The sequence below is a fragment of the Miniopterus schreibersii genome (assembly GCF_964146895.1).
Source record: "Miniopterus schreibersii genome assembly, chromosome: 9".
Classification (NCBI taxonomy): Eukaryota; Metazoa; Chordata; class Mammalia; order Chiroptera; family Miniopteridae; genus Miniopterus; species Miniopterus schreibersii.
The window spans coordinates 37,652,024-38,784,995 of record NC_138118.1 but is presented as its reverse complement, the minus strand read 5'-3'; the positions used below and the strand labels follow the sequence as shown (position 1 = coordinate 38,784,995).

The following is a 1,132,972-nucleotide window of genomic DNA, read 5'->3' as shown; positions in this document are numbered from 1 at the left end:
TAACAAAACTAAATACTCATTACTCAGTAATTACAGTCTTGGAGAAATGAAAACCTATGTTCACACAAAGCCTGCACACAAATGTTCAAATCTGCTTTATCCATAATAACAAAATACTAGAAAGAACCCAAGTGTCCCTCAATGGGTGAATAATTGAACAAACTCAGGCATCCATAAAGTAGAATACTACTCAACAATGACAAAGGAATAACCTATGTTCATTTGCAGCATTATTTACAGTAGCCAAGACCTGGAAACAACCTAAGTGTTCTTTGACAGATAATTGAATAAAAATGTGGGGGAAATTATACAAACACACACACACACACACATACACACACACGCACATACACACAATGGAATACTACTCAGCTATAAAAAAGATTAAATATTGCCATTTGCAACAACATGGGTAGATATTGAGAGTATTATGCTAAGTGAAATAAGTCAGATGGAAAAGAACAAGAACCATATGATTTCATTCACGGACTATAAACCCAAAAGCAACCAACAAGAAACAAAAGTAAACTCATAGACAAAGACAACAGAATGGTAGTTGACAGAGGGAAAGGGGTGGAAGAGGATGAAGAGAGTAAAGGGGGTCAAATATGTGGTGACGGAAGGAAGCTAGGATTTGGGTGGTGAGCACACAGTAGAGTATATAGATGTCATATAACATTGTAAACCTGAAATTTATACAATGTCATTAACCAGTATTATACTAATAAATTTAATTTTTTTTAAAAAAAGAACCTAGATAGACCTGGTATTAGTTTTCTATGACTGCTGTAATAAATTGCCAGACTTAATAGCAGCACAACTTTATCATCTTATAATTCTTGTATGAAGAATCCGGTGTGGGGGGGTGGGGAGGTGGGGAGGTGGGGAGAGATTAACCTAAGAACTTATATGCATGTATGCACAACCATGGACACAGACAATAGTGTGGTGAAGGCCTGGGGTGGAGGGGGGTGCGGGGTACAATGGGTCAATGGGGAGAAAAAGGGAACATCAGTAATACTTTCAACAATAAAGATAAAAAAATTTTAAAAAGAATATAGTATGAGGTATGAAGTTCGAAATGGACCTCATTAGGTTAAAATCAAGGTGTTATTGTTCAGTCTGGAAACCTAGAGGAGAATTCATTTCCTTGCCCTGTCTATCTAATGAGGCTGCCTGCATCCTTTGACTTACAGTCACCTTCCATCTTCAAAGCCAGCAACACTGGGCAAACACCTTCTCACGGTGCTCTCTCTCTGGTTTTCTCTGTCCATTATTCCTTCCACTTGAAAGACCCTTGTAGTCACCAGGATAATCCAGGATAATTTCATTATTTTAAGGTCAGCTAATTAGTACCTTAATTCCCTTTGTTATATAACAATGTATTTCAGTGGCTCCAAATTAGGACATAAACATCTTTGGGAAGCTCAAGTCAGTCTATAAAGGTTACCTACTCACAAGAAAAAAAATTCAACACTTCTGGGAGGTTTATAATTCTCTTCAACATTGTACTTAAGACTTTATCAGGATAATTAGCCAAGAAAATGAAATAAAAGGTATCCAGATAGGAAAGGGAAAAATAAAATTATATTAATGACATGATCATCTATATAGAAAATACAAAAGAAATAACAAAAAACTTCTGAAGCTATTAAACTATTATTGCAAGGTTGTAGAAAACAAGGTTAATATACAAAAGTCATTTGCTTACCTATACACCAACAATGAACAAGTGGAATTAGAAATTAAAAGCATAATATCATTTACATTAGCACCCCAAAAGTGAAATGCTTAGATATAAATTTAACAAAATATGTACAAAATCTATTTAAAAACACACTAAAAATGCTAATGCAAGATATTGAAGAACTAAAATAACAGAGAAATATTCCATATTCATGGATAAAAAGACTAAATATTGTCAAAAGTTCAGATCTTCCCAACTTGATCTATAGATTCAATGCAATCCCAAACAAAATCCCAGCAAGTTATTTTGTGGATGTCAACAAACTAATTCAAAGGTTTATATAGAGAAACAAAGGGCCCAGAATAAGCAACACAATATTGAACAAGAACTCAGTTGGAGGACAGACTCTACCAGACCTCAAGGTTTATATAAAGCTATAGTAATCAAGACAATGTGATAATGGCAAAAGAATTGATGAATAGGTCAATGGAACAGAATATAGAGCCCCAAAATAAACCCATATATAGTCAACTGATTTTTGACAAAGGAGTGAAGGCAATATGATGGAGGAAAGACAGTCTCTCTCTGGCCAGGTAGCTCAGTTGTTTAGAGCATCATCCCAATACACACCAAGGTTGCAGATTTGATCCCCAGTCAGGGCACACACAAAAATCAACCAATGAATGCATAAACAAGTGGAACAACAAATCAATGTATCTTCTCTCTGTCTCTCTCTCTAAAATCAATAAATAAAAATTTTAGCTTTGGCCAGTGTGGCTCAATTGGTTGAGCATTGCACCATGAACCAGGAGGTCACTGGTTTGAGTCCCGATCTGGGCACATGCCCCAGTTGTGGGCTCCATCCCCAGAAAGGGACATACCGGAGGCAGCTGATCGATGTTTCTCTCTCATCGATGTTTCTCTCCCCCTCTCTAAAATCAATTGAAAAAGCATATTTTAAAAAAAATCTATCATCTAAAATAAATAAAAATTTTTAAAAGGACAGTCTTTTCAACAAATAATGCTAGAAAAAAATGGACATTCACATGCAAAAAAAATGAATCTACACACATACCTTACATGCTTTACAATAATTAATTAAAAACGGACTGTAGAAATAAACACAAAATGCAAAATTATAAACCTCCTAGAAGATAACATAGGAGAACTATAGATGACCTTGGTTTAGTAATGAATTTTTGGATATAACACCAAAGCCACAATTTGCGAGAGAAGGAATTGATAAATTGGACTTCATTAAAATTGAAAAATTCAGCTCTACAAAAGACACTATCAAGCGAATGAAAAGGCAAGCCTCATACTGGGAGAAAATGTTTTCAAAGGACATATCTGGATTCCAAGACGGTAGTGAGTAAATGGAAGCTACACAGATATTCTCCCAAGACCAAACTGGAATTACAACTAAAATATAGAAAAACCATCCTGAATAATCAACTGAATACTAGCTAGAGAAAACCCTTTAACTAAGGACATAAAGTGGAGACCACATGGAGACTGGTAGGAAGTGTGGAGATGTGAGAGGGATAGCAGGGCTCCCCCAAGCAGCAGCTAAAGGTCTGAAGGGATATCTCACCTGTGGGGGGTTCACACTGAGAACTCAGAGGTCTAAACCCCAAGCTGGGGTCCCCAGCCCAGAGGAAGTAGCCCACAAAACATGTGGCTGTGATCAGCACCAGGGTTTCTGTCTTCCAGGAGAGATGGTTGGAAATGCAGGCACCTTCTTAAAGGGCAAAAAGTTTCATGTGCAGCGACTCACTGTGGGATCAGGTCAGGGGAGGGCAGAGTGGACTAGAGCTGTGTGAGGAGAATCTAGAGATGCTGGCTCTGGGGATATAGCTCAGAGGGCAGCAACCTGGATTACTGTTCTAAGTCATTCCCCCATACTGCAGAGGACACCTTTCTCAGGCAAACATTTATCAACTAAGCAACTTTTGCCTGGGGGGAAACCAATTTCTCCACCCTGCTGGAAAACTTCTCGCCCCATCCTGTGAAGTTTACACGTTGCTGTGGTCCATAGTCTGAGGATTATTAAGACACTGTGATGCATAATCAGCCTCTGGATACTTTGAGTCTTTGCCTGATTTGCTTCTGGATCCGACTTTTTCTGCATCTTGGTCCTTTGCAAATCCACCCAGCCCCAGCAGAGAAATCTACAAGCTGTGGAGTGCGGAAAGCTTTAAACAGGGTTCTCAAGGCAAGTCACAAACAGTGTCTGACATTGGCCTGCACCAGAGATGCTTCAAAAGACTGAGAGTTCTAGAAGATCTACCTAATACATAGAAACAAACCAAAAAGGCTGCCAAAATGGGGTGACAAAAAAAAAACACAAGCCCCAAATGAAAGAATGAGAGAAATCTCCAGAAAAAAGAGCTAAATGAAATGGAGATAAGCAATCTATCAGATATAGAATTTATTATACTGATCATGAGGATGCTCAACAGCATGAGAAAATAATGGAAACTATGAAGGAAGTTAAGAATGACATAGTAGAAATAAAAAGTACATTGGAAGGAATAAACAGCAGATTAGAGAAAGAAGAGGATCAGAGGAGTGAATTAGAAGACAGGATAGAAAAAAGTCACTCAACCAGAGAACCAAAAAACAATAAAAAAACAGAAGGACAGTTTAAGAGAGCTGTGGGACAACATGAAAGTAACAATATTCCCATCATAGTAACATCAGAAGTGGAAGAAAGTAAGCAAAGGTTAGAGAACCTGTTTGAAGAAATAATGGCAGAAAACTTCCCTAACCTGGTCAAGGAAAAAGTCACAAAAGTTCAGGAGGCACAGAGAGTCCCAAGCAAGAAGAATCCAAAGAGCCCCTCACCCAGACACATCATAATTAAAATGCCAAGAATTCAAGACAAAGAGAGAATCTTAAAGGCAGCAAGAGAAAAGCAATCTGTAACCTATAAAGGAGCTCCCATAAGGCTGTCAGCTGATTTCTCATCTGAAGCTCTACAGGCAAGAAGGGAATGACATGAAGTATTCAAGGTAATGCAAAACAAGGATCTGAAACCAAAACTACTCTATCCAGCAAGGCTATCATTCAAAATAGATAGTGAAATAAAGAGCTTCCCAGGAAGAAAATAAAGCTAAAGAAGTTTATCACCACCAAATCAGCATTGCAAGAAATGTTCAAGGGACTACTGTATAATAATAATAAATACATATAGAAACATAAGCATAAAGAATTAAAATGACAATAGATAAGTACTTATCAATAATAACCTTAAATGTAAATGGATTTAATGTTCCAACTAAAAGACATAGGGTAGATGAAAGAATTAGAAAACCTGACCCAAATATATGCTGTCTACAAGAGACCAATCTCAGAACATAAGACTCACACAGGCTAAAAAAAAAAGCCAAAAAACTTCTGGAGAACTTTAGGGAGAGATCAACAGCAATACAGTCATAGTAGGAGACTTTAACACTCTACTGACTTTACTGGATAGATCTTCCAGACAAAAAATCAACAGGGAAAGGGTGATTCTAAATGACACACTAGATCAGATGGATTTAATAAACATTTACAGAACATTTCACCTTAAAGATGCAGAATATATGTTCTTCTCAAGTGCACATGGGACATTCTCAAAGATAGACCACATGTTAGGACACAAAACAAGTCTCTACAGGTTCAAGAAGAGTGAAATCATATCAAGCATTTTCTCGGATATTTACATCATAGAATACTATGCAGCTGTGAAAAAGAAAGATTCCTTACACACTGAGACAGCATGGTGGGACCTGCAGAGTATTACACTAAGCAAAATAAGCCAGTCAGAGAAAGACAAATATCACATGATCTTACTCATACATGGAATCTAATGAACAAAATAAACTGATGAACAAAATAGATCCAGACACATAGAAGCATGGAACGGACAGATGAATCTCAGAGGGAAAGTAGCGGGGGGTTGGGGGGAGGAAATAGATTAACCTAAGAACTTATATGCATATATGCATAACCCAGGGACACAGACAATAGTGTGGGAAAGTCTTGGCAGGGGAGCAGATATGGATTGGGGAGAATCAATGGGGGGGAAAAAGGGACATCTGTAATACTTTCAACAATAAAGATAAATTAAATATAAAAAAACTCTCAGCAAAGTGGGAATAGAGGGATCATACTTCAACATAATAAAGGCCTTATGTACAACAGACCTACAGCCAACATCACACTCAGTGGGCAAAAACTAAAACCATTTCCCCTAAGAACAGGAACAAGGCAGGGGTGTCCAATTTCACCACTCTTATTGAACATAGTACTGGAAGTCCTAGCCACAGTGATCAGATAGGAAAAAACATAAAAGACATCCAAATTGGAAAGGAGGAATAAAACTGTCATTATTTGCAGATGACATGATATTGTACATAGAGAATCCTAAAGACTCCACCAAAAAACTACTAGATTTAATAAATGAATTTGGCAAGGCAGCAGAATACAAAATTAACACCCAGCAATTGATGGCATTTTTATACACCAATAATGAACTATCAGAAAGAGAAACTAAAAAAACAATCCCAATTACTACTGCAACAAAAAAAATTAACATACTTAGGAATAAACTTAAACAAGGAGGTAAAAGAATTGTACTTGGATAACTATAGAATGCTAAAAAAAAAGAAGATATAAACAAGTGGAAGAATGTAATGTGTTCATGGACTAGAAGAATTAACATCATTAAAATGTCCATACTACTCAAAGCAATCTATTGATTCAATGCAATCCCTATTAAAATATCAACAGCATATTTCACAGGTCTAGAACAAACACTTTGAAAATGTACATGGAACCAAAAAAGACCAGGAATAGCAACAGCATTCTTGAAAAAGAAGAATAAAGCTGGAGGGATCACAATACCAGATATCAAGTTATACTACAAAGCTATTGTAATCAAAAGAGCCTGGTATTGGTGCAAGAGTAGGCATATAGGTCAATGGGACAGAACAGAGAAACCAGAAATCAACCCAAGCATTATGCTCAATTAATATTTGACAAAGGAGGCAAGAACATACAGTGGAGTAAAGAAAGTCTCTTCAATATATGGTGTTCGGAAAATTGGACAGGTACATGGAAAAAGATGAAACTGGATCACCAGCTTACACCATACACAAGAATTAACTCAAAGTTGGTAAAAGACTTAAGTGTAGGTCATGAAACCATAAAAATCCTAGAAGAGTCCTTAAGCAGCAAAATGTCAGACATCTCTTGTAGAAATATGTTTGTTGATACATCTCCTAAGGCAAGAGAAACAAAGGATAAAATAAACAAATGGAACTATATAAAAATAAAAAGCTCTGCACAGGAAAAGAAACCATCAACAAAATGAAAAGGGAGCCTATTGTATGGGAGAACATATTTGCCAATGACACATCTGATAAAGGGTTAATATCCAAATTATATAAAGAAGTCATATAACTTAAAAGGAAGACAAACAATCCAATTTTAAAAATGGGCAAAAGACCTAAATAGACACTTCTCCAAAGAGGACATACAGATGGCCAAGAGATACATGAAAAAATATTCTGCATCAATCATCATCAGAGAAATGCAAATCAAAACATTAATGAGGTATTACCTCACACCTGCCAGAATAGCTACCATCAATAAGTCAACAAACAACAAGTGCTGGTGAGGATGAATAGAAAAGGGAACTCTAGTACACTGGTGGTGGGAATGAAGACTGGTGCAGCCACTATGGAAAACAGTATGGGGTTTCCTTAAAAAATTAAATATCAAACTTCCATTTGATCCAGTGATCCCACTTTGAGGAATATATCCTAAGTAACCCCATACACCAGTCAGAAAGAATATATCCACCCCTATGTTCATAGCAGCATAATTTACAATAGCTAATATCTGGAAACAGCCCAAGCATCCATCTGTAGATGAGCGGATTAAAAAAATGTGTTACATTTACACCATGGAATACTATGCAGCTGTAAAAAGAAGGATCTCTGATTGAGACATCATGGAGGGAACTGGAGAGTATTATGCTAAGCAAAATAAACCAGTCAGAGAAACCCCAGTATCACATGATCTCACTTATATGTGGAATTTAATATACAAAATAAACTGATGAACAAAATAGATCCAGAAACATAGCAGCATGGAACAGACCGTCGAATATCAGAGGGAAGGCAGGGGTAGGGGAATGGGTGGGGAAAGATTAACCAAAGAATTTATATGCATATATGCATAATGGAGGACACATACAACAGCATGGTGAATGTGTGTGTGGGGGGGCAGGGTGGAAGGCATGAATGGGGGAGAAAAGGCGACATCTATAATACTTTCAACAACAAAGATAAATTTTTAGAGAAATTACGTATCTGAAGAAAAACTGTTACAGGAAATATGCAAAGAACTCTTAAAATTCAACAATTAGTGCCCTATTAGGCTCAGTTGGTTGGAACATTGTCCCATACCCCAAAATTTTGTGAGTTCAATTCCTTTTCAGGGTGCATACCTGGGTTACAGTTTCAATCTCCAGTCAGGGTGCATATGGGAGGCAGCCATTGGATGTTTCTCACATAGATATTTCTCTCTCTCTCTCCGTCCCTCCCTTTCTCTAAGAATATCCTCAGGTAAGGATTAAAAAAAACCTCTCAACAATGAGAAAACAAACAATCCAATTAAAAAATGGGCCTAAGACTTTAAGAGACATCTCACCAAAGAAGATATACAGATGGCAAATAAGCATATGAAAGATATTCCACATCATTGTCATCAACGAAATGCAAATTAAAATAATGAGGAGATATTGCTATACACCTATTAGAATGGCCAAAATTCAGAACACTAACGCCAAATGGCAGTGACAATGTGAAGCAACATGAACTCATTTATTGAAGAGAGAATAAAGATGGTGGCTGACTGAGTGGAAGCTACACTGACACTCTCCCAGGATTAAACCGGAATTACAACTAAAATATAGCAAAACCCTATTGAATAATCATCTGCAACTGAAGATGAGCCAGAGAGCACCCTCATAACCAAGGAGGAAAAGTGGAGACTGCATAGAGACTGGTAAGAAGTACAGAGGCACAAGAGGGCTGGCTGGGCTCCCACAGGCAGCAGCTGAAGGTCCTGAGGGATATCTCAGCTGTGGGGGTTCCTACTGAGGACTCTGGGGCCTAAACCCCAGGCTGGGCTTTCCAGCCAAGAGCACCAGAACTGAGAAAGGTACCCACATAACATCTGGCTATGAAAAGCAGCCAGGTTTCTGTCTGCTAGGGAGAGGCAGCTGGAAATGCAGGCACCCTCTTCAAGAGCCAACACACAAAGTTTTGTGTACAGCCACTCACCTTGGGCTCCAGCAGAGGGCGGGCAGGGTGGACTGGAGCTGTGTGAGGAGAACCTAGGGTTGTGGACTCCTGAGATAGATCTCAGAGGGTATCCCTCTTGATTCCTGTGCTCAGTCATTCCCCCATACTGCAGAGGACATCTTTCTCAGGCAGAAAATGTGCTGCTTTTGCCTGCGGGGGAAGCAATTGCCACACCCTGCTGGAAAACCTTGCCCTACAGGGAAAAGTTTCTACAGCCTAAGGCTCATTAAGAGAATGGTAACAACCGGCTACCCCACCCTGTGGAATTTCTACAGCATGAGGCTCATTAAGAGAATTATATTAATCAGTCTGCAGCTAGAGGCAGACCTCAGAGCACTTTGAGTCTTTGCCTGACCTGCTTCTGGATGCAGGGCTTGGAAAAGAAGACTTTGGTGTGCATCTTGGTCCTGTCCAACTGCACCCAACCCCAGCAGAGGAGAACTGAAGCCGAAGGTTGTTGATAGCTCCAAACAGGGTACTCAAGGCCAGTCACAAACTAAGACTGACTTTGGCCTGCACCAGAGACCTTCCAAAAGACTGAGAGTCCTAGCAGATCTACCTAATACATAGAAACAAACCCAAACAGGCAGCCAAAATTGGGAGACAAAAAAACAAGCTCCAAATGAAACAACAAGAGAAGTCTCCAGAAAAAGAGCTAAGTGAAATGGAGATAAGCAATCTATCAGATATAGTGAAGCAATGAAGCATATAACCCTCAGTTTTAATCTGCCAACAGTCCGCTCACAGTCACCGGCTAATAAATTCCAAATGGTCAATTTGGTCTCTGTGCAAATTAATCTCACGAAAACTGGGTAAAACATTTGGAGGCTCCAGCAAGATTAATTCTAAATTTCTCCAGGCTGCTGGGCCTCTGCGACTGGCCCGCTAGGGAACTTCCTGTTGCAGGGGGGTACCCCCTGAAGAAGTTCTAGGGCCCTGAGACAAGGACTTCTCCCCTGAGGGTCAAAAGCTGATGCCCTATAGCCATCTATTCCTTTGGAGTCCCTCAGGACGCATCTGGAGGTAAAAAATTCTAAATTATTTTCTTATTAGACTAGTCTCTGGATTCTCACCAATTAGGGCCAGGCATGGCCATTCTAATTGTGCGGGGGCCCTCCTTGGGTCAGGATGCCAATGGAGGGACTTACCTGGTTCTGAAGCTCTGTTTAAGGGAAACTGATCACCTCCCCGGACCTATAGAGGCCCCAGTCAGGTTTTGTCGGGTGGGAATGTCATAACCTCTGAATGAGTGTTGTGTGAATGTGTCTGTAGTCCCACAGCTTTTGCATGGGATTTGAATGGGCCCTAATCTGCTTCTGTAGTCAGCCGCAATGACATAAGGGTGACTCAGCTTTAGCTGACCAGGCCCAGGGTTTATACCAGTGCACCTTAATCAAGGCAGAACTAAGTCACCGTGAGGAAGCAGATGGATGGGCATCTGATTGGGAGCCTTCAGGGACTTCCTTTCCTTTTGTCTGTTCTCAACACTGACCACAAAAACACAAGGGGCAAAGGAGTGCAATCCAGTCTAGTTCATATTGCCTAGATTGAATGTTTTGTCTCTTATTCCAGGACTTTTTGTTTCATTTCACGTCATTCATCTCAGATATATTAGAGGATATTTCTTGGTTTGGTTTTACTTCGTTCTCTGTTGAATCTATCTTCTCCTGGATCACGGAGAAGTATTTCAGGGAAACCTCTGTCTCTACTCTCTGTTTGAGACTTAATTCTTTACCTTCCTTCTAATCCTCTGTCTTACACTCTCCCGACCCCAATCTGTTCTCCCATTCACAGGACGATGAGACTCAGCCTTGGCCTCCTTCTGGACAACATCAAGAATCCTCATTCTCTTTCCCTTGGCTGCACTAATTGTTTCACTCAGTTTCAACATGGGTGGAGGTGGCTCAAAGACTAACACTCCTCTCCAATGCATGTTAGATCATTGGGAGGAAGTTGGATTTAGCACTGGAGGATATGGAGAGGCCCTCTCAAAAGGTATTCTCAGAACACTCTGTGAGTTAGAATGGCCAACCTTTGGAGGAGGGTGGCCTGACATTGGCTCTTTTGACCCTAGGATGACAAAACAGGTTTGGAATGCTGTGACAGGTCACCCAGGCCACCCAGACCAGTTTTCGTATATTGACATTTGGCTATATCTGACCCAGAACCCACCTCTGTGGTTCAGAAAGTGTGCCAAGGACATGGGTATAAAAATTCTAGTCACACAAACTCCTTTTCAGAAGACAAAATCAAAGAAAGAAGTCTCCCCCTATCCTCCAAAACCCCAAACCAGGAGACCCTCTGCCCTATAACCCACAGCGCCCCTCTCTCTGGCCTCTACCTTCCTCCTCAGCTGACCCCTTGGTGCCACCATTGCCTTTCTCACCTCCCCAGACCCGTAGCTCCACATTAAGGGTCATGCAGGAGGCACCTTCTTCCTCTAGCACTGTCTTCCCCTTAAGGGAAGCCTCTCTGGCTGATGGGGATACAAGAGGGAAGTCTTTCCTAGTTTATGTCCCTTTCTCATCTAGTGATTCATACAACTGGAAAGCCCAGAATCCCCCATTTTCAGAGAAACTACAGGCCCTCATTGGACTCCTAGATTCCATCTTTCATACCCACCATCCCACATGGGATGACGGCCAGCAGCTTATGGTTACCCTCTTCACATCAGAGGAACATGAAAGAATTAAGCAGGAGGCCTGGAAGGCTGTCCTAGGTCCTGAGGGAGGGTCCATAGAAGAAAATAGGGACTAAATAGAACAATCTTTTCCCACAAACAGGCCAGAGTGGGACCCCAATACTTTCTCAGGAACGGATGCCTTGAACAATTTTCATCGGTACCTCCTAGCAGGCCTAAAAGGGGTGGCTAGAGAACCAACTAACCTATCCAAAGTAACTGCAGTTTCCCAAGGCCCCCAGAAATTGCCCACGACATTCCTGGAGAGGTTAAAGGAAGAGTATTGAGTCTACACTCCAATAGATCCTGCCGCCCCAGAGAATAGCAGGGCAATCAATCTAGCTTTTGTCATGCAATCAGTACCTGATATTAGGAGGAAATTACAAAAATTAGAAGGATTTCAGGGAATGAACTTATCTCAACTAGTAGGGGTAGCTCAGAAAGCTTTTGACAATCAAGATATCCCCTCTGAAAAACAAGAAAAGAGACTTGTGGGGGTAGTAGTAGCGGCCCTAAGGGAGTCTAGTAAACAGCAACCAAGAGGAACTAGAGGAAGAGGGAAGTCAGGACCTATAAGCCAGAAAAAGAGTCCTCATAGCCAAGGGATGCCACCACTAGGGAAAAACCAGTGTGCTTATTGTAAGGAAGAAAGACACTGGAAAAATGAGTGCCCGAACAAGCCAGAGAAAAATCAAAAGCCAGTGGAGATCCTAAACCTGGACACCGATTGATGCTGCCAGGGCTCCATTCCACTAAGCCCCCAGGAGCCCATGGTGACTCTTAACATAGGGGGCAACCCAGTAGAGTTCCTAGTAGATACTGGAGCTACCCACTCTGTTCTCACCACTCCCCTAGGGCCCCTTTCCACCAAAAGGACAGTAGTCCAAGGGGCCACTGGAAACGCCGCGCAATACCCTTCGACCTCCCAGTGAACTGTTTACCTAGGAAAAAGTACTGTTACCCACTCTTTTCTTGTAATCCCAGACTGCCCCTACCCACTCCTGGGAAGAAACCTCCATAAACTCCGGGCCACTGTATCCTTCACTGAGAACTCAACTACCTTAAACCTCCCAAAACAACAGGCTACCTGGATCATGGTTACTCTTCCCCTTTCTGAGGAGTATATTCTACAAAATAATTCCCCTACTCAGACCGACCCTGACCCCTATCTGTTGGAGCTGCAGCGCTACCCTAAGATCTGGGCTGAGACAAATCCCCCTGGATTAGCTCCACATCAACCCCCAGTAGTCATTCAGCTCCTGGCAACGGCTACACCAGTCAGGATACATCAGTACCCTATGAGTCAGGAGGCAAGGTAGGGAATAACCCCACACATCAGCCACCTGAGGCAGGCCAGAATCCTAGTTCCCTGCCAATCCCCATGGAATGCTCCATTATTACTAATATGCAAACCTGGGACCAATGACTATCAGCCAGTATAGGACTTACGGGGGGTAAATCTTTGGGTTGAAACCATACACCCCACTGTACCCAACCCACATACCCTCCTCAGCCTCTTACCTCCTAACCAGCATCATTATTCCATCCTCGACCTCAAGGACGCTTTTTTCGCTATCCCACTTGCTCCTGTCAGCCAGCCCATCTTTGCTTTCAAATGGTTAGACCCTGTTACTGGATTCCCCGGCCAGCCTACTTGGACATGGCTACCCCAGAGGTTCAAAAATTCCCCTACATTATTTGATAAGTCACTAAGCCAGGACCTCACTGACCTCCAGCAGAACCATTCTTCCTGTACCCTACTACAGTATGTAGATGATCTACTCCTAGCTGCGGACTTGGAAAAAGAGTGCAAAACAGCCAAGGAGGATCTGCTACAACACCTACAGACTCTTGGATATCTCGTCTCAGCCAATAAGGCCCAACTCTGTACCACGTCGATAATGTACCTTGGTTACCAGCTCCGGGAAGGTAATCTAACTCTTTTGGACAGCTGAAAGCAAGCCATCCTCTGAATTCCTACCCCCACCACCAAACAACAGGTATGGGAATTCTTAGGAGCTGTTGGGTATTGTCGACTCTGGATTCCTGGGTTTGCAGAGTTAGCAAAACCCCTTTATACCCTAACTAGAGGGGGAAAGCCCCTAGACTGGACTGAGACTGAACAAAAGGCTTTCAAAAACCTAAAGCAGACCCTTGTATCGGCACTGGCCTTAGCCCTAGTGGATTTATCTAAGCTATTCCACTTATTCATTCATGAATCAAAATGAATTGCTAAAGGGATCCTAATGCAGACTCTAGGACCACAGAGAAAGCCTGTTGCTTACCTGTCAAAGAGACTCAATCCTGTAGCATCTGGATGGGCGGCTTGCTTAAGGGCAATAGCAGCTACAGCTATTCTAGTTAAGGAGGCTGATAAACTGACTCTTGGGCAACAACTCACCCTCACCACCCCACATGCGGTTGAAACTCTTCTAAGAGGAAGCCCTGAGAAATGGATATCCAACTCGCGGGTAGCCCAATACCAGGCTCTCCTCCTTGATCAGCTGTGCATCACCTTTAGTAAGATGCAGGCCCTGAACCCAGCAACTCTGATGGCTGATGATGATCCAGCACTCCAGATACATAACTGTGAGGACCTCCTACTTTTGACTCAGCTGGCCAGGCCAGATCTTACAGATGTACATATCATTCACCAATCCCAACATAGAATTGTATACAGATGGAACCAGTTTTATAGAAAAGGGAATTTGGTGTGCTGGGGCCGCTGTAGTCACACAGGAAGAAATCATCTGGGCCCAGGCCCTACCTCATGGCACCTTGGTCCAAAAAGCCTAATTAATTGCCCCTAACTCAGGCGCTCAGGTGGACAAAGGACAAAACTGTCAATATATACACAGACAGTCGGTATGCCTTTGCTACAACCCATATCCATGCTAATATTTACAAGGAAAGAGGGCTATTAACTTCAGGGAGAAAGGAAATTAAAAATAAGACTGAAATTCTAGCCCTCCTAGAAGCTATATAGCTCCCTAAAAGATTAACCTTAATACACTGCCTGGGGCATCAGAAAGGACAACCCAAAGAAGCAAGGGGAAATAGAGCCGCCAGCCTGGCAGCAAAAGAAGCTGCAAAACTCCCCATCCAGTCCCTAGACATCCTTCTAACCTTGCCAGACCCGGTCCTACCCGAGTCCCCCCATTACTCTTTAGAGGAAGTAAAATTAGCCACAACTAGACAGGCAACTAAAGATAGAAAAGGATGGTATCACTTACCTTCAGGCCAGGTATTTCTACCAGAAGCTCTAGGAAAAACACTTGTGTCTCAATTACACCGGGGCAGTCCAAGTTATCGGAGCTCCTCAGAGATAGATATTTCCTTACTAACCAGAAGTCCATAATTGAGTACCACTTCTAGGTGCCTAGCCTGCACTCAAGTCAACACTAGACAAGGAAAGCTTCCCCAGTTGGGAGTATGGGCACAAGCATCCACACCAGGAGAACACTGGGAGCTTCACTTCATCAAAGTCAAACCCCTGTCAGACAGTACCTCCTAGTACTCGTAGACACCTTTTCGGGCTGGGTTGAGGCTTTCCCCATCTGAAATGAAACCATCATCACAGTAGTCTGGAAGCTCCTATCCAAAATAATTCCTAGATTTGGCTTACCCTTTTCCCTCAAGTTAGACAATGGACCGACCTTCATGGCCCAAATATCCCAACTCATAACAAAGGCCTTACACATTAGTTGGAAACGCCACTGCTCCCTACCGACCTGAGAGCTCAGGGCAGGTTGAACACATGAATAGGACTCCAAAGGAGATCCTAACTAAACTCATTCTAGAAACCAGTGAAAATTGGATCAATCTATTACCCCTAGCTCTTGTAAGGGTTAGATGTACTCCCTACAAGGCTGGTTTCACCCCCTTCGAAATTATGTTTGGGAGACTGCCCCCTCTTCTCCCTTGGCTATAGGGAGAACCGTTAGCAGAAATCCATAACACCTCTCCTACTTAAGTTTCTCCAAACCCTACAGGATACCCAGGCTAAAATTCACCAAGTTTGCCAGGTTCTCCCTCTACCCTCCTCAGACCCTGTACACCTTTTCCAACCTGGGGACTCGGTGTGGGTTAAAACTCACCTGAAGGATGGACTAAAACCTACCTGGAAAGGGCCCTTCCTCTCCACCTGGATCCATCACTCCCGCTTCAAGGCAGCAGACTCCGGATGAACACCCCAGCCAACTGGCAACCCGCTCAAGACAAGACTAAAGAGGAGGGGTTCTCCTTCTTAATATCCCTTCAAATATCCCTTATTTGTCTCATTTGGTCCCCGGCATCTGTATCTGGGGCATCCTTTTATTGGGAAGTTCGAAATGGCATCTCAGGGGTGGTTTTAGCAAGTTACATGGACCCTGGCTACAGCTGGAATCTAAACCAGTTTGCTATCCAAATTGATCTGGGCACCCTTTTTAAGGATTCCCTATGCACAACACCCCAACAATCCAAATCAGGGTGCGAATATTGGTCCCAGAGCATAGTCTACATTCTACTGACTTTTACCTATGCCCAGGAACAGGCCCTGTCAATCCCCGATGTTTATTTTTCTCACATTATTTCTGTCCCAGCTGGGTTGTGAAGCCCTTGCCACCTGGGGAAGAGATGGGAACAAATTCCTAAAACTTTGGAGGACAGCAAAACCCACCACCTGCACAGTAAGACGGTGTAACCCTCTTTCCCTTCAATCCCAGGAGAGGAATCACTCCTTATGGCTCACCGGCCAGACTTGGGGAATCCAGTTATATCTAACTGGTTATGATTCTGGGATTCTTCTTACCATCCAGAAGAGACCAAGTCTCCAACCGAAAAGACCCACAGGTCCCATAACCAAGCTAAAGCTCCCTGTCCCTTTAGCACAACCAAAACCTACTACCCTAAACCATCTAGGTCAATGGTATAGGGTTACTAGTCCAGCACCTGCAGAGGTGCCCCTACCCTCCCTCTTGACAGCTATGCACCACATGATCAATTCTGTACACCCTGACTTGGCATCCGACTGTTGGCTATGTCTAGCCTCTAAACCCCCTTACTATTCAGGCATAAGGGTATCTCTCCCTCTTACCCAAACTTCAGATCAGTCCAATTGCCATCAAGAGCCCTACTGACTTACATTAGGAGATATACAAGGCCCGGGATTATGCCTCCTCACTGGAAACAGTGATATTCCCAAACCATATTCTAATCTCTGCAATACAACATTATACTTCAACTCCTCTTTCCCTTCCTCTAGACAGCATTTTCTGGCCCCAAACAATACATGGTTTGCATGCACCACGGGCCTAACTCTCTGTCTCAGTTCTGAGGAACTACAAGACCCCCATAATCCTGTTTTTTGCCTCCTTGTATATGTCCTACCACAAGTCTCTATTTACAGTGGGTCATAAGGGAACACCCTTATTTTTCTCCCTGAAGGTTTAACTTGTTGGAAATGAGCAATCTCCCTCCTCCTGCCTGTTCTAGCTGGACTCGGCACAGCCGGATCTGCAGCTATAAGTTCAGCTGCCCTAGTTACCTCTGATCTCCACATCTGGAAACTCACTGAAGAGGTTAATACAGATCTTAACCACTTAGAGGCCTCAATATCTGCCCTTAATGAGCAGGTAGAACTCTTAGCAGAAGTAGTCCTTCAAAACGGCAGGGGGCTAGACCTCCTCTTCCTACAGCAAGGAGGCCTCTGTGCTGCCTTAGGGGAAACCTGTTGCTTCTATGCTAATAACACTGGTATCATCCAGGAATTTCTATCCCTCGTCTGGAAAAATATTGAGGAACACAGAAGGCAGCTTGAGAGCTCGCAGTCTTGGTATCACTGTATATTTAGCTGGTCCCCTTGGCTCATGACCTTCTTATCTGCAACAGCTGGACCCCTAGTCCTCCTCATACTCACCCTTATCATAGGTCCTTGTCTCCTCAACAACCTGTCCTCTTTCATCAGAGATAGAATCAACTGTGTAAAATTAATGGTTCTTAGAACTGAGTATAATTCTCTATCCTCTGAGGAACAATAATACATTTAATTCTCATCATAATTTACAAACAGGAGTAGGGAATGAAGCAATGAAGCATGTAACCCTCATTTTTAATCTAACTGCCAACCCTGTTCTATAACCCTGAACAGTTACAAGCTAGTGCCAGGAAATAGCCAACCGTAACGGTTAAACAATGCTTGCTTTGGCTTCTGTACATTGCTTTGCTAGGTTCCCACCCCTCTCCATGCCAACCAGAATATAGTTTTTGCATTTATATTCGATCCGTGGAGACGGGGGCTGCAAGTTTGTTTAGGACAGGAGTCCGCTCACAGTCACCAGCTAATAAATTCCAAATGGTCAATTTGGTCTCTGTGTGAATTAATCTCATGAAAACTGGGTATAACAATAGAGGTCAGAATACTGATTGTAAGGATGCTCAACAGCATGGAAAAAAATATAGAAACTATGAAGGAAATTAAGAGTGACAGTAAAAATAAAGAATACATTGGACAGAATAAACAGCAGATTAGAGGAAGCTGAGGATCATCAGATCAGTGAGAAGACAGGGTAGAAAAAAGCACTCAATCAGAGATCCAAAAAGAAAAAACAATTAAAAAACAGGAGGACAGTTTAAGGGAGCTGTGGGACAACATGAAACATAACAATATTCACATCACAGAAGTGCCAGAAGAGGTGGAAAGTAAGCAAGGGTTAGAGAACCTGTTTGAAGAAATAATGGCAGAAAACTTCCCTAACCTAGTCAAGGAAAAAGTCATACAAGTTCAGGAGGCACAGAGAGTCCCAAGCAAGAAGAATCCAAAGAGCCCCTCACCCAGACACATAATTAAAATGCCAAGAATTCAAGACGAAGAGAGAATATTAAAGAAAGCTAGAGAAAAGCAATCTGTTACCTACAAAGGAGCTCCCATAAGGCTGTCAGCTGACTTCTCATCAGAAACTCTACAGGACATAAGGGAATGACATGAAGTATTCAAGGTAATGCAAAACAAGGATCTGAAACCAAAACTACTCTATCCAGCAAGGCTATCATTCAAAAGAGCGAAATAAAGACCTTCCCAGACAAAAAAAGGCTAAAGGAGTTTATCACCACCAAACCATCATTGCAGGAAATGTTAAAGTAACTGCTGTAATTAGAAGTAGAAAGAGAAAGAAAGAGAAACATAGGCATAAAGAATTAAAATGGCAATAGATAAGCATCAATAATTACCTTACATGTAAATGGATTAAATGCTCCAAAGGTTGACTGACTGAATAAGAAACATGACCCAAATATATGCTGTCTACAAGAGACTTACCTCAAAACAAAAGACTCACACAGGATGAGTGAAGGGATGGAGAACAATTTTTCATGTAAATGAAAAAAAAAAAAGCTAGGGTAGCAATACTCATTTCAGACAAAATAGGCTTCAAAATGAAGACCATAATGAGAGACAAGAAAGGTCACTACATAATACTAAAGGGATCAATCCAACAAGAGGATATAACCCTGATAAACATATATGCACCCAATACAGGAGCAGCTAAATTCATAAAGAAAAACTTCTAGAGGACTTTAAGGGAAAGATCGAAGGCAAGAGTCATACTAGGGGACTTTAATGCCCCACTGATTTCACTGGATAGGTCTTCCAGACAAAAAATCAACAAGGAAAAAATGACCCTAAATGACACACTAAATCAGACAGATTTAATTGACATTTACAGAACATGCCGCAGCAAAGCTGCAGAATATACATTCTTCTCAAGTGCACAACAGTAGATGAGTGGATAAAAAAGGTATAGTACATTTATACCATAGAATACAATGCAGCTGTAAAAAAGAAGGATCACTTATCCTTTCGGACAGCATGGTGGGAACTGGAGAGTATTATGCTTAGCGAAATAAGCCAGTCAGAGAAAGACAAGTACCACATGATCTCACTCATATGTGGAATGTAATAAACAAAAGAAACTGATGAACAAAATAGATCCAGAGACAGAGAAGCATGGAACAGACTGAGGGATCTCAGAGTGAAGTTGGGGGTGGGAGAGTGGGTGGGAAGAGATTAATCAAAGAACCTATATGTCTATAAGCATAACTCATGGACACAGACATTGTTATGGGGAAGGCGTGAGAGTGGGTTGCATGTGGGTGGAGGGGATCAATGGGAGAAAAAGGGGGACAACTGTAATACTCTCAACAATAAAGATACATTTTTTAAAAATTAAATTAATTAATTTTTTAAAAAGATTTCATTTATTGCTGGTAGGAATGCAAAATGGTTTAGCCACTTTAGAAGACAGTTTGGTGATTTCTAACAAAACTAAATTATGCTCTTACTGTATGATCCAATAATAGTGTTCCTTGTATTTACCCAAAGAAGCTGAAAACTTATGTTTATACAAGAATCTACATATGGATGTTTATAGCATCTTTATTCATAATTGCCAAGACTTGGAAGCAACCAAGATGTCTTTCAGTAGGTGAATGTATAAATGAACTGTGGTACATCCAGACAATGGAATATTATTCAGCACTAAGAAAAAATGAGTTATCAAACCATGAAAGCGCATAAAAGAAACTTAAATGCATATTAGTAAGTGAAAGAACCAATCTGAAAAGGCTACATACTGTATAATTCCAAATATTTGACATTATGGAAAAGGTAAAACTATGGGCACAGTGAAAGGATCAGTGGTTGCTAGTGGTTAGAGAAGAGGGAAGAATGAATAGACAGAGCACAGAGGATTTTTAGGGCAGTGAAACTACTCTATATGACACTATAATGGTTGATGCATGTCATAAATTTGTCCAAACCCACAGAATACACAACACTAAGAGTACATGTAAACTATGTACTCTTGAGTGATAATGATGTGTCAATTTAGGTTCATCAATTATAATATATGTACCATTCTGGCGGGAATATTCATATGTGTGGGGGCAGGGTATATATGGAAAATCTCTGTACCTTTTTCTCAATTCTGAAGCAAACCTAAAACACCTCTAAAAGATAGAGTATATTTTTAAAATGTGGTGGGGGGGGGGGCTCTCTTTATTTGCAGATGACATGACCTTGTATATAAAATATCCTAAGGAATCCATTAAAAACTATTAGAACTAATAAACAAGTTCAGAAAGGTTGCATAGTGCAATATCAATATTCAAAAATCAGTTGTATTTCCAATGAACAACCTGAAAATGAAATTAAGAATAATAATTTAATTTATAATAGTGTCAAAAGAATAAAATACTTAGGAATAATTTTTTTAAAAATAAGTGTAAAACTTATAGCCTAAACACTTTAAAAAATTGTTGAAAGAAATTAAGGATGACCTAAATAAATGGAAAGATATCTTAGGTTCATGGACTGGAAGATTTAATACTGCTAAAATGGCAATAGGTACTCCCCCAAACTATCAACATATTCAACATAATCTTTATCAAAATCCCTGATGATTTTCTTGCAGAAATTTATTAACTGATTCTAATATGCATATGGAAATTCAAGGGATTCATAACAGTCAAAACAATCTTGTAAAAGAACAAAATTCTGATTTCATAGCCTACCACAAAGCTAGACTAATCAAGACTGTGGGGTACTGTCATAAGAACAGACAAATAGATCAATGGAATAGAATTAAGAGTCCAGAAACAAACCCATACACTTATAATTAATTGGTTTTGGACAAGGGTGCCACAACAATTCAAAATGGTATTGAAACAACTGGATATGCACTTTCAAAAAAATAAAGAGGACTCCTTCTTCATACCATGTACAAAAATTAACTCAAAATGAATCACTGACTTAAATGTAAAGCTAAAACTACAACACTCTTAAAAGAAAATACTGAAATAAATTGTTGGAACCTTAGATTAGGCAAAGCCTTCTAAGCTATAACACTAAAAAATACCAAAAAAGAAAAAGAAAAAAAGAAAGAAAAAAACAGATTAATTGGACTTAATCAAAATTAAAAACATTTGTGTTTCAAAAGAATACAATCAAGAAAGCATAAAGACAACCTACAAAATGGGAGGAAATATTTGCAAATCACACATATGATGAGATTTGTACCTAATTATATGAAAAAACTTTTACAACTCAATAATAAAAAGACAAATGACCCAGTTTCAAAATGCGCAAAGAATTCAAATAGACATTTTTCTAAAGAAGTTATACAAATGGTAAATAAGGACATGCAAAGATACTCAACATCTTTATCCATTAAGGAAATGCAAATCAAAACCAAGAGATCCTATTTCACACCCATTAGGGTGGCTATAATAAAAAATGATAGATAAAAACAAGTTTGGTAAGAATATGCAGAAATTAGAATCCTCATATACTGCTGGTGAATCTGTAAAATAGTACACCTGCTTTGGAAAACAATTTGGCAGTTCCTGAAAATGTTAAAGTTATCATATGATCAAGCAATTCCACTTTTGGGTATACAACTAGTTGGGTTCTGTTCCCCAATTCCACTGTGTGTATGGAAAGTTCCCCCCACACCACCAGCTGGGTGTCCTACAGTTCAACTCAATTCTAATACTATCTACCTAGAGATAGCATCAGATTCCACAGGTTAAGGGCTCATTCCCTTAAGACTGCCCTCCATATCAGAGGCCAATCACAAGCCCAGGTTGTTACCTGTGCTTCTGCCCAACTGGCTACATATTGGATGTTTCAAGACCCCCTCCAACTCAGGATGCCAATATCCAGTCAAGGTTATAAATCATGCCAGCAGACCCCTCCTACAGTTCCCAGGCCTGAGAGTGTGATCTGAAATGTGGAGTCTCTCAGAAGTGCCTGGAAGGGTCAGGCTGCTCTCAGGCCTCCAGGTGACCCAAAGTTCTATATCTTTCAAGGCTGGCTTGTTAAACTCAGTTCAGCTCTCTCTAGGCAAACCTAGCCCCAGTCAGCCCTAGTGCAACCAATGAAGCTGAGGTGAGTGCACGGAGGCTCTTTCTGGACCAGTGTTTCATAAGAAACAAAGCAACTTCCCACTCCAGGAGCCATTTAAACATAGAGACTCTTACTCACTTTTGAATTTCCTATGCCTAGTGCCTTTTCCAACACAAGGGATATGGCTAGTGAATGAGGACTTCTTAAAGATTGTTCTTAATTCTTGTGGGTCTCAACTCTGGCTATATATTAGAGCTTTAAACATTTGGTAAATCCAGTTGCACACCAGAACAGTTAAATCATCTTTTTGTTTTTGTCTGTTTGGGTTTTTTTTGTTTTTGTTTTTACTCTTTCTATTTTAAAGCATCTTCAAAGTCATTCTCACACCAGGCTCAGTGATGAGTTTCTGAGGGATATTTCTTATGATGACCCTCAGTAGAAGGGGGCAGCTATCATTCTTAAGGAAGATTCAGTTAAATATTATGCCAACTGGATATCCAGCTTTGGACTCATCTAAGCTCCCACAAATTTATTGTTTCTATTTTAATGCATAAGGTAAACATAAGACAAACACCAAAAGCTGTACAGTGTGTGTGTGTGTGGGGAGAATCTAATTCCCACCCCAGTTCTCCAGAGGCCACCATTTGTAGCACTCTGTTTGCTCCTGGACACATTGTATCTCTGCAACAATACACACATATGTACTTATCTAAAGATGCATTTTGGAAGACAGAACCTTCCTCTGCTTTTGTGTGTTGGTAAATGGTTCTGGGGAGAAAGATAAATTTAGGATATATTGCAGCCTCTCTCCCTCACAGTGCATATAAGCATATTAAATGTTCTGAGAATTTCTCAAACTTATTTGAACACAGAACTTTTCTTCTGGGGGAAATTCTTAAAGACTTTTTACAGTATTGGCATTTTCTCACATAACATCTAGGCAAATCATAGCTGATAAATTAGTCAACGTGTCTTCATTCCTGGTCATTTGTGGTCCCTTGTGACCTTTCCCCTATTTTGCATCAGCTACAGCCATCTGCGCTCACAGTCCCAGAGAAAGGGGTACAGCAACACAAAATGGTCATTCCGGATTTCTGACTTTCAAACTACATCTTTGAGACAATAGAATGAGATATAGACATTTTGAATCTCAAAAGTCAAAGCCCCAGGGGACTCAGGGCATGCAGCTTATGGTAGAAGTCATAGATTTGGATGAATGTAAGAGAATAATTATTTTCCTGCCCTAGGATAAATTAAGACCTTCTGAACTGAAGAAAGGGTGAGAAAAGTCAGAAGTGTAGAGAGAAATTAGGCACTGGTGACTATCCCTGAGAAGGGGTGGTACAGGGCAGAATCTCCAAGTTAGTGTGAAGGTCTAAAAGCAAAAGGACCTCCCTGGCTGGTTTTGTTCAGTGGTTAGAGCACCGGCCCTCAGACTGAAGTGTCCCAGGTTAGATTCCGACCAAGGGCACCTGTCTCAGTTGTAGGCTTGATCCTTGGCCCTGGCTGCGGCAAGTGCAGGAGGCAACCAATTGATGTGTCTCTCTCGCAGCAATATTTCTCTGTCTCTCTCCTTCCCTTCCACTCTCTCTGAAAAGCAATGGAAAAATATCCTCAGGAGAGGATTAAAAAAAAAGCGTAAGAACCAGTGCTCATTTCCCCTTGGTAACTCCAAGGAGAAACCAAACCTCACGGACAAGCCCCAAGTCCAGGATAGCATGAAGTGTGGTAGTTAGAACTGGGTTCTGCTTCAAGGGATAGAGACCCCACAATAAGGGATTTATACACTTGGAAATTTCTTTCTTTCTAAAGTAAAAGTCCTGGTTGGCTGTCCAGGGCTGGGAATATGCTCCACACTGTGTCAAACCCAGGCTCCTCTACTTTGTGTGTCTTTAACTTCAGAATCCAAGTTCCAGGCAGCAGGATGGAGGAAGAGACAGAAAGAGATCAAAGAGAACCCACTTAAGAAAGGTCTATGGGAACTCCTGCACATTTCCATCACATGTATTTAACCAGAAGTTAGTCCATTGGTATTATGGCTTGAATTGTGTCCCTCAAAAAGATATTTTGAAGTCTTAACTCCCATACCTTATCATGTGACTTCATTTGTAAATAAGATCTTTGAAGATGTAATCAGGTTAAGATGAGGTCATTAAGAATGACACCTAATCTAATATTACTGGTGTCCCTGTAAGAAGAGGAGTCACAGATACTGAGAGACACACAGGGAGAAGAAAGCCATGTGACAAGACAGGCAGAGATTGGAGTGATGCCTTTACAAGCCAACAAACTCGAGTGTTAGCAAACTTCAGAAACTAGAAGAGGCAAGCAAGGATTCCTTCCCAAGAGCCTTCAGAGAAAAGAATGTTCTCATGACACCTTGATTTTGGATTTCTAGCCCCCATAACTATAAAACAATAAATGTCTGTTGTTTTAAGCCACCCAGTCTGTGGAGCAAAATGGGCAATTTGGAGTCACTGAGGTTCACAAGTGTGATAATGACATGAGGAAAGTTGTACTCTGAGGAGACTGTCTACCCAGGATGCCATTTACAACACTTAGCAGCCTGCTGAGTGGTATAGAGACCACTAAGGGCCAGGTCATGAAAGACTGTAAACGACAGTCTTCAGAGTTCTCTGAGGGTGGATATTGCCCATAATGAAATGCCCTCATTTGCTATCTAAAAGGCCCCTGAGTCAAGGTCAGGACTAGAGAGTAGACCTTTCTACCCTCCTTCAGTTCATGTGTAATATAAATGAGCCAAAGATGGCCTCCCTAGGTTGTTAATTGCTTCACTGTGGGCTGAGACCCACTAGCTCAAAAGCCTGCCAGTGTGCAACTTAAATGTTTACACATCCAATTACTTTTAGAATAGCTCCCCCCAAAACAGCTTTTTGGCCATTTAGAGCCTTTCTGCTTTGCACATCCTGCAAAAAGAAGCTCACCTCATGTCTGCCAGCCATAAATAAGATAGAGCCTAGAAGTTATAAGATCCCAAGCTACCCTTTAACCCAGACATTCCTCACCATACTGCTGAGAAACTCCTCCCAGACATGTGAACTCCTCTCCAAGTCCCATATTCCCTAGGAATTCCCTTGCCCTCCTCCCCTTTCAGATGGTGGCCAGCATTCTGATGGTCTCATGTTCCTGGGGACTTCCTTTCCCATGCAACCTTGTTCAAGCACAACCTTGTTAAAGCTTTTCTGTTACCACCTATTGTGGTTATATCTCTTTCTTTGACCAGCCCCAAATTCCTCAAACCTCAACACCATGTCCCTGTCCATTCCCCACTTACTCCTTCTTGGGACTGCAGCTCAGGACAGGTCTGAGGAGCCTCTTCAAATCCAGCCCTGCTCTTCTGAGTGAATCCTTTGATCCATCTGAGATGGCAGAAGGACCATACTGAGAGGAAGAGGTGGGATGAATACCTCACAGAAGCCTGGGGAGGCAGCCCTAAGGTCTCAGATTCTAGCACTGGGAAGAGACAGTTTTTAGAAAATGGTCAGGATGTTATCAAGAGAAGATATTCTCACCCTAACCTGTTTGGCTCAGTGGTTAGAGCATTGGCCCTTGAACTGAAGGGTGTCAGGTTCAAATCCTGCCAAGGGCACATACCTCGGTTGCAGGCTCAATCCCCTGCCCTGGTCGAGCATGAGCAGGAGGCAACCAATCAATGTGTCTCTCTCACATCAATGTCTCTCTCTCTCTCTCTCTCTCTCTCTCTCTCTCTCTCTCTCTCTCTCTCTCTCTCTCTCCTCCCTTTCTACTCTCTCTGAAAAGCAATGGAAAAACTATCCTGGGGTGAGGATTAAAAAAAAGAAAGATATTCTCTTAGTGAAATAAGCCAGACAGAAAAAGACAAATACTGCATGGTATCACTTATATGTGGAATCTTTAAAAAATAAAAATGTCAAACTTATAGAAACTAAGAGTAGCAATGTGGTTGCCAGGGGCTGGAAGTGGGGAAAATAAGGAAAGGTTGGTAAAAGGGTACAAACTTCAATTCTAAGGTGAATAAGAAGGTCTAATGTAAAACATGGTGACTATTCTCGAAAATCCATTGTTGTAAAATGTCCATATTACCCAAAGCAATCTATAAATTCAATGCAATCCCTATTAAAATACTAACAGCATATTTCACAGATCTAGAACAAACACTTCAAAAATTTATACGGAATCAAAAAATACCCTGAATAGCCACGGCAATCTTGAGAAAGAAGAGCAATGTTGGAGGGATCACAATTCCAGATATCAAGTTATACTACAAGCCACTGTAATCAAAACAGCCTGGTACTGGCACAAGAACAGACATATAGATCAGTGGGACAGAACAGAGAACCCAGAAATTAACCCAAGCCATTATGGTCAATTAATATTTGATAAAGGAGGCAAGAACATACAGTGGAGTAAATACAGTCTCTTCAATAAATGGTGCTGGGAAAATTGGACAGATACATGCAAAAAAATGAAACTAGACCACCAACTTACACCATACACAAAAGTAAATTCAAAATGGATAAAAGACTTAAATGTAAGACATGAAACCATAAAAATCCTAGAGGAAAACATAGGCAGCAAAATCTCAGACATCTCTCATAGCAACGTGTTTGCTGATACATCTCCTAGGTCAAGAGAAACAAAGGAGAAAATAAACAAATGGGACTACATCAAAACAAAAAGCTTCTGCACAGCAAAAGAAACCATCAACAACACGAAAATGGAGCCCACTGCATGGGAGAACATACTTGCCAACAATACATCTGATAAAGGGTTAATATCCAAGATATATAGGGAACTCATACAACTTAACAAAAGGAAGACAAACAATCCAATTAAAAAAATGGGCAAAGGACCTCAATAGACACTTCTCCAAAGAGGACATACAGATGGCCAAGAGACATGAAAAAATGCTCAACGTTGCTAATCATCAGAGAGATGCAAATTAAAACCACAATGAGGTATCACTTCACACCTGTCAGAATGGCTGCCATCAACAAATCATCGAACGACAAGTGCTGGCGAGGGTGTGGAGAAAAGGGAACCCTAGTCCATTGCTGGTGGGAATGCAGACTGGTGCAGCTGCTATGGAAAACAGTATGGAGGTTCCTCAAAAGATTAAAAATTGACCTGCCATTTGACCCAGTGATCCCACTTCTAGCACTATGTCCTAAGAAACCCAAAACACCAGTCAGAAAGAGTATATGCACCTCTATGTACATAGAAGCACAATTCACAATAGCTAAAATCTGGAAACAGCCCAAGTGCCCATCAGTAGATGAGTGGATAAAAAAGCTGTGGCACATTTACACCGTGGAATACTATGGAGCTGTAAAAAAAAAAAAAAAAAAAAGATCTTTTATCCTTTGGGACAGCATGGAGGGGACTAGAAAGTATTATGCTAAGTGAAATAAGCCACTCAGAGTAAGACAAGTACCACATGACCTCACTTATATGTGGAATCTAATAAACAAAGTAAACTGATGAACAAAGTGGATCCAGACACACAGAAGCATGGAACAGACTAAGGGATCTCAGAGGGAAGGTGGGGAGGGGGAAGTGGGTGGGGAAGAGATTAATCAAAGAACTTATATGTCTATAAGCATAGCCCATGGACACGGACACTGGTCTGGGGAAGGCCTGGGGGTTGGGTGGAGCAGAGCGAAGGGAATCAATGGGGGTAAAAAGGAGACATCTGTAATGCTTTCAGCAATAAAGATAATTTGTTTAAAAAAAATATATATATATATATATATATATATATATATATATATATATATATATATATATATATAAATAATTGAAATTTGTAAAGAGAGTGAAGAAAACAAATATGTGAGGTGATGGATGTGTTAACTAACTAGATGAGGGCATCTTTTCACAGTACGTATGCATGTCAAATCACCATGATGTACACCTTAAAAATCTTATAATCTTATATGTCAATTATACCACAATAAAGTTGAAATGTAGGCTCACATCTGGCATGGTCTGTTCACTGTGTTCAGCACAAATGATTTTCAGAGCAGAGCCTGCAGTATAGAGTCTAGAATTCAGGTTCTAATGCATACTAGAACACAGTCTCCTTGAGGGCTGGAACCTTGTCTTTTTCATTACTGTATCTTCAGTACTTGGTACAGGGCCTAGCTCATATAGCTGACCCTTAATACAAGGAAAGGAAGGAAGGGAGGACTGACCTCCCTTCAGGTCCCCTCCCCCAAACTGTGCTGAGAAGGATTCTATTTCCATCTGAGGAATAGCAGCGAGGCCTTCTGGGCCCAAAGAGTACTTGATAAACACTCCCCTCCCCACCGCCCTGTCCTCCAAAAATGCCAGTGAATAAGATGCCTGTCCTATAGGAATGTCCAGCCTGGCCTCTGTGGCTACAGACCCACCTTTCTCACTGTCTGCTGGCCATCTCTGGTAGGACCAGTGGAGACCACCTAGTGTTCGGGCTCCCTACAATTCCGCTTAGCCAATCCTCCCCTCCCCCTAGGCACACCTCAGTTGGTTGAATAGACTTCTTGGTTTTCCAGGGTGGCATTTCCCTCCCCAGTCAGAAAAAGCCCTCCTCACCCTTCCCTCCCATTATCACCCGAGGCCCACTCATCCTTCCCGGGCAGAATCAAAAGTCAGCGACCAGATTCCCCAGGAGGCCTCCTCTGACCCTGCTCCTCCTCACCTGCCGCTCGGCGCCACCGCTCCTAGAGCGCTCGCTGCGGCTGGACGCTGGATTCAGGTAGGGGAGCGGGGGGGGGGGGGGGACCTTGGGGAGGGCAGGGGAGAAAGCTGTGTCTTTCGTACTCGGCCCACACCCACCCGGCTTCTGCCCACGTCACGAACTTCCACTATTTTGATGGTCGATATTTCCCCCCTGCATGGGAAGGAGGGAAAGCTACGAGGCCTGAAAGCGGTTTCCGTGGCGCACGCAAGCCGGCCGGCCCCAGGGGCTCGCTCCGGGAGACGCGACCCAGGCGCCCGCGGCTGTCCGCCGGAGCGTGGAGGCCGGGCCCTGGAGTCGGCGCTGCGGGAGCGGGCGCAGCCTCCCTCCGCCCGGAGCCCGGCGGCCTCGGCCCTGCGTTCGCACCGGGCCTAGGACTCGGCTCTCCTCCGGGCAAGGTTTTCCTGCGCTGAACTGGAGCGAGGAGACTGCCGGCGATGGTCGGCAAGCGGCGTCTGCGTCACGGCGAGAGGTTCTTCACCGAAGCCTGGGTCCCGGTCCCGCAGTGCCTCTGGCCTCCGTTTCCTCGTCTGTGAAAGAGTGATGCTGAGACTTGGAACCGCGAGCCGGAGTGCAGGGGCATTCGAGCTTCTCTAGATCCCAAGCCTTGAGGGGTTCCAAAGGAAGGGACCTGCCCCAACGCCCATAGTTAGGAAGCGGCCAGATCAGCACTTAGATCGTTTCCCGCGTGTCTAATCAGCAGGACACTGAGTGATGTTTAGAGCCCCAGTTTCCTCATTTGTGGACTGAAGTCTGAGAACCCTCTTCAGTGAGGTGTTCCTAGAATTATGTGAAATCACACAGTAAAGGTGCCCAGAACAGAACACGGCACTTAATAAGTGGTCATTATAATGTCTTGAATTAATTTTTAATAAAGGAAGTGAATCTTATTAAATGTATTCTGCGTTCGGTTCCCCATGCTTATTCTGCTGTTTCCCCCTCTGGCTAGTCTGGCTTTCCCTGACTTGCCTCCCCCACGTTAATTCCCAGGGGCTCAGCTTGCCTCTCTCCTCCTAGTCACCTCACTACCCCTCGTAGAGGTCTATGCCCAACCTGCTGTAGGATGGGGCCCTATTTCCCAGGTTCCTCCTGTCTTCATCTCCAAAGACAGGGCCACAGAAATTTGCTATAATTAAGGGTTTTGTGATTTTTACTATAGGAACACAGTTGAGTGCAAGAAAAATAAGGAACCGGGGCAATTATGAAGCTTAAGGAAATGATACCAAGATGTAATGTGACTCCTCTGCCAGTCACTTAAATATGGTCATTCTCACCTCAAGTGCCATCTCTGCAGATAGTTTCCAAATCTCTGTTGCCAGCTCAGATCTCTCCTGACCTGTGAGCTGTATGTGTAATGTCCTCATTCTTTCACTCAAGAAAATGTGTCTTTCCACTTCTGAGTGGGTCTCAGGAGGAAAAAAACAGTAAAAGACAAGTCTCCACTTCTAACCTATCAGCCTGGAGGGTGGTGAACCAGCCTGCCTATCTCTTCCAGCAGCAAGGGAGATGTTCTGTGAGACAACTGAGCCCCCTAAATTACACATTTTACTTGTTCAAATGAAGCTTCGAGACCCACTAGACCCACCTCAGGGAAGAACTGAATATGGACCCCAGAGCAGTCAGGCCTTGGTCCAAAAGGGCTCCATGCAGGTGAACTAGAGAAATCTTTTGATATGCTCTTTTCTCACTCCTCTAGTTAATTTAGGCCTCCTGGAGCCCGAGGTTCACAGGACATTTTATAAACGGTCCACAGCTTACCTCTCCACACTCACCTCTCATGGCTTCCTTTCTCCTCAAAAGGTACCTCGAAGTCTTTGTACATGCTGTTTCCTCTGTCTAGAGTATAACCTGCTTTTTGTTACAGCCTGGCCACCTACATTTTCACCAGGCTATTTGCTACCCATCCTTCTGATCTTAGCTTAGATGTCACTTCCTCTAGGAAGCCTTCCTGAGCATCAAAAATTGGTTAAATATTCTTTACAGATGCATATTAAAGGATGTAGGAATGAAAGGGACACAATATCAAGGAATTGTTTTAATGAAAGAAAGAAAAGAAAAAAAAAGAAAGAGAAAGAAGAAAGAGAGGGAGGGAGGGAGGGAGGGAGGGAGGGAGGGAGGGAGGGAGGGAGGGAGGGAGGGAGGGAGGGAGGGAGGAGATTATCCAGGGTGACCAAATTTTGATACTTATTGAAATCAGAAGATTGTTATAAGAGAATTCATTATACTATTCTCTCTACCTTTTCATATATTTGAAATTTTATCAATTTTTTAAAAAAGAGGAAAAGCATATATACGCACACACAAAATCTTGGGTAAGAGTGACAAGGCCAGACCTAGACCCTTCCACTTTTGCCTCTGGCCAATGTTCTGTTCTTTGTCTTATATAAATGATTAGCTAAGATTAGAAACATTTGTCCCCTTGGAACCAGCTAGACACAGAGATAAACGTTTCCTGTTTAGCTGACTGAGACTTTTCCTGATTGCAAAACAATCCCAAGTGTAAATCCCCCACACCTATATCCTGTCTACTTCTCCCTATAAACATCTAAGGCAAAACCACTGCCTAGACTCTCTAATCTTCAGATCCAGGGGTTCTCCTTAATGCAATAAATGGAATAAAATCAGTTTACTTGTCTGGGTTTTGTCTTTGCCAGGAGTCCCTTCTATGGCTTCCACAGAAATCCTCTCCATCATAGATATCATGCTGAACTGTAATTGCCTGTCTGTCTTCCCCCCACCCGCCCCCAGTATCAAGCACAATACCTGGCATAAAATAGATGCTCAGTAAGTATTTATTAAATTTTTAAAAATAGTCAACCTGTGACCCTTCTTTCTGGTAATGATGATGTAGCAGATAGCATTATCTTTTATCCAGGCCCTCCTAATTTGAAGGGATAATGTATACCATATGTTTATTACAAAATGCTTATCTTTCTGTTATCTGTAACAAGAAAATGGAACCAGTCCCATGTAAAAGTTTTATACTTTTAATAAACAAATTGAAAAGAAGGGAGAGTAGATCATAGCTCTGTGTTGGGTTTGCTAACTGTTTAGTTTAAAGACTGTTTCTATGGAGGTTTGGCTTCCCCTCTTCCAGTGACAGACAGCTAACAGTGGTTGTCAACCTTAGCTCATCTGGGAATTTAAAAAATACTGTTACCTAGGCCCCACCCCCAAAGATTCTGTTGCCATTGGTCCAGAGTGTCACTTGGCTACAGATTCTTAAAATCTCCAAAGTAATTCTAATATGCAGCCAAAGTGAGAATCACTGTTATATCAGAAGTGTCCCCTCCTGGCAGACCAGTGGGAGCAGCATCAATGGGACAGTGGAGTGAGTTTCCACTTGGTGGCACATCACTAGCATTGGCAATCTGACTGGCAGTGATGCCAGCAAGCTCAGCAATGGCACCTCTAGACAACTGCAGACAACCCAGTGTCACCAATATGGACTGGAGTCAGGAAGCCATCTCTGGGGCTCTGGGGTGGATCAAAGTCTGGCAGCTCTGATCTCATTACCAAGAGGCTTGGACAGGGGAAATTGGTCTGTAGCCAGACTGAAAAAGCTGCTGAAAGAGCTAGATGATGGCAAGGCTGGTGCTGGCTAGGGCTGACTGGATGACAACCCCAATATTCTCATCTTTAAATTGGTGATAAAAATATTACCTGCCTCATAAGTAGTTATGGGAAATAAGTGAGTATATGAAGTATTACTCAGTGGTATGTAGGTCTTAGCTATTATTATAATTGTTTGAAGAGGTGAGGAAATGGGCAGCTGTTTCAGTGGATAAAATAGGAAGACTTTTCATGCACATCTCTTCCCTCCCAGTGTGGCCTCTTCATACGAAGGTGTTCACAGTTTACTTTGTTTTGAGTTCCTATCAAAATGAAAGCAATTGCAATGGTTATACTGTCTCAGTGAAAATGAACTTCTGCTTTGTAAGTCATATTGTTTTCAGGTATTAACATGAATCATGTTCTGGCAAACTTCATTGTATTTTCCTTTTTTCAAGCAAAAGCAAGATACTAGGATTTGTCATGTTGAGGAAGGCACCTCTTAATATGTTGGGCCATGGTGTGTGATTGGGAGGGACCCTGGGTCTGTCTCTACCAACTGAATACTGTGCGTATCACCTGTGGTCTGACCTCCTGGTTTAGCTTATTGGATAAAAGATGCTTAGGAGGATGAAACGCTGAAGCTGGGGGCAGTGGGTGTGACATACCCTGTCTGTGCAGTCACTGGGTTATGTATCCTGAATAGAGAGAAACAATAAAGGAACCCCCCTGCTGTTCTTCAGACTTACACTGGGTCAGGTCTGTTGTATCACCAGAGCTCCTCCTAGCCCCTTGAGATGTAGACCTTTCAGCTATCAAACTTGAGCACAAGTGCAGCAACTCCACCTGCTGACAGGGTTAAATAAGAGAATTGGGCTCTCACTCAGTGGTCCCATTATTGTTTTTGCCCTCCTGAAGGAAAAAGTCCCAGGAATTGCCAACGATTTTAATCAATTGACACAAGGGGCAAAAAATGCTATGTCAGAAAAAGAGAGACTGTAGACTATTGTTTAATCCCCTGGAAAGCTAGGCATCTTTTGAAACAATTTGTATCTGAAATTCAAATTCTAAACTTAAGTTCCTTGAACCTACCAAAAGCAGCCCAGTAACATTCATTGGAGTCTTTTGTGTGTCAGTCAATGATAAATGCTTTATAACATTTATAATCCTCTTAAAACTACATGAAGTAATAACATGCAAAGATAGCTCAGAAATTCTGAAAAGGAAAATAATGAAAGGGGGACTTGCCCCCCTCCAAACACTAAAAGACATGGACAAGAATTTTCATAGTGGGATTATTTGACCTGGGTATTCATATTTTGATCTGAGTGGTATTTACACAGGTGTGTTCCCTTTATGATATTTGATCAAACTATCTACTTATAATTTGTGCACTTTTTATATACATGATATATTTGAATCTAAAATTTTGGGTTTTTTTCTTTTTAAAAACAGACCATCTTCCATCATCAACCCTAAAAGATTTTAGGGATGGAAGTCTCTGAGGGGGTATGTTATAGGAGAGTGAGAAGACAGGAAAATTCCAAGACAGGAAAATAAGGAGACTGAGATGGGAGAATTGGGAGGACAAGGCCAAATAGTTTTGCAGACCATGTGTAGCAGGACCTTATCTTGGAAACAAGGGCCAAAACCTCTTCTCACTAGAGACTGCAGGAGAAGAGGGGGGAGGGAAGGGGAAGAGGAGAAAGGAAACTTAATGCAACTAGAAAATATATAACTTAAATACCCTAAAACCAACTAAAAGACAGCAGAGAGGAGGGAGGAGGGGGAAGGAAAAGTGCTGTCTTATCTCATCCCACTGTTGAAACAGAGAAACCAGCAGTCTCAAGATTTAATTGTCAGGTACTTCTCATAAATTTTTGGGAAAGCCAGAAGTAAGAAAAGGGGAGACTTTCAGAGTTAATCTGTACCCGCAGGGTCTATAACTCCTCAACTCCCCACCAAACTGGCTTTTCCAAGCTAGTTGGGAAAGCCTATCTGAGTTCTGGCTCAGATGTAGATTTGCTTGTCTTACGTCTTTAATACATTTGTTAGCTTTAATTTCCTGAGTATATTGGCTTTATCACAAAGTAATCAGGGTCACTGATTTGAATTCGTTCCTACAAGACTGACAAGACCTGAGTTGGGGACAGCTCTCTCCCTCTGAATAATGGGACTGTCCAATAACACCTTTCTGTTGTCTGTGAGAGGTGCCTATAATACTACCATGATCTGAGTATTTTTGCTGCTTGTCCTAAGCTTTGTTTTTCTGCATCTAGTATAACATTTACTCACCAGGAACAAGAGCAACAATATTAAACCAGTAACACTGACTAGGAACAGAAAATGTCTAATACTATACAAGGAAGAGTCTGATGGGAACAAGCATCCCAGCCAACAAAAGAACCCTTTACATGTATTAGTATAATTTTTATTAAACTAATTATATGTTTTCTTCCTTTGTCCACTGTCACTTGTACCTTATGATATGTTTCACCAGATGAATTAAGACTCTCTACTATTTCATTATCCAGAAGTTCTAATTTTTCTCCTGGTCAGTTAGTTTCCATAGAAATGACTTCATGGGAAGGATTAGGTACAATTTTCCAATACATTGGATTTTCAGTATCAATATTATCATAGGTTTTATTAACCTAGGCAAAGTTATTTTGCCTATAATTGCAGTATTATGCCATATTCCTATAGTATTTAATGTAAAGTTGGTGTTATTACAGTAAAAATCATTTGGTATAACAGGAGAATTTTCTAACCCTTCCTAACAAAAACACCCCTTTCCCATATACCATATATTGTTATTTGTTAAGGTAGATATGATAGGCCAGGATTAGGTGAATTCAATATTCCATATAGATTGAGAACATAACCATTCACCTTTTTCAATTTTCACAGTCAGTGAGGTAGGTTCCCATTGTTTATTATTTTTTAATATGGCTCATCTACTTCCCATTGGAGGTATTCTAGTGTTACTGAGGATGGTCCCTATGCCAGCCAGTTGAACTACTGAGAATACAAGCTTAGGATCTACCCAAGGAGCCTGGGCTTTTAAGACACAATGTTGTAGATTGCACTTTCCATCCAAAATTTTCCAAAATCCAGGGGAACCATATGAGTCCCATAAATGTCTGGCCTTGGCTCCTGCGCCCAATATAGTTGGCCATAGTTTCATAGCTGCTTCATATTCCATTTTCATTAGCATAGACAATAGGCCCTTTTGAGTGATGGTACAGCCATGTTTCCATTGTTGGGTTTATGCATGAATTTTTATAGTCTTTCAGGCCTGTTCTATCCATTGAGCTAAGGCCTTGTTATCTTTCCATGCTGCTTCCCAGCCTTTTTCTTCTTCTTGGAACAGCACTCATTCTTTCTATATGATCTATTTTAGATAGTCTTTTTCTAATGAATGATGTTTTTCATCAACTGCAAGTTCAGCTTGTTCCAGAACACCAAGGCCAGCCCCTTATTCTCCAAGTAGTCCCCTTTTCTTTCTTTTAGAGGGCCAATGTTGGATCTACAGGAATGTTGTTGCTGTTGGGTAACTATGGCTTAGGAGCAGATAGAGTATACTGAATGGGCCTCAAAATGTTGAGTTTCCCATGCCATAGTTATATGAGTAGAGGTAACCCCAAATAAGCTTAAGTTTGAGTATTCCATGGGGCTCCCACAAGTGTCCAGGACACAAGGAAAATGGAGTAGTTACAAACATATCAACCCACTAAGTAATCCTAATAATTCCTGAAATGGGGACTCACTGATATTTTTTTTCTTGTTTCACAAACATCCAGCCACAAGAGTATGGCTGGTGAGTCTGAGGACAAGATGTACTATGACAGATAAGACAGGCCACTGGAAGCCTTTTTTCATCATAGCCAGGTATTTTTATTAGCTTTTAATCATCCATTCCTATAGCTATACAATACACATCTAATTAGATTCATATATAATTCTACCTTGGGAATTATTATGGAGGTCTTTTTGGAGTTATTTGCCCAATATGAGTTCCTTTATAATAGGTATATCCAGGGGGAAAAAAGTACCATAACTTATATTAATAGTAGAATAAGACCAATGTGTGACCAACTAAGCATTACCTTCATTATCATAACTGATAATCAGAATATCATTGTTTAGTAGATGGAAAAGATTAGCAGGTACTCAAGCTAAATTTTTCATATCTAATAAAGGAAGGGGTTTGGGGAGACAGATATTGTTTGCATTAGAAAACCATAAGGAGGATAATAACAATATAAAAATCATTTTATATACAGTTAATCTATAACAATTAGTTCATGTAAGAACAAGATTTGAGCAGCATCAATTTGTGAACATACAGGCTTTCTTGGTGTCTTGGGATAGCTGTCTGTCTTCAGTGTCGGTGGCTTCTCATCCTTGAAAAGTCTTTGATGTCCACTGTAGATGAAGGTGTGTCAGAGATAGGAGTAGATATCCATCCTCAGTTAGACACCTTTTCTAAATGAGAAATGGAAATCCATGAGCTAACTCCTTTGAGTCTGACTGCATGTGGGTTAGTTAGTTAGTAATACATGGTAAGGTTCCCTCCAATGAGGCTGGAGAGAGTCTTTTTATTTTTTTAAATATATCTTTATTGATTTCAGAGAGAGGAAAGGAGAGGGAGAGAGATAGAAACATCAATGATGAGAGAGTCATTGATCGGCTGCCTCCTGCACGGTCCTGACAGGGGATCAAGCCTGCAACCCAGGCATGTGCCCTGACAGGGAATCGAACCCCGATCACCTGGATCCTAGGTCAATGCTCAACCGCTGAGCCATGCCTGGCCAGGCTGGAGAGAGTCTTTTATTTGTTTTTTCCAGTAGATCAAATTTCCTGGTTGTAAGCCATGATCTTTGAAATCTTTGTCTCCCAGTAGTGCACTGTGAAATGAATTGGTTACTAATTTATCAATTTCTTTCTTTTTTCTTTCAGATTTTTTAAAAAATTTTATTATTGTTTAAAATATTACAGATGTCCCTTTTTCTCCCCAATGACCCGTTCCACCCTGTTCCTTTCCCCTCCCCAGTCCCTCTCCCCACCATTGTCCATGTCCTTGGGTTGTGTATATATGCACATAAATTCTTTGGTTACTCTCTCCCCCTGCACCCACCCGCCCTCCTCCATCTCTCTAACATTCGTCAGTCTCATCTATGCTTCCATGTCATTGAATCTATTCTGTTCATCAGTTTATTAAGTTCTTTAGATTCCACATATAAGCAAGATCATGTGATATTTGTCTTTCGCTGTCTGGCTTGTTTCACTTAGCATAATATTCTCCAGGTCCATCCATACTGTCCCAAAGGGTACGAGATTCTTCTTCTTTACAACTGTGTACTATTCCATGGTGTAAATGTCCCACAGCTTTTTTATCCACTCATCTACTGCTGAGCACTTGGGCTGTTTCAAGATCTTAGTATTATAAACTGTGCTGCTATGAACATCGGGGTACATATATCCTTTCTGATGAATGTTTCAGGATTCTTAGGGTACATTCCTAGGAGTGAAATCACTGGGTCAAACGGCAGCTCCATTTTTAATTTTTTGAGGAACCTCTATACTGTTTTCCATAGTGGTTGCACCAGTCTGCATTCCCACCAGCAGTGTACTAGGGATCCCCTATTTTCCACACCCTCGCCAGCACATGTCGTTTGTTGATTTGTTGATGGCAGTCATTCTGGCAGGTGTGAAGTGATACCTCATTGTGGTATTAATTTGCATCTCTCTGATGATTAGCAACGTCGAGCATTTTCTCATGTGTCTCTTGGCCATCCGTATGTCCTCTTTGGAGAAGTGTCTATTTAAGTCCTTTGCCCATTTCTTAACTGGGTTGTTTGTCTTTCTCTTGCTGAGTGCTATGAGTTCTTTTTACACTTTGGAAATTAGCCCCTTATCAGATTCATCCTTGGCAAATATGTTTTCCCAGACAGTGGGGTTCCTTTGTATTTTGAAGCTGTTTTCTTTTGCTGTGCAGAAGCTTTTTAGTTTGATGTAGTCCCATATGTTTATTTTTTCCTTTGTTCCTCTTGCCCTAGGAGATGTATCAGTGAAAAGTCCACTATGTGGGATGTCTGTGACTTTACTGCCTATGTTTTCTTCCAGGATTTTTATGGTTTCGTGACTTACATTTAAGTCTTTTATCCATTTTGAGTTTATTTTTGTGTATGGTGAAAGTTGGTGGTCTAGTTTCATTCTTTTGCATGTATCTGTCCAATTTTCCCAGCACCACTTATTGAAGAGACTGTCCTTACTCCATTGGATACTCCTCCTTTGTCAAATATTAACTGACCATAATGGCGTGGGTCTGTTCCTGGTGTCTCTGTTCTGTTCCATTGATCTATAAGCCTGTTGTTGTACCAGTACCAGGCTGTTTTGATTACAGTGGCTTTGTAATATAGTTTGAAGTCTGGTAATGTGATCCTGCCCACTCTGTTCTTATTTCTCAAGATGGCTGCAGCTATTTGGGGTCTTTTTTGGTTCCATATAAATTTTTGAAATGTTTGTTCTAGGTCTGTGAAATATGCTGTTGGTATTTTCATAGGAATTGCATTAAATTTATAAATTGCTTTGGGTAGTATAGACATTTTTATGATATTAATTCTTCCAATCCATGAGCATGGTATCTTCTTCACCTGTTTAAATCTTCCTCTATTTCTTTTTTCAGTGTCACGTAGTTTTCTGAGTATAGGTTTTTTACATCCTTGGTTAAGTTTATTCTTAGGTATCTTATTTTTTTGTTGCAATGGTAAATGGTATTGCTTTTTTAGTTTCTCTCTCTGAAAGTTCGTTGTTGGTGTATAAGAATGCCATTGATTTCCGGATGTTGATTTTGTATCCAGCTACATGGCCAAATTCGTTTATCAAATCTAGTAGAACTTTGATGGAGTCTTTAGGGTTTTCTATGTACAGTATCATGTCATCTGGAAATAATGACAGTTTTACTTCCTCCTTTCCAATTTGGATACCTTTTATGTTTTCTTCCTGTCTGATGGCTATGGCGAGGGCTTCCAGTACTATGTTGAATAAGAGTGGTGAAAGTGGACATCCCTGTCTTGTTCCTGTTTTTAATGGAAATGGTTTTAGTTTTTGCCCATTGAGTATGATGTTGGCTGTAGGTCTGTCGTATATGGCCTTTATTATGTTGAGGTATGATCCCTCTATTCCCACTTTGCTGAGAGTTTTTATCAGAAATGGGTGCTGGATTTTGTCAAATGCTTTTTCTGCATCTATTGATATGATCATATGATTTTTGTCCTTCATTTTGTTTATGTGATGTATCACATTTATTGATTTGTGGATGTTGTACCAGCCTTACATCCCCAGAATAAATCCCACTTGGTCATGATGTATGATCTTTTCAATGTATTGCTGGATCCGGTTTTCTAGTATTTTAGTGAGGATTTTAGCATCTATATTCATCAGGGATATTGGCCTGTAATTTTCTTTCTTTGCAGTATCTTTATCTGGTTTTGGGATTAGGGTGATGCTGGCCTCATAAAAAGAATTTGGGAGTTCTCCCTCCTCTTGAATTTTCTGGAATAGTTTGAATAGAATAGGTGTTAATTCTTCTTTGAATGTTTGGTAAAACTCGCCTGTAAATCCATCTGGTCCAGGACTTTTCTTTGCTGGGAGTTTTTTGATTACTGCTTCAATTTCATTAGTTGTTATCGTCCTATTCAGGTTTTCTGCCTCTTCTTGATTCAGCTTTGGAAGATTGTAAGCTTCTAGGAATTTGTACATTTCCCCTATATTGTCCAATTTGTTGGCATATAGTTGCTCATAATATTTTCTTATAATCCTTTGTATTTCTGTTGGATCAGTTGTTACATCGCCTCTTTCATTTCTGATTTTATTTATTTGGGTCCTCTCTCTTTGTTTCTTAGTGAGTCTGGCTAAAGGTGCATTAATCTTATTTACCTTTTCAAAGAACCAGCTCTTGGTTATATTGATTTTTGTATTGTTTCTTTAGTCTCTATGTCATTAATCTCTGCTCTGATTTTTATTATTTCCTTCCTTCTACTTCCTCAGGGCTTTTCTTGCTGTTCTCGTTCTAGTTCTTTTAGTTGTTGTGTTAGATGGTTCATTAGATCTTTTTCTTGTTTCTTGAGAAAGGTCTCTAACGATATGAATTTTCCTCTCAGGACTGTTTTCGCCGTGTCCCATAGGTTTTGGGTTGTTGTCTGTTCATTTTTGTTACTTTCCATGAAGTGTTTGATTTCTTCCTTGATCTCCTTGGTAACCCATTCATTGTTTAATAACATGCTATTTAGCCTCCATGTGTTTGAATATTTTTGAGTTTTTTTATAGTGGTTGATTTCTAGTTTCATGGCATTGTGATCTGAGAAGATGCTTGATATGATTTCAATCTTCTTATATTTGTAGAGACTTGCCTTGTGCCCTAACATGTGGTCTATTTTTGAGAATGTTCCATGTGCACTTGAGAAGAATGTGTATTCTGCTGCTTTGGGGTGAAATGTTCTACAAATGTCAATTAAATCCATTAGGTCTAGTGATTCATTTAAGGTCTGTGTTTTCCTGTTGATTTTTTGTCTTGATGATCTGTCCAATGCTGACAGCGGGGTGTTAAAGTCCCCCACCATGACTGTGTTGCTGTCAATTTCCCCTTTGAAGTCCCCCAAGAGATTTTTTTATATATTTAGGTGCTCCTGTATTGGGTGCATAAATGTTCATAAGGGTTACTTCCTCCTGTTGGATTGATCCCTTTAGTAATATGTAGTGACCATCTTTGTCTCTCATTATGGTCTTTATTTTGAAGTCTGTTTTGTCAGAAATAAGAGTTGCTACTCCAGCTTTCCTTTCCTTTCCATTTGCATGGAATATTTTACTCCACCCCTTCACTTTTAGCCTGTGTGAGTCTTTTGCTCTCAGGTGGGTCTCTTGTAGACAGCATATATTTGGGTCCTGTTTTCTTATCCATTCAGCTACCCTTTGTCTTTTGATTGGCCCATTTATTCCATTTACATTTAAGGTTACTATTGATATCAACTTATTTAATGCCATTTTTCCCCTTTATGCTGATGTATCTTTCTCTCACTATTCCTTCTTTTTCTTAAAGCAGTCCTTTTAGCATTTCTTGCAATGCTGGTTTGGTGGTACTGAACTCTTTTAGCCTTTTTTTGTCTGGGAAGCTTTTTATTTCACCTTCAAATTTAAATGATAGCCTTGCTGGATAAAGCAATCTTGGTTGCATGTTCTTGCTTTTCATTACTTGCAGAACTTCATGCCACTCTTTGTGGCCTGAAGAGTCTCTGTTGAGAAATCCGCTGTCAGCCTTATGGGGGTTCCCTTGTAGGTCACTGCTTGTCTCTCTCTTGCAGCCCTTAATATTTTCTCTTTGTCCTTGACATTTGCCATTTTAATTATGATGTGTCTTGGAGTGGGTCTCTTTGGGTCCCTCTTGTTTAGAACCCTCGGTGCTTCCTGAACTTGTGTGGCTTTCTCCTTCGCCACCCTAGGGAAGTTTTCTATAATTATTTCTTCCACCAAGTTCTCTATCCCTTGCTCTCTTTCCTCCCCCTCTGGCACTCCTATAATGCGAATGTTGTTTTGCTTCATGTTGTCCCAAAGTTCCCTTAGACTGTCCTCATGCTGTTTAGGTGTTTTTTCTTTTTGCTGCTCTGATTGTGTGATTTTCTCTACTTTGTCTTCTAAGTCACTTATTCTATCCTCTGCTTCATTGAGCCTGCTTTTAATTCCTTCCAGTGCATTCTTGATATCAGATACAGCATTCTTTATCTCTGTCTGAGTTGTATGTATGGTATGTATCTCTTTTTTCATGTTTTCATAAGGTTCTCGATCTTATCATCTATAGTCTTCTTAAGTTCCTTGAACATCTTCATCATCAATACTCTGAACTCCGTTTCTGATAACTTGCTCAACTCTATCTCATCAACGTCTTTTTCTAGCGATGTTTCCCTTTCTTTAATTTAGGGGTTGTTTCTTTGTCTCCCCATTTTGGTAGGTCTTAGTGCTTATATCTATATATTAGATATATTTGCTGTGTTCCAGTCTTGTGGGGTGGGATTTTGTCTTGTGGGTCTAGTGGAGCCCAGAGGTGTACGTTGTTGTTAATACTGGTGAAAATTTAGAAAATAATAATAAACTAAAATATAAAAAATAGAGAAGCTACTGGGAGATAACAGAAGCAGAGAAAAGATTCTGAAAGAAGGGCCAGCTCAAAATTAAGGGAGAGAATAGGAATAGGATAATAGTTGAAAATCAGAAAACAAAAATACAATAAAGAGAATAAGAGAAACTAACAATCGGACAGGAAAACAGAAGGGGGCAAAATGAAAGAATGAAAGAAAAGTAGAAAAAGAAGGAAGAAAAAGAAGAAAAAAGTTATGCCAATGGATTGAGAGGAGAGAGAGAGATAAAGCCCAGGCAGGCAGGGAGTCTGGTAAGAGATTTGGGGGAAACTATAGAGGACAGTAGTAAACTTGGTTATAATGATAAAGTCCCAGTCATTAAGCAGAGATATAAAGAAAGTCTTGATAGTAGAAGCAAGGATAAAACAAAACAAAGCAAAAAAGGAAAAAAAAAAACAAAAACAAGCTAAGCAAGACAAAATTCTTTTATAAAAAAAAAAAATTAGTTAAAAAAATGTTTAAAAAAAATTAAAAAAGAAAAAGAAAAGATTTTTATAAAATTTAAAAAAGAAGAAAAAACAAATTTTCTCCCCTTTCTCTTCTTCCTAAGGAAAGAAGAGAAAAAATAAACAAACCCACAAACAAAAAACAAACAAAAAAAACCCTAAAACCAAAAAAATAAAAATAAAACCAAACCAAACCAAAAAACCAGCAGAGAAAAAGGTAGTCAATGAGGTGCGTTTCTTCTGGGCAACTTATGTTGTCTGAGGGTCACTGTTTTTTGTGATTTCAGTTCTCCTGGGAGGTACTTGTGTATCACCCAATGTGTGGAGCCGTCTAGGTTTGGCTCTGGTGTCCTTAGGTAGATGGTTGATTTGAGTTTCTCCGTGGGCCACCTCCTCTTGTCAGCTATTTTGCAACCTTGTAGTTGCCTGGTCTTGCTCCAGAGTCTTGTGTAGAATCTTTAGGGTACAGGGTGGCTAGTGTAGTCCTGCGTATCACTCCCGTTAGAGGTGTCGCTGTCAGGCGCTCACTCTGCGGGAGTTAGTCTCTGCTCCACCGCCAGCTCCTCAGTCCCTACCCTGTCCTCTGATTCTAGCTCCCCAGGCTCTGGCCTGCTGCAGCTTCAGATTGATTTCAGCCTGTTGCCTTTTCTGTATGGGCCGTTTCAGCAGCCAGGGCCCAGTGGGTTCGATTCAGAACACATTCTGGTGGGCCCTTTGCCTGCCCAGCCCCCAGCAGGGGTTTTCAGTGTTTCCTCCAGTTCCCAAACAACAGTCCCCAAGAGTCTTATTCTTGCAGAGTCCTCCTATGAGCTGCTCTCTCTTCCCCCTCAGGACTGTGCCCTGCGGGTGTGTCTGGGGCTTCAGTGAGCGGGACCCACCACTTTCCTATTGGGGGTGGTGCTCCCGGCTGCAGGAGAGGCCGTCAGGCTCTGCCCCTCCCTGCTCAGCTCTGGTTGGCTGGTCGCACCAGTCCGCCACTCAGACTGTCTACTGTGCAGACCCCAATGGCAGCCTCCGCTGGTCTGTCCGAGCAGTGCATGTGGGGAAGGTGGGAACCAGTTCCGTGATCAAACTCGCAAACACACAAAGCAACACACAGGAAGAGAATCCGCCCTGCAAGGTCCCACCGCCCTTGCTCCAAGGCACCCAGCAGGAGGGGACCCAAAGTCAGCTCCACGCAGCTCTCCACACCGCTGGTCTGAGCAAAGCTGGAGTGGCTTCATGCACCACCACGGGGCCCCTCAGGGCCGGTCACAGATCCCAGCCTTTTGGCAGCAGGGAGCTCAGGGCAGGAGGACACCCTCAGGGCTTTGTGCAGATCCCAGCCTCTGGGCACCGGGAGCTCTGGGCGGGAGGGCTCCTCCCCTCCTCCACGCCACGCAGATTCAGTGCTTTCTGGGGCTCAACACAGTGCCCCACAGGGAGGCAGAGGGTCCCCATGTGCGGGTACTCAGTGCAGTCCTCTGGTCCCTCACTACTTGGGTGCCACAGGCCTTGGGACAGCCTTCCCTATGGTCAGCACCCCGAGCACCAGAAGCCCGGTTGCAGCTGCCCCTAGAGGCTTTGTTTCCTAGGAAGGCGAAGTCTCCTCCGGGACTCACCGCTCCCCTGGGTTCCTCTGCCCTGTGCGTGGGGCGCTCCTTCCCCTCTCTGCTCCGGGTGTGGGATCCCCGCTTTTGGATGCCGTCGGCGGGGCTTTGCAGCCTCCAAGCCTTCAGGCTCGGAGCCCAGCACAGGCTTCAGGGGGGACTCCCCCTTCCAAGGGCCCCCTCTCTTACCAGACTCCATGATGGTTCCTCAGTGTTCCCCACTCACACTTTGTCCACTCAGGTATGTTTCTCTATGTGTGTTTTTTCAAGCTGGTTACACAGGATTTTAGGAGGAAATCAAGTCCGTGGCTGGAGTGGGGGCGCTGCTGCTTCTCACAGGGCCTCCATCTTCTTCCCACCCCTAATTTTTCAATTTCTTTAAGCTGGTTAATAAGCTTAATGGCATAGTGATTATGTTTAAAATATTCTTTCTAGTGAGAAATGTTTACTTAAGTACTTATGGGTGAAATTTCATAATGTCTCAATGAATAAATGAAATGAAATTGACAAATTATTGCTAATTATTGAAAAGGAATGGTGTGTATACAAAGGTTGATTACAGTACACATTGTTTTATTTTTTCTACTTCTGTGTGACAAAAAGTCCTGAGAGAATCCAGTCTTGTTGTCCTAAGGTTTATGTATGTAATGAATTAACTTTGCTCCTATATATCCAGCATTAGACTAATTATGTAGCACCCTAGTAGAATTGAGAAAATAGTCACTCAAAATACTCATAGTATTTTCTATGTGATTTCTGTGGTTAATCTTCATTGGCTGAGAAAATTTTAGAGAGCTCTAAAACCTGTAATCCAGAGGGGATGCTCAGCTAGGAAATGGGAAGGCATAGTCAGGGCTCACTTAACCTCTCTTTGCCTCAGTTTGCTGGCATGGGAAATGGAGATAATAATAGTACCTGCCTTATCAGTGGTTGGGATAAACTGCCTGACCTTCTTGTCCTCAATAATTATTTTTGCACTATCTGAATTAGGTGGCTTTTGACCAAGGCCAAAACAGTAGTGAAGGGAGAGGAAGCAATGGAAGTAAGCAGGTTATGAGCACACTCCTCTGGACACTTCTCAAGCTTCTCTCCTCCTTAGCCCCTGCAGAACTAACCCTTATATCATTTCCCCTTTTCTTCTATCCCTAAAGCAGTGCACATGTCTTTCAAAATTTTCTAACAATAACTATGGGGTCAAAGGGCAATTCTTATAGTGAAAAAGTATTGGCTAGTGCTTTGCATCCCACAGCAATCTGGTTTCCTATCCTAACCCCGTGACTCTTTGGCTCTGTGATCTTGAGCAATGACCCAAATTCCCTTAACTTCAACAACTTTTCCCATGAAACAAAGATGGTACCACCCCAAATGTTATTGGAAAGACTGAATGAAGCATTATATGTAATGTGGCAGGTGGACTGTATGGTATACAGCAGATGCTTAGTAAGCTAGTGATAAAGGCAGAAAAAGGCTCCCATTGTTCCCTCACCCATATCCCTCACCATGGCCACTCAGACCTCACAGGATCATTTATACCTTGGATTTTATATATTTTTTTAAATTTTCTTTTTAAAAATGACTTTATTTTTCAGTTACAGTTGACATACAATATTTTATTAGTTTCAAGTGTACAACCCAGTGATTAGACATTTATATAAGTTACAAAGTGATCACCCCAATAAATCTAGTATTCATCTGACACCATACATAGTTATTACAACATTATTGACTATATTTCTTATGCCATACTTTTCGTCCATGACTATTCTGTAGTTACCAATTTGTTCTACTTAATTTCTTCACATTTTCACCCATCTCCCCAACACCTCTCCCATCTGGCAGCCATCAAAATGTCCTCTGTGTCTACAAGTCTGTTTCTGGTTTACTTGTTCATTTATTTTGTTTTTTAGATTCCACATATAAGTGAAATCATATGGCATTTGTCTTTCTCTGTCTGACTTATTTCACTCAGTACAATACCTACTAGATCCATTCATGTGGTTGTAGATGTCAAGATTTCATTCTTTTTATAGCTGAGTCATATTCTGTTATATACATGCACCACTTCTTTATCCATTCATCTTTTGATGGACACTTAGATTGTTTCCTAATCTTGGCTATTGTAAATAATGCTGCAGTAAACATATGGATGTATATATCTTTTTTATTTAGTTTTGAGTTTCTTCAAATAAATACCCAGAAGTAGAATTTCTGGGTTGTTCTTTGTCTCTGGTTATAGGCTTTGTTTTAAAGTTTATTTTGTCTGATGTAAGTATTGCTACACCAGCTATTTTTTGTTTGTTTCTATTTTCATGAAATGTCTTTTTCCACCCCTTTCTTTCTGTGTGTCTTTCAACCTTATAGACAGCATATGCAAAGATCTTGTTTTGCTATCCCTTCAGCCACCCTGTCTTTTTAGAAAATATATTTTCATTGATTTTTAGAGAGAGAATAAGAGAGAAAGAGAGAAACATCAATGTGAGAGTGAAACATCAATCAGCTGTCTCCTGAACACCCCCTACCGGGGTTCAAACCCCAAACCCAGGCATGTGCCCTGACCAGGAATTGAACCGGCAACACTTTGGTGCACATGATGACACTCAACCAACTGAGCCACATCCGCCGGGGTCATCCTCTATCTTTTGATTGGAGCATTTAATCCATTTGCACTTAGAGTAATTGTTGATAGATATGCATTTATTACCATTTTATTATTCATATTTTTTATCTTTAGTTCCTTTATAAAAAGACCCTTTACATTTCTTGTAATAATGTTTTTGTGGTGATGAACTCCCTTAGCTTTTTCTTGTCTGGAAAGTTCTTTATCTGTCCTTTGGTTCTAAATGATAGCTTTGCTAGGTAGAGCAGTCTTGGTTGTAGGTCCTTGCTTTTCACCACTTTGAATATTTTGTGCCAATCTCTAGTGGTCTGCAGAGTTTCCCTTGAGAAATCAGCTGACAGTCTTCTGGGAACTCCCTGCCTTTCTCTTGCTGCTTTGAAAAGTCTGTCTTATCTTTAACCTTTGCTATTTTGATTATGATGTGTCTTGGTGTGGGCCTCTTTGCATTCATCTTATTTGGGACTCTGTGCTTAAGGAAATTTTCCAACATTATTTGTTCAATACATTTCAATTCATTGGTCTCTCTCTTCTCCTTCCAGCATGCACATGATGCAAGTGTTGGTATGCTTGAAGTTGTCCCAGAGGCCCTTTAAACTATTTTCATTTTTTAGATTCTTTTTACTTTTTGCTGTTCTGATTGGGTGTTTCCTACTACCTCAGCTTCCAAACTGCTGATTTCATCCTCGCTTCACCTACTCTACTGTTGATTCCCTGTCATATATTCATTTCAGTTATTGTATTCTTCATTTATAACTGTCTCTATTTTATGTTTTCTATCTCCATTTTTATGTTTTCTATCTCTTTGTTGAAGTTCTCACTAAGTTCATTTGTTCTTTCCCTAACTTTATAGAACATCCTTATAACCAGTGTTTTGAACTCTGCATCTGGTAGATTACCTGTCTCCATTTTGTTTAGTCCTTTTTCTGGAGTTTTATTTTGTTTTTTCATTTGGGCCATGTTTTTTGTCTCTTCATTTTGGCTGCCTCCCTGTGTTTGTTTTTACGTATTAGTAGCTCTTTTATGTTGGGTGTCCTGTAGGGCCCAGTGGCATAGCCTTCCTGGTCACTGGAGCTGGGCATTCCAGGTTAACCCTTATGTGGGCTGTTTTCACCCTCCTGTTCCAGTTAAACCTTGATTTCTGTTTGCATATCAGTGGGAGAGATCTACCCCAGGACGATCAACTGTGAAGACTGGCCACAACCACAATGGCAGAGCTGCTGTGCAGGAGTTGACCCCATAAAGCAGAACTTGCTTCAGCAAGGCTCTGGTGCTTGATGAGTCTGCCCCTTGAGTGTGTTGCTTGTGGAGGTGGTTGGGTGGTGTTTTATCATGGTCTGAAACTATCAACTGGCTGTGCTGGCTCTGGGGCCTACCAGAAGGTCTAGGCCAAAGTCAGACACAACCTATGCCCTGCTGTGGGCCACCCAGCATGAGCTAAAGAGCAATCTGAAGATGGCTACTACTTGTGCTGGGCTTGGAGGTGCCCAGGAGAAGCAAGCTGAAAACCAAGGCTGGCTGCTGCCAGTGCCAGCCCTGGTGCCACTTAGCAGTAGGTATGGGGCATGTTAAGGCCAGATGCTATTTTTGGGGGGGAGGGTTGTGAATCTTTAAGAGATTTTAGGAAAGTCTGAAGCATGAGCCAAGACAGACCATTTGTATAGAAAAGCCACTGGAAACAGTTTGGGTGGGCTCACAATTTGGATGCTGCAGGGTCTCAAGGAATCAACTGGATGGACTGAGCAGTATTAGTGAGGTTGATGGAGACTCAGATATGGTGCCTACCCGATCCATGGAAGGACAGCTCAGCAAAGGAACAATGACCTCTGTTAGCACTTCTGTGTGAAAGAAAGCTACCCCTCCAGTCCTTGCCCTGAATCTAGACAATTCAGTTCCTTCTCATATGTCCCTGGCATCTTTCGAACTGCTGTCCCAGCACTGGAGCTCAGAGTGAGTCATTCAGAGTAAATCTATGTGCAGGCCTTTTTAGAGAAACACCTGGGACTCTAGAAACCCTTTGTCTCACTCAGTCACAATCTCTGCTGGTTTTCACAGCCAGAAGTTATTGGGACTTCTCTTCCTGGCACTAGAACCCTGGGCTGGGGAGCTTGGTGTGGGCTGGGACCCATCACTACTCAGGGGGTATCTCTACCACCAATATGTCCCTCCCAATTTTTAACCACCACATGTCAGTGTGGAACCAGCCTGTTTGGGGACTCCACCTTTCTTACCATTGTCAGTGTGGCTTCTTCTGTAATCCTTAATTATAGGACTTCTGTACAGCAAATTTCAGGCAATTTTGAATGATAATTGTTTTTGTTGTTTAGTTGTAATTTTGATATGGTGTGGGAGGATGCAGTACCACAATTACCAACTCTGCCATCTTGACTGGAAACCTGCACCTTGGATTTTTAGATGTGGTCATTGGTTTCTATAAGGCAAGGTCAGGGCAGAGAAGGTTTGGTATGCTGCACAAAAGATACCTCCATAAGAGCTAATGGTGGGGTTTTAAGTGAGGCAGATGAAGAGAATGTTTGCAAGAAAGGCAATGGGAATCCTTAGGGTAAAGAAGGGGGGAGGTACTCTCCAAGGGATATAGGTAAAACTTGAGTTACCTGTAAATATGTGTATCTTCTATAAACAAATAGAAGAAATTTAGATAGTGCTTATATGTGCCAAGGATTATTCTAGGTGCTTTACATATATTAAATCAGGTAAACATCCCAGCAACCTATGATGTAGGTACTAGTAACATCTCCAGTTTACATGTGAGTGAGCTGAGGTGAAGTGCAGTTAAGTAACTGACTCAAGGTCCCCCAGCTGGTAAGTGGTGGGGGCTGGTCTCATACAAGTCCAGTTTGTTTAATATCCTTCCACCAAACCATGAAACTGATGGTGTTTGTGTGGCCCTGTATTGAGGATAGCGCAGAAGGTCGGAGTTACCATATTTTGGTTGATCTTTCTTCCCCTGAAAACTAGATCACCCTTACAATCCCCTGGTTTACTGAGCCAAGACACTGTGGATCTCCAGCATTTTTTCCCCCTTGCGGCCAGTCCCTGGATCTCTCTTGGCTTATCCTGCCTTTTCTTAGATGGGGTGCCTTATCTCTGTTCCAGTGAATCAGTCAGAGTTCAATCAGAGAAATAAACATGACCACCATCAGGAGTGTTATCAGGGGAGTTACAACGAGCACTAAATCATTTGGGGAACTGGTTAAAGAGCTTAGTACAACTGGTCACGAAGGCTGTAGATGGATGTGAAGGCGGAGGGCAAAGACAAACTGGAACTCACAATCATAAAGCTAGAACCAAAGGACAGATTGCAACCCACATATATCTTTCAAAAAGCCTCCAAATTCAAGGAAGTGGGTATCCCATAAGAAAAGCCAGAGCCTGCCACTATGGAACTAAACACACACTTGGCCCAGGACTCGGAAGCTGAAAGAGGCTCCAATGGGATATGGAGGGTCAGTGAGCCCAGTGGCTGCCCGTATTAACAAGGTAGCCAGAAGATGAGGGTAACAGAAAGATGAGCCTCACACCCTGCACTAGTCTATGTAGAAGGAATTTGGCAGCTGTTTCACTTCCACCTTCCAAATTCTGTATCAGATGTCTCCTGTGGCCCATGCCACCTGGGAATTGCAGGGAGGGGAATTCTGGGAAATGTAGTTCCAGTTTAACTAAATTACTACAATCCCAAGCCATATACTTGGGATGGGACACCCTAGTTATGCTGGGCAAGCCCCACTGGCCTTTCTATGACTTTCAAAATCTGAGGGGGGGAAAAATCGCCTGTCTAGAAAATTTCCTTTCTTTAATATTTACTTTGTGTTTTCTTTTACTTTATTTATTTCCCCTAACCCCACCCCTGGACATAGTATGTCTTTTTTTCTTTTGTCCTTTTTTTTTTTTTTTCCAATTACAGTTTATATTCAATATTATTTGGTATTAGTTTCAGGTGTACAGCATAGTGGTTAGATAATCAAATACTTTACAAAGTATTCCTCCTGATATTTCCAGTACCCACCTGGCATCATACATAGTTATTACAATGTTATCAATTATATTCCCTATGTTGTACTTTACATGACTATTTTGTAACTACCAATTTGTAGTTCTTAATTTCTTCACCTTTTTCACCAAGTCTCCTAACCCCCCTCCCCTCTGGCAACCATCAGTCTGGTTTCTGTGTTCATAAATCTGTTTCAGTTTTGTTTGTTTATTTATTTTGTTATTCCATGTATAAATAAAATCATATGGTATTTGCTTTCTCTCACTTATTTTACTTAGCAAAATACCCTCTAGGTTCATCCATGCTGTTGCCAACAGTAAGATTTTATTCTTTTTTTATGGCCAAGTAATATTCCATTGCATATCTTTTTTTGTCCTCTTGTCCTCTTGTCTATTGGTGGGCACTTGGATTGCTTCCATAGCTTGACTATTGTAAATAACATTTTAGTGAATATAGGGCTGCATATATTCTTTCAAATTAGTGTTTTGAATTTCTTTGGAAAGTGGAATCACTGGGTCATAAAGCAGTTCCATTTCTAAGTTTTTGAGGACCCTCCATACCATTTTCCATAGTGGCTGCCCCCATCTGCATTCCCATGAATGCACGAGGGTTCCCTTTTCTCCACACCCTGGCCAACACTTGTTTGTTGATTTACTGATGATAGTCATTATGACAGGTGTGAGGTGATATCTCATTGTGAGAGTCACACAACTTGGTCTCTGACACCCCCTGAGTTCTCCCTCAAGAACCCTTCAAGAACATCTACACCACAGGCATGCTGGGCATGAGCTGGGCTGGGTGGGGAGAATCTGAAGGGATAGCTCAGCTGCAAAGGTCCCCACTGAGGAGTGTGTGGAGCCAAGACGGTAAGGCTAATGCATTTCTCCAGGCTGAAGCAGTATGGAGGGTAGTGCTTAACCCAGGAGAGATGGCATTGGCTGTCAGTGTAACTGAGGGACCTACACCTGAACCGTGGTGGCTGTCCCTTCAGCTCTCTCCCTTGAGCCACACAACCCAGCGTGTCTTTCCACAACTTCAGATTTGCCTTCCCTCTGCCAGAGCCCAGGGTGAGTGGTTGTGAATAAGAATTTTTGTGTTGGCCCTTTAAGAGGGCACCTGGCTTTTCTAGCAGACTCCCATCTCTCCCTGGAGGACAGAATCCCCACTGATTTTCACAGCCGGATATTCTGTCGGTGTTTCTTCCCAGCTCTGGTGCTCTGGGCTGGGGAGATAGGGTTGACCACACACTCCTCAGTGGGGACCTTTGCAGCTGAGCTATCCCTTCAGATTCTCCACCGCATCATGTGGGTGTAGAGGCAGCCCTTTTCACATCTCGGTCCTTCCTACTAGTCTAGTCTGGGTGTGGCTTCTGTATATCCTTGGTTATAAGTCTCTGTTCAGCTATTCTTTAGTTAGTTATTCAGGTAAATTGTTCTATAATTTAGTTGTAATTCCAGGTTGGAAGTAATGGGGATCATAATGGTACCTACATTTGGGGGTTACAGCGAGTATTAAATAATTAATCCACATAAAATACAGATACTGTATGTATCCATAAGGTACTTTATCCATAAAATACCTTATCCATGTAAAATATAGATACAGCATATAGTAAATACTCCCATGTTTGCTATTATTTTAATGAAGAATATGTTTTGTGAGTCAGTGATTATGTAGCAAATGCATATTATAAAATATTCCAGATTCACAGATATTTCACACTCATAAAGGTGGAGTCAATAAGAAATTGAAGTTTTGCCTGGCCAGGCATGGCTCAGCAGTTGAGCATCAACCTGGGATCCAGGCGATCAGGGTTCGATTCCAGGTCAGGGCACATGCTCGGGTTGCGGGCTTGATCAATGACTCTCTCATCATTGATGTTTCTATCTCTCTCTCTCACTCTCCTTTCCTCTCTCTGAAATCAATAAAGATATATTTAAAAAATAAATAAAGTTAAAAAAGAAATTGAAATTTTAAATTTAATTTCTCGGTAATTCATGGTGAAATTTTCATATTTCTCTAATGATAATCACAGAACTTGGAAATATCAAGCAAATGCATTAGGAAAAAAGTATTATGATAGGAGTACAGCATAACATTTTAATGGAAAAGCTAACTTTACAGCAAAGTTTGAGTTTAATTTCCTATTTGAATAGAGGATGGCAGCACTACAGGGGAATTTTGCAGGAGAGTATCGCTCTGAGTCACCTCCCTATTCCCCCACCCCCACTTCCCACCAAAGGCTGGCTGTTTTGCACTTTGAACCCCATTTTCTGGGTCTCAGACTCTTTAATATTCTTGTTTAGGCTTAGACCTTCAATGGACTGAGCTCCCTTTCTGTTGGTGACTCCAGTGTCAGTTCATGGGTTAGAAAACAATTGTTTCACCTTGGCAGCAAGACCTACCTGAAGTGTGACTCTAAACAGGTTCCTGTGCCCCTCTGATTCTCAATTTTCCCTGTGTAACATGAGGACAGTGGAATGGGGGCTCTCCCAGATCATCAGCCTTGACAGCCAGGGGTTCCAAGTTCACGGTAGGGCTTATAGGAGGTGTTGCAGAAGGTAGGGCCTTTCGAGCTCCCCAGCGAATTCAAGCTGCAGGAATTCAGGATGCATGGGTCCGTGCAAGTCTGTTCCAAGACCAACACGGTGCCCTCTGGAGCTTCCTGTTTGCCCGATGTAAGAAATGTAAAACATTGTCTGCTACTTTAAAACAAATCAAGATGTATCAGGAAATTCAGTGAAAAGTCATATCAATTTTTAACATAAAACTGATGACATCAATGAAGTTGCATGCCTCAGTAGACTTTTTCAGGGGCCACCTGTCCACTCTCTTCTGTGTTTGGGGTACTCCCATGGAGACTGTCGCTTTGGGCCAGTGTTTTGTTTAATCAAATCCTAACAGGTTTTGTTCAACAGAAACTTCTTTTAGAGAAGGATGTTCTGGCGCATTCTGGTGACTTATCTCAAGTAAGGCAACACTCACCTTATAACGCCTTTGAACCTCTCACATCAAATAATCCAGGTTTTGCCTTTGAGTCCTCTGTTTCTTGCTTCTGGATTATTGTTTTTACAGCTAACTCCATGATCCTCCAAGTAGTAGTTATGAGATTCCACGTTAGTAATATGGACTCCAGACAGGCTCAGAGCAGAAGCACTAATTAAGCTAACTGTGGAACTGCCAAGTCTCTGGTGTTGGTGATGGTTGTCAGTCCTAGCAGGGAGAGGGAGCGTCTGCCAGGAGTCCTCACATTTTCTGTGCTGGTGGTCCAGGTAGCTATCACTCTGAAATCTCCCTACCCTTTCCTCTACTTCCCAGCATGGCTCCACTTCAGTACATGCTTGAGATTATAGCTCCTCACAGGCTGACTCCTCTTGGGGCCCTGACATGTAGTGAATGAAGGGCCAGCCCCTGATCCTCGTGCCTGGAAGTTTTGCTAGAAATACCAATATTTCTCTAGGAACCAACTGCATCAGGATCTTCCAAGATGCTGCTTACACCAGACTCCTTGGGTTCAGCCCCGGAATTGCTGCATTAGAAACTCTGAAGGTGGAGATGAGAACTGTGCATTTTAAATAAGATCCCTAGGTGATTGTTAGGCAAACCAAGATGTAGAAATTGCTTCATAGATCTGTGACTCATCATCATAAAGCCCTCTGTCCACATAACAAGTGTATGCATTTCTCCTGCCACTTCCCCACCTCACCCCCAACAGAATTGCACCTTAGATATGAGCACCAGCCAGGGTGCACGAGAGTGAACCTCCTGGCTCCCTTCCCAGGAAACACATCATAGAGTAAATTTCTCAGCTTTTTTCTGGACCCATTTTTGCTTCCATCAGGCTAGTGTTTCTGAGGTTGCTGCTAAACTCTTTGCTGAGCAACCTTAAATTATGCTCCTAACATTAAAATAAAAATGTCCAGAAAATTGTAAGGTCATAAGGGCATATGTAATCTGATACATACATATCCCCAGAATCATTTATATTTAAGCAAAATAAAAGCTTCCTACCAAAACAATTGTGCTGTATTTTGGTAACTTTCCTCAGCTGAGAACCATTTGTCACTATTTGTGTCTGTGGTAGGCATGGCACTCGGTCGTGCACTTATCATTAACAAGAATAACCTGAAAGAGCAATTGGCATTTCTGTTAGACAGAAACAGTTGAGGGGCCTGAAACCCACCCTAGGGATCAGGGGCTCAGTTTTGGGAAGGATAGTAAAGTCCAGCTTTTTCCCCAGGACAGGAATACCTTCCCCATATGCTCACTCAAAGGACATTATCTTAGATGCCGACTTCTGCAACTGTCTGCCCTTGCACCTATGTACAGGTATACTTTTCTTCTGAATACCCAAGTGCTTCCAGAGAACAAATTAGTCTACAAGCTCACTGACACTGGTCACTAGTGCTAGAGTGCTGCTGCTCACATACTCTAGAGCAGTGCTGTCTACCACCATAACCACAGACCACATGTAGCCATAGAGCACTTGAAATGTGACTCATGTGGAATGTGCTGTAAGTGTGAAACATGCGCCAGATCCTGGAGACATAGTAAAAATGTACAATATCTCATTAGCAATTTATATATATACATACAATGTGAAATGATAATATTCTGGATATATTGGACTGAATAAAATATGTCTATTTGTTCTTTACAAATTTGGCTACTAGTAGGCAATTTAAAATTACATAGCATGTTTGTCTTTCTCTGCCTGGCTTATTTCGCTTAGCATAATATTCTCCAGGTCCATGCATACTGTCCCAAAGGGTACAAGAGCCTTCTTCTTTATAGCTGCATAGTATTTCATGGTGTAAATATGCCATTTATCCATTCATCGGTTGATGGGCACTTGGGCTGTTTCCACATCTTAGCTATTGTAAATTGTGCTGCTATGAACATAGGGGTGCATATATTCTTTCTGACTAGTGTTTCGGGATTCTTAAGATATATTCCTAGAAGTGGGATCACTGGGTCAAACGGCAGCTCCATTTTTAATTTTTTTAGGAACCTCCATCCTGTTTTCCATAGTGGTTGCACCAGTCTGCATTCCCACCAGGGTTCCCCTTTCTCCATATCCTTGCTAGCACATGTCATTTGTTGATTTGTTGATGGTAGACATTCTGAAAGGTGTGAAGTGATACCTCATTGTGGTTTTAATTTGCATCTCTCTGATGATTAATGACCTTGAGCATTTTTTCATATGTCTCTTGGCCATCTGTATGTCCTCTGGAGAAGTGTCTATTCAGGTCCTTTGCCCATTTTTTAATTGGACTGTTTGTCTTCTGCTTGTTGAGTTGTATGAGTTCTTTGTGCACTTTGGAAATTAGCCCCTTATCAGATACATCCTTGGCAAATGTGTTCTCCCATACTATGGGTTTCCTTTGTATTTTGAGGCTGATTTCTTTTGCTTTGCAGAAGCTTTTTAGTTTGATGTAATCCCATTTATTTTTCTTTTGTTTCTCTTGCCCTAGGAGGTGTATCTGTGAAAATTCCACTACATGAGATGTCTATGACCTTATTGCCTATGTTTTCTTCTAGGATTTTAATGGTTTCATGACTTACATTTAAGTGGGGGTGAGCAGATGGGTGGGGAGAGATTAACCAAAGAATTTATATGCATATGTGCATAACCCAAGGACACAGACAATAGTGTGGTGAGGGACTGGGAAGGGGAGTAAGTAGGGGGTAGAAGGGGTCAATGGGGAGAAAAGAGGACATCGGTAATATTTTGAACAACAAAATACCTGTGTAATTTTTTAAAAAATAAAATGAGGAATCATCAGATTTGTATGGAACCACAACAGACCCAGAATAGCCAAAGCAATCCTGAGGAAAAAAAACAAACCTAGAGGTATCACCATATCCAACTTAAAAATATACTACAGAGCTATGGTAATCAAAACAGCATGGTATTGGCCCAGAAACAGACACACAGATCAGTGGAACAGAACAGAGAGCCCAGATATAAAACCACACGTATATGGTATTTGTCTAACGTTCTCTACTGTGTACCCTTTCAGGGTTTAACCACTTCCCCAGACTATGTGATCAGTCTGATTCCTCCTTGTTCTTTCTCTCTTGGACAGCCCTATCCTTTTGACAATGAAGCTGTGTGACATATGACAGGTCTTGCTAGAATTCCCCAGGTTGCTCATTTCATTGCCTCATAACTCTAGCTGTTAGAAGACTAAATCTTATATATAAACCAAAATATGCTTCCTTGGGACAGCTTTCCATGAGAATAAATGAGTCATAGTTAATGACTAGATAGTAACAAATTTATGCCATTTATTTAACTAGTTCCCTATTGCTATTATTTTGTCTGCTTTCAGATTTCTAAAAGTTGTATTATGACAGTCTTCCTTACACTTAAATCTTTATACACATGTTAAATTATTTCCCTTAGATAAATTCTTACTAATATCATCATTAAAACTTTTTACACCATTTTGTATTACATAAACATTAGATATTATATTTTACTTTTGTATTTCTAATAAAATGGTAATTTCTGATTAAAATTTTACCTTAAAATGATTTAAAATAAGTTAAAAATTATAATTTATTGTTTTCCTTCTCTGTGATGGTATGATATTGGAACTTTGTTAGTTTAATTAGAACTTAATTTCATCTCAAGCTCACTTTTTGTTAATGGTAGAAATTAAGTAGAATTCAATGGCTAGTTTTTACATGCATGTATTCTTCAGGAGGTGCTCTATGCATTTTCCACACAAAAGTACCATAAAACACACATTTTTCTACACTTTCATTTTCATATTTCTTCTTGTTGTGTTTTTTTTTTTCTTTAAATTCTCACCCAAGGACATGTTCACTTATTTTTAGATACAAGGGAAGGGGGACAGAGAGTGGGTGGGGAGAAAGGAGAGAGAAGAGAGAAAGGATAGAGGAGAGAGAGAGGGAGAAACACTGATGTGAGAAAGAAACATTTATTAGTTGCATCCCATATGTGTCCTGACCAGAAGTAGAACCCAAAACCTTTGGTTTTACAGGACAATGTTCCAACCAACTGAGCCACAACTGAAACTAAAAGTAATATTACTTTTAGTCTACATTCAAAACTACTTTATATTAGTTTCACATGTACGGCATAGTGGTTAGGCAATCATATACTTACAAAGTGGTCCCCTCTATATTTCAAGTACCCACCAAGCACCATACATCGTTATTAAAATCTATTGACAATATTCCCTATGCTGTACTTTACATCCTCATGATTATTTTGTAACTACTAATCTGTATTTCTCAATCTATTCACCTTTTTCATACAGTCTCCTAACATCCTTCCCCTCAGGCAATCATAAGTTTAATCTCTGTATCTATGAATCTGTTTCTATTTTATTTGTTCATTTATATTGTTCTTTAGATTCCACATATACGTGAAATCATATAGTATCTATCTTTCTCTGACTGACTTATTTCATAGAGCATAATAACCTCTGGGTCCATCCATGCTGTCACAAATGGTGAGATTTAATTCTTATTTAAGGCCAAGTAATATTCCATTGTATATATGGACCATCACTTTTTATCCACTCATCTATTGATGGATACTAGGGTTGCTGCCATGTTTTGGTTATTGTAAATAATGCTGCAATGAACATAGGGATGCATATATTTTTTGAATTAGTATTTAGGGTTTCTTCTGATATATACTCAGAAGTAGAATCACTGAGTCATAAGCCATTTCCATATTTAAGTTTTGAGGAACCTCCATATTGTTTTCCATAGTGGCTGCACCAGTCTGCATTCCCACCAGTAGTGCATGAGGGTTCCCTTTTCTCCACATCTTTGTCAACACTTGTTGTTTGTAGATTTATTGATGATAGTCATTCTCACAGGTGTGAGATGGTATATCAGTGTGGTTTTAATTTACATTTTTCTAATTAATAGTGACATGGAGCATCTTTTCAAACATTTATAGGTCATCTGTATGTCCTCTTTGGAGAAGTGTCTATTCAGGTCTTTTGCACATTTTTTTTATTGAATTGTTTGGGTTTTTTGGTGTTGAATTTTGTAAGTTCTTTATAAATTTTGGATATTAACCTCTTATCAGAAGTATCTTTGGTGAATATGTTATTCTATTCAGTGGGTTGTCTTTTTTTTTTTTAATTCAAGACAAAGAGAATTTTAAATATATCTTTATTGATTTCAGAGAGAGGAAAGGAGAGGGAGAGAGAGAGACAGAAACATCAATGATGAGGGAGTCATTGATCAAGCACACAACAGGGCATGTGCCCTGACCCGGAATCGAACCCCGATCGCCTGGATCCTAGGTTAATAGTCAACCGCTGAGCCACGCCCGGCCAGGCTCAGTGGGTTGTCTTTACACTTTTTTGTTGGTTTACTTTGCTGTGCAAAAACTTATAGTTTGATGCAGTCCTATTTATTTTTTATTTTGTATTCTTTTCCGAAGGAGAAATATCAGGAAAATATTACTAACAGAAATGCCTGAGATTTTACTGCCTATATTTACTTCTGGAGTTTTAGGGTGTTGAGTCTTACATTTAAGTCTTTAATCCATTTTCAGTTTATTTGTATATGGTGTAATAAGGTCGTTTAGTTTCTTTTCTCTTTGTGTGTTTTTTTTTTTTTTTTTCCCACAAATCTGTACAATTTTCCCAACACCATATATTGAATGGGCAGGCTTTAGTACATTGTATGTTCTTGCCTCCTTTGTCAAATATTAATTGACCATATAGGGGTGGGTTTATTTTTGGGCTGTTCCATTGATCAATATGTCTATTTTTATGCCAGAACCATGCTGTTTCATTACTATGGCCTTGTATAGTTTGATATCATGTAGCATGATTCCTCTATCTTTGTTCTTCTTTCTCAAGATTGTTTTGGCTATTCAGGGTCTTTTGTGGTACCATATAAGTTTTTGGATTATTTTTTCTAGTTCTGTGAAAAATGCCATTGGTATTTTGATAGGAATTGAATCTATAGATAACTTTGGGTAGTATGGACGTTTTAACTATGTTAATTCTTCCTACGCATGAGCACAGTATATCCCTCCATTTATTTGTATCTTCTTTAATTTTTCTTAAATGTCTTATAATTTTCTGAGTACAGTTCTTTTACCTCTGTAGATAAATTTATTCCTAGGTATTGTTTTTATGCAATTATAAATGGGATTCTTTGCTTAGTTTCACTTTCTTATAGTTCATTGTTGGCATATAAGAATGCAACTGATTTCTGGGTATTTATTTTGTATCTTGTTACATTACTGAATTTATCAGTCCTAGTAGATTTCTTTTTGGTGGAATCTTCAGTTTCTTCATGTACAGTATTATGTCATCTGCAAATGATGACACTTTTACTTTTTGTTTAATTTGGAAGCCTTTCATTTCTTTTTCTTGTCTTATGGCTGTGGCTAGAATTTCTAGTACAATGTTGAATAAAAGTGGTAAAAGTGGAGACAACAAGATGGCGGTGTAGGTAACCATGGTACCCTGCCACCTCCCACAACCACATCAAAATTACAACTAAAATACAGAAAATCCATCATTCAGAACCTCCTGAAATCTAGCCAAACAGAAGTCCTACAACAAGGGAACTGAAGAAGATCATTGAGACTGGTTGGAGGAGCAAAGACTTAGGGCAGAATCTGGCCTGAATCATGGAGATGTGGCTGTGGTCCCACACCCAGGTGCAGCAGTTTAAAACCAGGAGGGATATCTTGGTTGGTGAAGGTTTCCCAGAAGAGCAAGGGGTCCAAGCCCCACATCAAGCCCCCCAGCTCAGGGTTCCAGTGCCAGAACTAGAAGTCCCCACAGCTTCGGGCTATAAAAACCAGTGAGGGATTGTGGCTGAAGGATGCAGAGGCATTGGAAGTCCCAGGCAGTTCCTCTCAAAAGGCCAGTGCAAGGACTTATTCAGACGCACTCTCGTTGCACTCCAGCACTGGGGCAGAAGCTTGAAAGGAACTAGGGATATTCAGGCAGGAACTAACTTGCCTGGAATCAGAGTGAAAGCTGGAGGGGCAGCTTCCACCCAGACAGAGGTGTTGGCAGAAGACATTGCTCCTTTGATGTGCCCTCCTCCCACAGAGCCAGCACACAGGAACTTTCTCTGGATCTCCATCGACCTGACTCAGACATTTCACCCCACCCTGGTGATTCCCAGAAACCCTGCCCCTCCTTCCTTACTTGCAAGCTCATCCAAGCCATTTCCAGTGGCTTTTCTATGCAAGTGGCCTCTCTAGCCTCTTGCTTAGGTCTTTCCTAAAATCTCTCAAACAAGCAGAAGCTGGCCTCAGCATGACCCTTACCTCTTGATAAGTGGCCCCAGGCCTGGCACTAGAGGCAGCCTGCATTGGCCTCTCCTGGACACCTCCAAGCCCAGCACAAATAGCAGCTATTTACAGATTGCTGTGTAGTGAATGCTGGGTGGCCCTGGGCAGGGCACAGGGAGAGGCTGACTTAGCACCTCCTGGGAAGCCCCAGAGACAGTGCACAGGTTGTAATAAAACCACACTGGATTACAACCCTACCACATCCACCAGTGACTCACTCAAGGGGCACACTTGGTGAACACCGAAGCTCCACTGAAGTAAATCCTGCCCCATAGGGGTATCTCCAGCACAACAGCTCTTCAGCTGTAGTTTCAGCTAGTCCTCACAGCTGATTGGCCTGGGGATTAATTCCTTCCAGTGACACCAGTAGCAACCAAGGCTCAACTATAACAGGACAGTACACACAGCACACAGGGGAGCACTTAGAAGGCCTAGCTCAACAGACTGGGAAGACTGAGCCACTGGGCCCTATAAGACACCTACTCCACAAAGCCACTCTACCAATTCCAGGAGACAAATCAGCTCTACCTAATACTTAGAAATAAACACCAGGAAGCAGCCAAAATGTGGAGGCAAAGAAACATGTCACAAATGAAAGAAAAGAAGAAATCTCCAGAAAAAGAACTAAATGAAATGGAGCCAAGCAAGCTACTAGATATAGAGTTCAAAACAATTGTTATAAGGATGCTGAAGGATCTTAGTAAGACTATTAAGAAAACTAGTGAGATCATCAATGACATAATAAAGAACCAGTCAGAAATTATGTCTACACTAACTGAAAGGAAGAATAATTTACAGGGAATCAACAGTAGAGTAGAGGACGCCAAGAATCAAATCAGCAATTTGGAATATGAAGAAGCAAAAAAACACCCAATCAGAAGAGGAAAAAGAAAAAAAAAAATCCAGAAATATGAAGATAGTGTAAGTAGTCTCTGGGACAACTTCAAGTGGCCCAACATTTGCATTATGGGGATGCCAGAAGGAGAAAAAAGAGAGCAAGAAATTGAAAATCTATTTGAAAAAATGACAGAAAACTTCTCTTACCTAGTGAAAGAAATAGACTTACAAGTCCAGGAAGCACAGAGAGTCCCAAACAAAAGGAACCCAGAGAAGCCCACACCAAGACACATTATAATTAAAATGCCAAATGTTAAAGGCAAAGAGAAAATCTTAAAAGCAGCAAGAGGAAAGCAGTTAATTACCTACAGGGGGCACCCATACGACTGTAAGCTGATTTATCAACATAAACTTTGCAGGACAGAAGGGAGTGGCAAGAAATACTCAAAGTGATGAAAAGCAAGAACCTACAACCAAGATTGCTCTACCCAGCAAAGCTATCATTTAGAATTGAAGGTCAGATAAAGAGCTTCACAAATAAGAAAAAGCTAAGAGTTCATCACCACCAAACCAGTACTACATGAAATGTTGAAGGGTCTTCTTTAAGAAGAAGCTAATGAACAAAAGAAACTGACAAACAAAATAGACCCAGAGACACTGAAGCATGCAACAGACTGTCACATTTCAGAGGGAAGAGGGAAGGGGGGTGGGAGGTGGGAAGAGATTAACAGAAGAAGTTATGCATAACCCATGGACACAAACAATAATGGGATGAAGGCCTGGGGAGGGGGTGGGAGCAAAGTGGAGGGGGTCAATTGAGGGGAAAATGGGACAGCTGTGATACTTTCAACAAGATAATTTTTTTTTTAAAGTGGTAAAAATGAACATCTCTGTCTTGTTCCTGATCTTTAAGGGAAATGCTTTCAATTTTTAACAATTGAGTATGATGTGGCTGTGGGGTTGTCATATGTGGCCTTTATTATGTTGAAATATGTTTTCTTTATTGCCACTTTACTGAGAGTTTTTATCATAAATGAGTGCTGGATTTTGTCAAATGCTTTTCTGCAACTATTGATATGATTATATAATATTTATCCTTAATTTTTTATGGGCATATCAAGTCAATTGACTTGTGGATATTGAACTAAACTTGCACCCCAGGAATAAATCCCACTTGACCATGGTGTGTGATCTTTTTAATGTGTTGCTGGATTTGGTTTGCTAATATTTTGTTTAGTATTTTTGCATTCATGTTCATGAGGAATATGGGCTTGTAATTTTCTTTCTTTGTAGTGTCTCTATCTGGTTTTGGAATTAGGGTAATACTTGCATTGTAAAATGAGCCTGGGTGTCTCTTTTGAATTTTTAAAATAGTTTAAGAAGAATAGGTTGCCTCTCCTAGTTACTATCACATCTCCAGGTTTATTTCTTTCAGAGCATTTATCACAATCTGTATTCACTTATTTAAGTATTTGTTTGCTTATTTATTGTCTACCTCCCTCTCTAGAGAATAAGCTCCAAAACATAAGGGCCTTATTTGTTTTGTTTTTGCTATATCTTTAGTACTTTGAAGTTAAAGGCATTCTGAGATGGTCCAGGGTCTTGAATGGAAGATGGAATGTAGTAAGCACTCAGTAAATATTTTCAGAGTCAGTGAGTCCTCCACATTGTCTAGCTCTGGTTATACAAGAGAGCATCAGTAAACACTTTTTGGTCAATTGCTGTAGAATGCCCTATGCTAGGAATCAATATCTTTGCAGATTTAAGTTTTGAGTTATAGTTCTATAACATTTTGTTCTTCAAAGTTGTCAGGAATTACAGTGTTGTAAACTTGTGCTGTGAAATGTTTAGAATAAGAAATAAAATATATACAGGCAAAAAAAAAAAAAAAAAAATGAAGAAGAAGAATAGGTGTTAGTTCTTTGAATGTTTAGTAAAATTTACCCGTGAAGCCATCTGGTCCAGGAGTTTTGTTTTTTGAGAGTTTTTTCATTACTGCTTTGATTTTGTTGGTTGTAATTGGTCTGTTAATATTTCCTGTTTTGCCTTGATTCAGCCTTGGAAGATTGTATGTTTCTAAGAATTTATCCATTCTTCTAGATTGTCCAATTCATTGTCAGGTAATTTTTATAGTATTTTCTTATAATCCTTTGTATTTCCATGATGTCAGTTGTTACTTCTCCTCCTTCATTTTTGATTTTATTTATTTGGGTCCTCTCTCTTTTTTTTCTTGATGAATCCGGTTAAATGTTTATCAATCTTGTTTATCTTTTCAAAGAACTAGCTCTTGGTTTCATTGATCTTTTGTATTTTTTTTAAACTCTATTTCATTTACTTCTTCTCTAATCTTTATTATTTCCTTCCTTTTACTCGCTTTGGCCTTTGTTCTATTTCTAGTTACTTTAACTATAAAGATAGATTGCTCATTTGAAAATGTTCTTGTTTCTTAAGGTAAGCCTGTAATTCTATGAATTTCCCTCTTTGGACTGGCTTTGCTGTGTCCCATAGGTTTGGGGTTGTTGTGTTCTCATTTTCAGTTTGTTTCAAGGTATCTTTTGATTTCTTCCTTGATCTCATTGTTAAACCATTCATTGTTGAGTAACATGTTATTTAGCCTCCATGATGTTCTGTGTTTTTTCAGTTTTTTTCTTGTGATTGATTTCTGGTTTCATACCATTATGGTCAGAGAAAATCCTTGATATGATTTCAATCTTCTTAAGTTTATCGAGACTTGTTTTGTGTCCTAACTTGTGGTCTTTCCTGGAAAATGTTCTGTGTGAACTTGAAAAAAAATGTATATTTTGCTGCTTTGTGGTAAAATGCTCTGAAGATACTGATTAAATTTATTTGATCTAGTGTGTCATTTAAGGCCACTGTTTCCATGTTGATTTTCTGTCTGGAAGATCTGTCCATTGATATCAGTAGGGTGTTAAAATCCCCTCTTTTGACTATATTACTGTTGACTGCTCCCTTTATTACCATCAAGATTTGCTTTATACAGTTATGTACTCCTATGTTGAGTGCATAAATGTTTAGAAGGGCTTTATCCTCTTGTTGGATTGATCCTATATCATTTTGTAATGTCCTTCTTTGTCTCTTATTATAGCCTTTGTTTTAAAGTTCATATTGTCTGATATAAGTACTGCTACCCGGCTTTTTTTTTTTCATTTTTATTTGCATGAAATACATTTTTCCATCCCTTTACTTTTAGTCTGAGTGTGTGTTGTTCTAAGGTAGGTCTCTTGTAAGCAGCATGTATAAGGGTCTTTTTTTCTTATCCATTCAGCTACCCTATATCTTCATTGGAGCATTGAAGACATTTACATTTAAAATTATATTGATAGGTACATATTTATTGTCATTTTATTCTTTATAATCATGTTGCTTTCCCCCCCCCCTTTTTCTTAAAAAAGACTGTTTAACATTTCTTATAATACTGGTTTTGTGTAATGAACTTCTTTAGCTTCTTCTTATTTGGAAAGCTCTTTATTTGTCCCTCAATTTTATTTATTTATTTATTTATTTATTTATTTATTTATTTATTTATTTATTTAAACATATCTTTATTGATTTCAGAGAGAGGAAGGGAGAGGGAGAGAGAGAGATAGACATATCAATGATGAGAGAGTCATTGATCAGCTGCCTCCTGCACACCCCCAACTGGGGATGGAGCCCACAACCCAGGCATGTGCTCCAACCAGGAATCAAACTGCGATCTCCTGGATCCTAGGTTGATGCTCAACTACTGAGCCACGCCTGGCTGGGCAGTCTCTCAATTTTAAATGATAGCCTTGCTGGGTAAACTAATCTTGGTGGTAGCTCCTTGCTTTTTAGCACTTTAAATATTTTGTGCCAATCCCTTCACGCCTGAAGTGTTTTTGTTGATAATCAGCTGAAAGTATTATGAGCCCTTCCTTGTAGTTAACTGTCTTTCTCTTACTGCTTTTAAGATTATCTCTTTGTCTTTAATCTTTGGCATTTTAATTATGATGTGTCTTGGTTTCAGCCTTTTGGGGTTCCTTTTGTTTGTGACTATCTGCACTTCCTGGACTTGTATCTTTTTCCTGGACTTGTGTGTCTTTTTCCTTCACCAGGTTAGGAAAGATTTTAGTCATTATTTCTTCAAATAGGTTCTCAATCCCTTGCTCTCTCTTCTACTCTGGTATTGCCTATGATGTGGATGTTGTAAATTTTCATGTTGTTTCAAAGGTTCCTCAAACTATGTTTATTTTCAAAACTTATTTTTTTCTTTTTGCTGCTTTTATTGGTTGTTTTCCAGTCACTAACTTGATCCTTTGCTTCATCTAATCTACTGTTTATTCCTTCTAGTGTATTCTTCATTTCAGATGTTGTATTCTTCATATCTGACTGGTTCTTTTTCATGATTATATATCCTTTTTGTGTTTACTATTTCTTTGTTTAAGTTCTCACTGAATTCATCCATTCTTCCCCTAAGTTCCTTGAGAATTCTTATAACCATTGTTTTGAACTATGTATCTGGTAGGTGGTTTGTCTCCATTTCATTTAGTTCTTTTTCTAAAGATTTCTCCTGTTCTTTCATTTGGAGCATGTTTCTTTGTTTCCCCATTTTGGCAGACTCTCTGCATTTGTTTCTGTGTTTTAGTAAATCTTTTATGTTTTTCAGTCTTGGTAGCTTGGCTTTATATAGTAGGTATCTTGTGAGGCTCAGTGGCACAGTCTCCCTGGTCACCTGTGCTTGCTGCTCCTGGAATGTCTCTTGTGTGGGTTATATGGCTCAATTTTAGATCATCCAAAGCTTATCTAATTAATTAAGCTATTCATTGACTAAAAATGGATTAGAAACATGAGGATTATACAGGGGTGTGCAAAGTAGGTTTAGAGTTATGAGTACATGAAACACAGAGTTTATTTTTGTATTATTATTTATTAATTATTGTATTATTTTCCATATGAACAACTGTAAATTGTTCATATGGTTTCAAATTAAAATACAGAAAATGACAAACTAGCTTAACAAGAAAAAGATTTATTACCTAATGTAGCAAATAACAATTAACCCTCATTTGAAAATAAGAATCAGGATCGGTTGTTTAATGACACTTTCATTTCCATTTTTTTCCCATTTCTCTGTTCTGCCATCTTTGGAATTGGCTTCATTTTCAGGCTGGTGGCAAGATGCCATCAGCACTTCCATACATCATATTTTAGAATGACAATTTCCTGATGATAAAGAGAGGAAGCATCTGTTCTCATGGCTTTTCTTTAGGATGTAGGAAAATTCCTCAGAGTCATCTTCTATCCAGCAGAATTTTCCTCAAATCTCACTAACCAGATTTTAGTTTCAAGCTCATTTATGAACCAAACCACTAGCAAGGAGTACAGAATTCCATGATTGGTTTATTCTAATTATCTGATGCCAAAAAGATGTTTGAGAATCAACTTTTTAACTGTGAAGTTGCAGCCAAATGGAGGTATACACTATATGTTGAAGAAAAAGGAGGAACAGAATCAACAAGTCATGAAGACTAAGTTTCCTGAAATAATATGGTAAAATGAGAAGAGTGTAGCAATTCTCAAGTTTGCACTCTTCTCAACTTGTAGGGTGAGACTCCTGTTCACCCTACAGGAAATTATTAGGGGAAAACCATAAAATCTCATGGCTATGTCACTAACAAAGTCAACTGAAGCAAAGCTGTCATTCATTTATTCAAAATTTATTGATCAGTGGGATAAATGCTGAGCATTAAAATTAATGATTTGTGGTCCCTTCTTTCAAGAAGCACATAGTAGTGTGGAAGTCATAGTAAACTGTTCTAAGAGCCGTAAATAGGAGAGTAAACTGAGTCCCATGGCAGAGATGGTGAGGTGAAGGTGGAGAAATTCTTGGGGGAAAATCACAGGTGCCTGAGCTAGGTACTGAATATGAACAGGAGTTTGTCAGACAAATAAGGATAGAGAAGAACATTCTAGGCAAAGGGAACAGCAGGTATGGAGACACAGAGGTACAAGAGGATATAGCAAAATAGAGGAACATAAAGATATTTGGTGTCACTAATGAGTTAGAGTTGTCAGAATCAAGGTTTGTAAAGCAGTCTTTGCATTGAAAAGCTTGTAAACCATGATAAGAAGATTGGAATTTTCAGGTAGTAAGGAGCCACTGAAAGATTTTCAAGCAGGGGTGTGACTTAGTCAAATTTACATTTCCCAAAGCTTACTTTAGTAGTTGTTGGAAGATAGTAGAGGGATGAGGCCCAAATTAAGGAAACTATTTAGAGAAGTAAATTCAGTGGGTTTCCGTTTCCTTATCTACAAAATAGGGTGGTAGAATGACATTGGACTACATTTGGCATCACAAAAGCAACATCTACCAGGGCTGAACAAGTCCTGCTGAGTGTGTCAAGGGCACACTGTGTGGTTGGGGCTGCATTGGATGGATAGAACACATCCCATCTGAAAGAGGGCAGCAACTACTCAGCCGAGGTCATTGTGTGTAGCTATGGGCCTAGTGGTACCAGGTTTTCCAGTTGTTTTTTAAAAAAAACACTTTTTGTGAAATCTTTCAACATTTATGTTGGTAACTAATTTAAATTTAAAAACAACAGCAGCAACAAAACTATGCAGTCTAAGTAAATACATCTGCCATATGAATTCTAATGATACTCACCAGTTTGGGGACCCTGGGACATGAAAAGTTCAAGATCGCCTTCCAGCTCTAACAAGATATGATTCCATAATATCCCCATAGTGTTTGTGCTACAGTGTCATTGGTCATTCATGGTAAGCCATCACATGGATAAAAATCTTTGGTACTACTTTAACAAGACTAACTAGATATTTCCCCATTGATATTTTCATTTATTAATTCATTCAACAAGCATTTGCATAGTGCCAATTATGTTCAAAGCATTGTTAAACTGAGATAGAGATAAAAGAAAGCAATGAACTTGGGGGGTTGAGAAGGAGAGCTTGGGACTTCCTTGCAAAAAGGAAAAATCAGTAATTTCTCACCTTTTTCCTCCACCAGCAGAGCTTAGAAAAGAGGGATCTGCAACCTGGCTCAGGGCCTTAGTGTTCAGCCTTTCCACTTCACAAGACACAGGGGTGAGCAAACTTGTCCATTGCAAGTCTCCAGGACACTCAGGATGTGATTGCTTACTTACCCTTCCATCTGAAAAAGACAAATGGAAATTTTTTTAAAAAGAGGAGCAAAATAAAATTTAAAATAAAAAAAGGAAAAGAAATCACTACTCAAAATGAATTCCTGTAGTTATATGAGACTAAGGTAACAGACAACATTTATTAAGGAGAGTAAAAAAAATAAAAATAAATAAAAAGTCATTCTAGGATTTCCTTTTATATATATTGAGGATCCAAGATGATGGTGGAGTAGGTGGAAGCTACACTCACCTCATCCCAGGACCAAACTGGAATTACAACTAAATTTTACTACAATCATCCTGAAGACTAGCTGAAGAGAATCTTATAACCAAGGCTTTACAGAAGAAACCACATTGAGATCGGTAGGAAAAGTGATATGAAAAGGACCAGCCCCTCTCCTACAAGCAGCAGTTGAGGTTCCAGAAAGATATATAAGTTGTGGGGTGGTTTCCCCTGAGAAGCATGGGGTCTCCACCCCAAGCTGAGCTCCCCAACCCAGAGCACCAGAGTTGGGAAGAGGAGAACACATAATATCTGGCTGTGACAAGCAGTAGGTTTTCTGTCTGTTAGGATGATGTGGGAGACCAAAAGAAACCCAGACACCCTCTTAAAGGGCCAATGCCCCAAATCTCATTTATGGTCACTCAGCCTGGGCTCTGGTGGAGGGACAGTAGCTCAGAGTGGACTGGAATCATACAGGGAGAAGTTGCATTGTGTGGTTTTTGAGAGAGGGATTGAGGGACAGCTGCCAATCTCCCTGTGCTGAGTCCATCTCCCCAACCACTCACAATACCATCTTTCCTGGGTTGAGCACTCCCTTCCATATGGCATCAGCCTGGTAAGATTCACTAGCCCTAGCCTCCTGACTCCCTATGGCTTCACTCTGCCAAGCATGAGCACTGCAAAGGAATCTGCTGGCTGCAGCCAGCCTGGGCCCTTGTTGCAGTCTTTCTTGAGGGGTTCTCAAGGATATCCAGACAGGCTCATGAGATGTTAGAGATACACAGACAGTGAGTGGAGAGGCTTTAGGGTGAGGACTCTTCCCTGTGTGCCCAACTGTAACTACTCGCCTTCCCCCAACCTGTGGTATCGAGCAAGAGAGATGCGCTAGATGTCCGCTCCTGAATCCCTGAAACCCTGCCCCACCAAGCTAACACACTGTGGAAGAGTTTGCAAGCTTTGGCCAGCCTGGGCCCAACCAGAGCCACCATTCCTGTGCAGAGTCCTGCCTCCATACAGCCAAATCTTAATCTTTTTTAGCCTAATGAATTATATTGGTCTCACTCTGAAGAATCCGAGACCTCAGCCCACTGCAAAATCCACAGACCCCAGGCAGGTGACGGCTGGCCTTGGTTTATCCTGAGACTTTTGCTTAGTAGCCTCAGACCCAGGACTGGGGCTGGCTTTGAATTTGTATCAATCTGGTGAACACCACTTGCTCCCACCTGGTTACACACTGAGAACCTGCCTCACACAACTCATGTACTGTCTGAGACTCTTTCAGTGGCTGAACCTAACAGGTAGCCGTCAGGTGGAGGTGAATCTTGAGGTGCCTTGGGCCTTTTGCTGACCTGCCTCAGGCTTGGTGCTGGTAGAAGCTGGCGTTGGTATACTTGGCCCCTTCCTTGTGCACCCAAGCCCAGCAGAGGCACTCAACAACCATGGATCTCTTTGTAGCTTCTAACAGGTGGCCAGGGCCAGTCACAGGCAGTGCCCGACATTGACCTGCACCGAAGTTCCTCCAAAAAGGCCCCAGAGCCAACACACCCAGTGACTGACTTCAGACCACATGAAAGTATGATCTAATTAACTCCATACGCTGCAAACCCAATGAGAGCTCTCAGCAGGTGCCAGACCCTGCCAGGGTGAATTCCACTTTGTGGGGTGAGCCTCTGCATAGCAGGTTAGTCACTGAAGTCAAGGTCAATATTCACAGTCAGTCTGCCTTAGGGGCGCCCCAATCCATGGACAAATCAACAGCAATCAAGACTCAACTACAACAGGAGTGGTCATATAACCCAGACAGGAGACATTACAGGAGCACTGAGCTTAGGTGATCAGGGAGATTGTGCCACTGAGCCCTACAAGAGACCTACTACTATATAAGGTCAAACTACCAAGACTGGAAAACCTAACAGATGAAGCTAAAAGGCTGATAGGTTTGTTGATGGGAAGTTGTGGAAATCTATTCTCAGGAATTGAGTGAAGTGCACAGTAAGAGTGGAGCAGAGGAGGGAGGTCTGAAATAGTGTGTGAGAAAGTGGGAGAGTGACTAGACCAGGGAAACGTAGGATTGTAACAATGTTAAGCATCAACATGAAGTTTGTGATTGCAAATTAAAATGAAACACATTTCTCTTGTTATGTATTCTCCAGTCATAGTTCTGTTGGAGGCAGGCATAGAGAAAGTGGAGAGTTGAATAAAGTAAAAACTCTTCAGGGTCCCAATAAGAAACAAATGGCACACTCAAATTGGGGTCATTTTAGATTGGTTTAATAAAGGAACTATTTAAAAGATGATGGGAGTGATTCTGTGGCAATTCCAGGCCTCAAACCTTAAGGAGGTCTATCAGATTCTGCTTTTGCACTTTTGGAAGCCCTTGAGCCACCAGGTCCAGCTACTCTGCTGAAGAAACTATGTGGAAAGACCTTAAGGAGGTCCACAAAGAACAAGGCTATGGGACTACTTGGGGACAATGAGAAGTCTCATCTTCCTAAAACCCCAATGAAGCCCAGCCTTCTTGCTGTTCCTACCCAGGTACCAGACATGAGAATGAAGACATCTTGGACATTCCAATCCTAGTCATCACATGACCACAGTTTATGAGAGACCACTCAGGACACTAGCAGAAGAACCATTCAGCTGAGCTTTAGTCAACTCGCAGAGTCATGATAAATAATAAAATGGTGGTTGTTCTAAATTAGTAAGTTTTGTGATAGATAACTAAAATAGCCACCAGGCAGGCAGCAACACCCTGGAGAGGGACCCTGGGAATAAACATTTCAACCTCCCCCATCTCCCTTCCTCTGATCTCCTTGTACATGCTCCCCATAAGTTGAACTTAGGCATCAGAAGCAGAAGGCAGGGGAGCCTTCAGTGTTGTCCATAAAGGTAAGCTTCTCAGGGTGCAGGGTAGGGTAGAGAATACAGATTGTATCTGGAGAGGCAAATAGAAAATATTCAGAAGAGTCTACCCCTTTTCCCCTTCAGCATCAGCTCTTGCTCTTTGTGCAGGTCTATCACAGGAGACATTCAAAGTTCTTCAGCTTCTACATTATCATGGGAAAATGTCTATCCAGTTATAGTCTCACCTGAAACCTAAAACATTAGCCAACCCTAGTGTTCTTCATATCTGATAAATTAGGATAAGAGGGAAAGAATATAGAAAAATAATTAATTAATATATGACACTACCATCCTTGCTTCTGTGACTGGTCATGAGATCTAAACAGGTGGTAATCATATCTGTTTTCTTTCATATTCACTTCATGTTTCTCTTAACTTCTGCTAGCACCTCAGCTGGATGGGCTTCTTTACCTGGTAGTGTTACTCAAACTTTCATTTCTATGATTTGAGTCTTAGTGGTCTTGTTTATTCTGTTGCTACAGTTTCCTATTGGCTAGGGCAACTGGCCAAGTGAGTACTAAGAGATACCCAGCAAATCTTCTGGGTTCCAAATATAGTTCTTTGCTTTCCTTGTGTATCGGCAACCCAATTTCTCCCTGGTGAGTAGGATCAATGATCCCAGTCAGCGTAGTAGCCCCATTCTCTGTATTGCTCCCTTGGGCACTAGGATATCTAAATCCACAGAGGTCTAGGTCACAGGGAGAAAAGCAAAAATTCTTCAAGTATATCATGTAATAGTTAGAGGGACCACTACCAGTTTCAAACCTTAGTTCCCAGGCTCATGCATTCTGGCTAGGAAAAAGAAGACATCATATATTGGTCACTGGTTAAAGGGTACCTCAATTTATATATCAGCAGTCCATCCTCACAGCGTGATGTCTCTAAGCTGTTGTCATGACTAAACCTTCAGCAGGCCATTTCACTGTTCTATCAAACCAAGAACTTCTGTGTAATGGAGCCTGTGGTAAGATCAGTAAAGTTCACAGACACTGAACCCATTGTTCTGCTTCTTTTGCCATAAAATGCATCCTCTAGTCTTAGGAATATGATGATGGTGGATAAGGTGCTCCAAAAGTTCAAAAACTGGTATAACTGGCAGAAGCACTGAGGTCTTGCCACTGCTTTTCCAAAATTAATTTTCCAACTCACTGTTCATGTATCACTATAGTTCTATACCTGAGGCAACCTCTTCTTCAACATGAAGTGGACAAGTAGATGCCATATCCAGAGTTTTTCCCATAGAAATTTCCTTTCACTACTGGCTTTCTGGGCCACCCTTTGGTGGAGTGCTAGTGTAGCAGCTACCCACTTCCAGCTGGTGATTGCGTAATAGGCAGTCCACCAATAGATCTAGACTATATTTTTTCCTCTGTTAACTAGCTATATGGAACTCTTCACAGGGCACTGGTGTAGACTGAGAAAGGTGGCAAGGCAGTAGGAGCAGTAGCATGGGAGTCTGTGCCGCCTGGTTATGCAGTTTACTTGTGTTTCCAGATCTTCTTATGAGACTGGGAATAACATTTCGATTTTATAAGAAATCTGTGCATGTTCAATTTTGATGTTTTGGTGAAATGTATAACACCCAGTTAATGATGGGCAGTTTGAGTCTATTAGAATCCAATAGTAATCCAGAATCTTTTCTTTTCTTTTTTTGAATATAGTTGAAGGTCTTTTAAGAGCTGAATCCAATGAGAGATGCAGTTTACGGTGACTTCTTAGAGAAGGAGTTGGAGAAATAAATATCCTAACCTCACTTTCTTCCCTTTCTCTAGGTTTTCCATAGGCTAAACCCAAATGGAATCCAGAAAAAAAGGGGTTCACTGATGACTGTAGACATATATGTTACCCTTTCAGAGCACAAAGCAGGGTAGATAAGGGTGGAGAGTGAATTTGGGGAGGCAAATAGAAGATATCCTGCATATGAGATAAATAAAATAAAGGGAGGAGCAAGGGAATTAAGAATAAAGTGAGCCAGGCCAGCATGGCTCAGTGGTTGAGCACCAACCTATAAACCAGGAAGTCACAGTTCAATTTCTGGTCAGGACACATAACCAGGTTGTGGGCTCGATCCCCAGTGGGGGACATGCAGGAGGCACCCAATCAATGACTCTCTCTCATCATTGATGTTTCTACCTCTCTCTCCCTCTTCCTTCCTCTCTCTAAAGTCAATAAAAACATATTTTAAAAAATAAAATGAGAGATTCCAATGTCAAGGCCACGTTGATGGCTTGGGCTCAGGTTTTTGAAACAGTCTATACATGAAAATTTACCACATCAAATTAATTTTGATGAGGCCTCTGGTCAAGATGACAAAGTAGGTAAATGCTATGCTCACCACCTCCTATGACCACATCAAAATTACAGCTAAATTACATGATGGTCTAAAGAGATCTGAAGAACTATCTAAAGATTAGCTGAACTGAAGTCCAATAACTAAGGATATATAGAATAAGCCATGTCAAGATGGGTGGGAGGCATAGAGATGCAAAATGGGCTTGTCCCACACCTACAAGTGGCAGTTGAGAATTAAGAAAGGTTTCTCAGCCGTAGAGGTCCCTTGTGAGGAGTGAGGGGTCCCAGCCCTACATCAGGCTCTACAACCTGAGCACCAGTGCTGGGAAGAAGAGATACTCACAACATCTGGCAGTGAAAATCAATGGGGATCCCATCCATCCATATGAGATGGAGGACTGTTGGAAACCCAGGAGTCCTCTACTTCACTCGTTCACAGGCAGTCACTCTAAGCTCCAGCAAAGGGACAACAGCACAAAAGGTGCAAGAGACACACAGGGAAAAAATGAATTGTGTGGCTTCAGGGAGAGGGCTGGAGAGACAGCCACAATTAACCTTGTATTGAGCCCTCCCTCAACATGGCCTGCATGCACAGTTGGGCCCCAAATCTGAATTAAACTGGTAAACATCACTTGCCCCACCTGATGACTCCCTAAGACCCTACCTCACCCAATTTGCACACTACCAGAGGCTTTTTCAGTGGCAGGCAGACAGACTTGGTCTGTGCTGCAGTCTTAAAAACTCTTAAAGGTCCACAGGCTCCATGCAGGCAGCAGCTGGCTTTGGTGTGTCCTGTACCTCTTGCTGAGGGGTCCCAGGCTTGGCACTGACACCAAATATGAACCTGCATTAACCTGGTGAACACCATTCACCCCACACTAGTTATCCCTGAAACCCTGCCAACTCAACTTGAATCAACTACAACAGGAGGGCACACAACTCACCCAAGGGACACTCCTGAAGCACTTGGCTCAGGTAATTGGGGAGATTACTTCACTGGGCCCCATAGGACAGTTACTACATAAGACCACTTTTCCAAGACTGGGAGACATAGCAAATCTACCTAATAAATACGTATGATATAATTGTATTAATTTATTAGGACTGCTGTAACAAAGTTGGGGAGCTAAAACAATAGAAGTATATTGTCTCACAGTTCTGAAGGCTAGAAATCTGAGATCAAGGTGTCAGCAGGGTTGGTTCATTCTGAGGTCTGTGAGGGAGAATCTCTTCCATCTCTCTCCCCTAGTGGTTTGAGGGCAATATTTGGCATTCCAATCTCTGCCTTCACCTTGACATGGCGTTCACCCTATGTGTATGTGTGTCTCCGAATTTCCCCTTTTTAAAAGTCAGTCCTACTGGATTAAGGACCCACTCTACTTCAGTATAATCTCATCTAAACTAATTATATTTGCAATCATCTTATTTCTAAATAAGGTCACATTCTGAGGTACTGGTGATTAAGACTTTAACCTATGAATTTTCGGGAGGGGGACACAATTCAACCCATAACAATAATTAAGGCACTGCTGACAAAATTTGTGAGATGGAAAAGGAACAGAAGAGATAGAGAAAAAAAGTAAAAAAAAAAAACCCCACATATCTCCTGATCTTACAAATCAGGAAGGGAACCATGAGATACTGACTAAAGTTCATGAAACATGAAATAGGAGTTTTGGTGTACTGTATTATTTAAAAGTTATAAAAGTAACCAGCAGCACAGTTAGCAAACTGAGATGTTACAGGATCAAAGTAGGTAATAAACATGAGAAAAAGAGCTCAGGTAATGGTGTATGTGTTTACCTTTTAGGTGTCATGAGAATTCTGACATACTAGTAGATGCTTGCCCCATTTGAGGGTACAGACCAACTTTGATAAGTTCTTGGGATAGGGGCCATATTTGCCATGTACTGAGTTAGTTTCCCACAAAAATTTATGCCCACCTGGAACCTCAGAATGTGGTCTTACTTGTAAATAGGTTCTTTGCAGAATAATTAGTTAAGATGAGGTTATACTGAATTAGGGTGAGACCTAAATCCAATGGTGATGTCCTTACAAGAATGGAAGATTTGGACAAAAAGACACAGATACACAGAGGAGAGAAGACTACTAAAGACAGAAGCAGACATTTTAGTGATACTGCTACAAATCAAGGAATGCCAAGGATTTCTGGCAACCACCAGAAGTTCAAAAGAAGCAAGGAAGAATTCTTTCCTTGAGCTTCCAGAGGAAGCATTGTCCTGCCAACACCTTGATTCTGGACTGTTAGCCTTCAGAACAGTGAGAGACTAAATTTCTGTTGTTTTATGCTACCTGGTTTTTCATACATTGTTACAGCAACCCTAGGAAACTAAAACCTGCCCCCTCTGACTTTTTGTGAGAAGGCAAACATTTGGATTTTTTTAAATGTTAAAGCTTACCATTTTACAATGTTGAGCTTTTTTAAATTCACTGCAATCCAAATAAAACACATCTGTAGTAAGAGCTAGCCTCCAGGCCATCCATTTATAACCTCTAGAATAGAGAAACTAAATACAGTTAAGGAATATGACTAACAGAAATGAGGAGGAAGGTAAATGAGATATGGAATAAATGTTCTAAATCCTCATCTGTCCGCAGGAAATAAAAAGAAAATGTCTAAAGTTGATTAATAGCAAGAAAATGATTCAAAGAAGCTGCTTCTGGAAAATGGTTTAGGGGATGGGGTAGGTGACTTGCTTTTTGCTATGAGTGTTTTTATATTCTTTGCTTTTGAAAGGTAGACAGGCATTACTATTAGGAGGAAGTTGTTTTAATGAACTCTAGAAATGATCCCTGAAAGCACAGTCTTAGGAGGAAGTTGTTTTAGAAGTGGAGAACTAAAAATGTTTCTGCCAGTAATAATACAAGAGGCCAATAGCTGAGAAAAGTTTGGAGAAGCAGCAAAGGGTACTGCCTCTCTATGGAGAAAAATATGTCTTAGCATCTTTGAAAGAATAGAATGTATGTTCCCACACTTTTATGTTTCCCAGGATTTATCTTAATGAAGACCATGAGAGTCCTTAATGCTGGTATGGTTTAAGCTATGGAAATGAAACCTGAATAATGTAATGTTATGTTTTACAATATTGAGAAACTGAAAAATTAAGAATATATTTTGGTTTTTAATCCATATTTACTTTATTCTTGGATGCAGTATAAGAAGCCAGTCTAGTTTTGTTTTTTTGTTTTTTTTTGCATGTATCTGCCCAATTTTCCCACACCACTTACTGAATAGACTATTGTTAGTCCATTGTATACTTTGGCCTCCCTTGTCAAATATTAATTGACTATTAGGGCATGGATTTATTTCTGAGCTCTTTATTCTATCCCATTGATCTATAATGTCTGTTTTAATGCCAGTATTGTGCTGTTTTGATTACTATGGCCTTGTAGTATAGTTTGATCAAGTAGTGTAAGTCCTCCAACTTTGTTCTTCTTTCTCGAGATAAGGTTCCATATAAATTTTTGAAACATTTGTTCTAGTTCTGTGAAAAACTCCATTGGTATCTTGATAAAAACTGCGTTGAGTTTGTAGATTGCTTTGGGTAGTATGAACACTTTAATGATGATAATTCTTCCTACCCATGAACAATGGTACATGCTTCCACTTATATGTATCTTCCTCGGTTTCTTACTTCAGTGTCTTATAATTTTCTGAGTACCAGTCTTTTACATCCTTGGTTAAATTTATTCCCAGGTATTTTATTCTTTTTGAAGCAATTGTGAATTGGATTGTTTTCGTAGTTTCCCTTTCTGATAGTTCATTACTGGTGTATAAAAATGCAACTGATTTCTGGATATTTATTTTGTGTTCTGTTACTTTATTGAATTCACTTGTCAGTTCTAGTGGTTTCTTGGTGGAATTTTTTTTTTTAATTTTTATTTTTAAATTTTATTTTTGTTTAAAATATTACAGATGTCCCTTTTTCTCCCCAATGACCCGTTCCACCCCGTCCCATCCTCCTCCCCAGTCCCTCTCCCCACCATTGTCCGCGTCCTTGGGTTGTGCATATATGCATATCAATTCTTTGGTTACTCTCTCCCCCTCCACCCACCCACCCTCCTCCATCCCTCTGACATTTGTCAGTCTCATCTATGCTTCCATGTCATTGAATCTATTCTGTTCATCAGTTTATTAAGTTCTTTAGATTCCACATATAAGCGAGATCATATGATGTTTGTCTTTCTCTGCCTGGCTTATTTCACTTAGCATAATTTTCTCCAGGTCCATCCATAATGTCCCAAAGGGTACAAGATTCTTCTTTTTTACAGCTGCATAGTATTCCATGGTGTAAATGTCCTACAGCTTTTTTATCCACTCATCTACTGCTGGGCACTTGGGCTGTTTCCAGATCTTAGCTATTGTCAGCCATCCACTGGATTCTCAGATCAGATTGGCAACTGAAATTTCACATCCACTTGGGCTTGTTTGGCTAAGTTCACTATTTCAGAGAGCTTTACAACCATTTTAGCAGCTTCATACAAGTCATCACAAGCAAAAATTTTAAGTCCACTGTCAGCTATCAGTGCCTTAGCATCATCCACTCGTGTGCCTTGTAACCATACCGCAATAGGTATTTTAATTTCCAAATCCTTTACTGCCTTGACTATACCTTGTGCAATAACATCACACCGCATGATTCCTCCAAAAATGTTGACCAGAATAGCCAGTACCTTTTTACCTGAAGTGATAAACTTAAATGCTTCTGTTACTTGATGGACAGTGGCACCACCACCAACATCAAGAAAGTTAGCTGGAGTCCCTCCATGAAGTTTTATTATATCCATTGTGGCCATAGCCAAACCAGCACCGTTTACTAGACAGCCTATATTCCCATCTAGGCCAATGTAGTTGATATCTGCCTTAGCTGCATCTTTGTCCCTTTCATCTTCCTGGGTCTAGTCCTGGAGATCAAAGATTTTCTTCTGGCGATAAGCTGAATTAGAATAAAAATTGATCTTTGCATCCATACACGGCACAGCTCCATCTGAATCCTTTATCATTGGATTTATTTCTACCATGGTTGTATCATATTTCAGAAAAAGGTTGTAAAGCTTGACCATGTTTTCTGCCGCAGAATCCACATTAGGTGGAAATCCCATCTTCTGTGCAAACCAGACAGCTTGTTCCTTTTTGATGCCTTCTACAGTATCAATAGGTTCTTTAACTATGGCTTCAGGAACATCTGCAGCAACATCTTCAATGTTGACATCACCTTGAGAACTTCCTATTAATACAGGACCTTGAAATGACCTTTCCATTGTTATTGCAAAGTAGTATTCTCTCCTGGGATATCTCCGCTCACAAACCAATACTTGATTGCAAATTCTGCCCTTTTCTCCTGTTTGCTTGGTAAACAACTTTTTCCCAATCATTTGTGAGGAAACAGCTTTTGCTTCTTCTGGAGAGAAAACTATCTTCACTCCTCCTTTGAGGCCACTTTCAAATGTTCCTTTTCCTCTACCACCAGCTAAAACCTGTGCCTTTATCACAACATCTTTTGAACCTAATTTTTTGTCAATTGCATAAGCTTCATCTGGTGACTTAGCCACGTGGCCTTTGGGAATGGCGACTCCAGCTTCTTGCAACAATTCCATATTCATGTATTCATGTAGTGAGAGATTCCTTTGTTGTTGCTGTTGTACTTGGAGTCCACGGTTGTTAAACAATTCAGAACTTCCCAGAACCCTGGCACCTCGGAAACTGGGTGAGTAGTTGCAGCCTGGTCGCCGGGGCTCCTCACAGACTGAGGGCTGGAGCAAAGCAACGCAAACAACAGCCAGCTCTCAGTCTTGGCAGGCAGCACTCCCCGGTGAGCTTCCCGCAGGCCCGGTGGGGCACCCCATGTCAACCAATGTCACCGACTGAGAAGTGACCTCGGTCCGGGCCTCGGATCCCTTCACACCTTGCCCACAGGAGCCAAGTCTCCCGCCTCGCCCTTTCTCCTCTCTTGGTGGAATCTTTAGGGTTCTCTATATACAATATCATGTCATCTGCAAATAATGACAATTTTGCTTCTTCCTTTCCAATTTGGATGTCTTTTATTTATTCTTCTTGTCTAATTGCTGTGGCTAATACTTCCAGTACTATGTTGAATAAGAGTGGTGAAAGCAGACATCCCTGTCTTGAAACCATAAAAATTCTATGAAACATAGGCAGTAAAATCTCAGACATTTATTATAGCAATATTTTTTTCTGATATAATTCCTCAGGCAAGGGAAACAAAAGAAAAAATAAGCAAATGGGACTATATCAAACTAAAGACTTTTTGCGCAGCAAAGGAAACCATCAACAAAATGAAAGGACAACCCACTGAATGGGAGAACAAATTCATCAATGATACATCTGATAAGGGGTTAATATCCAAAAAAACAATCCAATTAAAAAATGGGCAAAAGATGAATAGACACTTCTCCAAAGAGGGTATACAATGGCCTATAGACATCTGAAAAGATGCTCAAAATCACTAAACATCAGAGAAATGCAAATTAAAACCACAAAGAGATATCACTTCACACCTGTCAGAATGGCTATCATCAATAAACCAACAAACAATAAGTGTTGTTAAAGATGTGGAGAAAAGGGAACCCTCGTGCACTGTTGATGAGAATGCAGATTTGTGAAGCTATGTGGAAAACAGTATGGAGTTACCTTAAAAAATTAAAAATGGAACTGCCTTATGACCCAGTGATTCCACTTCTGGGAATTTACCTGAAGAAACCTGAAACACTAATTCAAAAGAATATGTGTACCCCCATGATCATTACAGCATTATTGACAATAGCCAAGATTTGGAAGCAGCCCAAATGCCCATCAGTAAATGAGTGGATAAAAAAAGTTGTGGTACATTTACACAATGGAATACTCCTCTGCCATAAAAAGGAAGAAAATTTTACCATTTGACACAGTATGGATAGACCTGGAAAGTATTATGCTAAGTGAAATAAGCCAGTCAGAGGAAGACAAGTACCATATAATTTCACTCATATGTGAAATTTACTGACCAAACTAAACTACCAAGCAAAATAGAGACAGACTTATAGATAGAGGAAAGGCAGACAGCTCTGGTGGAATGGGGTGGGTGTTCGGGGGCGGGGGAGGGTGTTGAGGGATTGAGCAAAAAAAGAAAAAAAAAGAGAGAGAACTCATGGACATGGACAACAGTGTGCTGACAGTGGGAGGAGTAGGAGGGGGATTGGTGGAGGTGGAAATAGAGGGCATAAAGGGGATAAATGGTGATGGGGGAAAAGAAGTGAAATCAGAACAGTTCTAAGCAATATTTTCATTGTTCTGGTAGGAATGAAATACACATGCATGACAAGTTAGGAAATATGAATTGTGTCATTTTGGTGATTCCACATCTGAGTTCAAAGTTCTTATATGTGCATTTAAAACTGTCATGGTATAATATAAAGGTGAATGGTAAATTCATGCTTAATAAAAAGAATATATTCTGGTGATTTCATTTTTAAATTGCCTATGAAAAACCTTGAAAGTGACATCTATTTTTAATGGAGGTATTTGTGCCCTTCAGGGAGGGAGTACAGATCCTTAATTATACAAGTGTTCATGACATCTAACATGACTGATTTATTTATTTTTTATTTTTTTAAATTATCACCCAAGGATAATTTTTCCACTGCTTTTCAGAGAGAGTAGAAAGGAGAGTGAGAAAAAGAGAGAGGGAGAGGGAGAGAGAGAGAGAAACATCAATGCCAGAGAGACATATTAATTGGTTGCCTCCCACACCAGGGCCTGGGATTGACCCTGCAACCACGGTATGTGCCCTTGACTAGAATCAAACCCAGGACCCTTCAGTCCATGCTTTAACCACTGAGCCAAACCAGCCAGGGCTAAAATTCTTGTTTCTATAAAAACCTACCAATACATTAGCATTGTATATATTTACATGAAGTTTGCAAGTTGAATTTATTGCAGGAGTGGGGAAACTTTATTTTGTCAAGGCCCATTTGGATATTTATAACATCATTTGAGGGCCATACAAAATTATCAGCTTAAAACTTAGCTATCAAAAAAGCTCCTAGATTTATTAAATTTTGAGTCCCTCCTGCAGTTGCTTTGGCAGGGCCAGACCAAATGATTTCGAGGGCCACATATGGCCCATGGGCCGGACCTTCCCCACCCGATTTAGGCAGTTACTCAAAATCTCTGGGTTGCTTCTAAGACCAACATTAAGAAAATGGGGGATACCTGTAATAATGTCAACAATAAAAAATAAATTAAAAATAAAAGTTTTTAAAAAATGGTTTAAATTTGAGAAACAGGTTTATTATATGTCACTTTCTTCTCTCTGAGGCACTGAGGAAAAATTGAGCCAGTATCCAGACTATCTCCTGAGGGATCTTACTCAAAGGCAAATCTGTGTAAGGCCTTCCCCTAACCTAAATCCTTTAATGTATCTCCATTGCCTCAAGACAGAGTTAAGACTTTTCTTCATCTGATTTCTGCTCACCTTTCTGATCTCATCTGTCAGCTCTCCAACCATTTCAAAGGTGGTGCTTGCTAGTTCTTGAGCTCCTGTGCATGTTTTCTTCCTTTCTCAATCGTTTTTCCCATGGTTGACTCCTACTTATCCATTAAAGTTCAATTTAGCTCTGCCCCTCCTCCAGAGAGGGACCTTCTCCATCCCTCCAATACTGAGTTGTGTACTCTCCTGGGTATTTCCACAGCATTTCATTGATTTCATTGGATAATTGATTATAGTCTGGCATTGTCACTCATTCCCTTCTCACCCTAATTTCACTAGTGGACTTAATCTTATAATTGTAATGAGAAAATTTAGTTCTCAGCTCATTTGTTAAACAGACAAAGCCCAAGCCAGATGAATAATCAAGCCCCTGCCTGTTCTGCCTAACCCCACCTTTCAACTGTCCTCTTCCCACTCCCCACAGTGTGTTCCAATTTAACACCAGACTTATACAAAATCAAACAAAACAAAAAAAGGACAAAACTTCTACCAAAGAAAAAGAATTGTTTTCTCATAGAGTAATATGTCCATAATCAACTCTCTTAATTTTCCTTTTGAATGATTGAAATGTAAGTTTCTTATATTGCATAAGATAGCAGTCAATCACTAAATATTTATTGCTGCTGCTGATTTTTTGTTGGTGTTGTTAATCCTCACTCAAGAATATTTTTTCCACTGCTGGTTTTGGTTTGTTTTTTGGTTAATCCTCACCTGATTTTTCCACTGATTCTTTTTTTTCTTCTTCTTCTGTATACTTTATTTATTTATTTATTCTTTTTAATTAATTTATTTTTTAATTTTTATTTTTTATTTTTGTTTATAATATTACAGATGTCTCGTTTTCTCCCCAATGATCCATTCCACCCCATCCCATCCCTCTCCCCAGTCCCTCTCCCCACCATTGTCCATGTCCTTGGGTTGTGCATATATGCAAATAAATTCTTTGGTTACTCTCTCCCCCTCCACCCACCCGCCCTCTTCCGTCCCTCTGACATTCATCAGTCTCATCTATGCTTCCATGTCATTGAATCTATTCTGTTCATCACCATTGATTCTTTTAGAGAGACTAGGAGAGTGGGAGAGGGAGAGGAAACAAAACCAATGCAAGTTAGAGAGACACATCAATTGGTTGCCTCCCCCACACAATACTGGGGTGGGGATGAAACTGCAACCCAGGTATGTGCCCTTGACCGGGAATTGAACCAAGACCTTTCGGTCTGTGGACCGATGTTCTAACCACTGAGCCACACCAGCCAGGGTACTATTGATGATTCTGAAGGAGGCTTTTATTTCCATTCATCTCTGGATTTATTAGCAAAAACTTATTGTATGAGTTTCTTTTGCACAAAATTTTAATTGAGAAAGACAAGATTCATGAAAGTTAAACAAGTGATGTCAGAGCAATGGAGGCATGAGAGATAGATACCCTTGGCCTTTCCCCATGAGTTTTTGACAAATTAATCAACTATAATTCAACAAAGAATTCCCTACTCAACACAGAGGCATGCCTGAGAGACCTGTTCACTGAAACATCTAAAGGTGGTCAAGTGGGAATGAGCAGAGAGACAAGAAGGGAGGAGAGCTCAGATGGCCCTCAGACTCAGTCCTGCAATCAAAAAACTTACAGCATAAACAGGGATAATTTGTGACAACAAAAACATAAAGGGGAGGGGTAAAAGGTCCTAATTAGCAAAGTAGGATGAACATCAGACACACTTAAAAGAAAAAAACCCTATTATATATATGCAACTTTATTTTTTATAAACCTAATGGTATCCACACACAAAAATCCCCAAACCAGAACACATAGATTAAAAAAAAAGGACACAGAGGAAAGAAGTATGAAACACCACCAAACAAGAACAACAGACAAAAGTACAAAGGAAAAGAACCAATAAAGGCACAAAGCTACCAGAAAACAAAAGACAAAATGGCTATAGGAAATCCTCATACATCAATAATTACCCTAAATGCAAATGACCTGAATTCACCAATAAAGAGACACAGAGTAGCAGGATCAAAAACAAAACCCAACCATATGCTGCCTACAAGAAACACACTTAAGCTGCAAAGACAAAGGTAGATTCAAAGTAAAAGGGTCAAAAATGATTCTCCAATCAAATAACATCCACAGAAAAGCAGGTGTAACCATACTTATATCTGACAAAATAGATTTCAAGACAACAAAGATAACAAGAGACAAAAATGGACACTTCATAATGATAAAGGGGACACTACATCAAGAAAATATAACACGTCTTAATATATATGCAGCCAACCAGGGAACATCCAAATATATAAAGCAACTACTCACAGAACTAAAGGGAGAAACAGATAAAAACACAGTCATACTTGGGGACCTTAATACTGTATTGACAGCTCTAGACAGATCAACCAAACAGAAAATCAATAAAGAAATATCAGTCTTAATGAAATGCTAGACCAAATGGAAATAATTGACATTTACAGAGCCTTTCATCCCAGAACATCAGATTATACATTCTTCTCCAGTGCACATGGAACATTCTCAAGGACAGATCATAGGTTGGGTCACAGAACTAGTATCAACAAATTCAAGAAGACTGAAATTATACCAAGCTTATTCTCTGAGCACAATGCCTTGAAATTAGAAGTCAACTGCAAAAAGAAAGTAAAGAAGCTCACAAATACACAGAGATTAAACAACATACTACGAAAAAATGACTCAGTCAAAAAAAATAATAAAAGGTGAGATCAAAAAATATATAGAGGCAAATGAGAATAACAATACAACATATCAAAGCTTCTGGGTTGCAGCAAAAGCAGTAATAGAGGGAAATTTATATTATTACAGGCCTATCTCAAGAAATGAGAGAAATTCCAAGTAAACAGCCTAACACCACATCTTAAAGAACCAGAAAAAGAAGAACAAAAGCAACCCAAAGTCAGCAGAAGAAAGGAAATCATAAAAATTAGAGCAGAGGCTGGCCAGTGTGGGTCAGTGGTTGAGCATCAACCTATGTCCAGGATCGACCTATGATCCACATGCCTGGGATGCAGGCTCGATCACCAGTAGGGGTTGTACAGGAGACAGACAATGAATGCTCTCTCATCATTGATGTTTCTATCACTCTCTCTCCCTCTCCCTTCCTCTTTCTGAAATCAATAAAGATATATTTTTTAAAAATTAAAATAAGTTAGAGCAGAACTGAATGAAACAGAGAACAAAAAGACTATACAAAAAAATAATAAAACAAAGATTTGGTTCTTTGAAAAGATTAATAAAACCAACAAACGCCTGGCTAAACTCACAAAGGAAAAAAGAGAAAAGACCCATATAAACAAAATCAGAAATGAGACAGGAGATGTCACCACAGACATCACAGATATACAACGGATCATACTAGAATATTACGAAAGACTATATGCCATCAAATTCAATAACCTAGAAGAAATGAATAAGTTACCAGAAATATATAACCTTCTTAGACTAAATCATGAAGAACTGGAAAATCTAAATAGACCAATTAGCAGCAAGGAAATTAAAACAACCATCAAAAACCAACCAAAAAATAAAAGTCCAGGACCAGATAGTTTCACCAGTGAATTCTACCAAATGTTCAAAGAAGATATAAAACCTATCCTTCTCAAACTCTTCCAAAAAATTGAAGAGGCAATACTTCCTAACACATTTTACGAGGCCAGTATAACCCTGAGACCAAAACCTGGCAGGATAACACAAAAAAGAAAACTACAGATCAATATCTCTGATGGATACAGATGCAAAATTCCTAAACAAAATACTAGCAAATAAAATACAGCACTACGTCAAAAAAATAATGCATCATGATTAAGCGGGGTTCATTCTAGGGGCACAAGGATGGTTCAACATATGTAAATCAATCAAAGTAATGCACCACATTAAGAAAAGAAAGGATAAAAATCATATAATCATATCAATAGATGCCTAAAAAGCATTTGATAGGATATATCCATTTATGATTAAAACATTCAATAAAATAGGAATAGAAGGAAAGTATCATAACATAATAAAGGCCATATATGATAAACTCTCAGCTAATGTCATACTCAATTGTGAAAAACTGAAAGCTTTTCCTCTAAGATCAGGAAAAAGACAAGGATGCCCACTCTCACCACTCTTATTCAACATAGTTCTGGAGGTCCTGGCCAGAGCAATCAGGCAAGAGAAAGAAATAAAAGGCATCCAAATAGGGAAGGAAGAAGTAAAACTGCCACTTTTTGAGGATGACATGATTCTGTATACAGAAAACCCTAAATACTCCACCAACAAACTATTAGAAACAATAAACAAATACAGAAAAGTGGCAGGATTCAAATTCAATGTACAAAAATCCATTGCCTTCCTATATACTAAAAACAAAACTTCAGAAAAAAAAATGAAAAAAAAATTCTTTTTGCAATTGCAACCAAAAGAATAAAATATCTAGGAATAAACTTAACAAAGAACAGGAAAGACCTATATACTGAAAATTACAAAGCATTATTAAAACAGATTAAAAGAGACACAACAAAATGGAAAAATATCCTATGTTCATAAATTGGAAGACTCAACATAGTTAAAATGGCCATATTACCCAAAGCAATATACAGATTTAATGCAATCCTCATCAAAATACAAATGTCATTTTTTAAAGAAATAGAATGAGAAGTCATCAGGTTTGTATGGAATCACAAAAGATCCTGAATAGCCAAAGCAATCCTGAGAAAAAAAAAAGAAGCTGGAGATATCATGCTACCTGACTTCAAATTATACTACAGAGCTATGATAATGAAAACAGCATGGTATTGGCACAGAAACAGACACACAGATCAGTGGAACAGAAGTGAGGGCCCATATATAAAACCACAAGTATATGGGCAGATAATTTTCGACAAAGGAGCCAGAAACACACAATGGAATAAAGATAAATGGTGCTGGGGAAACTGGAAAACACATACAAAAGAATGAAACTGGATTACAGTTTGTCCCCATGTACAAAAATTAACTCAAAATGGATCAAAGACCTAAATGTGAGACCTTAAATACTAAGTTACATAGAAAAAAACATAGGTACCAAACTTATGACCTTGGTCTTAGAGAACATTTTATGAACTGAACCCCAAAGGCAAGGGAAGTAAAGGCAAAAATAAATGAACGGGACTATATCAAACTAAAAAGCTTCTGCACAGCAAAAGAAACTGGCAATAAAACAAAGAGGCAGCCAACCAGATGGGGAGATGATATTTGAAAACAGCAGCTCCGACAAAGGTTTAATTTCCAAATTATACAAAGAACTCATAAAACTCAACACCAAACAAACAACCCAATCAAAAAGTGGGCAGAGGACCTGAACAGACACTCCTTCCAAGAAGAAAAATGAACAGCCAATAGATATATGAGAAGATATACAACCTCACTAGCAATTAGAGAAATACAAATCAAAACTACAATGAGATACTACCTCACACCTGTTAGAATGGCTATTATCAACAGGACAAGCAATAACAAGTGTTGGAGAGGTTGTGGAGAAAAGGGAACCCTCATTTGCTGCTGGTGGGAATGCAGACTGGTTCAATCACTATGGAAAGCAGTCTGGTGATTCCTCAAAAATTTAAGAATAGAGCTACCATATGATCCAGCAATACCTCTCTTGGTTATATACCCAAAAAACTCAAAAAACATATATTTGCAAAGATATGTTCATTGCACCTCGAATAATCAATCATATGATTATTCACGGTGGCCAAGACATGGAAACAACCAAAGTGTCCTGCAATAGAGGACTGAATAAAGATGTGGTATATGTATACAATGGAATACTACTCAGCCATAATAAAGGATGAAATACTGCCATTTGCAACATGGATGGACCGTGAGAATATTATGCTAAGTGAAATAAGTCAGTCAAAAAAAACTAAGAACCATATGATTTCATTCATATATGGGATATAAAACTGAAACTTGTGGACACAAACACCAGTGTGGTGGTTGCCAGAGGAAAAGGGGAGAGGAGTGAAGGAAGTCTTAATATATGGTGATGGGAGAAGATATGACTTTGGTTGGTAGGCACACAGCAATATATAGAAACCCACACATGAAACCTATATGTTCATATTAACCATTGTCACCCCAATAAATTTAATTAAAAAAGAAAGTTCAACAGTTGGCTCCATTTTATAATTACAAAACAAATGATAAGAAGCTATAAATTCAGATCCAGATGAAACCAGAAATGCTGAAGGATTCTTTCCTTTATACTTTTTGTATTTGCTCTGAAAAATCTAGATGTATAAAGGTCTTTGATTTAAACAAAATTCCTTATAAACAAATGAAAATTCAAACTGCCCATATTTCAGAAAAAAAGTAGAATTGGCCTAAATTTGAGAAAAGTGTCATTGACTTTCTTCTAAACTTCTTTCCAAAATATGGACTATTTCTTGGTTCTTTCTCTTTTTCTGCTGATATTCACATTAGATTCAAAGGAGAAATTTTAAATATCAGTAAAATTTAACTGTAATTATGCATATTTTTAATACTATAATCTTATTAATAGCTACACTGCACTAAACGTTCCACTGAGGATATTTACAGACAATAACTTATTTACTTTTCAGAACATCCCTGTGATGTTGGTATTAATATCATTCCTATTTCACAAATAAGAAATATAAGATCAAAGAACTTATGTAATTTTCTCAGCATCACACAACTAGCAAGACACAGAACCTTAAATAATATTTGTAAATGCTGAAGAAAGGAGACGGGGTCAAATGAGAATTAATCTAAAAAGACACCAGTAGTTTTAAAACTTTTTTTTCATAGCTGTTTGTGAAATGACAGCAGGTTAATGCCTCAGAAGATAATGTGAAGTCAAAGCATACATGGTTTCATCCTCTGACCATTGAAAGTAAAAGGCAAACAAAGTTACTTCAGAAAGCCCAGGACATGTTTTTTTCAAATGAGCATTTTTATATCGGTGTCGATGACAAAGATTTGTTTTGTCCTACTGTATCCATGGAAGGCACCATTCTGGGCTCAAGAACATAAAGGCATATAACAGACTTGATTCTTTTCTGACAGCACAGTTTCTATCTCTTTTGGTGGAAGGTTTATTTGAAACTTGTTTATGTAGCATTCCACTATCCTAGAGTATAGTGTATTTGAAACTCATCTTCCTTATCACTAAAAACGGCCTCAGAGATAGTCCAGGTATGTGTTTACATCAATAATAGCCCACCATTCAATACCTCATGAAAGGACCCCATATCAATTATCATAGTACCTTTTGACTCTAGCACCACCTTCTGGTTTAGGGCTAGGGAAGTAAGTCTGGAGACTTAGAATCCCCGTTTTTCTCTCATGAGGAGGCTCTGGGTGTCCAGGACACCTGACTCAGGCTAACATTTGGATGACCTTCCCATCCCTTCCAGCACTAGCTTCTCAGGATAATAACAGCAGTTAATGGGTGCCAGTTTCTGTTTCTATAGCCATATAAAGTCCATACAATTTACAGGAAGTCTTCAGTTATGAAATGGCTCGTCTCTGCTGTGTGCCCCTGGAAATTGACAGGCTTCTTGGAGAGCTCTGTGTTCCTCCATTACATTAACATCATTCCCATATCACCTTACTTGGAGAGTTTGAAAGCTAAAAAGTAACAATCCTATTTTTGAGAGTCTTGATTTTTCTCTGTATTTAAATAAAGTGCAAAAAACGAACAGTTCATGGCTCATTTTAACTTAAGTTTTACTCATAGCAGTCTGGAGGGCTTTTGCTTAATTAATCCTTCCATTTTATGTTATTTTTTCCTCAGGACTGAGATCTGAAAAAGGTTGCTGTCAGTGGAAGCTGTGTGACTTTGGCTCTAATAGTCTGAGAAGCAGTAGGATCCAAGGGATTAGAGAACATGATAGCTGAGCCTGTTACTTGGCAGGAGGAAACACAAAGATAGGTCTTGACAAGTCAGAGCATGTGTGAGCTCAATGACAGCAGGTCTCCTGGCTGCGCTCACCTAGCAGATTAAGCCATTTCCCCTGAAAAATGTTCAGAAGAATGGATGGGTTTTACATTTTATGCTTTAACAGATCATTGTGATTCAACAGAAATAAATTAATTCAAAACAAATACTTTCTGGAGTACTTCTAAAACTCTACTTGTAAACTGCTTTCAAAGTACATTTTACTTTATAAAATCAATTAAGAAAATTTAGAATTGCTGTTGTTGGACACATATTTTACCCTTTCTAATACCTGTACCTACATGTAACTTATGTCTCACTTTCATGCTTGAATCGTTTGCTCTCTTAGAGTTCTGAAATTCAGTTCTCTGATGAAATCTCAAGGGGAAGTTGATATGGTGGAAAGAGTAAGAGGCTTAGTCAGAGGAACTTTGCTCTGCCATTTATAAGTGTTTTTATTTAATTTCTCTTAACCTCAATTTCCATATCTGTGAAATGGCAAGAATGATAGCTGCCCCACTTACTGTTACAAAGTTCTTGTAATAATACTGTGTAATATAGATATATAGATGATAGATATAGATAATTTGAGCCAGCATATAAAGTTACTCATTGTACAGAATGGGTAACAAAGCTTGAAGTGCTTAGGTGACTTGCACAAAGTCACTCACAATATACCAGACTCATTTTATGCCCACCCAGATTCCCAGGTCAAGCCCCTCCTGACTGTTTTCCCCGCGCCCTACCTTGGTCTCTTGCTCAAGGAGCTCACCTAATCTTCTAACATCTCAGCTGACTCAGACTCTCTCAGGGTGAGGGCCTGGCTTTGGCCTGACCTTCTTCACACTCTGTCATGAAATAGCAACTTCAGAACCCAGATCAAACTGACCCAGCAATTGGCTCTTCCCACCATTTCCAGTTTAGGTGCAGAACTGCACCACTTTCTCTTCCCAACCCAGAAGTGTGGGGTAATTAACCCTGTGGGGTAAGCTTAAACAATGGAAGGCAGGAGATGGAAAAGGGCCAGTAGATGAGTTCATCTTCCTTCCTCTCCAGGATGAGCTGTTCTCACATACAACAGTGCCACATGGCACTTCCAGAGATGTCTTGTATGGCTAAACAACCAGTGTGCTTTCTTATAAAGTTGTGACCAACTCAGTAACTCTCCACAATGTTTTTGCTTCTCCTCCTTTCTTTTCTCCATCGCTCTTTGCTGCCTTTGGATTGCAAACCACAATAAAGCAGCTGACATGATCATACACTAGACCTACTGTCCAATTTAGTAACCACCAGCCTCTTTGACCATTTAAATTAATGAAAATTAAATTTATAATTCAGTTTCTCAATCACATTAGCCACATTTCAAATGCTCAATAGCCACATGTGGCTAGTAGCTGCAGTATTACATAGCACAGATACAGAACATTTCCATCATCACAGAAGTTTCCACTCTAACCCTTATCATAAACCAATATTTCACACAGAATTTCCATTTTAAGCAATTCCCTTCTATGATGGGCACCTGCTATTCCAACTGGCTGTGCTCTCCCCACATAAATACTGTGTAACCTCTATTGGACCTATAATAGGATCCTGCACCTTTCTCAATGCCTTCAACCTCTTCCCATGTCCTCATCATACCTCCTAACCAGCTAAAGTATTAGGATCTTTCACTTTATTCTATTTTAATTTTAATTTTTTTAAAATTACAATTGACATTCAATATTATCCTAGTTTAAGGTGTACAGCATGGCGACTAGAAATTTACATAACTTACAAAGTGATCTGCATGATAATTCTACAATCCACTAGTCACCATATACAATTATTACACTATTATTGACTATATTCCCTATGCTGTACTTTACACCCCCATGCCTTTTGTAACTGCCAATTTGTAATTCTTAATCCCTTTACCTTTTTCACCGAGATCCTCAATCCCCCCTATCAGCTTTTTCTCTGTATCTGTGAATGTTTGTTTTGTTTGTTCATTTATTTTTTTAAGATTTCATATATAAGTCAAATCATATGGTATTTCTCTTTCTCTGCCTGACTTATTTCACCTAGCATAATACACTCTAGGTCAATCCATGGTGTTGTTGCAAATGGCAAGATTTCATTCTTTTTTTATGGCAGAGTAATATTCCATTGTATTTATGTACCACTTCTTTATCCATTCATCTATTGAAGGACATTTAGGTAGCTTCCACATTTTGCTATTGTAAATAATGCTGCAATGAACATATGCGTGCATATATCTTTTTGAATTAGTGTTTTGCATTTCTTCAGATAAATACCCAGAAGTGGAATTGCTGGGTTATAAGGTAGTGCTATCTTTATTTAGTGAGGAAACTCCATACTGTTTTCCATGGTGTCTGCACCCATTCACAGTCCCATTAACAGTGCACAAGGGTTCTTTTTTCTCCACATCCTCGCCAACACTTGTTGTTTGCTGATTTATTGATGATAGACATTCTGACAGGTGTGAGGTGATATCTCATTGTAATTTTAATTAGCATCTCTCTGATGATTAGTGATGTTGAGTATCTTTCATATGTCTATTGGCCTTCTGTATGTCTTCTTTAGAGAAATGTCTATTCAGGTTCTCTGCTTATTTTTTAATCGGATTTTTTTTTTGGTGTCGTTGAATGAGTTCTTATAAATTTTGATATTATCCCCTTATCAGATGTATCCTTGGTGAATATGTTCTCCCATTCAGTGGCTTGTCTTTTCATTTGTTAATGGTTTCCTTTGCTGTGCAAAACCTTTTAGTTTGATGTAATCCTATTTGTTTGTTTTTTGTTTTTTTGTTTGTTTCTCTTGCCCTATAAGCTATAAGATATATCCAAAAAATATATATTGCTAAGAGAAATGTCCAAAATTTTACCACCTATATTTTCTTCTAGAAGTTTTATGGTTTCAGGTCTTACATTTAAGTATTTAATTCATTTTGAGTTTATTCTTGTATATGATGTAAGAAAATGGTTTAGTGTCACTCTTTTATATGTATCTCTCCAATTTTCCCAACACCATTTATTGAAGAGACTGTCTTTACCCCAAAGCAATTTTCTCACCTTAAGAAAAATGTTCTTGCCTCCTTCATCATAGATTAATTGATCATATAGGAGTGGGTTTATTTCTGAGCTCTCTATTTTGTTCCATTAACTTATCTGTGTTATGCCAGTACCATGCTGTTTTCATTACTATAGCCATGTAGTACAGTTTGATATCAGGTAGCATAATTCCTCTAAATTTGTTCTTCTTTTTCAAGATTACTGTGGCTATTTGGGGTCTTTTGTGGTTCTATATAAATTTTATAAGTATTTGTTCTAGTATTAGTATTACTAGAACATTTGCAAATGACATGATATGATAGAGAACCCTAAAGATTCCAACAAAATATTATTACACTGAAAAATAAATTCAGGAAAGTAGCAGGATAAAAAATTACTATTCAGAAGTCAGTGGCATTTTATATGCCAATATCAAATTACTATAGTATTAGTATTTTGATAAGGATTGCACTGAATCTATAGGTTGCTTTGGTTAGTATGGATATTTTAATTTTAATTTTAATTCTTCCTAACCATGAGCATGGTATATGCTTCCATTTATTTGCACTTTCTTAAATTTTTTTCTTCAATGTCTTATACTTTTCTGAGTATAGGTCTTTTACCTCTATGGTTAAATTTATTCCTAGGTATTTTATTCTTTTTGATGCAATTGTAAATGAGACTGTCCTTTTAATTCCTCTTTCCAGTAATTTGATATTGGCGTATAAAATGTAACTGACTTCTGAATAGTAATTTTTTATCCTGCTACTTTCCTGAATTTATTTTTCAGTGTAATAATATTTTGTTGGAATCTTTAGGGTTCTCTATCATATCATGTCATTTGCAAATAATGACAGGTTTACTTGTTCCTTTCCAATCTGGATGCCTTTTATTTCTTTGTCTTGTCTAAAGTCATTGTTTGTGGCTATGACTTCCAATAGGATTTTGAATAAAAGCAATGAGACTGGGCATTCTTGTTTTTTTCTCACCTTAAGAAAAATGTTTTTAGCTTTTCCCCATTGAGTATGATGGTAGCAGTGGATCTGTCATATACAAACTGTAGGTTTACAGTTGTATGTGAAACACAGAATTTATTCTTGTACTATTATTTATTAATTATTGTATTTTCCATACAAAAACTAAACCTACTTTTGTGCCCCACTCTATTATATTATATTAATTATATCATATTACATCATATTAAAGTTGTAGCATTCATATTCTATTCTAAAATTTTAAGTGTATCTTATGTTCTGTGGTCCTCAAATGTTTGCTTATCCTGGGTTATCCATTCATATTTAAGAATGAGGCAATAGACCTCCTTTTACACTTTCAAAGGGGTTACCAGTATGGGGCTTGCCAACCTGCCATAAACAACTAGAAAAGTGAACAAAAGGTATGAAATAAATGTTTGAAGCGTGTGTGTTTTTTTCAGCCATTGAAAGAAAGAAAACCAATAGGGTGTGGTTTTTTTACTGTTGCAGCTTTCTCCCTGAAGGCAATTTCTAGACCATGGTTCAGGAGGAACTCCAAACATCACTAAGAGATGTCACTGATTATGAGCCAGAGATAAGGACTTGGGGAGGCTGAGGTATGGAGATAGGCAGGAGGGAGATAGGTAGAAAAGGAGATCCAAAAATGCATAGGGATTCCCTTGACTATTTGACAGAATACTAATCTGAACCTATAGAAGGTAAAACTGCTTGAGACTGGGCAAAGAATAAAAGCTGAGAGCTATGAGCTAAACATAGTGTATTTTTTTTTAGTGTATTCTTCATTTCCATGTTCTTCCTTCCTGATCAGTTCTTTTTTAGTTTCTAGGTCCTTTTTTATGCTTACTATCTCTTTGTTGAAGTCCTCACTAAATTCTTTAAACAACTTTATCACCAGCGTTTTGAATATTGCATCTGGTAGATTGCTTATATCCATTTTGCTTAGTTCTTTTTCTGGAGTTTTGTTCTGTTCTTTCATTTTGGACATGTTTCTTTGTCTCTCATTTTGGCTGTTTCTCTGTGCTTGTTTCTGTGTATTAGGTAGATCTGTTACATCTACCAGTCTTGGCAGGGTGGCCTTATGTAGTAGGTGTCCTGTAGTAGTGGCACAGTCTCTCTGATCACCTGAGCCAAGTATGCCAGGAGTGTCCCTTTTATGGGCTGTGTGTGCCCTTCTGTTGTAGTTGAATCTTGATTGCTGTTGGCATGTCTGTCAGTGGGTGGGATTGACCCTCCGGTTGACTAGCTGCTGTGCAGGGGTTGACCTCCATGGAGCAAGATTTCCTGAGTAGTCTCTGGTGCCTGCTTAGTCCACCCTTTGTTTGTGCCACTTGTGGAGCCATTTGAATGATGCTGTGTGTGGTCTAAAGCCAGCCATTGAGTGTGTTGGTTCTGTGGCCTCTTGGTAGAATCTCTGGTGCAAGCCAAAGTCAACTGCTGCCTATGACTGGCCCTGTACTATCTGGTAAGAGCTACAAAGTAATCTGTAGTTGGTAGACACCTGTGCTGGACCTGGAGGGACATGGGAGATGCCACACTGCAAATCTCCCACTGATGGCTGCCATCAGTACTAGGTACTGGGTTTGCTTAGCAAAAGGCACAGGGCACCCAAAAGCCTGTAGTTGCCTCTTGCTGCCCAAGGCTCGCTCGCTGATAGATCCTTGCATGGTACATGAGTTGGGTGAGGTGGAATCTCATGGATTCACCAGGGTGGGGCTCATTATGTTCACCAGGTTAATGCAGATTCAGATTTTGTACCAGTCCTGAGCTTGGGGCCTATGCAGTAAAAGGCATGGCATACTGAGACCAACCGCCACTTGCCTGGGGCCTGTGGACCTTTAAGAGATTTAAGAAAGACTGCAGTACAGGCTAATGCTGGCTGCCTGCCTCAGAAAGAACCTTTGTGGTTGATTGAAGGGCGATCTCAGAGAGTCACTAGGGTAGAACTGTTATTCACTATGATAATGCAGATTCATATTTGGTTGTGTGGGGCTAAGCTCAGTACATAAAAGATGGCACTCGCTTGCTGTGTGGGAGTAGGGCTCAATATAGGGACAATGGTGGCTTCCCCTCCAGCCTTCACCCTGAAGCTACACAGCTCAGTTTCTCCTTGTATGTTTCTGGTGCCCCCTAAGACACTGTACCTCTTCAGAAGCCCAGGGTGAGTTCTCGTGAGTGAGTGAGTGAGTGAGTGAGTGAGTGAGTGAATCTGTGTGTGGGCCCATTGAGAGTTTGCGTGGGTTTCCAGCAGCTTTCTGTTTTACCCAAAGGGAGAGAATCCCTGCTAATTTTCACAGCCAGATGTTGTGGGGGTTCTTCTTCCTGACACTGGTGCTCTGGGTTAGAAAGCCAGGTGTTGGGCTGGGACCCCTCGCTCCTCAGGGGTTTTCTTCAGCTGAGACATCCCTCCCAATTCTCAACCTCCACATGTGGATGTGGGATTAGCCAGTTTCATCTTTCTATCCCTTTTACCAGTCTCAATGTGGCTTCTTCTTTATATACTTAGTTATTGGACTTCTGTTCGGCTAGTCTTCAGATGGTTCTTCAGTTTGATTGTTCTATAATTTAGTTGTAATTTTGAGGTAGTTATGGGAGAAGGCAAGCACAGCATTTACCTACTTGATCAGAAATCCATGGTAAATTTCTTTCACTATACTTGAAATAGTATATATTATTTGAAAATAGATTCTGCTAAGTTAAAGGTACTTATTGCAAGCCCCAGAGCAAGTACATACACACATACATACAAGAGGTATAGCTAATAAGTAAATAGTGGAGATAAAAAGGAATATACTAAATATACATAGGCCAAATAGTCCAAATAAAAAGTAGGGATTGTTCAACTGGGTTAAAAAAATCAAGACCAAAATGGATGCTATATACAAAAAACTTGCTTTAAATATAAAGACACATGTAGGTTAAAATGATAGTAAAACATATAGCATGCAGACAATAATCATAACAAATTTGAAATGACTTAGTAAGAGCACACAAAGTGCCTGGCTGGTGTGACTCAGTGGTTGAGCATTGGTCATGGTTTGATTACCGATCAGGGTACATGTCCAGGTTGCGGGCTTGATCCCCAGAAGGGGGTGTGAAGGAGGCAGCCAATCGATGATGTTTCTCTCGAATTGATGTTTCTATCTCTCTAGCCCTCTCTATGAAATAAAAACATTTTTTTTAAAAAAAAAAAAGAACAAACAAAGCAAACATCAGAAAAAAGACTATACTGAATATAAAGTGGGACATTTCAGTATGAAAAAAAGGGAAGGGGTTTAAACTTATCAAGAAGATAAAATTTTCAAATGTGTTTACCTAATAACATTCAAAATATGTGAAGCAAAGTTGATAGAATTAAAGAAAAATCTTTAAAATCCACAATTGCAGTTGGATATTTCACTCAGCTCAGTAATTCACATATTAAGTGCCAGTACAAGAATATACAAGACCTATAAGCCAAATTGACCTATTGACATTATAGAACACTTTTTTCTCTTTTTAAATTTTATTTTTCAATTACAGTTTACATTAAATATTATTTTGTATTAGTTTCAGGTGTACAGCATGGTGGTTAGACAATCATATACTTTAGAAAGTATATGATCAACAGTAGATTAGGTGACAGAGGATCAAATCAGCAATTTGAAAGATAAGGTAATAGAAAACACCCAAAATAAATTTTTCTTAAATGAGGAAAATTTAAAGAACTTCTAGAACAACATCAAGCATACCAACATTTGCATTATAAGGGAACCAGAAGAAGAAGAGAGAGACAAGGAATTGAAAACCTATTTGATAAAACAATGATAGAAAACTTCCCTAAACTGGTGAAAGAAATAGACATACAAGTTCGGGAAGCACAGGAATTCCTGATGAATCCAACAGGCCCACACTAAGACACATCATAATTGAAATGCCAAAGACAAAAAGAATCCTAAAAGCATCAAGAGAAAGGCAGTTACTTACCTACACAGGAGCTCCCATAAAACTCTCAGCTGATTTTTCAAAAGAAACTTTGAAGGCCAGAGGGATTGGCAAAAAATATTTACAGTGATGAAAAGCAAGGATCTACAACAAGACTACTCTGCCCAGCAAGGCTAGCATTTAAAATTGAAGGAGTGAAAAAGGGGTTCTCGGGCAGGAAAAAGATGAAGAAGTTCATCACCGCCAAACCAGTATTACAAGAAATGTTAAAGGGACTTCTTTAAAAAAGAAGTCAAAGTAAATTGGATGTCAACAGCAATGGTGGAAGGAGAGGAGGTCCTGCCACTGCCACAGTCTAGCAATGGCCACTGATGGTGGCAGATTAAGTGGAAGCTACTCTGACACTCTCCCAGGACTAAACTGGAACTACAACTAAAATAGAGAAAAACTGTCTTAAATAATCAACTGAAGACTAGCTGGAGAGCACCCTCATAACCAAGGACCTAGGGAGGAGACCATATAGAGAAGGGAGGAACTGGACAGGCATGAGAGGGCTGGCTGGGCTTCCAAAGGCAGCAGCTGAAGCTCCAAAGGGATATCTCAGCTACAGAAGGTTCCCACTGAGAACTCTGGGGCCTAAACCCCAAGCTGGTCTTCTGAGCCCAGAGAAAGGTGCCCACATAACATCTGGCTGTGAAGAGCAGCAGAGTTTCTGTCTACCAAGGAGAGATGGCTAGAAATGCAGACACCCTCTTCAAGGGCCAAAGCACAAAGTTACATGTGCAGCCACTCACCTTGGGCTAGAGCAGATGAAGGCTAGAGTGAACTGGAGAGGTGTCAGAAGAATCTGGGGCCGCAGGCTCTGGAGGTAAAGCTCAGAGGGTAGCCATCTGGACCCCTGTGCTGAGTCATTCCCCCATACTGCAGAAGACATCTTTCTCAGGCTGACTTTTGCCAGCCAGGCAGCTTTTGCCTATTGGGGAAGAAATTGCCACACCCATTGGAAAAACACTCTCCCTACCCTGAGGAGTTTACACCTTGCTGTGGTCTACAGCCTGAGGGTCATTAAGAGAATCAGATTAATCAGCCTGCAGGCAGAGGTGGACTCCTGGGTGCTTTGTGTCTTTGCTTCTTCTACTCTTTTTCAAAAAGCAGACTTTGGTGTGCATCTTGGTCCTATGCAAATGCACCCAGCCCCAGCAGAGGGAACCATAAGCCATGGGTTGTTGATAGGTCCAAATGGTATACTCAAGGCCAGTCACAAACAGTGTCTGACATTGGTCTGCACAAGAGACCATCCAAAAAGACTGAAAGTCCCAACAGATCTACCTAATACATAAAAACAAATGAAAATATGCAGCCAAAATTGGGAGTCAAAAAAACAAGCCCCAAATTTATGAACAAGAAAATTCTCCAGAAGAAGAGCTAAATGAAATGGAGATAAACAATCTATCAGATATAGAGTCCAAAATACTGATTGTAAGAATGATAAGAAAAGACAGGGAAACTATGAAGGAAATCAAGAGTGACATAGGAAAAATAAAGAATGCATTGGAAAGAATAAACAACAGATTAAAGGAAGCTGAGGATAGGATCAGTGAGTTAGAAGACAGGGTAGGAAAATCACTCATTCAAAGATCCAAAAAGGAAAAACAATTAAAAAACAGGACAGTTTAAGGGAGCTATGGGACAACACGAATCATAAGAATATTTGCATCATAAGTGTGCCAGAGGAGGTCGAAAGTAAGCAAGGGTTAGAGAACCCATTTGAAGAAATAATGGCAGAAAACTTCCCTAACTTGGTCAAGGAAAAAGTCACACAAGCTCAGGAGGCACAGAGAGTCCCAAGCAAGAAGAACCCAAAAAAACCAACACCCAGACATATCATAATTAAAGTGCCAAAATTTCAAGACAAAGAGAGAATCCTAAGGCAGCAAGGGAAAAGCAATCTATTACCTACAAAGGAGCTCCCATAGGGCTGTCAGCTGATTTCTCATCAGCAACTCTACAGGTCAGAAGGTAATGGCACGAAGTATTCAAGGTTATGAAAAATAAGGATCTGAAACCAAGACTACTCTATCCAGCAAGGTTATCATTCAAAATAGATGGGGAAATAAAGAGTTCCCAGACCAAAAAAAGCTAAAGGTGTTTATCACCACCAAACCAACATTGGAAGAATTGTTAAAGGAACTGCTGTAATAAGAAGTAGAAATAGAGCGAGAAAGGTGGGCATAAAGAATTAAAATGGGAATAGATAAATACCTATTAATAACCTTAAATGTAAATGGATTAAATGCTCCAATCAAAAGGGATAGGGTAGCTGAGTGGATAAGAAAGCATGACATGAATATATGCTGTCTACAAGAGAGCCACCTCAGAACAAAAGACTCACACAAAATGAGAGTGAAGGGATGGAAAAAAAAAAAAATGGTGGGGTAGCAATACCCATATCTGACAAAATAGACTTCAAAATGAAGGCCATAACAAGATAAAATAAAGGTCACTACATAATATTAAAGGGATCAATCCAACAAGAGGATATAAACCTGATAAACATATATGCATCCAATATAGAAGCAGCTAAATTTATTTAAAAAACAACTACTTCTGGAGGACGTTAAGGCAGAGATTGACAGCAATATAGTCATAGAAGGGGACTTTAACATCCCACTGACTTCACTGGATAGGTCTTCCAGACAAAAAAATCAACAAGGTAACAATGACCCTAAATGACACACTAGGTCAGATGGATTTAATTGATATTTACAGAACAAACTACCCCAAAGCTGAAGAATATACATTCTTCTCAAGTGCACATGGGATGTTCTCAAAGACAGACCACATGTTAGGACACAAAACAAGTCTCTACAAATTTAAGAAGACTGAAATCATTTCAAGCATCTTCTCAGATCACAATGGCATGAAATTAGAAATCGACTACAATAAAAACACTAAAAATCATTCAAACATATGGAGACTAAATAGCATGTGTTTAAGCAAAAATATCAAGCAAGAAATGAAAAGCTTTCTGGACACAAATGAAAATGAACACGCAACAACTCAAAATCTATGGGACACAATAAGTGCTGTCTGAGGGGGAAGTTCATAGCACTACAGGTCTGCCTCAAAAAAACAAGAAAAACTAATAAACTATCTAATTGAAAAACTTAAAGACTTAAAAAGAGAACAACAAGAAAAGTCCAGAGTAAGTAGAAGGAAGGAAATAATAAGGATCAAAGCAGAAATAAATGACATAGAGACTAAAAAAAATAAAAAGAGCAATGAAACCAAGAGCAGGTTCTTTGAAATGGTAAACAACATTGATGAACAGTTAGCCAGACTCATCAAGAAACAGAGAGGACTCAAATAAACAAAATCAGAAAGGAAAGAGGTGAAGCCACAACAACCCAACAGAAATACAAAGGACTGTAAGAAACTACTATGATCAACTATATGCCAACAAGATGGACAATGTGGACAAAATGGGCAAATTCCTAGAAATATATAACCTTCCAAAACTCAATCAGGAAGTCAGAAAACCTGAATAGGCTGATAACTACTGATGAAGTTCAAGCAATAATAAAAAAAAAACAACATAACTCCCAACACACAAAACCCCTTCTCTGGATGGCTTCACAGGGGATTTTTACTAAACATTCAAAGAAGAACTAACACCTATCCTCCTCAAACTATTCCCAAAAATCCAAGGGGAAGGAACACTTCCAAGCTCTTTTTACAAGGACAGCATTAGCCTAATTCCAAAACCAGATAAAGGCACTAAAAAGAAAGAGAATTACAGGCCAATGTCCCTGTTGAACACAGATGCTAAAATCCTCAACAAAATACTATCAAATAGGATCCAGCAATATATTAAAAGATCATACATTATGACCAAGTGGGATTTATTCCAGGGATGCAAGGATGATACACTATTTGTAAATCAATAAATGTGATACATCACATAAACAAACTGAAAGACAAAAATCACATGATCATATCAATAGACACATAAAAAGCATTCCAAAAAATCCAACACCTGTTTTGATAAAAACTCTCAGAAAAGTGGGAATAAAGAGGTCATACCTCAAAATAATAAAGGCCATATATGACAAACCTACAGCCAACATCACATTCAATGGGCAAAAACTAAAAGTGTTTCCCTTAAGAACAGGAACAAGACAGGAATGGCCATTTTCACTACTTTTATTCCATATAGTACTGGAAGTCCTAGCCACAGCGATCAGACAAGAAGAAAACATAAAAGACATCCAAATAGGAAACAAGGAATAAAACTGTCACTATTTGCAGGTGACATGATATTGTACAAAGAAAATCCTAAGGACTCCACCAAAAAGCTACTAAATTTAATACATAAATTTGGCAAGGTAGCAGGATACAAAATTAACACCCAGAAATAGATGGCATTTTTTTAAAAATATATCTTTATTGATTTCAGAGAGAGGAAAGGAGAGGGAGAGAGAGATAGAAACATCAATGATGAGAGAGTCATTGATCGGCTGCCTCCTGCACGCCCCCGACTGGGGATCGAGCCCGCAACCTGGGTATGTGCCCTGACCTGGAATCGAACCCCTATCGCCTGGATCCTAGGTCGATGCTCAACCGCTGAGCCACGTCCGGCCGGGCTTGATGGCAATTTTATACACCAATAATGAACTCTCAGAAAGGGAAACTAAAAAAACTATACCATTTACAATTGCAAGAAAAAATTAAGATACTTAGGAATAAACTTAACCAAGGAGGTAAAGTCCTGTACTCACAAAACTACCAGACGTTGCAAAGAGAGAGAGAGGAAGATATAAACAAGTGTAAGAATATACCGTGTTCATGGATTGGAAGAATTCACATCATTAAAATGTCCATACTGCACACAGCAATGTATAAATTCCATGTAATCCCATTTAAATACCAATAGCATATTTCACAGATCTAGAACAAATACTTCAAACATTTATATGGAACGAAAAAAGACCCTGAATAGCTGCAGCAATCTGGAGAAAGAACAAAGATGGAATCACAATACCAGATATCAAGTTGTACTACAAAGTCACTGTAATCAAAACAGCCTGGTACTGGCAAAAGAACAGACATATAGATCAGTGGAACAGAAAAGAGAACCCAGAAATTGACCCAAGCGATTATGCTCAATTAATATTTGACAAAGGAGGCAAGACCATACAATGGAGTAAAGATGGTCTCTTAAATAAATGGTGATGGGAAAATAGGATGCAAAAAAATGAAACTAGACCACCAACTTACACAAGAATAAACTCAAAATGGATAAAAGACTTAAACGTAAGATGTGAAACCATAAAAATCCTAGAAGAAACCATAGGCAGCACAATCTCAGACATCTCATGTAGCGATATGTTTGCCAATACATCTCATAGGGCAAGAGGATCAAAGGAGAAAATAAACAAATGGGACTACATCAAAATAAAAAGCTCTCCACAGCAAAAGAAACCATCAACAAAATGAAAAGGGAGCCCACTGTATGGGAGAACATATTTGCCAATGACACATCTGATAAAGGGTTAATATCCAAAATATATAAGGAACTCCTACAACTTAAGAAAAGGAAGACAAACAATCCAATTAAAAAATAGGCAAAGGACCTAAATAGACACTTCTCCAACAAGGACATACAGATGGCCAAGAGACATATGAAAAAATGTTGAACGTTGCTAATCATCAGACAGATGCAAATTAAAACAACAATGAGATCTTAGCTATTATAAACTGTGCTGCTATGAACATCGGGGTACATATATCCTTTCTGATGAATGTTTCAGGATTCTTAGGATACATTCCTAGGAGTGGAATCACTGGGTCAAACGGCAGCTCAATTTTTAATTTTTTGATGAACCTCCAGACTGTTTTCCATAGTGGCTGCACCAGTCTGCATTCCCACCAGCAGTGTATTAGGGTTCCCCTGTCTCCACACCCTCGCCAGCACATGTTGTTTGTTGATTTGTTGATGGCAGCCATTCTGACAGGTGTGAAGTGATATGTCATTGTGGTTTTAATTTGCATCTCTCTGATGATTAGCGACGTCGAGCATTTTCTCATGTGTCTCTTGGCCATCTGTATGTCCTCTTTGGAGAAGTGTCTATTTAAGTCCTTTGCCCATTTCTTAATTGGGTTGTTTGTCTTCCTCTTGCTGAGTGCTATGAGTTCTTTGTACACTTTGGAAATTAGCCCCTTATCAGATTCATCCTTGGCAAATATGTTTTCCCAGACCGTGGGGTTCCTTTGTATTTTGAGGCTGTTTTCTTTTGCTGTGCAGAAGCTTTTTAGTTTGATGTAGTCCCATATGTTTATTTTTTCCTTTGTTTCTCTTGCCCTAGGAGATGTATCAGTGAAAAGTCCGGAATAGATTCAATGACATGGAAGCATAGATGAGACTGATGAATGTCAGAGGGATGGAGGAGGGCGGGTGGGTGGAGGGGGAGAGAGTAACCAAAGAATTTATGTGCATATATACACAACCCAAGGACATGGACAACGGTGGGGAAAGGGACTGGGGAGGGGGAAGGAACGGTGTGGAACGGGTCATTGGGGAGAAAAAGGGACATCTGTAATATTTTAAACAATAATAAAATTTTAAAAATAAATAAATAAATAAAACAATGAGATATTACCTCATACTTGTCAGAATGGCTAGCATCAACAAATCAGCAAAGGACAAGTGCTGGAGAGATTGTGGAGAAAAGGGAAGCCTAGTACACTGCTGGTGGGAAAGCAGACTGGTACAGCCACTATGGTAAACAGTATGGAGGTTCCTCAAAAAATTAAAAATGGAACTGCCGTTTGACCCAGTGATTCCACTTCTAGGAATATATCCTAAGAAACCTGAAACACCAATCAGAAAGAACTTATACACCCCCATATTCATAGCAGCAAAATTTACAATAGCTATGATTGGAAATAGTTCTAGTGCCTTTCAACAGATAAGTGGATAAAGAAGCTGTGGTACATTTACACCATGGAACACTATGCAGCTGTAAAAATGAACAATCTCTTACTTTTTGGGACATCATGGACGGCCCTGGGGAGTATTATGCTGAGTGAAATAAGCCAGGCAGAGAAAGACAAGTACCACATTATCTCACTCATATGTGGAATATAATGAACAAAATGAACTGATGAACAAAATAGATCCAGAGAGACATAGAAGCATGGAACAGACTAACAAACCTCAGAGGGAAGGTGGGCGTGGGGGAGTGGGTGGGAAAAGATTAACCTAAGAACTTATATACATACATGCATAACCCATGGACTCAGACAATAGTGTGGTGAAGGCCTATGGGGGGGGGGCAGATATGGGGTGGAGGGGATCAATGAGGGGGGAGAGGGGGGACATCTGTAATACGTTCAACAACAAAGATAAATTTAAAAAAAAGAAAGGTCAAAATTATAAATACTAACATGGCAATAACTACATACCTATCAATAATTAAATGTAAATAGGTTAAGTGATCCAATGGAAAGACTTAAGGTGACTGAATGGTTAAGGAAATAAGACATGATACCAATAAGAGACCCACTTTTGATTGAAAGACACATACAGACTAAAAGTAAGGGAATGGAAAAAGATATTTCACACAAATGGAAATTAAAAAAAAACAACCTGGGGTAGCAATAATCATATCAGAAAAAATAGATTTTAAAACAAAGCCATAATAAAAGACAAGGCCATTTCATAATAAGGGGATCAATTGGGACATAACTCCTGTAAACATTTATGCATCCAACAAGGAGCTCCAAAATATATATAGGAAATATTGACAGACCTAAAAGGAGAGATCATAATAGTATTAGTAGGAGACGTTTACATCACATTCACATCAATGTATAGAGCACCCAGACAAAAAATCGACAAAGTTCACCTACATTATATGACAGATTAGAGCAGATGGATTTAATTGATACATTTAGAACATTTCACCCCCAAACAGCAGAATATGCATTCTTTTCAAGTGCACCTGGAAAATTTTCCAGGATAGACCACATGTTAGGCAACAAAACAAGTTTCCACAAACTTAAGAAGACTGAAATCAATCACAGGAAGAAAGCTGAAAAATACACAAACACATGGGCATTAAATAACATGCTACTAACAAATTAATGGGTTAATGATAAGATGTAGGAAGAAATTTAGAAAATACATTGAGTCAAATGATAATGAAAACTCAATGACCTAAAAATCTATGGAACACAAATAAAGCAATTGTAAGAGGGAAATTCACAGCATTACAGGCCTACCACAAGAAACAAGAAAAATTTCAAATAAAAAATCTATTCTTACACCTAAAGGAAGTAGAAAATTAGAAGTAACAAGGTCACAAGTTGGTAAAGGAAGGTAATTATAAAGATCAGAGTAGAAATAAACAAAATAGAGTCTAAAAAAATCCAACAAAACAAGAGATTAATGAAAACAAGAAAAGATTTTGTTTACTTTGAAAAGATAAACAAAATAAACCTTTAAGCAGACTCATCAAGAAAAAAAAGTGATGACCAAATAAATAAAATTAGAAATGAAAGAGAAGTGACAATGGACACCACAGAAATACAAAAGATAATAGAAAAATACTATGAAAAATTATATGACAAGTTGGACAATCTGGAAGAAATGGGTAACTTTCTAGAAAGATACAATCTTCCAAAACTGAATAAAGAAGAAACAGAAAATCTGAACAGACCAATATCTATTAACAAACTCAAATCAGTAATAAAATTAAAAAAAAAAAAAAAGAATCCCAAGAAACAAAAGTCCTGGACCAGATGGCTTCACGGGTAAATTTTACCAAACATTTGAAGAATTAACACCTATCTTCCTCAAACAATTCCAAAAAGTTGACAAGGAGGAGAGGCTCTCAAGCTCATTTTAAGAGGCCAGCATTACTCTGATTCCAAAACTAAACAAAGACATTACAAAAAAATGAAAATTACATGCTAATATCCCTGATGAACATAGATGTAAATATTCTCGATAAAATATTGACAAACCAAATTCAGCAATACATTAAAAAGATCATACATGATGATCAAGGGGGATCTATTCTTGGGGTGCAAGTTTGGTTTGATATTCTCAAATCAATGTAGTACACCACATAAAAACATAATAAAGGATAAAAATTATATAATCATATCAATAGATGCAGAGAAGCATTTGGCATAATCCAGCATCCATTTATGCTAAAAACTCTCAGCAAAGTGGGAACAGAGAGAACATTTCTCAACATTGTAAAGGCTATATATGAAAAACTCACAGTCACCATCATACTCAATGGTTAAAAGCTAAAAGCATTTTCCTTAAGATCATGAGCAAGACAGGAATGTCCACTTTTACCACTTTATTCAACATAGTATTGGAAGTCCTAACCAAAGCAATCAGACAAGAAAAAGAAATAAAAAGCATCCAAATTGGAAAGGAAGAAGTAAAACTGATTTTATTTGCAGATAACATGATACTATACAGAGAGAACCCTAAAGATTCCATCAAAAAACAATAAGAACTAATAAATGAACTCAGTAACAGGATAAAAAAATTAATATTTACAAATCAGTTGCATTTATACCTACAATGAACTATAAGAGACAGAAATTAATAAACAATCCCATTTACAATTGCATAAAAAACTACTTAGGAATAAATTTAACCAAGGAGCTAAAAGACCTATATTTGGAAGAGAATAAGACATTGAAAATAGAAATTGAAGAAGATACAATTAAATGGAATGGTATACTGTGCTCATGAATAGGAATTATTAACATTGTTAAAATGTTATACTACCCAAAGCAATCTACAGATTCAGTGCAATCCCTATAAAAATACCAATGGCATTTTTCACAGAACTAGGACAAATAAGCTAAAAATCTACATATGGAACCACAAAAGACCCTAAATAGCCACAATAATCTTGAAAAAGAACAAAGTTGGAGGTATCATGCTACCGGATATCAAAGTATACTACAAGGTTATAGTATTCAAAGCAGCTTGGTACTGGCCTAAAAACAGACACATAGATTGATGCAGTAGAATTGAGAGCCCAGAAGTAAATCAACACCTATATGGTCAATTAATCTATGTTGAAGAAGGCAAGAACATACAATGGGGTAAAGACGATCTCTTCAATAAATGGTGTGGGAAAAACTGAATAGACTCATGCAAATGAATAAAACTGGATCACTTTCTCACACCATATACAAGAATAAACTCAAAATGGGTTAAAGATTTAATTGCAAGATTCCAAATTGTAAAATTCCTAGAAGGAAACATAGTAAACTCTTTGACACTGCTCTTAGTAATATTTTTTTGGATATGTCTCCTTGGGCAAGGAAAACAAAAGAAAAAATACACGGGGAACTTCATCAAACTAAGTAATTTTTCACAATGAAAGAAACAATCAACAAAACAAGAAGACAACCTACTGAATTGTAGAAGGTATTTGCTAATGATATATCCTATAAAGGTTTAATATAAAAAATATGTAAGAGACTTATAATACTTAGCACCAAAATGACAAATAATCTGACTTAAAAGTGGGCTGAGGACCTGAATAGACATTACTCCAAAGAGGACATACAGATGGCAATAAACATATGAAAAGATGTTCAACATCACTAATCACCAGAGAAATGCAAATTAAAACCACAGTAAGATATCATCTCATACCTGTCAGAATGGATATCATCAATAAATCAACAAACAAGTGTTCGCAGGATGTGGAGAAAAAAGAACCCTCGTGCACTGTTGGTAGGATTGTAAATCAGTGTACCCACTATGGAAAATGGCATGAAGATTCCTCAAAAAATTAAAAATATAACTACCATATAACCCAGCAATTTCACTTCTGAAGAAATTCAGAACACCAATTTGAAAAGATATATGCATCCCTATGTTCATTGCAGCATTATTTACAATAGTCAATATATGCAAGCAATCCAGGTGTCCATGAATAGACAAATGGATAAAGAAGAGGTGGTATATATATACAGTATTACGCAGCCATAGAAAACAATGAAATGTTTTCATTTGCAACAACATGATGTATCTAGGGGGTATTATGCTAAGTGAAGTATGTCAGAGAAAGACAAGTACCATATGATTTCACTTATGTGTGGAATCTAAAAAACAAAATAGCCCTAGCCGGTTAGGCTCAGTGGTTAGAGTGTCAGCCTGCAGACTGAAGGGTCTCAGGTTCAATTCCAGTCAAGGGCACGTACCTCAGTTGAAGGCTTGATCCCTGGCCTTGGTCAGGGCATGTGCAGGAGGCAACCAATCAAGGTGTCTCTCTCACATTGATGTTTCTCTCTCTCTCTCTCTCTCTCTCTCCCCCTCTCTCTCTCTCTGTCCCTTCCACTCTCTCTGAAAAACAATGGAAAAAATGTCCTCGTGTGAGGATTAAAAAACAACAACAAAAACAAAATAAATGAAGCATCAAAACAGAAACAAACTCATAGATACAGGGAACATTTTGATGTTAGCCTGATGGGAAGGGAGTTAGGGGGACGGGTGAAAAAGTGGAAGGGATTAAGATGTACAAATTGTCACAGTCACAGAAATGTAAAATACAGCATAGGGAATATAGTCTACAATATTGTAATAACTATGTATGGTGTCAGATGGGTACTAGGCTTATTAGGTGATCACTTTGTAAGTTATATAAAGGCCTAATCACTGTTGCACATCTGAAACTAACATAGTATGTCAACTGTAATTGAGAAAAAATTTTAAATTATTTTTTAAAAGATAAGTGATTGCCAGAAGTTTGAGGGGAGTAGGAAAGATTTAAATAGGTGAAGCGCAGGGGAATTTTTTGGGGGGCAGTTAAACTGTTCTATATGATACTCTAATGGTAGTTACATGAACTTCATAGCTGTTTTATTCATAGTAGCCCCAAACTGGCAGCAATCTGAATGTCCAACCACAGGTGAATGGATCAACAATGTGGTATATCCATACAATGGTGTGCTGCTCAGCAACAGAAAGGAAGGAATTACTGATACAAGTGACAACATGATGAATCTAAAAGCATTATGCTGAGCAAGACAAGACAGATCTGCATAGTCTATGATTAAATTCATCAGAAGTTCTAGAACATGAAAACTAATCTATCGTTAATTGCCGGGCGCCAGGTGGTGGTGGTGGGAGTTGACTGCTAAGAGGCAGGAGGAAGTTTTTGTCTCTGTGAATGAAATATTGTTAACATAGTGCTGTGATTAAATGCCTTATACATTTGTCAGTATATTATACATAAATTATGCATCAACAAAGTTGATTTTTTTTAAAAACAGAGACAAAAGTAAGACCGACTGTATGACTTATGCACAAAGCAGGAGATTCTCAATTGATAGACCTCCTTTAGGAGCACAGATAAAGAGCTGGCTTTATGCTGAAATTTCTTACATGCCAGAATGGAAGATTTTCTTTGCTGTACTGACTCCTTCCTAGCACCCCTAGTTCTCTCTAGGCAGTTCTTTAGAAAGGAATTCTCCTGTCCTCCCCAACTTGCACCACTACCCATCTAGGTGGAATACCTGGCTGCCAACTATTCTGTTTCAGGGTTTGGGTGTGAGTTGGTCTGTTCCCTTTATAGCTTTAAATCAGTCTCATTCTGACTCACTTTTCTTTCCTTCCCTCTGTAATACTTCCTATACCCAAGTCCAGAACCTTTCCCAAGTTTTGCAAATCCAAAGGTGTTAATTTGTTCTTAGGAGTTTTAATTCTTAATGTGCATCCATTGATTTTTCTCCTAAATGGCACTGTATTAAATATCTATTGCTGCATCACAAATATAAAATGTAGGGCTTAAAACAATAAAAAGGAGATAACATCATTGGGGATCATCTTGGAGACTGGCTAATAGTCAGTAAATACTTATGTGTTTATGTCCATCTACTTCATTTTTATTCCTCACAGGTGTTTCACCTGCCACTTGTGAATTTTAGTAGTATAATAAATAGTATGATAAACATAACTAAGAAATTCATAGTATTTTAAATTACAATTGTGCATGCTTCTCTCTTAAAAAAATTAATAGAATTATTTTTAGCAGTTTTAGGTTTATAAAAAATTGAGCCAGAAGTATAAAGAGTTCCCCTATATCCCTCCGCCCCCAGTTTTTTCTATTAACATCTTTCATTAGTGTGGTACTTTACAATTAATGGGCCAATATTGATGTGCAGGCTTTTGTATGGACAGATACTTCTTTTTTTATCCCTCGTTCTTCAAGTTTTCTTAGATGGTTCATTTCTTCCACATCTGAGAAAAACCCTTCATTTTGTATATGTGAGCCTCAGTTCCTATTAGGTTCTCAGTAAATATTAATTACTACAAGGCTCCCTCAAAATTCAAAGTTTGCCTGGCCAGTGTGGTTCAGTGGTTGATAGTTGACCCATGAACCAGTAAATCACCGTTGGATTCCTGGTCAGGCACATGCCCTGGTTTTGGACTGGATCCCCAATAAGGTGCATGCAGGAGGCAGCCAATCAGTGACTTTCTTTTATCATTGATGTTTCTATCTCTCTCTCTCTCCCTTCCTCTCCTGGAAAAAAAAAAATCACACAAAATTTTAAAAATTTGTTGAGTGATTTTCAAAGTCCCTTGGATTTCTAGGCACTGGCCATTTTCACAGAAGGTAGAATTGCTTGCTATAATTGTGATTGGAACACTAAATAACTTTTGCATAATGCAACCAAAATAACTTTAAGTTTTTTTCAGTTGATGTTTTAAATGTCTATTTTGTAATTTTTTTCTATCCTTAACTGAGCACTTCATTAAGTAAAACTTCTAGCATAATACATATGAATTACTGAATATTTCATTTGACTACAGAATGAAGATTGTTTCTCTAAAAACATCACTCAATTCATGTTTTTACTACCTTTTAAGCATTCCAGAGGCCCTAAATATACCAAAACAGACTGCTTTGTATGGGAACACATGTTTTGCTTTAGTTCTAGACAGCTGTAACAGACAGCTGTACTTTCTTGGTTGCTCCATATCAAACCCTTCTTCCTGTTTGAGAGCATTCCCCCGCTGTCTTGTTGAGAGGCTTACCCTCCTTTCCACTCTGGAAGTGTGAGGGACCATATCCTGATGTCCCCCACTTCTAGCAGTCTGAACATGAGCACATGATCTTTAGCCACTGATCATTTTTCCAGAAATCTGAATCTTGACCAAGTGACAAAAAGACAAAGAGGCGATGAGATATAATTCACAGTTTTGGGAAGATTATCTCCAAGGGCGTTGAGGTGGAATCCTAAGGAGGCAGCAGCAGAGGTGGTTGTGCTGTTATTCCTGCTAACATTTTCCAGCTTCCTGCCTTCCCAGTTACCTGAGTCTTTATTTTTTAAGCCTGTTACTATAGCTTTCTGTCAGTTTCTGAGTCCTTTACACCTTTTCAATAAATTCCATTTTCACTTAAGATTTTTAGAGTAGCTGTTACTTTCAATAGAGTATTTTAATTGATGAGTCATCAAAATCAATCCACTCATTAATTCTCCCAATATTCATTAAGCACCTACCAGGTACCATACATTGTGCCAGGCTTAAGAATATAATAGTGAGTAAAGGAGACACTGTCTCTACTGAAACCTATAGTCTACTGAAAAATACAGATGAGGAAAATACTGATGGGATGACACCATTCAATGGGAACAGAAAGGAGTATTTAATCCAATCTTAGTGATGGCAGTGTGTGTGGGGGGAGGTGTGTAAGAGAAAACTTAGAGATATCCTCATTGAGATTTAAATATGTAAAAATTAGGCCTAGTTGAGATATAGGAAGTGGGATGAGTATTCTGAATAAGGGGGACAGTGCATATGAAGGCCCAGAGTTGAGAGAAGTTCAGAACCTTCCAAAAAACTGAAAAAAGATCCCATATGACTGAAGTGCAGAGATTAAGCAGAAATAGAAGGATGAGTCTGGAGTGATAAATGGGACTCAGATCATGCAGAGTAACGTGTACATTATTGTATACAGGATTGCCCAAGACAAGCAAAAAAACTAAAGATTTTTAGTGCTCTAAAATAGTTTTGAGAGCTTATATATGCCTTTGCACCTTTTTATGTTGATATTTAAGGTTCTTTTTAAATAGTTGCAAAGGATGCAATTTTCTTTGGTATTATAAATATTAACATTTAAAAATAACACTAATATATCATTCTTATGTGTATCCAAGACTCTCAAACAATAGCCATTTGATACCCACTATTATTCTTTTAGTAAAATGACATCAATTGGCAGAATTTTACATTGTTCTTTTTACTCTTTGAATTTGTATTTCCATTCTATTACTCTCACAATTTTATCCTAATTTAATACACTAACATACTGTTTTGCTTTGAAGTTTTTTGTTGATCACTCCATCATATATCCTGCTCTAAAAATATGTATGTAGCCCTGACCGGTTTGGCTTAGTGGTTAGGGCGTCAACCTGTCGACCAATGTGTCTCAGGTTCAATTGCTTAGTCAAGGGCATGTACCTGGGTTGCAGGATCTCTGCTCCGAGGGTAACCAAATAACACATTGATATTTCTCTCTCTGTCTCCCTCCTTCCCTTCCTCCCTTCCACTCTCTCTAAAAAAAATGGAAAAAATATCCTCAGATGAGGATTAACAACAACAAAAATATGTATGGAAATGGAAATTTATAGATTTTCCTCTAGATTGAGTCATAATTACAACTATCAGTAATATACAATTGATTAAAACAATAGGTATATTTCACATTTTGATTAATAATTTTTAAACATTAATGTGCCCCCTACTAGTTCATGTGTCTATAAAAGAATATCACTTACTATCAGAGAGATTGTCTTGATCAAAAAAATCTTCTCACACCAATGTTTTGAATCCTGGCTTGGTTTGCCTTTGTTCTTACACTTTTGGGCAACATGTCATTAATGTTAGAGAATGAGTGACAGTTGTGTCTTTGTTTTGTAGTTTTATCAAGAGAACCAGCTAGATAGCTTGACCACATTCTCAGGCAGATCCATGTTAGAAGTACTGAAGTTGAGGATCTCAAAACTGATTTCCTCTTTGGAATATCTCTGAGTACTGCTATTGAGTTTGAAAACCATGAGTCTAATGTGGAGTATTGAATAAAAAAGAGATCAAATAAACTGGGCTTCTTTGACAAAGTAGCAGTAAGATCTTAGACATTTGATTTCTGTAACTCTCAGTTTCCATCAATAAATTGAGGAGAGGGGGATTGAGCTAATTTTTAAAGAATCCTTCCAGCTCTAAATTCCCTTAATTTCCACTGGAAATTTTTAGCTATGCCCAGGACACTGGGAGGAAGGCAGGCACCAATACAGAAAGGGAAAAGGAAAGAAGGACTTGTGTGGTCACTGAAGACAAAATAAAGGACAAGGAAGGGATTGTTTGGATATAGATCAAGAAACACTTCTTAAAAAAAGTGTTTTTGTGTTTAGGATGTGTATTTGGGTTAAAATTCCAGTTTCACATTATTGTTTATGTGGCTGTAGACAACTCAATCACTGAGCTTTACTCTCTTCAACTGTTAAATGGGAAAAATACTGTCTACTTTGTACTTTAGGTTAAGATCAAGAGACAGAAAATAAGCTTATTTCACTAAGCATAAAGTTTTCACAGTTCATCCATTTTGTAGCATGTATCAGAAATAAATTCCTCTTTAGTGCTGGACAAATACTATATTGTATGGATATGTCACATTTTGTTTATCCATTAATCTGTTGGTGGACATTGGGGTTGTTTCCATTGAGGTACAACTTTTTGCACAGAAATACGTTTTCATCATATCTTGTGGGTAATATCCAGGAGTGTAACTGCTGGGTCATATTAGAATTCCATGTTCAACATTTTCAGGAACTTCCAAACTGTTTTCCAAGGTAGCTGTACCATTTTTGCATTCCCACCAGCAATGTATGAGGGTTCCAGTTTCCCCACATGTTCAACAAAACTTGACTATTGATTATAGTCATCCTGGTGTTTGAACTGGTATCTCATTGTGGTTTTTACCTGACTTTCCTTAATTATGTTGAACATCTTTTCATGTCCTTTTTAGCCATTTGTATTAGCTTGCTTGGTGAAATGACTGTTTGGATCTTTTAATCATTTTTTATATTGGGCTATTTATCATTTCTTTATTGAGTTTTAATAGTTGTACATTCTAGATACAAGTCCCTTAATAGGTATATAATTTATAAATATTTATGGGCTGTCTTTTTCACTTTCTTAATGGTATCATTTGAAGTACAAAGTTTTTTAATTTTGAGAAGTCCAACTTGGCCATTTTTCTTTTTGTCAATTGTGCTTTTGGTGTCTCATCTGAGGTTTTGTGTAACCAAATGGTGAAAAATATTTATTCCTATGTTTAATTCTCAGTTTCATAGTTTTGGCTCTTATATTAGGTTTCTGAACCATTTTGAGATAATTTTTGTATGTGGGGGTCCAACTTCATTCTTTTGCATGTGGCTATTCAGTTGTCCCAGCACTATTCTTCCTCATTGAATTATATTGGCACCCCTATTGAAAATCATCCGACCATAAATAAAAGTGTAAATCCATTTTAAATGCTAATTCTAATACTTTTATTGTAATGCTCTGAAAACAGAGAGTCACGTTGTCAGTTAAAAAGTGCTAGTAGAAATTATTTCCTTTGACTATTTTAAGATTATAATGACCTATTTATGAGAACTTTTAACACAACATAGATGAATTGTTCAGGTTTGTCTATGCTGTCTTCATCAACTCTGTTAGTTGACGTATTTAGAAATTTAAAGTATTCTTGTTCTGTAGTTGAACTTCCAAAAATTCATGAGTACCTATCTCCTAAGAGCACATATTCTTATGAAGTTAAACATTAATATTTATTCCAATACATTATGTCCCTTTTAAATTATGACATAATTCAATGTATTGATTCGATTTATCTCTATAAGGCATAACTAATATAACTGTAATGTTCATAGCTTTGTGCCAGGGTGTGAAATCTAAGTTTTTGGACCAACCAAATTCCCAAATAATCACAAGAATTGCTCCAGGATAGGCATAAAAAAGTTTCACTTATGGTAGCAGCTCCAACCTATTGGTAATGGAACTCTAAATGTGTAAATAATGAGAGTGGGAACAGCACATCTATCACTTCAGAGTTTCACTAGTGAAATTAATCAGAAAATTTTACCATAAGTTTTGCATTATACTTTCTTTTATTTTGGAATATATTACAATGTGTGTGTATGTGTCCCAAGCTTCTTTATTTAAGAACAAAGTGATGAGTGATGTGGGATTAAAATCAAGAGCATCACTGACCTTTCTTTCAACCAGTTCCCCCAAACTCCCTGCGACTACACCCTTTGTGTTCTCAATTCTTTTCTTACTGAAAGAAAAATTTAATCCCCAAAGCCCTGGTATAAATCCAGGGTTGTCTTTCTCTAGCTCTTCCCTTTTCTCTGCACTCCAATTACTTGGATGGGGAGGCATTTCAGTAAAAACGCATGGGAGAACCCAGAGTGGTGAAAGACACAGTAAAAGGCTTCACCCTCAGGGAAAGGCTACTGACTACAACATAGTGAAGTGAGGGCCCCCATAGCCTGGAGTACAAAAATGGGACCCTGGTGCCAGAGGGAAGCATACTGGTCCCCCTCAGAAAGGAAACCTAGCAGTCTCAAAATCTTCTCATTGCAAATAGTCACTGTTTGATTGTTTGCCCTTCTGATGATGGTTGCAGAACCACACTCAGACTATGTCTTCCCAAGCTTGAGTTGCTGGGTGATGTGGCTCACCTGCTGCAGTGTGGGTTTCAGGCACTTATGTTGGGAAGGATTCTGAGACTATATTTAGACTAGCAGGAAGAAATGCTATAATTAATTAAAGATATCCATCATGGAAGGATGGGAGCATGGGGTCACATTGTGATATTTAGAAATTTAGTTTGGCTGTAATAAAATTCGAAAAAGCAGTGGCTTAAACATACTGCCAATTTTACATGTCTTTTTCAGTTCAAGGATGGTTTGGTAGATCCACAATGTCCTCAGGGATCCAGGCTCTTCTATCTTTTCTTTACCTAGCTATCCTTAGTGTGTGCTTGTTCTTTTGTAGTCACAGATGACTGGTGAAACTCCAGTACTGCATTTGAGTTTCAGATATAAAGAAAAGTAAGGGTGAAGGGTAAAAGGCACAGGTCAGCTAAATTGGTCTTCCATTTTAAGACACATCTCCAGAAGACTCATCCAAAAACTTCCATTTATGTTTTGTTGGCCAGAACTGCAAAAAATGGTCATTTCATTCATCTTCAAGGAGATGTAGTTTTTAGCTAGGCACATTTATACCCCCAGCAAAGCCAGTTTTCTGTTACTTATGATCAGGGAGAAGCTATATTAGCAAGGCCTTTAGCAGTTTAGTCTACCATTCCTGTTCTATAAATTGGTATCCTTACTTTATGTTTATTGTAGCATCATTTACAATAGCCAAGATATGGAAACAACCCAAGTGCCCATCAATAGATGACTGGATAAAGAAGATGTAATACATATATACAATGAAATATTACTCAGCCATGAAAAAGAATGAAATCTTACCATTTGTGACAACATGGATGGACCTATAGGGAACTATGCTAAATGAAATAAGTCAGACAGAGACAAACCATATGAATATAAGTAAAGAACAAAACCTCAAGAACAAGATAAATGAACAAACAAAACGGAATCTAAAGAACAAAATCTTAAGAACAAAATAGAAGAACAAAAAACCCAGAAAGACTCATAGATACAGAGAACAAACTGAGGGTTGCCAGATTGGGGGGGGGGGGGAGCAGGGCTGGGTGAAAAAGGTGAAGGGATTAAGAAATACAAATTGGTAGTTACAAAATTGGTAATACAAATTGGTGGTCACAGGGATCTGAAGTACATAATAACTATGTATGGTGCCAGATGGGTAATAGAATTACTAGGGAGATCACCTCATAAATTATATAATTGTCTAACCACTATGCTGTATACCTGAAACTAATATAAAATAATATTGAATGGCAATTGTAATTGAAAAATAAAAACTAAGTATCCTTCATCTTCATTGAGCCAGTAAGAAGCCCCCTAAGCCCCCCACATTGCTCTTCTGCAAAGGGTTGATAGCAAGTGTGAGCCTCTGACTGTGTCAAAGATGAGTGTGGGAGAGGGACATCTATCACTTCAGTTTTACTAGCAAAATGGACTTTAAAATTTGATCATAAATTTTCATTTTTTTTAATTGTGGAATATTTCTTATAGTTGGGTTCAACATAAATTTCAGGAGCACTGTTATCACTGTTAAACATCTTGTAATTCTTAAAAGACTGGACTACCAAGCTAGACAGATTTGTTTTAGGATCCCAGATCCACTTTTACTGGCAGTGTACTTTGGGCAAGACACTCTATGCCTCAGTTTTCTCATTTGTAAATAGGGGTAATAATTTTTACAGGCAGGATGATCAGATAATTTATATCCAAACTTGGAAACCTATGTACTGGAAAGGGGATACTATTAATTATGGTTAAACAAGAGGCAGAAACCAGGACCACCCAGGACTATGGTCACCTTGCTTGTAGGCACTGTTGAGAAGATTAAATGAGAAAATAGATATAAAGCACCTAGCACAGAGACTGACATACAGTGTTGAGTAAATGCTAGCCACAACTTGTTTTTATCACTGAATTGAAAAGTTCCATTATTTCAGCTTTGCTTTTCTCTTTTAACAGTATAATATGCTTAGTATTCTTCCTTATGATGGAGAATAATGGGCTGAAAAAAAAGAACTTAAACACAGTATGTTTTGGGAAAGGGGGGGGATTTAATAACCATTCAAGGTAATTATGTTTACTCTTTGACACTACACCAATACTCCACAGTAGTTTCTTAAAGGTTAGTTGTAAAGTGGACACTGAAATCATATCAATGAACTTTTTGTGCTGTTACATTAGAACCCGTCAGTCTTCTTGTATTTTGAATGAATCTTTTACTCATGTTTTTGTAATATCCATTAGTACTTTGGAAAATATTGGTTCATTGCATTATGCAGATATTCTAAATGTTTACATACTTCAGAAACCTAATACCTAGAACATTCTAGAAAACATGTGAACACAAGCACACATTCCATTAGGCATTAGAATGATGATGTCATATCATGTCATATTCTCTCTGGAAAACTCCATTATACATTTGTGAAAGAATGAGAGGAAAAAAGACAAATCATAACATTATTATTATGAAAAGTCTTGACTATGCCATCCATTGAAAAGGTTTTAATTTCAGAGCACATTTTTAAGAATAGCTGATATGACCTGTTAGATAAAGCAAAAAACTTATTTTTCCCCCAGCAACAAACACCCTTTGTATTCATTCTTTCATTTAAGTCTGGTCTTAGCTTAGATCACTCCAGTTTGACATAGTGTTAGTGGATGTAAAGCCAATTAAAATTATTTACACTAAAGTATGAATGATGGATAGATACCAGATGTTTAGGAACTAAGAACCAACTAATGGTCTGAATAAATAAATCTGCAAATGGTGACTACATGTAGCCATTTGTGAATGTACTGCTTAGCTTTTCAAAGAACCATATTAAAACCCAGTGCCATTTAGATTTTAAACTAATTATCCTAAGTGTCCAATCTATAAATAAAAGGCAAGTCTGGTAAGACAAGAAATGAGATGTGAGGTTCCTGAATGGTTACTTTTGAGAGCCCCACAGATTTAGATATTAAGGAGAAAGTGGGTGAAGTGCTAAGAGGGCAGCCCTCATTTTAGCAAGATGTTTTGACTTCAAGGTCGCTGGTAATAATTCTGATATTTTTCAGTAGTCCCTTTTGACGTTTCACTTACTCTCCGGATTAGTTTAAGGCATTTTTAAAAAGTAAATTTCAGTGTTATCAAAGTTCGACACAGTGATTTCCAAGTGTGTTTTTAGGTTAGATGGGGCCTCGAACTTGCGTGGAAGTGAGACAATTTAAGCTAACGCCACCTTCGCTCTCTTTGGCAGAGTGCTCAGCCGTTCCAATCCTGCGGCTGGCTGAGGGTAGATGATGGGTAACTACCGAGACCAAAGGCCCATTAACGGCATTATTCCTGTCGAAGTCTCCAGATTCTTGTCTATCGCCGCGACCTTTCAACAGGAAGGCGGTGAGGCGCCCGCGGAGAATCAGAGCCGGCATTGCGCGCAGGACGTACGCGAGCATAGCGAGCAAGCTATCGCTGCAAGTCTCAGGCGACAGCAGTGGGCGGCGCACCAAGCCTCTTTCCTTTAACCCTCCTCCACAGTAGTCCCACCTCCACAGGAAGTGACGATTTCTACGTTACACTACTTCCGGTCAGAACACCCGTCTCTAGCGGGAGCGAGCACGCTGGTGGGAGGCAACTTCGTTCCCGCCTCCTTTGCCCCAACACCATTCACCTTCCGCCTTCTCGGAGCGTGGCTTGCGTGCGCGCTCCCGGCTTGGCGTCAGGACCCCGGGAAAAGGCCGAAAGAGCGAGGCGTGGAGGAGGGGTTGTGAAGGTTAGGGCCCAGCCAGCAAGTCTCGTTGCCCTCCCTCCTCCTGAAGAGGAGCGGAGAGGGAAGGGGAGGAGCGAGTCGGGGTCGCCTGCGCACACCAGGAGCCTCCTCGTGGGACGGGGGGGTGCGGAGAAAAGGGGCCGCTTCGCCACCTCTGCTCTAGCCGGTGAAGGAAGAAGTCAGGGCTCAAACGCGCCGCCACAGACTCAGAAACGCTTTCCCCGCCCCCATCTCCCCGGAAACAGCCCCCTGCCCAGCTAAGCACACTCGCAGGCCCCAACCGGGAGCCGCAGACCGGTCGCCTCCGCCTCGCCACGCCGCCAGTCCCTGCGGGCCGCGAAGTGCGCGAGACGCTAGGCCGGGAGTTGTCAAGACAGCTATTTCCGGGGCGCCCGCCGTGTGTCGCCACCACCCCTGGAAAACGACGTCGACGCTGAGGAGGAGGAGGCGGTGGCGGAGGCGTGTTGTTGTCTCGCCCACTCCCCTCCCCTGAACTCGCACCCTACGTCAGGGCGCGATGGAGTGAAGCAGCGACGGAGGTGGTACTTCCGCGTTGCGCTGCTAGAGCTGAGCTCGGCCAAGGCCGCTCCCCAACCCCCGGGGGCACTTGGAGGACTCCGGACTCCCCCGCAGGTCAGCGCCCAGTGCATCTGGTGTTTTTGCTGCTAAGGATAGGACGACTAGCACGATCAGGACCTTTGCCGCCCGGATTCCTGCTTCTTCAGGCCTGGAGGCCGCTGCGTACCCCGCTGTGACCTGGAACCCAGGGACCTGAGTCCCGACCCGGATTATCGTGGCGTCTCTTCCGGACCGCCCTGGTGCTCGGAGTCCCTCCGCCGTCTCCGCTGGCCCGTTTCCGGCGGGAGAGATGGCCAGGATCTGACCCGGGAGGAGGCCGCACCCGCACCGCGCTCCGCAGCGAGCTCTAGGCGATGCCGAGCAGCTCGGACACGGCGCTGGGGGGAGGCGGAGGCCTGAGCTGGGCGGAGAAGAAGTTGGAGGAACGCCGCAAGCGGAGGCGATTCCTGTCCCCTCAGCAGCCGCCGCTGCTGTTGCCGCTCCTGCAGCCGCAGCTCCTGCAACCGCCGCCGCCCCCGCCGCCTCTGCTCTTCCTGGCTGCTCCCGGCACGGCCGCCGCCGCCGCAGCCGCCGCCGCCGCTGCGGCCTCCTCCTCTTGCTTCAGCCCAGGCCCCCCTCTGGAGGTCAAGCGGCTGGCGAGAGGCAAGAGGCGCCCAGGAGGGCGGCAGAAGCGGCGCCGCGGGCCCCGCGCCGGGCAGGAGGCGGAGAAGCGTCGGGTCTTCTCGCTGCCCCAGCCGCAGCAGGACGGCGGTGGCGGTGCTAGTAGCGGCGGGGGTGTGACCCCGCTGGTGGAATACGAGGATGTGAGCTCCCAGTCCGAGCAGGGGCTGCTGCTGGGGGGGGGCAGCGCGGCAACGGCGGCGACGGCTGCCGGGGGAACGGGGGGCAGCGGTGGGAGTCCGGCCTCCTCCTCCGGCACCCAGAGGCGCGGGGAGGGGTCGGGGCGCAGGCCTCGCCGGGACCGCCGCCGCAGTAGCGGCCGCAGCAAGGAGCGCCACCGCGAGCACCGGCGGCGGGATGGGCAGCGAGGTAGCAGCGAGGCCTCTAAGTCCCGTAGCCGCCACAGCCACAGTGGCGAGGAGCGGGCCGAGGCAACCAAGAGTGGCAGCAGCAGCAGCAGTGGCGGCCGCCGGAAAAGCGCGTCGGCCACGTCTAGCAGCAGTAGTAGCCGCAAGGACCGAGACCTGAAGGCTCGCCGGAGCCGGACTAAGTCGTCCAAGGAACCTCCTTCGGCCTACAAGGAGCCGCCCAAGGCCTACCGGGAGGACAAGACCGAGCCTAAGGCCTACAGGCGAAGGCAGCGGTCCCTGAGCCCCCTGGGAGGCCGGGACGACAGCCCGGTGTCTCACAGGGCCTCGCAGAGCCTAAGGAGCCGTAAGTCCCCCAGCCCGGCAGGAGGTGGCAGCAGCCCCTATTCGCGGCGACTGCCGCGCTCCCCGAGCCCTTACAGCCGCCGCCGCTCTCCCAGCTACAGCCGCCACAGCTCGTACGAGCGGGGCGGCGACGTGTCTCCCAGTCCTTACAGTAGTAGCAGCTGGCGTCGCTCCCGGAGCCCTTACAGCCCCGTGATCAGGTGAGTCGGCTGTTCTGTGAGTTTGTCTTGGGCTGGGCTGGCCAGATCCCCGGAGGCAGAGAAAGTGGTAATTGGGCTCTTTAGAACCACCTGAGACTAGAAAACCCAACTTGGGACGCGCTTCAAGTATCAGAAGGCGTTTTGGCGCCCATGACACCTTTTAGGGGTTTGGAGGGACAGAGCAACAGGTCCAACAGAGCTTTTCTCCTCTCTGGTAAGGGAAGGTTTCTAAGGAAGAGTTCAAAGTTTTAAACTTATTGCATTAATATACGAACAGATTTCTCTCAAGTGCTCTCTGTTTTTCCAGCACAATTAATTTGGGTAAACCTAGAGCTTGGTTAATTTGTCATAATTTTTTTTGAAAACTCTCTAAAGAGGTTTCATTGTTGGAGATTTAGGAATGGACTGCAGTTTAGGGGTTAAATATTATAAAGGAGAATTTGAATCATGTTTTGATGTTAGATATAGATTGGAAATGTGTCAACGATGGGAAAGCAGCCTTTTCGTGACTTTTATGCTCTTAATATGTGAAAAAAGCTTATAGTTCTAAATTCTGAAGATACGAAGATAATCTTTGCGATATTTTTGTGTGGAATAGTTTCTTACGAAGTCTTTCAAAGTCATAATTTAAAAAAGTAGAAAAATGACAACATTGTTGGTTTGTGATGACACCCAGTTGCTAATAATATGTAAATGTAATCTAGTTGATTAGTCCAGTGTAACCAAGTGAATGATTTAGTACATTCTTAGGCTAAGTTATTTTATTATTAGGTTAAGTTTATTATTTTAAGTTATTATTTACACTTACTTTAAAGTTAAATAGACCTTTAAATATCAGGATCTTTGTTAACAAATCTTTAAAAGGTATAATTTAATGTAGCGAAATTGGAGTAAGCCTTTCATATAGCTGTTATGCCTTGCTTGTGTTTCTCCAAAAGAAATGTGAGCGTTGATATATACTTACCTGTTAAGCACAGTGAATTAAAAAGAACTTTTGAGTGTTTTGCATGCTCTTATATTCTTTAATATATCTGGAAATTCCAAGCCTCATAATTCAGGATTTTTCAAAATGACATTTGCATTGATTGGGATTTTCCTATTGGTCTTAATTTTTTTTCAGTGATGCCAAACGGATGCTGAGAACCTCTATGTACGAGTTATTTTGACTCTCCGTATAGTATATGCACCTGTAAAATTAGCGGATATTTTTGAAGTGTCAGCCTAGTAAATGTTTGTAAAGATGTGATGTGAGTAGAGATACAGGTGTGAATTTGTCTTTAAACCAAAACAGCTGCATACATCTCTTCATTCTTATAGTGTTCAGGCACACTCAAAATTCTAGTTGATTGATGCTTTAAAGTTTAAGCAAAGACTGTCAACACTGTAAAGTCATTTCATTAAATTTATTGTTTACATCTTGTAAGATCATATATTTTACTTTTAGTTAAGATGTTTTAGGTTTGCCAAAAGGTTTGCTTTTTTTTTTTAATTGAATTTGTTTTTGAAAACTGATTAGGTTAAATTTCAGGACTTTAGATCATGATTTTAAGTTTATGATGCAGTATTAAGAATGGACTTTGTTTTTGTCAGGCTTTTTAGTTGCTGGATACTTTAACAAGGTCCTTAATTATCTAATAGTACTATACGTTTTGTTTATATTATGTAGTAGTGGTATGTGTGATTAGGATTATTCATATTTAGCATATTTATTGAGCATATGTTATATGCCAGATACTGTCCTAGGGACTGGGATACAGCAATGAAGAAGGACAAGGGCCCTGGCCGGTTTTGCTCAGTGGTTAGAGCGTTGGCCTGCGGACTGAATGGTCCTGGGTCCGATTCTGGCCAAGGGCATGTACCTGGTTGCAGGCTCTGCCCCAGTCAGGGCATGTGTGGGAGGCAACCAATTGATGTATCTCTCTCACAGTGTTATTTCTCTCTCCCTCTTTCTGTCCCTCTCTCTCTTTCTGAAAATCAATGGAAAAAATATCCTTGGGTGAGGATTAAAAAAAAGAAAGACAAGGCCCTTGCCTTCCTGAAGCTTGTGATCTAGAGGACCATTTATTAAATATTTTCATGGTGTTTGTATTGACCACTAGTATTTTAAAAGATTGCATTTGGATTAAGCTTTAGACCATCCAGGCCAACATTCCTGACAGCTGGCCATTTGTTGTGTCCTGAATACATCTAGAGGTGGGAAGATGTTGCTTTGAAGACAGCCTGTTTCATTAGATCTAGGACTCAAGTTCTAGTCTTGGTTTGTCCAGGGTCTTAGCAAGACCCTTGGAGACCCAGTTTCCTAAACTGTAACAGGGAAATACTTGTGGGGTTTTTCTGTTGTTTTCATTTCAAGAATTAAAGGAAAATTTATGTATAGAAATAGTGTAGACTATTACAGAAATCTGATGCAGCTAAGATGCTGTTGAATAGCTTGACTTGTTAAGATTCTTCATATTGAAACAGAAATCCAGCTCCGTTTCAGTTCTACCCATTGCTTCAAGTTTAACCCTTTGAAATGATAAAGAGCAAACCTGTATGCTACCTCTTTAAAATGTAAAGACAGTTGCCATGTCAGTTCTGAGTCTTTTCTTTTCTTGGCCCAAAACCACATTTTTCATAAAGTATAGTTTTTAGATTTTCCACATTATATCTATTTTGTCGAATGTCCTACTTAAAATGTGGGGCCCAGAATTTATATGGTTGATAGCTAAAATGGTTGATTGAAAAACTTAAGATTTTTAAATATAGCAAATGTATTAATTACTGTTTAGAAACAATTAATTGAACTCACTTGCCCAGGTTAATACAAAAAGTTTTATTTACTTTTAGAATTTAGTAATTGTGGTGGATGGCCCATATTGTTTAAATAATAGATTACTGGATTGGGAGCTCCATGAAGGCAATTAGATTGTCTTGACCACCATTTTTTTTTTTTAAATATATCTTTATTGATTTCAGAGAGAGGAAGGGAGAGGGAGAGAGAGAGACAGAAACAGAAACATCAATGATGAGAGAGTCATTGATCGGCTGCAGCCCGAAACCCGGGCATGTGCCCTTACCGGGAATCGAACCCTTATCTCCTGGATCCTAGGTCCATGTTCAACCGCTGAGCCACGCCAGCCTGGGCTTGACCACCATTGTAATCCTAGTGGTAACCATAGTGTCTGACACAAGTAGACTCAATAATTGTTGAATGGGTAAATGAAGGGATGATGGAGTTTACCGAGCATATGAAATATTAATGTGGGCCTGGATTACATAAGTATTTAATATAGACCGAGTGTTATGCTGCAGGAAATAAGCATTGGATCTTTTTCCAGCCCACATGGATCTTATATATTAATAAATTGCCAATGTAAATATTTTTAAGGAAATGCATACACATTCAGAATATTAGTATTGAAACTATGGTATTGATATTTTTCTTGGTGTTAGTTCCTAGAATAAATCCTTTCCATTTTATTGACATCTACGTTCTAACCTGCTCTTTGCCTTTATTTGACTCTTCAGTCCTCTGCTCATGCTTTTTTAAAAAATTTATCGTTACTGTTGAAAGTATTACAGATATCCCACCTTTTTTCCCCCATTGATCCCCTCCAACCCGCATCGCCCCCCCACCCCATGCCTTCACCACACTATCATCTGTGTCCATGGTATATGCATATAAGTTCATTGATTAATCTCTTCCCACCTCCTCCCCCCCCTCCTTCCCACTGAGATTCATCAGTCTGTTCCATGCTTCTGTGTCTCTGGATCTATTTTGTTCCTTAGTCTATTTTGTTTATTAGATTCCACATATGAGTGAGATCATGTAAAACTGAATCAGGAAGAATCAGAAAACCTGAGTAGGCTAATAACTGATGAAATTCAAGCAGTAATAAAACAACTCCCAGCAAACAAAAGCCCTGGTCTGGACAGCTTCACAGGGGAGCTTTCTGATTCTTTGAGTTGAAGGGTTAGTTTACTAAAAATTTTCCTTGCTTTTTGAGGTAAGCCTGCAGCACTATGAACTTCCCTCTCAGGACTGCTTTTGCTGTGTCCCATAGATTTTGGGTTGTTGTGTGTACATTTTCATTTGTTTCCAGGAAGTTTTTGATTTCTTTCTTGATCTTATTGGTAACCCATTCACTGTTTAATAACATGCTGTGTAGCCTACATGTGTTTGAATGTTTTTGAGTGTTTTTACTGTAATTGATTTCTGATTTCATGCCCTTGTGATCTGAGATGCTTCATATGATATCAATCTTCTTGAACTTGTAGAGACCTGTTTTGTGTCCTAACATGTGGTCTATCTTTGAGAACGACCATGTGCACTTGAGAGGAATATATATTCTGCAGCTTTGGGGTGAAATATTCCACCCCAAATCCATCTGATCTAGTGTACCATTTAGTCACTCTATCTGTGTTGACTTTTTGTCTGGAAGATCTATTCAGTGAAGTTAGTGGGCTGTTCAAATCCTTGACTATGACTGTATTGCTGTTGATCTCTCCCTTAAAGCCCTTAACATTATTATTGATAGGTCCTTACTTATTGCCATTTTAATTCTTTATGCTTATGTTTCTCTCCTTTTTTTTACAGCAGTTCCTTTAACATTTTTTGTTCTAATTACAGCAGTCCCTTTAACATTTCCTGAAATGCTGGTTTGGTGGTGATAAACTCCTTTAGTCTTTTTTTGTCTGGGAAGCTCTTTATTTCACCATCTGTTCTGAATGATAGCCTCGCAGGATAGAGTAGTCTTGGCTTCTAATCCTTGTTTTGCATTACCTTGAATACTTCATGCCATTCCCTTCTGGCCTGTAGAGTTTCTGATAAGTCAGCTGACATACAGCCTTATGGGAGCTCCTTTGTAGGTAACAGATTGCTTTTCTTCTCTTGCTACCTTTAAGATTCTTTCTGTCTTTAATTTTTTGCATTTTAATTATGATGTGTCTGGGCGTGGGCCTCTTTGGATTCTTCTTGCTTGGGACTGACTGTCTGTGCCTCCTGAACTTGTGTGACTTTTTCCTTGACCAGGTTAGGGAAGTTTTCTGCCATTATTTCCTCAAACAGGTTCTCTACCCCTTGCTTATTTTTGACCTCCTCAGACACTTCTGTGATGCAAATATTGTTATGTTGCTTGTTATCCCACAGCTCCCTTAGATTGTCCTCCTGTTTTTTAATTGCTTTTTCTTTTTGGATCTCTGATTGAGTGATTTTTTTTTTTTCTACCCTGTCTTCTAATTCACGGATCTGATCCTCAGCTTCCTCTAATCTGCTGTTTATTCCTTCCAATGCATTCTTTATTTCTGCTATGTCATTCTTAATTTCCTTCTTAGTTTCCATATCTTTTGCAAGGATGCAGTTGATCCTTACAATCAGTATTCTGAACTCTATATCTGATAGATTGCTTATCTCCATTTCAGTTAGCTCTTTCTCTGGAGACTTCTCTTGTACTTTCATTTGGGACTTTTTTGTCTCCCCATTTTGGCTGCCTGTTTGGGTTTGTTTCTATGTATTATGTAGGTCTGCTAGGATTCTCAGTCTTTTTGGAAGGTCTCTGGTGCAGGCCAGTGTCAGGTACTGCTTGTGACTGGTCTTGAGTATCGTGTTTGGAGCTATCAACAACCCAGGACTTGAGGTTCCCTCCGCTGAGGCTTCAGTGCATTTGCACAAGACCAAGATGCACACCAAAGTCTGCTTTTCCAAGGTTCAAGTGCAGAAGCAGATCAGGCAAAGACTCAAAGCACTCTGAAGTCTGCCTGCTGGTTGATTAATCTGATTCTCTTAATGAGCCTCAGGCTGTAGCAACTCCATGGGGTAGGGTGAGAGGTTTTCCAGCAGGGTGGAGCAGTTGCTTCCCCCTTAGGCAAACACTGCTTGGAAGGTATATGTCTGCCTCTGACTTGGCACAGGAACTCAAAGCGGTCCCTCTGAGCTCTATTTCCAGAGCCCACAACCCTAGATTCTCCTCACACAGCTCCAGTCCACTCTGCCCCGCCCTCTGCTGAAGCCCAAGGTGAGTGGCTGCATATGGAACTTTGTGTGTTGGCTCTTTAAGAGGGTCCCTGCATTTCCAGCCATCTCTCCCTGGCAGGCAGACACCCGGCTGCTTTTCACAGCCAGATGTTATGTGGGCACCTTTCTCAGTTCTGGTGCTCTTGGCTGGGAAGCCCAGCCTGGGGTTTAGGCCCCAGATTCCTCAATGGAAACCCCCCACAGCTGAGATATCCCTCTGGACCTCCAGATGCTGCCTGTGGGAGCCCAGTAAGCCCTCTGGCTCCTGTGCACTTCCTACCAGTCTCTGTGTGGTCTCCACTTTTCCTCCTTGGTTATGAAGGTGCTCTCCAGCTCGTCTTTAGTTTCTGCTGGTTATTCAGGATGGTTTTTCTATATTTTAGTTGTAATTTCAGTTTGGTCCTGGGAGAGTGTCAGTGTAGCTTCCATTCAGTCTGCTGCCGTCCTTAATCACCCTCATACTTTTGGTTTAATCAGTCCCTTCTCAGCTTTACTTCCCCACCCCTACATAACCAGTTTACTATATTTTTCTTGCTACTTGAGTGTTGGGAAGTAGGAAGTCACATAATTTTGCTGATCAGCTCTGTAATGTGAGGGTGTACTGAAGAGAGGGGCTGTTTAGGAAAGGAAGGAAATGGTATTAAGTTGGGTTTTACTCTGTGCTAAGCATTGATAAATACTTAACATACTTTCAGACCCAAAACCCATGTGGTAGTTGGAAACATTTCTATTGATAAATTGGGAAATGGAAACTCTAAAAAGTTAAGTGCTGACTGATTCTAAAATACATGCTCTTGATACTGTGTTGTATCTAGTGGACCTCATCTAGCATTCAAGGGAACTGACCATCTCACATAATAATTTGTTTTGCTAAAATTCAACCCATTTGGATATTTATGTATTGATTTCTGTTTTTCTGGCCATCATTGCAGCATTTTGAGAGTTTAGAAAACCAAATTCTTCTAAAGATTCTTTCAGCTCATTTTGTCTGTACTAATTCATGGCTTTTATGAGTATGAAGCTAAAAACATTTCTTAAAGACATTAATTACTCTTAGTTATTGAGGGTTGCTTTGCAATAAGATATCTTGATCTGAAGTCAAGTCATATCACGTACAGTTAATACAATTAATTGTTATATATAATTGGTTCTCTCTCTGAACCTGTGGAAGTTCTCTTCCACCAAGAAGCAACAGAGTCTCCATTATGGAAAAATATTAAGACCCTGAGAATCTAAAGATGGGTGGACCCTAGATGTAAATAAGTAAATTTATTAGTATTCACTTGTATATGATATGGGGTGCCTCTGTCATGCATTATTTAGTGTTTTGTCCTAAAAACTAGTGTTCTAAAATACACAAAATGAAGACATTCCAGAATTTTTTTTTTTAAAAACTCCCTAAAACTCATAAAATGCTACTGATTTAATATGTACTTAATAGAAATAAGTCATAACTATCCTTAGATGAATGGAATTCTTAAAGTGCTTTTTAAAAGTGTCAAAAATATAAGATACTAGAATAAATGCAGAAACACTCAGGCAGGCTGGAAATTTAGGTGAACTCTCTGTAAGTCACCATACCTTTAATCACTCTTTTCATTTTCAAGATGGCCTTATGCTTTGGCCCTTTTTCTGACCAAACCTTACCTGACATTTACATCTACTCAGTCCTTACCACATTTTTGTTCTAACACTAGTTATTTATCCCATTTCCATTTTTAGCATTTTAGTTCAGGTCCTTTTTTTATTTATTTATCACACTTTTGTTACTCTTTTCATTCTTATTCATTTATTCTTTTATTCCTAATTTATTCTTTATTAGAATTTTCTTAAAATCTTGATTAGATTGTGTCACTTTCAGTATATAGAATTAAGTTAAGCTTTTTAATGCATCATCAGGTAGTGCCTTTTATGATCTGGCCCCATTCTATCAGAATTCTATTTTTAAAGGCACTTTTATTTCTATATAATTTTACTCTTGTTGTTCTTTTAGCTTGAAATGCCCTTTTCTCCTCTTCTCTGCTTCCAGTTTTGCATACAAAACCCAACTCAATTTCTACTCCATCATCTTGTGACCTTTCTCCATTCATCTAGAAAAAGTTCATTCCTTTTCTTATATTCTTACAGTACTTTGTTTTTTCTTTGTTTTGGAGCTTTAAAAAATTCTATTTAATATTCTAATTACTTGGCTGGCTACATTTGTGTTTTTCCTTCTAGATTGTAAGCTCCTAGAGGATAAATTCCAAAGTGTATTTATTAGTGTTTGAATTAATTGAAATAGCATTTTTCTCCACGGGTTATTTCAAATCAACCTTTGCAGAGATATCAGTTGTGTTTCTAAACTTATTTGCTATTTTGGTTCACATATACTCTACAATGGGGAAAATAATCACTTTGATTTATAATGGGAGAATTTAAGAACCTTCTTCTAGCTTCTTTACTGGAATGAGTCAAGGATGCTGGGAATCACTTCTGGTATGTATAGAATAAGTTCAGATTTAGTGTTCATATTTGTACTCTGTTGTGTACTGATCAAGGTAAATGATTTGGGTTTTTTTGTGATAATTTTCTGAGCAGACAGAATTTCAAGCTTTTATTTCATAACTGAAAAATTATAGCTTTTTCTCAAAACCAGTTAACAGTTAATGTTGCTTAACATTCAATATTTAAGATTTTAATTTTTTCTCTTATTGTGTACTTTTTGTATAAACATCACTTATGTTTTTGTTATTTTGTTTTTGGTTGGCTTTGTTTCATATGTATAGATATCTGTAAGTTTTAAGTAGGTGTTAGAAACAAAATTATCAAACTGGAATCAGAAGTATTACTTGTTTGCAGTGATTTTTGTTTCTTAAATTTCTAAACTGGGCACATCTAAATTGTGGGAGAATCTTGTGTTCTTAATATATTTGGAAAATGAATGTAGAATAGAGAATAAAATTTAGGTTAAAAACTGGAATTTTTATAAAATGGAAAAGAAAATGGTAGTGAGATGAACTGAAAATAGTTAATGGGCTGCATGCTGACTCACTTTTCTGTTTCTTCACTTTCAGTTGCATAGGGGTACTTTTACTGAGATATTTTATTCCAAACTTAATTTACCCAACATTAAATTAATTATTTCACCTCTCTTGGAGTCATTTTTTTCAAATGTTGCTCATTATTTTTCGCCTGTTTACAAAGATAATAGAGGCTCATAGAAATTTTCAGTTAGTATAGAAAAGTGTAAGAGATTAAGGTCCCCTTGAGTCTAACCATTTGAGATGATCACCCTTGATATTTTGATGAACAGTCTTCTAGACTTTTCTATGCATATATACATAGGGGCATAAGATTTTACATAAATGGGAACATACTACAATGCTATTTTGTACCATGTAGTCCATAGTATATTCTTTTTATTGGCTTTTTGTATTCCATTGTATTGATGTATCATAACTTGTTTGGCCAAGCCCATTTTATTACTCTTAGTTTTGTTTGTTTGTTTGCTATATGTATCTATTGCCAATTTTGTGTGTATTTGTCCCATAATATCCTCTAGGTTGGATTTCCCAGGCATAGAATTGTTGGGGCAAAAATGGTATGCACATTTGTAGTTTTGATATACTTCATCTTCAGAAGGCTTTTATCAACTTGTATTTTCCAAGTGTGGGAGTACACATTTCCTTAGACCCACTATTAGTGGAGTTGTCAGTTATCCATTGCATTTATTTAATATCTAATAATGCTGAATTTATTTTCATCTACTTTTGGTTCTTATTTCTTGGGTTTTGTTTGTTACTAATTTGTAAGATTTTTTTTTTTTTTTTTTGTATTAGAGATATTAACTTTGTGGGTTTTTTTTTGTGTGGCTTTAGCAAATATTTTTCATGAGCTTGTCTTTTAATCTTGTTTATGTTTTAAGAAGTTTTTGATTTGCGCATGTGTGCATGTGTTTTAAGAGGTAGTAGTTTCTCCCAGGCAGCCAGTGACTGAACTTTAGTAATATTTATCTTTTCTCCCTCCCCACTTCCTATAAATTGCTTGTTCTGTTGATTCTTTTGCAGTGGTCTCTAGTCCACTCTGATTTAGTTTGGAATTCCCTAGTTTATGGACTTACTGTTGGATCTGCATGCTTTGGCCCTTCACTCTTCAAGCCCCTCCTGTTTTTGTATTCGGTTTAATCTTAAAGTACCACTTTGAATGTGTCAATTTCCTATAAAACATATTTATAGAATCAAATTCTTGAATTGGGCATTTAAGATTCCCCACCCTAGACTCACCCAAACTACCCTTACTTCTTCTTATATATGCTGATCACAATACAAACTGGATTCCTTTCTATTTTTTTCTTTGTCTTTGTCTTTTTCTCTCTCTCTCTCTTTTTCTCTTTCTCTTCTTTTTTTTTTTAGGAGGAGAAGATAAAGATTCACTTGATGTGGGTGAATAGGATTTTTCTCCCTGCCCCTTATTATGCCACTCAGTTGTTGTCTCGTATATCAGTACAGTGTTTAAGTAAAAGCAGATATGAATATATGTTCTTATTTTCCTCCCTACTCTTTTATACAAAAGGCAGCACATTATATAATCTTTTCTGTAACTTGCTTTTTGTCCTTACAGTATGTTGTTCTGGGACCTTTCCATGTTGGTACAGGAAGAGTTTCCTCATTCTTTTATTTTAGAACTGCATAGTATTCCATTGTGTGGATGGCTGCCTCCTAGTTTATTGAACCAGTCCCTTACAAGGACACTTGAATTGTTTCTAGTACTTGCTGTTACAAGCAGTACTTCAGTGAACAAAGGCAGCTTTTTTAAAAAAGGGTTGCAGCGTACTGCATATGCTACTTTTTTTCCTTTTTATTGAATTTATTGGGGTAACACTGGTTAACAAAATTCTATAGGTTTCAGATTCACAGTTCTATAACACATCATCTGTACACTGACTATTTTGTGTGTTCACCACCACCAGTCAAGTCTCTGTCCATGGACATTTATCTCCCCATACCCTCTACCACCTCCCCCCTCCCCCCGCAACCATCACATTGTTGTCTGTGCCCATGAGGTTTTTTTCTTCTTTTTTGCTCAATCCCTTCACCCCTGCATATGCTACTTAAAATGAGATTATTATTCTTCATTCTTAGAATGTTGGTTGGTTTTATTGGTTGATAAATTCCCAATTACTGGTATTCATGAATGAAACATTGATGGTGGGACTGACATCCCTTCATAGTTCAAGAATCATTAATTTGACTACTCCATGGAGGCCTGTTGCTATATCTTAGTTTTATTTTGATAATAAAAACTTTGGAAATTTTAATTGTGTAACCTTCTTAAAGTCCTTTGCTCAAGAAGTCTGAATCACTGATCTCTGAAATTACTGCCATGTCAGCTGTAGAGCAATTTAACAGGATAACAGTGAATAAGATAAATTATACTTTAGGTATTTTTGTGTGTTTTTAAAAAAATTTTTCCCCACCCGGCCGGGCGTGGCTCAGCGGTTAAGCATCAACCTAGGATCCAGGCGATCAGGGTTCGATTCCCGGTCAGGGCACATGCTCGGGTTGTGGGCTGCAGCCGATCAATGACTCTCTCATCATTGATGTTTCTGTCTCTCTCTCCCTCTCCTTTCCTCTCTCTAAAATCAATAAAGATATATTTAAAAAAAAAATGTTTCCCCCATCCCTCCAACCTGCCCCCCCCACCCCACTTGGTAGCCATCAGCTTGTTCCCTGTATCTATGGCTCTAGACTCCTTACTGTTTTAAAAACCTGGAATTGTAAGCCCCTGTACCTTAGTTTATGCCCTTGACTCAATTAGCCAATCCTGTTTCCAACTATAGTTCAGGTGTCATCTAACACCCTTCATTAGTCTAATCCAGAAGTGATTTCTCTTAATTCCTTTAGCACTGAGATCACTTTTATGAATACTTCCTACATCTAGATTATATTAGAGTTGTCCCCCAACCCCTCATTGATGTTGCATGTTTAAGTGGTTTGTTCCTTTTTAATGTTGAGTAATATTACATTTATGGATATACCATTAATTTGCTTATTCATTCACCCAGTTGAACATTTGGTTTGTTTTCAAACCAAATGGCTGAACAGAGGTGCAGTGAACATGTGATACAGCTCTTGTTTTTATTACTTAAGCATTATAGTTGCTTCACATTCTCACTGAGACTTCAGTTTTTGTCAGTCTTTGATTTTAGGTATTATAGTAGAGGAGAAATGGTGTATCATCGTGGTTTTATTTGCAATTCCTTAGCAACTAATAATGTTGAGTATATTTCCATATTCCTGTTTGCTCTTCGTATCTTTTGTGAAGTGTCTTAAAATGTTTTGCTCATATTCTTTATGAATTTGGTTGTTCGCCTTACTAAATTGTAAGAATTCTGTACATATTCTATATATAAGCTCCTTGTCAGTCACATTTTGCAAATGTTTTTTTCTCAGTCTGTGGCTTTCCTTTCCTTAATAATAATTTTGAAGAGCAAAAGTTTTAAATTTTGATGAAATCCAAATTTTCTTTTTTTCTTTTATAACTTGTGCTTTTTGTCCCCCCCCCCCCCAAAAACACACCTTTGCCTAACTCATGGTCAGAAAGTTTTTCTCCTTGTTTTAAAATACACCTCTTCAATTTATCACAGTCTACTTTCATGTATAATATGACATTACAAAAGTATACTTTTATTTTCTTCCTCTTTCGTACTATTCTTGTCACGTTTTATTTCTACATTATGACTTATGCATATTTATATATACATATATATACATATATATACATACTTGTATATAAATATGTACATGTATACATATATACATATTTGTATATAAATATGTACATGTATACATTTATATATACATATATACATATTTATATATACATATTTATATATGTGTGTGTATATAATATATACACATATATATATACACACATGAAATTTAAAAATGAGAAAAGTCACTTATATGTACTTTAACATATACCTTTTCAAACACTTTCCCATCCCTTTGTGCACATCCAGGCTTTGATGTAGTAGTTTCCTCTGGCCAAAGGAAGGCTTTGAACATTTTTTTTTTTCCCATTACTTTTCAGAGACAGTGGAAGAGAGAGAGAGGGGGGGAGAGAGAGAGAGAGAGAAGCATCGAGAGACAGAAACATCACTGTAAAAGAGACACATTGATTGGTTGCCTCCACTTGCTCCCCTCCCCGGCCCAGGATCAAGCCTGGGACCCTTCCGTCTGCGGGTCGATGCTCTAACCACTGAGCAAAACCTGCCAGGGTGGCTTTGAACATTTCTTATAATGTAGGTCTGCTGTTTTGTTTGTCTGAAACCTCCATTTTGAAATATATTTTTGCTGGGTATGGAGTTCTGCATGGACTGTTTTTTTCCCCTCAGTATTTGATTTTGGCTTGACTTTCATAATATTTTGTTTTTGCTTTAGCCCATGAGGTTCTTTTTAAATCTGAATGTCTTTTAAGCACTGACACAGCATATGATAGGTAATAGGTACCTAGAAAATGATGTTAAAGTGACTTAGATGAGAAAATATCCAGAACCTTAGAATTTAAAAAAAAATCCTGTTGATACTAACAGGGCCAATGTTGGCCTATGAATAAATTCATAATAACTAGAGCTAGACTAATCAAAAGTATGTGCCTTTGGGAAAATCAAGTATTAACCTCTCCCTCTACTCCTCACCATCTTTTTCTTTCTTCAGCAAAACATGAAGACTAATGCAGAGTTTATGCTCAGTGAGTTAGAACTTGTTTGCCTGAGCCAGTCTGCAAAGAGTCAGCCATGTGTCTTTTATTTTTTTTTAACTTTTAGTGTTGCATAAGAAACATAAAGGAAAGGAAGTATACTTTTAGAACAAACAGAAAACATTTCAGCTTTATGTTATTTTTTCTAGTTTTAAAAATAACATCTTTTTTGAGATATAATTCACACACACCATACAATTTACTCTAATTTTAAATGGTACAATCAGTGGTCTTTAGTATATTTATAGAGTTGTGCAACCATCATTACTAATTTTAGAACAGATTAATCAACCTCCCAAAAAACTCTACCTGTTAGTAGTCACTCCCCATTCCCATCTCTCGAAGCCCCTGGCAACAACTTTTTGTCTCTATGGATTTCCTATTCTGGACATTTCATATAAATGGAATCATACAATTCATGCTCTTTTTTCACTTAAGCATAAGATTTTTAAGACTCATCTATGCTGTATTATGTATCAATACTTCATTCCTTTATATGGCAAGTATTATTCCAGTGTATGGATATATTGCATTTTATTGTCAGTTGGTGGACATTTGGTTTGTTTCCATATTTTGGATATTATAAATTATGCTTCTGTGAACATTTAAGTATAGTTTATTTCTCGTGGGTATATACCTAGGAGTGCAGTTTTGCGTTGTATGATAATCCTGTGTTTAACATTTTAAGGAACTGTCAAACTGTTTTCCAAAGTGGCTGCATCATTTTTATATTCTGATCAGAAATATGTGAGGGTTCTGATTTCTTCATATCTGTGGCAATAGTTGTCTTTTCCATTATCATCCTGGAGTTTAAAATCGTATCTCATTATGACTAATGATGCTAAGCATCTTTTCATGTGTTCATTGGCTATTTGTATTCCTTTTGGAGGAAAATGTTTGTTCAGGTCCTTATTTTAAAATTGGGTTGTCTTCTTATTGTTGAATCTTAAGAATTTGTAATGTATTCTGGATACAAGTCCCTTAATATGACTTGCAACATTTCTCCTCCTAGAGAGAGGAATTCTTGCATTCAAGAGAGTCAGTTTTAATTTAATACAAAGAAGTGGAGTCTTCACCTGGTGACTTGTTTAATCATTTAGGCCATTCTAATAGTGTAACATTGAACAAGTCACTTAACTTGTGAGTTATTTGCCTGTGGACTCAAAAGAAGAAGAAAAGAAAGAATTCCTAGGGAGAGGTGTCAACAGAACAATCTAAAGACTATTCTGTTAGATGGGTAAATATCCAATATTAAGGAAAAAGGAAAGGCTTAGAAATTATACCGATGAGGATTTAGGTGCTTTTTGTAGCAGAGCAATAGCAAGCATTTTCATTAATTTTTCCATTTTGAACTTTGGTCTTTCTTGTAAAATGGGATGAATAATGCCTACCTAATTAACAACAAACAAACTTGAAACAACCTAAGTACTATGAATAGGGGAGCAGTTAAATAAATTATGGTACAGATATCTGATTTGCAGATATTTTCTCCCGTTGTATTCCTTTGTTGATGTCATTAAAGAACAAAAGTTTTAAATTTTGTTGAAGTCCACTGTTTTTTTTCCTTTTGTTGCTTGTGCTTTGGTGTCATATCTAAGAAGGTTTTAGAAGGCCACAAATACTTATCCCTATATTTTCTTCTAAGATTTTTTCAGTTAAGGTTTTTGCATCTTGGTCTTTGATCTGCTTAGATAAGTTAATTTTTTTGTACGGTGAGAGAAAGAGGTCCAACTTCATTCTTTTGCATGTGGATATCTAGTTGTCCCAGTTATTAAAAACACTGTTCTTTCTCCATCGGCTTCCCTCCACACAGCCCCGCCCCGCCCCCAGCACTATTTGTGTCCATGGGCTGTGCATATAGTAAAACCTCAATATAACAGACTAATTGAGGCAAGGTGAGGGTATGTCCCTTAAAGCCAAAAGTCCTTCATATGATAAAGTAGGTTTTCCAAATGCATATGTTAAAAAATTGACAAATTAGTACGTTTACCTGTTTTTACTTATACAGACACATTTGTGTAAGTAAAATGAAGTATAAAAAGTTTAATTTCACAGAGTTTTGTATATGTATTACTGTAATTTTAAATTTATACTTAATAGATGTAGTAAATGCATGCATTCACGAGTCACTCCAAGTAAACAAAGGCACATGGCTGGGACATGGCTTACCACACAACCTGCACTGGTTAATACTGCTGCAGAAAGTTACACCACACAGCAACAGAATCAATTACTGCTCGCAATGCAGTGTGCTCACAGGCTAATAATTCTCTGAACGTTTCTTATGAGCACTGACTCTTGGATTTAAATATGTAGACTATAATTGTAGATATGTAATATTCATGTCAGTGAAATTACTACAGTGTTTTTTCCAACTTATGGCCTCTTTGCTAAAATTTGTTAAAAATAACAGTGAGTTAATACTGAAAAAAAACCCACCTATTAATTATAAGCAAATAGTGGTTAAAAGCATTTTGAAATTCAACAGGATTTTTATTTTCCCATGTGACATATGGACCAGAAATATTGTCCATTAAATCCAAAGCCTGTGAAATGAAGGTTGCAAAATTGAGGGTTTACTGTATGCATATAAGTTCTTTGGTTAATCTCTTTCCCGCCCCCTTTCCCTCTGAGATCTGTCAGTTTGTTCCATGCATCCATGTCTTTGTACCTATTTTGTTCATCAGTTTATTTTGTTTATTAGAGTCCATGTGTAAGTGAGATCATGTGATATTTGTCTTTCACTGACTATTTCACTTAGCAATCTCTAGGTCTGTCTGTGCTGTTGCAAAGGGTGAGAGATCTTTCTTTTTAACAGCTGCATAGTATTCCATTGAGTACATGTACCACAGCTTTTTTATTAACTCACCTACTGATGGGCATTTGTGCTGTTTCCAGAACTCAGCTATTGCAAATAATGCTACTATGAACATAATGGTGCATGTATGCTTTCTGATTGGTGTTTCGGGATTCTTAGGATATATTCCTAGAAGTGAGATCACTGGGTCAAATGGCAGTTCTATATTTAATTTTTTGAGGAAACTCCATACTGTTTTCCACCTTGGCTGCACCAATCTGCATCCCCACCAGCAGGGCTCTCTTTTCTCCACGTCCTTGACAGAACTTGTTGTTTGTTGATTTGTTGATGGTAGACATACTGGCAGATGTGAGGTGATACCTCATTGTTCATTTAAATTTGCATCTCTCTGATGATTAGTGACTTTGAGCATTTTTTCATGTCTCTTGGCCATCTGTATGTCCTCTTTGGCGAAGTGTCTATTTAGAGCCTTTGCCCATTTTTTAATTGGATTGTTTGTCTTCCTGGTGTTGAGTTGCGTAAGTTCTTTATATATTTTGGAAATTAACTCCTTATCAGATGTATCATTGCCAAAGATATTCCCCCATACACTGGGATCCCTTTTTATTTTGATGATGGTTTCTTTTGCTGTTCAGAAAGCTTTTTAGTTTTATATAGTCCCATTTGTTTATTTTTACCTTTGTTTCCCTTGAGATGTATTGGCGATAATTCTGCTACATGAGATGTCTGAGATTTTACTGCCTGTTTTCTTTTAGGATTTTTATGGCTTCGTGACTTACATTTATGTCTTTTATCCATTTTGAGCTGCTTATTTTGTATGGTGTAAGTTGGTGGTCTAGTTTCATTTTTTCACATGTACCTGCCCAATTTTCCCAGCATGGTTTATAAAAGAGACTTATCTCCTTTGTCAAATATTAATTGACCATAATGAGGTGGGTTGATTTCTGGGGTCTCTCTTCTGTTCTGTTGATTTATATGCCTGTTCTTGTGCCACTATCAGGCCGTTTATTATTATTATTATTTTTTTTATCCTCACTTGAGGATAGTTTTCCCATTGCTTTATGGAGAGAGTGGAAGGGAGACAGGGAGGGGAGGAAGGGAGGGAAGGAGAGAGGAAAGGAGAAAGAGAGAAAGAAAGGGAGAAATGGCCATGTGAAAGAGACACATCAACTGGTTGCTTCCCGCATGTGCCCCAGCTAGGGTTGGGGGGAGAACCTGCAATGGAGGTACATACCCTTGACTGGGAATCCAACCCATGACCCTTCAGTGCCAGAGGCCAACACACTAACCACTGAGCAACACTGGCCAGGGCCTGGCTGTTTTGATTACGGGAGCTTTGTAGTATAGTTTAATATCTAGTATTATCATCCCTCCAGCTTTGTTGTTCTTTTTCACAATTGCTATGGCTATTCAGGGTCTTTTTTGGTTCCATATGGATTTCTTAAGTGTTTGTTCTAGATCTGTGAAATATGCTGTTGGTATATTAATAGGGATTGCATAGAATTTATAGATTGCTTTGTGTAGTTTGGGCATTTTAATGATGTTGATTCTTTCAATCCATGAAAACAGTATATTCTTCCACTTGTTTATATTGTCTTCTATCTCTCTTTGCAATGTCTTGTAGCTTTCTGAGTACAGGTCTTTTACCTCCTTGGTTAATTTTATTCCTAAGTATCTTAATTTTTTTGTTGCAATGGTAAATGGGATTTTTTTTTTTTTAGTTTCTCTTTGTGAGAGTTCATTATTGGTGTATAAAAATGCCATTGATTTGTGGGTGTTAATTTTGTGTCCCCCTGCCTTGCTGAATTCATTTATTAAATCTAGTAGCTTTTTGGTGGAGTCTTTATGATTTTCTACGTACAATATCATGTCATCTGTAAATAATGACAGTTTTACTTCATCTTTTCCAATTTGGATGCCTTTTATGTTTTTTTGTTTGATCTCTGAGGCTAGGACTTCCATTACTATGTTCAATAGGAGTAGTGAAAGCAGACGTCCCTGTCTTATTCCTGGTCTTAAGGGAAGCACTTTAAGTTTTTGCCCATTGAGTGTGATGTTGGCTGTAGATTTTTCATATATGGCCTTCGTTATGTTGAGGTATGTTTTTTCTAGCCCTACTTTGCTGAGTTTTTTATCAAAACTGGGTGCTGGATTTTGTTGGATGCTTTTTCTGTCAGTTGATATGATCATATAATCTTTATCTTTCATTTTATTTATGTGATGTATCACACTTACTGATTTACAAATATTGTACCAGCCTTGCATCCCTGGAATAAATCCCACTTGGTCATGATGTATGATCTTTTTAATATGTTTTTGGATCCAATTTGCTACTGTTTGGAAGAGAATTTTAGCATCTATGTTCATCAGGGATATTGGCCTGTAAGTTTCTTTTTTTCTAGTGTTGTTATCTGGTTTTGGAATTAGGGTAATGCTGGCCTTGTAGAAAGAGTTTGGAAGTCCTCAGTCCTGTTGATTTTTTTGGGCTAGTTTGAGAGGAATAGGTGTGTTAGTTCTTCTCTGAATGTTTGGTAAAACTCGTCTTTGAAGCCATCTGGTCCTGGACTTTTGTTTGCTGGGAGCTTTTTGATTACTATTTCAATTTAATTAGTTGATATCGCTCTGTTAAGGTTTTTTTATTTTTATTTTTATTTTTTATTTCCTGACTGAGTTTTGACAGGCTGTAGGACAGGCTGTAAGGGTCCAGGGATTTGTCCATTTTGCCCAGGTTTTCCACTTTGTTGGCATATAGTGTTCATAGTATTTTCTTACAATCCTTTGCATATCTGAGGTTTCAGTTGTTGCTTTGCCTCTTTCATTTCTGATTTTATTTATTTGGGTTCTCTCTCTTTGTTTCTTTGTTAGTCAATCTTTTTAAAGAACCAACTCTTGGTTTCATTGATGTTTTGTATTGGGTTTTTAGTCTTTGTTTCATTTATTTCTCCTCTGATCTTTATTGTTTCCTTCCTTCTACTTTATTTGGGCTTTGCTTATCTTTCTAAGTCTTTAGGTTGTAGTGTTAGGTTATTAGAGCTTTTTCTGGTTTCTTGAGGTAGTCTATAATGCTATGAACTTCTCTCTCAGGACAGCTTTCTCTTTGTCCCATAGATTTTGGGTTGTTTTGTGTTAATTTTCATTTGTTTCCAGAAAGTTTTTGATTTCTTCCTTCCTCTTACAGGTAACCCATTCATTTTTTGATAACATGCTTTTTAGACCAACTGCGTTTGAATGTTTTTGAGTTTTTTTTATTGTAGTTGATTCATAGTTTCATGGCATTGTGAAATGAGAAGATGTTTAATATGATCTCATCTTTTTGAATTTGTAAAACTTATTTTGTGTCCCAATATGTGGTGTATCTTTGAGAATGTTCCCTGTGTACTTGAGAAGAACGTATGTAGTGCTGCTTTGGAATGAAATCTGTGAATAAAAATTAGATCTGTCTGATCTATTGGGTTATTTAAGGTCATTGTTTCCTTGTTGAATTTTTTGTCTTGAAGACCTACCCAGTGATATTAGTGGGTTGTTAAAGTCGCCTACTATGACTGTATTTCTGTCTATATCTCTGTTAAAGTCCTCCAGAAGTTTTAAAATATATTTAGGTCTTCTTGTATTGGATGCATATATGTCTACCAGGGTTATATCCTCTTGGATATGTCCCTTTAGTATTATGTAGTGATATTCTTTTTCTCAGTTATGGCCTTTGTTTTGAAGTCTTTTCTGTTCGATATCAGCATTGCTCCCCCGTGCTTTTTTTTCATTGTATTTTATGTTATTGTTTAAATTTTATTGTTGAACGTATTACAGGTGTCCCATTCTTTCCCCTATTGACCCTCTCCACCTTGCTCCCACCCCCTCCCCAGGCCTTCATCTCATTATTGTCTTTGTCCATGGGTTATGCATATAACTTTTTTGGTTAATCTCTTCCCACCCTCCACCCTCCCTTCTCCCTTCTCTCTTCCTTCTGAGATGTGACAGTCTTTTGCATGCTTCAGTGTCTCTGGGTCTATTTTCTTTGTCAGTTTCTTGTGTTTATTAGCTTCTTCTTAAAGAAGACCCTTCAACATTTCATGTAGTACTGGTTTGGTGGTGATGAACTCTTTTAGCTTTTTCTTATTTGTGAAGCTCTTTATCTGACATTCAATTCTAAATGATAGCTTTGCTGAGTAGAGCAATCTTGGTTGTAGGTTCTTGCTTTTCATCACTTTGAGTATTTCTTGCCACTCCCTTCTGTCCTGCAAAATTTCTGTTGATAAATCAGCTGACAGTCATATGAGTGCTCGCTCTCTTGTAGGTAACTGACTGCTTTTCTCTTGCTGCTTTTAAGATTCTCTCTTTGTCTTTAACCTTTGGCATTTTAATTATGATGTGTCTTGGTGTGGGCTTCTTTGGATTCCTCTTGTTTGGGACTTGTGCTTCCTGGACTTGTAAGCCTATTTCTTTCACCAAGTAGGGGAATTGTCTGTCGTTATTTTTTCAAATAGATTTTCAATTTCTTGTTCTGTTTCTTCTCCTTCTGGCATTCCCCTAATGCAAATGTTGGGCTGCTTGAGACTCCAGAGACTTCTTACACAATCTTCATATTTCTGGATTCTTTTTCTTTTTCCTCTTCTGATTGGGTGCTTTTTGCTTGTTCATATTCCAAATTGCTGATTTGATTTTCGGCATCCTCTACTGTTGATTCCCTATAAATTATTCTTCCTTTCAGTTAGTGTAGGCATCATTTCTGACTGGTTCTTTATTATGTTATTGATGATCTCACTAGTTTCCTTAATAGTCTTACTAAATCCTTCAGCATCCTTATAACCATTGTTTTGAACTGTATATCTAGTGCTTGCTTGGCTCCATTTCATTTAGTTTTTTTTCTGGAGATTTCTTATGTTCTTTCATTTGTGACATGTTTCTTTGCCTACACATTTTGGCTGCTTTCTGATGTTTGTTTCTATGTATTAGGTAGCACTCCCATGTCTCCTGGAATTTGTGAGTGGCTTTGTGTAGTAGGTGTCCTGTAGGGTCCAGTGGCTCAGTCACCCTAGTCAGCTGAGCTGGGCCTTCTAGGTGCTCCCCTCTGTGTACTATGTACACTGTCCTGTTGTAGTTCAGCCTTGGTTGCTATTGGCATCACTGGGAAGAATTGACCCCCAGGCCAGTTGCCTTTGAGAAGCAGCTGCAGCTACAGCTGAATAGCTGCTGTGCTGGAGATACCTCTGTGGAGCAGGATTTACTTCATTGGAACTTCGGTGTTCATCGAGTTTTCCCCTTGTGTGTCACTTGTGAATGTGGTAGGGCTGTAATTCAGCATGGTTTGAAGCTGACCGCTAGGTGCACTGTCTCTGGGGCCTCTTGGGAGGTGCAAAGTCAGCCTCTGCCTTTGCCCTGCCCAGGGCCAGCCAGCATGAGCTGTGCAGCAACTGTAGATGGTTGCTACTTGTGCTGGGCTTGGAGGTGTCCATGAGAGGCCAAGCTCTGAACCTGGTTGCCAGGCATGGACCACTTATCAAGAGGTATGGGGCACACTGAGGGTAGCTGTTGCCTGTTTGAGAGATTTTAGGAAAGTCTTAAGCAAGAGGCTAGAGGGGCCACTTGCATAGAAAAGCCACTGGAAATGGCTTAGATGAGCTTGCAAGTAGGGAGGGGCAGGGTTTCTGAGAATCACTAGGGTGGGGTTAAAGGTGTGAGTCAGGTTGATGGAGATTTGGAGAAGGTGCCTGCCTGCTGACTTTGGGGGGAGGGCGCATCAAAGGAGCAATGGCCTCTGCCAGCACCTCTGTCTGGGAGGAAGCTGCCCCTCCAGCTCTCGCTCTGATTCCAAGCAAGTTAGTTCCTCCCTGAATGTCCCAGGTTCCTTTCAAGCTTCTGCCCCTGTACTGGAGTGCAAAGGAAGTGTGTCTGAGTAAGTCCTTGCACAGACCCTTTGAGAGGAACTGCCTAGGACTCCTCCTCCCTCTGCATCCCTCAGCCACTATCCCTTCTGGTTTTTGCAGCCTCAAGTTGTAGGGAGTTCTCTTACTTGCACCTGAACCCTGGGCTGGGGAGCCTGATATGGCGCTGGGACCCCTTGCTCTTCTAGGAAACCTCCACCGCCGAGATATCCCTCCCAGTTTTAAACTGCTGCACCTGGATGTGGTACCTTGGCCATGTATCAGTGATTCAGGCCAGATTCTGTCCTGCGTCTCCGCCCCTCCTACCAGTCTTAATGAGCTTCTTCAGTTCCCTTGTTGTAAGACTTCTGTTTAGCTAGATTTCAGGAGGTTTTGAATGGTGGTTCTGTATTTTAGTTGTAATTTTGATGTAGTTGTGGTAGGCAGCAGGTACCTCTGTTACCTATGCTGCCATCTTGTTGTCTCTCCCCTTTTTTTTCTAATTTCTATTTGCATGGGAAAAAATTTTCCATCTTTTCATTTTCATCCTGTGTCTTTTGTTCTCAGGTGGGTATCTTGTAGAAAGCATATACTGTATATTTGTCGTGTTTCCTTATCCATTCAGGTACCCTTGTCTTTTGATTGGAGTATTTAATCCATTTACATGTAAGGTTCTTATTGATAGGTACTTATTTATTGCCATTTCTATCCTTTATGTCTGTGTTCCTCTCTCTTAGTCTCTTTCTTCTTGCCGCAACTGTCCCTTTAGTATTTATGGCAGTTCTGCTTTGGTGGAAATAAACTTAGTCTCTTTTTTCTTTCTTATAGGGTGCTCTTTTTTCCACCTTTAATTTTGAATGATAGCCTTGCTGGATACAGTAGTCTTGGTTTCATATCCTTGCTTTTCATTACTTTTAATACTTCATGCCTTTCCTGGCTCACCTGTAGTGTTTCTGTTAAGAAATCAGCTTACAGCCTTTTGGGAGCTCACTTGTAGATAACTATCTGTTCTGCTGACTTTAAGATTCTTTTTGTTTAATGTTGACCATTTTGTTTTTCTTTTAATCCTCATCCGAGGATATTTTTTTCCATTGCTTTTCAGAGGCAGTGGAGAGAGAGAGAGACAGACATTGATGTGAGAGAGACACATCAATTCATTGCCTCCTGCTCCCATGCCAACTGGAGCCTGGGATTGAGCCTGCAACTGAGTTACGTGGCCTTGGCCAGAATTGAACCTGGATCCCTTCAGTCTGTAGGCTGACGCTCTAACCACTGAGCAAAACTGGCTAGGGCTTTTTATTTATTTTTAACCTTGCCCTTTTTAATTATGTGTCTTGGTGTGGGTCTCTTTGTGTTCATCTTGATTGGCATTCTCTGTGCTTCCTGTACTAGTCTGACATTTTTCTTCACCAGGCTAGGGAACTTTTCTGTAAATAGTTCTTCAAGCAGGTTCTCTCCCTTGCTCACTTTTTTTCTCCCTCTGGTTACCCTATGATGTGGGTGTTGTTCAGTTTCGCATTGTCTCAGGGTTCGCTTAAACTATCCTCATGCTTTTTAAGTGTTTTTTCTTTTTCCTGTTTTTTTTTTTTTCCTCCCTTGTCTTCCAAATAACTGGTTTGGACACTTGGCTTCATCTAGCCCCCTCTTAATTCTTTCCATTGTATTCTTGATGTTAGATATAGTATTCTTTATTTCCAGCTGGTTCTTATTCATGGTTTCTGTGTTCTTTTTTTATACTAATGTAGTTATCAGTAAGTTCCTTGAAGTTCTAAGTTTCTTGAGCATCCATACAAGTATTATCTTCTTCTGGAGATTCCTCCTTTTGTTTCATTTGGTGGTGGTTTCATTGTCTCCCATTTTAGGGTCTCTTTGTATTTGTTTCTATATATTAGATATACCTGCTATGACTCCCAGCCTATGTGGGGTGGCCTTTTGTATTAAGTGTCCTGTGGGACCCAGTGGTCTTGTCTCCTTGAACTCCTGACCTGGATGCTCTAAGAGTGCCCCCTTTGTGGGTTGTTTCCGCTCTCTTCTTATAATTGGGTTTTGATTGTTTTTGTTCCACTCGTGGTTGGGATATATCCTCCTGAGCTGGCTGGCTGTGATGCTCAACCCCAACCATGTCATGAGAGCTGTTGTACATGTGCTGACAAGGCGAAACAAAACAGAAAAAAAGAACCCAACAACAACAAAAACAATTACAAAAGAAGAGAGAATTAGTAAAGAGAAAAGCACACAAGGGTAATAAAAGTAAAAGAAAAATAATAATATAAAAATAACAATAATACTAGAAGGGGAGGAACAAAATTATGAAAGGAAAGAAGGGAGAGAAGAATAAAGAATAGGAAAAGGAAAGGGTAAAAAAGAATAGAAGAAAGGAAAAAATCATGATAAAGTGAAAGAAAGAAATGAAAAAAATGTAAGAGGAAGAAAAATAAAAATAAGAGACATATAAGAAAGAAGAGAGAAATGAGGAAAAAAACAATACTAAAGCAATAAGAAGGAAAAGAAATAGAAAATAATGGAGAAAATAAAACAAGTAGAGTTAGTCTCTGCAGATTTTAGTGCCTGGTACGATTTCCCTATTGATCCTGTTGTCTGAGGCTGCTTTTTATGGCTATTTTGGTGCTTCTAGCAGGTACTTTTGTGCTGACAAATGTCAGAAGTTGTCCATGTTTGGCTCTTGCACCCTGTGCAAAGATTTAAGTGATCCACAGCTTGTTGCTGTCTCTACTAGGCTTAGCTACCCATAGGAGGGGCCAACCTGAGCTCCTAGGCTGCCTTTTCAGTTGCATGGGGTACTGGGGCAGGGCGGCAAACATTCAGACTTAAGGGAATATGGTGAGTGTGTTTCTAGTCCCAGAGCCATGTTCCTGTTTCTGTACTGGAATATTTCTCAGACTCAGTAGGGTGGAGCCCCTCTTAAGCAGGCTGGTGGAGTTTGCCAGAAGACAGTAGTTTCAGGGAACACCAGCCAGGTTCCCAGGAATGTTGGAGTAATGGCCCTGCTCCAAAGCCAGTCCCTGATGTCTCTGAGACTGCTGGCTCCCTCAGCAGGGACAAGATGCAGGGTCGAACGAGCTTGATTCTTTAGTGTGGGGTGAGGGGAAAGATGGGAAGGCTGGGTGTATACCCTTTCCCTGGTTTCTGCTGTTCAGAGGGGCTTGTGGCCCTCAGGAAAAAGGGATGCTACAATATGATGGGGTTGGAGACCTAGCATAGCTATCCTGCCAGCCATTCCCCTGCTACTCTCCCCAATTCCTTCCGCCCCAGTCTCTCTTCAGGGGATTCAAGCCTGCACCACCTCCCTCCTTCGAAATCTAGGGTCAGTGGCTAGGAATGAAAATCCTGTGCTCCAGCTCATTAAGAAAGATTGACTTTGTCACTGTGAGGCTCAGATCTCCCTTGCAGATAGAAGCCCCACTGCTATATGCTGCATGAGTGGCTGTTCTGGTTATGGCTCTCTGGGCTGGGGAGCGCCCCGTCTTTGGTCTAGGCCTCTATCCTCTCAGGGGGAACCCCCAGCAGCAGAGACTATCCCTCTTCACCCTTGGAAGCTCAGATGTCCCTTCTCACCCTTGGCCTGTGCCCCCTGGGAGCTGGGTCAGCCCCTCTCATGACCCCTGCCTTCCTACCAGTCTAGAGGTGGTTGGTATCTTCTCTTCCTTTTTAAAAAGTCTCCTCTTTAGCTAGTCTTCAGTTGGTAATTCATGGTGAATATTCCCCAATTTAGTTTTAATTCCAGTTTGGTTTTGGGAGGAGGTGTGAGAAAGATCCAGCTTCTCTGCTGCTGTCTTAAACCTCCCTCCATTGGCATTCTTGTTGACCATAAATTCACTGACCATAAATGTGAGGGTTTATTTCTGGACTCTTTAATTCTATTCTATTGATTTACGTGCCTATCCTTATGTCAGTACAGTAAAACCTCAATATAATGACCTAATTCAGGCTGGGGGTTTCCGTTAAAGTTGAAAGTCTATTATATAATAAAATAGGTTATCCGAATGCTGTTGTTAAAAAATTAACACATTACTGTTTTTTGTTTATATAGAAACATTTGTGTAATTAAAATTAACTATGTATGAAAAGTTTAATTTCACAGGAAGTTTTTATATGTATTACAGTAATTTTAAGTTTTTATTGAATAGGTCTAGTAAATGTATGCATTCACCAGTCACCGTGAGTAAACAAATGCACGTGGTTGGGGTGTAGCCTAGCACATGTCAGAACATCAGCCAGCATGTGTTAAAGCTGCTGCAACAAGTCACAGCACAGGACAGTAGAACCAGTTACCATGCGTAATGCTGTGTGATCACGTGCTAATCATTATCTGAACATTGCTTACAAGCAGTGACTCTTGAATTTAAGTATGTAGACTATAATTGTAGATACGTAATATTTACTTATGTCAGCAAAATTACTACAACTTTTTTTCCAACATATGGCCTATTTGCTAAAATTCATTAAAAATAACTGAATAACAAAAAAAACCCTGTTAATTAATTATAAGCAAATCTTGGTTAAAAGGATTTTAAAATTATCAGGGTTTTAATTCTCACATGTGACATGGATCAGAAATGTTGTCCATTAAATCCAAAGTCTATTAAATTGAGGTTCACAAAATCGAGGGTTTACTGTACCACAGTCTTGATTTTTCTACCTTTGCGTTGATACTTGAAATAGGAAGTAAGTCCTCCAACTTTGTCATTTTAGATTGCTTTGACTTTGTTTGGAGTGGGGGGCTGCATTTCCATGTGAATTTTAGGATCAGCTTGCCAGTTGTGCAAAAAAGGTAGTTGGGACTTTTGTAAAGATTGCATTGAATCTGTAGATCAATTTGATAGCATTGCCATTTTAATAATATTAAATCATCTATCAACATGAAATTTATTTTCATTTAATTATGTTTTCCTTAATATCTTCAGTGGCATTTTGAAGTTGTCAGGGTACAATCCACGAATTTCTTTTGTTAAATTTATTCGTATGTTTCTTGTTAAGGCTATTGTAAATAGGAGTTTTTTTGTAATTTCATTTTGATTGTTCATTGCTAGTGTATAGAACTACAGATTTTTCTATATTTATCATTTTTCTTGCCATCTTCCTGACTTGTTTCTTAGTTCTAATAGTTTTTTAGTGGATTCCTTTAGATTTTCAATATACAAGATTAAGTTTTTCCTCCTCAGTCTTGAATTCCTTTTCTTTTTGTCTTGCTTAATTGAAATGGCTAGAGTCGCAAGTACAGTGTTGATTAGAAGTGGTGAGATTGGACATCCTTGTCTTGTTCCTGACCATATAGGGAAAGTATTCAGTCTTTTTCCCCAAAATGATAGTTGTGAATTTTTTAGAAATATCTAATTTTATTTTTGATGAAAATTATTTTCCTCAGAGTTGAATTTTTGCTGAAAAAAAAATTCTGGGTGCTTTGATTGACCCTTAAACATGAGCCTGTTTAATAATCCATTACTGTCCTAGGGGCTAGGAAAGGAAATCTATTTGTCATGGAAAATATATGCATTAATGTTGAAAATATATTCTTTAGCTAGTGTTACTAAAAGCACTCATGATTTCCTAGATTTAATTCTTTGAAGTTAAGAAGTTGGTGTAGTGGAGTAAGAATAAATCTTTACAACCTTTTTCATTATTTTAAGTATGCTTTTTTTTATTTTATAGAGAGAGGAAGGGAGAGGGAGAGAAAGATAGAAACAATGAAAGAGAAACATCAACATTGGCTGCCTCCTGCATGCTCCCTGTGGGGGATAAATCCCAAAGCTCAGGCATGTACCCTGATCAGAAATTGAACTGGCAACTTCTTGGTGCATGGGTGTTTGCAGAACCCCTGAGCCACACCTTTTCATTTATACTAGACATTTTGGTTTGTAGTAATTTCTGATGGTGTTTATCTTTAAAATTTCCTGTATTTTTCAGTTTTCTATAATAAAATTATTTTTCTTCATTTAATTTGCCCTCTTTTTATGCTTAAAACAGTTTTGAAATTATCGAAAACGGTATAGAAGCATGCAGAGCAAGATGTAAAAGAAAACCTTTATGACTTTGTCATTCCCATTCCCTTCCAAATGTATAACCATGTAAATAGATTGATGTGCATCCTTTTTCTGTGTATAGACATACGTACAAATATATGTCCACGTAAGCATTAAGAATATTATGCCATAAATGTTGTTACATACTTTTTAAAACATATGATTTGAAGGTCTTTCCATAAGGCTACGTAAGAGATTCCATAATGAAATTTATCAAGCTTTAGTTAACCGTCAGTTGTTGGGTACTGAGCTTTCTTTTCTATATTATAAACTACCCTTTAAAGGATATTGTGTAATAACTTTTTGACAGAAATGGGAATTTTTTTGTAAGAGATGTCCTTATAAGTGAAATTGCAGATCAAAAGCATTTGATAAATACTACCTAATTGCCTTTTAAAAAGCCTTAACTATTTTATATTCCTTGTGATAATTTATTTGTGACCATTTCTCTGAATTCTTATGATTATTTGGTATTTTCAAAATTCTATTTTGGCCATTCTCATGGATGGAAATTTATTACCATTATTTTATTTTACCTTTACTGGTTACCAAAGAGAAGGGAGCATTTTAATTTCTTTACTAGAAGAAGAGGTAAAAATACAATATCAAGGTACCATCATTTGCTTGTTTTTTTCTGGTCTGTCTTTAAAGATCTTAGAGATGCAGAAGCCTTAGCTGGTTTGGCGTGGTGGTTAGAACATCGGCCCGCAGACGAAGGGTCCTGGGTTTGATTCCAGCCAAGAGCACGTTCTTTGGTTGCAGGCTTGATCATTTGCCCCTGTCAGGAGGCAACCAGTCCGTGTATCTCTCTCACATCGATGTCTCTAGCACTCCCTCCCTTTTTCCCTCCCCTCCCCTTACACTCTTTCCCTTCCACTCTCTGAAAAGAACTGGAAAAAACATCTTCTAGTGAGTATTAAAAAAAATTATTATAAAAAGATCTTAGAGACTTGAATTAATTTATTCCTTGAGGTGAAATAACAAATGGACAATTGCAATAGAGGAGCTCAGCATAGTGCATATGGAACTTTCATGAAGGTCTTGTTAAATGCAGATTTTGTATCAAGAGGTCTGGGTTGAGACCTGATCAAATACAGCGTTTCTGACAAGCTTTCAGATAATTCCGATGCTGCCAGTCTGTGGACCACACTATGAAGTAAGGATCTAGAGAGTATGAAATTGATAGCATTTTAGAGGACTTAGCCTTGGATAGGAAGAGAAACACCTCTACTCAGGTGGACTATAACTTGGATGGAGATAAAGATTACATTTGCAGGCAGGAGACATAATTGATCATCTTTATTTTTTCTGTGAAATAGAAGTACAGTGATAAGAAAAGACTTTGGTGTGTGAGCTTGAAGAAAGTTGTGAAGGTTTGGAATAGGTACTAAAAAGAGAAGGAAGGTGAGTGAGTGAATTGGGGACATGTAAAAATCACTGAACGGTGAGGATTAGTTTGGTTATCATGTCTGTAGAGATAATTGGAGCAGGGAAAGATTAGATATGAAAAGATCAGTTATTCTTAGGAGAGGTAATGAGGTCTAAAATAGAACAGTGCCCTGGAGAAGAGGAGGGTGTGATAGGCCAAATAATGTCCCACCCCTCCCCAAAGATGTTCCTGTGAACCTGTGAATATATGACCTTACATGGCAAAAGGGACTTAACTTTTTAAAAAGAATTTTATCTTTATTGTTGAAAGTATTACAGATATCTTTTTCTTTTCTCCATTGATCCCCTCCACCCCAAATCCGCCTCCCACCGAAGGCCTTCACACTGTTGTCTGTGTCCAGGGGTTCTACATTATATGCAAATAAGTTACTGGATTAATCTCTCCCCATCCACTTCCTTACTCCCGCTTTCCCTCTGAGATTCATCAGTCTGTTCCATGCTTCTGTGTCTCTGGATCTATTTTGTTCCTCAGTCTATTTTGTTTATTAGATTCCACATATGAGTGAGATCATGTAAAACTGAATCAGGAAGAATCAGAAAACCTGAGTAGGCTAATAACAACCGATGAAATTGAAACAGTGATCAAAATACTCAGCAAACAAAAGTCCTGGTCCGGACCACTTCACACGGGAGCTTTCTGATTCATGAAGTTGTAGGGTTAGTTTATTAAATATTTTTCTTACCTTTTTAGATAGGCCTGTAGTGCTATGAACTTTGCTCTCAGGACTGTTTTCGCTGTGTCCCATAGATTTTGGGTGGTTGTGTGTACATTTTCATTTGTTTCCAGGAAGTTTTTGATTTCTTTCTTGATCTTACTGGCCCATTCACTGTTTAATAACATGCTGTGTAGCCTCCATGTGTTTTAATGTTTTTGAGTGTTTTTACTGTGCTTGATTTCTGATTTCATGCCCTTGTGATCTGAGATGCTTGATATGATTTCATTCTCCTTGAACTTGTAGGGACCTGTTTTGTGTCCTAACATCTAGTCTGTTTTTGAGCATGACCTATGTGCACTTGAGAGGAATGTATATTCTGCAGCTTTGGGGTGAAATGTTCTGTAAATGTCAATTAAATCCATCTGATCTAGTGTGTCATTCAGAGTCAATGTTTCTGTGTTGACTTTTTGTCTGAAATAATTACCCAGTGAAATCAGTGGGCTGTTCAAGTCCCTGACTATGACTGTATTGCTGTTGATCTCTCTCTTAAAGAAACTCCTTAAGGTTATGATTGATGGGTTTCCATTTATTGCCATTATAATTTTTTTTTTTTTTTTTAATTTATCTTTACTGATTTCAGAGAGAGGGAGAGGGAGAGAGAGATAGAAACGTCAGTGATGAGTCATTGATTGGCTGCCTCCTGCATGCCCCTGACTGGGGATCGAGCCCGCAGCTCGGGCATGTGCCCTGACTAGTAATCAAACCACGATGTCCTGGATCCTAGGTCAGTGCTCAACTGCTGAGCCATGCCTGGCCAGGTGCCATTTTAACTCTCGATGCCTATGTTTCTCTCTCTATTTCTCCTTATTATTAGAGCAGTCCCTTTAACATTTCCTCCAATGCTGGTTTGGTGGTGATAAACTCCTTTAGCTTTTTTTTGTCTGGGAAGCTATTTCACCGTCTATTTTGAATGATAGCCTTGCTGGATAGAGTATTCTTGGTTTCAGATCCTTGTTTTGCATTACCTTGGATACTTCATGCCATTCCCTTCTGGCCTGTAGAGTTTCTGATGAGAAATCAGCTGACATCTTTGTGGGAGCTCTTTTGTAGGTAACAGATTGCTTTTCTCTTGCTGCTTCTAAGATTCTTTCTTTGTCTTGAATTTTTTGCTTTTTAATTATGATGTGTCTGGGCGTGGACCTCTTTGGATTCTTCTTGCTTGAGACTCTCTGTTCTTCCTCAATCTGTGTGGCTTTTTCCTTGACCAGGTTAGGGATGTTTTCTGCCATTATTTCTTCACACAAGTTTTCTATCCCTTGCTTATTTTCTTCCCCTTCTGATATTCCTATAATGTGAATATTGTTAAGTTTCATATTGTCCCATGGCCCCCTTAAACTATATTGCTGTTTTGTGTGTGTATGTTTTTAACTTTTTATCTTGGTCTTATTGCTAACTCATTCATTGTTTAGTAACATGTTATTTAGCCTGCATGTGTTTGTTAGTTATTTATTTTTGTAATTGATCTCTAGTTTCACACCATTGTCAATAAAGAAGTTTGGTCTGATTTCAATCTTCTTATATTTATTGAGACTTACTTTTCACTTAACATGTGAAACATGTGAACAGAGTTCCGTGTGCACTTTAAGAGAATGTATTTCTGTGGCTTTTGGGTGGAATTTCCTAAAAATATAAGTTACGTGCATATTGTCTAGAGCATCATTTAAGACCATGGCTTCCTTGTTCATTTTCTCTCTGAAAAATCTATCCATTGATGTCAGTGGGGTATTAAAGTCCCCTACTATGACTGTTGGTCTCTTTCTTTGTGTCCATCAACATTTGTTTTATATATGTAGGTGCTTCTGCATTGTGTGCATAGATGTATGCAAGAGTTATATCCTCTTGATGAATTGAATCCTTTGTGTTTATGCCCCTTTTTGTCTTTTTTTTACAGCTTTTGTTTTAGAGTTTACTTTGCCTTACATAAGTATTGTTACCCCAGCTTATTTTTTGTTTCCGTTTTCATGAAGCATCTTTTTCTGTCCCTTTGTTTTAGTCTGTGTTTGTCTTTTTAACTGGGGTGGGTGTCTTGTAAGCACCATGTATACGTGTCTTGTTTTTCTTATTTATTGTGCCACTCTATATGTTTTCATTGACATATTTAATTGTCCACTTACATTTGAAGCAATTATTGATAGGTATATAGTTATTATAATTTCATTAATTTTTTTATTATCTCTTTTAGTTCTCTGTTACTTTCCTATTATCTTGCTCTCTTCCCTTGTATACTGATGAGTTCTTATAGTGTTATGTTTGGTTTTGTTTTTCTTTATTTGTTGTTAATATCTTACACATTTTTGGATTGTGGTTAGCATGTGCTTCATATATACCAAGCAAGCTATGTTTGTAGCATTTTAGTTGAAGTTAATTGTTGCTTAATTTTGAACACATTCAAAATAACTATAATTTTTTGGGGCATTTTTTTACTTATTGTGTGTGTATATCCATTAATTTATTTTTTAATTTATTGCTGTAATTACATATATCTTTCTCATTTTATTAGTTTATCTTTACTGTTGAAAGTATTACAGGTGTCCCCTTTTTTCCCCCATTGATCACCTCCACCTTGCATCCACCCCACCCTTGGGCCTTCCCCATACCAATGTCTGTGTCCATAGCTTATACATATAAGCATATAAGTTCTTTGGTTAACCTCCCCCCCCCTTCCCTCTGAGATTCCTGAATCTGTTCCATGCTTCTCTGTCTCTGGATCTGTTTTGTTCATCAGTTTATGTTATTATGCTTCACATATGAATGAGATCATGTGGTACTTATCTTTCTCTGACTGGCTTATTTCACTTAGCATAATTATCTCCAGTTCTGTTCATGCTATCCCAAAGGATAAGAGATCCTTCTTTTTTACAGCTGAATAGTATTCCATAGTGTCCTCCTGTTTTTTAATTGTTTTTCTTTTTAGATCTCTGATTGAGTGATTTTTTTCTATCCTGTCTTCTAATTTGCTGATCTGAACCTCAGCTTCCTTTAATCTGCTGTTTATTCCTTCCAATATATTCTTCATTTCTGCTATGTCATTCTTCATTTCTGACTGATATTATTCATAGTTTCTGTATCTTTTTTTCATGATGTTGAGCACCCTTGCGTTCAGTATTCTGAACTCTATATCTGATAGATTGTTTATCTCCATTTCATTTAGCTCTTTTCCTGGAGACTTCTCTTGTTCTTTCATTTGGGTCTTGTGTTTTTGTCGGGATCCCCATTTTGGTTGCTTATTTGGGTTGTTTCTATGTAGTAGGTGGATCTGCTAGGACTCTCAGTCTTTTTGGAGGGTTTCTGGTACAGGCCAGTGTCAGACACTCTTTGAAACTGGCCCAGACTACCCTGTTTGGAGCTATCAGTAACCCATGGCTTGTGGTTTCCTCTACTGGGCTGATTTGTTGTTCCCTCTGCCAAGGCTGGGTGCATTTGGACAGGAACAAGAAGCACACCAAAGTCTGCTTTTCCAAGGCTGGGGTGCAGAAGTTCAGGCAGAGACTCAAAGCTCCCAGCAGTCTACCTCTGCCTGCAAGCTGATTGATCTTACTGTCTTGACGAGCCTTAGGCTCTAGACCACAGCAAGGTGTAAACTCCACAGGGTAGGGGGAGTGTTTTTCCAATGGGTGTGGCAATTGCTTCCTCCCAGCAAAAGCTGCCTGGCTGGCAAAGATCTGCCTGAGAAAGATGTCCTCTGTAGTATGGGGCATGACTCATCTCAGGAATCCAGATGACCACCATCTGAGCTCCAATCTCCAGATCCCAAAACCCCAGATTCTTCTCACACCTCTCTGGTCCACTCTGCGCTCCCTCTAACAGAGTCCAAGGTGAGTGGCTGCACACAAAACTTTTACATTGGCCCTTTATTAGGGTGCCTGCATTTCCAGCCATCTCTCCCTGGCAGACAGAAACCATGTTGCTTTTCACAGCCACATGTTATATGGGCACCTTTCTCAGTTCTGTGCTCTGGACTGGGAAGCCCAGCTTGGGGTTTAGGTCCAGGAGTTCTCAGTGGGAACCCCCCACAGCTGAGATACCCCTCTAGACCTTCAGCTGCTGCCTATGGGAGCCCGGCCAGGCCTGAGCTCTCAGCTCTGCACTTTCTTCCAGCCTGTGTGGTCTCCACTTTCCCTCCTTGGTTATGAGGGTGTTCTCCAGGTAGTTTTTAATTGCAGTTGTTTATTCAGGATGGTTTTTCTATATTTTAGTCGTAATTCCAGTTTGGTCCTGGGAGAGTGTCAGTGTAGCTTCCACTCAGTCTGCTGCCATCTTGGAATTTCCAGGGACTTACTTTTTAAGATGTGATTAAAATAGGAATCCTGTGATTGTGAGATGATCCTGGATGGATCACAGGGTGTAATCACAGGGTCTTATTTTTTTCTTTAATTTATTTTTAATTGAAATTATTGGGGGGGCATTTGTTCACAAAACCATAAGGTTTCAAGTGTACAACTCAATAAAACATCACCTGCACAGTGCATCATGTGCCAATCGCCCCAAGCAAAGTCTCTTCTTGTCCCCATTCTCCCCCACTTTGCCCATCTCCACGTATTCCCCACCTCCTTTCCCTCTGGCTACCACACTGTTGTCTGTGTCTATGAGTTAGGTATGTATGTTTTTTCCCTAATCCCTTCAGCTTCTTTAAACCAGTCCCCACACGCCCTTCGCCTCTCACAGTTACCAGTCTTTTTCATGTATTTATGCCTCTGTTTCTATTTTGTTAGTTTATTTTAGTTCGCCAGATTCCACGTATAAGTGAGGTCATGTGCTATTTGTCTTTCTCTGACTGGCTTATTTCACTCAGCCTAGTGCTCTCCAGGTCTATCCATGCTGTTGCAGTACGTAAGATGTTCTTTTTGATGGCTGCATAGTATTCCATTGCATAAATGTACCACATCCTTTTTATCTACTCATCTACTGATGAGCACTTGGGCTGTTTGCAGATCTTGGCTATTGTAAGTAATGCTGCAGTGAATATAGGGTTTCATATGTTCTTTCACAGTTTTTCAGGATTCTTATGAGATATATCCCCAGAAGTGGAATTGCCGGGTCAAAAGGCAGTTCTGTTTTCAATTTTTTGAGGAAACTCTACATTGTTTTCCTAAGTGGCTGCAGTAGTCTGCATTCCCACTAACAGTGCACTATTCCCTTTTCTACACATGATATATTGATGATAGCCATCCTGGCAGGTGTGAGGTAATATCTCATTGTGGCTTTAATTTGCATCTCTTTGATTAATGATGTTGAGCATTTTTTCATATGTCTATTGCCCATCTGTATGTCGTCTTTGGAGAAATCTCTCTTCAGGTCTTTTGCTCATTTTTTAGTTGGCTTGTTTGTATTTCTGGTGTTGAGTTGTGTAAATTCTTCATATATTTTAGAAATTAACTCCGTATCAGTTGAGGAGATGTATCATTGGCAAATATGTTCTCCCATTCATTGGATTCTTTTTTTATTTTGTTGATGGTTTCTTCTGCTATGCAAAAGCTTTTTAGTTTGATGTAGTTTCATTTATTTATTTTTTCCTTTGTTTCCCTTGCATGAAGAGATATATCGGCAAAAAATACTGATATGAGAGACGTCTGAGATTTTATTGCTTGTATTTTCTTGTGGAAGTTTTATGGTTTAATGGTTTATCTTTTATCCATTTTGAGATTATTCTTGGGTATGGTGTAACTGTGTGGTCTAGTTTTATTTCTTTTCTTTTTTTTTCTTCATGTCCCTGTCCAGCTTTTCCCAACACCATTTATTGAAAAGACTCTCTTTCTTCCATTGTAAGGCTTTGCCTCCTTTGTTAAATATTAATTGACCATAAATGTATGGATGTATTTCTGGGCTCTCTGTTCTATTCCATTGATCTATATGCCTTTTCTTATGCCAGTACCATGCTGGTGGTTTTAATTACGATGGTCTCGTAGTATAGTTTGATATCAGGTGTTATGATATCTCCAACTTTGTTTTTTCTCAAGATTGCTGAGACTGTTTTGATGTCTTTTTTAGTTTCATATAAATTTTTGGACTTTTTTTTTCTAGATCTGCAAAATATGCCATTGGTATTTTAATAGGGATTTCATTGAATCTGTAGATTGACTTGAGTAGTGTGGACATTTTAGTGATGTTAATTCTTCCAATCCATGAACATGATATATGCTTCCACTTTGTATCTTTCTCAGTTTCTTTTTTTAATGTTTTATAGTTTTCCAAGTACTGATCTTTTTCCACTTGGTTAAGTTTATTCCTAGGCTTCTTATTTATTTTTTTGTTGTTGCAGTAGTAAATGGGATTGTTTCCTTAATTTCTCTTTCTGTTTCATTGTTGGTGTACAAAAATGCCACCTTGTAATCACAGGGTCTTTATAAAAGGTGGCAGGAAAGTCAGAGTCAGAAAGGCCCTGTGATGATAGAGAGGAAATGTGATGATCGATGCAGAGGTTGGGTTGCTGTGGGACCATGAACCAAGGAATGGACAGCGTTTAGAAATTGGAAACAGCAAGAGACAGATTTTTGAAGAGAATGCAGAAGGAACAAAGCCCTAGTGCCATGTTGATTTTCGCCCACTGAGACTGATTTTGGACTTCTGACCTCCAGAACTGTAAGGTAATAAATCTGTGTTGTGCCCTGGTTGGTTGCTCAGTGGTTAGAGCATTGGTCCATGGACCGAAGGGGTCCTGGGCTTGATTCTGACCAAGAGCATGTCCCTCAGTTGCATGCTCAATCCCTGGCTATAGTCGGGGTGAGTGTGGGAGGCAACCAGTCAGTGTGCCTCACTCTCACATAGATGTCTCTCTCCCTCTCTCTCTTTCCCTTGCCCACTCCCTCTCCCTCCTCCCCTCCCCCCAATCTGAAAAGCAATGGAAAAAATATCCTCGGATGAGGATTAAAAAAATCTGTGGTGTCAGATCCACTAAATATGTCATAATTTATTACAACAGCAATAGGAAACGTGCAAAGAAGTGTGGATGTACGGGAATGTAGAATTAGAATTAATAAAACTAGACAATTGATGGGATGTAATGGTTACAAGGAAACTGGGAAGATTTCTACCCTGGGGAAATGGGTGGAGGAAAGTGGTGAAATGAAAAATAGAGCCTGACAAGGAGCAGATAATAGAAGAACGTGTTTGCTTTGCACGTAAGTATGGATTAGATAGGTTGAAAGAAGTTTTTTAACAGGAGATGAATTTAAGAGGCTGCATAGTACAGTTATAGTTAATCGAGCTGTTACAATACCAGTACCATGGCTGACTGTTTTGATTACTATAGCTTTGTAATTTGAAATCAGGAAGTATTTATTTTCCAGCTTTGTTCTTTCTCAAGATTACTTTAGCTATTCAAGGTCTTTTGTGGTTCCGTGTGAATTTTAGGATTTTTTTTTTCTATTTCTGTGAAAAATGCCATTGGAATTTTGATGGTGGTTGCATTGAATTTGTAGATTACTTTGGGTAATATGGACATTTTTATCATTAATTCTTCCAGTCCATGAACATGGAGTATTTTTCCATTTGTCTTTGTCTTCAGTTTCTATCACCTCTTTTGTTAAATTTGTTTCTCATCACTTTTTTTTTTTTTTGATGCTATGGTAAATGGAATTTTTTAAGAATTGTTTTCTCAGTAGTTGGTTGTTTTAGAAACATAACTGATTTTTGTATCCTGTAATTTTACTGAATTGAATTCATTTATTCTAACAGCTTTTTGGTGGAGTCTTTAAGGGTTTTTTATTTGTAAGATGTCACCTGCAAACAGATAATTTTACTTCTTCGTTTCTGGTTTTGATGCCTTTTATTTCTTTTTCTTGTCTAATTGCTCTGGCTAGGACTGCCAGTTCTGTGTTGAATAAAATTGGTGAGAGTTGGGCATCATTGTCTTGTTCCTGATCTTAGACAAAAAGCTTTCAGCTTTCCACTGTTGAGTATGTTGTTAGTTGTGAGCCTGTCATATGTGGTCTTTATTATCTTAAGGCATATTCCTTCTTTACTCAGTTTGTTTAGTTTTTATCATGAATGGACGTTTAATATTGTCAGAAGCCTTTTCTGCATCGATTGAGGTGATCATAGAATATTTATCCTTCATTTTGTTAATGTGGTGTATCACATTTATTGATTTGCATATGTTTAACCATTTTTGCATGGGAAGCATTTTACAGATTGTCAACAAATTTTTGAAATGGGACATAGCTGCTGTTACCATGTAAAATAAGCAGGGTACAGAAATTCAGTTAAGAAAAACTGAATAGTGGCTACTGTATTGGATATTAAATGTATGGAACATTTCTATCATCCCAAAAAATTCTCTTGGAAAGCACTGTTCTATAATGAGGGGTTGGATATTATTGTAAAATTTTTAAGAATCAGTGTTTGCTAATTAGGCAGAATTTCTGAAGGCCTGGACTCTTCGAGAGATTATATGATGTAGTTGAGTGAACAGTACACCATGCTGTCTCTCTTAGGAACACTAACCTAATTAACAATGAGCACTAACCATTTATGTTTCAGGATAATGGGTTTTTATCCTGTTCCTGCTTTGTGTTATATGAATTTGGAAAAACCTTCTTAGAAAAATAAAAAAGTCTCTGAACTTCTTAAAGAGTTCCTATAACCTCTTAAAAATTTTAAAAACAGGCAAGAAACAGCTTATATATATATATATATATATATATATATATATATATATATGTATGTACATTTACTATATATATATACACATTTACTGCAAAATATACAGTATAGAACTATTAGAGCATTTTTAAAAAGAAGAAAAATCTTATGTATAAATCAGGGATTTGCTGTCTTCTATACCATCTATTTCAGTTCTTTTAGTAGGACATCATGATATAGTCTTAGAGATCCCCTTCTCTCTTACCTTTGTAACTTGTATGGCTGAAGTATTAGATCATTAGTAAAAATAACCTAAACTTGAGTTTTGTATTTATATTTAGAATTATTTTTGTTTTTTGTTAATCCTCACCCAAGGATATTTTTCCCCCATTGATTTTTAGAGAGAGTGGAAGGGTGGGGGGAGAGAGAGAGAGAAACATCGATGTGAGAGAGGCACATCAGTTGGTTTTCTGCTGCATGAGTCTAGACTGGGCTGGAGATCGAACCTGCAGCCCAAGTATGTTCCTTTGATTGGGAATCGAACCCATGACCCTTTGGTGCACAGGGGACATTCTAACCATTGAGCCACACAGGGGCAGGGCTATATTTAGTTTTAAGTTCCCAAATTATGTTTGTTAAAACAGTAAGTATATAATTGAAATTTACTAGCAGATTAAGTAATATCTGAGAGAATGCAAGTTGATTATGACATGAAAAATTTAAGGAGCTTTTGAAGAGGAATAGAGGAATTGAAGAGAAAAAGAGCGTTTGTCTAGATGAGTTCAACTGGTATAGAGACAAAATACCATAAAAATATCATTTTGTAAATATCTTTTTCCCCAAAAATATCTTTTTTATAGAGCAAAAATTTTTTTACATCTTTACTCATACCTCTCTTATTTAGATTCTATCCAGAAGAGAATAATTTAATAGGCCAGAGGAGTTAATTTTGTTGGGATTTCACCTGATATCTTTGTATCTCTTTCCTTAGGTAAAATTTACTGATCATAAATCTCCCAGTTAAATCTAATTTATATGTCTGTATGTTAGTGTAGGAAAATTAATTTAGGAAAGTTTCTGTGCTGTTGTCTCTCATGAGATGACAGCCTCTTTCATTTCCTCTGCTGTGTCTGATCAGGGTATGGAAACACGATTTATCAGGTTTGTTTAGAATTCCAAGAGTTTTAATGGAGAAGAAATTTATTTATTTATTATATTTTTTATTTATTGATTTGAGAGAGAGAGAGAGAGAGAGAGAGAGAGAGAGAGAGCGAGAGAAACATCGATTTGTTGTTCCATTTATTTATGCATTCATTGGTTGATTCTTGTGAGTGCCCTCACTGGATATCGAACCTGCAACCTTGGCGTATTGGCACAGTGCTCTAACCAACTGAGCTACCCAGCCAGGACCTGGAGAGGAAATTTAAAATGTAGCCTATTGTTTCATATTATAACACTTTTGGTTCCTATATTAAAGTTATCCAAAATATTTTACAGCCAAATATTTTCTCTCATTTCTATGAATAATTATAAGCTCATTGGTGATTTTAATTATTGGTATATATGTATATTTAATGGTAAGCAAGTATTAGATTAGAATGTTTTCTACCAGTGTTCTCATTCATCTAAAACAATGTGATATTAATACTCTATGTATGAAATACTAGCTCTGTGCTGAACACTAGTTGGCCCTCAGTACATTTTGAAATGTTTTTGAAAGAATGAGGAAGAAGTTGAATTTGTATTTGAGTTTATTTTAAACCTAATCATTATTTTGTTTTCTTATTAGAATTGTAGAATGTTTCTAAACTTTTCCTTTCATACTGTAGTAATGTCAGATATAAAGAAAAATGTGCAGTTATTCTTTTTCTCTCTGCCCATTTTAATTATGGTTCCCAGAAGTTTCTTTGCTTTTTCCTCATTTACTCTCCTCCCATAACTTCTACAAAATTTCAGCAAGAGCTCTCTCCTTGGCTGTATGTTAATGTGTTGTGTTAACCTATGTACTTCAGAGTCAAAAGTGCTGGCATACAAGTAGATCAGGCAAGGTTTAAGAAGGAAACTAACAAACTCAAGAGGATTCGAGACTTTAATGAAGGATCACAGAGATGGGGTGGATTAAGGGAACTCACAGGGGATGTTATCACTATTTATTAGAGAGAAGCTCAAAGGGGCAAGGAAAATACAGTGTTCTTGGAGCCTAGTGAGGGCTGTGGATAAGGGGTGTGCCTGATAAGAGCCATGGTAGTAGAGGGACACAGCTTCTGTCAGAAAATGTGGTCCAGAGAAGGAAGGGAGCTGGGAAGAAACAATCCAGCCTTTCTCTGCCTTCTGATCTTCTGCCAGTGACAGGGCAGCACTGGAACCCAGAAGATGCATCTGTTGAGGTCAGCCTCCTTGGTCACAGAATAGGATAGAGGAGTATTGGAGGGATAGGGTGGTGGCAGTAAGATGATAACCAATGTAACTACCAATAAGTATGGGATTGATTTAGGTAACTTAGTATTTTAGATTCAGTTTCTTATCTGTAAACTATAGATACTTTATTCGGGTTGATGTTAGCATTAAATGAGATAACAAAGTACTATCATCATGTTTTGTCTTGTGAGTATAAAGTTTTGATAAGGCATAGATTTGGAAAGCTGAGCTACTTTTCATTTGGTGCTGTACTGCGTTTGTTTTATAGGTGGTTTGGTTGCCACAATACTGTTAGTTTTGTGTTTTCCAATAACTTTTGAGAAGTGAATTGCACAGTCATTAAGTAGTTTTCAAGATTTAGAGACTTTTACTTATTGCCCAATGACAGGTTTTGTCTTTTTCACTCTTGTTGTAGACAGACCTACTTCTGAACTTAATGGGTGAGGGTGCTTTTGAGATGTAGAGATTGTCTCCCTGGTAAAAGATTAGTCAAACTTCACTCTGCTACTGCTACCACTGGTATTCTTGTTAGCTGCTTCTGTTTTCTTAGACATTAGTGATGCCTTGTCACACTTTTTCCTCCTAATTCTTAAGAGTATTTATTCTGTTAGAGATCTGCTTTCATCCAGCCTCATATTTGAGCATTTGTAGGCTAGATCAAGATTGAGACAATCATTCTTGTTTCAGGAAAACTATAGCCACCAAATCACCAGATAATCTACTTAAAAGCACTTTTTGTTTCTAAAAAATTCTTCCACAAAAACTATATTATGATTTTGAAATTAAATAAATGTTTTACTTCACAAGCTTTAGTTAGCAGATTTTATAAATTTCAACTGAACTTTTCTGAATTACTGACTAAATCTTAATTATTTTCCACCAGACGGTCTGCCAAATCCCGAAGCAGAAGCCCATATTCATCTAGGCATTCAAGATCTCGTAGCAGGCACAGATTGTCTAGATCCAGAAGTCGTCATTCTAGCATTTCTCCTAGCACACTAACTCTGAAGAGTAGCCTGGCAGCTGAATTGAACAAGAATAAAAAAGCACGAGCTGCAGAGGCAGCGAGAGCTGCAGAGGCAGCGAGAGCTGCCGAGGCAGCTAAGGCTGCTGAGGCCGCTGCTAAAGCTGCCAAAGCCTCAAACACTTCTACACCTACCAAGGGGAACCCGGAAACTGGTGCCAGCGCATCACAAACAAACCATGTGAAGGATGTGAAAAAACTTAAGATTGAGCATGCACCTTCTCCTTCAAGTGGTGGAACTACAAAAAATGACAAGGCAAAAACAAAGCCACCAATTCAGGTAACAAAGGTGGACAATAATTTGATTGTAGATAAAGTCACCAAGAAAGCTGTTGGGAAGGAGAGTAAATCTGCAGCTGCAAAGGAGGAACCAGTATCTCTTAAAGAGAAAACCAAACCACTTACACCAAGCATAGGAGCCAAGGAGAAGGAGCAACACGTGACTCTAGTGACCTCTACATTACCACCATTACCTTTGCCTCCCATGCTGCCTGAAGATAAAGATGCTGATAGGTAAGTGCAGAAAGTTTGGTCAATAACTATTTAAAGAAAAAAATACATAAGTTTGAAGTGAGAAAGTATTTGACACCCCCCCCCCCAAAAAAAAACCTTTACAAAAAATACTGTAAGTGGATTAATTCTCTTTCTAATATATGTCTTAAAATGAAGCCCTTAGTTTGTAGAGTGACAAAATTATAGGTATTTTAAGAATTCCAGTAAAATTTTGGCATTGTATTGGGATACAATATCAATTTGAGTTTGAGAATTAGAAATGCAAGTGTTAACTTTGGTTTAATATTCCTCAATGACACTATCAAAGACAGGACATTTTATGAGAGCGTCTGTCCTGGGTGATATAAAGTATGTATCTTGGTTTTCTAAGTTTCTTTAGTGGCCTTTTAAATTTGCCAGTTTTGGTGGCTTTATGAATTTATCCCTTTAGTTTTGTCTTTCTTGACTTAAAATTTTCTGCAATTATAAATTAATTACATATTACAGAAAACCTATAATGTGGTTATGCTTTCCTTTTATGTGTTTACAGATTTCTATTATGAATATTGGGGGTGTGGCTTGTTTTTATTTTGAAATATTTTTAACAGGATGAAAGTAAGAGTATCTGTAAAGTAAATGCAATTCTAAGAAAGTTTCTAAAATGTATGCTAGTATAGGTGCATTATTCTATTGTGTTATATCTGCCTATTATAACACTTAATTTTTTTTATTTTTATGAAGAAATTAGAGCTGTTTCCCCCTTATTTTCTATTAACAAATAATTATATGGGCAATTTTCCTAGCTGAGAGAATTTGAAAACAAGTGATAAAAACATCACGTGGGCAGTTCTTTCAAGTGCTCACTTTGGTTAGCATTATGAAAATTTTATAACTTAAAACAAACAAGCAAAAATCCTGTTTCATGCTTTCTGAGGCCCCTTTTTTCTACAATAAAAAATGTTACCAAGATACCCCATCCAATTTAGTATAGTAGTATAATGGGGTGTTATCCCATTATACTACTATAATTGTGGTATTTCCAGGCTTGACTGTTATCTAGAAGCATTAAAGATTCATAATAGTAGTGATTTGTAATTTTGATGAGTGCTGAAATAGGCTTTCTAGCACAATGAGTGCAGAATTGAGTCACTTATCATTAGTACCTGAGAATCCAGTGATTCTGGACCAGTAAGACTCATTGTTCTCTACTTTATTCTTCATATGTGCTTTAGGGGTAAATGTTTACTAGTGAATATTTTCAGGAACTCAGGACATACCCAAGTGAATGCTCAAGGAAGATATTCTCTGTGCATCTGTTTTTAATGAGATGGCGACACATTTCATACTTGGTCATTAAAAAATTTCTTTTGACCCACCTTCTTTTCTGTTTTTCTCATTGTTGTGTCTCTGCTTTTATTTCCTTGAATGTATTTGAATGTATATTTCATGGATATAGAAGTTTCTTTTTTTTTTTAAACTTATATTTATTGCTGAAAGTATCACAAATGTCCCCCTTTTCCCCCATTGATCCCCTCACCCCAGGCCTTCACCACACTATTGTCTGTGTTCATGGGTTATGCATATAAATTCTTAGGTTAATCTCTTCCTACCCACCCTCCCACTCCTGCCTTTGCTCTGAGATTTGTCAGTCTGTTCCATGTTTCTATGTCTTGATCTGTTTTGTTCATTGGTTTATTTTGTTCATTAGATTCCACATATGAGTAAGATCATGTGATACTTATCCTTCTCTGACTGGCTTATTTTGCTTAGCATAGTACTCTCCAAGTCCCACCATGCTGTCTCAAAGGGTAAGGGATCCTTCGTGTTTACAGCTGCATAGTATTCCATGGTGTAAATGTCCAAGAAGATGATTGATAGGATTTCAGTCTTCTTGAACTTGTAGAGACTTGTTTTGTGTCCTGACGTGTGGTTCCATGTACACTTGAGGGAATGTATATTCTGCAGTTTTGGGGTGAAATGTACTGTAAATGTCAGTTAAATACATCTGATCTAGTGTGTCATTTAGAATCAGTGTTTCTGTGTTGGTTGTTTGTCTGGAAGATCTATCCAGTAAAGTCAGTAGGGTGTTTAAAGTCCCCTACTGTGAACTGTATTGCTGGCAATCTCTCCTTAAAAGTCCTCCAGAAGATTTTTCTTTGTTGTTGTTTTTCCCAGCCTGTGTGAGTCTTTTGTTCTGAGGTAGGTATCTTGTAGACAGCATATATATGAGTCATGTTTTCTTATCCACTCAGCTACCCTATGTTTTGATTGGAGTATTTAATCCATTTGTATTTAAGGTTATTATTACTATTACTTTTTAAAAATATATCTTTATTGATTTCAGAGAGAGGAAGAGAGAGGGAGAGAGAGAGATAGAAACATCAATGATGAGAGAGTCATTGATCAGCTGCCTCCTGCATGCCCCTCACTGGGGATCGAGCCCGCAACCTGGGCATGTGCCCTGACCAGGAATCGAACCCCGATCACCTGGATCCTAGGTTGATGCTCAACCGCTGAGCCGTGCCTGGTCAGGCTGAGGTTATTATTGATAGGTACTTTTCTACTGCCATTTTATTTCTTTATGCCTATGTTCCTCATTCTATTTCTACTTACTACAGCTGTCCCTTTAACATTTCTTGCAATGCTGATTTGGTGGTGATAAACTCCGTTAGCCTTTTTTTTTCCTGTCTGGGAAGCTCTTTCTTTCCTGATTTATTTTGAACGATAGCCTTGCTGGATAGAGTAGTCTTGGTTTCAGATCCTTGCTTTTCATTGTCTTGAATACTTCATGATATTCCCTTCTGGCCTGTGGAGTTTCTAATGAGAAATCACCTGACAGCCTTGTGGGAGCTCCTTTATAGATAACAGATGGCTTTTCTCTTGCTGCCTTTATGAGTCTTTGTCTTGAATTTTTGGCGTTTTAATTATGGTGTTTTCTGGGCTGCTTGCTTGGGACTTTCTGTGCCTCCTGGACTCATGTGACTTTTTCCTTGACCAGGTAGGGAAGTTTTCTGCCATTTTTTCTTCAAACAGGCTCTCTAACCCTTGCTTACTTTCGACCTCCTCTGCAGTCCTATGAAGCGAATATTGTTATGATTCATGTTGTCCCACAGCTCCCTTAAAATGTCCTCCTGTTTTTCAGTTTTTTTTTCATTTTCAATCTCTAATTGAGTGATTTTTTTCTACCCTGTCTTCTAATTCACTGATCTGATCTGCACCTTCCCCTAATCTGCTGTTTATTCTTTCCAATGTTTTCTTTATTTCTACTGTCATTTTAAATTTCCTCCTTCGTTTCCAGTTCTTTTCTCATGCTGCTGAGCATTCTTGTGATCAGTATTCTGAGCTCTATATCTGATAGATTACTTATCTCCATTTCATTTAGCTCTTTTTCTGGAGAATTCTTTTGTTCTTTTATTTGGGGATCGTTTTTTTGTCTCCCCATTTTGGTTGCCTGTTTAGATTTGTTTCTATGTATTAGGTAAGTCTGCTAGGGACTCCCTGTCTTTTGGATTGTCTCTGGTACAGGTCAGTGTCAGGTGCTGTTTTCTTCTTTTTTTATCCTCATCAGAGGGTATATTTTCATTGATTTTAGAGTGAGAGGATGAGAGGGGGAGAGAGAGAGTGAAAGAAACCTTGATGTGAGAGGAAAACATTAAGCTGTAGGCACCCTGACTGGGGATTGAACCGGTTACCTGGGTGTGTGCCCTTTTGGTGCATGGGACGATGCTCCAACCACCTGAGGCACAGTGGCCAGGACATAGAAGTTTTAAGACTCCCTGCCTACTCCTACTAATGTGTGTGCCTAAAGATTGATTCAAGACCATTTACAGTCACTCTTCCTTTTGATGCTCCAATTGTCCACAATTTGGCCTGTGGGAACTCTTTTAAGCTGACTCCTTTCCTTTGTCCTTTTGACATTATCCCATTGGATTTTTGAGTGCTTCCTTGTTTCCTAACCACATAATATCTTTTAGGAGCGCTTCAAGTTTTGCTTCTCTCCTAGACCTGGAATCCATTACTCTCCTAAAATCCTTAAGATAGACTGTTAACTGTATGTTTTCATATAATATTTTTTTTTTTAACATTAATATCATACTGTGCAAAATATTCTTTGACTTGATTTTTTCATTTAGTGTGTTGGAGATTTTTTTCATTTTGGTGTAGATAGGTTCAGTATTCCTACCTATTGGAATGGAAGCATCATGCTCTTACTAACTATTCTGCTATTGCTTAGGGTTACTTAGATTTATAATTGTTTGCTGTTTAACTCTCCTTATATTAATATTTCACGTACATGTGAGCAATTTTTGTACGATAGTTGCAAGGTCAAATTATGCTCATTTAAGATTTGATAGAAACTGCCAAATTGTATTTCAGTAACACTATGTACCAATTTATGTACCCAAATGTATGAAATTGCTTCAACAACATTGTTACTTTTGAACTTTTGATCATCTTTAAAATATATAACGATTTAATGTTGCATTTTCCTGGTTATTGAGATACAGCATATTTCTGAATATTCATTGGCTATTTTTTCCAGTGACTTGGTTGTTTATATCTTATGGTAGCTTTTTTTAAGATTGTTTTCCGTTTTCTAATTGATTTGTACTACTTGTATTAGGGATCTTGACCTTTGCCTCAGTCTGTTGATTGCCTTTGAGATTTATTTGTTTGGTTTTTGGCTATATGTTTTGCGTTTAAAAAATTGTAGTCAGATCTATTTTTTTTTTTTAAATTTTGAGTATATAAATTTAAAAAAGGCTAACTTACATCTCACAGAAATTTGTTTTTGGGTTTTTAAATGAAGAAGACAGACATGGCTCCCCCCATCACTCTGTGGACTAATAAATTCAATTAATAGCATCATTTGTTGAACAATCCATCTCACTGATTTGTGGTGCTATATATAAAAATTATAGATATCTGTTTCTGGACTCTCTCTTCAATTAACGTATTTTTTTTTTTTTTTGCCAGTTCCTTTTTGCTTTAACTTTTTTTGATACATGGTATATTGGCTCTCAAACTCAAATTTCTATTATAGGGGTAGGCAGATAATTAAAACTGAAGAGATATAAATTACTGATTAGTGAATAGTTCTCCTGTTCAGTTTCAGCTTCAGTGCTGCTATACATCAATTTGGGCCCAGTGTTGTTAGAGTGGTTTTTTTTGTTTTCTTGTTTGATTGTTTTTTAAGAAGCCTAGAATCTGAATGTTTATGTACATCTTCATATTTAAAAATATTGATAGTTAAATCATAATGTTTTACAAAACATTGGATAGACAATAATACATATTCTTTGGCTTCATCCAGCCTTTGGCTTCTGGTTTGATATTTTTTTGGATAGGTAACTGTATATATGACAGGTCATATCCTGCTTCATTATTACTTTTCAGAAATTTCTTGGCAGTTCTTTGCTCATATTCTTAGACACATTTTATAGTCAGTCAGGTTGTCAAGTTGCATTTAAAAGATTCTTCTTTGGGTTTTGTTTGGGATGCTATTAAATGTAATAGATTAATTTGGAGACAGTATTATAGTTTCCAACAAAAACATGGTTTCTTTTCATTCAAATCTATGTTCATCAGTCATATGTTTTAATTTTCTTCTATTGGTCTTGTACATTTCTTAAGGCATTTTATTGTTTTTGTTGCTGTAGTATATGGAAACTTTAAAAATCACATTTCCAAATAGGTTATTGCAAGTATTCAGTAAAAATACAATGTTTTTAAAATAATGTTAATTTTCAAAAGCAGTATTTCATTTCTCTTATGTCTGGAACTCTTGCTGAATTTGATAGTTTATATAATGATATATTGGGATAAAGGCAATTTTTAAAATTTTAAATTATAAGTAAAGACTTCCAGTTTATTTTTTCCCCCAAAAAATGTTGATTTGAATCCTCAGATAAATGAGAATTCTTAACTAAAGCCAAATTACAAGTTAGCAACTTAGTTTTCTAAATAAGTTATTTTAAATAGGCTTATTTTCAGTCAGGGTTCAAATTCTTCTTTTCTTAGAAAGAAGCTTTTACTGTCAATCCTGAATAAGTTACCTGTTAGCTACCACATTATTCTGGGAATCCATTTGTATAGTACTTTATCCTGTTGCTTGCCTAACTATCTTCCAAAATACTGTAAGCTCCTTTCTGAGAGGAACTATATCTTGATTGTATTTCTGTTGTTAGGTCTCCCGTGCCTTATGTAGTACCTAGCACACACAGGTATACAGTCTGTAATGGGGGACAGTAAAATTGAAAAGTAGTTTCTGTGATACCATTACTTTAAAAATAAAACTGCGAATAAATAAATGAAAATAAAACTGCAAACCAGTTTTCTTTTGAACATGTTTTTTCTGTTAAAGAACATTCTAGTGAGTAACATAGGATTATGAAGAAAAGGTACAATTTTATTTTGATTATTGATGAATAGTTTTTATTGATGGTATTAAAGAATCAATTTGTTGTACAATAATATTAATGTTCAAAATTAATAGAAGTTTTGTAAGAAATTAAAATTAAGTGATATTTGTTGATAACTTATGACCACAGCAGTGTAGTTCCACTAAACTTTTTCATTGTGGGACTCATTAACTGCTATGAAGGTATGTTAAGTCCAAATTTTATTATCATTTTAAGATTATCTTTCAACATGACATATTATTAGATAAAAAATTTTATAATATCTGGGAGGTTTAAAATAATGAGTTTTACCAAGTTAAGATATAGTACTTTAAAAATCAGAGCTTTTTATGCATTCATAAAAAGTACAAAACTAATTGAACTAAAATTTTCACCAGCAAGTCTAGTAAGCTATAGTCTTAAAATTTTTTTTCCAAAGAATCAGTGTCCATTTTAGAAAATGTAACCTGGAAAGGGAGGGTTGAGGCTAAATTAGTTTTTCGTGGTTGTTTAAGTGAGCAAGAAGAATTTATTTCTTAAGCAAAATAGCTTTTGTCTCTTCAGTGGAATAAAACCAAATGCTATTACAAAAGTCATGAATTTTCCTGTAAAACAGTTTACTTTCAGTTTTAATGTAGTTTTAGAGTAATTATATATCATTGTTAAAAATACATAATATTTTAGAACAGTTAAAGATTTACAGAAGAATTAGAAAGTCCCCCATATACCCTACATCCAGGTTCCTCATTAACAACATTAGTATGGTACATTTGTTAAAATTAATGAACCAATATTGATAGTTCATACTTTGTTCAAATTTCCTTAGTTATGAAATTCTACATTATTTTTACCCCCCAATTTTAAATTTGAAGTTGAATATAGTATATTATTTTATCTGGAAAATAAAAAACTTAGTATTTTGCCATTGTGTACTACTTAAAGTAAGACATGGCTGCATTTTTATTTTTCAACGAAATAAAGTGGTTTTTTTTGGTCTGACTCCCTTTTTTTTAGCTTACGAGGAAATATTTCAGTAAAAGCAGTTAAAAAAGAAGTAGAAAAGAAACTGCGATGTCTACTTGCTGATTTACCACTGCCCCCTGAGCTACCAGGAGGAGATGATCTCTCAAAGAGTCCAGAGGAAAAGAAGACAGCAACACAGTTACATAGTAAAAGGAGGCCTAAGTATGTGCTTGCTTTTTACCTGCTCTTAAATTGACCAGAGGTGATTCTGGATCATCATAAAATCATAAAACACAAAATTAAGATTTAAAATAAAAATGTATTTATTCTTTCAACTTAAATATATGAATAAACTCTATTAGAGTTTTGAAAAAAACTTCATAATTGCTGATTAACTATTCAAAATGACTAATAAAATCAAGTTTAATTTTCTCTCACAGTTTGTAATGTATTGATTTTGGGGGGTGTTGTATGTGTTAAAGATAACTTTTATAATTAAGATATTTAAATAACAGAATCACTGAAATTGGACAAGGTGGAAGTCAGCATTAAGTGATCCCAAACGAAATTAGTAATGGGCAAACTGCTGGGCTTTCCTTTCGTTTTAGCTCCATTTGCTCCCATAACTAAATCCGCTCTTCATTTTGCAAGAGGTGGAATAGAAGAAGGTTTGAAATCTGTATTCTAAATTAGCTTCAAGTAAGTCCCTGTAGATAACTTTTTCCCTGGAAACCTGTTCATCAGTTAAGCGGGGAAAATACTGATTCTTTTTTTTTTTTTTTCTTTTTACTTCTCCCTAACCAATCAAAGTAAGACTTTGAGTTGGATCTGATTTAAGCATTGCTGTTCAGGTAGGCAACTAGTATAAGGTGATTTTTCTGTTATGGAGCAGAAAGTTAGAAAACTTTTTAAATAGTCTTTCTTTGAGTATTAATAATAGCTTTATTCCTTTACTTCAATTTCTGTTACTACCAGAATATTAAAATACTACAGAACTACAATATCTTTTTGAAGAATGTCAAATATCATGTATAACACACACACACACACACACACACACACACACACACACACACACTTATAAAGCGTGGATTCCTGAGGGTTGATTTTATTAGTACTTTTGTACTCTTAGACTAAAAGTCTTTCTGGTGTTTCCACTTTCAAGAGAATTTTATCTATCATAAGTCTAAATTTGTCAGTGAGCCTTACAGTTAGATTTTTGATAATGTTCATTGTCAACATTTTGTGTTTTGAAAGCAGATATATAGTCAATGAATGAAAAATAAAACTTCCTGGAGGTTGGTTAGAGAATTTAACTTTGACTGCTCATACTAATGTTGGTTTTGTCCACTCACTGCCAAATCACTATTTCTGAAAGTCCTTCATACAAGCTGTGCTTCTTTCTCTTTCTCAGTTTAAGCATTAGCCTACAGAAGAAGAGTCAGTGTGGAGATTGATAGCTTGACTTTTATGATAATTTATAGTACCAAAACCCAGACTGACTTGTCTTAAATCACAAATGTGGAAGGGTAGGGGGAAGTAAAGGATATAGGATTGGGTGGTGGGAGCATATTGAATATTTAACAGTTTATTCAGTTTGCTTGATTGTATATAAAAACTTCAGAACTATATTTGATAGAATATGTGGGCCTCGCTATGGTGAAATCAAAGAAAAAGATATTGACTGGGGAAAACGCTGCGTGGATAAATTTGATATCATCGGAATTATTGGAGAAGGTACCTATGGACAAGTGTACAAGGCCAGGGATAAAGACACTGGTAAGAATGCTAAATGCTGTGAATCTTTAGGTCTATGGAATGTATTTGTGTTTCTTTTCTAATGTATAACTTCAGGACTTTTCAGGGAAAAAGTTAAATTTTTATTATGTTTTTGTTTCATCTTGTTATTTTATATATGCACTTATGTAAGAATGGAGTACATGTAAATGAGTATGCATACATTTATATTTTCTAAAAGTGTTTGTTTAGTATTTGTGATGTATAGTATGGTGGGATTTAGATTTCTTTCTTTTTTCTTTTTTTTAATATGTTTTTATTTGTTTTAGAGAGAGGAAGGGAAAGGTAGAGAGTGTCATTGACCGGCTGCCTTCTGCATGCTGCCCCCACTGGGGATCAAGCCTGCAACCTGGGCATGTGCCCTGACTGGGAATAGAACTGTGACCTCCCGATTTATGGGTTGAGGCTCAACCACTGAGCCACACCAGCCGGGCAGGTTTCTTTCTTTTTTTTTTTTTTTTTATGGTGAATAAATTCTTACCTTGTCAGTAATCAGAGGAAAAAAGTATACTGATGTGATTAGTTTTAGTAGTAAATTTTGTTGTAGTAAGCCTTATGCAACATTTTTATTTCGGCCAAAATCCCCCCCCCCCCCGTAGAAATTACCCTTTATTTGGAGGCCAGATTTAGCAGCTGAATCTTTCAGAACATAATCAGGAACCTGAGAGAAAGTTTTAAAAGTCCTTGCAGAAGAGGAAAATGTAACTGTCAGGGGCTATATATTTTACTAAGTAATGCACTGAACCTGAGTATAATCATATAATTCCTTGTTGAAATAACCAATAGGTTAAAATAGCATGGCTATTTCAGGCCATTTAATGCAGGTGAGGGAGACTACCTTATGCTTAGAACCTCCTGAAGGCAATTACAGCGTGGAGTAATAATATTGATAATGATGATTCTGCATTATCAAAAAGGTTATAACTTTTAAAGCTATTTAATAAAACAAGGAATTATCTTACATTTTAGAATACCCTATAAAAAAATCAAATACGTTTTAATGATGAAAGTGATAAACATTCTTCTTTTGAAAACTTTGTAAGGACAGAATTCCTTTTTTCTCCGAAGAAGTGAAATGAATAAACCTTTTTATAGTGATGAATATTTTCTTATAATAGAATTTGTGTTTGTGCATGTGTGTGTTTTACTTAACATTTAGGTTTTATCTGATACAAACATATCTAAATTATGAAGCTTTTTATTTAGTGCATTGGAAGAGCAGATTTTGAGGCAGCTAAACCAGATTTTGAATCTCACTTTCGCTACTGGATAACTGGGCAACATTAGGCAAGTTAATGTATTTGAGCCTAGTTTCTCACCTGTACAACCTACAGCATTTTCTCATCTGTTCACAGGAATTTTATGCATATATAGGCATATTGGATATATTTAGCTTCCCTTTCTTTTAAAAAATGGCAGTGTAATGTGTCTACTTTCTCATCATGCTTTTTTCATTTATCTCAGAAAGCATTAAATAACAATACATATGGACCTACCCTATCTTTTTATACAGTTGTATAGTATTCCACAGCTTCGATAACTATCTCATAAATTAGCCAGAGACCTAATTTCTTGAACTGTCAACTTTATAAATGTGGTATGTTGGAAACTAAAATACATTTTGTGGGTTGTAATTTGAAGAGGTAGGAGCAAATATAATGAATTAAAATAAATTTAAAATTAAGAAAACTGATGTGGTTTTTGCCAACTAGTAACCTGATTTTATTTAATTTTTGAATAGGAGAAATGGTTGCCTTAAAAAAAGTACGTCTAGATAATGAAAAGGAAGGCTTTCCAATTACAGCAATTCGAGAAATTAAAATTCTCCGGCAGCTTACGCATCAGAGTATTATCAATATGAAGGAGATAGTTACCGATAAAGAAGATGCTTTGGATTTTAAGAAGGATAAAGGTATGTGTGCATATTTACATAATCAATTGTGTTCATGATTAAGTTATCTTGTAGATTTTGTTATAGGTGTTGACCACTTAAGTAAATATAGTTGAATTGAAGAATTAATTTACTTACTTTAGTGGTTTTTGAATCCCTCAAGTAAACATCAAAGCACATTTACCAGTATCATACATAAAGTATTCACTAGTAGTAGTTTTTTTTTTTGAGTATCAGTGTTAATTTTTTGTCTTCAGTTTTTAGTGATTGGGAAGCAGTGTATAGTAGTATTAGAATATATTTACCTTACATTTTTAATGTTGTAGTGCCTTAACATACAAAGAAACTTTATGCTAGACTTACATATTAATTCTAAAAGTGTGTACTCAAAAATCTTACCTGAAATTACATTGAATAAACTGCACCTGGTACATGGTTGGCTTCTTAGTAGAGAAGCTGAAAAGAAATTCATGCGTTTATTAAAGTAATTATCATTAGGGCACATGATGGGTGAAAAAAAAGCTGTACTGCCAGTAGGTTTTAGATCTTCAGAGTAAGATTTTGGAGCCAATGTTGTCTCTTTTTAAATTGGTGGTTTTTGAAGAGCAGAATTTTTTCTCAAACTAATTCTAACATAAAACAGATTACAGATTTAAGTAGGTGTGTTCTGATTGAACATGGTATTTAGCCACTATCTGTCCTCAACCAACACACACATATATGCATACATACACACAGTCTTATTCTGGGGATTACAGTGTAATATGATTGATACAGTATATGATAATTGTTTTGCACAAAGGAATTTCTGTTTGAAAGTATTCTTATACACTATGGATATTATCAAAATTATCTTTTTAGCCCAGCCGGGCATGGCTCAGCGGTTGAGCGTCAACCTAGGATCCAGGCGATCGGGGTCCGATTCCCGGTCAGGGCACATGCCCCGGTTGTGGGCTCGATCAGTGACTTTCTCATCATTGATGTTTCTATCTCTCTCTCTCCCTCCTTTTCTCTCTCTAAAATCAATAAAGATATATATATATATTTTTAATTATCTTTTTAATTGATACCACTTCCATTATTTTTTGTCTGTAATAAAGCCCATATTCCTTAGCCTTACTTTTAACCTAGTTTGTATTTTTTACTTTATTTTTCATTACTACTTCTTATGTAGTTGAAAGGATACTGGGTTGACTTAGGCTAATATGTCCAGGATTTGAGTCATAGCTTATTAGCTGTGCAACGTTATTAGCAAGGTCTTTAGCCCTTCTGAGCCAGTTATCCATTCATTAAAGGGAAACATTACTTTTCTCACTGTATAGTAAAATTTAATTAAAATTTTATGCCTGAGAGTTGTGTGGAAATGTTTTTTATTACCCTCGTACTATAGTCAAATTAATATATTTGCTTTTCCTCTATCACACCCTGAACCTCCTATTTCTTTGATCTGGGATCACACCGCCTGCCTATTTCTCCAATCCCATCTATGCCATTTTTCTGATTGCTCACCAAACTTCAGTCACATTGGTCTTTTGAATTGTTACATATGCCAGTGCACTCTCTGCCTTAAAATGCTGCTTCCCTAGACTTAAGCATCTCCCCTCCCAGCACAAATACACCACACGCAGACACACAAATATGCATGAACCTGATTTAAAAGGCTGAATTCTCATCTGCTAAGTCTCAACCTGAATGTTGCTTTATTCATTAGTAAGGCCTTACTTGACCAGTGTTTGCATTTTCTACTGTATTTAGACACACATAGTTTAAGAGCTCTAGCTAGTCTTTTTCTTCATAATTTTTTTCAGAATAACTGTATTGATTTCTTACTTATTTGCTTTTTTCACTTGAGGTTGGGAATTATACCTGTTTTATTCACTGTTATAATTCCTACCTAGCTCAGTGACTAGACTGTTGAAGGTATGAAATGGCTAATTGCCAAATGAATAAATGATCTCTACTTATAATCCTGTCCATGCTTTAATATTTTTTAAAAGACTACTTACCTCTGAACATATAAAGTATTCAGTTTCTATTTATTTTATTTGTGGTCTTAATTTATTTTTCTTACCAGATTATAAATTCCCTGAAGTTTGCTTTTTGTTTTGTTTTGATTACTTCATAGTGCAAATCATATTTTATAAATATATGTTTTACAAATCATAGATTTTCATGTATTTGTACCCTCATCTTCTTTTCCCCCACCATGATTCTCTTTGTTATTGAGATGTGATAAATATGAAAATGTGTTGTTATGTGAGAAGTTACATTTAGGTGCTAGTTATTAGTAAATGTATTAGAGTATCTGAGGGAGTATAAATTTTTTCCCCCCATTGATTTTTAGAGAGAGTGGAAGGAGGAGAGAGAGAGAGAGGAACATTGATGTGAGAGTAACACATCAATTGGTTGCCTCCTGCATGCGCCTTACTGTGGCCAGGATAAAACCTGCAACTTTTGACTGGGAACCGAACCCATGACCCTTCAGTGCTCTGTCCGACACTCTAACCTCTGAGCACATCAGCCAGAGCATATATAATTTGGAAGATAATGCTTTTGCAAAATTATTTTATTGAGATGTAATTGGTATATAACATTATATTAGTTTTAACAACAGTTTGATATTTGTATATATTGTGAAATGATCACAGTAAATCCATTTAATGTCCATTACCACAAGTTATGCTTTTTTTTCTTGTGATGAGAACTTTTAAGATTTACTTTCTTAGCAACTTTCAAATATACAATACAGTATTATTAACTACAATCACTATGCTAAACATTAAACCCTCATAATTTATTTACTTTATAGCTGGAAGTCTGTGCCTTTTTACCACCTTCACCCATCTTGCCTACCCCACATCCCCTTCTTGTGGCAACCAACGATCTTTGACTTGCATAGTGCCCTCAGGGTCCATCCATGTTGTAGCAAATGTCAAGATTTCCCTCTTTTTTATGGCTGAATAATATTCCATTGTATATATACATACCACATTTTTTTAATTCATTCATATCTCAACAGACACTTAGGTTGCTTCCATATCATGGCTTTTATAAATAATGCTGCTGTGAACATGGCAGTGCGTGTATTTTTTTGAGTTAGTGTTTTTGTTTCCTTTGGCTTAATACCCAGTAGTGGAATTGCTGGATTATATGTTACTTCTGTTTTTAAATTTTTGAGGAACCTCCATACTGTTTTCCATAGTGACTACAGCAATTTACATTGCCACCAACAGTACACAAGGGTTCTCTTTTATTTACATCCTCACCAACACTTGTTATTTCTTTCCTTTTTGATAATAGGCATTCTAATAGGTATGAGGTGATACATAATTCTTTTTTAATAAATCTATTCATTTTGATGGGAACCATGATGAGGTAGCATGACTTGGTGAAAACAAAATAGATTTGGAGTCCTTGGATTCTAATTCTGACCATTCTAGCTGTGTTACGTTATACTAATTGTGATTGCCATGGTGGAACAAAAAGACAGTATAGGAACTTTGATTTAATTTATGAGAATTCTTAAAATTTAAAAAAGTGAAACTAAATATGTAAAACAATTTTAATATGAAAATTATAAACAACACAAAATCATGTAAAATATAGACTTATAAAAATAAACATTTACATTATTATAACACAAGCTATTGGCTATGTAAGAATGCCAGCATAAGCTCTTGCTTGGCGATGTCTCACGCTATCCATCTTATCCATAAGAAGCAGCCTCTTGCATCTCTAAACACAAGTGCATTTTATCCTGAAAAGGTCCTTCAACTGTGGCTGTGCTCGGACCCCATTCTCATAGGAACAGAAAAGAAAAGGAGTTGGAATATGGTCCTGCACCTGTAAGAGAAGCTGGCTTGATGAAAATATTCTTCAGTTTGGGCTGCAGCTTTAAAGACTTTCAAGATTTGAATTGCACCCCAGTCCCCAAAGATGATATATATAGCAATCTGATAGTGAATCCTGGCTCAGTGGGCCTTGCAAACTGGCTGAGGTAGTTAGTAGAGCAGTGTCAGGTGGCTACAGCTGCGTCACAGTGGGAGGAGACCATGGCTCGTTATTGCTAGTGGCCATGTCTGGCACTGCCCAGACCTTTGTGTAATGTGAGTTGATGCCCAGGTTGACGTCAGAATGCTCTTCGCCACTTCATCTAGAAATCTCCATTAACAGCCAGTTTTATATCTTCTCGAAGAACTACAGGACAAGGTACCACAGCTTCCAGGATTTCTCTGGATCTAACCTTGTAGCTCTTCCCCAAGTATTGTGTATATTGATCTAAGATATGTGGACCCTCCTGAATATTTTATTTTAAAGAATTATGATACTCAGTATTTTTCCATGAGAGACGTAGATCAACTTGATATCCAGACGTAATGGAGCAGACATTTGGTCTGCTGATTGGCAAAAAACAAAGGCCGATCCATCTGAGTTTTGATATTGATGCACGGGCTCCAGCCACAGGAACCCCTTTTTTAGGGGTACTAACCTGTCAAGAAGGCATGTATATTACTGAGGAAATACACAATACAGGGTTCCTTTAGCACTGGATCTTGTTGAAGTCAGTATTTGGTTGGCTATTTCAGAGAAGCCAAGGCTACAGCTGGCCTAGCAGTGGATGTGATTGCTTTAGGTTTTGATAAGGGAGGGCACAATGTCTTTGACCAGCTTCCTACTCTGAGTTCACCAGATGAATCAGAAAATGAAGAACGCGTGAGAATCTACTGTGTGCTGACACATTTGTCACGATGGGTATTCTAAAAGTTGTGAGGCATTTGAGGGGACAGATACCACATGGTCATAACTTTGACAGGATTTTGAACCTTTTTTCTGTTTTCAATCTTTTTATTGTTAGGAGAGTTTTGTTTCAGAGAAAGTATTTTGTACCTCTAGTTCTTTAGTTTCTTCAAGTATGAAAGGAAAGTGGGATGCAGTTACTTGTATTAATTTCAGTACTCTCATGTTCATATTTCACTGTTTTTGAACTAGCATGTGAATTATTTTGCAACAGAAGCTTTGCTATATTTTCTTCCTCTCACTGAGGATTATGAATTTATAAATACTTTCTGAATGAGTATAATAATAATTACTTAAAAATTTTAGTGCAGTTTATAATTCTCTGGTTAGAGAAGACTTTGTTTTGCAGTTATATGCAGTGTAAAGTAAAAGCATGAGTCAATCTCCATATCAAGATGTAAATGTTTCAGTATTCAGATTTAAAAAGCAACAAAGTATCACTCCAATAAAACAGTATTTTTGTATTTAAAATTAACATGGTACCCTAGATAACCAAAAATGAGTATTATAATTGCTATACGCAAATTAAGCTACCTGTAATACTTTCAATATTAGTATTTGTTCAGTGTGAGAATTTGAGTAATCTTTTAATTTGAAAGTTTCCTAAAAATTAAGAAAACAATATTCTATAGTAAATGTGCCACGTGTCACTAAACGGTTGAGGGAAGAATTCCTAAATGCCCCTTCTCTGTAGTCTTTGATTCCCACGTCGTGCCCTCCTGTACTTGCATTTCATATTATACAGAGTTCTGTTATAGTATTTTCTATTTCATCTTATCATTATGTTTTCATATCATATTTCTATTGACATCCCTGAGAGCAGAGACTGAAATTTTTTTAAAATATGTTTTTATTGATTTCAGAGAGAGGGAAGAAAGAGGGAGAGAGAGAGAGAGAAACATCAATGATGAGATAGAGTCATTGATCAGCTGCCTCCTGCACGCCCCCCCCCCACTGGGGATCGAGCCTGCGTCCTGGGCATGTGCCTTGACTGGGAATGAAACCTCAGTCTTCTGGATCATAGGTCGATGCTCAACTGCTGAGCCCCACAGGCCAGCCTTATTAAATTTTGAGTCAATGAATGAATGAGATTCAGAATTGGGGAGGTTCTATGGAATAGGTGTAATATTAAAGGTGAGTGCAATTTAGATAGGTAGAGAGAACTGCATTCTAATTCATAACTCATAATTTGTTTTATGAGGCAATGAACGATTGGCATATTCCCTAAAATAATTTTGCTTTAAAATTACCTTCCCTATCTCATTTTCTTAAAAATCTGAACTCATTTCCACAGTATAGAATTGCTAATAGCTCATAAGTTTTGTGAAGGAAATGTTATTGATTGACTTGTTCATTGTTTCAGTACACAGATGTTTATTGTGCTACATCCTAGACCTGGGCAAGTTCCGTTCCTTAGTTGCGTTTACCACGTTTCAAGTGCTCTGTAGCTGAAAAATGTTTACTGTTCTAGGTCCTAGACCTGGGCAAGATCAGTTCCTTAGCTGTGTTTGCCATGTTTCAAGTGCTCTGTAGTTGAAAAATGTTTATTCTAGGTTCTAGATCTGGGCAAGTTAAGTTTCTTAGCTGCATTAGCCACCTATCAAGTGCACTTGGCTACTGGCTACATTTTGGATAGGGCAGCTGTAGAACATATATATGAAACCTTCAAGGTCTATTGAGTAGTGCTGGGATTTTAAGAAGCAACATCTGATTCCTGACTCTAGCTAGTTTCTGGGAACCAGAAGGGTCAGTACTTGCTAGATGCAGATCAAAGTAATATATAAATGACAAATTTATTTCTGTTCAGAAGTTTTTTCTTGTACTAACTCAGTTAGTACATAATCATTGGAATTTTAGTTGTAGATGTTGAGTTTCAAAATACTACAGGCTGTGCAACCTACCAAATAAACGAGAACTTGGCTAAGGAGTCTGTTCCTACCAACTGTAAACTGTTTTCATTTTTTTCCACCTTAACAAAAGAATGAACTTCCAGGTTATTTTATTAAGAATAAAATTTTCCTGTTACATTGGGCCTCCAGCCACATATTGAGTCAGGAATGAAAGTCACTTGGCAGTTTACATTTTTTATCTACTGGGGACTGCCTTTATTGTGTTGTTCATTATGGCATATAAAAAATAAAACTTACAAAATAGTCTCAGTTGTACATTTTATTTGTATATGGAATTTTATGTGAAATTTCCAATTAAGGGTACCAGGCCAGAGATTTATAATTTTAAGATCGTACTACCCTCTTTCTGTGTGGTGCTATTACTGTGTAGCAGCAGTTTTCAACTAGTGTGCCACAAGAACTTTTAAACATGCAATACCTGACTATTTAGTCAGGGACACTCACCTCTTTTTCCTTAGATTGTCAAGTGAAAAAAAGACAACAGCCAGCATAACAATAGCCTTCAGGTGTGAATGAATCGAAATTATACCTATTTTTGCCCTGGTTGCTGTGGCTTAGTTAGTTGAGCATCATCCTGTGCACCAAAAGGTCACCCATTAGATTTCTAGTCAGGGCACATGCCAGGGTTGCAGGCTTGATTTCCAGTAGGGGGCGTGCAGGAGACAGCCAATCAAAGTTTCTCTCTCACATCGTTGTTTCTCTTCTGTCTCTTTTCCTCCCTCCATCTCTAAAATCAATAAAAACTTATTTTAAAAAAGTATACCTATTTTTTGTCAGCTCAGCAAAAAGTATATTTTTGGTGGGCTGCAGAATTTTAGTAGTTTATTTGTGCCATGAAATGAAAAGGGTTGAAAATCACCGCTGTATAGAGCTAGTAACTTTTTGAGTGGGGCAGAGGAGGAGAAAGGAAAATGTTAACATGTAGGCTTTCTTTTACTTGATAATGAAAGTAATGTTTAGTTTCATAAATTTGGAAAATAAAATGAGCCATATATTATCATATATGTCTGTGTATTTTCCCTGTATGTTCTTACATATTTATGATTATTCCCAAACTGAAGTTCTGCTTCTTTCATTAATAATATGCTTTTTTTTTACTGGCTTAATTTGTCACTGGAATGAACCATATTTTACTCCTCCATTGTTGCATATTTAGGCGTTTAACTACTATTTCCTATATTAAAATTTTACACTGGAAAATTCTAGCAGGGGGTGTGCAGGTGTTCATATACCTGTAACCAGAGAAGGGACTTTATCGGCCATCAATCCTAGTAGTCAGTGAGTCTGTAGACTGGAACCAGACTCCTTTCATTCCATTGTCCTTATGCATAACATTTTTATCCCATTCTGATTATTCTTTTAAATAGATTAGTAGAAATAGGAATACTAGGTCAAAAGATTTGAACTTTGTCCTTTCTTGACACATATCACCAAGTTTTCTAGAAAGGTTGTGCCAACTTACATTCTCAAATATTGGGCAGGAATAGAACAAACTAGTAATAGAAGAGAACTGCCTCAGCCTGATAAAGGGCATCTATGAATAAAAAAATGTCTATTCTCACAACTTCTGTTAAACATTGTCAGGGCAATTAGGCAAGAAAACGAAATAAAAAGGTAACCAGATATGAAAGGAAGAAATAAATGTTTCTAATTAGTTTGTGTCTGTGTACATGCATCTGTGTGTGTACACACAATATTGGAAAACCCTATAATGGAACCTATTAAAAAACTCTTAGAACTAATAAACAAGTTCTGCCAGGATACTAGGGGCAGTATATAAGAATAATATAAAAAATCTGTTGTAGTTTTATATACTAATGAACAATCCAAAGCAAAATTAAGAAAACAGTTTAGTTTAATATAGTCTTAAAAAATAAAATATTTAGGAATAAATTGACAAAAGTGTAAGGACCTACCTGTACTTTGAAAACTACAAAATATCATTGAAAGAAATTGAAGACCAAAATAAATGGAAAGACATTTCATGTTCATGGATCAACCAGCTTTATAATAAGATGGCATTATTCCCTAAATTGATCTACATATTCAGTGCAATCTCTGTCAAAATCCCAGTTGGCTGCTTTTCATAAACTGACAAACTGATCCTAAAATTCATATGGTAATTCAAGAGAGGTAAAAATAGGAAAAATTTTTTTAAACAAAGAGGACTCCTACTTCATTTCAGATCTCACTACAAAGCTAGAGTGATCAAAACTGTGATATTGGCATTAGGATAAACATATAGATCAGTAGAATAGAATTCAAGAGTCTAGAAATAAACTTTTACATTTATGGTCAGTTGGTTTTCAACAAATATACCAGGACAGTTCAATGGAAAAGAATAGCCTTTTCAACAATCAGTGCAGGGTCAGCTGGAAATCCACATGCAAAAGAAGGAAATTGGACCCCTTTCTCACACCATACACAATAATTAACTCAAATTGGATCAGTGACATAAGAGCTAAAACTGTAAAAATCTGACAGGAAAATACGAGTAAATCTTCATGACCTTGGATTAGCCAAAGCCGCCTTTGTTAAGACATTTAAAGAAGAAGCAGTAAGATAATTGATCCAAAATATAGTTATATTGGACTTCATAAAAATTAAAAACTTCTGTGTGTTGGTGGACACTACTGAAAACGTGAAGAGAGAACTCATTGAATGGGAGAAAATATTTGTAAACCACTATTAAGGGACTTGTATTTAGAATGTACAGTTGACCCTTGAACAATGCAGGGGTTAGGGGCACCAACCCCCTATACACAGTAAAAAATTCACACCTAATTTTTGAATCCCTAAAAACTTTAGTTGTCCTATAGTATCTGCAGGAGATGGGTCTCAGGATCCCCCTTGGATACCAAAATCCTTGGATGCTTAATCCCCTATATAAAACGGCATAGGTCAGTGCATACAGTCAGCCCTCCTCAACCGCAGATTGAAAACAATACAAGTATTTTTTGAAAACTATCCCTGTATAAATGGATCTGTGTAGTTCAAACCCGTGTTGTTCCAGGGTAAACGGTATAAAGAACTCTTAAAACTAAATTTAAGAAAGAAACCCTTTCCAAAACGTGAGCAGAGGATCTGAATAGACATTTCTCCAAAGAAAATATGCAAATAGCCAATAAGCACATGAAAAGATATTCAACAGCCCTAGCTGGTTTTGCTCAGTGGTTAGAGCGTCGGCCCCTGGACTCAAGGGTCTCCGGTTCTATTAGGGCAGGTACCTTGGTTGCAGGCTCCTCCATCCCAGCCCCAGTTGGAGGTGCATGCGGGAGGTAACCAATCGATATGTTTCTTTCAAACCGATGTTTCTCTCTCCCACTGTCTGAAAAGCAAAGGGAAAAATATCCTCAGTGCCTGGCTGGCATGGCTCAGCGGTTGAGCATCAACCTATCATCCAGGAGATTGTGGTTCAGTTCCTGGTCAGGGCACGTGCCCAGGTTGCAGGCTCGGTTCCCAGTAGCGGGCGTGCAGGAGGCAACCAATCAGTGACTCTCTCTCATCATTGATGTTTCTATCTCTCTCTCCCCCTCTCTGAAATAAATTAAAATATATATATATCCTCGGGTGAGCATCAAAAAAGATATTCAACATCATAGCCATTAGGGAAATGAAAATCAAAACCACAATGAGTTACTACTTTATAACCGTTAAAGTTATTTATCATAAAAAAAGCAACAGTAGAAAATATCAAGTGATGGAAAGGATGTTGGAAACATCCTTGAGAAATTGAAACCCTTATTCTTTTTGCCAGTGGGAATGTATGATAAGCTCCTGTGGAAAATGATACGGCAATTCTTCAAAAACTAGAAGTAGAGCCCTAGCCAATTTGGCTCAGTGGTTAGAGCATTGGCCCTTGGACTGAAGGGTCTCAGGTTCAATTTTGGGCACGTACCTCAGTTGCAGGCTAAATCCCCGCCCCTACCAGGGCGCGTGCAAGAGACAACCAATTGATGTGTCTCTCTCACATCAATGTTTCTCTTTCTCTCCCTTCCACTCCGAAAAGCAATGAAAAAAAATATCCTCAGGTAAGGGTGAAAAAAAAATAAAAAGTAGAATTACCACATGAATTCAGCATTTCCACTTCTGAGTATATACCCAAAAGAATTGAAAGCAGCTCCTTGAAGAGATATTTGTATACTCCATGTTTATAGCAGCAGCATTTACAACACCCAGGAGGTGTAGGCAACCCAGGTGTCCTTGGACAGATGAGTTGATAATCAAAATGTAGCATATACATACAGTGAAATATTATTCAGCTTTAATAAGGAAGGAAATCCTGTCAAATGCTACAACATGGATAACCTTGAGGACATTGTGCTATGTGAGCTAAGCAAGGGCAAAAGGATAAATATTGTATGATTCCACTTACGTAAGGTACTTGAGGTAGTGAAATTCAGAGACAGAAAGTACAGTGGTGGTTACCAGTGGGAGGGGGGAATGGGAAGTAATTGTTTAATAGGTACAGAACTTCATTTTTGTAAGATGAAAAGCATTCTATAAATAGATGGTGATGGTCGCACAACAATGTGAATATACTTAATGCGACTGAACTGCACATTAAAAAATGGCTAAGGTAGTAAATTTTATGTATATTTCATCACAGTTTTTAAAAATATAAGGAATGAAGTGCTGATACACATGCTACAGTATGGATGAACCTTAGAAAGCATTCTGCTATGTGAAAGTAGCTAGTTACAAATGTCTGTATTGTATGATTCTGTTTATATAAGATGTTCAGAATAGGCAAATCCATAGGGACAGAAAGTAGATTGGTGGTTGCTAGAGACTTGGAGAGGGGTTGTAAGTGGAGACTGTTAATGGGTACATGGTTCTTTTTGAGGTGATGAAAAATGTTCTAAAATTCAATGTGGTGATAGTTGTGTAACTGCAAACACGTTAAAACCAGTTGAATTGTACACTTGGTCTGCGTTCCCCTCCCCCACATCAGTCTGCTTGCTCCCAGCCCTGCTATAAATCTCAGCTTAAATTTCTCTTCTGGTTTCCCCAATCAGGTTTCATCTTTCAGAATACCACTGCATTTTTAAGCCTATCAGTTAAAGCATTATAAAACTATTATTTAGTTACCTATCTGCAGTGCTACCGTATTTATCTGTAGTGTTACCTTATTAGGCTACTCTTAATCATTTTTGTACTTAACTAAAAACATATTTCTGTTGACTATTTTGTTGTATAAAGTAAAAAATAAAAATAAAAACAAGGAAGAGGCAACAGATCCCTTCTGTATATGGGAGAAGCAGCATGAGTTTAGATTTCTTACCTAAGGACAATGATCAGTGGAGACACGTGAAAATCTTACATGGAGATTAAGAATCTAGTTAATTTCCATATTTTACAAGCATTATACCTTTTTTAAAAATATGTCATTCATTGAATGTTTACTAATACCGACAGTATACTTTAAATACTCTTCTCACTTAAATCTTACTACAAATCCTAAAAGGTAGATAAACTTATCCCTATTTTGCAGTTTAAGAAACTAAAGGCAATGACATTAAGTAGCCTACACAAGATCACAAAGCAAATAAATATTGACTGAATTTCAACCAGGACTGTTGGACTCAGAGCCCAGAATCCCAGCTGTGAGTCCTCCTTTCATGCATTTCAGAATCAAAATGGACTGTTTCTAGTTGCCGTCAAAGACTCTGGCAATGACAATTAATATACAAATTAATAGGACTATTTTCAGTTTCTTTGAAATGTTCATTGAAAACTGTCCTGGCTTTCTCTTCCATACTATGCAGTACCCATTAACTATCATTAATACTAATCACACATTTTTAAAAAATTTATGTTTATTGTTGAGGGTATTACAGATGTCCCCCATTTTCCCTCATTTGCCTCCCTCTGCTAGGCTCCCACCCCACCCCAGGTCTTCACCAAACTGTTGTCTGTGTTCATGGGTTTTGATTAATCTCTTCCAGCCTCCCCCCTTCCCTCAGGTCTGTCATTCTGTTACATGTTTCCACGACTCTGGACCTATTTGTTCATCACTTTATTTTGTTCATTAGATTCCACATATAAGTGAGATCATATGATATTTGTCTTTCTCTGACTGGCTTGTTTCGATTAGCATAATACTCTCCAGGTCCACCCATGCTGTTGCAAAAAAATAAGAGATCTTTCTTTTTTAAAACTGCATAGTATTCCACTGTGTAAATGTACCTCAGCTTTTTTTACTCACTTACCTACTGATGGGGACTTGGACTATTTTCAGATCTTAGCTATTGTAAATAATGCTGCTCTGATGAACATAGGGGTGCTAATATTCTTTTGGATTGATGTTTTGGGAGTCTTAGGATATATTCCCAGAAGTGGAATCACTGGGTCAAATGGAGGGTCCATTTTGAATTTTTTGAGAAAACTCCATAATGTTTTCCATAGTGTCTGCACCACTCAGCATTTCAACTAACAGTGTACTAGGGTTCCATTTTCTCCACATCCTCGTCAGCATTTGTTGTTTGCTGATTTATTGATGATAGCCACTCTGGCATTTGTGAGGTCCATACAGTAGGTTCGTTTTTATTTTGAGGATGGTTTATTTTGCTCTGCAGAAGCTTTTCAGTTTGATGTAATACCATTTTAAAATTTTTTTCTTTTGGTTCTTTTGCCCTAGGAGATGTATCTGTGAAAAGTCTGTTATGTGAGATGTCTGAGATTTTACTCTCTCTGTTTTCTTTTAGGATTTTCATGGTTTCCTGATTTACATTTAAGTCTTTAACCCATTTTGAGTTTATTGTTGTGTGTGTTATAAGTTGGTGGTCTTGTTTCATTTCTTTGCATGTTCGAGTCCAATTTTCCCAACACCATTTACTGAAGAGAATGTCTGTACTTCATTGTATGGTCTTGCCTCTTTTGTCAAATATTAATTGACCATAATGGCTTGGGTCGAATTCTGGATTCTCTGTTCTGTTCCACTGATCTATATTCCTGATCTTGTGCCAGTACCATGCTGTTTTGGCTACAGTGGCTTTGCAGTATAACTTGATATCTGGTATTATCCCTCCAACTTTGTTCTTTCTCAAGATTGCTTTGGCTGTTTGGGGTCTTTTTTGATTCCATATAACTTTTTGAAGTGTTTGTTCTAGATCTGTGAAATATGCCATTGGTATATTAATAGGGATTGCATTGAATTTATAGATTGCTTTGGGTAGTATGGTCATTTTAATGATGATAATTCTTCCTGTCCATGAACAGGGTATATTCTTCCACTTATTTATATCTTCCTCTATTTTTGCAACATCTTATAGTTTTCCAATTACAGGTCTTGTACCGGCTTGGTTAATTTTATTCCTCAGTATCTTAACTTTTTTTGTTGAAATTGTAAATGTGATTGTTTTTTTAGTTTCTCTTTCTGAGAGTACATTATTGGTGTATAAAAATGCCATTGATTTCTGGGTGTTAATTTTGTATTCCGCTACCTTGCTGAATTCATTTATTAAATCTAGTAGTTTTTTGGTGGAGTCCTTAGAATTTTCTATGTACAATATCATGTCATCTGCAGATAATGATAGTTTTACTTTCTCCTTTCCAATCTGGATACCTTTTATGTTTTCTTGTTGTTGATCCCTGTGGCTAGGACTTCCAGTAGTATGTTGAATAAGAGTGGTGAAAGTGAACAGCCCTGTGTTCTTTTTCTTAGGGGAAATGGTTTTAGTTTTTGCCCATTGAGTATGATGTTAGCTGTAGATTTATCATATATGGCCTTTGTTATGTTGAGGTATGATCCTTCTATTCCCACTTTTCTGAGAGTTTTTATCAAAATGGGTGATGGATTTTGTTGAATGCTTTTTCTGTGTCTGTTGATAGGATCATGTGATTTTTGTCTTTCAGTTTGTTTATATGATGTATCACATTTATTGATTTGCAAATATTGTATCATGCTTGCATCCCTGGAATAAATCCCACTTGGTCATGATGTGTGATCTTTTTATATATTGCTGGATCTGATTTGCTAATACTTTGTTGAGGATTTCACCATCTATGTTTATCAGTGTTATTGGCCTGTAATTCTCTTTCTTTGTAGTGTCCTTATCTGGTTTTGGAATTAGGTTAATGCTTTCCTTGTAAAAAGAGCTTGGAAGTGTTCTTTCCTCTTGGATATTTTGGAGTAGTTTTGAGGAGGGTAGATGTTAGTTGTTCTTTGAGTTTTGGGTAAAACTCCCCTGTGAAGGTGTCTGGACAAGGGCTTTTGTGTGCTCAGAGTTTTTGATTACTGCTCTAACTTCATTAGTAGTTATCAGCCTATTCGGGTTTTCTGACTCATCCTGATTGAGTTTTGGCAGGTTGTATTTTTTAGCAATTTGTCCTTTTCAGCTTGGTGGCATATAGTTTGATGTTCATAGTATTTTCTTACAATCCTTTGTATTTCTGTTGGGTCAGTTATTCACCTCTTTCATTTCTGATTTTGTTTATTTGGGCCCTCTCTCTCTGTTTCTTGATGATTCTGGCTAAAGGTTCATCAGTCTTGTTTATCTTTTCAGTGAACCAGCTCTTGGTTTCATTGATCTTTTGTATTTTTTTAGACTCTACGTCATTTATTTCTGTTCTGATCTTTATTATTACCTTCCGTCTACTTCTTCTGGGCTTTTCATGTTGTTCTATTTCTAAGTCTTCAAGTTGTAGGGTTAGTTTAGTAGAAGATTTTCTTGTTTTTAGAGGTAGACCTGTAGTGCTATGAACTTCACTCTCAGGACTGCTTTTACTGTGTCCCATAGATTTTGAGTTGTTGTGTGTTCATTTTCATTTGTTTCCAGGAAGCTTTTTATTTATTCCTTGATCTCTTTGTTAACCCATTCATTGGTTAATAACATGGTACTTAACCTCCAAGTATATGAATGTTTTTATGTTTTGTTTTAATTTATCTTTATTGTTGAAAGTATTACAGATGTCTCCTCCCCCCCCCTTCCCCCGATCCCCTCCCCCTTGGACCCCTTCTCCCAGGCCTTCACCAGACTGTTGTCTGTTTCCATGGGTTATACATATATGCACGTAAGTTCTTAGGTTATTATCTCCCCACCTACCCTCCCACCCCTGCCTTCCTTGTGAGATCCCTCAGTCTATTCTGTGCTTTTGTTTCTCTGCATCTATTTTTTTCATTGGTTTATTTTGTTCATTAGATTCCATATGTAAGTAAGATCATGTGATTCTTTTATTTCTCTGACTGGCTTATTTTGCTTAGCATAATACTCTGCAGGTCCTACCATGCTGTCTCAAAGTGTAAGGTATCCTTAGTTTTTATGGCTGCAATGCATTCCATGGTGTAAATGTCGGAGAAGATGCTTGATATAATTTCAGTCGTCTTGAACTTGTAGAGACTTGTTTTGTGTTCTTACATGTGGTCTGTCTTTGAGAATGTTCCATGTACATTTGAGGGAATGTATATTCTGCAGCTTTGGGGTGAAATATACTATAAATGTCAGTTAAATAATCTGATCTAGTGTGTCATTTAGAATCACTCCTTGTTGATTTTTTTCTCAGGGAAATCTATCCAGTAAAGTCAGTAGGGTGTTCAAGTCCCCCTACTGTGCATCTCTCCTTTAAAGTCTTGAGGGAGTTTTTTTGGTTTCTGTTTTTTTTTTTCCAGCCTGTGTGAGTCTTTTGTTCAGAGGTGGATAGAAAGCTTACATTTTGGTCTTGTTTTCTTATTCATTCAGCTACCCTATGTCCTTTGTCGGAGCATTTAATCAATTTATATTTAAGGTTATTACTGATAGGTACTTACCTATTGCCATTTTATTGCCACTTTATGCCTATGTTTCTCTCTTTCTACTTTTAATTACAGAAGTCCCTTGAACATTTCTTGCAATGCTGGTTTGGTAATAACAAACTCATTTAGCCTTTTTTTCTGGGTAGCTCATTATTGCACCATATTTTTTGAAATTTAGCCTTGCTGGGTAGAGTAGTCTTGGTTTCAGATCCTTCCTTTTCATGATCTTGAATACCTCATGCTATTCCTTCTGGCCTGTAGAGTTTCTGATGAGAAATCAGCTAACATCTTTGTGGGAGCTCTTTTGTAGGTAAAAGATTCCTTTTCTCTTGCTGCCTTTAAGCTTCTCTTTATGTTGAATTTTTGACATTTTAATTATGTGTATGGGCATGGGCCTCTTTGGGTTCTTCTTGTTTGGGACTCTTTATGCCTCCTAAACTTGTGTGACTTTTTCCTTTACCAGGTGAGGGAAATTTTCTGTCATTATTTCTTCAAACAGATTCTCTGTCCCTTGCTCATTCTCTTCCTTTTCTGACATTCCTATGATGCAAATATTATTATGATTCATGTTGTCTCTCAGCTCCCTTAAAAACTGTCCTACTATTTTTTAATTGCTTTTCCTTTTTGGATCTCTGATTTTGTGATTTTTTTTCTACCCTGTCTTCTAATTCACTGATTGATCCTCATCTTCCTTTAATCTTCTGTTATTCCTTCCAATGTATTCTTTATTTCTGCTATGTCATTCTTGATTTTCTTCATAGATTCCCTATCTTTTTTCATCATCCTTACAATCAGTATTCTGAACTTTATACCTGATAGATTGCTTATCTCCATTTCATTTAACTCTTTTTCTGGAGAATTCTCTTGTTCCTTCATTTGGGGCTTGTTCTTTTGCCTCCCACTTTTGGATGCCCATTTGGGTTTGTTTCTATGTATTAGGTAGATCTGCTGGGACACTCAGTCTTCTTGGATGGTCTCTTGTGCAGGCCAGTATCAGAAACTGTTTGTGACTGGCCTTGAGTATATCCTGTTTGGAGCTGTCAACAACCCATGGCTTGTGATTACCTCTGCTTGGGTTGGATGCATTTGTACAGGACCAAGATGCACACCGAAATCTGCTTTTCTAGAGCCCAGATCTAGAAGCAGATCAGGCAAAGACTCAAAGCACCCAGAGATCTGCCTCTGCCTGCAGGCTGATTTATCTGACTGTCTTAATGAGCCTCAGGCTATAGACCACAGCATGGGGTAAACTCCACAGGGTGGTGAAGAAGTTTTTCAATGGGTGGGGCAGTTGCTTCCCTCCACTGGCAAAAGCTGCCTTGCTGGCAAAGGTCTGCCTGAGAAAAATGTCCTTTTCGGTATGGAGGAATGGCTCAGCACAGGAATATGGATGGCTGCCCACTGTGCTCTATATCCAGAGCCTCCATCCCTGCTCACACTGCTCCAGTCCACCCTACCCTCCCATTGCCAAAGCCCAAGTTGAGTGCTGCACACAAAACTTTGTGCATTGGCCCTTTAAGTGGGTGCCTGCATTTCTTCTCTCTCTCCCTGGCAGATAAAAACCCCGCTGCTTTTCATAGCCAAATGTTTTATCTAGGCATCTTTCTCAGTTCTGGTGCTTTTGGCTGCGGAGCCCAACTTAGGGTTTAGACCGCAGAATTCTCAGTGGGAACCCCCTATAGCTGAGATATCCCTCTGGACCTTCAGCTGCTGCCTGTGGGAGCCCAGTCAGCTTTTTCACGCCTGTGCACTTCCTACCAGTCTCTTTGTGGTCTCCAGTTTAGGTCCTTGGTTATGAGGTGCTCTCCAGCTAATCTTCAGTTGATTATTCAGGATAGTTTTTCTGTGTTTTAGTTGAAATTCCAGTTTGGGCTTGGGAGAGTGCCAGTGTAACTTCCACTCAATCCGCCACCATCTTGGAATCCCACAATAAGAATTTTAAAACACATTTTTATAAATTGTGCTATCTATGACTTCACTGTACTTTTCATAATGTTTTGGTCATGTGTGAAATGTCATTTTGGAATTAGTAATGAGTAGACCATTTTAATTTAATCTCATTTAAATTGGTGTGTCAGTAAATTTATTTTCTTGGTGTATCCCGTCCCCCTCTTGCCATATATTTCTAACAATACAATTATATATTTTCTTCTTCCAGTTATTTTTAATGTTTATTTTACCCAAAATATTGTTTTAACATATAGTGAATATTAAAATTTAGGGAGGTAATTTACATTTTTTTGTATTAAGTCTTCAATATCCACAGCACATCTCTTGTCACTGAGTCTATTCATTTTTCATGTGCTCCATAAGCACTTGTGACTAATGGCTTCTGAATGGACAGTGTAGTCATAGATAGAATACATTGGACTTTTTGTTGAGGTTGCACCTTTTATCCTAAGTCCTTGTAACTGTGGAGCTGGTTCCATTTCCAGTTCCCTAGGGACATGTCACTCAGATCCTTACAGTTCTCCTTTCCAGAGTTTGACACTTTTACTAAGATTTTATGTATAGAATGATGTCTTAACTGTGAGATGTGAGTCTAAGAGCAAGAATGATCTGTTGCTGCAACAACCACCTGAGGCAGTGTGGGTTCTGAGGATAGAGCTAGCACTGAGAAATGGATAGAGGGAACTTAGTGTCTTGTGATAACATTTTTGAAAGCTCTATTTTACTCCATACCCAAAACTATGAATACTTAGAAGATTGGTACATTTCGTTTTTTTGTTTAAGCCAGTGTGCTTTAGGTTGTAGAATGTCCAAATTTAACTTAAACTTGGATAAGAGGTATGGATTAGGGAGGTCCATCTTAAACTAGCCTCTGGTCCTAGAGTGCCCCAATAGCACCAGGTTCTTCTGGAGTTGATGATGGGAGGGTTTCTGTCAATTAGAAGTCAGATTAAGTTGTGATTCCCAGGCCTCAGATGTGTGGCTTGACGTCTGGTCAAGGGTCGCTCAGATCTTTTGGTGGGCAGATATTGAAGGATTCAGCCTAATTACAGTGATCAATAATGATTGTACTGTCTACTTCTCAATGAAGGGGATCAGAAATTCAGTTAACACAATAATTTATTTCTCCTGGGTTGTTCTCATTGCATTTTATTGCTTTGCCTATGAGGATAGAGCTTAATGTGATTATCTTTTACTGAATTTAAAATTGCTTGTATTTTAGCTGCTTTTAACTATCAATTCTATATTTTTTTCTTTTGAAAGTAAAGTTCCTCTGTAAGAAGTATAAAAGTAAAATGAACTTACCATAATCATTGAAACAGTGCTAACCTATGTGAAGAAAAAAATTAATTTCCCATTTTCTCTTGCTACTTTCTGCTCAACTCAATGCTAACAGCCTGTTGTATCTTAGACCTTCTGTGCTCAAGAGTGGAAATTGAAATGATAGCATTAGATACGTAAATAAAAATAAATAAATATAAATATATGTGTGTGTGTGAGTGTGTGTGTGTGTGTGTGTGTGTGTGTGTGTATTTTAGAGAGAGACGGAGTCAGAGAGACAGACAAGGTCAGTCAGGCAGTCAGTCAAGCAGAGACAGAGAATCCAACAGAGGGACACAGAGTTCAATGGAGTCTGAGAGAGATCTACAGGCCTGAGACACAGAAATAGACACAAAGATAGTGGCAAAAATGTCCCACAGACACAGAGAATCTGACTGACTGACAGACACATACACACATACTAACACAATACTTTCACTGTCTTAAAAATCCTGTTCCACCTTTTCATTCCCACCCTGGCAACCACTGATCCTTTTACTGTCTCCATAGATTTACCTTTTCCAGAATGTCATATATTTGTAAACACATAATATGTTTTAGCCTTTCCAGATTGGCTTCTTTTACTTAGTAATATGCATGTAAGTTTGCTCCATGGAATTTCATGGCTTCATACATTTTTTTTTCTTTTTATTGCTGATTAATATTCATTCCCTTGTCTTGGAGTACCAGAGTCTGTTTATTCATTTTGGTTGCTTTCGAATTTTAACAATTATGAATTATGAATAAAGCTGCTATAAACATTCATGTCCAGGTTTCTCTGTAAACATGTTTTCAGCTCTTTTGGGTAAATAGAAAGGAGTGTGATTGCTGGATCATATGGTAAATATATATTTGATTTTGTAGTAAACTTAGACACTGTCTTCAGTGGCTGTATCATTTTGTATTCCCAGGAGCAATGAATGGTGTTCCAAATCCTTACCAGCACCTGGAATTGTCATTGTTTCAGATTTTTGCCATTCTATTAGATGTATATGATATCCCATTATTGTTTTAATTTGCCAGTTGTCATTCTCTAATGAAATATGTTGAGAATGTTTTCATACGCTTATGTGCTATGTGTGCATTTTCTTTGGGGACATGTCTCTTCATATCTTTTGCCCACTTTTTAATTGGGCTGTTTGTTTACTTATTGTTGATTTTTAAGATTTCTTTGCATATGTTGGATACCTTTTTTTCCCTTAAAGATATGTGTTTCATAAAGATTTTCTCCCAGTCTGTGGCTTGTCTTTTCATTCTCCCAACGGTGTCTTTCTCAGAGCCCAAGTTTTAAATTTTAATGAAGTTCAGCTTCTTACACAAGAAGAACATTTCTTCTTTACAGGTTGTGATTTTGGTGGTATATCTACCAAGTAATCACCAAATCTATGTTCACCTAAATTTTCTCCTCTGTTACCTTCCAGGAGTTTAGTTTTGTATTTCTATGTTTACTTGTTTCATCAGCATTTGTTGAAAAGACTATCCTTTTGCTATTGAAGTGTTTTTGCTCTGTTGTATAAGGTCATTTGACTTTTTATAAGGATCTATTCATGGACTTTCTGTTCTGCTTTATTGATCTACTCGTCTCTTCTTTTGCTAATACTACATTGTATTGATTATTGTAGTTTTATAGTAAACCTCGAAGTCAAATAGTAACAGCCCTATAACTTCATTCCCCTTTAATACTGTATTTAATATTGTGTTGACTATTCAAAGTCTTTATTTTTTTCCTTCTCTTCTTTTTTTATATTACATTTATTGGGGTGACATTGGTTAACAGGATCATAAAGTTTCAAGTGTGGATTTCTGTATTACAGGATCTCTATATTGTACTGTGTTTCCACCACCCAGAGTCAAATCATCTTCTGTCACTGTATATTAGATCCCCTTCACCTCCACCTCTTACCCATACCCCCTTCCCTCTGGCAACCACCACACTGTTGTTTATGTCCATGAGTTTCAGTTTTATATCCCAAATATGAGTGAAATCATATGTTTCTTAGTTTTTTCTGCCTGACTATCCAATCCTCTGTTGAAGGACACCTTGGTTGCCTTCATGTCTTGGCCGCTGAATAATGCTGCAGTGAACGTAGGGGTGCATATATCTTTGCAAATATGTGTTTTCAAGTTTTTTAGGTACATACCCAGGAGAGGGATTTCTGAGTGATATGGTAGCTCTATTCTTAATTTTCTGAGGACTCGCCAAACTGCTTTTTATAGTGGTTGAACCAATCTATATTCCCACCAGTGAATGAGAGTTCCCTTTTTACACAACCTCTCCAACACTTGTTATTACTTGTCTTATTGATGATAACCATTGTAACCAGTGTGAGGTGGTATCTCATTGCAGTTTTGATTTGCATTTCCCTATTTGCAGTGAGGTTGAACATGTTTTCATATATCTGTTGGCTGTTTGTATGTCTTCTTGGAAGAGGTGTCTGTTCAGGGCCTCTGCCCATTTTTTAATTGATTTGTTTGGTTTTTTGATACTAAGTTTTATGAGTTCTTTGTGTACTTTGCCTATTAAACCTTTGCCAAAGCTATTGTTTACAAATATCTCCCATTCAGTCGGCTGCCTCTGTTTTGTTGTATATTTCTTTTGCTTTTTAGTTTGATATAGTCCCATTCATTTATTTTTGCCTTTATTTCCCTTGCCTTTGGAATCAAGTTCATAAAATGTTCTCTATGACTAAGGTCCATAAGTTTAGTACCTATGCTTTTTTCTATGTGATTTATTGTTTCAGATCTTATATTTAGGTCTTTGATCCATTTTGAGTTAATTTTTATACATGAGGACAAGCTGTAATCCAGTTTTTCATTCTTTTGCATGTGGCTTTCTAGTTTTCCCAGCACCATTTATTGAAGAGGCTTTCTTTGCTCCATTGTGTGTTTCTGGCTCCTTTGTTGAAAATTATCTGCCCTATACATGTGATTTTATATCTTGGCTCTCAGTTATGTTCCATTGAGCTTTGTTTCTGTTTTTCTGCCAATACCATGCTGTTTTGATTATCATAGCTCTGTATATAATTTGGAGTCAGGTAGTGTGATACCTCCAGCTTTGTTCTTTTTTCTCAGGATTGCTTTGGCTCTTTGGGGTTTTTTGTGGTTTCATACAAATCTGATGATTTTTTTTGTTCTATTTCTTTAAAGAATGACATTGGGATTTTGATGGGGATTGCATTAAATCTGTATATTGCTTTGGGTAATATGGCCATTTTAACTATGTTGATTCTTCTAATCCATGAACACAGGATATTTTTCCATTTTGTATTTTTTTCCATGTCTTTTAATAATGCTTTGTAGTTTCCAGTAAATAAGGTCTTTCACATTCTTTAAGTTTATTCCTAGGTATTTTATTATTTTAGTTGCAATTGCAGAAGGAATTGTTTTGTTTTCTTCATTTCTTTGTCTGAAGTTTTGTCGTTAGTACACAGGAAGGCAGTGGACTTTTGTATGTTGATTTTGTATCCTGCAAATTTCCTGCATGTGTTTATTGTTTTTAATAGTTTTTTTTGGTGGGATCTTTACGGTTTTCTATGTATAGAATCATGTTTTCTGCAAAAGGTGACATGTGTACTTCTTCCTTCCCAATTTGGATGCTTTATTGCTCTGGCTAGAACTTCCACAGGTTTGTTGAGTATGAGTGGTAAGAGTGTGGGTCCTTGTCTTGTTCTGATTTTAGAGGAACAGTTATGAGTTTTTCACCATTGAGTATGATACTGGCTGAGGGTTTATCTTATATGGCTTTTATTATGTTGAGGTATTTTCCTTTTATACCTATTTTATTTAGTCCTTTAATCATAAATTCATGTTTATCTTATCAAAAGTTTTTCTGCATCTGTTGAAAAGATAATACAATTTTTTTATTTTTTTGGTTAATCTTCACCCGAGGATATTTTCTTCCTCTCATTTTCAGAGAGTGAGAGTGGAAGGGAGGGATGGAGTGTGTGGGGGAAGAAACCGATGGTTGCTTCCCCTATGCTTCCCGACCGGGGCTGGGGATTGAACCTGCAACCCACGTACGGACCTTTGACCGGGAATCCAATAGGCAACCATTTGGTGTGTGGGACGAGGCTCTAACTATTGAGCCACGCCTGCCAGGGCAACACCGTATGATTTTTATCTTGCTTTTGTTGATGTGGTATTTTACCTTCTTTGATTTGTGTATGTTGAACCATCCTTGTGTCCCTGGAATGAACCCCACTTGATTGTGATGTATTAATTTTTTTTATGTATTTCAGTATTCGATTTGCTAGTATTATGTTTAGGATTTTTACATCTGTATTCATCAGATATATTGGTCTGTAGTTTTCCCTTTTGTGTTATCCTTGCTGAGTGAGGATTTATGTATGTGGGCCTCATAAAATTTGTTAGGTAGTATTTAATTTTTTTGGAAGAGTTTGAGAAGCATAGATTTTAAATCTTCTTTGAATATTTTGTAGAATTCACTGGTGAAGCCATCTGGTCCTGGACTTTTATTTTTTTGGAGGTTTTTGATAGTTGCTTCAATTTCTTCACTGCTAGTTAGGCTATTTAGATTTTCCGGTTCATGATTTAGTCTTGTAAGGTTATATATTTCTAGGAACTTAACTGTTTTTTCTAAGTTATTGAATTTGGTGGCGTATACTTCATAGTATTCTAGGATGATCATTTGTATATCTTGATGTCTGTGGTAACTTCTCTTTCACGTCTGATTTTGTTTATATGAGTCCTTTCTCTTTTTTCCTTAGTGAGTTTAGCCAGGAGTTTGTCAGTTTTATTAATCTTTTCAAAGAACCAGCTCTTTGTTTTATTAATTTTTGGTATATTTTTGTTCTCTATTTCATTCAGTTCTGCTCTAATTTTTATGATTTCCTTTCTTCTGCTGACTTTGCGTTACTTTTGTTCTTCTAGTTCTTTAAGATGTGATGTAAGGTTTTTTACTTGGGATTTCTCTTTTTTCTTGAGATAGGCCTGTAGTGATACAAACTTCCCTCTTATCACTGCTTTTATTGCATCCCAGAAGTTTCGATATGTTTTATTGTCATTCTCATTTGTCTCTGTTTATCTTTTGCTCTCACTTTTTATTTCTTTGACCCATTTTTTAATAGTGTGTTGTTTAATCTCCATGTGTTTGTGGGTTTCTTAACTTGCATTTTGTAGTTGATTTCTAATTTCAAGGCATCATGGTCAGAGAATATGCTTGGTATAATTTCAGTCTTCTTGAATTGGTTGAGGCTAGTTTTGTGACCCAACATATGGTCTATCCTTGAGGATGTTCCATGTGCGCTAGAGAAGAATATATAATCTGATGTTCTGAGATAAAAGGCTCTGTAAATGTTAATTACGTCCATTTAGTGTAGTATATCATTTAAGGGCAATATTTCTTTATTGATTTTCTGTTTGGTTGATCTATCTAAAGCTGTCAATGGAGTATTAAGTACCCCAACTATGATTGCGTTTTGATCTGTTTCTTCTTTAGTTCTGGGACTAGTTGATTTATATGTTTCAGTGCTCCCTGATTGGGTGCATATGTATTAAGTTGTGTTATGTTTGCTTGATGTATTGTCCCCTTTATCTTTATATAGTGTCCATCTTCGTCTCTTGTTACCTTTGTTATCTTGAAAGCCATTTTGTCAGGTATAAGTATTGCTGCACCTGCTTTTCGGTGAATGTTATTTGCTTGATGAATCATTTTTGACCGTTTTACTTTGAATCTACCTTTGTCTTTGTAGCTTAGATATATCTCTAGAAGGCAGCCTATGGTTGAGTCCACTCTGCTACTCTGTGCCTCTTTATTGGTGAATTCAGGTCATTTGCATTTGGGGTAATTATTGATGCATAAGGATTTCCTATAGCCATTTTATCTTTTGTTTTCTGGTAGCTCTGTGCATCTATTGTTTTGTTTCTTTTGTGTTTCTGTCTGTCTTGTTTTTGTTTGGTGGTATTACATACTTTCCTTTGTTTCCTCTTTTTTAAGCTATGTGTCTTAATTTGGAGTTTTTTGAGTGTGGTTACTGTTAAGTTTATTAAAAGTATAGTTGCATATACAGGGATTTCAAGAAAATGTATACACACTTTAACAGCAGATAGCTTAATTTTGAAAATGAAATGTGTTTTAATAAACACTGCCTTTATAAATTATTCAATATGTGTGTATTTTTTTGGGACAACCTATGTATAGTAGTTTTTTTCTTTCGAGTGCATCTGATCTCCGTCCTCCTTTGTCAGTTCAGACCTTTATCCCCTCCCCTTTTCTGTTTTTGTTGTTACAAATTATGTTTATGGTATAAATTTTTTGGTGAGCATAAAGTGTTATGACCTTATGCTCTTTGTTTTGGGTAGAATAACTTCCTTTAGTATTTCCTGCAATGGAAGTTTTCTGGTGATAAAATCCTTCAGCTTCCGTATTTATGGGAAAGTATTTCTCCTTCATATTTAAAGGATAACTTTGCTGCATATATTATTTTTGGTTGGTAATTTCACTTTTTTAGTCTTTTTAATATTTAGTTCCACTCTCTCCTGGCTTATGGAGTTACTTCTGAGAAGTGGATGATAATCTGATGGGTTTTCCTTTATAAATCACTTCCTTCTTTTCCCTGGCTGCTTTGAGAATTTTTTTCTGTCTTTAATTTTTGTAAGTTTTAATACAATGCGCCTTGCAGAGGGCTTCTTTGGATTGAGGTAACGAGGTGTTCTGCTTGCTTCTTGGATTCTAGTTTCTAGTTCTTTTCATAGGTTTGGGAAGTTCTCATCCACGCTTTCTTTAAATAGGCTCTCCGTTCCCTTCTCCCTCTCTTCTTCTTCTGGGATGCTTATAATTCTTGTATTGGTTTTTATGATGGAGTCAGATAGTTCTCATAGAGTTCTTTCTTTCATTCTCCCCCTCCCCTCCCCTCCCCTCCCCTCCCCTCCCCTCCCCTCCCCTCCCCTCCCCTCCCCTCCCCTCCCCTCCCCTCCCCTCCCCTCCCCTCCCCTCCCCTCCCCTTCCCATGCTCAGGTCTCTCTCTTCCCCCCTCTGTGTCATTTCTAGATTCCTACCTTCAATATTCCTAATTCTTTCCTCCATTTGGTTGGTTTAGTTTTCTATGCTCAGTAGCTCATTCCTAATCTTAATTGGATGCTTTATTTCCAGGATTTCTGATTGCTTCATTTTTAAAGTTTCAATCTCTTTGGTAAAGTACTCATTTTGTTCATTAATTTGTTTTCTGCATTCATTGAACTGCCTGTCTGTATTTTCTCATATCTCCTTGAGTATTTTCAGAACTGCAGTCTTTAATTCTCTGTCATTTATATCACATATTTCCATGTGTTCCAGCTTGCTTTCTGGAGATATTATTGTTTTCTTTCTGAGCTTCCTCGTTACCATGGTTACTCATAGTGTTTGCTAGTTTCCTTTGTCTAGGCATCTATTGTATTATTTAACTTTCTGTAATGGTTGAAGAGGTTTTTCTATTTTTCAGTAGGTGGTGCTGAGTCACAAGATTTTTACCTCTGTGACCTGCAAGAGCTGCCCTCCTAGGTTTCTGTCAGACAATATAGCTGCTTGGTGGTGGGGTTTGTTTTGCCCTCACCATAATGGTGACCCCAGACCTCTGCTATGTACCTCCACTCCCACCTCTCATCCCCACTCCCCACTCCACCTGGGAATCAGTCACAGAGGGGAAACAGCAGTTCTGCTGCAGTAGCTCTCAGTTTGCAAATAATGTGCTCCTCAACCCCATACCAAGGGCAACTGGAGGTGAGTTTTGGGAGTCTAAGGAGCAGCAGGGTTCTATGGCTTAGTTTCTTTGTCAGAAACACCACCGCCTGACATCAGACAGCCCTGGCAGAACCCCTGTGCTGTGTCCTTGCCTGGGCCTCTCTGCTGGCTCAGCTACTGTTTGCACCACTTGCCCTACGGGAGAGCCCACTGAGACACTTTGTTCCTTACTGCCCATGGTCGCTCTGCTACCACTTGCTTCCTCCTCTCTCCAGGCTGAGCTGGTTGCCAGCTCCTGGGTGCTGACCTGATAATAGAAATTTCATTTCTGTTATTAGTTATTAGCACCTTAACCTGGCTAAAGGTTTACCAGTTTAATTGATCTTTTCAAAGAATCAGCTTTTAGAGTTTTTTTGTTTGTTTTTTTTCTCTGTTGAGTTCCTCATTTCAATATCACTGATTTAGGTTCTAATTTTTATTGCAGTAGAACCTTGGTTATTGAACTTCATTTGTTCTGGATGTACTGTTTAATCTATAAATAAACACTTTTCTTAAATTTATCAAACCCCCCTACTAGCCTTAAACAGATCACTTTCAGCACGTATTCCAGGGGTGTCTTTCAGGAGCAGCATGCAGCATCTTTGGTTTTTCACTGCCTCAAAAATGCTGTTACCAGCTAACTGCTTTTTGTTTTTCCAAATCAACAACAGTTTGTCTACCTCTTCAATGGCCTGTGATCCTTGTTTCTTTCACACCCTTAGCAACATTAGCACTCTTGGTGGCCTCTTTGTTTTAAAATTGTGCTAATCCTTGATTTTGCCAGCAACAAAAGCATTCTTTCCTCTTTTTTGTTGCCTGAGACTCGCTTTTTGTCATACTGAGGTATCAGCATGAAAGGGTTGTCAGGTCGAAAACCAAAGTTTTGTTCCACAACCAAGACTTTTTTTCTGTAAACAACTTGTTCGTGAACTGAATTGTTCTAGTTGGGAGATGTTCGAGAATTGAGGTTTGACTGTATTTCTGTTTTCCTGCTTGCTTATAATTTAACTTGCTCTTTCTCTAGTTTCCTAAAGTGGATAGTTAGGTTGTTGATTTTAGATCTTTTTTTCTAGTACATTTATTCAGTGCTATAATTTCTCTCTAAGGAACAGCTTTGCTGTATCCCACATATTTTAGTTAAGTTGTGTTTTCACTTTAATTTACTTCAAAATATTTTAATATTTTTCTCATGTGTTATTTCTTCTTTAATCCATGTGTTATTAAAAAGTTTTTTATTTTTTTAAGCTCTGAGTATTTTGTGGTTTTTCAGCTGTCTTCCTGTTACTGATTTTTAGTTTAATTTCATTGGCATACTTTGTGTGATTTATTTTCTTTTAAATTTCTTTAGGTGTGTTTTATGGCCCTGAGTGTGCTCTATGTGGGTGAATGGTTCATGTGAATATGATACGAATATGTATTTTGTTATTGTTGGATGAAGTATCATATAAATATATCTATTTGCCAGTGTAGTTCTTTCACTTTTTTCCTTATGTATTTTGGCAGCCTTTTGTAAGGAGTGAACACATTAAAGGTTGTTGTATCTTCTTAGAGAATCGACCCCTTTATTCCTGATATCTTTCTTTGCTCTTAAGTCTGCTCTGTCTAAAATTAATAAGTTACCCCTGCTTTCTTTTGGTTAGTGATAGTATGGTATAGCTTTCTCCCTTCTTTTAATCTCTCTCTATCTCTCTATTTTTTATTCCTCATCTGAGGATATGTTTTTATTGATTTTGATGGGGGGGTGGAGAGAGAGAGAAACATCAGTGTGAGAGAAAAACATGGATTGGTTGCCTCTTGTACACACCCTGACCAGAGATGAAACACACAACCTAGATATGTGCCCTGACCTGGAATCAAACCCACAACCTTCTGGTGTATAGGAGGACACTCCAACTGACAGAACTACCTGGCCAGGGCTCTCTCTATCTGTATTTAATGTGTATGTTTTGTAGGCAATATGTAGTTGGGTCTTTTTTTTTTACCCACTTTATCAGTCTGTGTTTTAATTGGTATATTTAGATCATTGGCATTTATGGTGATTATTGATACAGTTAGATTAATATCTACTATATTTGTTGTTTTCTATTTCCTGTCTTTTTTTTCCCTTCCACTCTTTTTCTGCCTCCTCTGGTCTTAATTAAGCTTTTTATATGATTCCATTTTTTTTTCCTCCTTTCTTAGCATATGAATGCTTATTTTTAAAATTATCTTTAATGTTTGTCCTTGTGTTTGCAGTGTACATTTACAATTTTTAAAATAACATTACACTACTTTATAGGTAGTATAGGTACCTCAAAACAGAGTATTCCCAGTTCTTCGCTCCCATTTGCTATAATGTTATTGTTATTCATTTCACTTACCTACAAGCTATAATCACTGAAAACATTATTGCTATTATTATTTTGAGCAAACAGATCAATTAAGAAGAAAAATTAAGACTTTATTTTACCTTTATTCTTTTCTAATGTTCTTCCTTTATTTATGTGGATCTGAGTTTCTTTCTATATCATTTTTCTCCTTTCTGAAGAATTTCTTCAGCCTCTGGTGACAAATTTCCTTCTTTTTTTTCTTCTTCTTGAGAATGTTCTTATTTCTCTATTATTTTTGAAGAATAATTTTGCTGGATATGAAATACGGAATTTTAGGTTGGTGGATTTTTCTTTCAGCACTTTAAATATTCATTCCATTCTTTTTTTGTATGTGTGGTTTCTTAAGAGAAATCAGATACAATTTTTATCTTTGATATTGTATAGGTAAGATATTTTTTCCTCTAAGTTCTATCAAGGTTTTCTTTTTATCTTTGATTCTCAGCAGTTTGAATGTGATATACCTAGAGTAGGTGTTTTGCTATTCCCCTTGGTGTTCTCCCAAGTTTGCTGGATCTGTGGTTTTCATGTTTTATTAATTTGGGGAAATTTTTGTCATTTTTACTTCACATATTTCTTGTTTTGTGTTCTCTCTTTTTTTGTTGTTTCTGGTATTCCCATTACACATATATTAACACTTTTTGTAATTGTCCATAGTTCGGGGGCATTCTGTCTTTTTCTTTGCATTTTTGTTTTGAAGGTTTCTATTTACATGTCTTCAAACACACTGATTATTTGCTTGGCCATATCCTGGGAATTGATGAGCCTGTCAAAAGTGTTCTTTACTTCTGTTACACTGTTTTTGGTTTCCAGTATTTCCTTTTGAGTCTCTCTTAGAATTTCTGGTTTTGTTCACTGACTTAAAATGACTTTTAATAATTATTAGATATACAAGGTGTTCCAAAAAATGTATGCACACTTTAACAGCTGATAACTCAATTTTTAAAAATGAAATGTATTTTAATAAGCACTGCCTTTATAATTATTCAAAGTGTGTGTATACATTTTTTTGGGACACCCTATATATTTGGGACTTGTTTTCTGGTGTATATTATATTACGCTGTTCTGTCTGTCCTAATAGTACAGTAGCTCATATTAATTTCTGGTAGCGCAAGTGTTTATTTTCAGAAACGTTTTGGCTGGTACTCTGTTTTTTGTTTTTTTCAAGGTGAATTTTAGAATTATTTTGTCAAGTTGAGTGTCCCTTTAGCAAAAGAAAACAAAAACAAGTCATTGGTCCTTTTATTGAAATTGCTTTAAAATACAAATTTTACAATTTGGTATTTTTTAATGAATTTGTATAATTCTTATTAAAATTTATTTCTAGTCATTTGTAGTATAATTTTTTCTGTTGTGGAGTCATTTAAATTTTATTTTCTAATGATTCATTTCTAGCATATATGAAGTCTTGCTTTTTGTATATGATTTTCTCTAACCCAGCTACTCTCTTTTGGACTTTTAGGACAGTCATTAACGTCTATCAGTAATTACATTTTTGACTGCTTTAATATTTATATTTTGTTTTTAATTTTACTAACTTCTAGGACAGTTAGTAATAATTAATGTTTTCATTTTGCATACAACACCTGGCATTTTATTAGTAAATATATCATTAGTTGTTGGCTTCCGAGAAGTACCGTTATAAACTTTTAAGTTTACTATGAAATCATTGCTTTATTTTTAATTAGAAACTGATCATGAACTTTCTTCATATGCCTTTTTTGGGCATATTGATAATTTTTTCCTTTGACAAATAGATGTATTAAATTTTATTAGCTTTTCCATTTTTGAATTGCTAAATTAAACTCAACTTGATAGGGATATTTTTTTATAATGGCTCTGAATTCAGTTTGTGCAAGTTTCACTTAGGATTTTTGAATCTCATAAGTATAGTTGTGTATTGCTATGCTATGTTAGGTTTTGGTAGCAAGATTGAGCTGGTTTTATAACATAAAGTTGTAGTCTTTATGCTTTCACATGCTCTGGAGCTGTGTAGTTAGAATTAAATTATATGTTGAAGGCTTAAAGGAAGTCATCTAATGAATGTCCAACTGAGCTCAGATTTTTTTTTTTATTAAAGTTAATTCTTTTGCCACCTTCAAATACTCTTTAATGAGCTGTACTGATTTTATTCTGCTTTTGCTGAGAGACAATTTGTTCAATAAGTAAAATAGTTAAGAATTTATTTTACATTCATTATACCCAGAAACTGTACAATGTGAAAATCAACAAGATTGATTTTATATCATAAGAGTTTTGTTTATAAGATGCGAACTGGGTTAGATGTGTCCTTGGGATGTACTTACTGATATTAGATTCAGAGAGAAAGATGAACATTATCTAAGTGACAAAGTAACACTTTTCAAGAATTAATTTTAACTGCAGAATTTTATTTTAAAAAATTTTGAACCTATAGAAAAATTGTAAGAGTAAAAGTCTTTAATGTTTTAATTCTTGTTCTTAGGTGCATTTTATCTGGTGTTTGAATATATGGACCATGATCTGATGGGACTACTGGAATCAGGCTTGGTTCATTTTAATGAAAATCACATAAAGTCGTTTATGAGACAGCTCATGGAAGGTCTGGATTATTGTCATAAGAAGAACTTTTTGCATAGGGATATTAAATGTTCAAATATTCTTCTAAATAATAGGTATGATATGACTGATACATATGTTCAAAGTGAGTGTTATATAATAAATACCCTGATTTTGTTTAAAGGATTTGTAATTTAGATTACATTTGACATGTGAGCAACTAGGGGGCTAGGAATGCCAGTCTCCTCTGCCACACACACACACACACACACACACGCACGCACGCACGCACGCGCGCGCGAAAATCTGCATATAACTTTTGACTCTCCAAAACCTTTACTAATAGCCTTCTGTTGACTGGAAGCTTTACTGATAATATAAATATTTGATTAATACATATTCTATATTATATGTATTATATACTGTATTACTACAATAAAGTAAGCTAGAGAAAAGAATGTTATTAAGAAAATCATGAGAAAGAGAAAATACATTTACAGTGTTTATTGAAAAACACTGCATATGAGTGGACACATGTAGTTCAAACCTGTGTTCAAAGGTGGAACTGTATTTCATTGCTTAAACTATTTTAACACAACAACATTACAGCTTGTGGCATTTCTGAGTTTGCATTAAATATACTTCAATTAATTAACTTCCAGTAATAGTTTGTAATGTACACAAAATAATACTTAGTTGACTTTCTTGTTTGATATTCCTTCAAATAATGTGAACGTATCTTCTAATTGATAATATGGTTTTAGCTTTAGAGTAAGAATAGATTTTAGAGTTTTTAAATTTACAGTTTTTTAAAACAGTTATCATAGTTTTAAAGTGGATTTTTTTGAAGTGAATACAGTGGTACGTTGGTTTTCGAATGTAATCCATTCTGGAAGACCCTTCGAGTTCTGAAACGTTTGAAATCCGAGGGATCAACAGCGACAGCTAGGCCTCAGAATCTTGCACTCAGCAGAAGCTGTGTGGTGTGTTCGACTTCTGAGGCGTGTTCGAAAACCAAAACATTTACTTTAGGGTTTACGGCGTTCGTAAACCAAAATGTTTGTCAATGGAGATGTTCGAAAACCGAGGTACCACTGTACCTACACACATATATATACATACTTATAAAGCTTATGTTGAATATTTTACTGATAGCATAACCTGAACTCTGATAAGTCTACTGTAATTGCTATTATTTGCTAGTTTAAGTGAAGCATGTCTCGTCCTGATTTATACTTTAGTATAAAGTGTTCCAGGCATCTAGCCCCTCTAACAGGAAAATTAAACATAAATTTAAAACAATGTAATTTAGTTCTTGAAGTATTGACTTGAACAAGTAATTTGTCTTACTACTTGGTAGTAAAAATTATGTTATCTTATTTTGTGTATTTTTCTAAATAGGAACTAAATGGTACTGAAATACTGTTATACTAGAACTACTATAATAATAGTAATAATAATTAAAATAGTATTAGTATTATAGTATTAGCTGAAATTCTCCAAAGAAAAGTACTAATTTTTTACCTTATTTTATCCTGAGTTTATTTACTTGCCTTTACCTATATAGTACTTTGAGTGCTGCAGTGTGATCAAATTTAAAGTTTATAGAAGTATATTTTTGATTGGTTCTAGGAAAGAATATGATTGTGTATGACCAATTCAAAGTAGACTAATATCTTTTGTTCATTTTGCTTTACTTCCACCAGAGGGCAGATAAAACTTGCAGATTTTGGACTTGCTCGATTGTATAGCTCAGAAGAAAGGTAAGAGTACTTTCAAATGAATATTATAGACATTAGAGACCAGTTTTAGAAGCTATAGTAAGAACATCGTATTGATAGCTTATTTTTTAAGAAAAAGGAAATTTATTTTTCATGGTTAAATACATGGGATAAAATAAAATTTTATACCATAATTGTGTATAAAATTACAGAATTTATACATTTATCTCAATTTTAAAATAATTGTAGCCTGGCCAGCGTGGCTCAGTGGTTGAGTGTCGACCCATGAACCAGGAGATCACAGTTCAATTCCCAGTCAGGGCACATGCCTGGGTTGCAGGCTCGATCCCCAATAGGGGGTGTGCAGGAGGCAGCCAATCAGTGACTCTCATCATAGATGTTTTTCTCTCTCTCTCCCCCTCTCCCTTCCTCTCTCTGAAATCAATAAAAACATATAAAAATAAGTTGTGTTTTTAACACTTAGAGATAAATATAATTTCTTTAAAAATGTGCCATTGTACATGTAACTTAAGTGAACTTAGGAGCTTTTTAGAAATTTATACTCACATTTCTAATGCAGATTGAGACATTAAGACATTTTTAATTTTTGTGTTTAATGAAAAACCTTTGTATATGCTTTTTATATTGCATGTTTAGACCTATAAACTTTGTTTTAATTATTTTGAACGTCCTTTTTTTTTAATTATAGTTTTATCTATAATTGTATTTGTTTGTTTTAAGCTCCCTAGAACCTCTTATTTAAACAAACTTGTGAGGAAGTTCAGTGTGTAACTTCTCTGTGTGGAGCTTCTCCAGCTAAAGTTGGCATGTATATCCCACTTAGGTATTTTTGTACCTGGTGGTAGTGAAATATGACTTGTCTTACTGGAACTAATATGGAATTACTTTTGTGAAGTAGTAGATTTTATGTAAATAAACTATGGAATTAACTGAATTTAATAAGACTCTATTTTAGCCCATTTCTTTCCTGCTGGGTGTGCCATGGGTTTGGTATATTCACTGAGCCATGGTCCTTATTGCCCTGCCGAATTGATAGGAGAATTTTGAACTTTGAGAAGTAGGAAATTTAGTCTCTTAACTTTGCATTTTTATGTAATGTATACTGAATTTTTCTGCTTAATCAAATTTGTAAGGTAAAAACTTGGTGTATCATTTCGTTTTATAAGTAAATATCCTATCCTTCAGGAGGTTAATATATTCTTTTGAAGCTTTTCTTTTTCAGATTTGAATAATTTCGATTTCTTTAAAATCAGATAAGTAGGCTTATTTCAATGGGATGACTTTAAAATGCATATATTGTTTCAATAAGTTTTAATAACATAACTGATTTCTAACATACTGAAACCTGCCTTTAACAGATTTTACTGTGTTGTCCCAAGTGTTCTGGATATTTCTTGAACTAAACATACAGCAAATGATTTTTCACTCATTTTTTTTTTTATGTATTATAAATAGAAAGGTAGGACTTGACTATAATACTTACCCATCCAAATGTTAAATCACTTTGAAGTATTTTCTAAGTAATTAGCTATAGACAGAATAAAGTTCTTGAGTATTGTGGGGTTTATCTGTTTAAAAATAGAGCAGATTTCAACTTACCACTCTAATAGCATCAACCACCTCTCTTACTCATTTGATTTTGGATATCTTTTTTGAGTTTGAAGAAGACTGGATAGACTTACAGCTAGTATGGAGGAATTGAACATTGAGTGGGTGTGACCCATATGAATCTCCTCTGTCATATGTACTACAACATAAGAAAGAACAAGAACTACTAGGTTAAAATTAAAAGGAAAATGACTCCTTTAAACTTGAAGAATCATTTTTTCATTTTGAACATCAATATTCATACTTTGTCTCATTTGGCATTGGGAAATATATATCTTGAGAACAGAGGTTTTTTTGCCCCATTGCTTCATTTGATTCATTTTTTTTAGTAGTTATTTTAAGTCCAACCTTTCCTGTGACTGATATGCCCTCTTTGGAGTTTTTATTTTACTAAGTTGCTCCAAAGCTTTTCCAAATGATGGAGTATGTCTTTCTCTTTATGTGATTGTCCCATATGAGAAAGTATGTGCTTTTATTATAAGTTGATATTATTTTCATTTTTAGAGAAGAAACTATGTATTTAGCACATTTACTTTTTTAATGCAAGGAGCATAACCTTAGGCATAAATGTAGAAATTTTGATTCTAGTCCTGGCATTGCTGTTTAACCACTTGTGGAATATTGGTCACTTAGTATCTCTAGACCTCATTATTCTCAGCTTTAAAATGAAGGATGTAAAATCTCTACAATCTTTATTTACAAGGTGTTAAAAAACATGATTTATGGTTCTAAAAATTAACTGTGATCAAAATAAATCTTTAAAACATTTTGGAAGGCAATATCGCCATCTAGTGTCTTTTCGTTAAATTGCCATTAAAAGCAAAATTAAATTTCTCCAAAGCTCTATGTATAGGTGTAAATGGGAGAGGGAGGGAGGTATTGCCTCTTTAATACTTGTCCAAGGACTAGGTGAGGTTATATTTATGATAAAGTTATCTCCTTAACACTGATCTTAATACTTGTGTTCTTGCCTTTTCACTCAAGCTAGAATTGTAGTTAAAGATAGGGACTGTATTTTAAACTTTGGTATACCCTAAAACTTTTTATATGCCCTAAAACTTAAAATACATTCATGGTAACTGTTTCATTGATTTTGATTTATAAAAAGGATATCCTGATCTGGAGGACCCTCCTGATATAGATTAGTGCAGGGAGCTTTGGGAATTCTAGATAATACAGAGAGGATCTTCTAGGAGACCCTGGATGATATTGGAACCCTGGTAATATAAAAGATCACTCATAACATGAATAACAACAAATGATGTGACTAAACAAGGTTCAGAAATCAAAATCTCGCCCGGCTGGGTGTGGCTCAGTGGTTAAGCGTCGACCTAGGATCCAGGCGATCAGGGTTCTATTCCCGGTCAGGGCACATGCCCAGGTTGCGGGCTGCGGCGGATCAGTGACTCTCTCATCATTGATGTTTCTTTCTCTCTCTCTCCCTCCCTCTCCTTTCCTCTCTCTGAAATCAATAAAGATATATTTAAAAAAAAATCAAAATCTCATTTAGATCACTGATTTAATTGTAATTTAACAGGATTAAATTGTACTTCTTTTGGCCCTAATGGAGTAGGTTACATTTTAAGCATACAAAATGGTAAAGGAAATTTAATTCTTTCAGGTACAGTGTTACTACTCCTCATGTAGGAGAAGTCTCCTCAGTTCCTTTAATGCTGAAGACTTACAAATCTGAATTTCAAGCTTTGATCCTTTTTCTGATCTCTAAATTTGTGTGTTTACTGGACATAATCTTTTCCTAGATCATCTAAGTACCTTAAATGTAGTTACAAAACCTGTCTTCAGGGAAGTCTGTTTCTTTTACTTTATTCACCACTTTAGTTAAAGATATTCAGTCATTTTCACATATAGATGTGTTTCATATAGACCATTGCAAAGAAAATTTAATTGCTTTTCCTGCCTCTGGTCTTTCTCCCTAACATTCTTTTCTCCTAATATTTTTATCAACCACCATCCCCTGCCCCCCCCAGGTAATAGTAGTGTTGAACTATTAGCACTTCCCTAAACAAGCTGAGCTCTTGACTATCTTATGAATCTAAGTTGTTTCCTTTTGTATGGAATCATACTTCCCTGTTCCCTCAGTCTGACAGATCTGTTTTGTTTATCTTCATTGTGCAGTTTTGGCATTACCTTCTTTGAAATCTTCCCTGATTCCTACAGGCATTGGCACATCTTTCTTTATGTGTCCAGAGTACATTATTCATTATTTTATGTAGTACTTAGAGTATATCATTATAGTTTATATCCTTTGCCACCAGACTTTAAGGCTCTAAACAGCTACCACCATGGTTGGTTGACCATTTGATCCAGCCATCTTAGTGCTTAGTTAGTGCAGTGCCTAGCTTAGAATTTCAGTAAATACTTGTTGTTTATAAAGAAAGGGACAAACTTAGGTAGCATTTATGCATGGTACTTTATTTTTTTTATTATGATTTTTTTAATCCTCACCCAAGGATATGCTCTACTGATTTTAGAGGGAGGGAGGAAGGGAGGGAGGGAGGGAGGGAGGGAGGGAGGGAGGGAGGGAGGGAGGGAGGGAGGGAGGGAGGGAGGGAAACATCAATGTATGAGAAAACCAGAAATTGAACCCAGCAACCTAGGTATGTGCCCTGACTGGAAATCAAAGGGGTGTGGTGCATGGGGGGATGTTCCAACCAGCTGAGCCACACCTACTGGGGCACATGGTACTTTATTATATATGATTTCCTTTCACAAGAGTGATCTTAAGGGAGAGCAGTCCTTTGAGATGGGTGGTGTGGATATCATTATTCTTATGCGCATCTTATGGATGAAGAAACTGAAGTTTAGAAAACTTAAGTATTTCCAAGATCACAAAATTAGTAAGTGACAGAGCTAAGTAAGAATTAAACTTGGCTCATTTGACAGAAAAGCTGTTTATTTTCATTAAACTGGAGTGTTTCCCTGGTTAGACTCTGGATCTAACCTTGATTACCTAAAAAGTATTTTACAGGTGGAGAGCTTGAGGGGCCTCTAAAGTCTACTTGGGAGATAGATTGCAGTTTTTTAGAGTTCTTTTGTAGCAAATATTTTCTGGTGAATTTCACTGTCTCTGTTATCTTGCCCTTCAAATATTGTACTTTATTTTTGCTAAATGATGATTGCTTATTTAGGAGGTTAGCAAGCATATGATATTTTCATTTCTGAATCTCCTTTAAAGTTTCTTAAACATCTAATAAGTCTTATAAGTGAAAAATATTTTGGTAGCATCAAATATTTAAAATTACCTGACATTTCACATGAAAGTTTTATTAAAAGTCTAATGACTTTACATTTTAATATTTTGTTAGCCACATTAAGATAGATAGTTTAAAATAAAAAGAAAGTGTTTTTATTTTTAGGTGTTAATTCCCCAACTATTCCCAAGAAATAGTTCTGCTTTCTTTAAAAAAAAAATGTTAATGAGATTTACAGAGGAAGCTATTTATTTAGTAGAAATTGAAATTCATAGTATATAACATTGACACCATTATTTCTTTTTAAAAAATATTTTAAAAAATTTTAAATTGACTTTTGGGGAAGAGAGAAACATCAATTTGTTGCCTCCCACACCTGGGGATCCAACTCACAATCCGAGTATGTGCCCCAAACAGAACCTAACGCACCACCTTTTGGTGTACGGTTTGGTGCTCCAACCAACTGAGCCACACCAGCCAGGCGAGGCCATTATGTCTTGATCTTTACAAAGTTTAGTTTCTTTCCATCCAAGAATGCAGCTCATTGGTTAGTCCTATTTTGTTTTTCTAATTAAATGGTGGAGGGATTTGTATATGTCTGTTTTGCTAGGTTATGGAATTTATTGCTTGGAATTTAACTTTAATTATGAGAATAAATCGGGGTGCTTCATTTTCTATTTTTAGGTTTCCCTTTTTAAAGTATATTAATTTGCTCTGTAACACCTAAGGACCTGGCCATATGTTTTTCATTCCTGTTTCTTTTTCAATAGGAATAAATTTGTTTTTTGTGGAGAAATTGGGTAGACAGCTCTCAAAAGTGTAATTTAAAAAAATAAATGAGAGAAAAAGTAAAGCATCATACATGTGGTGTCAAATCAGTTTGCGTTTTCTTTTTGTAATCTAAACGGGACTATCTTTAGAATGTTGACAGTGGGTAGCTAAACCTAGTAGACAAAGTTTGAAATGTTCATTTTTGGGGATTCTAAGTTTTTGTTTATTTGTCGGACTTTGGATGATGTATTTTCATATTATAATGGTACTTCAGCTTTCTGGGATTTAAATGTCCTCGTTTCTAAACATAATTTCAGTGTCTTTTACTTTTGTCTTTACATTTGTAAACACAGAATGCTAATCATAGCATGGAATATTTTGTTGATAATGGTATAAACAGTTATTAACTGGGTGATTCAGTTGACCTTATTTTCTGCTAACTCCATCTAGGAATTTGCTTTTATGATTAAAGCCCTTTTGTCTGCATACTTTGGAGATGTTTGCTTCTTTCTCATTAAACAGTATAAAGTGGAAAGTGAAGTGTAGCGCCTATTTTGCAAAATTTTGAAATCGAGTTTTTCTGTTGTCAATGTTAACTTTTTAAAGTTTATTAAAAACTTGTTTATTAAAAAGCTTATTTAAAGTATTAATTAAAAATATTTAAAACAATTTTTAACTTCTAAAGATGACTGTGTTCTAAATGTTGCCTAGAACTTGATATGTAGTATATAAAATAACCATCTTATTTAAATACTTATTTTTCAATAAAATTTAGTAACTAATTTGTGTAATTTCTCCACATAATTCAACATGCTTTTTAGAAAACATTTAAGCCCTAGTTGGTGTGGCTCTGTTGGGCATTGTCCCATGCACCAGAAAGGTTGCTGGTTCATTTCCTGGTCAGGGCACATGCCTGGGTTGCAGGCTTGTTACCTTTTAGGGGGCGTGCAGGAGGCAGCCAATAGATGTTTCTCTCTGACATCAATGGTTCTCTCTCTCCCTCTCTCCCCCTCTCTGTCTAAAAATCAATAAAAATATTTTTTTTAAAATGAAATAAAAACATTTAAGACAACTTAGATATAAAAAGATTTTAAAATTAATTTTTGCAGATAGATTTATATTAATTTAAACATTTTCTTGACTGTAGATATCTAGTTGCACTTCAGTAACAAGAGCTTAGATTTCATATACTTATAGACGTTTGAAATGTTTTAGAAACTAGTCATTATAATTTTGACAAACTTCGTTCTTTCACCCAGCTAGCTAATTCGTTTCTGTCACCTCAAGTTGCAGGTCCATATACATTAAGGTGTCTTCCATTGTGTGGGCTTTGTGTATGGGGTTCATAATAAATAATGGTTTCTGGGGTCTTTTGACTCTTTGGGAAGGTAGAAAACAGAGTGTTTAATACAGTAGTTAGTATGATACAAATTTAAGAATGTGAAATAAATCTTGTAAATAGAGATTAGACATTATTGCAATGGGTCTTTCACTGTATCTTGAAAGAGGAATAGGATTCGAATGAGAAAAGTCAGGAAGAAATTTCAAATTTAAAAGGAATTAAGGCATAAAGAGGTGAACATATTTTTAAAGAATGATTAAGTCCTGCTTAATTAGAGTAGCTAGAGTCTAAAAGATCTTATGTGGAAATAAGTGATGCTGATAAACAAAAATCACTAAGAAAAGTACTTTAATAATGTTAGAAAAATCTAATCCTAATTTACTATTGAACATATATATCTTATACGCCTTATTTTCATAATTTATACCAAGGTCAGTTACTCTTTTCCTGGCTTTGGCACACTGGCTGTGATAATGCTGTATGCCCAAATTGATGGCTTATAGCACAAGTGTTTAGATTTATTTGGAGAAATTTGGCTGGGTGGGGGCAAAGCAGATGTTCTGCTGAGTGAGGTCTTAAGCAACCTGGAATTTCAGACCTACAGTTGGCAAGAGGGAATTGCTTTATAAATTATATGCTCCTTTTCCTCATTTCCCAAACTGATCCAGAGCTAAGCCAACCTCAAGTGGAATACAGCCTTAATGGGGAATTTCCTGTGAGATGGCCTTGGGATTCTTGTGATTTGGAGGATATCCAGAAAGAGGGCTTTAGAGTTGATCTGAAGACGTAGTGATCACCCTGAAGTATATACCCTAAACATGATCAGTAGAAGAACCACCTCTAACTTCTTAAGACCCTCTTTATTCATGTAAATCAGCAGAATATGATCATTCTCTGAGGATTGAAAACATTTTGCCAAAGAATTTGTACTGTGATGGTAAAACTTGGCCCTAATGCAACTTACTAGATAATCTCTTCTAGGGTAAATAAAGAGGTAGCTGTATATATATGCCCACTCTGTTGGAAGGTGTCAAAGGAATCATCTGATAAAGTAATCATGCCTGTTGCTAGTAGTGTTTTGCAGACCTCAACTACTACAACCTACATTTCTGTTCACATATGAAAGTGGATGGAAATCAATGAAAAATTGCCAGATACATGCCCATGTGAAAACTTTTGTTAGATGTTCCAATTGAAACTATATCTTGCTACATGTTAGTAATTTGCCAGACTTGGTCAGAATCAACTCCCTTTAAATCAGTTAACCTCTTTATTATGGAAAGGAAAAGCAGTACTGAATAGTTGAGTTGATAAAAAGACCTTTCTTTGATCAGATTACAGTTAAAACCAGCCAGTTACTTTTTGTTTTTATATATTAAGGGAATTTTTCAGTTAATCACATTGCTGTCAAATGTATTTTATGATAATATATTATCTGTATTTAGTAGGCATATGAAAGTGGTTTTAGTTAGTATTTTATGATTGCTTTGATCAGCCAAAATAATATTTCCTAAGAGAATTTCTCTTATTCTGATACTCATGCTAAAGAGTTTTTTTCCTTTTTTTTTAGTCGGCCATATACTAACAAGGTCATCACTTTGTGGTACCGTCCACCTGAACTGCTGTTGGGAGAAGAGCGATATACACCAGCTATTGATGTATGGAGCTGTGGGTAAGATAGGGTTATTGACTGGTTTAATTTACCTGAAACTTTTGTTAGTGAAGTAAAATCCATATCATTTGGTAATGATGGGTACTTTTTTCATTAGATGTATCCTTGGTGAACTCTTCACTAAAAAACCTATATTTCAAGCAAATCAGGAACTTGCACAACTAGAATTAATAAGGTAAGCTCATGATTTAATATTTGCTGGATGGAGGTTGTTATACTCTATAGGAAATATAAAATCTTTCAGAGTGTGTTTTCAGGTTGTAATGATTGCTGAAAAAAGGAGAAACTAGAATACAGGCACTTTGATACTCGATCTGGTAAAATTAAGAATCTAAAAGTCCCCAAATCCTTTTTGTGATTAAATCAAAGGGCTTGAGGTTGAATAGATAAGACTGGGAAGGAAGAGTAAACATGAGGGAGGAGAAAATGAATGTTAGATATATTTTTATTAAGTATGACAGTATGGAAGAATTAATGTTTTGGGATGCAAGCATTGTTCTAAGAATTTCACCTGAATTGGCCTCAGTGAAGCTCAGGTTAAGAAAACTGGACCTTACAGAAGTAAAGAATTTGTCCAGGCTCAAACAACTAGCATGGTGACAAAATTGAAATTTAAATGTAGACAGTTTTACCTTAGCATCTAAGCTTTTAACCAATTCTCAGTACTATGTAGAAAATAAAACTTTCTGCGACATTATACAAAGTCAATATGACACGAACACCAAATTGACAAAGACAACATGAGAAATTTCTACAGAATATTAGTCCAAAAATTCTAAAGGAGCGATTAGCCAATAGTGTCAAGCTTTTCATTAGAAAATTAACTTGCAGAGAAAGTTAGGTAGAGTTCATCTCAATAATACAAGGATGTGTCAGTTTTAGAAAGTCTGTTCTTATAACTCTTCATTTTAATAGAAGTAAAATACTATGTTTATCTTGATAGGTATTAAATACACATTTACTGGAAATGTAAACTCGCTAACTAAGGAAGTGTAGAGAGAGATTTCTTTAACATAATAAAAATGTGTATCACAAACTAGAAGCCTGAATAATATTTAGTGGTAAAATATAAGGTGTAATGACAAGAATGAGAAAAAGTTGTCTTCTAGTATCATTATTTAGGAATGTTTTGAAAGTATTAACCAGTTATCTAATAGAATTAGAAAAGGGATCCAATAAAAGCTATAATTAGTGGAAAAATGAAGGCAGTATTGTCATAATTTGTATATGATAACATTGCAAATATGCATGCATGCAGCGTATGAGGTAATCACCTGAAACACCTTAAATAAAAAGTTTGGTAAAATGACAAGTGTTAAGAAAATTATGTGTGTGTACACAAAAATGTACTTATATATTATATAATAATATATACATATTAAAAACAGTAGCTTTTACAAAATATGAACCAATAATAACCAGTTAGAAACATAGTGGGTAGAAAAGAAGCTCTTTTAAAAACCGCCACCGTGTATACTCCAGGAATATTGAAAACTATAATGTCCGACTTAAAATTGTAAAGAAGACTTGAATAACTATTGCAGAGCCATATTTTTTTGGCTAGGAAGACTTAATTGTTTCTAAAGGTGGTAATTTATCCTATATCATTATAGTTCTAATGAGAATTTCAAAAAATATTTTTTTAAATGATGATTGATTTTAATGTTCATCTTGGAGTGATAAATATGGAAATAACCAAGAAAGTTCTTAAAAACAAGGAAAGTTTGGTATATTGTATGTTAAAACAAAATTATAGTAACTAATAAGACCACCTGGCACATAATACATAGATAAATTAGTGGAATTATATGGAAAGTCCAGAAATAAAGCAAGTTTATATGGACCCCAGATTATAATACAGAAGACATTTCAAGTCAGGGGGATTAACTGAACAGTATTTATTGATAGCTGGTTGTGTGCCAGTTACTAGGTTCTTTTAGGATACAATGGAGGGTCAAGGTTATATCCTCAGTGCCTAGTAACTGGCACACAACTTTTTTTATTTTCTAGTTGAAGAAGACAGACAAGACAAACAAAATATATCAAGTGGTTATAATTGTAAGGGGATAGAAAATGATAGGAGGTAGTGTTCTAGATAGTAGGGGAATGTCTCTCCCATAAGGTATCATTTGAACAGAGATCTGAAAGAAATGAGGGAACAGCAAGGTAATAAAAATCCTGAGGCATGAGTGTACTTGAGATATTTTATGAACATATGATAGCTTAGTGAACCATATGGAAAAAGAAAGCAAGCTCAGTCCACCCACTTAGTAGCTTAGTGTACAGTAATTAAAAACAAAATGAAAGATCTGGAGTTATTAACATGGAAAAACAACATAATCCCATGAAAAGAGCAGTTTTCCAGAAGGCTTTGTTTGATTTGATCCCATTTAGGTAGAACAAACATATCAAGAGTCTGGAATTGTTTATTTCAACATGGACCTGTTTTACTTCCCAATTTATATATTTCAGAAAGTTTTTATTTTGTTGTTAAGATATCAAATATTTATTAAAACAGAAAAGGATGCTTCAACTTTGATTCTATAGCATTATTTTTAAAACACGAAGGAAAAATGGAAGTTTCTGATAAACAAGTCTCCCTGATTTGAAGGAGGCAGCAGAGTATATTGAAAGGGGTGGGCTTACAGACCTCAGTTCTAATGACCGATCAGCTACTTCCTGCTCTTGTGACTTATGGTAAGTTCTGTAATGTTCTAAATTTGTTTCTTCACAAGTAAAACAGGACTTCTAATCTGTGTAGGGTTGTAAGAATTAAATGTAAGTTTCCTAATGCATACTTCTCCCCCTCATCTTATTTGCAGCAATGCTAGGATATTTCTCCCATCTGAAAAAAAAACCCTCAGAAATGATGAGGTGTCTATAGAGTTTGTATTGTAAAAATACGTGTAAACTGATCAAGAGTGGGCATACTAATCAGAATCTGTCTTAAAGAGCTTTATACTACTACATGCAACAGACTGACATTTCAAGGGGAAGGGGGAGTGGGAAGAGATTAACCAATGAATTTATATGCATATATGCATAGCCCATGGACAGATAATAGTGTGGGGAAGGCCTGGGGAGGTGATGGGAGCTGGGTGGAGGGGGTCAGTGGGGGGGGAAAGGAGGGGACTTCTGTAATACCTTCAACAATAAAGATAAATTTTAAAAAAAGCTTTTTACTACTACAGTAGTCAAGTAATCTGTAGTTTGCTTTGTTCCAGAAAGTATCTTAGGCAGATTATAAAAGTTTTGTGATTGAAGACCATGGGTTGAAAATTGATGGCAAACTGAGGTAGCTCAGTTTGTTAGAATGTCTTTCTGATATACCAAGGTTGCAGGTCTGATCACTGGTCAAGGCACATACAAGAATAAACCGGTGAATGCATAAATAAGTGGAACAAATCGATGTTTCTCTCTCTCCCCCCTCCCTCTCTCTCTAAAATCAGTTTTTTTAAAAAGTGATGGTAAAAGAGAGAACAAAACAAAAGTGAGGACAAAATGAGATGAATGAAAGCAGAAATGTTTTTATACAAGAGTCAACACTTTTAACTAAGATTTCTAGCAGCCAACAAAAGAACCTTTATATATCGCACAGTGTATATTGCTTATGAAATAAAAGACACTTAAAATTATGGAAGAAATTAAAAATAGATTGGAGTGAAAAGAATCCTGCTTTTCTCTATCCAACCTTCCCCTATCCCCCCACCATTCTTTCCCCCAAAACCCTCAGGTCTAGACACAGTTGAAATTTTTAAAACTTCAAAGGCACAGGCTTTGGTTTTTTCAGAATACAGGAAAAGAAGGAAAGTTCCCATATTTCTAAAAATGAAGCATGTATACGTTCATAAATCAATAGCGTAAAAAATTCTGTAGACTTGTGCTTCTTAATCATTTTGGCCTCAGAACTTGTTTACACTTTTAAAAATTATGAAAGATCCCAGGAGCTTTTGTTTATGTTGGTTATGTCTATTGATATTTACCACATTAGAAATTAAAAATACTTCATTTAAAAGTAATACATTAAAAATAATATCTGAAGTTGTAAAAAAATATTTTCTAAATGGAAATGAATGTTGGTGAAATGAGTTGCATTTTTATATTTTTACAAATCTTTCACTGTTTGGCTTAATAAAGTACATCTGGCATCCTCATATCTGTGATTCACTTCTCAATAGTCTTTTCAAATATTTATGCATATTCTTTTTTGAAACTGCGTTAAATAAATGGTAATTTTTTATAGGTTAGTTACAATGTGCAATCTGAAACCAAATGGAATATTTTGTACTCTTAATATTAATTGAAATCCATTGATCTCTTGCTATTTGAATGGATCTTTTACAACTATGATGATTTTGTAAATTATGTATTGGTCATTTGGAAAATATTGTATCACTGAATTGAGCATCTCTTCAATGTGTAACATTTCATTATATATTATTTATTATCACAATCTCATTAGAAAAGCCTTTAGGTGTTTATTATGAAGTTATCAATTTCATGGTGTAGATACTAAGTTTTCTAGTATTCTGAAGTTCTCCTGAAAGCTTGAATTGTGTAATTGGCAGTAAATATTGCATTTGTCTTCCTTTAAGTAACAAGCTGACTTTGAACATATTTGAGAAAATGTCTGACAGATACCCAATTCTGAATGACCATAGTTTGTTAGTTGTTCTTGCATGTAAAAATGGTGGTCTGTGAATAAAGCAGCTATTTTAGCTTGCAACTCAAATAATTGTACAGTTGCTTCTCAAGATAGCTATCAGACTTTGTTGTACAATAGAAATGCTTTATGAATATTTTTTCATTACTGAGAATGTTAAAAATATGTATACTCCAGTGTTATGGTTTAATGACATTAATATTTTTTAGTTCTTCAACAAGTACATTCTTAAGTGAAACTGACTTCCCCCCTGCCCTGAGATTATGTGGTAGTGAAGAGTACTTATTGCTATTGTTTGGTGTCATTGCCTTGAGTCATGCTAAGGTTTAGGTAGTTTTACCCACCATTGGCTTTGTACCATCATTACAAAGTCAATACATTGAAAAGGGCAAATAATGTCTAAGTAATACCTTTAACCTGCCAGACCCTTGAAAGGTCTAAAGAACACCCAAGGATCTTTGGACCCCAATTTTGAAAACTGCTGCTATATACCAATCTCACATGAGTATTGATGCAGGACAAATTAACAAGTAGTATACAGCATTATACTAAAATAATAATACTTTTATTAGGCCCAGGTAGTATTCCTCATCTGAATATAAGGATGATGAAGTATTAGTAGACCTCTTAATACAATTCATTGACATTAGTAGCCCAGGGAAGAAAATGCAAATAATGACTATAATAAGGTTTCTGAAAATCAAAATGATAAAACTAAAGTATCCTTTAAGTATTTAAAAGCCACAAAGTAAAACCCATACTAAAAAGGAATAAATGAATGCTTCCTTAACAGGATATATGTGTGAATTTGTGTCTGTATTATGTATTGTTTTTCAAACCAAAGTCATCACCTTTCCCAGTGGTAAATGATGAAAGTACTTCCATTAAAATCAGAAACAAAAGAAAATTGCCCTAGCCAGTTTGGCTCAGTGGTTAGAGCATCGGCCTGCAAACCGAAGGGTCCCCGGGTTCAACTTTGGCCAGGCGCACATACCTCAGTTGCAGGCACCATCCTGTCCCCGGTCGGTCAGGACACACTGGGGTATGTGTGGGAGGCAGCTTACCAATGTGTCTCTCTCACATGGGGTATCCGCCTTCCCCCCCCCCCCCCGAAAAGCAATGGAAAAAAATATCCTTGGGTGAGGATTAAAAAAAGAAGAAACAAAACAAAATTACCCAGTGTTGTGTAGAACATCATTATAATTCTAACATTGTTTGGAAATCGCTACATAATGTAACATACTTAATGATAAAGAGGTATACACATTAGAAAGAATAGGTGAATTCTAATGAAACAAGGAAGCCTCAAAGAAACAACTACTAAAACTATTAGAAATGATAGGATTTTAGGTGCTGCCTAAAATTTTGTATGTGAGATTTTAAGCCTTTCCTACAAAACTTTCCTAGTTACTGCTTAGGAAATATAATAAAGATAGCGATACATTCAGAAAAAGTGAAAAATAGGACCCATTAAAAGAAATATACACGATCTAATTGAAGAATTAAATATTAAAATGAAGGAAATATAAAAATTTAGTATTTGTGTGACAGAAATATTAAGCTTTGTAAGGCTAGCAATCCTTTCTGAATTAAATCTATAAATTCAGAGCAGCAGTTGAATTCCAATAAGATTCTCTTATTTTTGGAGTGTGGCAGTATTGATTCTATATTTTAGCTGTAAGAAAATTTTGAGAAGAGTAATTAGAGGAATGGGCAGATAGAGGAGTTTGTCCTGTCAGCCTCATAAAACATGTAAAGCTACCATATAGTATTGACACCAGAATATCTAAGTGAGTAGATTAGAATAGATTCTCAAAATAGATCTCAGATATTTGGGGTTTAGCATGTGATACATTTTAAGACATCTCAGTAAATGATTTTGGGAGAGCTGGCTGGCCATTAGGCACAGATTTTGCTATGTAGTTATTACCAATTCCTGTCTGCTTCCCTAGTTGCTAGTAACTTTCCATGCCTCAGTATGTCTATTCCATCCAATATGCTGCTACCAATTAGATAACTTTAATACCTAGATGTTTTCCCACCACACATATAATGAAATAATTGAAACTCTTTAGCTAATAGGTAATGCAACTGATATTTATTATAAGGCTGTTAATAGGCCAGATGCTAGTTCATTTAATGTCAGAGCTCCAAAGTAAAATTAATCTCCATTTTACGAAAGAAACAGATTCTTACACAATGCAGTTTTATCAGTATCACACAGGATTCAGTTCTAAAGTTTGTTTTCAAAGTTTTTCTTCATTATACAATTGACCCTTGAACAACATGGTGGAGTTGGGGCACCGATCCCATGTGCAGTCAAAAATCTGAGTATAATGTTTGACTTCCCCAAAACTGAACTACTAATATAGCCTCCTGTTGACCAGAAGCCTTACCAATAACAGAAGCAGTCATCTAATATGTATTTTGTTATATGTATTCTATACTGTATTATTACAATAAAGTAAGCTAGAGAAAAAAATGTTAAGAAAATCATAAAATACACTTACAGTGTTTATTAGAAATACTGTATTTGTTAGAAAAAGATCTGTAGCCTGGCTTGGGATGGCTCAGTGGTTGAGCATCGACCTATGATTCAAAAAATCACTGTTCGATTCTCTGTCAGGGCATATGCCTGGATTGCGGTCTCGATCCCCAGTAGGGGATGTGCAGGAGGCAGCCAATGAATGACTCTCTCATTATTGATGTTTCTCTCTCTCTCCCCCTTCCCCTCTCTGAAATCAATAAGGATATATTTTTTAAAAATAAAAAGATCTGTGTATAAGTGGACTCATGTAGTTCAAACCTGTGTTGTTTAAGGGTCAACTTTAGTTAGGCAAACTGCCTCTTATAACTGTATTGTGTGGTCCCTGTTTATCTTCCAGATATACCTGCCTGAGCTCTGAATTCCTCCCATACTGATTTTCTTAGTCCTACTAAATGTCTATACTTAGCTACTTCCATGCCTTTGTCTGAGCACTTCTCTGCCAATAACATACTTCTCTTACTCCCTTTCCCACCTGTCTACTGTTTAAGGGTCATGGTTCCCAAACTATAATTTAGTAAGCAAAAACATACATGTAAACAACTAAAATACAAAGCAGGATGAAATAGTGTCAAAAGAAACAAATAGCATGCAAAGAGTGATTATTTTGGGTAGCATTGTGGATACAGAAGACTTCTATGAATGGATTACTTTTTATCTGAGTCTTGAGAAATGAAAAAGATTCAGGTAGGTAGCATCTAGGGAGAGAGAAATATGAGCATTGATATAGAAACATGGTTGGTCTGTGGGGAGAAATGAATTGGGAGGTGAGACTAGGGAAGGCAGTTTGGGCCAGACTATAAAAGGCCATGCTCCTGAGTTTGGCCTTTCCTAAGAAGGCCTTTGTATTTTGGGGGAGGTTGTTAAAATTGGGTTGTGAGAAAGAAAAGATTGGGAGTGGACAAAGAATAAGATTTTGATACCTTTTTTACAGCTTGGGCTTATAAAAATCTTAAACTATAGTAGTACCCCTTATCCATGGTTTCGATTTCAGTTACCCTCGGTCTAAAAATATGAAATGTAACATTCCAGAAATAAACCCTAGTTTTAAATTGCATGCTGTTCCTGGTAGTGTGATGATGAAATCTTACTTCATCCCATTCCTTCCCACGGGGAACATGAATCATCCCTTTGTCCAGCGTGTCCACGCTGTATAAGGGTGAGGACAGTGCAATAAGATATTTTTAGAGAGTCCAGGCTGGTGTGGCTCAATTGGTTGGAATGTCATACTGTACACCAAGAGGCGGAGGGTTTGATTCCTGGTCAGGACACACCCAGGTTGTGGGTTTGATCCCCAGTTGGGGCATATGCAGGAGGCAGCTGATCGATGTTTCTATCTCACATCTATGTTTCTCTCTCCCTCCCTCTTCCTTTCTCTGAAATCAAAATTTTTTTTAAATTATAAGTTTAAAGAAGGATATTTTGAGAGACCACATTCATTTAACTTTATTATAGAATATTATAATTCTTCTATTTGATTATTAATCTCTTGCTGTACCTAATTTATAAATTAAACTTTATTATAGGAAAAAAACATTGCATACATAGGGTTTGGTATTATTCATGGTTTCAGGCACCCACTGGGGGTCTTGGAACATATCCCACATAGATAAGGAGGCTTACTGTATATTGAAACAAAAGGCACAGTTTGGGTGACATATAGCTTAAAAAATGTGAGAGGTTCTCTTACATAATAAGTATATTTCTGAGGTGATATTCTGAAGCTCAGCTAAAGAGTATCTGGCAATTTTAGTTGTCAAATGCTTATGCACATTGGTGAATACATTTATATTTATGTATACATAGATGCATGGACCTTTTCTTTTTACATTTAAATACCAGCTGATCATTTTATATACAATGTACATTTATCCTTGAGATTCAGTATACTCAAGCATATTTAACCAATTTTTTATTGGATCCTACCAAAATCAGTTTTTACCTGTTTACCAGCTGGAGTTACCTAATTGTTACAAGCATTTCTTCTATAAATTATCATAACAAAGACTTACTCATTAATACTAAAATTATGAGGGTTTTTGCCCTGACCTGGTGGTTCAGTTGGTTAGAGCTATTGTCCTGTACACCAAAAGGTTGTGGGTTTGATTTCCAGTCAGGGCACATACCACGTGTAGGAGGCAACTGATCGATGTTTCTTTCTCACACCAATATTTTCCACTCTCCCTTTCTCCCTCTCTCTCTTAAAAACAAAAAAAAATTAATAAAAACATATCTTCCGGTGAGAATTATTTTTAAAAAAACAGCCCTCTTAAGAATTTTCAAGATATAGATAAGCAAAAAGTAAAGCAGTTAAAATTTCTTAATGCCCTGAAATCTGTGGCATAATTTTAAAGAACTTACATGTTTCAGGAATGTTACTTTTAGGGTACTCCAGTTGACAGACTTCAAGTCTTTATTTACTATATCTGTTTCTGCTCTTATTGCAAACTTCATTATATTCATGAGAAGAGGTAATGACAGGTATCTGTAAAAACAGAGAAAGACATATACTAAACTCTATTTTCTTAATTTATTGGCATACATTTTTTTATTTTGGTTCAAAATATGATCAGCATATTTTGAGTGTTACCTTTGTTTTAAGATTTGATTTTGTAAATAAGGTTTTCTTTGAAGGAACTGGAATGTGTGGAGTGTTAGAAGTATCCACTGAAAATAAATTGATTTCTTAAAACAAGTAATTAGGTTGGGGTCACTAAAATATTTAGTGAAAATTCTTATATCAGGACTTAAATGAGTTGATGCTTTTTATAGCAGTTGTATGTATTATTTTGTCTGTGTAGTTTATAGTGATGTACTTCTTTTTGTGTTTAGCCGTATATGTGGGAGTCCATGTCCTGCAGTGTGGCCCGATGTAATCAAACTACCATATTTCAACACCATGAAACCAAAGAAGCAATATCGTCGAAAGTTAAGAGAAGAATTTGTTTTGTAAGAAAGGGATGCTTAAACATCCATATTGCATTGAACTTTTTTTTTTCTTTTAGTTATTTATTGTGAATTCTAAACGTCACTCTATGGACTCAAAATAGACCCATCACAATTTTTTATGTCATTTTATTTTGAATTTCCCCTTGCTACATGCAAATTGCCATTTCACCATCATTATGGAATCTGGTTTGTGTTTTTGTGTTAGATTTGGTGCTTACATGAAAGAACTTTTAATATTATTTTAAATTTTATTGATACATCTTTCAGGTTAACTTGAGCTCAGATTTTTATTTTGTTGTAGGGAACTGTTCAATTCTTAATTTATAATAGCCAGTTGCCCATAGAGTAATAAAATATACTATTGTTTGCCAAATTTAAAATTATTTAAGATAATAGTTACAAAAATATGTGAAAGTATTTTTCAAAGGAAAATTGATATTTACTGGAATAAAGTATTATAAGTTTTATAAAATGCTAATATTTGAAATAAGGCTCTAAAGAAACATTAAACTTGTGTCAAATAACATGTATGATTTTGTAATCCTCTCATGTTAGTATTCCTGCAGCTGCACTAGACTTATTTGATTACATGCTCGCCTTGGATCCTAGTAAGCGCTGCACTGCAGAACAAGCTCTTCAATGTGAATTCCTACGGGATGTGGAACCCTCAAAAATGCCCCCACCTGAGTAAGTGACTTTTTTATTATTATTAGATCCCATATATAAAGAATCTGGATAATTTTAATCACATTTATATGTAACGATCAGATGCTTTTCCATGATTAGTTAAGTTAAAAGAAATAGAATAACAGTAAAACACATAATTTGCACATCTAGAATGCTTAATGTTCTGGTAACCATAGGACTAGCAAAGCAGCCTTCCTCTAGCTAATTTTATTAATATATTTAAACTCTAAGAAGATATTACGGCTGAAGCTTATTACTGTAGTACCCATACTACTGCTGCTTATACTATTAGTTGCTATTGCTAAAATTTTGAGTACTAATGCTGAACATTTTTCATGTATTACATTCATCTTTATATCCTCTCAGGTGAGTAGTATTATCATCACCATTTTACAGAGGAGGAAGCAGGCTTAAAGAGGTTAAGAAACTTGCCCAAGAATACAAATACAGTAAAGGGTGGACCCAGCTCTCAAATCCAATAAGAGAAAGAAGTTCTGAAATATTCCTTGGCAAGCGATAAGATTAAAAGTTTTTATCATTGGATAAAAGAATTTTAGTATCAAAAGCCTGTATAGAATGAATTTATTTTCCACTGAGGGGAGGGAGGGGGTGGAATGTGTAGAGTTTGGGAGTTAGAATAGCTGGGTTCTTGAAACTTGACTCTCTTGTGGTTCTTGTAATTTCTCTAAGATTGATTTGAGGAAAGGGGACGGGACAGAGCAGTTAATTTGGTTGTTCTTGGTAAAATCTAGAAACTTTGTAGGGATTTTCTTAATTTTAAAAATGCTGATGAGCATCATAAAGCAAGTCTATGCCTATAATAATAAGATGTTTCCATGTAATATAGTTAGCATATTGTAAATAAACAGACATGGGCTTTGGAGTTCAAATCCTGACGCTTCCACTTATCACTTAGATTGGGCTTACTATATTTCTATGAGACCATTGTATTCAGCGTCATTAAGTTTTTGCTGTATTCGAATAGCCTTTGTGGAGATGATTTGAAAGGCATAAAGGATGTATTGTCTGACGTGTTGAGGGACCTAAATTATTCACTGTTGAATTAATTGTTTTATGGGGTTTTGTTTGTTTGTTTTGCTTATCAGTAGATATTAGCAGTCTTGAAACTTTGGCTCTAGTATCCCTTCAAAGAATTTTTTCAACTTTGATTTAAAAAATTTTCTCACCCGGCCGGGCGTGGCTCAGCGGTTAAGCATCGACCTAGGATCCAGGCGATCAGGGTTCGATTCCCGGTCAGGGCACATGCCTGGGTTGTGGGCTGCAGCCGATCAATGACTCTCTCATCATTGATGTTTCTATCTCTCTCTCTCCCTCTCCTTTCCTCTCTCTGAAATCAATAAAGATATATTTAAAAAAAAAAAAAAAATTCTCATTTACATTAAAATAGAAAAAATAATACAATGAATTCAACAGTTAGTAATATTTGGACACATTTGTTTTAGCACTCTGTATAAACTTTTGTCTGAACTGTTTGAATATTACATTGTGGAAGTGACACTTCATTTATAGGAGTTAATTCTGTATAATTACAGTACCATTATAAAGCATAAGAAATTTAACATTGTAGTATCTAATAGTCCATAGTCAAATTTCTCTGCAATAATTTCCTTTATAGCCTTTTTTCCCCCCGGGGTGGAGTCAAAGAGGAACTCATTCAGAGCTTGCATATTTCATTTACTGTCTTGTCTTTTCAGCCTTTAATCACTCTTTGGGGAAGATTTTTATGACATTGACATTTTTGAAGAGTCTAAGCTAGCTGTTTCATAAAACATTCTAAAATCTGGCTTTAATTGCTTTCTCATGATAAGAATTAGAGCAGATATATCTACATATGTATTTTCGCAAGAATACTTACTACCTAGGTAGTAATGTGTGCTTCCTGCTGTATCATATCAAGAGGAATATAATGTCATTTTTCTTCCATTATTGGTAATACTAAGTTGATCTCTTGGTTTAAGTAGTACACATGAAAGAATTCTGGTAAAACTTTTTCGAAGTACCTTTTTAATTGACATCTAAACTTTTTTTTAAAATATTTTTTTTATTGATTTCAGAGAGAGGAAGGGAAAGGGAGAAAGAGATAGAAACATCAATGATGAGAGAGAGTCATTGATTGGCTGCCTCCTGCATGCCCCCTGCTAGGGATCGAGCCGGAAACCCAGGCATGAGCCTTGACTGGGAATCGAATCTTGATCTCCTGGATCATAGATTGATGCCAAACTACTGAGCTCTGGAGGGCCGGGTGACACCTAAACTTTTTATTTTTATTTAAATTTTATTTTATTATTATTTTTTTAAATATATCTTTATTGATTTCAAAGAGAGGAAAGGAGAGGGAGAAAGAGAGATAGAAACCATCAGTGATGAGAGAGTCATTGATTGAGCCCACAACCCGGGCATGTGCCCTGACCGGGAATCAAACCCCAATCGCCTGGATCCCAGGTCGATGCTCAACCGCTGAGCCATGCCCAGCCGGGCAACACCTAAACTTTTTAAATCAAGGGTTTAAATAGATGCAAAAGATGTAATTTTCAGTGTATCATAAATGTTGACACTTAAATGGGACAGTTATATCACTCTTAAAAATATATTGAGTGGAACCAAAATATCTTAGCATTTTTATATTCACCAACATTCACTTAGAAAATGTATGAAGAAACTAACAATTTGATATTATTCCTTTTTTTTTTTTTTTTTTAAGGTATTTTTATTGATTTCAGGGAGAGGGAGAGAGAGATAGAAACATCAGTGATGAGAGAGAGTCATTGATTGCCTGCTTTCTGCAGGCCCCTTGCTAGGGATTGAGCCCACCACCCGGGCATGTGCCCTAACCACCTGACCAGGAATTGAACAGCGATCTCCTGGATCATAGGTTGATGCTCAACTGCTGAGCCATGTGGGTTGGACAACATTGTTCTTTTTTCCTTTTGAACTTATATTGCTTCTGCGGGTTCTTAATGCAATATGTATTTTTGCTCAAAAGTGTTATACTGATTACCTTATTATATATCTTTAAAACAAATATATGTATACGTATAAATGGAAATTTGATTTTTAAAATCTGACTGCAACACTCTTTTTATTCTTGATTAATTTGTCACCGCAAATATTAATAGTACATATTTTAGTTAAGAAAAGAAATAAAAAATATTAAATTTTGTTGGAAATGCAACCTATTGAAATAAATAGGGGTGATTCCCCCCCCATGTAATTTGCATATCTATAAATTAATAGTACTTATTCTAGAATGTGACAAAGTTCCACATTAATTTTAATATTATTTTAATAAATACCCTTGTAAACATGCATTTGAGAATAGGTGGAGTTTTTGTCATAGTTATATCACTGAGTTTTAAACTCTCTCCTCATTATGTCCCCAAAATCACATAGTAGTCTGTCATAAAAAATTATTTTAATGAGCCTGGCTGGCATGGCTCAGTGTTTGAGTGTCAGCCTGTGAACCAAGAGGTCAAGTTCCATTCTCCATCAGGGCACATGCCTGGTTTGAAGGCTTGATCCCCAGTGGGGGAGTGGGGGGCGTGCGGGGGTGGCCGATCAGTGACACTCTCTCATCACTGATGTTTCTCTCTATTACTCTCCTTTCATCCCTCTAAAAGCAATAAAAACAGTAAAAAAAAATATTTTAATGTCCTTTCAGATGTAAACTTAAAATTTTTTACCCCTTTAACTTTTTTGACAGTAAAGACTTGGAAACCACTTGACTTGCCAAAGGATATGTTATTCAGTCATTAATCATTGAATTTTTCAAATTTTGGGAAAGCAAACCAAAGAAGCTTTATGAATACTTATTAAATGACTTCTTATATGTGTTACTTTTTCTTTTCTTAGTATTTGTTCAATCCAGTATGCTTAGAAAAGATTAGGAAGTCAGCATGTCATTTCAGTGCTACTTTGTCAATCAGTTTCTTAAATTGTGTTTATTGCATTTTTAAAATATATGTTTTTGTCAAAATCTTGGAACTGTAGATGTATCCCATTCAATTTATGAAAACTGACTGCACTGTTCATATTGTCAGCTATAACACCTAAATTCAGTTTTCATCAGAACATACCTCACTGCATTTTTTTTCATTAAAAATAAACATTAATACACATTTTGGTGAAAATTCTGTAAACCAGTAATAAATTATGGGATACATCAAATTTTGTTAGAGACATCACTAAAGCAGTCAGGGTCAAAATCATAATGATGTCAATTTAATATTTAAATAAATTTATATAAACAATATTACCTCTCATTTTGTAATATATAATAAAGTTATAAATTGTCTATGAGCTAAGGACTATGAAGAAAGGCATGGTATTCCTTTAGGAAATATGTTTATGTACTAAACTCTTCTGATTAATTTTTTAGGAATAATCAAATGAGAGTGGCATAAAACAAACAAAACACAAAATAACTATATTAATTGTTTTAGAAGTCCAGTCAAACTTTTCTGAGGTATTTATTGAAAAGAGAAAAAGTATATATTGCTTAAAAATGAATTAGAATGGCAGCTAGCCTATAACTTTTTTTCTTAATAGCAAGTATAAAGCATTAAACAATTCATAAGGTAAAACATCCAACTGTATTAGAATAAGTATTTGATAAAAATAACTTTAAGCTACCTTATTGAATGATGATAAATGGAACAAACATGAATATAGTGCCTAACCATATCTGAGCACTTACATATATTAACATGTATTACCTCTACCCCATAATGTATTCTCTCATCTTTAAAGACAGGGAAACTGAGCTACAGTGGTTATTATTTGCATAATGAGACAGTAAATAAGTGGCTGAGCCAGTATTTGAACCTTCAGAAAAGTACATAAAAATGTGTTTATCCTAGGAAACATTCCTAGTACATCTGTATAAGTTAGCATCACTAACATACTCTGTTACCTATTTGTTGAGTGATGTTTATCTTTTCCTAGAGATGAGTGTTGAATCATCCATAAAGAATCTCTTACCTTTAAATTATGGGAGGGAACAATGCCCTTTTTAGTATATTTCTTTGCTTTACTCTCATGGGACTCTTGTAAGAGTTGTGTGTTCCCTGAACATTTTGGGTGGTGGAAGTAAAATCACTGCCGTTACTGCAGTACTGCAGTAATCTGAATTCAGAATACCTCGACAGTGACTAAGGCTACACATCTTATAATACGCGCGCACGCATACGCTCATAGAGAGAGAAGCGGTGGTGGGGAGAAAAAGGAGAGGAAAGGCTTTGGAGGGATTATGATGCCTATAGCTTCCCAATATCAATATTTCAAATTGTCCCTTTGTTTGTTACTCCAGGAGGTTTTTACACGCTGAGGCAATGCACCATAGTAAGATGGCTGAGAGGTATGCCTTTGTTTTGTTTTTGGACCTCAGGTGCATAGACTTGGTTTAATCATATCCTTATATCACTCATCATTGGTCCATGCATGGCTCTCTTTTTTTTCCTTTAGTTACTTAATCTAATTAGTTATTTTAAATGATGTCAATAAGCAGCTATGAGCCTATGAAATGAAAGCTAGAATCTTCAAAATAATCTATTTTAATCATCTCATACCCTTCCCCCCCACACACCTTACCGCACAACCTATATCCCCTTGCCTTCCTCTACCTGAGGTACCCATCATCCCTGTTTTCCTTTGTATATACTTTTGTTGCCATCTGTATGTACTCATAACAATTTATATTTTTAAATTTTAGTTGTTTTGAATTTTATAAAAGGATGTCATGCTTGTTTGTAATCTTTTGGGAATGACCTTTTTTTACTTAATATTATATTACATTACTAAGATTCAACCATATTGTTGCATATGCCTTTCTTTTATAACATGAGATAAGGGTAATTGTAAAAGAGGAGGTATGAAAGAATTTGCTGAATGTGCAGGCCTTTCTCAAAGATGGGTTTTAGGAAAAGAACATGTGGATAGAGAAATTCTTTTAAAACAATTCCAGGTGTTCCCCTTTAAAAAGTCTTATATCCTTAGAGGAAACCATATACAGGGTCAAGACTGCAGACATATATCACCAGGTCTGGGCTTCTTAAGGAAATTTGTAGTTATTCTGGGCAAGTTTATTAACCTTTCCAAGCCTTAATTTTCTCATCTTTAGATAGATACAATAATAACTTCCCATTGGATTATTAGGGTAAAAAGAAAACATTTATAAATCAAATATTTGTTTTTTTCTTTAAGCAAAAGTTATTCTGCACTGTTCTCAGGTTTATGAAATTACATTTAGGTAGAGTTGTTTCATAATTGAGAGTAATTTTGATGATAGTTGCTAGTTATTCAGAACTTGTTGATAAGTAATGAGCCTATTTTTGAAATGTCTCTAGCATCAGTTTAATTCTAGAGCATTTGTTTACAGAAGCAAATATGAGGGTATTTAAAAATTAAAAGTTTTTACTAGAAAATTTTCACAAGTATTATATCCTAGCTTTAGTACTTTTTAATCATCTCTCTATAGTCTAGTTTCTGCAAATGGCATATTTTTTGCTGGTTTTTTTTTTTTCATATCTTATTCAGTGTATAATGTACTGTGATAAGAATTGGCTTTTAAAAGATTTCACCAAGGATAATTGTAACCTACTTTTATGACCATACATTGTTCATTATAGTTTTAATAAATGATTATTTATTGATTATTCAGAAGCTACAGAACAGTTGTCTATTTGTAAAGGTGAAGTCCTAAAGGAAGTGGGACATCAAGGCAGATTTTTATTGGAACAATTTATAAATCCTATGTGTGAATTTTTTAAGAACGACTTGTAGGGGAGAGGGAGAGGCAGCTTTGATGTTAAGAAATATTAGTATTTTTTTGTTAAGAAATGCCATTGATGAACAACTTTATTCTTTTTTTCCAGCCTTCCTTTATGGCAAGACTGTCATGAGTTATGGAGTAAAAAACGAAGAAGGCAGAAGCAGATGGGCATGACTGATGATGTTTCCACAATTAAAGCTCCCAGAAAGGACTTGTCCCTGGGCCTAGATGACAGCAGAACGAACACACCCCAGGGTGTGCTGCCAACTTCACAGCTGAAATCTCAGGGCAACTCAAATGTAGCACCTGGTCAGTAATGCTTCCAGTTGTTTTATGGCTACTGTTGATTATATTGTTCCAGTGCTAAAGCATTTGAGGTTAAAAGTTGAACATTAAGGCTTAATCACCGAACTTGACATTTCCTGTTATTTGCTTGTGCCAGTACAGATGTATTGCTGGTACTGGCGCCACAATATTAAGTAATCTCAAGGTAAGATTAACTTATGAAGAAGGCCTCAAATTACATATGACTAGCCATTAGTCAGTTTTCTCTACTTCCCTTTTCCTCCTAGTGCAGGAGTCAGTAGGTCTTCTACTAACACTGTTGTCACTGAGGCTCAGCATTTAATGTCTGTGAATACTTAAAGAAGACGAAAGATATAAGAAAACAGCTAAAAATTATAATAGTAGCTCTTTTGTCTCTTTTGTACTGTTTATAATATCCCCAGCAGTTACTCTTAATATATTTCCCATCATATTATAGAATCTCAAAGATTAGAATCTGATTTTGTGCCAAAAATGACTTGAAGGCTGACAAAGAAGGATATTTTGGGAAAACTTAAATTTCTTCCTCTGACTCAATCTGTTTGTAAGAGTAAGCTTCTTCATGAGAAATCCATCTCTTCAGTGTTAACTTTTTAAAAAATGGAATCCATTCCCTCATTTGGCCACAAGAAACCAGAAAGCATTAAGATTTAGTTTTGTGTGTGTGTGTGTGTGTGTGTGTGTGTGTGTGTGTGTGTGTGAAGACAGAGACTGATGTGAAATAAATACAGGCATACTTTGTTTTATTGTGCTACACTTTATTGCACTTCATAGATATTGCAGTTTTCACAAATTGAAAGTTTATGGTAACCCTGCATTGAGCAAGTGTATTGGTACCAGTTTTCCAACAGCATTTACTCACTAGTCACATTTTGGTAATTCTCACAGTATTTCAAACTTTTTAATTATTATATTTATTATGGTGATCAGTGATCTTTAAAAAAAAAAAAAAAGATAGATTTTCTTGATTTTAGAGGGAGAGGAAGAGCGAGAGAGAGGGAAAAATCCATGTGACAGAGGAACATTGATTGGTTGCTTCCTGTATGCACCCCAACCGGGGTCAAATAGCAACTCTGGTATGTGCCCTGACCAGGAATTGGTGACCTTTCGGTGCATGAGGCAATGCTTAACCAACTGAGCCACACCAGCCAGGGTGGTGATCAGTGATCTTTGATGTTACTATCATAATTGTTTTGGGGCACCACAACAGTGCCCATATAAGACAGCGTACTTAATTGATAAATGTTGCACGTGTTACAAATGCTCCATTGACCGTTTGACCATCTCTCCCTCTCTCCTTGGGCCTCCCTATTGCCTGAGATACAACAATAAATTGAAATTAGGCCAATCAGTAACCTCATAAGGGCCTATAATTGTTCAAGTAAAAGGAAGAATCACCCATCTCATTTTAAAACAAAAGCTAGAAATGATTAAGTTTAGTAAGGAAGGCACGTTGAAAGTGGTGATAACTGAAAGCTAGGCCTCTTGGCCAGCTTAGTCAAGTTGTGAATGCAAAGGAAAAGTTCTTCAAGGAAATTAAAAGTACTATCTAGTAAACACACGAATGATAAGAAAGCAAAACAGCCTAATTCAAAGCAAAGCCCTAACTCTCCTCAATTCTGTGATGGCTGAGAGAAGTAAGGAAATTGCAGAAGAAATATTTGGAGCTAGCAGAGATTGCTTCATGAGGTTTAAGGAAAGACGCTGTCTTTATAACATAAAAGTGCAAGGTGAAGCAGCAAGTACCGATGTAGAAGCTGCAGCAAGTTATCCAGAAGATCTAGCTAAGAAACAACAGATTTTCAATATAAATGAAACAGCCTTATATTGAAAGAAGATGCCATCTAGGACTTTGATAGCTAGACAGGAGACATCAAGGCCTGGCTTCAGAGGACAGGCTAACTCTTGTTAAGGGCTAATGCAAGTTGACTTGTAAGTTGAAGCCAATGCTCATTTACCATTCTGAAAATCCTACTGTCCTTAAGAATTATGCTAAATCTGTTGTGCCTATGCTTTATAAATGGGACAACAAAACGAATCACTGGATATTGTAAGCCTACTGTTGAGACCTAATGCTCAGCAAAAAAACATTCATTTCAGAATATTACTGCTTAATGACAATGCACATGGTCACCCAAGATCTCTGATGGAGATGTACAAGGAGATAATGTTGTTTTCATTCCTGTTAACACAACATCCATTCTACAGCTTATGGATCAAGGAATAATTTCACCTTTAAAGTCTTACTATTTAAGAAATACATTTTGTAATAGTATAGCTGCCATAGATAGTGATTCCTCTGATGGATTTGGGCAAAATAAATTGAAAACCTTCTGGAAAAGATTCACCATTCTGTATACCATTAAGAACATTCATGATTGCATGGGAAGATTTCTAAATATCAATATTAACAGGCGTTTGGAAGAAGATGATTCCAAATCCAGTGGATTACTATGAGGGTCAAGACTTCAGAGGAGGAAGTAAGATGTGGTGGAAAAAGAGCAAGAGAACTAGAAGCAGAAGTGGAACCTGAAGATGTTACTGAATTGCTGCAATCTCATGATAAAACTTAAACAATGAGAATTGTTTCTTATGGAAGAGGAAAGTAGTTTCTTGAGGTAGGATCTACTCCTGGTGAAGATGCTATGATGATTGCTGAAATGATAAAGGATTCAGAATATTACATAAACTTAGATGATAAAACAACTTCAGGATTTGAGAGGTTTGACTACAATTTTGAAAGAAGTTTTGCTGTGGTAAAGTGCTATCAAGTAGCGTTGCATGCTACAGAGAAACTCAAAGGAAGAGTCAGTTGATGCAGCAAACTTCACTGTTTTATTTTAAGAAATTGCCACAGCCACCCCAGCCTTCAGCAGCCACTACACATGGTCAGTCAGCAGCCATCAACATTGAGGCAAGGCCCTCCACCAGCAAAAAGGTCACTGGCTTTTATTATCAATACAGTATTTTTTACTAAAGTATGTCTATTACATTTTTAAACATAATCCTATTGCATACTTAATAGGCTACAGTGTAGTGTAAGCATAACTGGGAAACCAAAAAATTTGTGTTGACTTGCTTTAGTGCAATATTTGCTTTATTTGTGTGGAGCCAAACCCACAGTATTTCCAAGGTATGCCTGTATATGTGTGTATGTGTGTAGAGGTGGTAGTTTATTAAACATGAAAAAGCAGCCTAGTATGTATTAAGAGATGAGTAAATATTGGTGATGAGTTAATTGATGATCGCAGATCTGTGAATCAAATTGAGCTTTGGGTGGTGAATGTAAATATAGACTAGATTAGATGAGAAAGCTTGAGGAAGATTATCATTTATGCTTCCCCATATAATCTGCAAGCTCATACTTGATCTTGGTCAAACTACATTAAAGTGTTGATACATATTACTTTAAAAACCAGCAGCAATTGTTATTTGTTGTAGAGAAGAGTTCTTCAGAATTTCTTGAAAAAGTGAATTCCCCTTATATATGAAAATATTTGATATACATAGCTTTGGAAAACACATCTGTTGTACACACTATGAAGACTATCTGCGTCAAGTTCAATATTTCTTTTCATGTAAAAATGTGTAAAATATGGAGAAAGGCAAAAGAGAAATAATAGGAAGTTCTCTTAATTTGTATTTAAGTTAGATGTTTTATTTAAAAATATATATATTTTTAATATGTTTTTATTGATTTCGGAGAGAGGAAGGGAGAGGGAGGGAGAGAGGAAGGGAGAGGGAGAGAGAGAGAAAACATCAATGGTGAGCGAGTCATTGATCAGCTACCCCCTGCACACCCCTTACTGGGGATGGAGCCAGCAACCTGGGCATGTTCCCGGACCAGGAATTGTACCGCAATCTCCTGGATCATAGGTTGATGTTCAACCACTGAGCCATGTCAGCTGGGTAAAGTTACATGTTTTATATATCATCTGCTACTGAAACAGGATCTGAGATATCAGTAATAAGAAATTTGGATGGTGGTCAATTGTCCCAGGTTAAAGTTATCATATTCCTTAACAAGACTATCAGGTCTTTATTTCTACTCCTGTTCATGGAACTGTACTTATTCTACTTTCAAACCTAGTGGGATAGAGGTTAGTTATTTCACTCTATTTTAGCTGGTTAAAAATGAATTGCCCTTTCTCGGCTCATTTTCTTGTTTCTTATCTACATAATTAGCAGCCCTATTAATGGTGGAGAGTTTTATTTTTTGTTTTCCTTTTTTTAAAACTATTAAGTGAGAATTCTGTCTTTTTGAAATAGGAATGTATCCTCTTTGCTTAATTTTCTTCATTAATCAGTGTCTTGAAATAAGGAAATGCCACATCTGAAGAGGAGACACCATAGTTAAAAGAGTACTTCTCTGAGCTCACACAGGGACTGCCTCTGTTAGAGAAATGAAAGGGGAAAATGAGGAGAAACTCGCGCTTGGGGTGTAGTAATCAACTTTTGTTCTTTATTAGTGCTGCAGGTCATAAGAATAACTTGGAAAGGTTTGATTTGAATTAATCTAAAAATGATATTAAATAATAAAAATCTCAAAATCTATAAAGGGAGACTATAAAAAGACAGCATTAATCATCAGTTTTCATCTTTTCGAGTTTTTCTTCTATTATTTGGTTATGGAAATTACTTATCTGTAATATCACTTAACGTATGTTGCATTATATGCGCTTGAGCTGTGTTGTTATATGGGGGGGCAAAAGTAGGTTTACAGTTGTGAGTATGCAATATCGTTTATTCTTGTATTATTTATTTATTATTGAAGTATTTATTATTATTAACCTACTTTTGCCCACCCCTGTACATGATTCAGTTTAGCTTGCACAAAAACCTGTATAAACCATCACAAGTCTAAACTGAAAATTGGAAAAAGACAAACAACTGAATCTGTTTTGCTGGTGATGAGTTAATATCTTTACCCAAAATGACTTAAAATTAAAAAAAGTAACTTGAATAAAGTACACATTATGAAAGAGTTTACCACATCCTAGTTTGAAATAGCTACAGATATAAGATGGAAGGAGACTTAACTTGGGATGATTACAGATGAAATATTGTAGAATTGTATACCTGAAACCTATGTAATCAATGTCACCCCAATAAATTCAATTAAGAAAATAAAATATAAACTTAAAAAAATATATAAGGTTAGGTTCTTAGATAATAAGCATTATTTCAGATAAGCAATACAATTAGTTAAGAGTAAAGATTCTGGAATCAGAATACTGGGTTCAAATCTCAACTCTGCCATTTACAGAATTTATGACCTTAGACAAGTAAGTCTCTCTGGATGTCAGTTTCTTCTTCATTAAAAAAATGGGGCTAATAATAGAGCATGTCTTATATTATGAGTAATAAAGGATATAAAATGCTTAGAAAGTACCTGACACTGTATCATCATCATCATCCAGTTCCCATTCACAGGTGACATTTCCTGGTTATATTTATAGTATGAGGTTCTAGTGGTAGTCTTGATTTTACTTTTGAGGTATTTACCCCTAAAGATAATTTATTCAAAATGGACCACAGTTTGTTCCCTTTTTTTGGTTTTAATTTATATGCAGTTACATCTTAAATGTACATGAAATTAAATTAGACTGAGATTCCCTTTTTGTAGTGTTTCTTAAGCACTGTCCTACAAATGGACATTTTCATATGGTCATACAGAGCCATTTTGTGGGTGGGGCAGCTGTGAATTATGGCAATTCTAATTAATGCAAATTTTGTCTTTAGTAAAAACAGGCCCTGGACAGCAGTTAAACCACAGTGAATTGGCCATTCTGCTAAACCTACTACAGTCTAAAACAAGTGTTAATATGGCTGATTTTGTCCAAGTGTTGAACATTAAGGTAAACTCTGAGACTCAACAGCAGCTAAATAAAATAAACCTTCCTACTGGAATTTTGGCAACAGGTGAAAAACAGACAGATCCATCAACACCACAGCAGGAGTCTTCAAAACCATTGGGAGGAATTCAGCCTTCTTCTCAGAGCGTCCAGCCTAAAGTGGAGACTGATGCTGCCCAGGCGGCTGTGCAGAGTGCATTTGCAGTTCTGTTGACTCAGTTAATAAAGGCTCAGCAGTCAAAGCAGAAAGATGTACTACTAGAAGAAAGGGAAAATGGATCAGGACATGAAGCAGCATCGTTACAACTCAGGCCACCTCCAGAACCTGGCACTCCAGTATCGGGTGAGTTTGCAGATAATAGACCACTAATGTGGCTGTGTTCACACTGTTTTCTTGCTGTTGATGGTTATCTCTAATGTGTATTGTTTAGTGGCATTGCTAGGAGATGTCTGAAAATTCTCAAGTCTTGTTAGTTTTTTAGTCTGTTTACTTCTAGAAATTCATTCTTTTTTTAATCCTTACCTGAGGATATTTTTCCCATTGCTTTTCAGAGAGAGAGGGAAGGGAAGAGAGAGAAACATCGATGTGAGAGAGACACATCGATTTGTTGCCTCCCGCACACACCCTGACTGGGGCCAGGGATTGAGCCTGCAGCTGAGGTGTATATCCTTGGCCAGAATCAAACTGGGGGACCCTTCAGCCTGCAGGCTGATGCTCTAACCACTTAGCCAAACTGGCTAGTGCTAGAAACTGATTCTTTAGCAAGTTATCCATGTGTGATATAACTTAACCTATCCCAGATGTCATAGATTCTTCTCATGTAAACCTGTGGTTAAGAAATAATCTTTTACTCCAACTACAACAGGGTGATTGACCAAGGCAGAAACTTAGCATATACAATAGCTTTTGTTCTTCAAGCAATAAACAGGTATATATGCGATACCTTTGAAAAGTCAAATATAATACAATTTTTTGGTCACCATAGACTTAAATGGTAGTTGGCAAAATTAGGACTTAAATACCTTTTCCTTTTTCTTTAATTTTTCTTTTTTTATTTTCTCTTTTGGAGAGGGGGCTTAGGGGGCAGGCAGAGATGGAACTTCTAATGCTCTTTAGGACCATCCATAGGAAACATTAACTATTTTGAACATTTACTTTACCCACAGTAAATTTTGACTCTTTTTTACTTTTTTTCACTTAGAGCAAAATGACCTCATCCAGCACCAAGACATGAGGATATTAGAGCTCACACCAGAACCAGACCGGCCTCGTATTCTGCCTCCTGATCAACGACCTCCTGAACCACCTGAACCACCACCAGTCACTGAAGAAGATCTGGATTATCGGACAGAAAACCAGCATGTACCCACCACTAGTTCTTCGTTAACTGACCCTCATGCTGGAGTGAAAGCAGCCCTGTTACAGCTGCTTGCTCAGCATCAGCCCCAGGATGATCCCAAAAGAGAAGGTGGTATTGATTACCAGGCAGGTGACACTTATGTACCCACTTCAGACTACAAGGACAATTTTGGATCCTCTTCTTTCTCTTCTGCTCCTTATGTTAGTAATGATGGTCTAGGAGGTAGCTCTGCTCTACCATTGGAACGACGTAGCTTCATTGGAAACTCAGATATTCAGTCTTTGGAGAACTACAGTACTACTTCATCTCATTCTGGTGGTCCACCTCAGCCTTCTGCCTTTTCTGAGTCATTTCCTGGTTCAGTGGCTGGATATGGAGACATTTACCTCAATACTGGTCCCATGTTGTTTAGTGGAGACAAAGACCATAGATTTGAATATAGCCATGGCCCCATTGCAGTCCTGGCGAACAGCAGTGACCCTTCCACAGGGCCAGAGAGTACTCATCCTTTGCCAGCAAAGATGCACAACTATAACTATGGTGGTACCTTACAGGAAAACCCAGGCGGCCCCAGCCTCATGCATGGACAGACCTGGACTTCTCCTGCCCAAGGACCTGGATATTCACAAGGATACAGGGGACACATTAGCACATCAGCTGGCAGAGGTCGAGGCAGAGGGCTACCATACTGAGTATCAGTTTTTCCTCAGGCACATCATTTTTATCTGGAAAGACTTTTCTAGCTGCAATTTAAGGCAGCAATCCAAGAGACTTGAATAATATTAATTCAACAACAGCTTTATTTTTATGTGGAAAGGGTCTTGCATACGATAGTTTAAAAAGACCAAAAAACAAAACAAAACCTTTGCTTAAATTCATGCTGTTCTAAAAACTAGATCTATTGATTGTACATCTTCACAAGTTAACAGTTTTATTTTGTATTCTCGCAGTTTTAAGTGGATGCTAATATTAGGGACATAAAAGTCCTTTATGACCCTCTTGCAGATCTGAACTATGCACATTTGTGCTTTTTTTTTGTAAGTTTGGACCAACTTTTATGTAACAAACAATGAACCCCTCCCTTCTCCAGTTTTACAACAATCAGAAAGGGCACTGATTTATTTGGTATTTTTTCTTTTTACAAAGCTACCTTTAGTCAAAGGTCACTGTCAGTCTTTGCACCTGCTTTCAGTGTTATTGTGAAAGGTGTACTTTGTGCTCATTTCAGAAAATAAAACACAACCTTTCTCTTGATGCAACAGTTTTATAAAAAAAAAATGGTCAATGTTATTTTTGTTTTATTCTGCAGATTATCATAACCTAGCAAAATGCATTCAAATGAAATAGTGGGTTTTATATGAAAAATATGGGTGGGGTGGGGAGGGGAGGGTAAGTAAGTGCCTTAACAGGTAAGCTTAAGGTCTGAAAAAGTAGTTAACCTTTACACCCATTTGTCTTCTAAAGGGAATCAATACATTGTATTGAAGAGGAAGGGTGCCCTTGAGTGTTTAGGGTCTGCCTTTTCAGTTCCTGTTAGATCCATTCTCTGCCTATCACACTTTCTCCTTTTCTGCCTGTCTTTGGGCTGTTACCTTCCACTACCACCTTCTCTTGAAAAGGGAGTGAGAGTAAAGAAAGGGAATAGAACTGCAATCTGTACTTATGAGATAAGGTCTAAAGAGTTTGTCTTTTTAATGGTTGAAAGTAATAGCTTAATGAGAATTTCAGAGCACGTTTTCTTTCAGGCTGCCATGTTGTTCCCGTTTCCTTTTGCCATGGACAATTGGAGGACAGTAGCATAAACACAAGGCATAATAACATAATTTGCATAATTCTATTAATGTTCATGGGGGGAAGGGTAGCAAACACCATATTTTAAGTTGCACAATTGCCATTTTAAGAAAAGATTAACCCTGTTAACTTGTTAACTAGAAACATTTCCTAGATTGAATTTATTGCAGCAAAGAAAAAGAGAGAAAAACCTCTTACCTTCTCCTCTCACCTTCTTTGAGGTTTATTAGGACTTTTGCCAGACTTAGAGCAACTTGAGTTCATTTCAACATTTTTTTTTTAATTAAAAGCAACAAAGAATGATAGACAAATTCTTATTTAAACTGTGATGTGTCAAATCTAACGTTTTGTGCGCACACACACACAGATAATTATAATAATTTTAGAAAGGAACCAAAGGTGAATAACCAGTGTTTCCATATCACTAAATGGGAAAATAGACTCTGGAAATGAGAGTTGTGTCAATTAATTAGTTTGTTTTAACTGTTCTCTCCTGGTAACTGATTTTTTTTATTGGAATCTTAAATTGGAACAACTGTTACAGAATGGAAATTGCTCCAGTTCTAAAGTCAGTCTTTTAACCCTGTGCCCTCTATCTGACTTGTGAACATTCATTTAAAATAGTATATGGGAAGCATTGTAGCTTGGTGAGAGTAAGAATATTTTAAAGTGGATAATTTACCATTTTACTGCTATAAAATGATGTCAGTTGACCATTTTCTGTTGAGGAGAAATGAAAAGAATATTTTGCTTTTATTTGGATATTAAATACTAACAACTTGTAATGAAACTACATTGCTGGAAGTGAAGAAATATTTTGAAATTTTGCAAAATAGCTACAGTATTGAAGTATCTGAAAACTTAATATGGTGAGTCTTAGAGCATTAGACTTTCCTATAAGTGACAGTATCTAAGTTATTCTTAATAGTCACACCTGTTAATTCTGCTGACCATAGTAGCTAACGTAAAATTAAAGATATTTATGTGACATGAATAGCCTGTGTTTTAAAAATTAAATATTTTATATACAATTGAACTGTGTTTGGATAGTTTTTCTAATTAAACCTTTCAGTTGTGTATTTATGTTGCGAGAGTGGCTGGGAGGATAGGGAAATTGTTACTTGAATATTGCCCTAAGATAGCATTGATATAGAGACATACCAATATTTTATGCACCACTTGGAAATAATGTTGCCAATTAAACCACAACACAATTCTAAATAAGATGAATCAATTTAAAGATACTTCCCAAATTCAGAAATGTAACTGTGTGAAAAAATGTGTTTTTAAAATCAATGAAATATGATAGTAAAAATCTTATAGCATACCATTTATTATTTTAGTGAATTTGGACTAATAAAAAGAGCAGGATTGGGAAATTGCTAATTCCATAAGTTATAATAATTATAGTAATCACTAGGTATTCTGGAGTCAAATATAAGGAACATAAAATATTGCTTAAGTTTTTTGGAGAAAGAAAAACCGGTAAGTGGGATTACAAATAAGATGATGAAAACAGAAAAGATTGACATATCAAAAGAAGAAAATATTTGTCTCCCATGTGAAATTCTTTTGTGTATTTTCTACCACAGCAAGTTTTTCTGCATGCAACTCACTACGGAATGTTTCCCATCTTTAGTTCACTATGTGTTGGAGAGTTGCAGTCATCTATATAAATTTAAAAGACTCATTTTAAGGGGGTTTATTGATTTAAATAGTTTTGGTATGTGAATTAAGATAATGTGTTAGCTGTGATTCAGAGCTCCATTCTGTCAGTAAATATATATTCAGTGCCTACCAAGTGTCAAGTACTGTTCTAATTACTTGGAATACATCAATAAACATGAAAGGCATTAAGTCATACTTCTAGTAGGTTGACAGTGAACAAGGAGATTTAAAAAGTATCTGGAAAAGCTTAGTGGTATTTGCCACTTGAAAATGTGAATGTAAAATTTTAAAGTCATATTTGAATAGAGAAGGTTCTGGAAAGAAAGAGAACAACTGGAAACTCGAAAACAAATTTTGTTGTATCTAGCTACTTTGCAGTAAGCCAATTTGTAGGAAATATCAAGATTTCTTGAGAAAAATGGAAGGTAAAAGTCAAATGCTTCCAAACTAATCTTACTGGTACTTATGAGTTATAGTTTTGCTGTATTTGCAATGAGCTTAGTCCATTTTTTTTTTGATATTTTTCTCCCTAGGTTCTTTATTTACTTATTTTTAAAGTAAATCTGAAATACAAGTTTTAAATAAAGACCTACTGATTCCCTGGGATATTGGTTTTGATATTTTAAAAGTCTGAACAGAATTTAAAATCATCTGGTCCATCTCTTACAATTTACTGCTAAGAAAAATGAGACTTAAAAGAGATGGACTGCCAGTGCTTATTCCTCTAAACCGTAGGTGGGGAATGTCCAGCCCACTGGGCTGTAATCATTTGGTTTGGCCCTGCCAAGGCAACCACAGGTGGGACTTGAAATTCAATAAATGTAGGAGCTTTTCTCATGGCTAATTTTTAAGTTGATAATTTTGTATGGCCCATGAATGATGTTAAAATTATCCAAATGGCCCTTTGCAGAAAAAGGTTCCCCACCTCTGCCTAAGCCATGTCTAAATACTGCAGCAAATACTTAACTTTTCAATAAGAAAATGGTTAAAACTCCAGTGTTTTGGTAAAAAAAAAATTTAAATTAAATTTAGAGTTCTGAACAATAAGTCAGATGAATTTAAAAGGTCAACTTAAAAAATTTCAGGAAAAGTAGGAAAATAAAAAATTAGGAAACATTGAATTAGGGGGGCCTTTAGAGACTTTCACATGTGGATAGCCTTTAAAAAGGAGGTTCCCCCCCTTTTTAAGACAATAGTTTCTTAAATATTCAACAATTAGATAAAACTGAATCATTAAAGTTTATTTTCTATTTGTAGGAGGAAGATTGATATCAGGAAGTCTGCAAACATTGCTTTTATATTTTCTCAAGGCTTTATAATTTTTAAGTTGTTTTATAAGGGCAGCAATGGTTTGTCATGTGCCAGAGGCCTCTCCAGATAATTTCTTAAAACTGTTTCTAGTTTAATTAAAAATAAAAGCTTTAACAAATTAAGGTCCTGTTGAAGATAGGGAAAACAAAATTTTAATCTTAATGGAAAGAACTTGCCCTTTGAACTATATAGACTAAAATTTTGTGGGTCTTATTCCTTTCACTATATCAAATGTCCCATTAAAAAATAATTTTCTGGTTCTAATTGCATTAAAAATGCGACTGCGTAGTGAATCACCCTTTAATTTTTTCACAGTTAAGTTAATTTGTTGTAAAGTTGTACTTTTTTTGCAAGAACTTTCAGTAAAGTCTTGTAACTGTTAAATCTAATGTGTTTAAGCCATTTGTTTTTTAAAAAAAAAAAAAAAGTCTGTATTTGATAGTTTGTAAATAAACTACTGTTAATAATTCCAGGACATTTTTAGCCTTGTTTTCTTCTTGCTTATCTGCAGAACAGATTTAGGATAATCTTATCTGATAAAGGTGACCACTTGTTATCCACTATGGCTTGTTTTAGTGACAAAGCTTAATGACCTGGAACCTGTTATTCCTTTTTATATTTGTACATATTTGAAAACATAGGAACACAATCAGAGATAACCATCATTAATATTTTGCCTGTTGATGGATGTATGTGAGTGCGTATCTATTTTTTTCTGAAAACAATGGAATTATACTTTATAATTAGGTTTTTACATTTACATTTAATAATATTTTGTGAACATCCTCCTATGCCAATAATTTACCCTCTTTTTAATGGTTCTAAGTTATTTTATGGAAGAACCATAATTTAACAATTTCTTATTTGCTGAACATAAGATATTTATAATTTTTGTTTTAAGTAACTGTGATGAAAATCCACATAAATACATAATTTCCTTGGAATTGCTGGTCTAAAGAGTGCACTTCTAAACTTTTGCTTCTAAACTTCTAAACTTCAAATTGCTCTCAGGAATGATGTGCAGGTTTTACACTCTTATGACTCCGTACACTTTTCATTTAGCTGTGCGAGGTATTTAAAATTTTTAATTCATTATTTCATGTTAGCCAGATGTATTTTGTTTATTAACTATTCATATGCTTAATTATTAGATGCTTATCTTTGTTGCTCTGAAGAGCTCTTTATACAAGGAAGGGTAGCCCTTTTTAAACTATAATCTTAAAAATTCTGGGGATGTGTTTTAATATAGGAAAATTTAATAATTATATGTAGCCAAGTCTCTTCATCTCTCCTATGGTTTCTTCTTAGAAAAGCTTTCTACTTTAAGATTAACTTTCACACAGATTTTATTTTACATATCTAGCTTTCTACTTTTAAGTAAGCCATTCTAGAATTTGTTAGATGTGAGGTAATGACCCAAGTTTACACTTTTTTACTAATTAGGCCAACAACGTTTCTTAAATCATTCATTCTATTCCTAGTTGTTTTTCCCTTGATCCTCATTCGAGGATGTGTTCTTACTGATTTGAGAGGGAAACATCAATCTGTTGCCTCTCAGGTGTGCCCCAACCAGGGATCTAACCCGCAACCTGGGTATGTACCCTGCCTGGGAATTGAACCCACCACCTTCTGGTGTATGGGTCTACTCTCCAACCACTTAAGCCACACCAGCCAGGACTGTCCCTACTTTTAAAATACCATCTGTCTTATTTGGGTCTATTTCTGGGCTTCCAGTTATGCTCCATGCCTGATCTTTCTTTTCTGGTTACAAGGACTACACTTAAACTATGCATCAGTCATAGTCTTTTTAAAATCACTTCAATTCCTGGAACAGTGTGTGACAACAATACTTGTTGTAGGATGGAACTTAACTGTCCCTCTGTCAAAGGTTTCTATTCCTGCCCATTTATTTTTCAATGTGACTTTCAGAATCATATTTTAATCACTTTACTCAAGTACTGTGTTAGGATTTTAACTGGGAACATATACTACATGTTTAAATTTACTTTAGCGGGCAGGTCTTTCCATTGAAAATATAGTGGAATTTTTTTTTTTTTTAGCATGTTCCTCACTAAAAGTTTGACATTTTCTTTATTACAGTTCTGATGTGTTTTTTCTCCTTAATTTCCAAAAATATTTGTTTTGCTTTCAGAAATGGACTCTTCATATTATTAAGCACTGTAATATTTTAAACTAGTCACTGCTTATATAGAAAAGCTGTCATGTGGTGTTTATTTTAAACTGGCCACATTACTTGACTTTTATTTTTAATGGCTTTTGGTTGGTTGAATATGATAACAGGAATTCTTTCTGTTTTTTAAAAGATTTTTTATTGACTTTTAGAGAGAGAGGAAGGGAGAGAGAAACATTGATGTGAAATTGAGACACTGATTGGCTGCCTCCTGCATACCCTCTTCCTCTACCCAGCATCAAGCCCACAACCCAGGCTTGTGTCCTGACGTGGAATCCAACCGGAAACCTTTCGGTGCACAGCATGACACCCAACCAACTGAGCCACACTGGGTAGGGCGAGAATTATTGTTTGGGATTTTATGAATGTCTATTTTTTAGTATTACTCTCTTGAGATGTTAAATATGTTTAGATGCTTTGCAGTATTGACTAATATGTAGATTTTCTTCTTTATTGATGATAGACACCAGTTACATTAGTAGAATCTAATATTGAGCCAATTGTTTGCCGCATTCTGTTGACTAACTTTGTATTTAGGATTTTGTATTTATATTCATTCGTAAGAGAGAAGTCTGGTTTTGATTAACAGGTTTTGATGTCTTTCCAGAGTAAGTTGGAATACTATTTCATGTTTTATTTGATTTAAAATAGTTTATATATCTGAGAATTACCTGTTTACTGAAGTGATGGTGTTTTATTTATATCCAGATACACCTGAATCTTTTCTTGAAGGTAATTCTTTCACTATTTTTCTATTTCCCCATGTATTCTTCTGTTCAAGGTTCTGTTTCTTGAGTAAATCTTGGTAATTTCCTTTTTTCTGGAAATTCATCATATAGTCTACCTTATATTTAAAATGTTTTTAGCATATAGATGCACTGAATCTTAGTGTTTTAAATACATATGTTATCTATTATTACATATCCTTTTGTTTTTTGTTTTTCTTTAATCTTCACCGGAGGATATTTTTTCCATTGATTTTTTAGAGAGAGTGGGAGGAGGAGAGTCAGAGAGAGAAACATCGATGTGAGAGAGACACATTGATTGGTTGCCTGCCCCCCCCCCCCAACCAGCACCTGGGATCAGGCCTGCAACCAAGGTAAGTGCCTTTGACCAGGAATCAAACCCGGGTCCCTTCAGTCTGTGGGCTAACACGCTAACCACTGAGCAAAACCGGCCAGGGCTGTAGATTCTTTTCTGTCTTTTCTCCTTGAATAGACAAATAGGATGTGCCCCATTCCACCTCCATACCCTCTTCTCACCACCAGGGAATAATAATCTACCATTTATTTCTAATTTATTTTAGCATTTTGACTTTGAGTCCTTTTTCTTTCTTTATTTTTCCTCCTTCCAATTCTAAAAGAAGCCGTTTTAATGCTATGAATTCCCTGATTATTACTTTGGCTCCATCCTATAGGTTAAGAATGTTTGTTTTCATTGTTTTCTAAATATTTGGTTGCTGCAAATTTGTTTGCTTGTTTGATCCAAGAATTATGTAAGATAATGTGTTTCAACTTTCCAGGTGGTTGGTATGTTTAGAATTTTTAGTTCAATCTTTTTGTTAATAACTTGTAACTTCTATTATATGTAGTTTGCTTTGGGAATTTATTAAAGATTTCTGTTTAGGTTGCTAAGCAGACGTTTGTAATTATTTCCTGAGTGCTAGGATGGGTATATCCTTTGGTACAGTTCTCATATCACCATTAAATCAATATTTTTAATTAAACACTGGTGAATTCTCTATAACCTTCCTTATCTCTCAAGAAGTAATACATGTAAAATAAATTCTTTTGCTCCTATTACATATTTTTCCCTATATGTCTAATCCTCTTTGCTTTATATATTCAGTGATATATTCAGCACTACCAGGTCATGAATACTTAATTGTTTTCGTTCAAGTTTTTTGTTTGTTTGTTTTTAACATTTTTAAGTACTTGGGCATCTTTCAGTTTATGTTATACTCTGTTTGCCTTTATTATTATTTTTTTTTAATGCTACCTTGTTGGCTTTGTTTCTAATATTTTTCTAAAATGATTTTTATCTTCTCTATTTATTTATTTTATTTTTTTAATCCTCACCCGAGGACATTTTTTCAGTTGCTTTTCAGAGAGAGTGGAAGGAAGAGAGAGAGTGGGAGGGAGAAAAAGAGAGAGAAACATTGATGTAAGAGAGAGACACCAATTGGCTGCCTCCCGCACACGCCCTGACCAGGCCAGGGGTTGAGCCTGCAACTGAGGTAGTGCCCTTGGCCAGAATGGAACCTGGAACCCTGCAGTCCATGGGCTGATGCTCCAGCCACTGAGCCAAACTGGCCAGGGCTATTTTCTCTTTTTTAAAATTTGTATTTTGGGTTCTTCTGTTGATTTGCAATGTGTACAGACTTTTCTGTTTAGCTTTTAAAATGTCAAAGAATTTGAAAACTCAAGCTGGTTGTGGGTTATTATTGACAGTGGTTTAAAAAGCAGGCTTACAAGCTACTTCAAATCATGGTTTTACCATTTATTCATCTGTATAACTTAGACAAGTTATTGAAATATTGATTCTCAGTTTTTACATTTGTGAAATGGGTACAATACCTAAAGTTTTCAGGACTGAGTAACTTAAAAGTGCCTAGTATATTGTATAGTAATTGCTTTATGACTGTTTACTGTTGGAGAGAGAGAGATTGGGTGGATGTGGTGAAGGGGAAATTTTGCTTCTTCATTGATGCTTATTTCTTATTTTAATTAAGAAAAATGTCTTTGTAGTAAAATAAGTTTTAAGTTGGAAGGTATCAGTTTCAGTCAACCAATAACTATATTCACCATTGATGCTTTCCACAGAATATAAAATATTTGACCTACCTTGTGTCTAGTTCCATCTTAAACAGCTGAAAGGAGTGATTAGTGCTGAACTGTCTAAAGTATATGTAACTCATCTATTCTTTTTCTTTTGAACACTGCAGTTTATTTTCAGATTCAGAGAAATGATTTATTTCTCTGTGTCCTTTGGAAGAGATGATAAGGTAATTCTACATTTGCTAGAAGGAAATAGTGTAAGTCTTTAGCATCTGAACCATTCACTTCGGATAGTTTAGTATGCATCCTGTGCTCAGTTTGGCTCTCTCAGGCCATGCTTGAACACAAAAGTTTCAGTCTTGAGTGGGTACCAGAATCACATATTAAGCTTTATTTTTAATTTCATTTTAAAACTTATGTAAGTATAACATGTATAAATTAAGGTGGTATTAAGTGCACCTAATAAATTTTATATATTTATACCCATGTAACCACCACCCAGATAAAGATAGCCTATCTATCATTCCAGGTGGTCTTGCGTCTTCCCAGTCATTACCCTTAGAAGGAGCCTATTCTAACTTCTGTCACCTTTGATTACTTTTGCCTTCTTAAGCTTCATATTAAGGGAACCAGACAATATATACTCTTATTAACAACTTTGTTCCAATAAATTTGGTAAGTTAGATGAAATAGACAAATACAATTTAAGACTGGCAGAAGAAGAAATCTAAAAGTCTTGTATCTATGAAAGGAATTGAATCTATAATTAAAATATTTTTCCCACTCAAAAAACCCAAATATATCTGAAGGCTTAGAATGCTTCACTAATGAAATCTTTGAAACACTTATGGAAAAAGTTATAATTTTACACAGATTCTTAAGAGATTAGAGGAAGAAGGAATATGTTCCAATTCATTGCCTGAGTTCAGCATAACCCTGACACCCAAACCTGACATGGACTTTATGAGAAAATTATAAGCCAGTATCTCAATTAACATTCTTAATAAAATATTAGAAAATCCAGAGATTTTTTCAAAGGATGCTACTATATGACTAAGTGGGGTTTATTCCAGCAGTGCAAAATTGAATAACATTCATTAATCAGTGTAATTTACCACATTCATGTAATAAAGGAGAAAAACCGTAACATCACCTGGATAAGGGCAAAAAGTATAACATTAAACATCCATTTATGATAATTCTCAGCAGACTAGAAATAGAGGAAAGTTTTTTAACTTGATAAAGGTACCTATAAAAAAGAGTAACAAAGCTAATGAGGATATATTAAACATTTTCCCCCTGAAGTCCAGACAAGACGAGGATGTTTACTATCACTTTTTGTCAATATTTTACTAGTGGTCTGAGCCATACTGCAAGGGAGAAAACATGTAAAGATTGGAAAGGAAAAAATCTGTACTTAAGTGACATGTTTGTGTAGACAGAAAATATTGAAGAATCTACAAACAGGTTATTTTAGCAAGAAAACGGAATAAAATCTATACAAAAATCAATTATATAAATACTAGCAAAGTTGGAAAATGAAATTCACTAAACACATTAGTATGAGAAGCCAAATGCTTAGGAATAAATCCTAAGAAAGATGTACTTCTGTACTAAACTATAAACATTGCTGAGATTAGTTAAAGATGTAAAGCTATGGAGGGAGGGAGGGAGCTTGTGAGAATGCACGAGCTCAAGGATTGGAATCCTTGATAGTATGTCAATTCTACTCGTGTTGGGCTATCTATAAATTCAATGCAATCCCAATTATAAGCCCAGCAATTGTGTGGGTGTGTAAATGGACATGTTGACATTAAAATTTATGTGCAAATGTAAAGAAACTAGTATAGTCAAGGCAACCTTGAAGAAGAACAAAGTTGAAAAACTTTTCTATCAGATTTCAATGCTTAATATAAAGTAACAGTTATTAAGATAGTGTGGTATTGGCCTAAAGATAAACATAGACCAGTGATTTTCAAGTGGTGTGCCACAAGAATTTTTAAAACATGCAATACCTGACTAGTCAGGGGCACTGACCTCTTTTCCCTTAGGTTATCAAATTTTTAAAAATAACAGCCAACACAACAATAACTGTCCAGTGTGAATGAAAGAAAATTATACTTCATTTTTTGTAAGATCAACAAGAAATACATTTTTTTGTTATGCTACAGAATTTTAGTAATTACTTTATGTGTGCTATGAGATGAAAGGGGTTGGAAATCGCTGACATAGACCAATAGGAGAGAGAGCCAATTGTTGGAGCAGGTCTTTGAGAGGATGTGACTACAGGTTGACACCAAGCTGAGTCTGGGCAGTCCAAGGCTCCTCATTCCCTCCCCTGTCCTTGGAGTGTATGTTCTGTCTACCATTCCCATAGTAGGAGGCATTTTTGAGGACAGCCTTGAGAAAGCAATGTGTTGTTGAGATCATCTGGGTGGTATATGTGACAGAACCCTCTAAACTTTTAAAATTCTGGCCGAAAAGTGAAAATCTCCTCTTGAGGAGCCCAAGACAGGCATTGTATTTAAGTTCCCTTGCTTATTAAATCTGCTGCCTACCAATCTGGGGTAGTCTACCTGTTTCTTCAGACTCTCCTTGCCCTTTGTTTACTGGATCCAATTTCATATTTCATCTGGGAAGCTCCCAAGGTTTTCAACCAACACAAGTCCAGAAACAGACCCCACATACACCTTCACCTGGATGCAATTAAGTGGAGATAAAATAATCTCTTTTAAAAATGTTACTAGAGTAATTGGTATACACGTAGAGGAAAAGATGAAGCTTGAGTCCTATATCACATCACATTCAAAAATTAATTTGAGGTATATATCATAGGCCTAAATGCAAAAGGGAACAAAGGCAAAGCTTGTAAGAAAAAAAAAAATTTTGTGTGTGACTTTGAACAAAACACAAAAGCACTAACACATTAAACTTAAGAAGTAAGTTCATGTGTTCTTATAGTTATTCTAAGTGATATCCTCAGATCAAACTAGTTCTTCAGAAATTCCATTATCTTGATAACTAAAGCTTTTTATCAAAGGACAATATAGGAACTACTCATGAAATTATTACTGCAAAATTATTTCATCCTCAAAACTCTTATGAGGTAGATACTATTTTTAACTACAGTTTACACAGGAGGTTAAGGTTCCCCCCTTATCCATGGTTTCACTCTCTGAGGTTTCAGTTATCCACAGTCAACTGTGGTTAAAAATATTAAATGGTCAATTCCAGAAATAATTCATAAGTTTTAAATTGTTCACCCTGAGTAGTGTGATGAAATCTCATGCCAACCTGCTTCATCCCTTTGGTCAGTGTATCCATGCTGTATATACTACCTGCCCATAAGTTGCTTAGTACCTGTCTAGGTTATCATACAGAGTTAGGTACTATGCAGTTTCAAGAATCCTTTGGGGGGTCTTGGAATATGTTCTCCCACAGATAAGGAAGGACTACAGTACTGGGAAAGAGACATTAAACAAATTGCCCTCAGTCACAGGGATGGGATTTGAACATAACCATAACAAAATACCAAAGGCTGGGTGGCTTAAACAGAAATTTATTTCTCTCAGTTTTGGAGGCTGGAAGTCCCAGATCAAGGGCCAGGAGGGCTCAGTTTCTGATGAGAGCTTCCTCCCAGCTTGTAGATGGCTGCCTTCTCTCTGCTTCCTCACATGGCCTTTCCTCTGAGTTCATGAAGATAGAGAGGACAAGCTCTCTGGTGTTTCTCCTTATAAGGACACTAATCCTGTTGGGTCAGGCCCCCACTCTAATGTCCTCATTTAACCCTAATTACTTCCTTACTCCATATATAGCTACATTGGGGATTAGGGCTTCAGTATATGCATTTGTGGGGGGACACATTCAATTCTTAAGAGTTATTCTGGCTCCAGAGTCCATACAGAACCACTTATTTTAAGGCCCACAGGAAAATTTTCTTAAAGAAATTGATGCAAAGAGAAATTAGCATAGTGAGCACATGATCCTCCAAAAACATGTATGTATTTATGATAATTCAATAATAGCATTGAAACATAGGCGTCTGTGTTCTAGAAGTTTTTGAAAGTTATTCGAAGAAAGCAAATGAAGTTGGAGGAACTAGTATAGCAAACAACTAAAAACATAGGAAGAAATTACCACATGGTGAAATACTCCAGAGAAACTTATCTCAGGGTCACTAAATATAGTATCTTATGCCAGTATAATTGGTGAAGCAAAGTCTACTTACAGAGAATCACAATTGGGGGCGGGGGGGGGGGGCAAAGGGGAATTCCACAATGGGGGAAAAATTTGGTACTTGATCTTTAATCATTATGAAAGCTACAAAAGTAAATGTATTAAATTTATAGTTAAAACTCAGGTTATAATTGCAACTGTTCTAATTGTTAAAAGGACACTAATTGAATCACTTTTTCATTTTTTGGTACATTTCTGATGAAAAAGTGTGATACATAATACGACATCATTCCATACTTCATTTTTGTAAACTATTCATCCCTCTGACCTATTTAATTATATCTGTTGGCCTTAAGGTGATTTGAAACAACAGCCTGGGGTAGAAAGAAATAATTCATAACCCTATAGTTCTGAGGAAGAAGTGATAAGGTTTATCTTTTTTTCTCAATCTTATCTCCAGCTATGTCTCTCACTTCCTAGGGCAGATAATTGGATTGCAGGCCACACCTAGAAAGGATGTCTGCTTTCAGATAGGCACCTTGAGCCGAATGCATCTCTTTCTTGCAGGTTACAAGAAATAGCAAACATATTCCAACATCTTGAATTTTTTCTACCATTTTCCTTAATATGCACTTTTATAGGTACATGGTTAGTGTCCCAGTATATAAAGTAACAATTTAGGTAAATGCAAAGGTTACCTGAACCTAGATAGAGAGAATCACCTTGCCCAATTCTCTATCTCCTTCACCTTACCAATTCTACATTTTAGGATTAGCTACTTGAAGCATCCCACTTCCTTTAATCACACTCTGTATAAGGTCAGCATGTATGGGCTACAAATAACAGAAAATCCAATTCAAAGTTGCATATGCAATAGGGAAATTTGTTTTCTCACATGAATCCAGAGAAGGTTGGGCTTCAGACAGAGTACACGAGCACTCCAGATTTACTTCTTTGTTGTTCTCTTGGTTCTCTCTTTCTCTCTGCATTGGCTTTTTCTTTAGCATAGTGGCAAGATTGTTGTGGCTGTTCCAGGTATCACAGTTAAACAAAATTCTCTAGAGCTAAAAGGATCACCTCATAAGAAGTACATCTCATTTGCCCAAATTAAGCTACGTACACATTGCCAAGTCAATCAGTGAAAAGAGGAATGAAATTAGCAGACTGATTTAGACCAGGGTTGCAGGAATGTTGGAGAATCACCTATAATTATATTAAGCATTTATTAAAAAATAAAAATAAAAGGTTAACAAAAGAATCAGAGTTATTGGATTTAAAAACACAATTGCAAACAAAAAGGTAGATGGGTTGTAATATAGAACATCCACAGCTAAAAATCAAATTATTGAGCCTGAATATCAAGCTAAGAGATGCTGGGGATGATCCTCCCTAAAAGTCACCACTAAAAATTTAAATAAAAGTATAAAGGAAAATTAAGAAATGGAGGGTAGATCTAGATATTCCACTGTTCGTTTGATAGGAGTTCCAAATGGAGAGAGTGGAGAGAATAGAGAGGAAGAAATAAACGAAGAAATTTTCCAGGGTTGAAAGAGATGTGAGTCTCTTCTAATTGCAGAGGTCCGTGGAATGCAAAGCAAGATACATGATAAAAGATTTACACTTGAAATACATCAAAGTAATATTTCAGAATTATAAATTTTATTGGAACTTTAGATTTATTTTTATTGAGGAACTAACAAAAACAGATTGTCTACAAAAGAAAGAGAACCAGACTGGTATCAGACTCTTCACCATTAACACTGGATGGTAAAGGTTTCTGCAGAATTTAAGAGAAATAATTTTGACTTTAAAATACCATACTTTGGGACAGTATGGATGGACCTGGAGAATATTATGCTAAGGGAAATAAGCCAGGCAGAGAAAGACAAATATCACATGATCTCACTTATACGTGGAATCTAAAGAACTTAATAAACTGATGAACAGAATAGATTCAATTACATGGAAGCATAGATGAGACTGATGAATGTCAGAGGGATGGAGGAGGGCGGGTGGGTGGAGGGGGAGAGAATAACCAAAGAATTTATGTGCATATATACACAACCCAAGGACACGAACAATGGTGGGGAGAGGGACTGGGGAGGGGGAAGGAACGGGGTAGAACGTGTCATTGGGAAGAAAAAGGGCATCTGTAATATTTTAAACAATAATAAAATTAAAAAAACAAAACCATACTTGGTGTGTTATGGTATATTTGTGTTCCCTTGGCCTTCTTGTTTTGATTGAAACATGGCTCTTTCCTGAGACCACGGATTGCCCTGCAGCCCTTTCAAGTGATAGCTCTTTTCTCTCCCTTGTTTCACTGGGCCTGGAGTCTAGTTAGGTGTCCTTAACTTTCATGAATTTCACTTTCAGACCATTCTTGTTGCCTACTTAAAACTACATAGCTTTCAATTAAAAAATAAATAACAAGTAATAAAGCAACACACACACACAACCAACTACATAGCTTTAGCTCTCATGTCTTCAGACTACATCACTTATCCCTGTTGCAGTTATTTACTGATCTCTGAGTTACTCTTCCCCTCTCACCATCCCCACTGTCTCCTACCCATTCTTTGAAGATTTTAATTCCTGGCTTTCACTCTCTCCTGTTTCTACCTTGATTTCAACATCCATGTGGATGGTCCTTCAAATCTTGGCTTCTTTGTTTCTTGATCACTTCTCTAATGATCTTATCTTCCACCTCATCTCAGCTACTCATGCCCTTGTAAAACCCTGGACTTAAACACCAATCACACAATTCCCTCCCCCCCACTCTCCACTAAAGGGCAATTTAAAGCATGCTAGTTATACTACTTGAAAATCCCCTTCTAAATTTGCAGCTCACTCTCTAATAGTCAGACTCTACTTACCTTTTTCATTATAGCCACTCCCTCACTCCTTTATATACATGTTCAGTGGCTTTGTCACCCTCTTTCTTTCCTGTACCACTCAAAAAAAAAACAAAACTCTGTTTTGATCCAAACTCCCAAAACACTTTAAATCCACTGTGTTCCTGCATCCATGCAGCTCAGCTTTGATGGGAAAACACTCAACTAAGTTTCACTTTACTTCATGATCACTAATCTCATGTGGGCCCTGAAGGCTGCCCAGCAATTACACAACCATATTTCACCAATTCTAAAATGTACACATTTTTGCACTTAATATCTCTGAAATGATGATGTCTTATTTGTGCCACTATAGCATGGCGTACTTTAATTGGCAGGGTTTTTCCTTTTTTAGTGGTTCCTAAAATAATGGCATGTCTTACAATCAATGGCATTTTGGATTTGATGAAGTATAGGATAATTGCCTAGCCCTTTCCACTCTCACTTCTCCACATGATCATTTAACACTTTTCTCCTGTCTATTCAAACCTCCAGTACATCCTTCCTGTATTAGTTGCTAGAGCTGCCAAGGCTGCCTTCTTGCGGTATCCTCACATGGTCTTTCCTTTGTTGTGCTCGCATGTCTCCTGTCAATGTGTCCAAATTTTCTTTTCTTATAAGGACATCAGTCATATTGAAGTAGGACCCTCACTAAAGGCCTACTTTTAACTTAATCACCTCTTTGAAAACCTTATCTCCTAATACAGTCACATTCTGAAGTGTTGGGATTAGAAGTTCAACATATGAATTTTGAGATAACCCAACCCATAACACTTCCTTATTCTAAATTTCAGTCGATGACTTTGTTCTCCATTTTATAGATATAGAAATAAATAAGAGAAATTCCAAAGTTCCTACCATATCACCTCCACCTTTCACTAACCATTTCCATTTCATTAACTTCCTGTTACTATGGATAAACTATCTATACTCCTAGAAAATCCCTTTTTGCCACTTTCCCTCCCAGCACCACTCTCTCCCATATATGCTCTAAGGTGGCCAGAGTTGTTTTTTGTTTTTTTGTTCTCTGCTCCCAGCGTCTAGAATTGTATCTGGAACATTATACAAATTCAGTATTCAGTATACTATATATGTATAGCATATAAAATAAATATATGTCTTTATATATAATATGAATGGATGCACTAAAAGGGAAACCCTTCACTGGAGGCAAAATTATAATAGTATATTAAGTAGGGTAAAATGGAACAGAGTTAACTCAGTCCAAGTAAGGCAAAACACTTCATAACAAGTAGGTTGCTAACAAGAGGCAGCCACCTGAAGAGAAAACTTCCATATTGCTCATTTTAGATATGGTCATATAATAATGACAAAGGAGATTCAGATAGGAGAACCATGGCTGATGAACAAACTCACATTGCTGCCCTGGCAAGTGTGGCTCAGTTGGTTAAGCATGGTCCCATGCACCAAGGTCACTGGTTCGATTCCGTCAGGGCCCAGGCCTGGGTTTCAGGCTTGATCCCCAGCAGGGGGCGTGGAGGCAGCCGATCGATAGTCCCCTCCCATGGATGTTTCTCTTTCTGTCCCTCTCCCTTCCTCTCTCTCTAAATCCAGTGAAAACATTTTTTAAAAACCTCACAATGCTGACAAGATAAGGAGTCTGCTATTTTTTCAATTAGGGTATGTTTTATGTATATGGGGATCACTATATATTCCCGTCTCTATCCCATCCTAATAGAAGTTTCTTTTTTTCTCCTTCCCTCCTCTTCTCCTCTTCCTCTAACACCTCTTCATCCTTTCAATTGTAATTACCCTATTTTCTTTCTGCCACTGCATATTGAGTAAATATAAATTTGTTATTTAGCCATAATTTGCCATAAAGAATTGTATTATATCTAGACCCCAAAAAAGAAATACATATCATCCAGAGATTTTTTGAATTTCAGTATGAATTAATAATGAGACTTTGAGTTGTCTCTATAAGGAGGTGTGTTTTGACATGTTACATTTTATCAGATGTGACTGTTTTAAAAAGTATATATATGGTAAATGCAAAGTGGAATCCTAGATTGGATCCTGGAACAAAAAAAACGGTCATTGAAAAGACTGATGAAATCTAAAGTCTGTAGTTTAATTTAGTATTCACAGTTTTGACAAATGCATAGGACTGTGGTTATGTAAGATGTAAACACCGGAAAAAGTTGTGTGGAAGCTATGTGGGAATTCTCTGTATTATTTTTGCAACTTTCCTGTAAATCTAATGTTCAAAATATAAAGTAAAACAGAACAACTTATGAAAAACAATGTATTTCTAGAAAGAAGCCTATATATGAAAACTGGGCTGCCAGGAGATGGAATGTCTTTTCTTCCTTTGAATTTATTTTCCCTATCAATAACATTCTGCTTTCTATTGGGAAACTATACATCCCTATACTCCCAGTCTTTGTGGTTCAGAGGGCCACTACTAACTTCACCTCTGCCTTTATAGACAGCAAGTACCCCAGGCTTGATCCACTGATCAAAGCCACATTTTCTTGTAACAGTTACAGATGGACATGTGACTCAGTTAATGCCAGTGAGACTCAATTCCAAGACTTGGAAACTGTTAAGCAGCAGGAATCTTTGCTTTTCACTGGGGTCAGAACATTGCTAGTTTTCTCTCAAAAGCTACCCATCTTTCATGAAAAATTCTGTATACTGGCATGAGCAAAGTATTTATCTCTTTCACCTATATAGCATTCATTTTTTAAAAAAATGTTAGGGTCTCAGTCCATGACTTGAATTAAGTCATATGACTAACTGAACAAGGCAAATTAAAATAACTAAGGCTTCAACTGTTTTTGTTTTCTTTATCATAGACATCTCCTAAGACAGCAGTTGTGTTTAGTGTTTATTATTTCGGATGACGGAAATAATGTATGTTCCCAATGAAAAATTCAAACAATTCAGAAATATGTAAAGCAGAATGTGAAAATCTCTGTAACCCCAATCCAGTTAACAAATCTTCCAAAGATTTTATATGCATAAACAAATACTTTAAAAAATGGTGGTGGTGGGTGGGGGAAGAGTTGGATAGGGGTGTGGAGAGATTGAACAAAAAAGAAAAAAAGAGAACTCATGGACATGGACAACAATGTGGCAATAGTGGGAGTGGGGAGGGGAGTGGGTGGAGGTGCAAGAGGGCATAGGGCAAAAATGGTGATGGAAAAAATAAAATAAGCTAAAATAAAAATTTAATTAAAAAATGGTATCTTACTACATGAACAGTTTTTCCATTACCCTACTACAGTTACTTTTTGTACTAGTCTGGATTCCTTCAAGTTGCAAAGTTCAGAAAAATCCAACTTACATTAACTTCCACAGAAAATGTACTTAACTGACAAAATCCAGGGCCTGGCTGGATAAAAGAGCTTAGGTAATGCTATGAGTTCTTGCGTTTGTTCTCTCCTTGTTTGTTCTGCTCTTTCCTGTCTTGGTCCCATCGTCCAGCAGACTCTTACTTCATGGAAAGTTTAGAAAAATGGGGGGAGGGTTGGTTTGTTTGAAATGACCTACCTAGCAACCAGAGTTCTGAATATAAATTTAGTTTTGCCAATTAGATGCACTTGACCAAGATTTGGGAGGCAGAATTGAGTCAGAGCTCATCTTTAATATGGCTTCTGGCTTTCACCACTGGTTAGAAAGGTTGTAGTTTTCCTGAGATTCCAAAGTTCATTTGCCAGCTTCCTAGATGTCTCCAGCTTCTTGATTTAATTCCTTAGTCCCTGGATGCAGCTTCAGTTCTCTGTTGTCCAGATGATGTACTGCAGTTTGTTTATCCATACCTATCGAAGGACATGCTGGTGCTTCCAAGTTTTGCAATTATGAATAAAGATGTTATAAACATTTGTATGCAGGGGGTTTTTTTGTTTGTTTTTTTTTGGGGGGGGATCTTTTTTATCTTTGTATTTGAATTTTCACTATACAAGCTTAGATTGTTTAAAAAAAACACAAAAAACCACATGCATACAAATGTAAAAGAACAAACTTCCTCAGTTTTGTACACAATTCATATTTTCACACTTATTTATACATTAATTTGTTCGGTAGCTATTTAATGGATGTTATTTATTATGTCCAAACACCATGTAAGTTTCTTGTTTCCTTACTCAAAAGGTGCACACATCTTGGTACTCAAAACCGTTTTGCACATACGTCCCTACCCACAAATGCAAGGTATTTTGCTTTTCATAATCATGTTAAAATATTATCTTAAATGGCCCTCATGTTCATATACTACCTGTTAGGATATTTCTACTTCCATGTACAAAAAGCATGCTAAACTAATTATCCGTTTTTCACTTTGCGCCCCCTGCTTGTGACCTCCCTTTGGTTTGGATTGTCAACATCAGCAGGAATCCCCAGCATGAGGTGCAGTGAAGAAGGGAACTTTATTCATTGCCAACAGTGGTACAGCATGACTGTGAAAACAGCACTGCTGTGGAACAGTTCAATTGTGATTCAGGGTGGCTGTGAAATCCGCTCTGCTCTGGCTAGACACCTGAGACATCTTCGGAGTTTCAGCTCTAGCAGGGGAAATACAGTCTTCAGTCTTTGGTGGAAAGTGAACTCCTCATGCAGGTTTTGGTGTGGAGGTAAATTTTCAACTCATTTGGGTAACCAGGGAGTGGGGTTGCTGGATTGTTTGGTAAGAGTATGTTTAGTTTTGTAAGAAATAAACTTCCAAATCAGCTGTTCCATCTTGCGTTCCCACCAGCAGTGAGTGAGCTTCTGTTGGTCCACATCCTTGCCAGCATTTGGCACTGGATTTAACCATTGTAAGTAACAATGATGTCTCATAGATTTGCAAATATATTCTCCCCATCTGTGTGTGGCTTGTCTTTTCATTCACTTAACAGTGTTTTTTGCAGAGCAAAGGTTTCTGATTTTAATGAAGTCCAACTTAATTTTTCTTTTATGGATCATGCTTTTATTGTGTCTAAAAAGTCATTGCCAAACCAAAGGTCACCTAGATTTTCTCCTATGTCTTCTTTATAGGTTTTGTGTTTCACACTTAGGTCTATGATTCATTTTTATTTAATTTTTGTAAAAGGTATAGACCTTGTGTCTAGATTCAGGTGTTTTTTTTTTTGCATGTGGAAGTCCAGTTGTTCTAGAGCCATTTGTTGAAAAGACTCTTCTTTTTCTAACAAATTGCCTTTCCTTCTTTGCCAAAGATCAGTTGACTACATTTGTGTGGGTCTATTTCTGGTCTCTGTATTGTGTTCCATTGACCTAGTTGTCCCTATTCTTTCACCAAAACCACATGGTCTTGGTTACTGTAGCTTTACAGTAGGCATTGCAGTCAGATAGTGTCAGTTCTGTTACTGTGTTCTTCAATATTGTGTTGGCTATACAATTAAATATTGTGTTACCTTTACAATTAAACTTTATTTATTTATCCTCACCAGAGGATGTTTTTTCTGTTGCTTTTCAGAGAGTGGAAGGGGGGTGGGGGCGGAGAGAGAGAGAGAGGGAGAGGGAGAGGGAGAGGGAGAGGGAGAGGGAGAGGGAGAGGGAGAGGGAGAGGGAGAGGGAGAGGGAGAGGGAGAGGGAGAGGGAGAGGGAGAGGGAGAGGGAGAGGGAGAGGGAGAGGGAGAGGGAGAGGGAGAGGGAGAGGGAGAGAAACGTCGATGTGAGAGAGAAACATTCATCCTGGCCTCCCCTACCCTGCCCAGCCAGGAGTCCAACCCAGAACGTTTTGGTGTATGCGATGATCATCAAACCAACCGAGCCACCGGGCCAGGACGGCAGTAACTGATTTTCGAATGTTGAGGCAGTCTTGCATACCTGGAATTCCACTTGTTCATGGTATATTTCTTTTAATACATTGTCAAATTTAATTTGCTATTTTGTTGAGGATTTTTGCTTTTATATTCATGACAGATATTGGTGTAGTTTTCCTTTTTTGTAATGTCTTTGTCTGGTTTTGGTATTAGCATAATTCTGGCATTATCAAATGTGTTAACCTTGTGGACCAGCTATTTCAAGCCAGAACTAGTCCATGCAGCTGGCTACTTTGGTCAGCAAGGTGTTTAAAATTACTTAAATTAATGTAAGTACAGACATAAGTTATCTTGTGACCTAACAGCAACATTTGGATACAGAAACACGAGTATATTCGTGACTGGTCAGCAAGGTGTTTTAAGAGATCAAAATTTTTATTATGAAATATTTCAAAGAAATGAGAAAAGTATATGTATACCCTATAGCCAGCCTTAATAAATTGTAATGTTTTCCAAATATGGATAGATTGAAACACCCACCTGCCAACCAAATTTATTTGAAGCCTGTATCTCCTAACCTATCTCCAAATAATTACTATTATGAATATAGTGTTTGTTACTTACATTCATTGTTTCATACTATTACTTTATGCTATACATCTATAAATAATACAAAGTATTATTTTTTAGGCTTTTACATTTTATGTGAAGAATAACACATAGGCCTTTTTTTGCTCAAAATTAGTTTGATTTTTTTTCATATTGTATCGTATAGTTCTAATTAATTCAATTGCTGGATTGTACAAATATACAACTTATTCATCCTTTGTCCTATTGGTTGTCAGACTGTTGTCAGTGTTTTGATTACTGCGAAGAACATTCTTGAATATGTCTCTGCACAAATTTGAGTGCATGTTTCTCTAGGTTACATACTGTAGAAGAAAATAATTCATGTTGTGTTTTCTCCATTTGCAAGAATAATTTCTGTAAGGAGGGCTTTCACATACTGTTAATTCAGTAACAATTCATTATGAGAATTAATACTCTTATACTGAGTTAGTTATGAAAACAAAGTTGTGGTAAGCAGGTTATTATACAAAGTCAAATACTGCCCCAAGTCTAAGTAAGTGAACAAACTTTATGCACAAATATTTTTAAAAGTTTACTTCTCTATAGTCACATGTTGACAGGTAACAATCCCTAGAGGACTGTTGAATATGAATCTGAGAATGTTATGAGTTCTTTGTCCTGAGTGAACAAACACTTAATAAGTACATTTAACCTACATTTTATGGTAACTGCTACATAAATATTCTCTGACCTTTAAAAAAATCTTTCTAAACATATTTGTATTCACCAAAGTATTTTTGACCGACTTAGAATGCCATCTCATTCTGTGCTATTCTCACTTGTGGCTAATGTTTCCAGCTACAATTTTAGACAAGTTTAAGTTACATTAATTGGGGTTTATAATAATTACATTCCACAACATCTAGATAGGGATTTCATGGGTTTCGGGGTTTTGAGATCACTGTACTGCCAAATGCTCTCTCTGAAGTGGTACTACCAGTTTATACTCTCATGAGCACTTGTGTAGTATAGGATGCTCCACGTCTGCACCAACACATTGTATTGTCAGACTCTTAAAGTTTCATCAATGTAATAATTGTGATGGGAAGTCATTGTGACTTCAATTTTGAGATTCATATGCTTATTATCCATCTAGGTTTTCTCTTCTATAATTGTCTTTCTTGGCACATTTGTCTGCTTGTCTTTCTAATTGATTTGTAGAAATTCTTTACATGTTTTGGATATGAATAATATATGAGTTATATGTGTTATCAATTGCCTGTCCTTTATGGTGCCATTTGTTGTATTTTAATATTAAAACAGTCAAATTCATCTACCTTTTATGTGCTCTTCATATCTTGTATAAGAAATCCTTTCCTATTAAAAATTCATAAAATCTGCCTATATTTTCTTAAAAACATTAAAAAAATTAATTTACTTTAGAAAGAGAGGAAGGGAGAGAGAAATACTGAATTGTTGTTCCACTTATTTATGCATTCATTAGTTGAATCTTGTATGGGCCTGCAACCTTGGTGTATCAGGACCACACTCTATCCAACCAAGCTAACGGGCCAGAGTATAAACTTTTTTATTTTTTATTTTTACATTTCACATTCAGGCCTTCATGTGTGAATTTCTTTCTGAAGTCTCTGTTTTTGTTTCTCTAGTCTGTTTATTCTTGCACCAGTCAGTCATTAGTTTTATTTGGTAGAGCAGGCTACTTATATTTTTCTTCAGCATTTTTATAACTAATTTTGACCCATTTCCATGTAAATATGGGAATCATTTTGCAAGGTCCACAAAAATTTTGAGATTTTGATGGGAATCAGATTGACTTTATAGATTTAGAGAATGGACATATGTGCAATACTGATCTTTCCATATCACTGAACTTAGTAATGCTTTTTAAAAAGTACTATAAAAATGCTTTATAATTTTCTGTTGTCAGCCCCACACCCCTCCCGCCACATGCCAAGATTTACTGTAGCTTGCTTTGGAGAGTGGGACATTTCATTCCATTTTTCAACTGGTGTATAGGAAAGCTGTAATTATACATTGTTCCAGAATAGTTAAAAAAGTTTTCTTCTTTTGGAGTTGTACACAGATAATACCTGCAAATAAGATCAGTTTCATCTGTCCTCTCCCACTTCTCAAAGATTTTTGTGTGTTCAATTTTAAGCAACTATATTTCTCCATGTACTGAGTTCTGATAGACCCTCTCCTTTAACCAATTAATAAGATGTATTATAGGAATAATTTTTTAGGTGCTGAACCACCGTTGTAATACTGATAAACCCTATTAGTCCTCCGCTGCCGCCTCCTTCTTTTTGTAACTCCTGAATTGTGGTACCATTTCCCCCCCCTCTAAAAGTCCCCATGGAAAAGGAAACACTTGAAAAAGACTTCAAGTAAGAGAGTGATGAACAGTATATATAATGAGGGGAGAAATTAAGACAAAAGGAACAGCAGATGCAAGGCAGGGCTATGCCTAGTAGATTTGAGAAACATCAGGGAAGCCAGGATAGTTGGTGTAGAGTGAGGGAAAGGGTGAAAGGGAAGTAAGAGAGGTTATAGTATCCCATATCAAGTGGGGTTTTGTAGGCCACTTTTATTTATTTTTTAATGTTTTAATTTATCTTTTATTGTTGAAAGTATTATAAATGTCCCCCTTCCCTCCCATTGATCCCCTCCACCCTGCACCCTCCCCGCCCCCCGCCTTCACCACACTATTTATGCATATATGCTTGTAAGTTCTTAGGTTAATCTCTCCCCAGCCACCCACCCCTGCCTTCCCTCTGAGATTCATCAGTCTGTTCCATGCTTCTATGTCTCTGGATCTGTTTTGGCCATTGGTTTATTTTGTTCATTAGATTCCACATATGAGTAAGATCATGTGATACTTACCTTTTGGCTGGCTTATTTCGCTAGCATAATACTCTCCAGGTTCCACCATGCTGTCTCAAATGGTAAGGGATCCTTTGTTTTTATAGCTGCATAGTATTCCAGGGTGTAAATGTCTAAGAAGATGCTTGATATGATTTCAACCTTCTTGAACATGTAGAGACTTGTTTTGTATCCTAACATGTGGTCTGTCTTTGAGAATGTCCCATGTGCACTTGAGAAGAATGTATATTGTGCAACTTTGGGTTCAAAGGTTCTGGAAATGTCCATTAAATCCATCTGATCCACTGTGTCATTTAGAGTCACTGTTTTCTTGTTGATTTTGTCTAAAAGATCTATCCAGTAAAGTCAGTGGGGTTTTAAAGTCCCCTACTATGACGGCATTGCTGGCAATCTCTCCCTTAAAGTCCTCCAGAAGTTGTTTTTGTTTGTTTGTTTTTGTTTTTTTTCAGCCTGTGTGAGTCTTTTATTCTGAGTTGGGTCTCTTGGAGACAGCATATATTTGGGTCATGTTTTCTTATCCATTCAACTACCCTATGCCTTTTTTTTTTTCTTTTTGAGCATTTAATCCCTTTAACATTTCTTACAATGCTGGTTGGTGGTGATAAACTCCATTAGCCCTTTTTTTTTTTGGTCTGGGAAGCTCTTTATTTCTCCATCTATTTTGAATGAAAGCCTCACTGGATAGAGTAGTCTTGGTTTCAGATCCTTGCTTTGCATTACAGTGAATACTTCATGCCATTCCCTTCCCGCCCGTGGAATTTCTGATGAGAAATCAGCAGACAGCCTTATGGGAGCACCTTTGTAAGTAACAGCTAGTTTCCCCCTTGCTGCCTTTAAGATTCTCTCTGTCTTCAATTTTTGGCACTTTAACTATGATGTGTCTGGGTGTGGGCCACTTTGGATTCTTTTTGCTTGGGACTCTCTGTGCCTCCTGAATTTGTGTGGCTTTTTCCTTGACCAGGTTAGGGAAGTTTTCTGCTATTTCTTAAAACAGGTTCTCTAACCCTTGCTTACTTTGATCTCTTTTGGCATTCCTATGATGTGAATATTGTTATGTTTCATATTATCCCACAGCTCCCTTAAACTGTCCTCCTGTTTTTTAATTGTTTTTTCTTTTTGGTTCCCTGATTTTTTTTCTACTCTGTCTTCTAATTTGCTAATCTGATCCTCAACTTCTCCTAACCTGTTTATTCCTTCCAATGTTTTTTTTTTTTTTTTTTTTACTTCTATGTTGTTCTTAATTTCCTTTGTAGTTTCCATTTCTTTCTCATGCTGTTGAGCATCCTTACGATCAGTATTCTCAGCTCTATATCTGATAGATTGCTTATCTCGATTTCATTTAGCTTTTTTATGGAGAATTTTTTTGCTTTTTATTGGGGGCTTATTTTTTTTATCTCCCCACTTTGTCTGTTTAGATTTGTTTCTATGTATTAGGTAGTCTGCTATGACTCTCAGTCTTTTGGATGGTGTCTGGTGCAGGTCAATGTCAGAGGCTGTTTGTGACTGGCCTTGAGTACCCCGTTTGAAGTTTTCCATACTCCACAGCTTGTGGTTCCCTCTGCTGGGGCTCGATATGTTTGTAAAGGACCAAGACGGGCACCAAGGTCTGCTTTCCCAGGTCCAGAAGCAGATCAGGCAAAGCTGTGATATCTTATTTAGGATTTTCAGTAACTATGTTCATAAATAAAATGACTTACAATTTTGAAACATTTATAGGGTCCTTAGCCAGGTTTGAGATCAAGTTATTACCATAGGTTTAATATTTGGTGGAATTTTTTTTTTTTTTTAACTAACAGTTTTTATAACACAGGAATTATGTATTCCATGGAGGCTTGGTAAATCTGGTGTCATTTGTGAGGAGAAAACTTACATATTAACTGAATATCAGTAATGGCTATTGTTTTATTTTGACTTTGTATTCCTTTTAAGGTGATGTTAGAATGTATTTTCTAAAATATTACTCAGCTCGTCTGTTTTCTAATACTTTGTCATAGTAAATGCTGAGAACTCATTCATCCATATAAAGGAATAGAATTTTGTTATAGTGGTGCCATTTAATTCTTGGATGCCTTTTATGTTATATGCCAAAAATCATAAAATTATTTAATTATTTTGAATGATCATTAATTGACAATTTGATTATGCTTTCTTCAATTTTGCTGAAAGCAAAGAATTAAAAACCACCCTCCCTGGAGAATATGTTCAGGCCATTTTCTTAACTCCTTGGAGTATTAACCAAAAGGCTTTACCAAGACTTATCTATAACTCTTACATTTAGCATCATAGTGCTCATGGAAAATTAAGACAAAACTGAGTAAAAATATCCCCATAAAATTGGAAGTTGCACAGATATATTGAGGATGATTATATAGAGATTAGAAATTTTATGTTTGAAAGCATTTGTTTCTTACAAAATTAGAAGAGAATATGAAAATATGAGAGGAATTAATCCTAATTAAGTAAAGCTAGTTTTCTACAGTTAAATGCACTATGTCCTTAGACTATATTTTATGGACATTTACACCTATACCTATATTGAAATATATGTTCTGCCTTTAAGAATACTGTTTTAGCCTGGCCAGGCGTGGCTCAGCGGTTGAGCATCGACCTAGGATCCAGGTAATCGGGGTTTAATTCCTGGTCAGGGTACATGCCCGGGTTGTGGGCTCGATCCCTGGTCAGGGGCATGCAGGAGGCAGCCGATCAATGACTCTCTCATCATTGATGTTTCTATCTCCCTCTCCCTCTTCTTCTCCCTCTCCCTTCCTCTCTCTGAAATCAATAAAGATATATATTTTTAAAAAAATACTGTTTTAAGGTATTTCATCAAAGTAAGATGCACATTTTAACATCTCTGAAATTGGGATGCATCTTATAATTGATGGCATATCATAGTTTAGTTGGCAATGTTTTTCTTTTTACTAAGTGGTATATAATGGTGAGTCATATAATAATGTCTTACATTACAAGAAAAATTATATTAAGAGTGAAAAGATACTCGGTCATTACTAAGTTTAGGGCTTATGCAAGGTATCCTGATGGCTATTATGTTTTATGACTACTACTGATGACTATTTTTCTATTTACAACAAAATCCACAATATACTTGTTAATTTAAGCCTAAATACATAGTAGGAATGAAAAAAACAGAGAAATAGCTCAGAGACAATAAGCAGGAGACTTAGGCCAGGAAAAAATTAATATGAATTTACAGAATCTAATATAATGAACCTGGCAAAGGTTAATAAAAATGTCCCACTTAAGAATCTGAAAAATGCTCTAGGAAACAAAATCATGAACTTACCAAGAAATACGATCTTTCAACTTGAAGATATAATTTTAATATGTCAGAAATAAACATGAAACTTTTAACTTCCTCCTTGAAATCATGCAAATTATGCTACTCAGGGAGGTTTTAGACATATTCATCATGCTCTTTACCATTACTGATAATGGTGAAGACAATTTGCTTAACATCAGATTCATCAAAACCCATCATTTCTTACACTTATCTTGACTATTCTAATAGATGAGGTCAGCAACCTTCTGATTTGTTGCCTAAAAATAAGGTGACTTTCCCTCACGCTCTCTTTGCTTTACTGTCACACTATTCGCCCACAGGAAAAATGGTTTTTGAATAGTCAGGTGACAAAAAAGGCAAGGTTATTAAACAAAAACTGTCATCACTCTATCTCCCTACTTGACAATACATCTAAATTCTGAACATCTCCACATTAGCCAATATAACCCATTTCTAAGACCACATCTTACCCACAATAAAAATACATTAACTTCTACCATACTTCCTTGGTGGAAAGGAAGGAAAAGTCTGCTCAGGTTCAAAGGGAAGGAACATAACTCCACATCTTTTTTTTTAATCCTCATCAGAGGATATTTTTTTCCATTGCTTTTCAGAGAGAGTGGGGGTGGGGGGTGGGGAAGAGGAAACCATCTATGTGAGAGACACATCCATTGGTTGCCTCCTGCACACGCACCTACTGCTGTCGATCGAGTTTGCAGTGGAGGTATGTGCCCTTGGCTGGAATCGAACCCCGAACCCCTCAGTCCATGGGCCAACGCTCTAACCACTGAACCAAACCAGCCAGGGCAACTCCACATTTTGATGGGGGTGGTGGCAAGGTTTTGGAAGAATATGTGAGACCTGAAATACTGTTGGGGTAATTTTTGAAAAATACAACTGCTATAGGTTGTCTGTTTGTTTTGTAAAGTAGGGTAGGGTGATTACATAATGGCAGAAGAGAAAATGGAGAACTGGCACAATCCACTGATCATGCAGATGGTCTTTAAAGGCAGATCAGTTTTAACAAAGAATATATATGGGAATTGAGGATCTGGCTCTGGATACCCTTAAAGCTATCTGTGCTTGCATATCCCTTGGAAAGTTGAATACTGTTGTTTGAAGACACAACTATAGATTATTTTTACATTCTTTAATTATATAAGTATTTAAGATGCATACTTAACTATAAATTTTCCTAACATAATTACTTAGCATTTTTATGGGGATAAAAATGTGTATTCTGAAACACTGAAAAAAAAAATTTTTTCATTTAAAAGACTAATCTATTTCTTTCACTCAGCTAAACAAAAACAGGCTAATAATAGAAACAAACCAAAATATCAATGTCAAACATGAACAACTAGAGCAATATATATATAGCAATGAACCTTTTCTGAAGACAAAAAAATGTTTCTTTTAAAAAAATTAGAAAAAGTCAGACCTCTGGAAGTAGATGTTGGTAAGGTGACGGAAAAAAAAATTACATTTAGTTGTTTAACATTACACTTGTAAAGCAGTAAAATAAAATGTACATAAACTATTAGAACAGTTAAAATTTGAAAGTCTTCCAAATATATACTTTATCACAAAATACTTTTTCTTATTTTTGCCAATAACCCAGTGATTGCTAAGAGTGCTTTAATAATTATTTCTAAAAGCTATTTCCTAAAGATATTTCTTGCCTATGAAGTTCAATAAAAGGTTTAAAAAAGTAATATACTTGCTCTAATTTTCATTATGCATCATGACCTCGAATCATCTGGAAAGACAAGATATTAGGGACTAGACATTTCCTTTAATATATTGGGGAAAAAGTATTTACTATTTTTTAATATGCAGGATATAAGGGCAGAGCAATACCGTAGATAAAATCAGACTATCTGCATTCATTCACCAAGTATTTATTAAGCACCTACTATTTTTCCAGGCATCATTCTAAGAGCTGAGGATATAGGGGTGAATAAGTAGCAGCTACAATTTTTTGAGTGCTTACTATGTGACAGGCTCTGGCCTAAGTTTCACACATGTAAAACCATTTAATCCTCAAATACAACATCTCTGTGACATGGGTACTATTAATTTCTTCCTTTTACATATGAGAAAACTGAGGCATAGATGTTAAATAATTCATCCAGTTAGTAACTGGCAGTAGTAGTCCTGGGTATCTTAATCTAAAATCCTTCCCTTCTCATTTTCTTCTTTGCCTCCGTGAAAATCTAACAAAATGAATTAGGTATGGCTCAAATAGGTGGCGAGACCATTTTATTTTTGGACATTTATTTCTGGGAATGTGTAAACAAAATTTTAACCAGCTCTATTTTCATCTATTGTGACCTCAAAATATTTTAAAAGCCTTGATTTTGTTTAAATAGAAAAAATATCCCTTCATATTTTTCCCTCCATTACTGTAACATTTCTTCCTGTGGAAAACCATTTCTGTACTCCAGGTAGGCATAGTAGGGCTAAAGATCACAGCACTGTCTCATTGTAGGGGTGGGTCCACTATTCAAACTAATTAGGCCTCACTACCTTGGACAGTTATTAGGTCAGGACTACAGAAACATAATCTAAGTAAGCAAGGCCAATCTGCCTTCCCTGGGATTGACTAAATTGGGAAACGTCCTCTTCACAAAGGAAGCGAATTGAGACCGCTGGTAGCCATCTTTCTTGACCTCAAGAGAAAATAACTCCACAATACTGAGTAATGCAGAGAAATTCAGACACAAAATATTTTGACCTAACTATGTAAGAAATAGGTATGTCCTTGCCCTTTCCAGTTAAGTGAGGATAAAGGGTATAAAAATTCGTTTTTTACTTAAGCTTAAGTGAGTTTCTGTGACTTCCAATCAAGTTTCAATGCATTTTAACAAAAGCATTACATAAAATATGCACATAAAACAATGGTTATAATAGGAACAGTACTCTTCTTTATTCTTTCTTTACCACTCTTTCTCTGTGAACAAATATAGAACTGTCTACAGCTCAAAAAGGATGGTTTATTTTATTTTCAAAAGTAGTAGGCAAAATATTTACTTATGAATTCTGATTACAAAGCATTATTTCAATAATTCCATTCCTTTAGGAAAGGGCATAACCACAATATAGCTAGAAAGACAAAATGTTTTATTTTAAAACATTGGAAAAACATTAAGAGACAAATGTCCATTATATAACCAAGAATGTTAAATATTTGGAAACTGTAAATCTTCTAGAATGTGGTAGGCACTTTCAGAGAGCTAAATATTACAAATTATCCTACCATATTTCTTCTCTAATACCAACAATATTTGATATGATGAAAAATACCAAGAAGACCCAACTAATTATTCAAAGTCACCATGTCAGGGTTCAACTTAAGTACACAAGTTAAAGTTCTGTCCAAGATGTTCCTGACACATGAAGCTTCCAGTTGACAATTTCAGAAATGCTAACAAAAGTATCTTCCTTTTTTGCTTGTGAATGTTTGAGTATTGCTGTACTGTTGGCTTATATCCACTACAGATATTGGTTCTAGGCCAGCCCAAGGGTCTTCAAGCATTGAAGGTTTGAAATAAGTTTCCAATTCATTAGACATTCTTTTTTCTCTACAACGCCCTGATCCAAAAGGTGTAGATGTCCTTGGAGAACCCTTTAGAAAAAAAATCATCAGTTAAAAAACCATTTATTAGAGATAACTGGTACTTTTTCTTTAAAAGCTAGTTGGGGGTCATATTGTTAAAAGTTGTTGTGCTTCGAAGCCAAATACATTCCACTGCAAAGTCCACGCTTTCTTGAATCTAGTGCTTTTGTTTTTAAAATGTAAACTAATTTGGTATTCTGTTATTAATCCCATGCCTACTGTCACCTCAAGTACTTTGGGTTTTCAAACTTTGCGGAACTATCAAATAGTGATGAAATAAGAAATAATTGTATTTCAGTTTTTCCTCAAAATTTCCATATTTTTCTGGAAAAAAACCTATTTAACCCTATAGCTTCAAAATTTCTAGAACCTTCCCATCTCATTAGCTCTAGACTTAAAGGGCTGGGATGCACCGAATAAATCACAAAAATCCTACACACACCAAAAGTACTCTTTCAACTCCTGTATTCACTCTCACCGAGAGGAATAGGAAACTCCCACTATCACTGCTTTCCCTTGAGAAAACTTGGAGTAGAGGCCAGTGTCGTTCGAAAACAAAGGCGGGAAAGGGAAAAAAAAGTGCAGCAGCCTATAACCCTCTAACCCAGATGAACTCTATCCTGGGAATTCATTCGCTTCTTTTCTCTCGGAGACCTGGGCTCAGAATAAATTCACTGAAACGAATTGGCAAGGCCTCTGACAAAAGAGAATTAGGGAAATTTCCAGCCAATGAGTGGCAGCGTAGTGGCTAAAAGCAGGAGGGCTCTAGAAAGTTAAGGCCACTTTCTCGGGTAATCTAAAGACAGTTAACTTCTCTGAGCCTCAGTTTATTCATCTGCAAAGAGAAGGTAACAAACAATCTCACCTCACAGAGGATTAAAAAATAATCCACATAAAGGGATTATTAGTACCGTGCCTGCCATACAGTAAGAGCGTCGCAAGCGCTGGCTATTTATTACCTGGGGGTGAGTCTGCTGCTGCCCTGGGGAGTAGCCGAACTGCTGCTGGGATCCCGCGGGGGACCTGGAGTAGGAGCCAGGATAGCTGCCAGGGGACGGAGACCCGAACCGGCCCCCGGGGAAGCTGCCGCCGTGTCGCGGAGAGGGGCTGCTCCCATAGGGCCTACCCCGGGGCCCGTACGACTGCGTGTGATGTGGACTCCCGTACCCGTCCCTAGGGGAGGGCAGTCGTGGCCCGCCTCCGCCCGGGGTACCCCGGAAGCTGCTCCCGCTACTCCAACCTCCTATACCCTGGCTGGGGTACGGAGGAGTCGGGGGTCGAAAATTCTGTCGGTGCATATCTGGAGATGGAGACCTGACTCCCGCGCCCCCGGAACCGTCCCGACCGAACCGTCTCAGATTATTGGTGGTCCAACACCAAAATAGTTCTCCGCTGCCAGCGCGGCACAACACATTGGTTCCGGCTACACAAAAGTTCCGCTAGCGGCAGGGAAATGAGTTATTTGTGTAAAGAATGAGCGAATTTAAGTGAAGGAGGGAGGAAGAAGAGGATAAAGAAAAGGCGGGACACCCGGCTCGGAAACGTTCTTTACAGTCTGGCTGTCTTTGGTGAGAACGACTGGTTAGACACCTGCCCAGACAAAGACCGGAGACAAGAGAGCTGCGCCCAGCGCGGCCCCGCCTGCGGCCGGGGTGGAGTCTGAGGCGTTCGTGGGCGCCCCCAGCGGCTGCGGGTCGGGCGATCCCTGTGCTCATCTCAGGCTGGGGCAGAGGGTGTTTGAGAGGCGCGCGATGCTGGCTGCGCTGGCACTGGCGAGGGTCGCTGCTCTGCGGAGAACCGGCTTTATCTGTGGCCCAGGCGGCAGAAGGGAGCTGTGGACCGGCCCCCCGCAGTCAGGTACCCTCCAAAACTGCCCTCGCGGCGAAGGGGACGCCGCCGGCGGCGCCCTGCGTGGAGTGCCCGAGCTCTCCCGACGTTCCTGCTGACCCCGCAGGCCCTTTGGTCTTTCCGCGTCCCTGCGCCGGGCTCAAGGCCTCCCGCTGGCTTTGTCCCGCTTTCCGGCCTCCGCGGAGTCTCCCGCCCGGTCGGGGCGCGGGGCCGGGAGCTCGGCGCTGCGCCCGCCCCACCTCGGGTCATACCGGGCGCAATTCTCGCCTCTCGGTTACCCCCACCCTCTCGTCTCCCAAGTTTAAATAACTTTAAAAATGTACACCCGCATTTCAGAAGGGAGTTCAGATTGCATCTTGGCGAGGCTGTGCAAACAAATGCTGGACTTTACTCCCTCTTTTGGATTAGCAGGCTAGGGAGGTGACTAGGAAGCAGCGATACTGATTTTCAAAGAACAAAACTTGGCTAAAGCTTAAAATCTTGATTGTTTCACAGACTTTTAGTTAAAGAAAAATGTGATAATTCAATAATGACACCTAATGTATAGTAAAACACGCCTTTGTACCAGACAGCTGTCCCATATTTTGTTTAGAATTTGAAACTTATATTTACCATAGTTTTGCAGAACTTTTTTTGCTCCTTCAAAATTTGGGGTTACAGTCACTGAATCTTTACACCAGCTTGTAGGAAACAATCTTAAAAGTGTCGGCGGTGGGAATGGCACCAGGTGTTAGACCGGTGGGGTCAGACTGGACCTGGGTTCAGCAACCTTGGTGCTTGAGTTCTGGCTAGGAAAGAATTTAGAGCCAAGATTCAAACAAAAGGAAACATTTATTTATTAAATCAGAGAGGTGGCCCTAGAGGGTTTGGCTCAGTGGCTAGAGCATGGGCAGACTGAAGGGTTCCATTTGGGCCAAGGGCATGTATCTCTGCTGCAGGCTGGATCCTGGGCCTGATTGGAGGCACGTGGGGGAGGCAACCAGTTGATGTGTGTGTGTGTCTCTCTCTCCCTTCCACTCTTTCTGAAAAAGCAATGGAGAAAATATATCCTCAGGTGAGGATTAAAAAAAAATCAGAGGTGGAAAAAGTAATTCATAGGAGAAATGGGCTTAAGTTATAGAAGCAAAGGAAGGGCCCTGGGAGTTTAGGAATGAGGAAGGTAAAGGCGGTGCACCTGGGGGTGGCGATGCGGACGTGGAGGGGGAAAGGAAAGGCACTGGCCTGCTCCCTCTGTCCTAAGGGGTTTTTTTTGTTTGTTTGTTTTTTGTGCTCACCAGAGGATATTTTTTCCATTGCTTTTCAGAGCGAGCAGTAGGGAGATCACACACACACACTCTCTCTCTCTTTCTCTCTCTCTCTCTCTCTCTCTGATGTGAGAGAGACACTTCCATTGGTTACCTCCTGCACGTGCCCCCAGTCAGGGCCCAGGATCCAGCCTGCAACAGAGGTACATGCCCTTGGCCCAAATCGAACCTCAGACCCTTCAGTCTGCTGGCTGATACTCCAACCGCTGAGCAAAACTGACTAGGGCCCTAAGGGTTTTAAGGAGGAAGATTTTAGGGGAGATCCCAGGGGAAGATCTCAATAGAATATTCAGCAGCTTTACAGGTATGTCCTTTCAGGTGTCAGGTCTCTACTGATTGATTGGTCAGTGCTAGGGCAGGGGGTCATTATTCAATGCAGCTGGTCTGAGGTCAGCTGTAGCATTGCTTGTCTGGTTTTGATGCTTTTCTGGGCCTGGAGCTGAAATACACCTGAGGCCTAGATATTGTCTCTAGGGAGGAAAGGTCAGGGAGTCTAAACCACATGGCCAAGCAATATGCTAGGGGAGGAAAGGTCACCCTGGGAACAAGGTCCCACTCTACAATTGTTTTGCTAGGCACCCAGGGCTTGCACACACCCCCACACACTGTGACCTGTATCTGGCCCATTGTTCTTACTCTGCTCATGTCTATCTAACTGCCTACCACAAAAGAACTTAAACTCATTCAATCTTTGCCTCATGGATAGCAAGTGCTTTTCAGTCTATACACATTCTTGAAACTGCCACTCTTCCTCACTCTGTTTTGTGACATGCCTAGCCTAGAGTGTGATGTGGTAATGTAAGAAACATTTAAACCTGTAAAGAATTTTTGAGAGTTTATTTGAGCATAGTACTGGAAGTCCTAGCCACAACAATCAGGCAAGAAGAAGAAATAAAAGGCATCAAAATTGGAAAGGAAGAAGTAAAACTTACTTTTGTAGATGACATGATACTATATATAGAGAACCCTAAAGGTTCCATCAAAAAGTGACAAGAACTGATAAATGAATTCAGTAAAGTAACAGGATACAAAATAAATATCTAGAAATCAGTTGCATTGTTATACACCAATAATTAACTATCAGAAAGGAAAACTAATAAAACAATCCCATTCACAATTGCTTCAAAAAGAATAAAATACCTAGGAGTAAATTTAACAAAGTATAGAAAAAAACCTGTACTCAGAAAATTACGACACAGGAAAGAAATTGAAGAAGATACAAATAAGTGAAAGCATATACCATGTTCATGGATAGGAAGCATTAACATCATTAAAATGTCATTACTACCAAAAACAATCTATAGATTTAATGCAATTCCTATTAAAATACCTAGAACATATTTCACAGAACTAAAAAAAATTCCAAAAATTTATATGGAGCCACAAAAGACCCGGAACAGCAACAGCAATCTTGAGCAAGAAGAACAATTTGAGGAATCACTCTATCTGATAGCTATACTACAAGGCCATGGTAGTCAAAACAGCATGGTATGGGCATAGAAGCAGGCATATAGATAAGTGAAATAGAATAGAGAGCCCAGAAATAAACCCATGCCTTTATGGTCAGTTAATATTTGACCAAAGAGGAAAAAACATACAATGGGGTAAAGAGAGTCTATTCAATAAATGGTTTTGGGAAAATTGGACAGATATGTACGAAACTAGAGCACCGTCTTACACTGAACACAAGAATAAACTCAAAATGGATTAAAGACTTAAATGTTAGACTCAAAACCATAAAAATCCTAGGAGACAACATAGGCAGTAAAATCTCAGACATTCCTTGCAGCAATATTTTTTCTGATATATCTCCTTGGGCAAGGGAAACAGAAGAAAAACAAATGGGACTACATCCAACTAAAAAGTTTTTTCTACAGCAGGGAAACCATCAACAAAATGAAAAGACAATCCACTGAATGGGAGAACATATTCACCAATATATCTGATGAGAGGTTAATATCCAAGCTTCACAAAGAACTTATAAAACTCAACACCAAAATATACAAGCAATCTAGTTAAAAAGAATATGAATGACCTGAATAGACAGTTCTCCAAAGAAGACAAGCAGATGGCCAATAGACATATGAAAAGATGTTCAGTGTCACTAATCATTAGAGAAATGTAAATTAAAACCACAACGAGATACCACCTCACACCAGTCAGAATGGCTCTCATCAATAAGTCAACAAACAAATGTTGGCAAAGATATGGAGAGAAGGAAACCTTTGTGCAGTGTTGGTGGGAATGCAAACTGGTACAGCTACTGTGGAAAAGAGAATGGAGTTCCTTCAAAAAATTCAAATGGAACTGCCTTATGACCCAGTTATTCCACTTCTGGGAATTTATCTGAAGAATCCCAAAACACCAATTTGAAAGAATATATGTACCTCTACATTCATTGCAGCATTATTTACAATAGCCAAGATTTGAAAGCAGCCCAAATGTCCATTAGTAGACGAGTGGATAAAAAAACTGTGGTCCATTTACACAATGGAGTACTACTCAGCTGTAAAAAGGAAGAAATTTTTACCCTTTGGGACAGTATGGATGGACCTGGAGAACATTATGCTAAGTGAAATAGGCCAGTCAGAGAAAGACAAGTACCATATGATTTAACTCACATAGAATTGAATGGATATACTGAACTAACAAGTTGAAATAGAGACAGTCTCATAGCTAGAGAGCAGGCAGACAGCGCTGATGTGGAGCGGGGGTGGGGAGGTTGAGCAAAAAAGAAAAAAGAGAAAGTACTCATGGACACTGACAACAGTGTGGTGATTTCGGAGTGGGAGATGGAGGTGGAAGAGGGTATGGGGGGATAAATGGTGATGGAAAAAATAAAAGAAATTGTTTTTGCCTTAGGTTAATTGCATTCAATTAAAACTATTGATAGAGCACTTAGTATGTATAAAGCTTAGTGATTACCAGTGCAAAGGTACGAAATGGATAGGAGGTAAATACTACATTAATAAGAACCCAAAGCTGAATAAAGTGAATGTCTTAACAACAACAACAAATTTTTGAGTTAAGGTCACAGGAATAATATCCAGTTAGAAAATAAAAATTAAATTCATTGAGAACAGCTAATTTAATGGAGAACTTGAAGCATGGGTAGGATTTTAGCAAATAATGTTGGGAAAAATTACATAAGTGGGAAGGAAGGAACATAAATTAGAGCCTAGAGGAAAGATAGATACATAGGGTAAATTCTTTTTTTTTTCTTCTTTTTTTTGAATATATTTTTATTGATTTCAGAGAGAGGAAAGGAGAGGGGGAGAGAGAGAGAGAAACATCAATGATGAGAGAGTCATTGATCGAGCCCACAACCCGGGCATGTGCCCTGACCGGGAATCGAACCCCAATCGCCTGGATCCCAGGTTGACGCTCAACCTCTGAGCCACGCCCAGCCAGGCCATAGGGTAAATTCTTGGACAAACATTCCAGTTTTATCATAGCACAGGATCAACTCTGTGGTATGTTGACAATCTCCAGATCTCTTTTGGGATGTCTGATTCTGCTGTTTGCTGTAGTTCAAAAACCATTCCTTGAATGTCCACGAAGTAATAAGCACTTTAAACATTTACAGAGATAAGTGTTGTCTTTTAATACGTGCTCAGAATTCTCATTAGAATCTTGGAGTGAGTCTGCCCAGAAAACTGGAGCATCTTTCTGATGTTGTCTTTGCATAGTTTTCCTTTTCATATCTCCCTTGAAGATGAATGATCCAAAGAATCCAAATGGTGCTTGTGAAAATATGCTCCATCTTAAGGGAAAGTGAAATTCACTTCTGGCTCCAAAAAGCTCTGGAAATGTCAGGATTTCTGTATACAGCAATAGCTGTGATGGACCTACACTCACAGGCCTCTCTCCCAGGTGACCTAGTGCCACAGGAACCAATGAAGTATATTTTTTAAAAATGTTTCCAATCGTCCTAAGTGGCTCAGTTGACTGGAGTATTGTCTGGTACACCAAAAAGGTTGTGGGTTCGATTCCTGGTTAGGGCACAAACCTAGGTTGCAGTTCTATATCTCTCCTCCCTCCCTGCCTCCCTCCCTGCCTCCCTCCCTGCCTCCCTCCCTGCCTCCCTCCCTCCCTCCCTTCCTCTCCCCCTCCCTCCCTCTCCCCCATCTCTCCCTCTCTCCTTCTCTCTCTCCCTTTCTAAAAATCAATAAAAGCATATCCTTGGATGGGTGGATAGGGGTAAGGGGGGGGATGGGGGAACATCTGTAATACTTTCTACAATAAAAACAAAAAACAAAAAGAAAAAAAACATTTCCTTGAGTGAAGATTATAAAAAAATGTATTGAACCAATTAGTTTCATCATTTTTCTTCATAAGTTGAGCCTGATCTTAGTCATCATGATCTAAACTTTGTAAGCCACCTGACCATAATTTGATTTTGTGATTTAATGTTGTTAGATATGTTGTGAATTACTGATATAATTACCAACCTCTCTCCTTTTTTTTTAATCCTCACCCGAGAATATATATATATATATATATATATATATATATATATATGCACATATATATTGTTAAAGTATACGTTTTTATTGATTTCAGAGAGAGTAAGGGAGAGGGAGGGAGAGAGTTAAAACATCAATGATGAGAGATTCATTATTGATTGGCTGCCTCCTGCATGCCCCTGACTGGGGATCAAGCCCCTAACCCAGGCATGTTCCCTGAATCAAACCTTAATCTCCTGGATCCTAGGTTGATGCTCAACTGCTAAGCGATGCCCGGCCAGGCGAGAATATATTTTTTAATTGATTTTTTTAGAGTGAGAGGAAAAGAGAGAAACAGACAAAGAAACATTGATGTGAGAGAGAAACATCAATCCGTTGCCTTCTACAGTCGCACCGACCTGGGCACATAGGCCAGGGGGATCTAATCTGTAGCCCAGGTGTGTGCCCTGACTGGGAATTGAACCCGACACCTTTCAATGCATGGGGATGATGCTCCAACCAACTGAGCCACACTGGCCAGGGCTGTCTCTTTATTTTTAAAGCTGATGGGTGAAAAGAAAAAGGAAATGGGCACATGATTGTAAATTGTTTAATAAACTTTTAAAATTCATTTTTTTCTCCCTGTGTTAAATGTAGAACAAATAGGCAGAGGTCTTTATTGTTATTTTTTGTTAGTGCTTTTTTCTTGTTTTGTTTACTTTTTATTTATTTATTAAGACTATATTTTTAGAGCAGTGTCAGGTTCACAGCAAAATTGGGAGGAATGTACAGAGATTTCCCATATGCTCCCTACCCCCACACATGCACAGCCTCCCTAAGAGGATACTTTTGTTACAATTGATGAACCTACATTGACACATAATCACTTACAGTCCATACTTTTATGTTACTCTTGGCAGTTTATATTCTTTGGGTTTGAAAAAATGTGTAGTGATGTATCTAACATTATAGTATCATATAGAGTATTTTCAGTGCCCTAAAAATCCTCTGCTCAGCCTATCCTCTCTCGCCCTCTCACTTTTTATTTTTCATTAGACAAACTATTTTAAGTGTAACTGGGGATTTATTTAATTGGGAATAATCTGAGATTGGAGGCTTTAATTTTTACAGATTGACTTAATTGGATCAGGTCCAGATTCCTGTGTTACATATAAAGCAAAAACAATGTAAAAGGAAAAAACATTTTTTTTTTTTTTTTTTTGCAGAGATTGCTTAAAACACAGTATAAAGAATTCTGCATTCTTCCTCCTGAAAATTACTAATCAGTACTCTTTAAGTTTTCTGTATTTTTGCCAGATACTGACAATGTGAAGCCATTGGAGGGTGTAAAAATTCTGGATCTAACAAGGTTTGTATTGGCTTATCTGTTTTTCGGTGGTTGAGTTTTAACCTTCTCTCAAAAAACATTCATGTACTTTTTAAATTATAAGAGGGTGCTTATATGCTTAGTATCAAAATTTTGGAAGGAAAAAAAGGAAAAATTCCTGTAATTTTATCATTCTAAAGACAGTATAATACTTAATTGCATTTCCTTCCAATTTGCATATTTATATATATTTTATAAAAACAAAGATTTGAACCATATTGAAATGATTGTTTTATGCACATTTTAAGCATAATGTTATATTTTGAATGTTTTTCTATGTCATTCAGAATTCAACAAAAATATATGATATTTTATTATATAGTTTTCACAAAGTTAATCATCCCCTGATATTTCACTGTTATAAAATAGGTTTCCTATTACATAAATCTTTGTCTTAGTAATCTTTTAATTTCTTCCTTAGGATAGAATACTGGAAGTAGAATTACTGCATCCAAGGGAATATACTTTTTAAAACTCTTGATACATATGGCCAAGTTACATTTTTGAATAGTTCTAACAATTTTAATTCTTACTAGCATTAATGAGCTTGTCTGTGTTGATGGACTATTTAGAAAATTAATATAAAAATCTTTAAGAGGGTGATTTATTTGTCATTGTTTAACATTGTAGAGTACTGGCAGGACCTTTTGCTACAATGAATTTAGGAGATCTTGGAGCAGAAGTTATAAAAGTGGAAAAACCAGGTAAAGTTATTGTTCCCTTTAAAACATAAAAACAAACTAATATTTTTAATATTAAAAAAAATCCATATACCTGTATATGGGATAAAGAAAGAATTGCAATGAAATTATTATTTTCTATTTTTCCTTCCTTATTTTCTCCGGAACCTAGACTAATAAACTCTTTTTATTTTTTATATGTTCAAGAACTAAGGCTTAAGCCAGGTCTTTCATGCACATACAAAAGCCTCTGGTAGAAAGTGAGATGCAACATGTAATGTAATGATGCTAACACCACTTATCATTTCTAAGCACTTTGCCTATATTAATTTGATCTTTACATCAACCTGGTGGGCTGCTGTTATTATTCCTAGATTATAAATGAGAAAATAGAGACACAGAGATAAAGCAGTTTGTCCAAAGTCACACAGCTAATAAGGAATATCCAGGCACTCAGGTCTTATTGACTCTCCTTAGGCTCACACAAGTCTTAATGCTGAGACTGAGATTGGACTGAGGCTGGCCCACTCCCTCACTGTGTGATGAAGCAAAGGCAAGGAAAAGCTAAAGGTAAAAGGGAAGAAATAGGACACAGAAAAAGGAGAGAAGGGAAAGGAGTCAAAGTCCTTGAAAAAGGAGTCCAAATGCCTGTCATTTTTTTCTATTTCTAATAAAAGAAACATTTTTCCATTTTATGATTTTGAGGGAAAACACATAAGCTTAGATCAATTCTTTGTCTTTATTTTTTTAAAATTTTTTAAAAATTAAATTTATTGGGATGACATTGGTTAATATGATCATACAGGTTTCAGGTGTGTTACAAGATCTGTATATTGCACTGTGTGCTCACCACCCAAAGTCTTTGTTTCTTGTCTGACATCTTTCTGGTTCTTTTTCCCCCTCTTTGTCTACAGAATAAACTTTTTCTGTGTATACAATTCTCACTTTTATTTGGTACCTTCTTAGCATTTTGATGTTTAGTTCATGCTATTATTGACACTCAGAAAAGTGTCATGTTGCATGCCCTTTTCCTCCAACAAGAACTCAGAGCAGAGTCTGAATCATCCTATAAACAGCCTTTTGGGAAGGTTTCAAAAATTAGCATTATTATTTATTCTTGAAGACCTAATCCTTATGGATTTCAAATAGATTTCCCAAATCAGTGAAAATGGTCTAGCCTTGAATTGTGCTCATATATCTATAAGACAAGGGACTAGTTTTATAATTACATCAACTTATTAATTCACCGTAGTGATTAAATGGCATAAAGTAGAATACTTGATTTGGAAGAATCAACTTTTTGCTAAATAGATCTCTTTAGGTGCCCAAAGCAGGAGAAGATTCTCTGATCAGCATGGGGAATATTATATATTATTACATTTATATGACTCTGTTTCTCAGGCTTCAGGTGGTAAATCGTGCTTTCTAGAGACAATGCTTTATATATCCAGCCATTGATGTTTATTGCTTTTAGTCATTGCTGGATGCATGCTGAAAAATATTTTAGTTTCTAGTAAACATCTTCTTTTCCAGGCTCCATAAAACTTCTAATTTCCACATTGCTCTCAATTTCAATACCACAGCACTTTCTAATTTCAACCACTGGGTCTTCCATTCTAGAGAGAGCATCCAATCTAATTTCTCTTGCTATTTCAGTTTATCATTAGGTTACATATTTGTAGTTATATTAATTTTAGAAATTGTTATTTTCTATTTACTTAGGCCTATTTTTCCTTTGTACTTTTTGGTTCCATGGTGGAGGACACCTTCCTTTGTCTAGGCCTTTATTATGTCTCAGGCATACCTTGGTATCAAGCTTCATTTCCAGCAGGTATTCATCACTCTTTTTCTGACTGATCTCTTTCCCTTCTCTTGCCCAATACATTTTAGTATTCATATTATATATTTAATTGTTTTGGGTTTTCAAAAAAATTATTTAACACAAATATGAGGAAAAGTAACTTGGCAGTATTTTCAAATTTCAGTAGAGAACTAGTCACTCTTTTTATTTACTTTTCCAGTTCTTTCATTAAATCAAGTTTGGCTGTAGGTTTCTGACTTAGGATTTAGATTACATTATTTGTGTAATCAAAGAGTATATCAAGCTTAAGTATATATATTTTTTCTTTTTTTAGAGTTAGTCAGTGAGTATAAGCTATATGCCTGCAGGGCCAGGCACTAACCTAAATGAGTGCAGTGGACTGTATATGGCAGGAAATGATGCTGCTGATATTCCAGTAGGAGGGAAGTGAAAGTAGGGTTGTTGGTCTTTTGTTCACTGCTGTGTGTGCTCTGCATAGAGCAGTGTCTGTGACATTGCAGGGGCCAACAAATATTTGTTAAATGAATGAATGTGGTAAAATATCAATTAAGGCAGTCTGAATTTTATTTTTATTTCTATATTTTTTATTAAATTGATTGGGGTAACATTGGTTAATATGATCATATAGGTTTTAGGTGTGGGTTTCTATGTTACAAGATCTGTATATTGTGCTGTGTGCCTACCACCAAAGTCATATCTTCTCCTGTCACCATATATTAGGACCCCCTTCGCCCCATATCACCTCCCCTCTGGCAACCGTCACACTGCTGTTTCTGTCCATGAGTTTCAGTTTTATATCCCACATATGAGTGAAATCATATGGTTCTTAGCTTTTTCTGACTTAATTATTTCACTTAGCTTAATATTTTCGAGGTCCACCCATGTAGTTGCAAATGACAGTATTTCATCCTTTCTTATGGCTGAGTAGTATTCCATTGGGCACATGTACCACATCTTCTTTATCCAGTCCTCTGTAATAGGAAACTTTGGTTGTTTCCAAGTCTTGGCCACCATGGATAATGCTGCAGTGAACATGGGGGTGCATATATCTTTGCGAATACATGTTTTTGAGTTTTTTGGATATATACCCGGGAGAGATATTGGGGGTCATATGGTAGCTCTCTTCTTAATTCTTTGAGGAATGGCCAGACTGCTTTCCATAGTGTCTGAACCAGTCTACATTCCCAACAGCAGTGAATGAGGGTTCCCTTTTCTCCACAACCTCTTCAGCACTTATGCTTGTCTTGTTGATAATAGCCACTCTAACAGGTGTGAGGTATCTCGTTGTAGTTGTTAGTGAGGTTGAAAATCTTTTCATATATTTATTGGCTGTTCGTATGTCTTCTTAGGAGAATGTCTGTTCAGGTCTTCTCACTTTTTGATTGGATTGTTTGATTATTTGGTGTTATGTTTTATGAATTCTTTATATACTTTGGAAATTAAACCTTTGTAGGAGCTTCTGTTTGCAAATATCATCTACCATCTGGTTGGTTGACTTTTTGTTTTGTTGTCAGTTTCTTTTGCTGTGCAGAAGCTTTTTAGTTTGATATAGTCCCATTTTATTTATTTATTTATTTATTTATTAAAAAAAAAAAATCTTTATTTCAGAGAGAGGAAAGGAGAGGAAGAGAGAGAGAAACATCAATGATGAGACAGTCATTGATCTGATGCCTCTTGCACGCCCCCGACTGGGGATCGAGCCTGCAAAACTAGCATGTGCCCTGGCCAGGAATCGAACCCCGATTGCCTGGATCCTAGGTCGACACTCAACTGCTGAGCCATGCCCGGCTGGGCCCATTCATTTATTTTTGCCTTTACTTCCCTTGCCTTTGGGGTCAAGTTCATAAAATGCTCTCTATGACCAAAGTCGTAAGTTCGGTACCTATGTTTTCTTCTATGTAACTTACTGTTTTGGGTCGTATATTTAGGTCTTTGATCTATTTTGAATTAATTTTTGTTCATGGGGACAAACTAATCCAATTTCATTCTTTTGCATATGGTTTTCCAGTTTCCCCAGCACCATTTACTGAAGAGACTATCTTTACTCCATTGTGTGTTTTTGGCTCCTTTGTCAGAAATCATCTGCCCATATACATGTGGTTTTATATGTAGGCTCTCAGTTTTCTTCCACTGAACTGTAAGTCTGTTTCTGTGCCAGTACCATGTTGTTTTGATTATCGTAGTTCTGTAGAAGTCAGATTGGGTGATACCTCCAGTTTCGTTCTTTTTGTCTCAGGATTGCTTTGGCTATTTGGAGTCTTTTGTGGTTCCTTATAAATCTGATGATTTCTCATTCCATTTCTTTAAGAAATGACATTGGTATTTTTATGGGGATTGCATTAAATCTGTTTATTGCATTGGGTAATATGGCCATTTTAACTATGTTGATTCTCCCAATCCATGAACACAGGATATTTTTCCATTTTGTTGTGTCTTTTTCAATCTGTTTTCATAATGCTTTGTAATTTTCAGTATATAGGTCTTTCATGTTCTTTGTTAACTTTATTCCTAGGTGTTTTATTCTTTTCATTGCAACTGCAAAAGGAATTTTTTTTTTCATTTCTTTTTCTGAAGTCTTTTTTCGTATACAGGAAGGCAATGGATTTTTGTACATTGAATTTGTATCCTGCAATTTTACTGTTTGTTTATTGTTTCTGATAGTTTTTTGGTGGAGTCTTTAGGGTTTTCTAAATACAGAATCATGCCATCTGCAAAAACTGACAGTTTTACTTCTTCCTTCCCTATTTGGATGCCTTTTATTTCTTCCTCTTGCCTTATTGCTCTGGCTAGGACTTCCAGAACTATGTTGAATAAGAGTGGTGAGAGTGGACATCCTTGTCTTGTTCCTGATCTTAGAGGAAAAGGTTTCAGTTTTTCACCATTGACTATGATGTTAGCTGAGGGTTTATCATATATGTCCTTTATTATGTTTAGGTATTTTTCTTTTATTCCTGTTTTATTGAGTATTTTAATCATAAATGGATGTTGTATCTTATCAAATGCTTTTTCTGCATCTATTGATAAGATCGTATGATTTTTAGCCTTTCTTTTGTTAATATGGTGTATTACATTGATTGATTTATATATGTTGAACCACCCTTGATCATGATGTATTTTTATTTATTTTATGTAATTAAAATATGTTTTAAAATTATCTTTATTATTGAAAATATTATAGGTGTCCCCCCCCTTTTCCCCCCTATTGATCTCCTCCACCCTGTAACTGGCCCCCCCCCAGGCATTCTTCACACTATTGTCTGTGTCTGTGGGTTATGCATTTATGTACATAAGTTCTTTAATTCATCTCTCCCTACCCACTGCCCCTTACCCACCTTCCCTCTGAGATTCATCAGTCTGTTATATGCTTCTTTGTCTCTGGATCTATTTTGTTGATAAGTTCATGATATTCCACATATGAGTGAGATCATGTGATACTTGTCTTTCTCTGACTGTCTTATTTTGCTAGCATTATACTCTGTAGGTCCATTCATGCTCTCCTGAAGGGTAAGAGATTCTTCTTTTTTTTTTTTTATAGCTGTATAGTATTCCATGGTCTAACTATATGACAGCTTTTTTATCCATTCATCTACTGAAGGGCACTTGGGCTGTTTCCAGATCTTAGCTTTTGTAAATTGTGATGCTATGAACATAGGAGTACATAAATTCTTTCTGATTCGTGTTTCAGGTTTTTTAGGATATACTCCTAGAAGTGGGATCACTGGGTCAAATGCAGCTCCATATTTAATTTTTTGAGGAAACTCTATAATGTTTTCCATAGTGGCTGCACCGGTCTGCATTCCTATCAGCAGTGTATTAGGGTTTCCTTTTCTCCACATCCTCACCACCATGTGTCATTTGTTGATTTGTTGATGGTAGCCATTCTGACAGGTGTGAGGTGATAATATCTCATTGTGGTTTTAATTTTGCATCTCTGATTAGTGACTTCGAGCATTTTTCCATATGTGTCTTGGCCATCTGTATGTCCTTGTTGGAGAAGTGTCTGTTTAGATCTTTTGCCCATTTTTAAATTGGATTGCCTGTCTTCGTTTTGTTAAGTTTTATGAGTTCCTTATATATTTTGAATATTAACCCTTTATCAGATGTATCATTGGCGAATATGTTCTCCCATACAGTGGCTCCCTTTTCCTTTTGTTGATTTTTTTTTTTGCTATGCAGATGCAGTCCCATTTGTTTATTTTCTCCTTGTTTCCCTTGCCCTAGGAGATGTATCAGCAAACATATTGCTATGAGAGATGTCTGATATTTTTGCTGTTTGTGGTTTCTTTTAGGATTTTTATGGTTTCACTACTTACATTTAAGTCTTTTATCCATTTTGAGTTTATTCTTGTGTATGGTGTAAGTTGGTGGTCTAGTTTCATTTTTTTGCATGTACCTGTACAATTTTCTCAGCATCATTTATTGAAGAGACTGTCTTTACTCCATTTATGTTCTTGCCTCCTTTGTTAAATGTTAATTGAGCATAATGGCATGGGTCAATTTCTGGGTTCTCTGTTCTGTCCCGTTGATCTATATGCCTGTTCTTGTGCTAGTACAGTGCTGTTTTGATTAAAGTGGCTTAGTAATATAACATGATATCTGGTATTATGATCCCTCCAACTTTGTTCTTCTTTCTCAAGATTGCTGCTGCTATTCGGGGTCTTTTTTTTGTTCTATATACATTTTTGGAGTATATGTTTTAGATCTGTGAAATATGCCATTGGTATGTAATGGGAATTGCATTGAAACTATTTATTGGTGTGGGTAGTATGGACATTTTAATAATGTTATGTCTTCCAATCCATGAACATGCTATATTCTTCCACTTATTTATAATTTCCTTTATCAATTTTTACAACATCTGTTAGTTTTCCGAGTATAGTTGTTTTACCTCCTTGGTAGGTTTATTTCTAAGTCTCTTAATTTTTCTGTTGCAGTGGCAAATGGGATTGTTTTCTTGATTTCTCTTTCTGAGAGTTCATTATTGGTATATAAAAATGCCATCGATTTCTGGATGTTAATTTTGTATCCTGTTATGTTGCCTAATTCATTTATTTAATCTTTTAGTTTTTTGGTGGAGTCTTTTGGATTTTCTATGTACAATATCATGTCATCTTCAAATAATGACTGACTTCCTCCTTTCCAGCTTGGATGCTTTTTGTGTTTTCTTCTTGTCTGATTGCTGTGGCTAGGACTTCTGGTACTATGTTGAATAAGAGTGGTGAAAGCAGACATCCCTGTCCTGTTCCTGTTCTTAGGGGAAATGGTTTTAGTTTTTGTCCATTGAGTATGATGTTGGCTGTAGGTTTGTCATATATGATGTTTATTATGTTGAATTATGATCCCTCTATTCCCACTTTTCTGAGAGTTTTTATCAAAATGGGTGTTGGATTTTGTCAAATGCCTTTTCTGTGTCTATTGATACAATCATGTGATTTTTGTCTTTCAACTTGTTTATGTGATGTATAACATTTATTGATTTGTGAATATTGTACCAGCCTTGCATCCCTGGAATAAATCCCACTTGATCATGGTGTATGATCTTTTTTATATATTGCTGGATCCAATTTGCTAATATTTTGTTGAGTATTTTAGCATCTATATTCATCAGGAATATTGGCCTATAATTCTCTTTCTTTGTAGTGTCTTGGAATTAGGCTAATGCTGTCCTTGTAAAAAGAGCTTGGAAGTGTTCCTTCCTCTTGGATTTTTTGGGAACAATTTGAGGTTAGTGTTAGTTCTTCTTTAATCTTTGGTAAAACTCCCCTGTGGAGCTGTCCGGGCCAGAACTTTTGTTTGCTGGGAGTTTTTCTATTACTACTTCAGTTTCATCTGCTGTTGTTGGCCTGTTCAGGTTCTCTGACTCTTTTCAACTCTGCTTTGGAAGATTGTATTTTTCTCAGAATTTGTCCATTTTTTCAGTATTGTCCAGGTGTTGGAATATAGTTGTTCGTAGTATTTTCTTACAATCCTTTGTATCTCTGTGGTGTCAGTTGTTACTTCATCTCTTTAATTTCTGTTTTCTTATTTATTTGGGTCATGTCTCTTTGTTTCTTTTTTATTTTATTTATAAATTTAGGTGCTCCTATGTTGGGTGCATATATGTTGACCTGGATTATATCCTCTTTTTGGGTTGATCCCTTTAGTATTATGTAGTGACCTTTATTGTCTCTCCTTATGGCCTTTGTTTTGTAGTCTGTTTTGTCAGATATGAGTATTTCTACCCTAGCTTTTTTTCCATTTCTATTTGGATGGGAAATTGTTTCCCATTCCTTAACCCCCATCCTGTGTGAATCTTTTGTTCTGAGGTGGGTCTCTTGTAGACAGCATATATTTGGTCCTTGTTTTCTTATCCATTCAGCTACCTTATGTCCTTTGATTGGAACATTTAATCCATTTATATTTAAGGTTATTATTGATAGGTAAGTATCTATTTTCATTTTGTTTCTCTATGCCTATGTTTCTCTCATTCTCTATTTTAATTTCTTATTACAGCAGTCCCTTTAGAATTTCTTGTAATGCTGGTTTGGTGGTGATAAACTCCTTTAGCCTTTTTTTTTGGTCTGGGAAGCTCTTTATTTCCCCATCTGTTTTGAATGAAAGTCTGGCTGGATAGAGTAGTCTTGGTTTCAGATCTTTGTTTTGCATTACCTTGAATACTTCATGCCATTCCCTTCTGTCTTGTAGAGTTTCTGATGAGAAATCACCTGAGAGCCTTATGGGAGCTCTTCTGTAAATAACAGATTGCTTTTCTCTTGCTACCTTTAAGATTCTCTCTTTGTCTTGAATTTTTGGCATTTTAATTATGATGTGTCTGGGTATGGGCCACTTTGGGTTCTTCTTGCTTGGGACTCTCTGTGCCTCCTGAACTTCTGTGACTTTTTCCTTGACCAGGTTAGGGAAGTTTTCTGCCATTATTTGTTCAAATAGGTTCTGTAATTCTTGCTTACTTCATACACTTTCTGGTACTTCTGTGATGCGAATATTGTTATGTTTCATGTTGTCCCACAGTTCCCTTAAAGTGTTCTTCTGTTTTTTAATTTTTTTATCTTTTTGTTCCCTGATTGTGTGATTTTTTTTCTACCCTGTCTTCTAATTTGCTGACTGGAACCTCAGCTTTACCTAATCTGCTGTTTATTCCTTTCAATTTTATTTTATTTTATTTTATTTTATTTTATTTTATTTTATTTTATTTTATTTTATTTTATTTTTATTTTATTTTATTTTATTTATTTTATTTTATTATTTTATTTTATTTATTTTATTTTATTATTTTATTTTATTTTATTTTATTTTATTTTATTTTATTTTATTTTATTTTATTATTTTTTATTTTATTTTATTTTATTTTATTATTTTATTTTATTTTATTATTTTATTTTATTTTATTTTATATTTTATTTCTACCATGTCATTTTTAATTTCCTTCATAGTTTCCATTTCTTTTCTCATGTTTTTGAGCATCCTTATGATCAATATTCTGAACTCTATATCTGATAGCTTATCTCCATTGCATTTAGCTCTTCTTCTGGAGAATTCTTTTGTTCTTTCATTTTCGACTTGTTTTTTGTCTCCCCATTTTGGCTGCCAGTTTGGATTTGTTTCTGTGTATTAGGTAGATCTGCTATGACTCCCAGTCTTTTGGATGGTGTCTGGTGCAGGCCAGTGTCAGAGACTGTTTGTGTCTGGCCTTGAGTACCCTGTTTGAAGCTTTCCATACTCCGTAGCTTGTGGTTCCCTCTGCTGTGGCCTGGTTTGTTTGGACAGGACTAGATGCACACCAGGGTCTGCTTTCCCATTTGCTGGGTTCAGAAGCAAATCAAGCAAAGACTCAAAGCATCCAGAGGCTGTTATTCAGTGTATTAATGAGCCTCAGTCTGTAGAAACTCTACGGAGTGGGGCGAGATATTTTCCAGCAGGGTAGGGCTGTTGCTTTCCCCTGGGCAATAGCTGCTTATAAGGTAAACATCTGCCTGAGAAAGTTGTCCTCTGCAGTATGGGTGAATGACTCAGCATAGGAATCCAGATGTCTGCCCTCTGAGCTTTATTCCCCGAGCCAGGACCCCTGGATTCTCCTCACACAGTTATAGGGCACTCTGCTCTCCCTCTGCTGAAGCCCAAGGTGAGTGGCTGGCTGCACGCAAAACTTTGTGGGTTGGCCTTTTAAAAGGATGCTTGCGTTTCCAGCCATCTGTTCCTGGAAGACAGAGAACCTGCTTCTTTTCGCAGCCAGATGTTATTTGGGCACCTTTCTCAGTTATGATGCTCAGGGCTGAGAAGCCCAGCTTGTGGTTTAGACCCCAGAATTCTCAGTGGGAATTCTCCACAGGTGAGATATCCCTCTGGATCTTTAGCTTCTCTGGGAGCTCAGCCAGCCCTCTCGTGCCTGCGCACTTCCTACCACTTCTATGTGGTCTCCACTTTTCCCCCTTGGTTATGAGGGTGCTCTCCAGCTAATCTTCAGTTGCAATTGATCATTTAGGATAGTTTTTCTATGTTTTAGTTGTAAATCTAGTTTGGTCCTAGGAGAGTGTCATTGTAGCTTCTACCTAATTTACCACCGTCTTTAAAAGTCCACTTGATTGATATATTATTTTCTTGATGTACTGTTGTTGTATTAAGTTTGCTAGTATTTTGTTTAGGATTTTTGCATATGTATTCATCAGAGATGTTGGTCCATAGTTTGTCTGTGTTTTATTTTTGGTGTTACCTTGCCAGAGTGTGGTATCAGGGTTATACTGACCTCATAAAAGTGTGTTGGGATGTATTGCTTCTTCTTTAATGTTTTGGAAGAGTTTAAGAAGGATAGGTTTTAAATCTCCTTGAGGGTTTGGTAGAATTCACTGGTGAAGCCATCTCGTCTTGGACTTTTTTGGGGGGGAGGTTTTTAATGATTGTTTCAATTTCTTCACTGTTGATCGGTCTATTTAGATTTTCTAATTCTTCATGATTTAGTCTAGGAAGGCAGTATATTGCTAGGAACTTATCTATTTCTTCTAGGTTATTGAATTTGGTTTCATATAGCCTTTCATAATATTCTAGTATGATCCTTTGTATATCTGTGATATTTATGGTGATTTCTCCTCTCTCATTTCTAATTTTGTTTATATGGGTCTTTTCCCTTTTTTCCTTAGTGAGTCTAACCAGGGGTTTGTCAATTTTATTAATCTTTTCAAAGAACCAGCTCTTTGCTTTATTAATTTTTATAGTCTTCTTGTTCTTTATTTCATTCAATTCTGCTCTAATTTTTATGATTTCTTTTCTTCTGCTGACTTTGGGTTGATTTTGTTCTTTTTCTAGTTCTTTAAGATGTGATGTTAGGTTTTTTACTTGGGATTTCTCTTGTTTCTTGAGATAGACCTGTAAGGATATAAACTTTCCTCTTACTACTGCTTTTGCTGCATCCCAGAAATTTTGATATGTTTTATTGTCTTCTCACTTATTTCTATATATCTTTTGATCTCATCTTTTATTTCTTCTTTGGCCTAGTCATTTTTTAGTGGTATGCTGTTTAATCTTCATGTATTTGTGGTTTCATTACTTCCTTTTTGCAGTTGACTTCTCATTTCAAGGCATCGTGGTCAGAGAATATGATTCATATAATTTCAATTTTCTTGAAGAACTTGTTGATGCTAGTTTTGTGACCCAACATATAGTCTATCCTTGAGAATGTTCTGTGTGCACTGTAGAAGAATGTATAATCTGATGTTCTGGGATGAAAGGCTCTGTAAATGTCAATTATGTCCATTTGCTCCACTGTTTCATTTAAGGCCGATATTTTTTTAATTGATTTTCTGTTTGGTTGATCTGGCTAGGGCTGTCAGTGGACTATTAAGGTCCTCATCTATGATTGTGTTTTGATCTGTTTTTCCCTTTAGTTTTGAGAGTAGTTACTTTATGTATTTTGATGCTTCCTGGTTGGGTGCATATATATTAAGAAGTGTTATGTTTCCTTGATATAGTGTCCCCTTTATCATTACAAAGTGTCCATGTTTGTCTCTTGTTATCTTTGTTGTCTTAAAATCTATTTTGTCAGATATAAGTGTGGCTGCACCTGCTTTTCTGTGGATGTTATTTGCTTGTATAATCATTTTCCACCCTTTTACTTTGAATCTACCTTTGTCTTTTCAGCTTAGATGTATCTGTTGTAGGCAGCATATTGTTGGGTTTTGTTATATGATCCACTCTGCTACCCTGTTCCTCATGATTGGTGAATTTAGACCATTTACATTTAGGGTAATTATTGATGTATTAGGATTTCCAAAAGGGATCGCCAGATTTTGAAATCATGGCAGCTAGTTAAAAACTTTGTATTGGGTGTGAGTCAAATAAAATGTGTCATTTGCCAGTTTTACCAGTTTGTGACCTTTGATGTTTTAACAGATTTCCTGTCATGTGCCATTGGCACTGATCCTAGATTAATTACCTCATTAAAATGAGATTGGAATTTAAGCTTTAACATATATTCATAAATTATTTTTGGGAGGCTCCTGATAAATACTTTAACTGTAATTATAGAGTTGATTAGTTGTTTATATCAATATTTAATCAGAACTTGCATTATTAAATTTTTAAGTGATACTATTTTGTGCAGTTAATTGTTGATTCAGCTTCTGAGTTCTATCTAACTTGTTTGCCAGTTGCTTACTATGCAAAGAACTCCTTTTTTCTGTAACTTTATAGTGTTGTCTTTGAATCAAATGCAAAGACATTTCAGAATCACTTGAAGTTTATATCCAGAATAAAATACTCTATGTTTGATGTTTTTAAAAATTTTACCTTGAAGCAAGACGTAGACAAATAAAATTTTATTCTAAAATAGTATTTCAAATTAGCTGAATTAGCTACTCAATAACTTATTTTGCCTTTTCTGATTTGTTGTTGCTGCAGAATTTTTTGATGGTGTATTTATTGTAGGCTCAGATGCCATTGTATTATGCCATTTTATCACTTATTATTATTTTTTTTTTGTTAATCCTCATCTGAGGGTATTGTTTCCATTGTTTTTTTTTGTTTGTTTGTTTTTTCCCCCAAAAGAGAATGGAAGGGAGGGGGAGAGCCAGAGAGAGAGAAATGTTGATGTCAGAGAGACACATCGATTGGTTGCCTCCCTCCTGCATGCTGACCAGGGCCAAGGATCTAGCCTGTAATTGAGATATATACGGGCCCTTGGCCCCTTCAGTCCATAGGCCTACTTGCTAATCACTGAGCCAAATCGGCTAGGGGAACACTTATCATTATTCTGATTTAAATGATATTTAACAAACAGCTTTTGCACACTCAACATTTTCTTTGCATATTTAATGCCAATAAACACAAATTGAATTGCTTGCCAAAAACTGAGGGCAATTTTTCCCCCCTCAAATTTGCCATTTATTAAATCTAAAGACTACCCATAGGATATTTCCTTCTGGATTTTGACTTTCAGGGATGAATTTTAGTGAAAGGATATGGAAAGATTTAGTGATTAACATGAACAGGTAAAGAGTTTGGATGGTTCTAATGGACTCTTATGGCCTCCTCTACATTGCTGATGCCGCTGAATTGAACTGATTTTGTTCAGGCACCTGTGAATATATATGATGAGTGAGACTATTAATATGAAATGTCTCATGATGTTTCAAAGTTAAAGATTAATAGTTCATACTATTATTTTCAGGAGCTGGTGATGATACACGAACTTGGGGGCCACCTTTTGTGGGGACAGAAAGTACTTATTTTCTCAGTGTAAATCGAAATAAAAAAGTAAGAATATATTTTTTTCTGCTTTCTTTGTGTAATTCTATTGTAAAAACGAAACTTTTTATATCCCGCCTGTTTGTTTCCATCCTGTTTTTGTAGATGTAATTAACATTTCAAATAAGGTGAAATTTTATTCATTCAACAGTTACCAAATAAAACAATATAACTTTACTAATTTTTCTTCTCTACTAATTTAAAACATTTCATGAGAATTTATAATGGTTTATAATGGAAATAATTTTATTAAATGGTTCTTTACATTTGTTATTATTTTGGAGATTGATAAGTGCCTAACATTTGGTATTTGAAGCATGTTTACTGTAATCCTTGGTACATTCTAACATATCTAAATTGCAAATAAAATCAGTAAAGATGAATTTAAATATTTCTTCAGAAGGAAAATACATTTGCTTTAAGAGGAGAATCTATGATATGACTGGCTACCTTGCTGAACTGTCAGTATTAACAAAAAAACTTTATGATGCCATTTTAATATACATATATTTTAATTTTTAGAGTATAGCTGTTAATATCAAGGATCCAAAAGGTGTGAAAATCATCAAAGAGGTACAGTATGCTTAATGAAGGACATCATACCACCTGGGTTGTAATTAGAGATTTAACAACAGAGTAAACATGTTTTAAAACTTTATTTCATTGACAATTTGTAATTTTTCTATAAATGCCATTTAAGAATTTAACTTTCCTTTTATAGTAAGTATAATTTGCTTTATAATTTCTTGTATATTGTGTATAATGTTTCTTCACACTGAGGGTGTTCACTTGCAGTACTAGCTGTTACTGACTGAGTGCCTACTCTGTCTCAGATCTTAGACTTGGACACTTTACTTACTTTATCTCCTCAAATCCTCAGAATAAATGAGGCATTAGAATCTTCGTTTTCATGGGAGGGAAGTGAGTCTTTTGGGGCTCAAGTGGTGCTCTAAAGATCACAAAGCTAGTAAAAGGAAGAGCTGAAATTTGAACCCTGGGTCATATTACTGGAGAGCCCAAGCTTGTTTTGTTGTTGTTAATCCTCACAAGAGGATATTCTGTCCATTGATTTTGAGAGAGAGTGGAAGGGAGGAAGAGAGAGGGAGAGAGAGAGAGAGAAAGAGAAAGAGGAAGGGAGGGAGAAACATGGATGTGAAAGAGATACATCAATTGGTTGCCTCCCCCATGCACCCCAACTGGGGCAGGGATTGAACCTGCAACCCTTCAGTGCACAGGCCAATGCTCTAACCACTGAGCTGCACCAGCCAGGGCTCAAGCTTTTTTTTTAACACTTATTTAGATGGCCAGTGTTTCCAGACATGATCTTGGTATCTTCCCTCGAGGGGCAGGATTGCAGAATGGTTTGGGGCATATCCTAGGGTTCCACTGCTGGGATTCAGATCCCTTCTCTACTTACCAGCTATGTGACTTCAGGCAAGTTACTTAAAGAATGCCTCAGGTTCCTTATCCGTAAAGTGGGGATAATAATAGTCCTTACTTCTTAGGGTTGTTAGAATTATTTTTGTTCCTGATGCACATGAAATTGAATTCTTCATGTGAAAATAGAACTTGTTTGCCATCTTTGTTAAAGTTTAAAGTCTAATCTAATGGAAGTAAGCCTACTTGATTAGAGAACCAAATCCCCAAATTTGTTTTATACCAAAGAATCAACTTTAATATCATTGTTCTGTTGCTACTTTCCTTTTCTATTAGGCTAATTGAAAGATAATTTTTTTTTTTTAATATATCTTTATTGATTTCAGAGAGAGGGAAGGAGAGGGAGAGAGAGAGATAGAAACATCAATGATGAGAAAGTCATTGATCGAGCCTGCAACCCGGGCATGTGCCCTGACCAGGAATTGAACCCTGATCGCTTGGATCCTAGGTCGATGCTCAACTACTGAGCCATGCCCGGCTGGGCAAGATAATTTTTAAAAATTTATTAAGATGAGAATTAGTGACCATCCTCTTTGGTTCTGTTGGATCAATCCAGTAAATTTAGAATTTTTGTTTACTAGATACATTTTGAACCCAAAGCTTGATAATTTCCCTGATCTTACTGCCCTTTTTTTCTACATCTTTTCTATAGTATAATTTAGGGTTTTTTTTTCAGGTGAAACTTTGTTTGATTTTTCTAAATTGTCCTTTATTATTATAGCTCTGATCTGTTTCTCTACAGTGGCTACTCTAACCTTGACCCAACTCCCATTGTCTTCATGCTTAGGCCCTTCTTTTAATCTTCTCAGTAATTATTGTTATTTATCTAAGAGATTGTTCTTTCCTTATTTCTTTCTGTTCTGTGTTTTTTAGTTTCATTTTTAGTGTTCACCATTCCTACTTCTTTGCTTTTATTTCAGGATATTCTCATATTTTATCCTGAATAGTCAAGGTTTCAGATTTGATTGAACAAAATACTGTACCATTTAATAGGGCTTCTCAATGGGACAGTGTTAGGTGGAATTCATAACTCTTACTACTAAAACACTTGAATATTTTAGGCCTACGTGTATAATTCTGACCAAAATAAATGAATTACTGGGACTTCCTTTTCACTCTCCTTGGATATTGCCAGTGTCCTCCACCACACTATAACAATTTTAAATTAAGTTTTATTATGGGCTTGATTTCTCTGATTGATAACAATAAAGTACATTTCAGCTCATATTAAACTTAGGTTGTCTGGAGACATTTTTCATGTCTATGGATTTTAGCTAGTTATATCATCCATAAGTTATGTATCTTACTGCCTAGAGGAAAAATTATTTTTGCCTAGTTTGTTATTCTTTATGGCATGGATTTCTTTTTTAGCCTTAAGAATAGTAAAATAACATCTGTATTCAGACCTTGGTGGCTATGATTGCTAATATAATGAATCTAGTTTATAGAAACGATTCCAAAGTATTATACCAAGCAATCAGTTGGATACTTGAGAGCTCCAAAAAATATGATTCCTTTGTCAAATAGGTTAACCAAAAACAGATTGTGTGAAAAACAAAACTCTGCTTAGAAAATCATCTGTGTGAAGATTTTCTGGTATTTTTTTAAATTTATTTTAAATCTGGTATTTTTTTAAAAATTTTATTTAAATATATCTTTATGGATTTCAGAGAGAGGAAAGGAGAGGGAGAGAGAGAGATAGAAACAGCAATGATGAGAGAGTCATTGATCGGCTACCTCCTCCACTGGGGATCGAGCCCGCAGCCTGGGCATGTGCCCTGACCGGGAACCGAACCCCGATCGCCTTGGAGCCTGGTATTTCCATGGCAATATGATTTGATAACTTTCTAACACATTATCTATACTTTTACATGTTAATTAGTTGACAGTCATAATATCCATACTGTGTCCACAGAGCAATGTAATAGGTTTTATTGATTGGTTGCCTCCCACACTGGAGCCTGGGATCGAGCCTGCAACTGAGGTACGTGCCCTTGACTGGAATTGAACCCGAGACCCTTCAATCTTTGGGCTGATGATACTCTAACCAATGAGCAGAGCTGGCCAGGGCAAACCTTTCTATCTTAATATATTATTATTCCTCTCCTGTAGGTGCTTACCTAGGCTTTTGGTACCTCTGTTTCAGGAGCTCTGGAGGATGACATCTTATTTCCTGGAGATGTGTCCTAAGATCTCCCCTCCCCCCAAATTTGGTTAAGTCAGGCAATTCTGTATACACAGTTCAAATTTGGTGACACAGCAATAAACAAACACTCAGTTTATGTATGTGTTTTTATCTAAAGTTTATGTTAGTTCAGCCTTTTCCATCTGGAGCAGAGGTTGACAAACTATGTAGGCCAAATCAGGTTTGTTTTGGTATCGCTCATGGACTAAGAATGGATTTTACATTTTTAAAGATTGTTAAAGAAAAATAAAGAATAATGTATGTAGCCTTCAATGGCTAAAATATTTACTATTTGATCTTTTATGGAAAAAGTTGCCTCACCCCTGATCTAGAGTCTGATTCTATCACATTAGTTGTATGTGTGTGAATGTATCTAAATCTATGTCACCATGTCAATTAAAAATTTTATTGAATAGTTTATTAGGTACTTGGATGTTTTCAAGAATCACTGTAATGAATTTCTCTGGATAACCTAGAATAATTTCTATGATTACTTTAAAAATGATTTGAAATTGAAATTTTGAAAAAAATTTTATGATTAAGGTTTTCAGTGTTTCATTATCCTCTAATTCCTATAGCAGTGATATAGGAATTAAAACCTATGTTTTATTTTAGACAGTTATTGATTCACTGGGTTTAATAGTTTTTTAAAAAAATGGTTCATTAAATACATTTAACACACTTTGGAAAGAAAGCATCTGAAAAGTATGAGAGCATTTCAGAATCATGTTTACATGTGTTAAGTGCCTATATGTGCATATTGTAATGAGGAATATCACATAATAAAGATGGAGAAATAGTAAAGACATTGTATTTAGCTTTTTGGTAAAGGGTTTAAGAAATGTTTTTCATATATTTTCTATCCTTATATTCTAATTTTTCTACCTAGACTTCTGAAAACATATTTGGACCATGTAGCTTAGATATTTTTTACATTTAACATAAGCAGAATCCATTTAATACCATGGTATTTACTGAAAGCTTTAATAGCCATTGTTTTACTGGCAGTAATACTTCAAGTATTAGATCAACATAAAAGCTCAAGACCAGAGCCTTTCTGTTAATCTAATTCTACTTCATAATTCCACTTTTCCTGAGATTTTTTTTTTCTGCACTATTACGAAAGTGAGGATCACTTTTGTTTACTGAAATTAGAATTCTATAATGTGAAGATTTGTTGAAAGTTTGGCAGTCCTTTAAGAAGTCTGATTCATCTTCACCTCTTCCTTCAGCTTGCAGCTGTTTGTGATGTATTTGTGGAAAATTATGTCCCTGGCAAACTGTCTGCAATGGGCCTGGGATATGAAGAGATAGACAAGATTGCTCCTCATATCGTCTATTGTTCCATCACAGGTATTTCAGTACCACGTACTCATCAGTAAATAGATTTTCCAGTTTCTATAAGAAACCTCTTACTAATGTTGGTTTTCTTTAAGTGATTCTGCTCTTCCTCCCTCCCAAGACATTTAAGGTTCCTAAAAATTAACCTTTAAAAACATTAACCTAAATGAACATTTTTCACATATTTATTGGCAGTTTAAATTTCTGTGAATTGTCTGTCCATAATTTTTGCTAATTTTTTAATTTGTAGATATTTGCAAAGTACTATTAACTCACATAGAATTACAGTTGAAATGTTAATTGGCTTTAAGATTAAATACAAGAACTCAACATATCTCTTCAATATATTCAAAAGTGCTAAACCAAGGAAAAGATTGCTGTAAAGTCTTTCAGGTTCTTCAGCCTTTGTAGTGAACTTCGTGTGTGTGTGTGTGTGTGTGTGTGTGTGAGAGAGAGAGAGAGAGAGAGAGAGAGAGAGAGAGAGAGAGACAGAGAGAGGGTGTATGTATTTAGGCCAAAGGGGAAAAACAGTCATCATATTTGTCAGTTGTACATATTTTATAAGCACTTAACTGTTAGGGATGCAATATAGTAAAGTGTCTTTGAAAATTGAAAGTTATATTAATAGTTTTTGTTAGAAAAATTAATATTTTTTAGTGTTTATTCATTCATCCACCAGATATTTATGGCAGGCCAATGATCTGCCAGATATTATTCTTTAAAATTTTTTTAAAAAATTACAGTTGACATTCAGTATTCTTTTATGTTAGTTTCAGATGTACAACATAGTGGTTAAATATTTATACAATTTATGAAGTGATCTCCCGATAAGTCTAGTACCCACTGGCACCATACATAGTTATTAGTATATTATTGACTATATAAATTCCCCATGCTGTACTTTACATCCCCATGACTATAGTGTAACTACCATCTGTACTTATTTATTCCTTCATCTTTTTCACTCAGCCCCTCAACCCCCCTCCCATATGGCAACCATCAGTTTGTTCTCTGTATCTATGAGTCTGTTTCTGTTTTGTTAGTTCATTTATTTTGTTCTTTAGATTCAACATATAAGTGAAATCATATAGTAGTTGTCTCTTTCTGTCTAATTTATTTCACTGAGCATAATACTCTCCATCCATGCTATTTCACATGGTAAGATTTCTTTTTTTTTTTTTTAACATATCGTTATTGATTTCAGAGAGAGGAAAGAGAGAGATAGAAACATGAATGATGAGAGAGTCATTGATCAGCTGCCTAGCCCGCAACACGGGCATGTGCCCTGACCGGGAATCAAACCCTGATCTCCTGGATCCTAGGTTGATACTCAACCGCTGAGCCACGCCTGGCTGGGCAAGATTTCATTATTTGATGGCTGAGTAATATTCCATTGTATATATGTACCACATCTTCTTTATCTAATTATCTATTAATGAGCACTTTGGTTGTTTTGATATCTTGGCTGTTGTAAATAATGCTGTAATGAACATAGGGTTGCATATATCTTTTTGAATTAGTGTTTTGGAATTTTTTTGATAAATACCCAGAAATGTAATTGTTGAGGCATTTGATATAAGTATTGCTAACCCAGCTTTTTGTTTTTCATTTCTATTTGCATGAAACACATTTTTCCATTCCTTTACTTTTAGTCTGTGTGTCTTTTAATCAGAAGTGGGTCTTTTTTAGACAGCGTATATATGGATCTTGTTTTCTTATCCATTCAGTTACACAATTGATTGGAACATTTAATACATTACATTTAAAGTGATTATTGATAGGTACATAATTTTGTCATTTTATTGTGATATTTATGTTCTTGTTCCCTCTTTTTCTTCTAAAAGAAGTCCCTTTAACATTTCTTGTAATAATGGTTTGGTGGTGATGAACTACTTTAGCTTTTTCTTGTCTGGAAGCTCTTTATCTTTCCTTCAATTTTAAATGATAGTCTTGGCGGGTAGAGGACATCTTGCACCCTGAGGCCTGTCATTGCCTGCCAGCTGTCTGTAAGGCTCATCCACTAAAAGAGCACCTCGGGTGCCACTTGAGTTGAGTGAGGCAGGGTCTTAGGGAGTCACCAGGGTGGGGCCTGGTTTGTTGTACATGCTCTTATACTCCTTGGACCAGTGGCTACCAAATGCAAGTTCTCCTAGTGAAAGGTAAGTGCACAAGAGAGCAAGCCCAATCTCACAAGCAAGTTTAAAGCCTCTCCTCACATCACATCTGCTAATGTTTTTTTGGTTAGGGAAAGTCATGTGATTAAGCTCAATACCAATGAGTGATAAAATATATTCTACTCTAGTGGCAGGAACTACAAAGTCACATGGCAAGGACGTGGACTCTGAGAAGGGGAAGACTGGGAATGACAATGCATTTTATCACATCACCTAGCCAAATAAAATGCTAATCCACTTGGGAAGACTCACACTTTCCAAAGTTCCACATCTGTAACTAACTATAGTTAGAATCAAAAGTTCTGGGCCATGGTTTATGACTAGAGAATCTCTAAGTTTTCTTCCAGTTCTCAGAACCTGTATTAACTTTTTAGTGCAGCAAGGGGCTGAGGATATAGATTATATAATTCAGAAGTTTTCAGCTAAGGGTAGAATGGGGGTATCATATGCTTTTAAGTAATTGGGATGGGGGAATGAGGAGGTGATGCAGAGAGGCATGTGTAATCTGAAAAAATACCTCTCATAATTCTATAATCCCCTACATCCACATCTCCTAACAATCATTAGAAACACACCCATACATTTCTGTCTCCTTTACTTCCTGTTAAGGAAACAGATCCAAAACAGTTAAAGTACCTAAGGTCACACAGCTATTTAATAGGTTTAAAACTCAGGCTTCTTGACTTAATAGTATTAAGTGCCACTATGCTTTTCATACTTAGACATATATCATTGTTAAGTGATGACATGGATTTTGTGATTACAAGGCACTGAACAGCTCTAGTTGAGAATAAAATATTTTTGCTATTCTCTTTCATTTGTTGCTAATCATATTTGCAATGGTGGAAGTCATGAAAAAATTTTCTCATAAGGCAGTCTAAATTTCAATATTCTTTTAGAAGCAAAGGTCATTTATGAGTCGTGAGTTTTTGTGTATATAAAGCAAGGGCCATCTCTTCTTTAGAAGCTTGATATTCTTGGTAATCAGTGTGGGTTTTTATTTTTTATTTTTTAGTAAGACTGATTAGAACAGTCTAAAATTGCACGTTATGATTGGGATCCTAGACTTTCCTAATGTTTCCCAGTGGTATTGCTGTCTTGTCAGTGCTGTCCAAGCCCAAATAGTCCTTCTCACTCTCATGTTGGCCTTATTGCTTATGAGAGCAATCTTGGAATGGTTAGGAGATTTACTTTAATGTACTCTGACTGTTGTATGGTTGAGATTGCCTCGGGTTGTGAAATTTGGTCTGCAGGACAAAAATGCTATACTGATCACAAGGGAGGAAGGACCGATTATTTTTATTAGCACAGTTGTCTATCATTTCAGAGGAAGCTGCATATGAACATTAGGGGGCAGTGTTTAAAAAGCTATAATTCACTAGGAATGTCTTTTGGGGAAAACTGTAGGGTTTTCTGTGTGCCATTAGGTAGAGAGAATCTCCAAAATGACCTTTTTATATTTTTTAAAGTCTTTTTTTTTTTTTTTTAAAGTGACCATTCTGTACCTCTCTATACTTTTAGAATTCTATTGATGTTTTCCTTACCAATTTAATTTTAAGTTGGACCTTTTTTCCTTTGTATATTCTGAGCATATTATTAATTATAAAAATTTAGCAGTATGAATTTCCTATACCACATTTAAAAATATTTATTTCTTCCTGTTAACTTCATTATTCTTTCTTTCCAGAAGGATAAACAATACATTATATTTTTGACCAGACTACTTTTATAGTAGGAACAGTATGAACGCCCTTTAATAAAATTCCCCCCCCCCCTTTTTTAAGGAAAAAAGTTCGAAAAGTGCCTGTTTAATTTTTGTGAATTTCCCAATGGCATTTTCTTAATCTCTGTCCTTGTATGGATAGATTGCAGGATTCCACTTGGACCTCATGAGGACTTCTTAAGGAAATGGAAGTGAGTTAATGGGTACCCAAAAGCCATTATTTCATTAATGTAGTTGGAGCCCTGCATTGGAGCCTTCTGTAGGGCTGATTGCTCAGTTGGTGGCTCTTTGTCTTATGGGGAGCTTTGTCAGATCCTTGGAGACCTCAGACTGTAGTTCCTCCCCTTCAGCTTCTGTGGGTTTTTTTGGTCCTCTTTAGAAAGAGCCTATCTGTTCAGGTCACCTTGTCCAATAGTCAGCCCTCAGGAGTAAAATTTCCTTTAAATGAACTAGTTCTGCTCTCCTGATGGCCCATTTGACCCGTAGGGAAAACTCCTCCTTCCTCTTCTTCACTATTGGAGGAGTAGAGTTTACTCCCAGATCTGTTAGTTCTGTAGCTTTTAACTGATGTAACCATAACATTTTGCTTTTGACATAATTTTTTAAAATCTTTATCGTTGAAAGTATTACAGATATCTCCCCCCCCCCATTGATCCCCTCTACCTCACATCTGCCCCACCCCCAGGCCTTCCCCATACTGTTGTCTGAGTCCATGGGTTATACATTTATGCATACAAGTTCTCTGATTAACCTCTCCCTACCCATTCCCCACCCCCGCCTTTCCTCTGAGATTCTGCTTTTGACGTAATTGTAAGTACATGTCAAGTCTTTGGTAATTTCAAAATCTCAGAACACAGGCCAAGATTTCAGATACTTTTTTATGAAGTTTCCCTCATGTGGCTTGAAATAAAGGGGTGACAGTTTGCTCCTCCCTTTTGACAGGGTGAAATGACAATTCTTTCTAAGGAAATTCTTACTAAAAGTCTTATTTACCTGTCTACCTTTTCTTGTATACTTTCAAATGAACGATAAGCTAAGGGCAGCAAAACTGATTTCATAATGTTTTAGCATGGCCTGCATTGTGTTCTGGCACATAGGGCATTCATCCCAGGTTTGAAGCCTCAGCTGAAATTTATTTTGTTGAAGAAATATATTTTTCAGGTGGTAGAGTAAACCTAAGATATCTATCTTCAAAATTTTTAGCTTGAAGATATAATATTTAATAAAAGTGTTTTGACTAATTTCCTATACATTTGTAATTATTTAAACACAAATGAAAAAGGCAAGTTTATCCATATATATAATTTCTAAATAAATATATTTTTCCAGTAGCAAATACCACTTTAAAGCCAATACTGAGTTGCTACTGGGATAAGGAATGTTATTACAGTTTTCTTTGGAAACTCTTTATGAAACTGGGATTAAGAAAATCTACTGGATTAGAACATGGACAGAATGATTCTCCAATATGTTAAAAGAGACAAATTGCTCTTCTTAAAAGAGCTCTGCTGGGTATCATTATGGATATGCAGTGAGTATCATCTCATGACATTTTATTAGCATAAATGTATGCTTGAACTATTCAAGTTCCTAGATACTTTGATTTTTCTTATACTATTGATCAATAAAAGAGAAGTCCAAGACTTGAAAAGGAGTTTGAGCTGTTTCTTCAATGCTTTCAAATTCCAGAAGCAAAGACATAGCCTGGGCCTTGAAATATGGTATAAATCTAGAATCAGTTGGTTTTACCGTTTTTCTCTGATTTCTAATATGTGGATATAGTGGCTCCCTATTTAAAGAACCTTTTGGGGACCAGAGACCAGCAAGAGGGAAAAAAGGTGACAATGTTAGTTAATGTCAAAGGAGTAGTTATTTCAGAACCTTCACAAGTTAAATGTTTCATAGCTTGTGCCAGATAAACATGCCAAGACTTAACGACCATTGAAAAACTCTGTCGACAGAACAGAATTGTTTCCCCGTTTGGTAATAGGCCTGGGAAATAAATCCATAAATTTAAGGAAGCAATGCTAGATAAGAAGAAATGCCATACTTGTATGAAAAATAAATGTTAGATAAAATTTATATAATATTTATTTCATGAATGCTAATGATTTTTTTCATTTAGCATTAGTGCAGTATTACAGCCTTCAGCCCATTATTTGGACCATAGTATCTTTAATCACAAAGATCAAAAGTATGTTGAATAAGTAATAGTCACTTACCCTGAAAGATCAAAAATGTTGATAGAATATTTGATTGTGAAATCAGTGACTCTGATTTCTAAAGAACATAAAAACCACAAAAGTTTATCATGTGAAAAATACCGAAGTGCAACCACTGGCAAACATATTTGGTTATAAGAAAGACTAGTCTTAACAATCTATTAAAAAATGGGCAAAGGACTTGAATAGACATTTCTCCAAACAGGATATACAAATGCCAATGAGCACATTGAAAAGATGCTCAACATTACTATTCATTGGGGAAATACAAGTCAAAATCATAATGAGATACCCATTGGGTGGCTATTACAAAAAAACATAAAAACCTCATTGGGTGGCTATTACAAAAAATGCAAAAAACCACGGATTTTTCCCCAAAAGTGTTGGTGAGGATGTGGAGAAATTGGAACCCTTATGCATTGTTGGTGGGTATGTGAAATGGTGTAAGCCACAGTGGAGGTCCCTTAAAAAATTAAACACAGGATTACCATATGACCCAGCAATTCCACTTCTGAGTATATATCCAAAAGAATTGAAAGCCGGGACTTAAACAGATATTTGCACATGTATGTTTATAGCAGCATTATTCAAAATGGTCAAAAGTTGGAAGCAACTCAGTGTTTATTAATGAATAAATAGATAAATAAAATATAGTAGATACATGTAATGGGATATTATTAACCTTATAAAGGAAAGGAATTCTGATATATGCTATAATATGGATAAACCTTGAAGACATTGTGCTAAGGGAAACAAGCTAGTCACAAAAGGACAACTAGTGTATGATTTCACTTTTATGAGGTACCTAGAATAGTCAAATTCAAAGGGACAGAAAATAGAATGGTAGTTGTCAGGGGCTGGTGGGAGAGGAGAATGGGGACTTATTGTTTAATGCACACAGAGTTTCAGTTTCGGAATATGAAAAAGTTTTGGAGATGGATGGTGGTGATGGTTGCACAACATTGTAAATGCCACTGCACTGTACACTTAAAACTGCTTAAACTGGTAAATTTTGTTATGTATACTTTATTACAATTAAAAAATAAAAATTATAAAGAAAGCTAAAGAAAAAATTTTAAAAAGTGAAAAAGTCTAGTCTAAATTACAATAGGTTTAGTATGGAAGAACATACTATAGCTGTAGCATAGTGACAACCATAAGAAAATGTTGTTTTACTATGTCTTGCTTAATGATCTACAAATACAAATATTTGATGACTAGGTATTGAATGTATTAAACACTCCTTTGTTCAAGAATAAATTATGTGAAGGATTTTAGTTTTTATTTCTTTTTAATCTGATAAAATTAGTACATAAATATTAGCATATAGTTGTCATTTGCTTTGTCAAACTACCAAAAAGAATCAGGAAGCTTTGGCTAGAAATAAATTATAAAGATTTATTCAAGGGTCTTAGAGCTTTCAGACTGGGAACACAGCTAGGCAAGAACCCAGAAGTGTTTCAAAGAAAGAAAAGTTAAGCATTCTTATAGTAAAAAGTACATTCTTGAGAAGAATCAGTCCTGTGTTCATAGCCTCTGGATTGGCCAAAGATGGTAATCCTCTAGATGACCTGTGATTTGATAATGAATATCCGGTGGTCTGGATATTGAATGTCAGGTGGTCTGGATATGTGAACATTGTTCTTCAGGGGGTAATCAGTGTTATTTGTAGGTTTGATGTCTATCCAGGCATTGAGGCAAGACTGGAAAGTTTAAAAATTTAAGTCTTCAGGCTAGTTAAAGCAAGAATAGAATCATTTCCTAATGCCTCAAATTACTTGATATTAGTAAATTTAGCAGCTTGACTATAGTGACTCCATGTTATTTCTTTACTGTATTCCTCAGCTTAATACTAAATGTTGACCAATATCATATGTGTTTTATTTTGGTCAAAATCCTATTCCATATACTAATTTCACATCTTAGATTATATTTTTATCATTCTTTTGAGAATAATTTATTGTTCCTAACATTGTACATAGGAAATACTCGAAGGACCAAGAAATGTATTTAGTCATTTAAATGAATACTTTTTGAAGAGAAGAATTGCCCATTAGAATAAATATGAGGGTTCTATGGGAATTGTTGATTTTACTTCAAAATAAAGATAATTATTTAAAAATTTTCAGTTTGACAAATAAAATTTTATGGTCCCAACTATTTTTAGGAGGGTACATTTCCAGCTAGAAATTTCAATCCTGTTTCTTGTGGCTCTCCAAGGAAAACAAAAATAGTAGTGTGGGACATGCCTTCACCTCAGTTAGATACACCTAATTTTATTGATTTTGTTAACATCCTTATATTTTGAATCTTCTTCTTTACCCATAATACCTCCATTGCCTCCCACATACCCTCAGTTCTGTTTCTAGCCCAGCATATGGGTGCAGTGATTCCACTAAAGCTGTACATGTTTATGTGTACAAAAATAACTTGTTTAGATCTGTTACCTGTCAATGTTTAGTTGAAGGTGCATAGGATCAATTATCAGCAACAAAGTCCTCAGTCTTTATCTCAGTGTTTCTACTGGTCTTTTGCTTCTTTGAATGGAATACTGTATGCTTCTGCCCTCTCATCTCTCAGCATTTTAGATCTGGTCTGTCACTTGCACTTGAACTGTTTATCACATCTGGAGGCATGGGGCTTACTGTACGTAAGCTATTTGGTCTATTTTTATTTTATTTTATTAACTTGAGTCATGCAGTATTGAAAACAACCAAAGTGAATTGAAAAGTTTAGAACCATGGACTATGTGGTCCAAACATTTCTCAGGTTAAGATAGGGAGGAAAAAGAGGGAAAATCTACAGGAGGAATCTCAGATTATGAGATACAGGTTTGGGGAGGCAAATGTTAAAATATATTTCCTTTTCATTTACTCCTTACCCCTACATCTCCTACCATTGCAGTGCGAGCATTTCATTGGGTTTCTTGCAGTTCCCCAATTCAGTTATTTAGAGCAGGGGCCTTGAAGGCCTGTGGGCCAAAGTTGACCAGTGGCTTGTTTTTAAAATAAAGTTTTATTGAAGTACAGCCATGCCAATTTCTTTATATATTGTCTATGACTACTTTTGCATAGTAATAGCATAGTTTAGTAATTGCAACAGAGACCCCCAAAACTCACAACGCCTAAAGTATTTACTGCCTGACACTTCGCAGAAGTTTACAGGTCCCAGATCTAGAGCATTTGGTAGTTATGGCCACAGGATGGAGAGAGAAAAAGTACTTTATTTGTTTCCTTTTGAGTCTAGGCTTTGAGGAGACTTGGGATAGAAAATGCATTATGATGTAAAAGCCAGGTGCCCACATTCCCAAGAATAAAAACAATTCTCCACGATTAAAATGATTACAGATGTGGTAAGAAATGGAATCAGGAAAAATTGACATTTGGTTTTGACTATCTAATTTATTGAGTATTCATTATGTGTTAGATACTTTGTTAAGCATTTATTATATATTATCTCATAAAATAATACATAATTGGCATAATTTACATTTAGGCAGGTCTTATAATTATGATATCAATATTCATAGCTTATCAATTATAAATATGCAGCATTATTAAAATCTTTCAACAAGAATTTATGAATATTATAGTACCATGTAACCTTGGGAAAGTCATACTGGTTTGAGTTTAAATACCCTCTTCTCTAAAATGGGAATAAACCTACCCTGCTTACCTTATAGATTGCTAGTGAGTCTGAGATATAATTCATAAAAGTTCTATCAAAGCTGTAAATGATTCTGTAGGTATGAAATGCATTAAGTCACTAAATATGTTTCAGATTGTGTTGCATAAATTTTATATTATCAGTCATGTCAGTCATATCTGGAACTCTTTCCATGAGACTATATAATGGAGAGCAAAGACTTGGTAGTAAGAGGACCTGAGTTGGAGGCCCAGTTCTTTTATTATTGGTTGTGTAACTTTTGTCAAGGTATTTAATCTCTTTTAACCTGTTTTCTGGTTATAAAATGGAAACAGTGTTGCTGACGTGTCCCCCTGAAGTGTTATTGTAAGAATTAAATGAGTGCAAATGCAGTATGTGAAAGTGATACAATTTTAACATGCAGAATTATTTTCATACCTCGAGTCTTCCACTCTCCTTCCTCCACAGTACTGCAGACATTAGCCTTCTACATACTCTCAGCTCCAGCATGTGTACAGCAATACTTAAAACTGAGAGGAAACTGCTCTTTGAGCAACTACATCTCAGGGTGGAGACTGTGAACTATATTAATTCTTATGTTCTAATATTTCCCACATTTTCTGGTTCAGTGATATTTTCTGTGCTCACTTCATTGTATGTTTTATGCGCAGTTATTTTTGCTTTGTAATCTGAGCCAAAATTTAAAAAAAAAAGGAGGAATGTTTTCTACTCTAAAAAAAGAATTTGTGAAACCTGTACCCAGATGGTAGAATAGCTAATCAAGAAATATTTATTGACATAGATACTTTGACAGGTACCAGGAACATAAAGATTAATAAGAAATGTAGACAGCCAAGAGCCCTTGGGGAAGGAGACAGTTCATATAGAACCAAATAGTTATAAATCAATTTAAGGAATGGACAAAGGTGCTGTGAAGTACAGATTAGGAGTTGACTAACTGTGTGATGGTAGAAGTCCTAACAAAGGAGATAATACCTAAGTTGGCTTTTGAAATATGGTTAGTTTTTTTCCAGGCAGAGAATGGAGGGAAAGTGAATCAATTTAGATAGTGACTCAATTAGGCAAAATAATTGAGACACAAATGACATGGTATGTTCAAAGAACAGTGTGGAGTCCTGTGTGGATAAAGTGAGGTAGATGAGGCTTGGAAAGTAAATTGAGGCCCCACGAAAGGACTTTATATGCCATATTTACTAGTTTGGTCTTCATCCTGTTATTGAAAGGAAATCATGAAAGATTTTAAGCAGGGAAATGTCATTATCAGATCCATTGTAGGAAGATAATTAACTTCAGGTAGAGAATTGCATGTAGTAAGAGAATATCCTGACAGCAGTTGACCATTTATAGATATATTAAAATAGTCTTGGGGAGAAACAGTAAGTCTAAACAAAGCAGAAGCAGTGGAGATGGAGTGGAAGAGATGGATTAAATAATGATGTAGCATATGAATTGAGATGATTTAAAATTAGCTTGAGCCATTGGAGAAGCATCTGGGGATCTGGGAAAAATGAAAAATGGAAAATAAGTTTCATACCATTCTCTCAATGGCAGGAGAGAATTTCAAGGGAAGGTAAAATGATCAATGTTAGTCAGATTCTATGCGTAAGACATTCTGTTCTTGTATTTCCATAGCCCATTTTATACTATCTTGATTTTAACATTTATTAGATTGTATTCATTCATCTAAATATGCATGCGTGCACCTACCCATCTATTCATTTATTTATTCACTCATTCATTCAGCAAATAAGTATTATATCTATTCGATGCCAAGCATTGTAATGTAATTATTTAATTTCCTTCCTTCTTCCCTCAAGCAAAAGTCTGTGATCAGTTCAACAGCAGTACTACGACTTTGTGTTTCCAGTACCAGCATGATGCCTATAATGCAGTAGTTACTCAATAAATATTCATTGAGTTACTTTTTGAGCCAAATAAGATATGGACTGGAAAAATAAATCATTAAATTGAACAATTAAGAGGTTATTGTTAATCCTGCAAGAACAATTTGCTAGAATGCTGGGAGAAGAAGCCAAATTATGATGTTTAGGAGTGAATAGGAGATGATAAAAAAGAAATAATGAGCTATGAATTCTTCAATAATTTTTAGGTTAAATGAAAGATGAGTTTTGATGGCAGCTTCCAAGGAAGAGAAAATTGAGAGGCTTTGATCATACGTATGTTTTCTGGAATGCAAAAACTCTTATCAATGTGTAAATTTTAGAGAATGGCTAATGCAGCGTTTAAACTGTTTTTCAAGTTTTTAAAAATGTCAGCCTTTTCCTTTGCCATCTAGAAAGGAAGATAACTTTGCTGACTGACTGTCTTCTAAATTGATGCTGTCCAACTTTCTGCTGAAATCTTCAGGTTGTTCATCAGTCTTTCCTCATCCCTAGTTAAGTATCCATCAAATTAAAGGCAAGTGCTTTTCATGTTTTTTCTTATCTCCTTAAGTACTATTTCCCCAGGTCCTCCCCAATTCCATACTTCCAGTTCAGCAGATGTCTTTGTTATCAGATGCCAGTTTACATGTTATATAAGTCAAGATTCTCCAGAGAAACAGAATCAATAGGATATATATAGATATACATGAGGAGATTTATTATAGGAATTCACTCACATGGTTATGGAGACTGAGGAGTTCCACAATCTGCTGTTTGCAAGCTGGAGATCCAGAAAATCTAGCAGTATGATTGAGTCCAAGTCCAAAGGCACTATTGGAGGAGTGGAGGGAGGGGCAATGGTGTAAATCCCAGTCTGAGTGGGAAAGCTGGAGAACCAGGAGTGCCGAGGTCTGAGGACAGGAGAAGGTGGACATCTCAGCTTAGGCAGAGAGAGAGAATTTGTCCTTCACATTTTTGTTCTGTGTAGGTCCTCAACAAATTGGATGCTGCTTACCCAACATTAGTGAGGATGATCTTCTTTACTATTGATTCTCTCCCTGAGAGACCCTCAGAGACATACCCAGAAATAATGTTTTACTAGCTATCTGGACATCCCTTAGCAAGTTGACACATAAATTAACACATAACATGAATTAACACACATATTACCTCAATTTGAAGAATCTTTAATAATAGTTTATATTTATTGAGCCTTACTAGGTTATCAAAGCTTTACATGCATTACCTCATTCAGTCTTCATAAAAATTCAAGCCATAATATTAATTATTCTTATTTTCAGTGATGAAACTGAAGCTTAGAGTCTTATCCAGAATCACGAGTCTGGTGTAAAGACTGAATCCTGAACAACAATGATAAATTACCTCAACTGTTTTTAGAAAACAGTTATAATAAACTCCATAATATCAATGACTTCATACAGTAGAGTTTATCTCTTTCTTATATCACAGTTGAGAGCAGGTCATTGGGGGCTTTGCTCCATGCAGTCATTCAGGCATCCAGCCTTCTTAATTGTTATGATAAATTCAAAAAAGTTTTCTTTGAAAACCATCAGTGGTGATGAGGAGATTAGAATGGAGGGGAGGGGGATCATTTGAACAGTAGTCTGAAGGAAGTCAGGGACTGAGCCATATAAAATCGTCTCTAGAAAAACAGCATTCTAAGCAGAGATTAGTAAGTATAGAAGCAAGCCCTCAGGTAGAAGTGAACTTGCCTTGTTCAAGGAACACTGAGGAGCTAATATATCTGAAGCAGAGTGAGAGGAAAATAAATGAATATTTGGTTAGACAGACAGTTGGGGACCAGATCCCATTGGGCCATGGGTACAGCTTTAAGGACTTTGCCTTTTAACTCTGTATGAGATGGCAAGCCCATGAGGGATTTTTTTTTTTTTAAATATATCTTTATTGATCTCAGAGAGAGGAAAGGAGAGGGAGAGAGAGAGATAGAAACATCAATGATAAAAGAGTCATTGACCGGCTAGCCCGCAACCCGGGCATGTGCCCTGACCGGGAATCGAACCATGATTGCCTGGATCCTAGGTCGATGCTCAACCGCTGAGCCACGCGTGGCCAGGTGAGGGATTTTTGAACACAGGAGTGATATTATATGATGTGTTTTGAAAGAGTTAAGTAAGGAAACCAGTTAAGAGGGTGTTGTACATGAGAGGCTGATGGTGCCTTGAACCAGGAACATAATAGTGGAGATGGTGAGAACTAGTCAGATTCCAGACATATATATATTTTTAAATTTATCTTTTTGTTGAAAGTATTACAAATGTTCCCTTTTTTCCCCAATTGGTCCCATCCACCCTGTTCCCCTTCCCCCAGGCCTTCACCACACTATTGTCTGTGTCCATGGGTTATGCATGTATTCATATAAATTCTTATGTTAATCTCTCCCCAGCCACCCACCCACCCTCGCCTTCCTTCTGAGATTCGTCAATCTATTCCATGCTTCCATGTCTTTGGATCCATTTTGTTCATCGGTTTATTTTGTTCATTAGATTCCACATATGAGTAAGATCATGTGATACTTATCTTTCTCTGAGTGGCTTATTTCCCTTAGCATAATACTCTCCAGGTTCCACCATGCTGTCTCAAAGGGTAAGGGATCCTTCATTTTTACAACTGCATAGTATTCCATTGTGTAAATGTCTGAGAAGATGCTTGATATGATTTCAATCTTCTTGAACATGTAGAAACTTGTTTTGTTTCCTAACATGTGGTTTATCTTTGAGAATGTCCTTTGTGCACTTGAGGAGAATGCCTATTCTGCAGCTTTGGAGTGGAAAGTTCTATAAATGTCAATTAAATCCATCTGACCCACTGTGTCATTTAGAGTCACTATTTCCTTATTGATTTTTTGTCTGGAAGATCTATCCAGTAAAGTCAGTGGTGTGTTAAAGTCCCCTACTATGACTTATTGCTGTTGATCTTTCCTTTGAAGTCCTCCAGAAGTTGTGGTGTGTGTTTTTTTTCAGCCTGTGTGAGTCTTTTGTTCTGAGGTGGGTCTCCTGTAGACAGCATATATTTGGTTCTTGTTTTCTTATCCATTCACCTACTCTATATCTTTGGTTTAGAGCACTTAATCCATTTATATTTAAGGTTATTATTGATAGGTAATTATATTTAAGGTTATTATTGATAGGTAATTATATTTAAGGTTATTATTGATAGGTTATTATTGCCATTTTCTTTCTTTTTTAAAAATTTTTAAAAAAAATATATATCTTTATTGATTTCAGAGAGAGGAAAGGAGGGGGAGAGAGAGAGATAGAAACATCAATGATGAGAGAGTCATTGATCAAGCCCACAACCCGGGCATGTGCCCTGACCAGGAATCGAAACGAGATCCCCTGGATCCTAGGTCGATGCTCTATCGCTGAGCCACGCCTGGCTGGGCCCATTTTATTTCTTTATGCCTGTGTTTCTCATTCTCTCTATTTCAACTTATTACAGCAGTCCCTTTAACAGTTCTTGCAATGCTGATTTGGTGGTGATAAACTCCTTTAGCCTTTTTTTTTGTTTGGGAAGCTCTTTATTTCCCCATTTATTTTGAATGATAGCCTTGCTGGATAGAATAGTCTTGGTTTCAGATCCTTGTTTTGTATTACCTGAATACTTCATTCCATTCTCTTCTGGCCTGTAGAGTTTCTGGTGAGAAATCAGCTGACAGCCTTCTGGGAGCTCTTTTGTTGGGTACAGATTGTTTATCTTTTGCTACCTTTAAGATTCTCTCTTTGTCCTGAAATTTTGGCATTTTAATTATGATGTGTCTGGGCATGGGCCACTTTGGATTTTTCTTGCATGGGACTCTCTTGCTTCCTGAACTTGTGTGACTTTTTCCTTGATCAGGTCAAGGAAGTTTTCTGCTATTTCTTCAAACAAGTTCTCTAACCCTTGCTTACTTTCCAGCTCCTCTGGCACTCCTATGATGCAAATATGGTTATGCTTCATGTTGTCCCACAGCTCCCTTAAACTGTACTCCTGTTTTTTAATTGATTTTTCTTTTTGAATCTCTGATTGAGTTATTTTTTCTACCCTGCCTTCTATTTTGCTGATCTGATCCTCAGCTTCCCCTAATCAGCTATTCATTCCTTCCAATGTTTTTTTTTATTTTTTTTATTTCTACTATGTCATTTGTAATTTCCTTCATAGTGTCTATATCTTTTTTCATGCTGTTGAGCATCTTTATGATCAGAATTCTGAATTCTATATCTGATAGATTGCTTATCTCCATTTCATTTAGCTCTTCCTCTGTAGTAGTCTTTTGTTCTTTCATTTAGAGCTTGTTTTTTGTTTCCCAAATTTGGCTGCCTGTTTGGATATGTTTCTATTAATTAAGTAGATCTGCTATGACTCCCAGGCTTTTGAATGATCTTTGGTGAAGGTCAATGTCAGAGGCTGTTTGTGACTGGTCTTGAGTATGCTGTTTGAAGTTTTCCATGCTCCACAGCTTCTGGTTTCCTCTTCTGGGGCTGGGTGTGTTTGGACAGGACCAAGATGTGCACCAAAGTCTTCTTTTCCAAGCCCTGGGTCTAGAAGCAAATCTGGCAAAGACTCAAAGCATCCAGAGACTGAGTTTTAATTAGTCTCTTAAGGAGCCTCAAGCTGTAGAAACTCTATGGGGTGGGGCCAGAGGTTTTCCAGCAGGGTGGGGCAATTGCTTCCCACCCCTCTACCCCCCAGGCTAAAGCTGCTTGGAAGGTAAATGTCTGCCTGAGAAAGATGTCTTCTGCAGTATGGGGGAATGACTCAGCACAGGAATCCAGATATCTGCCCTCTGAGCTCTATTCCTCCAGCCAGCACCTCTAGATTCTCTTCACATAGCTCTAATACACTATGCCTTCCCCCTGCCAGAGCCCAAGATGAGTGGCTGCACAGGAAACTTTATACATTGACCCTTTAAGAGGGTGCCTGCATTTCCAGCTGTCTCTCCCTGGCAGACAGAAACCCTGCTGCTTTTCAAAGCCAGATGTTATATGGGCACCTTTCTCAGTTCTAGTGCTCTGGGCTGGGAAGCCCAGCTTGTGGTTTAGATCCAGAGTCCTCACTGGGAACCCCCCACAGCTGAGATATCCCTCTGGACCTTCAGCTGCTGTCTTTGGGAGCCTAGCTAACCCTCTAGTGCCTCCACACTTCCTACCAGTCTCTATGTGGTCTCCACTTTTCCTTCTTGGTTATGATGGTGCTCCCCAGCTAGTCTTCAGTTGCAGTTGATTATTCAAGATAGTTTTCCTGTATTTTAGTTGTATTCCAGTTTGGTCCTGGGAGAGTGTCAGTGTAGCTTCCACTCAATCCACTGCAGTCTTCAATCCTGGACATATTTTAAAGGCAGAACTGACAGAATATGCTAAAGGATCATATGAGGAATTCAAGAGAAAGAAATAAAAGGTGACTGTAAAGTTTTTTGCCTCAACAGCTTGAATGATAGTATATTGGTTAGGGTGTGTAAACTGTTCTAATAAACAAGTCCTACATCTCAATGATTTAACTTAGTTTCTTTCTTATGTGATAGATAGTATGAGCCAGAGGGGGCTTTGTGCAGTTTAATCATTCTAGGACCTAGGCCCTTTCCTTTAGTGGCTTTCCTGTTACCTAGAACACTTGAGTCCTGCATCACATCATCTGAAACCAGCTATTAGATGAAGAAATAAAGATTGTGTGGAGGATTGCATGTTAGGAGTGAGTAGGATTACTCTAAATGGAAACAAGATAAATAGGAAGAAATTCTCATCTAGACACATCATAGTGAAACTATAGAAATCAAAGACAAAGTAGCTAAAGGGGGAGGGTAAGACAGATTATATTCAAAGGAATGAGTTGTCTGTCAGCTGACTTTTATTTTAAAATATTTTTTTTATTGATTTCAGAGAGGAGGGGAGAGGGAGAAAGAGAGAGAAACATCTATGATGAGAGAGAATCATCAATCGTTGGCCTCCTAAATGTCCCCAATGGTGGATCAAGCCTGAAACCCGGGCATCTGCCCTGACTGAATCGAACCATTACCTCCACATTCATGGGTTAACACTTAACCACTGAGCCTCGCTGTCTGGGCTGTTGGCTAACTTTTTAATAGCAACACTGTAAGCTAGAAAATAGTAGACAAATATCTTTATCAAGGTGCTGAAATAAATAAGAATTCTCTAATGATGAAAATATTGTTTAAAAAGGAAGACAAAGACTGTTCTGAAGATAGACTAGATTTAAAAAAAAACACCACAATCCAACTAAATGTTATTTATGAGACACATCTAAAACAATTCAGAAAAGTTGAGAAGGAAAAGATGAAAAATGACATATAGCATGTAAATATTAACCAAAAGAAAGCTGGTGAAGATACCGAACAATAAATATTAAAACAGAAAATATTAAACAAAAGATAATTGATAATGATTTATGGCTCATGATTTACATTGTTTACAGTGATAAATTCATCAGAAGTTTGACAATTTTAAAGGTATATGCTCCCAATATCACCTCATAATATATAAAAAATTGACAAAACTATAAGGAAAAACATAAATTCACAATTATAGTTGAAGATTTCAATACTTCTTTTTCAGTAATAGATAGGACAAATAGACCAAAAAAAGTCATTAAAGATGGGAATATTTGGATAATCAGGTAATGATCTTGACCTATTGGAAGGAAACCTTCAAAATTTTAATACAAAATGGTACTTAAACTTGACTTTTATATCCAGACAAATCAAGTATAAGAGTAGAATAAAGATTTTCAGACATAAGTTTTATTCACATTCAGAAGTGTTACTTCCTGCCCGGCTGGGTGTGGCTCAGCGGTTGAGCATCGGCCTAGGATCTAGGCGATCGGGGTTCGATTCCTGGTCACGGAACATGCCAGGGTTGTTTCTGTCTCTCTCTCTCCCTCTCCTTTCCTCTCTCTCAAATGAATAAAGATATATTAAAAAAAAAAAAAGAAAAAAAAAAGAAATAGGACAGATGTGTTACTTCCTTTATATACTTTCTCAGGAAGATACTGAAGAATTGTTTCCACCAAAATAAGCAAATGATGGTGATGATGATGATGATGATAATTAATAATATCTAGGATACAAAGGATTCAGTAGAGAAGAGAGGTGAAGGAAAGCCTTTGATAACAAGTTGTACAGCAGGCTTAGACTAAAAGCAGAGGATACAGGACTTCAGGAAGTTTCCTCCAATTAAAAAAAAAGGAAGTGAGATTATCTGTTCTGTTTGGTCATCATAGGAAATTCAGTTCTATTGATTGAAAACTTAGGGGGGTAGATGTAGGGATAGGCACATAGAAAACTAAGCACACCCAAAGGTGAGGAAAAGAAAGGAGATGTGACTCATAAATGGACAATATTTCCATAGTCACAGTAATATGAAGAACTCATCAAAATTTGTAATATAACTATATCTGGAAAATGATTAATGATAGCAAAATCCATGTCTTCCATAGTAGAAAGCTGTTATTTAATGTTTGAAGTTTAAATTTAAAAATATTTAAAAATATTGAAGTAAATGTACTAAAATAAACAGCTAAAAGGGTTGGAAGTGGTTGTCTTTGGGTTATGGGGTTTGAACATAGGGAAATGTGACTCTTTTTTTGTTGTTAGAAATCTTGCAGTACTATTAAATTAACAGACTAAGTATAGGAATTTCTTTTTTTTTTAAAATATATCTTTATTGATTTCGGAGAGAGGAAAGGAGAGGGAGAGAGAGAGACAGAAACATCAATGATGAAAGAGTCATTGATCGAGCCCACAACCCGGGCATGTGCCCTGACCGGGAATCGAACCCCAATTGCCTGGATTCTAGGTCTACGCTCAACCGCTGAGCCATGCCCGGCCGGGCAGTATAGGTATTTCTTATGTGAAATAAAAGTTATATTACAGCAAACCTGAGTTTAGCAATGTGGCATTATTGATGTCTGCATTAAGTGTATATCCCAAGCACTTGGTGCTGGAATTGGCATTTACATTGTAGTGGGATGATGATAATAGCAATTATTGAACACATTAAATATTAGGCACTATCTCTTTACATGTATTAATTGATTTTATTTTTACAACAGTCTCACAAGGTAACTTCTATAATCATTCATAATTTTTGAGCGAGAGAACTGAAGCACAAAGAGCTTAAGTCACTTGTCTAGGATTACTCTGCTAGTAAGCAGTAGGGCCAGACCTTCAACCAGGCAGTCTCACTCAGTCCTGTCTTTACCACTACTGCATACCCTCTACTGGTTGTTTTTCTGTGAGGAAATGAAGCTTAAAGAGGTGAGTTACATGTCTACATTCCAGACAGTTTGTCCAAACTAATTCTATTTAAATTGTATTTAGTAGAAATTCATCAACTTTAGGCATTTGGAGGGCACAGATGCATGTTTTCCTCATTTTTATATTTCCTTGGTTATTTCTGTAAGAATTGGGAGAATTGTGGTTCCTGTGCTCACTATCTTTGACTAGAAGTCCATTAGAAATTTTAAAATAAGGTTGTGATCTGTACCTCTTTTTGTGTCAGAACTATAGACTGGGAGCAGGGAGTAGGGGTTATGGTGATATTTTTCGTTTCATTTGGATCTAAACTAAGACTTAAAGTAGAAAGGCTGTATAGAGAAGAGGGAATATGTATTTCTATTAGATAATTCAGAGGTAAAATTGGTAATTCTTGATGTGAGGTATGAGGTAAGGGACTGAGAAAGATCTCCAAAGTTTCTAGCATGGGAATGTATTTTAGGGTCTATCAAAATTAGTGATGTGTCTTTTTTCTGTGCCATATTATACTTTGATGTTTTCATTACAATGATGCAGAACTTTTAGAATACCAATAAACAATGACTAGTCAAAGAGTTTCATGTGTCATTTCTTTCTCTTTTTTAAATCATATTTTAAAAATTTTTACAATTACACGCCCAGCCGGGCGTGGCTCAGCGGTTGAGCGTCAACCTAGGATCCAGGCGATTGGGGTTCGATTCCCGGTCAGTGCACATGCTCAGGTTGCGGGCTCGATCCCTGGTCGGGGGCATGCAGGAGGAAGCCGATCAATGACTCTCTCATCATTGATGTTTCCATCTCCCCCTCTCTTTTCCTCTCTCTGAAATCAATAAAGATATATTTTTAAAAATAAATAAAATTAAAAATTTTTACAATTACAGTTAGCATACAATCTTATATTAGTTTCAGGTGTACACTCTAGTGATTGATTAGACATTATAACTTATTAAGTGTTCATCTGGAAAAATCTCATACCCATCTGACATCATACATAGTTATTAGAATATTATTGACTATATTCCATATGCTGTACTTTAGACCCCCATGACTAAAGTATAATGACTAATTTTGTACTTCTAAATTTCTGTACCTTTTTCAGCCATCCCCCCAACTCCCCTCCCATCTGGCAACCATCAAAATGTTCTCTATTTCTATGAGTCTGTTTCTGTCCTGCTTGTTCATTTATTTTTATTTTTAGATTCAATTGTTAGATATGTATTTATTGCCATTTTATGGTTCATATTTTTGATCTTGTTTTCTTCTTCTTAAATAAGACCTTTTAACATTTCAAGTAATACTGATTTGATGGTGATGAACTCCTTTAGCTTTTTCTTGTCTGGGAAGCTCTTTATCTGACCTTCAATTCTAAATGACAGCTTTGCTGGGTAGAGTAATCTTGGCTGTATGTCCTTGCTTGTCTTCACTTTTCCTCTTTCTTGCCACTCCCTTCTGGCCTACAAAGTTTCTGTTGAGAAATCAATTGACAGTCTTATGGGTGCTCCCTTGTAGGTAACTAATTGCTTTTCTCTTGCTGCTTTTAAGATTCTATCTTTGTCTTTAATCTTTGGCATTTTAATTATGGTATGTCTTGGTGTGGGCCTCTTTGAGTTCCTCTTGTTTGGGACTCTCTGTGTTTTCTGGACTTGTATGTCTGTTTCTTTCACCAGATACGGGAAGTTTCTGTCATTATTTTTTCTAACAGGCTTTCAATTTCTGGTTCCCTCTCTTCTCCTTCCAGTATCACTAAGATGCAACTGTTGGTATGCTTGCAGTAATCCCAGAGGCTCCTTACACTATCTTCATATTTTTGGATTATTTTTTCTTTTTGCCCTTCTGATTGAATGTTTTTTGCTTTCTTATATTGCAAATTCTTGATTTTATTCTTGACATCCTCTACTCTACCTTCATTCCCTGTAAATTATTCTTTATTTCAGTTAGTGTATCCTTCGTTTCTGGTTGGTCTTTTTTTATGTTGTTGATGTTCTCAGTGTTCCTTGAACTTCTCAATAAGTTTCTTGAAGTTCTCAGCAAGTTTCTTGAGCATCTTTATAACCACTGTTTTGAACTCTGTATCTGGTAGTTTTCTTGCTTCCATTTAATTTAGTTCTTTTTCTGGAGATTTCTCCTGTTCTTTCATTTATGACATGTTTCTTTGTCTCTGCATTTTGGCTGGTTCCCTATGTTTGATTCTATGTATTAGGTAGACCTGCTATGTCTCCTGGACTTGGTAGAGTGGCCTTGTGTAGTCGGTGTTCTGTAGGGCCCAGTCACCTGAGCTGGGCACTCTAGGTGCGCCCAGTGTGAGCTGTGTGCAGTGTCCTATTGTAGTTGAGCTTTGATTGATGTTGGCCTTACTGGGAGGGATTGACCTCCAGGCCAATCGGTTGTGAGAATTGGCTGCAACTACAGTGGAAGAGCTGCTGTGCAGGAGCTGAACCTAGGGAGGAGGACTTGTTTTAGTGGGACTTTGGTACTCACTGAGTCCACCCCTATATTGTGTTGCTCATGGAGGTGGTAGGGTTGTAATCCGGTGTGGTTGAAGCTGACCACCTGGAGTACTGTCTCTGGGGCCTCCTGGGAGTTGCAAAGTCAGTCACTGCCTGTGCCTTGCCTAGGGCCACCCAGTATGAGCTCCAAAGCAATCTGCAGATGGCTGCTACTTGTATTGGGTTTGTAGGTTCCCAGGAGAGGCCTACCTGTGAACCAGGGTTAGCTGCTGCTAGTGCCTGACCTAGGGCCACTTATTGAGAAGTATGTGGCATGCTGAGGCTGCTTGTTTAAGAGTTTTAGGAAAGTCTGAAGCATGAGGCAAGATAGGCCAGTTGTATGGAAAAGCCACTGGAAATGGCTTAGATGAATTTGCAAGTAGGGAGAGGCAGGGTCTTAGGGAATCACCAGGGTGGGGTGAAAAGTGTGAGCCAGGTTGAGGGAGATTTAGATATGGCGTCTTCCTGTCGGCTCTGTGGCAGGGAGCGCTCTGCCAGCACTTCTGTCTGGGAGAAAGCTGCCCCTCCAGCTCTCACCCTGCATCTAGACAAGTTATTTCCTCCCTAAATATACCAGGTTCTGTTCTAGCTGCTGCCCCAGCTCTGGAGCTCAGAGGGAGTGAGTCTGGGTAAGTCTGTGTGCTGGCCCTTTAAGAGGAACTGCCTGGGCTGCAGCAGCCTCCTTGTCGTTCAGCCACATCCCCTGCTGGTTTTTACAGCCATAAGTTGTGGGGATTTCTCTTCCTGGCACAGGAACCCTGGACTGGGGTTCTGGTGTGGGGCTGTGACCCCTTCCTGTTCAGGGAAACCTCCACAGCCAAGGTATCCCACTGATTTTAAACCACCACATGTGGGTGTGGGACCAGCTGTTTCATGATTCCACCCCATGTCTCTGTCCCTCTTACCCATCTGGATGTGCTTCTTCTTTAATTTCCTAGTTGTAGGACTTTCTTTCAGCTAGATTTCAGGTGGTTCTGAATGATGGTTCTGTTTTTTAGTTGTAATTTTGCTGTGGTTGTGGGAGGCAGTGAGTACCGCTTTTACCTACACCACCATCTTCTCATTTATTTCGTAGAAAATGCAAATAATATTTAGAGATAGCTGAAGGTTTGTCACATCTATGTTACATGAATGGTTCTGGATTTTGGAGCTGATGTTTCTCCATTAGTAAGCAGAGGTAGATGACTAACTCTCAGCCCAGATTTTTTAGGAAATACCAGGCTATAATTACTTTTTGTATGACAGAGATTATGGATCTAAAATAAAGTTTTCTTACAGCTTTCATCTACAGGAAAAAGCCTGGTTGGTTTTTTTGGATATTTTTTTCATTGCTTTTCAGAGAGAGTGGAAGGGAGAGAAAAAAACACATCTATGTGAGAGAAAAACACTGATTGGTTGTCTCCTGGATGCACCCTGACCCAGGGTGGGGGATCAAGACCTCAACTGATGTATGTGCCCTTGGTCAGAGTTGAACCCGGAACCCTTCAGTCTGTGGGCCCATGGTCTAACCATTAAGCCAAACTGGCTAGGGCGCCTGTTCTACTTTCTTTACTTGTTTTGGGAAATACAAGTGTTTTAAAAAGGTTATTAATTTTTTTTAATTTTATTTTTTGTGTGTGTGTCTTGGTGCAGATATATAGATAGCTTATAAGAAAGCATGAAGGGTCGTGGCTGGCTAGTACCCTCTTTATATAAGCAGGAAAAAGGGAGTATAGGGCAGCTAAGCAGTCAGGCCACATGTAAGGATATTCCTGATAGTTTTCTTTTCCACACTGACTGTCCACTGGGATCCTGGCATTTCCTCTCTCTTAATATTAGATTGAATGGCAAATTGTTTATAAAATCTACATCTGAATTTAGCAGAGGTTTGCTGTACTGAGGTTTTTAGTCTATTGCTTTGACTACTTGATACTATGATTAAACTAATGCCACAAATACTTTGTGAGATTTGCCATCTCTCCTGCCAACCACCCCACCATGAATTGCTTGTAGAATTATTCTCTCTGCACCCTGCTCATAGCGCATTTTCTTAGTTATCAAAGCATCCCAGCATCCTGTGCATGTCTGTGGATCCTCATCTAATATCTCCTCTGTTGTGTACTAGAAATTGGTAGTCTGTGAATGGCTATAGGAACAGAAAAGTGAATGGAGCTGATGGAGGACTCAAATTCTGGTTCTGGAAAATTGACACCTTTTTTACATGCAGTTTATGGATTCTAGAATTAATGACCGTACCAGGCTACTCTTGGAAAATCTTGCATTTGTGGTCAGAGATGTTTAGCTATGCTAATCCCTTTAGAAAAGAATAGGCTTGAAAACCTGTCATTAGTGTCCCTTGAGTCTTGCATGGTTAGGGACTTCAATTCTAAGAGAACAATTTACACAATTAAAAAAAAAAATGAAAGCAAGAGATGCTCTGCAAAATTATTTTATTTTACTCTTTGGGGAACTATGCACATATACTACTTTGTAGCAGTAATGTTTTTATTAAAGAATAGAAGGAGTAGCCTGGTTCCTAGTGCTCCAGATGAGGGGAAAAAAAAGGTGTTATAATTAGATATCATCACGATTAATCATCTGAATTATAAAAGTCTGGTCACCTTGTCTCTTGAAGAGGTAGTGAGTGACCAGGCTAGCTCCATGGAAATTTTCCATGGATGAATCTCTCTCCACCAGGTGTGCTGGTAGTAGGAGTGATAAGTCTGTTGTTTTTATGTTTAAAACAAACATCAAACAGACACAATAAAACAAAAATTAAAAAATTAAAAACTCATCAGCAAGGACTGAAAAAACAGTGCAGATAATATCTTAACATAGAAATTAAAAGGGACCTTGTTAAAAAAAATTTCTTGAACTGCCCCCCTCAAAATCTCTAAAAATCTTTCCTTAGAATTCTAAGTATTTTCTCATTGTCATATAAAAAGTATCAATTAACTAATTTGAACCTTGTAAAAATTAAGAAACCTATCCTAATCTCTGGTTTTCCTTAAACTTGGTCACCTGTATGATTCTGGTTCAGAATAGAACACATGATTTATCATTCAAGAATGTGCTTCTTAATCCTTTGCATCAATCATGCTTTTAGTGGAAATTCTCCACTGAACATGGAATGTGATGTTATCGTCACTTTAATGTTTTTCCCCCTCTCTTTTCCCCATTTTTATCTTTATTGCATCTCTCCATAGGTATTTTGATGGGATGTTGAGAGAAAGCATACTGGGTTTGCTGCCTGCTGCCATGTTAACCCAGAAATTAGAAGAACCACTTTTGATACATTTCCTGATATTTCATCTGGCTCTAGTGATATTTTCAGAGTGTTACAGTTATTTATATACCTCCAGTGCAAAGTTAGTATTAATTAAAAACATTTAGCTGGCTTTTGAACCTTACTGTATCAGGGGGAGACTTCGTATTGGTACTTGATTTTGTGATAAGTTTGTTAACAAGTATTTTCAGGCTGTCAGACCATCAGACCAAGTGATAGTTGCTGAGTGATGATGGAGGAACATACTCCTTAATCTCAGTTGTGTGTGATGACAAAATTTTAATGTCTCTGATCATTTAATCATGCCGAGTTAATTTAGGGCTGCAACAGAAACTACTCTTTGTGCAATGGTTTTTCATATAATGTAGGAAGTTCCCTATTCCTGGTAAAAGTCCACAAATAAATATGTAAATATAAATATAAATATAAATAAATATAAATAATAAATTTTCAAGAAAATAATGCCAGCCTCACCCTTAGTTTTTTTATTTTTAAAAAACAAACAAACTGTGGTAAATTCTCAATTATTTATTTTTGGATTAGCTACAGAAAAACTTTGAACCTAGGCTGACTCCCCCAGATACAAAATGTTTTTTTTAAAAATTCTTAGTTTTCTAATCCACTCATGAAAAATCTGTACAATCACCACAGATAAAGTCACTGAAGAATCTTTACATCTTCTTTTTGCCAGAACCAACATTGGCCATTGCAGTACCCCTGATTTTCTTCATTCTATTCTTGTGCTCCTTTCGCTGTTTTTTTTTGAGGTCTTCTTCTCAGACGGGCCATGTCTTGCAAGTCTACGTTTGGGTTCATTTTTCTTTGTGTAATCCAAGGAATCATAAGTCATGCCAAAGCTAGTTTTCTTGCCACCAACAAAATGGGTTCTGAATCCAAACACAAAGATGACATTAGGTGTGGTCTTATACATTTTGGCTCTTATTTTCTGAATTTCTGTCATAGGTAATGACAGAAATTGCCTTCCAAGGGTGAAGGACATCAGTGACCATTTGTTTCTGCTGAAGTCATCTGTTGGTCATGAACTTCCTGGTCTGGACAGCTACTGTGTCATTCATGGTGGTGGTAGGTCTTCAAGCAGTCAGGGAGGAAAAGAGTTTTCTTTGTGTGTGTGTTTTTTTAATAGTTCTTAGTTAAAATGTTTTGAATTACTTTCCATTACCATTGTTTGGATTGTTGAAAGAAAATATAAATTCATCTTAATATTAGTTTAGCTTAAATAATGAGGAAGATAAATACATTGAAATAAAACCGCATTCTTATATTGAATATACACTAAATGGAGAACATTTTTGGTTTTTTGGAGTCAGTGTCTTCACCATCAATGGAGATGACAAGGATATGAGTATAGTTAGATCTTTTCTTAGGATTTGTCATGTTCTTAGCAAAAAACCCAACAGTTTTTATGATTTAGTATTGGGAAATGTACTTTCTAATGATCATTTATTAGAGATTTAATTATGAAATAAACCAGATATTTACATTAGCTATATTTTTTAATTTAAAAAGCTCTTGGGGCCCTGGTCAGTGTAGTTCAGTGGTTAGAGTGTTTGCCTGCACACCAAAGGGTGGAGGGTTTGGTTCTCACTCAAGGGCACATACCTGCATTTCAGGTTTGATCCCCGGCCGTGGCTGGGTTGGTGCAGGAGGCAACCAGTCAGTGTGTCTCTCTCACACTGATGTTTCTCTCTCTCCCTCCTACCCTCTCTTCCACTCTCTAAAAAATCAATGGAAAAGAAATACCCTCGGGTGTGGATTAACCAAAAAAAAAAAAATTGTTTTTTTTTCTAAGATAGCTGTAGAGTAGGTGGATCATGTTCTCAGACCTCCTGGAACCAAACTGGAAATACAACTACATTGGGGAACAATTACCTTGCATTACCAACTAAACACTATCTGAAGAGGAGTCTTATAACCAAGGATTGGCAGAAAATGCCACCTCAAGACTGGTACAAAAGGTGGAGATATGAAAGGGGCTAGCCCCACTCCCACAGGTGGTGGCCGAGGTTATGAAGGAATGTCTCAGCTGCAGAAGGTTCCCCCAGAGAAACATGATGCCTAATCCCCAGGCTGGGCTCCCTAGCCTGGTGCGCCAGAGCCAGGAAGGAGGTACCCACTTGGTACCTGGCTGTAGAAAGCAGTGGGGTTTCTGTCTGCGAAGGAGAGATGGAACTCGCTGGAGGCAAAGGCCAACACGCAAAATTTTGTTTGCAGCCACTCACCCTGGGCTCCGGTGGAGGGAGGGGGGTGAGGACTGGAATCCCCAGAAGAGAATAAGGGGTTTGTGGCTTTGAGGAGAGATGTGGGGGAAAAGCTGCCAGGATCCCTGTACTGAGTCATTCATTGATGCCAAAGCAGCCATCTTTCTTGGGTGGAGCAATCCCCTCCAAGTGCCATCCAGCCTGGGGAAAAGCAATTACCCCACCCTTTGGAATCCCTCTTGCCCCACCCTGTGGATTTTAAGCCCTGCTGAGCAGTCAGCAACATAGGCCAGGGTATAGAATTATGGGCAGACTCAGGGGTTGTCAGTGACTGGCTTTGGGCTGGGGCCATTGCCCCCACTTTCTTTTGAATGTGAATGGCACTTCCCTCTCATGGGAGATCCTATAGAAACATCCTTCCACCATCTGGCAGACCCAACCTCTGAGCTCTGGAGGCCCCACCCACCTGACTACTAAGGGCTTTGACTGGGTGAAGCCATGGAAAAATCTGGAACTCAGATATGTGGCTCTGGGGAGGGTGATCACACCATCTTCCCTGAAGTCTGAAGGCACCTCCCATTCATGGGAGATCCAATTGCCCCATGAGCCAGAGGTTCTTTTAGAGACTGAGCCTTTTCAGTGACTAAGCCTGACAGGCATCCAGCAGGTAGAGGGAGGTTGAAGGAGATCCTGGGGTGCCTTGACAGGTTTGCTAAACCACCCATGGGCCCAGTGCTGGTCCTTCCCCTGCGCAGCCAAGCCCAGCAAAGGCAGCCACAAACTATGGATCACCCGTAGCTTCAAACAGGTTGCTGAGTGCCAGACATAGATAGCATCTGACGTTGACTTATAACAGAGTCCCTCCCAAGAAGCCCAGAACCAACACATCAAGTGGCCAGCTTCAGGTAACAGGATCCAAAAAGTTTCACAAACAGCATATTTAAAGGGAGATTGCAGCAGGCACTAAACTCTGCTCATGTGAACTCCACCTTTTTCTGTTTTATTCTTTTCTGTTTCCTTTTCCATTTTTTCTTTTATATTTTTCCCCTCTTTTTCCTTTTTCTATTTTTTCATTTTTCTTACTCTTCTTTGTCAGACCAGAGTGGAAATAATTGAAATAGAGCCTAAAAACTATACAAAAGGTCAGTGAAACCAAGGTCCAGTTCTTTGAAAAGATAGAAAATATTGCCAAACCTTTAACTAGACTCATCAAGAAAATGAGAGAGGACCCTAATAAATAAAATCCGAAATGAAAGAGAAGTTACAACTGACACTAAAGAAATACAAAGGATTGCAGGAAATTGGGAAATCTGAATGAAATGGATAAATTTCTAGAAACATACAGTCTTTTAAAAGGGAATCATGGAGAATCAGAGACCATGAATAGATAGATTACAATTACTGAAGTTGAATGAGTAATAAAAAAATTCCCAACAAATAAAAGTTGTGTACCAAAGCTTCATTTTACCAATCGTTAAAAGAAGAACTAACGCCTATTCTTTGCAAACTATTCCAAATAATTCAAGATGAAGGAAGCTCCCAAGCTCATTTTACAAGCTAGCTTTATCCTAATTCTAAAACCAGATAATGATACTACAAAGAAAGAAAATTATAGGCAAATATTCTTGATGAAAATAGATGCTAAAATTCTCAACAAAATATTAACACACAAGATCTGGCAATACATTAAAAAGATCATACACCATGATCAAGTGGGATTTATTGCAGGGATGCAAGGTTGGTACAATATTAGCAAATTAACAAATTAATACTCCACATAAACTAAATGAAGGATAAAAACCACATTATCATATCAATAGATACAGAAAAGAATTTGATAAAATCCAGCACACATTTATGATAGAAACTCTCAGCAAAGTGGGAAAAGAAGGATCATACCTCAACATAATAAAGGCCATATATGACAGAGCCATAGCTAACCCCATACGCAAAGGGTAAAAACTAAAAGCATTTCTCTTATGATCAGGAACAAGACAGGGATGTGTGCTTTCACCACTCTTTTTCAATACAGTACTGAATGCCTAGCCACAGCAATCAGACAAGAAGAAGAAATAAAAGGCATGTAAATTGGAAAGGAGGAAGCAAAATTGTCCTTACTTGCAGATGACATTATATTGTACATAGAAAACCCTAAAGACTCCACCAAAAAGCTACTAGAATTAATAAATGAATTTGGCAAAAGAGCAGGATAGGAAATGAATATTCAGGAATTTCTATATACCAACAACGAACTATCAGAAAGTAAAATAAGAAAACAATCCCATATATTGTAATAATGACAAAAAAAATAAGGTACCTAGGAATAAATTTAACAAAGGAGGTAAAAGACTTGTACTCGGAAAGCAATAGGATATTGAAAAAAGAAATCGAGGAAGATACAAATTAGTGAAGACATATGCCATGTCCATGCCCTGGAAGAATTAACATCATTAAAATGTTCATACTACCCAAAGCAATCTATAGATTCAGCACAATGCCTATTAAAATACTAATGGCACATTTCACAGATCTAGAACAAATGTTTCACGAATCTATATGGAACCAAAAAGGACCCTGAATAGCCTCAACAATCTTGAGAAAAGAGAGCAAATCTTTGAGATATCACATTACCTGATAACAAACTATACTACAAGGTCATTGTAATCAAAACAGCCTGGTACTGGCATAAGAACAGGCATATAGATCAATGGAACAGAACAGAGACCCCAGAAATCAACTCATGCCTTTATGGTCAATTAATATTTGACAATGGAAGCAAAAACATACAATGGGGTAAAGACAATCTCTTCAATAAATAGTGTTAGGAATACTGGACAGATACGTGCAAAAAAATAAAACTAGACCACCAACTTACACTATACACAAGACTGAACCCAAAATGAATAAAATACTTCAATTTAAGTTGCAAAATTTAAAAAATCTTAGAAGAAAACAGGCAGTAAAATCTCAGACATCTCTTAGAACAATATTTTTGCTGATGTGTCTCCTAGGGTAAGAGAAATAAATGAAAAAATAAGTGGGAATACATTTAACTAAAATAGTTCTGCATGGCAAAGAAACCCTTATCAAAATGAAAAGGAATGTACTGTATAGGAGAACATATTCAAAATGATACATCTGAAAAGGGGTTAATCTCCAAAATATATAAAGAACTCATAACACTCAACACCAGGAAGACAATCCAATTTAAAAAAGGGCAAAGGACCTGAATAGACACTCTCCAAAGAGGACACACAGATGGCCAAGACACATGAAAAAATGCTCAATGTCATTAATCATCAGAGAGATGCAAATTAAAACCACAGTGAGATATCACTTCACACCTGTCAGAATGGCTACCACCAATAAATCAGCAAACAAGTGCTGGTGAGGATGTGGAGAAAAGGGAACCTTAATGCACTGTTGATGGGAATGCAGACTGGTGCTGCCACTATGGAAAACAGTATGGAGTTTTCTCAAAACATTAAAAATGGAACTGGTTTTGACCTAGCAATCCCACTTCCAGGAATATATCCTAAGAATTCCAAAACACCAATCAAAAAGAATATATGCACCCTTATATTCATAGCAGTGTTATTTACAATAGCCAAGATCTGGAAACAGCTCAAATGCCCATCAGTAGATTAGTGGTAAAAAAGCATTGATATGTTTACTCAATGGAATAAAAAAGGAACTCTTACCTTTTGAGACACCATGGATGGACCTGGAGATTTTTATGCTAAGTGAAGTAAGCCAGTTAGAGAAAGACGAATACCATATGAACTCACTTATATGTAGAATCTAATGAAAAAAACTAATGGACTAAGGGCATAGATACATGGAATAGTCTGACAGTTGTCCAACTTAGTGGATGGGCAGGGTTGGACTGGATGAGAGAAGGTGAAGGGATTAGCCAAAGAGCATATGGGCATAACCTATGAACAGAGAGAATGGTGAGGTGATGGCCAGAAGGAAGAGGGTTGAGGGCTTGGTGGAGGGGCAAAGAAGGAGAAAATAAGGACTTCTGTGATAGTGTCAACCATAAAAATAAAGAAAAAAATAGAAAACCCCTTCTTTTTTATCATAAAAATAAATGCTAATTTTGGCAAACTGAAAATGGAGGACTATCAAAAAGAGTATTATGAGTTATAGTGCCACTACTCTGAGATAACTACATAAGATTTTGGTGCATTTCCATAATTTGTAAATTAAAATTTAATCAAACTGTTTCAAAAGAAATTGTTCTAGAAATGTGTAATCTCAATGCAAAGGAAAGGGCCTTCAGTGGTATTTCTGAGAGGATTTGGTTTTTTAGATTGGTATATAAGTGGATTGATGTGTGATTGATTCATGTCTTAGAAATTTGGAGAGCCAGAGAATGTCTTAAGGGCTGCAGTTTTGGAAGCCACTTCAATCCTGCCACTATTTCTTGTGGGTCAGGGTGAGAAAGAGAAAAACATTGTGTGGTTGTATTAGATCCTGTCCAAGAGGCAGAAAGAAGCTGGTGGTATACTGATGATGCTGGGGGCTGAGAAAGAACTCAAAAATGATCAACTAGAAAAGAAATAGAATCACCTGTATAGAGAGACACTGGAAGTGAGAGATCCCTATTAATTCGGTGAGGGAAGTCTTTGAAGAACTTATTAAAGTGCCTCATGTGACAAGTAAGCTTTAAGTCCCTGCCAAGCCTAGAGAGTGCAAACATTAGATCACTATGGTAGTTAAAATTAAGACCTTCTCTGCTGACCTTTCTTCTCTTCCAACCCTCTCTAGTCTGTGCTCAACCTTGGAGGCATTAGAAACTTTGCTTATCAAATGTGGGACTACATAGAGTTTGATTCTGTCACTACTGAACACTAATGTTTTCTTCTTAAGTGCTACCGATTTTCTTGAAATAATTACACATAGTACATATTCAGTACCTATTTTTCAAATAAATATTAGTGGAATGAAATGACTATCCAGGTTCCTACTTTGGATTTGAGCACTGTGGTGAGTGTTCTTTCTAAATTTCCAAGGCAGGAATCAATCACACATCAATCCACTTATATTCCAACCTCTAAGAAGCAAAAACCAAACATCTTCCTCAGATATTGTTTTAAGGCACTGGACTTGGAAAGTGGTTTTGATTAGCTTGCCCTGACCTCTTTGTAGCCTTAATCTTATCAATTCCTAAGTGACACTCTCATTCCAACCTTAAGGCAAAGGTCTTAGAACATTGTGAAGGAGAATAGTGTAACATACAGTTTACTCTTAAACAATGTGTGTTTGAACTGAGCATTTATTCATGTATTTAGTGTTATTTTAAATTTTATTGAACCTTTTCTTCAAATATCTTATACAGAAATCTAACACAGATAAAGGTGGAACTACTGTGATTAAAGCAGAGCAAAGAGAGGAGGGGGCGTTGTCCCCTATCAACTGGTCAAACTATTGGCTCTGCCACTTACTACTTATGTGACTAGATAATTAAACTCTCCAAGAACAATGTTCTCTGCTAATTCTAGGATCATGAGGATTAAATGAGGTAATGTGTGTGAAGTACTTGGCAGTTAGAAAGTTTTAGCTATTCCTAACCTTTGCTGCTGCTGCCTCCCTTTCCTCTTTCCCCCCTCCTCCTCCTCCTTAAAGCACAGGGACAAGTTAAACGGTTTTTAGGTTCATATTTGTTGATTTTTTGTTTGAATGATCTATCTAGAACTGTCAATGGAGTATTATAAGGTCCCCAACTATGATTGTGTTTTTGTCTGTTTCTCCCTTTAGTTCTATTAGTAGTTGCTTTATATATTTCTGTGCTCCCTGATTTGGTACATATATTGATGTAGTGTTCCCTTTATCATAAAATGTCCATGTTTGTCTCTTGTTACCTTCTTATCTTGAAGTCTATTTTGTCTAAGTATGGCTACACCTGCTTTTCTGTGAATTTTATTTGTTTGGAGAATAATTTTCCACCCTTTCAATTTGAACCTACTTTTGTCTTTACATTTTAGATGTGTCTCTTAAAGGCAGCATATGGTTGGGTTTTGTTTTTTGATCCACTCTGCTACTCTGTGCCTCTTTATTGGTGAATTCAAACCATTTATATTTAGGGTATTTATTGATGTATGGGGATTTCCTATAGCCACTTTAATATCTTTTGTTTTCTAGTAGCTCTGTGCCTCCATTGGTTCTTTTCCTTTCTACTTTTGTCTCTTGTTTTTGTTTGATGATATTCTATGCTTCTTTCTTCTGTTTTCTCTTTTTCTATGCTATGTGTCTCAGTTTAGCATTTTTTTGGATATCATTACCGTTAGATTATAAAAAAGAAAGTTTCATATATACAGTAGTCCTTTTTCTTTTGAATGAATCTTAGCTCCACCCTTCTTTGCAAATTCAGACCTTTACCCTCCTCCCCTTTTATGTTTTTGTTGTCAGAATTTATCCCTGTTTATGTGGTAAGTTTTTGGTGATCTTACCAAACGTACGTAAACTTGTGACCTGTTCATTGTTTCAGGTAGCATAACCTCCTTGATTATTTCCTGCAATGGAGGTCTTCTGGTGTTGAATACCCTTTGCTTCTGTATGTCTGGAAAAGTCCTTATTTCTCCTTCATATTTAAAGGATAACTTTGCTGCATATATTATTCCTGGCTGGTAATGTTTTTATTTCAGTAGTTTGAATATTTGGTTCTACTCTTTTCTGGCTTGTAGAGTTTCTGCTGAGAAGTCTGATGATAACACAGTGGGCTTTCCTTTGTAGGTTACTTTCTTTTTTTCCTGGCTGCCTTGAGAATTCTTTCTTTGTCATTAATTTTTGACAGTTTTAATACAATGTGCCTTGAAGAAGACCTCTGGATTGAGGTGTTCTGTTTGCTTCTTGAATTTGAGGATCTAGTTTTTTTCCATAGGTTTGGGAAATTCTCATCAAGTGTTTGTTTGAGTAGGCTCTTCCTTCCTCTTTTCTTCGTCTGGTATGCCTATTATTATTATTATATTCCTCTTTATGATGGAGTCAGATAGTTCTTGTAGAGTTTTTTTTTTATGCTCTAGTCTCTCTCTTCTACCCTCTGCATCATTTCTAGATTTCATCTTTAATATCACCGATACTTTCCTCCATTTGATTTGCTGTATTTCCTATGCTTGCCAGTTTATTCTTTTTATTTTGTTCTTTTTATTTTGATTTTAATCCTCACTCAAGGATATTTTTTCCATTGCTTTTTAGAGACAGTGGAAAGGGGAGATGTGGAGAGACAGAGAGACAGAGAGAGAAACATCAATGTGAGAGAGACACATTGATTGGTTGCCCCCCACACACCTCAACTGGGTTGGGGTATCAAACCTGCAAATGAGGTATGTTTCCTTGACTGGGAATTGAACTTGTGACCCTTCAGTGCATAAGCTGACATTCTAACCACTGAGCTACACTGTTCAGGGCTTGCTAGTTTATTCTTCATCTCTTTTTTTTGTAAACAAAGTTTTATTGAAACAGAGCCACACCCATTCATTTGCATATTGTCTAGAGCTCCTTTCATTGTAGCTGCAGACTTTAGTTTTTTTTTTCTTGTTTTTTTTTTTTTTTAAGTTTCTTTATCTTTATTGCTGCAAATATTACAGCTGTCCCCTTTTAACCCCCACTAATCCCATCCACCCTGCATCCATCCCACCTCCAGGCCTTCCCCAGACCAGTGTCTGTGTCCATGGGTTATGCTTATAAAAATATAAGTTCTTTCATTAATCTCTCTACACCCATTCCCCCCTCCCCCCCTTCCTTCTGAGATCCCTCAGTCTGTTCCATGCTACCATGTCTCTGGATCCATTTTGTTCATCAGTTTATTTTGTTTATTATATTCCACATACAAGTGCGATCATGTGGTACTTGTCTTTCTCTGACTGGCTTATTTCACTTAGCATAATACTTTCTAGTTCCCTCCATGCTGTGCCAAAGGATAAAAGATGATTAGTGACTTTGAGCATTTTTTCATATGTCTCTTAGCCATCTATATGTTCTTTTGGAGAAATGTCTATTTAGGTCCTTTGCCCGTTTTAAATTGGATTGTCTTCCTTTTGTTAAGTTGTATGAGTTCCTTATATATTTTGGATATTAACCCTTTATCAGATGTGTCATTGGCAAATATGTTCTCCCATACAGTGGGCTCCCTTTTTGTGTTGTTGATGGTTTCTTTTGCTGTGCAGAAGCTCTTTATTTTGATGCAGTCCCATTTGTTTATTTTCTTCTTTGTTTCCCTTATTCTAGGAGATGTATCAGCAAACATATTGCTATGAGAGATGTCTGAGATTTTGCTGCCTATGTTTTCCTCTAGGATTTTTATGGTTTCATGTCTTACATTTAAACCTTTTATCCATTTTGGATTTACTATTGTGTATGGTGTAAGTTGGTGATCTAGTTTCATTTTTTTGCATGTACCTGTCCAATTTTCCCAACATCATTTATTGAAGAGACTGTCTTTACTCCATTGTATGTTCTTGCCTCCTTTATCAAATATTAATTGACCATAATGGCGTGGGCCAATTTCTCTGTTCTGTCCCACTGATCTATATGTCTGTTCTTGTGCCAGCACCAGGCTGTTTTGATTACAATGGCTTTGTAGTATAACTTGATATCTGGTATTGTGATTCCTCCAACTTTGTTCTTCTTTCTCAAGATTTCTGTGGCTATTAGGGGTGTTTTTTGGTACCATATAAATTTTTGAGGTATTTGTTCTAGATCCCTGAAATATGCTGTTGGTATTTTAATAGGGATTGCATTGAATTTATAGATTGCTCTGGGTAGTATGGACATTTTAATGACATTAAATCTTCCAGTCTATGAACATGGTATATTTTTCCATTTGTTTATATCTTCCTCTGTTTTTTCAGTGTTCTATAGTTTTCTGAGTACAGATCTTTTACATCTTAGGTTAAGTTTATTCCTAGGTATCTTATTTGTTTAGTTGCAGTGGTAAATGGGATTGTTTTTTGTTTCTCTTTCTGAGAATTCATTATTGGTGTATAAAAATACCATCAATTTCTAGGAGTTAATTTTGTATCCTGCTACCTTGCTGAATTCATTTATTAAATCTAGTAGTTTTTGGTGGCGTCTTTAGAATTTTCTATGTAAAATATCATGTCATCTGCAAATTATGACAGTTTTGTTTCTTCCTTTTGAATTTAGATGCCTTTTATGTTTCTTCTTGTCTAATTTCTGTGGCTAGGACTTCCAGTACTATGTTGAATAAGAGTGGTGAAAGTGGATACCCCTGTCTTGTTCCTGTTCTTAGGGGAAATGGTTTTAGTTTTTTGCCCATTGAGTATGATGTTGGCCATAAGTTTGTCATATATGGCCTTTATTATGTTGAATTATGATCCCTCTATTCCCATTTTGCTGAGAGTTTTTATCAAACATGGATGTTGTATTGTAGCGAATGCTATTTCTGCATCTATTGATATGATCATGTGATTTTTGTTTTTAAATTTGTTTATGTGATGTATCACGTGTATTGATTTGCGAATATTGTACCAGCCTTGCATCCCTGGAATAAAACCCACTTGGTTGTGGTGTATGATATTTTTAATGTATTGCTCGATCTGATTTGGTAGTATTTTTTTTTGAGGATTTTAGCATCTGTGTTCATCAGGGATATTGGCCTGTAATTCTCTTTCTTTGTAGTGTCTTTATCTGGTTTTGGAATTAGGCTAATGCTGGCCTTATAAAAAGAGTTTGGAAGTGTTCCTCCCTCTTGGATTTTTTGAAATAGAGGATGATAGGTTTTAATTCTTCTTTGAATGTTTGGTAAAACTCCCCTGTGAAGCCATCCTGGCCAGGGCTTTTGTGTGCTGGGAGCCCTTTGATTACTGCTTCAACTTCATCAGCAGTTATCAGCCTATTCAGGCTTTCTGACTCTTCCTGATTGAGTTTTGGAAGGTTGTATTTTTCTAGGAATTTATCCATTTTCTCCAGGTTGTCTAGCTTGGTGGCATATAGTTGTTCATAGTATTTTCTTACAATCCTTTGTATTTCTGTTGGGTCAGTTATTTTACCTCTTTCATTTCTGATTTTGTTTATTTGGGTTCTCTCTCTCTGTTTATTGATGAGTCTGGCTGAAGGCTCAATCTTGTTTATCTTTTCAAAGAACTAGCTCTTGGTTTCATTGATCTTTTGTATTGGTTTTTTAGTCTCTCTGTTATTTATTTCTTCTCTGATCTTTATTATTTCTTTCCTTCTACTTACTCTGGGCTTTTCTTTTGTTCTCTTTCTCAGTTTTTAAGTTGTAGGGTTAGAGAGTCTATTAGAAGTTTTTCTTATTTTTTGAGGTAGGCTTGTATTGCTATGAACTTCCCTCTCAGGACTGCTTTCATTGTTTCCCATAAATTTGGAGTTGTTATCTGTTCTATTTTTCATCTCTTTTATTGAGTTCTTTATCTCCAGGATTGCTGTTTCGTTCTTTTGTAAATTTTCAGTCTCTTTGTTTAAGTACTTGTTTTGTTTGTTAAGCTGTTTTTTGAGCTCACTAAATTTTCTGACTGTATTTTCATGTATCTCGTTGAATATTCTCAGAACTACAATCTTCAAATTTCTGTCACTTATGTTACATATTTCCATTTCTTTAAGTTTGTTTTCTGGATATTTTCAATTTTCTTTTTAAGCTGCTTTGCTACCTTTGTTATTCATGGTATTTGATGAATTCTTACTCTGTCTAGGCATTAATGTGTGATAAGCAGTTCTCTAGCAGATTAACACAAAGAGGTCTTTCTATTCTTTTCCAGTAGGTGGCACTGGATCACAGGTATTTTTTTTAGCTCTGTGAAATCCCGTTGCTGTGTCCCACCAGGGTTCCTGCTTTTTCCTGACTCGGGCCTCATCACAGAGTGCACCTTTTGCTCAGGGAGAAATGTGTTTCTATAGTACTAGTTTTTGGTCTCGGAGTTAATGTGCTTCATAATCCAAAACTATGGGCAAAGGGAGGCGATCTTTGGAGGTTAAGGGCAGAAAGCCAGGCTTATGTGTCTTTGTTTTTCTGTCTGAATTGCTTGCTGCTTGACAAGTGTGGCTGTTCTCCTGTGCTCTGTGCTCTTGTCCAGGTCTCTTGGCTCAGCCGTAGCTTGTGCTGCTCAGTTCTGCAGGAGTGCCCACTTAGTTTCTCTGTTCCTTCTGGCTGAAGGTGTGTGAGCCATAACTGGATTCTTCCCCTCTCTGGCAGAGCCTCACCATGAGCTCCTGGCTGCCATGCTGCGTCCCTGGCTTGTGTCAGCTCCACTCCTTTTTCACCTCTCCCTTTTGCTCCACTTGCTCACCAACATATTTCAATGTATGGATCTCGCAGGCATATTTGTGTATCAAGCAGGGAAACCTTTGTTGAGTTATAACTGTTCAATTTTTTGAAATTTCAAGGGGAGAGATGAAGAGGATCTCTCACTGCCATTCCTCTGATGTCACTTTTTCTTTTGTTTTCTATCTCTGCTTTTATGTTTCCTATCTCTTTACTGAAGTTCTCACTAAGTTCATTTACTCTTCCCCTAAGTCCGTTGAGCATTCTTACAACCAGTGTTTTGAACTCTGCATCTTATTGCTTGTTTTTTTCCATTTTGTTTAGTTCTTTTTCTAGAGTTTTGTTTTGTTCTTTCATTAGGGACATGTTTCTTTGTCTTTTCATTTCAGCTGCCTCTCTGTGGCTTTTCTTTTTATTTATTACATAGAGCTGCTATGTTTCCCAGTTTTTGTAGAGTGGCCTTATGTAGTAGGTGTCCTGTAGGGCCCAATGTCACAACCTCCCTGGGCACCTGAGCTGGTAGCTCCAAGTACACTTCCCATGGGGGCTGTGTATACCTTCCTGTTGCAGTTGAGCCTGATTGTTATTGGTGTGTTAGTGGGAGAGATTTACCCCCAGGCTGATCAGGTGGGATTACTGGCTGCCACTGTGAAGGATCAGCTGTGCAGGGGCTGATCCCATGGACCAAAACTGACTTTAGTGGGCTCATGTACTTGCTGAGTTCACCTCTTAAGTGTGTTGCTCATGAAGGTGGTTGGGTGGTGTTTCTGTGTGATCTGAAGCTGTGAACCGGGTGCTCTGGTTCTGGGGCCTGAGCTGCCTGTGCCCTGCCCTGTGTTCTGCCCAGGGCTACCCAGCATGGGCAGTACAGTGATATGCACATGGCTGCTTCTTGTGCTGGGCTTGGAGGTGCCCTAGAGAGGATAAGCTGTGGACCAAGGTCAGCTTCCGCTCCTGCTGGGCCTGGGACCACTTAACATTTGGTACAGGGCACACCGAGGTCAGATGCTATTTGAGAGATTTTAGTAAAGTCTGAAGCAGTAGACGAGACAAGCTGTTCATCTGGAAAAGGCACGGGAAAGGGCTTGGGTGGGCCTGAAATGGCTTGGGGTCTTGGAATCACTAGGGTGGAGCAAACTGAGCCAGGCTGTTGAAGACTCAGATATGGTACCCACTTACTGGCTCTGTGTGGGGAGTCTCAGAAAAGGCTCTGCCAGCACTTTCGTTTTGGAGAAACCTACCCCTCCACCTCTCACCCCGATGTTAAATAATTTAGTTCCTCCTCTTATGTCCCTGGAACCTTTCAAGCTCCTGGAGCCCAGAGCAAGTCAGTAGGAGTAAGTGTGTGGTTGGCCGTTTAAGAGGAATTCCTAGAACTCCAGGAGCCCTCTATGTCACTCAGCCTCAATCTCACTGCCTTTTACAGCTAGAGGTTCCAGGGACTTCTCTTCTCAGTGCTACATGGGCTAGGGGGCTTAGTGTGGGGCTGGGATTCCTGGCTTCTCAGGGGGGACCTTCACAGCAGCCGAGACACCCCTCCTGATTTTTATCTGCCAAATGTGGGTGTGGGACCAGCCTGTTCAGCATCTCTGTCCCTCCTAACAGTGTCTCTGCAGCTACTTCTTTATATTCTTAATTATAGGACTGTTCAGCTAGATTTCAGGTGTTTCTGAATGATGATTGTTCTGCAGTTTAATTGTAATTTTGTTGTCTATAAACTTTTTAAACCTCCCATAGTTTTATTCTACAGGTGACTATTTTAACCGCTGCCATTATATGTTATTCTGTTTTTCCTGATTTCATGTTATTTCTCTGCTTTTGGATTTGGTGTCACTATGTGTATTGGCTTATTTAGGAACTATGGCTTACCCAGAAGCCCGCACTTTTGGAAAAAGTTTCATTACTTATAACTTTGGGTTATTCAAAGTTTACTGGATTTTATTTGATATCTTTCTTGTTTCTTTTTATTCTTTTGTTTCATTGATCTCTATTAAATAAAGATGCTGCTATTACTTAACTGAGTTTTTTTCTCGTGGCAATGGAACAAAGCTAAAGGTGATTCTTGTTTATTTGTCATCCAATTGAGTTATTTATTTATCTGAATTTAATTTGAGATGATATTTAGTCTCTGTAAAGAGGGTAGTACTGAACATTTTTGTGTTCTTTGCTTAAAATGTCATTTCACAGGCTGACGTAGTGTTGCTATTTAGAGTGTGGGAATCTTGCTATTGGGAATTGGTTTTACATGAGAGTCTGGCTGGATTTTTATTTTCTTTTCTACTCATAGAGTATGTTTATTATTTCTGTCATTCATAATTTGATTTTGTTCCTGAAAATGAAAAATATATAACAGTGGCAATTCTCTTAATTCTTTAATGATTTTAAGGGACATTTCAGAATGTGTGCTTCACTTGTCTTATAGGAAATGTTGACTCTTTAGGTGTAACTGCTGATATAGTTTCTTCTGAATAAATTTCATGAAAATATATTTGAATTCTTAATTTAAGGACAGATTCTCCCATGCATTTTCACTGTATCAGTTTGGTTTATAATAGTTTTTTTCCCCTCCTTACTTGAATAAGTTTTTCTGGGATTTAGGATATTCTCACTCTCCCTTTCTCTCTCTCTCTGTATGTACATCATTGTGGGTACAGTTCAAGTCACTTTAAGCATGATGCAGTGGCATGATAATCAGAGCCTTTGCAATGGTAGACTCCATTTAGATGATGATAGTTTTAAAGACGTTTAAGAATATCATAGGCATGCATGAAATGGTATAAAATACAAAAATATGTAGTAGTCCAGGTAACTAGTGTTTAAGTTCCTACTGTCTGCTTTAGTGTTATTTTAACTAGTTGGGGAAAATGAAACATATACATAAGAAACAATTGTCAAACAAAACATGTGTTAATTATGTGATGATGATATATCATCAGTATAAACATATATATATATTTTGCTTGGAATGCTTTTGCTACATTGAAGAATATTGCTTAACTAGCAAATTTCTTTACCTTCTCTGACTAGGACTACATAGATAACAGTATTATGTTCTTTCTACCTCTCTGTGATAGAGATTGAGGGATCTAATATCAAAGGTTATTGAAGTAGCAAACCATATTAAACACATTTTTGTTCTTTGGACAATGTATGATCTGTTGGTATTCATGGAAATATTTTATAAAAGTGGTTACATAGTAATGAGTGTCATCACATCAATAATTACCTGTAGAATTACAGTAAGTAAATGTGTGACCTTGGGTAAGGTACTTAGTTTCTCAAAACCTCATTTTTCTCAATACTAATTAAAATAGGATAATAAAATTTACCTCTTGTAGTTTTTATGGGACTTAAATGAGATGACACACACAAAGCACCAGTATAGTTACTGAAACATAGCAAGTGCTGTGTACATGTTAACTGTTATTATTATTATTACTATTATTGCCCCTAAATTACCTCTATTAGTTGACTTTATGGAGTTCTTGGGTTAAGTGTTAGTTTTGATTGGTCAGCTAGTTTGCAGGGAGGTCTCTTGCTGTATTGAAATTTACAGGAATCTAATTTGAATCCTGCTGATTATATGTAATCTTGCATGTAGAAAGGTGTATATCTGAAAGGTGTATATCTTATAGGTTAGAAATGCTATATTCATACTCTGAGGGAGAAAGAAAAAAAAAACCACCAAAATGAAGTATAACTGTGAGAATCCTAATTGTTGTGCATTAGACAAAAGTACAAACCCTATTAAATGGAAGGTGTGATTTTGGGAAAACTATAAAAGTAATAAGGTTTTTCACAATGCCAACAAAAAGAGTTGAGCAACATGCTATAAGAACGTGAAACTTTGGCCCACATCTCATTTAATTGTCACAGTGTAGAAAAGAGGCACAATAAAGGAAATGTCTATAGAACAAAGCACACAAATAAAAAAAACCCCACTTATTAGAGAACTGGCTCTTTAATGTGTTTTTGAATTAATCCTATAAAGTAGAAAGAGGCTAAGAAGATTCTTCAGAATAGAACTCCCTGTTCAGATGAAGGAGAACTGGATTGGGAAACTGAGAACTTGAGTGTTAGTTTCAGTTTTGTTATTGATGGGCTTCATGGCTTTGGGCAAGTTTCTTAACCTCTCTAGGCCTTAGTTTTCTCATTTGTAAAGCAAGAATTTTTGCCCCAGAGCCATTCAGCTCTAATATTCTGTGCATGGTATTCTTAAATTTATTATTTTTTGATATTTTATTATGGAAAATTTTAAAAATTCTTAAAAGTAGAGAGAATAGTATAATGGCTCTTGAGGTACATATAACCCAGCTCAATAATGACCACAGCCAATCTTATTTTGTTTACAATGCCATCTCTTTTCCATCTCTGCAGTATTTTATTTATTTTATTTTATTTATTTATTTTTTAATATATATCTTTATTGATTTCAGAGAGAGGAAAGGAGAAGGAGAGAGAGATAGAAACATCAATGATGAGAGAGTCATTGATCGGCTGCCGCCCGCAACCCGGGCATGTGCCCTGACTGGGAATCGAACCCTGATCGTTTGGATCCTAGGTCAGTGCTCAACCGCTGAGCCACGCCTGGCTGGGCATCTCTGCAGTATTTTAAAAGCAAATCTAAGACTTCATATCTCTTCATTTCTAAATATTTCAGAATATATCTGAAAGAAAAGGATTCTTTTTAAAGCATAAATATCCAGTGTTATCGCATGAAAATGAAAGAATAACTATAATTTGTTAATACCAAATATATAGTTGGCTTTCAGATTTCCCTAATTCTCTTGCTGTTTCTTTTTACAGTTTGTTCATTTGAATTGGGATCCAAATTAAATCTAATTATTGCAATTGATTGATATGTTTCTTAAATCTCCTTTAATTTGTGGTTTCTCCTCAGTCTCTTTTTTTGTCCCTTGCAGTTTATTTACTTAAAAAAACAGTTTATTTTGTCCTGTTGGAAAGTTTGAATTTTGCTGCTTACATTCCCATGTTGTTCAACTTTTTTTAATCCTCACCTGAGGATATTTTTTCTGTTGCTTTTTAGCAAGAATGGAAGGGAGGGAGTGAGGAAGGGGGAGAGAGAGCGCAACATTGATATGAGAGGGACACATCAATTGATTGCCTCCTGAATGAACCCAGACTGGGGCTGGGGATTGACCTGAAATCCAGGTACATGCCCTTAACCAGGAATCAAGTGCTTGACCTTTAGGGGCATAGGCTGACGCTCTAACCATTGAGCAACACTGGTCAGAGCTTGTTTAACTTTTGTTGTTCTTCATAAATTGTCACATCTATGGGCTTGCTCAGATTTTAAATTTTTTGTCAAGAATATTTTATAGAAAGTAGTGTGTAGTTCCAACAGGATGCACATGAGGCTGTTTTTGTAATGTTAACAGCTACTAATGATGATTACCTAGATTTATTAATTTATTAGGAGTTACAAAATGATGATATCCTAGTTGGACCATTCCTTCTTCATACATTGGTTGGAAAATTTCTATGAAGGAAATCTTCTCATCAACTATTTGATTACCCTGAGGTATAGTTCATTTAGTAAAGGCAGGAAAGATGCAATTTTTTTTTCCATTTACCAATTGTCATGATAATGAATGCATTTCCTAGTATCCTCCAAGGGTGACTGATGATTTTCAAAATATCATTATAAACTCACAAATTTTAACAAATTTGATTGAAACTATTATCCTTATTGATACTCAAACTGTCTCATCTTTGGTCAGTAGGGGCCTTTTCAAGATCTCTTCTGCATCCTTTTGATGACCAATAGTCTTTGATAACTTCATGATTATTGGTATAACAAGATATTCTAGGTGCACTTTGTACATTTCCTGCCCCATCCTGGAATCAACTATTTCTCAAAGGAATCGTAATTCCTTTGAGTGGGAAGTGGTATTTAGAGACCACAGTCTGGATATTAGGGATGCTTATTGCTACTGGGTTAGTCTGCTTCTAGGTCTTTTCAGTGGACAGATAAGAAAATAAATATATTTAAAAAATAAAATATATCATGAGTTCATAATTTATCATTTTAATTCAGAAACAATCTACATACCAGAAAATTAACAGAAACAAAGTTCAGATATACATTTTGAAGGATTATATTCTTTATAGCAAATTTTTTTATTGCATTCTCTTCTCCTTTTATTTAAAAAATATATTGTTGGAGTTCTGTAGCTGCTGAAATGGTATATCTAGCTAATAGCCATGATATTAACTTAGACATACTTGCTTTGTTTTTGAATTTATTACCAGGATATGTTGTAGTCTTCTTTGAAACTACCTTCATTCTTGTCCATAAAAAACGTTTATTGACTAAGTCTTTATCTTAAGAGTTCTGTGTTTACCAGACCAGGGAGTTGGGGGGTTACAAGTAAAATAGAATGTACAAACACCCAGAGGAGTGAAAGAGACTTGTATATTTGGAGAACAGCTATACTAAGTGTGAGTTGTTTTAGAGGAGTGTCAGGAGATGACATATAGAGTGGTCAGTGGCCAGGTTACAAATGACTCAGTGTGTCATACTAAGGAATTATTATTTTTATCCTGTAGGCAATTTAATAAAAATTTAATAAGATAAATGACTTGATCAGACTTACATATTCAAAGGGCATTTATAGTCATGTGAAGATTAATCTGAGGTGGGGGACCACTTAGTAAGCTATAAAAGGTCATAAAGGTTTAGATGGATTTGTGAGTTATTTGGCAGATCAAGTAATAAGAAATTAGTAATCGATTGGTTATAGACACAAACTGAAAGAAAAGAGTCCAGTATGACTCTTAGGGGTCTGGAATTTTCCAGATGTGTAGGTGATGTTTCATTCAGTGAAAGAGTGAATGTGAAGGACTGGTCTGGGTTGATGGCATGTGAATGTAACTGAGGTGGCATGATGAGTTCTGTTTGGGGCATCTTCAACTTGAACTATCTTGGACTTTTGTGAGATATCCACACATGCACAAACAAACATCTTTATGTTTAAGGGCCCAGACTTGGGTTAAAATCCTAGCTCTGCTACTTCCTATTAGTGTGACCTTGGACAGGGCACTTAACCCTCTAAGCCTCAGCTTTTATAGTTGTAAAAAAGGGATAATGGTACCTAACTCCTAGGGTGGTTGTATGAATTAAATGGTCTAAAGGACAAAAATTTAATAGAGTGCCTGATACACAATAACTCAATAAATATTGTTATTATTATTCTAGATATGGGTGATTTCAATATCTTGTTTGGGGCATGGTCTGGATGAGATGCATTAGAGAGAACATGGAGAATGAGAAGATAGGGGGCCAGATATGGTCTACTAGGGAATGTCAACTGTTGAACCTTAGAAATTTAGTTGTCAGGATCTTCCCACTCTGTCCTCTACCCGAAATAGGTTATTCTAGGTATTACTGGAGGAAGTACAGTTTAATCTTTGCCTTCTAGCCAAAGAATATGTTTTAAGTTAGATAAATGTTAAGTAAGAGAAGTGTTATTTCTATTCCCTGAGCTTATTTATTCACATTTATTTACTCACACATTTACTGAGATACTGGTAGACATTGTAGGTGCTGAAGATATTGCAGAGAACAGACACTTGTTTACAGCTCTCATGGTGCTTACATTCTAAGCAGAGAGAAAGGAATTCATCCAAAAATAAAAAATATATCAGATAGTGATAAGTGCTATAGAGAGAATGAAAATATGATAAAGTATCAGAGAGTTCCTAGGAGTTTATTTTAGATAGGGCTGTCAGCGATATATGGAGGGTATATTTAAGATCACATATTCAGTAATAGCCAGCCATGTGAAGATTGGAGGAAAAATCATTCTAGGCTGTGCAAATGCCTCAGGATGGGAATAAGCTGTTGGGTGTATTTAGAGAACAGTAAGAAGGCCAGAGGAACTCAAAGTAGAGGGCAGTGGGAAAATTGATGAGATTAGGACAGAGAGCAGGCAGTGACCAAGTCATAAGGGAGTCTCTAAGCCAGGATAAGTAGTTCAGATTTACTCTAGGTAATTTGGAAAGCCCCTAAGAAGCATTAGGCAGGCAAGTAGTACACTCTGATTTACATTTTAGAAAGATCACTGTGTTCACAAAAGGCAGGCATGAGGTAGGGAGAACAGAAACAGAGGCTAATGAAATTGTTTAGATGAAACTTCATTTTGTTTTCTTATATTTGGGCCAGAGCCCTATTCTGAAGCTCCTAGCTGCTTGGAAGTCTCAAATGTGTCCTCGAATTGATGTCCCTCAAGAGAATGATGCTGATAATCAAGGTGCTGTGGGCCTGGAACAGAGATAACAAGCAGTGGTTACCAACTGAGGATCTTTAACCTGTTTTTAAACTAGGGGTTCATGAATGGGGTTCTAATAGTATGAGCATATGTTCAATTACTTTTTTCTAAGAAGAGTTCATAGCTTCTTACCAGTTTGTCAGTGGGACCTTTGACCTCCAAAAGAGTAACCTATGATACAGTGTTGAGAGCTGTGGTAGGTGTCATAGGTGTTACAGAAAACAAAAGCAACAATGAAGCTCCTGCTTTTTAAGAGCTCATAAGTTGAGAAAAAGAAAACACAAAGTCATACGCAAGAAAAATGAGTGAAACTGGAAGTGGGTAGGCCAGATCATCTGGTATTCAAGGCAAATTATAAGATAAAATTTCTTTTCCCTTTAGCTTCCTTCCCTTCCATTTTTACTTATAAGTCTGGAAATGCAAGTTTTGCTCTGTATTCAATGTTCATAAAAGCCACAAGATGGCGAGGTTGCTGCTTAAATGAATGTGAGTAGGAGAGGGCGCCATTGGGATTGGGGAAGGGAGGGGGGGAGAGAGGGAGGGAGGGAGAGAATGAGAATGAATAAGGAAGAGAGAGGGGAGAGGGGGCGTTGGGGAGGGAGGAAGGGAGAAAGAGAATAACAATGAGGAGTGTTTCTCTGATTTTTACATAACCTCTTTAGTTTTCCTTACCTTCTACTTGAATATAAAATAGAATTAACATGCTTAAATTTTCCTCTTTAATTTGGATTTTGATCATAGTTGTTTTTGGAATTGTAAAGTTGAAAATTAAAAAGAACTATCTGCCTCCCATGCTTACCATTTTTTTAACTCTTTATTAAATTATTAATAAATAATTCAGTCCTCACATTGCCAACAGAGTCATCTTTGCAAAATACCATTTTGATAATGTCAATTCTCTGCTTTAAATTTTCTATTTATTGTTATAACTATTTGTTGATAGTACTGGTAGTTATGAAACTGGACAAGGAATGGGTCCAGGCTTCTTGCCACTACTTGAGCGAATTAAGCAGACACAGGGTTGAATCACATATGACTGTTTTTATTTTCCAATATTGTCGGCAACATGGGAGAGCAGCAAATCATCCACAAAATCTTCTGTACCCTCTCCTTTCCCCCCAAACCAGCTGCTTATATATATTGGGTAGAAGGACAAAGATTACAAGGGAAAGTAGCCAAAAGGAATTACAGGCATGTGGAAGTAGGCAAAAGGAATAAGAATGGGTATAATGATTACAGGTTACAGGCAATGCAGATTGGGGGTTGCAAAGGGCGGGCGCCTCAGGGATTTCATTGTTTCAGCAACAAGGTTGTTAATCTTTCCAAGATGATAGGTAGTTTGAGGTTAACTTCCAGGTCCTGGAGTGTACAACTCCAAGCCAGATCAGAATGTGCTTTCTTTATTCAGAGCATAACAATAATGGTTAACAGAGCATGATTAATATTTCTTATAAATATAGCTAATCCCCACTATTCTATTTCTCCTTCCCACTCCTAACAGTTAAGGTAAGTGTAAGGCAAAAAGGTAGAATAATTTTTTATTGATACTATAAAATACGTATATATGTAAGTTTATTATTGTCATCTTCTTTTCTAAAATGAACAAGTACAAAAACTTAATTTTAATGGGTTATTAAACAACATACTTGCAACGTTTAGACTATTTGTTCTCATCATTTCGATGTACCTCAATGCAGTTTTGTTATTCTCAAAATTCAATGGGCAAGCTACTATATTATTAGTATATTAATCAATGAATTAAGTATATTTAGCTCTCATAGTAAAGTATACTTTGTTTATACTGTCTTATCAAATTGATTTCTCATAATCTATGAGATAAATGTGAATGTTGTGGACACTGAGGCTCAGGGAGATTAAAGGAATTGTCAAAAATATAGTAGTTGGCAGAGCTACAATTTGAGTCCAGATTTTTTTTCATTCCTAAAACTCATCCTTTTATTCACCATGCCATACTGCCTTCATGAGAGTACCTATTTATAGATCTCTTTAATAGAAATACTTGGAAGTTCTAATTTGTATTGTAAGGCAAGTATTATGGTACACTTTACTTTGTAAGCTGCTTGTTTTTCTGAGTGTGTTTTCCTGCAGGCCTTTATTAGGAAGATTCCATTTAGAGTTGTGGTGATGGTGAGAGGCCTCTGTTTGTCCCATTTGATGGATTTGGGCTCCTGGCCAGAAGCCTGAGCACTTGATTTTCCCTACCTAGAGCGGACTGAAACTTAACTCCTTCTCTTGACTTATTGTTGAGACAACAGGTTTCTAAAGAGCACACAGCGTTTCTGCCTTGTGGTGGAGTTTCTTTCTGCCCCTGGAGGCCTGTTTTATGCTGGGGATATCAGGGCTTTAAAAACCAATGTGTTCAAGACTGGAAGCCTGGTCTAGGGTGCCCTTTACAGCTGTAAACAAGCTATCCTGGAATTTAAATTCACTCCTAAAGCTTGGCACTAATTTCTGCATGGAGATTGTTGACTTGTACTTCATTTGCTTTTATGTTTCCTTCAGATCCTATTTTGCTTTTCTAAGGATTGAAAAATAGTTGAGAATTTACAAGATTTGTTTTTGGAACTGGGAGGCAAGCATGGCAGAGTCTGTAATTTTGTGCTTTTTCCCCTGAATCAAGACATTTTGGTATTTTAAAAAAAATGGTTTTACTGCCCTGGCCAGTGTGGCTTGGTTGGTTGGAGTGTTTTCCCATATGCCAAAAGATCACTGGGGTTCCATTCCCGGTCAAGGCACCTACCTAGGTTGTGAGTCCAATCCCCAGCCCCGGTTGGGGCGTGAGCAGGCAGATATTTCACTCTCACATCACTGTTTCTTTTTCTCTAAAAATCAATGAACAGGTCCTCAGGTGAGGATTAAAAAAAAGGTTTTATTTTTTTCTTCATAAAAGAGTTTTAATTGAAATAAGTAAAATATATATAAGTGTAGAATGAATATTGGCTATGAATAAATAGCTATTGATGTTGGCTGATGAATTTATTTTATGATTTTCTTTACCTTTATGTGTGTGAAATTTTCTGTAATAAAACATAAAGGGAGAAACATGTTGTGACACTTTTTCTGTCCTAAATGATAAATATAGTTTAATCTTGAACTATTTTAATTTAATTCTAAGTGATAATTTTATATGGGGACTTTGTTTTACATACTCACATTGTGTTTCTTTTTCCCCCTAGACTTATGGAGGGATAATTAACTGTATATGTTTTTGTTTTTTTCCCCCCAAACCAAATCAGCTTTATTAAAGTTATGTGTGTATGCACAAGCACATACTTCAGGCCTGAGGCACCGCCCTGTAGAGCCGGTGAGGAAGTAACTTCTTCTCATTAAAACTGTAGATCTATTGCAGGTGGACAAATTCCAGGGAGGGCTTGTCCATTAGGGCCTCCACAAATCTGGGGTCCCACTACTGTCCCATGATCACAAACTGGATCCAGTGGCTCATATAGTCCTCGAGCTCCCTATTGAAGGCTGTGACATAGTGGCTGAGCTTCCTCCGCTCATCCCCAGGGAATTTTCCATACAGGAAGAAGTGTTTGCCCCAGAAGAAGTCTGGGAGTTCTGGAACTAGCAGGTTGGAGACTCCCAGGGGACCCTTATGTCTGTGCTCTCATCTGTGGATCCCACATATGGGTCCTCGCCATTCTCACCCTGGTAAGGGGCTGCTTTTGTTCCTTCTGCTCAGCCAACCTTCTCAGCTCATCCTCTGTTCCCAGAATCTTCTGCTCCATTCTCCTGTCCTTCTGACCACTCCCCCTCAGTGTGGATATCTTCCTGGGACCCTGGTGAGACTGGTTTGTTCTCTTCTGGGGCTGGGAGTCTAGGGTGATCTGGATCCCGCTCCTGAGGGGACTTGATTTTGGTCTGGGGATGGTTTTGGGAAAGCTTGGGGGCTTCATTCCTGAGGCTGCCACTATGAGAGCACCCCGCCTCCTGCTGCTGGAGTCTGGCTCTGCCATGAAGTATCTCCTAGAGGGGAGCTGTAGATGTGTGCCGTGACAGTCCAGCGCCCATTCTTTTTTTCTTTTTTTTTAAATATGTCTTTATTGATATCAGAAAGAGGAAGGGAGAGGGAGAGAGGATAAAAACATCAATGATGAGAGAGTCATTGAATGGCTGCCTCTTGCATGCCCTCTACTGGGCACTGAGCCCGCAACCCAGGCATGTGCCCTGACCGGGAATCAAATTGCAATCTCCTGGGTCATAGGTTGATGCTCAACCTCTGAGCCATGCTGGACGAGCCTAGCACCCATTCTTTACACACATGCAACAGCCAAGCCTAAGACCTGGCTATATTTGAGGACATTGGCTAAGGCATGATGAGGTAGGTGCTGTCTGGAGTCCAGGCTGGCTGATACCTGGCCCCCAGCTCTAGGGGCTTGTCCTGAAGAGTGTAAGAGGTTCTGGAAGCCACCCAGCACCACCACACCCTTCAGGATCTTCACCAGTTCTTGCTGGCCAATTTAGAGTCTGTATATATTTAAAGTGTACAACGTGATGATTTGAGGTATATATATATTTGTATACATTTTGAAATGATTACCACAATCAAATTAATTAACACACTTATCACCTCATAGAGATAACTTTTTCTTGGTGATGATAATGTTTAAGATCATCTCTTAGTAAATTTCAAGTATATAATACCATATTATTAACTATAGTTGCCATGCTTTACATTAGATCCTCAGATCTTATTCATTTTTTATTATTTTTATTATTTTTATTTTTTTGTTAATCCTCACCCCAGAATATTTTTTCCATTGATTTTTTTAGAGAGAATGGAAGGGCGAGGGAGAGACAGAGAGAGAGAAACATTGATGTGAGAGAGACAGATCGTTTGGTTGCCTCCCACAACACCCTAGCTTGGGCTGGGGATTGGGCCTGCAACTGAGGTAGATGCCCTTGACTGGAATCGAACCAGTGGCCCTTCAGTCTGCAGGCCAACGCTCTTACCACTGAGAAAATCAGTGAGGGCTTATTCATCCTTTTTTTAGCATTTATTTTTATTGTTGAGAGTGTTATAGATGCCCCATTTTTCCCCTTTTAACCCTTGGTTTTGGTCTGGGGATGCTTTCAGGGATGCTCCCTCCTAACCCCAGGCCTTCACTGAAGTATTATCTGTGTCTGTGGGTTATGAATATATGCATATATGTTCTTTGGTTAATCACTTCCTGCCTCCCTTTCCTCCTTCCTCTGAGATCTGTCAGTTTGTACCATGCTTCCATACCTCTGGACCTATTTTGTTCATCATTTTATTTTGTTTATTAGATCCCACATGTAAGTGAGATCATGTGATATTTGTATTTCTCTGACTAGCTTATTATACTTAGCATAATAACCTCCAGGACCATCCATGCTATCTTAAAGGGTGAGAGATCCTTCTTTTTTACAGCTGCATAGTATTCCATGTGTGTGAATGTCCCACAGCTTTTTTATCCACTCATTTACTGATGGGCACTTGGGCTGTTTCCAGGTCTTAGCTATTGTAAATTACACTGCTATGAACTTAGGAGTATATATATTCTTTTTGATTGATGTTTCAGAATTCTTAGGATATATTCCCAGAAGTGGGATCACTGGGTCAAATAGCAGTTCCATATTAAATTTTTTGAGAAAACTCCATACTGTTTTCCACAGTGGCTCCACCAGTATGCATTCCCACCAGCAGTGCACTAAGGTTCCCTTTTCTCCACATCCTCACCAGCACTTGTTTGCTGATTTATTGATGATAGCCATTCTAGCCAGTGTGAGGTGATATCTCATTGTGGTTTTAATTTGCGTCTCTCTGATGATTAATGACATTGAGCATTTTTTCATATGTGTCTTGGCCATCTGCATTTCCTCTTTGGAGAAGTGTCCATTCAGGAACTTTTCCCATATTTCAATTGGATTTTTTGTCTTCCTGGTGTTGAGTTGTGTAAGTTTTTTATTTTAATTTATCTTTATTGTTGAAAGCATTACAGGTATCTCATTTTTTCCCCCATTGAGCCCTTTCACCTTGATCCCACCCCCTCCCCATGCCTTCACCCCATTATTGTGTGTGTCCATGGGTTATGCATATATCCTTTGCTTAATCTCTTCCCACCCCCACCCCCTCCCCTCTTCCCTCTTCCTTCTTCCCTCTGAGATATAACCATCTATTGCATGCTTCAGTGTCTCTGGGTCTGTTTTGTTTGTCAGATTCTTTTGTTTATTAGCTTCTTGTTAAAGAAGGCCCTTCAACATTTATGTAATACTGGTTTGGTGGTGATGATCTTTCTTACCTTTTTCTTGTCTGTGAAGCTCTTTATCTGACCTTCAGTTCTAAATGATAGCTTTGCTGAGTAGAGTAATCTTGTTGTAGGTCCTTGCTTTTCATCACTTTGAATATTTCTTGCCACTCCCTTCTGGCCTGCAAAGTTTATGTTGATAAATCAGCTGACAGTCATATGGGTGCCCTCTTGTAGGTAACTAACTGCTTTTCTCTTGCTATTTTTAAGATTCTCTCTTTGTCTTTAATCTTTGGCATTTTAATTATGATGTGTCTTGGTGTGAGCCTCTGGGTTCCTCTTGTTTGGGACTCTCTGTGCTTCCTGGACTTGTGAGTCTATTTCTTTCACCAGGTAGGGAAGTTTTCTGTCATTTTTTCAAACAGGTTTTCAATTTCTTGCTCTCTTACTTCTTCTGGCATCCCCATAATGTGAATGTTGGGCTGCTTGAAGTTGTCCCAGAGACTCCTTACACTATCTTTCATATTTCTGAATTCTTTTCTTTTTGCTCTACTGATTGAGTGTTTTTTGTTTCCTCATATTCCAAATTGCTGATTTGATTCTCAGCGTCCTCTACTGTTAATTCCCTGTAAATTATTCTTCATTTCAGTTCATGTATCCTTCATTTCTGACTGGTTATTATGTCATTGATGATCTCACTAGTTTCCTTAATAGTCTTACTAAGATCCTTAAGCATCCTTATAATCATTATCTTGAACTCTGTATCTAGTAGCTTGCTTGGTTCTATTTCATTTAGTTCCTTCTCTGGAAATTTCTTCTGTTCATTCCTTTGTGACATGTTTCTTTGCCTCCCTTTTGGCTTCTTCTAGGTCTTTGTTTCTGTGTTTTAGGTAGAGCTGCTATGTTTCCTGGAATTGGTAGAATGGCTTTGTGTAGTAGGTGTCCTGTAGGGTCCAATGGCCCTGGATCCCCAGTCACCTGAGCTGGGCCTTCTAGGTGCTCCCCTGTGTGGGCTCTGTGAACTGTCCTGTTGTATTTGAGAATTTGTTTCTGTTGGCATCACTGGGAGGAATTGACCCCCAGGTCATTCAGCTGTGAGGACCAGCTGCAGCTTCAGCTGAAGAGCTGCTGTGCTGGAGACACCCATATCAAGCAGGCTTTGTTTGAGTGGAGCTTTGGTGTTCACCGAGTGCATCCCTTGGGGATGTCACTCATGGATGTTGTAGGGTTGTAATCCAGCATCTTTGAGTCTGACCACCCAGGTGCACTGACTCTGGGACCTCTGGGGGGTGCAGAGTCAGCCTCTGCCTGTGCCTTGCCCAAGGCTACCTAGCATGAGCTACACAGCAATCTGTAGGTGGCTGCTACTTGTGCTGAGCTTGGAGATGTCTAGGAGAGGCCAAGCTGTGAACCAACGCAGGCTGCCACTAGTACCGGCTCTGGGGCCACCTATCAAGAGGTACCAGGCAAGCTGAGGTGAGCTGCTTCTTGTTTGAGAGATTGTGAGAGAGTCTTAAGTAAGAGGCTGGAGACGCCACTTGCATAGAAAAGCCTCCTGAAATGGCTTGGATGAGCTTGCAGGTAGAGAGGGGTGGGGTTTCTGGGGATCACCAGGGTGGGGCAAAAGGTGTGAGTCAGGTTGCTGGAGATTCAAATATGGCGCCTGTCTGCTGGCTCTGTGTGTGTGTGGGGTTGCATCAAAGGAGGAATAGCCTCTGCCAGCCCTTCTGTCTGGGTGAAAGCTGCCCCTCCAGCTCTTGCCCTGACTTCAGGCCAGTTAATTCCTCCCTGAATGCCCCAGTTTCCTTTCAGGCTGCTGCCCAGCGCTGAGCTCAGAGGGAGTGAGTTCATATAAGTCAGTGCACTGGCCCTTTAAAAGGGGCTGCCTGGGACTCCCGCTGCCTCGCTCACTCAGCCACAATCCCCACTTGTTTTTACAGCTGGAAGTTGTGGAGACTTCTCTTCTCTGCCATGGAACCATGGGCTAGGGGCCTGATGGGCTGGGGCCCCCTTGCTCCTCTGGGAAACCTCCACCAACTCAGTTGTCCCCCCCAGTTTTAAACCATATGGGGCCGTGGCTGCCTCGCCAAGATTCAGCCCAGATTCTGCCCTGCATCTGCATCCCTCCTCCTGGTCTCAATGTGCTTCTTCAATTCCCTGGTTGTAGGAATTCTGTTCAACTAGATTTCAGGAGATTCTGAGTGATGGTTGTTCTGTATTTTAGTTGTAATTTTGATGTGGTTGTGGGAGGCAGTGGGTACTGCTGTTACCTATGCTGCCATCTTGTTTCTCTCCAAATTGTATAAGTTTTTAAATATAGTTTTGAGATCAACCATCCCTTTTCAGATGTATCATTGCAGATATGTTCTCCCATAGAGTGGATTCCCTTTTCATTTTGATGATGGTTTCTTTTCCTGTGCAGAACCTTTTTAGTTTGATGTAATCCCATTTTTTTTTTTTTTTTTTGGTAATTTATTTCTCTTGCCTTAGGAGACATATCAGCAAAAATATTGTTCCAAGAGATGTCTGAGATTTTACTGATTATGTTTTCTTCTAAGATTTTTAAGGTTTTGTGATTCACATTGAAGTCTTTTATTCATTTTAAGTTTTTTCTTGTGTATGGCGTAAGTTGGTGGTTTAGTTTTATTTTTTTTGCATCTACCTGTCCAGTTTTCCCAGCACCATTTATTGCAGAGACTGTTTTTACTCCATTATATGCTCTTACCACCTTTGTCAAATATTAATTGACCATAGTGCTATGTTTCTTTTTCTGGGGTCTCTGTTCTGTTCCATTGATCTATAATCTTGTTCTTGTGCCACTACCAGGCTGTTTTGATTACAGTGTCTTTGTAGTATAGTTTGATATCCAGTATTGTGATTCCCTCCAAGTTTGTTCTTATTTCTCAAGATTGCTGCAGCTATTCAGTGTCTTCTTTGGTTACATATAAATGTTTGGAATATTTGTTCTAGATCTGTGAAATATGCTGAAGTATTTTAATAGGGATTGGGTTGATTTTATAGATTGCTTTGTGTACTATGCACATTTTAATGATGTTAATTCTTCCAGTCCACGAACACGGTATATCCTTCCAGTTGTTTGTATCCTTCACTCTCTTTTTTGTTAGCTTTGTAAGTACAGATCTTTTACCTAGGTATCTTATTTTTTTGTTACAATGGAAAATGGTATTGTTTTGTTTGTTTCTCTTTCTGAAAGTTCATTTTTGGTGTATAAAAATGCAATAGATTTCTTGATGTTAATTTTGTATCTGGCTACTGTGCCAAATTCATTAAGTATAGTAGTTTTTTGGTGCAATCTTTAGGATTTTCTATGTACAATATCATGTCATCTGCAAATAATGACAGTTTGACTTCCTCCTTCCCAATTTGAATGCGTTTTATTTTTTCTTCTTGTCTGATTGCTGTGTCTAGGACTTCTGGTACTATTTTGAATGAATGGTCAAAGTGGACAACTCTGTCTTGTTCCTGATCTTAAGGGAAACACTTTTAGTTTTTGGCCATTGAGTATGATGTTGGCTGTAGGTTTGTCATATTTGGCCTTTATTATGTTCAGGTATGATACCTCTGTTCCCACTTTGCTGAGAGTTTTTATCTTAAAAGGGTGCTAGATTTTGTCAAATGCTTTTTCTGCATCTATTGATATGATATTGTGATTTTTATCCTTCATTTTGTTTATGTGATGTATCACATTTATTGATTTGTGGCTCTAGTACCAGCCTTTCATCCCTGGAATAAATCCCAGTTGGTTTTGGTGCATGATCTTTTAAAAGTATTGCTTGATCTGACTTGCGATAATTTTGTTGAGGATTTAGCCTATATGTTCATCAGGTATATTGGCCTGTAATTTTCTTTCTTTCTAGTGTCTTTATCTGATTTTTGAATTAAGATAATGCTGTCCTTATAAAAAGAGCTTGGAAGTATTTCTTCCTCCTGAATTTTTTTGAATAGTTTTGAGGAGGATAAGTGTTAGTTCTTTGAATGTTTGGTAATATACTCACCTGCAATTCTATCTAGTCCAGGACTTTTGTTTGCTGGTAGGTGTTTTGTTTTTTTTAAATTATTGCTTCAATTTAATTAGTATTATCAGCCTATTCAGGTTTTCTGATTCCTCCTTATTGAGTTCGGAAGATTATATGTTTTCAGCAATTTGTCGATCTCATCCAGGTTGTTCAGTTTGTTGGCATATAGATGTCCCTAGTATTTCCTTGTAATCCTTTGTATTTCTGTGATGTCAGTTATTACTTTGCCTCTTTCATTTCTGATTTCATTTATTTGGGTCCTCTCTGTTTCCTGATGAGTCTGGCTAAAGATTCATCAATCTTTTTTATCTTTTCAAAGAACCAGCCCTTGGTTTCATTGATCTTTTGTATTCCTTTTTTTAGTCTCTATGTTATTTATTTCCACTCTGATCTTCATTATTTTCTTTCTTCACCTCCTTCTGGCCTTTCTTGTTTTTTTCTTTCTAATTCTTTTAATTGTAGGATTAGATTGTTTATTTGAGCTTTTTATTGTTTCTCAAGGTAGACCTGTAATGCTATGAACTTCCCTCTCAAGAGTGCTTTTGGTGTGTTCCCTAAATTTTGCATTGTTGTATGTTCATTTTCATTTGTTTCTAAGAAGGTTTTTATTTCTTCCTTTGTTTCATTGTTAACCTAGTCACTGTTTAATGAGATACTATTTAGCCTCAAGTATTTGAATGTTTTTGAGTTTTTTTTATTATAGTTGATTATTTGTTTCATGCCATCGTGATCCTAGAAGATACTTGATATTGTTACTGGACAGGGGCTGGCCTGGAGCAGGTCTTTCTCAGGCCGGCCTGTAGTGTGTGGGTCCTTAATTTATGTAGGAAAGATTTTGCAACATGATCTCAGATGGGTTTGAGAGTATGTTTATTAATGCTAGGGACAATGAAACAAAGGAAGAAATTAGGGTAGAAGAAACAACAGGGATAGCCTTGCTGGATAGAGTAGTATTAGTCTCAGATCCTTGCTTTTCATTACTTCAAATACTTCATGCTAATCCTTTCTGGCCTTGAAGTTCTTTTGTTGAGAAATCAGCTGATAGACTTATGGGAGCTCTTTTGTAGGTAACTGTCTTTCTCTTGCTGCCCTTAAGAGTCTCTCTTTGTCTTTAATGTTTCCATTTTAATTTTAATGTGTGTTGGTGTGGGTCTCATTGTGTTGTTCTTGATTGGGATTCTTTGTGTTTCTAGAATCTGTGTGACTTTTTCCTTCTTCAGGTAAGGGGAGATTTCTATCATTATTTCTTCAAACTGGTCCTCTATCCCTTGCTCAGTTTATTCTTTCTCTGTTACCCCTATAATGCAGATGTTGTTCCATTTGATGTTGTCCCAAAGTTCCCTTAAACCTTCCTAATTCTTTTAAAATATTTTTCTTTTTGGTTCTCTAATTGAGTATGTGTTTTTTTCTACCTTGTCTTCCAAATTGCTGATTTGATCCTCTGCTGCATCAACCCTGCTCTTAATTCCTTCCAGTGTATTTTTTATGTCAGATATAAATTCTTCATTTCCAACTGTGTCCTATCATGGTTTCTATGTCATTTTTCATTCTGATGTATTTCCCGCTAAGTTCATTTTAGTTTCCATTAAGTTTCTTATAGTTGTCATTAAGTTTCTTGAGCATCCTTATAATCATTACTCTGAACTCTATGTCTGATAAATTGCTTACGTCCATCTCACATGTCTTTTTCTTGAGATTCCTCCTTTCTTTCATTTGGGGGTTGCTTCTTTGTCTCCCCATTTTAGTTGTATCTTTGTTCTTTTTTTCTATGTATTAGATATACATGCTATGACTCCCAGCCTTGGTGGGGTGGCTTTTTGTAGTAAGAGCCCTATGGGACCCAGTGGTGCAGTCTCGAACTCCTGAGCTGAAAGCTCTAGGAGCGACCCTTTTGTGGAATTTTTTTTTTTGGCTCCTCTGTTGTAATTGGGTCTTGGCTGTTGTTGCCTCATTTGTTGGGATCTCCTCTCAGGCTGGCTAACTGTGATGCTTACCCTTGACCACATCGTGTAAGCTGTTGTATTGGTAAAGTCTCAAGGTCATTTCCGCTCTCCTTGTTTAAAAGTCTCCTCTTCTGCCAGTCTTCAGCTAGTATTTCAGGGTGAATATTCCCCAATTAATTTGAATTCCAATTAGATTTTGGGAGGAGGTTGGAGAAAGATGCAGCTCCTTCACCACTATCTTTCCATCTCTCCTAATTTCCTGGACAAGATTGAAAACTCCTTGAAGAGGCCAGCATGGATCTTATTCTTTCCCATCACCTCAGTTGTTAGCATAGCACCTGCTAACATTCTAGAGTAGTTGGAGAACAAATGGTCAGGTATTATTCATCTAAAAACGGAAAATTTCCACTCTTTGACCAACATCTCTCCATTTTCCTAGCCCTTTGCAACCACCATTTTACTTTTTGGTTCTATGAGATTGGCTTTTTTTGAAAGATTCCACTTACAAGTCATACCATATTGTATGTGTCTTTCTCCCTTTGGTTTACTTCACTTAGTATAGTGCCTTTCAGGTTTATCCATGTTGTTGCAAGTTGAATGATTTCCTTTCTTTTTATGCATGAGTAATATTTCATTATAAATACGTATATAAACATGTTATATATCCATTCATCCATTGATAGACACTTAGGTTTTTTCTGTTTCTTTGCTATTAGGAATAATGCAGTGAACATGGAAGTGCAGATATCTTTTTGACATATTTATTTCATTTCATTTTAATATGTACCCAGAAATAGGATTGCTTAATCATATGATAGTTCAATTTTTAATTTTTTGAAAACTGCTGTATTGTTTTCCATAATAGCTGTATCATATTGCATTCCTTCCAACAATATCCCAGGCTTTCTTGTTTTCCAAAACCTTCCCAACATTTTTTATCTCTTCTTTTTGCTAATAGCCGTCCTAACGGGTGTATGTGGTTATATTTCATTGTGTTTTTATTTTTTTATTTTAGAGAGGGAAGAAGAGGTGGGGAGAGAGAGAGTGGGAGAGAGAAAGAAACTTCAGTGTGAGAGAGACACATTGATTGGTTGGTTGCCTCCCACATGTGCCCTGATTGGGGATTGAACTCCCAACCTAGGCATATGATCTGACTGTTAATCAAACCTGAACCTTCTGGTGTATTAGTGGTGCTCCAACCAACTGATCCACACTGGCTAGGGCTCATCATGGTTTTTATTTGCATTTTCTTGACGATTAGTGATGTACCTATTTTCATGTACCCATTGGCCCATTTTATGTCTTCTTTAAAAACAAATGTCCATTCAGGTCCTTTGCCCATTATTGGTCTTTTTGGTATTGAGTTGTATGAGGTCCTTATATTTTATTTTATTTTTATTTATTTATTTATGATTTTGAAAAAAATATTTTTGTTCATTTTTTTAGAGAGAGAGGAAGAGAGAGAGATAGAAACCTTGATGAGAGAGAAACATATATCATCTGCCTCCTCCCAACCTCCCACTGTGGATTGAGCCCGCAACCTGGGTATATGCCCTGACCAGGAATCGAACTGGTTACCTCTTGGTTCATGAGTCAACTCTCAACCACTGAGACACACTGGCCAGGCATGGTCCTTATATTTTAGATATTAACCTTTATCAGATATATTGTAAATATTTTCTGCCATTCCATAGGTTGCTTTTTATTTTCTTGATTGTTCCCTTTGCTCTGCAGAAGATTTTTAATTTGATGTAATGCCATTTGTTTATTTCTGCTTTTGTTGCCTGTGCTTTGGTATTATATCCAAGAAATCATTGCCAAGGCCAACTCGAAGAAATTTTCCCCTGTGTTTTGTTCTAGGTTTTTTACAGTTTCAGGTATTACTTTTATGTCTTTAATCCATTTTGAGTTGATTTTTGCATATGATGCAAGATAAGCATCCAGTTGCATTCTTTTGCCTATGAATATCTGGTTTTCATTTATTGAAGAAATTACCCATTCTCCATTAGCAGCAATTATTGAAGAAACTATCCATTCTCCATTGTGTGTTCTTGGTACTCGTTTTAAGAATTAGTAACTATATTATGTGTCAGTTAATTTCTGGGTTATGTATTCTGTTTCATAGGTCTATACGTCTTTTTATGCCAGTACCACACACTGTTTTGATTACTGTAGCTTTGTAATGTATTTTGAAATCAGGAAGCGTGATGTCTCCTTGTTCACAAAAGCTTTGGCAATTTTGAGTCTTTTGTGGTTCTATATGAATTTTAGGATTATTTTTCTATTTCTCTAAAAAGTACCATTGGAATTTTGATAAAAATTGCATTGAATCTGTAGATTACTATGAGTAGTATGGCCATTTTAACAACATTAATTCTTTTCTAAATTTTTTTTCTTTATTGTTGAAAGTATTACTGATGTCCCCTTTTTCTTCCTCATTGATCTGCTCCACCCTGTACCCACCCCCCAGTCTCAGGCCTTTACCACACTATTGTTTGTGTCCTTGGGTTATGCATATTTGCATATAAACCCTTTGGTTAATCTATTCCCACCCAGCCACCCCCTCTTTCCCTCTGAGATTCGTCAGTCCATTCTATGATTCTATGTCTCTTGATCTGTTTTGTTGATCAGTTATTTTGTTCATTAGATTAAACACATGAGCGAGATCATGTGATACTTGCCTTTCTCTGACTGGCTTATTTTCCTTGGCATAACACTCTCCAGGTCCCATCAACAAAAAGAAAAGGGAGCCCACTGTATGGGAGAACATATTTGCCAATGAGACACCTGATAAGGAGTTAATATCCAAAAATATAAGGAACTCATACAACTTAACAAAAGAAAGACACAATCCAATTAAAAAATGGACAAAGGACCTAAATAGATACTTCTCCAAAATGGACATACAGATGGCCAAGAGACGTGAGAAAATGCTCAAAGTCATTAATCATCAGAGTGATGCAAATTAAAATGACAATGAGGTATCACCTCACACCTGTCAGAATGATTACCTTCAACAAATCAACAAATGACATATGGTGGTGAGGATGTAGAGAAAAGGGAACCCTAGTACACTGCTGGTGGGAATACAGACTGCTCCAGTCACTGTGGAAAACAATATGGAATTTCTTCAAAAAAATAAAAATTGAACTGCCATTTGACCCAGTGATCCCACTTCTAGGAATATATCCTAAGACACCCAAAACACCAATTTGAAAGAATATATGCACTCCCATGTTCATAGCAGTGCAATTTACCTTAGCTAAGATCTGGAAACAGCCCAAGTGTACATCAGTAAATTAGTAGTTAAAAAACTGTGGTACATTTTCACCATGGAGTACTATGCAGCTGTAAAAAGGAAGAATCTCTTATCCATTGAGAAAATAATGTTAATTCTGCCAGTCCAAGAGTATGGGTTATCTTTTCATTTATTTGTGACTTCTTTAGTTTCTTTTATCAATGTATTGTAGTTTTCAGTGTACAGTCTTTCATCTCCTTTATTAATGTATTTCTAAGTATTGTTTTTCATACTATTTTGAATAGGATTGCCTTCTTATTTTCTTTTCTGATATTTCATTCTTAGTTTATAGAAATGCAAGTCACTTTTGTATGTTGATTTTGTATCCTGAAACTTTACTAAATTTTTTTATTGGTTTTAACAGTTTTTGGTGTAGTCTTCTGGGTTTTCTTTATATAAGATCATGTCTTCTGCAAACAGAGACAATTTAACCTCTTTCATTTATTTTTTCCCCCCTACCTAATTTCTGTGTCATGCATTTCTAGTACTATGTTGGAAAAGAGTCATGAAAGTGGACACTGTTTTCTTGTTTCTCATCTCTGGGGGAAAACTTTTAGCCTTCCACCATTAAGTATGATGTTAGCTGTGGATTTGTCATATATAGCCTTTATTATGTTGAGATATGTTTCCTCTATTCCCACTTTGCTGAGAGTTTTTATCATAAGTAGGTACTGGGTTTTGTCAAATGCTTTTTTTTGCATCTATTGATATGATCATATGATTTTTATTCTTTATTGTTTATGTGGTTTGTCACATTAATTGATTTGAGGATATTGTACCAACCTGCATCCCAGGAATAAATTCCACTTGATCATGGTGTATGATCTCTTTAACATATTGCTGGATTCAATTTTCTAATATATTTTTTGAGGATTTTTCCGTGTGTGTTTATCAGGGATATTGGTCTATAATTATCTTTCTTGGTAGTGTCCTTTTATGGTTCTGGTAGCAGGATAATGCAGGCCTCCTAAAATGAGTTTGGAAGTATTCCTTCCACTTCTATTTTTTTGAAGAGTTAAAAAAGGATTGATATTAATTTTTAAAAAATTGGTAAAATTCACTAGTGAAGCTAACTGGTCTTGGACTTTTCTTTGATGGGAAGTTTTTGATTACTGATTTAATTTCCTTACTTTATTTAGTCTGTTCAGATTTTCTATTTCCTCATGATTCAATCTTGGTAGATTGTTATTTCTAGGAATTTGTTTATCTTAAGTTGTCCAATTTGTTGACCTATATTTGTTCATAGTAGTCTCTAATGATCCTTTGTATTTCTGTGGCATTAGTTGTAATGTGTACTCTTTAATTTCTGATTTTATTTATTTGAGTCATCTCTTTTTTTCTTGCTTAGTCTAGCTAAAAGTTTGTTTTGTTTGTCTTTCCACAAAAATGAGCTCTGTTTAATTGATCTTTTGTATTGTATTTTTAATCTCTACTTAATTTATTTCTACTCTGATTTTTCTTCTTTCCTTCCTTTTGCTAACTGAGGGCCTTGTTTGTCTTTTTTCTGGTTCCTTGAGTTGTAAAGTTAGATTGTTTATTTGAGATCTCTCTTATTTCTTGACATAGGAATTTATCACCATAAACTTCCTTTTTAGAACTGCATTCTGTTTTAATTTGTTTCAAGGGTTTTTTATTTATTATATTTTTGTTTTGATTTCTTCTTTGACCTATTGGTTGTTCAGTAGCATGTTGTTCAATCTCTACATATTTGTGAACTTTTTTTCTTTTACTTTTAAAAAAAAATATTTTTCAATTACAATTTACATTCATTATTATTTTGGATTGGTTTCAGGTCTATACCATAGTGGTTAGACAATCATATACTTTACTATGTGATTCCCCCAATATTTACAGTTCCCATCTGGCACCATACATAATTATTGCAATATTATTGACTGTGTTCCTTATGCTGTATTTTATATCCTTGTGACTATTTTGTAACTACTAATTTTACTTCTTAATCCCTTCACTTTAGTCTTGTAATTGATTTCTAGTTTCATACCATTGTTTATAGAAAAGATGCTTGACATGGTTTCAGTCTTCTTAATTTACTAAGATTTGTTTGTGGCCTAACACATGATTTATCCTGGAGAATATTCCATGTGTGTTGGAGAAGAATGTATATTTTGCTGCTGTTGGGTGAAATGTTCTAGAAATGTCTGTTAAATCCATCTAGTTAAATGTGTAGTTTAAGTCCAGTATTTTCTTACTGACTTTCTGTCTGGATGATCTAGCTATTATTGAAAGTGGGATATTGTAGTCCCCCATTGTTATTGTATCGCTGTCTACTTTTCCCTTCACATCTGTTAATATTTGCTTTATATATTTATGTACTTCTCTGTGTGCTTAAATATTTATGTGTTATATCCTACTTTTAAATTGACCCCTTTATTGTTATATAATGTCCCTCTTTGCCTTAATGTATATTTTATCTGATAAGTATAGCTACCTCTGCTTTCTTTTGGTTGCCATTGCATGGAATATATTCTTTTATCACTTCACTCTCAATCTGTGTCCTTAAAGCTGAAGTGAGGCTCTTGAAGGCAGCATGTAGTTTTGTCTTGTTTGTTTTACCTATTCAGTGTCTTTTTTTTCCCTTTGTATTGAATTTATTACGGTGACACAGGTTAACAAAATTAAACAGGTTTCAGGTGCACAATTCCACAACACATCATCTGTACTGTATTGTGTGTTCACCACCCCAAGTCAAGTTTCCTTCCATTACCATTTATCCCCCCATACCTTCTTCCACCTCCCCCCATATGATACTCATTTGTATATTGAAAAATGGAGTATTGACCTAAGGGTCTTACCAAGGGCCACACTGCATGTAAGCAAGAATCAGAACACAAAAAACAGAGAGATTTGCTCATATTAAGTCCGAAGGACTTTCTACAATGCCACATCTCCCTTCACAACCCCAGTGTGGCACATGAACAAATTAATTAACCATGTGCTGAAGTCTGATTCTCATCCCCAAACCTTCCCCCAGTGTCTTTATTTAGTGTCTTTTGATGGGAGAATTTAGTTCATTTACATTTAAAGTAATTATTGATAGATATTCACTTACTATTATCATTTTAATTGTTTTCTGGTTGTTTTTTAATTTCTTTCTTCCTCCCCCCCCCCCACTCTTTGTGATTTGATGATTTTCTGTAGTTGTATGCTTAGATTTCTATCTCTTTATTTCTGTGTATCTATTATCAGTTTTTCCTTTGTTATCATGAGCTGACATAAAATATCTTAAACTTATAACACTCTCTTTTAAGGTGATAGCAGCCTAACTTCAAATGTATACAAAAGTTATACACTTCTACAGCCTATAACATTTTATGTTTTTGATGTCATGATTTATGCCTTTTTTATATTGTGTACCCATTAACAAATTATTGTAGTTATAGGTAGTCTTAATACTTTTGTTCTTTAACCTTTACACTAGAGTTATGTGATTCATCCGCCACCATTACAGTGTTATTCTGAATTTAACCATATATTAACTTTACCAGTGAGTTTTATACTTTCATATTTTAATGTTACTGATTAACGTCTTTTATTTAAGCTCAAAGAACTCCCTTTTACATATCTTGTAGGGCTGGTCTAGTGGTGATACACTCCTTTAGCTTCTGTTTCTCTGGGAAATTCTTTATCCCTTCTTCAATTCTGAAAGACAGTTTTGTTGGGTAGAGTATTCTTGGCTTGTAATCCCCCCCACCCCAGCACTTTGGATATCTCATTCCACTCCCTTCTGGCCTGCAAGGTTATTGTAAAATCTGCTGATTGTCTTATGAATGTTCCTTTGTATATAGCAAATTGCCTTTCTCTTGCTGTTTTGAAGGTTTTTTCTTTGTCCTTAACTTTTGAAAATTTAATTATAATGACTATGTGTGAATCTTTTATGATTCATTAAATTTGGTACCCTTTGGTTTGCCTGGACCTGGATCTCTTTTGTCCCCGCCCCCCTTCAACTTTCCCTTTGCCCCCCTAGGGAAGTTTTCTGCCATTATTTCTTAGTATAAGATTTTGTCCCTTTCTCACTTTTCTTTTGGGACCCCTATAGTGCATATATTGGTCCATTTGATATTGTATAAATCCCTTAAGCTGTCTTAACCTTTTTTTTTTTTTTTCCTCCTCTGGATAGATTCCACTGCCCTGTCTTCTAATTTGGTGCTTCTTTCTTCCACTTGATGTAGCATGCTCTTGAACTTCTTTATTGAATTTTTCAGTTGTTATTTTATTTTTCTGCTCTTTAGTTTCTCTTTGGTACTTTTTAATATTTTTTATTTATTGAAATTCTCACTTTGTTCAGGCATTGCTTTCCTGGCCTTGTTGAGCATCTTTTTTTTTTTTTTTTTTTTTGCTGAGCTGCTAAAGGGGTTTGGATCAGAACTTGTCTGTGGGGAAAATATTTCAAAGAGTTCATTATCCCAACACTTTACAAACAGAATCTGTGAAAATTCATAGGCTAAATTGTATTAGCTAATCTGCATAGTGAGAAAGGCACTAAAGTTATTAAATTAAATTAATTGATAGATTAATATACACTGGAGTGAAAAGCATGCACTAAAGCTTTTAAGGTTTAATAGCAGATTGTTATTTTGACATGACATGATGTGCCCAAACACTGCAAATCAGTTGAGGAACAGTAACTCATTTGCCCAATTTATTCTGTGAACTAGGGAGTCTCTTAGTTGGGTTTACTTAGCTGTAAAGAACAGAATCTCTCCCTAGTTACTTTAAGGAACAAAATATCTTTATAAGGGATGCATGTGATTTGAAATTGAAACTAAAGTGGTTTCGGGTGTGGGCCTGCCTTCTCCCTCATGGCATTTCAGTTTCTATCTATGCGTCTGCTTGCTTCATATGCCTCTCTACCAAAAGGCTTTTTCTGGCCATGTTTTCAGCATCAAGATACAAAACTAGTAATGGTTAATCTTTATTGAGCATATTCAGTGTGCCAGTACTATTCTAGTTATGTCACATACATTAATTTATTGGATCCTTGTGACAACTACCATCAAACATTGACTTGGACATGAACTAAACTAAAACATATAACATATTTCCATCTTTAATTCCACTAGCCCAGCCTCTACATTTCCCAGTTCAACTTACAGAAAGCAAGGATCCGACTGTACCAGTTCATTTTTTTACCTATGCTACACAAAATCAACCTGTGGGTGGCTTCTCTTACATCAACTGCACAGCTCTGAACCGTTGAGCTATGAACTGTGGGCCAGATTGCTCCTTTCAGAACGCTGGAGAGAAGACAGTGATGCCTGTGAGTGAGACTGTTTGCTTATAAGGAGTTGTAAGAGAGACAGATCATAGTGACTCTAGAGAACAAGTGGAAGAAGCAGGGTTTCACATGTCTAAGGAATTCACCCATTATCTGGGAAGCATTTATTTGCTGGCTGTTCTCATGTGAATGGTGTGTTAGGAACCCCTCAAAGAGTCTCTGTTAGGTCATACCCATTAGGTAGGTAGAACAAGGAGTGACATATTGGGAAATGGAGGGAACACAAAATATTAATTTCTTCCAAAAGTTGTCTCCCATTGGTCATAACTACTCCTACATCCACCACAAAAAGTCTCCCTTTGGTTAGTACACATAAAGGTCCCCATTTGCCTCTGCTTTCACCACTCTGTCCTTTTTGCTTTGTAGCAAAATCAGATTCTCTTAGCTCCTCCCAAGCATTGTCAAAACCACTCTCCCTTCTTAGGCCACTACTATGTTTGACTAACTGCCCACTCTTTATATGTCAGAAAATATTTTCTCTCGAAATCTTGACTCCAGAAGTCTGGGTCTACTAGTCATATACACTTTTTTTTTTTTTTTAAGTTTTATTATTGTTTAAAATATTACAGATGTCCCTTTTTCTCCCCAATGACCCTTTCCACCCCGTTCGTTCCCCCTCCCCAGTCCCTCTCCCCACCATTGTCCATGTCCTTGGGTTGTGTATATATGCACATAAATTCTTTGGTTACTCTCTCCCACTACACCTACCCGCCCTCCTCCATCCCTCTGACATTCATCAGTCTCATCTATGCTTCCATGTCATTGAATCTATTCTGTTCATCAGTTTCTTAAGTTCTTTAGATTCCACGTATAAGCGAGATCATGTGATATTTGTCTTTTGCTGCCTGGTTTATTCACTTAGCATAATATTCTCCAGGTCCATCCATACTGTCCCAAAGGGTACGAGATTCTTCTTCTTTACAGCTGCATACTATGCCATGGTGTAAATGTCCCACAGCCTTTTTATCCACTCATCTACTGATGGGCACTTGGGCTGTTTCCAGATCTTAGTATTGTAAACTGTGCTGCTATGAACATCGGGGTACATATATCCTTTCTGATGAATGTTTCAGGATTCTTAGGGTACATTCCTAGGAGTGGAATCACTGGGTCAAATGGCAGCTCCATTTTTAATTTTTTGAGGAACCTCCATACTGTTTTCCATAGTGGTTGCACCAGTCTGCATTCCCACCAGCAGTGTACTAGGGTTCCCCTTTCTCCACACCCTCGCCAGCACATGTTGTTTGTTGATTTGTTGATGGCAGCCATTCTGACAGGTGTGAAGTGATACCTCATTATGGTTTTAATTTGCATCTCTCTGATGATTAGCGACGTCGAGCATTTTCTCATGTGTATCTTGGCCATCCGTATGTCCTCTTTGGAGAACTGTCTATTTAAGTCCTTTGCCCATTTCTTAATTGGGTTGTTTGTCTTTCTCTTGCTGAGTGCTATGAGTTCTTTGTACACTTTGGAAATTAGCCCCTCATCAGATTCATCCTTGGCAAATATGTTTTCCCAGACCATGGGGTTCCTTTGTATTTTGAGGCTGTTTTCTTTTGCTGTGCAGAAGCTTTTTAGTTTGATGTAGTCGCATATGTTTATTTTTCCCTTTGTTTCTCTTGCCCAAGGAGATGTATCAGTGAAAAGTCCACTACGTGGGATGTCTGTGACTTTACTGCCTATGTTTTCTTCCAGGACTTACCTTTAAGTCTTTTATCCATTTTGAGTTTATTTTTGTGTATGGTGAAAGTTGGTGTTCTAGTTTCATTCTTTTGCATGTATCTGTCCAGTTTTCCCAGCACCACTTATTGAAGAGACTGTCCTTACTCCATTGGATACTCTTGCCTCCTTTGTCAAATATTAACTGACCATAATGGCATGGGTCTATTTCTGGGGTCTCTGTTCTGTTCCATTGATCTATAAGCCTGTTGTTGTACCAATACCAGGCTGTTTTGATTACAGTGGCTTTGTAATATAGTTTGAAGTCTGGTAATGTGATCCCTCCCACTCCATCCTTTTTTCTCAAGGTGGCTGCAGCTATTCGGGGTCTTTTTTGGTTCCATATAAATTTTTGAAATGTTTGTTCTAGGTCTGTGAAATATGCTGTTGGTATTTTCATAGGAATTGCATTGAATCTATAAATTGCTTTGGGTAGTATGGACATTTTAATGATATTAATTCTCCCAATCCATGAACATGGTATCTTTTTCCACCTGTTTAAATCTTCCTCTATTTCCTTTTTCAGTGTCACGTAGTTTTCTGAGTAAAGGTTTTTTACATCCTTGGTTAAGTTTATTCTTAGGTATCTTATTTTTTTGTTGCAATGGTAAATGGTATTGCTTTTTTAGTTTCTCTCTCTGAAAGTTCATTGTTGGTGTATAAGAATGCCATTGATTTCCAGATGTTGATTTTGTATCCAGCTACATGGCCAAATTTGTTTATCAAATCTAGTAGAACTTTGATGGAGTCTTTAGGGTTTTCTATGTACAGTATCATGTCATCTGCAAATAATGACAGTTTTACTTCCTCCTTTCCAATTTGGATACCTTTTATGTTTTCTTCCTGTCTGATGGCTATGGCGAGGGCTTCCAGTACTATGTTGAATAAGAGTGGTGAAAGTGGACATCCCTGTCTTGTTCCGGTTTTTAATGGAAATGGTTTTAGTTTTTGCCCATTGAGTATGATGTTGGCTGTAGGTCTGTCGTATATGGCCTTTATTATGTTGAGGTATGATCCCTCTATTCCCACTTTGCTGAGAGTTTTTATCAGAAATGGGTGCTGGATTTTGTCGAATGCTTTTTCTGCATCTATTGATATGATCATATGATTTTTGTCCTTCATTTTGTTTACGTGATGTATCACATTTATTGATTTGTGGATGTTGTACCAGCCTTGCATCCCCAGAATAAGTCCCACTTGGTCATGATGTATGATCTTTTTAATGTATTGCTGGATCCAGTTTGCTAGTATTTTAGTGAGGATTTTAGCATTTATGTTCATCAGGGATATTGGCCTGTAATTTTCTTTCTTTGTAATATATTTATCTGGTTTTGGGATTACGGTGATACTGGCCTCATAAAAAGAATTTGGGAGTTTTCTCTCCTCTTGAATTTTATGCAGTAGTTTGAATAGAATAGGTGTTAATTCTTCTTTGAATGTTTGGTAAAACTCGCCTGTAAATCCATCTGGTCCAGGACTTTTGTTTGCTGGGAGTTTTTTGATTACTGCTTCAATTTCATTAGTTGTTATCGGCCTATTCAGGTTTTCTGCCTCTTCTTGATGCAGCTTTGGAAGGTTGTATGCTTCTAGGAATTTGTCCATTTCCCCCATGTTGTCCAATTTGTTGGCATACAGTTGCTCATAATATTTTCTTACAATCCTTTGTATTTCTGTCGGATCAGTTGTTATATCGCCTCTTTCATTTCTGATTTTATTTATTTGGGTCCTCTCTCTTTGTTTCTTAGTGAGTCTGGCTAAAGGTGCATCAATCTTCTTTACCTTTTCAAAGAACCAGCTCTTGGTTTCATTGATTTTTTGTATTGTTTCTTTAGTCTCTATGTCATTAATTTCTGCTCTGATTTCTATTATTTCCTTCCTTCTACTTCCTCGGGGCTTTTCTTGCTGTTCTCGTTCTAGTTCTTTTAGTTGTTGTGTTAGATGATTCATTAGATCTTTTTCTTGTTTCTTGAGATACGTCTCTAATGATATGAATTTTCCTCTCAAGACTGCTTTCGCTGTCTCCCATAGGTTTTGGGTTGTTGTCTGTTCATTTTCGTTACTTTCCATGGAGTGTTTGATTTCTTCCTTGATCTCCTTGGTAAACCATTCATTGTTTAATAACATGCTATTTAGCCTCCATGTGTTTGAATATTTTTGAGTTTTTTTATAGTGGTTGATTTCTAGTTTCATGGCATTGTGATCCGAGAAGATGCTTGATATGATTTCAATCTTCTTATATTTGTAGAGACTTGCCTTGTGCCCTAACATGTGGTCTATTTTTGAGAATGTTCCATGTGCACTTGAGAAGAATGTGTATTCTGCTGCTTTGGGGTGAAATGTTCTATAAATGTCAATTAAATCCATTAGGTCTAGTGATTCATTTAAGGTCTGTGTTTTCCTGTTGATTTTTTGTCTTGATGATCTGTCCAATGCTGATAGTGGGGTGTTAAGGTCCCCCACTATGATTGTGTTGCTGTCAATCTCCCCTTTGAAATCCCCCAAGAGATTTTTTTATATATTTAGGTGCTCCTGTATTGGGTGCATAAATGTTCATAAGGGTTCTTTCCTCCTGTTGGATTGAACACTTTAGTAATATGTAGTGACCATCTTTGTCTCTCATTATGGTCTTTATTTTGAAGTCTGTTTTGTCAGAAATAAGAATTGCTACTCCAGCTTTCTTTTCCTTTCCATTTGCATGGAATATTTTACTCCACCCCTTCACTTTTAGCCTGTGTGAGTCTTTTGCTCTCAGGTGGGTCTCTTGTAGACAGCATATATTTGGGTCCTGTTTTCTTATCCATTCAGCTACCCTTTGTCTTTTGATTGGCCCATTTATTCCATTTACATTTAAGGTTACTATTGATATCAACTTATTTAATGCCATTTTTCCCCTTTATGCTGATGTACCTTTCTCTCACTATTCCTTCTTTTTCTTAAAGCAGTCCTTTAAGCATTTCTTGCAATGCTGGTTTGGTGGTACTGAACTCTTTTAGCCTCTTTTTGTCTGGGAAGCCCTTTATTCCACCTTCAAATTTAAATGATAGCCTTGCTGGATAAAGCAATCTTGGTTGCATGTTCTTGCTTTTCATTACTTGCAGAACTTCATGCCACTCCCTTCTGGCCTGAAGAGTCTCTGTTGAGAAATCCGCTGTCAGCCTTATGGGGTTTCCCTTGTAGGTCACTGCTTGTCTCTCTCTTGCAGCCCTTAATATTTTCTCTTTGTCCTTGACATTTGCCATTTTAATTATGATGTGTCTTGGAGTGGGTCTCTTTGGGTCCTTCTTGTTTGGAACCCTCTGTGCTTCCTGAACTTGTGTGGCTTTCTCCTTCGCCAGCCTAGGGAAGTTTTCTATAATTATTTCCTCCACCAAGTTCTCTATCCCTTGCTCTCTTTCCTCCCCCTCTGGCACTCCTATAATGCGAATGTTGTTTCACTGCATGTTGTCCCAAAGTTCCCTTAGACTGTCCTCATGCTGTTTAGGTGTTTTTTCTTTTTGCTGCTCTGATTGTGTGATTTTCTCTACTTTGTCTTCTAAGTCACTTATTCTATCCTCTGCTTCATTGAGCCTGCTTTTAATTCCTTCCAGTGCATTCTTGATATCAGATACAGCATTCTTTATCTCTGTCTGAGTTGTATGTATGGTATGTATCTCTTTTTTCATGTTTTCACTAAGGTTCTCGATCTTATCATCTATAGTCTTCTTAAGTTCCTTGAACATCTTCATCATCAATACTCTGAACTCCGTTTCTGATAACTTGCTCAACTCCATCTCATTGTCTTTTTCTGGCGATGTTTCCTTTTCTTTAATTTGGGGGTTGTTTCTTTGTCTCCCCATTTTGGTAGGTCTTAGTGCTTATATCTATATATTAGATATATTTGCTGTGTCCCAGTCTTGTGGAGTGGGATTTTGTTTTGTGGGTCGAGTGGAGCCCAGAGGTGTATGTTGTTGTTAATACTGGTGAAAATTTAGAAAATAATAATAAACTATAATATAAAAAATAGAGAAGCTACTGGGAGATAACAGAAGCAGAGAAAAGATTCTGATAGAAGGGCCAGCACAAAATTAAGGGAGAGAATAGGAATAGGAGAATAGTTGAAAATGAGAAAACAAAAATACAATAAAGAGAATAAGAGAAACTAACACTCGGACAGGAAAGCTGAAGGGGGCAAAATGAAAGAATGAAAGAAAAGTAGAAAAAGAAAGAAGAAAAAGAAGAAAAAAGTTATGCCAATGGATTGAGAAGAGAGAGAGATAAAGCCCAGGCAGGCAGGGAGTCTTGTAAGAGATTTTGGGGAAACTATAGAGGAAAGCAGTAAACTTGGTTATAATGATAAAGTCCCAGTCGTTAAGCAGGGATATCAAGAATGTCTTGACAGTAGAAGCAAGGATAAAACAAAATAAAGCAAATAATGAAAACAAAACCAAAAACAAGCTAAGCAATACAAAATTATTTTATAAAAAAAAAAAAAAAAATTAAAAAAAAATGTTTAAAAAAAATTAAAAAAGAAAAAAAAAAGATTTTTATAATATTTAAAAAAGAAGAAAAAACAAATTTTCTCCCCTTTCTCTTTTTCCTAAGGAAAAAAGAGAAAAAATAAACAAACCCACAAACAAAAAACAAAGAAACAAAAAAAACCCAAAACCAAAAAAAAACCAACCAAAACCAACCAAACAAAAAAACAGCAGAGAAAAAGGTAGTCAATGAGGTGCGTTTCTTCTGGGCAACTTATGTTGTCTGAGGGTCACTGTTTTTTGTGATTTCAGTTCTCCTGGGAGGTACTTGTGTATCACCCAATGTGAGGAGCCGTCTAGGTTTAGCTCTGGTGTCCTTAGGTCGATGGTTGATCTGAGGCTCTTCATGGGCCACCTCTTCTTGTCAGCTATTTTGCAACGTTGTAGTTGCCTGGTCTTGCTCCAGAGTCTTCTGTAGAGTCTTCAGGGTACAGGGTGGCTACTGTAGTCCAGGGTATCACTCTCGTTAGAGGTGTCGCTGTCAGGCGCTCACTCTGCGGGAGTTAGTCTCTGCTCCTCAGTCCCTACCCTGTCCTCTGATTCTAGTCCCCCAGGCTCTGTCCTGCTTCAGCTTCAGATTGATTTCAGTCTGTTGCCTCTTCTGTCTGGGCTGTTTCAGCAGCCAGGGCCCAGTGGGTTCGATTCAGAACACATTCTGGTGGGCCCTTTGCCTGCCCAGCCCCCAGCAGGGGTTTTCAGCGTTTCCTCCAGTTCCCAAACAACAGTCCCCAAGAGTCGTATTCTTGCAGAGTCCTCCTATGAGCTGCTCTCCCTCGTTGAGCATCTTTATGAGCATTATTTTTAGCTATTAGGTAAATCAGTTATCTTCATTTCATTATCAGTTTCTGGAGATTTATCTTGTTCTTTTATTTAAAGCATATTTCCTTGTTTCTTCATTTTGCTTGACTTCTTGTGTTGGTTTTCACACATTAGCTAAAAGAGCCACCTCTTTCAGTCTTTATAGACTGATCTTGTGTAGGAGATGAATCTTGTCAGTCAGCCTAGTCTGAACTCAGGATTGCCTCAAACCTTTGTAATAGTCCAAGACACTGTCTTTGTACTTCCTGACTCTCAGTAGGAGTGTGTGAGGTGACCCATCAGTGTCCCAAATGGGATTATTATTGTCACCACCTTGATGCAGGCTGATTAGAAACTGGGCTCTCAGGCAACAACTGTGAAAGCTTACAACTCCTCTGCATCGAGCCTGGATATAAAGCTGTGTGTGGGTCGTGCTCCTTGGCCTTTAAAAAATACCCTGTTTGTTTGTTTATTATAGTCCCATGGGACTCATGAAAGCCTGGTTGGCAGTCATAGACAGGTGATTCAGAGCCCCATCTCTTAGGAAGTAAGAGATGCAAAAGTTGGGGCATGAGGCATGTTTAGAAGTCCCTTCCAAAGAGATGCTAGTGACCTGGTTTTATTGTTGGAGTTTGCTGGAGGGAGAAAGTGGGGAATGTGCCCACTGATTCTTTTTGGTTGACAGTCACCCTCTATAAGTGTATTATTTAATCCCTGTGCCCTCAGATAGCATCTTATAAAGTACATGCAGTTAAACTCTTTCCAGGGAAAGACTAGGAAATGGATGTTTTTTGACTGCTTCATATGTTCTGAGCCCTGCGGGGATAGCTGTGGTTAGTATTCCTGTGCATCAACAATTTCTTTGTTTGCTATAGTTCTGTGGGCCTGAACTCTGGTGGCTATCAGAGCTGGTTGTTTTGGGGTCCTATCCCTCAGGTGGGAACTTTAAAAATAGCGCCAGTAATTGTGCTGTTGAAACCTTTTGCTTCTCAGGAAGAAGTGGGGAGTTCAGGGTTCCAACCTAATTGTATATCATTGTGCCTAGAGTGGGATATAGGACAAGAGCGTGTCTCAGCCTTTCCCACCAATTTTGATGTGGGTATTTTCTTTTGCCCAATATGTAGAAATCACTCAGTAGTTTATGGATTTCTCTCAGAGTGAAGCTCTATGTGTAGCTGTACATTCATTGTGTCCATGAGAGGAGGAAAATGTCCTTCTATGCTGCCATTTTGGTCAATAACAAAAAAACAACACAAAATAGAAAAAAACAAACCTCTTTGTTTTCTTTGTTAATTTACTTTTTATGGATTATTTGTTTTTCTAAAATGATATTTTTTATGTAATAAATAGTCATTCATTCACTCATTCATGCAATAAATGTTATTGTGTTCTACTCTAGGTGCTGGGGATACAACAGTGAATTGAATAGAAAAAAATTCCTTGGGCTATACATTTTAGTAGGGAGGAGACAAAATAAATCAATAAAAATTTATGTTATATATCTTGTGGTGATAAGGTTTATGAAGTCAAATATAATTAGGTAAGGGTGATTAAGAGTGAGAAGTGAGAGTGCTCTTTTATAAAAGTTCTTTAGGGAAGGTCCCTCTGGTAAGAAATCATTCGAGTGCTGACTTGGAGGATGCAAGGGAGTGTTATGTGGATATAAGGAGTAAAATAGAGGGAGACTATTCCAGGTGGCTAGAGAAGCAGGCAGAGACCTTGAGGCATTTCTTTCCTGATCTTTCTAAAGCAGAGTATGCAGGGAATTTTAGCCAATTGCTGATGGGTATGTAAGGGTCTTCATCTGGCCACTCTCTGATTGAAACATGGGATTTGGAGACAGATTCATGTAGATTCTAATATAACCTTTATTATTCAACAATAAGCACCAGGACTGAGGAGAGCAGGAGAAAATATTTTTTGTGTTTTCTTGATTTTTGCTGATGGCAAAAAAAAAAAGTGATATCTTTACTGCCTCTTTGTAATCTAAAAAACACTGTTAAGAGATGTAATCATTTTAATCATGCTCAAAATTTTAATCATCATTTATATATTTTTTGAGTTAATATGCAAGCAGAACCTAGGGAGACATTGTTTTGTTTTGTTTTGTACATTGTTTTGTATAGAACAAGAATAAGCAAATACCTGTTGGAGTCTGGAAGGTAAGTTAAATGAGTGAAACAGGCTGAGGCATAAAGGAATGAGTGGTGGAGACTGGCAAATTGGAGAATTTATGCCCTGTGTAAATGGAAGTGTTATTACTTAACTCTGATTGTTGCCATGTGAGAATGTGGGCCTAGTTTTTATTTTCTGATTTTTCAGAAAAGCCAGAAATTTTAATTTTTTGTGCCATCTTCTGATTTTTAAATGTTATAAATGAAATAAAAACAGTTGAAAACATTCTTCAGGCCAGAAAAACATTTGTGTAGGTATCTAGTCCATAAGTCGCCAGTTTGCAACCATTTGGGATATAACACCATAATTAATTTTTACTGCCTTCTTCAAGGGATAGTATAGATTGTAATAGTAACAAAATGCTGCAAGATTTTTGGAAACAAATGGTTTTAAGCACACTATCATACTACTGCTTTCCTTATGTGGTACTGAATATGTTTATTCTCACTGTTTTAGGGTATGGTCAGACAGGTCCATTGTCTCAGCGAGCTGGTTATGATGCTGTGGCCTCTGCTGTTTCTGGTCTGATGCACATCACAGGGCCTGAGGTAGGTATCCTTGTTTAGACTATTCTTAAATTTTCCTCAGGTATTCCAAAGGGATTTTCAATCTTTACTAGCTATAGGCTTAAACTTGAGTTAACTTTAGAAAGAACCAGGAAAAGTGAATAACTTATTAAAAGTGTCAATATGGCCTAAATGTCAATATGACCTCATAGAAAATAACACTTTTTAGCAAGAAGCAATAGAGTAGTAAACACATTTTGCATATATATTATGTTAGTCAAGTTTAACATAAGCAACTTCATGTGACTTAGGAATATTGTTTGGTGAAGTAGAATGGCTGACTAGACTAGTCCACAGATGTCCATTTCTACTGAAGTGCCTTCACTTGGCATGTGTACATAGTAGAGGGTTTCTTTTTCCCTCTGGAATAATATAAGTTGTTATGTATTTTAAAATTTATTAATAGTGCCTCAGGTGTAGTTGTGTCTGATTGTTATATGTATTAGATTCTGACAGTGAAATAATTATCTGATTTCATTATAATCCTACTCACTGATGATAGATTGGGAAGTTCCTAAAAGATATACAGGTGGCCAAAATGTGGTTGGTTAGATCAGACTCTTAGAAAATGCACAATCTGGGAAAACAATTTGAAAGTAATTAAATAAAGTAAAAAAGAAAGTGTACGGAAGCCTAGTCAATAAAAATACTAAAAAGACATTCATTTCCAAAACAGAATAGATTGAGTAGTCTTAAAAAACTGCTTCCAGCTCAGCTGGCAGTCTCAGTAGTTGAGCATTGACCTATGAACCAGGAGGCCATGATTTGATTCCTTGTCAGGGCCCTTGCAGTCTCCATCCTTAGTAGGGGGCGTGCAGGAGGCAGCCGATTAATGACTCTTTCATCATTGCTGTTTCTCTCTCTCTCTTTTTCTCCCTTCTTCTCTCTGCAATCAATAAAAACATATTTAAAAAATAACTGTTTCCAATAGCTGTTCCTTCCTTGAATTACTTTATTCAGTTAATTCTTCAGGAAATATTGCTGTAGTGTTAGGTTAAATTGGCATAATGACTTTGTCTTCTTTTATACAGTCTTTACTTCTTTCCATTAATTTTAAAGCAGGCATTGGAATTTTAATGACTTGAAATATAAGATCTTTTGTACTTTTTTTTCTGTTTTGTTTTCACCAGTCTTAGAAAAAAATGTCTTGCCTTTCCTTAAAATATTCAAGTGCACTGATTTACTTTCTATCCTTTGAGAGAATGGATTATGGATATATTTCTCTTTATCTCATTGAAGTTATTTCATGTACAAGACATTGGGAGTGGTTTTATTTAGGAGAACTGAACTCAATGCTCAGTGAATATATGAAAGGATCTGGGACTTTTAAATTTGTATATTCAAATATTAAAATGAATTAACACAAAAATAACTGAGGTAAAGGATTACTGTGGCTCCCTTTGTGCACTGTGCCGTACTCTGAAAGGCATAACCACATGACATGTGCTCAACTTTATCATTTATCAGTCAGTAACTTTATGTCTTGTGTTATCCTTCATGGGAGATTTTTTTTTTCTAACTCAACATTGATTGATCAATTACTATTTGCTAAACATTATTTTATTCACTTTACATGTATTAAATTAAATATACAACCTTCATGTACTGTATTTGTTTCACATGGACAAATCTACTTCTTAATTCATTGATTGAATGAATGATTATTGCATATATTCCCTCTGTATGCTGGGAACTGTGGCAGGTATTGGGGATTAAGCAGACAACAGGGTAGGCATCATCGTTAAATGGGGAAAACAAACATTAATAGAAAATAAACATTAAATTCAAACAAAAATAGCTCTGAGGAAGAGTACAGGGTGCTATAATTTATATACAGTGCTGTAATACAGTGTGTTTACTAGATGCCTAAAATAGTCTCTCATCTTTTAAAAAACAAAATTGGTAGTATAATTTTCTAAATTTTCTTAAATCCCATAAAAATGAGGTATAATTTAAATATAATAAAGTGAAAAATCTTAAGTGTATGGTTCAATGATGTTTTACAAATATATACACCTGGATAAACATCACCAGTTGAAGATATAGCATATTTCATCACCCAGAAAAGTTCTCTCATCCTTCTTCCCCAGCAATACTACCTCCTGTTAGAGATAACTACTATTTTGTCACCTATAAGCTAGTTTTTCCTATTCTTGTACTTCTATAAATAGAATTCTATAGTATGTAGTTTTTTATCTGTGGCTTCTTTGCTCAACAAAATGTTTTTGAGGTACATTCATTTATTGTATGTATCAGTGTTGTGTTTTACGTTGCTTTACATTATTTCACTGTATGAATATACCACAATTTATCCATTTGTTCTGTTAATCAACCCTTGAGCTGTTACAGTTTTTGTCTTTTATGAGTAAAGCACCTATGAACATTCTTTTGAATGGCTTTTGTTTGACATACACACTTTTTTTTCTTAGCTGGAGCAGGTGGGTCACAGGTTAGATGCATATTTAGCTTTAGTATATTGCCAGTTTTCCAAAATGGTACCATTTTATACTCTACCAGCAATGTATGGGAGTTTTAATTATCTTCACTGACTCTTGACAATACTAGTCTTTTCAATTTTAGTCATTTTGGTAGGTTTGTAGAAGTATCTCATTGTGATTTGAACTTGCATTTCCTTGGTGAGTAATAATGTACGTGTTTTTTACATGCTTAGTGGCCATTAATATATCTTTGTGAATTATATGAATCTTACCTGTTTTTCAAAAAAATATAATTGTAGTGTTAGTCTTTTTCTCATTGATTTCTTTCTATAATTTAGATACAAGTATATGCATTGCTGATATTTTCTCCCAGTCTATGCTTTGCCTTTTTACTATCAATGATTTTATTTTTGAGTCACTGAGTGATGTCAGAGCAGTGGCAGTGTGAGAGATACCCTTGGACTCTTCCCCTGAAATTTCAACAAATTAACCAACTTTAGCTCAACAAAGAATTCCCTACTCAACACAGAGGCACACCTGAGAGACCTCAACACTGAAACATCTAAAGGTGGGCAACCAGGAATAAGCAGGAAGCGAGAAGGGAGGAGACCTTAGAAGCAGCTCTGCAGCTGGGAACTCGCAGCATGACCAGGAGAGGGGAGGAAGCCAGTGGTAGCAGATGCTTCCTTTAGCCAGCTGGCAGTAAGGGAGAGATGCATGGGGCAGCCCTGAGCAAAGTGAACAGTGACTGAGCCAGCAGATGCCTGACAGAGCTCAGGGTTCTGCCTCGTGGCTCTCCACTGTTGGGTGGGGGTATTTCTGACAAAGAAATGGAATCCCAGAGCCCTACTGTCGCTTGGGCATCCAAAACTCACCTCCCGTTACCCTCAGTGTTGTGTTGAGGAACATTTTATCTGTAAAACAAGAGCTATTACAGTAGAACCCCTGTTTTCCTCTATGACTGATCCCCAGGTTTGGTGCTTGGGGCTAGACCCCATGGAGGCCAGGGCCACCATTACAGTGAGGGCAAAATAAACCCCACCCCAAGCAGTGTGACAGTACTGTCTTATAGAAGCCCCTGGAGGTCAAATCTGGGAGATCACAGAGGAAACAAAAATCTTGCGATTCAGTGCCATCTACTGGAAAATAGTAGATAGACCTCTCCAGAGAAAGCTGCTATAGAAGAGACATTTATGACTAGATGAAGAAGAGGAAAAAATACATGAACAACTATGGTAACAAGAATGATGACAAAGAAAATGAAAAATCCCAAGAGAGCAAGCTGGAACACATGGAAATATGTGATATAAATGACAGAGATTTCAAGATTGCAGTTCTCAAAATACTCAACAAGATGTGAAAAAATATGGACAGACAATTTAGTGCACTCAGGAAACAAATCAATGAACAAAACGAATACTTTACCAAAGAGATTGACACGTTAAAAAAGAACCAGTAAGAAATCCTGGAAATGAAGCATGCAGTTATGGAGATTAGGAGTGAGCTACTGAGCATAGAAAATAGCCAACCAGATGGAGAAAAGAATTAGTGATATTGAAGATAGGAATCTAGAAATGACACAGAGGGAAGAAGAGAGAGACCTGAGCATAAGGAAAAATGGAAGAGCTCTACAAAAACTGACTCCATCAGAAAAAGCAATATTAGAATTATAGGCATTCCTGAAGAAGAAGAGGGGCACAAGGGACCGGAGAGTCTATTTAAGCAAATAGTGGATGAGAACTTACCAAACCCATGGAAAGAACTTGAATCCAAGATGCTTGAATCCAAGAAGCAAACAGAACATATAGTTCTTCAGTCCAAAGAGGCTCTCTCTAAGGAACATTGTATTAAAACTGTCAAAAATTAATGACAAAGAGAGAATTCTCAAGGCAGCCAGGGAAAATAAAGAAGTGACCTACAAAGGAAAATCCATCAGAATTTCATCTCACTTCTCAGCAGAAACTCTACAGGTCAGAGGAGAGTGGAACCAAATAATTAAACATCTGAAACAGAGAAATTACCCGCCACAAATAGTGTATCCAGCAAAATTATTCTTTAATTATGAAGGAGAAATAAAGATGTTCCCAGACATACAGAAGCTGAGAGAATTTATCACCAGAAAACCTTCATTATGGGAAATACTTGGAGTTATCCTACCTGAAACAAAGAACATAAAGTCACAACACTACGAGTAAGATCGCCAGAAAACTTACAGTATGAACGGATAATTTGTGACAACAAAAACATAAAAGGGGAGGGAGTAAAGGTCTGAAATGGAAAAGGATGAACATCAGATACACTCAAAAGGAAAAAAAACTATTGTATATATGCAACTTTATTTTTTATAAACCTAATGGTAACCACACACAAAAATCCCCAAATCAGGACACATAGCTTAAAAAAAGTGGACACACAGGAAAGAAGTATGAAACACCACTAGGAAAAACAACAGACAGAAGTACAAAGGAAAAGAACCAATGGAGGCACAGAGATACCAGAAAACAAAAGATAAAATGGCTACAGGAAATCCTCATATATAAATAATTACCCTAAATGTAAATGGTCTGAATTCACCAATAAAGAGGCACAGAGTAGCAGAGTGGATCAAAATCCAGCCATATACTGCCTACAAGAAACACATCTAAGTTGCAGAGACAAAGGTGGATTCAAAGTAAAGGGATCGAAAATGATTATCCAAGAAAATAACATCTGCAGAAAAGCAGGTGTAACCATACTTATATCTGACAAAATAGATTTCAAGACAACAAAGATAACAAGGGACAAAGCTGGACACTTTATAATGATAAAGGGAATACTACATCAAGAAAACATAACACTTATTAATATATACACACCCAATCAGGGAGCACCTGAATATATAAAGCAACTACTCACAGAACTAAAGGGAGAAACAGATCAAAACACAATCATAGTTGGAGACCTTAATATACTCCATTTCAGATTTAAACAGATCAACCAAACAGAAACTCAATAAAGAAATATTGTCCTTAAATGAAACACTAGACCAAATGAACACAATTAACATTTACAGAGCCTTTCATCCCAGAACATCATATTATACACTCTTCCAGTGTACAGGGAACATTCTCAAAGATAGACCATATCTTGGGTGACAGAACTAGCATCAACCAATTCAAGAAGATTGAAATTATGCTAATCATATTTTTTGACCACAGTGCCTTGGGATTAGAAATCAGCTGCAAAACGGAAGTAAAGAAACCCACAAGTACATGGAGATTAAACAACATACCACTAAATTTGATTGGACCCAAGGATAAATAAAAGATGAGATTAAAAGATTAATATAGAGACAAATGAGAATGACAATAAAACATATCAAAACTTCTGGGATGCAGCAAAAGCATTAATAAGAGGGAAGTTTATATCATTACAGGCCTATCTCAAGAAATGAGAATCCCAAGTAAACAACCTAACATTACATCTTAAAGAACTAGAAAAAGAACAAAAGGAGCCCACAGTCAGCAGAAGAAAGGAAATCATAAAAATTAGAGCAGAATAGAATGAAATAGAGAAAAAAAGACTATACAAAAAATTAATAAAACAAAAAGCTGGTTCTTTGGAAAGATTAATAAAACTGACAAACCCCTGGCTGGACTCACTAAGGAAAAAAGGGAAAAGACCCATATAAATAAAATCAGAAATGAGAGAGAAGTCACCATATACATCACATATATACAAAGTATCATACTAGAATATTATGAAAGAATATATGCCAGCAAATTCAATAACTTGGAAGAAATGAATAAGTTCCTAGAAATATATAACCTTCCTAGACTAAGTCATGAATAATTGGAAAATTAAAATAGACTGATCATCAGCGAGGAAATTGAAACAACCATAAAAAATTTACCAAAAAACAAAAAGTTCAGGACCAGATGGCTTCACCAGTGAATTCTACCAAATGTTCAAAGTTAAAACATATCCTCCTTCAATCTCTTCCCAAAAATTGAAGAAGAGGCAGTACTTCGTAACACATTTTATGATGCCAATATAATCTTGATACCAAAACCTGGCAGGATAACACACAAAAATAAAACTACAGACCAATATCTCTGATGAATACAGATGCAAAAATCCTAATAAAACTACAGACCAATATCTCTGATGAATACAGATGCAAAAATCTATGTACAGCAGTACATAAAAAAAAATAATACATCACGATCAAGTGGGGTTCATTCCAGGGGCACAAGGATGGTTCAACATATGTAAATCAATAAATGTAATACACTGCATTAACAAAAGAAAGGACAAAAATAATATGATCTTATCAATAGATGCAGGAAAAAGCATTTGATAAGATACAACATCTATTTATGATTAAAACAGTCAATAAAATAGGAATAGAAAGAAAGTATCGTATCATAATAAAGCCAACATGATAAACGCTCAGCCAATATACTCAATGGTGGAAAACTGAAATCTTTTCCTCTAAGATCAGAAACAAGACAAGGATGTCCACTCTCACCACTCTTATTCAACATATTTCTGGAAGTCTTGGCCAGAGAAATAATGCAAGAGAAAGAAGTAAAGGGTACCCAAATAAGGAAAGAAGACGTAAACTTTTCGCCTTTTGCAGATGACATGATTCTGTATTTAGAAACCCTAAAGTTTCCACCAAAAAACTATTAAAAATAATAAGCAAATGCAGAAAAGTTGCAGGATACGACATCATTGTCCAAAAATCCATTGCCTTCCTGTATACTAACAACAAAACTTCAGAAAATGAAATGAGAAATACAATTCATTTAGCAATTGCAACCAAAAGAATAAAATACCTAGGAATAAACTTAACAAAGTACAGGAAAGACTTATATACTGATAATTACAAAGCATTACGAAAAGAGATTGAAAATGACACCACAAAATGGAAAAATATCCTGTGTTCATGGATTGGAAGAATCAACAGAGTTAAAATGACCATATTACCCAAAGCAATATATAGATTTAATGCAATCCCCATCAAAATACCAATGCCATTTTTTAAAGAAATAAAATGAGAAATCAGATTTGTATGGAACCACAGAAGACCCGAAATAGTCCAAGCATTCCTAAGAAAAAAGAACCAAGAGGAAGGCATCACACTACGTGACTTCAAATTATACTACAGAGCAACGATAATTAAAACAGCATGGTATTGGCACAGAAACAGACGCATAGATCAGTGGGAGAGAATTGAGAGTCCGCATATAAAACCACACATATACCAGCAGATAATTTTTGACAAAGGAGCCAGAAACACACAATGGAGTAAAGATAATCTCTTAAATAAATCGCACCGGGAGAACTGGAAAGCCACATGCAAAAGAATGAAACTGGGTTACAGTTTGTCCCCATGTATAAAAAAAATTAACTCAAAATGGATTAAAGACCTAAATGTGAGACCTGAAACAGTAAGTTACATAGAAGAAAACATAGATACCTAACTTATGGACCTTGATCTTAGAGAACATTTTGTAAACTTGACCCCAAATGCAATGGAAGTAAAGGCAAAAATAAATGAATGGGACTATATCAAACTAAAAAGCTTCTGCACAGCAAAAGAAACTGACAACAAGACAAAAGAGGCAGCCAACTAGATGGGAGATGATATTTGAAAACAGCTCTGACAAAGTTTAATTTTCAAAATAGATAAAGAGCTCATAAAACTCCACACCAAACAAACAACCCAATCAAAAATGGGCTGAGGACCTGAACAGACACCCGTCCCAAGACTTAAGAAACAGCCAGTAGATACATGAAAAGATGTTTGACCTCATTAGCTGGTAGGGAAATGTAAATCAAAACTACAATGAGATACTATCTCACACCAATTAGAGCGGCTATTATCAACAAGACAAGTAATAACAAGTTTTGGAGAGGATGTAGAGAAAAGAGAACCCTCATTCACTGTTGATGGGAATGTAACTGGTTCTACTACTATGAAAAGCAGTCTTGCAAGTCCTCAAAAAATTATGACCCAGCAATCCCTCTCCAGGGGATGTACCCAAAAAACTTGAAAACATGTATTTGCAAAAATATATGCACCCCTTTATTCATTGCAGCATTATTGATGGTAGCTATGACATGGAACAATCAATGTGTTCTTCGATAGAGGTCTGGATAAAGAAGTGGTACATGTACACAAGGGAAACTACTCACCCGTAATAAAGGGTAAAATACTGCCATTTACAACAACATGGAAGGACCTTGAGACTATTATGCTAAGTGAAATAAGTTAGTCAGAAAGCTAAGAACCATATGATTTTACTCATATGTGCTATATGGAACTGTAACTTGTGGATACAAACAGCAGTGTGGTGGTTGCCGGAGGGAAGGGACTGGGGGTGGGGGGTGAAGGGAGTCTTAGGATATGGTTATGGTAGAAAGTATGACTTTGGGTGTTGGGCACACAGAGCAATATACAGATCTTGTAACATAGAAACCCACACCTGAGACCTATATATTGGTATTAACCATTGTGATCACAATAAATTTAATAAAGTATTATATTTAAAAAAGATTTTTTGGTTTATTTTATTTTTATTAAAACATTTTTTAAAAATTCAGTTGACATTCATTATTATTTTACATTAGTTTCAGGCATACTGCCTAGTAGTTAGACATTTATATAAATTATGAAGTGATCGCCCAATAAGTCTAGTACCCACCTGGCACCATACATAGTTATTACAATATTATTGACTATATTCCCTATGCTATACTTAACATCCTTGTGACTATTTTGGTACTACCAATTTTACTTAACCCCTTCACCCTTTCCACCCAGTCCCCCAAGCCTCTCCCATCTGTCAACCATCAATTTGTTGTCTGTATCTGTGAGTCTGTTTCTATTTTGTTTGTTTGTTTTGTTTTTTAGAGTACACATGTAAGTGAAATCATATGGTATTTGTCTTTCTCTGACTGACTTATTTCACTTAGCATAATACCCTTTAGGCCCATTCATGCTGTCACAAATGTAAGATTTTGTTCCTTTTTATGACCGAGTAATATTCTAATGTATATATATATATCACTACTTTTGGGTTGCTTTCATATTTCGGCTATTGTAAATAATTCTGCCATGAACATAGGGATGCATATCTTCTTTTATATACATGTTTTGTGTTTCTTCAGATAAATACCCAGGAGTGGAATTTCTGGGTCCTCAGCAGCTCCATTTTTAATTTTTTGAGGACCCTCTACACTGTTTTCTATAATAGCTGCACCAATCTGCTTTCCCTCCAGCAGTGCATGAAGGTTTGCTTTTCTCCAAATCTGTGCTAACACTTGTTATTTATGGATTTCTTGATAGCTATTCTGACAGGTGTGGTTTTAACTTTTATTTCTCTGATGACTAGTGACATTGAGCATCTTTTCATATATCTGTTGGTCATCTGTATGTTTTCTTTTGAGAAGTATCTATTCAGGTCTCCTGCCCATTTTTTAATTCGATTGTTCTGTTGGTGTTGAGTTGTCTGAGTTCTTTATAAATTTTGGATATTAACCCCTTATGAGATTTATCATTGGTGGAAATGTTATCCCATTTAATTCCTTGACTTTTTTTTTTTTTGATGGATCCTTTGCAGTGCAAAACCTTTTGAATTTGATGTAATCCCACTTATTTATTTTTTTCTTTTGTTTTCCTTGCTTGAAGACATATATCAGGAAAAATATTGGTAACAGAAATTTCAAATTTTAGTGCCTATGTTTAATTTTAGGAGTTTTATGGTTTTGAGTCTTATGTTTAAGTTTTTAATCCATTTTGAATTTATTCTGTATATGGTGTTAGAAGGTGGTCTAGTTTCTTTTTTTTTCTTTCATGTATCTGTTCATTTTTCCCACCACTATTTATTCAATAGACTGTCTTTGCTCCATTGTATGTTCTTGCCTCCTTTGTCAAATATTAATTCAGCATAATGGCATGGGTCAATTTCTGGATTCTCTGTTCTGTTCCTCTAATCTATATGTTCTTGTGCCATTACCAGGCTATTTTAATTACAGTGACTTTGTAGTATAACTTGATATCTGGTATTGTGACCCTCCAACTTTGTTCTTTCTCAAGATTGTCATGGCTATTTGGGGCCTTTTCTGGTTCCTTATAAATTTTTGAAGTGTCCTAGATCTGTGAAATATGTTGTTGGTATTTTAATAGAGATGGCATTGAATTTATAGATTGCTTTGGGTACTATGGACATTTTAATGACATTAATTCTTTCAATCAATGAACATGGTATATTTTCCCATTTGTTCATATCTTCCTCTATTTTTTCAGTGTCCTGTAGCTTTCTGAGTACAGTTCTTTTACATTTTTGGTTAAGTTTATTCCTAGGTATCTTATTTGTTTATTCATAATCATAAATGGTATTTTTTTTTTTAGTTACTGTTTTTGAGAGTTTATTATTGGTGTATAAAAATGCCATAGATTTCTTGGAGTTAATTTTGTATCCTGCTACCTTGCTGAATTAGTTTATTAAATCTAGGATTTTTTTGGTGATGTCTTTAAGATTTTTCTACATACAGTGTCTTGTCATCTGCAAATAATGTCAGTTTTGTTTCTTCCTTTCCAACTTGGATGCCTTTTATGTTTTTTTCTTGTTTGATTCCTGTGGCCAGGACTTCCAGTACTCTGTTGAATAAGAGTGGTGAAAGTGGACACCCCTGTCTTGTTTGTGTTCTTAGGGGAATTGGTTTTATTTTTTGGGGTGTTTTTTTTTTGATACTCTGTTTAAGGGTTTATTTATCTTGTTCATCTTTTCAAAGAACCAGCTATTGGTTTCATTAATTTTTCTGTTTTTTAGATTCTATTTTCTTTATTACTGCTATGATATTTATTATTTCCTTCCTCTCATTCACTTTGGGTTTTTTGTTTGTTTGTTTGTTTTTTTCATTTCTTTGATGTAAGGTTAGATTATTTATTTGAGATTTTTCTTCTTTCTTTTTAAAAAATATATCTTTATTGATTTCAGAGAGTGGAAGAGAGAGGGAGAGAGAAAGAGAGAAATATCAATGATGAGAGAGCCATTTATCAGCTGCCTCCTGCATGTCCGCTACTGGGGAGCTGTGCCCTGACTGGGAATTGATCTGCGATCTTCTGGATCATAGGTCAATGCTTATCCACTGAGCCACGCTGGCTGAGCTTCCTTGTTTCTTGAGGTAGACCTGTAATGCTATGAATTTCCCTTTAAGGACTGCTTTTTCTGTGTTCTATGGATTTTCTGTTGTTTTATTTTCATTTTGATTTGTCTTGTTTTTTTTTTTTTGTTTGTTTGTTTTCTTTCTTTATCTCATTGTTAACCCATTCATTGTTTAGTAGCATGTGATTAGTGTCCAGGTGTTTGTGTGGTTTTCTTGTAGTTGATTTCTAGTTTCACACCACTGTGGTTAGAGAATATGCTTGATGTGATTTTAGTCTTCTTATTGAGACTTGTTTTGTGTCCTAACATGTGGTCTATCTTTGAGAATGTCCCATGTGCACTTGAGGAGAATACATATGCTGCAGCTTTGTGATATAAGTTACTGCAACTCTCAGTTAAATCCATCTGATCTAGTATGTCATTTAGAATCACTGTTTCGTTGTTGATTTTTTTCTGAAAGATCTATCCAGTAAATTCAGTGGGGTGTTAAAGTCCCCTATTATGACTGTATTGCTGTTGATCTCTCCTTTAAAGTCCAGAATTTTTGTTTTTTCAGCCTGTGTGAGTCTTTTGTTCTGTGGTGGGTCTCTCGTAGACAGCATATATTTGGTCGTGTTTTCTTATCCATTCAGCTACCTATGTCCTTTGATTGGAGCATTTAATCCATTTATATTTAAAGTTATTATTACTAGGTACTTACCTATGGCCATTTTATTTCTTTATGCCTATGTTTCTCGTTCTCTCTTTTTCAACTTATTACAGCAGTCCCTTGAATATTTCCTGCAATGCTGGTTTGGTGAGAAACTCCTTTAGCCAATTTTTTTTTGGTCTGGGAAACTCTTTATTTCACTGTCTAGTTTGAATGATAGCCTTGCTGGATAGAGTAGTCTTGGTTTCAGATTCTTGCTTTTCATTACCTTGAATACTTCATGCCTTTTCCTTCTGGCCTGTAACATTTCTGATGAGAAATCAGCTGACAGCCTTATGGGAGCTCCTTTGTAGGTAACAGATTGCTTTTCTCTTGCTGCCTTTAAGATTCTCTCTTTATCTTGAATTTTTGGCACTTTAATTATGATTTATCTGGGTGTGGGCCTCTTGGGGTTCTTCTTGCTTGGGACTCTCTGTGCCTCCTGAACTTGTGTGACTTTTTCCTTGACCAGGTTAGGGAAGTTTTCTGCCATTATTTCTTCAAAGAGGTTCTCTAACCCTTGCTTACTTTCTACATCTTCTGAACATTCCTATGATGTGAGATATCCCTCCAGACCTTCAGCTCCTTCCTATAGGAGCCCAGCCAGCCCTCTCGTGCCTCTGCACTTCCTACCAGTCTCCATTGGGCCTCAGCATTTCATCCTTCATTATGAGGGTGCTCTTGAGATAATATTCAGTTTCAGTTGATTATTCAGGATGGTTTTTCTATATCTTATTTGTAATTCCAGTTAGGTCCTAGGAGAGTGTCAGTGTAGCTTCCACTCACTCAATCTGCCATCTTGGAATCTCCTTAACCTGCATTTCAGTTACCTAAGTTCTTTATATATTTTAGAAATTAACCCCTTATCTTATATATTCTTAGCATATATTTTCTCTCATTAAGTGGATTCCTTTTTCATTTGTTGATTTTTTATTTGCTGTGCAAAAGCTTTTTATTTAATGTAGTTTCATTTGTATATATATTTTTCTTTGTTTCCATTGCCCAAGAAGATATATCAGCAAAAATATTGCTACGAAAGATGTCTGAGATTTTATTGCCTGTGTTTTCTTTTAGTATTTTCATGGCTTCATGACTTACATTTAGGTCTTTAATTCATTTTATGTTTATTCTTGTGTATGGTGTAAGTTGGTGATCTAGTTTCATTCTTTTGCATGTACCTGTTCAACTTTCCCAATACCATTTATTAAAGAGACTGTCTTACCCACTGTATGTTCTTGCCTCCTTTGTCAAATATTAATTGACCATACAAGTGTGGATTTATATCTGCTGACTCTAATCTGTTTTGTTGACCTGTATCCCTGTTCATGTGCTGTTACCATGCCCTTTGTTTACTGTGACATTGTTAGTTTGATATCGGGTAGAGTGATACTTCCAACTTTGTTTCTCTTTCTCAAGATTGCTGAGGCTATTTGGTGTCTTTTGTGGGTCCATATAAATTTTTGGAATATTTGTTCTAGATTTGTGAGATATGCCATTAGTATTTTAAAAAGAACTACATTGAACCTGTAGATTGCTTTGGGTAGTATGGACATTTTAATGATGTTAATTTTTTCTGTTCATGAATACAGTATATTCTACTTATTTGTATCTTCCTCAGTTTTTGCCTGGAAGATCTATCCATTGATGTCAGTGAGGTGTTAAAATCTCTGATTTTGGTGGTATTGCTCTCCATCTCCATCTCTCCCTTAATGTTAACCGGCATTTTTATATTTAGGTGCTACTATTTTTATTCACATTGGCTTACAAGGGTTATACCCTCTTGTTGGATTGATTCCTTTTGTATTATGTAGTGACCTTTGTTGTCTCTTGTTATAGCCTTTGTTTTGAAGTATATTTCATCTGATATAAGTATTTTTACCCTAAGTTTGTTTTTGTTTCCATTTGCATCAAATTTTTTTTCATCTCTTCACTTTCAATCTATGTGTATCTTTTGTTCTGAGGTGGGTTTCTTGTAGACAGTATATATATGGGTTATGCTTTCTTCCTTATTCAACTATCCTATGTCTTTTGATTGGAGCATTTAGCCCATTTATATTGATAGATACTTTGTATTGCTATTTTATTTTACTTTTTTTTAGTCCTCACCTGAGGATATTTTTTCAATTGCTTTTCAGAGAGAGAAAGGGAGAGAGAGAGAGAGAGAAACGCGAAGTGACAGAGATACATTGATTGGTTGCCTCCTGCATGTGGCCCGGGAATCGAGCCTGCAACCAAGGTATGTGTCCTTGGCTGGAACTGAACCCAGGATCCTTCAGACCGCAGGCTGATGCTCTAACCACTGAGGCAAACCAGCTAGAGCCATTTTATTCTTTCTACCTATGTTTCTCTGTCTCTCTTCTTCTTCCTCCTCCTCTTCCTTTTCTCCTTTTTCCTCCTCTTCTTTTTCTTCTTCCTCCTCCTCCTTTTCTTCTTCTTCTTCTAGCAGACCCTTTAACACAGGGGTGGGGAACATTTTTTCTGCCAAGGGCCATTTGGATATTTATAACATCATTCACTGGCCATACAAAATTGTCAACTTAAAAATTAGCTATTAGAAAAAATCACCTAGATTTATTGAATTTTGAGTCCCACCTACAGTTGCATTGGCAGGGCCAGACCAAATGGTTTCATGAGCCATATACTTCCCACAGGCCAGACATTCACCACCCTTGCTCTGTCATTTCTTGCAATACTACTTTGGTGGTAATTAGCTCCCCCTTTTTTTTTTTTTTTCCTGGAAAGCTTTTATTTCACCTTCAATTTTAAATGATATCCCTACTGGATAGAATTGTCTTTGTTGTACATCCTTGATTTTCATCACTTTGAATATTTGATGCCAGTTCCTTCTGGTCTAGAGGATTTTGGTTGAGAAATCAGCTGGCAGCCTTATGGGAGCTCCCTTGTAGGTAAATAACGTCGTTCTCTTTTGATTTTTTAAAGATTTTCTCATTTTCTTTAACCTTTGCCATTTTAATTATGATAATTCTTGGTGTTAGCCTCTTTGGGTTGATCTTGATTCGGACTTTTTGTCTTCCTGAAGTTCTGTGACTTTTTCCTTCACCAGTTTAGGGATGTTTTCAGTCATTATTTTAAAAAACAGGTTATCAATCCCTAGCTCACTCTCTTTTCCTTATGTCACCTCTATGATGCTGACATTGTTATGCTTGATGTTGTCACAGAGTTCCTTTAGACTTTCCTCATTTAAAAAAAATTCTCTTTTCTTTTTTATGCTCTGCTTGAGCGCTTACTGTTATCTTGTCCTCTAAATTGCTGATTTAATCCTCTGCTTCATCTCACTTGCTGTTAATTCCTTCTAATGTATTCTTCATTTCAGATATTGTATTCTTGATTTCTAACTGGTCTTTTTTTATCCTTTCTATGTTCTTTTTAATGCTATCTCTCTCTTTTTTTTTTTTTCCCAGTTCTCACTGAGATCATCCATTATTCCCCTAAGTTTCTTGAACATCCTTAAGCTCTGCATCTGGTATTTTGGTTGGTTCCATTTTATTTAATTCTTTTTCCGGGGCTTTCTCTTGTTCTTTCATTTGGCGCATATTTCTTTGTCTCTATGTATTAGGTAGATCTGCTATACCCCCCAAACTTGTTATGATGGATTTATGGTGTAAGTTTCTTGTTGGGCTAAGTGGCACAGTGTTATAGATATCTGAGTTTTGTGCTCTAGGTATGTTTCTTGTGGGTTCTGTGCACCCTCCTGCTGTGGCTGAGGTTTGAATGCTGTTGGCCTTTTTTGGGGTGGAGTTAACCCTTCAGGCTGGCTGACTATAAGGATAAACCTTGATCATCATGTATGAGTCACTGTGCAGGGCTGACCCCTACCCCATGGTAGGATTGTTCCCAGTAGGGTCTGGTGCCTGCTGAGGACCCCCCTTCGGGTGTTCTTCTTGTGTAGTTAGTTGGGCTGGGCTCTGGTGTGGTCTGAATACCTTTACTGGTTGTGTTTGTTCTGGTTCCACTTGGACAGGGTTCAAGTACAGGTTGATGTCAGTGTGTAACTGCCTTGGGCTACCTGTTCTGGAGTTACCATTCTATTCACTGTGGCCACATCTACTGGGCCTGGGTGTGTGTGGGAGGGGCCAATCTGTATGCAATGGTTGGCTTCCTCTAGCTTAGGGATGGGGCAGATCTATAAAGGGTCTGAGACTCTCTGAGGTCCACCTCCACCTCTCAGCTACTCTGTACCCTCCCCACCACCCTGGGGTTACCTGATCTTCTTCCAGAGCATTCTGAAGAAAGACTGTAGAACGGAGCTGGGCTGGCCTCATCCCACAGACCCTTCCACAGGTCACGAGCTTTATAGGGTGTGGTGACTTAGGACAGTAGGACAAAGCTGGTGCCACAAGGTCAGGAACTTAATAAGGCTCCTACTGGAGTGGCCCTTACTTCAGAGCCAAACCACTTAGTCTCTGTCAGAGTCTCCAACTGTATCTCCCCCAGGAGGATTGTACAGCACATTCAGGTTGGGTACAGCCAGTCATCCCCTCTTAAGGAGCATGCTCAGCAGGGCAGAGCCACTGAGGCTTGGGAGCACAGATCAAAAGAGTCTTGATTTGGGGTCATGCCAGTAGAGCAGAATGGTGTTACCAGCAGTTGGAGGACTGGGCAGGACACTTTCCACACTGGTGCTTTAACAATAGGAGTACTGGACCCTGTGAAGGTGGCATCTGGGTCTGTAGCAGACTCTCTTCTCTTTTAGTCAACTTAATCCCCACTGATTTTAACTGCCAGATTCTATATGGGCTCCTCTTCCTGTGTCTGTTGCTCTGGGTTGGGGATCCCTGCATGCAATTGAGGCTCCATGCTCCTGGGGGGTGGTAGTTTTGCATCTGAATATCCCTCTGGCCTTTCATCAGATTCATGTGGGTGCATGGGCCAGGGCTTTCTGCATCTCTGCCCTTTATATCAGTCTCTGTAAGGCTTCTTTAAGTCCTTGGTTATAATATTTCAGTTCAGCTAGCCTTCTGTTGGTTATTCAGGTTGATTGCTGTATAATTTTGTTGTAAATCTGATTTTGGGCTGGGAGTAGGTGAGTGTAGCTTCCAACTACTCTGCATCCAGCTTGGAATTTTCCCTTCAATTTCTTTTTAAAAATAGTTTTCAGAGAATAAGTCTGTACTTCTTTTGTTAAATTTATTCCTAAGTGCTTTATTATTTTTTATGCTATTGTAAATGGAATTTTCTGAATTTCATTTTTGGTTTGTTTATTGTTGCTGTTTAGAAATACAGTTGATTTTTGTATATTGCTTTATATCTTCCAAACTTGCTCAACTCATTTTTTAGTTCTAGGAGTTTTTTAGTGGATTGCTTAGGATTTTCTATTACAACATTATATCTTCTGCAAATAGAGATGGTTTTACTTATTTCTTTCTAGCTTAGACTTGTTTTACTTCTTTTTTTCTTAATTGCACTGGCTAAAATCTCCAGTATAATGTTTAATTAAAGTGATAAAAGCAGATATTCTTGTCTTGATTTTGATTCTGGGAGAAAGCATTTAGCTTTTTACCTTTAACTATGATGTTAACTGTGTTTTTATCTCATATGGACTTTATGAAATTGAAATAATTCACTTTTATTCCTAGTGTGTTGAGTATTTATTATGAAGGATGTTCAGTTTCATTAAATGATTTTTCTGTATCTTTTGAGGTAGTCTTGTTGCATTTGTTCTTTATTTTAATGATATAATGTGTTATATTGATTGATTTTTAAATGTTAAAGCAACTTTACATTCCTGAGAAAATCCCAGTTGATTATGGTGTGTAATTCTTTTATATGTTGCCGTTTAAGCATTTTGCTAATATTTTTTTGATGTTTTTTGTGTGTTTCCATTCTTAAAATATATTGGTCTATAGTTTTCTTTTGATTTCTTCTCATGGTTTGACCTTAGTATATGACTGGCATCATAAAACGAGTTAAGAAGTGTTCTCTCCTCCTTCAGGGTTTGGAGGTATTTGTGAAGAATTAATATTAATTCTGTAAATGCTTGTAGAATTCACCAGTGAAGCTAAAAAAAAAAAAGCTTAGACATTTATTATTCTGAGGGAAACTTTGTGATTATTAATTCAAAATCTCTTATTGTCATATGTTTATTAAGTTCTTTAGTCAGTTTTTATAGTTTGTCTTTTTCTATTTCATTTAGGTTATCCAATTTGTTGGCATACAATTGTTCATTGTATTTCCATATAATCCTTTTTATTTATGTTAGTAAGTTAGTGATGTTCCCTCTTTCATTTTTGATTTTATTAATTGAATTTTTTTGTTTTGTTAGTACAATCCAGGCAACGGGGTTCTCAGGGAGTCATTAGAGTGGAGCAGGTGGTATTCATCAGGCTTATGCAGATTCAGATTTGGTTGTGTTGGGGGATGGCTCAGCACAGGGACAGTGGCAGCCATCCAATAGCCCTCTCACTGAAGCCACACAATTCAGTTTCTCCCTGTATGTCTCTGGCACTCTTGAGCTTGATGCAATTCTTCAAGATTTTTTAATAATAAGACTACAACCTGGGCCCAGGGTGGGTGCTACGGTGAGAACCTTTGGTCATATGCAAGTTGAGTAGGGCAGGTTCTCAGAGACTGGTCAGGGGCTGTTTGTAGAGTTCACTAGGCTAATGCTGAATCAGATTTGGCTGTGTTGGGGGAGGACACAACACAGGAAAGATGGTTCCCATCAGCTGTGTGGTAGGAGGGCTCAACTCAGAAACTGCTGGCCTTCCAACCCTCCTGCCAAAGCCAAACAACTCAGTTTTTCCTTTTATGTCTCTGGTGTCTCCTGAGCCACTGTCTCTCTGCTAGAGCCTAAGGTGAGTGCCTGTGAGCAAGAGTTTTTTGGCTGGTCCTTTAAGCGGAAGCCTGGTTTCCCAGCAGCCTTCAGTCTCACCTGGATGGGTGGAATTCCCACTCATTTTCACAGCCAGGTGTCATGTGGGTTCCTCTTCCTGTCACTGATGTTCTGGGCTGGGGAGCCTGGCCTGGGGTTAGGGCTGGCATTAAGACCTCCTCCTCCTGGGGAGGGTGGGCTCTACAGCTAAGATATTCTTCCAGATTCTCAACTGCCACAGTGGGTGCAAGACCAGCCCATTTCCCCTCTCTGCCACTCCTACCAGTCTCATTGTGGCTTCTTCTTTATATCTTTAGTTGTGGGATTTTGTTCAGCTAGTCTTCAAATGGTTATTCAGGTTGATTGTTTTCTAATTTAGTTGTAATTTTTATGTGACTGGAACCTTCACAAATGGCCAGTTTTAACAGGGGCAATGTTATTTCAACTATATGGAAGACTTAATGTTTTTTTAATGTTTATACATCTCACACTGTTATGCTGTATAATGCAATGATGGTTTTAGAATACTTATCAGGTATAGGCTCTTCTTTTCAGGAAACTTAAAATATAAAGGATTTGTTATCTTATTTATTTTTATTAATCTAAGTATAACAGATATGATAATATTACTTTTGTAGTGAGAAAGCAGATGTATATAAGCTTAAGTTTGAACTTGTCTCTCACTGTTACTACATTTAATAATCTTAAATCACAATGAAAAATTTAATTTTAAATTTACTGTTGGTTCAAACCATTACAAGTTTTGCCAATAATAATAGAAAATAGCCAGAAGTTTCCAATTTTTTTGACACTATTTTTCTTGAAATATGTTTAAAAGCAAGGAAAAAGAGTTTAGTCATTATGAAGTCTGACTGACTTTGAACATTATTTAGTACTTTAGTAAGACAATTAACATCGTTTCTATGTGGGCTTCAGAAAAGGAAAAAATTAGCTTCTGAAAATGACTGAACAGCAGCTGGAATTAATTAGTCAGAAATTGAATGAGTGAATGTATCAATGAGACATAATATAAAATGTATGTGTTTTAGGTATTCTGTGCAATGAAAGCCTAAGCAGAATTCAAGGTAGTGAAAAATAGGAACTGTCTGATATAACAGTGACTGATAATACAGTTGATAATTTTGATACCTCATTTTTATAGAATACTTATTGTTTGCAAGGCACTGTTTTAGTATCTTTACATATGAGTCAAGGATTGGATTGTCAAATTAGACCAACATGAATTGTAGCTGTTAATCAGTTTTAAACTTTATTTGTAATTTCAAAGATATAAGCAATCAGCAGGCACAGAGGAAGCAGAGAGAAGTCCTGGACATTGAGAGAGGCCCCAGCTCCTTTCTTCCCACAATAGACAAAACTCTCAATCCCAGAGCACTAGATAAGATTTCCAGTGAAGTACATGGGTTACCTCACACAACAGGGAACAACTCAGGCTGTGAAATATCTCCATTTTACACTCAAATAATTGTAAAGCTTATTTCCCATACCCATAAATCTATAGATTCTAGGTTTGTTTGCCATAGTAACTCTAAATCAGGAGTATCCTGAAAAAAGCTTCCTGTGGATACCATTAGTATATTTGCCAGTTATAAGGAAATTAGACCTCCTTTAATTCCTGGGAGAGCCTTCTACCCAACTTGGAAAAAACAAATACTACTTTAACTCTTTCCTTTTGAACAGATTGACTCATTTAAATTCAAATTCAATTACTTATTTTTTAAGTATAGAAAAGGTAAAATATATTAAAAAGAATTTAAGACATGTTTTATAAATATTTTATTTCATTTGGTTTGGTTTGGTTTGATTGGTAAGGGGTAGGGCAAGAAATTCAGCAAATATACAGTAAATATAAATATATTCTCACCAGCAACAGATATCTTCAGTAGTAGTTTGCTGTATTTCTTTAGTTTGTGTTTGCACATGTCATATACAATTATTCTATTTGACCTTAGAATATTTGAGAAATCATATGATGGTTTTAATTCTCAATTTTCTCTTTTTCTCAAACCAACTCTTAAATCAGGATGGAGATCCAGTTCGTCCAGGAGTCGCCATGACTGATCTTGCCACTGGCCTGTATGCATATGGAGCCATTATGGCTGGATTGATACAAAGATATAAAACTGGAAAAGGACTGTTCATTGATTGTAACCTACTGTCATCTCAGGTACCAATCCAAATAACATTTTAGATAGTGGAGTAAAACCATGTATCTGGCATATACCCTTTCATATTACATTCAGTAGTCACATCTGAAAAAAACAAAACAAAACAGAAAAAAACAGAAATCTGTTTTGTTTTTGTGTATTTAATTGTTGTTATATTAAAATAGATGAACCATGAAAATTTTGCTGTATGCAGACATTGCTGTTGAACTAGATTTTAAAGACAGTTTTTATTAGACTAGATCTATTACAAGAGTACAGGTGTTTCCATTTTGTCACGTGAGCTCTAACTTCTTTTGACCAAAGTTTCTTCACCTTTTTTGTGCTATGGACCCTTTAGGTAGTCTGATGAAGTCTGTGGACCTTTTCTCAGAATTATCTTTTTAAATGCACAAAATGATATATTTAGGATTACCAAGGAAACCAATTATATTGAAATGTAATTATTTCAATATATAAAACAATTTTGTGTTATACCATGTACAATTTATACCATGTACATTAATGCATTATTCCATTTATGTTAAATCACAAGATCTATCAGTGAGTCCAATAACTATTGTCATTTTGAGGTGTTGAGCATAAGCAATATTTAAGATAGGTGCAATAACTATAATATGATATGAAAATATGTATAATGTTTGTTGGTGATCGAGTCATATGTACCACTGTGGTACCTGTACTGTGTTTGTTGCCTATATTCATAATTGAAGAAAATGTTCAATTTTATTTAGAGCTTTAGAAAATCAAGATATACATATATATTTCTATTCAGGTTATAGTTCCCAGAATTCTTTCCATGAACTCCAGATTACGAACCCCTGGTTAGATAGTTTCAATTATAATATGCTAAATACTAAACTAATGGAATAAAAGGGTTAACTCACTCTCAAATGGACATTTTGCCTCTTTTTTTACTATAGCAGAACCAGTTGCTGTTACCATATGTGGAAATTGATTCTGACTAGGTAATTTTTTAGGGATACAAAAAAATATCTAATTTGTTCAAGTATTCATTTTACTGTAGGAAAAACTACTTTATAGACAGAGACCTCAGTTGGGAACTTCAGATTTAAATTGCATATATAGGAAAACAGTAAATCTAGAGGACTGCTTTGAAGATTATTTTTTCTCTTAGGCAAAGTTAAGGAGGTGTACAGAGGTAAAAGTATCATTATGGCTAAAGGTGAAATACTATGTATGAGATTTTTTTCTAATGGTTATATTTATTTATTTTTTCCTTATTCAGTAGCTATTTTATTATTTTATTTTATTATTATTTTATTTTATTTTATTATTTATTTTTAATAAAAAAATATTTATCTTTATTGTTGAGACCATTACAGATGTCCCCGTTTTAACTCCACTGATTCCTTCAAGCCCACATCCATCCCATCCTGAGACTTTCCCCACACCAATGTCCATGACCATGGGCCATGCCCATAAACATACAAGTTCCCTGATTAATCTCTCCCCACCCACATCCCTCTTCCCGCCTTACCTCTGCGATTCCTCAGTTTGTTCCAAGCTTCTATGTGTCTGGATCCACTTTGTTCATCAGTTTATTTTGCTTATTATATTTCACATATAAGTGAGATCATTTGGTACTTGTCCTTCTCTGATTGGCTCATTTCACTGAGCATAATACTCTCTAGTTCCCTCCATGCTATGCCAAAGGCCAAAAGGTCCTTCCTCTTCACAGCCACATAGTACTCCATGATGTAAATGTGCCACAGCCTTTTTATCCACTCCTCTACTGATGGGCACTTGGGCTGTTTCCAAATCTTAGCTAATGTGAATTGCGCTGCTATGAACATAGGGGTACATAAGTTCTTTGTGATTGGTGTTTGCGGTTCCTTAGGATATATTCCTAGAAGTAGGATCACTGGGTCAAATGGCAGGTCAATTTTTAATCTTTTGAGGAAACTCCATACTGCTTTCCATAGTGGCTGCACCAGTCTGCATTCCCACCAGCAGTGTAGTAGTGTGCCCTTCTCTCCACACCCTCGTCAACACTTGTAGTTTGTTGACTTGTTGATGGTAGCCATTCTGACAGGTGTGAAGTGGTACCTCATTGTGGTTTTAATTTGCATCTCTGATGATTAGTGACGTTGAGCATTTTTTTATATGTCTCTTAGCCACTTGTATGTCCTCTTTGTAGAAGTGTCTATTTAGATCCATTGCCCATTTTTTAATTGGATTGTTTGTCTTCCTTTTGTTAAGTTGTAGAAGCTCTTTATATATTTTGGATATTAACCCTTTATCCGATGTGTCATTGGCAAATATGTTTTCCCATATAGTGGGCTCCCTTTTCATTTCGTTGATGGTTTCCTTTGCTGTGCAGAAGCTTTTTATTTTGATGCAGTTCCATTTGTTTATTTTCTCCTTAGTTTCTCTTGCCCTAGGAGAACATATCAGCAAATATATTGCTATGAGAGATGTCTGAGGTTTTACTGCCTATGTTTTCCTCTAGGATTTTTATGGTTTCATGCCTTACATTTAAATCTTTTATCCATTTTGAATTTACTTTTGTGTATGGTGTAAGTTGGTGGTCCAGTTTCATTTTTTTGCATGTATCTGTCCAATTTTTCCAATACCATTTATTGAAGAGACTGTCCTTACTCCATTGTATGTTCTTGCCTCCTTTATCAAATATTAATTGACCATAATGGTATGGGTCAATTTCTGGGTTCTCTGTTTTGTTCCACTGATCAATATGTCTGTTCTTTTGCTAGTACCAAGCTCTTTTGATTACAATGGCTTTGTAGTATAGCTTGATATCTGGTATTGTGATCCCTCCACCTTTGTTCTTCTTTCTCAAGATTGCGGTGGCTATTCGGGGTGTTTTTGTTTCCATATAAATTTTTGAACTGTATTTTGTAGGTCTCTGAAATATGCTGTTGGTATGTTAATAGGGATTGCATTGAATTTATAGAGTGCTTTGGGTAATATGGACATTTTAATGATGTAGATTCTTCCAATCCTTGAACATGACATATTTTTCCATTTGTTTTTATCTTCCTCTATTTCTTTTTTCAGTGTCCTGTAGTTTTCTGAGTAAAGGTCTTTAACATCCTTGGTTAAGTTTATTCCTAGATGTTTTATTTCTTTAGTTGCAATGGTAAATGGTATTTTTTTTTTTTTTTTTTTAGTTTCTGTTTCTGATAGTTCATTTTTGGTGTATAAAAATGCCATCGATTTCTGGGTGTTAATTTTGTATCCTGCTACCTTGCTGAATTCATTTATTAAATTTAGTAGTTTTTTTGGTGGATTCTTTAGTGTTTTCTATGTACAATATCATGTCATCTGCAAATAATGACAATTTTGTTTCCTCCTTTTCAATTTGGATGCCTTTTATGTTTTCTTCTTGTCTAATTGCTGTAGCTAGGACTTCCAGTCCTATGTTGAATACGAGTGGTGAAAGTGTACACCCCTGTCTTGTTCCTGTTCTTAGGAGAAATGGTTTTAGGTTTTGCCCATTGAGAATAATGTTGGCCTTAGGTTTGTCATATATGACCTTTATTATGTTGAGGTATGATCCCTGTATTCCCACTTTGCTGAGAGTTTTTTAATCAGAAATGGGTGCTGGATTTTGTCAAATTCTCTTTCTGCATCTGTTGATATGATCATATGATTTTTGTCTTTCACTTCTTTTATGTGATGTATCACGTTTATTGATTTGCGAATATTGTATCAGCCTTGCATCCCTGGAATAAATCCCACTTGGTCATGGTGTATGATCTTTTTAATATATTGCTGGATCTTATTTGCTAATATTTTGTTGAGGATTTTAGCATCTGTGTTCATCAGGGATGTTGTCCCGTAATTCTCTTTCTTTGTAGTTTCTTTATCTGGTTTTGGAATTAGGCTAATGCTGGCCTCATAAAAAGAGTTTGGAAGTGTTCCTCCCTCTTGGATTTTTTGAAATCATTTGAGGAGTATAGGTGGTAATTCTTCTTCGAATGTTTGGTAAAACTCCCCTGTGAAGCCATCCAGGCCAGGGCTTTTGTGTGCTGGGAGCCCTTTGATTACTGCTTCAACTTCATCAGCGGTTATCGGCCTATTTAGACTTTCTGATTCTTCCTGACTGAATTTTGAAAGGTTGTATTTTTCTAGGAATTCATCCATTTAATCCAGGTTATCCAGCTTGGTGGCATATAGTTGTTCATAGTATTTTCTTTCAATCCTTTGTAGTTCTGTTGGATCAGTTGTTATTTTACCTCTTTCATTTCTGATTTTGTTTATTGGGGCCCTCTCTCTTTGTTTCTTCATGAGTCTGGCTAAAAGTTCATCAATCTTCTTTATCTTTTCAGAGAACCAGCTGTTGGTTTCATTGATCATTTGTATTGTTTTATTAGTCTCTATGTCATTTATTTCTGCTCTAATCTTTATTATTTCTTTCCTCCTACTTACTCTGGCCTTTTCTTGTTGTTCCCTTTCTAAGTTTTTAAGTTGTAGAGTTAAACAATCTATTAGAAGTTTTTCTTGTTTTTGAGGTAGGCTTGTATTGCTATGAACTTACCTCTAAGGACTGCTTTCATTGTGTCCCATAGATTTGGAATTGTTGTATCTTCTTTTTCATTTGTTTCCAGGAAGTTTTTTACTTCTTTCTTAATCTCTTTGGTAACCCATTCATTGTTTAAAAACATGTGTTTAAATGTCTTATTGTTTTTATTGTAGTTGATTTCTAGTTTCATGCCATCGTGATCCAAGAAGATGCTTCATATGATTTCAGTCTTCTTGAACTACTAGAGACTTGTTTTGTGTCCTAACATGTGCTGTATCTTTGAGAATGTCCCGTGTGCACTTGAGAAGAATGTATATTCTGAAGCTTTGGGATAGAATGTTCTGTAAAGGTCAATTAAATCCATCTGATCTCGTGTGTCATTTAGGGTCACTGTTTCCTTGTTGATTTTTTGTGTGGAAGACCTATCCAGTGAAGTTAGTGGGTTGTTAGGGTCCCCGAATATGACTGTATTGCTGTCGATCTCTCCCTTAAAGTCTTCTAGAAGTTTTTTTAAAAAAATTTAGGTGCTCCTATATTGGGTGCATATGTTTTATCAGGGTTATATCCTCTGGCTGGATTGATCCCTTTATTATTACGTAATGACCTTTCTTGTCTCTCGTTATGGTCTTCATTTTGAAGTCTATTTTGTCTGATATGAGTATTGCTACCCCATCTTTTTTTTTTGTTTCCATTTGCATGGAAAATTATTTTCCATCCCCTCACGCTCATCCTCTATGAGTATTTTGTTTTGAGATGGGTCTCTTATAGACAGCATATATTTGGGTCATGTTTTCTTATCCATTTCAGCTACCGTATATCTTTTTATTGAGACATTTAATCCATTTACATTTAAAGTTATTATTGAAAGATACTTATCCACTGACATTTTGTTTCTTTATAGCTATTTGTCATTCTCTTTATTTCTACTTCTAATTATAGCAGGGCCTTTAACATTTCCTGTAATTCTGGTTATGTAGTGATAAAGTCATTTAACCGTTTTTTGTCTCAGAAGCTCTTTATCTCATCATGCAGCTTGATTGATAATCTTGCTGGATAGAGTAGCCTTGGTTTCAGATCCTTGTTTTGCATTACCTTGAATACTTCATGCCATTCCCCTCTGACCTGTAGAGTTTCCAATGAGAAATCAGATGATAGCCTTATGGGAGCTCCTTTGTAGGTAACAGATTGCTTTTCTCTACCTTCCTTTAAGATTCTTTCTTTGTCTTGGACTTTTGAAATTTTAATTATGATGTGTCTGGGTGTGGGCCTTTTTGGATTCTTTTTGCTTGGGACTCTCTGTGCCTTCAGAACCTGTATGCTTTTTTTTTTGACCAGGTTAGGGAAGTTTTCTGTCATTAGTTCATCAAACAGGTTCTCTATCCTCTGCTTACTTTCAGTCTCCTCTAGCACTCCTATAATGCGAATATTGTTACATTTTATGGTGTCCCACAGCTCCCTTAGACTGTCCTTCTGTGTTTTAATTGTTTCTTGTTTTTGGGTCTCTGACCGAGTGATTTTTTCTACACTGTCTTCTAATTCACTGATCTGATCCTCGGCTTCTTCTAATCTGCTATTTATTCCTTCTAATGTATTCTTTATTTTGGCTATGTTATTCTTCATTTCTGACTGGTCATTTTTCATAGTTTCCAAATCTTTTTTCATGCTGTTGAGCATCCTTACAATCAGTATTCTGAGCTCTATATCTGTGAGGTTGCTTATCTCTGTTACATTTGATTCTTTTTCTGAATACTTCTCTTATTCTTTCATTTGGGGCTTGTTTTTTGGTCTCTCCATTTTGGCTAAATGTTAGGTAGATCTGCTAGGATTCTCAGCCTTTTTGGAGGGTCTCTGGTACAGGCCAATGTCAGATGCAGTTTTTGACTGGCCCTCAGTACACTGTTTGGGCCTATAAACAACCCCAGGCTTCAGGTCTCCACTGCTGAGGCTGGATGTGTTTGGAAAGGACCGAGATGCACACGAAAGTCTGCTTTTTTTAGGGCGGGGTCCCAAAACAGATCAGGCAAAAACTAAAAGCACCTTGAGGTCTGCCTCAGTCTGCAGACTTGTTAATCTAATTCTCTTAATGATCCTCAGGCTGTAGAAGCTCCACAGGGTGGAGTGGCTGGTTGCTATCAGTCTCTTAACAAGCCTTAGGCTATAGAAATTCCTCTGAGCACGGCAAGAGGCTCTCCAGCGGGATGGGGCAATTGTTTCCCCCCTCAGGCAAAAGCTGAATGTTTGCCTCCCAAGAAAGATGTCCCCCACAGTCTGGGGGAATGACTCTCCCCAGATTCTCCCCACACAGTGTCAGTCCACTCCACTCCCCTGCGCTGGAGACCAAGGTGAGTGGCTGCACAAGAAACATTCTGCGATAGCTCTTTAAGAGGGTGTCTGAAGTTCCAGCTGCCTCTCCCTGGCAGACAGAAACCTGGCTGCTTTCCACAGCCAGATGTTATGTAGGCACCTTTCTCAGTTCTTATGCTCTTGGCTGGGAAGCCCAGCATGGGGTTTATGCCCCAGAGTCCTCTGTGGGAACCCCACACAGCTGAAATGTCCCTCAGGACCTTCAGCTGCTGCCTGTGGGAGCCCAGCCAGCCCTCTCGGGTCCCCACTTCCTACTGGTCTCTTTGCAGTCACCACTTTTCCTCTTTGGTTATGAAGGTGCTCTCCAGCTTGTTTTTACTTGGTTTTCAGGATGGTTTTACTATGTTTTAGTTGTAAATCCAGATTAGTCCAGGGAGAGTGTCAGTGTAGCTTCCACTCAGTCTGCCACCATCTTGGAGCAGCTCTATGTATGAGTTTTCAACACTAGCTTTGAGTCATAGTCAGAATTTTAATGATTATATAAAATGTTAAAGTAACTCTGATTGATCTATGTCCTTAACAGAGAAACACAAATGTTAGTTATGGGAAGAAGCTGAAAGTGGTTTTTTTCTTCCCCTAATTTCACATCTGTAAGGAACCTGAGATAAGTGACTGGATAAAGGTTGCACATCTGATAAGTATGGACTCCGTGAAGATTTCATGGGTATATGACCTGTTCAGTCACAGAGGGCCCTAAGCTTAGTTTAAATGTTTTGTTGTCATTGCCTTGAAATTCTAAATAATTTTGAACAAGAGACCCTACATTTTTCATTTTGCACCAGTACTTACAAATTATATAGCCTAGCCTGGATTTGGGACTCTACTTTTGTCTCCTGATCTCTACCTAGATTGCTTTACATATGTGTCAATTATTAATTAATTAGCTTTGGAAAAAATTATCTTGTAGAGTTTAATTCTCTTCTAGCACCTAACACAGTGATTTACAATGTTGAAGTCTGTGGTTGTATGGTTCTCTGGGGGTGGGGTTGGATGTAAGTAGAATCACGGGTAGGGTTTTTACAAAGTGAGGGTACAGTAAGTGCAAAGGTAATGCATATATTCCAGCCATTTTGGCTGCGTGTCTATATTTGTTGTTCATGTTGCTCTTTCAGACTGTAAGTTTCATGAGTGCAGGAATTATGTTTGTTCTTGCTTACAGTGGTATTCTCAAAGCCCAACCTACTATTCGTCAAATGGCAGACTCACCTAGTCTTTTGAGATAAGTTGGAGAACCACTGTCACCAATGAGTATGTCTCACGGCCTCTATGTTTGCTAGGGAAGATTAGAAAAAGGTAGAAAACCATTGACTTTGGGTACTTGATACACAGCTAATGATGATATGATTTGATTTTGAAAAATATGGTAGCAGTGATTTAGCCTATTATGCTGTGGCTAAACTAGTCAGAGGTTGCTAAGATTATTAGTGTATTTAAGACAGATTAACCACCTTTTGAAAAATTGGGATATAGTTGGCATATAACATTATATTAGTTTCAGATCTACAACATGATGATTTGATATTTATATATACTGTGAAATGATCATCACAATATCTAGTTAACATCTTTCACCACATAGTTGCAATTTTTCTTTTCTTGTGATGAGAACTTTTAAGACCTACTCTCTTAGCAACTTTCAAATATACAATTTAGTAACATTAAATACACTCACCATGCTCTACGTTACATCCCCATGACTAACTTATAACTGGAAGGTTGTACCATTTAAGCCCCTTTACCCATTTTGCCCAACCTCACCCCTGTCTATGGCAACAACCCGTCAGTTCTCTGTATCTATGAGCTTGTTTTTTGTTTTTTTTCTTAAATTTCTGCTTAAAATATTACAGATGTCCCTTTTTCTCGCCAATGTTCCATTACGCCCCGTCCCCTCCGTCTCCTCAGTCCCTCTCCCCACCATTGTTCGTGTCCTTGGGTTGTGCATATGTGCATATAAATTCTTTGGGTAATCTCTCCCCCTCCATCCACCCGCCCTCCTCTATGCCTCTGACATTCGTCAGTCTGATCTGTGCTTCCATATCATTGAATCTATTCTGTTCATCAGTTTATTAAATTTTTTAGATTCCACATATAAGCGAGATCATGTGATGTTTTTCTTTCTTATCCTGGCTTATTTCACTTAGCATTATATTCTATAGGTCCATCCATACTGTCCCAAAGGGTATGACATCCTTCTTTTTTAAAACGGCATAGTATTCCATGGTGCATATGTCCCACAGCTTTTTTACCACTCATCTACTAATGGGCACTTGGGCTGTTTCCAGATCTTAGCTGTTGTAAATTATGCTGCTATGAACATAGGGGTGCATATATTCTTTCTGATTAGTGTTTGAAGATTCTTAGGATATATTCCTAGAATTGGGATTACTAGGTCAAAAGGCAGCTCCATTTTTAATCTTTTGAGGAACCTCCATATTGTTTTACATAGTGGCTGCACCAGTCTGCATTCCCACCAGCAGTGTACTAGGGTTCCCCTTTCTCCACATCCTCACCAGCACATGTCATTTGTTGATTTGTTGATGGTAGCCATTCTGACAGGTGTGAAGTGACACCTAATTGTGATTTTAATTTGCATCTCTCTGATGATTAGCGACATTGAGCATTTTCTCATGTCTCTTGTCCATCTGTATGTTCTCTTTGGAAAAGTGTCTATTCAGGTCCTTTGCCCATTTTTGTTTAGAATATTACAGATGTCCCTTTTTGTCCCCAGTGACCCATTCCACCCCATCCCCTCCCTCTCCCCAGTCCCTCTCCCCACCATTGTCCGTGTCCTTGTGTTGTGTATATATGCACATAAACTCTCTGGCTACTCTCTCCCCCTCCACCCACCCGCCCTCCTCCATCCCTCTGACACTCGTGAGACTCATCTATGCTTCCATGTCATTGAATCTGTTCTGTTCATCAGTTTATTAAGTTCTTTAGATTCCACATATAAGCGAGATCATGTGATATTTGTCTTTTGCTGCCTGGCTTATTTCACTTAGCATAATATTCTCCAGGCCCATTAATTGGATTGTTTGTCTTCCTCTTGCTGAGTAGTATGAGTTCTTTGTACACTTTTGAAATTAGCCCCTCATCAGATACATCCTTGGCAAATATGTTTTCCCAGACTGAGGGGTTCCTTTGTATTTAGAAGCTGTTTCCTTTTGCTGTGCAGAAGCCTTTTAATTTGATGCAGTCCCACATGCTTATATTTTCTTTTGCTTCTCTTGCTGTAGGAGATGTATCAGTGAAAATTCCTCTACGTGCAATGTCTGTGACTTTACTGCCTATGTTTTCTTCTAGGATTTTATGATTTCTTGACTTACATTTAAGTGTTTTATCCATTTTGAGTTTATTGTGTATGGTGTAAGTTGGTGGTCTAGTTTCATTTTTTTGCATGTATCTGTACAATTTTCCAAGCACCACTTATTGAAGAGACTGTCTTTACTCCATTGCATGCTCTTGCCTCCTTTGTCAAATATTAACTGGCCATAATGGTGTGGGTCTATTTCTGGGGTCTCTGTTCTGTTCCATTGACCTATATGCCTGTTGTTGTACCAGTACCAGGCCATTTTAATTACAGTGGCTTTGTAGTACAGTTTGATGTCTGATAAAGTGATCCCTCCCACTCTGTTCTTTTTTTTCTCAAGATGGCTGCAGCTGTTCAGAGTATTTTTTGGTGCCATTTAAATTTTTGAAATGTTTCTTTTAGATCTGTGAAATATGCTGTTGGTATTTTCATAGGAATTGCATTGAATTTATAAATTGCTTTGTGTAGTATGGACATTTTAATGACATTAATTCTTCCAATCCATGAGCATGGTATATTCTTCCACTTGTTTATGTCTTCCTCTACTTTTTCCAGTGTCCCTTAGTTTTCTGAGTACAGGTCTTTTACATCCTTTGTTAAGTTTATTACTAAGTATCTTATTTTTTTAGTTGCAATGGTAAATGGTATTGTTTTTTTAGTTTCTCTCTCTGAGAGTTCATTGTTGGTGTATCAGAATGCCATTGATTTCCGGATGTTGATTTAGTATCCAGCTACCTTGCCAAATTCGTTTATCAAACCTAGTAGTACTTGGATGGAGCCTTTAGTGTTTTCTATGTACAGTATCATGTCATCTGCAAATAATGACAGTTTTACTTCCTCCTTTCCAATTTGGATACCTTTTATGTTTTCTTCCTGTCTGATGGCTGTGGCAAGGACTTCCAGTACTATGTTGAATAAGAGTGGTGAAAGTGGACCTCCCTGTTTTGTTTCTATTTTTAATGGAAATAGTTTGAGTTTTTGACCATTGAGTATGATGTTGGCTGTAGGTTTGTCATATATGGCCTTTATTATGTTGAGGTATGATGCGTCTGTTCCCACATTGCTGAGAGTTTTTGTCAGAAATCTGTGCTGGATTTTGTCGAATGCTTTTTCTGTATTTATTGATATGATCATATGATTTTTATCCTTCATTTTGTTTATGTGATGTATCACATTTACTGATTTGCGGATGTTGTACCAGCCTTGCATCCCCAGAAAAAATCCCACTTGGTCATGATGTATGATCTTTTTAATGTATTGCTGGATCCAGTTTGCTAGTATTTTAGTGAGGATTTTAGCCTGTATGTTCATCAGGGATATTGGCCTGTAATTTTCTTTCTTTGTAGTGTCTTTATCTCGTTTTGGGATTAGGATGATGCTGGCCTCATAAAAAGTTTGGGAGTTTTCCCTCCTCTTGAATTTTTTGGAATAATTTGAATAGAATAGGTGTTAATTCTTTGAATGTTTGGTAAAACTCGCCTGTAAATCCATCTGTTCCAGGACTTTTGTTTGCTGGGAGTTTTTTGATTACTGCTTCAATTTCATTAGTTGTTATCAGCCTATTCAGGTTTTCTGCCTCTTGATATTTTTTTAATTAAAAAAATTTTTTAACCTGGCCAGGCATGTCTCATTGGTTAAGCGTTGACCTAGTATCCAGGCAATCAGGGTTCTATTCTCGGTCAGGTCACATGCCCTGGTTGCGGGCTTGATCCCCCCAGTCAAGGGCGTGCAGGAGGCGGCTGATCAGTGACTCTCTCATCATTGATGTTTCTATCTCTCTCTCCCTCTCCTTTCCTCTGTCTGTAATCAATAAAGATACTTTTTCAAAAAAAATTTTTTTAGACTATACATGTGATTGAAACCAACCGAAACAACCCTCACATTCTTTTGCCTGCCCCCATGAAGCCAAACACATGACACAGGTGCTGATAGAAGGAAAGTGATTTATTCAGGTGCAGACAACCTGAGAAGATAGTAGGCTCATGGGCTTTTATAAGGGTAATTGTGGAAAGAAGGGAACTAAGGAATTCTGGTGATGTGCAATTTCAAATTACAGCTTTTGGGTGGTTTGGATGCTTTTTTTATGTGTGTCAGCCTCTGGTGTTTTTTCTCTCTGCGAGTTTTATTTCTGGGGACAGGATGTTGCAGGCCTGGCTAGCCATTGACATCTGCTATATTCCTGTGGTCAAGACTGGTGAAAAGAGGAATTGGAACTGCTGCTTCCTGTAACATGTTTAATATGAAACTGTAAATATTTTAGACTATTAGTTTTGCTAGTATATTTAATTCTTGCTTAGTTAATTAATTAAATGTGAGATTTTTTAATACCCTATACCCTGTTATGTAAGTGAGGTCATATAGTATTTATCTTTGTCTGTCTGACTTATTTCACTTGGCATAATGCCCTCTAGCTTCATCCATGTTGCCACAAATGGCAGAATTTCCTTTTTGGCCTAAAAATATTCCATTGTATACAGTTAACTGTTGAAAAACATGGGTTTGAACTGCATGGGTCCACCTATACTTGTATTTTTTTTTTCAATAAGGAAGCAGTCTGCTCTCCATATACCTAGGTTTCACATCTTCAGATTCAACCAGTTAGGACTGTAAACAGTATTTTTCAGTTTTCTTCTTTTTTCCCCCCACTTTAATATTTTATTTTTTAATTATAGGTGACTTACAATATTATATTAGTTTTAGGTTTACAACCAATTGATTACATATTTCCATAACTTATGACATTATCACCCCAGTAAATCTAGTACCCATCTGACACCATACATAGTTATTGCAATATTATTGATTATATTCCCTATCCTGTACTTTATATCCCCTGACTATTCTGTAACTACTAATTTGTATTTCTTAATCCCTTCAATCTTTTCCACCCATCCTCCTACCCCCCTGCCATCTGGCAACTTTCAAAATGTTTTGTGTATCTGTTAGTTTGTTTCTCTTCTGCTTGTTCATTTATTTTGTTATTTTAGATTCTACACATAAGTAAAATTATATGGCATTTGACTTTCTCTTTCTGACTTATTTCATTCAGCACAGTACCCTCTAGGTCCATCCATTTTGTTGCAGATGGCAAGATTTCATTCTTTTTTTAAGACCGAATCATATTCTATTGTATTGTATATACACACCACTTTTTCTTTATCCTATTCCTTTGTTGATGGATGGTTAAGTTGCTTACATGTCTTGGCTGTTGTAAGTAATGCTTCAATGAATGTATAGATGTATATGTCTTTTCAACCTAGTGTTTTGGGTTTCTTTAGATAAATACCCAAAAGTAGAGTTGCTGGGCCCTTGTTTGTCTCTTGTCATATAGCTTTTGTTTTACATTTTATTTTGTCTGGTATAAGTATTGCTACCCTAGCTTTATTGTTGTTTGTTTTTATTTTCATGAAATATTTTTTCTGTTCCTTTCAGCCTGTGTGTCTTTTGATCTGAAGTGAGGCTCTAATAGACAGTATATATAAGTGTCTTGTTATCCATTCAGCCTCCATATGTCTTTTAATTGGAGCATTTAATCCATATGCATTTAAAGTATTTGTTGATACATATGTATTTATTGCTATTTTATTTTTCATAGTTTTGATCTTTTCTTTCTACTTCTTAAAGTAGATCCTTTAACATTTTTTGTAATACTGATTTGGTGGTGATGAAGTCCTTTAGTTTTTTCTTGTCTGGGAACCTCTCTATCTGTCCTTTGTTTCTAAATGATAGCTCTCCTGAGTAGAGTAATCTTGGTTATAGGTCCTTGCTTTTCATCACTTTGAATATTTCTTACCAGTCCCTTCGGCCTGCAACATTTCTGTTGAGAAATCAGCTGACAAACTTGAGGGAGTCCCTTGAAGGCAACTAACTGCTTTTCCTTTGTTGATTTTAAGATTTTCTCTTTTTCTTTAACCTTTGACATTTTAAGTATGATATGCTTTGGTGTAGACCTCTTTGGGTTCATGTTGTTTTGCACTCTGTATACTTCCTGGACTTGTATGTCTATATCCTTCACCAAGTTAGGGATGTTTTACATTATTTTTTATTTTTTTGTGTGTGTTTATTTTTGTTTAAAATATGATACATGTCCCTTTTTCTCCTCAATGACTCATTCCACTGTTTCCCAAACCCCTTCCCAGTCCCTCTCCCCACCATTGTCCGTTCCTTGGGTGCACATATATGCCTATGAATTCTTTGGTTTATCTCTCCTCCTCCACCCACCCACCCTCCTCTGTCCCTCTGAGATTCGTCAGTCTGATCTGTGCTTCCACGTCATTAAATCTATTCTGTTCATAAGTTTATTAAGTTCTTTAGATTCCACATAGAAGTGAGATCATGTGATGTTTGTCTTTCTCTGCCTGGCTTATTTCACTTGGCATAATAATCTCCAGGTCCATTCATACGGTCCCAAAGGCTATAAGGTCCTTTTTTATAGCTGCATAGTATTCCATGGTGTATATGTCCCATAGCTTTTTATTTTTAAATTTTATTTTTGTTAAAAATATTACAGATGTCCCTTTTTCTCCCCAGTGACCCATTCCACCCCGTCCCACTCCCCTCCGCAGTCCCTCTCCCCACCATTGTCTGTGTCCTTGGGCTGTGCATATATTCATAGAAATTCTTTGTTTACTCTCTCCCCCTCCACCCACCCACCATCTTCCAACCCTCTTACATTTGTCAGTCTGATCTATGCTTCCATGTCATTGAATCTATTCTGTTCATCAGGTTATTAAGTTCTTTAGATTCTACATATAAGCGAGATCATGTGATGTTTGTCTTTCTCTGCTTGGCTTATTTCACTTAGCATAATATTCTCCAGGTCCATCCATACTGTCCCAAAGGGTATGAGATCCTTCTTCTTTACAACTGTGTAAAACTGTGTAATATTCCATGATGTATAGGTCCCATAGCTTTTTTATCCACTCATCTGCTGATGGGCACTTGGGCTGTTTCCAGATAAACTGCGCTGCTGTGAACGTAGGGGTGCATATATTCTTTCTGATTAGTGTTTGAGGATTCTAGGATATAGTCCTAGAAGTGGGATCATTGGGTCAAAAGGTGGCTCCATTTAAAATTTTTTGGGGAGCCTCTATACTGTTTTCAATAGTAATTGCACCAGTCTGCCTTCCCACCAGCAATGTACTAGGGTTCCCCTTTCTCCACATCCTCTCCAACACATGTCATTTGTTGATTTGTTGATGGTAGCCATTATGACAGGTGTGAAATGATACCTCATTGTATTTTTAATTCGCATCTTTCTGATGATTAGTGACATTGAGCATTTTCTCATGTCTCTTGGCCATCTGTATATCCTCTTTGGAGAAGTGTCTGTTCAGGTCTTTTGCCAATTTTTAAATTGGATTGTTTGTCTTCCTCTTGCTGAGTAGTATGAGTTCTTTGTATAATTTTGAAATTAGCCCCTCATCAGATACATCCTTGGCAAAAATGTTTTCCCATACCGTGGGGTTCCTTTGTATTTTGAAGCTGTTTTCTTTAGCTGTGCAGAAGCTTTTTAGCTTGATGTAGTCCCATATGTTTATATTTTCTTTTGCTTCTCTTGCTGGAGGAGATGTATCAGTGAAAATTCCACTATGTAGGATGTCTTTGACTTTACTGTCTTTATTTTCTTCTAGGACTTTATACTTTTGTGACTTACATTTAAGTCTTTTACTCATTTTGAGTTTATTTTTGTGTATGGTGAAAGTTCGTGGTCTAGTTTCATTTTTTGCATGTAGTTGTCTAATTTTCGCAGCACCACTTATTGAAGAGACAGTCTTTATGCCACTGTATGCTCTTGCCCCCTTTGTTAAATATTAACTGACCAAAATTGCAGGGTCTATTTCTGGGGTCTCTGTTCTGTTCCATTGATCTATATGCCTGTTGTTTTACCAATACCAGGCTGTTTTGGTTACAATGGCTTTGTAGTACATTTTGATCCTTTCTACTTTGTTCTTTTTTCTCAGGATGGCTGAAGCTATTCGGAGTCTTTGTTGGTTCCATATAAATTTTTGAAATGTTGTTCTAGATCTGTGCATATGCTGTTGGTATTTTAATAGTAATTGCATTGAATCTATAAATTGCTTTGTGTAGTATGACATTTTAATGACATTAATTCTTCCAATCCATGAGCATGGTATATTCTTCCACTTGTTTATGTCTTCCTCTACTTCTTTTTTCAGTGTCACGTAGTTTTCCAAGTGCAGGTCTTTTACATCCTTGGTTAAGTTTATTCCTACGCATCTTATTTTTTTAGTTTCAATGGTGAATGGTATTGTTTTTTTAGTTTCTCTCTCTGAGAGTTCATTGTTGGTGTATCAGAATGCCATTGATTTCTGGAGGTTGATTTTGTATCCAGCTACCTTGCCAAATTCGTTTATCATATCTAGTAGTACTTTGATGGAGTCTTTAGTGTTTTCTATGTACAATATCATGTCATCTGCAAATAATGACAGTTATTTCCAATTTGGATACCTTTTATGTTTTCTTCCTGTCTGATGGTCGTGGCAAGAACTTCCAATACTATGTTGAATAAGAGTGGTGAAAGTGGACATCCTTGTCTTGTTTTTGTTTTTAAGGGAAATGGTTTTAGTTTTTGACCATTGAGTATAATGTTGGCTGTAGGTTTGTCATATATGGTCTCTATTATGTTGAGGTATGATCCCTCTATTCCCACATTGCTGAGAGTTTTTATCTGAAATCCATGTTGGATTTAGTTGAATGCTTTTTCTGCGTTTATTGATATGATCATATGATTTTTATCCTTCATTTTGTTTATGTGATGTATCACATTTATTGATTTGCGGATGTTGTACCAGCCTTGCATCCTTGGAATAAATCCCACTTGTTTTGGTGTTTGATCTTTTTAATGTATTGCTGGACCTGGATTGCTAGTATTTAGTGAGGTGTTTATTATCTATGTTCATCAGGGATATTGGCTTGTAATTCTTTTTCTTTCTCTTTATCTGGTTTTGGGATTATGATGATGCTGGCCTTCAAAAGGAGTTTGAGACTTTTTCTTCTTTTTGAATTTTCTGAAATAGTTTCAGTAGAATAGGTGTTAATTCTTCGTTGAATGTTTGGTAAAACTCGCCTGTAAATCCATCTGGCCCAGGACTTTTGTTTGCTGGGAGCTTTTTGATTATTGCTTCAATTTTATTAGTTGTTATTGTTCTATTCGGGTTTTCTGCCTGTTCTTGCTTCAACTTTGGAAGGTTGTGTGCTTCTAGGAAATGGACCATTTTCCCCATGTTGTCCATTTTGTTGGCATATAGTTGCTCGTAGTATTTTCTTACAACCCTTTGTATTTCTGTTGGTTTGGTTGTTATATCGCCTCTTTCATTTGTTGATATTATTTATTTGGGCTCTGTCTCTTTGTTTCTTAGGGAGCCTCGCTAAAGGTCTATCAATCTTATTTACCTTTTCAAAGAACCAGCTCTTGGTTTCATTGATTTTTTGTATTGTGTTTTAGTCTCTATGTCAGTAATTTTCGCTCTTGTCTTTATTAGTTCCTTCCTCCTAATTCCTCGAGGTTTTTTTTGCTATTCTCATTGTAGTTCTTTTAGTTGTTGTGTTAGATGGTTCATTAGAACTTTTTCTTGTTTCTTGAGATAGGCCTATAATGCCATGAATTTCCTCAGGATTGCTTTTGCTGTGTCCCATAGATTTTGGGTAGTTGTCTGCTCATTTTCTTTTCTTTGTATGATGTGTTTGATTTCTTTCTTGATCTCATTAGTAACTCATTCATTGTTTAGTAGCATGCTATTTAGCTCCATGCATTTGAATATTTTTGAGTTTTTTTATAGTGGTTGATTTCTAGTTTCATTTCATTGTGATCTGAGAAGATGCTTAATATGATTTCCATCTTCTTGAATTTGCAGAGGCTTGCCCTATTTCCTAACATGTGGTCTATTTTTGAGAATGTTCCATGTGTGCTTGAGAAGAATGTGTATTCTGCTGCTTTGGGGTGAAATGTTCTGTAAATGTTAATTAAGTCCATTAGGTCTAGTGAGTCATTTAAGGTCTGTTTCTCCTTTGATTTTTTGTCTTGATGATCTGTCCAATGCTGACAGTGGGGTGTTAAAGTCCCCCACTATGATTGTGTTGCTGTCAATCCCCTCCTTAAATTCCCCCAGGAAATTTTTTATATATTTAGGTGCTCCTATATTGGGTGCGTAAATGTTTATCAGGGTTATTTCCTCCTGTTGGATTGATTCCTTTAACATTATGTAGTGACCACCTTTGTCTCATGTTATGGTCTTTATGTTGAAGTCTATTTTGTCAGAAATAAGTATTACTACTTCAGCTTGTTTTTCTTTTCCATTTGCATGGAATATTTTATTCCATCCATTCACTTTTGGCCTTGTGAATCTTTTTAAAACTCAGGTGAGTCTCTTGTAGACACCATATATTTGGATCCTGTTTTCTTATCCATTTAGCTACTCTCTGTCTTTTGATTGGACCATTTATTTCGTTTATACTTAAGGTTACTATTGATATGTACTTAGTCAATGCCATTTTTCCCCTTTATGCTAGTGTACCTTTCTCTCCCTATTATTTCTTTTTCTTAGGGCAGTCCTTTTAGCATTTCTTGCAGTGATGGTTTGGTGGTACTGAACTCCTTTTGGGTTTTTTTTGTCTGGGACGCTCTTTTTTTTCACCTCCAATTTAAAATGATAACCTTGCCCTGCCGGGCGTGGCTCAGCAGTTGAGCGTCGACCTAGGATCCAGGCGATCAGGATTTGATTCCCGGTCAGGGCACATGCCTGATTGCAGGCTTGATCAATGACTCTCTCATCATTGATGTTTCTATATATCTCTCTCTCTCCCTCTCCTTTCCTGTCTCTGAAATCAATAAAGATATATTTAAAAATAAAAAAATAAAATTAATAAAATGATAGCCTTGCTGTTTAAAGCAATCTTTGTTGCATGTTTTTGCTTTTCATTACTTTGAGAACTTCATGCCACTCCCTTCTGGCCTGAAAAGTTTCTTTTGAGAGATTTGCTGTCAGCTTTATGGGAGTTCCCTTGTAGGTCACTGCTTGTTTCTCTCTTGCAGCCCTTAATGTTCTCTGTTTGTCTTTCCCATTTGTCATTTTAATTATGATGTGTCCTGTAGTGTGTCTCTTTGGGTCACCCTTGTTTGGAATCCTCTGTGCCTCATGACTTTGTGTGGCTTTCTCCCTCGCCAGCATAGGAAAGTTTTCTGTCATTATTTTCTCCACCAAGTTCTCTATCCCTTGCTCACTTTCCTCCCGCTCTGGCATTCCTATTACGCGAATGTTGTTTTGCATCATGTTGTTCCAGAGCTGTCTTAGATTGTCCTCATGCTTTTTAAGTGCTTTTTCTTTTTGCGTGATTTTTTTCTACCTTGCCTTCTAAGTCACTTATTCTATCCTCTGCTTCATTGAGCCTGCTTTTAATTCCTTCCAGTGTATTCTTGATATCAGATACAGCATTCTTTATTTCTGCCTGATTTTTCTTGGTTATTTATCTCTTTTTTCATGTTTTCACTAAGATCCTCGATCTTACCATCTATTGCCTTGTTTTTCTCAATAATTTCCTTGAGCATCTTTATAATCATTACTCCGAACTCTGTTTCTGATCACTTGCTGAACTCCATCTCGTCAAAGCCTTTTTCTGGTGATTTTTCCTTTTCTTTAATTTGGGAGTTGTTTCTTTGTCTTCCCATTTTGGTGGCTCTTAGTGTTTGTGTCTGTATGTTAAATATATTTGTTGTCTCCCTATCTTATGGGGAGGGATTTTGTATCATGAGTCCAGTGTAGCCCAGAGGTGTGTTCTCCTTATACTTCTGTGCTCTTTGCTTTAGGCGTTTCCCTTTTGTGGGTGTTCTTTTAGTGGGTTCCTTGGGTTTTCCTGTTGTGGTTGGGTCTAGATTGTTGTTGACCAGTTTTTGGGGAGGACTCTTTTCTCAGGTTGGCTAACTGTGTGTCTCAGCCCCAACCTCGTCATGTAAGCTGTTGTACAGGTGCTGGCAAGGCATGACAATACACAACTAAAATTCCAGGAAGTAAGGGGTGTCTTACAAAATATTCTGACAATTTCAGTGAAAACAACCCAAGTGAAAATAGAACTCGAAGAGTGAAGGGAGAGCAGAAATTCTAGGGGGAAAAAAAGTTAAAAAAAGGGAGAAAGAAAAGTAAAGCTTAGAGAGAGAAAAGTCGATTTTTGTTAGTAGTGATGAAAATTTAGGAAATAATAAACTAAACTAAAATGTAAAAATAGATAATCTACTGGGATATAAAAGAGGCTGAGAAAAGATTCTGAAAGAAGGTCCAGCAAAGAATTAAGGGATAGAATCGGAATAGGATAATAGTTGAAAATGAGAAAATAAAAATACAATAAAGAGAATAAGAGAAACTAACAACCAATCAAAAAGAAAGGAAGACAGAAAGGAGGATAACAAAACAAATAAAGAAAAGAAGAAGAAAAAAGTTATATCAATGGATTGAGAGCAGAGAGAGAGAGATAAAGCCTTGCAGGGAGGGAGTCCAATAAGAGATTTGGGGGAAACTATAGAGAAAAGTAGTAAACTTGTTGATAAAGTCCCAGCACTTAGGTATTATCAAGAAAGTCTTGATAGTAGAAGCATGGATAAAACAGAAGAAAACAAAGAAACAAAACAATAACCAAGCTAAGCAAAACAAAATTCATTAAAAAAATTAATGAAAAATGTTTAAAAATTTTTAAAAATTATAAATTTTTAATAGAAGAAAAAAAAAAAAAGATTTTATTACCCTTTCTCTTCTTCCTAAGGGGAAAAGAGAAAAACAAAATAAAAGAAACAAACGAACTAAAAAGACAGTCAATCAGGTGAGTTTCTTCTGGGCAGCTTATGTTTTCCGAGGCTCTTTATTTTGTATGCTGATTTCTGTTCTCCTGGGTGGTACTTGTGTATCAGCCAATGTGAGGAGCTGTCTAAGTTTGTCTCTGGTGTCCTTATGTAGTTGGTTGATCTGAGGTGCTCTGTGGACCACCTCCTCTTTTCTGCTATTTTGCAACTTTGTAGTTGCTTGGTCTTACTCCGTAGTCTTCTGTAGAGTCCTTATGGTGCAGCATGGCTAGTGTTGTTCTGGATACCACTCTCCTTACTTAGAGGTTTTGCTGTCAAGCACTCACTGTGAGGGAGTTAGTCTCTGCTCCACAGCCTGCTCCTCATTCTCTACTCTTTCCTCTGATTCTAGTTCCCCATGCACTGGCCTGCTGCGGCTTCAGATTGATTTTAGCCTGTTGCCTTTTCTGTATGGGCAGTTTCAGCAGCCTGGGCTTAGTTCCATTAAAAAACATTCTAGTGAGCCCTTTGCTTGCCCACTCCCCGGGAGGGGTTTCAGCGTTTCCTTCAGTTGTCAAACAATAGTCTCTTAGTGTCTTATTCTTGTAATGTCCTCCTGTGAGCTGTTCTCCCTTCCCCCTCAGGACTGTGCCCTGTGGGGGAGGGGGGTATATGGGACTTCAGTGAGCTGAAACAGCCCCTTTCCTGTTAAGGGTGGTGGTCCTAGGCTGCAGGAGAGTCAGGCATGCTCCCCCCTTCCTTCCCAGATCTGGTTGGCTGGTCACACCAGGAGTGCTGTACCTCAAACAGTCTACTATGCAGACACCAATCCTAGCTTCCGCTGGTCTGTCCTCCCAGTGCAGGCAGGGAAGGTGGGAGTCAGTTCAGTCATCAAAAACTCAAAAATGCACAAAGCTAGGCACAAGCAGAGAGTTGGCCCTGCAAGGTACCGCCACCAGCGCCAAGGTACTCCGCAGGAGGGTACTCACAGTCAGCTCCATGCAGCTCCCATGCTCTGCTGATCTTAGTAAAGCTGGGGTGGCTCTATGCGTCACCAAGGTGCCCCTCAGGGCTGGTCCCAAATCCCAGACTCTCTCTACTGGGGCTCAGGGCTGAAGGGCTCTCTTCCCCTTCCCAGCACCACACAGAGTAAATGCTTTCTGGGGCTAAACACAGTGCCTTACTGGGAGGCAATGGTCCCTGTATGCGGCTGCTCAGTGCAGACCTCTGGTCCCTTACTACTCCCATGCTGGACACTTTGGGACAGCCTTTCTTATGGTGAGCACCCTGAGCAGAAGAGGCAGGTCATGGCCCCCATTAGCAGCTTTGTTTTGCTAGGAATGTGCCATCTCTTCCTTGAGGGCACACTGCTCCCCTGGGTCCCTCTACTCTCTGCTCAGAGAACTCCTTCCCGTCTCCTCTGCTTTGGGTTTGAGATCCCTGCTTTTGGATGCCAGTCTGCACTCCTGAGGGGAGGGAACTTTGCAGCTTCCAAGGCTTGGGGCTTGGATCCCAGAACAAGCTTCAGCGGGGGCTCCCCCATTCTACACCCCCCCTCTCTTACCAGACTCTATGATGTTTCTTCAGTGCTTCCTACTCACAATATGTCCACTCAGGCATGTCTCTGTTTTTTCCAAGCTGGTCACTTAGTATTTTGGGAGTAAGTCAAGTCCATGGCTGGGTGCAGGGGTGCTTTGCTTCTCCTCACAGTGCCACCATCTTCCCTCTCCTTATCATTATTTTTTCACATAGTTTCAATTATTTGCTCTCTTGTCCTTCTTCTGGAAGCCCCATGGTGCTAATGTTGGTGTGCTACTTGAAGTTGTCCCAGAGGCTCTTTATACTATACTCATTTTTTCAGATTATTTTTTGTTTTGCTGTTCTATTGGGTTGTTTTCTGCTTCCTTATCTTCTAAATATTGGATCCTCTGCCGAATCTACTCCACTTTTTTTTTGCCTCATCGGAGGATATTTTTTTCATTGCTTTTCATCAATAATGGACGGGAGAGAGAGAGAGAAATAGAAACATCAATGTGAAAGAGACACATTGTTTGCCTCCTGTACAGGCCCTGACCAGGACCAGGGATTGAGCCTGCAACCAAGGCACATGCCCTTGCCTGGAATTGAATCCAGGACCCTTCAATCTTCAGATGAATGCTCTAACCACTGAGCTAAACCGGCCAGGGCTATATTTTATATTTTTATGTTTTCTATCTCTTTGTTGAGATTCTACGTTCATCCACTCTTCCTTTAAGTTTGTTGAACATCCTTATAGCTATTGTTTTGAACTCTGCATCTGGTCGATTGTCTCCATTTTGTTCAGTTCTTTTTCCAGTATTTTGTTCTCTTCTTTCATTTCCAACATTTTTCTTTGTCTCCTTATTTGGGTGGCCTCCTTGTGTGTGGTTTTTTTTTTTTTTTCTCCTATGTATTAGGCAGAGCTGCTACATCTCCCAGTCTAGGTAGAATGGCCTTTTTTAGAGTCCAGTGTCACAGCCTCCCTGATCACCTGAGCTGGGCACTCCAGGTGTGTCCTTTGTGTTGGCTGTGTACACCCCCCTGTTGTAGTTGAGGTTTGATTGCTGTTGGCACCTCAGTGGGAGGGATTTACCCCCAGGCTGATTCACTGAAAGCACTGGATACGACCGTTATGGAGGATCAGCTGAGTAGGGTTTGACTACATGGAGCATACTTGTATCTGTGGAGCTCTGGTTCCTGCTGAGTCCTCCCCTTGATTTTGTCACTTGTGGAGGTTGTTGGGTAGTGCTTTGATATGGTCTGACGCTGTCCACTTGGTGTGCTGGCTCTAAGACCTCCTGGGAGGTGCACGTCAGGGTGAGCTGCCACTTGTGCACTGCCTGGCATGAGCTACAAAGTGATCTTCAGATGGCTGCTACTTGTGCTGGGCTAGGAGGTGCCTAGGAGAGGCCATGGTGCGAATCAAGGCTGGCTGCCACTGGTGCTAGGCTTTTTATTGAGAGGCAAGATGCTGCTTGTTTAAGAAGTTTTAGGAAAGTTGAAAGAATGAGAAAATAAAGGCTGTTTGTGTGGAAAAGCCACTGGAAATGGTTTGGGTGGTTCTGAATGTTCAGATGAATGGGGGCCTAAGGGAATCAGGGTAGGCCAAAAAGTATGAGCCAGGTTGATGGAGACTCTGTTATGGAGCCTGCTTACTGGCTTTGTGGGGTCAGGGCTCAGCAAAAAAACTATGGCCCCTTTCAGCACTTCTGTCTGGGAGAAAGCTACCCCTCCAGCTCTCACCCTCATGCCAGACAGTGCAGTTCCTCCCCATATGTCCCTAATGCCTTTGGAGCTGCTGCCTCAGTGCTGGAGCTCAGAGGAAGTGAGTCCAAGTAAGTCTGTGAGCAGGCCTTTTAAGAAGAACACTTCAGACTACAGAGCCCTCTCTTTCACTCAGTCACAATCTCTGCTGGTTTGCACAGCCAGAAGTTATAGGGGCTTCTCTTCTTGGCCCTGGAATCTTAGGTTGGGGGGCCTGTTGTCAGGCTGGGGCTATTGACTCCTGAGGGGGAACCTTTACAACCAAGATATCCCTCACAATTTTTATTCACCATACATGGGTGTGGGACCAATCTGTTCTGCGTCTCCACCCCGTCTATGAATCTCAGTGTAGCTGTTGCTTCTTCTTTATATACTTAGTGGTAGGACTTCTGTTCAACTAGATTTCAGGTAGTTCTCAATGATGTGTTTTCTGTAGTTTTGTTGTAATTTTGATGTGCTTCTGGGAGGATTCGAGTACCACATTTTCCTACACCTCCATCTTGATTGAAAACAGTATTTTCAATCCCCTATTGGCAAGTCATGGATGCAGAGGACTGACTGTATGTGTTGTTCTATACATTTTATGTAAGGGACTTGAGCATCCTTGAATTTTGGTATCACTTGGAAGCAATACTCCATGATACCGAGGGTCACCTGGGGAGTCAAAAGTTATATGTGGATTTTTGATTGTGTGTGGGTGGGTATGAAAGTCTTCCTGTTCCTAACCCTCATGTTGTTCAAGAGTCAACTCTGCATGTGTGTGTGTGTGTGTGTGTGTGTGTGTATGCCACATTTTCTTTATCCATATATCCATTGAATGATGCCTAGGTTGTTTTCATATCTTGGCTATTTTCATTCACTATTCTTTAACAAGAAAAATCTATTATGCCTTATTTTAGAGCTGTGCAGTTTCACATCTATTTTATGTGATCCTCATAATAATCACTTAAGGTAGGTAGTTAGGGAATACATTTTTATTCTTATTTTACTTATAAAGAACCTGAGGCTAAGAGGGGTTGATCTTTTTGACCAACAGAGTCTCAGCAAGAACTTTGGTTTCGGGCATCCGGACATCCTACTTCAGGAAGGCAATAGATCTGGTCCTGCCTGAGGGATAGCCAAACTTTAGCTTTTCTGCAGTGAAGCTCCAGGGGAAATGGAAAATTGATTAAGAGGTAGAGGAAGCAAAAGAGCACTCAAAGAAACACAACAAAACCTCGCACACCAGAAGTGTGACAAGAGCCATAATAAGATAGTGCAACAGAGTGCACCCTTCTGCATCATTTTGTAATCATGTTTAGATCCAGCAAATGAAAAAATCATAGAATTTAACATGATGCACAAATGTTTCTGTTGAAATGAGAATTTTGAGAAAAATAGCATTTGGAGTCATGGAATGACTGGATTTTTTTTTGTTTTAGCTTTACGCCACTAAGCACTGAATCCCAGGCTCTGTGCTTAGCTAGGTTTAGAGTACGAGGTGACATCCACTTAAGGTTTACTCTTATAGGCAGCTAAGTCTTATGGGAGAGTTGGAGGTGATATTTAATTCTCTGTGGCTCATTAATAGGGTTAGAAAACATGGTTGGGGGGAGATTGTTAGGGCTTTGTATGTCATGCTTATGAATTTGAATTTTAACCTCTCAAGCCTTCTATTTCTCTATCTCTAAATTATGTTAGGTTGGTGGTCTTTCCAACCGAAGACTATGTCTGCTTAGATACTTTACAGCTCCTGCATTCAGAATAGAATAGCGTCTGAGCTGTAAACAGAGAGTTTCAGAGGGCAGTGGTCCAGATGATAATTTATGCTAAAGCCTACCTGGAATGCAAGGCAATGAGTAAATAAGAACATTCTGATTCTCTGAATCCATTGCAACCCAAGCTCTGTTTTTCTCAAACTCTGCCCTATTTCTTGTCTCTGAACTCTGTTTTCTTCTCATGGGTGCTTCTCCAGCCTTGGGCATCTCTTTTCTCTGTTTTTGTTTTATTTCATTTTGTTTTCACTTGTCTTTCTTTACTTTTTTGTTTTTACTCCTGTTCGCTTCCCTCTGCTGTTCTCCTCATCTGTCCCCTTCCAATCTTCATTATGAGGAGCTAAAGTTGTAGCAGTTCTTGTTCCAGATCTTACATTTTATAATGCACCACTCAGGAATGTTTCAGAACCTTTCAATAATTATCATAGAAGAAAAAGCAAGTCCTCTTTCATAGAAGTCCCGGAAAACAAGATCATATATTTTTACTGGGCTAAATGACCATTCCTGAACCTAATAATGAGGCCTGAAAGAGAAGACTGATTGCCTTAAGCCATTCCTGGTACTAGCGTTCAGGTTAGCTTCACCCAAATCATAGGGCTATGACTATGGTGAGGTGATTCCCCTAAAAAAAGGTGTGGCTATTTTTTGGTCAGAGGAAGGGGAAATGGGCATTGGGTAACCAACCACAAATGCTCAATATCCTAATATACTCTGTTGTTTTAAGGATCTAATGCAATAAAGGAATGTGAAAAATTCTTTGTAAATTGAAAGTATCTTACTGATGACTCGCATTAATTTTATTAGGATTATTGAAAAAATATTTCACAGTGTTATAAGTGTGCTGAGATGAAAAAGTTGGTTATTGACAATGATTTTATCATAATTATTATTTTTCATAATACAGAAATCTTGACTAACTTCACTTAGTCTTTTAACTTAAGATAACATTCATAGATTCCAGATCCAAAAACCAAACCACAAAATGATTACAATTTGCTTTATGAAAATGAGAAGTGCTATTTCCAGATAGTTTTCATATAACATAATAAGAAATTTCACCTTTAAAAAATGTATTCATTTCTTTTTTTTATACATGTTCACCTGCATTAAATAGATTACATTAGCACTTAATTTTAGCTGCCTGGAGAATGACAGTGATTTCATACAGTGCTGAAAAAAACATACTTTTCTACACATTTTGATTGCATTATATAGGATTACAAATGAATGTATCACTTAATATCAGTTGCTAAAAATGAAATTTTCTACTTCCTCTCTTAAAAGCGACCTAGTATACAATAGACAAATTACACTTGATTTGAATAGTAGCTAATTATTAACTCAGAGATGATTGCCTCAACCACAGCAAAGCCATTGCATTGAACAGATATGACAGTGGCTGGGATGTGGTTTTTAGTGGGCATCAAATTTTTTGTAGCTTCATGGCTATAAACTTTTAACCCTTTTCATAAAATTCTTTAATTTGTTTTTAGTCTTAATATGATTTAAAGTTGTCAGCTGAAGATTGTCTAACATCAGCATCTAAACATCAGTATTCTTTAGGTAATAATGGTAAATAACAAGGAAGTGGTTTCGGATGTGGTTCCAATTATTCCGTTGCTCTTACTCTTCTATTGTGGCTTACAGAAATATCTACTGGAAGTTTTAATATCCTTCCTGTATTTAATTGCAACCAGGTTCTCATAATTACTACTACAATGAGTTAGTTATTTTAGCACCAAACCTCAGTAATTATTTCACATATAGAACGTTTTGACATTTTTGTTGTCACTGTTCTTTCTCCATGTTTGTAGTATTGTTTATATTTAGAGTACATAAAATTTTAACTCTCATTATTATAGCACAGTTTTATGGATAAACTTTTGAGTTTCAACCAAGTACAGTAATCTGAAATTTTTTTGTGTGTGTCTTTAGATGCAACTGTTTCTGCTTTTCTTTTTTATTCTATATATTTTTTTACAATTTTCATGAGGTACATTTTACATACCATAAAAGCCACCTTATTTCAAGTGACCATTTGATAATATTTAGTAAATTTAGTGAGTTATGCAACCATCACCATAAACCAGGTTTTGAAATAAATACTTATACAGTTATCTCTGGTCTGGGTGTTACCCACGAGGCTTTTGGGAAGGTGTGTAAGCTGAGCTGACTCTGAAGAATTCAGGGCCCATTGTGATTTCTGTGAGCCCTAGAAAACTTTGCCTTTGTAGTTTGTTTCTTTCCTCCATAAAAATATTAAGAATTATAATTGCATTGATATAAAGATGAATATAGTATAATTCATTATTATGTGTTTAACATTATTGCATTCATTTTTTTCTTCTGATTTTAAAAGAAATTAAAAATTTTTGTGTACTTTTAAAGTATCATGGGCCTTAGGCACTATGCTTAATTGGTAAGTCAGCTCTAGAATGTGCAAAATCTCTGAGGAAAGACAATTTTGCATCCCAGAAAGAAGTGGAGGCTGAAAGTTGAGATTATGCTGAAGGGTGAATAGAAGATAGAAAGGTAGAGAGGCAGCGGTGTATGACCAATGAAGTTGAGAGAATGGAGTAGGGAGAGGAAAAAAAAAAAGATAATATAAGGAAGTTCAAGAAATCAGGGAACTGTGAGTGTGCATTTGAACCTCCCTTTTTTGAGGAGCCCTATGCTTTGAAAGCCTTTGTCAGTCTGACAATACTTAGAAATTTGCCACCAATTTTTAATCCTGGTCCAACTTCCATTCTTTAATTAGCACTCTCCCTGAGGCTTCCCACTGCTCTCTTAATTTAAGTTCAGGGGTTACAAATGGATATTAACATTTATCTAATATTAAGATGAACAACCAGGAAGATAAAGATATGCACACACACAATGAAAAAAATCAGGTGACTTACAGAGAAGGCTACAAAGTATTTTAGATAATTTATTATTTTATGTTTTTTAATACTGTTGGTTAGATTGAATACAGGTGACTGCAATACAAATAATGGTTCAAAGAAGATTCAGTGAAATGCAGGTGTACTGGTAGGGTTCTCTGGTTTTGTATAACTGAAATAATTAGTTATTTTCATTGGCATTGCATATTTTTATATGTAAGCCACAATGAGGGAAACAAGGGCTTTTAATTAGTAGTAACTGATAATTACTGGTGGGAGAATATCTCAAGGAGAAGAGAATAAAATGGGAAAACAAATTTTATTGTGATCTAATTTCTCTTGTTAGATACTTTAAAACAATTTTGTGCTTTTAAAATGTTTCAAAAAACAGAAACATAATTAAGATCAAGATATAAAATAGGAGAAAGATCCATTGGTGTTGACAAATATTCCCTGAAATTAGACTTTTTTCCCTGTAAACTTTTATAGAACAATGAAGTTGACTGTTCTTAAAGCTGGGTTTAACAGTTTTAGAATCACCTATATTCTTGTAGAGTTAAAAAATTGGTCTTTCTTGCTATGTTAATCAGTTTCACCTCCATCTTTTTCCTTTCTAGAGTCAGAAAATTTTATGTAGAATAAAATGTAGTGATTATATCTTTCTGTATTGACTAATTAATGGTGACTGTTTACCGGCCACAGTTATAGACCAACCGATTGCTAGTGGAATGTGTCTCTTTGGCCTCTACTATTATGCTGTCATTGTAGCCAAGTAGACTACTAACATTGGGCATGGTAGCTGAGACTTAATTTCTAGGAAAATCACTTTAGTTGTTCATAGAATGTGTATCAGGTATAATGATGAGTAATTTTAAAATATTTTGTAGCCTATAGTCATTATATACCAGCAATTTATAGTATCTTGATTAGTTTGGAATGCTTAGCAATTTGGATATTCTGATTTCATTTTCAAGATGACTAAGGGCTAAGAGGAAATTGCTTTGGTTTCAACCATTTTCATAGAAAATCTTCTAAAATGCTTTAATATACGTTTCTAATGCGGTAAATGCCATCTACTAAATATATTTTTACCTTAAAGATTATTGTTCTGATTTCTGTTTTTTAACCTATTGATATTCACTGTATAGAATAAGAAATTAAGTCAGATTTGTACTAACAGAGCCTATCCCTCCGTCCATCCATCCATTTATACATTTTCCTCATCTACTACATAACAGAGCATACAATGAGTGATAAATAATTGAATAAGTGCCCTGCCCCATGAGATTTACATCGTAGTTGGAGATAAATTCATAGAAAGAAATAAAAAGTTTTTATAAAGATATCAGGGTCATCTTTGTTAGCCAGGGCAAGATTATTCCAGACAGGGGGAACAATACATGCAAAGGCCTGAAGTAGCACAAAACTTGGCATGTTCTAGGAACTTACAAAAGGCTGCTGGGACTGATTGAAAGACATTCCCTAGATGTTGACATTGGCACTAGTCATTTATTAATACTCATCTGCAGAATAAACATGGGGTGTAGCATTTAAACAGTAACTCAATATTCTGTAGTTAGTAGGCACATTAGAAGTTAGGAGTCAGTGATAGACTGTTCTTTTTAGGGGGGAGGAAATTTCTTGACAGGGTATGAGATCAAACCTGTAGAGCAAGAGCTGAGTTCTGGTGCAGTTTTGGTAGAATGAACCAAAGCAAGACTGCCAGCAGCTTTAATGTTTCCTACTATCTGGTGTGACTGGAGATGGGTATTGAGAAAGTTGAGACAGGTTCTGTAAAAAGAGTGCTGTGATTATTAACAATGTCTGCCAAGGTGCAACACTGGGAGAGTGCTATAAACTTGCTGATCTTATAGTTGGTTTTGCATTATATAGGCTATTTATATTTTCCAAAGTTGAATTTTTGAGAGTGACTTTAATAATATAGTACAACTTATATCACATTTCCTTTATACTAGACACTGTTCTAAGCACATTACATATATTTACTAATTTGTTTCCCCGACAGCTTTATTATTCCCATTTTACTGAGGAGGAAGCAGAATAGTAACGAAACTTGGCCTATGTCACACAGCCAGTAAGTAGCAAATCTGGGAACTGAGCTCGAACTAGATGTACACTGTGCTGTACTTCTCTCCCTAAGAGGATAAAGTCCTCCCAGCATTTATTCCCTTAAATATTTATTCATTTAAATATTTATTGAGTGCCCAGTGCCAGGAACCCTGTTCTTCCTGATAGTGTTACGGTGAATAAGGCTGCCTGGGGAATATGTTTTAGCTCTTAAGAGGGATTTACAGAGACATCGTGGCTTGTCTTTTGGGGAGAATGATTTTTAGTAAGTAATGTGATCAGCACTGAACAATAGAACTTAGCTTGATGATTGTACATTGACCTTGTATCTTGTAACCTTGCAGTGCTAGCTTTTTTAATTCTAAGAATATTTCAGTGGATATTATAGGATTTTCCATATACAAGATCACCCATCTGTGCATGTAGTTTTACTTCTTCCTTTCCAACATGGATGCCTTTCTCTCTTTTTAAAAAAAATTATGTTTTTATTGATTTTAGAGAGGGAGGAAGGGAGAGAGGGAGAGAAACATTGATGTGAAAGAGAAACATTGGTTGCCTCCTGCACGCACCCTGACCAGGGATTGAACCCACAACCTGAGTATGTGCCCTGACTGGGAATCAAACTGGTGACCTTACAGTGCGTAGGATGATGCTCAACAGCAAGGGCACCTTTTTTCTTGCCTAATTGCCCTGGGTAGAAAGAATCCCAATACGATGTTGAATAAAGTAGAAAGCGGACATTCTTTTCTTTTTCCTTGATTTCAGGGCAAAACATTAAGTTTTTCCCTAGGATGTATGATGTTAGCTGTGTTTTTTTTCAGTGATGTGTTTTAACCAGGTTGAGGAAGTACCCTCTAATGAGATCATTATTTGGTTTGCTGTTAATTCCTGTTAATGTTATTTGATTGTTGATTGACTAACACTGATTGATTAACAGTTTACATGCATGAATTTTTTTCAGTCCTGGGAAAAATTTCACTTGGTCATATTGTATAATCCTTTGTATATATTGCTGTATCCAGTTTGCTAGTATGTGGCTGAGGATTTGGGGGGTGGGGTCTATAATCAAACAGGGGAATTGCATGTAGTTTACTTCTGATAGAGTTCTCAATTTTTGGTATTAGGGTGATACTCACCTCATAAAATATGTTCTTCCCTTCTCCTAGTTTTTTGGAAGAGTTTGTGAATTGGTACTAATTTTTTTAGTTGTTTGATAGAATTAATCAGTGAAGCTAAAACATCTGGGGTTTTTAAGTTTTTTGTAAGTTTTGTGATTACTAATATAATCTTTCTTGTTATGTGTCTATTTGGTTTTTCTATTTATTATTTAGTTTTAGTAATTTGTGTCTTCATAGGAATTTGTCCATTTTATTTAAGTTTTTTAATTTATTAGTAATTTATTGGCATACTATTCTTATATAGTCCTTTTCATTTCTATAAGGCCAGTAGAGATATTTCCTCTTTTATTCCTGATTTTAGTAACTTGAGTTTTCTCTTTTTTTTTCCTCTCTTGGTGAGTTTAGCTTTAGGTTTGTTAATTTTGTTGATCTTTCCAACAAACCTACTGAATTTTATTGATTTTCTCTATTGTTTTTCTCTATTCTGTATCCTTTATTTCCACTATTGTCTTTATTTTATTTTTTCCTTTTGCTAGTTTTGGGTTTAGTTTATTCTTCTTTTTTGGGTCTTTAACTCACATGTTAAGTTATTGACTTGAAGTATTTTTCTTCTTTAATAGAGGCATTTTCAGGTATAAATTTTTCTCTAGGAACTCTTAGCTTTATCTCATAAGTTCTGGCATGTTATGTTTTCATTTTCTATTATCTCAAATTACTTTCTAATTTGCTTACTGATTTCTTCTTTGATCCATTGATTTTTAGGAATGTGTTACTTAAATTCCATCTGTTTGTTAATTTCCCAAATACTGTCTGTTGTTAATTTCTCACTGAATTTCATTGTAGTTGGATAACGTTGTTTGTGTGAAATCAGTCCTCTTAAATTTACTGAGGATTTTTTTTTTTTTTTTTTTTTCTGTCTTGGAGGATGTTCCAGGTGTGCTTGATAAGATGGTGTATTTGCTGTTTTTGTGGAGTGTCATATAGATGTCTGTTAGGTCTAGTTGGTTTATATGGTAATGCTATGTTTAACATTTGAGGAACTTTTTTCTAAAACAGATGTACTGCCTGGCCAGGCTTGGCTCAGCAGTTGAGCATCGACCTGGGATCCAGGAGATTGGGGTTCGATTCTCGGTCAGGGCCATGCCTGGTTGCGGGCTTGATCAGTGACTCTCTCATCATTGATGTTTCTTTCTCTCTCTTTCTCCCTCTCCCTTCCTCTCTCTGAAATCAATAAAGATATATTTAAAATAAAATAAAACAGGTATACTATTTTATGATCTCACCAGCAATTTATGAGGTTTTTAATTTCTTACACCCTTGCCAGAACTTTCTATTCTGTATAATTTTTACTTTAGCTATTGTAGTGTGTGGAGTGGTTATGATTTGCATTTTTGCATTTCAAGCCTTCTATTTCTTTGTTTTCTGCTCAGTAGTCTTATCCATTATTGAGAGTGGGTTATTTAAGTTTCCGTTATAATTGAATTGTCTTACTTTAATTCTGTCAGTTTTTTCTTTATGTATTTGGTATTCTGTTGTTAGGTACATACATGTTTGTAATTGTTATTTCTTCCTGATAAATGGACCATTTTATCATTATAAAATGTACTAATTTGCTTCTAGTAACAATTTTTGTCTTAAAGTCTATTTGATATTTGTATATACTTCATCTCTTTTTTGGTTGCCGTTTTCATGATGCATTATTTGCTAAGATTGCCATAACAAAGTACCATAGACTGTGTGACTAAAAAAACAGAGATTTATTTTCTCACAATTCCACTGGGTTGAACTCTGAGATCAAGGTGTTATCAGGGTTGATTTCTTCTGAGGGCCATGAGGGAAGGATCTGTTCCTGGTCTCTCTCCTTGGCTTATAAATGGCCATCTTTCCTTGTGTTTTCACATCATCTTCCTTCTAACCATATCTGTGTCCAAATTTTCTCTTCTTATAAAGACGCCAGTCACATTGAATTGGCACACATCTTAATGACCTCATTTTAACACATTTACCTCTTAAAAGACTCTATCTTCAAATTGGGTCACACTCTGAGGTGGGGTTAGGACTTCAATGTGTGAATTTTGGGGGAGACACAAGTTAGCCCATAAAACATGGTATATTTTTTTCATTTTTGTTGTTGTTGTTAATCCTCACCAGAGGATATTTTTTTCCCACTGATTTTTAGAGAAAGTGGACGGGAAGGAGAGTAGGGGAGAGAGAGAGAAACATCGATGTGAGAGAGACACATCAATTGGTTGCCTGCTGCATGTGCCCTGACCCAGTCTGGGATGGAACCTACAACCTAGGTACGTGCCCTTGACTGAGAATCAAATCCAAGACCCTTTGGTACTTGGGTCCACGCTCTAACCACTGAGCAACACTGGTCAGGCCTTTGTTCATCTTTTTACTTTTGATCTTTTTGAGTCTTTGGATCTAAAGTGTATCTCTTATAGATACAATATAGCTGGGTTAATTTTTTTCTGCATTCTTCCAACCTCTGCTTTTTTAAAAATTTGCCATTTTGCTATTGTTTTCTATATGTTTTAAGTTTTCTTTGTTTCTCTGTTCCTCCATTAATGCCTCATTTTGGTTGAAAAGATATTTTCTAGTATACTATTTTAATTTTCATTCTCTCTCTGTCTCCATATATATATAATTTTCTTAGTGTTGTCTCAGGAATTACAATTAACATCCTAATATAAAACAATGTAATTGAGATTATTATTAATTAAAATAGGGTGTAAAAATGTTGCTCCATTATAATTTTGTTTCCTCCACTCTTCTTTGTGCTATTATTTGTTATGGAAATTACACCTTTATACATTGTGTGCCCATCAGCCTGTACCTCTATAGCTCTTTTCATTTCTCTTAAATCAGTTAGGAGGAGAAAATCTTTATAAACAAAATACATTTATACTGTCTTTTATGCTTAGTATTTTAGTCAGCTTTACTGGTGCTCTTTATTTCTTTACGTGGATTTGTTACTGTCCAGTGGTTTTTGTAATTTCAGCCTAAAGGATTCCCTTTGGCATTTCTCATGGAGCAGGTTTGCTTGCAACAAATTCTTTCATTTTTTTGTTTATCTAGGAATGTCTTAATTTCATGTGTGTATATATATATGTATTTTTTATGGGTAAGGACAGATGTTTATTACAGGAGAAAACAGGTACCAACAGGCAGCAGGACAGGAGGCATTGTAAAGAGTGTGGGAGGCAGCTGGGAGTAAGCAGGAACCAGTGGGGCATTGTCTGGATTAGGAGAGCACATGGACACTAGTAGAAACCAGTAGAAAGTAAAGGGAATATCCACCCCAGATATAGAGAACAGATGCTTAATAAGAACTGAAGGAGTGTAGGGATTACAAAATAAAAGTTCAATAACTTTAGTTGGAAAGTTAAATTTCTGGACAATAAAAATAGCTGTGGTAAACACCAGACTAGTGAGTGTCTGCACCTCCACAGGCCCAAGAACACCAATTGCGTGCGAGAGCTTTTAGGGCCCACTGCTACTCCAAGCCACCAAGTACATGGGCATGATCTGCACTTTCCAGGGGGATGTATGGGGAACACCAGTATACCCAGTGCTGAAGCTTACCAGGAAGCAAACATACTAAAATCAAGATTCACAGACACTAAAAACAAACAAAACCAGAATGCCATGTAGGTAAGGCTGCAGTGATGGGGGCACACATGTTATGACTGAAGCTCCTGTGGAGCGCTGCATGTTGCTGGTGCTGGGCACACTCAGTGTTGAGACCAAGGTATGCATTGGGGCTGAGACATCTTGGTGCTAGCCCCTAGGGGAAAGTGATTTCAGGCCTCAGGAACCCATGTCTATGGGGTTTGCAGGCAACTTTGGGCAACAATGTCAGCCCGGCCCCTTGGCCAAGCCTGGATCATGGCAGGACTCTGGTCAAGAAAAGGGCTTCCCATCAGTCCACCCAGCAGGTGGCTGGAGTTTGTGAGGAGAAAACCAGGAGACAGCAAACTTCAAGTTGGGTGCACAAAGTTCCCTGGGAACTGGACCTGAAGCCATCCTGGCCCCCAGCCCGTTCCTTCTCTGGTCCCAATACAGCTTCTTTGGGCCTTGGAAACATTCCCTTTACTCCTCCATTCTGACTCACTGAGAACCCTCTCTGTTCTGCTCCAGAGCAAATGTCCAAGTATCCCCTGCCCCATCGCCTTTCTTCCTGGTGCTGAGGCAGCAGGGCCCCACCCCTAGTCACCTCAACTCTCTAGCAAGTCTTAGAGTCTAGCTCACTTGCAGAGGTAACTAATGATCACATCTTGGTACCAAAATTGATTGAGGATGGATATGAGAGGTCATTGGAAATAAAGACCAGGTGGCATCTTGTTGCCCACAGCCTCCCCAGGAATGCAGTGGACTCTGGTGCAAGATCAACTACAGGCCAAAGTCACTCACTGATCAGCCCCTGCCCTGGGGAGAGGATGCAGAGTCACACCTGCTCTGTGGCCCTTACTGCCAGCTGCCCCACAGTGCTGGCTCCCACCTTCCCTCAGATTCAGGTGGATGAGGCCTGTAGGGACAGACACTGGCATGGTTCACAGAATGCCAGCATGAAGGATGATCAACATCAAGCTTCTGGGGTACCCATAGGCAACCCAGTATCTGTTCAAGGTCCTCTGTGGCGTTCGCCCTGAGCCAGGTCACCGTGGAGCCATCCTTGTGCTCTCCATGCTGGACCATGTGGAGCCTGCAGCATGGAGACAAGGCACCCTGAGGTGTGTCTGGGGTCATTGCTGTAACTCTTCTTGCAACAGCAGGGAGGTGCTGTGTAGGTTTTTGGGTTCTGAAAAGGCATTTTGCTGAGGAAATGCTCAGCCTGTGGTGTTTCTACCTAGAGCCGATTCCTAGTTGAAGAAGAGCTGACTGTGCTTTCTGGATGAAATGAGAAAAGACATTCCTGAAAGTTTGCACTCTGTGAATGTTTTAACCTTTGAAAGGTTTGAGAGCCACACGATGGCCCCCACAGTTATTTCCAGTTCTCCCATTTCACTGTTTTCATAGGGCCTTTTAGATAAAACACTGCCCTTACTCACCCTGTCTGCAGGCTTGCCCTTGAATGTGGGTTTTCTACAGGGTCAGCCCTCCTCATGCCCATGTCCCCATTTGTCCCTCAGCCTGAGAGGCTGGACTGATGAGGTTTCTTCTCTTCTTCATCTCTGTTCTTCCTTGGTGCTCAGGAATGTGGAAATTTTCTTGTTAGTTTTGAGGTTCCTTTCTATGTGTATTTCCTTGGAAACATCTTGCTTTGCTGGTGATCTGCTTTCACAACCTGCCTGCTGCCGGAGAGGCCAGAGGAAACCTGCTGTCTGGGCGGTGCTGTGTGCCTATGTGGCACAATCTGTAGGGAGGTATTTGCCAGAATAATCTCTACCTGTCATTCCCCTTCTGGGGACTGGTCCTTTTGGCCCTGAATGGAGAACTGGCCCTTGGGGGATAGGACACACAGCCTCATGTTTGAAGGTTTGTATGGCAGATGCTGGCTGGATGAAGCTGCCATCAGCATCCCGGGACCCCCTACCATGTGGCCAGGGCAGGAAGCTCAGGCAGCATTGAGAAGCTATGTCCCTAATGGTCCATCTGGATAAGTCAGGCTGCTTATTTGGGATGATGCCTGGGCAGGGAGGGTACATAGAGGGTCCAGTTCCTGGGGGATTAGGGGCTGAATTCAAGGACTGGTACTCTAGCCCAAGAAGAACTATCACTGCAGCCAGCTGAGCGGGGAGAGCGGGAGTTTGGTCCTGTCAGAGGGCACTCTGATCCTTGTAGAAGCACTGCTGTCTAGCTCAGGGTCACAGACCTCCTGCCAGCCTGCATGGGGACAGGCTCAGAACCCAGTGGGCTAAGAGACTGTGGACCAATGTCTTCGGAGGAGCAGGTGAGAGGATCATAGCCAGAATGGACACGACAGGCAGAGGCTGTACCAGAGGTTCTGAGTGCACAGCCTCCTTGCTCTCAGTGTTTCTTCCAGGAGGCTATTTCTGATGGCGAATAAGACAAAAGCTGTAGGTAAGAGTTTTCCCACATTCCTTACATTCATATGAATTCTCTTCAGTGTGAGTTTTCTGTTTTAGGAGATTTGAGCTGCAGTTACAGGATTTCCTGCACTCACTGCATTTAAAGGGTTTTTCTCTCATGTGGATTCTCCGGTGTTTCGTGACTTCAGAGCTGTATTGAAACACCTTCCCACACCGATTGCACTGGAATGGCTTCTCTCCAGTGTGAACTCTGATGGTGGATATATCTTTTGTTAAAGATGCTTCCACACTCCCTGCACTTGTAGGGTTTCTTTCTCTGAAAACGAATGAATATGGGGCCCCCTTCAAAGTCATTAAATGATGCATGAAGGCATCAAATATGTGTGCTTCATCTTCAGGACTCAAGCTGGGCTCCTTACTGTGCTTCTGAGCCAGAGCACCTCTCTTTTTGGGCCCCTTTCCCTTGGGCACCTTTTCTTCCTTGGTACTCACCTTTTTCATGTTGGCATCTTCCTTTGGGCTCTGTCTTCATTTTATCCATGGACTTTTTCATCTTTCTCTGTTCCCAGGAGAGGAAGGACCAAGGGAAGCTAGTAAGGGATAAGAACAAAGGCCTGGGCACAGTTCTTCACCTTACAGATTTCTTTCTTTCTTGTTGTTTTTTTAAAATCATCTTTATTGTTGAAAGTATTACAAATGTCCCCCTTTCCCCCCCATTGATCCCCTCCATCCCGCATCCGCCCCCATACTATTGTCTGTGTCCATGGGTTATGCATATAAACTCTTAGGTTAATCTCTCCCCATCAATTCCCTCAGAGGGTGAGAAGAAAAGTAGATAGCCACAATTAAAATACAGCTGTTCGTTAAGTCCCCCCATTACTTGAAAATTGTACATATTACGAAATAATTATACAATGTGCCTACTCTGGTTAAGGTGCTCTTTTCCTCAAAGGTGCCATAGTGCTATGATCTGAGATTCCTCAGTCTGTTCCATGGTTTTATCTCTGGATCTATTTTGTTCATCAATTTATTTTGTTTATTATATTCCACATATGAGTGAGATCATGTGATACTTGTCTTTCTCTGACTGAGTTATTTCACTTAGCATAATACTCTCCAGTTCCATCCATGCTGTACCAAAGGGTAAGAGATCCTTCTTCTTTACAGCTGCATTGTATTTCATGGTGTGAATGTCCCACAGCTTTTTTATCCACTCAACTACTGATGGGCACTTGGGCTGTTTCCAGATCTTAGCTATTGTAAATTGTGCTGCTATGAACATAGGGAGCATAAGTTCTTTCTGATTTGTGTTTTGGGTTTCTTAGGATATATTCATAGAAATGGGATCATTGGGTCAAATGGCAGTTCCATTTTCAATTTTCTGAGGAAACTCCATACTCTTTCCATAGTGGCTGCACCAGTCTGCATTCCCACCAGCAGTGTACTAGGGTTCCAGTTGTTTATATCTTCCTCTCTTTTGCAATGTTCTGTAGTTCCCTGAGTACAGGTCTTTTACCTCCTTAGTTAAGTTTATTCCTAAGTATCTTAATTTTTTTGTTGCAGTGGTAAATGGGACTTTTTTTTTTTTTTTAGTTTCTCTTTCTGAGAATACATTATTGGTGTATAAAAATGCCCTTGCTTTCTGGGTGTTAATTTTGTATCCTGCTACCTTGCTGAATTCATTTATTAAATCTAGTAATTTTTTGGTGGAGTCTTTAGAATTTTCTACGTACAGTATCCTGTCATCTTTGAATAAGGACAGTTTTATTTCCTCCTTTCCAATTTGGATGCCTTTCATGTTTTCTTCTTGTCTGATTACTGTGGCTAGGACTTCCAGCACTATGTTGAATAAGAGTGGTGAAAGTGGACACCCCTGTGTTGTTCCTGTTCTTAGGGGAAATGGTTTTAGTTTTTGCCCATGAAGTATAATGTTGGCTGTAGGTTTGTCGTATACGGCCTTTATTATGTTGAGTTATTATCCCTCTATTCCCACTTTGCTGAGAATTTTTATCAAAAATGTGCATTGGATTTTGTGGAATACTTTTTCTGCATCCATTTATATGATCATGTAATTTTTGTCTTTCAATTTATTTATGTGAGGTATCACATCTATTGATTTGTGAATATTGTACCATCCTTGTATCCCTGGTAAAAATCCCACTTGGTCATGGTGTATGATCTTTTTAATATATTGCTGGATCCAATTTACTAACATTTCATTGAGGATTTTATCATCTATGCCCATGAGGGATATTGGCCTATAATTTTCTTTCTTTGTAGTGTCTTTATCTGGTTTTGGAATTAGGCTAATGCTGTCCTTGTAAAAAGAGCTTGGAAGTGTTCCTTTTTGTTGGGTTTTTCAGAATAGTTTGAGGTGGATAGGTGTTAGTTCTTCGAATGTTTGGTAAAACTCCCCTGTGAATCCATCTGGACCAGGACTTTTGTGTGCTGGAAGTTTTTTTATTACTGCTTCAACTCCATCAGCAGTTTTCAGCCTATTCAGGTTTTCTGACTCTTTCTGATTGAATTTTGGAAGGTTGTATTTTTCTAGGAATTTGTCCATTTTGTCCATGTTGTCCAGCTTTGGCAGACAACTAAATACTATAGTTGTTTATAGTATTTTCTCACAATCCTTTGTATTTTTGTTGAGTCAGTTGTTATTTCATCTCTTCCATTTCGGATTTTGTTTATTTGGATCCTCTCTGTTTCTTGAGGAGTATGACTAAAGGTTCATCAGTCCAATGTATTCTTAATTTCAGTTATTGTATTCTTTATTTTTGACTACTTCTATTTTATGGTTTCTGTCTCTTTGTTTAAGTTCTCACTGATTTTATTTATTCTTCCTCTAAGTTCATTGAGTATCCTTACAACCAATGTATTAAACTCTTGTATTTGGTAGATTGCTTGCCTCCGCTTTGTTTAGTTCCTCTTCTGGAGGTTTGTCCTGGTCAGTCATTTGGGACATGGTTCTTTTTCTTCTCATTTTGGCTGCCTCTCTATTTGCTTCTATGTATCAGGTAGATATGCTGCATCTTCCCTACTTGGCAGGGTGGCCTTATGTAGTAGGTGTTTTGTTGTGTGCAGCCTCATTTTTCACCTCAGCCGTGTATTCCAGGTGTGTTTTTGTGTGGGTTGTGTGTACCCTCTTGTAGTTGAGCCTTGGTTGCTGTTGGCATGCTAGTGGGTGGAATTGACTCTCTGACTGACTTGTGAGGATGGGCTGTGACTATAGTGGAGGGGCTGTTGTGTGAAGGCTCACCCTACACAGTGGCATTTGCTTTAGAAGGGCTGTTACCAGTGAATTCCATCCTCTGGGTGCATCATTTGTGGAGCTAATTGGGAGGTGCTCTAGTGTGGTCTGTAGCTGTCCACCAGGTGTATTGGTTCTAGGGCCTCTTGGGTGGGGCTGGAGCACAGATTACGATCAGTTGGTGCTTATGCCCTGTATGGACTACCTGGTAGGAAATATAAAATGATCTGTGGTTGGTGGTTGCCTGTACTGCACTTGGAGGTGCTTGGGAGCAGCTATGCTGGTAACCTAGGCCAGCTGCCAGTAGTCCTAGGCTTGCCGCCACTTAGTGAGAGGTAAAGGACACATTGAGGTCAGCTGCTGCTTGTTTGGTGTTTGTGGACCTTTGAGAGAATTTAGGTGAGTCCTCAGTGCCAGCTGAGGCCATCTGCGTCTGAACAACCACTGAAAGGGGTTTGGCCTGTGTATGATTTGGGTGGGGCGGAGCCTCCAGTAATCACCAGAGCAGTTAGCAGGTTGTTAGAGACTAACATTTGGTACTTTTTTTTTTTTTTTAATGTATCTCTATTGATTTCAGAGAGAGGAAGGGAGAGGAAGAGATAGAAACATCAATGATGAGAGAGTCATCATTGATCGGCTGCCTCCTGCACGCCCCCAACTGGGGATTGAGCCGGCAACCCAGGCATGTGCCCTGACTAGGAATCAAACCTCAATCTCCTGGATCCTAGGTTGATGCTCAACCACTGAGCCAGGCCCAGCCAGGCCATTTGGTACCCTCTTGCTTCTGCTGGCCGTGTAGCAGGAAGGCTCAACAAAGGAACAGTGGCTCCTGCCAGCACTTATGCCTGCTGGCTGGAGCAGGAGGGGGGGGGGCAGTAATCAACAAAGGAACTATGGTGCCTGGTAGCACTTCTGTCCCAAGAGAGCTGCCTTTTCAGCCCTCACCCGGAAGCCAGACATTTCAGTTTCCCCCCCTTATGTCCTTGATGCTTTTTGAGCTACTGTCCCTTTGCTGGAGCTTAGTGACTGTGTATGAGGGAAGGAGACTGTACTTGAGCTCTTAAGTCTGTACTTAAGAGGACACCTAGGTCTACAGCTGCCCTCCATCTCACTAGGATGGAGTCCTTGTTGATTTTTACAGTCAGATGTTGTGGGGACTCCTCTTTCCCTCACTAATGCTCTGGGCTGGGAAACCTAATGTGGGCCTGGGACCCCTCTCACCTCAGGGGGGATTTCTTCAGCCAAGATTTCCCTCTAGACTCTTGACTGCCACAAGTGGGTGTTGGACGTGCTCATTCCAAGTCTCTGCCCCTCTTTCTAGTCTCTACTTGGCTTTCTCTTTATATCCTTAGTTATAGGACTTCTGTTCCACTAGTCTTCATGTGGTTCTCAAGGGTAGTGTTCTATAATTTAGTTGTAATTTTGATGTGGTCATGGGAGGAGGTGAACCACAATGTTTACTGACTGCCATCTTGAGTGGAAGTTAGAAAATTGATATAAAATTAATAAGAGGATATTTTACATTTTTTCTACAGTATCTTTCACATTTAACATGTACTTTATACCTCCAGCATACCTTAATTTGGCATACCCTTCTCAGGGGCTTATTAGTCCCATGTGGTTCATGGCTATTACAATGACCAGAACAGACTGAACACAGAAGAATGGGAGGTGCATTGAAATTCCAGTGTTTTTTTTCTTTCTTCCCCACTTGTGTTGAAAATGAAAAGTAATGTTTCACCATGATTATGTCCAATCTCTACTCCTTCCGTGTTACTATCTGTGCTAAACCAAATAATGGCCCTGAATGATGCCAATAATTCTTATCCTCAGGACCTTTGAATATGTTACCTTACATGGCAAAGGGAACTTTGTAGATGTAACTAAGTTAAGGATTTTGAGATGGGAAGATTATCCTGGAACTGGGTGAGCCTAATATAAGTACAAGGGTCTTTTTAAGAGAGAGGCAGGAAGATCAGAGTCAGTAGTTTGAGATGTAACAATGGTAGCAAGAAGGTAGAGAGAGTTAGTGAGGAAAAGGGCCATGCACCTAAGAAATGCAGATGAGCCTCTAGAATCTAAAGGGTCAAGGAAATAGGTTCTCACCTGAGAGGCTCCAGAATGAACCAGCTTTGCTGACCCCTTGACATTAGCCCAGTGAGGGAGATTTTAGACTTCTGACCTCCAGTACTGTAAAGGAATATATTTTAAGCCACTAAATTTGGGGTAATATGTAATAGCAGCAATAGGAAACTGCTTCATCACCTTAGCAGTCAGAAGTGGCTATAGAAAGTTTGGTTTTATATGTAAATTTTTTGTCAGTGTAAAAGAACTTATGTTCTGTGCAAGTGATAAGCTATGATGATTCTGATTCAAGCTTTACATCACTGATTTTTAATGTTAGCAATTTTATATTTTAAGATGGATTTTCATAGAGGCAGAGGACCAAAACACTGCTGAGAAGCGACTGCCAGAAATTTCAGGGTAGCTTTAAAGTTCCAGGAACACTGTCATATTGGTGGCATAGTTTCTTTTCAGTTCAATCAATTCTTCCTGAAACTGAATTACACTTATAGAATTAGATGATAATACAGATACATTCTGTGGTTTTCTCTAAAGGAAGCTGCAGAAACTTAAACCAGGATTTGGAATCATGTAAATCATTCAGTCTTATTTGAAATGATGACTTCCTTTCTACCAAATAGCTCTGTAATTCTTTTATATTTTTTATTCTATTGAACTCAAGATACACCACAAATGAGTAAAATGAGTACATTCTCCTTTTGTCTTCTGTTCAATCTGTAGTCCCAGTTTGAGTCTGAAATTTGTACTTCCTTGAGTAAAGACACGCTTTTTAAATTCTGTGACTATACTTTCAGGTTTATTGGGTTGCTATATGTTGTTTCAAGTTTAATAGCATATTAATCATGTAAGCCTCTGAAGGAAGACCAAAAGACTTAGATCTGCTCACTGAATCATTTTATTTCTTTGACATTGGTACCTTATTGAAAATCTAGTTTGTTTTGATACCCATTCTGCTTCAGCATCTTCTAAGTATCCTCAAACTGTTGCACTTTGGTTTGTAACAGTATGAAAAAAATGTACAATATCGGTAACTTCATCAAATTATGTAATGAGACTAATTTTAATACTTAAAGCATAAGTTTTCTGTCATTGAAGGTTGGACTTAATATGTTTTCTTTTCATTTGACTCAAACTGTTATCCCCCTTTTTGGTATGTTGTCATATTAGTAATGAGAACTTTTCCTTGTTTAAATCATGATTAATGATTCTTTTCATGGCAGCTTATTAGGTCTTACTAGTTACCACCATGACTAACTAACTGGGTATTAAACATTTTTGTTGTTACTGTTAAAAATCTCAAGTTAAGTATGCCTGGCACCCAGAAAGATTGTATTTTGTCTCTGAGATGTATGTTGAGTCTTTATAACCAGTACTCAAACTTCGTTGCACATTGAAATCACCTGGGAAGTTACAAAAACTGCTACCTGTGTTCCATCCCCAGGTTCTGGTTTAATTGGTATGGGGTATGGCCTGGGCATTGGGATTTATAAAAGCTCTTCAGATGATTCTGATGTTCAGCAGTGTTTGAGAACTGCTGTTCCACAAATGATTCCCAAAGTTATGATGTATGAAAATTACCAGGGAGTTTTGTTTTAACTTATTTTTTAGAGCAATTTTAAGTTTACAATGAAATTGAGAGAAGGTACAGAAACTTCTGACATATTCCCTGCTCCAACACCATTATCAACATCATGCATCACTTGGTACATTTTTTACCAAGGATGAATCTACATTGACACATCAGAATCGCTCAAAGTTCATAGTTTAACTTAGGGTTCACTTTTGGTGTTATACCTTCTGTGGGTTTGGATAAAAGTATAATGATTTATTTCCATTATTATATCATATTTTCAATGCCCTAAAAATCCTCTGTGTTTGCCTGTTCATTCCCCACACCCCTACTGCCCCGCAACCACTGATCTTTTCCTTGTCTCCAGAGTTTTTGCCTTTTCTAGGATGGAATCATACAGTATATAGCCTTTTAGATTGGCTTTTTTTTCACTTAATAATATGCATTTAAGTTTTTTCATGTCTTTTCATGGTTTGATAGTGCATTTCTTTTTAGCACTGAGTAATTTTCTATTATCTGGATGTACTACAGTTTTGGTAATTATGAAAAACCGAAGTTTTGGCAGTTATAATAAAGCTGTTTTGGCAGTTATGAATAAAGGCATTATAATTATAAACATGCAGTTTTTTGAGTGGATGTAAGTTTTCAACTCTTTGTGTAAATACCAAAGTGTGCATTTGCTGGACCATATGGTAAGATTGTATTTAGTTTTGTAGGAAACTGCCAAAATGCCTTCCATAGTGATTTGCATTCCCTTAATAATGAATGAGAGTTCCTGGTGCTCCACATCCTCTCCAGCATTTGGTATTGTCAGTGTTATGGATTTTGGTTATTCTAATAGGGAGATGATTTTTTTTTAACTTTTTTTAAAGATATATCTTTAATGATTTCAGAGAGAGGAAGGGAGAGAGAGAAGAGAGATAGAAACATCAATGATGAGAGAGTCATTGATTGGCTGCCTCTTACACGGCCCCGACTGGGGATCAAGTCCACAACCTGGGCATGTGCCCTGACCGGGAATTAAACCGCGATCTCCTGGATCCTAGGTTGATGCTCAACCGCTGAGCTACGCCCACCCAGGCAATTTTTTTTTTTTTTTTTTTTTTTAATAGCAAACAGCAGATTCTCTGACCTCACACTCTTATTCGTCAGATCCAGTGGGTCCAAGGCAAGACTCTGGAGCCTACATTTTTAAGCAGCACCAAGGTGACCCTGATATAGTAGATCTGTGGGTCATAATTTAAAAAGAAGGTGTGTCTTAAAGTAAACCTACTACGTATTTCTTCCATGTATTATCTATCATCTTGATACTCTTAAATGGCATTAAAGTTCCCCCAAATAGTTTTTAATCAAGACTCAAGTCATAACATGTAGCAACTTTTTTGGCTGGCCTGTGAGTTTAGTTATGGACATCAATGTGTCTTTTAGGTCTTTGCTCTACTGAAGCTCCATGGGACTTTTAGCTGGGTAGGAAACAAAAAGAACTAAAAGAACATAGAGTGGTTAGAAAGGACCTTAAGGCTTTATGACTGTATGGTACACCTAACTTTAGGCAGTGATGATATGGACTAACTGAAAATCAGCAGCTGACTGGTCAGTATGATTTGCAGTCTTTAGGAGTGTGGGAAGTCTTCATAATGAACCCTTGACTTGAAGGGAAACATCTGTAGAGAGGGACATTCCAGCAGCCACAGACATGAACCTCAAGTCAGACTCTACTTCTCACGTATTGGTGACCACAGTTCACATATTTGTCTTTTAAATCATATTTACTCCCCCAGACATGTTATCAATAATGGCATTTTAAAAATGAAAGAATTTAAAAGCTGGCTTAGCTGCTAACTGGAAAATATATTTTAACAAAATAGATTTGTAAGAAGTTCTGTGGTGAAGGGCATTTGTTAATTTAAGGAAAAATTGTGTTTTATTCTTGTATGTTAAAATATCAATTACATAACAATTGAACTGTATAAGCTATGTATAGAAAACAGAGACAAGTATTTTATTGCTGTGTTTCTTCCTAATGACTTTAATGGAGTGGAACACAGGACTTTTCTATACTTTTAACAAAAGAAATACATGTTCAGGGAAAAAATGCCAAAAATATACAAATATGTACCTTAGAAACCATTTTTTTTTTTGTAATTCTACTCTTTAGCAATAACTACTACTAAAAGTTTGATGAATATTTCAGGAAAAAAATCTTATTAAAATAACTCACTGATGGATCTTTTTGAATTCCTTTCAGGTGCATATATAATCATTTTGTCTTGGTGATATAATTAGCTATAATATTATGGTTTTGGATGAAAACTAAACTTTAGAATTCAGTTAAGTCACAATGTAAACATTCCTTGTATGAGAATTAAGAAAACAACAACCCACCTTAGCTCTACAGATAAATTTTGCCTTGTTTGATGCTTGCCCAGCTCTCCTTTCTACACCACCAAGTGTCTCCACCATGTGCTTAATTGCTGCACCTGTTTCCTTTCGGAGGTTCTATAGTGCAGGTACTGGTGATGGGGAATTACCCACAATTTGCTTTGCTTTTTGGAGCAGGTGTTTCAGCCCTCCTCATTGACTGCTTCTGGATCCACTACTCAAAGGTTATACTGCGAAGCACTGGAGTACCCTATATGGTGACAATATTATATCCTCACTGGGTGACTAAAATGCTATTAATGGTTAGAATGATTTCTTGAGGAAATGAAGTACTGTAGTAAATTAATAGCAACCTCTCTTACCCCTCAAGTTAATAGTTTGGATTGGTCTTAATAAAGTCATGTGTTTAAAAAAAATAGTGGGGGAAATTTAAATGTTAAGGGTAATTTGGTAAAAGTCATAGTAAAAGAAAAGGTAGGCTATTACTAATGTTTGTTTCCTTTTTTTATGTGAAAATCCTGAATTAGTTATAGAAAAGATTGTGGTAACTTGCAGAAGAGGATGTCCACGTGATTCACCTAGTATATCACTGGATGGCACTGTGGGTCCATGAGCTGTACTAGAAATAGGATCTCTTGGGTGGTTAAAATATTGTGCTCCATGTTTCTGGAGAAGAATTTTTTAATATCCATTTCTAGTGTTTGTAATTGTACTTGTTACCTGTTTCTAAGTACACATTGCAATTTATATTGTGTTTATTAGTTAGAATATTTTAATATGCATGCAAAATATATTTTTTTTCTGTAAAGGAAAAAGAACCTCAGTTTTTTTTGTTGTTTTTTTTTTCTAAGAGAACCCCACAAACTTAATTTTAAGGTAATTGTGGAATTAACTTCTTTCCGTTTGGTAACCCTTATTTAGGCCAATAGGGAAATGGTTAGGAGCATGGACTCTAGAGCTAGACTGCTGAGATTTAAACCCTCAATATGCTCCTAAATAGTTGAAGCCCTTGGGCAAGTCTTGAAATGGCTCAATGCCTCAGTTTTCTCATTCATTAAATGGGGATAATAACAGTGTTTGCCTCCTAAAATTGCTTTGAGGATTAAAATACATTTACATATGTAAAGTGCTTACAAAAGTGCCCATTACATAGTAAGCAATAAATAAGTGTTAGCTTTCATTATTATTAATTTTATTAATATAATAATAATTATAATTATATATAATATAGTCATTATAATATTATTTTTACCATTGTCTCCACTTTAGTTTCTCCTTTATTGTTCTTTTCATCCCACCACTCTTCAGCACACTCTCACCTTATTACTACATCCCTTAACCCTGTATGTACTGACCTAGGAGTATATTAGTTGCAGCAATTATTTAGAATATAAACATTAAAAATAACCTTACTTTGCTACTGCTTTTTAAGTTGAGGGAGTGTGTTAAAATGCCTCAAACAAAATTAAGTTAAAAATACTGATGACATATTTACTGCTTATTGTAAATATGCATATGAGGCCCATGGGTGCTTGCTGGTGCTTAGACTAGGTAGAGAATGGAGATAACTTTTTGTAAGTCCTGAAAATACTTATTTGCTGGTTAATTACAGTAAAAGTACTCTGGCTGACTTTGAATTCTTTTACTAAAAGGACTGTTGAAGTAACAGGTACAGGCCTTTAGCATTTCATTGGTAAAAATCAAACAGAAACAAATTTCCACATAAATCAGTGCAACTAGTACATATTACTGAATATAGGTAAACTCTTGTACTTTTTGCTGTTTCTCTTTTTTTGTTTTGTTACTGATTTTGGTAATACTGACAAACTTCTCTTGACTTTGATGTATCATTTCCTGAGCTTTCCCATGTACACTCTAGAATGTCCCATGTACATGGGACCATGTAGAAAATCAGAGGCTAAATTTATTTTCAAGGTGATCAATAACAATATTTGAATTCTACCTCTGCTCCAAATTTTATGTTAAAAGCAATCTAAAAGGACTCATGACAGTTGCTTTTCTCCTTCTCTTTCTTAAACATGTTCCCTTTCTTTCATGCTTTCTTTCAAAACATGTTTTCTGTTCTTTTCTTTGCCCCTTCTCTTCTTCCCTCCCTCCCTTCCTCATTCCTTCCATCCCGTTTCTTTAATCTCCTTGTTTTCTTGCTACAGTAAAATTGACCTTGTTATAGTTTGGGGGCTATAGTAGAATTCCAAGTACTTGTTGTTTTTGAGCATTTTGAAAACAAGAAAAGACCAGTAATCATAATAAAGTAGGTCTGAGACTGAAAAAAAATCTAGTGGGAGGTAGAGGAGGGAAGATGGAATTTAAGAGTGGTAGATTGAGGTAGACACTCCTGACAAATGCTCATGTGGCTCCTTCCTTGTGGTATGGTCATGATTACTGCTGGGACAGTATCTAGAAATGCAAACCTTTGATGTGAACTGTTTTAGGAACTTCCATGGGTATGTGTCCTTTCCCAAATTTTGTCCTCTCTCTTTGTTCTTGGGACCTTGGAAGTGGTTTGTGGAAAATGCTTTTTTTCTAGCAGGTAGGTTTATGATGTTCATACCGCAAAGGAGGGAGTGATAAATAAAAGTGTTATTGTCTTAGCAATTTCAAAAAAAAGAGGACATCTGTAATACTTTCAACAATGATGATAAATTAAAAAGTAAAATAAAAACCAGCTCTTAGCTCACCTGAGGAAAAAAAAATCATATAATGTGACATGAAAGGGAATATTGCTCATTACTATCATATCTGGTTTCATGTTCAGACATTCTTATTGATAGAGTCATTTAATCAGAGGTTTTTCTTTTGTAGGAATGTTTCTGCCCAGATTTTGAAGATCTCCATCAAATAGTTATATATGGTCTTTAGACAAACCAGAAGCCTTCATAGTTTTGAAAAGCAATGACTATTTTCCCGCTATAAATAAAAATTCTGAGTTTTTCATATTTTGTTTCTGAAGACTATGTAATTAAATAAGTCTTAACTTAGAAAAATCAATTTTTGCTAACTGCTCAATTTCTGACTTGAAATACGTTACATTATTTTTTGCTTAAATAACATAATGGTTAGCAAAGGGAGAAAAAGGAATCTAAAGATGGTATTTTGATATGTCCAACAGTGTTGAATTTAAGCCTGGTCTTTGTTTTTAAGTATCAAGCAAGCACAGTGGCTTGGATTTTTTTCTTTGTTATTTTTCAAATTTTTCTTTTCTTTTTTTTTTTTTAAAGAGTATGACTAAACCATTTGTAGCATTTGCCAATTCTCATGGTGTAAATATTCCCATATAGCTAATTTCAAACTTCTAATGTGATTGTCACTAAACATGTTTGGAAGATATATTAACAGTGGGTTTTTGTGAGCCATTAAAAGCTAGCTCCCTACACCACTAACTCAGTGTAGCCAGAATTTCAATTTTGAACCAAGAAATCTGAATTTTTATAAAACTTTTCAATTTTTGAAATTCTGTGTAGGCCAAACAAAACACATTAATCAGCTGAATCATGCTCATGAGCTGCCAGTTTACAACCTCTGGAGATAAACCGATAATACTTACCTTAGAAATCTTATTAGAAATTAAATTTTGCTACTTTATAATCAAACTGCAGATGTTTAATCTGTGATTCCACTGGTATTTTTCTAAAACAACAGTGTTTTAATTTGTGTCTAATATTTGAAAAAGGTAAAAAATGTACAGTTCAGAAATTTGTCTTTGATTAATAAAAGTAATAAATATACTTGAAATTTCTAAAGCAGATTAACCAGATTTGCCATTTGTGGGATTTGTTTTTCCTAGATGGATTATTATTATTTGTATCAGTGAAAGATGGAAAACACTAATCTAAGATATAGAAGTTATAAATTACTGTATAGTAAAACTCTATGTTAGCTGTTTGATCTGTATTGGCTTTGATAATTTTTTTTTTTAATGATAATTTTCATTATTCATACTTTGGAGTATTTTGAAAACACTTTTATAATGTTATTCTGTAGTCATACACACCAGGCTATGAGGAGGTTGGTGATGTTTTGCAAACTTGACTCAGGGATCAGGACTTTGTAGTGAGGGTCTAAGCTGAGACTGGGATTCATGCCTTTTGACCCAGAATCCCAATTTCTTTTCACCAAACTGCTGAAGAGTCAAAAAGACTCAAAGATTATGTCCTCTTTGGAACTGTCTGGCCCTCCAGTGTGGTTAAGGAGTAGGTGGAGGATGTGGCTAAGAGAATGATCATTGTCTGATGAATATGAGAATTGACAGAACAAAGCAAAACGGCTTCTTAAGGATTCTATCATATTACAGTCTTCTAGCATATAAAAATATGTTTGTGGATATGTTAGAATTCAGATCATATGCAAATGTGCCAAATTAAGGACATGTGCGAATATGGATATATGATACAGCATATCATCAAAGGCTGATTATGTGGGCGTACCTTTGAGGTCTTTTAGAGGTGATGTTGAAAAGACCCACACATCTACAATTTTCAGCTTAGATCCTAAAATCCATCTAGATAGTGCCACGTGGTCAATTTTTGATGAGTTCTGAATGTGATAAAAGTTAGTGATGTTCTAAAATCAGTTTACTTGATTTTAATCTCTGATGAGATGTATTAGAACATAGAAGAGGTTGACCAGGTGTTTGTATATATAGTGGAATATTCTCATTGTTTCTGTTCCTGTGAAGTGACTCCCAAATTAGTAAAGATGGCCTTTATATTTGACCAATGCATTTTTTGTGTGTTGGTGGGAGGAGGGGACAGGGAAGTGTGAAAAGAATATGCTTATCATGCAAACTTAAGTTTGAGCTGAGTTCCTTAGGTCTGCTCCCAATCAGATTGTTGCCCCCAAACTACTCATGTCACTGGGCTGTAGCATGTGTAATGTGTGGCTTCTCACTAGACTCTGTGTTTCGTGAGGGCAGTGAATCCATCTCTTTTTACCACTATCTTTCTAGCACCTAGCACACTGGCAGAACAAAGTAGTCGATCAATAAATATTTGCTGAAAGAAAAAATGAAATGTAAATGCAAAATATTAAAAACTTTTAAGTAGAATTAGTATATAAAAATATAGAATATTCTTTCTCACTCTTGCTGTACTTAGAATTCTTTGTTTTTCATCACTGAGTTGGTTTTTGTTAACACAGCAGTTCTTGGCACTTGCGCACCTATGTTTACTGTATGAATTTTTGCTTGAAGTGTAATGACATGACACATATATTACCTGCTGAATCATTTGGTCACTGACATCATGATTTTTTGTCCTAATCCACACCTGGTTTTATGCCTTTCTCCATAACTCCCATGAGCTCACTTAGAAAAGTCACCACTAAAGAACTTAATCATGCACTGCATTCAGTGATTCTCCCCTGTTAGCCGGGAACTGTCCCATAGAATCTCAGAGAGCAGCACAATGTAACATGGGAAGACAGAAATCATCAGATTCGCCTTTACATTCTTTGGTGTTCGTCATTCAGAATGATCAGATGTAGGTAGAGTGTGTAAGTTAATTTCTTAACCACATCGGGTCATGGTTTATAAGCTGTTGTTGCATGTAGGGTTGTTTTATATAGTTCTGTAACCTAAAGGTTCTAGGAATATACCATGAGTATAAACTCTCCATGAACTTGGGAAAATGCCTAAAATTTTCACTAAGAGAGATTCATTCCTTTAGCTCCAAGGCTTTTGGGTCTTCATTAATTTTCTATTAAAATCTGTATATACTGGAAATGGAAACATCATGAGCAATATTTACTTGACACCATTTTTGGTGATTGGGCTATGCATTTCAGCTATTTTATCTCTTTTCTCCTTTCACTGCCAAACTTAAAATATTTGTATTTGAAGTTTCTGCTTCCTACCTACTTTTCTTAACCCCTTGTATTACAATGTCCATTCCAATTCCTCTATTGATATTGTTGTTAAAGGTTAATTTCTTTTTGTTGATTCCAAGATTCTCACTCTTATCCTCCTTGACTTTACTTGGCTATTTGACATGCACTCAACATTATTCCTTTTAACATACTTCTTTGGCATGAAGACATCACCCCTTTCTATTATTATTCTTACCTTTACAGCCTATTCTTTCTTTGTCCCCTACTTGTTTGACTCCAGTGCCCTGCCCTTGTCCTCTGCTTTCCCTCTAATTGCCCAGTTTAGTCATCCACTTCAGTGGTTTCAGCCATGTATTAGTTTTCTATTGCTGCATAATAAATTACACAAATGTAACTTAAAATAGCAAAAAGTTATTATCTCATAGTTTCCCTGGTGAGGAGTCCAGGGAAGGCTGGCTCCTCTGCTCATGTCTTAAAAGGTTGCAATCAAAGTGTCTATTGCACTGCAGTTCTTATTCGGGGCTCATAGTTCTCTTCCAAACTCATTCAGGTTGTTTGTAGAATACAGTTCCGTGTGTCTGTAGAGTTCATGGAGGCTGCATCTTCAAGGCCAGTGGGAGCATGCCTCTCTGAGCTTCACCTTCTTTTAAATTCTTTGGATTAGATCAGGCCCACCCAACACAATCTCCCTTTTGATTAAAGGTCACCAGGGCATAAAGGCAGAGGTGATTAGAGTAGAGGAAAACAGTGGCAAATAGAGAATTATAGAATGTATCCTGAACTAACATAACTGAACAAAGTGCATGAAATTCTTCCCAAAATGAACCACAACATTTTTTTGTAGAAGAAACAGCATCCTGGGCTCCATGGAACAATGAAAGAGATCTGTAGAGGTCAGTGGGTATTTGCCTTTATTCAGCTTCTTAGCCTTTGAACTTCCTAGTACTCCCTTGTAGAGAACCTTTTGGTCCCTCGTAAGAGACTCACCCGATCCCCAATTGTGACTTCAAGGAAGAGTTGTTATTTCATCTCTCTACTCATCTATTTATTTTTAGCCTCATCATATACTCACTTTTAGACACCTGAAGTTTCCCTTATTGTTCCCTACATCACCTTTGTTGCTTTTCTCACCCTGGATATGAGACCGCAGGGCCTGACATTGTTATATAACTAAGCCTCTATTTTTGTTTACCCATTTGGCATATGGTAAAAGAATGAGTGGTCTTGTTTATTGTGACTCCAGTGGCTACAGCCAGAGTTCAGAGGGAGAAAAAAGCAAATTTCAGCCTATTTTTTTCCCATGAAGATGCCTTGTCCTATTCTGATTTTCTGAGGGGATTGCATCCAACTTCCCTCTTTCTCACTTGAACTATTTCTTCTTCTTCATTGAGATTCTCCTCCAAAATTAGAGAAAAACTGTATCATTCATTTGTTTATTTACTAGTTTAATAATTACTGAGTGCCTAAAGTATGTCTCAGGTAGTGTTCCTGCTGCTAGAGAGAGCAGCAAACAAATCAGACAAGTTCTTTCCCTCCCGAGGCTTCCATTCTAGTGGACAGAGAGGCAGAAGAGGAAGTGACTTCATCTGAGAGAGTTTGGGAAGACTTCACTGAGAAATGACATTTTATACCCATAATCCCTTCATTTGTACTTTCTTATTATCCTCTTGCATCTTTCTTAAGACTCCACACCTTCAGCTAATTCTTTTTTCTAGTATATTCAATTGAACTTCAGGGCTTTTTTCATCCTCAAAAATAAAACTTTCATCTTCCTCCTTACCTGCTTGAGCTACTGTTTAGTCTCTCTCCTTCCCCCTTTACACAGCCTCTAAAATACTGGCTGATGTGTCTCAGTTGTTGGGGTGTCATCCATCCTGTGCACAGGAGGGTTACCATTCCATTCCTAGCTGGGGCATGTACCCATGTTTCAGGCTTGATCACCAGTAGGGGGGCAGCTAATTGATGTTTAGCTTTCACATTGATGTTTCTCTCACCCCCTCTCCCTTCCCCTCTCTCTAAAAAAATCAATAAAAAATATTCTTGCAGCTCCCACATTCTTTTCATTCATTCCTTAGCCCCCTTGAATCTGCTTTTGTCCCTATTGCTTTATTGATATTGCATCTTAGTGATCATCTATGATCTCCTGGTTATCAAATCTAATGCCTTACTTTAATTGTTATTTTCAGTCATTAATTCATTCATTCATAAAGACCCAATACTTTTCCATCTCTGCTGTGACTTGTTCACAATATTTCTTTCAAATGGAAGCCCTTTTCCTTGTTTTAGCATCACTAAATTCTCTTTACCAAAGGGTCAGCTCAAATCTCACTTTTTATCCGTACTTGATTTTTTAAAAAAAGTGTCTGTGGCACTAATTATTTCTATTTTGGATTTTACCTTCTCAAATATATGAAAGTCTGTTTTATTGATTTTGGGATCTCCCACAGGCACCTGATATGGTGCTTTGCATATAATAAGTGCTAATTAATTATATGCATAAAGGAAGCAATAAACAAAAGTAATTTCCATTTCATTCTTAGAACTTCTTTTTAAAATGAATGTTGCAGAAGAATGTACTGTTTTATTGTAAAAATAGATATTTTAAAGAACTAAGTTATTTGAAATGTAAGACCATATCTGAAGAAGACTTTTGAAATTGAACAAACGGGTTCCAAGATGGCAGCAGATTAAGTGGAAGCTACACTGACCCTCTATCAGAACCAAACTGGAATTACACCTAAAATATAGAAAAACTATCCTAAATTATGAACTTAAGACTAGCTGGAGAACATCCTCATAACCAAGGACCTAAAGTGGAGACTGCATAGAAACTTGTAGGAAGTGTGGAGGCGCAAGAGGGCTGGCCACAGAAGGCCATTGCAGTTCTCATGGGTTATCTCAGGTGTGGGGTGTTCCCACTGAGAAGCCTGGGGCCTAAACCCCAAGCTGGGCTCCCCAACCCAGAGCACCAGAATATAGAAAGATGCACACATAACATGTGGCTGTGATGAGCAGCAGGAATTCCATCTGCCAGGGCCAACACACAAAGTTTCATGTGCAACCACTCACCTTTGGCTCCGGCAGAGGAAGGGCAAAGTGAACTAGAGCTGTGTGAGGAGATACAAGTTTGCAGGCTTTGGAGATAGAACTCAGAGGGTACCCATCTGATTCCTCCGCTGAGTCATTCCCCCATACTACAGAGGACATCTTTTCTCAGGCAGACCTTTACCATCCAGACAGCTTGTGCCTAGGGGGGGAAGCAATTACCCACCTGTTGAAAACCTCTCACCTCACCCTGTGGAATTTATGACTTGCTGTGGTCTATAGCCTGAGGCTCATTAAGAGACTGAAAATATTAATCAGCCTGTAGGCACAGGCAGATCTCTGGGTGCTTTGAATCTTTGTCTGATGTGCTTCTGGACCCAGGGCTTAGGAAAGCCAACCTTGGTGTGCATCTTGATCCTTTCCAAACACAACCAGCCAAGCAGAGGGACTCACAAGCTGTGGATCATTGATAGCACCAAACAGAGTACCAAAGGCCAGCCACAAACAGCATCTGACATTGGCCTGCACCAGAGACCATCCAAAAAGACTGGGAGTTATGGCAGATCTACATAATACATAAAAACAAATGCAAACAGGCAGCCAAAATGGGGAGACAAAAAAAAAAAAAAAAACCCTCAAATTTATGAACAAGAGAATTCCAAAGAAAAATGGATAAATGAAATGGAGATAAGCAATCTAGCTGATATAGAGTTCAGAATACTGATTGTAAGGATGCTAAACAGCATGAGAAAAGATATGGGAACCGTGAAGGAAATTAAGAATGACATAGAAGAAATAAAAAATACAATGGAAGGAATAAACAGCAGATTAGGGGAAGGTGAGTATCAGAGCAGAAAATTAGAAGACAGGGTAGATTAAAGCACTCAGTCGGAGATCCAGAAAGAAAAAATAATTTTTAAAAAAGGAGGGCAGTTTAAGGGAGCTGTGGAACAACATAAAATGTAACAATATTTGCATCATGGAGTGAAGAAAGTGAGCAAGGGTTAGAGAACCTGTTTGAAGAAATAATGGCAGAAAACTTCCCTAACCTGGTCAAGGAAAAAGTCACACAAGTGTTGGAGGCACAGAGAGTCCCAAGCAAAAAGAACTCCAAGAGGCCCACTCCAAGACACATCTAATTAAAGTGCCAAAAATTCAAGACAAAGAGAGAATCTTAAAGGCAGCAAGAGAAAAGCAATGTGTTACCTACAAAGGAGCTCCCATTAGGCTGTCAGCTGATTTCTCATCAGAAACTTTATAGGCCAGAAGGGAAAGGCATGAAATATTTAAGGTAATGAAAAGCAAGAATCTGAAACCAAGACTACTCTATGCAGCAAGGCTACCATTCAAAACAGGTGGTGAAATAAAGAGCTTTTGAGACGACAAAAAAAAAAAAGGCTAAAGTAGTTTATTACCACTAAATCAGCATTGCAAGAATTTTTTTTTTTTTTTTTTTTTTAAGAGAAAGAATACAAAGATTTATTGTGTAAAGAAAGAAAGCAAAGCTCTCGTTGTGCGAGAGGGTTCATGAAAAGGGTTGCCTTCAAGAAATTTAAAGACTACTGTAATAACAAGTTGAAATAGAAAGAATGAGAAATATAGGCATAAAGACTGAGGGATCTTAGAGGGAAGGTGGGGAGGGGGGAATGGATGGGGAGAGATTAATCAAAGAACTTATATGTTTATAAGCATAACCCATGGACACAGACACTGGTCTGGGGAAGGCTTGGGGGTGGGATGGATGCAGAGTAGAGGGGAATCAATGGGGGTAAAAAGGGGACATCTGTAATATTTTCAACAATAAAGATAAAGAAACTTTAAAAGAAAAAAAAGAATTAAAATGGCAATACATAAGTACCTACCAGTAATAGCCTTAAATATAAATGGATTAAATGCTCCAATCAAAGGACATAGGGTAGCTGAATGGAGAAGAAAACAAGACCCAAATATACGCTGTCTGCAAGAGACCTACCTCAAAAGAAAAGACTCATACAGGCTGAAAAAACCAAAAAAATCCTGGAGGACTTTAAAGGAGAGATCGACAGCAATGTAGTCATAGTGGGACCTTCAACACTCACTGACTTTACTGGATAAATCTTCCAGCCAAAAAAATCAACAAGAAAACTGATTTTATTTTTTTATTTTTATTTTTTTAATATATTTTTATTGATTTCAGAGAGAGGAAAGGAGAGGGAGCGAGAGAGAGATAGAAACATCAATGATGAGTCATTGACCAGCTGCCCAGCCTGCAACCTAGGCATGTGCCCTGACCGGGAATCAAACCCCGATCGCCTGGATCCTAGGTCGGCGCTCAACCGCTGAGCCACGCCCTGCCGGGCGAGAAAACAGTGATTTTAAATGACACCCTAGATCAAATGTATTTAATTGACATTTACTGAATATTTCACCACAAAACTGCAGAATATGCACTCTCCTCAAGTACTCATGGGACATTCTCAAAAGACCACATGTTAGGACACAAAACAAGTCTCTACTAGTTCAAGAAGATGGAAATCATATCAAGCATCTTCTCAGACATTTGCACCATGGAATACTATGCAGCTGTGAAAACAAATGATCCCTTACCCTATGAGACAACATAGTGGGACCTGGAGAATATTATGCTAAGTGAAATAAGCCAGTCAGAGAAACACAAGTATCACATGATCTTACTCATATGTGGAATCTAATGAACAAAATGAACTGATGAACAAAATAGATCCAGAGACATAGAAACATGGAACAAACTGTCAAATCTGAGGTGGAAGGCTGGGGTAGGTGAGTGGGTGGGGAGAGATTAACCTAAGAACTTATATGCATATAGGCATAACCCATGGACACAGACAATGTTGTGGTGAAGGTCTGGGGGGATGGGTGCAGGGTGGAGGGGATCAATGGGGGAAAAAGGGAGACCTTTGTAATACTTTCAACAATAAATATAAATTAAAAATAATATATATTTTTAAAAAGGTAGAAGTGGCGCTGGCTGGTTGCTAAGTGGTTAGAGCATTGGCAGGAGCACCAGAGAATCTCGGGTTCAATTCCTTGTCAAGGGCATGTACCTGGGTCGCAGGTTCTCAGGGATCGTACAAGAGGTAACCAATCGATCTGTCTCTCTCACATCGATGTTTTTTTCTCTCCCTTCCTTCTATTCTCTCTACAAATCAATGGAAAAAATATCCTTGGGTGAGGATTAACAACAACAACGAAATGTGAGAATGAAGGGACCAAAATTCTGCCACCCTGAAGCTGCTTTTTAGGATAGTGAATTTAAGCTGTTTATTAAGAAGCAAAAAGCTCAGAAAGAATTTTTTATTCTCATCCCTTTCCTGCCCAGGAGGTTCAGAAGAAACTGCTTAAGGAAGGAGATCTTAGGATGTTTGCCTTAGCCTAATTTAATTAAGTATGGTAAAAAGAGGTTTTCAGGCAGGGACCTGTTAACTAGATAACCTCTGTGTCTTATTGTTTCTGAGTCATCTAGCAAGGATTTTCAGCCTTTCCTCAAGTAAATCACTCATTCTTTTGAAATCTAGTACCCAGTCCTGCTTTCTCCTTTGTTCAAGTGTCTTATATACCCAATGTTGCCTCATTGTCTTTGAAATTTTTATGGAATTATCAGGCCTATGTGAATATCTCATGTGCTTGTATTAAACTTTAATTTTCTCCTAAATAAAAAAAAGAAAACATGGCCCACATATATGCTGTTTATAAGAGACCCATCTCAGAACAGAAGACTCACACAGGCTGAGAGTGAAGGGATGGAAAAAATTTTCCATGCAAGTGGAAATGAAAAAATAAAAGCTGGTGTGCAATACTCATATCTGACAAAATAGACTTTGATATGAAGGCCATAACAAGAGACAATAAAGATTACTACATAATACTAAAGTGATCGATCCAACAAGAGGGTATAACCCTGGTAGACATATATATAACCAATGTAGGAGAACCTAAATTTATAAAAAACTTCTAGAGGACTTTAAGGGAGAGATCAGCAGCAGTATAGTCATAGTAGAGGATTTTAATACCCCACTGACTTCACTGGATAGATCTTCCAGACCAAAAATCAATAATTAGACAGTGACTCTAAATAACACCCTAGATCTGATAGATTTAATTGACATTTACAGAACATTTCACCCCAAAGCTGCAGAATATACATTCTTCTCGAGTATACATGGGACATTCTCAAAGACAGGACACAAAACAAGTCTCTACAAGTTCAAGAAGATTGAAATTCTATCACTCACTTTCTCAACATTTACACCATGGAACACTATGCAGCTGTCAAAAAGAAGGATCCCTTACCCTTTGAGACAGCATGGTGGGACCTGGAGAGTATTATGCTAAGGGAAATAAGCAGTCAGAGAAAGACAAGTATCACATGATCTTACTCATATGTGGAATCTAATGAACAAAATAATCTGATATACAAAATAAATCCAGATCTATAAGCACAGAACAGATTGATGAATCTCAGAGGGAAGGCAGGAGTGGGTGGGTCGGGAGAGATTAACCTAAGAATTTATATGTATATGTGTATAACCCAGGGACACAGACAATAGTGTGATGAAGGCCTGGGTAGGGTGGGTACAGGGTGGAGGGGATCAATGATGGGGAAAAAGGGGACATCTATAATACTTTCAATAGTAAAGATAAATAAAAACATAAAAAAAGAAGAAACTGAACAAAAGGCATCACAGAGATAAGTAAAGAAATAATGTCATTAAATATCACTTTTCTACATTTCCACTTATCACATTTTTTTAGTTGTTCATAACTACTATTTTAGCATAATGATTGCCTGGATCAGTGGTTCATGGTAAGAAATACCTTTGGTGTATTATCCTAAACTTGTTTTTGTTGAAATTCTGTCTCTCTTTGCTGTCTGTTCATACCTTCTGGCATTTGATATACAATTTTCTTATATGTCTGATTTTGATTAAGATGGATTGGAAAAATTATTCTGAGTATAAAGCAACTATTTCTTTAGAGTTTATTATATAAAATAAACATCATTATTATTTGACTATTAGTGATAATTCAGAGGAATATGAAATGTGTGTGTTCTTTTCATTAAGTTAAAAATTATTATGAAGAGAAGGATATGATAATGTTCTTTTCTTTGCTAAGTAAAGAAATGTAGCGATTTGAAAGTTATATAACAGCTCTACTGGTTTTTCAGTGTTTACAGGTAAAATGTTTATTGATTGAAATTTATTTCTAGTTACATTGGAATAGAAGTCAAGACATATTTGCAGCAAAGCAGAAAACTGTGAATGTGCACTACATTAAATATTATCATTAAGGCCAAACTTATCAGAAGTTTACCTAATTGAAAAGGATGCTTAATTAACTGGTTTTTTTTATTTACCAATTTGTACAGTCCAATAAAACTTTCCCAGGATCAAGGCCATTCATAAATCTTAAATAATCTGATTCTTATATAATATAGTATAGATTATCACAATCTAGACTAGCTGAGTTCAGGTCCTGGCTTGACCATTTACTGAGTATATAAACTTGGGTGGATTACTAAACTGCTCTGTGCTGTTTGTACATAACATAGGTTAATGAAAGCACCTCTCTCATACAGTTGTCATGATGATTAAATGAGATAACTCACATAAAATGCTTAGAACAGTACACAATACGTGATTAATAAATTTTAGCTTTTATCATTAGTAAATACCAGAAACTTAATGACAGATGTAGTATGAATTAGTAGAATTCTTATTCTTCTTTCAATGTGGGATAGTCAAAATACCTTCTCTACTCCTGAATGTTTTCTTTGGCCTTAGTGATTCTGAAGGAATTAGTTTAGTTTACAGGGTGAGGGACAAAGTGTAGAAGATTGCACAGGAAGTTTGACATGCAAAGTAATGGTATCAGGATGAAAAAGAGAGATATCAGGATCTCAAAATGTCTTTCCGATGTGAGGATAAATTTTCCTTCTTGAAAGGTGTGTTCTCATTTATCTTCTAGTATTTTTCCCCAGGAAGTGCTTTATAGTTGGTAAATGAGTGAAGTTGAGTAGAAGAATGTGAGGAGAATTATCTTTTCAGTTAATAATGTGCTTTCTAAGCAAATGCAGAGGACAACTGAGTGATCACAGAGGGGCTCCAGCCCACTCCAGTGATTTGGGGGACCTTGCAGGGTATATAAAATGTGAACCCAAGGATATAACCTAGGATATAGATGTGAAATCAAGTGCTACTAGGGTGAGAGGGCATGGGAGCAGAGAGGTTGAACAGAAAGGAGGTAGTAGTGTAGGGATAGCGTAGAGAGTAGAGTGGCCTGAGTGTTAGTCATAGCTTTACCACTCACCGACTTTGAGATCTGGAGGAGATATTTAATCCCCATAGGCTTAGTTTTCTCATCTGTAAAGTGGAAGTTGTAATACCTACCTCATGTGAGATTATTTGGTTTCATTCATTGCCCCTTTGAATTCCATATAATTATATAAATCAGTGGCTTCCCATCACCCTTGGAATAATATCCCAGATCTTTACTTACCCAAGCCTTCAGGAACCCATGTGATCTGGCCTTTGCATACCACGCTGACCTCACCTTATACTACTCCCTCTCCTACTTACTATGTTGCAGCTCCAGTGGCCTTTTTTCTTTTCCTGAATATGGTAAGCTTTTTACCACAATAAAGTCTTTTAATTGGTTGATCTTGTCACCTAGAAAGATTTCCCCTAGATTTTCATATGCCTTCTCTAGGTCTCAGATTAAATGTCACATATTCAGAAGTCTTCACTAACCTGCTAGTCTAGAAGAGCCCTCTCTGTGATTCTATTTCAGTTTCTTCATATCACTTATCATTTCTTCATATTTTCCTCTTTGTTTATGTCTGAATGTACCTTACACTAGAATGTAAGCTTCATGAGAGAGCAACCACATCTGCCTTGTTTGCTGCTATAGCACTTGTGCTTGTAATAGTTCCTGATACATAGTAGTGGTGATAACCAAGATTTTTGAATAAGTGCATGAATTAACGATGTGCTGGTTGACACTAAAATAAATATTAGGCCTCTTTCTTTACCCTATGGCTTCTCTTTTGATGCTTTCCTTTAAGACTGGAATAGGACATTTAAATATGAGCCTGGGGCATCTTGTAGTGCCACAAAGGAGAAAGTGCTAAAAGCAAAAAACTGACAATGATGGGGGGGAGTATGTCAAAGGACACAGGAGCCAACTGAAAGAGCCCCCAGTGTACAAATCTGGAATGATTTGAGGAACACAATAATGTAGTTTTGCCTTATAATCCAAAGTATAAAATAAATATCCATGAGTTTGTGCTGATATAAATAAACGATTGAATTAATAAATAGGGGAGAAGAGACAGATTTCCTGTGAAGAACTCTAAATAATTTAGACACTTTGCCCTCTAGAAGGACTGTCATAGCTGCCCACCTTTTAAGTGTGGGCTGTATATCTTGACCTCCTTCAAAAGTGTACAGTGTGGAAAGGGGAGCAAAAAAGCAATTTTACAGTAGAGAAACCTGATAAACACTGCCTCATCCAGGTGATTAAGGTCAATACAAAAAGTAATAAATCATGTTCATAGTCTATACCTTTGATATGATGTGTTGCAAATGGCACTTCATTCCAAAAACCCATAATCTCAGTCTAATTATGAGAAAACATTAAAAAATTCCAAGTTGAGGAACATTTTGCAAAATACCTCATAACTACTCAAAACTGTCAAGGTCATCAAAAACAAGGAATGCATGATAAACTGTTACAGCCACGAGGAGTCTAAGGAGCCAATGACTAAATATAATGTTAGTTAACCTGGATGATATCTTGGAATAGAAAAAGGACATTAAGTAAAAACTAAGAAAATCTGAACATAATAAACAGGTTTTTTTGTTTGTTTTTTTAATTTTTGAATTTTATTTTTGTTTAAAATATTACAGATGTCCCTTTTTCTCCCCAATGACCCGTTCCACCCCGGCCCATTCCCCTCCCCAGATCCTCTCCCCACCATTGTCCATGTCCTTGGGTTGTGCATATATGCATATAAATTCTTTCGATACTCTCTCCCCCTCCACCCGCCCACCCTCCTCCATCCCTCTGACATTCGTCAGTCTGATCTGTGTTTCCATGTAATTGAATCTATTCTGTTCATCAGTTTATTAAGTTCTTTAGATTCCACATATAAGCAAGATCATGTGATGTTTGTCTTTCGCTGCCGGGCTTATTTCACTTAGCATAATTTTCTCCAGGTCCATCCATACTGTCCCAAAGAGGGTACAAGATTCTTCTTCTTTACACCTGCATAGTATTCCATGGTGTATATGTCCCACAGCTTTTTTATTCACTCATCTACTGATGGGCACTTGGGCTGTTTTCAGATCTTAGCTATTGTAAACTGTGCTGCTATGAACATTGGGGTACATATATTCTTTCTGATTAATGTTTCAGGATTCTTAAGGATACATTCCTAGGAGTGGAATTAGTGTTTCAAAAGGCAGCTCCATTTTTAATTTTTTGAGGAACCTCCATATTGTTTTCCATAGTAACTGCACCAGTCTGCCTTCCCACCAGCAGTGTACTAGGGTTCCCCTTTCTCCACATCCTTGCCAGCACATGTCATTTGTTGATTTGTTGATGGTAGCCATTATGACAAGTGTGAAGTGATCTGTCATTGTGGTTTTAATTTGCATCTCTCTGATGATTAGCAACCTTGAGCATTTTCTCATGTGTCTCTTGGCCATCTGTATGTCCTCTTTGGAGAAGTGCCTATTCAGGTCCTTTGCCCATTTCTTAATTGGGTTGTTTGTCTTCCTCTTGCTGAGTAATAGCAGTTCTTTGCACACTTTGGAAATTAGCCCCTTATCAGATTCATCCTTGGCAAATATGTTTTCGCAGAGCATGGGATTCCTTTGTATTTGAAGCTGTTTTCTTTTGCTGTGCAGAAGCTTTTTAGTTTGATGTAGTCCCATATGTTTATTTTTTCTTTTGTTTCTCTTGCCCTAGGAGATGTATCAGTGAAAAGTCCACTACTTGGGATGTCTGTGATTTTACTGCCTATGTTTTCTTCCAGGATTTTTATGGTTTTGCAACTTACATTTAAGCCTTTTATCCATTTTGAGTTTACTTTTGTGTATGGTGAAAGTTGGTGGTCTAGTTTCACTTTTTTGCATGTATCTGTCCAATTTTCCCAGCACCACTTATTGAAGAGACTGTCTTTACTCCATTGGATACTCTTGCCTCCTTTGTCAAATATTAACTGACCATAATGGCCTGGGTCTATTTCTGGGGTTTCTGTTCTGTTCCATTGATCTGTATGCCTGTTGTACCAAAACCAGGCCTTTTTGATTACAATGGCCGTGTAATACAGTTTGATATCTGGTAATGTGATCCCTCCCACTCTGTTCTTTTTTCTCAAGATGGCTGCAGCTATTCGGGGTCTTCTATTGTTCCATATAAAGTTTTGAAATGTTTGTTCTAGGTCTGTGAAATATGCTGTTGATATTTTAATAGGAATTGCATTCAATTTATAAATTGCTTTGGGTAGTATAGACATTTTAATGATATTAATTCTTCCAGTCCATGAGCATGGTACATTCTTCCACTTGTTTAAATCTTCCTCTGTTTCTTTTTTCAGTGTCATGTAGTTTTCCGAGTACAGGTCTTTTACATCCTTGGTTAAGTTTATTCCTAGGTATCTTTTTTTTTAATTTTGCAATCGTAAATGGTATTGTGTTTTTAGTTTCTCTCTCTGAAAGTCCATTGTTGTTGTATAAGAATGCCATCGATTTCCAGATGTTGAATTTGTATCCAGCTACCTTGCCAAATTCGTTTACCAAATCTAGTAGTACTTTGATGGAGTCTTTAGTGTTTTCTATGTGCAATATCATGTCTTCTGCAAATAATGACAGTTTTACTTCCTCCTTTCCAGTTTGGACACCTTTTATGTTTCCTTCCTGTCTGATGGCTGCGGCAAGGGCTTCCAATACTATGTTTTATAAGAGTGGTGAAAGTGGACATCCCTGTCTTGTTCCTGTTCTTAGGGGAAATGGTTTTAGTTTTTGCCCATTGAGTATGATGTTGGTTGTAGGTTTGTCATATATGGCCTTTATTATGTTGAGATATGATGCCTCTATTCCCACTTTGCTGAGAGTTTTTATCAGAAAGGGGTCCTGGATTTTGTCGAATGCTTTTTCTGCATCTATTGATATTATCATATGATTTCTGTGCTTCGTTTTGTTTATGTGATGTATCACATTTATTGATTTGCGGATGTTGTACCAGCCTTGCATCCCCAGAATAAATCCAACTTGGTCATGATGTATGATCTTTTTAATATATTGCTGGATCCAGTTTCCTAGTATTTTACTGAGGATTTTAGCATGTATGTTCATCAGGGATATTGGTCTGTAATTTTCTTTCTTTGTAGTATCTTTATCTGGTTTTGGGTTTAGGATGATGCTGGCCTCATAAAAAGAGTTTGGGAGTTTTCCCTTCTCTTGAATTTTCTGCAATAGTTTGAATAGAATAGGTGTTAATTCTTCTTTAAATGTGTGGTAAAATTCACCTGTAAATCCCTCTGGTCCAGGACTTTTGTTTGCTGGGAGTTTTTTGATTACTGCTTCAATTTCATTAGTTGTTATCGGCCTATTCAAGTTTTCTGCCTCTTCTTGATTCAGCTTTGGAAGGTTGTATTCTTCTAGGAATTTGTCCATTCCCCCCTGTTGTCCAATTTGTTGGCATACAGTTGCTCATAATTTTTTCTTACAATCCTTTGTATTTCTGTTGGGTCAGATGTTATATCATCTCTTTCATTTCTGTTTTTATTTGGGTCCTCTCTCTTTGTTTCTTAATGAGTCTGGCTAAAGGTGCATCAATCTTATTTACCTTCTCAAAGACCCAGCTCTTGGTTTCATTGATTTTTTGTATTGATTTTTTAGACTCTGTGTCATTAATTTCTGCTCTGCTTTTTATTATTTCCTTCTTCCTACTTCCTTGGGTCTTTTCATGCTGTTCTCATTCTAGTTCTTTTAGTTGTGTTAGATGGTTCATTAGATCTTTTTCTTGTTTCTTGAGATAGGCCTGTAATGCTATGAATTTTCCTCTCAGGACTGCTTTCACCGTGTCCCATAGATTTTGGGCTGTTGTCTGTTCATTTTTGTTACTTTCCATGAAGTGTTTGATTTCTTCTTTGATCTCATTGGTAACCCATTCATTGTTTAATAACATGCTATTTTGCCTCCATGCATTTGAATATTTTTGAGTTTTTTGTATAGTGGTTGATTTCTAGCTTCATGGCATTGTGATCATAGAAGATGCTTGATATGATTTCAATCTTCTTATATTTGTAGAGACTTGCCTTGTTCCATAACATGGGGCCTGTTTTTGAGACTGTTCCATGTCCACTTGAGAAGAATGTGTATTTGCTGCTTTGGGGTGAAATGTTCTGTAAATGTCAATTAAATGCATTTGGTCTTGTGAGTCATTTAAGGTCTGTGCTTCCCTGTTGATTTGTCTTGATGATCTGTCCAGTGCTGACAATGGGGTGTTAAAGCCCCCTCTATGATTGTATTGCTTTCAATCTCCCCTTTAAAGTCCCCCAAGAAATTTTTTATATATTTAGGTGCTCCTATATTGGGTACATAAATGTTTATAAGGGTTATTTCCTCCTATTGGATTGATCCCTGTAGCATTATGTAGTCACCATCTTTGTCTCTTGTTATCGTCTTTATTTTGTAGTCTTTTTTGTCAGAAATAAGTATTGCTATTCCAGCTTTCTTTCCTTTCCATTTGCATGGAATATTTTATTCCATCCCTTCACTTTTAGCCTGTGTGAGTCTTCTGCTCTCAGTGGGTCTCTTGTAGACAGCATATATTTGGGTCCTGTTTTCTTATCCATTCAGCTACCCTGTTTTTTGATTGGACCATTTATTGCGTTTACATTTAAGGTTACTATTGATATAAACTTATTTAATGCCATTTTCCCTCTTTATGCTGATGTACTTTTCTCTCACTATTCCTTCTTTTTCTTAAAGCAGTCCTTTTAGCATTTCTTGCAATGCTGGTTTGGTGGTACCGCCCTCCTTTAGCCTTTTTTTGGTCTGAGAATCTCTTTATTTCGCCTTCATTTTTCAATGATAGCCTTGATGGATAAAGCAATCTTGGTTGCATGTTCTTACTTTTCATTACTTTGAGAACTTCATGCCACTCCCTTTTGGACTGAAGAGTTTCTGTTGAGAAATCAGCTGTCAGCTTTATGGGGGTTCCCTTGTAGGTCACTGCTTATCTCTCTGTTGCCGACCTTAATATTTTCTCTTTGTCCCTGACTTTTGCTATTTTAATTATGATGTGTCTTGGAGTGGGTCTCTTTGGGTCCCTCTTGTTTGGAACCCTCTGTGCTTCCTGAACTTGTGTGGCTTTCTCCCTCGCTAGCCTAGGGAAGTTTTCTATCATTATTTCCTCCACCAAGTTCTCTATCCCTTGCTCTCTTTCCTCCTCCTCTGGTTATCCTGTAATGTGAATGTTGCTTCACTTTATGTTGTCCCAAATCTCCCTTAGACTATCCTCATGTTTTTTAAGTGTTTTTTCTTTTTGCTGCTCTGATTGAGTGATTTTTCTCTTCCTTGTCTTCTAAGTCACTTATTCTATCCTCTGCTTCATTGAGCCTGCTTTTAGTTCCTTCCAGTGCATTCCTGATATCAGATACAACATTCTTTATCTCTGTCTGAGTTTTGTTTATGGTATATATCTCTTTTTTCATGTTTTCACTAAGGGCCTCGATCTTATCATCTAGTGTCTTCTTAAGTTCCTTGAACAACTTCATAATCAATACTCTGAACTTTTTTTCTGATAACTTGCTTCACTCCATCTAATCAAAGTCTTTTTCTGGCAATATTTCCTTTTTATTAATTAGGAGGTTGTTTCTTTGTCTCCCCATTTTGGTAGGTCTTAGTGCTTGTATCTATATATTAGGTGTATTTGCTGTCTCCCAGTCTTGTTGGGATGGGATTTTGTCTTGTGGGTCCATTGGAGCCCAGAGGTGTTTTCCTTATACTTCTGAGCTCTTTGCTCTAGGCGTGTCCTCATTGTGGGTGTCCCTTTTGTTGTTTTTTTATGTTCTTCGGTTGTGGTTGGGTCTAGATTGTCACTGATCAGTCCTTGGGAGGACCCTCTTCTCAGGTTGGCTAACTATGTCTCAGCTCTAACCTCGTCGTGTAAGCTGTTGTACGGGTGCTGTCAAGGCAGGACAATACACAACTAAACTTCCAGGAAATGAGGTATCTTTCAAAATATCTTGACACAATGAAAACAAGCCACGTGATAACAGAACTGGAATAGTGAAGGGAGAGCACACACGCACACAAAACTTAAAAAAGAGACAGAAAAGTAAAGCTTAGAGAGAGAGAGATTGATGTTAATAGTGGTGAATATTTAGAAAATAATAATAAACTAAAATGTAAAAAATAGAGAAGCTACTGGGAGATAACAGAAGCAGAGAAAAGATTCTGAAATAAGGGCCAGCAATAAATTAAGGGAGAGAATAGGAATAGGATAATAGCTTTAAATGAGAGAACAAAAGTACAATATAGAGAATAAGAGAAACTAACAATCAAACAAAAAGACAGGAAGACAGAAGGGAGGATACCAAAAGAACAAAAGAAAAGTAGAAAAAGAAAAAAGAAGTTATGCCAATGATTGAGAGAAGAGAGAGAGAGAGATAGCCCAGGCAGGGATAGAGTCCAGGAAGAGATTTGATGGAAACTATAGAGGAAAGCAGTAAACTTGGTTATAATGATAAAGTCCTAGTTGTTAAGCAGGGATATCAAGAAAGTCTTGATAGTAGAAGGAAGGATAAAACAAAACAAAGGAAATAAACAAAATAAAACTAAAAACAAGCTAATCAAGACAAAATTCTTTTATAAAAAAGAGAAATAAAATTAGTTAAAAAATGTTTAAAAAAAATTAAAAAAAAAATTATTAAATTTAAAAAAAAAAAAGAAGAAAATACTTTTCTCCCCTTTCTCTTCTTCCTAAGGAAAAAAGAGAAAAAACAAACACACAAACCAAAAACCACCACCAACAAAAAAAAAACAAAAAGAAAAACAAAACAAAACAAAACAAAACAGAAGAAAAAAAGACAAACAGGTGAGTTTCTTCTGGGCAGTTTATGTTATCCGAGGCTCACTATTTTGTATGCTGATTTCAGTTCTCCTGGGAGGTACTAGTGTATCAGCCAATGTGAGGAGCTGTCTGGGTTTGGCTCTGGTGTCCTTAGGTAGATGGTTCCTCTGAGGCTCTTTGTGGACCACCTCCTCTTGTCAACTATTTTGCAACCTTGTAGTTGTCTGGTCTTACTCCAGAGTCTTCTGTAGAGTCTTTAGGGTGCAGGGTGGCTAGTGTAGCTCAGGGTATCACTCTCCTTAGAGGTTTCACTGTCAGTCGCTCACTCTGTGGGAGTTAGTCTCTGCTCCACTGCCAGCTCCTCAGTCCCTACCTTTTCCTCTGATTCTAGCTCCTTATGCACTGGCCTGCTGCAGCTTCAGATTGATTTCAGCCTGTTGCCTTTTCTGTATGGGCCGTTTCAGCAGCCTGGACTCAGGGGCTCAATTAAAAAAACATTCTGGTGAGCCCTCTCCCTGCCTAACCCCCAGCAGAGGTTTTCAGCTTTTCCTCCAGTTCCCAAGCAACAGTCCCTGAGAGTGTTATAGTTGTAATGTCCTCCTGTGAGCTGCTCTCCCTTCCCCCTCAGGACTGTGCCCTGCGCATGCGTCTGGGGCTTCAGTGAGAGGGACCATCCCTTTCCTGTTGGGGGAGGTGCTCCTGGCTGCAGGAGAGGCAGGGTGGCTCTGGCCCTCCCTGCTCAGCTCTGGTTGGCTGGTTTCACCAGGCCCACCCCTCAGACAGTCTGCTGTGCAAACCCCAATCCCAGCCCCTGCTGGTCTGTCCTAGCAGTGCCCACCGGGAAGGTGGGAGCCAGTTCTGTGATTAGACTCACAAATGCACAGAGCAACACACAGGCAGAAAGTCCGCCCTGCAAGGTCCTGCTGCCCGTGCGCCAAGGCCCCCAGCGGCAGGGGACCCAAAGTCAGCTCCACACAGCTCCCTGCACCGCTGGTCTCAGCAAAGCTGGGGTGGCTCCGTGAGCCTCCACGGCGCCCCTGAGAGCTGGTCACAGGTCCCAGCCTCTTTCCACCAGGAGCTCAGGGTGGGGAGGGCTCCTCTCTTGTGCTAGGCAGATCAATGCTTTCTGGGGCTCAACACAATGCCTTAGAGGGAGGCAGAGGGTCCCCTTGTGTGGCTGCTCAGCGCAGTCCTCTAGTCCCTTACCACTAGCGTACTACACACTTTGGGACAGCCCTTCCTATGGTTGGCACCCTGAGCATTAGATGCTGATTGCAGCCGCCACTAGAAGCTTGGTTTTGCTAGGAAGGCGCTGTCAGCCATTAGAGGCTTTGTTTTCTAGGAGGGCTCCGTCCCCTCCGGCACTGACCACTTCCCTGTGTCCCTCTGCCCTCCATGCAGGGTGCTCCTTTTCCTCTCTCTGCTCCGGGTGTGAGATCCCAGCGTTTGGAGGCCGGTCCACACTCCCTAGGGGAGGGAGCTTTGCAGCCTCCAAGCCTCCGGGCTCAGAACCCAGCACAGGCTTCAGGGGGGACTCCCCCTTCCTATGCCCCCCCTCTCTTACCAGACTCCGTGATGTTTCTTCAGTGCTCCCCACTCGCACTCCATCCACTCAGGTATGTTTCTCTGGTTTTTCAAGCTGGCTGCATAGGATTTTAGGAGTAAATCGAGTCCGTGGCTGGGAGCAGGGGTGCTCTGCTGTTTCGCACAGTGCCACCATCTTCCCCTCTCATAATAAACAGTTTTTAAAAATATATATTTGTTTATTGATTTTAGAGGGAGAGAAAGGGAGGGGGGGTAGAGAGAGAGAAAGAAACATCGATGTGAGAGAGAAACATTGACCAGCTGCCTCCCACATGCACCCTGATTGGGAACTAAGCCCACAACCTAGGCATGTGCCCCGAACTGGAGTTGAACTGCTGACCCTTTGGTGCATGGGACAATGCCCAACCGACTGAGCCACACCTACCAAGACTAATCATTATGTTTATCAATGTTGTTTCTTTAATTGAAAATATGTATCACACTAATGTAAGATGCTAGTAATAGGGGAAGTGGATGTGGAATATATGGGAACTTTCTGTACTATCTTGGTAATTTTTCTGAAAATCTAAAACTGTTCTAAATTCCTTAATCCATTCACTTTTTTCTAAAATAAAAAGTTTTTTTTTAAAAAGAGCAGTGAACATTTTCTTAAATGAGGCTATATTCTTCTGTTGTATTATTTTCAGTGCCTAGTTTGTCTTCTACTGTATATAAATAACATATCTTATTTAACCTACCCCCTATTTTGGGGTATTTAAATTAGTGCTCGTAGTTTGTACGTACATCATTGACCATACCTGTGATTAGACGAAAGGCTGTTTTTGACGTGGAGACAGAGTATCTTCTTTTGTTTTATATTATTTCTGATTTCTTCTCATATTTTATCTCTCTATATTTCCCCTTAACAGATGACTTTAGTATGTTCTGTGGGTTGATGACTCCAGCACAATTGATTGTCTTGCAGGCCTCTCCAACTCAAAATATTCAAAGGTGGACTCTTATTTTCCTTTCCCTTCAAGTTGTTCCTTTCTCTTTCTTTTTTCTGTTAATGTCTTAATGGCTTACCTGATATTCAGCTAGAAATCTGGAGGTTACATTTGGCTCATTGCTCTCCCTCACCATTCTTTCTGCCATTCCCTTCCCATACAGTCTCTCACATGTTTTGTCCATTCTGTCCCTAGAATATATTTTAAGTCTACTAATTTTTCTATTTTCTCTGCTACCATCCTAGTCTGAGCTATCATCAACTTATGCCTGGATTCTTGCAATATCCATAACTGGTCCCCTTTTTCTCTTCCCTCTTTTCAGGTATTTGTTGGATTTAATTGCAGATGCAGTGGGATGGCCTATGAGTTTTAAGTAGAAGGATGATTTGATTTGTAATTTTAAAGTGATCATTCTGAGAGATGTGCAAAGAATGACTCATTACCATGGTCTGCAAGGACTGGCATGATCTGGCCTCTGTCAACTGTCCAATTTCATTCCCTGTCTTTTTCTTGGCATGCTTCAGTTACATTGGTCTACTGTCAGTTTTTTGTGTGTTTTCCCCCCTGAATGCCCATTGCTTTCCAGCCTTAGGAAAAGCCATTGTTATTTTCTTTGTTTTTTAAGTTCTCCTTTATCATCCTTTCCCCATCAGTTTTTATAAATCCAAGGGAGGAAGGACGATGTCTTTTGCATTTACTTATGTATACCCAGAACCTAGCATAATGCCTTACACAAAGCAGCACTTAGTATTTGTTGAATAAATAAAACAACAGTAATTAGTCATTCATGTGTTAAAAAATTAGTGTGCGAGCTCTATGTTAGGTGCTCTGAGAAGGTACAGAGGTTTTATAATACATAATTTTTACCCTGAGATTTAAAAGGAGTGATAGGATAATATACTAAATAATATTGTAACATGGAGAAAGACACTGTAGTTAGAGTAGCTCAAAGTTCTGCCAGTAGCTAGTTGTGAGATCTCAGATAAATCGTCTTCCTTCTCTGTTCCTTTATTTAGTTACCTGTAATATTAAGGAATTTGACTAGACTTTCCTAAGACTGGTTTTTATATCTTGTGTACAATTAATGGTACATTGGTTAAATTATTTTCCCCCAGGCTCCATCCTTGGAGATTCTGATCAGTAGATTTGGGAATTCCCCAGGTGATTGTATTGCAGAACCAGGTTTAGGAACTATTGATCTAGGTTTTTCTAGCTTTTCCATCTTATAATTCTAATTGTAGTATAAGGTTTACTGTGAAAGTGCAGCAGGAGTCAGGTAAATTTGTTCAGAGGCAGAGGAAATATTTTTTTGCTTCAGTGATGGGAGAACTTAATGGATAAGGTGACATTGAAATGGACTTTGAAGAATGGATGGAGATATATGGGCAAGTGCAGGAGTAAAGCATGATTGGTGTTTAGTCCAGTTTAATTAGAGGCCAGAATATATGCAAGAGGAGGGGGGTGGTTACCCATTTTGATGCAATGGACCATAGTCTTGTTTTCTCCACTTTACCTATTATACTTGGTTTTGCTTTTGGAGATGAAAATGCTGTTATTGAAGCTTGATTCTCATTTGGTAGGAGTGAAATATGTGGCAACAGACACCATGGAGCTACTTTGTAAAATAATTGGATGTCTTCTTCCTCAAGCTTTTTGGGACTGTGCCCTTTGAAGTCCACTTTGACCAACCCAACCACTTTGTGTTTTCTGGTCAGACACAAAGAATATCAGGACCCACTATGTTATCTAAAATAATAGTTTTGCTGTCAGAATGATTCTTATTAAATCAAAGATAGCTTTTTTGTTTAGATGAAACCATATAAAGGCAACATTCTGAGTAAATTATATAGCATCTACATGAAGAAATAGTGAGCCTAAGTTTAGGGGATGAAAATAATGATCTAATGCAATATTTAGAATGAATATACAGTATGTACTTATTAACTGAAAAATCATATCCTATGTTCATTTGATTTGTGCAAAATTTGTCATTAATTGCCAGGAAGCCTCTGATTTTTCATACATAATCACGTCATAGTGTTGACTTTCTCCCCCTTCTCCTGCCTTAAAATACATCTTTGTAAATAGTAGATTACTTTCAGATCTGTAATACCCCTTTTAAACATTGAGTTACTAAGTTTAGCCCAGTTCTTTTTTCAAAGTAGAATTCTTTCCACCCCAAACTTTGCCTCTGAGTATTTACTGACAAATCACACTTTGTTTTTGGGTGCCAACTGGCTTCAAATCTTATTTAATCGTTTTGCCTAGTGGGAGCATGCTAGTTTTAAAATGTTTTTTGTTTTCATGAGTTATGAAAATGGATATAGTATTTCATTTAGAAACAGTCTGTGAGATGAGTTCTGACCCTTCATTCAAACTAACTCTAAATTGGGCTACTTTTATTAAATACTTGTCAAAGAGGCTTATCAGAGTAGGGTCAGAAACACAGAGGCCGGAATTGAGAAGAAAGAATGAGGTAGTGAGTAAGAAATGAGAGAGAGTAAGGTAGAGTCCAGCCCATGCCTACCCCTGACAATTGTCTCAGATCAATCTAGGATTTCCAGGTTAACCTGTAATCATCCAGTCAGCCCACTACCTCATGCAGCCCTTGCTGATGTTGGTGTATTAATTATCAGTTGATTTTGAAATTAGAGAAGTGAAAATACCAAGCCTATTGTGATTAATTGCTTGCAAAGAATTACTTTTATTTATGTGAATTCTCTGCCTCCAGTAGCACCAGAGCACCTTAGAGAATGCTTTAACCAGAATGTATTTGAAAGGAACACACACACACACACACACACACACACACACACGCACACAACAATGAAGAACAATGAAGGTAGAACAATGAAGACCTTTCTTATAGGTAAGAAAATAGAAAAACTTTAGACTGGAGAAAATTTCCCCAATTTCAGCAAAAGCCTTCACAGGAAAATGACTACTACTGCATCACTGCTTTCTTTTTATCTGCCAGACTGTTGAGAAGAATAATAGAGTCAGAAGTGTAGACAACTTAGAAACAAATTTAAGACCATTTACTATTTTGCAAACTGTGTTGCGTGTTCATGTTGCCTAGGGTCACATTGTAGGTCTGTCTCTGCTTCAGTAAGAGCACTTGAAGGTATTATACAGGGTGTCCCAAAAAATGTATACACACTTTAACAGCTGATAGCTCAATTTTGAAAATTAAATGTATTATAATAAACAAAGTGTGTGTATACATTTTTGGGGGATACCCTATATATTAGGATTTCATGTATTATGTGGTTTGATATAAGAGTTCTGCTCTTTTATAAAAAGCTTGAAAAAATTGGTTTAGGTCAAATGCCAAATATTTTTATAGAAAATGTACCTGAAAGTCAAAGTAGTTAAATTACATACCTACAGTTGTATAACTATTTAGTGGTTGATTGAAATTAGAAACCATGAACCTGGGCTTCTCATCCAGTGCATTTTTACTACAAAATGTTGATTTGGTTTTTCATTTTGAAAGACACAGAAGTGATCTGTGAAATGGTGATTAGTACAAGGCAGCCCCAGGCAGCCCTGGAATGTTCCATGGTTCAAATGCCCAAGACCAGATGGAGGCCCAGAAGTGGATGACTCAAAGTTTATTAGTTTTGCCACCTGGGCAGTACAGTCAAACCAGCTGCCATAAGGCAGTTCCAATTTCAACAGAGCTGTAAATGAACATAAAAGTCAGTGTAAATCCCAAGAAAATGGTAAAGGGGAATGACTGCTGCTGCAAGGAGATTAATTCAGGCCTAGCCCTATTGATAGCACTCTTGGGAGGCACAGGTGCCATGTCAGGCAGAGGGCAATAACAGGTTGTGGCACCAAGCCTTGAAAAATCACCCCTTGAGTTGTTGCAGCAGCCAGTATCAACTTGCTGGCTTGGTAGATTCCCAGTCACATCTAATGATTTAGAATGGGAAAAGCGAGCCCATGCTATATCTTGATTATGTTAGGAGTTGAGAAGCTTTTGTTCTGGAAACTGAAAAGTTGTTATTAGGTCAGCTCCTTTCCATAGTTCTGGGCCCTGGGAGGCATGGATATTCATTAGAACATGTGTCTTGTGGCAGATCTTCAGGAATCAAATTATTATCTTCATGTTATCCTTATATGGAATTGAATTATTGTGGGTTTTCTTGAATTGTATATGAATCAGTGTTAAGACTCAGAGATTTTAGATCACCCCTTTAATAGAACTATGCTTGAAAACAGAAATAAGTGTAATAGGCCATGGGACTAGAAGCAAGTTGTGAAAAGTACAGTAATTTTTGTTTAAATGAGGATGATTCACTATGAATAAAAAAATAATAATCTTGATTCTCCATGTTAGTAAAAATACTTTGGGCAGCAAGGAACAGAAAATTTGACTAAACTAACTTAATCAAAATAGAGGTTTATTTATTTATTTATTTAGTAAATAAGTAAATAAAATAAATAAATAAATAAACCTCTATTTTATGTAATGCCAAGTTTAGAGGAATGGAGCGCCTAACTTTGGTTCACCTGCTCAGAGTCTCTTTTTGTGTCATCTTGATGGAAAGTAAAAGGGCGGGTGGAGAAGGGAAAGGAATGTATAGTTGCTGATTTATTTTGCTAAGGCTTTGATGCTAAAACTTGACCAGGTCAACCTGCTGGGTCAACTTCTGCCTTTAGATGATCTTTTCAGGAACTAAGTGTTCCTGTGTTTATATTTCTCAGGCGACATTACTCAGTACTTAGTCTCATGCAATAATGTAATGCTGCTCTTCCTTTCCTTTGTATGATGAAAGGTGGATGCCTGCATATTTTCTAACCCGTTCAGAGTTTTTTCTCTCTTTTTTTTTGATCTTCTACAATGACATAAAATGAAATCAAATTAGAACTTTCATATTATAACCTTCTGTTAATGAATGAAATGAGAGTATAGATACATTGGCTTTTTTTTTTCTTGGTAGGTGGCATGTTTAACCCAGGTAGCTGCTAATTATCTTATTGGCCAAAAAGAAGCGAAACGTTGGGGCACAGCTCATGGCAGTATTGTCCCCTACCAGGTAAGAATACAACAAGATTGTAGTATTGGGCTACCGAAATCTGCAGTTCTGTATGGTATGAGTTTGCAAAATGATTTCCTTAAAAAAACAAACAAACAAGTTTTCAGGGTATTCTGTCATATATCTTTGTTTAACTATAACAAGGTTCTATTTTTCACTTTAAATGCTGTATTTTGCATATTTCTTCATCAGAAGATTAGTAACAGGACACTTAAATGGATCAAAGAAACTTGCTGAAAGTCAGTAACTATGGGACTCAGGTGGGTTTGCTTTTTTTCCCATTTTTTTCACCCCAAAGAGGCACTGATTGTAGCCTTTTAGAAAGCATGGTTTGTTCACCATGTCAATTATAAACCAAATGTTACCTACCCCTGTTGACAATAATATTCTCACAGTGTTGGAGTAAAATGAAAATTTGCCTGTGACATCTTCATTTTTGAGCAAAGCAGATGGTGCAGGAACTGCTGTTCTTTATTAAGTGTCTAAACTTGTCCTTAGAAATTCTTGACTTTGGCTAGTGTGAATGAATATGTGAAGGAGCTGTGATCTTTCAAAAATAAAAACAAAAACTCGAACTCCCTTCCAAACCCCTAACCTTTGCTTAGTCCAGTTGCATTATATCTCATTATTTTGCTAATGTACTTGTTGTATCTTCTGCATTATATTGTAAGTTTAAGAGTAGAGGTGTCTTTTTTATCGTGTCCCTTTTCACATCCAGTAGAAGCACATACTAGTTAACTATAAAATTTCTGTTGAATAAATGAGTTGATTTTACTATAGTCATTTTAGTGCTAGTGCTTTTAACAGTACTCACAGAAGTCAGCATTTTCCGTTTGCCAGGAAACCCATCAACACTGCTGATCATCCCTTTAGTTTTAAGAACAGTAGTTCCTTGGGCAAAACTAGTTTCATTTCAGTTTTTATCAGATCTGAAGAAAGCTGTGACCCAATGTGATTCTAGAATTCTTCTTTCTCTATTTCTATTTATGGTCTCTACTCCTGAGGCATTACTATGTTTTTTTTCTGTAGAAATATGATTTCTCTTTTTAACACATTTAATTAATCTTTTTGCAAAATTACAGTTGTGTAGACATTTTCTTCAGTTCCTTCCCTCTTTTCTTCCAAAGTGGTTTTATGACTACCATTAGTAACATTTTACTTCCCCTTTTCTTAGCCCTTTGTGTTTGCTCCTACACTTCTAGACAAACCTACCTCACATCACAAAAGTGGTATTTTTGGACTAGTTAGAGGTCATCAAATTCAGCCTTCAGATTTCTTAGATAAGAAATCTTATGCTTAGGTTGATTAGATGGATTCCAACTCTGATCTCCTGCCTACTTGTGGAATATTCTTTCAGAGCCTGGTACCTTTGACAGGAGAGTGTGTGATTCCAGTTCCCTCCTACTCCACCCCACACTGGCTCCACCACACTTGCTCCTAGCTAAGGAGTCTCATCAACTAATTAATTTATGCTCATCATAAATTAAATGGAAATCCCTGTCAAGTGCATTTTAACAGGGGACAATGTTAGAACCTGTGGGAATTCATCTCAAATAATGGAAGTCTAGGCTTCACTTTTTGATGTGTATGGAGAAAGCATTTATGAGTTGGAAGGCTTTTCAGTGTAATTCCAAATCACATTGTATAGGGTGGTGTTTATGTATCTGTTCAAGTATAAGGTTTATTTTTTATTTTTTGCTTATTTTAAAAAATAGAATGTATTTTTAAAAAATTTAATATAGACCTCAGTTATCCCTTCTGAGTGTTTACACCAGAGCTCTGGCATCTTGGGTATGCTCTCAATTATTTCATTTTGATGTGAACAGAAATTTATAATCTTTAGTTTTTATAATTGTAGTTATAAAAAAAAGATATGTGTGTGTGTGTGTTTCTGTTCTTTGAGGACATAAATGTACGTCTTCTGCTTGAATTGCCCCAGTGACATAAAGTGGATAATGTGCTTATTTGATCTAGTTGATTGCAGCTTTATTATTGGTAAGAAATAAGAGAAGTTCTGCTAGGGTCTTTCCTCAGTATCCCAGAATTAATTTTTCTCTTGGTAAGGTGTTGGTTCAACACTGTGATTAAGGAACAAATGCAAATTTAGCTTGAGTGAAACTAGCATACCATGATGGGTCCTAGATATACTTATAGACCCTGGTCTGTTTTCCATTTTAAAAATAAACTTGGAAAATATTTTTTTATTAGTGAATCTAGGATAATTATAATTCAATTTTCTATAATAATTACAGCTTTGTATTTAATTTGAGTTGTCTTGGTTTTGATATGAAGGTGTATAATGGAAGGCCCTGGTGGTCTCAGGAATTAGTTAAGATACCCAGCCCACTTTCCCCTATTCATGCTGAACCCTATCTGAAATATCATAGACCTTGAATGCATGGGCTTATTTCACCTAGCATAATACCCATTAGATCCATCCATGCTGTCACACATGGTAAGATTTCATAATTTTTTTTATAGCCAAGTAATATTCCATTGTATATACGTACCACAGTTTTTTATCTACTCTATTGATGGGCACTTGGGTTGCTTTCATATCTTGGCTGTGGTAAATAATACTGTGATGAACATACTGGTGCATATATTTTTTCAAATTAGTGTTTTGGTTTTCTTCGGATATATACCCAGAAGTCACCTGCTGGATCATAAGGCAGTTCCATTTTTAATTTTTTGAGGACCCTCCATACTCTTTTCCATAGTGCCTATACCAATCTTATTCCTACCAAAAGTACATGAGGGTTCTATTTTCTGCATATCCTCTTCAGTGCTTGCTCTTAGCTAAGAGGTCTTGTCAACTAATTAATTTATGCTCATCATTGATAATGGAAATCCCTGTCAAGTGCATTTTAACAGAGGACAATGTTAAGAACTTGTTTGTGTATTTATTAATGATAGCCATTCTGACAGGTGTGATGTGATATCTAATTGTGGTTTTAATTTGTAATTCTCAAGTAATTACTGATGTTGAGCATCTTTTCATATATCTATTGGAGAAGTGCCAATTCAGGTCCTCTGCCCATTTTTTTTTAATTTTTTATTCTCACCTGAGGACATGCTTAGAGAGAGGGAGGGAGAGAGAGAGAAAGTGAGCAAAACATAGAAGTGAGGGAGAAACATCAATTGATTGACTGGGTATCAAACCCTCAAACCAGGTATGTCCCCTGACAGGCAATCGAACTAGCAACCTTTTAGTGCATAGGACAATGCTCAACCTGCTGAGTCACTCTAGCTGGACCTCTGCCCATTTTTTAATTAGATTGTTTGTATTTTTAGTGTTGCGTTATATGAGTTCTTTATAAATTTTTGATTTTAACTCCTTTTATTTGGATATTCATTCAGGTAACTCGGTATCAGATTTTCCTTTCCTTTTGTTTATGGTTTCCTTTGCTGTGCAAAAAATGATGTAGTCCCATTTATTTATTTTTTCTTTTGTTTCCGTTTCTCTAGCAGATATATCAGAAAAAATATTATTAAGAGAAATGTCCATGATTTTACAGCCTACTTTTTTTCTAGAATTTTTATGGTATTGAGTCTTACATTTAAGTGTTTAATCCATTTTGAGTTTATTCTTTTATATGGTGAAAGACTGTGGTCTACTTTCACTTTTTGCACATATCTGTCCAATTTTCCCAACACTATTTATTGAATAGACTGTCTTTACTTCATTGTATGTTCTTGCCTCCTTTGTCAAATATCAACTGACTATATAGGTGTGGGATTATTTCTGGGCTCTCTATCCTATTTCATTGATCTATATGTCTGTTTTTATGCCGGTTTCATGCTGTTTTTATTACAGTGGCCTTGTAATATAGTTTGGTATCTGGTAATGTAATCCCTCCAACTTTGTTTTTCTTTTATTTATTTATTTTTAATGATTTTAGAGAGAGAGAAAGAGAGAGAGGGGAAAACATTGGTGTGAGGGAGAAACATCAACCGGTTTCCTCCTGAATGTCCCCATTGGGGATTGATCTCGCAACCTGGCCACATGCTCTGACTGGGAATCAAACTGGCAACCTTTTGGCTCAACTAACTGAGACACACCAGCCATTTCCAACTTTGTTTTTCTTTCTCAATATTGCTGTGGCTCTTTGGAGTCCACATACAGTTTTGGATTACTTGTTCTAGTTCTGTGAAATACACCATTAGTAGTCTGATAGGAATTGTGTTGAATCTATAGATTGCTTTGGGTGATATGGACATTTTAATGATGTTAATTCTTCTATTTAATGAGCACGGTATATGCTTCCATTTATTTGTATCTTCTTCAATTTCTTTCTTCCGTGTTTTGTAATTTTTTGAGTACAGATCTTTTCCCTCTAAGGGAAACACTTTTAGATTTTCCCTGTTGAGTGTGATGTTAGCTGTGGGTTTATCATGTGTGGCCATTATTATATCGAGGTATGTTTCCTGTATTCCCACTTTTCTGAGAGTTTTTTCCATAAATAGGTGCTAGATTTTATCAAATGGTTTTTGCGTCTATTGATATGATCATATGATTTTTATCCTTCATTTTGTTTATGTGGTGTGTCACATTAATTGATTTGTGGATATTGTACCCATCTTGCATTCCAGGAGCAAATCCCACTTGATCATGGTGTACGATCTTTTTAATGTATTGCTGAATTTGGTTTGCTAATATTTTTTTTTGAGGATTTTTACATCTATGTTCATCAGTGATATTGGCCTATAATTTTCTTTCTTTGTAGTGTCATTATCTAGTTTTGGAATTAAGATAATGCTGGCCCCATTAAATGAACTCCAGAGTATTCCTTCCTCTTGAAGTTTTTGGAATAGGTTTTAATTATTTTTTGAATATTTGGTAAAATTCACCTGTGAAGCCATCTGGTCCAGGACTTTTGTTTGCTGGGAGTTTTTAAAATTACTGCTTTGATTTCATTTGTTGTAATCTGTTCAGATTTTGTTTCATCTTGATTCAGTTCTTGAACATTGTATTTTTCTAGGAGTTTATCCATTTCTTTCACAGTGTCCAATTTGTTGGCATATAGTTCTGTTAGTGGCAAAACAGCATCAGAATGTTATTAGACCTTGATTCAGCAACTTTGGAACTTGAGTTTGGCAAAGAAAGAATTAAGAACCAAGGAACCTAAATTATTAGAGAAAGTTTATTTAGAAAATTACAGAGGTAGAAAAGGTGAGCCAGTGGGCTGTGTGGGCTCAAGAAACAAGTTGTAGAGGCAAAAGAAGGGTCCCAGGAGCTTAGGAAAAAGAAAGGCAGAGAGAATGTACCTGAGGAAAGGAGAGGGAGAAAGGCAAGGGCGTGGTCCAGAGAGAGACAGTATGTGTAAGGAAAAAAAGGTTTGGGGAAAGGAGTGAGTCTGCTCAAAAGAGAGAAAGAGTGAGTGCTAGATCCTCTGGCCTAAAGGTTTTTATCTTCTCTCTAAAGGCAGGAATCTTAGGGAAGGTCCCAGGGGAGGATCTCAATAGAATAGTAATCAGTTTTTCTAGGTGTGCACTTTCAAGGTTGTGGTCTCTTTCAAGGTCAGGGGGTAATTAGTCGTTGCATCTGGCCCTAATGTCAGCCATTGCATCGCTCTGTCTGGTTTTGCTGTTTTTCTGGGCCTGGAGCTGAAACACAACTGAGACCTACAGATTATCTTTAGTTTGAGCAAAACTCTTTTATGTGGTCAATAGACCTGAGGCTTTGTTCCTAAGATTATTTGATGTGGGCCAGAACCTCATTGTCCTGAGGGCTTAATGCTTAAGGGAGTGGTCCTGCATTGTATTGGAGGGCTTGTATTGGAGTCCTATGAGACTATTCTACAGCTCCCTTGTTCCTCCTCTAAGGGGCTCTAGTGCATGACTAGTTACATGCCAGGGGAAGAAAGGTCATAGGAGGGTCCAAACCATATGACCAGCAGTATAAAAGGTCAGGGGGTCTAAACTGCATGACTAGCAATATGTTAGGGGAGGAAAGTTTACCCTGGGGGCAAGGTCCTACTCTACAATTGTCTCTTGCTTTTTGTCCTCCTAATCTTTTGTACCTGGATTATTGTTCCCATTCTGCTCACATCTGCCTAAGTGCCTACTACCATTTATATTGATAAGACTGTTTCTCTCTGAGTCTATACTACTTAAGTGAGCTCACAGAATTTTATGTGCTCCTTCAGTATAGTGTTGCCCTCATGATCAGTATAAACTAAGATACCAAACCAGAGGATGAGAGTACAACTGCAACTACCTCCTTTCCTTAAAAGACTACTAGAACTAATGTAGTAGTTCTACATTACACGTTTGCCTTACATGTTTGCCTTAGTCACCACTAGAACTCCGAGTCTTCCGGCCATCTACTATCACATGGACAGTTATTCCCATGTGGCTCTGTTCATCTCTTCCTTTGACCCAGTCATTTCTTCTTTCATCAATCTTGGTGTCTCTGAAATTCATTTAGAGAACCCAAGCAACAGCCTGGCCTCTCATTTTTTTAACCTTCTATCACTTTTAATGGCCTTTTTCTGTTTCACTTGTATCTCACTCAGTTATTTCTCAAACTTTAACATGCACCTGAATCATTTAGAAATCTTGTTAAGATGTGCCTTCTGATTCCAGATGATGTTGATGTTGCACTGTGCGTAATAAAGCTCTAGATTTAGACTTTATTATTATCAATGACAATACCATCTTTTTTGTATTCAACTGGCAACTCCCAATATTGATTAGACTTAACACTCAATGTTTTCCATGCCTGCACTCAAGCAATGAATATGGGTAGAAGAAAACATATCTACAATCTAACTCTTAATTTATGACTGCCTCTCTCAAATTTCTCTCAGCTTTACCCAGCAATCCTGCCACACATACCTACATATTTACCTCTGAGATGACTATTTCATATCTTCTCTCTCCTCATGTCTTTGCCCTCTCTAGTCATCCTTAGCTTCTTATTTCACTCAAAAGTGATGCAATCATAAGAGAACTACTACATCTTTTCTTTACCATACCTCCCAAACTCTTACATGTGTATCTATATATAGTTCATTTCATTCCCTCCTATCACAATGGATGAATTGTCCCTTTCCACATTTTGCCTACTTAATGGCATTGCTCCTGCATTTTATCTTCTCTATCACTTATACTGTTTGTCAGGGGATAAACATATGATCATGTCTTTCACCTTAAATAAACCCAGAAACCTTCCTTGGATCCCCACAGCATGTCTTTTTCCATCTTTCATTCCATTTCTCCATGTTCCTATATTACAGAACTCCTCAAAAGAGTTTTGGGTGGTGTCTGCTGGAAGGAAGCACTCCATCATTTATACTACAATACAATTTGTGCCTCACAGGCAAAGAGATTTTGCAGTACTCTGAGGCCTCAGGAGTTTGGGTGCTCAGAATAGCTACGGGCAAGTTGACTTTCTGAGCAGTTCATTAACAAGAATACTCTTTTTCTTGAGCCTTTCAAATATAGGGCCTTAAAATGGAATTTTTCACAATGGTCTGATAATTTACATAGCAATTTCTTTTAACCCCCCCCCCCCCCCCCCGGAGTAACTTCTAATTCAAGAGATTGAAGAAAACAGTTATTCAGATGATTAAATAAAATCATGTCTCCCTTTCTTCATTTGGCCTCATTCAACCAATGAGTAGAGCAGGAATTTGTGCTGTTATTTCTGGTAGGGACTTTATACTGTACATTTAATTTGGCACAAGCAGAGACTCAGACAAGCAGTAAATTATAAACTTGAAGAGATGGAGCATTTTGCTGTCAATCCTTAGAACACATCAAAATGCTGTTGTTCTGGGGTGACCCGCGACAGATGACCACCAGAGTTTGTGTTTGAATTTTTGGAGCCTTTATTAGCTGGCCAGCAGCTACAGTTGCAGCGTCTCACCCATGTAAGAGCTGAACTGCAGCCCTGACCCTTAGTTCTTCCCTCATGTTATACTCAGTAACTACAAAGGCACTGCTGTAAAGGGGTTATGCTTGGCCAGAGTGTGATTGGTTTGTTTTTTCTATAGGAACACAGGGGGAGCGGTAATTATTGGGCTAGCTTGTTGGGCCTTGTCCTGTACAATAGGGATCTTGTTCTACCTTTACTGTTAGTTCATTAGGTATATTCTTCTGGCCAGAACACTGTTAAATCATAGCATGTTAAGTAACTTTGGGGATTTTTAAAACCTATGTTAAGGATTTTTTAATAAGTAAAATTGTAAACAATATACATTTATCTGTTTCTTTGTGGCTTCTTTTTTCCCCAGAGTCACACTAACACATTCACTAAAGTTTTTTCTCACCGTAGCCCTAACCCTAAATCTAACCTTAAACCTAAACATAACTCAAAACCTAACCTTAAACCTCAACCTTACCTTAGCTCTTACACTAACTCTAACATTAATCCTAAACTTAATTTAAACACAAATCCTAAACTCAATGCTAACTCAAACCCTAACCATAATTGTAACTCAAACCTTAATACTAACTCTAGTCAAAAGCTAATCTTAACCCTAAACCTAACCCTAAATGTAACCTTAACTTAGCTCTTAACCAAATACTAACCCTAGACCTAATTCTAATTTTAAAACAAACTCTAACCTCAAAGTTAACCCTAACACTAACACTGAACCTAACCATAGACTCAACCCTAACCCTAACCCTAACCCTTAAGCATCCCTAAACCTAACCCTTAGCCTAAACCTAACACTAATTTTAATCCAAACGATAAACTCAAATCTAACTCTCACCCTAACCCTAACCCTAATTATAAACTCTGAACTAACCACAACTCTAACCCTAACCACACAAAACCTAGCTCAAAATCAAATCTTAACACTAACCCTAAAACCTAAATTTAATTCTAACCCTAACCCTTACACTAAACCTAAACCTACCCCTAATTTAAAACTACATGCTAATCTCAAAGCTAACTCAAATCCTAATACTAACACTAATCATAAATTCAATGCTAACCTCAGCCTTAACCTGAATGTTCTCATCCTAACCCTGTCCTAACTTTAGCTCAAAACATAACCCTAACCTTAATCCTAACCCTAAACTGAGCTCTAACCCTTGCCCTTACCCTAATTCTACCCCAACCTTAACTCTAATAAACCCAAATTCAAGTTTCAAAGTACAGTTTAAACAAGCATATGATGATGTTGCTTATTTAATTTGATTCTTTGATTATTAACAGTAATAATATCATGCTGGCTCCATTGAACATATACTATGTAACTGATATGAATAAACAAACAAACACACACTCATACATTTACACACACACACACACATTTTTCTCATTTTATTTTGAGGAAAGGGACCCCTATAGCTAGAAAGTCAAAGAGCCTGAATTGAAACAATGGTTTTAAGATTTCAAAACTTGTTTCCTTTCTCTCTATATCCAAACTAGAAGATTTTTGGTGCTTATACATTGTGGATACCTGTCTTTTAAATTCTTTTCAGATGGTAAAGTTCTTCTAATCTGTTTTCATCATTTCTTTGACAAATAATATATTTGTTATGATTCTAGAAGGTACCAAACCTAACAGGATATTTGAAATCTGAGCTACAGAGCAATTGCTGGTTTTTCTCTACCATGTTTCCTCCCTCCCTCCCTCCCTCCCTCCCTCCCTCCCTCCCTCCCTCCCTCCCTCCCTCCCTTCCTTCCTTCCTTCCTTCCTTCCTTCCTTCCTTCCTTCCTTCCTTCCTTCCTTCCTTCCTTCCTTCCTTCCATCTTTATTTATTTTTATTTTTAATTTTAATTTCTTAATTTTTTTTGTTCAAAATATTACAGATGTCCCTTTGTCTCCCCATTAACTCATTCTACCCCACCCCACCCCCTCCCCAGTACCTCTCCACACCATTGTCTGTGCCCTTGGGTTGTGCATATATGCATATAAGTTCTTTGGATAATCTCTCCCACTCCACCCCGCCCCTGTCCATTCCTCTGAGATTCATCAGTCTGGTCTATGCTTCCATGAAATTGAATCATTTCTGTTCATCAGTTTATTAAATTTAGATTCCACATATAAGTGAGATCATGTGATGTTTGTCTTTCTCTGCCTGGCTTATTTACTTAGCATAATATTCTCCAGGTCCATCCATACTATCAAAAATGCTACAAGATCCTTCTTCTTTACAGCTGCATAGTATTCCATGGAGTAAATGTCCCACAGCTTTTTTATTCACTCATCTACTGATGGGCACTTGGGCTGTTTCCAGATCTTAGCTATTGTAAACTGTGCTGCTATGAACATCGGGGTACATATATTCTATCTGATTAATGTTTCAGGATTCTTAAGGATACATTCCTAGGAGTGGAATTAGTGTGTCAAAAGGCAGCTCCATTTTTAATTTTTGAGGAACCTCCATACTGTTTTCCATAGTGACTGCACCAGTCTGCATTCCCACCGGCAGTGTACCAGGGTTCCCCTTTCTGCACATCCTCCCCAGCACGAGGCATTTGTTGATTTGTTGATGGTAGCTATTCTGACAGGTGTGAAGTGACACCTCATTGTGGTTTTAATTTGCATCTCTCTTATGAGAAGTGACATTGAGCATTTTCTCATGTCTCTTGGCCATCCGTATATCTTCTTTGGGGAAGTGTCTATTCAGGTTCTTTGCCCATTTCTTAATTGGATTGCTTCTCTTCCTCTTGCTGAGTAATATGAATTCTAATGGGGCTAATTTGGAAATTTATCCGATACATCCTTGGCAAATATGTTCTTCCAAACCCTGCGGTTCCTTTGTATTTTGAGGCTGTTTTCTTTTGCTGTGCAGAAGTTTTTTAGTTTGATGTAGTCCCATATATTTATTTTTTCTTTTGTTTCTCTAGCCCTAGGAGATGTATCAGTGAAAATTCCACTATGTGAGATGTCTGTGACTTTACTGCCTATGTTTTCTTCCAGGATTTTTATGGTTTTGCGACTTACATTTAAGCCTTTTATCCATTTTCAGTTGTTTTATTTGTGTGTATGGTGAAAGTTGGTGGTCTAGTTTCACTTTTTTGCATGTATCTGTCCAGTTTTCCCAGCACCATTTATTGAAGAGACTATCTTTACTCCATTGTATGCTCTTGCCTCCTTTGTCAAATATTAACTGACCATAATGACTTGGGTTTATATCTGGTGTCTCTGTTCTGCTCTATTGATCTATATGTCTGTTGTTGTACCAATACCAGGCTGTTCTGATTACAATGACTTTGTAGTTCAGTTTGATATCCAGTAAAGTGATCCCTCCCACTGTATTCTTTTTTCTCAAGAAGGCTGCAGCTATTCAGGGTCTTTTTTGGTTCCATGTAAATCTTTGGAATATTTGTTCTAGCTCTGTGAGATATGCTGTTGGTATTTTAATAGGAATTGCATTGAATCTATAAATTGCTTTAGGTAGTATGGACATTTTAATATTAATTCTTCCAATCCATGAGCATGATATATTCTTCCACTTGTTTATATTCCTCTATTTCTTTTTTCAGTGTCATGTAGTTTTCCGAGTACAGGTCTTTTACATCCTTGGTTAAGTTTTTTCCTAGGTATCTTTTTTTTTCCTTCTTGCAATCGTAAATGGTATTGTGTTTTTAGTTTCTCTTTCTGAAAGTTCATTGTTGGTGTATAAGGATTCCATTGATTTCTAGATGTTGATTTTGTACCCAGCTATATTGCCAAATTCGTTTATCAAATCTAGTAGTACTTTGATGGAGTCTTTAGTGTTTTCTATGTGCAACATCATGTCATCTGCAAATAATGACAGGTTTACTTCCTCCTTTCCAATTTGGATACCTTTTATGTTTTCCTCCTGTCTGATGGCTGTGGCAAGGACTTCCAGTACTATGTTGAATAAGGGTGGTGAAAGTGGACTTCCCTGTCTTGTTCCTGTTTTTAAGAGAAATGGTTTTAGTTTTTGCCCATTGAGTATAATGTTGTCTGTAGGTTTGTCTTATATGGTCTTTATTATGTTGAGGTATGATTCCTCTATACCCACTTGCTGAGAGTTTTTATCAGAAATGGGTGCTGGATTTAGTTGAATGCTTTTTCTGCATCTATTGATATGATCATATGATTTTTGCCCTTCATTTTGTTTATATGATGTATCACATTTATTGATTTGCAAATATTACACAAGCCTTGCATGCCCAGAATAAATCCCACTTGTTGTGGTGTATGATCTTTTTAATGTATTGCTGGATCTGGTTTCCTAGTATTTTGTTGAGGATTTTAGCATCTATGCTCATCAGGGATATTGGTCTGTAATTTTCTTTCTTTATTGTGTCTTTATTGGGTTTTGGGATTAGGATGATGCTGCCCCAATAAAAAGAGTTTGGGAGTTTTCCCTCTTTTTGAATTTTCTGGTATAGTTTATTTCAATAGGTATCAATTCTTCTTTGTATGTCTGGTAAAACTCGCCTGTAAATCCATCTGGTCCAGGACTTTGATTTCTGGGAGATTTTGATTACTGCTTTAATTTCATTAGTTGTTATCGGCCTATTCAATTTTTCTGCCTCTTTCTGATTCAACATTGGAAGACTGTATGCTTGTGCATTTCACCCATGTTGTCCAGTTTGTGCATATTAGTTGCTCATAGTATTTTCTTCCCACCCTTTGTATTTCTGTTGGGTCGGTTGTTATATCACCTCTTTCATTTCTGATTTTGTTTATTTGGATCCTCTCTCTTTGTTTCTTGGTGAATCTGGCAAAAAGAGCATCAATCTTATTTATCTTTTCAAAGAACCAGTTCTTGGTGTCATTGATTTTTTGTATATTTTTTTAGTCTTTATGTCATTAATTTCTGCTCTGATTTTTATTATTTCCTTCCTTCTTCTTCCTTGGGGCTTTTCTTGCTGTTCTCATTCTAGTTCTTTTTGCTTCATTAGATCTTTTTCTTGTTTCTTGAGATAGACCTGTAATGCTATGAATTTTTCTCTCAGGACTGCTTTGGCTGTGTCCTCTAGATTTTGGGTTGTTGTCTGTTCATTTTTGTTTTTCCCCAAGAAGTGTTTGATTTCTTCCTTGATCTCATTAGTAACCTATTCATTGTTTAATAACACCCTATTTAGCCTCCATGTGTTTGAATATTTTTGAGTTTTCTTATAGTGGTTGATTTCTAGTTTCATGTCATTGTGATCATCATGCTCGATATGATTTCAGTCTTCTTGAATTTGTAGAGACTTGCCTTGTGCCCTAACATGTGGACTAGTTTTGAGAATGTTCTATGTGCACTTGAAAAGAGTGTGTATTCTGCTGTTTTGGGATGAAATGTTCTGTAAATATCAACTATATCCATTAGACCTAGTGTGTAATTTAAGGTCTGTGTTTCTCTGTTGATTTTTTTGTCTTGATGATCTGTCCAATGATGACAGTGGGGTGTTAAAGTCCACCACTATGATTGTGTTGCTGTCGATCTCCCCTTTAAAGTTCACCACATTTTTTTTTATATATTTAGGTGCTCCTATATTGGGTGCATATATGTTTATAAGGGTTATTTCCTCCTGTTGGACTGATCCCTTTAGTATTATGTATGACCATCTTTGTCTCTTGTTATGGTCTTTATTTTGAAGTCTATAAGTATTGCTACTCCAGCTTTCTTTTGTTTCCATTTGCATGGAATATTTTTTTCCATCCCTTTACTTTAGCCCATGTGAATCTTTTTCTCTCAGGTAGGTCTCTTGTAGACAGCATATATTTGGGTCCTCTTTTCTTATCCATTCAGCTACCCTATTTCTTTTGATTGGTCTATTTATTCCATTTACATTTAAGGTTACTATTGATAGACACTTATTTAATGCCGTTTCTCCCTTTATGCTGGTGTATCTTTCTCTCACTATTTCTTCTTTTTCTTAGAGCTGTCCTTTTAGCATTTTTTGCAATGCTGGTTTGGTGGTACTGAACTCCTTTAGCCTTTTTTTGTCTGGGAAGCTCTTTATTTTACCTTCAATTTTAAATGATAGCCTTGCTGGATAAAGCAGTCTTTGTTGCATGTTCTTGCTTTTCATTAATTTGAGAGCTTCATGTCACTCCCCTCTGGCCTGAGGAGTTTCTATTGAGAGATCTGATTTCAGCCTTATAGGGGTTCCCTTGTAGGTCATTGCTTGTCTCTCTCTTGCAGCTCTTAATATTCTCTTTGTCTTTGACATTTTTCATTTTAATTATGATGTATCTTGGAGTGGATCTCTTTGAGTCTCTCTTGTATGGAATACTCTCTGCTTCCTGAGCTTGTGTGGCTTTCTACATTACCAGCCTAGGGAAGTTTTCTGTCATTATTTCCTCCACCAAGTACTCTATCCCTTGTTCATTTTCCATCCCCTCTGACACCCCTATGATGGGAATGTTGTTTCACTTCATGTTTTCCCAAAGCTCCCTTACACTTTTCTCATGCTCTTTAAGTGTTTTTTCTTTTTGCTGCTCTGACTGAGTGGTTTTTTTCTTCCTTATCTTCTAAGTCACTTATTCTATCCTCTGCTTCATTGAGCCTTCTTTTAATTCCTTCTGCTGTATTCTTGATATCAGTTATAGTATTTTTCATTTCTGCGTGATTCTTATTTATGATACTTATTTCTTTTTTCATGTTTTCACTAAGTTCCTCGCCCTTACCATTAAGTGTCTTGTTCTCATTAATTTCCTTGAGCATCTTTATAATTAAGGCATGAATTGTCTGAATTTTCCCTGCCCTTTTTGTTCCAAAGGTTTTAGTGAGGTAGCTTTTACATATTTGCTTTAAATCTTATGTGTTACTTGATCCTTATGGATTTGTGATTCTTGTTGAAACAAAAAGAAAACTGGTTATTTGAAGATCTGGGTTTCTTTGAAACAATTGTCTGGGACTTTTCATAGTCCTAAGAATACAGGTAATTGTGCATTCCAGAGATCCTTAATTATTACTTAAAAGCAAATTTACTTCAGGAAATCAGGTTGTACATCTTTTGAATAAATCCTTTGATTGCATATGTTAAAATTGTATTAGAATCATAATTAAGTGAAGTTATAATGAAACATCTCTCTCTCCATTTATATACTGGGAGCACTGCCCTTGACCATTATAGGGGTTTGGTATGGTTTTAGCTATTGTTATGATCATAGTTTCTGTTTTTCAAACTATAGTTTGTGAAGTTGGTAGGCTGGGGCAGAAGTTGGGATGTGAAGGAATATTTGAGGCATGAGGAAGCATATTCAGGGCCATGGGGTAAAGGGTAGCCTTGGGAGAAACCCAGTAGGTAGATCTCTGAGTTTTCCACCCCTTTTCTACCAGAACAGCTCTACTTTTTGTTTTTTTCATTTTTCAAATTTTTTAATCCTTACCTGAGGATATATATTTTTTCATTGATTCTAGAGAGAGAGGAAGGGAGACAGAGGGAAGGAAGGAGAAAAACATCAGTGTAATAGAGAAACAAAGATGGGCTTCCACCCACATGTGCCCCAATTGGGGATCAAACCCACAACCCAGGTTTGTGCCCTGATCAGCAATCGGACGTGCAACCCTTTGGTGCATGGGTTGACACTCCAACCACTGAGCAACACTGGCCTGGGCTACTCTTTCTTTTTGTTTAAATATAGGTTCCACTGCTTAAAAATGATAATTTTTTTCTAGGTCAGTTGACTTGTACTAAAGGATTCTACTGGATGAGAAAGTGGTATTTTGCATGTTTGTGTGTTTGGGAAAAGAGAGACTTATTTTTGTCAATGTTGATGACTCTTAGAACTGTGATCCAGAACCAAGGAAAGAGTTCTCATTTAGCTGAGCTGGAGGCCTTGGCAGGAGGAGTTTGTGTGGGGCCTGACAGAACTCCTCTGTGGAGGGGTACACACATTACTTTACAGCTAAGAGTCTTGCCTGTTGGCTCTGCATGGAGTCAAGGCTTTTCTGCTCAGATAAATCACATAGGACTAGATCTGGAAACAGTTGGATTTGGATGTATTTACACATCCTGTTCTGTTCTTAGAGGTGTCCACGGCAAATGTTGAAATTCTGAGTAGGTGTGCTTAGTACTTATACAATAAGTACTGGTGCAGGTTAACTGGGAGGTAAAGGAACTGAGTTCCAGTATGGTACAAATTATTATTATAATATAATCCAATATTGGGCAAATAAGATAATAATAAAAGAAAATTGTAAGATGTTATGTTCTGAAGTGAACTTGTATTGGCGATTTGAACAAATAGTGCCCATGTATAAATGTGGCTGTGACGTATGCTCTTTGCCTTCTTAGTTTTGTTTCTGGAATTTAAGAAAAGGAATATTGGTGCAGGGAATCTGCTCAGAGAAGAGATGGTAAGTGTGCATGCTGAATAGGGCTAGTGAAATAGGAACAGTTTTTGTTGTTTTTTAATTTATCTTTATTGTTGAAAGTATTACAGAGGTCCCCATTTTTCACCCCATTGACCCCCAGCACCCCCCAGGAACAGTTTAAAAATTATTTGACTTAATTTTAACCTGGAAATGATTCATCCCTTCCCTCTTTTTTTTTTTTTCTTTTCTCTTTTTTTACTGAGAGTAAAAGCAGGTGTGAAATGCTCTAGGTCCTCCCCACTCGAAGTGGTCTGGGGAGAAAGGTGTTGGCATAACCTGGAAGCTTGTTAGAAATAATAGATTCTAGTTTATTCTACTGAACCAGAATCTGCATTTTAACAAGATCTCTAGGGTTCATTGTTATGTCAGATTTTGAGAAGCTGTGTTCTAAAGTACATGTGAAATCCTTTTGGTCATTGCATTATGAATCCACTAGATGTCACTCTTGTAACCTGGTAATGGAGTGGCATTTTCCATTGGGGACTTGGAAGAAATCTGTGAACATGATCACATTATTAGATGTTTTCCTCCCACCCTTAGAGCTACTGATATACATGATTATTCAATGTAAAACTACCTTTTTCTTTGGTTTAATGTCCTGGAGAGAGAATTCTGGGAATTCTTTTCATTTTTTTTAATCAGCACTCTTGCTTTCATGTCTTTCCCTCCTTCAAGCCCCCTATTGCTTGAGTTACTCTGTTGTTACTTAATTTTAGCACATAATATGCTGCAGTTGTTCTGAATGACTGGCTTACTGAGAAAACAGCATCCTGCTCAGCACAGTGACACAGAATACATGTATAGGTTTGATCTCTGTAGAAATTATTGAGAGCAGAAAGGAAGCAACACTGTCCTGAAATAAGCATCAACCTCTATGTGATTGTTGGAAGAAGTGATGACCTTTTTGAATTCTTAGGGTGTCTCAAGGGTTGTTTGACAAAGGAGTGACAAAGTCCACTTCTGCGTAGAAAAAGGTGTCCCAAGTGTAATCTTGTAGGCCATGAGTTTTGGCCATGAAGATGAATATAAGGAACATTTACAAGTAAAGAAAGATCCTGAGGGAGATGATGTACTTTCAGAGATATATGAAGCCCCTAGAACAGGTCCTGTTAACAACTAGCTAGGTCTGCATATTAGGAAAGAGGAGTGAAAAGATTAAGGAGTATGTTTTGAATTTCCAATTTTTACAGCTAAAAAAAAAAAATCCAGTTTTTTTCCCAGATGTCCAGCTTGAGAAGAGTTCTTGAAATAAATCAACCTCTTGCAAAACTCTCCTCCCTCTCAGTCTGATTTTTTTTTATCTGTTTCAGTTAACAAGGGTAGCAAATAAGTCATATTAAGTAGTAGGTCTGTGTATATGCTTGGGTATGCTTTGTGTGTGTATTTCCTTTCCTTGGTGTGTTGGGGAGCTTTAGAGACCTTTTTGTAACACCATTTGTTATGATCTGATTCTGATGAAGAGGAGCAGAATTTATTTTAAAGCATTTTACTGAAAATCAATTTTATTTTTAAAAGCAGTATCTCAGTTATGGAAAATAAACCTAAAATTCTCATTTCTATTCCTAGCCATAGTCTAAATTTCTGCTTCTGCTGTGATGGGATTTTACATCACCATCCCCTTTACTGTTGAGTTTCCTCTCCTCCTTTCTTTTTAGCTATTGCTGCTCAGGCTCCAGATGCTGCCAGATACAGCAGCATACTTGGATGTTTTATTTAAAAGCCTGGGCTTCAGAGTTAGATAGACCTTGGGCAAATTGCTTCATTCCACTGAGATGGTTTTTTCATTTGTAAAATTGCGATAATATTACCTACTTCATGGGTGCTGGTGATGATTTAGCAAAACAGTTGTGAAGCCTGAGAGAAAAAAAAGACACCTACTAAGAAGGGCTCCTGGTGGCTAATTGGGCTCAAATAAAAAATACCAAAGGCCTAGCAGCCTCTCATGAAAATTGCACTTCACTGAGAAGCCTGCCTCTGTGCTAGACTACCTGCCTTCCTGCCCTGTGTTTCTGCCACCTGAGCCAGCCCTTATAAAGGAGTTCCTGGAGTTCTATTCCAACCAGTAGGACTGAAACTTTCCCCGTCCCAATCAGAGAAGCACACCTCTGACCAGAGTGGCTCTATTCTGATCAATCAGGACAGTGCCTTTTGGGCCAACCATACTGTGAGGGTTCCAAGCCCTCATTTGCATGAGTAGGGACCAGTGAGGGGCCAGGGACCAGGGGCTGGGACTTCTCTCCATATAAGCCAGCTCTCCCCTGATTTGGAGAGAAGGCATCTCACCATAACAGAGTGAAGCAGACCATCGTGGAGCAGAGTCAACCATCTGGAGAGAGGCCTGGTCCACCTGGGACCAGCTGGCCTTGGAGCTGTTCTATATCACAATTGAGTTGTTCAATATCTGTGCTGTTTTCATGGTCATGCTGTTTTTATAGCTGTGCTGTAGCACCATTGAACTGTTTGCACTGAATAAAGTTTCCTTCTTCACCCCACCCCAAATTGGGAATTCTTGTTGGACTTTAAATCGGTGCCAATCACCATCAGTTGACACGATGCATATAAAATATGTAGCATAGAGTTAGGCACATACAGTGTACGATCAGTAGACAGTAGCTGTTATCACCATTATTGCACTTATCCCACCACCCCAGACCTATTGCCCTTATCTCCATCTCTCAGTTTTTATAACCCAGTCCACCAACTGCTGGAGGAGCCTTATTCTTCTACTTCTTCTCTATCAAAGGACAGCTTCAAGTCAAGGAGGCATCTCCCTTTCCTGCTGCCTGGAAAATGTGTATGATGAGGTGGGTTGATGGGGAGCAGATTAGGAGAATAGTAGAGTGGTAGGGAGGATGTTGATCCTAAGACTGCAACAAGGAGCGTTCTTATAACTGACATTGGAATTCTCCATGAAAACTTCCCTCAGTGTTATAAAATGGTGATCAAATTCAATAAAATTCTTAGCACTGTTAATATTGTCAGTACAGCCATATCACAGGCTGACGCATGATCCTATTTGCCAATTTAAATATTGTTTCTAAAGAGAAACAAACTTAGGTACATAAACTACCAAATCCCAATTTAATTTTTGCAATATAAGTTACATCTTTACTGCTTTGGAATGCCCTTATTGGTATAAAGACCTCCATGCTTTGAATAGCTGTAACTCATACCTTGGGGCCACTGGGACATTACTTGGTTAGGTCCTGTAAACATCCTTGTAAGAGTCTTTGCAGTTCCATCGTAAGCAGCCCCATGGTTTCATTCGATAATATCCTGCTGATGAAGAACAATGGGGATAACTGTATTAGTGAGCTGACTCAAATAGAGGATACAAACTAGTCAAGAATCATGAGCAGTGTGTATCGTAAAAGTCTCATTTTTCTTGCTAGACTTTGGAAGTTGCACTGTTGTTTTTTTGTTTTGTTTTTACATAATTTTAATATATTTTTGATAATTGTTTAAAATATATTACAAAAAAACCTTAAAAGCGGCATGAATTGTTCTTTTTTTCCTACCACATCATTCTTGTTTCCATTGCAAGGAGTTAAGTCACTAAGTTCAGTCCTAGTTCAAAGAAGCTGGGGGTAGAGAACAAAACTTATAATGGTGTTACTGTGTAGATTGCAAAAGAATCTGAGGTTTGTTCAGCAAATATAATGGTTCATTGAGGTGTTGTGTTAATGTGGGGGGCCAGAAAATGAGCTCTGTGTGTAGCAATCTGTTAAATGGCACTTTAGAATTTAACCTAAAAATTGAGAGAAAGTTGGTGAGTGCAGAGGAAGCATTAGACTTTGCTGGGTTGTTGTTGGTGGAGTGTGGGAGGAGGAGTGAAAGGAGAAGGGGATTGTGTGTTGTGTTAGATGAAGATGGGGATGAAAAAATCATCCATCTATGTAAACAGAAAATTAACAGCTTTGTAGAAAACTGAAGGCTCAAGATTTTCAATGCATACTGGATGTATAAACTCTAGAAGTATAAAAAAGAGTAGGTAGAATGATTGCCAGCAAGTAAGGTTCCCAGTTCCATTCTCTTTTGGTAGAAGGGGAAAACTGGTAGAAACTAATGAAAACTGGTACTGCAGGGTTAGAAAATCTATACAGATGTTAGGGATGGATGAATTGAAAGGATTATATCATTTTATATACAGAAGTGATGAAGTTAGAATAAACATAATAAAAACAGTAAACAAAAATGTGCAAAATAATGCTGGACAAATAAAATCCTCTGTGGGTGAGAAATTCATGCTCTGTAATGAGTGTATTTAGGAACACTATGGACCAGTGGATCTTAAACTTTTATCCCCTCATAATTTCTTTGAGAAACTGGTGAAAGCTATGGAATCCTATCTCAGAAAAGTACACATACACATGTACATGCATGATTTTGCCCAAGATTTCATGGGCTTCTCAGACCTCCTGGAACCCATCCCTGAACCCTAGGTTAAGATACTCCATCAAAGACCAACTGAATGGGGAAAGGATATAGAAATTCTATTGATAACACTGGAAAATTAGACCAAAAAGTAGTTATGAGGGAGATCCTGTTCAGAGTCTGAAAGATCTCATACAAATGTCTGCTTCATAGGATGTTTTAGAATTAAGGAAGGAATGAATTTACACTAGACTTGGGTCTAAAGATTAGACCAGAATTGGTGGAGGAAATTATCTGTGACTATTGTAGTAACACTCACAACTCAGTTACATTCAACCTTTGGAAGTGGAGTAAAAAAAAAAAATCCTCATCACAATACTGCTGAGTTTTAGAGACTGGAACTATTTTCAAATCAATCTGTGTATTAAGTTAAAATTGAAAGTAATATTTTCAAAAGTCTGTAACTTGTAGGAAATTGGAAATGCTTTAAACATATTAATGGAAGGACAGGAAAATATGTGCCATACCAAAGATTAGGAGCATATATAAAAACTTTTACATCAATCTCATAAAGTAAAACAGAAGCGAAAGTAGGGAAAAGATTGTTCAAGTGAGAATAGGGCAGGCCTCAAAGTGTGGCAGGTCAGGTGTAAATAAGAAGCCAGTCGGTAAAGGAATTCAAGAAACAGCACAAAAAAGGATTGCAGTGCAGAAATAAAAGCTTTTTTATACATGAAAGACAGAAGGTCAACTGGAGAACCAATGGAACCTCGATGATCAGGGTGCAAAAGATGTGCCCATGGGGAAGAAAGATCTAGAGTCTCAATGTATCCTCTGCTTTGGTTTTTATCATCATGTCTTTGAAGCAAAGAGGTAAGAGATGTAGCATTAGATAAAATAGTGTTAAGGGAATAGGATATACTACCTGATTGACATGATGAATATCAGTAAATTGCTGAAACTTTATGGTATCCATTATAAGGGTCTGAAGAAACTCAAGAGAATATAAATTGTGACCAAACATGCGAAATAAGTTACTGTACTTCACTATTAGTGAATTCCAACTCTTGTTTCCATTCTAATGAGGAGACCCTACAATTTATTGCCTAATGAATTTTATTCATATTGGTAGACTCCAAAAGTTGTAGCATCATTCACCATTTAGTATAATGAAGCGAGAAAATTATTGTTTTCTGTAACATGTTTGAATAGCTTGAAGAGGTAAATAAGCACCAGGGGAAAAAACAACAAATGTAATTTGTTTAGGCTATCAGGCAGTCAGTTACAAAGGTTCACAACAAAGCTATTCCAAATTGTGTTACCATGGTATTACAGGGAATATTTTGTCACACATAGGTATTAATAGAGGAAACAAAAAGTAGGATGTGTGAGCCTACAGTTGATGGAAATGTGTAAACAGTGAGGCTCCTCCAGGGATTTCTGCTGGACCACTTTATTAAACATGTTTATAGATAATCCGGAAGAGTAAGTATACAAATTTCTGAGAGTGCAGGACTAAGCTCTTTTGGCTAGTGAAATTATAAAACAACAGGAATTAGCTTTTGAAAGAGCATATAAGTGGACAAGGAAAAAGCAGGGACACTCCAGTACTGTGAAAAATGCTACCAAATTAGGGAAAAGGAAACCAGACTAAACCTGTAGAATTGTGGGCTTTGAATTATTTAAAAACCTGCTTTCATTTAGGAATCAGGAAATGAATTTGGAGTCATTGTAGTTGCAGCTTTCTGACTAGGCCGGCAGAGTGTTGGAAGGTTCTGAAAATAAAGGTACTCTCGGAGCAAACCCTTGTACCTGCACATTCTTCGGTTTTGACTGCCATAGCTCAAAAATGTGTATGAGAAAGACCTGGTTTTGAATCCTATCTCAGCCTTCAAAGGATTGTTATGAGGACCAAATTAGGTGTATGTAAAATTACTTAGTTCAGTGGCCCATGGTAAATATTGAATGCAGGCTTTCAGAGGGGACATGATTCAGTCACTCACCTAGTCCAGGAAAGTCCACACCAAATGCTGATCCACCTTAGCTACAAGGAACTCACTTCTTATAAGGGAGACAATTTAATTTTTTAACATCTCTAATTGTCATTAATGACTTTATATTTACTTGAAAGCTACCTTTCTGTAATTTATAGAATAACAGACTAACAGAGAGAAAATGGGACTTAAGAAATCACTTAGAGAAAACATTTTACATGGATGAGAATGAGGAATATAAGGTTAAACCAAATATCAGCAAATAACATGAGAGACAAATTGCCATTTGAACTCTGATTTTTCAAACGAGTAATCAATTATAAAGTTATCTACACACAAACGTACACACTTCTGTTTAGTTAATAGTTACTAGAGGTTGTTTAACTCAGAGTGTTTAATTTTGTTCATCAGTTTATTTTGTTCATTAGATTCCACATATAAGTCGCATCATGTGATACTTGTCTTTCTCTGACTAGCTTATTTTGCTTAGCATAATAATCTCCAGGTCCATCCATGCTGTCGCAAAGGGTAAAAGATCCTTTTTTATAGCCTCATAGTATTCCATTGTGTAATTATACCACATATTTTTAATCCATTCATCTGATGGGCAATTGGGCAATTTCCAGATCTTAGCTATTGTAAATAATGCTGCTGTGAACATAGGGGTGCATATATTCTTTCTGATTGCTGTTTCGGGTTTCTTAGGATATATTCCCAGAAATGGAACCCCTGGGTTTTTAAGGCAGTTCCATTTTTAATTTTTTGAGAAACCTCCGTACTATTACCCACAGTGGCTGCACCAGTCTGCATTCCCACCAACAGTGTACTAGGGTTCTCTTTTCTCCACATTCTCTCTAGTACTTGTTGTTTGTTGATTTGTTGATTGTAACCATTCTGACAGGTGTGAGCTTGTACCTCATTGTTTTGATTTGCATCTCTCTGATGATTACTGACTGTCCATTTTTTCATATGTCTCTTGGCCATCTGCATGTCCTCTTTGGAGAAGTATCTATTTAGGACTTTTGTCCATTTTAAAAAAATTGTCTTCCTTTTGTTGTGTGAGTTCTTTATATATTTTGTAAATTAACCCCTTATGAGATGTATCCTTGGCAAATATATTCTCATATACAGAGGGATACCTTTTCATTTTGTTGATGGTTTATTAGAAAAAAAAAGTGCAGAAGCTTTTTAGTTTGATGTAGTTCCAATTGTTTATGTTTTTCCTTTGTTTCCCTTGCCCTAGGAGATGTATTGCCAAACATATGGCAATGAGAGATGTCTGAGATTTTGCTGCCTATGGCTTCTAGGATTTTTGTTTCTCTACTTACATTTTAGTATATTATCCTTTTTGAGTTTATTTTTGTGTATGGTGTAAACTGGTGGTCTCGTTTCATTTCTTTACATCTACCTGTCCAATTTTCCCTACAACATTTATTGAAGAGACTGTCTTTGCTCCATTGTATGCTCTTCCCTCCTTTATCGAATATGAATTGATCTTAATGGCTTGGGTTGTTTTCTGGGTTCTCTGTTCTGTTCCGTTAATCTACATGCCTGTTCTTCTGCCAGTACTAGACTGTTCTGATTACAGTGGCTTCGTAATATAATTTGATATCTGGTATTGTGATCCCTCCTACTTTATTCTTCTTTCTCAAGATTTCTGTGGCTATTTGGGGTCTTTTTGGGTTCCATATAAATTTTTGGAGTATTTGTTCTAGAGCTATGAAAAATGTCATTGGTATTTTAATAGATTGTTTTGAAACTATAGATTGTTTTGTGTTGTATGGACATCATAATGATGTTAATTCTACTAATCCATGAACAATGGTATATTCTTTCATTTATTTTTATAGTCCTCAATTTCTTTTTTCAATGTCCCGTAGTTTTTCGAGTACAAGTCTTTTACATCTTTGGTTAAGTTTATTCCAAGATATATTTTTTTGTTGCAATGATAAATGGGATTTTTTTGATTTGTTTGTTTCTCTTTCTGAGAGTTCATTATTGGTGTATAAAAATGTCGTCAATTTCTGGATGTTAATTTTGTATTCTGCTAGTTTGCCAATTTCATTTATTAAATCTAGTAGTTTTTTGGTAGAGTCTTTAGGTTTTTCCATGTACAATATCATGTGATTTGAAAATAATGAAAATTTCACTTCTTCTTTTCCAATATGGATGCCTTTTATGTTTTTTTCTTGTCTGATTGCTGTGGCTAAAACTTCTAGTACTATGTTGAATAAGAGTGTTATAAGCGGACATCCCCATCTTTTTCTTGTTCTTAAGGGAATCATTTTTAGTTTGTATTCATTGAGTGTAATGTTGGCAGTAGGTTTTTCATATATGGCCTTTATTGTTTTGAAGTATCATCCTTCTATTCCTACGTTGTTGAGACTTTTTAAGGAGAATAGGTGCTGGATTTTATTGAGTGTTTTTTCTGCATCTATTGATATTTTCATATATGATTTTTATCTTTCATTTTGCTTATGTGATGTGTCTCATTTACTGATTTGTAAATATTTTACCAGCCTTACACCCTGGGATAAATCCCACTTGTTAATGGTGAATAATCGTTTTAAAGTATTGCTCAATCCAATTTGCTAATATTTTGTTGAGGATTTTGGCATCTATGTTCATCAGGAATATTGGCCTGTAATTTTCTTTCTTTGTATTTTATTTGTCTAGTTTTGTAATTAGTTTAACACTTGCCTCATTAAAAGAGCTTGGAAGCCTTCTTTCCTCTTGAATATTTTGGAATAGTCTAAGGAGGATAGGTGTTAGTTCTTTGAATGTTTGGTAAAACTCTCCTGTGATACCATCTGGTCCAGGACTTTGTTTGCTGGGAGTGTTTTGATTATTGCTTCAATTTTGTTAGGTGTTATTGGTTTGATTCTTCCTGAATCAGTTTTGGAACATTGTGTGTTTCTAGGAATTTGTCCACTTGGCCCAGGTTGTCCAATTTGTTTGCCTATAGTTGTTTGTAATATTCTCTTACAATCCTTTGTATTTCTGTGGCGTCAGTTGTTAATTCACCTCTTTCATTTCTAATTTTGTTTATCTGGGTCATGTCTCTTAGTTTCTTGATGAGTCTGACTAGTGGCTCATCAGTCTTGCTTATCTTTTGGACCAACTCCTGGTTTCATTGATCTTTTGTATTTTTTTTTTTTGTCTCTATGTCATTTATTTCTTCTCTGACCTTTATTATTTCCTTCTTTCTACTTACTCTGGGCTTTTCTTGTTGTTCTCTTTCTAATTCTTGTAGTTGTAGGGTTAGATTGTTTATTCGAGCTTTTTCTTATTTCTTGAGGTAGGCCTCTAATGCTATGAGCTTCACTCTCAGGACTGCTTTCATTGTGTCCCATAGATTTTGGATTATTATGTTCACTTTTGTTTGTTTCCAGGAAGTTTTTGATTTCTTCCTTGATCTCATTGATAACTCATTCATTGTTTAATAACATACTCTTTAGCCTCCATATGTTTAATGTTTTTGAGGGTTTTTTTATTGTCATTGATTTGTAGTTTCATGCTATTGTGAACCAAGAAGATGCTTGATATATTTCACTCTTATTGAATTTGCTAAGACTTATTTTGTGTCCTAACATGTGGTCTGTCTTTGAGAATGACCCATGTGCCCTTAAGGAGAATGTATATTTTGTCCCTTTGGGATGAAATGTTCTGTAAATATCAACTAGATCAATTCAATGTAGTGTGTCCTTTTAGGTTTCTATTTCCTTGTTGATTTTTTGTCTTGAAAATCTATCCAATGATGTCAATGGAGTGTTCAAATCCCCTACTGTGATTCTATTGCTATCATTCTTTCCCTTAAAGTGACCCAAGAGTTTTCTTTATATATTGATGTGCTCCTATGTTGGGTGCATACATGTTTACAAGGGTTATATTTTCTTGTTGAATCGATTTCTTTAGTATTATGTAGTGTCCTTCTCTATCTCTTGTTATGATCTTTGTTTTGGAGTCTGTTTTGTGAGATATGAGTACTGTTACCCCAACTATTTTTTATTTCCATTTACATGGAATGTTTTTTTCCCCATCCATTCACTTTCATCTGTGTGCATCTTTTGTTCAGGGTTGGGTCTCAGAACAGCATGTATATAGGTCAGCATATATATAGGTCATGTTTTCTTATACATTCAGCTACCCTATGTCTTTTGATTGGAGCATTTAGTCCATTTACCTTTAAGGTTATTATTGCTAGGTACTTATTTATTGCTTTTTTTCTCCCTTTATACCTATGTTCCTCTGTCTCCATTTCTTCTTCTTTTTAAAGCATTCCCTTTAATATTTCTTGCAGTGCTGGTTTTATGGTAATATACTGCATTAGCCTTTTTTTCTTGTGAAACTCTATTTTTCCTTCAATTTTAAATGGTAGCCATGCTGGATAGAGTAGTCTTGAGTTCAGGTCCTTGCTTTTCATTACTTTTAATACTTCATGCCAAGCCCTTCTGGCCTGAAGTATTTATGTTGAGAAATCAGCTGACATTCTTATGGGACTCCCTTTTAGGTAACTTTCTCTCTCTCTTTTGCTGCCTTCAAGATTCTTTCATTGTCTTTAACATTTGCCATTTTAAGTATGTGTCTTGGTGTGGATCTGTTTGGATTCATTTTGATTGGACTCTGTGCTTTCTGAACTTGTGTACTTTTTCCTTCACCAGGTTATGGACATTTTCTGTCATTATTTCTTTAAGCCAGTTCTCTATTTCTTGCTCACTTTCTTCTCCTTCTGTAAACATTATGATGCAGATGTTGTTACATTTCATTTTGTTCCAAAGTTTCCTTAAAGTATACTACTGCTTTTAAATTATTTTTTAAAAAATATGTTTTTATTGATTTAAGAGAGAGGAAGGGAGAGGGAGAGATAAAAACATCAGTGGCAAGAGAGAGTCATTGATTGGCTGCCTCCTGCATGCCCCCTATTGGTGATCAAGCCCGAAACCTGGGCATGTGCCCTGACTGGGAATCGAACCATGACCTCCTAGTTCATTTGTTGATGCTTAAACACTGAGCCTCTCCTGCCAGCCTTAAATTCTTTTTTCTTTTTGCTGTTCCTATTGAGTATGTATTTCTACCTTGTCTTCAAAATCACTGATTCAGTCTTCTGCCTCATACAATCTACTTTTGATTCCTTCCAGTGTATTCTTGATGTTAACTATGCTATTCTTCATTTCTCCCTGGTTCTTATTCAAGGCTGCTATTTCTTTTTCCATGCTGTTGTAGTTTAAGCTAAGTTTCTTGTAATTCTAAGTTCCTTGAGCCTCCTTATAACCATTACTTTGAACTCTATATTTGATAAATTGCTTGCCTCCATTTCATTTAGTTCTTCTTCTGGAGAGTCCTCCTTTTCTTTCATTTGTGGGTTGTTTATTTGTCTCCCCATTTTTTCTGTCCCTTTGTATTTGTTTCTATGTACTAGATTAAACTGCTATGCCTCCCGGTCTTTGTGGTGTGGCCTTATGTAGTTTGTGTTCTGTGGGACCCAATGGTGCTGTCTCTGATCTCCTGAGCTGGATGCTCTAGGAATGTCCCTTGTGTGGGTTATTTTTGCTCTCCTGTTGTATTTGGGTCTTGATTGTTGTTGTCCTGTTTGTGGATGGGATCTCTTAGGCTGGCTGACCGTGAGGCTCACCCACGCCCACACCCTGTGAACTGTTGTGCAGGTGGTGACAGAAGTAAACAAAACACAACAAAATAAAACCATACAAAACACCCCTATAGACACAACAAAAGCTACTACTAAAGAGAATTAGGAAAGAAAAGACAACAAGAATAACAAAGGAAAAGAAAATTTTAAAATACGAGAGGAATAAAAGGGGAATCAAAAATAACAGAAGGGCTGAAGGGAAAGAAAGAAAATAAGAACAAAGACTAGGGGAAGGAAATTGTATAAAAGAAAAGAAGAAAATTATAAAAAAGAAAAAAGAGAAAGAAGACAAATAATGAAAAAGAAAACAGGCGAAGGAAAAATGATAGAGTAATCAAAGGCATTTAGCTATATGAAAAAAGAGAGACCAAAATAATAACAAAGCAATAAAGAAGGAAAATAAAGATAAGACAACAAAAAAGTGAAATGGTGTTCGTCTCAGAGAGGTTAGTGCCTGCTGGGAGCTCCCTTTGGATCCTGGTCTTCTGTTGACTGAGGCTAACTGTTTTTTCTGCCATTTGTGGGCCTCCCTGAAAGGTACTTTGGTGCTAGCCACTGTCAGAAGCTGTCCACGTTTGGTTCTCAGCAACCTTTTCGACGCTTCAAGTGACCCACAGTTTGTGTCTGTCTCCACAGCACTTGGCCCTGGGAGGGCCCAAGCTCCACTCTACTGCTGTTTTTTTTAGCAGTGTGGGACCCAGGGAAGGGTCAGCAAACTTTCCCAGGTTCCCTGGGCTCAGTCTCCGCCTGCCTTGGCCTGCTGGCCAGCTGCCAGTCTTAATTACTGAAAAGTCTGTTTCTGAAAGGGCTTTAGGTGGAATCAGGAGTATAAGATGTCTGGGTCTCATGTGAGGGGGAAGTGCCATTCAGATTTCAGGGAAAATGGTGGGTGTGTTTTCTTGTCCTAGAGTTACTCCTCTGAGAGTGTCCCAGAATATTTATTTGCCTTCGGGTGGGCGGATATCCTTGTACAAAATCCAGTGGGATCTGCTGGAAACTGGAAGAGTCTATCAGCTTTCCTGTGAGGAAGAAGCACCCTGACCCCCCATCCCCCAAGCCAGTCACTGATGCTGCCTGTTCAGACTTTTGGCTTGGCCTCTTGCTGCTGTGTCCCGTGCAAGGGTAGAAATGCAGAGTGTGGCAAATGGGCTTCCTGAGGGTGGGGCGAACTGCACCCCCTAGGTTAGGGTATTTGTCTTTTCCTGAGCTGTGGCTTCAGGGAGGGCCTGTACCTTTCAGGAAAAATTGATGCTTTGGTTTTGGGGGTTGGTATGACCGAATTCAGGTCTTCAGGCTCTCACTTTTCCACATTTTCCCCCAATGCTTCCCACCCCAGCCTTTCCTCAGACAACTCCAGTCTGCACTGCAGTTTTGCCACCTAAGCCTTGGGTGAGTAGCTGCAAATGAAAATTCTGTGCTCTGGGTTTAAAAGCAAAACCAAACCAAAGAAATAAAAACCTGTGGCTTTACCTCTGACCTGCTCCGGTCTCCCCATTGGTGGCCAGAAGCCCCATCTCCTTTCACAGCTGGATGTCACATGGGACTCTCTTCTCAGCTCTGGTGCTCTGACTGGGGAGCCTGGGGTCCCGGCCTTGATCCTCAGGAATATTCACCCCCCCAGCCAAGAGATTCTTCTTCACTCTTGGCCTGCCACCAGTGGAAACTGGTCTAGCCACTGTGGTGACCTTGCCCTTTCTACCAGACTCCAGGTGGTTTCTGCCCTTCCTTGTTATAATAAATCTCCTCCTCAGCTGGACCTCAGTTGGTAATTCTGGGTGAATGTTCCCCAGTTTAGTTTAATTTCCAGTCTGTGGTGCCAGAATACTGTGCCTCTGCCATGGCCATCTTTCTAACTTCGTGGGGTTTTTTTGGTTTTTTTTTAACTAAAGATTATGCAACACATGCTTCAAATTAGACCCAGGGCTGTATGTGTGTGTTTGACATATCTTACTGTTTTGAGGATTTTGATTTTTAAAAATTTTTTATAATTTATCTTTATTGTTGAAAGTATTACAGGTGTCCCCTTCCTCTCCTCCCCACTGGCCCCCCTTCTTCACACTCCCCCACCTTCCCCAACCCTTCACCACACTATTGTCTGAGTCCATGGGTTATGCATATATGCATATAAGTTCTTTGGTTGATCTCTCCCCTCCCCCTTCCCTCTGAGATTTGTCAGTCTTTTGCATGCTTCAGTGTATCTGGATCTACTTTGTCAGTTTCTTTTGTTCAATAGATGTTTGTTTTTAAGTTTTGTTTTTGGATTTTTTTTTCTCTCATGCTCTCCCTGCTTTCTTACAAGTCCAGTAATGAAATAAGAGTTAAAGAGCTGAGAGATTTTCTTGGTGACTTTCTTTGTAACATCATCTGTCAGGTGTCCATTTCTTTGTTATTAGTCATCTGGAATTTTGAAGAATGACTGAGGCCATTACACAAATATACTGCCAATCTTAGACCCTGCATCTATAATTATTTAATGTTCACAAAGCACTTTACGATAGATTATTAAAGCTGACTGTTGAAATATACTGAATGCTTAACTCTTTTTATATTTTTCTCTTTTTTCCATACCAATGCATTAATCTGATTATTAAAATAAATTGTGCCATGGCTACTCTTAAACATTTTTTTCTTTTAAGCTGTTTATATATTATTTACTATTTATATAGGGATATCCTCCATGGTTTTGCTTCTTTTGATTTTCCTGGTAAATATATATTCCTAAAGGCTATATATATTTTCTCAGCTGGAAAATACCATTCAAATGTTTTAATTATTAATAGAATATTTTTTTATGCCAGTGGAAAAATATGTAAAATTATTCAGAGAAATGAACCGCACATCTATATAAACTTTGAAAAAGAAACCCTAAAGATCACTGAGAACGTTCTCTAAGAGAACAGATTATTCCATGAAGAATGCTTGTTTACAAGAAAAGGTAATATTTGTCTAAAACACAGGAAGAGCCTGGCCAGGCATGGCTCAGCAGTTGAGCATTGACCTAGGATCCAGGAGATTGTGGTTTGATAGGGCACAACATGCCTGGGTTGCAGGCTCCATCCCTGGTCAGGGGCTTGCAGGAGGTGGCTGATCAATGACTAATCTCTCATCATTGATGTTTCTATATCTCTTTCTCCCTCTCTCTTCCTCTCTCTGAAATCAATAAAGATATATTTTGAAAAAGAAATTGCTTTAAAACACAGGAACAAATGTGGTTATATGTGCCATAGTTTATCCACCTATTGAAGAATATCTTGGTGTGTCGAAAGGGGTCCAGTTTAAGGAAATTTTGAAGTTTCTAAACACCAGGTTTTTGTTTGAACATTAGTTTTCAAATCATTTGGAGAAGTACCTAGATCTACAATTGCTGGATGATGGTGAGACTATTTTTAGATTTATAAGAAATTACAAAACTGTCTTCTAAAATGCCCATGCCATTTTCCATTCCTACCAACAATAAATGAGAGTTCCTGTTGCTCCACATCCTTGCCAGCATTTAGTGTTTTCAGTGTTTTGACTTTGGGTCATTTTTATAAGTGTGTAGTGATATCTCATTGTTGCTTTAACTTGCAATTCCATGATGACAAATGATCATTTTTTTCATGTATTATTTACCCACTTTGTATTTTCTTTGGTGAGGTTTCTGTTTAGCTCTTTTCTCCATTTTCTTTTTTTTTTAAATGTTGACAGTATTACAGAATAAATTCTTGATCAAATAACTGCAAGAGATTCAATACAAATAACCTACATATGTTGTTCTCTAAGAATTCATAAAATCAAATCCATATATATTTTCATAAAAGTGTTATAGTAAAAATATATACAGAGGATTATTAGGTTTCAAGAGCCAACTCTAAGAATCAAGACTTATACTGTATATAAAAATCATATCATATAGATTAATTGTATATTATAGTAGTAATTATTACTAAATAATTTCAGAGAATTCATAGTTGAAAATTACTACCAGCAAAGCCCAAAGGAGTAAAACTTGCAATTCCATAATGACAAATGATCATTTTTTTCATGTGATTATTTACCCACTTTGTATTTTCTTTGGTGAGGTGTCTGTTTAGCTCTTTTCCCCATTTTCTTTTCTTTCTTTTTTTTATTGTTGACAGTATTACAGAATAGGTAAATTCTTGATCAAATAACTGCAAAAGATAAATTTATAGTATAAATTCCTAGATATGTGTTTTAAACTTAAAGTTAGAAAGCTACATTTTTTCCTCCCTTTACTTTGTGGAGAAGTTAAATGATTCTAGAAATAATAGATATTTAATTCTGTGGGTTTCCACTTAGCTATAATAGAATTAGGCATGCCAAATTTATATTAGTAAATTAATCCTAAAAGTAAGCCTGAAGGTTTATAAAGTTTTAATTATAAACAGATGTTGTGTCATATAAAATGCTTTTGCTGTATCTATTGATAATATTATATGATTTTTATCCTTTATTTTGTTATTGTGGTATATTACATTTATTGATTTGCATATGTTGAACCATGCTTGTGTCTCTGGAATGGATCCCACTTGATTGTGATTATATATATAATATTTTTTAAATTTATTTTTACAGATGTCCTCTTTTTTCCCCATTGAGCCCTTCTATCCTGCACCTACCTGCTGCCCCAGGCCTTCACCACACTATTGTCTGTATCCATGGGTTATGCATATATGCATATAAGTTCTTAGGTTAATCTGTGCCTTCCTCCCCCCATGTTTCCTCTGAAATTTGTCAGTCTGTTCCATGCTTCTGTCCCTGGATCTATTTTGTTCATCAGTTTATTTTGTTCTTTAGATTCCACATATAAGTGAAATTATGTGATATTGGTCATCATTGGAATGGCTTATTTTGCTTAGCATAATATTCTCTAGGTCCATCCATGCTGTCCCAAAGGGTAAGAGATCCTTCTTTTTTACAGCTGCATAATATTCCATGGTATTAATGTCCCACCGATTTTTTTTTATCCACTCATCTACTGATGGGCACTTGGGCTGTTTCCAGATCTTAGCTATTGTAAATTGTGCTGCTATGAACATAGGGGTGCATATATTCTTTCTTATTGGTGTGTTGGGATACTTAGGATATAGTCCTAGAAATGGGATCACTGGGTCAAAAGGCAGTTCCTTATTTAATTTTTTTGAGGAAGCTCCATACTGTTTTCCATAGTAGCTACACCAGTCTGCATTCCCAGCAGCAGTGTACTAGGATTCCCTTTTCTCCACATCCTGACCAGCACTTGTCATTTGTTGATTTGAAGATGGCAACCATTCTGACAGCTGAAGTGAAGTGATACCTCATTGTGGTTTTAATTTGCATCTCTCTCATGATTAGCAACGTTGAACATTATTTCATGTCTCTTGGCCATCTTATTTTCTTTTTGGAAAAGTATCTGTTCATGTCCTTTGCCCATTTTTTTAATAGGACTGTTTGTCTTCTTTTTTTTTTTTTGAGTTGTATGAGTTCTTTGTATATTTTGGAGATGAGCCCCTTATCAGATGTATCCTTGGCAAATATGTTCTCCCATAATGTGGGGTCCCTTTTGTATTTTGTTGATGGTTTCTTTTGCTGTGCAGAAGCTTTGTAGTTTGATATAGTCCCATTTATTTATTTTTTTCATTTGTTTCTCTTGCCCTAAGAGATGTATTGGTGAAAATTCAACTACATGAGATATCTGTGACTTTGCTGCCTATCTTTCTTCCAGGATTTCTGTGGTTTTGTGACTTACATTTAAGTCTTTTATCCATTTTGAATTTGTTCTTTTGTAAGGAGTAAGTAGGTGGTCTAGTATCATTTTTTTGCATGTACCTGTCCAGTTTTCCCAACACCATTTATTGAAGAGACTCTCTTTACTCCATTGTGAAATATTAATTGACTGTAATGGCATGGGTCAATTTTGGGGGTGTCCTGTTCTATTGATCTATATGTCTTGTTGTACCAAATACCAGGCTGCTTTGATTATAGTGGTTTTTTAGTATAGTTTGAAATCCTGTATAGTGACCCCTCCAACTCTGTTCTTTTTTCTCAAGATTGTTGAAGCTATTTGGGGTCTTTTTTTGTTTCATATAAATTTTTAGAATATTTGTCTTAGTTCTGTTAATTATGCCATTAGTATTTTAATAAGAATGGTGCTGAATCTATAGATTGCTTTTGGTGGTATGGACATTTTAATGATGTTAATTTTTCCAATCCATGAACATGATATATCCTTCCACTTGTTTATATCTTCCTCTATTTCTTTTTTCAGTGTCCTGTAGTTTTCTGAGTACAAGTCTTTTACATTCTTGGTTAAGTTTATTCCTAGGTATCTTATTTTTTTAGTTACAATGGTAAATGGGATTTTTTGTTTGCTTGTTTCTCTTTCTGAGAATTCATTGGTGTATAAAAATGCGATTGATTTTTGGTGTTAATTTTGTATCCTGCCACCTTGCTGAATTCATTTATTAAATCTAGTAGTACTTTGGTGGAGTCTTTAGGGTTTTGTATGTACAATATCATGTCATCTGCTAATAATGACAGTTTATTTCCTCTTTTCCAATTTGGATGTCTTTTATTTTTAATTCTTGTCATACACTATGACAAGAACTTCCTGTATTATGTTGAATAATAATGGTGAAAGTGGACATCCCTGTCTTGTTCTTGTTTTTAAGGGAAATGGTTTTAGTTTCTGCCCATAGAGTATAATGTTGACTGTAGATATGTTATATATGACCTGTATTATGTTGAGGTATGATCCCTCTATTCCCACTTTGCTGAGAGTTTTTATAAAAAATGAGTACTGGATTTTGTCAAATGCTTTTTCTGCACCTTTTGTTATGATCATGTGATTTGTCCTTCATTTTGTTTGTGTGATGTGTCACATTTATTGATTTGCGAATATCATCCCAGTCTTACATCCCTGGAATAAATCACACTTGGTCATGGTGTATGCTATTTGTTATATGTAGCTGGATCCAATTTGCTAATATTTTGTTGAGGATTTTAACACCTATGTTCTTGAGGGATATTGGACTATAATTCTCTTTCTTTGTAGTGTCTTTCTCTGGTTTTGGATTAGGCTAATGCTGGCCTCATAAAAAGAGTTTGGGTATTGTTCCTTCTCTTGAATTATTTGGAATAATTTTAGGAGAATAGATGTTAATTCTTCTTTGAATGCTTGGTAAAACTCACCTGTAAATGCATCTGTCCAAGGACTCTTGTTTCTGGGAGTTTTTTGATTACTCATTCAATTCTATCAGTTGTTATTGGCCTATGCAGTTTTTCTGATTCTTACTGATTGAGTTTTAGAAGATTATATGTTCTTCGGAATTTGTCCATTGCACCTATGTTGTCCAGTTTGTTGGCATATATTTGCTCTTAGTGTTTTCTTAGGGTTCTTTTTATTTTTGTTGCTTCAGTCATTAATTCACTTCCTTCTTTCTGATTTCATTTATTTGTGTCCTCTTTGTTTCTTGGTCAGTCTGGCTAAAGGTTCATTAATCTTATTTATGTTTTCAAAGAATCAGTTCTGGTTTTGTTGATCTTTTTGTTTTGTTTTGTTTCTATTTCATTGATTTCTGCTCTGGTCTTCAGTATTTCCTTCCTTCTACTTCCTCTAGACTTCTCTTGCTGTTCTCTTTCTAATTCTTTTAGTTGTAGTGGTAGGTGGTTTTTAGGGCTTTTTCTTGTTTCTTGAGGTATGCCTGTACTGCTATGAACTTTTCCTCTCAAGACTGCTTTCACTGTGTCTGAAAGATTTGGGGTTGTTGTTTATTCATTTTTATTTGTTTCCAGGAAGTTTTTAATTTCTTCCTTGATGTTGTTGGTAACCCATTCATTGTTTTATAAAATGCTATTTAGCCTCCATGTGTTTGAATGCTTTTGAATTTTTTTTATAGTGGTTGATTTTTAGTTTCATGTCATTGTGATCTAGAAGATGCTTGATATGATTTCCATCTTCTTGAACTTGGTTTGTTCCTGAACATGCGGTCTACTTTTGAAATTGCTTGATGTGCACTTGAGAAGAATGTGTATTCTGCTTTTGGGTGAAATGTTCTAAAATGTCAATTAAATCCATTAGATCTAGTGTGTCATTTAAGGTCTCTGTTTCCTTGTTGATTTTTTGTGTGGATGATCTATCTAGTGAAGACATTGGGGTGTTAAAGTCCCCTACTATGAATGTATTGCTGTTAATCTCCTCCTTAAAGCCTACTAATAATTTTTTAATATACTTAATATATTAATAACATATATGCAACTTATAAGGATGTAAGGGTTATATCCTCCTGTTGGATTGGTCCCTTTATTATTTTGTAGTGACCTTCTTTGCCACTTACTCTGGTCTTTATTTTGAAGTCTATTTTGTCAGAAACAAGTATTGGTACACCAGCTTTTTTTTTTTGTTTCCATTTTCATGGAATATTTTTTCAATCCCTTCAGTTTCAGCCCTTGTGAATCTTTTGCTTTGAGTTGAGTCTCTTGGAAACAGCATATATATGGATCATGTTTTCTTATCCATTCAGCTACCCTATTTCTTTTGATATAGACTTCTTTTAATGCTATTTTCCCCTTTATGCCTATGTTTCTTTCTCTCAATATTTCTTCTTTTAAAGCAGTCCCTTTTGCATTTCTTGCAATATTGGTTTGGTGGTACCAAACTCCTTTAGCCTTCTTTTGTCTGGGAAGCTTTTTATTTTGCCTTCAATTTTAAATGATAGCATTGCTTGGTAAAACAATCTTGGTTGCTGGTTCTTGTTTTTCATTACTTTGAGAACTTCATGCCACTCCCTTCTGGCCTGAAGTGTTTCTGCTGAGAAATCCACTGACAGCTTTATGGGGACCTACTTGTAGGTCACTGATTGTCTCTCTCTTGTGGCCCTTTATATTCTCTCTTTGTCCTTAACATTTGCCATTTTAATTTTGATGTGTCTTGGAGTGGTTCTCTTTGGGTTACTGTTGTTTATTACCTTCTGTGCTTCCTGTACTTGTGTGGCTTTCTCCTTCACCGGCTTAGGGAAGTTTTCTGTCGTTATTTAATCCAAGAGGTTCTCTATCCCTTGCTCACTTTTCCTCCCTCTCTGGTATCCTTATGAGGTGGATATTGTTTCATTTCATGTTGTACCAAAGTTCCCTTAAACTGTCCTCATCCTTTTTAAATATTGTTTCTTTCTGCTGCCCTGAGTGTTTTTTTCTATCTTATCTTCTAATTTATTTATTTGATCCTCTGCTTCATTGAGCCTGCTTTTAATTACTTCCAGCATATTCTTGATGTCAGATATAGTCTTCTTTACTTGTTCCTTGTTCTAATTCATAATATCTATATCTTTTTTTTCTGCTGATGTAGCTTTCACTAAGTTCTTTGTATTTCCCACTAAGTTCCTGAATGTTCCCATTCAGTGTTTTATGGTTCTCATTAATTTCCTTGAGCTTCTTTATAACTATGAGTCTGGCCAGGCCGGGCGTGGCTCCGCGGTTGAGCGTCAACCTAGGATCCAGGAGATCGGGGTTCGATTCCCGGTCAGGGCACATGCCCGGTTGTGGGCTCGATTGATGACTCTCTCATCATTGATGTTTCTATCTCTCTCTCTCCCTCTCCTTTCCTCTCTCTGAAATCAATAAAGATATATATAAAAAAAAATATATATATATATAACCATGACTCTGAACTCTATTACCTCCATCTCATCAAGGTCTTTTTCTGGCAATTTTGCCTTTTTTATAGTCTGGGTTGTCTCTTTGTCTCCCCATTTTAGTGTCTCTGTGTTTGCATCTGTATATTAGATATATTTGCTGTCTTCCAGTCTTGTGGTGTTGGTTTTTGTAGTGAATGTTGTGTCAGACCTGGAGGTGTCTTTTCCTTATACTTCTGAGCTCTGTTTTCTAGGTGTGTCCCTTTTTTGTGTTCTTTGGGCTCTCCCATTGCAATTGGTGTTAGATTGTTGTTGATCTGTTTGTGGTAGGACTCTCCTCTGAGGTTGGCTAACTGTAAGGCTCAGCCACTACCACATTGTGTGAGCTTTTGTACAGGTGCTGACAGAGCAAAAGAAAATACTTTCAAATTGACAGGAAACAAACAGGATCTTACAAAGTATCCTGACAATTACAATGAAAGCAATCTAAGAGAAGGTAGAGTTAGGAAAGCAAAGTGAGAACACAATTACTAAGGCAAAGAAGAAAAAGGGAAAAGGATATTATTGTAATAGTAAAAAAAATAAAAAGTCAAAAAGTATAAGCTACTGGGAGATAAAAGGGGCAGAGAAAAGATTCTGAGAGGGGAGAAGGGAGAGACAAAAAATAAGTGTAGAGAGTAGGAATAGGAAAATTATTTTAAAAAATAGGAAGACAGAGAATAGAAGAGAAAAAAGTTTATGCCAAGGAACAAGAAGAGAGAGAAAGGTAAAGCAATGGTAAGGAAGGAGGCCAATATGAGATATGGAAGAAACCATAGAGGAAAGCAATAAACTTAATGATAGTAATAATTACATCTATGCATTAAAGCAGAGAATATCAATAAAATCTTGTAATAGAACAAAGCACATACATGCACATGTACACACACACACAAACAGAAACAAGGAATGCAAGACAAAACAAAAAAATAAAAATTTAAAAATTAAAATAAAAAAAAATAAAATTGAAACTTTTTTCCCCTTTTTATCTTAAATATAAAAGCCATCTAAATAAGGTTCATCTGGGCAACTTATGTTGTCTGAGGCTCACTGTTTTGTATGCTGATTTTGGACCTCCTAGGAGGTGCTTTTGTGTCAGCCAATGTCAGGAGCTGCCTAGGTTTAGCTCTTGGTGTCCTTATTTAACTGGTTGACCTGAGGCTCTCAGTGGACTACCTCCACCTGTTAGCTATTTTGCCTCTCCCTTGTGGTTGTCTTATTCTAGCATCTTCCAAAGAGAGTCTTTATGGTTCAGGCAGGCTATTGTAGCTCAGGCTATTGCTCCCCTTATTAGAAGTTTCTCTGACAGGCCCACATATTTGCAGATAATATGATATTGTACATAGAAAACCCTAAAGACTCCAACAAAATACTACTAGATTTAATAAATGAATTTTGCAAAATAGCAGGATACAAAATGAACATCCAGAAATCAATGGCATTTTTTAAAAAATATATCTTTATTGATTTCAGAGAGAGGAAAGGAGAGGCAGAAAGAGATAGAACCATCAATGATGAAAGAGTCATTGATCGAGCCCACAACCCAGGCATGTGCCCTGACCAGGAATCGAACCCCGATCTCCTGGATCCTAGGTCGACACTCAACTGCAGAGCCACGCTGGCGGGCTCAATGACATTTTTATACACCAATAATAAACTATTAGAAAGAGAAACTAAAAAAGATTCCATTTACCATTGTAATGAAAAAAATAAGATGCCTAGGAAGAAACTTAATCAAGGTGGTTAAAGATCTGTACTCAGAAAATACAGGACATTGAAAAAGAAATAGAGAAATATACAAACAAGTGGAAGCATATACCGTGTTAATGGATTGGAAGAATTAACATCATTAATCCCCATACTACTCAAAACAATCTATAGATTCAGTGCAATTTCTAATAAAATACCATAGCCTACTTCACAGATCTGAAACAGATGTTCCAAAAATTGACATAAAACCAAAAAAGACCCCTAATAGTTTCAGCAATCTTTGAAAGAGGAATAGGCTTGAAGGGATCAGAGTATCAGTATCAAACTATACTACAAAGCCACTTTAACCAAAATTGCCTTGTACTAGAACAAGAACAGCCTTGTAGATCAATGGAACAGAACAGAGACCCCAAAAGTTGACCCATGCCAATATGGTCAATTAATATTTGACAAAGGAGGCAAGAGCATACAATGGAGTAAAGACAGTGTCTTCAATAAATGGTTTGGGACAATTGGACTGGTACGTGCAAAGAAATGAAACTAGACCAGCAACTTATAATATACACAAGAATAAACTCAAAATGGGCTAAAGATTTATACATAAATTATGAAACCATGAAAATCCTAGAAGAAAACAGAGGGAGTAAAATCTCAGACATCTCACTTGGCAGAATTTTCACAGATACATCTCCTAGGGCAAAAGAAACAAAAGAAAAAATAAACAAATGGTACATCAAACTAAAAATCTTCTGCATAGCAAAATAAACCACAATCAAAAGGAAAATGAACCCACTGTATGGATCTCACAAATGCCAGAGTTGCTACCATCAATAAATCAGCAAACAACAAGTGCTGGTGAGGATGTGGAATGGAGAGTGTTACAAAACACTGTGGAAAACATGGAGTTTTTTCAGAAAATTCAAAATGGAACTTCCATTTGACCTAGTGATCCTGCTTCTGAGAATGTAGCCTAAGAATCCCAAAACACCAATCCGAAAGAATATTAGCACCCCTCTGTTCATAGCAGCATTGTTTACAATAGCTAAGATCTGGAAATAGCCCAAGTCCCCATTAGTAGATGAGTGGGTAAAAAAGCTGTGGTACATTTACACAGTGGAATACTATGCAGCTTTAAAAAAGAAAAATCTCTCATTTTTTGTGGCAGCCTGGATGGACCTGGATAATATTATGCTAAGTGAAATAAGCCAGTCAGAGAAAGACAAATATCACAAAATCTCACAAATATGCGGAATCCATTGAACAAAATAAAGTGATGAAGAAATAGGTCCAGAGTCATGGAACTATGGAACAGAATGACAGATCTGAGGGAAGGGAGGGTGGGAAGTTATTAATCAAATAACTTATATGCATATATGCATAGCCCATGAACACAGACAATAGTTTGGTGAAGATGTGGGTTGGGATGGGAGCCTGGCAGAGAGGCAAATGAGGGAAAATTGGGGACATCTGTGATACCCTCAACAAAAAACATAAAATTTTTAAAAAGGTGTGATTAGTATTAATGATAGATAATGGGTACTGCATAGTATGGAAGAGAAAGCCAGGATGTTTTTCAATGAACATTTCAAAGAAACTGAAAATAGTTCTATTAATTCATATATTAGTTTTCACTGCCAAAGCCTTTGATGGCAACTAGAAACAGTCCATTTTGATTCTGAAATACATGAAAGGAGTACTCATGGCTGGGATTCTGGGCTTTGAATCCAACAGTCGTGGTTGAAATTCAGTCAATACTTATTTGCTTTGTCATCTTGTGTAGGCTACTTAATGTCATTATCTTCAGTTTCTTAAACTGCAAAATGGGGACAAGTTTATCTACCTTTTAGTCTTTGTAGTAAGATTTAAGTGAGAATAGTATTTAATATATACTGCCTTGGGGATCTGGGAAGATGGCTACACTGTGACAAGAAGCAGAGCACCCGTGCTTCCAGCCATAAACTTGATTTACCACTAAAATACTGTGTAACTAGCTTGGAAAAACCAGAGAAATATATCTGAGCGGTTATATTTTGAGTAGGAAGCACAGAAGAAACATCATAGAGTCTGGCAAGAGAGGATGGGTGTAGAAAAGGGGAGTCCCCCTTGAAGCCTGTGCTGGGCTTCGATGCCCTAGGGCTAGAGGTTGCAAATCTCCCTTCCCTTGGGAGTGTGGACTGGCAACCAAAAGCTGGGGTCCCAAACCCGGAGCAGATGCAAAGGGAACAGTGTACCTGCGAAGAGGGGACCATACCTTCCCAGTGAAACAAAGCTTCTAATGGCAGTAGCAACAGGCATTTTCCATACCGGCTGTCAACCATAGGTAAGGCTGTCCCACAGTGTGGCTACTGAATAGAAGGGCTGGAGGGCTGTACTAAGCAGCCACATGCAGGGACCTTCTGCCTTCCTGTAAGGCATAGTGTTGAACCCCAGAATGCATTTGTTCTGGTGACATGGGGAAGGGGAAGAGACCCCTCCTGCCACCAGAGAGGGTCCAGAGTTGCTGAAGTGTAGATCAGGATTCCAGCTGCCATAGCTGTTGGTGGGGACAGTCAGGTCTACAGCCACCAGAGCTGCCAGGTATGGCTAATCAGGGTTTTTTGACCCACTCTGAGGGGAGCTGCGATAGTACCCAAAGAACTGCATCAGCTTTACTGATATCAACTGTGCAGGGGAGCTGTGGGGGGCTGACTTTGTGACCCATCCTGTGGTACCAAGGCCTGGGGTCGATGGGACCTCACAGGGCAGGTTCTCTGCCTGTGTGTTGCTTTGTGCATTTTTGAGTTTTTGATTGCTGAACGAGTGTCCACCTTCCTGGCTTGAATTTGGGAGACAGACCAGTGGAAGCAGGGATTTGTGTCTGCATTGTTGGGAGTTTGAAATAACTGCATAATACATCAGCCAACCAGATCTAGGAAAGGAGAGGCAGAGCACGCCTACCTCTCCTTCAGACTAGGATCACCACCCCCAACAGAAAAGGGGCTGGTTCAGCTCACTGAAGCCCCATATATCCCTTGTAAGGCACAGTACTGAGGGGGAAGGGAGAACAGCTCACAGGATGACAATACAACAGTAAGTCTCTCAGGGACTATTGTTTGGAAATTGGAGGAAAACCTTAAAACCCCTTCTAGAGGCTGGGCAGGCAAAGTGCTCAATGGAATTTTTTTTTAATCAATCCCACTGAGCTCATTTTGCTGAAACTACCCATACAGAAAAGACAACAGACAGAAATCAGTCTGAAACTGCAGCAGGCCGTTGTATGTGGAACTAGAATTGGAGGATAGGGTAGAGACTGAGGAGCTGGCTTTGAAGCAGAGACTAACTTCCCCACAGTGAGTACCTGACAGTGAAACCTCTAATTAAAGGGAGAAATATTCCCAGTTACAATAGCCATCCAGCACCCTAAAGACTCTTTGGAAGACTCTGGAGTAAAACCAGGCAACCAAAAGAGGGAGGCAAAATAGCTGACAAGTGGAGGTGGTCCACAGTGAGCCTCAGATCACCCAGCTACCTAAGGACACCAGAGCCAAACCTGGACAGCTCCTGATATTGGCTGATACACAAATACCTCCTAATAGAACTGAAATCAGCATACAAAACAGTGAGCATCAAAAAACATAAGCTGCCCAGATGAAACTCAAATGAGTGACTTTTTTTTTTTTTTAGAAAAAAAAGAATTTTTGTTTCAAGTTTTTAATTTATTTTTAATTTTTAAATTATTTAATTTTTTTTAAAAACTAGCTTTGGTTTTATTTTTCCTGCCTTTTGTTTTTTGTTTTTTGTTTTTTTTGTTCTATTATCAATATTTTATTGATATTCTCTGCTTAATTACTGGGCCATTATCATTATAACCAATAAGTTTACTGCTTTTCTTTATTGTTTTCCCCATATCTCCCTCCCTGCCAGTGCTTTATCTCTCTCTCTCTTCTTGTTCCATTGGCATAACTTTTTCCCCCCTTTCTTCTTTCTTTTCTTCTTTCTTTTCTTCTTTCTTTTTTTCTCTTTCTTTCTTTCTTTCTTTCTTTCTTTCTTTCTTTCTTTCTTTCTTTCTTTCTTCTTTCTTTCTTTCTTTTTTTCTTTCTCCCTTCTGTCTTCCTATCTTTTTGTTTGTTTCTGTTTATCTCTTTATTGTATTTTTTATTTTTCAAATATTTTCCTATTCCCATCACAACGCTTAATTTTTTGCTTGCACTTATTTCAGAATCTTTTCTCTGCCCCTTTTATCTCTCAGTTGCTTCTCTATTTTTTACTTTCTATTTTATTTTATTATTAATTTTTAATTTTTCTTTTCTAGGAACAATAATACCATTTTTTCTCTCTCACTCTATTTTTTTTTTTTTTTTTTTGCTTTTTCTACTTTCACTTGGGGTGTTTTCATTGTGATTGTCAGGATATTTTGTAAGATACTGCTTGTTTCCTGGAAATTTGGTTGTATATTGCCTTGCCTTGCCAGCACCTGTACAACAGCTTGTATGATGTGGTTGGGTATGAGCCACACAGTTAGCCAGCCTCAGAGGAGAGTCCTCCCAAGAATAGGTCAACACCAGTCTAGAACCAATCACAACAGGAGAGCCCAAAGAACTCACAAAAGGGACACCCACAAAAGGGACACGCTGAGAGCAAATAGCTCAGAAGTATAAGGAAAATACACCTCTGGGCTCCACTTGACATATACTACAAAATTCCACCCCACAAGACTGGGAGAGAGCAAATATATCTAATATATAGATACAGACTCTTAAGAGCCGCCAAAATGGGGAGACAAAGAAACAATCCCCAAACTAAAGAAAAGGAAAAATCGCCAGATTAAGACCTTGATGAGATGGAGTTAAGCAAGTTATCAGAAATAGAGTTCAGAATAATGGTTATAAACATGTTCAAGAAATTAATGAGAAAAATACACTTAATGGAAAGGTCAAGGAACTTAGGGAAAACATGAAAAAACAAAACAAAACACTAAATATCATAAAAAAGAACCAGGCAGAAATGAAGAATACTATATCTGAGATCAAGAATATGCTGTAAGGAATTAAAAGTAGGCTCAATGAAGCAGAAGATAGAAAAAGTGACTTAGAAGATAAGGTAGAAAAAATGACTCATTCAGAGCAGCAAAAAGGAAAAAACACTTAAAAAGCATGAGGACAGTCTAAGGGAGCTTGGGGACAACGTGAAGTGAAACAACATTTGCATCATAGAGGTAATAGTGGAGGAGGAAAGAGAGCAATGAATAGAGAACTTGGTGGAGGAAATAATGAAAGAAAACTTCCCTATGTTAGCAAGGGAGAAAGCCACACAAGTTCAGGAAGCACAGAGGATTCCAAACAAGAGGGACCCAAAGAGACTCACTCCAAGACACATCATAATTAAAATGGCAAATGTCTAGGAGAAAGAAAGACTATTAAGGGCTGTAAGACAGAGACAAACAATGACCTAAAAGCGAACCCCCATAAGGCTGACAGCTGATTTTTCAACAGAAACTCGTCAGGAAAGAAGGGAGTGGGATGAAGTTCTCAAAGAATGAAAAGCAAGAACTTGCAATCAAGACTGTTTTATCCAGCAGTGCTATCAATGAAAATTGAAGATGAAATAAGGAGCTTCCCAGACAAAAAAAGGCTGAAGGAGTTCAGTACCACCAAACCAGCATTTCAAGAAATACTAAAAGGACTGCTTTAAGAAAATGAAATATTGAGAGAAAGGTACATCAGCCCAAACAGGAAAAATGGCATTAAGTAAGTATATGTCAATAGTAATCTTAAATGTAAATGGAATAAATAGACCAATCAAAAGACATAGGGTAGCTGCATGGATAAAAAAACAGTACCCAAAAAAGGCTCTACTAAACCATCTAACACAACAACTAAAAGAACTAGAACAAGAACAGCAAGAAAAGCAGCAAGGAAGTAGAAGGAAAGAAATAATAAAGATCAGAGCAGAAATCAATGACACAGAGATTAAAAAAAATACAAAAAATCAATTAAACCAAGAGCTTGTTCTTTGAAAAGATAAATAAGATTGATGCCCCTTTAGCCAGACTCATCAAGAAACAAAGATAGAGGATCTAAATAAATAAAATCAAAAGTGAAAGAGTTGCTATAACAACCGACACAACAGAAATACAAAGGATTGTAAGAAAATACTATGAGCAACTATATGTCAACAAATTGGACAGCATGGGTGAAATGGACAAATACGTAGAAGTATACAATCTTCCAAAGCTGAATCAGGAAGAGGCAGAAAACATGAATAGGCCAGTAACAACTAATGAAATTAAAGCAGTAATCAAAAAACTCCCAGCAAACAAAAGTACTGGACCAGATGGATTTACAGGTGAGTTTTACCAAACATTCAAAGAAGAATGAACACCTTTTCTCCTTAAACTATTCCAGAAAATTCAAGAGAAAGGAAAACTCCCAAACTCTTTTTATGAGGCCAGTATCATCCTAATCCCAAAACCAGATAAAGGCACTTCAAAGAAGGAAAATTACAGGCCGGTATCCCTGATGAACATAGATGCTAAAATCCTCAACAAAATACTAGGAAACTGGATCCAGCAATACATTAAAAAGATCATATACCACGACCAAGTGGGATTTTTTTCTGGGGTTGCAAGGCTGGTATAATATCCACAAATCAGTAAATGTTGTATATCACATAAACAAAATGAAGGGCAAAAATCTTATGATCATGTCAGTAAATGCAGAAAAAGCATTCGGCAAAATCCAGCACATATTTTTGATAAAAACTGTCAGCAAAGTAGGAATGGAGGGAACATACCTCAACATAATAAAGACCATGTATGACAAACCTACATCCAACATCATACAGGGCAAAAACTAAAACCATTTCACTTAAACTCAGCAACAAGACAGGGTTGTCCACTTTCACTATTCTTATTCAACATAGTATTGGAATTCCTTGCCACAGCCCTCAGATAGGAAGAAAACATAAAATATGTCCAAATTGGAAAAGAGGAAGTCAAACTGTCATTATTTGCAGATGACATGGTATTATTCATAGTAAACTATAAAGATGCCATTAAAGTTCTGCTAGATTTGATAAATGAATTCAGCAAGGTAGCTGAATACAAAATTATCATCTGGAAGTCAATGGCATTTTTATATATCAACAATGAACTCTCAGAGAGAGAAACTAAAAAAAAATACCATTTACCATTGCAAGTAAAAAAATAAGATACCTAGGAATAAATTTAACCTAGTATGTAAAAGGCTTGTACACAGTAAACTAAAGGTCACTGAAAAAGAAATAGAGAAAGATATAAACAAGTGGAGCAATTTACCATGTTCATGGATCAGAAGAATTAATATCATTAAAATGTCTATACTACCCAAAGCAATTTATAGATTCAATGCAATTTCTATTAAAATACCAACAGCATATTTTACAGAGCTAGAACAAATATTCAAAAAATTTATATGGAACCAAAAAAGACTCTGAATAGTTGCAGCCATCTTGAGAAAGAAGAACAGCGTGGGAGGGATCACAGTACAAGACTTCAAACTGTATTACAAAGCCACTGTGATCAAAACAGCCTGGTATTGGTACAACAAGGGACATAAAGATCAGTGGAACAGAACAGAGGCCCCAGAAATAGACCCACCCAATTTTGGTCAGTTTATATTTCGCAAAGGAGGCAAGAGTATACAGTGGCATAAAGACAGTCTCTTCAATAAATGGTGCTGGGAAAGTTAGACAACTACATGCAAAAAATGAAACTAGACCACCAATTTTCACCATACACAAGAATAAATTCAAAATGGATAAAAGACTTAAATGTAAGTAGTGAAATCATAAAAATGTTGGAAGAAAACATAGGCAGTATAGTAACAGACATCTCACGTAGAGGAATTTTCACTGATACATCTCCTACGGCAATAGAAACAAAGAAAAAATAAAGAAATGGGACAACATCAAACTAAAAAGGTTCTGCACAGCAAAATAAATCAGCCTCAAAATACAAAGGAACCCCACAGTATGGGAGAACATATTTGCCAAGGATGTGTCTGATAAGGGTCTAATTTCCAAAGTGTACAAATAACTCATACAACTGAACAAGAGGAAGACAAACAATCCAATTAAAAAATGGGCAAAGGACATGAATAGAAACTTTTCCAAAGAGGACGTACAGATGGCCAAGAGACATATGAAAAAATGCTCAATATTACTGATCATCGGAAAGATGCAAATTAAATCCGCAGTGAGGTATCATTTCACACCTGTCAGAATGGCTGCCACCAGCAAATCAACAAATGACATGTGGTGGTGAGGATGTGGAGAAAGGGGAACCCTAGTGCACTGCTGGTTGGAATGCAGACTGGTGCAGCCACTGTGGAAAACAGTATGGAGGTTCCTCAAAAAATTAAAAATGGAACTGCCTTTTAACCTAGTGATCCCACTTCTAGAAATATATCCTAAGAATCCTGAAACACCAGTCAGAAAGAATACGTGTACCCCTACGTTCATAGCAGCACAATTTATAAAAGCTATGATCTGGAAACAGCCCATCAGTAGATGAGTGGATAAAAAAGCTGTGGGACATTTACTGCATGGAATACTATGCAGCTGTAAAGAAGATGGGTCTTGTACCCTTTGGGACAATGTGGATGTACCTGGAGAATATTATGCTAAGTGAAATAAGCCAGGCAGAGAAAGACAAACATCACATGATCTCACTTATATGTGTAATCTAAAGAACTTCATAAACTGATGAACAGAATAGATTCAATTAAGGCATGGGACAGACTGACGAATCTCAGGGGGAAGGAAGCATGCATGTGTGTGGGGGGAGAGATTAACCAAAGAATTTATATGCTTATATGCATAACTCAAAGACACAGATGATGGTGTGTTGTCGGACTGGGGAGGTTGGTGGGCAGGGTTGAAGAGATGAATGGGGAGAAAAAGGGACATCTGTAATAATTTGAACAATAGAAATAAAATAAAAATAAAGTATACTGTCTTGTATTAGTAAGCTGTCAATGAAAGATATATATTTAAAAAGGCATAATGCTTGTAAAAAATGGAAATTAACTAGGTTCTTAATCTCCTGTAGGACTTTCACCTTTCTCCACTGACCACTGTCCTTTGGTAAGAAATCTAAATTCATGCTGCTTCTCCCATATACAAAAGGGATCTGTTGCCTTTGCTTGTTTATATTTTTATTTTTTACTTTTTATGGAAGGTGTGACAACCCAAAAAATAGTATTTTATTTCTTTCCTCAAGTTTATGTTTCTTCTAAAGTTGAAAATACTTCACATTTCTTTCTAATATATTTTTAAATGCATGTGGCTGTTTACTTAGATTTAAGGTGATATTTGGGCATTTCTCATTAAAGCAGTAACTTATGCCACTTTATGTGGCATGCTAAAATCCTTTCTTGACAATCTTGTTGTGACATGTAACAATTGTTAGGTAGGATGGATGGATATACAGATGCTTAACCAGATTTTATTGATTATAAATAAAATAGCTTGAAAATAAAACTTTAAAAGTATAATCGCTTTAGCCATTTTCACAAAAAAGACAGAATAATGAAATGTGGGGTGTTCTTTAAGGGACAGAAGGGTGGCTTGGTTTTTTCTTTGCACTAGAATACAGATGCAATCTGGAAAGCCACCTGCAGAACCATTGCAAGTTCGCAATGTGGTGCATCCTCAGGAGTGTGCAGAAGATAAGACGAGAGGTGATCATGCTTTTAGAAAGCCCCTTACACTACACTCTTAAAAATGAAATATCATGGGCTGTATAAATCTTCTCAATAAGCTCCCATATGTAAGAAATGCTGCAGTACTTATTTTTTTTAAATCAATTGAAATCCAACTCAGCTCCCAGCCCTCCACCTTGAAGGGAATTCAACCTCAGTCATAATGGAACTCTTCCTCTCACTCGCAAAGTTGTCAAGCTGAGGGGATGTTGCACAGAACAGAGTGATCCTTGTTCTTTTAGTCCAAAATAATTTCTACTTCAATGCCCATTGTCCACCAGTTTCTCTTAACAGTGTACTGGCAGTTCTTGTGTAGGATTGTCCTGTACTTTGTTTTTAATATCCATGACTCCCACTCATTTTGACAACCAAAAAAAGCCTTCTCCACCTTTCCAAAGCCCCTTAGTTGAGATCCCTAATGAACAGACCTACTTTTATCTCCCCAGCCAATCCCTTGAAACCTGATGGTGTTGGGATCGTCATGTCCTCCATTACATGGGGACCTTGTGGGCCCAGGTGCTCTGAATGGAGACTTGTATGGCTACTTTGCTATCATTTAATAAGGAAACCCAACCTCTTTCCTGGAAGTCTGCAAGGGGGAAGCTGTGGGTCTCTGCACTGGAGGTTCCACAGACCTCCAGCCCTACCTTTTGCCTGGGACAGTCTTTTTCTCTTCTTGCTGCTTCCGCCACACCTGTCACCTCCTTTTCCCTCCACCCTCTCACCGAATGCAGTGACTCAATTTTGTTTCTATAGCACAAGCCTTTTGGAAAACTATAGCAAGAAAGGGAGGTTCTCTTCAGGCCATTTCTGCTTTAACCCTGCAGCCTACCCTGCGGCAAAGGAGTGCAGAAGGTCTGGCCATTTTCTCAGAAGGTAGGGGTGGAGTATAAGAAGGAAAAATAAAAAATACAAACTACTAAATGTTATTTCACTCTCTTGGACCATTCAATAGCAGCAAAACCAAAAAACTAATTAATATCTCAATATATTATCCCATCATGTATCCAAAAATAGAATGTATCTCACATTTCCTTAAAAAAAATGAATGTTTCTGTTCTACCACTGTGGTATGATTTTTTACCACAGGGAATCAGAGTTCTCTATCTTGGACAGATAGAAAGCATGGCTATCAGTAACACTATCAGTAGCAAAGACATGGAATAATTTGACAAGACTGAGGGCTGTACTTACATTTTTCTTTTGTGGTTCCTCAACAGAACAACAAAACACAGAAAGCTATTTGAGCTACTATTTTTTTCAGTTCTCCATGGCTGGTACTTTCTATTTTGATAGATGAGAAGTTAATTCATTCCATGCAATCGATACCTTAGGGCATTGGGGTTTATTTCCTTTCCTAAACCCCCTGGAATGGTTAGTGTTAGTCCCTGTTTATCTGGTCTGTTGTCCAGTGAAATAATCAGAACTCTAGTTTGAAGATGGCTTCTTACTATTAAAGGAGGAGGATAGTAGTACCTATCATGTGGGGCTGTTAAAGGATTAAAGAAATGAATGCACTTCTGGGAATACATCCTAAGAATCCTGAAACACCAATTCGAAAGAATATATGCACTCCCTATGTTCATAGCAGCACTATTTACAATAGTCAAGATCTGGAAACAGCCCAAGTTCCTATCAGTAGATGAGTGGATGAAAAAGCTTTGGTACATTTACACAATGGAATACCATGCTGCTGTGAAAAAGGCAGATCTCTTACCCTTTGCAACAGCATGGATGGACCTGGAGATTATTATGCTAATCAAAATAAGTCGCTCAGAGAAGACAGATACCATATGATCTCACTTATATATGGAATCTAATGAACAAAATAAACTGTCAAACAAAATATAAAGAGATGCATGTATACATGGAACAATCTGATGGCTGTCGGGGGGGGGGGGGGTGACTGGATGAAAGAAGGTGAAGGGATTAGCCAAAGAACATATGTGCATAACCCATGGACACAGACAACAGTGTGGTGATGAGCAGTGGGAAGGGGGTTGGTGGCTGGGTTGAGGGGGGCAAAAGGTGGTGGGATGGGGACATCTGTAATAGTGTTAACAAAAAAATAAAAAAGTATATAGTACCAATAATACTGCATGCACTCAGTAAGTGCTGTGTAAGGGGATAATGTTAATGTGTCCAGGCAAAATGCTAAGTAATGTACATCTTTGTCTATTCTCATTTATGCTCCCTAAACTCTCCTGAGGTAGATAGTATTATCCCCATTTCACAGAGGAGGAATATGAGGCTTAAAGAGTATTTTACTTGCTCGAGGAAATACAGCCTATGTGTAGATAGGTTGGAATTGGTTGCAAGTACAGAAGAAAGTATCCTGTCTGCAAACATGGGGTGGAGAGAGGCTTGGGCTCACCTAATTGTAAAAGATTCCATCAGTATTGTGCTGAGTTTTGTTCTCTCCATGCCTGCACATTGCTTTTGATCAAAAGTAGGAAAATGAAGTAAAATCTAATAAAAATTATCACAATGTTAGGACTGGAAAAAAAAATCTAGTTAAGTCTGTTGAGTACAGAGTTCACACCTGGAATATATTTTTTTGGTCCTCCTTCCACACTACTGAAGAATATGTTGTCATTCAAACATTTAATGAAGCATAATGCTGGGCACTTAGGTAATAGATTGCATTTTATTTTCCTTAGGATAATGAACAGGCTTATAATATAATGAGGAAATTATGGCTTTGGAGTTGAACTCAATTTTAATACAAATCACTAGAAAAACACAACTCAAGATATTTTAACATTTTCAAAATTAGCAGATATTCTTATAGTACTTAATATTTTATATTTTCATATCATCATGCTCTGAAGTAAACTAAAAGCAGGATCTTCTATTTTTGTGTGTGTGAATAATTCATAATGATTTAGCATAAGGGATCTTTTTCCCTCCAGAAAAAAGTCATCCATGGTTCTTAGTATTCATGGCTTTACCAATTAAGAATTTAAAAAATATATTTGAGATATTTATTTATTGTGGGAAATCACAACTGCTTCCTGACTTTTCACTGACATTTTAATCAAGATTCTCAGTGATTTGGATGCAGATTCAAGTTTGAAACTCATTAATCTGCTCTAAACTATACTACCCCCATTCCCACTCAGCTCAGAGAACAGAGGAGCCTCTTCAACCCTCCAGTTGTCTTAGTGAACAAATTTTATTCAAAGCTAGAGAGCATTTAAGGAGAACTCTGTGATAAGCTGTCATCTAGCTGTTCTGAATTGCTCAATAATTCAGATTAGGTCTAAGAAATACAAGGGGAAAGTTGATAATCTGTTATAAAAATGAGCACATATAGAGGATATATCTATATACAGAATAGGCATACTGTGATTTTTGGAGGCAGAATCAAAATTTCTTTAAGTACACCTTGAATTTATTCAACAGCTTCTAACAAGGACTTTTTTGAGACTCCAGAGAACTACTGCCAAGAGCATGTAAGAGGCTATCTTAGTTTAGCTTTGTGTGAGGAAAACCATGAAAATCATGAAATAATATTATATGTAAAAAAACTTACTTATTTTAAAGAAGTGACCCGCACTTTTTTTGTAATGCACAGATTCAAAAAGTGAATCATTTACTAAATAATGCTTACTTGCTTCTAAGACTCTTTTCAGGTAAATTGTAAGAACATTAAAATGGGACTCAAAACACCATATTACAACTTGGGCATGGGGAAGACAGTAAACTTTTTAATGAAACTTTCTTTTTTAAATTTATCTTTATTGTTGAAAGTATTACAGATGTCCTCTTTTTTCTCCATTGACCCCTTCTACCCCGCACCCCTGCCCCACCCCAGGCCTTCATCACACTATTGTCTGTGTCCATGGGTTATTCATATATGCATATAAGTTCTTTGATTAATCTCCCTCCCCTTGTTTTTAAAATCTGTAAATGAGGATAATTTTTTGACCAATTTTATTCCAGAATTATTCTAAATATTAAATATATGGAATGTGTGCTCTTAAAATATTAATTGATATCCTGATATAGATTAACCTACGCTATTGTGTTTATAACAGCTGCACTAAGATTGTGTATTTGAAGGTTGACAAAACAACTGTTAGGACTGTCTGTAAGAAAGAAACAATTTTCCTTCAGCTTCGGTTATTACACTTCATCCAATTTATTTCACAGTCAACTCTGGTAAGAATAAGATTAATAATGGAACTGTAGCAAGACTAAAATGTTAATTCACTCAGGATGTGGAGAAAAACCACATGTGTACAGATGTGTTTGACATTGATTTTTTACATTATTTACTTTGGCTAATTTCCTTTCAAACTCATATATGTGTGTGTGTGTGTGTGTGTGTAGATTCAGTCACCTGTTGAAGAAAGTATTAAGCAGCGACTTATTTTGTTCATTTATTTCTTTTATTGCCTCATTCCACTTCTTTTGTAAAATACAAACTATCACTTCTTTCTTTAAGCAGTAGTTGGACAAAAAAAGACAAAAGGATCATAGGCTTTTTAAAAAAATTATTATTGTTCAAAATATTACAGATGTCCCCTTTTTTCCCCATTGACTCCTTCCACCCCGCACCCACTCCTCGCCCCAGGCCTTCACCACACTATTGTCTGTGTCCATGGGTTATGCATATTTGCGTATAAATTCATTGGTTAATCCCCCCTCTTCCCTCTGAAATTCATCAATGTGTTCCATGCTTCTATGTCACTGTATCTATTTTGTTCATCAGTATATTATGTTCTTTAGATTCCAGGCTTTTAAACATTTATGCTATCCTTATATGACTATAAGGGGATGGATGACACCCTTCTGACTTCCTGCATTTCCTTTCCACTAGTTTAATCTTTAGTAAAAAATTAAAAGTATAAATACAAACCTTGTGTTTAAAAACAGTGTGCAGCTGATAGACCTTACTACCAGAGGCATTTAACATCATTCCACTTTTAAGAGTTAAAAGCTCTGATGATAGGTAGATTACTGAGATGGTTAAAAATACATGCAGAGGGTCTTTTCCAGCAATATCTCCCAGTACTCTTCTGTGATGTGGACATTATGCTTCAGCCAAAGCAGACTAGTTCTCAAAGGAGCATGTGTGTTTTCTGTGGTTGGAGTGTTGCTTATAATCTTCTCTATATTTAGAAAGCCCCACAGCCACCTTTTACTGACAAAATTCCACACATCCTTCAAAACTCAGCTCACAAGCCTACCCATTTGCATATTTTTCCTGATCCTGCCAACAGATTGTGATATTTATGTCCATTGAGCCCCTAAAACACTTTGCATATACCTTTCTTTTGGCATTTAGCTTATTTTGCTTTAGGTTTTAGTTATTTGTGACCTTGACTTCTTTCCTCTGCTAGGTACCTGTAGAACAGGGACTATGTCTTCTTTACTCTTGAAACTCTTGAAAATTTGATGCTCCTATTTCCTCAAGAAGATCATTCTTGATGAGACTAAAGACAGACTGGTCAATAACGGTAGATTATATCAGGTATAAGTCTCTTTTGTCTTTTAGATAATATCGATAAAAAGGGAATATATTATATTTAATAAGGGAATTGTATCAATGTTAGAAGAAGAAATATGTTAAGTAGATAAATGAAGAGGCATAGAGATTATAGAGAAATCCATAAGATGACGATGAGGAGGAGACAGAAGAATGTTGGTATTCATATGATCACAAGGTGAAGTAACTTGAGAACTTAGTTGGACTGTGTAACTGAGGTTGTTGATTTCCCACTCCATCACGCTGCCATCTACATCTGAGTTCTTCTGCAGTGTGGTTTCTGTAGTCACTGACAGCTTTCTTCCTCAAGCACCTGTGTCTCTGATTCTCTGTCTGAGGGCTTCCATGTTATAGTTGCTTGGTTAACCCACACGTGGCAGCTCAGAAATGCCAGGGAATTCATGCCCCAACAGACAACCCTCAACAAGTGAGGATGACAGTCAGTAGTTAAATAGTCCACCTTCTCTATTCCTTGGTAAGATAATTTTGAGGTATATTGTATATGGTTTTCAAGGAAGTTCCCAGTGAGATTGAGTCTCAATTGGCCACAGCAGTAACCTGTTCATTAACACATTATTTATTGGCTTTTCTCCTTTCCCGATCTCATTTTTATTTCTTCCTAACTTGTGCTTCCTAGGGTCATGTAACAAATAGGGACTTATTTTGTGTTAGCCCATCATAAGACATTCTGACCAAGTAGAGCTGAGGTCTTCGCAAAGAATAAATTCCTTCAATTATGAGGTCCACTGTTCATATCAATAATCTTATAATGACAGTAGTCACAGATAAAGCAAGATTTTGTAATTAGAGTGGGAAAACGTGGTTTAGTTAGAATCATTTTGGAGAGGGATTTTTGGAGGGGTCTGGGGAGAATTTGTGCAATGAACAAAGAATGTACTTATAAAGGGGTGATCTTGAGTTGTAGATAAAAGTAATTGTATTGAGCTGTCATTTGGAAAGTGTAATATGTATTGCATACTTCTCATATCTTCTGATAAGTTTGGCCATAATCAGTATAAATAAAATGCATATTTTTTACCTCTACCTTGCACAAATCTGTCTGTCTGATTGCCATTCCACTACTATTGCAATATGGAAAGCGTATCTAGAAGTATAACAGATGAATCTACATTGTCACCTTTTTACATTGGTGAAGAGGTTTACAGAGGACTGACTTTGATTTACCAGTTGAAAACTAAAATATTTTTTACCATATTACATTTATTTATCACATATGTGGCAGTATAATATTTATACTCATTTCTATGTTGTTATTTCACCTATTAGAGTTAGATTTAGAGTCAAACTCAGGGAAGAAAAGAACAGCAGCAAAAGAAGTCAAAAATTTAAGCCCTGAGAGGATTTAAGGCAAGAAATACATGAGAAAAAATTAGAACTTTTAGGTGATAACCCATATTGGCTTAAGCCAAAAAGAGTATTAATATATGACTGAATGGCCCAAGGAGTAGAACTCTCAAACAAGCTTGATTCATGGCTTAACATCACTAGGATCATTTTTAGGCCCTGCACCTAATGAGATAGTTCTATTCTCAGACTATATTGTGGCCCCAGAAGCTTGAAGGTCTCTCACCACAAGAGAAGACAGCACAAAAGAAAAGAGAATTCATACTTAAATTCAGGAATTGGATTGCTTAGCCTGACTTGGGCCGGTTGTCCATCTCCAAATAGAAGCCAAGATAGTGAAAGGGAAACATTATTTTACTTTGTACTTTCCAATCTGTATGTCATTAGTTTTTCTTTTTTGGTTTACAGCATTGGCTAGGTTCTCCAGTACATTGCTGAACAGAAAGGTAAGAGCAGGTATCCTAGCTTTTTATTGATATTAGGGAAAATGGTTTAGTGTTCCATTGTAAAGTATGATTGTAGTTGTAGGTTTTCATAGCTTTCATCTATTAGATTGAGAAAGTTCCATTGTATTCCACTTGCTGAGGATTTTAAAAAAATCATGAATTGGTGTTGAATTTTGTTAAATGTGTTTTCCACATCAATTGAGATGATTATGTGGCTTTTCTTCTTTATTCTCTTAGTATAGTGAACTATGTTAATGAATTTCACCTTGATTTCTGGCATTAACCCTACAAGGTTGTAATATATTGTATACATATTATAACTTGCTAAATTTGTGTGTGTTCAATTTTATATCCATGCTATTGAGTGATATTGGTTCTTTATATTATTATTTTCATAATGTCTTTACTGGTTTTGGTATCAGTGTAATGCTGGCCTCATAAAATGAGTTAGGAAGTACTCAGTCTTCCACTATTTTCAGAAAGAGTTTGCATAGGAAGATTAATTTATTTTAATTCAAGATATTACTCCTGTTCTTAAGGGGTAGAGTCAGTTTTACCCAAGTGCCTGAATTGACGATAGGAGAAGGATGATTCCTTTGGGAAAAGAGGTACTGTTGCCACAAGACAGAAGAGTGGAAACTGGGTGGCATTATATACAGTGAGACAGAACGAGGCTTCTCATCACCAAGACTAGATAAGAGTCCTTGGGTTGATGAAGCAGAAGAAATGGTTTGGGGTGGAATGGGGAGATAAGGCTCTTAATGAGTGGTCATGAACCAGAGCAGAATTTATATCCAGAGGTTGCCCAATGGCCACTCTCATGGGAAACTCTTGGGAGCCAACTTTAGTCTCCATATGAGCAGAGTTTATAAATGTGTCACCTGTGACCAGGGCATTGCATGAGTTGCTCTTCTAATTGGCACTTGGTAAGGACCTAACCCCCTGTTAGCATGTCTTCCTTTGACTTACAGCTGGTGTAATGTGATTCATTTCTGTGCCTCCACATTTTGTTTACTTCCTACTCTACTTACCTAAGTGGCAACCCACTTTCAGTGCCCCACTCTCCAGAGATAAAAGGTATGAACCTGTACCCCAGGGGAGTGGTGAGGATGTGAAGCGGGGCAAAGCTTCCTGCACCTATACTTGGATAGGTTTGAATAGAGCCAGATAGAACTCTCCAACACAGGTAATCCAAAAGCAATCAAATTCATCCTTTTGAAGTTGCTAAGATGCGTTTGTTTTATACCATCTCATATTAATGTTAATCTTTAGTTGTGATTTACTCCTTTTTTGTCAATCTAGAATTATGAATTATTCCTTATAACTTCTGAGATTAAGGGAAGGTAACTGGCTGATTATTTTTCTTCCTGGACTGGTCTGTATCTCACAAAGCCTCAGATACATTTTATAAAAAATACAGTGTCTGGTCTTAAAAAGGACAGTTGTTCCTAATTTTCAGCTAGCAAAAAAATATCTCCTTTGGGCTTTTATTACACTAAACTTATGAAGTCATTGGTTGACAATTTAGGACCCTGTACAATAAAAGATGCCTTGCTTGATTCATTTATACTTTTTAAAGAGTCTGCACTAGGTAGCAACAGGGCTAGATCTTGAGATGGTTCAGACAAAGGCTTTGCCCTCCAGGTGGAAATGGTGGGCACTGAGACTAGACAAGGAAATACAGAAGTGTAACAATGTGAGAAGCTTCTAATTTATTAACTTATACAGTTAAGTATAAGGCCCAAGCAGAAAATAGTCAGTTAAATTGAGAGAGCCCTGGAAAGGTAGGTTAAGGACTGTTTATTATCTGGAGTTTGCACTTCAAATTTTGCAATCTGGGAGTTGGCCATTCAGTTAATCTAAAAAGTGATTAAGCCCTTGGGAAAAATGGGTTCACAATGACCAAATTCTGATTTTAATTAGGCACTAATAACCTAAAATGGCAAATCCTTCCTCCTAGAAGGGAAGTTTACATAAGATTAGAATTATCAAGAGCTATAAATCAAGACCAGGGAGCAACTTGGTGAACATATAGTATTTGAATAATGTAGTATCCCTAAGGGAAATCCTGTCCCAACCTTTAGTTTAAGTTAGGGCTCTTCTCTCCTTAACCATGATCCTGTTTCTTTCTAGTACCCTTTCAAAAATGATCCAAGTTGCTCCATTTAGTATTTTTGGTTATAAGAACGTTTCTTTAACCAAACATTCCAAATTGCTTCATAAAAAACACATTTAGTGAGCACTCATAACAATAATAGCTAATATTAATCGAGCATTTACTATATGAAAGGTTCTACTCTAAATGTTTTATATGGATTCTCTTCTTTAGCTCATATACCCACTCTATGAAATAAGTATTATTATTACACCCCCCCCCCTTTTTAAAATTCTCACTTGAGGATTTTTTTTCATTGTTTTTTTTAAACTTTATTTTTGTTTAAAATATTACAGATGTACTTTTTTCTCCCCAATGACTCACTCCACTCCGTCCCACCCCTCTCCCCAGTCCCTCTCCCCGCCATTGTCCATGTCCTTGGGTTGTGCATATATGCATATTAAATTCTTTGGTTTCTCTATCCGCTTCCACCCACCCACCCTCCTCCAACCCTCTGACATTCGTCAGTCTGATCTGTGCTTCCATGTCATTGAATCTATTCTGTTCATCAGTTTATTAAGTTCTTTAGATTCCACGTATAAGTGAGATCATGTGATTTTTGTCTTTCTCTGCCTGGCTTATTTCACTTAGCATAATATTCTCCATGTACATCCATACTGTCTCAAAGGGTATGAGATTCTTCTTCTTTACAGCTGTGTAGTATTCCAGGGTGTAAATGTCCCACAGCTTTTTTATCCACTCATCTACTGATGGGCACTTGGGTTGTTTCCAGATCTCAGCTATTGTAAATTGTGCTGCTATGAACATAGGGGTGCATATATTCTTTCCAATTGGTGTTTCAGGATTCTTAGGATACATTCCTAGGAGTGGAATCACTGGGTCAAACGGCAGCTCCATTTTTAATTTTTTGAGGAACCTCCATACTGTTTTCCATAGTGGCTGCACCAGTCTGCATTCCCACCAGCAGTATATCAGGGTTCTCCTTTCTCCACATTCTCGCCACCACATGTCGTTTGTTGATTTGTTGATGGCAGCCATTCTGACAGGTGTGAAGTGATACCTCATTGTGGTTTTAATTTGCATCTCTCTGATGATTAGCAATGTTGAGCCATTGTTTTTCAAAGAGAGTGTAAGGGAGGGAGAGAGAGAGAGAAATACTGATGTAAGAGAGACACATGGATTGGTTACCTTCTGCACAAGCCCTGACCAGGGCAGGGGATTGAGCCTGCAACCAAGGTACGTGTCCTTGGCAGGAATTGAACCTGGGACCCTTCAGTCCTTGTGGCCGACACTCTAACCACTGAGCCAAACTGGCAAAGTCACCCTTCCCTTTTTGTCAAAAGAAGAAACTAAACCATGCACAAGTTAAGTATGGTGCTACCCAAGGCCACACTGTTAGGAGTAGTGATTCCAGAATCTGTGCTAGTACACAGTTTGTGATTTTGCCTCCATCTTACTTGTGGTAGTTGAGACATGAGAAATGATTTGGTATAATCTATTTTCATTTTTAAGATGAATGAATAGAAAAAGTTATGGGAGACTGATGTAGAAAATGAAGTTGCCAGCTTCCTGACACCCTATGGCCTGGAAATCAACCACTTCAATTAAGAAGGGCAACTTGTGTTATAAGAAGAAAATGTTTTCTTTTTTCTTTTTATATACTTCCATGGAGTAAAATTGATGATAATATAGAATAATAAAGCCAAATAAAAATGTGGTAATGCAAAGATAGTAAATTAAATGGTTCTGGAAATAAAATCTCTCCCACTCCCTCCCCTTCCTCCTCCATTTCCTTCTTCCTTCCTCCCTCCCTTCCTCCCTCTCTCTCTCCTGTAAGCTTTTAGAATGTCCTCTCTTATTGCTTCTTCTGATCAGGTAAAATCCACCCTCTTTAGGTTGAGAGGAAGTTCAGTCATCAAACAGCTTAAGCTTTGGACTCTCCAGAGCAAGCATTGCCAGCTTGCTGATTTATGTGTGGTTTTAGTGATGAGAACTACTGTCTAACATGGATTTAGGTGAGAACACCAGAGACTTCTTTGGGAAACTTTGTGCTGCATTAATTTCTAATAGGTTAGGGCAGTGATTTTCAAACTTTTTAATCTCATGGCACACAAACTAATTACTAAATTTCTGCAGCACACACAAAAATATATTTTTTTGCTGATCTGACAAAAATAGGTATAATTTTGATTAATTCACACTGGATGGATAGTGTTGTATTGTCTGTTGTCATTTTTTTATTTGACAGTCTAAGGGAAAAGAGGCCAATGCCCCTGACTAAATAGTCAGGTGTTGCATGTTTTAAAAATTCTTGTGGCACATGGGTTGAAAACCACTGGGTTAGAGGCAGCCCAATCTGTGATTGTGTGCATAGAGGCATCATTTGGTCTTGATATCTGTTATTTATTACATTTTAAGCTGTAACCTTATTCCTGATATTCTATGTTCCTTCTTTCATGTATTTTTAAATTTTCCTTCTTTTGCCTTTGGGGAGTGGATGACTGTAAACTGTATGTTAAACACAGTGATTTTCCTTTTGCTGTCGTTCTCCATACTTTTATTGTTTTGTACAAAAATACAAGTGCTTTTGCTGCTGACCTGACACAAAAATAAGGAAGTAGACAAGCCAAACTATAAAAATCCTTTTGTAAATAAATAAAGTGCTCCGTGCAAATATTGTTTACTAATAAATAACACATGACTTGTCATGCTGAATGAAGCTGGATAGTGTTTTTATACCCACCACGCATTTGAATATGGTACAATTTATTTACCTCATTGTACTAAAAACAGTGATAACACTTGCAGGAACACTGACTTTTGCCAGAGGTACTGTAAGCCTAAAGGGACAGAGAAATAGCATTTGCAAAGAAGGAATATTATCTATATTTTAACTATTAGTATTTTGGGCAAAAGGGGGAAGTTGCACAGGCATAAAAATGGAGGAGCCATTCTAAAATTGAGGAGGAATGTTTAATCCAAACAAGTCACTATGACATGAACATAGGTCAGAGTGGGTAAAACTTTTAATCTGTCTGTCCAGCGTTGTCTCTGCTTTTGATGTGCTTCCATGACTCATAAGTTGTTTCTATTCAATTTCTTCATAGAAGAATGGAACTAATTTGATGCAGTTTGATGGCAGCATGTTTTCATGGTCTGTATGGCAAACAGGTTGAGTTTATAGTGTGAACATGCCTTTTTAATCTCTTTGAAGGTTAATTTTGGAAGCAGGATCTGCTCCTGGGGATTCTTTTGACTAGCTTTCTGGCCAATGAAATGCCATCAGTCTGGATGGAATCATACATCCCAGCCTTTGCCACTTCTTTTCTTTTGTGAGTTTTCTTTTTCATATTCTAGCAACATAAGAAAAAGAGATAAGGCAGGGAGAGAAGCTACACTGGTTTCATTCAGGGACCAAATGCAAAGTGCCTGGATATGGGATACTTAGGAGCTAACGCAGACACAGGAACACTGGTCTGCCTGCAACTCTGGAAGCTCTAGTTCTGACTGGGTGATCTTGGGCAAGTTGTTGTATTTCACTGGGATTGAGTTTTCTCATTAGAAAGATGAAGAATTAGAGTTGTTGCAGCTCTATAGTTACTATTCCATGGGTATAAGTAAAAGAGGGAAACTGATGTTCGTTTTACTCCTTAGGAAACTAGGCAAGGCTCTTGGCACCTGGCACAAGAGTGTGAACCTGGCAGTGTCCATGGGTTTTTTTTGTCCTCCTTAGTTTAAGGAAGACAGGCCTTTGGGAAAGATCTCTAATTGCATTTGTTGCTCTAAATTTGCACATAGAAGGGTTCTGATGTTCTGGTGCCCTGATAACATAGCTTCTTAGAGAGAAAAATACTTTTCAAGTCTACAGAGGCTCTTTAGTATTATCCTATGCTCTGCTAGGTCTGTACTGCTGACAGAGAACTACTGTGCCCTAGCAGTGCTGGGACTAAGTGGTTTCTATATGTAATTCCAGTATCTTTATAGAATTAGCTGTGCTTTTTAGTCTGAAACACTGCAGCAAAACTCTCTGGTATTCTGAGCTGGGGTATTTGGTTTAATTTCTTGGCCTCTCCATCACCTAAAACACAAACCTAAACCTCATCACCTTTCTGCAAGCTACATAGGAAATCATACAGGTGAGGTGCCCTGGCAGATCTACCAGAGCAACAGAGAGTTTAAATAGGCCTTCTCCTGGGCCTTTTAGACAAAGCTATGGTGTTAGTTTATTGATACCTAGTTACATGGCTGGAAGGAGTAAGAGTCCCAGTTATACAGATACAGTGACCTCATCCCCAGATAAGCATAATCCATTCTATGTTTTATTCTGGTTGTAAAGTAATAGGAGTTATAAGTGTGATACAAGATGTGTTATATGGAATATACCTCAATTCTCCATTTCTATAATGAAGATAATGTCTTTTCTTTTTTCATTACCATTGGGATATGTTTCCTGCTTTTTAGAAAAAAATTATCTTTATTGTTGAAAGTATTGCAGATGTTCCCCTTTATCCCCCCATTGATACCCCTACCCCCCCAACCTTCCCCTTACTATTGTCTGTGTCCATGGGTTACACATATATGCATTTAAGTTCTTTGATTAATCTCACCCCACCCACTCCCTCACCCCTGCATTCCCTCTGAGATTCGACAGTCTGTTCCATGCTTCTATGTCTCTGGAACTATTTTATTCATCAGTTTACTTTGTTCATTAGACTCCACATATCAGTGAGATCATGTGATACTTGTCTTTCTCTGACTGGCTTATTTTGCTTAGCATAATACTCTTCAGTTCCATCCCAAAGGGTAAGAGATTCTTCTGTTTTTGACAACTGCATAGTATTCCATGGTGTAAATATCCCACAGCTTTTTTACCCAATAATCTACTGATAGGCAATTGGGCTGTTCCTGGATCTTAGCTATTGTAAATTGTGCTGCTGTGAATATAGGGGTGCATAAATTCTTTCTGATTGGTGTTATGGGTTTTTTACAATATATTCCTAGAAGTGGATCACTGGGTCAAATGGCAGTTTCATATTTAATTTTTTTAGGAAACTCCATACTGTTTTCAATAGTGACTGCACCAGTCTGCATTCCACTAGCAGTGGACTAGGGTTCCTTTTTCTCCACATCCTTGCTAGCACTTGTTGTTTGTTGATTTGATGATGGTAGCCATTCTGAAAGGTGTGAGGCGATATCTTACCTGTTAGAATACATCACATAAACAAACAAACAAACTGAAAGACAAAAATCACATGATCATATCAATAGATGCAGAAAAAGCATTCCACAAAATCCAACACCGATTTTTGATAAAAACAGGGACCAACCACAACATAATAGCCATATATAACAAACCTACAGCCAACATCATACTCAATGGGCAAAAACTAAAAGCATTTCACCTAAGAACAGGAAAAAGACAGGTGTCCACTTTCACCACTCTTATTCAACATACTACCGGAAGTCCTAGCCACAGGGATCATACAAGAAGAAGACACAAAAAGCATCCAAATTGGAAAGGAGGAAGTAAAACTGTCATTATTTGCAGATGACATGTTATTGAACATAGAGAATCCTAAAAACTACTAGATTTAATATATGAATCTGACAATGTAGCAGGATATAAAATTATCACCCAGAAATTGATGACATTTTTATACACCAACAATGCACTGTCAGAAAGAGAAACTAAAAAAACAATCCCATTTACCATTGCAACAAAATAATTAAGATAATTAAGATACTTACAACTAAACTTAACCAAAGAGTTAAAAGGCTTGTACTTGAAAAATTACAGTACATTACAAAAAGAGACAGAGGAAGATATAAACAACTGGAAGAATATACCGTGTTCATGGATTGGAATAATTAACATCATAAAAATGTCCATACTACCCAAACCAATCTATAGATTCAATGCAATCCCTATTAAAGTACCAAAGGTTTATTTCACAGATCTAGAATAAATACTCCAAAAATTTATATGGGACTAAAAAAGACCCCAAGTTACTGCAATAATCTTGAGAAAGGAGAACAAAGTTGGAGGAATCACAACACCAGATATCAAGTTATACTACAAAGCCACTGTAATTAAAACATAAGAACTGTGCCTAGTACTGTCACAAAAACAGACTTAGAGATCAGTGTGACAGAACGGAGAACCCAGAAATTGACCTAAGCCATTATACTCAATTAATATTTGATGATGAGGGCAATAGCATACAATGGAATAAAGACAGTCTCTTCAGTAAATGGTGTTGGGAAAACTGGACAGGTGCATCAGAAAAAAATGAAACTAGACCACAACTTACACCATACACAAGAATAAACTCAAAATGGATAAAAGACATAAATGTAAGTCGTGAAACCATAAAAATCATAGAAGAAAACATAGGCAGCAAAATATCAGATATCTCTCATAGCAATATGTTTGCCGATACATCTCCTAGGACAAGGGAAACAAAAGAGAAAAACAAATGGGATTGCATCAAAATAAAAAGCTTCTGCGCAGCAAAAGAAACTATCAACAAAAGAAAAAGGGAGCCCACTGTATGAGAGAACATATTTGCCAATGATACATCTGATAAGGCGTTAATATTCAAATAATCCAATTAAAGTGGGCAAAGGACCTAAATAGATACTTCTCCAAAGTGCACATACAGATTGCCAAGAGACATATGAAAAAATGCTCAAAGTCACTAATCATCCATGAGATGCAAATTATAACAACAATGAGATATCACCTCATGCCCATTTCCTGCTTTAAAATGAGCATTTTAATATGTAATTTTTAAAAACATTTTTTACACTTTAAATAATTTTTTATTTTTCAGTTACAATTACCATAAAATATTATTATTATTATTTTTATTTTTAGTTAAAAAATAAAAGCCTATTCTTTTAGTTTAGTATTTCCAAAGAATCTAGCTCATCCTTGGCAGCCTGCATAGTGCCTGTCCAGAGGAACATGATGGGGAGGCATTTAGTCCCCATCATCCATCATCCGGCAGTAAACTCTTTACAGTGTTAGGTCTGGAGTTCTTCACACTGCTCTTGGTCAATCATTGACTCTGATTTTGGTCCAGAAGCCATCCAAAGAGAGCAAGGGTTGAGCCATCCTTAACTCATACCCAGATGAAACAACTTCCACAGAAAGGCTGGTCCTCCCCAGTAACCACGAAGCATCATATTCTAGTACAGCAAGGGCATCATTTTAGCCTTCATGAGGTACATGGACAGTCTCTTTGCTTTAGTCAAAGGGGAAGGTCTCTAGGGGCTGAGCGTTGTAGTCAAACTTGGCAAGAATCACGTGGTTGTAGCAGTCACCAGTGGACATGACGTGTAGCCATCATACTTCTTCACTGGTGGTTCATTCTTCATCATCAGAGAAATTGTTCTCTCAAGGATTCCTGACTGGGCTGCTACTGCAGCTGCAGTCTTTGATGTAGGAAGGTTGGTCCAGTCCCCAATCCCAAACACATTTATTTGAGTACTTCTTGTGCTGCAGAGTTTCTTTATCCACATCTGCCCAGCCAGCAGCATCCACCACAGGACTCCTCTTGAGGACATCCGGTGAGCTCATTGATGGTGTAACATGAAGCATTTCATATGAAATCACTTGGATCTCTCCAGGTTTGTCCAGGTTCTCAAACACAGCCTCTTGTTTATCAGTTCGGACTTCAATGATGTTTTGCTTGTAGTTCACAGTGAGGTCCCTCTCCTGGATGATCTCCAGCAGGGCATCTGCATACTTCTTCACCCCAAAAATCTCTCCAAGAGCAGTGTTGAAAATGATATTGGCTTTGGATCGCTTCCCTGTCTTCCTGAAACAGGCTTCTGATAAGTACATGATCTTCTGTGGGCCTCCAGCACACTTTATTGGAGTATTTGGAAAGGTAAAGATGGCATTGCCCTCCTTGAGGTCCTGCAGAGCTTTCCATGTCTTCTCTACCATACTAACTGAATAATTGGACCCTATTTTGGGATGGGAAAAACTTTCAGGCAGGCCTTTAATCTTCTCATAGTCCAGCTAGATTCTGAGAGCAATAATAAGATACTTGTAGGAGATCTCCTCACCGTTGTCTGTGCCGATGCAGTTCTTGTCTGTGTTCAGTTCAGCCACTTTAGCTTTGATCCATTCAACACCAGATGGAATCACACTCGCTGTGGGGCGGCCACAAGAGGACAACTGTTTGGCACCAGGACCCACCAGCGTCCAGATTGGCTGGTAGAAATGTCTCTCACTGGCTTCAACCATGGCCACATTTTCTGCACCCACTCTCCTCTTCATACAGGAGGCCATGGTGATCCCACCGCTACCCCCACCTAGCACCAGCACCTCATAGTGGCTCTTGGCTGTGAGGCCTGCCCCTGTGTGCAGCTGAAGTGGGCCAGCCTGCTGAGCACCCAGCCTGAGGAAGCATGTAAAGAGCCAGATATGGGGGCTGGACACCACGTCGACCTGTGGGGTCATCTTCACACTGGTTCCAGCTTAACCTCAGCCTACACTTAAGTAGTCCTAAATCCAGAGAACATGGGAACAGGGGAAGGAAGAATGCACAGACACATTCAACTGTTTATGTCCTTTTCACGGGTTTGGCAGTCAGCTGCTTTTCTCTTTCAAATTCCTTCTCTCGCTGCTGCTCCCTTTCCAGCTCTTCTTTTTGCTTCTTCTGCTGCAGTTTAAGTGCTCTTTTTTAAAATTTTGATGTCTTTTCATGAAGCATCAACATTTCTTTTCTTATGTTCACCAATTTGGCATGATAGTGTTTAGCTTCTGTGAACAAAGCATTAATATCCAACATAGAATGCCGTTCTTTAAATTTTGAAAGTTCTTGTTCCAGTGTGTCTAACAATACACCTTGGTTCTGTGTGAGTTCCTGGAGGGCTTGTTTTGATCTCTGCAGGTCTGGCAGTAGTGAGAAAGCAATCCTTCTGCCAGTTGCTCCACAGATTTATCTTCTACAGTCAAGTCCTCTATTAACCCTTCATCTGAAGAAGTGTCACTTAACCCGGTGCCTGCTCGGGTGGCCTAGCCAGGACCTAAAATATTATAATAATTTGAGATGTATAACATGACTTATTTTACTAAGTGATCACCCTGATAAATTTAGTACACATCTGACACCATACATAGTTATTACAATATTATTGACTATATTCCCTATGATGTACTTTTCATCCACATGATTATTCTGTAACTACCAATTTTTACATCTTATTCCCTTCACCTTTTTTTACCCACCCCCTCTCCATTTGGCAATCATCAAAATGTTCTCTGTATCTATGAGTCTTTTCCTGTTCTGCTTGTTCATTTATTTTGTATTTTAGATTCTAAATATAAGTGAAATCATATGGCATTTGTCTTCCTTTGCCTGACTTGTTTTACTCAGCACAATACCTTCTATGTCCCTTCATGTTGTAGATGGCAAGATTTCATTCTTTTTTTATGGCTGAGTCATATTCCATTCTATATGTGCACCACTTCTTTATCCATTCAAGTATTGATGGACAGTTAGGTTGCTTCCCTGTCTTGGCTATTGTAAGTAATGCTGCAATGAACATACAGATGCATGTGTTTTTTTATTTCATGTTTTGAGTTTCTTCAAATAAATATCCAGGAGTGGAATTGCCCAGTCCTTCTTTGTCTCTTGATATAGCCATTGTTTTAAAGTCTATTATGTCTGATATAAATATTGCTACCCCAGTGTTTTTGTTTGTTAGTTTGCTTTTATTTTCATGAAATATCTTTATACATCCCATTACTTTTAGTCTGTGTGTGTCTTCCCATTTAAGTCAAGTCTCTTGTACACAGCATATGTAAGGATCCTGTTTTGTTGTCCATTAAGCCTCTATATGACTTTTGATTGGAGTATTTAATCCATTTGCATTTAAAGTAATTGTTGATAGATATGTACTTATTACTATTTTATTATTCATGTTTTTTATCTTTTTTCCCCCTTCTTCTTAATGAAGGTCCTTTAACATTTCTTCTAATACTTGTTTGGTAGTAATGAACTCCTTTAGCTTTTTCTTTTCTGGAGGGCTCTTTATCTGTCCTTTGTTTCTAAATGATAGCCTTGCTAGGTAGAATAGTCTTGGTTGTAGATCTTTGCATTTCATCACTGACTATTTCTTGCCCTTCCTTTCTGGCCTGCAAAGTTTCTGTTGAGAAATCATCTGACAGCCTTATGGGAGCTCCCTTGTAGGTAACTAATTGCTTTTCTCTTGCTGCTTTTAGGATTCCCTCTTTGTCTTTAACCTTTGGCATTTTAATTATGATGTGTCTTGCTCTTTGGGTTTATCTTGTGTGGGACTCTGTGTGCTTCCTGGACTTGTATGTCTATTTCCTTCACTAGGTTAGGGAAGTTTTTCATCATTATTTTTTCTAACAGGTTTTAATTCCTTGTTCTCTCTTCTCCTTCTGGCATCCCCATGATACAAATTTTGGGCTGCTTGAAGCTGTCCCAGAGCCTCCCTTTTTGGATCCTTTTTTCTTTCTGCTCTTCTGATTGGGTGTTGTCTGCTTCCTTATCTTCCAAATTTTTTATTTGATCCTCTGTTTTATCTGCTTCAATGATGATTCATTTAAATTAGTGTATTTTTTTATTTTTAACTCTTTTTTAAATGTTTTCTGTATCGATTTTTATGTTTACTATATCTTTATTGAAGTTCTCACTAAGTTCACCTACTCTTCCCCTAAGATTTTGAGAATGCTTATGTTGGAATGAAAGCCCAAAAGTCTAAATTCAGGATCGATTCTGAAGAACTGATATGTAGCCTTATTGAAATTTAAGAGCTTTAATAGGAGAAACTTATATACATGGGCAAAGCAGCTGCTCCCAGTGGTGGCTATCTGGGAATAATCCATACCTCTCCCAGGCCAGGGTCTCTTTTTTATAGGGGGTTAATAGTAAGTCCATATGGTCGGTAGTCACATACACCACCAGAAAGAAAAATGAATGCCTAAGTTAACAGATAACATCAGTCAGTTATCGCAGTCTATACATTCATTAACCTCCTTTCTGGGGCCTGACGTTTATCTTTAGTCATCATTTTGGTTTTCTGGGTAGTCAGCCAAGCCCGAGGCTACAGAGACTTAAGGGTCCAACATTTCCCAGATTCCTTTGCTACTTGAGCAGTATTGCATCTTAGTGAGTTCCCTTATACTTTATAACCATTGTTTTGAATTCTGCATCTAGTAGCTTGCTTGTCTCCATCTTATTCAGTTCTTTTTCTGGAGTTTTGTTCTCTTCTTTCATCTGGGGCCTGTTTCTTTGTTTCCTCATTTTGGCTGCCTTCCTGTGTTTGTTTCTATGTATTAGGTAGAGATGCTACATCTCCTGGGCTTCTTAGAGTAGCCTTAAGTAGTAGGTGTCCTGTAGGGTTCCATTGGGCACTCCAGGTGCAACCCTCCACTCTATTGGGCTGTGTACACCCTCCTGTTGAAGTTGATCCTTGATTGCTATTGGCACCTCAGTGGGAGAGATTCACCCCTAGGCCCATCGGCTGTGAGGACTGGCTGTGATCATTATGGAGGATCTGCTGTGCAAGAGTTGACCCCACAGTGAAATCCTTACTTCAGCAGGGTTTAGGCGCCCTCTGAGTTTACCTCTTGAGTGTGACACTTGTGGAGATGGTTGGGTGGTGCTTTGACATGGGTTGAAACTGTACATCTTGTGCCCTGGCTCTGGGTCCTCTTGAGGGATGGAGGCCATAGCCACTGACTGTGCCCTGCCCAGGGACACCCAGTATGAGCTATAGATGTGCAGATGGTTGCTACTTGTTCTGGGCTTGGAGGTGCCCAGGCAAGGCCAAACTGTGAACCAAGTTTAGCTGCTGCTAGTATCAGGCATGAGACCACTTAGAGAGAAATACATGGCACGCCAAGGCCAGATACTGGTTTTATGAGAGATTTAGGGAACTCTGAAGCATGAGCCAAAACAGGCTGTTTGTGTGGAAAAGCCACTGGTAAGGGCTTGGGTGGGCCCACAATTTAGGTGGGACAAGATCTTGGGAAATCACCAGGGCCAAGTAAGCAGTGTTAGCCAGCTTGATGGAGACTCAGATATGGCACCCGCTTGCTGGCTCTGTTGGTGGGAGTGTGAGGGGCTCAGCAAAGGAACAATGGCCTCTGTCAGCACTTCTGTCTAGAGAAAGCTGCCCCTCTAGCTCTCCCTTGATGCCTGACAATTCAGTTCTTCCTTTTACATCCCTGTTGTTTTTCAAGCTGCTTCCTCAGTGCTGAAGCTCAGAGTGAGTCCTAGTAAGTCCATAAATGGATCCTTCTTCTAGAAGGGCCCACCTACGACTTCAGCAGCCCTCCATCTCACTCAGCCACAGTCTTCTCTGTTTTTTACAGTCAGAAGTTATGGGGATTTATCTTCCAAGTACCGGAACTCTGGGCTGGTGCTGGGACCTCTCGCTCCTCATGGGGACCTCCACAACAGAGATATCCCTCTGGATTTTTACCTGCCATATGAGGATATGGGACAGGCCCATTCCATATCTCTGTCACTTTTACCAGTCTCCTTGTGGCTTCTTCTTTATATCCTTAGCTGTAGAACTTCTGTTCAGCTAGATTTCAGGTAGTTCTGAATGATGGTTCTGTAGTTTAGGTGAAATTTTGATATGCTTATGGGAGGATTCGAGTGCCGCATTTACCTAAGCCACCATCTGGACCGAAACTTCTGAATATATAATGTTTTAAGTATTACAACAAAGTATTACATTTTCTTTGTTTCTTATAATATTGATGTTTCTTATTATAAAAAATATTCTATAAAGTTAGTATTTTTAACAATCAGGAAATTTTCTTTTAGTCTATGAGATTCTATTATGCTATCATAGCAGATTTTAATTGTGATACCATTAGGAAACTAGAGAGATAATCTGATTAGGGTTTGTTGAGTTCTGAGTTAATTTATACAAATCTCTTTTATTGTGAAAGTTGTAACTTCATCATAAAGACATAGTTCAAGGATAAATATGCCCAAAATCTGTTCTAGTTTTTTAAGAAGTTTGTAAAAGAGTAAATAATATTGCACAATATACTGATGTTTTAGGTGCTCATTTATATTCAGTGTCTGTTTAGAAAATTCTGAAATTTTACAATGATCAATTGGCTTGGGCACAGAAAGAATCTCTTTTTTAATTTTCTATTTTTGCTGAGCTTTAAATGATAGATATGGACAGAAAACTGGGAAATATAATGATTGTTTAAGTTCTTGGATTAACACAATTGTTGAAATAAAGTTTACCCTACAAAAATAAAACTTAAATACATGTTTAAAAAAAAAAAAGAACAAAGAGAGCTAAGGCCTTCTTTTAAATGACTACAACAAACTAAACTGAAAATGAGAATTAAAATGCACAAGCATATGGAAAAATACTTATAAAATACTTGTAATAAATGTAGGTATGCAATCTTTCAGGATTTGATTGAAATGACTTTTAAAATTTAAGAACAATTCCAGTTAGTTTGCTTTATTAAAACAATAAAAGCCAGAAAGGATTTGTTAGAATATTACCTGAAATTAAGATAGTCATTTAATCATATATTGTATCTTTTAAGTTGATGAATACATAATATTATGTGTGTACTACTACTAGTGGCAAAAATGAAAAACCAAACAATGTCATTATTTTTCACTTGATATATGTATATTTTAAAGTGGTCAAATCTAAGTCATCAAAGGATCGAAATAGCCTCAGTACTTAAGAAGATCATGCAAAAAATTAATGAAAAAGTTATAATGAGTTCAATGTATAAGTATTGAAGAATGAACAAAATTGAGAATATATATATATATTTTTTATCCTATCATTCAGTTTTGGAAATACTCAGCAAAAGCATTTGGTAGGTCAGAGCTTTCAGAAGGCTTTTAAAGAAATATAGGTAATATAAATACCCTTTTTTTACTCCCCCAACTTATTTCTCAGTGCACACAGGAAAATTGGCAACACAGATTAGAAGAGCATTTTCATTTATATTATTTATATTTCTTCTAAACTAGGCTATCTTTGCTTAAAACAGGACACATATGCTGAAGTAAGAGCCATCTCTAATGAGGATAGGATAGTTTTCAATTAGCATTAATTCTCTAACCTACCCCTGAGTTGAGATGTTTTCTTTAGTCCTGTTTTACCTATTTTCCTTGGAAGGGTATTGATTATTTGTTGAAGTTGATGCCAGCAAGGTTTCCAAGTCATTTAAACTAAATGTACTTTTCTGCAATCATTTGGTAGTCATTATATAAAAAATTTAGAAGGTAAATTGAAGGTGATGCCTTTCTTTTTTAGATGACAATATTCCTAGAGCATTCCTCAAACTTGAAACTGACTTCCTACAATTTTCACCTTTCTTTTAAATAATATATGTTCCTATTAATGTATAATGAGCATACTTGCATATTCTTAACGTATATGTTGGAGCTATAATTGAGGACACATTCTTTTGTGATTTTTCTAGACATGCTCATCTACATTAGTGGTAATTTAGAAAAACTAGTTATTTTCATTTGAACATTTTTATTCCAGAAACCATGTTAAAAACAGGCTTATGCAAACTGAGAAGGATAGACTTTCTTCTATTATTACCATCCCTCCTTGGATGCCTCCCCTTTCTACGTGCAGAAGGAGACCTTATGGAACACCTTTATGACTTAGTTCCTCACTGTAGTCTCACCAAGTCCCATTTTTCTAAGATGATTTTCACCTCTTTTTTCTTTCACAGTTTTCCTGGGTTATAGTTTGTTATCAAAGCAACTTTTTTTCTCTCTCAGAAGCCTTTCACTGTGGAAGGGTTTTCACATTTATTGAATTAAAACAACATATTTTTCTTTTTTAATTACAACTTTAATTGAATCCACACCATTAAAATAACATTTATGAGGGTTTCCTAATTACAAGTTAAAACATTCTTAATGTTGGAAATTTGGAGAACTCAGCAAGATATAAAACACTAAGGAAAGACAAAACAAACTGAAACAAAACAAAATAATTATTTTTAATTTTACTACATAAGTACAGTTTGTATTTTTGCATAGATCCTTCAGATAGTTATCTCATTAACTTATAACCACTTATTAATTTAATCCTTCAGTGATAAGAACTAATTTTATAAGCACATACAGAGGCCCACATGATTCTGGACTTTATGTTCTGTTTTCCATTCTTTAGTATTGCCTCAGGTAAACTCTATTATCATTATTTTAATTTTATAACAAGTTTAGATGCCTATTTTTATAAATTCTCTAGCATTCTTTTTCCCCCAATATTTTCATGCCTGTTATTATCGGTATAAATTTTCAGAGAAATTTTGAGTCAAATGTCAAGTGAAAAGCAACCTTTCAGATTCTGATTGGAATTTTTTAAGGCTAAATTTTAATTTGGTTAGATGTGATCTGTTAACCATAATTGAGTCTTATCTAGGAACATGGTATTAATCAAGTCTTATAATATACCCATCAGCTAAGTTTTATAGGTTTCTTCATATAGGTCCTATGCTTTTCTCTTGTTTATTTCTAGACATTTTATAGGTTTGGGGAACTGTAATGGGTAGGATCTTTTCCCATTATGTTTTCCAGGTAGTAACTGCTTATGATATATATAGCTCATAACTGGCCACATCAACCAATATCCTTTTTATTTCTAATTAATTCTAATTCAGATCTTGAATTGTACTATAACCTCCATATTTATCTAGTTATTCTTATTCTTTTTTATTCAATTTCATAATTTTGCCTTGGGTTTTATAATATTTGTTTGCATGACATTATTGTTCGGTACAACTTTGTCTATAAATGAAGGCGATAGAGAGACGTGATTGAGCTGCAGGGACTAACAGTGAGTATCACCCATGTCTGAGCACCAGTACAGTCATGTGCAGCTTAACCACAGGGGTGGGTCAGGCAATTTTGTTATTGTGATGACATCATAGAATGTTCTTACACAAACCTAGATGGTATAGCCTACTATGCAATTAAGCTATATGGTATAGCCTATTGCTCCTAGGCAGTGAGCCTGTACAGCATGTTACTGTACAGAACAACATGAAATTAAATAAAGCAGAAGAAAATATGATGCAGTTAAGAGACATGGTAAATGAGAAATGTATGAGGCTATTGCCGACATAATATGGCATACTGTTTTACAGCCAACATTTTTTTTTTTTAATAATTAGAAAGGATACCCTCTAAAATAAGGATAAAAAGTATAGTATAGTGGCATAGTCATTTATTAACATTATCAACTATTATGTACTGAACATAACTGTATGTGCTATACTTTTATGTGACCACAAACTCATTAGTAATGTGTTGTGCTATGATGCCACTAGGTGGTATGAATTTTTCAGCTTTATTATAATTTTATGGGAGCACCATCATATATACAGTTTGTTGTTAACCTAAATGTTATGTGGTGCATCACTGTATTGTGATTAAAACCATGTGTTTTTGTGCCAGGCTTCATGGGTTTGACCATAGATGTGTTACCTATTACCTGATAGGCAAGTTAATTAACCAATCTGTACCTCAGTTTTATAATCTATAAAATGTGGATGTTTTGAGGGTTTAAATGAGTAAGATGTAAAATGCGTTTGGTGATGCGTAGAGCATACTCTGCGCTATATAAGTATATACTATTATCATTATTATTCTTACATTTATTTTGAACTTTTTGGAATAATTTTGATTTTGATGTTTTTTAAAATGTAGTGCTCTCTTTAATGCTCATTTATATATTACTGATATATTTGATTCTACTTCTGACAAACATGATTTGAATTTTTATTAATTTAAAAGTTTTTTAAAACTTTATTTTTTATTTATTTTTAAAATTGATCTTTATTGTTGGAAGTTTTACAGATGTCCCCTCCCCCCCATTGACCCCCTTTCCCTTCCTTCTCCCCCCTCCCCAGGTTTTCACCATATTATTTTCTGTGTCCATGGGTTATACATATATGCATTTAAGTTCTTTAATTAATCTTTCTCCATCCACTCCCCCAACCCCATCTTCCCTCTGAGATTCGACAATCTGTTCCATGCTTCTAAGTCTCTGGATCTGTTTTGTTCATCAGTTTACTTGGTTCATTAGATTCCACATATGAATGGGATCATGTGATACTTGTATTTCTCTGACTGGCTTATTTTGCTTATCATAATCCTCTCCAGTTCCATCCCAAAAGGTAAGAGATTTTCTGCTTTTGACAGCTGCATAGTATTCCATTGTGTAAATATACCACATTTTTTTACCCTTTCATCTACTGTTGACCACTTGGGCTGATTCCAGATATTAGCTAGTATAAATAACACTGCTATGAACATAGGTGTGCATATATTCTTTCTGATTGGTGTTTCAGGCTTCTTAGGATATATACCTAGAAGTGGGATCACTGGGTCAAATGACAGTTATTCAAAGAAGACGTACAAATGGCCAAAAGACCTATGAAAAAAATGCTCAATGTCACTAATCATCAGACAGATGCAAATTAAAATGACAATGAGGCACTACCTCACACCTACCAGAATGGCTATTATAAATAAATCAACAAACAACAAGTACTGGTGAGGATGTAGAGAAGAAGGAACCCAAGTACACTGTTGGTAGGAATGCAGACTGTACAGCCATTATGGAAAACAGTGTGGAGCATCCTCAAAAAATTAGAAATGATTAGAATTTTAAAAAATCTTTTCTATTATTCCCTTTATTTTTTGTCTTTTGAAACCTTGCTGTGTTGCTTTTATGTTCCTTCTAGTAATTTGGAAGGTATATATTTGCTTTAATTTTTACTAAAAAACATTTTCTGTTAAAAAACTTACTTGAAATTATATTTTTCAAGTTACCCACATGAAGAAACAAACCATATTGTTTCTCTTGAAAAATCAAAGGAATTTGGGCCCTTTTACTTTCTTTGCTCTACAACTTTCCAATTTCTGTTTGCATATTTTGTTATTTTGTATTAGTTACTATTTAAAGTATTACTTTTAACTCATGTATCTTTCTTTTAATTATTATAGTAGTTTATTCTATTATATATTCATATTTTAGCAGCTATTTGGATATAATTTGGAGATTAAGTAGTGGCAATATTCCTTCCCATTTCTTTCATAGCACAATTTGCATGTTCATAAGGCTTGAGCCATGCAGACCCAGCTCATGAGTCTTTTTGCTGTTGTTGTTTTGTCTTACTTAACCTCTCTGTGACTGAAATGTGCCTCCAAACATTTTATTTTTCCTCTAGTATACATGATTGGTATATATTATGAGCCCTTACATATTTGGTAATATATTTCTCTTGTCTTTCGAAGTGAGTGACATTTTGTCTGAATATAGAATTCTTGAGAATTTCTCTTTCTCCATTAAAAAAATATATATTTGATTCCATCTGTAATATTGTGAAGAAGTTACATAGGCTCATCTGCCAATTTTTAAAAAAGAACACTTTTCAAGGACTATTTCTTTATACTTCACAAATATTCACTAGGATTTTTCTAGATTTAATTAGTTGTGTCCTGTCTGGGATGAAGATTTTTGGTCAGAAGATTTAGATTTTTATTCAGCTCAGTAATTTTGTTATAGATAAATTCTGATTAAGCTAAAAGAATACAGACTAGGCAAAATGGCTCTCTAACCACTGACAGAGGGCAATAAATCAGACATTTAAAGAGGGAAATTTATTGAGTATGGTGCACAAAAAATGGCAGAGCATTCTTTCTATCTCCTTATTACCACACCATCTACTTTCTTAACTCTGTTCAATTGTTCAGATGCTCTTCTTGGGCGTTGTTGATGGCAAATACGATATAAATGATTTCTTGTTCAAAATGGAAGTCAAAAAGTGCCAGTAGGGTTTCATATCTGATCATTTCTTATATAGTGTTCTAAAACCTCAAATTTTTGTCCTTTGGACCAAAGATTCTGGTAGCTGCTCAGAGTCATCATGACTATCACTTCAAAAGCCACTCTCTTCTCATTGGCTTGTTTCCTCCTGTTTAACTTACAGAATGCTCAATTCTTATTGGTACATCTACTTATCTTGTTAGGAAGGCAAAGTTTAACCAGGAACTAATCATTTTCAGTGGTGAAATGCGCTGACCAAGACAAAATCCTTATACTGCTTAAAGTAATTGTAGTTTGTAAAACTAGCTGATGCTTATTCTTGTTTCTTCATTCTTCCAAGATAATATTAAACAGCAACAACAAGCAACTGTTAAGGAAAGTTTCTCCTGTAATATTAGATGCTTTTGTCTCATTTGTTGAGATTTCTTCTATAGTAAAATACATTATTTATATGTTGAATCTCCATTTTATATCTTATATAATTTTTATAATTTTTAACCATTTTAATCTTCAATCTGGGCTAGGTTTATAAGTTTGTCTTCCATGTGACTTATAAGATTTTTTGCAGTATAAATTGTGACCTTTATAAGTTTTAGTGCAATTTTATTTATTTATTTATATTTTTTATTTATTTATTTATTTATTTATTTATTAATTTATTAATTATCTTTGTTGCTGAGACTATTACATTGTCCTCCCATTGCCCCCTTCCACCTGGTTCCTGCCCTACCCTAGACCTTCACCACAGTATTGTCTGTGTCCATGGCTTATACGTTTTAGTCCAATTTTAAATTGTATGAAGTCATTCTCTTTCCTTCCTTCACTATTTTAGTGAGTCTGTCAATTTTTTCCTGTAAGGGTTTTTTTCTTAGCTCTTCTTTACTTTTTTTGTTCTGAGAGTCCAGAGTGTTTTCTTCAATTTCCTTGGGGGCATAAGTGCTTTCTAAAATTTACTTATGTTTACTTGTATTTACATTAAAAATATGTTCTTTACCTCTTACATGCTATATTGATTTTCTTTTGTAGGGCATCTTTATGGGTATCATTTCATCTTTATATTTATACATTTTTAAATAAAAAAGATTTATTCTGACAATGTATTTGCCAATAAGTAGAATGGATGGATTTTTTGGTATCTTATCAATATTCTCTAGTATGAGACCTATTGTTGAATGGCTGTATGGAATAAATTTATACTAGTGATTTAGTAATCTGAAAGAAGTTAGAGACATGGGATACCCAAGCAGGGAAATTTTCTCTGTGCTTAGTTTATTTTCTATACATGGGGAAACTACTTTTCTGTAAGCCAGTTTTCCATAGCTAGTTTTATTTTATTTTTTGCTTGTTTGTTTTTCTTCTACCCTAACCCCTCAAAAATACTGTTTGGCTCTATTTTGTTCATCAGTTTATTTTGTTCTTTAGATTCCACATATAAGTGAGATCATGTGGCATTTGTCTTTCTCTGCCTGGCTTATTTCACACAGACAATAGTGTGGTGAAGGCCTAGGGCAGGGGGTGGGGATGGGGTAGAAGGGGTCAGTGGGGAAAAAAGGAGGAAATCTGTAATTCTTTCAACAATAAAGATACATTTTAAAAAATAGTTTGGCTATGTCTGACCTTCTTGGGGCTCCTGTCTGCTGTTTCAGGCAAAAACCTTATTTCCATGGGAGAGTCAGATTTCTCACTTCATTTACCAAAATAAACTCCAGATGGTTTAAAGATTTAAATGTAAAAAATAAAAACTTTATGAGTTCTCAAAGAAAAAATGGGAAAACATCTATATACTATTTATGTGGCAATGTACATTTTAAGTCCGATATAAGGGCAAATCAAATTATTGATATATTTAACAATTTAAAAATGTATAACATCTGCATGTGAGAAGGATCACTTCATATATACCTTTATGTGATAAATACAAATATTTATAATGTGATTTGATGGTCAAGGAGTGATTCCTTATGTGTAAACAATTTTGCAAGCCAATAAGGAAAATATGAAAACCCTAATAGAAAAATGAGCAACAGTAAGAGGTAATTTATTTTAAAAATATGGCCAATAAGAACATGAAAAATGTCTTTGCATGTAATTGGTTATCAAATAAATTTAAATCACAGCAATGAGGTATAATTTTCCACATTATATTGATAAATATAAAGAAAAGGTGATAATACTTATCCAGTACATCATGATCATGGAAATTTTTCTTTTCAAGACATGATTCTTTTGAATAGTTGCATAGTATTTCATGGCTTGGATGTAACATGATTTATTTCCTCATTGATGGGTAGTTTATTATTTCCATTTTTGCCACCATAATAAATTCTACAGTAAACATTCTTTTAAATATGTGTAAACTATGGCTATTATATCCACACTGTAGATTATCAGGCTGGGTTTGTTATAAGTTAAGGGGATGCAAAAGCAATTCACATTTTTACCAACAGTATTTTAAAATGTTTTTCTCCTCGTACCTCTAATTTTCTCTAGTACTGGGTATTATCATTCTTTAAAAATTTACACAAACTAATGGGTAAGAAATTGAAGAGCCCTGCTATTTTAATATTGGATATCTACATTTCCCATTCAGATTATATTTTTGCTTGTTTTAGTATTTTTCTTATTAATATGTAGGGACTCTTTATAGTAATGAAATTTTCCCAATCCATTTTTCATCTTTGACTATGTTTTTTCTTTTATCTAGCCAGATATGTCTGATTTCTCTTATAGAACATTTGGATTTTCTACCTTTGATTAAAAAGGCCTTGATTAAAATGTTGTCCTAACATTTATTTTCCTAAATTTTATTTTATTTTAATTTTATTTTTCCATTTGTATATTTACATAAAATGTTTCTTTAAGTGATGGGAAGTAATATCCAACTTAATTTACTTATAGGTGGATGGCTAGTTTTGACAGTATTTTGAATAAATGTGTTTTTCTTGCTAAAATAAAATTCTTTTCATATTAAATCTTATCTATATTGTCAACTACAACTTACTCTTTCTTTTAACTGAGTTATTTACTTCTAGTTTTTGTTTTAAATAAAATGTGTAGATCTTATTTGAATACTGATTTGAACAAACTAATAAGAATTGAACAAACTAATAACCAAACCATAAAAAAATTGTTGTTTCTTTTTGTTATTAATCCTCACTAGAGGATATTTTTTCCATTGATTTTTAGAGAGAGTGGAAGTGAGGGCTGGAGAAAGAAATACCAATGTGAGAGAGACACATCCTTTGGCTGCCTCCCACATGTGCCCCAACTGGGGTGGGGATCCAACCTACAATCCAGATAGTGCCCTTGACAGGGAATTGAACCCTTCGGTGTATGAGCACACCAGTCAGGGCAACCATAAAAAACTTTTAAATAGATTGGTGAAAACTGAACCCAGACTTGGTATTTAAGGCACTTCAAAACTTTGTTAAGTGTGATAATGGTATTTTTAAACAATCCTTATCTTTTTGAGACACATGTGAAAAGTAATGTGGGTATAACCATATGCTATCTGAAATTTTCTTTAAAAAAACTCCAGAAAATATAAATAAAATATAAATTAATGAATGAAGACTAGATAAAAGAAGAATGACAAAATGTTGGTAATTGTAGAGGCTAGTGACAGGTACAAGATGGTTTATCATACTGTTCTCTTTGTATATTTGAAAAGTTTCACAATAAAAAGTGAATTAAAATTTTTGCTTTTACATGTATGCACTCATTTTAATATGTTTTCATGAACTACTTCCTTTATTTATTTTTTTCATTACCGATTGCATTCAGTGTTATTTAGTACTAGTTTCAGGTATACAGCATATTGGTTTGACAATCATATACTTTACAGTGTTCCCCCTGATATTTCCAGTACCCAGCTGGCACCATACAGAGTTATTAAAGTATTATTGACTGCATTTCCTATGCTGTGCTTTACATCCCAATGACTGTTTTGTAACTACTATGTTCTCAATCCCTTTACCTTTATTCACCAAGTCCCCCACTCCCCTCTCCTCTGCCAACCATTAGTCTGTTCTCTATATCTATGAACCTGTTTCTGTTTTGTCTTTATATTGTTTTTTATATTTCACATATAAATGAAATCCTACGGTATTTCTCTTTCTCTGACTGGCTTGTTTCACTTAGCATAATACCCTTTAGGTCCATCCCTGCTATCACAAATGGTTAGATTTCATTCTTTTTATGGTCATTTATAATTCATATTTTTTATCCTATTTTTTTCTTTTTCTTAAAGAAGGCCCTTTAGCATTTCTTGTAATAGTGGTTTGGTGGTGATCAACTTGTTAAATTTTTTCTTGTCTGGGAATCTCTTTATCTGTCCTTCAATTTTAAATGATAGCCTTACTGGGTACAGTAATCTTAGTTATAAGTCCTTGCTTTTCACTTTAATATTTCTTGCCACTCCCTTCTGGCCTGCAATGTTTTTGTTGAGAAATCAGTTGACAGCCTATGGGAGCTCCCTTATAGGTAACTAATTGCTTTTTTCTTGCTGCTTTTAAGATTCTCTCTTTGTCTTTAACCACTGGCATTTTAATTATGATGTGTCTTGATGTGGGCTTCTTTGGATTTATCTTGTGTGAAACTCTGTGTGCTTCCTGGACTTGTGTGCCTATTTCCTCCACCAGGTTAGGGAAATTTTCCATCATTATTTTTTTCAAATAGGTTTTCAATTCCTTGCTGCCTCTCTTCTATTTAGGCACCTCCGTGATGCAATTGTTGGTATGCTTGAAGTTGTTTTGGAGGCCCCTTAAACTATGCTCATTTTCTTGAATTTTTTTTCTTTCTGCTGTTCTGATTTGGTGTTTTCTTTTTCCTTATCTTCCAAATCACTGATTTGATCCTCTTCTTCATCTATTTCACTGTTGATTTCCTGTAATGTATTCATCATTTAAATTAATGCACTCTTCATTTCTGACTATTCTTTTTATGTTTTCTATTTCCATTTTTATGTTTCCTATGTTTTTGTTGAAAATTTTTTTCGAGCTGCTATGTCTCCCTGTTTTTGTAGAGTGGCCTTATGTAGTAGGTGTCCTGTAAGGCCCAGTGGTGCAGCTTCCCTAGTCACTTGAGCTGGGTACTCCAGGTGCTCCCCTTGTGTGGGCTGTTTGCCCTCTCCTGTTGTAGTTGAGCCTTGATTGTTGTTAGCATGTCAATGGGAAGGATTTACCCACAGGCCAATCAGTTTTGAGGACTAGCTAAGACCATGGTGGAGGATATCCTGTGTGAGAGCTGACCTTACAGAGGATTTGCTTCAGCAATGCTCTAGTGCCTGCTGAGCCTGCCCCTTGGGTGGGGTGCTTGTGGATGTGATTGGGTGGTGTTTCCATGTGTTCTAAAGCTGTGCACTGGGAATACTAAGCTCTGGAGCCTCCTGGGCAGTACAGGTCAAGATCAGCTACTGCCTGTGCCCTGCCTGGGGCCACCTGGCATGAGCTACAAAGTGATTTGCAGATGGCTGCTACTTGTGCTGGACTTGGAGTTACCCGGGAGAGGCCAAGCTGCATACAGAGGCCATCTTTTGCTAGTGTCATGCCTGGGCCACTTAGCAAGCGGTACAGGGTTTGCAGAGGCCAGATGCTGCTTGTTTGAGAGATTTTAGTAAAGTCCAAAGCATGAGGCAAGAGAGGCCATTTGTATGAGGAGCCACTGGAAACAGCTTGAGTGGGCCCACAATTTGGGTTAGGACAGGTCTCAGGGAATTACCAGGGTGAGGCAAACATGTTAGCCAGGTTGTTGGAAATTCAGATATGGCACCTGCTTGCTGGCTCTGCTGGGAAGGGCTCAGCACAGGAACAATGTCCTCTGCCAGCACTTGTATCTCTAAGAATGTTGCCCCTCCAGCCTTCACCCTCAAGCCAGACAATTCAGTTCCCTGTCGTATGTCCCTGGTACCTTTCAAGCTGCTACCCCAGAGCTGAATCTCAGAGCGAGTGAGTTTGAGTACATCTGAGTGTTTTAATAGGAAAATGTAGGACTCCAGAAGCCTTCTGTCTCTCAACCACATCCCCACTGTTTTTTACAGCCAGAAGTTATGGGAACCTCTCTTTCCATGATCAGAACCCTGGGCTGGGTGTTCTGATTTGGGGCTGGGACCTCTTCCCTTTTTAGCGGAAACTCCATAGCTGAGATATCCCTTCCAGTCTTTAACCACCACATGTTGATGTGGGACTAGTCCATTTTGTGTCTTTGCCCTTCCTATCCATGTAGATGTGGCTTTTTCTTTATATCCTCAGTTGTAGGACTTCTCTTCAGCTAGACTTCAGGCAGTTATGAATGATGTTTATTTTGTAATTTAGTAGTAATTTTGAAGTGGTTGTGGGAGGTTCTGTGTACTGTGTTCACCTACCCTGCTATCTTGACTGGAACTCCTTTCTTGTTTATGATGATGTTATAGCAAGTTTTAGATGATTGTTGGAAAGTGATCAATTTATTTTTGTTTTTATATGTTTTTTCTCTTCTTAGACATTTATTCTTCTATATGAATAATGAAGTCATTTTAATCTAATTCAAAATTATTGTGATTGGATTTGAAAGCAACTGGATTGCTTCCAAAGTTTATACTTTTTGGAGGATATGTAATTATAACATTTTGGCATCAAATCTTCCTTTTCAAGGACAAAGTTTGTTTATCTACTTGTTCAAATCTTATTTTGTACTTAAGAATATAATTTTATGCCTTCATAGATATTTTTCACTGTTGTGAATGGCAATTGTTTCCTATTTTAATTTCTGAATGACATTTTTTGGACATAAAATGTTGGTTCGCATATAACCTATCTGGTCATTTTATCAAATTGCCTTATGAATTGTAGTTTTATTTTTAGGGTTTTTTTTGTGTGTGTGTTTCTAGGTATAAAATATATGTCTAAACATAATTTTGTACCATCTGTTTATGCCAATTATTTTATTTTTCATCTTTATATACTAGAATCTCAAAATCTCATTTTAGATAACAGTGGTCCTTCTGATTTTAATGATGTTTGTCTTTTTATATTGTATTTACTATAATTATTTTCTTTCAATCTTAGTTGGAGCTCTTATTAGAAATTACTGCTGAATTTTATCATGTGACTTTTATTACCATTTATAGAATTATACATAAATACTGTGGCACCTCGGTTTTCGAATGTCTCTGTTGACGAACATTTTGGTTTACGAATGCCATAAACCTGGATGTAAATGCTTTGGTTTTTGAACGTGCCTTGGAAGTCAAACATGCCACACGGCTTCCACTGAGTGCAAGACCTTAAGGCCTAGCTGTCAGCTGTTGATCCCTTAGTTTTTGAACATTTCAGAACTCAAGCAGTCTTTCAGAATGGATTACATTAGAAAACTGAGGTACCACTGTATAAATTTTTCTTTAAGTTTGTATGTAAGAATTCTGTTATATTTCTTGGTCATCTTTGGCTTCCCGAAATAAACCCTACTTCTTGATTATATCGCATCATTCTTTTGAAATATTGCAAATATCAATAAATTCAATTAGGTATTTTATTGACATTATCTGCACAAGTGAAATTGGACTGTGATTTTTTTCTTTTTTTTTTAATCCTCACCCGAGGATATTTTTTCCCATTGGTTTTCCGAGAGAGTGGAAGAGAGAGATAGACAGGGAGAGAGGGGGAGAGAGAGAGAGAAAGAGGAGAGGGAGAAACAGAAACATCAATGTGAGAGAGACACATCGATTGATTGCCTCCTGCGCATACCCCGACCAGGGCCCTGGCTTGACCAGAATTGAACCTGAGACCCCTCAGTTCCTGCGCCAATGCTCTTACCACTGAGCGAAACTGACTAGGGCTGTGATTTTTTGTTTTTAAACAGGTATTGCCAGTTTAAAATTTAAAAAATGAATTAGGAAGCTTTCTGTTTTTTACTTTAATCTGGATTAATTTAAATAATATCGGAATTATGAGTCCTCTTAAACTTGGAAAGAGTTCAGCTGTAAATCTACCTAGGCCTCATGCCTATAAAAATGGTCATTCTATAATTGTGATTGATAATCATTATTAGTGATTTGTTTACTTTTTTCCTACTTTTATTAAGTTTTGGTAATTTGTATTTTGTAGAAAATTATTCATTTATGTTAGACATTCAAATATGTTGTCATAGAATTCGTTATTTTATTTTTATTTTCATAATTTTTTCTAATTTCCTATGTGTCTGTTTTCATTTCTTCTTGCCCACTTCAACTATTTGTTTTTCTTCCTCATTAGACGTGTGAGATTTTATGTGGTTATTGGTTTTAGCGCAGAGTAAATTTTTGATATTTTTCTATCATGTATTTTAGCTTTTTTCTTTGATGATTTCTGTATATGACTTTCTTTATTTTGTGTCTTCTTTTTAAATATTTGAAATGTATACTGGTTCCATTATTTTCAGGTTTTTTTTGTGTTTTTTTTTTGTTGTTGTTTGTTTTTTAATTAGGGCTACACAGTTTCTATAAGTGAGACTTTATCTGTATTCGAAAAGTTTTAATATAAAGTAGTCTTTCCTTTTCATTGTCTTGTAGATAATTAGTAATTGCAGTTTTTATTTATTTTCTACCTAGGGATTTTTTTGGAAAATATTGATCAATTTTCAAAGAGGTTTCTTTTTATAAACTTTTATTATGTTTTTTTAATTTATTGGTTTATAATCAGAAGATGTGATCATATAATTTGTCAGATTTTATATTTATTAAGCATTTTTTGTGTTTTCAACTATTTGAAATAAAATGTGGCCCGGCTGGGCGTGGCTCAGTGGTTGATCATGACCTAGGATCCAGGCGATCGGGGTTCGATTCCCGGTTAGGGCACATGCCCTGGTTGTGGGCTCAATCAATGACTCTGTCATCATTGATGTTTCTATCTCTCTCTTTCCCTCTCCTTTCTTCTCTCTGAAATCAATAAAGATGTATTTAAAAAAATAAATAAATAAAATGTGTTCTCTGTTTATGGTATGGAAATTATACTTTATGTATTTATATAAAATATTGTTTGCTGATTATTAGTTAGCTTTTCTATTGATTATATTATTTTGTTTTTTATGTGCTTACATATTTTTAGTGTACTAGCTCTATGGTATTTTGAAAGATGTGTATTCACATCCATCTTTATGATTTTGTTTTTAATTTCTTCTTGGATTTCTGTTAGCTTTGCCTTTATTTATTTTGCTTTGTTTATTTTATTTCTAAGTTATTATTTTTCACATCCTCATTATTTACTTTTATGTTATGTGTTTTTGAAATTAAACCTTTCTTATAAATCATGCTTTGTATTATTACATAATGCCTATCTTTGCCATGTTTTATACTTTTAACTTAAATTCTGCCTTGTTGAATATTAATATTATTATTTGTTTTCTTTTTGTTTGTTTCTAAATGGTAGTTATTTAGTTCTTTCTTTTATTTTCACTTTTATTTTTATATCATTTTTAAAAGGTATAAATACATACTTGGGTGTTATTTTAAATCCCATCTATTGCATGTGTCTTAATGGAAGTATGCAGTCCATTCACCTAGTGTAGCAACTAATTTGATTTCATTCTTTCCCTTTTACTTTGATTCCCTTTTCTTCTAGTTCCTTTTCCTTATTTTTGTTGATTTAATGAAATTACAATTTACTCTCCATGCCTTGTTTTTCAGTGGCTAACTTGGAAGTTCTGTGCTCCCTCATTTCATTAGTAGTTATTTTATTATTCCTAACACTCATAAGCAAACACATTTCTTTAGTAATATGTGTAAACAAACCACTAGCTCTGCTCTCTTCCACCAAGGTCATCTGTTTTGTCCCTTGCTAATATTCTATTAATCCTTCGTCAAATATGTAGTCTGCAAATATTTTCTCCCACTTTGAAATTTGTCTTTTCATTCTCTTAGAGCAAAATCTTTTCTTTTTGCTCCAATTTATCATTTGTTCTTTTATAGGTTGTGATATTGGTGTCAAGTCTAAGAACTCTTTGCCTAGCCCTACATCATGAAAGTTTTTATTTTATGTTTTTTCTACAAGTTTTATAGTTTTATGTTTTACATTTAAGTTCATGCTCCATTTTGATTTAGTGGTATGAGTTCATTAAGTTTATATAAGGTGTGAGGTTCATTTTTTTTTTTTTTAACCTATGGATGTCAAATTGCACCAGACCTTTTTTTTTTTTTTTTAAATCCTCACCTGAGGACATGCTTAATGATTTTAGAGTGAGGGCAAGGGAGAGAGGCGGGGGGCGGGGCAGGCTGGGTGGGTGGGAGAAACATTGATGTGAGAGGGAAACATAGACCGGCTGCCTTCCTGTATGCACCCTAACCTGGGATTGAACCAGGTATGTGCCCTGACTGGGAATCAGACTTCAACCTTTTGGTATACAGGACAACATTCCAACAAACTGGGCCACTCTGTCCAGGGCTGTACCAGACCATGTTTGAAAGAGGTGTTGTCCTTCTATTAAATTGTTTCTGTGCTTTTTTCAAAAGTCAGTTGAACATATTTTGAGGGGCTCTATTTATGGGTTTTAAGTTCTATTCCATTAATTTATTTATCTATTCTTCTGCCAATAGCACTCTGCATCTATTTACTTTTATCATTCAACAATTATGTTTATGTGTAGAAAATCTTATTAATGTTAAATTGAATCACTTTCATTCTTCTTATATTTATTTCTTTTGAACTTTGTCATTTGCCTCTTCTAGCAGATTCATTTCATCAGGAGTTTTCTGTTCTTGTGTTCTGCTTGTGTTACTCCTACTTCTTCCTTCTTGTATGCTTTATTGTTTTTCTTTGCCTACTCATGACTCTGTTCACTTTCAATGGGTAAGTCAAGTTGTTAAATCACAGTGAATCTGAGCATGGTTGTAGGGAGGTGGCCAGCACTCACTATCCAGCAAGCTGTCAGTCCTCTGAAGCTATGTGATAATACCTTTAATTGCTCCCAGGTATCCCTCATTGCATGTTTGACCTGTCTTACATGCAGTAGTTGGGGGTTCTCTAGCCTCTCACAACTTCCATACAGCTTCTCTGTGGTGAAGAAGGTTGGGTGGGCCTTCCTGGGATGACAAAATTGAGGAAATATCCCTGTCCAGAAGATCCCCAGGTCCCTTGGGCCAGACTTTGAGCCGTGGAGTTTCTAATGGTGCCACAGGCATCTCTTCTACTGGTTTCCAACCCAGAGTAGAACATAGTCCTGGGCCTAATTTCAGCTTTAGAGATTTTATCATAGACTTGCACTTGAATTAATACCCTGAGATGACCAGCTTGACAATTCTGACTGTCCCTGTGATCCACAGAAATAATTGATTTTGTGTTTGGGAGAAAGGTGCATCAGCAATATTTGTTTAGGTCATTACTTTTTGTTAAAAAGTGTTGTAATATGATTGCAAATTCTTTAAAGTAAAGATCTCTGTATTACTTATTTCAATTTAGCAAACATTTACTGAGTGATTATTATGAGCCAAAAGCTTTGCCAGGAGCTGTGCATGACAGAGAAGACCCCAAAATAAGTAATATTGTAGGGGACAAGAAAGAAAAATAGAGTAATAATTAAAATGAGGTATGGCAAATGCTACAATAGAGAGTACTAGTAGGGACAATCAAATTAAAAAATCCTGTCATAAAAATGGAAATTCATAAAGATTAGTTATTTAGATATAAAAAAAATTATATAATGTTTTTATTCAGCAAAAACAAAAAATTATTTTAAATCTTTGGAGGTTTGATGCATTAGTAGAAATCAAAAATAAATGTATTAACCAATTGAGATACTGATTTACAAAATACTTTAGTATAGAATGCATTTAAAGAAAAAAATGCAAGGTAAAATTGTTTTCAGTCAGTCATAATCTGTATTATATAATGAGCTTCTACAGATTGAAAAGCAAAATCATCAATAGAAAAATGATCAAAGAACATACTCTACATTAATAACAGTATAATCTATACATAAATATAGATAGGCTATTTCACCCTAGTGATTAAAGCAATGTGACTTAAAACAAAAGTTTTTAAAAAAATTTGTCTTTATTGTTGAAAGAATTACAGATGTCCCCCTTTTTCCCCATTTACCCCCCTTGTACTCCACACCCACCCCACATCCCAGGCCTTCACCACACTATTGTCTGCATCCATGGGTTATGCATTTATTTTGTAACTTAAATTCACAAAATATTAATAATACCTCATGTTATAATGAAATTAAATACTTTTGTATTGCTTCAGCCTATATAAATAGGTACTCTACTTTTAGAAACTGCTTGGCAATGCCTTTCAAGAAACACATAAGTGATCATACACTTTGGCTTATAATTCCTACTTTTAGAAATTTTTCCTTAAAAATTTTATTCATGGTGACAACTAATAACAAACCTAATACCTAGAATGATATTTTAGAATGGTATTTAAATTTTTGATGTGTTGACTTAATGTAATGGAAAGTAGCCACTGAAATTTTATAAATATTATTCATTGGGAAAGGCTTATCTTATTTGTCCTTGTGCTATGACAACCACTGTATAAACATAAACATCTATCTGTCTCTCATTTCTCTGAATGATGAGTGGAAGAGGTTATGGAAACTGTTTCTCAGTTTTGCCTTGAGATTTTGAGATTTTTTCACTTTAAAATTAGTCTTATTTCATTTATAAAAGTTTATTTTATGAGAACATTTTTTCAATCTGGTAATACTGATTAATTTTGGAAAGTACTGGTACATTTTGGAAAGTACTGTATGACTGTATTCTGAACTAACATTTTTCCACAATATCCTGAAGAAATTCCTAAAGGAGAAGAATTTTGATTAGCATATTCTGGAAACAGAAAAGGGAAAAGTATAGTACTCAGTGATGATAATTGTCTGAAGTGGTAGACAGAAGTCTGAGATTATCCTCAATTATCCATGCCCTTGTATAATCCACTACCCTACAATATAGGTGGAATTTAGTACTTGTGTATAGCTTATAGAATATTATAAAGGTGATTGGATTCACTTCTATGATTAAGTGACATTACACAAGTCTGTCTTAGGAGCCTAGGGTGAGAGACATTCTCTTTATGGCCATAAAGAAATGAACAGCATCGTGTGAACTCCTTTTGTAGAGTGTTGGCTGCTAGCAGCCTAGCCTCAGTCCTACAACCACAAGAAAATGAATGAACAAACTAAGAAAGCTTGGAAAGGGATCCTTCCTTAGTGAAGCCAACAATGTTAATGGAGCCTGGCTGACGCCTTGATTTCAGCCTTTGAAACCCTGAGTAGGGAACCCAGCTGAGTTGGGCCCAGATATATTATATAGAACTGTGAAATAATAAGTAGGTTTTGTTTTAATTAACTAAATTTATGGTAATTTATTATTTAGCATAGAAAATTAATGCATCTGATAAGCATTACATATTTCATAAGAGCATCAAGCTTCATGTTACGTCAGCTGATTTAAGACAAATATATATTTTTTGTGGATATAATCCTAAATTTGTATATTTCTTTTGATATTTGAGTAGAAATCTTTCTTTTTATTTATGTTTTTTGAATTTCACATTTCTGCGAAATAGTTTTTTTCTTAATTCTGAAATAGCTGTACTAATAATCCAGTAGACACTATGTCAGAAGTCACTGTGTTCTCTTTTTAAATTTTATTTTTCCAATTATAGTTCATATTCAATATTATTTTATATTAGTTTCAGATGTACGTTGATCTCCTGGATCATGGGTCAACACTCAACCACTGAGCCACACCATCCGGGCTATGCTTTGATTTTAATTATTTCCTTTATCTTGCTAACTTTGGGCTTAATTTGTTCCTCATTTTCTAGTTCCTTGAGGTGTAAAATAGGTTGTTTATTTGAGATCTTTTTAATTCTTTTTTTTTAATATATCTTTATTGATTTCAGAGAGAGGAAAGGAGAGGGAGAGAGAGAGAAACATCAATGATGAGAGTCATTGATCGAGCCCGCAACTTGGGCATGTGCCCTGACCGGGAATCCAACCCCGATCGCCTGGATCCTAGGTCGACGCTCAACCACTGAGCCACGCCCAGCCGGGCAAGAGATCTTTTTAATTCTTAATGTATGCATTTATTACTATAAACCTTCCACTCAGACCTGGTTTTGCTGCCTTTCACAAAATTTGGTATGTTGTATTTTCATTTTCATTTGATATTATATACCCCTTTGATTTTTTTTTCTCTGACCCATTGGTTGTTTATAAGTTTCTTGTTTCTTTTCCACATATTTGGAGATCTACTCACTATTCTTTTGTTGTTATTTCTAATTTCATGCCATTGTGGTCAGAGAAGCTAGTTGGTATGATTTCAATCTTAATTATGCTAAGATTATTTTTGTGGCCTATCATATGATCCACCCTATAGAATGTTCCATTTGTACTTTAAAAGAATGTGTATTCCATTGCTCTTGGATGGAATGTTCTAAATATATTTGTTCCAAAGTGTGGTTCAGTTCTAATGTTTCCTTCTTGATTTTTCTGTTTGGACAATCTGTTTATTGGTGGTAGTTGGGTATAGAATTTCCCTTTTATTATTGTATTATTATCTGTTTTTCTTAATACCTCTTAGTATGTGATTAATATATTTTGGTCCTTGCATGTTGGGAGCATATATACAGAGTGTCCCCAAAAATGTATACACACTTTAATAGCTGATAGCTCAATTTTGAAAGTGAAATGTCTTTTAATAAACACTGCCTTTATAATTATTTAAAGTGTATGTATACATTTTGGGGGGCACCCTATATTTATAATTGTTATGTCCTCTTGATGTATTGACCTCTTTATACAATGATCTTTTTTGTCTCTTTTTACTAGATTTGACTTGAAGTCTATTTTGTCTGAAATAAGTAAGCTACATTCACTTTTCTTTGATTACCTGTTGCTTGGTTTATCACTGTCCACCCCTTTGCTTTGAGTCTATGTTTGTCTTTGGAGCTAAGTCTTCTTTTATCCATATAGCCACTCTGTGCCTTTTGATTGACAAGTTTAATCCATTCACATTTAGAGTAATTACTTGATATATATGAGGAGTTGCTACTGCCATTTTATCTTTTGTTTTCTGATTGTTTTGTATCTCCATTTTTTCCTTTGTGTTTCTGTTTACCTCTTTAGGTTGGTTTTCTATGATGATTTGTTCAGTTTTCCCTTTTGTAATGATTTGTGATTTTGCTGTAGATTTTTGTTTTGTAGTTACCATGAGGCTTGTGTAGATAAAACAGTCATAAATAAAATAGTCCTTTTTCTGTTGATAGAAACTCTTCTTCATTTGGCTGTACAATTTCCATCATTTTCCTCCTCTTCTTTTATGTTTTTGTTGTCACAGATTATCCTTTTTTATGCTATTTGCTACCAAATTGTAGTAGCAATAGTTATTTTTAATGCTTTTTTTCTTTAACCCTTGTGATAATTAAATATTTAACATCAAATCCTAAAATAGTTACAATTTTCTTATTTTGTTTGTCTGTTTATAACCTTACTCAAACTTTTGTATACTTTTGTCTCTTTGAGGTAGAAGAGAGTCTGTCAACATTTCTAGTAAGGCAGGTCTAGTGGTGGTGAACTCTCTCAGCTTTTGTTTGTCTGAGACAGCCTTTATTTTATATACCTGAAGGATAATTTTGCTGGATAAAATATTTTTGGCTGGCATTTAATCTTTTAATACTTTGAATATATCATTCCATTCTTTTCTGGCCTGTAGAGTTTCTGTTGAGAAATATGCTGATAGTATAATGGAGGTTCTTCTGTAGGTTACTTTTTTTCCCCCCTCTGCTGCCTTTAAGAATTTTTCTTTATCATTGACTTTTGACAGCTTCATTACAATGTGTTTTGGAGAGAGTATTTTTGAATCGATATAGAAGGTGATCTATTAGCTTCATGCACTTAGATGTCTAGTTATTTCACCAATTTTGGGAAGTTCTCAGCTATTAATTCTTTAAATAACCTCTCTACCACCTTCTTCTTTTCTTCTTGTTACACCCATTAGTCTATGTTGACTCTCCTAATGGAGTTTAATAACTTTCATAGTGTTTCTACACTTTTTAAAAATCTTTGTTTTCTTTTTTCTTCTATGTGAATCATTACTAGATTTCTATCTTCCAGATTTCTTATTCTCTCTTTTATATGATCTGCTTTATTTTCAATGATTTCTAATCCTTCATCTCACTTATTGAGTTCTTTAGCGTAAGCATTTTTATTTGGTTCTTTTTTAGAATTTCAGTCTTTTTTGATAAAGTATTCCCTCTGTTCATTAATTTTATTGTTGAGTTCATTGAATTGCCTTTCTGAGTTTTCTTCTAGTTCATTGAATTTCTTCATAACAGCTATTTTGAATTCTCTATCAGTTAGGCCCCAATCTTTGTTGGCTTGAATTTGATTGCTGGAGAATCATTTTCTTTTTGTGATACCATATTACTGTGGTTTTTTATGGTGTTTGATGAGATGTGCCTCCACCGACACATTTGAAGTAACAAGCACCGTCTTTATTTTTTTTAAATTTATCTTTATTGTTGAAAGTATTACAGATGTCTCTCCTTTCCCCTCCATTGATCCCCTCAACCCAGCATATGCCCCCAGCCTCCCCAGGTCTTCTCCACACTATTGTCTGTGCCCATAGGCTATGCATATATGCATATAAGTTCTTTGGTTAATCTCTCCCCTTTCACTCCCCCACCCCCACCTTCCCTTTGAAATGTGTCAGACTGTTCCATGCTTCTATGTCTCTGTATCTATTGCGTTCACCACTTTATTTTGTTCATTAGATTCTACATATGAGTGAGATCATGTGATACTTGTTTTTCTCTGACTGGCTTATTTCACTTAGCATAATACTATCCAGTTCCATCCATGCACCTTCCTTATTTAGGTAAAGCTTCATTGATTTTAATTTTTGACAAGTTCAATGGGTTAGGAATTAGGGGCCTTTCTTTTCATTTCTAGTTGGTGGTGCTATAAGACAATGTTTTTTATTACACTTATCCAGCTTTTGGAAGTGTGTCCTTCCCACCCTTTGCCTCCTTTGTTAGAGTGGTAGCCATCATCACTGAGGTTGTTTTAGTCACTTGGGTTGTAGGTGCCACTATTGGGATCATGGTCACCACAACAATTGCCGGGGTGGCTGTGTTTCAGTGGGTGCCACCACTATTCCTGGAACTGCTGCTCCCCCAGTTTTGCTGCTGCTCTTCTAGTTTAACCACCTCCACAAAGTCCAACTCACCCACCTTCTGATGTATAGATATGTGGATCCTCTCAGGCATCCTGGTGTGCTGTGGGTAGAAACCTTTGTTGCATTGTGTATATCCTATAGTTGTAAATTGAAGGGGAGAAACAAAAGGAACAACTTGTGCTGCTCTGACGATGATGTCACTCTTCCCTTCACATTTCTTCTTGTCTAATATCTACGGGAGGAAATGAGGATTTAATTCAAGGGCTTGGATGTCTCTTTGTGAATTTATGGTTCAAGGCTGTTGTTGAGTAATTCCATTGCCAAGCAGCATGTCTGGATGGAAGTAGAGGTGAAAGGCTGATACCTTGGTAAAGAGTCTGGTTGTAGTCATTGATTTTGTTGGTTACCTAGTGCAACTAGCCTGGTTCTCTTCATTGTTTACTCTGCAACATTACAAGAAGAATTATGAAAGACCTGTGTTTTGCAGAGGAAGATAAGGCCCAACGATGTTACATAATTGGTAAAATACAGAAACAGTAGCCTTTGCACTTAACCTCTGCATTCAACTATTTTTTTTCATGTGACTGGTTATAGTTTTAGGAGGGAGAACAGAAAATTTGAATTAGCACTTAGTATATGCTAAGTACCATGGCAGAGATATAGAAGGCTGCTGTGGGAGTACACAAACTGCAACGAGATCAGAAAACTTTAGGAAAATCAGATGCTGACATGAATTTTGAAGCATGAGAAAGAGTAGATAAATGAGGAAGGTGGGGAAAGTGCATTCTGGTGACAAGGAATAACATTTTGTGAAGTTATGGGGATGGGTACCTATATGGGGTATATTACTGCTACTAGCTGTAGTGAAAGTTTCTTGAGAGTAGTGATGGGGAATGAAGGTATAGTAGGCTGGAATCAGATCAAATTATGTAAATGCATTTTACAATTATTATGTCTGCACATTTCATTTGAAGTTTCTGAGTGCTATGAGTGAGATTCTCTTCCTGGCTTTTTGTTCTGCTATGATATGCATCCTTATTTCCATGGAACAGCCTACCTCAGTATCTCATTTTCCCTGGCCTGGTCTACTATACAAACTATACCTTCTTCTCTATATTTTATAATATATATTCTCTTGTACATAGAAGCCAGAGCTTTGATCAGGTCTCTTTCCTGCTTGCAAACTTACGGAGCCTCTCTAAGGTTTATTGATTAAAATCGAGCTCCCTTAACATGGAAGCTATTGAGGCTCCAATCCATTTTTCCAACTGCACTTCCAGTATTTCCTGTACCTAACCTATGTTCTTATCAAATGGGACAAACATATTTTCATGTATCTACCCTGTGCGCTCTCATTATAACCTGGCTCGGTCAGGCTCAGGTCAGGCTACCTTCCCACATCTGCGGATTTGCACTGTCTTTTCCAGCCAGGGACAAAGCTCCAGTAGATGCTTCGTAACCCATTCCTGAGATGTCTGGCACCCCTCAAAGATCTTAGGAGCTACCCTGTACTGCTCTGGTGATTTTTTAGCATTAACCTTCTACTTTTCACTTTCATCTAGTTTTCTGAGTTTGTATCTTACTGTCAAGTTCCTGGAGATCTGCTGCCTCTCTTTGCATTGTTTTCTCCTCAATACCTCACCTCTAGCATCATTAACATTTGCACTAAGAGGCCCTAGGTGATGTGATACCCTACCTCTTGTTCTGGCCAGACCAGGCTCCACAATACTTTACCAGAATCCAAGCTCGGCATTCGTCTTGCCCTATGGCCTACAAGGATGATTGATCCTAATTTCATGAGCCTGTTGATTTGTTTTATAATTTATTCCTTCAACAAATATTTACTGATTACCTACTGTGTGCCAGGCACTGGAACATACTGGTGAGCCAAATAGTAGTCATGACCCCTGCTGTCTAAGGAGGTCATGGAATGCTTTATTGAGAAATCCCCAAAGCCGATGCTTGTCACCATCCCTAAGACTATGCACTAACCTTGAGCTGTGACTCATCCACACAAAATGTCAAGTCCTTCTGAATAGTTGTTAGAGAAGGGTTCTGATCTTCCATTCATGAGACCTTTATCTTGCCTCAACTCTCTCCCTTATATATTAAAACATTGACTATGTTTTGGATTATCTGGTGTCTAATATTTGAATTCTAGTATCTTCCACTTTTGTCATTTGCTCCCAAATCAAGACCAGGTTTAGGTAACCTAAGGGACTATTTGTACCCTGTTTTGATCCTTGGAAGTCTGTGGAACACAATCAAAATGACTTTACATGCTTCTAAATTAAATAATACATGTTTAAATGCTTCTTAAATTTATAATATATATGCAGTATGGTGGAAGCAAGTGGTAGGTAGAAATATGTTGTATATTTCTGTGTTTATGTTCGTAGTATTTTGTTAGTATTGAAAATGGGGTGTAATTAAATTTTTAATAAATTATATTTTGGCTAGAATTTTTGAGTTTTTAGTATATGGCAGGCACTATACTAAAAGTTACCAGATATATTATTTCACTTAATTTGTAGAAAAACTGTCAACACGTCTTTTACTGAATTATATATAACTGCTTTCTTGGGCTTTTCACAGTTTGGCCTATACCTTCTTGTCCAGACTCATTTTCCACTATCTTTGAAAACTTTGTTATAACCAAACATGTTCCTGCTTATTTTGTGTACTGTATTAGCATTGGCATATGTTTTTTCTCTACCTAGAATGCATTATTTTCTCTTCACATCAAAATCTTTGTAGTTGTTACCACTTCAAGACACTCCAGTCAATCTATATTGGCTATGATCTTTGACACCTTCCTTAAATAAAGTAGATGCTTAGTGGATATTTGTTGAATTAAGCATCAGATGCTTTGGATAGCTTTGCTAATTTATGTCATTTAAACTAAGCATATGTTAACTAACCAAGGAATTAGTATGATTTGAGATGATTTGCAGCTCTTCATCCCTGCCATCTTAGAGAATTAACCAGCTGTAAAAACAAACATCATCTCTAAAACATACAATCACTAAGAATTACTAGTAATTCATTTTGAGAAATTGTTATGATTTAAGGATACATTACATTGTATTTAAATAAAGCAATTTACAGGAAGTATGGTTTATAGTTGTTTGCCTCAGTAGTTACTCAATGTTTTTGAATGAATAGATTCTGTGAGATAGGTACTGTTATTTTCAGATTAAAAATGGGATGCCTGTGGCATAGAAAGGTTAGTTGCTTGGCTAAGTCACAAAGTAGCAAACAGCAGAGCTGATACCTTAACCTATGAGTCCTTGTCTCCTGGTCCATATTCTCAATTGTGTCAACAGTTATTAGAGGTATAATTTTAAATTGAATGTCATTTCACATTTAATCCCATTATTAAATTTGGCATACCAACCTTCCAGGATTACCAGGACTCCAAAATGTTGTAACTAGTGACTAGAGAAAAATATTAATGTTACTGCTGACGCATTTCATATCCAGTAAGAAAGTGCATGTCAAAGTTTCTGAAATCACAGATTATTTTATTAGAGATAGGGCTAAATGTATTTGGCAACAAACTTTGAAAATATATTTATAAATCTAATTGCCAAAAGCTTTTGTTTCACTTTCCTTTATAGTACCTTTTTTCAAAATAATTGAAAAAAATCTTCTTCCAAATGGTCAACAGTTGCTTTTAGTTTCCTTTTACTTTTTAAAAATGTTACTTACCAAGAACATACATGCCAATTTTACTTAATTGCATTTTTATGGTCTAGTCATTAACCTATTGAAAAAAAAAGTAGCTTAAATGGAAACACTGACATAAACCTCATTACACTGGCTCCAATGTGTTGCTATCATAAAGCATTCATCTTTTATATGTGTATGTTTTCATAGGATACTATTGAAAAGGTAATGGAAAATTAATGTTGCAATGGAGAATTTGATTCTCTCTATATATTTTTAAACACTCTAGCACAGTGTATGTTTACAACATCATGGGGTTTATTTGGAATTAAGGTTTATCATAAATTTTATGATATTTGAAGCAGATTTTACAACTAGCCATATATTATTTCTGCTCCTCATTTTCAAGTTTTTCTTATTTTTTTGACAAAACATTTGGTACACGTCTCTCTTTGGACTAGTAACAGTCTACTTACAATTTTCAATAAGAAAAAAACAAGTCTTATGATTTCAAAGTGATCAATTACAGTTTCCCTCATGAATTTTTTGACATTTAAATTTTAAAACATGCTCTGATGTGGTAGGATAATGTGTCAAATGGTAGAAATAGTTGAGTCTGGAATAATTTTAAAGATACTGTTATTGTTATGATCATTATTATTCTTACCATCTCATTAACACTTTTGGTCTTACTGGTGTGGGCAGAGAAACTTGTTTATATAGTTTTCATAAAGAAAAAGAAAAAAAGAAGCCAGGTGTGGTGAACTAAAGTAATTTAGATGGTAACAGGAATGTGTGAATATGTGCAAGCTTGAAGGTAATTTATTTTCATACATACTTGATATATGTGTAGATATGTGGAAATAGTAGAGGTGGAAGAATTTCATGCTTTGAGACTCTGTGGTCATTGCCTTATCAATCCAATCATTCTGCATCCTGCGTATCAACTTGTGAAACTTGAGAAGAAATTGATACTTTGCCTCTAGACCTAGAGCTTCTACCACATTGTAGGTGGTTTGCAGGAAGGAGTTTGAGAACATTGATCTTTTTAAACTGTGAACTGTGGACAAGTTACTTAACTTCTCTGTGCTTCAGTTTCCATACCTGCAAATGGAGATAATAAGAGTATCTAGCTGATAAGGCTGCTGAGAGGCTTAAAAGGGTATTTACATAATAAGAATTCAATACATTTTAGTACTATTTTTGTTTAAATAATGAGCAGATTTATTTTATTTTGAAGCAGAATAGCAGAGCAGAGCTTTACAGACTCTGGTTCTCATCTTTGTTTCTTATTTAATGGTGTTCAGCTCAGCTCCTGTAAACTCTGAGGCCTGGTTTTCTTATGAGTAAAGTGGGGTAATAATACAGGCTTGTTGGAAAAATGGGATTATATATGTAAATGGCAAGACCCAATAGTGTGTGCTCAATGAATGGGAGCCATTATAAATATTTACAAAAAACACAGTAATAATTAGATTGAGTGCCTAAGGACACTATGTTTTTACAAAATATCATTACTTTACTGAACAACATAAAGAACAAAGGTCAGTGTTCTTAGAAACTCATGTAGTTGAACATTACCTCTCAGCCAAAAGAAATATATTACAGAGTAAGTGGTTGTAAATGCTATGTTCTATTTATACATGATGAGGGTGCTGTGAACTCTGGAGCCACATTTTAAATATCACATGTGTGAGGACTTTCTTGTTTTTACCTTATAAAACGTCCTCATTTTAAATGTCTCTCAGTGCCTGTAAACATGTACAAAATAGGCCCAAACACTCATAATAAAATAAGCAATATCTTCTAGACAGACCATTTTATTTCTTTTTCACTGTTTTATTACAATTCTCCTATCAGGATTTCATGTTTGATCTTAAAATCACAGAATTTTATAGCTGGAAGGAACCAGTCCAACACTCTAAATTTATAAGCGAGGAAACTCTGACATGGCAAGTTTAAGTGATTTGCCTAAGACTGTATAGTAAGTTAGTGGGAGAATCCTGGTCTCCTGCCTCTGAGCCAGAATATTTAGGGAAGAATAATGACAACTGGATCCATACAAAGTTGAAGCTTTTATAGCTCAGGAGAGGTGGTTTGGGATCCTACTAAGTAACCCTCAACATACATATGTCTGCCATAAAGCATACAGCTGAAAGAAAAGGTGAAGCTGGTGCTGAGGAACCTTAGCTGGTAGCAGAGGATGACTATTGTAAAGTTACTTGGATAGAATAATAAACTGTTTATAAAGGATATTGTGATCTGAGATATGTTCAGGTATCGATAATCTAAGGATGTCAGGTTGAACCAGAAAGGCAAGCATCAGGTAAGTATCTAAGTAGAGGGGGTAGTAGATTCAGTCAGAAAAGCAATAGCACCTTAGCTCCAGGGGTGGCTCTGTTAATTAATAGCTTGAGGAAGTTATCTTTCAATGCTTCAGTTTCCTCAACAGTACATTTAAAATAATACCTATGTATTATGGTTTTGCTGATAATCAAAGAAAGTAATTCATTAAATGAATTTAGCATAGTGTCTGGCACCTATGGTAACCACTTAGTAAATAATAGCTATCACTAGAATTACAAGTGATTGGTGTCTTTGTGGTGATTCATCTCCCTGTTTTACAGGGAGATGAATTCTATCCCTTAAGACAGTACTTTGAGAATTTATTAGGTTCTCAGAGTTTTTGCAAAGTCATCCACAATTTACAATAACATTCTAGTCTGGACAGATAAAAGGAGTCCTTAGTAGAGAAATTGAAGTAGAAACCTGTTCCCTGAGCTTGTCAGTAAGGTGGGTATTTAGTATTCTTAGGGAGTGCAGTATAGGGAATATTGTACTTTCCAGTATATACAAGTGAGCTGAATATATCTTAGACTCAAGAGACTCTGAATCTAAGACAAATTCCAGTAATTTTACCTGACTAAAAGAAGAACACATTGTTGGACTTCCCTCCTGGGCTCCTTTAGACAAATGAATTTTAAATAACAGCAAGTTAATTCTTAATGTAATTAGCTACTTTAAACTTACTGTTATCCAGTATATATCTTCTTTTAGGTACAACATTTTCTAAACTTTTTTTTTCCTTTTTTTCCCCTGCTGCTTCTAAATGAGTTTTTAACTGTTATGGTGGTTGGATACAGTTGTATTTCAAGGTTTAGGCTCTAAAGTGCTACTGTAGGTTTTAATAAGGCCAAATAAAAATCCATCTGAACTTCAAAATACTGAGGAAAAAAATTTTCCCCACCACAAATTTCTGATATGTTCCAAGAGACATGAAAATATATGGTTTTTCTTAGCTCTTTACATGGCTTAATTTCTATCATTGTTAATGGAGTTTTATGGAAAATCTGTGCAACCTGAAGCAGCTCGAGTCAGTAAATCACATGGAAATGATTTATGTTAAGATTTTCCATTAAAGATTAATAGAATAACAAATAAATCCACAAATAATAAGAAATATTTTTTTACTTAAAAAAAAAAAAAAAGTCTTTATTGATTTCAGAGAGAGGAAAGGAGAGGGAGAGATAGAAACATCAACAATGAAAGAATCATTGATTGGCTGCCTCCTGCATGTCCCCTACTGAGGATCAAGCACACAACTCGGGCATGTGCCCTGACTGGGAATCGAACCATGATCTCTTGGATCATAGGTTGATGCTCAACCACTGAGCCACGCTGGCCAGGCTATTTATATATATATATTTTTTATCACTGTAGGTTGTCCCAGATTCTTCTTAGAATGTACATATAAACATTGAAAACTAAAGCAAAAATACAACCATAAAAAGAAAAATTTGAAACAAAGTGTTTTTGTTTTTATTAGCCCACTCATTTCTCTCTTTATCCACTGGATCATAAACTTTTACATTGACCTCTTGAGAGTATATTATTCTTATATATATTCCCAGTGCCTAATATAGTACCCATAAAAATATATGGTAGGACAAAGTAAATATGTATTGAATGAATGAATAATGGTGACTTGCTTAAATTACCCTGGGATAAGGAATAGCCTTTAAATCTGGAGAACTTTTGGACCTTTTCTGGTACATGTTGAATATTCTGTTTTAGTTATCTTAGTAAGAGAACCTATGTTTGAGCAAATAATATATGTGAAAATTCTTTGAAAGTTGTAATATGCTCTGTCAAAAGTAGGCTTTGTCAGTACTTTGTATTATTACTTTGAGAACCTGGAAAAACCACACCCTCTGAGTAAGGACCAAAGTCTAGGAATATTTTGAAATAACCAACACTAACATAGGCTAAAGCCAATTCTTGATAGATCAAGATGGTCTTTTAGGTAATTCAACCTGCCTGCCAGAATAAACCTTAACATCAACATCCTGGAATTTTATAGGAAGTTAATATAACCCAGAGGCTTAGCAATATATCCTTTATAATGTTTAACACACAATTGAAAATTTGTAGATGTGATAAAGCTGGAAAAAGTGACTGATAAGCAAGAAAAAATAATCAATGGAGGCAGACAGAGGTGACCCAGATAGTGGGTATAAGAGGCAAAATCTCTAATAATAATAATTATAAATGTGTTAAAAAATGGAGGAAAAGATGGTCAAAATGGTGATGATAAAAAGATAGGCTATTTAAATAGATTTATAAAATGAGTTAAATGGACTTTAAACAATACCAAAATATATCAGAAATTAGGACTCATTAGATAAATTTAACCACAAATTGCACACAGTAAGACAGAATTAATTAATTCAGAGACAATTCAATAAAAATATCCAAATTGAAGTTCAAGATAGAAAAAAATAATGGGATCAAGAAAAGAATGGAAGTAGAAAATAAGTATAAAATACATGTAAATCATGCTCAAAAGCTCCAACACATGTGTTACTATAATTTCAAGAGAGGGTAGAGGATGGGATTAAGCAATATTTGAAAAAGTAATGACTGAGAATTTCCCTCAGTTGATGAAAGATATTAACTCACAGGTTCAAGAATCTCAGGCAACTAAAAATCTTTAACATCAGATTCTAATGAATCTTCTGAAAGGAGGCCAGAGGGGAAGAAAGACATATTAGCTTTGGAGGAGCAACAAAAAGAATAATTAAAGATTAAAAAAAAAATCTTTGGAGCCCTGGTTGGGTATCTCGGTTGGAGTATCCTCTGGATGCACCAAAGTTGTGGGTTTGATCCCTGGTCTGGGCTATTGCAGGAATTAACCAATGGGGGCATGGATGGGTGGAACAACAAATCGATGTCTCTCCCTTCCTCTCTCTCTAAAAAAATCAATAAATAAAAATTTAAAAGAAATCTATGGAAGCCAGGAAACAGTGTAATGCTATCTTTAAAATGCTGAAATAATAATACTAAAACTCTGTATGATGTAAGACCTAATATTAATATGATGTGCTGCCTTGACATCTGAAGCCAGGAGGACCTCAAATAGGCCTAATTGCAAGTTCCTCTCCCCATTCTGCTCCAATAACTGAGGTTACGTAGCCAAACAACTCTCCTTTTCAAACAGATCAGGCACAGTTCCTGTTTATTCCTGAGTAGTATTTCAATTCCCTGCTAGCCCATGGAATTATTCAAACAAGCCAGTCACATTTTTCTGTGGGAACCAGAGGATATCCTCCCCTTTTGATGCTACCAAGCCTGCTTCTTCCTGCCTCTGGTTGTTCACTTTGTTACTAAATGCAACTCCCATGTGGCCCTCTACATGTAGTGTTCTCTTCCCCTGGGCTGTGGGAATATGTGACTAGTAAACTGCTGCTGATCTCATCTGTCCAGTTTTGGGTGTTGTGTTTGGCTGTTCCCCCAACCCCTAGGGCAGGGGAGTCCTCCTTCATCCTTGAGGTGAAGCAGGTGTAAGATTAAAATACTCTGCCAACCTGTGATTCTTTATTATAATGCAATGAACTTTATTAAGTACAGGGACAAGTGCACTGATAAATAAGAAATCATCCTTTACCTCAAGGAGCTTATAATTTAGAGGGATAAAAGAGAATGACCAGATAACTTAAAGCCAGGATTTTGTAATTTAAGTCAGGACAGTTCGACACTGTAATCAATTCTGGAGTAATACATTAAGAACAGTAAATTAGAAAGGAAGATCTTCAGGTTTAGAGTACTTAAGCAATACCAGGGCTGTTTTATAAAAATTGAAACTCCCAGCCCTGCCCTTACCTCCTCTTAATACTGCAAGTATTTAAAAGACTCTCATGTAAAATATTAGACTTGTTCTACATGACCTCAAGCAATTAAAAGCTACCTTTAAGAAGAGCAGGCTACAGAGAGACTGATTTGAATTAAAAACTAAAGTATCTCTATTAATGGGATAAAGCTATCTGTTTAAAGACTTAATATTTAACTTTGCTGATACTTACTTCTGCATCTACAGATGGAAGACAACCACATTGTGGGAATTCTGGAATTGGATTTCAGGCCTTCACGTAATCAGACTGGCACTCTAAGCTTCCACCCTCCAGATTTACCAGAAATAAATTTTTATTTTTTATAAGCAACCCAGTTTATGATATTTTGTTATAGCAACCTGAATGACCTAAGATAATATCCTTGGAATAACCTACACAATATTTTATAAAGTAGGTATTATTTTTATTTTATAGAGTAGGTAACTGAAGTTCTGTGATTTGTCTGGGGTCAAAATGGTAAGTGGTAGAACTGAGATTCAAATTCAGCTCTGTCTGACTTCAAAGTCAATGAATTTTTCTCTTTAACATCTTGTATAATTGAAACTCTATACCTATTGAACAGTAAACCTCCCACATCTCCCACTCCTCCCAGGTCCTGGCAATTACCATTCTACTTTCTACTTATATAAGTTTGAATATTTTAGTGGAATTATACAGTATTTGTCTTTCTGTGACTGGCTTTTTCACTTAGAATGGCCTTAAGGTTTATTCATGTCCTTGCATTTTCTTTTTTACAGACTAAATAGTATTCCATTGTTTTTTATTATCCTTTTTTTTCATTATCCATTCATCAGTGGATATTTAGGTTATTTGCATCTCTTGGCTATTGTAAATAATACTGCATTAAATGTGGGAATTCAGATCTCTCTCTGAGATTCAGTTCTTTTACATAAATACCCAGAAATGGGTTTGCTGAATCATATGGAGGTAGTTTTATTTTTAATTTTTTAGGAACTTCCATAATGCTTTTTATAGTGACTGCGCACTACCAGTGTGCAAGGGTTCCATTATCTACATCCTTGCCAATATTTGTTAGTTTTTTTTTTTATAGACAGCTTTACAGATGTGAAGTAATATTGTGTTTTAATTTGCATTTCCCTCCTGATTAGTGATGTTGAACATAGTTCCAATATTTCTTGGCCATTTGTTTGTCTTTTTTATAGAAATTATTCCTATGTATATTCAAGTCTTGAGCTGATTTTTAAATTGGGTTATTAGCTTTTTACTGCTGAATTGTAGGAGTTTCTTATATATTTTGGTTATTAACCCCTTATCAGGTATGTGGTTGACAAACATATTGTCCTGTTCCATAGGTTGCTTTTTCACTATGTCATTATTTACTTTGCTGTGCAGAAGCTTTTTTGTTTGAGCTAGTCATACTTGTTTATTTTTGTTTTTGTTTGTGCTTTTGGTGTAATGTCCATGAAATCCTTGACAAGACCAGTGTCATGAAGCTTTCCCCCTGTTTTCTCTAGGAATTTTATAGTTTTGGGTCTTTAATCCATTTTGAGAATGTTTGTATGTTTGTTTTGTTTTTTGCTATGATGTAATACAAAGGTCCAATTTTATCCTTTTGCATGTGGATGTCCAGTTTTCCCAACACCATTTGTTGGGGAGGCTATCCTTTCTGCATTGGGTAATCTTGGAAACCTTGTTAAAGATCTGTTAACATTTATTTATTTCTGGTTCTCCATTCTGTTCCATTCATCTATATGGTTGTCTTTATGGCAGAACCATTACTGTAGCTTTGTTTTATATTTTGAAATCATATTTTGATATATCTAGATTTGTTCTTCTTTCTCAGGGCTTCTTTGGTTATTTGTGGTTTTTGCAGTTCCATATGAATTTTAAAGTAGTTTTTTCTGTATCTTTAAAAAAAAAATAGCATTGACTTTTATGGGGATGGCTTGAATTTGTAGATTACTTTGGTTAGTATGGACATTTTAACAATATCAAGTCTTTCAATCCATGAACATGGGATGTGGTTTTCATTTGTTTTTTTCTTGTTTAATTTCTTTCGTCAGTGTTTTGTAGTATTATGAATACACCTTAATAAGTATATTCCTAGGTATTTTATTCTTTTTTGTTTAAAATATATCTCTATTGATTTCAGAGAGAGGAAGGGAGAGGGAGAAAGAGAGAGAGAGAGAAACATCAGTGATGAGAGGGTCGTCATTGATCGGCTTCCTCCTGCATGCCCCCAACTAGGGATCAAGCCTGAAACCCGGGCATGTGCCCTGACCAGAATCGAACTGTGATCTCCTGGATCCTAGGTCGATGCTCAACAACTGAGCCCTGGCCGGGATTTCTTCTTTTTTGATGCTATTGTACATGGGATTGTTTTCTTAATTTCCTTTTCAGATATTTTTGTTGGTATAGAAATGTATAGAAATACATTGATTTTTGTTATGTTGATGTTATAACCTGTAACTTTACCAAATTTGTTTAGTAATTATAACAGTTTTTTTAATGGAATTTTAAGGATTTTCTGTAAATACGTTCACGTCATCTGAAATAGGGACAATTTTACTGTTCTTTTCTATTTGGGATGAAAGTGCCCTTTAGTTCTTTTTCTTACCTAATTTCTCTGGCGAAGATCTCCAGTACTGTGGTAAATAGAAGTGTTGAGAGTGGATATCCTTGACTTATTCCTGATCTTTGGGGAAAAGTTTTATTGTTGAGTGTGCTGTTAGCTGTGGGCTGTTCATGTAGGGTCTTTATTATGCGAAGGCAATTTCATTCTGTTCCTAGTTTGTTGAGAGTTTTTATCATGAAAGGGTGTTGAATTTCATCAAATGCTTTTTCTGCATCTATTGAGATTATCATGTGACTTTTATTCTTCATTATGTTAATGTAGTGAATCACATTAATTGATTTTCATATGTTGAATCATCCTTGTATCCCAAGAAAAATCCCTCTTGGTTATTGTGTATGATCATTTTAATGTGCTGTTGAATTCAATTTGCTAGTATTTTCTTGAGGATTTTTGCATTTATATTCATCAAGGATATTGGCTTGTTATTTTCTTTTCTTGTGGTGTCTTTGTCTGTCCTTGTATCATGATAATGCTGGCCTCATAAAATAAGTTGGGAAATGTTTTCTCCTCCTCAATTTTTTGTAAGACTTTGAGAAGGAATGGTATTAGTTCTTCTTTAAATGTTTGGTAGAATTCACCAGTATAGCCATCTGGTCCCTCTTTATTGAGGGTATTCTTTGGTGCAATTTCCCAACTTGTACTAGTCCTGGTTTATATGGTAGTTAATTAGTTCAAATTTGATTACTGATTATGAATAACTTAATAGAAGTGCTTTCTCATTGTTAGAAAGAGAATTTCTGTAGAGGTCAGAGTTGAATCTCTGGGACTGAGTGAGAACATAGAGCCGAAGGAGAAGGAGAAGAACGAAAGGTCAGCTAAGGAGAAAAGCTCAGGGAATCCCACTGAGTAAGAGAAATTGGAATTTAAAGGAAGTAAGACTGTGTACTTTCTCCCCAGGGTGAAACAGGAGAGGGTAGTTATTGGGGGCAGGGAGATCAGGAAAGGTGAGGACTTTGAGAAAAAAAATTATAATAAAGATGCCATTTGAGAGTAGTTTTGGTGGGGTGCTGGGATAGAAGCCATGTTATAAGGAGGGCTAGAAGGAATAAATGAGTGGCATGGAAATGGAAACAGAGAGTGACTACTGTTTGAGAGGCAAAATAATTTATTTATGTAATTAGGTAATTAAAAACTGAATTTTAATTTAGCAAAATGTGGAGAAAAGTAACTGAAGAGCTTAAGTTATTTTCCTTTGCAAATGTCATTCTCTGCTCAGACCACCTGATTAACAAGATTTCATGGTCATTAAAAAAAACCCAAACCTTATCTAAATAATTAAGTATTATATTTTTAAAAACTTGATCTTATTAGATGGAAAACATGGATTAAGGTAAAATATGTCATAGCATTTTTTCCCCTGGCATTTAGCCAAATCCTTTACTAGGGACTTGCATAAAATTGCAAATATAGTTTATTCTTTAGGGGAAAATATTAAATCAGACTTTAAATAAATCAGTTAATTTGTAAAATGAACATTGGAGAAAATGAAAGATCACCCTTTGTAGATTCTTCTGGCTGTCAACAGGGCCCTTGCTCCTTGTCCTTTTCGAACTGTTTGTGGAAAACTCTTCTCAGAGAAATTAACTGTTAAACTTTCCAAAATGGGTTTCATGATCAAACTAATTTAAGAAACTCCTTTTTAAAAATTCTAGTCATGGATGGGCCTGGAGACCATTATGCTCAGTGAAATAAGCAAATCAGAGATAGAAAATGTCACATGATCTCACTTACATGTGGAATCTAATGAATAAAATAAACTGATGAACAAAATAGGCCCATAGACATGGGAACAAGCAAGATCTCAGAGCTAAGGTGGGAGGGAGGGTGAGAAGAAATTAATCAAAGAATATATATGCACATGTGCGTAGCCCATGGACACAGACAATAGGGGAGGGGTTGGGGTGGGGCGGGAGCTGAGTGGAAGGGGAAGGAGGGGGAAAATAGGAGACATCTGTAACACTCTCAACAATAAAATAAATTAAAAAAAACTCTAGGCCTCTTTTGGAGATTCATAAATTCACTAGTACATTAAGGGTTTGAAAAGTAGAGTAAAAAATGCTGTTGAACTTGCATTTCTCAAACTTATATCAGTGAAGAAAAGATTGTGTGTGTGTGTGTGTGTGTTTCTGAAGATTGTAATTAACATTGCATGGTACAGTGTTTTGTGGAACTAGTTTGGGAAATGTCCTTTTAAAATCTCTAGTAAAAAAACATTTTCAAATAAATATAAGGTCTCCCTATATGTCAGGCTAAGCTAATAGACAATGAGCTCAGAAGATATAGATCTAACTTTGTTCACTGCTTCCCCAAAACTTCACTATGCAAAGGAACTCTAGTCATATATTGACCCTGAATTTGCATCATATAACACAGTTTAGTAAATCTATATTTAAGTCTTTTTTGGTTCTAACAAACAGAGATGTAGTCAAATTAACTCATAAATAGGGATGGGGTCAATAAGGGGGAGGTTATTGTAAGGTTACAGAGATTTTGCAGAAACAAAAGTATAGTTCTGTTTCACTAGAATCAGGATGCCATCAGGCAGGCACATTTGCTTAGTCCATATCTGTTTCCTTTTTGTAGTCTGGTCTTTTGCCTGAGTTTTAGTCTTTCTGAGACTTCCTTACTTAAGCCTCATTTGGCCATCCCAGCCCCATCTCCACATAATCTTTTGAATTCTCAAGCTGATTTAGTTGATTCCTGGCTAGTGGAGCTAGTGGCTGGCTTGAGAGTGGTATCCATACTGTTCTAAGTTAACCAGAGATGAGGAATGGTTGGTCACATGATATGTGGAGCTCCTTCTTCAGGCGGTTTGGGAGGTAGAGTAGAAATGAGATAGTTAATGAAATTGAGATGAAGAATTGCAGTGTTTGAGGAGATGGGCAATGATAAATTATTTCCAGAACATTCTGTTAGTATACATAAATGTCTAAACTAATTCCCACCTTTATTTACAGAGTATGAGGAACTAAAATATAAGAATTATTCAAACAGATAAATTCTAAAATATAACAGAATCTTCAGCTATCCTTGACTTTTTAGCTAATATGACCTGTTATTGTTGGCAGAGGGGCACAGAAATACCAAATCTTAAGTGGTTAAGGAGACCAGAAAAGAATGATTGCTTTCTTTACCCTCTGACCTATTTGAAGGACTTATTGGAAATTCTTTTCGGGTTGTTTTGGAAGAATTCTTCTAATGGCTCTGCTATTAAGTTACTATAAAAGGACCAACTTCCTAGTTCATCTAAGTTTTGATGCAAAAGAACTTTGCATAGCACCCCCTTGAGCTCAGTCATAGTGTATATGCCCATGTGAATCCTCCTTTTTTGGGTAACAAGTGATTGAAATGGGAAAATACATAATAATAATCAAAGTGCATATTATATTTTCTTGTATTTAATAAAATGAAAATGGTTGAAGTACATTTTGAGACCTCAGTCCTCAAGCAATTCAACATGACTCTCTTTGTACAAGCCTGGGCTCATTTTTTGCTGCTGCTTATAGCCACACATAGGAGGGTAAAAGGAACACTTCAAGGTAAAAATCTCTGAATAGAGTCAGTCTTGACTCAGTATTCAAGATCATCAGGACTTGAGACAAGAAGTGATTAATCCACCTGGCCAGCATGGCTCAGTGATTGAGTGTTGACCCATGAACCAGGAGATCACAGTTCGATTCCCTGTCAGGGCAAATGCCAGAGTTGTGGGCTTGATCCATAGTAGGGAGCTTGCAGGAGGCAGCTGATCAATGACGCTCTCTTATCATTGATATTTCAATCTCTCTCTCCCTCTCCCTTCCTCTCTCTGAAATCAATTTTAAAAGTTTTTTACAGCTGCATAGTATTCCATGGTGTAATTGTCCCACAGCTTTTTTATCCACTCATCTACTGATGGGCACTTGGACTGTTTCCAGATCTTAGCTATTGTAAACTGTGCTGCTATGAACATAGGGGTGCTTATATTCTTTCAGATTAGTGTTTCAGGATTCTTAGGATATATTTCTAGAAGTGGGGTCACTGGGTCAAAAGGCAGCTCCATTTTTAATTTTTTGAGGAACCTCCATACTGTTTTCAATAGTGGCTGCACCAGCTGTAAAGAGAAAGAATCTCGTACCCTTTGGGACAGTATGGATGGACCTGGAGAATATTATACTAAATGAAATAAGCCAGTCAGAAAAAGACAAACATCACATGATCTCACTTATATGTGGAATCTAAAGAACTTAATAAACTCTTGGACAGAATTGATTCAATGACATGGAAGCATGGATCAGACTGACGAATCTCAGAGGGAAGGAAGGGGAGAGATTAACCAAAGAATTTATATGCATATAAACTCAAGGACACAGACAATAGTGTGGTGAGGGACTGAGGAGGATGGTGGGGCAGGGTGGAATGGGTCAATGGGGAGAAAAAGGGACATCTGTAATATTTTGAACAATAAATAAATAAATAAATAAATAAATAAATAAATAAATAAACAAACAAACAAAGAAATAAATAATAAAGAATAAAAAGAATTTTTAAAAAAGAAGTAATTAATCCATGTTCAACTCTGATAATTTTGCTTTCTGATTATTAGTTTCCCAGGGATTGGTTATATAGTCTTTAAGGATTATGGCTTCTAAAATATTTCTTTCTCACTATCCAGTAGCAATTCATCACTTTGGTATCTTAGCCTCATATTCATGTTAGATGGTCTGAGTTAGGCTCCCATGTCCCGATTATCCAGAAGGAGGAGTGAGTCCTTTAAAGAACCAGTCCAGATCCTGCAATATGGCAATCTCATGGAAGTTCTACCAGCTGCTTGCAGCTTGCCACCACGTTTTACATCACATTTCTAAGTTAGAAATGTCTGTAAATATTTAAGGTGGAGCCTTCCCTAAGCTTTTCCTAACCCTGGAGTTAATTTGTTTTAGATAACTTGGTTTTCCCATAAGGAAACATTTCATCTGTGAGTTAGCAGGGCCCTCCCATAAGCATGTATTCTCCACTGAATAAGCCAAAAAGCCATAGCACTTTCCATGCTCTTTGGGCCAAGCCCAAAGGTGTTTTGAGAATCTGTGTACTTTATATTCCAAGTCTCTGTACAGAAACCCCATTTTATATTTAGATGGAAAATAAATTTTACTTCCAATTCTTGTTCAGTTACTCGGTAATAGCTATCTGGAGTGTTTGCTGGAAAGAATGCTAAGTCTAATCCTATGTGCTTCAAGACAGAGTGCCAGAGTTACAGTAACATCTGCCATGTGTGTTGGATTGGTGTGATGATGATGGAATTGGTGATTGGAGGTGGTCACAGTACAAATGGATCTTTGATGGTCCTGCCCTATGGCAAAATACTAGGAGATTTCTCCTCACCATCCTACAGGATAACAACTTTCTTTCCTTTTAAACACCATGATAGTTTGAGAGACCCTGGAATCTGATTATTAGGGAGATAAAGGAAGATATCTGTTAGACAATTAAATGGCCTCTGAAAATGGGAGAGCTATCTTGTGAATGGCCTAAATTTTGACCATAGTAGGAAGAATGAGAAGTACTTAATTAGGGGGAATGAGTCCGTCATTATTTCAACTATAGGACACATGTGGAACTACTATGGAATGATATTCTCTACCTCCCTATAAACTTATCTTTACCCTTAATTTTAGTGAGTAAAGAAGTTTGTTATGGGTATTGATTCTTAGTGTGTTTGTCATTCTTAATGGGCCCTCATCTTTGGGTCCCTGACACTTCTTCATCTTTTCCATACCAGTTTTAGCACTAACCTTTTGGTATATATCTTGAATTTCCTAGTTTGCTGTGATCCAGCATTAATGCATTGGCTTTGATTTAACAAAGTGTATTAAGCTCCTATTATGAGAGATACCGTGCTAGATACTAGGTGTGACTACAGTGGTATAGCATGTTGGGATCTAAGTAGTTTTTATCTGGCAGCCACGTTATGATCACCAGAGGTCATTCTTATTGCTTCACATACCTTTCTTTAAAGGTTTGGGCTTCTGCTTTTGCCTGTATTCCACCAACTTCTTATCTAGTTAACTGCTTGGTTCCTGTCTCTCCACCCTTTGCTTTGCTTTCACAATTCCTCATGTATGCATTTGGAGGCAAGTCTCTGGGCCTCAGTCTCACAGTAAGACCTTGCAGCCTCTGCCCATACATCTCAGGGATCAATTGCCTACTGTAGGACTTTCAAGGATTATTCTGTCAAATTTTATCACCCAGTTTCCTTCCCACACCCCACACTTTATCTTATGACTGTTTTCTTGAACAATAGTTATTCAAACTTTGTATATTTTGCTGTCAGCTGGGCCATACCTCAGTGCCTCTTCAGATTTAGTGGGCAGGTCTCATGTCAGGGCCACCCCCTAATCATAGTCTTATTGTGTATACCCTATTTCTTGTCCTTCATAAATTTTGAGAGATGATAGAATTTATAGGTTTAGAAAACCTTACTGGGAATCCACTCTGTAATCCACTTTAGAATATTCTTTTTTTTATTGTTGAGAGTATTACATATATCCCCCACTTGTTCCCTTACCCCCTTCCACCCATCTCCCACCAATCCCCAGGCCCCCCCTGTCCATTGTCTCTGTCCATGGTCTGTAATTTCTTCCCACCTTCTTTCCTGCCTTCTCACTGAGATCTGTTGGTCTGTTCCATGCATCCATGTCTGTGGTCCTATTTTGTTCATCAATCTATTCTGTTCCTTAGATTCCACATATGAGTGAGAGTGTGGTACTTGTATTTCTCTGGTTGACTTACTTCACTTAGGATAATATTCTCGAGGTCCATCTGTGCTGTCCCAAAGGGTAGGATATCCTTCTTCTTTACAGTTGCATAGTATTCCATGGTATAAATGTCCCACAGCTTTTTTATCCACTCATCTACTGATGGGAACTTGGTCTATTTCTGGATTTTAGCTATTGTAAATTGTGCTGCTATGAACATAGGGGTCCATATATTCTTTCTGATTGGTGTTTTGGGATTCTTAGGATATATTCCTAGAAGTGGGGTCACTGGGTCAAAAGGCAGCTCCATTTTTAATTTTTTGAGGAAACTCCATACTGTTTTCAATACTGGCTGCACCAGACTGCATTCCCACCAGCAGTGTACAATGGTCCCCTTTTCTCCACATCCTTACCAGTGCTTGTCATTTTTTGATTTGTTGATGGTGGCCATTCTGGCAGGTGTGTGAGGTGATACCTCATTGTGGTTTTAATTTGCATCTTTCTGATGATTAGCAACATTGAGCATTTTTTCACATCTCCTGGCCATCTATATGTCCTCTTTGGGGAAGTGTCTATTCAGGTACTTTGCCCATTTTTTTAAGTGGATTGTTTGTATTCCTCTTGTTGTGTTGTATAAGTTCTTTGTATATTTTGGAGATTAACACCTTATCAGATGTGTCATTGGGAAATATATTCTTCCATCCCATGGGGGTCCCTTTGCATTTTGAGGATGTCTTCTTTTGCTGTGCAGAAGCTTTTAAATTTGATGTAGTCCAATTTGTCACTTTTTCCTTTGTTTCTCTTGCTCTAGGAGATGTATTGGTGAAAATTTCACTAGATGAGATGACTGATTTTATTTTACTGCCTATATTTCCTCTAGGATTTTTATGGTTTCATGACTTACATTTAAGTGTTTTGTCCATTTTGAGTTTATTCTTGTGTATGTAGTAAGTTGGTGGTCTAGTTTCATTTTTTCCTGCACCTGTCCAATTTTCCCATCACCATTTGCTCCATTGTATGCCCTGGCCTCCTTTATCATATTTTAACTAACCATAATGGTGTGGGTCTATTTCTGGGGTCTCTGTTCTGTTCCATTGATCTATATGTCCATTGTTGTACCAGTACCAGGCTGTTTTGATTACAATGGCTTTGTAGTATAGATTGATATCCTGTATAGTGATCCCTCCAACTCTGTTCCTCTTTCTCAAGGTTGCTGCAGCTATTTGGGGTCTTTTTTGGTTTCATATCAATTTTTGTAATATTTATCCTGGTTCTGTGAAATATGCTGTTGGTATTTTAATGGGAATGGCTCTGAATGTATAGATTGCTTTGAGTAGTATGGACATTTTAATGATCTTAATTCTTCTAATTTATGAACATGGTATATTCTTCCATTTATTTGTATCTTCCTTTATTTCTTTTTTCAATGTCCTATAGTTTTCCAAGTACAGGTCTTTTACATCCTGGTTATGTTGATTCCTAGGTATCTTATTTTTTCAGTTGCAGCGGTGAATGGTATTGTGTTTTTAGTTTCTCTTTCTGAGAGTACATTATTGGTGTATAAAAATTGTTTTTGGCCTATTCTGGGTTTCTGTTTCTTTCTGATTGAGTTTTGGAAGATTATACATTCCTAGGAATTTGTCCATTTCAACCGGGTCATCCTGTTTGTTGGCATATAGTTACTTGTAGTATTTTCTTATAATTCTCTGAATTTCGTGGCTCAGTCGTTCTATCAACTTTTGCATTTCTGATTTTATTTATTTGGGTCCTCTCTCTTTGTTTCTTGATGAGTCTGGCAAAAGTTCATCAATATTATTTATCTTTTCAAAGAACCAGCTCTTGGTTTCATTGATCTTTGGACTCTTTTTTTTTTTTTTAGTCTCTTTGTCATTAATTTCTGCTCTGATCTTCATTATTTTCTTTCTGCTACTTCCTTTGGGCTTTTCTTGCTGCTCTTTTCTAATTCTTTTAGTTGTAGTGCTAGATAGGTTATTAGGGCTTTTTCTTGTTTCTTGAAGTATGCCTGTAATACTATGAACTTTCCTCCCAGGACTGCGTTCATTACATCCCATAGATTTGGGGTTGTTGTGTGTTCACTTTCATTTGTTTCCAGGAAGTATTTGATTTCTTCCTTGATCTCATTGGTAACCCTTTAACTGTTTAATATTATGCTATTTAGCCTCCATGTGTTTGAATATTTTTAAGGTTTCTTTTATAGTGGTTGATTTCTAGCTTTATGCCATTGTGATCTAAGAAGATGCTTGATATGATTTCAGTCTTCTTGAGCTTGCAGAGACTTGTTTTGTGCCCTAATGTGGTCTATTTTTGAGAATATTCCATGCACACTTGAGAAGAGTGTGTAGATTATTAGACTGCTTTGAGATGAAATGTTCTATAAATTCAATTAAATCCCTTAGATCTAGTGTGTGATTTAAGGTCTGTGTTTCCCTGTCGATTTTTTGTCTTGATGATCTGTCCAATGAAAGTGGGATGTTAAAGTCCTACACTGTGACTCTACTGCTGTGTATCTATCCCTTAAAGTCTAGCAAAAAAATTTTTTTATACACTTAGGTGCCCCTATATTGGGTGCATATATATTTAAAAGGTTTATTTCCTCCTGTTGTGTTGGTCTCTTTATTATTATGCAGTGACCTTCTTTGTCTCTTGTTATGGTCTTTATTTTGAAATCTATTTAGTCAGAAGTAAGTATTGGTACACCAGCTGTTTTTTTGTTTCCATTTGCATGTAATATTTTTTCAATCCCTTCAGTTTCAGCCATGTGAATCTTTTGCTTTGAGTTGGTTCTCTTGTAGACAGCACATAGATGGGTCATGTTTTCTTATCCATTCATCTACCCTGTGTCTTTGACTGGAGCATTTATTCTGTTTACATTTAAGGTTATTCTTGATATATATTTATTTAATGCCATTTCCCCCCTTTTTGCCTATGTTTCTTTCTTTCAATATTTCTTCATCTTAAAGCAGTCTCTGTTGCATTTCTTGCAGTACTGGTTTGGTGATACTGAACTCCTTTAGCCTTCTATTGTCTGAGAAGCTCTTTGTTTTGCTTTCAACTTTAGATGATAGCCTTGGTGGATAAAACAGTCTTTGTTGCAGGTTCTTGCTTTTCATTACTTTGAGAACTTCATGTCACTCCCTTCTGGCCTGAAGTGTTTCTGTTGAGAAATCCGCTGACAGCCTTATGGGGACTGCTTGTCCCTCTTTCAGCCCTTAAGAGTCTCTCTTTGTCCTTAACATTTGCCGTTGTAATTTTGATGTGTCGTGGAGCTGGGTCTCTTTGGGTTACTGTTGTTTAGTACCTTCTGTGCTTCCTGGACTTGTGTGGCTTTCTCTTTCATCAGCTTAGGGAAGTTTTCTGTCATTATTTTTTCCAAGAGGTTCTCTATCCCTTGCTAACTTCCTGCCCTTTCTGGTACCCCTATGAGATGGATGTTGTTTCATATGTTGTCCCAAAGTTGTCTTGAACTGTCCTCATGCTTTGAAAGGTTTTTCTTTTTGCTGCCCTGGTTGTTTTTTCCTTCCTTATCTTCTAATTCACTTATTCATTCTTCTGCTTTTAATTCCTCCTGGCATATTTTTTTGTTTATTTATGTTTAAAATATTAAAGATGTCCCTTTTTCTCCCCAGTGACCCATTCCACCCTGTTCCATCCCCCTCCCCAGTCCCTCTCCCCACCATTGTCCATGTCCTTGGGTTATGCATATATGCATATAAATTCTTTGGTTAATCTCTTCATCTCCACCCACCAGCCCTCCTCCTTCCCGCTGACATTCATCAGTCTGATCTATGCTTCCATGTCATTGAATCTATTCTGTTCATCAGTTTATTAAGGTCTTTAGATTCCATGTATAAGAGAAGATCATGTGATGTTTGTCTTTCTCTGCCTGGCTTATTTCACTTAGCATAATATTCTCCAGGTCTATCCATACTGTCCCAAAGGGTTTGAGATCCTTATTCGTTACAGCTGCACAATATTCCATGGTTTATATGTCCCACAGATTTTTTATCCACTCATCGACTGATGGGAACTTGGGCTATTTCCAGATCTTAGCTATTATAAATTGCCCTGCTATGAATATAAGGGTGCATATATTCTTTCTGATTAGTGTTTCAGGATTCTTAGGATATACTCCTAGAAGTGGGATCACTGGGTTAAAAGGCAGTTCCGTTTTTAATTTTTTGAGGAACCTCCATACTGTTTTCCATAGTGGCTGCACCAGTTTGCTTTCCCACCACCGGTGTACCAGAGTTCCCCTTTCTCCATATCATTGCAAGCGCAAGTCATTTGTTGATTTGTTGATAGTAGCCATTCTGATAGATGTGAAGTGATACCTCATTGTGGTTTTAATTTGCATCTTTCCGATGATTAGCGACTTTGAGCATTTTCTCATATGTCTTTTGGCCATCTGTATGTCCTCTTTGGAGAAGTGTCTATTCAGGTCCTGTGCCCATTTCTTAATTGGGTTGTTTGTCTTCCTCTTGCTGAGTAATATGAGTTTTTTGTACACTTTGGAAATTAGCCCCTTATCAGATACATCCTGGGCAAATATGTTCTCCCAAACCCTGGGGTTCCTTTGTATTTTGAGACTGTTTTATTTGCTGTGCAGAAGCTTCTTAGTTTGATGTAGTCCCATATGTTTATTTTTTCTTTTGTTTCTCTTGCCCTAGGAGATGTATTAGTGAAAATTCCACTACGTGAGATGTCTGTGACTTTACTGCCTATGTTTTCTTCTGGGATTTTTATGGTTTCATGACTTACGTTTAAGTCTTTTATCCTTTTTGAGTTTACTTTTGTGTATGGTGAAAGTTGGTGGTCTACTTTCATTTTTTTGCATGTATCCAATTTTCTCAGCACCACTTATTGAAGAGACTGTCTTTACTCCATTGTATACTCTTGCTTCCTTTGTCAAGTAGTAACTGACCATAATGGCGTGGGTCTATTTTTGGGGTCTCTGTTCTGTGCCATTGATCTATATGTTCGTTGTTGTACCAATACCAGGACGTTTTGATTACAGGGGCTTTGTAGTACAGTTTGATATCCCGCAAAGTGATTGCTCCCACACTGTTCTTTTTTCTCATGATGGCTGTACCTATTCGGGGTCTCTTTTGGTTCCATATAAATTTTCAAAATGTTTGTTCTAGCTCTGTGAAATATGGTGTTGGTATTTTAATAAGAATTGCATTGAATTTATAAATTGCTTTGTGTAGTATGGACATTTTAATGACATTAATTCTTCCAATTCATGGGCATTGTATATTCTTCCACTTGTTTATACCTTCCTCTCTTTCGTTTTTTCAGTGTCCTGTAGTTTTCCGCATACAGGTCTTTTACATCCTTAAGTTTATATCTAGGTATCTTATTTTTTTAGTTGCACTGGTAATTGGTATTGTGTTTTTTGTTTCTCTCTCTGAAAGTTCATTGTTGGTGTATAAGAATGCTGCTGATTTCCAGATGTTGATTTTGTATCCAGCTACCTTGACAAATTTGTTTATCAAATCTAGTAGTACTTGGATGGAGTCTTTAGTGTTTTCTATGTACAATATCATGTCATCTGCAAATAATGATAGTTTTACTTCCTCCTTTCCAATTTGGATACCTTTTATGTTTTCTTCTGGCTTTGGCTAGGACTTCCAATACTATGTCGAATAAGAGTAGTGAAAGTGGACATCCCTGTCTTGTTCCTGTTTTTAAGGGCAATGGTTTTAGTTTTTGACCATTGAGTATGATGTTGGCTATAGGTTTGTCATATATGGTCTTTATTATGTTGAGGTGTGATCCCTCTATTTTCACTTTGCTGAGAGTTTTTATCAGAAATGGGTGCTGGATTTTGTCTAATGCTTTTTCTGCATCTATTGATATGATCATATGATTTTTGTCCTTCATTTTGTTTATGTGATGTATCACCTTTACTGATTTGTGAATGTTACACGATCCTTGCATGCCCAGAATAAATCCCACTTCTTGTGGGGTATGATCTTTTTAATGTACTGCTGGATCTGGTTTGCTAGTATTTTAGTGAGGATTTTAGACTGTATGTTCATCAGGGATATTGGCCTGTAATTTTCTTTCTTTGAAGTGTCTTTACCTGGTTTTGGGATTAGGATAATGTTGGCCTCATAGAAAGAGTTTGGGAGTTTTCGCTCCTTTTGAATTTTCTGGAATAGTTTGACTAGAATAAGTATTCATTCTTCTTTGAATGTTCGGTAAAACTCGCCTGTAAATCCCTCTGGTCAAGGACTTTTGTTTGCTGGGAGTCTTTTTCTTACTGCTTCAATTTCATTAGCTGTTATTGACCTATTCAGGTTTTTTGCTTCTTCTTGATTCAGCTTTGGAAGGTTGTATGCTTCTAGGAATTTGTTCATTTGACCCCTGTTGTCCAATTTGTTGGCATATAGTTGCCTATAGTATTTTCTTACAATCCTTTGAATTTTTGTTGGGTCAGTTGTTATATCACCTCTTTCATTTCTAATTTTATTTATTTGCATTTTCTCTCTTTCTTTCTTGCGGAGTCTGGCTAAAGGTGCATCAATCTTATTTATCTTTTCAAGGAACCAGCTTTTGGTTTCATTGATTTTTTTGTATTGTGTTTTTAGTCTCTACGTCATTAATTTTTGCTCTGATCTTTATTATTTCTTTCCTTCTACTTGGGACTTTTCTTGTTGTTCTCGTTCTAATTCTTTTAATTGTTGTGTTAGATGTTTCATTAGATCTTTTTCTTGTTTCTTGAGATAGGCCTGTAATGCTATGAATTTTCTTCTCCGGACTGCTCTTTCTGTATCCCATAGATTTGGGGTTGTTGTCTGTTCATTTTTGGTTTCTTTTCCATGAAGTGTTTGATTTCTTCCTTGATCTCATTGGTAACTCATTCATTGTTTAATAGCATGCTATTTAGCTTCCTTGTGTTTGAATATTTGGGGTTTTTTTTATAGTGGTTGATTTCTAGTTTCATGGCATTGTGATCTGAGAAGATGCTCGATATGATTTCAATCTTCTTGTATTTGAAGAGACTTACCTTGTGCCCTAATATGTGACCTATTTTTGAGAATGTCCCATGTGCACTTGAGAAGAATGTGTATTCTGCTGCTTTGGATTGAAATGTTCTATAAATGTCTATGAAATCCATTAGGTCTAGTGAGTCATTTGAGGTCTGTGTTTCCCTTTTGATTTTTTGTTTTGGTGATCTTTCCAATGCTTACAGTGGGGTGTTAAAGTCCCCCACTATGATTGTGTTGCTATCGATCTCCCCTTAAAGTCCCCCAAGAAATTTTTTTATATATTTAGGTGCTCCTATATTGGGTGCATATATGTTTATAAGGATTATTTCCTCCTGTTGGATTGATCCCTTTAGTATTTTGTAGTGACTCTCTTTGTCTCTTGTTATGGCCTTTATTTTAAAGTCTATTTTGTCAGAAATAAGTATTGCTACTCCAGCTTTCTTTTCCTTCCCAGTTGCATGGAATATTTTATTCCATCCCTTTACTTTGTAGACAGCCTATATTTGGGTCCTGTTTTCTTATCCATTCAGCTACTTTATGTCTCTTGATTGGACCATTTATTCCATTTACCTTTAAGGTTACTATTGATATAAACTTATTTAATGCCATTTTTCCCCTTTATGCTGATATACTTTTCTCTCAGTATTCTTTCTTTTTCTTAGAGCAGTCCTTTTAGCATTTCTTGTAATGCAGGTTTGGTGGTACTGAACTCCTTTCTCCTTTTTTTGTCTGGGAAGCTCCTTTTTCACCTTCAATTTTAAATGATAGCCTTGCTGGATAAAGCAATCTTGGTTGCATGGTTCTTGCTTTTCATTACTTTGAGAACTTCATGCCACTCCCTTCTGGACAGAAGAGTCTCTGTTGAGAAATCAGCTGTTAGCCTTATGGGGGTTACCCTGTAGGTCACTGCTAGTCTCTTTCTTTCAGCCTTTAATATTTTCTCTTTGTCCTTGACATTTGCCTTTTTAATTATGATGTGTCTTGGAGTGGGTCTCTTTGGGTCCCTCTTGTTTTGAACCCTCTGTGCTTCCTGAACTTGTGTGGCTTTCTCCCTTGCCAGCCTAGGGAAGTTTCCTGTCATTATTTCCTCCACCAAGTTCTCCATCCCTTGCTTTTTTCCCCCTTTTGGGCACCCATATAATGTGGATGTTGTTTTGTTTTATGCTGTCCAAAATCTCCCTTAGACTGTCCTCATGTTTTTTAAGTGTTTTCTTTTTTTTTTTGCTGCTCTGATTGAGTGATTTTTTTCTACCTTGTCTTCTAAGTCACTTACTCTATCGTCTGCTTCATTGAGCCTGCTTTTAATTCCTTCCAGTGCATTCTTGATATCAGATACAGCATTCTTTAACTCTGTCTGATTTTTGTTTATGTTATGTATCTTTTTTTCAAGTTTTCACTAAGGACCTGGATCTTATCATCTAGTGTCTTGTTAAGTTCCTTGTTATCTTCATAATCAATACTCTGAACTGATTCTGATAACTTGCTTAACTCCATCTCATCAAAATCTTTTTCTGGTGATTTTTTTCTTTTCTTAATTTTGGGGGTGTTTCTTTGTCTCCCCATTTTGGTGGGTCTTAGTGTTTGTATCTATATATTAGGTATATTTCCTGTCTTCCAGTCTTGAGGGGTGGGATTTTTGTATTGTGAGACCAGTGGAACCAGAGGTGTGTTTTCCTTATACTTCTGAGCTCTTTGCTCTAGGCGTGTCCCTTTTGTGGGTGTTCCTTTTGTGGGTTTTTTGGGTCCTCCTTTTGTGGTTGGGTCTAGAGTGTTGTTAACCAGTCCTTGCTAGGACTCTCCTCTCAGGTTGGCTTACTGTGTATCTCAGCCCCAACCTCATTGTGTAAGCTATTGTACAGGTGCTGGCAAGGCAGGACAATACCCAACTAAATTTCCAGGAAACAAGAGGTATCTTACAAAATATCTTGACAGTAACAATGAAAACAACCCAAGTGAAAATAGATCTGGGAGAGTAAAAGGAGAACACAAACTCTAGAGAGAAAAAAATAGGTTAATAAAAAGAGAGAGAAAGTAAAGTAAAGCTTAGATAGAGAGAAGTATATTGTTGTTAAGAGTGATTAAAATTTAGAAAATAATAAGAAACTAAAATGTAAAACAAAACAAAGCAAAGAAACAAAGCAATACAGAGAAACAAAACAAAAATCAAGCTAAGCAAAACAAAATTCTTTAAAAAAATAAAAAAATAAGAAAAAAATTAATTTTTTTTTAAATTTAATTATTATAAAATTTAAAAAGAAGTAAAAACAAATATTTTTTTCCCTTTCTCTTCTTCCTGAGGGAAAAAGAAAAAACTAACAAATAAACCAAAGAAAAGACAGTCAATCAAGTCAGTTTCTTCTGGGAAGCTTGTGTTGTCTGCGGCTCTTTTGTGTTCTGATTTCCATTCTCCTGGGTGGTAATTGTGTATCAGCCAATGTGAGGAGCTGTCTAGGTTTCGCTCTGGTGTTCTTAGGAGATATTTGACCTGAAGCTCTTCGTGGACCACCTTCTCTTGTGAGCTATTTTTCAACTTTGTAGTTGCCTGGTCTTACTCCAGAGTCTTCTGTAGAGTCTTTCTGGTGCAGGATGGCTAGTGAAGCTCAGGGTATCACTTCCCTTATTTAGAGGTTTCGCTGTCAGGCGCTCACTGTGACTTAGTCTCTGCTCCACAGCCAGTTCCTCAGTCCCTACCCTGTCCTCTGATTCTAGTTCCCCATACACTGGCCTGCTACAGTTTCAGATTGATCTCAGCCTGTTGCCTTTTCTGTATGGGCTGTTTCAGCAGCCTGGGCTCAGTGGGTTCAGTTAGAGACCATTCCAGTGAGCTCTTTGCCTGCCCAGCCCCCAGCAGTGGTTTTCAGCATTTCCTCCAGTTCCCAAACAATAGTCCCTGAGAGTCTTATTCTTTAATGTCTCCTCCTGTGAGCTGTTCTCCCTTCCCCCTCAGGACTGTGCCCTGCGAAAGGTATATGGGACCTCAGTGACCTAGACCAGACTTTTTCCTGTTGGGAGTGGTGCTCCCAGGCTTCAGAGAGGCAGGCATGCTCCTGTTGTGATTGGATCTAGATTGTTGTTGTTCCTTTCATGGGAGGACTATCCTCTCAGGCTGGCTAACTGTGAGACTCAGTCACTACCACATCATATGAGCTGTTGTACAAGTGCTGACAGGGCAAAACAAAACACAACCAAACTGACAGGAAACAAATAGAAATTTACAAAATATCTGCTAATCACAATGAGAACACCTCAGAGAAAGTAGAATTAGGTAAGTGAAGGGAGAACACAACAACTAAGGCAAAAATGAAAGAGATAAAGTGATATCATTGTTAGTAGTTAAAAAAAAAGTAAAAAAAAAAATAAAGATGGTACTAGGAGATAAAGGGGGCAGAGAAAAGATTCTGAAAGGAAAAAAGGGAGAGCAGATATAAGTGTAGAGAGTAGGAATAGGAAAATGGTTAAGAAAAGTAAGGAAGACAGAATACGAAAAAGGGAGAAAAAAAGTTATGCCAAGGGAACAAGAAGAGAGAAAAGGATAAAGCAATATTAAGGAAGGAGGCCAATAAGAGATATGGAAGAAACAATACAGAAAGCAATAAACTAAATTAAAATAATAATAATAATATCCAAGCAATAAAGTGGAGAGTATCAACAAAATCTTGAAAAACAACAACAAAAAACAACCCACCCTCAAACAAAACAAAAAACAAAACAACAACAAAAATAAAAAGCAAGGGAAGACAAAACAAATTCAAAACAACATCAAAATTACATTTTTTTTTTTAAAGCTAGACAAGTGAAGTTCATCTGGGCAGCTTACATTGTCTGAGGCTCACTGTTTTGTATGGTTATTTTTGGCCTCCTGGGAGGTAATTTTCTGTCAGGCAATGTCAGGAGCTGTCTAGGTTTGGCTCTGGTGTCCTAATGTAGCTGGTTGGTCTGAGGCTCTCTATGGACCACCTCCATCTGTCAGCTATTTTACCTCCCCCACTGTGGTTGCCTGGTCTTACTCCAGTGTCTTCCTCATAGACTCTTCAGGGTGCAGGTAAGCTAGTGTAGCTCAGGGTATTGCTCCCCTTAGAGGTTTCACTGACAGGCACTCACCCTGGGGAAATTAATCTCTGCTTCAGAGCCAACTCCTTAGTTTCTATCATATCCTCCAACTCTATTTCCCCCTAAAATAGTCTGATGCAGGTTCAGATTGAATTTAGTCTGTTACCTTTTCTGTAGTTTCAGCTGGCCAGTGCTCGGTGGGTTTGATCTAATGAGACTTTGGTGGATACCTTGCCAGCCCATCCCTGAGAGTCTTACTCTTGTAATTCCTTCCTCTGAGCTGTTCTCCCTTCCCCCACCAACTGTGCCCAGCAGAGGTATCTGGGGTTTCAGGGAGCTGAACCAGCTCCTTTCCTGTTGGGGGTGGTGCTCTTAGCCTGTGGGAAAGGTAGGCATGCTCTGCTCCTCCTTTCCTAGCTCTGGTTGGCTGGTCTCACAGAGCCCTCTGTTCAAAATCTCCTCAATACAGACACAATACCCAGCTTTCACTGGTCTGTTGCCCCATTGGAAGCCAGGAAGGTGGATGCCAAGGGGTCCCTTTCAAGAATCAAAAACATATAAAGTAACACACAGGCAGAAAACCTGCTTTGGTAGAATCTGGCTCACTTGTGCTTCCAGTCCAGCAAGAGCGGTTACTAGGTCAGCCCAGGCAGGTCTCCTGCACAGCTGATCTCAGTAAGGCAGGGGCTGAGATCCCCAGCTTTGGTCGCTATCTTAGCACTCTTCAGAGCAGGTCAAAAATCCGCTCTCTGCCCCTAAAGCAGCTCCAGCCTCTCTCTGGCAGAGGGAGGGCTCCTTTCCCTTTCCTCACCCCACACAGTTCAAATGCTCCCAGGGGCTCTGTACAATGCCCTGCAGGAAAGCAGAGGGTCCCTTTGGCTCACTGCTGGGAGCCTACAGGCTCCTTTCTATTCTAGAGCAGGCAGACTGTTTCCCTGGCTCCCTATGCCCAACATCCACAAGCTCTCTTCCCTTTTCCACTGCTCAGGGTTTGAGATCCCTGCTTTTGGATATCAGTCCACATTCCCAAGGGGAGAGAGATTTATAGCCTCCAGTGGGCCTCACTGCTGAGCACATGCTTTGGGGGGGATTCCTCCTTTCCATGCCTCCCTCACTCTCACCAGTATCTACAATGTTTCTTCAGTGCTCCTTGGTCAAAATCTGGTTGTGAAAATTAGAAGTGATTATGTCTGTGAGAGAGACACTGGAGTCTGCTACAAATCCAGGAACTCTGAAAAGGCCAGCACACAAAACCTCATTTGCAGTCAGTCACCCTGGGCTCCAGTAGAGGGAGAGTGGCTCAGAGCAGACTAGAGTTCTGTGAGGAGAGACTGTGGGGACTCTGGGGAGAGAGTTGAAAGGACAGCTGCCAGTGTCCCTGTGCTGAGTTCCTCTCCACACTTAACCCAGATGTAATTTTTCTTGGGTGGAGCACTCCCATTTGGTATCATCCCAGGAGAATATAATTGCCTCACCCCCCTGACAAACTTTTGCTGTGCCCTGTGGAACTCAAGCCCTGCAGAGCAGTCAGCTTCCTGGATTCCTAGTGTAGAGTTCTGGGCAGACTCACGGGGTGTCAGATACTGAGTTGTGTGCTCTGGGACAGGGGCCATTTTCTCCCCTCTCCTCATGAGCCTGAGCAGCAGGTGCCACCCCCACCACCCATGGGAGATCCACACTCTCCAGTTCTGAAAACCCTGCCCTACAGAGCTAGGGCTGTTGAGGAGGTCTGGCTAGAATCAGGGACAAACAGAGTTGTGTGACTCTAGGGTGGGGGTAGTTTCCCCTTGCACACCTCTCCTTTGCACACCCAGGCCCAGCAGAGGAAACCACAAAATGTGGATAGTTTTGTAGCTCCAAACAGGTAGCCCAGGGTGAGTCATGGGAAGCATCTGATATTGACCTGCACTGGAGTCCCTTCCAAGTGGCTCCAGATCCAACACACCCTCTCTGACCATATCAGAGCAGGACCCAATTAGCTCCACAAGCAGCACATACAAAGGGAAATCTTGGCAGATTCCAGATCCTGATGGGGCAAATTCTGCTTCATGTGGTCAGCACCCCACAGCACCTCATCTGCTTTGGTCAGGGTCAATCCTCATAGTCAGCAAGCCTGAGGATTGACCCCAGTCACAGAGAGGATAACAGCAATAAAGACTCATCTACAACAGGAGGACTCACATAAACCATATAAGGGACATTCCTGGAGCACCTGTTCATGTGATAAGGGAGACTGTGTTACTGAGCCCCAAAGGGCACTTACTACATAAAGCCACAATATCAAGACTGGCAGACATAGAAGATCTGCCTAATACATAGAAACAAATATAGAGAGGCAAATGGGGAGACAAACATGCCCCGAATGAAAGAACAGGAAACAGCCCCAGAAAAAGAACTAACTGAAATGGAGACAAGCAATCTGCCAGATACAGAGTTCAAAACAATGGTTATAAGGATGCTCAAGGAACTTAGGGGAATAATGGATGAACTCAGTGAGAACTTAAAAAAAGAGATAGCAAGCATAAAAGAGGACATAGAAACCATAAAAAAGAAACCATTAGAGATGAAGAATACAATATCTGAAATGAAGAATACACTAGAAGGAATAGATAGTAAGTTAGGTGAAGTAGAGAATCTAATCAATGATTTGGAAGAAAAGGTAGCAGAAACCATCCAATAAGCACAGTGAAAGCAAAAATAATTTTAAAATGAGGATAGGCAAAATCAGTCCTAAGAAGGATGTTCATTGCGTTACAGGCCTACCTCAAGAAACAAGAAAAATCTCAAATAAACAATCCAACCTTACACTGAAAGGATCAAGAAGAACAACAACAGATAAAGCCTGAAGTTACTGTAAGAGTGGAAATAATAAAAATCACAGCAGAAATAAATGAAATAGAATAAAAAAACACAACACAAAAAAATGAATGAAACTAAGAGCTGATTCTTTGAAAAGATAAACAAGATTGATACGCCTCTAACAGACTTATCAAGAAAAAAGAGTGACCCAAATAAATGAAACGAGAATGAAAGAGAAGTAACAACTGACACCACAGAAATACAAAGGATTATTAGAAAATACTTTGAACAACTATATTCCAACAAATTGGACAATCTGGAAGACATTGGTTAAGTTCCTAGAAATATACAATCTCCCAAACTGAATAAAGAAAGAGAAAATCTGGATAGACCGATTACAACTAACAAAATTGAAGCAGCATTTGGATTGCTTTACAGGTGAACTTTACCGAGCATTCAAAGAAGAATTAACACCTATGTTTCTTAGACTATTCCAAGATTTTCAAGAGGAGGGAAGCCCAGCTGGCATGGCTCAGCAGTTGAGCATCAACTTATGATCCAGAAGATCACTGTTCCGATTCCCAGTCAGGGCACATGCCTGGGTTGGAGGCTCGACCCCCAGCAGGGGGTGTGCAGGAAGCAGCTGATCAATGACTCTCTCATCATTGATGTTTCTATCTCTCTCTCTCCCTCTTCCTTCCTCTCTCTGAAATCAATAAAAATATATTAAAAAAAAAAAAAGAAGAAGGAAGACTCCCAAGCTCATTTTACGATAGCATTATCCTAATTCAAAAACCAGCTAAAGATATTAAAAAAAAGAAAATTATTGGACAGTATCCTTGATAAACATAGGTACAAAATCCTCAACAAATTATTAATAAATTTAATTCAGCAATACATTAAAAATATGATACACAACGATCAAGTTGGATCTATTCCTGGGATGTAAGGTTGGTACAATATCCACAGATCACATTTCACATGATATACTATATAAACAAAATGAAGCATAAAAATCATTTGATCATGTCAATATATGTAGAATAACTTTTGACAAAATCCAGATCCACTTATGATATAAACTCTCAGCAAAGTGGGAATAGAGAGATAGTACCTCAATATAATAAAGGCCAAAAATGAAAAACCCACATCCAGCACCATACTCAACATGGGAAAACTAAAGTGTTTTTCTTAAGATCAGGAACATACAGGGATGCTCGTTTCCCCAGCTCTTACTCAACATAATACTGGAAGTCCTAGTCACAGCAGTCAGACAAGAAGGATAAATAAAAGGCATTCAAATTGGAAAGGAGGAAGTAAAACTCATTATTTGCAGATGATATGATACTCTATATAAGGATTCCACCAAAAATTTCTCATAACTGATAAATCCAGTAAAGTAGAATACAAAATAAATATCCAGAATCAGTCGCATTTTTATATGCCAATAATGAATCAGTATAAAGAGAAACTAAAAAAGCAATCCCATTTGTAATTGCATTAAAAACTGAAACCTAGGAATAAATTTAAGCAAGGAAGTAGAAGACCTGTCCTCAAAAATTATAAGACACTTAAGAAAGAAACTGAAGAAGATAAAAATAAATTGAAGCAAGTATCATGGTCATGGATATGAAGAATTAGCATCATTAAAATGTCCATATTATTGGAAGCAATCTATAGATTCATCACAATTTTTATCAAAATGCCAATGATGTATTTCACAGAACTAAAACAAGTAATCCAAAAATGTATATAAAGTACAGAGGGCCCAAGTAGTGACAGTAATCTTAAGAAAGAACAACAAAGTTGGAGGAATCATGCTACCTTATATCAAACTATACTATGTATCTTTACTAATAAAAACAGCATGGTGCTGGCATAAAAACAGACACATAGATCAATGGCACAATATAGAGAGCTTAGAAATAAACCCAAGCCGACATGGTCAATTAACATTTGACAAAGAAGGCAAGAGTATATAATGGGGTGTATACAGTCTATTCAATAAATGGCATTGGGAAAATTGGCTAGATACACGAAAAAACATGAAACTAGACCACCTTTTTATACCTTTTACAGAATAAACTCAAAATGGATCAAAGACTTAAATGTAGGACTCTAAACTATAAATCTCCTAGAAGAAAAAATAGGGAATAAAATCTCAAACATTCCTCTTATTAACATTTTTTCTGCTATATCTGCTCTGGCAAGAGAAACAAAAGAAATAATAAACAAATGGGACTACATCAAACTAAAAAATTTTACACAGCAAAGGAAACTATCAACAAATGAAAAGACAATTCACTGAATGGGAGAACATATTTTCTAATGATACATCTGTTAAGGGGTTAATGTCTAAAATTTGTAAAGAACTCATAAAAACCTTCACCAAAAAAGCAAACAACCCAATTTTAAAATGGTCAGAGGGCCTTAATAGACTCTTTTGCAAAGAGAACATACAGATGGACAATAGGCATCTGCAAATATGCTCAATGTCAATAATCATCACAGAAACTGAAATTAAGATCACAATGAGATATCACCTCACACCTGTCAGAATGACAATTATCAATAAATCCACCATCTACATGTGTTGGAGAGGATATGGAGAAAAGGGAGCCCTCATACACTGTTGGGGATGCAGATTAGTGGAAAGCAGTATGTAATTACCTCAAACAATTAAAAATGGAACTGCCTTATGACCCAGTGATTCCACTTCTGGGGATTTATCTGAAGAAATCCAAGACACTAATTCAAGAGAATACATGAACCCCTATGTTCATTGCAACATTTTTTATAATAGCCAAGCTATGGAAGCAACCCAAATGCCCATCAGAAGTTCAGTGGATGCATTTATACAATGGAATAACAAAGAACGAAACCTTACATTTGTGACAGCAGGGACCTAGAAGGTATTACTCTAAATGCAATAAGTCAGTCAGAGAAAGACAAGTACCATATGCTTTCACTTATATGTGGAATCTGAAGAACAATATTAATGAACAAACAAAACAGAAACAGACTCATAGATAAAGAGAACAACAGACTGATGGTTGCCAGAGAGGATGGGGTTTGGCGAACTGGGTGAAAAAGGTGAAAGGATTGATAAGTATAAATTGGGACTTACAAAATAGTCATGGGGATGTAAACTACAGCATAGGAATATAGTCAATAATAGTATAATAACTATATATGGTGCCAGGTAGATACTAGAAATATCAGGGGAACACTTTGTAAAGTGTATGATTATGTAACACCTGCACCTAATACAAAATAATATTGAATATAAACAGTAATTGGCAAAAATAAAAAATTAATATCCATTGACAATTTGTGAAAAATATAAAAAATTAGACAGTTTCTATTTTCTTTCTTGTCACTGCCTCCATACCCAGTATTAGTAACCAAGTGTTTGAAATCCTAGATATGTTTGGTTTAAAATGAGATTTAATTGATTTTGAAGAACCTTCATGAAATCTTTGAGCATTCAAATTTTCTATGGAATTGGGAAATTCTGGCCTATGTCTGGGATGAATGGAAATCAGTACTTAATATTGTACTCAAGGCTATTCTAAAATTCAAGGCAAGCACTAGTATTTAGAAATGGGTCCCCCTAAAAGGCTTATTGCCTATGAAAATGTGCAGACAAAGCCAAATAGGTAGTGTGTGAAATTAGGTATTTCGGAGCTCATTTACCACCTGTTAAACAATTCCATTTCATAGATGACACTGTTCTTGAGTTATAAGCAGTTTGTGCCTCATTGCCATCTGGCTCAGCAGCTCTAACACCATAAGGTGAACTGAACTGTTAGTGATAGGAAAGAGTGCTCTATATTTGTCACAATGTACTATCACAGACTCAAAGTCAGTAACTGCTTGACATTCCAGAAAACATTCTCATGGCACTGAGTTAAACTTCATGGAATGTCTTTTTCCAGTAGATGATGAAGTCATTTAGCAGTGGTTACCTTTTGTGGAAGAAAGTCATGTTAAATATTAAGGCTCTCCAGGAAAGCTTGAAATTTGTGCTCTTTTCTTTGAAGTAGACACACAACCAATTGTATGCACTTTATTTAGACCAGAGAAAATACAGATAAATTAATATGGTACTTTACAAGGGTGACATAGGAAGTATCAGTTTTTCTTTTTTTCCATCTGATAGATTGAATTGGTGCAAAACTTCTAGAGATCCTCCTGTGGTTTCATATTTAGTCAGCTCAATAGTTAGGATGTCATCAAACCGAGTTAGCATGCCTAGAAGCTGAGAAAGCAGAGCATCTGGGAAGTAATAGAAACTTCTAAGAACAATGGGAATTCCAGACTGACCCTCTTATTTCTCTTCCTTCACATCTGCTCAGTATTCTCTAATCCTGTATTTCACATCTGTATCCCTCAGTCTTTCAGGTATGGTCACATTTTACATCTGAAACTGCTCTAACCAGAGGAACTAAACTCTGAGCCACCATACTCTCTTGTCTTTACATGTCTTCCAGTTTGCTAACTTGTGCTATTTCCTTGGGACATCTAATCCCTTGCCAATCAATATCTTCTTATCCTGAAAAATACCTCTCTCCACAGAGAGGAGGTTTATCATGACTAGAAAGTGAAGAAAACCATGTAATTTCTGTGTGATCTCCCAACCAGTGAAACTTGTCACCCTTGAATAAGCACAGCCCACAGAAAGAAGCATTTCTTTCCTCAGGAATAATAAAACCTGGTCTCCTATGTGGAAAGGCTTAGTTCTGGCTTTGTCCTTTTAAAACTATAGATATTTACCTTTCCTTCATTCTGCTGCTCCTTTCCCATCATTTCATGCAGAAGCAATTGCTTTTTTCCACCTGAGGCTTGACTTTCTTACAAAAGAGACACCCCAGTCATGAGTGTTTGCAGCTCAATTTGATGCTTTTGATTTGAGTTCTCCCTGTGATGGAAAGAATGCTAGTGGGGTGTGTGCATGGCCTGTTGTCACTTGTCATGTCTGGTATAGAGAGTGAGGCAACCAAGGGGAAGAGTGAGAGAGGAGTGATTTGCCGAGTGGATGAGAGCCCAGGTACCAGAATCTAAGGGCTTAGAATGCCCTACGGAGTTCCTTTTATGCAGAACTCAGTCTATACTAATTATTTAGTAATAATGATATTTATTGAGTGCTCTACCTTTTATCAGCAACTATTCTATGTACCTCCTACTGTGGCTGTCACCTCACACTGAAATTGTTTCACTTCAATAATTACTGAATGAAGCATTTTACATTCTGACCATCTATAATCTCCTGTTTTCCTACCTTGTATGTTCAGTTACTTTTATTATGAGTATTTTTTGACTTCACAGGATTTCTTATGCACTGATACCTCTCCCTTTGCCTATCCACAATCTTCTCTTTTCATCACCACCTTGTGACACATTCACATAGTCCATAGTTCATTGCTCAATAACATTCTGGATAATTTTCCTAAAGTTGTATCTTTTTGTCATATTCATCTGATAAAACCCTAAATCTAGTGAATGTAAATATTCATTTATTCTCTGTAACTGAGTGATGATGGAAGAAAATCACTCAATTGGGCTCTTAACACTTTAGCATTCCAACTATGTTTATCTGGTTACTCTGCTCTCTTTAATGATACATCAGAACTTCTTGACTCTTTCAGTCTTCTAGTCTCATGTCTCCCAGCCCTACTCTCATTTGATAGCCTCACCCCTTCCTTCATCAGAAAGTGGAAGTATCCAGTAGGAACTTCCTCAGCTTCACACCACCAAACTGACATGGGAATCTGGGTCTGCATCATGCTCAACCTGTGTTCTCAATCCCTTGCTCATTCTGTCCCTTCACAGCCAAACCTCTCAGGTGTTTGTATGTGCTCTCCCATTTCCTTAACTTTTACTTAGTCCTTGATCCACATCAAACTGCATTCTGTCTATATTGTGACACCAAGGCAGCATTTGCAGAGGTGATGAAAGACCACCTGTGGGTGTTCTTTAGTTCCCATCTTAGTCTCTGGCTAACTCCTCCTCTGCCTGGATTTCAAATGTGGGTGGCCTTCAGGCTCAACCTTGGCTCCCCTAGTTTTCCTACTCAGCAGTATGAACTCTCTTTCTAAATGACTTCATCTATGTGATGGCTTTACAAGCAAATGACTCTCAAGTTTTATTTACAGTTCAGACTTTTATCTGGTCCCAACCCCTGCTCATTTGAAATTTCCTCTGGAATATTGCAAAAACTCCTCAGAAACCTAAACACCACCCATGACACCTTCCTCTTTCTTAGACTTCAACTTTCAACCATCATATTCAAGCCATCACCAACTCTAGTAGATTTTAACACCTAAATATTTCTTAACTTTATTTCCTTCTATCTTTGTTGTTAGGGCCCTAATATTATATACCAGCATCTATTAAAAACATTAAACTTAAAAGTTGAGATAATTGTAGATTCATATGTATTTTAAGAAATAATAGAGACAGCCCTAGCCAGTTTGGCTCAGCGGTTAGAGCACTGGCCCATGGACTGAAGGGTCCCAGGTTCAATTCTGGCCAAGGGCACATACCTTGGTTGCAGGCTTGATCTCCTGCCCTGGTCAGGGAGCATGTGGGAGGCAACCAATCTATGTGTCTCTCTCACGTCGGTGTTTCTATCTTTCTCCTTCCCTCCCTTCCACTCTCTCTGAAAAAGCAATGGAAAAAAGATCCTCAGGTGAGGATTAAAAAAGTAAAAGAAAAAAATAGAGACAGATTCTGTCTACCCTTTATCCAGTTTACTCCAATGGTAACATCTTGCAAAACTACAGTACACTATCACAATCAGGCTATTGACATCGATACATTTAAGATACAGAACATTGTCATTACCATAAGAATGCTTCCTCTTATCCTATTTAAAAAATAATTTTAGAACAATTTTAGGTTCACAGAAAAATTGAACAAAAGGTACAGAAATTTCCCATATACTCCCTCTACATGTACATGAGAAGTCTCCCCCATTATCAGTGGCCACCTCCCCCTTGTCCAGCAGTAATATATTTGTTACAACTGATGAACCTACATTGACATATAATAATCATTCAATGTCTATAGTTTACATTAGGGTTCACTGTTGTTGTACCTTCCACTGGTTTGGATAAATGTATAATGACATATATCCATCATTATGGTATAACAGAGTATTTTCACTATCCTAAAAATTCTCTATGTTCTCCCTGTTCATCCTTCCCCCCCATCCTGCTCTGGCATCCACTTTTTATTATAAAAATAGTTTTGCCTTTTCCAGAGTGTCATATAATTGGGATCATACAACATATAGCTTTTTTAGATTGGCTTCGTTCACTTAGTAACCTTCATTTAAGGTTCCTCCATATCTTTTCATGGTTTGATAGCTCATTTCTTTTTAGTGCTGAAAAACATTCCATTGTCTGAATGTATCATAGTTTATTCAGTCACCTGCTAAAGGATATGCTCTTATCAAATGGTAACTTGGCCACACCTTTAATATTTTTTTCTGACCATGCTTTCTCATTTTTTACAACTTAGATGAGAATTTTCTGAATCTTTAGTTTCTGTTTTCTTTTTGCTTAAAAATTTTGTCTTTGAGTCATTTCTGTTTTTTCACTTTGTACTGTAAGCAGTCAGGAGGAGCCAATGTGTTGCTTAGAAAATCCAGTTTCATCACTTGAAAGTTCTACATTCCACAAAATACTAGAATATGACCACAGTTCAGCCAAGTTTTTCACCACTTTATAACAAGGATAACCTTTCCTCCAGTTTTCAAGAACATTTTCCTCATTTCCACCTGAGACCGCATTAAAATGATCTTTGCAATTATATATTTCTACCAACATTCCATTCAGACTGACTTAGGGGAGGTGGATGCAGTGTGGAGAGGATCAATGAGGGAAAAAGAAGGGGACAGATGTAATACTTTCAACAATAAAGATAAATTTTAAAAAAGAAGACTAAGGCTCTCTCTACAGAGCTCCTCTTTTCTTTCTGAGCTCTCACCAGAATTCCCTTTAATGGTTTGTTCATGGCAATGTAGAATTTTTTATTATGTACCTCAAAACTCTTCCAGTCTCTATGTATTACCCAGCTCTAAAGATGCTGCCACATTTGTAGACTATATATATATATATATATATATATATATATATATATATATATAGTTAATTTTTAATCCTCACCTGAGAATATTTTTTCCATTGATTTTCAGAGAGAGTGGAAGGGAGTTGGGGGGGGGGGGGTGTGCAGGGGAAGAGACACATTGACTGGTTGCCTTCCATAGGCACCCCAACTGGGGCTGGGTATGGAGCCTGCACCTGAGGTACATGCCCTTGGCTGGAGTTGAACCCTGGGGACCATTCATTTCGAGGGCTGATGCTCTTAACTATTGAGCCAATCCAGCCAGGGCACATTTGCAGGTACATTTTACAACAGTACCCCTCTTCTCAGTACCATTTCTTAGTCTATTCAGGTTGCTATAACAGAATACCATAGACTGGGTGACTTAAACAACAAACATTTATTTCTTAGAGTTGTCAAGGCTAAGAGGTTCAAGATCAAGGCACTGGTGGATTTGGTATCTGGTGGAGGCCTACTTCCTACACAGATGGCTGTGTTCTTGCTCCTAATACATCACACTGGGATTGGGATTTCAACATATGAATTTTGAGGGGATAGAAACATTTCCGTCTACAGCACAATGTAGTATTTTTTAGAAAGTTCCTATTAAAAATATATTTATTAAATAAACACTGAAGCAGTAAAACAGGAAACAAATATGTATTTAAAGTACTCATAATCTTACCTTTATTTCTATAGATCTATTGGGTGATCTTTAGTCTAATTGTATTCTGGTGGCTTAGCTATTATTCAGTATTCACTTTCCTGTGATCGTTAATTGGTTATCGCTGCTTAAGTTTTTAAGAATTATATGTTGGTAAAGATGTATTTCATGGTATGGTTTAAACTTAAGGAAGAAACAGGTGTTTCATCATTAATTAAAAGGAAATGAACACCCCACCCCCCAAAAACGTTAATTGTTGACATGTCACTAATCCCCAAATTTGAAAACCTTTCTTTACATTATAACTGTCAATACACATTGTTACTTCATATTACTTATGCACTCCCCAACTTCCTCTTCCGCTGCAAAAAAGAGAACAAACAAGCAACCTGTGTACCTTCATAGTTATCAGTGGTTTATTGAGACATCACTCAAAATCTTGTCTCTCACTCACAGCTCTATTTCAGATTATTTTTTGGTAGTTTGAGAAACACTAATGCCTTATGTTTAACATTAACTTTACTTTTCCCTGTGAACAAGGGAAAATAGATGTTCAAAATAGTGCATGTGATATCTTCTTAGTAGCATTCTTTACCAAATCAAGCAAACAAGTAAATAGGATAAAACTCTGTTATAGTATTTTTCTTGCAATCTATTTTAGCCACAATTCTACTACATGGAAGAAATCATTTGATTCATTAACAATTTAGAGCCATTTATTAATTGCCCGATATTACTCAGATATCATGTTAGCCCTAATAGGAAGAATAAAAAACATACAATCTACCAGCTCCACTCTACCAGTACTGTACAACTTTCTATGATGATGGAAATGTTCTCCATCTACATTGTCTAATATAACAGCCAGTGGCCACATGTGGCTATTGAATGCTTGGCATGTAGCTAGTGTGTCTGTGGAATTGAACTATTAATTTAATTTTTTAAATTCACAGTTTCATTGGGAAATAGTTCATATACCATATATTTCACCCAGTTAAGGTATAGAATTCAGTGGCTTATAGTGTATTCACAGAGTTTTGCAGCCATTATCATAATCAATTTTAGTACTTTCCATCACCTCAACAAGAAACCCAATATTAATTAGCAGTAGCTTGCCAAATTTCTACAACTTCCTTAGCCCTAGACAGCATTAACCATTCTGTCTCCACAGATGTGACTGTTTTGGACTTTTCATGTAAATGAAATCACATATGTAATATTTTGTGACTAATTTAATTTTAGTTTATTTAAATTCAATAGCCACATGTGGCTAGTAGCTACCAAAAGAAGCAAGTGAACTAAAAGACCAAGTGCAGATGCTTGAGTAATGCTGAAGGTTGAGGAGAAGATAATCCTGCAAAAAAGGTCAGAGAGATTGGAGATGAACCCAGACAGAGCTTAGAGATGACAGGTTCCTGGGAGATGGGATAGTTCACAGTACTAAATAATAAAGAGGCATCAGAGTGGTTGGTGAAGAAGTATAAGCATGTGGCACTTTTATATCATTTAGAGTTGGAGGGAAGGAAATTTCAAGATCACTTGAGAGGGGTGTCAGGATTGATGGAAATTTTGTTTTGTTTCTGTTAATATTTTTAGTGCAGGCAATACCCTATATGTAGGCCGAAGACAAGGATCCAGTGGAAGTAAAGAGATTCAAGATGTTTGAGTAGGGTTCAGGAAGATGTTAGTTAAGGTAGTAACAAGGTCATTAGCATAAGAGTAAGCCCTAAAGAAGATAGATGTGTCTCAGAGGCAGGAGTAAATGAAGAAAAAGTAGGCAAAGATACAGAGCACCTTTTACATAAAAAAGAAGGAAACTAGAATTTATTTACTTAAGGAAAGTGGAAACAAGTCTTTCTGAGGGTTGGTTCCAAGTTTGGTTCCTGCAAACTACTGTGATCAAATGTGGAGTAGAGAATGCTGAGAAGTTCTCCAGAGGTGCTAGGACCATGGAACATGGGAATGTCAATTACTAAAAGGTCTTGCTGTCCAAATGAATGGTGTCCCCAAAAAGAAATAGACATTTTCAGGTAGATAAGTCACACAAAGTCCAGGATCCAGATATGTCCATTTTCACTTACTAAAGGGTGAAAATTGTGTAAAAGTTTACATCTGAGGTTTTAAAAAATGAAATGTAGCTCCATCAGTGCACTCACCCATCCTATTTCCCTTCTTTTTTCCTTCCTTACTGTTTTCTCTTTTCCCATCTATTCTTACAGTTTGTATAATACAAGTACCTTCTTGCTTTGCCCTGCAAGAAAAAAATGGAAATAAAACACAAAACTGGGAAAATTCAACATTAATCCATATGGTAATGAATTCAGAATTTCATGTTATGAGTTATAATAAAATTCCAGTATTTTCACTTTTCTAAATTATCCCCCCCCCCAATTATATAACAGTGGAATAAAGTACTTTGAAAATCCCAAATGAAAGCCGCTATGCAAATATAAGTGAAAAAAATTCTAATTAGTTGATACTGACTTAATAACATTGCTTTAGAGGAAACTTTTTACATAAAAGTTTTAGAAATTAAACCCAACTTTTATGGTATTCTCAATATATAAATTATATTTTTATGTATGTATTTTTTATTTTAGGCTTTTAAAACCAAGGATGGTTATCTTGTAGCTGGAGCAGGAAACAACCAACAGTTTGCTACCATGTGCAAGGTAATTTATAATCATTGGGATGGGTGAATTATATATGCAACAACTCGTTTAGTTAAAAGGCAGGAAGGCTTAATTTTGCCTAGAACAGTGTTGCTAAGCATATAAGCAACTCAAGAACCTCCTGTGTTAGTGTGTGCCATTTTCATATTTACAAATGCCAAGTACAGGTTCTGAATCAGCACTCTGACTGTATTATTATTATTTTGAGGTGTCTGGCTGTATTTTGAAATGAAGAATCATAGTAACTTAAATTATTCTAAAACCTGACCTGTCTGCCAGTCCAAGCAAAAAGGAAACAAACAACAACAACAACAACAAATAAAGGGATCTTTAACACTAGTTTTTTCTCTCTCCCCTCCTTCTCTTCCCTCCCTTCTTCCCTCCTTCCTTCCTTCCTACTTTTCCTTCCTTCCTCCCACAACATGAGATCTAATTAGGCCCAAATATAATCTACTACCAAATTTATTTTATCACTAGAAAATTTTTAAATGATTTAAAGTTAGCTTTTGTTTAATGAGTACCTTTCTGCAAAATTTATGTTTTAATACTTTAGCAAATAAGGTTATATCAAAAATGTTGCTCCTCAACAAGGACTTAAAAAAGGGCCTTGGGATTATTTAAAATAATTTCATGTTGAAGATACTCTTATTTTTAAGCATTGCTTGGACATTTTTAAAAAATCTGATGTTTTTGCACCTAGACTCTTTTTGATCTTTTGTTTTTATTTAAGGGCTTAGGTTTCAGTTTACTTTTCCAGTTGTAAGACCAGGGATATAATCTAGTTTTTAAAATATATTGTGTGTGTTTTTTTCTTGCATGTAGACAAAGGCCTCACCTACTGAGGATGTTTGTACTAACCATACTACCATGAGCTTTGTTTTATTAAAGATGCTTGTGAGTTCCTTATAAGAACTTTATTTGTTGTGGTTAACTTGTTATGTACAAAAATTATTTATTACTGTGCCTCTTTTGTATGAGAGGTTAAGGAGCAGAGCTAAAAACCACAGCAAAGGGGTGGGAAGTACCACAGAGAAGGTGACAAATGGAGATAGTTCTGATTGGAGGAAGGGCTGGAACATCTGAGGTGGGAAAGAGGGGAGCTTTTATAATGGTTTCTCTGAATAAGTGTAGAGAAAATTGATTCAAACATTTGATCTGGGATCAAAGAATCTTTACTTGAACGGTCAATGTTAAAAATATAGAACATACGGAAGCTGTTGTCTATGAAGTCATTTGTGTACAGTACTCTAGCTCCAGAGATGTAAAAGCCACTTCATTGCTATAAATGAGTACAGATTTTCTTCCTGGGCCATATGTTTTGGAGTTTTCTATCTTCAGAAAAGGTGGGGGAAGAGGGAAGAGAAATTACTGGTTGACATATTCTTTAGTGTTGAAAATAACTGTGCTGAATTCTTTTTATTTTTGATTCATTACTGCTGATTAATTTGAAACTTTTGAACTTCCTCATAAATATCCATAAGAACATTTTTGAAAAAAGATTTTTATTTCAAAGCAGAATATTTGCCATAAGTCTAGTACTAAAATATGAGTTATTGTTGCATGTTATGACACATTGTTTAAGAAAAGACTTTCAGACGACTTTGGAGAATGGCATACTGACCTTGTTTTTTCCATATGTGAGTGAGGAATATTATGAGCCATTAAGACAATATCTATAAAATTCTGAGATCCTCAGAAAAAAATTGTGTCTATGATTTTAATGTTATTTACATCATTTACTAGGCATTTTGAGCAAACATTGAAATCCAATTGGTGTTTTCAACCATCATATTATATCCTTACATGTAAACTTGTCCAAAAAACCTTTTCACCTAAGAAATATCACCTGTGTACTTATTTTTCTTTATTATTTTTTTTAATTGTCACCTGAGGATATGTTTTTATTGATTCTAGAAAGAGAAGAAGGGAGAGGGAGATAAAGAAACATCGATGTGAGAGAGGAACATCAATGGGTTGCCTCCCATATGCGCCCCAACTGGAGATAGAACCTGCAACCTGGTATGTGCCTTGACCAGGAATTGATCCCACAACCCTTTGGTGCATGGAGCAACGCTCCAACCAACTGAGCCATACCAGCCAAGGCACCTGTTTCCTTATTTGGATGCAAGATTCTCCCTCTCCTGACTGTAGTGAGTTTCTTCTAAGTATTTTTTATTCATATTTATCTCATACTGAGAGATTTGTCATTCACGCTGGCCTTATAGAAGATGAGATCCCCTGTTTTTGACAGTGAGCCCATCAAGACTGTTCTTTTTCCAAGTAAGGTCCACTTTCAAATATAAGACCACTCTACTTCCCTACCTTCTGAGGAGAAATGTAGCAATCTGTCTGCCACAATGAGTAGAATTCACTGAGGCCTAATCTCTTCCCAAAAGAGAATTTGACATATTTGTTAACTAATACTTCTTGGAGAGGTTCTTAGTAGGGAATCTCTTATGGTCAAGGATTAGAGTGAGGGCAAGAGCATTGGGTTAAAGGTTTGGGATTGAGAATATCTTCCTGCATATAAAGTGAACCTTGCTTTATAACAAATCCTATTTTATGTCTGTTAACATGATACAGAAATGTAGGGAATGTGAGCATATGTAAGCTATTTTAAGCTGATTGATGCCAACACTAATGGGTATTCCTATTTGAAGAATATTGACATCTTTTCAAAAGTCATTTGGACTTAAAGTTGTTTTTTAATTGGAGGCAATATGCATTGGCTCTCAACTTCAGCATGCATAGAAAATGTCCGTTCTCAATGATTTTGACTTAGTATGTCTGAGACAGGGAACAGAAAACTTCAATTTTAATAATCATTGTAGTTTAATTTGAATCAAGAGATCTGTGGACATTATAACAATTCTAAGGCATTCTGTTTGCCTTGAAACTAGTCAGATGACCTTTGGCAGGGTACATAATCTTTGCTAAACATCTGTGTACCCATGATTAAAGGAAGATTATAATACATAACTATAGTAATATATAACTTTTGGGCTTTTGTATGAAAATAGATAAGTGAAATACTCAGTACAGCCATATGCCCTTAAAAATGGACTTTATAAAAATTAGGTATGGAGATTCTGGTTCCTCATATCTTCCATGGAACATAGAGATAAAATCTGGAGTGAATACATGGAACATCTATAAGAGGACTCTGAAAAGAAAGCAGTAGCAGAATTGGGGAAGAACACCAGAATTTGAAGTACCTCTAAACTGGCAAGAAGTTTACAAGTTTTTCCCTCCAGTGTGAAAATGGACAGAGTGAAACTTGGAAGTGGGCACCAGGGAAAAGAGTTGAGCTCCAGGAACTGCTCTGCATTCTGGGCTTGAGGAGCATGAAAGTGAACTCTAATGTCAGAGAGAGTTTAGAAATCTGCCATTTTTTTCTCCTTTCCATTTTCTCAAACCCCAACTCCCAAGCATTCCTGTAGTGGTAGTAGTAGATGAACAGAAGCCAAGACTCAGAAGAAGGGAACCTTTTTTCTTCATCACTGAGCTGTGACCCCAAAATAGAGGAGTGAATGCTTGTTCTCTGGCCTCCCACTTGGCCTGTGCCCTGAAAGTGAGGCAACCGAAGGGGAGCTTCAGGGAATTGAGAAGAGATTGCAGAGAGGGAAGAGCTTTGGATGGCAATCCTTTAAGTTATTTGTGAAGTCCTGCACTCATCCTTGAGCTATGTATACACTGATCTGATCCTAATCAACACACCAAAGATGTTGAGAACTTAGTTAACAGACTACTGCCCAGGCTGCAGCTTGACCATTAAGTGGGACACATGTGGTACAGTTTGAGTAAAACTTCAGAGGCTTTGAAAACTGAACCAACACTAGAACCAAAGCATACCAAAGGTCAGTTGGAACTTGCAGCCTGGACCTAACCAGGTGAACTGCTTACAGAAAACAAGAATAACAAAATTTTTCTGTAGGATTTAAATAAGACCCAGAGACTTGTAATGTATTATTCAAAAAGTCCAGGACACCATTCAAAATTACTTAGTATACGAAGAACCAGAACTTGCATGAGAAAAGACAATCAATAAATGTCAATGACAAAATGATACAGATGTTGGAATTAATTTGCAAAAACTTTAAAATAGCCCTGCCAGTGTGGCTCAGTGGTTGAGCATTAACCTATGATCCAGGAGATGGGATTTTGATTCCTGGTCAGGGCACATGCCTGGCTTGCAGGCTCGAACCCCAGGGTGGGTCATGCAGGAGGCAGCTGATCAATGACTCTCTCATCATTGATGTTCCTCTCTCTCTCTCTCCTTCTCCCTTCCTCTTTCTGAAATCAATAAAGACATATTTTAAAAAAAGAAAAGGAAAGGAAAAAAAACCCAAATTTAAAATAGCTATTATAAAAATGCTTCAAAAAGCATCAGAGTCACTGTTGATATAAATGAAAAAGTAGGTGATCTGTCGCAAGATGGCAGTATAGGAAAACCCTGAACTCACCTTCTCCCGTAAACACATCGAATCCACACTTATAGACAGAGAAATCCCCACTGAAGAACTGGGCTGATGGAACACCTTCTGCATAGCAAATGAGAGAGAGATGACATACAAAAAGTTTTGGAAAGACACAGGTAACATGGGAAACCCACCCCCAATGCAGTGACTGGCAATAGGGAGGGATCACTGAAGGGCCCACACACAGACTTGTCCAGTCTGGGGCACAGCAAAAAAAAAACAGTGGTTTAGAAGGCACCTAGATTATATGGGAAGCAAATTCATATACTAACCCTAGAACATTTGCCAAACAGGAAGGGAACTGTGGGAACTGTCTCTGATGTCAGCGGCACTGAAGACCACCATTTGTTTTGTTGCCACTCCACCTTGATTTCATGGGCACAAACATAATCCAGAAGCTTTAGGCAGCTGGCTAAGGCTGCCCCTGTGTGCCCCAGACCCCACACCCACACCAACTCTGTGGCTGGTCCCCGAACTCCCTTTGGTGCATGTCCCCTTTAACTATAGCTCAAGCCTCTGTGCAGCTTTTCCCCTAGACTTACTGAAGCCTCAGCTGCTCCAACTACAGCTCCAACTGACCTGCCAAAGACACCTGGTACATGCAGTTTACAAAGGGGAAGCTCCTACTCAAGGCCACTTCTTAGTTACCAGGAGAGGTTGCTGTTTTCCTTAATTTGAAGAAACAAACACAGAGAGATAGTCAAAATGAGGATACAGAGAAACAAATGAAAGAACAGGACAAAAACTCAGAAAAAGAACTAAATGAAATGGAGATAAGCAATCTACCAAATGAAGAGTTCAAAACATTGGATATAAAAATGCTCAACAAACTCAGGATAACAATAGATGAACTCAGTAAAAACTTCAATAAAGAGACAGAAAATATTTTAGAAAGAACCAATAAGGACTGAAGAAGAATATAATAACTGAAATGCAAAACACTCTAGAGGAAATCAATAGTAGATTAGATGATGCATAAGACTGAATCAGTGACCTGGAAAACAAGGTAGTGGAAATCACACAATCAGAGATAGTTTAAGGGACCTTAGGAACAGTACCAAACAAGCATTCCAACATTTGCATCATAGGGATACCAAAAGGAGAGGAGAGAAAAGGACAGAAAACCTATTTGAAGTAATAATGCCTGAAAACTTCCCTAACCTGGAGTAGGAAAAAAACATTCAAGTTCAGGAAGCACAGAGAGTCCCAAACAAGGTGAACCCAAAAAGGTTCACACCAAGACACATCATAATTAAAATTCCAAAGGTTATTAGCAGTATGTGTATAAAAAGATCACATAAGGTGAATGAGAGCCGTTTGATCCCTTATTTGCTTAATAAGTTGTAAAATGATGGTCTTGTAAAGTAGGCAGCAGTCTAACCATGGTGCTATTTTAAGCTGACTTGTTAAACACAGATCTAAGCCTAGTATGTCAATAAAGCAAATACTTATTTGCTTCTTTTACTAAAAAAAAAAAAAAAAAAAAAAAAAAAAGATAAAGGGAGAATCTTAAAAGCAGCAAGATAAAAGCAGTAGATTATGTACAAGGAGGATCCCATAAAACTGTCAGGTGATTTTTCAGCAGAAACATTGTAGTCTGTAAGAGAATGGCACAATATATTCAAAGTGATGAAAGGGGAAAACACCTACAACTAACTATATTCTACCCAGCAGCGTTATCATTTAGAGTTGAGGGAGAGATAGAGAGTTGTAAAGGCAAGCAAAAGCTAAATGAGTTCATCACCATCAAACCAGCATTACATGAAATGTTAAAGGGACTCCTTCAAGCAGAAAAGGCCAGAACTACAAATAAGAAAAGAAAGGAATGGGAAAAAAAAAATTCACTGATAAGGGCCATTTAGTAAAGGTAGTAATATATCAATCAATTGTAAAGCTAGTATGAAAGTTAAAAAATAAAAGTAAGGGCATACGCAACTCCATGCCCTAGCTGGCTTGGCTCAGTGGTTAGAGTGTCAGCCCAAGGACTGAGGAGTCCTGGGTTCTATTTCTGTGCCTCCGTTGCAAGCTTGATCCCCAGCCCTGGTCAGGGCACATGCGGGTGGCAACCAATCGATGTGTCTCTCTCACATTGATGTTTCTCTCTCTTTCTCTTCCACTCTCTCTGAAAAGCAATGGAAAAAATATCCTCAGGTGAGGATTAAAAAAATAATAAAAATAAATTTAAAAGAACTTACACAACTCCAGTAATAAATTAAGGGGTACATACAAGATATAAAATATGATGTCAAAAGCATAAAAGTGGGGTTGAGAAAAAATGTAGTGCTTATAGGATGCATTTGAATGTAAGTGACCATCAACTTAAAATAGACCGTTATAAATATAACTTGTTATATATGAATCTCATGGTAACCACAAACCAAAAACCTCTAATAGATACACAGAAAATAAAGACAAAGGAGTCCAAACACATCACTGAAGAAAGCCATCAATGTACATGAAAAGAGAGCAAGAGAAGAAGAATGGAAAAGAGAGGAACTACAAAAACAACTGGAAAACAATTAATAAAATGGCAATAAGTACACACCTAACCATAATTAATCTAAATGTAAATGGAATAAATGATCCAATCAAAATACATAGTGTGCCTACAAGAGACTCACTTCAGACTGAAAGTTACACAGACATAATAAAGAAAAGGGGTGGAAAAAGATATCTCATGCAAATAAAAACAAAAAGAAAACTGGGGTAGCAATCCTTCTACTAGACAAAATAGACTTTAAAATAAAGACTGTAACAAGAGATAAAGAAGAGCATTACGTAATGATAAAGGCATCAATCCATCAAACTGGTGTAACACTTGTAAACATGTATGCTTCCAACCTAGGAGCACTTAAATACATAAAGCAAATATTAACAGACATAAAGACAGATTGACACTTATAATAATAACAAGGAACTTTAACACTCCACTTAAAATCAATAAGGAGACAGTGGCTTTAAATGACACAGTAGATCAGGTGGAATTAATAGATATATCAGAACATTTCTCCCCAAACCAACATATTCTTTTTAAGTGCACATGAAACATTTTCCAGTTTAGATCATATGTTAAGCAACAAAACAAGTATCAGTAGATATAAAAAGAATGAAATTGTATCAAGCATCTTCTTGGATCACAGCAGTGTGAAACTAGAAATCAATTACAAGAAGAAAACAGGGAAAAACACAGAGAAGTGGAGGCTAAATAGTATGCTACTATGGGTTAATGAAGAAATTAAGGAGGAAATAAAAAAAATATCTTGAGACAAAAGAAAATGGAAACACAATGATCCAAAAGCTTTGGGACACAGCAAAAGCAGTTCTAAGAGGGAAATTTATAGTGATGCAGGCCTACCTCAAGAAACTTACAAGAAAAATCTCAAATAAACTATGTAACCTTATACCTAAAAGAACTAGAAAAAGGACAAAGCCCAAAGTGAGTATGAGGAAAGAAGAAGAATAAAAGCAGAAATAAATGAAATAGAGACTTAAAAATAGAAAAGATCAATGAAACTAAGAGCTTGTTCTTTGAAAAATAAACAAAATTAATCAACCAATGAATGTATAAGTAAGTGGAACAACAAATCTCTCTCTCAATCTCCGCCCCCCGCACATACACAATGCTCTCTCTCTCTCCCTTCTCTGAAATCAATAAATTGAAAAAAGATAAACAAAATTGAGAAACTTTTAGCCAGACTCATCAAGAAAAAGAGAGGGCATAAATAAATAAATTCAGAAATGAGAGAAGTGGCTTTCAACACTACAGAAATACAAAGGATTATGAGAATACTATGACCAATTATACTCCAACAAATTGGACAACCTAATAGCAATGGGTAAGTTCCTAGAAACAAAATCTTCCAAGATTGAATCAGAAATAAATTTAAAAATCTGAACAGATCAATTATTAGAAAAGAAGTTGAAATAGTAATAAAAAAACTTCTAACAAACAAAAGTTTGTGATCAGATGGCTTTACTGGAGAATTTACCAAACATTCAAAGATGAATTAATAGCTATCCTTGTAAAACTATTCCAAAAAATTTTTGAAGAGAAAAAAATTTCAGAGTTATTCTACAATACCAGCATTACCTTGATACAAAAACCATACAAAAACATTATAAAAACAGAAAATTATAGGCCAATATCCCTCATGAACATATATGCAAAACTCCTCAACAAAATATTAAAAACCAAATTAAGCAATACATTAAAAGAATGATACCCAACAATCATGTAGGATTTATTCCAGGAATACAAGGATGGTTCATTATCTGAAAATCAATTAACATGATTCAGCACATAAACAGAATGAAGGACAAAATTTAACATTTATTTGTGATAAATACTTTGAACAAATGTGTATAGAAGAAACGTAGCTCAACATAATAAAGGCCATATAGGGCAGAGTCACAGCTAATATAATACTATATCACACTCAGTAGTAAAAAGCTGGAAGTTTTTTCTCTAAGATCAGGTTTAAGACAAAGATGCATACTCTGACCATTATTTTTTTTTTAATTTATCTTTATTATTGAAAGTATTACAGATGTTTCCTTTTTCCTCCATTGATCCCTTCTACCCTGCACCCACCCCTTGCCTCAGGCATATATAGCCAGTAAATCTATGACAAGGGAGGCAAAAATATACAGTGGGGAAAAGACAATCTCTTCAAAATTTGTGTTGGTAAAACTGGACAGACACATCCAAAAAACATGAAACTAGGTCACTTTCTTATACCATATACAAAAATAAACCCCAAATGGATTAAAGTCTTGAATGTAAGCCCTAAACCATAATTTTTTTAAAAATATTTTTTATTGATTTCAGGGAGTGGAAGGGAGAGGGGGAGAGAGGTAGAAACATCAATGATGAGAGTCATTGATCAGTTGCCTCCTGCACACACCCTTCTGGGAATTGAGTCCGCAACCTGGGCATGTGCCTTGACCAGGAATCAAACCTTGGTCTCCTGGATTATAGGTTGATGCTCAACCGCTGAGCCAAGCTGGCTGGGCTAAACTGTAAAATTCTTGACAGAAAACATAGGCAGTATACGCTTTGACATTGGTCTTAGCAATCATATTTTTGGATATGGCTCCTTGGGTGAAGACAAGAAAGTAAAAAAAGCAAATGGGACTGCATCAAACTAATAAGCTTTTGAACAGTGAAGGAAAGCTTTAACAAGATGAAAAGCCAATGTACTGAATGGGAGAAGTTGTTTGAAAATGATATAACTAATAAGGGGTTAATATCCAAAACATATATAGATGTCATACAACCCAGCATAAAAAAAAATCCAAAGAAAAAAATTAAGAGAGGCCCTGAATAGACATTTCTCTAAAGAGGACATACAGATGGCCAATAGACATATGAAAAGATGATCAGTATTACTAATCTTCAGGGAAATGGAAATTAAAATCACAATGAGATATTACCTCATTTGCCAGAATAGTTGTTATCAGAAATACAACATATTTGCTCCATTGTATGCTCTTGTTCCCTTTGTCAAATATTAATTGACTATAATGGCATGGGTCGATTTCTGGGGTCTCTGTTCTGTTCCATTGATCTATATGATTGTTGTTGTACCAATACCAGGCTATTTTTATTACAGTGGTTTTGTAGTATAGTTTGATATCCTGTATAGTGATCCCTCCAACTCTGTTCTTCTTTCTCAAGATTACTGAAGCTAGTTAGGGTCTTTGTTGGTTCCATATAAGTTTTTGGAATATTTGTCCTAGTTCTGTGAAATATGCTGTTGGTATTTTAATAGGAATGTTGCTGAATCTATAGATTGCTTTGGGTAGTATGGACATTTTAATGATGTTAATTCTTCCAATCCATGAATATGGTATATTCTTCCACTTGTTTGTATTTTCCTCTATTTCTTTTTTCAGTGTCCTGTAGTTTTCTGAGTACAGGTTTTTAAAATTCTTGGTTAAGTGCCCATCAGTAGATGAGTGGATAAAAAAGCTGTGGAACATTTACATCATGGAATTCTATGCAGCTGTAAAAAAGAAGGATCTCTTACCCTTTGGGACAGCATTGATGGACCTAGAGAGTATTATGCTAAGTGAAATAAGCCAGTCAGAGAAAGACAAGTACCACGTGATCTCACTCATATGTGGAATCTAAGGAACAAAATTGATGAACAAGATATGACCACAGACCTGGAAGCACGGAACAGACTGATGGATCTCAGAGGGAAGGTGGGAAGGAGGGTGGGAAGAGATTAACCAAAGAACTTATAAGCATATATGAATGCCCCATGGACACAGACAATGGACAGGCAGGGGCCTGGGGAGTGGTGGGAGATGGATGGAGGAGTGTAAGAGGGAGAAATGGGGGACATCTGTAATACCCTCAACAATAAAAAATGCCATAATAATAAAAAAGACAACATATAACAAGTGCTGATGAGGATGTCGAGAAAAGGGAACCCTTGTGCACTGTTGATACGATTGTACCTGGAGCAGCCACTATGGAAAACAGTATGGAGATTCCTCAAAACAATTAAAAATAGAATTACCGTATGACCCAGATATTTCTCTCCTCAGTATTTAGTTGAAGAAAACAAAAACACTAATTCAAAAATATATGTTTAAAAATATATATACATTGCAGCATTATTTACAATAGCCAAGACATGGAAGCAACCCAAGTGCCCATCAATAGATGAGTGGATAAAAAAGATGTTGTACATATACAAAATGGAATACAACTTGGCCATATAAAAGAATGAAATCTTACAGCATGTATGGACATATTTGGGCTATATTATTTTGTGGTATATTCTCTCTATTCCCACTTTCCTGAGGGTTTATATCATAAATGGGTACTGGATTTTTGTCAAATGCTTTTCTGTACCTTTTGATATGATCATATGATTTTTATCTTTCATTTTGTTAATGTGGTGTATCATATTAATTAATTTGCTGATATACCAACTTTGCATCCCAGGAATAGATCTCACTTGATCATGGTGTATGATATTTTTAATTTATTGATGAAGTAAGTTTGCTAATATTTTGTTGAGGATTTTTGCATCTACATTCAAGAGGGATACTGGCCAATCATTTTCTGTCTTTGTAGTGTCTTTATTTGGTTTTAGAATAGGGCAGTGCTGGTGTTATAAAATGAGCTTGTGAGTCTTCTCTACTCTTGAATTTTTTGGAATAGTTTTAGTTACTTTTTCTTTGTAAGATGATTAATGGATTGATTTTATTTATACTGTGGGAAGCAATATGAAACCATTGAATGTTTATATTTAAAGCAAATACATTAATAGATGTAGTGAAGGTTTCTGTAGGCTACATGCCCTGACCCTAGTCTATAAATGCTCCTGACTTTCCAACACAACTGCCAAACTCTTCTCCACATATTGTTTTTAAAACATCCATTCCAAAACAATTAGGTACTTCTATAATGGTCTTGTTAAGATTGCAAGATATCAAATGGAACTTGGCAGATAGATTTTTTGTTTATTGAGGAGAAGCAAAGGAGGAAATATATAAAACATTTTTATTTGTTATTCCTTCAGGGAGAGATATTAAAGAAAAATAGTGAAACTTGTATTGGAAGAATATGTTTGTATTTGACATTATTTAATGGTGAGTGTTTAGGGCAAATGCATGTGTTTGGCCTTTATTTTAGCATTTTGTACAACATCCTGGATAGGACTAGTGGGACAGATAATATTATTTATTTACATGTGGAAAAAATAAGTAAATGTATCTACAAGATATATATGTTGATTAGGGGATTTCTGTAAGTGCAGGATTGCACTTATACTGGTTCTGAAATTTAGGTCAGTTTTATCTAATTTGAATCTCCTTACGCCCTCTACATGAGACTTATTATGGGTATCTAATAACTCCTTTTTCTGTGCTCCCATATGTAAGCACATGCTTAAAGTGTACTTATAAATAACAAACACAGTCACAGCAACACCCATCCTAATGGCATGATTCTTCCCTCTAGTTACCTTTGTTGCTCTATATCCCTTGTTGAGAAAAGGCTAAAGACCAGCAAGGAATGTCTTGGGGATGGAGTGGTAGGCCTTGAACACTAGTACCCATAAGCGGGTACATGAATAACTTGTGAATTATACATTAAAATTGTTTTTCTCTTTTAGATCTTGAATTTGCCTGAACTGATTGATGACTGGAAGTATAAAACTAACCGCCTTCGGGTACAGAATAGAAAAGAGCTTATTAAAATATTATCTGCACGGTAAGCTTGGATCTACTATTTATACATTCAAAAATTATGTCACTAGCATTTCTCTGGTGCCTTGTGGTGTTCTTTTTAGGCTTATTTAGATTAAGTTGAAATTTTTTTCCATTTCACACAATTGGTTAATGGGAAGATATTTTAAATCTAAGTGTTTTCTTTATTTGAATGCATTTGAAAGCATTTTAATTGTCTTCTTAGGTACTGAGTCTTAACAATGATATAAACAAGAAAGTCACAATGTATTGATTGTTTGTGGCTTGTTGTTTGGAGTTGGAACATCATAAATACCACCACCACCAACAATAATTTGACATTATTTTTCACCTTTACTGTCTTAAACACTCTACATACCTCACCTCTCTTAACCCTTACAGTCATTCTGGAGGTAAATTTTATTATTCCCCTTTTTGTGGATAAGAAAACTGAGACAAATGGAGGTTAAGTCAGGAATTTGTTGGCTTTTCTGACCCCCTTTTGTGAAGTTTTTCACGATGTTTTGAAAATGCCATATTGAGTTATGGGTCACAAAGCATTAACATTAATCATTTAGAGTATTTGATTTCCAAATTATTCCATTCATGTCAGGTTATGCTTTTGTTAAAACCTGTACCAATTTACCAAGTTTGCCCCAGAAAATGGTAGTAATTCTTAATTTTTTGTTATCAGTGTCATTTATTAATTTCTACATTTCAAAATATATAAAATAGACTTTGGTCTTTGCAGATCTAGATGCCCACTTGAACTATTCTACATGTATGGAACATTGGCGCTCATTATGCCAATAAATTATGTACTGTTGTTCAAATACCATATCTTGTGTTGTGAAAAGGCACTAGTGTTTCTATGTAGTGTGTGTGTGTATATATCTCAACATCCTTAGAAAATAAAATTTTGCTAATATAATTTTTACTTCTATTTCCTTTATATCTGGGGCTTTCTACAGGAGTCAACATTCATTACCTATTTGCTCTCTCCTGGATTTTAAGCACTTCCTCTCTACACTGCCTGTACCTCCTCCATGTGCCAAAAGCTCTTCAGTCAATGGGGCTCTGTGTATGGGACTGATATACGAAGAATAGGGGAATAATAATTGGGTTCCCCTTTCCTAGTCATTAGTTAAATATAACTCTGATTTTACTGCAAAGCCTAAGAGCCTTTAATCACTAACCTTTCTCCACATGAGAACTGGTCATTTATTTCTGCTTTTTGCCTCTTTGCCTCTCAAGCAGCTTTTAATTCATTTAATTCATTGATATGACTTTTTTCTTTCACACCATGTTACCAAGATTCAATAATAGGCTCTTGTGAGAACCTTATAAAAGCTCTTTAGTAATCTAAATAAATTATATCCATTCTGTGAGAAGAGCAGACCCAAGAAAAATGCAAAACTGAGTCAGATACAAGTGTAATCCTGTTATTTAGTTGCCAGCACTTCCATAACTTCAAGAACTTTGAAGTTACGTTATTGGTTTCCTAAGTCCTAAAATTTTTATTCATTGCTAAATTCTGTTATAGAATTCTGTGGTGAGAAGGCTTTTAGTAGCACTGTAGCAGATTAATTTCTATTTTGTCTCTTTAAGGTGAATTATATATTATCACCTTTTTCGTACTCTTATATACACAGAAAGGGAATTTCAACATTTTGGAACTCATAGAGTTCTTATGTCTTTATTTGCACTTAATGAGAATAAAGAATCAAAACAAGAAAGAGACTAGGGAGTAAGCTTAACAGAGCCCTACTCAGACCACAGAGAGAGAACCCTTGTTGCTCAGAGGCCAGATTTCATGTTCTCTTGTTCTAGTGTGTTGACATTTTTTGGTGCTCTCATGTGATAAGCAGATCTTCAGTCTCTTCTAGCTCATGTCTCTTCTTCTATGTAGTGAATCAAACTGTGATGACAGGGAATATTAGGATATGATTCATTCTCATTTATAAACTTGTCATTTGTTTTTCTGAACAAATGTCATTGGGTTCATTAGTGCTGTCTACTGCTCAGCTTTCAGAAGTCTCTGTTAATGTTTTTAAAATTTACCATTTTATGATTCTATGTTTTACTAATATTCAAATGTTTAGTGGCTCTCTAGCCCTCTGCTAATTATAGTATTAAATTGGGTATTTTTAGGTAGGCATCATGGTCTTCCATAATCTTACATAGCCTTTCCTTTCTCTCTTTTTCTCACTATAAGGCGCATGCTCCAGCCACACTCCCATTCAGTTTCTTTTGTTCTCTCTCTGGAATGTTTCCCAGGCTTACCATTATTCTAATACAGTCATGCTTCAAAGTTAATGCTACAGTTTCATGAAATCATCCTCAAATGTCTCTATTTGGGTTCCCAGTAGAAAAGAAGGTGTCCTTTTGTGCCTTGTATCCAGTCTATCAGTTATCAAACACAAACAGAATCCACAGGAGTTATTTTTGGGAATGATATTGCTAAAGGTATGCTCAACACATTGTTCCTTTCATTTACCAGCAATTTCAGAGCTTGTGAATCATAGACACATTAACTACCAATCACAAAAAGGAGGTAAGGTGAAAGAAAGGAGAAGAACCAGCATTTATTTGATGCCAAATGCTTACCAGAAAAGTATTATTAGTTTTTCTTTTCCGATGAAAATTCTGAGTGTAGGGAGGTTACTCTCAAGGTTAGACCCCACAATGAATAGTTAGTTAGAAAAGATATTCAAAGGGCTGTACCTTTTCACATATCATATTGTCTCCCTGAAGTGGTACATAAATGTCATTGTGTCCTTGTTTGATTATTCACTCAATAAATATTTGTTAAACACAGAGGACAGAGAAGTAAATGAAACAACATAAGTTGGTGAAAATAATGCAGGGAAGGGAAATGAGGAGTGCCAAAAGTTGAGTGTAATGCTGGCTATTACATTTAGGCTGGTTAGGGCCTCTCTGGTAAAGTGATATTTGTGCAGAGTCCTGAAGGAAATGAGGTTGGGATACCAGCAGATATCTTGGAGAAGCTTTCTAGGCAGTGAGCACATGGTTGGGAGTTTAAAGAGTAGCTAAGAGGACAGTGTTCCTGCAGCTCAGTGATCAAGGGTAAGAATGCAAGTAGGTGGGTCCAGAGAGAGGGTGAGGGAGGTGACAGGCAAATCATGTTGCAAAAATTATGACTTTATGATAAAGTAGTTTTTTAAACTTGTAAAAAAAGGGATTATTTTTCATCATAAAATCAGTTTGCTCATCAGAAACTTCTATTTTCTAATTAACCTACATAGGCATCTCTTTTTCCACTTCTATTGAGATATAATTGACACATACCATGTATTAATTTAACGTATACAACATAATGATTATATATGTTGATTATATATATATATATTGCAAAATGATCACCACAGTAAGTTTAATTAACATCCATCCCCTCATGTAGTTACATTTTTTTTCTTGTTATGAGAATTTTTAGATCTACTCTCTTAGCAACTTTCAAATATATAATAGAGTATGGTTAACTATAGTTACCATGCTGTATATTAAATCCCCAGAACTTTTTCATCTTATAACTAGTTTTTACATTTTGACAGCTCCATGCATTTCCCCCATCCTAAAGAGATGTCTTGAAGGGAATACTCTACCTGGTAGAATTCTAAGTCTTCCAGCAACTTAGAGTCAGAAAAATCACCCTTTTTACCTGAAGAGACTTGAAGGACTCGAGAGTTTCAATGGTATATGCTTCTCATTCATTCATTCTCTCACTCATTTATTAACAAACATTTATTGAACACCTACTATGTGTCAGTGACTATTTTGAGCATTAGGAATACTGCTTTAAAAAAAAACAAAGACAAAAGCCCTGGCCTATTGAACTTTCCTTAGAGTAATCCTACAGACTTTGTAGAATACTTTAAAAACATGTTTTTAAGAACTTTTCCATAGAGGATCCAAGATTGCTGCAGGGTAGGTGAAAGTTACACATACTTCCTCTGGGCACCAAACTGGATTTACAGCTAAATTATAGGGCAATCAATCTGAATAGCCAACTGAAGGACAGCTGAACAGGTGCATTATATTCAAGGATTTATAGAAGAGGCTACACAGAGACTGGTAAGAAGGGCAGAGATGTGAAGAGGGCTGGCCCCGGCACCCAAGAAGTATGAGGGATATATATTAGCTGCAAAAGTCTCCCTGAGAAGTGCGGTGTCTCAACCTCATGCTGAGGACCTCCAAACTAGAGCACTACAGGTGGGAAGAGGAGCCTTCATAGCATCTGACAGTGAAAATCAATGGGGACTCTGTCCACTTGGAAGAAGAGAGAGTCTACTAGAATCCCAGATGTTCTCCTAAGGGCCATTACACAGGAGCTTGCCCTTGGGCAGTCACCTGGGGCTCTGGTAGAGGGAAGGCGACCCACAGCATATGGTGGCATGGCTCCAGAGAGAGGTCTAGAAGGTGGGTTACTGAGATCCCAGTCCTGAGTCAAAAAATACCACACTGCCTGCAGGCACCATCTCCCAGGGTTGGGAACTCCTATTCTTACAGCACCAGCTGGGGAGTAAACTAACCTATTCCTCCAAATACTGGTGACACTACCCTGACAAGCTCGAGTCCAGCAGAAAGGACTGTGGGCTGCACCCAACAGGGACCTACCTATTGATGTGCTTTTTTTCTGGAGAAGCTGTAGGCATACAATAACACAGTCATTGAATTGTGTGGCTTTGGAAAGGAGGCCAGTCTTTCCCCCCTCCTGTGCATTTGGCAGGTGCCACCTTTAACCGAAGACTCCAGGGTCTCTGGAGACATGGCTGCAGAGCTAAGGGGAGGTGTGCAGCTTGCTCTCCTCCAGCAGACCTGCACCACCCCCAGTGGAGTGCTGCCTTGATCTGTTTTCCCAAATCCCACTGGCCCTGTCCTTCTCAGCTCAGTTCTGCAGGGGATATGGTGTGCAGTTCAGTGCTGAAACCATTGGCTCCTTTGGAGCCTCCTATCAGGGTCTCTGACAATGCAGCTCACCTCCTCTTCCATGGGCTGGCGCAATCACCAGTGGAAAACTGCCATGATCTGTTATTAGAAGTCCTGCTGGCTCCCTCTAGCTGGGCTCAGTTTCTCTGGGGGAAGGGAGTGCAGCTGGGGGCTGGGACCTTTGGAGTGCAGCTCCTCAGGGTCTCTGAAGGTACAGCTGTGGAACTTAGGGATAGGTGTGCAGCTTGCTCCCCTCCCATAGACTGGCACCAGTGGAAGATTGCCTTGATCTGTTTTTTCAAGTCCCACTGGCTCCAGCCTACTGGGCTCAGTTCTGCAAGTGGGGGAAGGCAGCATAGCTCAGAGCTGAGACCTTCAGTGTGCAGCTCCATCGGGGTCTCTGACAGCTGTAGAGCTAGGGTGGGGCGTGCAGCTTGCCTTGCTCCTGTAGCCTAGCCAGTGCCACCCCTAATGGGAGGCTTACTTGACCTGTTTGCCCAAATCCCACTGGCACCACCCTGCTGAGCTTACTCTTGGGAGCTAGCTGCACCCAACCTGAAACTATGGTATGCTCCTCTTGGGGGAGCTAGAGTTGGAGACTGTAGCAGAGACTGAGTGGTATGGCTCTGGAGTAGGGGCCAGATTCTCCTCATGGAGTGCCTGACCTTGCTGCCCACAAGTAGGGGACCCACTAGGCCTGTCGTTCTGACCAAGTTGCCCTAATGTGCTTGAGCTGAATGTAAAGATCAGTGGGGCATGGCCAGCTTGGGCCCACTCTACAGCCTTTCTTCATAAGACTGTGGAGGAAATCCAGGCACCCTCAGGATGTGGCAGAGTAGCTGACAAGTGGATGCTGACCTCAGAAAGCCTTGGACTTTTATTGATATGCCCACCGCTCACAGCTTCAGGAAGCTGATTCTGGTATACAGCCTGGCCTCTCTGCCACACACCCAGGCACAGTACATGCAGCCAAACAATGAATATCTTGGTAGCGCCAGTCAGGTAGCGCAATGCCAATTACACACAACATCTGACATCAACCTGCAATGAAACCCCAGCCGACTGGACCCAGAAGCAACACAACCAGTGATGGGCTTCAAACCACAGCAAAGCTTGACCCAACTAGCCACAAAAATGGCACAGCCAAAAGGGGCCTCTGGACAACACCAGATCTGGACTATTCATGGGGTAGCACCTGAACAGCAACTAATACATGGTGAACGAAGTCTAACCTTATAACCAGGCAACCTGAGGCTTAACTCTACTTATGAATGGGCTAACAGCATTCAAGACTCAACTACAACAGGAGAGGGCACATAAACCACACAAGAATCATTTTTGGAGCACCTAGCTCAGGTAATCTAGAAGATCACTGATATCTAACAAGGCACCTACTTCAGAAAGACTTCATAACTAGATTGGGAGTCATAGCTAATCTACCCAATACACAGAGACGAACACAAAAAAGGCAAATGAATTGGGGAGGCAAAGAAATGTGCCCCAAATGAAAGAACAAGAGAAATCCCCAGCAAAAGAGTTAAATGAAATGGAAGCAACTAAGATACCAGATGCAGAGTTTAAAACAGTGATTAAAAGGATTCTTAAGGATCTTAAAGGAAGAATAGATGATCTCAGGGAGAACTTAAAAAACAAGACTGCAAACATTTTATTTATTTATTTATTTATTTATTTATTTATTTAAATTCTTTTTTATTTTATTTTATTTTTGTTTAAAATACTACAGATATCCCTTTTTCTCCCCAATAACTCGTTTCACCCCGTCTCATCCCCCTCCCCAGTCCCTCTCCCCACCATTGACCCTGTCCTTCGGTTGTGCATATACGCATATAAATTCTTTGGTTACTCTTTCCCCCTCCACCCACCCACCCTCCTCCATCCCTCTAGCATTCATCAGTCTGATCTATGCTTCCACATCATTGAGTCTATTCTGTTCATCAGTTTATTAAATTCTATAGATTCCACATATAAGCGAGATCATGTGACATTTGTCTTTCTCTGCCTGACTTATTTCACTTAGAATAATTTTCTCCAGGTCCATCCATACTGCCTCAAAGGGTACGAGATTCTTCTTCTTTACAGCTGTGTAGTATTCTATGGTGTATATGTCCCACAGCTTTTTTAGCCACTCATCTACTGATGGGCACTTGGGCTGTTTCCAGATCTTAGCTATTGTAAACTGTACTGCTATGAACATAGGGGTACATATATTCTTTGTGATTACTGTTTCAGGATTCTTAGGATACATTCCTAGGAGTGGAATCACTGAGTCAAAAGGCAGCTCCATTTTTAATTTTTTGAGGAACGTCCATACTGTTTTTCACAGTGGCTGCACCAGTCTGCATTCCCACCAGCAGTGTACTAGTGTTCCCCTTTCTCCACATCCTCGCCAGCACATGTCCTTTGTTGATTTATTGATGGTAGCCATTCTGACAGCTGTGAAGTGATACCTCATCGTGGTTTTAATTTGCATCTCTCTGATGATTAACTCGTTGAGCATTTTCTCATGTGTCTCTTGGCCATCTGTATGTCCTCTTTGGAGAAGTGTCTATTCAGGTCCTGTGCCCATTTCTTAATTGGGTTGTTTGTCTTCCTCTTGCAGAGTAATATGAGTTCTTTGTACACTTTGGAAATTAGCCCCTTATCAGATACATCCTTGGCAAATATGTTCTCCCAAACCCTGCGGTTCCTTTGTATTTTGAGGCTGTTTTCTTTGCTGTGCAGAAGCTTTTTAGTTTGATGTAGTCCCATATGTTTATTTTTTCTTTTGTTTCTCTTGCCCTAGGAGACGTATCAGTGAAAATTCCACTACGTGAGATGTCTGTGACTTTACTGCCTGTTTTCTTCCAGGATTTTTATGGTTTCATGACTTACATTTAAGTCTTTTATCCTTTTTGAGTTTACTTTTGTGTATGGTGAAAGTTGGTGGTCTAGTTTCATTTTCTTGCATGTATCTGTCCAATTTTCCCAGCACCACTTATTGAAGAGACTGTCTTTACTCCATTGGATGCTCTTGCCTCCTTTGTCAAATATTAACTGACCATATGGCATGGGTCTATTTCTGGGGTCTCTGTTCTGTTCCATTGATCTATATGCCTGTTGTTGTACCAGGCCATTTTGATTACAATGGATTTGTAATACAGTTCGAAATCCAGTAATGTGATCCCTCCCACTGTGTTCTTTTTTGTCAAGATGGCTGCTGCTATTCCGGGTCTTTTTTGGTTCCATATAAATTTTTGAAATGTTTGTTCTAGGTCTGTGAAATATGCTGTTGGTGTTTTAATAGGAATTGCATTGAATTTATAAATTGCTTTGGGTAGTATGGACATTTTAATGATATTAAAATTCTTCCAATCCATGAGCATGGTATATTCTTCCACTTGTTTAAATCTTCCTCTATTTCTTTTTTCAGTGTCACATAGTTTTCCAAGGACAGGTCTTTTATATCCTTGGTTAAGATTATTCCCAGGTATCTTATTTTTTTGGTTGCAATGGTAAATGGTATTTTTTTTTAGTTTCTCTCATTGAAAGTTCATTGTTGGTGTATAAGAATGCTATTGATTTCTGGATGTTGATTTTGTATCCAGCTACCTTGCCAAATTTGTTTATCAAATCTAGTAGTACTTTGATGGAATCTTTAGGGTTTTGCATGTACTATATCATGTCATCTGCAAATAATGACAGTTTTACTTATTCCTTTCCAATTTGGATACCTTTTATGTTTTTTTCCTGTTTGATGGCTATGGCTAGGACTTCCAGTACTATGTTGAATAGGAGTGGTGAAAGTGGACATCCCTCTCTTGTTCCTGTTTTTAATGGAAATGGTTTTAGTTTTTCCCCATTGAGGATGATGTTGGCTGTAGGTCTGTCGTATATGGCCTTTATTATGTTGCGATATGATCCCTCTATTCCCACTTTGCTGAGAGTTTTTGTCAGAAATCAGTGCTGGATTTTGTTGAATGCTTTTTCTGCATCTATTGATATGATCATGTGACTTTTGTCATTCAGTTTGATTATGTGATGTATCATATTTATTGATTTGTGGGTGTTCTACCAGCCTTACATCCCCGGAATAAATCCCACTTGGACATGGTGTATGATCTTTTTAATGCATTGCTGGATCCAGTTTGCTAGTATTTTAGTGAGGATTTTAGCATCTATGTTCTTCAGGGATAGGGGCTTGTAATTTTTTTTCTTTGTAGTGTCTTTATCTGGTTTTGGGATTAGGGTGATGCTGGCCTCATAAAAAGAGTTTGGGAGTTTTCCCTCCTCTTGAATTTTCTGGAATAGATTGAATAGAATAGGTGTGAATTCTTCTTTGAATGTTTGGTAAAACTCTCCTGGACATCCATCTGGTCCAGGACTTTCATTTGCTGGGAGATTTTTAATTTCTGCTTCAATTTCATTAGTTGTTTTCAGCCTATTCAGGTTTTGTGCCTCTTCTTGATTCAGCTTTGGAAGGTTGTATGCATCTAGGAATTTGTCCATTTCCCCCCTGGTGTCCAAATAGTTCACATATAGTTGGTCATAGTATTTTTTTACAATCCTTTGTATTTCTGTTGGATCAGTTGTTATATCACCTCTTTCAATTCTGATTTTATTTATTTGGGTCCTTTCTCTTTGTTTCTTAGTGAGTCTGGCTAAAGGTGCATCAATGTTATTTATCTTTTCAAGGAACCAGCTCTTGGTTTCATTGATTTTTTGTTTTTTGTTTTTTTTTCTCTATGTCATTAATTTCTGCTCAGATTTTTCTTATTTCCTTTCTTCTACTTCCTCGGGGCTTTTCTTGCTGTTCTTGTTCTAGTTCTTTTAGTTGTTGTGTTAGGTGGTTCATTAGATCTTTTTCTTGTTTCTTGAGATAGGCTTGTAATGCTATGAATTTTCCTCTCAGGACTGCTTTCTCCGTGTCCCATAGGTTTGCAGTTGTTGTTTATTCATTTTTGTTACTTTCCGTGAAGTGTTTGATTTCCCCCTTGATCTAATTGGTAACCCATTCATTTTTTAATAACATGCTATTTAGCCTCCATATGTTTGAATATTTTTTAGTTTTATAGTGGTTGATTTCTAGTTTCATGGCATTTTGATCCAAGAAGATTCTTGATATTATTTCATTATTCTTATATTTGTAGAGATTTTCCTTGTGCCCTAAAATGTGGTCTGTTTTTGAGAATGTTCCATGTGTACTTGAGAAGAATGTGTATTCTGCTGCTTTGGGGTGAAATGTTCTGTAAATGTCAATTAAATCCATTTGGTCTAATGAGTCATTTAAGGTCTGTGTTTTCCTTTTGATTTTTTGTCTTGATGATCTGTCCAATGTAGACAGTGGGGTGTTAAAGTCCCCACTATGATTGTGTAGCTGTCAATCTCTCCTTTAAAGTCCCCCAAGAATTTTTTTATATACTTAGGTGCTCCTATATTGGGTGCATAAATGTTTATAAGGTTATTTCCTCCTGTTGGATTGACCCCATTAGTATTATGTAGTGACCATCTTTGTCTCTTGTTATGACCTTTATTTTGAAGTCTGTTTTGTCAGAAATAATAATTGCTACTCCAGGTTTATTTTTCTTTCCATTCGCATGGAATGTTTTACTCCATCCCTTCACTTTTAGCCTCTGTGAGCCTTTTTGTCTCAGGTGGGTCTCTTGTAGACAGCATATATTTGGGTCCTGTTTTCTTATCCATTCAGCTACCTTATATCTTTTGATTGGACCATTCCGTTTACCTTAAAGGTTACTGTTGATATAAACTTATTTAATGCCATTTTCCCCCTTTATGCTGATGTACCTTTCTCTCACTATTCCTTCTTCTTTTTAAAGCAGTCCTTTTAGCATTAATTGCAATGCTTGTTTGGTGGTACTGAAGTCCATTAGCCTTTTTTTGTCTGGGAAGCTCTTTATTTCACCTTTAATTTTAAATGATAGCCTTGCTGGATAAAGTAATCTTGGTTGCATGGTTCTTGCTTTTCATTACTTTGATAACTTCATGCCACTCCCTTATGGCCTGAAGAGTTTCTGTTGAGAAATCAGCTGTCAGCCTTATGGGGTTTCCCTTGTAAGTCACTGCCTCTCTCTCTCTTGCAGACCTTAATATTTTCTCTTTGTCCTTGACTTTTGCCATTTTAATTATGATGTGTCTTGGAGTGGGTCTCTTTGGGTCCCTCTTGTTTGGAACCCTCTGTGCTTCCTGAACTTGTGTGGCTTTCTTCCTCACCAGCCTAGGGAAGTTTTCTATCATTATTTCCTCCACCAAGTTCTCTATCCCTTGCTCTCTTTCCTCCTCCTCTGGCACTCCTATAATGTGAATGTTGTTTCACTTCATGTAGTCTCAGAGCTCCCTTAGACTATCCTCAGGCTTTTTTAAGTGTTTTTGCTGCTCTGATTGATTTTTTCTACCTTGTCTTCTAAGTCACTTATTCTATCCTATGCTTCATTGAGCCTGCTTTTAATTCCTTCCAGTGCATTCTTGATATCAGATACAGCATTCTTTATCTCTGAGTTTTGTTTACGGTATGTATCTCTTTTTTCATGTTTCACTAAAGTCCTCGATCTTATCCTCTTTTGCCTTATTTTTCTCTTTAAGTTCCTTGAACATCTTCATAATCAGTACTCTGAACTGTGTTTCTGATAACTTGCTTAACTCCATCTCATCAAAGACTTCTTCTGGCGATGTTTCCTTTTCTTTAATTTTCGGGTTGTTTCTTTGTTTCCCCATTTTGGTAGGTCTTAGTGTATGTATCTATATATTAAATATATTTGTTGTCTCCCAGTCTTGTGGGATGGGACTTTGTCTTGTGGGTCCAGTGGAGCCCAGAGGTGTGTTTTCCTTATACTTCTGAGCTCTTTGCTCTAGGCATGTCCCTCTTGTGGGTGTCTCTTTTGTGGTTTCTTTATGTTCTCCTCTTGTGGTTCGGTCTAGATTGTTGTAGATCAGTCCTTGGGAGGACCCTCCTCTCAGGTTGGCTAACTGTGTGTCTCAGCCTCAACATTGTTGTGTAAGCTGTTGTACAGGTGCTGGCAAGGCAGGAAAATACACAACTAAAATTCCAGGAAACAAGAGGTATCTTACAAAATATCTTGATAGTCACAATGAAAACAACCCATGTGAAAACAGAACTCGGAGTGTGAAGGGAGAACACATATACAAAAAAAAAAAGCTTAAAGAAAGGAAAGAGAGAAAGAAAAATAATGCTTACAGTTAGAGAGATGTATATTGTTGTTAATAGTGGTGAAAATTTAGAAATAATAATAAACTAAAATGTAAAAAATGAGAAGCTACTGGGAGATAACAGAAGCAGAGAAAAGATTCTGAAAGAAGGGCCAGCAAAAAATTAAGGGAGAGAATAAGAATAGGATAATAGTTGAAAATGAGAAAACAAAAATACAAGATAGAGAATAAGAGAAACTAACAATTGAACAAAAAGACAGGAAGACAGAAGGGAGGATAACAATAGAACAAAAGAAAAGAAGAAAAAGAAAAAAGGAAAAAAAATTATTCCAATGAATTGAGAGGAGAGAGAGAGATATAGCCCAGGCAGGGAGAGAGTCTGGAGGATATTTGGTGGAAACTATAGAGGAAAGCAGTAAACTTGGTTATAATGATAAAGTCTCAGTCATTAAGCAGTGATATCAAAAAGTCTTGATAGTAGAAGCAAGGATAAAACAAAACAAAGCAAATAAGCAAAACAAAACTAAAAACAAGCTAAGCAAGATGAAATTATTTTATAAAAAAGAGAAAAAATTTAGTTAAAAATGATTTTTTAAATTTTTTTAAAAAAATTATTATTAAATTTTAAAAAGAAGAAAAAAGAAATTGTCTCCCCTTTCTCTCCTTCCTAAGGAAAAAAGAGAAAAAACAAACACACACACAAACAAAAATATAAAACAAAAACAAACAAAACCAAAACCAAACCAAAAGAAAAGAAAAAAAAAAAGAAGAAAAAAAGACAGTCAATCCTGTGTGTTTCTTCTGGGCAGTTTATGTTGTCTGAGGGTCACTCTTTTGTATGCTGATTTCAGTTCTCCTGGGAGGTACTTGTGTATCACCCAGTGTCAGGAGCCATCTAGGTTTGGCTCTGGTGTTCTTAGGTAGATGGTTCTGAGGCTCTCCGTGGACCACCTCCTCTTGTCAACTATTTTGCAACCTTGTAGTTGCCTGGTCTTACTCCAGAGTCTTCTGTAGAGTCTTTAGGGTGCAGGATGGCTAGTGTAGCCCAGGTTATCACTCCCCTTAGAGGTTTCGCTGTCAGGCACTCACACTGCAGGAGTTAGTCTCTGCTCCACAGTCGGCTCCTCAGTCCCTACCCTGTCCTCTGATTCTAGTTCCTCATGCACTGACCTGCTACAGCTTCAGATTGATTTCAGCCTATTGCCTTTTCTGTATGGGCTGTTTTAGCAGCCTGGGCTCAGTGGGTTTGATAAAAAAAAAATTCTGGTAAGTCCTTTGCCTGCCCAACCCCCAGCAGTGGTTTTCAGCATTTCCTCCATTCCCCAAACAACAGTCCCTGAGAGTCTTGTTTTTGTAATGTCCTCCTGTGAGCTGCTCTCCCTTCCCCCTCAGGACTGTGCCCTGCCTGGGTGTCTGGGGCCTCAGTGAATGGCACCCACCCCTTTCCTGTTGGGCAGGTGCTCCTGGCTGCAGGAGAGGCAGGACTGTGCCCTGCCTGGGTGTCTGGGGCCTCAGTGAATGGGACCCTCCCCTCTCCTGTTGGGCAGGTGCTCCTGGCTGCAGGAGAGGCAGGCGGGTTCCGGCCCTCCCTGCGCAGCTCTTGTAGGCTCGTCGCTCCAGGCCCACCTCTCAGACAATCTACTGTGGAGACCCCAATCCCAGCCTCAGCTGTCTGTCCTCACAGTGCATGCTGGGAAGGTGGGAGCCAGTTCCACAATCAGACTCACAAAGGCACAAAGTAACACACAGGCAGAATGCCCTTCAAGGTCTCACCACCCACGCCCAAGGCACCCAGTGGTAGGGGACCCAAAGTCAGCTCTACGCAGCTCCCTGCACCGCTGGTCTCAGCAAAGCTGGGGTGGCTTCACACGCCACCCTGATGCCTCTCAGGGCTGGTCACATATCCCAGCCTCTCCGCACTGGTAGCTCAGGGCTGGAGGACACCCTCAGGGCTGGTCACAGATCCCAGCCTCCCAGCACCAGGAGCTCAGGGCGGGAGGGCTCCTCCCCTCCCCCATGCCATGCAGATTCAGTGCTTTCTGGGGCTCAACACAATGCCTTACAGAGAGGCAGAGGGTCCCCATGTGTGGCCACTCAGCGCAGTCCTCTGGCCCTTACCACTTGGGTGCCACACACTTTGGGACAGCCCTTCCTATGGTCAGCATCCTGAACACTAGACGCCATTTGCAGCCACCACTAGAAGCTTTGTTTCGCTAGGAAGGCACTATCTGCCATTAGAGGCTTTGTTTCCTAGGAAGAAGCTGTCCCGTCCTCGTGGACTCACCGCTCCCCTGGGTCCCTCTGCCCTGTTTGCAGGGCGCTCCTTCCCCTCTCGTTGCTCCGGGTGTGAGATCCCCGCTTTTGGATGCCAGTCCGCACTCCCGAGAGGAGGGAGCTTTGCAGACTCCAAACCTCCAGGCTCAGAGCCCAGCACAGGCTTCAGGGGGGGACTCCCTGTTCCTACACCCCCCCCCTCTTACCAGAGTCTGTGATGTTTCTTCAGTGCTCCCCACTCGCACTCCGTCTACTCAGGTATGTTTCTCTGTTTTTCCAAGCTGGCTACAAGGATTTTAGATGTAAATTGAGTCCGTGCCTGGGAGCGGGGGCCTCTCCTGCTTCTCACAGTGCCGCCATCTTCCCTCTCCACAAGCATTTTAAAAGGACATAGACACCAAGAAAAAGAACCAGTCAAAAATGAAGAATACAATATCTTAAATGAAGAATACTCTAGAAGGGATCAACAACAGATTAGATGAAGCAGAGGACTGAGTCAGCAAATTAGAGGACAAGATAACAGTAAGAGCCTAGGCAGAGCATCAAAAAGAAAAGAGAATTTTAAAAAAATAAGGGAGTTTAAGGGATTTCTATGACAACATCAAGTGTAACAACATCTGTAACATAGGAGTACTAGAAGAAGAAGAGAGTGTATATGGAACAGAGAACCTGTTTGAAGAAAAAATGACTGAAAACTTCCCTAGCCAGATGAAGGAAAAAGGTACACAAGTTCAGGAAGCTTAGAGTCCTAATCAAGATGAACCCAAAGAGGCCCACACTAAGACATGTCTTTAAAATGGCAAAGGTTAAAGACAAAGAGAGAATCTAAAAGCAGCAGGGGAGAGACAGTTACCTACAAGGGTCTCTCATAAGGCCACCAGCTGCTTTCTCAACAGAAATACTTCAGCCCTGAAGTGATTGGCATGAAATATAAAAGAAATTCAAGCAAAAACCTACAATCAAGACTACTCTCTCCAGCAGGACTATCATTTAAAACTGAAGGAAAAATAAAGAGCTTCAAAGACAAAAAACAACAACCAAACAAACAAACTAAATGAGTTCATTAACACCAAACTAGTATTGCAAGAAATCTTAAAGGGCCTGCTTTAAGGAGAAGAAGAAAATATAAAGAAATAGAGGGAGAGAGGAACATAGGTTTAAAGAATAAAATGACAATGAATAAGTACCTAGCAATAATAATTTTGAATGTAAATAGATTAAATGCTCCAATCAAAAGGCATATGGTAGCTAAATGAATAAGAAAACAAGACCCATATATATCCTGTCTACATAAAATCCACCTCCGAACAAAAGATGCACACAGGCTGAAAGTGAAGCAATGGAAAACAATATTCCATGCAAATGGAAATGAAATATCAAAACAAAAACTGGGGTAGCAATGTTTATATCAGACAAAAAGACTTCTAATCTAAGGCTATGGCAAGAGTCAAAGAAAGACTCTGCATAATGATAAAGGGAACAATCCAATAAAAGGATATAACTCCAGAAACACTTATGCACCCAACAGAGGAGCACTTAGATATATAAAGCAAATCTTGATGAACATTAAGGGAGAGATAGACAGTAATACTTTCATAAGAGGGGATGTTAACACCCCATTTAATCAGTGGATACATCTTCCAGACTGAAAATCAACAAGGAAACAGTGACCTTTCATGACACACTAGAGATTGGAAAAGCACAACAAAATGGAAAAATATCCTGTGTTCATGGATTGGAAGAATCAATATAGTTAAAATGGCCATATTACTCAAAGCAATATATAGATTTAATGCAATCACCCTCAAAATACGAATGTTATTTTTTAAGGAATTGAGTAAGAAACCATCAGATTTGTTTATAACCACAAAAGACCTCAAATAGCCAAAGCAATGCTGAGAAAAAAGAAAAAAGCTGGAGGTATCACACTACCAGACTTCAAATTATACTACAGAGCAAATTATACTACCTGAATTCAGATTATACTATGATAATCAAAACAGCATGGTACTGGCACAGAAACAAACACACAGATCAGTGGAACAGACTCGAGAGGCCAGATATAAAACCACATGTATATGGGCAGATAGTTTTTGACAAAGGAGCCAGAAACACACAATGGAGTAAAGATAGTCTCTCCAGTAAATTCTTTTGGGAAAACAGGAAAGCCACATACAAAAGAATGAAACTGGATTACAGTTTTTCCCATGTACAAAAATGAGCTCAAAATGGATCAAAACCTAAATATGAGACCCGAGAACAGTAAGTTACATAGAAGAAAACCTAGGAATTAAACTTATGGAACTTGGTTGTAGAGAACATTTTATGAACTTGACCCCAAAATCAAGGGAAAAAAGGAAAAAATGAAAAAATAAATGAATAGGACTCTATCAAACTAAAAAGCTTCTGCACAGCATAAGAAACTGACAACAAAACAAACAGGCAGCCAACCATATGGGAGGTGATATTTGCAAAGAGAAGCTCTGACAAAGGTTTCACTTCCAAAATATATAAAGAACTCATGAAAATCAACACCAAAGAAACAACACAATCAGAAAGAGGGGCAGAGGACCTGAAAAGACACCTCTTTCAAGAAGACATACGAAAGCCAATAAATATATGAAAAGATATCTGATCTCACTAGGAATTAGGGAAATGCAAATCAAAAGTACAATGAGATACCCCCTTACACCTGTTAGAGTGGGTATTATCAACAAGACAAGCAATAACAAATGTTGGAGAGGTTGTGGAGTAAAGGCAACCCTCATTCACTGCTGATGTGAATGTAGACTGGTTCAACCACTATAGAAAGCAGTTTGTCAATTCCTCAAAAAATTAAGAATAGAGCTACTATACAACCCAACAAACCCTCTCCTCAATATATACACAAAAACTCGAAAACATATATTCAAAAAGACATGTGCACCCCTGTGTTCATGGCAGCATTATTCACAGTGGCCAGGACATGGAAAACAGCCACTGTCCTGTGATAGAGGACTGGATAAAGAAGATGTGGTACATCAACACAATAGAATACTACCTAGCCATAAGAAAGGATGAAATACTGCCATTTGCAACAACATGGATGGACCTTGAGAATATTATGCTAAGTGAAATAAATCAGTCAGAAAAAGCTAAGAACCATATGATTTCACTCATATGTAGGATATAAAACTGAGACTTGTGAACACAAACAGCAGTGTGTTGGTTGCCAGAGGGAAGGGGGTTGGGGGTGAAGGGGGTCTTAATATATGGTGACAGGAGAAGATATCACTTTGGGTGGTGGGCACACAGTACAATATACAGATCTTGTAACATAGAAACCCATACCTGAAACCAATATTTTAATATTAACCATCATTATCTCAATAAATTTAATAAATTGATTTTCATGAAATGATAAAAAACAACACACAACTATGTGCCAACAAATTGAACAACCTGGGTGAAATGAAAAAAAAATTCCTGGAAACATACAGCCTTCTAAAAATGAATCAGGAAGAATCAGAAAACCTGAATAAACCAATTACAATTGGTCCATTAATGAAATTGAAGCAGTAATAAAAAAAAACAAAAAACTCCAAGCAAGCAAAATCCTGGAGCAGATGGCTTCACATGTGAATTTTACCAGACATTCACGGAATACCTAACACGTATCTTTCTCAAACTATTCCAAATATTTCAGGACGGGGGAAGACTTCCAACCCCTTTTTACAAGGCCAGCATTATCCTAATTCCAAAATTAGTTAAAGATACTACAAAGGAAGAAAATTATAGCCTATATCCCTGATGAAAATAAATGCTAAAATCCTCAACAAAATATTAGCAAACCGGATCTATCAGTACATTAAAGAGATGATATAGCATGATCAAGTGGGGATGCAAGGTTGGGACAATATTCATAAATCAATAAATGTGATACACCACATAAATAAAATGAAGGATAAAAATGACATCATACCCATAGGTGCAGAAAAGCATTTGAAAAAATATAGCACTCATTTATGATAAAAACTCAGCTTTTTTTTGCTTCTTTTTTTTTCTGTGTGTGTTTATTTTTGTTTAAAATATTACAGATGTCCTTTTCCCCATTTGAAAAAAAAAAAATATGTGATTCTAAATTTTGGTAGATATTGCCAACTTGTCCTCCAAATATATGATTAGAATTTCTGCTTTCACCATAAGGTGTGCTGAGGAGTATGTACAATGAGGTAATTAATCTTCAATAGAAATTATTTTGACATAAAGAAATGAGTTGTTTAAGAAGTTCAAGTCACTTCAGAAGCAGTAATTCATTAAAATAACAATAAATTTTTAAGTAGAAATAACAAACAAACCAAAAAAACCCTCTTAGCATAGTTGTAATAGAGGGAACATTCATCAACATAATAAAGGCCATTTGTGACAAACCCACAGCCAACATCATACTCAATGGGCAAATCTTAAAAGCGTTTTCCCTAGATCAGGAACAAACATGGATGTCTGCTTTCAATCCTAATATTCAACATATTACTGGAAGTTCTAGACACAGCAGTGAGAAAAGAAGTAATAAAATGCACCCAATTTGGAAAACAGGAAGTAAAACTGTTATGATTTGCAGGTAACATGATACCATACATAGAAAACCCCCAAAACCCCAACAAAAAACTACTATAACTGATAAATGACTTCGGTAAGTAGCAGGATAATTAATATTCAGAAATTGGTTGCATTTTTAAACAGCAATAATGAACTCTCAGAGAATTTAAGAGGAAAATCTCATTTACTATTGCAACAACAATAAAAATAAGGTACCAAGGAATAAATTTAACCAAACATGTAAATGACCTATACTGAGAAAATTATAGGATAGTGAAGAAAGAAATTAAGAAAGATACATATAAGTGGAAGCATATACTGTGTTCATGGATTGGAACAATTAATATCATTACAATATCTATAGTACCCATAGCAATCTACAGAATCAATGCAATTTCTATTAAAATACTAATGGTATATTTCACAAATCTAGAACAAATATTCCAAAAATTTACATGGAACCACAGAAAACCGGAATAGCCTCAGCAATCTTGAGAAAGAATAAGAAAGGTAGAAGTATCATATTACCTGATATCAAACTATACTACAAAGCCATTGTAATCAAATAGCCTGGTCCTGGCATAAGAACAGGCATATATATCAATGAAACAGAACAGAGACCCCAGAAATAAACCTATACTTTTATGGTCAATTAATATTTGACAAAGGAAGCAAGAACATACAATGGAGTAATGACAGTCTCTTCAATAAATAGTGTTGGGAAAATTGGACAGGTACATGCAAAACAGTGAAACTAGACCACCAACTTACGCCATACACAAGAATAAACTCAAAATGGATAAGAGCATTACATGTAAGTCTCAAAACCATAAAAGTCCTAGAAGAAAACATAGACAGTAAAGTCTCAGACAATTCTTATTGCAATATTTTTGCCTGTACATCTCCTTCAGCAAGGGAAACAAGGAGAAAAAATAAACAAAGGGGACTCCATTAAACTAAAAAGCTTTTGCACAGCAAAAGAAACCATCAACAAAATGAAAAGACAACCCATTGCATGGGAGAACATATTCACCAATGATATATCTGATCAGGGGTTAATTTCCAAAATATATAAAGAACTTATGAGACTCAACATCAGGAAGACAAACAACTCAATTATAAAATTGGCAAAGGATGTGAATAAACACTTGTCCAAAGAGGACATTCAGATGGACACTAGACATATGAAAAGATGCTTAAGTCACTAATTATCACAGAGATGCAAATTAAAACCACAAGAATTTAAAACCACAAGAATTTATATGCATATATGCATAACCCATGGACACAGACGACAGTGTGCTGAAGGCCTGGGGCGGGGGATGGGTTTGGGGTAGAAGGAGTTATTGGGGGGAAAAAAAGGACATCTGTAATACTTTCAACAATAAAAAGTAAAATTAAAAAACACACACAATGAGATACCACTTCATACCTGTCAGAATATCTATCGCCAAAAAACCAACAAACAAGTGTTGGAGAGGATGTGGAGAAGGGGAGCCCTTGTGCACTGTTGGTGGGGATGCAGACTTGTGCAGCCACTGTGGGAAACATTATAGAGTTTTCTCAAAAAATTGAAAATGGAACTACCATTTGACCCAGCATTTTTACCTCTGGGAATATATGCAAAGAAACCCAAAACACTAATCTAAACAAATATATGTACCCCATGTTCATTGCAGCATTATTTACAATAGCCGAGATCTGGAAACAGCCTAAGTGCCCATCATTAGATGAGTGGATGAAAAAGCTGTGGTATATTTACACAGTGGAATACTACTTGGCTACAAAAGAGAAGAAAATCTTACCCTTTATAACAGCATGGACGGACCTTGACATTATTATGCTAAGTGAAATAAGCCAGTAAGATAAAGACAAATACCATATGATCTCACTTACATATGGAATCTAATTAAAATAATTTAACAAACAAGAGAAACAGAAGCATAGATACATAGAACAGACTGATAGCTGTCAGAGGGAGAGAGTGCTTATGGGGCTGGGTTAAACAAGGTGAAGGGATTAAGGAATATGTGTATATATTCCTTATATATATAAAATTGAATATATAATTGAATATTTACTTATTTGTAGACTTTATTATAATATTGTAAAATTAAGTGCCCTAGTTCAGGGCCTTCTAAACAGAGGTGCTAAACAAATATTTTTTGAATTGATTCAAGGGTTTATTAAAGAGCTCCATTTATTCTGACTGTTTTCAAAATTTGGTATCAAATTATTTTTACTAGACTTGGGCAGAATACTGGAAAGTGGCACCTGGAGTAATATTTGGCAGTTAATGGAGAGATTGCAACTCCAAAGGCACTTAAATGTAATGTTAATTTTTAAAAACTGACATCTTGGTACCATAAGGCAAATTTGGTCACTCTACTTCCTGCATAGGTGTATTGGGGACTCTGCAGGGCTTTGAGGGTAAAGTTTGAACTACTTTAACACCTGTAATTGCATTTCCGAGCCTTGTCACCTTACAGCCACTTGCAGTTCCTTATAATGTGTCCTGGTCTTTTAATCCTCACTGTCTGCTCACACACGCTCACTCCTTTTCCCTAAAATGATGCAGCTTTTTTGTCTTACTGGCTGCTACTACCAGTCCTTTAAAATGAACACACGTTTCAGGAGGTTTTTCTGCAGCACTTGTCTATTTTAGCAGCCCCTCCTATGCTGCTACATCAAAGCATTATAGCACTCAGTTGTCATCAGTTGTTTACTTCTCTTCCTCCTTGACAAGATAGTAAATTTCTTAAGGCAAAGACTATGTCTTGTTTTATTTTTATTAAGACTTAATTTCTTCTGGAGCAGTTTTAGGCTCACGGCAAAATTCAGAGGAAAGTACAAAGAGTTCCCACATACCCCTGTCCCAACACTTGCACAGCCTCCCCACTCTCAACATCCCCTACCTGAGTGGTACATTTGTTACTTTTTTATTTTTATTTCTAGTGCCCATTTTGGTTTCTGGCAGTCAGTGAGGGAGGGGCAAAGCTAACCAAGTTTGGCAGAATTGGCCAAAGGGAAAAGAGGGCAGATCTCTCAATGTCAGGTCAAAATAAAAAAAGGAGAACACTGGTAGCAGGAAATGAGAACTTCTTTAAACTAACCAAGGAGGCCTCTGTTATGATCACTGAATATCAAAAGCCTGAATTTGGAACTAGAGTCTTCCATTGACTAACTCTGTGGTCTTGAGCAAGTCCTCTGATTGCTCTGAGCCTCAGGTTCTCATATATACAATACACATTCCAATACCTACATCACAGTGAGAAATAAAAAGCAGAACAGGCATAAAAACAGCTAGCACAGTACTCAGCACACAACAGTGCTCAGTCTATTTTAGGAGACTCCCAGTCCTCAAGAATCATAAATTTTAGTTCCTGAATATTTTTTATAAAATTTCTCTATCATTTTTTAAGTGCATGAATCCCATATTTTTGAGAGATTCCTCTTTTCCAAACTGTAATTATATGAAATAACTTGCACAATTTTGATTTCATAAAATTCTCTTTAACTGCCAGTCAAATCCTGATTAGGATGATATAACTTTGTATTATTGTACTGATTTTATTTAATTCTAGCAAAAGTAAAGCATGCCATTTTAGTTGGCCTGTAAGGCCTTGTTCCAGCTAACTTTTTTTTAAAAAAACCACAAATTTAAATAGCCCACAGGACTTACAAATACATTTAACTTTATATAGCACTCCTAATAAAGGCTATTAATAGTGCTTAGTTTTTTGTTTTTGAACCAAAAGTGGATCGTAATAGCTCATATTCTATTCCTTTTCAGGAGACACTTGTTTCTCAGTGTTGGCAATGAATTTAGAACTTGTGAATATTCCACTTACTATATTCTGTGCACTTGTGGTTGTATTCTCATAAAGAATGAAACATTTTTGTTCCTTAGTTGCTCTGCTGTGTTAACAGCCTCTATGAAAGGTTTAGTCTGGGCCTTTGAACTAAGTAAAATACATGTGTCATTTTATGGTTAAGTTTTTCAAAGCTTTAATGAGAGTCTTTGGCCTTCCTGAAATCTGTTGACTTATTTTTCTGTTAAATAGCATCTATAATATCCTTAATTTTTATTTTTAGTAGAAAATAAAACTACCTCATATTTTATTTCTAATAGCTATCGCTCTCTTGCCTCCTCTCCTTTCCCCCTTTCTTAAATCCCCATTGCAGTCCTTTCTGCCTTCTTTCCCTGGCCCCATCTTCCTGTCTTTATCTTGTCTTTCACACTTGAACTGTTTTAAAAATAAATAACTGGATATTATATGTCAACTTCCTAGTTGGGTTTTACGTATTTGTATGAAGGCTTCATTGAACAAGTGGTTTGCTTAGAGAACAGGGAGGATTTTATTAGTGGCCACCTTTATGATATAATTTAGAAGGGCTGGAAGGAGCTTCCAGTCCATGGAATATAACCATACCTTCGTTACATATAGTTTGCTAATTTTAGAGATTCTGCAATTATAGATTTTTTTTGGCTTAAAAGTTTATCCCCTTAAGCTTTAAATAGTACAGGGAGAGTTAAAGCATGAACTTTTATTCCTTAGTGAAATAAATTTTCCCAGACCTTTTCCTTAGACTAGATTGTAATGTGGAAAAGGTAAGAAATCACCCAAGCACTGTTTGCCTAAGGTGGCTGAAGAACAGAATGAAAAGCTCCAGAGATTAGTTTCCCCTTACTGACACTTCTGCCAGGCTGGAAGGCTATGGAAGTCTCTTTAAACTCTGATTAATTACTCCCCTCTCTAAACCTGGCAACAATCAACTCTCCCATGTCTACATGACTTTAATATACATAGAGAAACTTATTGTTTTCTTCCTCTGAAACTTTTTTTTTTTTTTTTTACTAATGCTCTCTTTCCCATATGATCACTTTTGCCAACATTTTTTGCCTCTGACTTCTATTAGTATCTTATGAGGCTGCATTTCATGTGATTTATATATATCCTCAACCTACATATTAAGTTTATTGTAACATCCTCCTAACCCTTCATAATACGTTGAATCATATCATGTACGTTTATCTGGCACACACTGCAGAGGCCTGATTTAGATAAATAGTTCTGATGTTTGGTGAGGGTCACATTTTTTTTTTATGCATTCCATGGCAGCTCTACCATTTTCAGCTAATAGATGATCCCTTGTAAAATGCCTGTGTTTTATGTGGTCCATTTTCTGAATGTTGGTTATTTGGAGATAGATTTAAGTAGATATGTGTTGTTACTATAAAATCTGCCTATAAGGATAAAGAATGAAACACAGCCCTGGAATGCAGCCTTTTGGTTTACAGAATGCAAAGGGAACTACTGCAACTCCAAACAAGCTCCTCATGACCAGGGCTCTTTTCATCATGTTAAGAGAATTCTTTGTGACTGAGAATCAAATGATGACTTTAAGTGAGTCAGGATGCAATGGAATGTCATCCCACTCCCTACACCTTCCCCCACTTTTTTCCCCAGGAGGGCTATAAAACATCCCACACTGCCTTTTAGTGGAAAGAATTAGGTGGTAATGGTGGGATATTTATATGTCTCTGTGTGGTAGGGGTGGGGTGGTGATGGTGGTGGGTGGGAGTTCAATAAACTGTTTCCCTGGATAAAAAATTAATTCCCTCGTTTCGCTATTGAAACATATATTTTTAGATATATAGAATGTTAGATTACTGAACACTTGGTGAGCTGGATAGAATTTGGATATCATTGAACTTAACCCCTAAGCGTAAGAACTTAGAATTTAACAGCATCATGGCCAGAGACCCCTTGAAATCTAGTGGGAGACTCCACAAGGCCACCTCTAAAGGCCTTCATATTCAGAGAAGGTAGGTACAGTTCTCCAGACTTTTCTGGCTGACCTTGTTTTGCTCTTGATTTTTGAATTGAATAGAGAATCTGGAGTTTGACTTGTTCTCCTGTGACTCTGCACCTCAGACTCCCAGACTCATTCCTGCCCTTTCCAATTTCCTGCCCGCCTTTGGCTCAGAATGAGTTCTGTTAGGCAACTACTTTGCCCACACTTGGGTTTTATTCTTTACCTCCTTTTAGCCTTGGTTTTCCAGCATAGGCCTTCCTTGGGTCTTTGATCTGACATCAGCTGATGTTTCTAGTAAGAGCTGGCCACCTCTCTTCCAGTGCTGACAGCTGACATCCCTGCTGAGTCCTGATTTCCACCAGCTGTCCGCATCCTGAAACAGCCTTTAGTGGCCAGCTGCTCCTGACCATCTTCACCTGGACAATCCACAGTAGTTTTGGCAAGCTACTCACTGCTTCCAGTGCCAGACTGGACCTACCTTAGTTCTACTTTAACATGTCTTTTCCATTATCACATAGTTCATTGGTGAGAATGAAATTGGAATCTTCTGATCATCAATGCCTTTTCTACAGTACTTACAGTATAATTGCTTATTTTCCTTTTCTTTATAGCTATAAATTTTATGTTTCAAACAATTCTGGCTAGAAAAGAGAATAAGCACACATTCTGTTCAGTCCCCACCCCCTCCCTTACACACACACACACACACACACACACACACACACACCTTTTAATCATTCAATTTATAGATTTACATTTTCATTTCTTAATGATTTTTCTTTACTGTATTGTGAATTGTTTTTCTTTTCTAAATTTCTAACTTTGGAAAAAGAAAAAATCCAGACTTTGGAATGTCTGAGTTTATTTAAGTCTCAGAGCTCTTTTCAGTTTAATGAAGGGAAACAAAAAAGGAAAATCAGAATGCTGGCCTGGATCTTCCTGGCTTTGGGACTGGCCATTGCTATATTCTGTATTTGGAAAATAAGAGTAATTAATGGTTCTTGGCTATTTTAAACACATAAAAATATAAAAATAAATTCTGAAATAAATTTAGAACTATTAGAAAGTTAGAGAGAAATTGTGAGGAACATATTTGTTTTGTAAAAATTTAACATGCAATTTTCTAAAATAGATTAATAAAAGGAAAGAGGACATATTTAGTATATTTAATGAGGTAGAAGTAGCAGGTATATGTCCCACTTACATATCCTGCTAACAGCTTATATTCTTTTCTAGTTTCTATGGAACATTTATAAGCACCAATTACAGACTAGTTTACAAAGAATCTCTTAATAAACTTTAAAAAAGAAAAATGAACTACAGTGAACTATTCCAGAAATTAATTTCTAATTTAAGTATACAAGCATAGGTATAACTGTAAAACACAGTGTGGTAAGACCAAAAAAAAAAGGGGGGGAAGGAAATTTAAAATCTTAAGTAACTGTTGTCTTATAGCATACCATCATAGCAACCACAGAAAATACTTAAGTGAGTGAGTATGACTATGTTCCAGAATTTTATTTATGTGAAATTTGAATTTCACATAGTTTTCATGTCTTATGAGATATTCTTCTTTTGACTTCTGTCAACCATTTAAAGATGTAAAACCCATTTTAGCTCAAGGGTTCTACAAAAACAGAGTAAGTGTTGCCCATGTGACCACAGTTTTTGAACCCCTGTTTTGAAACAATGATTTATTATTTTTCATGTTTCTATGATTTATTGGTGGTACTGCTGGATTTGGGGGGGTCCCCACTTAGATAGTTGTTTTCAGCTAGATAGTTACCTGGGCTAAAAAGTCCAGGATAACTTCACTCACACATATGGTTGGTGCTGACTCATGACTACATGGAGTGTCTTGGTTCTCTTCCTTATCTTTTTTTTTCCTTTTTAAATATTTCTTTATTGATTTTAGAGAGAGGAAGGGAGATGGAGAAGGAGATAGAAACATCAATGATGAGAAAGTCATTGATCAGCTGCCTCCTGCATGCCCCATACTGGGGATCGAGGCCCCAACCCAGGCACGTGCCCTGACCTGGAATCCAACCCTGGTCTCCTGCATCATAGGTCGATGCTCAACCGCTGAGCCATGCCAGCTGGGCTTCCTCATCTTTTTTATTCTTCAGGCTGGAGAAGCTTTCATTCGTGGTCATCTTTGAACATTTGTTTACAGGGCAAAGACAGAAGCGACAAGGCCTGTTGATTTCTGGGCTCTAGAACTTACACAATGTCTCTCTCATATCATTTTATAGTCCAAGTAACAAGACCAGCCAAAATTCAAACTGAAGACAAACAGTTTATTCTTTTAGAGAATTTCTTATGACCTTAATATACTAATGTGTATTTGAATCCCTATGGAGAAGTAGTAAGTAGTAATTTCCAAGCTTATGTGACTAGAGAAATTTTCTTTTCTCCTTCCTATTCTACTATCCCCAACATCTGTTAATATATCAAGGAATGCTAATGTGCCTTGGAATACAGTTTGGGAAATTAGAGTATATAATTCAATATAATTTAAGAAAGTAAATACTAAAATAATATCAAATAGAATACTTATAATTTATTATACACTTTTATATAATAATAATGTATCAAAAGAATAACCACTATAACTAAGCAGAATTTATCTCAGGTATTAAAGTTATAGGAAACCTAGGAGTTGAATTTGCACAGGAGTTCTGAATTTTACTGATGTATTTCATTAGCACTATGTAGTACTTGGACTGGACTGGATTATTTAAATACCAGAACAGAAGGCCTATACATTCATTACCTAAGAGAGATTGGAAAGGCTATGAGATCTTCACAAGAGTTTTCTAGGGTTTGGGAAATACTAAATCCAGAGTAGGATGGAAGTTGGGAGAGAGCATAAAGTTGATCTCTGAATGCACACTAACAAGTACAGGTTGTTTACTAAAATGATTACATTTGTTAGACTAAGGAAAGAACATATGAAAAATGGTACTACATATAATATTAAAAGAATAAGCCCTGGCCGGATGGTTCAGTGAATTGGAGTGTTGTTCTATACACCAGAAGGTTGCAAGTTCGATTCCCAGTCAGGGCACATATCTAGTTGCTGGTTGGATCCCCAGGCCTGGTGAGTATGGGCAGACACCTATCGATGTTTCTCTCATTGAGGTCTCTGTCTCTGTCTATCTGTCTCTCTCTCTTCCTTCCTCTCTCTCTAAAAACAATAAACATATCCTTTAGTGAGGATAAAACTTTTTCTTAAAGAATAGTATGTTTAAGAAAAATTTATAACTAATAGAGTTAAACATGTACTAAATACAAAAGCAGTGTACAGAAAACAGTATTTTCATATTCCAAAAATAAAATGGAGAGATTGCATGCATGGTTAACAGCAGCAACATCAAATACAAAATACTTGAGGACAATGGTAACAAGATATGTCTGGGACCTACATGAAAGAACTATAAAAATTTCTTGGCTAGCCCGGCCAGCATGGCTCAGTGGTTGAGCATCCACCTATAATCCAGGAGATTGCAGTTTGATTCCTGGTCAGGGCACATGCCCAGGGTTTTGGGCTCGATCCCCAGCAAGGGACGTGCAGGAGGCAGCTGATCAATGACTCTCATTATTAATATTTCTTTCTCTCCCTCCCTCTGCCTCTCCCTTCCTCTCTTTGAAATCAATAAAAACATATTTTTAAAAAAACAAAAACATTTCCACCTGGTAATTTTTGAAATTTAATAAATTCTAAAGTTCATCTTCAAGAATAAAAAAAAAGAGAATAAATAGACTAAATCAATTTTTTTTAAAGTGTTGAAGATGATAATCCCTACTATGTATTAGAACAACTCCAATGTTTTAACAGCATAAATAAATTGACAAAAAAAAAGCAAAGTGGGAAACATATTCCTAACAATAACTACAGATGATGGTAGTTATTTTACAAAGAGAACAGTCAAATATATCCAACAAAACCCACAATAGCCTCAATAAATTAACTTGAAGAAATAATTTTTATAAATTGGAATCCTAATGTCAAATTAATGTATGAAAAATTATTTGGCCTTACTAGTAATTAAGTATTCACAAATCAAAATGGTTCAATATTTCTCTTTTTTATTATCAATATTTTCTTTTAATTATTCATTTTTAAATACAAATAATAATTAGTATTTCCTAATGTGTAGTAGGTTCATGATCTGCTGGAGGTAAAGCAATTGGACAAAGTGCTATTCTCAGTAACTCAATAATTCTATTTCAAAATATTCATCCTTTATGTCCTTGTAAATCTCTTTAGATGAATGAAAATGAAGACACTTGCAGAATTGTTCACAGTAATGAAGTACCTCAAAGGACACCAACATCTAGCATTAAGGAAATAAATAAATACTTATTTTGAATTAATCTATGACAAAGGAGGCTAGGATATGCTTTGAGGTAAAGATAGTCCCTTCAATAAGTGATATTGAAGTGGTAACTGGACAGATACATACAAAAAATGAAATTGAACCACTTACACCATATTAAAAAATAAATTTAAAATGAATTAAAGACTTAAATGCTAGGCCTGATACTAAGACACATATAGAAGAAAAACATAGGCAGTAAACGTTTTGAAATTACTCTTAGCCATGTCTTTTTGGCTACATATCCTCAAGCAAGGGAAACAAAAGAAAAAAGAAACAAATGGGACTACATCAAACTAAAAAGCTTTTGCAAAGTGAAGGAAACCATCCATAATATGAAAAGACAACCCACTGAATGGGAGAACATACTTGCTATTGGTACATCTGATAAGGGGTTGATATCCAAAATATATAAAGAACTTATACAATTTAACACCAAAAAAACAACCCAATTACAAAACGGGCAGAGGACCTGAATAGACATTTCTCCCAAGAGGGCATACAAATGGCCAACTGCGTATGAAAAGATGTTCAACATCATCAGGGAAATGCAAATTAAAATTAAAATGACATAATCACTTCACACTTGTTAGAATGGGTATTATCAATGCATCAACAAATAACAAGTGCTGGCAAGGATGTGGAGACAAGAGAACCCTCATGCACTGTTGGTGGAGTGGTAAATTGGTGCAGCCACTCTGGATGACAGTATTGAGATTTCTCAAAAAATTAAAAATAGAGCTGCCAAATGATCCAGCAATTCCACATGTGGATGTTTATTTGAAGAAAACCAAAACATTAATTTAAAAAGATATATGCACCCCTATGTTCACTGCAGTATTACTAGTAATAGCCAAGATAAGGAAGCAACCTAAATGTCCATCAATAGATGAATGGATGAAGATGTGATGTATAAAAAGAATGAAATATTGCCATTTGGGACAACAAGGATGGACCTACAACAGGTCATTATGTTAAGTTAAATAAGTCAGACAGAGAAAAACAAGTACTGCATGATCTCTCTTTTTGTGGAATCTAAAAAAACAAAATAAATGAATAAAACAAAACAGAAACAGAACCATAGATATAGAGAACAAGCTGATGGTTGACCAAGGGGAGGGGATAGGGGGTGAGAATAAAAAATGCTTATTTAGGAATATTGTCCATTCACTAAAATTAAAGTTACTGATAATTTTTCATAGGAAGGGAAATACTTATTATAGAATATTAATTTTAAAATGCAAAATTATAAATAATATTAACAACAACAAAAAGGAGTGGCACCAGAGGAGGAAGTATAGCTAAATATTAACTTTTGCCTCTGGATAGAATTATAAGTAACCTTTGTTTTACCATCTTTATATTTCTGTCTGTTTTCCAAATTTTCTAATATGAACATCTTAGTAGTTAATAAATTTATAAAGCTGGCAAATAACCTTGCAGTACACACCCATTTTTCAGAAAACAAACAACATAATTCCAAAACTAACCAAAAAGCAGAAAATTCTGTGCTCTGATCTAGTTGGTAAACATATCTGAAATTTTATTATAACCCTTTGTTCATTGAGGGCTAAGAATAACATAGAATGTAGAGGTCAAAATAAAGGGAATAATCTATGCCTCCTGTCATTAGTTCATGTTCTTAAGTTTACTTTGTGTGACTATCAAAATAGAAGGTATTTTTTACCGTTTTCTAACTTTTATCTTACTCTGGATAAATAGCTAAATTTTTGTAATAGTCTATACATTTTGCTTGTTTTCAGTTATAGCTTTCTTCCTTATAAATTCATTGAGAAAATTGTTTATTTTCCTTGCTGTGACTTTTGGAAGACAAAGTGTAAACTTGGTTAAGAGAGGAAAGTTCCATGTCTTTTGTTTGTGTGCTATAAAAATTTTCAATTTTCAGTGGGAGAGAGAATATTTTGATGAAACACAGTCCACCAGTGAATTTTGTGTACCATAAGTAGCAGAATCTACTAACAATTTATGCATGCTTTTTATGGTTGTTTACTACATTGTTCAATAAAACTTACTTATTTTAACATTAACCATATGAAACATGTTAAACCACAAGTGCATGCAAAAGCTGTATATTTGAGAAATGTCAAGTTTTATGATGGTTGGTTATTTTTCTATATAGATATATCAGTTTATCCATGCAACAGTAGGAGTTAAGTGTGACATTTGATTATTAAAATGTTATTTTCAGTGTAGTAAATTAACTAAAAAGCAATGTTGCATTTAGGATACTTTTTAAAATAGCCTTTGTTTTTCCCATTCACAAGGTGTTTCTAAGTCTGAATTGTTCATCTCTAAGACAGCAACACCTTAGCATTACTGAATTACCAATAGCACGTTTTATCACCTCCTAAAAGCACTCCTGGAATTGGAAGAGTAGGACTGTGATCTACAAACACAGTAACAATTGGTGGGATGATTTAATTAAGCACATGAAATAGTTTTCCAGTTTGATTTGTATTTCTAACTACCAATAACTCCCTTTGAGCGTATCAAAAAAGAAAATGAATTAAGGAACTTACCCCTCTCAGAAATATTCTTGAGAATGGATCAGTTTTGTAATTTGCTGTTGGGAGTTCACGGGGTTGGGCAAAGACTTAAATTTTACTCACGTTATAGTGATTAAGTTTAAAATTCCTGTCTCATATTTCTTTTTCATTATTTTGCCATTTTCCCTTCCCTTTCTTTCTAAGTTACTATTGGGCTTGGTTGGTGGCCTGGAGGAAAATCATGCTAGCTTATTTTGTTTTCCCTCAAGTCATGCTCTAGTTCAGCTCACAACAAAATCATCAAAGAATGTATAATTAATGCCAGAGCTATGTATGATATGCTTAAGAATAAATTATTTAAATTCTTAAAGTAATTAAATTAAGTAATTACTAAGTTCATAGAAGATTTAAAAATGATTCAAAAAGAGCATAGGGCAGTATCTTAGTTTGGGTTTTCATGAAAACAAACCCTGATCCAGGGACTTGGGTACAGGTCATTTATTAGGGAAATGATCTCAAGAAATACAAATGAACATTGGGGAAAGTGAGGCCCATAAGTGTGCAATGATAGGCAGGTTGCCATTGTGGGCAGCTGGGGCTCAGTCATGCTGGGGTTCAGTTGTACTGAGGACACGGAAAACTGTGTGGAACATGCTTCAGAATCATCTCACCAGAGGATGGGGATGCTGGGGTATTTATCTGCCAGCTCTTATTTCCTGGTGTTTGAGGATTGCCCCTGGAGGTGCATCCTAGCAAACTCCATGGCACTGGAGAATGCACACATATAACAAAGAGATGTGGCTGTTTGAGGTGCAAAGCTGTCAGCAGGCTGCAAATGTCTGTATATCACTGCAATAGAACTTATGTTGGCCAAGAGCACATGGGATGGAGCATCTTCAGCCTCTGCAACTGTTGGTGTCAGAGAACAAGAAAGGCTGGATAGAATTATGGTTAACGTAAGCTGAAACTTGAATTAGACTGCTCAGCTTTCAATACTGTCCTGTCCTATTAGTTTTAAGATGTTTGGCAAACTGCATGACTTCTGTGTTTCAGATTTTCTCTGTAAATTGGAGATAATAACAATAATCCATATCTCTAGAATTGTTGGAGGATTAAATGAGCAAATGTAGCAAAGGTAAAACTCTCAGAAGAATGCCTGGCATATGGCAAGCACTTGATAAGTATTACTTATTATATGAATCTGTCTGGGCAACAGTATAGCAGGGTGGTGGTTAATTTGTATGGTGTAACCGAGTTCTGTTAAAGAAATGTAAGTTTTCAGTCTTATTTGGCAGACATGTGGCATGTTGATTTGCATTAAGTACTAACCACAAAAGCACCTTAAAGCAAACAAAAAACCCTGGCTGCTACTAAGCCTTGTTTCTCTTTGTACATTTTTTACTTTTGAACTTAAGCTTATTTTTCATTAATTTTGTTTAAAACAAAATTGGCTCTGTTTAAACCACCTGATTGCTATCTCTACCAGATTTTTGTTTTTCACAAAACTGGCCAAAATGACATCACCTGAATTCTCATTTAGGTTCAACAACAGAAACCATCTTTTCAACCTAAGATTGAAACTGAACTATTTGTGTGTATCTTTGCCTGGCTTCAAATTTACCCAATTATGTTATTAAGTAAGCTAAATTTCTTCATCTTAGACACAAAGATATTTTGAATGACCTTGTAGTACTGTTGGTGAAATCCAGCAACACTTTGCTCATAGTGTTTAGAATCTGTTTAGAATCCAATTGAAAAAGAAAATTAGATTGGCTTGGTATTATTTGTCTCTAAGAAAACCATATTGACTACTAATTCTTACTATTTACTTTTCTAAATATTAAAAATATACTTAAAAGTCTTTCATTTGTTCATTAATTTAACAAATGTTTATTGAGAAATTAGTATAAATCAGGCCATAATTTACATGTTGGAAATGAAGTTGTTTAGTTAAGAAAACAGTCTCTCCTTTTGTGTGGTATATGCTCTTGGAAGGGGAAAAAAGTATATATGTATATATGTAAATATATATATATATGTATATATGTATATGTGTGTGTGTATATGTGTATATGTATATATACACACATATATGTGTGTGTGTGTGTGTGTGTGTGTGTATATATATATATATATATATATATATATATATATATATATATATATATATCCCACTCTGCCAAGCACATTTTGAGTCTCAGGGATACTTTTCCACAATTCAACATCAAATGGATAAAACCCAGTTACCTCATATTAAAAAAAATGGGCAAATTTAATACATCCTTGTAAAATTGTTACTATGATTTAGTGAGATAATGTATGGAAACACCTAGCACAGTGCCAGAGTGGAGAAGATGGTCATATGTCCATTCCCTTTCTCAGGTTTCAAAGAGACTAAACCCAAGTAATTCATCAATCCATTGATTGATTGATCCATTCACCCATACATGCATATTTTGAACCATCCTTTTATTTGCTCACCTCATTTATTGAGGTGGTACAGCATGGAGGGAGGGCGCATGGGTTCTGGAGATCATACTATCTGGGTTCTAATCCTGCCTCTGTCTCTTACTGACTGTGTGACTTTGGCAAGTCACCTAAACATTTCTATGCGTTAGCCCCCTCATCTATCAAACGGGGACAATAATAGCATTTATGTTATAGGGTTGTTGTGAGTATTAAATATCTAATCTATGTAAAATGCTTAAAACAGTGTCTCCACATAGTATATACCATGTAAATGTCAGTTATCAAATGTCAGTCTCTGTCCTGGTATAAGGGCTACAACAGGGAACAAAACAGACCCATTTTCTGACACATAGAGCTATGCTGCAGGTAGTGGGTGATCTCCACATTCTTTATGAAGCCATGAGACTTTTTTTATTTTTTTAAGGATTTGAAAAATTTTGAAGCAAAAAGAATATGATGAAAATTTAGTTCTATTTATGTCTTGACAAAATGTTTTTGGATTTTTATTAGGGCATATACATCATTTTATATAATTATATGCACATAAAATTGAGTTCTGTTTTTGAATTTGCTAAAGTATTTTGGGGTATATTATATAAAGTATTTAGTGTATATTGACTATATAATTTTCTTTAAATTGTTATTTAATAACCTGTTGTGTAAATATTCTGTATTATATGAAGACATTTTGCTATTTTCTAGGCATTTAGGGTCTTTTTATTATTTTACTGCTATTAGAAGCTTTTGATTTGAATATCACTGTACCAATGGAATCATTCAAACTGAATGAACAGATTTATAATTCTTATTATTTCTTAACAGATTGTTTTTAACAAAATGTGAATTAATTTGTAGCACCTCAGTGATGTCTAATCATTCATTTTTTAACTTCTGCCAGTTATAATGATACCTCAAGTTGTTTAACTTAAGAAATTGCACTTCTTAAACTATGAATGGAGCTGAGAATGTTTCTCTGTGATTGTTTATTTTCATCTTTTCCCTTTAAATAACATATTTTTCTCCACTGATGAGTTGGCTATGAATTGTTTAAGTTCTTTTCGTATACTGTATTGCTGAATAGGTAAAAGATGTAGGAGTGTTTAATTGATAGAAGAGAGAACTTGGTAGAAGGGCATGACTGTTATTTTAAACTACTAAAGGACTGTTGTGGAGAAGAACATGGCATTAGGCTCCTCAGGACTCAACAAGGATCAGTGGGAGAAGCCACCCACCCATATCTGCAGGCAAGGGTGAACACAGACTTTATCTACTGGATCTGCTAAGGGTACGAAATGCACCAATGGCTTGTAAACCCAACACTTCCTTTCTGCAGAGTCAGCTCAGCTGCCACTATGAAGAGTCAGAAGTGTCTGCTCGTAAGGCTCAGGAGAGGACAAGCACCTCCTGGCACAGGTCACACCCTGCTGAGGACAGGCAGGGTTGGCTGTACTAGGCTGCATGACAGAAGGCAGCAGTCACCAGGGGGAATTGGACCTCATGACAGCCAACTGACTGACTGCTTTTTGGGCCTGCTGAGGGCCACCTTTAAGGGGGCAGGTGTCAGATGAGGGGACATCACACAGAAATGCAAGGCGGCACTTCTTCTGTTTTGGTGAAAGATGCCAACATCTAAGGGTTCCCTCTGAGACTCCATCCCTTGAAAAAGAGTGAAGCCAGTTCTTGATGCCACCCCCACCGCAATTTCTCTGTGGTCTGGTTGGCTTGGGGCCTGGGCCTGCCCTCAAAGGACACTGTTCCCCCTGGGTTTGGACTGGAGGCTGATACTAAAGAACAAATGAAACAAGTAAAATGGGCTCAGTTTGCTTTTTCTTTCCCTGTGTTTTTTTTTTTTTAACCTAAGTATGCAGGTTCTGAGACAACAACATGGGCAGTGTCACCCTTCCCTACAGACCAGAGGGCCTGTGGCTGCTACAGGTGTAAGAGAACATGAATGTTCTGCTGTGTGCATGTCATCTCCTCCATGAGCAGGTGACACCCTCAGTCACCTCTGCTCACCCAGTGAATCAAAATTGACCACCCTTGGCACGTCACTCTTTAGGGCCCTTGAACCATTGGTGGATAGTTGGTTCTAAATGAGCTGGTGGCAGGGAGGTGGTTGTCCTAGTTCCTTTGTCCTTAGGGATGGCCAGCCTTTCTCCCTTCAGGGCTCAGAGGTGGAAGGCTGCCTCTGAGCCCTCAGACAGTAGAAAGTGGGGGTGTCCAGGGCTGTTTTTAAGGCTTCCCTCCTCCCAACTCTGAAGATGTTAAAGCTATCAGCCTCCCTCCTCAATACTTCCTGATGGCTTGAAACAAGCTGATATTTATCTGTAGCAAATTGCTGGGGGAGGATTCTCTGAGAGTTGTGGCCTGGTGCAATTGAAGCTGACCCTGGGTTTCCGGAGAAGGTGCAGCAGAAGGCAGGGGCTTGGGGCCCTGTGGGAACTGCTAGACCCTTTCCTTAGTGAGAGCCTTCTAGGCTCTCATGGTTTTTTTTACCCTGGGGACACCAAAGAAAGAGAAGTTGGTGACACTTTCAACCACCTTTCCAGGTTTATGCCACATCCAAACTTCCCCCCAAAGTCTCACCTGATTTAGAAGAGAATAAAAAGATAACTAAAAGGTGTTTTCTTGTTTGTTTGTTTTTGTTTGTTTGTTTGTTAAAAGGATCAAGATTGCTACAGCTATCCGGGGTCCTTTTTGGTTCCATATAAATTTTTGGAATATTTGTTCTAGTTCTGTGAAATATGCTGTTGGTATTTTAATAAGAATGGTGTTAAATCTATAGATTGCTTTGGGTAGTGTGAACATTTTAATGATATTAATTCTTCCAATCCATGAACATGGTATTTTCTTCCACTTGTTTATATCTTTCTCTGTTTCTTTTTTCAGTGTCCTGTAATTTTCCAAGTACAGGTCTTTTACATCCTTTGTTAAGTTTATTCCTAGGTACCTAATTTTTTGCCAAATTTATTTATCAAATCTAGTAGTACTTTGGTGGAGTTTTTAGGGTTTTCTATCTTCAATATCATGTTACCTGCAAATAATGACAGTTTTACTTCCTCCTTTCCAATTTGGATACCTTTTGTTTTCTTCCTGTCTGATCACTGTGGCAGGGACTTCCAGTACTATGTTGAATAAGAGTGGTGAAAGTGGACATCCCTGTCTTGTTCCTGTTTTTAAGGGAAATGGTTTTAGTTTTTCCCCATTATGATGTTGGCTGTAGGCCTGTCATATATGGCCTTTATCATGTTGAGGTATGTTCCCTCTATTCCAACTTTGCTAAGAGTTTTTATCAAAAATGGGTGTTGTATTTTGTGGAATTCTTTTTCTGCATCTATTGATATAATCATATGATTTTTGTCCTTCATTTTGTTTATGTGGTGTATCACATTTATTGATTTGTGAATATTAAACCAGACTTGCATCCCCTGTATAAATCCTACTTGGTCATGATGTATGATCTTTTTAATGTATTGCTAGATCCGGTTTGCTAGTATTTTGTTGAGGATTTTAGCATCTATGTTCATCAGGGATATTGGCTTGTAATTTTCTTTCTTTGTAGTGTCTTTATCTGTTTTTGGGATTAGGATAATGCTGGCCTCATAAAAAGAGCTTGGGAGTCTTCCCTCCTCTTGTGTTTTCTGGAATAGTGTGAGGAGAATTGGTGTTAATTTTTCTTCGAATGTTTGGTAAAACTCGCTTGTAAATCCATCTGGTCCAGGACTTTTGTTTGCTGGTAAGAATTGGAGGGATCACTATACCAGACATCAAACTATACTACAAAGGCATTGTAATCAAAACAGCCTCCTTCTGGCATATAGAACAGGCATATAGATCAGTTGAACATAACAGAGACCCTAGAAATCAACCTACACCATTATGGACAATTAATATTTGACAAAGGAGACAAGAACATACAATGGAGTAAAGACAGTTTCTTCAAAAAATGGTGATGGGAAAATTGACCAGATGACCAGATACATGCAAAAAAATGATACTAGACTACCAACTTATACCATGCACAAAAATAAACTCAAAATGGATAAAAGATTTAAAAGTAAGTCATGAAACAATAAAAATCCTAGATGTAAACATAGGTAGTAAAATATCAGACATCTCACTTGGTGGAATTTTCACTGATACATCTCCTAGGGCAAGAGAAACAAAAGAAAAAATAAACAAATGGGACTACATCAAACTAAAAACTTTTGCACAACAGAAGAAACCATCCTCAAAATTCAAAGGAAATCAACGGCCTGGGAAAACATATTTGCCAATGGCTCATCTGATAAAGGATTAACTTCTAAAATATACAAAGAACTCATACAACTCAACAAGAGGAAGACAATCCAATTAAAAAATGGGCAAAGGACCTGAATAGACACTTCTCCAAGGAGGACAAATAGATGGCCAATAAACATATGAAAAAATTCTCAAAGTCACTAGTCATTAGAGAGATGCAAATTAAAACCACAATGAGGTATCACTTCACACCTGTTAGAATGGCTACCATCAACAAATCAACATGTGCTGGTGAGGATGTGGAGAAAGGGGAACCCTAGTACACTGCTGGTGGGAATGCAGACTGGTGCAGCCACTATGGAAAACAGTATGGAGGTCCATAAAAAATTAAAAATATAACTTCCATTTGACCTAGTGATTTCACTTCTAGGAATACATCCTAAGAATTCCAGAGCACCAGTCAGAAAGACTGGTATATATACACCCCTATAATTCGTAGCAGCATAATTTATAATAGCTAAGATCTGGAAACAGCCCAAATGCCCATCAGTAGATGAATTGATAAAAAGGCTCTGGGACATTTACACCATGGAATACTATGTAGCTGTAAAAAACAGTGATCTCCTACCCTTTATGGCAGTATGTGTGGACCTGAAGAATATTATGCTAAGTGAAACAAGCCAGTCCAAGAAAGATATCACATGATCTCACTTATATGTGGAAAATAAGGAACAGAATAGGTTGACGAACAAGATAGGACCACATGCATGGAAACATGAAACAGACTGACAGATCTCAGAGGGAAGGAGTGCGGGAGGGCAGGAGGGCAGGAAGAGATTACTCAACGAACTTATAAGCATATATGCACAGCCTGTGGACACTGACAATAGAAAGGGGAAAAACTGGGGTAAGGGTAGGAGGGTAAAAGAGACAAAATGGGGGACATCTGTAATACTTTCAACAATAAAATAAATTTTAAAAAATAAAAATAAAAGGATCAATGGAAGGAATTTTGCAGAGGCAGATTCTAGGATGATTGTGAATGATTTGTCTTCTAACATTTACAGCATTGGTTTTCACCTGGAAGGAATCTTAGAAACTTCATCAAAGAAGGGAGGCTAGTGTGTGTGGGGCTAGGGATGATAGAGAAAGAGCAGAAAGATTGGGAAACTGGAGTCCTTATTTAGAGATTTCCAAATGTGCGGTGAGTTGTGACTGAAAGTACTGTCTACTGTGGCAGAGCACTTCCTGTACTATATACGTGCAAAAGCAGGTTGAGTGACCATACTTCTGAGTTTCAAGTGTTAAATTGCCAGTAAAATTGATTTTACCTTTAGGATATCTTTGAAATCAAATACAGCATTTTATAGCCTATCATTCTTTTTTTTCTTTATACCATTTTCATTTTAGTGTGCTGTGTATAATAACAACATAACATTTGTGGAAGACACCAGCTGAGGAAATGAGTAAATTTACAAAGTAGTAGATTTTCATACTTCATTTGAAAATGAAGTCCTTTCTTTAATGGACTTAAATTTAGTAGAGATATATTATAAATGGGGTTTGGAAACAGAAAAATTGAGAACTTGCATTTCATGGTGTATTCCTTTTACCATATATTTGGATTTAGATTATACTTAACATTATGCTGATGGTCTAAATATGTGTTTTAAGTGGCTTTTGGGACTTTAAGAGATGGGCCTCATAAATCACCTACGTGATATATTTTAATACAGTGCACAACTGGATTAAAAGTAATGAAAATATGCCTGTTGGTCAAAGGATAAGAGATTGAATTTGGCCAGAACAAAAGAATAAAAATTGAATTATAAATGAGTGTCTTTTGAGCTCCAAATTGCATCTAACTAGCAGTCTACAAGGGAGCTTCTTCAAATACCTTATAAATAATACCAATAAACTTCAGGTAAGATGGTGGTATTAGAGGCAGCAGAGTTTTAGGATCTTCCCAAATGTCCATATAAAAACAGATAAAGCTTCTAGAGAGCAAAATTGGAAAAAACATGGAAAACATTTACAACAAAATGACAAGGAATCGACTTGAACCCCAAAGTAAGAGTGGGAACAAAGCATTAAAAACCATAAGACATGCACAATATGAGCATTTGTAATGGGAAATATAGAGCAAAGCATTGGGGTCTCTAATGGACCAAAGAACAAGTCAAAAATAGCCTACAGGTATTCTTTGGAAAACACAGGGCAAATTTGACAGTAGAAACTAAAACTAGGAAGTGAGTGCCAGGGATTCCTGGTAATATCTGAGAGACTGGGGCAGTATAGTCTCATGAATTCTTGAAAGTCACCCTCCAAAAGAGGCCTCCACACAGAGAAATTTCAGGTAGTGAAATAAAAATTAAGCAGGATATGGATAAGAGATATAAGGACAGAAAAAGTACATATAAAAGTGATACAGGAGAATAGCCTCAAGAAATTTTGAAGAGCAAGATATATTTTTTAACACCACACAAAAAAACTGAAGAGGGATTTCTGTAATGATAGAAAGGCTATTTGAACAAAGCCTTCTAAAAGTTCAGGAGAAACTAATTTGACATAAAAAAGAAAAAGTAATAGAAAAGTGCAGAGATAAAATCCTATCCAAGATTATCATAAGATTACAAAAGGAATACCCTTATATATTTTCCCATATTATGTTTGCAATGATGCTGCTTAGGGTGTATTGATAATCATAGCAATGCTGGTCAAGTCAAAAAACATTATAATAGATCACCTATACTTTATTTAAAATTTATAAAAACACAATATGGTTCTCAACTGTGAACGATAATTTGTATGGACTAGAATTATTAATGTGATAATAATTAATGTGCATCTTGAGATGTAGTGGCTACTTAGCGTAGTAAGTGTCTCATTGTGTTTAAGGGCCAGTTTTATGAATAGTACTGAGTGACCCTGAACTAGAAGACAGTGATTGGATTTCCTGGATGTATTCTTCTTACTTCATACTTTGTGTGGCCTGTGAATTGACATGCAGACAAAGGAGAGAGCTAGTGAGTGCTAGGAGGAAAAAAGATAACTTTAACCATAATTTATTGGTAATATGTAGAGATAAATACCTAAGAGGAAATAAGGTCTGAGGAAATTACAGGAAATATTAAATCTGTGATTCTGTTTATGGTAGAAATGCCGACCAACAAATTCCAGCTGTTTTTCTGTGGGTTATGGAACTGTCACAGGCCTGTTTATAATTACTGCATTGTAGACTCCAGCCTGGATCTTATGGAATCTCTTTGGTTGGGTTGGTTTACTTAGATTTGTCCAAAGAGACATTTCCTATTGGCAATACATTTATGGACTGTAGCCCTGTACCAAATTTTTATTTCCAAAATTTCCATTTTAATTTCTCCTCCCACCTTGCCAATAGTTTGCCTCCCCAGAAATGTTAGCATAGTTTTATTTATTTTACACTTATGTCACATTTGCTTGTACAATGCACTGTTCTAAATACCTTCAAAGTATTAATACATTTAATTCTTCATGACAAGCTTATAAGATAGATACTATTTTTTTAAACCAACTTGAAAAGCAATCTTAAAGGACAAATAATATTGATTTGTATACATTAAAATTAGTAGTATCTGTCTGAAAAAGTAAATAAAGCTGAAAATCTATAGACTAGAAGAAATTTGAAATGCATATAGCTAGTAAAGGATTTGCATCTAGACTATATTGACTCTGAGAATAAAGGTACCTATTAGGAAGGGCTCCTAGTGGATAACTAGGTCCAAATTTAAAAACAGAACCTCGCCGCCGTTTCTGAACAGGGAACTCTCACACTTGCTGCACTTCAGGTAAAGGCTGCACTGAACTGCCTGCATCTCTCACTGAACTCTCTGCTTGCACTATATTCCTGCTATCTGAGCTGAGAATTATAAAGGAGCTCCTTGAATCATAAATTAATCATTGGACTGAAGACCTGCCCCCTCTAATCAGAGCTGTTCAGACATTTTCTCATTTGTATCTTCACTGACCAATCAATTCTAACTAATCAGGACAGTGGCTTTTGGACCAATTAAACTATGAGGATTTTGAATTCTCATTTGTATGAGAATGGACCAATCAGGGACCAGGGGCGAGGACTTCTCTATATATATTAGGTCCCTTCTAGCTTCAAGAGCTCACTTTTGGTTTCTATCAAAGACTGTATTTCCCTTATAACACCTGAGTTGTCTTGCCTAAGCAGAGCAGTGTGGAGTTGCAACACCAGAGTGGAGCACAGCAGAGCTATCTTGCTGATGTGGAGCAGAATGTAGCTGGTCTGCAACACTGAGGCTGATCTGCAACATGGGCTGCATTGCAGCATGAAGATCACCTCTCTCCAGGCCTACTTCACCCTAGGGCCGCCTCACAGCCATGCTGTTCCACAGCTGTGCTGTATCACAATTGAGCACTGAATATAGTCTTCCTCTTCACCATACCCCAAATTGGGTATTCCTGTTGCCACTGGCTACCAATTAATGACTATCAATTAATAGTTATTCAAGTATTCCTATAAGTTAATAAGAAAAGAAAACTGGAAGAATTGAAGATGACGGTGGGATAGGTGGATGTTATACTTACCTTCTCTCACAACTAAAGTGGAATTACAAGTAAATTATAGAACAATCATACTGAATAACCAACTAAAGGCAGAGAAGTCTTGTGACCAAGGAGTCACAGAAGAAGCCACATAGACTTGTAGGAAGGGCAGAAACATGTAAAGGGCTGACCCTACTCCCACAGGGGCAGCTGAGATTCTAGAGGGATATCTCAGCTGTAGGAGGTTCCCCCTGAGAAATTTAGAGTCTCAATCCCAAGCTGGGCTCCTAGGCCAGAACACCAGTGCCGGAAAGAGGCTCCCACATAACATCTGATTGTGAAAAGCAGTGGGGTTTCTGTTCACCAAGAAGAGGTGGAGTCTGCTAGAGACACAGACACCCTCTTAAAGAGCCAACACACAAAATTTCATCTGCAGGCACTCACTCTGGTCTCCAGTGTAGGGAGGGCTGAGTGGACTAGAGTCACATGAGGAGAGTCTGGGGTTTTGGGGATAATGCTGAAGGGACAGCTCCAAGATCCCTGTGCTGAGTCATTCTCCCATACAGCAGGCACCATCTTTCTTGGGTGGAACACTGCCCTCTCTGCAGCATCAGCCTGGGGGAAAGCAATACCCTCAACCTCTGGACTCTTCCCTTTGTTTTGTTTTATAATGTTCCCTCTTTTGTTCTTTTTCTAAAAATATATCTTTATTGATTTCAGAGAGAGGAAGGGAGAGGAAGAGAGAGAGAGAAACATTAATGATGAGAGAGTCATTGATCAGTTGCCTCCTGCATGCCCCCGACTGGGGATCTGAGCCCACAACCTGGGCATGTGCCCTGACCGGGAATTGAACCCTGATCGCCTGGACCCTAGGTCCATGCTCAACCGCTGAGCCACGCCCAGCCAGGCTGGACTCCCCCCTTTGGACTCCCTCTTGGCCCACACTGCAGAGTGTAGGACCTGCCGAGGAGTTAGCTACGTTGGCCAGAGTGTAGAGGTCTGGGCAAACTCAAGGGGTGTCAGTGACTAAGTTGTCTGCCTTTGGGGATGGAGCCATTTCCCATGAACCTAACTGGCACTTCCTCCTCATGGGAGATCCACTAGAACTACGCTTGTGACTTCTAGTGGACCCAGCCTTCAGGCTCCAGGGCCGCACTCTCCAGACTACTAGTGGCTTCATCCTGCCGAGATTGGGGATAAATATGGAAAAGACAGTTCTGTGACTCGAGGGCAGGCCACAACCCTCACCTTCCCTGAAGCCTGACTGGTACCTCCCCCTCATAGGAAATCCACTACCTCCATTCTCCTGACTCCTGAGGCTCTGCCCTGGTGAGCTCACTCTCTTCCCAGAAGAATCTGGGACAGATTGAATTGTGTGGCTCTGGGAAAGTGGCCAATTTTCCCCTGCACACCTGGGCAGTGCAGATCCCTTCTTTCATACAGCAAAATATTTATCTGTTTGGGTCTGTTAAACTCTCCTGGTCTCTCACTGACAACTCCATGAGACCCCACCACAACACAAAAGTATGCGGGCAATTAGTGGGTGGCAGCTAGATTTGGTATATCCAGGGACATTTGCTGAGTGGCCTCAGATCCAGCACTCAAACTGAGTTTGAACCTGTATCAGTCAGGTGAACACTATTTGCTAATACCTGGTGACTCACTGAGAGCCTACATCATGCAACTTGAGTACGACCAGAGGCTCTGTCAATGACTGAGCCTAACAGGCAGCCAACAGGTGGAGGCAGGTGGTGGTTGATCTCAAGGTGCATTGGGAATTTTGCTGACCTTTTCCTGGGCCCAATGCTGGTGAAAGCTGGTTTGGGGGCACAGCTTGGTCCTTCTCATGCACACCCAGGTCCATCAGAAGCAGCCACAAACTGTGGGTGTCTTGTAGTTCCAAACGGTTGCCCAGGGCCAGTCACAGGCAGTATATGACATTGCCCTGCACAGTACCAACATACACAGTGGAGAGCTTCAGACATCAGAGCAGGATTTAGTAAGCTTCATAAGTGGAATATCCATAGTGAGATCTTGGCAGGCACCAGACCCTGCTTAGGCAAATTCGACTTTGGGTAGTCAGCACCAGAACTGCAGCTTTGCATGCCATGGTCTGGGTTGATCCTCACAGTCAGCCAGTCTGAGGGTTGATTCCATGCAAGAATGAACCAATAGCAATCAACATTCAATTACAGTAGGAGGACTCAGATAATCCACACAAAAGTCTTTCCTGGAATACCCAACTCAGGTAATCAAGGGGACTGCACTACTGGACTCCACAGGACATCTATTACATAAGGCCACCCAAACAAGACTGAAATCAAAGCAAATATATCTCATATTTAGAAAAAAACACGAAGAGACAGCCAAAATGAAGAGACAAAGAAACATGTCCCATATGAAAGAACAGGAGAAATCTTCAGGAAAAGAGCTAAATGAAATGAAGGCAAGGAATTTATTAGCTATAGAGTTCAAAGCAATGGTTATAAGGATTCTGAACAGCATGAAAGGACATAGAAACCATAAAAGACCATTCAGAAATGAAGAATACAGTATCTGAAATGAAGAATACATTGGAAGGAGTAAACAACAGCTTGGATGAAGCAGATGATCAAATCAGCGATTTGGAAGACAAGATAGAAAAAAACCAGAGCAGCAAAAAGAAAAAAAAATTTAAATGAGGACAACATGAAGCATAAAAATATCTGCATCTTAGTGGTATCAGAAGGAGAAGTAAGAGAGCAAGTAATTGAGAATATATTTTATGAAATAATGACCAAAACTTCCCTAACCTAGTGAAGGGAAAAGACACGCAAGTCCTGGAAGTGCAGAGAGTCCCAGACAAGAGGAACCCAAAGAGACCCACACGAAGATACATTATATTAAAATGGCAAAGTTTAAAGACAAAGAGAGAATCTTAAAAGCTGTGAGGAAAAGACAATTAACTACAAGCAAGCTCCCATAAGACTGTCAACTGATTTCTCAACAGAAATATTTCAGGTGAGAAGGATTGTCATAAAATATTCAAAGTGATGAAAAGCAAGGGCCTACAGCTAAGACTAGTTTACCCAGTAAGACTATCATTTAAAATTGAAAGAGAAATAAAATTCTTCCCAGACAAGAAAAAGCTAAAGGAGTTTGTTACCACCAAACCAGTATTACAAAAAAAGTGTCTTCTTTAAGAAGGAGATGGAGAAGAAGAAGAACAAAACAACAGAGGAACATAGTTAAAAGAATAAAATGGCAATAAATAATACCTATTAATAATAACTTTAAATATAAATGACTTAAATGCTTCAATCAAAAGACATAGGGTAGCTGAGTGGATAAGAAAACAAGACTCACATATATATGCTGCCTACAAGAGACCCGCCTTAGACTGAAAGATACACAGACTAAAAGTAATGGGATTGGGAAAATAGATTTGATGCAAATGGAAAGGAAGAAAGAGCTGGGGTACCCAAACTTTATCTGAAAAAAACAGACTTTAATGTAAAAACAATAGTAAGAAACAGAAAGGCACTACATAATCATAAAGGGAGCTAGCCAAGAACAGGATATAACCCTTGTAAACATTTATGCACCCAACATAAGAGCACCTAAATAAGTGGATCCTTCGTTCTCTAACTTAATTTGTTCTGGAAGGCTCTTTGAGATGCAATTTGCTGGAAAACCAAATCATTTTTTTTTCCACATTAGTAGTAATGTAAATTGAATTAATTTAGTGATTCCCTGTTTTAACCTTTCTTATATCAGTATATGCCAAACGTACTGTTTAATCTATAAACAAACATTTTCTTAAATTTATTGAACCATCTCCTACTAGCCTTAAATGAATCACTTTCAGCACATATTCCAGGGGTGCCTTTCAAGAGGTCAGCATGTAGCATCTTTGCTTTTTCATATAGCATTGCCTCTGAAATGCTGACACTGGCTAACTGCCTTTTGTTTATCCAAATCAACAACAGTTTTTTCTACCTGTTCAGTTACCTGTGATCATTGTTTCTTTCACACCCTTAGCAACATTAGCACTCTTGATGACCTCTTTATGTTTTATAATTATGCTAATGGTCATTTTGCCAACAACAAAAGCAAAAAAAAAAACAAAACACAAAAATGTTCACAGCACAATTTCCTAAGATGTTGATAACACAGGTTTAGAGGTAAATTGACTCATATGGGTACATTCTCTCCTTTGTTCATGGCCTGGGAGGCACTTTTTGTCATGCTGATGTATCAGCATAAAAGGGTTGTCAGGTAAAGAACTGAACTTTGTTCAACAAATGAGGCATTTTACTGTGAAAAACTTAGTTGAGAACCTAATTGTTTGAATGGGAGACATTCGAGAACCAAAGTTTGACTGTATATAAAGAAACATTGATGGACATAAAGAGATTGACAGTGATATAGTCATAGTAGGGGATTTTAACATCTCATTGACATCAATCGATAGATCTTCCACAGAGAAAATCTACAAGGAAACAGTGACCTTAAATTACACCCTAGATAAGATGGATTTAATTTATATCTTCAGGGAATTTCATATCAGAGCAACAGAATATACATTTTTTTTTTCAAGTGCACATGGAACATTTCCTAGGGTAGACCACATGTTAGGACACAAAACAAGTTTTAATAAGTTTAAGAAGATTGAAATAATATTAAACATCTTCTCTGACCATAATGCTATAGAACTAGAAATCAATCACAAGAAAAAAACTGAAAAACACACAAAGACATGGAGGCTAAATAACATGTTACTAAACAATGAATTAGTTAACAATGAGATCAAGGACAAAATAAAAAGATACACTGAAACAAATGAAAATAAGAAAACAACAACCCAAAATTGATGGGACACAGTGAAAGCACTCATAAGAGAGAAATTCATACTATTACAGGCCTACTTAAAAAAACAAGAAAATAAACAATTTCACTTTTTATTTAAAGGAACTTGAAAAAGAACAACAAAGCCCAAAGTGAGAAGAATAGAAATATAGTCAAACCTCAGTTCTGAAACATCTCCCATCTCAAAAAAATTAGCTTTTCAACCCAACAACCCTTTCATGCTGATACCTGTATGATGAGTCACATGTTTCTCAAGAGACAAACAAAGGAGAGAATGCTCAAGTATGAGTCAGTTACCGCTAAATTTCACATTGTTAACATCTCGGGAAATTGTGCTGTGAATATTTTCTTTTTCTTTTTTTTTTTTTGCTCTTGTTGATGACCATTGTTATTAAATTTTTATTTTTTACTGTACATTCCTTTTTGTAAGTTTTCATTTACATTTCATGTCCTTTTTTGTTTTTAAAGTGTATATTTATAGATTAAACAGTACATTAGATATGTACCATATATAAGAAAGGTTAAAATGGAATCATTTGGGGATCTGGAATGGATTCATTAAATTTACATTATTTCTAATGGGAAAAAATGATTTGGTGTTCAAACAGCCTTCCAGAACAAATTAAGTTCAAGAACTGAGTTTCCACTGTAATGCAAATCAGAGCAGAAATGAATTAAATAGAGTCTAAAAAAACAATATCAAAGATGAGTGAAACCAAGAGCTGGATTAGGTAAATGAGACTGACTAACCTTTAACAATGCTCATCAAGAAAAAAAGAGAGAGGACCCAAATAAATAAAATAAGAAATGAAAGAGGAGAATTAACAACTGTACTGACAAAATACAAAAGGTTGTAAAAAATATATTATGAACAAATAGATGTCAACAAATTGGACAATCTCGATGAAGTGGATGAATTCCTAGAAACATAAAATCTTAAAATACTGAATCAGGAAGTATCAGAGAATCTGAATAGACAGATTGAAATTAGTGAAATTGAAGCAGTAATAAAAAACTCCTAGCAAACAAAAGTTGTGGATCCAATGGCTTCACAGATGAATTTACCAAACTTTCAAAGAATTGCTACCACCTATTAACATATTCCAAAAAAATTCAAGAATTGGGAAGACTCCCAAGCTCGTTTTTTGAGGCCAGAATTATTCTAATTCCAAAACCTGATGAAGACACTACAAAGAAAGAAAATTATAGGCCAATATCCCTGATGAACATAGATGCTAAAATCCTCAACAAAACATTAGCAAACTGGATCCAGCAATACCTTAGAAAGATCATACACCATGATGAAGTGTGATTTAATCCTGGGCTGCAAGATTGGTACAATATCCCAAAATCAATAGATGGGATACACCACATAAACAAAATAGAGGAAAAAAACCACATGATCATATCAATAGATGCATAAAATCCAACATCCATTTATGATAAAACCTCTTAGCAAAGTGAGAACAGAGGGAACAAACTTCAACATAGTAAAGGTAATATATGACAAACCCGCAGCCAACATCATACTCAGTGAGCACAAACTACAAGCGGTTCACTTAAGAAGGGGAACAAGACAGGGATGTCTGCTTTCACCACTCTTATTCAACATAGTAGTGGTAGTCCTCTGCACCGCAATCAGACAAGAAGAAATAAAAGGCATCCAAATTGGAAAGAAAGAAGTAAAATTTGTCATTCTTTGCAGATGACATGATGTTGTATATAGAGAAACCTTAAAGATTCCACCAAAAAACTACTAGAACTGATATATGAATTCAGTAAAGTAGCAGGGTACAAAATAAATATCTATAAATCAGGTGCATTTTTATTTTTATTTATTTTTTTAAAATATGTTTTATTGATTTTTGAGAACAAGAGGGAGAGGGATAGAGAGAAACATCAATGAGAGAGAAACATCATCGATCAACTGCCACCTGCATGCGCCCACTGGGGATCGAGCCAGCAACCTGGGCATTTACCCTCACCAGGAATTGAAGTACTACAGCTTGGTTCCTGAGTCAATGCTCAACCACTGAGCCATACCCAGCCAGGCATAAGGTGTATTTTTATACACCAATAATGAACTATCAAAAGGGAAATTAAGAAAACAAAGCCATTATAATTGCATAAAAAATATAAAATACCTGGCAAGTATGTAAAAGACCTGTACTCAGAAAATTATGACACTGAAGAAAGAAACTGAAGACAATTTTAATGAGTGGAAGCATATACATGTTCATGGATAGGAAGAGTTAATATCATTAAATTGTCTATATTACCCAAAATATTTATAGTTTCAACATAATTCCTATCAAGATACCAATGGCATATTTAACGTAACTAGAATAAATATTCCAAAAATTTGTATGGAACCACAAAGGACCCTGAATAGCCCCAGCAATCTTGAGAAATAAGAGCAAAATTGGAAGAATCATGCTATTTGTTATCAAACTACAGTACAAGGTCATAGTAATCAAAACAGCATGGTACTGGCATCAAAATAGACATATAGATCAGTGGAACAGAATAGAGAGCCCAGCAATAAACCTACACCTTTATGGTCAATTAATATTTGACCAAGGAGGGAAAAACATTTAATGTGGAAAAATGGTCTATTCAATAAATGGTGTTGGGAAAATTTGACAGTCATGCAAAAAAATGAAACTAGACCACTTTCTTACACCATACACAAGAATAAACTCAAAATGGATTAAGGCTTAAATGTTAGACTCAAAACCATAAAAATCCTAGAAGAAAACATATACAGTAAACTCTCAACATTTCTTGTAGCATTATATATATATGGCCTTGAAAAAGGGAAATGAAAAAATAAACAAATGGAACTGCATCAAACTAAAATGTTTCTATATACAAGGAAACCATAACCAAAATGAAAGGACAATCTACTGAATTGGAGAACATATTTGCCCATGATACATCTGATAAGGGGTTAATAAAGAACTTATAAAACTCAACACCAAAAACACAAATGAGCCAAGTTAAAAAAAAAAAAAAAAGATGGACAAAGGACCCAAATAGACATTTCTCCAAAGAGGACAGAAGACATATGAAAAAATACTCAATGTCACTAATCATCAGAGAAATGCAAATAAATAACAACAATGAATATAACCTCATATTTGTTAGAATGGCTATCATCAATAAATCAACAAACAAGTGTTAGCCAGGCTATGCACTGTTGGTGGTAATGCAAATTGGTGCAGCCACTGTGGAAAGCAGTATGGAGTTACCTCCACAAATTAAAAATGAACTGCCTTATGACCCAGCGATTCCAGTTCTGGGAATTTATTCAAAGAAACTTAAACACTAATTAGAAAAATATATGCACCCCTATGTTCGTTGCAGCATTATTTATGATAGCCAAGGTTTGGAAGGAGCCCAAGTGTGCATTAGTAGATGAGTGGATTAAAAGCTGTGGTAGTTTTACACAGTGGAATACTACTGGGCTGCAAAAAGGAATGAAATATTACTCTTTTCAAAAGCATGGCTGGACCTGGAGAGCATTGTGTTAAGTGAAATAAACCTGACAGAGAAAGGCAAGTACCATATGATTTCACTCATATGTGAAATCTAATGAACAAAATAAACAAATAAAATAGAGATTCATTGATAGAGAACAGACTGACATCTGTCAGAGAGGAGGTTTGGGGCTGGGTGAAAAACGTGAAAGTATTAAGCAAAACAAAACAACAACAAAAAACATACAAAAAACTCGGACACAGACGACTGTATGGTGCTTACCAGAGGGAAATGGGGGTCAGCCGCGGCAGAAGAGTGTATGAGGGGATAAATGATAATGAAAGGATTCTTGATTTGGTTGGTGAACACACAATACAATACAATATACCAATGATGTATTATAGAATTTTACACCTGAAACCTATATAATTTTATTAATCAATGTCCTCCCTATAAATTTAATAAAAAATTGCAAAAAGAAAAAGAGCCCAGGTGAGAAAATGGACAAAATATATAAAGAGAAAAGAAAGAATAGAAAGAAAAACATCTAAAATGTTGTAAGCTTATGAAACGATGCTTAATTTCTCCATTTGTGAGAAATGCAACTTAAAGTTAACACTTCTATTAGATTGGCAACACTTCAGCCTGACAGTAACACCTTGGTAAGAACATAAGAACATGGAGCATGTAAAGTAAATAAAAAATAAATAAATAAAGTAAAATCACCTACAAAAAATAAAAATGGAGCATGGAGGAAGCACAAATTGGCATCAACCACTTTGAAGAGAAATTTGCCAAAATCTAAGATAGTTAATGATGTGCTTGCTTTATGACTCTGATATTCTGCCTCTTTATATAACTTAGGAAATCAATACCATGTGAACAAATAAACTGGAAATAATGTGCCATTACCAGGAGAAAAAATAAATTTAGAATTATTACACAGAAATGTGCCCAGTGGATAATAAAATGAATAAGCCAAATGTATATTTATGAGTATGGATAGATTCTGAAATTAAAATGTTTAATAAGAAAAGCAAGATGTAGCGTAAAGTTTAAAAACACATAAAATATATGTACAATAATGTGAACAGAGAAATGTACATGAGCTTTTTTCAGATGGTAAGAAGAAACAGGGGAATAAGGTTAAGAAGTATCATTTTATTCTTAAAATGATGTGAAGCAAATATGCTAACATGTTAACATTTTAACAATGTGGGTGGGTGAGAGGACATGTGTGTTTATATTATTTTAATAGTTTTCTAGTCCTAGACTTTTTAGCTTGTTTGAGATGTTTCTCAATAGTAAAATAAAAAATAAGTTTAATAGTTTAAAAACTAACTCTTGTGGATAATAGTCCTGAATTTTCTTTTAAAAATATTTGGGAAGCATTGTTGTGATATTGACATAAACTTCAAAAATCTTTTATGTTATGGAAACAGAATCTTTTCCCAAAGTGTTATATTCAGTTCTTACTGGCTAATAGTGTAATGTATTTTGCAATTCTCAATAGTTTTTGTTAAGTCTCTGTAAGATTAGCTTTCTGGGTTTTTCACAAAATTATTTGGAGTTTAAAGACACAGCTTTCTGGGTCTAGTCATCTGTATATTCAGAAGGTTTGTATGTTAAGAGGATGAAACTAATGTATGCAAATTTTAAAAGATTGTGGGTTCTGGTTGTACAAACATCAAAACTTATTTTGAGAAAGCAGTGGTTGGCAAATCTATAACACCACCATAGAGACAGTATAGCAAAAAGGTAAGGCTTTCTACTGTTCCATAAATATATGGATTTTTTTGCAAATTGAAGAATATAAACAAATCACTGTGTGAACTGTAGTGCTTTTTAACATAAAGTCGCATTCTAATACATGTTTGTATAGAAAATAATATAATAATTGGTAAATAATAATACAAGAATCAACTCTGTGTTTTGCATACTCACAACTGTTAACCTAATTTTGCCCCACCCCGCATGGTAGTATTTTACATTTTGATTTTCATATAAAACCTCTCTGAAATGACAAATAACTAGACCCCCCAAATAACATTTGGAGCCCTGAATTTTTATGTGGGAAAATAATTGAGAGGATTCAAATATTTAGTCTTATCATAGATTCTCCATATAAGTTTATCCTTAAAATATTTTTCTGTTCTGACCCAAAAGTGGGGAAAATTTCATGAAACCAAGAGGGATATGATTTCACTTTTGCCACAAACTTTATCCTATTCTCTGCTCAAGAAACAATGAAGTCTATTTTGTCAGAAATAAGAATTGCTACTCCAGCTTTCTTTTCCTTTCCATTTGCATGGAATATTTTACAGCCCTCACTTTTAGCCTGTATAAATCTTTTACTGTCAGGTTGGTCTCTTGTAGACAGCATTTATTTGTGTCCTGTTTGCTAATCCATTCAGCTACTCTATGTCTTTTGAATGGACTATTTATTCTGTTTACAGTTAATGTTACTATTGATATCAACTTATTTACTGCCATTTTTTCCCCTTTTTGCTGATGTACCTTTCTCTCACTATTTCTTCTTTTTCTTAAAGCAGTCCTTTTAGCATTTCTTGCAGTGCTCATTTGGTGGTACTGAACTCCTTTAGCCTTTTTTTTTTTTTTTAATCTGGGAAGCTCTTTATTTCACCTTCAATTTGAAATGATAGCCTTGTTGGATAAAGCAATCTTGTTTGCACGTTTTTTGCTTTTCATTACTTTGATAACTTCATGCCACTCCCTTCTGGCCTGAAGAGTTTCTGTTGAGAGATTTGGTGTCAGCCTTATGGGGGTTCCCTTGTAGGTCACTGCTTGTCTTTTTCATGTAGCCCTTAATATTTTATCTTTGTCTTTGACATTTGCCATTTTAATTATGATGTGTCTTGTAGTGAGTCTGTTTGGGTCCCTTTTGTTTGTAACCCATTGTGCTTCCTGAGCTTGTGTGGCTTTCTCCTTCACCAGCATTGGGAATTTTTCTGTCATTATTTCATCCACCAAGTTCTCTATCCTTTGCTCTCTTTCCTCCTCCTCTGGAACTACTATGGTGCAAATGTTATTTCACTTCATGTTGTCCCAAAGCTCCCTTAGACCGTCCTCAGGCTTTTTAAGTTTTTTTTTTCTTTTTGCTACCCTAATTGAGTGGTTGTTTTCTACTTTATCTTCTAAGTCACTTATTCTATCCTCTGCTTCACTGAGCGTGCTTTTAATTCCTTCCAGTGTATTCTTGATATTTGATATAGTATTCTTTATATCTGCCTGATTTTTTTTTGTATGAATCTCTTTTTTCATGCTTTCACTAGGTTTCTCGACTTTATCATCAAATACTTTGTTGTTTTCATTCATTTCCTGGTTATAATGTTTATAGCCATTACTCTGAGCTCTATTTATGATAATTTGCTTAATTCCATCTCATCAAAGTCTTTTTCTGGTGATTTTACCTTTTCTTTAGTTTGGGGGTTGTTTCTTTGTCTCCCCATTTTGTGGCTCTTAGTGTTTGTATCTATATATTAGATATATTTGCTGTCTCCCAGTCTTATGGAAAGGGATTTTGTAATGAGTCCAGTGGAGCCCAGAGGTGTGTTTTTCTTATACTTCTGATCTCTTTGCTCTAGGCCTATCTTTTTTTGGGGTGTTCCTTTTGTGGATTCTTTGGGCTCTCCTGTTGTGATTACATCTAGATTGTCATTGACCAGTCCTTGGGAGGACTCTCCTTTCAGGTTGGCTAACTGTGTGTCTCAGCCCCAACCACTTTGTGTGAGCTGTTGTATGGGTGCTGACAAGGCGGGACAATACACAACTAAACTTTCAGGAGACAAGGGGTATCCTACAAAATATCTTGATAATCACCATAAAAACAACTGAAGTGAAAATCGAACTGGAAGAGTGAAGGGAGAACAGAAATTCTAAAGCAAAAAAAAAAAAAAAAAGTAAAAAAAAAAAAAGGAAGAGAGAAAGTAAAGCTAGAGAAAGAAAACTATATTGTTGTTAATAGTGATGAAAATTTTAAAAATAATAATAATAAGCTAAACTAAAATATAAAAGTAGGGAAGCTACTGGGAGATAAAAAGGGCAGAGAAAAGATTCTGAAAGAAGGGAAAGCAAAAAAATTAAGGGAGAGAATAGGAATAGGATAATAGTTGAAAATGAAAAAATAAAAATCAATAAAGAGAATAATAGAAACTAACAATCAAACAAAAGCCCAGGAAGAGAGAAGGGAGCAAAACAAATGAAAGGAAGAAAAGAAGAAAAAAAATTACACCAGTATATCAAGGGAAGAGAGAGAGAGATAAAGTGAGGTCAGGCGGGGAGTGTAATAAGAGATATGGGGGAAACTATAGAGAAAAGCAGTGAACTTGTTGGTTATAATGATAAAGTCCCAGCAATTAATCAGGGACTATCAAGAAAATCTTGATGGTAAAAGCAAAGATAAAACAGCCCAGCCGGGCGTGGCTCAGCGGTTGAGCGTCGACCTAGGATCCAGGAGATCGAGGTTCGATTCCCGGTCAGGGCACATGCCCGGGTTGCGGGCTCCATCCCCAATGACTCTCTCATCATTGGTGTTTCTCTCTCTCTCTCCCTCTGCTGCCCTCTCTCTGAAATCAATAAAGATATATATATGTGAGCAAAGATAAAACAAAACAAAGCAAATAAACAAAACAAAACAAAGCACAAAACTAAAAACAAGGTAAACAATACAGAATTATTTAAAAAATAAAATTTAAAAAGAAGAAAAAAATTTTTTTCCTTTTTTTTCCTAAGTGGGGGAATGAAAAAGGAAAGTCAATCAGGGGAGTTTCCTCTGGGCAGCTTACGTTGTCTGCTGCTCACAGTTTTGTATGCTAATTTCCATTCTCCTGGGAGGTATCATCCAGTGTGAGGAGCTAAGTTTGTCCTTGGTCTTCTTAGGTAGTTGGGTGATCTGAGGCTCTCTGTGGACCACCTCTTTTTGTCAGCTATTTTGCAACCTTGTAGTTGCCTGGTTTTACTCCAGAGTCTTCTGTAGAGTCTTTAGGGTGCAGGATGGCTAGTGTAGCTTTAGCTATCACTTCCCTTACTTAGAGGTTTGCTGTCAAGAACTCACTGTGAGGGATCTACTCTTTGCTCCACAGCCAGCTCCTCTGTCTCTACCCTATCCTCTAGTTCCCCATACACTGGATGCTGCATTTTCAGATTTACTTCAGTCTGTTGCCTTTTCTGTATGGTCAGTTTCAGCAGTCCTGGGCTCAGTCGGTTCCATTAAAAAACATTCCAGTTAACAATTTGCCTACTCCACCCCCAGTAGGGTTTTTCAGCTTTTCCTCCAGTTCCCAAACAATAGTCCCTTAGAGTTTTAATTTAGTTATGTCCTCCTGGGGGCTGTTCTCCCTTCCCCCTCAGGACTGTGCCCTGCAGTGGGGGGGCAGGGTTTCTGGGGTTTCAGTGAACTGAACCATCCCCTTTCCTGTTGAGGGTGATGCTTCTAAGCTGCAGGAGAGGCAAACATGCTCCTTTGCCCCTCCCTTCCCTGGTCTGGTTGCTGTTCGCACCAGGTGCACACCTCCAATACTACTATGCAGACACAAATACCAGCTTCCACTGGTCTGTCCACCCAATCAATGCCAGGAAGGTGGAAGCCTGTTCAGCAGTCAAAAACTCAAAAATGCACAAAGCAACACACAAGCAGGGGATCTGCCGTGCAAGTTCCAGCAGTCTTCATGTCAAGGCACCCAGCAGGAGGGGACATAAAGTCAGTTCCATGCAGCTCCCCTGCAACACTGATCTCACTAAAGCTGGGGAAGCTCCATGTGCAGCACCACGGCACCCCACGGGCCTGGTCAAAAATCCCAGGATCTCCCCACCTGGAGCTAAGAACCAGAGTGCTATCTTACCCTTCCCTGCACCACACAGATTAAATGTTTTCTGGGGCTCAACACAATGCCTTACAGAGAGGCAGTGAGTCCCTGTATTTGGCTGCTCAGTGCAGACCTTTGGTCCCTTACCACTCAGATGCCACACACTTTGGGACTGCCTTTCCTATAGTCAGCACCCTCAGCATAAGATGCCAGTTGTGGCCACCATTAGAAGCTTTGTTGCACTAGGAAGGCGCTGTCCCCTCCTTGTGGGCACACTATTTTCCTGGGTCCCTCTGTCCTCCACACGGGGCACTCCTTCCCTTCTCTGCTCCAGGTTTGAAATCCCCACTTTTGGATCCCAGTCTGCACTCCCAAAGTGAAGGAGCTTTGCAGCCTCTAAGCCTGAGCCCAGCACAGGTTTCAGGGGACTCCCCCTTTTCTATGCCCCCCTCTTTTACCAGATTCTGTGATGTTTCTTCAGTGCTGCCTACTCAAAATATGTCCACTTAGGTATATTTCTCTGGTTTTTCCAAGCTGGTTACATAGTATTTTAGGAGTAAACCCAGTCCATGGCTGGGAGCAGGGGTGCTCTACTTGTTTTCACAGTGCTGCCATCTTTCCTCCAGCCTGTCATTGACTTTAAAGTCACTAGATTTTGTCTAGGTGCACTCCAGGCTTCTTACATAAATGAGGCCTTGTCCAAATATGGACCCAGCATAAGCTCTAGCAGGCATTCTCTTCATCACTGACAGGAACTAAGGAATTCATTGTAATCATTAGGATGAGACGAAAAGATAAGATCTTTAAACTTTGTGGTGTCTCCACAAGCTGTTGGTACCTTTTAAAATTGCTTCAATTGCCCTGAGGGTGCCCTGGCTTGTGTGGCTCAGTTGATTGGGGCATTGTCCAGTACAAAAGAAGGTGGTCGGTTCAATGTCCAATCAGTGCACATACCTGGGCTGCAGGTTTGATCTCAGATTGCAGCACTTGTGGGGATAACCAGTCAATGTTTCTCTCACATTGATGTTTCTCTTGCTCTCATTCTCTCTCTTCCTTTCTCAAAAGTCAATAAAAAAAATAAATAAATAAAATTGCTTCAACTATCTTCATTGCTTACTGGATAAAATATGTCTGCTGTATCACTTCCTGCCTAACTTAAAATCTCTGCATTGTCAGGCCATACTATGGGATCTCCAAGTGTAATGAAGACAGACTGGAATTCTGACACTGATGTCATCACCAATCTCCTGGAAGCTTCAGTACAGACAATGATATTTCCCATAAAAAGAAATAAACATCAATGAAGTAATATATAAATATATTTTAGAAGTCCCAGAAGCTTAGACTTTTTTATCTTTAAAATTTTTTATTTATTTTTTTAATCCTCACCCAAGGATATTTTTTTCATTGCTTTTCAGAGAGAGTGGAAGGGAGAGAAAGAGAGAGAAACACTGATGTATGTAAGAGAGACACATTGATTGCTTGCCTCTCACAAGTGCCCTGACTGGGGCCAGGGATTGAGCCTGCAACCAAGGTAGTGCCCTTAGCTGGAATTAAACCCAGGACCCTTAGGTCTGCAGGCTGATGCTCTAACCACTGAGAAAAACAGCTAGGGCTAAATTATTTTTTAATTATTTTTTAATTGAGATATAATTGACATATAACATTGCATTTGTTTTAGGTGTACAACATAATGATTTGATACATGTACACTTAGATTTTTTTTCCAGACTTTAACAATACTTTATTAAATTTATGGGGGTGAAATGGTTAATATGAACATATTGGTTTCAAGTGTGGGTTTCTGTGTTACAAGATCTGTATCTTGCTCTATGTGCCCAGCACCCAAAGTCATATCTTCTCCCGTCCCCATATATTAAGGTTCCCTTCACCGCCATCCCCCCAACCCCTTTCCTCTTGCAACCACCACAGTGCTGTTTGTGTCCAAAAGTCTGTTTTATATCCCACATATGAGTGAAATCATATGGTTCTTAGTTTTTTCTGACTGACTTATTTCATTTAGCATAATATTCTCAAGTTCCGTCCATGTTGTTGCAAATGGCAGTATTTCATCCTTTTTATGGCTGAGTAGTATTAGTAGCATTCCATTGTGTACATGTACCACATCTTCTTTATCCAGTCCTCTATTGCAGGACACTTCGGTTGTTTCCATGTCTTGGCTACCTGGAATAATGCTGCAATGAACATAAAGGTTCATATACCTTTTTGAATATATGTTTTTAAGTTTTTGGGGTATATACTCAAGAGAAGGATTGTTTGGTTGTATGGTAGCTCTATTATTAATTGAGGAATTGCCAAACTGCTTTCCATAGTGGTTGAACCAGTCTACATTTTCACCAGCTGTGAATGAGGATTCATTTTTCTCCACAACATCTCCAATACTTGTTATTGCTTGTCTTGTTGATAATAGCCACTCGAACAGGTGTGAGGTGGTATCTCATTGTAGTTTTGATTAGCATTTCAGGTTCATTCCAGGGGCACAAGGATGGTTCAACATATGTAAATCAATCAATGTAATATACCATATTAACAAAAGAAAAGATAAAAATCATATGATCTTATCAATAGATGCATAAAAAGCATTTGATAAGATACAACATCCATTTATGGTTAAAACACTCAATAAAATAGGATGAGAAGGAAAGTATCTTTACATAATAAAGGACATATATGATAAACTCTCAGCCAATATCATCCTCAATGGTGAAAAACTGAAAGGTTTTCCTCTAAAATCAGGAACAAGACAAGGATGTCCACTCTCACCACTTTTATTCAACATACCTTTGGAAGTCTTAGCTAGAGCAGTAAGGTAAGAGAAAGAAATAAAAGGCATCCAAATATGGAAGGAAGAAGTAAAACTGTCACTTTTTGCAGATGACATGATTCTGTATTTATAAAGCCCTGAAGACTCCATCAAAAAAATATTAGAAACAATAAATAAATGAGTAAAGTTGCAGGGTACAAAAAGCCATTGCTTCTCTGTATACTAGCAACAAAACTTCAGAAAATGAAATGAAAAAAGCAATTCATTTTGCAATTGCAACCAAAAGAATAAAAAACTTAGGAATAAACTTAACAAAGAACGTGAAAGACCTATATACTGAAAATTACAGACCATTTTTTTTTTTTTTTTTTTGCCAGAAGTTTGCCTACTTTTTAGATTTGGTTTTGTTTTATTTTGTTTTTAATTTTATTATTGTTTAAAATATTACAGATGTCCCTTTTTCTCCCCAATGACCCGTCCCACCCCGTTCCTTCCCCCTCCCCAGTCCCTTTACCCACCATTGTCCATGTCCTTGGGTTGTGTATACATGCATATAAATTATTTGGTTACTCTCTCCCCCTCCACCCACCCGCCCTCCTCCATCCCTCTGACATTCATCTGTCTCATCTATGTTACCATGCCATTGAATCTATTCTGTTCATCAGTTTATTAAGTTCTTTAGATTCCAGGTATAAGCGAGATCATGTGATACTTGTCTTTTGCTGCCTGGCTTATTTCACTTAGCATAATATTCTCCAGGTCCATCCATTCTGTCCCAGAGGGTACCAGATTCTTCTTTTTTACAGCTGCATAGTATTCCATGGTGTAAATGTTCCACAGCTTTTTTATCCACTCATCTACTGATGGGCACTTGGGCTGTTTCCAGATCTTAGCTATTGTAAACTGTGCTGCTATGAACATCGGGGTACATATATCCTTTCTGATGAATGTTTCAGGATTCTTAGGATACATTCCTAGGAGTGGAATCACTGGGTCAAATGGCAGCTCCATTTTTAATTTTTTGAGGAACCTCCATACTGTTTTCTATAGTGGTTGCACAAGTCTGCATTCCCACCAGCAGTGTACTAGGATTCCTCTTTCTCCACACCCTCGCCAGCACATGTCGTTTGTTGATTTGTTGATGGCAGCCATTCTGACAGGTGTGAAGTGATATCTCATTGTGGTTTTAATTTGCATCTCTCTGATGATTAGCGACGTCGAACATTTTCTCATGTGTCTCTTGGCCATCCCTATGTCCTCTTTGGAGAAGTGTCTATTTAAGTCCTTTGCCGATTTCTTAATTGGGTTGTTTGTCTTTCTCTTGCTGAGTGCTATGAGTTCTTTGTACACTTTCGAAATTAGCCCCTTATCAGATTCATCCCTGGCAAATATGTTTTCCCAGACTGTGGGGTTCTTTTGTATTTTGAGGCTGTTTTCTTTGCTGTGCAGAAGCTTTTTAGTTTGATGTAGTCCCATATGTGTATGTTTTCCTTTGTTTCTCTTGCCCTAGGAGATGTGTCAGTGAAAATTACACTACGTGGGATGTCTGTGACTTTACTGCCTATGTTTTCTTTCAGGATTTTTATGGTTTCGTGACTTACATTTAAGTCTTTTATCCATTTTGAGTTTATTTTTGTATATGGTGAAAGTTGGTGGTCTAGTTTCATTCTTTTGCATGTATCTGTCCAAATTTGCCAGCACCACTTATTGAAGAGACTGTCCTTAGTCCATTGAATACTCTTGCCTCCTTTGTCAAATATTAACTGACCATAATGGTGTGGTCCTATTTCTGGGGTCTCTGTTCTGTTCCATTGATCTATATATGCCTGTTGTTGTACCAATACCAGGCCATTTTGATTACAGTGGCTTTGTAATATAGTTTGAAGTCTGGTAATGTGATCCCTCCAACTCTGTTCTTTTTTCTCAAGATGCCTGCAGCTGTTTGGAATCTTTTTTGGTTTGATATAAATTTTTGAAATGCTTGTTCTATGTCTGTGAAATATGCTGTTGGTCTTTTCATAGGAATTGCATTGAATTTATAAATTGCTTTGGGTAGTATAGACATTTTAATGATATTAATTCTTCCAATCCATGAGCATGGTATCTTCTTCCACTTGTTTAAATCTTCCTCTATTTCTTTTTTCAGTGTCACATAGTTTTCTGAGTACAGGTCTTTTACATCCTTGGTTGAGTTTATTCCTACGTATCTTATTTTTTAAGTTGCAATGGTAAATGGTATTGCTTTTTTAGTTTCTCTCTCTGAAAGTTCATTGTTGGTGTATAAGAATGCCATTGATTTCCGGATGTTGATTTTGTATCCACCTACCTTGCCAAATTCGTTTATCAAATCTAGTAGTACTTTGACGGAGTCTTTAGGGTTTTCTATGTACAGTATCATGTCATCTGCAGATAATAACAGTTTTACTTCCTCCTTTCCAATTTGGATACCTTTTATGTTTTCTTCCTGTCTGATGGCTATGGCGAGGACTTCCAGTACTATGTTGAATAAGAGTGGTGAAAGTGGACATCCCTGTCTTGTTCCGGTTTTTAATGGAAATGGTTTTAGTTTTTGCCCATTGAGTATGATATTGGCTGTACGTCTGTCATACATGGCCTTTATTATGTTGAGGTATGATCCCTCTATTCCCACTTTGCTGAGAGTTTTTATCAGAAATGGGTGCTGGATTTTGTCGAATGCTTTTTCTGCATCTATTGATATGATGATATGATTTTTGTCCTTCATTTTGTTTATGTGTTGCATCGCATTTATTGATTTGCAGATGTTGTACCAGCCTGGCATCCCTGGAATAATTCCCACTTGGTCATGATGTATGATCTTTCAATGTATTGCTGGATCCGGTTTGCTAGTATTTTAGTGAGGATTTTAACATCTATGTTCATCAGGGATATTAGTCTGTAATTTTCTTTCTTTGTAGTATCTTTATCCAGTTTTGGGATTAGGGTGATGCTGGACTCATAAAAAGAGTTGGGGAGTTTTCCCTCCTCTTGAATTTTCTGGAATAGTTTGAATAGAATAGGTGTGAATTCTTCTTTGAATGTATGGTAAAACTCACCTGTAAATCCATCTGGTCCAGGACTTTTGTTTGCTGGGTTTTTTGATTACTGCTTCAATTTCATTAGTTGTTATTGGCTTATTCAGGTTTTGTGCCTCTTCTTGATTCAGCTTGGGAAGGTTGTATGCATCTAGGAATTTGTCCATTTCCCCTATGCTGTACAATTTTTTGGCATATAGTTGCTCATAATATTTTCTTACAATCCTTTGTATTTCTGTTGGGCCAGTTGTTATATAGCCTCTTTCATTTCTGATTTTATTAATTTGGGTCCTCTCTCTTTGTTTCTTAGTGAGTCTGGCTAAAGGTGCATCAATCTTATTTACCTTTTCAAAGAACCAGCTCTTGGTTTCATTGACTTTTTTTATTGTTTTTTTTTAGTCCCTATGTCATTTATTTCTGCTCTGATTTTTATTATTTCTTTTCTTCTACTTCCTTGGGGCTTTTCTTGCTGTTCTCGTTCTAGTTCTTTTAGTTGTTGTGTTAGATGGTTCATTAGATCTTTTTCTTGTTTCTTGAGATAGGCTTGTAATGCTATGAATTTTCCTCTCAGGACTGCTTTCGCCGTGTCCCATATGTTTTGGGTTGTTGTCTGTTCATTTTTGTTGCTTTCCATGAAGTGTTTGATTTCTTCCTTAATCTCCTTGGTAACCCATTCATTGTTTAATAACATGCTATTTGTCCTCCATGTGTTTGATTATTTTTGAGTTTTTTTTATAGTGGTTGATTTCTAGTTTCATGGCATTGTGATCCAAGAAGATGCTTGATATGATTTCAATCTTCTTATATTTGTAGAGACTTGCTTTGTGCCCCAACATATGGTCTATTTTTGAGAATGTTCCATGTGCACTTGAGAAGAATGTGTATTCTGCTGCTTTGGGGTGAAATGTTCTATAAATGTCAATTAAATCCATGAGGTCTACTGATTCATTTAAGGTCTGTGTTTCCCTTTTGATTTTTTGTCTTGATGATCTGTCCAGTGCTGACAGTGAGGTGTTAAATCCCCCACTATGATTGTGTTGCTGTCAATCTCCCCTTTGAAGTCCCCCAAGAATTTTTTTAATATATTTAGGTGCTCCTGTATTGAGTGCATAACTGTTCATAAGGGTTATTTCCTCCTGTTGGATTGATCCCTTCAGTAATATGTAGGGACCATCTTTGTGTCTCGTTATGGTCTTTATTTTGAAGTCTGTTTTGTCAGAAATAAGAATTGTTACTCCAGCTTTCTTTTCCTTTCCATTTGCATGGAATATTTTACTCCACCCCTTCACTTTTAGCCTGTGTGAGTCTTTTGCTCTCAGGTGGGTCTCTTGTAGACAGCATATATTTGGGTCCTGTTTTCTTATCCATTCAGCTACCCTTTGTCTTTTGATTGACCCATTTATTCCATTTACATTTAAGGTTACTATTGATATCAACTTATTTAATGCCATTTTTCCCCTTTATGCTGATGTACCTTACTCTCACTATTCCTTCTTTTTCTTAAAGCAGTCCTTTTAGCATTTCTTGCAATGCTGGTTTGGTGGTACTGAACTCCTTCAGCCTTTTTTTGTCTGGGAAGCTTTTTATTTCTCCTTCAATTTTAAACAATAGCCTTGCTGGATCAAGCAATCTTGGTTGCATGTTCTTGCATTTCATTACTTTGATAACTTCATGCCACTCCCTTCTCGCCTGAAGAGCCTATTTAGAAATCAGCTGTCAGCCTTATGGGGGTTCCCTTGTAGGTCACTGCTTGTCTCTCTCTTGCAGCCCTTAATATTTTCTCGTTGTCCTTAACACTTGCCATTTTAATTATGATGTGTCTTGGAGTGGGTCTCTTTGGGTTCCTTTTGTTTGGAACCCTCTGTGCTACCTGAACTTGTGTGGCTTTCTCCTTTGCCAGCCTAGGGAAGTTTTCTATCATTATTTCTTCCACCAGGTTCTCTATGCCTTGCTCTCTTTCCTCCCCCTCTGGCACTCCTATAATGCGAATGTTGTTTTGCTTCATGTTGTCCCAAAGTTCCCTTAGACTGTCCTCATGCTTTTTAAGTGTTTTTTCTTTTTGCTGCTCTGATTGTGTGATTTTCTCTACCTTGTCTTCTTTTTATATATATATATATCTTTAGTGATTTCAGAGAGAGGAAAGGAGAGGTAGAGAGAGATAGAAACATCAATGATGACAGAGTCATTGATTGAGCCCACAACCTGGGCATGTGCCATGACCAGGAATTGAACCCCGATCGCCTGGATCCTAGGTTGACACTCAACAGCTAAGCCACGCCCGGCCAGGCTCTACCTTGTCTTCTAAGTCACTGATTCTATCCTCTGCTTCATTGAGCCTGCTTTTAATTCCTTCCAGTGCATTCTTGATATCAGATACAGCATTCTTTATCTCTGTCTGAGTTTTATTTATGGTATGTATCTCTTTTTTCAGGTTTTCACTAAGGTTCTCGATCTTATCATCTGGAGTCTTCTTAAGTTCCTTGAACATCTTCATCATCCATACTCTGAACTCCATTTCTGATAACTTGCTTAACTCCATCTCATCGACGTCTTTTTCTGGCGATGTTTCCTTTTCTTTAATTTGGGGGTTGTTTCTTTGTCTCCCCATTTTGGTAGGTCTTAGTGCTTGTATCTATTTATTAGATATATTTGCTGTCTCCCAGTCTTGTGGGATGGGATTTTGTCTTGTGGGTCCAGTGGAGCCCAGAGGTGTGTTTTCCTTACATCTCTGAGCTCTTTGCTCTAGGCATGTCCCTCTTGTGGGTGCTCCTTTTTGGTTTCTTTATGTTCTCCTCTTGTGGTTGGGTCTAGATTGTTGTAGATCAGTCCTTGGGAGGACCCTCCTCTCAGGTTGGCTAACTGTGTCTCAGCCCCAACCTCAATGTGTAAGCTGTTGTACAGGTGCTGGCAAGGCAGGACAATACACAACTAAAATTCCAGGAAAGAAGAGGTACCTTACAAAATATCTTGACAGTCACAATGAAAACAACCCACGTGAAAACAGAACTCAGAGTGTGGAGGGAAAACACATACACAGAAAAAAAGCTTAAAGAAAGGAAAGAGAGAAAGAATAGTAGCGCTTAGAGAGAGAGAGATGTATATTGTTGTTAATAGTGGTGAAAATTTAGAAATAATAATAAACTAAAATGTAAAAAATGAGAAGCTACTGGGAGATAACAGAAGCAGAGAAAGGATTCTGAAAAAAGGGCCAGAAAAAAATTAAGGGAGAAAATAGGAGTAGGATAATAGTTTAAAATGGGAAAACAATAATACAATAAAGAGAATAAGAGAAACTAACAATCGGACCAGAAAACAGAAGGGAGCATAATGAAAGAATGATAGAAAAGTAGAAGAAAAAAGAAGAAAAAGAAGAAAAAAGTTATGCCAATGTATTGAGAGGAGAGAGAGAGATAAGGCCCAGGCAGGCAGGGAGTCTGGTAAGAGATTTGGGGGAAACTATAGAGGAAAGCAGTAAACTTGGTTATAATGATAAAGTCCCAGTCGTTAAGCAGGGATATCAAGAAAGTCTTGAGAGTAGAAGCAAGGGTAAAATAAAACAAAGCAAATAACCAAAACAAAACTGAAAACGAGCTAAGCAAGACAAAATTATTTTATAAAAAAGAGAAAAAAATAGTTAAAAAAATGTTAAGAAAAGATTATTATAAAATTTAAAAAAGAAGAAAAAACAAATTTTCTCCCCTTTCTCTTCTTCCTAAGGAAAAAAGAGAAAAAAAATAAACAAACCCACAAACAAAAAAACCCCCCAAAACCAAAAAAAAAACCAAAACCAATCAAAACAAAAAAAGCAGCAGAAAAAAAGGTAGTCAATCAGGTGAATTTCTTCTGGCCAACTTATGTTGTCTGAGGGTCACTGTTTTTTGTGATTTCAGTTCTCCTGGGAGGTACTTGTGTGTCAGCCAAAGTGAGGAGCCGTCTCGGTTTGGCTCTGGTGTCCTTAGGTAGATGGTTGGTCTGAGGCTGTCCGTGGACCAGCTCCTCTTGTCAGCTATTTTGCAATGTTGTACTTGCCTGGTCTTGCTCCAGAGTCTTCTGTAGAGTCTTTAGGGTGCAGGGTGGCTAGTGTAGCTCAGGGTATCACTCCCCTTAGAGGTGTCGCTGTCAGGAGCTCACCCTGTAGGAGTTAGTCTCTGCTCCACCGCCATCTCCTCAGTCCCTACCCTTTCTGATTCTAGTTCCCCAGGCTCTGGCCTGCTGCAGCTTCAGATTGATTTCAGCCTGTTGCCTTTTCAGCATGGGCCATTTTAGCATCCTGGGCTCAGTTGGTTCGATTAAGAACACATTCTGGTGAGCCCTTTGCCTGCCCAGCCCCCAGCAGGGGTTTTCAGCATTTCCTCCAGTTCCCAAACAACAGTCCCTGAGAGTCTTATTTTTGCAAAGTCCTCCTCTACAGAGCATTATTAAAAGCAATTGAAAAAGACACAACAAAATGGAAAGCTATCCCATGTTCATGGATTGGAAGAATCAACATAATTAAAATGGCCATATTACCCAAAGCAATATATACATTTCATGTAATCCCCATCAAAATACCAATGTCATTTTTTAAAGAAATGGAAGAAGAGAGAGAATTATAAGTAACATTACTACTATATAAGAGCCATTTAATGGGTACCTACTATGTGCTAGTTGCTGTGCTAAGCAATTTATATCTAATTATAATTTTCTCTTAAGAGATGAGGAAATTATAGCTCAGAGAAGCTAAACAACTTAGCCACACTCACAGAGCTAAGTGATATTAGTATTAAAAGTCAAGCTTGTCTTTTCAATAAATTTGATTGATTGATTTGTTTGTTGATTATCTTTTATAAATGGCTGTTGTATATAGTGACATAAAGTCTGAGACTGAAATGCAAAGACTTGAGTGTGAATCCCAATAATAGTTTATTTTTTTCACCTTCAAAATAAGAATAATTTGCCCATTCTTATGGAGTTCTTGAAAGGATCAATTTAGAAAATGGTGGCCAATCTTATGAGGTATTATGAGAACATAAGGTTGATCAGTGGTCAGTGGAAAAGAAGTCAGGATTAGTTGTGGCCCAGGCAAATCACCCAGTAGAGTGTTAGCTCTTCTCTCCTCCCCAACTCTGAGGGCAAAGAATAGCTCAACTGCCAATGACCTAATTGGTTTGATGCTGGCATCTAGTGGGTCTACTCTACTGAAAGAACACAGAGAATGACCATTTCAAGACCCCACCAGCCAATACACTTCTGATTCATATACTTCCAGCTGACTTCTCTATATCTTAGTTTCATCAAGCATAAGGATCATAAAACTCACCTTATGGGATTATGAGAACTAGAAATAATATATACAAAGTATTTTATGGTGCCTGGTACATAAAAGTTTCTCAGTTAACAGCATCAAGATGCAGTAATTCCTTTTTTAGCTCTCTGACTTGCTGACCTTTTGCAGCACATCACTCACAGAGGTTTTTCTGGTCTGGTCTCCTGAGCTCTGCTGTCCAGAATCAAGCAGTAGAAAGTGGTGGTTAACACATGGGCTTTGGACCCAGGATAACTTCCAGTTTGGCAACTTAATGTTGATGAGTTTAAAAGGTTACTTACATTTTCTAAACCTTGGTTTATTTATCTTTAAAATGAGCTTGATGATTGTACTTCACAAGATTGTTGTGAGAATTAAATGAAATCCCCCATTCATATAAACTGCCTAGCACAGAGCCTTGCACATGGTAAATGTTTACTAAATAGTTGTTTTGATTTGAAAAATTTTGAATGTTTTTAATTGATATTTCTATGAAGATCATATAGATAGGAGGTGCTGGGGCTGTGATCAAACCAAAATCTATCCACATCTCATGCCTTTTCTGGTATAGCACAACTGTGTATATTTGAATATTTGTAATAATCTGACTGCCAGTGCTTTCAGGGATTACTGGAAATATTTCAATATACATAATATGATTTTTTAGGCTCATAGATGATTTTTAAGGTCCTTTGACTTCCAGAGATCTGATTCTCTGCATAATGTAGGCAGTATCTAAATTGAAACATTGTATTTTAAGCATTTGTTTGTAAATTAGTTGTTGGGAACTTTAAATTTATTTTCCATAAGACATACTTTTATACAGAATTTACAGACTAGTGCAGAAGAAGAGATGCTGTGATAAATAAGTTTAAACTTAAAAACTTCAAATTGTTTTCCTTCTTTCAACCTCTGTATCTAAAAAAACTTAGTCTCAGCAAGGTTTTACAAGAAAATAATCTACCCCACCAATTGAAGCTAATGTGGCTGAGACCCTCTCATTGTCCCCACATAGTCATATATTTATTCATTCAACACCTAATGAGTGCCAATTATGTTCTAGGTTCTAGGGATATAAAAGTCAAGAAACAGTTTGTTTCTCTACGGTGAGAGAATATAGTCATCCTGGGGAAGGAGAAAGCTGGACTAATTTGGGTCATATCTAAAATTCATCATTTATTGATAGGAGGAGAAGTGGAGGCAATGAATTTTTAAATTTATCTTTATTGTTAAAAATATTACAGATGTGCCCTTTCCACCTCCATTGACCCCTCCCTCCCACTCCAGCCTCCTCCCCAGGCCTTCCCCAAATTATTGTCTGTCCATGGACTATGCATGTATGCATATAAGTTCATTGGTTAATCTCTCCCCCCCAAAATACACCAGTCTGTTGCTTGCTTCAGTGTCTCTGAATCTTTTTTTGTTCATCTGTTTATTTTGTTTGTTAACTGAAATCTCACATATAAGTGAGATCATGTGATACTTGTCTTTCTCTGACTGGCTTATTTCACTTAGCATAATACTCTTCAGGCCCCTCCATGCTGTCTCAAAGGGTATGAGATCCTTCTTTTTGACAGCTGCATGGTATTCCATCGTGTAAATGCACCACAGGTTTTTAATTCATTCATATGCCAATGGGCACTTGGGCTGTTTCCAGATCTTAGCTATTGTAAATAACACTGCTATGAACATAGGGGTGCATATATTTTTTCTGATTGATGTTTCAGAGGCAACACATTTTTACTCAACTATTGTCTAAAGAATTAAGGGTATGGATTGTGACAGTAACAGTAGGAACAGAAGACTAAAACTTAACTTTTGAAAGGTTGATTCTACAGGACAATTATGTATAAATTATATGACATGATGAAAAGAAGTGTCTAGCCTTACCAAGGGAGTGAATTCACACAAGAGAGGACTGTTGGGTTTATGGGGAAAATGCAACTTATAGTCATCCATAGATGTGTTTATGGGGACGATAGTGCATCTGAGTGGAAATATCCCATGATAACTAGAAAAAGGGAACTAGGGAAAGGTCAGGGCTAGAAATATTGATTTGGGTGTCTGCGTAGAGATGACAGGATTACTTAGGTGAGTAAAAGAGAACAAAGAATATTGGATCTGAAAGATAAAGATAAATGAATTAATAAAAGAAACAGAAATGGCCAAAGAGATATTAAAAATTCAAAAAGTTATAGTGTCATGGGATCTAAATATAAGATCCTCAAGAGTATAAAACACTGCACAGAGAGTAGGTAGAATGAGGACTATGAAAAGAATATTGGATTTCATAAGTGCTCACTGGAGACTCTTGGGGAATGGGCAAGAAAATGTGTTGGTGAACAAGTCAGATTTCAGAGGCTCAAGCAGTAATGATAGATTGGAAAGAGATAAATAAGATAGCAACAAAAAGAGATAAGAATATCAAGAAAACTTTTCAAATGGAAAGTTGTTTATGATTGACAATAATATGGAAGATAATGAGACAATGATAGGCAGACTTAAGATGCTTCAAAGAGAGAATGTTGCCCCTGTCAAATTTCTTTATCTCTAGTCTCATCTATATCCTTCCATTATATATATCGATTGTGGTTATGACTGTCCCCTGCTGAAAGACCCTTCTGTGTTCCTTATTGCCGGTGGAAATCCAGTATTCTTAGCATTACAGACAAGATGCCTTGCTCTCTGGTTCCAGTTTTCCTTTCATATTTCATCTTTTCCAATTAAGGACACAGGAGATTATAGATTATTTCTAGTTTGGGTCTTTGTATGCATTCCTCTCTCTCTGCCTGAAACACCCTTTCTCCCATCTTTCATGTGGAAAATTATAACTCATCCTTCAACACCTGGCTCAAATGTCACCTTATTTTTTTAAAAAAATATGTCTTTACTGATTTCAGAGAGAGGAGGGGAGAGGAAGAGAGAGAGATAGAAACATCAATGATGAGAGTCATTGATTGGCTGCTTCCTGCACGCCCCCTACTGGACATCCAGTCCACAACCCAGGCATGTACCCTGACTGGGAATCGAACCTAGATTTTCTAGATCATAAGTCAATGCTCAACTGCTGAGCCACTCCAGGCTGGCCTCACCTCATTTTCTAACCCTTTTCTGACTCCCAGTTTTAGTTCAGATCTCCCTTTTTTGTTTTTTAACTGTAAATTTTCTGTTCATATTTTTGTCCTAGCTTCCTGCATTGTAATTCATCAGGTTCCATAGCTGTGTTCTCCATCAGACTATATGGACTCTGAATACAGAAACGTTTTTATTGTTTTAATCCCTGTGACTGACACAAAATAAACCCTTGCTAAAAACACCAGGAATAAATGAGTATTAATGTAAGGAGATATATCTCAAGGTATATAGGATGGAAGTGCAAAGTAAAACCAGCCAGACATAGAAGTAGGGACAAATCTGCATGATCTCATTTCTTTGTGGAATCTTAAAAAACGTTGAACTAGTAGAACCAGAATGTAAAATGGTAATCGCCAGGAGTTAGTGTCAGGGAAATGGAAAGATATTGATCAAAGAGTACAAATTTCATCTGTATCAATTTGAACAAATTAATTTCTCCAAACCTGAGTTTCCTATTGGTCAAACAAAGACAATACTATGATACAGCATGCCTGTGAAGTTAATATCTACAAAATATAGACCAGTTTATTTATTTATTTGTATTTATTTATTTTTTAAATATATCTTTATTGATTTCATAGAGAGGAAAGGAGAGGGATAGAGAGATAGGAACATCAATGATGAGAGAATCATGGATCGGCTGCCTCCTGCACGCCCCCAACTGGGGATCAAGCCCGCAACCTGAGCATGTGCCCTCACGGAATCGAACACCGATCGCTTTGGATCCTGGGTCCACGCTCAACCACTGAGCCACACCTGGCCGGGCTAGACCAATTTAATGATCAGCATTTAGTTATCAGTGTTACAGATATTTACAACTCCTACCTTCATGGCCTGATTTCTTATTAGTTTCTCTCAGGGCTTAGATGTGGCTGCAACTTAAATCTATTCCCTAAAGAGGAAGAGTTTTTTTGTTTGTTTTTAAGTTAAATGTTGATGTTAAGAAATTTAAACTCAAGTCCATCTTTATGTAGCCCTGTTTCATCTACCTAAATGATGCTGTCTGATATACCCAGTCCAGCATCAAGTAAATTCAAAAAAATCTGGAACTAAATATAGGGGTTGATTTAGTAAGTTCACAATTAAGATTGAATTGTTTTTTAAGTTTCCTAGAGGAGGCTCTAGCTTTGAGGCTCAAGAAACTGGATCTAAGGATATCCTACTTGTGTTATCTTCAGGACTGTATTGCCTTGTGTGATTTAGATCATCAGCTTTTTACATTTTTTTAGCAGAATTTTTGTGGCTAATAAAACATGCACTTAATAACTTTTTTTTGCATAAATAAAGGAAAGTATTCCACATCAGATTTAGATCAAGAGATAGATTTTCAAAAGAAAATGATGGATGTATCCTCTGGGAACAGTGGAATGCAACATATTCTGTCTATGCGTTTAAGGCATTTATGAACAATTCCACACCCACATCCACATAAATACACACACAGTGGTCACAACTGCATCTCCAGACGCTGCCTCTCTCCCCTGTCTCATTTACAAAGTGCATCCATTGTTTTCCATAACATGAAATAAATCCCTCTCTTTTGCCCAGTGGTGAAAAGCTTATATAAATACTAAAACTTCAACTATTCCCCGGAGTTTTATGTTGGCAAGCCTCCAACTATGGGTTTGTTTGGTTATTGACATACATTTTTTTGTGTAGATCTTTCAGGCCACTTGGGTGAGTCCAGTGATGATAAATTCACTTGTCTGGAAAGTTTAGCAGACTAACCATTATAATACTGTTTATGAAAACTTAAATAATTAACAGTATGATTGAAAAGGCTCCATATTTGCAGTATCTCTTTTATTCTTTCAACATACATCATTTTGGTGATATATATCTGCATAAATCTTTATAAGTCTTAGCCAGGAGATGACTTTAACAGTCATTGAAAAGAACATATAGATGTGAAGAATCGATTAGTGCAAGACATTTAATCTTGTATTTTGGGGTTCCTATGAAGGAATAATTTTTTTTAATATTTGGAAATGAAATATTTTATTTTGTAATAAGTAGGGGTAATTAACATTACTAAGCTGTAATTAAAATGTATAATGAAAAAAAATCTTTGTGATAATGGAGAGAAATAGAAAGGCATATTTAAGGACAATAATCAAGGCACTCTCTAGATGATTGTAGAATAAGCGGATGCATGAATAGAATTAATTTTATTCCTCGTAAATTGTAATATTACCTTCATTAAAAAATTTTATCAGATCCTGCCCAGCCGGGCATGGCTCAGTGGTTGAGCATTGACCTAGCATCCAGGAGATCTCTGTTAGAGTCTGGGTCATGGCACATGCCCGGGTTGCGAGCTCGATCCCCATTCGGGGGCATGCAAGAGGCAGCCGATCAATGACAACTCTCTCATCATTGATGTTTCTATTTCTCTCTCTCCCTCTCCCTTCCTCTCTCTGAAATCAATAAAGATATATATATATTTTAAAATTTATCAGATCCTTATTTATATGGAAATTATAATATAAAATAATAATGTAAATTATTATTATTTTTAAATGTAAAACCACAAAATTATATTTGACCAATGGTTCAAAGACTGAATCAGAATGGGAGTGTTGCTTTGATACCTTTATATATTGCAGTCTGATTACCATCTTAGCATAAACTAACACCTCCATCACGTCATATATTTATTATTTCTTTTTGTGGAGAGAACAGTTAAGATTTTGTCTGTTAGCAGCTTCAAAGTTTGTAATACAGTATTGTTGACTATAATCACTGTGCTGTGCATCAGATCTCCAGGACTTGTCTACTAGTTGCAAGTTTGTGCCCTTAAATAACATCTCACCAGGAATGGTTTCAATTTTTGAAAGTCACCAAGGCTTGAGTTATGGCCCAGCATATGGTTAGTTGTGGTGTTTGATATTATTGATGTAATTGTAAATGGTATTGTTTGTAAATTTCAATTTCTGATTACAAACAAAATAAACTGATGAACAAAATAGATCCATAGACATAGAAGCATGGAAAAGACTGGGGTATATCAGAGGGAAGGTGGGGGTGGAGGAGTGGTTGGAGAGAGATTAATCAAATAACTTATTTGCTTATATGTATAACCTATGGACACAGACATTGGTATGGGGAAGGCCGGGAGATGGGGTGGATGCGGAGTGGAGAGGATCAATGGGGGGAAAAAGGGGACATCTGTAATACTTTCAACAATAAAGATAAATTAAAAAAGAAAAAGAAAGAGCAACCAGAGTGGATAGGAAGAAGTAAAACTGTCTCCTCAAGTAACATGATCATCTATGTAGAAAACCTGATGGAATCGAAAAAAAACCTACTGGAACTAACAAGTGATTTTGGCAAGGTAACAGGCGGCAGATCTATAAACAAAAATCAATTGTATTTTTATATACTAACAACAAATAATCAGAAATTGAAATTATTTTTTATAAATATATATGAACAGTATAGTTCATATGGTAGTCTATCTTTTAGAGAATACATTAGTTCAAATGTTTTTTCTTTTGTCTTCCTTTGTATTTACTAGGTGGCAATCAGAGAAGTGTCCTCAAAGTATTGGTAGTGTTTTTATACTTTTTTCAATAATGGAAGAAGTCCATTTCTGTAATATAAATTTTCATGGAATCTGCAGATCTGAGATTAATTCTAGCTATGTATAAGAGAGCTGAATAGAAGTTCATGAATACTAAACATTGCTACTGTATTCACTCTAGTTCTTTCATATTAGTGAAGCAGTTTACTTGCTGCCAGTAACCTACTTTAACTAATGCTTTAAAAAAAACCCTTTTCACTTAGATTATGTTAAAAATAATTTGCTAATTTAAACAATTAGCAATTCTAAAATTCTTCATATATACAATTGATGAATGTCTTTGAGGATCCAATATTCTGTCTCTCTTAAAAGAGAAGTATAAAACAGCAAATTTCATTAATGAATTAGGTTCCCTTTCCTTCCTTATAGAGAAAATAAAGGAAATCAAATAAGCATTTATGTCTATGAAGTCCAATTTTAAGTTATAGTAAAAACAAAACAAAGGTAAATGACTTTAATGAATTTGAGTGTTGTTGGCTGAACTGAGTCATGTAAGTCTTTACATGTCTAAATTTGTTCTGATTAGTAAGTCACAGTACAGATAAATAATAGCTAATATTATTGTTAAGTAATGGTTGTGTCTGTTAATTATGATGAACTTGGAATGTAATGATGATAAAGCATGCATGTTTCTTTTAAAACAATCATATTTATTTTTATTTATTTATTTATTTATTTATTTATTTATTTATTTTTATTTACTTATTTGGAGTAATATAGTATATCATTGTCTAACCTGATATACTATGCCTGAGACCTAAAAAATACTTTGTCCAATAATATCATGCTCAAATTGCAATGATATTATTTTTATAAGAAGCTCAATGACACATTGAACTCAATTAATACTGTTTTCCACATAATCTCTCTTCTCCAAAGGAATCTCTGTCATAAAGTACATAAGGACAGAGATAGGAGGAATTCCATCTCTAATTATGGATTTTCAGTAATTGGACCTGTTTGGCTGCAGTGCAGCTTAAGTCATTTCATATAGGCAACATTCTCTCAAAACTAGGAGCAAAGAAAATAAGAGCAAGAAGAGGAGCAAAGGAAAACACTGTCATTATTGGTTGCTGCAAGAGAGTCACATGAGAAAAAAACATGTGTTACCTTCTTTAGAGTATAAAAATACATCCTTTTTTGGTCTCTCTCTCTAGGTTTGAAGAAGAAATGACCAACAAGTGGTTATACCTCTTTGAAGGCAGTAAGGTCCCATATGGCCCAATCAACAATATGAAGAATGTATTTGCAGAACCTCAGGTTTGTTTTTGACGCTTTTATTATACCATGATTAAAACAAAAATTTGCCTCTGTTTTCTATCCAGATTAATTTATATAAATGTAAATTAAACATTGGTCTTGCACTTTAATCATATAACTTGATATTTTACTGTTATGTTAAGCTGTAGGTATGAAATAAAAAGATTTAAAATTTAGAACTGGCTGTCTACAATCATACTTTTATGTTTATCAGATCTAACATATTTTTTCAGCAGCCACTACATAAAATTTCCAAGGTCAGGACTTTTTTTTCTGAAAAATAGAAATATAGACCACTGAGAGCTTGGGGTTAGATACTCAAAGATCATTCTCTGTAAAAGGAAATATGAGAACTTTCACTGTTATAGACTACTCATAATATGGTTATCTTAAAATGTATAAAGCAAGGCATAGTTAATTCTGCAAATGAGAGGCTTTTATATGCATTAATGTGCATTATTCATGAAGAATAAATTGTAATTGAATAGAAATTTGTGCTTTACCTTTGATACAGGCTCCTTAGTGGAGCCCAGGAAAAAGGGTCAATGGGAAAAAAAAGTTTCTTCTATAATATTGTTTAAATGGTTATTTTTAGATGATGTCAAAATAATAAGTTTTATTTTATTACTTTAATCAATATCACAGCAAGCAATTTATCATTTCTGAGGTTCACATATTAATCCCTAAAGGTAGAGGAACTCCATGTCTCTGCAAAGGTTTCACTATGATTATTCACATAGCTTGTCAGTTTCCAGCATTTTGAAATTATAGTTTTAAAAATTATTTTAATTTATATAAATTAAATTTATATAAAATGACAGATTTTCTTTGAAATGAATTGTTGAAAATGGAATATACTTTTAAAAATTATATATATATATATATATATATATATATATATATATATATATATATATAACCTTTATTGATTTCAGAGAGAGGAAGGGAGGAGAGAGAGAGATAGAAACATCAATGATGAGAGAGTTGTCATTGATCGGTTGCCTCCTGCATGGCAGCAAATGGGATCGAGCTCGCAACCCGGGCATGTGCCCTGACCGGGACTCTAACAGAGATCTCCTGGATCCTAGGTCGAGGCTCAACCACTGAGACACTGCCTGGCCAGGCTGGAATATACCTTTTGTTTGTTTTTGTTTTTTTGTGTTTTTTTTTTAATTCCTCACCTGAGGATGTTTTTGCCATTGCTTTTCAGAGAGAGTGGAAAGGATAGTGAGAGAGAGGAAGAGAGAGAAACACTGATTGGTAGCGTCCTGCATAAACCCTCACCAGGGCTGGGGATGAAACCTGCAACCGAGGTACATGCCCTTGGCCAGAATCGAACCCTGAACACTTCAGTCTGCAGGCCGACACTCTAAACCACTGAGCCAAACCAGCTGGGGCTAGAATATACTTTTTAAGAGAGAACTTTGTTGAAAACTGACCTAACCCTTTACTTTGGTACCTTTACCTTACATGAATATCTGTTTAAAAGAGAATTGAATGTGCCCTAGCTGGTTTGGCTCGGTGGTTAGAGTGCTGATTCTGTCCAAGGGCAGGTACCTTGGTTGCACGCTCAGTCCCCGGCCCTGCTTGGCGCTGGAGCTAGAGGCAACAAATTGATGTTTCTCTCTCACATCGATGTTTCTCGCTCTCTCCCCTCTCCCCCTTCCACTCTCTCTGAAAAGCAGTGGAAAAAATACCCTTGGGTGAGGATAAAAAAAAAAAAGAGAGAGAGAGAATTGAATGTTTTAATTCAATGTTTACATATTTACTGAAGAAAAAAGTGAATGAATTCAGGAATTCTGCTTTTTGCTATTTTTTGGCCAAGACTGTGAGTATGGCAAGGCTATGTCTATAATGAAACAATGGTCAATAAGTATTTGAGATGAGGGAGCCCACTAGATATTCACAGAGTTTATGTGAAATGGTCCCCACCATATCAGCGAATTAATTCCTTGTGATTCCTTGTGGTGAGGTAGCAGTGTGCACACTCTAAATGTAGAAGATCAGACTGCCAGTTTTCTTACTTCATAAACTTTGAATGAAGTAAATCTTTGGCTTTAAGCTGTTATGTGGGGATGGGTGGTTTTTATTGCTACTTTTCTGCTGAAAAGTGCTATAAAGCTGTGTAAGACTTCACATTTAACTCAATTGGAGGGCACATTTCTCTAGAGAGATTTCCTGAGAGTTCTTTCATCAGCAGTTTTGTTGCTCCATCCGTATTTCTTCAGGGATAAAGTCATTAAAATAAAGAATGTTATTATAAAAAATCATTAGATATATTCTAAGGTTACCTATTTATTAGGCTTTGATGAACAACAATCCAAGTCCCACCCATCACCTTAAAATTGTTCACTTTATGGGCTTGTTCAGATTGAATATAGGATAAGTAGAATTTCAATTCCCAATTTTTACTTGTAGTTAAGTTTATTTACTTTAACCTTTGTATAACAAGTCTTTTTGACCTGCAAGAAATTTCTATTCTTGAGCTATGGTATATTTTCAGTACTTAGCTCATTTTCTAAATGGAGAAGATTGATACTACCTAAGCCAAGAGTCCAAATTTTCCTTCTACCCCCCAAATCTCTGAAAACTGCCTTCTTACACACCAAAAAGTAGATTCCAATTGCTATAATCCTAACCTTAAAAATTCTTAAACATGCAGTGATAGTTATTGATAATTTTACTCTAGTTGCAAGAGTAGAGTTGGTCTCTTTTATATATAATTTTATTCTTCTATGGAATTTAAATGCTAAATGTATGTATAAAATTTATCTGGATTTTTAGTAAGATTAAAAATCCATGTAGTATTATTACATTTTTAAAGTAATCAAAAATAACCATGGCAACTATAAGTAGGACTTTTTTGCACAAGAGGTAAGGGTACTATCTTTCTCCTGTGCTTGGAAATGTTTGGCTCTTTTAGAAAGAAGTTCATATAATTTTGAATTTTGAAGGACTGTAGACTATGAAAAAATTAGGGAGTTTTAAAAAAAATTGTGTAAAATAAGTTATTTTACACAAATTTAAAAAGAACATCTAAAAATGACTATTTTGAGTTTATTCAAAAAACCTTTATAGTTCTTAATGTACCAGGCACTAGAGCTTTAATATGGATTTGGAAATTTTCTTCCTTTCTGGAAAATAAATTCAAAATTGACTTAAGTAGAAGATACATAGTAAATATTTGTTGATGCATGAATCAATGAATGAATGAATGAATTCTCTTCAAAGTATAGATTTTCCACATGATCAAGTGGCTACTGTATAACCCTGAGTGGGGCCTGACAAGCTCTATCTGTAGGCCTGGCTGAAAAGCCTTTGGTTGAAAAGCTCAGGGGACTAAGTATTACATAATGATTAAGACCATGGAGTTAAAATTAATAGGCAGTTTCATAAACTAGAAAGGCTTCAGCTTCCTCAACTGTAAAATGGTGAAATAGGATCTTTTCTTTATATTGTTATAAATGTTAAATGAGATAATGTTTATTAAGCACACATAGTAGGGACTGCCAAGGTGTAAATGCTCAATGAATGGTAGTAGCTTTGGTTTTGATGGTGCGCTTTATGGTTAGTTTTTTGTTAAAAAACTATTCTTTTACTTTTGTTTGATGGTTAGAGGCAAATCTAGTGTATCTGTGGAGATGGAGATCATTAACTTAAAATTGAATTCTAACTAATATCCTTTTTAAAAAATGCATCACCAAACTCTGTGCCAAGAAGTTCTCAACCATTCAGCATTTCTGATTATTGAAAGTCCTTTTATTTTTCATTTTCTGTAAAAGCATGATTTCTGTTTAAGGTGTCCTCCCTTGTTTCTCCCTTGATGAGATGTGGAGTTTCTTGGCCCTGGGTACATGGAGCCAGCCACATCTGTTCAGATGTGGGACCACACTGTTGGTGCCTGTGGCCCAGTTCTCCATGCACACCATGCCAGCACAGCTGGTATTTCAACTGAAAAGTGATTTGGGTGAAGTACAAGGCCTGGAACATGACATGGCACAAAAAGTGAGACTTTGATGAAGTGAAAGGGGGTATGTTTAATCAAAAAAAAAAAAAAAAAAAAAAGGTTTAGAAACATCGCAAAATAGGAGAGCATTTTCTGTGGCCATACTTATTAAATGGACTATTTATATTTCATTAGTGGTTTACATTTTCATTTTGGTAGACAACAGAAATTTACTTGATGGTAGAAACTATTTCTAACATAAATAATTTCTTTAGCGTCTGAAGAAAACTTGAGTTTTTGACTTTATGGAAACAGCAGATGATTTTTCTTTCTTTGATAAATGCAAGGTTCTCTACCTTTTATCTCTGATTATATATAACACAGTTAAAATGATACTATAGGTAAGCACTGTTAAGTTAATCATGAATACTATGGGGGTAGGAGTTTGGCCTATATTTACTGATAGGTCTGAGAAGTTTTGATCCAAAGCCCTTTTATTAGTGGTAGTTTTGTTGTTTTTGTCCCTCAACAATAAATTATGGAAAATTGTTTGCATTATAGTAGTATAGTTTATCTGCATATATATTTTAATAGTTGTTTTTCCAAGGGCTTTCTTAAAATATTTTCTTTTAATCGGGCCAAGATTTTGCAGCACATTAAAGGAATCTTAAAAAGCTTAAAAAACTTATTAAATGACCTCAGTATAGTCCCATGTGCATGAAATACATTGTGGTTTGAGGTTTTCCAACTCAAATAAACTTAAAAGAAAATGCAGCTTTTAATAGAAACTGTTCAAATTCCTGAAAAAAATAGGTATGGATCTCACCACTGAGAGTATTTAAAAGCATCATTATCAACCACAAGAATCAAAAGAGAATGTGTTATCTTGCTTTTTGTGTTTTGCTTAAAACTGTATGTTTGGCGATTCTTGTGTATTACCATCTTTGAATGGACTACTCAATTAAAAATATAAATGTCTAATTGACTAAACTTCTGGTTAACATTTTTCTTTCTCCTTTATGGTGTGACCTCTGGTTGGGCAAAGGGTGTCATAAAATTGCTGTTATTTAACAGAGTCTTCACATTTATACCACACACGTTGAGTACATCAGGTGTAAGACATCACCCTGAAGCATCACTTCTGAGAACTATTGGGAGGGAAATATCAGAAGTGAAATATCACAGCTGGCCCTGATTTTAACTAGTGCCAAACACCTGCAGGCTCTAAAAGGATACCAAAACAAAACCCCACCCTGTGGCAGCAGGCCATCCTTAACAACCCTTCCTTAACTTTGCATCACCATCAACATTAATTTAACATTTTCTACAGAAACCTTATTCTTTCTGTCCCAGAAGGCCATTAAAACTTCTTTAGCAAATCTTTTGTATGAGATAAATATGTCATAGAAACAAACAGAGAGAAGTATTGAAATATTTGATAGTTTAAAACTATCTGTTGTTTTCACATAGTAACTTGTGGAATTATGTAAAAACAATTCTCCTGTGAAGTTGGAGATTTTATTAATCTCTAGGCTAGCTCATATCCCCTAAGTGATATTGTTTTAGCATATTTTGGCAAAATATCTGAGCATCTTGAAAAAAAGTCTTCAATATATATATACCATAAGCACCCCAAAATATACACCTGTTTTTCAAGCTTTTTCTAACATACACATACACAAACACACATACAGATACACAACTGATGTGTTTTGAAGATTACCATTTCATTGACATTTGTTGATATTTATTGAAATGCAGTTGCATAGCCCTGGGAGAATATAAACAAAATTATATTATTGTCTCTAATACCGCTGGGAAATATATACATACAGTGTTCTCTCTGCAACTGGAAAACAATTGATGATGATCTGAGGTAAAACAGTATGTCTGAAAGTAATTCATAGTAGACAAAGTAGGTAAAAAATCAATTTTATGTTTACTTCTGAATATACATGATACATTTTAGATGATGAACAAATTCAGATATATTATGTGTGTCTGTTTTATGATACCTGGATATAATATTTTCAGTTTTTGAAGAAATAATATATGTTAAACTTCAGTGATTAAATGAAACAAAAATTAAGTTTATGTTTCATTTTTGTGTTAAAATATAAAGTATAAGGCAATACATTTAACTTTGTTGAGTTGAGAAGACTCTAAGTGCAAAACACCTTGTGGCCCTGGCTGGTGTGTTTCAGTGGTTAGAGCATCAGCCCATGCACTGAAAGGTCTTGGGTTCAATTCCTGGTCAAGGGCATTTACCTGGGTTGCAAGTTTGATCCCTGGGCACAGTCAGGATGAATGCTGGAGGCAGCCAATAGATGTGTCTCTCTCACATCAATGTCTCTCTCTCTCTTTCTCCCCTCTCCCCTCCCCCCTCTGCTCTCTACTCCTCCCTCCCTCCCTTCCACTCTCTCTAAAAATCAGTGGGAAAAAACAGCCTCTGATGACCTTTAACAAAAAACAAAAACAAAAACACTTTGTTTGATACTATGTAAGAGGAAACTCATTGAAATGTCAAATAAAAATTACCTTTATGTTCATTTTTTCATATATCTAAGAATTTTGGATTCACCAATTTCTTTGAACTATCATACACACACACACACACACACAGACATATATATACATATACACACATGTATATGTATTTAGATATTTAGATATCCAACTGGAATTCCTTGGACATTCCTTGAATGACACTGATGGAAATAAGTTTGTAGAATTTATGTTTAAGAAATAAAAGCTTTTCCTTTTCATCTTTTTATAAAAACATAAAAGTTTCAGGACAAAGGAAACCATAATAACATTCATTTTTTCATTCATTCATTCCTCTATTCAGTCAACAAATAGTAATTGAAGGCCTACCATAAATATATGGCAGTGAATGGAAAGCACAAAGATGAAACTATTACACATTCAAGGAGAATAAGCAGCCCAATTTAATTAAGGTGGAAAGAGTCCATTGTCACAGTAATGCATAAATGCTCTGGCTGTTTTTAGTAGTAAAAAATAATAGGCATTAAAAACAGTATTAGTTTTTCCCATTAAATTAATTAATAAAAGCTTAAAATCTGACAAAAATTACAAAATACCTTAAACTTACCAAAGAACTCTTTATCCTTTTAAATAATTCTTGTAATTGCTTTATCATACTAATAGTAAATTCCTTCTCAATGATTGAGAGGAATTTAATGGAGGGTTTCACTTTTGCTATTCAATGATTTTTAAAATTATTTTTGACCTGGGGACATCTGAAGTTTTTGTTTGTTTGTTGGTTTGTATTGGTTTTTATAAAATGTTTCTCTGTATCTGTCTGTTTCTCTCTCTCAAACACAACATATTCATCAAACTCAACATAAATATCTCATATTTTCCTAACATTTTCAAAATATTTCAGAGTAGGGATACAAAGTATGATCATTGCCTTTGCCTAAGCCTTGAATTCTCAAACCAAAGACCTAATGTGTTTTTTATAGGTAAAAAATGAAAATCAAGAAAGGGTAATCTCAGTGAAGTAAAAATCAGAACCACAATGAGGAACCTCCATGCCATTTTCTATGGTGGCTGTATCAATTTCATTCCCACCAACAGTGCAAGGGTTTCCTTTTCTCCACATCCTCACCAGCACTTGTCTGATCTTTTTAATGATAGACATCCCAGCTGGTGTGAGGTGATATCTCATTGTGGTTTGGTTTTGTATTTCCCTGATGATTAGTGATGTCAAGCACTTTTCTATGTATTTATTGACCTGGGAACATCAAAAGGTTTTTCTTTTATTTGAGAAAAAGTCTATTCAAAATCCTTGCTTATTTTTAAACAAATAGAGATTAAGTAATTTAAAATGTATTAATACAATGGAACAATATATTTTCTTTATCATGTTTTTGAGGAATGGCATGAAAGATAAAAAAAAGTATCATGCAAAATTATATTTAATCTGATCTCAATTTTGTAAGAATAAGTATAGTTTTTAAAGCAATCATATATTACCTTTTTAATAAGGAAAAATGGTTAAATATTCTCATAGCTTAAACGGTTTCTTAAATGGAAATTTAAAATGAGTTTTGAGCCCTAGTTGGTTTGGCTAAGTGGTTAGAGTTGCAGCCCAAGGACTGAAGGGTTCCAGGTTCGATTCCAGCTAAGGGCATGTACCTCAATTGCAAGCTCAGCCCCAGTTGGGGGTGTGTGCAGGACACAACCAATGGAATGGATGTGTCTCTCTCACATCACTGTTTCTGTCTCCCTCTCTCCCCCTCCCACTCTCTCTAAAAAGCAGTGGAAGAAATATCCTTGGGTGAGGATTTAAAAAAAATTAGTTTTGGTTATTTTTGAGCAGTTAAAACAGATGTCAATACTAAATGTTATGATTTCACAGATTTATTGTAATGAAAACACTTTTATCATTTTCATAGTCATTTACATACATAAAACATTACATACATAATACACAATGATTGTCAGGGACTGAGCACATTTGATATTTAAGAACTCTTCTAAAATGATTAACAATGAAGGAGGAATATATACAAAATGGTGTAGTCATAGTCTAAACTAAGGGACCTTGGAATGGAATTCTATCTTCTTTGAGACCTCAGCAGTTAAAAATAGACCCTGAATTTGCAATTTATCTGTTTTATATTTGTCTCTTGTGCTTTAGATTTATACTAAAAAAAACTGACAAATCTAAGGATATGAATATTTTCACTTATATTTTCTTCTAAAAGTTTTATAATTTGAGTTACATTCAGGTGTACAATCCATTTTGAGTTCATTTGCACACACGATTGCCCATTGTTATGTCTTCCTGATAGATTGTCTCTTTTATCATCATGAAATATCTTTTTACTTCTAGTAACATTTTTTTTGTTTTGTTTTAATATCTGTTTTTTATATTAGTATAGCTGCCCCCTTCCTTTTTTTGGTTGTTGTTTTCATTGTACGTCTTTTCCCATCCTTTTATTTTCAACCTATTTGCTGTTTGATTCTAAAGTGTCTCTCTCCCTCTTTTTAGTTATTTACTAGTTTCTCTTTGGCTTATAACATACAGCTTAATTTATCAGAACTGACTTCTGATAAATTGTATCAGACTGTATACTGACTTAGTTGTATACTGACTTAGTTACAGCGAAATATGGAAACTTTATTCCTAATAGCTCCTCTTTTGTATATATCAGTATGAGACATCTATGTATATTATAAGCTCAGCAATACAGTTATAATTATTACTCTATATAATATGTTATATAATAGTATTTCAAGGAATCTGATAGAAGAAATGAGAGCAAGCCTATATCGATAGAATTTTTTATATTAATTTTATTTATGCTATCTTCTCTTAATTTCCTATGGCTTTGGGTTTTAGATTTTAGTTGGATCTGATGTCCTCTCCTTATTCCAATAGAGCTTTTTTGCTCTTATCTACCTCCCTCGTGCTATTACTGACAAAAATTGGACATTTCTATATGTGATAGGCCCCACAGTACACTTATATGCATATGTTTTATTGCAGTAACTTTTTAAATCAGTCAAGGAGAAGTATGCAATTATACTATTTTTTTTTATAATTGCCTACATGATTGTTTCATTGGTATTCTTTCAGTGTTTCTGTGTGTGGATTCATAGTGCTATATGGTATCATTTACTTTCAGCCTAAAGAATTTTCTTTGATATTCATTAAAATGTTAGTCTGCTACTTAACAAATTATCTGCTTTGGCTTATTTTTAGTTTAGCTTTACTTGTGAAAGATAGTTTTCTGGATATAATATTCTCGTTTGGCAGTTTTTTACTTTCAGCATTTTGAATATGTTACTCCAGTGCCTTCTGACTTTCACGGTGTATGATAAAATGTTAAATATTAATCTTATTGAGTTTCCTTGTATATGATGAGTCATTTTTATTTTGCTATTTTCAGGATTTCCTCTTTGTCTTTAAACATTGAGCATGTTGTGTCTGGGTGTGTGTGGATCTCTTTGCATTTATCCTACTTAAGAATTCATTGAGTTTCTTGGATGTGTAGATTAATGTTTGTCATGAAATTTGCATAGTTTTCATCCATTTAAAAATTATTTTTCATCCCTCTCTCATATCTCTTTCTGGTACTCTTATTATTTGTACATTAGTATGCTTACTGGTATCTCACATTTCTCTGAGACTCTGTTCATTTTTCTTTATTGTTTTTCTCTGTTCTCGGATTGCATAATCCCTATTATATATCATTAAATTTTCTGCTTCTTTTGATTCAAATATATGGCGGAGCCCCTTAAGTCAATTTTTCACTTCAGTTACTGTACTTTTGGTACAGTAACAGAATTTCCATTTGGTTCCTTTTAATAATTTGAATATTTATCTCTTTATTGATATTATCTCTTTGATGAGATATTGTCCTCATATCTTCTTTTAATTCTTTAAGCATGGTTTCCTTTTTTTCTTTGAATGTATTTATGAGAGCTGCTTTGAAGTTCTTTTCTTCTAAGTTCACCATCTGGGCCTCTTCAAAGACAGTTTCTATTGCCAGGTTTTTCTTTCTATTTATTGGACACATTTAACTGTTTCTTTGCATGTCTCATAATTTTTGTTGATGTCTAGACAGTTTAAATCCAGGGGTTGTTTAGACTTAGGGGTTGTTTTACTTGTTGCTTACTAAGTCAAACATCAGTGATCTCGCTGTACCAATTCTGTGAAGTCTATTTCCCCTGCAATGCACAGACTCTGTTATCCCAGCTCATATTATTTCCACTTGTTTTTATCTTTAATTTAGGGGTCAGCCTTGGGTTGGCATAATCTCCTTATTGTTCAGAGGTTGTTCTTAGCCAGTTAGATGTTTATCCTTTACAGTAGGATGAGTGTGACTTGGAGGCTGCTATCACAGTACAGGGAGTTTAATTCCCCCCCCCCCACTTTCAACCAGGGAAGATTAGCTTGGGGATTCCCTCTGTGATTGCTTCCAAATGAATTTCTAAACCAGGCATGAGTGTAGGGAATTATTCTTAATATAATTGCCTCGCCTACCTACTTCTCTGCACTATTCTCCCATCATGCTAGAAAAAAAGGGGATAATAACTTTGTATCTCAATTCTGAAATATTATCAACTTAAATTTCTGAAAAGTTGTCAGTCTAATATAGGTACTTGTAAAAAACTGAAGACTTTTCTAACAAGGCCACACATATCAAGAAATTCATGATGCAGAATGCAAGATAATTTGAGGGATGCTTTTAAATCCACAGGAAAGGAGAAGAAACAAGATGGCGGCCTAGGTAACAGCTGTACCCGCCTCCTGCAACCACATCAAAATTACAACTAAAATACAGAACAACCATCACTCACAGCCTTCTGAAACCTAGCTGAACAGAAGTCCTACAACCAAGGAACTGACGAGACATTGAGACCAGTAGGAGGGACAGAGACGCGGGCGGATTAGGGCTGAATCTCTGAGACTGGGCTGCAGTCCCACACCCAGTGTCCTGGTTTAAACCTGGAGGGATATCTCAGTGGTGGAGGTTTCCCAGAGGAGTGAGGGGTCCCAGCCCCACATTGGGTCTGCAGCCTAAGGCTCTAGGGCCGGGAAGCGAGTCCCCACAACTTCAGGCTGTGAAAACCAGTGGGACTGTCACTGAGGGTTGTGGAGGGTGCGGGAGCCCCAGGCAACTCCTCATAAAGGGCCAAAACAGGGACTCAGCAGGAGGGCACCATATTTGAATCTTCAGCACCTGACTCACACCTTTGGCCTCACCCTGGTGATTCTGGGAGACCCTGCCCCTCCCTACTTGCAAGCTCATTCAAAACATTTCCAGTGGCTTTTCTATGCAAGTGGCCTCTCAAGCCTCATGCTTAGGACTTTCCTAAAATCTCTCAAACAAGCAGCACCGTGCCCCACATGGCTTAATAAGTGGCCCCAGGCCCGGCACTAGTGGCAGCCTGCATTGGTTCATAGCTTGGCCTCTCTTGGACAATGCCAAGCCCAGCACAAGTAGCAGCCAACTATAGTTTGCTGTGCAGCTCATGCTGGGTGGCCCTGGGCAAGGCACTGGCACAGGCTGACTTTGTACCTCCTGGGAGGCCCCAGAGACAGTGCACCTGGTGGTCAGACTCAACTACGCTGGCTTACAACCCTACCACATCCACAAGTGACACACTCAAGGGGCGCACTTAGTGAACACCTAAGCTCCACTGAAGTAAATCCTGCTCCATAGGGGTTTTTTTCAGCACAGCAGTTCTTTGGCTGTAGTTGCAGCTGGTCCTCACAGCCGATTGGCCTGGGGGTCAATTTCTCCCAGTGACACCAACAGCAACCAAGGCTCAACTACAACAGGACAGTGCTCACAGCCCATACAGGGGAGCACCTAGAAGGTCCAGTTCAGGTAACTAGGGAGGCTGAGCCACTGGACCCTACAGGACACCTACTACACAAAGCCACTCTACAAATTCCAGGAGACTTAATAGCTCTATCTAATAAACAGAAACAAATACCTGAAAGCAGACAAAATGTGGAGGCAAAGAAAGATGTCACAAAGGAAAGAACAGAAGAATACTCCAGAAAAGGAACTCAATAAAATAGAACCAAGCAAGCTAACAGATACAGAGTTCAGAATTATTGTTATAAGGGTGCTCAAGGGCCTTAGTAAGACTATTAAGGAAACTAGTGAGATCATCAATGACATAACTAAGGACCAATCAGAAATGAAAGCTACACAAACTGAAATGAAGGATAATTTACAGGGAATCAACAGTAGAGTAGAGGTCACTGAGAATCAAATCAGCAATCTGGAAAATGAGGAAACAAAAAGCACCCAATCAGAAGAGCAAAAAGAAAAAAGAATCCAGAAATATGAAGATAGTATAAGGAGTCTCTGGGACAACTGCAAGCATACCAACATTCATATTATTGGGGTGCCAGAAGGAGAAGAAATAAATAAATTGAAAACCTATTTGAAAAAATAATTACAGAAAACTTCCCCTATCTGGGGAAAGAAATAGACTTACAAGTCCAGGGAGCACAGAGAGTCCCAAACAAGAGGAACCCAAAGAGGCCCACACCAAGACACATCATAATTAAAATGCCAAAGGTTAACGACAAAGAGAGAATGTTAAAAGCAGCAAAAGAAAAGCAGTTAGTTACCTAAAAGCACTTAGTTACGACTGTCAGCTGATTCCTCAACAGAAACATTGCAGGCCAGAAGGGAGTGGCAAGAAATATTCAAAGTGATAAAAAATGAGAACCTACAACCAAGATTATTCTACCCAGCAAAGTTATCATTTAGAATTGAAGGTCAGATAAAGAGCTTCTCAGACAAGGAAAAACTAAAGGATTTCATCACCACGAGACCAGTACTACATGAAATGTTGAAGGGTTTTCTTTAAGAAGAAGCTAATGAACAAAATAACCTGACAAACGAAATAGATCCAGAGACATTGACGCATGCAACAGACTATCATATTTCAGAGGGAAGAGGGAAGTGGGATGGAGGATAGGAAGAGATTAACCAAAGAAGTTATATGCATATATTCATAACCCATGGACACAGACAACAATGGGGTGAAGGCCTGGGGAGGGGGTGAGAGCGAGGTGGAGTGGGTCATTTGGGGGGGAAATGGGACACCTGTAATACTTTCAACAATAAAGATAAATTTTAAAAAATAAATAAAAAATAAATAAATCCATAGGAAAGAGATCTCATAGAAAGCTGTTGTCATAGCTCAATTAGAAGGTTATATTACTTAATGATTAGTATAAGCATTAGGTGTTAAAGGCCTAAGCTGAGTTGATAATTGTGGGTCTAGCAAAAAAAGACATATGTTCATTGAAAAGAAGTTATTAGGCTCAGCGATTACTTGAATATTGAGAACACTAAAAGTTTCAGTTAAAGATATAACTGTCTAATATCTAGAATATATAAGGAACACCTACAACTCAATAATAAAAAGACAAATAACCCAAATGAAAGTGGACATAGAATTTGAATAGAAATTTGTCCACAGGAGATATACAAATGGACAGTAATCGAATGTAAAGGTGCTCAGCATCATAAATTATTTTGGAAATACAAATCAAAACCACAGTGTGATCCACCCAGGATGATTATAATGAAAAAGACAGTAGCAAGTGTTGTTAAGTATATAGATGAATTGGAATCATCACACATTGCTGCTGGTAATGTGAAATGATACAGCTGCTTTGGAAAACAGTTTGGCAGTTTCTTAAAATTTTAAACATAGTTACTTACTATCTGACCCAACAATTCAGCTCCTAGGTATAAGAATTGAAAACATAAGTTCACACAAAAATGTGTCCACATATATTCATAGAAGCTTTATTTATAATAGTTAAAATAGTTGGAAACAACCCCAATTTTTTCAGCTGAAGAATGGATAATAAAAATTTATTATATCCATACAATGGAGTATTATTCATCCATAAAAAGGTGTGAGGTACTGATACTTGCTACAACATGAATCATCCTGAAAATAAGTTAAAGGAGCTAGACATCAAAGGCCACCTATGATACAATTCCATTTATATGAAATGTCCAGAATAGGCAAAACCATAGAGACAGAAAGTAAATGAGGGATTTCCAAGGGCCAAGAGAAGGAGAGGATATGTTAGTGGTTGCTAATGAATATGGAATTTATTTTTGGGGTGATGAAAATATTCTGGAACTAGGTAGATGTATAGTTGCCCAAACTTGAGTAAGTATTTGCAGTCACTCAGTTGTACACTTTAAAAGGATAGATTTTGGAGTATATAAATTATATCGTGAAACAAACAAAAAAGATACCATAAGGGGTTAAAAATTCCGTGTTAAAGAATAGAAATGAGAGTACTGGGAGGGTTTAATTTGATCGTGTGGAAGAGCATGGATAATTGACTGAATTAATTCTTGAGTTTTAGAAAAGAGCAGGATATCTTATGTACTCCCTGAAAGCTGGTTCCTTTGTATTTATTCATCTCTGTATCTACAATTCCAGGCACATTGTAGACCTACAGTACAGTTGTAAACAGGATTAATAGAATACCCACACATTCTTGAAAATATGGTGTTGCATTTTGATTTTGGCTATATATTTTTTATATAGTATTTTCATAATTACTCTGAGGATTATAATATACCTACTTAACTTTCCACAGTCTGCTTAGAAATCAATATTTAACCAACTTAAGTAGAATATAGAAACTTTACCATGATATAGGCCCCTTTACCCCTCTACTTTTGTGTTATATTTGTCATATAAGTTACATTGAAAACTCACTCAGACAATATTATAATGTTTGCTTTTAAACATCAAATATATTTTAAAGACCTCAGTAGGAAAATAGTCTGTTATATTTACAAAGATATACTCTTTCTGTTACTCTTCCTTCATTCCTGATGTTCCTAGTTTCCTTGTAGCTTCATTTCTCTTCTCCATGGAGAATCCCTTTAAAAATTATTTTAGAGTTTGTCACCTGGCTACAAATTACTTTAGTTTTTCTTCATCTGAAATGTCTTTATTTCCCTTTCTTTCTGAAGTCTATTTCTACTCATTATAGAATTCTTGGTTGACAGTTCTTTTCTTCCCATGCCTTAAATTTTTGTGCCATTGCCTCTGTCCTCAGCGCCTCTGATGAAAAATCCTTAATAATTCAAATTATTGCTATAGGTAACACATTGTTTTACTGCCTAGTCTATAATTTTTTCATCTGTAGTTTTAGCAATTGATTATAATATGTTTGGGTATAGAATATTTTGGCTTTATCCTATTTGAGATTTGCTGAGTTGTTTTTAATCTTTAGATTTTTGTTTTTGCTAAGTTTAAAATATTTTTGGCTATTTTGTCAAATTTTTGACTGTAGTACACTCTTTGTCCTTACTTCTAGGATGCCAATATGAATGTTCACTTTTTCCTTATTGTCCCACAGATTGATGAAACACTATTCATTTTTATCAAATCTTTTTGCCCTCCCTGTTGTTCACATGAGATTGATTCTGCTGATTTATCTTCCAGGTCCTTTGCTCATTTGTATTCCTGGACCCAATTCCAAAATGTGTGAAGACTTCCCTATACCAACAAGTAATTCTTATACACCAGAATGCTATCCAAAATTTCAACTCAGTTGTGACACTGTCTATCCAGAGACAGCATCAGATTCTACAGTTTAAGGGTTTAAAGGTCTCTACTTCAGAGGCCAATCACAAGCCCAGATTTTTATCTATGCATCTGACTGACAAGCTAAAAAGTAGACATTCCAAAGACACCCTCCAATTCAGGATGCCAATTGCATATACGGGTTATCTGTATTTCTGATCAACTGGCTATAAATCAGATGTTCTCATGAACCCCCTTCCTTGGGTTTGGTTAATTTGCTAGACAGGCTCACAGAACTCAGGGAACCCATTTACTCTCTAGATTACCCGTTTATTACAAAGAATACTGAAAGAAATGAATCAGCAGCCAGATGAAGAGATACACAGGGTGAAGTTCTAAACAAAGGTGTTTCTGTACTTGTGGAGTTTGGGGCCTGACATGGTGGCACATGGAAGTGTTCTGGTTTCTCATCCTGAAAGCTTTCTGAACCTTCTCCCTTTGGGTTTTTATGGAGATATGATTGATTAAATTATTGAGCATTGCTGATTGATTCAACCTCTGACCCCTCTCCCCTTTCCAAGATTGAAAGTTCCAACTCTCTATTCATGATTGGTTACCAAGCCTTTATTCATGATTGGAGGGCAACCAGCCCTCCTCAGGTGCTTTCCAAAGGTCACCTCCTTGACATAAACTCAAATGGGGTGGAAGGATGATTGTAATGAATAACAAGAAACTCATTTCACCTTTATGACTCTGAGGCATTTTCAAGAACTCAGGACAAGAGACCAAACTGTATAACAAAAGATGTTCCTATTGTTTTTATTGCTCAGGAAATTCCAAGGGTTTAGGGAGCTGTGAGCCAGTAATTATGGGTGAAGAGCAAATATACACAGGGTGGGGCAAATGTAGATTTATAGTTGTGAGTATGTGAAATGCAGTTTATTCTTTTTTAAAAAAAACTTTTTAGAAAAGATTTTATCCAAGTATAATATATATACTGAAAAACATGCATATTGTAAGTATGAAGCCCAATAATTTTTCACAAGCTGAACACACTCATGCTGTCACCAGAAAGGGACTAGGCCTGGAGTGGGTTTGCCTCTGCTAATGTGTGTGTTCTTGACTTCATTCAGGAAAAATTTCACAACATAAGTCCAGGTGACTTTGAGAGTACCTTTATTACAGCTGGTGGAAGTGAAACAAAGGAAGGGCTTAGGGTACCAGAAACAACAGAAGAGTGCCTTGGTGGTGCTCTGTGTTGGCTCTCTAGAAACATTATAGGAAAGAAGTGAGCCATTCTTACTTAACTGCATGAATTCACTAAGAAGTAAAAGTCACAGTGACAGAAGTGAGCCAAGTTGGGGCTGCTTTTAGGTCACTGAAAAGTCTAGGATAGAAGGAACAGCAGGTAAGAGCCTAGGAGGTGCTCTCCTTTGGCTCCCTAGAAACGTTACAGGAAAGAAGTGAGCCACTGTGGGGCTGCTGTTAGCTCACTGAAAAGTCAGAGAAAAGGGGGCCTTGGAGACAGGTTTAGGGGGTAAACCCGGGATGAGCTGCCACTGACTGCTGTTCCATTGGTTGTAACTCTTGCTGGGATCCTTAGAGTTTAGAAGAGAAAAGTATAGATGCACTCCTGAGAGGGAAGAAAGGTGTGGGCATGCTCCAGAGAGAGGCCACAGAGTTTATGCTTGTATTATTATTTATTATTTATTGTATTATTTTCTGTACAAACAACTATAAATCTACTTTTGTCCTACCCTGTATTTCTCATAAGTCACAATATTGCACTTGGTCATTTCAAGGTGATTGGGTTTAGGCTACAAGTTCTGCTTAACCTTCTCTTGACCTTGCTTCTAATGTCTCTTTCCTTTTCCAACCTTTTTGTACAACTATCACAATTTCTGCTGTGTATGCACCACCTAATAGTCAGTCTGAGATCTGTTAGTTCAGGTCTCAGAGTGTTGTGGGGGAAGGAACAAACTCTCCTTTACCCTCAAATTTTGTTTTTTAGTTTGTATAATAATCAAATAGACATGAAGCAGAATAGCAAGAGAAAATAACATACATAAATTTAATACATACATATTTATGGGAACCCCACATACATGAGAGACCCCACATGCACAGGAGGTTCAGAGATAGAAAGGGGACTGAGGTATATAAGACATTCTGAGTAAATCAAAGTTTACCTAGCCCTGTAGATAGGTCAAAATAAGTTATTCTTTTTTTTTTTTTTTTAAATATACCTTTATTGATTTCAGAGAGAGGAAAGGAGAGGGAGAGAGAGAGATACAAACATCAGTGATGAGAAAGTCATTGATCGGCTGCCTAGCACGCAACTCGGGCATGTGCCCTGACCGGGAATGTGAACCCTGATCGCCTGGATCCTAGGTCGACGCTCAACCACTGAGCCATGCCTGGCAGGCAAAATAAGTTATTCTTGATATTAGGTTATTATGGGCAAGGCACCTAATTCAAGTTCTTCCAGTTAAAGTGAGGGGTAGAAGTTCCTCTTGAGCCTGCAGCTAAAATTGCCGTTAGTTCAAAGTAATCTTCATACCACTGAGTTACATCTTGGGGTGGCTTGTTCTGAACCCCCACAGTGTGGTGTGTATAATTCTATATGTGTATTTACCCAGGAGTTCATAAGCAACTTTATAGGATCATATTCCCTAGTTCCTCTTTCAAGATCTTCTTGGTAATTTAGTTTCATAGGGTGCCTCTTTCAGTTCTCTTGTCAGCCTTCTCCGGCTTTAGTTACCCTGATCTTCTATGCACTTCCAAACTGTACTTGTGCTTGGGGCTAGGTGGCAGCAGGACAAAAAGAGAAAAAGAGCAATTGGATTTGACTCTACCCTTTTGAAACTGCAGTTTCATCAAACTTAGAGGAACATTCCCCTTTCTGAGGATTTTGGCTTTTGCTGGCATCATTGCCTTGCTTGTAAAAGTGGCTACTACTACAGCATAACCTGAGAGTTGGGGTAGGGGAATGAATAAAAGAATGAAAAAAAATGGGATATGTCCACACTCTCTTTGAGTGTTATGCATTCCCTTTCTCATTTCTTGCACCAGAACTAGCAGGCTTCTTTTGGAGCTTTCTCTGTCTGCATCTGCCTTAGTTCATTCAGGCTGCTATAACAAAAATAGACTGGGTGGCTAATAAACAACTGAAATGTATTGGCCAAACTTCTGGAGGCTGGGAAAATCCAACATCAAGGCACTGGCAGATTCAGTGTCTGATGAAGGCCCACTTTCTGGTCCATAGGTGGCCACTTTTTTTGCTCTCTTGGTGGAAGGGATGAGGGACCTCTCAGAGGTCTCTTTTATCAGTGTGTTAATCCCATTCATGAGGGCTTTGCCCTCAGGTCCTGGTCATTTTCTTAACTCTCATCTCCAAATGCCACCACATTGGAGGACTAGGTTTCAACAAATGAATTTGGGAGAGGTGGGGCAAAAACACACTTTGTTTTCTATGTGAGTTCACATTAGTGGACACAGCAGTAAAAAAAAAAAAAAAAAAAAAAAAAAAAAGAGCCTGGCCGGGTGTGGCTCAGTGGTTGAGCATTGACCTACGATCCAGGTGATCCAGGTTCGATTCCCGGTCAGGGCACATGCCTAGGTTGTAGGCTTGATCAATGACTCTTTCATCATTGATGTTTCTATCTCTCTCTCTCCCTCTCCTTTCCTCTCTCTGAAATCAATAAAGGTATATTTTAAAAAAGTACATTTAAAAAAAAAAAGAGGTAAATTTAACTCTTATATGGTGGTATTTGAATTCTGTTCTTTCCTAATTTATTTGTTGGCATTTAGTTTTGAATCTTCAAATAGCTGCTCCATGTATTCTGTCTAGGATTTATAGCCACATTCAGTGGGAGATGTGTAGGGTATACTTGTTGCTTTGTAGTACCTGGAACTTAAATATTTCTAATTTAAGGCAAAAATTTCTTACTATTTAAAAAATTTTTTTCTAAATAATTTTTCTTGAATAGGATTCTGACATAGTTGTTAGTTGCAGTGCTCAAAAAGTTTACATACGTTACAAGTATTTACTTATGCAAATTAGAATTTTCATAAAATAAGAAAAACAAAATATAGAAATAAATTGAATTAAGAAGTTAATAAATAACTGGAACTATAATTTAAAACCATAATTTTTATATTGCTTATAGAATAAGTAAATGTTATAATTTTGAACTTTTATATTAATATATTTACACTAATACACTTTTGAATGCTTTATATATTGGGGTTTGTTTACTTTTTAAATTAAAATACAGGGTTTCCTGATAAAAAGAAAAAAAGTGTAAAGTGGCAATGGGGAAGTCCTCTATAGAACATGCAAAATAAAATTTTAAATTTCACCATCTTTCTTTCAGGTTTCCATAATTTAAAAACAATGCTTATAAAAAAGATTCTTATATGCCATTGTTTTTGTTTTCTCACATTTCAAATTTATCGATTATAATTATCCTTCTTTTCCTGTTTCAGAGATATGAAACTGAGTAGGAAACCTGAGCTATTGTTGATATTTCTGCATCACAGTTGAGGTTTTATTTCTGATGCCCAAGGAACACTAAGACAGCCTCACAATCAAGTGTTCAGATCTTCTCCACATAATTGTAGTTGATCTCTTGTCAAGAATTTAAATGAAAGATAATTTAAATTCATTTTTTTTTTACAAAACAGATTTTTGCTAATTTATAAAATGTAATTAAAATGTTACCAGAATGCATCTACTCTTGGAAATACTGCTCTACAGATTCTCATTTTTGCAAAATAGATATGTCTCATTTAACTTTTATGAAAAATTGTTAAATTTTTAAAATTGGTGTCAGATGCTCTCCAATTTCTTAGTGTTACACTGTATTGTCAATAATTATAAGCTCTTCTATATCATCAGGCAGTTGTTCTCAAACAGGATGTGCACTAAAGTCATCTAGGGAACTTTTCCAAAATATAGATCCCAGAGCCTCAAGATCAGGGATTTTGATAGCATAAGGTCTAATATAGATTTAGGGATATTTATAAGATTCCGCAAGAAAGGGAGTGTTATGGCTATTAACATGGTCTTTATAACTGAACAAACCTGACTTTTATTTGGACTCTGCCATTTTCTCACTGGATGACTTTGGGCATTACTCCACCCTCCTATGCCTCAGTTTCCTCCTCTCAATATGGAGGTTTTAAAGATTTTTACCTCATTGGATGTAAAAAAAAAAAACCCAAATTTCGATGACATAATTTGTATAGTGTACTTATATTAATTAGCTTTTTAAGATGATTTGATGTTTTCTGGGAAATGTGATGGTGGAAGGGAAGTTACTTCAGGCAGAAGAAATAACCAATCAAAGAAGCGAGAGATGTGTATCTGCCTGAGGAAGTATTCGAAGCTCAAGTAGTGTGTGATCACCAGAGCATAGAGTGTGGGTGAGATGTGGTAAGAGATAAAAATGGAGAACCCAAGAAGTCATTTTATAGAATACTTGTATGCTGTGCTAAAGAGTTTGATCTTTATCCAAAATGTTGGACCATGTAGTATGAAACCAGCTGCTAGAAGTGGAACAGATGTACTCATACCAGCAGCAATGTATTTTGGTGATCCTGGGTAGCAAGGTAAGCCCAATTGGATGCAAGATGTAGGCATGCCTATGTACACCTACCTGTGACATATGCAGATTATATCCCATGGTTGAAATTTGGGATAGATTATAAATCCGCAGGTCCAAGCCACATTTAACACAACCTACCATTTAACAGAGTTACTGGAAACTTAATCAATGTAGCTATTCAGTCTTTGTTTTATACCCTGTCAGGCATAACTCTGGGCCTGAACCTATAATAAACTCAAATGCTCGTACTAATCAAGCTATAGATAACCAACAAACAAGCACTGTGAAGAAGTACACTCCAGGTTACAGGAAATCAGATACTTTAATATATAGACATATGTGGGCATCTTGGGAAACAGTATTTATTGAGCTGCAACTGAATTAACATGTCCATTCTAAGCCCTGTTCCTAACCATATTGGATTGTAAAATCTGTTTTAAAGAGCTTTCCCCAGGATAAGATTTAGTTTCTAGTCCCATGGAGCTCCATTTTATTTACCCACAAATTTTCACTAAAGTAGGGAAGCCATGACCTAACTGTGTAGGTAACTCCATATACAGGAGCAGACATAGGCTAAGCAGGATGTTCTGTACTCTGAGTCCTCTGACACAATGCATGTATGACGTCATGTCATTTAGAAAGTTTTTTTCCTCCAGAAAACACTTATGAATGCAACTAGGGCATATTCAAATGAGGAGATCTCGTACAAGTGATGATTTCATGGTATTTAAGCTCAGAGAATCATATTTATGAAAACTACAGCAGAAATACAATTAAATAAGGACTGTATTTTTTAGAGACTGAGAACCTTTTATGTGGAAAAGATGCTGCGTTGGATAATCTGAAGTGTCCTTGTCAATTCTTCAATTGTAATGATATTACTGGTGGTAGATGTTGATAATGGGGGAGGCTATGCATGTGTAGGGGCTTAGGGCATAGGGGAACTCTTTGTACCTTCTTCTTGACTTTGCTGTGAACCTAAAATTACTCCAAAAGAGAAAGTCTTTATGAAAAAAAAGAAGATGCTCTAAACAGAGGTTGTCATTTCCTTTAGATTAGACTACTACCAAAATGGAGCCACCACAGCTCAGTTTGTTGCCTGAGACCTAAAGATTTATAATTCATTCAAAATCTATTTCATGAGTACCAACTGTGTTCAACATGGTATGCTAGGCCCTGGGAAAAAAGAATCAGTACTTGGCTGGCTCTAAGCAAATATGAGATTAATTAATAATCAGGAATACCAAATTATTTCTTGGCAAGGAGAGACATATTTGCCAAAAGCCTTGAATATGTTATATCCATTTGCCAGGGTATTTTTTTTAGGTATTAAGGAACTTATAGAAGGTCAAGTTAATAATTAGAACATTGTTGAAAAAGATTAGATTTGAACACTATTAGAATTTTCTTTTTTTAATATTTTAAAACTTTATATTTTGAAATCATTATATTAACAGGGAGTTGCAAAGATGGTACAGAGAGGCCCTGTGAATTCCTCACTCAGGTTTCTTCAATGATTGCATCTTACATAATAATAGTATAATAGCAAAACCAGGGATCTGATATTGTTACAATGTGTGTATATTGTTCTATTCCTTTGTGTTATACCATTGTATAGATTCATGTAACTACAACCACAGTCAAGATGCAGAATTGTTTCATAACCACAAAGATCTGTCTCCTTTATGCCACCACTTGTAGTCACGTCTACCACTGCTACATTCTTAATCCATAGCAACCATTAATTTGTTTCCATATGTATAATTTTATCATTTTAAGAATGTTATGTGACTAAAAATATAACAACTTTATTGATATATTATTCACATACCATAAAATTACCCTTTGAAGTATATAATCTCTTGTTTTCAGCACATTCACAGAATTATACAGCCATTACTACTATCTCATTTTAGAAAATTTTTACAACCCCCGGAAGAAACCTCATCAGGATTCACTCTCATTTTCTCTCTCCCTGGCCGCTGGTCAACACTAATATACTTTCTGTTTGAATGAATTTTCCTATTCTACACATTTCATGTAAACACGTGTCCTTTTGTGAGTGGCCTCTTTCACTTATATAATGTTTTCAAAGTTCTTTTATGTGGCAGTACATATCAGTATTCCATTCCTTTGTATGGCTGAATAATATTTCATTGTGCAGATATACTGCATTTTACATATCTACTCATCGGTTGACAGACATTTGGGTTATATCCACATTTTGGCTATCATGAAAAGTGACTTTATATAAGTTCATGTACAAGCTTTGTGTAGACATATGTTTTTTATTATCTCTTAGAAACAGGGCTATTATAGACTTTTGTTTTTATATCTCTTGGGTATATACCCAGGATTGGAATCCTAGGTCGTATGATCACTCTTATGTTTAATTTTTCGAGGAACTGCCAAATTGTTATCCAAAGTAGCTGCTTCATTTTACAATCTCTCAAGCAATGTGAGAAATTTCCAGTTTCTCCACCTCCTTGCCATAACTTATTATGAATCTTCCCTTCCTTCCTCCCTCCTGTCCTTCCTTCCTTTCTTGATGAGGGGACTATTCTTTTCCCCATTGAATTTTCTGGCACCCGTTTTGGGAATCAATTCACAATAAGTTGAGGATTTATTTCTGCCCTATTTATCTGTATGTTTCCTTTTTCCAGTACCACACTGTCTTAAACTACAGATTTGTCATAGTTTTGAAATTAAGAAGTGTGAATACCCAAACTTTGTTTTTCATTTTCAAGCCCGTTGCATTTCTATATGAATTTTAGGAGTAGCTCATCAATTTATGCTAAGAAGTTGGTTGGGATTTTGATAGGAAATATGTTGAATCTGCAGATCAATTTGTTAGTATTGCCATTTTAGTAATAGTAAGTATTGATCAGTGAAGCGGTTGTGTCTTTCTAGTTATTTACTCTTTTTTATTTCAAAAATATTTTATAATTTTCAGTGTACAAGTCTTATATTTCTTTGGTCAATTTTATAAGTGAGTCTTTATTCTTCTTGGCGATATTATAAATGGAATTGATTTCTTAACTCTACTTTTGCATTCTTAATTATTATTGTATGGAAATAAAATAGATTTTTGGATATTAAACTTGTATCCTTAAATCTTGCCGAACTCATATAATAGTTCCAATAGCATTTTTTCTTTCTTATGAGGGCAGATGAATTCTTTGGGATTTTTCTATATACAAGAGCATGTCATCTATCATGTGTGGATGATTTTCATTTACATTTTTACCTGAAATCCCAGGTAGAACCTCTGGTACAATGTTGAACAGAAATAAAAAGAGTAGACATCCTTGTCTTAGAGCAAAGCATTTGATCTTTCACCACTAAGTATGACATTTGCTGTGGTATTTTCATAGATGCTTTTTATCAGGATAAGAAAGTAACTTTGAATTTGTTGTTTGTTAAATGCTTTTATCATAAAGGAGTGATGCATTTCTATATCTATTCAAATGACCATGTATTCTTTTTTTTTTAAAATGATATGGTGTGTTACATTAATTGATTTTTCAGATGTCAAACCACAGTTGCATTACTGAGATAAATTGCATCTAGTCATGTATTTCTGTGTTTGGTTTGGTAGTATTTTACAGAGGATATTTTGGTCTATACTCATAACAAATACTGGCCTGCAATTTTCTTGTCATGTCTTGTCTGATTTTGGTTTCCCGGTAATATGGGTTTCATATAATGAATTTGCCTCATATATGTATATGTATAATTGTTTTTTAAAATTAGTTGATGAAAGAAGAAATATACTTTTATTATGTCCCCTATATTTTATATTTGATTTATTGGCACTCTTTATTTTTTATATGGATTCTAAGAACATCCTTTAATATGTCTTGTAAGCCAGGTCTATTAACAACAAATTCTCTCAGTATTTGTTTGTCTGGGAATGTTCATCGACATTGTTTTTATTAATACCATATACATATATATATTATTTTCTTGTTCAGAATATTACAAATGTCCCTTTTTCTCCACATTGACCCCTTCCACCCTGCCCCCACTCCTGTCCACAGTCCCTCACCACACCGTTGTCTTTGTCACTGTGTTATGCATATATGCATATAAATTCTTTGGTTAATCTCTCCCCCTCCACCCACCCGCCCCCCTCCTTTCCTCTGAGATTCATCAGTCTGATCCACGCTTCTATGTCACTGAATCTATTCTGTTCATCAGTTTATGAAGTTCTTTACATTCCATGTAAGAGTGAGATCATGTGATGTTTGTCTTTCTCTGCCTGGCTTATTTCGCTTAGCTTAATATTCTCCAGGTCCTTCCATAATGTCCCAAAGGATACAAGATCCTTCTTCCTTACAGCTGTGTAGTATTCCATGGTGTAAATGACCCACAGCTTTTTCATCAACTCATCTACTAATAATAGTCACTTTGGCTGTTTCCAGAGCTTAGCTATTGTAAATTGCACTGCTATGAACATAGGGGTGTATATATTCTTTCTGATTAGTGTTTCAGGATTCTTAGGATATATTCCTAGAAGTGGGGTCACTGGTTCTAAGGGAAGTTCCATTTTTAATTTTTTGAGGATGATCCATACTGTTTTCCATAGTGGCTGCACCAGTCTGCATTCCCATCAGCAGTATACCACGGTTCCACTTTCTCCACATCCTCGCCAGCACAGGTCATTTGTTAATTTGTTGATGGTAGCCATTCTGACAGGTGTGAAGTGATACCTCATGATGGTTTTAATGTGCATCTCTCAATGATTAACAATATTAAGGATTTTTTCATATTTCTCTTGGCCATCAGTATGTCTTCTTTGGAGAAGTGTCTATTCAGGTCCTTTGCCCATTTTTAAATTGGATTGTTTGTCTTCCTTTGTTGAGTTGTATGAGCTCTTGATACACTTTAAAAATTTGCCCCTTATCAGATACATCCTTGGCAAATATGTTCTCCCATATCAAGGGTTTCCTTTGTATTTTGAATATGTTTTCTTTTGCTGTACAGAAGCTTTTTAGTTTGATGTAGTCCCATTTGTTTATGTTTTCTTTTGTTTCTCTTGCCCTAAGAGATGTATCAGTGAAAATTCCACTATGTGAGATGTTTGTGACTTTACTGCCTATGTTTTCTTCCAGGGTTTTTATGGTTTTGCAACTTATGTTTAAGCCTTTTATCCATTTTGAATTTATTCTTGTGTATGGAGTAAGTTGGTGGTCTAGTTTCATTTTTTTGAATGTACCTTTCCAATTTTCCCAGCACCATTTATTGAAGAGACTGCCTTAACTCAATTGTATGCTCTTGCCTCCTTTGTCAAATATTAACAGACCATAATGGTGTGAGTCTATTTCAGGAGTCTCTGTTCTGTTTCATTGATCTATATGCCTGTAATTGTACCAATAACAAGCTATTTTGATTAAAATGGCTTTGTAGTACAGTTTGATATCCAATAAAGTGATCCCTCCCACTCTGTTCTTTTTGAAGATGGTTGCAGCTATTCGGGATCTTTTTGGTTCCCTATAAATTTTTGGAATATTTGTTCTAGTTCTGTGAAATATGCTGTTGGTATTTTAATAGGAATTGCATTGAATCTTTAAATTGCTTTGGGTGGTATGGACATTTTAATGATATTAATTCTTCCAATCCATGAACATGGTATATTCTTCCACTTGTTTGTATTTTCCTCTATTTCTTTTTTCAGTGTCCTATAGTTTTCCAGGTTCAGGTCTTTTACATTCCTTGTTAAGTTTATTCCTAGTTATCTTATATTTTTTTAGTTGCAATGGTAAATAGTATTATTTCTGTAGTTTCTCTTTCTGAGAGTTCATTAATGGTGTATAAAAATGCCATTTTTCCGAATGTTAATTTTGTATCCATCTACCTTGCCAAAATTATCCAATCCAATAGTACTATGGTGAGCTCTTTAGAATTTTCTATGTATAATATCATGATATCTGCAAGTAATAACAATTTTACTTCCTCCTATCCAATTTGGATGCCTTTTATGTTTTCTTGCCATCTGATGTCTGTGGCAAGGACTTCCAATACTATGTTGAATAAGAGTGGTGAAAATGGACATCTTTGCCTTGTTCCTATTTTAAAAGGAAGTGGTTTTAGTTTTTGACCATTTCATATGATGTTGGCTCTAAGTTTATCATATATGGCCTTTATTAGGTTGTATGTTCCCTCTATTCCCACTTTGCTAAGGGTTTTTATAAAAAATGGGTGCTGGGTTTTGTCAAATGCTTTTTCTGCATCTCTTGATATGATCATATAATTTTTGTCCTTCCTTTTGTTTATGTGATATATAAAATTTATTGATTTGTGGATGTTATACCAGCCTTGCATCCCCAGAACAAATCCCACTTGTTCATGGTGTATGATCTTGTTAATGTACTGCGGGAACCCGTTTTTTAGTATTTTGTTGAGGATTTTAGCATCTGTGTTCATCAGGTATATATGGACACGTAATTTTCCTTCTTTGTAGTATCTTTATCTGGTTTTGGGGTTAGGATGATACTGGCCTCATAGAAAGAGTTTGGGAGTTTTTCCTCCTCTTGAATTTTCTGGAATAGTTTGAATTGAATAGGTGTTAATTCTTCCTTGAATGTTTGTTAAATCTCACCTGTAAATCCACCTGGTCCCAGACTTTTGTTTGCTGGGAGTTTTTTAATTACTGCTTCAAATTCATTAGTTGTTATCAGCCTAATCAGGTTTTCTTCCTCATCCTGATTCAGCTTTGGAAAATTGTATGCTTCTGGGAATTTGTCCATTTCACCCATGTTGTCCAGTTTATTGGCACATAGTTGCTTGCAGTATTTTCTTACAATCCTTTGTATTTCTGTTGAGTCGGTTGTTATATCGCCTCTTTCATTTCTGATTTTATTTATTTGGGTCCTCTCTCTTTGTTTCTTGGTGAGTCTGGCTAAATGTTCATCGATCTTATTTACCTTTTCAAAGAACCAGCTCTTGGTTTCATTGATCTTTTGTATTCTTTTTTAGACCCTATGTCATTAATTTCTGTTCTGATCTTTATTATTTCCTTCCTTTTACTTCCTTGGGGCTTTTCTTGCTATTCTCATTCTAGTTCTTTTAGTTGTTATTTCAGATGGTTTAGTAGAGCTTTTTCTTATTTCTTGAGGTATGCCTGTACTGCTATGAACTTTCCTCTCAGGACTGCTTTTGCTGTGTCCCATAGATTTGGGGTTATTGTATGTTCATTTCCATTTTTTTCCAGGAAGTTTTTGATTTCTTCCTTGATCCCATCAGTAACATATTCATTGTTTAATAACATGCTATTAGGCCTGCATATATTTGAATGTTTTTGCATTTTTTTATAGTGGTTGATTTCTAGTTTCATAGCATTGTGATCCAAGAAGTTGCTTGATATGATTTCAGTCTTCTTGAGCTTGCAGAGTTTGTTTGGTGCCCTAAAATATGGTATATTTTTGAGAATATTCCATGTGCACTTGAGAAGAGTGTGTAGACTCCTAAACTGCTTTTGGATGAAATCTTGTGTAAATTCAATTAAATCCATTAGATCTAATGTGTCATTAAAGGTCTGTGTTTCCCTGGTGATTTTTTTCTTCTTGATGATCTGTGTAATGATGACAGTGGTGTGTTAAAGTCCTCCACCATGACTGTATTGCTGTGTATCTCCCTCTTAAAGCCCACCAAATTTTAAAAATATATTCAATATATTATTAACATTTATGCAACTTATATTGGTTGCATAAATGTTTATGTGTTATATACTTCTGTGGGATTGATCCCTTTAGCGTTATGTAGTGACCATCTTTGTCTCTTCTTATGGTCTTTATTTGGAAGTTTATTTTGTAAGAAATAAGTATTGTTACTACAGCTTTCTTTTCCTTTCCATTTGCATGGGATACTTTTTTCCATCCCTTCACTTGCAGCCTGTGTGAATCTTCTCTCAGGTAGGTCTCTTGTAGCAGCATATTTTTGGGTCCTGTTTTCTTATCCATTCAGCTACCCTATGCCTTTTGATTGGACCTTTTATTCCTTTTACATTTAATGTTACAATTGATATATACTACCTTAATGCCATTTTCCTCCTATAAGCAGAAGTACCTTTCTCTCAATATTTCTTCATTTTCTTTTTTTTTGTTTTGTTTTCTTTGTGTGTTTATTTTTGTTTAAAATATCACAGATGTCCCTTTTTATTCCCAATGACCCATCCCACCCCTTCCCACTCTCCTCCCCAGTCCCTCTCCACACCATTGTCACTGTCCTTAGGTTGTGCATATATGCATATGAATTCTTTGATTAATCTCCCCCCCCCAAACACCCTTCTCCATCCCTCTAAGATTCATTAGTCTGATCCATGCTTCCATGTCACTGAATCTATTCTATTCATCAGTTTATTAAGTTCTTTAGATTCTACGTATAAGTAAGATTATGTGATGTTTGTCTTTCTCTGCCTGCCTTATTTCGCTTAGCTTAATATTCTCCAGGTCCATCCATACTGTCCCAAAGAGTATAAGGTTCATTTCCTTAAAGCAATCCTTTTCATATTTCTTGCAATGCTGGTTTGGTGATACTGAACTCCTTTAACATTCTTTTGTCTGGAAAGTTCTTTATTTCACCTTCAATTTTAAACAATAGCCTTGCTGGATAAAGCAGTCTTGGTTGCATGTTCTTGCTTTTCATTACTTTGAGAACTTCATGTCACTCCCTTAGGGCCTGAAGAGTTTCTGTTGAGAGACCTGATGTCAGCCTTATGGGAGTTCCCTTGTAGGTCACTGCTTGTCTCTCTCTTGCAGCCCTTAAGATTTTCTCTTTGTCTTTAACATTTGCCAGTTTAAATATGATGTGTCTTTGACTGGTTCTCATTGGATTCTGCTTGCTTGGAACCCTCTGTGTTCCTGAACTTGTGTGGCTTTCACTCTCACCAGCATAGAGAGGTTTTCTGTCATTATTTCCTCCACCAAGTTCTATATCCTTGTTCCCTTTCTTCCCCCTCTTGTTACCCTGTGATGTGAATGTTGTTTCACTCATGCTGTCACAAAGCTCCCTTAGACTGTCCTTCATGCTTTTTACGTTTTTTTTCTTTTTGCTACTCTGATGGAGCAGTTTTTTTCTATCTTGTCTTCTATGTCACTTATTCTATCCTCTTCTTCACTGAGCCTGCTTTTAATTTCTTCCAGATACAGCATTCTTTATTTCTGCCTGATTCTTTTTTATGATATGTATCTTTTATTTTTTCATGTTTTCACTAAGTTCCTGAACCTTCCCATTAAGTATCTTGTTGTTCTCATTAATTTCCTTGAGAATTTTTATAACCATTACTCTGAACTCTATCTCTGATAACTTGCTTAACTCCTTCTCATCAAGGTCTGTTTTGGCAATTTTTTCCTTTTCTTTAGTTTAGGGGTTGTTTCTTTGTCTCCTCACTTTGGTGGCTCTTAGTGTTTGTATTTTTATATTAGATATATTTGCTGTCTCCCAGTCTTGTGGGATGGGATTTTTGTCTTGTGGGTCCAGTGGAGCCCAGAGGTGTGTTTTCCTTGTACTTTTGAGCTATTTCCTCTAGACATGTCCCTTTTAGGGGTGTCCCTTTTGTGAGTTCTTTGGGCTCTCCTGTTGTGATTGGTTCTAGATTGGTGTTGATCAGTTCTTGGGAGGACTGTCTTCTGAGGTTGGCTAACTGTGTGGATCAGCCCCAACCACATCATATGAGATGTTGTACAGGATCTGGCAAGGCAAGGAAATACACAATAAAACTGCCTGGAAACAAGCAGTATCTTACAAAATATCCTGATAATCACAATGAAAATATCTCAAGTGAAAGTAGAATTGGGAGAGTGAAGTGAGAACACACGTGCTAAAGAAAAAAAAAAAAAACAGGAAAAAATATAGAGACAGAAGGATATTAATGCTAGTAGTAACCAAAAATAAAAAATAATAATAAAATAAAATTAAAAAAAAAAGAGAGAGAAGCTACTGTGAGATAAAAGGTGCAGAGTAAAGTTTCTGTAAGAAGGGTGAGCAAAAAATTAAGGATAGAGAATAAAAATAGGAAAATAGTTGAAAAAGGAAAATTAAACTACAATAAAGAGACAAACAGAAACAAACAAACAAAAAGACAGGAAGACAGAGGGAGAAAAAGGAAAGAAAAAAGAAAAGAAGAGAAGAAAAAAAAGTTATAGCAATGGAACAAGAAGACAGCGAGAGATAAAGCAAGGGTAGAGAGAAAGTCCAGTAAGAGATTTTGGGGAAGCAGTAGAGAAAAGAAGTAATCTTATTGGTTGTAATGATAATGTCCCAGCATTTAAGCAGAGAATATCAAAAAAATCTTGATAATAGAACAAAAACAAAACAAAAGCAAAAGGAAACAAACACAAGCAAAGCAAAATAAAATTTTTAAAAAATTAAAAATTAACAAAAAAATATTGAAAATTAACCAAAAAAAATTTTTTCTCTCTTTTTTCTAAAGAGAAAAAAAACTCCATCAGGTGAGTTTCTTCTTGGCAGCTTATGTTGTCTGCTACTCCTTGTCTTGAATGCTGATTTCAATTCTCTTGGGAGATACTTGTATATCAGCCAATGTCAGGAGCTGTCTAGGTTTGCCTCTGGTGTTCTTTGGTAGTTGAGTGATCTGAGGCTCTCTGTGGACCACCTCCACTTGTCAGCTATTTTGCCTCCTCCTTGTAGTTGCTTGGTCTTATTCCAGAGTCTTTTGAAGGGTCTTTAGTGTGCAGGCTGGCTAGTGTAGCTCAAGATATTGCTCCCCTTACTTAGTGGTTTTGCTGTCGGGCACTCACTGTGGGGAAGTTTGTCTCTGCTTCAAAGCCAACTCCTCAGCCTCTACCCTATCCTCCAGTTCTAGTTCTTCATGCAATGGTCTGCTGCCATTTCAGATTGAATTCAGTCTGTTTCTTTTTCTGTATGGGCAGTTTCAGAGGCCTGAGATCAGTGGATTTGATTAAAATAAAACAAAATTCCATTGAGCACTTTGCCTTCCCAGACCTCAGAAGGTGTTTTAAGATTGTTCCCCAGTTCCCATACAATAGTCCCTGAGAGTTTTATTCTTATATTGTTGTCGTGTGATCTGATTTCCCTTACCCCTCAGGACTGTGCTCTGTCGGGTATATATGGGGCTTCAGGGAGCTGAACCATCCCCTTTCCTGTTGGAGTTGGTGCTCCTAGCCTGCAGGAAAGGTAGGCGTATTCCACCCCTCCTTTCCAAGATGTTTAGCTGATTATAGGAGTGCTTATTTCCAACTCTCTAGTATGCAGACTCAAGTTCCAGCTTTTACTAGTCTGTCTCCCCAGTGCAAGCCAGGAGGGTGGATGCCCCTTCAGCAATCAAAAACTCAAAACTCACAAAGCAACACCGTGGCAGAGAACCTGCGAGGTCCTGTCCCTCCCCCACTCAAGCCTTAGTACCAAGCAGGATGGGTCACAAATTCAGCCCCATGCAGCTCCTCTGCACAGCTGATCTCAGTAAAGCTGGGGCAGCTCCTTGCATGCCATCTGAGCTATCCTCAGAGTGAGTTAAAAAACGCCTATGTGCTGCAACAGCAGCTCTGGCAGCTGGAGTCCCGATCTGCCCATTTGGCGATTCTAGACCCTCTCTAGAGGGAGGTCTCTTCTCCCCTTCCCTGTGCCACAGAGATCAAATGCTTTTTGGGATTTGACACAATGCCTTACAGGAAGGCAGAGGGTCCATGTATGTGGTTGCTCATTGCAGACCTCCTGCCCCTTTCTATTCAGGACCCACACACTGTGTGACAGCCTTTCCCACAGTCAGCAACTGGGTGAAAGAGTCCTGTCCCATCTACCACTATTAGATGCTTTGTTTCACTGGAAAGGCACAGTCCCCTCCTCACAAGCAGACTGTTCCCCTGGGCCCTTCTGCCCACTGTGCACAGGCTCTCCTTCCCTTCTCTTCCACTCCAGGTTGGATGCCAGTCCACACTCCCTAGGGGAGGGAGCTTTGCAGTCTTTAGGCCTATGTCCTTGGAGTCCAGCACAGGCTTCAGGGGGACTATCTCTTTCTACACCTCCCCCCTCTTACCAGACTCCATGATGTTTCTTCCATGCTCCCTACTCAAAATATGTCCACTCAGGTGTATTTCTCTGTTTTTTCCAAGATATTTACACAGTATTTTAGCGGTAAATCAAGTCTGTGGCTGGAGCAAGGGCGCTCTGATTCTTTGCATAGTGCTGCCATCTTCCCAGATCCTCATCTACATATTTGAAAGATAATTTTGCTGTATAAAAGATTCTTGATTGATAATTTTTTTTCAAAACTTTTCAAAACTTTCAATACATCATCCACTGTTATCTGGCCCACATTGTTTCTGAGAAGTCAGCTGCCAATTTTATTAGTGTTCCCTTTTATTTTCAAATAGTTTATGATTTCAAGATTATATTTTGTTGTTGGTTTTGAGCATTTTGATTAGGATACGTCTGGGTGTGGGTCTCTTTACACTTTTCTACTTGATGCTCCTTGAATTTCTTGGATGTGTAGATCATCAAATTTGGGAAATTTTTATTTTTAAAATGTTTTTCTGCTCCTTTCTTTCCATTTCCCTGGTATTCTCATTATTCCTATGTTGGTGTATTTAATGGTATCGCATTTTTCTACTAGTCTCTATTTTTTTTAATTCTTTTTTCCCTTTGCCTTTTATATTCCATAATTGCTATCGACTTATCTTCGTTTACTGATTCTCTTTTCAGTTCAAATTTAATTTTTAGCCTCTAGTGAATATTTCATTGTGCTAATTGTACTTTTCAATTTCAGAATTTTTATTTTGTTCTTTTAAAATAATGTCTTTCCTTTTTTTGATACTATCTGGCGAGACATTTTTATCATTCCTTCCTGTAATTCATTAAGCATGTTTGTTTGTTTTAAGTTTTCTAAACATATTTATAAGGTAATTTTAAAATCTTTATCCAATGAACCTGATTCTGGAAACTCTTACAAGCAGTTTCTATTGTCTACTCTTTTTATTATGTATGAGTCACATTTTCATGTGTCTTTGCATGTGTCATTATTTTTATTGAAAATTGGACATTTTAGATAATTTACTATAGCAACTTTAGATAAAGATTCTCCTACAACCCTTCTGCAATGTTTGTTTTTATTTTCTTGTTTATTTATTTAATAGCTTTTCTGGACTGATTTAATGAAGTACAATCCCCCCCCCCCCCCTTACACACACAGTTTGAAACATCTAATGTATTCATTTAGAGGGTGTAGCTTCAGGCATGTGTAGAGACCTTAGGATTACATTGGTTTCTGCAGAGCTCTCTGACTTTTCTCAATCTCTCTTTTAAATTGTCTGCTTCTGTTGATATAGCATCCTGTTGTTAGTCTCCATTAATTGATAGGTTATTTCTGTATTGTTTTCAGCAATCCCCTTGAGCATAAATAACTCCACAGTTTGAACAACTAAACTGGTACCCCTTTTCAGGGATAGATTTTGAGACCAATTTTTATGGTTTATTCTAGCCAAGTATGTAACTTTTGGAACAGAGAGAAATAGCTGTCTGTGTCACTAGTTATGTGATCTTGAACAAATTACTTATCTCTAAACCTTGGTTTCCTCATTTGTAAAATGATAACTATAATATTGGCAATGGTAGAATTACTTTGATGATTAAATGAGATAATGTAATAATTGCTGAGTACAGTATCTGTTACACAAGGCCTCAATAAATGTAAGCCATTATTATAATTACTACTATTGTCACTGTTAATTACTATTTGTTGAGTGTCTCCTATATACTATTCATAGTTGAATTCACATATATTTTAATATTCCAGCAGTTCTGTAAGTAGACACCATTATTAACTCTCCTTTCTTGGGGAGCTCGGAGAATATACTGGACCTAATATTCATTTGCTATGTTTATCCAGTCTTTGCATATTGACACATCATTACCTTCACCCCTCCACTGCTCCATGTTTTGTTCATCCCTTTCTGATCTTTTTGTGCCACCCAACATCAGTCATTTCCTTGTTGTTTGGCTTTGTCTACTCTGTGAATCTCCTTGCAACTTTTTTATAGGGCCCATTGAAACTTGGTTGCTCTCTTCATTTCTCAATTGAAACTTCTCTTAAAGGTGAAAATTCACTTCCAACTAGTCCTTTTTTTATCCTCATACCTTGGTATATCCCCTCTTTGCAGCACTGACCTTGGTGAAGACCATCATTGTTAAAAACTTTTTTTTTTTAAACCAACATTGTTCATACTATAATTATGTCCTTTCTCTGGTTTCTGTTCTTTTTCCTTCTTTTAGAGACACTGTAGTATACTGTGAGAGATGGGTAGGCTAGCAGATTTGTGGCAGGATCATTGCTCTTCTAATCTTTCTTTACTTGGGGCAAGTTACTCAATTTCCGTAAAATTGCCAAACCTTCCTAGGCTTCTCTTGTTCTCATTGTGAGCTACTCAAGCCCTCTGAATAGGTAGTGTGAAGATATTTTTGTTCTATATTCATGCTTATTAATGGCTCTCAATAATCATGCAGACAAAATGACAAATTTTTTATAGATGTTTGTAAGCCTCTTTTCTCAGTCACTCCAATAGATGTTCAGGCTGGAGAGGCTTTCTTACATGGTGGTCTTTGAACACTTGTTCACAGGACAAAGGCAGTGAATGAGGATTTCCTTTTCTCAAAAACCTCTCCAACACTTGTTATTGCTTGTGTTGTTGATAATAGCCACAATAACAGGTGTGAGGTGGTATCTCATTGTAGTTTTTATTTGTATTTCCCTAATTGCTAGTGAGGTTGAATATCTTTTCATATATGTATTGACTGTTCATATGTCTTCTTGGAAGAGGTGTCTCTTGCAAGACCTCTGCCCACTTGTTAATTGGGTTGTATCTTTGGTGGTGAGTTTTATGAGTTCTTCATATATATTTTTGACATTAAACCTTTGTGAGAACTACTGTTTGCAAATGTCATCTCCTATCTGGTTGGCTGCCTCTTTGTTTTATTTTGTTTTGCTTTGTTTTCAGTGCAGGAGATTTTTAGTTTGATATAGTACCATGTTGTTTTGATTATTGTAGTTCTGTAGTATAATTTAAAGTCAGGCAGTGTGATACCTCCAGCTTCATTCTTTTTTCTCAGGATTGCTTTGGCTATATTGGGTCTTTTGTGGTTCCATGCTAATCTGATTATTTCTCATTCTATTTCTTTAAAAAGTGACATTGGTATTTTGATGGTGATTGCATTAAATCTCTATATTGCTTTGGGTAATATGTCCATTTTAACTATGTTGTTCTTTCCCAACCCATGAATACAGGTATTTTTTCCATTTTGTTGTGTCTTTTCCAATCTTTTTAAATAATGCTTTGTTATTTTCAGTATATAGCTCTTTCACATTCTTTGTTAAGTTTATTCCTAGGTATTTTATTCTTTTAGTTGCAATTGCAAAAGGAATTGTTTTTTTCATTTCTCTTTCTGAAATTTTGTGGTTAGTATACAGGAAGGCAATGGATTTTTGTACATTGATTTTTTATCCTGCAACTTTATTTGTTTCTAATAGATTTTTGGTGGAGTCTTTAGGGTTTTCTAAATACAGAATCATGTGATCTACAAAAAGCGACAGTTTTACTTCTTACTTCCTTATTTGGATGCCTTTTATTTCTTTATCTTGCCTTATTGCTCTGGTTAGGATTTCTAGAGGTATGTTGAATAAGAGTGATGAGAGTGGACATTCTTGTCTTTTTTCTGATCTTAGAGGAAAAGCTTTCAGTTTTTCACTATTAAGTTGACATTAGCTGAGGGCTTGTAATATGGGCTTTATTATGTTAAGATACTTTCCTTTTCTTCTTGTTTTATTGAGTGTTTTAATCAGAAATGGATGTTGCATCTTATCAAATGCTTTTTCTGCATCTATTGATAGAATCATATGACTTTTATCATTTCTTTTGTTAATGTGGTGTATTACATTGATTGATTTACATATGTTGAATCATCCTTGTGCCCCTGGAATGAACCCCACCTGATTATGATGTGTTATATTTTTTATGTTCTTCTGTATTTGATTTGCTAGTATTTTTTTAAGGATTTTTGCACCTGTATTCATGAGAGAAATTGGTCTTTAGTTTTCTTTTCTTTTTTTTTTTTTTTTTTTGCTATCCTTGCCAGGTTTTGGTATCAAGGTATATTTGCCTCATAAAATGTATTGCTCCTTTTTCAATGTTTTGGAGGAGTTTGAGGAGTATAGGTTTCAACTCTTCTTTGGACATTTGGTAGAGTTCACTGGTGAAGCCAGCTGGTCCTGGATTTTTATTTGGGGGGAGGTTTTTGATGGTTGTTTCAATTTCTTCACTGCTGATTGCTCTATTTAGATTTTCAAATTCTTTATGATTTAGCCTAGGAAGGTTATATATTTCTAGGAACTTATCCATTTCTTTTAGGTTATTGAATTTAGTGACATATAGTCTTCGATATTATTCTAGTATGATCCTTTCCATACCTGTGATGTCTGCGGTGACTTCTCCTCTTTCATTTCTAACTTATTTATATAGGTCTTTTCTCTTTTTTTTTCTTAGTCTAGCCAGGGGTTTGTCAATTCCATTAGTTTTTTCAAAGAACCAGCTCTATGTTTTATTAATTTTTTGTACAGTTGTTTTGTTCTCTCATTCAATTCTGCTCTAATTTTCTTTCTTCTGCTGACTTTGGGTTGCTTTTGTTCTTTTTCTGGTTCTTTAAGATGTGATGTTTGGTTGTTTACTTGGGATTTCTCTTGTCTCTTGAGATAGGCCTATAATGATATAAACTTCCCTCTTGTTACTGCTTTTGCTGCATCCCAGAAGTTTTGATATTTTGTATTGACTTTCTTTTTTGTCTCTATATATCTTTTGATCTCATCTTTTATTTTTTCTTTGACTCAGTCAATTTTTAGTAGTATGTTGTTTAATCGCCATGTATTTGTGGGTTTCTTGACTTCTTTTTTGCAGTTGATTTCTAATTTCAAGGCACTATGATCAGAGAATATGCTTGGTATAGTTTCAATCTTATTGAATTGGCTGATGCTAGTTCTGTGACCCAGCATATGGTCTATCCTTGAGAATGTTCCATGTTCAATGGAGAAGAATTTATAATCTGTTGTTCTGTGATGAAAGACTCTATAAATGTCAGTAATGTCCATTTAGTCTAGTGTTTCATTTAAGGCCAATATTTCTTTATTGATTTTCTGTTTGGTTGATCTGTCAAGAGCTGTGAATGGAGTATTAAGGTCCTCAACTATGATTGTGTTTCTTCCTTTAGTTCTGTGAGTAGTTGCTTTATATTTTGGTGGTCCCTGGTTGAAAGCATATATATGAAGAAGTGCTATATTTTCTTGATGCAGTGTCCCCTTTATCATTATAAAGTATCCAACTTTGTCTGTTTTTGTCTATGTTGTCTTCAAATTTATTTTGTCAGATATAAGTATGGCTACACCTGCTTTTTGGTGGATGTCATTTGCATGGAGAATCATTTTTCAAACTTTTACTTTGAATCTTCCTTTGTCTTTGCAGCTTAGAAGTGTCTCTTGTCAGCATATGGTTGGGCTTTGCCTCTTTATTGGTCTATTCAGGCCATTTACATTTGGGGTATATAATTATTGATGTATGAGGATTTCCTATATCTATCTTACCTTTTGTTTTCTGGTAGCTCTGTGTCTCCATTGTTTCTTTTCTGTTATACTTCGGTCTGTTTATTTGTTGTTGTTTGGTGGTGTTTCATACTTCTTTCCTCTAGGTCCTTATTTTTATTTTTATTTAGTTTATTTATTTATTTATTTATTTATTTATTTATAATTTTTATTTTTGTTTAAAGTATTACAGATGTCCCTTTTCTCCCCAGTGACCCTTTCCCCCCGTTCCTTCCCCCTCCCTAGTCACTCTCCCCACCATTGTCCGTGTCCTTGGGTTGTGCATATATGCATATAAATTCTTTGGTTACTCTCTCCCCCTCCACCTCCTCTCTCCCTTCCCTCTGACATTTCGTCAGTCTCAACTATGCTTCCATGTCATTGAATCTATTCTGCTCGTCAGTTTATTAAGTTCTTTAGATTCCCCATATAAGCGAGATCATGTGATATTTTTCTTTCGCTGCCTGGCTTATTTCACTTAGCATAATATTCTCCAGGACCATCCATACTGTCCCAAAGGGTACGAGATTCTTCTTCTTTACAGCTACGTAGTATTCCATGGTGTAAATGTCCCACAGCTTTTTAACCCACTCATCTACTGATGGGCACTTGGGCTGTTTCCAGATCTTAGCTATTGTAAACTGTGCTGCTATGAACATCGGGGTACATATATCCTTTCTGATGAATGTTTCAGGATTCTTAGGATACATTTCTAGGAGTGGAATCACTGGGTCAAATGGCAGCTCCATTTCTAATTTTTTGAGGAACCTCCATACTGTTTTTCATAGTGGCTGCACCAGTCTGCATTCCCACCAGCAGTGTACTAGGGTTCCCCTTTCTCCACACCCTCGCCAGCACATGTCCTTTGTTGATTTGTTGATGGCTGCCATTCTGACAGTTGTGAAGTGTTACTTCATTGTGGTTTTAATTTGCATCTCTCTGATGATTAACGACTTTGAGCATTTTCTCATGTGTCTCTTGGCCATCCGTATGTCCTCTTTGGAGAACTGTCTATTTAAGTCCTTTGCAGATTTCTTAATTGGGTTGTTTGTCTTTCTCTTGCTGAGTGCTATGAGTTCTTTGTACACTTTGGAAATTAACCCCTTCTCAGATTCATCCTTGGCAAATAGGGCAAGAGAAACAAAGGAAAAAATAAACATATGGGACTACATCAAACTAAAACGCTTCTGCACAGCAAAAGAAAACAGCCTCAAAATATGTCCTTATTTTTAAAGCTATGTGTCCTTCTTTGGAGAGTTTTATGTGTGGTTACTATTAGGTTTATAAAAAATATAGTTGCAAATATACAATAGTATTTTTTCTTTTGAGTGCTTCTGATGTTCATCTTTTGCCAGTTCAAACCCTTACCCCCTTCTCTTTTGTGGTTTTGTTGTCACAAATTATACCTGTTTATGTCTAAGTTTTTTGGTGATCTTACTGGTCATTGTGACATTATGTTCTTTATTTTGTGTACAGTAACTCCCTTTAGTATTACCTGCAATGGAGGTTTCTGTTGATCAAATCTCTCAGCTTCTGTGTGTCTGGGAATATCTTTATTTCTCCTTCATATTTAAAGGTTAATTTTGCTGGATATGTTATTTGTGGCTGGTAATTTCTCTCTTTCAGACATTTGAATATTTGGGTCCACTCTCTTCTGGCTTGTAAAGTTTTTGCTGATAATTCGGATAAAATTCTAATGGGTTTACATTTGTAGGTCACTCCTTTCTTTTCCCTGACTACTTTGAGAATTTTTCCATTGTCATTAATAATTGACAATTTTAATACATTGTGCCTTGGAGAGAGGTCCCCTTTGGACTGAGGTAACTAGGTGTTCTATTTGCTTCTTGGATTTGAGGATCTAGTTCTTTCCATAGATTTGGGAAGTCCCCATCCACTGTTTGAATAGACTCTCTGTTTTCTTCTCCTTCTCTTCTTTTTCTGGAATGCCTGTTATTCTAATATTGCTTTTTCTGATAGAGTCAGATAGTTCTCATAGAGCTCTTTCATTTTCCTTTATGCTCAGGTCTCTCTCTTTTTCCCTCTGTGTCATTTCTAGATTCCTATCTTTGATATCACTCATTCTTTCCTCCTACTGGTTGTCTCTGTTTACTATGCTCAGTAGATCATTTCTAATCTCCTTTATTGCATGCTTCAATTTCAGAATCTCTGATTGCTTCTTTTTAAAAATTTCAATCTTTTGTTAAAGTACTCATTTTGTTCATTGATTTGTTTTCTGAGTGTACTGAATTGCCTGTCTGTATTTTCTCGCATCTCTTTGAGTATTTTCAGAATTGCAATCTTGAAATCTCTCCCATTTATATCACATATTTTCATGTGTTCCAGCTTGTTTCCTGGGACTTTTTAATTTTCTTTCTGATCATCCTCATTACTGTGGTTGTTCATGATATTTGCTCCTCTTCTTTGTCTAGGCATAAATGTCCCTTATATAGCAATGTTCTCTGAAGAGGTCTTTCTACTATTTTCCAGTAGATTATGCTGAATTGCAAGATTTTTTTTTTTTTTAACCTCTGTGATCTCCCAGACTTGACCTTCATGGGCTTCCATACAGCCACACTGCTTAGGGGTGGAGTTTGTTTTCCCTCACAATTGTGGCAACCTCGACATCCATGGGGTCCCACACCAAACACCAAACCCAGGATCAGTTACAGAGGGAAACCGCTCTTCCCTGCAATAGCTCTTGGTTTACAAATAAAATGTTCCTCAACTTGACACCAAGGGCAATAGGATGTGAGTTTGGGGAGTCAAAAGAGCAGCGGGTCTCTGTGGTTCTGTTTCTTTGTCCAAAACCAACCAGCCATCAGGGGACAGTCATGTGGCAGAGCCCCACACTCTGTTAGGTGACTGCTGGCTCAATCACTGTTCTCTCTGTTTGCCCAGCTGGACTGCTCCATGCAGCTCTTTGTTCCTCCTGGCTGCCTGAAAGAAGCACCTGCTACTGCCAGCTTCCTCTTCTCTATGCCACAAGCTCCTGGATGCAGGGCTGTGTCTGTGTGCTGTCTGAGCTTTCCTCTCTTCTCATCTCCCTGCTTATTCTTGGCTTCCCACCTTTGGATGTTTCAGTGTGTGAGTCTTTCAGTTGTGCCTTTCTATTGAGTAGGGGAATCTTTGTTGAATTATAGTTGGTCAATTTGTTGATTTTTTAAAAAAATATATCTTTATTGATTTCAGAGAGAGGAAAGGAGAGGGAGAGAGAGAGATAGAAACATCAATGATGAGATAGTCATTGATCAGCTGCCTAGCCCACAACCTGGGCATGTGCCCCAACTGGGAATCGAACCCCAATCGCTTGGATCCTAGGTCGACGCTCAACCACTGAGCTACACCCGGCCAGGCTAATTTGTTGAAATTTCAAGGAGAGAGACTAAGGATATCTCTCAGGCCACCGTTGCTCTGACATCACTCTGATGTAATCTTTTTTAAAATCCTTACCTTAGGGTATGTTTTTATTGATTTGAGAGAGAGAGAAAAAGAAAGAGAGAAACATCAATGTGAGAGAGAAACATTAACCAGTTGCCTCCTGCATGTGCTCTGACCAGGGATTTAACCCACAACCTTGGTATGTGCTCTGACTTAGAATAGAACCCACAACCTATTGGTATTGGAGACCAGGTTCCAACCAACTGAGCAACACTGACAAAGCTTGACATATAATATGCATTTGATTTTCCTGCCCACAATGCTTTTGCTAGCAGTACCATTCAAAACTCATGGAAAGCATTATCCATTATCAAGATATTCTGTACAACAATGTTTCTGATCAGGAAACTCATTTCACAATAAAACACATGCAGCAATGCACTTATGCCTATGAAAATAATTTGTCTCACCAAATTTCTCACTACCCAGAAGCGGCTTTCCTAATAGACATGTGGAATGCAGATAATAGTCTAGAAGGATAGGGTTCTATCTTATATTATGCAGTATATGCTTTGAATTAGAGTTCCATATATGATGCTGTGTCACTTATGGTCAAATATGTGAGTCTGAAGATCAAGGTGTTACACATGACTCCTTTTATTGTAATATTTAATAACTCATTCTCAGAGATTTTGCTTCTCTCTCTACAACTTTAAGTTCTACTGGTTTGGTGGCTTTATTTTCTAAGGATAGAATGCCTCTACCAGTTGATGCAGTGTGATTTACTGAATTGAAGATGAGATTGTCACCTGACTGTTTCAGGATTTGATGTCTCTAAAGCAACAGGCAACAAAAAGTGTTACTGCTGACTGGGGCAATTGATCCTGATTACCAAGGGGAAATCAGATTGGTACTACACAATATGGTCTAAAACCCAGGACATTCTCTTGGGTGCCTGTTACTATTTCCTTGTCTAATAGTAAAAGTTAATGGAAAACTACATCAAAACAGGATTCAGGCACTTCAGGAATGAAGTTTTGGGTTACATCAACAGATAAGAGTAGTGACTTGGTGAAGTCTTGATTGAGGTAGAGGAAACTTGGAATAGATAGTGAAGAAAAGAAGTTATAAATATCATGACAGCTTCATGACCAGCTGCATAAAGACTGTAGTAGCTATGTATATTTCATTCTTTGCTTGTTTGCTATCTTTCCAAGAATATACATATGTAATTGTATATATTAACTTTCTTCTACTATCTCCTTATATTTCTTATGTTATAGTTTTTTAAGAGATTATTTTCCATTTAGTATGAGGCAAGAGAAAATTCAAATATACTGTGACTGAATTTGGGTAGTAACGTTGCATAGAGTGGATACTATGATTGTTGAGAATTTGTCTCTACTGATTTTGAAGAGAGAATGTCTTCATTTGTACTGAGAATAGTTGTATCTTGTTAAGTGGAAACATAGAGTTGTGTTGTTGTTTATGAAAGAATATACATAAGATGTAAGTTGTCAAAGGGGTGGACCAGTGCATAACTTGTTTCTTAGGTGTGTATCCACCCTTTTATACTCTGCTTTGTGATGTTGGAGTTGGGATTCCAAACACATTTCTTTTTTGCCACCTTACTTCCTGTTCGAATCTTACACAGAGGAGACACTAGAGGAAGTGTCAGGGTGGGAAGAAGAAGAAAAGACTCCTATTTTCTTCTTTCTTCGCATGGACTCATTTATTTGTGGTTTCTATGATCATCACCTCAGCAATACTTCTTCTGCATCCCAGAAGCAGAAGTTCTGTCATGTGGCAGCAGTTGAATCAAGTTTGAAGTGTTCCCAACACTTACAGAATTAACTGAAAAATGTCTTGTCTCAGAGACACCAGATCTACTGGCCAGAACCTTCACCTCAGAGATCGGAGTCTTAGCTCCACAGCTTCTTCCTCTAAGGTTCTACGTTTAACAATTCTAATGTTTTCTGTTATTTCCCCTTGTCCTAGGAGTGGTAACTACTTCTTGTATTTGCAACCTTCATAATACTTTAGAGTCCTCTTTTTATCTGTTCAGTTACCTACCTAACAATTTTAGTGGTAAATTGTTATTTGATTATCTCTGAACAGAGAAATAGTTGGATTTCTGTTCCTGACTTGACCCTGACTGATATTGAATGTCTCAGAAAAAAAACAATTTAATTGGGAGAAAATTGTGTGTAGAAAGTGAAAAATGTAGGACAAAGGAAACCATCTTATAAATATTTGAATTTTTTGATCAAAGGAGTAACTAGACTGAGATGTCCTGTTTCATCCTAGTTTCAGCTGATGAGTAGACCTACTGGCAGTTGCTGTAGGAATAACCCCCAAATTACAAGCTAAAACATGTTCTTCCTATTTTCATGTTTACAAATTATTTTCTGTCTCTTTTGTCAAGGGGTTCACTCTAGTGTTGTAGGTGAGACTCTAGCACCTGTGGGCAATGCTAGTGATTCTCTTTCCCAGCAGTAAATTCCATGTAGCTTATTTGTTAAATGCCATTTACGATATGTCAAATGACACATTTAGCTTACTTTCTAAAAATTTCAGGATGTAAAAACTATAGATTATGCATGAATGCTCAAGGATGTATTACTATTAATGTCTACTAAACTGTTAAGTGAAGCTCACAATGAAAATAGAAAGCAAATGTCTAAAAATTGGGCAAAGGACCTAAATAGATACTTCTCCAAAAAGGACATACAGATTGTCAATAGACATATGAAAAGATGCTCAACATCAGTAATTATCAGAGAAATGCAAATTAAAACCACAATGAGATATCACCTCACACCTATCAGAATGCTGTCATTAATAAATCCACAAACAAGTTTTGGTGAGGATGTGCTGGCCAGTTAGATCTGGTGTCCCTAAGACAAGACTTTTTTCAGTTAATGAAGTGTTGGAAACATTTAAAATTTGATTCAACTGTTGCACTGTTGGTGGGAATGCAGATTGGTGCAACCACTATGAAAAACACTATGGAAATTCCTCAAAAAATTAAAAATGGAATTGCCTTATGACCCAGCAATTTCAATTCTGGGTGAGTATCTGAAGTAACCCAAACACTTATTCAAAATAATATATACACCCCTCTGTTCACTGTAGCCAAGCTATGGAAACAACCCAAGTGCCCATCAATAGAAAAGTTTATAAAAATTTGGTGGTACATGTATACAATGAAATATTACTCTGTCATAGAAAAGGAAATCTGACAATTTCTGACAGCATGTATACACCAAGAGAGTATTAAGATAAGAGAAATAAGTTAGAGAAGGACAAATACCACACTGTTTCACTTATTGTGGAATATAAAGAACAAGATAAATGAACAAACAAAACAGAAACAGACTCATAGATACAGAGAACAGATTAATGGCTGCCAGAAAGGGGACGGGGGACTGGGTGAAAATGTGAAGGAATTGAGAATTACAAATTGGTAGTTAAAAAGTAGTCATGGAGATGATAATACTGTAATAACTATGTATGGTGACAGTTGGGTATGATTGTTTAACCACTATGTTGTACATCTGAATCAAATACAAAATAACATTGAGTGTAAAGTGTAATTGAAAAAATCTTAAAAATATATTAAAAGGGGGAAAAAAGAAAGTGAATGTCCCTTTTCATCCCCAATTTAATAATAAATAATTATATAACATTACCTATAGAAATCAGAAAAACATGAAGAATGTTCTAATAGCAAAGTCTGAGATATTTAGGACAAAGTTATAAGTTTTATTTTTTTCAGTCAATAACTTAAAACTACAAAAATAAATTTTATCTAACAAGCAGATATCTAGAATATGCACAGATTTCTAAAATAAGAATATGAGTAGATATAATAAAATTATGCATAATTAAAAAGTATCAGAAAGTATTTTTTTCCACTTTAAATATTTTTTAATTTTTCAATTACAGTTGACATACAATATTGTATTAGTTTCAGGTGTACAAACAGTGATTAGACATTATATAACTTACAAGTGACCATCTCAATAAATCTCCTACCCATCTAACACCATACATAATCATTACATCTCAGTGACTATTCTGTAACTACCAATTTGTACTTCTTAATCCCTTCACATTTTTTACCTATATCCCCAACCCCCCTTCCCATCTGGCAACAGTCAAAATGTTCTTTGTTTTTATGAGTCTCTTTATATTCTGTTTATTTTTTTTTTTAGATTCAATTGTTGATTGATATGTATTTGTTGCCATTTTATTGTTCATAATTTTTATTTTATTTTTTTGTTCTTCTTAAACCAGACCCTTTAACATTGCATGTAATACTTCTTTAACTTTTTCTTGTCTGGGAAGATCTTTATTTGTCCTTCAATTATAAGTGATAGCTTTGCTTGGTAAAGCAATCTTGGTTGTAGGTCCTTGCTGTTCATCACTTTGAATATTTTGTGCCAATCCCTTCTGGCCTGTAAAGTTTCTGTTGAGAAATCAACTGACAGTCTTATGGGAGCTCCCTTGTAGATAACTAATTGCTTTTCTCTTGCTGCTTTTAAGATTCTCTTCTTGTCTTTCAACACTGGCATTTTAAATATAATGTGTCCTGGTGTGTGCCTCTTTGGATTCATCTTGTTTGGAATTCTCTGTGCTTCCTGGACTTGTATTTTTATGTCTTTCAACAAGTAATATTTTTGCCATCATTTTTCACATAGATTTTCAATTCCTTGCTCCCTCTCATCTCCTTCTGCTAGTCCCATGATGTGAATGTTGGTAGGCTTGAAGTTGCCCCAGAGGCTCCTTAAACTATCCTAATTTTTTTTTTTGGATTTATTTTTCCTTTTTCTGTTCTGATTGGGTGTTCCGCTTCTTTATCTTTCAGTTCTCTAATTTGAACCTCTGCTTCATCTACTGCATTGTTGATTCTCTGAAATATATTCATTTCAGTTAATGTATTCTTCATTTTTGACTGATTTGTTTTTATGTTTTCTATTTCTGTTTCTGTTTTCTATCTCTTTGTTGAAATTCTCATTAATTTCATTCACTCTCCCCCTAAGTTCATTGAGCATCCTTACAACCAGTGTTTTGAACTCTGCATCTAGTACATTTCTTTTTTCCATTTTGTTTCTAGTTCTTTTTTGGAAGTTTTATTCTGTTCTTTTTTTGGGACACATTTCTTTGTCTCCTCATTTTGGCAGCTTTTCTGTGTTTGTTTTTATATATTAAGTAGAGCTTCTAGGTCTTCCAGGTTGGTAGAGTTACCTATGTAATAAGTGTGCTATAGGGTTCAGTGGCACAGCCTTCTCACTCAACTGAGCTCTCCAGGTGCACTCTCATGTAGGCTGTGTATTCCCTCCTGTTGTAGTTGAGCCTTGATTCTTATTGGCACATCAATTAGAGGGATTTATTCCCAGGCCAATCAGATGCAAGGACTGGCTACAACCACTGTGAAGGATAAGCTGTTCAAGGGCCCATTCCACAGAGCAGGACTTATTTCACTGGGGCTCTGGTGCCCACTGAGGCCACCCCTTGAGTGTGTTGCTTGTGGGGGTGGTTGGGTGGTGCTTTGGTGTGGTCTGATATCTACTGGGTGTGCTGGCTCTGGGGTGTCCCTGGAGGTGCAGACCAAGGTTGGTCACCACCTTTGTTTTGCCCAGGGCTACCAACATGAGCTACAAATCAATATGAAGATGGCTGCTACTTGTGCTGGGCTTGGAGGTGCCTGGGAGGGGCCAAGCTGTGAATCAAAGCCAGCTGCTACTAGTGGCTGACCTGGAGCCACTTAGCGAGAGGTACAGGGAATGTAAGGCCAAATGTTTCTTGTTTGAGAGATTTTAGGGAAGTCCAAACCATGAACTAAGGCAAGCCATTGGTATGGAAAAGACACTGGAAACAGCTTGGGTTTGCCTGCAAGTTGGGTGTGCTGGATCACAGGGCATCAACAGGGCATGGTGAAAAGTAACAAGTGGATGATAACTCTGATATGGCACCCATCTGCTGATTCTATGGGGGTAGGGCTCAGAAAGTAAATATTGGCCTCTGCCAGAACTTCTGTCTGGGAGAAAACTGCCAGTCTAGCTCTCAACCTGATGACAGACAATTCAATTCCTCCATGTTTGTCACTGGTGCCTTTAGAGTTGCTGTCCAGTGCTAGAGCTCAGAACTGTTGAGTCAAGTTAAGTCTGTGCATGGGCCCTTTAAATGCAATGCCTGGGACTTCAGTAGCCCTCTGCCTCAACCACAATACCCACTGGTTTTTACAACCAGAAGTTATGGGGACTTATCTTTCTGGCACTGGAACTCTTGGCTGGGTGGCCTCCTGTGGGTCTGGGACCCTTGGTTCCTGAGGGGGGGTCTTCACAGCCAAGATATCATTCCTAATTTTTATCTGCCAAACTCAGATGTGAGACCAGCTCTTTCTGAGTCTCCACCCTTCCTACAAGTCTGCATATAGCTTTTTCATATACTTAGTTTGTAGGACTTCTATTCAGCTAGATTTTATGCATGTATGAATAATGCTTGTTCTGTAGTTTAGTTACAATTTTGATGTGGTTGTGGGAGGATGTGAGTACCCCATTTACCTATGCTGCCATCTTTACCAGAAGCCAAGACTCAGAATATCTTTTCAATATCTATTTACTGACAATTAATATCTATTTCAAGATTTGTAATTTGTACCTACTTCCTCCATTGCAAAGACTGTGATCATAAAGGCAAGAGGATGTCTTAGTATTTTTATAACCTAATACAGTGTCTATTATTGCTAAAACACATTTCTACATAATTTAAAATAATGCAAATTAATTTTCCTATAATTCTGAAGATCTGAAGTCTAAAATAGGTTTCCCTGGGCTAAATTCAAGATGTGTCCTATTAGAGGCTCTAGGAGAAATACATTTATTTGCCTTATCCAGTTTCTAGAAACTGCCCACAGTCCTTTGAGGGGTTATTATTCTGCCTACTGCACTGATCTGTAGCAGAGAACAAATATTTTTGAGTCAATGGCCACAATAAAGTTGCACTTTGTCCCCAAAAGTAGGGATAAAAAATTTCCATGTAAATGTTTATTATGCAATGGTTAAGGATATTGTGCAGTGATAGGCAATGCTATGGTGAGCATTGTTTCTAAAGAATCATTATAGCTGTACTAAAATAATTATTAATTATTTACATATTATGTTATACTATGTTTAATTTGAATTATCTAAGTATCTATGTTTAAAGAGTAAATGAATTTGGCAAAGTAGCAGGATGCAAAATCAACATCCAGAAATCGATGGCATTTTTAAACACTCTCAGAAAGAGAAACTAAAAAAAAAATCCCATTTACCATTGCAACAAAAAAATAAGATACCTTGGAATAAACTTAAGCAAGGAGGTTAAAAGACCTATACTCGGAAAACTACAAGACATTATAAAAAGAAATAGCCCTGGTCAGTGTTTCTCAGTGGTTAGAGAGCTTTCACACTGAAGAATTGGAGGTTTCATTTCCCATCAAGGGGATGCACCTGGGTTGCAGGTTCACTCACCACCCCCATTCAAGGTGCATGTGGGAGGCAACCAGTAGGCAATCAGTTGATGTCTATCTCCCAAATTGATGTCTCTCTCTCACTCTCTCCCTTTCTTCCCCCTTTCCACTCTCTGAAAAGCAATAGAAAGAACATCCTCAGGTGAAGATGAACAAAAATTTAAAAAGAGAAAAAAGAAATAGAGAAAGATACAAACAAATGGAAGAATATATCCTGTTCATGAATTGGAAGAATTAACATCATTAAAATGTTCATACTACCCAAAGCAATCTATCTATTCAATGCAATTCCTATTAAAATACCAACAACATATTTCACAGAGCTAGAACAAATATTCCAAAAATTTGTATGGAACTAAGAAAGACCCCGAATAGCCTCATCAATCTTGAGAAAGAAGAACAAAGTTGGAGGTATCACAATACCAATATCAAACTATACTACAAAGCCATTTTAGTCAAAACAGCCTGGTACTGGCACAAGAACAGGCATATAGATCAATGGAATAGAACAGAAACCTCAGAAATTGACCCACATCATTTTGGTCAATTAATATTTGACAAAGGAGGCAAGAGCATACAATGGAGCAAAGGCAGTCTCTAAAATAAATGGTTTTGGGATAATTGGACAGGTACATGCAAAAAAATGAAATATATCACCAACTTACACAAAACACAAGAATAAACTAAAAATAGATTAAAGACTTAAATATGTCATGAATCCATAAAAATCCTGGAAGAAAACAGTAAAATCTCATGTAGCAGAATTTTCTCTGATATATCTCTTAGGGCAAGAGAAACAAAGGAAAAAAATAAACAAATGGGACTACATCAAACTAAAAAGCTTCTGCACAGCAAAATAAACTATCAACAAAATGAAAAGTTAACCCACTTTATGGTAGAACATATTTGCCAATGACACATCTGATAAGGGGTTAATTTTCAAGATATATAAAGAACATATACAGCTTAACAAAAGGAAAACAAATAACCCAACTAAAAAATGAGCACAGGACCTGAATAGGCACTTCTCCAAAGAGGACATACAAATGGCCAAGAGACATATGAAAAAATGCTCAGTGTCACTAATCATCAGAGATTCAAATTAAAACTACAATGAGATATCACTTCACACCTGCCAGAATAGTTACCATGAATAAATCAACAAATGACAAGTCTAGAGAGGATGTGGAGAAAACGGAACTGTTAGTACACTGCTGGTGGGAATGCACATTGGTGCAGCCACTGTGAAAAACAGTATGGAATTTACTCAAAAACTTGAAAATGGAATTACCCTTTGACCCAACAGTCCCACTTCTAGGAATATATACTAAGAAGCCTTGAGCACCAATCGGAAAGAATATATGCACCCCTGTGTTCACAGCAGTGTTATTCACAACAGCTAAGATATGGAAACAGCCCAAATGCCCACCAGTAGATGATTGGACAAAAAAGCTGTGGTACATTTACACAATGGAATACCATGCAGCGGTAAGAAAGAAGGATTTCTTGCCCTTTGAGACAGCATGGAAGGATGTGGAGAGTATTATTCTGAGTGAAATAAGCCAGTCAGAGAAAGACAAATATCACATGATCTCACTTACAAGTAGAATCTAATGAACATAATAAACTAATGAACAAATTAGGTCCAGAGGCATGGAGGCATGGTACAGACTGATATATCTTGGAGGAAGTAATGGGAAGAGATTAACCAAAGAACTCATGTACATGTTTGCATAACCAATGGACACAGACAATAGTCTGGGGAAAACTTGGGGTTGGGCAGGGGCTGGCAGTAGGGGGCTAAATGTGGTGGGAAATTGGGGGACACCTGTAATACTGTCAGCAATAAAATAATAAAATAGAATAATAAAAAATAAAATTTTACATTTACAGAAAAATTAAGACACTTCAGAGTCCCATGTTCCTGGCACCAGTTTCACCAATTATTAACATCCCACACTGATATGGTCTTTGTTACACTTAATAAACCAATATTAATACATTATTATTTTTAAAATGCACATTGATATGTGGGAGTAACAAATTTCTTTAGACGGTATAACTGTCACTTGAAATGTTTAATTGATACATATAGTAAGACAGTGAACATCTTCATATTTATTTTGACTTGTGCAAGTATTTCTAGAATAAGTTCTTTAAAGTATTACTTCTGATTGGGTGGGTAAATACAACTTAATTTTTTGTAAAACTATCAAATGCTTCTCAAAGGAGGTCTTAATTTATACTACTGTCAAAACTGAATGGATAATGCTTGTTTTCCCACATTATCACCAACACTATATATCACCAGTCTCTTCAGCTTTTAGTAATTTGATCGGCCAAAAGAGATGGCATTTGTATTTCATAAACACTAGAACTAGCATTTTCATGTCCTAGAAAAAAAAAAAAAAAGAGACTTTTTTTGTCTATTTGTCTTAACTGTTAAAATCCTTTACCTATTTTTCTATTATCTTTTAATAAATTTTTACTTTTGTATATCATAAATTATAACCCCTTTCTAGTTATAAACAGTGAACTTGTCTTTTAAGTTGATTTATGTTTTTTGTTGTTTTATTTATTTTTGCAAACATTTTAGTTTCTAATGTAGTCAAATCAGTTGTGTGTTTTTTTCATTTGTGGTTCCTTGGCTCTGTGTCTTGAATAGGAAGAGCTTTCTTAAAGTTTTTAAAATAGAAGCTGATTCTCCTGATGCTCTGAACACTGTCTCCGCGTCCTTCCTTCATTCTCTGCTGACACCGTCCACATCTTTGGGGACCCCTGGACCACTGGGGCTGGCCCCCGGCACCTAATGGCCTTTGCTTTCTTTGTATTTTATGTATCATAAATGGTATATTTACATATTTTCTGAGCTTCTTCAAACTATGACTAAATAAATGTCTTTTATTAATTTGAAAAAAAAATAAAGGTTTTAAAATAATCACTTCTGTTTTGGACATTTTTATAGCTTCGTTTTTAGCTCTTTATTATTTCCAGAATTTTGTCTATATCTTAATTTTTTTGACCAAGTGAAAAGCCAAATATCCCAAAGCCAATTATTGTTGTAGTCTTCTTTTTCCTGTTAGTTTGAAATGTTACCATTATCACAATCAAGTTAATGTATCTTTTTGTGGATTCCCTATTTTGCTCACTGTTCAGTCTACTTATACCTAGGTTAGTTTCTTGCTGGTTTTTAATTCCTGTGTTTGCATAGCATGTTAGACCAAACTTTCTTTTTTATAAAAATGTTGTTGTTCATTTCATCAATCTATTTTATATGGATTTTAGAGTGATATGAGGGATGTTCTTTAGCTTATAGATTAATTTGAGGGCAAAATTTCACTTTTATGATATTGAATCTTCCCTTTCAGAAACATGGTGTTTCTTAAGTAAGGATTCAAGCTTTATTTTATGTCTGTGGTAAGACTGTCAGATTTATACTTTTTCTAAAAATGTTTGACATATTTAATTCATCTTTATTCTAAGTTATCATATGAGTATTATTTGAGTTATGAGTGAAATCATTATGGGGTGCATCCTATAATTTGTTATTTTTAGCATGTAAGATAACTACTGATTTTATATAGTATTATCCCCTTCTGGCTTGGTAAGCTCCTATTTATTTTAATAATTTTCTAAATGTTTCACTGGATGCCAGATTGTTGATAATGATAATTTTGTTTCTTACATTACATGCTTGATTCTGTATTTTTTTTCTTTTTATAGTGTGTTCGCTAAGACCTACTTTTTTTCCTTTTACTATACACTTTCAGATTTCTTATGATATGTTAAGTCACTAATTGAAATTTTATCCATATTCACCTTAATACTTACTTATTGATTTATTTTGGTCACAGTGTTTTTAATTTCCAAAATATACTATTATTTCTATTTTAAAATTTATCTTTATTGTTGAAAATATTACAGATATTCCCCTTTTTCCCCATTGACCCCTTCTCCCAGCACCCATTCCCCACCCCAGGCCTTCACCACATTATTGTCTGTTATGTATATATGCATATAAATTCTTTGGTTAATCTCTCCCCACCTTCCCACCTACCTCCACCTTCCCTCATAGATTTGTCATTCTGTTCCGTGCTTCTATATCACAGAATCTATTTTGTTCATCAGTTTATTATGTTCTTTAGATTCCACATATAAATGAGATCATATGATATTTGTCTTTCTCTGCCTGGCTTTTTTTTGCTTAGCATAATATTCTCCAGGTCCATCCATACTGTCCAAAAGGGTACAAAATCCTTCTTTAAGGCTGCATGGTATTCCATAGTGTAAATGGCCCACAGCTTTTTTATCCACTCATCTACTGATGGGCAATTGGGCTGTTTCCAAATCTTAGCTATTGTAAATTGTGCTGCTATGAACAAAGAATTGCATATATTCTTTCTGATTAGTGTTTCAGGATTCTTAGGATGTATTCTCAGAAGCGGGATCACTGGGTCAAAAGACAGTTCCATTTTTAATTTTTAAGGGTCCTCATACTTTTTTCCATAGTGGCTGCACCAGTCTGCATTCCCACCAGCAGTGTACCAGGGTTCCCCTTCCTCCACATCCTTGTCAGCACTTGTTATTTGTTGATTTGTTGATGATAGTCATTCTGACAGGTGTGAAGTGATACTTCACTGTGGTTTTGATTTGCATTTCTGATGATTAGTGACTTTGAGTATTTTTTCATATGTCTCTTCGCCATCTGCATCTCCCCTTTTGAGAAGTGTCTATTTAGGTCCTTTCCCTATTTTTAATTGGATTATTTGTCTTCCTCTTGTTGATTTGTATGAGTTCTCTCTACACTTTAGAATATAGCCCCTTATCAGATGTATCCTTGACAAATATGTTTTTCCATACCGTAGGGTTCCTCCGTATGTTTTCTTTTGCTGTGCAGAAGCTTTTTAGTTTGTTGTAGTCCCATTTGTTTATATTTTCCTTTCTTTCTCTTGCCCTAGGAGATGTATCAGTGAACATCATTCCACTATGTGAGATGTCTGTGACTTTACTGCCTATGTTTTCTTCCAGGATTTTTATGGTTTTGTGACTTCCACTTAAGTCTTTTATCCATTTTGAGTTGTTGTGTATAGAGTAAGTAGGTGATCTAGTTTTATTATTTTGCTTGTACCTATCCAGTTTTCCCAACACCATTTATTGAAGAGAATGCCTTTACTCCATTGTATGCTCTTGCCTCCTTTGTCAAATATTAATTCACCAGAATGGCTTGGGTCGATTTCTGGGATATTTGTTCTGTTTCATTGATCTATATGTTTGCTGTTTTACTAATACTGGGTTGTTTTGATTACAGTAAGTTTATAGTATAGTTTGATATCTGGTAAGGTAATCCCTCCCACTCTATTCTTCTTTCACAAGATGCCTGCAGCTATTTGGTGCCTTTTTTGGTTCCATATAAATTTTGGGAAAATTTGTTCCAGCTCTGTGAAATATGTTGTTGGTATTTTAATAGGAATTGTATTAAATCTATATATTGCTTTGGGTAATATGGACATTTTAATGATATTAAATTTTCCAATCCATGAAATGGTATATTCTTCCACTTGTTTATATCTTCCTCTATTTCTTTTTTCAGTGTCCTATAGTTTTTCAGGTACAGATCTTTTACTTCCTCGGTTAAGCTTATTCCTAGGTATCTTATTTTTTTAGTTGCAATGGTAAATGGTATTGTTTCTGTAGTTTCTCTTTCTGAGAGTTCATTGTTGGTGTATAAATATGCCATCAATTTTTGGATGTTAATTTTTTATCCAGCTACCTTGCCAAATTCATTTATCAAATCTCATAGTACTTTGGTGGAGTCTTTAGCATTTTCTATGTACAATATCATATCATCTGCAAATAATGACAGTTTTAGTTCCTCCTTTCCAATTTGGATACCTTTTTGTTTTCTTTCTCTCTGATCGATGTGGCAAGGACTTACAGTGTTATGTTGAATAATAGTGGTGAAAGTGGACAACCCTGTTTTGTTCTTGTTTGTAAGGAAAATGATTTTAATTTTTGACCATTGAGCATGATGTTTGCTATAGGTTTGTCATATATGGCTTATATTATGTTGAGTCATGTTCCCTCTATTCCCACTTTGCTGAGAGTTTTTATCAGAAATGTGTGCTGGATTTTATGGAATGATTTTTATGCATCTAATGTTATGATCATATGATTTGTGTCCCTCATTTTTTTATACGATGTATCACATTTATTGATTTGTGAATATTTTACCAACCTTGCATCTCCCAAATATACAGTTATTTCTGTTCTTCTTTCTTCTTCTTCTTTTTTTTCTTTTCTCTTCCTCTTCTTTCTTCTGAGCAGTGTTTTTTAAAAGAACACAATATTATTTTATTTGGTCTTGAAGATCATAATTATAGTCCTTAAAAAATATTGTATTTATTTCCTATTTGGTAAGAAATAAGAAATCCTTATTTCTTAGGGATTATTTGTGTTTGGAACATTTTAATCATTCTGTTGGTTTCCCCTAAATGTTGGTGATTCTAGTTATTTTTTTAAGTTATATTTGAGGAACTCATTTGAGTGGTTTGGTAGTTGGAGGGCTATTTCCTGAGGACAAATTAGGAATTCCTCCTGCTTCAGCAATGAATTTGGTCAAACCCAGAAACCTTCCCTTCAGTGGTAGTTTTGTGGAAAGAGGAAAAAGGGTGTGTGTTTCACCTCTGAAGCAGAAGCCCTCTTCCTTTATAAATATGTTTATTCCCTGTATCTGAAATAGCACTAGATTAATATTTAATCTATATGCTGCTATATAAGTTAATCAAGGACTTATGTTAAACTTTTATTTTTTTAATTGTTTTATCTTTTTAAAAAATATATCTTTATTGATTTCAGAGAGAGGAAGGGAGAGGGAGAGAGAGAGACAGAAACATCAATGATGGGAGAGTGGTCATTGATTGGCTGTCTCCTGCACACCCCCGACTGGAGAGCGAGCCTGCAACCAGGACCTGTGCCCTGACTGGGACTTGAACCTTGATCTCTTTGATCCTAGGCTGATGCTCAACCACTGAGACACACCCGGCCGGACAATGTTAAACTTTTAGATACTTATTATTTTCTCCTAATAGTTGTAAATTCTATATGGCAGAATAATGAACTTAGAAACACTGATCTATAATTACATCCTGGATAGTAAACAGGCTTTAATATATTCTCTGTCTTAATGCTTATCCTCACTTTTGCATTCTTCATCTATTATCTTTTTTCTAAAGCTGTGGAGAGGGATAAAGAAGAGTTGCTGGAACATTCATGACATGTTTTGGAGAGTGAGTATAAAACTGATTCAGCTTTAGGATTCACTTAAAGAAAGAGTTGGAGATGAAGCTGAAGTCAGGCAGTGAAGATGTTTATATTTATGTTTAAGGAGTTTGGAATTTACCCAGTCAATACTGAAGGATTGTGAGCAAGGAAGCACCATGATAAAAGTGGCTTTATTTGACAATGATCTTCGTGATAAATATAAAGAAGAAGGAGATTAAGAGACCATTATGATAACCTAGAATGAGAAGAGCGGGTAAGGGCCTGAGATAGTGTAGCAGAAGTTGTGGTAGAAAGAAAGTGACATATAGAAAATTCTGAACAAAATTTTAGACTTTCAGTTTCTTGGATGGGACAGTGAAGAAAGAGGAATGCTCAACATATATCAAGGTTTCAAGCCTGGGTTACTGCAAAAGAGGTAATAGAACTACATAAGGAAATAAACAAAGGCTGCTATTTATTTCCTGATTTTAGCTGTCATTTACACGCTTAGACACAATTATGTTTTATATCTTGAATTCTTTTATATTCTCTGTCCGTTAGAACTTAGAATATCCATTGATAACATAAGGGTATGGTGATGAGAGCAGGGATAAAAAAGATGGTGTTTGGCGCTGGTCAGAACTGACAATTTGGCTTCAATATCTACCATCTTACTTATTAGTCACCAGAACTACTCAGAGCATATTTCTAGCTGGACTCACTTCTGCTTCCGTTTGGGACCATAATGAAGGATATCATAATAGAAATGATTTAAGAAGTGATTTAAAAAAAACTAGACCTTGACCTCTTTGTCTTTCAAGAGAAATTTCAAAATTTTATGAAGATTTTTACTAGTAAAATCCTCAGAGAGACGCAAATGGAAACTACAATGGGGTATCACTTCACACCTCTCAGACTGACTACCACTAGCAAATCAACAAATGACACATGCTGGTGGAAATGTGGAGAAAGGGGGACCCTGGTGCACTGCTGGTGGGAATGCAGACTGGTGCAGCCACTATGGAAAACAGTATGAGGATCCTCAAAAAATTAAAAATGGAACTACCTTTTCACCCAGTGATCCCACTTCTGAGAATATAGCCTAAGAATCCTGAAACACTAGTCAGAAAAAATATATGCACCCCTATGTTCATAGCAGCACAATTTATAATACCTAAGATTTGGAAACAGCCCAATTGCCCATCAGTAGATGAGTGGATAAAAAAGCTGTGGTTCATTTACACTATGGAATAGTATGCAGCTGTAAAGAAGAAGGATCTCTTACCCTTTGGGATAGCACTGATAGACCTGGAGAATATTATGCTAAGTGAAATAAGCCAGGCAGAGAAAGGCAAACATCACATGATTTCACTTATATGTGAAATCTAAAGAACATAATAAACTGATTTAAAAAATAGATTTAGTGATGTTGAAACATGGTACAGACTGATAGCTCTCAGAGGGATGGTGAGGGTAGGTGGGTGGGTGGGTGGGGAGAGATCAAAGAATTTATATGCATATATACATAACCCATGGACACAAACAATACTATGGTGAAGGCTTTAGGTGGGGAATGGGTGCGGGATGGAAAGGGTAAGTGGGGAAAAAGGAGACATCTGTAATACTTTCCTCAATAAAGATTTAAAAAAATTCTTTAAACATATATGGAGCCCTGCCAGGAGTGGCTCAGCGGTTGAGCGTCAACCTAGGATCCAGACAATCAGGGTTCGATTCCAGGTCAGGGCACATGCCTGGGTTGTGGGCTTGATCAATGACTCTCTCATCATTTATGTTTCTATCTCTCTCACCCTCTCCTTCCCTCTCTCTGAAATCAATAAAGATATATTTTAAAAAAATAAAAATAAAAATAAATAAACATATATGGAATTGCTCTTTTCAAGCTTCCTAGTGTTTATCCCCCTTTATTTTTGGTAGATAGACATTCAAGAAACTCTCTCTTATATATTACTCAGCCATAAAGAAAGAATGATTATCTTACCATTTGTGACAGAATTGATACACCCAGAGGGTGTAATGCTAAATGAAAAAAGTCAGAGAGAGAAAGACAAATATCATATTATTTTACCTATATGTGGAGTGTAAAGAGCAAATTAAACAAACAAAAAAACTAGAAATAGACTCATAGATACAGAGAACAAGCTGATGGTACAGGTGGGAGGGGGTTGGGGTAGTGAAGGGATTAAGAAGTACAAATTGGTAGTCACAAAATAGTCATGAAGATAATAAAGTACAACATAGGGAATATAGTCAATGATATTGCAATAACTATGTATGGTGCCAGGTGGGTACCTGAAATATCAGGGGGACCACTTTTTAAAGTATATGCTTGTCTAACCACTCTGTTGTACATCTGAAGCAAATACAAAATAGTGTAAACTGTAATTGAAAACTAGAAATTTAAAAATGCCACACTAAAATGGTGCATCATTATAGGGAATCATAAGAAAAAGAAAGTCATGATTAAAAAAAAAAAAAGAAATTTGCACTTCTCATAATAGCACTGTCTATTTTTAGTAACTTAGTTTCACTGTGCCCTGTCTGGTTAACAAATTACATGGGTGTAGTAGTTAAAAGATTGTCATAGTATTAAGTGAGCAAGTATAAATAACATGTGATGAAAAGTGCTTTGTTAATAATAAGCCCTCAATAACTCTTTACTGTTATTACTATTAGGTTTCACAGACTGAAGAAGGGCATCTCTACTTTTTGCTGATCATGTTGTGATATTTAAGGCAGTGGATATCAAACTTCTATGTGCTTTGAGATAATCTTTTGGGTTTATTGAAGCAGATTACTGGACCTCATCACCAGAATATTTTATTCAGTTGGTCTCAGGTGGGGCCTAAGAATTTGTATATCTGACAAGTTGTTGATGCTTCTGGTTGGGGCAAAATTTTAATATATTTTTTTTATTGATTTCAGAGAGAGGAAGGGAGAGGAAGAGGAGGAGAAACATCAATGATGAGAGTCATTGATCGGCTGTCTCCTGCATGCCCCCTACTGAGCATTGAGCCTGAAACCCGGGCATGTGCCCTGACCAGGAATTAAACTGTGACCTCCTGGTTCATAGGTCAGTGCTCAACCACTGAGCCATGCCAATCAACTCGAAACAAAAATATTGAGAACCAGTTATTTGTGAGGGGAAGGGGGAATGAGATTTATGTTCATAATGGAGTCAGTTACTTTGCAGTTAGACATTCTGTTCTCTTCTGGCTGTATACATTCTGAACCCCATTCTGCTGTGCTCTTTGTTTTCTTAAGCAGCAGTAACCAGTCAGCTGGAAACTAATTTCATTACTCCACTTTCTTTGAATTTTCCCAGGGATTGCTAATTATACCAATGTTGTTAATGCTGTCACTTTTCCGTTATTTTAAAAATTTGTTGGTTTTTCCAAGGTGGTTTTTCCTTGATGCCAGAGGATGTGACTAGGCACATTATGATTTTGCTTGGGTGTAACTTAGTATTTGATATACTATAAAATTTATATTTTTATTTAATATAAATTTTAATACATGCTTTTCTTTCTCACATCCTTTTTAATTCTCATTTAATTGGTCTGAGTTACAAATGGCATCGCTTATAAACACTCTTGTATGCACAGCAGTGTGGCTCTCGGCATCTCTGTAATGAAAGTTTAAACTACTTGGAACTCTAGCTTACATTCCTTTAAGTCTTTCTGATCTAAATATTCTTTTCCATGATGCCAAAAGGTTCTGTGTGATCATCTAAAGTTTGAAATTCTTTTTCAAATCAAAGGCACTGCCAAACTCAGAAGCAAGTGTGTGAAGGAAATGTGTGGAAACACCAGTCATTACAGGTTGGTTTATAAAAAGAGTTGCAGATTGATAGGTTTTTGAAAAATGTTTGGTGACACAAAACTCTTTCAATCAGTTCCAAATCTGGCAACTCTCTTGTTGCATTAGATTTTCTTTCCTTCACTTTTCTTCTCTCTCTAACAGAGACACATCCCTTTTCCTGCATCCCGTTTTAGATGACTGATGGAAAAGTAAACACCAAATATGAGCATGTGGGGATGGTTTATTTCTTTTTACATTGACTAGAAGGCAGTGTTGAAAGGGAGACACTGCTGTCATTTCACAATGTAGGAAATTTAGAAAAGGTGTTAGAGCTGTTTTAAATAATTCCTATTTTTGGATTATGCCATTCATGAGGGTATGTAATCTTTCCTTTATAGAAGGAATTTGTTTAAAGTATATCTGAGATCTCTTGGTGGCAAATAAACAATGTGTTCAAAAGAAAGCCCTATAATTTTTTCATTAGATGATTCATGTTTAAAAATGTCAAGTGATCAGAAATGAAAGATCCAATGATCAGGTCATTTGAAACATATGGTTCTGGGAATTATCATGCAAGCCAACTCTAAATACAGAATCTCAGTCCCTTCTTTTGTCCTTATAAAGATAGCAGAGTCTTTGTGCCTTGTTCTTTTCTTTTTTGCATCTTAAATTCAGTGCCCTCACATTTTCTTTTCCTATAAGGCAGCATAGGATCATGGTTAGATGTAAAGACTGGGAAGTGAGTTTGCCTATGTTCAGCTTCTGACTCTACTACTTATTCATTGAGTGGTGTTGAGAAAGCTACTTAGCCTTTCTATGCTTCCATTTCCTAGTTTGTAAAATCTTAAATAATCAGTATATTTAGCTTGAGATATTGCAATGAAGATTAATTGAAATAATACATGTGATACCATTGGAACACTTCCTGACACATAATAGGCACACTCAGTTTTAGCTTTTGTTATTTACTGTGGTTGGACTACCTGGTTTGATCAATTATTTGCCCAAGAGAGGAAAGATTATGACAAACTCAGGGTAAATTGCTGTTTAGGATATCATATTGGAATGGTTCAGACTTACAATAGCTTAAATATTATAAATTCAGACTCATCTTTATGAAAATTAAATATGTGATATTTTGATCATGGGTTATGTTTCTACATGGAAACCATATTCTATTACAGTAATTTCCCCATATATTAATAATGGAAACATTTTTAGGCCAGTAGATTTTGGATCCATTTGTTTAATGAGAAAGGATCTGTGATCTTTAATTCTATTCTGTTTTCTCTGATGGATGAAAAGTTTGTACAAAAAAAGAGTAATTTGTTAACTATGTTGAACCGCTAAGAATGACTCAAGTGATGTAAGTGTCTAACCACTATACTGTACACCTGAAACTAATATAAAATAATATTGATTGTCAACTGCAATTGAAAAATAAAAAAGGAAAACATACAATGACTCAAGTTAGATCTTAATATAATATAAATAGATAAATTCATAGAAATTAACTCTTTTGAGCTTTAGATTTGGACATGAGATATTTGAGGGTATTGAAATCATATATCTAGATTCCTTATAATCCCAAGTAACTACTTATTCCCTGATTCTTCCAACTTATTAAATCAGTAACATCCATTGCTTCTTGGGAAGGAAAGACTCCACTGGGAAAATTTGGCATTGAACCTTCAGGTAGAATTTGTCACATCTATAGCAACATGATGATCTTGAAGTAAGCACTTTTTGTTTGAAAAAACACACACATTTTCTTTTGAGGAAAAAAAAAGGGGGTATGTTATAATTTCCTTATAAATCAGAACTTGGAGAGGGCTCATGGAGCAGAACAGAGAAGAACAGATCAAGGTCAGAACATATGGGAAGTTCCCACAATGTGGGAAGGAGCAAATCTCTCAGTGCTGGAGAGAATCATGGAAAGAGAAGAAGGTCAAGAAAGCTGACAGAATACCTTCACTTCTGCATCCTGCCACCTTAAGGTGATATCTTGAAACTGGGAAAAGAGAAGTTAAATATTTAGATTTGTCTCAGTTCAAGAACAATGAAAGTCAATACTCCCCTTTACTTGGAAAAAGCCTGGGGAGGTAGGCAGACTTTTGGTCATGGCAAAATGCCCAACATGATAGTAGAGATTCAAGGGCTGATGGGGGACACTAAGGATACTTGGGCAGAGTCCTACATTCTGCAGTGTGCAGCAGAGAAAGCAGCTGAAGGTCTCCCCCATTTCCTCTCCACTATCCCCTTCTGGGAGGACTGGTGACCAAAGGGTTTGGTACTGGAGGATGCTGAATGCTGGGATCTCACCACCAAGCACAATGTCAAGCTCCATGGTCTGCTGACACCATAAAAACAAGATCAGAACAACTTGTTCCACTAGTGGAGGATCCCCAGTAAAGTGGACAGATTGTGGGACATCTCAGCAGAAGCCAGAGAAAACCCAGAGGATAAAGGAACCAGATACTCCTCTTCCCACAGACAATACCATCTAGCAAAGTAGGAAGAGGAAAAGGAAAGTTTTCCTATTCAAGTTATAAGATTTTTTGTCTGTTTTGCCATCAATAAGAATGAAGCCTGTAAAGAAAACCATAGTAAAGCAAGTGAGTTGTAGAATATAAATTTTGTCCTCACTACAGAAATTATTAATTAAGATAATCATTCTGTGTTCGAAAGGAAGTGAAAGATTGAGTTTTCCAAGGTCAGGAAATGTAACAGTATAACACAGCTCATTCTGCCCTGATGTGGACCACGTGGCCCCAGAGTCCCAGTGTCTGGAGATTTTTAACCTAATTGCTCACCAGACTCTAATTTCTCTTCTTTAAATTCTTTCCTGCTTGTTTCTGCTGACAATGATCATCTTCCTGCAGTCTGCATCTTTTGTCAAGTAGTTCCCTAATTCAAGAACCTCAATATTTGTTTATACCTAGAAGTACTCTGATTCACTCTTAAGGTTTATTTGTTTCTTGTTTTATTGCTACTTTCTGTTCCTTTGAATAGTTCTAATTATAACTTATGGCAAGTCAGGAATAGTGTTCTGTAATTTTTAGCAACAGAAAATGACTGTTTGGAATCAGTTTTCTTTCTATGTCTTTACTGTTATTGGAAACATAATACATACTTTTTGGCATGAAGATATAATTGTTTTAATGAAGAATCAAGCTGACCAAAGCAGGAAGTGTATTTAACTTTTCAAATACTATGGCTAAGCAGTTGAATTCAATGAGCACAGAGAGACTTGAGAAAAGCATGCTTTTTACAATTTAACTTTGTCACATATTGAAGTCTTGCATGTCAGTTTGCCTATTTCATGGGATTTGTAAGCTGAAAGACCTTGATGATAATAATACAAACAAGATAAAATATTCTTAACAGAATGTGCTGGCCATATGTGGGACTCATTTGATGGTGTTTTTATTTTCTTTTTTGTAAAAAAAATACATTTTTATTGACTTTAGGGAGGGAGGAAGGAAGAGGAAGAGGGAGAGAGAAACATCAATCTGCTGCCTCCTGCACGCTCCCTACTGGGGATTGAGTCCACAACCTGGGCAGGTGCCTTGACTGGGAATCCAACCTGTGACCTTTCAGTGAATGGGACAATGCTCAACCACTGAACCACAAGGCCAGGGCTTTATTTTATTTATAAAACATATCTCAGAACCACTCAAAGTTATTGTTCAGAAATTTAAATCGCAAAAATGAAGTACTATCTTGGTAAGCAAAGGATCCATCATCTCTAAAGGTTAAATTTTAGATTCAGCTAACCTAAACTGAATTCCTACTACATCACAAATGACTAAGCCCATTTTTTTTTTTTTTGTATATGTCATGCAAAAAATATTTATTTAATCATTCATTCAGTTTTTTTTCTGCTGTGGGTTATGCATGTGCTAAGTATACATGATGAGATGGAAGAAATAGAAGGCATAGTTTAGGAACTCAAGGAGTGTATGGTCAGGTATTTGAATCAATAAACAAGTAAATATTAAAATAAATATTTGTACAAGTTGATATTGGAACCTAGAGGATGAGCTGATTCAACTTGGAGGTGGTCAGGGAAAGTTTCCTCAAGTGTTTATTACTTAATACTCATTATCCACATAAACGTGGAGGTGGCATTCGAAAGAGGGGGAATAATGAAGGCGACACTTTAGAGAACCTCAAGGAGGTGCAACCAGAACATACAATACATGTTGGGAAAGTAGTTTGATAATGTAGAGTAGAAGCCAGCTCATGAACAATTTACTTTAAAGCTCACAAGAACTCTGTCAGGAATGTGGTGTTGTGCCTTTTTACAGATGAGAAAATAGACTTCAGGAGCTTAAAAAACTGCTTATGGGGACACAGTAGGTAGCAGAGCTGGGTCTTCTGACCTCAAATCCAGTGCTCATCTCATGACCACAGCAAAGGAGTACTGGGTTTTTTAGTCTCTTAATGGCAGTTTTTCTTTTTAACAATATGATCAGTTATAAAAATGAAAGTATTGAATTAGAATTGCTTTCTGGTTGTGAACAATGATATTCAGATAAACTACTCAAAAGTATATTAATAACAATAATAGTTCTTGCTGTTATTATATCAGGCAAGACATTCCTATCTCCAAATTGTATTATTATAATTTGTATTGAGCATGAGAATTAAAAAAAACAAAAAACTATCTTTATTGTTGAAAGTATTACAGATGTCCCCCTTTTCCCCCATTGACCCCTTTTTATCAGGCACCCACCCCCGTCCCAGGCCTTCACCACACTATTGTCTGTGTCCATGGGTTATGCATATATGCATATATACATATAATTTCTTTGGTTAATCTCTGCCCCTCCAACCCCCTTCCCTCTGAGATTTGTCAGTCTGTTCCATGCTTCTATGTCACCGAATCTATTTTGTTCATCGGTTTATTATGTTCTTTAGAATTTTTAAAAATATCTTTCTACCACATGAATAGGACAGTCTTTAGTTCACTTCTTCTGAATATCCACCTGCCCAGAAGCCTGGGATATAAGATCAAATAGCTGACAGACAGACCTAAGGTAGGGGGCAAGCAGGAAGGTTGGCCTCATGTGGGTTTGGCCAGTATCACTGTGTGAATTTTTCAAGAATAAGGAGTTAACACTAGTAAATAGTTTGATGTTTTAGAGTGACTTTACAACAGCAGGGACATTAAAATAATTTTAGAATCATGACAAAACAAAACAAAATAAGACAAAACAAAATTTAGCCATCTCTTATGCTCCTTTGGGGACCACAGAAGGAAAATCATCTTTTTTTTAAAGAAAAAATTGATTAACCTGTGGCCCATTCTCCTTGGGAGAGGTTCAGTATTAGACTTCAGCGAGGAGTGTGTGTGTGTGTGTATAATTTATCTGGAATGGAGGGAGGGAAACTATAGGATTCCTTATATTCTTAAATGGATGCAATAAGTCATAAAATATTAAGCATTTCAAGTGTTACATCAATTAAATGAGTATGTGTATATGTATTTTATGTATTTGTGGATGGCCTAAAATTACCTTTGCCTGTAGTGTTGAATTCTCCAAAGTTGGTCCTAAGTAAGCATGCAAGAGGTTTTAGAAGACATTTAATGTTAATATTCGACAAAAAGTTTTTTTTTAAATATTAAAAGAACATTTTCATAAAGTAACATACCACTTTCATTATGTCATCCAATCAACATTATGTTCCACAACAATAAAGCTTTTGGACCTATAAATTAATGTTTAATATGTAAATTATAAACAAAATATTTTAATTATGGAATTTAAATCAATACCACAACATCAGTCTCGTCTCTCAGCTCATGTGAAAGAAGAGAACTGTTGTCTTTAAATTCAGTTGAGTTGGTTTAGAATTTCTACTCTTTAAAATTTGTGAAAATCTCCTGAATCAATAAACTCTACCTTCCACCCCAAACATGTTTTCAGATAGTTCAGAATAGAACATGAGTTGCTATAATACTGTACAGCTAAAGTAATATACAATGTAATAGCCATGAAACTAAGAAGCATTATTATGTAGTTTGTATTAAATGAACAAAGAGCCAGGGTGATTTAACCATAAAAAATTAATTTTATGTTGATCACTAAAATTAAATCTGGGAATCATGTTTGCATCATCTAGAAATGTTCAAAGTCGCTAGTCATCAGAGAGATGAAAACTGCAATGAGGTATCACCTCATGCCTACCAGAGTGGCTACCATTAGTAAATCACCAAACAAGAAGCACTGATGAAGATGTAGGGAAAAGAGCTCTAGTATATTGCTGGTGGAAATGCAGACTGGCATATCCACTGTAGAATATAGTATGCAGTAGCCTTAAAATATTAAAAATGGAACTTCCCTTTGACTCAGCAATCCCACTTTTAGGAATATATCCTAAGAGTCCTGAAACAACAATCAGAAAGAATATATGCCCCTCTATGTTCACAGCAGCATTATTTACAATAGCTAAGATCTGGAAACAGCCCAAGTGCCCATCAGTAGATGAGTGAATAAAAAAGCTGTGGTACATTTACACCATGGAATACTATGCAGCTATGAAAAAGAAGCATCTCTTACCCTTTGGGACAGTATGGATGGATCTGGAAAATATTATGCTGAGTGAAATAAGCCAGTCAGAGAAGACAAATATCACATGCACTCAGTTACATGTGGAATCTAATAAACATAATAAACGTGAACAAAACAGGCCCAGAGGCATGAATACAAGGAACAGACTGACATATCTCAGGGAGGGGAATGGGAAGAGATTAACCAAAGAATTTATATTCATATATACATAGCCAAAGGGCACAGATAATAGTGTGGTGAATGCCTGGGGTTAGGCAGAGCCTGGGAGGAGGGAGGCTAAGGGGAGAGGAGAATTGGGGGACATTTGTAATACTGTCAACAATAAAAAAATATATAAAACAAAAAGATTTTTTTCACACCCTCAGTTGCTTCTGTTAAGTGTTTATTTCTTTTAATGAGTAGCTCTGAAGTTTCATTTTTTTCAAATTATATACCTCAAATGTAAATTTAAGTTTACTAACATTACATCCAATCTAAGCAATACACATTTTATTTTATTGTTCAAAATATTACAGATGTCTCTTTTTCTCCCCATTGACCCATTCCACCCCGCCCCACCGCCCCACCCAGTCCTTCACCACACCATTGTCTGTGTCCTTGGGTTATGCATATATGCATATAAATTCTTTGGTTAATTTCTCCCCTTCCTCCCACCCTCCTTCCCTCTGAGATTCATCAGTCTGATCCATGCTTCCATGTTACTGAATCTATTCTGTTCACCAGTTTGTGAAGTTCTTTACATTCCACATATGAGTGAGATCATGTGATGTTTGTCTTTCTCTGCCTGGCCTATTTCACTAAGCATAATATTCTCCAGGAACAATACACATTTGAGAATAGCAATCAAGTATCAATCTTTATCTTTTTATGAGAACTATTGAATGGTATCTAAATCAAAAAGTCATAATCTTGTTCTCTCTGAGAACTCAGGTTTTGTTGATTTTTATGCATTTAGAGAATATCTTTTGACACACTTTCTACTCTTTGCGGGAAAAAAAAAAAAATTGAAATTGAGCCGAAATTTCTACTTTTCTAGGTAAAGAAAATATCATTTTTATGTTTAATCTCTTTAGAAAGACTTCTTATAACTTAGCATATGATAAATTTTAAACCAAATGTAAGTTCACATTTGAAAAACAATTTCAAGAAACCCCTTGATTTATCAGCCACCTATTTGTTTGATTGAAAAATTATTTTCTACAACCTCCAATGTTTTAACAACTTTTGGAAATGTTTCAATAGCGCCTAATAATGCACTATGGTGCAAGTCTAACATGTTTTTTAAAATTACATACCTTCTGTTTGTTAATATTTTGAAAATAGCAAATCTTTTTGCAAATGCATAGAAAGACTTGATAGTATTAGGGGCAGTTTGTAGTTCTATAATTGTCATTTTCTCTGAAAACTTTATCACTTCTAAATCCAAAAGACATATATGATAGAGTATTCTGCAACAAAATGTCTACCTGTGTTAATAGCATAATGTTAGGCCTGGTTTAAATTTTTAGGAAAGTAATTTCAATTGGTATAATTTAAAAAATCACCTATGTAAGATTGTCTCATTCTTCATAATCTCTCTTTAAGATGGTTTCACATGTCAACTGCATGTATGTTACACAAATAGATTCTTTTCTTGTCAGAACAAATTTGTATTTATTTAAATGTAATATACCAATTATCTTTTTTCTAAATATTAATATACTTGAAAATATATTTTGTCTTTAAATTTTTATAATTTTTGCATATAATATCACTTATTTTTATGAATTTTACATAGTATGCATAATCCAGGCTTAAAACAACATTGTTCTCTATAAATACATTGATGCCAGTTCTACATTAACAGAATATCCAGTGCTATTTGCACTATGGTATGGCTTTTATGTATTTTATATTTTTATATGAAACATTATAACATTGACTTTTATTTCAACATATTGCCAAGTAACCAATAGGAACCCCAAATCATTGACCAGATATTTAATTATTGGAGAAGATATGTTGTATAACCGCTGACAAATATTATTTGTACAGAGAGATTTCTGTAGAATGAGGAGAGGTAGAGCCCTGGTAGAATAGGTTGAAGTGTTCATAGGAGTGAGTAAATCAATTGGATTGATCTTTTCAGAAGCTTGACTGTGAAGGGAAGGTCAAAGGGATAATTAAAGAGAGGTGTTGGATCAAGGATGGGAGATATTTGCACACTTCAAAGAAGGTACTACAGGAGCATAACAAATGGAATAAGATCATGAACATGAAGGAAATGAGAAAGAATGAATTCAGAACCTGGGAGAAAAGGTACATTATGCTCTGAGACTGGCAGGAAGAAGGCAGGTTGGGGAGAAGTAGATTGAAGGTGAAGGGACAGGAAGTGTAGGAAGTTCATGCTTTGTTCGTTTTTTCTATTAGGTAGGAGGAAAAAATATTTGTAAGTGGTAAGGGGGCAAAGCAATGTGAGGGGTGTGAGAATGGAAAGTTTTGGAATAGCTATTCTCAGAATTGGAGGTGAGCTAGCTAACTGGGGTCAGGGAAGTAGTTAGCTGTGTGATGCTGAGACTTAATATTTTACAAGCATTCCTGAAAGCATTCTTCATGTTAAGTACTTGGTTAGGCCATGGGGATACAGAGATGAAAACCTGGTGCTAGTCCCCAAGGAATGTGCAGACATGTAAATTACTGGGTGCCACATGGGTGCTGTGATGAGAGTTGAGAGGAGGGATGTCTTTTTCAGCCTGAGGAGAAGAAAGAAGCTGATAAATTTTTCTTAAAGAAGAGCTTGTAGACCCTTTTATGTGTCTGGTTAGCTTTCCTTTATGTATGCATTTCAAATAAGGTTATCTAGTTTTTAAACAAATTAGCAGCAGAAAATTCTAAAGATCTAAGTTATGTACTAAATGACTTCTGACAGAACAATAGGAAATAAACCACAAAACTTAAAATGAAAAAGAAAAAATGAGCACCAATGTCTTTACCAGACTTTTTCAGTTACTTTTTCAGCTGTTAGTGACCAAAATCCAATTCATAGTGGATTAAAGAAAAAATGCAGGTACACATTCATACCATTGAAAAAGTCTAGATTCAGGAATGGCTGCATTTAGGGGCTCAACTAATATCATCACGTCTTGCTACTTTTTTTTTTTTAGGAAGAAGTCTCTTCTTTCTCCAGTGGTTTCACACTATAGCAGTTATAAGCCTGTGTGTTTCCCTTTGGGAGGTAAAATTTTCCCTTTCGCCAAATCAATGTGACAGACGAGCCTCAGGTGCACTAAAGCTGCATACTTTTTCAAATCTGGCCACATAATTGGATGGGTAGTATTCACCTTAGCATTATAGTAAGAACAAAGAAATGCAGTTAGGTGTATTTTTGTGAAAACTTGGGGTAAAACTACAAAATCTACAGTTAAAACTTATGAGTTTTTCCTGTGTATTAGTTAAGTATTTTTTAGGCTTTATTCATTAATTCTGAAAGCTTCATTTTCATTAACAATATAGCCACTAATTACTACAATATAATTCTGAATAAGTACCATGCACAGCTCTGGTGTTTAGAGTAAGTAATTTAAACAGTTGAAAATAGAAATATACATTAGAATTGTAGATGTTGAGGTAGACTAAATCACAAGTGATTGAGAAATAATTTTTATGGTTATGTAGCTCTGAATAGACAAAACATTATAAAACCTTCATTGTAAGTGTTCCCATAACATTCAGATATACTAACCTTTTAACAGAGATCTTGAAGATTTTGAATTTAATAGAATACAAAAGACTAATAAACACTTTTCCCAATAATGTCAAATATACAGATAGGAAACTATCAGATAGTGAAAATTTAATATTCCTAAAGATTAAAAAAGAGACAAAATGGAGTAGCATAAGGCTAATTTTTTTAAAATATATATTTTTTATACCTTTATTGATTTTAGAGAGAGGAAAGGAGAGGGAGAGAGAGAGACAGAAACATCAATGATGAGAGAGTCATCATTGCACAACCTGGGCATGTGCCCTGACCAGGAATCAAACCCTGATCGCCTGGATCCTAGTTCGGTGCTTAACCGCTGAGCCACGCCTGGCCAGGCTAAAGCTAATTTTAAATTATATTATAAGCAAGAGAATTACTATTTGGGGAAGTTTAGAAAATAATGCATATGGTTTATATCATTATAAGTCATTTTAGTGTTTCTTATTGCACGTATCGGAATTTCTAAATTCTTTTCACTGTCAGAATAATCACCAAGGATATCTACAAAATATAGTATTTTCTTTACCTGATTTACTTTAACTCTTTTTTTTTTTAAAGTTTCTTTATCTTTACTGTTGAAAATGTTACAGATGTCCCCTTTTTACCCCCATTGGTCTCTTTCACCCTGCATCTACCCCACCCCAGGCCTTCCCCGACCAAAGTCTGTGTCCATGGGTTATGCTTATAAACATATACCTTTTTTGATTAATCTCTCCCCGCCCACTCCTCCATCCCTGCCTTCCCTCTGAGATGCCTCAGTCTCCTATGTCTCTGGATCCATTTTGTTCATCAGTTTATTTTGTTTATTACATTCCACATATAAGTGAGGTCATGTGGTACTTGTCTTTCCCTGATTGGCTTATTTCACTTAGCATAACACTTTCTAGTTCCCTCCATGATGTCTCAAAGGATAAAAGATTGTTCTTTTTTTTACAGCTGTATAGTATTCCATGGTGTAAATGTGCCACAGCTTTTTTATCCACTCATCTACTTATGGGCACTAGGGCTGTTTCCATATCTTAGCTATTGTAAACAGCACTGCTATGACCATAGGGGTGCATAAGTTCTTTCTGATTAGTGTTTTGGGTTCCTTAGGATATATTCCTGGAAGTGGGATCACTGGAACAAATGGCAGGTCAATTTTTAATTTTTTGAGGAAACTCCATACTGTTTTCCATAGTGGCCGCACCAGTCTGGATTCCCACCAGCAATGTACTAGGGTTCCATTTTCTCCACACCCTCTCCAGAGCTTGTAATTTGTTGATTTGTTTATGGTAGCCATTCTGACAGGTGTGAAGTGATACCTCATTGTGGTTTAAATTTGCACCTCTCTGATCATTAGCAACGTTTAGCATTTTTTCTTATGTCTCTTATCCATCTCTATGTCCTCTTTGGAGAAGTCTCTGTTTAGGTCCTTTGCCCATTTTTTAATTGGATTGTTTGCCTTCCTTTTGTTAAGTTGTATGAATTCCTTATATATTTTAGCTATTAACCCTTTATCAGATGTGTCATTGGCAAATATTATCTCCCATAGAGTGGGCCCTCTTTTCATGGTGTTGATGGTTTCTTTTGCTGTGCACAAGCTTTTTATTTGATGCAGTCCCATTTGTTTATTTTCTCCTTTGTTTCTCTTGCTCTAGGAAATATATCAGCAAATGTATTGCTACAAGAGATATCTGAGATTTTGCTGCCTATGTTTTTGTGCAGGATTTTTATGGTTTCACATCTTACATTTAAGTATCTTATCCATTTTGAATTTACTTTTGTGTATGCTGTAAGTTGGTGATCTAGTTTCATTTTTTTTGCATATACCTGTCCAATTTTCCCAACACCATTTATTGAAGAGACTGTCTTTACTCCATTATATGTTCTTGCCTCCTTTGTCAAATATTAATTGACCATAATGGTGTGGATCAATTTCTGGCTTCTCTGTTCTGTTCCACTGATACAAGGCTGTTTTGATTACAGTGGCTTTGTAGTATAATTTGATATCTGGTATTGTGATCCCTCCAACTTTGTTCTTCTTGCTCAAGATTGCCATGTCTATTCCAGGTCTTTCTTGGTTCGATATAAATTTTTGAAGTATTTGTTCTAAATTTGTGAAATATGCTGTTGGTATTTTAATAGGGATTGCATTGAATCTATAGATTGCTTTGGGTAGTATGGACATTTTAATGGTTAATTTTTCCAATCCATGAACATGGTATATTTTTCCATTTGTTTATATCTTCCTCTATTTCTTTTTTCAGTGTTCTGTAGTTTTCTGAGTAAGGGTCTTTTACATCCTTGGTTAAGCTTATTCCTAGGTATCTCATTTTTTTTAGTTGCAACGGTAATGGGATTTTTTTTTAGTTTCTCTTTCTGAGAATTCATTAATGGTGTATAAAAATGCCACTGATTTCTGGGTGTTAATTTTGATCCTAGACCTTGCTGAATTCATTTATTAAATCTAGTAGTTTTTTGGTGGAATCTTTAGGGTTTTCTATGTACAATATCATGTCATTTGCAGATAATGACAGTTTTACTTCCTCCTTTCCAATTTGAATGTCTTTTATGTTTTCTTCTTGTCTGATTGCTGTGGCTTGGCCTTCCAGTAGTATGCTGAATAAGAGTGGTGAAAGTAGACACCCGTGTCTTGTTCCTGTTCTTAGGGGAAATGGTTTTAGTTTTTGCCCGTTGAGTATGATGTTGGCTGTAGGTTTGTCATATATAGCCTTTATTATGTTGAGGTATGATCCCTTTATTCCCACTTTGCTGAGAGTTTTTATCAAAAATGGGTGTTAGATTTTCTCAAAAGCTTTTTCTGCATCTATTGATAAGATCATGTGATTTTTGTCTTTCAATTTGTTTATGTGATGTATCACATTTATTGATTTGTGAATATTGTACCAGCTTGGCATTCCTGGAATAGATCCCACTTGGTCATGGTGTGTTATCTTTTTAATATATTGCTGGATCTGATTTGCTAAATTTTGTTGAGGATTTTAGCACCTATGTTCATCAGAGATATTGGCCTGTAATTCTCTTTCTTTGTAGTGTCTTTATTTGGTTTTGGAATTAGTCTAATGCTGGCCTCGTTAAAAGAGCTTGTAAGTGTTCCTTCCTCTTGGATTTTTTGAAATAGTTTGAGGAGGATAGGTGTCAATTCTTCTTTGAATGTTTGGTAAAACTCCTCTGTGAAGCCAACTGTGCCAGGGATTTTGTGTTCTGGGAGCCCTTTGATCCTTGCTTCAACTTCATCAGCAGTTATTGGCCTATTCAGGTTTTCTGACTCTTCTTGATTGAGTTTTGGTAGTTTGCATTTTTCTAGGAATTTGTCCATTTCATCCAGGTTGTCCAGCTTGGTGGCCTATAGTTGTTCATAGTATTTTCTTATAATCCTTTGTATTTCTGTTGGGTCAGATGTTATTTCACCTCTTTCATTTCTTATTTTGTTTATTTTGGTTCTCTCTCTTTGTTTCTTGATGAATCTGGATAAAGGTTCAACAATCTTATCTTTCCAAAGAACCAGCCCTTGGTTTCATTGGTCTTTTGTATTGTTTTTCAGTATTCATGTCATTTATTTCTGCTTTGATCTTTATTATTTTCTTCTTTCTACTTACTCTGGGCTTTTCTTGTTGTTCTCTTTCTAAGTTTTTAAGTTTTAGGGTTAGAGAGTCTATTAGAAGTTTTTCTCATTTTTTGAGGTAGGCCTGTAGTGCTATGAACCTCCCTCTCAGGACTGCTTTTATTGTGTACTATAGATTTGGAGTTGTGTGTTCATTTTCATTTGTTTCTAGGAAGTTTTTGATTTCTCTCTTGATATCTTTGGTAACCCATGCATTGTTTAAAAACATGCTATTTAGCCTCAACGTGTTTGAATGTTTTTTAGTGTTTATATTGTCATTGATTTCTAATTTCATGCCATTGTAGTCCGAGAAGATGCTGGATATGATTTTAATTTTCTTGAACTTGTAGAGACTTGTTTTGTGTCTATCTTTGAGAATGTCCTGTGTGTACTTGAGAAGAATGTATATCCTGCAGCTTTGGGGTGGAATGTTCTGTAAATGTCAATTACATCCATAGGGTCTAGAGTGTCATTTGGGTTCACTGTTTCCTTGTTGACTTTTTGTCTGGAAGACCTACCCAGTGAAGTAAGTGGGGTGTTAAATTCCCCTATATGACTGTATTGCTGTCGATCTCTCACTTAAAGTCCTCTAGAATTTTTTTTATAAATTTAGGCGCTCCTATATTGGGTGCATATATGTTTATCAGGGTTTTATTCTCTTGTTGGATTGATCCTTTTAGTATTATGCAATGACCTTTCTTGTCTCTTGTTATGGTCTTCATTTTGAAGTCTATTTTGTCCAATATGAGTATTGCTACCCCAGCATTTTTTTCATTTCCATTTCCATGGAAAATTTTTTTTCATCCTTTCACTCTTTCTTTGTGAGTCTTTTGTTCTGAGGTGGGTCTCTTGTAGATAGTATATAGTTGAGTTATGTTTTCTTATCCATTCAGCCACCCTACATCTTTTTATTGGGGCATTTAATCCATTTACATTTAAGGTTATTATTGAAAGATACTTATCTACTGTCATTTTATTTTTTTATGCCTATATTTCTCATTCTCTCTATTTCTTCTAATTATAGCAGTCCTTTGAACATTTTCTTCAATGCTGGTTTGGTGGTGATAAACTCCTTTAGCCTTTTTTTCTCCGTGAAGCTCTTTATTGCCCCATCTATCTTGAGTGATAATCTTGCAGGATTTAGTAGTCTTGATTTCAGATTTTTGTTTTGCATTACCTTGGATACTTCATGCCATTTTCTTCTGGCCTTTAGAGTTTCTGATGAGAAGTTAGCTGACAGCTTATGGTGGCTCCTTTGTAGATAACAGATTTCTTTTCCTTAGCTTCCTTAAAGATTCTTCTTTGTCTTGAACTCTTGGCATTATAATTATCATGTGTCTGGGCATGGGCCTCTTTGGATTCTTCTTGATTGAGACTCTCTGTGCTTCCTGAACTTGTGTGATTTTTTCCTTGACCAGGTGGGGGAAGTTTTCTGCCATTATTTCATCAAACAGGTTCTCTAACCCTTGGTTACTTTTGACCTCCTCTGGCACTCCTATAATGTAAACATTGTTACATTTCACGTTGTCCCATAGCTTCCTTAGACTGTCCTCTGTTTTTTAATTGTGTGTTCATTTTGGATAGCTGATTGAGTGATTTTTTCTACCCTGTGTTCTGATTCACTGATCTGATCCTCAGCTTCCTTTAATCTGCTCTTTATTCCTTCCAATGTATTTTTTATTTCTGCTATGCTATTCTTCATTTCCTTAATAATTTCCATGTATTTTTTCATGCTGTTGAGCATCCTTACAATCACTGTTCTGAACTCTATATCTGAGAGATTGCTTATCTCCATTTCATTAGGTCTTTTTCTGGAGACATCTCTTGTTCTTTTATTTGGGGCTTGGTTTTTGGTCTCCCCTTTTGGCTACCTTTTTGGGTTTGTTTCTAAGTATCAGGTAGATCTGCTAGGACTCTCAGTCTTTTTGGAGGTCTCTGGTACAGGCCAATGTCAAACACAGTTTGTTAATGGCCTTGAGTACCCTGTTTGGAGCTATTAACAACCCTAAGCTTGAGGTCTCCTCTGCTGGGGCTAAGAGTATTTGGACAGGACCAAGATGCACCCCAAAGTCTGCTTTTTCAAGGCCTGGGTCCAGAAACAGACCAGGCAAAGACTATAGCATTCTGAGTTCTGCCTCTGCCTGCAGGCTGATTAATCTGATTCTTTTAATGAGCCTCAGGCTATAGAAGCTCCACATGGCAGGACAGCTGGTTGTTATCAGTCTCTTAACAAGCGCCAGGCTGTAGAAACTCCTCTGGGTAGGGTGAGAGATTTTCTGGCAGGGTGGGTCAATTTCTCTCCCCTCAGGCAAAAGCCCAAAACTGTCCACCTGAGAAAGATGTCCTCCACAGTCTGTGGGAACCACTTGGCACAGGAATCCAGATGGGCATCCTCTGATCTCACTCTCTAGAGCCCACAGCCCCAGACTCTCCCTACACAGCTCTAGTCCACTCTGCTCCCCCTCCACTGGAGCCAAGGTGAGTGTCTGCACATGAAACTTTGTGCATTAGTTTTTTAAGAGGGTGCCTGCATTTTCAGCTGCCTCTCCCTGACAGACAGAAACCCTCCTGCTTTTCATAGCCAGGTATTATGTGGGCACCTTTCTCAGTTCTTTTGCTCTTGGCTGGGAAGCTCAGCCTGGGGTTTAGGCTCCAGAGTCCTCAGTGGGAACACCCCACAGCTGAGATATCCCTGTGGACCTTCAGCTGCTTCCTCTGGGAGCCCAGCCAGCCCTCTAGTGCATGCAATTCCTACCAGTCTCTATGCAGTCTTCACTTCTCCTCCTTGGTTATGAGGGTGCTCTCCAGCTAGTCTTCAGTTGGTTTTCAGGATGGTTTTTCAATGTTTTAGTTGTAAATCCAGATTGTTGCCAGGAGAGTCAGTGTAGCTTTCACTCAGTCTTCTGCCATCTTAGAGCTGTCCTACTTTAACCTCTTTACAACCTAAATGGCATTCATCACTGGGCAATTAATTTCACTTTATTTTTGATGTTGCTCTTACAATAAGTCAAATAAGAAAATGTGTCTATGGTGAAGCACACCATATTGTGTGTTTTTTTAAATTTATTTTTATTGTTGGAAGCATTATAGATGTCTCCCCTTTTCCCCCATTGATCCCCTCCACCCCACATCCACCCCATCTGCATGCCTTCCCCATACCAATGTCTGTGTCCATTGGTTATGCATATAGCATATAAGCTCTTTGATTAATCTCTCCTCATCCATTCCCCCACCCCAACCTTCCCTTTGAGATCCCTCAGTCTGTTCCATGCTACTGTGCCTTTCTATCTATTTTGTTCATCAGTTTATTTTGTTCATTATATTCCACATATGAGTGAGATCACGTTGTACTATATTGTGTTTTGATAGTTCAATTTTATTACTATGATTAATGACAATAACTATTATTATTTTTGCATCATTTAGTATTGATGTTTTTTACTTAAGAAACCATCAGCACAATCAAGGTAATGAACATATCCATTTAGCATTAATAAATTTTTATGCTTGGATTTTGAAACTCAGAGCAGTTTGAAGAAAGCAAACATTAGGATTATTACTGATTACCAAATAAAGGTCCTGGTATGAAAGATATGAAATAATATAAAAACTTTAATTTAAGGTTTATGCACAGACTACTAGAAAATGAAGGCTTATGGCTTGATCTTTGCAGTCAAAATGCCTTCTCGCCTCTTTCCTAAAATATACTTAACCAGATAAGGTTACAGTTATGGTCACCACTTTTTTATTAGAGCAGGGCATTTTGTCTTCTAAGATTCTGGTCAGAAGTTGAAGCTATGTAAAAGGAAACAAGAACCATTTTTTTTGTAAGCACTGCATGTAGGCAAGGTGTCTTTAGCTTTCAAGGTAATTCAGAATATTAAAGATTAGAATATGAAAGCTAATAATCTCGGTTATTTTTTCAATAAATACTTCTTAAAAATAAAAACAAAACAAAACAAAAAGCAAATATTAAGTCTTGGTGCTGACAATACAAAGGAATGATAAGAAGTAAACATTAAAATTTCACCAGAGACATTTTCTTGGGTAAAGACTGAACATGTAACAACTCGACCCTGTTGTGGGTGTGCAGGTTAAAAAAGACTCAACCCGTCTCCTTTAAAAGGCTCTAAAGTGAAGCTCAAACTCACTCCTCCTTAGTCATTGAGATTCTTCTGTTTCTTATTTTTAACTTCTCTATTCAAGAAGGTAAAAGAGAAAGTAGGGAAATCTAGGCAAATAAGAAAAATAAGTGTAAGAAATGCCTCAGGGAAGAGGTAAGGACAAAAAATACAAAATGCTGTGCAGCCCAGCACATTCAGAAGAGGCCTCAACTTTGGTTCTGAAATTTCTAGCAGCTGGCAAAAAGAAGGAAACCAGATCACCTACAAGCGCCATGATTTTCACAAAATTAAAATAAACAGTTGTTCTACAGAAGCAAAAATATTCACTGTTACTAAAGAGAGACATTACTTTTGTTAGTCCTTAAAGAAATGGTTGTTCCTGTTATTTTGTCTCAAATGTTATGTAGAATATTCTGATTTTCAAAGTACTAAATAAAAGTTGGAAATTTCTCAATGATAAGGTGAAAGGTAAAAAATTATGCCAGCATTATTTCACCCTAGAAAAATGCTTCTGACATTTTGAATCATGGAATAGATTATTCTTTTTAGCATTAACTATATGCCAGTAATAAGGTACTGTGAAACTTTGGAAATCAATGATATTTAGTATGTTTTATGCTGTTTTGCAGGTTGCAAAGTGCTTTCATATTTATTATCACATCAGATTTTTAGAGGGTCTCTGTGAAGTAGATTTATTGTTCCGGCATACAGGTTTGAGGTCAAGAGATTGATTTGTTTGAGCTCACACAGCAAGGAATGTTATAGCTGGGACTCAAACTAGAACCAAGTCTTTCTTTCTTAATATAGTATATTTTTCCCACTATAGCAAATACAACTTAATTTTGTAAGGGAAAACCTCCACTTAATCATTTATTATAGTTATAGACATTTCTTTCCAATACTTTATACTTTCATCTATTGCTTTAATCTTAATAAGATGATATAGGTTGGGGAAATAATAGGCATAATAAAAGCTACCATTCATCAAGGGCTATACCACTATTTCATTTCACTGTTACAATAGCCCTATATAAAGCTAGTATCAATGTCCCCATTTTGCAGATGAGGAAACTGATGTCAGAAGAAATGAAAAGTAACGTAGCTGGTATGTGGCAGAGAAAAAATTCTAACCAGTTCTGTTTGACTTCAAATATGTTGTTTTTGATGACCATGCTGTGTGGCTTCTCAGCTTTCATGATATACATTAAGCAAATGTTTGTGATGATAGGGTTAATTAAGTATAAGACCATTGTTGTTCTGCCCCTCTCAGGAAAGTTATAGAAAGTATAACTACCTGCATTGGCTACTGGGTAAATGCCTAACTTACTCTGTAAGGCATATTTATTTTGGCAGTCAGGGCAATTTTCTTAACCAGTCTTTGCACCTGTATTTAAGAGCAGGGCTTTGGAGATTACCAAGATGAAGCTGCAGCTTAATTTTCATTAGGTCCTTAAAGTGAGTAGTGAAGAGAATGTACTTGTACTTCTGACCCAGGGGTTGATGTATATGTCACGGTAGAATCTCCATTTTAGAATCCAGCACATTAGCACCTTCCTTCTACCCTTCACTACGGTATTTGAGGCAGTAAATGGGTGCTGCCATTTTCAGTTCAAATGGCCAAGTGAACTCATGGTTTTAGCAAAAGGATTAACCATATTCAACTTATTTTAGAATTCAAAGCCCTTATTTTTCTCTGTAATTGTTCTTATCCACTCATACTTCCATGCTTGCAATTTATTTTTTAGTGCATGTTTAATGTCTTCCCTCAGGTGCTATATTGCAGGTGCTGTAGTGAGTGCAAAAATAAGCAAAAAAATAAAATAAATAAAATAAATATGCCCCTACTTTAAAGTGATCTATGATTCTGCAGAGAGGGAAGTGGACAGACAACATTTTAATTTAAAAATCTCCAGGCTATGTAAGCTAAATGCTCAAGAAAAATAGAACCATGAAAATTAAATGTATTAACAGAGACATGCAAATGAAAACCATGATGATATGTCAGTTTACATTGAGTAAAGTAGCAAGAATGGGAAGGTTGGATAGAACCAAGATATAAAGATATAGAGAGCAACATGCACCTTTGTTGGGAGTTCACATTGTTGCAAACTTCCTGGTTTGGTATTACTTAGTCAACAGACTTAAACTATTCCTGTGAACCTGCAATTCTGCTCTTTGGTATATAGTCCGATAATATTTCCAAACAGGTCCTTCATAGGTCATGTACAAAGCTATTCATTTCTGGTGGGCAGGAGTTCATTATAAAATGTATCAATAGAATTTGGGCAGTGTACATCATGGAGTATTATGCAGCAATTAGAAATACCCATAGCAACATGGAAGGATCACAAAACGGCATGGAGCAATAAAGAAACAGAATGAAATATATCATAGTATCTATTTAAATAAATTAATATGCATGCATAAAAACAGTACATATTTTCCAAGAATCCTTATTAATAAAAAGATACATATTCAATACTGTATATTAGAATGACTTTTTATGATAAGAGTAGAGTGGGACTTGGGCTTGGGAATGAAAAGGAAAATAAATATAACACAGGGACTATCCATAAACTAGTAATTATAATGTGACATTAAATGAAGAGTCAATAGCAGAAAAACAAAAACCGTGGAGATTCAAGGCAGTAAGAAGGCACAACTTGAAGAGTTCAAGAAATACTGCATCGAGAAGGTGATATTTGAGCTGTGGTTTAAAATTTGGACAGAAATTGGAACGGATGGGAAGCCTGTACAGGTAGTAGATATTAGGATATATGAAAAGAGCTTTCACAGAAGCGTCAGGACCAGTAAATGATTACCAATGCAGTGGCAGGGGGCTAGGGTTCAGTGAGGACAGAGGGATTCGCTTTGGTTGGAGCATAGGGTACAGGTGGGGCAATGCAATAATACCTAACATTTAGTATTAAGTGTCAGGCTCTGTGCTGATTCCTTTACGCACCTTATCTAATTAATCCTCATCAACATCCATTTTACAAATGGGAAAACCATGTCTCAAGGAAGGAAGTAACTTTCCAGCCATACATCCTGTGCCAGTATACCAGACTCCAAAGTCTGTGTTCTTAACCCCGATGCCAGACACCCTTCAAGGACATGCTCTCTATTCCTCTGTCAGTGTAGATGCAGAGGGGTAGTGAAGTGGTTAAAGTAGTCAAAACTCAGCCCTGTGCTATGTATGGCTTTAATTATCCCTTACTACTGATTAGTTTGATAGCAAAAGGATATTCGAGAAGGAAACTATCCATATTATAAAGGCCTGCCTATATTGTAAAGCCTTTCTGCTCATGTGTGTCTCATTGAAGTGATGGAGGGGCTCGGCCAACATTAAGCTAAATAAGGAGAAAACATTCATAATCACCCTTTTAACCCTCTTAGAGCTATGCATTCTGAAATTCCTTCAAGTAACAAATGGGTAAGAACAAAAGGAGCAAAAGTGGGCTTTCAACTGCAAAGACTGTGGGTTAAGCTTTAGAGGACCCTGATTATCATGCTTTCTTTTCTTTTTAAAAATATATCTTTATTGATTTCAGAGAGAGGAAGGGAGAGGGAGAGAGAGAGATAGAAACATCAGTGATGAGTGATTGATTGGCTGCCTCCTGCACACCCCCTACTGGGGATCAAGCCTGCAACCCAGGCCATGTGTCGTGACTTGGAATCGAACCACGAACTCCTGGATCCTAGGTCGATGCTCAACCGCTGAGCCATGCCTGGCCAGGCAATCATGCTTTCTTGGTGTAGTTAAACTCCAAGCGTCTGTTCAGTTAGAGATGGGAGAAATGACATCTTTAAGGTAGGGTTCCAAGTCTCAGCATATTTAACTGGAATGTAGAACATATTATTTTGTTCAATATAGGAATAGAATGCATTAGTTTGTTAGAAATGAATAGCCAGGTGAACATTTAGTCCAATATCTATGGGCTGTTGCCATGTTTTGGAAAGCTGACATTTGTAACATGAAAAATGGTTAAGTTAGAAGCCCACCAATGGAAAACAAAAGCCAAAATGTTCAGAAAGGGCTTTTAGTTATAGATTCATGTGAACTGAAGTTCTAACAGGTCTGTTTTTAATTTATGCCTTCCTCTTTCTTGCATCTCTACCCATTTCTCAAATTCTTCCTGTGCTATTTACACATCAAAACATCTGGAATTAGGCTTTCAGCACCTGCTATAGGAAGCAGAGATTTTCCTGATGAAAACATGTTTTTAAATGAGAAATTGTAAATTAATATTCCTAATTTAGTTCAAAAAGAATATGTTTTAAAATCTGGTTCTAAACAAATATATAGCTTAAGAAACAATAAGAACAAAATAATTTGAACAAAAGAAATATCCAGACCTGAAGATCTTGATAAAAGAATAAAATAAATGAAAGATTCAACACAGAGACTGAAAACAGACTCTTCATAGTTTAGACCTGGAAGACTTTAGAGGACATCTGTTTAACATCTTGCAGTTTGAAGAACTCTGCCTTGAAAAACCTTCTGTACCAAAGACACACTGAATAAAAGGTTATGTTATGACTTTCAGATGGAAACCTGCAAAAGTTTATCTGCTGGACTGGACAGTTAACTCTTACTACTTCTGATTCTAACTGTTAAAAAGATTTTTCATGTGTGAATTATAATTAACTTTTCCAGTTTACATCAGAAGCACTAGAAAGAATTTTCACTTGAAGAGAGTGAACTTGCTATGGAATGAATAGAATGTTTTAGTTGTGATGTTCAAATGGAACTAAAATCTCCCCAGTAGGGATTTATAGAGTGTGTTTTAATAATAAGCATATATGTCTGTATATTGGATTGGGAACATAAGCACCATATATTTGAAATATGAGCATGTTACAAAACCTCTATAACTGGCAACATTCACTGAAAGTTTTGTTGAGATGACAGGAGTATATTTGCTTCCAGTATGTGCAGGAAAATGCCCTTATATTGTTGTGGCAAAAATTATACTTGATAAGGAGGTCTGTAGTCTTAAATGGAGTTATAGAAATATTAGAAATCCCTTTTGAGATTATTTTACTACTAGAATTGCATTGTCTTTGTTTACAATTTACATGGCTTTGGGGGTAAAAATTAAAAAGAGTAGTTTCTATACACACTAGGTTCTCTTGTGTTTAGTTGTCACGTGGATGTACATTTTCTTGATTTGTAGGAAGGAGATGCTTCCTTCCTCCCCAGCCACACATGAGGCTCACTGCCAGCCTCTTGCTTCTGTGCCCCTAACATACAGCAGACGCATCTCAGAAATGCTATTTGAAGCTCACTGTGCAGAAAGTGGGTATGTGAAAAAAAGAGATATCATTTCCTTCAGAGACATACACACCCTCTGACCCAGACGAAGGAAGACTCTGCTGTGCAAAGGGCTTGCTGCAAGGAATTTTCCATGCACCTTTTATTATACTGAAGCTGACTGTAGTGACAAGTTACCCATTAAATAGCTATCTGTCCTTTCTTAAATTTCACATTCTCTTCTTTTTGTAGGGTTAATGATGTAATACTCTATTGCTTGTGTAAACAATATCATTTAATTAGAGGGTGTCCGTTTTCCATTGCACACTGTGCAAGCTGAATTCTCCTCACTTGGATGCCATCATGGACTGGTTACATAGTGATTATGTAACTGTGCTCTTGTGCTCTTGGGGACAGTGAGGTGTGTATTCCTACACTGTTAGTAGCCAGAAGTTTTCACCAGGGAAATAAATTTAGTATTCTGCTATTAATTTGGTTTAGAAAATAGCTGCAGACCTCTCAGACAAATAAGACATAGCTGAACACATGGTCTTTGTTATTTAATAACTCTCCCTCTGTAAAGGAAGCATGGTCTATTTCCTCTTTGAGAAGGAGCTTACAACAAACTAGTAAATATGGAAAGAGGGTACACATGTACTATAATTTTATTGCATAGTTCTCCTCATGCACTTATATAGATAGCCCTCCCTCACCCCAACACACTCCACAGCATGTCCACATAGATGTATTCCCAGCTGGCATTAGCATAATTATTACCACATTATAAACAGGCTTGTGGAAAAATAGCCTGAGAGACTTAGATGGCTTGTTTTATAAATGAAAGCAGGTGGAGAGGGAGAACCACATATTTTATAACAAATTATTTTTTTCCTTCTTTAGAAATAATACGCTAGATCTCATAAAACTCAATTAATAACATGGATTGAGGAGATAGAGTTAAAAGGAGTCATGACATGTAATATTCCTGGATAAAACTCAGTGAAAGGTTTATCATGGAGCCCCTCTGCTGGAAGAATTCCTCATTTAATGGTGGAAACTTTGAGCCTCTCTTTTTTCTTTCCTGTTGGAGCACAAGTGGAATACTTTTCCTCTGGTTTAATACAGTTTCTGTTGGTCAAGGTCTGTGGCTCTTTCTTCCTTTCTGTATTGTACTTTTCCCTGGAGTTGACTAGATGAAAAATTTGGACTAGCTAATTCCAAGTTTACTGCCAAGACCAGAAATAAAATATGATGTAAAATATGGCCTTACCTGAAAGCTTCAGGATGTTAGATCAAAATTTAGTTGTAAAAAGAACCCAAGACTAAGAAAAATAATTTTATGAAAAAGCTGGTACATGTGTCCAGGTTCTAAGAGATCAGTCAACAGGCTAAAAGGAGATTTAGTATGCTCCTTTTTTTTTTTCTCTCTTCCTCTCTCTTCTTTTTTCTTTCTTTATATCTTTCTTTTCATTTCTCTCTCTCTCTCCGATGCACACACACAGTTTCTTTCTTTTCTACTGATTTTTATAATCATACAGAGAATAAGCATGCTAGCCACAGAAGAATTATGGATATGTTCTTTTAAACTTCTGACTTGGGAAATAGGCAGAGAACTGTATGGTTAGGCTGATGATGGCATGGTATATGTGGGAGAATCAATACACTCTTTGTGAGCTTATTACATCTTCTGTGGCCCAGGAATCTATTTGTAAGATTGACTTAATTTGATCAGATGGGCTTTGCCATGTGGGTCTATAAAACCAGAATTGTATATAATGTGGATCATATGAATTTGAACATCCAGGAAGTTAATCTTCAAGTAGAGTATTTAAGTGTCTCTCAACTTTCACATAAGCAAGATTTCTGTTTGGAATAAGGTTAATAAGGCTCCTTTTTTGTAGGCCATCTTAGATTCATATTACACATGGTGGAAGGGAATGCAAACATCAAACTGGCATTGCTGCCTGATCTACTAGAACCTCTCAGTCCTTGTGCAGGATCCTCAAATTGCATTAAGTGCTAAAGTTACTTAATGTTTCATTATAAATAAATTAGCTAAAATGTGTTATTCTTATAAATTGGCTTTTTCTGTGATTAAGAAAGAGAATTAGATTAAAGCAGGCCTATTTCAAAGTAATGTGCCTGTTTTTCCATTATTGTTTGCAAAGTTAATAATTGATAGTACAAAGACTTTGCCAAAAAGCAGGGCATTTTCAGGTCTTACAATTAAACCATGATGTCCAAATAAATGTTTTATTTATTGAGTACTAATGTTATATTCAGTATAATAAAGAACAAAGTTAAGCCAATGTATTCACAGTTCAAATAAAATCAGTTAAGTATTGTTTCCTATTGATAATATGATTTTAGATTTATAGACCAGAAAAAGACCATAGAGGATTTCTGCTCTAAACAACTCATTTCATAGATGAAGAATCAGAGGCTTTGAGAGGTGAAGTGATTTTCTTATTCCAGGGCATAATAGCTCAGCTGGAATTAGAATTCAGGCCTGTTGATTCTCTGAGCACCATAAGCTGCCCATTCCCACTGGCTCTACCCCAGGACATCCCCTCATCCTTTTTGCCCAATTTCTGCAGCATCTTTCAGGCTGCATACTTAGCCTGTGGCATTCCCCAACACCAGTCCATCCTGCACACCACTATACGATTAACCTTCTTTAAACATATTTCTTTTTTAAAATTTATTTTACTGTTGAGAGTGTTACAGATGTCCTCCATTTTCCCCCATTTGCAACCTTCCACCCATCTCCCAACCTCAGGCCTTTACTTGTCTTTTGTCTATGTCCATGGGCTATGTATATATGCTTATAAGTTCTTTGGTTAATCTCTTCCTGCCCTCCTTTCCACCTTCCCACTGAAACATATTTCTTATTGAGAATTCCTTCAGAGAAACAGAACTGGTTGGACACACACACACACACACACACACATACACACACACACACACACACACACACACACACACACACACACACATAAGAGAGCCAGTGGTATAGTCTGAGTCTGAAGGCCTGAGAACCAGGAGAGCCATAGTGTAAGTTCCAGTCTGCAGAGTGAAGACCAATGTCCCAGCTCAACCAGTCAGGTGAAGTTCACACTTACTCAGCCTTTTTGTTCTTTCAAGTCTTCAGTTGACTGATGACAGCCATCCAATTAGGAAGGGTGATCTGCTTTATTGGATCTATGGATTCAAATGTTAAAACATCCTCACAGAAACACTCAGATTAATGTTTGAACAAATATCTTGCACCTCATGGCCCAGTAAAATTGACACATAAAATTAACCATCATACCTTCCTTAAGAAGTTATAATGGCTATATCTTATTATATATTTTTCTTTTTTTAGCACAACATTTTATTTATTCCAAAACTCTTTCATGGACTTAATCTTTTTTAGCTCTTCTCTTAGTCACATGCTGACTTTGAGTTCTAGATTGTTCCTAGGTACTAAGAAAATCTTTTAGTTTTATTTTCCTTATTATAAAAGAAATACATGTTTGTCATAAAATATAGATAATAGGGATAAGCAAAATAAATGTTTCCCTTAATTCAAGGATAATAGGTAACCTCTATAACTTTTTAGACTTTTATGTGTGTAATTAGTTTTATAAAATATATATAATGCTCATTCTGGTATGTTATCATCATTTTTCATTTATACCCATATACCTATGAAAGGGTTACTTTTAATAATTCATATTATTTGCTTTGCGAGTGTCTTATAATTCTTAAGTAATTCACTATTGGATACCAAGTTTATTTCATGTTATAATGAGTTACAGCTTTGTACATGCATCTTTGTGCACATCTCTAATTTCTTTTAGAAAAAACTCTTACAAATGGAAATTTAATTTTTCTTATCACATCAATTCTTGACAATTTTCACCTTCTAATCCTGTTTTCTACATCTTTCTAAAACAAATCTTCTAATTTAGTGACCTTTATTTTATACTGTCTTATATTCTTTACTTTTTCACAAGTGTTAATTTTAGTCCTGCAAATCCACTTCTTAAAGGAAAGAATCAGATTTTATATTTTTGTGTATAAACAGTTACTTCATAGTAATTGATTTGAGTTGTTAGTAATACTTATTATGAGCTGTTGGACTATTTTCAGCTCAATAGTCTAAAACCTAAAGAAATTATCTAGTATAGTTTCTATCAGTTTGAAAATTTGATAGCTCACAAGACAGTTTAAATATATATAAGTTTATCAATCTTTCCATCACTTGACACATATCATTGAATACTTTCTTTGAGTAGATTATTGCAATGGTAATGTTTGAGAGTGCAGTGAAACCCAAGAGACACTATTGCTACATGTAAACATATAGTTAACAATCTAGGTCATACATGATATTTACCAAATCATTTTGGGCACTCATGCTTGTCCTGGTATGGTGTTCTGTGAAGAACTTGTTCCATTTAATTAATGACATGGATGCTACCCTTTGTGAATTTGACATTCACTGTCACTTTATTTTGGACTTTTACTTGATATTTGGTCTAATGATCTAGATCAGCGATTTTCAACCTTTTAAATCTCATGGCACACGTAAACTAATTACTAAAATTCTGTGGCACACACAAAAAATAGTTATAATTTTGATTCATTTTCAATGGATGGCCACTGTTGTGTTGGCTCTTGTCATTTTTTAATTTGACAGTCTAAGGGAAGAAACATCTGTGCCCCTGACTAACTAGTCAGGTATGCATGTTTTAAAAATTCTTGTGGTATATGGGTTGAAAATTGCTGATCTAGACTTTGTATAACTTTGATTAATAAATTATAGATATAAAGCTTTACATTCTAAAAATAGAACTATTTTGTAATAACTAAGAAAAAACACTAACAAGCCTTAAAATGATCTCTAAATTTAAATGGAGTATGAAATTAGAACAAGCATTAAAGGTAATGCAAGCAACTTGCTGAAACTTGTCGAGGAGGAAGATAAGACAGTGTACCTCTGCCTAAGGAATTGGTTATCCAGTTGGAAGTGTGTACACGCAACTCTCTAGTATGTTATTTTCCCAATGGTGATGCAATTGGACATTAACATAATGTGATTTTAGTATAGAGGCAAGAACAAATATTGTGACTTAGAGGACTAAGGAAAGATTCATTGATTAAAGTCATTTGAGCAGGAGTTTGAAGATAAGTGGAATTTTGGTGTGTGAGTAGTGAAAAGTAAATTATAGGTGTGATGATAGCATGAAGAGGCAGTATAAACATTGGAACACACATATTTGTTCCTGAAATGTTGAATGGTCTAGTGTAGTAGAAAAAAAGTTAAGGGAGGAGGAAAGTGGTAGAAGATAAAACTGGAAAAGCAGATTGAGTTCTGATTCTGAGTAATATTCAATGCTTCCTAAGCAGTTCAGAATCCATTCTAAAGGTATTGGAAGGCAACCAGGATTTAAGTAGAGGATGGCACAATTGGATTTAACTCTTAGGATAATTACTCTAACTTTGCCACAGAAAATAGATTACAAGGCCTAGATACTGGAAGTGAGAGAAGAGCTGGGAGTCCTTGTTCAGGATGACTATCCTCAATCATAAATTGTCATTTTTAATAGTGACTCTTCATCTGATGAAGAGATACTTTAATTAAATTTAAACCCTCTTGGGTTTTTTCTTTGGCTTTGGGTTTTCTTCTACTTTTATGGGATATTAATGTCTTATATATTTTCTTCTGCTATTGGTTGTATCTCTTTCAATAAGGAGGGAGTGTTTGTGTTGTCATAGGTGTTTTCACTGGTCCTAAGTAGCCTTGATATTTAGCAGTCCAGATTTCATCTTCTCTTAAATATTAAGACTTTTATGAGGCTGTATTTGCTTTCTGGACAGATTCTGCTACATTCCACCTTTTCTATTCCCAGACAAGAAGGTAGTAACAGGCAGGTCCAATTAAGAACTATTTATTCCTGCTTGTGTGGAGAATAGCTATTAATGCTCTCACATTGAGGCATTTGTTTTAAATGCCTGAGACTTATAACCGACAAAGGTTTATTTGAGAACCATGTAATTATGCACTATGGAGAAAACATAAACTAAATTTACTAAATAATTATTTGAATACTAAAAAACAAATATATTTCCCTTGGGCCCCAATTTCAATCCCCTTAGAAAGTCCCACCTAACCAAGCTAGTCATTGTTCTTTTCTCTTTTCCTGTTACTCTCATGCTCTCCTTTGCTGTTTTACAAGGTGTTCTAGATGTTTTGCAAGGTTCACATACATTTCATCTTTTTTTTTCTTCCTTCGGGGCCCATTTACTATATTACTAGAGCTTTCCTGCTCTGGCTAGAAAGTCGTATTGGAGCACTTTCCCTTCTTGCTTTTTATCTTTTACTATTTTTTTCTTTCTCTTGTCTCATCTGTGTTTTTTTTTCCTCCCATGGCAGACTGCTTCATGCCTTTCATCACGCTGCAATGGCCTGTGTCTTTGCAAGGATTCCTTGCTCAGAGCCCCTCACTAAGCCACTCTCAGGCCCTCTGCATTACAGTGGGTATGCTCTTCAGCTAACAGGTACTCCTAAGACCCACTCCTGATTGTCCTCTTAGGCCACTTTTGCTTTTATGGAGTACAATCTTTTGCTCTCCTATTCCCCACTCTGCACAGCCCTTCTACTCATAGCCCCCAGCTTTAGTTAAATCTTTATTGAGTGGTTTGGCCTTTGCATTGAAAAGCTGCAAACTGGTATACAAGCAATTCAGTTTCTGCTGAATATAAGTTCTATTTATTTTCCCTAGGAATATCCTATCTATGTGGAAGGAAAGAATTGACTTTCAGGCTGAATGCTACTGGGAGTGCTTTCACTGCTAGAGACATTTTAAATCTGTACTTGCATATAACTTTAAAACATATTTAAGCTATCTCTCACAAGGTTTGTAAACAGAGAAGTGGTTTAGTTAAATTATCAGGAAGAATATGACCTAAGACAGAAAGACACAATATAAAGATATATTGTGCTAGATCATAATAAATATTTACAATTCATACTGAAGAATATTCATGCATTTACAGAACATACACCAATCGAGCACCACATGTGCTAGATTCTGTGGATGTGAGACATTAGAAAACATACTTCTGTTCAGAAGAAAAAACAGTCTAGTTGAAGAGACAAACATAAATTCAGATGATTACAATGAGTGTCATAATATAGACATGTAACGATCATCTTTTTTATTTTTTATTTTTATTGAATTTATTGGGGTGATATTGGTTAATAAAATTACATAGGTTTCATGTGTACAATTCTGTATATTGTATTGTGTGTTCACCAACCAAGTTAAGTCTCCTTCCATCACAATGTATCCCCCCCATACCCTCTTCTACCTCCCTCCAACCCTTCTAGTAATGACCACATTGTTGTCTGTGTCTATGAGGTTGTTTTTTTTCCCTTTGCTTAATCCCTTCACCTTTTTTACACAGTCCCTTAACCACACTCCCCTCTGACAGCTGTCATTCTGTTCTCTGTGTTTATGAGGCTGTTTCTTTTTATATTTTAGTTTATTTTGTTCATTTGATTCCACATATGAGTGAAATCATACAGTATTTCTCTTCCTCTGACTGGCTTATGTCACTTAGCTTAATATTTTTCAAGTCCATCCATGTTGTCACAAAAGGTAAAATTTTATTCTTTTTTACAGTCGAGTAGTATTCCATTGTGTAAATGCACCACAGTTTTTATTAACCACTCATCTGCTGATGGGCACTCGGGCTGCTTTCAAATCTTGGCTATTGTAAGTAGCATTGCAAGGAACATAAAGATGCATATATTCTTTTGAATTAGTGTTTCAGGAAGAAAAATTCCCAGAAGTGGAATTGCTGGGTCATAAGGCAGTTCCATTTTTTTAAAATTTTTTTTGAGGAAACTTCATACTGTTTTCTATAGTGGCTGCACCAATCTTCATTCCCACCAACAGTGCAGGAGGGTTCCCTTTTCTCCACATCCTCGCCAACACTTGTTTGTTGGTTTATTGATGGTAGCCATTCTGACAGGTGTGAGGTAATATCTCATTGTGGTTTTAATGTGCATTTCTCTGAGAAATAGTGATGTTGAGCATCTTTTCATATGTCTATTGGTCATCTGTATGTCTTCTTTAGAGAAGTATCTATTCAGGTCCTTTGTCAATTTTTATTAGATTTTTTTTTGGTGTCAAGATGTACCCCTTCTCAGATGTATTATTGGCAAATATGTTCTCTTATTCAGTGTGTTGTCTCTTCATTTTGTTGATGGTTTCCTTTGCTATTCAGAAACTTTTTAGTTTGATGTAGTCCCATTTTGTTTTTCTTTTAAATCCTCATCTGCGAATATTTTATCCATTGCTTTTTTTTTTTTTTTTTTGAGAGAGAGAGAGAGTGGAAGGGAAGGAAGGGGTGGAGAGAGAGAAACATCGATGTGAAGAAGGTACATCAATATGTTGCTTCCTGAATGAGCCTCGACTGGGACCAGGATCAAGCCTGCAACCCAGGTGCACGCCCTTGACCAGAAATTGAACTGGAGACTCTTTGGTACTCAGGCTGATGCTCTAACTGCTGAGCCACACTGGCCAGAGCTGTTTTTTATTTTGTTTCCCTTTTCCAAGGAGATATATCACAAAAAATATTGCTACCAGAACTGTCCAAGATTTGATTGCCTATGTTTTCTTCTAGGATTTTTATGATTTCGAGTCTACATTTAAATCTTTAATCTATTTTGAGTTTGTTCTTGTATATAGTGTAAGAAAGTGTATAGTGTAAAAAAGTAGTCTAGTTTTATTTTTTTGCACGTTTGTCCAATTTTCCCAGCACCATTTATTGAAGAGAATATATACTCCATTGTATGTTTTTGCCTCCTTTTTTAAAAAAATTAGTTTTATTGTTGAGAGTATTACAAATGCCCCCATTTCCCCCCTTTTGCCCCCCCAACACCCAACTCCCACCCTACCCCAGGCTTTTACCTCACTATTGTCTGTGTCCATGAGCTATGCATATATGCATGTAAGTTCTTTTGTTAGTCTCTTTCCACTCCTCCACTCCCCTTCCCTCTGAGATCTGTCAATCTGTTGCATGCTTACATGTATCTGGATCTATTTTGTTTGTCAGTTTATTTTGTTTATTAGATTCCACATGTAAGTGAGATCATGTGATATTTGTCTTTCCCAGAGTGGCTTATTTTGCTTAGCATAATTGACCATAAAGACATGTGTTTATATCTGGGCTCTCTATTCTGCCCCATTGACCTATATGTCTGTTTTTATGCTAGTATCATTCTGTTTTGATTACTATGGCCTTGTATAGTTTGATACCAGGTAGTGTGATTTCTCCCACTTTGTTCTTCTTTCTCAATATTGCTGTGGCTATTCAGGATCTTTTGTGGTTCTATTTGTGGGTTATGTGGGCCCTCCTGTTGTAATTGTTGATTGCTATTGGCTCATTTGTGTGTTGGATTGACTCTCTGGATGGCTAACTGTGAGGATCAACCCCAACCACAGTGTATGAGAAGCTTTGCAAGTGCTGACCTTATGACTTGGAATTTGCCTCAGTAGGGTCTGGTGCCTGCTGATATCTCCCTTTAGATATGCAGCTTGCAAAGCTAATTGGATCCTGCTCTGATTTTGTCTGAAGCTGGCCACTCAATATGTCGTTTCTGGTGCAGGCCAATGTCAGATGCTGTCTGTGGCTGGACCTTGGCAACCTTTTTGGAGCTACAAAGCTTCCACAGTTTGTGGCTGCTTCTGCTGGGCCTGGTTGTGCACAGGAAGGTCCAAGATGCACACCAAGGTAGGCTTTTACCAGCACCAGGCCCAGGAGCTGGTCAGCAAAAGTCCCAAGGCACCCTGATTTGACTCTGTCTGCCTCTGCCTGCCAGCTGCCTGTTAGACTCAGTCACTGAAAGAGCCTCTGGCAGGACTCGAGTTGAATGAGGCAGGTTGGGCAAATAGTATTCACCAGACTGATACAGGTTCAAACTCAGTGCCAGTGCTGGCTCTGAGGCCACTCAACAAATGTCCCTGGGTACACCAAATCTATCTGCCATACACTGGGTGCTTGCACACCTTTTGTGGTTGGGCAGGGTTTCAGGGTGTTATCAGGGTGAGGCCAGCAGAATTATCAGGCCCAATGAGACCAAGATTTGGCTGTGTGAGGGGAAGGCTCTGCACCTGTCAGGGATGCAAGGGAAATATGGCCCCAACCTAGTGACGACACACAACTCAGTCTCTCTCAGATTCTGCCTGGAGCCCCATCTCAGCAAGGCAGGGCCACCAGTAGGAGTCAGGATAATGGATCTCTCATGAGGGAGGGTGCCAGTCAGGCAGGGGCTAAGTTGGGGGGAGTGGCCCCAGACCCAGAGCCACACAACTCAGTCTGGGCCAGATTGGAGCCACCAGGAGTCAGAAACTTGTGGTCACTGGGAGCCTGGTGAGTGGGCCAAGAAGATGTCCAGTCGGGTTCACGGGAAAGTGGGGCCAATGGCCCCTGCCCCAAAGCCACACAACTCAGTCACTGACACCCTCAAGTCTGCCCAGAACTCTACACCCGAGCCAAGGCAGCTGACTCCTCAGCACGGTGCAAGCTCTGGAAGGTAGGAGTATTGCTTTCCCCCAGGCTCATGCTATGTGGAGGGGAGTGCTGGCCCTGGGAAAGATGGAGTCTGCTGTTGGGAGAGGGACTCAGCACATGGATCCTGGCAGCTGTTTCTTCAGCTCTTTCTCTAGAGCCACAAACCCCAGCGCCTCCTCATAACTCTAGTTTGCTCAGCCCTTCCTCCACTGGAGCCCAGAGTGAGTGGCTATAAATGAGATTTTGTGTGTTGACCCTTTAAGAGGGCAACTGAGTCCCTAGCAGACTCCCATCTTTCCCTGGTGGACAAAATCCTGGTTGATTTTTGCAGCCAGATGTTATGTAGGTGTCTTTTCTAAGCTCTGATGCTCTGGGCTGAGGAGCTTGGCTTGCAGCTGAAACTCCATGCTTCTCAGGGGAAACTTTTGCAGCTGAGATATCCCTCCAGAATCTCAGCCATTGCTCGTGGGAGCAGGGCCAGGCCTTCTCATGTCTTTACCCTTCCTACCAGTCTCAATATGGGTTTTTCTGTAAATTGTTGGTTATAAGACTTCTCTTCAGCTAGTCTTCAGTTGGTTATTTGGGTCGATTGCTCTATATTTAAGTTGTAATTCCAGTTTGATCCTGGGAGGAAGTGAGTGTAACTTCTACTTACTCTGCTCCCTTCTTTTATCTCCTTCATAACAATCATCTTGAGGATGCAGATAAGAGAGTGAATAATTTTCACTCACCCAGGAAGCTGCTTCACAGTAGTGATGCTCAGTTAGCTTGAGAACAACAGAAAGACTGGAATAAATGAGCCTTCATAGGTCAGCTTTACACTTGGTTTGTAAGCAATGAGAATCCACTTTCAGTTTAATTACAGTAAAACCTCGATATAATGGACTAATTCGGGCAAGGGGGCGTCCGTTAAAGCTGAAAGTCTGTTATATAATTAAGTAGGTTTTCTGAATGTGTATGTTAAAAAAATGACAAATTGTATGTTAAAAAATTGATAAGTTAAGTTACCTGTTTTTACTTATGTAGACATGTTTGTGTAATTAAAATTAAGTATGCATGAAAAGTTTAATTTCATAGAAAAGTTTTCTATATATATATTACTATAATTTTAAATTTATACTAAATAGGTCTAGTAAATGCATGCATTCACCAGTCTCTGTGAGTAAGCAAATGCATATGGCTGGGCATGGCTTAGCACACAAGGAAATATCAGCCCAGCACAGGTTAAAACAGCTTCAGAAAGTCACCCTATGCAACAACAGATCCAATTACTGTGAGTGGTGTTATGTGATCACATGCTAGTCACTCATCCAGCATTGTTTACAAGCGGTGACTCTTGGATTTAAATATGTAAACTGTAGTTGTAGATATGTAGTATTTATGTTGGCAAAATTACTATAGTGTTTTTTCCAACATATGGCCTGTTCGCTAAAATTTCTTAAAAATAACAGTGAGTTAATAACAAAAATAACCTGTTAATTTAATTATAAGCAAATCTTGGTTTAAAGCATTTTAAAATTAAAATGGGTGTTAATTTTCACATATGACATATGGACCAGAAATTTCATCAGTCATAGCCAAAGTTAATCCGTTAAATTGAGGGTTTACTGTATAAAGTTTATCAGAGTCATTAAACTTGAGTTTCACTCTCTTGGAGAGCTTTATCAAACTTTAAGGATTCAGGTTGCCTAAAGAGCAAAAACATCTTCAAGGTGCTTCAGGATTGATCTTAAGAGGTTATAGGCTGCTGTTTCCCTTGTCACACTGACACTTTCTCTTAACAGCATGGTAGTAAAGCAGCGACATCTGTTTCTGTGTAACTATGTTATGAATACACTGAAGGGGACAGGCAGTGGTTCACTGCAGCCTGTGACTTGTCAGGAATTTCATATGGAGAGAATTCTACTCTGTGGTTCTGAAATTAGGGAAAAGAGGAAGTTGCTTTTATTACTGTGGCAAAAGAAAGAGGCCCCTATGCCCTAGGTCCCTCTTTCTTTTTCTAATTTGTAATCATTTCCTGACTGACGTTCATGTTGCATGCTTTTTCATAAGTTCCCCATGCTTAAATCAGTTAATGGGTTAATGGCTGGGGCTGCGCTCTCCAAGCCTGGAGCCGAGTCCTGCACCTGGGCTCACACTGCTAATAGATCACACGGAGCCTGGTGCTGGCCTGCGAGGCCACATGGAACTGTTCAGCCCTGGGTTCATCTGTCATGATTACCATGTGCAAGGGTTTTGCTCAGCTTGATCCTCTCATTTTCTTTGTCAGCATGACTAAGATCAAAATGCAAGAAGAGTACATAAATGATAACCTAGAACTTTGCCCAAACACAGCAGCTACTATCTAGGCAATGTCTTCCATCACACTTTTCCCAAAGGCATGGAAAAGAAAGGGAAAATTATGTTTGAGTATATCCTTTCTCACACAGCCACTTCCAACCACCCCCTCACTGTGTTTCCTGAATCCATCATAGTTGTATTAATCATTTGTTTCAGGGATTTGAGATTTTTTTACTTAATCACAGGATTTTGGAAATACATACTAATTTCTGTTTATATGAAGCTGTAGCTGTGATTGTACTTTTTACCTGGACAAGTTCACATATATCATTCCATTCTTAGAAGTTGAGATGGTTTGGGACGCTCTCCTGAAGAGTAGGGATGAATTATCTCTGCTTGTGTTGTGAGCAGAAGATAATGTACTTCCAGAATGCATTTTGTTTAAAACAATATTGATGCCTGGCTGGAGTAGCTCAGCAGTTGAGCATCAACCTATGATCCAGGGGATCCTAGTTCTATTCCCAGTCAGAGCACATGCTCAGGTTGCTGGCTTGATCCCCAGTGGGGGTTGTGCAGGAGATAACCCATCAATGAATCTCTCATCATTGATGTTTTTATCTTTCCCTCCCTCTCCCTTCCTCTCTCTGAAATCAATAAAGATATACTTAAAAACAATAAAAAAATATTAACAAATAATGTTCATAATGGTGATAATAGTTTATGGAAGTTATTACACAGGTAATAATTACTTTGGAGCTTATGTTCTAGATTTTAAAAAATACCCTGCAGTGTTTCTGAGTTTACTTTTGTTATGCTATACTCCTTCTCTTCAAAATGGTATATTAAAGAAAGGAGAAAGGAATTGGGAGTGTGGCTGCCAGTTAGGGAATAAGTAGGAATTGACTGAGAGGAAAAATTCTTTTAGAAAAATAGCACTTAGATAACTCAAAAGGTCTTTATTTAGGTATCCTGATTTATATGATTGTTGTCTAGATCAATGTTGTCTCTGAGATAGTGCATCATATAGAATAGCCCTGAAAGTTGAGGTTAAATGATCAGCCCTTGTTCAATGCCATTGTAAATGCTTAATGTTTTCTTTGTCAAAATGATTATGTTTTATAATAACAGATGACAATTCCTCTATAGATTTCCAGAAATCACAGCTAGTCCATGTGATAACTCTAACTCCTTTCTGAAAACAGATATCTAGAGATTTATTTATAACTGCATAGATCTATATCTACACACACAGACCAACATATTATTAACCGAGACTGGAAAGCTAAATTGTATATGCTTCCTGCACTACTCACTATTGCTTTTACTACTAAGCTGCCACATTAGTGTTTGTGTGTATGTTTGTGTGCATGCACATTCATCTTTAGGGCTGCCAGTTGTACTGTATTTCAAGTGTTTTGCTTTCTTTCACAGAAAATATTGTCGTGTTTTAAAACTGAGAATGTCCCAATCAGAGTAACTCTTATTCTAGGTAGTGGAGCATCACTGACCTGGAACTCAAACAACTTAGGTTAGTTCTTCCTGGCGGATTCTTCTTGAAGTTGACACTTAACTTCTTGGAGTCTCATGTTCCTCCCCTGTAAAATGGTGATAGTAAGAAAGGATTTTTAAGAGGATTAAATTAGCAGAGACAATGTCTGAAGAGACATTGCTTAGTGCTTTTAATTCTGTCTCTTGAGTCTGTAGATGTGAATTTGAATCCTACTTAAAAGCTCTGTATCTTCAGGCAATTCATTTAATTTTTATGTCTCAGAAATAAATAATATAAGGCATGTAAAGAACATAGTGCCTGGCACAAAGTAAGCACTCAATACATATTTGCTATTATTATTAAATTATAAAAAATATGCAGATGTTAACTTTTTATGATGCGCCGATAATAAGACAATGACTCTGATAGTTAATGGTTTCTCTAAACTTATTCTAAAAATAGATCTGGAAATTTTAGTGGCATATCAACTAGCATTTTCTAAATTTATAACCTGCCAATTTTGTGAGGGAATGGATGTATTTATAGTTTTAAGCTAAAAGTTTGATCGCATGCATTTGTATTAAAGACACCTGGAATCATTTAGCTTGTCCACGTTTCACAACTCTTCTATGGTAAATATGAAAGTTAAACAGCATTTTTGTGGTTGCATCTTATCTGCAGTATGTTTTACTTTGCGAATCATTTTAATGACTGTTGTCTTGAGGGCAATAGTGAGTTTTCTGTTTCAGCTAAAAAAAAAATAAGACTTTTGTAGAAGAGGTGTATAACGTATATCGATATCTGCAGTTTTCAGGAAAATGTTTCCTTGTCTTTCCTTGGGCTAAATGTTTGTCAATTTTATGTCCAGAATTTCTTGTATAATTTTCTACCTTTCCACAGTTCTACTTCCAAGCCTTCTAAGAGATTTCTTTTCTCCCAAGATACCTTCTCTCTAATTCATTTTGCACAACTTACTAGGGATATTTTACCTAAAGCTTAGGCTCTGTCCTCATCCGTTGGCATAACCCACTAACCTGTCAATTTCTGAGAAAGCCCTGGGTATCTGTGGGCCTCTGAAGTTGACCCAGTCCCTAAGAAAGGAATAAGAGCAAGAACTTCCAGAGGTGTGTGGAGAGGATGGCTCCTATGGGGGTCCAGGCCCTGCCCTCTGACTAATAGAATTGTTCTTCTCTGTCAGTTTTATCTCACTGAATTGGCCTCCTGGAACTCTGCATCACCTTAGCCTCAGCTTATTAGTCACAAAGGCTGCTCTCCAGCTTGACTGTTCCTTCATCTAGTCCAAGTTCCACTTTCACTCCTTGCTGTTATTCACTCAAGAGAGGGAGTGAGAGAGTGTGTTGCTGGGCAGGCAGCAGGGCCACAGGTAGCCTAGTGTATGTGAAGCTCAGTTGAGCTTTCACTGGGTTATAGTCTAGGATATAACAGTGTTTCTCCAACTAGAGTGTGCATCAGTCTTCCGCAGAACTTGTTAGAATAGATTGCTCTACCCCATCCCTAAGTGTCTGATTCAGTAGCTCTGGGTTGGGGCCTGAGATTTTGCATTTCTAACACTTTTTGGGGAACTCATTATATTGGAAGTACAGTGTTGCTGAGCACTAGGTCAAATGCCACCTCTTCAATTATCTTTTATGATTCTCTCAGCCAGGACATAAAACAGTTGCATGTTTTTATTTCTCCAATTCCTTAGCAATTTATTTGCCCCTCATAGAATTTACCACTATCTACCCTTTATAGAGCATGTGTGTCTTGGCTTTGCTACCAACATATATATTCTTTGGAATCAAATGTGTTAGTTTCATTTATCTTACTTCTTCAAATATTCAGTAACTATAGTTACACAATGGGTTATGTTGGTGCTCTTTACTATCTTTGTGCATCCATCCTCCAGCTTCTGCATACTTTGTTCCTACCGACTTGAACTTGTGACTTTCTTTAGAGGACTAAACTTGAACTACTAGAGCTAATTATCTCAGATGTGTGGAGAGCTCATATTGTCTGGAAGTTCCACCCCAGCAGAGTGACCTACAGCAAGTATGTGAGTATAAAAACCCAGCTCTCTTGCCTTGAGGTAAACACACACAGACTCCATGGCTCTCACAGTATCAGGCTGAGGCAGATACCTCACCTGAAATCAGACCCTTGTTTGGCTTCTTCCACTTCCCTATCCTGCTTTCCTTACTTCTTTAACAGGTTTCTCCTGGGATCACTTCTTTAATGAATCACTTGCAAACTGTCTTTTGTTTCAGGACCTGTGTCTGGTGTTATGCAAATGCTTGTTGAATGAATGAGTGCTTGAAAGAAGTATAGCATCATAGTTAGGAGCAAAGACTCTGGAGCCAGACTGCCAGGGCTTAAATCCCAGTTCTACCACCTACCAGCACAGTGACCTTAGGCAAGTTATTTAACTTCTTTGTGCTTCAGTTTCTTTATCCACAAAAAAGGAGTTAAAATAGCACTTTATCATATTGTTATGAGAAATAGATAAATTAATACTTGTAAAGCACTTAGAATTATTCCTGGTGTAGTGTAAATGCCAATTAACTGTAAAAATTGAAATAAATGCTTTGAAAGAAATTAAGCAAATACAAATAATTGGAAAGACATTCTGTATTCATTGATTAGAAGACAATATTGCTAAGGTGACAGTACTACCCAAAGTGACCTATAGATTCATTGTAATCAAAAATCAAAAATGCCAATGGCATTTTTTACAGAAATAAAAACCTATCCTAAAGGGACTCTGAATAGTCAAAATTACCTTGAAAAAGAATAAAAAATCAGAGTGACTCATACTTCCCAATCTCAAAATTTACTATAGAGCTATAGTAATCAGAAAATTGTGGCACCAGCATAAGGACAGTTATATAGAACAATGGAATAAAATAGAGAGCTAGGAAATAAATCCTCATATATGTGATCAATTGATTTTCAACAAAGGTGCCAAAAAAACCATTTTATGGGGAGAGGAACAAAACATTTCTAACAAAAGTGATGGACATCCACATGCAAAAGCATGAAGTTGGATTTTTATCTTATATCATATACAAAAATTAACTGAAAATTGATCAATATCCTAAATGTGAGACCTAAAATTATAAAACTCTTAGGTAAAAAGTAGGAGGAAATTTTCATGACTTTGGATTTGACAATGATTTCTTGGATATGATTCCAAAGGCACAGACAACAAAAATAAAAACAGATAAAATGGACTTCATTGAAATAAAGAGAAACAAAAACAACCACTTCTATACAGCAAAAATCATTATCAAAAAAGTACTAAGATGCCCGGCTGGGCGTGGCTCAGCGGTTGAGCATCGACCTAGGATCCAGGAGATCAGGATTCGATTCCCGGTTAGGGCACATGCCCGGGTTTCGGGCTAGGCAGCCGATTAATGACTTTCTCATCATTGATGTTTCTATCTCTCTCTCTCTCTCTCCCCTCCTTTCCTCTCTCTGAAATCAATAAAGATATGTTTTAAAAAAAGTGCAAAGACAACCCATAGAATGGGAGAACATATTTGAAAAGCATATATCTGATAAGGGATTAATATCCAGAATACAGAATATATAAAGAACTCCTATAAGTAAACAACAAACAAAAAGCCCAATTCAAAAAATGGGCAAAGGACTACAAACATTTCTTAGAAGAAAATATACAAATAGTTAATAAGCAGAAAAAAGACACTCAAAATCATTAGTCATTAGGGAAACACAAATCAAAACCACAATGAGATACCACTTAACACCCATTTGGATAGCTATTACAAACAAATAAATAAAACAGAAAATAACAAGTTTTGGCAAATGTGAAGAAATTGGAATCCTCATACAATGTGGGAATGTAAAATGATGGAGCTGCTGTGGAAAATAGTGCAGTAATTTTTCAAAAAGTTAAACACAGAATTATCATAATGATCCAGTAGTTCCACCCCCAAGTATATATCTCAAAGAATTGAAAGCAAACATTCAAACAGATACTTGTACACCAGTGATCATAGCAGCATTATTCATAATAGCTAAAAGGTGTAAATAACCCAAATGTCCATTGCAATTGAATCTCTAAACAAAATGTATACAATGCAATCTTATTCAGCCATGAAAATGAATGAAATTCTGATACATACTACAACATGAATGAACTTTGAAAATATGCTCAGTGAAGTAAACTAGACACAAAATGACAAATATTGTACTATTATATTTATTTGAGGGACCAAGAATAGGCAAATTCATAGAGAAAGAAATTGGACTAGAAATTAACAAGGAAGAAAGGAGAGTGGGGATTTATTGTTTAATGGGGACAGTTATTGTTTAATGGGTACAGAATTTCTGTTTAGGATGATAAAGTTTGGAAATAGATAGTGGCAATGATCGTACAATATTTTGAATGTAGTTAATGCAATTGTATACTTAAAAATGGTTACAAAGGAAAATTTTATGTTATGTATATTTACCAGAGTAAAAAATAATCCATTAATTCTAGTCTTTCATTTTGCTATTCTTATTGTGTCTTTAGAACTTTGATATGTCTCATTAATGTTTCTTTTCTCTTCCCTGAAAGAAGTACATATGAGTCATCTATAGCCATTTAAACAAAGTGCCTGAATAGCTGTGGAATTTTAAACATCCAATTAAAAACATTGTAGAAAAACATGAATAAATAAAGGAATAATTATATTATTTGAAAATTCTTTATGTTTAGTCAGAATTTGCAATAACCCAATGAGTGCAGTGAGTCCTGTTTAATTACATAAAGTAACCTGAGTGTAGTGTGTTTTTTTTCAGCTGTACTGTTTATGATTTTATAAAAGCTATCAATATGGGTCCACTTGGGTTGGGCTTATATGCAAATTGGTCTCCAGCCAGATGCTCCATCTTCTTATGTACCACACCTCTCCATAGAGCCAAACTGTTCCCTTGAAGAGAAAATTTAAAAATTCCACAAATCTCAATTTAGATTTGACAGTCACTGTGTGGTGGTGTTTGAGTGTCTTGGACTTAGCAATACATAATGTTTTAAAACTTCCAATGTCCTCTCTCTTAGTTGTTGTGCTCTCTGTTTGTATCTGTAGGCAAAAGCCCTAGATGAGAGTCACTTATTGGTTAAGATTGTCCTTCCCTCCCCATAGCCTCAGATTCTCCTTATTCTTTATTGTAAATAGGGAAGTGAAATGAAAGGAGGAAAGAGAGGAGGTGTGTTCATGAGACAGTGTTCCTCAAGAAATCAGTTGACAAGTTTAACTAATCTTTATAACATATACTTTGACATATTTTTGCTTTTGCTTCTCAGACTTTTACATCTTTATCTTAAGACTTTTGGTCTTCATCTGGGCAGTCCATGTTGGGGATCTGTGAGACAAAGGACTGAACCATTTAAATATTCTTTTATATCCAATTTTATTAAAAGAAAGACAATAGGAACACAAGGCAAACTTCCATTTGACAACTTTTTAAACTCAGCCAATCTCACACTCATTTTAAACAAAACTACTTTAAGTCTTTTCTGGAGCAAGACAAAGCATAAAGAAACAAAACAATAATATGTCAACCTATTTACTAGAAAAAGTTTTGGTCTTTGGATATGTAATAGAATTTTTTTAAGCTTTGTAACTCAGATTCAAATCAGTTTGTTTGCTGTTTTTGGTCTAAGGCAGTGATTTTCAACCTTTTTCATCTCATGGCACACATAAACTAATTATTAAAATTCTGCAGCACTCCAAAAAAATAAGTTTTTTTTTTCCAATCTGACAAAAAATAGGTACAATTTTGATTCATTCACACTGGAGGGTCATTGTTGTGTTGGCTGTTGTCATTTTTTTATTGGACAATCCAAGGGAAAAAAGGTCAATGCCCTTGACAAAATAGTCATGTATTGCATGTTTTAAAAATTCTTACGGCAGACCAATTGAAAATTGCTGGTCTAGAGTTCTTAGGTGAAAGGGTAATTTGTTATAAATTATTCTGTTTAAAATACCTTGATTTCACTGGTGGATCTGTTCTTAGAGAGTGTAGCAATAATATATCTCCCCATCCTTTGTGGATAGAGTTTATAGCAAGAGATGAGTGGCCCTGGGCATATAGCTAGGTTGACCATATGAGTACTTGGTCAATATCCACTGGTTGAAAATCTGAGAAATGCTCAGATACACACATACACACGTGCAAGCACACACACACACACACACACACACACAAGCACATGTATATACATACATACATACATACATGCATATATATGTTCCCCCTACTTTTTGGGTGGAGTGATCTTAGAAACAATGACATGATCAATGGGCAGAGAGACTGAAAAAATAATGGCCTCTGGGCAGAGGGCAGCATTGAAGTATAACTTGTAAAACTAGTTTGTAAGGGATATTGGCTCTCTCCACACAAGGCAGGGAATCATTCTCACACAGAGTTAGTATCAGAGCATACTCCCTTATGGCTAGCACAGAACTCCTGGAAAGTCTCTTAGAGGTGATATATCAACTTAAGTCAAAATTCTATACCACAATGGTCTGATTCCTGAGTAGAGAGTATACTGATAGAGACAAATTTGTTATTTTCACCCAGCCCTCTAAACCTCACTGTTTGCCTTTGTACAGAAAATCAAAAGTAAACCTTTATTTATTTACCTTTACTGAAAAGCTTGAATGGTGAAAGTTTGTTGGTGTGCAGTGAATCCCTGGTGGGAAATTACTAGAACTAACAAGAGTAGGAATATTTGTTTTTAAATGGATTTAAATTGACCTTGATGGTTTTCAGTGTTTCTTAATTAGTGTTTGCAAATCTGCTGATTTTATGAAAAGTCTGTTTCTGGCTGTATTAGAGTATAGCATCACAACAAAATTAGCATTCCATATGTTGTTTTGTTAAACATACTTGGTGACTTTCTTTAAAATCCCTTGGGAAGTGTTTTGAAACTTGTTGAAACAAATATGCAACACTTGAAATTAAATGGTGATTATCACCACATTGTCCTTTCTTTAAGGCATCCTGGTTATGTTTGGACTCAGTTAGGAATCCTATCACTCACTAAACATATACCCTTCAGAAGTTACTTATGAATAGGCAAGACCTAGGTACAAGTGTTTTTATTTCCGTAAGTAAAAGCAGCTTGCTACAGAGTTTCAGCAATGCCATGATATCACAAGGAAGCCCATCTACTTTACCAAAGGTTGTAGTGGAAAAGTGATCAAAAAGCTTTTATTAGGGTTTTCTCTTCTCTAAATGAAATGAGAAAATTCAGCTCCCTTTTTCTAAAACCTCCTTCAGAATTCTTAAAGACAAACAGAAGAACGTGTTTCATTTGAAATTAGAGAACTAGCTTGCGTACCATTGTAGTACTAATCATTTTAATATTTAATCATTTGTTGAAACTAAGTTGTGGAAAAAGCTGTCTTGTCTGTGTTTCAATTCAGACTTAAAATTTAGTCAGCAAACATACTGAACATCTGCTCTGTGCTAGGGACTGAAGTGAGTGAGAGGAACAAACCACATTGACACCAGTAACTCTACTTTGAGGACCTCAGAGCTTAGCATGGGCATTAATAGGCAGCACACCACTGTGAGGGGAGGTGCTCAGGGAAGATTTCACAGAGTAGATGCTTAAGTTGAATCTTAGAAGCTTACCAGCTAGAAAAGGCAAGAAAGACCATTCCAGGATGAGCAACTGACCTACATAAGGCACCTAGGTGTAATAGGTTGCAGGATGTTAGTGTGATGGCAATTCCTTTACATTATTGGGGTTCAGCATGAGCCTTGGGGGGAAATGCATTTGGAAAGATTGTTGGGTGTGTTTTCTGCTATGCTGAGAAGTTTGGGTTTTGTCTTGTAGAATATGGAGACTGCAGAATTTTAAGAAGGGACAGAAATTGATCAATGTTGTATGAGGAGAAGGTAAAGAGATTGAAGACACTGGTATTAATTAAGAAGCTATTTTAATATTGTCTTCCCACTTCACCTTTTATTAGCATCATTCTAATTCTTTTTTTTTACTAATTCACTCTCAAGAATCTATCACACAACTTTCATCCCCTAGATCTTTTTTTAATTTTTTTATTAAATATATCTTTATTGATTTCAGAGAGAGGAAAGGAGGGGGAGAGAGAGAGATAGAAACATCAATGATGAGAGAGTCATTGATCGGCTGCAGCCCGCAACCTGGGCATGTGCCCTGACTGGGAATCGAACCCCGATCGCCTGGATCCTAGGTCAACGCTCAACCGCTGAGCCACGCCCGGCCGGGCCCCCTAGATCTCTTTGTATCCAAACACTTATGTCTGTGGTCACACTGGGCAAAAACTGTTAAGTCAGTTAATTTATGAAATACATTGATGACTTCAAGTGACTTAAATGGCACTACTTTTCAGGTGCATTGTTCAATGAAAAATGGTTTTGATTAAAGGAATAAAGGTATAACTGTGAGTAAGCTTTAATTGAGGCATAGGCTCTCACCATAAAATCATTTATTTATCCTTTCTTTCCTTCAACAAATCTTTATTGAACATTTAGTACTTGCTAGGCACTGCTTTAAGTATTATGCTCAGGTATCTCATAGTTCTGCTTTAGGTAAAACCTGATGTGATCTCTCCTAATCATTGGCCAGCATAATCATCATGCCCCTTCCTTGCTCAGACCCTCTGATTGTTTTTCATCACAATTAGAGGACTTCCAAGGCTGTACATGATCTGGCCCAACTTGCCTCTATCACTTTATCTCCTACCTCTATTCAACTTAGTCACTCTGTTCCAGCCTCCGTGACCCCCTTGATGTTCCTTAAGCAAATTAAGCAAGCTCATGCTTTAGAATTTTTGTGTTTGCTGTACTGTTTGTATGGAGTACACTTTCTACAGATATCTGTGGGCTTATTTCCTCATTTTATTCAGGTCTCTGCTCAAACATCACTGCAACAGAGTCTTTATCTGACATGGTCCTCCTTTATTTTCTGTTCTCTTTCGTTGCTTCATTTTTTTTTCATAGCACTCATATATAATATGCAATGGCATAATACAAAATAATATAATTATATCTACATATGTGTGTGTGTGGAGCCTTTTTCTCCATTAGAGCATACATTCCATAAAGTCAAAGTACTTTATTTTGTTATATTCCTCGCACGTGGAACAGAGCAGGGAGCATCTGCAGTTCAGTCTTTTAATCTTCGGTTGATGTCTCTTGCCCAGCACATAATCAACTAAACAAAGAAGGAATAGAATCACTACACTGAAAGTATGTATTAAGGGAATTCAATCATAAGAAGTCCCAGTTATTTACCAAAAATACAACTAATATTAGATCCACAAGTTCCTTTCCTAGAGCCCTGTTTTCAGGACATTTGGCCGTTGTGACTTTGGCTTGGCTTTGCTGTTATTTTTACATGATGTTAATGTGTTCCTGACATATTTCAGAGACCAGACTTGTCATTTACTTTGAAGGGTCCCATAAATTTTTCTCTTACACTTTTGAAATGAAATTTCAGAATTGAATCAAATTTATTGTTTCAGTCAAAATGGATTTGATTTACAGATGTCTGATCCCTTGAAAACAAATCTAAAAAAAGAAAGCTTCCATCAACTTCAGTTTTTGTTTTCTCGTCTCCTATAAACAAGAACTATTAGGACTTTCTATAAGACATTTTCTATAGGACTATATTGTGCTGAAAACATCAGTGCCTGTTAAACTAAGTATATAATATTTGCTTATGTTCTAAGGTTTGTTTCATCATGGAAGTAGTATAATCCACTAGCAAGTTGTATATGCCTTTTCAAAATGTGATTATTGCTCTTAAAAGTGGTTTTAATTGAAAATTTTATGTCATGAATAGCCTATAGCAATCTTAGATCCACATACCTATATTTACGTGTCTATAACTTATTTTTTAAGATTCCCTACATAACAGTATTTTGAAATTACTAAAGGGTTTGTTTTTTTTGTTATTCATATGGGAAACTTTAAAAATATCGCCATTATGTTCAACTGTTGGCACTGTTGCAGGCAACTAAAAGCTTAAGAAAATTATTTCCCTGCCTGTCCACCTCCCCCACCACCCCCTGCAAAGCCACATCTAAAAAGGTCACAAAAGGAAACACACAATTCAAATAATCTCCATGCTGCATCTGAGATTAACTTGGACACAGATGTTTTAACTTACAGCTTGATCTGGCGTAATATATACATTTAAACAAAATCCTGTTTTGTATTGCTTCTATAAACACTGAAGTCTGATAAAAGTGTATTGATTTTTCTGCTATTTAAGAGCTTTTGAACCAGTCCTTAAAGTGGGTTTTCTCCAAGGTTTAAATTAACTCTTTCAGCTTTTGACTATGGTATTTGTGTAGGGGTATGTGTGTGCATGCAAGTATGTATTTGTTTATGCTTGAAATGGATTAGAATGGCAAACCATTTTGTGGTCTGCAATATTTTACTTGCTAAGAATAATCATTAGACTTTGTTCTTGATTTTTTTTCCTTAGAAATTGAAGTGATTCAACACTATTCATTACTGCTCATTTCCTAACCACACTGTACTCATTATAGGCCTAGATATTATCTGAAAAGTTACTGAAAATATTAATGCAACATGAATAGGGTTTTCCTTAGCACTCTGGGCATTTAAATATGAACATATTTCCTTTTTATGGCCTTTAAACCTTCTATCCAACTGATCTGAATGTGAAGGCCCTTCAGAAAGTGACTCAGGAAACATCAATCCAGTTAAAGTCTGTACTGTTTTTTTGTTGTTTGCTTTTTTTAATATATCTTTATTGATTTCAGAGAGAGGAAGGGAGAGGATAGAGATAGAAACATCAATTATGAGTCATTGGTTGCCTCCTGCACGTCCCCTACTGGGGGTTGAGCTCACAACCTGGACATGTTCTCCGACCGAGAACTGAACCACCATCTACTAGATCATAGGTATATGCTCAACTGCTGAGCCACTGGCTAGGCCTGTCCTGCTTTTCAAATCATGCTTACACTCTCTTCTATCTTGGCCAAAATTCTAACACACCACAAGGTCAGCTTCTCACCTTGTGTAGGAGCACAGCAGCCATAGCAACTGTCAATAGGCTTCTCCAAATGATTTGAGTCCTGTAACCAGAATTGTGACCTTGATAACTGCTGGGGGAAGAGATATCCCCAAATTTAAAATATGGAAAGGAATGTCACTTTAGCTACACCACAACCTTTTGCAGCTAGAGATTTTTGCTAAGTGGAATCTCTTATGACGGCATAAAAATATAGGTTCTGAAATAGATAAGACACTTACTAATATGAGGGCTTATTGGACTTTGTAATTTACAAAAGGTCCTCACATGAATTATTTCATTTGGGCTTCAATCTAATTTTCTGAAGAAGGTGATTTAGATAACTCCACTTTGCAAATGACCACAGTCTCTGAGACAGGATAAGTGGTAGAGGCAAGAATCCAAATTTTGCATTTCTTTTATTTTACCATGTAGAAAGACCATGGGTCTTTGAATATAATGGGCAAATAAGCATTTAATTCAGTGGAAAGTTAGTCAGATGGCTATTTTCTGATATTGAAACACATTTCTTAATTTTTAAAATCATCATACAGGTATACAGAAAACATAATGTATAACAATGATAAGAATATTTATCTGTCAGCCTTTCTCTCACTCTCACTCTCACTCTCTCTCTCTCTCTCCCTCTCTCTCTCTATCACACACACACACACACACACACACACACACACACACACACACGCAATCCTCAATGCCAGGAGACAAAAACAAATGCAGAACCAAAAACTAGAACCCTGTAAGATATTTTAAAATGTATCTTTATTGTTGAAAGATTGCAGATGTCTCCTTTTATCCCCACTTTGATCCCCTCCACACCACATCCACCCCACCTTCAGGCCTCCCCAATACTATTGTCTATGTCCCTGAGTTATGCATATATGTATATAAGTTCTTTGATTAATCTCTCTCCACCCACTCCCTCACCCCCACCTTCCCTCTGAGATTGGTCAGTCTGTTTTATCATCCTATGTCTCTGGATCTATTTTGTTCATCAGTTTATTTTGTTCATTATATTACACATATGACTGAAATCATGTGATACTAATCTTTCTTTGTCAGGCTTATTTCTCTTAGCATAATACTCTCCAGTTCCATCCATGATGTCCAAGGGGTGAGAGATCCTTCTTTTTTACAACTGCGTAGTATTCTATGATAAAAGTGTACCCCAAGTTTTTTATTCACTCATCTACTAATGGACACTTCGGCTGTTTCCAGATCTTAGCTATTGCAAATTGTGATACTATGAATGTAGGGGTGCATATATTCTTTCTGATAAGTGTTTCAGGCTTCTTAGGATATATTCCTAGAAGTTGGATCACTGGAACAAATGGCAGTTCCAAATTTAATTTTTTGATGAACCTCCATACTATTTTCCATAGTGGCTGCACCAGCAATGTACTAGGGTTCCCTTTTCACCACATCCTCACCAGCACTTGGCATTTCTTGATTTGTTGATGATAACCATACTGACAGGTGTAAAATGATACCTCGTTGTGGTTTTAATTTGCATCTTTCTGTCTCTCTGATGATTAGCAGTGTTGAGCATTTTTTCATGTCTCTTGGCCATGTGTATGTCTTCTTTGGATAAATGTCTATTTAGGTCTTTTACCCATTTTTTAATTGGATTTTTTGTCTTCCTTTTTTTAAGTTGTATGAATTACTTATACATTTTGGATATTAACCCATATCATATGTGTCACTGGCAAATATGTTCTCCCATTCACTACCTTTCCTTTTGTGGATGATTTTTTTTTGCTATGTTCCAGAAGCTTTTTAGTTTGATGTAGTCTGATTTGTTTACTTTCTCCTTTGTTTCTCTTGCCCTAAGTGATGTATCGACAAACATATTGCTATGGGATATGTCTGAGTTTTTGCTGCCTGCATTTTCTTCTAAGATTTCTATGGTTTCATGTCTTACATTTAAATCTTTATTATGAGTTTATTCCTGTGTATGGTGTAAGTTGGTGGTCTAGTTTTATTTTTTGCTTGTACCTGTTCAATTTTCCCCACACCATTTATTGAAGAGACTATCTTCACTCTATGGTATGTTCTTGCCTCCTTGGTCAAATATTAATTGAGAGTAATGGCTTTGGTAGATTTCTTGGCTCTCTGTTATGATCCACTGATCTACATGACTGTTCTTATGCCAGTACCAGGCTGTTTGATTATAGTGGCTTTGTAGTATAACTTGATATCTGGTATTGTGATCTCTCCAACTTTGTTCTTTCTCAAGATTGCTGTGGCTATTCAGGGTCTTTTTTGGTTCCCTATAAATTTTTGGAGTATTTGTTCTAGATCTGTGAGGTATGCCTTTGTTATTTTTATAGGGATTGCATTGAATCTATAGATTGCTTTGGTTAATATGAACATTTTAATGATATTATTTTGCCCAATCCATGAACATGGTATATTCTTCCACTTGTTTATATCTTCCTCTACCTCTTTTTGCAAAGTCCTATAGTTTTCTGAGTACAGGTCTTTTACCTCCTTGGTTAAGTTTATTCCTAAGTATCCTAATTTTTTTGTTGCAATAGTAAATGGGTTTTTTTTGTTTTTTTTTTTTTTAGTTTCTCTTTTTGAGAGTTCATTTTTGGTGAATAAAAATGCCATCGATTTCTGGGTGCTAATTTTTATCCTTCTACCTTGCTGAATTTATTTATTAAATCCAGTAGTTTTTTGATGGAGTCTTTAGGATTTTTTTGTGTACAATATCATGTCATCTACAAATAATGACAGTTTTACTTCCTCTCTTCAAATTTGGATAACTTTTATGTTTCCTTATTGTCTGATTGTTGTGGCTAGGACTTCCAGTACTATGTTGAATAAGAGTGGTGAAAGTGAACACCCCTGTATTGTTCTTGTTCTTAGGGGAAATGCTTTTACTATTTGCCCATTGAGTATGATATTGACTGTAGGTTTGTCATATATGGTGTTTATTATATTGAGGTATGATCCTTCAATTCCTACTTTGCTGAGACTTTTTATCAAAAATGAGTACTGAATTTTGTCAAATGCTTTTTCTGCATCTATTGATATGATCATGAAATTTTTGTTTTTCAATTTGTTTATGTGATATATCACACATATTTTGATTTACAAATATTGTACCATCCTTGCTTCCCTGGAATAAATACCATTTGGTCATGGTGTATGATCTTTTTAATATATTACTGGATTCGTTTTGCTAATATTTTGTTCGTCTATGTTCATCAGGGATACTGGCCTGTAATTCTCTTTCTTTGTAGTGTGTTTATTTGGTTTTGGAATTAAGTAATGCAGGCCTCATAGAAAGAGATTGAGCCTGGCCGGGCATGGCTCAGTAGTTGAGTGTCGACCTGGGATCCAGGAGATTGGGGTTCGATTCCTCGTCAAGGCACATGCCGGGTTGTGGACTCGATCAATGACTCTCTCATCATTGATGTTTCTATCTCTCTCTCTCCCTCTCCTTTCCTCTCTCTGAAATCAATAAAGATATATTTTTTAAAAAGAGAGAGGTTGGATGTGTTCCTTACTCTTATATTTTTAGAATAATTTGAGGTGGATAGGTGTTAGTTCTTTGAATACTTGGTAAAAGTCCCCTGTGAAGCTGTCCAGTCCAGGGCTTTTGTTTGCTGGGAATTTTTCTATTACTTCTCAATTTCCTCAGCTGTTTTTGGATCATTCAGGTTCTCTGCTTCTTCCCTATTCAACTTTGGAAGATTGTATTTTCCTAGGAATTTGTCCGTTTTGTCTACATTGTCCAGTTTGTTGGCATATAGTTGTTCCTAGTATTTTCTTACAACCCTTTGTATGTCTGTGATTTCATTTGTTACTTCACGTCTTTCATTTCTGATGTTACTTATTTGGGTCCTCTCTTTGTTTCTTGATAAGTCTGGCTAAAGGTTTGTCAATCTTGTTTATCTTTTCAAAGAACCAGCTCTTGGTTTCATTGAATTTTTATATTGTTTTTGGCCTCTGCGTGATTTATTCCCTCTCTGATGTTTAGTATTTCCTTCCTTCCACTTACCCTAGGCTTTTCTTGTTGTTCTCTATGTCTTTAAGTTGCAAAACTAGATAACTGAAAGTTATTCTTGTTTATTCAGCTAGGCCTGTAGTGCTATGAATGTCCCTCTCAGGGCTGTGTTTGCTGTGTCCCAAGGATTTGCGGTTGTTTTATGTTTATTTTCATTTGTTTCCAGGAAGTTTGTGATTTCTTCCTTGATCTTATTGGTAACTCATTCATTGTTTAACAACATGCTATTTAGCCTCCATATGTCTGAATGTTTTTGAGTGTTTTTACTATAGTTGATTTCTAATTTCATGCCATTGTTATCTGAGATGCTTGACCTGATTTCAGTCTTGTAGAGACTTGTTTTGTGTCCTAGCATGTGGTCTGTCTTTGAGAATGTCCCATGTGCACTTGAGAAAAATGTATATTCTGCAGCTTTGGGGTGGAATGTTCTGTAAATGTCAATTAGATCCATCTGACCTAGTGTGTTATTTAGGTTCTCTGTTTCCTTGTTGATTATTTTGTCTGGAAGACCTATCCAGTGAAGTCAGTGGGGTGTAAAGTCTCCTGCTATGAATGTATTGCTGCTGATCTCTCTCTTGAGTCCTCCAGAAGTTTTTTTGTATATTTGGGCGCTCCTATGTTGGGTGCATATATTTTTATCAGGGTTATATCCTCTTATTGAATAGATCCCTTTGGTATTATGTAGTGACCTTTCTTGTCTCTGCTATGGCCTTCATTTTGAAGTCTATTTTGTCAGATATGAGTATTGCTACCTCAGCTTCTTTTTTCATTTCCATTTGCGTGGAAACTTTTTTCCATTCCTTCAGTCTCATCCTGTTATGAGCCTTTTGTTCTGAGGTAGGTCTCTTGTAGACAACATATGGTTGGGTCATATTTTCTTTTCCATTCAGTTACCCTATGTCTTTTGATTGGAGCATTTAATACATTCATATTTAAGGTTATTAGTGACAGGTACTTATCTATTGCCATTTTAGTTCTTTGTGCTTATATTTCTCTCTCTATTTCTACTTCTTTTATAGCAGTCCCTTTAACATTTCTTGCACTGCTAGTTTGTTAGTGATAAATTCCTTTAGCCTTTTTTTGTATGGAAAGCTCTTTATTTCACCATCTATTTTGAATAATAGCTGGATAGAATAGTCTTGATTGCAGATCATTGTTTTTCATTACCTTGACTATTTTATGTCATTGCCTTCTGATTGGTAGAATTTCTGATGAGAAATCAGCTGACAACCTTATGGGGGCTCGTTTGTAGGTAACAGATTGCTTTTCTCTTGTTGCATTTAAGATTCTCTCTCTGTCTTGAATTTTTGACATTTTAATTCTAATATGGGCATGGGTATATTTAGGTTCTTCTTGCTTGGGACTCTCTGTGCCTCCTGCACTTGTGTTACTTTTTTCTTGACCAGGTTGGGGAAGGTTTCTGACATTATTTCTTCAAACAGGTTCTCTAACCCTTGCTTACACTCTACATCTTCTAGTACTCCTATGATGTGAATATTGTTACATTTCTCACAGCTCCCTTAAACTATCCTCCTGTTTTTTTTAATTGTTTCTTCTTTGTGGTTTTCTCAATGTGTGATTTTTCCAGGCTGCCTTCTAATTCAATGATCTGATCCTCAGCTTCCCATAATCTGCTGTTTATTCCTTCCAATGTTTTTTTTTTGTGGTTTTTTTTTTTTTTTTAAATTTCAACTATGTCATTCTTAATTTCCTTCTTAGTTTCCAGTTCTTTTCTCATGATGTTGAGCATCCTTATGATCAGTATTTTGAAACTATATCTGATATATTGCTTATATCTATTTCATTTAGCTCTTCTCCAGGAGAATTCTTTTGTTCTTTCACTTATGACTTGTTTTTCTTTCTCTCCATTTTGGCTGCCTATTTGGATTTGTTTCTATGTATTAGGTGGATCTTCTAGGATTCCTAATCTTTTTGGAGCATCTCTGATGCAGATCAATGTCAGATGCTGTTTGTGACTGGTCTTGATGACCGTTTTTGAAGTTTCTCACTTCACAGCTTGTGATTCCTTCTGCTGGGGCTGGGTGTGTTTGGACAGGACCAAGATCTGCTTCACATCAAAGTCTGCTTTTCCAAGTCCAGGGTCCTGAAGCAGATCAGGCAAAGACTCACATCACCCAGCGTTCTGCTTTGTCTGCGTGCTGATTAATCTGAGTTTCTTAATGAGCCTTAGGTCATAATCTACAGCAAGGCAGAAACTCCACAGGGTGGGACAAAAGGTTTTCCAATGGGTAGGGCACTTGCTTCACCCCAAGGCAAATCTGCCTAGCTGGCAAAGGTCTGCCTGATAAAGATGTCCTGTGCAGTATAGAGAAATGACTCAGCACAGGAATTCAGATGGCTGCCCTCAAAGCTCCATCTCCAGAGCCTGCTATCCTGGATTCTCCTCACACAGCTCTAGTCCAGTCATTCCTCCTTCCCTCCCCTGGAGCCCAGGGTGAGTGGCTGTGCACAGAACCCTGTACATTGGCCCTTCTAGAGGGTTCTGCATTTCCAACCATCTATCCCTGGTGGAGAGAAATCCTGCTGCTTTTCACAGCCAGATGTTACATGGACACCTTTTTAGTTCTGGTGTTCTGGTTTGTGGAGCCCAGAGGCTTTAGACACCAAATTTCTCAGTAGGAACCCCCACAGCTGAGATAGCTCTTTGGACCTTCAGTTGCTGCTTTTGGGAACCCAGCCAGCCCATTTTAGTTGTAATTCCAGTTTGGTCCCAGAAGAGTGTCATTGTCCATGCATCATCTCTTTTAACCTCTGCTCTAATCCCAAGAGTTAGGCATTATTATCTCTATTTTACAACTTAAAAGGCTCCCAAAACTGAGTACACAAAACAGAGTTTATTTTTACATTATTATTCATTATTTATTGTATTCTTTGAATGCAAACAACTGTAAACCTACTTTTGTATTACCCAGTATAAAAAAACTCCTGTAATCTTGATATCAATAAATAATAACTTTACCTGAGAATGTCCTGATTTTCCCAAGAGGCTCACAAAAACTACAGGGGTTTTGTTGTTGTTGTAACAACAACAAGCCTACTTTTGCCCCACATTGTATATGTTTTTGAAGATTTTCTTTAATATACATTTTAAATATTATTAATTTTTCATTTAATTATTATTATACATTTTCATTTACATCCCTTTAACAGATAATACTTAATAAATAACTTCCTTAGTGAGAATGGAGATTCTATCAGTAGCAGTAGAAAGCAAGAGAATAGTATAATTTTGAAAAATGTGAGTTTAAATCCTGGCTCTGCTACTTAACTAGCTGTGTAATCTTGAGTAAGTTAATTTTCTCTTTGAGCCTTAATTTTTCTCATCTGTAAAACATAAGTAATAATATTTACCATAAAGGGTTGTTTAAAAGATTGTAGAGAAATATATGGAATTGACTCAAGATAACTTATGAAAAATTAAGTATTTAATTTATTTGAGGAATGACACTTTGGATCATTAAAAGGATCATTGCAGGACATAGATAATTCCAAGGACCTGCAGCTTCACTACCTGAAATACCAAACAGGGGAGATGACATTAGGGTCAGGAAGTTTAGATTGTAAGGAGCAACTGAATCTTAAGGAGGCACTTAAGCCCCTCCTTTCTTCCAGAGATTGCTGAATCTTCAGCAAAGCACCATTCACCCTACAAGTAATGTGTGAAACAACATCCTTTTGCTCAATATCTCCCCCCATGTGTCTTTGATGTATATCTGCCCATTTTATCTACCAAACTTGTTTTTATGATCCTCAGCTCTGTTGAGCCAACACATCTTTGCAGGAACAAGCTGGATATGATTCTGCTTCTCACATCCCTGACATAACTGTCAGCTTCATCTCTATACAAAATCTTGATAACTCTTAAGGGTGTCAGTGTTTCCCATTCCAGGTTGAATTGGCACAGCTGGGGCAGAGAGCAATCTTCTTTAGACTTGTCAACTGAGCAACTTAGATTGACAAATCATTGAGAAGATACAAATGTGAATTTGAGTTTGTACTATAAAATCTCAATTATCTGAATGTTGAAGATCATAAAAAATGAATTTGGAATTAATTCATTAGTAGTCAAGAGTTACATTATTAAAAACAATCATACTATCTGATCCTTTTGATCTGTGGTCCATTATGAACATAAACTTGCATTAATAATGTTTTAACCTTATTAAGTCTCTAATCCTAACCTAAATGATAAGGTTGATATTGTTTTTTAATTGGAAAATTAATAGACAGAAGTTTATGCAGTTATTCACTCACTAAAATATGAAGTATGGCATGCAGTTGATGTTATGTACTTGCTTTCATAAAGATAAAGGCTGCATAGACAAATTGCTATGAAACATTGCTGTCATACTAAGGAAAATGTGAGTTTCAAGAGAATTTACTACATTGCAGTAGTAGCTCTGATGGTGTTACATTTCAGAAAATAATAATTTTTTTTAGTTACCTGAAGTTAACAGCTTTTATCCTTAAGGCTGCCTCTTAGATAGCTTGGAGTCCATTCACTAGTGGTTAGGTGATTTTGGATCGCTTTGTGAGGGTCAAAGAAAGAAAAATGAAGAGTTGAGGTGGAAAGTCCTTTAAGGATGTCAGGTATACTTGTAATGCAACAATCCTTGAAGATCATGAGGAAATAGTGAAAACTTTTTGTTGAATTAACCTGTGCTTATACTTAATGGGAATTTTCTTTAGTTTAAAGAGCAGCAGTGGAAGAAGGCATTTGGGAAAAATCCTGAACACTTCTGGAAGAAATTTATTATTTTTATCTCATCATATTACTATGGTTAAAGTATTAAGTCTTCCTTAAGAATAAACAGCTGTATTGATGATGTGTGAAGTCCCTGCTGGTTTTAGATTTCGGTGATGCTGGGATTACTGAAGAATGAAGGTGTGTCTGGGAAAGACCTGTCATGTCTCCTTATTTCTAAATCAAATGGTGTCATTGGTAGCATCCATTGTGACATCAAACTTCTGTGGAATAAGAGGAGACAGGATATAAACCACATGGGTAAGTGATTCATCTTGATGAAGAGGTCTGTCCTCTGAGTTGTTTGGAGAGTGGGGTGAGAAATCTTGGGACTGAGGAAGGATGTTAAAATAAAAAAATGTGTTCCATTAAAATTTGTGAACACAAATGTTCACCTTTTCTTTCAGCCTGAGCCAGTGACCTCTCAAAGATGCTTGTTCAGCCTTTCTTAATACCAGAGCAACTTAAGTACAAATCCCATCTTTTACCAAAGCAGCATAGAGCAGCTCTTTGGGCCCCTGGCTTTGACAGGACTCATTTTGAAATGGTCCAGTGTCATACAGCTATGCAGCAAACTTGTTACTTTTCTAACAGAACAATCAGATGAGGTTTTCCAGAGTCCAGCTGTGAATCTTTAGATTGTCATCATGTTACTCAGAACAGAACAACTGTTTGAATCAAAGCCAAAGATGTCCTTGAATCATTTGGTATCAGGGCACTAATGAGTTCTGCAGACATTTTAAATTCCTCTTCCTTCCCTCCTGTCCCTCCCCTTCCACCTTAACCAGGTGTGACTTAATCCAGTGTACTTTTCCCCTAAGTAATAAGCTGTAACACACACACACACATACACATGTATATACACATGCATACAATTTAGGTGTATAAATTTTTTTATATTGTGAATCAACTTTCAAAACAGTGTTGTTTTTAAATAAGAGCAAGATACTTTCCTGATCTGTTGTATTAATAAGTATATAAAAGTGGAGTTTTAATTTTCATCACATCCTCAGGTTTTTCAAGATGACTGATACCTTAGTGATCTGCTAAGACAACTCTTGGTGTTAGAGAGGAGAAAACTGGGGCTCAGAGTTTGAAGAGATTTACTCAAGATAACATAGGTAATGGCTGATAGAGCTAGACTTGAATCAGGCTATTGAACTCCTGCTGCTCTTTCCTCTTGAGCATATGATTTAAGATTTTTATTCATATTTTTACTTTTCCCATTTTTCTCAACTTAAAATTGTCTATTATGAATGAGCTAGTTTCATTCACCTATGATGTTTTCCTTTTGGTGAATTTATGAAATTATATAATTCTGAAATTATATTTTATGTGTACACATGTAATTTCTGTCTGTCTGATATGCTCAGTGCTCCCTCCCCATCCTATGAACACATCTGTCTGATGAATTTCCACTTATAACCAAGGCTTCAACTCCTCTGTGAATCTCTATGCAAAGTAAACTTCCCTGGACAGTTTACTTCCCTCTCATCCCTTGGCAGCTTCCCTCTCATTTCAAGGGATGAGAGGGAAGTAAGCTGTAAAAAGGCAGCTTGTCCTTTCTAGCAATCCTTTGGGTATATGACTATGAGCACTTTTTACTTTGTGTTATATTTATTTATTCATTAATTTATCTCTTTTTATCTCTTCTATAATATAGAAAATATATATATATTTTTTTTATAGAACAAACCTCTAAATAATTTAAAACCCCCTTTACCTTTATTTCTGAATTTTTCCTGAACATTTATATCATCATCTTGAATGGGGTCCTATTAGTTCAATCTCCCCATAGATTTTGGGTAAATCAGTTCTTACTTTCAATTAACTGACATTTATTGAGCACTTAGTGTTACAAATAACCATAGGAGTTGGTTCAGCAGACATCATCCTGTTAAATCCTCATAACAATCCTGGGAAGTTAAGTTGTCATACCTGATATATGGATATGGAAACTGCCTTGCAGAGGGTACACATCTTGCCCAAAGTCTGTTGAGTTGCCGAATCTGAAATTCAAACTCAATCATTGAAATCAGTGTTTTTTCTATATTATATCTATTCTTATCACATTAAACACTTTCTTAAGTGTGCCTATACTTCAGTAAGATATGAGTGGTGGGCCCTAGCCAGTCTAACTAGTGCTTAGAGTGTTGGCTCGTGGACTGAAGGGTCCAGGGTTCGATTTCATATCTCAATTGCAAGCTTGATGCCTGTGCGGGAGGCAGCTAATCGATGTGTTTCTCTCACATTGATGTTTTTTAATCTCTCTCTCCCCCTTCCACTGTCTCTGAAAAGCAATGGAAAAAATACTCTCTCGAAAGAGGATATATATATATATATATATATATATATATATATATATACATATTATATATATACATATTATATATATATACATAGATATATATGAGTGGTGGGACACTGGGGAGCTGGGAAAAATTTTGGAAGTTTATTTTGTTGTTGCTTTTATTTGTTTATAACTTCTCTGATTTAGTTTCTTACCACCAATCTTTTTTTTTTTTCCTCTTTTTTTAAGTTGGATTGAGTATTCTAACCAGTGGCAGTTGAGTATTTTAACCACTGGAAAACAGTTCTTAATTTTAAGGATAATGGAAAAGAAGGGATGACATTGAAATTACTAGATGGTTTAAAATGTAGAATTTGTTATCTAGTAGCTTTCTTCCACTAAATTCTTTGTCAGAACTTCTCATAAATAGCAAACATGAAATTAAGCTACTTTCACCCGGCCGGGCGTGGCTCAGTGGTTGAGCATTGACCTAGGATCCAGGAGATAGTGGTTCGATTCCTGGTCAGGGAGCATGCCCAGGTTGTGGACTTGATCAATGACTCTCTCATCATTGGTGTTTCTGTCTCTCTTTCTCCCTCTCCCTTCCTCTCTCTGAAATTAATAAAGATATATTAAAAAAAATAAACTACTTTCTTTTTTATTTTTTAAACTCTGAAGTCCTATAGGTTCAGTAAGTGGCCACAGAGAGAATGGTAAACAGGAAGAAAAGTTAGAAATCTCAGGTTTCCTCAAATTGAAGCACCTGTACCTGAAAAGTTGTGTCACATGTAATGTTTGTCCTATGTTGTGAAACCTAGACAGTATTGCTGAGCTGTGACAAATCAGGCTTTTATAATTCACTGTTTCTCATTTTTGGCATTTATAAATTAGAACTGAACAGTAAAAAATGGGCTTTTATTTACATAAAGATAAAAAAATAAGGCTCATAAAGCTTACTTAGCTTTTTTTAACAACTTAAAACTAATAGCGAAGGTGAAAAAAATAGCCTTTGAATTCGTGTCATAAGACAACATATTAGTCTGAAACTTAATGGTTCATTTTATGTGAAATCGTTTTCTTGAATACATAATGAGATAGACTTTTTGTTACTCTATAAACTCTTCTGTCTTACATAGATAGAGCTTTCCTTGGTTCTTCTAACAAATACATTTTAGCATTATATATTTATCTTAAAGTGATAAACATTAAATATCCCTGCTACTGATATTTCAAACTATATTTTCCAAAATATATCATTCCTGGACTTGTCTGATGATCTTTACTTACATTGAGTCAATTATTTTACCTTCACATTCAGACAATTAAGCTTGAAACCAATTCTTAAACTTACAAAATTGAAAAGAATATTTCCAAATTAAACCAATGGCTGTTTTTGTAATTGCAGCATGCTTTCATCTTTACCAGATATGGATAAATTGGCAAAGTACTTTATAGGCTACAATAATCCTGATGACTTGGAAACAGTGTTTTGCCATCCTTGAACAAGTCCTGAGCCCATCTACCCTGAATTTTGGGATAAAGACAAAACTCCATCCTGCCATGCACCTGGTCAGTTGTGCAATGTTGACCAATCAACAGCTGCTAACAATAAGGTTATTGTGCTTATGTAACACGGTTCAGGATCTGATGGTTAGTCTCTTGATAAATGGTGAAACACTAGGGATTTTTTTCTTGCCAGGATGCCTGCTTCATGAAAAATACTATGTTTATATTTGACTGTACACTTAAATCTTCTCTGTATATGAGTTGGTGGACTTGGGTTCTAGAAGGTCACATTAGCCTTCCCTGTTGGTTTTGAAGGGGTTAAGCTTCTCTTAACAAAGAAATGACCATATAGTGTGGCAGGGAATGTAATTTTATGAACTATTTTTTGTAGACTTGTTTTACCATGTTAACAAAAGTTCATATTATGTTTCTTCCCATTGATGTGGGTGTGTCCTTGTGTGTGTATTCAAGAGAGGCTTCCGTTTGTTGAATGATCTTCATGCAAACATCTTGGAGCACTTTACAAAAGAATTTTAAAAATTAAACCAAACAGGATATGAAACTGCTCTGCCAAACAAGTAAGTTTTTAGGCATGATTTAAATTTAGTTAATGACATAAAGAGCTAAATCTGTGAAAGGAAGCAAGTTCCTTGGATCAGAGAAAAGCAGAAAACAGATACGAATATTTTGTGTAAGTCATCCTTTGAGTAGCTCCAAAAATGTTCTTTTAGAAGTGCAATTGGAAAACCCCAGGCTAAATTAGTTCCAAGAAACAGTGTTTTAGGGAAAAAAACAGATAATAGCTTCCATGTGCATAATGATTACAAAGTGTTTTCCCAGCCATTATATCATTTGATTGTCACAACACCTCATCAAAATAGTTAAGTAATGTGTTATTCCATTTTACAGATGAACAAACTGATGACAGGAGAAATTAAGGAATTAAAATCACTCAGCTAGAAAGTGATAGATCTAGGATTCAAATATGGATCGTGATCTAAATATGGTGTGCTATTTACAGTACTATGAGTCTGTAGCAAATCATTTACACTGGCTATGTTTCTCCTGCCCTTATAGTTCTCTGTCTCTGAGGTAATAGTGGCTTCCCAGGATAACCTAGCATTCTGTTCCCTCTCCTGGGGAACTCCTGACATTCTTGTGTAAGTAGAAAATTAGAAAACCAGTCTTCTGATGCAAGTGCATTGCAGATGATAACGTCAGGACTTAATCCTTTCACAACATTTAAACTGACTTCGATGGTTTGCTTTTCAAGTCACTCTCCAGGTATTCCCAGAATCTTCCCCAATGGGATGTGATTGCAATGATCTGGACATCAGTTTCTGTGGTTATAGTTAGCTTCTCATGGTAAGACAGTGTAGTGGGGAAAATGGGGAATTCTTAATGAGCATCCTGTTCATTTCTGACTCAGACAAAGGGTGGTTATTCTAGAACCTCTGAAGATTCTATGAACTTAGTGGTTTCAGACAGTGGGCCATGTCTTTGTGCATAGGGGTGGGTGATGTAGTATCTGGGTTGGTTCTTTAGACAGATTATTCTTTAAGGCAGATCATTTGTGACTGTGTTACTGCTGTCAATGTTGTCTTGTTTTGCCTTTTCCTCTAACCATACATTTGATTTCTTATCCAAGGTTTGGACTTTAAAAAGTTTATATTTTCTTTGATACTCCTATAGCCTCAGGCAAAGCTGGGAAGAACACTTTTGTGACTCTATAGATCTTTTGGCAAATCACATGTGATAGACCCAACAATAAACAACTGAAGCCATGTTTCTGTAACCAGCTTCTTGAGCAAGTCACTTAAGCCAAATATTAGTTCAAATAAGAAATGGGAAAATGGAGGGACACCATTTGAACAGGCAGGACTTTGCAGAAAGCCAATAAACTTTAGGATGTTACATTTTAACCTGAGATTTTAATGTACTAGTTTTTGCAGTTTTACCTCTATGTTTAAGAATACTAATATAAAGACTTCAGCTATCTTCCTTTTTACCAATAAACGAAGCCTATCCAAATGACTTATATGACTTCCATATGCCATGTGAACATATGAAACAGGAAGACAGACCATTCCATGAGGAACTATCAGGGATAAAAGACAGCTGGAACAGCATTTTCAACTAGCTGCATTCCCCAGTATGGCCTCCTGTGTGGGTGCCAGTTTTCTCATCCTTCATTTCTCTGATGATGAGTTATTTCTGGCTGCATTGTGCTAATCTTTGAATGCTGCCTTTCTCCTTGAGCATGTGTTTATCTCAACATCACTTTGATTACCTGTTCTCTATTTATGGATTCATTTTTTTCAACTTGTCTTTGCTTGTTAGCTCCTACCTCTGGATTTGTTCTACACTTACCTTTGCCAACCTGCTGTTAGTTTGATCTGCATTGAACATGTGTTTTTTGGATCCTCATCACATGACTGTCACATGCCAACATTGGCCACATGATTGTATCTATTCCTGTTTCTGATCACTTGATTCCTCTATGCCTCAGTGTGTTAGTTATAACCCTCTATATCTAGCACTGTGCTTGATGCTCTGGAAGGAATATATAAAAAAGTATAAGATAGGGTTCTGCCCACTTTTCTACCTATATGTAATACTCCTTTTCATATATATCCTAAATTTTTAATGACCTACTTTTTTGCTTAGCATGGTCTTGATAGTCATTTCTTCTTTTATATTCCTTTAGCACGTATTGTCCCGATGGTTCAGGATCACATAAACAATGCTGCATCATTTCTTAAATTTCGTATTATGATAAGCTCTTGGAAGGCAAATGTTCAGATCCTTAGTCCCTTGCAGAGTATCTTGCACATAATAGGTGCTCAGTCAATGTCTGCTAATTATTATTTTTGTATGTAATATAAGATTATGTATACAGCAAAACTAAGAATACAATTATATCAATAACCCAGTTCTAAATGGAATTATATAATTTTAAGTATTAAGTAGTATTGTCCAATAGAAATTTCTGTGAGGATTGAAATAGTCTATATCTTCATTGACCAACATGGCTGCCATTAGTCACCTTTTTCTGTTGAATGTTGTGATTGAGGTATTCTATTTAAGCTTTATTGAACTGTAATTAATTTAACATTAAGAAGCCACATGTGAGTTGTGGCTACCAAACTGAATAATTCGTGCTACAAGAATGTGAAGAGTGTGAAAAGATAAACATGGAATATGAGTTGGGGAAGTTTTCATGGAGATAGATAAATGTGGGTCTTGAAGATGGGAAGCAGAAATAAGGGGTGGTATATTTTAAGTGAAGGAATGTAGGAGAAGCTCTGAGAGGATTGAAGATGCTATGTTTAGAGTCAGTTTGAAGACCTGAAGTAAGAAGAATTTGAGAATTAGAGGTAATAGTAATAATAAGGACAGCCATTTATTTATACCACAAGTCACATACTAGTTTAATCTTCACAACAATACTATGACTCAGAAAAATATAAGTAATTTGTTTAAGAGTACAAATGATTATATGGCAGACTTGGGATTTGAAATAAAGTCTGTGTGGCTCAAAACTAAGTTCTCAATCACCATACAATACTGCCTCATGCTCTGACATGTTGAGAAAGACAAGTAAAAAATAGCCCAAATATCCTTCATTTTGTAAATGGGTAAACAAGTGATGAATATAGTCAACCAATGAATAGTACTTAGCAATATAAACAGTAACAGACCTACAAATAAATGGAACAACATGGATGAATCTCAAATGTGTCATACTAAGTGAAAGAAGCCAGATGTAAAAGACTAAATACTATATTATTCCATTTATATGACATTACAAGAAAGGTTAAATTATGGGGACAGAAAACATCAGTGGCTTCCATGAACTGGGAGTGAGGGGAGGAACTGACTACAGAGAAACAAGAGAATTTGGGGGGGTAACAAAAATATTCTATATTTTGATTGTAGTCATGGTTACGTTATTTTGCATTTGTCAAAAGTCACAGAATTATAAACCAAAAAGGGTGAATTTTACTATATGTAAATTGTACTTCAATAAATTTTACTGAAAAGAAAGAAAGACTTATAAGTAGACTTGAGTTTATTTTCACAAAGAGTAGTGGGAATATTGTTGGTTATTTTAACTCAGGATCTTTTGAAAATATATCTAAATTTCTTGTGTCTAAACATATCTTCCTATTTATATGTACACATAATCAGAAAAAGTGATGCAGAAATTGAAGACCCTTAAAAGAGACGTATATGTATGTGTCTAAAGCATTTACATTTGTATTTAGCATGAGCTGACACAGTAAATGTTTATTCCACTTGATGTTTATTTGCCATTGGCATGGGAAAGAGGGTGGAGGTGGAAGAGGAAGAGATATTTTAATTAAACCTGAATGGTAAGATGTCGTATGACTTATTCCATTTTCAATTTATTTTGTTTAAGTGAAAAATAACTACCATATGAGGTCATCAGCCCTTCTGAAAGCTTGCTCTAAAATTTCCCAATACATAATGAAATTCTTGTTTTTACAATAAACCACTATGTGAGAGAATAGTACAATGGATCTTTTTGCATATACTGATTTTTTCCTTTTATATTTCCAAGAAAACTGTCATGCAGAATTAATTATCTAAAAGGCTTACATGACTTTGATTTCATTCATTTTGTTGTGTGTTCATATAACCATAGTTACATCCAATTCTTAGGCAGAGGGAATGTCAAAATATTATACTGCCCAGTCCATCATTTATGAGCAGATAAGGGGTTATCTCTATTTTATCACTGATGAAGTGACATACAGAGTAATTAAATAACTTTCCCATGGTCATATTTCTAATGTCTAGGGATTTATGCTTAAAGAGTGATTAATCTTAATAAAGAACTGTAAACAAGATTAACTAATGATTATGATTTAAGCATTTTTCTTGGTTTTTTGGTTTAAGCATTTGTTCAGGTTCAAGCTTTATTAATATCATATAATAATAATTTAATAATCTCCATTAATTTTAAAATAGTCTTATTAGGGAAAGTGTAAATTACAGGATTTGTTATTCTTTGAATAGACTACACTTACTGAAGTGGAATTTGAGGCAATGAAAATGAAAACGCCTTGCTGGCTATAAAGCTCTAGAAAAATGTTATATTTTACTTTGATTTTATCCTTCAGTCATTTACTTGCAGTTTTCCTACATTCTTGAGTAGTATAATGCTTACATTTGCAGAGAAAAGTGATATCTGATATTTTTTCCAGCTAAGAAATAATTCTATTGTGGTACAAGTAAATATATAATTAAATATCTACATGTACATATAACAAAGTTTCAAAGAGTGACCTAATTAAAATAATATAAATAAAATTGTTTTTGAATTGATACAAAACCAGTAATTGGTATCATAGTGACTTATCACTCTGTTCAGTAATCTTGTAGCATTATTTAAATATATAAAATATGTGTGTGTGTGTGAGTGTAAGCATATCCTTAAGATCATGATCCTAGGCAACATTTCCATATTTACCCCTTTTATTTTTCTTCTTGTAATTTCACTTTAAAGATATATAGGGAGAGAGAGATTAGATATAATAGGGTCAGAACTTACCAACTCTTAATTGTGTTAAGGCAATGCTGATATCTCCATTAAATATATTTCTTTTGACAGAAATATATATGATTTTTGTTAGAACTTCTAATATACATATTTAAAGCATTTTGGGTATATCCTTTTGTCCCCCCCCCCCCATTTCTAATAATTTCTTTCACAAAATATAGAACAACTTTGCAAAAGTACATAAATTTTTAGCAATGTGGTAGGAGATATCAAACTTATATTGGGAGACAAATCTTTGATAAGTTAAAGAACAGGTTTAAGCACTAGTTAAAAAGTCGGGTTACGTTTTTATTAAGGTCATTTTCACTTTTGTGAATTGCTAGTCACCATAATAATGAGCTGGAAAACTTTAGATATTGATAACTGATAGTCCATAAGATAGAGATGTGGTCCCAGAGTCTCTCTCATCTCCTTGTCACAGAGATTCACATAAAAAATGATGACTGCTGATCCTGGATTTGCAGGCTACAAGATGAGAAGACCTACAATCACTGGTTGTCTGGAAGAGATGGTCCATCATCACATACTGGGCCTGTAAGCCCTGAGCTGAGAGGGATGGTGGGCAGAGAGCAGTAGAGGGCTACAGGAATAAGAAGGTAAAGAAGGAGGTAGGGACCTTTGAACACTATAAAATGTGAGGTTGCTAATCTAGGGAGATGCATACGGAATGGGGGACTGTGTGATATTTAGAAAAAGTGTATTAAACTTAAAAGATCAGTCATACCTGGGGCTTTCCAATTTTATTTTAGATTCTCTAATTGGGTTCTGCCAAGGTTCTGCTGATTGAGGTGCTTACCTCGAGTTAGACAACAATTTGAATATAGTTGTGACTGAGATATTTTGATGTGTATCAAAAGCAAACAAACAAGGTAGTACTAACTTAATATATATTTTCTCCATTACCAAAGAGGTAAGGATGGTCTACAACTCATTCCTGTTCCTCATCTCTAGATCTTGGGAATGGAGACTGAAATTCAGAAATGCCTGTTACACACATTCCCCAGTTATAAACAGCGATTTCCCCCCCCCATTTTAACACATTTGCATCAAAAAGCTCTCCAAAGAGCTAAATGAAATATCCTTCTTAGAATTAAGATCACAAATAAGAGCCAGATGATCAATCTAAATCAGAGCCTATGAGAACAGAAGAGGACGAAATGTGAAGGACGTGGCCAGGTAAGAAGGGAGAAGCTTGTTGGTGCTGCTAGGAATTCAAGTCTACAGGGGTTGGAGTCACCTTGGAATACAGACCAGGGAAGGAGCTGAACAGCACAGCCTTGCTCTGTCCTAGTCCTAGAGTTCATGGGATTTTTTGTCTTGGTTTAACTGTTTCTCTCCCCTGACTCTAATGATGATTAAATGAATAAATAATTATGGAAGTGCATGGTGCTTGACATATATGATCTATATAAGTGTTAGCAACATTATCTTTTTTGTTTCTGCCTCATGCATGCCCAAGTGTAAGCACCTCTTTCTCCCTCATCTCCCGCTATCTAGCTCAGACTCTTCAAGTCGCCAGATGTTTGCCTTGGGAGAGCATGTTTGGCTAGTGACTGCCACTCCGTACATTGGCTTCCAAAGAGCAACATCATACCAATTTTCTCCAAATTTGAACACAGATTCTTACTAAATGACTGCAGTATATCAGAGCCTATCTTATGCTTTTGTATGAGATTTGGGGATATCAGAGGGAGAATACAACACAGGGTATGACTCTCAACAGTAGCACAAGTTCAGACCCAACCCAGACTCCTTTTAGGCCAACTGCTGACTCTCTCAGCCACCCCTACATAGCAAGGGTAGCTCATCCTCCACTACCAAAACCATTCAGGCTTTCAGGCTGGGAATCTGGGCCAAACATTGGCCCAGATTTACCTGTCCTGCTATTAAACTTACCAGGGGTTATGCATAATGAGAATAGCTATCCCTTCTCTCTTCAGAGGATTATAGCTAGCTCCTGTGTGCACCAACAAGAAAATCATAAGCAGGCCATCATTGGTATGTTTCCCAAATCCTGTGTTTATACATGGTTGAAGTAGGATTAGAAACCCAAGCCTCCTCTGCTTGGACTTTGCCACTCACCTCATCAATCTCTCAGGTCAGTCCACTAGGTTTAAAATGAAGATCAGGTCTTTAAAACATTTTGTCTCCTAGGAATTATTTACTGACTTGTTCTGTATTATCATTTTCATTTCAGAGTAGCTGCTGGCATTGATAATGGGATAAAAAGAAATTTTTGTCAGACATCAGGAAAATATATATTCCTCATATACTTATGCTAAGCCAAAAATTTTAAAGCTTACAATGCTCCCAATGCTCTTAAATTCATTTTCTTATATAATCTGCCACAGCTCTGTGATAAAACTATTATCCATATTATAGTTGATGAAAATGAGCACCTAAAAAAGGTGAAGTTATTTGGCCTGGGTTATGTTATAAAGTGATGGATCTGTATGACACTAAAGGCCACATTCTTTCCATTCCCCACTTCCCATCTGTGGAGGATTCAAGAAACGTATTGTGCTTCTTTAATTTCTGCTATAATATATTATTATAATCTATTAATGCCTTGAGCAGAGAAGCAAGTGGAGTGGAGCCTATGAACTTTGAAAAGCATTTCATAGAAAGTGGGAATAGTTAATTGGCAAGTTGAAGTCGATAGGACTAACAGCATTTTGTAGGCAGAGGACAAGTCCTCACATTACTTCTTGGACAGAGGCATGGAGAGAGGAAAACTTTAGGGACTTTCAACAGCTCCCTCTGGGTTGTGTATCTTAATGAGCTATTAGCTCCATCCACCCTTTCTTTTTCTTTATTTTCCATAAAAAGAACACAGTACATTTTCAATATAATGTTAGGAACTAGCTACAGCTATATCACCATTCTCTTTTTCAAAATCACTCAGCTATCACAACTCATTAAAGGTTAAATGTGGTTACCAGAATATAGAGATGGTCTTTGCTAATGAAGGTTAACGTAGACTTTTTAAACCTGTGAGCTGGATAGAATTTAGAATTTGTACCAATTGTTGATGGCCTATAATCTTAGACTTAGTAGATTAAACAATTTAGATTCATCAAAAGCAGTTACTGATAACTTTACCCCACCTAAAGTTGATGGAAAAAATGCCCTAAATAAGGCAAATAATTGGAAAGCAAAGCATCTTAAAATAACACTAAATCATGAACATGTTGAAGAGAAAATAGTGACATTTCCACGTAGTGTGAAATTTTCATTTTATTCAAAACATGGCTGACATGTTTCTAAGTTAGGTTTCTTTTCAGACCAAAGAGAATCACGCAGATGTCTCATCTGGGAGGACTTATGAGCTGTGTGACTTATTTTATTGTTATTGTTAATAATAAAACAAACTGTTCAATTTAGAAATCATTTCTTATCCTTTTCATTGCTCTTTGCACATTTCCTTTATAGCTTTAAAAAGATACTTTGTATTTTAATATTTCATTCCTTCCAATAACAATAGCTATAAAATTAAATTACAGTAGGTATTGGGAGTACACAATGTCCTTGGAAGCTGCATTGGCATACCAATACTAAAAGGACTACAAAGGCACAGACAAAATTCTACAACTACTTTTGCAAATGTATAGCAAGTGTTTTGGTAATGTTATAGGTTGTTGCTGCAATGTAAATTTTCATATGTTTTAGGAAATTGAATTCTTTAAATATGCACAAATTATTCTAAGTCAAATACTAGGAAGTCAAAGAGAACCAACCCCTTAATGTCCTATGACCTAGCAAGAACCCAAGGCTTCATCTCTATGAATTGGCCACACACTGACAGTTTGACTTTATATATCTTTTAATACTTGGGACATGTTTCATTATATGCTGGAGTTCCAGTAGTTGTGGATGGATGAAGATTTTTTTACAGATATTATATTTGGTTATTAAGGTGTTCATTTACCTCTTATATTCATTATCTCCCCTGTTACTTCCCTTTAGGGGCTCATATACCAGTGCATTTAACAGATTAGTGAAAGCCTTAGTAATTTTCATATTATGTTTATTTGTACCTATATTACCACATTCTATTATTTAGAACCAAGTGATTTTGATCACTAGTGGTAAATAGATTATAAGATTCATGAGGCTGAGGATCATGCATTTCCCCCCTGTATTACCAGTGCAGCCAAGTGCCCGTATCCAGTGGATGTTAAATTAATATTTGATAATTGGATGAAATAATGTTATCCATTTCTGGATAGAAAAACTGAAGCACATGAGCATATTAGACTTTAAATAAGTTAAATATAAGGTAGACAGAAAACAAGGAACTAGATCTCATGCCTTGTTGCCATTCTAATAAATTGTTTTCAATCTAATTTTGCTTCCTTTAAAAGGAAATTCTTAACTTATAAAAATTTGATTGCTAATAGTTGAATTATTTGTTTCTAACATATTTATGAAATAAGAAACTGGACTGTTCTGGCTTCCTTAGCAAAAATTCTTAGAAATATAATTGTGCAGTTGTGTTATTTCAGGTGCAAATAAGTTTTTCTAGAATCTTTCAAATTAGATACAGAGGCTCTCACAACATCTAGGGACAATGTGCATTTTATTAATTTAAACTAAATCAACAGAAAACCCTATTTCAATATAATACAATTCAATTTATTGTAACAAGTGTGATCTACTTTACAAGCTTAGGGTACAAATAAGGTCATGTTGTAGTCATCAGTGCTGTTTACCAAATATTTCCAGCTTTCTGCCTTCTTGCAATATGGTAGTATTGCAACTCCTGGCTTTTTTATAGTTTGATAGGAGCATGTGACTAGATCTGGCCAAAGTGTTGTGAACAGAGGGTGTATGCCATTTCCAGACCAGAGCACTTAATATCTGTTTTAAGACCCAACAGAGCTGTCATTCTCTTTGGCATGGTGGACTGGTGAGTGCTTGAGATGGTGACTTCTTTCTCAGCCTGGTTCCCTGAGTTATTAAAAGGAACAGATCCCATTGCTAATTCAAAGTTGTCATATTGCTTGGGAGAGAATGAATCTGTTTTGTTTTAAGCCATTGAGGTTTGGGGTTGTTACTATAGCATAATCTAGCCTCGTCTGACTACTATAGGTAATATTTCTTTTATTTTTTCAGCTAATCTTTGGAACACTCAAATATTATCATCTGCCTTCTCCATCAATTTGTGCCCCCAAACCTGCTGTTTTATTTTATTCAAAAAGGTCAGAAAAAGACTGGAAAGCCTTATCAGTTCACTACTGCCTTTTCTCCATCTCTGCCACATAGTATGCCCATGATTTCTCACAGACAATTTTTTTGTGTCCACTAGAATGATAATACTTTTGCTGGTTTACATGTCTGCATAGGTCCAAGCAGTGCCATTTCAGTTGTCTAAATTCACACTTACATACTTAGCCATTTCCCCAAGCATAGAAGTGTGAAAGGATAACTGGACCACAGACTCCCTATACTGGAACTGTGCCTCTCTCAAGTATTGGGCCTTGGTGAGTCCTTCTCTAAGTACTTGATGCCCTAGTCTGTCAATAGATCACAGTTAGATTCATGATCCATTAGAGAGATTCTAATAATCTTGGCCACCAAAAGGGAAGAAACCAATGCCTTGATCCTTGCTCAGGGAGACGGACAGATACATACACAATACATTCTAATGTATCAACATAGCATATCATTATTTAAGAGGCAGAAGCTCTTGTGAAAGGTGATTGGAAAAGGCTTTATAGAATGATAATTGATTTGAGCCTCAAAGTATATGACTTTTGTTTTCTAGTAGAAAATTGGAGAAAAGCACTACAGGAAGAGGAACTGTTAATGTAGGCCTGAAAGTGCTAAGGAAGTGATTGGAGCAGGTCCAGATCTAATGAGGCACATACTGGAAAAGGAGTTTGTTGGAATGCATGGCGAATGAGAAATAACTGTAAGATATTATTCAGAAAAATCAGATGGTAAAGGAGGTGATATAAGACAGTAACTGTGATCTGTGAATGACAATTACCATCCTAACATGGCATCTTTGTATACGGAGTGCCAGTTCCCAAACCCCTCACATGTGATGCTTGACTCCTAAAATTGAGAGTGTTCTCTTTAAACTGAATTGGAGAGAAGGGAGCAAAGCGGACTTTCAAAATACTGGCAAAGGAATAGTGATTCCTAAAGAGATCACCTCTATTATCTCCAAGACCATATTCTCTTCCATCCCCAATTCTACACATGATGAGTGTAGAGCTGGAATTGTGAGGGAAGCCTAAATGTGACTCACCTTGCTCCTCATTTCCTTCTGGATAAAATGCTGTCTCTTGTTTCTGCTTCTTATTTTAGATGCACAGGAAGCAGCTCTGCTTTGTGGTCAGATGCAAGAAAGGGAGTTTGAAACCAACATTTTAAGGGAAGCCTCAGAAGTTGGTGCTTGAGATTTTCTTGCCACCCATGTTATGCTTGCCACAGGTTACCACAGTGTTGGGGGGAGTTTTTGAGAAGTTTGTGGGTAGCTTGTTCATTCTCAATAATTAGAAAATTGGGTCGTTCACTATAAGTTGGAGTTAGAAAAGCCTTCATTTAAAGTTGAGGAAATGAAGCGTGGGAGGTTAGATGATAGCTATGCTTTTTACATCACATTGCAGTGGTTTACTTGCCTTTGCACTGGGGGGCTCATATTAATTTCAGCACCAAACGTGGTTCCTCAGAAGGCTGTTCAGTCTTCCTATGGATGGGTTCGTTTTACAAGATTTCCTGTATGAACATGATTCTGAGTAATATAAGTAACCTTATTGATTACAAGTCTTTTTTCTCATCCCCCAAACTACCCACTTGATTTTTTTCTTTACTACTCTTATTCCTTCTAGAAACAAACTTAAAATCCAGTTGCTTTGATATCCAAATCAAGGTTCCCTAGGGTTACCAGCTTGTGGATAATACACAAGTTTTAATATCAACTTCACTCACTAGTATATTCCTAGTCTCTAGTCCCACTCTTAAGCATTCCTTTTTGTTGTTGTTTCTTTCGACACTCTGAGGTTATATAATATTTTTTCGATTACAATTAACGCAAAATATTCTGTTAGTTCCAGGTGTACAACCCAGTGATTAGATATTTATCTTACAAGGTGATCACCCTGATAAATCTAGTACCCATCTGACACTATATATTGTTATTACAATATTATTGACTATATTCCCTATGCTGTATTTGCATCACCACTACTATTCTGTTGTTACCAATTTGTACTTCTTTTTTTCTTTTCTTTTTTGCTCAATGCGTCCACCCATCAACAGCTGTCAGCCTGCTCTGTCTATGAATCTGTCTCTATTTTTCTTGTTAGTTCATTTTAATCATTAGATGCAACATGTGAGTGAAATCATATGGAACTTGTCTTTTTCTGAGTGGCTTATTTCACTTAGCATAATGTTCTACAGGTCCATCCTATCACAAAAGGTAAAATTTCCTTCCTTTAACAGCTGAGTAGCATTTCATTGTGTAAATGTGCCATAGCTGTTTTATCCACTCATCTACTGATGAACAGTTGGGCTCTTTCCAAATCTTCACTATTATAAATAACACTGCAGTGAGCACAGGGGTGCATATATTCTTTAGAATTAGTGTTTTGGGTGTCTTCAGGTAAATTCCCAGCAGTGGAATTGCTGGGTCATAAGGCAGCTCCATTTTTAATTTTTTTGAGGTAACTCCATACTGCTTTCCACAGTGGTTGCACCAATATACATTCCTATGAACAGTGCACAAGGGTTCCCTTCTTTCCACATCTTCACCAACACTTGTTTGTTAATTTACTGATGGTAGCCATTCTGATGGATGTGAGGTGATACCTCATTGTGGTTTTAATTTGCATTTCTCTCATGATTAGGAACGTTAAGAATCTTTTCTTATGTCTATTGGCCAACTGTATGTCCTTTTTGGAGAAGTACCTATTCTGGTACTTTGCCCATTTTTTTAAATTGGATTATTTGATTTTTGGTTTTGAGTTTTATAAGTTTTTTATAAATTTTGGATATTAAATCCTTATCAGATGTTTTGGTGAATATGTTCTCCCATTCAGTGGGTTGTCTTTTCATTTTGCTGTTGGTTTCCTTTGCTGTGCAAAAACTCTTTAGTTTGATATAGTCCCATTTTCTTATTTATTTATTTTTTTGTTATTTCCCTTGCTCAAAGAGATACATCAGAAAAAATATTGCTGTGAGAAATGTCCAGGATTTTACTGCCAATGTTTTCTTCTAGGATTTTTATAGTTTTGAGTCTAACATTTACATCTTTAATCCATTTTGAGTTTATGCTTGTGTATAGTATAAGAAGGTGGTCTAGATTAATTTTCTCATGTATCTGTCCAATATTTCCAACACCATTTATTGAAAATACTGTGATTACTCCATTGTATGTTCTTGCCTCCTTGTCAAATCTTAATTGACTATAAAAGCATGGATTTATTTCTGGGCTTTTTATTCTATTCCATTGATCTATATGTCTGTTATGATGCCAGTACCATGCTGTTTTGATTACAATAGCCTTGTACTATATTTTGATATCAGGTAATATGATTCCTCCAACTTTGTTTTTCTTTCTCAAGATTGCTGTAGCTATTCAAGGTCTTTTGTGGTTTCATATAAATTTTTGGAATATTTGTTCTAGTTCTGTAAATTACACAATTGGTATCTTGATAGGAATTACAATGAACCTATAGAATGCTTTGGGTAATATGGACATTTTGATGATAATGATGTTAATTCATCCTGTCTATGAACATGGTATATGCTTCCACTTATTTGTATCTTCTTCAATTTTTTTCTTCAGTGCCTTATAATTTTCTGAGTACAGGTCTTTTACATTCTTGGTTAAATTTATTCCTAAGTATTTTATTCTTTTTGGAACAATTGTGACTGGGATTGTTTTTTTTAGTTTCCCATTCTGATAGTTTATAATAGGTATATAAAAATGCAAATGATTTTTGGATATTTATATGACATCCTGCTGCTTTATTAAATTAACATATCAGTTCTAATAGTTTTTTGGTGGAATCTTTAGGGTTCTCTATATGCAGTATCATGTCATCTGCAAATAATGACAGTTTTACTTCTTCCTTTCCAGTTTGAATCCCTTTTATTTCTTCTTCTTGACTGATGGCTGTGGCTAGGACTTTCAGTACTGTGTTGAATAAAAGCGATGAAAGCAGACCTCCCTGTCTTGTTCCCGATTTTAAGAGAAACAGAGGTTTTATAAATTGAGTATAATGTTGTCTATGGGTTTGACATATGTGGCCTTTATTACATTGAGATATGTTCCCTCTATTCTCACTTTACTGAGAGTTTTTCCATGTGTGCTGGATTTTATCAAATGCTTTTTCTGCAGATATTGATACTATCATTTTGTTTATGTGATGTATCACTTTTATTGATTTGTGGATATTGTACCAACCTTGCATCTCCAGAATATATTCCACTTAATCATGGTGTATCATCTTTTTAATGTATTGCTGAATTTGGCTGGCTAGTATTTTGCTGAGCATTTAGCATTTATGTTCATTAGGGATATAGGCATATAATTTTCTTTCTTTGTAGTGTCTTTATATAGTTTGGAATTAGGAAAATGTTGGCCTCATAAAATGAGCTTGGGAGTCATCACTCTTGAATATTTTGGAATCGTTCAAGAACGATAGGTGTTAGTTCTTCTTTAAATATTTGGTAAAATTCATCTGTAAGGCCATCTGGTCTAGGACTTTTGTTTTGGGGGAGTTTTTTTACTACTGTTTCAGTTTCACTAGTTGTGATCTATGTATTCAGATATACTGATTCTTCCTGATTTAGTTTTGGAAGATCCCATGTTTCTAGGAATTTATCCACCTCCAGATTCTTCAATTTGTTGGCATATTGTTGCTTATTATTATTATTTTTTTACAATCCTTTGTATTTCTTTGGTGTCTTTTGTTATATCTCCTCTCTCATTCTAATTTAATTTATTTGGGTCCTCTCTTCTTTTTTCTTTATTTTTTAAATTATTATTATTTTTAAAAATATATCTTTATTGATTTGAGAGAAAGGAAAGGAGAGGGAGAGAGAGAGAAACATCAATGATGAGAAAGTCATTGATTGAGCCCACAACCTGGGCATGTGCCCTGACCGGGAATCGAACCCTGATCTCCTGGATCCCAGGTCGATGCTCAACTGCTGAGCCACTCCTGGCCGGATCTCTTCTTTTTTCTTGATGAGTCTGGTTAAAGATTTGTCAATCTTTTTCTCTTTTCAAAGAACCAGCACTTGGTTTTATTGATATTTTGTATTGTGTTTTTAGACTCTATTTTTTGTGTGTGCTGTGATTTTTATTATTTCCTTCTGCTACTCACTTTGAACTTTGTTTATTATTCTTTTTAAAGTTACTTTCAGTGGAAAGTTAGATTGTTTATTTGAGATTTTTCTTGTTTCTCGTGTTAGGCCTATAATAAATTTCACTCCTTGGACTGCTTGTACTGTGTCCCATAGATTTTGGGTTGTTGTGTTCTCATTTTTATTTGTTTCATTGAGTAATTGGTATCTTTTGATTTCTCCCTTGATCTCATTGTTAACCCACTCATTATTAAATAACATGCTATTTCCCTTCACCAGTTTAAGGAAGTTTTCCATCATTATTTCTTCAGATAGATTCTTGATCCCTTGCTCTCCTTTTTCTCCTTCTGGTACCCCTATGATGCAGATATTGTGACACACTTGTTTTCACATGTGTGAAAGTCCCTTAAACTAGCCTCATTAAAAAAAATATTTTTACTGCTCTGATTTGCTGTTTTTTCTTACCTTGTTTTTACAAAACACTGACTCAGTTTTCTGCTTCATCCAACCTACTGTTTTTTTTTTTCCAGTGTATTTTCCCTTTTAGATATTGTATTTTTCATTTATGATATCTTTTTTTTATGGTTTCTATGTTATCTCTCATGCTGTTGTACATCCCTTTAACCATTACTTTGAACTCTATCACTGATAAATTGCTTGCCTCCATTTCATTTAGCTCTTTTTTTGGAGAATTCTCATGTTTTTTTATTTGGGGCCTGTTTCTTTGTCTCCCCATTTTGGCAGCCTCTTTGTGTTTGTTTCTACATATTAGATATATCTGCTTTAACTCCCAGTCTTGATAAGGTGGCTTCATGTAGTAGGTGTCCTCTGGATTACAGTGGTGAAGTCTCCTTGAATATCTGAGCTGGGTGCTCTAGGAATGGTCCTCCTGTTGTAATTGAATCATGATGGCTACTTGCCTGTTTGTGTGTGGGATTGACCCTCAGGATGGCTCTCTGTCGGGCTCAACTTTGACCAGAGTTTGTGAGCTGCAGTACAGGTGCTGACCACATGTAGCAGAGTTTGCCTCAGCAAGTTTTGGTACCTACTGAGATCTCTCTTTGGATATGCTGCTTGTGAAACTTGTTTGAACCTGCTCTATTGTTGTCTGAAGCAGACCACTGAGTCTATTTGTTCTGGGCCTCTTGGGAAGGATTTTAGTACAGGCCAACATCAGATACTGCCTATGATTGGACCTGGGCAGCCTGTTTGGTGCTATCAGTGATCCACAGTTTATGGCTGCCTCTGCTGAGCCTAGATGCATGCAGGAAAGACAAAGTTGTGCACCAAGGTAGGCTTTTATAAACACCAGGCCCAGTGTCAGGTCACCAAAGGTCCCAATTAACTCCGAGGTCTGCCTCTGCCTGCCTTCTTTTGCCAGCTACCTGTTAGGCTCAGTCACTGAAAGAGCCTTTGGCTATACTCCTCAGCAGGTCATAAACTCCACTGGGTGGGGTAAGAGGGATTCTAGAGGGTGGGTCTATTCTTTTCTCCCAGGCTGATCCCACAGAAAGAGAGTGCTTCACCCAAGAAAGATGACATCTGTGGTGTGGGAAAATGATTTAGCACAGGGATTCTGGTAGCTGACCCTTCAGCTCTCTCTCCAGAGCCACAGACTTCAGACTCTCTTCACGCAACTGTAGTCTACTCTGCATTTTCTCTGCCGGAGCTCAGAGTGAGTGGCTAAGAATAAAATTTTGTGCTCACCCTCTAAGAGGGTTCCTGGCAGACAGAAACCACACTGCTTTTCACAGCCAGATGTTATGTGAGTGCCTCTTCCTGGTTCTTATGCTCTGGGATGGGGAGCCTAGCTTGGTCTTTAGACCCCACACTTCTCAAGGGGAACCCCCCTGAGGAGCTGAGATATCTCTCCAGAAACTCAGCCACTACCTGTAGGATTGGGCCAACCCTTTTCTTATTTGCACCTTTCATACCATTCTTGATGTGGCTTCTTCTGTAAAACCTTGGTTATAAGGCTTTCCTTTAGCTAGTCCTCAGTTGGTTATTCAAGATGATTTTTCTAAGTTTAGTTGTAATTCTGGTTTTGTCTTGGGAGGAAGTGAGTGTAACTTCCACCTACCCTGCCACCATCTTGATTTTCAATATGTACTTCTTAACCCCTTCACCTTTTTCATTCAGTCTTCCTACCCCCCTCGAATCTGGCAACCATGAAAATGTTCTCTGAATGTTTGAGTTTGTTTTTGTTCTGTTTGTTAATTAATTTTGGTTTTATAGATTCCACAAATAAGTGAAATTATATGGTATTTGTCTTTTTCTGTCTGACATATTTCACTCAGGACAAAACCTTCTAGGTTCATATTTTTGCAGATGGCAAGATATTATCCTTTTTTATTGCTAAATCCTATTACATTGCATATATGCACCACTTCTTTATCCATTCATCTATTAATGAACATTAAGGTTGCTTCCATATCTTGGCTATTGTGAATAATGTTGTAATGAAGTCATGGATGTATATGCTTTTTTAATTAATGTTTTGTGTTTCTTCTGAAAAATACCCAGAAGTGGAATTGCTGGGTCTCTTGCTATAGCCATTATTTAAAAGTCTGTTTTGTCTGGTATTAGTATTGGTACCACAGTTTTGGGGGATTTTTGTTTGTTTGTTTGTTTCAATTTAAGATATATCTTTTCCATCCCTTTACTTTCAGTCTGTGAGTGTCTTTTGATCTGAAATGAGTCTTTTGTAGATAGCACATGTAATGGTCATGTTTTGTTATCCACTCAGCCACCATATGTCTTTTGATTGGAGCATTTAGCCCATGTGCACTTAAAGTAATTCTTTATAGATATGTATTTATTGTCATTTTATTATTCATATTATCTGTTCTTCCTTTTAAAGAATACCCTTTAACATTTCTTGTAATACTGGTTTGGTGGTGATGTACTTCTTTAGCTTTTTCTTGTCTAGGAAGGTTTTTAATTTACTTTATTTGGGTGACATTGGTGCACAAAACCATATAGATTTCAGGTGTACAAGTCAACAAAACATCATCTATATGCTGCATTGTGTGTCCATTCCCCAAAACAAAGTCTCTTTCTGTACCCTTTTATTCCCTCTCTGTTCACCTCCACCTACCACCACCACGTTTCCCTCTGGCTACCACCACACTGTTGTCTGTGTCTATATGTTATGAATATATATGTTTCTTTTAGCCCTTCACTATCTTTCATCCAGCCCCACACACCTCTCTCCCCTCTCACAGCTGTCGGTCTCTTTCCAGGTATCCATGCCTCTGTTTCTATTTTGTTTGTCAATTTATTTTGTTCATTAGATTCCACATACAAGTGAGATCATATGGTTTTGTCTTTCTCTGACTGGCCTATCTCACTTAGCATAACATTCTACCAGTCCATCCATGCTGTGACAAAGGATAAAATTTTCTTCTTTTTTATGGCTCAGTAGTATTCCATTGTGTAAATGCACCACAGCCTTTTTATCCACTCATCTGCTGGCGATTACTTGTGCTGTTTCTAGATCTTGTAAATAATGCTGCAATGAACATAGAGGTGCATTTTGAATTAGTGTTTCAGGTTTCTTGGGATATATTCCTAGAAGTAGGATCACTGGGTCAAAATGCAGTCCCATTTTTTAAGTTTTTTGAGGACACTCCATACTGATTTCCACAGTTGCTGAACTACTCTGCATTCCCACCAACAGTGTACAAAGGTTCCCTGTTCTCCACTTCTTTGCCAGCACTTGTGGTTTGCTGATTTATTGATGCTAGCCATTCTGATAGGCATGAGATGATATCTCATTGTGATTTTAATTTACATCTCTGAGATGAATAATGACATTGAGCATTTTTTTTTATATGTTTGTATGTCCACTTTAGAGAAGTGTCTATTCAGATTATTTACCTATTTGCTAATCAATTGTTTGTCTTCTTGGTGTTGAGTTGTATAAATTCCTTATATATTTTGGAAATGAACCCCTTATTAGATGTATCATTTTCAAATATGTTCTCCCATTCAGTGGGTTGTCTTTTCATTTTGTTGATGGTTTCTTTTCCTGTGCAAAAGCTTTATAATTTGATGTAGTTCCATTTGTTTTATGTTTGTTTTTCTTGCCCTAGGTGACATATTGGTAGAAATATTGCTACAAGAGATATCTGAGATTTTACTATTTATGTTTTCTTATAGGATATTTATGGTTTCATGAATTCCATTTAAGTCTTTAATTGATTTTTAATTTATTCTTATGTATGGTGTTAGAAGGTGGTTTAGTTTAAGTTTTTTGCATGCACCTGTCCAATTTTCCCCATACTGTTTATTAAAGAGACTATTTTTATACCATTGCATTTTCTTGAATATCAAATATTAACTTACCATAAGGGTGTGCATTTATTTCTGGGCTCTCTATTCTGTTCCATTGATCTATATGCCTGTTCTTGTGCCAGTACCATACTGTTTTCTTACTATGGTCTTGTAGATAGTTGGATATCAGGTAGGTGTGATACCTCCAACTTTGTTCTTTTTTTCTCAAAATTGCTGAGGCTATTCAAATATTTTCTGGTTCCATATTAATTTATGAAATATTTGTTCTAGATCTGTGACATATGCTATTGGTATTTTAATAGGAATTGCTTTGAATCTATAGATTGATTTGAGTAGAATGGACCATTTAATGATGTTAATTTTTCCTATTTATGAACATGGTATATGCTTTCACTTATTAGAATCTTCCTCAACTTCATTCTTCAATATCTTATAATGTCCTGAATATAAATATTTTACCTCCTTGTTTAAATTTATTCCTAGATACCTTTTTGTTGTTGTTCCAATAGTAAATTGGATTGTTTTCTTAAATTCTCTTTCGAGAGTTCATTATTGATGTATAAAGATGCCACCAATTTCTGAATATTAATTTTGTATTCTGCTCCTTTGCTGAATTCATTTATTATATCTAATAGATTTTGTGTGTGGAGTCTTTAGGGTTTTCTATGTTTAATATTATGTCATCTGCAAATAATGGTAGTTTTATTTTCTCCTTTCCAATTTGGGTGCCTTTAATTCTTCTTCTTGTCAGATTGCTATGGCTAGTATTATGTTGAATAAGGTTTGTGAAAGCACACATCACTGTCTTGTTCCTGATCTTAAGGGAAACATTTTTAGCCTTTGCTAATTGAGTATGATCTTGTCTGTCTGTTTTCATATATGGCCTCATTATGTTGCAGTGTATCTCTCTATTTATCTGGGAAGCTCTTTATCTTTGGATTCTAAATTATAGCTTTTCCGGGTAATAATCTTGGTTGTAGTTCCTTGCTTTTCAAAATCATTTTAATGTTTCATGTCAATTCCTTCTGCCCTGCAAAGTTTCTGTTGAGAAATCAACTGACAGTCTTAGGGGAGCTCCCTTGCGGGTATCTAATTGCTTTTCTTGTGCTTCTCTTAAGATTTTCTCCTTGTCTTTAACCTTTGCCATCTTAATTATGATGTGTCTTTGTATGGACTTCATTGTTTTCTTCTTGTTTGGGACTCTCAGCACTTCCTAGACTTGTATGTTTATTTCCTTCACTGGGTTAAGGAAGTTTCCCATCATTAGTTTTTCAAGTATGTTTTCAATTTCTTTCTTTCTCTCTTTCCTTTCTAGCATCTCCTTGATGTGAATGTTGGTATGCTTGAATTTGGCCCAGAGTCTCCTAACACTATTCTCATTTTATTGGATTCTTTTTTTTTTTCCTTTCTGTTCTGATTGGGTCTTTTCTGCTTTGTTATCTTCCAAATCACTGATTTGATTGTCTGCTTTATTGACTTTCCTGTTGATTCCCTAAAATGTATTCTTTATTTCTAACTATTTATTTTTATATTTTCTACCTCCATTTTTATGTTCCCATCAAGGAAAGCACTTCATCAGCTTTACCTGAAGCCCTTTCTATAGGACTGAGACTGATACCTATGACTATTCTGCCTGTCAGTCTTTTCCTGGATGTGTATACAAAACCATTTTATTATTTATTTTCAGGAACCTGCACCCCTCCCCCACCCAAACAAACAAACAAAAGCAAAAATTCCCAAGACAAAGGCGTAAAAGCCAGAATCCTTTTTTTTTTTTTTTTTAAATCTTCACCCAAAGATATTTTCTCCATTGCTTTTCAGAGAGAATGGAAGGGAGAGAGAGAAACATTGATGTGAGGGACATCGATTGATTGCCTCCCACATATGCCCCAACTGGATCCAGGGATTGAGCCTGCAACTGAGGTATGTGCCCTTGACCAGAATAGAACCTGGGACCCTTCAGTCCATGGGCCCATGCTTTAACCACTGAGTAAACCAGCTAGGTCAAAGCCAGAATTCTTATCCACCCATTCATCAGGTGTGTGTAAAACCCAATTTACACTCAAGCTCTATCCCTGCACATCTAAAAAAATATCATTTCATGCAAGTCTTTTTTTAACCACACTGAAGATGATGTGCTGAAAACCCCTCCACCAAAATCCAATATGCCTTTGTTGCTAGATGAATGAGTTATCAAGGCTGATTGTTACCACATCCTTTGCAGAATGACATCCAAGATATTAATTTTATAAATATCATAAGTTTTATGAGAGAACCTATATGCATCAGCTTAATCTCCAGGGCTCTCACATCAGTTTAGGGTTTAAAGTTGTAACAATTTTTGTTCCTTTTTCTCTAGTGGAAGGCACAGGAGACAGTACTGACTTCCTATGTGATTCATAAAAGCAAGCCTCAAACAACTTTGGGAGAAAATGGAATTTAGTAAAATCAGAGTAAACCACTTTTCATGGTCAAGGGTACATACAAATTCAGAATTTCTAAAGAATCAATGTAGAATTTTTTTTTCTCTTGTAAGTCTTGTGAACTAGATTCAATTGAATAAGCAACTCAGATAAAAGAAGATACTTCCATGAAGTGAGAATAGTGCTCAGAATTCTCTAATTATAGCAGTTTTGTTTTTGGTTTGTTTTTAAGCCATCTTTACTTTGTTATGGGTGGTGGTATTCAAGTACATTTTCAGGTGTCTATGTTCAATACTCTTTAATATTTTTTGGTTGAAACATGATGTGAACCGCTGTCATTTTAATATAACAGCATAAATGGAATTCTATGAATCTGATGCTAATTCTAGAAAGAAAGAGGAGAAAAGGGCTATGTATTTTTTTATGTAATTAGAAACAAACACATCAGAGCCATGTGTAGGGTCCTGCACATAGATGATAAAAAAGGAAGCAAGTATCTTCCAGGGTAATAATTACACATATCCTAAAAATGTAGTGTTTGACATCTTGATGTATTTCCTAAAAATTCCTGGTTATTCAAGTTTGTCTTATGTCTTGTGTTGACCTGAAACTCCTAGCTCATTTGATCATGAACCTAAGGGATAGATTTGGGGCCTGGGTATATTAGGTTGCCCTGTGAACTGTAACCATCAAACACATATGTCTCTGCCACAAATCCATGTGGTGCTAATGTAATGGGTTTTTGGGTGATAAAATAATACTTCTTAGAATGTTTTGATTTCTAAACCAAGTTTCCCTAAGCTTACCAGCTTGTGCCTATTACATAATTAATTGTAATATCATCTCTACTCACTAGTTTAATTATGGTTCTCTAGTCCCACTGTTAAGCAGTTTTTTATTTTTTCACTCTAACCTCTGACCCCCTTGCTGGGGTTCAAGCCCCTCTATGTCTTGGGGTTTGGAGCTCAGATTCATGGGGTTCAAGCCGCAAGCTAATCCATGATAATGTTTATAAAAGCATTTTCTGAAAGATTTTAGTCTGTTACAAAAATAATTATGTGAACTACACAATACCCTGGCTTCATATTGTGGTTCATTAACACAAAATTCCATGATATGAAGTATAACAGTAACCTCATTCTTCTCCCTCGCAGTATTGGAGGACAGCATTTCTTTTGTACAAGCCCAAGCTTGTAAAATATAACACAAAAAGATCTAAACATTAAATAGCCATATTCAAAGTACATTTAAAATCCAGAATTGCCTTTTCCCTGAAATTTTTTATTATAAAATATCTAACATATCCATTAGAAATATTTCACTTGGCCTTTTATATATATACTATTTCAACTTTGTTAATTTATGTCATTATTTTGAAGGCTTCTGCAGGCCTTCAAACTTAGGATTTTAAACATGGTTTTGTGTTAAATAATAGCTTAACACTGCTGAATGAAATAGTTTTTTTCTCCCCAACCTTGCCTGCTATAATATTAGATTGTAAGTCTACCTTCATGATATGGCTATATTTACTCCAGGCACAGGAGAAAACAAAGAAACCCAAAACCGCAGTTACTGAAGCAGTAGGATGCCATAGTGACCTCATGAGAACCTACTAGGAATTACTTTCTTCCCTTCTGGGATCTTCCATTCTTTTTGTCAAGTATTCCAATTATTTCCAGGTGTGCTCTTTCTCCCTTCCATGGTATTAGCAATTCCATCCTAGACATTTCTTATAGTAGCCACAGCATCCTTCACAACAAAATGATGCCCTTAAGATTTGTTCACTTGCTTCCTGGAGATGGCAGAACCTCCCTAACACTGGGTGGCTGCTTTTCAGACCTTCAATAAGGATGGGATTTTGTAGCAAGCAGACTGGCATAGTTATTTTAAACATAAATAGATCTGAGGGAAAAGAACTCTCATTTCAGCTTTTAGGGAATTTAAGTTCTAGTAGGAATTAGATGCATTTTTCATTTATAGTTACTCTCTCTTTGGTACTGATTTGTTTTAAAGAATATTCAGTCTCTATTTTTAAAAGAAATATAACCTAAAAATATAGGTAAAAGTGCTGTTGTTTTTTGAATTCGATTTTCCTAAATTCAAATTATATGTTTATGCTTTGAGAACTGAGTGTTAGAAACTAAAGGGCTTAGGTGAATATGAACATATATTACAAATGCATAATGATAACAAGGCATGTTTTCATTGGTATTTTTATTTCCCCTAAATAACCCCTTCTAAAAAAAAAGTGTTTTCCTCTCTACTAAATTTGAAGTAATCTGTGAGTTTCTAGAAGAAAGAAAATGCATTTTATTAATCTCAGGATTTCCAACAGTCTAGTACAACAGTCTCAACAAAGTAGCTGTGCCATAAGTATCTGTGAAATTAAATTCCTGTATAATAAATAACACTTTTATGTTTAGAAAGTAGAATGGCAAGTCAGATAACTTAAGATTTTATTCTGAGTTTAGGTGGCTCTTGGCTTTCCGTTCTGCATAAATGGGGCCCTGGGACTAGGGCCTAAAAATGGAAGAAAATTACCATTCTTATTTGGAATATTCTGTTTTTCAAAAAAATTTCATGATCCTACTGTCTTATCATAACTAGTAAACATGAAATTTAATTTCACATTGTATATTTGATATGCAAGCTTGCCCCACTATCTTCTATTTCTAGAATGATGTTCCCAACATGCAAATCTGATTTGTTATTGCCTATTTAAAATTCTCCAGTGGCTTCTTATGGCATCAAGATAAAATCATTCCACTTAGCATGATTTATGAGTTACACCAGGCTTCATCTTTCACTCCTCCCCATCTCCCCATTCTGTTCTTTAGGCAGCTGGGAGCACCTGCAGACTTTCAGTAACCTTTCCACATTCTGCTGCTAGACCTTATCACAGGAAGGGAGGGAAGTAGCTCAGTTTGGGGGTAAAATTTCTTGCAGACCTTTTATCTCCATATGAGGTGTCTTTTGAAGGAAAAGAACAAAATTTTGTGAATTCTTTCTGAGGGTTAACAAAAGGCCCTTGCTATCTGCTCCCTCTCAACAGATTTTTGGGTTAACAGAGCAGACAATCTTCATGTAAGGACTATGATGTTATTTTGCTCTTCTCAAACAAAGCATAAAGAGGAATTATGGAACATTCCTTGAGAAGAATTTGTTTTATTTTTCTATTTTGCTTCTCTAAATCAGTGGCCTTTACTCTTTTTTTTAAAAAAAAAAATCTTTATTGTTGAAAGTATTACAAATGTTCCCTTCCACACCCTCATTCATCCCCTCCACCTTGCACCACCCCTGTCCAGGCCTTCACCACACTATTATCTGTGCCCCTGGGTTATGCATATATGCATATAAGTTCTTAGGCTAATCTCTCCACATCCCCCACCTAACACTGTCTTCCCTCTGAGATTGGTCAGTCTGTGTCATGCTTCTGTCTCTAAATATATTTTGTTCATTGGTTGATTTTATTCATTAGATTCCACATATGAATATGATCATGTGATACTTGTTTTTCTCTGACTGGCTTTTCTCGCTTTGCATAATACTCTCCAGGTTCAACAATGCTGTTTCAAAGGATAAGGAATCCTTCTTTTTTACAGCTGCATAGTATTCCATGGTGTAAATGTCCAAGAAGATGCTTGATATGATTTTAATTTTCTTGACCTTGTAGAGATTTGTTTTGTGTCCTATCATGTGGTCTATCTTTGAGAAAGTCCCATGTGCACTTGAGGAGAATGTATGTTCTGCTGCTTTGGGGTGAAATGTTCTGTAAATGTCAATTAAATCCATCTGATCTAGTGTGTCATTTAGAGTCACTGTTTCTTTGTTGAATTTTTGTCTGAAAGATCTATCCAGTAAAGTCAGTGGGATGTTAAAGTCCCCTACTATGACTGTATTGCTGTAGGTCTCTCCCTTAAAGTCCTCCAGAAGTTTATTTTTTCAGCCTGTGTGAGTCTTTTGTTCTGAGGTGGATCTTCTGTCGGCAGCATATATTTGGGTCTTGTTTTCTTATCTATCCAGCAACCCTATGTCTTTTTTTTTTTTTTTTTAATACATCTTTATTGATTTCAGAGAGAGGAAGGGAGAGGGAGAGAGAAAGAGACAGAAACATCAATGATGGGAGAGTTGTTATTGATCAGCCCTCCTGCATGCCCCTGAGTGGGGACTGAGCCCACAACTCGGGGGTGTGCCCTGACCAGGAATCGAACAGCAATCTCCTGGATCCTAGGTCGATGTTCAGCCACTGACTCAAGCCCAGTCAGGCCACCCTATGTCTTTTGATTAGAGCACTTAATCCATATATATTTAAGGTTATTATTGATAAGTAGTTATCTATTGCCATTTTAAGTCTTTATGTGTATGTTTCTCATTCTCTCTACTTCAACTTCTTATTACAGCAGTCCCTCGAACATTTTTTACAATGCTTGTTTGGTGACAATGAACTCCTTTAACCTTTTTTGATTTTTGGTCTGGATAGCTCTTTATTTCACCATCTGTTTTGAATGATAGCTTTCCTGGATGGAGTAGTCCTGGTTTCAAATCCTTGTTTTTCATTACCTTGAATACTTTATGCCATTCCCTTCTGATTTGTAGAGTTTCTAATGAGAAATCAGCTGACAACCTTATGGGAGCTCTTTTGTAGGTAACAGATTGCTTTTCTCTTGCTGCCTTTAAGATTGTCTCTTTGTCTTGAATTTTTGGCATTTTAATTATGATGTGTCTGGGCATGGGCCTCTTTGGGTTCTTCTTGCTTGGGGCTCTCTGTGCCCCCTGAACTTGTGTGACTGTTTTCTTGACCAGGTTGGGGAAGTTTTCTGCCATTATTTCTTCAAACAGATTCTCTAACTCTTGCTTACTTTCTATATCTTTTGGAACTCCTATGATGTGAATATTGTTACATTTCATGTTGTCCCACAGCTCCCTTAAACTGTCCTGTTTTCAATTATTTTTCTTTTTGGTTCTCTGAATGACTGTTTTTTTCTACCTTCCTTCTAATTCACTGATCCAGTCCTCAGCTTCCCATAATCTTCTGTTTATTTCTTGCAATTTTTTTTTTTAATTTCTACTATGTCATTCTTAATTTCCTTCATAGTTTCCATATCTTTTCTCATGCTGTTGAGCATCCATATAATCAGTATTCTGAACTTTATACCTGATATGTTGCTTATTTCCATTTTATTTAGCTCTAATTGTGGAGAATTCTTTTGTTCTGTCATTTGGGCTTTTTTTTTTTTTTTTTGTCTCCCCATTTTGGCTGCTTGTTTTGGTTTGTTTCTATTTATTAGGTATACCTGCTAGAACTCTCTGTCTTTTGGATGGCCTTTTGAGCAGGCCAATGTCAGGTGCTGTTTGTGATTGACCTTGAGTACACTCTTTGAAGCTTTCTGCTCACCACAGTTTGTGGTTCCCTCTGATGGGGCTAGGTACATTTGGAAAGGACCAAGATGCACACCAAAGTCTGCTTTCTAAGCCCTGAGTCCAGAAGCAAATCAGACCAGTGACCCTTACTCTTAAGTGGGACAACAGATGCATCTGTCTTTAGAATGTGAATTAATGTCATTTTATCTCCTCTTCTACTTAGTTACCTCTCATAAAGTATAAATATGGATTTAAGGGAAGGATTTACCTCAGCTAGCTTTTTAATAGCCTGATGGCCTTAATGTTACACTTCTGATACTTAAAATATCTAAAATGAATCATTAAGAGTATAAAATCATTTTCTTTCAAGTTTCAAAAGGGAGGCACCTTTTGAAAGTCTCCACCTCTGTTTCCCTAATTCACTCTTAGGAGGAAGGTATCAGAATGTATGCTGTAACTGCTACTAGTGGAAATGGTTTCCTTTCATGGTGTTGCAAGGAAAGCATCAGGGGCCTACATACGGGATGATAAGATATGGTGGTAAGATTTATTGTAGAAGCAAAATCAAAGGACTTTCCTGGGTTCAGCTCCATCCTACTTTGAAAGAAGTCTAGCTGTGTCTTCATTAAGCCCAGAATAAAGGCCTGTGACTAGAAATTCTGTGGCATTTGGTTAGTCCAGTTCAGCCTTTGTCCCCATCTGACTAGCCTAGTCTCTGTGCCAGGCTGCCCTCTGGCAGGCACTACATTGCTGTACCCAGGCTTGCATTTGGAGCCTGCATTTGGAGTTCATGAAGCTGCTGGCTGCATGGCTGCTACACAGAGAAAGTGCACTAGTGAACCAAGTGACAGAGAGACACAGAGGGAGAGCGAGAGTGAGCTCTTTGTTAGGCTGATTGTGTTACCTTGGGCTTGGGAAAGACCAGGTGCTTTTTCAAACTAACCAATTAATTTCCCAATCCTTCATGGGCTTCTGCTTGTTCCTCCCCCTAATCAGTCCATTTCCAAGATCTGAAGTTCTGTGTTCTGTATCCAATCTGGTCCTTTTCCTAGGCTAGGCCCCTGTGATTGCCATTTTAGTTCCTACTGCATGTGCCTCAAAGTAGAAGAACCTTCCCCTGTGCCATCTTGGCTTCTACTGGGCATGCACCTAGCAGAGAAAAAAATATTATTTATTCTTTACCCCCAAAGTCTTGGTAATTGGACTGTTTGTACCCTGGGGAGAATGGAAAGCTGGTCCTTTCCCCCTACCCAGGGGAGGAAGGGGTGTTAATCCCCTTGGCAGGGAAATATTGCAATCCTCTGGGGTGCCTATGAATGCTGAAACTTCCTAGGGAAACAGGCTTATTATCCAATTCATCTCTCTGGTTTATTATGCTTAACAATGTCTGATTCCCTTTGCTCCCTTTCTTAATTAATATCTAGCTACCTACACTAACATAACCAGTTTAGGTTACAGCTGTAGCTATAATGTAAGTAAGAGTTAAGGTTTCCTTTTCAAGAAATTATTACACTCCTAAGTGAACAGCCTCCCCTTTGCCCTCTCTCCATTTGCTCCAAACTAATATACCTAAGATCTCGAAGTTTAGTAACAACTTACTGTGAGTGGAAAGAAAAGAATTGAACACCAGTGAGCAGGCAAGGTCAGAATAGCACATTGACTAGGATTCAGAGGCTTTGGCTTGTTGAACAGCTGTGCCACAGCTCCACCAGTTTTGTTGACCAATCTTGCATCATATTGGGGGCTGTGTGCCCTTTCTGAACAGAGCAACACAGGAGGCCTCTCCACATCTGGCCTAATCAATTTCAAGGTATTGCTAACACATGGGCAGATTTTCTTTTCAGGGGTGGTGCTTTGCCAGGGTAAGATGATGGCCATGAACACAGAACCTTGAGTTATTTAGGGTAATTTAAAATCTAATCTGAACAGACAAGAATAATTTTATGTCCTACCCCAGTCAACTTAATACCTATTCAGGCTTAAAATTTTATTTGAATTTTATGGTTTTGTTTATTATTTTAGTCTTTCAACAAGCATTAATGGGCACTTTCTATATACCAGGCATTGAGTAGAGCTGTGTAGAGCACTAGGAGATGGAGGAGAATAGGGATACCTAGAATCTTGAGTAGCTCAGCCTAGAGGTGGACTTTCAGGTTTGCAACATCAAAAGGCATTGATTAAGAAAGTGACACTTTGTTTGGGAAACACAGAAATGAGAATAATAACACTGTAAAGGGGCAGAAGTTAGGATATACTTTATAGGGTGAGAGAGGTAATTATTGAGAAATGTTTGTGTGTCCAAATGTTGGACAAAGTGGGACATGGCAGATAGTAGATCGCAGTGGGAAAGGCATGGTATGTATGTGTCTCAATAAAGGCAGGGCCTTTTGAAAGGCTAGAGTTTAAAGTGGAGAGTGTAAAGAACTAAGGCTAGAATGTTAGTTTAGAGTCAGCTTCTGAAGGGCCTTATAGCATACTAAGAAGATTGGACTGTATCTAACAGGAGATGGAAAGTTGCCAAAGGATGGTAACCAGGGGAGTGTAATGACTGCTTTTCATTTTAGAAATATTTCAGGAAAGTAGAGGATAGATAGAGGGTGGGAGTATGTCAGAATAGCAACAGGAGGCTATTTGAGAAACTGTTAGAGCAGAAAAGAAAAAAAAAAAAAATGAGAGTGAGAATCCTGGAAAAAGGGTTAACTGGAAAACTGCTTGAGAGGTGAAAACTGATTGGATGTGGAGGGTGAGGAAGATGAGAGACCTGACAGGTAGATTACAATGATACCAGAGCGGGCCGAAAAAGGTTTAGTGTACCAATAATAACTTTTACTTTAAGGATGTTGAATTTGAGCTGATCACATTTAAGGATATCCACTCAATAGATGGAAATAGAGATCTTGAGCTCAGAGAGAAGAAATGGTTACAGCAGGAGGTTTGGGATTCACCAGCTGGAGCCCAAGGAGTCAGTGAGAGTCTCTGTGTGGAGAGAGGGAGAGGCAACATGGAACATCTCACACTTCCCTTTCACTCACTAGATAAGGAGACAATTTCATTACCTGCTTTTTCGATATTAAATGTTGCCAAGGATGTAGATTTGGGAATCATTTTATCTTAATGAGAAACCTATTCAAAAGTATGTTTTAAAAACATTTATACTCCTACATGATCAAGTTTTCATTGTGGAATTTGTTAGCTTTAGCATCTAGGGTTTAATGTCAATGTACATTTTCAAAAACTCATTTTAAATCAGAAATGACTTAAACTCTCAATAAAGTTGATCTATTCAAGTTAAAACCAGGATTAAGTTATATACATTATAAACCATCAAATATTGAGTTCTTTTGGGGTGAGCTTTGGAATGGGAAAATGGAAAAAATATCTAATCTGTTCTGATCTCAAGAGGGAATCAACATTCATCCCACTGTTCACATTCTTAACTGCCACAGCACTGTTCTTGCAGAATCTTACAGTGTAAATCATGTCCATAAATTCTCCTGATGGGTGTCAGATATTTTGACTTGAGAATCTCCAACCTGTGATGTCTAATGTTAACCTCTGACATTACCTTGACATTAGCCTGACAAGTTGTCCTCATTTAGCAACTTGGATAGGCCCTTTCTCTCTGAATCTGAAGTTTTTGGTATCAAAAGAGCCCTTTGTTGGGGTATAGTATCTAGTTTCCTCCACATTACATAATGCAGCATATATGAAGTAAATCAGGATATAGCTAATTTACTACTCTCCTGTATGGTTCCTGAATGTTCCCTTTTCATTTCTTTAAGTGGGAAAAATGTGCACTATATTTTAAATCTTCTTTATACACTAAGGCAATAATTAAATATTTACCTCTTAGCAATTTGTGTTTTTAATGAAATAGGGCTTTGCTTTTGGGTCATTTTCATAGAGTAACTTTGGTTTTCCAAACATACTCTGAAATGCATTGGGGATTATGGTTTCTACACATGTAAGCCTAAGGCCAAAGTATGAGTAACACATGATATTTTGTTACATTTTGTGAACAAACCACTGTTTTGTGGTATAATACAAAACACAGCTAAGTAGTTTAGATTACTATCAGGCATTACAAGGTTAGATTTTCAATTTATGTGATTACTCAAAGCTCATTAGAAAGTATATTCTCTAGCTCTAGGGAATACAGCCTAGAAAACTGTGGTTTCCCTTGTGAAAAATGGTATATTTTTAGTCCATTTATTATGTTTTTAGTTTATCTCAAATATATCCCTTTGTACTTTTAGTATAATAGTTGAATTCACAAATAAACTTACAAAGTCTATGTAACAACAAGCCAAAAAGGGTAAAAAAAAGAAAAAAAGAAAATACATTATTTGTATTTATTAACTTAAGCTCTGTCTTCAGAATGTCACAGACTTTCTATCAATGACACCACTGTTACAAATTACTCTTTATATCATACCAACTGTAATGTAGTAGAAAAACTCTATGTTCTAGTTCTGACTCTGGTGTACACTAGAAAGACAGTTTGACTTTCCAATATTTTGTTTTTATCAGTTAGCAAATGGGTCTAGTATCATTCACTCTGCAATGTGAAGTTCTTTTGAGGTATGTTAGGAATAACATGAGCTTTGAAATTACCTCATATAGGGTTAATATTCCCTTGCTGGCTCTTGAATGAATAATCTCTGAGTCTTAGTTTTCTCCTCTGTATCATGACAATGATAGTGTCTACATGATAGCATCATTGTGGGGATTAAATTAGATAATATATATAAGTGCCAGAGACCAGGATGGACTGCAGGGTACTTTCTTATAGTATGTTATATTCTTTCCCTTCTTTCTTACACATTCTCTCTTTCTCTCTATACATATTTATGTATGTGTGTGTGTGTGTGTGTGTGTGTGTGTGTGTAGGGTGGGCAAAAGTAGGCTTATAGTTGTGAATATGCAAAACAAAGTTTATTCTTGTATTATTATTTATTATTTATTATTTATTGTATTATTTATTTATATTATATAAACCTATTTTTGCCCATGCTGTAGTATATATATACATATTTATATCCTTTCTTAATTTTATTTTATTTATATGTTAATACTTCTAAAATTGCACTTAAAACCCTTAACTAACATGAAAACAACAACTATGAATTGTAATTATATATCTGGTACCTGAAGAATTAAGCCTAATTTGATACAGCACATTTACTGAGCTTTTTCTATGCATAATACATTGGATTAACTAATGAAAACTAACCTCTTTATGAATTCTTGATAAGTCCATATTAACAGGGCATTTTTTGTTTTGTTTTATGTTGTTTTGTTTGTGTTTTAAAAATAGTAAAATTTTTACTAAAAATAGTAAAATAAAATTGCATTGTTGGTGATATAAAGACCATTACTTGATAATGATCCATTTCCTTGGTTTAAAATAGAACCATTTACCATATTTTAAAAACTGAAATATTGCCTGTAGAGACCTTCTTTCTGCAGAGCATAGAGGCCTTAACAGAAAGAGCAGGAGGATTTTGCTCTGAAAAAAAGACTTACATGAAGGAAACGTTTGTGTAGTATTGGTCTGTGAGTCTTAAATACACATACATTCATTGAAATACTCTTACCTGTAATTTTAGAATAATCATTTAAACCTGGCTGTTATCTGCAATCCCTTTAAATTAATTCTTGGAGAACTTTTCTCTTCTTGTTTTGACCACCAGGAAGATTAAGACTGAATGTGTGGTCCAGTTATATTAACTTTGTGATACTTTAGCATGGGTCTTATTTTGCTTGGCCCTGAAATTTATAAGGTATCTTCTATTAGTGATTTCATAAAATTTGTAGAAGTATTAATAAAATAAAATAAACAAACAAATAAATAAGAAAAAAAAGAAGAGAGCTAGTTCCAAAATGAGCCAGACATTTCACTTATAATGGGGTAAAAAAACCTAGGTCAACTTACACCTCATCTGCTCTCTTTTGGAAAATGCGTTTGTTTTGGCAAACTCCAAATTGAGTGATTGGAAATGGGTTATTCTTAGAAAAGACCAGCAAATCCCCGTAATTCTGGACTGCCCCGGGATCAGAGTGCTGGTTTGAATGATAATCCTGATTTTTAACAGCTTATTATGTGTGGCTCCGCTTTGAGCCAAGGGGATTTATTCCTGCTTATGACTTTGATTCCATCATATTGTCCCATGTCAGTTTAAGATTAATTATGGCAAGTTTCAAAGCAAGTGAGTGTGAGTCAAGAATTTCTGTCTGGATCGACACTTCTCTAATCCGGAACCGAGGGCTGGGGAAGGCTTGAGATTTGGGGAAGTACATGCATTTTAGACATTTACCCGAGCATGCTTGGTTCCAGTGGCACAAGGCCTTGATCCCCCATTGCTAATAGCACCAGTGGGCACTTTCATGTATCTTCACTGTTTATTTCCTGGCTCTCTAATGCATTTTTATACTCAGGTTACATCAAGTTTAGATTAAAAAAACACAACTCCAGAATGACTATGCCTTGAGGTATAACTCCTTTTGCAACATTGAAAATGAAAAGGCTATTAGGTTGTGAATCTGTAAATAATCAGTTATCCTCTTGTTCAAGCAACCCAAATTAGCCTAATTTATCCATAAATTCAACCTTCTTTAGAGTGCCATTTATATCCCCATGAAGTATAATAATGGTTAGTAATGACTTATTAAAGATAATACCTTATGAAGTTTTCCATTTTAGATCTCCAGTGGTGAGATGTGGTAGAAAGAGGATCAATACATACTGATGTCCTTTTGCAAACTTTAAGAAATAGAATTATTGGATCACATGTGGAGTGTTGGTTTTACTTTAAATCAAATGCTTTTCTTATATCACATGTACCCTGTTGTTTCTCTTGGGGCCATAATCTTATGAGGAAAAATGTCACAAGATATACTGATTTATGTAGTAGAATTGCACAGCAGTAGTAGTAGTGGTGATAGTAGTAGTATTAGTAGTACTAACAAAGCTACATTTTTGGAGAATCTGCCAAGATTTTTTCCTAAGTACATTATATATATTATCCCGTGCAAACTTCATACGCCCAGAAAGCAAGCATTATTATTTTCATTTTATAATCCTCTAAGGACAGGCATATTTATTTTCTTCATTTTACAAGTGAAGAAACTGAGGCACAGACAGGGTAAGGCACTTGCCCAGTATCACACAGCTATTAAGTAGTGAAGCTGGGAAACAGGTATGCAGAACTGCTCCTTAACCAGTATCACAGAGCTGCTTCTTTAGTCATTCTTTATTTTTAATGATTTATAAATTTATATTGCATTATAGCATTCCTAGAAGCCTAGATTAATCTCCTTTTTATAATATTCCAATGATTTGTAGCAGAGTTTGTTTGATGTTGTTATGATAATTATGATTATAATGTGTTATGAACTTTAAATGTATGTGTGTGATGTGTCTGATAGCTAATATTTATTAATATGCTATGTCAGATATTGTTCAAAGTTCTTTATATGCATTAAGATGTAATTATATTATTTAGGTATTAATAAGGGTAATAACAGTTTCTAGTTCATAGAATTAAAGATATCAATATATACAAAGAGATTGAATGCATGACATATAGTAAGTGTTTGATAAATGCTAGCTATTATTATTTTTATGTTACAGATAGGAGACTGAGACTTTAGGGAGGTTAAATACTTGTTCATAGCACACAACTATTTAGAGGGAGAAAAGGGCTTTGAACTGAGGCAGTCATGCTGCACAGCCCATACCCAACCACCACACAAGCAAGAAAAATCAGGGCATGTGTATATTATACTTTTGTTTTTACTTGCTTTGATTGCCATACAGAACTGATGCTTTTGTTTTACTTATGAGAAGCGGCATGGTATCAGGATTAAGAGGACAGGATCTGGAGTCAGCCTGCCTAGATTGGATTATCATCTCTGTCCCTTGATGGCTGTGAAAACTTGGGAAATTTACCTAAACTCTTTGTGCTTTGGGTTCCTGATCTGTAAAATGTGGATAATTATATCCCACAGGGTTACTGTGAAGATTAAATTCTAAAAATGTATCTAAAGCCTTTAGTATAGTGCTTGGCAAATGGTAGGTGACATTCAAATAATATTAGCTAACATTATTAGATTATTTGAAATAAAACTACATTTGCATTTCACAAGTATACAGTGGTACCTAGGTTTTCGAACATCTCCTTTGACAAACATTTGGGTTTACATATGCTGTAAACCCGGAAGTAAATGCTTTGGTTTTCGAACACGCCTAGGAAGTCAAACATGCCACACAGCTTCCGCTGAGTGCAAGATCCTGAGGTGTAGCTGTTGGCTATTGATCCCTCGGTTTTCAAACGTTTCAGAACTCAAATGATCTTCCAGAATGGATTACATTCAAAATCTAAAGTACCACTGTACTTTGAATTTTAGTAACAGATTGAATCCTGGGAGCGAAATTCAAAGAATACTCCTCTAAATCATACCAGACTCCCTCTGAAAGTCTGTGTGTGTATGAACCATCTTACACTGAAAGTAGGGGCGTTAGAGGGAACACAATGAGGCTGCATGTACAGTTGAGTATCTAGTAGGGGCACTGGGTGAAAATGCCAGAATGATCCACATTGCTACATTTATTTGAGCACTTAGAAATTGTTTAGGCAGTTTATTCTCTAGTTGTGTGGGGAGTCAGAATTCACTTAGCTCCAACACATGGGATAAATGAAGAGATGAGAGAGACAAAGAGCATACACAATGACTTCCTATCATTGTGTCTTTCTCATCTTTGATTTTTGGAAGATAAGCCAAGTGCTGTAGTCTTTTACCAACAGCCAGCATGCACATTTGCTGTTCCCTATGAGTCTTACCAGACCCAGTATTTCTAAGTAGCATAGTAGTGAATGCTATGGTTTATAGTTTGATTTTATTAGTTTTAAGTAGTTTTTGCTTGGTTTTGAATGTCTTACCCTAATTTGTATGCCTACAATTTTTATGGTTCCGCTCTCTGAAAGCCCATGGTTTCCTTCAGGGAATAACTCCAGGAAGAGGAGGTGAAAAGATAAATAAAAAATCATACCCAGCCCTAGCCAGTTTTGCTCAGTAGTTAGAGCATCGGCCCACAGACTGAAGGATCCCAGGTTCAATTCAAGCCAAGAGCACATACCTCAGTTGCAGGCTTGATCCCTGGCCCTAGCCAGAGCACATGCAGGAGGCAGCCAATGGATGTGTCTTTCTCACATTGATGCCTCTTTCTCTCTCTTTCTCTCTCCCTTTCTCTATGAAAAGCAATGGAAAAAATATCCTTAGGTGAGGATTAAAACAAAACAAAACAAAGCAAAACAAAATATCCATACACAAACCTAAGGCTGTGCTTGTTTCAAAACTCATTCCATTATCCAGTTGACATTGAGGGATGTCGGTTCATTTTTTTAAAATTTTAATTATGTTGAGTTCTGCATTCAGAGTGTTGACCCATGACCCAAGACATCACCGTTTGATTCCCAGTTAGGGCACATGCGCGGGTTCCAGGCTGGACCCCCAGTAGGGGGTGTACAGGAGGCAGCTGATCCATGTCTCTCTTTCATCAATGTTTCTATCTCTGTATCCCTCTCTTTTCCTTTCTCTTTAAAATCAATTAAAAAAAATATTTCAAAAGAAAAAAGAAGTGCATTGTTTTACATTACTTTGGAAAGTACTGGCTTATACAACATAACCAGACATCTTTTCTCCTAGATTTAACAGAGCCTTTGCAAACCCAATGTATATGTCAGTCTCCAAGAGGTCATGATCAGAAAATGTTTATTTAACTATTGCATCTGTATTTCTTGCAATATCTTGCAGTTATTGTTGAGGGCCATGCTTTTGGGAAATGCTAGTTTATATGGGCAGTGGTTTTTATAATGGAAATAGGGAAAAGTGCCACAGCTTAATAGTAATTAGGCTTTTAATTTTAATTTTATTTTATATATTTTTTGCCTTTCGAGATTTTTAAAAATGTATCTTTATTGTAGAAAGCATTACAGATATTTCCCTCCCCCCCCCCCCCATTGACCGGGTCAACCCCACTCCTCCACTCCTGCCCTCTCCCCAGACCTTCACCACACTATTATCTGTGTCCATGGATTATGCATCTATGCATATAAATTCTTTGGTTAATCTCTTCTCCCACTCTCCTTTTCTCTGAAATACATCAGTTTATTGCATGCTTCAGTGTCTCTGAGTCTATTCTGTTTGTCAATTTATTTTGTTCATTAGATTCCACATATAAGTGAGATCATGTGATATTTGTTTTTCTCTGACTGGCTTATCTCACTTAGTATAATACTTTACAGGTCCCTCATGCTGTCTCAAAGGGTAAGAGATGCTTCTTTTTTACTTTTGCATAGTATTTCATTGTGTAAATGTACCACAGCTTTTTTAAATCCACTCATCTACTGATGGGCACTTGGGCTGTTTCCAGATCTTAACTATTGTAAATTGTGCTGCTATGAACAAAGGGCTGCATAAGTTCTTTGGTATTGGTGTTTCAGGTTCTTTCAAAGTCAGCTTTTCCAAGGCCTGCTGCTAGTAGCAGATCAGAAAAAGACTCAAAGCATTCTGAGAGGTCTGCCTCTGCCTGAAGGGTGGTTAATCTGATTCTCTTAATGAGCCTCAGGCTGTAGAAACTCCTCTGGGTAGGGCAAGAGGTTTTCTATCAGGGTGGGACAATTGCTTCCCTCCCCAGGCAAAAGCAATAAATTGTCTGCCTGAGAAAGATGTCCTGGGCAGTATGGGGGAATGGCTCAGCATAGTAATCAAGATGGGTGCCTCCTGATCTCACTCTCCAGAGCCCACAACCCCAGATTCTCCTCACACAGCTCCAGTTCACTCTGCCCTCCCTCTGCTGGAGCCCAAGGTGAGTGGCTGAACAGGAAACTTTTTGCTTTGGCCCTTTAAGAGGGTGCCTGCATTTCCAGCTGTCTCTTCCTGGCATACAGAAACCAGGCTGTTTTTCACAGCCAGATGTTATGTAGGCGCATTTCTCAGTTTGGTTCTCTGGGCTGGGAAGCCCAATCTGGGGTTTAGGCCCCAGAGTCCTCAGGGGGAATCCTTCCAGACCTTCAGCTGTTGCCTGTGAGAGCCCAGCCAGGCCTCTCACATCTCTGCACTTCCTACAGTTCGCTGTGCAGTCTCCACTTTTCCTCCTTGGTTATGAGGGTGCTCTCCAGCTAGTCTTCAGTTGCAGTTGATTATTCAGGATGGTTTTTCTATATTTTAGTTGTAATTCCAGTTTCTTCCTGGGAGAGTAGCTTCCCCTCAGTCCACCACCATCCTCAAGGAACTCTAGAGCTTATTCAACATTAGATACCACTGATGTCTCCCTTTTTTAGTACTGTTATTTCTATTTTGTTGGAGTACTACTTGACATCTCTACTTGAATGCCTAATAAACATCTCAAATTTAGTTGATCTTCCCACTAGTCCTGCTATACCCATGGTCTTTCTTATCTTTGTGAATGGCAACTCCATCTTTCCAGTTGTTCAGGTAAAATATCTAGACACCACACTTGATTCTTTCTCTGGCATTCCACATCTAATTCAACAAGAAATGTAGCTTTACTGCCAAAATATATCAGTATCTAACCAAACCTCTACTGTAACCATGTGCATCATTGATGTGGTAGCCATACTACTGTCTCAGAACTGTACATGACCAAATAACTTTGTTGTAATTACCAACCTGGAACACTTGAGAGGCTGCAGCCAGGCTGCAGCCAGGCTGTCATGATACAGCTAGGCTGTCCTGATACATTTTTGAACATGAAAATTTTATCCCCTCAAAGACCTTTCATGGCACTTGGAAACTTTTTTCAAATAACTTAGGGACTGTCAAATAGATTGAAATAGTAGGAAGTAATTATTGGAATTTACATGATCTATTGTTTATATAGCAACTTACAGTTTATAAAGCACTTAATATATGTAAAGTACACAATTATCTCATTTGGTCTTCATAAACTTTCTATGTGATGAAGAAATTGAGGCTCAGAATTAAACAATTTGACCTAATCTTGTTAAGGATAATGACATCAGAATTAAATTTGATTTTTCTGTTTTTATACTCTTTTCTGTTGCTGTTTTCTGTGTTTTAGGAGGCATAATTAGGACCAGTAGTATGAACTTAGAGACAGAGATGGACACTCTTATAATTAGAGTTGTCCAAATTAGAATGTGCCAAAGAGATGGCAGGTTTTCTATCAGTGGTAGTGTTCAGTTAGAAGCTGATGTTCCTCTGGATGGCTCCCTTCATGCCTTCTCCTCCCCCTGGCCAGGGATACCATGACACAGGGGAATTTCACATTGTTAGCTGGCTCTTTAAGACCCCTTCTACATATTGTTTCAGAGATGATATTCTGTTCTTTATAAAGGCCCATGGTTGGTTCTATAAGAATGCACACATCAGAGATACTGCTGAGCTTCTTGCATTCTCATTTGAATAGACCCACTAAATTTTTATTAAATTATTGAAACCTAAAATATTAGTCATGACTACCCCTGCCTTATCCATTAATTTTTTAATATTTGTATTATTTTCTTTCATCCTATAGTAGGTCAGTATATTTTATAATCTTTTTAAAAATTGATGAAAGAGAGAGAGAAACATCAGTTCGTTGTTCTACTTATTTATGCATTCATTGGTTGCTTCCTGTATGTGCCTTGACTGGAGATCAAATCCACAACCTTGGAATATTGGAAAGATACTCTAACCAACTAAGTGACCTGGCCAGGGCCTAGGCCAGTATATTTTAGATGAAACTTAAAGATATTTTCTGACAAACATGTAAAATATATTTAAAATATATTCTGTATTTCACATTGGCAAATGATATTCATCTATACATTTATTTTTCATTCAGAGTACTTAAACTTTATATTAAAATCTAGGTGAAGCAAACCATTTCTGACAATTTTATGATTTATTGTTTTTGTGTTTGCTAATCTTTATACATTAGTAATAAGTGGCTTTTCCATCAGGTTTATGATTTTTGTCTTGACATTTTTAACCCATTTGGGAACATATTTCTATGATATGTTTTTAAAATCTGATATACAAGGAAGATTTATTTTAATTTTATGATCATACATAATGTAATTCTTACCTTTTATGTCACAGATTTTGTAAATCAACCAAAGCTTTTTAAAAATTCATTTCCCTCAAATTCATTTGTGATGTATCACCAAGCTGATGATTGGTTTTTAAGTAATGTTGGGGATTTGCTTTTTCATCTACTCCCCTCTCTTCTTGGGCATAGGTACAATGGATGATGTAGGCTCATCTTTCAAAATGTAGATAGACTTTTCTTTTTTTTTCATTAGTAGTCATGGTTATACAGGTATTGGAGACACTTCTTTGATTTACAACTTGTCCTAGAAGATGAATATTAGGATGTTTTGGAAAGTAACCAGTCAGAGACAGAGACATTTGAATGATTTTAGCACAATGTGGTGTACAGATGAAAGAAAGAAAGATAAAAACCCTGGGTATCACAGTGAAGACTGGGTAGTATGGTTTTTCTTTATTGGATTATAAAATTTGGTTTTAAAAGAGGAAGAAAAAAACCTCAAAGAAACTAGGCCCCATGTCAAGAGTGTTGATATTTTCCATTACTAGACTTATCATACTTCATATGATGTTTCTTTGCTATATTACTTCCACTTCAGCTTTCAGAGTTGTCCACAAGTATTTTCTTTTCTGATTCTGACTTTACATAGTAACAACAGAATGGCTTTTCTCTATATTTTACCTTTTCAATAAATGAAAAAAAAAAAAAGGTAATTTCTCCAAATTGCTTGGCACTACCAGGATGGAGACATGGCCAGTGTTCAATTTCCATACTCATAGAATCACAGAAATGCTGCAATAAGTGAATATTCTGCTTTTGGAACAAGGCTGGCCTAGATTCAAGTCATGGTGTGTTGGAGCCAGTGCCTTAACTGACAAAATGTAATGGTGCACATACAACTCTGTGTTCAAGTGACATCACCTTGGTAGCTTGAAATACATTGATGGTACTATTTATATCATGGAAATCAGCAAATACTATCAGAATTTTTCCCTGACCCCAAAGAGCTGGTTGGCAAACATTTACCAGCATAACACTATTTTGAACACAATTTGTGTGACTTTTCTCAAGATATTTAAACTCTCTGAGCCTCATTTTCCATCTCTGTAAAATGTGTGAAGATAGTATTTCACAAAACTTCTGAAAAAAAATACAGGTAAATGAGATAACATAGATAACAACCTTTAATATAACACTTAATGAATGGCTTTTATAATAATGATAATGATAAAAATAATTGTATCGAACACAAACACACTCTATGTTAACTTACAGGACTGCTTTGCACACTGTTAGGTAAGTAGCAAGAGAAAAAAGATTGCAGAAACACGGAGTAACAACTACTGTTTTTAGTCTTTGTGAAATCTCCATTGTCAATCTTTATTTTATCTTATTATTGAGAGTAGTACCAATGTCCCCCATTTTCCCCTCTTTGTCACTCTTCCACACATCTCCCACCCCACAACAGGCCTTCACCTCTCTATTGTCTGTGTCCATGGACTATGCATACATGCTTACAAGTACTTTGATTGATCACTTTTTTATTGTTTTTTTTTTGTTTGTTTTTTTCTGTGTGTTTATTTTTGTTTAAAACATTACAGATGTCTCTTTTTATCCCCAATGACCCATTCCACCCTTTCCCACCCTCCTCCCCAGTCCTCTCTACACCATTGTCCATGTCCTTTGGTTGTGCATATGTGCATAAAAATTCTTTGGTTAATCTCTTGCCCTCCACCCACCCACCCTCCTCTGTCCCTCTGAAATTCATTAGTCCGATCTATGCTTTCATGTCATTGAATCTATTCTGTTCATCAGTTTAATAAGTTCTTTAGATTCCCCATATAAGTGAGATCTTGTAATGTTTATCTTTCTCTGCCTGGTTTATTTCGCTTAGCATAATATTCTCCAGGTCTATCCATGCTTTCCCAAAGGGTACTAGGTCCTTCTTCTTGACAGCTGTGTAGTATTCCATGGTGTATATGTCCCGCAGCTTTTTTTATCTACTTATCTACTGATGGGTACTTGGGCTGTTTCCAGATCTTAGCTATTGTAAATTGTGCTGCTATGAACATACTGGTGCACATATTCTTTCTGATTAGTGTTTCAGAATTCTTAGGGTATATTCCTAGAAGTGGGCTTACTGGGTCAAAAGGCAGCTCCATTTTTAATTTTTTGAGGAACCTCCATACTGTTTTCCATAGTGGTTGCACCAGTCTGCATTCCCACCAGCAGTGTACTAGGGTTCCTCTTTCTCCACACCCTCGCCAGCACATGTCATTTGTTGGTTTGTTGATGGTAGCCATTCTTACAGGTGTGAAGTTATAACTCATTGTGGTTTTAATTTGCACATCTCTGATGATTAGCAAAGTTGAGCATTTTCTCGTATGTCTCTTGGCCATCTGTATGTCCTCTTTGGAGAAGTGTCTATTCAGGTCCTGTGCTCATTTTTTAATTGGATTTTTTGTCTTCCTCTTGCTGAGTAATATGAATTACCTGTACACTTTGGAAATTAGCCCCTTATCAGGTACAACCTTGGAAAATATGTTTTCCTAGACCCTGGGTTTCCTTTGTATTTCGAGGCTGTTTTCTTTTGCTTTGCAGAAGGTTTTTAGTTTGATATAGTCTCATATGTTTATCTTTTTGTTTGTTTCTCTTGCCTTAGGAGATGTATTAGTGAAAATTCCATGCGTGTGACTTCACTGCCTATGTTTTCTTCCAGGATTTTTTGTTTTTTTCAACTTACATTTAAGTCTTTTATCCATTTTGAATTTATTTTTGTGTATGGTGAAAGTTGGTGGTCCAGTTTCATTTTTTTACATGTATCTGTCCAGTTTTCCCAGCACCACTTATTAAAGAGACTGTCTTTACGCCATTGTATGCTCTTGCCTCCTTTGTCAAATATTAACTGACCATAGTGGTGTGGGTCTATTTCTGGGTTCTCTGTTCTGTTCCATTGATCTATATGTCTGTTGTTGCACCAATACCAGGCTCTTTTGATTACAATGGCTTTGTAATACAGTTTGATGTCTGGTAAAGTAATCTCTCCCACTCTGTTCTTTTTTCTCAAGATGGCTGCAGCTATTTGGGGTCTTTTTTGGTTCCATATAAATTTTTGAAATGTTTGTACTAGCTCTGTGAAATATGCTGTTGGTATTTTAATAGGAATTGCATTGAATTTATAAATTGCTTTGGGTAGTATGGACATTTTAATGATATTAATTCTTCCAATCCATGAACATGGTATATTCTTTCACTTGCTTATATCTTCCACTATTTCTTTTTTCAGTGTCCCGTAGATTTCCGAGTACAGGTCTTTTACATCCTTGGTTAAGTTTATTCCTAGGTATATTGTTTTTTTAGTTGCAATGGTAAATGGTATTGCTTTTTTAGTTTCTCTCTCTGAAAGTTCATTGTTGGTGTATAAGAATGCCATTGATTTCCAGATGTTGATTTTTGTATCCAGCTACCTTGCCAAATTTGTTTATTAAATCTAGTAGTACTTTGATGGAGTCTTTAGGGTTTTCTATGTACAATATCATATCATCTGCAAATAATGACAGTTTTACTTCCTACTTTCCAATTTGAATACTTTTTATGTTTTCTTCCTGTCTGATGGCTGTGGCAAGGACTCCCCATACTATGTTGAGTAAGAGTGGTGAAAATGGACATCCCTGTCTTGTTCCTGTTTTTATGGGAAATGGTTTTAGTTTTTGAACATTAAGTATGTCTGTAGGTTTTTCATATACGGCCTTTATTATGTTGAGGTATGATCTCTCTGTTCCCACTTTGCTGAGAGTTTTTATCAGAAATGATGCTGGATTTTGTCAAATATTTTTCTGCATCTATTGATATAATCATATGATTTTTGTCCTTCATTTTGTTTATGTGATGTATCACATGTATTGATTTGTGGATGTTATACCAGCCTTGCATCCCCGGAATAAATCCCACTTGGTTGTGGTGTATGATCTTTTTAATGTATTTCTGGATCCAGTTTGTTAATATTTTAATGAGGATTTTAGCATCTATGTTCATGAGGGATACTGGCCTGTAATTTTCTTTCTTTGTAGTGTCTTTATCTGGTTTTGGGATTAGGATGATGGTGGCCTCATAAAAAGAGTTTGGGAATTTTCCCTCCTCTTGGATTTTCTGGAATAGTTTGAATTGAATAGGTGTTAATTCTTCTTTGAATGTTTGGTAAAACTCACCTGTAAATCCATCTGGTCCAGGACTTTTGTTTGCTTGGAGTTTTTTGATTACTGCTTCAATTTCATTAGTTGCTATTGGCGTATTCAGGTTTTCTGCCTCTTCTTGATTCAACTTTGGAGGATTGTATACTTCTAGGAATTTGTCCATTTCACTCATGTTGTCCAGTTTATTGGCATATAGTTGCTTGTAGTATTTTCTTACAATCCTTTGTATTTCTGTTGGGTCAGTTGTTATATGACCTCTTTCATTTCTGATTTTATTTATTTGGGTCCTCTCTCTTTGTTTCTTGGTGAGTCTGGCAAAAGGAGCATCAATCTTACTGATCTTTTCAAAGAACCAGCTCTTGGTTTCATTGATTTTTTGTATTAATTTTTTTAGTCTCTATGTCGTTAATTTTTGCTCTGATCTTTATTATTTTCTTCCTTCTACTTCCTTGGGGCTTTTCTTGCTATTCTCATTTTAGTTCTTTTAGTCATTGTGTCAGATGGTTAAGTAGAACTTTTTCTTGTTTCTTGAGATAGGCCTGTATTGCTGTGAATTTTCCTGATTAATTTTTTCCTGCCCTCCCTTCCACCTTCCCTCTGAGACCTTTCAGTCTGTTTCATGCTTCCATGTCTATGGCTTTATTTTGTTCATCAATTTATTTTGTTCTTTCAATTCCACATGTAAGTGAGATCACGTGGTATTTGTCTTTTTCTGACTGGCTTATTTCACTTAGCATAATATTCTCCAGGTCCATCCATGCCTTCTCAAAGGGTGAGAGATCCTTTTTTTTAATTTCAACTTTATTGAGACATATTTGACATATAACATTGTGTAAGATTACAGTGTGTAATGTGATGATTTGATACATGTATATACTACAAAATGATTACTACTATAAGTTAGTTTGATTAACCAACTCTTAAACAGTAACCACAGCATTCACTGTAAAGCCCACTGCAAATGGAAAGTACTTATGCCTCATGTTCTGTCCTATATTTTTACTCAAGGTAATAGCCAATCTTTAATGAGTGCTTATTAGATGAATTAGCCTGAGATCCTTCTTTTTATAGCTGCATAGTATTCCATTGTGTAAATGTACCACAGCTTTTTAATTCCCTCATCTACTGATGAGCACTTGGGCTGTTTACAGATCTTAGCTCTTGTAAATAATGCTGCTATGAACATAGGGGTGCATATACTCTTTCTGTTTGGTGTTTTGGGATTCTTAGGATATATTCCTAGAATTGGGATCCCAGGGTCAAATGGCAGTTCCATTTTTAATTTTTTGATGAAACTCCATACTGTTTTCTATAGTGGCTGCACCAGCCTGCATCCCCATTAGCTGTGTTCTAGGGTTCCTTTTTCTCCACATCCTCACCAGCACTTGTCATTTGTTGATGTAGCCATTCTGACAGGCATGAGGTGATAACTCATTGTGGTTTTAATTTGTATGTCTCTGATGTTTAGCAGCATTGAGCATTTTTTAATATGTTTGTTGGTCATTTGTATGTCTTCATTGGAGAAGTGTCTATTCACTTTGTTCATTTTTTAATTGGATTGTTTTTCTTCCTCTCATTGAGATGTGTGTTCTCCTATACCATTGTTTCCCTTTGCATTTTGAGGATATTTTCTTTTCCTGTACAGAAGATTTTTAGTTTGATGTAGTCCCATTTGTTTATTTTTTCTTTTCTTTCTCTTGCCCTAGAAGATTTATCTGTAAAAATTTTGCTGTATGAAATGTCTGTGATTTTACTGCCCATTTTCTTCTAGGATTTTTATAGTTTCATGTCTTACATTTAAGTCTGTTATCCATTTTGATTTTATTCTTGTATCCGGTTTATGCTGGTGGTCTAGTTTCATTTCTTTGCATGTCTCTCCAGTTTTCCCAACACCATTTTAATGAAGAGACTGTCTTTACTCATTGTATGCTCTTGCCTCCTTTTTCGAATATTAATTGACCATAATGACATGGGTTGATTTCTGGCTTCTCTGTTCTGGTCTGTTGTTCCATGTGTCTGTTCTTGTGCTAGTACAAGGCTGTTTTGATTACAATGGCTTTGCAGTATAGTTTGATATCTAGCACAGTGATCCTTCCAATTTTGTTCCTCTTTCTCAAGATTACTGCAGCTCTTCAGGCTCATTTTTATTTCCATATAAAGTTTTGGAATATTTTTCCTAGTTCTGTGAAATACGCTGTTGGTATTTTAATAGGAATTGCATTGAATCTATAGATTGCTTTGTGTAGTATGGAAATTTTAATGCTGTTAATTCTTCTATTCCATGAACATGATATATTAATGGCATTAAATAAGTATATATTTAATGTATATACTTAAATGAATAACCTTAAATGTAAATGGATTAAATACTCAATCCGAAGACACAGGCTAACTGAATGTATTAAAAAAACAACCCATGTATATGCTATCTACAAGAGACCCATCTCAGAACAAAGGATTCACTCAGTCTAAAAGTGAAGAGATGGAAAAGGAACATTCCATGAGAATGAAATGAAAAAAAAGCTGGGGTAGCAATACTTATTTCTGACAAAATAGACTTCAAAACAAAGGCCATAGCAAGAAACAAAGAAGCTTGCTCCATAATACTAAAAGGATTGATCCAGCAGGAGAATATAACCCTCATAAACATATATGCACCCAATGTAGAAGCACCTAAATATATAATAAAATCCTTATCAGTCTTTTAACATTTTTGGTTTTATTCAGTATTTATCTTCAGTATGTATCATATGACAAACCACTATGGTAAGTATAGCAGGGACTATATTTTATATTTTGCTGCCTGTTTCCTTTTGCTACTTCTGAAACAATGAGTAAATCAGTTCTATCATTAAGCACCAACAATTTACCATGTGCTTTTTATTCATTCTATCTTCTAAGACATTTCTATTATATTTATTTATATATGTAATATTTATTATATATTTATTATTATAATATTTATTATTGAAGCAGATTGAGGAATAAGTGGGAAGCAAAAAGTTGAATATATAAAAGGAAGTACAATTATAGCCCAGCAAATGCATTGAAAGGAACACTGTGAATAAAGAGCTTTTCTATGTGTTTTTGTTTTTTCCCTTGTAACAATCAGTGATAAAAATGGGCCAGTGTGAATGCTCTTAGAGTCAGCTGGAATTGCTGAGCTGCATATGGCTCCCTGGTTTGTAGTTTGAGAGGACGGAGTTTCAAGGGTAGAGTGGATGGAAGTAGCTACCTAAGGAGAAAGAACTAGGTTAAACCTCTGAGGCTTTTGCCTCTAAAGCAAAGAAGTGCAATGGAGACTGGCCTCAGCCTGCTAATCAGCACTGAGGCTGATCTGAAGAGGCTACAGTGAGGTTTCCTGACATATGGAGCAGTTGCAGAAATCTGGTGATAAGAGGAAGAAGGGTGTTTCAATAGCTTGAGGAGAAGGTAACAGGCAAGAGAAAATTAGAGATGCAGGATGTGAAATCAAATGATGGAACTTAATGTAGACCATCTGGTCATCTTATCTTTAAAGCAGTGATTTCTCAGACATTTTTCATTTTATATCATGGTGACCATATGTCCCAGATTCCTAGGATAGACCAGATTTAGAATATTTTTGTCATTGTTAGACCATTGGTTCCAAGTCAGGATTAGAAAATAGTACAATCACTATTCTTACACCTCCCTCTGCCAACTTCTATTACCTTTATCTCATTCCATTTCCTATGTTAACAGTATCATTAAGCAGCTGTCCAAAGTAGTGACTCCCAAACCTGACTGTGTATCAGAAATACCTGGGACACTTGTTAAAATACTGGTTCCTGTGGCACTTGCTCCATCACTGTAGCCCCCCAAATTCAGATTCATTAGGATCTGGAAGATATTCAAATATATGTATTTTTAAAATATATATATATATAATTTTATTGACTTCAGAGAGCAGAGGGAGAGGGAGAGAGAGAAAAATCAATGAGAGAGAAACTTCAATTGGCTGCCTTCTTCACCCCACTACTGGGGATTGAGCCCACAACCCAGGCATGTGCCCTGACTGGGAATTGAACCGTGATGTTCTGGTTCATGGGTCAACTCTCAACCACTGAACCACGCTGACCAGGCTATTTGTATTTTTTAACAAGTTTCCCACGTGATCTTGAGGCAGCTGGCTCATGGACAGTGTTTTGGGAACCAACAGATCAATCAATGGCATTCACATCTACCTCCAAGCATTGCAGAGTTTCTTAGAACAGGGCTTCTCATATTGGGGTCCTTTGACATGGGGATCTTTGAATTCCTGGAATTTTATCATTAATTTTGTTAATATGGGTCCATAAGCAGTTCCCTAGGAGAGTCCTATAGCTTTAATCAAGTTCTTAATGGGGTTAAATCTGAGGATGCTATCCAGGAGGTGGAAGGTACTTTTTTCAATGATCTCAGACTTAACTGCCCTCATGGGTTTGTTGTTGTTGTTGATTTATATTTGTTTGTTAGTTGTTTTTTTCATTTCAGAACAAATTAGTGATCTATTAGAAGTTTCTTTTCTGGGTTTAAGGGAACATACACACACCTATAACCACCCATGATGACTTCTCTCACACATGTACTTTCAGTTTTCTCAGCTAATAACATTTAGTAGTGTGTGTGTGTGTGTGTGTGTGTGTGTGTGTGTGTGTGTGTGTGTGTGTGTGTTTGAAGGATGATGTTTTGTTGGGTTGGACAATCTGATCACCTAGTTAAGCCTCCCTACATACTAACCCCCTTGACCTCTACTTTTCCCTGAATATTCACCAAAACAGGTTCTGGATCTATGATCCAGTGAAATCCTGTCTGTTTTAAACCTTGGGGTTAATATTCTCCAGCTGTATTGCCTCAGCTCTAGGGAGACTTTTCCTTGACAAGCATTTGTGGCCCAGGGAGCCAAGCCATAGATTGGAAACTTCAGGTCTGTGAGTTCTAACTCTGGGTCTGCCCTGACACAGCATATGACCTTGGCCAATTCATTTGATCTCTTTCCAAACTCTCTGATGCTTGATAACATGATTTTCTAGAAATCTCCCTGCCAATAAAGGCATATGGAACCACTCCTTAGTTCCACAAGGGAAGGCTACCTTTCGTTTTCTTTCAGGCTTTCGACTCTTTCTCCATTTGCCCATCTCCACATGCCAGGGACTCTAGAGTCTTACTGTAGCTGTTTCCCCAAGTCTTAGGAATACTTTCTTTTTCCCCCACAAATGCATCAGCAATGCTACTCTATTTCAGCTCTCCCCAGGATTCCAAACTTTGCCCCAAATACATACTCCACAAAATTAAATTGTCCAGGCTAACTTAGAACAGTGTGAATTGTGCAGAACTGGACTCTGCCCTGGATTTCACCTGGCTACTGTAAATAGAAGAAAGTTAAATTTCTTTTTCTTTTTTCTGCTTTCTACAAAGTACAATTTATTGTTTTATAAGTCTCCACAAATCATTTTTATACTTCCTCTACTTTTAACATCTCCTTTTAGAGAAAATGATTAAGTTAATAAATTATGTTAAAAAAATAATACAATTCCAAGACTTTTTCTGTAGAAAATATGCACTATTTCAGCTTTTGAACTTTGTTAGAAGATCATTTACTCAGATGATATGTATCTTTTACATTTTGGGAACACATAGACACATATTCCAGTATATAATCAATAATCTTGTGTGATAGCATAGGAGAAAATTATGTTTTGTAAGGAACTTTTAGATTCCTGATAATTGCTGGTTTCTCATTTAAGAATAGGCTAGAGCAGTAGAGTTGTGACTCTTAAGTAATATTTTCTTCTGCCTTCTGCCTTAAGATACTATGCCCCTTTGGACATTATATGCACTTTATTTTTGCTAATGATAATTAAGGATTATTAGGCCAAAATACTAGCAATAGTCAGCCTTTGATTCAATCAAGTGGAGTTAGGAATTAAACAGTAGTGGAGAACCTTTGGTTGTGTGTTATAAGTCAGGTACCCTCTGACTTGGAGTGATGTCAGTAGTTACTCTTCTGGGATGGAGAACCTTCCTTATGTTTGGTGCCTCTTTCACTCTTCTCTTAATCTCATGTTGCTCCAGAGCCCCAGCCCTCTGTTGTGTTTCCTCAGTAGACCATCTTCTCTTTTTTCATTACCAAGATCTCTTTTGTGTAATTGCCAACCTGGAAATTATTTGATAATCTAATGTCTGCATATTACTCCTGTGAAAAGGAAGTATTTTAAAGTAACAATAATAGTTAACATCTATTTGCTCTGTGCTAGTACTTTTTACAATACTTTACATGGAAGTTTGGGTTTAACTTTCACAATAATCCTGTGAGGTCTCTTACTCTTATATACCCACTATGTAGATAAAGTACAAAACAAGAGTTAAGGTAATTCACCTAGACACACACAATGAATAAAGGCAATCTGATCTGAGACCTTGTGTGATCAAATAAAGTGCTCCATCTATTAAAAAAAAAAAAAAAAAAAAAAGCCAGATGCACCTTTACATGTGGTTTTAAAACTGTGATGGTTAGATCCCAATCACAGGTAGACCAGCTCTATGGGTGAGAGGAAATTGGTATGTGGAAGAAGCAAGGAGACAGGGTACTGACTCCCCCTCTTTCTCTTCCCCCTCCTTTTTCTTCCTCTCTCCCTCTCTCTTACACACACATGCACGCACGCACACACATGCACACACACACACCACACACCACACATGTGCACACATAGACCAAGCTGAGCAGATATTTTTTTATTTTTTCACACTGGGCTTCCAAGTAATGTTTCATTTGAAGAAAGAATTTCTCTGTAAAATACAAACAAGCTTTGAAAATTACTGCTCTCTATAATCCCACTTATCATAGTGCATTCTTATCTCCCCCCCACACACACCCCATCTGGAAATGCTAATATAAATCAGATGTTAGCTGAGGTCACCCTTGTCTCTGAGGTCACCCTGTCCTTTGAGGTTTAAATAAAATTGTCTCAACCTCCCATTTCATATCTCCTAGAAGGTTGCAATGCCATACCCCAGGTTTCTGTACATTCTAGAACTGATTCCCATGGGCAGTTTTTCCTGGCAAATTCTTGACCTCAACTGTGTCATACCTCCCACAGCTGCTTTTTTCTCTGTTTCCATGCTGATTCTTGAGGGGAACTAAACCTTTGTTTCTTAACTTGTATCCCTTCTCCCATCCCTAATTCACTCCCACAGGAACTATTCCATAATGAAGACCTGGCAGACAACAGGAGAGGGTTTATATCCCAGCAGAATATATAAATATAAATATTAAGTTTCTTTCCTCAACTACTTTGCCACCGGGAAGTTCTTAATGCCTATATCCCTCTGCCATAATAGTCCCAGGGCCCCTCACTCTCTCAGTACCTATTCTTCCTCATCCTCTTCATCTCCCCTTCTCCTTCTGTCCTCCGCCTCCCTCTCTCTCTCTCTCCCCTCTTCCCTTTCTTTCCTCCCCCTCTTTCTCTCCCCTCTTTTTCCTTCCCTTCTTCCCTCTCCTTCTTTTTCTCCTCCCTCTCCTTCTTGCCATCTTTCAATTTAAAATCCCTCTATATTTCTTCAGCTAGTTTTTATTTGCTGTTTCCTTCTTAACCATGTCTCCCAGAACCTCACTTTTCTACTGTGAACATCTTAATAGGCTATTTTTCTAAATGAAGATAGTTTTCCGTCAAGGAGAAACTATAGTGTAAGCTATTGAGATGAGTTTTCCCCAGTTACGTGAACACAGTCTGGCACTATTGAAGAACTGTAACCAGGCTGAGTAGCAAGCCCACCTGGAGACTAACTTGACCCCTTGCTGGAGAATAGTCAAGAGCCTGTGTGAAGGGTAGGTAAACAATTTGTCTTTTTCCTTAAATAATTAATATTAAGACTGATAAAAAACCCCACCTTTTATTAAGCATATGCTCAGCATTAGGTACTCTGCTTGACACTTCACATTTTTTATTTAATTGAAATTTCACATTCTCTGAAGTACATATTTATATATTCTTTTAACTAATGAGAGAGGTTAAGCAACTTGTTCAAATGTCACAGAGTAATTAGAAAGTAGTGCAGCCTGCTTTAGGCCCTGAACTGACATTCCATTCTACGTTCTTAACTACAATATTATGCTATTCAACCATCTAATGGTCAAAAGAACATTCTTTCCTAAATGTTTCAGTCCACCTTCTGGCATCGATTGCTCCCCTCCGGAAGTTCCACAGACTGTATGTCATTGTCCTGTCTCCTGAGAGATTCTCATAGAATTTGAGGAATGCAGCTATCTTCAGCTCCCTTCAGGGAATCTGTGCTTTTTCTAGTATATAGCAAAGAACTGAGCTTTATATGAAAGGCATATTAACTGTTTTTCTAAATGAAATGTGTTAAATAAACTTTTTAAAAAACAAAAAACAAACAAAAAAACAATAATAAGAGATAAGAGAGCTTGTGGGAAAAGGGACCAGATAGTCATGGGCCTAAATCCTGGTTCCACATGCTCTTGTGTGTCCTATGGCAAGTTGCTGAGCCTTCATTTCTGTATAACATGTACAGTAATGCTTACTCCCCTAGCATAGTACTTGGCACTAAGAAGATGCTCAGTAAAAGTTTTTCCCCCCTCTATATTTCTGGCTGAAATTTTCAAGTCAGCATATTAACTCAGTAAAATTTGTTCAAAATATCAAGTGGTCCAACTTTGGAAGTTGAATAAATGTGTTATCCATCTCCTACTTTTGGTGAAGATTGAAAGGTATATAGACTAAAAAGCAGAAGTGGATTCAACTTCTTGAGATGAAACTCCTCTGCCATGGCTTGATGGTAGGACAGCTCTCTAAATGTGTGAAAGAGTTGAGTATGGTTTGTATATCCTCAAAATAAAACATGTTACCTGTGCTCATTTGAATATAGCAGTTAACTCACATGTATTTTGGATTTTTATGTTATCAATATTTAATATATAAAATGATTTTATACCCAAATTTACTATAAATGTTTTGCTTTTTTAAGTGCCCTCACTTAAATGCATGGTGTTCATCACAGCTACACTGGGTGGCTAGCACCAGTCTAATGATTTGACAAATATATTTTTTTAATAACCATAAATATAAAATATCTACAACACTTATCAGGCAGATATGATTCAATCATCAGAGCATGCCATTTAATTTCTTCTTAAGTTGGTGGTTTCTGTCAGGTGAGACATGTACATCAGGCCCTCTGGCTAGTGCTGCGGTACATACAAGGATTCTTGTTGTCTTGAATAGAGAGATTTCACCTGACAGCAAATTCTGCCCCTTAACATCAGTAACTGCAAGCTCAAAGGAAACATGTATCCAAGAAAAGTGATCTTTCTCCTTTCAGGTTCTAAATTATTTCTGAAAGTGAACAGTGGTGAAAACTTTGAAATTTGCTCTCTGTTTAAGCATACTTATTGTACAGCATTGGTTCTCAAACCTCACTACACATCGCAATCACCACATTCCTAGGTGCCACTGCTCAGGTTCTGATTGAGTTAACTTGGGATGGAATCCAAGTATCTCAACATTTCAAAAGCTTCTTCGTCAGTATTTCTGTACAGATAGTGTCCATCTTTCAAATGACTACAATATGGACAACTAATATACACAAATAGCTATTTCTATTTCTTTTCAACCTCTGACTTATCTCTGTTTTTCCACCTTCTTCTCCTCTCCTCTACCCCAATCCCATGTTTTTCTTCATAGAAAGTTGTTTTGTAAATATTTTTGGGTTTCTATGGACTCTGAGGTGAAAGGAGAAGTTAGCATAGATAATTCTTATGCCAGGCTTTCATTAAGTTTGATTTGCCTGAGCAGTGACTTGGAACCCTGTCCAAAGCCATATTTGCTCTGCTTGCCTCTATTGGTCAGAGAGGTTTCCACTGAAGACAGCAGAATTGATTATAACTCATTTAAGTAGACAAAGATTTCATACAGGGGAATAGATACTTCAGAATAATTGCAAGTGGTGAAATAGATGGCTGACCTCCCAAAGACAAGCTCTCAGAACCTTTCTGCTGTGTTCAATCAAGAAAGTTGCACCATCTCTGTAGGAAGCTGATGATAGGAAGCTATTGCTACCAGAATTCTACTTTCTCTGCTGCCCTCAGGAAAGCAACAGAGGCTGCTAAGCCAGGAAAAACCTAATTCAGGAACCACAGTCTCTGGAAGAAAATGGGATTCTCTATCTACATAATTCTACTTCTTTCTACACAATTCACTATTCAAAACCAAGATTTCATACAAGTTCATGTGATTTATGAAAACTAGGTTTTGCCTGAAACCCTAGTTAGAAGAGTGTGTTGGATTTCCTCCCCACCCTCCCATTTTATCTTTCCATCCTCTTGTTAACTATAAGGGAGCTAGAATAGATATTGAACCAAATTATTCTCAGCATCTGCTAATTCCCTTGCAGGTTGCATATTTCATTTTATTACATTTTCAGAACTGTCATAATTTAAATGTTAATTTGGCTTCTAGAATTATGTGAATACTTTATTATAGTCATTATTTCTATGAGGGGAAAAAACATTTCCAAGACCAAAGAACATTCTTATCATTATATTTTTAGATTAAAGCTATTTTAATACTGAGACTGCCTCTTTGGAGATGCTGTTTTGTAACATATATGTATATGCATGTATATAGGTGTCTATGTGTATGCATGTTCTATTAACACAAATGATCTTGAAATAGTATATATGCTATCATTATTATTGAAGTTCATAATGTACAATTGAAGCTCCTGCCAGATTCTGAAGTGCCATAATAATTATAATAGATAACATTTATTGAGTTCTTGCTTTGCACCAAGAATCATGCCATATGTATTCTTATATTTAATTATTATAATTCTATGTATTAGGTACCATTATTTTCATCCTATTTTACCAAAAGGGAAACCAAAACTAAGAGAGATTAAGTAACTTGTCCAAAACCTATAGCAGGTAAATGGCATAGCTAGGACTTGAATCTAGGACTCAAATCATCCAACAAAATTCATATGAATGTAACTTTAATATAGGTATTATATTCTAATCTAATACCAGATGGTGTAATTTTCTCTCTCTCTGTCTCTTTCTGCCTCTTTTCTGGTGCATGTGTATATTTGTGAGTTCAGTTTTTAGCATGTAGAGTTTGAGGTCCTGTGGAGCATTCTTTTATCTTCTCATCTTTGTTTAGAATAACATTTAACATAAAAAGTTTATTCATCTACAGTTCCAAAAGAAATACTAACCTACATTTGTCTAAATGGTAAGCAGGAAGGATATTGTATAGGTTCACAGCTCATCAAAAACTAGAGCACTCTTGTGATACTTCACCATCTGGTGGTCAGAAACTCAAGTGAGCCATCTGGGCACTAACTAAGCAAAGACCGTGTTATTGAGGTGCCTTCTTACTTAGCTGAGAATCCTGTTAAAACTTGGCCATTTGCCAGTTCCAAGGACTGCTAGCTAGCTATTATATAAAAGTGGAATTCTCAATTTATGCCCCAATCCATGCAAATCTTAGCATACATAATTGTGCAGATTTCTGTGCCCACACAGTCAGAGGTTCTGATTCTGTTCTGCATTGAAATCCATTTTCACTGAGACCACATATGATGCTTCTAGTTGTCGTAGGCAGCAGCAGTTTGCACTCTTGACCACTTGCCCTGTCAAATTATGTCCTCCTTTGAATTCTAGGAATGTACACTGTCCTCTAGATTTCCTTTTCTGCTCCTTAGTCCTCCTCAGGAACCTCCTTAAAAGTTCCCCTTGCTTTATCAGTCCCTAAAAGTTAGGTGTTTACTAGGGTCTTGTGTTTGGCCCTTTGGGATCAATGGGGAGATCATGGCAACTCTTAATCACTTCTGACTCCTAACTTCATCCCCAAGGAAGAGGGATGATTAAGTGGTTTCAAAGGCAATGACATTTATTAGATCCAGGTGCAGGGGATTCTCTATCTTTCCTGCTCTTGAATATTACCCATATACAATCTCTCTCTTCCTCCCATGAAACTGGGAGTAATATGGATTTGGGAACATTACTGCTAGGGAAATACTACCTTGGTGCCTAGATTAGGCAGTCTTTACCCTGGACCATCCCTCTTGTTTACCTCAATTTGTCTCCTTTGGCACATTTTCCTTGACACTGGAGTGGTCAGATATAGAGGACTGAGACTTGTGTTTCAGTTTAAGTCTTCCCAGCTTACTTTAAGTACTGTAGATCCTTTAAATCTGCCTCTGGTTTTAGAGCATGGATGATCTAGTCACTCACCAAGGGACTTTTCTATAGTAGTGAAATATAGTGGTGAAGTGTTGCAGTAGTAAACCATACACTTTGACCTTGGTATTATTAGTTCTTGACCTGTAGGCATGTATTTCCTTGGGGAATTTGTGATGAGAGTTTGAGGGTCAAGGGCAGAGTTTGAGTATTCTGTGGCAAGAAAAAGTTTAAGATTCTGGTTTATGAATATCTCTTAATAGATTTCCATCATACCCATAACTTATAAAACCCACTCCTCATTGTATATATCCTTTTTTTGCTTCTAAATAGAACTCAGCTACCACATATATACCAGTGTTTCCAATATTCTTGTCTTCAGTTCAGTTGTCTCTACTATATGGCAGGCACACATAGTCATTTGCCATCTGGAAGTTTTTTGTTGGGTGCTCCACAGGACTTCAAATATGTCCCAAACTAAGCTCATAATCTTTTCTTCTCTCATCCCCTGAATCTGCTCTTCCTCATCTATCTCAATAATAACAGGCACTTAGGTCAGGAAGAAAAAGAGCACCCTTGAAATGGCTCTCTCGTTGCCCTCCCCTCCATTCAGCCTGTCATTAAGTTAGACACACATAACTTTTAAAGGTAGCTTTCTTGAATCTTCCCTCTCTTCTTCACTCTCACTGTCACTCCCTTATTTGGGTCTTCATTATTTCTGACATGTAAGTTAATCTCACTAGAGTGACATTGGTTAATAAGATTGACATGTTTTTTAACAACATCCTAAGAGGTTTCCCCACTTGCAATTACCCCCTTATGGCCTCCAGGTATACATAGGATGGAGTCACCTGCTTTCAGTTTATCAGAACAAAACCAAAAGCCTTCATCTTACTCTTTTGTGACCAGCTCTATCTTCTCTCTGCCTATGCTGTGTTCACACTGAAAGCATCTGGTCTCAGAGTCTCTGCTCGCTATCCACTGCTGCTGCCCCAGGTATCCTCACCTTGAGGATGCTGCTCAGGGGCCTCATCTTCCTTCCCACCCCATTTGCTTGGGACTTGTTCTTTTCATATCATCTTTTAGCATCTTTTGCTTCTCTCTATCATAGTAATTGCCTCATCCTATTATAATTTTCCATTTATTTATCTGTTTACTTATCTTCTACTGAACTATTATCTCCATAAAATCAGAAACTAAGTCTTTTTCATATTTACATAGACCCACCCAAGCACACATCCTGACACAAAACACAGTTTATGTAATTTGAATCAGTGAATGATATATTTATCCAGAAAGAAAGAACCTCTGTACCACCCTTCAGGACATGTAAGATCTAAACAATTTAGCCAATCATTTGAAATTAGAGAATCTCTCATATAGGAAGTAAGTAATTAACCAAGGGCAGAAAAAAAAAAAGATTCTCTCTTCCTGAGGGCCATTAGAGTGGTCAGGGGGAGCCTCACAGAGGAAGACCTTTGAGGATAACCTTTAAAATAGACTCTGAACTTTCCAGAGAGACAAGAGGCACAGGGCTTTCAAAGCATAGCTATGAAAATAATATCTGTGGACCTCCAGTAATACTCTATGGCTGGAATAGGGGGTGGGAGTGTAGCAGGAAGAGAGAGTCAGTTTTGAAGGAACTTGAGAGGGACACACTCAAGGAACAACTTTGAAGGAATACACTCTGTGTTGCCCAAAGTCACATAGTCCACTAGTTACTAAGTTGAGATTCAAGGTTTTTCACTTGAGAATGAGCCAGGAAAGTTATTGTTGAGAATTAGTGATCAGAGTTAGAGACTACCTCATCTGTCAGACTATGTGTTGTAAAATATCAGTCTTATATTTTATCCAAATGTAAAATTGACATTGTATGTAAAATATCAAGGGAGGAAAATATTCAAGACGTTTTAAAAGATCTGTCAATCCACAAGAGGATCTCATTTTGTGAACTTCAGAGTTAGAATGAGAATCTGCAGAGTTTAAGAAGAAACATCTCTAAGGTTTTGATGCTAATTTCACTGGGGGAAATAAAACCCCAGAACTTTAGGAAAGAATGTTTCATGGGTAGCCTAACTGGCTTCTGGCTTCCTGCTTCTTGATTTAAACCTACACGCAGTCATAGAACACCCCTTACCTCCTCTTCAGTTTTACAGCTCAGTCCTACACCTTGTGCGTGCCATCACTTCTTCTAATTCCTTTCTTTGTTCTGTCAGGGAAACCACTTCTCTGTCAGCAGCTCCCTTGCTTCATCTGCTATTCCCCCTTGCTCCTTCAGTGGCCATTCCTTAGCCCAAACCTAGAGTCCTCTAATACCAGCCACATAACAAGTCACGCCAAAGAAGGAAGCTGATTGTTGGCTCCATGTTGGCTCTTGGAAAGTGGGGAAGTAGATCTTTTTCTTCTTTATCCACTGTTTCTCCAGTTCACATTATAAAATATCTGCTATTTCTTCACAGCTGCTTGACACAATATCTGAGAACTTAGATATTATTTCTTAGGAAAGTTTAACCACACATCAAGGATAAGCAGAAACTAGAAATAACAGACCTCTTGTAATACCATTTGTAGTAGAATCATTTTTGATGTACACAATTGTAATATTGAAACTTAAGTCCTGCCTTTCTTTTGGTCTCATTTTCTTTCTTAAATGGAGAAGAGGGCTCTTGTAACATGAGCACAGTAAATGTTAGAAAAACAGACACAAAAGAATGTTGTTTTGAGGACCTACTCTATGCCAAGAACTTTTTGAATTCTCATGACAGAAAGAAGATATGTTCTGTGATAAGAGAAGGTAAATTTATAACAAATGCTTAAAGTTTATATTTTAGAGCCCTGGCTGGTATTGCTCAGTGGTTAAAGCATTGGTCAGCTCATCTAAGGGTCACAGGTTCAATCCCAGGTCAAGGGCATGTACCTGGGTTGCAGGTCCAATATCCAGCCCTGGTCAGATGGGTGTATAAGGGAAGCAACCAATCAATGTGTCTCTCTCACACTGATGTTTCTCTCTCTCTCTCTCCTCTTCTCCCCCTCCCTCCCTTCCACTCTCTCTAAAACTCAATGGGAAAATATCCTCCAATAAGGATTAGCAACAACAAAAATTTACATATTAGAGTACACACAAGATTCAGAGCTAACAGAATGGGAACTGATGAACTTTTTGTTGTGTGTATGTCTGTGTGTGTGTGTGTGTGTGTGTGTAAGAGAGAAAGAACTTTACGTGTTTCATATGGAAATTTTGTGAGATAGTTATTAATATCTCTGTTTTATGGATTAGAAAATTGAAACTCAGAACAGTTATAATTTGACCCAGGTCATCTAGTAAGTGGTTAACTTGACATTCACACCGAAATTTGCTTGACTCCAAAGTCCAAAGTTGTTTTATTTCACTCAATTACCTTTTGTCTCCAAACCCTGTGTTCTAGAATGACAGAAAAAAAGCACCTGAATAAAAACAGAAAACATCATTTGTTATCATGATCATGCTTGACTTAGAATAATACGGGGATTCTTACAGCATTACTTCTGTGACAAGAAACTATTTAACCTTCAACACATACTCCTGAATTATGTTTTGAAACACCTTTTCTTCCTAACCTTGACTGTATACATGTGGTTATGGATTTTGACCATAAATGTATCTTGGGTGAGAGTTATGATTACCATTTGACATTTATTGTCTCTGTCACCAGCTGTTTAGATTTAGTTCTACAAATTCAACATTCCAGAGGTTAGTTTAACTCATTAAAGAATTAAATCGGCAGTTGCCCTATAAGGCGGCAAAAGAACCCTTTTGTGATCTGAAAGACTGTTTCTGGATTGGATCTGGATAACTGTGGTAGGGATGAAGTTATTTTGTATTTAAACTGTTTCTATTTGTAATCAGGATGATAATATCACAGATTTCTTTGATCAGACCCTTCCTGTAAATGCCCATCTCTTCTGAGACATAAGACCAAATCCATCTCAAAAGCCTGGGTGGAGCATGGAAAACATAGCTAGAAGACTACTGAGTTGAGATCCCCTTGGCCCTGGCAGGTCTCTTACTCATCTCCAGGAAAAAGAGGTCTATGTTATTGCTACATGAATATGAACTTTCTTTTGAAAAAGAAAGGTAAAAGTAATTATAAATTTTTATTCCTTGTGATGAGAACTTTTAAGATCTATTCTTTTAGGAACTTTCAAATATACAATACAGTATTATTAACTATAGTCCCCATGCTGTACATTATATCCCCAGTACGTATTCATCTTATAAATGGAAGTTTGTACCTTTTCAGTTTTTTTGCCCATTTCATCTACCCTCCACCCCCTCTGGCAAAAACAAGTCTGATCTTTGTCTTCATGGGCTTGTTAGATTCCACATATAAGTGAAACTATACAGTATTTATTTTTCTGCCTGACTTATTTCACTTAGCATAATGCCCTTAAGTTCCATCTAGGTTGTTGCAAATGGCAGGATTTCCTTTTTTTTTTTTTTTTTTTTTTTAATGGTTGAATAGCATTTCATTATATATGACATCTTTAGCCATTCCATAAGTTGATGGATATTTAGGTTGTTTTCATTTCTTGACTATTGTAAGTAATGCTGCAGTAAAAATAGGGGTTTGATATTTCTTTGGGACAATGACTTGGTTATCTTCAGATGTACACCCTGAAGGAAAATTGGGTGATCATATGGTAGTTTTATTTTAAACATTTTGAGGAACCTCCATATTGTTTTCCACAGTGGCTGCACCAATTTACAATCCCACCAGCAGTGCAAGAGAGCTCCCTTTCTCCACTTCCTCTCCAATGCTTGTTTTGTGTTGATTTATTGATAACAGTCATTCTGGCAGGTGTGACGTGCTATCTCATTGTGGTTTTAATTTGCATTTCTCTCATAATTAGTGATGTTGAGCACCTTTTCATGTACCTGTCAGCCATTTGAATATCTTATTTGGAAAAATGTCTACTAGTGAAGCCTTGATACACTACTTTACTTGCCTTTGGCTGGAAGGTGAGAATCATGTCCTTTTATACTGGTCCTACCATAAAGCTTATGGCTAGTATGTACTAAACTTTCTCATCTGAATCTTCTGAGTCTCAGCTTAAGTAGTCTGTGTTGCTGTTCAGTAATCTGTTCTTACACACTTCATTTTCCATTTCCAACTCATCTCACTCAGCATGAAGGTAAACTAGACAGCCATAAAGAAGGAATGCGAAGCCACCATAACCATTCCTTTCTTCTGAATTTTGCCCTTCTATGCCTGAGCAAGACAAAAGAATAAGTTATATAGCTGTTTCCATACATATTATGTAAAATCATATTCATTCAGCCCACATGCCCATCAGTAGATGAGTGGATAAAAAAGTTGTGGCACATTTATACCATGGAATACTATGCAGCTGTAAACAAACAAATAAACAAAAAAAAACGATCTCTTATCCTTTGGGACAGCATGGATGGACCTGGAGAATATTATACTAAGCAAAATAAGCCAGATAAAGAAGACAAATATTACATGATCTCACTTATACATGGAATCTAAAACAAAATAAACTGATGAACAAAATAGACCCAGTGACATAGAAGCATGGAACAGACTGACAAATCTCAGAGGAAAGGAGGGGGCAGGTAGGGAGAGATTAACCAAAGAATTTATATGCATATAATGTATAACCCATGGACACAGACAAATAGTGTGGTGAAGGCCTGGGGTGGGGGGTTGGTGCAGGGTAGAAGGGGTCAATGGGGAAAAAAAGGAGACATCTGCAATGCCTTCAACAATAAAGATAAATTTAAAAAAACAACATTTAATGAGTTAAAAAAACATTTAATGAGTTAACTATATATTGGTCACACAAATTTGTGAAAATATTTGTTTTTATCTGTAACTTCAAATGAGAGAATATTTAGAATCTCCCATTTAGAAATATTAAATAACAATGACTAGCTTACAAGTTTCCTTATCATTTAAGGACAATTGTATTCATAAATGCCACTAATGTTACCTTTAATAACCTGCACATTTCATAAGTGTGAATACAAGCTGCACTATCAACTAAGTTTTCTTCAGCAAATTTAAAAAATGCTAAAAGAATATCTTTAAAACTATGAGAGGGAGACAGGCAGAAAGGGGGTAGGGGGGAGAGAAACAGAAACTCACTGACTTAGAAGGGTTTCATCACATATCATAAAACAACTACTCTATTATAAATATAAAATTGGCTAGAGGAAAAATTGTGTGTCTTACACATTTTTTATATCCCTCATGAAGATACTCAGTAACTTTTCCTCTGAGTTCCTGTACTGACATTTAAAAAATAAAATCAGAAATAAAAAATGTCTGTATATTTTAAAAACCTATCTAATATTTAATATTAAGTATTGAAAGAGCATCTCTCCTTTTAAAAATAAAATAAACTTTCTATAAATGATATAACTCATATACAGAAATTGACCTCTTTGCAGAAAGGCCTACACTGAAATGGGCTGAGTACAGGGTTTTTTGAGCATATTGAAGCTTGCTCAAAATGAACTGACATGTAGACCAATGTTTGTGTGAAGTCTATTGTCAGTGCTAATGTTAAGTGGCCTGCCCCTTCAGCCAGGAAAATGATGCCTTTTAGCAGGTGCTTGATGCAAAATTAAGCAATAAGAACTTGTCTTTGAAAATTAGAAGAGCTAAAGATCTGGTTCTCACTTGACTAAAACTTGTTTATGCTACGAATCTAAAGCAAAATCTAGAAATTCAAAAAACATAAAGGATTTTAAACAGTTGTGCAGATCTGCAAATGGGTCATTTCCCATGTGAGGAATGTAACTTGTGATGTTCTGCATATCTTCTGCTTTTGTATAGATATACACATATATTTAAAAGTTGTATTCTTTTGGTAGTTCTATCACTGACTCAAATATTCATCAGACTTCTGTGTTATATAGAACACTTGTTTCATAGTATTATTTTCAGTTCTTATTATAGCAAATATATCATTTTATGCAATGGTAAAATTACTTTACATTCTCTTCATCATGATAAAGATAAAAATTTTAACAATGAAAAGAATATGGATTTTCATGCAAAATAGAGAAAAAAGTAATTACTTTTATTCTAATTTTTGCCTCTGTAGTCAAGATGGCAGTGTGGGTGCACATGTGGTACAAAATAGTGTCTCTACATCCATTTGGGACACAGAAAATTGAGGAGAAAATAATTTTTAAAAAATGTAGAATTTCCCTAATAAAGCATAATTTATAATAAAAATCTCAGATGAACAAGCACAAAATGAAAATTTTTGGAGAGCAGGAGCTGAAGCACCCAGGGCTCTGAAACTGAAAAGAGGGAGCAGGCCAACTTGTTCAAGTCCCATGAAGCACTAAGTGTGCCCACCATGCTGAGTCACAGAGGCCTATGGCTTTTGTGATATCAGGGGCTTGTTAGACATGACCTGGCGAGGAGAAGAAGCAGAACTACTTGCTCATTCCAGTGGATTTTCCAGTAAAAACTCCATTTGCAACCATGGGGACTGAACTGTGGTTTTCCCATGGTGCAAGGTCCCAGTTTTCTAGTATAAGACCTAGTTCTGAGTTGTGGACTCTCAAGTAAGGACGAGGTAATAATGAAACTGCCCACTATATGGAGGTGAGTTTAGGAAGAGATAAAAACAAACAAACATAACAAACAAAATTTCCTTGGTAAGAAAAACTCATAAGCCCGGATTTAAAAACACATGTGGAAATTCAAGACAATAAAAGATAGCCAGCATACCCCCCCAAATGGGAGGAATTACACTTGAGGAATTAGAAATAATCATTTGTCAAATGGTTTCAATAAAATTAACTTATATATTTTTGAAAGGATAAAAAAGGGCCTAGTATCCAAGTCAATAATAGGAGATTGTAGATAAAAATAAACAATTTTGAAACCAGTATGGATGAATATGGCTAAGAATCCATTAGATATCTTGCAAATAAAATTTACATATGAATTAAATATTGAAAAAAGACTCTAATAATGAGGATAAATAGTAGGTGGGACACAATTGAAATGTTAGTTACTTGAAATGAAAAATAGAACTGGCTAAATTACACAGAATGTTGCGGGAAAGGAAGGAAGAAAGAAAGAAAGAAGAAAAAGAAAGAAAGAAAGAAAGAAAGAAAGAAAGAAAGAAAGAAAGAAAGAAAGAAAGAAAGAAAGAAAGAAAGAAAGAAAGAAAAAGAAAGAAAGGGAATAGATGAAAAATATAAAATAAAAGAGAGGATGAATTGAAACATTGAAATATATTCCTAATAGGATTTCTAGAAGGAGAGAATGAATAAAATATACAACAGACAATAACAGCTTAGAATTTTCTAGAACTGAATAAAGCCATGAGTTCTCAGCCAGAAAAAGCACAAAGTGCTAATCAGGTTAAATTGACACAAAACAGAAGAAAAAAAATCTGCTTGTAAACACATTTTATTGAAGCTTTAAAGTAATATTTTGAAACAATAACATTTTTCTTGCAGTTCTTTTTGCCAGAACAGAGTCTGTCTGCATTATTGTTTCTTTTTTCTATTAAGATCGCCTATTATTGTGATCTCCATTATTTATTAAGTGAAGGAGCAAGTGGTTCAAATAGCCAAAATGTGAATTTTTTTTCCTATCAAGGAGAAACACACTTTGATTTTGCCAGTGGATTAGACATGTTTTCTCTCATAATTGATTTTACGTGTATCCATCAATACTATTAATGCATGTAATACCCAATTAAGTATTTTCTAATTTTTCCCCAAGGTGTGAATATTACTTGCTATTGTGCAGATACTCAAGTATAACTAGTTCATTCAAGACTGTTGATTCCTTCCTGCCTTAACTGTGGTCTAAATTACTATGAACTTACTTAATTGAATATTCCAAGCTATCTTGTCTCCAGGATTTCTGGGAGTAGGTTTCTGACTATTTTGTTTTTCTATTTTATGGAATACTGAGAGGGCTGATATTCAGCTGATAAAAACCTGTGTGATGTACTGGCTAGCATTCCTCTTGATTAGTTGATACTTCAGTGATCTATTGGAACATAATAAACTACCTCAAAATTTAGTGACATAAAATTATGACATTTATCTTCTTCATGAACCTGAAGTTTGGGGAAGGCTTAACGAAGCCAACTTGTCTCTGCTTCACTGGGGGTCAGCTGTTGTGGCTCCAATACTGGGGGCTAGAATTATCTAAAGGCTCACTTAGATGTCTGGTGGTTGATACTGACTATTGGCTGGGTTCTCTGCTGGGGCTGAGGTCAGAATACCTATACTTGACCTTTCCATGTGGTTGCTTGGTTTCCTCACAGTATAGTGGCTAGGTTCCAAGGGTGAAAGATAAGAAGCCAGGTGGAAGCTGTATTGTCTTTGTCACCTAGCCTTGAAGTCATTTTTACCTCATTCTGTTCATTAGAAGTGAGTCACCAAGGTATCAAGGAGAAGTGGGCTGAGACATAAGAACCAGCATCTCTGAAAAGTAGAATTTTTTAATAGTGAACAGCCCTGGGATCATTTTGTATGGCCCAGACCCTGAGCCAGTCCAAAGAACAGAAATGTCTTTCTAGTATATTTGTTGTTAATTCTTTTACATCATACCTTAGCCTGCGAACTATCATAGCACATGGCTCTCTCCATTTCAGTGTGCTGGTCCTCCCTTAGGGTTGTCAGAGCTTTAACTCTTCATGTTTTGCCACTAATTGAGAACCCTGACAAGTATTCTAATATATTTACCTTTGTGGTTTCTTAGTTTTATAACAGTAATAATATATTCATGCTAACAAATGATTATTATGTTAAGAGCATAAAATGTACTCCTTGAGAATATAATACTGTGGTTGGAAGATTCTTTAAAAGGAAAGGGATAGTACACATAAAATTTAATACAACCAACCAATGTGAAAGGAAAGCTTTGTGCTTGGTATTATAATGTTTTCCTTCTGACTGTCATTGGGTATTTGGAAGTATTTGATAGTATTACTAGTTATTTGTGGTGATACTGCTTGAATTTTTCAGAAAATGCCATGGTGTATATATACTTGCATATACATATGTGATGAATTTTATCAGACCTATTTATGGCCTCAGATACTGTGCAATAAAAAAGCTTCCCTCTATTGAAAAGAACTTTGCCTTAAAAGTAAAAGCCAGTTGTCTTTAGAAGGTTATCAGCCATTGTCTTCAAACATCATGCAGAGATTTTTGGTAGCACATTTGTAACCACAGTGCCTTGGCTGTGAAGTATATTGTAAAGCATAGGTAATTATGTACTAGGTAAATGAAATTTTTGAGTGGCTTATTTTTAAAAAATTAGAATAGATTCAAGGGTTTTTTTTAAACCAATATTGACTTGCATTCCAACTTGCTTTCTTGGTGGAAGAGAGTAGGTGCAACTATGACTGAATCACTCCCATGAGAGTGTATCCCACAGACACAGGTCATCCATCATGTGCATATTGAAAAATTCTGGTTAATTTAGCACTTTGTGTTAATCTTGGCAGTTTGCTTGTGTCCACTTTTGAAAAATCTCAAGATAAAAATGACTGAACACATCCCAAAGTGGTGAAAACTGTATTAGATCACTTCTAGAAAAGGTCTCACTTTTCTGTACTAGGAGAGGACAAAGTACCCAAGAATGATATTAGTTTGTCCTTTCTGCCTTAGGGAGTTGTTTGATTCTAGTGTGTGAAAGTGCTGCATAGGTCAGTAGGGGAGGAGGGGAGAAGGTGAGTGCATTAGGAAAAGGAATGTAGTAGTAGGGATGCAGGGCCTAGGGTGTGAAAGAACTTTTGGGGAAGTGTGATGCAGATAAAAGAGTCACGGCTGTGTGAAGGGAGAGGGAGTAAGGGATTGCTTCAGAGATATAAGTGGAGTATGTGCTACAGAGGAGGGCATTGTAAAAACTTGAAATCCAAGGAAAAAAGGCCAATTATCATTATTTTGGCATTTAAGAGATTCTGTCTGGCACTGCTGAAATCACAGTCAGCCAAAGAAAACTGAATGGTATCATATTGAAATAGAAATATCAAGATATATCAAGATATCAAGATTGAATTGAATGAACAATTAGATTATTTAAAGTTTGGAGAATGAACATGATTACTCAGTAAGCATTTTTCTGTAGTTTCTTGTGCAGTCTGCAGAATTTGTAACATTTGGACAGGTTCAGCTTGTGTTCTCTAGCATGCTCCACTGCCTGTTAATAGCCCAAGTTTCACTTACTACTCTTTGTATGTCTGTCTTCCTGTCTTCCTGCATGACCACATCTACCCCACTAACTTCTACATTCCAAGTATACTGCCAGACAAAAAGTCAGTGCTAACTAAATGTTGGCAAAAGAAGAAGTATAAATATAGAGAAAAGGCCACACAGCATCTCAAACCAGATGGACCTGAATTTGAATTCTACTTACTTATCAGATATCTAACTTGAGCCAGTCACATTAATTTGATTTTCAGTTTCTTTGCCTGTAAAATGAGGGTAACAATATATGCTTCATAAAGATGTTATTAAAATTAAAGACAATACTTGTAAATTACTTTATTCACTGTCTGGCTCTTAATAGATTTTCAATTAATCTTTTATTATTTGTAATGATAATATTAAAGTCACCTTTTCCTGGTTTCTGCTGGATTGGTTAGAGGAGATGACTGCAGTGAAAAAGCCATAGAGATTCAGCATCACTGTGGTTGAATAAGTATGTGAGGATGTGAAGGCTATCCTCAAGATGCTTGCTAAAATCTTGATTTCAGAAGACTATGAAACAATGCTTACACCTACTTAATGAACCCTTCCTTTAAACTTCTGTTTGCTGTCATTTTCTATTAAACCCAGTAAGTCAGAAAATCAAGCAATTAAACCAAAAAAGCTAAAACTAACCTTGGGAAGCAAAATATTTACACATGGCTTCCATAAGCATGATATGTGTTTATACCTTTAGTATGTTTTGATTTGTATATTCTACCACCTCTAGCAGCTGGGATCCTTATCCTGGACATATTTTGTTTGCTCTTTATTGTATCTAACGACTCTCAGAGTCCACCAATAAATATCCTAGACTCAGTGTAGATGCATGCATGGATAATTTAGCAAGCATTCTTATCTATAATTCTGTGTTGTTGCTTGGCTGCTGTATCAGTAGACTAGAAGACTCAGCTACAGCTGTCCTCAGAGGCTATCTATAAAAGTGCAGGTGTTCAGCATTAGCAAATAGTTCTTATTATATGAATTGACTTTTGGCAACTAGTAACAATGTTTTCTGAGATTGAAAAATTATTTTCTACCTTAAACAGTGGTTTCACATTACTGGAATGCTAAATTAAACACACACACATGTGCGCGCGCACACACACACACACTCAAAACAAAATTCTTTTCATCAAGTAGTACTGAAATTGTTTTTGTTGGTTGTATACATTTCATGATTTGTATATTTTATAGTAGAATTTAAGCCTTTCTTTTTAACGATTGTGGTTAGGTTTAGTTCCTTTGCCAAATGAAGTAGACTATGAAGAATTAGGAAGGGTAATGCAACCTGGGATTCTGTTCCTGGTAAAGGGGACGAGGGCCTGGCCAGATGCCAAGGAAGGACCTCGGGCTGGAGATGTTTTCAAGGATTTAAAAATATTAGGACATTTTTGTGTTCTACTATTGGAGACTTGGTTTTGCTTCACCAGATATTAGCAGATCACCTTTTATCTCTTTTTACAGGGAGTTCAAATGCCCTTTGTGATGTAACTCTTACCTTTCCTCCACTTTAACCTGAAGGTCATGACTGGGCAGAATTTGAGGACCTTGTTTAAAATGATTAATGGGGAATTGAGAAGTCCTCTCTCTGCAGTCCCTCCATTTCTTATATACATATCTATTGATTAAAGCAGAGGATGACTTATATGTCTTGGTATCTGTTAACTTCTAGGTCAAAAATACAAGACTAGAAATGTAAAGTACAGTACAGGGCAGATCACTTGTAAAGGGTTAGCAAAGCCTGTATCCAATATTTCAGCTCTTCACTGGTTGCTTGGGAATTTATTGAGACAACAAAGAAACGAATTTAGCTAAAATATGTGACAAGACAGTGCTATTGGTGGCGTGGTGTTGTGGGACTCTAACTGAATTGAACTTAAGGCTGGTTCTGTTAAATACTTTTCCTTACTTTGGCAACACATCACTGACTTTTTAGAATCTTTACTAGGCAAGTAAGCCTTGATATTGAGGAAACCCAAATAAACCAATGTCAATTATCTGAACTAAGCTCTACCTTAGCAGACAGCCCATGGCAGGATAATTCAGAAATGTTCCATGTGTTAAGGTTTCCCCTTTATCATCTTACCTTCTCTCTCCTTCAGGTCTTTGCAGTAGAGTACATTTCAGGTTTTTGTTCAGCATATGAAAGGCTCAGTTTCAAAGGCTTGGGTTTTCACATCCATGTCAGTATCACAGATTGAAATATGACACGGGTACCTGGCTGCATACTTTCTTTAAACCTGAGCCAGTGTACTGCAAAATGTTAGGGGAGGCACTCTTTCATCTCACACTTTAAAGTGAAAGGTTTGTTGATGTAACCTAATTTCTAGTCTGCAGAGGTCACCCTGTAATGTAGCACAATGATGATAAGCCCATCAGTGCTGTTTGATGTTTGAATTTCCCTTCCCCTGTTTTTTTACCCCCACTTTGTTTTGTAAAGTAAGTTTAGTAATAGTGATATCCTGGCTTGCCAACATGTGACAATATGATTTCCCCTGACACACAGAATGGCTTTTAAACCATGTGTGTGCTTTGCAGGGATCATATCTGGATATAATTATGAGAAGGATAATAGAAATAAGTATGTTGTTACATACATTTGATAATGTTTTGGGGAAGGATAAATGATCAAATGCAGAGATACTAAGCTTTGGTTGCTCGCTCTCCTGTGAATTCTGACAATAGTGAAAGTTGTTCTGTATTATAAGCATTTGGCATTCAGTATTGAATCAGTTGGTGATCTCAGTGCACTCTCTGTAGGATGCAGGTGTGTGGGCATAAAGTGAGGGTGGGGAGAAGAAGGGAAATGTATAGCAACCAGCATTATGGAGAGGGAGGCCATGAGATAATGTCTATGACATGCTCATTTGCCCTTAATAGTCCTATGTAACCTAAAATCTAAGGCCACACCATTGTTTTTGGTCCGTGTTCTAATTTAAGAAGCAAAATCAGAGATCAATCTGGACCAAAGCATATTTTCTAGAATACTAGAGTGTCCAAATTGGTTGGAAATCAGTCAGGCTAGTGAAATACAGGTTGACATGTAAAAGAGCCAATATTTGGCCTTTTATGATTTAAAAAGCATATGACCCAATGTTTTCATTTCATTTGATTTCATATTATTCAAACTAATTCTGTCTTCAATAGCCAAATCAGTTTTACCCTTCTGGTTTAAAAACACCCCCTTCACCATCCGTTTCTTGTGAAAAGTTAGGGTTGTAGTGAGAGCAGTACATTCTGACTAGAAGCTGCCAAACATTGTGACAAACATGCTTTATCTTTGTTGACTGGTTCCTTCTGAAAAAGAGAGACAGAAAGACACCTTATTCAAAATATAGTGCTGGAGGTCACCATAGGAGCTGTACTAGTTTGTCCCTTTTTCTTCAGTTAAATTATCCTGATAATAACTATTTACTCTTTTGTAAAGCTCTGAATCAGCTGGAGTGGCAGTTACTGGATTCACAGTCCTTCCTGGTGATGCTTCTCAGTGTGAGCTCCTGGCTAGATGCAGCCTCTTCAAAGACCTATGGACAATACTAAATGGGCTATATGGTAGTAGAAAAAGAATTGAGACCAGCATTAATATAGGTCCCTTTCAAGTGAGTTGAAACTCTCTGTGTTGCTTTCGAGCCCTTGTCACCATGATGGATTCTAGTATCCCCGTCTCCACCACTGACTCAGCTGCACAATTTGGGCAATCACCTAACTTCTCTGGTTAGCACGGTTGCAGCACAGTAGGACCATTTCAGAGGTTTGGAAATTACAGTGTGAAGTCCTAGGGTTCTTCAGAGTTGCCTTAGGGTGGCTGCTAGGGTCAAGCCTGGGCTTTCCACACTTCTTACCTTTTGTTCCTTTCAGCCAGAACAGTTCTGTCATTTGTGTTTTATATTTGAAGAAAGAGTTCAACAACTAAAAGGAAAAAAAAAAAAAGAATATCATTGGACTAGATGATATTTAGGCCTTCTTCTAGCTCATTGAGAAATTAGAGTTCTTCCTCTAAATATCAAAATGTGTAATCTGACAGCATATGTCTATACAAAGGAGACTAATTTTTTTCCCCATGCATCCCTACTGAGTCCCATAAAATAGAAACATCTGTCATTCTGGAAATATTGGGAAAGGAGGAAACTTATAAGCCTTCCTTCCAGCCCCCTCCCCCAAAAAAGGGATTGCCTAATTGAAGAAAAGTAACTGACATTGCTGGCTTAACCCCCTCTGAGTTTTCTTATCAGCCCATTTTGCCTGCAGGCAGGACATATTCTTTCCTCTTTGTGGTACTAGCATAGGGTAGGCTGTGCCTCTGCCTCAGGGAAAACCTACATTGTGGGATGGGTGTAGGGGAGTGAGAAGCCTGATTGTGACCTCAGGTACTAGCCACATTCTCTGATCCAGCTTTACTAGTAATAAAGCCAATAAATTGATCCCTATGTGACTTCTGCATCTATTTCTCAATAAGTTCTGAAACTGTAGGACTGAGGAGAGATGGAGAAAGTTTCTTTGGAGAAACTCCAACAAACTAAATCTTTATTCCTTGGCTGTTTATTCCTGATTTTCCCAGTCTAGAGAAGACCCCCTCTGCAGACCTTTTGACCTGTATAACACTGCCTTTCATATCTAGACTAAGACCCTGTCCTATTACACATCTCTTCCCCCCTTACTGCCTCTCTTGCCCTGGGCTGTGCCCACAGCTGGTGCACAATGATTGCTCACTGGATTAATGAGCCACTGTCACTACTGATTACACTCTTCTGTCCTGGTACTGAGATTTTCCTTACCTTGCCTCTGCAGTGCAATTTAATTCATGAACTACCATAGGTAGATCTGTTTTTCACAGAAAAGCTTTCATCTTCCTTTTTTCTTCTTTTTTAAAAACAGTCTAGAGCCATGTTTGTCAATACTAAGAAACCACAGAAGGAGTTCAGTTCTAGTTGACAAGAGCAGGCAGCTCAACCACAGCTTTTTGTGCTTAGACATTTCCAACCCTTTAATCTCAGGATCCTTTTTTGTGTTCCCTCAGAAGCACAGTGCCTGCTAGATGTCAGGGAACATTGCAGTCTGGCATAAAGTTTGCAACTCCAAGAAGATGCCCCTGGCATGGCCCTATTTAGGTCAGACTTTATGTGGCGCTTGCCTTCCTCAGACTGGTTCAGGGTGTCTAGCAGAGTCCCATTGTAAGATATCTGCTCCTCTGCACTTGGGTCCAAGAGGAAGGCAGACCTTAGTTTTTCTTCAACTGCATGATTGCTGTGTTTCTGTCTCAACCTTTCTCCAGTACTCAAAGTATGATAAATTTCAAAATGCTTCTCCTGCCCTTTCCCACCTCCTGCCACCTACTAGCATTCCATTATGGTTGGCTTGCAAAATGTACTACAGCTGACTGAGTCAGGGGAGGCAGGGCTTTTAATCCATTGGAGCAGATGTAAGTCAACATTGATCTTGTGGTGGGCATTTAGACAGACATGAGCAGAGCAAGGACAATGGGCCAGGTACAGAAGGTCACCAGGGTGGAAAGCTCTGGATGCTTAGCAAAGGACAATTGTAGGGTGGGACCTCACCCCCAGGGTGGCCTTTCTTCCTCTTGCCTATCACTGGTCATGTGGTTTGGAACCCCTGACCTTTTCTCCCTAGAGATGACATCTAGGCCACAGTTGTATTTCAGTTCCAGGCCCAGAAAAGCAACAAAACCAGCTACATCTGGCCTCAGCACCTGTAGCTTGACAGGGCAAGGCAGGAACATATAGGAACTAATATCAGGGCCTCAGCACCCTCTGTGGCTGTTTCACTGGTGCCCGGACAATTTACTGAAAGTCTATAACCTTAAATCATTACAATTCAAGGCACTCAAAGGATAGCAAAAAATACCTGGAAATATATTAGACTTACCTATTTGGTAGGGGAGGAGCAGAAACAACTATCCAATTCCCATTTGGTCATTTTATGACCTCTGTGCCTTATGTATCATAAAGTTATACTGTATTTTGGAGGAACACATTCAGTCAGAATATATGATATGTGGAATATTTAGAAGGCACCACTTCTACTCCTACTAATACTATCAGGCACACCACATGAAATTGCTGGCCAAATTTTAGATAAAAAGCAGTTGACCTATTGTTTTTGTTGAATATATGAGCAAAAAATTTCCTAAAACAATATTCTGAGGTGGGCCCTATTATACACTTCCAGCTTACAGATTAGGACACTGAAACACATAGAAGTTAGGTCACTTGTCCAAGTTTATGCAGCCAGAAAGTAACAGATCTTGACTGTAAATTCAGGTTATTGGTGTGCGATCTCAACATTACATATAAACTTACAACTACCCCACATCCCATACATTCCTCAAGCTTTATTAAATTCCTTTAATAAACACACAAGCATATCCACAACTCTTAAAAGGTAAGTATGAAAAACACACCTTATTTTTATTGTTATAAAACAGACTGTGAATGTCTAAAAAAATCATTTTAACTGTAAGAAAATATTGAAAGTACAGCAAATTGTGAAGAGAATAAAAATCACCTCTAATCCTACTAACCAATGTTAACCACTATTACTATTTTAGTGTATTTTCTCTAAGACTTTTTTCTATGTATATGTGTGTATAGATTATTTGAGGTCATTATATCATTTTATGTATTTAACTATCTATATTTCAATATTTTTACTTTATATCATATTACTAGAGAATTGAATTTATCTGTCGCTAGTGGGAGTGGAGTTATTAGGGAACCACTGGAATAAGCATTTCCAGAGGTCCCCCTGGGAGGATGAGATGTGGTAAAATGCTTTATTTTTGTGGAGTTACATTCCTTGGGTTCCAAAATCCCATTTCCCTTAATCCAATCCTGAAAAAGGTGCAGCTGGGGCTTTAGCAGAACTAAAAACAAAGCCAGTGTCCAGAGTTTCTGTTCCACAGTGGAGATGGGTCTGATGTAGTACCAGGCTAGTTAAAGTCCATTAGTTTATTGTGTGGAGTCCACATGGACATGACCCATGAGGGCGAGTACAGAGCATGCAAGCCCCTTGAGCCAGGAAACAGGTGTAAGCAGCAAGAATGAAAGAGAGAGAGAGACAGAGACAGAGAGAGAGAGAGAGAGGAAACTTTCTTTGTTCAGGAGTTAAGTATCTCAGATTTTGCACCCTTGCAATGTCCATGCCTATTCTGGCCACTGACTCACTCCCAGGTGTGACTGATAGGTCACCCAGACCTTACTGGGCATGCATCTATTGTCCAGTGCCTTCCCCCATCAATCTGCAGGGAACAGACTTGGAAAACGTTAACTCTAGCTTCCCGGCAAAGCTGTATAAATGCCATGCCTGTATTATCCAGTCTTCCCTTTACTCCTTTCCTGTTAATAATAACCAGGTTATTAGTGGTATCAATATCACTAATATTTTCTCACATATTATTTATTCAGAATCTGATTTTTAATAAGTTTTGGATATTTGATTATATAGATGTATGCTAACTTGACTGTTTCCTTTTTGTCACATATTTAAATAGTTTCTGATTATTTTTAAGTGTGCTTTTGTAAATAGTACTTCACTGTTATGGAACAGTGTCTGTCCCCTAAACGATGTGTTGATGCCCTAATCCCTGATACCTGTGAATGTGACCTTAATTGGAAATAGGGTCTTTGCAGATATAATCAGGTTAAGATAAGGTCATACAGGATTTGGGTTGGTCTTAATTCCAGTGACTGGTGTCCTTATAAGGAGAGAGAGATTTAGAAACAGTCACTGACACAGAGGAAAGATCGCTCGTGAGGATGGAGGCAGGGCTGGAGTGATGCAACTATAAGTGAAGGAACGCCAAAGATTGCAGACAAGAAACAGGAAAGGAAGGATTCTTTCACAAGCTTGCTGACACCTTTCTGGCCTCCAGAACTGTGAAAAAATAAATTTCTGTTGTGACAATTTGTTACAGCAGCCTTAGGAAACTAATAAATTTGTCAAATGACTTTAACTTGTTTAACGTTTTCTATATGCTTCTTTGTGTCCCTCCCACCCCCTTTTTTGTTTTGGTCTTTTCAGCTGCATATATCTTCTTCAGTGTCTTGAAATATGTTTATCACCTTTAAATTTTTCAAAACCGTTCTTTGACCTATATTTTTCTAATTGTCAGAATTAAGATTGAAACAGCAAGACTTAAGTTGCTTATACTTGACATTAAGATTTCAGCAAATTTACTTTTCCCTCTTTTCTACTTTTAGCTCTTAAAATATAGTTTTGATAATACTTCACATTTATTGAGTAGGTACCATGTTAGTATGCTAGTGCTTACATGTAATAGTGTATTTCTACTTTACGGAGACTAAAACATTGAAAGGTTATGGAACTTGCCCAAGTTTAGTAGGTAACCTTGGTGGAGCTATCACTCAAGCAAGGGTCCTTTTATTTCAAGAGCTGTGTTCTCCACCACTGTACTATCAGGGCTTCCAAATAAATTCTGGGATTTTAGACCTAATTATTATTAGATTGTGATGTTTTACGTTAATTATATCTTTTATTTTTAATATTTTTTTTAGAAATTTAACTTTAGTGTTAAAGATAAATTGATGGGTTAACTGATTGATAAGCTAATTTGTACATTTGTGTAGTCCATGATCAGAGACTTGATAGAGTTTAGTATATGTATCAAGTGTTTGCAATTCTTTTTTTACCAAGCATTTGCTCAGATTTGAGGTAAATCTTATCTCAAGACCAAGACCAATTTTCAGTTATTTAAAAATAGGCCATATGGTAGAAATTTCAAGATACCACATGATCCAAAGGGCAGTGAAATAATTACTTTTTATTCCCTTATTTTTCACTTAGTATTAACATGTTATATGTTGGTTACCTATTGCTGCATAATAAATTATTCCAACACTTAGTGGCTTAAAACAACACATATTTATTATCTCCAAATGTTTCATCAGGAATCTGGGCATGGGTTAACTGAATGGCTCACAAGACTACAATTCACAAATGCAGCTGGGGCTGCATTCTCATCTGAAGGCTGGATTTGTGGGCAGGGTTCATTTCCTCCTAATTTGTTGGACTGAGGGCATCTGTTCCTCACAGGAACTTGGCTAGAGCTGCCTTTCCCAGTTCCTTGCCTGTGGGCCTCTCCACAGGGCAGGTTAAAACATGGCAGCAGGATTCCTCAGGGTGAGGGGGAGAATGAGAGTGCCCAAGAGAGGAGCCACAGTCTTTTTGTAACATAACCTTGAAAATACCATTCTGTTACCTATACTACATGATATTTGCTAGAAGGGACAACTAAATTCAATCCACACTCAAGGAGTGGGGATTAAATAAAAGTACGAATACAAGGAGATAGGAATTATTGGAGGCCATTTTAGAGGCTGCCAGCCACATCATAGTTTTAACCCTCTGCTGATGAGGTAACTTTTTTTTTTAAATAAGATGACATTTTACATCACACTTCAGAGCAAGTTTGAATCATCTGAGATCTTTTAAAAGAAACTGACCTGAGGGTTTGGACTTCTACTGGGCATATGCTTCTGAGGCAAATGTTCTGCTTACTCTTATATTGTGCTTTAGGCACATAGACACCTTTTAACCAAAATTCAGCAATATTTAATCTGCCTATACTTGACATTATGATTTCAGCAAATTTACTCTTCCCTCTCTTCTACTTTTAGCTCTTAAAATATAGTATTGATAATACCTCACATTTATTGAGTAGGTACCATGTTAGTATGCTGGTGTTTACATGTAATAGTGTATTTCTACTTTACGAAGGAGACTAAATTGTTCCTTCATTGTCATTTTGTATTTAATGTGGCAAAGGATATTTCTAAAAGTGACCAAAATTTGTTGCTTTACATTCCTGAACTTGGAGAATTGTTTCACTTATTTTTGTACTTTAATCAGGATATGCCCAGGCATGCCTTTTTTCATTGGTTTTATGTGAACTATAAGCTGTCAATCATTGCAATCTGCTTACACAGGCATTTCTTCATCCAAGGAAACCTTTTCTTCTTATAGCTTTGATTATTGCTACTTTTGTTTTATTTTATTCTTTTCTTCAGATATACCTCTCAGACTTAAACTTGGTAGCTCTTATTTCCTTCTTCCTACTTAGTTTTCTCTTTGTTCCAAAAAAAATTATATGCCCACAACCACATGATTGATTTGGGTTATTATGTCATTGATTCTGCTATTCCTTCAATGCAGATTTTGGATTGAGCAAAAAAGAAAAAAGAGAGAGAGTAAGAACTCATGGACAGAGACAACAGTGTGGTGACTCCAGGGAAAGGGAAGGGGAGGGGAAAGAGGGTGTAGGGGCATAAATGGTGATGGGGGAAAAAAAAAAAAAAAGATTTCAAGTCTAATAATGTGGCTTTAGTGTCCTTGCAATATTTTTTTCATTTTATTAGCACCCTTTTAATTTCATCGTTTTACCTTTTACCTTCAGCCTGTCTTTTCCATAAGATTATTTGTTCCTATTCATAGTTGCCTTATTTTCTTGTCCTTTATTGAGGAAACCAAGCATTTTCTTAAAATTCTTCTCAGTCCCTATCTCTTTTACTGCAAACTATTTTCTCATTTTTGGTTTTATTTTCATGTTCTTCAAACAAGGTTTCAGACTCAGTATTTTGAAATAAATAAGACAACTAGTTTATACTTTATATACCCTGAAATTGAGTTGCTTTCTTTTCTAAAATTAAATTTATTGATGCAACATTGGTTAATAACTTTATATACATTTCAGGTATACAATTGTAATACATCATCTGTATCTTGCATTGTGTGCTCACCACCCAAAGTCCAGTCTCTTTCATCACCGTATATTTGACCCCCTTTACCCACCTCACCTTCCCCCTACCCTCCTTCCCCTCTGGTAACCACCACACTGTTATCTGTGCCTATGAGTTTGCTTGGTTTATTTTCTAGTTTCTGTTTTAGACCCACATACAAGTGAAATCATATGTTTTTTGTCCTTTTCCATCTTACTTATTTAACTTAGCATGGTACTCTCAAGATCCATCCATGTTGTCACAAATGGCAATATTTCATCAATTTTTATGGCTGAGTAGTAGTCCATTGGATATACTACTTTATCCAATCTTCTTTATCCATCATCTTCTTTATCTAATTATCAGTCAAAGGACACTTAAGTTGTTTCTATGTGTTGGACATTGTGGGTAATGCTGCAATGAACATATGGGTACATGTATATTTACAAATAAGCGTTTTCAAGTTTTTCAGGTATATACCAGAAGAAGGATTGCTGGGTCATATGGGTAGTTCTATTCTTAATTGTTTGAGGGACCTTTGTACTGTTTTCCATAGTGGCTGTACCAGTCTGCATTCCCACCAGCAGTGTACCAGGGTTTCTTTCTCCATACCTCTCCAATACTTATTTATTGTCTTATTGATAATAGCTATTCTAACATGTGAAAGGTGGTATTTCATTTCACTTTGGTTTGCATTTTCCTTATTGCTAGTGAAGTTGAACACCTTTTTATATATTTTTTGGCCACCTGTATGTCTTCTTGGGAAAAGTATCTATTCAGGTTTTCTGCCCATTTTTTAATTGAATTGCTTTTGTTGTTGTTGAGCTGCATGAGTTCTTGATATATTTTGGGTATTAGCCCTTTATCAGTGGTATTGTTTGCAAATATCTTCTCCATTCTGTTGAATGCCTTTTTGTTTTGTTGATGGTTTGTTTTGCCTTGCAGAAGCTTTTTAGTTCTATGTAATCCCATTCATTAATTTTTGCTTTTACCTCCCTTGTCTTTGAGGTCAAGGTCACAAAAAAACACTCTAAGACCAAGATTCATAAATTTAATACCTTTGTTTTCTTCTATGTACTTTATTATTTTAGTTCTTATATTCAAGTCTTTAATCAATTTTGAGTTTCTTTTTATGTATAGTGTCAGATAGCAGTCTAGTTTCATTCTTTTGCATGTGACTTTCCAGTTTCCCCAGCACCATTTATCGAAGAGGCTTAGGATGGAAGCTGACTCTTGAATGGACATTCCCTGAGTGTATTTAAAAATCAAAATTCAGTTACCCATCTCCTTTTTTCTGCCTTTCAGTTCCCACTCCATTGTCTTCTAGGATTGCTTATGGTTTAAACAAACAGAATAATCTGGGAGTTGCCTGTTCAGTTGCATGGATTCCTAATGCTGGCCCAGGTAGGCTATAAATCTCTTAGGAAACTGTTTACCCCTTTGGGTGTCTCACCTTTAACTTCTGAGAAAGAGGTTCACCCCATTCACTGGACTGTTTCACATGAGCTTTAGTAAGTAGCAGAAAAGTAGTACTATTTTTCTTTCCTGAATTTTAAAATTAGTTTCTGTGGAAAGGATTTAGTTGTTGCTAACAGTATTACAGAGTCCTGTGTGACACAGTAGATAGTACATATCACCCGTTAAGAAACAACGATCTTGCTTTCCTCCTGGAGACATATGGTTACAACCACAACAATTACAAAAAGTACTAAAAGGATGTTTTGCACACACAGAAAAAATTCAAGGGGATTAGATTAAATAATGTATTACTGACTTTTCATTGAAGGATCAATATCTCATAAACACTGAATAGCATTGAGCTGGTTTTTTAAAAATGATGTTCAGTTAAGATACTAGTTACTTTAGCAGCAGAGGGATGGGCAGAGTATACTAGGGAGTGAGAAGTATAGTCTTTTACTGTTGTCATTTCTGAGAATAAATAATATAAGAAGAGCTCAGGCAGAAATAATATTTCTAATTGCAGCACAACTCACAAGCTTGCACATCCTATAAGGAGAAAGCTCCTTGTTAGCTGCCAAAATCTGCCATCCAATCTGTCATATAGTTATTACATTTTGATGTGCCCTTGACAAGCTTTAGCACACAAAAACTCAACACCTCCTTCTGAACCCTTCCAGTACCAAAAAGATCATAGAGGGCTGACAAAGGCCTGTGCTTGGCTCTTTATTATTCACATAGCTGGAATGTTTATAAACAGAACAGAATGTAAGGAGAGCAAATGCTTAACCACATCAAGAAGCTCCCTATCTTGCATGCCATTTTAATATTAACTCTATCTTGTCCTATACTTTGTGTTTCACACAAAGACCCAAACTGGGTGCCTGAAAACTGTCCTTAGGGTTTTAAAAGTGACGGCAAACAACTCTCGATAATTCTGATGCATTGTTCTACCACTTTGGGCTGTAGCATGTGGTGTTTTTACAATCATCTTTAGATGTCACCCTGATCTCCTTGGACCCAGCAACAGCCATTCTTGGTCCCCTAACCTATCCTCACAGGTTTATTCCTGCACCCAGACTCAAGTGGGGAAAATAGAAAGGATTTAATATTACTATTAATTTCATGAATTGTGTTATAAACCTCAGAAATATTTAAGGGAAAGGCAATAAAGACAAACAGTGCCACTGTGTCTTTGTGAATATAATTATACCCTCCCTTCCCTTTTTTCCACTCACTGGTGTTAATGTGACGTAAATGTTCTGGCTAAATTTCATTTGAAAAGCCATAACCTGCTCCCTGGGAATAAAATGTTGCTTTCAGTATCATTCTTAGCTACACTAAACTTTTTCAGTGCAAAGCAGAATTCTCTCCTATAGTCTAGGCACAGCATTAGTTTGCAAACTTGTCCATTGGTAACCCTGGATGCTAGAAAGAAATTGATTACAAAGGCAATGACACACTGTGGTCCAGGATTTAGTCTAATCCCAGGTCCTTGATTTTTGAATCAAGATGATTATAATATGCTACTATTGACTATTGTTGGTGGGGCTGGGAGGGGGGCAGTGGTAAAATCATAAAGGTACAATTTGGTACAATCATAAAAATATATTTCATGAAATGCCATTAACTATAATGATAAACTTTTCTGAGATATCCAAAGGAGAGTACTTTCAAACCCATATATATGTTTAATCTCTTTTGCTACACTGTTATTAGAGAAAATGGGGGATCCTCTTTCCCAGTGGGTGCTGCTGGAGGTGGAGTTCTTATGATATCCAGAGAAAATTAATTTTCTGAGACTGACACAGGAGAATGAGTGATTTTTATTTGCATGGAATTACATCCCTGGGTTTCCAAATACCTATTTCCCTTAGTCCAGTCATAGAAGAAGTGTAGCTGGGGTTTCAGTAAAGCTAGAAGCAGAGTCAGAGTCCAGAGTTTCCATTCTATGTTGCAGCTAGGTCCAGTACAGCATCACGTTAGTTAAAGACCATTAGTCCATTGTGTGTAGGGGTCCACATGGCCGTAGGCCACATGGGAGAATGCAGTAGAGTGTGCCTCAAACAACAAGAGTCCCAAAGTTCCCAAAAGCACAACAGGGCAAAGTCCTTTTTTCAAGGGATAGAATATCCCAAATCTTCATGTGCTTGCAGTGGCCACTCCCATCCTGGCCAATGACCTCTGTTCCCAAGTGTGACTGATGGGCAAGCACCTTTGTTAATCCTCCCAATTTTACTGGGCATGTGTCTATTATCCCTTTGTCCAGTCCCCTTCCCCCAGTGTTTTGCAGGGAATAGGCCTATAATGCCTAGCCTTCCCTTTGCTCCTTTCCTATTATTAATAACTAGGTTAACTGCAATAGTATCAATACCACTGACATTATAAGTTGTAGGATACATAAGCTTCCTGTCTCATTATATTTGCCAAAAATATATTGCTTTTAGAAGAATAGACTGAAGAAAGAAAGGGAGAGCCAGAGAATTAACATTTGTGGAATGCTTTGTCTCCTAATCGTTAGGTGTTTTACATATGTTATAAAATGTAATATAATAATCAGAACACAGATCTCATCAAGATAGGAATTATTCCCATTTCCCAGATACAGGAAAGATAAGAAAGATTAACATTCCCAAAGTCACACAATTAGTAAATGAAAATCTAGGTCAGTCTGATGCCAAAACCATACTTCTTACAGCATCTTTTTTCTTTTCTTTTCTTTTCTTTTCTTTTCTTTTCTTTTCTTTTCTTTTCTTTTCTTTTCTTTTCTTTTCTTTTCTTTTCTTTTCTTTTCTTTTTTCTTTTCTTTTCTTTTCTTTTTTCTTCTTTCTTCTTTCTTTTTTTTCTTTCTTTTCTTTTCTTTTTTTTCTTTTTTTCTTTTCTTTTCTTTTTTTCTTTTTTTCTTTTCTTTTCTTTTTTTCTTTTCTTTTCTTCTCTTCTCTTTTCTTCTCTTTTCTCTTCTCTCCTCTCTCCTCTCCTCTCTTCTCTCTTCTCCTCCCCTCCCCTCCCCTCCCCTCCCCTCCCCTCCCCTCCCCTCCCCTCCCCTCCCCTCCCCTCCCCTCCCCTCCCCTCTCCTCTCCTCTCCTCTCCTCTCCTCTCCTCTCCTCTCCTCTCCTTTTTTTCTTTTCTTTTCTCTTTTCTTCTTTTCTTTTCTTTTCTTCTTTTCTTTTCTCTTTTCTTTTCTCTTTTCTTTTCTTTTCTTTTCTTTTCTTTTCTTTTTTTCTTTCTTCTTTTCCCTTCCCTTCCCTTCCCTTCCCTTCCCTTCCCTTCCCTTCCCTTCCCTTCCCTTCCCTTCCCTTCCCTTCCCTTCCCTTCCCTTCCCTTCCCTTCCCTTCCCTTCCCTTCCCTTCCCTTCCCTTCCCTTCCCTTTCCTCTTTTTTTCATTTTTTTTTTAAAAGAAACAGTGTGTCTGAACACATAAATTTGCCTCTAACACACAAAATCTCCCAGACAAAATGTACACCTCAGAGGGACATTTGAAAATTTGCCTTAATCAACAACTGAAACAATCAGAAACTATGGATATAGTACAAATGATTCTGGTTGAAATAAGAAGCAAATATATTCACTAGCTAAAGGTTGTCTGTTTGCCCTGAGAATAGCTGAAATTCCTAGGTTACTCTTTCTTGTTTTATAAAGGTAATTAAACCAACTGTCCTAAGAACACTCTTCCTTCTGTTCCACATATAACCAATTCCAGATGTCTCTACAATAATTGGTTAGTGTTTTACTTTGACTGGTTTGACCTTTCTTAAAAACTGCTCCTCATCAAACTCATTTAGATGCTAGTCTTCAGACTGAAATCAAATTTGGATCCTAAAGTGAAGACTCTCTGAAAACTGAAAATTCCAATTTAATTTCCATACTCTCGAAACATTAAAAGTGGAAGGGAAGGAAGGAATGGTGATCTCCCAAGGACCAAAGATCCAACCCTGCTCTGGTGTCTTCCTGTAGCTTAGTCCCTCTTCCAGACATGACTCTCAACTGGGGCTTTCTTGGCTTGGAGTCATTTTGCTGCAGTTAACATTTAGTTCACACATCATTAGGTAAAACCCAGGTTACAAAGATACACTACTCTTGTCACAGCAAAAGTATTCTGCATGCACCTGCAGTTTGAAGTTTTAGTTGCGGGAACAGACTAAAATGAATGAAAAGATTGAAACCATTTACTTTTTTTGTGACTCTACCTACTATGGTATATTTTTGTTGGACAGGATAACTAGAGTTGTGTTTATGGCTTTAGAGAAAGGATACATTAGGGGTTACATAGTTTTAAGGTTATTTTTTCTTTCAAGCTATAAGTCAAATTTTTGTGAAAACAGCTACATGTATATAACTGTTATAGATTTTGTGTGTGTATATCTGTATGTATTATACTTTAGTGGTTCAGGAAGGACTAATTCCCTTTGTTGTTGTTAGCCCAGGAATAATTCGCTCATAGTAGTAGTGTATCAGTGCCATATATATGCTGTATTTGACATTGACAACAAGGTCAGAATAAAAATTAGCCTACCATCCTTATAAACTTACAATTGTCAGATTTTTCTTTGAGTGTCTTTCAGGAGAGCATATTCTATATCAAGTGTTCAGTGAGGCCCTGTTCATTATATTTAAGTAGTAATCTCATGACCTTGATTTCATAATCCCATTTTCCAGATGAAGAACCTAAGGTCAAAGAAGATAAGTGACTTGTAAAGCAATGGTAACTCTTAAGTGGTAATGCCAGGGTGACTCAGTCTATTGACAGCAAATCCAGTGATCTACGACTACACAACAGCATCATTATTAAAAACTCAAAAGCCTCAAATGATAGTCAGACACATTGTCGCTCTATAAATATGTATCAAGTCTTCAGTTAATCCATCTATTTCTATTTATGACTTCTAGGTATTCCTTATATGTGGCATTTTTGTTATTAACTTCTAACTTTATAAGTCAGAATGACTATGTAAAGTATAATCTCTATACTATATTTAGGAATCTCAATTTATTGAGCTAGAAATATGGAATGGTCTTGATTTTTAACAATTAATGTTTTCAACTCTGTTATGCTCCCTCATCTCTTAATATCATATTGAGATGACTCCATAAATTTCCATTTTAATATTAGATCTAATATTAATTTAACCCCATACTCAATTTAAAGCCCTCTCTTTTCCCTACTAAAGCTAGACTTCTCCCTTGGAGTGGACAGGCATGTGGCCTGGTTCCTACTTACTTTCCATTCTCCTCAAGATATAGATACTGCTTAGCCAGCTTTTCTCAGTGGTTAGAGCGTCAGCCCGTGGATTGAAGAGTCCTAGGTTTGATTCTGTACCTTGGTTGCAGGTTTGTTCCCTGGCCCCAGTCAGGGCAGGAGGCAACCAATGGATGTGTTTCTCTCACATGATATTTCTCTCTCTCTCTCCCTTCCACTCTTTCTGAAGAGCAATGGGAATAACATCCTTGGGTGAAGATTTAAAAAAAAAAAAGACTTAGATAATTATCTATTGGGGTTAGGAAGGAGGAATAGCAGAAGCAGATATTTTCTTTTTTTCAGCTTTATTGAGATATAATTGACAAATAAATTGTAATATATTTGAAGTGTACAATGTTGTTTTGTTATAAGTATACATTGTGAAGGATTCTCACCATTGAGTTAATTACACACTTATCACCTCATACATTTACCTTTTTGCTCATTTGGCTTTTCTCTCTCTCCTCCTTAGACATATTGTTCTACTCATGAAGCCAACAACTCACCTCTTGCCTCTTTTTTATTCTTTCCTTACGTGAGCTAGGGAGGGGGTATGGAGTAATGGTTGGAGAGTAGTAAGGACACTACATTGTAATTTTTTGAAGTGGTCCCTGGCTCCAATTATGAGGCACATGATAGATAACATTAGTTAAAGAAGTAATTTTTGCTCCTGTGATAAATAATCCTTGGAATTTTAGTGGCTTATTCAACACAAGTTCACATTGTTCTTACATAGTCTTCTAACCAGGACAGTTGCTCTGTACAGTCATTCAGGCTAAAAGAGGCTCTGCCACATTCAATATGAGGCCTGTAGGATAACAGAAGGAATCTTGGAACATAAAGAAACATAAAGAAAAAGAAAAAAAGCATGGTGAGTAGAAATATGGGTAAATACAATAGATTTTCCTTATCTTGAATTTCCTAGATTATGTTTGAAAGTTGAAGCAATAAACTCAGATACTGACATAATTCTAAATGTATGTAGAGGAACTATTTAAGACAATTGTAATTAAGGAGAGGATAAAGATATCTAAAATGAGGTAAGGTTTCTACATGTCACTTAAACTGGTAAAATGCCAATGCCAATGGACAGTTATAAAATATATGTATACAGTGTAATATCTAGAGCAATCACTTAAAAAGCTATACACAGAGATACAGTAAAAAAACAACACTATACCTAAACAACATTAGAAGTAACTCACAGGGAGTCTGGGAGAAAAAAATAAGAAACACTTGTGCTAGGCTTGGAGGTATCCAGGAGAGGCCAAGCTATGAACCAATGCAGGCTGCCACTAGTGCAAGGCCTGGGGCCACTTATTGAAAGGTATGGGGCAAACTGCTGCTTGTTTGAGAGATTTTAGGAAAGTCCTAAGCATGAGGCTTGAGAGGCCACTTGCATAGAAACACCACTGGAAATGGCTTGGATGAGCTTGCCAGTAGAGAGGGGTGGGGTCTTTGAGAATCATCAAGGCAGAGCCAAAGGTGTGAGTCAGATGCTGGAGATTCAAATATGGTGCCTGGCTACTGTCTGTGTTGGGGGGAAGCTCATCAAAGGAGCAATGGCCTGGCAGCTCTTCTGTTTGGGATAAAGCTGCCTTTCCAGCTCTCACCCTGATTCCAGGCAAGTCAGTTCCTCCCCAGATGTCCCAGGTTCCTTTCAAGCTGCTGCCCAGTGCTGGAGCTCAGAGAGCATGTCTGAGTGATTCTGTGCACAGGCCCTTTAAGAGGAGCTGCCTGGGACTTCTGTAGCCTCTGCTCACTCAGCCCCAATCCCCACTGGTTTTTACAGCCTTAAGCTGTGGGGACTTTTCTTCCTGGCATGGAACCCTGGGCTGGGGGACCTGTTGTGGGGCTGGGACACCTGCCCTCCTCTTAGAAACCTCCACCACTGAGATGTCCCTCTTGGTTTAAACTGCGGCACTGGGTGTGGGCCAGCAGCCCTGTCTCTGGGATTCAGCCCCAATCTGCCCATGCCTCTGCCCCTCCTACCGCTCTCGATTCTTTTTCAGTTCCCTGGTTGTAGGGCTTCTGTTCAGCTAGATTTCAGGTGGTTCTGAGTGATGGTTGTTCTTTATTTTAGTTGTAATTTTGATGTGGTTGTGGGAGGCATCAGGTATAGCAGTTACCTGTGCTGCCATCTTGTTGTCTCTCTCTAGATGGCAACTGTAGTTTTTTTTTTTATATCCTATTCTAAGAGTTCACACACCATTACTTTTGTAGTGTTCTATTTGATCACACTGATCATCCCTTATGCAATATGGAAGGAAATCAACAAGCTCCTGAGTATTAGAGGATAAGGATCATTGGTTGCCATCTTGGAGGCTGGCTACCACAGCAACAAAGATCTAAGGTACTGATCCTATTTTATCTTCTGCCTCACAAGTGTTTTGTTGGCAGCCATGGTGACATTTTTACAGCTTTCTATGCTCCCTGTCCATGAGCAGGAATGAAAGAATGTGTGCTGGAGTAAAGAAGATGCTTAATCTAGAGTTACATTTATCTGTTAAGAAATAATTATCCATACCTCCTCACTTCACCAGAAAAAATTCCTCTGGACTACTAGTCACCAAAAGAAAGAAGATAAACATGAATAAGACATTAATGGCATATCCCGGTTTCCCATCCTGACTACATTTGCTGAAAAAAAGCCAAACATTACTGGGTGATTTTTAACAAAATCATAAGAAAAATTCCATGACAATAACAGATAACAGAGTAAGTGCAATGAATTATGTTTCCAGGGATGGTCTGCTCATATGATATATGTACCATAGGAACTATGACATTTTGAATAAAGTTTTTGACTTTAATATAGATATTTTTCTTACATGAAGAAAATAAAGCTAATTTGATCCATTAACCCCACACTGTAAACAATTTGGTTTTCTTGCCCCATGGTTTTAGGAAGGTCTCCTAACCATTAGTGCAAAACACCCTTAACTAATTTAGTTATTTATAATTTTCAGGTTGTTTCTGGTTGACTTTGGTAGCTGTGTATAGTTCAGGATAGTGGTGACCAATAACATTTCAAATCAGGGGCTGGACTCAAGACTTCTTCAGAGAGCCCAGGTTCTCATTATGAAGGGTTCTGGCTATTAGGCTTACCAGATTTTTAAACCTTATTTATTTGAAGGTAGAAATGCCTCTATAATATTTTTATGACATATATGGCCACTCATTTCACTGATTGAAGAACACTTCCAATGTCCATTATTCTAGTGAACAAACCCCTGGTATATATCAAGTTTGAAGATAGCTGAAGACTGTTTTGTGATAACTGTATCTGGAGCTGGCCTTTTGATTAAGATTTTTCTCATGCTAGCTTACCACCCCTGGGGCATGCACTCATGATTAACAAAAATTACCAGCCTAAGGGTATGGACCAAAAGTAACACACATGGATACATCACCTATTTATGCTAGAGTATTTTAAAGAAAATTACTATCTCATAAAAGCTACTCATTGGAAAGCTGAACAAGGTTGCATCCACCACACACAGCTGCCCTTTACTGTGTCAGTCCCTTCAATGGATTCAAGGTCCTTTATTAAAAATGAGTAGCATACTAGACAACTTTTTTCACTTTGTTCCTGTTTTGATAGTTGGTGGATGAAAACAGAGAACACTTAGTCTGGCATGGACAACAGAAGGTAACTAGTTGATAAAATAACAGTTATATTGGAAATTTTATAATAAAAAATCCCAGATGTTAGAATCTTGAGTACACAGTGAAGCACCTCATGAATTAAAATTTAGTTAAATTTTAGCCCTTGTTAAATTTCCCCTCCCTTTTACAATATCATTTGTTGTTCTGTGATTGATCTCATCTTACTCAAGTATTCTCTCATGATAGGAATTTCATATCTAGTCTAGACAATGTCTTAATTTAAAGCTACTTTCATTAAAATGTCCATACTACCCAAAGAATTTATAGATTCAATGCAATTCCTATTAAAATACCAACAGCATATTTCACAGAGCTAGAACAAATATTCCAAAATGTATATGGAACCAAAAAAGACCCCGAATAGCTTCAGTAATCTTGAGAAAGAAGAACAAAGTGGGAGGGATCACTTTACCAGGTATCAAACTATATTACAAAGCCATTGTAATCAAAACAGCCTGGTCTTGGTACAACAATAGACATATAGATGAATAGGACAGAACAGAGACCCCCAAAATAGACCCATGCAATTATGGTAAGCTAATATTTTACAAAGGAAACAAGAGCATACAATGGAATAAAGACAATCTCTTCAATTAATAGTGCTAGGAAAACTGGACAGCTACATGCAAAAAAATGAAACTAGACCACCAATTTTCACCATACACAAAAATAAACTCAAAATGGATAAAAGACTTAAATGTAAGTTGTGAAACCATAAAAATCCTGGAAGAAAACGTAGGCAGTAAAGTCACAAACATCTCATGTAGTGGAATTTTCACTGATACATCTCCTAGGACAAGAGAAACAAAAGAAAAACAAACTGGACTACATCAAACTAAAAAGCTTCTGCACAGCCAAAGAAATCAGCCAAAAAACAAAAGAACCCAATGGTATGGGATAACATATTTGCCAAGGATGTATTTGATAAAGGGCTAATTTCCAAAGTATACAAAGAACTCATACTACTCAGCAAGAGGAAGACAAACAACCCAATTAAGAAATGGGCAAAAGACCTGAATAGACACGTCTCCAAAGAGTACATACAGATGGCCAAGAGACATGAAAAAATGGTCAATGTTGCTAATCATCAGAGAAATGCAGATTAAGACCAAAATGAGGTATCATTTCACACCTGTCAGAATGGCTATCATCAACAAATCATCAGATGACATGTGCTGGCAAGGATGTGGAGAAAGGGAAACTTTAGTGCACTGCTAGTAGGAATGTAGACTGGTGCAGCCATTATGGAAAACAGTATGGAGATTCCTCAAAAAATTAAAGAAATGGAGCTTATTTTTGATCCAGTGATCTAACTTCTAGGATTATATCCTAAGAATCCTAAAAAATTAATCAGAAAGAATATATGCACCCCTATGTTCATAGCAGCACAATATATAATATTTAAGATCTGGAAACAGCCCAAGTGCCCATCAGTAGATGAGTAGATAAAAAAGCTGTGGAACATTTACACCATGGAGTACTATGTAGCTGTAAAGAAGAAGGATCTTGTATCCTTAGGGGCAGTATGGATGGACCTGGAGAATATTATGCTAAGCAAAATAAGCCAGGCAGAGAAAGACAAACATCACATGATCTCACTTATATGTGGAATCTAAAAAACTTAATAAACTGATGGACAGAATAGATTCAATGATATAAAATCATGGATCAGACTGACAAATCTCAGAGAGAAGGAGGGGGCAGGTTGGTGGAGGGGGAGAGATTAACCAAAGAATTTATATGCATATATGCATAACCCAAGGACACAGACAGTGGTGTGGTAAGGGACTTGGGAGGGGGTGGGGCAGGGTGGAATAGGTTAATGGGGAAAAAAGGGACATCTGTAATATTTTGAACAATAAAAAAAAAAGAAACATACTCCAAAGAGATGTAAAGCAGGTATTACTCTATGAAAGAACCTAAAATCAATGCATTTGTACATGCTCCTTTAAAAAAAAAGTCACTTGCTATACCATAGCATTTTGTGCCATTAAGAAATATATGCTATTTTATTGTTAAACCAGCATTGTTAATATATGTCCATCCATTCTAAATTAAAAGGTTAGAGAAAAGAAAATGTTATATCACATTTTGTACCCTTCAGTTTTTTAAGGAGCAAGTCTACATGAGGTCATGTCTTAATCTTCACAGAAAGTTTATTTTTACAGAGAAATGCAACCCTTTTTCTAAGATAGAATAAAGAGGAAGGACTTATTGTCAAAATAACCTAAATAAATAGAGTTAATTTTTTGGTCTAGTAATAGATGAATTTGGTTCTTTAAGAAATTAAAGTCAGCTGTTTAACACCTGCAAAAAATTCAAGATATATTGTGTTCAAAAAGTGTTAACTTTTTAAAAGGAGATAAAAATCAGCAAACAGGAAAAAAAAATGTTTTTGTACAGTAAATGTTAGCATCTGAAACTCTTTGGCTTATTCATGAGGCTTACTTAGACGTCTGTCTGAGGCTCATTAGGTCATTTAAAATCACAGGTCTATCCATATGTAGACCAAATGTTTAAAAAAGGATTGCATACCCACAAAAGAAGTAAAAGAAAAAGAAAAATCCGTACAGTTTTGCCTTGAAAAGTCTCAGGGTACATTCTATTGTCAAAGTTAATTACATTGCCTATCCCCCCACCCAGGGATGTAACTACTCCTTGTTTTAAGAGGTTTTGTGGGGGTGGGGTATCCCATGTTTCACATTGGTGAAGTCCCAATCTCCAAGGAATTTTGACATCATTTATAATTGGGAATCACATTATCTCCCAATCTTCATTTTCTATGTCCTTTTGGTTATGGTGATCATAGTTCCTAGGTCCAAATCTGGGATGCACTGTTGATGTAGCCATGGTCATTCTACCTGGGGTGATCTACTAAACTAATAGTATAGTAAATGAAGCTCTGGGGACAGTAATGAATAATGAGATGAAGCACCATGTCCAATTTATTACCATGACCCATTCAGCATCAGGTAACATCCACACTTACATTAGGAAAGTCCATGCAATTTTTTAAAACCTAAGCACAGCATTAAATGCGCACAATTTTCTTCTAGCAAATGGACATTAAGCTCAAAATATTCTGATCTCCCTCTGTAAATACACTTCAGGTACTGGGGGCCTTGAGGAGGTTTCATAGAAAACTGAGATAAAAGTCCCCTTACTCTCCCTGGGAGGAGAGAGGAAAGTTCGCATTTTGTTTTTACCTAGCTTGAAAATAGTCTTAATTCTTTATTTTGCAAAAGTAAGCCTAAGTTATATTCATGTTATTCTTTTAATTTTTTGATGTCTCCAAAAGGAAAGGATTTGAAAATGAAGAGTCAATGTGTAGAGTGAAATTTAAAAGGGTCAATTACATTTCTATTGTTATGCTTTCAAAAGGGTTTGGACCTTGTAGCATGTCAGTAGCAGAAATGAGATTCCTTTGTATTTTGTAGTTTGTCAATTTGCTTTCCTTGCTTTATATCAATAATTTATTCCTTTAAATTTTTTGTTTAAAAAAAAAAAGCCTAGACTTTTTCTATGAAAAGAAATTTTAATAAAAGCAATTTCCCAATTATCCTGTATGAATTCCAAGTCTTTAACATTCTAGTTAAGAAAGGAATCATGAAAAGATGCTCAACATTGCTAATCATCAGGGAGACAGAAATCAAAACCATGATGAGATAGCACCTCATACCTGTTAGAATGGCTGTCACCAAGAAGAAAAGAGAAAGTGTTGGCAAGGATGTGAAGAAAAGGAAACCTCATGCATTGACTGGAATGCAAATTGGTGCAGCCACCATGGAAAACAGTATTGAGGTTCCTCAAAAAATTAAAAATGTGATCCAGCAATCTCTCTTCTGGAAAGAAGGAAATGAAAAGAGGATATCAAAAGGACATCTGCATTCCATATTTATTGCACATTATTTACAATAGCCAAGATATGTGATATATATATGTCATATATATAGTATGAGTATTATTCAGCTATGAGAAAGGAGCTTCTGTTATTCATGGGCATTATGTTCAGTGAGATAAGCCAGACATAGACAGACAAATACTGTATTATCTCACTTATATATGGAATCTAAAAATAGTTGAACTAGTAAAAATAGAGTAGCATGGTGGTTACAAAGCTTTAGGGATGGCAGAATTGGGGAGATAGATGTTAATTAAAGGATACAAACGTATAATTAGAAGATAAATACACTTTGGAGATGTAATGTACAGCATAGTGATTATAGTCAATAGTACTGTATTATAACTACATCTTAAGTGTTCTCACCACAAAAAGAAATGATAATTATGCTTTATGGTAGAGGTGTTAGCTATCACTATGGTGATAATCATATTACAATATATAAATGTATCAAAGCAACATGTTGTACACCTTAAACTTATACAGTGTTATATGACAATTCTATCTCAATTTTTTGAAAGTTCCCACATTAAAAAGAAAAGAAATAGATCAGAGCTATTTACCTCATTTGCTTCCTGCCAGGTAAGAATAAAGGGCAGTTTACATCTTTAACTTTATTTAGCCCTGAAATGCCTGCTCATGTTGCTGCAGAGATGGCCATTTGAGTAGGTCAGATTTTTTCGTATGCTTGCCTATGCTCAAGACTACCTCTTTTTGCAGGGCTTACTCATGAAGTCAGAGACTATGCTTTTATCTTGGGTGTTTATAAATATTTATATTATATCATAAACAAATCTCACTGACTTGGATAGATGTGATAGAAATGGCTCTAATAGAAAAATGTGGGAGAAATTTGGATCTTTGAAGTTCTCATTCCACCATTGGCAACCTTCAAACCTCTTGTTTATTCTCAAAACTATTGATCATTCTGTGATTGGTAGGTAGGTCCTCCATTGCCTCACTTGCAGTTGACCCTTGTCAATTGTATTGACAAGACAACACAGTCTCTCCACTGAATTTTAAATTTATGTATTTATCAAGACTATTGAGTATACACATTCACTCTCAGGCTTTGTCACTTAAGGTTCTCTCCCCGTTGACAGTAACTGAGTAAATTGGTTTAGAAGTTGGTGATCTGTATTTGTTTACTATTGTTGCCACAAATGTAGCAGATTAAAACAACATAAATGTATTATCTAACAATTCTGTAGGTCAGAAATCTGGCATGGATCTCACCAGGCTAAAACCAAGATGTCAGCATGCTTCATTCCTCTTGGGCACTTCCTGGGAAAATCCATTTGCTTGCTCCTATGGGTTGTTGGCAGAATTTTCAGTTCCTTGTGTTTATAAGATTGAGGTCCCTGTTTTCTTGCTGAATGATGTTCTCAACTTCTAAAAGCTGCTGTAGTCTTTGGCTTATGGCCCCCTTCCTTTATCTTCAAAGCCCAACAAGGGTAGGTTGAGCCCTTCTCATGTTACATCTCTCACTGCAGCCAGGAAAGGTTCTCTACTACTAAATCCTCATGTGATTAAACTGGACTACCAAATAATCCAGGATAATCTCTCCACATAAGATATTAATTACACCTATCTTTTTCCCATACAGGGTAATATCACAGATTCCAGAAATTAGGGCATGGCATCTTTCTGTTTACCACACACTGTTGCTCTGATTTGGATTAATTCTCTATGGTACTGCTGTTCCAGTGATTTACTGAAGCTTCCCTTTATCATCAACTTGGGGTTATTTTCTAGAACTCAGTCTTCCTATTAGAAAAAGACACATAGGGCATAATATTATTTAGACTTTACCTGTTGGAAAACTATTTTATTTTCACCTTTGATTGACATTTGGTTCAGTGCCTCTCATTGTCTTCTATCTTTCAGAATTGCTGTTGACATGCCTAATGTCATTCTAATTTTTTATCTTCTAATTATATTTTCTTTCCTCTCCAGAAACTTTCAAAATAGTCTTTTTATATCTGGTGGCTGAATATTTATCAGTGGTGTGTATTTGTGTTAGTCTTTTGTCATTCATTATGCTAGTTGGATATTGATGGGCTCCTTCAATCTGGAAGTTTTCTTGTATTATTTCTTTGATAATTTCATGATCACAGCTTAATCTGTTCTTATTTTCTCAATGGACCACTTTAGTTTTCTGTTTTTGTCTTTTAGTTCTACATTCTATTTCTTAACTCATCTATTTAACATTTTGCTCCCATATTCTCTTGTCCTTTGAATTAGAAAGCATGTTTTTTTTTAAATGGATATAATGAATAAATAAGTAAACTGAGTAATTTTTCTGTTTGTTGCTTGTTTTCATTTTCTCTCCTTTTCCTTAACTTTGTCTCTACTTTTCTTTTGAGGTAGTATGAGTTAGAGATTAGAAGCATGGACTCTAAATCTAAATTAAAAGATTGTGAAACTGGCCATAGTATTTCAAAGCTTGCTACCTTGAGCAAGTTATTTAATGTTTATGTATCTCAGTTTCTTTATTGAAAAATGAGGATAGTAATAAATGTATATGTACATGTACAAAATATTAATATGTGTAAAGAATTAAGTGAATTAATTTGTGTAAAATGTTAAAATGTGCTTGGAAATCACCACAGAAAGACAGCATTAGCTATCTATTAATATTGAAGAATGTGACACTAAAAATCTGACTGGAAGTTTGTATGTAAGGACATGGCTTTTGACTGGTAGTTTTTAAGTATTAGCTGATAAGAAGGCTTTTTTATTGAGGAACCTCAAATATCAGCATCTACAGATCTATTCTTGGTCTTTTCAGTTCTCTTGAAAGAATCCTACCAATTTCTGCCTGTGGGGTTTATTCCTGATTGTGTTCTAGGAACCAAGTGGGGAAAGTAGGCGAGGGAATCTCATTATTGCCATCCAGATGTTTACTTAATTGTCTAGTTTCCTACATGGAATATTACTTTTGTCCTTATATATAGATGATGTTAAACCTCTCCAGAAAGTATGGGGAGGGGCAGTCAACATTCAACTACAAATACACGTGTTTTCAGCTTTACCATGCATCACCACCTTTCTGGAGGTGTTGGTGCCTCCAGTTCCAAGATATTTTAGCTTAAACAGGTTTGTTTCTTGTGGCTTCCTCACCCTCTAATCCACAGTTTCAACTTTTTCTATCTCTAAGTTAATGACCACTCATCCACTGCATTTTCAGCTCATAAAATATTGCTACCGCCTCTCATCTTCTGTCACTTTCTCTCCTATTTTCTTTGTCCTTCTAGATATATTCTTTTAAAAAGTTCATTTACTGTCATAATGTCCCTCTCTAAGCAACACATAGGGGGAGAGATAGGAAAGCACATCAGTAGACACTTGGTTGTGAGCAGGTATTCTTATTTCTGGTTCTATCCTATTTTCTCTGACACTGGTAGACTGTGCTGATGTGGTAATTATAATTTCTTGGAAAGACTTTCAACTTTACTTCGTAGCTCTCAGAGTGGAATATTAATCTCCCTTTGCTGTACCAGCAGTGGATGATGCCCCAACACCATTTTTCCTTTTTTTAACCTGAAGTACCTTCTAGGTTTTTTTGGTGGCCCCTTGACAGCCCTACAACTCAAACACCTCCTTTAACATCTGTGTTCCTTTTTGAGGAGCTCAGAAACAACTGAGTTCATCTTCCATGTCTCAGAGTTTCATGGCAGAAGTGGATTAGGGGTGCCCACACTTTTTTCTTCACACAAACACTATACTATACTGTAACCACTTCATGCTATGTTGGACTTGGGCTGCTATAAAAGACCCCTCCTTCTACTGATGAGATATAGGCTCTAGGCTCTTATTTTTATCCTATATACCTCATAAGACTTACGTCAAATCCCTTAGAAACTCTCTCATCAGGATCAAGATTCTCTGAGAGCATTCCCATAGGATCTTTCAGGTTCTTTAAATCAGCAAGTATCAAGCAGAGAGTGGGTGGCTATACTTGGAAGTGGTGAAGATAAATTGTTCTTGTCCACTTCTTATGTGATTTGGAGTTACAGGTCCAGAAATGTTCTTTTATCCATCAATTTATCTACAAAAGAAATGATTTGGTAATTTGGAGCTGCTCATCCATCAGTAAAATTAATTGAACGTTCAAGAGGTTAAGACAATCTGGAAGGTGTCATAGAAATGTAAACTCTTAGTAGTAATCTTAATGTAATGGTGAGTAAATGTTAGTGCTATGTAAGTAAAGACTCCCAGGGCACGCTCATCCTTTATGCTCATGTTCATTTTGCAGTGGATGCCATTAGAGACGAAATCTCCCTTTTGGATCTGCAGGTTCCAAAGAAGGTCTCTGTTGCCAGAAATCTAAAGTGAGATGTTTCAAGAACTACTAGCCATGTGCTTCTGAGTTTCAATTTGCTCCAAGAAATTAAAAACCGGGTATTGTTCCCAGTCACTGGAATAGCTGCTATGGCACTTTCATTGTCTGAAATTATGTTTGTTCCTGAGATAGCATTAATAATATATTTTTTATGTTTTAATTTATCTTTATTTTTTAAAGTATTACAAATGTTCCCTTTTTTACCCCCATTGATCCCCTCCACCCTGCACCCCCCACTCCAGGCCTTCACCACACTATTGTCTGTATCCATGGGTTATGCATATATGCAAATAAGTTCTTAGGTTATTCTCTCTCTCCCCACCCCCCACCCCTGCCTTCCCTCTGAAATTGGTAAGTATGTTCCATGCTTCTATGCCACTGGATCTATTTTGTTCATCAGTTTATTTTGTTCATTAGATTCCACATATGAGTGAGATCGTGTGACACTTGTCTTTCTCTGACACTTATTTTTCTTAGCATAATACTTTTCAGGCCTCACTGTGTTGTCTCAAAGGGTGAGGGATACTTCTTTTTTATAGCTGCATAGTATTCCATGGTATAAATGTCTGAGAAGATGCTTGAGATGATTTCAATCTTTTTGAACCTGTAGAGACTTGTTTTGTGTCCTAACATGTGGTCTATCTTTGAGAAAGTCCCATGTGCACTTGAAGAGAATGTATATTCTGCAGCTTTGGGGTGAAATGTTCTGTAAATGTCAATTAAATCCATCTGATCTAGTGTGTCATTTAGTTTCCTTGATGATTTTTTGTCTGGAAGATCTATTTAGTAAAGTCAGTGGGGTGTTAAAGTCCCCTACTATGTATTGCTGTAGATCTCGTCTTTAAAGTCCTCCAAAAGTTTTTTGTTCCCCCCAGCTCCTCCCCCCCCAGCCTATGTGAATCTTTTGTTTTGAGGTGGGACTCTTGAATACAGCATGTATTTGGGTCATGTTTTATTATCCATTCAGCTACCATGTCTTTTGATTGGACCATTTAATCCATTTATGTTTAAAGTTATTATTAATAAGTACTTATCTATTGCCATTTTGTTTCTTTATACCTGTTTCTCTTTCTCTCTGTTTCAACTTCTTATTACAGCAGTCTTTTTTACATTTCTTACAATGGTGGTTTGGTGGTGATAAACTCCTTTAGCCATTTTTTGTCTGGGAAGCTCTTTATTTCACCACCTATTTTAAATGATAGCTTTGCTGGATATTCTTGGTTTCATATCCTTGCTTTTCATTAACTAGAATACTTCATGTTATTCCCTTTTGCCCTGTAGAGTTTCTGATGAGAAATCAGGTGAGAGCCTTATGGGAGCTCCTTTGTATGTAACAGATTACTTTTTTCTTGCTGTCTTTAAGATTCTCTCTTTTTCTTGAATTTTTGGCATTTTAATTGCTATGTGTCTGGCTGTGAGCCTCTTTGGGATCTTCTTGCTTGGTACTCTCTCTGCCTCCTGAACTTGTAAACATTTTCCTTGACTACATTAGGGAAGTTTTCTGCCATTATTTCTTCAAACAGGTTCCCTAACAGTTGCTTACTTTCTGCACCTTCTGGCACATCCTTGATGTGAATATTGTTACATTTCATGTTGTCCCATAGCTCCCTTAAACTGTCCTCCAATTTTTAAATTGTTCTTTTCTTTTTGGTTCTCTGATTTTATGATTATTTTCTACCCTGTCTTCTAATTTGCTGATCTGATCCTCAACTTACACTAATCTGCTGTTTATTCCTTCCAATGTGTTTTTTTTTATTTCTACTATGTTATTCTCAATTTCCTTTATAGTATCATTATCTTTTCTCATGCTGTTGAGCATCCTTATAATCAATATTCTGAACTCTATACCTGATAGATTTCTTATGTCCATTTCATTTATCTCTTCTTCTGGAGAATTCTCTTGTTCTTTCATTTGGAACTTGTTTTTTTGACTCCCCATTTTGGCTGCCTTTATGGATTTGCTTCTATGTAATAGGTAGATCTGCTAGGGCTCCAAGTCTTTTTGGAGTGTCTTTGGTGTGGGACCAATGTTAGACTCTGTTTGTGACTGGCCTTGAGTGCCCTCATGGAAGCTTTCCACACTCCATAGCTTGTGGTTCCATCTGCTGGGACTGGGTGAGTTTGAAAAAGAGCAAAATTCACACCAAGGTCTGCTTTTCCAGCCCTGAGTCCAAAAGCAAATCAGGAAAAGCCTCAAAGCACTTAGAGGCTGATTGTTATTCTGCCTCTTAATGAGCCTCAGGCTGTAGAAACTCCACAGGGTGGGGTGAGAGGTTTTCAATAAATGGGGTAATTGCTTCAACCCCAGGAAAAAGCTGATTGGACTTAAATGTCTGCCTGAGAAAGATGTCCACTGCAGTATGGGGGAATGACTCAGCACAGGAATCCAGAAAGCTGCCTTCTGAACTCTATCCTCCAAGCCAGTATCTCTAGATTCTCCTCACACAGCTCTAGTCCACTCTGCCATCCCTCTGCTGGAGCCAAGGTGTGTGTTTGTCCTTTAAGAGGGTGCCTGCATTTCCAGCCATCTCTCCTTGGCAGGCAGAAACCCTGCTGCTTTTCACAGCCAGATGCTATGTGGGCATTTTTCTCAGTTCTAGTGCTCTGGGCTGGGAAGCCCAGCTTGGAGTTTAGGCTCCAGAGTTCTCAATGGTAACCCCCTCACAGCTGAGATATCCCTCTGGACCTTCAACTGCTGCCTGTGGGAGCACAGCCAGCCCTCTCACACCTCCACACTTCTGACAAGTCTCTATGTACTCTCCATTTTATGTCCTTTGTTATGAGGGTGCTCTCCAGTTAGTCTTCAGTTGATTATTTGGGATGGTTTTTCTATATTTTAGTTGTAATTCTAGTTTGGTCCTAGGAGAGTGTCAGTGTACCTTCTACTCAATCTACCACCATCTTGGAATCTCTAATAATAGAAAATTAAAAACAATTCCTAATCCTCAAGTAGTTATATCTAAATAATAGATTACCATCAAACAATTTAAATATATAATATTATAGGGGAGATAGCAAGATACAAAATTTCTAGCATACTTTGATCTAAATTAAGTTAAAGCAATATACAAAATAAAAAAAAATATGGAAGGAAATATACTAAAATATTAAAACTAATTGTTGTTTGGGAATAAGATTATGGGTAATTTTTGCCCTTTAATTTTTTCCCCCCTGCATTTCCCAAATAGTCTATAATGAAATTTTTTTGAATTACTGTTTTATTTATAAATAATGTTTTATAATATATAATAAATATTACATTATGTAAATGTTTATATGATAAAACTAACAGATTAAAATTGGCATATTTGTGTATGGAATTAAGTATTTAAATTCTGTATTCATATTTTAAGAAATTTGGGATACAGTAAACATTCTGAAGTCCTACTATGGAATTCTGCAATGGAATGGATTTATTTAAAGGCTAACTTAAAGGGCTGTGGAGCACAAGTGGAAGTTTTATACATTGACTCCTTGTTTTATAGTTTGTCAATGAAGGAAAGAAAAGAAGAAATTTATTTAATTCCATTAGGCAAAGACCCAACTATACATTTTTTTGAAAACTTATAAGCAAGAGTTGCTCAGAAAGCCACAACCTGATCTGTATGTATTCCAGTTTCCACTATCATGAATTTTCCCTTCTGTGTTTGCTCATTTTATATTTATCAAGTAATTGGAAAAGCACACATCTCATTGTTTAAGAGAAGACTTAAATTTCCAGTTGATGGCAAGTGATGGCAAATGAATTTGTTCTCTCATGCATTTGGAATAACAAAAAAAAGGAATCTTCATATTTGAGCCCTCACCTTCTGGGGAAAATAAATATAATGGGAAGGCATAATCTTTTATTATTTACATCTGAATTTTTTTAAAAATCATAGTTTTCCAAGCAAAAAAAACAACATTGTTTAGAATGTTCCTCTCAAAGGAAAAGGAAGATTATTATGAGTAGTTTCCCAATGAGAAAAGTAAAGAACCTTAATAAGATTGTTATCTTCTTAGATTTTAGATGGAGCCTTTCTGCTATTGGCCTGCAGCCCTTCCATAAAAACTATCCCTTGATCCATAGTTTCTTCCTTCTCACTGTGTGGAGGGTACCATATAGCAAAGGGAAGGAATCTTCCTGGAATCCTGGAATGAATGAGATACAAGCACAGCAGAAGGCTTGTTTCTTGTAAATAGACCAAGTCTGTTTGCTGCAACTCAAATTCTTGTAGCAAACTCTGCTAAATATTTCTCATTTAATTGAGTAGCTCAGGGGTAGAATGGATGGATTGGAAGGTGAAGAAGTGGGAGGAGATTGTATGGGGGAGAATGACACAGAGTTGATGAGGATTAGCTGTGTATATGATTTTACCCAATGTACTCTCTTCCTTAGTTCCCATGATCTACCCCTGTGGATTTTCCACATTTAAGGAATAAGTAGCCACTGTAAGTTACTACTTAATAGGATCAGTTCCTCATGTCAGAAACCTAAAGTGTTCCAATAGAAAGGGAAATTAATATTTTGTTTTTACTTTCTGAGGATTGATGCATATGGTCACCATACTCCAAAGTTTCAAAATTCATATTTAGATAAATGAATTTGTTTTCTCATGCATTTGGAATAACAACAAAAAGGAATCTTCATATTTGAGCCCTTATTGTTGAATCAGAAAGCTGATGCCAAAAACATGTGGAGCTTAGGACATGGGCCAAGATGGTAAACATAATGGTTACAGTTTGGTTGTCTGTGCCTATTGTCTTAAAACCCTTTTTAAAATTTGTGTTTACAGTATCATTATATGTATAAACAAGAATATTTTTGTGATGTGAGTTGACTTCTGTTCAAAAGAAGTTTAAAGCAAGAAAATGTTTTAGACTTCAGACTTTCTATCCAGTCACCTTCACATGTGGTTTGTAACTTCAATATTATTTTTCTAAGTGCTAACTTCTTTCCCATGCCGAATTAAGTTATATATTAATTATTGAAAAGCTACATTTTTACGTCTTGCTGTAAGTCACATTAATGGAATAGTACAAGAGATTTAACTATATAAACAGTTAAGCTGGAGTCATTAGGAGGACTTAAAAACTGTGACTGAGAATGTCGCTGACAAGGTCTATTTCTTGTCAAGTGGTAAAGGCAAGAATCTATCAAGACCAAATATACTTGTGCCTTTTGCATTGGACTCTCTGATATATCCTCTTGGAGAATGAGATGAGGATCAAGTTAAAACTGAGGTTAGGGCCCTTACTGTTGGAACACTTGGATATCAAAGAATGCCCTTGAAATCTATAGGAACAGCGGGAGAGTGGAGGAAGCTGAATGAAATCCTGGAGTATTCTGGGCCTCTCATTGGAAATATAAGAAATTATTTTTGTGTGTTTTTAAAGTCCATAATTATTGTCTCATGCTATGATAGAATGTATATGAGTGTGGTAGACTCCAGAAAACTGATTAATGTATGTGACTTTTGTGGGATTTTTTTTGGTCTCTATATCTGAAATAAGACCAGAGGTTTTCTCCTCACAGCCAGATCATAATCAAAAGCCATGCCACTTTTTGATAATGAAATATCACAGTCATAGGGGTCTGGAAAGAATCAAATTCAGCATCATCCATAATTCTCCCCAGATAGCAGACCCAGCTTTCTGATGAGTGTGGAATCAAAGTAACCATATTAGAAGTATTAAAAATTTAATGAGGCCAAGTTGAAATAGCCTGCTATACCTCCTCCATAATGGTGATTACTTTCAGTGGGTCCAGAAATCATTGAAGACTATTGGCTTAACAATCCTACATTCATCTCCATACTAAGGCCATCCTTGATATCAGGGTTGTGATTTCCAGTCTAATAGATGCTTCTCTTAGACTCTTTTTAGAGGGACTCTCCTAAAACCTGTCATAATTCTCCTTTATCCAAACTTTCAAGAGCTACATTCTTCTGTTCTAAAAAGAAGAAATGAAGAGGGCGTGGGGGAGTGGAAGAGGAGTATAAAGAGAAGAAAATATGCACAAAATTCAAGACAGACACAAACATTTGTTAAATGTGCACCATGTAGCAAAAATGTTTATATCCTTTCTCATTTATTTCTTATAGCAATACTGTCTATTTAATAGATGAAGAAACAAGTCCATGATCACATAAGTAGGAGGTAGTAAATAAAAATTTGTTAACCTTTAATAGTTTTTTCTCAGTAAACCCCATTGAATATCTGTTATATCTCAAGCTTATACTAGGTGCTGAATAGAGAAAGATTATGATACAGTGTGCTAAGGATTATAAGAAGTTGAAGAATGCAAAGGAGGTAACCATTCTGCCTTGCAGGGGACATAGATTTTCCTGAGATCTAGGAAAACTACGGTGAAAGTGTACCATCTATCTTTCCTTAGAGTGGTAGTAAAAGTTTGTCAAGTTAAGACAGCAGTGGGGTGGGGGAGGGGAAAATAATAAGGTATTTCAGGTCTAGGAAGTAAGAGCAGCAAAAGCAAAAATTTGAAGGCTTAACAGTCCTGATTTTGTAGACTTCCATTGTACAATTACTGAAAATGCAAAAGGTCTTTTTTAATGTGTACTAAAAAAGTGGGATCCTTCATTAGGGGGAAAATGGATGAGGACAATGGAGCTGTAAAACTTTGATGATGTGAATATGCTACCACTATGGACACTTTCACTAACCCAAGAACATGTCATAGATTCTCAACTCCTAGGGTAGAGTGGAAGAAGAGGGTGGGATTGGGGCAGAAATAGTGGCAGAAAAAAGAAGGTTCCAGAGGAAAGACAGGCACAGCTAGGGCTCAGGCACCAACACTAACCTTCATTTGAAAATTTGCACAACCCAAGGACACGGACAATGGTGGGGAGAGGGACTGGGGAGAGGGATAGGATGGGGTGGAATGGGTCATTGGGGAGAAAAAGGGACATCTGTAATATTTTAAACAAAAATAAAATTTTAAAAAAGAAAAAGAAAAAGAAATGAAGCTCTTAGGCATGTTTCAATATTAAAAAAAAAAAAAAAAAAATTAAGCAAAAGCCAGCTAGGCTGCTTCACCCTGAAGTCAGCTGAAATTGACTCATACTCAGCAAAATTATACTAACGACAGTCTTGATCATGATGAGAGGGGCACATTCTTCAGAAGTTTGTTGCGGAAGGGAAAGGAGATGGCTTTCAGATATTCATGCTTTGTGTTAAGAGTTAAGAAAGGGACCCCATTAAATGGAGGGAAGTAGAGTTTTGATAGGGTTCATGTTTGTAATCATTCCCCTTCACTCCTATTATAGATGATTTGGGGAGAGGAAAGGATTTGTAGATGCCCCTTGGAGGGTTATGGAAGCTACTTCCTGGACTAAGAATGTTCCTAATCTCTGCCCTAGTAGCTATTATTTCCTTTAGTAGGAAAGACCAACTCTTCCTTTTTACAGTCATCTTCCAAATACATTAGATGTTGAATGCTTGTGAGCTTGAGCTTTGGCCTGAGAGAGAGGTTGTTTCCAGTACTGGTTCCACTACTTATGAGCTGCCTGACCTCGGGCAAGTTAATTTACCTATCAAATCCTCACTTTCCTCATCTGTGAGATGAGAATGATGGACAGTACTTACTTCACAAAGTCTGAGTGAAGATGAAATTAGATAAGGAGAGCTACAATTGATGAAACACAAATAAATCTGGTGCTGTTCTTTCAAAGTGCTTACATGCTTACTTGTTTAATTTTTAAAACAGTGGCCTTATTATCCCCGTTTAACAGATGAGAAAGCTGAGAACCGGAGAAGTTAAATAAGCCTCCCAAAGTCATGCAACAAGTATCAAAGCTGGGGTTTGAACCCAAACTTTGGACTTCAGAGGTCATATTGTTTGACTACCATTTTATACTCTGACTCTCAAAGGAGTGTAAAGTATTTGGGCACATTAGCTGGAATATATAATAAGTGAATAAAGATTGACCAACTAAAAAAGCCTTTCTTTTTACCTGAGACTGATGCTCAGCGTATTTTTCAATATTAGAATTTTGAAATTCTCATCTTACCTTGATGACACTTTAACTGATATTCACTTATTCACAAATCCCAGTTAAAATATTGACTCTTTCCATGACCTGGAATGTTTTAACTAGTAGTACTCCTCTCAGTCAATGTTTGGAAACATTTTATCCCAACCTATGGAAAATAGAAGTCAGCATATCAAGCCCTCAAAAACATTGCCTTTCCATGTTCTCACCATACTTTTTGAAAGCATTTCCACAGCTCAAACAAATTAATGATGTCCATATCCACTATATAACCAACATGTATCTAGACATTTCTTGGGGTTCATATTCACATAAGTTCAAGTGCATTCTGGTTTTATCAACCACTGTACTCAAAAGGATCTCCAGATGTTGCAAAAATTAAAATCTTGATTTTGACTGGCTGTCATTTTTGTTTTTCATTTCGAAAGGGTCTGTCAAAGGCCACAAGTGTGAATGGAGAAGATTGCTGTTAGTCCAAAATGTACTAACTTGTTTCCATGCTGCGAAAGTTGACATAGAGAAAGTTCAGCAAGGGGGTCAGGTCTGCCCTCACATATCTATCATGGTTTGCAAAGTGTGTGATCAGGGTCTTGGCAATAACCTGAGGAGGGGAACTTCTCTAGCTATAGCTCCAGCCTGCCACCATTCTCTTGAACTTAGCACTTAATGAATTAGTCTTTGGTGTGTCTGCATCTTAGAGTCAGGCTGGAATAATTTTCATTCTGAATGTAGGGCTTTTCAGTTTTGTCTCTAGTATTTCCTTTGCAATAGAAATTTTATTAACATTCATAAATAAAGTTTTCCACATACTGTCATTTATCTCTCTTCCACCTAACTTATCCCAGATTTTCTGGGGTTTGTCTGAAAATGATTCACATTGCTAGTGAACAATTTCCACATTGTTCTTGCTGATCTGTAAATAGAACCTTGCCTTGGCTTCAGCCAATGAGAAAGATATGAATTTGTCCTTTTTTGGTCTTGTTAAACAAACAAACCAAAGAAGACATAAAACAATTATTGCCATTGGTGGCCAGATCACTCCTTTTAGAAGATATCACTGTGTAGGAAATGGTGCTGCACTTTCTGAAATAAAATTAGCACCTTGCCTCAAGGAGTGCCAGGATGAATCTGGACCATGTGCCTAGGTACGTTTTGGGGGATTAGATAACCCAACACTACTGGGTTGCATGTCAGTTCTAGTGGCTTCAACTTGAAAATCAGATATATTTGTGCTGACTACCCCTTTGTCTTATGAGTCTTGGTTTCAGGAAAGATTAAGATTAGCATTGGGCATAAGATGAATACTTATGAGGTATTACTGAGGAGGACTGAAATTTCCACCTACACTAAAATTGCCCACACAAAAATGCCCCCAGTTAAGAACTGCTGCATTTAGGAGATGATAAAACTAAGGCCTGAAGAAGTCGAGCAACTTTTCAAAAGTCACACTGCAGATAAGTGGCAGACCTAGGACTACAAAGCCTTTCTGAGTGCAAAGTGCTTATTCATGACCCTATACATATTCCATCCAACCATCCTCTTTCTTATTTTCCCTTTTCTGTTGAATATCATGTCTAATGGACTTTGCTTAGTATACCGTATGTGCATACCTGCATGCACTAATGTCAGCAAATATTCGTTAATATTTCAAAGCATTCTTAAACTAATATTAATCCTTAGACACCATCAGAGAGAAATGGTGGAAAAGGAAACATACTTGTGTCATTGCAGTAACTGGCTCTGGACCAGTAGGTCATTTGAGTGGAGGTCCGAGGTCAGAGGTATGAGTTCAAACTAGGTGTCCCTAGTGCAGAGAACCTCTAATTTCCTAGAGGGAGTTACACTGCCAAGGCTATATCTTATATGTGGGGCAAGAAAACTATCCCAGTCTCCAAGAGATAAATAAAGTGAAAAGACTTCTTATCCATGTGCTATTGTAAGAGAGAAATGACACCCAGAGCCATAACTAGCCAACTGTATCTTTTGTTTTCCTTCACATCCTGTAGTCATTATCTAAACCTCTAAAGTCCAAGTTTTGGCTGCCTTGTCTGAAGCAACTGAGCCTCTAGGAAGGTGTGAGAATGCTAATAGATTTAATGTTGTGATTCATTCTCTTCTTACTGTTGACATCAATTTTTCATGCTCAGCAACGTTTTCTTCATTACTTCATAAACACATGAATATTTATTACTTTTGGGGAAAACACACTGCTGTTCACAATGACTGATGCTGAAAAAAATGATAATAAACATGACAGATTAGCAGGATTCAGGAGAGGAAACAGTTCAGAGATGGTAAACCAGGGTCTGTGGCATGTTAAAACAACTGTCATCCAAGGACAGCTAAAATGTTAGAAATGCAAAAGGACATTGTGGGAGAAAGTAACCAAGGGGATTATAGTGTGTAATTAGTGTATAATTAATATTTGCATAAATATTCACACCAGGGTACTTTTCAGATAGTAGTTGCAGGTAACCAAAACACACACACACAGCTAAGAGGCTCAAAAAAAGTGTATGTCCATGTACTCATCATTTAAGATTTGTGTCAAAACTCATTTCCATAGCTAAATCTTTCCTATCTTCCCTACAAAGACTCGTTGGTATTTCAGTCAACCATCTATGACTCTTCTCTATTTATAAATCTATTAACTACCCAGACTTTAGACTCCTCTAGACCCTCAGCTTACCTGATTGTTGCGGTGCCTAGTTAAATGTGTGTATATAGACGATCAATAAATGATTGCTGAAAAAAGATTGGACAAAGCACGAATCATGGTTCAATTTTATTTAACTAACTGATAAGGTGTTAAATAACACCAGGCACTGCGTTAGGCACTGAGGAACAGAAACATCTCAAATAACTGGCTTTTTCTTCCCACCTGTCTGAGGTGATGGATATGACTGCGCCTTATTGCTGTCAATTCATTCAAGCAGTCAGTCAGCCAACAAGGTTTTTCCTTGGTGCTCACAATGTGCTAGATATTTGTGGGACCTTTGAGGATAGAAGGTAGACAAGTTAACAGGAATTACTCTTTGGAGTCACAAATGCTGTCCAAGATTTTTGGAAAACAGAGGAAGAGATTCTAACTCAGCCTGGTGGAGTAAGTAAGGACTTCCCAGGTTGTAGGAGGTGAATGTGAAGGATGAGTGGGCAAGGAAAAGTTACTCAGGTGGACATTTGAGGCAAGGTACAACAGGAGTAATTCCTGAACATAGAGAGAGAGCTGTGAGGAGAATACTGCCAGTGGTTGGCATGGCTGGGGCAGGGGTGACACTGCCTTAGGGGCCATTGGGAGGGAGGGGCAGTGTCCATCACATGAGTATCACATGTTCAGATGGCATGAACCGAGGCTGTTAGAGGTACTCAGGAGGAGCAGGCAAGAGGAGGTAACAGGAATAGAACTTAGCGGCTCAAAGAGTAAACTGAAAAAGCTGAAGCTAGTAGTGGTTTTGCCCTTGATTTGAGTCTCAGAAATCTTCAAGCATGTATTCATTTGTAACTGGAGTACAAGCTCAGGCTAAGGGGGTAGCTTGGTCTCCTTCATGGTTAGGCCTCTGTATGTGGTCCACATCAAAGAGGAAGAAGTGATTACACTGTGTTATTTGTGTGGGAAGTTCACAGATGCTTTGAGTTATACATGTCATGATATCAACATAATCTTTTTAAATAGCTTACTCTTTTTCTCTTAGACTTTTACTTTGATATACTTTCTTTTTCTTTTATTTTGTCTAATTGGTTGCTAAGATTGGTCTCAGTATTCAGTTAGGTTGAAACATTACATCTTACTATCCAAATAATTGGAGTTAAAAATACTTCCAATAGTTTATAACTCGTATTTTTCAACCCATAAATGAGAAAACCAAAGTGGGTGACTGGATGCCTGTGATTGTGGTGCAAGCTTAAGTGCCACTGAGTTCTAAATGTAATTTTTGGCCCACTGAGAAGGCTCTGACGCTCCCAAGTCATCCCAGACTTTCTGGCTTTGCGTCAAATTAGCTAGAGCCACACCTATTTAGATTCAAGTTTATTACTACAGTGATGTATAATTTTTAAACTTTCCATCAATTATATAGTTTTTTCTGTGTTTGAAATATCTGGGAATAAGTGTGGATATGTGGGAGTTGAGGCTGAGAATAAGATGTTACCAGATGGGGGATGAACAAAATTTACCTGCTTTGCAATTTTATCAGATTGATCCAGTTTGGTTCAATTTGCCAAGTATTTACAGAGCACCTGCTGCATGAAAGATGCAGTGCCATGTCTTCTGGCTGTAAAGATGGGTCTCAGGTGCTCCTTGTACTCAGTGAGGTTTCTAACCTTTAGGAACACTAAGATAAAAATGCAAATAATTGAGATGACAGCTTGTTGTGTGATGAGACTAGCTACTAAGGGGCACAGAGGGTGGAGATGAGTAGGCATGTGTGTGCCAGTAGCAGGAGTGAGACCTTAGGGAGACGGAGCTCAGATTACATGGTGGTGGATGCTGAGCAAGGAGGCTGTGTGACAACAGCTCCACCCGTATAGGAATATCATCTTGGGCAAGTTATGCAGATCTCAGAGCTGGCTTTCTCATCTGTAAATTAAAGATGACAAAATCTGCCCTTCTCGCTCAGAAGTTTGTTATGAAGGTCAAATGAGTTACTTAGTGTTAAGAATATGAAGTATACAAAGAATCATTAGATGCTTTTCATTATTTGATTTTTAGTAGAATCAGAATTGGAACCCAGACTGCCTGATTTAATCCCCGAACCACTATATTCTGTGAGCCCTTTGAAACTTTTTTATTCTATTTGTTGGAATTTGCTCTATTGGGGAAATCTTTGTGGGTGCTGTAGGCAGCTGAATGTGTCTCTTGATAGAAGAGGGAGGAACAAGGACAAGGAAGAAAATAACATTGATAAGTGTAGGTGGAGAATTCTAAATTTTATGAGTCATATACAATTCTTGAGACTGTGAAGATGCTTGGAACTTCCTGAAAGCCTGCTTTACAGACTACGTTGCAGTGTACATACACTAGCTAAGTGGGCCTTGCTCTCACATTTCCAGTCCCATTTTAGGATTGAAGGCTCTTACAGCATTCAGGAGAACCTAAGATATGGGTCTTCAGACCTTGCTTGAGTGGCATCTTACACTTTAGGATTAAGTGATCATGAAATGAGAGACCTAAGCATTGAATCTATTCAGGGAATCCAGTGTAGGAAATCTCCTTGATATACTAATGTTTGAGCATTTGGAAAGCTGAAGGAAATATGCCAATTATGCTGTGTTTTGAACAATTTTCATTTGTTCTGCTTTAAATGAGTTATTCATATTTTTATGCTGGCTAAAATGGACAGTTACTAATGGACTGTTATCAGATGACAAAATAACTACATTTTATTAGAGACCACTAGGAGGTGCGTGAAGCAAAAACAAGCCACTAATTCTTCTTAACTTCTAGTGGAAACATGAGAAGACTAGACATACTTCACTCACTAAGGAGAAAGAACCACCACAGAAACAAAACCACACCTCACATCCCTTCTGAAGAACTTCCTGTAGCAAACCCAGTCTGAAAATTACAAGCAAGGGTTGGGGTCGAGAAGCAAACTTCTTTCCTCTTTGGTTTTGTTGACAGTGGCCCTGCTAAAACCCTGGCTCCTTTTATCACTTGTTCCTCTTATAGTTTTTTTAAGAAAGCCCCAGATCTCTGAGGTTGCCTTCTACCCCCACCGGAGATTTGAAATATGAGGACAGGAAATTAGTTTGGTTTTGTCATGTTATGACACTGTTGCCCACTCCCTCACCCACGTACCCTCCTGAAAAGTTCTGCCAACATTAAGCAACTATCTTTTAATGTGGCTTTGGCTAAACTTGTCCTCTAGGAAGTGAGTGTGACAGGGGACCCCTATGTCAGCCACTCCAGCCACTTCTGAAAGCTGAGTTTGTCACTCCATTGTTCAAGGGCCCTGCCCATCTGTGAACAGTGCTGTGTGGCCTGAGGGCTCAACACTGCCTCAACAGGGCAGGCTCCTGAGACTAACTCTACTTTTCAGAGGTAGCTGCTACCTGCTTTATGAAAGACAGGAGTCCTGAAAAACAGTGATTATATCCTGGCTATATGCATAGTATTTTCCTGATGATCATCTGAAAAATGACAATTTATTTAAGGAGACAGAGAAAAACATAGCAATTAAAGGTGTTGTTTAAAGTCCCAAGCCATGTAGGCACCAACAGAAGGTGAATTTCCAGATCTCCTTTCTACCACATTTTAAAAATATATATGTTTTTATTGATTTCAGGAAGAGGGAGAGAGAGATAGAAACATCAATAATAAGAGAGGATCATCGATCAGCTGCCTCCTGCACATCCCCCACTGGGGATGGAGTGTGAAACCTAAGCATGTGCCCTGACCAGGAATCAATCCATGACCTCCTGGTTCATGGGTCAATGCTCAAGCATTGAGCTGCTCCATCTGGGCCCTTCCTACCACATTTTGTCCCCTGGGCTGCAAATGGTAGCTGTGTATTTTTTCTGCTGGGATTTTACAGAACAATTCTAAAAAAGTAACATGCTCTTCCATCTCGTTTTGTTAAAACTCCACTGAGAAGCTCTGTAAAGGAGGTAAGTGGGGGCTTCCCCTCTTTCAACTGAGGAAATTGAGTTGTATAAGGAGTTAATGTGTGGCCTGGAGCCAGACAGTGAATTAATGTAAGATACGTTATAAAAACCCAGCTTTGGGTTAGAGGTCCCTAGGGTATCCAGGACACAAGTTATGGCCCTTAACTGACACAGGCTTGCCAAGGTAAAGCAGTAGAAATGCATAAGAAATTTAAGGGTTACTGTGAGATCCATCCGGGTTACATCATCACAGGATGCAACTCTTATTTTGTCATCAGCCCATCCTTAAACCCACTCAGACACTAGCTTCCCAAAATAACCCTCATCACCACCCAAAGCCTGAGCATTCTGCTACTCTTAGGGCCATTTGAAGGCAGCCAGTTCTTTCTCAGATTATCTAGACGGAGACACAGAGATAATTATCAATGACCAAATTTCTTTTGTACTGCATGGGCAGGCAGGCTGCTGGACACGTTTAGAAGAAATTTGAAGTCCAGATCTCTCTCTTTTTTTTTTTTAATATATCTTTATTGATTTCAGAGAGAGGAAAGGAGAGGGAGAGAGAGATAGAAACATCAATGATGAGAGTCATTGATCGAGCCCACAACCCGGGCATGTGCCCTGACCTGGAATTGAACCCCTATCGCCTGGATCCTAGGTCGACGCTCAACCGCTGAGCCTAGCCCGGCCAGGCCAGATCTTAATCTTTCATTCTGTTGAGATATTTTTCTAATGTGAAAGAAATTTGGCACTGTTTTAGATGAGGAAGATAATAGAGTGGAATAAAAACATTTTCATGTGATTTTTTTCTGCAAAAACATCAAAGTCAAGGAAACCAAGTTAAATCAATATTCATCACCTCTAAGAACCACAAATTACGTTTTTGTTTTCTTGGACTATGGACTTCTGTCTGCCTTTTCCTCCCCTGTATGTTCAGCAGTGATATCTGGAGGATGCGGAGGTATTGGTACTTTAGATTTATGTGTATTATAAAGGCTCTGAGCTTACCTTGCTTTGACACTCTCTACTTTAGGGGCCAACATATTATAAAGCTACTTTCAGTTTCATCATGATCTATCAACATGAATCAGCTCCATGTTTTTAGGGTTGAGAGAACTGTGGAGTAAGGTGTTCCTGTTAATGCCCTGCAAACACCAGAGTGGGATGTCCAGCTCAATAGAAGATCACTGAAACACTTTTTTTTCTGGAGTAGTTTCTTATCCTGTGGGTCCTCACTTATAAACAAAGGCTAAACTCAGACTGCTTGTACAGGAAAAAATTATGCTATCTCAAATCAGCCCACAAGGTGTGCAAGATTTTTATTAGAGGCAGTTCTGTTCTGTATGCATAACATAGTCATTCTACTATCCCTGCCCTTTTGTTATTCCAAGGAAAACATCTAAGTAATATCCATATAGAGTATCATAACAGGAGAAATGTGCATTCTGTGTATGCATGTATGTGTGTGAGAGAGAGAGAATGTGCATGCATACCTTTGTCTCCGTCTCTTCTCTATGAACATTGATTGTTGCTGGACCCAATTGGCATGGTTTGCTAGGGAGCTCAGTCAGCACAGGAGAATTTCTGCATTGGCTGATAGCATTCCCTGGGAGTGTCTTTTTTGAGCCCTTTTCTCTCCTACCTTCCTCTATCTATAAATACTCAAATTTCTTTGGAGATTGAAAAGATTAGAGTTTATCCTGCAGAGGTAGATTTCCTGAAAAGTGATAAGTTAATCACTTGCTCAAGGTCACACTAAATAGTGATTTTATGAAAATCCCATTCTTGGCTCCAAGAGCAAGCAATAAAGCAAATACTCTTCCTTTTATTTGGTACCAGGGTAACTGATACTCAAGTTTCTATACTCATAATCCTAGGTGGTCATACATATACACAAGAGCTTCTCAAATGGAAACTCACATCCTCTAGTTTTTTTTCTAGCATTGTTCCAGATTTGGGGGCCAATGATCTGAAATTACAGACCACTGTACTAATTATTTTGAGTGGATACTCTATAATAGCAACATGTGTTCCCAGTATTTTATGAGCCTCAAGTCTATATTGGGAGACAGAGCTCTAAAGCATCTTAAGGAGAATAAAAAGCAATGTGTGTTCTGCCGAGGGGATGGCCTAACTATAGGAGCCACTCTCTTGCCGAATTGAGACTTATATGGTGAGTACTCTTTTGCGGAACACTGACAAGAATCAGGAAAACAAAAGTAAAACCTGCCAGGGGTCAACAACATTGTCTAAAAGCCCATGGTAGAAAAAAAGTGGGGCCCCAGAGAATCTTATTGGGAATCTTAGAGTAGACATGATGCTTCTAATGTGAGCTAGAGTGTTCCCATCCCTCTGGAAACTTCCAGGCTTTTGATTCAGAGCTGGTTTTGAGATTAGGTGCTACTACCTGCTGGCTGTGTGATCTGGAAAAGTCACTGACTTCTCTGAGTTACCATCTCTTCTCTAAATGGAGATAGTAATATCTACTTGACAAGGACATTGTGAGGATTAACAGAGGTAAGGTATGGGAGAGTGAAGATGATAACACTGGATACTGGCACAGGGGTTCTCTTACTCATATACCATTACCTAATTACAGTGAACTAGAAGCACCACACTAGAAGGGAAATGGAGGAATAGCCACTGTGGTAGACATGTTAAGGAGAGCAAGGAGTTCCAGTTCACAGGTGACCACAAGGGTAGAAGTCACTTAACATAACACAGATCATCAGTTATCAGGATAAATGTACAGACTTGACTCAGCATGAGGATATAATTTTATCAGGGCCATCTGTCCAGAGTTATCAAGGATGAGTTTACCCCAACCAGATCCAGAATAGGTGAGTGCCTGGCATCACAGAAGGATTTATCTTTTCCAGTATTGAATTGCAGTAATTACAATACCAAGAATGAACTCAGCTAATACTGCATGTGTTGTTATGTATGTTCCAGATAATGTTCTGAAGATTTTATATTGTATTAACTCTAATCCTTGCAAAAACTCATTGAGGAAGGTAGCACGATTATCCCTATTTCACAGATGATAAAGTTGAAGCTCAAAGAGGGTAATGTTTTCAAAGTCATACAGCAATCAAGTGATAGAACCATGGATTTAACCCCAGCAATCTGACTCCAGAGTCTACACTTTTAGCCACTATATAAATGAAATGAAATTAACTAAACCCTCATTTGTCAGATACACAGAAAACATCTGAATATTTGCCTGCCAATTTTGTATTTTTGGACATTCAGAAAAACCACATTTTATGTGGTTAAATTTATCAATTAAAAAAAATGATTCTTACTTGCCCACACTAAGGTTACCTATTGTTTTAATCTATTCTGATTCTTTTATGATTACATTTACATTTTATTTTGACATAATTATAGTTTTACAGAAAGTTATAAAAATAGTACAGAGAAATCCTGTGCACCTTCACCCAGTTTCCTCCAATGGTTACATCTTACATAGTTATAGTACAGTATTAAAATGAAGAAATTGACATTGGTACAATATGTGTGCATAATTCTATGCCATTCTATCATATGTGGAGATTCATGCAATGGTAACTGCAATTAAGATACAGAACTATTCTATCACCATGAAGATATTTTTATTCAAAATTTGTTGGTTCATCTGACATTTATTTTGGTGTTATTGAGAAGTAGGGACTCTATCTTCTAATTTCTTTCTTTTTTTCAGCACCATTTATTTTAAAAATTATTATTTGGTCACTAATTAGAAATTCTACCTTTCTGTTCCAGAACATGATTACAAACCCCAGATCTTTCAGACCTCAGAACCATTGTTTCTTCTAATTCACAATGTTACCTCCTAAAATTTGGGTCATGGCAGAAACAGGGTTTTATTTGTATGTGATTAGAAATAATAAAGCTTACAATAGGGTCTTGGGCCACTAAACTATTAACTGCTTTTTTTTTTTTTGGTCTTAAAATTTATCCTTGGTATCACTGGGACAGTGGAGAGGACTGAACTACATGCCACACCCCCTGGTGGCTTCCTTCCAGGTTAGCACATCTCAGAAACTCAGAAGGACTGGGCATGAGTTCACAAAACTCCAGATTCCATCATTCTTTTTAATTTCCTTTATTGTTTTTCAGCCTTAGTTTCCTCATCTGTAAAACTGGAAAAATCACATCTACCTCAAAGGGTCATGATTTTTATGAGGATTAAATGAGGTAATGTATTTAAATATATAGCCTAGGAATGCTCAACATAGTATAGTATTTTTATGATCATTACCATTTCTAATAATATAATATTTCTTTTGTTCTATGGTAAATATATTTTTATAATTTATATTAGCATGTGCTTTCAGTCATAATGGTATTCTTATTTCCTCCTGAGAAGTCTTAGAATTGAGGAAATGTGGTAATTATAAGATATGAGTATGAAGTTGGTGGTCAATGTCTTAGTCTTAGTCTGTTCAGGCTGCTATAACAAAATGCTGTGAACTCAGTGGCTGATCAACAACAGAAATTTATTCTCACAGTTTCAGTAGCTGGGAAGTCCAAGAACAAAGTGCTAGCAGATTCAATGTCTTGAGAAAGCCCACTTCTTAGTTCATAAGTGGCATCTTTTTGCTGTGTTTTCACAAGGCAGAAGGGGCAGGAAGATATTATATAGGGGCACTAATCCCATTAGAAAGCTTCACCCTCGTGTTCTAATCACTTTCCAATGGTCCCACCTTCAAATACTATCACTTTGGGAATTAGGCTTTAGCATGGGATTTTTGGGGAAACATGAATGTTCAGTCTATAGCAATCAGTAAGTGGAAACTTCCTCCTTCTTCCCCAGGCAGTGTTTTTCATAGCAGTGGCTTCTTCTGTTGGCAATGACATCCATTCATCACCTTTCTAGAGGCTACTTTGACACAGGGACATATTGCCTTGCTCCCAGGACCACATCTAGTGGGCAGCTAGCTCTATAGATCTTGCTAAATCTTAATCTATAGGCAGCTACAGCATCACCAAGGGTGTATAAGATAGCTCTGTGTGAGTTTTGCGTTAAGGAAGCTAGGCTATATAACCCAGCTGTATTCTTTTCTGTCTCTTGTGGACACAGCCTCACAAACCCTCACTTAGGTCAGATGAGCAGTCTTATACCTAAAGGGATTCATCACAAATATTGTGGTCATGACACAGTTCTGACAACTAAACTCAGCCTCATTGTCCAGCTTCACCTTGGAACACAAGATGCACCTGTTCCAACAGTAGCCTTGGGTATTCTATAATTGCCCAAGGTAGAACTGTTCTGAACTAAACTCTCACAGTAACTCAGATTACATGAATCTATATCTAACACTAAAAAAAATAATCTGCCTTTAGATGAGGGGTATAGATTTAAAATCCCAGTGTAAGCTATGAAAATGCTGCAACAGTTACTCTTACAAACAAGAAGAGAGAGTTTGGGAAAGGCAGACCATTTCTTTACTCTCTTTTCATGGCTTCATCCTCGTTTTTCTTTGGGAGGTGTTTTATTTATGTGTATATGAGGGTTTTGCTTCTCAGTTGTCACTAGAAAACACAAGAATTATGTTGTGATTATCATTTCCAAAAGAGACTCTCTTACAGGAATTTGGTCTGCAAGAGGGGAAAAGTGTATGTTTTCCTGAAGGAAGTGCATTTAGAAAGCTAAGTCTGGGAAACAAATTATGGAGAAGGTATAAATAAACTTCTGGCACTTTGCATTTGAATGGTGAGATAGTACCTTTGGTCCCGAGGAAAGCAATTTCTTTTTGGACATGATCCTTAAGGCATGTGAATGATTCAGGTTTAATTTTAAAACCAGTACCTTCATTCTTTCCATTTTCCCTAAACCACCTAACCACAGGCACATACTCCACAATCACCAACACTGGGAAACCTACAAATGGGAAATTTGAACTCCACTTAGAAAAGGAGTATTAGAAATCTCCACATATTCAAGCCCTAAATATTTTTCTAAGTAAGCTCTGGTGGGGTTTTGTTCTTTTCTAAAAAGTTTGCTTCTTATCTTAAAACTTGCTTGGATTATAAATTGTAATTTAAATCTTTTCTATGCATTTAAAAACTTACAATTAAATTTTAGCAAAGAATAGATTTTTATTGGGAGCAAAATACAAAGTAGAAAATTTTAGTTGTTAGCATAGATGGTATCAGATGTCTTCTTTTATGGCTGCCCCTGGGGTTGGAGATGGTAGGTCGGTGACTTCCCAGGCATCTCCTCTTGTTCTCTCAGCCAAGGAAGGGTAAGTCACTGAAGAAGTTCACAAGAGTAAGCCCTCATCTTTATCACTCAAAGCAGCTAGAGGATGGGTGCACTAGCTGGTCAGGAGGATCTGAATGTCTCAGCACCTGTAGCCTCTGCTACAGATGGTTTCTCAGTAACGGCTGCTCACTATGAGGTTATAGTAGTAGTTCTCAAATTTCAGCATGCATCAGATGCACTTGGAGGGCTACTTAAAATACATATTGCTGGACCTTCCAGAATTTCTGACACAATTGGGGTGGGGCTCAAAGAGTTATTCTAACAAGTTCCCAGGTGGTGGAGGTGCTAGTCAGAGTTGGGGGAACAACTTTGAGAACCACTCCACTGGCTTGTATCATATTGAAGATATCATTGAAGTCAGAAACACAAATCTTATTCCAAAAAGCTTTCAAAGAATAATGTTCTCCAGGTCCATCCATGTTGTTGCCAGTCAGAGAAAGATAAGTACCACCTAATTTCACTCATATGTGGAATTTAATGAACAAACTGAACTACCAAGCAAAATAGAGACAGGCTCAAAGATAGAGAGCAGGCAGACAGCCTGGGGGTTGAGGGGTGGGGGGATTGAGCAAAAAAAGAAAAAAGAGAACTCAAGGACATGGGCAACAGTGTGTTGATTATAGGGGTGGAAGGGGATGAGTGGAAGTGGAAGAGGGCATAGAGGGGATAAATGGTGATGGAAAAATAAAATAAAATAAAAACAAAAGACATGAATACGGATATAATGCAAAAAGTAAAGCTTTGAAAGCAAATAGATCTTTATTGAAATTTTCTTGAAGAAGGGGCAGGAGTGTATGTATACTACTGCACACTTAGTAAACATTCTAAGAAATAATTTTAAAATTTGTTCCTCTTTTCATAGTTTCACTTCTCACCATAACTACCACTTCTCCCTGGGTTATTAAACATTCTCTGCCTGCTAGCTCAGTGATGGGCCATGTATTTCCCATTCCAGAAAGTGTTGTAGAATGCAAGACAGAAATATCTATATTACTACAAACATAACCTTTAATTTGCTTTTATTTACATAGAAAAAAGCCATTTGTAATTTTTTATTCTTAGGAACAAATTGTTTGTGATCTGTCTCACAGTTTATGGAAAGAATACAGATATAGTCCCAGCCTCTGTTTTATTTTTGTTGTTGTTTTGCATTTTTACATAGAAATTTATGACCATTTTTTACAAAGTACACTGAAAATATAAACTTTATTGTACTTACTTTTTTTTCTTTTTGGCAGTCAATCATAGCTTCAGGTTGTTGTTCAGCAGCATTAGTTCTTTTGATTTTTTTCTTTTTCAATTACAGTTTACATTCAATATTATTCTCTATTAGTTTCAGATGTACAGCACAGTGGTTAGAAAATCATGAATTTTATAATGTGGTCCTCCCACTGTTTCAAGCACCCACCTGGCCCCATACATATTATCACAATATTATTGACTATATTCCCTATGCTGTGATCCACATCTCTGTGACTAGTCTGTAAGTACCGATTTGCACTGCTTAAGCCTCTGTTTTATAGGTGATGAGTAAGGTGAGTAAGGAAGGTGAGACTTGTAATATTCTATTGCAGAGTCCTTATCTTCTCCATCCTCATTCTTCTAATATTGATAAAAAGGAATGTTTTTAGGGATTAGATGTGTGTATGTGTGTGTGTATGTGTGTCAGAGAGAGAGAGAGAATTTGACTGAGAGGGATTTATAAAATCATGCTTAAGGAAAAGGAGATGAGAAAAAAATAGTCTAGGTGGAAAAATATGATAAAACTCGATCATTTTAGTTGAATGGAGAAGCCAAACCAATAATCATCAATTTGTTGAAAGATCAGCCTCAGTGCTCACTAGAGGTTTTATTATTGTTTATTTTTCCCGTTTTCTTTTTCTTCCAACTAATCTTTATTGTTGAAAGTGTGACAGATGCCCCCTTTTTCCCCCTTTGATTCCCTCCACCCCACATCACTCCTCTACCCTCCAAGCCTTCTTCACAGTATTGGCTGTGTCCATGGGTTATGCATATATGCATTTAAATTCTTTGATTAATTTCTCCCCATCCACTCCCCTACCCCCACTTCCCTCTGAGATCCCTCAATCTGTTCCATGCCTCTATGTCTCTGGATCTGTTTTGTTCATCAGTCTATTTTCTTCATTAGATTCCACATACAAGTGAGATAATATGATACTTGTTTTTTTCTGACTGGGTTATTTTGCTTAGCATAACACTTTCCAGGTCCATTCATGCTGTTCCAAAGGGTAAGAGATCCTCTGTTTTACAGCTGCATAGTATTTCATAGTGTAAATATCCCACAGCTTTTTTATCCACTTATCTACTGGTGGACATTTGGGCTGTTTCCAGATCTTAGCTATTGTAAATTACACTGCTAAGAACATAGGGGAGCATATACTCTTTCTGACTGGTATTTCAGGATTCTTAGGATATATCCCTAAAAGTGAAATCACTGGGTCAAATGGCAGTTCCATTTTTAAGTTTTTGAGGAACGTCCATGCTGTTTTCCATAGTGGCTGTACCAGTCTGCATTCCCACCAGCAGTGTACTAGGGTTCCCTTTTCTCCACATCCTCACAAGCACTTATCATTTGTTGATTTGTTGATGGTAGCAATTCTGACAGGTGTGAGGTGATATTTCATTGTTCTTCTAATTTGCGGGATTTTAATTTAAGAAAATTTCCTGTAGGAGTTTTACTTGAAAAGATGCTATCTAAAATGCACTCAAGGTTTGGGTTTCTTTGTGTTTAGAGTGTGGAATGCAGCTCTCAAGGTGTTAGAAGATGAATTCTTGCCAGTGGAATGGGGTAAAGAAAGGAATAGGAAGTAACTGTGGTTGCTTGAATAGGTTGATGTTCACTTAGGATCACTGTTTAATAAGGCCAATGAAACTTTTAACTTAGAGTTTAGCAATCCTAAATACCTACTATGGCCTGTCAGGGATAAGCAAAGGCCAAAGGTGTAAGGCCACTGTAGTGACCTAGAGAAGGTGGCAAGCATATATTTCTGGGCGCAACTAAGGCTCAGCCTCTGTGTTTGGAAGAGAAGCTGGAAATCAGGATTTTGTTGTGAAATCTTACAATTTAGCCACTAGTTTGCAATGCCTATAATAAACAATCCCATGCCCATTTTTCTTTTCCTAATTCTCCTCACCAAGCGCCCTTCCCCCATTGTTTTAAATACTGAACACTGAATACTGCTGCTCGTGGAGTACACAGCCTTCTGTGGAGTCCTAGCACAAACTCTTTGAGTCAATCAATTGAATTTCTACTGTTTTGTGAATTCTGTTTTGAGTGTTTGATCATTGTTAAAATGTCTCTGTGCATATATCCCTAGGTAGATCTTAAGTGTGTAAAACTTTTGAGCAAAATATCCAGTTTCATGTCTTTGTTTTCCCTCAGGTGACTCTTGCTTGGACATGTACAGAGCAGGGTTACTGGCCTTCACCGAGGTCGTCGCTGCCAAATGGCAGGGGCTTCATATCCTCACTTTCATCAGGTCCTTATTATGGCCCTGCAAGTGAGGCCCATGTTGAAGGTGAGGATACTGAAGCTGGCGGCAAGCCCACCTGACTTACAGGGTGGCCTGGTTCTAAGGGGAGGAGCTGGCAATTGAAACTGACTTTGACTTTGTTGCCCTTTACATGATTGTCTTTGTCAGTTGAGGCTGCTAACAAAAACAACACAGACTGGGTGGTTTAAACAACAGGCATTTATTTTTCATAGTTCTGGAAGCTAGAAGTCCCAGATCAAGGTGCCAGCAGATTCAGTGTCTGGTGAGGCCCACTTCCTGGTTCTCAGATGTTCATCTTCTCACAATCTCCTCAGATGGCAAAGAGTAGAGAGTGGAAGCTACTCTCTCATGACTTTTCTTAGAAGAGCACTAATCCCATTCACGAGGGATCCACTCTCATGACCTGAGCACCTTCCAAAGCCCCACCTCCTAATAGCATCATCACACTAGAGATTAGGATCTCAACAGGAATTTGGAGGGACACAAATATTCAGTTCATAACAATTATATAGACCACAGCTTCTTTGCTTGGTAAATAAGGATTTTGAATAATGAATCAAGATTCAGTATTTAATTTATTTTATACTGATTGCTAGACCATTATCTTTAAATTTTAAGATATGCTATTTGTTAAAGGGAGAATATGAACAAAGAAAGGTTAGTGAGATCTAACCAAAATATAGCCTACCTCATTTTAGCCATAAGTAATTTTATGAGAATAGATCAGTTGTGTTCTCTAGAGAAATAAAGCATATTGTGTTTCATCATACAGAGATGGAAAGCAGCATGGTATGGTATGATTTAAGTAAGCTGACTTTTCTGCTATACTTTGTTGTAGGATGTTGCACAAACCTCCCATAAGATAATGCAGTGTGGAAGGGAAACCACCAATTGCCTCTGTAGAGAAAAAAGAGAGTTTAAGATCATATAAAACTTGGTTTGAATATGCAACTCTCACAAAGAAATGCTGGCCATATAAAATGAAAGTACTGTATTTTTGTTTATTTTCTTATAGTTATTAAAACCACTCGTTATATGCTAGTCTTGCAAAAAAGGATGTTAAATCAAGCCTCTGAATGTGCCTCAGAGAATAACGGAGTCTCTGAGCTGGGTTGGGAGGTCCCCTGCTGGTCCTCCGTATACACTGGCCTCCCATCTCCCTAGAGTTAAATTTAGGAGAGGACTTTAGAGGTTGCTGCCACACCTTTATTCTTTTTAAACCCTTCAGTTTTCCTGCCACTGCATCTTGGGATCATCCCATAACTTTTTCAGTGATCTGATAATAAAGTCTCTCATACCACTTTCAATCACAAGATTTATCTAAAATGCAATTCATATGTCAGTTATAGTAGAAACACAAAGCCTCTGAATTTATTTTAAAATGAAAGCCCTTGTTTATCTCAGCCCAGGCCCACTTGAATTCAGAAGTCTGCAGCTGGGGCAGAGGCAGGCTTCACAGTTGGCTCCTGTTCTATCTCCACTTTGTCATTTGTCGCCCCACCCCTTACTCCAACTACATGCTGGGAGAGGGACCCAAGAAGAGTAGGGCAGAAAAAGCCTCACCTGATGGGTTGGGTGACCTGGTATAGACTCTCTGGGCTTGGAGGCTGGTCAAAGCTGACCTTCTTATGATATGCTTCCACGATTACTCTGAGAGTCTCCCACTCAGAAAATCACACTGCAGGTCCCTTGGCTCAGACAGTACTTCCTTTGCCCCTGGCCTGTTAGGATTTCCTCAGCCCTAGCCTCTGAACCTTGTAGGTACGATAAATCTCCACTCTTTGTTATCTTCTCTGTGCCTCTCTTATTAAAATTGGGGGAAGGAGAGTGGCTAGAGGGTGTTATTACAATAAAGGTCACCATTCTCCAACATTTTCATACTCCAATGGTAGATGTTAAGGATTACAAAATCAATTTTGCCACCTCCTTGTAAGCTCTACAAAGGTGGTCTAATACCATAGCCACCTATTATTTTGTTTAACCTTTGGGCCTCAACCAAAGCAGAGGCAGAAGCAACTTTATTTTAACACATGTAAAACCTACTCTGGACCTAGGGATCTAGCAGTGGTCAGTTTGAGTATTTGTCTGGGAAATACAGTTGTGTATAAAATTGTTTGAGTTCTTCTCGCAACAATTACTCTTTCAAACTCCAGTGCCCCACCTTTTCTAACCCCTATGCCACCCCACCCCTTGTATCTGCTTTACATTTTTGTTCATATTCTCTTCCCTCTTTTTGAAAGGAGGCATTTTGGTCACATCAGGGACATCATTTGGCATCTCCCTTCCTTTTGCCATGTAGAAAATTACCCCAAGTTATTAAATTAAGAAATATTTTAGACTTTATGACACTTTCCATGGTGACATTATTTAGCTAATATCAAAACAAGAAACCAAAGAAATATAACTAGTTATTCTTCAAAAGATTTCCTGAGATTTGTCATTTACTGAGTGAATTGTCTCTAAAAACTGAGAGCTATGGTTCTGTTGTAATTTCTGTTTAATCTCTCAGTTTTGCCTGAAGCCATGAAGTCAGCCTCAGAGCCAGCCTCTCTCCAGCCCTTACTTGCAAAGTGAAAATCATGTGTTTGTGTGGGTTTTTTTCTCTTAAAAGTTCTTCTTCATTATTTAAAGAAACTATTTAGTAATGCATATGTCTTAAATAATAGGGTTTACATTGACTGTTATCAAGTAAGTCACATTAACACAAACACTTGTTCTCAGAAGCAAATTTAACTCTAGACATGTTTAAAGCCAATCATACCCTAGAGGAAGTAGAAACTCTGTGAATTCTTATAAGTCAAACTACACAGAACAATACATAAAAATAATAGGTATTGAAATATTTAATACTTGCAAAGCTCCCATCCATCTTTTCCTCCTGTCATAAAGGCAATTTATCATCTAAAATCCCACCCTGGACAGTGTTACTTCTTCTGACCCTGGTTTAATGGCAGAAAAATCCAATTCACGCTCAAGTTATATCACACTCCAGAAATAGGGACACAAATCATAGGTCTGTACATGGAGTGAGTTGTGAAGATGACTCCTCCTTCTACCTACCAGGAGTTAAAATTGGCTGTAAAAGAATTACAAGGATATGATTTCAATTATGGAAATCACATTTTTAATTCTACCGAAACAGTATTTAAAAAAATAAAACCTCTCTTTTGTTTTTAAAACAGACCGACATAGTACAAATAAGTCATTCTTAAGTATTTATTCATTCCATTTGTGTAGCAAAGAATGAGCAGTTTATAGATAAGGAAATATTGCCATTGTGACCTACTCTGCACAATTGTAAAGAATATTTGGCCTGCTTTTGCTGCCTTCTAAAACCCCTTCTCTTATTTCCTTGCATCATCTCTCCTGCCATTTAGGAATCCAAGGTAAGATGAAAGGAATGTCACCCTATATATAGCATGTTCTATCCATGAACTTTCCTATTTCCCACAAAATAAAAAGACAAGTAAAAAAGCTCACCTCATTCCCCAGTGAGGATGCTCTCACTAAGAAAGCAAATGAACTAAAGTAATTTGCAGTTGGAGTGATTGACTCCTCTGAGTTCCAGATTTGTATATATCCCACTTTGAGTTGTGCACATCCACTGGGATGTGTCCACCTACAGCAGCTCAAACTCAAAAAGTCTAAAACTGAGTTTATCTTTGCCCGTCCTGCTGTGTTTTCTCTCTCAATGGATGGGCACAAACATATTACCAAACATACAAGCTACTAAATGGATAATCTGCCTAGACTTTTCTTTGTCCCTCCCTCTCCATATTCAATCAGTCAAGTCCTAATTCCAGTCCTCACTGTATCTGATTATTTTCAGTTTCCCCAGACTTGTGATTTGACATTCTCACTGTCATTTCAATGCCAGACCCCACAGGTACACTCCCTATATGCTTGTTAAGCTTGTTAAACTGTTTCTAAAGCCGTTCCCACCTTCATTATCTCCACTTGGCATCTTCAGACACCTTTCCATGTGTTTTTTCTATCTTCCTTCCTCTTGGACCGCTGTTTACTTTTTTGTTCTTCTATTGCTCTCCCAGTGGCATTGATAAACTAAAGGTTGAATTTTGTAGCAGTTTTCATTGACATCTTTCCCCCCAACTGTCTGGTTCTCCAAGAGCAGAAACTTTTTTGTACCTATCTACCTACCATTACTGCTAGGAACAGAATAGCTGCCCATGAAGTGTCAGTTGAATACACTGACTGGGTGAGGTTATAAAAGATAAACTTTTGAGCTCATTGCTCTCTGTGTGAGGGGGTTATGCCTTACTTTAGCACACTGCCCTGGTGGCCTCAGTAAATTCCTGTGGAGTTTTGTTGAGTATTGAAAGGAGAAACTTTCCAGCCCTGCTCAGTAATCTCTCCTCCCTGATTTCAGTGGGCGGAAAGAAGGGTTGCCAACATTGAGGAACAGTAGTTTTCAGTTTGCTGGGTCCCATTATTTATTATGTGACTGAAACAGAGATAAGTCCAGGAGCCAAAACTGCTGATTGGCACTTTCCCACCTAAAACTAGAATCCCTTCAGATGCTTTAAACTGTGACTACAAAACCTTAACTTAGGCCAAAGTCTACACATTATTTCTACAAATTTAATTAATCAATCAATGAAAATTTATTAAATGCTTGTGTTTAAGATGTTGAAATAATTTATATTACTAATGTTTAAATAGAATCAACTTTAAATATGATATGTTTAAATATAAATATGATCAAAAAAATAATTATTCAATAAGTGTTATTAAGGTAATTAGTTAATTCATTTGTGAAAATACAATTCTCAAGTTTATTAAATATAAAATATAATAGAAAAAGCACAGGTGAATGTTTATTACATAGAATTAGAGAAATCATAAGCATGACAGCTACAAAAGAGACAATTAGACTAAATAAAAATGAAAATCATCTGTGTATCTGTTAAACACAGCCACACATATAAAGCCATACCATATTTTATGGCATTTCAGACGTTGATTATATGATGTAACAATATATTATGAGTATCACTAAGAAAGGAAAAAACAAGCCACCAGTTAAATTATGGTATGCCATTAATTGTTAAATGTGACTCCTTTTTAAGGATATTAAAATGTAGCAGGATCCCATGTACCTCTTGGGATCAAGGAATTGTCATAGCATCTAGAAAAAAATAACATGACAGAAAATGTCATCTACTCAACTGTAGTGAGACTATCAGTACAATCTTTCTGGATGCAATTGAGCAGTATGTACCAACATTTATAAATCTTGCATCCTTTGACCCACAAATTTTACTTCTTGGAATTCTTGCTGAGGAAATTACTAAGAATGTGTAGAAAGATCAAACTACATATTTGTTCATTGCCATAATATTTATAAAACCAAAACACTGGAATAATTTAAATATTTACAAATCAGTGATTAGACAAATTATAGCATATTCATATCAGGGCACTGTCTCTAGTCATTAAGAATGATGCTGTAGATGAAGATTAATCATCATGGAGAGAACTTCACTGCTTGTTTTGATTCTGTTTCAATATCTATATATCTATAGATATGGTTATAGATATATAGATATGAATATACAAAGAAAAAAGTTGGAACTAAATTTATATTAGAGGTGGTTGCTGAGGGTGGTGCCATAATGAGAATTTTGTTTTCCTCTTTTTAAATTCTAGTGTTTTAGTTTGTAAAAATATATAATCTGTAATAGCACAATAATTAGTTATTTTCTATTTAAAATGAAAATTATGCTTTTAATGGATTTAAAAGATCATTTGACATGTTAAGGGGATAATACAAATAAAAATTATTGAAATAAAAATATAAACTATGCCCTTTATTTTGGTCATTTGTATAAAATCATATTTCATTCAAAGTAATGAGCATTCTAGTATAAAAAGTTTTCTATGTTTTATTGCTACTTTGATTAATAAGTCAAATTCCTATTTGTGTCTCGTGTATGTATTAAAACTCTAATCTCTACTAACAAGTTCAACAAAATCTTGTGAAATACTTTAGAAACAATTCTTGAGAAGTAACCAGGCACTTAAAAATTAACAAGTATTCAGTGTAAACTGACCTTGAGTGTCACATTTTAACATCTGTTTTTCATGTTGTGATACTTATTTGAGATCTGGTATCATTAAGTAATGAGGAAAATATCTGGCTGTTACCATAGTTATAGGACAGTAACTTGAGGCTAATGGATTAGCATTCTTTGTCTAGGTAATATAATTTAAATAATGTCATGAAATTATGTCTATAGTCTTCATCCATCAACCATCTATACATTTTTTATCTAATAAATGAACTACTTTCTGACTGGTTAATAATAGTCCAGTAAAAGGGAGAAAAACAGCTTTTGGCCTTCCATTTAAAATCCCTATCAGCACTGTGCAGATTTAGGTATATACATAAACATTTTTAAGTGATTCTGCAGTGGCATTTTTTTTTTTTTTTTTTTTTTTTAGTGAAAGATGTTGAATATTTTAAATAATACTTATTGAAATGGATTCCACATGCTTGTGTCTGAGCCAGTGTCCACAACATTGCCACAAATTCTGGGAACAAGTTTTTATAATATTAGAGACTACAAAAATACTTATTTATAGTCTTTCTTCCCAAAGACTATATAATATAAAAATTAAAAAAAAACCCACAGATATGAAAGGAGTCCACTTTGAAAAGGTGACTGAATACAGTTGTTTCAGTTATTAAGGTTGATCTGGAGATTTTCTATACAGCATTCCTAAAATGTAAATGTCATCATGTTTGAACTTTTTAGTTTCTCTCCATTGCCCTTAGGATAAAGCCCAAGCCCCTAACACAGCTTGCAAAGCCATCCATGACCTGACACTTACCAGCCTCCCTGGCCCCTCTTTCCCTACAGATCCCTTCCATTCCTTCTTGCACCAGGCAGCACTTCCTCCAGGGCACTGGCCATCCCCTGCTCTCTAGTGTGCGGACCTTTAAGCACACTGTTCTTTCTGAAGCTATCTGGGCATTTTTTCCTTCCCTGATCTTCAGTCCTATTTCTATCACAATCTATTTATCATTGTGTTCCAGGCTCTTTATTTCATCCCTTATTGTTTCTTCCTCCTCCTCCTCCTCCTCCTCCTCCTCCTTCTCCTCCTCCTCTTCTTCCCCCTCTTCCTCCTCTTCCTCCTCTTCTTCCTCCTCCTCCTCCTCTTCCTCTTCTTCCTCCTCCTCCTTCTCTTCCTCCTCTTCCTCCTCTTCTTCCTCCTCCTCCTCTTCCTCCTCCTTCTCCTCCTCTTCCTCTTCTTCCTCCTCCTTCTCCTCCTCCTCCTCTTCCTCTTCTTCCTCCTCCTCCTTCTCCTCCTCCTCCTCTTCCTCTTCTTCCTCCTCCTCCTTCTCCTCCTTCTCTTCTTCCTCTTCTTCCTCCTCTTCCTTCTCCTCCTTCTCTTCTTCCTCTTCTTCCTCCTCTTTCTCCTCCTCTTCCTCTTCCTCCTCCTCCTCCTCCTCTTTCTCCTCCTCTTCCTCTTCTTCCTCTTCCTCCTCCTTCTCCTCCTCCCCCTCTTCCCCGTCTTCTTCCTCTTCCTCCTCTTCCTCCTCTTCTTCTTCCTCCTCCTCCTCTTTCTCCTCCTCTTCCTCTTCTTCCTCCTCTTCCTTCTCCTCCTCCTCCTCCTCCTCCTCTTCCTACTCCTCTTCCTCCTCCTCCTCTTCCTACTCCTCTTCCTCCTCCTCCTCCTTCTCCTGAGCTGTGGCCAACCCTGAAGAACCACACATCAGGGAACTTCAAAATCTATGGGCATTCCTCAAGCTACCAACTCAAAAAAAAGCAAAACTGAAAACTCGGTTAGGAAAAGAGTTTACCAAAGTCCACAACAGGAAACTCAAAGGCAGAATGAAATTGAGAATTGAGTGAATATAGGAGGAGAATTGGGATCAATAATTGGCAGGTGTTCACAAAGCTATAGGATAAAAACGTCACATCTTGGAACATTACTTTTACATAATGGAGCAACATTAAGTGTCATTTTTATTTTTTTTAATTTTTTAATCATCATTCGAGAATATTTTTTCCATTTCTTTTCAGAGAGAGTAGAAGGGAGAGAGAAAAATAGAGAGAAACATTGGTGTGAGAGAGACACATCGATCGGCCGCCTCCCAACCAGAGCGGGGAATCAAGCCTGCAGCCGAGGTACATGCCCTTGGCCAGAATTGAACCAGGGACCCTTCAGTCCGCCTGCCGGTGCTCTAACCACTGAGACAAACCAGCCAGGGCTTAAATGTCATTTTAAAAATCCACAGAAAAGTGGATATGCTTTGGAGTAAAATGTAAAATTTGAATACAGTTTTAAGATAAAGCATGAGATTACAAAGAAATTTTATCCATGGTCCAGCCTCTAAAGTTTCTTCTCAAATCTCTGAGGAATCCTTCTTCACTCCTCTCTTCTATTTCAGGCCTTTCAGTGAACATGAGTGAGAAGCAGAGACTATAGTATTTCTCAGGCTCCTTCCAGCTAAAACAATGTTTTATTTTTTAAAAATAGAAAGATTAGTGCTACATGTTAAATATGAACTTTGTTAACAGTAGTATTCTACTTCTTTGAAATAAGTAAAATAATAACCTTAATGTGAACAAATACTGCTTATCTATATATCATGGGCTTGCCTCTTGAATGTATATTTCTTGTATTAAAACACATCTTTTATGTATCATCTTTGAAATAGGATAAGAAGCTACATGGAGTTTTGGAAATATGAAGGAAGCTCTACCACACATTACATAAAATATTTTAAAATGGACTTGTATTTTCTCTCTGTCTTTCTAAGTTCTACCTGGATTTATAATAGTAGGAATTTTTTCCTCATCTTTATGAGCCTAAGCTTCCAAAAGCACAGCTAAGGTTAATTTTTCAAAATACTAAAAACAATGAGTCTAGTGACAGTAATAGGGGCTTTTGATGTGCCCACTCCAGTGATTTATTTATGCAAGAGCCCTAAGTTGGTAGGTTCTGGAGCCAGTCTATAGCAGCTCTCTTTACTCTGGGGATTTGTTGATGGATTAAAGCAAAACCCAAGCATTCACTACCTAGCAGTTGCTGTGTAAATAAAGGCCCTTTGATTAAAAAAAAAAAAAAAAAAGTGGTAAATCTTGGTGCTGGGAGGTAACAAACCAGATTAGTACAAAGCAGAGCTCCCATTTTGTCCTGTCTCATTCAGGTGACACTCATTCAGGTGGTTCTTTTTTTTCATCTCTTGAGAGGTACTATGCACTTTCTTTACTGAATGTTATATTTAAGCCCTTTGAATAGTTTTCTGTCTGCAACAGGGGTGGCAGATAAGGAGTGCTATCAGTGCATCTCACTGTGAGACATAATGGTAAAATGCTGCAATGCATGGAATTTTATTTGGGACTGCAATTTAATAAATGATGGACTATCTCTAGGTCAGATCTAGTCCAGATCAGTCACTACCATCTGTGACAAAGCTACAGCCAACTGGCGGCTGGTTGGTGGCCATTATGAAATCCATTAGTAATTTAAGTTCATTTTTTAATTAATGGACATGCTTATGCACAGAACATTCCATAACTGACCATTTTCTTAAGCAGCTTTATTCCACTCCTATAACCTGAATGTTCTTTGCCTCTGAGGAGCACCTTCTGGTTTGAAGTTACAGTGGGGATAAACTTTCTTCTATCCCTGTTTATGCCTATTTGTGGAATCTGTGAAGGAATGGTAGGTTTTTACATTTTGTTTTTCAGAGCTTGAAGTAGAAAATCTGATTTGCAGTCTGACTTTTAAAATTAGAAGCAAAGCATTTCAAGACTGCCCTTTCATGAAGGATTTGAGTACTGCATAGGTATTCTGGACCCAGATAAAAACAGGTCTTGTAGAAGTCTATGACAGAGAAAACCTACCCATTTAAATACGATGAAAATTGCCCTCTGTTGGGGGCCATTTTCACAATCAGTTTTATTTTATCTGAATAATTTCATCTACCACAAATTGACAGATTGAAGGACTTCCTCTTTTTCGATTGCCAACAAGCATATTTTGCTACCAGTAAATTCTCCTAAATAATAAGCACCACAAATAACACTAATAAAGAAGAAAATTAAATATAAAAAAGGCTGACAGCTGTGAAAACAAAACAAGCATGCACTCTTAAATTTAAAGAAATCCCAGATCACTCATAGTATAATGTAGGGAAGAAAGTCTCTTGGCAGAGTCATAGTTTTGCTCTATTTTTGTATAATAAATACACATATAATCAAGTGAAAATAGACCTTGACGCAGTGCTCAGCTATTCCCATGCTCTAACAATATGGCTTACTTAAATGCTCCTTAGGAATGTTAGCTCATTCAATGAGAAAACAGTCAGTTTTAGACCAAATATAGTCAATTCCAAAAAGAAATCATACCTGTTTCATGAAAATGATTTTTTTCACTTCTCTACTGGTTGTTTTGGAGTCACACTGACACAGAAATAATATGTAATGAACATTCTAAAACCACATTGTTATCCACTCTAGATAGAGTGGCCCTCAAGGGTCACTGATAAATCTTCATTTTCTTAAGAAGCTCATGATTGTCTAAACAGGACCTTTCAGAGGTGGGAGCAGAGTACTGTCTGGATCTGATCAGTTGGAGTACAGATGATGTGAAGATCGCAGGCTTGTGTGGTGGCAAAGGGCCAGAGAGTGTTCTGTTCTCCACCACCCACCCTGTGCACAGAATTTTCACCCCTTGTGCAGTTGATGAGTCGAATGTAGGCTATGTGAAAATCTCCTGCCAAAGTAAGAGTTCCTCCCTACAAGGAATTAACTTCACGAGGAAATTAAGTCTGATTCAGGGGCTAAACCTTTATTTTGTGCATAAATCTTGCTGATGGCTCCATTTTAGCAAATAGCGTTAGAGGAGATAACTGTGGACAGGATGTCACTCTAAGTGACTAACCACATAGAGCTTCTGTTTCCAAGACTTAGTGATTTATTCAGTGATTTCTTCATCCAATGAATGAGATGAATAGAAAGTTAAGGAAAAATTAAGTCCAAGTTTTCATGCTGATTTCAACCTACCAGAACTCATGGGCATGGGTGTGAGAACAGTGCACCAGAGTACAAGTCCGCACTGAATGTGTAAAATTCATGGCAGATGAGTGCAGGCACAGTAAGCTGGTGTCTGTTTCTGAGGGGTTTTGGTGTTAGCCTTGCTTAAACCAGCAATAATTATGTTGGTGCTCAAAACACAATGCAAAACAACTAAAAATCCTTTTAGTGTTGTTAAAGCCTCCTCAAGCCAACCTAAAATAAATCCCAAATCCCTGAAAGGTACTTTATATCTACCATGCAGGAAACTGGTCAAAGCAGGTCATTTAGCCCTCTTTCTTAGAAAGTCAATATATTGAAGTTTATTGGCTCAGAGAGGAAAGATATGATGAAAATCATAATATGCATTCTCTCTCTCTCTTTTTTTAATCACCTCTCTCACAGGATTAAGCCTGCAACTGAGGGGCATACCCTTGATCACAATGAAACCTGGGACCCTTTTGTCCCTGGGTCAGTGCTCTAACCACTGAGTCAAATCAACTAGGGCCATAATGTGCATTTTTTTAAAAAAATTATCTTTATTGCTGAAAGTATTACAGATGTCCCCTTTTTTAACCCCATTGATCCCCTCCATCTGCCATCTGCCCCTGCCTTCCCCTCTTCAGACCTTCTCCACACTATTGTCTGTGTCCATAGGTTATGCATATAAGCATATAAGTTCTTTGATTAATCTCTCCCCATCCACTCCTCCCACCCCCGCCTTCCCTCTGAGATTCATCAGCCTGTTTCATGCTTCTATGTCTCTGGATCTATTTTGTTCATCAGTTTATTTTGTTTATTAGATTCCATATATGAGTCAGATCATGTGGTACTTGTCTTTCTCTGACTGGCTTATTTTGCTTAGCATAATATTCTCCAGGTCCATCCACGCTGTTCCAAAGGGTAAGAGATCCTTCTTCTTTATGGCTGCATAGTATTCCATGGTGTAAATGTCCCACAGCTTTTTTATCCACTCATCTGCTGACGGGCACTTGGGCTGTTTCCAGATCTTAGCTATTGTAAATTGCCCTGCTATGAACATAAGGGTGCATAAGTTCTTTCTGATTCATGTTTCAGGATTCTTAGGATAAAATCCCAGAAGTGGAATCACTGGGTCAAATGGCAGCATAATATGCATTTTAATAGTCTTAATACACTTTACAAAGCTGTAAACTGTTGCTCATCCATGTATCATGCCAATGAAGCTAGAGGAAAGCAGGTGTTCCCAGAAGATGCTTGACTTCTAGTTTCCAAAAGCTCACATGTAGAAGTCTACATTTATTAGACTATATCCATTCAGACAAATAATGTAGTGACTAGTTTTCCTTGTGTTGGAAGAGGATGAATTTTAGCAAAATTTTAGTCTGCTGAGTCCCCTGTATTTGAATACAGCCTGAAATTAGAAAAGTTATAGGAAGTAGAGAATTATCACTAAATTATATTAAAATTTAAATCTTTCCCAAATATAGTTTTAGAAGGATAGCCAAATATTATTGTTTATAAGTTTTATTCTTAAGGATTCAGATTTCTTAGAGGGAGGTAGTATGTAAATAAGTTAGTTTAGAAACACATTATTAGGGAATATGGGTAGGTAACAGTATTTCAGGGACATGTTCAAAAGAGTTGGGTGACTGATACATTATTCAACATCATGTGTGTGTAAAAGAGATTTTGTCTTAGTTTAAATATAGAAGCATTCAGTAAATAATTCTTGAACGCATGAACAAGTATAATACATTTCTATATAATGTTCATTACATATGTATATGTGTGTGCATGTGTGTATATATATGTTTATGTACACATAAACGTGTGTGTGTGTGTGTGTGTGTGTGTGTGTGTGTATATATATATATATATATATATATATATATTTCTTCCCTAAGCTGAATTACCAAGTTCCTACTTCACCTTTTCTATCACATCTTTTTTATGTGCCCCTTTGAGGAGAAGTATCCCTATCCCCATTTTTTGGTCAATAAAATGTCCATGTGACACATTGAGATGATATCTTTTAATCTCATAAAGTTTTTTATAAGTCATAAACAACATTGACCATTTGAAATGAATCTACCAAGTGCTATTGGAAGTGATTTGCTTCTGAAATCAGCTAGTTTGGGATTGATTCAAATACAGAAAGCAAACTGGCAGAGTTTTCTATGAACTTTTTATAAGACTATTGAAACTCTTGGCTAACTAAAATGATAAAATGCTTCTGAAGCACTGAGTGAAAATTGAGAAACCATTCCACTTCATCAGGTATGTTTCCATGAAATCTGATTAAGTTGGACCTTAATCACTCACCTGGCATCGGGTTCAAGAAGATCAATTTTAGCAGGGGGTAGATGAGCTGGAATCTTGCCTCTACCACTTTTTTGTGACTTTTGAAAATCACTTCATTTCTCTGAGTTTCCATTTCCTTTACAGTTGATGCATAGTAAGCAGGCTTTACCATGAAAAGAGATGACCTGTGAGTCACTGGCACAGTGCCAGGCAATAGTGCTGTTGGCAATGTATTCTCTTTATCTCTGTCTCTCCCCTTCCTAGCAGGCCTAGGGGCTCTGCTTTTTCTTTTCATTGGCTTCTAGTGCAGAAAGATACAAAAAACACAGATATCTCAACTGATCATTGGGCTGGTGAGCATTTCCTCTCTGGGATGTCTGTCTCCTTGAAGTCACAGTTCTCTGAATGAGAATGAGGCTTGTTTTGATTTAACAAGAACAATTTCTGATACTTATTTTTGGAAATGGACTCCTTCTTCTGATTCTGACTTTCAATTCAATCACAAATCTACAGGAAATCACTGATTAATTTGTTTTTTAAGACTAACTTTTTTAGTGAAAAAACTAAACTTTGACTTTCTAGCAAACATTAGAGTTATTTTACATACTATATCCCAGTAATTCAGGCACGTAGTGAGGGTATTGAGTCCTTAAGCTCTACAAACTGCAATTGTCTACTTGCTGTTTGCATCTCCATAACTGAGGATGTTACTCCCCTCCATCCTTAGTACCTCTCATATTATAAACACTTGGCAAGGGTTGCTGAATCAACAAATGGATCAATATTTATTTATTTCCTTTTTATTTCCTAAAAGGATTTAGGCAGTTTGTAGCAAAACATATGTGAAACAGAACAGTTAAATTATGATAAGAAAAAGACCAGACACCATGTGAGGAAAATGGAAAGATATTTATGCCAAGGGCCAGGGCCTGGAATGAGATCATTTGAACACTAGACATCTCTAAATTAAGGGGGGAAAAAAAGAACACATGATTGATTACATTGTCCTCTTAATCTGAGAAAATAAAACATTTAAGGGGGATTTCTTTTTATGGGAACACTAGCAATGGGAGCACTTTCAGATGGCAGTTGCCACATTTGATTCTATTTGTATCTACCTGGCATAGTTGGTCATTCCCCTCTCCTATTAAGATGTGGGGCTGAATGCAATGGCTTGGAATCTGAGATCCAAGTGAAGCAAATGGTTTATTGACCTCTCCTCTGAAGTCAATACAATACAATTTGAATATGTATTATATGTGTAATATGTATGTTTATTATGTATATGATATACAGAATATGTAGATATATAAATATATACATATAACTTACATATGTATATTTAGCTCATGTTCATGAAAGTCAAATGTCTATTGGAATTAATTCTATATCTTTTATTTTAAAAAAGAAAAATTGGAAACAAAAGATTAACAAATGTACTTTACTTAATTTGAGAGGGAGAGATAGAAACATCAATGATGAGAGAGAATCATAGGTTGGCTGCCTCCTGCACGCCCCCTACTGGGTGGGGATCAAACCCAAAACCTAGGCATGTGTCCTGACCAGGAATCAAACTGTGACCTCCAGGTTCCTGGGTATACACTCAACCACTGAGCCACACTGGCCCCACTTATTTAAGTTTTGAGAAAACAAAAGGAAAAAAATTTTTTAAATATATCTTTATTGATTTCAGAGAGAGGAAAGGAGAGGGGGAGAGAGAGAGAGAAACATCAATGATGAGAGAGTCATTGATCAAGCCTGCAACTGGGCATGTGCCCTCACCGGGAATCAAACCCGACTGCCTGGATCCTAGGTCGACGCTCAACCGCTGAGCCATACCCAGCCTGGCAGAAAATTCTTTTAAATATCTGTCCTGTCACCATAAAAGGGGCCTTTAGCTGAATTTACCTGTAGCCCATTTTTATAGCCATGTAAAAATTCTAGAAGGACCCAAAATCATTGAGAGAAATGTGTGAATAGAGGAGTGCCCTCTCAGGTGGGAGCTATTGTGTTTCTCCTGTTCTCCACTTTTTATGGTAGCCTTGCCTTGTTTCCCTTCCCAGGATATGTGCATCTGGTGGTCTTCTCATGTAGTTATACAGTCTTTCCACTGAAGGTGTGTTCTGCCCCCAGAAGTAGGAGCTTGTTGGAAATGCAATCTGGGATTTGCAAACCTCCTAAACCTGATTTCAAAAAGATCTGATGCATGCTAGAGTTGGAAGCACTGATATTGAAGACAATTTATTTTGAGTGAATGAATGAGTGAATTAATATGTGAATGAATGAATGAAAAACATGAGGCCTTCTTTCTTAAGAGTATTCTTTTATAGATTTGTATTATCTAAAACCGTCTTCTTAAAATCCTAATATCCAAAAGATACAATGCATTTCTGTCCTGGTAGAGAGAAATCAGCTTAGAATCCTCACCTATTTTTAATTTTTTAATCTTTTGAGTTCATGCCTTCTTACTTTAAAAAAAAAAAATTTGGTCTTTATTTTAATCAAATTTTTTAATTGAAATATATTTGACCTATAACATTGTGTAAGTTTACTGTGTACATGTTGAATTGTTACATTTATATATTGTCACATTGTTAACATTTCTTTTTTGTGATGGTAATAATTAAAACCTAGTCTCTTAGACTTTTCTGTGTTAAAGTGTTTCTTTCTAGATAAAGCCCTACCTATTAAGATGACCAACAAGATACATTAAGGGTCATAGAAGATTTGGGGCAGTAGAGACCTCTACTTTCCTTTCCCCCAAGTTTTCCAAGCCTCCTCCCTTTTTCTTTTATTCTTTTTAATTTTATTTTATTTTATTATTTTCCATCACCATTTATCCTCCCTATACCCTCTTCTACTTCCTCACCACCACCCGAATCACCAAACTGTTGTCTGTGTCTCTCAGAACTATTGGAATTCACCAGAACTTTCTGTCCTTACACTTGACTCAAATGCTCCCTTCTATAGATAATCTCTTGAATCCTATAACTAATCATATATATCTACCTTGATCTTGTTTTTCGGCAATTCAAGTCTCTAGTTTCCAGAATTGCTCTGTTTTTGAAAGTTCTGGATTCTTTCCAGAAAGAAATTGTATTTTTCCTTTGTTTTTTTGTTGTTTTTTGTTTTTGCCTTAAACCTTCTAACAGCCTTGATTTATGAGGATAAATATTTTAGACAAGGAGCCCATCAGAGGGAGTAAAGAGAGTATAGAACTTGATTATAGGGAGAGGCAGCAAGCAACTCCTGGTGAAAAAAATACATAATATGATAATCAATAAGGCAGTAATTAGACAGTATTGAATAAAGGTGGACAGCTTTGGCCCTGGCACCAGGCAGCCCGAATTCAGATCCCAGCTCTGCTATTTAAACTCGCTGGGGGGCCTTGAAAATTACATACTCTGAACCTCAGTTTCTTTGTTTGTAAAATGGGGCTAATAATTGGCAATGAAAGAAAATAATCCATACAAAATGCTTAGCACATAGTAAGCATTAATGAAGTATTGGCAATTATTACCTAATATGTACTAATCTGTATGCTCCAGGCACTGAACTCTCTTAGGTGTCTATAAAGGCAGCATCTTGTATTATGGCATAATAACTCATGGAAAGAGATTATATATGGATGGAGTGGGATGAAAGAGTAGCTGAGGTTCCACAACAGCACAGTAATCTACCAGCCGAGTTGCTAGGGTTTTATTTTGGAGGACATTGGCATTGAGGTGACTCCCCACCACCATAAGGGTATACACACTTTAACTGATTATACAAGTGCTGCTTGAAAACAGACAGTGTTATGTCAGGAACTAGCTTGATCAACAGGGGAGGAGTTAGTGCTTATTGATAGCAACATTGTTAGCTAAAGGGTTTTGCATAAAGAAAACAAAGTGATATATAGACAAGCCTCAACACTTGTATGGCAGGGAAAGATGAATGGGGAACTTAAACAAAGCTCTTGAGACAGAGCACTGTGTGTGATTGAAAGGCTGTGCAGACTATGTATATTGTGTTTGGAGAAACAGGTGAGACCCTGTGGGCTGTCAAATACACAATAATATCTTAATAGGGATGGTATTGTGTTATTGTTAGTGACTTCTTTGCTCACTGTTAGCTAAGGTAGTAACTTTTTGTCCATATAAGGATTTCATGACCTTTGAGATTTCATTTTTGCTGTGTACAAGTATACTTTTCCATGCTATATACAAAGATGTCATGATTTCTTTAGTAGGAAATATATTATTGTTGTCTCCTAGAAGTTGTTTTTAGCTTATCTAAGAAATGAATTTATTTTTGCATTTCCCAGTCCGTCACAGTTGTTGATTCGCTTGTCTCAGTAGATATAAAGCTGCAACATTTTAGAAACTATTTGCCAAGCACCCTTCCTCATTTTTACCAATAGCTCAGTGGACCATTTTGCTCTTTCGTAAGCACTTTTCACTTAGGTGAGTCCCAAGGACCTTTATTGTCCTTTTTCATCATACACCTATTTTTATTGACGAATGTTTTCCACTGAAAACATTAGGTTATGTTCTTCATGTCTGATAGCTGTGCTAAGGCTTAGCAAGAAATATCATAGTTGTGGTTTCTGTCAAATTACCCATTCTGTTCAGATTAGAACTGAGTTTCTCAAACTTTGATTCTTGACAATGTTGCTATCAACTTTGTGTAATTTTGAATGCATGAGTCATAAAGATGAAATGTTTAGTTACTATGGGCAGAGAGAAAATTTTGCCTACCCTAGAAATTCTGTGGCTCTAGATGCTAAGATTAAAAATGTGTAGATTTCACATATAAGCCTGGACTTATGAATTTTCATGAAAAACAACATGGTCTGGAAAGCCTGGATCTAATCTACATGAGTGAGGCAGCTATTGTCTTCAACTTGGCATATGCTTTTCTGTTTTCCCTAATGTTGGTTACCCAGTCTGTTCTACTCATTGGCCTTATCTACCTGGCACCTGTGACTTATGGTCTATAGGATAAAGCCCAAACTCTAGCATAGATTGTTTTGTTGTCTATGCTAGACTACTTTTCTAGTCTCATCTCACCCAAATGCAGCATCAAACCCTTGTAGATTCCTGTATATCATAGTCTTTCAAAATCCTTGACTTTTAATATGCTTCCACCAACACACATCCTCGTTATTTTCTTTGCACATGTATCCTATTACAAGACTCTACTTAAAAGGCGCTACTTATGTAAAGTATTATTTGTTCAGCTCAGAACAAAGTCAGTGCTTCCTCTTTTAATTCTACACTATTGAAGCATTTATCACATTGTTTTTTAATCTTCTGTGATGTGCAGTCTCTGAGAAAAGGGACCACACCACACCTACTTACCTTTATATCCCTACCCTCTTGCATAGTACCTGGTAAAGATATTTGTAAGTGTTGGTTATAGAAATCTATATGTTGAAGTGCTTATCTACCATTTGGCATATAGCAAGTGCTCAATACATTTGATTTGAGTTGAGGTAAATAGCATGAGGTATCACAGACTAGAGTTTTATACGAATGAATTCCACTTTGGATTCTTTCAAAAGATGAAGTCATAGTGTAATGACTAAAGGTACAGGCTCTAGAATCAGGCTTTCTAGGTAAAAATTCTAGCTGTTGGGCTTGCTAACTGCTCAAGTGTCTTTCCTAAGTTAGTTTAATAATCTGTAAATTGTAATTCTAATAGTACCTGTTTCAAAGGTTATTGATCACTTGGCTCAGTTCTAAGGAAAATCTGCATTGGAAGCAAAAGCAAAATGTCCAAATTAGAGTAATTAGAGTAGCGGCGTCGTGTCAGGTCCGAAAGAGAATAACGTACAGTCACAATCTAGAAGGCAGTGTCTCCCATGATATTCATATTAAGAAAACTGGAGGCACCCAGCCGGGCGTGGCTCAGCAATTGAGCATTGGCCTGGGATCCAGCAGATCAGGGTTCGATTCTTGGTCAGGGCATATGCCCGAATTTCAGGCTCCATTCCCAGTTGGGAGCATGCAAGAGGCACCTGATCAATGACAATTCTCTCATCATTGATGTTTCTATCTCTCTCTCTCCCTCTCCCTTCACCTCTCTGAAATCAATAAAGATATTTTTAAAAAAGTAAAAAGAAAACCAAAGGCAAGAAGCATTTTTCTGGCTGCTCCATTGAGATGTCACAATGCCATGAATATCCAGGCTGAAAAATATTTCTGTAAGGCAGGCTGATAACATGCGACTGAAATTATGAGCCACTGGATGCAAAAAGTTAGGAAAATGACTGTTGAAAGAGGCTCAGGACTAAGTTCATGTCTTTCTGTTTTATTTTCTGCGTATTACCATCCCCACTCCTCCATGCCACACTCCCAACTAATTCAAGCCAACATTATGTATGTATGACTCAGTCTTTTGGGGCTGATAAAATCTCTTGGCATATCCAAAGGATTAATTGCTTACAAAGTTATCAGTGACCCTGCTCACACATCAATATTATCTCCCCCAAACTTAGTCATACAGACTCCTTCCTAAAATAGCTCTCCTTATTTCTTGCTTTAGAGCAAACATACATCTGCCTGCAACAAGCAAAGTCTTTCCCCACTGACACACATTCCCATGAACACCAAACCAAAATGTAAAATGAAAACACAGAGTTTATTGACTTTTAGAACCACCACCTTAGTTTTTCTCTTAGAAACATGCTAATTATCATAATTATTTTGGGTTTTGTTTCTTTGTTTTGAACCTGAGCAACTTTTGTGAATGATGAATGAGGTGCAGGGAGTATGTGGTCGGCAACGTCGATGGTCTTTCTGCAGTCACAGGGCAGTCACTTGATTGCCTCTTGGGCGGTTAGGGTTCTCTAGAATGGCTAACATAAACAAATGACAGTGCTTCCTCATGGTGCAGGCCTGAATAATTGTCACATGTATCCGGTGGTGTTTTGCTTTGTGACTGTTCAGATATCATGTATGCCATGACATTATATCCTGTGGTTTCCTGATGCTGAAAATCTTTCCTGGTTAAACTTATACTGTATCAAGAGTGATAAAGAGGCAGACATATTTGGCTTACATAACTTTGTTAAAGAAGAACTTGTTCACCGGCTGGGTGTGGCTCAGCTGTTGAGCATGGACCTGGGATCCAGGCGATTGAGGTTCGATTCCTGGTCAGGGCACATGCTCAGGTTGGGGGCTGCAGCTGATCAATGCCTCTCTCATCATTGATGTTTCTATCTGTCTCTCTTCCCCTCCTTTCCTCTCTCTGAAATCAATAAAGATATAGTTTTTTTTAAAAAAAGAACTTGTTAAGGAAGCAGATGTTGATACTTTGTTATACCCTGCTGTCCTTCATATTCCTGTGGACTTACTAAGAGAAAGCATTGCTATGGCAAATAAAGTGATATATTATTGTAATTAGATCCCAATGGAGATTTAATCTCAGTAAAACTTACAATACACTACCATCAAAGAGACAGAAAACAAGCACTCGGTAAAATATTACTTGCATCTTACTATACCCAAACTTCTAGGAAGCACTTCAGCCAACAGAAGAAATGACAAATCACCAATCATTTGGAGTATTTGGTGTCCACAAAGATTCTTTCTCCTTATATCTTTATTGAACCAGGTCGGGAACACTAGAATCTTATAGTGGTAAGTGGTACTGAACACTTAAGAGACAACATAATGTGGTGGAAAGAGTCTAGGCCATGCCATCAGGGAGACATGAGTATGCCACTTTTCCCTTCTATTTATGATATTAGTCAAGTAATTTTCCCTCCCCATGTCTGCTTCTTTATCTATAAAATGGAGACAATAACTCCTACTTCACTGGGCTTCTGTGTGGGTCAAATAAGCACAGATGCAAACTGCCATATGTGGTAGGAAGGTGCTATTATTTCACACTCATCTCTGTCCTTTCTTTACAGTAATGCTGGTTAGACTGTCTCTCCCTGACACATCACTTAGAAAACTGCCCACTCAGAGAGTCCTCGTGACTTTGGTCATGCTATATTTTTATCCAACTGACTTTTTTCCTTTTCACACTCTTTTGTTACTTTGATCCCTGAAAGAGGAGAGAGGCTGGCATGATTTACATTTAAATGATGATTTATTGATCAATAAATGAACATTAAGGGAAAAAAAAATCACTTCCATGGCTTCTGAATAGGATCAAGAACTACATTAAATAAAGTAGAGCAGGTCGTGCTCCCTACACTAGGTGCCCAATCTTTGCCTCGCTGGCATCTCGGCGTCTCCAGGGAAGAGGACTGCATCTAGTAAGAAAGATGATGTATGTACAGCCTCCTGATCCATCCTGAGAACTGACCAAAATTCTGTTTTCCCATTGGGCAACTGAGAAATTTGTTAGAATAAAGAAATTATTTGGCTCCTTCTCAGTGAAGACAGCACATACATACAATCACCTTGCCCATAACCTCTTAAAATGGCTCCTTTTACAGGGCTTTGCATGGGTCCCTGTGCTGAAGGGAAAGAGTACTTCCTCAACTGATACCAAAGTGTGCAGCACCTGGTTCTGGGATAATTCTATTGAAGACCCCAAATGCCAGGAGGATTGAGTTAAAGATATACTAAGTCTGGACTTCTAATATCCTGACTTTGTAGTTCACACCTATATATTTCCCTGGATTCTATTGTATTTCCTCTTTTATTTAATCATTGTGTTCTTTCTAATTTCTTGGGCCAATTAATCTTGGGAAAGGTTGGAGCACCAAATTAAGCCTGAAGTAAAATACATGTCAAGATCTCAAGAGGAAAGAATAGTAAAAGTATAGATGTATAATTTCCAAACCAGTAAATGTAGAAAAATAATCTCAATCAATCTTAAGGCAAAGGGGGATTTCTTAAATAGTAGGACAAAAAGAAGGTACTAAATAAAATGCTACAAATATGCCCAATCCTGCAGTTAAAAGACAGAGATATAATAGAATAAATCCTGTGATTTTCTATTTTCAAGAGACACACTTAAAACCTAGAAATGTTGACTGTATAGGCACAAAATGATATATGAAGAAAATGCAAACCAGAATTAAGCTAGTGTAACTTTACTAATGTTAGTCACTACAGACTATACAACAAAATTCATTACAAGTCACAGAATAATAATAAAAATTTCAATTCACTGGGAAGATATACTAATTCTAAAATTATATGATAAGTAATGAATACTTTTAAGATAATAAATTTGATAATTTAGGGGAATGATAAAATTCTTGAAAAATGTGATATCTAAATTTACTCAAGGAAAAAAATCTGAATTTTCCTATATTGTTTAAAGGGATACAGTGATAATTCAAAAACTTCTCACTAATAAAACCCCAGTTGCAGATAGTTTGCTGCTGAGTTTTCACCAGGCAGTGAAAGACTAGATAATTCCAATCTTACACAGATGCTTTCAGAAATAGACAAAGAAGGATTACTCTAGCCCACTTTATGAAGTAAAGTTACTCTTGATACTAAAAATAAAACAAGAAAAACACAAGCAAATAGCAGGCCAGTCTCATTCATGAAAATACAAGAAAATCGTAAACAAAACAGAACTCAAAAGTTAGTTTGCTTTTGAAATGTAAGTTGGTTCAATATTAGAAAATTAGTTCCCCATGTTAACAGATTATGGGAGAAAATTATATGATCCTTTTAATAAATGAATAAAAAGCCTTTGATGAAAGTCAACATGAATGATAAAGCTTCTCAAAATAACGGGAATAGATTTCCTAACGTAATAAAACGTGCCTGTAATACCATAGTGCAAACATACTCAAATTTGAAACATTAAATGTATTTTCTTTAAAATTGGGAACAAGCCCATCTGGGCATGGCTCAGAGGTTGAGCATTGACCTGGGATCCAGGCGATCAGGGTTCAATTCCCGGTCAGGGCACATGCCTGGTTGCGGGCTCAATCAATGACTCTCTCATCATTGATGTTTCTATCTCTCTCTCTCCCTCTCCTTTCCTCTCTCTGAAACCAATAAAGATATATTTAAAAAATAAAATAAAATTGGGAACAAGATAAAAACATTTTCTACTAACACTCTACCAATATATTGGAAGTGTTAGTCAGCAATGTAATATAAGAAAACAAAACACAAGGAAAAACACAAAACTATAATTATTCAGAGATGTTATAATTAATTGTATAGAGAACCCAACAGAATCTATGAATGAGTTATTAATAAAAGTATGTCAGATATAAAATAAAAAAATTAAGTTAATTTTATTTCTATATGCTAACACTAGTTTTATTTTAAAAATAAAAAAGTTTTATATGAAAAATAAAAGTGTTAACTATAAATCTCATGAAAAATGGGGACAATCTTTATAAAAATGCTAGCACTTCATAAAAATATCAAAATGACTTAAGCAAATGGAAATTATTAAAGTAAATGTTTAATGGATAGCAAGATAATATTGTAAGGATATTATTTCTGTGCAATAAGGTTTTACTAGCCCTTGATAGGATGATTTTAAAATTTTTAGAGAAGAGTAAAGGACCAAGAACCCCTAAAGACAAAGGACAAGGCAGAGGTAGGGTAGAGATCTTACCAAATAAACCAGTGATACTTATAAAGCCACAGTGATTTAGTCAGCATGGTATCAGCAATGGGGTAAACAAATATACCCATAGGACAGAACAAAAAGCCCAGAAAAAAAGCCAACTTGTTTACAAATGATCTACATCAGAGCAGGTATTGCAGATTAATGAGGAAAGGAAGGACTGCTTAAAAACTATTCTAGGGGAGCCTTATCTGGTGTGGCTCAGTTGCTTAGAACATCCTCCTACTACACTGAAAAGTTAGGGGTTTGATTCCTGGTCAAGGCACATACCTAGGTTTCAGTTTGGTCCTGGTTGAAGCTCACAGGGGAAGCAACCAATTGATGTTTCTCACATTGATGTTTCTCTCTCTCTCTCTCTCCCTTTCTCTTTCCCTTTGTCTCTCTAAAATCAATAAACATACCCTTAGGTGAGGATTTAAAAAACCTGTTCTGGGGGGAAAATGAAATTGAATTCCCTTTCACATCATGCAAAAAATTCAATTCCAGTTTTAAAAAAAAAAAAAATATGGAAAATCAAAATTAAAAAATATTAAAATAAAAATTTTATTTTGACATATAGATTCTTATGCAGTTGTAAGAAATAATACAGAGAAATTCCATGTATTCATGTATTTTGTACCCAGTTCCCCAAGGATAACATCTTGCAAAACTATCTTACAAGGTTGCAACCAGAATAGTGATATCCATACAGCCAAGATACAGAACAATTCCATCACTGTTGTCTTTTTAAAACTGTACATACTCTTCTCTCCTCCACTCCCATCTCTCCTCTAACCTGTACCATTAATCTGTTGTCTATTTCTGGAATATTATCATTTAAAGAATGATAAAAAAGAAAAAGGACCCAAATAAATAAACTCAGAAATGAAAGAGGGGAAGTAACAACTGACACCACAGAAATAAAAAGGATTAGAATAAAATATTATGGACAATGATATGTCAACAAATTGTACAATCTGGAAGAAACTGACAAATTTCTAGAAACTTACACCCTTCCAAAACTGAATCAAGAAGAAAGGGAACAGACTTATCACAACTAATGAAATCGAAGCAGTAATAATAATTTTAAAAAACCCAACAAATAAAATTCTTGCACTGGATAGCTTTACAGGTGAATTTTACCAAACATTCAAAGAAGAAATACCACCTATTCTTCTAAAACTATTCCAAAAAATTCAAGAGGAAGGAAGACTCCTAAGCTCAATTTACATGGCCGGCAATATACTAAATCCAAAACCGTACAGAGACACTAAAAGTAGGAAAATCATAGGCCAATATCCCATATGATGAACATAAATGCAAACAATTATCAACAAAATATTAGCAAACAGAATCCAACAATCATACACCACGATCAATTAGGATTTATTTCTGGGATGCCAGGTTAGGACAATATCTTCAAGGCAATTAATGTGATACACCACATAAACAAAATAAGGGGTACAAATCATATGATTATATTGATAGATGCACCAAAAGCATTGGACAAAATCCAGCACCCATTTATGATTAAAAATCTCAGCAAAGTGGGACTAGAGGGAAAATATCTCCACATGATAAAGGCCATATATGATGAAGCCACAGCTAACATCATACTCAATGTAGGATCAGGGATATGACAGAGATGTCTGCTTTCAACACGTTTATCCACATTGCGCTGGAAGTTCTAGCCACAGCAATCAGACAAGAAGAAATAAAAGGCATGCAATTTGGAAAGAAAGAAGTAAAACTGTCCTTATTTGCAGATGAGCTGATACTGTATATAGAGAACCCTAAAGATCCCCCTAAAACCTAATAGCACTGATACATAAATTCAGTAAAGTGGCAGGATACAAAATAAACATTCAAAACACAGTCATTTTTATACACCAATAATGAACTATCAGAAAAAGAAAATAAGAAAATAATCTTATTCACAATTTTATTTAAAAAATATATATCTTAGAAAGAATTTGACCCAGGGGGTAAAACAACTGTTCTTGGATAATTATAAAACACTGAAGAAAGAAATTGAAGAAAATACAAAGAAATGGTAGCATATACCATGTTCATGGATAAGAGGAATTAACATCATTAAAATGTCCATACTAACCAAAGCAATGTATAGATTCAACACAATTCCTATCAAAATACCATGGCATTTTTCACAGAACTAAAACAAATATTCCAAAATTTTATATTGAACCACAAAGCTCCTGAAAAGCCACAACAATCTTGGGAAAGAAGAACAAAATTTGAGAAGTCATGCTACCTGATATCAAACTATAGTACAAGGCTATAGTAATAAAAACAGCATGGCACTGGTATCAAAACAGACATATAGATCAATTAAAGATCAATAAAAGAGAATAGAGACCCCACAAATAAACCCAAACTTATATGGTCAATTAATATTTGACAAAGGAGGCAAAAACATACAATGGGGTAAAGACAGCTCAATAAATAATGTTGGGAAGATTGGCCAGATAATACGCCAAAAAAAAAAAAAATGAAACCTTCTTACACCATATGCATGAATAAACTAATAAGGGATTAAAGACTTAAATGTAACACTGGTAACCATAAAACTCCTAGACAAAAACATAGGCTGTAAAATCTCTGACATTTAACTTAGCAATATTTTTTCTCTTGGACATGGGCATAGAAAACACAAGAAGAAATAAACATATTGAGATATATCAAACTAAAAACGTTTTTGCAGAGCAAAGGAAACCATCAACAAAATAAAAAGACAATCTACTGAATAGAAGAAAATATTTACCAGTGATATATCTGATAAGGCGTTAGTATCCAAAATTTATAAAGAACTCATATTACTCAACACACACACAAAAACTAACAATCCAATTAAAAAAAAATGGGTGAAGGACCTGAATAGACACTTCTCCAAAGAGGACATATAGGTGGCTAATAGACATATGAAAAGGTGTTCAACATCACTATTTGTCAGAAATACAAATTAAAACCACAATGAGTTATCACCTCTCTCCTGTCAGAATTGCTACCATCAATAAATCAACAAACACAAGTGTTGTCAAGATGTGGAGAAAAGGGAACCCTCGTACACTACACTGTTAGTGAGAATGCAGATTGGTGGAACCACTATGGAAAACAGTATGGATGGTCCTCAAAAAATTAAAAATGGAACTGTCTAGATTCCTAGATGATGGCGGCAGATTGAGTGGAAGCTACACTGACACTCTCTCAGGACCAAACTAGAATTACAAATAAAATATTGAAAAACTATCCTGAATAATCAACTGAACACTAGCTGGAGAGCACCCTCATAACCAAGGACCCAAAGTGGAGACCACATAGAGACTGGTAGGAAGTGGGGAGGCGCAAGAGGGTTGGTTGGGTTCCCACAGGCAGCAGCTAAAAGTCCCAAGGGATATCTCAGCTATGGGGGGTTTCCACTGAGAACACTGGGGCCTAAGTCCCAAGCTGAGCTTCCCATCCCAGAGCAGCAGCACTGAGAAAGGTGCCCACAAAACATCTGGTTGTGAAAAGCAGCGAGACTTCTCTCTGCCAGGGAGAGATGACTGGAAATGCAAGGTCCCTCTTAAAGAGCCAAGACAAAGTTTTGGCTGCAGCCAGTTACCTTAGCCTCCAGAAGGAGGGCAGAGTAGACCAGAGTGATGTGAGGAGAAAACTGGGTTTTGGGCTATGGAGATAGAATTCAGAGGGCAGTCATCTGGATTCCTTTGCTGAATCATTCCCCCATACTGCAGAGACATCTTTCTCAGGCAGACCTTTGCCAGACATGCAGCTTTTATCTGACAAGGAAACAATTACCCCACGTATTGGAAAACCTCTCATCCTTCCTTGTGGAGTTTATCCCTAGTTTTAGTCTACAGCCTGAGGCTCATTAAGAGAATGAGCCTGAAGACAGAGGCCAACCTCTGGGTGCTTTGTGTCTTTGCCTGATCTACTTCTGGACCTGGGCCTTTGAAAAGCAGACTTTGGTGTGCATCTTGGTCCTGTCCAAATGTGCCCAGCTCCAGCACAGGGAACCACGAGCCAGGGGTAGTTAATAGCTCTAAACGGTACTGAAGGCCAGTCACAAATAGCATATGACATTGGCCTGCATCAGAGACCCTCCAAGAAGACTGAGAGGCCTAGCAGATCTAACTAATGCAGAGAAACAAACCCAAACAGGCATCCAAAATGAGGAGACAAAAAAAAAAACCCTAAATGAAAGAACAAGAGAATTCTCCAGAAGAAGAGCTAAATGAAATGGAGATAAGCAATCTATCAGATATAGAGTTCAGAATACTGATTATAAGGACAATGAGAAAATATATGGAAACTATGAATGAAATGAAGAATGACATAGCATAAATAAAGAGTACATTTGAGAAAATAAACAGTAGATTAGAGGAAGCTGAGATCAGATCAGTGACTTAGAAGACAGGGTAGAAAAAAATCACTCAATCAGAGATCCAAAAGAGAAATACAATTAAAAAACTGTAGGAGAGATTAAGGGAGCTATGGGACAACTTGAAACATAACAATATTCACGTCATAGGAGTGCCAGAAGTGGAGGAGAATAAGCAAGGGATAGAGAATCTGTTTCAAAAAATAATGGCAGAAAACTTCCCTAATCTGGTGAAGGAAAAAGTCACAAAAGTTCAGAAGCAACAGAGTCCCAAGCAAGAAAAAAAACAGAGGCCCACACCCAGATATAACATCATTAAAATGTCAGAAATTCAAGATAAAGAATCTTAAAGGCAGCAAGAGAAAATCAATCTGTTACCTACAAAGGAGCGTCTATAAGGCTCTCATCTGATTTCTTATCAGAAACTCTACAAATCAGAAGGGAATGGCATGAAGTATTCAAGGAAATGCAAAATAATGATCTGAAACCAAGATTACTTTATCCAGCAAGGCTATCATTCAAAATAGATGGTGAAATAAATGGCTTCTCAGATAAAAAAAAAAAAAAAAAGCCTTAAGGAGTTTATCACCACCAAAGCAGCATTGCAAGAAATGTTAAAGGGACTACTGTAATAAGAAGTAGAAATAGAGAGAGAAAAACATAGGGAAAAAGAATTAAAATGGCAATAGATAAGTACCTATCAATAATAAACTTAAATGCAAATGGACTATTTGCTCCAATTAAAAGACATAGGGTAGCTGAGTGGATAAGAAAACATGACCCAATTATATGCTGTCTACAAGAGACCTACCTCAGAAAAATGACTCTTACAGGATGAGAGTGAAGGGATGAAAAAAAAGTTTTCAATGCAAATGGAAATGAAAAAAGCTGGGGTAGTAATACTCATAACTGACAACATAGACTTCAAAATGAAGACCATAAGGAGAGACAAGAAAGGTCACTACACAGTACTAAAGGGATTTATCCAACAAGAAGATATAACCCTGATAAACATGTATGTACCCAATATAGGAGCGCCTAAATTTATAAAAAAAAAATTCTAGAGGACCTTAAGGAGAGATCAACAGCAATACAGTCATAGTAAGGGACTTTTAACACCCCATTGCTTCACTGGATAGGTCTTACAGACAAAAAATTAATGTAAAGAGTGATCCTAAATGACACACTAGATAAGATGGATTTAATTGATATTTACAGAGCATTCCACCCCAAAGCTGCAAAGTATACATTCTTCTCAAGCGCACACAGGACATTCTCAAAGATATACCACATGCTAGGACACAATACCAGTCTCTACAAGTTCAAGAAGATTGAAATTATATCAAGCATGTTCTCAGATCACAATGGCAAGAAATTAGAAATCAACTACAATAAAATCACTAAAAAGCATTCAAACACATGGAAGCTAAATAGCATGTTATTAAACAATGAATGGGTTATTAAACAATGAAAAGATCAAGGAAGAAATCAAAAACTTCCTGGAAATAAATGAAAATGAACACATAACAAACCAAAATCTAAGGGACACAATGAAAGCAGTCCTGAGAGGGTAGTTCATAGCACTTCAGGTCTACCTCAAAAAACAAGAAAAATTTATAATAAATTATCTAACCTTACAACTTAAAGACTTTAAAAGAGAACGAGAAAAGCCCAGCATAAATAGAAGGAAGGAAATAATAAAGATAAGTGAGGAAATAAATGATATAGAGACAAAAAAAAAAAAAATACAAACTATCAATGAAACCAAGAGCTGGTTCTTGGGAAAGGTAAACAAGATTGATCAACCTTCAGCCAGACTCATCAAGAAACAGAGAGAGGACCCAAATAAACACAATCAGAAATGGAAGAAGTGAAATAACAACTGACTCAACAAAAATACAAAGGATTGTGAGAAAACACTATAAACAACTCTATACCCCAGAGCTGGACAACCTGGATGAAATGGACAAATTCCTAGAAAAGTGCAACCCTCCAAAACTCAATCACCAAGTGTCAGAAAACCTGAATAGGCCGATAACTACTGATGAAGTTGGAGCAGTAAGCAAAAATCTCCTAGCACACAAAAGGCCTGATCCATAAAGCTACACAGGGGAGTTTTACCAAACATTCAGAGAACTAACACCTATCCTCCTCAAACTATTCCAAAAAATCCAAGAAAAAGGAACACTTCCAAACTCCTATTACAAAGCTAGCATTATCCTAATTCCAAAACCAGATAAAGATACTACAAAGAGAATTATAAGCCAATATCCCTGATGAAGATAGATGCTAAAATCCTCAACAAAATATTAGGAAATCAGATCCAGCAATATATTAAAAAGATCAAATGGGATTTATTCCAGGGAAGCAAGGCTGGTACAATCTTTGCAAATCAATAAATGTGATACATCACATAAGAAAACTGAAAAACAAAAATTACATAATCATACCAATAGGCACAGAAAAAGCATTCGACAAAATCCAACACCCATTTCCAAAGTGGGAATTCAGGGATTATACCTCAATATAATAAAGGCCATATATGATGGAACTGCAGCCAACATCATACTTAATGGGCAAAAACTAAAATGTTTCCCCTAAGAACAGAAACAAGACAGGGGTATCCACTTTCATCACTCTTATTCAACAAAGTACTGGAAGTCCTAGCCACAGTGATCAGACAAGAAGAAAACACAAAAGGCATCCAAATTGGGAAGGAGGAAGTAAAACTATCATTACTTGCAGATATATTTTACATAGAAAATCCAAAAGCCTCCATCAAAGTACTACTAGATTTAATAAATGAATTTGGCAATGTTGCAGGATAAAAATGAACACCTAGAAATTGATAGCATTTTTATACACCAATAATGAACTCTCAGAGAAACTGAAAAAACATTAAGATACTTGGGAATAAACTTAATCAAGGAGGTAAAAGACCTGTATTTGGAAAACTACAGGATACTGCAAAAAGAGGTAGAGGAAGATATAAACAAGTGGAAGAATATACCTTGTACATAGATTGGAAAATTTAACATCATTAAAATGTCCATACTACCCAAAGCAATCTATAGATTCAATGCAATCTATTAAAATACCAACAGCATATTTCACAGATCTAGAACAAACACTATAAAATTTAATATGGCACCAACAGGGACCCCCAATAGGCAAGGCAGTCTTGAGAAAGAAGAACAGAGTTGGAGGGATCACAATACCAGATATCAAGTTATACTACAAAGCCAGTGTAATCAAAAAGCCTGGTACTGGCACAACAGCCGGCATATAGGTCAGTGGAACTGAACAGAGAACCCAGAAATTGATCCACTCCATTGTGCTCAATTAATATTTGGTGATGGGGGCAAGAGCATATATGGAGTAAAAGTCTCTTCAATAAATGGTGTTGGGAAAATTGGATAGGTACATGAAAAAGCAAAAAATGAAACTAGACCACTAATTTACATCATACACAAAAATAAACTCAAAATGGATAAAAGACTTAAATGTAGGATGTGAAACTATAAAAATCCTAGAAGAAATCATAGGCAGCAAATAGTCATCTATCCTAGAAATACACTTGCTGATATAGCTCCTAGGGCAAGAGAAACAAAGGAGAAAATAAACAAATGGACTATATCAAAATAAAAACTTCTGAACAACAAAAGATACCATCAACAAAATGAAAATGGAACACACTGTATGGGAAGATATATTTGCAAATGACACATCTAATAAAGAGTTCATATCCAAAATATAGGAACTCATACAACAACAAAAGGAACACAGACAATTCAATTAAAAAATGGGCAAAGGATCTAAATAGACACTTCTCCAAAGAGGACATACAGTGGCCAAGAGACACATGAAAAAAAGCTCAAAGTCACGAATCATCAGAAAGATACAAATTAATATGACAATGAGATATCACTTCACACCTGTCAGAATGGCTACCATCAAAAAATCAACAAATAACAAGTGCTGGAGATGATGTGGAGAAAAGGGCACCCTAGTACACTGCTGGTGTGAATGCAGACTGGTGTAGCCACTATAGAAAGCAGTATGGTGCTTCCTCAAAAATTAAATAAGGAGCTTCCATTTGACTCAGTGATCCCACTTCTAGGAATTTATCCTAAGAAACCTGAAACACAAGACAGAAAAAAACTTATGCACCCCTATGTTCATAGCAGGGCAGTTTACATAGCTGAGATCTGGAAACAGCCCAAGTGTCCATCAGTAGATGAATGGATAAAAAAGCCATGGTACATTTACACCATGGAATACTATGCAGCTGTTAAAAAGAAGGATCTCTTACCCTTTGGGACAGCATGGATTAAACTGGAGAGCACCATGCTAAGTGAAATAAGCCAGTCAGAGAAAGACTGGCTTATGATCTCACTCATATTTGGAATCTAATGAAGAAAATAAACTGATGAACAAAACAGACTCAGAAACACAGAAGCATGAAACAGACTGATGAATCTCAGAGGGAAGGTGGATTGGCAGAGTGGGTGGGGAGAGATTGATCAAAGAACTTATACGCATAAATGCATAACCCATGGACACAGACAACAGTATGGGGAAGGCCTGGGGGTGGGGCAGATGCAGGGTGGAAGGGATAAATGGGGGTAAACAGGGGATATCTGTAATTCTTTCAATAATAAATCTAAATTAAAATAAAATGGAACTGCCTTATGTCCCAATGATTCCACTTCTGGGTTTAAATATGAAAAAACCCAAAACAGGAATTTATGTTCATTGCAGCATTATTTACAATAGCCAAGATATGGAAGCCACCCAAGTGCCCATCAATAGATGACTGGATAAAAAATTGTGGTACATATATACAATGGTATATCACTCAGCCATAAAAAAGAATGAAATATTACCATTTGCGACAGCACAGATGGACCTAGAGGGTATATGCTAAGTGAAATAATTCAGTCAGAGAGAGACAAGTACCATATGATTTTACTTACATGTGGATTCTAGAGAAAAAATAAATGAACAAACAAAATTTAAACAGTCTTTGATACAGAGAACAAAGTGATGGTTGTCAGAGGTGAGGGGGTTTGGGGGACTGAGTAAAAAATATGAAGGAATTAAGAAGTACAAATTGATAGTTACAAAATTAATAAATACAATTTGGAGGTGTAAAGTACAGGATAAGGAATAGAGTCAACAATATTGTAATAATTATGTACTGGAAATATAGGGGGAATACTTTGTAAAGTATATGATTGTATAACCACTATGCTGTACATCTGAAACTAATACAAAATAATATTGAATGTAAACTGAAATTGAAAATAATATTTAAAGTTATTTAAAAAAAAAAAGAATGCTATTAAGTGAAAGCATACACTGTGTAACCTTATGGGATTGGCTTTTTCCCCCCACTCAGAATAATTCCCTAAATATTCATCCAAATTGTTTCATGAATCAATAGTTTGTTCCTTTGTATTAGGGAGTATTCCATAATATGGATGTACCACAGTTGGATTAATGATTCACCAGTTGAAGGACATCTGTGTTGTTTCCAATTTAGGGCTGTTACAAATAAAGCTGCTCTGAACATTCAGTCCAAGTTTTTATATGAAGATAAATTTTCATTTACCTGGAATAAATGCTCGGGAGTGCAAACCCTGGGTTGTATGCAGCTGTATGTTTAGTTGTTTTTTTGTTTGTTTGTTTTGTTTTTAAGAAACTACCAAACTGTTTTCCAGAATGGCTGTATCATTTTTTACTCTAACTAGAAATGTATGAGTGATCCAGTTTCTTTTTGCCGGTATATTATGTCACTTAAATTTTTTTTAGCCATTCTGATAGGTGTATACTAATATCTCATTATGCTTTTAATTTGCATCTCTAATGGTTAATGATATTTACCACTTTTTCATGTGCTTATTTGCAATCTTTATATCCTCTTTGGTGAGATGTCTGTTTATGTCCTTTGCTTACTTTTTACCTGAGTTGTGTTTTTACTGTTTAGTTGTAAGACTTCTTTACATGTATACTGGATAGTAGTCTCTTATCAGATATATTACTTGCAAATATTTCTCCCAATTTGTAGCTTTTTTATCTTCTTAGCATGAGTTTTTGCAGAGCAATCTCCAATACTGTTCCTAAGATTTTATCATTTTAAATTTATATATTAGAGTCCACGATCCATTTTATGTTAATTTTTGTATAAGATAAGAGATTTAGGTTAAGGGTTTTTTGTTCTTTTTTTCACAATTTTTTCAGTACAGTTTGTTGAACAGGCTATCCTTCCTCAATTGCAGTTACACTTTTGTCAGAAATTATTTGGGTATTTATATGGATATATTTCTGAGTTCTCTGTCCTGTTCCACTGATTTATGTGGTCAACCCTCCATCAAAATCTCTCTTAGCAGCTATATAGTATACTTTAATATCAAGTAGACAGATTTTCTTTCACTGTATTCTTATTTTTAAGGTTGTTTAAGCTATTCTGAGGTTTGTGTCTTTCCATGTACATTTTAGAAAAAACTTTTTCTTATATGTCTACAAAAAACTGTGCTGGGGTTTGGGTAAGAATTGCATTAAAGCTATGAATAAATGAAGATGTTGACTCTTCAAATCTAAGAATATGGTATGCTTCTTCATTTATTTAGGTCCCTTTGATTGCTTTCATCAGCATTTTGTAATTTCCAGCATACAGAATCTATACATGTTTTGTTAAGTGTGCACCTAAGTATTTCATTCTTTTTGGAGTGATTGTTAATGATATTGCATTTTTAATTTTGGGTTCCTTATATTCATTGTTGGTAAACAAATGTGACTGATTTTTGTGTGTTGACCTTGCACCCATGACCTTGCAAACTCATTAGTTCTAGCTGTATTATCTATGTAGACAGTCATGTCATCTGTATGATTTCTTCCTTTAAATTTTTCTTCCTTTTCTTCATTATATTTCATTTATTTTTATTCGCTTATTATTTTACTTCATCCCTTCTCACCTGTGTGCCTTTATGCAAATTATGTCTTTATATCTCAATGTATTGCAGTGGCTAAAACTTCTAGTAATATGTTGAATAACAGTGGTAAAAGCAGACATCCTTCCCTTGTTCTCAATCTTAAAGCAAAAGTATTCAGTCTTTCGCCATTAAGTATGATGTTACCTTCAGGATAATTTCTCTAAATCCCAAACTTGCTATGAGCTTTTATTATAAATTGGTCAACATTAAAACTTTTATAAGATAATTTAGGAGAATATCTTGATCACCTAGAGTAGGGAAGAAATTTTAAAATATGTCATAAAAACTGCAGACGTAAAGAAAAATTTCAATAAATTTGAGAATGCCAAAATTAAAAACTTCTGTTCATCAAAACACCACAAAGTGAGAAATAAATAAAGCCATAATATTTCAATTTATGTTCCAATGAAGGATGTCTAACCATAACATGTAAACAACTCTTTAGAATTGATAAGAAAAGATAATTAAGCTAATACAAAAACATCCCAGTGCTTGAACAAGCATTTCACTGAAGAAACAATATAAATGGCTACTGTTAGCAAGAAAAATACACGTAACTCATTGGTAATTAAGAAAATGCAAGTCAAAGCTTCAATAAGATACCATTTTGCAGTGATTGGCAAAACCTAATAACTTTGATTTTATGTTCACTATTGTTGGGAATGGGTAAACCATTCAGAGAAATAATTTGCCAGTACCTAACAAGTTGAAGATACAAGCACCCTGTGTCTTAGCTGTTCTAGCTCTAGGTATATGCCCCAGAGTAACTGTTGCACAAAGAGATGGATTAATAGCAGTGTTGCTTTTCATTGTAAAATAACTGGAAATAACATAAGAGCAGAGATGATTGATAACCTGATATATTTCTATAATGGCATAGTTTACATTAATGACCATAATTGGCCCATGGCCACAAGCTCCAAAATGGGGAAAATACACAAAAATTGTTGAGAGAAAAGGCAACTCAGAGTAGAAATACATACTCATGATTTCACTGATATGAATGCTATAAATGGGTGACAGCAAGCTGTAAATTGTTAGAGGTATACACATATGGAGTATGAATATAAAAAAAGTAAGGAAATAGTAAAAATATTCAGGAGAGTGGTTATGTAGATATGGAGAAGGGAGGGGCTGGGGCGAACTTAGAGTTTTAAATATTTTGATAATATTCTTTTTCTCAAGCTTGGTGTTGGGCACACGAGTGTTTATTTTATTAGTACTGATTAAACTATACATTTATCTCATAATACCTCTTTGAGTGATTAATATTCACATTTTTTAATTAGAGAAAAGAGAAAAAAGGCTGTATTGTATGCATTAGCAACAGAATAAAATTAAATTACAGTAATTTTTTCAAAAGAAATAAGAACCCCCCAAAATGTATCATTTAAATCTGATCTCCATTATCTCAGTAAAGATCTTACATGTCAATTTTTTCATGAATTTATGTTATTTTTGCATTTTTTTGGTCATAGTTTTCAGAAACAGTTGAATTAACTTTTAACATATTAACTATAAGTTATACCTTTACTTATGCACCTTTCCAAATATTATTCCAAGGTTGTTTTCCTATTAAGCTAAAGAAATGACTAACTTGACAAAATGGACAATGCAATAAATGAAATTGATCACTCCAATGCTTTTATGCTTTTAAATATATTATTTCCTATTTTGGAAAAAGCTTTTTGAGATTTTCCAATAAAGAATGCTATGATTATTTTCTTCAAGTGTGGTATATTCACCCTACATGTATAATGCATGAGCTCGTTTCTGCTGAATTCATAGCTCACCCTTTCTGACTTTTCTTCAAGTGGCCATGGTCCTTGCAGAGCCTCTCAGCATGGCTTATGGAGTGTCTTCAGATGTGCATAATAGGTTTAGGACAGATTCAAGATCACCTGGAAGATGCTTTAGAAAACTGAGGGAATTGCAAGGCAACATTGGAACTTGATAACTAAGTTTTTAAAATGTGAACATATTTTGGAAGTCCAGTAAACTGTTTTGTATCTAGAGAACTCTAGGGATTTATTAAAAGGGTAAAGCAATCTCTGGGTAGGGTGTATCTGGGGAACTTGGTGATAGCAGTGAAGGGATTAAGAAGTACAAATTGGTAGTTACAGAGTAGTCCCAGAGATGTAAATTACAGCATAGGGAATATAGTCAATAATATTATAATAACTATGTATGAGACCAGGTCACTGTATAAAGTACATGATTATCTAACCACTATGTTGTACATCTGAAACTAAAACAGAATAATATTGAATATAAACTGTAATTGAAAAAATAAAAAGGTAAAATAGAGAAAACTCTCTAATCCCCCCCACACATAAAATAACAAAACTAAAGGAGCCACTTTCCACTTAGTTAAATAAATAAATAAATAAATAAATAAATAAATAAATAAATAAATAAATAAAAAGTAAATAAACATTTAATTCAATAAATTCAGTAAAATATTATTGAGCATCTACCAGATAGTACCAAATAATGTTCAAGACACTGAAGATACAGTACAGAACTAAACATGTGCTATGTAACAATAACAGACCTGTGGATACTATTTAATTTGAAAGTCTACTTTACAAGAGTGTAAGCTTCTTGACGGCAAGGACCTTGCTTGGTCTGGAACCCAGTTTTTCCTCAGCAGTTAACAATACCTGGCACAAATAGTAATTAATACTTATTATTAATTATTAACCATTACTGTTGATACGTTTAACATATACTTGTTGCATGAATGAATGTGCCCTAAAGCCACACAACTGGAACTTGGTGGAGCCAGAGTTTGAACCCACTTTGTGGATAGTGGTGAAACAGTTGCTATTCACTGTGAGTTTACTCTGTGCCAGGCACTATGCTCAGTGCTTTACGCTCATCATTTCAAACCTTAGAAACTCCTGAGAAAGAGATATTCTTACTGCCTTTTTACTGATGAAGTTTCTGAGCCCCAGATACTTAACTGCCTTGCTTCAGGTCACCCACTGGGTCTGTCCCCTCTAAATCTGAGCCTGGCTGGAGCCCAAATCCTTTATATTTCATAACCTTGGTGTCTGTGGTAGCCAGAATATCCTTGGCTGTCTAGAAGGAAGCAGTTCAGTTTATCAGCTAATTCGGTTTCATGATGTCAAGCAGTACAAGCAGTCCATTTGGCTGATTTTCTTTCCTTTATGAATTGACTAATTTGTCTTACAAAATTGACCACACCAGCTAGTTGTGTTAACGGTAAGTCAAATTATGCTTGTTCATCTTTTCCTTTTACTAAGTCTCCAACTGTCAGGAACCTGATAGCCACTCATTAATTGTGAAATCCTGGGCAAATACTTGACCTCTTTGACCCTAGGAGTTTTGTTAAGCAATAGCTGCTGTTATTTTGTTTATTATTGTAATTATTAACTTTAATGTTATATTTCAATATCATTTTTGTTCTAAGACTTTTACTTGCCTCCTTGACCTACATCTTTCAGCTTCCTTTGAAGGGAGGCAGAGTTACTTACTTGTTCTTATTGGACATTGTGGAGTTTAAATTATATCTTACAAACGGGTTTGGGTCTCTTATTCCCTGCCCTTTCTTCTAATTATAGCACTTTGAATGAAGTTAATTTGTCTTTTTATTACCTGTCCTTTCATATCGTCTGGTATTTAGGTGCTCTATGATGTTTGTTAAATTGAATGAATAGATCATGTCTCTATTCATAGTGAATGGATAGATCAGTTCTCTTTTGTGCATTGTGGTTAATATCATTGACAGAATTTCATTGATTTTTTTTAATTGAATTTATTTGTGTGACATTGGTTCACAAACATACAGGTTTCAAGTGTGCACTCAACAGAACTTCATTTGCACACTGCATCATGCCCCTATTGCCCAAAGGAAAGTTTCTTTCTGTCCCACTGATCCTCCCTTTGCCTTCTTCTACCTTCCCCCACCCCTGTTCCCTCTGGCTATCACCACACTGTTGTCTGTGTCTGTGTGTTATATGTACGTTTTGACGGGCTCTGTGCATGTATCATTTGTATGCTATTTGATGCCAGCGCTCTGTCAGTCTCTTTTCATTTGACTGTGCCTTGCTACTTCTGTTCTTGACCCAGGTATCTTGCTTTTTGTAAAGATTTTCACTGCCTATATAGTGTGTATTTTTATTTTATTTGTTTTACAGTTTTTCTTGCTAGTGCTATATTACAGACATTTTTCCTGCCATAGGACTTTATAAAAAGACTGCCTTACTTTCACTTAAACTTTTATTTCACCCGTCGCTTTAAGGTACACACTTTACTCTCCTGCCCTCCCCTCATTAGCGCACACCCTCTGACCCTGTAATTAGGCTGCCAGTCTCTAAAATCCTGAAGGAGAAAGAGCGGCCTTATCGTAAATAGGCCTCATGCTAAAGATGTTGGTGCACTGTCTGCAATTCTATTCTTGTCAAGAAAATGCTTTTGAAATTTCAAGGAGGAGAAATAAAATTTAGTAAAGCTACCAAACTAGGAAAGACTTAGAGGGTAAAACAAGTAAGAGGACAACACCCAGTACGAAGCCTGGGGAGGCCGTTGCCTGGTGAACACTATCCCGAGCGGCCACGCACAGTTCCAGGCATGAAATTCTCCCTGTGGGATAAGGTAGTGGAAGGCCTCTAAGCCAAGGTTCCTATTCCATTGTTAGTGGTCAGCAAATGAAACACTATTCAATGTGCATCTCTAGGTGAAGGTAATAGAGATTGGGGTATTGAGTCTGGATGCAAAAAGGAAAGGGAACATTTAGTAACCACTCCCACAGAAATGTTATACAAATACTGGTAAATGGCAGTTTCTCCATTTTCAGTGAAGTTAAGATGAAACAATACACCTGAAATGCAGCAGATATTTATGTAAAAATTCAGACAGACCTTTCTGGTCTCTGAGGCCCTCGAATACGTTACTCAGTTGAGCAGGACTTGCTCCACAAATAAGGCTGGAGAACTTTCCAAGATTCCAAGTCATTAAGGCAGGGTTTCCAGAGAAGGCACTGCCACAGCCTCAACTGTTCTCAGAGATAATCGGACCTGATTCACAAAGAAAGCCTATGGAATTTTATGGACTTCAGACTTTACATACAAAGATGGGTGGCAACCAAGGAGGGGAATAAGGCAAATCTTTTTGAAGATGGGGCTCAGTCTACCTCATTTGCCTCATAACTGCACAATTGTTACAACAAATGAGAAATTGCAGTTAGCTTTCTTGCCAGACAGCAGAAAAATTTATATTTCTGCTTAAAACAGAATGATTTTCAATGTAAATGAATTAATAAGGTTAGAAACAAAGTTTCTTATTGGGAATGGCATATATAGACAGCAATGGGGATAGGGCTGGAGGAAGTACACTCCTTAAGCTGCTGCCATGAAAAAGTTTAACTGCTAGCTTTTGCTTTACAAAACTTTGACATAAGTCCCTTGACCTTTACCAGTTACCCTTTCACTTTTGACACTTAACATTTGCCACATAATTACAATTCAGTGTTAATTAATTTCAACACTATCAGTTAAGTTATATTTAGCTAAGAACACTCACTTTTGTCTTTTGTGAGTAGCAGTGCAGTGTTATTACAAAGAGGTAGTCAGGAGGGCAACAGAGATACGAGAAGAATGATTCAGTGTGCAGATAATTGTTTCGAGTGAAATTTAGCTTGGTATTTTTGTTCCTGTCCTCAGTAGAACTGAGATTTAGCACCTCGAGTTGGCATTTAGCCCCCACCCCCACATATGAGGAGGTTGTGCTGGGTGGGTGCTGAGAATAAGCCACACCAAAATTAAACTATAGCACAGTTCTAACACTGGCAAGAATTTTCTCTGGCCAGCTCTTTGGTGCAAAGCTGGTGACTTCAACAGAGAGGCAAGACATCCCTAGAAAGGAACTAAAATGGTGTGCCGCCACCCTCAAGGAGGGGGTCTGACATAGTATTTTTTTAAAAAGCATATTGTCCAAAAGGTGGAGACCATTCCCCACCAGAAAAGCAGTAGGAGCCAGAATATTTGTCTATTGCAGAGTTATAGTTTCTAACCTTAAAAAGTTACCCACGATTTTGACTTGTTGTATGTTCATTTTCATTTGTTTCCAGGAAGATTTTGATTTCTTTCTTGATCTTATTGGTAACTCATTCATTGTTTAATAATATGTTATTTAGCGTCTATGTATTTGAATGTTTTTGAGTGTTTTTACTGTAGTTAATTTCTAATTTCATGCCCTTGTGATCTGAGATGCTTGATATGATTTCAATCTTCTTGAACTTATAGGACTTGTTCTGTGTCCTAACATGTGGTCTATCTTTGAGAATGACTCATGTGCACTTGAGAGGAATGTTTTTTCTGTGCTTTGGAGTGAAATGTTCTATAAATATCAATTAAATCCATCTGAACTAGTGCGCCATTTAAAGTCACTGTTTCTGTGCTGACTTTTTGTCTGGAAGATCTATCCAGTGAAATCAGTGGGGTGTTAAAGCCCATTACTATGACTGTATTGCTGTTGATCTCTCCCTTAAAGTCCTTAAAGTTTTTATTGATAGGTCCTTATTGTCATTTTAATTCTTTATGCCTATGTTTCTCTATTTCTTATTATTATTACAAAAGTCCCTTTAAAATTTCTTTCAGTGCTTCTATTTCTACTTCTAATTACAGCAGTCCCTTTAACATTTCCTGCAATGCTGGTTTGGTAGTGATAAACTCCTTTAGCTTTTTTTTGTCTGGGAAGCTCTTTATTTCACCATCTATTTTGAATGATAACCTTGCTGGACATAGTAGCCTCAGTTTCAGATCCTTGTTTTACATTATCTTGAATACTTCATGGCATTCCCTTCTGGAAACCCAAAATCTATGGGACACATGAAAGCAGCCCTAAGAGGGAAGTTCATAGCACTATAGGCCTACGTCAAAAAGCAGGAAAATTTTTAGTAAACTATCTGACCCTACAACTTAAAAAATTAGAAAGCTCCCCTGTGAAGCCGTCTGAATCAGGGCTTTTGTTTACTGGGAGTTTTTTTTTGTTTGTTTGTTTTTTATTACTGCTTTGATTTCATCAGTTTTGTTGATCTGTTCAGGTTTTCTGATTCTTTCTGATTCAGTTTTACATAATCTCACTCATATGTGGAATCTAATAAACAAAATAGACTGAGAAACAAAACAGATCCAGAGACAGAAGCATGGGACAGACTGATGAATCTCAGTGGGAAGGTGGGGGTTAGGGACTGGGTGGGTAGAGATTAATCGAAGAACTTATTTGCATATATACTAAATTCATGGACACAGACAATAGTGTGGTGAGGGCATGGGGGGGGTGGAGGCTGATGCGGGTTGGAGGGGATCAATGGGGAAAAAAAGGGGGATATCTGTAATACTTTCAACAATAAATCAAAAAAAAGTTACCCATGAGATTGTCTTTTTGGTGGTTTATTTCATAATGGGACCAAAAAAACTTACTAGAAATGGATAAAAACAAGATATTTGACATTTTTCTGAGTTTTTCAAGTGAGGAAACATTTTTTATTAATTTATGTAGTACATGCTCTTTTTTTGTGTGAAAAGATTATATAGGAATATGTATATGCAAATTTTGCTTTCACCTGAAGCTTAAAACACTATAAAACCATTACAACTTGCCATTCTTTGGGATGTTAGCCTGAAATTATTGTCCATCAGTTTACTGTGCCACTGAAATACTTCTGCCCTTTAGGTCCATGTACAGAACAGGAAGAGAGAAACTCTCCACTTGCTAGATAATGCAGGTGAAACACAGTGTAAGCCACCCATATATATCTCACTGAAGATACAGTAATAGTAAAAGTAAATTGAAATTTTTGTGGGTTTTTTTGACACAGTATTCTTAGGTAGACTACAGTTGTTAAAAAACAAGCAATAAAAAAGAAAACAATTTTATAGCATTTCATTTGTGGGATTATAGAACATTTTGCCTCCAGTAATTCCACTTTTATGTGTAGAATCTCATTCTATGCCTTCCCTCATCTCATCTTCGTCCTACAGTTGGAGGGCACTTGATCCCTGGCAGATGTTGTTTTCCTGCCCACCTCTTGGGAAAAAAACTACAGCCTCTATATGCCAAGGATTTGAGTATCTCTGATTCAGTAGTCACAGAATTCAGCAGCAAGTCACATTTTTGCTGGTTGGACACTGTTAGATTGTTTCTGTCTTAGTAATTGGCCTTGAATCTTAACCCTCAAACCATGTGTTCTATCTTGTGTTCTTGATGGGGTGCTAATAAATATCTCTCTTGGTCCCAGTTCATGAGAATCTTGTCAGTCCTCTGAGATGAAGTCTCTGGCCTTTTTTTTTTTTTTTTTTTCAGTTGTTTCCTCCCACCCTCACCCGCCCCGCACTGACTGCAGGATAATAGAATCCTAGTTATGAAAGCTAGTCTTATGATTAAGGTTTTACTATCACTGAAAACATCTCTGGTTTTAATCTATTGCTCAGGCCTCTGACCAGGGCCTATTCTGGGCTTCCTGTCAGCTGGCTATGCTCATTGCTTGTCACAGCAGCCCTGAATCTGTCCACTTCCAGAAGTCACTGGACCTTTTGGATACTCTGATTCACCTTCAAACTGGACTGACTCCCCACACCTTCTACCAAATAAATTACCAGGAGCATATGTACCACCCAGGGGACTCCTCTATTCCAGGTCTAATTCTTTGCAGCCTGTCCTGCAGTTGACCTTGGCCAAATCCTACTGTGAAGCAGTGCAGGAAGAGGCTAAGCTTTAATATTAGATGAAGGGATGAATCATAACCTATATTTAGGAGCAAATAATATTTTCAAGAGGGAGAAGACTATGAGTTTTCTATTTTTTTTAGCTTCACTTGATAAAATGTAAAATAGAAACATTATTTTGTATCAAATATTTACTTTCAAACAAAAATTTCAAGCATCTCTGTTTTCCACTATCTTTCTTCAGGGGACTGAATTGGTGGCTTTCCATATACTTTGAGATTGACTAGAATTTCCTTTTGTAATGTATTCTTTCCCTCATTTTACATTTTAAGGTGCTGCACAATGGCCTCATTATGGAAATGAAACATCCGACTGTGGGAAAGATATCAGTCCCAGGTTTGAAAATTTTTATTTTTCTTAACATCTTCCTCAATAAATTGTTCCCTATGATGATCCCCCCAAACAGCTTGTCAAGACATAATCCAAAGTTTTTGTTTTTGATAAAAGTTAGAATCACACATACAAGAATGCATGCTGGGGCTACAGAATTGTCTTTGCCCTAACAAATGTCTAATTGTCTCACCCACAAAAAATGCTTGTATCACCTAACTCTATTTCTGTAATCATGTACTCACAAAGATACATTATGTAATTGCCAGCAGATAGATAATGATAGATATGGCAAATATTGTGAAATTACATGTGGTTCATATGAGAATGAGAAAGGAAGCCAGGATCGATAGAGGTGGCGTTCAATGGAGGCTACAGGCTGCTTGGGCTAGGACATTTGCTTTCTGAACCATGGTTTAAGGTCTCAATCAAAAACCCTTAGTCTTGGAGAGGGAAGATGGCGGCACTGTGAGAAGCAGCAGAGTGCCGCCACTCCCAGCCACGGACTTGATTTGCTCCTAAAATACTTCATTGCCAGCTTGAAAAAACCAGGGAAACATACCTGAGTGGATAGAGTGTGAGTAGGGAGCACTGAAGAAACATCATAGAGCCTGGTAAGAGAGGGGGATGTAGAAAGGGGGAGTCCCCCCTGAAGCCTGTGCTGGGCTCCGAGCCCCCGAGGCTTGCAGGCTGCAAAGCTCCCTTCCCTCGGGAGTGCGGACCAGCCTCCAAAAGTGGGATCTCACACCTGAAGTGCAGGAGAGGGGAAGGAGTGCCCCACACACAGGGCAGAGGGGCCCAGGGGAGCGGTGTGCCTGTGAGGAGGAGATGGCGCCTTCCTAGGAAACAAAACTTCTAATGGAGGACACGACCGGTGTCTAATGCTCAGTGTGCCAACCATAGAAGGGCTGTCCCAAAGTGTGTGGTGCCTGAGTGGCAAGGGACCAGAGGTTGGGACTGAGCAGCCACACACAGGGACCCTCTACCTCCCTGTAAGGCATTGTTGAGCCCCAGAAAGCACTGAATCTGCATGGCACAGGGGAGGGGCAGAGCCCTCCCTCCCTGAGCTCCTGGTGCAGAGAGGCTGGGATCAGTGACCAGCCTTGAGGAGCGCCAAGGTGGTGTGTGAAGCTACCCCAGCTTTGCGGAGGTCAGTGGTGCGGGGAGCTGCTTGGAGCTGACTTTGGGTCCCCTCCCGCTGGGTGCCTTGGCATGTGGGTGGCAGGAATTTGCAGGGCAAACTCTCTGCCTGTGTGTTGCTTTGTGTTTTTTTGAGTTCTGATCCCGAAACTGGCTCCCACCTTCCCAGCATGCAATGGGCAGACAAACCAGTAGAAGCTGGGATTGGGGTCTGCACAGTACACTGTTTAAAGGGTGGGCTTGGTGTGACCAGCCAACCAGAGCTGGGAAGGAGGGGTGGAGCCTGCCTGCCTCTCCTGCAGCCTGGAGCACCACCCCCAATAGGAAAGGGGCAGGTCCAGCTCACTGAGGCTCCAGACACCCCCGAAGGGCACAGTCCTGAAGGGGAAGGGAGAGCAGCTCGCAGGAGGACATTACAAGAATAAGACTTTCAGGGACTGTTGTTTTGGAACAGGAGGAAATGCTGAAAACCCCTGCTGGGGGCCAGGCAAGCAAAGAGCTCACGGAAACGTTCTTTAATCAAACCCACTGAGCCTAGGCTGCCGAAATGGCCCATACAGAAAAGGCAACAGGCTGAAATCAGTCTGAACCTGCAGCGGGACAGTGCATGGGGAACTAGAATCAGAGGACAGGGTAGGGACCAAAGAGCTGGCTGTGGAACAGAGACTAAATTCCCCACAGTGAGTGCCTGACAGTGAAAGCTTTAAGTAAGGGGAGTGATACCCTGGGCTACACTAGACATCTTGCACCCTAAAGACTCTACAGAGGACTCTGGAGTAAGAATAGGCAACTACAAAGTTGCAAAATAGTTGACAAGAGGAGGTGATCCATGGAGAGCCTCAGATCAACCATCTACCTAAGGACACCAGAGCCAAAACCTAGATGGCTCCTCACATTGGCTGATACACAAGTACCTCCCAGAAGAACGGAACTCATCACACAAGACAGTGACCTGCAGACAACACAGGCGGCCCAGAAGAAACCCACCTGATTGACTTTTTTTTTCCCTCCTCCCTTTTTCCCTTAGGAAGAAGAGAAAGGGAAATAAGCCATTTGTGTTTTTTTTCTTTTTAAACTGTATAATAATTAAATTTTTTTTTTCTTATTTTATCTTTTCAAAGAATTTCATTTTGCTTAGCTTGTTTTTGGTTTTGTTTCTCTCTTTTGTTTTGTTTCTTTGCTTTGTTTTGTTTTATCCTTGCTTCTATCATCAAGAATTTCTTGATATTCCTGCTTAATGGCTGGGACTTTATCATTATAACCAACAAGTTTACCGCTTTTCTTTATAGTTTCCCCAAATCTTTTATTGGACTCCCTCCCTGCCCAGGCTTAATCTCTCTCTCCTCTCAATCCATTGGCATAAGGTTTTTATTTTCTTTTTTCTTCTTCTTTTCCATCTTGCTTTTGTTTTCCTCCCTTCTGTCTTCCTGTCTTTTTGTTAGTTTGTTAGTTTCTCTTATTCTATTTAATGTATTTTTAGTTTTTCATTTTCAACTACTATCCTATTCCTATTCTCTCCCTTAATTGTTTGCTGGCCCTTCTTTCAGAATCTTTTCTCTGCCTCTATTATCTCCCAGTAGTTCTCTATTTTTTACATTTTAGTTTATTATTATTTTCTAAATTTTAGTCACTATTAACAACAAAATACTTCTCTCTCTCTAAGCTTTACTTTTCTTTCTCTTTCTTTTTTTAAGCTATTTTTTTCCCTCTAGAACTTGTGTTCTCTCTTCACTCTCCCAGTTCTATTTTCACTTGGGTTGTCTTCATTGTGACTGCCAAGATATTTTGTAAGATACCCCTTGTTTCCTGGAAGTTGAGTTGGGTATTGTCCTGCCTTGCCAGCACCCATACAACAGCTTATACAATGAGGTTGGGGCTGAGACACACAGCCAACCTGAGAGGAGAGTCCTTGCAAGGACTGGTCAATAACACTCTAGACCCAAAAAAAACAGGAGAACATAAAAAACACACAAAAGAGGCACCCACAAGAGGGACATGCCTAGAGCAAAGAGCTCAGAAGTATAAGGAAAATACACCTCTGGGCTCCACTGGTCTCACAATGCAAAGTCCCTCCCTGCAAGACTGGGAGACGGCAAATATACCTAATATATAGATACAAACACTAAGACCTACCAAAATGTGGAGACAAATAAAACAACCCTGAAATTAAAGAAAAGGAAAAATCACCAGAAAAAGACTTTGATGAGATGGAGTTAAGCAAGTGATCAGAAATAGAGTTTAGAGTATTGATTATGAAGATGTTCAACATGATAAGATCAAGAACCTTAGTGAAAACATGAAAAAAGAGATGCATACCATAAACAAAACTCAGACAGAGATAAAGAATGCTGTATCTGATATCAAGAATGCACTGGAAGGAATTAAAAGCAGGCTCAATGAAGCAGAGGACAGAATAAGTGACTTAGAAGACAAGGTAGAAAAAATCACTCAATCAGAGCAGCAAGAAGAAAAAACTCTTAAAAAGCATGAGGACAGCCTAAGGGAGCTTTGGGACAACATGAAGTGAAACAACATTCACACATTATAGGAGTGCCAGAGGGGGAGGAAAGAGAGCAAGGGATAGAGAACTTGGTGGAGGAAATAATGACAGAAAGACCCTTAGTCTTTGTAGACCAAGAGACAAATGTTTTCAGTAAACTCAGAATATATTGAAGTTTTGTAATTTGACTCATACTGAACAAACGCACCAAAGAATTTTGGCCTAGGCCAAAATGCCAACTGGGAGGAGTTCTTATTCCTTGTAGCCAGAAACCTCATTCCTATGCTCAGAGCATTAGAACTTTACTGAGAGTTTATGATTATGATTAACCAGTTACCATCCACAGACTTCACTTCTCTAGTGATAATAATATGGCCATTCCTCAGATCTGTTGTCTCTACTCTGGGAATTGCTTGAAAAACACTCCACATTCTTCTTCATTGTGTCCTTATTTTCCAAACTATACACAAACCACACAATTTTTTTGTCTTCTTCTTCTGACAGAGGTTAATGAAATTAACTATGATATAACTTTGGCCATTGTTTTCCCAAAACTATATCCTGGTTGCCTTGCTTGAAATTTGGGTATTTCCTAAACTACTCAGTCACCAGAGTCAAATGCATAAAGCATTTACTTCTACTGCTTTCAGGTCTCATTTATTGAAGAATTGCATTGTTAATTTTATTTTAGGTATAGTTCTTTATTCTAGCTCTAAGATTTGGGATTAGCTGGACAGTAATGTCCCGGAACAGATCAGATAAAAGCCATTGGCATGTAAAAAAAATAAGAAGAGAGAATTATGATAAATAAATCAAATTGAAATAGAAAATTCTAATGCACAGGAGCATAAGGAGCATTATGCATGAATTAAGGAACCTAATTAAGAGAGAGAGCAAGTAAAAGCATATCAGAGACTGTGATCACATGTTAATATGGAAATAACATATTATTTAGAAAGGTAGTAAGGAAAAAGCATGTTAAGAAAGTAATTTATTCATTCATATTATTGAGCATATACTTATGTGCCAGGCAATACTTTGGGTCCTTGGAATTAAAAAATAAACCAGACACCTTAGCCCCTGGCCACATGGAGCTCATTCATATTCAATGGAAAGTCAGACAATTAAAGCAACCAACAAATGTTCCTGTAACTATAAATCATGGTAAGTGCAAGGAAGGGGAATAAACAGTGTGCTGTCACAGAGTATAATGGGGACAGAAGTGACCTATGTTAATTTAGTTGATCAAAGGGTGATTTATAAACTGAGAATTGGAGGATATAAAGAAGTCAACATTTGAAGAGTAGGGAGAAAGCATTCCTAGCAAAGGAACCAGCATGTGAAGGGACCCTGAGGTGGGAAGGAGCTGAGGGCATTTTAAGCCAGTATGAAGAATGAGGAAAAGGAGGCAGAAAATGAGACCAAAGAGAAGGGCAGAGCCCTACTAAATCTGATTTTACTCTAGTTTTAAGCAGGGGAGTGAAATGATATAATTTGTAACTTAAAGCAGGGAGTCAGGTTAGGAAATTATTGTGGGAGTCCAGGTGATGATGTCTTAAGTTAGGACCATCATAATAGCAATAAAGAGAAGGGGGCAGTAAAAATGTAATCATAGAGCGTTCATTATGGAAAGACTTTAAAAGGCATTTGTCAAGTAGTTTTTAACTTTAACTTTTAAACACTAAACTGATTTTCCAAATAAAGTCTCAATAGCTAAAACAGATCAAAACACAGTTTTGCTGATCAATAGATTAGCACTCCTTTTGGATTTCTTCTGCTTCCATAATGCCCTCCAAATACCTCCTTAGAACCATAGGCCCTAAAGAACAATTCAAGAACCACTGATCTAATTGAATTCCACAGGTTTAAAGATGAGGTCAGACAGTCATTTATATCCCCAACACATGAGAGGAAAGGTTAAACATTTGAAAGTTAATACAAATGTTAGCATGATAGTAAGGAAAAGAGTAAGTCAGTGGCCAACCTAGAATGAAATCATTGAATGTAATACTCCCTCAATCAGTTAGGTGTGAATTTGCTGATTTTCCAGGTAAATGAATGAACAATCAGACTCAAGAAGAGGGAAATATTTTTCAGATTCCTTAAAAGGGAAAGTATACCCCTTTCACTCACTTTAATTTTTTAGTATATCTGTTAGCTATAGTCACAATAAAGCTGTGTAACAAATAACCACAAAAATCTCAGTGGCACTCAAACATAAGCATTTATTTATTCCATGGATGTGGGTCCAAGTGGGGGATGGCTGAGCTGGGCTGAACTTGCTTGGGTGGCTTTTGCTATAAGTGCAAGTCTGGCATCTAGTGAGGCTTGCCTTCTCATGGTGTTAGGCTTAGTTCTGCTCCATGAGTCTCTTGTGTTCTTCTCATGACAATGGCAGGAGAACAAGAAACCGCGATGCCACTTAAGACCTTCCTCAGAACTACCAGATCTTTCTGCCCACACTCTATTGACCTAAGCAAGTTTAAGGCTATATACTAAGTGGTGGGGAAATATATATATATATATATATATATATATATATATATATATATATATATATATTTTAAGTGAAATTGCAAAGTTACCTGGCAAAGGCATGGACATATGGAGGAGTAAATAACTAAGGTCACAAAAGAATTGTCAGATCTGTAGTAATCTTTTTTATCCTTTATTTTTATCTTTATTTCTTTTTGAAAAATCTTTTTCTTTCTTCTTTCTTTCTTTCTCTCTCTCTCTCTCTTTCTCTCTCTCCTTTCCTTTCCTTTCCTTTCCTTTCCTTTCCTTTCCTTTCCTTTCCTTTCCTTTCCTTTCCTTTCCTTTCCTTTCCTTTCCTTTCCTTTCCTTTCCTTTCCTTTCCTTTCCTTTCCTTTCCTTTCCTTTCCTTTCTCTTTTTTTAAATCCTCACAGGATATTTTTCCATTGCTTTTCAGAGAGAGTGGAAGGATGGGGAGAGATAGAGGGAAAGAGAAACATCGATGTGAGAAAGACACATACACTGGTTGCCTCCCGCCCACACCCTGATCAGGGCTGGGAATCGAGCCTGCAACTGAGGTACTTGCCCTTGGCTTGAGTTGAACCCAGGACCCTTCAGTCCACAGGCTGATGTTCTAACCACTGAGCAAAACCTGCCAGGGCATGTTTCTTTTTTTATAATCCTCATCTGGGGACATGTTTCCATTGACCCCAGAGAGAGAGGAAAGGAAAGAGAGAGTCAGAGAGACAGAGAGGCAGAGAGAGAGACATCCATTGGTTGCCTCCCATATGTGTCCTATCTGGGGATTGAACCAGCAACCTAGGTATGTGCCCTGACTGGGAACTGAACCAGCAGCAACTTTTTGGTGTATGGGACAATGCTCCTGCCAACTGAGCCACCCTGCCAGGGTTATTTTTGTTTCTTTAATTTCTATAGAGCTTAAGCATATTTTTGATATGTCTATCTTATTGATTTACTTTATATTCTTTCTATAGAATATCAATATAGGAAGTCTCAGGTTTGAGATGAAATATGTTTAAGATATTTTTGGAATTAGTATCTGAGTGTCTCTTCAAGGCAGCACATTTGGACTCCTCATGAAAAGGCAGAGACAGTTTTGCTTACAGACATCAGATAGGAAGTTGCTATTGTTTCTTCTAATTCAGTGTATCCCAGTAAGAGGTCTCTCAGACAGGATAAAAGATATTAGATACACATATCACAATAAATAATTAAATTTTTTTCTATGGATTGATCTTTTCATTGATTTTATTTCCCTATGATAGTTCTGTCTTTCTTTGTAAGTGTTCCCTTTGGAAACCTCATGAATGTTGTAAAAATAACTCGGATTCTTCCACAATGCCTCAGTGAGGTAACTCTGCCAACACAGGAAAAATGGGTAGAATGAAAAGTGATTTTATGTCACATTGTCTGCTAGTTGGCCAGTGGAGATACATTTTGAATTCATTAAATGTTGTTCTATAGATTTGCATATACATAGGTAGGCAAAGTAGGTTTATGGTTGTTACTATGAAAAAATATATAATACAAGAATAAATAATTATTCAAGAATACACTCTGTGTTTCACATATTCAGAACTGTAAACCTACTTTTGTCCATCCCTGTATATCTGAATCTTCACATTTATAGTAAAAATTTTGTTAACATTACTTCAAACTAATTTATATTTCCTTTCTTAGTGAACCTGTACTGAATTTTTGATATGTTGTACTAATTTACTTGAAGCATTTATGTCTTAGCAGTTACTAGAAAACTGTCCCTTGAAGAAAGCAATAATTCTTATGTGATTTTGATTATACCTTTTAGAAATATATAAATCCACAGCATTCCCTCAATTCTCAAATTAGAGCTCCTGTGTACCCCTAATTGATTAATAGTTAAAGATACTGGTCAACTAAAGTTTAATATGCCTTGAACAAGAATGGGAAATTATTTGCCTCTTTAAAATTACTGGTGGCCACTTAAATTATTGTATTTAATATATTATTACAATGTTTGCAATCATTACCAGTATTAAAATACAGCAAGTAATGTGATTTAAATTATCAGCTTTATTAATTAATATATATTCCAATATACATTTTATATCATTTGCTACCACCTCCAATCTACAATAAATAAGAAAGAAATTTATTTTGCGTATATACATGTCATAGTTATAAAATGCAATCTAGTTAAAGCTCATGAGTTAGCTCTAAATATGAGTTGTAGTTATGCTAATGCTATTGTTCTTTATCTCAAGTATTGTTCATGAAACTACTCTCTCATTTGAGCTTTAAAGCTTATTTTATAGTTAAAGGTGGAAACAAACTAATACAAATTATCATTAATGGGGGTATGAATGAGAAAAACTATCATATCTTTCTTTGCCAGGCTTAAATATTCTGATGTTTTAAGAATCCCCAATGAGGGGAGTAGTCCTTAGTTTTTGCTCACCATTAGCTTAGGGCACAATGTATTAATTTGCTCATAATTAACTAATTTAATCTGATCCAGTGCCAAATCTTCAAACACATACATCACACCCACACACAACTAAACTCACTAAACCATATGAAGATCTGCTGATAGAGCTGTCCCCAGAGTAGGCCCAGTCACTCATGAAGATTAGTTTGCCAGGGAAGGCAGCATACAATAATTACAGAGAAGCAGGATGAGTGTTTCCATGGAAAACCAGAGGCTACAGCAGGATTCTCTGGAAGCACCAGCCAGGGAGATCTAAGCTACTGTGTGGGATCAGGAAAGTGTTCCTGAGAAGTAAACTGTAAACAGACATGTGAACAATGACCAGTTGTCAGCTGGGCCAAACTACTGTGGGCTGAAGGAGCAATGAGGCGGCCAAGTGCTAGTGTCTGGAGGAGATGAGGAAGAGCTCAAATGGAGAAATTTGGAGGGGTGAAGCTCAGAGTTACCCTGGAGAGGTACCCAGAGGCCAGAAGAATGAGACCTAAAATTGAACTAAAATTAAAAACAAAGTAGGGTCTCTCAGATACATGCTATCTAGGGCAAAGGTGGGACTTAGAAGAGGAGCTTAGGTAGGAGCCTCAAACCTAGTTGGGCAGATGTTCTCATTAATGAGTTTAAGGGTAATTTCCAAAAAACTTCTAAGTTGGTTAAAGATGTTTGTAAAACTCATAATGTCCTGCATTTTAAACTGAAATTGATAAAAATTTGTCTGTTAATTATTGAAATGAAAAGGTACATTAGAGTTCATACCATTATATTTCTTCAGCAAGAGATTGCTGAACATTATATAAACATCGCCTTATTTGTGACTTTACTGAAAAGATGTCACACTAGTCATTACATTCCAAAGGACTGCCAGTTTCCACTGAGCCATTCACCGTTTGCATCTCTTCTTGAAATACTGCTGGCCGTTGGGCTTCTAGCCAGAGTGGAACATGCTGTCTTTCCATGTACTGTGCAGGGGCCAAAACAGCCTGGTGCTGAGTTCCAAACTTCAAAGAGTATCACTGAAATAGTTTGCTGTGTGGCTAAGTTCCTCCCCATGTTTTTCAGATGCTTCCCTGTGCATGTGAATTGTGGTTATTTGATTCCAGCAGAACTTTTGAGAAGTATTGTAGTGATGAGTGTGTCCTTACTGTGAAAGGGAAGCAATCTTCTATGCATAGAAATGATTTTAAATCGAATTACCCTGCCTGCTGGTCCCCTGATCTGTGTTTTTCAGAAAGCAGCTCCAAGTTATTTTAAATAAAACTTTTCATAACTCTTTCCCATAGGATTTTTTTCTTTTTAAATATATGTTTTTATTGATTTCAGAGAGAGGAGGACAGAGAGTTGAAACATCAATGATGAGAGTCATCATTGATGGGCTGCCTTCTGCAGGCCCCCAACTGGGGATCGAGACCACAACCCGGGCATGTGCCCTGACAGGGAATCGAACCTTGATCTCCTGGATGCTCAACTGCTGAGCCATGCCCGGCTGGGCTCCCATAGGATTTTAATATTCATATTTGGAACCTGCAGAAATTCTTAGCTAGTGGGTGTTGGCTGCAGGAAGAACAGTCACTACTATTAATTAATGTAGTTCGAAGCAAATTATTAGAATATTGATGTTTGGGTTTTATAGTGAATTTTTAAAAAGTTGAATGTTTGTTATCTGATTATCTGACTTATTTATTTCTGAATGTTTTACAACTTTATAGAAAAGATTATGTAAAACACCTTTCTTTAGTAAGCTTCTGGGGGAAAATATACTGTCACTTTAAAATCTAACCAGTACCTTCTATACCAACTAAGTACTAATAGGTATTTTCTGGATGATGATTAAAATAAAAAGCCTTTAGATGAAAGATAATAAAATATGAGTTGTGACAATATTGAGCAATATGCATTTTTTATGAACAGACTGGCTACCTGTGGAAGCTATCTGAAAGAGATTTATTTTACTTTAGTTTGTTTCCAGTTTTAAGTAGATAAATGAAGTTACCACTTAGTCTCTTACTTGGTTACAAATTTTCCTCTTCTAGGCTACATGAGACTTCACCTTGCCCTGTTACTTTTAGCTTTTATTCTTCCCTTTAGATAAAAAATTAGATAGTGTTTTTGAAACCACATATCCTCAAAGTGCAGTTAAATATCTATAATGGATAACAGCAATAGGGAAAACTGTCACAAGTCTCACTGGGGAAAAAAAAAATTATGAGGAACCTAAGTTTCAGCTTATATCCATCCTTAAAGTTTAAATATGCGAGTTCTAAGAAGGAATTCTAAGTAAAACCAATCAGAGAGTAAATCGTGGGATAAGTTATTTCTTCCAAGTAGAAAAATCTTTCAGGTGACAACAGGAAGAGTGTAAAGTTTTCATGTTGTGTGCAGTGCGTAATCTGTCTTCTAGAAAGAGCATACACCTTCAGGGAGCGGTTAAGCTGTAAAAAAAAAAAAAAGAGATGAAAGGAATGTTCTACAGTCTGTCAACAGAATGAGAGAAAGCTGGCAGGGAAGTGAATTTTCAAATAGACTAACCATGGTACATTCCAAAGCCCTCAATTATTTTTAACTGTATTAAACCCTTAACCCAAGGCAATGCACTGAGTTAAATAAGTCAGTGTATTCTCAGATGATTTGACATTGAGTGCCAGCAGCCTTCTCTGGAAGTCCCATTACAGTGAAGCAGGATCATAGACATTGCAACCTTTCAGTGAGAGATGAATAGCACAGTGACTTCCCTGCCCTGAAAAGCCTGGAGGAAACAGGAGGAGTGACTCACATCCCCAGGAATGTCTTTCCATCAGGAATCCCTAAGAGCCCTAAGAGCCAAGTTCCTATTGCTGATATGACTTAGGGACCTCCATCAACTATGTTTATCTGTGCCATAAGGAAGACATATTTTGTTAGACCTGGGCTTTCATGCTCAGGGAATTCATATTCTTATTAGTTGAGACTAGGAATGTGGCTAAGAACTCAGTTGTTCTTCTTCAACATGTCCTCATTAATTTAGACATGAAGATAAGAAAATCTGTCTAATAGACCAGGAACTCTTGTTGCAAAGTAGTCATAAGTTATTGATGAAATTCTCGGTTACAGAGTAAGTTTTCAGTGTTAGGAAGTGACATTTAAGCTAAAGGATTTTTCTTGGTGAATATTTAATTGAACTTATAAATCGGGGTATTTTCTCAAATATCAGTATACTGAATGATCCTTGAGGTGAGAGTTGTGTTTAAAAACATCTGAATAAACCACCGAAGGTCTAACCAAATCTAGAAGTCAAAACAAGACAAAAACAAAAATCAAAAGCCACAGGAAAAATGGAGACCTCAATGATATAAAGCACTTTTTGTTATTTTGTCTTAGAAGGTGGATCAGAAATGTTCTGGGACCAGTGCTTCAGTTTTTGAATTTGCTGCAGTCAACTTTCCTTCGGCACCCAGGGAAGCCTTTTTCTGCATCAAACTTAAGTGCTAACTTTATGATGAGTCTTTAGAGATAAATTAATTAAATGTAATTAAGAAAATAGGCTGTATGGAGAAGTAAAATCAGATACCATGTAATAGCTAAATATAAAGATTTAAATTATTTTCCTGTTTGGACTTCCATATTGTGGAGTTAATGCGGATAAGAAGGAAGTGATGGCATCTTTGCCACCAAGTGGGTTTCAGCATAGAGTGTGTTGCTTGACTTCATTGTTGGATTTATTTATGCCTGGAGAGGGGATCATTTTATTCCTTTCCGAGATAAGAAGGGCTTTGCTTCTCCGCAGCATTACCAGGCAGGGACTTTTTGTCCATGCAGATATGACAATTGGGCTAAAATCCATAAGAAATTTTTATTGTTTTTTTGTTTTAAATATGGATTCTTAAGATATCAAAATATATTCCTGTTCAGAAGACTTTGCCAGAAAAAGTATCAATGGAGTGAGACTTTTTTTTTTAAATTTAACTTTATTGTTGAAAGTATCACAAATGTCCCTCTTTTCCCTCATTGATCCCCTCCATCCTGCACCTCTCCCTCCAGGCCTTCACCACACTATTGTCTCTATCCATGGGTTATGCATATATGCATATAAATTCTTTGATTAATCTCTCCCCCCCTACCCCCCCTTCCATCTAAGATTCATCAGTCTGTTCCATGCTTCTATGTCTCTGGTTCTATTTTGTTCATTAGATACCACATATGAGTGAGATCATGTGACACTTGTCTTTCCCTGCCTGGCTTATTTTACTTAACATAATACTCTCCAGGTCCCTCCATGCCATCTCAAAGGGTAAGGGATCCATATATTTTATAGCTGCATATTATTCCATGGTGTAAATGTCCAAGAAGATGCTTGATATGATTTTAATCTTCTTGAACTTGTAGAGACTTGTTTTGTGTCCTAACATGTGGACTCTCTTTGAGAATGTCCCATGTGTACTTGAGAAAGTATATTCTGCAGCTTTGGGGTGAAATGTTCTGTAAATGCGAATTAAATTGATCTGACCTAGTGTATCATTTAGAGTCTCTGTTTCCTTGTTGATTTTTTGTCTGGAAGATCTATCCATAAAGTCAGCAGAGTATTAAAGTCCCCTACTATGATTGTATTGCTTTCGATCTCTCCCTTAAAGTCCTCCAGAAGTTTTTTATTTTTCCTTTTCTTCAGCCTGTGTGAGTCTTTTGTTCTGAGTTGGGAGTCCTGTAAACAACATATATTTGGGTCATATTTTATTATCCATTCAGTTACCCTATGTTTTGATTGGAGCATTTAATCCATTTATATTTAAGGTTATTATTGATAATTAGTTATCTATTGCCATTCTATTTCTTTATGCCTGTTTCTCATTCTTACTATTTCAACTTATTATAGCAGTCCCTTGAACATTTTTTGCAATGGGGCTAAACTCATTTAGTTTTTTGTTTTTGTTTTTGTTTTTTGTCTAGGAAGCTCCTTATTTCACCATCTATTTGGAATTATAGCTTTGCTGGATAGAGTAGTTTTGGTTTCATATCCTGTTTTTCATTACTTTATATAATTCATGCCATTCCCTTCAGGCCTGTAGAGTTTCTGATGAGAAATCAGCTGACAGCCTTATGGGAGCTCCTTTGTATGTAACAGATTGCTTTTCTCTTGCTGCCTTTAAGATTCTCTCTTTGGCCCATCCAGGCATGGCTCAGCGGTTGAGTATTGACCTAGGATCCAGGCGATAGAGGTTCCATCCCCAGTCAGAGCACATGCCCAGGTTGGGGGCCCCAGCCAATCAATTACTGTCTCATCATTGATGTTTCTATCTCTCTCTCTCCCTCTCCTTTTCTCTCTCTGAAATCAATAAAGATATATTTAAAATAAAAAAAAAGATTCTCTCTTTGTCTTGAATTTTTGGCATTTTAATTATGATGTGTCTGGTCATGGGCCTCTTTGTGTTCTTCTTGCTTGGGAGTCTCCGTGCCTCCTGAACTTGTGTGACTTTTTCCTTGACCAGGTTGGGGAAATTTTCTTCCATTATTTCTTCAAACAGGTTCCCTGACCCTTGCTTACTCTCTACATCTTCGGGCATTCCTATGATATGAATATTATTACAGTCATGTTTTCCCAGAACTCCTTTAAACTGTCCCCTTGTTTTTTAATTGTTTTTTCTTTTTGGTTCTCTGATTGATTTTTTTATACCCTGTCTTCTAATTCACTGATCCAATCCTCAGCTTCCCCCAATATCCTGTTTATTACTTCCAATGTTTGTTTTTTTATTTCTACTATGTCATTTAATTTCCTGTTGAGGATCCTTATGGTCAATATTCTGAACTCTGTATCTGTTAGATTGCTTATCTCCATTTCATTTAGCTCTAATTGTGGAGAATTCTTTTGTTCTTTCACTTAGGTCTTGTTTTTTGGTCTCCCCATTTTGGCTGCCTATTTGGATTTGTTTCTATGTATTAGGTGGATATGCTAGTTCTCCCAGTCTTTTTGGAGGGTCTCTGGTGCAGGCCAATGTCAGATGCTGTTTGTGACTGGTCTACAGTGCCCTGTTTCAAGCTTTCTGCGCTCCACAGCTTGTAGTTCCGTATGCTGGAGATGGGTATGTTTGGAAAGGACCAAGATGAAGAGCAAGGCCTGCTTTCCAAGCCCTGGGTCCAGAAGCAAATCACCCAGAGACTCAAAGCACCCAGAGGCAGAGGCTGATTGTTATTCAGTCTCTTAATGCACCTCAGGCTATAGGAACTCCACAGGGTGGAATGAGAAGTTTTCAATGGGTGGGACAATTTCTACCCCCCCCCCCCAGGAAAAAGATGCCTGAACTTTAAATTTCTGACTGAGAAAGATGTCCAATGCAGTATGGGGGAAACACTCAGCACAGGAATCCAGTTGGCTGCCCTCTAAGCTCTATCCCCCAAGCCAGCATCCCTAGATACTTCTCACATAGGTCTAGTCTATTCTGCCTTCCCTCCACCAGAGCCCAAGGTAAATGACTGCATACAAAACTTTGTGTGTTTTCCCTTTAAGACGGTGCCTGAATTTCCAGCCATCTCTCCCTGGAAACCTTGATGCTTTTCACAGCCAGTTTGTATGTGGGCACTTTTCTCAGTTCTGGTGCTCTGGGCTGGACAGCCCAGCTTGGGTTTAGACCCCAGAGTTCTCAGTGGGAACCCCCCACTGCTGAGATATCCCTCTGGACCTTCAGCTGCTGCCTGTGGGAGCTTAGCCACCCCTCTCATGCCTCCGCACTTCCTACCAGTCTCTTTGTGGTCTCTGCTTTAGGTCCTTGGTTATGAGGTTCCTCTTCAGCTCATCTTCATTTGATTATTCAGGATGGTTTTTCTATATTTTAGTGGTAATTCCAGTTTGGTCCTGGGAGAGTGTCAGTGTAGCTTCTACTCAATCCACTGCCATCTTGGAATCTCCCTCAAGCCATGTTTTTATTTAAAGGGATTATGGTTTAATTTTGAATAAGCACAGAGTGTTATGTTAATATAATAAGTTTTGGAGGAGGTAAAGAAATGGTAGTTAAAGGTTTGATTTGACACTGAGCTGGTCTATGGGGCTCATTGCTTTTCTCCTCAGCAAGAGAAAATGCTAGTTTATGTGTGTCAGTTCTGTAGCAACCTTCATGGAACCATATCCCCATGTCGTCATATCTGGTATGGCATCTGCAGTCAATGTGTCTCTGAGCTCATCTTTTGAGTAAGATTAAGATACCACCTGATGGGAAGGGATGAACTGTTCCCCCAAATCGTCCTTCATCTGAACACCATTTAAGTCACAGCAGCCATGTGACTCTGAGAGTGGGTGACCTACTCAAAACCCTGTGTCTGTTGAAAGTGTTCTTAGGCAGTCTCCAGTTTAGGTTATTACAAGATGTCATATGTTTTTCAAACAATCAAAAATTTAATTTTAATTAAATGAAAAATGTTACTAGAAGACATTTTGGGAATTTAAGGAAAGTGTTTGGTGAAACAAAAGTACCAACAAGATTCTGCAGCCACATAAAGTTAGAGAAATACTACCCCATATAAATTTAAAGAATATCCTCATTCCTTTTTACCCCAGTAAACTCCTCAGAAACAACTTGCTTTCTCTTTGTTGGGCCTTCAAACTGGTTTGTGACCTTAAGAACCTCACCTCACCTTTCAGTGCCTTGTATTTTTGTTCTAATGGGATCATTCTTTTTGTTTTTTCAGTATAAAGGAAAAATGAAATTCACATACTGCATATTAATATATTTTATGAATAGATTTTAATAACATCTTTGTCATAGAACATTCAAATTTGAAATAAGGGAATGTAAGCAAACATCTGTCCTTTGTGTAGGGTGTGTATATACACAATTTGTTTAAACTCCAGGACAATTCATTAAATTATATATTATTATGTCTAATTTACAGATGAGAAAATTGAGACTCCCTGAGTGTGGCAGTACCAAACCCAAGTTTGAGTATTCCTGAAATCTGTCTTCTTTTCCCTATTTACTAATGTTTCCTAAAGTTGAGCCAAAAAGAAAAGTTAAGCCAACTCTTGCATTTTTAACCTTAGAACTTTAGTCTCTAATTTAAAGCCTGCTTAATGCATTTTATTTAATTTTTATTTTTTTAAAATTTATCTTAATTGTTGAAAGTATTACAGATGTCCCCTTTTTTCCCCATTCACCCCTTCCTCCATGCACCCATCCCCACCCCAAGCCTTCACCACACTATTGTCAATGTCCTTGGGTTATGCATATATGCATATAATTTCTTTGGTTAATCTCTCTCCACCCACTGACCTACCACCCCTGCCTTCCCTCTGAGATTGCTCAGTCTGTTCCATGCTTCTATGTCACTGGATCTGTTTTGTTCATCAGTTTATTTTGTTCTTTAGAAAATGTTTTGTTTAAAGATCAGCTTGAAAATTTATTTAAATAATTTAAATTTCAAGAATTTGAACTTAGATTGAGTTTACCTCCTTTGGGGATTCAGTTTTGGTTTTTCCCCACAAAGTTTATAATTGTGCTTTTATGGGGGAAAAAAGTCATTGGAAAAATGCATTGGTAGGCCATTTTGATATTCTTAAGAGCATATAAGTATAAATGGACCAAAACTGTGGATTATATTTTCCTCAAGTTGTATTGTTTTCATACATTAACAGAAAAGCAGTTTGAAAGGGGTAAAAAAAATAAAAATGTTTGTGATATACATGCAAATTTTAATCATGAAAAGACACAAGATGTTAAGCTCCCACCCTGATGTTCCTGATTTCTCATCCTGTCAGTGATCACCCATGGCTTGAGTGGTGTGTGGGCAAATTTCCTCTTGCTCACTGGGGGCAGGTTTTGTTATAAAGTTAGAGCCAGATTTTCTTTGAGCAACGTTAATTAAACTGCAAACATTAGTGTGTTGGTATTAGAAAGTTAAGATGAGTAGTTGATACTATGGCCAAAACAAGAATTTAAAAATTAATTAGTGAAATCCTATATGATTCTACTGATACGAGGTACCTAGGTAGTCAAATTAATAAAGATAAAAAGTAGAAGGGTGGTTGCCAGGGGCTAAAGGGAGGGAGGAAAAGGGCGTTCGTTAGTGCTTAATGGGTATAGAGTTTCAGTTGGGGAAGATGAAAAAGTTCTGGAGAGGGTGGTGGTGATGGACATGCAACAATATGAATGTACTTAATGTTACAGAATTGTACACTTAAAAAAGGTTAAAATAATAATTTTTATGTTGTATATATTTTGCCACAATAAAAATATGATTACTGCACGTAGATTAGCTAAGTTCTATGTTGCTTTCCCAGTGTACATGGGGTATATATGTATGGTGTGTGCACAAGACATAGTAGAGTGGAGTGTGGATAGGTTCGATCAGTGAGGCCTGAGTCCTAAACCTTGCTCTGCAATTTATAGTTGGAGTTTATAGATAGCTTTATTAAGCGGTCTCAGTGGCGCCTGTTGAATCTGTAATAGAAAGATCAAACACTTATGTCACTGTGACTTATAATAATTAAATAATAATATATTCCAAGTGCTCAGTGCATAGAAGGAGTACGTGAAAGCTCATTGCAAATAATTAATAAACTTTTAACAGTATCAACAGTAGCAACAACTCTTGTGGAAAATAAAACTAGTTAGTTTGTTAGTTATTTTTCAAACATAAAAAATTAAATAATCTTGCATATTTCTCTAAGACATATAATTAAATAAATCATTCTTTTAACAAACATTTATCTGTTATCTACTCTGTATCAAGTGTTGGCTGACAAGGAGCTCAGGTTAACGGGCATTTGATAGTGACCAATAAAATGAAATGCAGTGGGGACAGGGAAACCCTGGGACTGGCGCTGCCAGATGTGTGTGTTAGGCAAAACCAGTCCCTATAACCATCTCCCAACTAGGAGCTCTTGGATAAATATATTGTGCATAAAATCAGTGGAGACCATGCAGTATGAAAACATCTTTTCAAAACCAGCATTGTTCTCTGAAAGATCATGCAGGTCAAAATAATAATTCAGATATAACATATGAGAATGTAACAATTTATTTAGGAAAAATTAGAGAAGGACTACGATACAATACAATGTATCCAAAATATACTCTGCAGAACCTACAGTTTCTTATAGCCCTAATATTTGTCCCACTAAGAAATATCCCTGTTTTCAAACAACTTTGGGAAATGTCCATTACAAAAAGTCAATGAATTTTCTTTACAGTGACATTTCTCAGAATCATTAACGTTCTGAAATATGATGTTTGTGTCTCTAATAAGGAGATACTGAATACCATGTTTTCTTGTTATTTGGCAGTGGATCCCCTTTTCCCCAGAGCTCTTATTAAGACACCTTGGAAAAGCATTTTGTGGGTCACTCCTCTGGGAACCTGTGCCCCTTGGAGCCACATGCAACAAGCTGTAATGGTCATTTACTGGATAAATTGGCTAGTAAAGAAGGGAGGAAAAGCCAAATAAGAAAACTGACCATCCTCTGAGGGTTGATTTTTTTTTTTTTTTCCCCTTACCTCAAGGGTCTGAAGGACCTGAGGAATATTAGAAGGTTTTTTTCTCTTCTTCTATGGATATTGAACACACATGAACACTGGGCAGGAAAGGATCAGCTAGGAGCATAGCCATGGAGGTGTCTGGGTGGCTGAGGGGTCCTAGAGATGGTGGGGCACTTTCATTCCTAGCTGGCTCAGCCCCTACCAGTGAGAGCCTCATTCGACTATTAAAGGTATCAATAATGGAAATGGATTGAAGACAACACCAAAGTGCAGATCAGGAATAGCTCACATGGTGATGCTCTTGCACTAGAAGCAAAATCTACCCTTGGATCTAAAGAAATCACTTGAGAAGAAAATGCTTTCTCTTCACTGAGCTCCAATACAGCTGCATTAGAAGAATTTTGCACAATTGTTCATACTTTAGCTTAGAAAATGGAATTGATTAAGTGGAAAGAAATTTTTAAATGTGACAAAGATGATGAGGTGATTAAGAGGTAGGATTTAAGTAGTAAGATGTGGAGAATTTAAGATATATGGCTGAGTAGCAATGCCAGTGAGGTATGTGATAGTTGCCTATAAATACCCAATTAATTGCCTAATTGTGGCAAATAAGAAGAAGCAAGCTTTAAGCAGCAAAAGGGAAACCTGGATTTAAATCTATTAGGGAAACATTATTTACATTGCAAGGGAAATCAGCTGAGTTATTTGAATAAAGATTCAGGGTGATACTTTTTTTCTCAAACTATCTTAAACTAAGTTTGTTTGTTTTTTCCTTTTAAAAAGATACATAACTTTTCATGTTTCTTAGGAGTAGAAATTGAAGAATAAAGAAAAAGTTATAATTAACTGCAAGGTAATGTGAGCTGGTAACAACACTTACTGATGCTTCAAGCCTCTAAACATGTTTTCCTTTGAGTTGAATTGCAGTGATAACCATGGTGGTAAGAATCATAGAAAACCTACACATTATGTTACACTGTGTGTGGAGATATACCTTGTAAGCATAATAAGGATAGTTACTGTAGAGAGCACTTGATAAAATTACCCAATCCTTAGTGAGTATACTTATATGTTACATGCATCACATATATAGTCTCTAATCATCATTTGAAACTCTGAGGGAGACACTAGTATCCCCATTTTACAGATGAGCAAACTGAGCCTCAGAGAAATTAAATGTGCTGACCAAAGACACACAACCAGTAAGTTGCAGGGCCAGAACTTGCATTCAATTCTGAGTTACTCAAAAGGCCATGCCTTTTATTAAAATGCTATGCTGCCTCCTGAAGGCATTCTAATCATCATTTTTATAAACTTTAAACCAAAGACTTAGTGTATATGAAACACCCCTGAGACTGAAATGGTATGCTTGTGTTTGAGAGTGGGTAGTCACTAAGAGTGTTACCCACACTTACCCTAAATAATGTCATAGCACTGCTTAAGCACACAGTTTGCCCAAGGTTGCCCATGGCATGAACTAGGCAAAGCTAGAAGAAAGGGCAGATGGCTATATCTCTCTGAGCATTCAGAGCTGGTGTACGGAGGAGCTCTGTCAGATCTCAAAACCAGCACCCAGATTTGATTATAACTTTTCTTTGTGGTCTTTGAAGCGTTTTGATATTTCTTTCCTTGCCTCATGGAGTTCAGATCTATTTTTGCATAAACAGAAATGATTCCTCTTTTCTGAGCACTTCATTGTTGGTGTCTTGTGGAATGTTCCAGGAAAGGGGAAATTAGGCCAGTTATAAAGGAGCAATTCCTCTTTGGCTTGCATGTTTATATGAAAATGCCAAAGCCAGCAACTGTTACAATAGAGAGCCTGGGTAAAGCCCTTTCCCAACTGTCCTATAGCATACATACAGAAGGGGGAGATAATTCTAGTAGATTTGATTAGAAGATAAAAAAAAGTTCCCATAAGTGTCATCCTGCATTCATGAGCTTTACAGGAAATTTAGGAAATATGCACTTTGGTACACTTTTTAAGTAAGAGGTTCCCAAATTGTAAACATTGCAGTGACAACTCAAATGCTAAGGATTCTCTATGAAATACCTTACCTCAACTTACCACTGAGGAGAGTGTTTTCCTTGAATAGAGAGAATGTAGATTGAAAAAAATGAATTTCACTTTCCAATTTATAGGACATTTGAGACAAACAGCCCATCAGTGTTACTGTTACCTCATTTGCCTTTTTTAGCCATCAGTACTGACTGCTTATGTCTTTTACACTCATGGAATGCATTTCAAATGTAAGGAATTCAGTTCCATAGCAGAAACTCAGCAGAGATGATATATATCATCTTGTTGGCTATCTTTATCTTTTTCTTCTTTTCTTAAAAAAAGAATTTGAATGGTATATTAGGACTGATGGAAAAAACAGGTCTGAAAGAAAGGTTAAAAAAATAATTTTTTTAACTCTTCTGGAATCATTCAGGAGGGTAGAGTTGAGGTAGAGTCTAAAACAAAAGCAATATAATTCTGAAGATTATATTTTTTAAATGAAGCTTAATTAGAGGAGTTTTACTGTATTGAACTGGTTAAGGTATCTTTCCTGTCAACACTCCCAATAGCAGTAACCCCAGTCCTATTGCCTCCCTCTGCCACCTGGTGTCCAAGGTGAGTCATCAATTTCCTGGACATAAGCAAGATTACAGCTGGAACTCACATCCAGCTCTCTAAACAGGCCACAGTCTAGAGCAGCATGCTCTTTCTGGGGAAAGAACTTTACCATGGTGGTGCTGGAGGCTCATATTTCTCTATTATTCCAATTTTAGAGCTTCTTTGTGCTTACAGTAGCTCAAGTTATGGTTAGAATGACACCATGGTGTTTCTTAGTCTCTTTAGCCTGGGTATAACAATAGGGTCTTTAAGTCCTTGGAAAGTATAAATGACAGCTTATTCCATATTTCACATTTTAATTCCAACAATAGTTTCATTAGTTGCCTTCCCATCCTTTGCAGTGAATTACAGACAATTTTTTTCTGGTCTATTTTTCTATACCTTTCATTGTGAAATTTTCCAGTAAGACACTCCCCCGCCCCCCCCAAAAAAAAAAAAAGAAAGAAAGAGAGAAAGAAAGAAGAAAGAAAGAAAGAAAGAAAGAAAGAAAGAAAGAAAGAAAGAAAGAAAGAAAGAAAGAAAGAAAGAAAGAAAGAAAGAAAGAAAGAAAGAAAGAAAGAAAGAAAAAGAAAGAAAGCGAGCTGTCATTTAAACACATTTTGACTTAAATTAAATTGAAACTGTACAAACTCCAAACAAAAGGCTGCCAGTCTGGTTGAAATACCAAGATGTCTTCTGTGGAATGAATTCTTTTCATTAAAAAACAAAACAAAAACAAACTTTACTTGAAGATGCTTCTTACTTGAAGATGCTTCTTGGACTCTGCATTCAGTCATCTCCTGCAAATCCTGCCTGACATCCAGAGTCTGATACAAATGCTTTTGGAAGCCTGCTTTTTAAAAAAGAAAATAAAAATTGTGTGCTTTCCCTGAAATAAAAAAAATAAAATAACCAACTAACTTTTAGGTCTGCACGTCCTCTATTTGGGTATTTGAGCCAAAAGAAAAATTAACCGTTTAGAATCAGAGGTTTCTAAACCAATATAGAAAGCAGATTTGAATCCTCTTTATCATTTGTTTCCTTTGACTTTATTTCAAAGGGCCTAGGAGGTATATCTTAAGGACTTAAGGAAGGCAAATAAATGGGAAAAGATAGAATTCATGAGTGAAGAAAATAGGGAGATTACTCATATTTGAACAGTTTCTGAAATGGTCTTAATCTTTCACTCCACCCAAGCAGTTCACCCTCTCTTATACGCATGGAAATCCTTTGACAGCATGCCTTTTCCTGTACTTTTCTTGAATATCAAGCATCACCCTCTAAGTTTTCAGCCATGTATTTTCTTTGGACTGCTTTTCTCTACCTTTATTAAATATTTCACATATCCAAAAGGAAATGTCAACACTTAACCTTTCGTGTGAGGTGGGAAAAGAAAAAAGTTTATTTCACTGCTCTTCTATTTAAACACAATGGAACTCTGCTAGAATATAATTTTTATTCTTGCATTCCAATAAATATAGTTGAAACCATGAGTCCCCAAAAAGTGCTGAAAAAGCAATACATAACATCCATACACAAATCCCGATGTCTGTCCTGGTGTTAAAACAAAATTAAACCTCATATTTTTATATGTGGTTATTAAGCCTGTTGTTTTTTTCTTTCCCAAATTTAAATTCCTTATTGTTGTTTATTAATAAAAATGTAAATCTAAATATATTAGTGAGAATTAAGCTTTTAATATGATATCACTTATATGTGAAATCTAAAGAACAAAATTAATTAGAAACAGATTTATAGATAGCAGACAGACTGATGGATGCCAGAGGGGAGAAGTGTTGGAGATTTGGGTGAAAAAGGTGAAGGGATTAAAAGCACAAATTGGTACACTGGGAATATTGGGAGGAACACTTTATAAAGTATATGATTGTTTAACCACTTGATGCTGTACACTTGAAACTAATACAAAAAACAAAAACAAAAATAGGTCTATAAACAAATAGACTAGTAATAATTAACCTAATTTTTGCCTTTTTAATAACATAGGTGGTCTCTTCATAGAATTTTCTAATATCAATTTCTATACTTAAAAAATACCTTCTTTATATACTTCCATGCAAAAAAGGTATGCTATGGAATGAAAGTCATGCAATATAAAAATAAATTGCATGGTATTTTTAAGCTTTGGCACTCCAAAAACTATCTTAATAGTTTTTTCAAAATGCCATTAGAACAAAGGATCTCTCATGAGTCCCACGGAGGAGAGAGGCAGTGTTTGTCACCCTAGCAAGATGGAGCCAGTGTGTAACTGGACAGGCACACTGGTATGGGTCAGAAGGATGGCAGAGGACAACCTACCTGTGGACAGTGGAGAGACTGCGAACTCATGGGTGGGCCACAATAACTGGTACACATGGTGTCATATTTACCAAGAGATGGCAAGGTGCCTTGACAGGCAGTGGATAAAACACACAGAGATCATAGGTTCAAGGAACATCACAGAGTCCTAGCAAACAGCATGCAGTGGACCTCAGGTAAATTCTTCTGCTTAGCAAGGTCTCAGCCTCACGACTGGTATTTAGGAACTCTTATGTCCTGACATAAGAAAGAGGCGAGAGCAAGATGGAATCACTTTCCTATATCCTGGAAGGACAAGGCTGCCTGAATGGTTTGAAAGACAGAAATTCACCCCAGGGAAGAAGGCACAACCTACCTTTCAAAACTTGAGCAAAAAGCAAATTTTGGTTTCAGGGCTAGGTCAAGTGCATGCCTGGATCTGAAGGACACCGTGACGAGCAGGCCCTGTGTCTTCTGAGCACAGTCCCCAGGGTCCCAGGCTCTGTAGAAGTGGAGGAAAAGTATCAAGGGGCAGAAAGCTAAGCAAATATCAACCAAGAATGTTTCCAGCTCAAGTCTTGGGGTTATTCCTCTCTGCAGCAGGTGAGTCCAGAGGCAGTGGCCTCAAGGACTTAACAACCTATTTCTCAGAAATTTCCACAACGTCAGTGGAAGAGACAGTAACTGCTTCTGAAATGATCTCAGCAGTGTGTCAACAGGAATCTAAGCCATTTCTATGTTTCCTGGGATCCTTGATGGCCCCCAGGACTCTATATCTTTAAGAAAAATACCGAAATGATGTTTAAACTTCTCTAAGCCACTTTATGGGAGGTTCTTTTTGACCAGTGGGCAAAGGCCCCTGGGGAATCTGTTCAGTTTATTGGGACAGCTGGATGCCAACAACCAATATGTTTTAAAAAGCCCAAAGACCATCTTTCTATCACCATTTCTAGGAAGCAGGATGTTTAACATGACCAAGACCAAATAGTACTTTTTAAAGGAATGTTTGCTATAAAGACCATGCTGGACACTTAAAAACTAAGCCCTATAGTCAGTTAATTTACTTTCAAATACTGTTGTTTTTGCCATGTTACAATCCAAATGCCTCCACATTATGATTGCTGCTGTTGGTGACACATTCATAATGCACCTAATATGTTTATGCCATTCCTTTTCCTATGTAAACATGTAGTCAGTCGTCCAAATAAACATCATCACTTTGCACTGTCAGACTGCTGCCCAGTGTACCTGATGGAGAGGTGTGTGTGACTCATCTTTTAAGGAAAGAGCAACCAGCAGAGTGAGGACCTTGGAATCATGTCCTGTACTGGGCATGTTTATTAGAAGTTTGGATATGATAGTCAATTTAGAGAAGGATGTGCTATCACAGGACAGAGCAAAGACTAATTAATACTGTTATAGAGAAGGGAATTGGGCTCAAAATAAGGACAAATTTTCTTAAATGTGAAATAGAAATGAAAAAAGGAGTTGTGGAAAATGTTAATCTTCCTGGAAAGAGAGTATACATAGCAGTTACTGTATAGTTCAAAGTAGACAGTGGGTGGGCATTTAGCAAGAATGTTATATTTAAGTGTAGAGTAGGGAAATGGTTTCAGTGGTCCTAAAGGTGAATGACTCAGTGGTCCTAAACGTGAATGGCTGAGCTAGAATCAAAATTCAAATTTTGTAATCTGGGTCCAGCCGGTGTGGCTTAGCATTTGAGCATCAACCTATGATCCAGGAGATTGTGGTTTGATTCCCAGTCAGAGCACATGTCGGGGTTGTAGGCTCGGTCCCCAGCAGGGGGCATGCTGGAGGCAGCCAATGACTAGCTCTCATCATTGATGTTTCTCTCTCTCTCTCCCTCTCCATTCCTCTATCTGAAATCAATAAAAATTATGGAAAAAAAAAATTGTAATCTGGAAATTTTACCCGATAACCCACTCTGATAGGCTGAACAATAGTCTCTAAATATGCCCATATCCTAATCCCTGGAACATGTGAATGGTTCCGTATATGGCAAAAGGAACTTTGAAGATGTGATTCAGTTAAAGATCTAAAGTTAGAGAGATTACCATGTGTTATTTGGGTGGACCGATACAATCACATTCAGTTTATGAACAGGAGACAGGAGGGATCAGAGTTAGAGAAGAAGGTTTGATTAATGGAAGCAGAGATTGAAGTGACATGCTTTGAAGATGAAGAACCACAAGCCAAAGAATGTAGGCAGCCACTAGAAGATGAAAAAGGCAAGGAAACAAACTCTCTTCCAGAGCCTCCAAAGGAATGCAGCACTGCAAATACCTTAACTTCATCCTGGTGAGGCCATTTTAGACTCCTGACATGCAGAATTGTCACACAATAAATCTAGATTGTTTAAAGCCACTAACTTTGAGATCATTTATTACAGAAGTAATAGAAAACTAAGACAGCTGACTTTCTCTAAAATTTGTCTAGAATTTTATTTGAGCTCTGAGCAAGCTAACCAATGCCAAAAATTGACATACCAATAAAGGAAATATAGGTATTTCACTTCCCTCTCCCAATACTGATTGTACATTCTTGGATTGAGCCTGTATATATAATCATTCCTTTCTCATGGAATTTTTACTTTTTAATTTACATATGTGTTGGAATGACTTCTATGCATGTATAAGTACATCCAAACTATTATTTCTTTTAGACAGAGAAAGAAAGATGGGGGAGAGAGAGAGGAGAGAGAAACATCGATTTGTTGATCCTCTTGTTTATGTATTCATTAGTTTATTCTTGTATGTGCCCTGACTTGGCCACTGTGGCTCAGTGGTTAGAGCATTGGCCTACCCACCAAAGGGTCATGGGTTTGATTCCTGGTCCAGGGCACATACCTGGGTTAAATGTTCACCCCCTGGCCCTGGTCAGGGCATGTGTGGAAGACATCAACCTATGTGTCTCTTTCACATCAGTGTTACTCTCTCTCTCCTCTGCCACTTCCCTCCTCCCTTTCACTCTCTCTAAAAACAAAAAATAAAAATGGAAAAAATATCCTTGGGTGAGGATTAACAAAATAAAAATAATAATAAAGTTAAGAGATAAACTAATAAATTTATTGAGCAATAATCTATTGAGTAATTCAAACAGGTAATTTTATTTTTAGCAATTTTTTTCTGATGTCTTTTTTCTGTAATGTATTTTAAAATTGCCATAAGATTATTAATACTAGAAAGGTAGGTAGTGAGGTCTGGAGAAATCTAGAATTCTATAGCACTTTTTAAGTTCAAGCAACTGATTTTAGGTCAGTAAGAATAATTTAAGTTTAGATGGGAGAATTAAAGTGTAATTATTATTTTCAACATGTAAGTCTTCATTTTTCTTTTTCTTTTTTTAAATATATCTTTATTGATTTCAGAGAGAGGAAGAGAGAGGGAGAGAGAGATAGAAACATCAATGATGAGAGAATCATTGATCGACTGCCTCCTGCACGCCCCCCACTGAGGATCGAGCCCGAAACCCGGGCATGTGCCCTGACCAGGAATTGAACGGCAATCTCCTGAATCCTAGGTCGATGCTCAACTTCTGAGCCACACCTGGCCAGGCTTCATTTTTCTTAAGGATACTATTTTGATAATTAACAAATTTTTATCATCTAATGAAGAAATAAAATGCATGAGACTTGAAAGGAAATATAATGAAAAAAGACACAATAACAGTTTTTAAAAACTTATAACCTAATAGTGAATAGAGTTTACATTAAAAATTATAATGTGTTACAGTGGTTGAGGTTAACTGAGGGAGTGAATGTGAACATAAAAATGGGGAGACCATTTCTTCAGAGTGTTATAAGGAATTATTCATGAATTACCTGTTCATATTTTCCCACTATCTTCTACTTCAAGAGTTATTAGAGGATGATTAATTAACATAGCATTTTTTGCTTTGCTCCTTACAACTAGGGTGACAATGTTTTCAGTTTGCCTTGGACTCTCTTGATCTATGGCTGTTATGCCAGCATAATTATTAATAGTGCCATTTCACCCCTTGAAGGAGTCAGCCAATTTGTAGCCTGCTACTTCCTCAGCAGTATGAACTTTCTCCCAGCCTTCCTTCTTTCTTACTCTCCACACCAAAAGCATGGAAGAGTAGGAAAGAAGATAACTTACTCTCCTCAAAAGCTCAGTTTCTGGCCTCAATTCCCATATTCCTGTTACACCTGCTGAAAATCAAGTCATACTCAAGTCTTGCAGATTGTTTCAAGTTCTTGTAGTTTACAGATAAAAGCCTATGTTCTTTGGAGGAGAGCATGCTCTGATTTAAAGGGAAAAAAACCAGATTTCACTGTTTGAGCTGACGAGTATGTCTTTAAATAACTATAGATCACCCAGCACTAAGTATATATGCTTTCTCAAATTGAATAATTTGATCTACTGCAATTAATTTAGCTTTTGGCTTTTCTTCTGAGTGACTGAGTTGTTCCATAGAGTGAATATACTGTATAGAATGATCAATCAATTATAGATAGATGGTAGATGGTCCCCAGAGCTCATTCTTCTAAGGGCTAATCCTTTTAAAATGTTTTCTTTGTTTGATGGAATTTTATAAAATGAGTTAAATACTTATCTGGCTTTCTTAATGTGGATTGAAAAAAATAAAACATTATCTATTTTTATAATCATTGGGAGTGTTTATTATTTTTTATATAATAAGCAATGTTCTCGTTGACTCCTGAGGCACATAGGTTGTTTGTACTTTTTCTGTAGTTTTTGATTTAGTGTCTTTTTTACGTCTTATTGTTTCCAGTTTATTGCCTCTATCAGTCCCTCTTCCTCACTTATGATTTGTTTCATTTCATCTCTTGTAGGTTCAAAAACAATATCAGTATAATGATCGTAACTGTTAATAAAATCAAGGTAAATTCGTTCTAAATGATTAGCAACCCTCAGAAAGGGGAAATCTATGGGTTTTTATGACATCACTTTTGGCAGCACAGATACTTTTTTCCCTTGCTTTTGGTCTGTGTTCCAAGTAGTTGAGTTTGTAGAATAGTTGACCTCTAGATAAGGAAAGTGTTCTTGTAATTCTATTGGAAAATTAGTGTGGAAAATTAAGGTGTGCACCCCAAGGAGAAAGTTGAGGTCAAGTAATTCATTGCTGGAGCTGTGCAGTCATAAAGATTCACATACTGGGCACAGAAATAGTATTAACCAATCAAATTGCCCCCAGAGGAGTGCTCACTTCTTAAGTCAACTCTTAAAACACTCCATATAGCCATTTAAGGCTTCTAAATACTTGCTTGGTGAATGGACAGAGAAACAGGAAATCAGAGTGAAAATGGATGCTATAAATCTGTTTTGTACAGAAATGTAGTGAACAACTTTTAGTAAGGGCAAATGCACTACATCAGACTTTAGGGTTCCACAATATAGCATAATTCATCTGGGAAATAAGCCTTTCTTTTGTTGTATTTTTTCCCTTAATTTAAAACTCACCAAGATTATTTAAAGCTTGTGATTATTTCTGAGTTTCAGAAGTTTGTTTTCCTTCCCCCTTTTTTTCCTGGGATTTACTTTTATTATTTAATTTAATTTATTTATTTATTTATTTATTTATTTATTTATTTATTTATTTATTTATTTATTTATTTAATTTATCTTTATTGTTGAAAGTATTACAGATGTACCCTTTTTCCCCCATTGACCCCTTCTACCCCGCTCCCACCCCCTGCCCCAGGCCTTCACCACACTATTTTCTGTGTCCATGGGTTATGCCCATATGCATATAAGTTCTTTGGTTAATCTCTCCCCACCCAGCCACCCAACCCTGCCTTCCCTCTGAGACTGGTCAGTCTGTTCCTTGCTTTTATGTCACTGGATCATCAGTTTATTTTGTCCTTTAGATTCCACATATGAGTGAGATCATGTAATATTTGTCTTTCTTTGCCTGGCTTATTTCGCTTAGCAAAATATTCTCCATCCAGTTCCATACATGCTGTCCCAAAAGGTAAGAGATCCTTCTTCTTTACAGTTGCACAGTATACGATCATGTAAATGTCCCACAGCTTTTATCAAGGATTTTAAAACAATTCCTCAGGGAAGGTAAGCAGTTCTACAAAGTAGATTTAACTTACCTAGTTAAAAATTATGATTGCCAAAAGAATGCCTTCAACAGTAGCAGGCGAAACTAGAACTAAAAACTATGCTCTATTTTACATAAAAGAGAGCTCAGTAAGGACAATGATATATATGTATCTGTTGCTTTCCTTTAAGGAATGGATGTTAAAAATTAACCTTAAAAAGTTCCCAGACACCAGTGTCCTAAAAAATTAATCTGTGATTTTCACATTGTTCATTGTCAAAACGGGGAAAAGTGGAAAGTGGTATAGATTTTTGCTACATTCTATTTTTTTTTTTTTTAGGTGCTCACATGCAACCTGTAGGCCAAAGGCACTCTCTTTTATATTTTTAATTTTATTTTGTATTAGTTTCAGGTGTACAGTTTAGTGGTTAAAGAATTAGGTACTTTACATAGTGTTCCCCCCATGTTTCTAGTACCCCAACTGGCACCATATATAGTTATTGCAATATTATTGACTATATTCTCTATGCTTTACTTACAGCCCTGTGACTATTTTGTAATTACCAATTTGTACATCTTAATTCCTTCATCTCTTTCAACCAATCCTATAAATCCCCTCCCCACTGGCAACCACCAGTTCACTTTGTGTTTATGAGTCTGTGTCAATTTTGTTTGTTCATTTATTTTGTTCTTTAGATTCCATATATAAGTGAAATCATATGGTACTTGTCTTTCTCTGACTAATTTCACTAAACATAATACCCTCTTGATCCATCCATACTGTAGCAAATGGTAAGGTTTCATTCTTTTTTATAGCCGAGTAATATTCCATTCTACAGCTATACTGCCACTTTTTTATCCATTCTTCAATTGATGGGCACTATGGTTGCTTCCATATCTTGGTATTGTAAATGCTGTAATGAACTTAAGAGTGCTTATAGTCTTTTGAATTAGTGTTTTGGGTTTCTTTGACTAAATCACCAGAAGTGGAATCACTGGTCATAAGGCAGTACCATTTTTAATTTTTTGAGGACCATCCACACTGTTTTACACAGTGACTACACCAGTCTGCCTTCCCACCAACAATGCATGAGGGTCCCCTTTTCTCCACATCCTTGCCAGCACTTGTCATTTATGGACTTGTTGATGATATCTATTCTGACATTTGTGAAGTGATATCTCATTGTGGTTTTAATTTACATTTCTCTGATGATTAGTAACATTGAGCATCTTTTCATATGTCTATTGTTCTCTTTGGAGAAGTGTCTATTCAGTTCCTCTGTCCATTTTTTAATTGAATTATTTGTTTTTGCTGTATTGAGTAGTACGAGTTCTTTATAAATTTTGGATATTAACCCTTTATCAGAGGTATGGTTGGTGAATATGTTCTCCTATTTAGGAGGGTTGTCTTTTTGCTTTGTTGATAGTGCTTTTCCTGTGCAAAAACTATTTAGTTTGATATAGTACTATTTGTTTATTTTTTTCTGTTTCCCTTGCAAAGGCACCATGTCTTGCCTAAATGCAATTACATTTCCAGTTATTTCTGGTGCTGATAATATCTGTAGGCAGATGATTATAAAGGCTTGAAAATGTTTCTAGGTTTTGATTTTATGTTGGCTTTTTTCACAAGTTACATATTTCAATCTACTCCAAACAGTGCAACTGTGAAATATAATGACTAAGCCATTTTGGCAAAAATCACAAATTTGTCCTGAACATCAAGACATAATCATTTTGAGTTTGCATGGCCATTATTGCTTTCCCATTAGTAACATTAAGGAAAAAAGGGGGAAATGTTTTAAAATGATTTATATATTTTAAATTATGAAACAACAAAACTTTTATTTTTTTTTAAAATATATCTTTATTGATTTCAGAGAGAGGAAAGGAGAGGGAGAGAGAGAGATAGAAATATCAGTGATGAGAGTCATTGATCGGCTGCAGCCTGCAACCTGAGCATGTGCCCTGACCGGGAATCGAACCCCAATTGCCTGGATCCTAGGTCGACGCTCAACCGTTGAGCCATGCCCAGCCCGGCAAACAACAAAACTTTTAAATGGACCAAATGCGTATTAATGAAAATGTACATTATAAAGTAGCATTTAACACTTATATTTGGTAACTGCTTGCCATATCATGCAATTTCAGTGGTGGTATTTCTGGGCTTTATTTCTGCACAGAAGAGATACCAAAACCAAAAAACATACAAACAAACCAAAAAAAATAAAATAAAATAAACGTATTTGAGAGCCATAATAGTTTCCTGAATATCTCTGAAACTTTTAAAAGATCAACCTGCTTTTCCATCTGTAATCATTAAAGTAGCTTGTAGTAAAATGAGGTGGTCTTAAAGGCCAGCACACAGTAATGAGCACTGCTCATAATGAGTGGGATGTCCTTGGTCCAATTACATACCATAATTTACAAGTAGATGCATTTTCTTTCTTGACTCAGCCACTGATTTATACCTTTGGCAGGACACAGAGTCCCAGTTTCTCTTCTGGAAAAGTAAACTTCTACAAGTATTCTCAGCTAACAATAGTAAGAGGGAGGTATATCTATGTATAAGTTAATAGTTACTTGAGCACTAACTCTCTGTCAGATATTGGATCCAGTGCCTAACATATACTATTCTAATATTATTATATTTTGTAATATGCTTTGCATATTAGAAAACCAAAGTTTAGATTGATTAAGGATATGTTTAAGGTCACACAGCTCATGAGAAGCAGGACTAGTGTTCCAACTGAAGTGAGTCTGATTCTAAAATCATTGCACTGTACCTATCTTTTACCTTACTCCTGCAGCACAGAGAATCTAGTCTGATTTTAGACAGATACACTTCATGCCTTTTAGAAAGCAAGCCAAAAATATTAAACTGTCTCTGGCTTAAGTGCAAAGTGAGGGGTTATTTCTGCACTTTATCTTCTCTCATGGAAATATAAATAAGTCAATATAGATGCAGTCTTCCAAATTCCTTTAAATAAGCAGCAACATAAAATCAAGTACCCATATAATGTCAGAGGGAGGCACTTAATACATGTTTTGAAAATAGATGAGCCTCTCAGAAATGGTTAGATTTCTGGATTTATTAGAGTGTTGCTTTTCCTGTTTCCAAAATTTCTAAAAAACCTATTCAGTTGAGATATATTGTTCTTCAATATTAGCTAATCTCTTGACCACTCATGTGAGCCTTGCCCAGCAGTTGCCTTTATTCTGCCACTGTGAAAATCAGCCAGGGAATCCAGGTGTCTGCCAGCTAAAACAAGTCAGTTTTAAATCAACTTATTTTCTATGCTCAGAATCTGGTATTGATTTACATTGGGGTTCTTAAAACTGTTTTTCCTTTCCACTCTGCCTCGGTTTCTCAGCTATCAAAGTAAAGAAAAAAAGCACCTGTGTTCTGAAGAGAGAATTCAGTCTTATTTAGATGGAAAGGCTTTTGAAGTTTTTTAAGGATTCATATCCAAATTTATTACATCATTACTTCTATTTTCATTTTTATGGTTATTTCTGTTTGCTGGCATATTGTTCTTACACATCATGAGAAAAATTCTATTTCCTGCATTTGAGTTCTCATGTTTTTCTGTAAGTTTCAGTTATTAATTACTTACTGTTACTTTTCCAGAACCTTGGAGCAACAAGTTTCATATCAGTGTTATTTTCTATATATTATTATAGTTTTAAATGCCAAGGCCTCTATCTAAAAGGGATATTTAGAGCTAAATAGTTTTGTGCTGGCTCAAAAATGCAGGGCGCTAAATCAAATACTTGCTTATACATGAACGGTGTTAACTAAGGTTGGTCAGCACCTAGCTTTTGGGCTCTTTTCCTTCCCATGCCTGTGGCATACATAGCGAAGTAATCCTGGACTTTTTCCCACCAAGCACAGAAGTCATTTGGTTTAAAGAACTCTTTTTCACACAGGGCTCAATCAATCATTTGGAGTTGGTGTGCAGAATAAAATCAATGTGCCCTCCATTGATAAATACCAAGACAAATAGACATTTTTTTCCTCAGGGAGCACTTTGAAATTTTAACAAGAAGATACTTTGTAGTGAACCATGATGAAAGCTCAAAAATTCTTATAAGCTCTTAATGCTATAATGGAGATCTCATTTATGCAAAATATTATTTGGAGAAATGAAGTTTTGAGTTAAAAATCCCACTACCAGAGGCAGAGATGAGAGAGAATTTGCTTCTTTTCTGTAGACTGCTTTTCATTATGCTTAATATGGAAAGAGAGTTCAGATTCTTGTCCAACAAACACTGATAAGATTCATATTCTTGTGCCTGAACCCAGACATTGGTCTTGAGGGATAGTTTCTACTTATTTTTTCTCCTGAGCTTGAAACACAAAGGTACGTTATGGAGGTATTCATCAGATGGGGCATTCTTATCTTTACTGTGAACATCAGGATAAACTCCTTGCAGTAATTAGTAAAGCAAAACATCCTTGTTAATGAAGTGCTAGAGTGAAAAGACATTGGACCCAAACTGCATAGTCATATTCCTATTATGTTTCCTTCACGGGGATTTTTGAAAATCAGTTCACTTTTTTGGTAATCTTTTAAAATAAATGTAAGCAGTATACATTTCAGCGATACTTCAGATTAATTTTGGAAGAGGAATGACCAAATTGCTTGAAGAACTCCAATCTACCAGGGGATACCCTGGGGGCACCCTCTTCCAGGAGTCCTGGCATTGCTGTGGGGAGAGCTGTGAGTGCCTGAAGCTGGACAGTTGGAAGGTGGGACTACCACAGAAAGTCTTTAGTCATTTCTGTGGAGGACTTAGTTCTTCTCAAGGCTCTTTTGGTAACAAGAAACAGGCACGCACTTATGTTGCCTTACTTAAAGGGGGATTTATTGAAAGTTTGTGTGTGGGGGAAGCTGAATGACAGAAGCTAAGCTGTAGCACCTTTCCATCTCTGTCTCTCTGAATCATAGTGCCCTGCAGCACCCTCCTCTCACTGTCCCAACGGGATTCCTCTGAGAATTCATAGTCACTCGCCTCATAAATCCAGCATACACTTGAGCAGTAATGATCACACTACCACTATTAGCTATATTTGCCTCAGCTAACTAAGCTCAGTGTCTTAGCTTTCCAGTTCTTAATTCCAACAAGAGGACTTGGGAACAACTTTTCTTTTCTTTCCTTTTTCTTTTTTATTTATTTTTTCTTTCTTATTTATTTTTTTGTTCAAAATATTACAGATGTCTCTTTTTCTCCCCAGTGACCCATTCCACCTTATCCCACCCCTTTCCCCCATCACTCTCCACACCATTATCCATGTCCTTGGGTTGTGCATATATGTACATAAGTTCTTTGGTTAATTTCTTCCCCTCCACTTACCCACCCCACTCCTTCCCTCTGAGATTCCACAGTCTGACCCATGCTTCCATGTCATTGAATCATTTCTGTTCATCAGTTCTTTAGATTCCACATATAAGTGAGATCATGTGATATCTGTCTTTCTCTGACTGGCTTATTTTGCTCAGCATAATATTCTCCAGGTCCTTCCATACTATCCCAAATGGTACGAGATCCTTCTTCTTTACAGCTGCATAGTATTCCATGGTGTAAATGTCCCACAGCTTTTTTATCCACTCATCTACTGATGGGTACTTGGGCTGTTTCCAGATCTTAGCTATTGTAAATTGAGCTGCTATGAACATAAGGGTGCATATATTCTTTCTGATTAGTGTTTCAGGATTCTTAGTATATATTTCTAGAAGTGGGATCACTGGGTCAAAAGGCAGCAGCACCATTTTAATTTTTTTTAAAGTTTCTTTATCTTTATTGTTGAAAATATTACAGATGTCCCTTTTTACCCCAATTAATTCCCTCCACCCCGCATCCATCCCACCTCCAGGCTTTCCCTATACCAAAGTCTGTGTCCACGTGTTATGCTTATATACATATAAGCTCTTTGATTAATCTCTCCCAACCCACTCTTCCATCCCACCTTCCCTCTGAGATCCCTCAGTCTGTTCCATGCTTCTGTGTCTCTGGATCCATTTTGTTCATCAGTTTATTTTGTTTATTATATTCCACATATAAGTGCAATCATGTGGTACTTGTCTTTCTCTGACTGGCTTGTTTCACTTAGCATAATACTTTCTAGTTCTCTCCATGCTGTCCCAAAGGATAAAAGATCCTCCGTTTTTTACAGCTGCATAGTATCCCATGGTGTAAACGAGCCACAGCTTTTTTATCCACTCATCTCCTGATGGACACTTGGGCTGCTTCCAGATCTTAGCTATTGTAAATTGCATTGCTATGAACATGGGGTACATAAGTTCTTTGTGATTGATGTATTGGTTTCTTATATTTCTAGAAGTGGGATCACTGAGTCAAATGGCAGGTCAATTTTTAATCTTTTGAGGAAACTCTATAGTGCTTTCCACAGTGGCTGCACCAGTCTGCATTCCCACCAGCAGTGTACTAGGGTGCCCTTTTCTCCACAACCTCGTCAGCACTTGTAGTTCATTGACTTGTTGATGGTAACCATTCTGACAGGTGTGAAGTGATACTTCATTGTGGTTTTAATTTGCATCTCTCTGATGATTAGCAATGTTGAGCATTTTTTCATATGTCTCTTAGTCATCTCTGTGTCCTCTTTGGAGAAGTGTCTAGTTAGGTCTTTTGTCCATTTTTTAATTGGATTGTTTGTCTTCCTTTTGTTAAGTTGTATGAGTTCCTTATATATTTTGGATATTAACCCCTTATCAGATGTATCAATGGAAAGTATGTTCTCCCATACAGTGGGTTCCCTTTTCGTGTTGTTGGTGGTTTCTTTTGCTGTGCAGAAGCTTTTATTTTGATGCAGTCCCATTTGTTTATTTTCTCCTTAGTGTCTCTTGCCCTAGGAGATGTATCAGCAAACATATTGCTACAAGAGATGTCTGAGGTTTTGCTGTTTATGTTTTCCTCTAAGATTTTTATGGTTTTATGTCTTACATTTAAGTCTTTTATCCATTTTGAATTTACTTTTGTGTATGGTGTAAGTTGGTGGTCTAGTTTTATTTTTTTGTATGTATCTGTCCAGTTTTCCCAACACCATTTATTGAAGAGACTGCCTTTACTCCATTGTATACTCTTACCTCCTTTGTCAAACATTAACTGACCATAATGGCTTGGGTCTATTTCTGGGGTCTCTATTCTGTTCCATTGATCTATATATCTGTTGTACCAATACTAGGCTGTTTTGATTACAATGGCTTGTAGTACAGTTTGATATCCAGTAAAGTGATCCTTCCCACTCTTTTCTTTTTCCTCAAGATGGCTGCGGCTATTCGAGGTCTTTTTTGATTCCATATAAATTTTCAAAATGTTTGTTCTAGCTCTGTGAAATATGCTGTTGGTATTTTAATAGGAATATCTTTTCAAGCCAACTATTGATCATAATTCCACATTGACTGAAATCCAGGGGTTAGCTACCCTAGGTTCCTTATTGGTTTAATCAGCTATTGGCAGAGGTATATATTACAGCTATACATATTATAGCTGCCTTCTATATAGCCTATGTAGTATACCTGTGCTTCCATACCCTTGGAGGTATGATTAGAATCGTAAGAGTCAACTGTACTTACCCAAGGAATAGTAAAAAAGTGCAGTAGCCATTTCCAAAGCTGACTTCAGAGAGTTGACAATAGGTTTAAAGTTATGTTTAGAAATTTAGCTATGACATTTATTCCATGTGAAGTTTGCACCCATCTTCACTTCTTTTATCTGGCTGTGGTAGAGTTATTTCAGAAGCTCTCATTTTCCTTGTAATCATTGCCACTGGCTTATCTCATAATTTAATTATCTAGGAATGCTCTCTGTAACCCAAAGGTGAGACTAGGCTACCTAAAAAAAAAAAAAAAAGAAAAAAAAAAAGACTCTTTACATTCTGCTTTTCACTCTTGAAGCGATCAGAAAATCATCAGAATGGATCACAGGCTTAGAAGCTAGGGAAGCTGGGCTAATTTATACACCTACTTGGTATAAAGCTTGTGCTCTTCTTACCCTGGCCTTTCTAATTAATGAAATATGATGTTAGTAGTAACTTGGGATCAGTCTTGAGAGCCTTGAAGTAGTTCTTTTGTAGAAACATATATCTGTGGTAGGTAAAATGAGGCCCAGTGTCTTGGGTAAGATGATTTTCCACAACATTACTGTTTTCTGGATGGCTTTTTATTTTTATTTTTTTAAAATAAATCAAGCTGTGGTTAGAGGCCATTTATCCAGCCCTTTAGCTTCCTTCCAACCATCTAAGAAATGTTAGCATGGACTTTGACCAACATTCCCATGGAGGTAGGTAGCATTCCGAGCAGTGACCTTGGAGAAAAAGATCAGGCAGGATGGCTCAGGAGTCTAGATCCTGCTGGGTTCTTCCTGCTTACTTTGTCTCTGTTGATATCCTTGCCCTTGAAAAGTTCACCCAATCTCTGTCCAGGTCTCAGTTTCCTCATCTGAAAAATGGGATTTAGTTTCTCTCAATGATCTCTAAGGAGTATTGTGAAGTTTGCTTGTTAATGATGCTAAGAATGCTTGGAACTTATAAATATTTCCTAGGGAAAACTGGTATCTTTTTTCTTGCTATAAGATTGAAGGAAGTATGCAGCATCTCTTCTGTTCATCTGTAATTTAGTCAGGTTGTGTACAGACTGCATTGCATTAAACGATGAACTCTGATCCTAGTGTTTAAACATATTAAATACAAAATATGAGTAGTATAAATTGTGTGAAACACTTTGGTCTCATACTTGGAGGCTGAACAAGATTTTGATGTAGGGTCACCACAAACATTATACAGACACTGCTAAGAGTAAGTGGAAGTCTTTTAGAGGGTGGAAAATAGTCTTACAGCAAAAGTAGTAGAAGCCCATCACTGGGGGATTTATAAGTGGGCCAAGGATAATTGAGGGGAACCAGCCTGCAATGTTCGTGGGTGGGCAAGGACTAGAGGTATTTGTTTATTTTATTTGCACATTAACTTTCATAATGCTATTCCTCTATAGAGCACAAAAGAGCTTTACAGATAACAGACTCCAAGTTTTAAACTCTTCATTCCCCCAACAGCTTTGTAGGGATTTGTTGCCATTATGAACCCAAAAGAACATTTACTTATTTCTCCTTTTAGAAAAATAAAACTTTAAGACAAGGTATTTTTCCATCAGTGTTTTGGGCTGGAGAACACCAGCACATGCCTTTTATTTCTGAGTTTTTGGTTCTCGGCTTTCATTAATAAACACACAATTGATTTCACAGGATGTAAGTAGGAGCACACTGCTATAAGGAAACTATGCAGAAGCCTGTGAGGATGATTCTCATCTTTCATTGTTGAATTGCAACTCTAATGGTTTTCTTTATCCACAGAGTCTTTAAATTACGTATTTTTCTGTCTTTTTCTAGCAGAGGTCATTCGGTGCCTTCCTTTCCTTTTATGTTTGAGTAGTGACTTGCAGCCTCCATATCACTACAATTGTATTTCTCCAAAGTCACATTGGATATCAATCAGGCACAGAATGAATGTTTATGTCTTGAAATTGAAGCTCTTTGACCTTTTCCTTTTTACATTAAGCTGTTTTCTGTTTTGTTCTGGCCTGTGTTTTTTGATTTTACTATAATATCTTGAGGTCTTTAGTATTTTCCCCTGGGGCAAAGCTTAAGAAGAAAAAGAACTCTGGGAAGGGTAGTAGAAACTGTTGACAAGGAAAGTTTGAAAATGACTAAATTTTGTTGCAGTTTTCAAAAACTGTAAGCTGGCACAGAGAAGCCTCAGCACTTACACATATTGGTTGATCACTCTGTCCTCTGAGAAAAATGGAGAGATTTATGGAATCCACAGGGGCCAGGGCCGTATAACCCAGTTTGAGCTTAGAAGGCACTAGCTCCTTAATGCCAAGTAAATTTTGGAAATGATTCCCCTTTGCTGACAGTACCCTCATTACTGATTGTGTAGAGTAATTTATCAGGCATTTCTTAAAATAAACCATTCATTTATACTAATAGGACTTGGCAGGAAGGAAAAATTGGCAGAACTTAGAGTTCCTAGTGTGTGTTTTTTTCTTCTTTTTAAAAATTTTGTCTTTAAAAACACCGACATTGAGAAGTCTTAAACATTTTGAGGAAACAGTTTTTAGGGGCCAGCTTGAAGTACAATAAAACACAGAGTTGCATTATAAATCTTCAAAATGGAAGAAAGGAAATATTTCTTACAATGAAGTTCACCCAAAGAAAAAAGTACAATGTCATTGATTTTATCTTTCTGCATTCTTCAGGCATTGATTTCCTCATGCTGATGACTTTGTTGCTTATTTGTGATATCACAGGGGCTTGTGAAGAGGGCATATTTCACTTTTTCTCCATATACAATTATAGTCTCCTTCTCCTTGAAGTCTATATCATCTAGTTGTTTCTTAAAAGCAAATTGGTATTTGCACAATGGCTTTAGTCTGGTTTCAGAGCCCATTAGTTATGCACATAATGTATCGGTGTTGTTTATATATACCTAAAACAGTTATTCTCAAGGATTTCTCATTTTCTGCATAGCCTTAATACATTTCCACCTTGTATTCCCTTGTAACTAAAAGGACATCACCAGGATTGATAACCTTTTCTCTTAAGTAAAACAATAGACATGTAAATTATAATAAAATATAAGTAACAATGAAATCTTCAGGCTCAGGGAAAAATGCCTCAACTCTCCCCCAGTACTGGGGATAAGCAAGGCCTAAGAGCTAAACTCTGACAGGGCTAAGCTCTAGTATAGGAGATATATACATATACATATGCATACTCATACAAATACACATTCACATGCGTACACACATCCACATACATAGTTACAAAAGCATAACATATTACATATGCAAATAATATATAGCTATACACACACATACACACATGTATATATGCACACAGATACTTTTCAATAATGGAGTATATAAGTTACAGTACGTGTTGAGACTCAGGAATGCCAGTAGGTTGTGTAGCGTCAGAGCAAAACAGGAAGAATAAATGTTGTTTTCTCAGAATGAATAAAATTCTTAAAAAGTTCAGAGGTCTAATGATGATTGAATCAAACTAGAAAGTAATGTGAGCCAAGTGGAACTTATAATAGTAAGTTAAGAATTGTTTTTCTAGCACTGAATTAGCAAATTTGTTAGCTTCTCAGGCAAGACAACTTTCTTAGCTGACTTTTTAACATCAAATGGTAGTTCTCTCTTTGTTTTTATCTTCCTTTCTATCAAAACAGTAGAGCTTGTTATTTCTCTGTAACCCAACTTTTAGATTGTTTTGTAATATTCAAGCTTTTGCATAAACCTCATTTGATATAGTGAGGTTTATACCTCCCCCCAAAAATGCCTATAAGGAAATATATCAAAATAATGCTATGATGTGAAAAATAATTTTTCTGTGAGGTAAGATTATGGGTAATTTTTATTTTTTAATATTTTTATAAATTTTTACAATATTACTTTAATAGAATAAAAATCTAGAAAAATAAAGGAAGAAGGGAAAAGGGCATATTCCTTATTTTTTAGAGGTACAGTATAAATAAATAGAATATTGTTTTTCCTAGAAAGGTTAAAATATATTTATTTTTTTTCTCAATATACATTATCAGGCCTCTTCATAATCATATTATATTCTATATATCCTTGTTTTTTATATCTATATTTTAAAAATGTGCTTGACCAATCTATTTGTAACTTTTAATTCCCTAGTTTTCTCATATGTTTATTACCAAATAAGTGTTTTTGCTGTTTTCTTTCTTTTTACTTTTCAACTATTAAGACAAGCATATGTAAACTTTTGAGATATTGTCATCACTTTGTTTTGACTAGTATCTGTGGTCTATGATATAAAAAGTTAGGAAGTAAAAACTTGGGCTCTGTAAGTTTCGTTATTTTCCTATCCAAAGGTTTTAAACAAAATTTTTAGCAGAACTGCCTCAATGATTTAGATCATTGCCTTTAATTTCAAGCTGAAGAACTGACTGTCTAGGAAAGTTTCAGAGCAGCATGTATTTGGATTGACACACAGATTCATTGAGTCTGAAAATATTAAGAGAATCCAGAAAAAATTAATTGCTGTTAGGGGTGAAAGTAGTGCCATGGGCCTAATTCCTTGCCTCTTTTCAGATTAAATTTATCACATGAAATTGTCAATGTCCTTGTTTAACAAAAGCAATAGGAGAATGGAAGAATACAGTTACATCATGAAAATTCTTTTGGTCACAATAGCTCAAGATATCCAACAAATGCAGGATTTTCACTCTATTCCCTTATTTAACCTTTCCAGGTTGCCCTTTCCTTCCCTACTATGCCTTTGATGGGAGGGAAATCAGAGTGAATAGGAATGAGTGAGAAGGTAATTTCTCATGTGCAACTCTGCCTGCTTCAGTGCTGTGTGGTTATGATGTTGGGGTAAGATATTGAGGTTCAGTTGATTTTGTGCTAAGGAAGTTCATCTAGAGCATGGGTTTCATCCTGATATCAATGATTAGTTAGATATCCACCCAGAAATTAGAACTTGTATCTTTTGTTAAAAACTCTGGGTGGGGACTACATTCTGAAGCTTACCATGTGTTGCTTCCTGGTGCTAGGAAGAAGACATCAGGCTGTCTTGCTGGTTGGTTAGTTATTTTAGCCCTTGGGATCTAGAAGGTTGCTACCTCCTTTTCAGGGATTCCCATATAGAATGAGATAGCACTTTCAAGCCCCACAGACCAACTAGTTTTGATAGGGTCAGAAAGCTTTTCTTAATTAGCTTTCCTGTGTACATAATAGTCTCCTTATTTTCCTTTTGTTCTTCTTTCATATTTAATAGAGAATTGTTTCTGAAAGTTTCATCTAATTTCAGCTGAAACTAATGAACAAAATCTATTGGTTAATGTCTATTTCAGGGCACCAAAGGAAGAAGTCCTAAGGGATTCCCTAGGGGGAGAGTAAGAATCAGAAGGGAGAACTTAAATTGGTTCACTATGATTTACTCACTCAAGAGGTTTTAAGCCCTGATGAAATTGATTCCTGCCGTTTAAATTTATGTAAAATAAATTTGTGCCAAAAAGCCCTTTAGATTCTGACTTTCTAAAGGTCAGTATTTTTTATCATTTTTGAGCCTCAATACTGAGCATGGGTGCGTGACTCAATTAATGCTTTTAGTGTGTGGGATGAATAAGCCTTTTATAATGTTTAGATATTTCTATCCTTGCCTATAGTACCTTCCTCTTAGTTTAAAAGCAAATTGGTATTTGCACAATGGCTTTAGTCTGGTTTCAGAGCAAATAGAAGCAGGAAGTTTAGAGCAGTTGTATGGGGAGGGTAATCTCAGAATTTGTGAAAGATTATTTCTGCACCACTCATCAGTATATCTTTGTTATTGTTGAACTCCTCTGATGGTGTCTCCCTTGGACAGGGCTAGCAACATTCTTTTCATTCTCAGTGTTTCAAGTGTACCACTCAGAACTGCTTAAGTCATTCTCTTCTGATAGCTATTTCTAACATTTTTACATCATTAGAATCCACCTTACTGGGGATTACATTTGGAGTACTAGATTCACTTGCTTCTGGGAGGAACTCTTAGAGACTAATCCCTTATTAATACCCGTGAATTCCAGATCTCCAAATCTCCTGGGCCAGCAAATGCCCCTTCTTTGACCTCTGTCTAGTTCTTCTTTTATGTAAGAAGGACTGGGGAAGGAAATAAATTTAAAACAATTATGAACATAGTGCTAAAATGACTTAAAAATTTCTTTTAAATTGTCTGAACAGCATTATTAGACATGACTGGAGTACGTGCAAGAATTACTGGGACTAAGATCAAGTGGAATGGATATTGAACTAAGATAGAATCAGCTTTTCTAATTATCCATTTTGTTACCTTAAGGAGTGACTTAAACACATTAAGCTTCCATTTCCTCTACTGTTAGAAATAAATAATATTAACATATATCTATATGATCCCATAAATACAAGGTATGTGGCATAAAATATCTTAATGGCAAAATATAAGGGGAATGTCCTCATTTACAATCATGACCAATAATTAGATGGTTTCAGACTATCAATCCTTTCTACCACCATTTATAAACCCCTAGGTGCCCTGACATTTATAAAATTTTTCATTTTCTACATAAATTTTAGCAACTGGAAACTGCCTTTTAAAGTGAATCAGAATGTATTCAAACTTGATATCATCTGTTTCTTCTATAAGAAAGCATAAAATGCTGTATTGTCCATTATTGGAGAAATGAGCTGTTCTTAGATTGAGTTTGTTTGACTAGCTGTTTTTCACTAATTCTTTAGAGGGTAGGAACCATGACTAAATTAACTCAATGAAATGAATTCTGACTGCCTGAGTCTGCCTATGTCTAGTAACCAATTCCTTATAGTTGCTTCAGATATGTCAGTCTCACAAATCCCTTTAAAAGAAGCTTAGTTCTAGTTAGACAGTATAAATTTGATATTGAAATTTCTCTGAGTCCAATTAGTAACCAGGAACATGATGTAGCTCCAAGAAAAGCCTCCAAGGCTTGGTCATAATGGTCGGGAACTAGTAACACATCTATACACACTTTTTCTTTTACTTGCAGCTTACAGCATCATTTCCAATGTAGTATATGAAGAAAAAAAAGTTAAGGCATGAGAAAATGCATGCAGTATTCTCTACATTGGTCTGTTTCAGAGTGAAAAAATTATGAGGGAGCAGAGATTTTTGCCTCTGCATTACAATTTAGTAAAATCATTAATTATACTTTTACCTGTAATTCAATTTAAAGAAAAACAATCTTAGCTTAATTAATGCCTTAAATCTCCCTATAAAGAGTTAATAAGTAAAATATTGATTAAGGCTAGTGGTAAACACAAAATATAAAATTCACATGTGTTCTCGTGAAATTTTAGCACATTATCTCAGACAGGCATAATGGCAACAATATACTCAGAAAACAGTTCAAGAAGGAAGTTATTACAGTGAATAATGAGAAAATAAAGATGGCAATTATTAATGAATTTGCAATAATTATTTTCTTTCAAATGTGTTATAGAGTGTTCTTAGTTTCATTTAGTCAGCATAACTTTAACAAGAGAAAATTATTATCTCAGCTATGAGATTGGCTTTATCAGAAGTTATTTGGCTTAACCTGGCAATTATGTTTGTTTTTAATTATGTTAATGAAAGGTAAAATATTTATAGATAAAGTTAACATAAGGTTCATTAGCAGAAATAATTCCAAATGAATTTGTTGATTATATTGTTACATATTATTCAATGAATAAAAGAGTCATGCCCAACAATCTCTACGGATTTAACCAAGAAGAAAATATAATTAATTCCTATAATAAAAGAAAAACCAAACTGGGATATACATGGCTCAGGTGCTGGTAGAGCAAAGGAGGTGCTCCCTTATCACTAAAAGGTCATGGTGGAAGCCCTGGTTCCCCAATTTATCTCCATTGGTACCTTGTGGTGATTGTGGGGTAGGAGGCTCCTCAATACTGCTGGGTAAGGTGGGAGTTCAGGTTCCCCACTAAGTCTCTGCTGATACCAACTTATCTCATAGTAAGAGGAATGCCTGGTACAGCTACCTGCATGGCTTTCACTGACAGTGAAGAGTTTGTGGTTTGCCATATTGGAAAATTATGAAAGTCCAGGCTTTCCATGTCACCTCCTTTGATACCATCCCAGCATGTATGGAGAGGAGTGCCTTGTTACTGCTGGGTGGGAGGAGTGGGAGTCCATTCTCTCCAAGTGTCTCCACTTTCACCAGGGGGTGGTCCTCATAACTCCCAGGCAGAAATGAAAGTCCAGGCTCCCACTTGGCTTTCTCCAACACCACCCTAGTGTGGCTGGGTGTTGGGAGCGTCTCTTCTTTGATAACAGAGCTGGAGTAGGGCTGTAGTTTTTTCCTGTGGTGTTCGACTAACGTAGGGAGGTCATTGTCACATTGGTTCAAATAGAGTTGCTACCACCACTCTTGATCAATGAGGAAACGCAAGTCTATTGCATTTTCCTACAGTTCAAGATTAGGCACATAACTTTGATCTCTGAGATCAAAATAATGATAAATTTCTAGAATTCTTGCTGGAATTATTAGGAAAGATACCTTTTTTTCGGCTGGATTTGCTCAATTGTTAGAATGTAAGCTGAAGCTGTTGGCTATCATATTTGCCTCATATATCATAGTCCACACTGTAGGAGCCTGTTTGAGGTGAGCCAAGAGACAGGAAAAAAGACATGGTAAGAGTTAGGGTGCTGGTGACACGGTTTGATCACCTGGATCTACCCAGACTTTGTTGAGTTAGATTTTGATTTAGTTCACTTGCTTCTTAAAGAGCCCTAAGAAATAAGAATCATAAAGAGAAAAAGCCTATTTTATAGTTCTATGGATTAAAATATAGACAGAAGTTGATTTTTATTGCATACATATTTTGTTTTCAAAGCAGTGTACTAGGTTTTATACTTATCAACTTATCTAATGCTCATAAAACCCGATGTGGTGAGTGTGATTTCCACATTTAACAAATGAATAAAGAAGGAGGCCTGGAAAGATTAGGAAAGCTGTTCAGGTTCTCTTGATTAGTAAGTGCCAGAGGCAAAATTCAAGGTCTTACACTTCTGATCCCAAAGACTGCTTTTGAATTAAGATTTATCTGTACTTATATGGGGAAGAGAAAATATGTTACAAATAATAATTTCTCCATCACTGAATTTTCACTCCTGAGTACAACTTTTAGATATATACTAATAGGAAAAACCAAATAGTGAGCCAAAACACAAAAAAGAGAGTTTTATTGAAATATCTTTTCTTGAAGGCCTCATTCAGATTTAAAGAAAATTACATTAGATAATAGAATAGCAGGATGGGCTATAGAAATAATTTGCAGGCAAATAAAATTAAGTTCAATACAATGAAATAATTCGAGAATGTTATGTCAACACATGCTTACTTATGTGCACATAATCATTTAAACTCTGATCACTTTACCTTGGAAAAATAGAAATTTGAGGTATTACTGATGATTTTTAAAGAAAAACTCTTTAACTTGAGCAATGAATAAATATTTGAGTGTTATCTGTTTTGAATATAGTATTGTATTCTGTACTTAGACAATGACTGATGTTTATTATTTCCATCTGTAAGCAATGAGTTAAATTGCTTTTTTGATGCAGTCCTTTTATTTGCTAGTCAAAGAATATTATGAATGATTGAAAGGATTTATAACATGAGGTGGCTGAGATTTGATCTTATTTGCTTCCAGCTGAAAGTATAATACACTTAATACTTCCAGGATATGGAGGAGCTAACAGATGTCAAATGAACAGGGAAAGCTATTTAGCTAAGATCATTCAAAAGCCAAACAAAAATCTTCTCTTTTACAAAATCCATAAACTTTATTTTTCAGACATTAATTATATTTGACAGAAAATGCATTGCTGTTTACATAAAATGTATCTTTTTCTTTTTGAAATAAGGAAATAAAAGTTGTTATGATAAAGGTAAAACCACTGGATTAAAATTAGTGTAACATAAGTTTGTCTTCATCAAATAACCATTACTGTAAAATTTGTCTTCATAACTCTTTATTGTCTATACAATGCAGACCAGTAATTTTGCTTAAAGATAGAAACTAAAATCAGAGAATGTTTTTACTCACTATTTTGTTTAACGGATCTGAATTTCTTGTAATTACTATTTGGTGCTGAATATTTTATCTGGATTTATGTGAGTGATCAGAGTGTAAGGCTTGAAACTAGGTCAATTTGGTATGCTTCAAAGAATAGCCATAATATTGTGCATTAGAATTTTAACAGCAAGATTCTAGTTTGAAAGAATAATTTGCTTAATTCTGTTTTCATAGATCTGATGTAAACAAATGGTAGAATGTTGGCAAGTTTTTACAGTCAAGCCAGAGTTTAATAAAGGCAGGAGGGAATAAAAAAATAGAAATATTATTAATGGATTTACATTTTGTCTTAACTTCATCCAAATTCTTACTGTTAAAATAATCCAAAAATGTAGTTAAGATCTCACCTGTGCTGCCACCCTGCTCTTATAAACATGAAACTTTAATGAATTGGTTTGTTTTTGACAGACACTCCCTTTGGAATTAATCAAGAATACTATACAATATATGAATACAGTAACTATCTGGCCTTATACACTTCAGTCTTATTTCTCTCTTTTGTTGGCCTAACCTATCTACCTCTCTCTCTCTCTCTTTTTCTCCTGGGGAAACTCTTCCCACACACATGGAGATCATAAGCAACCATTTTGATCCAGCCTCTCTTGTCACAGTTGATTGGTCAAGGGTTCACCTAAGATGGGTAAATATGAGGCATCACCACAGAATTTTACAATTATAATGGAAGGAAGAGTTCCTACCCAGTGGCAGGAACTGCAATGATTTAATGTTTTTTTAAAAGTCACATTAAATCTATACATTTGTCTTAAGATATATCTTGATATTGAAAATATGAACATGTTCTGTGTCTTAGAATAAAAGGAACAGTGTATATTTTAAAAGTTTTAATCTGAAGGAGGGGTAGGGTGGTTAGCTAAGGAGTTTACAGAGGCAATGTCATCTGTACACATCCTATCCCATCCAAGTACTGTCAACTCCATCATCAGTAGACTTTTGAAACAGACAACCATGCTTGCTTTGCTGGTTGTTGTCAACAGACTTGTATATTCTAGTCTTGTGTTGAAAACCATCACTTCGATGGGAAGGATATTTCAAGGGATCTTCAATTTATCTAATGCCTCTTGTTCTGATTCTACATTCACCAACAACTTATTAATTCTCAAGAAGAGAATATGATGATGGAATATTCTGGACTCAGTGTAGCTATCTGGTCCATGAGACAATGGTTGCTGATGCAAATTGTTAGTCTCTTCTTGTAATTATGTTTCCATGTAGTTGGCTATAGGTGGAGAAGGGGCCAATCATGGAAACATTTGTGTTTCACAGGACAGCTGTATACTTTAAAGAGTGGTATCCTGGTATCTATTTCAGTCATAAAGGCAGTTTGATTTTGAGTGTGTCAGCTTTCATGAGACTGAGAGCTGATAACCAGGTTGTGGGTCTTTGAAGCACAAGTCTTGATCTAGCTGGAGTTTCCTTATACCAGTAGTTCCCCAAGCTGTCAGTGTATCAAAATCACCTAGAGAGCTTTGTTGAAATAAAGATTCCTGTGCTTGAGATGCTATTACAGTAAATCAGGTATAGTCCAACTTCACATTTTAAAAGACACTCCTCAGATGGTTCCAATGCATAGCCATGTTTGGAAACCACTGTTTTAGACTCCATCTCCATATGATATTCAAATGTGTCTTCTTTTAACTGATTCTTTAAAGGCATAGTTAGATAAATGAGTTGCTAGATTTGCCTGTATTATACTCATAAATTCCTAGAGTAAATTTCTAGCTGAGTAACCATAATAAACATTTCTGAGTTTGTAGAAGGGGTTGGGATAGGGGATAGACCAATGAGAAGTGGCCATGGCATCTTTGATGTAGTAAATAAGCAGCCAAGCTCACTACTCTCTTCCTTAGAGACTTCAGAAATGATTAATGTTGGTTGTACCCTAAACATTAATGCTGTCTTTTCTCCAGTTAGTCATATAATTGATCAACTTCTGATCCTTTTTACTTTGTTTTCATAGTTATAGAATATTAATGAGGCCATTTGCACTGATTAGTAGTATTTATGCCTTTGCTTTCATTTTTGCTATTAAGATGTCAGCTAATTGTATTCCTCTGTAGGTAATTTTTTCTCTTTATCTATTGCTCAACTGAAGCTTTTCTCTTAGACTTCTTTCATTTTTTTTTTTCAGTTTTACTAAGATGTGTCTGAGTATTGATTTATTGATATTTTTATTATCTCACTTAGGATTTGTTGGGCTTCCAGAATCTAAGAAGTCATGTCTTTCATCAATTGTGGAAAATTCTTCAAATTTTTACTCTATTTTCTCCTTCTGGAACTCCACTTAGATGTGTGCTAAACCTTACCACTTTATCTTTCATATCTTTTAACTTTTTTTATATTTTTCAAATCTTTGTTTCTTCTACTGTATGCTGAGTAGTATCTTTAGTTATGTTTTGCAGTTGACTAAATGCCTCTTCAGCTTTCTCTAATCTGATGTTCAATCTTTCCATCAAATTCTTAATAAAATTATTTTATTTTTCACTTATAGAAGCTGTTTTCAAATATTTCAGATTATTCTTATAGACTTTTGTTTTTTTATGTAACTTTGATTTTTTCCTTTATTCCCTTAAACATATTTATACACTGGATCTGTTAACCCAATATCTGAAAGATTTGAATATCTGATTTTGTTTTGCTCTGTCTAGTAGATGATGACTTATTTACAGCTATATTATGTTATGTGTGTTATGTTCATTGGAACTTCAATTGTCAGAATTCTTTGAAGCCTAGACCAAGAGCACATGCCTTTATGCTGGCTTCTGGTAGACGTCTATGACACTATAAACTACATTCTACCTTATAGTTTTTGTGACCACAAAAATGGTATAAAACAAGCTCCAAACCTATATGAGGACTGACTTGTGGTAGGTTATACATTCTCAAGGAAATTATTTTTATCAATCTTTATCAGAATCAGAATGATACATATAATTTTTCTTGCCATTGTGCTATGTGAGGTGGATTTTATTTCTAGTTTACCATTTTACTGAGATTATAACATTTTGAGGGGTCTGATCTTTACAAGGGAGTCTCAAATATGACTTCTTACCTCATACAACCCTTAGGCTATGTCTTCTGTTCTCCATGTGGTCATTTATGCCATAGCTGTAAGTCAGTAAGCATTGGCAGATGCTCTTGGTGTAGCTGCTGGCTTCAGAGCTGAACTATTTATAATTTTTTCTGTCTTTTCAGTCCTTCTCAGCTCCCCCCATCCCTAGCCACTGCCCAAGAATTTCTTTTACTTTCTTGTTAACTAATTCATAGATCTAAATTATTTTACAATATAGCTTAACATTTTTAAATGTCTTGGATTAAAAGGGTTTTATATGATAGTTAATCTACCATATTTCCATAAACAGAAGTTCCATTTTTAAAAAATATAATTAAGCCCGGCTGGGCGTGTCTCAGTGGTTGAGTGTCGACCTAGGATCCAGGCAATCAGGGTTCCATTCCCCGTCAGGGCACATGCCCAGGTTGCGGGCTCGATCAGTGACTCTCTCATCATTGATGTTTCTATCTCTCTCTCTTCCTCTCCTTCTCCTTTCCTCTCTCTGAAATCAATAAAGATATATTAAAAAAATAAATAAATAAAAATAAAAATAAAAAATATAATTAAGAAAATTTTCTTTTTAATTTCCAATTCTCATTTTATGCCACTGATATTTTGAGCATTCAAACAATACTAAAGTTTACAGGAATCTTAATAAACGTTTTTTCCACTACCCTCTTTTTTTTTTTTTTTTTTGTCTGATGAGTAAATGTATACTTAGAGTAGCACTTCCCAAAGTGAGTTCCTTAAAACATTAATCTGTAGTTATGTAGGCAAATAAGCTTGGGAAGCACTGGATTAAACAAAGTTGCAGATGTTCTAACTGAAGAAATTGTATGGTGTGTAATATGTTTGTGCATTTTTGAGAGTGGGATAACTTATAGGACTGATACACTTTCCAAAGGTGCACTTGAAGAAAGCTGGCCTGGAAAAATGCCTTCCCTAAGACTATATAGGTAAGTAGTAGCAGAGCAAAGGCTAGAACACAGTTCTTCTAGGTCTCTTTTCCTCTTTATCATTACAATGAAACATTTTGTACATAGCTGGTTGTGAAACTATTTTCAGTAGTGCCCCATCCTCAAATTGAAATGCATTCTGAGCCTGTCTTCTTTCACTAAATGAAAGGAAAGTTGGCTTCTCTCCCAAAAACAGCTAAATAGGAATGTTCCAGAAGTTCTTCACGGAAAATAAAGTCTGAAGTTCCAGATATTTACCTAAAGTAGAAAACTGATGTTTTCACAGAGCTTCAATTCAAATCAATGCAGAGGTATACTAAAATCTTGTCTGATTTTTAAAAGAGTTTGCATTCTCCTGGAAATCATCATTTTTAGTTGGCAGAGAATAAACTCCCTAAAACAAGTTGTTACAGAAAACTTTTTTAAAAAACTGCTTTTGGATTTCAACCAGCAGAATGTGCACAGTTTCTAACAGTGTACTCTTCCCCATATTCCCCAGAAAATAGACTGGGAACTTCGGAAGGTGAAGTGCAATGTTATTTACATTTTTGTGCCAAAACACTATGAAGTAAAATAGTCAAACATGCTGAGTGAGTACAGCATATAAAAAGTAATGGGAACATTTTGAATATGTGATATCCACTTGAAACAATATAAATGAAAATGGTTCTGTTGAGGTACTTTTTTTGACCTCTTTTAAATGTTTCTTTTCTCTTTTTTTTTTAACACTCTCTGTTGTTTGTAATAACTCCTTTGCATCTTAGACATTAATTTTTTTCTTTTCAGAATTTCCTTTTCTTTATTTGTCTGTGTCTAACAAATACATCTCGTGGGGGGGGGGGGAGGGAACCCAGTTCCTTGAGTTCTCTAGTCAGTTAATGATGTCTAATAGTGTTTACATAGGACAGGGAGGATGAATATTGGGTTTGGAATCCAAGTGTTGGTATCCCATTTAGTAATCAATCTATGAAAACAAGTGCATATATACAAAGCTATTTAAAGGGAATGAGAACATTATAGATATTTTAATGAGATAACTTGTAATTGAAGGTTAAGGAGTGACCTAAGCATTTCTGAGATGGTGTTTTATAAGATGGAAACTTGGTAGAAATTTTACTAACAAGAAGCATATTATGGAGAATTCATAATAATGAAAAAACAGAAGAGAAAGAAAATAAATTGAACTTGTACTCTGTTAGGTTCCAGGTTAAGTGCTGGACATGTATTGTTGTATTATTATATTTGTACCTCAAAAGCTAAGAGACAGTATCTGTTATCATCCCTGTCTTATAAATGAGGCTTAGAGAGCTAACAAGCTAAAAAAGTAGCTTGTACAAGATCCTACATCATAAATGGCAGATCAAGAATTTGAACCCAGTTTTTTTCTGACGCCATACTCCTGTTTTAATTGTTAAGCTATATTGCCTCTTCCAGCAGGCTATAAGTGACTCTTTTTATATCTTTGCCAATTTGGAGAAAGGGTTTGACTTTAGGCAATGAATCTAAACTAGTAAAGGTCTGTAGCCAAATGGTAACCCCAGCAGTTTGGTCATGAAGCAAATGCTGAAAAGAGACAATGAGTGGAGGTCAGCAATAGGTGAGCCTATGGCTGGTCCTTGAGGACAAGCCAGGGGCAACCTGGAAGCTGAATGTCAAAAAACAAAGCAGGGCAGAGCCACGATTGACTAGGATATGAACAAAAACGTTAAGTAGATCAACACATTTCTGAAAAAGCATTTTCTAGTGGTCATAATCAAGTTTCCTCAATCTGTAACCTGTAGGGTATAGTGAGAGGCCTCATTTAAGTCTTGTGATAACTTTTCATAGGTCTAATAAAATAGGGAGGAAAGTAGGTGATGCAAAGTTTAATTCCATGCATTTTCAGTTAGTGTTTACGAAATATTACAACATGGGCTGTTTTTTTAAAACTATAACCCAAGTTGAAATACCTGCTTAATTTTCTTACAAAAAAATTCATATTGGGCAGGTCTTTATAAACCATCTTTTCATTTGGAAAATATGTGTAGTCTCCTCATGATACACAGCTCAGTTATTTTAATTTCTTAACTCAAGACCTCATACTACATTTACTGGTTATCTATCCTCTGAAATCCCTTCTTCCTCTTGTATTCACTCTAAATTATTCTCTCCATCAGTTACTGTAGCTAGAAACTGCCATCATCCCTAGACTACTTCTCCCTCATCTCCCACATTCATCCAGTCACCTGGTCAAGAGAACCCTCAGTTCCAAACTTTTCCTTCCTTTCCATTCCTAATTTTCTCATCCTTTCTAACTTATAAACCAATGGGCTTTCTAATGTTTAATATTTGGGTCAGTCACTGATTGTCAGCTAAATTTATTGTTAAGTTACAGGATCATATTCTCAAAAGCACAGGACCTGAACAAGGGGTCAGGGGTTGCTTTGCTTAGAAGGCGTAAGGCAAGTAGTGGATACTTTCAGGATCCTAGGCCTCTCAATATTAGATTTATAATCTTTCTGGCCTTTGCATACAGGTCAGAATTCAAATTTCAGAGTCTGAAATACAAAGACTTTACAATGGACCCCATCTACCTTCCCTGCATATTTTGCCCCACTCTCAAACTCATCCCATATGTGTTAGCCACTCAGACATATTTCTACCATTATGTAGTCGCATGGATTCATGTTGTTTCCTCTACTTGAAGTATGCACCTTTGTCAAGTCCACCAAGAGAACTCTAAGCCCTTCTTCAGAATTCAATGTATCAGCAACTCGGATGGAATTTCCAGCCACATGCAGATTCTCCAAACTGCTTTACCTCTATACAGATACATTTCCTAGCATTTATCACACTGTGTTATAATAATAATCTATTATTATGTCTTCCCCTTTACCCAGTGATCTTGAATGTAGACTCATATTTTATTTATCATTTACCTGTAACCCCTTGCATAAGACCTGGATCAATAAGTACATATGTTGAATGAAAGATTATGATAAGATTAATTACTTATGACAAAGAAATTACTCTAGCCCCTTGGATACAAATTCTGTTGTTATCTATGGTACTTTCCTTTTTGTGAGATACTTTGAGACCTATATAGAGAAATAAATATATAAAAAAGGAAAAAGATGTGTTCAGGATTGCTAAATTAGAACATCAAATTATTGAATAGACATAGGAAATGTTTTTAGGTTAATACTAGTAAAATACAAAGTCAGAAATCATTGCTTACTGACATAGCTTTAATCAAAATAAAAAGCGAATTTTAACCCATTTTAGCAAATAATATATCTTAGTGCTTGTGAGTATTATTTAAAAGTATATTGGTGTCTTGGATTTTAAATAAAAATATATTGTTTTCTTTAATGTTGTAAAGTCTGAATACCACCACATATCTTCTCTGATCGTCTTGTCTTGTGCCTGCAACTTAACCTTTCTGAGCATCATAATTCCTACCTTTAAGTGTACGAAATGATACTTATCTCATAGAATTATCATAATCATCATAAGAATCCTACGAGGCAAAACACCCAAGATCCTGAAATACTGGCTGATATAGTTAGCACTTACTAGTCAATGTTAATATCCTTCTTTTGTGTTTTGTTAAAGAATTTATTTTTTTAGATCAACTCTACCCCAAAATGTTAGCTTCACAAATATGCAGTAACTTGTCATTCCTTTCTCTGAGTGGAGCTACACTGCCCCACCACAGATCCCTTCAGGCCTTTGTTTTAGTAAGATTGGGGTACACTCCGTGGATGAATAGCTTTGCTTTGCTGGAGGCCAATACTGTGGGCTGAGGAAACCCACCACCACCTTGGGCAAAAGGACTCCTGTGTGGTGGAGTGTATCCTGGGCCCAAACACATCTCTAAACACATCTAATACACATCTAATCACATCTAAAAAGTCTTGAAAGATCACCAGAGTTGCCTCTTCCTGAAAGGAGTCTGGAGCCAATCCCTCCTTTTTGTGCACCACGAGGCCCCTGGGATCCCCTAGAACTGGTCTTCTTATTTATCCAAATTCTTAAACCAAAACTTTTTAAGAGTAACATTAAAGTTATTGCACAATTTTGAAAGCTTTGCTTAGAAATAGCATGCTATTTTTGAAACTTTTAAAAGAAAATATATTGAAAGTATCCTGTGCAATTTGTTTGAAAAATTGACATAAGTATGTTATTTTAAAGAAAATTACCCAAAAAAACAGAAGAAAGGACAGAGGGAAGGGATAGAATAGGGTTGGTTTGTTGATGACTAACATGAAACCCTTTACCATTCATAAAATACTTAGGTTATTTGAGCTAAGGAGGAAATTGCTAAGGATTAGGTTTGTAGCACTTGACCATGTCTCAGAGGTGCTACTCTGTAATAATTGTCAAAGACAAAAAAGAAAGCAATCCCATTAGGAAACCTAGGCTTTGCATCCTGTCATTTATTAAATTTGTCAGTTGAAGCAGGAAGGATTATGGCAGGAGATTTATTAATTTTTCAGAAAACCTGGCATGGAAAAGCCTTACCCTTGGCACTAGCCTGGAAAATGTGGTGAAGGAAGTTTGTGAAACAAGCAGAATGCTGAATACCTGTTGTGAAAAAGTCATTACCACAGCAAACGTGTCACAGATGAAGCCAGGTAAAAAATTTAGGAAGAGCTCTCTTTCTGAAATTTAGCAAGATTTTATTAACAATCTTTTTGTATGAAGGAAAATTCTTATGTAAAGGAAAATTATTTCATAGCACAAGTGCTATGGTGGTTCCTGTCACAACCATGGGCCTAGAAAATGACATAGTGCTCCAAGCAAACATTTGTTTTCATTTCTGACATTCAAGAGTCATTGTCATGATGTCAAAAGATTAATTCTTGCCTACCCTTGCTCTGGCTGGTGTGGCTCAGTTGGTTGAGCATTGTCCCATGCACTGAGAGGTACAGGCTCAATTCTTGTCAGTGCACATGCCCCTGTTGCGGACTCAGTAGAGGGTGTTCAGGAGGTAGCCAATCAATATTCATCTCTCTCTCTCTCTAAAATCAATAAAAACATATTTAAAAACAAACCAAAAAACAAAACCAAAAAACACTCACTATTTTTAAAATAATAATAATTCTTGCCTACCTAGCTAAAAAGTTGGACTTACTGTTTTCTCTTTACATAATGATGGATGTTGCAGCACTCTGAGATACTTTTGCCCTGGAAATGAGGGTGGCCTTGTGTGAGGGTGACTGTGGTCTAGGGCAGACCTGGGGGTGGGCTGAGGAGTTGTACAGGTCTTTGCTGTTCATGCTGAATACCACAGAAACCAGGTTTCTCTTTATTTCTGCCATCACTTAATCATAGGTCCAAGTTTCTCTATTTCTTCATTCTCTACGTAGGATGGTATATAGGTTATACAGAGGGTTCTATGTTGTATGCAGAAATTGAAGCTAAAGTGTCCTAAATTTACAGTGTCCACATTTATAGAGTGGCATTTACTATATTTCAGCATTATTTTAAGCACTTTACAAACATTAAGTGAATCATACAGTGTTTACACTAGCCCATGATGTAGGTGCTATTATTACAACTGTTTGAGAGATGAGGAAATTGAAACAGAAACAGGTACCTTGGCTAAAGTCGCAAAGTCAGTAAGTGGTGGCTTCCTTGAGGTTCAGTAAGTGGGGGCTGGCTTCATGTTCAACCACCTCCCTAAACTGACCTAGAGCTGGCAAGTGGTGGTGGCAGACAATGTATTTTACATGAGCCAGATTAGCTTGTTCACGTGGAATAGTGGCACAAACAGGTGAAAAAGGGAAGACAAAGCATATAAGGGAGTGGATAAATATTGGAACTTTGTGAACACTCTCTTGCATAGAGCTAAAAGAACTAAAACCTTTGTTCCTCCTACTTTATCATGCATACAAATCAGCTGGGGCATTTATTAGTTTTACCTCCACCTGTAGAAATTTCTGATTCAGCAAGTCTTGGTGCTTGGAGTCTACATTATTGTAAGCACACCCAAACAATTCATTACATCTTGAGTGAGATATATTTCACTAAATATTGGGCCTTATAACCACAGACTTGGGGTTATTTCAAGGAAGATGGAAAGTAACTAAAATTTTACCTTAAACATCTTCCCTCTCTTGTGGATGTGTTCTACATAAACTTTATAGAACTCAGATTCATATTTGTGGGCAGGTTGGAACTGGGTAATGAAACAGGGGTTTGGAAAAGCTGGCACTAGTGAGATAGAGATAGTCTAAGACCTTAACCATGAACATGAAAATTTTATTGTTTTCAGATGTGGATGCCCCTTCCAGGAGGTACATAAAATAGCAAGGTACTCCCCTGTGGAAGTAAAGCCATTTCATCTTGAGCTGAACTTTGAACTCATATTTATGTACTTTGGACACAGGAATGAGGAAAAAAACAACCACCCTAAAGATGAATGGGTTATGTGGTTTATCAGATGTGCTTCAGGCCCTTGTTAACTGGGATGAGCACAACTTAAAATACCCTCACACTTGCACTTGGGGAGGATGTGACTTCACAGGCTAGAATCTGCATATAGTCTTGCATCCCTTTTAGCAAATATTAAGCATCGCTACTGGGAAACCTTTTCAATTATAAAGTAAAAAGAAAACAGAAACTGTTTCCTATGATTTGAATTTAAAGAACAGACTTACTTTTTTCTTTTTTAAATAAAAGCAGTGAATTGAAGTGGAATACAATTAAGCTAAATAAGAGGAAACAGTGAAATTTTGCAGACTGTGAAATAGTTTCGTTGGGAACATTTTGGAAGCCCCATCACTTAGTCATTTCAAATGAGACTAGACAAATGACTTGAAGATAAGCAATGAGAGGCAAGGTTGTAGAGAAATGAATGGATGCTTTTTTTTTCTTTTTTGCCTGTGGACATTTTCTCATTGGGGTCAGCACACACACACACACACACACACACACACACAAACACACACAACCACTTACTTTAAAATTGTCTACTAACTTTTCAATTTGATCATCACAAATATGGCATTTTAAAACTTCAAAAACCTTTTTCTATGACTGGGTCTACATTTACTGTCAATTCTGATCTCCTCATTTCTTCATTATGGACAAGGTTTTCTGCTTGGATTATAAATTTCTTACAAGTTCCCCCTTTGTCATGTTTAAAACCATGTAAAAACCTTCCCCAGTGAGTCCTAGTGATTGCAAGTAGTGAGCAGTAGATCTTCTTCTATAAGGCTAGATAGGAAACAAGGAGAATAACCTAATTCCCATCAAATGGGGGTATCAGAATCTGTACATTTTTTCAGGTTCATTCAAAATACCCAACCAGAAAACCACTGAGTTTCCTTTCATCCCTTGAGTAACACACACTTTTCGTGAATAGATGGTAGAAGTCACAGCATTGAAGGGACAATTTATTGCAAATTGGGAGCTGAAAGTGGGGATATTAACCATAACCATATCTGCTCTTTTCTATTCTTCAGAGTGTAGCAAGTTTTGCACCAAAAGATACATAAATGACTGGATTATATGAAATCTTTTGTTCTATTTATGTTCACTAGAGTGAGAAACTTGAATGAGTTCTTAAAGGTTACTTATGGTTTTCCATTTAAACATGCTAATTTTTATTCCTTGATTATGGGAAATTAGAAATTGATTACATGTTTATTTAAAAAAGATATTTAACTATTCTAGGTAGCTGATTATAGCATGACATAATAAGAATATCAATTTTTATTTTCAATTGTAAAGTTTCAGAAGACAAAACTTTTCTGTTATACTTCATTCTTTTTCTTCTTCTGGCCTTATGCTATGTAACAGTAAAATAAAGTAATAACAATCACAGTCATAATAAAACAGCAGCAACCACTTATAGAAAACTCACAAATATGCCAAACTTTATGTTAGGCTCTTCATAGATACTATTTCATTTTATTCTCATAGCTCTACAAGTAAAATGTTCCTATTTTACTGATCGGAAGATTGATCTTACAGAGGTTCAACTATGACTACAATTAGACAACTAGTGTGCAGCAGGATTAAAGCCAATTTTTCTGACACCAAAGCTCATGCTTTTAACTACCTGCCATAAACCTCAGAAAGACACGTGTTCATTTAGATCTTAAGGAAGTCATTTTACTTCCTGTGATCCTCCCTTTCTTCACTTTGTGTCTTCTTATTCCATTCACAAGAAGGAAATAAGAGTCCATCTTCCAAAATAATATTTTTGAACCATTAGAAATAGCAGATGCTATATTATTAATTTTCCAGCTATTAAAATAGTCTCACAGATAATATGATTATGCAACTAAGGTTGGACTCTTTATGTAACCTAAAGAAATTAAGTAGTGGTTCTAAAGAAACTCATATGGAAATTGAAATGTATTGAAAATAGCACATTTGTTCTCTTGTTTTGAAATTTTTTTCAAATGCCAGTTTTATTCAAAAATATAAAGCACATTGTTACAATTCATAGTGGGAAGGGTAGTGCATTGATTACATTTGCTTTTGCGAGAGGAGGGAAAGGGTTCATATTATTTTTTCCACTTAGATATCTAGAAAGATCAACTTTACAATGTAAAGTTTTCTCACTTTACACACAAAATGTCCTATCATAACAAGGTAAGTAAATGGAACATGTGATGTCAAGAGAATAGTATTTTATTTATTGTTTCAAAGATGCTGATGATAATGATCTAAGAATTGAGGATACACCAGAAAGAAAAGTGCTTAGATCTCATCCTACCTTCTCAAAGCTTACCAATTTTGGGCAGCATTATATACCTTGTACATAAATGTAACTAGTGAAGATGCTTATCAAAAATTTAAGTAAATGCTTAATTGAACAAAAAAGTATTGATACATTTATTTTCCCTACTCAAAATAGAATGCAGGCTGTATGAGGACAGATACTTGTTATTTCTTAGTTAAATACTCTTTATCTATCGCCTAGAAAAATACCTGGCACATCATAGGTATTAATAATTTTTTTCTTACATAATGTGAACTTTAAGAGAAGTAATCAAGGGGACACTGCAACTCTCCCTGCATATATTTCTATATCTATGAGGAGGAATAGTGGGATTTTCCACCCTCATATCCTATGGAATGTGATATGAAAATATCACTGTCCAGGCCATAGCCCTTCTCAGACAAAAAACACTCTTTCAGTGCAATAACATTGTGGGTGACTCAAGGACTGAATATGTTAAATGAAAGCGTCTTTTAGAAAACATGATAAGGTACTCAAGAACAAAGGCCTTGTCATTCATATATTCTGAGTGATGCTTAGCTGCCCATGGGTAAACTCCAAGTCCTAAATTGCCATAATAAAAGATTAGTGCTATTGCCCTTGAAGTGCTGTGGTTCTCCTAGTTTGAGTGTAGAAAACAAATATTGGCACCATGGGACTGATTCTGCACACATGTGGAATAATTTCATTTCATTAATAATGCTAAAAATGTTAAGAAAATATTTTTAGGTAAAATAAGGCAGAATATGGGGCATCCAAAACTAGTCTTTTTCATCTGTAGACCAGGATCCATTTGTTTTCCATTGTTTGCTGTACTTATTCTGTATCTGTTTTCACTTTTATTTGTGGTCAGCTTCAATATGTTTATATGAAAGCATCCATCAGAATTAAAATGACTGTCTTTTTATAGTTGGCTATGAACAGTTGAACAGTTTTAAGGTTTGCTGGTTCTTGGACCAATTTTCCCATGCCTGCTTGAAGCAAGCCAGTTAACATACTGCAAAGGAAAAAGGTACTGTCTTTAAAGGTATATACAACCCAGCCATTGAGCTAGATTCTGGACCCAAACTCTGCTCTTAGATTCTCATGTATAGTCTCCCAGCTGAATTCTGCCCCTTTGAAATTCTCATGCAATTTTCATTGACTGCAGTGGCACTCATCCAGGCATGTCCATGTGTAGAACCTGGCTGGCTGCATGTAGTATTGGGGTACAAAGCCAGAAGTACATTGTTTATTATTTACATGGGCCTTCAACCAATTTCTAAATGTCAAAAGGGATGAACTCACTGCTTCTGAATAACTCATCAATTCAAATATTCCTTGGGTTTAATTAGAAAGAAAATATGTTTGAGTTCTTCACTTCAACCCAAGCTGACAATCCCTAAGCTGACAACACCTTAAAACAAGATGACTTGATTTTAGGCAGAGAGGCAGTTGTGGCCAAGAGGATATGGAAAAGACACTGAGGATGGCTTGTTTCTTCTTAAAGTTTTCCTGCAAAGTTCAAGTTTTTGTAAACCATTTTGGGAGCAACCACTTTGATTGGTATAATTCAGACATGAATCCAGCCTAGGAAACTCTGAATGCCTCCCCTCTCAGGAATCAATAGTTTTTTTGTGTACTTGACTTAATGGCAGTTGCCATTTGTTTTATGTCCTTGTGAAAATAACACATATTCCTTTGGGGTACTTTTTAGCATAAAAATGCTAGTGTTTTGCTTTCGTACATATTAAATGTTTCCATGTGTGTTATCAAGCTATTGTGGTAACACAAACTGAGGGTGCTCCTCTGACTTGGTCTAATATCATTGTGGGTCTATCAAATGTCATCCAAGGAGCCTCAGAGACAAACACCAAATATGTAGAACAGAGAGAAGAAAAAACTCCTTGAAGTAGTGCCTGCATCATGGAAAGCATTTGGAGAACCTCCTGAGAAGCAATGAATAGATACACTTCCAAACTCTCAAATATCAAACATCCAAGTGAACACCATTAAGTTTAATAAGATCTTTTGTCTGTAAAAGAAAACTAAAACCTTAAAGAACTGTCAAGTTTTCAAGTTCCCAGGGCTAGATATTTTGGACTAAATTCCAGCTTTTTAAGAATGGGTATGTTTAAAGCCTATGTTATTGATGGAGCTTTTGTTCTCAAAGGGTTCCAGGTGGTCCTGTATAGCCAATTTCAGGGTTTCATCAAACTCATGGTCAAGACTTGCTGATGTCCAACTCCAAATCCACTCTGCTTTAAATCTATTTTATCCTGTCTATGCTGCTATGAATGTTGAGAATATTTCCTCTAAGGCATTCTTTGAACACTGAGATTCTATTGAAGACAGGCTTAGCCTTCTCTTCTCTACCATCATCATTGTAATCTCTCTTCAACCTGATTTTTCTCTCTTTGCTTCTATCTGTTACTCTGTTCTCTCAGTTTTATAAAATTAGGAAAACTAGAGTGGTTCTGATTAATTTTGCCCTCTTATACCCATCACTGGGGGATTTTATGTTGTTTTTTATTCCTCCCCTTTTATTTGTTTTGTTAAGAAAAGGAACATTATGAATGATTATCTTGAGAACACGTTCTGATTTCCACAAATTTGAATTCATAGCAGCTATACCACTTAATCAAGTTGCTTACACTAGTGCTTCACAATGTTTTTAATGCTATGGAATAAATTTAAATTGATAATATTTGTACAAGTGCTGGGATAAGAAACCTGGGGTAAACAAATGGGGCTTCTTGAAGCAGAGGCCAGAGTCTGGGTCATCTGCTATAAAGGGTGAGCTGATGCATAGCTCAGAAGACTCATAACCTGTTCTCTATGCAGTACCATAACATAGCAGGTGGCAACCGCTGGCTTCAACCCTTTATAGATCAGCTTTCTGATCTATAAAATGAAAATAAGAGGAATACCCACTACTTACCTCTTAAAGTTGTAAAGATTAAATTAGTTCATACATATAAAGCACATAGCATAATTCCCGTTACTCAAAGGGTGCTAGCTAATTAGTAATGGTAGTTGAAGTGATGGTAGTTGAAGTAGTGGTAGTTTAGCAGCAGTTACAGTAACTTTTTTTCTTTATAAGGTCATAAGTTGGAGAGAATCATTGAAAACTATAGGCCAATTCTATTTACACTTTCAAAGAACAATTGAATTATTTGGTGCCTAGTACTACAGAATAGGAAACCTTTATGTGAGGCCTTATATGATAGGTCTTCAATAAGCTAAGGACAGTAGGAAGGGAAATATGCGGAGAGCAAGATACAAAGGCAGGTAGAGTCTGAAGAAAATTACTGCTTCTCATTAGCAAAAAGCAAACTGTCATCCAAGGAACAGGTTACATAACTAAAACTCAGTCACTAAGCTGAGACTTAAGAAAGAACTATGGCTCTTGAGGAAGAAGGAAGTTGAACAGCCAGACAGAAGCTCAGTACCATGATAAGGCTAACATGGGGGTCATTTGAATTAAGATGGAAGTGCCACCTGGCTACACTGGACATGTCCCTAGACCACTCACATTTACCCTGTTTGCCAGCACAGGAAGCAGTGGAGTGAGGAAAACCCAGGAGCTTAGCAGTGGATTTCAGGCCTAAGAAAGCTGTTCTAAAGGACTTCTTTCTTGAGACTGGCCCCTGGCCTCACATGCAGATAGAGAAAATCAGATATCCAGCAACAGAAGTCTGGGCAGCTGAACAAGTGGGAATGGCCATCTGGAAAAATAAGAAGCCTTAGATTTGTAAGAACTATATTCAGCCAAGTCTGGATTATCTGTACAGAAGCATCCATATGCTTGGGCACTGTCTCCTCACTTCTCAAATGGTCTACATCCAGCCATGCTCCCTGGGGACATAGCCTCCATTCCCCAAGCCTTAATCTTCTGCAGTTTCACAAAGCCTATTTGGTTTAATTTCTTTGCCCTTCCATAGCCCAAGCCTAATGAGGAAGTCAGCCAGCTATGGGTTGGGATAAGGAGCTGATGGTGAGGAAGAACATTCTTCCAAGGGCCTTTTGATCTTTGAGGAGATAAGTGCCCATTTCCCGGCTTTTATGCAAAAATATCTCTTGTATGTGTCATTCAAAGAGACTGCTTTCCTTCAGGTGAATGTAATTGTTGTCTCTTGGAGATTTTATACAAAACAGAATGCAAGCCATCCCAAAGTCAGGCAGAAGGGGAGAGTGTATGACTTTGGACAAGCTGTTTCACACCTTTGAGTCTGTTTTCTTATCTGGAAACATAGTAAGTAGAACTTGATAGGCAGTGTGCCATTGCTGTTGAAAAATGATTTTGAAGATGAAAATACTTGACTTTAAATCATGGTTCTGTTCCTTGACAAAGGTGATGCAACTACAATAGAGGCTCACTTTTCTAATTTATCAACAAGGTTGTTATGAGGATTATATAAAACAATGCTTGTACAGTACTTAATAGTACTTGAGTATTATAAGTACTAAATATATTTTAGCTCATATTACTTTTCCATCTATAATTTTTCTTCTAGGACTAAATTTTATATACATCTGTTATTCTCTACAATACATGCCATGCTCTTCTCTATTAGCATGGACAAATCAAAATGGGCAATGGTGACACTATATTTTATTCTATATGTACAAGTATATTTGTGTGTGTATATGTATTTTCTGCTTCTTCATTCTTTTCTTATTCTTTCCCTTCTTCCTTCTTCTTCTCCTTCTTCTTCATCTCTCTGGCTGTCTCTCTCTCTCTCATACACACACACACAAACAAACTACAACAAAGATGTAACTGGATTTCCTACTATCAATAGAATCAATGATTAACTTAATTAAGAGGTATCATACAAGCAACTCCACTGAATACAGAAGTAAAGTTCCTCTCTAATAAAGAAGAAACAATATATTGATGAGTGAGGTATTTACAATTGTGCATTTTAGTTATGGCCATTAACCATAGAGCCAGGGTCTGGTTTGGTAGGAGCACACATGTAAGAAGCCAAATAAGAGCTGAATGAAGGTCTTGTAAAGAAGAAGTCTGAGAAAGGGATGAGATTGGAGAAAGAAATATTTGTTCCTAGTGTCTTTTGAGGAGAGAGGTTTGGAGAATATGAACCAATACCTCTGTTGTTCAATATTACATTTCTCATTCTAGCTGATGAAATTAAGAGTCAGGAGCATCTTTGGTTTTGTGCATAATGTAGGCAAGTCTGAATTTTTATTTATTTATTCATATATCTATTATTTTCTAAAAACATTAATATATACCTGTAGTTGGCCAGCACTGTGCTAGGTGGTAGAAGTAAAAGTATGACTAAGACTAGATCTTGACCCACAAAGAACTTACAGTATTAGAGGAGACAGAAGAAGAAGTCAGTACTCTCATTATAGTGGGTGGGTACTATGAAAGTGGTATACAGAAGATCCTGTGAGAATGCAGAGAAAGACCGAAACAGGGTGAGTCAGGGGATGACTAGATGAAAAGGCAACAACAGAGGAGTGCAATGATGAAGATATATTGGAGATAAGTTAAAGCATGGAATAACTGACAGCAAGAAAACTGTACACAGAATCAGATTACTGACTGGAGCTATTAGGATAACAATGGTATCATCCATCGATGCAAAGAACACAAGACAAAGAGCTGTTTTGTGCAAAATAATGATGACTTTGATTTTAACCATGTGGAATTTGAGGATCCTGTGGAACATCCAAATGAAGATAAAATATCCAGCAAACAATTGTCATTAGGATTTAAGTGTAGATTGAAGCCAAGTGTATGTATGTGCTTCTTCAAAGGGAGAGTATATAGATTTAAGAAAAGTAGATCATAATATGCCTGGTTAATTTATAAGGATTGAGATGAGGAAATACAGAAGATGGAGAAGAAAAAATAAAGAAATAGCTATGTAAATAGGAGGAATACCAAGAAGAATTGGATCACATAAACCAAGCGAGTGTGAACTTCTGGAAGGAGATAGTATCAGCAGAGTACAATACCCCAGATACAAGATAATAATTGCTAGGTAGCTCTATTTCTTATGTGTGTGTTTTTAAAATAAACAGTATATTAATTCAAGTTTTCTTAAGTTACTTAAGTACACACTCAGAAAATGAAGTAGACAGTAACCTTATTTATGCAACCAAGTTTTCAGAGAATAAGAATTATAGAAAAGTCAGGCCTTGTAGAGAATGGAATACTGTTCAGAAAACTACAAGTTTTTTCAGGATTCATCATAATTCTTGCAATTAGGGTATTTTGTTGCTTCCTGAAATTACTATGGGAGTATAAAGGAGATCCTGGGGTTCCTCCATGTAGGGGGTGCTCTATGATCCCTCTTCAGGATGCCTGCTATCATCCTAACTTTTTGTTAGGAGGTCTGCATGCTTTGGATTCACTGCCATTTTACCTTCTTTAACCAGCCTTTCAAGGAGAGAATCCCCAGTTTCTAATTAAAGAGGGACCCATAGTCCATAGATTGGGTCACTTGTGTATCCCCACCCCCTGGGATCCAGTCAGCTGTGGCCAGAAAGGCAAGATAATATGTTACCCAGAATGTGACTACCTCTGCATAAGGAACCACTGAGAACTGCTTTCCTCAACAAGATACAGTGGCACTGGAAAATTCCTCCTGTTTTAAAGCTTCTTTAGTACCAGAGATATTGGCATACTGAGGAAGTGGTTTTAACAGTGGACACAGAAGCCAGAGTTTGAATTTTAGTAGATGAATAAGTAAATGGGAAGTGAGCCAGTAGAGAAGAAGAAATGTAGATGAGTCTTTGTGGGAAGGAAAGTAGGAGGTATCACGGCTAATAGGACATAAGTTTCTAAGACAAGAGAACTTATTTCAGCCTGTTTATATAGTAATAGTAAAGGTAGAGTTGAGAGAAACAAAGGTTGCATATACAGGGGAGAAGACCAATAGAATGAGGTCCTTAGAGAACTGAAAGGGATCTTGGTAGAGCACCATCATTCACCTCATACATACTTACATTTGTCTGAGACAACTAGATATTTTTGGGTATGGAGAAATTCTGAAAGAGATATGGATACAAAGTAAAATAAAAGTGAGAGTGTTAAAGAAAAGGAGAAATACTATATGAGTATGCAGCTAGAAAGACCAAGGGGATCAGGAAAGAAAGAAAAGTATTAAGGTCAGAGAAAGTGAAAAATCAGTAAGTAGGAGTGCCACCAAATATTCCCAAGGATCAGGTTATGGATCCTCTTGGATATTCTGATATCTCTAAGGGTTGTGTTTATTTTTCTGGAAACAAGGAGAAACACAAAAGCAGACCTTGGTTGTGATGTCTCTTATAAGTCAATACCATAGCAGGAAAGTCCCTGGATATTCTAGAGCTGCTTATTTGTATCAATAAATGTTTACTGCTATTGTATCCACTTGATGATTTTTCCATGTATCTGTCTGAATTTCTTGGAACAATCTTTTTGAAAAAATTGTAATACTAGAAATAATCTCAGTGGATAAGCCAATAAGGTGTTAAAAATGGAAGTTTTGTTAAACTCTCTCTCTCTTGCACACACACACACACACACACACACACACACACATACACACACAGAAACACACATTACAATTTCTCTCCTGGTATTGAGCTCTGTCACTGATAAATTGCCTTTAGCCTCCTCACTTAGGTTAAGACTCTTATACATACATATACCAGAATCAGTAAGATTTTTTTTCAGTTAAAAATAGATCCAAAGGCAAAACATATTTCAAGTGCATTTCCTACTAGGGGGATTTCCAAAGCTAACACTGGAGAATGAAGGTGGAAACTGTATTTTTACATTTGTACTTAGCAAATGCAATTTCTGCTCCCATGGTTTTCCATTTCCTCCACCTGACTTTGCTATACTGCTTATTATAAATATGAATTTTAAGGAGTAGATCTTGTTAGCATTTGAGACCTCTATTTTCTGTTTTGAGAGGAAAATGGGTCTCTTCCAAGTTCTCTTTTCCTTTTCTTTCTCTCTCTCCTTTTCTATTGAGAGATGGGAAAAAGAAAGAGAAGTTATTTCACGATGAATTAAAAGGTGGCATTTGTACTTAAAATTTTCTTTCCCTTAAGTGTCAGATCTGGGATTCAAATAGGTATGGACTAAAAGATGGGCCAGGCAGCTGTTCTAGTCCAGGGAACTGTCCTAATTCCTCTTGATAGAGTCAAAGTTGATTTGCTTCCTGTATCATCTTATCGCTAAGTAATAGCCAACATGCTGAGGAGAATAATGTAATAAACATTGGGGCCCCTTTCTTGAATACTCACACTACAGTAGATCACTGGATAGTTGCTAGATTAATGCAACAATGTTGGAGAAATGGAAGTTAGAAAGGGAACAAATGACAGTGAGCAGGAATAGAAAATTTTTCTCTCTTGTTCGGTCTCATCACAAGTAGCTAGTTATACTGTTAGCCTCACTCTGTGACTAGAGAAAGCAAAATATATTTCTTGCTCAAAAAAAAAAAAATAAAAAATGATGTTTCCTCAGGAAAGGACTTTGCCTGTAGTTATAAAGCTGATTGATGTCCTTGAAGCCTAAGGAGTGACAGGCCTGCTTGCTATTTCAAAACTAAAAAAAGGTGTGTAAAAGTAAAGAGATGTGTGTGTGTTGGGGAGGCAGGGGCAAAGGGAAGGGCAAAGGGAGAAAAATCACAGAGGAAGATGGAAGAAGTCGTTTACAGACAAAGTTGTTTTCCTAATTTTTATCTTAAAATGACAGCTATGGGTGAAGCAGGAAATAATACAGGGAGCATCTGTGATAGAATATGGTATTTTGGTGTTAGTAATACTAGTTACTGTAATAAGAAACCCCTAAATCTCAAATAATTATTCTTGTTCACCTCTGTCACAGTCCAATATGGTCATGGGGGGAGATGACATCATATAATGCAGTCTTTCAAGAACAGACTCTTTCTGTCTTGTAATGCTACCATCTTCATTATGTGGTTCCAAGATTTCTGTAAAAGGGAAAGAAAGATGTGAAAGATTGTACAGGAAAAGGGAAGATTGTGGCCAGCTTGAAAGTGGCATACAAAATTCTCACTTGCATTCCACTCGATAGAATTCAGACTCTTGAGACGAAAGTCATTGCAAAAGAAACTGGAAAATGTAGTCTTCCTGTATGTCCAAAAGGAAAATAAATTGGTGTTGGTGAACACATGGCATTGTCTCTGACATGTGGTAGTACTTCCATCAAGCTGAAATTCACAGTGATAAGAGTCCTAAGAAACATGCAAGTGAGGTCTTGCCCTTATTGGAACACTGGCTACCTTATTTTCAGCATTACTTAGAAGAGTTTGAATCTATATACTTATTTTTCATATCTCTCTAGGACATGAGTGAAGAACATTTCTAATTTTTCAAATTTTCTGAGGAAACCTAATTAGAAGTGCATGGTATAGTCTGTCTTCCTCCCTCCCTGCCTCTCTCTCTTCTTCCTCTCTTTCTCTCTCTCTCTTTCGTTCTTACTAGATATAATCACTGTGTCAATTCCACGCAAAAAGGGAAAAACAGAAAAAGAAAAGCCTGACTTTTTAGAAGTAGTAACACTCCACTTGAGTACGGAAAAATGGAGGCTGGAATTGGATATGTGTTCACTTTGAAAGAGATACTTCCTTCCAGCTCTGATTGTCAGAATTCACTCAGATCATTAAAAGTAGGCTAGGCAGATACCCCATCCTGCCCAGCTGTCTGATGGTCAAAACAGACAACCCTCCCAGTTAGAGAAGTTGTCTTCTTGGATTAAGATTACATAGGTACGTGCATTCCCAGCTAGAATGTCCAGCAAACTCTCATGGCATAAGAACTTGCCTTTCAATTTTACCACTGTTGTAGAGATAACTAAATGACTAGAGTAGCAAAAATAAAGAAAAATAAGTCAAAACCCCAACATTATATAATATATATATGTATATATATATATTCCCTAAAACTTATTTTTATTATGTGGTACAGATAATTTAATCAAGAAGGCTTAAGCACAAATGTAAAATGATAATAAACAATTTAAATGTTGTCTATTGTCTTTTTTAAGTTTTAAGGGGTAGTTGCCAAAGTATACCATCAAAGATTACTTTTAGCAAAAATAACAGCTGGCTTTGAGCTTAATTTAAAAATGAACATAATTTATAACAGGTACATATCCATGAGATGAAGTAATTCTTGGCATCTTTCAATTGGTACACTATCTTAAAGTTTAACACAAAACATTTAGTATTCAGGAAAATTACACATAAGATTGTGTTTTATGAATTTTTCCCTGGAAGTCTATGAACAAGCATTACAAACATGCTATACACCTGTAAGGCCTCGTATTATAGTAGGTAACTAGGGAGTATCCATTACACCAGCAAGAAATCTGCACAATGAATCAGGCAGAGAGCAGCTGGTAAAGAAATCAGATGGAGGATCAGAGTGATCTGTGGAAGGTATTTGAATTCACCATATTTTGTAAGTATTGGGTGAAGAAGCTAGACCTCTGGGCCTCATAACCAAATACTAGGCTTACTGCAGCCTAGAGAAACAGTTTTCAGAAAGTATACAGCTCAAGACAAAGAATTAGCATTTAAACAATATGTGAGGAATGTTGTTGATTCTGACTTGAGTTTTGTTTTTTTAAAATTTATCTTTATTGTTGAAAGTATTACAGATGTCCCCTTTTTTCCCCCTATTAATCCCCTCCACCCCACCGCCAGGCCTTCCCCATGCCAATGTCTGTGTTCATGGGTTATGCATATAAACATACAAGTTCTTTGATTAATCTCTCCCCCCTGACTCCCCCACCCCCATCTTTCCTCTAAGATCCTTCAGTCTGCTCCATGCTTCTATGTCTCTGGTTCTATTTTGTTCATCAGTTTATTTTGAGTTGTTTTTGAATCATCCACAAGGCATCAGTACTCAGAAGAATTGGCCCGGGGATTCTAGAAATTGTGGCCTATTGGATGCCTTGTCTTTCCACTGCTAGCAACAAGTGCATCACTAGAGAAAAAAGGATGTTTCTTTTAAGTACTATATTAATTACATGCTGAGCAGGAAAGAACCTTTTCCTGTCCCTTAAGGCATAAAATAAAAGCACTGTGGTGAGTAACTGAGAAGTTGGCCAAAAAAGAAGTACGTTTGAGGTTTGGGAAAGTGGGATGCAAGTTTGTTTTTCTTCACCCCAAATCTGCTAGATTTTCCTATCTCATTTTTTTTTTTTTTTTGGCACTTCTTACTTTAAATCTTTGTGTAGAGCATAATTTAAAAAAAAAAAAAAAAAAAGATGAATTAAAAGGAGTACACCAACATACAAACAAAGGGAGATGCTCAGTGAGCATAGGCCATAGGAAAAAGGAGTGTTAGGCAGGGAAAAAGAAGCAAGAAACGGAAAACACAAAAACACAGATTCTGGAGTGAACTCAAGAGCACAAGGTCAAATGTAAACCTCAAGGGCAAATGGCCAAGGATCAAAGGTGACAGGGTGTGGGGGTGGAAGGTGCTGCCTGCTCTGAGACATTCTCCAACTGAGAAATTCTAGTGGACTCAGGCACCTGCTCCTTTAAGATCGGAGCCTCAGAAAGGGGAGAGAAGTCTTAAGTGGTGCAGGTAGGAGAGAGGGAACAAAGAGGGTCTTATGAATTTAGAAGCAGGGGAGACCCTAAGCTGCCCACATTTAGAGGCCAATGAGTTGCTTCTTGCTCACCAACTTCAAGCTGATTCTGATTTGGGGCCTCAGGCTGTTCTGTAGTAAACTGAAATATGAAGAGCTCTAAATTCCACTGAAAGTTTAGACAGACGAAGCTTGAATCTGGTACTAACCAGGAGGCTCATTTCTCCTCCAGGTTGTGTCCAGTCCTGAAGCTTTAGGCCTGATCCTCCCCTCCTTGCTGTGGCCAGGGGACTTGATCTGCAACGCTTTTGCCACCCTTGAGGGAGTCTTTACCACCCAGCACTCCTTCAGTCCTCAGCAAGGCTGGCAAAAGGGGAAAAGCCACAGGAACTTAAACTTTACAAGAGCAACAGCAACAAAAGTTCCCTACATGGAAACTATCCAGGCACAGAGAGGCCCATTTGTCTCCTGGTGGTGCTGCTCTGATTCTGCCAGCACAGAAGTTGTCATTCTGTCACATGCTGGCAGCAGGGCCTTGAAAATTAGTCCTGTCCTCTAGCGTCAGCTCCACAATGGCATTGGTCAAGTTTCTAATTCAAAATTCATGCCTGGATCCTTATGTGGAATGTGCCCTCTGTCTACTCTCACCCCTTTGGAGCTTACATTCAAACACTGCCTGTACTATTAGGGCTCTCATATAAAAATAAATCAGATAATTGGAATATGAGAGATCAGGGAAATAATAGAAACCAGCAAGTATAGCGTCTATATTCAGTTTTACTTTGCTTGTAGAAGTGAGTGTTTGTCAATTCTTGAATAAAATAAGGCTGCCCCAGGGATAGAAACTTGGGCTAAAGACTCACTCACTTTATGGCTCCTTCTTAGGAATCAAGCAGTGGAAAAAGTTGGGGGCTACAAAAACAGATAATCTTTAGGCTTTCTTCTTGGCCTGGTGTTTGTGAAGCTGGAATTTCATATTTCTATAACAGTGAGCGATAGCTGCAGATTAAGGAGTAATAAAAAAGACAAAATAAATGGAGAAAGGTTGCTGGAAGGAGAGCTGGTGTGTGTCAGGACTTCCAGAGCTCCCTCACTTAACTCTCTTTGAAGAGAGCTTGTTTCTTCTTCATATTACTTTTATTTTCTAAACTGTATCTGACTCATTACATGAAAAACAACATCTCAAGAACACAATGTTAAGTGAAAAAATCCAGATACAAAAGAATATAGTTCAAAAATTAATCATTTATGTTAATTTAAAACTATAGAACATTGTACTATACATTATTATAAAGATGTAATTATATAGCCTTGACTGGTGTGACTCAGCTAGTTAGAGCATCATCCCATCCACCCAAGAGTCTTGGGTTGGACCCCCGGTAGGGGTGCATTTGGTAGGCAACCAATCAATGTTTGTTTCTCTCTCACATCAATGTTTCTCTCTCTCCTTTTTTTCTTTTCTCTCTCTCTGAAATCAATGAAAACATATCCTCAAGTGAGGATTTTAAAAAAAGATATATTTATGTAATAAAAGCTAGAAAACATGAGGAGAATATAAATCAGCAAAATAATAACAATAACTACCATGTTCATCTCCACCAGCAACGTAGTACCTGACCATTATGGAGAACTTTCCACATGCCAGGCACTGTTCTTTAAATTAGTTCACTAAAGTATCTGGAAAGGAAAGAAAGGGTTGGGGTGTATTTGAAATAAATATAGCAAAGTACCCAAATGTTCACAAATTACAAATTTTGGTGGTGTGTCTGTTATTTTATTTTTGGTGTTCAGTGTGTTTGAAATATTTTATATTTTTTTAATTAAAAGAAGAAAACAAAAGCAATAACCAAAAGAAATATTAATACTGTTAATTGGAGAAGGCCCCTTCTGCCAAGGGACCTGCCCTCTCAATTTCCACTGATGGAAAGTGTCCCCCCAAGACCTGTAAGTGCTCCCCTGGCAGTGGTTAACCCCCTTCCTTTTTCTCTATTCCTGCTTCCCAGACAACTGGCTGCATCTCGTCCCCTTCCTTTCAGGCCACTATCCTGCTGAGATTTCCACAGTGTCTGTTCCAGGCCTGCACTCTTTCCCACACTCCAGGGCCCACCTTTCATCACCACATAGACACCCAATGTGTATATCAAACCCAACCTGCTCATAGGAGAATACTGATGACCCTAAATGATTTCTGCCACAGTGAATTCTCCACCACAGTAAACAGCATTCCCTTTAGAATAAAAACAATAATTTGATTCTTTCTCAGTCACCTTTTTTCTCTCACTTTCCACAACCAGACCCATCAGCAAATCTTATTGGCTCTAATTTCAAAACACACATTGAATCAGAACACTTCCAGCCTGGCCCCAATGCCATCATCTCTGACCTGTGCCAGCAGTAGTGCTTGCTGGCTTCCACCCTTGCACAGCTATAATCTGTTCTCCATATGGCTTTTCTAAAACCTTCCCAGTGCTCCACTGTGCTCAGAACTAAGTAGAAAGCCCTTTTGGTGGTCTGCAGAGTGCATATCAATGGCCCACCAGTCCCCTTTAATGCCCATCCTTTCCTTGCTTCCTCCACTATAGTCACTACAGTTTTCTGAGACCTTCTTTCTGTTTACCAGACTCACAAGTGCCTGGCCTTTAGCTTTGCTCTTCCCTCTCTCTACTTGGATGCCTCTTTACCTAGATATTTTTATGGTTCTTTTTGTCCCTCTTTTCATTAAGTCTCTGCTGAAATCTCATCTATTCAGAGAAACTTCCCTGACTATCCCACCTAACATAACAGCTTTGTTGCTTTCTTTCTCCTTGCCTGGATTTATTTTTTCTAGAACTGTGCCTGGCCCATATTAAGCACTCAACACACATTTGCTGAAATACTGAATTAATAATACTTCTCAAGCATGACCTGGTTGCAGGGGTTAACATACATTATGTTACTCTAATCTCCCCCCATATCACATTGCATCTCTCAAAGGGGCAAGCAAGAAACAACATTCAACTGTCAGCTGTATGCTGCCAGAGATTGTGCTGGTCACATTTATAAGATTGTTTGGATCTTCACAAATACCCTGAGAAATAAACATTGTTTCCATTTTAGAGATGAGAAAACTGGACCTTCTGAGAGGTTTAATATTTAGCTTAAAATTATCATTTCTATTCAGTGAAAGAATGTACCCCAGGCCTGCCTCATCCACAGATTGTGCTTTCTTAATGACACCCACCCTGCTTGCCTAAAAATTCCATTTTAATTCCCATAAAAGGCCTTCTTCCCTGTAGCTTGGGTTTAGCAATCCTTGCTGTTTTGTGAATGATTCCAACTCAGTCTTCTTTCCTTGCCTGGCTCTGCTGCCTGGACGTTTCCCCAGAACTTTCACCTTCCACTCATTGCTTACGACTGCTATAGTCTCAGGGGAGCAATAGTTTTCATGGGCCACCCAGAAGTTGGACATGAGTAAACAGGTTAGGTCGAAGGGAATGAGTAGGGGAAGAGCCAGTGCTGGAAGACAGAAGGTGCCCAACTTGCAAATGGGTTTGTTTGCTGCAGTTTTGGAGGGCTGTCATATGAAACTTGAAACACATTTTATCAATGAAGGATGGGGTCTTGGGATAATGAAGCCTTGTATAATATAAATGTCAAACCAAGATGCTACTAGATACTCATAGAATTTCTGAACTTCACTAGCAAGTCAGCATCAGTCACATGGACTCTGTGAGAAAATAAGATTTTGAGTTTCTGTTGGGGACATCAAGAGCACTTTTGTTCACATTGTTCACCTGGTGCTCCTATCTCCTTGTGAGGTTTTTCTTACAACTGTTCCCTACTCCAGCTGGAATTCAACAGGGGTGATTGTCAGCCTTGGGTAGTAGAAGGTACTGGGTATTTGAAGGAGGGAGATAGTAAAGGGCTCTGAAAGCAAAGAAGGCTTTCTGAGTAGGGGTCCTCTAACAAGGCAATAGCTGGTGCTTGGAACCTGTATAGAGTAGTGAATGATTCCACATTCAGTACCCAGCACATACTTGAGGGGGCTTCTGTGATGTGGCAAAGTGACCTGAGCAGGCAGAACAATGACGGAATATGAGTATTAAGGAGGCAGTCACCATTCAGGAGGGGCAACAAGTACAGATGTATGGCTGTTCTCTGTGCTTATCATAACCCACATCTTTGGAAAGTATTTATGAAATAGTTGGCAGTGCAGAGCCTTGAGTACCCAGAACAGGAATCAGAAGGCCCTAGTTCTTGCTTTGCTTCCTTAATTGGGGACTGTAGGCAACATGTTATTCTCTCAGAGCGTTATTTTCCTTTCACATTAAGTGAGGAAAATACTAATTACCCTCCTCCACATAGGGTCATTGTGAATATCTATTGTGATATGGTTGTGAAAACACTTTTTATCCCATTCAATACTTTATTAGTGTTATACTTAACATTACACAGTAGGACACATGTTCTCCAAAAATTAACATTCTTTGGTTCTTTGGACACACACAAACTTTCATCCATCCACTGCGGAGATTTTTATATGTGTGTTTGTTTTGTTTTTAGCACTCTTAGCAACAGAGAATTACCTAAAGAGGAAGCCCAGACATCCCATTTGTCCCAGGCCTTCTCCTACTTCTGGTCCTCCCTGTCCGTTGGCCACCGTTGTGTGAGACCTTGCAACTAGTGATCTGCTTGGCTTCGTACTCTCCCTTTAGCAGAATCTACCTTGCCAGCAGCCCCTTTTGTTGTTGTTCTGCTGGAGAAGACTCTAACAAATAATTTTTTAAACCTCTTAATAATAATCAAATAGATCACATTTTAGTTGCAGATTCCTGGAGGAAAAAGAAATTTTATCCAAACTCCAAATGTAGGAATTTTGAGCTGAGATGATTCATATTCTAAGACCCTGCATATAACAAGAAAAATTAACAAACCGAGGAGGGTTCCTTATTTGGAAAGCATTTACCCATCCCCCCCACGGAATTATTTCTTTCCAGTTTGTGACATAAAGCTTCTGTGTGAAAAGCAAACATTGACTTGACTGACTTCTTTTAGGTGACTGACTCTTAGTTTTTTGTAGAAGTCCACCTATTTAGTGCTTTGCCATGTCAACATGTGTTCATGAATGTATTAGTTACTTTTCCACATTCTCTGTTTTAACTCCTAGACTGCTTTGTGTCTTTTGAAAATTGGACACAAACCATTTTAAAGTTAGATTGATATTAAAAATAATGGTGTCCTGCAATGTTTCTCTAGAACCTTGCCTTTCAGGATCTTGGCACATACTGCATCATTACCATGTAACCAACTGCTTTGAGATCAGTTGCTGCAAATATTCCTCTATTTGTCTCTAGACTGAATGAGTCACTAAGAGACTTGGTTCTAAAACATCCCAACTGGGCAATGGTTAAGCCAGAATTTACAATATTAAGTTCTCTCTCCCACAGCCAGTTCAAATAGTTGTATAAGAGGTTCATTCAGTGGAGGACTATTGGAAATACCAACCTCATTAGAATTCAGTTAAACAGGACCTCACCTTTATTATTGTTTGAAAATCAATAATGTCATTAAAAATGTTTCTTAACATTGTTTTACTATAAAATGCTGGAGTTGCCCACTGTTGGTGCCAGGATTGTAGGTGTAGCCTCAGTGTTCCAGGATTGATGAATTTTCTCTTGTGCTATCTATAAAAGCCTTTCTAGTCATTTTACACTAATAAATTTCAGCATCTGCTTTTAGCTTTCTAGGAAAAGATGAAGTATGTTGTAGAAAATTTAATATAAACTAGATTACCAGGTATACCTTTGTAGGTAAAATGAAGAAGCAGGAACTACACATTACTACAGTCCAACTGACATGAGAATGGTTGGACTCAAACTGTGATGATTTTTAGGATGAGGTAGATGATGGTGAGAGTTTTCTAAGGACCTATTCATGGTCCCTGTTGTCCACATTTATGTCATTTACACTGGAAAAGATGTAACTTAATGCAAAAATATGTAGGTCCAGACCATGCATTTGTATCTGAGACAAAACCAATGTCATTAATGAATTTGCCACCTGAAGTATTCAAAAGTATGCTGTTGGTCCACTTCATGGAGACATTATTAAAATAAGGAAAAAAATATTTCAATTAGCTGGAGCAATGGCTACATTTACCAGATTGCAAGGTTTTATTTTACTGAAAATTCACTGCAAAAAAGCTGATTGGTGAGGTCACTAAAAGACACCTTGTGCTATTAGTCTGTAAAAATAGAAGTGTAATATCTAGAATAAAGGAAAAGAAAGATCTTTTAAACTCTGAGCACCTGAAGCATGCACTTAATTTTGGCACATTTATTTGATTAGAGATATAAATAAATTGGAATCCAGATTGGAATCCAGCAGTACAGCCAGAATGATGAATGACTTATACCATAAAATACTTACAAAGAACAGAAATTTTTTTTTTAAAATAAATATATCTTTATTGATTTCAGAGAGAGGAGAGGAGAGGGGGAGAGAGAGATAGAAACATCAGTAATGAGAGAGTCATTGACTGGCTGCCTCCTGCATGCCCCCGACTGGGGATCGAGCCTGCAACCCGGGCATGTGCCCAGAATGGGAATCGAATCCTGATCGCCTGGATCCTAGGTAGACGCTCAACCGCTGAGCCATGCCCAGCTGGGCAGAAATATTTCTTTAACCTTGAAAAAGAACGAAGGAAATTATAATTTTTTGCTATAGAAAAAATGTTTAAACATGACTGGGCAACAACAAAGATTCAAGCATATGACAGGTGTTTTGACATGATGATTTTAGGGTCCTTGTCAACCCCGTTTTTCTAGGAGGCAGTGGTTATACTTCTATGGAAGTGGCATTTTGTAAAACGGTGTCCTTTTTAAAAAGTATTTTAGAGCTTTGTAATATTTTCCTTAATTATCTAGATTGTGGCTTCCCAATATTTTATTGAGATGGTGAAAATGTTTTCTGTACTGTCCAATATGGTAGCCACTACCACATATGGCTATTGAACACTAGAAATTGGCTAATTTAACTGAGGAACTAGGTTTTTATTTAATTAAATTTTAATTTAAATGCCCAAATGGGGCTGGTAGTTATGATACGGGGCAGCACAGCACACAATATTGTCTTTTTTTCCATTTTTACCTTGTGAAAACTTTAAGAACTTGGTCTGTTGTCTCTTCCAAGTTCACCTAAAAGCTTAAAAGCAAATGTGTAACAGAATTAAAATCTAATTTCCAGATTACTAAATGTGGACTGTTATTTTTTTAGATTTCTTCCAGATATTTCCTGAGTCCCGTATCCAAGTTCTTCAATTTTTTTCTTATCAAATGACATCTGCTTCAGAACACCTTCCCTTATGTCTTGCATGTTGAAATATTGATTGCAGAAATTAAGTTCTGTTAGTGCCCTCTTTCCAATAGCACCCATGTTCTTTTGCCAGACCTCCAGAAATAGTGCTTTCTATAAAGGACCTGCATTTGCTACCCTCAATACAGGATAAATATAATATGGTAGGTAATCCCCCAAGGCTTGCTAACAACTTGGGAAAATAACATATTTGATGGTTGTATTTATATTCTCATTTGGATTCAAACTTTAAAAAAGACAACTTTTTGGATTCAAAGAAAAAAATGATTCTTCTTTGAAGTAAATCTTGATTAATCCATTATTAAGTCCCCTGGTCAAGGAAAATCACCTTTTCAACCTCAATTTCAAGATCGATGCAGTTAGATTAGGGAAATATCCAGTGGCTTCGATTTGGAGGAAGTCATTAGTGTCTTCCATTTTCTTGAGATGAAGGGTTAGATTTGAACTGATTTGTAGTAAAAGATAAAAAACACTAATCAAATGTAAAGTACTACTTTTGTTCTTCTTGTCTTTTAATAACTCTTTAAAACTTGATTTTTGAGATAATTGTAGAATTATATGCAGTTGTAAGAAATAATTCCTTCACCCAGTTTCCCCCACTGGTAAAACCTTACATAAATAATATACAATATTACAAATAGGAAATTAACATTGATGCAATCCACTGATCTTATTCAGATTTCACCAGTTTACACAATTCATTTGCATGTGTGTGTTTAATTCTATGCAATTTTATCACACATGTAGATTCATATGAACAGCATGATGACAAATATACAGAATAGTTCCATCACAAAGGGCCTTTATGCTACTCTTTATAGGCAATGCTACTTTCCACCCCCTTTCTATAATCCTTATCAACCACTAATTATTTTTCTCTATATAAATTTTTTCATTTCTTTCCTTTTTTTTTTAATCCTCGCCCAAGGATATTTAATCCATTGCTTTTCAGAGAGAACAGAAGGGAGAGAGAGAGATAAACATTGATATGAGAGAGACACACCTATTGGTTGCCTCCCACACGAGCCCCAACCAGGGGCCAGGGATCGAGCCTCCAAACGAGGTATGTGCCCTTGGCTGGAGTCAAACCTGGACCCTTCAGTCTATGGGATGACACTTTAACCACTGAGCAAAACTGGCTAAGGCTAAATTTTTCATTTCAAGAATGTTATATAAATGGATTTATACACTATGTAACTTTTTCCTTTCAATATTATTTTGTATTGGTTTCAGATGTACAGCTTAGTGGTTAGATAATCGTATACTTCACATAGTGCTTCCCTCAATCCAGTATCCCAACTAGCGCTGTATATAGTTATCAAAATATTATAGACTATATTTCTTATGCTTTACTTATTTCCCTATGACTATTGTGTACCTACCAATTTGTACTTCTTAATTACTTCACCTCTTTTACCCAGTCTTCCAAGCTCCCTCCCCACTAGCAAGCATCAGTTCATTTGGTATTTATGAGTCTGTTTAAATGTTTGCTAATTTATTTTGTCCTTTAAATTACACATGTAAGGGAAATCATATGGTATTTGTCTTTCTCTGATTGACTTGTTTCACTTAGCATAATACCCTCTAGGTCCATCCTTGTTGTTGCAAATGACAAGATTTCATTCTTTTTTATGGCCAAGTAATGTACTATTGTATATATGTACCACTATTTTTTTATACCCTTGTCTGTTGATGGGCACTTGGTTGCTTCCATAGCTTGGCTATTGTAGATAATGCTGAAATGAACATGGGGGTGCATATATTCTTTAGGAATAGTGTTTTGGGTTTCTTTCAATAAATCCCCAGAAGTGGAATCCCTGGGTCATGAGGCAGTTTCATTTTTAATTTTTTGAGGAATCTCCATAGTGTTTTCCATATTGACTGCACCAATCTGCAATTGCTCCAACATTGCACAAGGGTTCCCTTTTCTCCACATTCTGGCCAACACTTGCCATTCATGGGTTTATTGATGTTAGCCATTCTGACAGGTGTGAGGTGATACCTCATTGTGGTTTAAATTTGCATTTCTGTGAAGATTAGTGACATTGAGCATCTTTTTATAAGTTTGTTGGTCATCTGTATGTCTTCTTTAGAGTAGCATCTATTCAGGTCCTCTGCCCATTTTTTAAATTGGACTGTTTGGGGTTTTGGAGGGGGGTTGAATAGTGGGCATTCTTTATAATTTTTTAAAATTTACTCCTTATCAGGTGTATCATTAGCAAATATGCTCTCTATTTACTAGGTTGTCTTTTCGTGTTGTTGATGGTTGTCTTTGCTGTGCAAAAAATTTAGTTTAATGTAATTTCACTTGTTTATTTTTCTTTTGTTTTCTTTGCTTGAGGAGATATATCAGAAAAAAAATATTGCTAAAAGAAATGTAGAGATTTAACTTCTAGAATTTTTATGGTTTCAACTCTTACATTTAAATCTTTAATCCATTTTGAATTTATTCTCATATATGGTGTAATAAGTTGATAGAATTTTATTTTTTTTTTGCAAGTATCTGTCCATTTACCCTGCAGCACAATTTACTGAATAGGCTGTCTTTATTCTATTGTATGTTCTGGCTCTTTTTGTCAAATGTTAATTGACTATATAAATATGGGTTTATTTCTGGGCTCTCTATTCTGTTCCATTGATGTATATGTTTATTTTTATGCCAGTGCATGCTGTTTTGAGTACTATGGTCTTGTAGTATAGTTTGGTATAGGGTAGCATGATACTTCTTTGTTTTTTTTTCCTCAATATTGCTGAGGCTCTTTGGGTGTGTGTTTGTGTGTGTGTGTGTGTGTGTGTGTGTGTGTGTGTGGTTCCATATAGATATTTAGAATATTTGTTCCAGTTCTGCAAAATTTGTTCTAGTTCTTCAAAATTTTTATAGGAATTGCTTTGAATCTATAGATTGCTTTGGGTAGTATGGACATTTTAAAGATGTTAGTTTTTTCTATCCATGAATAGAACATTTGTTTACATTTATTTGTATCTTCTTTGATTTCTTCAGTTTCTTATAATTTTCTGACAAGTCTTTTACCTTCTTGGTTAAATTTATTCCTAGGTATTTTACTTTTTTTGATGCGATTGTAAATGGGATTGTTTTCTTAGTTACCCTTTCTGGTAGTTCATTATTGGTATCTAAAAATGCAACCATTTCTGAATATTTATTTTGTATCCTCCTACTTTTCATTTATCAGTTCTAGCAGTTTTTTGGTGGAGCCTTTAGAATTCTCTATACAGAGCATCATGTCATCTGCAAATAATGAAAGATTTATTCCTTTCTTTGCACTTTGGATGCCTTTTATTTTTTCTTCTTGTCTGATTGCTGTGTCTAGGACTTCAGGTACTATGTTGAAGAAGAATGGTGAAAGTGGACATCTTTGTTTTCTTCCTAATCTTAAAAATTCTTTTAGTTTTTCCCCATTGAGTAAGATGTTAGCTGTGGGTTTGTCATATATAGCCTTTATTATCTTGAGATATCTTCTCTCTATTCCCACTTTTCTGAGAGTTTTTATCATAAATTGGTGCTGGATTTTGCCAAGTGCTTTTCTACATCTATTGAAATGACCATATGATTTTTATCCTTTATTTTGTTCATGTTGTGTATCATGTTAATTGATTTGTGGTTATTGTACCAACCTTGCATTCCAGGAATAAATCCCACTTGATCATTATGGATGATCTTTTAATATATTGCTGAATTTGGTTTGCTTATATTTTGTTGAGGACTTTGCATGTATGTTCATCAGACATATTGTCCTATAATTGTCTTTGTAGCATCTTTATCTGGTTTTGGACTTAGGGTAATGCTGGCTTTGTGAAATGAGCTTGGGCATCTTCTCTCTTCTTGAATATTTTGGACTGGTTTGAGAAGGATTAGGTGTTAATTTTTCTTAGAATGTTTGGTAAATTTACCTCTAAAGTGATTCAGTCCAGGAATTTTGCTTGTTGGATGTTTTTGATTACCACCTGATTTCATTAGTCCATTAAAATTTTCTTTCTTCTTGATTTGGTTTTTGAAGATTGTATGTTTCTAGGTTTATCCATTTCTTCTATATTGTCCAGTTTGTTGGCATATATACTTATTCGTAATATTTTCTTATAATCCTTTGTATTTTTCTAGTGTCATTTGTTATTTCTTCTCTTTTATTTCTGATTTTATTTATTTGGTTCCCACCTCTTTTTCCTTGTGTAGTCTGGTTAATGGTTTATTAATCTCGTTTATCTTTTTAAAATGCCAGCTCTTGGTTTCACTGATCTTCTGTATTGCTTTTTTAAAACTCTATTTCACTTATTCTCACTCTAATGCTCATTATTTTCTTTATTTTACTTTCTTTGGCCTTTGATTGTTGTTCCTGTTCTAGTTCCTTTTAAGCATAAAGTTAGATTTTTTTATTTGATATTTTTCCTGCTTTTGTAATGCTATGAATTTCCCTCAAAGGATTGCTTTCACTGTGTCCCATGGATTTTGGGTTGCTGTGTTTCAGTTTTCATTTTCTCAATGTATCTTTTGATTTCTTCCTTGATAATATTATTAATCCATTCATTGTTTAGTAACATGTTATTTAACCTCCATGTGTTTGTGTATTTTTCAGTTTTTTTCTTGTAATTGATTTCTAGTCTCATACCATTATGGTAGGAGAAGTTGCTTGATATGATTTCAGTCTTCTTAAATTTATTGAGACTTGTTTTGTGTCCTAACATGTGGTTTACCCTGAAAGTCTTCCATGTGTACTGGAAAGAAAGTATATTCTGCTATTTTGGGGTGAAATGCTCTGACAATATCGATTAAATCCATTTGATCTAGTGTGTCATGTAAAACCACTGTCTCCTTGTTCTTTCACTGTCTGGAAGATCTATACAGTGATCCTAGTGGAGTGTTGAAATCCTCTACTATGACTGTATTATTGTCAGTATCTGCTTTTATGTCCATCAATCTTTCTTTATATATTTAGGTGCTCCTATGTTCAGTGCATAAATGTTTACAAGGGTTATATACTTTTGTTGTATTGTTCCCTTTATCATTATGTAGAGTTCTTTATCTGTGTCTTAATATAGCCTTTGTTTTAAAGTCTATTTTTTATAATATAAATATTGCTACCCCAGATTTTTCCCCCATTCCATTTGCATGAAGTATCTTTCTTCATCTTTTAACTTCTAGTCTATGTGTATCTTTCATTCTGAAGTGGGCCTCTTGAAGACAGCAATTATATGAGTCTTGTTTTCCCATCCATTCAACTCTCCTATGCCTTTTGTTTGGAGCATTTAAGCCATTTACATTTAAAGTATTAATAGGTACATATTGATTGCAGTTTTATTCTTTAAAACTATGTTAATACATTTTCCTTTCTTTTTAAAGAAGTCCCATTTTCATTTCTTTTAATATTGGTTTGGTGGTGATGAACTCTTTTAGCCCTTTTTTTTTTTTCCTAGGAAGCTCTTTATTTCTCCTTCAATTTTTAAGTGATAACCTTGCTGGGTAAAGTAGTCTTGGTAGTAGGTTTTTGCTTTTCATTACTTTGAATATTTCATTTCATTCCCTTTTGGCTTGAAATGTTTTTCTTGAGAAATTAGCTTGCAGTCTCATGGGAGCTTTCTTGTAGGTAACTAACTGTCTTTGTCTTGTTTTTAAGATTCTTTCTTTGTCTTTAACATTTGCCATTTTAATAATGGTGTGTCTTGGTGTGGGCCTCTTTGGGATTTTTTGTGCTTCCTAGACTTGTGTTTCTTTTCTCTTCACAAGGTTAGGGAAGTTTTTAATAATTATTTCTTCAAATATATTCAAAATCTCTTGCTCTCTCTTTTATCCTTCTGGTACCCCTATGATACTGATGATGTTACCCTTCATGTTTTCCCAAAGATCCCATAAACTATCCTTATTTAATTTTTTTTTCTTTTTGCTTCTTGATTGAATGCTTTCTGCTACCTTGTTTTCCAAATCACTGATTTAATCCTCTGCTTCATCTAACCTACTCTTGATTCCTTCTAGTTTATTTTTCATTTCAGATATTGTATTCTTCATTTCTGATTGGTTCTTTTTATGGTTTCTATGTCCTTTTTCATGCTGTTGATGTTCTTGCTGAGTTGCTTGAGCATCCTTATAAAAATTGTTTTGAGCTCTGTATCAGGTAGTTTATTTGCCTCCACTTCATTCATTCTCTGAGGATTTCTCTTGTTCTTTCATTTTGGGCATGTTTATTTGTCGCTCCATTTTGTTTTCCTCTCTGTATTTGTTCCTGTGTGTTAGGTAGATCTGCTATGTCTTTGTATGGTGGACTTATGTAGTAGGTGTCTTGTGGGGTTCAGGTGTGCAGTCTCTCTTATCATTTGAGTGGTAAGAAGAGACATTCTGCCAGGCCAGGGTGGCTCAGTGATTGAGTATCTACCTATGAACCGGGAGGTCACAGTTTGATTTCCAGTCAGGGCACATGCTCAGGTTGCAGGCTCTATCCCCAGTAGGGGCCATGCAGGAGGCAGCCAATCAATAACTCTCTCTAATCATTGATGTTTCTATCTTCCTCTCTCCTTTTCTCTCTCTCTGAAATCAATAAAAAACATATTTTTAAAAAGATACATTCTTTGCCTTGTTTCTAATCTTAGGGGAAATAGTCTTCTCCCTTTAAGTATGGTGTAGCTGTTGGGTTTTGTGAATGGCCTTTGTTAACTTGAGGAAGTACCCTCCATTCCTGCTTTGCTGAGAGTCTTTTTGTTGTTGTTGTTTAATAAGTGTTGGATTTTGTCTACTGCTTTTTCTACATCAATGGATATTATCACAAGATTTTTCCATAGCCTGTTGGAATAGTGGATTGAATTAATTAATTTTCAAATGTTCAACCAGCTTTGCATAACTGGAATAAATCCCACTTGGTCATGGTTTATACTTTCTTTTTAACACACTGCTGGATTTGATTTGTTAATTGAGGACTTTCAGATGTAATTTTATGAAATGCAGGGTGTCCCAAGAAATGTATACACACTTTAACATTGTAGCTCAATTTTGAAAATGAAATGTATTTTAATAAATACTGTCTTTATAATTATTTAAAGTGTGTGTATTTTTGGGGACATCTTATATATTAGTTCCTAGTTTCTTTTTATGCACTACCTTTGTTTAGTTTCTGGATTAGTGTATACTATTCTCATAAAGTGAGTTGGGAAATATTCTCTACTCTTCTGTACTTTGTAAGCAATTTTGTAAAATTGGTCTTAATTCTCTTTTGAACGGTTAATAGAATTCTCCAGTGAAATCATCTGGGCCTAGAAACTTCTTGTTTAGAAAATTTAAAATTTGAATTCAACTTCTTTAATGATTATAGAATATTTAAATTGTCTACTTAATCTTTTTGTTAGTGTGTGGTTTCTGAGGAATTGTTCCACTTTCTAAGGTGTTAAATTTATGAGTAAATAAACATATTATCTTTTTAATGGCCGCAGGATCTGTAGTGATATCTCTTGTTCATTCTTGATATTTGCAATTTGTGTTTTCTCTATTTCTATTTTACTCAGTCTTGTAGAGGTTTATCAATATTATTGATTTTTTTGAAAAAACAACTTTTTGTTTCATTGATTCTGTTTTCATAATTTTAAATTTACTGATGTCTATCATTTTATTTTTATCAATACCTTTCTTATGCTTGCTTGAGTATATGATTTTCTTTTTCTAGTTTCTTGTGGTAGGAACTTAGATTATTGATTTGAGAATTTTCTTCTTCTCAGATGTAAGCATTTACTGCCATGAAGTTCTCTTATAGCACAACTTTAACTGTGGCTCACATATTTTGATACATTATATTTTAATTTTCATTGAGTTATATGTAATTTTTGTTCCTTGAGAATTTCTCTGGACTATACATTATTTAGAAATGTGTTGTTTTCTTTACAAGTATTTGAAGATATTCCTATTGTCTTTCTGTTATTGATTTCTAGTTTAATAACATCAGGGCCAGAGAACATATTATTGTGTGATTTTGTTGTAGCCACCCTGCAGGATAACCCCACTCCCCAAATTTGCATAAACTGTATGATGACAAGCACACAGGGAGAGCATATGAAAGCTTCATTACTTATATAATGAGGCCTTCTGGGGAGAGCATGGTGGCTCCCAAGCAAATCAGAAAATGGCTTGAGAGAGCAGGGAAAGAAGATTGGCTTGAGGTTTATCACGGGTTAAATTATATCCCCCCCAATTCATATGTTGAAGTCTTAATATCCAGTACTTCAGAATATGACTATAGTTGGAGACTCTTGAAAGAGGTAATTACGTTAAAATGAGGTCATTAGTGTGGGCCGTAATCTAATATGTCCGTTGTCCTTATAAAAATGGGAATTTAGGACACAGACAAATATAGAGGGAAGACCAAATGAGGACACAGGAAGATGGCCTTCAACAAGTCAAGGAGGATGTCTCAGAAGAGTTTAACCATGCCAACACCTTGAATTTGGACTTCTAGCATCCATCACAATGAAAAATAGATTTCTGTTAAGTTAATAAGTCTGTGCTACTTTGCTATGACATTCATAGCAAACTAATATAGGTTTTTATGGTAATAAGGGGGTTTGGTCTGGGGTGAGCTTTTCTGTGCACACACATGGGCTAGGTCTTGTGTGGTCTGATCTTCCCACAAGTACCAAAGAAGGTGACAACCAGACTTTCTTTTCAAATTTCCCAGCTGTAGAGAAGAAGGTAAAGGAAAAGGAGTGAAGCTTAAATACTGTCAGTAGTCAAACATCAAAGAATTTGAGTCAGACTGTTACAGATTTTAGGTTTTTAAAATTTTGTTTAGATTTATTCTCAACCTGAGTGAATTTTACCTGGGCACTTGAAAAAAAAAATCTGATTTTATATAGTGGAATTATCCATATATGCTGATATAGGTATATTGGTTGATTGAATGGTTCTTTATCCTTGCTGATTTTTTGTCCAGGAGTTCTATCAATTGCTGGAATGAGATGTGGAAGTCCCAACTACAATTATGCAGTTTTTCCATTTCTCTTTTCAGTGTTATCAGTTGTTGCTTCATGTAACTGAGTCTCTGTTGTTTGGAATGTACTCATTTAGGATCATGTATTTCTGCTGAATTGATTCTTTCATTATTATGTTATTTAACTTTGTGTACCTAGAATTTTCTTTGCTCTGAAGTGTATTTTATCTGACATTAATACAGTCATCTGCTTTTCTGAAATGAATGTTTGCATGCCATATTTTTTCAACCTTTTACTTTCAACTTACCTTTGTCATTAAATGTGAAATGAGTTTCTTATAGTCAGCATATTTTTCATCCTTTCTGCCAATCTCTTTCTTTTGATTGGTACATTTAGATCACTTACATTTAAATAAATAGAGATATATTTCACCTTAGGAATGCAGTTTTGTTATTTATTTTATCTGTTTCTCATCTATTGCCTATCTGTGAGTTGCTTAAACATTTTCAGAATTCCATTTTCACTTATTTATGAGTTTATCTCTTTTATATAGTTTTTTTACTGGTTGCTTTAGGTATTATGTTATACATGTATAACTTATTACAGTCAACTGGTGTTGACATTTTACCAGTTCAAGAAAGGTATAGAGACCTCTTGTTTCCACTGCCCCATTTAAATAATTTTACTTTCTTATTTGTAATATAATTACCCTAAATATTTCTTCTGCATACATTGACCATCACATTAAATGATGTTACAGACTTTGCTTGTGTTATCAAATATGACTTTAAAACTTATGATAAGAAGAATATTATATTTGCCTCTATATTTACCAATTCTGATATTCTTCTTTTCTTTCTGAAGTTCAAAGTCCCTTCCTTTATCATTTCCTTTCTGTTTAAATTATTTTCTTTAGCCATTTTTCAGGGTAAATTTGCTATCAACAAATTTTTTTACTTTTTTCCATCTGAAAATGTCTTTATTTTCTCTTTATTCCTGAAGGATATTTTTGGAAAGAAATAAAATTCACAGTTGACAGTTATTTTCTTTCAGTAATAAAAAAAGTTTACTTTTTTCTTCTTCCTTGGTTTCTGATAAGAAATCCTGCCATTTTAATTGCTTTTTCCTTATAGGTAAGGTGCTATTCTCTGACTGCTTTCAAGATTTTTCTTTTGTCTTTTCTTCCCCAAAAGTTTAATTGTGATGTATCTTGACAGGGATTTCTATGGGTTTATCCTATTTGGAGTTTGTCCAAATTTTCACAACCAGACATTTATGTCTTTCACCAAATTTAGGGAGTTTTTGATTATTGTTGTATTCAAATACTTTTTCAAAAAGTCTTACTCTCTTCCTCTTTTCTTCTGAGACTGAAATGATAACAAAGTTAACTGTTTTGTTATTGTCCTTATTGTCTGTTCATTTTAAAAATTTTCAATCTATTCTCTCTCTGTTGTTAGATGGGTAAGTTCTATTGGTTTGTTCTCAAATTCATTGACTTTATCCTCTATCATCTCCACTCTGCTGTCGAGCCAATTGGTATTTTTTGTGGTTGTTATCATATTTTTCAGGTCCACAATTTCTATTTGCTTCTTCTTAATATTGTTTTTTATTTTTGCTAAGATTTTATATTTTTTACTTGTATCAAGTGAATCCAGGATTATTTATGAAGCATTTTTTTAAAAATATGTCTTTACTGATTTCAGAGAGAGGAAGGGAGAAGGAGAGAGAGATAGAAACATCAATGATGAGAGAGAGTCATTGATCGGCTGCCTCTTGCACACCCCCTACTGGGGATCAAGCCCGCAACCTGGACATGTGCCCTGACTGAATCAAACTTGCGATCACCTGGATCATAGGTCAATGCTCAACCGCTGAGCCATACCAGGTGGGCTTTGTGAAGCATTTTTGATGTCTGTTTTATAATCCTTGTCAGATAATTCCATATCTCATTTATCTTAGCATTGGCGTTTGTTGATTTGGATGAGATGAAACTTCTCTCATTCAATTTGTAATTATCCTGGGTATTTGTTACAATAAATGATTTTCAATTGTATTCGGGATATTTTGAATATTATGTTATGAGAGTTTGTATCTTATTCAAGCTTCTTATTCTTAAGCAGGAAATCTCCCTGTTGAGGTGTAGCATGAAGTCCAGGTAGGTGTGTTTGGTCAGCTTCCCTTCAGACTCCCCTGCTCCATTTAGCTCACTACTAGATTTCTATGGCATTATCCTGGTAGTGTAATTGGATGAGGAATGAGAGATATGCTCAACCTTGGTACTGCTGAACACACAGGTATGGGAAATTAGAGTGCTGCTACCTGCTTTTGTTGGATTGGGGTGGGGATTGTAGGGTAAAAAGTAAGCTCTCAGCTTGGCCCCACTGAAACCATCAGGCAGTGGTGGTAGAGGGGTCTCCTCCACTGGTGTTTGCCAGAGTATGGCAGATATTGACAAAAAGATTTACGGTTCGATTAGGCCATTCTTTTTCTAGTTTTTGGTAGAAGGAACAAGCTTTCTTGGCATTTATTTTTGTCTGTGTCTGTTGGGTTGGAGACTTCTGTAGTGCCCTGTCCAAAATATATGGGAGACTAAAAAGAAACCAAGAAAATTCTTCTAAGTGTTGTTTCTCAAGTCCCAAGATCCCTTGGCAGTCACCTTATTTCCACCTCTCAGAATTGTCTTATGCTTTTTGTTGCCTTATGTCCAGAGTTTTTTTAGTTTTATGAATGGGGCTACTCCATTTTGTCCAAAACTAGAAAGCCAAGATATTGCTTTTTATGTTATGCTTTTTAAAGGCTTTATTTCTATTTCTTAAAGTTAAAATAAGGATCTTTCCTTCAGAAAGAGTCTTTCTGGACAGATTTCAGACTAGATCTTAAACATGAGTTTGAATCACTGCTGGTCATCATGAAACATAAACTCAATTCTCACTGACTCTGAACCTCAGACTCTACTTTGTTAGTTACAATAAAAATAAGAAATAATAATTTGCAAGCACTTAATATGTACTATGTCCTGGGTTAAGTACTTGGCAGACGTTTTCTTATTTAATCCTCCAAACTTGTCTGTGAACTAGACATTGTTAGCACACTCATATTATACATGAGGACACTGAGGTTAAGAGAGGTTAAATATTTTTCCCAGATCTGCATGATCTTTCCAATTTAGTGATTCATGAAACTTCTGACTTGCTTGTTCAAATTCAGATAACAAATCCTACTCCCTAAGATTCTGATTAATAGGTTTAAGGTCAAGCCCAGCAATATGCATTTTTGAATTGGCAAGCTGGGAAATTGAGGTAGGAAGCCATTTATTCACATTTTCACAAACACCCAAGGCACTGAGGCATCTATCTGTCTTGTTCTTGGTAAGATGAGGCTCTCAACAACAAAAGAAGGAGAAAGCAAGCAAACCTCTTCTTTTAAAAGAGGAATTTGAGGATGTTTACCTCTTCTGGGTTTTGCCCAAGAAGATACCCAAGATTTTCCCAAACATGGTCTGTGGGGTTTACTGCACATTCATTGCCATATCACTGGGCTGGGCAATTGGGTGTACTCCAGGGTGACCACTGGATGTTTTTTGAATGTTCTGTTTCATAGGAAACAAAATTATGGTTTTCCTTAAAATATATATTATGTATGTGGATGCTTTTTCCTTTATAACACTTTTTATAGTGTGATAACCCGCAAATCCTTTATAGTGTACAAAAATGGTCACTTTCCTCACATAGACTATTTTATACCTCTTCACGTAATTTTAAGGTACAAAACTTTCAGAAAAAGGACTCTTAAACTTCTAACCCATTTTTAAAAAAAATATATCTTTATTGATTTCAGAGAGAGGAAGGAGAGGGAGAGAGAGAAATATCAATGATAAGAGAGTTGTCATTGATGGGCTGCCTCCTGCACAGCCCCACCTGGGGATCAAGCCTGCAGCCTGGGCATGTGCCTTGACTGGGAATCAAACCCCGATCTCCTGGATCCTAGGTCGATGCTCAACTGCTGAACCACACCCGGCTGGGTTCTAACCCATTTTTGTTATAGTACTTAGACTTTTTCTTTCATGACATTCAAAATGCCATGTGAAATACTTATAATTAGAGTATTTACTTACGTTTTTTAAGGACACAGATGACAAATTATCCCTGTATCACTGCTCATCAAAGGCCTTTTTTACTCATGATAATCTACAAATAATTATCTGGGACCAGGTCTTCTGGTTTTATGGCCCCTGTGAACCTAAAAACCTAAAAACAATAACATTTTAAATTTAATTCTCATTAATTTGGAATACATTATCACTTAGATATTTAGATGATCATTTTGAGGTTTATATTTACGCTATTTTGTTAAAAAACAAAACAAAAACAAATCCTGAACAAATTATTGGATTAATTATGATTACACAGGAAATGTTTTTACTGTTCCTAAAAATAAGTACACTCAAACACAGAATAAGTACCCTTTGTGAGCAAAGAATTAATTTACTAATTATAATCTACTTGTGTATATTATTAAGTAAGTTTTCTTATGATTTACAACACATCTCTGTCCTAGTTTAATTTATTTGTAAAAATGATATATATTTTTCATTTACTTAAGTTGGATTGTTAGGCAAAATTCATGAAGTTCCAATGTAGAAATGTTTTTTTCACTCAACATAGACTGAGGATATCTTAACACATTTCATGCACAACAGCTACCCCTACACTTAGGAGATGAAAAGAACCAAGTTTGTGTTATTGGAAACCATAAAGAGCTCCATGTGGGGAGAGAATATTACCCATTCATTTTAGTTAATGTATAAAAAATACCAAGTGCCCATCAGTAGATGAATGGATAAAAACAACTGTGGTATATTTACACAATGGAATATTATGCAGCTGTCAAAAAGAAGGATATCTTAATCTTCGATATAGCATGGAGGGACCTGGAGAATATTATGTTAAGTGAAATAAGCCAGACAGAGAAAGACAAATATCACAAACTCACTTTTATGTGGAATCTAATGAACAAAATAAACTGATGAACAAAATAAACACAGAAACACTGAAACATGCAACAGACTGATGTATAGTAGAGGGGAAGGGTGGGGGCCAGGAAGAGATTAACCAAAGAATTTACATGCATATTTGCATAACCTATGGGCACAGACAATAGTGTGCTGAAAGCCTGGGGAGAGGGCAAGAGGAGGGTGAAGGGGGTCAATGGTGATGGTGGAGGAAGGGAACATCTGTAAAACCTTCAACAATAAAGATAAATTAAAAAAAAAAATAAGTAAATGGCCATCCTCAAATTTACAATGAAACTGTGAAAATGAAAACAACACTTCAGATATTCAATAGTTACTGGTCATTTGTACTTTGTTGAATACTTTTAAGTAATTCAAAAGACACTAGGAAAGAATAACCACAGAATTAATGTGCAAGAGAGTCATGAGGGCATTTTGTAAACACCAATCTACATAGCTAATAAGGAGAATGTGAGAAGGTTTGAAAGGGAAGAAACAATAAATCAGAAAATGTTTGTGTACCACAACAGACATGTATTGTGTGAATTTCACAACATCCACTAGCAAAGAGAAACATAGGGAACAAGATTTAATTAACATGCAATTGTAAAAATTATAGTTCATATAAATTTTAAAAATGATGTTTTCCAAGTAGAAAAAATAGCCATTAAATTTTAGAAGAAATTATGTCCTTCTAAGAAGGATTAATAAACATTTTTTTAAAATCTGAGTGTTTTCTTGACCTATTTTACATTGCTCAAAGTCTTACATATTATTTTCATAATAAAAAATTAATTTCTAAACTAATTTAAGGTAAAATTTTGTATCACTGCACTAACTTCCAGGTGGTAAAACTTTTCTTTGTGTAAATAGTAGAATTATCTTTTACTACCTTGTTTATTTCTGAAAATATAAAGGTCCTTTCTCTTCAATCGTACACTCAACAAATATGTATTGAGCATCACAATTTACTGGCTTCTAGACATAGAGTACGCTCAAAACAGATATGATTTCTGCCCTCATGGAGCTTAAAAATTCTCCTGAACACCTGTTTTTATCCAACCTATAAAGTGAATCTCTATACTCAAAAATTCCACCTAACTGTTGGAATGTTTCACCTTTGGAATGTTGCAGTTGTCCATCCTCATGGGTAACATAAGTGCAAGATGCATGACTGGATAAAGCAAATGCAGTGACAACAAGCACATTACATTGATCACTTTTTGTTTACGTGTGACTCTTGGTTTATAGTAATAATAGTGTTTCACCTTGCTTTCAGGTATGTTTGACAAGATTCATTTTGCTAGAATCTTGAAGTCTGAGAGTATGACTTTGATTTTCATTGTTTCAGAAACCTTAGAACTAAATTCAAAGTCTAGTTGAGCTCGTTCGTTCATTCATTCATTCATTCATTCATTCATTCATATTTAGCAAATATTTGTTGAGGAAAACAGACACAGCTCCCTGTTACTATAAATCTTATGTTTTAGCAAAGGGAGTCAAAGAATGGTAGACATACATGAAAAGTGTGGAAGAAAGAAAAAGAGTAAGAGGTATTGGACGTGGCAAGGTCAGAATGGAAGGTTGAGATGTTAAATGTGGTAGGGTAGTTAGTGGAGACCTCATTGAAAAAAGACTTAAAGTATTTGTGGGAAATGATATGTGTAGACATCAGATGGAGGAAAGTTCCAAGTAGAGCAAAGAGCTGGAGCAAAGCCTCTGAAGATGAGTATACCTGGTGAAGAACAAGAAGGCCAGCAGGGTCAGAACAAAGTGAATAAGAGAGGAAAAGGCAAGAGGGGAGCTCACAGGACAACTGCTTAGTGGAAAGGTTGGTGGATTATGTAAAATTTTAGAATCCACTGTCAGAATTCTGAGCGTAGGAGTGGCATGATCTGAATTATGTTTTTAGAGGGTAACTTCAGATGCCTTTTTGAGAATACATTGCAAGAAAACAGGTAAGAAGGGAAACATGCTAGGAGGCTCTCACAGAATTCCAGGCAAAATATGATGGTGGCTAAGACCAGGTTTGTTGTAAAAAGTCACTCGATTTTGTTATATTTTGAAGGTAGAATCAGCACGATTTGCTGATGTGTTGGCTATGGGATTGGAAAGAGGAAAGTACAGATGACTTCATTTAGAAACTTAGTACAAAATATATTAATTTGCTAGCTTTAACTTCTCTTTAGTTTTATATTTTACATTTTTCCAATTCTGTATATCTAGTTAGTTTTTTTCCTTTCAGTCTAATTAGTTTTGTCTAATAATTATTTATTAGACACTCTGGTAGGTGCTGTGGGAGATGCAAGATGAGCAAAATGTTAATTCTGGTTTAAAAAAAAATCACAAGAGACAAAACAATTAGAAATTGAAATATACCATAGAGGAAAGGCCAATCAAATGTTATAGGGAGTCATAGAAGGGAGATGTTCCTTTGCACTGTGAGAAAATAAGAGGGCTCAACATCAAGTGAGCTTGAACAGATCTTTAAGAATAACGTGGGCTTGGAGATGGCTAAAATGACGTGCATTCTAGGTGGGCTCAGAGATTCACATAACATCACGTCCAGAGGAGAATGAATACAGTTTGGCTGTACGAACAACTGGGGCAAAGATTAAACAAGTTTTCCTCTTATTTCAGGGTGCTTTGGGCCAAGGAGGTGGCAGAAAAGATCAGAAATGTGGGTATGTGTAAGAGACATTTCAGAGATAGGACTACTGAAAGAGCAAGGTATGAAAGGCAATGCTGAGGTTTAGGGTGCTGTTATCGAGAGGAAGGCATGCTAAAGCAGAAATAGGGCCATAGAGGGAAAGGACTTTCTCCTAAAATCTTTCCGCCTGGACCACAGAGGCAAAGTGAAAGAAAAAAGCTACAATCAATTCTTGTCACAAATAGCATATCCCAATTTTCCCAGCAGCAGGTTTGGGGACCTAATTTTCTCAATCCTCTATTTGCTTGTGTTATGATTGTGATTTCTGTGATCTCAGAGACTCTTGGAAAAGAAAATCAGGTGGTAGATATAAGGCTGATTCCTTTAAGATAGAGATTAAGCAGCACAGAAAAATTTTATTAAATTATGAAAGATCTTCAAAGGTTTACAGAAGACCTTTTCAAAGGTATTTGAGGTAAGAGCCACAAATAACTACCTGCTTCAACTCTGTTCAGTTACTTGTCTCAAAACGGAATCAAAATACAGTCTGGCTTCTCTGACTGGAAACTTCTTCTGGTCTTTTCTTTAATAGAGCATAGAGGCAGAGGAGGTGAAGAGAAGGTCACTACTTTGAAGGTCTATGAAGCTTAAAATGTTCTGGCTACAGACTCCTGCTGAACCAATTTTGTTTTCCATGGTGAAGTCTAACCAAACAAAATCTTGGGAATGTGCCCAAGAAGCTTGTATTGAATATTTGGATTTTAGAAGGCAAAGAAGCAAGATAATTGATTATTTTGGCAAAGAGCACATTGTCAGCAAGGTGTTTATTCACCCTTTCTAGTGTTTTCAGAGGTGTTAGAAATAATTAGAAGCAAACACAAATGTTAGGAAGAAGCATTCAGGGGAGATTTTCTTCTAGCCTGACATTTTTCAGAGACCTCAGCTGGAAGTTTGGGTAGCACACTTTGAGGGAGATGGGGTGTTTGCTAATGAATATGAATATCATTTCCTTATGGGCCATATATTTTTCCAGCAGGAAATGGATAATCTACTATGACATTTCAGTGGGTTGGAACAAGATAGATAAATCAAGTACAAGTTGTCGTGTTTCTTTTTCAAATGAAAGATAAATGTCTCAATGGAGTAGCAATCATAAAATATATAAGTATTTATAATACAGTACTGTTTTATACCATCTGCCAAAGAATGGTATTTATTCAGCCACTGATATGAGAACAGATTTTCTTCCACATTATGCAGGGAGGAAATACATCCTAGTGTTAATGAGCATGCACTTTGTAGTTAGCCAGCCTAAGTTATAAAGAAATCTTTAGTTGACTAGCTGTGTAATTTTGATGTTACTTAACTCCACTTTCCTTGTTGATAAAATAGTATAATAATAACTCTACATTTTAAAGATATTTAGTCTATTGAACAAGGTAATATATGGAAAGCATTCTACCAAATGCTTAACACATGCAAGTACTCACTAAATAATAGCTGTTTTCATCATTCCATAGTTAAAATTGGCTACACACAAAATGAGAGTTTCAAAGTATTTGGAACATTTGAACTAAATGTGTGTTGTTTTTTTTTAAATGCTGAGGGACTAGATTAATGAATCCTCTTCTGGTTCAGGCAAATAGGTCTCTGTATTAAAATTGAGAAATATGATCAGTGTTCATAGGTTAGGTTATACTGTAATAACAAACAATTCCCAAATAACATTGGCTTTAAACAACACAAATATATTACATGCTCACACTACATGTCCATCATGGGTTGAAAGGGCCCCAGGCTGATGGAGCAGTCACCATCTCACACACTGCCAAGTTTTCATAAAAGAGAGAGTTTTAAATCAGCAAGTGAGTGTTCTATTCTGGAGGTGGCATACATATCCCTTTCATTTACAATTTGTTGGCCACTCACCTGAACTTGCCCAATATCTAAGGGGTCAGGACATACTATTCTGCTCTTGGAAGGTGGAAATTGGAATTTCATGGACAACACTGATGACTACCACAAGACCATAGACATAGTTGAAAATACAGCCTTACCTTTTAGGTAGTGGCACTTGAGGTACTCTTTATTGAGTCACAAAATGATGAATTAAAGTTCATTATACCACGAGTGATAAATGGTGCCTCTGAACTCTGGGTGAGACTGAAGGGTGACCCATCTAAGTTGGTGGTACCCACCCACCACATGTTGCTTTGAATTTCTGGGATGCTTGATCACATAAGCAGTCCCGTAGACTGAGTTCTTCTGTTAGAGGTGTCCAAAGTCATTTTTAACTCTAAGGCCTTTCCCACCATTTCATTCTAGTTTAAATAGTTTTATCTCACATCTAATGGGTTTAATGTGTTCTAACTATATGGCTCCATTTGGCGCCTTGTATGCTATGACTGTGAGGCACCATATAAATAATGTTTTATTGTTATGATGATGAGATCAAGCACTGGAGGGAAAAATTGTAAAATAACTTGGTACTGAAGCTATCATTATTTTCAGCAAAATGAAGTTTGGCTTCTTATTACACTAGTAAGCCTTGAAGATAAAATGGTATCTACAGCCTGTATCTTAGCAATGGTCTAAAGAAGTCAAAATAAAAATATAGTATTTCATGTATTATAAAACAGATGTTTGCTTTAAGTATTCTTGATATTTTTAAAAGTTGACACTCATATCTGTCATTAAAAAAACAACAAATGAAAAGATCCACATAATTACCTTTAATTTTATTTATTTTTGCTTCCATTATGATTGGTCAGGCCAGCTATGTTAAATTAATTTAACACTTAGTGTTGATGATTTGCCAGTGTTCTGTGAAGTTGAGCAAGATTGTTTCATTGCTTTAAAAATGCATCATCAAGACAGGAGGTGCATAGAGTTCTGGAAAAAAAGACTGTTTAGGTTCCTTCACTCATGATGATGTGATATTATATTCCCATTACTTGAATATTCATTATGGTTTCCCACATGCTTTTGGCTACCTCTGTTTCCTGCAACTGTTTACATTATTAAGTTGGTCTGTATTATAAAATGTAGCTTCAACTCTGTATATAGTTAGTGTAGCTTGGGATGTTTGCATAGATTGGGTAGATTCCCATTTCATCCTAAAATAATCAGGAAGGTTCCTAAAAGGAGATGAAACAATATAGTCAGGGTCTTGTTACTGAAGGGTCTCAAACCACAGACAGAAAACACTATAGGGATAATCTGAGGAATTCTCTGGCACACCAGGAACTGGGTGGTCCCTGTGGCTTATACCAGATAACTTTCTGCAAGAGAACACAGCAAAGGCATCACTCCTTTGGAGAGCATCACCTAACTCAGAAGCATGAGAAAACAAAATGTATTGATGGTGCTGTGATTTTATGACTTCCTACGAGGAAATAGCTGGCATATGACAAATTAATTTAAAAGATGAGGTAGCAATGTGTACATATTGCATAAGATATCTAATAGAACTGTGCTCAGGAAAGATGGAGAGAACAGACTGGTCAGAACATGAAACCTGAAGCTGTTCTTGGCTTGTTCTACTCTAAGACTCCTCAGTTCAGTTTTAAACTTAGGTAACTCTTTCTTCTTTTGCTCCCTCCTTTTCACCAAGAAGCAGTATGGAAAGAACCCAGTCACAGGCCTAATATACCATAAACACTAAGTCATGGTTTCCAATGCTGTTCTATATGACTTAGAGACTGGGAAAGGAGTCCTCCTCACCTTGTATTTGGTCAGTTCAAGCTATTGAACACTAGATTCTATGAAGTTTATCAGTTCAGTCTTCCTTGATAGGCATATGCAGATGTTGAATAAAAAGGCATAGACACTTTTTTAGAATCATACAGACCATCCCCAAGGGAACCACAGGCAGTTCACACACAGTCCTCACTTAGAAGTAGGTATAGCCTTCAAAACATGCCACCCAATTCCCTTTAAAGTTTTTCTTTTTTTCAATTACAGTTTACATTTAATATGATTTTGTATTAGTTTCAGGTGTACAGCATAGTGGTTAGATAATCATATACTTTAAAAATGGTTCCCCTGCTATTTTCAGAAACCACCTGGCTCCATACATACTTACTGTAATATTATTGACTATATTCCATATGCTGTACTTTACATCCCTATGGCTATTTTGTAACTACCAATTTGTACTTCTTAATCCCTTCAACCTTTTTAACCCAGACCCCCAAACTCCATCCCTTCTGGCTACCATCAGTCTGTTCTCTGTATCTAAAAGTCTGTTTCTGTTTAGATTGTTCTTTTATTTTGTTCTTTAGATTATATATATATAAGTGAAATGATATGGTATTTATAATTCTCTGACTTATTTCACATAGCATAATACCCTCTAGGTCCATCCTAGCTGTTGCAAATGTTAAGATTTCATTTTTTATGGCTGAGTAATATTTTATTGTTTATGTGTACTTCTACTTTCTTTTCTACTCACTTATTGAGTTACTTGGGTTACTTCTATACTTAGGCTATTGTAAATAATGCTGCAATGATCATAGGGATGCATACATTCTTTAGAATTAGTGTTTTCAGTTTCTTTGGATATATACCCAGAAGTGGAATCACTGGGTCATAAAGAGTTCCATTTATAATTTTTTGAGGAGACTCCATACTGTTTTCCATAGTAGCTACACCAATCTGCATTCTCACCAACAGTGCATGAGGGTTCCCTTTTCTCCACATCCTCACCAACATTTGTTTATTGATTTATTGACGATAGCCATTCTGACAGGAATGAAGTGATATCTCAGTGTGAGTTTAATTTGCATTTCTCTGATGATTATTGAACTTGAGTATCCTTTCATATGTCTATTGGCCATTGATATGTCCTTTCTGGAGACATGTCTGTTCAGATCCTTTCCTCATTTTTTCATTGGATCATTTATTTGTTTTTTGTTCTGAGTAGTATGAATTCTTTATAAATTTTGGATATTAACCCCTTATTAGATGTATCATTGGCTAATATTTTCTCCCATTCAGTGGGTTGTCTTTTCATTTTGTTGATGGTTCCTCTTGCTGTGAAAAACCTTTTTAGTTTGATGTAAGAATGTACTTTCAGGAATCATTTCTACAGTTCATTTGCTAGTTTTTCTTTTGTTTCTCTTGCCTGAGATATTACTATATTTTTTTCTAGGAGTTTCATGGTTTCTAGTCTTACATTTAAGTCTTGAATCCATTTTTATTTTATTCTTGTATAGGTGTAAGGAAGTGTAAGGAGCTATTTATCCAAGTTTTTCAGCACCATTTATTGAATAGACTATCTTTACCCCATTGTATGTTTTTGCCTCATTTGTCAAATATTACTTAACTATAAAGGCATTCTGTTCTGTTTCATTGAACTATATGTCTGTTTTTATGCCATTACCATTCTGCTTTGATTACTATAGCCTTGTACTATAGTTTGATATCATGCTGTGTGATACCTCCAAAATTATTCTCTCTCAAGATTGCTGTGACTGTTCGGGCTCTTTGTGGTTCCATGTAAGTGTCTGGGTTATTTGTTCTAGTTCTGTGAAAAATGTCATCAGTATTTTGATAAGAATTGTGTTGAATCTATAGATTGCTTTGGACATTTTAATGATGTTAATAATTCATATCCACGAGCTTGGTATCTGCTTCCCTTTCTTTGTATCTTCTTCAATTTCTTACTTCAGTGTTTTATAATTATACAAAAACAGTTGTTTAACCCCTTTGTTCAAATTTATTTGAAGGTAATTTTTATATAAAATTGTGAATGGGATTGTTTTCTTAGTTTCCCTTTCTTATAGTTCATTATTGGTTCATAAAAATGACACTGTATTTTGAAGATTTATTTTGTATCCTGCTATTTTGCTGAATTTATTTATCAGTTCTAGTAAGGATTTTTGTGTGGAATCTTTAGGGTTTTATATATACAGTGTCATGTCACCTGCAAATAATGAGTTTTACTTCTTCTTTTCCACGTTGGATGCCTTTTATTTCTTCTTTAATTTAAAATCTGTTTTTATTAATTTCAGAGAGAAGAAAGGAGAGGGAGAGAGAAATAGAAACATCAATGATAAAAGAGAATCATTGGTGTGCTGCCTCCTGCAGTGCCCTACTGGGAATTGAGCCTGCAACCCAGGCATATGCCCTGACAAGGAATCAAACCATGACCTCCTTGTTTATAAATCAAAGCTCAACCACTGAGCCACACCCGGTGGGACTTTTTCCTTCTTCTTGTCTAATTGCTGTGGCTAGGACTTCCAGCCCTACATTGAATAAAAGTGGTGAAAGGGAACATCTCTGTCTTGTTCCTGAAACTAAGGGAAACAAACCCTTTTTGTTTGTTTCCATTGAGTATGATGTTAGCTCTTGGTTTGTCATATATGACCTTGATCATATTGAGAAATCTTCCCTTTAGTTCCACTTTGCTGATTTTATCATAAGTGGGTGCTGAATTTCATTGAATGCTTTTTCTGAATCTATTGATATGATCATACGATTTTATCCTTCATTTTGTTTATGTGATGTATCACATTAATTAATTTGCAGATATTTTCTTTTCTTTTTTAATATATCTTTATTGATTTCAGAGAGAGGAAGGGAGAGGGAGAAAGAGAGATAGAAACATCAATGATGAGTCATTGATCTGTTGCCTCCTGCACACCCCTGACTGGAGATTGCACCCGAAACATGGGCATGTGCCCTGAGGGGAATTGAACCACAATCTCCAGGATCCCAGGTCGATGCTCAACCACTGAGCTACGTCGGCAGGGCACTAGTTTATTAATCTTGTTTATCTTTGCAAAGAACCGGGTCTTATTTCATAGATCTTTTGTATTGTTTTTTTTTTTTTTTACTCAATTTTCTTTATTTTTGTTCTAATCTTTATTATTTTCTGTATTTAACTCACTTTGGACTTTATTTTTTGTTCTTTTTTCTAATCCTTTAAGTGTAAGGTTAGATTGTTTATTTGAGATTTTTCTTGCTTCTTGAGGAAGGACTGTAATGCTATGAATTTCCCTATTAGAACTGCTTTTGCTATGTTCCAAAGATATTGGATTGTTGTTTTATTTTTATTTGTCTCAAGTTATCTTTTGATTTTTTCCTTGATGTTATTGTTAACCCATTTATTGTTCAGTAACAATGGTTTTTAGTCTCCATGTGTTCGTGTGTTTTTCATTTTTTTTCTTGTAATTTATTTCTAGTTTCATGCCATTCTGGTCAGAGAAGATGCTTGATATGGTTTCAGTCTTCTCAAGTTTATTTAGACTTGTTTTGTGCCCTAACATGTTGTCTATTCTAGAGAATATTCCATGTGTACTTGAAAAGAATGTATATTCTGCTGCTTTGGGGTGAAATGCTCTGAAGATACCAATTAAATCAATCTGGTCTAATGTGTCATTTAAGGCTGTCTTTTTCTTGTTGATTTTTTCTCCTGGAAGACCTGTCCATTGATATAAAAGGGGTGTTAAAATCCCCTACTATGACTCTATTACTGTTGATCTCTCCCTTTATGTTCATCAATATTTGCTTTATGTATTTTGGGATTCCTATGTTGGGTGCATTAATGTTTACAAGGGTTATAGACTCTGTTGAATTGATCCCTTTATCATTACGTGGTGTCCTTCTTTGTCTTATTGTGGCCTTTGCTTTATAATCTCTTTTGTCTAATGTAAGTATTGCCCTCCCAGCTTTTTTATTTGCCTTTGCATGAAATATCTTTTTCCATTTCTTAAACATTGTTTTCCGTGTTTCTTTTCTTCTGAGGTGGATGCCTTGTAGACAGCTTATATATAGGTCTTGTTTTCTAATCCATTCAACTATCTTATGTCATTTGATTGGACCATTTATTTATTTATTTATTTAAAATATATCTTTATTGATTTCAGAGAGGGAGAGAGAGAGATAGAAACATCAATGATGAGAGAGTCATTGATCAAAGCTGCAACCCGGGCATGTGCCCTGACTGGGAATCGAACCCCGATCCCTTGGATCCCAGGTCAACGCTCAACCACTGAGCCACACCTGGCTGGGCTGATTGGAACATTTAAACAATTTACATTAAAAGTGATTATTGATATTTTAGTTATTGCCATTTTATTCTTTGTAACTTTCTCCCCCTCCCCCCTCCCCCCTCCCCCTCCTCCTCCCCCTCCTCCCCCCCTCCTCCTCTTCCTCTTCCTCCTCCTCCTCCTCCTTCTTCTTCTTCTTCTTTTTCTTCTTCTTCTTCTTCAGCATTTCCTGTAATCCTGGCTCTGTGTTCATTAACTCTTTTAGTTTTTTCTTATCTGGGAAGCTTTTTATTTCTCCTTCAATTTTAAATGACAGTCTTGGTTGTATGTCTTTGCTTTTCATCACTTTAAATATTCTGTGCCAATCCATTCTGGACTGAAATATTTCTGACAGTCTTATGGGAGCTCCCTTATAACTAATGAAGTTTCTTTCTCTTTTTGCTTTTAAGATTCTCTCTTTGTCTTTAACCTTTGCCATTTTAATTATGATATGTGTTGGTGTAGGCCTTTTGGTGTTCATCTGGTTTGGGACTCTGTGATTCCTGGACTTGTGTGTCTTTTTCCTTCACCAGGTTAGGAAAGTTTTCATTCTTTATTTCTTCAAATATGTTTTAAATCCCTTGCTGTTTCTCTTCCTTTCCTGGTTCCCATATGATTTGGATGTTTTTATGCTTCATGTTATCCCAGAGGTCCCTTAAACTGTCCTTATTTTTAAAAATTATTTTGTTTTTTGCAGTTTTTATTGGGTGTTTTCTGTTACCTTATCTTCTAAATCACTGATTCAGCCTTCTGCATTGTCTATCCTACTTTTGATTCCTTGTAGTATATTCTTCATTTCAGATATTGTACTCCTTATTTCTGACTTCATTTATATTCTACTTTATGTTTTCTATGTCCTTTTTCATGCTGTTGAAGTTTTCGCTAAGTTTCTTGAGTATCTTTATAACATTGTTTTATGCTTTTAATCTGGTAGCTTGATTGTCTTCTTTCCATTCAGTTCTTTTTCTGGAGATGTATCCTGTTCTTCTCTTTTTGGCATGTTTGTTTACTTCTCTATTTCAGCTGCCTCTCTGTGTTTGTTTTTGTTTATTAGATAGATCAGTTATGTCCCCTGGTCTCAGTAAGTTGTACTTATGTAGTAGATATTTTGTGGCACCCAGTGGCACTGTCTCCCTGATCCCTTGAGCTGGGTTATGTGAATCCTCTTTTTGTAGTTGAATCTTAGTTGTTATTGGCTCATCCATGTGTGGAGTCAACCCTCAGTCTAACTGGCTGTGAGGATCAACTTTGACCATCATGGATGATGAGCTTCTGTTTGCATGCTAACCACATGAAGTGGAATTCACCTCAGCAAGATCTGATGTCTGCCAATATCTCCCTTTGAATGTAATGCTTGTGGAGCTACTTGGATCCTGCTCTTATATTGTCTGAAGCCACTGGGTGTATTGATTCTGAGGCATCTTGGGAGGGATGCCAGTGCAAGTCAATGTCAGATGCTGCTTGTGATTGGCCCTGGGCTACAATCCATCCACTGTTTGTGGCTGCCTCTGCTAGGCCTATTCGTGTGTGGGAAGGGCCTATCTGCATACCAAAGCTGGTTTCTACCAGCACCAAGCCCAGGAGTAGGTCAATAAAAGGCCCAGGGCACCTCAAGATCTGCCTCCACCCACCTCTGCCTGCCAGCTGCTTGTTAGGCTCAGTCATTCAAAGAGCCTCTGGTTACACGTGACTTTGCTATGATAGATTCTCAGTGAATTACCAGGTGAGGACAACTGGAGTCCACCAGATTGATAAAGATTCAAACTCAGTTCAGGTCTTGAGTCTGAGGTCACTCAACAAAAGTCCCAGTGTACATCAAAGTCATCTGGTACTTGCCAGCTGCCCACAGATCTTTGTGGTGGGACACGGTCTCACAGAGTTGTCAGGGGGATGCCAGCAATGTTTATCAGGCCCAAACTGATCAGGATTTGGCCATGTGAAGGGAGGGCTCTGCACCCATTTAATGTAAGAGGGAAAAGTGGCCCTTGTCCTAGAGCCACACAACTGGGCCTATTCCAGATTCTTCCCATACCTCCTGGAGAATCCATCCTCAGCAGGGTGGGGTGACAGGTAGTAGAATGGGGCTATTGTATTCCCCCAGGATGATGCAGTAATGGGGTATAGATTGCATCTTTGGGAAGCATGGGAGAGGGACTCAGCACAGGGACACTGGTAGCTGTCCCTTCAGTTGTCTCCCCAGAGCCACAAACCCAGGCTATCCTTGAAAGACTGCAGTCAGCTGTGAGCTGGTCAGCCCTCCCTCTGCCAGAACACAGGGTGAGTGGCAGCAAACAAGATTTTGTGCATTGGCCCTTTAAGAGGGTGCCTGGGTTTTAAGCAGACTTCCTTCTCTCTCTAGCAGACATAATCTCCACTGATTTTTAAAGCCTGATATTATGTTGGCACCTCTTTTTCCATCTCTGGTTGTCTGGACTGGGGATCCTGGTGTGGGGTTGAGGCCCTCCGCTCCTCAGGGAGAAATTTTGCAGCTGAAATATCCCTCCAGATTCTGAGCCTTCGCATGTGGGTACAAAGCCAGCCCTTCTCACATCTATGCCCTTTTTACCAGTCTCAATATAGCTTCTGTAAATCTTTTGTTATAAGACTTCTGCTCAGCTAGTGTTCAGTTGGTTATTCAGGTTAATATTTCTATATTTTAGTTGTAATTCCAGTTTTGTCCTGGGAAGAAGTTGAGTGTAACTCCTACCTACTCCACTGCCATCGTGGAGCCCATAATTTCCCTTCTTTGCGAGGGGTATAAGTAAACCCAGGGCCTTGACCACCAATCATTATATTAGCTAGACCCTCACAAGGACAGCACTTGGGGTTTCAGTTGATGAACTGGAAGCTTCCACAGTGTTCATTTATTTCAGTGTTTTTCAGTTTGATTGCTTTTGTTAAAGCAGAAGAAAAGTATCTCATTTTTGTTTATCTGTAAGTGGCTCTCAGTCAAAGAGAACTCTGTTTCTTTCTCTGCTTCTTCTGTGGGACACAAAGTCCACAGTTCTTTTCAACATAAAGCTGTCTTAAGTCTACCCTCAAGTCAATAGCAGTTTCTCTGCTTAAGGCCAAGAATATGAAATCTCTTTTTAAAAATGCATTTATCTCCAAAATTATGAGTTATAGAGATGAATTGTTCATTCATTTAATTTGCTTTCTGTGAACACTAAACACTTTTGATGCAGTAGATTTACTATAGAACTTAGATAGCAGAGAAAAGGGTGCCTAAACAACTTAAGATCTCAGCATCAAGGATGTTGGAATAAATGCAGTTGTTTTGGAAATATATTGTTTTGGAATAAGATATTTAGATGGTAAATGAATTCTAAATTTATATACCCTGACCAAAACTCTTCCCTGAATTCCAGACTTGCATAGGTAAATGTTCATTGAAAACTCTCCAGGGATATCTCATAGGTACCTCAAATAGCATGTCCAAAAAAAAGAATTAGATATAGATGATGATTAGATGTAGATATACATATACTATACATATAAATATTTATCTATGTATACTTATATAATGTATATAGATATAGATATATATACCACATCTTCTTTATTCAATCATCTATCTAAAAACACTTTGGTTGTTCCCATATCTTAGCTACCATGAATAATGCTGCAATGAACATAAGGATACGTATAACTTTGAAAAGAAATGTTTTCAAATATTTCAGGTAGGTACCCAGGAGAGGGGTTGCTGGGTCATATGGAAAGTCTATTCTTAGTTTTTGAGGAACCTCCATACTGTTTTCCTTAGTGGTTGTATACAATGGAATATTACTCAGTTATAAGAAAAGATGAAATTATGTCATTTGAAACAACCTGGATGGATCTTGAGATATCATGCTAAGCAAAATAAGTGAAAAAAAGTGAAGAACCATATGATTTTACTCATATGTGGGATATAAAACTGAAAGCAACAAGGGAACAAACAAGAAAAACAAATAAACAAAAACACATAGACACAGAAAACATAATAGTTACCAAGGGAAGCAGTTGGGGAGATGGGTAGTAAAGGGTAAAGGAGGTCAAATATGTGATGACGCAAGAAGATTTTACTTTGAATGGTGGGTACACAATGTGATATACAGATAATGTATCATAGAGCTGTACACTTGAAACTTACATAATTTTATTAACCAATGTCACCCAAATAAATTTAATGGAAAAAGAAATTTGATTACTGCTTCCACACAAACTTGTCTATGCAATCCATTTTTTCTTCCTCATCTGGTAAATGGCCCCACGAGCTGTTCAACCCAGAAACAGGATTCATCAACTTCTAAATCCCTTTGCATTCTCTTCTCTGCCTTTCCTTCCAACTTCATCTAAAATATCTCTTCTTCTACCAAGTTATTTTATCCACACTGTATCTTTTTTAGTTCCTTGAACATCAAGCCTTTTCACACTGTTTGAAATGTTATTTCCTCCATTAGCTATATCAATAGCTCAGTTTAAGGCTCAGCTTTAAGATCATCTAATCTGTTTGGCTTTATTTCACATCCCACTTAGAATAGCCTTTTACTATCACAATGGCCCATCCCCATTCTGCCTACAATATTCTCCTCTTTTCAGTAGGTTTTTAACAATTTTATAATTTATATTAAATTTAACTATTTATTATTTATTTATTTATTTATTTATTTATTTATTTATTTATTTAAAATATATCTTTATTGATTTCAGACAGAGGAAAGGAGAGGGAGAGAGAGAGACAGACAGAAACATTAATGATGAGTCCATAGTTTGCTAATAGGTATTTTGATCATACAGCCGAGATCTTGACACAGGGATAGATACTTAAAAAGTATAGGTAGAATAAATTAGTGGATAATGAATTCATTAAAATGCCATAAGCAGTACTTATTCAAATATCTTTAATTGTTAGCAATCATTAGTTTAATAAATTTGTATTGAATGACAGAACATGGACCATGGAGTCTGACATATAGGAGATCTTGTCTTGGTTCTTTCAATTATTTAGCTCAGTACCTTTAGTCAAACTAACCATATAAAGAGCCACAGTTTTCTGATCTGTAAAATGAGAGGGATAGTGGTCTTTATTTTATAAATTGAAAGCTCTCATAGATAATGCTCTAAAAAGCACAATCTACAATCATTGACATTATCTTTATTTTGTAGGACTGTGAAAGGCACTGCGGACATATTAGCAAAAACAGTTGACATTTTTCTGTCTCCATAGAGGATAGACAACTAAATAGACAATTTAATGCACTATGTTTAGTGCTGTTATAGAGGATACACAGGTAATATGTGCTACTCCAATGTTCTTGACATCAAAGTCAAGTGGATTTTCTTTGTTTACTTAAATCAGTTACTTAAATCATGAGACATTATAATTTGCTTTATTTTTGGACCATGATTCTCTTATGCAAATTTTGTTTTTCTAATTATTTTTTCTTGCATAATGTAATTTTATCTTATTATTATATATTTCCAACTTTTCAGTTATAAAGACTTTAAAACTTTTTAGTTATACTAGTTATACAATTAAGGCTCTTTTGGCCTTCTTAGGCTCCCTATTCGAAGGTCTCTGTCCTCTCCCATCTCTACCGTATAGACTCTCCAGGTTTCAGCTATCATCCTGGGGCCTTTCTTTCCCTTTACTTCTTGATTGGCCCTCATTCTATACCAAAATTTTCTTCTATAATTTACTCCCATGTTTCATTGGCATCAACATCAACAAACTTTCTTAGTAGATTTACTTGTAAGTTGGAAAATGTATTTATATTTGATTAATCATTTTACTAGGTATAGAATTCTAGGTTTAACATAATTTTTGTTTAGAAATTTGAAAGCAAGCTTTACTTTTTTCTAGTTTCCAGAAAACTAGTGAGATTAGCTTATATTGAGAAATTGAATATTTTTGCTTTCATTCCTAATTCGATTCTAACAACTCATAGTCTAATAACCACTGATTTTAAGATCAGATGCTTTTGGGGAGTGAAATTCACTACCTCTCAGTCTCTTTACAGAATATTCTGAACTTTAGTTTTCTCTACCTCCTTTAACCCATCAACATGATCCCACCCATGACATTCTTGTTTTTTTAATCTTTATTGTTGAAAATATTACAGATGTCCCCTTTTTACCTCCATTGATCCCCTCCACCCCACATCCACCCTATCCCTAGGCCTTCCCCAGACCAATGTCTGTGTCCATGGTTTATGCTTACTGTTTGTAAGCATATAAGTTCTTTAATCTCTCCCTGCCTACTTCCCCATCCCCACCTTCCTCCTGAGATCTTAGTCTCTTCCATGCTTCTATGTCTTTGGATCCATTTTGTTCATCAGTTTATATTCTTCATTATATTCCACATATAAGTGAGATCATGTGGTACTTGTCTTTCTCTGACTGGCTTATTTCACTCAGCATAATACTCTCCACATCCATCCATGCTGTCTCAAAGGGTAAGAAATCTTTCTTTCTTACAGCTGCATAGTATTCCATTGTGTAAATGTACCACAGCTTTTTTATGCAGTCATCTACTGATGGGCACTTGGGCTGTTTCTAGATCTTAGCTATTGTTAATTGCACTGCAAAGAACACAGGAGTACATAAGTTCTTTGTGATTGGTGTTTTGGGTTTCTTTGGATCTATTCCTAGATGTGGGATCACTGGGTCAAATGGCAAGTCAATTTTTAATTTTTTGAGGGAACTCCATACTGTTTTCATAGTGGCTGCACCAGTCTGCATTCCACCAGCAGTGTACTAGGGTGCTCTTTTCTCCACACCCTCATCAACACTTGTCATTCATTGATTTCTTATGGTAGCCATGCTGACAGGTGTGAAATGATACCTCATTGTGGTTTTAATTTGCATCTCTCTCATGATTAGTGACTTTGAGCATTTTTTCAGATGTCTCTTGACCATCTGGATGTCCTCTTTGGAGAAGTGTCTATTTAAGTCCTTTGCCCATTTTCTAATTGGATTGTTTGTCTTCCTTTTGATAACTTGTATGAGTTCCTTATATAATTTGCATATTAACTCCTTATCATATCAAAGGCAAATATGTTCTCCCATATAGTAGGCTCCCTTTTCATTTTGTTGATGGTTTCTTTTGCTGTGCAGAAGCTTTTTATTTTGATGCAGTCCCATTTGTTTATTTCTCCTTTGTTTTTCTTGCCCTAGGAGATGTATTGACAAACATATTGCTATGAGAGATGTCTGAGACGTTGTTGCCTAAGTTTTCTTCCAGGATTTTTATGGTTTTGCATCTTACATTTAAGTTTTTTATTCATTTTGAGTTTACTTTTGTGTATGATGCAAGTTGGTGTCTAGTTTCATTTTTTTGCATGTACCTGTCCAATTTTCTCAACATCATTTATTGAAGAAACTATCTTTACTCCATTGTATGTTCTTGCTTTCTTGGTCATATATTAACTGACCATAATGGCATGGGTCAATTTCTGGGGGTTTTCTGTTCTATTCCACTGATCTATATGTCTGTTCTAGTGCCAGTACCAGGTTGTTTTGATCACAGTGGCTTTGTAGTATAACTTGATACCTGATATTGTTATCTCTCCAACTTTATTCTTCTTTCTCAAGATTGCCATGGCTATTTGGGGTCTTTTTTGGTTCCATATAAATTTTCAAAGTACTTGTTCTATATCTGTGAAATATGCTGTTGGTATTAATAATAAGGATTGCATTGAATTTATAGATTGCTTTGGGTAGTATGGACATTTTAATGATGTTAATTCTTTCAATCTATGAACATGGTATATATTTCCATTTGTTTATAGCTTCCTCGATTTTTTTTTTCAGTGTCTTGTAGTTTTCCAAGTACAGGTATTTTACATCTTTGGTTAAGTTAATTTTTATGTATCTTATTTTTTTAGTTGCAATGGTAAATAGAATTTCTGTGTAGTTTCTCTTTCTGAAGGTTCATTATTAGTGTATAAAAATGATATAGATTTCTGGGTGTTACTTTTGTATCCTGCTACCTTGCTAAATTCGTTTATTAAATCTAGTAGTTTTTTGGTGGAGTTTTTAGGATTCTCTATGTACAATATCATGTCATCTGCAAATAATGACAGTTTTACTTCCTCTTTTCCAATTTGGATGCCTTTTATGTTTTCTTCTTGTCTGATTACTTTGGCTTAGACTTCCAGTACTATGTTGAATAAAGTGGTGAAAGTGGACACACCTGTCTTGTTCTTGTTCTTGTTCTTGTTCTTGTTCTTGTTCTTGTTCTTGTTCTTGTTCTTGTTCTTGTTCTTGTTCTTGTTCTTCTTCTTCTTCTTCTTCTTCTTCTTCTTCTTCTTCTTCTTCTTCTTCTTCTTCTTCTTCTTCTTCTTCTTCTTCTTCTTCTTCTTCTTCTTCTTCTTGTTCTTAGGGGAAATGGTGTTAGTTTTTGCCCATTGAGTATGATGTTGGCTGTAAGTTTGTCATATATGGCCTTTATTATGTTGAGGTATGATCCCTCTATTTCCACTTTGCTGAGAGTTTTTACCAAAAATGGGTGTTGGATTTTATTGAATTCTTTTTCTGCATCTATTGATATGATCATGTGATTTTTGTCTTTCAATTTGTTTATGTGATGTATCACATTTATTGATTTGTGAATATTGTACTAGCCTTGCATCCCTGGAATAAATCCCCCTTGGTCATGTGTATGATCTTTTAAATATATTGCTGGATCAGATTTGCTAACATTTTTGAAGATTTTAGCATCTATGTCCATCAGGGATATTGGCCTATAATACTCTTTCTTTGTAGTGTCTTTATCTGGTTTTGGAATTGGGATAATGCTGGCCTCATATAAAGAGCTTGGAAGTGTTCCTTCCTCTTGGATTTTTTGAAATAGTTTGAAGAGGATTGGTATCTTTTTTGAATGTTTGGTAAAACTCCCCTGTGAAGTTTTGTGTGCTGGGAGCCTTTGATTACTGCTTCAACTTCATCAGCAGTTATTGGCCCATTCAGGTTTTCTGACTCTTCCTGATTGAGTTTTGGAAGGTTGTATTTCTCTAGGAATTTGTCCATTTTATCTAGATTGTCCAGGTTGGTGGCATATAGTTGTTCATTGTATTTTCTTACAGTCATTTGTATTTCCATTGTGGTAATTGTTATTTCACCTCTTTCATTTCTGATTTTGTTTATTTGGGTCCTCTCTGTTTCTTGGTGAGTCTACCTAAAGGTTCATCAATCTTGTTTATCTTTTCAAAGAGCCAGCTCTTGGTTTCATTGATTTTTTGTATTGATTTTTTAGTCTCTATGTAATTTATTTCTGTTCTGATCTTTATTATTTCCTTCCTTCTACTTCTTAGGGGTTTTTTTTGTTTTGTTCTCTTTCTAAGTTTTTAAGTTGTAGGGTTAAAGAGTCTGTTAAGAGTTTTTCTTGTATTTTGAGGTAGGCTTGTAATGCTTTGAACTTTCCTCTGAGGACTGCTTTCATTGTGTCCCATATATTTGGAGTTGTTGTGTGTTTATTTTTGTTTGCAGGAAGTTTTTTTTTTTATATCTTTATTGATTTCAGAGAGAGGAAAGGAGAGGGAGAGAGAGAGAGAAACATCAATGATGAGAGAGTCATTGATCGAGCCCACAACTTGGGCATGTGCCCTGACCAGGAATCAAACCCCAATTGCCTGGATCCTAGGTCAACGCTCAACCGCTGAGCCACACCCAGCCGGGCTCCAGGAAGTTTTTGATTTCCCTCTTGATCTTTTTGGTAACTCTTCATTGTTTAAAAACATGCTATTTAGCCTCCATGTATTTGAATGTCTTTTAGTGTTTTTATTGTGGTTGATTTCTAATTTCATGTCATTGTAGTCTGAGAAGATGCTTGATATGATTTCCATCTTCTTGAAGTATTAGAGATTTTTTTTGTGTCCTAATATGTGATCTATCTTTGAGAATGTCCTGTGTGCACTTGAGAAGAATGTATATTCTGCAGCTTTGGGTGGAATGTTCTGTAAATGTCAGTTAAATCAATCTGATCTAGTGTGTCATCTAGGGTCATTGTTTCCTTTTTGGCTTTTTGTCTGGCAGACCTATCTAGTGAAGTTAGTGAGGTGTTAAAGTCCCCTAGTATGACTGTATTGCTATATATCTCTTTTAAAGTCCTCTAGAGCCCGGCCGGGCTTGGCTCAGCGGTTAAGCGTCGACCTAGGATCCAGGCGATCAGGGTTCGATTCCTGGTCAGGGCACATGCCCGGGTTGTGGGCTGCAGCCGATCAATGATGCTCTCATCATTGATGTTTCTATCTCTCTCTCTCCCTCTCCTTTCTCTCTCTGAAATCAATAAAGATATATATATACTTTTTAAAAAAGTCCTCTAGAATTTTTTTTTTTTAATAAATTTAGGTATTCCTATAATGGGTGCATATATGTTTATCAGTGTTATATTCTCTTGTTGGATTGACCCTTTTAGTATTATGTAATGATGTTTCTTGTTTCTTGTTATGGTCTTCGTTTTGAAGTCTACTTTTTCCAATATAAGTATTGTTACTCCAGTGTTTTTTTCATTTCCATTTGCATGGAAAATTTTTTTCCATCTGTTCATTCTCATCCTGTGTGAGTCTTTTGTCCTGAGATGGGTCTCTTGTAGACAGCATAGATTTGGGTCATGTTTTCTCATCCATTCAGCCACTTTAAATCTTGATATTGGCTCATTAATTCATTTACATTTAAGGTTATTATTGTAGATACTTATGTATCGCCATTTTTATTCTTTATTCCTATGTTTCTCTCTCTATTTCTACTTCTAATTACAGCAGTTCCTTTAACATTTCTTGTAATGCTGACATTGTTAAATTTGCTGAAATATTTCATTTAGTAGTGATGCTTTCTTCCATTCTCTTCACTCACATGAAGTTTTTTGCTTGTTTGTTGAACTTCTATACTTCCATTTTAGTGTTATTTCAGGATAGAGTGAGGGTACTGTGTGTATTCAAAGCTCCCCAAAGTACAATTTGAAATTAATCTATAGCTTGCCATCATTTAGATGCACTGTAATGTATTTAACCAATGCCCAGGTTTTAGACATATTTTCTTGTTTTGTTTTTTTTTCAATATTATAACTATTTGATTACTTTATCTGGAAAGAAGAGGTTAGAGATTGGCTTAAACAGCAATACATGAAAGAATGAAGAGCTAAATACCTAGTCCTAACAAAAGTAATCTTTGGAAGCAATAAGCAGATGGAAAAGTAAAAAACAAAGTACAGAATTCCATACAAAGAACCCTCGCAGGCTGTAGGTTAGAAAGCCATGTGGGAAAGATAGAGCTGGTAAGAGTATTGAGTGGATTCAGAAATTCGTATAGATTCATGCCTATAAAATTCATTCAAGTTTCTTAATACATGCATAAAAAACACTTTTAAAGCAAGATTTCTTCATTTAAGGCCAATATTTCTTTATTGATTTTCTGTTTGGTTGATCTGTCTAAAGCTGTCAATGGAGTATTAAGGTCCCCAACTCTGATTGTGTTTTGATCTGTTTCTTCCTTTAGTTTTATGAGTAGTTGCTTTATATATTTTGGTGCCCCCTGGTTTGGTGCATATATATTAAGAATTGTAATGTTTTCTTGATGTAGTGTCCTCTTTATCATTTAAAGTGTTCATCTTCATCTCTTGGTATCTTTGTTGTCTTGATATCTATTTTTTCAGATATAAGTATGGCTACGCCTGCTTTTTGGTGGATGTTATTTGCTTGGAGAATCATTTTCCAACTTTAACTTTGAATCTAGCTTGTCTTTGCAGCTTAGAAGTGTCTCTTGTAGGCAGCATATGGTTGGGTTTTGTTTTTTTATCTACTCTGATACTTTGTGTTTCTTTATTGGTGAATTCAGACCATTTACATTCAGGGTAATTATTGATGTATGAGGATTTTCTATAGCCATTTTATATTTTGTTTTCTGGTTGTGGGAAAACAATAGCCATTCTCTCTTTTACTTTGTACCTCTGTCTGTTTTTGTTTGGTGGTGTTTCATACTTCTTTCCTCTGTGTCCTCTTTTATTAATCTATGTGTCCTGGTTTGGGGATTTTTGTGTGTGGTAACCACCAGGTTTATAAAAATTAATGTTGCATATATACAATTGTTTGTTTTCCTTTTGAGCGTATCTGATTTTCACCCTCCTTTGCCTGTTCAGACCTTTGCCCCCTCCCCTTTATGTTTTTTGTCACAAAATATCCCTGTATATGCTGTGTTTTGATGATCTTACTCATAGTGTTGTGACCTTATGTTCTTTGTTTCATGTAGAACAACTCTCTTGAGTATTTCCTGCAATGGAGGTTTTTGGTGATAAAATCTCTCAGCTTCTGTATGTCCGGAAATGTTTTTATTTCTCCCTCATATTTAAAGGATAATTTTGCTGGATATATTATTCATGGCTGGTAGTTTCTCTGTTTCAGATATTTGAATATTTGGTTCCCCTCTCTTCTGGCTTGTAGAGTCCCTACTGAGAAGCCAGGTGAAATTCTGAGGGTTTTCCTTTGTAAGTCACTTCCTTCTTTTCCCTGGCTATTTTTAGAATTTTTTCTTTGTCACTAATTTTTGACAATTTTAATACAGTGTGCGTTGGAGAGGGTCTCTTTGGATTGAGGTAACTAGGTATTCTGTTTGCTTCTTGGAATTGAGGATCTAGTTCTTTCCATAGGTTTGGGAAGTTCTCATCTACTAATTGTTTGAATAGACTCTCAGTTCCCATCTCCCTCTCTTCTTCTTCCAGAATGCCTGTTATTCTAATATTTCTTTTTCTGATGAAGTCAGATAGTTCTCATAGAGCTCTTTCATTTTTTTTTATGCTCAAGTCTCTCTCTTATTCCCTCTGCATCATTTATAGATTCTTATTTTTGATATCACTAATTCTTTCCTCCATCTGGTTGGCTCTGTTTTCTATGCTCAGTAGCTCATTCTTAATCTTGATTGCATGTTTCATTTCCATGATTCCTGAGTGATTCTTTTTTAAAGTTTCAATCTCTTTGGTTGAAACTTCAAAAACCATTTTTTTAAATGAAAATGATACTTTTATAAAAAAAAAAATAAAAAAGCACTCATTTTATTCATTGATTTGTTTTCTCAGTGCACTGAATTACCTGTCTGTATTTTTTCAGATCTTGTTGAATATTTTCAGAACTGCAATCTTGAAATCTCTTTCACTTATATCACATATTTTCATGTTTTCCAGCGAGCTTTATGGAGACTTTTCATTTTCTTTCTGATCATCCTCATTACTGCGGTTATTCATGGTATTCTCTACTCTCCTTTTTCTAGGCATAACTATCCCTTCTATAGCAGGATTCTCTAAAGTGTTCTTTCTATTATTTTCCAGTAGATGGCGCTGAATCAAAAGTTGTTTTTTTACTTCTGTGAACTCCCAGACTTGACTTCTGATGCTTCAGTAAGCCAGTATAGCCGAGATGCTTGAGGGTGTGGTTTGTTTTGCCCTCAAGGTAATGGCAACCCCTAGGGACCTTGTGGAATATAGCCCCAAGGACAAAATCTGGGAATTAGTCACAGAGGGAAACAGTGATTCCACTGCAGTAGCTCTTGGGGTATCAGGAGGCAAGTTTTGGGAGCCTAAGGGGTGACAGGGCTCTGTAGTTTCATTTCTTTGTCAGAAATACCCCTGTCCTACAGTGGAAACCTGGGCTGAAGGGCCTCACACTCTATTAAGCATCTGCTGGCTCAGTCACTGTTTTCTCCACTCTCCCTGATGGTCTGCTGCCCCACAGCTCTGTGCTCCTCCCAGTCAAAGGAAGCACCTGCTACAGCCAGCTTCCTCCCCTCTCTAGGCCACACTGCTACCTTCTGGCTGCAGGACTGCATCTGAGGGACGTCTGAGCTTTTCTCCCTTTTCGCCTCCCTACTTATTCCTTGTTGCTCATCTTTAGATGTTTTGATGGGTGGGTCTCTCTGTATCGAGTAGGAAATTCTTTGTTTAATTATAGTTGGTTAACTTGTTGAAATTTCAGGAGGAGACTCCAAGGTGATCTCTCATGCTGCCATTCCTCTGACGTCTCCAATCTCTCTTTTAATTTGTGAACACTTTTCAAAAACAGTAAAAAAAAATATTCACAAGATTTTCTAATGTTATAAACAAAATTGTGTCTTATCTTCATGTAAATTTCTTTGACTATTACTGATATTGAATATGACCTATATTATATTACTCAAATATTCAAAATAATCTTTAAAAGGTATTGTTAGCCTCATTTTAGAAATGTGTAGACAAAGCTCAGAGACTTAAAAAATCCTTGAGATTACACAGCTTGCAAGTTTTTGAAAGCACACATGAACATAGATATTACTTTGTCAAAAATTAATTTAAGAACATGTAACTTATCTGCTAGTCTTTGTTTAATGAAAGGTCAGATTACTTATTCTTTCTGGACCTTAGACATATGTGATTATATCAAACATTTTCTACTCTTCGAAACAGATGTGTTTTAATAGTCCTTTATTCCCTTTGTGCAAAGCTTAGACTGAAGGAATACACTGGATTATTGTACAAGGTGGCAAGAACAAGAGCTTATGAAAGCTTATCTTTCTGTGGGATCTGAACATCACTTTATTTGCTTCATTGAATATACATATGTCTTTATCCAAGGAATTGTAAAAATTTACCAAGTAATACCAACTTAACAACCTAAATTATTTAAGATTTTTTATGCAAAGGCTTAAATACCTTTAATTATAAACTGGTGACATAGTCTTCAGTGTAACTCTGGAAGCTACCAGGAAAGAAATGTGTATAGTGGGAGTGACAAAAGTTGAAATTCCCTTTAGTATGGCTAGACCTGAAGAATTTTCTCAGTGCCATCATTGCATGGAGGTTAAAAGTCCAGGTTCCTAGTACTGATATGTGCTATAATGTGGAAAAATCTCAAAAAAATTATGCTGAGTGAAAGAAAGCAGACACAAAAGATCACCAACTGTATGATGATATGGTATATCCAGAATAGATACTCCATAGAGACAAAAAATAGGTTGGTAGTTGCCAGGTGTCTATGGGAGCAGGAGTTGAGAGAAACTGTCTAATTGTCTAATGGTTAGAAGACTTTACTTTGGAGTGATGGAAATGTTTTGGAACTAGATAGAGGTGGTTGTTGCACAGCATTGTGAATGTACTAAATGGCACTGAATTGTTCACTTTAAAATGGTTGATTTTATGTTGTATGAATTTCATCTCAAAAAATTATATTTTTAAAGTCCAAATTCTTGAACTCAAGAGACCTCAACTTGGAAACAGACTGTCCCTTCCTAGGTGTGTGACATTGGGCAAGTTATTTTAATTTTCCATCCAAACCCTAACTCTAACTCTTTTACCTTAACTCCCTTTACCTTCAGTTCTCATTCAGTATTGTTTTGAAGATTATATGAGATAGTGTATGTACTGCCTTTGGGATAGTGGCTGACACTGTGCAAAATGATAGCTATTACTGCTTCCTACTATTATCAGTAGCAGCAGCAACAATAATAGTAGTAGCTGTGTTCCAATCCAGATTCTTGATATAGTCAAGTGCCTACTTTCCAGTTGGAAGTCTCACTTCAGGTAATTCATTTAAGAAAAAGCCATATCACATTGACTTCAGACATGTATTACCTCAGTGGAGTTCTTCTTTTGAAAGGCAAGTTTTAGATTAAAACTGTTGTTAATTAGTGTCAAAACAGAACCAAGTCTGAGAGAGCAATGAGTAAGGATCACATTCCTAAAACATCAGATTATCAGTTTTCTCAGGAGAGTAGCACACCATGACTGCCAATGCATGCTCCTTTACTGAAAAGGAACCAGTCCATGAAAAACAGTCATATACTGGGGCATTTAAAAGGAAACATAAAAGGAAAAAAAAAATGGATTTCACCAAGCTTCAGAGAAGGAAAATGTTGGATATAAGTTAAAAATTGCCATTTATTTGTAGTGGATGGTATGTGTTACACAGAGCTGTGGCTTGATGGTCTCTGTCCTCTAACTATTGCAATGGTTTCTACAACAGTACTTTTTATTAATGAAATTCTCCAAAGAGCTCAAAGCACACTTGCTTCTTTCTTGACTGACATTCAGTTACCCATACATGCTTTGGTTTTACTGTTTTTATGGGTTTCCCAAATTAAGAGGAAGCTGAAAATTTTTTATTAGATAGAAATGTACTGTTTGTAGTCTTCTTGTGACTAATTTGTTTTCCTGAAGGCTAATCGATGAGATATAAAGTACAGCCAACATCAATACCACTTCACTTATTGAATGAGGCAGCAAAGATCAAATCTGTTCCTCAATGTCAGTTCATCTTTTCCATGGAAGAGTGGGGACTAAAAAGAGACTGCTAAGGCTATGGAAAGTGCATGGCCTTCAGTGGGAGACAATTCAAATGCACATGGATTTGCATCTTGGCACTATTAATAATTATTAGCCATGGGACCTGAAGTAAAACCTTAGCTTTTGTGGCTTTAGTGACCTTATATAAAGAATGGGATAATCTATTTCCAACAGTTGTTGAAAGTATTGTTTGAGTTACCCTGTTTACAGTGGCTTAGTGCTCAGCAAATAGCTGGTGATGTCTTTTCCCCTTGCACTGCAAGCTTTAAGATTGATGCTGTGGCAGCTTTTGCCATCAGAGTAGCCAGTGGGTTTTGTGCATGATTATGGGCTAGGGAATGTTTGCTTAGTGCTTTTTGCCCATTATCTCATTTAAATTATTACATAAAGTTTATGTGGTAAACATCATACCCTGTTTAGAGCTATGAACATGAGGCTCAGAGAAGTTAAGTAATTTATTCAAGATGACTCTTTAGAAATTATAAGAGCAAACATTAAAATTGAAGTCTCCCTAACAATGGAGCTTGCTTATATAACTTCTACCATCAAAAAGCTTCAATCAAGGTCTGCCTGCTGTTTAGTTAATCTGCGGTTTGTTGAACTAAATCTTGGAAATATACAGTAGACAGTAAATAGTAAAATTTTGGGTTATCTTCTCCTGGGGCCATATTTTCAGCTTCAGAAAGACAGCATGTATCTTGGTTGTTGTTCTCTTGTAACCAGAGAGTTCACTCAGTTAAGCACCCTACCCCTGAGATTTCTAGTGACAGAACTGACAGCTTCAGAACAGGCTTAGCATCCACCAGGCATATATATGCACCCCCACAGTGGTAGGCAGATCAGATGACCATTGTGCAGTTGGATGAAATGGAGTCAAGAAAAACCACATGTGAAAATACATTTCTTTCCAAAATGATGGTGCATCTCTAAGGGTGTGACTAGCAGTGATATTCTTGGCATTCATGGGAAATATACCCCAGGTTTCTTGGGTAATAAATTTCCTAGGGTTAGTCATTAATAGGCTTCCTGCTTTCCACCTATTTTGACAGGCCCGGCTGTGAGATACAGTAAGTTCAAGATGTCAGAGGCCAGGCCTCCTCCCCTGCTTGGGCAGCACACAATCCACATCCTGAAGGAGGCCCTCAGATATGATGACAGGACAATCGACGAACTGCTCAGGACTGGTGTAGTGAACCAACATGAAGGCGAGTGACAAAAAAATATGCTCTTTCTCAAAGCCACAATGTGAATGCATTTTGCCAGCAAAAGCAATACTCTTTCTGAACCCTACTCCCCAATTCTGGTACTTGGCAATAAAAAAAAGAATAAATTCAGGATTTCCTGCTTAACATTTGGCTCTGGTATCAGTGAATCTAGTGCTTTCTGAATATACCCCACCTTTCATTCCTTAACATTTTTTTCCTCTAGATAATAGATTAATTTTGGATTTGTGGGATTTTTTGTAAAGATTTTTTTTCTGGAAAAATACATTACTCATTCTTATTAGATTAATAGCTTAAGCATTTTGCCTCTCCAGCCCATGCAGGTCTGAAAAAAAGCAGATCTCTTGACATTCTCTACTTGCACATAAAGTTCTCATTTAAACCTTTGTTAGGAAGTCAAAGCAATAAGCAGAATGACAGTCACAGTGATTGATTTTAAACAGAACAACTTAATTTTGAGCTCATGAGCCCTTTGTTAATGTATAATTTAAACCATGGTCTTCGCTGATGGCCGTTATAAAGCTGAACTCCATTCTCTACCATGGCAGTAAATATTTGCTTTATGCTGTATTTCTCTGATTATTTTATGATACATAACAGAAAATCAATTTCCATCAATGCATTTTGAGGTGTAGGTGTCTACCTGCATTAGGGATTGAAGAGTGGGTCTTTAATCAATACTTTATTTTGAGCCAAGTGTAAATGCAACATGTTTTTAAATGAATATCAGGTGACTATTTAGGTATTAAATACTGTATAAATAATGACAAACTGGAGAATGAAATGAAAGCATTTCATGGGTTTCTGAGTATCTACTGTAGAACAATGTATCCTTCCTTGATATTAAATATTTGTATTTAAGCATTTAGTATTTGTTAGCGAATTCAAAGTATAGGAAATATCTTCTGTCTAGAAAGTAGTAACTGAATTATTTATATGTTCCAGATTAAATTGTCACCCAGACTGCCAATCACCCACACCCAGGTATAGGCCAAGGAATCAGATGACCCCCACAATCAATATCCTGGTATAATCTCAATTCATGACTGTTAAGCATCATATTTGAAAGTCATGTCATTATGTACCAAGTGGTAATGTAAAGTTAAATTCATGTAATGTAAAGGTAATGTTCATCCTTCAAACTATGATTTAGAGCTAATTTTATTTTTGTGTTCTTTACTATTGGAATGATTTGAGCCATTTATTCATGCTGTAAGCCCAATATGTGTCAAAAATCAAAGTTTGGAATAAAAAATAAATGTCTTCTCACAAGGCCTCATGAGACTTTTTAGAAGAATGCCTACTAATTCTTGAAACAGTTATTGTCCTCTCTGCTTTTGTTCCCTGTGCACATAATATTCTGAAGAACTCCTGATGCTATTCTACCAGTTATATTTTTTATACAAGGGTAATTAATGCCTTCTGTAGTACTTTTCCCCCAATGGCCAATTCATAGATATATATTTGGAGACATTCACTTCAGGCCAGACATCTAAATGAAATTCCTCCATAAATATACAATTAGTAATGAAAATGGTAAAAGGCTGAAGGACAGAGAATTGGCAGAACCACCCACCTTAAAAGACAAATCCACCATTTCTCCTACTAATCTAAGTAGATATCTTTAGATGCAAATTACTTGGTTACTGAGCAATGACCTTAAATATATGGGTAGTCATAGGTAGGAGGATACTGATCATTCAGAGAGGGTCACAAAATGCTTCTAAATCCTTGAAATCAATTAAAACTACAGTCTTTATACATAGCAGAGTCACCATTGGAGACTATCTTCAGTGTAATCATGTATGTCATAGCTAACTGGATTTCTATCTACACAACTCAAAATGATCCAGGAGAACTTTGAACCTGTTCACCATCTAATAGAAAGCATTTACTTTACCTGTTTAGTGAGAGAAATAATTCATAATCATATTTTAAGTTTAGATAAATAATTAACCCTGAAAGAAACATGTGCTTGCTAAAATTTTTAGCAATATGCCCCAGAATAGGCTATGACTATAAATAAATGTACTGTTTGAATTATCAAGACCTATTATCTTACACATTCCCTAAAATGAGCACACTACTAAATACCATATGCTCAAGTTCAGTTTATGTTAAGGCCTGACTTCTGAAAGGTTTATGTCAGAGGCTTGTCTAGAAAATTCTTTGAAATTTAGTGGGTTAATCAATATGGAAGTGAGGGTGTGCACAAGCAACTAGGCTTCCTTTACTTGATTTATTTTTTTATGAGACATTTTACTGCCATAATTTTCTGGTTAAACATGATTATTTTCCAACATGCTGCCTGATATGCTGAATGTTATCCTAGAAGAAGAGAAATGAACACTAACCAACTTAGTTGGTGTCCTTTTGCCTTTAACCCATTTACTAAGAGTTAGAAGCACAATTATGAATTTAAAAAACAGAGGAGGTCTCATATAAGCTATTTCACACTAGGCCATCCGGCTACTAAGCCTATATAAACCTGCAATGGGGATTTTTACATGAAGACTTCATGACCCTTGCTTTTAGCCTTCAGAGATATTCACACATGCCCATCTCACCTGAATTTGACATTTCACCACTGACTCTTTTGTCCTGTGCCATTGGCATGTTGTCTACTTTAAAGCTTTACAGATGTGAGTCTTGATTGTCACTTTCCCACATGGCTCAGTGCTGCCTTCATCCATAGGACTCATTCTCCAGATAATAGGCCTGTAAGTACTGACAAAGAATGCCAGCTCAGGGCTGAACAGACTGTGCATATCTTCTGCCTTTCCTCTGACTACTCACCATTGATTCTCAATTGGCAAAGGAGACAAGTGGAAAAAAGGTACATCCTTCACCATTCATACCTTGTACCTGGGCTACTCATTTTTAAGCTCATCTTTAAAGATTATGTTATTCATTAGCAAATATATTCTCCCATACAGTGGGTTCCTTTTTTATTTTGATGCTTCTTTCTTTTGTTATGAAGAAGCTTTTTCTTTTGCTGTGGTAACTTTTTTTTATCTTTTCCTTTGTTTTTATTGTCCTAGGTGTTGTATCAGTGAAAATTTTGCTAAGTGTGATGCCTAGTATTTTGCTAACTACATTTTCTTGAAGGATTTTTATGGTTTCATGTCTTATACTTAAATATTTTATCTATTTTGAGTTTATTCTTGGGTATGGTGTAAGTTGGTGGTCTAGTTTCCTTTTTTTACATGAACCTGTCCAATATCCCAACACCATTTATTAAAGACACTGTCTTTACTCCATTGTATGCTCTTGTCTTTTTTATCAAATATTAATTGAACATAATGGCTTGGGTAGATTTCTGGGTTCTCTGTTCTGTTCAATTGATCTATGTGCCTGTTCTTGTGTGAGTTTTGATTACAGTGGCTTTTTAGTATAGCTTGATATCTGGTAGTGTGATCCCTCCAACTTTGTTCTTCTTTCTCAAGATTGCTGTGACTGTTTGGGGTCTTTTTTGATTTTCATACAACACAACAAAAGGAAGACAAACAATACAATCAAAAACTGGACAGAGAACCTAAATAGACATATCTCCAAAGAAGACATACAAATGGCCAAGAGATATATGAAAAAATGCTCAGTGTCACTAATCATCAGAGAGATGCAAATTAAAATTAAAACGACATACCACCTCACACCTGCCAGAATGGCTACCATCAATAAATCAACAAACATCAAGTGCTGGTGAGGATGTGGAGAAAATGGAACCCTGGTGGGAATGTAGACTGGTACAGCCACTATGGAAAAGAGTATGGAATTTCTTCAATAAATTAAAAATGTAACTGCCATTTTACCCAGTGATCCCACTTCTAGGAACTTATCCTAAGAAACCTGAAACACCAGTCAGAAAGAATATATGTACCCCTATATTCATCGTAGTGCTTTTTACAATAGCTTAGATCTGGAAACAGCTCAAGTGCCCATCACTAGACGAATGGATAAAAAAGCTGTGGGACATTTACACCATGGAATACTATGCAGCTATAAAAAAGAAGGATCTTTTACCCTTTGAGACAACATGAGGGGACCTGGAGAGTATTATGCTAAGTGAAATAAGCCAGTCAGAAAAGGCAAGTGTCACATGATCCCACTTATATGTGGAATCTAATGTTCAAAATAAACTGATGAACAAAATGGATTCAGAGACATAGAAGCATGAAATAGACTGATGCATTTCAGAGGGAAGAGGGTGGGGAGGGAAGAGATCAACCAAAGAACATATATGCATAACCCATGGACACAGACAATAGTGGTGTGAAGGCTTGTGGAGGGGATTGGGGTGGGAAGGAGGGGAGTCAAAGGGGAAAATAAAGGGACATCTGTAATACTTTCAACAATGAAGATTTTTTAAAAAATATTATGTTGTTCTTCTTGCATTTGCTTCTATTGATAGGAGACTATCGGCTGTCATGAACCCTAATTGATAAGATTCCTTAGGCACAATGGGCTTAAAAAAATAGTTGTTAACCTTCCTTGTTGCATCATCCTTAGGAGGTGAGAATATCAAGCTCTCTTCTAATCCCTCTAGATTTTGTGGTACTAGTCCTGGTACAGTATTTTTTGAAAAGGAGGATGAAAAGATTCAGAGAAAAGTATGTATTTCCATTCCAAACAGCAACTGGTAGGGAGGGATACACCACAGTCCTTATCATTGTCCATATTGAGGTATGAAAAGACATCAGGATAAAACTGTATTTTTATAGCAATACCAGGTTAAATGTTTTATAAATTACTACTCTCATAGGATGCTTAAATAGTTTCTTAATATGGACATACCAACCTATCTTCTGAGTCCAAATGGCACTGAGCTTTTGAACCAGTCTGGCTGTATGCACGACAGGCTTATGTGGTATGATAAGTAAGTATAACAAACTCTAATAGATAAGTTTCCCCAATACCCATTCAAAAACTTGTATTCCACTATCACTCTAGGAGGTTAAAGTATTATAGACAATGAATGCAAATTATTTGCAGTCATGCATTTAATTCTATATGATATGAGAATTAGAATAGCTAAATTTGATTAGCAGGAAAGGGAAAGAGACAGCACACCCAGGTGAGGCAGACCCAAGTATGCATTTGCTCAGGATACTCTGGTAAGCCTATAGCTGTATGAATCCAGCTTGGTGTGGAAGGACCAAGAAGGGAAGGCAGATACTGGAAGCAGATCAAACACTATTCAGGGAACAGATTTCATCCATCTCAAAATTTTTCCTGAGAAATAGCTCTATTTTTTTTCTATTTCTTAAGACTTTAGGATTAAAGTCACTTCTCAGAATCCTGCTTCTTTGCAACTTTCTTAATAAGAGCCTGTCCCACCAAAGATGCCCACACCCTAATTTCCAGAATCTGTGAATATGTTACCTTGTATAGCAAAAGGGAATTCAGGTTGCTAATTAGGTGACCTTAAAATAGATTATTCCGGAGTATGCAGGTGGGCCAATATAAACACAGCAGTTCTTTAGATGTAGAAAAGTAAATGTCAGTTATTTAATGTGAGAAAGACTGTACTGACCAACCATTGCTGGCTTTGCAATTGAAAGTGAACCAAGAAATGTAGGCATTTAGATGATGGAAGGCAAGAAAAATGGACTCTCCCACAGAGCCTCCAGAAGGAATGCAGCCCTTTTTGATGTTAGGCTAGTAAAACTTATTTTGGATTTATTTTGAACTTCTGATCTCCATAAGTTTAAAATAATAAACTTGCTTTGTGTGAAGTCACTAAATTAGTAATAATTTGTTACAGCACCAATAGGAAACTAATACAGAGGCTGCTCTGCCTTTGCAAGTCTAAAGGGACAGGAAAATAACTACCTTGCAAAATAAACAGATGACACTTTGTTTCTTTGCTTCTTTCTCTATTATTCTGCCTACTTACTTCCCTAACTTTATTTTCCCTCGTTCTTTGAAATCCCTTATTCTCCTCTCTTTCTCAGTGATAATAATCTTTTCTCTTCCTCTTTTATCTTTCTTCCCCTCTTCCTCCACTTCTATTTCATTTTTATTTCTCTTTCTCTACATAGACACACAGAGACAGAATTATATATTTGTGTTACACAAGCATGGATACCAAAACCTACAACCGATTTTCAGAAAAATAGGGCTTGCTCAGTAATTTGGAAGATAACTAATGGTCATTCTGGCCATGACTTCACTTCCACAAGCATTCTTGATTTAATCTCTGGGTGGGGTGGTTCTCAAATAACTGGCTGCCTCTTCTTCTCCCTTAAAACTCAGGGAAAAACATGGAGTGCTCCAAATGCCAATCTGGGCTGAGGCAGAGCCCTTAGTCTTACTACCACTCTGTCATGTGCTCTGGTTCTAAGAAAAAAAGCTAAAATAAATAAAAAATAATACAGAACGCAATCTAGACTCTGTGACAACCAAGGCCTTGCTGCTTTGGTTATTGGGCTTTCATCTGAGAAATGGGGAGTGGGGAGGCATGATGGTTGATGGTTCTGCTCCAGCAGTAGGTCTTGGACTTTGTTTCTGATTCTTTTTGAGAAGACAAGTTTACTGGCCTTCAGGTGGTAATGACTAGTTTGTCCCTAGCCATTTTACTCAGATGGCCTCCAGAAGGAAGGTGATTTCTTTTCTACGTTGGCTTTGCCATCTCCTAAAAAGGGTGACTGGATCTTCACAGCTGTCTGTGATTTATCCTTTCAGTGGGATGAAAAACACTAGCACATCTCTGCTCCCCTTTTCATTTTCTTGCAAATTAGCCACAGGACAATCTGTCCAACTCAACTTGGTTTATTTGGCTCCTGACCACATGGACTGGAAGAAAAATGCTTTCCTTCCCCTCTTTCTGTCACCCACACCCTTTCCTCTCACCTAGAACTTTTGCACAAGTGTTCACCATGAAACAAGACACTCAGCTTCAGAACACACAACTGAGACTGAAATTAATGTAAAATGGCCACAGGAAAATATCTTTCTTTTCACCCCTTAACTTTTTTGTGAACCCTAAAGAAAAATTTTGACTTCCATAGCATCTCTTGGTTTGAGAAGTGGCAACATGTGTAACACACATTTGCCCTGACACTCTTGAATTTATGAGTTTAGATTTCACAAAGAACTTTCTGGCTGTTCTTGTCAGAAGTTTTGAAATGTACTACTAATAGACATTACTGTGTTCTTTCTTTGGAGAAGGTCAAGAAAGTTATAACATCTATATTGGGAGGGCAGCTAAAAATCACTATTTCTGGGGATAGATAAATGTACTATATTTCCCTCTCTAGAATTACCCTTGCATAAAGTCAAACATGCTTACAGTGGCATTGACACAGACAAGAGGGAAGGACAGAAATACAATGACCCACAGGTCACCTCTGGAAATGGTACCCAGTGACCTAGGATACTGAGAATCTTTTCAGCTTGATTTGCTGAACTGTACAATGAGGAAGGTCTGAGGCAATAGAAAACTAAATTTTCCCATTTTAAAAAGCACAAAAAAGATGGAAATATCCAATCATAGGGCTTCCACCTCTGAGTCCATGTTTTCCATCTTCTGAATCCCAAACATTTTGCCTGGTTCTCCACATTTGTTTTCTGAGAAAATTTAAGTGACAACATGTGAACTCAGTACTCAGACAGAAGTGGTGCTCAGCACTTACTAAGTGAATCAGTGAGCAGAACTCACTGACAAAACCATGGAGAGATGACAGTGATCAAAACTCAATGTTTTATGCAACTATTCTCATACGACTCAGGTGACATGAGGTGAAATGAGTAGCTTGGTGGGTCTCTGTGTGGGTTTATTTCTGAGGGAAGTTTTATTAACTTAACAGAAAGAGCTCTGAGCTCTAGAATAGGCTCAGTTGGAAGAGAAAGAGGACTTTGCTAAAATTTGGAGTTATAACCTTTAATTTCCTGTACAAAATGAAAGTAGATTTACTCTACTCATTCCTGTGAAATATGAAACCTTATTGTACTCTTTTTTTTCTCTCTTTCTTTCTTAAGACACATAGTAGACATAATTTAACAATGCTGGCTGATCTTTTCATAAGTTTTGTGACTGGAGTTAAATTTGATGCTAAACAATGATACTTATTATTATAAGTAACATCTATTGAGTTCTTACATGTAAACCACTATTCCCAATGGAAAGGCTTGATGGATGTGCTGCTTGAAGAAGACATCATGTCGCCCTGGCCAGTTTGGCTCAGTGGCTAGAGCATTGGCCTGCAGACTGAAGGGTCTTGGGTTCGATTTGGGCCAAGGTCACGTACCTCAGTCCCAGGCTTGATCCCTGGCCCCAGTTGGGAAGCAACCAGTCAATATGTCTCTCTCACATCAGTGTTTCTTTCTCTCTCTCTTTCTCTTTCTCTCTCTCTCTCTCTCTCTTCCCCTTTTCTACTCTCTCTAAAAAACAGTGGAGGGGGGGGAAAGACATCATGTTAATGTGGATATATTCACGTGTCCTCCAGTCTACCATGTTCAATGTGACTAAATGATACCCTGCCATTATTACCATGAACACTACTTTCAGATTGTGTCCTTAAAACTCATGAGCTTTAGGACTTTAGGGATCTTCAAAGAGAGAAGAGACAAGATACATCAGGATCAGAAAGAAAATCCCTAATCCAAACATTTCAACCTTTTCATATGCTCTAGAAATAATGGGGTACCCAGAAACTCCTAGAAAGTATTCTCAAGCTGCCATCTCAGCAAGATATTACATTTTTTCATCTGTTAAGATGAGAATATATACTTCCACAAAAGATAACCTTAACCCCAGCAGATTTTTCTGTGTGTAAATTCACAGGTACAAACTGCCATTTCTGGTTCTTTTTAAAGGTTAAATAGAGTAAAAACTTTTGCTGAATAAGTAGGTCAAAAACAAGTATCTCAAAGATCACTGCAGAGAAAAGTGAGAGAGCCTGGATCACTTGGATTTAACCACTTAGGGGAACATCACTTTGCATGTAAAATACAACCAGCACTCTGTTGAGCCTTAACAAATTCTGAGACAGAGAAACATTTCAGTGTAAATGAGGGACACCATTTCTAATCAAATTTCAGATTCTGCCTGGGCAAATAAAAGAAACCTGAGAGATGTCTAGATGATTTATATGACTCCACCAGAAGTTAAAAATTATATTAGTAGGAAAA

General features: G+C 36.9%; 3 protein-coding genes and 3 pseudogenes across 16 annotated transcripts; 3 read left to right on the top strand and 3 right to left on the bottom strand.

Moving 5' to 3' along the window:
• Positions 1-79,840: 79,840 nt before the first annotated feature.
• Positions 79,841-81,124, bottom strand: LOC308561974 (succinate--CoA ligase [ADP-forming] subunit beta, mitochondrial pseudogene; annotated as a pseudogene). The gene has a single exon. The product of its transcript is annotated as a succinate--CoA ligase [ADP-forming] subunit beta, mitochondrial pseudogene (transcript).
• Positions 81,125-122,932: 41,808 nt separating this feature from the next.
• CDK13 (cyclin dependent kinase 13) lies at positions 122,933-247,876 on the top strand. 2 transcript variants are annotated; one of them, XM_081147513.1, is made up of 14 exons: positions 122,933-124,574; positions 167,073-167,726; positions 175,121-175,291; positions 176,709-176,848; positions 178,608-178,778; positions 211,016-211,205; positions 212,796-212,852; positions 221,335-221,436; positions 221,534-221,611; positions 231,477-231,593; positions 232,149-232,280; positions 239,171-239,376; positions 245,314-245,589; positions 246,449-247,876. In XM_081147513.1, the coding sequence occupies exons 1-14, from the start codon at positions 123,355-123,357 to the stop codon at positions 247,297-247,299; spliced, it is 4,365 nt and encodes a 1,454-aa protein (XP_081003639.1). In that variant the 5' UTR covers positions 122,933-123,354; the 3' UTR covers positions 247,300-247,876. The 2 variants fall into 2 exon arrangements, with proteins under 2 accessions (XP_081003639.1, XP_081003638.1); XM_081147512.1 differs by having other exon boundaries at positions 245,134-245,589; positions 246,449-247,870.
• Positions 182,228-183,518, top strand: LOC308561999 (arginase-2, mitochondrial pseudogene; annotated as a pseudogene). The gene is made up of 2 exons: positions 182,228-182,246; positions 182,523-183,518. The product of its transcript is annotated as an arginase-2, mitochondrial pseudogene (transcript).
• A 30,944-nt stretch (positions 247,877-278,820) lies between the features above and the next one.
• Positions 278,821-280,907, bottom strand: MPLKIP (M-phase specific PLK1 interacting protein). Its single transcript, XM_081148085.1, has 2 exons — positions 280,495-280,907; positions 278,821-279,544 (listed from the first exon to the last, which is right to left on the bottom strand). Exons 1-2 carry the CDS (start codon positions 280,831-280,833, stop codon positions 279,344-279,346), a joined length of 540 nt encoding a protein of 179 aa, XP_081004211.1. The 5' UTR covers positions 280,834-280,907; the 3' UTR covers positions 278,821-279,343.
• Positions 280,883-1,125,110, top strand: SUGCT (succinyl-CoA:glutarate-CoA transferase). 10 transcript variants are annotated; one of them, XM_081148077.1, is made up of 15 exons: positions 280,883-281,392; positions 288,450-288,501; positions 289,150-289,223; positions 302,678-302,763; positions 303,277-303,327; positions 307,609-307,729; positions 385,645-385,736; positions 406,915-407,058; positions 484,906-485,001; positions 624,176-624,247; positions 636,858-636,955; positions 713,030-713,132; positions 1,002,338-1,002,401; positions 1,123,667-1,123,822; positions 1,124,786-1,125,110. In XM_081148077.1, exons 1-15 carry the CDS (start codon positions 281,287-281,289, stop codon positions 1,124,788-1,124,790), a joined length of 1,320 nt encoding a protein of 439 aa, XP_081004203.1. In that variant the 5' UTR covers positions 280,883-281,286; the 3' UTR covers positions 1,124,791-1,125,110. The 10 variants fall into 10 exon arrangements, with proteins under 10 accessions (XP_081004203.1, XP_081004208.1, XP_081004205.1 ...); XM_081148082.1 differs by lacking the exon at positions 484,906-485,001; XM_081148079.1 differs by lacking the exon at positions 624,176-624,247.
• LOC308561717 (sulfide:quinone oxidoreductase, mitochondrial pseudogene) lies at positions 550,890-552,243 on the bottom strand (annotated as a pseudogene). Its single transcript has one exon. The product of its transcript is annotated as a sulfide:quinone oxidoreductase, mitochondrial pseudogene (transcript).
• Positions 1,125,111-1,132,972: the final 7,862 nt, after the last annotated feature.

Bases quoted from the DNA above. Each gene is read 5' to 3' on its own strand.
- CDK13 (XM_081147512.1), top strand. From the start codon at position 123,355: ATGCCGAGCAGCTCGGACACGGCGCTGGGGGGAGGCGGAGGCCTGAGC. The intron at 124,575-167,072 runs GTGAGTCGGCTG...ATTTTCCACCAG, and splicing joins CCTTACAGCCCCGTGATCAG to ACGGTCTGCCAAATCCCGAA. The intron at 167,727-175,120 runs GTAAGTGCAGAA...CCTTTTTTTTAG, and splicing joins GAAGATAAAGATGCTGATAG to CTTACGAGGAAATATTTCAG.
- MPLKIP (XM_081148085.1), bottom strand. From the start codon at position 280,833: ATGCACCGACAGAATTTTCGACCCCCGACTCCTCCGTACCCCAGCCAG. The intron at 279,545-280,494 runs GTAATAAATAGC...TTTTTTCTAAAG, and splicing joins AGCAGCAGACTCACCCCCAG to GGTTCTCCAAGGACATCTAC.
- SUGCT (XM_081148075.1), top strand. From the start codon at position 281,287: ATGCTGGCTGCGCTGGCACTGGCGAGGGTCGCTGCTCTGCGGAGAACC. The intron at 288,502-289,149 runs GTTTGTATTGGC...TTAACATTGTAG, and splicing joins AAAATTCTGGATCTAACAAG to AGTACTGGCAGGACCTTTTG. The intron at 385,737-406,914 runs GTAGGTATCCTT...CTCTTAAATCAG, and splicing joins TGCACATCACAGGGCCTGAG to GATGGAGATCCAGTTCGTCC.